The following is a 1,153,433-nucleotide window of genomic DNA, read 5'->3' on the forward strand; positions in this document are numbered from 1 at the left end:
TCGTAACATAGTAGTCTGTTAATTTTTCTCAGTGATAAATTTATTTTGGTGGAGAATTTAAACATCAAATTCTCATTGCATTCCCTATAACATAGCAATGATAAAACAAATCATAACAACATGCAACGTGGCACTCCTTCTACGAAATCCGTACATGTAGACTGTCTAACTTTTGTTAGAAATACAATAAGCCAGAATAAACAAAAACGTTATTTATAAATTACAATACATACAAAAACAAGAACGATTAGACAGACATACACAAGAACAGACGAATGCAATGAATTGAATTCCGATACAATTACACAAACATACACATCTAAGATTTTATACCAGACATGATGTAAGCATATTATAATGGGGTGGGGTGATGTGTAAAAGTGGTCGATCCTCAAAGGGAAGGATTAAATAAAGCTTCAGATACAACTGCACCTTCTCACTCCCCCTTCTCTCTCTCTCTCTCTCTTTCTCTCTCTCTCTCTAATTGGATTATAATTAAAACAGATTTTAGATTAGGTATAGCAGTTAGGAACTAGGGTATCAAAGTAACGGACTAGATTTTCTTAAGTCGAGGACGTGAACTAAGTCAACACAAAGTGTTTGCGTTTATTATTACGTTTACTTGGCGATAGTAATAGGAAAAGGTCACGTGACGTAAACTGCAGTTAAGATTGCACAGCGGTAAAGGACCGAAGAGTGTACAAATGGCAAAATAGAATGTATTGGCAGCGAGTGTACGGTAAATCATTGGAAATATGTGATAGATGTCACGGCTAGCTTCTACTGAGGCGATCAACGAATGGAATTATGGGATAAACTGAAAATGACAGGGATAAACTTTACGTATAACAAGGTAAACAAATCACGATAATTTTATGAACGACCGTATAATATATGTACCAAGTGATCACGCAAGGTTACAGTTCTATCCAGAATAGATCCATACCATGGAGTCAAAGCGTTATCAGACGTCTAGTACACAATTCAGGTAACAACATTCACTTGCAAAAACACCAAAGATATGCTCTGTTTAAGTACAGTATACAAATGTACATCCATAATACACATCTAATTTTATATGTATCAAACGTTATTGTTTATCTATAAATATAAATATATTCTGGAAAGGTGGACACGACTATTTTACCTATTTAGCGACCCTATAGTTAAAGACTGTAGAATAGAGAGTTCGAATATTCATTTGTCCATCCTTTCAGGTTTACACATTCTGGATAAATTTGATTAAAATCACGATATATATTTAAGCAAACATCATAGTTGAGAATAGTAGAGCTACTTATATGTATGACAGTGATGAGCAACTTCCTCCTGGGTGCGGTCAGCGTAACGATTTTTAAATGTACCCGTATGATGTCAATATAAGCGGATACAAATAGGTGGAGTGCCAGATACGGTTTTTATTTATGGACTGAAGCCATCAACCAAAGGAGGCACACAAACATACCACAACGATTACAATGTGGAATAGTTCCAGATGTAAGAACAAATAATGTTTGTTTTAAATAGCATGTTTTGGAAAATAATTTACATTTTTCGTTTTGCTAATAATGATATATGTTAGAGAAACAATCCATTTGCAGCTGTAATTTCAAATGCAGACATGTTGTCGACATTCATTCAGTAGGTGTTTAAAACCTTTTTGTACCATCCGCTTATGTACGGTTACATCAAAATGGTTACCGCCACACTCAAACACGCTAACACAGACACAGACTTCACATTTCTTTGAAGTATATTGCGAAAATAGACATACTGACAGTAATGTTTGATATGGCTTTGAATGGATGGTGTGGGCATAGGGGAGGGTTGGGTTGGAGAGATACAAATACAATCTTCTATAAGAGTCGTGTCAGATTTAAAAATAACCTTGGATTATTCTCGTATCTTGTTTTCGTATCTTGCTCAAATTATACCCCATCCAGATAGGGTCCTCCGCCGTTTAACGTCTTCGGGAAATGGACTTTACTTAAAATGCCATATCGTGATATAGTATTGTATGTGCTGATGTGCATGAGAACACAAATTCTCCTACCATCCAATATATTTAGAGAACGACTTTCCGCGATTTGGAAACCAAACGAACAGTCACCTCCATTTTTATAAAGGTACGTACAATGTATTACAATATCCAGTTATAATATATTTTTGCATCGAATATACACTACCAAACTATTGTCAGCTCCGTCGTCTCCAAGGTGCCCAACAAGTTCTCCCAAACAAATGCTTGTTATATTAAATAATACAACTAAGCCACACCATCACACGATACCTTGCATTAAATCCATTCTACTGAACATCCCAAGCTTTGTATTAGAGCCTACTTTGAGATTTTCAGAATATGTAATGTTGTGGTAAAACCATGCAGTTTCCATTTTGTAATGCATTGTGTGTTCTACCACAACTCTGGTAAGGAATGCGATATTACAGGTGTCCGTCCGTCCATCAGTCTGTCTTAAGTTTCGCGTTTAAGTAATTTGAGAAACTGTTGTGGGGCATCCTTATTTAATGAAATTATTTCTAGTTTGCATACTTGAGTTTTGTTTGACATGTCTCTACTAAAGTGGTTTTTACTATTTTGTTAGGTATATAGTTACGATGGGGGTGAAAATGAAAGGTTTGAGTTTTACCCAATGTTGGTGGAGGGCGTGCCCATTTATTTGTATAAATGTTGACAAATGGGGTTGAGCTACAAGTTTTCAAAGAGCTTAATAAGGCTTTTCTCTAAAATCGATAAGAACTTTACACGAACAATGACACTATCTTATTGTTATATCATATGATTCCTGGAACGGTGGAGAGAGAGAGAGAGAGAGAAAGGGAGAGAGAGAGAGAGAAATAGAGAACATGGGCAAGAATGCATACACCAAAATAAAGACAAGAACTAACCATTGGGAACATATTGTCTTTCTTTATCGCAACGGCAGTAATTAAGTTAATGAGTAAATCACGTGAGTAATAGTCGCTATTCACACAAAGCCTTTCCAGTATTTAATATATGATTGGAACAAGTCAAAAATCAATTTTTAGCATTTACAGATGATACTTATAATACAATATTCTTGGTCGCTGGTATAGTTAGATGATTGCGATTTTAAACCAGTTTCCACGGCTGCTCAATTTAATATTTTCAGATGTCATGATATGCTGAAAGTTTAAATGGGGGAGCCAGCCATTCCTAGATTATCATAATAGATACATTATGCGTAGTAATATTGTCATTAAAGATACTTAGACAGTAGAGATGGCATCAATATGATAACACGGTAGACACGTTAGACAAAGCAACGGTATCCTTAAAGTTTATTAAGGAAGTAAAGAGCAGCACTCCTAGCATAACACTGAAGAAACATCAGACATAGCATTTAGAAGATAAGAGACATAGCATTTAGAAGATAAGAGACATAGCATTTAGAAGATAAGAGATTTAGATAAAAAAAGTACATGTCATTAATATAAATATAATGTCTGTCGCACGGCCAACTTCGTCACAAGAACAGTCATGAATATATCTCACCATTAGATCTGGCAAAACTATTTAGATGAGCCTAGCTTGATAGAAAATGTTATCTTCATTCAAGATAGCTTATCGTTTAAAATTATTGAAAGGCCCTAAGCAACTTCAGAAACTGTTAAGTAATGAGTTATATATATATATATATATATATATATATATATATATATATATATATATATATGCTGCACCACAGACAGGGACATGCCTATTATGGAGCCCATTTTGGTACGCCGAGCGCCGAATGGCTACACTGTTAGCGACTAACACCTCATATATACATTGAGTTACGTATATCGGTATCTCTATTTCTGACTGGTACATGAGTATGTACAAATGTTTAGCTTACTGAGTTAGGTATACCGGTATCTCTATTTCTGACTGGTACATGAATATGTACAAATGTTTAGCTGACTGAGTTAGGTATACCGGTATCTCTATTTCTGACTGGTACATACATATGTACAAATGTTAAGCTTACTGAGTTAGGTATACCGGTATCTATATTTTTGTCTGGTACACGAATATGTACAAATAAACTTACTGAGATGCAGGGTTGTGTACCTTTAGAGATAGTTGTTTGCATATCTCCAACGAAACTTCTATAGAACCCACGCACCAACGAGTTTAGCGGCAACGGGACAGAAGATACTTGATACTTTATTTAACGTGCGTGGTTTGGGGAGCAATAGAAAACCCTTTCACTAAAAACGATATTGTACCGCCACAAAGCTATCGTACAATGTACACACTATTTTACCGCTATAAAGCTATCGTACAGTGCACATACTATTTTACCGCCATAAAGCTATCGTATAATGCCAAACGTGCTCCATGCAGTATTAGTCACCGAAACGTTGTCGGTTCATTCCTAATTCATGCCTTCGTTAACGCTAATTTTTATCGAGTGCACGTCCCGAGGTTCAGTGGTTCTTAATGGTGGTTATTGATACGTACGCAGGTATGTTTTATTTATTTGGAGAAGCCAATTTAAGGTGTTTATTTATTGATAATAATGAAGTGAAGAGCAATTTTATTCTTCATTGCTATATTAGAAAGGGTTCATATGATACATTTACAACAAGAACACGGCTCTCCTGAAAAGTCATTTATAGTTCATATATGTTTGTAATCATCCCCGTACTTATCTTACATTATGTCAGATTTATATTGACCTTGTGTATATACAAAATCGGTTGTGATTCGAATATTCGAGGTGACCGCTGGCAATGTTCGTCAGTGTTGTCCCTACTGTGCTACAGGGAATATATGTTATGCCAGTTGCAAGCCTCTACCCTTTACCCCATCCCACATGCACATTTTTAAATGTAATTGTTGCGAAGCTGACATACAATGGAAAGTTATGCTGTTAAGAATAATTCCAGACGGAGTCCAATTTACCTCGCACCCGAGTGCAATTACCAGCTCTCATCATCCCCATGTGAGACGTCATGAGAAAGAACTATTCGTTTGGCATGACTTAATTCAGGAGTTTCTTATACTGCTACATCAGCTCTGAATATATTGTAACCTCGTGATATTTATTTGGTGAATAGAATCCATTTAAATCAGACAGACGAGTCATATTATTCGAGTTATTTTCAGAACCTTTTTATAAATCTTTGGTATGACTCGGTCGGGTTTCGAACCCGAGACCTACCTCATCCATAACGGACGCGCTAACAACTGTATTATCAGACGGTAGATTATATTCCATATGTACAAAAGGGTTATAACTAGGAGAGTATTGATAACTTCATTATTGTAGTCGTATTGTGAATCATCATTATCATCATCGCAACACCCACCGTCACTATCACACCGTCCGTAAAACTATTTGAGCTAGGAAATGTATGATGAGGTGTTAAAATCATGTTGGCTACCCATAAATGAAACGGTATAGACGTTTATTGTCAATGTACAAATTGCTGTTAGAAAGGCAAAGGGGGGGGGGGGGTCGTAGAGAACCAGGCATATGTTTTGTTTTCTTCTTTTGCCTTAAAATAATAATTTCCCAACTAATATATTGAATACAAGTAGCTATCAAACAAGAATGTTTTTCTAGCTATTTTGGAGACATGCATTTTTGTTTCTCTCCAAATTTAAATACAGCTTCCAAAAATGTAAGGGTCGATTTCATATTATCTCGAAGGTATTTATTATGCGATATTGACAAGAATTCATAACATGGTTCAGTTCCAACTTTACATTGATCTATAAACTTCGAATAGTGATTTCAGTGTAGGACATTAGTGACCCTAAAAATAACTGGTGAATACGTTTATTGAAATGCCATTCATATTTGAAGGCTTCATATTTGGACAATAAATAAGTAACAAAATTCCGGACATTGTTTGCGTGTTTCTGCTAGTTGCGAGTCGCTTTACTGTAACATTACAGACGTTGTTTGCGTGTTTCTGGCAGTTGCGAGTCGCTTTGCTGTAACATTACAGACGTTGTTTGCGTGTTTCTGCTAGTTGCGAGTCGTTTTACTGTAACATTACAGACGTTGTTTGCGTGTTTCTGCTAGTTGCGAGTCGTTTTATTGTAGCATTACAGAATGAATGTCAATCATGTAATTCATATAATTCTAGATGTCTCAAATTCTTTACTATGAAAATCGCAATAAACAAATAAATATCTTTCTTTTATTAATCTATTACATTAAGTGTTACGCAAAGCGCTTTGATGAATTATAAAGTTCGCCGTGTGCTTTTGTTTAGTTCTAAAAATGTTTCTGGATTGTGGTCCTGCAGAAACACTGGAGAAAGTAAAATCATACCTTTATTTGAAGTTATATTCCAGATAAGGTCGATATAATAAGATAATTGGAGGTAATTACGGTCATGTAGTAATAATTGATATTCAGGCGAGAATAGAAAACCATAAAACACATGCATCCAGATTAATTTCTGAAAATTGTTCACATGTCGAAAATACTAATCTTTTATTCAGAGAAGATTGCATATATTTAATATTACATTTTATTATTAAAATAATAGACGCGTTTTAGAAGCAAAATGTTTGCATAGGAACAATATTCGGGTAAGTTAAAGTGGATGAAGTAATTCTTATTAAGCTGTAGCTCTTACTCACAACCATATATCCGTACATTTACACAATTTACACCCACCCCATTACGATTTTGCCAAGAAACGATTGATTCATATTTGGAATAGGCCTCACATTTCACACTGAATCGCAATAACAAAGCCATTACAATTGCACAGACATATACAACAAGAGACGAACACAATATTACTGAATTCCGATAAAACTACACAGGCATACACAAGAAGAGACGAACACTATAATACTGCATTCCGATACAATTACACATACACACACATCTTAGATTTTATAACATATGACGTAAATACATGAGAGGCAATTGCACCTTCTCTCTCCCTCTTTCTTTATCTCTCTCCCTCACTCTCTCTCCCTCTCATAGTTTAGTTTATTTATAGCAGTTAGGGACTAGGATATCGACGTATATGACTAGAGTTCCTTATGTCGGGGATGTGAAATACGTCACGATAACGCGTTTTCTTTCATTATTACATTTATTTGGCGATATTAATAGGAAAAAGCTCATGTGACGTAAACCGCAGATCAGATTGCACTGCGCTCCCGGATCGAATGGCAGAGTGGTATGTATTGGCAGCGAGTGAACTTTTTAAATCATTGGAACATTGGAATTATGTGATAAACTGTCAATATCATGGCTACACTCTACGGTCGGTGTGTGCGCGATAAAACATTGGAACTATGGGATAAACTGCCATGGCTATGGATTGAATCTACACAATACAAAGAAAAGAAATCACTAGACTGTTACGAATAACAATATAATATATGCACAAAGTAACCACACAAAGTTAAGTTCTATGCCGAATAGTTCCATAACATTGAGTCAACGCATTATACTACGTCGTGTCAAGTATATAATGCAGGTAACCAAAATCACACGTAAATATATATGCTACGTTTAAGTACAGTATTCACATTTCCATACACAATACACATTTTGTTTTTGCACAACCGATGCTTTGCCATTAAATTGTTAATTTAATAAGCAATAAAGGGTATTGTTCATTTACAAGCATAGGTAGATTATGTACAAGTTGACATGAACATATTACATATTCAGCTGTCGAAGAGAGAGTTCGATTATTGCTTGGCTCATCATATTCGATGTATTACAGTCGATATCGATCTGAGAAAATGATAAGAATGTCTGTAGAAACGAAGTCAAAGCATAATTCAAAAGGCATGTCTACATTATCCATTTCTGTACATTTTCACATGTTTGTCAAACTTTTTATATTAAATTACATAAAGCTCCTGGCATACATTTAATACCTCGTTGTCTGATCTCTTCTGTGGTACACAAACGAGGTTCAGTCTGTAACTCCGTTAACCTTTTACATTTGGATATATTTGAAATTTCAGTACTCTGTATAATGCCAACTTCATTCTGGCCATCTGGATGTCCTTTTGTGTTCACTATTTGCTTACTCACCTTTTACATTTGGATATTTTTGAAATTTCCGTACTCTGGACAATGCCAACTTCATTCTGGCCATCTGGATGTCCTTTTGTGTTCACTATTTGCTTACTCATCTTACTGATTGCAGGACAATATCCTGTGAGCGCTGATAAAGTCTTTATCTTAGACCTAGGTATTTTGCGTCGTAATGGATGTAATCCTACCATGATATCACTGAATCACCGGTCTTAAGAGCAAATATTGTACACTGGGCCATCCACAGACAAACACGAGTACAGTGGTATAGTGTATATGCATTAATTAGTGTTTTATGGTACACCAGATTCAAAGTGACTAGGTAGTGCCAACTTGTAAGGTAAAGTCCCAAGTATGTAAAGATAAACTGCAAAATGATAGCAGAATTAAAAGTTTCAAAATTTAAAATGAAACAACAGATATTGATATACTGTATAAACGTTAAGACGTTTACATATTGTAACCTGTGTATAACAGATGCAAGCTGCACATTAAATACCCTTATAAATTAACGAGCTAAGATCATCCAGTATGGTGATATGAGATGTTGTGACCTGGTGTGTGGTAGGTTGGAATCTTACCCTTTTTCTACAATGTGATTCTTTAAAGTTAGTTCTTAGATTAAAAAAGAAGAGTCTAATATATTTGATTGTTGTAAAGCTCGTTTTATATCTACAATCGTACCACAGCGGTATTAGTCATTAACTTAATGTAAAGATTTTATCTGCCAAATGATTAAATAACTGAAACACAGTTGGAAGGAAGTCTCCGTATCCAGTTAGGATGGCTGCATAAGTGGGTTTCTTTTGTATCGTGTACAAGACACCATCCGTTTTGAAACTAGCTGCATTGTATCCTATGTAAGGTAACTAACTGTAAATACTAAAAGACCAATAGCTATAGACGAGTCAGTAAATAGTAAGTGACATCCTCTGACTTACTTTTAGATTTTGATAGTCGCTGGAAATTTTGGAAGTAGGCAGTGTTTTATCCATTTATGATTGTATTATATATCGGATGATCGTCTATATTTGCGAATATACTTCCAAATTGGTAAGCACACTGTCCTACAGTTTTGTACCCATTTTAGAACGTTTTATTTTTCACAGGTTTTAAACACCGGGCCATTAAAACGGTTACCTTAAATAAAGTGAAAATGTCTAGGTAGGGTCATAATGAGCGCATTGGGGTCGGTTTACTGCTATAAGTAACCGCTTTCTATCAACCATGACTTTTCCTCACATTTTTAAAGGCCGCATGGTTCATAAATGAACCCACATATTGATACTGTAATCACTGAAAGTGACCAATATGTGACCAAACAAGTGGACAATCACGGAGTATAAACGGTTTGGCCGATATCAGATTCCGCTCAAATTACCATTGCCACACCACTTAAAGTATACGACTGTTTGTTATGATAATGATATACATGGTAAAGTTTCCAGTCAAGCCTATTCTATTGATTCTAGCTATACTACAATACTACTACTTCTACATGGATATCATTAAAGATTAACACTATATACTGTTTTTATTGTCTGCTGCGGTGCATATTTCATACTGGCAGAGGATATTTTCTTTCAGATAGATTCGTATAATATTTAGAGAGAACTTGAGGACAAATTTAATGATAGCATTATTTTAACAGATGTTTGGTGTGTGTGAAATGTTACAGAAAAGACTAATCTCTGTTTCCTTTTGATGATTGGTACAGATTTAACAAGGATGAACAAAACAGATGATTTTTCGAAACATATAAGGAACATATTGATACTTAATTACTTAGGAATTATCTTACTTGTGAAACGACATAAACTTGGTCAATATTTTCCGAAATAATTCATGTTATTATCTGATAATGTGAGAGACAAAATCAAAGTAATGCAGTTGCATGTTACAAGGATGTCCATGACATTGAACTACCAAACGAATATACAGTAGGTTGAGCAATGAAGGTCTCAGTGGTAAATCAGTTAGACCAAACTTTTTAGTATTCACTTCTACAATTTAAAACTGGTAAAACTCTCTTAAAACAAGATACAATGCTGAAGAGGTGAAGCAACGCACACTTGGGGATATTCACTATCGCAAAGATCAAACACAAAGAAGCAAAATAGATTGAAGAAATATATGAACTCTTATAACTTTTGTTTTTTGTGATACAATATGCAGAATCTAATTGTAGTAAAGGAGGTGGTTTGCTCCGAGATGGGTCATTGGAGCTTGTTCGAGCTGGCACGTTTTAAAAGATATTTTGTTTATAAAGGAAGTGAATTTTAAAATCATGAAAAGATCAAGCTTGTTTATTTGCAATGGGCCTATTTATATAAACAGACTGTGTTACTATAAAGCCAACATATTATTCCTCGTTTGATGGACTTCATACAATGCTAATATGTAACCAAGATTAAATACCATTGAGAAGTTATGATGAGATAAAGAAGAAGGCGACTGGAACGTCAACCACTGGGTAGCATTGAGTGTATACACATTAATCAATTACAATGTGTCGTAATACCTGCACAGGTAAATGTATTGAAAATATGAACTATAAAACAGACGATGTCATTATGAATGCTGTAAATTAAATTTACTCTCGTTTCTTGATTCAGACAGTCGACCATGTTTTAAGCGCGACATCGGAGTCACTTCACCTAATTAGCTTTGCAGACAATGCAGATCTGTTAGATTGTGATTTTGTCCACGTAGATGTGCCACCTTTGATTGTAGAAACACCCGACACTCTTGAGCAAACATCCAACTCTGCTGAGGAAACAGACACAGACTAGTTATGATGAGGCAATTACACATTCTTATCTTTGTAGAGTGAAAACAAATCAAGCAAATTATAATATTGAGAGAATTTGCAATAAGATGCCGAATGTGTTTTAACAAGTATCAGTCATGATGCCTTCCTTGTCATTCTACGACTTTGCAACTTATTGAAATGTATCATCGTATGTGCAAGTGACTGGAACAATCTCAGCATTATTTATTGTGTTTTGTGATCTGTCAATAGATTTTGACCTGATCTATCACCGAGGCTTATTATTTAAACCGATATAGTACAGTGTATAGTGTAATTGGTTAAAATGGTTTGAAAGTTATTAAAAGCCATAGGAAATCATTGATCATTGTGTATAATACTTACTCAAGATAAATGAATATGAATATTAATGTGAAGCAGAGATCACGATGTGCGTCTCTCTTGTTTCTAGTCTTCGTATACAATATATCAAATAAATAATTATATCGCACCCGTCTCCCCACAGAGGATTCATCGCTGCATTATTCATCACCTTATTGCGCTGAAAGAGATCAAGTGTTATGTATGTCTAAGTTTCTATTTATCTTTTACCGTTTTCTGTAATTGATGGTAGAGATCTGTAATAGTCCTCTATGTTGGTCCTTTTAGTACGGTATACATAGGTTGCTTGGCTCAGATTTAAGACCCAGCTTTTGATTACGACTTTAGAAAATTCTAGAAATAATTTTGTTAGCAGTTTGGGGTAAGTTTCCAATATATGAATGTCTTTTTTGTTTCAAAACTATTTTGCGACATATAATAAATGGGGGATGTATATAAGGTATTTCACATCCAATTTATTCATTCCTCATTTTTAATATTAGTCTGGATTTGTCTAATGATGTAGATTTCCTTTGAGAGGAGTCATTTATGTAAATTATTTATTGGAATGGCAAAATGCTCATTGACGATTTAGACTAAAGCACTATTTGTGTAATATTGTAAATTCATTGAAATAACCCTGGACCATATCATTGAAATACATCAATACTATAGAAACATTATCACTTTTAACACTATGGACAATTCAGCATATTTAATATTTAATTAATTTTGAGCACAACTGGAATTATTTCAAAACACTTTATATGTTTGGGATTCTGACAGGCACATTTCAGCCTTTTGATGATTTAATTATCAATACTATAAGATCCTTTTAAATTTTGACCGTGTATTCTTGGGAAATAAATTATTACTTGACGTTTATTAAACTTCATTCTGTTACTTAGTTTTTGATCATAGAGACCTAACACTATTGTTGAAGATTTATCTAACAAAAAATCATAAATGGTCTAAGCAATGCAATTTAAAGTTCCGTCAATGCGTTAGCAGGGAATCTTTTTTTTCAAGAACAGGAATGTAACAAATATTCCAAATTACTGATCTTACGTATATGGATTATTTTCGTCATCTTGGATTACTACTTTTGTCAGATATCACATGGGATTGTCATATTTAATGCATTTTAAAAACGGCATCATCTCGAATAGACACTCTTCGAAAAGCAAAACACAAACTAGCCGGTACATTGAATCAAAACTATATATAATTTATATAAGATCCAACTTAGAATACGCGTATGTAGTCTAATACTAATGTTCTTTAAAACAAGATATAAATAGCTAGATCCTGAACTGGCAATTCACTCATATGACTACAAAAAATATACTAGCGGCCAAACTTTCTATTTTTAAACTGGTTGGCAAATTAGTTTGTCTAGACGAAATACTAAAAAATATGTAAACCAAATGAGAACACGCTTCAACATTAAAAAGAATCAAACTCTGGAATACCTCATGAAGGTATTGTCTTCCCTTGGTCAGAACAAATCAATTAAAACCTTCGACGTTTGTAATAATGTAGACATTTGCAATTTTAATCTAGATTGTACCAAATCATCTATTGTATCCTCATCAGTGGCTATCTGGAACAATCTTGAATTTTCCTCCACCAGTAATAATTGCCTCATGTATTACCTCTCATGTGTTGAAAAATAGTGTTAAACCTTGCAACAACAACAGCAACAATGTTGAACCAGATATACAATGAACCAAGTGTAACCGAGCTTTGAAACAAATTTCAAATGAAGTAAATGGCTAATTTTAGTCATCGGGCCCTATATATTATTCATACTAGATGTCACTTTAATGGAAGCTAATGAAAGCATGACAAACTGATCTTTACCGCGTTTAACTTGTTGGTACCCCTTTTAATTCCTGCAAATTGATAAAAACAACGATGCATTTCGTTGTGTTCAGTCCCAAGTATATTCAGCAACGAACTGAATTGATGAAAAAGTTTTTACTATCAGAGCCATATCCAACTGGTAAAATGGCGATGCAAATAAAAATACTAAAGTCTGCAACATGCATGTATAACTGATATCGCATGTTTTCAACGGTATTTTCAAATCGCGAAAGCTGTCATGCTAATGTTCCTCCATTCTCATTCTCTCCAATCATATTTCATTATCAGTCACTGTTGTCAAGTTGAAATATAATTACAATACCCGTATCATGCGACGAGCAGGCTTAGAACTAGTATGCAATCCAATTGTATCATAATGACAATTACATATTTCTAAACAAACAATTTACTCACTGGTGCGTGTCAAAGACATGCAAAAATATTTTGCTTGATTGGGTTCTTCCTCCTTAAAGTTGATTTGCAAGGAGACTTTTGTTGTTTTATTTGTGTATGTCTGTTAGGTTTTGATGAACCTAGCCACTGTAGGTTAATTTGAGAAAAAACAATAACATGTGAGCTATAGCATGCATTTAGAAGTTACTTAGTTGTGTTGGATTATTGGTGTATATCTGAAACGCAGAGACGATATACTTGTTAGTTCGGGTTAAGCCCGCTTAAGGCCCGCTTTACGTTGAGGACTGACCTTTTCATTGTCGTTGGCGTGGTTGGTGTCGCGGGGAAAACGAACCAGGATATTCTCTTTTTTATTTCCCGAGAATTATTTATTTCAGTGATATAAAGCAAATAATAGGTTCTTTGTTTTCAAAAAATCGGAGAAAGAATAATTTTAAAAGATATTTGAAGGATGGACATTTTTTAAAATTTCCATGCCCCCTCCCAAACTGGTTAAATGGATGGTCCATTCTGACTTCGTGGGTTGATGTTAATGTGTCAAGATGCTGTTTTTAAGACGGGATATTTATAAACATGCATGATCAAGATTGCATTATGTTGTATTTCATTAAGACATACTATTGACGATGCAATTATTTTCATGATTTGGAGTAGGATGTCTTTTGATTCTAGCATACTTCTCATTTTGTCCAGGTGCCAATTGTTTTCCTGTTAGCTAATGTAATACATAAAATTATGTCTTTTGCTTTTTCAGACCAGAACAAATTTTTTTTCAAGCTTTCTGAGGCTATATAAATGTAAAAACATTCCATGGTTCCCTACGTGCTCAAAAGTTAAATGGTCAGTCCCTTACTTACTGTAATTTATTAACATGAAGACTAACTTAGACATGATGTTACTTTTCGCAAACATGTTGTATACAGATTTGTCATCACATCTACATACTAATGTCAGAAGGATGTAATTGTTAACTCGTCATACTGACATAAAAGACGTCGTCTTCATTACCATGGTATCAAACTATCTCATACATAGCCTAGTATATTTTGATTTGATTTGTTTAACAGATTCAGTGTTTGCTTATGTTTGGGATAATACGAGTAGGTTTCCTAAATAAGCCACAACGCTGCTGTTGACCCGGGCCACTGTGGGAATTCAAACTGCATTTGGAACACGCATACTCACGTCTTAGTTACCCACTCTGTTAAGCTGTTATGTTGTATTGTGGACACCTCTGTGATCTCTACCTATGATAATCTAACAGACCTTTAAGGTGACCCCCTTTGTTATGAAGTTATATAGTCTGTTGTTATATCTATTTCCGGAACATCAAAACCAAATTTTGAAATATATTTCCTCGTTTTATCTGTAGCTTCCGATAGGGGCGTACTTGTTGAGGTTCAGTCTCCAGTTCACCATTCCTTCCTCATTCTGGTCTGAAATATGTTTTGGCTTTTAATCTTTATGTTCTTTAACTATTAAATTAAAACATTACATAGATTCTGGTGAATGAAAAAGTATGGCGAGTTAGGAGTGCAACTTTTGTAGCTTGTGTCACAGACATGGATGGTTATTACCACTGTTATTTTAAGCTAAGTAACATAAATGTGCGAGAACAAAACTGTTAAGTATACGTTAAAAAGTAATGCATTTATTCCAAACTAAAGTGAGAATCTTTGAAGAAATGACAGTATTATAAATGAAATCCAAAATCTTTGTAAGCGATCTATCACAAGTCTCAAAGTATAGGTTTGGTGGCAGAACAGGGATTATTAGTGGAAATTTGGATATATTTAGTTGCCACATTTAGGTCACATTTTGTTATGCAAGATGCTGATTTCTGTATTAGTGTAACATTTAAATAGTATGTATGTTTGTTTCCTGTATTTTGCAGCCCAGTTTTAATATCAGCAATGTACTAGGATGACACCACGCATCATATAGAGTCAATATCCTTGAATATCCTCAGTCCATTAAAAGGACGCCATGGCAACTGCAGAACCAAACGAAGTTGTTTGCAGTCTAGTCGTAGATGGGATTTTGGAACTAGAACACAAGAAAGGTATGCAATATATAATCACAGCCGAGTCTGTTTGCTTTTAACAACACCATACCATGCTCAGATTGCATTTTAAAATGTACTAAACTGAATATATATATATATATATATATATATATATATATATATATATATATATATATATATATATATATAAATTTAGTTGACATTTTTGTTTTTATTTTATTGTTAAAATTTTATATAAGCAATGATATCTGTCTGTAGCTTCCATTAGCCAATGGATGGTTGAGGGACTGTATAAACTAATATAAGTGACCGTTCAGAACAGTTGGCCGACTGTTTGTAAAAGAGACTTGTATTAAGCATAATGGTAAGAAAAATCTTGATTATTGGTTGAGATTTCTTATATATTATCATTATAAAATGGCCCCATGTAATTAGTTCAACTTCTTTTAGATATTGTTTTCTCTTTGTCTTCTGCCACCATTGAATCGGTATTCATTTATTTGGTATACTATTAATCAATTAGCATATTATAATAACCTTTTGAACGTTTGTATTAGTCATGAAGTATCGGATCAATTTCCAGTTCAGGTATTTTTAGGAAGACAATAGTATGACAGTTTCTAAACGGATTGTTAAGTCAAAGACAGAATCCATCTTTTAAGAGTATAGTTTACAGGCAAACAATATTATTGTGTATATGAAATTAGTCTTATAAGATTCCGTGATTTGTCCAAATGTCAGTAGCGTAGATTACCCGTATACCTCACCCTACCCCCAAAAGTTTACCCATTTCAAATCATATCATACGACACGCTAATATAATTTGCATTGCATCGTACTACACATGTGTATTGGCCAGTAAAATATATTTTATGAACAGCGTGTTTACCCGACATAATTTCAATGATGACATTATCTACCCTACAGGATAAACACAGAGAAGTAGCAGTTAGGAGTAGCATTTATTTTTTAAATCACACAATTAGTCCTTCTGTGCATATACAATTCTAGTAAAACTGTATACACAAAAACGAGCGAATAAAATGCAAAAACCATGTCATTCACAAAACATGTTTTGATAATCAATATGTAGCATCAGATGCATTAAGGTTATAAGTCTTTTTTATTATTATTTTTAGTTAGGTCAATAATAAGAAGTTAGAAACCTAATATTACTTAATAAATCAAAGACGTGAAATATAAAAATTACAAGCATGGTATAGGATATGATAGGGCAATTACAGACAATAATAACACTTCAGTTTCAAGTATGATACTTTACATGGATTCGAAACTAAATGTTTCATTGATAAAAATGTATGCTTTACTGTTAAAAAAGGGAAATGGGGTAATAAGCACCAACGTCTCATTTTATTCCTAGTTCAGATACATTATGTAACAATATGATCCTCAATTTTCTGTTGAGGATTTCACAAAGTAAGTAATATAAAATGTTATTATGAAAACTTTCTCTAAATTTAATAACAGGTCTTTTATGTATTCTTATATCCCGTGACCACTCGGAAACTGACATTTTGTGACATCAGATAAAATGTGGTAGCCCATGTGGTACCCATGCCCACGTAGTGGCTCGATCGTATGACGAAAAGTACGATACCGATGAGTGGAAACGGTCATTGGAAAAGAAATTGACAATCGGACAGAGACAAGGAACAAAGAGGAACAAAACTTATTTGACAGCAAGCAGACGTTCCCAAAATGACCGTAATTGTAAATGTGTGTGTGTGTGTGTGTGTGTGTGTGTGTGTGTGTGTGTGTGTGTACGTGTGTGCTGGTGTGCGGGTGTAATTTATGAAAGGCAGACAACAAGGCCTTCTTTGTACTTTGAAACTATGCCATCAAAATCGTTCATTGAATTCGACGTTCGATGACCAGATTTCCTATGTAACATCATCAGCAGCCTTTCGTCGCCATTGCAAATATCAGAAGATTTCTCAGATACACATAATATTGCAGGAAAGGTGACCACATAAGTATCTGTTTCGGGCGACATGTTAATTGTGGAGAGGGATATTACGGGTGTTTAGCTTCAAATCTTGCATTCCTGAAGGGAAAGAGCAAATTAATTGCCTACTTGTCAACGTTGCATTTAACAATAATAGCATATACATGCTTCGAATTATTGTGTGTTGCCATTTTGTGCGCTTCTCTCCACAGTATGTTAGAAGACATCGTCTGTAAAATTATGTTGTAATCATATGACACAAAAACTTGGTTCTGGGATAATTATGTAATCAACAATGGACTAAATACTATATTCAAACTAAAACACAATATAGCTGTAACTTTGTACATACAGGTCCGTGACTGTATACTGTGGTGCTCATATTTACTTTACTTGAACAAAATTATGTATTCGTATTCAAGGTTTTAGCTCTTATTATCTATTTCATCAACAGTTTACCTTACTATACGTCAATAACTGCCCCCTTCAACGATTAAACATGTAGATCAGATCTCTAAAGGGTATTTTATTTATTTCTATTAAGGTTAGGTGTTGTTGAAAATAAGAATATTTCAAACCTTTTCAAAACCTCATAACCATTACCTGTAAAGATACTAGAAGACAGCGTAAATTTAATACAAATTTTTCACTTGATGTTTTCATATAGAAACATGTCCTAACTGTAACGGTATTACGTATTATCATATTTTCATTATAAAATGAAGCTTCACAGACATTATAATTATATCCATAATAACAGTGTGGAATTAAGACTGATCAGATAGTTTGTTTCGTCTTCATTCACCCATATATCTTTCAGAGGATTATTGTTTTTTTGCAAATGTGATAAGCGTACAAAACCATTTTAAGAGCATATCTATAATAATATATTAGGTGAAATTTAAATTACGATTGTGAAGACTTTACGGCTATCCCCGGCGTAATCAATGTAGTGCCATATCCAACGTAATTTCGCAGGTTGGTTTTTACGCACAATAGCTAGCAAAGAACATTCAAGCCACACCAATAAAATATTACCGGTCTACTGATCTTTTTATACGTTGTTTGAGTAAGTTATTTACACATATGAAGGTACAAATATATATTATAGGTGTTATGAAATATTTAATTTGTATGTTGTGTTTGAGATTGGTCGATAATTGCAGATACGACGTGTACAGTGTTAACCAGGGTAACTTGTTAGTATTACCTTGACATATAGTTTCTTAATGAGTTCTTCTCTTTATACGTCGTTCGTAGGTGATGCCCATGTTTTCCGACATGCACGGGTACATTACCCTTGGATCTTGAACGTCTTGTGTTTTATATATCGATAAATAGTAAGGTTGTACTACAAGCGGTGCATCATCGCTTGGATCTTGTCACGGAGAATCGGTTTGGAATATTATAACAAGAAAAATATCTCATAGAAAGGGAGATGTACAAGATAGCAAGATCCCTGTACAAATGAAATATATGAGAAAGACATATATGATGAATTAAAAGATTTAATTATAAGTTTTATAAAATCTAAGAAAGAGACGTTGTGTGATTTGTGTGATATGATTTGGATTTTTAACGTAGCTTTAACAATTTTTCAGTCATATCGCTACGATGTCTGCAATGTGGCAGTTTATAGTGATGTCTAGCACTGGGGCATCATGCCGTAGACATGTAGCATGATGTCCCACCCAGTCACATTATCCTGACACCGGGCCGACCAGTCCTAACACTAACCTCTTAATGCTGAGCGCCAAGTGAGGCAGCTGTTAGTACCATTTTTGTAAGTCTTTGGTATGACTCGACCGGGGATCGAACCCACGACCTCCCGCATCCGAGGCGGACGCTCTAACCACTAGGCCACCGGAGTGGTAAAGAAATAGATACGTTTTAACCCAATAACCACTGCAGGCACAGAGTTCCAAATACAAATGGCTGCTACTTAAACATGTATCGAAACACAGCAAGAGGTGGATGATGGGGACGTGTGGCAGATGGTCGGGTATATCAGTCCATTAGGGACTGATACCTTGAAAAGGGCCTGCTCTATTCTCTTACGCCCTCCCAACGTCACCCACCTCCTCACTGTGTTTAAGTTATAATGTGCTGAATACATAAAATCCAAATAAAACCAATTCTCTTAACATTGGTATCTTTGTGTAAAATCCAATGTCCTTACTTTTGGAATTAAACTTTCCATTACTTTCGTAGAGGAAAATCAGACCATATTAGCCTAGTTAAAATGGTTAACTAATAACATTATTATCTCGTAGATTTTTAAAACAACCATGACAACGTACCAACGCAATAGAAATGGACAGGGTATTGATCAAACCGAGTAAGGAGCAGATGATGGTGTGATACCGATGCTACGTGGCTAACGCGAGGTAGTAAGGGTCAAACCTGATCTCACCAAAGGAACGGTCAATACATAAGAACATTACAAACACAAAAACACTGGGGAATAGGAACATTACTAACAACTACGAGACAGCAAACAGTAAACAGAACATGCACGCATACAATTTTTGTTTAACTTTAGTTTTTTCTTGTATTTTCTTCCTTTTTTCTACAAAAGAATAAATATATATAAATCTGGTAGAAAGCTAATACTCCCATTATGAGGAGTCCGAGTCCTACAATATTACTAAATTATTTTTTCTCATATGATATCCCTGCTAAAATAACTCATCTCGTTAAAGATTTGATTTTTCAACGCCGTCCAAACACAAACACAAAATAGCATACAAAACAATACAGCACTATGCATATACCAAACACTGGACACTACCAATCTCTGGCAAAAATCACTAATTAAAAGAGACTTGATAAACCAGCCTGAATTAGACTAACTTAAGTCAACTGGAACACTAGTATAGGGTGGTGCATAAACCCTAATCAAAATGTCATAACATTTTATGAAAATTCTATTTAATTTTTAAACATGCACATAGTCAATTGTTCAACATACAGACATAAAATCTTTTCAAATAAACTTTCGGCAATAAGGGGGTCCTCTCAATAAAGATTCTGAGGGGGACCGCACCAATAACGCTTTGGAACCTCAAAACTACAGCCGTAGGGGTAAATAACAACTGTTAAAATAATTTCGATCCCCTTGTACATGTATGCTTTTCAGTGTGTTCCCGACTTACTTATTATATTATTATCGTAAATTCGATAACGCTTTAATAGATTAAATAACAACAGACAGCTCTTGTTAGAATTTATTCCTTTTCACGTGTAGGACTCTGAATAAAAGGTCACACGTAAGGGTGCGGGTTAAATTTGTTTGTTTGTTTGTGTAAACCATTAGGGACATTGCTATAATGCTATGAACTATAAGAATTCGTTGAGTGTATATTTATTCATTTCATATACACATATTTGAGTATTTTGAGTATTTTGTGTGATAGCGAATTTCGTATTATACACTACTAGTTTCATATATTTGTAACTGAATCTGGTGGAGGGGGAGGTGTAGGTGAGCAAGACTGAAACTGGTGGGAGACGTTGTTGCGCCAGCCTAAAACTGGTGGGAGACATTGTTCCGACAGCCTGAAACTGGTGGGAGGCGTTGTTGCGCCAGGCTGAAACTGGTGGGAAACATTGTTCCGACAGCCTGAAACTGGTGGGAGGCGTTGTTGCGTCAGCCTGAAACTGGTGGGAGGCGTTGTTGTTCCAGCCCGAAACTGGTCGGAAACGTTGTTGCACCAGCCTGAAACTGGTGGGATGTATAGTTGCGCCAGACTGAAACTGGTGGGAGGTATAGTTGCGCCAGCCTGACATTGGTGGGAGACGTTGTTGCGCTAGCCTGAAACTGGTGGAGAGTGTAGTTGAGCAACACTGAAATTGGCGGAGGGTGAATTGAAGCCAGTATGAATCTGGGAAGTTGAATCAAAGTGGAGCTGTGATATTTTGTAGTTCATTCAAAGTGGGAAGTTGAACCAGAGTGCACCCGGCGTGGGACAGAACTGTGATAATTTGTTTTGTTTCGTTTTATATAGCATATAGGTTATATGAACCGTCGTCATCGTTATCATCGGTAGTTATAGCTCTGTCATCATCATCTCAATCCTCGTAGCTATCATTATATATATTTATTATTTGTGTGCCATCATCTTATCGTACAATACATACGTCTCATCATTCGTACACATTGTTTGTGTTATTTATTTATTTCCAAAGCCCACTCGGTTTCAATTCAATTACATTTACACTGTTTGGTCTAACACAATATTTCTAGTCTGATCAAATATAGCATTGTGTCATGCGTTTGCCAACAAGTGGTGCATGAATAAGGCATCCACATGCTAAATTTGCTTCCTACTCCCCTAAATGTCAAGGGACTTTAGAACGGCTATATAAAACATTGACGAATATGATTTGATCATATTTCTTTGGTGATTGTTACAGAAGTGTTCATTTGCTGTCGTTTGCTGTTCTGGAATCGGTTAAATAGCCATTGGGGTATAATCCGTTTAAACTAGGTTTTGGACATACTGTCCGTAAACCATTAAAGTTATTAAAATATAAACTTCTTTCAATCCAAGATTCATAAATTGTATTTCTCTGATTTCAAATGCAAGTAGTCATATGCTTGCGAAGATGCACAGCTAAGCTTCACTCTTCTGCATTACAAATTAAGTGAGGGTATAATTTAAATGCATGGGAAAGAAATTGTGCACTCACAGATAGTGTTCTCTTCCTGTTGCCCATACCTCAAAATTCCCATTCGGCCTAAATATTATGGTCGTTATACAAATGAAAACAATTAAGTGACCTAAAGTATAACGTTAAGACTCCTTGCTTACAGAAACAACTGTCTCATACAAATAGGTTGAAAGAGTACTCTAGTAGATATAGCCCAGTTAATCAGTCTATTTATTTGTATCTGTCCCACACAGTGAGGATGCAAAAGGTGGAATGTAATATGACAATAGTGACCATTATATAGCCATTCGTCAGATTCAAGAAATATTAAACAATTTTAAGCAAAATCCTTCCATCTAGATACGCAATAAAATATGGCACTGAATGAGCTATTATCTAACTATGATCACTTGTTTTTATGTACCAACACCAACAAATAAAATCTATTATGACTTGTAAGTTAATTTTAACACCTGCGACGCAACATCGTTGTAATATGAACTCTCAGGCAGGAATGTTTCTAAAGTTATTCGGTACCATACCAGATAATGCGTTCCATATATGTACTGGCTATATAATTATCAACCGTATCGCTATAACACATTGCGTTCCATTAACAATATTAAGTGAATGTACCGACACAATTGGAAATACAAAATATCACCAAGTTTGGCCTTTCGAAAGGATTCTGACAAATTTCATTTTCGGAACGAGGATAATAAATTGTCGCATTAGCATGTCCAGATAGATTTTAGCAATATAGTTATGTCCCTTGGCATGAAAAGTTATTAGCCAAACATTCCTTTTAGTGAACAAGATAATATCTGCCGCATATAATTGTGATGCATACATGTATGACATCATCATCTACTACGATACTGGAAAAGGTCACATCTAAGTCATTATAAACACCTTTCATCAACTCAGTGATGCAAATTTGATAAATCCGAATCTACACGTATTGATGTGCTATACTGCATTACTTCTCCAATATTATCAATTCACAAGCCTTCTTCTCCAAAAGTTTATTTATTTTCATTGCATATGTATAATTGTCTAATATGTAAAAGAAACCATAATATTATAAATCTTTATTTTATATTTACAATGGGAGGTGGTATCAATATTAAGTTTATATTATGTGCTTGAAATTGGTATATGAGGATACAGTTTTTGCGTGCGCCTGACTTATGTCATGTTTGTAATTTATTAACAGGATATATACTGGCATCTGATTTCACGGTCTAACCTTATCTACAAATTTAGAATTGTATGTGGGTTAACTTGTTAGTCAGGTTCTGGTTATATTTTGTGATTTTTGGTTTTTATATAAGACCAACTATGTGTTAAAACCAAATATTAATTTACATTTTGATATCAGTCTGTGAAATTACGTTGGTCAGTTATAACTTGAAGAAATCATTTATTTAAATTATTTAATATAGTTATAAATTACTCATTGACTTTTGGACATAAAACCTCTTTAGGGTTATTGGGAACTCATTCAGAGACATTCTGGATTATACCATTATCCTCTCCAAGCAAGATAGTACTATCATTGACACTGAAAGGGTTTTATTTTAGTGAATCCATAGAGCTGAAAAGCGACATTGACAATAATAAAACTATACAAATATTTGAGTAAATAGATAAATATTGTCACAATGAACAATAACTATACATGCAATTAAAGTACAATTATGTTTAACTGAAGTGTGATGATCAAAATGATAAACGATCAAGGAATGAACTTATGTGAACTTTTTATCTTATGGTAATGCTATGAAGTACATTTAAGCAAATCTTCCACAGTTCAGTTATTAAACGATTTGAATTAAGATAAAGAAATGTTGCAATATTTTTCATACTGTGACTAGGAGAGTTTGACCATATTGTCTGTCAAACATTTCAAAGAAGCAATTCGTCGGTAGAGTGGCAACAAATGCACCATACAATTAACTTGCATCTAGTATATACAAAGATGGAATATATTTGTAAATATTGTAATGGTTTCCTATACCTTATTGCCTAACTCGTAACATCTGTATAAATAAATATATTATACCATAAAAATGACTGTTACTCAAAGAAACAGAAGCAATAATTTATTGCCTTTTCTCAATGACGAAAGTGATATGGTTAGTTTGTGTGTGTGTGTGTGTGTGTGTGTGTGTGTGTGTGTGTGTGTGTGCGTGCGCGAAAAAGACACAGATATGAGTGTTCTCGACGATTAGATTCTTTAATTTCCTCCTCATATATTTTCATGAAAATTTCTTCGTTGTGTTGTATTCATCACACTGTGCATTAAGGTTTTCTCTGACAATTTTTATTTTTAGATTGCGATTAATTGTTGCAATTACTGATATACATACATACAGTTATTGCAGTTAATGTTCTGAAAGGAATGTACAAGCAAATATAACATTAATAAGAACTAATTTATATGATGAATATACAACTAAATTAACGAATTAATGGATAAATGAATAAACAAACACATCTATAAATGCACAAGAAAATAGTTAAACCACTTTATTTATCACGACATAAACATATAAGAAAAATCAACAGAATAATGAAATAATAACGATATAAGGGAATGATTACAAGTTCAAATATTTAATTGGCCACACCGTGTATTTATTTTATTCTGACGTCTGGTATGCACACATTAGCTTCAGTAGGCACCATAATTGCAATAAAGTATTGCACAACTAGCATTGTACATAATAAATATATTTATTGTTTAGAGATAATTTCTGTAAATTTTAAATTTGCCAGGATGAGTTAAATTGCAGATCCTGTTTGTTCCAATAACCAAACTGTCACACATTTGAGTTTAAGACGTGGCAAGGTTTGAATATGCACAATGGGTGAGTTTTTTCAATCCGTTTTAGAAAATGTCAAGAAATGCCACGCCGATGTAATCGTTATTTAAGTGAGCCCGTGCATACGCACAGACAAATGCAAAACAGGTTGGAGAACAAAGTGCAGATAAAAGGGCGAAAAGTTGCATTTCCATTCCAAGCTAATGGCGCCGATAATATGTATTACATGCCATAATTCTGGAACCCTACATGATATCTTCGTACTATTGACCAGCTTCATGAAAGTACTCTTAGTCTGGTCCATTTATTTATATTTGTCCAGTTATCTACAAATAACAAATACAGCTGAATCAAAATACTACTACTACTGCTACTAATATTACTACTACTAATAATAATAAAGAATATCCTAATTTAGTATTATTATCGGTAGTTTTAGCAATATACATGTAGTTATGCACAAACATTACTACATCTAATTAATAATAATTATACTATACAACATGATTTTGACGATGATAAGGATAGTGATAAAGTTGTTGCTATTGTTTAAGATTAGAATAACAATATTCTCCATAATATGTAGAAGTATAATAAGTTATTTATTATATTTTAATATAAAGATATATGTCAGAATTTATTTTTAACTTTCTTTCACAGATCTCGATACATCTACCTACAGTGTACTTGCAGTTTTGCCTCGCGATATGTTGATGTTAGTAGACAAAGCGGCTCATGAACTCCACTTACACTGTCTACAAAGTGGACGTTTACTGGCGAAATTCAATAACCTGCAGTCAAAACCCAGGAATATGTGTTGTTGTGTTGTACAAAGAGGAGAGGTTAAAGTAGCGGTAGCTTTGAAGAATGGTCAGATACAAATAATGTCGGTTGATTCAGTAGCTATAAAACCGGAGAGAACATTAGATTTAAGTAGAGAGTTTGCTATGTGTTTAGGAGTAAAAGCCCTAAAATCAGGGGAAAATCTTTTGGTCAGTGGTTTGAAAGATGGGTGGTTTTATTGGAGCACAGTGTCCCTTGTAAACGGACATGTCAACAATGTACACAAAATATGTCAAGGGATGGAATGGACTTACTTGGCAACAAGTCCTGATGACTCCATAATCTATATATCGTGTCTTGCTGGTCTTGGCTTACCTAATAATGGAGTGTACGCATTTCATATTAATACAGGTAGTGAAAAGTTTGTGTATCAGTCTAAGGAACTGAACTATCCCAGTGGTATATCTGTGGACAAAAGGGGATTTATATATGTGTGTAACTATTCTTCCGGCATTCACCAGCTCACAGAAAGAGGAGAACTAATGACCGTACACTTGGTAGGGAAGCCATATGGTCTATATGCGATAGATTGGGACGATGAGCGGCAATTTTGTTACATCGCATTTATTGACAAAAATGAGGTCATGAGATTACGTCCTGTGTTTAATCATTCTAATCAGCAAGGTAAGTAGTACACATTTAATATTTTACTGAGATAAACTTTTGAAGTACACTGAACATAATGCTTCATCCTTGAAGTACGTGGATTTGTCAATTATTTAAATTCACTATTGCAAATCATATTGGAAGAAATAATTGTTTTCTAAACTTGATCAAGGCAAAAAGTTTAGAACGTTTATATTATAATTATTTTGATACGAAAAAGTAGAAAACTGACAAGCTAATGTTCATTCAGCTGATTAGTGAAGGTATCAAAACAATCGATGGGATTGATGGCAAAAATAAATTAGATGAAGTGTGAAGTATTTAAATGTCCATAATAATGAATTTAGATATACAACTCTTGTTAAATTGTGTACCATCAACTTAATGAAATACATTTCAGTTATTTTAGATTTAAATGAATGGAAATAAACAATAGACATTTCTTTAATTAACTCAGTAGAAGTGGACTAGGTTCCCTCCTCCATCGCATATTGAACTTTAAACAAATGGAACAATTCCTAGAGTATATTTTCTGATAAAAACTTTGCCCTGGAAAGAAGTAAAATGCACGAAATGCCGTTGGCTTCGGCGTTCTGTCCAACCGGTTTTTTATATCACATATACATTTTGTTACATGTTTATACACCCATTCCCCCTTATGCTACATTAAAGGTGTATAATAAATTAACCACATCTGTACAGTGCGAAAATTCATTTGATATTTTGATAATATATTGCTAGGACGTTACGGTGTATGCCATGTCGAATAAAATGCTTCGATATCTGCGGTATTTGTATTCTCAGATTTACAACATTCCAATCTATGCAATAACGAGTATATTGCCTGAGATACATGCCGACTTATTGACTACTATGAATGCATGTAAGATTTGATATGACCATTAGGACCCTTGCCTCGACTCTACATATCTAATTGTGTGATAAATTACGAAGAAGGTTCATTATCTTTACATGTGTAGGTTTTTAAATGTGTGGGTATTCACGCTCCATATTTGTGTTCATTTTATTATAATATACAGTCATTTCGCACTTGTATATGACCTTTTCTGTGATCATGGTGATAATAAATTACCTTTCACTCATGCAAGAGGCGCAAGTAGTTGGTCTCTTCGATCCGTATAAGATATATCAAATATGAATGGGACTCATCAAATAGTCCCATTCATATTTAGACTGAGGAAGGGTTTATCATAAGGACTCTAAAGCGTTTGATGACACTGTTAAAGTTGACATTAAAAAATATTTTACAATGCAAATCGTCCAGAGTATTTCATTGAAATGGTAAGAATAAATCAGCAAATTTACACAAATAATGTAAAGTATATTTATGGCAAGCGTCTTATCATGAAAATATAAGGGTTGCACAATTTATTTATTGTTCAGATGTTTAAACGTTTCCTAACTAAAAAAAAGTACTGCTGCTGTATATTTTGTATTCTAAATACCCCTTTGTTGCCAACTTTTTAAATAGATCTGCATATAATTGCCCTTTGAACAACAACAAAAATGACAATACTGCTGTTAATATTACTACTACTACTACTACTACTACTACTATTACAACAAATACTAACCTTTCATTGCTAAGGTGTCTAATCTGACAAATATTACAATATCTGCAAGCGACTTGAATCATTGATAGGTGAAAAATCAGAAGGATATAACTAAATTACTGACCGCAAAGAAAGGTATTTCATTGTCAAACTCGTGGAGTTTATGGTTACATTCATCAAAATACCCTATCTTCTATGTCAATTGTTAGGTTTCACCGCTTCATCAATACGAACAATAGGTAGGATATTCGCTTTCGAACTCTGGTAGTGACCCGAGATTCGGTGGATTTGCTTGCTACAAAGATCAGGGGTAGTGTATAATTTTGGTGCGTACAGAGGGATCATCAGTTTGCTTACGTTTTAGCAAGATACTGCAGGTGATCCACCAGGTCAGGGTCTTCACTACTCGGCTCATCTTGGTATTATCCACCATCTCCTCTCACCCCTACGAACATATGAGGCCCCAGTAGACGAGCATCAGCGAATTACTTGATTTTATAGTTGTTGTTGTTGTTTTAGGGTTTAACGCCATTTTTCAGCACAAGATAGGCTATACATGGCGGGCAGTATAACTGGTGGAGGAAGAACCCTGGAAAACCAAGGGAAGAACCACCGACCCACGAGAAGCTATTGGCAGGCTTTCCCACGTACCCACGCTATCCTAGCCTTGGACTCGAACCCAGGCAGACAGAGGTGAGATAGCAGTGATCCGGATGATCTTATGGTAAAGAAGCTCTGCCATTATCACATAAGAGGGACCTACTATCGCAGAGCGGAGGGGCTTTACTTCACTGCAGCCTACATGATAACTGCCTTTACGTTTGGCCCATTTCAAGCGATCAATACATCCGGGTTATTTTTTATTTTTGTAAGACCGTCAACTCGATCACCCAGGCTAGGTGATAATAGCTTCCATGGTCTACGATGCAGATGTGAGAATTGTCTATTATTATATATGTACATTTGATTTAATTTACATTTGATTTGCTTTAATTGTTTGTTTGTTAGATTAAATTGTTTTTATTCCATTACATGTTGTAGTAATATCATTTTGTTTACTGGAATTTGACATTTTCCAGAAATTAGTGTGACCTGAGTGTTTTCTTTATGCTGACCTAGCTCCTGACCTTGATTCAAAATTAGTAAACAGTTGTTGTATTCAAGTCACTGATAGAAGCTTTCTCCCACCTATGGATGTTGCCGATTTATCTTTGAGTACAGCTAATGTTCAATGACCACTATTGAAAAATATAGGGAGACCTTTCCTAAACTTTTTCATAAATTGGGACAGACTTTTCTTTCGGATATCGTCATGAAATTTGAATTTAACGATTGCATCGGGCAAAGTCGCGTGCATCACATGCTTACTTATTCGAGTGTGCTTATTACCGAGGAAGAATTATGCGATCATTTTCATTGTCTGATGATTTTGGTTAGCTTCGGCATTAGTTGAGGGTACATTGGTTTTAATCACTCAAATAAAATGTTGAGAAGAAAACGTTAAATCTTCAGGCAATTATTAATACATTTTCAATGTTGCATACAAAGGTGAACTACGTTAAGCAAGATTAAATTTGTCCAACATATATTCTAGAAGGAAATAGTTACCTTAACATGACAAAGTCTATTCAGGGCACAAAAGACTTGGATCAGGTGTGGCTGATAATGATCACCGGTGCTTAAGTCATGTATTCATTTATCTCTGCAATAATATTACATACCCGTTTAATCTGATGCTTGATACAGGTGTTCAGTCTGTTATTTCCGTATCACACATTCTCTATCGCACACCTAAATTTCCGTATCGCACACTCAGCCTGGAAATATAATTAGGAGTTCAGCTATTAAATAATAGTCCATTAAACAAAATATCTGTTATGATTTCCTGCAAAATGTTAATTAATCAAATATGACAACACTGTTCGTAATTTTAAGAAATGCAGGTGAAAATGACAGTAAGAAAGACTCGTGGAGTCCTGACAAGATTCGAGGCGTGAGTAGAATTGCTTGAAGTTGAAACAAAACTCAATGTTTAATTCCCACGAAACATTCCACAATATAGATCATCTAAAAATACCACAGAGAGCTACATTCCATTTAAGCTTCAGAGTTTCAAAAATATGGCCCGCTGAAGTGTATATTTTAGAATCAAGTTCAAATTTGAGTAAAGTACATGTCGTCTGTTAATATTACTGAGGAATCAAATTTGTTTAGCAAATCTGATGATAAAACTGCTAAACATATACCACGTAAAGGTATACGTATAGAGTAACGGCCAGGTTTGCTTGTGTCCCAAATGAAAAGTATAGCATGATTTGTATACAGTGTTAGATTATTGGAGGACAATGGATATATATGTTATACTTTAATCCTTGCGACTGTTCGAGTGGAAAAAAAGAAGAAACATATAATTACTCACTATTGTTGAAAATTTTATTGTTAAACTGTAACGTAACACGCGTTCTGTAATACAGACTTATATGTATTTAATTACTATTTGTCTGTAAAATTTGCCTGAAATTTTCTCAGACATTGAGTGAAGAGAAGGATCATTTACTGGTCCAAATCCTAAGCACCACTTTAGAAGTAAGGAAAATATTTACTTGCCAGTGACTGCGGATTAAATATATTCATATGTCAAGTTCAGCATATTTACAAGCTCAAAACTAAAACGTAATGCCATATTTGAAATAAATGCAAATCAATAATGCGTCTGCACAGTTTATATAGCCTTAAGGATATTTTATATATTTCATATAACTCTACAATGGTTATGTTATATTTTTAAACGTACATCAACCTCCGTTTAAAATAATCTGTAATAAATAAGGGATATCTAATAAATACAAAGACACATAACTGTTTTGTCTCTAGTTGGTGGAAAGAACTCGTTCATAATATACTGAAACAATTATAATTGTTTACCTTCCTAATGCATCTAGGATACAAGTACTTACGACAATAATATCTTTAGGAATTACTTCAAGAAATAGAATAGTGCTTTTGCAACACTGTCCGTTTTAAACACCACAGTTTTTTTTCCGTTACGAACTCGGTAATTACTATTGTCTCAGAAGAAGCAAATTTTATTCTTATTGTATGTTTAAACATGTTATGATAATGTGAAATATTTACTTTATTATTATGTTCTGTAATGTAGCAATTTGCACAGAAAATATGAGCACACTGCAGTAATATGACCCCCTTTCTATTTCAAGGTGAGAAATTACATACTTGGAAAATACTTGAATTATTTTTAGACTATAGTGGGATTCAGATATGGTTCAATTGAGTGAAATTTCGAAATCGTACCAATGCACCAAGTGGTTTAGAAAATGGCATACGACATATTTTATTCTTACCGTTATGGAAGTCTTTCTTGAGGGAAATAAAGATGATAACTAACTCCAATGAATTATTAAAATCATTTATCTTGGAGAATCCAATAATTCATAGTCTATAAGGCACAAACATAACCTTCAAACATGCCCATCATTTAATGTTACTCCTGAATTATCTTTTGCAAAACAAAATCTCTCATTGTGTGTTTTAAGTTCCGTAGAATAATTACTTGACATATTCTCTTTGGAAGTTATTGATATTAACTTGTGTGCACTGATTGTCAAGTCCCTGTAAGGTCTAGAAGGAGGTCATCTTCATATACGTTCTCATCCGCATCTATATAAATTTAATTTTAGAAGCTTCCTGTTTTGTTTCAATACTAATTTTCCCTGACTTATTGAAGATTAGTACAAAGCTGAAAATGATTTTCTACCGGCGAGTCCTCAAAATTGGTTATAAGAGCTGTTATACTCCTACAAAAGTCGATCATAATTAAAAAGGTTTTGCTGAAAACAGGCCATCGATGTCTGTCAATATTTTAGGTTCATTTATTTTGATAGTTTCATTCATTGCTGTAGCTATAAGTGGAACAGAAGGAGAGATAAACTGATTTTAAAGTGGTAGGTCAATGTTGAACTATGGCCATTTCCCCTCCCAGAGCTTTTTCTACTTATCTTATTGCGATGAGATGTATTGGTCAAACACCACTAGATACAATTCGAAATTCGAAATTGCTATTCGAAATAGCACTGGGATTCATTTGGAGTGGTCTATTGTTTTGGATGGCTTGTGATAGAACCTTTAGGACATTTTGGGGATTTAATTCCCAATAATGTAGTCAAGAATTCCTCCACAAATTGCTGAATATATAAGATAAAGGGGTGGTTAATATTTGGAACAGGTGATAGTCAATTATTTCCACTGCTATCCTGGTCTGAACATCCTTCCTCAGTTTGGCTTAATGAGTTTACACAATTGTTATGCCCATCAGTCGACAATGAATATAACACTAAACGTTGCCACACTTGAATAATATTTGCTGTTCCATTTTATTTGCATATGGATACGTGCAATCCCATACACTTTCCGTCCATACTTCATGTGCCAAAATGCTCGGCGAGTTCTTTACGGTAACACACTCCATTCTTGCATTTTAAAAATACCTTCATCGACCAATACACTCGGTTAGGGCTACGGATCAACCACACCTTCGTGATTTCCTTACCTGCACTCTCCCTCTTCTATCTCTCTGACCGACTGTATGACGGCTTGCTTTCCATGCTGCGAAGTTATCTTGCAGGAACATGTGTTTCTTTAAGATCGAAACGTTCGTATAACCCAGTTGGTATAAACTATGTTCACTCTTGTCAACATGTTTGCCCAAACTGATAATTCGACATGTTTGTGTAACAATTGTAAATTCTTTTTAAACGATACATTCTGTATTCTAATGAAATAAATACTTTGTTGAGTTTTAAAAAACTTATTGGTTTCCGCTCCTTTCTGTTTCATTGTTTCAAACCTACCAGTGAAGAACCAACAGCATTGTCAGTAATTCATTGATGACATCAGCCATAAGTAATTTTAAGATTCCGTAACACCATTGATTCAATCTTAATTGGTTGAAAAATACTGCATACTGATTTTAAATTTTGAGATACATATGTGCACCCAATCTTCTTGTAATTACTAATCGCATCAATGAACATTTGTCATGTGGCCGATGTCAAATGTTTTGTGGTCTGTGAAGTATAGTTATCTCGTATCTTTTAGTTTTTGATCATGATTATTAGTTATAATTATATTTTGTACTTGATCATTTCCAAAATTAAGTTCCTGCTGTACATGACCAATAACTTTTATTTTGGTAAAAAAATAATACATAACTACTATTTTCTCTGTGATTGTGGGTTAAATATTAGGATCATTATCATTAGAAGTAAGCATATAGTTTTAAGGTCTCGGTTATTGCTATTGAAAATTTTTCATAACAGTACTTAACTGACCTGGTGTTTATCACGTTCTTAATTATAACTTTACTAACATATATTTTAGAATGGAAAGAAAATGTTAATTGTGACCTTGGTATAATCTTGATTATCAATTATTTACTTGTGCTGTAAGATCTTGAAGCAGAATCATTTGTATTGTTGTGTTCAGTATTTTATTTGTGGCGAAATTATTTATTCAAATTATTCTTCACTATAAATACACAAATGCTATGAAAGATAATCTTTGACGGAGTCATTAACTTGGAGTTATAGTGAATTCAGAGGAGGATTTCATGGACTATATTATTGCCATTGGTCAAATAACTAGTGCGACATTACCACGTCACATAACACTACAGGCATATCAACAACTTCAGTGTTTGATCTTCTTTTGAACACCACTGGAACTGAATTAGATTCTGAGTCATTAAGACAGGTGACAGAACTGAATTGGGACTTAATTAGCCTTACTGTAAGCAATTGTAAATTTTACTTTGTGTTCTTGGGAAATAAATTATTTTTTGAATTATTCTAAAACGTGTTGGTATTCGTTCAGTTTATCGTAATAAGATTAAGCTGATATGGTCGTATTAGACTTCTTTTGTAAATGTTGATACGACAATGGACTGAATTCTAAATTGAACCCTATCACTCTCAGTATAAAGGAAGTTTTGGCCATTACATATTATTGTTAGTTAAAATGATCAATAAGTTTTATCAGTTTATTTTTGAATTAATTGGTTCTTAAATTTTGTCTGTGAGATAATCAAAAGACGATTTCTGGGTATAGTTTTCATCAATCTATACAGTTCACAGCTGGTTATATAGTATGTGCATACAATGCATTGCATATTGTATGTTCTCATGTTTTAATTAGTATTGTAATATGTTAGTAGTTTGTCACATGTCTTGCAGCATTCATTTGCATTTGCATGTACATAATTGTTTATATCTTTTTACCAGACTTTTGCAGGACAAGTGTAATACCTTCATTTCCTACGTGGGCGGGCATATATATATATATATATATATATATATATATATATATATATATATATATATATATATATATATATATATATATATATATATATGTATGTATGTATGTATGTATGTACGTACGTACGTATGTATGTATGTATGTATGTATGTATGTATGCATGTATGTATGTTCCTTTTCCTGATCCCATTCCTTTAGGCCTGTCAGGATTTAGAAAGGATTATCAAGTCCTTCTCATTCAGTATCTTCAGAAATGTATAAAGCCTGAAGATTGCTGGGGTCCCAGGTACCTCACAAGGCAAAAATGTTGATGTCAGGATGATACGTACGCACACCGGGGTTGAGAGCAACACATCTTCCCTGTCATTAGTTCAGTGGTTTGAGAGGGAGAATCGCACCTTCGCATGTGAGGGGATCAGCACCATCTTAGATCAGGTAGCCATACTACAGTTTACAGTTCCAGCCCGCTTAGTACATGAGAGCTCAGATCATGCTCATATGTATTGGAGGTGGACCCTTCCAACAGCTATAAGTCGCCGGACGGGACTTACTTGTCATTGATGGTCAGAGCTTACTAATCGCCAGTCATGGAACCCTATCATTGTGGAAAGACATAAAGGGTCAAGATCACTTTTCCACTTTTCCAGACTCCTGGCAAACCAGTTCAAGTATGCTGATAGTCAGGTGTCAAGCCAGGTCTCCATGGCATTAGAGAGTGTGATATGGGGTACGCAGAGTCCTTTATTCTTTCAGTGCGAGGAAGAAGACAACACATTGTCAGGCCTTTTGAACTTTCTGCTACTGGTGTGGAGAAAAAAGAGAAGATCTAGTCTTTTGACACTGTAGTAAGCAGAGTTTGCCATCTTTCCTCCCAACAATTTGTATCTCAAGGCTTAGGCCTTAGGTTTAAGATCCATACTGTGTCTCCTGCTTGGAGTTTCTAGAGCTAACTGCCGACAATTCTTACTATGTTTTGTCTCACTCAGCCACGGTCAGGGATCTTTCCTTAACATTTGCAAAAGATTGTGAGCTGGTCGAATAGCATGGAGGTGGTAACTATTTCTTTCCATGTTAATATCTGTTGTATTCTCAGCTAGTTTCATAGTTCATACATGAAGTGCTCATTACTTCCATTTTACAAGTTTTCCACTGTAATTTTAGCTATTGGTTAATGTACCATGGTACTTTTCCACTGCACTGGTGCACCGGTAGTTTCCGTCTGTATGGAATGTACATATATACCAGAGTAATCTTGTTATGAATCAAATGGTATTAACATTATATCTTCATTATTCATGAAAAAATAGTTCAACAAAATATATTTTTTGACATACCGGTTTAACTTCCAGAAATTAATGGCGGATCTAATTGATTACATAACCACTTAATCTGATATGGCTGATATGGCATGACACATATGTTTAATCTGTGCTAACTTATTGCACACTTATAATTTCTGTATCGCACTTTGAGCCTGGAATAAATTTTCCAACCCGAAATCTTGAATACAAGTTCACTTTATACAGTATATGGAATATTGTATTGGTATACGTTTAAAATTATTCAAAAATGATAACACATATTTGTAATTTTACGAAATGCAGTAATATTTGATGAAAATGGCCATGATATAATGGGAGAATACAGTAATTAGTGATGAGAAGTGTATGTGCTCATGGTTGGTAGTCAGGCCGAGAAGTTAGAGTTAGTTGATAACATTATCTTGGACAAAACATTTGACAATAATTGCTCAGATGAAGCTGGTGTGCAAAGTAACATCAACGTATGTGTGTGTGTGTGAGAGAGAGAGAGAGAGAGAGAGAGAGATAGGTTGATAGAAAGAGGAGGGGCAAGTACTTCACTATCAAATCTTCTATTAATATTTTTCAAAGCTCATGACAAAGTAAAAAAGACTTAGGGGAGTTGGGTCAAGATTCACGGCATCGTTAGAGGTGTCCCAGATTCGGAGAAAACTTTGTCTATTGTTTTGTTCCTAAGAAACAATCCAAGATGCTTTATCAACTCATAGTAGACTTCCTGTTGAAACTGGTTGGGACATCATTGGTGTTTGTAACACAACTGAAGAAGAAACTTTCCTTTTTCATCTTCGTAGTTTTGATGAAAGAGCCAGGAGAGTCGACACCCAGCCTGAGGTGAAATTGCCTGTTTGCTTATAAGCTTCCACTCTTCAAGGTGAGTTTATAAGTGCTCCAAAACGCAGGACCGCATTCTCAGTTCATTTTAAAACCCCTTTGTGGCCCAAATGATCACGCGGTTCAACAATCTTCTCGGCATGCTGGTATATTAGCCCAGTCATTGCCTTTGGGGAAATACCTTCTGATATAGCATAGGATCTTCAGTTTACACAGATTTTCCAACTTCATGATTGACTCATCCCAAGCAATTAAACTGTAATTACAAACTTTTGAGCAAAGTTGCAGAGTGGACAGAAGAAATTCTTCATCGAATGTTTACGATGCCAAGTGAACAATCTTCTGTAATTAATGTGCTCCTCAGATGTCCCTCTTTGCGCACAGTGGCGGAGTAGCTTTACTTCATTCTTGAAGAGAAAGAATGCTAAGTTCTTAGTATCAATGGCTCTCGGGCATCCCTATCTAACAAGCAAAAGTTCTAAGGGCCTGACCATTAATTCCGATTCTCACATTACCAACCTTTTTAGCTGCAATGATCGGTGTCTTTCTCAAATATGTTAAAGTGGAACCATTAATGTGCCAAAAGATCTTCAACAAAAAACATCTTTTACATTTGCTGAACCTTCGAGAATCTTACCTTCAACACCATTGTCTGATGTATTTACGGTCCATGAGACAAAGGAGTGAGCCTCATGCCCAGTGTATTGAATAAAATTCTTCAAGGTTCAGTGTGTTACAAGCCAGGGCCTTTACTTGACCGAGCGATATCAAACCCTGTCGCGATTACCGCTGAAAGTCATACGTTTTCCACAAATTTCCAAAGAATTCCATACAACTTCAGTTGTAACTTAAAAAGCAAGACGTGTAAATTATATACATGCAATTTACTCTAATCAATGCAAGACCACAGATCTCACAACCTGCAAATATCCGCCAACCGCACACCCGCACGGCCTCTCTTCGTTAGGTTTCCGTACCGCCAGCAGTTCTCGCGGTAGAAACTATGTAAATGTCCCTTAACACAAGGGACTCTTAACTACGCCACCTTAGGCCGGTCAAACTATGGTTTCCAGGCACTCTCGGACAGTACAAATGCACTGCACTTGCCACCATGGCGACATAAACGGTATCTGCCGAATCCTTTCTTATTGATTTCATTGTGATTTAAACTGTACATGTGATAGGGATGATCAAGATCATCACCAGTGCTCATCTAGGAGATAATGATTGTCTTCGACTGCTTTTTTAAAAAGACAAGAAGAGGGTTCAGCTGGCATCGTATTATTCATTGTTTTAGGTGGATCCAAACAATCAATACAGCTTATCAGTTCCTGACTGCCAAGTATGTTGCTTTGGTGAGGATAAAGCCGATGACGTCCAAGTCATTGCTGACTCTTAGGCCTGTTTAAATCATCCTTCATTATATGATATTTTGAACGCCAATGTCTAACCTGAGTTTATTCCCTGATACATAAGAACATATATATTCCGGATGGCTTATAGCTGTGGCGCGAAAGTAGCAGAAGTTATAAGATTGTATTTTACAGTGGTGGAACGTCTACGGTTAGGGTGAGTACGTCCTTCTTTATAACATTTCTTGAGACAGCAAATTCAAATGTGCAGTTCTGGCTGTATATGCATTAATGATATTGATATTGTCATCCTTCTATGATGTCCCTCGATCAATCTGGTCCTGAAAAGAGGACGTCTACAGTGTATGTTCTAGGGATCTGGGCAGCAGAATGGGTGTGGGTCTATATTCTGAATTATTTCCTAGTTTTCCTTTGAGTTGTATCCATGGAATAATTAATTCGTATTACAAGGACAAGGATACTTCTCTTTCGGAATAACATACTATAAAACATTGATATGTATATATTACATGATTGATTTTTTGACTGACCCATTATTTTTGTTATCATATTTCGTATGTTGAATTTTGTGTGTATTTTGGTGCTGTTGCGTTGCATATCCAAAGTAACATTCAGAGTTAGTTTTTATTCGTTTCATTCCATGAATAGGGCTGCCACCTGAAATTCTCCGAATGGATAAGAAATCACAGCAACTTTTCCAAGATGCTTTAAAGGCTGGCAAACAAAAGGTATACAATATTCGACTGATGGTTGTGGGACATCATGGTGTTGGTAAAACGACGCTCACAAAACGGATATTAGGAGAGGAAATAAAGAAAGAATCTCCCTATGTTTCAACTCAAGGAATTGATGTACATTCTGGATGCTGTAGGATAAATCATGACACAAAGCAATGGAATGTCAACAAAATGGGTATGACTACCAAACTTACAACCATGTCCACCTCTCTCACTCTCTCTCTCCATCTCTCTCTCCAAATAAAGATACCCATATACCGAGAACATACATTCCAACCATTATGCTTGTGGTTTAATAATGATGTGTTGTTTCACCTAATTACATATACGGCTCACAGGTGTATAGATTACGCATTTTTGGTACATCAAAACGTACACAAAATCTAAAGCAATGGGTGTTATTTGTGCTTGAATCATGAATCTTTATAGTTTGAACAGGATGCATGTGTTAATATTTTACCCCCTTCAAACAAAGAACGTTATTGTGACCTAAATATTAAGCTTCACTATCATGGGTTCAGTATTTGTGTAGCTCATAACTACCGTGATTTTTCAATGGTCCCCACATTCTAGTCTACACTGGTGGTCAATCAATGTAGTTCAACGTAGACATAATTGTTCCTTCAGTAAATGTCTACACATATTAATGGATGCACATTGTCTATTGTAATATGGTACCTTCAACAGTTTATTTGATGTGTGAACGAGGAGGGGAATTAGATGAGAAAACTGCATGCTTTTCATGTGCGTTCTGACAAGTCTGTCTTCTTTTGATCCTTCGTCTCTTTTTGAGACTATGATCATATTGTTTGGTGGTTGATGGGTCCTGAGAGGTATAATACTTAAAACACAAAGTCATTTTGGCAAGCTAATGTTTATATATAAAAAAGGTTATGTCCACCTCCCCAAGTTCTATAATTCAGTTTAGCAATATGGTTTCCTGATATAGTTGTCCCCACTACTATTATATACATTTAGATCCATTATATATATATATATATATATATATATATATATATATATATATATATATATATATATATATATATATATATATATATATATAAAACACATCAACCCCACCTCACTCACATACATAATATGATTAGCTATCCATCGCTAAATGAAGGGAAGGCCTCACATACCACCCCATAAATCAAATGATGCTAAAAAGCATTAAGCGAAATATCCAAGTTACCCACATTTGTCATGCAGACTCATCTACCCACATTTGCCACCTATCATGATATTAATACATTTCCATTTCTGACACCCATCTTCAAAATTGATGTAACTGCTGTGTCCAGTAAGCCGTATGCTTTTTGACCATATCCCTATCTACAACCCATCTGGTCATATGCGTCCCAGCTATAGTGGCTACCCAAGATAATACCTGAGGCAAGAAATATTTGTCGGTTCAAGGTTATTGAAACACTGAAACTATTATCCAGTAAAATCTTATTTCTAAGGGTGGATAATGATAATAGCTTTTAACGCACCTCGTAACAATGATAATAGTTTTCCTAGTTAGAAAAATGAACAATGAAATGTTGATTGAGCTATTGTGAGGTCCTTTGCCTATCATGCATCATTCATTCATAGTTGCTGTTTAGAAGTTATGAAAAACTGCTTTTGAGATTTTGACCAAATTTTCACAGAAAAGGTCTTAGCATAAAACTTATTCAAAATGTTTTACATGACACTGATTTTTCATACAATATGGTTCCCATGACTAACAAAAAAACAACCTTTAAACACCTTCTCAGAAACCACTCATCAGAACTTGACAAAAGTTGACAGAAAGCACCAGGGATGAATGTCTTTTAAATTAATTTAAATTAGGCCAATTCAGATGTTCTTGTCATTACTTAAAATATACATTCCTTTACACAACTTTTTCTACAATACTGGACAACTTAATTTTCTTGAATTTGGGAGAAAGCAGATTGGCATAGAAAACATTCAAATATGTCCAAATGATGTCGATTCACCATCAAAGATGGTCACTATTACAAAATTAATATATCTCTACATTAAGTTTTCTCATATATCAACTAAGATAATTTGACAAGACTTAAGGGAAACCATTTTGGTGTAAAGCCCTTAAAATTTATACAAATGATTCCTATTCAGTGTCAAGTATGTAGGTCATTTCTGTAAGTAGAAACATATTTACAAAACATCAACCCAAAAGCCAGAATTTATGTAGAAAACAGCCTACTTTTGCAGATGCTTTAAGCCAACTTCCCTAGACTTGTACTTGACTGTGAGGCAGATGTAAAGCAGCTGAATGAGTTCAGACCCTCGTGGGCCTCGTCAATTCATTATATTTCCTCTACTTAGATATCTTATAAAATAATGTTCTTTCTCATATAATTTTGCTAGTGCCCTGGCATAATATACAATTATAAGCATATATTGTTTAATGGTACATTAGCACAATGCATGCAATATAGAACCAATTAAAATTGTAATCCCATCAATACATAGGTAAAAAATAAGTTTAAAAGGTTTTGAAAATGGACTAATTATTCATTGTCATGATGTCTTTAGTTTAATTTTACTTTCAACATGATAGTCATTTTTCACTGGCTACATAAAGCTTGATAGAAGAGAACTTTGGAATCGATGGTTGCATTCTGTTGGAGTTATTTGCTTATTTCTTTTTCAGGTAAATGTAGTATATGATGGATTTTGTGAACGCACTTCGTTTTAGGTTTTGATGGTCCACTAAAATATGGTACATGGCATGGACATGTGTGAAGATGCATATGTCAGCAGACCATTATGCTCCTGTGATTTTTGTTAGAGATATTGTTTGCCTGGGAGATGGTTGTAGTATATTAGAGAATATGGTGAACACAACTAGTCTCTCAGTTTTGAATGGATTGTCATGTAACTTTGTCCATGTGGCCATCATCTGAGGATTTCTAGTGTACGTGTCGGAAAATCACTGTATACTTGCAATACTTTGCTTTGTTATTGCCATCATTGTCCTGCAGCTAAATGTTGTTTATGACATAACATTTAGAGTGCAATCTATTTGCAGTTTTGTATGATAACTACGTATTATGATCATCATTTAAATATATGCATTGAGACAAATTACATAAATTGTTATGAATTTTTTGCCTTTTCTGACTAGAGCTGATAACAATATTTGGCACAGTTTTGTGAATGCAATTACTAAGAATTTGTCGTTTTCAGTGGATTGCTCTGAAATTTTGCATGATAACTTCATCTTTATGAAAGTCAAACGTTTTTACTTTCCACTATTTTTGGATGTGTTATGCAGTTTATATAACTAAATGATTATCTCCATGATGATGGCCATAGGGGTAAGGCTGATCACCATTATTCGAGTGGCATTTAGATTTTTTAAACAAAATTAAGAAATAGCATGTTGTTAGTTGCACACACAGCAAGTAATAATCAAATATGATGGCTGTTTAAATTTTGAAATTAGGCAAAGGAAGTTAATTGTCCTAAATATGGTGACATAACTTTTCTCGAGTCTAATGAATCTATGTTTCAATTACAGAAGATCATTTCGCCAACACAGATCAACTCATGGTGAATATCGTTCGTGAATATGTTGAGAAGAGTTTTGGAGGCATAAAGTCGGATGTGTCTGATGTGAAGTCGGATGTGTCTGATGTAAAGTTATATGTGCCTGCAGAAAATCTAGAGACTCAATCCATTAAACAAACTGACATAAAAAATTCAAATGAGCTCAGAAACAGAATAAATGAACCCAGCCCACATAGGATAGGAAAGAGTGTAACACAGTCAGACTTTGATAGGTTTGTGATCAGAAACAAATCCCTAACATATTCTGGAAAGCCTGTTTCCTATGTCACTATCCTAGATTTTGCTGGCCAGTTTCTTTTTTATACAATTCACCAGGCATTTATGTCATGGCGAACCTTGTATATCCTTGTCACAGACATATCCATTTCAATGGATGGTCTAGTTCGAGGGGATATGTGCCACATGGATATGAATGACTGTAAAGAATGCAGTATACAAGGTAAGCAACCGTAGTACCTACGTCGATCACTAACCAATTACTTATCACTGAAACCTGATCAAGTGAAATCAGTCAGTTATTAGCTCACTTCTACCAAGTACAGTATTTGTATACTACTTATGGCATCAGCATTGATTTTGTAGGTGTTGGCAAACTTACATATAATATCAATATACATAGGTACAACCTTATTGAATTGCAACTGTTCTTGCTCCTTTAATATACTGGGCATCATTCCTTAGGGGGTTTATAGGCAATGACCCTATAAATGGGGTTAAGGGAGCTAGTGTTATAAATACAGTCAAACTGCATTAATGGTCACTTTTATTGCGGTCACCTGGTTTCAGTAGTCATGTCTTATCTTGTCTTGTCTTATCTTATCTTATTTGTACTCCAGTGGAGTCCATGATTCAGCACAATTTCAAATGTCTGATCTTCATATTGTTATTTTAATAATTAGGCTATTACTTTAATATTCATTGCTAGGGTAATTATTCCAGGTAAATCATCATTTATTTAGCCCCCCATTTCTTCCAACATGATTGTTCTAAACCCAAATTAATAGAAAACCTATTTTAACCAGAATCTGCTTTAGTTTATCATATTGGACGTACTTGGTGATTTATATGGCTGTTTACTGCATAATGATAGTTTGGAATTAAAGATCATTGCAAATTCTTCCTATGTCGTTATAATGCAAACAAAAAATGAATTTAACTTTCACACTCTGGTAATTCCTGTCAGATGGATAGGTTATAACTATTCTAATTTACAAAAAGAAACAAGAAAACGTTAATTAATAAAATTACAGAGCAATTGGCATATGATGATTACACTAGAACCGTATTAAAATTTCGCTTGACACAAATGATGATGATTACACTAGAAACATATTAAAATTTCGCTTGACACAAATGATGATGATTACACTAGAACCATATTAAAATTTCACTTGAGGAAATTCATTTGATTACTATTTGTTTATTACCTTGTTTCCTCCAGCAGGCATTAATTGTACTTACCAAATGTTATAAAAGATTTATTTGCCATTTTACTATGTACTGATATTAGTCTGGTTTTCTTTACTTTTACAAAGAAAAGATAACAAAATAGAGAACTTTGTATTATAAGTTGAAAATTGTATGATGTTAATTCAGATTTCTGGATACTAAACATCTTTTTCATCAATAATGTCAGTGTTTCTTTTACCAATTTTGATCAAGATTTTCTTAACGTTCAACTAATACATGTAGAATTCTTTTATTGAGTTTTCTGTATAGAGAAATGGAATCCATTCCAGCCTCCATGTTATAAGCAGGATCACAAGTTCTGCTAGGGTGGGTGAATGAAAGAGTATGTGTATGGTTGCTTATGGCTGATTTGACTAAACAGATTATAGGAATTAATTCCTAGTTAATAATGTGCCTATATCTGATGATACAGCTACGCTAAGATGGTCATACATGGCTGGTGAGTGCATGAAAGTTTACAATTACCACACCCTTATAATAGAAATACAGGTAACTTAATCATCTTGTTATTTCATGCAGCAGTGAAATTTGGTTTCAATTTGTTATTCAGAATTGTAGAATTGTCACTCACCATTATTTCTTACTTGTCTGATATTTTAAAAATAATTTCTGTTAGGTCATAGTCTCATAGATTAAAATAATAATAATAATAATAATAATAATAATAATAATAATAATAATAATAATAATGATAATAATAACAATAATAATAATAATAATAATAATAATAATAATAATAATAATAATAATAATAATAAAATGAAAATGCATCAAACAGCAGTTGCATCATTCAGAATTAGCACGGTTCAGTTAGCATGTCATATATATATAAGAAAATGAAAATCAGATAAGACTTTTTGATAACTCACTGCCAATTCAGAATTTAAAGTTGAATGCAGCATAGGAGCATTTCATTTCACATGTGGATTTGGGATTTCAGTAAAGGATAATGGAAAATAAAACATACACCAGATGAAACTTTAAGGCTGTTAGACAATATTGGGAAGAATAAGTGCTTTCTAAGACTTTATTATGGAAAGCCAACAATCCACGAGGTATAAGGTATTTTCTGTGCCAAATAATTTTTTTTGTATTTCATACTTTTATAATCTCATCATCCTACGTTATGTGCATTTTGATTAATTTTCACGTGTATACAACATAAATAAACCAAGAAATCATGATGTGTTGTCCTTCTGGACCTGGTTTTCTTACAATGACTCTTTCTCCGCGATGGACCCATATTAGGTCTTGTAAGTAGTTTGCGTTTTGAGGTAAGAAATAAGTGTTGTGATGTGATGTGATTTGGATTTTTAACGTAGCTTTAACAATTTTCCAGTCATATCGCTACGATGTCTGCAATGTGGTAGTTTATAGTGATGTCTAGCACTGGGGCATCATGCCGCAGACATGTAGCATGATGTCCCACCCAGTCACATTATCCTGACACCGGGCCGACCAGTCCTAACACTAACCTCTTAATGCTGAGCGCCAAGCGAAGCTGCTGTTAGTACCATTTTTGTAAGTCTTTGGTATGACTCGGCCGGGGATCGAACCCACGACCTCCCGTATCCGAGGCGGACGCTCTAACCACTAGGCCACCGGAGCGGTTGAGGTAAGAAATAAGCCAATGATCTTGAGGTCAAAAGGTCCAATACCATAGTCACTGCCAAAGAGATAATTGGTCTAAAAAATAAGCCTCTTCATTTTGGGGTCAAAAGGGCAAAAGATCCATAAAAGAAAAACAGCTTTTGAACATGATCTACCAGTACTAAACTTTGTTGGTGATTTGCAATTTGGCTAGGACCGAAGTCTATTGATTGTCACTATAAATTAAAATTGATTTCAGTACATGAAACCTTCACTAAACTTTGAGAAAGATTTACACATCCTGTAGGTACTATTGGGGATGGCCCTTTACTCCAATTGATTCAGCACTAAATAACCTACATGCATTGCTGTGTCATAAAGCACTAAATAACCTACATGCATTGCTGTGTCATAAAGCCAAACAAACAAACACTTTGGGCAAGAAAACAAATCAATCAATTTTGGGGGTCAAAAGTGAAGGTCACTGGTTAAAAGAACAGAAATGTTGAAGTTTTTTCCATAAAGACTTTAGTTCTAGATCATGTACCTTAGCCGCAGTATGTGGAGGTCTTCCAGAGGATATTGAAAATTTCTTTTGATTTTGGGGTGAAAAGGTCGATTTCATTTTCACTGAAAGAGTCTGTACCATATCTTACTACTGAGTAATTTCCTTGACTAAACTTTGTGGATGGAATACCATTAGGGTTATGAGGAGGCCTACAATAAATGCATCGTAGATTATCATTCTACATTTGGAAACCAAATTTCATTCCATCAATTCCATTCCATCAATACAGTTGTCCACAAATAGAAGAAGCAAACATCATTGATGAGAATAACGCAAAATTCTGTTATTGTTATTGTTGTCGTTGTGGGGTGTATCACTATTGTCTGCACAAGACAAGCTATTTAGGGCGGCCAGTTTTAATGGTCAAAGAAGAGCCCGGGAAAACACCGGAAAGAACAACCGACCCATTAAAAGCTACTGACAAGCTTTCTCACATACCCACATTGGCCGAATCCGGGACTCGAACCCACACAGACAGAGGTGAGATGGCAGTGAATCGTAAAATAAACAGCTTTAGAAAACTCGGCCACTAAGGGGCCCCTGCAAAATTCTGTTTGTCCCACTCACCAGCATGGTTATAAAACCACTCCAAAAGACTTTTCGATTTATATGTACATACCAAAACTAAAATGAAATGTCATAATATTAAACTACTCATTTGAATTTGGCCAAAATAACAGTAAGCATAATTGTACGAATGACTTTAAATTTTATACTGATGTTAACTGAGACAATATAAAATATGACTGCACATGTTTCTCAAAACTGCCCACATCAAATACATTTTGACAGAAATTGCCCGAGTAAATCATTAAATGGGCAGCTACTTGACTGTTAGGCAGACGACACCCTGATGAGTGATCTCTGGTCCATCTGAGATTGTTATTCTGGGTGAAACCGAGAATGAGATAGATCACAATTATTGTAAGATTTTCCTAAGTCTGTGAACTTTATCACATGTATGGAAAACTTACACTTGTCTTTGAGTCTTTCGTTTAACAATAAGAATAGTGTTTCATTACTGCAGCCATTGATCATCCATATTATTTAGAAATCAGTATGCACTGTTTGTTTTCCAATTTTGCAGAATATGCTATCTACTGGCTGAATTCGATATATTCTCATGTGCAGCAACAAACAGGAAGCACAGGACAAAGTCAGGAGAAAGAGCCAAATTACTGTCCTGTAATTCTGGTTGCAACACATATGGACAAATTACCAGAGGTACATGATGTGCATCTGTATTTGTATATATGCATATATAAATATACTTGGTGAACAACAATCCTTTTAAATGCTCTGTTTACATGAACGAATTGCTGACTGCATGTGTTTGGCATTTATTAAAGATTCAATGCTTCATTCATCACAAATTTCACCATTCTTCGGATCTAACTAAACTTTTGAATTAAGGAAATGATTTGCTAAGAACAACTAACTATTCTTTCACATAAAAGGTGTTATCTTTGAAAGATATTAATATATTCAGTCCCAGAAGCTGTTTATAATTTTTTTTCTTCCCTGGTGTTATCCAAAAGTAGTGATGTGATACATTCAACAAGTTCTGTTAGTGACTAAACTGATAACAACACAAATATTCGCACAAGAAGGTGAAAGTAAATTAATTTGAGAGGGAATAAAGAGAGGCAGGACCATTTGTATAAAGTGGATCTGAGAAAAGAAAGCCTGCATTAAATAGGAATTCAACTCAGGTGAATATTGGTGATCAGATTCGGTTGTTGTTATTGTCGTTGTAGGGTTTCACGTCATTTTTAGCACACGATAGGCTATACATAGCGGACAATATTAATGGTGGAGGAAGAACCCCAGAAAACCCCGGAAAGAACCACCGACCCACGAGAAGCTACTGGCAAGCTTTCTCACGTACCCACATTGGCCGAATCCGAGACTCGAACCCACGCAGACAGAGGTGAGATGGCAGTAATCCGTAACGAAGAGCGCTTTAGACCACTAGGCCACTCGAAGCCCCATTTGGTACTTGTATACTTTGATGTGCAAACTATGAAGAAAAACCAAGCAGTTGAAGATTTACACATTTATTGGTAAGCATATGACACAGACATGATAAGAATAATGTCCGTCAGTTATGCTTTAAACAATTACTTGTAGATACTAGGCTGAGTACTTATCATATCAAATGCCAATTGAGAATAGTGTATCACATAAGGATCACTCCCATATAGGACATATCATGGTGTTCGCTTCTGATATTAATTATGGTGATGTTCTCAAATCATGCGATCCTGCATTCGACTCAAATCGGTTGACCCATGGATGTCGTTGCAAAACATGGGATTAATTTGTACCCATGTGAAAAATGAATTGGTTTCTCAATTTGAGGGAGGAATTACATTGACACTTATGTGATTGTATATTATCTGGTTTTAATGGCACCAACAAGTGTTTAGGACCCTATTTTTCAAAATTCATTATTATTCGTATGATTTAGTCTATACAAATGTTTGCACTGTTATGAATATATGGTAATAAACAAAGTAATCAAAAGAAACTGAGCCAGCAAGTTTTGTTGTTGTTGTTATTGTTGTAGGGTTTAATGCCATTTTTCAGCAGAAAGAACCACCAACGAATAAGAAGCTCATGGCATGATTTCTCACATATCAACTTTGACCTAACGCGAGACTCGGACTCACACAGACAGATGTGAGATGGCAATGATCCGTAACAGTGAGCGCTTTAGACCACTCGGCCACTCGGGGCCCCAGCAAGTTTTATTAAACTTAATTAATAATTTAATTATCAAGGTTTTAAAAATTAATTAATCCAAATAAGGTTATATAATCATTCAAAGGAATTCAATGTTCTGACTGAATTTCAGACTATTGAATGTACTGGCCTGCCAGTGGTACTGATTTGTCGAAATGACATTACCCAGAACTCCTTTGAATAATTCACCATAGTCATATAAACGTTTTAGTCAAATGAGCACTTTTTAATTCCAATGGATTATCCATACAAATGTTTCCTTTCAAATAATATATAAATACAACATTAAATACGTCTGCATAATGATGTTACAGCAAGAACATAAGAAATGAGACTGGCTAAAAATGTCGATCTTCACATATATAAAAGCAAATGGATTGAAAACACATTTTACTACTACTTGCCATGTGACACTTTGTTGTAAAAATATCACATTATAAAAGAATCTACCTAACCTAGCTCACCAAATTGAAAATAACTTCATTGATTTAATAATCTACTTGACCCACTAGCCAATAATAAAGTTGTCCAGAATGTGTATTATTAAAATTATGATTAATTTTCGTGAACACATATCTCTATATATTTGTTACAGTCTTATAGTCATGAACAAACTTACACTTAATATATAGACAATCATGTACCAAGAGTAAAAAAAATAGATGTAAGTAACAGTACCTAACGGGTGACATAGGGACCTTAATGTAACTATAAACAAATCACAACAAACAGATTATATTAAAGGCAATACCATAACAGACAACGGTAACGAATACTAAATGCAAAGGAACCGAATTTACAAGACCTTAAATTATTGTATGTCTAATGGAAATGTTGTTTCAAAGTTTAGACGTGTCTTCTAAATATACTGACCAGCGTTTGTTCTTCAGTTTTCTAGAAAATAGCTGCCATTGTTCTGAGAAATATGTTGAGAAATATGCAGTGTTTACCTCACAGTGGCATTGTTATACAAATGTACTATTACGCAGATTGTTCGTAGATGCCTCATATTTTCTATCCAATGTATATCAGCCCACGTTAGGACGAACGGTTAGAAGCATTATTTTGTGAGAAATAAGGAGATGAGCTACTTCAATCCATGAGTTGGGTCACGTCATGCCTCTAGAAAATGATTGTCCGTGGAAGCCGGAGTCCTTTTAAGTGTGCTGCCATGCTTAACTGTGGGAATGTGTGCCCTTAACCTCTCTGGTATAACCATTATATATAATTACCTGCAAAATGAGGAAAGTTGTGTGAGGGTCCGGGACTACAGAGCAGCTCATAAAGATAGGTAAAACACATCATTGGGTGGTTATGTGATGGGTATAGACCTCAACTTTTCTCTTGAGTAAGATAGCAAGAAAGTTTTCATCCTAATCATTCTGTTGTTTCTTCTTTAGTTGATGCAATGAAGCTCAGATTTATGTTGAATTTCATGCGACGCTTTTCATGTTTGTTCCACATTTTTTAGCTTTTGTGAAGGCTTTCATTTCATGTTTTGCAACCTCACCACTAATGACTGATTAATGCTTTTTTGGTATTCAGTCAAATATCAACTTTTACGATATGTATTGTTCATAGTTAGCAAGGATTAACTTGACTCGTCGTATGATAATACATTATCTTGAAGTGGCCTCAACATTTAATCTGCAGTAGTGTTAATTTTGCTCCTGCAAGAATGCTCATTTCATTGTTCTTTGAGCTTTTGTCATAAAACACTTGGAGATAGGGTCGTAGATAATTGTAGCCATGCTGGAGATATAGATGCAAATAATTGTAGCCAAGCTGTAGATAGAGATGCAGATAATTGTAGCCAAGCTGTAGATAGAGATGCAGATAATTGTAGCCAGGCTGGAGATATAGGTGCAGATAACTGTAACCAATCTGGAGACAGAGTTGCAGTTAAATGTAGCCAAGCTGGAGATAGAGGTGCAGATAACTGTATCCAATCTGGAGTTGCAGTTAATTGTAACCAAGCTAAAGATAGAGATGCAGATAGTTGTAGCAATGCTTGAGATAGAGATGCAGATACTTGTAGCCAAGCTGGATATAGAGGTGCAGATAATTGTAGCCAAGATGGAGATAGAAATGTAGATATTTGTAGCCAAGATGAAGATACAGATGTAGATAATTGTAGCCAAGATGGAGATTATTGGCACATTGTCATGAGCAGCAGTTATTGGCAATGATATATGCAGTTTGTCTTCAGTTTTTACCGTTTGTCAAGAGCAGCAGTTATTGACAATACTATTTGCAGTTTGTCTTAAATTTTCGCCGATTTTTGTTAGGTTTAAAATAAATCTTGATGGTTTTGTTTACATTTCAGTGAATATCCTAATCATTTGGTACAGGGTCATGCACATGAAATGCAGGAACAATGCCGTTGTAGCCAGAACTTCAGCATAGCTAAAGAATGTATTTTGTAGCTGGACATGGCCAATGTTTTGATCCAAAGCTGGTTCTTTACATACCATTTTGAAACCACATGGTAGCATCATTGTGCTTGGTTGTGTTAGTCACAGTCTTACAGGCTCTTGAGTATATTCAGCTGGTCATAGCCAAGAGAAGCCTGAACTTATTGCTTTTTCAACGTCTCATTGTCTAGCATCGTTTTCAGGCTGGACCGGGTCAGCCAGATTAGGAACAGAAACCTGGACAACCTTAACAGGTTAAGACCGACGAAAAGGCACACCATTTTTGATTAGCAATCAAAACAAGAAAGATATGAAATTAGACAAAGTGTGATAAGATTATTAGTCAGTAATAGAGAATGTGTTTGGTCAAAACCTTAAACACTCCCCAATGTGGACCATAATTTTCATAAATGTAGAGGCTAAGTATATCAGATTAGTGCCCACTGTACCCTGGTAGGCATGCCAGGTTGTCACACATGTAGATGTCAGATTAGTTCCAACAGTGCCCTGCTAGGCATGCCAAATCGTCGCACATGTAGATACCACAAAAGTGCTTTAGGGGCTATCTAGGTGACAAAGCCATATACAGAAGTTCACAATTTGTGAGATCACTCCTGCATTCATCCAAGTGCATGTGCAACCCTGCCTTTTTCGCATTTTGTCGACTTGTTTGCTTCTTGTGGAATATGCTGCAAAGCAACATTATACATGAGAGATATGCCAGCAGCTGCTTAGCTCTGCTGATCAGAAAAGCTTATGCGATGGTCAGTTGTCTGTCGTCAATCTGTCATCTGTCCATCCGTTTGCACAAATTTGTTGTTGCTACTCTTCCGTAACCTCGCAGAGTGTTGCCTTGAAACTATGCATACACACATTCATCCTCCTCTTAAACGGTCCTAATATCCAATATGGCCGCAGTGGTGTCTTGTTGATTCCACTTGAAATTTTTGCCGATCGGATGTTCAATATGGCCACCGCAATGGATATCTTGAAAACCATGCTATCGCTATATCTACATCGATCATTGTATCAGCATGTTTTTTGTTTGCATGGATACTTGTTATCTAGTTGATTCAAAGTGAAACAGTGCTAATATACTGATAAACCTGAAAATAAAAGTGGCATTAAGGTGTCCATGTATACCAGGGGACCTAAACTGCCAGCGCGGAAAAGTCACCAACTTTCTACATAGGTTGTGTGACGGAAGTGACTATCTATGAGAGCATTATAATATTTGGACACTTTGCCTGAAGTGGGACCGATGTAAATATTCAGAGTTACAATTACAGTGATGGTTTTTAATGTTTGAACCAAACATGCATTCATCGGAGGAGCACACATATGTACAATATGCTGGGATATGACCCCTATCACTATTGTCTGGATGGCGTTGGCATAAAACAAAATTCATTACAAAGCCTGGGCATTCACCATTGTGGGTCACTGTTTATTAACTCATTTCTCAATATGATGAAATACAGCATTAACCAACAAACAATACCATCCATTTATTAATATGTCAATATGAATAAATATAGCATTTATTAATTTTCATAATGTATAAGTGCTACAGGTGTCTTCTTCAGTGAACGCATATGTGATTCCACTCATATAGTCCATTTTTGTCAGTTTGCCAAATATCAGAATTAAAGCAAGAAGGCACCGACTCTGATACTTCAGGATGTCTAATGCCACATTTATAGCATGTAGCTCTTGATGTTTTTGTAGTATTTGTTCTTAGTTCTGGTCCTTATTGTCTATTAAAAAACAATAGATTAGGTCTTAACATATTTGTGTCTTATATATATATATATATATATATATATATATATATATATATATATATATATATATATATATATATATATACAGTTTTGGGTATGCATCTAGGTTTGAAGATTGACTTTTCAAATAATATTTGGAACATAGGAATTATCCCACTTATTATGTCTATTTTTTATTCTGTTCTCTTTTGCCTTTCTTCGATTTTACTGGGGGTTGTAAACTTCATGCTTTTGTCTGCACGTTTTTGACTGGACGCTGTTGATTATGTGGTAATCATCTGCAAGAAGGTGGTTGTCACTGGTCTCGCAAATGGAGTCCTGGGTAGGGGGGCAAAGGAAAAATTTAAAAAAGAAATAATTAAATGATAATTTTAAATATTTGTTACCCAACCTCACATGAACAGGCATAGGAAGAAGATGAGTCAAATATTTAATGGATTTTGCATTATAATCACAGGATCAATGTTAGGGTTGGTATACATGGGTGTGATTTAGGAACATGTACCACAAACCACGAGTACTTCCATTTTTGCAAGTCATTAACGTTTTTCTAGCTATTAATTATGTTTTATCTTTAAATTAACTTAGAATGGTTGTTTACATTGTAAGCAAGCCAGGCACTGTACATTTCCTTCTGTTGCTATTGTGCTACCTAGAATATATATATATATATATATATATATATATATATATATATATATATATATATATATATATATATATATATATATATATATATATATATATATATGTATGTATATATATATATATGTATGTATATATATATATATGTATATATATATATGTATATATTCTAGGAAATGAGAAAGAGAAGAAAAGAAGATTATTTCGATCATGTGAGAAGAATACTGAAGGGCAGACCTCTGATTCACCTGGTGAAAGGAATGTTTGCCATCAGCAATTTTGGACAAGATGCTGACATTGATGAACTGAAACAGAAAATATTTGAGCTAGCTCAAAAACAGGGCTACTGGGGTGAAGAAATACCAGCAACTTGGTTGGCTCTTCAACAGAAGCTGATGGAGTTGAAAAGTGCTGGAGAACCGGTATTTACTATATTGTTTTCTTAGATTACTATAAAGCATACCCAAAGCATATTTTAAATTTAACCATAAAAGGTAGCAGTTCTCCCAAAACAGTCATGCAATTACATTCCTAGTTTTTCATAAAATATTTATATTACTTACGCCATGTAGCTACAATTGTGAGTCAAAAGATCAAGTTCAAAATATTAAGCATATGAGACCTGCAGTAAAGTACAAACCTTGTGAAAATTGAGAACATGATATTGACTTGAATTAATGCACCCATGGTAAGAGAGGGGATGCGTATACATATAGCGTCTTTATACGCTATAGATGATATCTGCTAGGGTAAAATGTGTGTGGTTCATGCTGAGTCTTCTTTTGTAGAAAGGCCTTTATATATCTCCCTCTAGACATGCACACACAAACGTTTGTTTTGAATGCATATAATTATGTGTGTGTGTGTGTGTTTGTGATCTATTTTCTATGAAGGAGGCTAGATTTAGCCTTTCACATATTGTCTTGCTCTCTTTTCCATCTTCAGCCTCCCACTTAAGATGTGATAACTTATCCTGCATTAATTTGGATATATATATATATATATATATATATATATATATATATATATATATATATATATATATATATATATACATATGATTCCAAAGAACATCAGCATATTAGTTACTATATCGTACCATTTATAAATTCTGGAAAATGTAAGATTCTGAAAATACTATCACTATAGAACTGAGTAAAGAAATTAATATTCTGAAATAGAAATATCTGACAAAATATTTAGAATGTGATAACACTTGATAGTATTAGTCAAAGGTAGAAATACAAATTGTCAGGGAGTACACTTGACACCATTAGTCAATGGTAGAAATACAAATTGTCAGGCAGTACACTTGACACCATTAGTCAATGGTAGAAATACAAATTGTCAAGGGGTATACGTGATACTGTTAGTCAAAGGTAGAAATACAAATTGTCAGGGAGTACACTTGGAACTAGTCAAAAATAGAAGTACAAATTGTCAGGGAGGACTCTTGAAACCATTAATCAATGGTAGAAATGCAAATTGTCAGGGAGTACACTTGATAATATTGGTCAAAGGTAGAAATACAAATTGTCAGGGAATACACTATATACTATTAATCAAAAGTAGAAATGCAAATTGTCAAGTGGTACATTTGAACTATTAGTCAAAGGCAGAATAGAACTTGTCAAGGAGTACACGTGATACTATTAGTCAAAGGTAGATATACACACTTTCAGGGAATAGACTAGATACTGTTATTCAAATATAGAAATATAAATAGTCAATGAGTACACTTGATACTATCAGCCAAAGGCAGAACTACAACTTGTCAGGGAGTACACATGATACCATTAATCACATGTAGAAATACAAAATGTTAGGGAGTACACTTGATACTATTAGCCAAAGGCAGAACTACAACTTGTCAGTGAGTAAACGTGATACTGTTAGTCAAATTAGAAATTCAAATTGTCAGGGAGTACACTTGATACTATTAGCCAAATTAGAAATTCAAATTGTCAGGGAGTACACTTGATACTATTAGCCAAAGGCAGAACTACAACTTGTCAGTGAGTACACGTGATATCATTAGTCAAATTAGAAATTCAAATTGTCAGGGAGTACACTTGATAATCTTAGTGGAAGGTAGAAATACAAATTGTCAGGGAGTTCACTTGACACTATTAGTCAAAGGTAGAAATCCAAATTGTCAGGGAGTACACTTAATACTTTTAGTCAATGGTTCAAATACAAATTGTCATGGAGTAAACTTGATACAATTAGTCAATGGTAGAAATACAAAATTGTCAGGAAATACACTTGATAATGTTATTCAAAAGTATAACTACCAATTGTCAGGGAGTACACTTGATAATCTTATTCAAAAGTATAAATACCAATAGTCAGGGAGTACACTTGATACTTTTATTCAAAGGTAGAAATACAATTTGTCAGGGAGTACACTTGATGCTATTAGTCAATGGTAGAAATAGAAATTGTCAATGAGTACACTTAATACTATTAGTCAAAGGTAGAAATACAAATTGTCAGGGAGTACACTTGGAACTATTAGTCAATGGTAGACATAAAAATTGTCAGGGAGTACACGTGATACCATTAGTCAAAGGTAGAAATACAAAATGTCAGTGAGTACACTTATATATACAAATTGTCAATGAGTACACTTGATACTATTATTCAAAGGTAGAAATCCAAATTGTCAAGGAGTTGACTCTGAGTCCACTTATGGAATATGATGACATGACCCAGCTACTTTCATCTGTTAGGTTTAAGATGTAAACATCTGCACCTGATTTCGTTTCATAATTGTCTTATATATAGTGCTGTAACAACCTGCATTGCATGATGCACTAAAGACAGCTAGGGGTTTGTAATGGATGTATGCATCAATACATATACCTGTTTAATTGAGATTAATCATTGAATGTATCCATGCAGGCTGATATTATTGAGAATTGGATATGATAAACATTAGTGATAATTAGAGTTGTGTTTATATTGTTTGGAGAAACAGATTATGCCTGAAAATAATTTGAAAAAATATTCTGGAGTTGTCCAGTAGTTTTGAACTTCTGATGAACACACACACACACACACACACACACACACACACATTCTGAAGAATGCAGTTACACCATATTGGACGTGGCATATGGACAATATTTTAGTTTTGGATTAATTCAGCTCATTTACCAATACAGGGCCCAAATAAAGAAATATCTAAGAAATTGTGGGTCGCCACAGGTATTAGTCGCCATCCCTTTATTGAAGTTGGCATAGTACTTTTGTCACAACTTTACTTAAACGTATAATGAAGACCTGCAGGTATTTCATTCTAGGTTAATACTAAAATGGGTGATAACCATTAGCATATATAATTAAATATTAAGCATGTAATTGCATTAATATGAGAAATGAATTTAAAAGAGGAATTCCATATTTATCAGTTTCCATCAGCCAGACCTCTTTTCAGAAGTTCTACACAATGGTGCTATAAACCGAAACAATGCCGATTTGCCAAAAGGACTAGAATGTTTCTAGGTCATGACCTGAATTAAATTTCTACAAATTAGATGCTGTCTCAACATTATGTGATTTATAAAAAAAAAGATGAAAATTGCATGCATTGTGTAAAGTTGGTGAAAATTGGCTAACGAACCTAAACTGATTATTCTGAATTTAAGTTGTCAAAGTTTTTCATATGAAAAGTAAATTATGCTGGTGTCATTTTGTATCATTTCTTTATGGCATGTGTAACATTGTCTGATAAGACGAAAGTCAATGTGATATGTTATCGACTGATAACAAGCAGGCAAATCAGATTTAACTAATGTATAATTGATGTCCACTAAAAGTTAAATGATGTTGAATATTTTGGTACATGTTAAGGTTATAAATTGAAGTCTCAAGATGCGTTGCCTTGCCCAGGGAAAAGTATATTGTAAAGTTGTAATCGGCCCAGCCAATTATTTACCTGGTCAGTACAAGAGAACAAGTGGTTTTCCTGAGCCCTGTAGTATAGTTAACTGGATACGGAGATTATATCAAATCTTAAGCATCCACATAAAGCCCTTAAGTGGAGAATGATTTGTATTTATTAAGCATTATCTATAGATTAATATCAGCATCTTACATGGCATTTATCTGTTCCAGCGAATAAATAATTCTCAAAAAATGATTCCCTTGACAGTGCAAGTAGGGTTCCAAGGGTCTTTTTTGTTTACACGTAAGTACACGTTGTTTCAGTATATTTTAAAAACAAATGCTAAAATTGCTAGCAGTGACCTTCAGACTTGTTTTGTCCATTAGTATTCCTAATAATGAGACATGTTATTACAGATAGTTCAGTATAAGGATGTGGAAGAATTGAACCAGTCCAGTGATGGGAAAATTGAAAGTCCAGAGGAATTGGAAGTTTTTCTCCAATTTCAACATGATCTTGGAAACATTTTGTTCTATAAGTAAGCAACGTAATTTAATTTTAAGACACACATCTTTAACTATCAGAAGTAACAAGTATAATTTTTTGTAAAGGAAACGGTTTACACTGTACACCAAATATTTGTGTTTAGCTTGTCATAAATCCTTTTATTACTATTGCTTCAGAACAAAAAATCGTATTCGCACGGGCATTTTTCAGAAAATAGTTTTTGATGTCTGGCTGGTCCTGTATGAAAATGGTGATAGTCTGACATCCAATATAGCCATCACAGCAGCCATGTTGAAAATACTGTTAACATATGAATCAGCCGTACAAAGTCTGACTTTAAGATTTGTCATGTAGTGCATTTGTACTTAATATATGACAAAATAGACTATTAGCTCAAGTACTGCTTGAATAGTATAGCTGGCATGGATTTCTCTTAAGTAACAGACCTAAGCTAAATGTGCACTGTTCCAGCATGACTAACAGGTCATTCGAGTTCAAAGACTTGTGACAGATTTAAGGTTGTGTGCACTGGAAACGTCACATCCACCATGTACTTGTTGCATGCCTGCTATATGCCAATAAGTGTTCTGCTCTTTTGGGTTCTCACAAAGTGAATTTTAAGGTCACAAGGAGTATCGATGCACATGACCTAAAACCACAGTGACATCATATTGAGAATAAATTAGCTTTTCATATATACTGTAAAAATACCAGAAATTCTAATTTGATAAAACAGAAAACACGTTTCCCTTGGATCATTTTGTATACAGAAAAATCAAAAATAGTTGGTAGACTTAGCATTTTCCAATATGACCATCAGACACAATTATGTTGTGCCTACACTGAAACAAAAACAACCACAGTGAGACACAAACACACACACACAATCACACACATCCACTTCAGGATGTGGTTTCCAAACACATTGTCACACCCAATGATGGTTACATTGTGTGATCTTGATGATGCCACTTGCTTGCGCCTGAGTATCCTTTCCATATACATCTCTTGGACGTGAATGCTCAATGTTGATTCCAGTTTCATTAACATCCAATATTCTTTCCGGTCTTTCTCTTAAATTGTTGACTAAGGCTGGGTGATAGCTCCTTACGATAGTGGTTTAGTAGTACCCTTGCGGCGCATTTTGCCTGTAGGATAGACGATTTATTTGGCCTAGCAAGTTTTAAATCTGACCACCTACATATAAACCCATAAAACTAGCAATCACTCAATGATCTTTCATTTTGATATTTTTTTCCACAAAAAATGCATGGTCTGCTGCAAGGTACTGCACATCTGCTTTAGTGTATCCATTTCTGAGCTCAGCCATATGCGTGCGATGATTTAGCAGTTGACGTTCTTCATTATCACTGGAAATACAGTCTGGACTTGGAATGGCATCGAGAGATACAATTCTTCGAGTCCTATCTCCAAGGGTTGACTCTGGCACACGAATCTGCCACGCTGAATTATACGCATTAAACGCACTATGGAAATCTGTAGAATTATTCTGCCAGCTTGATTTCTTCAGAAGTTGATTCTAAAATAGATAACGAATATATATATATATATATATATATATATATGGCATAAGTCCTAGAAGTTTGTACTAATGGTTGGGCTTTTCAAGTGACTCTAGCTTACTACTCTAAGGAGGGTTTGTAGTGTTGCAAAGTACATGCTCTATGGTCTTACTTGTATTATTTCTTTGTGTTAATTATATCAAGCCCTTAATGAGAATACTATACAATCTTAAGGTCTTTAACTCTTGAAGTTTTATCTTATAAATGAGTACATTTCTTCTATCTGTGAATGTTATATGTCAACTTGTATATATTTATGTCTGTATCTTTCTAGCATAGAAAAACTGCGAGACGTGGTTGTGCTTGACACAAATTGGTTGATAAATGGAGTTAAGGTAATGATGTCACCTTCAGAATATTTAATGTTGCATCAACCCGACCTACTACCACAGTGGTATGACTTCAAGGACAGCGGTCGGCTTACAGAATCCCTCATAGGTAATGACAGTGTTGACGTTCATGCATTGAAACATAAGTGCTTCAAATGTTTAGTTCTCTTTGTTATGAACCATGTGAGCAAATGTCCTGGCTCTCCATCTACAGGTATCCGATGACTTCCAATATTTCAGCTTGAATTTCACGTTAACGTAATGTCATTTTATATAAATCTTTAGGCAATTTTAAGTTACTTTTGGCACATCCGTTATGTAAGTTAATGGTTAGCTGTATTGTCTTGCATCACTGCTGTTTAAGACACGGAAATATATGTTATTTAGCATCCATTTATGTGCACAAGTTTGTAAGCAATCTATACATTGTCTAAATTAGAGTTTTACTATACTTGCATTTGGATTCCACTTGAATTCTCCAAGACATATTGCACTTGATAAACTTAGAACACATTTAGCTGGATAATGAACACTACTGTTATAACCCTTTGAATATTTATTGACATGGACCAGGCATCCCACTGGCTTACAAAACATGCTTTCAGAATATTTAGGTCTCCTGACAAGATTAGTTCTACATGTAAGACCTCGACACTGATATTTATGTTTGGGCGTCTGTGTCTTACTCCCTAACTAACGGTACTGTGTAGCATGTTTTGACGTCGACTGACATCGTAACGAAGGTCAAATTTTAGGAAAATCTCATACAACTGGCAACCAATCACAATGCTTTATAAAAAGTAAAGTCATAATGTTTTAGTCAAAGTTTACTTACTTTGATGTATTTTCTCTAATAAATTTAAATTCTCACATAAGAAATGGACCTGTTTTTAAGGTCTTGTTGGCTTACATTTCCTTTGGCTGGAAAGTGACGAACGCTGACAAGGCAAAATCGGGTTAAGTTGAAATATTATTCTTTAATGAATGAATAAAAATGTATTATTCATATTTGCACTGTAAGCAAGGTTTCGTTTCGTTGAAGAAATATATGCCCTCTTAAACCTACTTGAACATACCGTCGCATCAAAAGTAATTCAAATTAATGCCAACGGAACATGAAAATGCATCCATTTGATAGTGTCTGATTTTGAAGCCACCATAATAAAAAACAGTACTGTAGGTATATTAATTATGTATCAATCCGTGGAAGAGTGTCCATATGGGCTGCCAAGTGTGTGAGATGTTCCTGACACTTTGACTACTTGTTCCGTCGGAATACGCTATACAATATCATTATTTGGGTAGTAAGGCGTATCACTAAAACATAAATAACATCTGATACCTCTTAAATTTGTAGGACCACTGACAAGATGCCCTGGATACCAGTAGCCATCTTAACATTCTTGTTTTCACTTCACATCCCACGCTAATAGGAATACAGGAATAAGTTGTAAGAGAGGATGAGTGTTTGTTCCTGGAGCTAAAAAATATTGCATCTGTTTTAACCTGATCAACTCACTAAAAACTTCCAAACTCTAATTTATTTTCACTATTCAGATGTCCAATGTGCTTTAAATGAAATATATGCCTATTTCATATGTAATATTCAATCCGCAATTTAAACATAGTCTAATATTGATTATGTATGTGTTTTATTGAATAGCAGCTCACTGTATCTTAGTGATGTATAGCACCTATAGTTGACGGATCGTTCTCATGTTGTTGGAAAAGAAATCTTTGTCAGCCTAGTTAATGTTGACGCTATGAAGTCTTCATTTCCAGTTTTTAATTGAAATCAGTCGACCAATGGATGTCACTGATTAAACTTGGATTAATTAGTATACATGTTAAAAATGGCGGTGTTTCTCTTATCATAATGCGATGAACTTTCGACAGTATTTGGTCTTAATTTAACCCATTGATGTTTAGAACATATATCTGTAAATAATCTGTATTATTCAGATGATTAGGCATTTAAGACATCTTGCACATAATGGTGGTATTTGGGCTATAAGAAGAGTAAATGTGTCATGTTGATTATGTAAATCTTAGTTTCAGGTTTCAAAAATATGGACTGTACTATAAGCTAGGAGTAAGTTACGAATGAGCCTCCATAAAAAATATAAAAAAAATTAATAAGAGGTGATGCCATCCCCGCAGGATATTGAGACAGTTACAAGGGGTTTGTGGGTAACTAGACTTTAATGGTTGAATACGCATGTTATAATAGAACACAAGCTTCATATAATAAAAAACATTGCCTTTCTTAGGCTATAGTGACAGTTTCTCTGATTGAAATTGTGTTGAACATTGTTAAGTATGTTGTCTGGAATGAAAAATTAACATATGACTATTATTAAAAAATTATTTTATCTATGGCTTGTGTAAAAATTATGTTTGTTATTACTGTTTTTGGTAAGTTTATTATTTTGGTGTTACAGATTATGTACAGAGTTGTATAATGTTGATATATATGTTCTGTTGTACATACAGTGAGTGAGTAGTATGTTTAAACTTGTTGTACATGAATAATGTATGTGTTTTACAGTAAATCAGTTAACAGCTACTTTATACAATTTAATTAATAGACTGGCTTTGGTCAGAGGATCAATATGAGAAATATCGCCACAATAAGAAGCATCTTTTGGATGTAATGGAAATGTTGAGCATCATTGCCAAACCCGTAGGAAACAGAGACAATGTGCAGGCAAGTTGGTTTATTCAGTAGTTGTATCTCATAAAACACACTGTTAAACTACTTTTTGTTATAAGCATATATTAATTTTCTTGTACGCCCCTCCAATAACCGTGCCTGCCCATCAAAATGTTTTGTCACATCCCGTATACAGCTTAATTATTCTCTGAATAATGAATTCATTTTAGAAAACAAAACTAAATTAATTATGGGCTTATCTTGCAAATATATGAGATTAGTTTCATTATAACCATTGGCCATAAAAATTAGAGTTATGGCTCTTGCATGATCTAAAAGCATTCATTTCATCAATTTGACCAAATGGATTTAACAAAAATAATGATGAGGTTTTATACTTAATTTTTAATTTATATCTGACATTTGACGTTATGGTTCTTGTTTGACTTGCTAATATGTTCATGTTTCATAAATCATGTGTTTGATCAGAATAACTTGTGAAGGATTAAGTGGATTAAAACAAACTTCAAAACATATATTAAACAATATGTCTCAGGTTTTCAGGGAGTCTCCCTGATCTGACCATAAGGACAATTGAGCTTTCAGGGAGCCTCCCTTAACTGGCAATAATGGCAAGTGAGCTTATGGTATGGCCCTAGATGACCATTGTCAATTATCCGTTTGTCACCCATCGATCAACAATAACTTTGTTATGCATCACAGATCTGGATCAAACTTTGTGGATGACTTGGTCGTTTCTTACAGATACAAATAAAATATTTTCCACATAGACATTTAAGATTTGGCCTATCTCGCTTAAAAGTTTGCGCCTTGGGTGAAAAAGAAACATCTTGTGTTTTTTACTTTGCTTGAAACGTCATTGGTTAAGGACACCCAATGAAAGAAGAAATGGCATTTTATTGCTTAAGATCTCTAGTTCTAGACTGCTTACCTCGACCGGAGTTGGTTAATGGCTTGTACATAAGCTTAAGATGTGGCTTATTAATTTTGTTGTCAAAAGTCAGGGTCATTATAAGTCAAACAAAAATGAGATTTATGCAATGCAGCTTGGTTTGAAGAAGTTCCTTGAGAAAACATTATCGATGACCTGTTCTTAAAGTAAAATTAAACCTATATTTGTGAGAGCCCAAAGGTCAAGCAAATAGTATTTGTTTACACTATAACTTTTAGTTCAAGATTTTATGTGACTAAATGCTAAGGTCAGTACCTCCCATTGGCCAAACGTCTTCAGAGTCACGTATGTACTGTCATGACTACACAGATGACTAGTAAACATGGGATTTTATTAAACTCTCTCTTGTGCACAACAGACTTTACACAGATGAAGTTTCCAAATGGACTGTTCTGATTCAAGAAAAATGCCAATGTTAACCATATTAAAAAAACGACAAATGCAATGATTTTACAAGGAATCAAAGTACATCTTGCTATTTCTACAGTATGATACCCAATGAGTTCCAGGTCCAGGTACATCTTGCTATTTCTGCAGTTACATAGACATTATTAAATATATTTAATATTCAAGAAATGTTTAACATCCATCAGATACTAATGCTGATCTTAAGTATTCGGAAAGACATCCAAATTGTATGCAAAATGAATCATACTATGACCCCCCACCATTTATCAGTTAGAGAATATTATGAAAACCTGACATGTACATGAGATAGATCACTATACAGGTCTACAGTGTTGAACGGGAGCATGGATTATTTTACTGATCAACAATGCTGAAAGAGTAACTGAAAATAGCCAGAGCATTAACTTAAAACAATTTGTATCGAGTTATTTTATAGTTTATTGTAATTTGATAACTAGGTCACTGTTACTGTATGATTACAAATTGTACTTAATTTCCGGACAATGTGGACTTGTATCAATGCATGCTAATTTACCATTATATAATACCTATAACTAATACATGTTCAAACCAACTTAATCATTTTGCTAATACGCCATAATAGCTGCAAAGTATGCTATAAATGCATATGACTTTGGACACTGTGACATTATTGTTTAAGTGATTACTTTCTTTCTCTCTCTCTCTCTCACTAATAACAGCACAAGCCATTTCTGAGTACTTTGATATTTATTGTAATCAGATTCTTGAGAGCAGACTGAGACACAACTTGTTTATTTTGTACCTTAGTACCATTAGGTTGTCAAGTATAATGTGTTCTGTGGATCTTATTCAGGGTCGATCCTTTCCTCTTTGGTATACGGTCAGTACCACAAAATCATAATTAATTATTTTGCATATAATTTTGCATACTCTGAAATTATTATGTTTTCATGAACAAAAAATTAATGAAATACGGTAGATACTTTCATATGTTCTTTTGGTTTTTGGCATTATCATACCCCATTATGAACCATTCGTCTTCCTTGTGTACTTCTTGTAAGCAGGAGGGAGCGAACTCCAGACTTTGTCATTGGAAAAGGGTTGTTAATTATTCCATGGTAATTATGATTCAATTTTTCTCTTCTTTGCCAATCCAGATTTTTTGCATAAAATCAGTTGCCTTCACAAGCTCCATTTATCATTGTAATTACTAGTATCAGTCATGTATGTGCAAGGGATAACAAAGATAGGCTCCTACAGCCACATTTGAACATAACATTTTATTTGGCTTTCTCTAAAGGGAGAATGAATGGCCATACATCACCTATTTCTACCTCTCAATTGTTCCACTGATATTTCAGTGACCACTCCTTTTAGGTAGAATTTTAACACTATAAAGAGAACTTATCAATGTCTATTGTGAAAAACTAGTTATTATGAGAATGTATTCTCATAAGCTTACAGTGGACTCTCCTACATCAAATATAATTACTTTGTTTTATTGTTTGTGGACATTAGTTTTCCTCCTGACTGGAACACTCAGCAGTGCAATACTAGCAGCATGTGATGTATTACTGCTTCCAACAATTAAGTATTTTGAAGGGTAAAACTAACTTTAATTATATCATAACTGCCTGCTCCCATTTGAAAGATTCCTTCTCCCCAGTCACTCTAATGTCGTGTAGTCTCTGTCAAAATCAAACTAGGAATATAATCCACATGTTGGGTGTGAGTAAGGAATCCGATTGGGATCATCTTATTTTCACTTCTTGGCCTCCAGTCATTAATTAGTGAAGTGTCTGGGTATTTAGCTTGCACTGGGAAGTTGACTTCCCAGAAATGGTATTCAAATAAGTAATAGTATGTATGAATTAAATATTTAAAGTTAGCTTGAACCGTCTCACACAAAAAGATCATTATTTAATAATGCTGATTGAAATTGTGATACATGTGCGTGAGATGGAGATTAATGTTAATTAGATTTGCATAAAACCTGATCGTCCAATAAATAAGATAGGCATGCCTAGTGTTAGAGAATGAACTAATTAACTAATTGATTTTGAAGAGTCTCTTTACAAGAGAATGTTCTGGAACAACATTATCTCTAATGAAATCTTACAGAATCTGGAAAAATATTACTGGGTCCCCTGCATGATTCACAAGAGAGCACCTGACCATGTAAAGAATGGGGAGCACCACAAAGATTGCACCAAGACCAGTACTCTCTGCTTTGTGTCCAAAATGAAGTTCATCCATGTTGGGGTGTTTCACCGCCTTGTTGCTTCTTGCTTGTCGAAATGGCCTGCAGCCATGGAAGAGGAGGAGTATCTCCTTTACAGTGGATGTTGTGAGTTCAAGATTGAAAGTTGCCACACCCTTTTGTTGTCCCAGAGTGACTTTGTCATTTTTGCAACCATTTTCCTTTACTCTAGTGACATAGATGACCTTGACAGAAACCTCTGCATCAGTATTAAAGAATTCATCCGTTCCACATTATCTGCAATTGCTACATGCATTTGTCCAAATTTGGGGTTTGACATTAAAGTCAAATGTGAAAGATCTTCCATTCACACCACACAAGGGCTTCTAGAGTTGAGTGGCAAAAGGAAAGTAAGATGTGGCTGCAGAGAACCTGCCCATGGTGTAAATCTGGATGACCTCATGCAATTCTGGGAGGTAAGTGTTGTTTCTGATGTTTTCTTTTTCTGCAGCTTACATTTAAAGGATGTTATATTAAACCGTTTTTCAACACATATATTCTAAAAGCGATAGAACGGATATTAGGGATAATTATCTATGATTGCCTTTCTCAGCTGTACAATATTTAGGAGGCTAAGAACATTTCTGGTAATAGGATCATCATGTAAATAACGCAAACAAGTTATGGCGATCGATGAATTGATTCCTTTTCAACGCAAGTTTTCAAAGACCAGTTTGCTCTCAACAGACCACATTCAAATTTATTCTGGTATGTACAAGATTGATTGATGAATCGACTTGTGTGACTGGATAATTCCATGCTCTGCAACCAAAGGAAGAATGTGAAAAAAATATTTCCTATAACTTTCCACGAATTCGTAATATTTTTTTAAAATTTAAAAGCTATAAGTAGATAAGCACCTGCTACTAGTATTACATGGGGTCCTTCAATTATCACATTGGATCATCAGAGACCAAAATTGCCATACCAGGCAAAACAAAAAAGAGTACCCTTTTGGTTGACTGGTTGACTGATTCTACACTTTTTCCACAGGGTAAAAATAAAAATATAAAAATAAAAATTCCGACCTGAACTTGAAGTGTTTAATACAGTATGTATATACATATATATATATATATATATATATATATATATATATATATATATATATATATATATATATATATATATATATATATATATATATATATATATATATATAAATGTATATACATATATAGAGATGCACTAATCTTAATATGATATATTATGTTAGGTGAGTTTTCATAAAACACACACTCACCGAAAACTATCTACCTGACATTAGTGCAATAGAAAATATTTATGAGGTGTTGGTGGTCTCAAACATATAAACCAAGTAGGCTTTAACAAAGCACAGACATTATCAGTTTTTTTTAAGTCAAGCAAGGTCAAGGAGCAGAATTCATTTACCATTGCATTTGAAGAAAAGAAATCCATTGGAGAAGTAGCTGTTGACGTTCTGAGAAACCTCCTCTATATATAAACGAGATGTATTTGCAGTTGGGAAACTATATGTGTCCAAAGGTAATATATAGGGAAGAGTTCATCTTCAGGTGTTAGAATTCAGATGTATAAATTAAAAAAAATTATTTTCTACAAGTACACTAAAATAAGCTTGCCCCTTTTAATTGATCCTTTACCAGTCTCGATTTAGCTACAATTTAACTATTGACATGCATTTTTACTTGATCGCTGAAAGAATAGATGTGGCTTTGCAAAGCTTAAATGAGGATTACATATGCTGCCTTTTGTCTTGGAAATTGTCTTTTACCTTGCTTGTCTATATTTTAGGAATAATTGAATTGCATATGAAGTAATTGCAAATAGAAAACAAATCTTATACTGGTTTAAACTCGAAGTGAAAAAAATGTTCAGATTTATGTCATTAATAACTTTGGAGGTCATTTTTCATTTTCTTTCAATATCAGAAGCCTATTTTCTTTGTACAGTTTAATATTTTTTAAATCCCCAAATTAATTATATGTATTTTAGAGATGGAATCAGTTTTGTACAAGCAGAGTATAGCCCGTTTTTGTTGTCAGAAAACAGAATCAAGTGTTTGGTGCATTCTTCCCAAATCATTTTGAAACGGATTAAACTTCAATGTAACTGTGCTTATTATCAGCTGTAATATGAAGAATGATCAATAGCGGCATGCCAATCATCCATGCATTTTATTTCAGACTCAGTTGTATATTTATAATTATTATTATTTTAACTAATATGACAAATAAACAGTGTCATTTGTCAGAAAACATTTGTACACTAATAATGTCGAAGTTTATTATCCTTCTAATTGGTACATTAATAATTATTCCTGTAACTAACACACAAACACAAAGTTTAAGAAAAAAATCATGTGACCATATAAGCATTGAAGACTTGACTTTGGATTCATTTGTTAGAAAATATATTTCTACAGTTGTCCTGTATGGTTACAGGGCTTTAGATTTGGGACCACTGTGTTAAACAGACATGATTGTATTAACTGATTAAAGTGTATAAATTGTAAGAATGTTTCTAACTGTGGAATTCCAGCATGTACATGTATATAGGTTTTGGTTCTTTATCTCATATTTGTTATCCCTATGCAAACAAGATGTGAAACTCTTTGCCACCATATTGCCTGAATTGAGATGGTACACTTTAAAACCCATATCAGTCAATCGATATTAATTAAGTCAATTTTTGCAATTCAGATCCTAGACTTGTTAGTTTGGTAAAGACAAACATTATTCATTTTAATAAACTGTAAAAAATATGTTCTGCTTACATATATAGAAATCTTGAAGTGCACAGTTAAAATAGATCGTGTGAATTATCTAGAAAAAAAATTTCAAAGGCACTATTTCCCAGCTATGTCCATGCCAAAAGATGACTAAGTTCTTATTTCCTTGAATTTTCTGAGCCAAAAGTAAACTAAGTTCTCTTGTTCTCTAGTCCATTGTTCAAAACTAGAAATTTGTTCAATATATTTCCTAGGTTTTGTTAATGTACGAGATAATGCAAAAGGTTTGCTTATAAAATCTTGGTCAAAATATCGCCATTGTCCAAGGTTTCACAGTTTGTCCTAGGAAAACCATGGAAAAACCTCAGACATCCAAGGTTTTAGGCCACAATTCTATGTATAACCTTGGAAAATGTAAAGCCAGGTTGGTGATCAAGATAGACCTCCTTGTCCATCTAGTGCTTTATTGTTGGCTGGGTCTGAAGGGAGACGATACAGTAAGAATCATCTTTTTCTACCATTAGATTGTCCTCTGAGATCTTGACATGCGCCAATTCCAGGTAGATTGTTCGCCCGTTCAAGAATGTTTCATCAATTCTTTACTGACTGGCCATGTCTTAATGGGAATTAGGGTACATGAAGTATGGGGAAAAACAAATGGAAAATGACACCTTCGTATTTTCATTAGTGGACTGCCATTTGCATTTCTGATGGAACTAGCAGCCGTAAAAGGCATGAAAGGTGATAAAAGCTCTAAGATTGCAATTAATTTATATTTTTAAACAATGGACTTGATAGTGATAACAGTCGAGGTTTGTGGTAGTCAGCCCATTTTCAGTGTAAAGTGTTTGACATATTAGATATGTTTTGAAGAATAAAGTCACCTCTACGGTGAGGAAGATTTAATTTTTTTTTTGTCATTTAAGTAATGATTTCTTTGTCTGGAAATAAATGCTGAAAAATAAAGAGTGAACACTACAGTTGAACGACAACAAGATCTGGGACAGAAAACTACATGGTCCAGCCTACCTCAGGTTATGCAGATATACTTACATTGCAATGTTTTCATGAGTTAATAGAGCACATGATAAAACATTCATTTCATTCTGCATGTATTGCAATTGTTTAACTGGCAATACTAATTGATAACCATCTTGTTTCAGGTATTGCGTTGGTTACATTTTCAATAATTCATAATCATCTTCAGGTATTGTTATTGTCCAGTTCAAAATGATAATAATTGCCAATTATTTTGCTCCATTCCTTTTGTGGTATTTTCAATAATTAATCATCATCTTGATGCATGTATTGCCCTGTAGGCAATAATAACTGATATTTGTCTTGCTTCAAGTATTGCTATTGTAATGTTGGTACTCAAATTAAAAATTACTGTCTCTCTAGAACTATCTTTACCAAATGAGACAAAATAAGATCGAGTCCCAGGAAGGACAGCTTACACATGCATGTAGAGGATAGCAATGTACCTTTTGGTCAAGCTGAAATTATTTACAATAGAAATACCGTTAAGCAGTAAAACATCTTAACATGGACAGCGTACATATGCATGTAAAGGATGACAATGTACCTTTCAGTCAAGCTGAAATCACTCATAATAGAAGCACAGTTAAGCAATACAACAGCGTTCAAGCAGATATGTGGAAATTGTCCAGGCAATATGGGCCTTACAACTCAAGACACCTGTTTTATTGCATTAATTAATTTGCATTTGTAAACTATATATTCCAGGTGAGATATAACAGGATGACTTTGGCACTCTTGTTACGGATATTTCCATTTAATACTCAGGCTGTAAATAACTTATAAAACGAATTTTAATACACACATTTATTCCATCACATCAATGAAAAAGGAGCATATTAACTCTCAGAAGATTGTGTTTGTTGTTTATTGGTTATGGTGTAACCTACCGTGTAGAATAAAAATTGTAAATTGCAGATTTTTCCTTATTTACTTCGTCATAAGTATTGTGCTATCATTATTTCCTTTTTTGGAAGCAGTATACAGAAAGACTATACTTTTTAGTAAATCAAGAGATGTTATTATTGGTCTTTATTTCCTTGTAGGAAAAGATGGATTCAGCTGACGAAAAATGCTTACGCAAATCTGATATGACTATACATGAAGAATGCCACAAGTCTTTACAGAAAAGAGCTTTGCCACCAGGAAAGAAACACCATGCCTTTTTCATTTACGCAAGCCCAGATATACATTGGGTAAAAGGAATTGTAAAGAAACTAGAAAAAGACCACGGATTTGTTTGCTGCGAATATGATCGAAACAATGCCCCTGGAACACCGTTATTGAAATTTGCTGAAGATGGCATCAGACATGCCTACAAGACCGTTATTGTTATGACCAGGGAAGCATTTCAGAGTGATTTTGTTCAACACGAAATTGAAATGACAATGAACCATCGTTTTATTGAAAAAAGAAATTGTGTTCTTCCAGTACTAGTGGAAGATTGTGAAATTCCTGGTTTTCTGAGAGTCCTGAACTATGTGGATGCTAGGGATACCAACATGAGTAGCATATGGTGGCCAAAATTACTGACGGAGCTGGATTCTCAAGGTGAGCAAGTATTTTACTTGCTGACAAAACTTTGTAAGTGAGGATAAGGGCTCGATTTCTTTAGAAGAGTTTCTTGTGGACAGTTGCAATGTCATATTTATGCACAATGAAAATTTACATTAATATATCTTTTTCAAATTCTTATTATGCGTAGAATTTATAAGGAATTAAAATTAATGAAAGACTACAGTTTGTGCAAATATTTTAAAGAAAATAGAACATTAATATAAAGGCATCAGGTAGACTACTTGCATTTCTATATTGGACTGATTAAATTATTCATATTGTCATTTAGTGATAACATGTCAAAAATATACAAGCACACTACAATAATTATAAAGTAATATTTATATGGGAAGAAACAAAATCTTCCAGCTCCAATTAAATTTATGCCATGACCAATGTATATGGTGACTTCAAAACAATTTCAGTATTTCAGTGTAAGCCCCCCCCCCCCCCAAAAAAAACACACACATATAATACAAGTATATTTAAAACAATAATTAGTGGATATATTTAATTTTTTTTAAATTTCTTTTTTGAAAGATTTCTTTCCCATTAAAACATCCTTGTGAATATGCATTTTATTAGTGTATTTCTTTAGACTATTGATTTTCAGTATATCGTGTACATGCTTTGATTTGCACAGAAAATCAGGTTATTTCTAGTATTGCTTGCATACTCCAGCTATGGGTTATCACATTAAATTATTTTATATAAAATGAGTGTGCTTATAGATACATATATTTATGAGTGCATATTTACCAAACATAACAAATATCATGAAAAAGACAATGAAAGTACAGGCAGAATCAGCCTGCTAATTATGCACTACTATTTATAGTGCGCACAATTTTCAATGCATATAGTATCACCTGGAGTGACTGACTTTATAGACTTGTATTCATGCTTTACTTTGATCCATCATCATGTCTGACATTTCTTGCTAGGAGGAGCTTCAGTCCCTACATGCTTATAGCAGTGTAAATTACTTTTGACCAAACAAGGCTTGTATTACATGTACTAAAATAGTAACAAACTTCATAGATTTATTGAAGATTGTAAATATGAGTACCAATCATTGATCATTGGTGTCCGATTGGTACAGTGATAGGATAAGGAGTTTCAGGTTGAGGTCCATACTATTCTAACATCTCCCCTGCAGAATGAAAAAGTATTTTCCTGCCTCCTTTCCCCCTCCCCTTGGAGCCATAGCAGTACAAAAATGTCCTTTCTGACCTTGAAGATTCTCATGAACTTCATGCAAATCAGGCTGAGGTGACACCTCTGTCCTTCAAGTCTCTGGCTTCTTTCTAGCGCTGGTCAAGGTTACAGAGGAAGAAGAGATCAGGCCTTTGGACAAAGCAGTTAATAAGGTTTACAATCATTTACACCATGATCTACATCCCCAGTTTTCAAGGTCCGAGGATACTACAAATATCTTCATCTAGGAGAGACTCCCTGGGGCTATCTCTTTACTAAATCTCTTGTTACATCCCTTGATTATGATTAAGGAGCTGTCTGAAATGTTTAGTAAATGCCAATAACCTTTGTAGAGATGATGGCCAATCCACCTTTTTCTGTTGAACCCATGATCTCCACAGCTATGTATGGGGTTCACATCCCTCTGTTGCCCCAAAACCTTCCACTTTGGACACCAGAACAGCACGGTGAACACTTCCAAAGGGAGGTGAACTCGCTTCCCAATTAAAACATTGGAGGCCTTAGAACTAAAGGCTAGACTCTGTGGTCTTAAGCTGTGTAACACAAACAGCAAAACAAAGAAGTTTAGTAACATCAACATTGAATTTATTTCCCAAGAAATGTCCTCACTAATCCTAAACTAGTGTTTCAGTCCAAAAAAACAAAGAACATTTGTACTTCTCATCAATAATTTAAATAATTGATTTGTTTACAATTAGTCTGAACACAATTAAAAACGTCTCTACAGACTAATCTCACAATGTGAATGAACACTTTGTTTATATACATCCCCAGTTTCTAAAAAGCAAATGAAAAATTCCAAAAGATTGTGAACAAGGTCCTTTCTAGATCATACAAGACTCATAAACCAAGTTAGGCCTTAATTATGTCATGTTTTTGTTTTGAATATCTTAGAAAACCATGACAAAGTCAGATAGGCAGACAAAGGTAAAGGTACACAATATAAATTAAATATACATAGAATCCTAATCTCACATGCCAATCTTTTATGACAGCCTATTCAGCCTGCCACAGGAGGAATATGTTACCATGTACCCTTTAATGTTTGTTGAAAGCAATGGCCAAACCATCTTTCGACGTGTTTTCCTTGCCCAGGGCTTTAGCACAGATGTTATGTACCCTCTAAGAGATTTTTCTTTTGGACACATCCGATGTCTTTTTGGTGCACAATGTGAACCTTGTGATGTTGTTTCTCTTTAGGTAGAGACACTCTTCAGAGGGCTCGGGGCCCCGAGTGGCCGAGTGGTCTAAAGCGCTCACCGTTACGGATCACTGCCATCTCACCTCTGTCTGCGTCGGTTCGAGTCTTGGATTCGGCTAATGTGGTTATGTGAGAAAGCTTGCCAGTAGCTTCTCGTGGGTCGGTGGTTCTTTCCGGGGGTTTTCCGGGTTCTTCCTCCACCATTAATACTGGCCGCCATGTATAGCCTATCTTGTGCTGGAAAATGGCGTTAAACCATACAACAACAACAACAATCAGAGGGCTCATTCTTACCCTAGTTTATCATCATTTCGGGAGCTAGCAACACTAGTCTCTATGCTTAGCCAGTTAGAATCAGGCAAGAAGATAAATCACACTGACTGACTATATGGCCTGTCTTGACTGTTCTTAAGGGGCATGGAGCTTAAGTCAAAGTGGAAACTCCAATTAAGAGCTATTTAGGCCCTAAATGGGGACCACCCTAAAGTCTTAGCGTTGATGTTTGCAGGTCCTTCTCACTCTCCAGAGTAGAGTATCCCACTTCCATTGGCGGTAGGTGAAACATTATATCAGAAGTTTTGCTCAAAATCATAAACGATGGCTGGGTCATCCTTATTATAAAAGGAAGATACTGGCTTAAGTTACTCCTTTGCTAAGGTCCCTGATGTGCTTATACCAGTTCAATCAGTTACCAGAAAACGGTGAAATGTGTTGACTAATTATTGATCTTTCCTCATTAAACGGATGCAGCAAGATGAACAACTGAATATGGAGACCTCAGTCAGGGTCAGCATTCTGTCAACTGTGTGGTCCCCATTGATCTTCAGGATGTATACTTTCACATCTCCCCAATGACTGTATGTGAGAAAGCTGCCAGCCTATTCCCATGGTTCAGAGATTATTCTTTATGGCTGCCATATATAGCCTCTCTTGCAATGATAAATGGCATTAAACCTGAAAACAACAACAACATTACATCTCTGCTTTTCCTTCTCAAAGAAGTACCTCTAGCTTTGCTTGAAGGGGAGGTATTAAAATTCTCATTATTTTATTTTGGCCTAGCCGCTGCACATGGATTTATTACCAGGATCACAGGTGCAGTAACAGACGAAAAGGTTAATGGGGAGCCCAATGTTCCAATATTTTGATGATTGCTTGATCCAGCATGAACAACTAGAGTTCCTACTGACGTGGCTGTGTCAATTACTAAGCCTAGGGAGATACAAGACCACTCCATCTCATAATTACATCTATGCAGGATGAATTTTCTCACAGAAATTTTTTATATGTCCCACATGACAGAGTAAACAAGGTCCTGGCTTTGTTGCAGGCAGAGTTCCGAGTCAGCCTTGTTGGCTTACCTATGTTATTTCTAGGGACCTTGTATTCAGCAGCAGACATGGTTCACCTAGGTTACTTAATCTAGTTGTTCCTTCAGGCAAACCGAATACTTCACATGGGCCCTCTGGATACTGAAATTTGTGTAGGTCCTGTTTTCCACCACCATCTGTTTCGGCAAATAAATAGGGGTTGTTGTCTGGCAGGGAACTCCATGAATGCATATTAACCCCATATTATCCATTCACAGACACATCAAATTCTAACGTGTGTGTTGATGTAAAGCTGGAAGGGTTCTTGTTCCCTGGTGGAATATGCCCTTCACATCAACAATTTGGAAATGAGGGCAGTGTTCTAAGCTTTTCATTGGTGCATTGACAAATTAAATGGTCTCTGCGTGATGGTGTCCTCTGACAGCACATCATTGGTAGCATACATTAAATTACAAAGAGGCATACCCTTTCTGCATGGATGTTTGGAACCTCCTTCACGAGGCAACTCAGAAGGAATTATCCTCCATGTTTGCCATTTTTCTTCTAAAATGAATATTGTAGTGGATGATCTGTCCAGGATGGTTTCATCACCAATCCATAGCAGTGTTTATTCTGACCAGACGTTGGGGAAGGCCCACAGTGGACTTTTTTCAGCAAAACTAAAACACAAATTACCCTTTAACATTGTCAGCCATTCACCAGACAGACAGCCTGCACACCGGATGATTTTAACCAGAAGTGTGATTGTCTATTTGCTTATGGCTTCCCATCCTTCAGGATTAATCCACAGTTACTTAAAAAATTAAGAACAGTACCGCCACTGCTCTTCTCATTTTGATACCACATATGTCGCCCCAAAAATTGTAGTTACGATCTTGTGGACCTGCTAGTAGACCAATCAATGATATTATCATAAACAAGGGAACTTCTGTTTCAGCACATGACTCTCTCCTAAGCAACAGCTTCTCCACCTTCATGTTTGAATCACCTCAACTGATCTCTCTGCCCAGGAGAAGCATTTTACCTGTCACCATTTTGCATCATTTAGTCTGGGAGATGATCAATGTCCAAAGTTAAATAGATTATTATGTTTGGTGCAGTTGGAATTCTGTTAATCTTAGCTTTTCGTCTATGATAGCAGTGAATATTTGTCTTCCCTTCACACTCAGATTTTCCAAAGGCCTGGCCATTGGTGCATACTCTAACAGACTGGGTCAGATTTTTTGATATCACTGACACTCTTTTATATTAACTTGATAAAAACAAATAGTTGAAAGGAAAGATGAAGTATATTTGTTTTAATTGTACACTATTTCTGTATTTATATTATGTCAGTTTGCTATAAATAATAAATAAAAGCAAAATAGTTCCAGCCTTCTGGGGATATGCAGTTTTCAGTATATATAAAGCACCAGGAATAATCTTTAAATTAATTCTTTATGTACATATTCTTAGAACTATACCTTTTGATTTAGGATGTATGTAGACAGTTAACAAGATCTGTTCCTTTCAAGAGGTGTTCCATTTTCAAATTGACATAAAAGAAACATCTTGTAATTTATGGAAGATGTAAAGTGTGTGTCAGCGTGAGAAGAAATACTAACAATGATCGTGATGTAAGTTGCATACAGTTTAATGTAGGTTTAGTAAATCAAAGTGAAAGCACATGATGCATATGAATACAACACACATATTGTCTTAGATAAATAACGTACTGACTGAAAACACCATGAAGGAAATTCATTTAAAACTTTATTTTTTATATTTTAGCTGAGACAGAGACTGTTAAGTCTCCAGGGACTGAGAATCAGGATGGTACGACAACAAGCAAGGACTTTGCACAGTGGGAAGAAGCTCTTGCAGCAGGTCCAGATGATGGAAACGCTATTAAAATTGTGGATGCCATTACAAAACAAGGTGATGAAGAACTAAAAACATCGATGCTATGGCATCTTGTAAAACTTTTGACAAATAGAATTGCCTCAACAGAAAAAGAGCCAAAGTTTAGGATATGGCCAGGAACAAATAGTTCCACTGGGGAAATCACATTTGTGTGCCTATACAAAGGTAAATTGGAAACAAAATTACAAAGCTTTTTCCACATCGACATTTTCCACAAAAGTATTGACACACCGGCACCATTAATTGACTTAAGAAACCCACAAGATCTGAGTTGGACAATGCCCACAGAAGAGGATGCAATACTTATACAATCTGCAATAGAACAGCATGGCGATAGACTTTTCAGCCAACACACCAATTTGCAGGTGGTCTGTGGAGGACCCGTTTTGTTGCATGAAAGACAAGGGTTCATCCAGAAGAGTACAGCAATTATACTTTATTGTCATGCAAAAGGATATGTGCCATATGGAGAAGAGAAATTCCCTTCGTTGCTACATGTTAAAGGCATAGATATTCCTGTGGATATCCGGGAAGGGTATTTTGCATTGGCCATTGCAGATAAAGAATTTCACCCCAGACTCAGCATGGGAATTAGTATTGGTGAGAAGGGACAGAAGTGGTCTGGGACACTTGGACCATTTGTTGACCTGGGCAATGAAGGTCTCGGTTTTATAACATGTGCACATGTAGTGGGAAGTGAAGGCACAGAAGTAGTACAGCCATCTGAAGGAGATCTAAGGGGAGAGAGAACACTGGAAGAAACAATTTGTGGACATGTTCAGACAAGTGTATTTAATCCAAGATTTTCTGATGAAAGGAATGGCCTTATAAACATTGTTGGAGTGGATGCCGCTTTAGTCAAACTGAATAAAAACAGACCAGTAGATCCCCAAACATTTCCACCTGTACCAGAGTCAGAGTTGCTTCCAATGGGTAAGTACCATTTTGATACATTTTACGAACAATCGTTAAACTATGCATGTTCTTGATACTTACATGATTTCTATTTTTACGTAAGACAAACATAGAGTGAAAATAATAATGTACTTTAGATTTGAATGAATCTGAAAAAGTACTAACCCCTTTACCTTAGATGTTATTGTTATTATCTTTGGATAACAGAAACATGGCTAAAATCATCAGGCGATCAGCCCAAGTGCGAGGATCTAACACCCACTGGTTACTCCATCAAGTCGTACTCCTGTAACTCTCGTGGAGGTGGAATGAATTTCTGTCATCACAAAGACCTCCATGATCAAACGTCTTAACCACACCACAACATTTAATTTCGACCACACATCGTTTGCACTAGTCCAAACCACACTCACACTGGAGCAAAGGTCAGTCCATTTTTTCTACCTATACCGTCCTCATCCTAGTAGAATAAACAAGCTGACTGAATCTCTCTTTTGGGAGCAGTTTCCGAATCTCCTGGAGTATGGAAATTCGATAGGTGGCAGCCTGATTATTCTTGGAGATTTTAACTTTCACTTTGACTGTCCCGGAAACCCAAGCACATCAAAACTCCTAGATTCCATCAATGTTTTCAACCTCAAACAGACAGTTAACCAACCCACCCATAAACATGGTCACATTTTAGACCGGATTCTTCATAGACCTGATGATAACATCATACGCTCCTCCCTGGTATCCCATGAACTTGCATTCAATCACCTCTGCATTATATATGCTATCTTGACGTATCAGTCCCTAACCCACCATCTTTATCTGCTACTAAGAGAAACCTTCGTATGATAAATAGAACCAAACTAATGCATGACATCCAAGCAAACCTAACAACTTGCTTACCTCCTACAGCAGAACTACTTGATAACTGCCTGCATTCATTGCTCGACAAACATGCCCCAGCTACCAAGTGCAAAGTATCAATTCAAAAGTGTTCTCCATGGAATAGCAGTTATATGGATCAGCTTCGCACTGCTAAAATAGACCGCCGTAAAGCTGAGAGGCTTTGGCTTTCCACCAGACTCACTATTCATAAGCAAATCTATGAAGCCACTAAGAAGAATGTCACAAATATAGTCCATTCAGCGAAGTCAGCCCACTACACTACTGACATCATGGAAAGTTCCAGCTGCAAAGAGTTCTTCGAGATTACTAACAAGCTAATGTCAAGGAATAAATCTATACCACTTCCAACTACCTTCTCTCCAGTTGATCTTCCGGACATGTTTGTAAATTTCTTCCGTGACAAAGTACAAACCATTAGAGATGAGCTTGACACCACAATTTCAATTGACACGTCGTCACCATACATTGGGATACATAATTTGAGTGGAAACCATTCGCAGCATTAGAACCTGTCTCTATGGATTTCATATGTACAATCGTGATGAAGAGTGCACTAAAGTCATGTGAACTTGATTCAATTCCAACATCACTGCTGCTTGAGTGCTTAGATCCAGTATTGCCTTCACTAACTGATGTTATTAATACCTCTGTCTCATCATGGGAATTCCCATCATTTTTCAAAACTGTCATTGTTAAGCCTCTGTTGAGGAAACCAACACTAGACCATAAAGATTTAAAGAACTACCGCCCAGTTTCTAATCTCCAATTCATATAAAAAGTTTTAGAAATGGATGTCCTAGAAAATAAAAGTATGTGAAAAATAAGTTTAGATAAGACTTGTTTGAACAAATATTTACAAATTATCAGGGCAGCTTCTAAACGTCAACAGTGCCATTTCCATCAACGCTTGATAAACGTGAATATTCTGGGAAACGAGTTTAGCGCTTTTTGCCATAATTTTATATGGCGTTAGAGGTGAGACTACTAAATAAGTCTCTGGAAAAGCTGGAGTTTCTGCTGATAATTGTTAAAATTCATTTTTAGCAGTGGATCGTTCCCTTGAATAGCTTGTAGGTGGCCCCACTTCCCTGGCACATTTCCAAATTTTTCATTTTGTGTCCTTTCGTGTTTGTTGAATGCAGTGTTATTGCATACAAATTTGGATATGACTGCTTTATCAAGGAAGGTTGATATATGACATTGCTTGAAGTCAAAGCTTGCTCAGGTAAACGTTTTTTTATTCAATTTAAACATGTATCACATTTCTGGATGTGATGGTGGTAGCAGCATTGTCAACATTAAAATCTGGTAATAAAGTTTTTTGTTGCTATTTTTAAAAGTCATATGGTTGATACATCGATAGAGATGGAGTGCACACAGTTTCACGAAACGCTTATCCCTTTTCATTATCATCTAGTGTTCTTGCATATCATTTGGAAATGTGTCTTCTTGTATACATATAAATTTTAAAATATTCAATGTTGGTCTTTTAAAAAGCTATGCATGTTTGTCGCTGAATAGAAACCATGTGGGTTGTTGGACTAAATGAATACGACGAACACAATGTGTGAAAGATGGAAATTTTTTAAATGAATTAATAAAGAAAAATATATGGTGTAAAAATACAATGATTCTCTCACGCTCTCAACATACGATTGACCCACTCACTCTACACAAACATTCACACATTGAAAATAAACCAAGAATATGAAATCAATATGAAATACAGATCCAAGAAACCTCATGGACTGCAGATACGTTGCAAATAATATCATACACTGCAAGAGAGATTCACATCATCTCAAGTATGGACTCCGATTAAGATTCAAAATAATATTATGATATTCAAATGTGTTTCAAATAAACTGTAAGAGAGATTCTCATAATCTTAAGGTATTCAAATGTGCTTCATATAATGTTATAAACTGTAACACAGATTCGCATAATCTCTTGGAACACAACTAAGATTCAAAATAATCTTATGAACATAAAAATGCAACCAACTGAAACAACAATTGGACCAAATGTATGCTTTTAGACCCTTGTACAGTCGTACGGTTCATACTCAGATGGACCGCACGATTTCACTGCGTCCTTGGGTTGGCCCACACTTTTACCGGCAGCTCGCCCGTTCTCCGATCCGCCACATGTACAGTCATACGTATACACACATACCTATAGCATACAGCACCCTCTAATTAGCTACGTCTACGTCCTTGCCTCCACCACATGTACAGACATACGTACATACATCAATACGTATCGACAACACGCAGTCCTAAATACTCTGTAAACTCCAGACAGCTTTAAACAGCTTCAGATAGCTCTAGACAACTCTAGTCAACTCTAGTCAGCTCTAATCATAGTCATAGTCAGTCAGCTACAATAAAACAAAACTGGTCATAATAATAGTTTCTGTAAAATCTCTAGATATATGATAATACATTAACCTCTAATAGTGACTTGTAATTCAAAGTTCAAATCTGTGTTGTATTAAATGCATTATTACGCGATAAGATATTACAAACCGAATTAGCTTCGCATATCAAATGAAATATAAATTTAACACTTACCCCTATGACTGGAGAACAATGGAGAGCGTACACTCCTTGACGAGATCCAAAACGACATGTTTTAATGTCACTAGTCACAAGTAATTTCCGGCGAGGTACATGTTGGTACAGTCGCTTACCTGGACAAACACTTATTCACCCTAGATAACGTTGTACGTATGTGCAACGAAAAATAGTCCAATAGTTCTAAAGCAAAACCAAGGTATTTTTTGCCTGATTCTGTGACAATGTTGTTGTCATTATATTAGTAGTTGAAACATCTTTCTATCATCACTACTCCTCCTAAACTATTTTGAGAATTGCCATTTGACACACATGTTCATTCCGTTATCTACTTTAGGGATATGGATAAAATTGGTCCACAGGCTGGATTTTGCCCATTACCTGGTTTGTAGAGCAAAGCGACAACAACGAAACATCATAGGCAAAATAAGGATCCTGATTTAGTATACCCTAGGAGATTGGGGATTGTTGCTGAAAATTACGTGATTAATTCAATCCTTTGTGATTCACTGCTTAAGTATAGTCTTCTTGCCCACACATTTTGTCTGCATAGTGTAATTTTACCATACATATTAATGACCATTAAAATACTGCAGCTACAAAATGAATCAGTTTCCATAGTTATTTCTTTAAAAACAATATTTGCTTCTTTTTCCCTGCTCTCTTTCAGCCTTCAGCTGGAAACCCATTTTAACAAATCAATTTGCTTTTTTCCTCTCAAAATAAATGTATTGTTTAATTGAAGGGCTCACAGCAGAAACAACGCTTTTGTACACTGGTGGCACCATTGGCTGTTCACATGAATCAAGACGGATACGTGGGAAACCAGTTGTCAAATATGGAAGAACATCAGGACTCAGAATGGGATTAATGGCATTAGAAGGTGCAATGGTGAAGATATCTGACTGGGAAGTTGCATATGCGAACTGGGAGCAAAAGAATGTCATGAAAGGCCTTTATCTTATTGAAAGCACTGGACAAGATCAGTTTGCTGAGCGAGGGGACTCGGGGGCTGGAATATTTTTACTTGACGAAGAAAATCAACTAACATTGATAGGATTAGTTATTGGAGTGTTGCGTGCAGCATATGATCGTCGATGTGTTGCCACACCAATAGAGTATGTACTAAGAGCTCTTAATGTATCTCCTCATCAGCTTAGGTTTGGTGAGAGAATGGACATTGATGCATAAGTTGATAAAATGCATGTCATTCTATGTTTAAACACTATACGTTTTTGTATAAATCCCCGTTAGTTTGCACTCTCATATAGATTTCAATAATATAAATCATTGATGTGATTAACAAATGCACAAAATTTGGTCATTTCATTTATTAATGTGTAATTTCTAACCTGACAGGGCTACACTCATCATCTGCAGGTTTCATTCTTAACTGAGTTTTCATGCTAATACAGCACCATACTGCTTTCAATATGCGCTAGTCTATTTTCACCAAACAACAGAATGAAGTAGTTAATACTACTCTGTAACTGCCAGATAATTCCATAAATTACCGTAAGGTTGAAATGCGAGGTTCATATCCCTTTGCAAACATTTACGTATAAATTGCACTAATTGTTAAATCCATGTGAAAGGCAATCTTGTCGCTGTCATTCTTTTCCTTTCCTTGATTCGACATTCTACATATCGGAAGCAGACGACGCAGTATTTACCTTCTATGACTCACGGTACTAAATCAACTCCCATAGTAAACCTATGCAAAAACACCGTGATATTAAACATTAAATAACTTAATTTTTGGAGTGATCATGATCAAACCTATAATTATCAGTACAGATGAAACCTGGATGTCAGTTTCTGTGTTGAGGAAAGGATATGAGCCACAGCATTTTCTGGATTTGCATGTGTTTGAATCGTGTGCTTTCGATTCCGCACCTAGAAGAAAGATAAACACTGAAATAATTATTTTCATAATATTTAATCCACACTAGTGGAATAGCTTTAAAAAGAAAGCACCCACATTTCTTAGTAAACTGCTCTTGCATTTGAACATCTTGTTAAATTATCGAAATAACATGTTACAGAGTCCTGAGTAAAATTGTTTCCAGCACATTTCTAAAATGTGAATAATATCCAGGTGCTCAAACATGATTTTAACATAGACTTTATATTTTGTACCATATTTATGAATGGAAGTGGTCTGTTGATGTTCAGAATGGTTTCAGATGTCCAAAGGGTTGGATGATTAGGTTACTATAGAAACTCAGAATAATAATGTACTGAAAAGTTGTGAAAGTTTGATTTAATAAGGGGTGTATGAGAGAAGGATGCCAATTTTGCCACACCAATAGAGTATATCCTAAGAGCTCTTAATGTATCACCGGATCAACTTAGGTTTGATGAGAAGATGGACATTGACACAGAGATAGCTAAATAAAATATAATGGTAATGTTTATTTGCTACACACTGTTGTTTTTCAATTTTTTTCAATGTAATAGTTTAATTATTAATGTAAATATGAGGTCATTTTACAATCTTTAATTTCAAATCATGATTTTTTCCTGAAGAGCACATTGCATTTTCTTTAGATATTTCAATAACATGAATATATTTTTTATAGATGTGATAGTGTATGAAATATGCAATTTTCTAACTTTGCTGAACAGACGATTCTGACAGCAAACTACATATATTACATTTAGCAGGGGAGCCCACGAACGTGTTCTTGGGGCAAATTATAACAACACAGAAATCTGGTCAATGAACAGTAATTATATTAAAGAAATTAGTGTTTGCGGCCCTAGAGTGGTCTTAGAAAATTCATTCTGGCTCTTGGCCGAAAAAGGTTGTGAACCCTTAACATATAGCATACTATGTGGTTTCCTGCCATTTTTAAATTTGCAAATGTAAGTTATATTGTTGAGAATCTAATCACTGTATTTAATTTTCTTAACAGATGAATATATACTAAATGTAATGTGTATATTTTGTGTTTTCGTTCAACAGATGAATATTACAAACTGATCTTTATAATTTGTATTTAGATGAACAGATAAATGTGATCACTATATTTACATTTTTTTATAAATGTGAACAGCACATTATACATTTTTTAATCTGCAACCATTATGTTTAGTTTCTGTCCAGGGATGAACTTGTCCAGAGATGAAAAATGTATAATATATGATCAGTCTTTAATTTTTGTCCACAGACGAATATATGCTGAATGTAATATGTATGTTGAATTGTTGTTTATGACTAGATGAACTCTTACTAATTGTGATCACTATATTTATGTTAACATTTTGTCCAGACGAATATATGCTGGATGTAATCTGTATGTTTAATTGTTGTTTATAATTAGGTGAACTCTTACTAATTGTGATCACTCTATTTATGCTAACATTTTGTCCAGATGCTCACTTATAACAGTTAACCATTTAGTTTTGACCAGATAAAACATTTACAGAATTCAATGACATTATTTGGATTTGATCTAGCTCTGCAATGATAATTGTGATGGCGGTTCTATGTGTTATTGCTGTAATACAAGTTGTGGATTGGATCTAACTGTACAATGATAATTCTGATTGGGTGTTCTTTGTTTTATTTCTGTAATAAAAAATGTGGATTGGGTCTAACTCTGCAATGATAATTCTGATGGGGGGTTCTTTATTTTATTTCTGTAATATAAAGGGTGGATTGGGTCTAGCTCTGCAATGATAATTCTGATCGGGGGATGGGTATATGTGTTATTGCTGTAATACAAAGTGTGGATTTGGTCTAGCTCTGTGATGATAATTCTGATGGGGGTTCTATGTGTTATTACTGTACTACAGCGTGTGGATTTGGTCTAGCTCTGTAATGATAATTCTGATGGGGGTTCTATGTGTTATTACTGTACTACAGCGTATGGATTTGGTCTAGTTCTGCAATGATAATTCTGATGGGGGGTCTATGTGTTCTTGTTGTAATACAAGGTGTAGATTGGGTGTAGTTCTGTCATGATAATTCTGATGGGGGTCTTTGTGTTATTTATGTAATACAAAGTGTGGATTGGGTGTAGTTCTGCAATGATAATTCTGATGGGGGGTGGGGGTGGTCTATGTGTAATTGCGTTAATACAAAATATAGATTTGGTCTAGCTCTGTTATGATAATTATGATGGGGGTCTCTGTGTGTTATTCCTGTAATACAAAATGTGGATTGGGTGTAGCTCTGCAATGGTAATTCTGATGGGGGGGGGGGGAGGGCAATGTGTTATTACTGTAATACAAAGTGTGGATTTCGTCCATCTCTGCAATGATAATTCTGATGGGGGGTTTCTATGTGTTATTGATGTAATGTAAAATGTGGATTTGGTCTAGCTTTGCAATGATAGTTCTGATGGGGGTTCTATATGTTATTATTGTAATGCAAAGTAATGATTTGGTCTAGCTTTGCAATGACAATTCCGATGGGGGTCTATGTTTTATTTCTGCAATACAAAGTGTGGATTTGGTCTAGCTCTGAAATGATAATTAGTATGGGTGGGTTCTATGTGTTATTACTGTAATGAAATTGTGGATTTGGTCTAGCTCTGCAATGATAATTCCGGTTGGGGTTCTATGTGCTATAGCTGTAATAAAAAGTGTGGATTTGGACTAGCTTTGCAATGATAATGATGATGGCAGTTCTATGCGTTTTTTCTGTACTGCAAAGTGTGTATTTGGTCTAGCTCTGCAATGATACTTCTGATGGGTGGGTTCTATGTGTTATCGCTATAATCCCATTGGTATGTTATGACTCCTTATATGGGGGGATTGGAGGTTGATTTAACGAGTACCTTAAACCTGTTTGGTATTACATATACATATTGTACCATATATTAAAATCTAATTCCTTTATTCCTATACGTTGATGCCTTTTTCGTCAATGACGTCAAGCCTGCTAAATCAGGTAATTATGGTTTTAATGTGATTTTCTCTATTTCATGTTTTGTTTGAAACAGGTGATTGCTGTTAAAGATTTTCATTAATGTAACACAAATATGTATATGTAAATGCAGTGTGACATCATTGATCACCGAATGTTTGGTCTAAATCAATGTTACCGACATCCTACATGTATAGTTTTTGTTCTACCTGACAGCACAAGTATCTCTCCTTTATACAGAATAATAATTTTTCAATTAAAGAAACTAACCACTGTTATGGACTGATTAAAGAATTTAGAATAATACTTGTTTTATTTAAAGAAATTAAAAACTATTATGGACTGATTACTCCTTCATACAGAATAATACTTGTTTTATTTAAAGAAACTAACCCCAGTTATTGACCGATTACTCTTTCATACAGCATACTACTTATTTTATTTAAAGAAACTAACCACTATTATGGACTGATTACTACTTCATACAGTAAAATACATGTTTTATTTAAAGAAATTAACCATTATTATTGACGGATTACTCCTCCGTACAGCATAATTTTTGTTTTATTTAAAAACAACTAGCCCCTATTATCAACTGATTACTCTATCATACAGCATACTACTTATTTTATTTAAAGAAACTAACCACTATTATGGACTGATTACTACTTCATACAGTAAAATACATGTTTTATTTAAAAACAACTAGCCCCTATTATCAACTGATTACTCCATCATACAGCATAATACTTGTTTTATTTAAAAACAACTAGCCCCTATTATCTACTGATTACTCCATCATACAGCATGATCCTTGTTTTATTTAAAGACATAGCCATTACTATGGACTGATTTATCCTTTATTCATTTAACGAAACTAACGACTATTATGGACTGATTAAAGAATACAAAAATAATACTTGTTTTAATTAAAGGAACTAACCATTTTTATGGACTGATTACTCTGTTACGTATATTTGATCTAATTTATGTTTTATTTAATTTGTGTTTGATTTTGTTTGATAGTTTGTCGGGTTTTGAATCTTTTTATTTTGTTTACATGTCATTGTAATGCAATTTTGTTTACAAGGAATTTGATATTTTTTCAGACAAATCTGCTTGACTTGAATCTTATAATAAATACGTCATAATATAAACACTTGTTTCTATTCTTGACTTAGTTCTTGACAGACTCACTGATGCATGTTTGAAAATTAATTTATCTAAAAGTGAGTTATGCCATGCTAGTGTAACATTTCTAGAACATATCGTGTGGCATGGACAAGTTAAACCTATAAATGCTAAGGTCAATGCTATCTCTGAATTCTCCGTGCCTATATATAGAAAGCAACTGGTTCGTTTTTTGGGTATGGCCAGATAATATCAAAACATGTGTTCCACTTTTTTTATAATTGCTGAACCCCTAAAAATTTACTGAGTAAGAAAAAGAAGTTCCTTTGAACTGAAAAAATGTCAGGAGGCTTTTGACAAGTTGAAAGCCATAATTAAAAGCGTACCAGTTCTTACAGCTCCAAATTTCAGACGATCATTTAAAGTGTCTGTTGATGCAAGTGACGTTGTGGTTGGAACGGTTTTGATTCCAGTGTGCTATTTTTCTAAGAAATTAAATAAGCACCAGTTCAACACTCGAGAAGGGATGTTTGGCTTTGATATGGGTAGTATAACATTATTAAGTTTACCTTAGTTCAACTCCTTCTTCGAGTATTGTGTTCAGTGACCACAACCCCCTTACTTTCATTGGCATGATGAAAAATACAAATCAAAGACTGCTATGGTGGAGTTTTTTTGTTAAAGGAATATAATCTTGATATCAGGCAAATCAAGGGAAAATATAATTTTATAGCATATGCACTTTCCCCTTGTATTACAATGCATTATTTTATGTACACTGTGTGTAAGTAGAGTTATTCATCTGTTTTTCTTTAATCTATGGTAAAAAGAAAACTATATCCTATAAATCATTATTTTACTTTATGGGGGTAAGTGTTACGTACATGTGATTTAATTTATATGTGATTTAATTTGTGTTTGATTTGATTTGATTGTTTGCGGGTTTTGGAATCTTTTAAAAAATCTTTTTACATGTCAATGTAATGTAATTTTGTTTACAAGGAATTTGATATTTTGCAAAAAAGTCAGTTTCACCTTAATCTTTCCATAAACACCTAATAATATAAACACTTGTTTATATTCTTGACTTAGTTCTTGGTCATGTATGAGGGTCAACTAAACAACTTTTTCATGGAGCAAAATGATTGGTTATTATCAAGGACATACAGGGGCTCTGTGATTTATATATGTAAACATGATCTCGTGATCCTCTATTTTGCAATTAGGCATTTCCGAAATTGCAAAATACTTAGTATGAATAGTGATGTTTAAAGAGAGATATCAGAGTTTTGGGGCTTTTAAATACTTGACATCAAGTTGTTTGCTTCGTTTTGACTAGTTTTGAGTTTTTGAGTTTTATTTTAATTTTTCGGATTCTAAAAGATTAATTCGTTTCTCTGGAAATATTTTGTCTCATACAGGATTTTTGAACATTTACACGTCTTAAAAGGTGTATATGGATTTCCAAAACCGTAGGATTAATTATTGTATTTCTACAAGGAACTGTAAACTTCAACACAGTACAGGTTACAACATACATCATCTCCTTCCGTCTTGGATTATATGACTTCTAAAATGTTATTAATGGATTATTCTTGGATTATTTTATTTGATTCTTGAAACCGTAAGTTTTTTTTTCTCTATTTTTCAATATTTTTCCAGAGAAAATAATTATTTATTAAAGGTTTTCAAAACTTGTTGTTTTTATTTTTTCTTGTGTTACTCTTTGTTCGAGCCTAAACATGTCACATAAGAACTCCTTCATACAGAATAATACTTGTTTTATTTAAAGAAGCTAACTACTATTATGGACTGAGTAATCCTTCATACAGCATATTACTCATTTTATTTAAAGAAACTAACCACTATTATTGACTGATTACTCCTTCATACAGCATAATACTTGCTTTGTTTAAATAAACTAACAACTATTATTGACTGATTACTTTGCTACTATGTTTTTTCAGCCTCGCGAGGTCATTGGATATTAAAAGATAGTGTTGATGGTCACTGTATAGCCTCATGAGGTCATTAGATATTGAAATGGAGTGTTGATATTCACAGTACAGCCTTATGAGGTAAGTGGACTTTGAAATGGAGTGTTGATGGTCACAGTACAGCCTCATGAGGCAAGTGTATTTTGAAATGGAGTGCTGATGGTCACAGTACAGCCTCATGAGTTCATTGGATATTGAAATGTAGTGTTGATGGTCTTTGTACAGTCTCATGAGGTGATTGGCTATTGAAATATAGTTTTGGTGGTCATAGTACAGCCTCATGAGGTAAGTGGATGTTGCAATGTAGCGTTGATGGTCACTGTATAGCCTCATTAGGACAGGGGATATTGAAATGTAGTGTTGATTGTCATAGTACAGCCTCATGAGGTAATTGGATATTGAAATGTAGTGTTGATTGTCATAGTACAGCCTCATGAGGTAATTGGTTATTGAAATGTAGTGTTGACTGTCATAGTACAGCCTCATGAGGTCATTGGATATTTAAATGAAGTGTTGATGTTCAAAGTACAGCCTTGTGAGGTCGTTGGATATTAAAAGGTAGTGTTGATGGTCACTGTACAGCCTCATTAGGTCAAGGGATATTGAAATGTAGTGTTGACTGTCATAGTACAGCCTCATGAGGTCATTGGATATTGAAATGTAGTTTTGATGGTCATAGTACAGCCTTGTGAGGTCATTGGATATTAAAAGATAGTGTTGATGGTCACTGTACAGCCTCATGAGGTCATTGGATATTGAAATGGAGTGTTGATGGTCATAGTACACAAACTTAATTTGTATTCAGAAAATGTAATTTCCGTATTTAGCTATTTAGAACTTAATCCAGGGAAGAATATGTATACAGTGTGACCCTTTTTAATATGTATTCACGTGTACATATTCCTCAGATGAATATAGATCAAAAGGTAATACTTGTTGTTTCAGGTTCAATGCCATTTTGTAGAGCAACATATAATATACATGGTGACCAGTATAACCTCTAGAGGAAGAACACAGTAAAAATAACCAACAATTACCATTGACCCATGAGAAGATAATGTCATAGTAAAATCCCAGTGAGAACAACCGACCCATGGATAGATAATGGCAAATTTTCTCACATATCCACATTGGCAAAGCCCAAGACTTTAACACACATGGACAGAATCGAGATGGCACTGATCAATGAGGCTGAGCACCTTATGCCACTCATACACCCGGAGAACCAGAACAAGGTCATCTATTGAGTTTAGAATCACAGTTGTACACATATACATATTCCTCAGAAAAATAATGAGTTGTATTCAGTATCCGGCATTTGTACAACATAACCAAATATAATCCCCAATAAGGCAGAAATATAACAAAATAGACTTATGGGGCAGGGAGCTGTTGATTGGCTTTTCCCTCGATATTTAGACTTAAGTGAATAATAAAAAGAATACATTTCTCCAGAACAGTGGTAGCAGCTAACTAAAACATCTAACAGTTTGGAATAATACACATAGGTCTCACTTGTTGAATTATCATTTGAGCATACGAATTAAACATTCCACTGTACAATTAACTTACATATAAAAGGGAATAAGTGATATATGGGAGCTCAGTTAAGTTTCGGCATGATATCCCAGGCTACGGAAGCAAAAACTTTGCAGAAGGTGAAATAGGAAATCAATAAGGTCTCAACAAAGTAAAACTGCATGTCAAATATGCTTGAAAGTAAAGATTAGGTGGCAATTTACGATGTGGTAAGCAAGATGGACATTCGTGTCATATATGCTTAAAAATCGAGATTCTGTATTAATGTACGCTGTGGCAAATGAAGTAAGGAAGATCAGCATTCAGTGGGCCATAGGTTTTCTAGATGGTGACACCGAATGCAATGTCTCAACAATATGAATCTGTGTTTAAAATTTATCTGAAATCCAAGTGTTCTCAGTAACATGAAAAATGTCATCGGATGAAGAGAGGTGATGGGATTTAGGGGGCATTTTTGTAATGAAATATAATATAGGTAACCTAGTTAATGGTTCACATATACTATTGAGAAAATTGGGACAAAGTATATTACTACCCAAACTTGTAGCGTTCCCTTTTTTTCTTTTTTGAATAGTACAACTCTTCAGTTACAGCACCGTCTCATTTTAAAATGTGGTGGCAGGTGTTGTTCGCATTTTGCCCTTATAATATAATGCACAAATACCAATTTAAACACAGTTTTATACAGTCCATAGGTACATAATAATTACATCACAGTTATATAGTCTGTGTCATATCATGTGTTAGTAGTAAATGGGGCCACATTAGGGACAATGGGACTTAGCATTAAAAACACCCCTGGGCCACTTTAGGGACAATGAAAATTTAACATGGAGAAAAACGCTGGGCCACTTTAGGGACAATGGGAATTTAACATAGAGTTTGGGTCTATCTAGGGACAAGGGAAATTAACATGGGAATAGAGTTTGGGTTTGTCTAGGGACAAGGGGAATTGAATATGGGATTTTTTTTTGATTTTTTTTTTCAAAAGTTTTTTTAAATTTAAATTTAAATTTAAATTTAAAAAAGGGTAGGCAATGGAAAGGCTATCTCTTTTCGAGAAATATGGCTGGCCCTGAAAAGGGCCTTTGGGTTTATGTTAATATTAATATTAACATAGATGGCATCTGTCACATCTTCTTCTTCTTTTTAAACTCCTTCTAACTGCCGGTCCATACACAAGTACCCTCTTGAGACATCCTTGTCTTTCTATGTAAACTCTCCTCATCCATTGACTAGTATCTGTCCTATCAACAACAGTCCACTTGGATCTGACATACATGAGCATGTCCGTCCTAAACATCATGGAAGACACAAGAGTGGATGACTCAACTGTGGTCCACATCTTGAAGTGACGAGAATAGGTGAATCAATGCAGTGAACTGCGCTTATTTATAGGTACAGGAAGGATTGAAACGGATTGAATTCATTCACCAATCCGAACACGCGTTACAAAATTCAGTCAGCTCGCATCCAATCCGAAGAGAGCAGTCTGTGACGTCACGTGGTCTATATAGATTCGTTAGCGCTTGTGTGCAGTCAATCTATGCGACAGTGATTCAACATGACGGAAACTCAGAAAACGATCCATTGGGGTGCACCAGCAGGGGAGACTGCCCAAGGGAACCCGGACTTACTTTCAGAAGAGGTACATGGGATTTTGTGGATTTTCTTACCTCGCAAGAATTTGTTCCGGAACCTTCGTTACCTTCTTCATTACCGCAAGTGGAGAATTTTAGACAGAGACAGAAAGAAGAATTGGAGAAATGTATGCAACGACAAAAGGAAGCGGAACAAGCTTTTCTCCTACAGCAACAGCAACAGCAACAAGAAGAGGTAAGAAAAAAACAACAGCAACAACAGCAAGAAGAAGTAGCAGCAAAGAAACAAGAGGGTGAAAATCAAACGGCTACGGTACTGTTGGACATTTTAGCGGAGTTAAGAAGTCTGAAACAAATGTATCAGACTTCTTTATCACGACCGAAGAGAATACGACCTTCCCGAGCTAAACACGCCAACCCTGTGACTAAGCCTATCGTACCACCCTTAGTGATTTCAACCCAATCATCAGAAGTAGACCTCGGCCGTGGAAAAGGCTTAAGGCAGTTAAAGTTGATTGGTTAAACTCACCCCTACACCAAAATAAAAAGGCCCTTTTCAGGGCCACCCACTTCTCTCGAAAAGAGATAGCCTTTCAATTTGCCAATAACTCAAAAATCAACAAAAAAACAAACCATTTTACCCTTATAGTACATGTCTGTGTATGAGTGCGTGAGTGTAGCTTCTTATTTTAAAATCAAAACTCAAAGACACTTACCTTATATCATTCATGTATTCTTTTCTCCATTTTTTACAATCCAATTCACAATTCACCACAGAACACTTTAATTAAAAGTTCATTGACTTCTTCTTTCTCCTTGTTTAGTCTCTCTGTTTTTTGAATTTCTTCACCGTTTTTTCCTCATTTTCTTCCCTTCTTCTTTTCTTCTCCTGTTTCTTTGCTTCTTTTAAATAGAATTGTCTTCTTTCTTCCTCTGAAGAATCCCTCTCTTCTTTCGAAGAATCCCTCTCTTCTTTCGAAGAATCCCTCTCTTCTTCTGAAGAATCCTTCTTTTCTTCTGACTCCTCTTGTTTCTTTTTTGGGCAATCTGGAGACCAATGTCCTTTTTCTTTACAATAATAACAGGTATCTTGACTTTTGTCTTTTTTAGCCCCTGTTTTTTTTCTTTTTTGACGGTCTGGACACTCTGAAGACCAATGCCCTTTCTTCTTACAGATATAGCAAGTATCTTGACTTTTATCTCGAAAGGAAGGAGAGTAGTCCGTAGGCTGGTCTGAAGAGAATTTTCTAATGACCCCTCGCAAAGCTCTGACGAAACGTTCGATTTGGTTAGTCTCTTCCATCGTTGTGCTCGGCTTGAGAGTGAAATGAATAGTGAAAGGACAAGACACACACCCTTTTATATACGCTGGTTTGTCATGACTATAAATTAGTCTATGGTGTTTAAACTTGAGTCATTTGACGTTTTGCACTCAAGATGAAACGATCCTATTCATTCGAGAAGAAAGAAGAAGAAGAAGAAAGTAAGAGGCAGAAACGTGATCTATCGCCTCGTACCAGGGCTGAAATCTTGGCACAAATTCATGCCAGTGATTTTGAAGAGGACATGAGTGAACCAGAATCCGAACCCTCTCAACCAAGTTCACCACCCTTAGTCAACCCTGAAAAATACTATTCCATTCGAGAGACGGAAAAGCGCTCCTCTAGAAAATTTAGAACCACGGCTTACACCTACACGGTGAAGTTTAAAGATTTCAAGGCCGACGTACCCTTCGAGAAAGCAGAAGGGTTTATCACCGAGATGTGGGATTCTTTGCTCACCTCACTCAAGCGACAATGTCAACCCAAAGAAGACGATCGCTTGACACTATCCATAGATCACGACGGTTTGAAATCCCCTGTTTGGATCGAGTTTAGCAGACCCGCAGAACTAACCCCTTCCAAAGTCATGGACAAGATTCAACACATACAACAATCTAATGACCAGTTTGACATCACCGATGGTAAAGCCACACTGAAAATGGCTCACGTCTCTCTTCCTCAAGGCACAGGACGCAAAAAGATGTTATTGGTGGACGACCTTCGCAACACCAAAAAGAGTCTCGTCCGAATTAACAACCCTCAAGACCAGATGTGCTTAGCCCGTGCCATCGTGGTGGGACGAACCTATGCCAACAAGAACGACACGGTAGAATGGAAAAGAACCTGGGAGAACATTCGAAAATCGAACCGAACCAAACAACGAAACGAAGCAGAACTCCTGTTGCAACAAGCTGGCCTGTCCAAAGACACACCCTGTGGCATTCCTGAGATGCAAAAATTGCAAGATGCCCTAGCTCCACGCTACACCTTGAAAGTGCACCCTCAAGAAATGCGCGGACCTCTGTTGTTTCGAGGCCAAGACTTTAAGGACGGAAAATACATTCATGTTTATTATCACGATGACCATTTCGATACCATTACCACTATCACCGGATTCCTGGGATACAGATATTACTGTGAGAAATGTGATTATGGTTATAACAATCGAGAGCAACACAAGCATTGTGGATGGAAATGCCCAGGATGTTTGGCCTCTCCACCCTGTCTGAGCGAAGAACCAGTGCCTTGCTCGACTTGTCTGCGCATGTTTGTCAGCCCTACCTGTTACCAACAACATTTGAAAACACAAGGTTCACAGAAGAAATGTGCTTGTCAACTCCTGAGATTGTGCCCTACGTGTAGACAAGGCATACGTACCAACAGTACCAAGGCACACGTATGTCGAGGAAAGAAAAAATGTCACATTTGTCACCACATCGTCGACTTGGAACACCAATGCTACGTGCAAAAATACCAACCCCCACCAGAGAAAGAGGACGGTCACAAGAAGAAAAGCAATTTCATCTTTTTCGATTTCGAATGCATGCAAGAGACCGGCATTCACATTCCTAATTTCTGCGTGGCTCATCGAGCGTGCGAGAAGTGCATTCAAGAACCTATCTTCAGTCATTGCCCTCACTGCAGCAAGATTCCTGGAGGACGTGAAAAAATCTTTCGGGGACCGAACACGTTAGCCGATTTCGCTCGATGGGTCTTAGACCCCATCGACAAGACGTGGAGCCAAGAGGACATCGAATGTTGCGGAGATTGTCATCGTCATGCCACGGTGATGGCTCACAATTTCTCCGGATACGATGGACAGTTTCTTCTCAGATACTATACGGAAAAAGGCACCGAGCGTCCTAAAGTGACTTTGAACGGAGCCAAAATCATTTTCATGCAAGTGGGACAAGTGCAGTTTAAAGATTCGATGAGTTACTTGGCCATGCCTTTGAGTCGAATGCCTAAAACGTTTGGAATGACAGAAATGGCTAAAGGGTACTTTCCTCACTTTTTCAATACGGAAGCCAATCAACATGCCGTTCTACCCCATTTGCCTGAGGCTCACTATTACGACCCCGACAACATGCGTACCGAACAACGAGAAGCTTTCTACGCTTGGTACCAAGCTCACGCCTCGGACCCTTTCGACTTTCAGGAAGAAATGCTAAAGTATTGTCGTTCCGACGTGAACATTTTACGGCGTTGCTGTGGAAAATTTCGAGAACTGTTCATGGAACACGGAGGGGTCGATCCTTTGAAAGAAGCTTGCACCATTGCCAAAGCGTGTTCCTTAGTGTATCGACAACGATTCATGCCTGAAAACACTGTGGCTGTCATCAGTCCTCAAACGACCCACTATGTCAAGCGTCAATACTCGGTCAAAGCCCTACGTTGGTTACATTACTTGTGCGACAAGGAAGATAAATGGATTCAGCATGCCCTCAACGGAGGAGGCGAAAAGACCATCGGAACGTATTCGGTCGATGGCTGGGACTTAGAAAACCCCAAGATCGTGTACGAGTTTAACGGTTGCTTATTTCACGGATGTACCGTTTGTTACCCTGACCGTGACACTAAAAATCAGTTTTTACAACGGACCATGGAAGACTTGTACCAGGACACTTGTCAGCGACGCCTAAAGTTAGAACAGCAAGGATACCAAGTGGTGGAAATGTGGGAACACGAGTACGATCACCGTATGAAAACCGATCCCGAGTTTAAACGCCTCGTGGAAAGTTACCAGTTCATGGACCCGCTGAACCCGAGGGATAGTTTGTACGGAGGAAGGACCAATGCCACCTGTTTGCTGTACCAAGCCGACGAAGAGAAAGGAGAAGAAATCAAATACTTGGACGTGTGTTCGCTGTATCCCTACGTGTGCAAATATTGTCGCTTTCCTGTAGGGCACCCGCAATTGCTGACGGAACACATCGACCTGAAAAACATTCGACAATACGAAGGCTTGATCAAGTGTAAAGTTTTGCCTCCCACGAACCTATACCATCCCGTCTTACCTCACCATTGTCAAGGCAAACTGATGTTTCCCTTGTGCCGTACTTATGCCGAAACGTGCAACCAAGACCAGCCTTGCCATCACACCCAGGAAGAACGTGCCTTGACGGGAACCTGGGTCGGCGTAGAATTGTTCAAAGCTCTGGACATGGGATACCAACTGTTAGAAGTGTACGAAATTTGTCACTTTCCCAAGACACAACAATACCACAAGGGTGACCCTACTCAGAAAGGCATTTTCGCCGACTACGTGGATGCCTTTTTGAAACTGAAACAAGAAGTCAGCGGCTATCCTTCCTGGTGTCACACTCCCGAAGACCAAATACATTTCAAAGAGAAATACTATGCACAAGAAGGCATCTCTTTAGACCACATCGAGAAAAACGAAGGCAGGCGATCGTTTGCCAAAGTGATGTCAAATTGCTTGTGGGGTAAAATGGCACAACGACCGTGTTTACCCAAGACGGAATATTTGACAGAACCTTCCCGCTACTTCCAGATGATTCACGACAAAACCAAATACATGAAACACGTGGACGTCGTTCGAGAGGATTTGATCTTGGTCAATTACGAAGAAGATCTGGACTTTGTACAAGACGACCCTTTTGGAAATGTCATCATTGCGGCTTATGTGACAGCCCATGCTCGCTTAAAATTGTACGAAGCTTTAGAACTGTTAGGGGAACGCGTCCTGTACTTTGACACGGACAGTTGCATTTACATCCATCACCCGATTCAACATCACCCTGACATCGAAGGAGACCGTTTAGGAGCCTGGACAGACGAGCATCCCGACGACAAGATTCTAAGTTTCGTCAGTGGCGGTCCCAAAAATTACGGCTACGAATACCGGGACAAACAAGGAGAAGTGCACACGACGTGCAAAGTGAAAGGACTGACTCTGAATCATCGTACCAGTCGAGTGGTCAACTTTGGGGTATTGAAAGAAGCCTTGCAATCGGGAGAGGATGGAAACTTTAAAGTGACCACCTATCAACCGAACAAGATTGTACGTTTACCCACTCACCACATCGTCAGTCGACCCTTGGAAAAAGTCTATCAAACCGTGTACCAGAAGCGAGTGAGACTTCCCAATCACTTTACGTTGCCGTACGGTCACGTCGGTATTGGTCTGTATATGAAAAGGAACCCTAGGCAAGATCGATAGTTCATTGTTCATTGAAGTAACTTACCATGTCGTTGACGAAGAAGAAACCAAATTGGTTAGGAGTAAAATGTTGGACATCACCGAGACCAGGGTTTTGAGGCTTGGACACAAGAGGTGGCCCAGTATGCACGAGAGTTATTCAAGGAAAAAAGTTACTTTTCAACCTGTGTTAGTGACGGTGCCAGAAGAACCCGTCACCCAGGACAGGACTGTCGTGGACAGGCCTGAAAGACCCTTTCGAGAGGATACTTGTGTGACCTTACCCCTTACTATAGAACTGGTTAGAACTTTACCCAAAACATGTGGTTGTTGTACAAACACTTGTTTTTATTCCACGTTCATGGTTATCATGTGCCTTTTATTCTTGTACTTAAGCCTTTGGCTTTTATGTATTTTTGTCTTTCGTATTCATGTTTGAAAAAAACATTCAATAAACGTGTTCTGAAAAAGTATATAAACTCTTGTCTTGTTTGTTTTTCGTGTCACAAGTGACATTCCTTACACTATGGCTACCTATGCTGTCTCTGCTCCCTCTTCCTCTACTGTCAAAGTCATCGACGAACACTTAGATCGTGCCAGTTGGGAGGCTTTGTATCTTCGCCATCCCTTTAACATGCTCATTGCTGGACCTAGCGGTTCTGGCAAAACCGAATTCGTCAAACGTTTGATCGAACATAAACATCATTTGATCGATCGACCCCATCAACGAATCGTGTGGTGTTACAAAGAGTGGCAATCGGCGTACAGCCTCTTGCGAGAAAGTCAAGTCGATTCCATCGTGTTTGTGGAAGGCATTCCTAAAGAAGACGACGGCATCGTCTCTGACTCCCGTCAAACCCATTTGGTCATTTTTGACGACATGTTAGGAGAAGACGAAGAAGAAATTAAACTGTGGTTCACGCGCAAAGGGCATCACCGTAATGCCAGTGTCGTTTACATCACCCAAAATTTGTTTCAACAAAGTAAAGCCCATCGCACCATCAGTCTCAATGCGCATTACGTGGTCTTGTTTAAAAGCCCTCGAGATAAATCGCAAGTGCAAGTCTTAGCCAAACAGTTAGGAACGCCTTGGCTGACTCAGGCGTACGACGATGCCACTCAAACTCCACACGCCTATTTACTCGTCGATTTGAAACCTACGACTCCCGAGGATTTGCGATTTCGTACCCACTTGTTTCACCACTGGTGCCAAGACGGAGGGCCTGTCCTGTACACGTCTCCGTCCTCGACTTCATTTCACTCCACATAAAAAAAATCTATTAAAACCTCAGACCCTTTTTCGTCTGTCTCACTCTCAGTGTGAACATGACGTCCCTTCAGTCGCATCTTCCCGTCAAATTGATTCGTGCCTTGTATGGCATCAGTCGAGAAAAAGATCCACAAACACGAGCTCGTGTCTTAGAAACTAGTCTCAAAGAAGTCTTACGATGGTTCACGGTGACGGCACGTCAATTACTCCAAGGAATCATTCAGATTCCTCATCAAACCAAACGCTTTTTCGATCGAAACAAAGTCGCTTTGGTCCAACTGGCCGATCCCCGCATCGACACTCAAACCAAAAAACAAATCATTTTGAAACCTGGAGGGAGCGGTACTCTAGGAGGGGTCATCATTCGCTCACTTTTAAGATGGGATCCTAATGCCCCCAATGTTATCCCCAAGACAAAAGTCCAACGAAGTCCCAAGAAGAAGAAAAAGACCAGGTCCCCAAAGAGAAGAACTTCTCCAGTGGCAGGACCCTCCTCTGACCAGACACCACCACCCCGGAAAAAGAAAAGAAGCCCCCAGAAAAAGAAACAGAGAAAAAGTCCCCAGAAAAAGGAAAGCCCACAGAAGAAAACTAGTCGCAAGAGAGGCACTTCGGCCAGGACGCAACCTTACACTCGCAAACCACGATCTGCCACGGCAGTGAATGCGTCTCCGGCATCCTCACGTTCATCCACTTCTCCGTTAATGACACCCAGAACTGAAGAGTACTTGGAGACGTTGATCACACCAAGAACGTCTCCGTTGATGACCCCCAAAAGAACTTCCCCAGTGGCAGGACCCTCCAATTTAGTGGCAGTGGCTGCTGCTCACAAAGTACCTTCTCCCAAAATCAAAGTCCTTGAAAGATCGGGCATGTTACAAAGTTTACTGGATTTGTCCAAGCAAGAACTGGCTCGATTTAGTCCGTTGCGTACCCCTGCACGACGTGTCATGCCTGTCCTCAAACTGATACGACGTAAAGACAATCAGTGGCGATGCGTTCCAGTATAAAAAAGGCCTGTGACCGAGTAGGGTATCAGTGTTTTTTTTGGTGCTCCTGAAGACTCAAAGATGTCACCCTCCAGAAAACCCCAAGGAAAGAAAAGGAAAGGACTGCCACCACGTTTAGCCAAACATGGGTACATGTTATCTGTCCTGTCCAAAGCTTCTCCACCCCTACGAAAAAAACTCATTCAAACAGCCTCCAAAGAGGTCATCGATACCGTGTGCGAATGTTGTTTGAACGTTTTGAAAGGCACGATCCCTTTGTCCAAACACCAGAAACAATGCTTAGGCAAACATCGTCACGTTCTTCGCCAAATGGTTCAAAAGAAAATTCCCATTCGTCAAAAAAAGAAGATGTTGGTCCAACGTGGAGGCATTTTGCCTCTCTTGTTAGGCCCCATACTGAAAGGAGTCTTGGGAACCATGTTGGGAGGACTGGTGGGAGCAAGATAAAAAGGCCCTTGGAAGTCCCAAGATCTCAGAATCGACCCCTGACAACCCTATGGAAGGACGAAAACTAGCTTTAGTGCCTTACAAACGATGGATGGAATACCATCGGTGGCAAGAACAACGCACCCCGCATTTACCTCCCAATCCCAATTTGAGCGAGATGTCCCAGTTACAACACGAAATGCAGTCCTTGATGGATCGCCAAGATTTGTCCGAAACAGAAAAATCGCAAAAGTACGGTCAACTCTTGCAACGACTGCAACTCTTTCACCAGAAAGCTTTAGACGAAACAGCTCTACCCACTCTGAAAGATTTTAAGACCTTGATGAAAAGTCAAGCACCATCACCAGTACCAGTACCAGTACCAGTGACCAAGACAGAAAAAGGAAAAGAAGAAGAAGAAGAAGGGTTTCAAACTCCACCAGAAAAAGTACGCAAGTTAACAACACCACCTACCTCCAGAATTGGATGGATTAAAAAGATGATGGCCACCCCTTCTTCCTCACAAGAGAAAAAGAAAGTGAAGACAGAAGTGAAGACAGAAGTGAAACAAGAACCGATATCCCCCGCTCAGACATCCTCCTCCTCTTCAACACCTATTGCCGGTCGCACACGCAAAGCATTGGAATCCAAGAAAATACCCCAAGAGAAAAAGAGTAGCATCCTCCAAGAGTGGGTGCCTTATTAACACACCAACCAACACAAAAGAATGGAAAAAGTCTTAGCCAGCATTTACTACGATCCCTCCCATCCTGCAGGTTACGCAGGAGTTCAAAAATTGTATCGTGCTGCCAAACCGCGACTGAAAAGTCTCCGTTTACCTCAAGTGCAACGATGGTTACAAGAACAAGCTACCTACACTTTACACAAACCCATTCGACGCAAGTTTGCCAGAAGTCGCACCCGAGTGGATGGCATCGATCATCAATGGCAAGCCGATTTAGCCGATGTCTCTCATTTGGCCAGCTACAATCGTGGCTACAAATATTTGTTTTGTGTCATCGACGTCTTTTCCAAATTTGCTTGGGTCGTACCCTTGACTTCCAAATCGACCAGCGAGTTAGTGCGAGCCCTGCAACGGGTGTTGAAACAAAGCGGTCGTCACCCTCTTCGATGGCAAACGGACAAAGGTACCGAATTTCTGAACCAAGCTTTCCAAAAAGAATTAAAGAAACGTGACATTCATTTTTTTACCACCGAGAATCCCGAAACCAAAGCCAGCATCGTGGAACGTTTTCAACGCACTTTGAAAGAACGCATGTGGAAATATTTTACGCATCACCACACTCTGAAGTACATCGACATCTTACCGCACCTGGTGCAAGCGTACAACCAATCTTACCATCGAAGCATCGGACGTGCCCCGCAAGAAGTGACTCCCGACAACGAAGTGCTGGTGTTTGAGCGTCTGTTTGGTACGTCCCCGATGAGGGCTGTCCCCACGAAAAGTGGAGAGTTGACCGTAGGAGATTGGGTGCGCATTGGCAAAACCAAACGCACTTTCGACAAAGGTTACTTACCTAACTGGACGACCGAACTGTTTCGCGTCACTGGACGAGTGCATGGCCGTCATCCTGCCGTCTATAAATTGGAAGACATGAACGGAGAAGTGCTCAAAGGAACGTTTTATTTGCCCGAGTTACAACGTGTCACCAAAAAAGAAGACAACGTGTACGACATCGAAAGCATTCTCGAACGCAGAACCCGTAAAGTGGGCAAACGACGTGTCAAAGAAGTCAAAGTACGTTGGAAAGGATATCCGCCCAGTTTTGATTCTTGGATCGACGCTTCGCAAGTCATCGACTATAAAAAGAAGTGACCATCATGCCTTTTCACACAGACGCAGCTACGTCGACCACTCCTCCTTCACCCAGTTTTTCTGTGCAAGATTTACAAAAACAACCCTTGTGGGTGTGGTGTGGAGAACGTGTGCCTAAAACGCAAATCGTCTTTTTCTGCCAAATCTTCGTGGTGTATTGTGTCATCGGGGCAGCCATCGCCAATTTGAGTTTGCAACAAGGAGGCAAACAATTGTGGACCATTTTATTGAGCAGTTGCATCGGTTACCTGCTTCCTAATCCCTCCCTGAAATTCACCTCGAACGGGAACCCCGGGAACCTTGTGTCCAGTGCCAGTGCCAGTCACCACTTCAACCACAACCAGAACCCCATTTTAGACGGAGACACGCCTCTGACGTCCACTAACCCCTCGGACAGCCACAGAACTCTGGAATTATGAGTCACCAAAGCCAATTTTACTTAACTTTAGCCAGTGACAGTTCCATGGAGGTGTTTCCCAAGAACACGTTGTGCTGTTACACGGCCAAATTACCTCAGGCCATCCCTTTAGATCACGAAGCCCATTGGGAAGTGGCTTTAGTAGAAATGATTCACCCGACCCAAGTCCTCAATGTCCTTCCCAATCAAAATTTTTTTGATGTGGAAGTTCATGACGAGCAAATGCAACAGTGGATGGATAGCAATGTCAAATATGACAAGAAAACCCGTACACAAAAGTACACCACCTATCACTTGTTCATTCCCCCAGGCTATTATTTTCACATTTGGTCAGCACCATAGCCTGCAGGTTTAATGTCGTGTTTCTGAAAGCTTTGGAGCATGTCAACAAAAGTGTCACCATGGAGTACCACAAAACAGCTCGTCGCTTCTTGATGAAATTTGAACGAAGTAAAATCGTGTCCATTTTATTTTGTCCTGAATTGTTTGACATGTTGGGCGGAGACATGGACATGAGAAAGGCCATGCTCAAGAAAAACGAATTACCCATCGTTTACGACAACGAGTCTTTTAGCAAGTTATTTCGTGCCCCGGTAGAACTGAACCAAGGACTGAATTTGATGTTCGTGTATTCCGATGTGGTGGAGTACAACGTGGTGGGACACACCTCCATACCGTTACTGCGTGTCATTCCTTTCAAAGTGAATTCTGCCACGAACGCTGACGAGGAAGGTGGAAACACTTACCACGTCCACCGTGAATTTGTCCATCCTCACTATTTGCCTGTCAGTAAGTCGTATTTGGACACGGTCAACATTGCTATAAAAGGAGATCTGGGACAAAATATTCCATTCACCAAAGGAAAAGTCACGGTGAAACTCCATTTTCGAAAACGGTTCTCTCACGACTCTTAAGTCATGTATCCAGTGTACCGAGGGGTTGCTCGACAGCGAGGACACGGCTTAGGAGATATGTTAAAATCGGCCTTTCGTTCGGTGGCCCCGGTGTTGAAACCGATGGTGACACGCGGATTGCACGCCTTGAAAGATGCGGCACTGACGCAAGGCAAAGAATTTCTCCAAAATGTCATCATCGACAAACAAAACTCTAAAGAAGCCTTCATGAAGGCAGGCAAAAATGTCTTCCTGCAAACGGGCAAAGACATTTTAGGCCAACGAGAAACACCTATAAATGCCCTGCACGCTACCGAGTCAGGCATTCAGCAAGGACAAGGCAGAAAGAGACGACGAAGAAAACACCCTTTCACCAGACTTCAAGCGAGAAAGGCCAAGAAAAGAAGAACCGTTCGAGACTTAGACGTTTTCGATTATTGAGAAAAGAGACAAAAAAATGATGCACCGAGAATCTTGCGCTTGTTCCAAGACGGAACTGGATCTGTTTGCCATGCCCCCCACCATGATGACGATGCAAGAATCCCAGTGGGTGGAATTTCACCCCGTCTCCTCACTGACCGATTCCGCTCCCATCGAGTTTGACCCTGATGAAACGGTGAACGTCATCCTGTATGCAGAATTCGATAATACCATAGAAATCAACAGTTTGAGAGAAGTCATCCTAGATTACTAGAAACCATGGAAGACTGTTATCCCTCTTTACCTAGTGGAGAAACTTTTAGTGTTGGATTATTGTTAAAAAATGTTAGAGTTGTTGTTGTTTAGTGTTAAGTGATTTTTGAATAAAAAAATGTTGTGTTTTGAAAAAATTATTTGATGTTATATTGTTGGATTATTGTTAAAAATGTTAGAGTTGTTGTTTAGTGTTAAGTGATTTTTGAATAAAAAATGTTGTGTTTTGAAAAAAATGCCTTTGTCTTTTGTTTAGCTATAAGAATGTTGGATTGATGCTCTTTCATTTCTTACTATCCCTCTCATGACACTCACTAAACGTTGCGACTCAAAAACCGTGTGGGGGATGTTTTCCTTCACGTCCGCGCTTTGACTTTAAGAACCGGGGTTGTTTCCAGTCTAACCATCCATTGTCGACTCATCCTCCTACGAAGATGTGCTCTAAACTAGCTAAGCTCAACGAAGCCTACGTGAATTTGCATAGGGTCAGACACAGTCTGATACCGAAGCCAGAAGAAATAGAGAATGTGAGAATGTTAAAAATCACTGAAGACCTGATAGAAGAGCTCTTCAGAGAAGAAATGAACAGGGAAAAAGAAGAATGGACAGAGAAGTACAGACTTCAGAGACAGCAGCAACAGCAGCAACAACAACAGCAGCAGCAACCTGAAGCTGACAGAGGCTTTGTCGATTGTCGTATCGACACCAAAGAGTTCTTCTTCTCTTTTCGAAGAAGCAGACCTATCGCCAGAAAGTCTATCCTCAGAGGACATCGCATTCTTAGAAACTAAAAAAGAATGCCATAGCAAACAAAAAAACAGCCCTTTTCAGGGCTACCCAATACTCTAGAAAAGAAATAACAATCCATTTGCCAATGTGTGTAGGTAGAGTAGTGTGAAAATAAACACTAACTCTTTTTTAAAAAAATGTGAGGGTATGTGTTTGTGTGTTTGTGTTTGTAAGTGGTTAAGTAAGTTGGTATGGATAGTAGATTAAAATGATGTCTTTTTTTTTTTGGTGTTTGAGGTGTAAATTTGGGGTTAGATTGGATTGCTTTGCGTATGTGGATAGTCTATTGAAGTGATTTATAAAAAATTTTAAAATAGTGATGGGTAGCATAAAAAGTGAGTGTTTCTTTTAGGTCCGCGCGTTGTTTTTGGTCATGATGTAGGTAAGATCAATTTTATGTTTTTAGGGGATGTTTTCCTTCACGTCCGCGCTTTCACTATAAACTGAAACTCGTTCGGCACTCCAACTACTCTTGTTGATTGATCAACACCAAAAATGAACACGAGACTGGAGAAACTGTTGGAACTTCATGTGCATCTGGAATATGCCAGGCGCCTGTTGAATGAACTGGCCGCGGAAGCCATTGTGGAAGACGAAAGGATGAGAGAGGAGGAGGAAAGAAGAAATAAAGAAGAGGAGGAGAGAAGATATAAAGAAGAAGAGGAAAGAAGATACAAAGAGGAGGAGAGAAGATACAAAGAAGAGGAGGAGGACAAGGAGAAAAGAAGAAAAAATTTCAGAATCCCAGAAACCGAAAATTGGGATTCTGAAGCCACATATCCTGCCTCTGCTCTCTCCCCCAAAAAGGTAAAACGTAACTGGGGGACAAGATGTGTATGTGGCGCCAGGCCTGGAAGGTGCCACCATTAACCAGGTGTCCATGAAGTTCCAAAAAAACAGCCCTTTTCAGGGCTACCCAATACTCTAGAAAAGAAATAACCATCAATTTGCCAATGTGTAGGTAGAGTAGTGTGAATATAAACACTAACTCTTTTCTAAGATAGTGGGAGGGTATGTGTTTGTGTGTTGGTGCTTGTAAGAGATAAGGTATGTTTGTGTGAATAGTAGATTATGGGTTTCTTTATTGTTTATTTTGTGTGTTTGTGTTTGTGTTTGTGTTTGTAACTGCTCACGTAAGTTTGTGTGAATAGTAGATTATGGGTTTCTTTATTGTTTATTTTGTGTGTTTGTGTTTGTGTTTGTGTTTGTAACTGCTCACGTAAGTTTGTGTGAATAGTAGATTATGGGTTTGTTTATTGTTTCTTAGCGTATGTGGAGAGTATAGTTTTGGTTTTATTATATGAAATGAGAAAGTAGGGGATGTTTTCCTTCACGTCCGCGCGTTGTTTGGTCATGATCTAGGTAAGATCAATTTTATGTTTTTTAGGGGATGTTTTCCATCACGTCCGCGCTTTCACTATAAGAACCCACAAAGTTTGATGTTGGAACCATTCTAAGGAATAACTAAGACAAAAATGACTCAAGTATCAGTTCTATTTAATTTATTGAGAGACATCTATTTCTGGATAATGGATGTAGAATATGTTTTAGGAAGAATAGAAGAGGAATGGAGGCATGGAGATATGAAAGACTTTGTAACGAGTCAAGTTCAAGGCCTAAAGACAGCAAGAGATATCATAGCTGGGATGATTGAAGAAGAAGTCAGTAAGTCAAGAGGCTTCATTAACCCACCTTACTTCAGAGTGGGAAGTTTGAAGGAAGCACTGGATCATGTCATCCAAGTCCGGTGCTTCCTAGAAAAAATATTGTACTGGACAGAGTGGAGAAATGTAAAATGGGGATTGGAAAAGGTGAAGAAAGGGGAAGATCTGATGAGAAAAGTAATGGAGGAAGAAGTAGAGAAGATTAAAGTGAAATGGAGGGAAGAAAGAAAAGATGTGGAAAGCAAAAAGAAACAGACAGAGTTTGAGAGGATGAATGAGAATTGGATCAAAGTCCAGGAAAAGTTTAGAGCCTTGGGCCATCCAGACTGGATGCCAGAGGAGAAAAAGAAGAAGAAAGGAATAATGGAAAAAGTGAGGACTTGGTGGAAGAAGTTAAGGAGTTAGAAGAAGAAGAAGAAGAAACCCAAAGGCCCTTTTCAGGGCCAGCCATATTTCTCGAAAAGAGATAGCCTTTCCATTGCCTACCCCTTTTTTAAATTTAAATTTAAATTTAATTTTAAATTTAAAAAAAAAAAATCCCATATTCAATTCCCCTTGTCCCTAGACAAACCCAAACTCTATTCCCCCATGTTGAATTCCCCCTTGTACGTAGAGTGACCCACGATTTGTTCACCATGTTCAATTCCCCTTGAGGCTAGAGTGACCCAAGACTTTTTCCCATGTTAAATTCCCCTTGAGGCTAGAGTGTCCCACGATTTTTCTCCATGTTAAATTTCCATTGAGGCTAGAGTGTCCCAGGGGTCTCTGTAATGATAATTCCCATTGGGGCTCTAGTATCCCCATTCACTACTTGTGTTTATAATAACTACATCAAAGTTTTATAGTCTGTATCATTATATCATGTGTACCTAATTACATCACAGTTATATAGTCTGTGTCGTATCATCTGTGCATATTAACTAAATCAAAATTATATAGTTTGTGTCATTATATAATGTGTACATAATTACATCACAGTTATATACCGTTTGTCATCATATCATATGTACATACTAACTACATCGCAGTTTTACAGTATGTCATCATATGATGTTCACATAATAATTACATCACAGTTTATACAGTTATAATAAACTGACATTTTTTTCTAATTGTTTTGATAAAATCAATCACCATTTATCTTTAGAAAGTGAACTTTTTTAAAATTGAAAACATTTATTCCAGTCAAGTGGCTACATATTATTGTCACATGAATGTTTGCATTCAAGATGTTTATATTTTTCTCATTTACAAGCACTAATAAATGTACGATGTTTATTTATAAGGGGGATATCAGCTTATCTCCTACACACATTAAGCAATGCACAATCTTGGTCATATAGGCTTTTCTCATGATGCATATATGCTTGTCATTTATATCATTTTCTGAGTGTAAACTTAATTACTTTGCTAAATTGTACTATAACATCTGTAAGTGAATATAAATATTTATAAAGAAAGCCTTTATTTTCGAAGAAAAAAAATTGGCATATTCTAACTTAATAGAAAACTATCTTTCCATACATCATGTCATGTAATGAGCATCATTTTAATTACAAACATTTAAACGAAATTATAGTCCTTAGGTGATATAAAACATTGAGCCCACATTTTATCACTTAATTACTTGAAGTACAAAGGTTTCTTTTTCAAATAAGTTACCCAGTGTTACTGCTTTAGGAAATATAAAATGCTCTCTGGCAAATTCAGCTCCTCCAAGCTAAACCGTTTAACTATGAAGCTAAAAGTTGACTGCTCACATAGGTGGCAGTTAGATAGAGTGATGTTCCTTTGAGGAAGGGATTGGCGCTATAGGACACACGGTACTAATTATATGAAAGAACTGTGAACCAGTCAAATAATAAAGTATACACAGGTTTGGTGGTCGATAATTGATTAATAATGAAAAGTACAATTTTAGTAAAACTATCGTTTGAGAGCTTATGCTATCTGTAATTTTTTTTTAAAAAAATATAGACAAAATTCTATTGATGCAATGTTAGTATTGTTACAGACTTGACTTAGGAGTAATCACTAATGAAAGTAGCACCTGATTCATTTGGTGCAGAATCAATGCCATGTGTTTCATGCACATGTAGATAAAAAGAATGCCGCGGCTTATATGGTGTTCTCTACATAGAAGCTTGCACCAAGGTTAGATGTGTATGGATAAATATAGGTCTCATCATCAGCACCCATACATTTTATGTTATTGAATTCTGAATATGATAATGTTCTATATGTTTACTATTGGAGTTGAATTAGTACCGTGAGTCCAAAATCTCCTGAATATTCTGGTTACTACTTTCCCTCGCGGAGTAATACACTCTATAGCAGAGATCGACCGACACTGTTAATTGCTACAGATAAATAGCTCGCAGACTCAGCTGCAGAATATAGGATAAATAAACCGGCTTTTGTACTACAATATAAATAGCAGAACACTAAAAAAAGTGCATCTATCCCTAAAAAGCGAAAAAATCGCAGTGCTACAGGACATTGTTGCTTTAGACTTTGTAACAGCGGTAGTAGATATTTAGATCGTGATCATATGACGTGTATTTTGGATTCCATTTCCTAAGCCAAAACAAAATCTTGAGAAGTCCTGGCGTTAGGTGCATGGCTGTGGAAAGGGAACTTTTACTACTGATAAAATCAAAAGATGGACATATATCTGCAGTAAACATTTCGTAGGTGTGATGGATCACCCCGACCCTATCCCTGCAACACTTAGGGGGCAGGGGCCAGTTTTAAGTACAAATTTAATGCCACAGTCAGCGACCTGGTATACAAAATCATGCAAAAATCAAATACACAAGTGAGTTCAAAAAGGTGTATATTTTTGGATACATATATTAAAACAATGCCTAAAAATATTATCCATTTGACCAAAGAAGTCAATGGCAGTTAAAAGCAGAAGAAGTTTATGCACAACAATCCCCAAATTTCTACCTGCAACTTTCATGTCCGAAGATCATTTTTGACATCATGTGATGCTCAGAGTGCAAACACAAGTCCTTTTCCAAGATGACAGTTCTGCAAAACAATTTGTGCTAAACAGGCTGATGCAATTGAAAATAGTTGTCATCAAAGCCGTTTTTGACGTATTCTACTTGCCCCTAAACCATGTGTTTACTGCTATGGGATGCTAGCTCTTCTTCCTAGCCAACTATTGGTATTTCACAATCAACATACTTGCCCCAAAAAATATAAAGGTAACAACGATTCCAAAACGGTGGAAACGTCCTTAAAAAAGACAAAAGTTGAATCACCAATAGATTTTATTTTGATATTCTATATAAAATAAAATGATTCATGAATATTTCAGGATGGCATGTTATTTACTAAATGATCAACATTTCTTCATTGTTATCCGTTTTAAAACTTCTTGTGTGTACCAGTGTATTATCACTAAAAGAATATACAAGTTTATTATTTTGAAATGATACATTGAATATACAACTTTTTTATTTTGAAATGATACATGTAGGTTAACTCTTAAAAATGTTCTAAACACATGAATTAAAAGTGTCTTCAATGTACCGGTAGACTAAAATCAAAATGGAGAATCCTGTCAATTACTTCAATATATTGATACATTTTTTCTGTCATATATATATATATATAATGAATATAAATTTTCCATTGCTGAAGGTTATATGATAAAAGCAGCAATACCAATGCAGTTCCATACCAATGCTTTGTATTTCCTTACACATGCTATATTATCAGCTGCTATCATTGTCTGTCCTACATTTTCACTTTTGTATATCACGTGATATACAAAACACATTTACATGACGCATCACCAATCTCTGCTATATAGATAGAGAGGCCTCGCAATCGACAAACGCTTATTCTGCGTAGTTTTCTACCTTACCATTTCCATTGTCCAACTTGTGTTTCTTCTTTTCGTTGGCAAAGTTCTGTCTTTCTTTATAATTATAAATTTGACATCCTAACGTAATTAGATGCCATTGGTAATTACATGCACGAGTCATTAGTGTATCCAATTACATTGTTATATCTGTATTTGATGTGCAGTTATTTTGTGTGCATAGGAAAATGCCATACAATTGCTATTCCAACACTGTCGGATACCTACAGGTCAGCTTTTGATATATCATTATGTCCCCTTTGTAGTGAGTATAACAAGACATTGGTCATTTTACTTGGCTGAACATAACACTGTCTTAACCTCTTTATTAGGTTTCATTCGTTCAAATTTTGTATAGCACCTGCTTCATACTAACACTCATAATGGCAGGCATAATCAGCGATATTGAATGAACTTCACTTCTTGCAGTTCCAACAGGATTGTTCAGTATAACTCGTTACAGTCCCTGCTTTCATTTCCAATTAGAACAGGTTCCCACTCATGTGAAATCAGAAATTTGTGGTACAATAGCTGTCTACTCTGGACATATCATTTGAGGTCATCTACAGGATCCAGTGAGATCTTGAAGTTGTACCTAAAACGACCAGAGCTGAGGGATCGAGGGAGATCCTGCCTTTTTATCTCTCATGAAGGCAAGGACAACATTTTCTTGTAGGTCAGCTCATCCTGGATAAAATAGTTTACCGGCACTGCATATCAGAAATTGACATCTGATCAAATCAGCTTATTAGGAATATTGGCTGAAGAAGTTAGGTCAGTCATAACAAGCATTACATTCAGGCAAATATGTCCTGGAGCTGACATACAGGTCAAGGGATGGAGGTCCGATTCATTTCCTTCAGCTTTTACCTCCTAGATCTTTCATCCAGAAAGACTCCACTTGATTTACAACCCTTTCCCTCCCATAATCTATCATCCAGCACGGTTATCAATCTGGACACTGCCTAATATAATTGTGTGGGTCTAGAGATGGCCTCTCTGGGGGAAGCGGATGCAACTCCATGCACTTCTTACCTATTCTCCAACGGTATTATGATTGGGTAACGTAAATTTTCATTAAGAAACCAATCTATTCAAGTAAACAAGTTTCATCAATAATGCTTACCCAATGGTGATACACATACATCCTTGGAGCATACCTGCTGTTATTGCATTTAGGAAGTCTTTACCCCATTGTATAAGTAATTGAAGTTTTCATGGCACCTATTCCTGGATTAAGCTTAATCAATCTAACAGCCACCTGTGTGGGCAACTAACTTCTAGTTTCTTGGTTAAATAGTTTAGCTGGATTTGTGAGGTATGGGTAGTTTTCCTATGATAATATGATTGTGCAAATAATTTTGATGAAACATTTTACTAGAAAATACTACTATTAGCGGAAACTATTTATGACAAGAATTGTATGCTTTTTTCGGATTTAACCAGGTTACTACCTTCCTGGAAGAAGAATGCTTAACTTGAACCTAGGCACCAGCAGAAATATTCCCAGAATATATAATCTCATGTGTTTTATGGCATGTAGCCATAACTATGCCCCAACATTGTGCTTAATCCCATGTCATGGGTCACAACTGTTTACAACCATAAATATAGCCGAGCATCGAACATACCACTGTTTGAAGAGACACTAATTAATGTGGTCGTGATTTTTTTTCTTCTGGAATTGAGATAAGGTAACCCAAGATAATTAATTACAAAATACATTAAGAGGTTGTGTAACTGGTCATTTGGAATTGTAAGCCAATGTCGCACAAACAAGACAGCTGCACTGGCTGCTGAGAAACACAATTATAATGTTGATTACTGAGATATATCCTGGTATTTGTTGGAAAGAATGAATAATGGTGGTTTCTTAATTGACTAAAATATGAAAGCTTCCTTTTAATATAATAAATAATGTGGATTGAACAAATTCATTGTCAATTTTCTTGACACACTTGGGAGTACTCAGATTCTCTTCAGACAGTAGAGTATGAGTGAATAAGACAGCGGAGCATAAATGAATGCAATAGTGGAATATGAGTGATTGAGGCAATGGAGTATGAGTGAATGAGAGTGGAGTATGAGTGATTGAGGCAATGAAGTATGAGTGAATCAGACAGTACAATATGAGTGACTGAGTTGAGTATGGGTCAATCAGACAGTGGTGTATGGGTGATTAAGACAGTGGAGTATGGCTGAATCAGACTGGTGTACGAGTGAATCAGACAGTGGAGTATGAGTGAATCAGACAATGGAATATGGGTAAATCAGACAGTGGAGTATGGGTAAATCAGACAGTGGAGTATGGGTGAATAAGACAGTGGAGTAGGCATGAATCAGACTGGTGTATGAGTGAATCAGACAGTGAATGAGATAGTGGAGTATGAGTGATTGAGGCAATGGAATATGAGTGAATGAGATAGTGGAGCATGAGTGATTGAGGCAATGGAGTATGAGTGAATGAGACAGTAAAATATGAGTGAATTAGGCAGTGGAGTATGAGTGAATCAAACAGTGGAGTATGGGTGAATCAGACAGTGGAGTATGGGTGCCTTCAAGGAACATTTGTGTCATGATATATGCTTACATAATTGCCTTATCAACATGGACTAATTTCTGTTATAAAGTACTTACAATGTGTTCTTTATTTATAATATTAGCTAGTCATTCTCCATATAGTATTAACTTACAGAATCCTTATATGTTTGAGACCTGTACATTATATAAAAAAATATTTGATTTTCGGAAAAATATGCTTGAGAAACTAGCCGTTACGTTCCTTGCATTGTGATTTGGAGTATCGGTTGAAAACATTGAGATTTACACTTGTGATAATCAACTACCTTCACTAACACTGGATCCATTCATTAGAAAATAACACCACTTATCAGAGAAAAATAGGCAAATTTCAGAGATAAAACGTATATTCAGTCTATCATACACTGCCTTCACTGACACTTGGGCCATTCATTACAGAGTTATATCCCTTTATCAATCTAGAATATGTGAAGTGTATGTATAAAGAGTATTATCAAACTATATTAATTAGGCATTCACTGCCTTCAACTAGTATTTTATAACATAATTTATTTCGAGCACCTGCTCTTTTATACAATATTTGCACAATATGTTGATTTTGTTGTCTTGGGTTTAACGCCATGTCTCAGCATAAAGATGATAATTCCATGAAAATCAATCTATCTGATCCAGAAAAACCTGTACAATTTCCTGAAGAAACACTGACCCATGGGAAGCTACAGGCAAACTTTCTCACATATCCATGTTGGTCGAGCCAGAGACTCAAACCCTAATGGACTGATCCAAGGGGTCGGTAATCTGTAAAGATAAGGGCCTTATAACAGTCTGCCACATCTTGAAGTCAAGATTCTCAGCTCTGCCTTTATGGTATTTGGTTTGTTTCTATATTTGTTTCTCATGACTTATTTAATTGGCAGACAGAACTCTACAGCATTCTGCTTTTTTCAATTCATTTGAAGATTCTGTTGTATTGTGGGAAGCTGATCAGTTTGTCTTAAATTGTCAAATCCTTTCCCCAAAATCTTACATATAATAAACACTTTATTCTTGCTTAATGTCGATAATTATTAGTCCTGTAATGTCTGACTGGATTACGTTATTGTCAGTAATTATTCATTTGGTTTCTTTTAAACTAGAATATCAGGAGACAATGACAAAATGTTTCTTGTGCATCTAACATTTCTTTCATATTTGACAAGAAAGAAGAAGTTTAATAAATAATGTACAGCATTTATGTTAGTTCTACATTATTTGATTCATATATCAGATTAAGAAATATATATTTTAGAGCTACTGTGTTTCTTCTTGCTAGATACCATAAACTTGTCTAAAGGTTAATTGTTATAAACACACACATTACACTAATTCCTGTGTTGTAGTAAACAGAAATAAACACATACATTATACTTCCTGGGTTGTACAGTCAACAGAAATAAACACATACATTGTACTTCCTGTGCTGTACAGTCAACATAAATAAATACACACACTGTACTTCACTTCCTGGGTTGTACAGAGATACATAAACAAATACAGGCTGAGTATTATCCATAAATATTAATAACAATTTTTTCATATACTGTCACATCCCCTTACATTTTCGTATCCGTATTTTATGTGCAGTTAGTGCGTGTCTGTAGGAAAATTTCATACAATTGCTATTCCAGCGTGGTCGGATACCGACAGGTAAGCTTACGATATATGGTTCCATCCCTTTCGTAGTCAATATAACAAGACGTTGGTGATTTACTTGGCTGAATAAAACACTCTCAGAACATCTTTATTAGGTTTCATCGGTTCAAATCTCATATAACACCTGCTTCATACTTGCACTTGTGATGGCAGGCAGAATCAGCGATATAGAATTGAAATTAGAGAATTAGTCCATTTTTGGAAGGTTGATGGCTGGACAGAATTGTTCGTTATTTTCTACTCGGGTCAGTCCTGACAAAAGAGGCAAAGTGAATGGCAAAATGAAGATGTAGGATGAAGTGGAGTTTCTTACCAAATGTAGGACAATAATTCTTAAATCCTGTTAAATGGTGGGTCAAATATAAAAACTATATTCAGTCTATATCACATTAGGCATGAACTGCCTTCATTGACACTAGATCCATCCATTAGAAAAGTTTATCCCTTATCAATCTAAATTAGGCAAATTTCATATAAAACATATACTGAGTCTATCATACACTGCCTTCACGGTCACTAGGTCCATTCATTACAGAGTTATATCCCTTTATCAATCTAGAATATGTAAAGTGTATGTATAAAGAGTATTATCAGACTAAATTAATTAGGCATTTACTGCCTTCAACTAGTATTTGTTATTTAACATTATTTCTTTTGAGCATTTGGTCTTTTCTAAAAAATTTGCACAAAATGTTGACTTTGTTGTGTTGGGTTTAATGTCATGTTTCAGCATAAAGTAGGTTATCAATGGCAGCCAGTCTAAATGGTGCAGAAAAAAACCTGGAAAGATTCCTGGAAAAAAAATAATAAATACTGATGAGCTTTGAGTAAGAGCAATTGGCATTACCAAAATAGTGAAATTGGACTATATTAGAATTTCTGCTCAAAATGAATTTCCAATAATGAATCAATGACCGGAAAGCAGAAATTACAAGTTCACTTTTATTCACAGGTACGAGACGTTGGGTGTTGACGGAACCAAAGACATGAGGATTGGCCATAACTATTGTAAATGCTGACATGAATTGCTGAAAATGAAATTCATTCCAGGTCTTGTCAATACCAAGTACCAATCCTTGGTAAAAGTAATAATGTAAATGCAAGAAATCAAATTCATTATTGCTTTTATTAATATAAATCTGAATAACCAATGTGAGGAGGATTGGAAATCAGAGACCACAACTCTTCTAAATAATAATTTAAACAGCTGAAAATGAAACTCATTCCACGCCTCATCAATATCAATTAACAATCCTTGGTGATGTGGCAATTAGGGGCCAATATACCTGTACATTACGTCATGGATTTCTGGAAAGCAAATTCAGTAATGGTTTTATAAAGATACATAATAAGTACACCAGCTGTACATTATGTCATGGATTTCTAGAAAGCAAATTCAGTAATGGTTTTATTAATATACATAATAAGTACACCAGCTGTACATTATGTCATGGATTTCTAGAAAGCAAATTCAGTAATGGTTTTATAAAGATACATAATAAGTACACCAGCTGTACATTACGTCATGGATTTCTAGAAAGCAAATTCAGTAATGGTTTTATAAAGATACATAATAAGCACACCAGCTGTACATTACGTCATGGATTTCTAGAAAGCAAATTCAGTAATGGTTTTATAAAGATACATAATAAGTACACCAGCTGTACATTATGTCATGGATTTCTAGAAAGCAAATTCAGTAATGGTTTTATTAATATACATAATAAGTACACCAGCTGTACATTATGTCATGGATTTCTAGAAAGCAAATTCAGTAATGGTTTTATAAAGATACATAATAAGTACACCAGCTGTACATTACGTCATGGATTTCTAGAAAGCAAATTCAGTAATGGTTTTATAAAGATACATAATAAGTACACCAGCTGTACATTACGTCATGGATTTCTAGAAAGCAAATTCAGTAATGGTTTTATAAAGATACATAATAAGTACACCAGCTGTACATTATGTCATGGATTTCTAGAAAGCAAATTCAGTAATGGTTTTATTAATATACATAATAAGTACACCAGCTGTACATTATGTCATGGATTTCTAGAAAGCAAATTCAGTAATGGTTTTATAAAGATACATAATAAGTACACCAGCTGTACATTACGTCATGGATTTCTAGAAAGCAAATTCAGTAATGGTTTTATAAAGATACATAATAAGTACACCAGCTGTACATTACGTCATGGATTTCTAGAAAGCAAATTCAGTAATGGTTTTATAAAGATACATAATAAGTACACCAGCTGTACATTACGTCATGGATTTCTAGAAAGCAAATTCAGTAATGGTTTTATAAAGATACATAATAAGTACACCAGCTGTACATTACGTCATGGATTTCTAGAAAGCAAATTCAGTAATGGTTTTATAAAGATACATAATAAGTACACCAGCTGTACATTACGTCATGGATTTCTAGAAAGCAAATTCAGTAATGGTTTTATACATAATAAGTGGCTAAATCCCTAGCAAAGTTGTATTGCAAAAAACAAATTTAGGAGAATTGGACATTATGAGATACAAGTCCATTAAATCAACTTGTAAGACACTGGAAAATCAAACCCATTCAAGGTCTAATCGATCTGCCATGGTGTTCAACCTTGAACTTAATATCAAAGAGAAAAGAGAAAAGATCATTGAACTTCTGAAAATGTTAGGATATAAAAAAATGCTAAGCTACTGAACTATTTTCATCCAATACACTGTTGAAAATATATTATCTACAAACCAAATTTGATAAATGTTAATTCATGCTTGTTTGTATTATGCTCAAACCTCGAGTGAAGTTTGGCAATGCAGCATAAGGTTATAATGTTATCAGCTAATCAGATGTCTGATTACCTCATTATTATTCACAGATGTTTTCCAAAATCAACCTCATCCTAAATTTTGATAATGAAAGGTTACACAACAGTTTCATTAAAACTGGACTACAAGTACAGTTTCATTAAAACACGACTACAAATTAGTACAGTTTCATTAAAACCTGAATACAAGTACATTTTCAATGATGTTAACAAGTGCAGCCAATTAAGATGCCAGATTAGTTACTTCACTGACATGAGTAGATGTTGTTCCTATATAATTGCATCTGAAATCTAGAAGACCAAATCTCAATATCAGTTCCACTCAAAATCTATTTATAAATACTGACTCTAACGTGGCAACAAGCTGGGTCATTGAGATGCAAGATAACCTCATTAATCTGTATGGATGAAGCCAAACATTTACATCAAGCTCGGTAGAATATGACCAGAAATATAGTCTCTAGACTGTAACAAGCTAAGTTATAAACATCTACATCAAACTCAGTAGAATTTGACCAGAAATATAGTCTCTAGACTGTAACAAGCTAAGTTATAAACATCTACATCAAACTCGGTAGAATATGACCAGAAATATAGTCTCTAGACTGTAACAAGCTAAGTTATAAACATCTACATCAAACTCGGTAGAATTTGACCAGAAATATAGTCTCTAGACTGTAACAAGCTAAGTTATAAACATCTAAATCAAGCTTGGTGGAATTTTAACAGATATGTAGTCTCCATACTGATAACAAGCCAAGTTATAAACATCTACATCAAGCTCGGTGGAATTTGACCAGATATGTCATCTCTAGACTGATAACAAGCCAAGTTATAAACATCTACAGTACATCAAGCTCGGTAGAATTTGACCAGATATGTAGTCTCTAGACTGATAACAAGCCAAGTTATAAACATCTAAATCAAGCTTGGTGGAATTTGACCAGATATGTAGTCTCTAGATCAGTTACAGGCTAAGCCAAATTATCATCATCAATAAGCCCAGATTTCAGGTTTGTCAAAGATCTTGTTGATGTACACTTGCGTGTCAAATCTGATCAGAATTTGACCAGAAAAAGTCTCTAGACTGGTAACAAAGTCAAATTACCCTCATTACTAAGCCCTGATGTCACTTGTAATCAGGTCTAAGATCTTGATGACATATGCTACATACCAAGTTTGATCCTTTGTCTAACCAGAAATGTGATATCAATATTAGTAACAAGAAATTAAGTCAAGATTTTGTTCATACAGTATTTAATTTTCTAATTCGATATCCTGTGACATGTTTTGTTCACAAAAAAATTCCTGACTAAACATGTTCACACTTAATGTTAGAGGAGTTTATTTAGCATTACTGATCAAAACTGACCATTGGTCAAGCATATGTTATTCAGTCATCACTGTATGTTACTCAATTACACCCTTTTTCATCACTGTTCTCATCTAAATTTAAATCAAAATAAATTTGTGTTTGAAAACTATATGTGCCCTTCTCCACACAACAAATTAAGCATTTATATCCCAAACCTTCTAAACAAAGTTTGAAATCTTGTTACAACTGCATAACCCTAGTTAGGTTATTGCTTAATCATTCTAACAAGGAGTTTAAAGAAATTCCAAGTCAATAAGATTTTTAAAATGTGTAACAGAACGAAAAAGTTCTATACCTGTGAAAAAGAATTACAAATATACACCAAACCGAATGGAAATTTCTATCCCTGGAATCTACTTGGAAATGGGTGATAATGCTTGCAGAATTTGTATAAATACATATAAATAATATCATAAGTGTTAGATAATTTTTAATTCATACTCTTCAGAGATTCAAACAGAGGTTCATGGGTAAACAGCACCCATTGCCTTACCTATACACACATATACCAAAACCACTGACTTTCTCGCATCATTTTTCGGTGATGTGTGCATGGTTGAGACTGTACAGGGGATGGTAGGCACAGGCAAAGCAATGGGTGTCATTTATATGCAGACCTGGGTTTGAATCTATGTAAAGTATTAATAAAATATTATCTATCCTGTGTGATAATAGTATATATTTGGAGAGAGAGAGAGAGATAGAGAGAGTTGTTGTTGTTGTGGGGTTTAACGCCATTTTCAGCACACGATAGGCATGCATGGTGGCGAGTATTAATGGTGGAGGAAGAACCCAGGAAGAACCACCGACCCACGAGAAGCTACTGTCAAGCTTTTTCACATACCCATATTGGCCAAATCCAAGACTCGAACCCATGCAGACAGAGGTGAGATGGCAGTGATCTGAAACAGTGAGCGCTTTAGACCATTCGGCCACTCGGGACCCCCGATAGAGAGAGAGAGATGTAAGTAGAACTTGGATTCATATCCTTAGGTCTCACTTGTTACATTTCCCTTTGTTCTTAAATGTTAAACATTGCACCTTATCTACTGTCAATGTGATTTGTGATTTGAAATTTTTATGTAGCTTTAATAATTTTCAGTCATATCGCTACGATGTCTGCAATGTGGCAGTTTATAATGATGTCTAGCACTGGGGCATCATGCCGCAGACATGTAGCATGATGTCCCACCCAGTCACATTATCCTGACACCGGGCCGACCAATCCTAACACTAACCTCTTAATGCTGAGCGCCAAACAAGGCAGCTGTTAGCACCATTTTTGTAAGTCTTTGGTATGACTCGGCCGGGGATCGAACCCACGACCTCTCACATCCGAGATCAACTGTCAATCTCATTTAGATATAAAACTATAACAGGTGATATCTGACAGCTCAATGAAGTGTCCTATAACCCCTCCACCCCAAACACAGCTTCCAAGGGTAGAGAAACCAAACGTGTGCAGAAGGTGAAATCAGGGATGATTCAAGGTCTCCAATATTTAAAGTTGCATGTCAAATATGCTTGCAAGTCATATGCAAATGAAATAAGGAAAATAGATGTTTATGTCAAAATGCTTGAAAGTTGAGATTCTGTGGTAAACACAAGCTTTGGTAAATAAGATAAGCAAGATGGGCATTCATGTCAAAGATGCTTGAAAGTCAAGATTCATGTTAATTTTATGCTGTGGTAAATGAAGTAAGGAATATAAATATTCAAAAGGCACAGATGTTCTAGATGGTAAAACAATCCTAAAAAGATGAAACTCCCACAAAGTCTCAACACTATGAAGCTGTGTATAAAGTTTGTCTCAAATGCAAGCATTCTCAGTAACCTGAAACTTGTCATCACATAACGAGATAAAATTTTGCATTTTGGTAAGGGATCTTCAAAATGAAGTTAAATATTGGTAGCCTAGTTAATGTATCAAATACAGCACAAAGCATCATGGGAGAAAGTATACTAATACTAAAATATGTATTGTTCCTTTTTTTTAATAGACCTTTTTAGTTACACAACAATTTCATTTTAAAATGTGGAGGCAGGTGTGGATCACTTTGTTTCCATATATATATATATATATATATATATATATATATATATATATGGCCAAAAATAGAATATTACTTTATGTTCGATAATTAATAATTATGACTGATATTGATCAATTAATACTCAGTGTGTCACTCATTTCATTGTTAACTAAATGGCTCTTACAAAAGCTATTATGAATATAATATACATAAGATATATACATACACCACTCCCTCGATAACTTGCGCCCTGATAACTCATGAACCCGCTTATAATGCGGGGTCAGGTGTGGCTCCCTTTTTTAAAAAAGAAAATACCCTAAAAATTTATCCCTATTTGTTGAACTTGAAGAAAATTGTGATCAAAATTGGTAACAAAAACTTTGATGTATTGCTCATTTTATCATCAAAAACGGTAAATAGGATCTGGAAATTTTAATCAACACTTTGAATATCAAATTTCAAAATAGGTCTTACATTTTGTTACATTTTCTTTCCAAACAACATTCCTAGTACACTGCAATTAACAATATCAAATTTCAAAACAGGTCATACATTTTGTTACATTTTCTTTCCAAACAACATTCCTAGTACACTGCAATTAACAATATGTAAGGAAACTTTGTCAAGGAAAATTCACTTACGCCTAGTGGAGGCAGTACTTTAATAAATAAATACAAATTAAAGAATTTTTTTATCAATTGAAATTTGTGTTCTAGTTTTATCTTTTAGTTCCTTTTAAGTGTAATTGTCAAATGCAATCTGTTCTCTTGTAATTAAACATAAAATGCATCAATCTACTGTAACAGCTATGTCCGCGAGCATTTCTCTGCGAACCTAATTAAGTGCAGAACGTGTTTTGATAACTTTCTTCTGGAAGTATTTGTTGTATTGTTGCACTGAATTAAAAGGTGGTCTCCTTTGTATTACCACGTTAATTATGTCTTTTGAATCAAATAAAGGAGGTAGAATAAAAGAAAATTTAAGAGGCACAAAATTCCTACAAACTTAACATCTAGTGGCCCTGGTCGTATGTCGGTTGAACTCACTTCATTTGACAATTGAACACACAAATGTTATTGTATATGTAACATCAACTACCTTACATTAACCAGCTCTTTCATAACTGTGATCAAAGATAACAAGGCAGCCAAGCAAAATGAATACATCATAAAATAAAGAGCCTGATTTCACAGATACAGACCATTGTCGGCAAGCGAGTTTCAGAGAATTCTTGAACTGGCACTTAGAGATATCCTCAAGGATGATAGGAAGTTTATTATTACTTCCAATGAAATCATGACATCAATATTGTACTAATTGAACAATACAAAAATTTTGTTTCGACGCAGACAATTGTCTCCCGAAATAAGTGTCACGTGTTTTTGAAAAAAAAGGAATCATGTTTGGTGGTGTATCAACAGTTAGTCTAGATCCTTGCTCAGTGGACTTCCGATTTGGCAGGATAATACTGTACACCACTACGGGAACCAGATTCATCAAGAAAACAAAAAGCAGTGATGTAATACACAGATCTTTTCGCATACACATGAGGGTTGTTGAACATTTTGAACGTTATCTCATCCTTTGGACATTTTGAAAATAAATGTTATTTAAACAGAATAATAAACAACTTCATTAGAAAAAGCATGTTATGAAAAATTATTATCAACGTGATTGTAAAATGAGGATTTAGTCAATAAACAGCCCAGTTATCTAACGCTGCTTCCCCCACCCCACGATTTTCTTGATGTCCAAGGGATTTTTTCTTCAATTTTTGGAGGTATCTTGGTAACTCATGCCTCGCTTATAGTGTGGTCCATGTTTGTGGACTCCATTGTGCGTGAGTTATCGAGGGATAGGTGTACATAAAATATAGTATACATAAGATATATATACACATATAATATAATATAAATAAAATATATACGTACATAGAATATAATAAACATAAGATATATACACACATATAATATAATATACGTAAGATATATACACACATAGAATATAATATACATAAGATATATACACACATATAATATAATATACATAAGATATATACACACATATAATATAATATACATAAGATATATACACACTTATAATATAATATACATAAGATATATACAGACATAGAATATAATATATGTAAGATATATACACACATAGAATATAATATACATAAGATATAGACATACATATATATGTGTCACTATTCTCTCTTGCTTGTCTTAATGAGTGAACAAAGTTTCATGTAATCATATCAAACTATGGAATATCACTAATATTCTGAGAAAAACTCATGCTCAAACAGTGAACGCATTACATTCATAATCCAGGCAATTCATAGTAATGTTCAGCAAATATCTTGTCTGAGAAAGGACTGATCCTTATTATTATCTCATCTAGGCATAAAAGCCTGTCAATTAAAAACAAGAAATTTTAAAACAAAAAATAATTTAGGGTACCAAAAAACATTTTTATTGATAAACTGATGTTTACAATTTACTGCAATATTACTACTTAAGGATCAAGCTGAATTGCCAGACATGTCAAGCAAATACAAGAATTTAAGGAAGCCAGCTAATACAAAACCCAAAAACCTTAATAAGTATTAGTTCTGATTTTTAGTATACAAATCTTTCCTCAGAAATATTATAATTTGTTCATGAATGGCTTTTATCTGTAAAGTATACGTTACTCTGTTTCAAGAACACAAAAATCATCATAGAGAGAGAATTTTAACACATTTCCCTGACACTTATGATGAATGGTTTGCAAAACCCGTAAAGTCATCAGAACTTCCTGGATTAGTTTGACAAAGCTCCCATGAAACTGGGATGATCGTTGTTTCATTTCTTTCATCTCATTCTCTGCATCTGCAATTGATGTAATGGGTATCTGGATGGAATCCTAAAACAGAACAAAGGTTGTTTAAATAAAATATGCTTGTGATTAGCTCAAACTATATACATGTATAGGAGTATATACCAGAGGGAAAATAGGACATATAGGACTGGACCAATCTTGTATTTAAACATGACAATAAGAGCTTTATGTGTTTTGACCCACTGAGGCAAAGCATAAAGCAAACAGTCTCACAGTGAAAAGTCAGGCAGGAGTTATGATTCCATTTTATTGAGAAAAAGAAAGCTAAATTGAAGTTAATTTTAGATGTAAATGGTATAAGCCTGATTTCAGAGTATTACGTCAGTTAATTTAGTCCTTAATATGTAACTGAAGGAAATTACAAATGTAGGAACTTAATGTCCTAATTTAAACATAACAAAACCCTCTCCATTAGATCTATTAATCACATGTGTCAAACTGTGGTCACAAGTGTGCCAAAGGCTGTAAAATAGGAGCTCATCTGGATGAAACTGGTAGCACTCAAGTCATTTTTTAATCATTGAATGTCTATTTTATATATATATATATATATATATATATATATATATATATATATATATATATATATAGATAGATAGATAGATATAGATATATATATATAAATTCTGGCTCCTTGGCTATGATTAACACTGTATCTACATTTCAATGAAATCTGTTCAACACCATTTATCATGCAGAAAGTAAATGCAAACGAGTTTCCGTTTTATAACACTGACCATGGTATCTGAGCTACTTATCATAAAATGAACCCCTTTCTTAGCTTTTAGAAATTAATAAATCTTTTTGTAAGCAATTTACAACCGCTCTGCACAACTGGTCTGAATCTGTTTGAGGACATAGCCTTAGAACTAGTTGGTCATCAATACCAGTGAGTAAAGGGATTCTGGTAAATTAGTTTACCCACCCCAAACAAATACATTTTCATAACAGTAATGCCTAACTTACTGCTGTTGTATAGTTCAATTTTACAGTTTGGTGGGAGGCTGAAGATCCAAGAAATTGGTAAAAATAAGAAAAAAAGGATGGAATAATAACACTTCCTGTTGATGTGAAGAGTACTGCCAGGCAGTATCTGCCAGAACCACTTTTTCTTGCAATTACTATCAGCCTCAAAGAAAATATGCCATCACTTTGTTGAGCTAAACAGCAAACTAACATAGGAGGAAATAGTCATGTGAGATCACTAAAATATGGTTTTATTCCCCTCCTCCAGAGCTAAACAGCAAACTAACGTAGGAGGAAATAGTCATGTGAGATCACTAAAATATGGTTTTGTTCCCCTCCTCCAGAGCTAAACAGCAAACTAACGTAGGAGGAAATAGTCATGTGAGATCACTAAAATATGGTTTTATTCCCCTCCTCCAGAGCTAAACAGCAAACTAACGTAGGAGGAAATAGTCATGTGAGATCACTAAAATATGGTTTTATTCCCCTCCTCCAGAGCTAAACAGCAAACTAACGTAGGAGGAAATAGTCATGTGAGATCACTAAAATATGGTTTTATTCCTCTCCTCCAGAGCTAAACAGCAAACTAACGTAGGAGGAAATAGTCAAGTGAGATCACTAAAATATGGTTTTATTCCCCTCCTCCAGAGCCGAATGAATCAAACAAATGGCTCAAACATCATGGGTTTTAATCTTCATGAATGAAAGATCCCTGCTGGTAAGGGACTCGTAAGCTCTCTTAATAGTTACGGTAACCTACGATTTCTCCTCTAATGAAAGTATAAAGCCTTAATGAGGCATACAAGTTTATCATGATCTTCACAAGCACCTAACCAACTGAGACCTGGGAACTCAATTAGGAATGGAGCATCTGATGGAAAGTGGTTTTTCTTGCCAGAAAGCTTGATTGTCAAAGAAGAGAAACCAACTCATAATTACCACTGAACCTCAGACACCATATTTCTATGGATAGGTCCACCATGTAAGTTCCACATGTTGAATCTGGTGTGCTTTTTGGATGGATGCAGTAAAGAAGGCATTCAGTGACCAGTCAATGGCCATCCATTCCTGGGTGTTCCTGATACCAGCAAATGTAGGAAAGTTTGAAAAAACTATTGATTCCATCTTAACACATTTCTGCAGGGTGTTCTCCTTAGCATACATGAGATGAGGGAATGAGCTTCATACCCTATCAATATACCAAAGGAGGAAGATATCAGAATGAGCTTCATACCCTATCCATATACTAGAGGAGGAAGATATCAGAATGACCTTCATACCCTATCCATATACCAGAGGAGGAAGATATCAGTATGAGCTTCATACCCTATCCATATACTAGAGGAGGAAGATATCAGAATGAGCTTCATACCCTATCCATATACTAGAAGATGAAGATATCAGAATGAGCTTCATACCCTATCCATATACTAGAAGAGGAAGATATCAGAATGAGCTTCATACCCTATCCATATACTAGAAGAGGAAGATATCAGAATGGGCTTCATACCCTATCCATATACTAGAGGAGGAAGATATCTTAATGAGCTATATACCGTATCCATCTACTAGAGAAGGAAGATATCAGAATGAGCTATATACCGTATCCATCTACTAGAAGAGGAAGATATCAGAAAGAGATTCATACCCTATCCATTTACTAGAAGAGGAAGATATCAGAATGAGCTTCATACTCTATCCATATACTAGAGGAGGAAGATATCAGAACCAACTGTGGCATCAATCTTTTATGATATAAAGAACCTACCCATCAACCGTGATACTTGACCAAACCACTGAAGAAAGGTTTAGCCTGGCTACAGTGGGATGAAGAATACACTGCTGGAGAGTAGGTTAGTTTATAGGGATGTACACCCCCTCTAACAAACAGGATATAATGGCATTTCAGTTTTAAGAGATAAACACTATCAAAGCAAACTTTATTAAAAACAGCCATAAAGGACATTATATTGTTACAAAAGAATTTCCTGGAATTTAAGATAAGACTATTTCTTCCTTTCAATTGCTTAGTTTAACTGACACCATCTGATATTCTCTAGCAACAGTAATACTTTTCAATTAGCTGATTTGGACGTCAGATGAGCACTACTTTCACTTAGGACCAACAAGCCATCCTAAGAAGTCACATGATGGAGACCCCCATATTGATATGGTTTCCATTCTGAAGTGGCATGCATAATATTTACAAGATGGCAGCCATAGCGAACACCAGATGGACACAATTTCACAGAAGAAATTATCTTTTACTTTGGTGCCAATTACGTTGCACATACACATCACAAGCTGCAGCTGTAACTAAAGAACCCTTATGGTTTATGGACCAGGCTCTAAATGCTGACATGGTTCTGCAGATTTCTTAAAAAGACATCAATGGCTTGTATCCATTTGATTACTCTTTGCTGGAACACCTGGACCTAGTTAAACAGGCCATGACTGACATTAAGGTTCATGCACATTAGTCTTTTGCCAGTTGCCCTGATTCACTCAATTACATATGTATTGCTGTGACTCTCTCTTATAACCAGCTGTTATTACAGGGCACTTATGGTCAATTGAGGGTTAGTGAAGCACCAGTGGAAAACTAGTCAAGTTTTCTCACTAGTAATTGAACCTGTTACATTTACAAATAATAATGAACTATCATCAAGTTAAGGTTGGCTTTCATCCAAAGCAGCTTATGAAAATAATGAGCAAAATATGAAATGATTGCTGGGTATGAGTTAGGGTTAGGGTCACTTTAAATGATTGTTGGGTTAGAGCTAGGGTTAGGGTTACGGTCACACGAAATGATTGTTGGGTTATGGTTAGAGTTAGGGTCACATGAAATGATTAATTGTTGGGTATGGGTTAGAGTTAGGGTTAGGGTCACATGAAATGATTGTTGGGTTAGGGTTAGGGTCACATGAAATGATTGTTGGGTTAGGGTTAGGGTCATATGAAATGATTGTTGGGTCACATTAAGACTTTCTATGACACTATTAACATGAAACAGTTCCTTGTGGTTGACACAAATAATAATAATAATAATGAGGACTTTGTATAGTGCGTAATCTTTAGAAACTCTAAGCGCTTTACAACATTAGACAACACCTATAAGATAAAAAAACATAATAATATTATTACCAAAAAAACCCACCATGAAATTAGAAAAACTTTAAAAAATAAAAAACATGCTGAGAATATTTCAGGTAGGAAACATTATTAGGTCTTTAAGTTTGTTCTTGCACTCGAAATAAGTGTGTTGAGAGAGCCCTCTTGAATGTGATCACTCTGTCTTTGTGTCTAAGTTCAGTGGGCATCTCATTCCACATTGCTCGGCCCTGGTATGCAAAAGAATGCTGTCCATATGACTTTGTTTTCATAGTCAGGGAAAAATGAGTATGCGATTGTCAGAAGAGGAGCGTAAGTATCTTGCTGGTGTGTACACATGGGTGAGGTTGGATAGGTATGTTGGACTAGAGTCCGACAGTGAAACGTAGCACAGAGAACAAATTTTGTGTTTGATTCTGGATCGAATGGATAGCCAGTTTAGGGTACAGAGCAGCAGGGAGGTGTACTCTGATCATGGTACTCTAAGTATGATCTGAGCAGCTGTGTTTTGAACTTTTTGAATTTTCTGGAATAGATATTGATATGAACCAGACAGAATTTAGTTACAATAGTCCAGTCTTGACAGTACTAATGAACAAACAAATTGTTTTAGTGGCATCAACTGAAAGATATTTGCAAATTGAGCTGATGCGTCTCAGCTCAAGATATGCAGCCTTGCATATGTTCATGACATTTTGGTGCAATGTGAGAGTACTGTCCTGAGTAACACCTAGGTTTCGTAATGATTGTGTGAATTTAATGTTGGCATTGCTGATATTTATTGTTTAATCAGCTTAATACAAACAAACAAAAACTATCTGTGTCATTAAAATTATCGAAGACTGAAGTGATTCAAATACAAAAACACAGTTACAGTGGAGTATTTCCATTTTTTCTGGTCATTATTACAATGTTAGCAGATGTGGTTGCGAAAGTAGCTGAATTAAGGGCCATTGTAACTGTACCCTGGATAGCTTTCAAAAAAGGCTATTGGAGGCTGCATAACATTTCATAAACAAATAAAAAAGGAAAAGGCCTTCAATTACCAGGGACAACTGACAGACAAAACTCAAGCTGAGGTCTTCGACTACATGTTACAAATGCATCCATTCACCAATCTTGATTTACTCATGATGGCAAAGTCAGTCAAGCATTGTTATGGTGTTTTTATGCAGAATGAACTTTTATGAATGGTTCCCTGCACAATGAAAACTGGCATTTTTAACCTAGATTCAACAACAGGTCCTGAAACTGATTGGGTTGCACACTATTTAACAACCAATTCTCTGGTGTAGTTTGACACAGACAGGCTTGCACTGTCACTTTAAGTTGTTGACTATTTATCAATGACAGAAGACAATCACTTCTTAATTGACTCTCCCTATGCTTGATGGGACAATATGTGGATATCTTGTTATTCAAACACTGCATGCATTTGCAAGAAGCAAAGTTTCCACAACATCATCATAACATATTCCCCTTGCTGATTTTGCACTGCCACGTAATACATACACTTGACAGTATATGAAATGACTGTTGTTAACAAATAACTCAGCCTGACACAGTGCTGATGTGGATCTGAGCATGTTTGTCACCAAAGTGGATTTAGCTGAGATTACCAGCCAGGTTGTTACTGACTTTAATTCACTGACAAGCTTGTAATTTTTTTAAGACAGAACTAGAAAATTAAAACGTTAAACATGGATGTTCAAGATATTGTTATGAGGATCTTTTGCTTGCATCTTTGAGACAGTTGTGAAAACAAAAGTAAAAGTTAAAACTCCGTGATAAATGAGTTTAGACCTTTCTATGAGCAGAAACTGACTTCAGCTGGTTTAAGAGTGAATGCATCAATGGTCATGATGATATGATGAAATAATACATTCCTACAGTAAACACTATGGTTCCCCCAAAATCATGTGCAGTAGCTTCATGGAGCAAATGGTGACGTAAAAAACTCACCTGTCAATCTCATCTTACAAATGCTTGAGTCTGGATCATATTTGTTTATCATAATTGGAAAATAAGGGGGAGGGGGCAAATGGCAATGTTGATAAATTATCAACAAAAAGTAATTTGGTGTTAAAGTAGAATTTTAAACATGCAGAAAATCAACATCATTAGTCACCGGAAATGAAATTCAGTTAAATCTATCCCACCTGGTACTTAACCATCTTTGATGTTTTCATTTGAGATTAGATTTTACACTGTACTTAAGTGATGGCGACGAAATTGTGGAAATTATCAACAGGGTGATGGAACAGTGGATGCTAATATCAAGAACTATTTTGTTCCACTTGTTCAGGAATATTTGCTTCAAAGCGGTGTTATCACACCTCGGTATATTACCAAATATAATGTAAGTGAAGATAAGATAGAAATAGACCACTGCAACCACCCTGATGAACCACTACCAACTCAAGGCAAACTTGGAAATGATAGCATTAGCATGAAAAAATGCCATAGAGAAAAGATACAACACCATCAGGTGTCAAATCAGCCAAAACCTTTTCGACAAGAAAATAAAGTGACAACTGATGCTGAATCTATTATGGATGCATTCTGTTTGATTACATTAAACCAACACTGATAAAATGAATGACTTATCAAGGTTTCAGTTACCAATTTTGTTTCCAATTTTCTTCATGTTCAACAAATAGTGGTCAAGTTACTGGAACTTCCCAGCAAAAAAAAATGGGATCCCATAACTGACACTGCATTATAAGCGGGTATGCGAGTTATCTGGATTTGAGTTAATTGAAGGAGTGGTGTATATAAGAATTATGTTAGGGTCCCAGAATGCACAAATGTCGGAGACGTACAAAGTCCTTAGGTGATGATTTTCTATAATGTATGACAGTTGTACTAGCAAACAAAAGGCAAATGGTTATAAGTGCATGTGTATGTTGCACCTGGACGTGACAAGTCTGGGAGTGGTCTGCATGTCATGTAATTATATTGCACTTGTGTTATTAATGGGAAAGAAACTATGACAGACCCCAATGTTACCAATTTTTAAAACAAAAGTAATAAAAGAGGAACAACAACTGTGAGATGAAATCACCAAGAGAATCTTGGCAAAGTTCAAGACTGTAATGGAAAATGTCAGACAAAACCACACAAAAATATGTATTGGGTAGTGGATTTATACAGCCAATGGAAACTGAATATTAAATGTCGTCTGCCATGCACAGGTTATACAAAATTAACCTCAGCCATAAGCTATGGATTTTTTACTGCTTAAAAATGAATTATAGCACACAGTATTTTCTGCAACCCTTACTTAAGCACACAAGCCAGGATTTTTTTTTACTTTGTGCTAATGCATTAAACTGAAATTTACATATGGCTCACTTTAACAAACGAATAAAACAATTAAGCAACTAACCATAATTCACTGCAATACAATGTTGATATGGCTGGTTTGGTTATTTATTGGCATGATTATTTTTGATTGTTTTGACTGGCGCATAGCGCATGCAATTGTGAGTGACGATGAAAGTAAAACTAGCAAAGTCTTGTGTATAGAAGGAGTTGGCCTGTCTAAGCTAACAAAATCTCAAATCCTTGCGATGCTACTAACCATTTTTCTTCTTTTAGTCACTGTGAACTTGACCCTTGATCCCATAATCTGTAATAGGCTTTATTTTTAAGCGAAGTGCAAGCCATACATTGTTTTATCCAGGAATGTGAAGCAAAACTCGTGTTACAGAGGACAAAACATTTTTGTCTTTCACTCGCAGTGACTTTGACCTTTGCACCCAAATCAATAGGATTCTTCCTTACCCCAAGTGCAAAATTAGTATGACGTAGATTTCAAGTTAGTGTATGGAAAATAATACAATAACAGACAGACAATAATACAGAAGACTGGATCATAACATGAAATGCTTTGTCAAATGGCAGATGTATACACCTGCTTACATATACATTGCAGCCAGCCAGTAGAACTGGTGTAGAAAGAACTGAGGAATATCCCTTTAAGTACCACAGACCCACAGGAAGCTGATGGTAAGCATTCTCACATACCCACATTCGACAAGCACAAGAATCGAACCAATGTGGAGATGGCAGTAATTGGTAAAGGCAAACATTTGGACCACTCAGCCACCTGGTGCCCTAAAATCAATATTGTTGAATAAAAGGCGACACCTAGAATTATATCTCACATGTTGCTTAAAGGGATGACATTATAATTCCATATTTTTCTCTTGAACACATTACCATTTTTTGAAAATAATAATTGCTAATTTCATACCTGATAGATTTTTAAATGGTCTGTACTATAGCTTGCTGCAGAGCTTGTGACCATGCTTTTGACAATCCTGCTCAGCTTGACAGGGCCATTTGAAAGTCCCTTTACATTTTCCCGCACTCGTGCCTCCAGTTCACAACCACGGGAAAAGGCCACACAGATGCTGTCAAGACTTATCAATTCTTGTTCCTTTTCTTTGCCATACCGTGGGTAAATAGCTATCAGACGACTGGAGTATCGACCATATTTTTGATGAAATACCAAGATATCAGAATGCAATTTCGTCTCAACTAAAATAAAAACATTAAATCAGTTTGTATAACAAGCTGAAATGCTACAAAGAAACATTTATCAACTTTCAGGAGAAAAGAAAACAATACAGATATACCTTAATTTGTTAACAAAGTCTGACTCTAATGAAGAGATAATTTCAACAAGCACTTGTTATAATGGCCAATACAAGTATAGCATGCTCTTTTCATAATATGAAACCTTTCATAAACTACTGTAAATTTGCAAACAACATACCAAAATGTGACGATATATTTGCATTTTTGTGTGGAAGAAATCATATATTCGATCTCCGAGTTCATTCTTGCATACATCTATTGTCTAAATATTCCATAGCTCTCTCTGGTTAAAGGCTGTTACAGTAAAATGCGAGTTCACAAAAATCACTGATTCACTCGGGACTTTCATCAAATCAATGGAATCACTGATTTAATGGTCACCAGATTTTACTATTTCATTAAAGCCAATTCAGTAATAATGGATAAAGCAAAGCTAAATGCAACTTCAATTTTCGTCTTCATTTCAAATCTAATGCAAACAAAAAGGGCGAGTATGACTCCATAACCTAACTGGTGTTATGAAGCTATAGCATGTGCCCTAATAATGGCTTCCCAGTCTTTCCACTCTTCTCTGTCATGCTTGTACAAGTAAAATAGTTAGAACTAAGAAATTGGATGCATAAGTTGGTGTCATTATTTTGCAATAAATATACTATTTGTTCAAGGAAAATTGTTGTCATTACTTTGCAATGCATTGCTCAATCTGTTGAGCAGGAACAATACAATTCAGTATCATGCACATAAATGTGCTTAACTGTAACTGATATGCATATTAATTTTGTAGAAAGATGACATAAGCATCACTGATTTCATACTATAACTGGACTCATCATTGTTTGTAATTTCATGAGATTACTTAAAATTTCAGGGATTTCATGAAAACCCGCCAAGTTAGTAAATGACTTTGCAAACTTACTGAAAATTTCAGGCATTTCGTGAAATCAATTGTTGCATTAGGTAAGTACCATGTTCATGTACTACTAAGAGATTTAATTGATGTACATTAGATTTTCTAAGGATTGCTATCATTTCAAGAATGAATTTAATTAAATAAATGCAACCATTTAGCAATTGGTAGTACTTCTTTGCAATTTAATTAGAAATAAGATGCAAACAAGAGACCTAAGTGATCTGTTAGAGATCCCTTGTGCAGTGTTGGAGTGAAGAATTTTAGCACAAGTGATCTGTTAGGGATCCCTTGTGCAGTGTTGGAGTGAAGAATATTAGCACAAGTGATCTGTTAGGGATCCGTTCTGCAGTGTTGGAGTGAAAAATGGTATCACAAGTGATATGTTAGGGATCCCTTGTGCAGTGTTGGAGTGAAGAATTTTATCACACGTGATCTGTTAGGGATCCCTTGTGCAGTGATGGAGTGAAGAATTTTATCACAAGTGATATGTTAGGGATCCCTTGTGCAGTGTTGGAGTGAAGAATTCTATCACAAGTGATCTGTTAGGGATCCCTTGTGCAGTGTTGGAGTGAAGAATTTTATCACAAGTGATATGTTAGGGATCCCTTGTGCAGTGATGGAGTGAAGAATTTTAACACAAGTGATCTGTTAGGGATCCCTTGTACAGTGTTGGAATGAAGAATTTTAGCACAAGTGATCTGTTAGGGATCCCTTGTACAGTGTTGGAATGAAGAATTTTAGCACAAGTGATATGTTAGGGATCCCTTGTTGTGTTTAAGAATTTTATATCATTATGCAAAATATTTATGGAATTTTATGTACAGAATGATAACAAACTAATGATAGCAAACTCAGCCAATCAGAATGATAACAAAATCAGCCAATATACAGAATTATAACTCAACTTGTACAATGAATGATAATGTAGCCAATGTATATAACATAAAACTCTGCCAAAGAACAGAATAATAGCTAACTCATGCAATGTACAGAATGATAATAAACTTGGCCAATCTGATAAAACATTGCCTCATAACTGCCAATTCGATGCAAGATTCCCCCATTAATATGCATGAAACCCATCGTCACATTCAGTCAAAATGTTGCTGATACAAATCCATGTTCAAAAGTCTGATCAAAGTCAGAAATATTGCTTCTGTAGTAATAACAATCTCAAGCGAAAAGTATCACCTGATTAACTCTATACTCCCAGTGCTGCTTTAGTGACCAACTGCTGTACCTAAAAGTATCACCTGATTAACTCTATACTTCCAGTGCTGCTTTAGTGACCAACTGCTAAAAGTATCACCTAATTAACTCTATACTTCCAGTGCTGCTTTAGTGACCAACTGCTGTACCTAAAAGTATCACCTGATTAACTCGATACTCCCAGTGCTGCTTTAGTGACCAACTGCTAAAAGTATCACCTGATTAACTCTATACTTCCAGTGCTGCTTTAGTGACCAACTGCTAAAAATATCACCTGATTAACTCTATACTTCCAGTGCTGCTTTAGTGACCAACTGCTAAAAATATCACCTGATTAACTCTATACTTCCAGTGCTGCTTTAGTGACCAACTGCTGTACCTAAAAGTATCACCTGATTAACTCTATACTCCCAGTGCTGCTTTAGTGACCAACTGCTGTACCTAAAAGTATCACCTGATTAACTCTATACTTCCAGTGCTGCTTTAGTGACCAACTGATGTACCTAGCTGCTGTTGTCATTACTGTAGCTAGTTTGAAGGCTGACAACCAGTGTCTGATGCTGTTTCAGACATATGATAACATATCAGCTGATGATTGGGAAATGTGGGACTATGTGTTTGTTATTTGGTAAATATGAGACAATGCTTTTGTTATTTGGTAAATATGGGACAATGCTTTTAGGTTATTTTCTTTATAGGTGACATAATTTTTATATTACAAAAATGCATATATAAATGTTTTAATTAATATTTCTCTGTGTGATTCTTTTATTGCATCAATTTTCACAGAATTTATAATAAAATCGAAGAATTCAACAATAACACCAATGTAACACTAAAATTTGGTTCATTCTTTAGTACACAGTTATAAGCCAAATTTGTAAACAGTTATTTACAAATGTTTAATTGGCCATCATGTTCCATTACTAGTAGTTCTGAAGTGGCTGAAGAGGAACATTTAACTGCTGCACATTATGGACTCTTTGTATCAACTTTTTCCTTTCAAAATTGTTGGGGGCTTCTCTTTCATACATTTTGTTGCACAGCTGTTAGTTTCACTCATAATTTTTTATTTAATACCATGGGAAAATATTTAAAGAAGAAATCTATATATTTTCCCCCTCATCCAAAATAAAAGTAAGACAAAGCTTTCAGCGAACTCAGTGACTTGCAGAACACCTGGTTCTCTTTTCCATCCTTCACTGTCTTTTTCATCTGATTCTATTTCAGTTTCTGACATACTGGGCAAATATGATAATTCAGTGTCATTGCCAACACTCCCTAAATCGGCATCATCAGTTTCAACCTGAAAACTTTCTGATTGTTCCCCTGTCAGCAACTGTACATAGTATCTTTGACAATTGTTACAAAATTCCCCAATGTCCTCATATTTAGCTGACATGTTTGGTAAATGACAGCTTTGACAGCAAGACAGCTTTCACAATCAGAGAAAATTTTCATTTAGATTTTGGTTTTTACAATTTGCTTATATTTCTTAAACACCTTCACTTTCAAACTAATGTGGGCCCAGCTATAAACAATCCAAGTAAAGAAGCAACTTATTAGTTTTTGCAGAACCAGATGTCCTTTTGCTCCCATTTGTATTTGCCTGGATTTCCTTCAAAAATTAATCTTTTATTAGAAATAAATTGTCTAATACCTTTAGGACAGATTTCCTTCAACAAGGAATGAATTTCCCTCAAAAAATGAATCTGTTATGAGAAATAAACCATCCATTACCTTTAGGATACATAAATTATTGTATTATTTTTGGCATCAAAATATTCTCATTTTACACACATACAAATATTTCTGGTGTTATATATTCATCAAGTACATTTGGCATTAGGAACATGGTGGTGCTTGGCTGAGATATCAACTTAGGTCTTAAATTTGACTGAATCTGTCAAGATTGTGAACAACTGTGTAAACAACTGGCATCTTGTAACATGAAAACATCTGCAATAGTTGACACTATGAGGGAGGTGTTTCATTCCTAAATACTCTAATAATTGACAATATCGTGGAGGTGTTTCATTCCTAAATACAGTAATAATTGACAATATCGTGGAGGTGTTTCATTCCTAAATACTCTAATAATTTACAATATCATGGAAGTGTTTCATTCCTAAATACTCTAATAACTGACAATATTGTAGAGGTGTTTCATTCCTAGATACTCTAATAAGTGACAATATCGTGGAGGTGTTTCATTCCTAGATACAATAATAACTGACAATATCGTGGACGTGTTTCATTTCTAGATACAGAAATAATTGTTTTTGAATGCAAATCTTGTATGGTTTGTTTATACTACACTTCTGACACTTTATGCAGCAAAATTGTGTGGGATGTTATTGTACTGCTCCTTTGCTCTCTTATGTGCATTGTTATAATCTCCTTAAGAGGGCCTCAAGGGAGAAAAGTCCTTGACTAATGAGTCACCCTCTATAAATAAAGCATTATTATTATTATTATTATTATTATTATTGGGTTAAAGGTATTGACTATTACAGAAAAACTTTTGTATGCTTCAAAAATATGTATAAAATGTGATCTCAATCCATCAAGACATATTTAAGCAACTTTGCAGAGCAACTGATTTGTTGCTTCAATATACAGTTTTAAGAAACAAATGGCAATACTTCTGTTAATATTGACTAAGCATGATACAAGCCTATATATATATATATATATATATATATATATATATATATATATATATATATATATATATAAACTCTACTAGAGGACCTTAAACATGGAGGCATACACAGAGATGGCTAATTGTATTTTCTTTTATAGGATATGCTGAAGCAGAAATATAGAGTTACATTTACCAGTATACTTGATGATGTCTTCTTTAAGCTTTTCCACTGACTCAGGATTGGAGCACCAGTAAGAACCATGTGATGCTTTAGATCCTTTAATATGAATGGAAATGTGAGACTTGGATGGATTGTAGTATGTAAGATAGACCTTCTTTTCACCTTGGCAACTGTGGATTGGCATATTATTTACTGGACTACTTGTATCACCCCTCAAAAGATCAAAATGTCCTTGTATAAAGTCTTGCAGTGAAGCAAAAGTTACAGTACTTTGATCACTAATACACTGGTAGTGATACTTTACACATGGCAATCTCATATCCATGTCCTCTTTGTTTTGTCTTCGTTTTTCACATTCTTCACAGCAGATAACTGTATCATCCCCTGGTCCTGCTGTATCCAAGCCCTGCAAGCCCAGACACAGGTAATGGGTGAAATAGCTGCCATGGCCATGAATATGACCTTGAAACCTAGCACTAGATATCTCATGCATGTCACATGAAGACAACTGGAGAATACGGACCTTTTCTCTGCCATGTGTTAATCTCATGGCTTCTTCTCCAAGTTCATGTCTTGTTTTAGGAATGAATCCTTGATTAACAGCAAAATTTTGTGAGTCCGCATGACAGCAATCTAAAAGTATAAGAACATGATCCACACCGAGCTTGGTGTGTAACATTTCCTTTATCCATTTAGTTGAGGCTTTTAGGGTCTCTTCTACTTTCCCCAGGTACAGTCCCTTTGATTCACAACAATGCCCACTGAAGTAAAATATGAAGAGTGAATTGGGAAGTCTGTCTTTATCTGGATTCAGTTTATTTTCCTTAAGTGCTTCTTTGATGGAAGATTTTATATTTTCAAAGGCATCTTTGATGCGGGATTCCATTTTTTCTTCTGTTCCTGGTTTCATAGCTTTTACGATCTTCAAATGCTCTGTACTAATGAAAATGAAACAGTTATTAATGTGTAATAAACCTAATATGAATTAAATGCTGACAGAATCTTTTTTTTTTTCCATACAACTCAGTCAGGGGTCATAGTGTCAAGTTATTTATCCATTGGGAAAATGTGGAAAAGTGAATATACATGAATAGATAGTTTGAAAAAAGTTCAAGAAATGATAACTTACTATCTTTTTAGCTTTCTCTTGCCGTGAAAAATTATTGTTAGAGTCAAAACATCACCTGAAGTGGAAACTGCAGAGACTAAATTCAGAATTTTGTCAAATCTGCACCAGTTGTGCTAATTTGCACACTTTTAACCACCATTATCTTATCATCAGTCCATCCAGGAATGAGAATAAAGTACAGGAATGAGATCAAAATACACTAGAGTTTCATCTATGTTAATGATCATTTTGAGGGTAAAATCATCTTCTCTTCTAGCCTTCAAGAATTCATTAAATGATTTTATTTTCTCCAAATCCTCCTGGCAATGATGGGTTGTCAACGTCACTTTAAAACTTTTTCCATTGTTTCAATTTATTTTAAAATTTCTGTGAATACCAGTCAAAAGAAAGCAAAGTTAGTTTCCTTATCTGGGCCATCTTTGTGTTTTTAAAAAAAAAAAAACCCATGCACACTTAAAAGAATCCAAAGTCAGCTTCTGAGGTCAGCTTGCTTGTAAGAAAAAACCTTTTGTATTGATATCCTTTCATCAAAACAAAAGAAAATAATGTCTTCAAAGTAGTCAAAGCTGGTTCCTTTGTAACGAAAATAACATTTGTCTTTGACGTCTTGTTTGTAAGTTCAAACAATGAGTTTACTGCTCACTGCCATTTGTGTTTATTCATAACCTGGGCTTCTATCTGCACGCCATCTGTAGTTATAATTAATACAACGGGCATTGATGTCTGCAGGTAGATAGCATACACAACAATAGCTTGTTATACAGATATCTTTTTGTATCCCATGCAAACGAAAAGATGGTCACTTGCACTCAAGTAAAGTTGTTTTTAAATAATGATTTTTATTTGTTAGATACTGTCATATAGTTGACCTGGATATAATTCAGTCCTGGTTATTTTGCACATAATACCATGTCATGTGTGAATGGCAGTTGTCTTCAAGCGAATGGTTGATTGTTTCCAGCTTGTTTGTAATTTTGTTCAATCCAGTTTTCAGTCTGATAGCATATTTAAACCTTAGAGTTAACAACCAAACAATTTGTTTGTAATTGTTCCTGTCAAAGAACAATAATATTGCACTATCAGACCTAAGCGATACTTGTTACAGAATAGCAGAATATGATACATATATGCAGTTTGTGGATACATTTTATTCTTTAATGCTCATGATAAAAAAAACAGGAATAAATGATAACAATACAAGATTAGTTTCTTTCATTTTATTATCATATAAGTGTTTTATTTTTTTAATTGCAATGTGCAGGGGGGCAAAAATTCAATACAAATTTATTTAGTTTCTTAAGTGTTGGGACATATTACCTAGGTGAAAAAGTTTCACCATAAGTTTTAGGACAGGAACACAATTATTTTAGCACGTCCCAATATGTACAGTAAATATGGTAGTTTTCATTTTGCATGCTAAAATTTGGGTGGAAGAAAATCGTCTTGAAGTCAAATTCTTGAAAGAAGTTTGAACATTTCCTGATCTGTCCTAATCTGACCTCTCTTTTCTGTCATATGCATGCCAGTGATGAATGCCGAAAAATGCACAGTGGATAAAGAACATTGTGAATTAATTTAGTATTTAAAGGACATGTGAGTTAAAACATTAAGGGCATTCAAATCCCAAGATGTCTTTTGAGAAATTAAAAAGTTGACAGACTGGCAACAGCTATGAGAGGACAGAAGAAACACACCCAGTTGTACTTTATCCATAGTATATTTTGTTAAAGGATGGAATGCCTTGGAAAAAACATGGAAAATCCTGGAAAACAATGAAAAAATAAATTATTTTGCAGAATTTATCCTAGAAACCCTGGATATATGACTGGAAAAATATGGACACTTTATTCAAATTAATAAGCTTCATGGAGTTTGAGTCTTAAAAAAGAAATTAATAAAATCAAGAATGATGATATTTGGTTTTTGCGAGAGAGGCCTAGTTCGGTATCAAAATATTAACTGTGGTTATTTCACTTGTTTATATTTATGTAGGCTGTTTACAAACCTCAAAATATGCATATTTATATTTGGGGTATACTAAAAATACAGCAGTATCACATGAGCTTTGTTTTGAAAAATCACCATTTTTTTAACTGCCACAATTTGCTTTCTTAATTTCAAAATTGTATTGCAAGCAGTACCAATACATGTGCAGCAACTGATCCTAGAACCCCAGAAATAATTTAAAATTATGGTGTTATCATGTTGGTGAGTAAAATCAAGGCTGTTGCATATTGCTGGTTTACAGGACTAGTTTGAAGGCAGCTGTAAGGCCTATTTTTATAGCCTCTGTTGCTGCTCAGCTTTTGCATATGATTTAATACATCAAATAAGACAACTTTGTAATCTTGCTTCACATAATCATTGAGACGATACCTTTGCAAACTATTACTATTATGGTTGCACCTGCCAAACTGCTGTTCTCAATGCAATGTTGTCAGCTATTGGCTGCAGGTTGACAAAATGAGCCAATTGCATGCAAGCTTGTTAATCTAGTTTCCATTTCTCTATGGAGCTTACTTCTCCTTGCTACAGCTGTCAAAATTTTAGAAAACTTATATTGAGTACCTGTCAATCCTAATGATTGGTTACCCAGGTACTTGATCAAAGGGAAATTGTATTAAAGGTGTACAAACCTAAAGCAAGGTCTACATTTCATTAACATTCACACTGTCCAATATATATATATATATATATATATATATATATATATATATATATATAACTATTACTACTTAAAGGCATCTGCTACAAAGTCTAATAATTCATCCTCGCTGTCTGAAGCCCAAAAGAAATATGTTTCCATCTGGCCCACCATCTGTTTTTCATCGCCGATCCTAGCATGTTTTCCACCAGGGTAATTTTAAAAAAAAAAATCCCGAACATGATTTGTGCATCTAACTGAGCTGGTTTTGCCCAGAACTTGAAGTGCTTAGTATATATATATATATATATATATATATTATAATTATAATATATAATCATCCATTATCATCTAGCAAATCATCATAGTCTAAACAGTCATCATACACATCAACTAACTCCCTTTCCTTGGCCTCACTGTAATATGCAGATGTGTATTTAGAGACCACGCTTGAGCGTTGTAAGTTACACTTTGAACACACAGTTTGTGAAATCTATTAAAGGCTGCAACTGAACACAGGTCTGTTGTGCGGCAGGATCAAATAACCAGTCTGTTAAATGCCACTGAACCACACTTGTAGTGCAATCAAAGGGTTTTCAGGTGGGAAAACAAGCCAATGGGAATAAGGTCAATTATTTATTGGAAGAGTTAGACCTCTGCTTACAACTGAAAAAGTACATATTTTTGAGGGTCAGTCAAAGGACTGGCACCTTGAAAACAAAGTGAGTGCTGCCTTAACAAGCACTGGCAGAAACACTATACAGTAAATGGGTACCCTATGGTTCATTTTATTACCCGGCTGATTATGAATGGATGGGTATGCTAATACCTGGGTACCTGTTGGCAGCTTTACTTCTCACAGATTATCAAACTGAGCAATTGTTCAGATGTCACTATCTTTTTGCATTTTTAAAGAAGATGACAGTCATTCTATTTCAAAGGTCTTAAGGTATTAAGTGAGTGATTTCTTTGCTTTTTTTATTGAAAGATATAAAGTACCAATCATTTGTCATCTTATAGCTCTTTCAAAATGGATGGTAATAGTAAAATTCAGGATCTCTCTGAAGGATGGTAATGAATAACACTTAGAGATGTTTTTAACATTTGTGAAGTGACTGTTGAATGTTGAACTAAAATTGAAATTGTTTGATGAACAGTAGCCAATTTCTTTTGTCAAGGACACATAGTATGTGTTGCTGTAATCTATTTCAGAGGATTGTACCTGAATCATACAAAATGCAGGGAAGGATGCATGATTTTATTATGAGAGGATTTTTAGAAGAGATGGTTCAATGTAATTCAAATGGCTAATAATATTGTTTTTCACCTATTAGTGTACATCAAATGGGAGAGGGATTCTGTCAGCCAGATAAAAAATTATTTTCTAAAGACATTTCTTGTTCTTATGAAAAAAATATTCATTTGAGTGATCTCGTTTTCATGAAAACTGTTCAGGGTTTTCCAGCCACAGTTTTATCCAGGCTAATATGCCAGATTTTCCGTGGTTTTCCAGCCCACCTTGGATGGAGCCTGGAATATTAGTCCAAACACTCAAGGGTTATCCAAGCTAGAATTTTTTAGGGTTTTCATTCCAATATTCTGGTGTTTTCTAGCCTATCTTTGAAGGAACCTGGAATTTTAGTCCAAATACTCCATAATTTTCCATGGTACAATTTGTGAGGGTCTTCCAATCCAATATTCTGATGTTTCCTAGCCTATCCTGAATGAAGCCTGGTATTTTTGTCCAAATATTCCATGATTTTCCATGCTAGAATCTGTCAGGGTTTTCCATGCCAATATTTCACGGTTTTCCAGCTTACCCTGGACAGAGCCTGCAGTATATTAGTCCAAACACTCCAGGGTTTTCCTTCCTAGAATTGTCCAGTATTTTCCACATCAATATTCCATGATTTTCCATGTCTTTTTTCCATGCCTTTCTAGCCCACCCTGGGAGGAGCCTGGGATATTAATCCAAATATTCCATGGTTTTCAATGCTGGAATTTTCTATGGCTTTCTGTGTTTGTTCTTAGAATGCCATGGAAAATCTACAGCCTGGCAAGCAAGGACATTATCATAAGCTAACAGTTTTATGCTTAAGTAAGCTAAAAATGAATGGGACTTTACCAATCTTATGTACGAATGCAATTTCACTGAACAATGCAAAACATGTTTTAGTGGACATAAAACAAGGAATTACCTGGCTCCCAATACATTACATAAAGACAAGGAATTACCTGGCTCCCAATACATTATATAAAGACAAGAAATTACCTCGTTAACAATACATTACATAAAGACAAGGAATTACCTGGCTCCCAATACATTACATAAAGACAAGGAATTACCTCGCTAGCAATACATTACATACAGACAAAGAATTACTTGGCTCCCAATACATTACATATAGACAAGGAATTTACCTGGCTCCCAGTACATATGGATACTTTGCTGTCAGGACTTTAACAATATTTTCAACATCATCAACGAATGTCTGTGCAACAGCTTTGATATTACTGGAATTATCTCCTCCACATGAAAACTCCTGCATGCCATCAACATTGTTCCCAGCTACAAATACACCATATACATGGTCACCTGTCAACAAAGTTCTGGTAAGATTAGTATGTTGCAGGAAACACAGATAAAAGCTGTACTCTTTATCTAGTATACATGGTAACCTGTACCAAAATCAATATAAAGTGATGATCGGTAAAGGACGATTCCTGATTTAACAGAAACCACAGATCCCATTCTACTGGTTCCATATAATTTAAAAAAGCTGACCTGAACAGTGCTTCAGTCTCCTACCACTTTACTGACAGGCTTGTTACTCAGTGGTCAGCATGCTGGAGTCACAACCAAAAGGGTGCAGGTTTGAATCTGACCTTAAGACAAGCCAAGGTCAGCTAATATTGTCTGTCCTTGGGTAAGGAATTCTAATCCAATTGTATATGCAGTAAAAACCTGCTTATGTGTTGCTATGCTGCAAAGGAAACAACCAAACTAAGCTTATAGGCTTTTCAAAACATTGCTGACAGGCTCACCTGAATAGTAATTTTTTCAGTGACAAACTACTTTACTCACAGACTGCACTGAATAGTGTTTCAGTTACAGACCACTTTATTGACAGACTGCCGTGAATAGTACTTTAATCTCCAACCAGTTTACTGACATATATTAAGCAATGCAGGCATGAGTGAGTTCAAATATTGCTGTTCATGATGACAGCCACAAGCCAATTTACAGACACTACATATAACTGAGATTGCCTTAGTGCCATAATGTTTTTATATAACTGCAATTATTATTGAGATTGGCCTATTAACTCATTACCTACTACTTTAGTGACATGCCTATTAACTCAGCAACCTACTACTTCAGTGACATGCCTATCAACTCATTACCTACTACTCTAGTGACATGCCTATTAACTCATTACCTACTATCCTTGTGACATGCCTATTAACTCATTACCTACTACTTTAGTGACATGTATATTAACTCATTACCTACTACTTTAGTGACATGCCTATTAACTTATTATCTTCTACTTTAGTGACATGTATATTAACATATTTCCTACTACTTTAGTGACATGCCTATTAACTTATTACCTTCTACTTTAGTGACATGTATATTAACTCATTACCTACTACTTTAGTGACATGCCTATTAACTCATTACCTACTACTTTAGTGACATGCCTATTAACTCATTACCTACTACTTTAGTGACATGCACATTAACTCATTACCTACTACTTTAGTGACATGCATATTAACTCATTACTTACTACTTTTAGTGACATGCCTATTAACTCATTACCTACTACTTTAGTGACATGCCTATTAACTCATTACTTACTACTTTTAGTGACATGCCTATTAACTCATTACCTACTACTTTAGTGACATGCTATATACTCATTACCTACTACTTTAGTGACATGCATATTAACTCATTACCTACTACTTTAGTGACATGCATATTAACTCATTATCTACTACTTTAGTGACATGCATATTAACTCATTACCTACTACTCTAGTGACATGCATATTAACTCATTATCTACTATCCTAGTGACATGCCTATTAACTCATTACCTACTATTTTAGTGACATGCCTATTAACTTATTACCTTCTACTTTAGTGACATGCATATTAACTCATTACCTACTACTTTAGTGACATGCCTATTAACTCATTACCTACTACTTTAGTGACCTGCCTATTAACTCATTATTTACTAATGTCATAGTAAAACACTGTCTTTTGTACACTGTACCTATACAGTGGCAAGTCAACACTATAGGTGTAATGGGTACCATGACTGAGGATTCGTATTAGTAGGATGTTTTAATAGTATCAATATTTTACTCGACCACATATAAAAGACCATAAAGATATGGAGTCAGGTACTTGAAAACTTGCTTTGAATAAGAGTCTACACACTCAGAGAAGGACAATATGTATTAATTCTAAATACCATTTGATATCACACATTCCCTTTTTTAAAAACAAATTATTTTATTTTACTAAAATTCATATGTCATGCATAAAACTTATCTGACTACCAATTCTAGTTTTATTTGTGATATATTTTAGTTAATTGAAGCTCAGCTTACTGAATCGTACATTTTACAATCAACTGAATTTCAACTGACCCAAACCAAGAATTGAACAATACAAAAAGAAGTCTGGCTCACTCAAGAGGGTTATGCTGGAATTCCCTCCTGTTAACTTTAAAGTCAGCACATTCAATAGATAGTTTTAAGAAGTCTGTAAGATGGCAATTTAACATTTTCAGTCAAGGTTAACAAAATAAAATGGTACAAGTGTATGCATGTGTATAAGTGTGTGTACATGAGAGTGAGAGCAAACAATTGGAATGCATGTTGTATATACTATAAATAAAATACAATCTTTATAATCATTATTATTATTATTATTATTATCATCATCATTATTATTATTATAAATAACAAACACAATCCATTTCCACAATCTATTAATTATCTTTGCACTTCAACAAATCAAATAGCACAAAACAATACTTGACATTTAAATAGCATTAAACCTTGAGTAGTAATTTGGAAACAAGAAGCCCTAGTGGAACTGTGATCACTCATCTAGCTAACCTCTGTTTTTAACCCAAAAAATGCATGAGCAGATTAACTCTGGCACAGCAGAATGGATTCTATTAAAATACCTTCACTTCAACTGATCGCATGTTGCGAATGCAACAGTTAGTCTGCTGTGCACATTTTAATTCATATGTAATGGCACATCTATTTAATTTGTACATGACTCGTAATCCCTTTTAGCCAAGCTCCATTCCATCAAAGCTGGTCAAAATCTGCTGAGAGCTTATTTTTTTTAAGTAAATGTTTAAATATCTATATATTCGAGTAATGTTGGCCATATGCTAGTAATTGGCCATAATCTAGTAAGGTTGGCCATATTCTAGTAAAGTTGGCCATATTCTAATAATTGGCCATATTCTAGTAACGATGCCCATATTCTAGTAATGTTGGCCTTATTTTAGTAATTGGCCATATTCTAGTAACTATAGCCATATTCTAGTAATTGGCCATATTCTAGTAATCATGGCCATATTCTAGTAATTGGCCACATTTTAGTAATGTCAGCCATATTCTATTAATTGGCCATATTCTAGTAAAGTTGGCCATATTCTAATAATTGGCCATATTCTAGTAATGTTGCCCATATTCTAGTAATGTTGGCCATATTTTAGTAATTGGCCATATTCTAGTAATGTTGGTCATATTCTAATAATGTTGGCCATATTCTAATAATTGGCCATATTCTAGTAAGGTTGGCCATATTCTAGCAATGTTGGCCATATTCTAGTAATTGGCCATATTCTAGTAACGATGGACATATTCTAGTAATTGGTCATATTCTAATAATTGACCATATTCTAGTAATTGGTCATATTTTAATAATTGGCCATATTCTAGTAAGGTTGGCCATATTCGAGCAATGTTGGCCATATTCTAGTAATTGGCCATATTCTAGTAATGCTGGTCATATTCTAGTAATTATCCATATTCTAACAATTATCCATATTCTAACAATTGGCCATATTTTAGTAAATGGCCTTATTCTATCAATTGGCCATATTCTAGTAATGTTGGCCATATTCTAGTAATTGGCCATATTTTACTAATTTGCCATATTAAATTAATGTTGACCATATTCTAGTAATTGGCCATATTGTAGTAATGTCCATATTCTAGTTATTGTCCATATTCTAGTAATGTTGCCCATATTCTAGTAATGTTGGCCATATTTTAGTAATTGGCCATATTCTGGTAATATTGGTCATATTCTAGTAAAGTTGGCCATATCTTAATAATTGGCCATATTCTAGCAATGTTGGCCATATTCTAATAATTGGCCATATTCTAGCAATGTTGGCCATATTCTAGTAATTGGTCATATTCTAGTAACTGGCCATATTCTAGTAACGATGGACGTATTCTAGTAATTGGTCATATTCTAATAATTGGCCATATTCTAGTAATGTTGCCCATATTCTAATAATTGGCCATATTCTAGTAAGGTTGGCCATATTCCAGCAATGTTGGCCATATTCTAGTAATTGGCCATATTCTAGTAACGATGGTCATATTCTAGTAATTATCCGTATTCTAACAATTATCCATATTCTAACAATTGGCCATATTTTAGTAAATGGCCTTATTTTAACAATTAGCCATATTCTAGTAATGTTGGCCAAATTTTAATAATTGGCCATACTCTAATAATTGGCCATATTCTAGTAATTGGCCATATTCTAGTAATGTTGGCCATATTCTAGTAATGTTGCCCATATTCTAGTAATTGGCCATATTTTACTAATTTGCCATATTATAGTAATGTTGACCATATTCTAGTAATTGGCCATATTGTAGTAATGTTGTCCATATTCTAGTAATTGGCCATATTCTAGTAATGTTGGCCATATTCTAGTAGTGTTGGCCATATTCTAATAATTGGCCATATTCTAGTAAGGTTGGCCATATTCTAGTAATTGGCCATATTCTAGTAATGATGGCCATATTCTAGTAATTGGTCATATTCTAATAATTGGCCATATTCAAGTAAGGTTGGCAATATTCTAGTAATTGTCCATATTCTAGTAAAGATGGCCATATTCTAGTAATTGGTCATATTCTAATAATTGGCCATATTCTAGTAAGGTTGGCCATATTCTAATAATTGGCCATATTCTAGTAAGGTTGGCCATATTCTAATAATTGGCCACATTCTAGTAATTCACCATATTTTACTAATGTTGCCCATGTTCTAGTAATGTTACCCATATTATAGTAATTGCCCATATTCTAACAATTGGCCATATTGTAGCAACAATGGCCATCTTCTAATAATTGGCCATATTCTAATAATTGCCCATATTCTTGTAATTGGCCATATTCTAACAATTGGCCATATTCTAGTAATGTTAGCCAAATTTTAACAATTGGCCACATTCTAGTAAGGTTGGCCATATTCTAGCAATTGGTCATATTCTAATAACTGGCCATATTCAAATAATTGGCCATATTCTAGTAATTGGTAATATTCTAATAATTGGTCATATTCTAGCAATTGGCCATATTCTAATAATTAGCCACATTCTAATAATTGGCAATGCTCTAGTAATGTTGGCCATATTCTAATAATTGACCATATTAAAGTAATTGGTCATATTCTAATGATTCACCATATTCTAACAATTGGTCATATCCTAGTAATAGGCCACATTCTAGTAATGTTGACCATATTCTATTAATTGGCCATATTCGAACAATTGGAAATATTCTAGTAATGTTGGTCATATTATAATAATTGGCGATATTCTAGTACTGTTGGCAACATTCTAGTAATTGGCTATATTCTAGCAATGTTGGCCATATTCTAGTAATTGGCCATTCTTTTAGTAATTTTGGCCATTTTCAACTAATTGGCCATATTCTCGTAATTGGCCATATTCTAGTAATATTGGCCGTATTCTAGTAATGTTGCCCATATTCTATTCATTGGCCATACTCTAGTAATTGGCCATATTTTAGTAATGTTGGCCATATTCTAGCAATTGGCCATATTCTAGTAATGTTGGCCATATTCTAGTATGGTTGGCCATATTCTAGCAATGTTGGCCATATTCTAGTAATGCTGGCCATATTCTAGTAATTGGACATATTCTTGTTATGTTGGCCATATTCTAGCAATTGGCCATATTCTAGTAATGTTGGCCATGTTCTAGTAATGTTGGCCATATTCTAGTAATTGTCCATATTCTAATAACTGGCCATATTCTAATAATTTGCAATATATTAATATTTTGCCATATTCTAATAAATGGTCATTTTCTAATAATTGGCCACATTCTAATAATTGGCCTTATTCTAATAACTGACCATATTGTAGTAATGTTGGCCACATTCTAGTATTTGGGCATATCCTAGTAATGTTGGCCACGTTATAGTAATTGGCCATATTCGAGTAATGTTGGCCATATTCTAGTAATGTTGGCTATATTCTAATAATTGGCCATATTCTAGTAATCTTGGCATATTCTAATAACTGGCCATATTCTAGTAATTGGCCATAATCTAGTAATGATTGCCATATTCTAGTAACTGGCCATATTCTTGTAATGTTGCCTATCTTCTAGTAATGTTGCCCATATTCTAGACATTGGCCAGGTTTTAGTAATTCACCACATCCTAGTAATGTTGTCCAGACTGTATTAATTGGCCATATTCTAGTAATGTTGTCCATATTCTAGTAATTGACCATATTCTACTAACGTTGGCAACATTCCAGTAATTGGTCATATTCTAGTAATGTTGGCCATATTCTAACAACTGGCCATATTCTAACAACTGGCCATATTCTAGTAATGATGGCCACATTCAAGTAATTGGGCATATTCTAGTAATGTTGGCAACATTCCAGTAATTGGCCATATTCTAGTAATGTTGGCCATATTCTAGTAACGTTGGCCATATTCTAGTAATGTTGTCCAGACTGTATTAAAAGGCCATATTCTAGTAATGTTGTCCAGACTGTATTAAAAGGCCATATTCTAGTAATGTTGTCCAGACTGTATTAAAAGGCCATATTCTAGTAATGTTGTCCAGACTGTATTAAAAGGCCATATTCTAGTAATGTTGGCCATATTCTAGTAACGTTGGCCATATTCTAGTAATGTTGTCCAGACTGTATTAAAAGGCCATATTCTAGTAATGTTGTCCAGACTGTATTAAAAGGCCATATTCTAGTAATGTTGTCCAGACTGTATTAAAAGGCCATATTCTAGTAATGTTGGCCATATTCTAGTAACGTTGGCCATATTCTAGTAATGTTGTCCAGACTGTATTAAAAGGCCATATTCTAGTAATGTTGTCCAGACTGTATTAAAAGGCCATATTCTAGTAATGTTGTCCAGACTGTATTAAAAGGCCATATTCTAGTAATGTTGGCCATATTCTACTAACATTGGCAACATTCCAGTAATTGGCCATATTCTAGTAATGTTGGCCATATTCTAATAATTGGCCATATTCTAGTAATGATGGCCACATTCTAGTAATTGGGCATATTCTAGTAATGTTGGCCACATTCTAGTAATGTTGGACATATTCTAGTAATTGCCCATATTCTAACAATTGGCCATATTCTAGTAATGTTGGCCACATTCTAATAATTGACCATATTCTAGTAATCTTGGCCATATTCTACTAACTGGCAATATTCTAGTAATGTTAGCCATATTCTAGTAATTGGGCATGTCCTAACAATTGGCCATATTCTAGTAATACTGGCCATATTCTGGTAATGTTGGCCACATTCTAATAATTGGTCATATTCTAATAACTGGTCATATTCTAGTAATGTTGGCACATTCTAGTAATTTTGGCCATATTCTAATAATTGGCCATATTCTAGTAATGCTGGCCACATTCTAGTAATTGGCAATATTCTAGTAATGTTGGCCATATTCTAGTAATTGGTCATATTCTTACAATTGGCCATATTCTAGTAATAGTGGCCATATTCTAGTAATGTTGGCCACATTCTAATAATTGGCCATACCCTAATAATTGGTCATATTCAACTAATTCGCCATATTCTAGTAATTGCCCCTATTCTAACAATAGGCCATATTCTAGTAATGTTGACCATATTCTATTAATTGACCATATTCTATTAATGCTGGCCATATTCTAATATTTGACCATATTCTAGTAGTTGCCCACATTCTAGCAATGTTGGCCATATTCTAATAATTGGCCATATTCTAGTATTGTTGCTCATATTTGAGTAATAGGCAATATTCTAGTAATGTTGACCATATTCTATAAATTGGCCATATTCTATTAATGTTGCCCATATTCTAGTAATTGGCCATATTCTAAAAATTGGCTATATTCTAGTAATGCTACCCACATTGTAGTAATCTTGGCAACATTCTAGCAATTGACTATATTCTAGTAATGTTGACCATATTCTAGTAATTGGCCATCTTTTAGCAATGTTGGCCACATTCTAGTAATTGGCTATATTCTAGTAATGTTGCCCACATTCTAGTAATTGGCCATATTCTAGTAATGTTGGTCATACTCTAGTAATGTTGGCTATATTCTAATAGTTGGCCATATTCTAGTAATCTTGGCCATATTCTAATAATTGGCCATATTCTAGTAATTGGCCACATTCTAACAATTGGCCATATTCTATTAATGATGGCCATATTCTAGTAATGGTGGCTCTATTTTAGTAATTGCCCATATTCTAGTAATGTTGCCCATATTATAGTAATGTTGTCGATATTCTAGTAATGTTGGCTATATTCTAGTAATGTTCCCCATATTCTAGTAATTGGCCATATTGTAGTAATATTGACCATATTCTAATAATTGGCCATATTCTAATAATTGGCCATATTCTAGTAATGTTGGCCATATTCTAGTAATGTTGGTCATATTTGCTTCTGACATCAGTTTTTCAAAACCTTTTCAGGTTTTTCTTCTGTGTTTAGTGATAGATCAGGCTACATTTGCACAAAATTAAAAGTTCTTCATAACAGGATGTCTTTTGACAATAAAAGTCATTTTAAGTATTTTCCTCATCATGTTTATAAAATTACAAGCCCTTCATCCATTAACACATTAACCCCTGGCGACGAGTATACTCATTGTACATCTCCTCCCTGATCTCCCGCGTGCCTCGCTAATGTGGCTGAGTTTGCATAGCTTGTATCACAAGCGCCGAGTTTGCGAGGCAGTAAATGTCTAGGCCTGTTTCCTGCACAACGAGTTAAATCGGCACAAACCATTGGTTGATTTGAAGCCATTTCTTAATTATGCAAGTAGTTTAACCAATAAAATTGTAGCTTACATAGATAGAGTGAATATTCCTGAACGGAGGGAAAAAATGTGACTTCGATGGCAGCAGAAATAGTGAAAATATATACATCTGAAAATGATGCAAATTGATAAGAATCAGCAACTGGGAGCAGAATTTTACTTGACAGATTTTGACGGAGAATTTTCTGGATTTTAATCAGACAAGATTGATAGTGACATCGAAAAAGCTACTGGAAATAACAGCGGTAGTGAAGAGAATGAGAATGTCGAAGAAAAAGAAGAAAATGAAAGTAGAGCTGATCGATGATCGTAAATGATAAAACACACATTGACAAGAGGCTATACAAAGGACAAGCAACGGATTTAGACCCTGATGCAAAAGAATTTGATAATAATAATAATAATAATAATAATAATGACCTTATTTAAAGAGGGTAACACAATTAGCTAAAAACTAATCTACCTTGAGGCCCTCATACAAAGGAATTTATTTATTTAAGCTGCATCTCTGAAGCCACTGGATATATTGGGTTTGGAAGAAGGAAATAGAGTGGGCATTTCTAATCTCAGCTGGAATACTATTCCAGAGCAGAGTTCCAGAGTATTGGAAACTTTTTTTAAATAACTCCTTATTTGGTTTGGGAATTTTATACTGTTTGGTAGACATGGATCGCAGGTGGGGAGTATTACCAGGTAGCCTATACTGGAATAGTGATTGTAAATATTCAGGAGCACTATTCTGAGATATCCTGTACATTAATTTGGCTTTTCTCAAACAGATTCGGTCTTTAATAGGTAATATTTTTAACCTACCAACTAAACTTTCCTTGCTTTCTTTCTGGATTGATATTAGCCCAAATGCTCTTTTCTGAAGATGTGCCAGCTTTGCTATGTTTTTATCATTTGAATTACCCCATACTGTACTACAGTAGTCCAAATAGGGTTGTATGTAACTGTTATAAAATAGTTTCCTGTGCCTTTCAGGGAGAAAATGTCTTATCCTACTGAGAAGCCATAAACTTGAATTGACTTTTTTACTGGTATGTTTGATATGTTCAGTCCATGATAGGTTATTATCTACCAGAACACCAAGTAGCCTATCATGACAGACTATTTGCAGATTTGTATCCTTCCATGTCAGACATAGTTCATCACTATCAAGATTTGTCCTTCTTTGGCGTGTTGAGATAAGTAATATTTTAGTTTTACCAGTATTTACCACCATGCCATTACATGTGCACCAGTTTTCCAGTTTGTTTAGTGCATTCTGTAAAGAAATTTCGAGCTCATGCTTTGTGTTTTGGATGTCTGACAATGTTGTGTCATCTGCATAGAGATCTGTAGATGATATTGAGTCTCTTAGTAAAAGTGGTAGGTCATTAATAAATAAGATGAATAGTAGTGGACCTAGAATTGAGCCTTGTGGTACTCCATATCTAATTGTTTCAGGTTAAGACAGAACATTATTTATGTAAACATGTTGTGTTCTCTCATTTAAGTATGAAGTAAACCATCTAATTGTTCTTTCATCACACTGGTAGATTTTCAGTTTCTTCAAAAGGATTTCATGATCCACCATGTCAAAAGCTTTCCTGAAATCTACAAATACAGTTCCTATTATTCTACCTTGGTCAAGTGCTTGAAGCCATTTATCAGTTAGGGAGATCAAGGCAGTCTCACAGGAATGGTTCTGTCTAAAGCCTGATTGATTAGGGTGTAACAGCAAGTGTTTGGTTAAATATGACATGAATGAGTCATGGACATGTTTTTCAATCAATTTTGACAAGTTTGGTAGTATTGAAATTGGTCGGTAGTTATCAGCATCATCCTTAGAACCAGATTTGTGAATAGGAGTTACTTTTGCAGTTTTCCATATTTTGGGGACAGATGAGGTTGCAATACTTAAATTAATTATGAATGTTATGCTATCTACAATAGCAAAGGCAGAAGATTTAATGAGTCGTGGACCAATCTGATCAAGTCCTGTAGCTTTCTTGGTATCAAGTTCACTGAGACATTTTTTAACAAAGTTTTTTGACACTGGTGGGATAGAGAAACATAGCTCCTTTGAGATTTTACTGCTGCAGAACTTTTTCAGTTCATTAAAGTTGTTTTCTATCACTGGCTCTTTTAACTTTGTGGTAATGTTGATGAAGAAATCATTGAAAACATTTGCAATGTCAGTTTCATCAGTGACTATGGTGTCATTTACCAGAAGTGAGTGAATTTTATTTGTCTGTTTTCTGTGCGTTCCTCCAGTGAGTTCATTGAAGACTTTCCAAATGGAGTTTGTGTTGCTCTTTTTGTTTTCAAGCAATGATTGATAATAAGTTTTTTTAGCTTTTTTGATCATACTTGTTATTTTATTTCTCCATACTTTATATTGTGCATGGTTTTCCATAGCCTTGAATTTGTCTCGTGTTTTCATAGCATCTAGGATTTCAGTAGTAAGCCAATTAGGTTGAATATCAGTCTTTACTCGATGTACTTTCAGTGGTGCATGCTTAGATACTACATCCATAAATAAGTCAGTCCACACCCTCATGGCTTCATCTATGTCATCCAAATTTTGGATCATACTCCATGGAACTTTATATAGGTCATTGAGAAATTGTTCTTCATTAAAAGTTTTGAACGATCTGTAAGTGATCGTTTTATGTGTATTTTTCTTATCTTTCTTGCATTTAACCTTTCTTGTCAAAAAAGTAGGATAGTGGTCACTAAGACCAACATTTGGTACATTAACACAAGCCACATTGTCTGGTAGGTTAGTATAAATGTGATCAATAAGAGTGCTTGATTTTTCTGTTACCCTTGTAGGCTCATTTACCAGCTGGTCTAGGCCTAATGATTCAATAAATTCCATCCAGTTGTTCCTTATTTGAGTATTGAGAAGGTCCTTATTTATATCTCCGAGTATATATGTTTCTTTCTCCTGTGCTAGAACATTTTCTATTTGTTTCAAAAAGTTATCATTCCAAAATGCTTTGGAGGAAGGTGGTCTATAAATGAAACCAGCTAGGAAAGATTTTGCATTATTTTGAAAAATTTCCACCCAGATACTCTCAATTTCATGTGACTCCAAGTCAAGTCGCCTTTTTACATTTACATCTTCCCTAATGTATACAACAAGACCCCCTCCCCCCTGCTGTCTCTCTGTCCCTACGAAATGGTTTATTGTAGCCTTGACAGTGAAATAGATCATCATTGTGGTTAGCATTTAATTTGGTTTCAGTGAGTCCTAAAACATGTGTATTATTTTCCATGGAAGACAACATTAACTTAATCTGGTCTATCTTTCCCACTATACCTTGTACATTTAAGTGACCTATGTTAAAACCTTTTGTATTTAGTTTCATATCAATTACATGTATGTCATCATGCAATGGGGTACTCACTGAGATTGTCTCCATACTGCTTTTATCATTCTGACATCCTATTTCTATATTTAAATGTTCATATATATTAGCATCTTCAAAGTCACATACAAACCCTGAAAATCCATTTACATTTGCATCTACAATAGTGTCCATTGAATAGTTAGAGTCAAGAGTCCCACTGGGTACATTTAGTTTTTTTGTAAATGAAGCGTTGGCATTCTCCTCTTTGCCAGCTTCCTAATATGTATACATTGATGGACAAAGTCTTTGTTTGTGTCCATATTTATGGCACCTAAAACACTCGATCTGTTTGCCATGATGGCATACCTGTGTCATGTGCTCAGTTTCTCCACAGTTAAGACAACACTCTTCATTAAAGTGCTTGAAAATAGGGGCATACATGTTAATATTTCTCAGTAGCTGAGAGGTTCCTTTTCTGCTTAGATGAATTTTGTCTCTGTGGTAGAGACTAAGGTTGACATCCTGATTCTGAATGAAGAAAGATTTGTATTGTGGAATGTACTGTAGGTTGAAATCTTCACATAAGTCAATTATCAGATCATTTATTTCTTTGGCCTTGGTGTCCACACGAGGAGGTAGTCCCGATATCATTAATTTACATGTATTTGGGCTGCAATATCTAGCAGCATACAATAAACTTTCAAAATCTGTTTTGAGTTGATTTAGTGACCTTCCCTCACAGGCATCATTTCCACCTACTAAAATAATAATTTGTTTGTATTTGATTAGGTCGCTGTTCATTATTCTGTCAGTGATGTTGTTGATTTTTGCACCTCTTAAAGTCTGTACATCTGTTTTAAAAAGTCTCCTTGGTATTATACTTTTCAAAATTGAGGAGCCAATTATTAGAGTCCTATCTTTTCTGGCTTGTGATGTCATGTGTTGGACTCTGGATTGTATTTCAGACACATATCTTGGAGGAAGGGGTGCTGAAATTGGTGTTTCAGTTGTGTGAACTACTGTTGTTGATTCTGACACATTTGTCTGAGCACTGGGAAATGCAGTTGTTGGTGAAGGTAACAGACTTGTTTGAACTGCGGGCCATGGATGTACACTTATTGCTGTTGCAGGTGTGTCACATGACTGAGAGGGGGATACTGTTGTCTGCAATGCAGGATTACTTAGGGCATCAGTTTTTATTTGCATGGTCATTTTACATTTTCTTTTGGCTGGTACTGGGATTGTCTGTGTCTAAGCATCTGATACTGTTGATATTTGGGAGTCTGTCTGAATTGCTGTTTCACATGAGGTTACTTGCTCATTAACCTTTCCCTGTGCTGATTTAATAGCATGTAACTGTAGTTTTAATTCTTCGATTTGGGTCTCCAATTTCCTAATTGTTTTTTTATGTACACACATGAAGAAATCATTAAGGCTTAAGCCATCACTGCTGTGGTCATGATTTATGGAGCGTGTAATTGCCTGACACTCTGGAGGAGTGTTAATTTTATTGCCTGAGTCATTTAGGTCAAAGACTTTAGGAACTGTTTCATGTTTGGTACTACATCTAGTTACTGGTGTAGATGTCAGCATATAAATGCCTTTAGCATGGGTATTCTCATCCTGTCTACATTTACAGATAATATGATCTAACCATGTGAGACTGTTCAGCCCCTGTATATGTAAGACACATGTTGTTTTATACAATGTAGCTGTCACAGTGTTTTTCTCTTGTGTTCTGTAGATAATACCATTTTGTACACTTGAACTGCATAAAGTCATGCAAGGTTCTGAATCCAATATCTGTTTTACAAACTCAAACTTTTGTGGATCTATATTCACAGTGATACTGTATTTATTATGTTTGACCCTCAAGAATTCTGGAGTGTCAGCCATAATGGATAATTCCAAATCATCATCTGCACCATTGTTTTCATTTTTATTCTGAACATGACTTTCCTGCATGGGATTATCTGTGTGGCTCTGATCTTCAGGTATATCAGACATACTAAAGCCAGAGAATGATGCAGAAAAGGCTGAGCTGAGTGTGTTGAGTAAGGAACCTACAAGGCTGGTATTTAAATATGTTTCCATGATTCTGATATTTTCAGCTTGTTCATAGCAGTGATAGCAAAAGTATATCAGATCCTTATTTATGACTAGCACATATCCATAAACTTTTGAATGAAACTTGCATAATGTGTTTGAGTTGGTATCAACTGAAGTTCAGATATGATAGGTGTAGTTCAATTTCAAGTATATCCACTTCGGTGGCCATCTTGGATAGCCAAAAATCCTTTGTTCTGAACAGGTTTCCAAATTCACTTGAATACATGAACATGTGCACATAAAATTTCACTTACACTAACTTAATATTGTCATAAATCCACAGTATAAATGATGGCTACAGGTATTAGCATATTTAACACCAGTTTTTACACCAAGTTCATGGAGTTGAGTGGAGCTGTGTGATTATGTGGAGCTTTTTTTCTTTTGAATAATCGTTAAATAAATGTTTGGGAAATATATGTTGTTAACATGAGTGTTCATAGTTCAAGGTTTATTAAGTGTTTTATTAGTTTCAAAATTTTCAGTGAGAGTCCATTAATTATGTCAACAAGCTTTAGGCAATTATTTATCCCCCTCCCCCCCCCCCCGTCAAACTTTCAGTGACCCTTTAACACAAGTTTACTCCCCCACCCCCAAAAACAAACAATATTTTCTACAGCTGGCTTTTATGCTAAAAATAGAATTATGGAAATTAAAACGTCTACAAATAAATTTTAATACATTTTTTTACTTGTTTAACAGACTTCAAATTGACAATAACACTCTGAATTCATGAAAAAATCGATAGTTTATATTCTAGCTTCTATCTTCTTCCCATGGGGAAGCCAAATGTTCCGCAATTGTTATAATGGGCATAGTGGCTGATTCATTTATTTTTTGTGGAACCAATACACCAGACAGGTCAACATCATCTTCATCTAACCATTCTGCACTTAACATCCCTCCATGAGCAATAATTGCCATCAGCTCTCTCTGTCTTTTGGCAGCCACTCGTATTGGCCGAATTCTTTGTGGTTGAGGAGTATATGGTAAATATGGTAATTGCCTAGGCCCAAGATCGCATTGTCGGTGCTGTTGAACATGCTTCTTCAACATGACTTGTGAAGCAACATAGAGGTGACAAATTTTGCAGATCCATTCAAGCAATGACAACTGAATGGAAGGACAGTATAGATCATATGAAAGAATTTTGAATGCCTTTGCCGATCGAGGTAGCATGTTATCAACTTTCAAAGACTGATTGTAGAAAAGAGATGGAAATTTGTGCAAGTTGCTCTCAGATGCATCTGGTGCTTTAAGGCCTTCACTAGTTTGGCAGACTGGAATTGGTGGTGGAATGAATCTATCGGCGATAATCTCAAAGTACGAGCTTCGAATCGGTTGGCAACAATTTACATCATGGCATTTTACAATTTGTAAAAAGTATTGACTTGTTCTTACATGGTTTTAGCACCAATCTTGATCCTTAGTTAGCAAATTTTCTGCCTCAAGCTCAGACACTTCCCTTAAAAATCTGTCTACAGTCTACAATCTACACTGAATAAAAACAAAATATGATGATGCAAGACTATGACTTCCTTGGTAAGAACTCAACCGGTTTAGGATTAAAATGGTGGGCTCTTGACGGGCGAGCAAGTGTGTGCCATACCAACGCACCAACTAATTTCCTATCTTTTTATTTATTAAATTTATTGTAAAAAATAACATTGTTGACATCAATTTATCTTGAACTCCCACCTCCCCCATGTCAATAATTGTCAAACTTCTTCAAACCCCCTCCCCCCTATTTTGTTGACATAATTAATGGACGACCCCTAAGGAAGGTAAGTAAAGAGCAAGTAAAATATGTCCATTTGTGTACAGTATTCACAGGATGTTTAGTTTACAAGAGACAACAAGTGAAATTTCTGTGTACATAAACTATAATTGTTTCATGTGCTGATGGTGTTAATAATTCTGTGTGAATTCATAATGGATTTTATGGATTAGTCACGGCAAGAGAAGCAAATTGGCAAGTACATCATTTGTTTTCACCATCATGCATTAGTTATATTTCTGTATGTAGCATGAAATTTATACCATTATGTATGTAAGTTTATTGAGAACTGCCATGCCAAATTTCAGCTGAATTAAATGAATACAAATAAAATAATAAAAATTGTATTGCAAGTAGTCCCCTCTATAAAAATCTGCAAGCCAATTGCTGTTAGCTAGTCTCAGGGATAAAGGCACGGGAAAGGCTAACACTGCTCTAGGTGATCTCTGCATGTATACTGCAGGGGGCTGCCTAGCTGTTTGGCTCAGGGGTTAATGTGTTAAGACTTTAAGTAAAATCTGGTCAGGTAAGAGGTATTTTCAAAGTTTTTCTATTATATTAGTAATGGTGGCCATATCTGATATGGCAGACTGGCATCATTTGCATAAACCTGACCCCCCTAATATTTTTCTGTTCAATTTTATCAAATTTGTTTAGGTGGTTTCTGAGGAAAATTTTATTAAAAGTTGTACATTTTTTAGCGACAGTGGTTATATTTGAAGATGAACTAGCATCATTTGTAAAATAGCATAATTTAATTGATGCTGTCTGTAAAACTCCATTGCAAGGTTTTTGTGAAGTCATTTAAAATGTTTTGGCACTTTTTAATAACGACAGTCATGTCTGATAGCAGACCAGAACATTCATGCAAAACTAAACTTCCTCATTCAAAGAATGCTTTCTGTCTAATCTGGTTAAAAGCTGTTCAGCACTTATGGAATAGAAGTCATTTAAAGTTTTTTCAGATTTTTTGTAGCAACCATATTTGATGGTAGAGCAGCAGCATTTATATATATTTTGAAGGTCTTCATGCCAGGAAAGAAGAATAAATTTTGTGTTTTAGTAATGGCAGTCATGTTTAATGGAAGACTGGTATATATTTTAAAGCTCTTTATGGAAAACAAAAATGTGTAGCAAAGTTTGGATGACTCTGTCAAGGCCATGGAGTCAGTCTCTCAACAACTGCAGCAGATCATCAGACATTGCCTGGTGTCATCAGCTACAATGGCCTTGTCAAATGCCAGAAAAATAGATTCTTCCTACTGTGGAAATGTACTGAACACAACATACTAAACACCTAATAAACATCCAATATCAGGTACCAGAATATGCTGAGGTGTATTATAGGGAAATACCACTGATAATGGTCGGTCAGTAGCTCCCACAGCTGCCCGAGAACCCGAAGGTAGAAAACTGACAAGTGCTAAGTCTTGTGCAAACCTCAAGCAGGAGAGAATAAATGTACTGAATAAATATTAATGTGACAAATGCATCAGGTCAGAATATGAAATTATAAACAACTATGTATCTTGCCACAAAACCAGATAAATGCTTTTTCATTGTCTAATACACTGTGCACATAGTGCATATACTTGCACATAACCAATTTAACATACACATGTATCAACAAATTTGCAATGTGTACACATGTTTTAAGAAAAGTATGCAATTTAAGTAAGTTTAGTTAAACCTTTTACTTGTGTTATATTTATATATGACCTGCCAATTAAAAATACTTCCACATCAGATGCCATCTCTTGCATCTACATCTTGGAATTGTATGAATAAGAATCCAGAATAAAGATCAATCCATGAAATAGACTGTAACGTACCGAAAGGAGGCCTGACTTTCCCATGTTCTGGACACACCAGTGGATTGACGTGGTGATTCATCAGGCAGTGAACACAATATGGCTGACAGGGCGGCTGTGTCATATTCCCTGCACAGTCTTTACCCATTAGGGTTAGTTTGGCTACAAGATAAAATAGTCTCTGTATATTTTCCTTCTTGTGTTTAATGTAATAAATGCTGATGACTTAAAATATATTTCATAAACATCATAATTACATTGTATGTATATAAATTTGCAGCTTCTTTCATGCACACACATTTTTTTTCAATATACAATCTAAACTGAAATGGTTGTTGTTTGACTACTGATATGGATTTTTCAATCACCATGTAGTAAAATTGCATAATCTAACAGTCCATACATATGACAAGGTACACAAAGTGACATTTACATATAAACCATAATAGTAAATGGATTTAATATGTCCATATCATTCTGTGATAACTATTTTTCTCACGCCAGAATATGTTTATGATTTTGACTAAGTGAAAAAATGCCATACAATTCAATGCACTTTGTGAGGGTATAAATGTTATCATATAAGATAAAGTTTCTTGTGCATTAATATGGAAAAGATGAATTTTGCCAGTTTCAGAACTGTAATTCTTGTTTATAAAGAACATTTTTGAAAACAAAACTGCTTATACTGTGAGGAAAGAAACTTAGAAAATACCCTCTAATTGGCTTAAGATTATCTGCACTTTTATCACCACTCCTTTCAAGTCAGAAATAAAATCCTTCATATACACTTGTGTAAAATAAGGAAATCCCACCTTCAAATAAGAATTTGTGAACAGGAAATCTGGCAAAAGCATTGTTCTACCAACCAATTCTAATTTAGTGGGGTTTCACACCATTTTTTGGCACATGTTACTCTATTCATGGCAGCAAATATAATTAGTAGTTGATGGATATAACCTCATATCAATGTAACCCCATATCAATATAACCTCATATCAATATCACCCCATATCAATATAACTATCAATATAACCCATTATCAATATAACCTCATGTCAATATTATAAACTTCATATCAATATAACCCCATATCAATATAACCCATTATCAATATAACCTCATATCAATATCACCCCATATCAATGTAACCCCATATCAATGTAACCTCATATCAATATAACCCCATATCAATATCACCCCATATCAATATAACCTCATATCAATATAACCCCATATCAATATAACCCATTATCAATATAACCTCATGTCAATATTATAAACTTCATATCAATATAACCCCATATCAATATAACCCATTATCAATATAACCTCATATCAATATAACCCCATATCAATGTAACCTCATATCAATATAACCCCATATCAATATAACCCTGTATCAATATAACCCCATATCAATACAACCACAATTCAGCAGTGACCAAAAGACAGCCATCATGGAAGCCATACTGGCTGCTGTACAACTGTCAACATTTTCATTAATGACCAACTATGATATCATGCAAAGTCTCCTAGTGAAAACCCTATGTCGATATAGACATCTATCTCCTAGCGAAAACCCTATGTTGATATAGTCATCAATCTCATAGTGAAATGCCCTATGTTGAATTAGACATCAATCTCATAGTGAAATACCCTATGTTGAATTAGACATCTATCTCCTAGCGAAAACCCTATGTTGATATAGACATCTATCTCATAGTGAAATACCCTATGTTGAATTAGACATCTATCTCCTAGTGAAAACCCTATGTTGATATAGACATATATCTCCTAGTGAAAACCCTATGTTGATATAGACATCTATCTCCTAGTGAAAACCCTATGTTAATATAGACATCTATCTCATAGTGAAAACCCTATGTTGATATAGTCATCAATCTCATAGTGAAAACCCTATGTTGATATAGACATCTATCTCCTAGTGAAAACCCTATGTTGATATAGACATCTATCTCCTAGTGAAAACCCTATGTTGATATAGACATCTTCGTGGGAGAAATAGTGACCATGATGACCTTGATAATATACAGTATTAACGTTCTGCTACAAAATGGGGCCCCCGAGTGGCCGAGTGGTCTAAAGCGCTCTCCGTTACGGATCACTGCCATCTCACCTCTGTCTGCATAGGTTTGAGTCTCGGATTTGGCCAATGTGGGTATGTGAGAAAGATTGCCAGTAGCTTCTCGAGGGTCGGTGGTTCTTTCCGTGGTTTTCCCGGGTTCATCCTCCACCATTAATACTGGCCACCATGTATAGCCTATCGTGTGCTGAAAAATGGCATTAAACCGCACAACAACAACAACTGTTGCTACAAATGATCTCGCAATTACAGGTCACCTATGGTCAGCTCCAGGCTCCACACTCTGTTGTAACCCTAAATGCCTTATGATAACATTAGCGTGAGAAACTAATCTATGTTTTCATTGTTCGAGTCAGTTGTAATCTAGCCATTAAAGTAATTACAGCAAACCTTTGCTTTGTGTTATCCACCAAAACATAACAATTGCCACCATGCTAGCCATATTAAGGGTCAGTGTGCAAAATGACAAAGTTTTAAGTGAAATCCCCAAGTTGATATAACCATCCATTCAGAAGGATGATTTAACAAGATTTTCATGATTGGCTGATGTAGTGACCATACTAGGCATCAGCTGTAGTGACCATTCTGGGCATCATATGTAGTGACCATGTAGAGACCATGCTGGGCATCAGATTGGCACCATTTTAATTTAGAATCAACTAGGCATCATAGGAATCCTTTTAGTGAAAACTCCATCTTGATATGATCATCTATTGGATCGAATGTGTGGTGGAAACTTCAGGCAGGTTTTTATTTCTGGTGGATGTATCAGGTGAGATTTTAATTCAGGCAGAAATCTCTGATGGGAAATTGTTTTTAGGTGGATATTTGTTTCAGGTGGAAATCTTAGAAATATTTTATGTTAATTTAAAAGTGGAATCTTAGGATAATTAATTTGCATAATTCACCTAAAATTCTGCCTTAAATCCACCTAAATTCCACTTGAACTTCTCCTAAGCTTCTTTAGTATGAGTAGTTTATGATTTAGAAACCTTGTCTGAAATCTGCCGTCTGCATGGAAAACTTTGTATGGGCAGTAATGCAGTTGATTTCATTCTGTAAGTAAACCAGTCTTCCCGTAAGATGTAACAAGCTATCATTTACTGCTTCGTAAAGTTAGAAAAAATGTATTTATAACTCCCAATATTCAAAACTGATACAGGGACAGTAGACATCATGTTAAGCTGGAATGTTTGTAAAGTACATGAAGACCTTATTTACCTCTAGTACAGTTCCACAAACTTCAGTTCCAAACCCATAATAGAGCTCAATGACTTGTTGCTATCTCTCAGCATTACTTAATTCTTGGAATTTTCATTCAAAAGATGAGACATTTATCATATCTGCCACAATGAAATTGAGACATAATCAAATTGATATGTGACGTCCAATAAATGTAACTGTTGCCCGTCCAGATTTTATTCACAAGAATCTGAATATTCCTTTTAACACCTTTGTACTAATTATTAACACTTTTGCCGAGATTTATTTTCCCTTTCATATTCAACATGTGTCACTTGCTGGTCACCATATTTTAAAAATTCCATATCAACAGTTTGATCATGCATGAAAGAATATGTGCATTTTAAAGCGTCTGAGATACCCTGGTTATGACAGTCTGGTTCCCTAACTCTGCTAAATCTAATAAGAAACCCAGATCAAACTCAAACATGGGCATGCCAATTGTCCAGATTTTACTGCAAAAATCATATTTCTGTAACTTTTGCTTTTCTTCCATAATACTGTATTTTAAGGGTCACTTTCATAATTACAGGAAAATGTTAAGGGTTGGCAGGTCTGCCAGGGTAACAACTCCATACAATTCTTTCAGAAGACTGAATTTTGAACTTGACCTTTTGCCTTATGAAATATCATACCAAATGTTACATAATAATGACTTTATTTAAAGAGGGTAACACAATTAGCTAAGAACTAATATACCCTGAGGCCCTCATATAAAGGAATTTTTTTAATTTTAGCTGCATCTCTGAAGGCACTGGATATATTGGGTTTGCAAAAAGGAAATAGAGTGGGTATTTCTAATCTCAACTGAAATACTATTCCAGAGCAAAGTTCCAACTTTGTTTGAATAATTCCTTGTTTGGTTTGGGAATTTCATACTGTTTGGTAGACATGGATCGCAGGTGGAGAGTATGACCAGGTGGCCTATACTGGAATAGTGATTGCAAATATTCAGGAGCACTATTATTGGATATCCTGTGCATTGATTTGGCTTTTCTCAAACAGATTCGGTTTTTAATAGGTAATATTTTTAACCTACCAGCAAAACTTTCCTTGCTTTCTTTCTGGATTGATATTAGCCCTAATGCTCTTTTTTGAAGATGTGCCAGCTTTGCTATGTTTGTATCATTTGAATTACTCCAAACTGTATTACAGTAGTCTAAACAGGGTTGTATGTAACTGTTAAACTATTATAGTTTCTTGTGCCTTTCAGGGAGAAAATGTCTTTTCCTACTGAGAAGCCATAAATGTTTAATTAACTTTTTTACTGATATGTTTAATATGTTCAGTCCATGAAAGGTTATTATCTACCAAAACACCAAGTAGTCTATCATGACAGACCATTTGCAAATTTGTATCATTCCATTAGTCAGACATAGTTATTCACTAACAAGATTTGTCCTTTTATGCCATGTTGAGATAAGTAATATTTTTGTTTTACCAGTATTTACCACCTTGCCATTGCATGTGTACAAGTTGTCAAGTTTGTTTAGGGTATTCTGTAAATAAATTGTGAGTTAATGCTTTGTGTTTTGGATGCCTAACAATGTTGTGTCATCTCCACAGAAATCTTTAGATAATATTGAGTCCCTTAGTAAAAGTGGTAGGTCATTAGTAAATAAAATAAATACTAATGGACCTAAAATTGAGCCTTGTGGAAGTTGTGGTACTTCCTAATGTACTTGTTCCAGGTTCTGACAGAACAATATTTAGATAAACATGTTGTGTCCTCTCACTTAAGTATGAAGTAAACCATTTAACTATGCTTTCATCACATTGGTCAATTTTCAGTTTCTTCAAAAGGATTTCATGATCCACCATGTCAAGAGCTTTCCTGAAATCTACAAATACAGATCCTATTATTCTACCTTGGTCAAGTGCTTGAAGCCATATATCAGTTAGGGAGATCAAAGCAGTCTCACATGAATGTTTCTGTCTAAAGCTTGATTGATTAGGATGTAAAAGCAAGTGTTTGGTTAGATATGACATGAATGAGTCATGGACATGGTTTGCAATCAATTTGGACAAGTTTGGTAGTACTGAGATTGGTTGGTAGTTAGCAGTTTCATCCTCAGAATCAGATTTGTGAAGAGGAGTTACTTTTGCAGTTTTCAATATTTTGGAGATAGATGAGATTACAATACTTAAATTGATTATGAATGTTATGCACAGACAGAAGATTTAATGAGTCGTGGACAAATCTGATCCAGTCCTGTAGCTTTCTTTGTATCAAGTTCATTGAGAAATTTTTAAAAAAAGTTTTTTATACTGGTGAAATAGAGAAAGATACCTCCTTAGGGAATTTGCTGCTACAAAACTTTTTAAGTTCATCAAAGTTCTTTTCTATTACTGGCTATTTTAATTTTGTGGTAATATTGGTGAAAAAAATCATTGAAAACATTTGCAATGTCAGTGTCATCAGTGACTACAGTGTACTTTACCAGAAGTGAGTGAATTTTATTTGTCTGATCTTTGTGTGTTCCTCCAGTGAGATTTTATTGAAGACTTTCCAAATGGAGTTTGTGTTATTGTTTTTTTTTCATGCAATGATTGATAACAAGTTTTATTTAGCGTTTGTAATCATGCTTGTTATTTTATTTCTCCATACTTTATATTGTGCATGGTTTCCCATTGCCTTGAATTGGTCTCATGTTTTTATATCATCTGGGATTTCAGTAGTAAGCCAATTTAAGGTTGGATTTCATTCTTTACTCGATGTACTTTCAGTGGTGCATGCTTTGACACTAGATCCTATAATCAGTCCACACCCTCAGAGCTTTATCTATGTCATCTAAATTTTGGATCATATTCCATGGAATTTAATGCAGGTCATTGAGAAATTTTTCTTCAATTAAAAAAAAAAATTACAATCTGTAAGTGATTGTTTTGTGTGCATTTTTCTTATTTTTCTTGCATTTAACCTTTCTTGTCAAAAAAGTAGGATAGTGGTCACTAAGACCAACATTCCGTACATTAACACAAGCCACATTGTCTGGTAGGTTGGTATAAATGTGGTCAATAAGAGTGCTTGAATTTTCTGTTACCCTGGACTAGGCCTAATGAGTCAATAAAATCCATCCAGTTGTTTCTTATTTGAGTATTGAGAAGGTCATTATTTATATTGATGTGTATATATGTTTCTTTCTCCTGTGCAAAAACATTTTCCATTCGTGTCAAAAAGTTATGATTCCAAATTGCTTTGGAGGAAGATGACCTATATTAATGAAACCAGCTAGGAATGATTATGCATTATTTAGAGAAATTTCCACCCAGATACTCTCAATTTCATGTGACTCTAAGTCAAGTCGCCCTTCTGCATTTACATCTTCCCTGAAGACCTCCCCTTACTGTCTCTCTGTCCCTGTGTAATGGTTTGCTGTAGCCCTGACAGTGAATAAGGTTATAATTGTGGTTAGCATTTAATTTGGTTTCATTGAGTCCTAAAACATGTATATTATTTTCCTTGGAAGACAACATTAACCTAGTCTGGTCTATTTTTCCCACTATACCTTGTACATATAAGTGACCTATGTTAAAATGTTTTGTACCGGTATTTAGTTTCATATCAACTATATGTATGTCATCATGCAATGGGGTACTCACTGACATTGTCTCTATACTAGTTTTATCATTTGTACATCATATTTCTATATTTAAATGTTCATATATATTAGCAACTTCAAAGTCACATACCCTGAAAATCCATTAACCTTTGCATCTACAATAAGGTCCACTGAATAGTTAGAGACAACGTCTCATGAGGTACATTTAGATTTTTTACAAATGAAGCATCCAGGCATTCTCCTCTTTGCCAGCTTCCTAATATGTATAATACATTGATGGGCAAAGTCTTTGTGTGTGTCTAAATGTATGGCATCTGAAGCACTCAATCAGTTTGCCATAAGGGCATACCTGTGTCACATGCCCAGTTTCTACACAGTAGAGACAGTTCTCTACATGATACTTGCCTAAAAATGGGGCATACATGTTAATATTTCTCAGCAGTTGAGATGTTCCTTTGCTACTTAAATGAATTTTGTCTCTGTGGAAGAGGCTTAGGTTGACATCCTGGTTCTAAAGAAAGAATTTAAGATGGTATTGCGGAATGTATTATAGGATGAAGTCTTCACATAGGTCAATTATCAGATCATTGATTTCTTTCATCCTAGTGTCCACAAGAGGAGGTAGTCCTGATATCATTATTTTACATGTATTTGAGCTGCAATATCTAGCAGCATACAGTAAACTTTCAAAATCTGTCTGCTTTGATTTACTATAATCTTCAATCACTGACATCATTTCCGCCTACTAAAATAATAATTTGGTTGTATTTAGTTAGGTCAGTATTCATTATTCTGTTTGTGATGTTGTCGATTTATGCACCTCTTAGAGTCTGTACATCTGTTTTAAGAAGTCTCCTTGGTATTATAGTTTTCAATATTGAGGAGCCAATTATTAGAGTCCTATCTTTTCTGACTTGATATTTCAAACATAATAACTTGAGGTCCTTCAAAGTCTGTCAATTAAACACTCGGGTAAAGTTTTTTAGTAAAAATAGTAACCACTCCTTAAATCAAACTTGACAAAGATCTAAATGTAAAACCTGATTTAAATTTCAATTAATGAAATTCTGTAAAGGTTGCTGAGGGGACTGATTTCCATATTCCACCTATATGATCTCGGGCATAATGCAAGTTACATAGCAGAAGGCTTCATTTAGTGGCAAAAACATTTCTTTTTGTATGAAATTAAAAGAATTAGCAACATTCAAATAGCAAACTGTTGTGAATTTCCAAAACACCTATTGTGAAGGGTACAAAATGACACTGAATGATTATCCTATTAATTATACTGACTGAAGGGCACATTAATCTCTGAATTTCTTTCAGCTATTAGATTCTTTTGCCTCCAAGTTGTACAAAAATATGTTTGCAACATATGAAATACTCAGTAGGGTTTTACGAATGACCCTCATTAATGGTCAGCATTGCAAACATGAATTAGAATAATGCACCTGTTGGGTTGATACAGCAAGAAATGCATCTGTCAGTATTTTCTGGCCTTTGATAACATTCCTTTGCACTAAGTCGCATCTCCTGTGGCAATAATAAAGGACAAGAGTATAAATGAGAAATTAAAAACAAATCATGCAAACATTATACAGACATCACAAAATGACAACCATGCTTTTTCCTAGAGAAAAATAAAGTTTCAAGACAACAGGCTAATCTTTAGTGAAGAGTAATTTTGTACAACAGTCAGAGTATTGTTTCATTAACTTTTTTGTTTATATTGTTTTAATTTTCACAAACTGTCCTTGTTGAATAATACTGGTATTTCAACTTTTTTATTCTTATTTACTATATGTGACTGAATTGTGACCACTGAAATAAAAAGGGTGGCAGGGGACCTGAGTATTGCATTCTGGTCCTTGGCAAATGTCGTAACTTAAGAGTATGGTGTGACCTTCTGAGCTATTATTGTGTAATAATTAGAGATATGGACATATTTGTGAATTTGTTCTGTCCAGCTTGTGTTGTTCTTGAAAATGATTTAAGCATGTACATCTCATGCAGTCACTGCAGCACAGTATGTAGCCAGTGAAATACCAATAGTTGGCTAGGAAGCAGAGCCACTTACAGCAGTAGACATGTTGGTTCAAGGCAAGTAGAATATCTAAAAAACTGATTGGATGACAACTATTTGGAATAGCATCACTGGATAGCATCAAACTATTAAATACATGTTTTTCAAAATTAACACCCAGGGAAGGGGCTTGTGTTTGCACTGTGAGCACTATATATTCTCAAAAATGGCCTTCAAACATGAAAAATGCATATACAAATTTGGGGCTAGGGAGCATCAATGTTTTATTCTATGAATTTCCATTGACTTGTCAGATCAAGTGAATCATATTCTTATGAGTTGCTTTATTAGACCTATCCAAAAATACGGACCATTTTTTTGACCTCACTCAAGTATTTTATTTTTTATGAATTTTTATATTAGGCAAATGTAAGCAACATTAAATTTGCACATACAAACTGTCCCCTGCCCCCTGAATAAAATCCAAGCACATGATAATTGGAGACATGTTTGTCTCTGCCCCTATTGTTTAAATAAATAAAACACACTTTACAAGATCCAAAGATGCAGACTATTCCACTTTTGGCAGATTTTCATTCATACCTCATTAGCCTCATATTATGCCATTGAAATCAGATTCCAATTTCTAAGCCAGATAAAATACAGTTGTATGAAAGTCAACGTCAGTTTAAAGTATTTTTAACCTTGCCAGTTGACCACATGATTACACTCACTGGCAGACCACTGTATCCCAAATTGAATAAGTTTCTTTCTTCCTTCATATGCATGAGAGTAAAACCCTTGCCAAAAAATGCAATAAAGTCTGTGCTATCTCTACAGCATAGATCTAACTTTTCTTGGAATCACTCTGACCTCGATTGTTTAAACTGAATCAGGACCAAATAGGTGTCTTCAATGTTGCAAATGCAAGCCATGTAAAAAATTTTGCCTCATTCTGATCTCAAATGCAAGCCATGTACAAAATTTAGTCTCATCCTTGTCTCAAATGCAAGCCATGTACAAAATTTAGTCTTATCCTTGACTCAAATGCAAGCCATGTACAAAATTTAGTCTCATCCTTGTCTCAAATGCAAGCCATGTACAAAATTTAGTCTCATCCTTGACTCAAATTCAAGCCATGTACAAATTTAGTCTCATCCTTGTCTCAAATGCAAGCCATGTACAAAATTTAGTCTCATCCTTGTCTCAAATGCAAGCCATGTACAAAATTTAGCAAAGGTAAAAGACACTGAACTGGAGGTATTTGATCAGAACTATGTTTCTTCTTTCAATTACAGCAACCTTAAACAATAGTCTAATAAGTGTAAAATTGATAGGTTTCAATGTTATTTCATATATAAGTCATACACAAAGTTTGGTCATGGCTTGTAGCATAGGACTTGAATCATTTTAATCAAGCCATTCAAAACTGAGAGACCCTGAGTGGCAGAGTGGTCTAAAGTGCTTATTGTTATGGATCACTGCCATCTCACCTCTGTCTGCATGGGTTTGAGTCTTGGATTCGGCCAATGTGGGCATTTGAGAAAGCTTGCTTGTAGCTTCTTGTGGGTCAGTGGTTCTTTCCAGGATTTTCCCGGTTCTTCCTCCACCATTTATACTGGCCGCCATGTATAGCCTATCTTGTGCTGAAAATGGCATTAAACCCTACAACAACAACAACAATTCCAGTCTGATTGGCGTCAATGTTATCACATATCCAAATCATACAACAAGTTTGGTCATGACTTCAACAGAGGACTTAGGAATTATTTTATGGAAACCAATTTTGTCACTAACTGACTTCAAATTATTCCTTTCTTTTATTTATGCTTTAAATAAGGTTCTTAGTATAATAAAGACATAAAAATATATTATCTGAAGTTCACTGTAGAACTTTAACTAATGGAAGCAATATGATAGCAACAATTTTCACCAAGCAAGTAGCTCATGCACTTTATGATACCTGCAATGGGTCTGTATAAAGCAACCAAATGCAATGTAAAACCTATGCAGTCACACTTACAATTTCTGAGGACAGGAGCTAAAACCTAGACATTTTTATCAGCCAGATTAAGGTAGGAAATTTCTTTATTTCTTTTATGTTGAACAATATGAGGAAAAGTGTTCCTACTTGGAATTATACTATTGGGAGGTAAAAATTTTCTTTTTTTTGTTTATATAGAATAGATGTAGTGTTTTGAGGATTCTATTTTATTCATTAAAACTCATTCTAGTAGATTGTTTTCCACTACTTACATATTTATTAGTATAAGTAATTGTTTATACCTACAGACTATTAGGTTTGTCAAATATATTGATTGTAATTCATATTCAACTCTTAGTACGTTGAATACACTATTCTTTTATATAATCTGCTTGCATAGGTCACCTGCAACATAACTCTATGGAATGTACACATTAAATAAATAATAATAACAATAATAATAATGAGGACTTTGTATATCGCCTAATCTTTAGAAGCTCTAAGTGCTTTTCAACTTTAGACAACACCTTTAAGATAAGAAACATAATAATATTATTACAAAAACAAACAACATGAAATCAGAAAAACATTAAAAAATAAAAAAACATGCTGAGAATATTTCAGGTAGGAAACATTATTAGGTTTTTAAGTTTGTACACATTATATAAATATATGTCATTCTATGGAATGTACACATTATATAAATATATGTCACTCTATGGAATGTACACATTAAATAAATATATGACATTCTATGGAATGTACACATTAACCCTATAATACATGACTCAAAACAATTTTCATTTTGTAGCCACTTCCAACCCTGGAGAGATAAGGCTGGGTTGAGACTGCTAATGGACGATTGTGCTAGCCAGGGATTCCTGACACAAGGGCAGACAACCTGGAACTCCCTAAGAACATCAGAACAAGAGAGCCCTAGTCACATGAACCCCTTAGTTAGGACTAGTTTGAGACACTGCTGAAGGGAGGAGTTGTGCTAGGCAGGGAATCTTGCCACAAGGGTGGACAAACCCGGGATGTCCTAAGAACATCGGGACACAGAAGCCCCAGTCACAAGAATTACCCAATAATTCATTACACAGTGGATAAGTCATAGGAAGGTGCACCAACACTATGAAGGAGCCATTGGAGGGCGTAATTTTGCAGTGAATACACAAAAGGAGATATTCAGTTAATAATTGTTCAGTTCGGAAGTATCAGTGAACACAAAAAGTGTCTTAAGAACTTTAAGAAAAGACAACAATTAGGAACATTTTAACTGGAGTTATTTATTTCCATAATGTTGTGCAATATATTTTTGTAATTCATTATAATCATCTAATTAAACCTATTCTATCCATAAGTGGCATTCCAACCATTCATTTCTCATTATATCAGATTATTTACAGAAGCTTTTTCATTGCTTACAAACCATGACATTGTATTAACAACTGACTCTGATGTAATGACACCAACACTGTCAATTGCATGACATTGTTTTAACAACTGACTCTGATGTAATGACATCAACACTGTCAATTGCATGACATTGTTTTAACAACTGACTCTGATGTAATGACATCAACACTGTCAATTGCATGACATTGTTTTAACAACTGACTCTGATGTAATGATGTACATCAACACTGTCAATTGCATCTACTTAGTTTACTTATACAAAGCAAGAAATACAATTTGCAGACCAATTATTTACAACTATATTTTTACATTTATTACAACAGTTTAAGTTAGAGTTTCTGTTTATCATGAATTCAATGCAGTCTTTTGAATCATATGTACATTCCATTTGATATAAGCACTATTTCAATTAGGCAAGATGCTGAAATTAAAAACCCAGATTTTTGGTAAATGCAAAACAACAACACTGAAGAAATGAAAGGATGCAATATGAGATGTAAATGAAATGCAAACAAAATGCAGATTTGTTAAAATTACCATTTTATAGTCTGAATGTTGCATACTTGTGTGATGACACGTATAGATTTCAATAAAGAACTCACCTCTAATTCTTGCACTAAATTTACTTCTTTCCTCTTTGTTTCATCCAAAGTGACAGCATCTAAGGCTATTTTGGCCAACCTATTCCTGTTATCTGTATTACACCATGCAGCATTTTTAATGTCAATAGCCCTCTGGGAAGAAAATTAGAAATAAACATCACAAAAGATTAAATTAATTTTACTTGCATGAGATGACCCTGAAGGGGTAAAAAAGTAGTAAAACTTTCAGTCTATCAGGCAAGATGGCCACTGAACAGAGGTTGGCTTCTCCTCAGTGGTGTCTCTCCTGAGGGGAAACCAATGTTACATTTAATTTATTTAGTTAAATTCCTCAGGTCAAATATCTATTATAAATCACTAAATTAGGTGTCAATTCAATGACTTTATTTGTAAAGTTTTGTTTGGAAGCTGCTGCAAGAAAATTGACAGACATGAAATAGAAAATTTTAAAAGATAATAATTACATTCCTCAGTAAATTCCATTTTCACAAGGTGCATTTCTGTGGAAAATATATGCATAAACATGCTGTAACTGAACAATACATTAACTATGATGGGCCATGACTCAGAAATAACTGTAATGTTTAAGTTAACATGTACATCTACAAGATTAAACTAAGAAAGTAATTAATACGAGTGTAATGTTTATGTTAACATGTACATCTACAAGATTACACTGTAAGAAAGGATTTAATACGAGTGTAATGTTTATGTTAACATGTACATCTACAAGATTACACTGTAAGAAAGGATTTAATATGAGTGTAATGTTTATGTTAACATGTACATCTACAAGATTACACTGTAAGAAAGGATTTAATACGAGTGTAATGTTTATGTTAACATGTACATCTACAAGATTACACTGTAAGAAAGGATTTAATACGAGTGTAATGTTTATGTTAACATGTACATCTACAAGATTACACTGTAAGAAAGGATTTAATATGAGTGTAATGTTTATGTTAACATGTACATCTACAAGATTACACTGTAAGAAAGGATTTAATACGAGTGTAATGTTTATGTTAACATGTACATCTACAAGATTACACTGTAAGAAAGGATTTAATACGAGTGTAATGTTTATGTCAACATGTACCTCTACAAGATTACGCTGTAAAAATGGATTTAATATGAGTTTGGTCTACATAGGTAGATCTGAATATTTCATGGCTTTAAAATAAAAATTGGCATGTAGTATATTTCTCAATTTATCTACATTGTTATCAGATGATTGTACACATTTCATAGTGCTAATGAAGTCTATGTAATAGATATGATGTCAAATCAAATATTAGATACTACTAACAGTGTTTCAATGTCTCAAAAAACAGTACTAATACAATTAGTTAAGTTGATGCCATTTTAGTTTTAAGAAAGTTTAACAAACTTATGCACAGACTTGATGACAACATTATTGATCTTCTCTTGAACAGTACAAAGTTATGCTACAGCTTAAACATGAAAAGCATTCCTCTGAGGTATATACATTTAAAATTCCCCATGACAGCCACTTCTGTTGAGAAAAAAAAAGACGTCACAGAATTTACACTTAAATTAGAACCATATGTTTAGTCCTTCAATGTAATGAGTCAGACCCAGTCTCGAGGCTGAATATACATGTACACAGCGACAAACTTTAATTCAATTCTGACTTCATTTATACTGTATGGGACTGGTCAGTTAAATAACAGTTCTTTCTGATGGGAATTTTTTAATTCATTCAGGCGTCACATGATAACATTGTTTCAAATGATATATACCTTTGAAAACTTGAATAATAATAATAATAATAATAATAATGCTTTATTTATAGAGGGTGACTCATTATTCAAGGACTATTCTCCCTTGAGGCCCTCTTAAGGAGAGTATAACAATGCACATTATATGAAGATAGCAATAATTAGTGTTTATTTTAACATGTTTAGTATTAAAATACTAAATTCCATTATCTATTAGAAACACATACATGCTCATCATATCTTTTCTTAAATACTCTAATATTTTCAGCAGATTTTACATGTAGTGGAAGCTTATTCCACAGAACTGTACCAGAGTATTGAAAACTCTTTTTAAATTGCTCTGTTCTTGGTTTTGGTATTAGAAGGTTTCCATGTGATATTGATCTCAAATGGTATTGTGTTGAAAAAGGCCTGAATAAGTCCTGAAGATACTCTGGTGCAGTTCCATGCAGACATTTATATAAAAGAACTGCCTTGTGAAAATCTATCCTGTCATATATTGTGAACCATTTGAGTTCTGTAAATAATGCTTTTGAGGGATGATCAACATAATTATGCATCTAAAATTACATGTGCTGTGAGCGTTTCTGAAGTTTATAAATCCTGTCAAGCTCAGATTTAGCACAGTTTCCCCATACATTAGAACAATAATCCATTGTTGGATGAATATAGGACTTGTAGTATAGACTGCGGGTTTCCATAGGTAAACATTTCTTGATTCTGCTGAGAAGGGCAATTTTGGATGACAGTGTTTTACAAAGCTTATCGATATGGTCATTCTATAATAAATTATCTACAGACAATTTCCTACAAGCCTTTCATGTTTGACATTTTCTAATGGATGATTATTTATTGCAACAGATAGTTTTGGGTTCCCTGACTTGTGTAGCTTTTGTGATGTCCCCAAAATCATACATTTTATTTTACCTTCATTAATTACCATCCTATTTTGTTGTGCTTAGTTTTGGACTCTAATAAGGTCTGAGTTTAATCTCATTTGGATAACTTCAGTATCAGAACTAGATGTATACAAGGTTGCATCATCTGCAAACAAATCTGTGTTTGTGGATTCATTATTTAACTGTAGATCATTGATATATATATAAAGAAGAGGAGAGGGCCCAAAACTGAGCCTTGAGGGACTCCTGAATGAATAGTGCGAGTCTGAGAGCTAATATTGCCAATGCTTACTTGTTGAGACTTTTGGTTTAGGTATGATCTAAACCAGTTTAAAGAAGGATTGTCAAACCTGTAACAGTTCAACTTTTGCAGCAGAATTTCATGATCAACAAGATCAAAGGCTTTCTTCAAGTCAAGAAAAACAATCCCAGTCATATGTCCATTATCCATTTCCTTCAGCCAAAGATCAATTAATTTGGTAAGTTCTGTTTGGCATGAGTGGTACTTTCTAAATCCTGATTGCACTTTATGAAATAGAGAGTATGTTTCAAAAAATGTATAGACCTGAATGGCTACATGCTTTTCAAATAGTTTTGACAATACAGGTAGAATTGATATTGGTCTGTAATTTCCTGGATCCTCCTTTTCTCGTTTCTTAAAGATAGGTGTAACCTTTGCACATTTAAATGTTTCTGGAAAATTACCACTCATTATACTTAAATTTATGATATGTGTTAGTGACTTTGTTATTACTGGTGCAGCAATTTTAAGAATTCGTGGACCAATACCATCCAATCCAGAGGATTTATTAATATTAACCTTAATTAGCATATCAAAAACATCAGCTTCACTAACATTAGCTATTGAAAAATAATTATCATCAGGAATTTTAGCTCTTATAAATAACAGAAGAGCATCAAGTTCAATTGGGATGTTAGTCTGGTTCTGAATACTCTTACTGGAGATGCTCATGAAAAAATTGTTGAACATTTCCACAATGTCTTGTACAGATGTTGTTATATCATCATTTTGCTTAAGTCTAGTGGGAAGACAACTGTTTTTGGGTGGGTTCAGCTCTTTTAGATGCTTCCACAATGTTTTGGTACTCTTATTTTCATTAATAGCCTGTTTATAGTAGTTCTCTTTTGCCTTATCTATCAGGTGCTTAGTTTTATTTCTCCACTTTCTATAGCTTTTCATGTCTTTTTTCTTGTGGAAATTATCTCTTAGGTGCCTATCCTCATTGATCTCAGGGGTAATCCACTTGGGTGTAATTTGGTGTTTAACCCTTTTTGTTTTAATTGGGGCATGCTTGTCTAAGGCTGCATTGAACATCTGATACCATCTGTCCAAGGCAGTATTAACATCAGCTATAGTGCAGACTGACTGGAAGGGTTTGCAAACTAAATCGTTTAAGAACATTTCCTCATCAAGCTGTTTGAAGTCCCTGTATTGTATTTCAATGTGTTGGCCATTTTTAGATGATTTTGGAACATGTCTAGTTATACAGACTGGATAGTGGTCACTCAGTGCATACAATGGCACTTTAATTTCACTTATGTTTTCAGGTTTATTAGTATAGACATGATCAATGATACGAGCACTGTTATACGTTACTCTAGTTGAGGTGTTAATTAATTGAGTAAAGTTGTAAGTTTCAAAGCTAATTATCCATGTTAATGGTGGAGTTTTCATGTAGTCAACGTTAAAATCACCTAATATGATAGTTTCTAAATCTTCCTTTAGTAATGCTTTATGAATTTGAACCTCAAATCTATCAATCCAATCAGCTGTGGAACTAGGTGGCCTGTAAACTGAACATAAGAGTATTGGCTTTGATTGGGCAAGGGTTACTTTGATCCAGATGCTCTCTACCCCAATAGTCTCTAGATCAACACGTCTGTTATAACTAATGGAACTGTCTACATAGAGAAGAATACTGACACCCCACCATGGATTCCTTTCTTTTCTTTCAAAGTTGAACCCCTGTACTTGGAGAACCATCAGTATCATCAGATAGAAAGGTTTCACATAGACCTAAAATATTGACTGACCTAGTTTGCTGTAATATTAACTTTATCTCATTCAGTTTAGGGAGGATGCCTTGAATATTTAGGTTGATTACTTGCAGACCTCTTTTGAGGAGGCCAAATACATGACAATTTTGATCAGAGGATTGATTTTCAGACAAGGTAGTATGCCATCTATTGTTTTTTGACTTGAAATTTCTTTTCATCACCTTGATTATTTACATAAACACATGAAGAAGATAACATACAAGATCCATCTGTTGTACCATGACCACCTGTAGTGGATATATGAGAATTTTCAATATGAGACTGATTTACATACATACAAGAAGACATTGACATATTAGACACTTGGGGTCTCTCCCTAATTAAGGATTAGCTTTATACCAATTAGCTTGAGTGGACATTGTACAGAAATAAAGATAGTGACCATTGTAAACTCTGTTTATAAAAGTAGCATCAGAAGATGATGCCAAATTCAGCATGTGAAAGGTGCATTTCCAACATCAAGTCATTTGACTTCAGCATGTGAAAGGTGCATTTCCAACATCAAGCCATTTGACTTCAGCATGTGAAATGTGCATTTCCAACATCAAGCCATTTCACTTCAGCATGTGAAAGGTGCATTTTCAACATCAACCCAGTTGAATTCAGCATGTGAAATGTGCATTTCCAACATCAAGCCATTTGACTTCAGCATGTGAAATGTGCATTTCCAACATCAAGCCATTTGACTTCAGCATGTGAAATGTGCATTTCCAGCACCAAGTCATTTCACTTCAGCATGGGAAAGGTGCATTTCCAACATCAAGTCATTTGCCTTCAGCATGGGAAAGGTGCATTTCCAACATCAAGCCATTTGACTTCAGCATGGGAAAGGTGCATTTCCAACATCAAGTCATTTGATTTCAGCATGGGAAAGATGCATTTCCAACATCAAGCCATTTGACTTCATCATGTGAAAGGTGCATTTCCAACATCAAGCCATTTGACTCCAGCATGTGAAAGGTGCATTTCCAACATTAAGTCATTTGACTTCAGCATGGGAAAGGTGCATTTCCAACATCAAGTCATTTGACTTCAGCATGTGAAGGGTGCATTTCCAACATCAAGCCATTTGACTTCAGCATGTGAAAGGTGCATTTCCAACATCAAGTCATTTGACTTCAGCATGGGAAAGGTGCATTTCCAACATCAAGCCATTTGACTTCAGCATGTGAAAGGTGCATTTCCAGCATCAAGCCATTTGACTTCAGCATGGGAAAAGTGCATTTCCAACATCAAGCCATTTGACTTCAGCATGGGAAAGGTGCATTTCCAACATCAAGCCATTTGACTTCAGCATGTGAAAGGTGCATTTCCAACATCAAGCCATTTGACTTCAGCATGGGAAAGGTGCATCTCCAACATCAAGCCATTTGACTTCAGCATGGGAAAGGTGCATTTCCAACATCAAGCCATTTGACTTCAGCATGTGAAAGGTGCATTTCCAACATCAAGCCATTTGACTTCAGCATGTGAAAGGTGCATTTCCAACATCAAGCCATTTGACTTCAGCAAGTGAAAGGTGCATTTCCAGCATCAAGCCATTTGACTTCAGCATGGGAAAGGCGCATTTCCAACATCAAGCCATTTGACATCAGCATGTGAAAGGTGAATTTCCAACATCAAGTCATTTGACTTCAGCATGGGAAAGGTGCATTTCCAACATCAAGCCATTTGACTTCAGCATGGGAAAGGTGCATTTCCAACATCAAGCCATTTGACTTCAGCATGGGAAAGGTGCATTTCCAACATCAAACCATTTGACTTCAGGATGGGAAAGGTGCATTTCCAACATCAAGTCATTTGACTTCAGCATGTGAAAGGTGCATTTCCAACATCAAGCCATTTGACTTCAGCATGGGAAAGGTGCATCTCCAACATCAAGCCATTTGACTTCATCATGGGAAAGGTGCATTTCCAACATCAAGTCATTTGACTTCAGCATGGGAAAGGTGCATTTCCAACAACAAGCCATTTGACTTCAGCATGGGAAAGGTGCATTTCCAACATCATGCCATTTGACTTCAGCATGGGAAAGGTGCATCTCCAACATCAAGTCATTTGATTTCAGCATGGGAAAGATGCATTTCCAACATCAAGCCATTTGACTTCATCATGTGAAAGGTGCATTTCCAACATCAAGCCATTTGACTTCAGCATGTGAAAGGTGAATTTCCAACATCAAGTCATTTGACTTCAGCATGGGAAAGGTGCATTTCCAACATCATGCCATTTGACTTCAGCATGGGAAAGGTGCATTTCCAGCATCAAGCCATTTGACTTCAGCATGGGAAAGGTGCATTTCCAACATCAAGCCATTTGACTTCAGCATGTGAAAGGTGAATTTCCAACATCAAGTCATTTGACTTCAGCATGGGAAAGGTGCATTTCCAACATCAAGCCATTTGACTTCAGCATGGGAAAGGTGCATTTCCAACATCAAGCCATTTGACTTCAGCATGGGAAAGGTGCATTTCCAACATCAAACCATTTGACTTCAGGATGGGAAAGGTGCATTTCCAACATCAAGTCATTTGACTTCAGCATGTGAAAGGTGCATTTCCAACATCAAGCCATTTGACTTCAGCATGGGAAAGGTGCATTTCCAACATCAAGTCATTTGACTTCAGCATGGGAAAGGTGCATTTCCAACAACAAGCCATTTGACTTCAGCATGGGAAAGGTGCATTTCCAACATCAAGCCATTTGACTGCAGCATGTGAAAGGTGCATCTCTAACATCAAGCCATTTGACTCTGTGCATTGTAGATTACAGCTCCAAAAAAAATTATGCCATTAACAACAGAAATTTGGTAATTGTTTCTAATTAATCTGAACTCATTATATTGCTGAAATGAATAACAATGGGAGAAAGTTTCACATCTTAGATGTTCAACAAATTTAAGGCATGGCAGTATCCAAGTGTCCTATTATCTGATCGTTTTTGCAAGGAAAATATAAAAATATTTTTATCATGATAGAAAAAAAAGAATCATATGGAAATGATGCATCAATAACCTAATCGTAAAATAGATCTAAGACGTTTTAATTATTTCAGTGCAGTCTCCCGTTTGTGGCTATTGGAACATTTGGCTATTGAAACAACAAAAAGAAAATAAAAATAAAAATAAAATGTGTTAACCAATTTCTGTAATTGGTATACTGCTTTGCAAGATAAAATGGATTCAGTGGAAGTCATGGGATTGAATCTGATCTCTCAATCTCAATCTCGATCGATCAAATCGATAAAATGATAAGGTGTCAAATTTACATTTCTCTAACATTTTATTTGGAAATAAAAAACCTATCAGTAGCACCAATACCAGGTTTGGTCTCTACATGCATCTCAGATTAGAGGTTTTTACTGCTTTTTACAGAATCCTCTAGTTAAAAAGAAACAAAATCTTCAGAAAGTGCTAATGGATCTATGAGTGCAATTGGCACAATGAACAGTATTTTCTTTTAAATCTCTTAATTTACAGATGTATTGGAATGTACAGATGTATTGGAATGTATAGATGCATTCATTATCTTATTTATATTGCAGTTCATGCAATATGCTTTAAGTAACATATTAAATTCATTATTACTGCACTCTGCAGTGAAAAGAATGATAACAAACAATATATGTCAAGCGTTATTTACAATAAAATCACATTCATTTTTATAAATAAAGCATTATTATGCAGAACACAATCATGTAGTTAAAAATGAACAGTAATCAGGCCATTATATGATTTGTAAATTCAGAATATGTGCATTTTTGTTATATTTTTTATTATAAAGAAAAGTCATTGTCAACTGGAATTTAATTATCTAAACCTTAGGTTGCATAAGTTGGTTCAGATTTCTTTGAATAAAGTAAAAGTGTAAGCATATTGCAAAATAAGTCAATCAACCTTCTCTAAATGTACTGAATACACAAGACAATTTTATTTTATTTTTTTATAAGGAAATTAAAATCACTTGATTCTTCAAATGGTGTCTGATTGTAAATCATGCATGATGTTTCGGTCTTTCTGTTGTTGGTCATCATCCATCTACTGTTCAAATTTCAATCGGTAAAACTTCCGTTGTTAATGACAGCATAATTTGAGCTACATGTATTACAAGCAACTCACCATGTCATTCGTGTTAAAAAAAGCACCTTTCCTATGCTGAAATGGACATCTTTTGGTGAAAATATTTTATAACATTGTTTTCTGCTGAATATCCACTGAAGCCAAGTTTTTATTAGGGAAAGATCATACAAGTTTCTAAAGGGGAAGGGGGGTAAATTCTTGAAAACTATTTTCTTATTCTGAATTGTGAACACTATGGCATTCCTTGCTTTACTTGAAACAAACTTATCTTGTAATGCATGAAATTAAAAAAATACCATAACCAGAAATAACAATTTAGCTCCATACAATTAAATGGCCAGCCCATACGGTAAAGGTGCATTCAAAATTGAACTAGTTGGAAGTTGTGCACATGTATATTCAATCCTGTAACAGGGCAATTACTGCTTAAGGACTAAAGATGTGGTTCACATTTTCAGTGTAAATTCAGTGGGTTTTTCGTTGTTTGTGTTTTTAAACAGAAGCTGATATTATATGGAATTTAATTGTCCATGCCTCAGAGGATTTCTTTTTATATTTAAATTGTAGTATAAATTTACATTGTTCAAGAGCTCAACAATGTGGGCCTCTCATCAAGTCAGCATGCAAGTTTTTTAACTGTAAAAAGATTCTACTTTTCAAATTAATTTATATTGTCCATATATATGATAACAATAAAGATCACTGATTGGTGAAATGTTATTTGAATGTGAATTACTCATGACAAGTCAATCTTTCCATGGGTGGTCTTCATTGATTGGCTCAGTACAAATGTCAATAATGCCGAGCAGCCGTTTCACAATGGAGATGTCACCGGCACACTAGCCAAGGCACCATAATGATTTCTTTGTAATTTACTGCTCCATTGCAGAGCATTATTGTGAGCAAAATGTAGAGGGATTAAGTCACCCACCACGTTGCATGGAGTTTCAAAAATACATGTGAGCTCTACAGTGTATTGACTAAGGACATTCTTATCACAACAAGACCACAGTGAGGTACTCCTCCACTATGATGTATTGCTCTGTTGTGTGTAAAAATTAGTCATTACTTCTTGACCAGCTTCAGTTGAGTGCACTGCAAGACTGCTGCTAAAAAAATTCCATGACTTGAATTCTGACATGGCATTAAGTGGGCAAAGCTTGTCACCTTTTTCCTTAGGAAGCACTTATTCATCAACTCAGATCTGCTTTCTTAAATTGTTCATTGTCTTCCCAAAGACAGAGTTGTTCATTAGTATAAAGAAAACTTTTTCAAACTCCAAGTTTGTTATGCTCTTTTATGCCCCTATTTTAGTCATATATACAGTGCCATCCACAGGCTTTGGTTAAACTCCATCGTGGACCCAGCCTGATGAAGAGCTGCAAGTTGCTGTAATGGACCACATTCTGCTAAGAGAAACCTCCATATGATAAATAGAACCAAACTAATGCACAACATCCAAGCTAACCTTGCTTACCTCCTACAACTCGATAACTGTCTGTGTTCATTACTTGACAAACATGCCCCAGCTACCAAGTGCAGAGTATCAATTTAAAAGTGTTCTCCATGGTATAGCAGTATTAGGGACCAGCTTCGCACTGCTAAAAGAGACCGCCGTAAAGCTGAGAGGCTCTGGCTTTCCACTGGACTCACTATTCATAAGCAAATCTATGAAGTCGCAAATGTCCATGCAGCGAAATCAGCATTCTACACTACTAAGATATTGGAAAGTTCCAGCTGCAAAGAGCTCTTTGAGATTACTAACAAGCTAATGTCAAGGAACAAATCAACATCACTTCCAACTACCTTCTCTCCAGTCGACCTTCCGGATATGTTTGCAAATTTCTTCCATGACAAAGTACAAACCATTAGAGATAAGCTTGACACCACAATTTCAATTGACTCGTCGTCACCATACAGTTGGGATACAGAATTTGAGCAGCAACCATTTGCAGCATTTGAACCTGTCTCTATGGATTTCGTACATACAATCCTGATGAAGAGTGCACCAAAGTCATGTGAACTTGATCCAATTCCAACATCACTGCAGCTTGAGTGCTTAGATCCAGTATTGCCTTCACTAACTGATGTTATTAATACCTCTCTCTCATTTGGGGAATTGCCATCTTTTTTCAAAACTGCCATTGTAAAGCCTCTGCTGAAAAAAACAACACTAGATCATAATTATTTAAAGAACTACTGCACAGTTTCTAATCTCCCATTCATTTAAAAAGTCTTAGAAAAGGTTGTTCTATCCCAGCTTGTATCTCATCTAAATTCAAATAGTCTTTTTAGCAATGTACAATCTGCATATCGCCCTTGTCACAGTACTGAAACTTCTCTTCTAAAAGTAGTTAATGACATTCTCTCTGTGTTGTATAGCGGAAAGATTACAGTCCTCACACTCCTTGATTTGTCTGCAGCATTTGACATAATAGACCATGATATATTACTTCACCGTCTCCAGCATGTATTTGGCATTCATGATACAGCCTTACTGTGGTTCAAGTCCTACTTGGTCAACAGGACACAAATTGTATCTGCAAATGGAATACACTCCAGCCCAGTTGATCTATGTTGTGGTGTTTCACAGGGGTCTGTTCTTGGACTTATTCTCTTCATTCTGTACACTCAGTCACTCTCAAGTGTCATAGATCATCATCCAGTGTCTCACCAATTGTACGCTGATGACACCCAAATATACAAATCTAGCCACCCAGCTGAAGTTGATTCAACCATCCAAGGTGTAGAGAGGTGCATTTCTGATGTGAAATCATGGATGACTTGTAACAAGCTGCAGATGAATGATGATAAAACTGAGGCCATTCTGATCACAACATAAAAACTTTCTCATTCACATCCTTTACCTCAAACAAAATATATCAGCAATGTCAACATTAAATTCACACAATCAGTACGAAACCTAGGTGTTACTCTGGACAGTACTCTCACATTGCACCAACATGTCATGAACATATGCAAGGCTGCATATCTTGAGCTGAGACGCATCAGCTCAATTCGCAGATATCTTTCAGCTGATGCCACTAAAACACTTGTTTGTTCATTAGTACTTTCAAGACTGGACTATAGTAACTCAATTGTGTCTGGTTCATCTCAATATCTACTCCAGAAACTTCAAAAAGTTCAAAACACTGCTGCTCGGATTATACTTAGAGTACCACGATCAGAGCACACCTCCCCGCACTTCTGTACCCTACAATGGCTATCCATTCGATCCAGAATCAAACAAAAAATTTGTTCTCTGTGCTACATTTCACTGTCGGACTCTAGTCCAACATACCTATGTGTATGACCTCACCCATGTGTACACACCAGCAAGATACTTATTATTATTATTATCATAAATTTGCACTCACATTGTCTAAATCATCAATCAGATTTGTGTATCCTCTGTCAGTGGCATATTTTGCATACAAATAAGTTGGGTCTTCTGGTTGTCTGTATAATGGATCTTCTTTTAGCTTTGCCTCCTCTCCTGTAAGAATTTCCAACATGACTGAAAATGAACAAACAAATTGATAACAGCATACACAAAAAAATCTGAAAATAAAAAAAATGATAAAAGCATATCCACAAAGTCTGAAAAAATAATATTGACATATCCACAAAGTCTGACATTTATTTTCTTGAATGCAATTTCAATTAATTCTCTCTCACCCAGCCTCATTAACTGAATGACTCAAAACCATGGGACATACCTTAAACCAAACCTGTTTGTTCATGGATTGCTAAAGATATCTGAAGTGTCATGATACTACCAAGTCTGAAGAAAATTCCCATATGCCAATGAAAAATGTGGAAGATTTCCAAGCAAGAGGTCAGAGTGGCCTGAGATTAAACACTTGTATTACACCTATACCACATGAAAAGGATAATTTTCAAATGTACAATACAATAAACACTGTTCTGCCACCATGCATACAGTACTTCATTTTCTCCAAACCAAAATGCATGCTTACCACAAACTTATGACAAGCTAGTTGATGTTGCACAAGCTAGTAACCAGGGAGCTTGCACAAGCTTGTGCAAGCTTGCAAAAAGGAATTTTTCCAAGTCTGCAAGCTTGCAAAGCCTAAAATTCAAGTTTGCAGAAGGAAAGTTTCCAAGTCGGCAATGCTGGAGAATCTAAAATTCAAGCTTGCAAAAGGAATTTTTCTCATTAAATATGTGAGATAGCAAAATCTAAAATTTAAGCTTGCAAAAGGAATTTTTCTCATTAAATCTGCGAGATTGCAAAATCTAAAATTCAAGCTTGCAAAAGGAATTTTTCTCATTAAATCTGCGAGATTGCAAAATCTAAAATTCTACATACTGTAATCTTTTTATATATGTTTGTGTTTTCAGTGATGCCTGTGAATGTGTTTCAGGCTTGATACTTTGAATTTTAAAATTACTTAATTATTTAGTGTCAAGCCAGACTCTTCACATCATGTTGTATATACTGTATATATTGTACATAACAGATAGAAGGCCTCAAGGTTGATTAGTTCTGTAACTAACTGAGTTGCCTTCTCTAAATAAAGTCTTTATTATTATTATCATTATTACATACAAGCTTGCAGTATAATTTAATCAGTCATAAAAGTTGAAAGTTGGCAGCTAGCTATAGCTCCTGCATGAGATCATAGTCAGTACCTGTTGAAATGTTGAATATACATTTTGACTATATATCATGTGCAGTAAGAAACAAGTCATATTTAAATGTTATTTTGATTTTAATTCATAGCATCTGATAATGCACTCTACTTATATATATATATATATATATAGAAATACTAAACAGTTGTACTAAGCTGCTACATACATAAAATGCACTATTCCAACATTTCTTTGAACTTAAATAGGAAAATTATTCATGTATATTTCAAATTAAACTTATTTCTTGTCTTTTTTTTAATATAAAATGTAATTTATTGCTACAAATATCTTTTTTTCCAATTTAATGATATATCTGGTTTAAAATATCAGCCAGGCAAGATAAACAATTGAGTGTTTTGTATTTAAAAGAAATTCTTTAAGTGATTGTACATGGATAATAATCATAAAATAACTATTAGTTGTCTTTAATCTTTTCATGTTCCTAAAAATACAAATATTTCAATCTATAGGTAAAACAGTTTTAAACTATTAAAAAACTTGTCCTTACAAATACACATAAATAATATATTATCAAAGTCATCCCATACAGTGTTTACTATAGAACTAATTCAATTACTTTCCACAGTATTTTTTCAAACTCATCCCATACAGTGTTTACTATAGAACACATTCAATCACTTTCCACAGTATATTATAAAAGTCATCTCATACAGTGTTTACTATAGAACTAATACAATCACATTCCACAGTATTAGGTCTTAGTATGATACAGCTACAAAATGATCTGACAATTTCCCAGTATAAATGTGAATCAAACATGCATGAACAAATGTGGTTTCATCTACAAATGCACATTTTTCATCTTTTGTGAATTTGTTTACAATTGCAAAGGATGAAGGAGTGCATCTGCAGTCATTCATCAAGCAGCAGCACAGTGGATAAACTTTAACGTAGAACATATATGGAAGACTGAATAAAGAATTTCATTTAGTACAATCCTGTAAAATAGATAGTAATTGCTGATTGCAAAGTTATTTATAAACTAACTTAATACGGCAAGATATTTTATGTCAAGTTCTTGTAAATGCTATTTACCAACTGCACCATCAAATATAGCCTCAGTAACTCTTGTACTAATAACTTCTGGCATTGAGTTTTTAAGGAAGAAAAAAAAAGTCAGTTATTAACTTACTAAATACAAATTTAATAATGTAGACAATATTTGTTTTTCTATGAGAGAGAGAGATGCATCCCATTCTGCCAACATTCTATAAAGAATTGAGCTTTGTGAATATTGTTTGTTTAAAAAGAAATCAAATCAAGCCATGGAAGATGAAATGTTGTTTTTTGTGACAGAGACTTAATTCGGTATCAAGTCATTAAAGGCGGTTACTTCCCCTGTTTATGGTCAGCAGACTGGTTAATGAACTCTAAATATACACACAACATATTTCAGTTGCAAGAACACAAAACAAACCATTGTAGCATCACATTAAATAATTAGGCACAATTTTCAAAGTTGAACCGTCACAATTTAGCATGGTAATTCTTTAAATTGTATTGCCCACGGAAACAATATTTGTGCAGTAACCAATCATATAATCCGAGAGATAATTTGAAGTCACAGAGTTATCATGTTGGTGAGTAAACTCAACAGTGTGTTGTATTTTGCCAGTTTTTGGGACTGTGGATTAGTGGTACCTTTGTTTCATTTTTACAATTTAAGTACGTTTAAAAATTACTTTGTAATGTTGCTTCATCCAATGATTGTGATGACAACCCTGAAGATCATTATTATTTAATGCTGTGCTTGCCAAAGTGCAGTAATCGAATCACACTGCTGTCAGTTTTCAACAATAGGGCTATGAGATTATAAAATTAAATGCATGCTTGTGAATCTCATTTCTGTTATTCTTAGGGTCTTTATTTCCTCTCGCATATCAAATTCAACAATTGTTCAGAGATTGTTACATTTAATTCTTTTCATTCTCAAAGAAGATGGTAGTTATTATATTTCAAAATTTCATAGGTACCTAATCAGTTTCATCGGATATTTTTTGTTTAAAACTCTGAAGTGCCATTCGTTTGACATGTGCCTTTCAAAATGGATGTTAAAACTAAAATTCAAGAGCTCAATAAAGATAATCCTGAAATAACATTTACTGATATTTTTGGGACTTGATAAGTGATTTCGGAACTAAAAATAAAATGCTTTTGCCAAAGACCTAAATACTCGTTCTTTTTTTTCTGGTTACATAGTACATGCTGTAATCCATTTCAGTGCATGATACCTGAATCACACCAGAAGCAAAGGAGGATGTAGAATTATATTCTGAGGATTTTGTTTAGAAGAGGTTGTTCAGAGTAATTCAAATGGCAAACATTCGTGTATTCACCTAATAAGGTATCATGTTGACAGATGAGAGAGCGAACCTAACCATTTGACACCAGCCTCCCCCAAATAGATTTCATGGAAATAAATTAGTAGAACATTTCGAAAGTCAAACAAAACAAAAGAATAAAGAGTTTCCTCACACATATTCATATGCTCGTATATTTTTATCTTATTAAATATTAAATGATTTGACGACTTCATTCTTTTCTTTCAATGAGACAGTAAGATCTCATGATAATTAATGTTCACCATATATTAACATTTTCCTTTTAATATTTAATATTACATACTTTTTGCACATCAAGGGCTAGAAAAATGGAGGTATTGACCATGTCTATAATAATTTAATCAATGCCATGTCAGTTCTTCTGATGCAGCTAGCAAGGTCAACTATTTTTGCAAGCTTGTAATTAGTAAGCTTGTGCAAGCATGCCGTAAGCTTACATGACAAGCTCACCAATAGCAAGCCTATTACTAGCTTGCGCAAGCTTCCCTATTACTATTGCAAGATTCCCTATTACTATTGCAAGCTTCCCTATTACTATTGCAAGGTTCCCTATTATTAGCTTGCGCAAGCTTCCCTATTACTATTGCAAGATTCCCTATTACTATTGCAAGATTCCCTATTACTATTGCAAGGTTCCCTATTATTAGCTTGCGCAGGCTTGCTGCAACCTTAAAAATAAGCTTGCGATTTTGGTTTGGGTAATGGTCAGTAAAGAAGATGGATTACTGTACTGAAGTACACATCAACCTATAACGTGTACATTAATATATACATCAAACACATCTTCACACTGTACAAGTCAGTGGTTCTTAACCCATGGGTTGCAATCTCAAAACGATCGCCATGCTGTTTTGGCTGGGTCATCATTACCAACCGTAATAATTTAAACTTTCCTACCTAAGCGGTGTTTAAGTATTTGATGGCTGGCAAGACTAATGCTACAAAAATAATCTGAATTGCCACCCAAAAAGAACAGCTGGTGTACATGGTTGATAGGTCAAATGGTATTTGGTAATAATTTATGCACTTAGTAACTGGCATTGCTTAATCATGTAATAATAATTAGTTTGTTGTCTAGCAATGCCTCATCAACCCAAAAGAAAACTGTTTGTTTACCAAACCATTCTACATATTTTCATTATATTCTTACTCCTGATGTTGTTGTTGTAGGGTTTAATGCAATTTTTCAGCACATGATAGGCTAAACATGGCGGCCAGTTTTAATGGTGGAGGAATAACCCGGGGAAAACCCACTGACTCATGAGAAGCTACTGGCAAGCTTTCTCACATACCCACATTGGCTGAATCCAAGACTTGAACCGACGCAGAGAGAGGTGAGATGGCAGTGATCCGTAACGGAGAGCACTTTAGATCGCTTGGCCACTCGGGGCCCCTAGTCCTGATGCAGAAGTGCATAGCTTAAGTCAATAATGACATATTCTTGTTTATGTAAAGGATTTTGACAAAGCTTGATCAAACTTGGCATGATTAAATGATTAATGTTTTGCAATGTAAAAAAAAAATGATGAAATTTTTGCCGTAAAGGCAAAACAGTTGCTATGTTAGCCTCCAAAAGCACAGCTTCGTCACATGGAATATTCCTACCAATTTTGGTCAAGCAATCTTTCTTTAACTGAGTTGACAAAGTACATCTTTCCTGGTCTTATTCAATCCAAATCATTAGCCAAATGAACTAATCGCAAAATAAAATACTTGTACTGACCGACACCAACACTGAAGGTATCGTACGATGCATTGTATGTACTATTCATGACAGGGGGATGATATCCATCTGTTCCTTGTGTCCTTGTAAGAGTTGCACGGGTTGCATCCAACTTTGCTTCCACAGCTATTCCAAAATCACCAATTTTCACATTGAAGTTTTCATCAAGCAGAATATTGCGTGAAGTAAGATCCCGATGAAAAATTGGTCCCCTGAAAATGCCATTAAATAAAAAGTAAAATCATGAAATGCTACCCAGACAAATAGCTTTCAAAGTTAACCATCCATGAAATACTTTAGTAAAAGCATTGAAATGTCAGAACATTTTGTGCACCAATAATTCCCTCAGAAACATCTATGCATCAAAATGACTGACTGCAGTGTCAAACAGTGTAAACTGTCTGTAGGAATTTTACAGTGTCAAATAGTGTAAACTGTCTGTAGGAAGTATACAGTGTCAGTGTATACAGTGTCAGTGTAAACTGTCTGTAGGAAGTATACAGCATCAAATAGTGTAAACTGTCTGTAGGAAGTATACAGTGTCAAACAGTGTAAACTGTCTGTAGGAATTATACAGTGTTAAACAGTGTAAACTGAAGGAAATTATACAGTGTCAAACGTTGTAAACTGTCTGTAGGAATTATAGTATCAAACAGTGTAAACTGTCTGTAGGAAATTATACAACATCAAACAAACGTTGTAAACTGTCTGGAGGAATTATACAGTGTCAAACGTTGTAAACTGTCTGTAGGAATTATACAGCGTCAAACATTGTAAATTGTCTGTAGGAATTATAGTGTCAAACAGTGTAAACTGTCTGTAGGAATTATACAGTGTCAAACGTTGTAAACTGTCTGTAGGAATTATACAGTGTCAAACAGTGCAAACTGTCTGGAGGAATTATACACATAACTCTAAAGCATTACTCTTATAAATAATTTCCACAATCTTCACCCAAGACTCTCATCTTATCTAATGTTGCCTATAATACGTACCCCACACAAACACTTCAATATACTTCATGTAAATAGTAAAATAAAACATGGTCATCCTTGCATTTTTATGAACTTTTCATGGTCATTCACAATCTCCTATATTTAACCCTCTCCACAGATCCCCTTCTTTTAGTGCTCTCAACAAACAATTTTAGAATTCTAAAACTGATGCTCATGTACTAAAAGTTCCTATCAGACAGTTTAGGTAGAGTTACATATTGAACACAATGACAGTACAAGTTTCATATCAGACAGTTTAGGTAGGGTTACATGAAGATAATGACAGTACAAGTTTCATATCAGACAGTTTAGGCAGAGTTACATGAACATAATGACAGTACAAGTTTCATATCAGACAGTTTAGGCAGAGTTACATGAACATAATGACAGTACAAGTTTCATATCAGACAGTTAAGGTAAGGTTACATAAACATAAAGGCAGTACAAGTGTCCTATCAGACAGTTCAGGTACAGTTACATGAAGATAATGACAGTACAAGTTTCATATCAGACAGTTTAGGCAGAGTTACATGAACATAATGACAGTACAAGTTTCATATCAGACAGTTAAGGTAAGGTTACATAAACATAAAGTAGTACAGTGTCCTATCACACATTTAAGGTAGGGTTACATAAACATAAAGGCAGTACAGGTTTCCTATCAGACAGTTTAGATATGGTTACATTAACATAAAGACAGTACAAGTTTCCTATCAGACAGTTTAGGTAGGGTTACATGAAGATAATGACAGCACAAGTTTCATATCAGACCGTTAAGGTAGGGTTACATAAACATAAAGGCAGTACAGGTTATCCTATCAGACATTTAAGGTAGGGTTACATGAACATAAAAGCAGTACAAGTGTCCTATCAGACAGTTTAGGTACAGTTACATGAACAGAATGACAGTACAAGTTTCATATCAGACAGTTTAGGTAGAGTTACATGAACATAATGACAGTACAAGACTAAACACATTCATATACATCAAATTGGTGTGCATTATATAGTTCCCACATTTTCTTCAACCGTTCATAGTGATTTATTCTTTCTAGTTGCAGCAGCCTCTAATTCATATTAACAAAATAAGCCTTAAACAGACTGGTAATCTACTGTACCAAAAAGAATTTCAATGAATCAAAGATAAGACTGCTTCTTCTTTTGAACTGTATACTGTAGAAACCATGTCCAATATACTTAGGTGATCATACTATTTTTAAATTTCCTGTTATGATGGCCATATCAGATGTCAGTGCAGCTCCATTTTCATTTTCAACTTGACAATTCATTCAAATTTTTTGGTGAAAATTAGAACTCAAGCAGGAGTAGTGATAACATGATTATTAAGGTAACCAATTTAGTTGCCCCACTAGATTTTGCAATGCACATTTACAAATTACAAAAGAGTACACCCTGCCACCTAAACTTTGTTACCTATATCTAACAATACCCTAAGCCCTATTTCCTCAGCCATTACTGTGCCATTAACATCCAATCAACAAACCAATCTGCTTCACACATTCATCATTCATACACTTAGTCTGGTAAAGGTACATGGATAAGAACTACAGTTATTTATGCTGAAAGCATTATTCTTCTTTCAGTCATATTGACATGGACCTCTAACATTTGAACATAAAAAATAGGTTTGTTTCCTACCTTGAGTATAAGTCATCCATGAACATTTGTAGTATAGTTAATAATTTAAATCGTTTTGCAGAAATCCCCAAATCAATACACTTTTTCCTTATCCAATGTTCAAGTCATCCACAGGCTTTTGTCCCCACATGTGATGAAGAACTAATGTTTGTGTGAAGAAACCATTTTTCTTCTTTCAGTTACAGTGACCTTGACCTCTGATTTTTAAAACTCAGCATCAATATGCTTTTCTCTACCCAAAGTACATGTCATGCAAAACCTTTAATGAAGGAACGACTGAGATCTGTGCAAAACCCCAAAAATACAGTTCTTCCCTAACCATGTGCAAACCATCAACAAAGTTTACTCCAGGTATGTGACATAGAACTTATTCTATGGAACCATTTATTCTCTTTATCACATTGACCTTTATATTTGAAATTTTGATTAAGGAATCATTAGGCTTCTTCCTCATCTCATTGCAAATTCATCCACAAAGTCAGTTAGATGTACATGATATAGAACTAACGTTATTATATTGAAACCATTTTTCTTCTCTATCTCACTGACCTTGATCTATTATTTTTTTTTCTCCAAAAGTCAAGTCTACTATCATTTCCCATCCACAAAGATTAGTCCAGGTCTTTGATGTTGAAATATGGGTAATGTGCATAAATGACTTTATGCACATTACATTATCCTTTTTTTAGTGACCTTGACCTTTGGATTTTTTACCCCAAATTTAAAAGGCTTCTTTCAAAGCAAGTTCAAGTCATCAATAAAGTTATGTCCACATTTGTGCCATACAGTTAATATTATTATGTGGACACTATTCTTCTTCTTTCAGTCAAAGTGACCTTGACCTTAGACATACTGACCCAAAAGCCATAAGCTTCTTCCATCAGTCGTACTGACCCTGACCTTAGACCTACTGACCCAGAATCCATAGGCTTCATCCCTATTCGTAGTGCACTCAATCCAAAAAGTATTAGTCCAGGTTTGTGATGTAGAACTAAAGTTACCGTGCATACAAGATTTTTCTTTTGCTCCCCTAGAAACAAGGTTTTTGTTTACCCCAAATTCAAGCAATCCACAAAGTTTGGTGCTGATATAGATGCTGGAGAACTAATATTAATGTCTGGAAATGAAATATGGAATAGACAGGCAAATGATCAACATAATATACATAGGCACATAAAAATATTATCCATAAATCGAATTGTGTGATAAGCAGGCTTGAGAGGTATAAGGAAGAGGTATAGGAAACCTCAGCAAACCAGACAAGCCAGAAAGCTGAAAATGTAATTGAGTCTTTACAAATATTCAATCTTGAAAAGTTTTACTGCATAGTATATTTTGGCATGTGCAAAAATAAAGCACAGATTTACTGGAATGGCACACGTGGCTTAAGGTGATACAAATTAAATTTGTGCATATTTATAAATATGATAATGTATTAGAAACTGCTCCTACAAAGTACTTACCTCATTGACTTCACAGGTTTATGAAGATAGCACACTGCTAATACAAAGTACTTACCTCATTGACTTCACAGGTTTATGAAGATAACTCAGTGTTAATACAAGGTACTTACCTCACTGACTTGACCGGTTTATGAAGATAACTCAGTGATAATACAAAGTACTTACCTCACTGACTTCACAGGCTTATGAAGATAACTCAGTGTTAATACAAGGTACTTACCTCGCTGACTTCACAAGCCTATTAAGATAACTCATTGCTTATTCAAAGTACATAGGAGACTGTAGGGCACCGACTTCACAGGCTTATGAAGATAGCACACTGCTAACACAAAGTACATACCTCACTGACTTCACAGGCTTATGAAGATAGCACACTGCTAATACCAAGTACATACCTCACTGACTTCACAGGCTTATGAAGATAGCACACTGCTAATACCAAGTACTTACCTCACTGACTTCACAGACCTAGTAAGATAACTCATTGCTTATTCAAAAAGTACATAGGACACTGTAGGGCATTGACTTCACAGGCTCATGAAGATAGCACACTGCTAATACAAAGTACATACCTCACTGACTTCACAGGTTGATGAAGATAACTAAGTGATAATACAATTACACATAGAACACTGTAGGACACTGACTTCACAGGCGTATGAAGATAGCACACTGCTAATACACTGTACATACCTCACTGACTTCACAGGCTTATGAAGATAGCACACTGCTAATACAAAGTACATACCTCACTTACTTCTCAGGCGTATGAAGATAGCACACTGCTAATACAAAGTACATACCTCACTGACTTCACAGGTTGATGAAGATAACTCAGTGATAATACAATTACACACAGAACACTGTAGGACACTGACTTCACAGGCGTATGAAGATAGCACACTGCTAATACACTGTACATACCTCACTGACTTCACAGGCTTATGAAGATAGCACACTGCTAATACAAAGTACATACCTCACTGACTTCACAGGCTTATGAAGATAGCACACTGCTAATACAAAGTACATACCTCACTTACTTCTCAGGCTTATGAAGATAGCACACTTCTAATACAAAGTACTTACCTCACTGACTTCACAGGCTTATGAAGATAGCACACTGCTAATACAAAGTACATACCTCACTTACTTCTCAGGCTTATGAAGATAGCACACTGCTAATACACTGTACATACCTCACTGACTTCTCAGGCTTATGAAGATAGCACACTGCTAATACAAAGTACATACCTCACTGACTTCTCAGGCTTATGAAGATAGCACACTGCTAATACACTGTACATACCTCATTGACTTCACATGCTTATGAAGATAGCACACTGCTAATACACTGTACATACCTCACTTACTTCTCAGGCTTATGAAGATAGCACACTGCTAATACAAAGTACATACCTCACTGACTTCTCAGGCTTATGAAGATAGCACACTGCTAATACACTGTACATACCTCATTGACTTCTCAGGCTTATGAAGATAGCACACTGCTAATACAAAGTACCTACCTCACTGACTTCACATGCTTATGAAGATAGCACACTGCTAATACACTGTACATACCTCACTTACTTCTCAGGCTTATGAAGATAGCACACTGCTAATACAAAGTACATACCTCACTGACTTCACAGGTTGATGAAGATAACTCAGTGATAATACAATTACACACAGAACACTGTAGGACACTGACTTCACAGGCGTATGAAGATAGCACACTGCTAATACACTGTACATACCTCACTGACTTCACAGGCTTATGAAGATAGCACACTGCTAATACAAAGTACCTACCTCACTGACTTCACAGGCTTATGAAGATAGCACACTGCTAATACACTGTACATACCTCACTTACTTCTCAGGCTTATGAAGATAGCACACTGCTAATACAAAGTACATACCTCACTGACTTCTCAGGCTTATGAAGATAGCACACTGCTAATACACTGTACATACCTCATTGACTTCTCAGGCTTATGAAGATAGCACACTGCTAATACAAAGTACATACCTCACTGACTTCACATGCTTATGAAGATAGCACACTGCTAATACAATGTACATACCTCACTGATGTCACAGGTTTATGAAGATAACTCATTGCTAATACAAAGTACACTGAACACTGTAGGACACTGATTTCACATGCTTATGAAGATACCACACTGCTAATACACTGTACATACCCCATTGACGTCACAGGCTTATGAAGATAACACACTGCTAATACATTGTACATACCTCACTGACTTCACATGCTTATGAAGATACCACACTGCTAATACAAAGTACATACCTCACTGATGTCACAGGTGTATGAAGATAACTCATTGCTAATACAAAGTACACTGAACACTGTAGGACACTGATTTCACATGCTTATGAAGATACCACACTGCTAATACAGAGTACATACCTCACTGATGTCACAGGTTTATGAAGATAACTCATTGCTAATACAAAGTACATTGAACACTGTAGGACACTGACTTCACAGGCTTATGAAGATAGCACACTGCTAATACAAATTACCTACCTCACTGACTTCACAGGCATATGAAGATAGCACACTGCTAATACAATGTACATACCTCATTGACTTCACAGGCTTATGAAGATAGCACACTGCTAAAGCAAAGTACCTACTTCACTGACTTCACATGCATATGAAGATACCACACTGCTAATACAAAGTACCTACCTCACTGACTTCACAGGCTTATGAAGATAGCACACTGCTTGGACAATCTGATATACACATCGCGTCCAAATTGTGGAATTGGATTTTCCTCCTGTAGGACACAAGCTCTTCCTATTGTTCTCAATGGTAATATTACGACGGAGGTCACCATTCTTCATATATGGATACATCAAAAAGAAAACTCTGAAGATCAGGAAAAAATCTTTTACAATCACCCTTAAAAATTGCTGTAAGTATTCACAAAATGGTTTCATATACATACTGTAGATGTTTTACTCCATGTGATCCATGTTCTAAAAGGAACCATTACAAACATTCTGCACCAATTCCCTTATATATTCAAAAATGTAAATTATAAGTCACAATGGACTTATTTTCTTGCAAGGTGGTGGTTCTAACAGATGCATACATTTGTCAAGTTTAATGATTCTTGCATGAACAAAACTTAAAACACACATTTAAGAAGTCATTTAAATCTGATATATATGTCAAACTCACCTACTCATGTGATGAGGGTGTACTACTCCCCCTTGCCAATCATTAATCTTGGTATTATAGTATATATCCAGGGTGTAAGAACCTTTCTGGTCATGAGCTAAATGCAAAACCTAACCTAAGCCCGTAAAAGGTGAGATGTAGGTCACAGTGACAATTGTATTGTTATGGGCATAGTAATAATAACAATGCATAAAATTATCTAGCATGAACAGATGGAGAAACAAGCTTAAAACCTCTTATTAAATATGGTCAATACAGTATGATTTGAAGGTCATGGTGACCAATATTTCTGATGAAGCTGCATCCCATCACCAAGTTTCACGAGTCCACATATAAACTTATTTATACAGTATGGGTCACACTACCAGGCAAGATGGGCAATTTAGTTGCCTCAAAAATGAAAACTTCGCCTTTTTCTGTTAGAAAGCAAAAATGACTTCCCCCTGTGATTTTTTAAATGTATGTTGAGTGACCATCGATTCTGAGATGCTTCATTGACATAGCCAGTTAGTTCCAGTGTTGCGTTGTAGCTCAAGTCCAAATACAGGCACCAAGCCATCAAACAGCTGTTGTTGATATCAGTTGCACAGACAATCAAAGTCTTGTACATTGACATGCATGTGTCTTGACAGCTGATTAACAATTAACACTTTGGTACATTTACATGTGTCTTGATAGCTGATTAACAATTAACACTTTGGTACATTCACATGCATGTGTCTTGATAGCTGATTAACAATTAACACTTTCCAGAGTATAGCAGAGATATGTGATAGGACCTCTCTGGTTATAGCAACCATCACTAGCCGATTTACGCAAGTTATCATTTGAGGATAAAAACACACAAATTTCTGTTTGAAAACTTCAACAACTATGTAAATAGCTTTTTGTGTTTTAAGAAAAGAATCGGTGTTCCGAAGATTTTAACTGCTGCATGTACATTATTTTCTTCTTAAAAATTGCTTTAAACCATACGTGAACCTGTTAGGGGGAAATAATGGCAGGACATCACTGTGCCTGGGAAGTAATAGTCTGCTTTTGTAAAAATGTGGATGAATATATTAAGGAAAATATTCAACTCGTAGAAAGAAAAGTCTAAATATTATGTTAATCCAACAATCGACAATGCTATGTTGTGGAATTTGAGAAGAGCTGTTAGGTCAAAATCATTTTCATTCATTTCTTTGAAAATCCAGAAAAAGCAGCTAAGCAAATACTATTTAACCAATGTGATGTTACAGCATGTGTGTAGACAAATAATAAACCATAAACCTGCAATCCTATCAATGGACTGTTGTAATGAGCTATAATCAAAAGTTTGTGGTTGCATCAAGAAAGCCCCTCTTTCTGAAAATAGATGTACTGACTTCAATGCTTCATTGTGTTATTTATGAATAGTTATGGTAATGTTATATCGACAACAAATTAATTGAGACCAACAAAATGGTATGAAGGTATGTGTGCACTTGCTCTCATGTACATATGTACATGTTACAGGGGTCGTTTCAAACAAGATTGCACATATTTTCAACTGCCATTTTATAACAAACTTTAATAAATTAAGAAAAAATAATTCTTGTTTCAACTGCCATTTTATAACAAACTTTCATAAATTAAGAAAAAGTAATTCTGTTTAAGGGTAGTTGATTAAGCACTTTTACTAACTTGCAATTACATCACTGTAATCTAGTTACTCCTATCAATTAAAATTCATTAAAATGTATAGCTTATACAGTGCTCTTGAGTCACGTGGCCGAAATATGCTGCATATGAATATAATAATTTTTATACACAAAGAACGTGCAATATTACTATACATACAACTCAGTTTCTCCTGGAAAATGAAATATTTCTTAAAACCAATGTTAAATGCAGATAAGCATACTGACAAATGGGGGGGGGGGTATAATCCAAATAAGACAATAAAAACTCATGTGCACATGCATACATGCACCATATATATATATGTGATGTGATTTTGATTTTTAATGTAGCTTTAACAATTTTTCAGTCATATCGCTACGATGTCTGCAATGTGGCAGTTTATAGTGATGTCTAGCACTGGGATATCATGCCGCAGACATGTAGCATGATGTCCCACCCAGTCACATTATCCTGACACCAGGCTGACCAGTCCTCACACTAACCTCTTAATGCTGAACGCCAAGCGAGGCAGCTGTTAGTACCATTTTTTAAGTCTCTGGTATGACTCGGCCGGGGATTGAACCCATGACCTCCCCCATCCGAGGTGGATGCTCTAACCACTTGGCCACCGGAGCGGTGCCATATATATATATATAACACGTATCTTGCATCATGCTTCCACTTCTCCCTGTTTAGCTCTCACTTCTCTCTGTTCTGTCCAAATGGAGAAGTCATCTCTCCATAACATTCAAGTCTATCTTGTCCCTTGATACTGTATGCAAAAATCTAAGCTAAACATATACACTTAAACAAGAATGTATAACTATTACAAGTACTGCACCTATGTACAAAGTTATGCCCCTTAGGGGATGTTCATTAATTATGTCAACAATTTTTAGGCAATTTTTTAACCTTTCTCCCCACCCCATGTCAACAACTGTCAAACTTTCAGTGACCCCCCAATATAATTTTACGTATATAATTTATTTTGTATATTATGTTAAAGATGACTGTATAATAGTCAAGCTCTCAAGTTTCCTAGGCTCAGTTATCCATCCTTGGAGGGATAGCTCATGGACTTCAATATACACTGTATATAGTATCTATACATATAACATAGATGCTATTTAATAGAAGTCCATGGATATCTATACTATTTAGATGTCTATGGCTCAGTGCAGTCTTTGAATTTAGTAACAGCTTCCCTTAAAAATCTGTCTACAGTCTACAATCTACATTGAATAAAAACAAAATATGATGATGCAAGACTATGACTTCCTTGGCAAGAGCTCAAACGGTAGGATTAAACTGGTGGGCTGTTGACGGGCGAGCAAGTGTTTGCCATACCAATGCACTAATTTCCTGTTTTTTGATTTATTAAATTTATTGTAAAAAATAACATTGTTGACATCAATTTATCTTGAACTCCCACCTCCCCCATGTCAATAATTGTCAAACTTCTTCAAACCCCCTCCCCCTATTTTGTTGACATAATTAATGGACGACCCTTAAGGAAGGTAAGTAAAGAGCAAGTAAAATACGCCCATTTGTGTACAGTATTCACAGGATGTTTAGTTTACTATAACACTCTGAATTCATGAAAAAATCGAGAGTTTATATTCTAGCTTCTATCATCTTCCCATGGAGAAGCCAAATGTTCCTCAATTGTTATAATGGGCATAGTGGCTGATTCATTAATTTCTTGTGGAACCGACACACCGGACAAGTCAACATCATTTTCATCTAACCATTCTGCGCTTAACATCTCTCCATGAGCAATAATTGCCATCAGCTCTCTCTGTCTTTTGGCAGCCACTCGTATTGGCCGAATTCTTTGCGGTTGAGGAGCATGTGTTAATTGCCTAGGCCCAAGATCGCGTCAAAATATGATGATGCAAGACTATGACTTCCTTGGCAAGAGCTCAACCGGTAGGATTAAACTGGTGAGCTGTTGACGGGTGAGCAAGTGTGTGCCATACCAAAGCATCGACTAATTTCCTATTTTTTGATTTATCAAATTTATTGTAAAAAATAACATTGTTGATGTCAATTTATCTTAAATTCCACACTCCCCATGTCAACAATTGTCCAACTTTTTCAAACCCCCTCCCCCTATTTTGTCGACATAATTAATGGACAACCCCTTAGTCCACACCAATGGGGATAAGTGCTATGAAACTCATTCCAAACTAATGACAAAGGAAATAGGAAGGGAGAACGGTCGATATTTGGTGAAGGTGTTAAATGACAATTTGAGTCTGAAGGCCACCCTCCAGTCGGTTACTCTATCCAAAAGTGTACTGATGGTACTGATTGCATAATTTACTGGTAGGGAATTCATTGATGTATCGATACTTTTGCCATGCCAATATGCATACCGATACAAGTGGTGGAGAATCGATACAAAAGTATACTTGCCCTATACAAGTTACTTTAATATTAAGCCGTCATCAATAAATATCGCTTTTTTAGTTTTTGAACCGAGTTAAATGGTATTGGCATAGGTGCTTATTTTTGTCAATAGCAAAGAAAAACCAATTGAAAACACCCCCAGTCACCTTCTCAGAATTAACACATCGTTGATATTGTCCCCCCACCTCACTGATTTCATGATAATTATCCAAACTGCATGTTCAGCATAAAGGACTGTGACATTCAAAATGTATTTCCTTTGTATAATGGAGTATTTTATGGTTCACTTGATTTCCTCTCTGGTGATCTGCATTATACTGTCTACTTTGCTCTAATCCTCCTGTTTGTCTTGCAGTGAAATATGTTACATTAAATTCTGTTTGAGTGTTGCTCTTTATTTCAGTCATGAGTAAACAGTAATCAGAATGTAACGTGGCTTATTGACTGCATGACACATGGGTTATTGGCAAAGCAACAGAGAAACTTCCTGCAAAAGTAGTCATTCAATGATCTGTAAATTTGAGAAATCGTACATAGGGAGCAAATCTGGAATGTCCCTTTCTATGTTGAGACATTTAATCAGTGATTTCAGAAAATGCCAATGGGATAAATAAATTTAGTACAAAATGTCAAGGAGCATATTTCAAATGTCATGAATTTAATTGTCCTCTTGCATTTTTTTATTTTTTGGTGCTGTCAATTTTTGTCTTAATTAATAAAAAGAAGTGCAGTTGTTCAAGATCTGATTTTCCTTGCACAATAAAACTAGTTCTTCTATTTTGAAGATAATGATTTGACGTCTTTCAAGTTTCAGTGAAGATAAACAATTGGTAACAAGTTTTTTTTTTAAAAGCATTAATGCACTGCAAAACAAAAGGCATGATCAACAAGACGAGTCATCCATGTGAACAAATGCGGCAACCTGAAATGACCTAGAGATTGAATTAAAATCAAAGACAACTAACATGTAGTCTGTTTGAAAGTATTTTCACTATCTTGTCATGGATGAGAATGGTATATAAATAGAAGTTATGTCTATGTATGTCTGTAATCTGGAAATACAACCCATACGTCAACATGCATATTAGGGCTCATAGTTTGTAACAAAGGACAGACACTGTAAAGATAAAACGACCATCAAACTGATACAGTATGTGTATCAATAATGTATCATATCTTAGGCTGTAACTTTGTAACCAAGGACAGACACTGTAAAGATAAAATGACCATCAAACTGATACAGTATGTGTATCAATAATGTATCATATCTTAAGCTGTAACTTTGTAACCAAGGACAGACACTGTAAAGATATAACGACCATCAAACAGATACAGTATGTGTATCAATGATGTATCATATCTTAGGCTGTAACTTTGTAACCAAGGACAGACACTGTAAAGATATAACGACCATCAAACTGATACAGTATGTGTATCAATAATGTATCATATTTTAGGCTGTGTATCAAAATTCATGTTGATATGTGACACAACTGTATCATTTCACTCCTATATTAATAATAATAATAACAATAATAATGATAATAATGCTTCATTTATAGAGGGTGACTAATTAGTCAAGGACTATTCTCACTTGAAGCCCACTTAAGGGAAGTATAATTATACACATTATATGAAGATAGCAATAATTACTGTTTATTTTAACATGTTTAGTATTAAAATACTAAATTCCATTATAAATTAGAAACACATACTTGCACATTCTTAAATACTCTAATATTTTCAGCAGACTGTACATTTAGTGGAAGCTTGTTCCGAGACTGTACCATAATACAGGAAGCTCTTTTTAAATTGCTTTGTTCTTGGTTTTGGTACTAGAAGGTTTCCATGTGATATTGATCTCAACTGTTATTGTGTTGAAAAAGGCCTGAATAAGATACTCTGGTACAGTTCCATGTAGACATATATATAAAACAATTGCTTTGTGAAAATATATCCTGTCATATATTGTGAACCCTGACTTTTGTAGCTTTTGTAATGTCCCTAAAATCATACATTTTGTTTTACCTAATTCATTAATTACCATCCTATTCTCTTGTGCCCAGTTTTGGACTCTAATAAGGACCGAGTTCAATCTCATTTGGATAACTTCAGTATCAGAACTAAATGTATACAAGGTTGCATCGTCTGCAAACAAATCTGTATGTGTGGATTCATTATTTAATGGTAGATCATTGATACAGATAATTAAATCTGTATGTGTGGATTCATTATTTAATGGTAGATCATTGATATAGATAATTAAATCTGTATGTGTGGATTCATTATTTAATGGTAGATCATTGATATAGATAATCAAATCTGTATGTGTGGATTCATTATTTAATGGTAGATCATTGATATAGATAATTAAATCTGTATGTGTGGATTCATGATTTAATGGTAAATCATTGATATAGATAATTAAATCTGTATGTGTGGATTCATGATTTAATGGTAGATCATTAATATAGATAATTAAATCTGTATGTGTGGATTCATTATTTAATGGTAGATCATTAATATAGATAATTAAATCTAAACTAAGTTTTGTGAGGTTAAGTTCAAGGTACTGAGACTGTACTGTCTATGAAAGCTCTCAATATTACCATGCACACTATATATCTATAAAGTAGGTGTGTTGTGTGTATGTCCATGTGTGTGTTGTGTGTATGTCCATGTGTGTGTGTTGTGTGTATGTCCATGTGTGTGTGTGTGTTGTGTGTATGTCCATGTGTGTGTTGTGTGTATGTCCATGTGTGTGTGTTGTGTGTATGTCCGTGTGTGTGTGTTGTGTGTATGTCCATGTGTGTGTGTTGTGTGTATGTCCATGTGTGTTGTGTGTATGTCCATGTGTGTGTTGTGAGTATGTCCATGTGTGTGTGTTGTGTGTATGTCCATGTGTGTGTTGTGTGTATGTCCATGTGTGTGTGTTGTGTGTATGTCCATGTGTGTTGTATGTCAATGTGTGTGTTGTATGTCCATGTGTGTGTTGTGTGTATGTCCATGTGTGTGTTGTGTGTATGTCCATGTGTGTGTTGTGAGTATGTCCATGTGTGTGTGATGTGTATATGTCCATGTGTGTGTTGTGTGTATGTCCATGTGTGTGTGTTGTGTGTATGTCCATGTGTGTGTGTTGTGTGTATGTCCATGTGTGTTGTGTGTATGTCTATGTGTGTGTTGTGAGTATGTCCATGTGTGTGTGTTGTGTGTATGTCCATGTGTGTGTGTTGTGTGTATGTCCATGTGTGTTGTGTGTATGTCAATGTGTGTGTTGTATGTCCATGTGTGTGTTGTATGTCCATGTGTGTATTGTGTGTATGTCCATGTGTGTGTTGTGTGCATGTCCATGTGTGTGTTGTGTGTATGTCCATGTGTGTGTGTTGTGTGTATGTCCATGTGTGTGTGTTGTGTGTATGTCCATGTGTGTTGTGTGTATGTCAATGTGTGTGTTGTATGTCCATGTGTGTGTGTTGTGTGTATGTCCATGTGTGTGTTGTGTGTATGTCCATGTGTGTGTGTTGTATGTCCATGTGTGTTGTGTGTATGTCAATGTGTGTGTTGTATGTCCATGTGTGTGTTGTGTGTATGTCCATGTGTGTGTTGTGTGTATGTCCATGTGTGTGTGTGGACATAGAGAGGTAGTGGAGGCATTTCAAGCTGCCAGTCTAATAAACTCAGACATCACCTCTATTGACTTTTACATTATATCCTGTATAGAAACTCACTCTAGTAGACTAGTCTTCAACCTTCATTCTCATGTACCCACTTTTCTCAACAACATTTCTGGAACAGTTTGAAATTAAAACAATCCTTTTTGCAACAGTTTCATGTGTCTGACAAGATGTAATTTTGCACACCTATAAAAATACAATTCCCTAAATTTCAAATTGATATGAATGGTTGGACTATTATGAGAAAGCAGTGGCACTGCTCTGATTGTAACAACTGCAATCTAATAAATAAAAAAAGATGTCATCAATAATGGAAACTGCAGAAAAGAGGCATCTTTGGTTTCATGTTGAAAGTTATCAATCATAGCACTAATGACTACTACCACTCAGAAAGGAATACTGATGTTTTGGAATAATCTGAGAAGGCCCTATATATAATAGACTATAAAGCTTAACTTATAAAACAATAATAAGTACAATTTAAAAAAGCAACAAAACAACAGCTTAATGTCTGAAAGGTATTCTAACATTGGAGTGAAGTTTTATTAATAGAACTTTGAGGCAAGTCCATTTCAATCTATTGATTAGACTAGATATTAAAGTCATCTCAATCCATTGATAAGACTAAGTAAGTCCATTTAATCCCACTGACTGGACTAGGTAAATCCATCTGAAATTATTCCAATCCTTTAGAAACATTTTATTGACATCACTAGGTAAATCCATTTGATTTGATTGATATGTGAGCAGCAGGGAGGGTGAACAGACCAAGGGCATTTTCCAAAATAAAGGCTTCTACGAAAACTTTGTTCGAAGAAGGGCTGATTTCCCAAATAAAAGGCTTCTACGAGCTATTAATTTTGCTCTTAATATTATATGTAACCAACTATAGGTCGGGCCCTCCCTGCTGCTATAGTAGTTTTATTTTTAAAACCCGAAAGTTTTCCAAAAATTAAAACTCGTGATGAGTGGAAAAAGTTATTATATAAAGCAAAACGAAATATTACATGTATAGATAATAATGATCTTATTTATCATGAATTTAATCAAGGGATATTATTAGCAGAAAATCTTGATAAACAACAAACAGAAGAAGAAAAGGAAACAAGAGAAAAAGAAAAAGAACAGAATAAGAAGAACAAAAACAACTACTAATAAAAAGAAAAAAAGAATTAATAGAAAGGCAAAAAGAACTAATAGAAAGAGAAGAACAAAAAAGAATACAACTTCCTCCACATCAACCTCCTCCACAACCTGAAAAACAACATCTTCCACAACCTAAAATACAACCTCCTCCACAACCTAAAATACAACCTAGTAAATATTTCACCAGTGAAGCTCTTGATACTTTTGAAGATAGAGAAAATTTAATTAATATAGCTGCATTTGATTATAATTTAAGAGAAAATTATGTAAACCTGAACATTTTGATAAAATAAGACCTAATAACTGGAATTCTGTAGTATATTTTGCTGCTGCAAAAAAAAGATACTGATACTAAAGATCCCAGATATAGAGAATTCGTAAAACTTGTAACTGAGGAGAAAAAAGGAACCCGAAGAAACTTTTGGTGCTACCGGTAGCGGTTATAATTCTGTCTGCCCTGACAACGTTGTCAATGATGTATCTCAGTTGGAGGTTCTTATCAGAGGAAAACAAGCTGGAAATAATACACATGAAATAATTAACAAGGCAACTGATATCTGTCGAAGATTGTTTCAAGGTAATATTATTGATATTACTGTGTACCGTGATGTCATTGATGAGCTCGTTGATAGCGACTAGTTAAAGATAAATAATTAAATAAAATGACTGTACACAAAAGTCATCGTAGACATATGCGGGCTCACATGGTGAACTTGCGGTTGCCGATGTACAAATTCACATACGTGAATGGATTAGGTGAAACAGTTAAAGGTTTTATTACGCGAATAGCTCCTAAAGTCGGACCAATTATTAAACAATTGTCGATGAAGGCGATGGATTTTGTTCTTGATAAAGCCACTACTGCTATTGGCAGCGCAGCTAATAAAGCATTTAGCGCCATCAGAGACAGAATATTAAATTTAGTGCGACAAAAAAACCACCCGTAAAATTATCGAGTACTACTGAGATGCCAAGTGATGTTGGTAAAGTAATAAATAATGTAGCTAATCAAAAACTAGCATCGCTGAAAAATCAACAAAATGAGATAGCAAATACTAGTATGTTTTCAGGAGATGGTCTTTGTTTTAGAAGATAATCTTTTATAATAAAATGTTCTCGCGAATATCTAATGCTACCTTCGACATGGATGAACCAGTAAGTAAACATGATTCAATACGAGATTATCAATATTACTCATATGACGCGGTGACACCAAATAGCAACAGTCGAATTGAATTACAAGTACATGATACAACCAGATATTTTTTGCCATGCGAGGCATTTATTGAAGTTGTTGGTGAAATTATAAAAAATGATAATACTGAATACGGTGGCGATTTTAAAATCGGATTTGTAAATAATGGCATCATGGCATTATTTAAGAGTGCCGCTTACATGATCGATGGAAAAGAAATTGAAGCAATTAATGATAATGTCGATGTTGCCACAACAATTATTGGCCTAGCAAGATATTCAGATGATTATACTAGATCAGCCGGGCCTAGTATGATGTTTGCCAAAGATAGTTCTAATAGTGCTGATAATAATCAGTATATTATTGCACGACCAAGAAATCATGCTGGTGATGCTGATGCTAATATTAAACAGGTGGTCACTGGAATTAATCCTAATTTTAATTTTGGATTTAATGCGTGTAAAAATATGTTATCGGGCAACCGCGGAAGATTTTCATGTGTGATTCCATTATCGCATAGTTTTGGATTTTGTAGAGATTTTAGAAAAAATTATTTTTGGAACTAACCTTACGGTTGTATTTTATCGAAAAGAGAACAGCAACGACGCCATCTGGAGAGAAGCTGGTGCTGGCAATGATGGTAAAGTTGTATTAACTAAGCTTACTTTGTGGATGCCGTCAATGACTCCATCAATTGTTGAAGAAAATAAGCTACTTTCTTTTATGGACCAAGGTGGTATATCGGTGATATCTTGGTTAACAACTGTTACAGATAGTACTCCTAGTAATATTAATGGTAATTTTACCTGGCATATACCATCACAGCAAGGTGTTTCTGCACCAAGACATATCTTTATAGCTCTTCAACTGAATGCTCGATTAGGTGATCAAACTCAAAGTCATATGATATTTGATAATTTTAATGCCAGTGAGATATCGCTGAGAATAAATGGGCATCAAGAACCAATTGAGGAGATCTTGTTGGATTTTACCGATAATAGCACGTGGATATCATCATCTGTTAAGTTATATGGGACGAGATCAAAATATTGATACCAGTTTACAAATATCACAATTAGATTTTAAAAATTTTCACTCTGAGTAACCACCTGAAGATTATTTATGGAATTATTAAGTTTGTTTCCATTGATGTGATCAATTACTAGACCAACCTTGATTGGTCCGTAAAAACACTCGTACACAAATCGGTGATTAAAATAACGTTTTTTCTCTTGATGTACAGTAAATCTCAGATAACCAAACTGGTTAACGTTACCAACTGATTTTTTTTATTTAACGTGTCTGACTGTAGCATCGTATGATGCTTCGTAGTTATCGATGATTGGATGCTTCTTGAACATTTTGTTCATATACAATTATTTATTTGTCTAGATTAAGATTTGTCTGAAAATCTATTTAAATAATCTTCCTCATGTCTGATAACGATATTATTATCAAGAGATTTTTTATCATAATGTCTTTTTAGTTCTCGATATCTTTTTCCACCGCAGCGTGCACAAATTGGAGTTTTTCCTCAAATTCCTATGTTGCATCTGATACATCTAGTTTGTCCAATACCACCTCGTCTGATATAAGCTAGATGTATCCCGCAAAATTCACCCTGACTCGACTTATTACAGCAAGTGAATGAGCCAACCATTAACCATCTGCATCGATTCATTATTTATTTAGATATTTGTCTAAAATACAATATGAATTTATTTGATCTTGATGACGCAGAATATGATCTACCTGAAGTAAATCGGGCGAAAAGAGTTTTACGACGACGGAGCAGCTCATGTGTGGTCGACGTGGAAAACAACTGGTACAGACAATACAATGAATGATACACGAGCTAAAAAAATAATTAGTACACTCGGTGATAATAAATTTATATTCAGAATAAAATTTATTGTTTATAATGAAAATGATGTGTGGATCACACATGATAAACGTGATCCTGTAATTGGTGGAAAAAATCTGTTACCGTGAGTAATAGTTCTCGACCTGGACTGTTGACTGGTATAGATAAACCGTATTATACACGAGCGTATCCTGTTACAGCGGTTGTTTACGGAATGTATCGACTAAATAAACCAGCTGTTGAAAATCTAACTAAGATGAAAATGTCGGTAAAAATAAATTGTGTGGCTGAGCGAGTGATGGAACACTTTACAAATGCGAAACGTGGAAACGGTTTAACTGATCTACGACGAGAAAAACTAAATAATTGGGCTGAATTAGTTGTTGATGGTGCGTCAATAAGTGATGCTGCTGCGCTATCAGCGAAATTAAAATTTCCTATAACGGTAAAAACATTATCGGGTGAAATTTTATATTCATCTGCATATAAATCCAAAGGAGCGCCTATTGAAATAATTGATCATAATTCCCATGCATGGACCAGCTCGGTACTATTTTCCCACGAGATCGCACTATTAAATTCTATCCAGTAGAATTTTCTACCACAGAAAAATCTGCTATAGAGAATTCTACGGCTACGAATTCTAGAAAAATGTTTGATTTTATTTATAAAATAAGTAAATCTGATCCGGTATCAGTTTGGTTTTCCAGCGATGAGAAATACGATCAGTTTGTACGATCTAACGGCGACATGTATAGAAGTGAATCATTACATAATTTAACGATAGAAATATCAGAAAAATATTCTGTAAATAAAGATTTCCTTGTTAACTGTTTTACTATTCCATCTGTTGTTGCCCACGCTGCTAGAGAAAAAAAATTGTGGAAACCAACTTGACGAGAATTTCTTAAAGATATACAACAAAGTTGTATCGAATACGGCCTTGGAGGATTATGGAATACAAAATATAATTGTGCTAATATGATGTCATATGATATGATCGCGTGTTATCCAGGAAGTTTTTTAGGGATGGGCGAGTGCGCTAAATACTTTACGCAATTTGGTCTCCCCACTGACGAGATGACTCGTGTAGCAATTAATGGTCCGTTGCCAGATTTTCCATTAACAGGATTCACTCGTGCTGTCTCGTTTGAACTCGCTGATAATTTACATAAAATATGTTATATTTGGTCTGGTAAACATTTTTCAGAACAACGATGGACTCCGATAGTGTTATTACGATACATGCTAGATTCTGCGATGTTAACGTCGTTAACGGTCAGCGAAGCAATTATATCATATCAAAAACAAACTACGGTTTGGTTACCAACTGAACACAACGACGCAAAAGATCTTGGAAGAAAAATAATTGGTAAATTTACTCAAGGTGGTGTATATAATCATCAACGACACCATTGTCGATTAATCATGGACGAAGCCGATATAGATTTTATAATAGCTGATACAGCTGAAAAAGGTGTATTTTGTAATCGAGAAAATATTTATTTATCAGATGGAACAAAATTAAGTACCGTGGTTAGTTATCTCGAAGGAGAGTCACCACAGTATACTCACTTGAGATCATCGATGTTAGCGTACGCGAGTATAAATTTATTGTCGATGATAAATAAATTTCCCAGTGATGCGGTCAGAGTAGTGACTGATTCGTTCTACGTTGATAGAAAATATTTATCAGCGTTAGAAAAATTAACCGGCGATGGCTCATGGGGTACATGGAGAGTAAAAGATGAAAGTATTCTCAATTACTGTGAAAACGCCGATGTAACAGTTGAAAATAAATACTATTGTGATAGTATTTTAGAAATCTCATCAGCACCATCCGTGTACGATCCCATCGCGAGACATAAAACAGTTTACGTAAACGGACCAGGTGGATCCGGCAAAACGACGCTAATTATAGAATTATTTAAAAACTCTGACATCGTCGTGTTAACACCAACACACCGATTAGCACGAGAAATGAGACAACGCGGAGTTAATTCTAGCACGTATCACAGTTTTTTCAAATATAATGGTGGAACATGGAATTGTTCGCGGATGGGAGAGAAATATATAAATAAAGTTATTATCTGGGATGAAATTTGTACTGTTTTTTTTTTAATATTAAAAGTATTTCTCCACTGGTTATTAACAAAAAATACTGCGATAATTATGTGTGGCGATCACGGCCAACCAGATCCTATTGACGGAGAGAGTCCTCATGAATGGTTGAAAAGTTTCGTCGACTACTATGAGGAGGTCAATACCGATTACAGATCACTTGATGGTCGGCCGAGTGAATTTAAAAAACTAAATCGATTACAATCTAATAAAATTCGGTGTAGTGTGATGCGTGAAATAATTCCAGAAACATCAGTGAGAGATTTTTTTATCAACGTGGACGCCAAGTGATTTAACAGTTGCTAGCAGAAAAATAGTTTGTGATGTACTTCAACAAAAATGATTTAAATTACATCGAGAAAAATTTTCACTGACACCGGTACCGTTATGTTATTGTCCAGCTGATACTCGACAACAAAATACTGATGTTGATATACCGGGAAAAGACAAACAGAATCTAGTACTAAATGATATTGTCACAGTTGATATTAATTTTGTTGAAGACGCATTAAATGCAGAAAAATCTCCATGGACGCTAGGATATGCTATGACGATTCACTCGTCGCAAGGATTAACTATAACTGATACTCGAGTATGGATTGTTGATGATTGCATTGAGTGGTCCAATTTAGTTTACTTAGCTGTATCTAGAGTGAGAAAAATATCTCAACTAGCACGCATAGTTCTAGACAGATTAATTATTAAAGATGAAACTGATGATCACGTGATAAGAAAAGAATTATCTGGTTATAAACAGTTTGATAAAAAAAATAATTATGAATTTGATTTGGATGTCGAGTTTATTTTATCGCTGAAAGAGAAACAAAGCAACCACTGCTCCGGTTGTAATTGTATAATGATATGGCAGTATTAAAAAATGATTCTAGACAATTTACCGTCGACAGAAAAAATAACCAACTTGGTCACACACGAGAAAATGTTACTTTAGCATGTTTAGAATGTAATCGGCGTGGAGTTGATTATCTAAGTGATTGAGGCGGTAGTTGAGTATCAGCTGGAATTACTTATAGTTGCTCACGGGTAAATCCGCGTTAAGGAGCGAGTGAATCAAGCATATAAATCGCTGGTCTACCTGATGATCTTGTTACAGTTAATATTTTATATGTTGTTGTACTCCAAATCGGATCAGTTGCTCTTTTTCTACCACCCTCAGCCTCGCCTGGTTTATATAAATATCTAACAGTAACATCACCTAACACTGGTCGAGTTGAAAAATCTCTTCTTTTTATCGGTATACTTTTTTTGTGATCGCGATTGATTGTTTCACTGATATTGCTCGCGTCGGTTCGTTATTTAATGCTGCTATAACACTTGGTAATCTTGTATCCCAATCATTGGATTGCTTATTTTGAATAAATTCCATCGCGTACTGAATCCAAATAGTCAGTCAGCAAGTGTTCGATTAAATCGCTCAACAATTGCTTGGTCGTTATGAATATTAACTTTTCCACGTCGTATTTTAACATTCTTTTGTTTCATTAAAAAAGTCACAGCACCTAAAAATTCTCTTCCAGGATCAACCTGAAGTAAACTCAGCCACGTTAATGGTCCTCGTTGATAAATTTTTTCAAATGCGTTTGCGACCTCAGTAGCTGTTTTAGTTATTAAAGGCTCAGCTTCTTTGTATCTACTTAAGACGTCAACTATTGTTAGCACGTATTTGTAAGTGATATCATTAACGGTATCATGTGGTAAAAACATGATATCAGCCTGGTGGACCTCAGTAGGAACACTGACATCAAAATGTGCGTATTCAATTCATTTAGGCGGTGGTAAATAAATTTGCCAAATAGCCCATTTGGATAACCATGCAGCAGCCATAGCAGGTTTTACTCGAGCAGCTGCAGCGAGTTTTTTGATAACTGGTTTACCCTTCCAAAATCCAACAGGAGAGTAATAAATAGCCTCCATAATATTAAATACCAGCACCTAAAACTAATTTGCCTTTCATCGCAGTATTAATTATCCAACTAGCTAATTTTTCTTTAAGAGATTTATTTTTTATAGAATTTAGTGTGTGAATTAATTTTACATCAGCAAGATGCCGCTGTTGCAAATCTTTACTTCGATAAGCTATATCATGAGCTAAACAAGCCTGATCAATTGCATTTATCGGATCCTCACCAGGATTTGGTTGATCCTGATTATTTAATCTAATATCAAGTCGAGTTCCTGGTCCACAATAACTATATCCTGACAGATGTTTTTCTCCGCGATATTTAGATAAAAAAAATCCTGGGACCGACGCTAACTTTGCTGCAATGTCACCTCCGTGGATTTTCTTTTTTTATAATTATTTTTACTTTTACTGGAATCTGACGTGATGAGGCAAATCTAAATTTTTTTTGTACCACATTTTGTATATGTACCAGCAACAGCCGATCTATTGTTGTGTGTGACAACCATGGTTAGATCTTTTGTTGGTGTACGTGTTTTACATTTTGCACAACATAAATCCATATTATAACTTATATCATGAATGTAATTGATTTTTCGGCCATAAAAAAATCAATCCCGGTTAAACATCATGCTGTGTTACCGAATTCAATTAGAATGATAATAATCGGCCCATCGGGGTCTGGTAAAACTCAGTTGTTTTTAAATTTGATAATGAGATGGTTAAAATGGGACAAATTATATCTGGTTGGACCGTCTGTTGATGATCAGCGATGTTATCAGATACTAAAAGAATTTAATGAGAATGCTGCGTTGATAAATGATGGTAATGATGTCATCGATTTTATTACCGATATCGAAGAAGCCCCTTCGGTTTATTCCCTAGATGGATCAATTAATAATTTAGTAGTTTACAATGATAAAATGTTGGATAAACAGGCGAATCCTGCAAGAATATTTTCCCGTGGCCGGCATAAAAATACCGACGTTATTTATGTAACTCAACGGTATACACAAATACCAAAAGTAATTAGAGATAACTGTAATATTTTAGTTGTTTTTAACGGTGTGGATACGCATACGCTGAGAAATATTCATCAAACTTGGTGCAGCGGCGACATGGACATAAATAAATTCAGAAACTTTTTCAGCCGCGCTCAAGCTATTCCTTATGGATTTGTAACCATAAATTTATGTGATCCTCGAACAAGATATCGAGTTGGTCTAGACAGAATATTTTAACAAACAATAAAAACAAATAAAATATTTTCTGACCACAGAATATTTTAACAAAAAAATAAAACTACTATATCAGCAGGGAGGGCCCGACCTATAGTTGGTTACATACAATATTAGGAGCAAAATTAATAGCTCGTTGAAGCCTTTTATTTGGGAAATCAGCCCTTCTTTGAACAAAGTTTTCGTAGAAGCCTTTATTTTGGAAAATGCCCTTGGTCTGTTCGTCCTCCCTGCTGCTATATGTGTGTGAGTCAGTTTCATTCCATTGCTAGGATTAGGTAAGTCCATTTTATTCCAATGATACAACTAGGTAAATTCATTCAAAGGAATATATTCTTTAAGAAAAGAACTGTAAAAGTAATAAAAGTTACCATATGAGAACATTTATATTCCAGTAACACCCACAAATAGCAAACAAATTTATTATAGTGCTGTCTAAATAATGTGGGATGAATGAACAGATAGTTTTGCTCAGAACAATCTGAATCATATTATCTACCACTGTTACTATAAACAAGGCAATTTGTCCACAAAACAGCAAACACAATTGTACAATATTCACATACACTAAACACAGACCCCTATAACAGTAATAGTCCCCTATGTAGGCTCTATACACAGACCCCTGTAACAGTAATAGTCCCCTGGGTAGGCTCTATACACAGACCCCTGTAACAGTAATAGTTCCCTACGTAGGCACTTTAAATTCCTGTAACAGTAATAGTCTCCTATGTAGGCTCTATACACAGACCCTTGTAACAGTAATAGTCCCCTAGGTAGGCTCTATACACAGACCCCTGTAACAGTAATAGTTCCCTACGTAGGCACTAAACACAGACCCCTGCAACAGTAATAGTCTCCTATGAAGGCTCTATACAGAGACCCCTGTAACAGTAATCGTTCCCTAGGTAGGCTCTATACACAGACCCCTGTAACAGTAATCGTTCCCTAGGTAGGCACTATACACAGTCCCCTGTAACATTAATAGTCACCTATGTAGGCTCTATACACAGATCCCTATAACAGTAATAGTCCCCTATGTAGGCTCTATACACAGATCCCTGTAACAGTAATAGTCCCCTATGTAGGCTCTATACACAGACCCCTGTAACAGTAACCGTTCCCTAGGTAGGCTCTATACATAGACCCCTGTAACAGTAATAGTCTCCTATGTAGGCTCTATACACAGACCCCTGTAACAGTAATCGTTCCCTATGTAGGCTCTGTACACAGATCCCTGTAACATTAATAGTCCCCTATGTAGGCTCTATACACAGATCCCTGTAACAGTAATAGTCCCCTACATAGGCTCTATACACAGATCCCTGTAACAGTAATAGTCCCCTACGTAGGCGCTATACACAGACCCCTACAACAGCAATAGTTCCCAAGGTAGGCCCTATCCATAGACCTCTGTAACAGTAATAGTCCCCTACGTAGGCCCTATACACAGACCCCTGTAACAGTAATAGTCCCTTATGTAGGCGCTATACACAGACCCCTGTAACAGTAATAGTCCCCTATGTAGGGTCTATACACAGACCCCTGTAACAGTAATCGTCCCCTAGATAGGCGCTATAATTAGATCCCTGTAACAGTAATAGTCCCCTATGTAGGCACTATACACAGACCCCTGTAACAGTAATAGTCCCCTGTGTAGGTGCTATGCACAGACAATTGTAACAGTAATCGTCCCTTATGTAGGCTCTATACACAAACACCTGTAACAGTAATAGGCCCCTAGGTAGGATCTATACACAGACCCCTGTAACAGTAATAGTCCCCTATGTAGGCGCTATACACAGACACCTCTAACAGTAATCATCCCCTTTGTAGGCTCTATACACAGACCCCTGTAACAGCAATCATCCCCTAGGTAGGCGCTATACACAGACCCCTGTAACAGTAATAGTCCCCTATGTAGGCCCTATACACAGACCCCTGTAACAGTAATAGTCCCCTATGTAGGCACTATACACAGACAACTGTAACAGTAATCATCCCCTATGTAGGCGCTATACACAGACACCTGTAACAGTAATAGTCCCCTAGGTAGGCACTATACACAGACCCCTGTAACAGTAATAGTCCCCTACGTAGGCGCTATACACAGACACCTGTAACAGTAATCGCCCCGTATGTGGGCACTATACACAGACACCTGTAACAGTAATAGTCCCATAGGTAGGCTCTATACACAGACCCCTGTAACAGTAATAGTCCCCTAGGTAGGCCCTATACACAGACCCCTGTAACAGTAATAGCCCCCTAGGTAGGCACTATACACAGACCCCTACAACAGTAATAGTCCCCTAGGTAGGCTCTATACACAGAACCCTGTAACAGTAATAGTCCCCTATGTAGGCTCTATACACAGACACCTGTAATAGTAATAGTCCCCTATGTAGGCTCTATACACAGACCCCTGTAACAGTAATAGTCCCCTATGTAGGCTCTAGCATAGCATTGTTAAATCTGGAGATGAACAGCTCTTAATGACCTTGACCATAATGACCTTGACCACTCGCCAAGGTATATAGTCTTGAAGTAAACTTATTAGGCTCTTTACCATGACATTAATATTTATAACCAAGAATTTAGATTTTTTTATTCTAAGGGAAAGCTATCCACAATATTCTGGTGAAGGACCAATGTTTTTCATCCTTTTCTAACATGTAGGTAATTCAACTAAAATGATTGGTGAATGTAAGGTGCTGAATGCAATGGAACCAGCCTCAAAAATAATGATCAAACATTTTCCAAGCCAGTTTATATGCATTCTCCAATTTCCAAATATATTCCAGAAAAAAAAGTATTTCTATCCTTTGGTTTAAACAGCTCCTTTTGAAATAAGTTTTATAATTAGGCCAATAAAAATATGTGTGTTTCCTACTGACCTGTTTTAAAATAAAGGTGCATATTTTTTCTAATGTTATATATTAGAGTGATTAGCGTAAATAATGTCCTCAATGCTTCAAGTACTGGGCAAAACTGGCTCAATAAAATACACAAATCAATTTCAAGAACTTAAAAAAATCCGTACATATATTATTTTACCCTGGGGGAAGAAAATGCTATGGTCGGCAATGAAAAATAGAGAGAGTCAGCTGACCAGAAACACATACTTGTTAGGGGGGCCATACTAGTCAAATTTGGTGATGTACATATATTTTCCTCATTCAACAAATTTAAGTTCCATGGAAAGCATGAAATTATTCCAAAAGATCTGGACTAATGCAAGACGTTAGTCAAATGAATTAGTACTAATACAAGTGCCCCTAATTTGTGTATTATATAGTTATAGCTGAACCAGTAACAAAATGAACAAAGAAATAAAGAAACCACGAAAAATCCCAGTCGCCTTGAATGGTGTCTTGGTGCTTTTTACTTTCTTTCCAATTCAAATTATATCCAAGTAAAAAATATTCATATTTTATGAAATGGGAACAGTCCGCTGAAATTTTAACAAAAAAGGGAAAATCAGTCTGCATTAAAAGAAAACATTTTCCGACTAAACTGGATAAGTTCCATTTCTGTACATGGTGGAGCATTTAATTTCTTTGCAAATTATTTGATTGTCTTCTTTCTTTGTGACCTTGACATCTGACCATATTACAACCAAAATCTATAGTCTTCCGTTTAACCCCAAGCACAAGCTATCCATATAGTTTCGTCCAAGTATATTTTGATGACACTCTAAACATATGTATGACTATGGGACAAAATGTTCCTTATGCATGATGTAGAATTAATGCTTTCATGGTGAAAACATTTTTCTTCTTTCTGTCACAGTGACCTTGACTTCTAACTTTATATAACTCTTTTCGATAGTATTCAATTGTACCCCAAGTGCAAGCCATACATAACATCTGGTTCAGTTCTGTAATGCAGAATTAATGTTATTATGCAAAAATCATTTTTATTGTTTCAGTTAGATTGACCTTAACATTTAAACCCCAACATTCATAGGCTACTATTTTACATCAAATAAAAACTATCAACAAAATATTTGGTCAAGATATTTTGATGTAAGTCTACTGTTATGGCAAACAGTCCATTTTCATTCTTTCATTAAAACTGGTTCAGGTATTTTCTGTAGAACAATTGTAATAGTACAGAAACAACATTCTTCTTTATCTCACAGTGATCCAGAGCTTTGACCTGTTCATTCCAAATCAACTGGCTTCTTCCTTACTCAACATGTGAGCTATCCACAATGTCTGGCCAAGTTACATTCTGCAGAACCAAAGCTGACATGCAGAAAAGTAAAATCAAGCATATACATACATACAGGGACAACAGCTGACAGTGTGTGTGTGTGTGTGTGTGTGTGTGTGTTTGTGTGTGTGACTTGGACTTTTTAACACAGCTCTAACAATTTGACAGTCCTATCACTACAATATCTACAGTTTGGCAGTTTATAGTGATGTCTAGCACTGGGACATCATGCCGCAGACATATAGCATGATGTCCCACCCAGTCACATTATCCTGACACTAACCTGTTAATACTGAGCACCAAGCGAGGCACTTGTTAGTACCATTTTGTAAGTCTCTGTTATGACTCGGCCAGGATCGAACCCATGACCTACCGCATCCGAGGCAGATACTCTAACCACAGAGCAGCCGGAGTGGTTCTGACAGACACACACACACACATATATATATATATATATATATATATATATATATATATATATATATATATATGTGTGTGTGTGTGTGTGTGTGTGTGTGAGATCTGATAACAAGTGAGCATATAAAAAAATTAAAATGTAGTCATAGTGACTTCACCACTGACTTAAAAATGACCAGTAAAACATCTGATTTTTTTTACCCATCTTACATATCCAAATCATTCACACAATCTAGAAAAGAAAAAAAAAACATAATTGTAGAATGTCATTTAGTGCATAAACTATCTTTTTCCTTAAAATCATAATGACCTTTACCATGGATCTTTTGAACTTAAAATCAAATAGTTTCTTCCATAGTCCAACAAAAAAAAAAAACAATTCTTAATAAATGTTAATGGCAAAGAACTGGAATTATTGTGCAGAAACAATTAATCTTTTGAAAATCAGTTACACTGACCTTGAATCTGTTTACCATGTCATCAATCGACTTATTCTTACTCCAAGTACAAGCCATCAACAATGATTGGTCTATATATGTGATAAAGCCATCCACAATGATTGGTCTAGATATGTGATAAAGCCATTCACAATGATTGGTCTAGATATGTGATAAAACCATCCACAATGTGATAAAGCCATCTACAGTGATTGGTCAATATATGTGATAAAGCCATCCACAATGTGATAAAGCCATCCACAATGATTGGTCCAGATATGTGATAAAGCCATCCACAAAGTGATAAAGCCATACACAGTGATTGGTCAATATATGTGATAAAGCCATCCACAATGTGATAAAGCCATCCACAATGATTGGTCAATATATGTGATAAAGCCATCCACAATGTGAAAAAGCCATCCACAATGATTGGTCCACATATGTGATAAAGAATTAATGTTACTTTGCATAATTTTTATTTCTTTCTTCTGCTGTGCCTTTAACCGTTGAGGTTTTTGATAATAAACAGATAGGCTTGTTTTAAAGGAATAGTTCTCTCTTTAATCTAAAGCTTAATAAATAGTGAAACAGAATACACCCAATTTCTGATGATTTACTAACACAACAATATATTTTTAATAATATAACAGGTATTACACAGATAAAATATGGAAATATGATTCATAAACCTACTAGTGACATAAGGGCTTTGATTTATGATACCAATAAAGTTGTATTCCTTCTCTGTTAAACTGCTTTATAGTTACAGTGTGCACACACAACTGCAATGAATCGTCTGAGATTTAGAAACAGGAGAATGATGACAATGTTCAAATGTCCATTCCTTTAGTAAAAACATGGAAAGCAACTTACCCAGCTTCAGAATTAGATGGTGGGTTTTCAGCACGAGCAATGATTGGGTTGATAAATGGGTTAACGATCCTTCCACTATGAATTTCCTAAAATAAATATTTTTGAATAATATAAAAATTTAAAGGCTGCAAACAGAATGCACAAACTCTCATTAATAATAATCTTCCTATTTCCATAATAAAACCAGTAATTTATATTCTCTTTTTTATGAACAAATATATTGCAGAAAAGAATATAATGTTCAAATAATCAGCCTCACATATCAGGATCACCTTCAGGCATCAACTACTGAAATAAATACCAAATTCCATTAAAATGTTCATGGTCTGCATTGAAAAATGAAAGGCTTGTGTATCCATGATCTACTTTGTAAAGTGATGAGTCATGTCAGCCAAAATGTTATTATACCAGATTCATGGTAATAACACATTTTAATTACTCACCTTTTCATATGATTTCCAGCTAAGTTCATCTGTAAATTTGATTTCTTTAATAGCAAACTTTTGCGCAACCTTCTTGAGCTTCTTAGCTTCAAAACAAAACAAGCAAATGCAGTGAGTACTAGTCCATGGTGAGGTCACTGTCCATTAATCTCAAAATGATATGGAATTATAAAGTAAAAGGAAAGTGAGACAGAAAAATTAAAATACTGAATTGTGACCTTGATCATGAAGACTAGAGCTTCATTATGGTACATAAAACAGGTCATAGTGATGATGTACAAAATTTATAATAAGTTACCTCCCTTTAATCTCAAATGTCTTTAAAGTTCTTTAAAGTCATGAACCGTAAGGGAAAGTGCTAAGAAAATGTAAAGTATTGGGCTTTGAGAATGGAACCAAAGTGCTAAGAAAATGTAAACTATTGGGCTTTGAAAATGGAACCAAAGTGCTATGAAAATGTAAAGTATTGGGCTTTGAGAATGGAACCAAAGTGCTAAGAAAATGTAAAGTATTGGGCTTTGAGAATGGAACCAAAGTGCTAAGAAAATGTAAACTATTGGGCTTTGAAAATGGAACCAAAGTGCTAAGAAAATGTAAAGTATTGGGCTTTGAGAATGGAACCAAAGTGCTAAGAAAATGTAAAGTATTGGGCTTTGAGAATGGAACCAAAGTGCTATGAAAATGTCAAGTATTCGGCTTTGAGAATGGAACCAAAGTGCTATGAAAATGTAAAGTATTGGGCTTTGAGAATGGAACCAAATGCTATGAAAATGTAAAGTATTGGGCTTTGAGAATGGAACCAAAGTGCTATGAAAATGTAAAGTATTGGGCTTTGAGAATGGAACCAAAGTGCTATGAAAATGTAAAGTATTGGGCTTTGAAAATGGAACCAAAGTGATATAATTTTTTTTTATGTATATCTGATTTAATATATATTTATTTGAATTTAATTATTTGTCAGTTTTAAATTTTCTATTCTCTTATACGCTATTATAATGTAAATTTATTCAATGGAGATGATATTTTTCCAGACAATTGGTTGACCTGAATCATTCTTTTCATAAACACCAGGTGTTGATCTAAATCTGACCTGGATCCAAAATTAGTAAACAAAGTTCTGTTTTGTTTTAACATGATTGGTTGTTTCCAAGGTCATGATGGGATTACATTTAAGATGTAAACAACTTTTTTTTTATTATTTTAATTCTTAGAGAAAATGATTGGTCTAATCAAGGACATATTCTGTGTACATTATATAAACATGATCACGTTACCCCACTTCTGATATTGCAAATTGGGGAATTTCGAAACTGTGTCTTATAATACAATATAACTTTTGGTTTGAGAGAGATTTCTCAGTTTTGGGGTTATCACACTGACGTCATGTTAATTTGTTGTTGCCAGATTTTGAGTTCATTATCTTCAGATCATTTGGATTTCAAAAGGATTAATTCTTTCTTCTCTGGAAATATTTGGAGGAGTGCTCTCACAGAAATTTAGGAAAGACATTGCTTACAAATTTAATTTGGATTTCCAATACCGGAGTGCCATTATTGGTATTTCTACAAGGAACTGAAGATAAGCACAGTACTGGCTATAGCATACATCATCATCCATCTTGGATTTTCCATCAGGATTTGAACTTGAAATTATTAGGACATTTATTACTAGGACTTTGCAATTAAATTTGTGGATTATTCTTAGATTATTTTTGGATTTGATTCTTGAAACTGTAAGTTCTTATCCTTTTTTCATTTTTGCAGAATAGAAATGTTACACAGAATTAATGGGCTCCAGTTCTGAAAATTGGATGGCTTTGACATAGGAAAGGAAATACGGTTTGATTTTAATGAAGTAAGTACTAAATGCACGTCAGAAATATAAATTGATGCTTTTGACTTAGGTGACCTAGCGATTTGGCCGCAACTCTCCATGGGTCTGGGTCCACCAAGAATTGGTATACTGTATGCATATTTTGTGTGCTTGACTTTTTGTTCATGACTGAGGTAGACATTTTGAGTACTTAACTTCTGTCATGTTTGTAAGTTGTAAACTAAGTTTTTGCTTACCTATGTTCATGGCATTTATGGTTACCTGACTTTTGTCATGATGCTGAGTTCAAGAGTTAGTGGAATGTTTCATTAGTTTTCCCTAAAATACTGTTACTGTAGTGTTGCAGGTCAAGTGAGGATATATATGAGGTTTGGTAAACAAAATTACTCATTCCTGTCTTATGATCAGTCTATGTAAATTTATTATGCTTACAGTTGTGTTCAGATATAATTTGAGAGGAAATGTGTACTTAAATTCATTGGAATTACAAAATCCTCATTGACATGTTGGACTAAAACTCTACTTTGTGATTATTTGTGAACTATTTCAAAGACATTTTGAATTACATCTCACTGATACATCAAGACATTCTAGGCCACCGGAACATTAGGACATTCAAGACTATTGGCATATCGGGACATTCAAGAATATTGGCATATCAGGACATTCCAGACTATTGGCATATCGGGACATTCAAGAATATTGGCATATCGGAACATTCAAGAATATTGGCATTTCAGGACTTTCAAGACTACTGGCATATCGGGACATTCAAGACTATTGGCATATCGGGACATTCAAGAATATTGGCATTTCTGGACATTCATGACTATTGGCATATCGGGACATTCAAGACTATTGGCATATCGGGACATTCAAGAATATTGGCATAGCAGGACATTCAAGAATATTGGCATTTCAGGACATTCAAGAATATTGGCATAGCAGGACATTCAAGACTATTATAATTCATTTGGAACATTCTATATTCTTGGACACTGTAATCAGACATTATTTGAGACTGAATTCACAATAACGTGTCTTTTTAATTTTCATTTCATATTTTAGATAAATAAATTGTTTTCACTTTCTTTCTGTTACATTTTGTAAGACAGTCATAGCATCTTAAGACAAGTTTTTGTGCTGTTTTGCTCTGGTCACTACTCCAAAAACTCCAACCCCACTCAAAGACAGGACCTTGTATATAAAGGCACCCATTTTTGACTACCCGCTGACACTCAAACATTATTCATGCACATATCTGCTATTAGCAGTTCACACAAATTGTCACACACAAACAGAGTCATAGATTGCAGGTTCCAGCAAATGGAACAGATTTCAGATGACTTTCCGTAATTCTTTTTGCGAGTGTATTGCAACTTAAGGTGGTGCTCTACAGATATTACAACTTCTGAGAGTGACAGGTATAAGGTGAAGTTGTTTGCATTTGCAACATGCACAATGGAGAGATATTTGCGTAATCTCTGCTACTTTCTTGCACTGTGGCTGAAAGTTCATTAGATATTATACGTATAGAAATTGTAAATGATCTAAGCACACAGCTAACCAAAATGACTGCTCCCATATTCTCAACAAAAGCCATTCTGAATTGATGTAAATTTTACACTATCTTTAGCCATTATTGAAATAAGGAAAACAAACTTTGCCAGACTAGACAGTGCCAGTTTCTGAAACTGCAATGAATGGATTGACAAATACATAATGTCAGAAAAAGTTATTGGTTCTTTAAAATTAACAATTTACCTCTTAAGTCCAGGAAGTGAAAATAAGCAAGTGGAGCTAGTAGTTTTATAATAGGTGCACATCTATTGTAAGGTCATGCTATATATATCATAAACCAAATTACACCCATCAATCATACACCAAGAGAAAGGGAATTCATTTTTTTTAATAATACCTAAGATCAACAAGGTCATATGGTGGGGTGCATTGGCATCATAATGGTCTGTGATGGTTTGATTATAGCACTGCCACTGTCAAAAGCATGGTTTTCCTGATCCTCACACACATTTCTGTATGTATTGCAGTTGGAACTAGCATGCCCAGAAACAGAATGGAAAGAAAATGACCTGACAAGATTGTCATCCTTTTCCCTGAATCCTGCCCAATTTTGACTATAATGAACGATACCTATCAACCAATAATGTGTTAACCACTCTCTGGAAAGCCAGCTTGTTATCTTCCCTATTATAGTCACCAGGTGGTGCCTTTTGCTCACTGAATGGTTACCTCCCAAGGTAGGGCAGGGAGGTTTCCATGCAGGTCCGTGCTGCTTTTCTCTGGCCTGCGATTCTCCATGACTACTGCCCACTCCATCAGTATTCTTTACTTTTCTTCTTGACGGTTTTAACCTCTCACTGAATACTTGACTCAGGTGGGGGTGGGTAGGTTGATCAATAACTGTAGCATGCTGCCACGTAGACTGAACGTCATGCCAGCAAGAACACATCAAACCGCAGGTGACCCCCCGACCGTCTATCACATCAATGTTGATGGCTGCTTCATATATGCAGCCCTGATGAGCGTAGCCTGCATGTGCCAGCAAGAACACATTAAACCACAGGTGACCTCCCCCTCTTCCTACCACAATAAGTAAAGTTGTACAACTATCTTAAGAACATCAACAATAGTGAGAGAGAGAAAGAGAGAGACAGACAGACAGACACAGAGCACAACACTAATATACTATGCTGACAAGTTTAAGATGTAGGTTGATTTACATATATTGCACTGATACACTGATGATGATAAACAGATGTATGCAACTACCTGAAAGCAACACATCTGCAATGCAACAGTGCTAAACATGCACCACTGCTGCACAGCTTAGTGACATTAAACATCTGATTAGTCAACTACAATGTATGTATATATATATATATATAGATAGGCATTACAACTAAATACATCTTAAAAACAAACAACATACCATATTATAATCACTCTGCAGTCCTATAATGTTCTCTTTGATAACATATTAGCTAGACAAAATAGTGGGGAAGAGTGAACTAAGTTAATAACGGCAGGGAAGTCTTGCAAATAGTTTTTACCACACACAGCCCATACCCCAATACTGCTTTTTAATAGTAGTAGTACATTATCTGCTATTATTACATTCTTTACTGACCTGATACAGTGGGATGTTCTGATGACCCTCATGATAAAATGTAAAAATGAACTTACCCCCTCCCACCAGACTGGAGGATGACTTGATAACTTTGTGAGTTAATACAGCTGGACCTAATGCATTCATTCCAGACTCTCTGGCTGTGACAGTGATGAAATATAAGATAATGATAAGGTGGCATGAGACCACCAGAATGCATCTTACATGACATAATGCAAAGAACAAAGATTCGGATAGGTCCAATATGCAGTAAAAGTCCTGACTTGACGTGCAACATTGATTTTCATGGTACATGTATATAGATAGATCTGTTTCAGTGAGAGACTAATAATCTACCCTAATAATCTGAATATTCAACCTCAAGATGGTGACTATCAAAATATTGGATGTACCTATCAGAGAGAAAACAAGATGGTTCTAATTAGCAAGCAAAAGTGTATATCCTGATTATCCAAAGCACAGATATAACTCACTGCAGATTTCAACAGGAACAGTAGCTGCTTTTTGCATAAAACCCAACTTGGCAATGAGAACAGAGATTGAATCAACCCGTATCCACTGACAAAGCATGGATGTCACTGATACTAAGGAAAGATGGAAGACTGTTTAAGGACTAAGGTTCTCAAAAGGAAGCTTCACTAAGTGATTCATAAACAATAAATGAATGGATTTACTTAAGTATTACAAAGTGAGAACACATCACTAAGTGATTCATAAACAATAAATGAATGGATTTACTTAAGCATTACAAAGTGAGAACACATCACTAAGTGATTCATAAACAATAAATGAATGGATTTACTTAAGTATTACAAAGTGAGAACACATCACTAAGTGATTCATAAGCAATAAATGAATGGATTTACTTAAGTATTACAAAGTGAGAACACATGACTAAGTGATTCATAAACAATAAATGAATGGATTTACTTAAGTATTACAAAGGGAGAACAGTACTAAGTGATTCATAAACAATACATGAATGGATTTACTTAAGTATTACAAAGTGAGAACACATGATCAGTGATGAAGGATATGGATCTGACCCTATAACAGAGCCCATACAGAACTTAATGACTTAATGAGTATAAGTGCATCAGAAAGGTTGCTCTATATTTCTTATAGTGGTTACTTAAAGCAGTCATTGAAATAATCTGAATACAGAAGCAGTTACCTTTTTTGTAATGATTACATGGGTCAAAACCCCATGTCAGTATTTATCATTGTTTTGGTGAAAACTCCATGTCAGTATTTATCATTGTTTTGGTGAAAACTCCATGTCAGCATTTATCATTGTTTTGGTGAAAACTCCATGTCAGTATTTATCATTGTTTTGCTGAAAACTCCATGTCAGCATTTATCATTGTTTTGTTGAAAACCCATTGTCAGTTATCATTGTTTTGGTGAAAACTCCATGTCAGTATTTATCATTGTTTTGTTGAAAACCCATTGTCAGTTATCATTGTTTTGGTGAAAACTCCATGTCAGTATTTATCATTGTTTTGTTGAAAACCTCATGTCAGTTATCACTGTTTCAGTATTATCATTAATAAAAATTGGTTAGAATAGCAAAAAGAAGATTTTCAAAATGGGTACATTAATGTAAGTAAGATCTGCATCACTTTTTATTCAGGACCAAATATATATTGCATTAATTTGTTAACCGAAAACCTTCAAGACATCAATTGCATCTTCTGGAAGAAAAAGCTATTTTAAAGTTAATACTACAGGGATTTTTTTCAGTACTAGGCAGAAAGAGCAATCAGTACAAAGTTGTTTGCTGAGAGTATAACTCAAGTATGAAACAAAGATAGCAAACATAACAGATATAATCTTTTACCAACTTGGGCTGACAGTTGTTTTTGATCATATTTATGAAAACCATGTGCTGAAAGCTTGTAGAAACTGCTGCCTATGAAATTAATTTTTAACAGTACAAATTACACTACAGTTCTAGAAACAAATTATTAGTATATGCATTAATATCTTTTGAAAATTTACAAATAAAGTTCAAAGTATATCAAAAAACATATTTTACAGTTATGTCAGTAGCACCATCAACTTTGGAAGAGAAGCTACACCAACAGTTTTACATGGCTGCCACAGTGGCTATTCTTTGAGTTCAGATTCCCATATAAACTGTAAAAAGGGTAAAGTGAAAGCCCTATGACCATACCACCATCTGAGTAACACAATCAGCTGTAACAAGAATTTTTATATGACCATGACAGTGACCATGTTGCTGGTCAGATCATCACCAATATCATTTAGGCTCAAGTACACAAATCTTTTAGTGATAATCTTCCAGGAATATTTCCAAAACATCCTAAGGAAGAAAAAACAATAACAGAAAATGGCTGACAAGAGATCTTGTGTAAGATGTATGTAATAAAACACTTGGTGGCATTCCTTTTCAAGGTGATCTGATTCTTGTATTGTCCTAACTGAGTAAATGCCCAGACAATACACTGGATGTGTCAAGATGCAATGAATACCTGCAAAAGAAATGGTCATTTGTTCCTCCAAGCATGCATCAAGTGATTAAGATGTACTAATCATCAAAACATTCAAAATGAATATAATGTAACCTAGTAACCTGGCTCAGTGCGTAATCTAACCTGGTACCCTTACTTAATGCATATTCTAACCCAATACCCTGACTAAATACTTAATCTAACCTGGTATCCCAGCTAAATGCATATTCTAGCCTGGTACCCTAGCTCAATGCTTATCTAACCTGGTACCCAGTGACAGTGGCTCAATGCATATTCTAACCTGGTAAACTGGCTGAATGCATATTCTAACCTGGTACACTGGCTGAATGCATATTCTAACCTGGTACCCTGGCTAAAGGCATCCTTGAACCTGGTACCCTGGCTCAATGCATATTCTAACCTGGTACCCTCGCTCAATCCATAATCTAACCTGGTACCCTGGCTCAATCCATAATCTAACCTGGTACCCTGGCTCAGTGCATAATCTAACCAAGAACCTGGCTCAATGCATAATCTAACCTTGCACACTGGCTCAGTGCATAATCTAACCTGGTACCCTGGCTCAATGCATAATCTAACCTGGCACCATGGCTCAATCCATAATCTAACCTGGTACCCTGGCTCAATGCATAATGTAACCTGTTACCCAGGCTCAGTGCATATTCTAACCTGGTATCCTGGCTCAATCCATAATCTAACTTGGTGCCCTGGCTCAGTGCATAATCTAACCTGGTACCCTGGCTCAATCCATAATCTAACCTGGTACCACGGCTCAGTGCATAATCTAACTGGGAACCCTGGCTCAATGCATAATCTAACCTTGCACCTTGGCTCAGTGCATACTCTAACCTGGTAAGCTGGCTCAATCCATAATCTAACCTGGCACCCTGGCTCAAACCATAATCTAACCTGGTACCCTGGCTCAAGGCATAATCTAACCTGGCACCTGGGCTCAATGCATATTCTAACCTGGTATCCTGGCTCAACCCATGATCTAACCTGGTACCCTGGCTCAATCCATATTCTAACCTGGTACCCTGGCTCAGTGCGTAATCTAACCAAGAACCCAGGCTCAATGCATAATCTAACCTTGCATCTGGTTCAGTGCATAATCTAACCTGGTACCCTGGCTCAATGCATAATTTAACCTGGCACCATGGCTCAATCCATAATCTAACCAGGTACCATGGACCAGTGCATAATCTAACTGGGAACCCTGGCTCAAAAATTAATCTAACCTTGCATGCTGGCTCAGTGCATAATCTAACCTGGTAAGCTGGCTCAATCCATAATCTAACCTGGTGGCCAGGTTCAATCCATAATCTAACCTGGTACTCTGGTTCAAGGCATAATCTAACCTGGCACCTGGGCTCAATGCATATTCTAACCTGGTACCCTGGCTCAATCCATAAACTAACATGGTGCCCTGGCTCAGTGCATAATCTAACCTGGTAAGCTGGCTCAATCCATAATCTAACATGGTACCCTGGCTCAATCCATAATCTAACCTGGTACCCTGGCTCAAGGCATAATCTAACCTGGCACCTGGGCTCAATGCATATTCTAACCTGGTATGCTGGCTCAATCCATAATCTAACCTGGTACACTGGCTCAATCCATATTCTAACCTGGTACCCTGGCTCAGTGCATAATCTAACCAAGAACCCTGGCTCAATGCATAATTTAACCTTGCACCTGGCTCAGTGCATAATCTAACCTGGTATGCTGGCTCAATGCATAATTTAACCTGGCACCATGGCTCAATCCATAATCTAACCTGGTACCCTGGCTCAATGCATAATCTAACCTGGCACCCGGGCTCAATGCATATTCTAACCTGGTACCCTGACTCAGTGCATAATCTAACCTGATACCCTGGCTCAGTGCATGATCTAGCCTGGCACCATGGCTCAATGAATACTCTAACATGGCACCCTGGCTCAGTGCATAATCTAACCTGGTACCCTGGCTCAGTGCGGAAATTAACTTGGTACCCTGGCTAAATGTATAATCTAACTTGGTACCCTGGGTCAATGCAGAATCTAACCAGGAACCCTGGCTCAAAAATTAATCTAACCCTGCATGCTGGCTCAGTGCATAATCTAAGCTGGTACCCTGGCTCAATCCACAATCTAACCTGGTACCCTGACTCAGTGCATAATCTAACCTGATACCCTGGCTCAGTGCATGATCTAGCCTGGCACCATGGCTCAATGCATACTTTAACATGGTACCCTGGCTCAGTGCATAATCTAACCTGGTACCCTGGCTCAGTGCGGAAATTAACTTGGTATCCTGGCTAAATGTATAATCTAACCTGGTACCCTGGGTCAATGCAGAGTCTAACCTGGTACTCTGGCTCAGTGAGTAATCTAACCTGGCACCCTTGCTCAATCCGTAATCTAACCTGGTACCCTGACTCAGTGCATAATCTAACCTGATACCCTGGCTCAGTGCATGATCTAGCCTGGCACCATGGCTCAATGCACACTCTAACATGGCACCCTGGCTCAGTGCATAATCTAACCTGGCACCCTGGCTCAGTGCGGAAATTAACTTGGTACCCTGGCTAAATGCATAATCTAACCTGGTACCCTGGGTCAATGCATAATCTAACCTGGTACTCTGGCTCAGTGCATAATCTAACCTGGCACCCTGGCTCAATGCATAATCTAACCTGGTACCCTGACTCAGTGCATAATCTAACCTGGTACCCTGGCTCAGTGCATAATCTAACCTGGCACCCTGGCTCAATCCATAATATAACCTGGTATCCTGGCTCAGTGCATAGTCTAACCGGAACCCTGGCTCAAAGCATAATCTAACCTGGCAACCTGGCTCAGTGCATAATCTAACCTCATATCCTGGCTCAATCTATAATCTAACCTGGTACCCTGGCTCAGTGCATAATCTAACCTGGTACCCTGGCTCAGTGCATAATCTAACCTGGTACCCTGGCTCAATCCATAGTATAACCTGGTATCCTGGCTCAGTGCATAATCTAACTGGAACCCTGGCTCAAAGCATAATCTAACCTGGCAACCTGGCTCAGTGCATAACCTAACCTGGTACCCTGGCTCAGTGCATAATCTAACCTGCTACTCTGGCTCAATGCATGATCTAACCTGGTACCCTGGCTCAAGGCATAATCTAACCTGGCACCCTGGCTCAATCCATAATCTAACCTGGTACCTTAGCTCAGTGCATAATCTAACTGGAACCCTGGCTCAAAGCATAATCTAACCTGGCAACCTGGCTCAGTGCATAATCTAACCTGGCACCCTGGCTAAATCCATAATTTAACCTGGCACCCTGGCTTAATGCATATTTTAACCTAGTAACCCGCCTCAATCCATAATTTAACATGGTACCTTGGCTAAATGCAATAATCTAACCTGGCACCCTGGCTCAATCCATAATCTAGCCTGGCACCCTGGCTCAATGCATATTCTAACCTGGCACCATGGCTAAATCCATAATTTAACCTGGCACCATGGCTTAATGCATATTCTAACCTAGTACCCTGCCTCAATCCATAATTTAAAATGTTACCCTGGCTCAGTTCATAATCTAACCTGGTACCCTGGCTAAGTGCATAATCTAACCTGGTACTCTGGCTCAATCCATAATCTAGCCTGGTACCCTGGCTAAATGTATAATCTAACCTGATACCCAAGCTGAATGCATATCTGAAACTGGTACACTGGATCAGTGCATAATCTAACCTAGTACCCTGGCTCAATGCATAATTTAATATGGTACCCAATATCTGTGCACTAATTTCAATACTTATGATACAAAATCATGATCATGAATATTAGGCACATGTCAATGTGTCAATGGCAATATTTGCTGACATGACTTGACTCCAAATAAGGATATTAATATAAATATCACAATTTGAATAATCAGAAATGATTGTTGGATAATTAAATGAGTAATGCAGAAGTATAGCAAACAATATCATTTATTAAACAACCAAAGACGAACATTCACTGATTTCTGAATTATAAAAGGAAAATAGGACAGATGTGGACGTTATCATGACTTACTAAATCAGCATTGAAACATGACAAGAGGGAACATTTTAGCAAATATGGTTAAGAAGATTGTGATAAAGTACCAGAGATGCTGCAAAATTACTATGAATGGCTGAAATATGACCAAATGATTGAAACTGAGTGCTTTATGCACTCAGACTGAGTAATACTAAATTATGCAAATCAGTGAAATTAAAGCAGGATCAGTCCAAACTGTATTGCACTGATCCTAAGGATCAGTCCAAACTGTATTGCATTGATCCTAAGGATCAGTAAAAACTGTATTACACTGATCCTAAGGATCAGTAAAAACTGTATTACACTGATCCTAAGGATAAGTCAAAACTGTATTGCACTGATCCTAAGGATCAGTCAAAACTGTATTACACTGATCATAAGGCTCAGTCAAAACTGTATTACACTGATCCTAATGATCAGTCAAAACTGTATTACACTGATCCTAATGATCAGTCAAAATTGTATTACACTGATCATAAGGATCAGAAGAGAATGTATTATGCTGAAACTATGCAACAGTGGAAAAAGTTTTAATTTGTTTTTAAGGTCAAAAGGGTAAGGTATTGCATCATCAAATGAAATGTTCCTGTTAATGACATAAACCAAGTTATATGACAAAAAACCCATTACGTTTCAAGGAAATGCAAACAATAAGATGCATCATCTCTATATGTGACTGTGAGACAAAGGTTGACTGACATAATGCGGCATAAAAATGAAAAGTCATTTTGCCATGACTGTGAGGCAAAGGTCGACTGACATAATGTGGCACAAATATGAAATGTCATTTTGCCATGACTGTGAGACAAGGGTCAAAGACTGACATAATGTGGCACAAAAATGAAATGTCATTTTGCCATGACTGTGAGACAAAGGCCGACTGACATAATGCGGCATAAAAATGAAAAGTCATTTTGCCATGACTGTGAGGCAAAGGTTGACTGACATAATGTGGCACAAATATGAAATGTCATTTTGCCATGACTGTGAGACAAAGTTCAAAGACTGACATAATGTGGCACAAAAATGAAATGTCATGTTGCCATGACTGTGAGACAAAGTTCAAAGACTGACATAATGTGGCACAAAAATGAAATGTCATGTTGCCATGACTGTGAGACAAAGGTCAAAGACTGACATAATGTGGCACAAAAATGAAATGTCATTGTGTCATAACTTAGATGTTATACGTATGAACAGAATCCATCAAAAGTGTAGTGAAATAATGATCACAAATGAAAACTGTAACCAAAACATAAAAGCAACAAGATTATTTTGCCACTGTTGTCACTGTAGCTTCCAGAAGAGTGACTTGTCTCACTTTTCAACAAAAATGACTTTCTCCTATGTGACTGTTGTTTTATATTTCCACAAAAATGTTACCTACTCCTGAAACTGAATTTTTTGTGGGTTTTGCTGCCACCATGCTCAAGCTTGTACAGTACCCCATTATATGTGTTACAGGACAAACATACCAAAATTAGTAACAATGAAAACGTAAGAATTAAGGCTTACTTACTTTTACAATAAAAAACTAAAACAATGCCCAAAACTCACTCCTGTACCAGATATTCCGTATACCTTTGTACACATTTCCAAATGCACCTACTGCTATCATTTCACCAATGTATGTTCTCATCTCCTCAACAGCTAATGTAATTATTCTACCACTTCTAGGATTGTTTGGGATGCAGACTTCCTGCTTTTTCGTTGTTAGGAATGTATTGCAAGTTCCCGATACCTTGCTGGACCTACTGCCTCGCAAATTTAGAAACTGGTCATCACGTATTAGGCCTCTGAAAAGACACAAAAAGAATTAATATTAAAATTAATGATTCCACTTCAGGCTGACAGTGTCCACTGCCCAGGCCCTACGGTTGGGGACTGGGGAAAAGTAAAGGTTGAGCTTGTTGTTCAGCTTGATGGTAAACAAGTCCACCATGGAATTTTTTTTAATCAAAGATGGAGCAAGGAGTGGTAGAGTGATATTCTGTAAGGACTACCTTCCCATCCCATGACAGACTGTCAGCCAATATATTCCTCCTGCTGGGAACATAGCACACTTGGAGGAATATTCCTCTGAAAACTGCCCATTTAATGAGGTTATGAACCTCCATGCTGAGAAAAGGTGCATGTTGTGTACCTCCTTGTTTATTGAGGTATACAAACAACAACATATTGTTGGATGAGACCATCGCATTATTTTTTGGATGCAACCCTGAAGGCCTAAGAACACTGCCCATTTCCAAATTGATGATATGGGGGCAGATTCCTCCCAAGACCATAAACCTGAAGAATCAGTCCCTCCAGCTCATGTTGAGTTTTACACCCTGAATCGGACATATCTGCAAACAGGGACGAGTAGGGTTTGGGGGAGGGGTGAATGGAGACTCTGGCCAGAAACCAGCCCCGATTTCTCAACCAATTCTGATCATGGTGGAAATCCCAACCCAGAGAAACTGGAGCATTCGAGAGGACTCGGTGAGTTTCCATTCAGGAAAAAGAAGAAACTGTAGAGCACACATGCGCATTCTCTCTAGGGGAAACAAGGCCACTGTTTAAGGAAGCAATGTTAAGTTTCCAGGACATATAAAGAAATAAAACATGTACACCAGGCTTGAGAATAACAAGGGAATTAGCAAAACATCAGTAGGTTGCTTATTATAAGGAAATATTTAAGGAAGGAAATCTAAAACTAACATGGAAAAATGAAAGTTTGAGCATGATAGATCAAGTAACTAAGTGATGTGTGACTTGCTTACCATGTATAAAACACAATTCTCAATAAAGATGACAAAGTGAATGGCATTGAGTCAGTTGACAGCAAATTAAATGCAAGAGTAGGGAAATGAAAATAAAATACATCTCCTCTGCTGCTTATAAATTGTTTTAGAATTAAAAAAACAACCAAACTCAAAACACCTTTCAGGCCCAAGAATGGGTAACAGGACAATTTAAAATGACAAAACATACACCAAGTTATGAAACAAATGTTTAAAAAATTTCCCAAGACAGCTTAAAGAAACTTATAAAGGTTTATCAAAGTATAATCCTAGTGTTAAAAATATCACACAAAGACAATTTATGATTCACTTCGTGACCCACAAAGTGGTGGCTAATCATTATATCAGAAGTGTTGAGCATTACAACATGTCAACTGACAATTTATGATTCACTTCGTGACCCACAAAGTCGTGGCTAATCATTATATTGGCAGTGTTGAGCATTACAACATGCCAACTGACAATATATGATTCACTTTGTGACCCACAAAGTGGTAGCTAATCATTATATCGGCAGTGTTGAGCATTACAACATGCCAACTAACAATATATGATTCACTTCATGACCCACAAAGTCATGGCTAATCATTATATCAGCAGTGTTGAGCATTACAACATGCCAACTGACAATATAATGAAGAGCACCAATATGAATGCCCAATATAATTGATTTTCTCCAGAAACACGGCAGATCCAGTGTTCCAGAAGTTTCTGGTTTACAAAAATGGAAGTAAAAAACTTCCATCTTTCAGTTGGGTTATTCTCTCCCCAAAAATACAAAGTTATGCAATAACAACAGGCATGGTGTTACTTATATTTAAAGTACTGATAAAAGCCTTTTTTCTGGTGAGGATGGATATTAAACTTACTGTGCTAATATGTCATGAAACAGGACACACACACGCATGCATACACAGACATATTTTTCATCCCACTTTTATGAGGAAGTGATTCATTATATGTAGAAGCTTGTGGTTTTTACAAGCTTGCTTTTTTTGCAACATCTTACTTGTAAAAACCACAAGCTTGCTGACAAGAACATTATCAGAGATGGTACCATGCTTACAAAAACTTGCACATTCTAACAAATATTGAAGGGACTGCTTATTTTGATGACACAAGTTTGCAGCAAAATTGTGGCAAGCTTAACCACAACGATGCATTTTGGTTTGGATAGTGTGCCTGGTATTACCCATGTGCCAGTATCTATCAAATGGAACGGATTTTAGTATCACACTGTCGGACATTTAAAGGTCCTTCTCATTGTTGTAACAGAAGCCATATTTGACCATAATCTGGATTCTGTGTACACATTTATAAGCCTTTAAGCTAGAATGCTTTCTGCCAAATTTGATATAATTCTGTCTAGCAGCATAGGACCAAAACTATTTCAAGTATTGTTTAGATTTACTTCAGCAACAGTGGCCATAGTTCATAGATGATCAACACCAGTCGCAAAGAAAATTGAAAGCCATTATGCCAAATATGTTTTTGTAAAATCTGGGCAAACTCTTCTAAGCAGTATTTGAGATTACCTTTAAAGGCTTTCCTTTTTTCAGTCAAGGTGGATATATTTCATAATGATCATCATGGTTTGTATAAAACTGAAAACTCTTAATGTCAGGATGCTTACTCTAAAATTGTATTGTAACTGAAAAGAAGTTGATTACAGGCTTAATGATTTTTAGCAACATAATCATTTGTACAAATCTCAATGGCCTTAAAGTCAGGATGCTTTCTATCACAATTTGATACAAATTTTATTCAGCAGTTCTTTTAAGCATATAGTTTAACAGTTTTCTTCATTCAGTAATAGTGATACTGTGCAGCCAATCATCATCATTTAAAATAAAATTAAAATGTCTTGATGCTAGAATGTAAATTTCTACCAAATGTAAGAGACCTTACTGTCAGAATGTAAATTTCTACCAAATTTAAGAGACCTTACTGTCAGAATGTAAATTTCTACCAAATGTAAGAGACCTTACTGTCAGAATGTAAATTTCTACCAAATTTAAGAGACCTTAATGTCAGAATGTAAATTTCTATCAAATGTAAGAAACCTTAAAGTCAGAATGTAAATTTCTACCAAATGTAAGAGACCTTACTGTCAGAATGTAAATTTCTACCAAATTTAAGAGACCTTAATGTCAGAATGTAAATTTCTATCAAATGTAAGAAACCTTAAAGTCAGAATGTAAATTTCTATCAAATGTAAGAAACCTTAAAGTCAGAATGTAAATTTCTACCAAATTTAAGAGACCTTAATGTCAGAATGTAAATTTCTACCAAATTTAAGAGACTTTAATGTCAGAATGTAAATTTCTACCAAATGTAACAGACCTTAATGTCAGAATGCAAATTTCTACCAAATTTAAAAGGCCTTCATGGCAGATAGCTTCCTACCATATTTGAAAGGGCTTCATGCCTGATTGCTGCCTACCAGAGTTAAAGGGCTTCATGCCTGATTACTTCCTACCAAATTGAAAAGGCTTTATAAAAGAATGCTTCCTACCAAATTGTAAAGGCTTCATGACTATACTTCCTACCAAATTTAAAAGGTTTTATGACACAATGCTTCCTACTAAATTTAAAAGGCTTCATGACAGAATGTTTCCTACCAAATTTAAAAGGCTTCATGCCAAAATGCTTCCTACCAATGCAGTCCCCATGCTTTTAAGAAGTTTAAAATAGCAACTGTTTGTGGAAAATACATCATGCAGGACAGACAATGGACATGACATGCTGACCACATGATTGTACTTGACCTTATGGTCAAGTGAGCTGAAAATATAGCCAATATAATGCCTATAATAAGGGCATGATAGCCAACAAAACTACATTTTTTAAGCTAATGAGTGTCGAAACCATTTCAAATATTCTTCAGTGAAAACAAGATTTTCAAACTTGCTGCAGCCGTTAACATAGTGGATTCCAGATTGGCATGATTTTCATCTAGAACAATTTAGACATCATTGGAAGTCATTTTGATGAAAATCCTTTGTCAATATAATCATCCATTCAGAATGTGTAGTGACAAAGATTTTTAAAATGGTTCTTTTTACAGCTGTACTGGATGTCAGATTGGTACCATGTTTTAGGACCAACTAGATGTCATAAGTCTTTTTGTGAAAATCCTATTTTGTTTGATTTGGCCAATCATTCTCAAAAAGCTTTGCAAAAAAAAAGTTTGTTAAAAGGGCCACTGTGGAGGCCATCTTGGATTTACAAGTGGCAACATTTTCATTTAGTACCAAATAGACATGATAATAAGTCTCTTGGTGTAAACCTTAAATGTAATTTCCATTCATGAGCAGTAGTACCTGCAAGATTTTCCATATGGTTGCCATGGTAGCCATACTGAATGTCAGGTCATTACTATATTTATAAGTGTTTTATTGAAAACCCGATGTCCATTCATTAGGGACAGATCATGTCATGGCCTTTGTGGCAACCATACTGGATATGCAGTAGCTCCATTTTCATTTAGGACTAAACATATTATAACAAGTCTTTGGGTCAAAACAATATATCTCTCTATCCAGAAGAAGTAGCAATAACAAGATTTGCAAAATGGCTGTTGAAATGGCCACATTGTATAACAGATTTCCCTATATCATTTTCTTTCTGGACCAACTAGACTAGACAAAGTCTTTTACTGAATGTTGATTCATTCAGGAGAAGTAGCAACAATAATTTCAAGATGGCCGCATACTGCAATTAGGAACCATCTTCGATCAACTAGACCACAAGATAAATGTGTTCATAACAATTTCATGGCAATTCACCAGGTAGTTTAGGTGGAGATGCAATAACAAATTAATTTCTACTAATGGACAATAGACAAGAGATGGCAGACAACAGGCCATATCACACATAAGCAAATGGTCAATTACCAGGTGAGCTAAAAGATAAATAAATATGTTAAACTGTTTTGTGTACTTTTTAAAGTTTTTGGCTCCCTCCTCAAAACCATAATTCTTTCTATGAAATCATCATCCATTGCTATTCTCATTTAAGGCATGAAAACTATTTTCACAATTTATAACAATTACATTTATTTGTTTGCACTTTATTTTGCTGCAAGAATTTATTTAAATCTTGCAGATTCTGATACTTGACAATGAGCTGACAATTTAAACAAATACATTTACGTCCAATGTTTGAGACATTTGTAAAAAGAATTAATGTAAAGTACAAAAACAATTAACAGTCAATACAGTAATACAGGAAATGTCCTCAAAGGCATCTTTATGTATCTCAAACATAACCTCAATTTTTGCATAAACCTACCCTGAATTTTGTCCACCTGTAAATTTCTGTTGAGGAACTCTATTGAAACACTCTGATGCTTGTTTCTGGCCTGCCTCTTTTTGTTCAGTACCTCTGCTCTGTTCTTTATCCCATTGGAAGTATTCTAAATTTGGATTTGTCAAAGAAGGTTTGTTTTTCTTTGGCCATGTATTACTACCTGGTGCTTCAGAAGTCAATGGCAAGGATGAATTTCCTGTTTTCTTTGATTTTTGTATTGCTGCTAATGGAGGTACAGAGATGCCAGCTGGATAAAAACTACTCTGCCGCTGGTACAGGATATTTTCTAGATCCTGCTTCGACTCTGTGTCTGCATATTGCTGCTGATTATAATCACCAAGGTTCTTTGTTCCAACCTTGGCATGCCATCCAGGGGTATCCTGCCATGTTGACAAAGAAGTGGTTCTTTGTACTTCAAATCCTGCACGGTGCATATCTTCTGATCTTGCAAGTGTTTCTTCTTGTGTTGCTTTTGGTGGCAGTGGTGATGATAGTGTTGGTGGGTTCTGCTTTTTGATCAATTCTAGTGATTCACTTCTATTTATCAGCCCAGCAAATTCTTGTAACTTATCAAAATCATCCTTTTTGAAATATTTTCTTTCAAAACATTTCTCATACAAATGAAAAACTGTCTTTATTTTCCTTTTCCTAACAGGTCCTAATTTACCAGTAGACAGGAAATTCTTCACATCATCCAAATTAAGGCTCTTCCCAAAAAGCCACAAAATTTTCATGAAATGACTGACAGAATGTCCATGACTTGGACAGTAAGTCAACTTGTCCTTCACTTTCTTTACTACATCACTGTGACCAAATAATTCAAATAGCTCAACCAAAAAGGTTAAGTTATTGACTCCAATAAAGCCCTGATTCTCCAACTCAGAAAGGAATTTTCTAGGATTTCCCTGAATTGCTGTTCTTTTTCTCTTTTCTTCAATATGAAACCGTAACAGAAACACCAGTTCATCAACTTCATGACGTGTAAGATCTGCAGCAAGTGCATCTAACAACTGCCTGTACCTATGATAAATAAAGATACAAGATCAGTTACATTCTTTTCAGTAATTTTACAGTCACCACAGATGATATGCAGATGCTGCTTGAAAAAATGTACCACATTTAACCCACTTCAGGCTAAAAACATTGACTGCCAATGCTCTTGGCGTGGGGGTGGGGAAATATAAAATGGGGAGCTTGTTGTTTAGGCTTGTTGCAAACAAGTCCACCAAGGGTCTCATCTAAAAGTCTGAAGAGGGAATATGCTATGGATTGGTGCAAAACTATTATGTGATGATTATCTTACCCCTCCCAGATAAACTGTCCACAAAAATCTTCTTTTTACCAGGAAAGTGGCAAACCTGGATGGTAGTCCCTTCTGACATTTCCAGGGATAGGAGGTTCCAAACCATGCCTACTCCATCCCACAGGACAGAGACTAATTAGTACCAGCAAGGAAATTCAACCCATTGTTACATATATGAAATCGTAAGCTAGAGTAAGCACCATTTTCTTTAGTCTAGTAAAAGATTCAGCCCAGTCACTTATGGATAGTAAAACTTAATGTACATAATGAAAAGCTAAAATTTATGTTGTAAGACTTGAAGTGGATACAATTTGTTTCAAATAATTTTAAGCCACTATAATGAAATTGGCAGTTATAGTGAGCATGGGCCAGGGTCATGGGCTAGAATGATTGGAACCTTTCAGAAAACCACCCTATGGGATGATAAATTGTAACCATATGGACACTGGTGTTTTACATTCTGGACAAGAGTAAGCAATGGCAACAGGTTATTTATTACTGATAATAAAATGTGAAATGTAGGTCATATGAGATTTTTTGTCACAGTAAGGGCTTGGTACTAATAGACATCATCTTTTTCATCACTGTAAAATGAACAGTTCTCAAGAAACTAAATAACAAAGCTTAACCAGTCAGTGAAGCATGACATGTATATCACAATAATCTACTTTTGCAATAAAACATGCAGAACTCATCAAGCTGGACCCTCTTGTCCAGCTTCATGAATGGTTGACATCAAGTGAATTTATTAAATATAAATGCTTTTATCTGCAGACCCTGAAGTGAATACTAATGCTTGTGCTGAGCTGCATAACTTCTGAGCAAGCAAAAAGTATGCAAAATTCATTTTTAAATGTTTTGTTTCATCTTGTATATTTTAGTAGCTTGTGACATAATGTATGAACAACTATTGTATATCAAATACAGAAAAACCTAATATTGCATGACTTACCAGTAGTCTGTCTTGAGGTTTTTTGTCACTTTTGAGGGTGTTCAACAGAATTTTTTTTTTTTAAATGTCTAGGGTTGATACCAGAAAGTGTTGGGGACCAATGCTTTATAACGATACATCATCATTTTGAATGACATGGAGTGAATTGTACAGCACTGTATTGTGAGTGAGTGTTGCTCTGAAATACCAACCTAGCAATATCTAAATCAGCTGCCATCTTACTAAATTCCGTCTGTGAATTCACGTTGCCCCTGAAATAGAAACAAAGTATATTTCAAAGTTTTATCAAGTGAAGAATTATTAAACCCACTTACATTTAATTCACTCAAATATCAATTTAGTGGTTGCAGAAAGCTTCAAATACTATGACCTAGTAATCCAGACGTTGAGACAGCATGAACCTTTTTCCAAACCCTCAAATTTAAGTACCAAGAAAAATGTAATACTGACAAGCCCCAATAATTGAGAAATAAATTCATACTGGAAGTACATTTATGTATCTGTAACACTCATAAAGAATCACTGTCAATTTGACCACCTCACTAATCCTGATAACATTTATTTTTTAATATGTATATTAACTTGTTTGCCTGTATAGATAAGTTATTCAAAATTTGTTTATTTTTATCATTTATGGCCATAATGAACAGGTGGACATGATGATACACAGAATGTCAGAACATTATTGCCATAATGTACTGATTAAAAGTTAACTTCTCAAAATAAACAATTAAAACAAACTTTAAGGACGATGAAGCTTTCTAAATAAATATAAACATGCAGTTAATACAAGATGGTACAGGGTAATCAAATGTAGAATTATTTCTAAATGTCTTTATGCTCTCTGTTATGTTTGGTCATAACTGGTCCTACAGTATTAAAGTATTACATTATTACAGCATTACAGATGTACATGTAATAAACATTCCTATCAAGTTTGATCATAACTCGCTATTCTGATGGAGAAACTCTGATTCAGAACTGGTAGCAATGAAAACCAAGGTTGCATTGCCCAAAAATATTCACAAAGTGTAGCATGCCCAAAATACTCACTCCAACATGCCTAAAATACTCACAAACTGCAACATGCCTAAAATACTCAGAAACTGCAGAATGCCCAGAATACTCACAAACTGCAACATGCCCAAAATACTCACAAACGGCAATGTGCCTAAAATACTCACAAACTGCAGAATGCCCAAAATGCTCACAAACTGCAACATGCCCAAAATATTCACAAACTACAACAAGCCCAAAATGCCAACTTTAATACGTTCAGCTTCAGATAGATGTTCTTGACTTTATAGCACCCAAACTGTTTATAACATCACTGACATTTTGCACTCACATAAAAATATTTGGATATTCAATACAGTTTGTCAAGATCTGAGGTCCCTTTTCAGCTCAAGGTATTGTAATTTCAGTACAAAGTAAACACCAACGATAATCTAACCATCGCTCTTTGCACCCTGTATTTCCTGTAAATTCAGTATAAAGTAAACACCAACGATAATCTAACCATCGCTCTTTGCACCCTGTATTTCCTCTAAATTCAGTACAAAGTAAACACCAACGATAATCTAACCATCGCTCTTTGCACCCTGTATTTCCTCTAAATTCAGTACAAAGTAAACACCAACGATAATCTAACCATCGCTCTTTGCACACTGTATTTCCTCTAAATTCAGTACAAAGTAAACACCAACGATAATCTAACCATCTCTCTTTGCACCCTGTATTTCCTCTAAATTCAGTACAAAGTAAACACCAACGATAATCTAACCATCGCTCTTTTCACACTGTATTTCCTCTGAAAATTTCTAATAAAAACCCATGCTTGTTTCCAGAGGAAAAACAACTGTGAGTGTATAGAAGTCCTAAATGTCAAAACACAACCTGTAAGAAGCTCAAACTGGTTCTACATATTTTGGGTTATGAAACATTAACATATAGATCAAACATTCAATAATGATGCTAACCAAAGATACATTAAGCTGATAATTAAATTCCAATCAGATTGTATCAATATAAAGCTATAAAGCTGCATGGAATTATTTTTGTTGAAATCTGATTAAATTAAAAAAGATAATGTGTGGAATCAAATGGTGGATATGTCCAAACATGGGGCCATGACGCCATTACAAAATCAAATGCTGCATGCTGAAAAGGATAGTTCAACAGACTGACATTAACTTAGCTGATGTGCCATCAATATCCAGCAGCCTACTAAAGAAGGCCAGTTTTATGATGATGCTTCCTTTATTGAGCAAACCCAGCATGTGACATGTCTTGTATATATATTGCCCTGTATATTTAGGAATTACTATATATGACAAAGCTGCACCTTTTTAAACAAAATGATGACACAATCATATGTTAGGTTCTTCACAGTTAGCATACAAAATACCCCCAAAATTTTAAAATGATATAACAGTGTCAAAATATAAAAACAAAGGAAGCAATATATACATAAATTCATACTCAATACCTTTTCATAGTGTCACTAATAATAATTCAATCAATCCACCAACATCGAAATACATAAAAGTCTTTAAGCTCCCTCTGCATCTTAGATTGGTATAAAAATTAACTTTTATTCCCACAGACAAGCACACCTATGACATAATACATTCAAGTACACCTATGACACACTACAACCAAGTACACCCATGACACCTTACTAACAAGTACACCTACGACATACTATATTTAAGTATAAATGTGACATAATACAGTCAAGTACACCTGTGACATATTAAAGCCAAGTATACTTTTGACATATTGCAACCATGCTAACACCAAAAGTACACCTATGATATACTACAACAAAGTAGACCTATGACGCTGCCAAGTAAACCCATTACATTCTAGAGCCAAGTACACCAATGACATGCTAGAGCCAAGTAAACCTATGACATACTACAACCAAGTCCACCTATGACATGCTACAGCCAAGTAAATCTATGAAATGCTACAGCCAAGTACACTTATGATAAACTACAGCCAAGTACACCTTTAACATGCAATAGCCAAATACACTTATGACGTAATACAATCAGGTCAACCTATAAAATGCTACAACAAAGTCCACCTATGGCATGCTACAACCAAGTTGACCCATGACATGCTACAACCAAGTAAACCCATGACATGCTACAACCAAGTACATCTATGACATACTAGAACCAAGTAGATCTATGACATGCTATAGCCATGTATATCTATGACATGATACATCCAAGTAAATCTATCACATGCTATAGCCAAGTAAACCTATGACATTCTAGAACAATGTACACCTTAGATGTGCTAGAGCCAAGTACACCATGACATAATACAACCAAGTCCACCTATGACATGCTACAGGCAAGTACATCTATGAACTGTTACAGCCAAGTACATCTATGAACTCTTACAGTCAAGTACACTTATGATAGACAACAGCCTAGTACACACCTAACATGCTATAGCCAAATACACGACATGATACTGCCAGGTAGACCTCTGAAATGCTACATCAAGTACACCTATGACATGCTACAGCAAAGTACACCTATGACATAATACGACAAAGTCCATCTATAGCAATGCTACACTCAAGTGCATCTATGAAATTATACAGCCAAATACACCTATGATATGTTATAGCTAAGTACACCAGTCACATGCTTGGGTTCGATCCCTGGCCGAGTCATACCAGAGACTTAAAAAATGGTACTAACAGCTGCCTCGCTTGGTGTTCAGCATTAAGAGGTTAGTGTTAGGACTGGTCGGCCTGGTGTCAGGATAATGTGACTCAGGGTGGGACATCATGCTACATGTCTTCGGCATGTTGCCCCAGTGCTAGACATCACTATAAACTGCCACATTGCAGACATCGTAGCGATATGACTGAAAAATTGTTAAAGCTACTTTAAAAATCAAAATCACATCACATCACCAGTCACATGCTAACGCCAAGTATGCATATGACATGATATAGCCATGTATACCAATGACATAATACAGTCAAGTGCACATATGACATGATACAGCCAAGTGCACCTATGACATGATACAGCCAACTACAACCAAGTACACCAATGACATACTACAAACAAGTACACCAATGACATATACAAGCCAAGTACGCCCACGACATCATATAGCCAAGTACACCTATGATATACTGCAACCAATTACATCTATGACATAATACAACCAAATACACCAAAGACAAGCTACAGTCTAGTAATATACCCAAGTACACCTATCATATGCTACAACCAAGACACCAATGATAGACTACAACCAGACTAAACCTAAGACATACTACAAATAAGTGCCCATATGACATACTACATTCAGTACACCACGACATAATAATGTCAATTACACATGTGACATAATAGAGTCAAGTACACCTGTGTTATATTAAACCCAATTATGCTGTTGATATATTACAACCAAGTACACACATGACATACTACAACCAAGTACACCCATGACATGCTACAACCAAGTACACCTATGACATGATTCAGCCAAGTAAACCCATGACATGCTAGAACCAAGTACACCTATCACATCATATAACCAGGTACACCTATGAAATGTTACAACCAAGTACACCTATGGCATACTACGTTTAAGTACACCGGTGACATAAAACAAACACACCTGTGACATATTAAAGCCAAGTATACTTTTGACATATTACAACCAAGTACACCTATGACATGATAACACCAAGTAAACCTAAGACATACTACAACCAAGTAGACCTATGATATGCTATAGCCATGTATGCCTATGACATGCTACAGCCAAGTAAACCTATGAAATGCTATAGCCAAGAAAACCTATTACATTCTAGAACCAAGTACACCTTTAACATGCTATAGCCAAATTTACCTATGTCATGATACTTCCAGGGACACCTATGAAGTGCTACAACCAAGTACACCTATAACATGATACAGCCAGTTACACCTATGAAAGGCTACAACCAAGTACACCTATGACATACTACAGCCAAGTACACCTGTGACATACTACAACAAAGTCCACCTATGACATGCTACAGCCAAGTAAACCTATGAAATGATACAGTCAAATACACCTATGATAAGTTATAGCCAAGTACACCTATAATATGCTATAGCCATGTACACCTGTCACATGCAATAGCCAAGTATACCTATAATATGATACAGCCAAGTACACCTATGATATGATACAGCAGAGTACACCTGTGACATGATACAGCCAAGTACACCTTTGACAGACCACAACCAAGTACACCAATGACATAAAACAGCCAAGTACACCTATGACATGTACAGCCAAATACACCTATGACATATACAGGCAAGTACACCTATGATATACTACAACCAAGTACACCTATGATATACTACAACCAGGTACACCTATGATATACTACAACCAAGTACACCTATGACATAATACAACCAAGTACACCTATGATATACTACAACCAAGTACACCTATGACATATACAGGCAAGTACACCTATGATATAATACAACCAAGTACACCTATGACATAATACAACCAAATATAGCTAAGACAAGCTAAAGCTAAGTAAACCTATTACATACTATACCCCAACAAATCTATGACATTATACAACCAAGTGCACCAGCTCTGACATAATACAGTCAAGTACACCTGTGACATATTAAAGACAAGTATATGTTTGACATAGTAACAACCAAGTATACACATCACATGCTAACACCAAGTATACCTATTACATACTACAACCAGGTAGACTTATGAAATGCTATAGCCATGTACAACTATGACTTGCTATAGCCAAGTAAACCTATGACATGATACAGCCAAGTAAAAATATGACAATCAAGAACCACATTCACCTATTACAATGCTAGAGCCAAGTACACTTATGATATGCTACAGCCAAGTACACTTATGATATGCTACAGCCAAGCACACCTTTAACATGCTATAGCCAAATACACCAATGACATGATACAACCAGGCACACCTATAAAATGCTACAAACAAGTACACCTATGAGATGAACAGCCAAGTACACCCTTAATGATACAGCCAATTACACGTATGACATGCTAAAACAAACTAAACCCATGACATACTACATTCAAGTACACCTATAACATACTACATTCAAGTACACCTCTGACATAATACAGTCAAGTACACCTCTGACATATTAAAGCCAAGTATAATTTTGACATATTACAACCAAGTACACCCATGACATGCTAATACCAAAAGCATACCTATGATATACTACAACCAAGTAGACCTATGACATGCAAAAGCCATGTACACCTATGACATGCTATAGCCAAGTACACCTTAGGACATACTACAACCAAATCCACCTATGACATGCTATAGCCAAGTACACCTAGGACATATGACAACCAGATCCACCTATGACATGCTACAGCCAAGTACATCTATGAAATGATACAGCCAAGTACACCTATGACATGCTACAGCCAAGTACATCTATGAAATGCTACAAACAAGAACACATATGACATAATACAGCCAGTCACACCTGTCACATGCTATAGCCAAGATTGCCTATGACATAATACAGCAAAGTACAATTATGACATAATACAGCCAAGTACACCTATGACATGATACAGCCAAGTACACCTATGATATCATACAGCAGAATACAACTGTGACATGATACAGCCAAGTACATCATTGACAGACTACACCCAAGTTCACCTATCACATACTACCAACAAGTACACCTATGACATACTATATTCAAGTACACTTGTGACATAATCCAGTCAAAAACACCTGTGACGTATTAAAGCCAAGCATACTTTTGACATATTACATCCAAGTACACCCATGACATGCTAACTCCACAAGTACACCTATGACATACTACAACCAAGTAGACCTATGAAATACTATAGCCATGTACACCTATGAATGCTACAGCCAAGTAAACCTATGACATGCTATAGCCAAGTAAAACCATTACATTCTAGAGCAAGTTACACCTGTCACATACTATAGCCAAGACTGCCTATCACATCATACAGCCAAGTACACCTATAACATAATACAGTCAAGTACACCTACGATATGATACAGCCAAGTACACCATTGACAGACTACACCCAATTACATCGATGACATGCTACAACCAAGTACAACTATGATATGCTACAACCAAGTACACCAATGATATACTACAACCAATTACACCAATGACATTCTACAACCTAGTACACCAACGACATACTACCAAAAAGTACACCAATGACATATGACATACTAAAACAATGTGCCCCTCTTAATACTACATTCAAGTACACCTATCACATAATAATGTCAAGTACACATGTGATTTAATACAGTCAAGTACACCTGTCACATATTACACCCAAGTATGATTTTGACATATTACAACCAAGTACAAAAATGACATGCTATACCAAAAGTACACCTATCACATAATAATGTCAAGTACACCTGTGACACAATACAGTCAAGTACACCCAAGTATGCTTTTGACATTTTACAACAATGTACACCCATGACATGCTACAACCAAGTACACCCATGACATGCTACAACCAAGTACACCAACGACATACTACCAACAAGTACACCAATGACATGCTACAAACAAGTACACCCCTGACATGCTATAACCAAGTACACCTATGAAGTACTGCAACCAAGTACACCCATGACATGCTACAGCCAACTAAACCCATGACATCGTAGAACCACGTACACCTATGACATGATACAACCAGGTAGATCTATGAAATGTTACAACCAAGTACATCTATGACATACTAGAACCAAGTAGATCTATGACATGCTATAGCCATGTATACCTATGACATGTTACATCCAAGTAAATCTATCACATGCTATAGCCAAGTAAATCTATGACATTCTAGAACAATGTAGACCTATGATGTACTAGAGCCAAGTATGCCATGACATAATACAACCAAGTCCACCTATGACATGCTACAGCCAAGTACACCTTTAACATGCTATAGCCAAATTTACCTATGTCATGATACTTCCAGGGACACCTATGAAATGCTACAACCAAGTACACCTATGACATGATACAGCCAGTTACACCTATGACATGCTACAGCCAAGTACACCTATGAAATGATACAGTCAAATACACCTATAATAAGCTATAGCCAAGTACACCTATAATATGCTATAGCCATGTACACCTGTCACATGCAATAGCCAAGTATACCTATAATATGATACAGCCAAGTACACTTATGATATGATACAGCCAAGTACACCTATGACATTCTAGAACAATGTACACCTATGATGTGCTAGAGCCAAGTACACCATGACATAATACAACCAAGTCCACCTATGACATGCTACAGCCAAGTACATCTATGAATTGTTACAGTCAAGTACATTTATGATAGGCAACAGCCTAGTACACACCAAACATACTATAGCCAAATACACATGACATGATACTGCCAGGTAGACCTACGAAATGCTACAACCAAGTACACCTATGACATACTACAACAAAGTCAACCAATGGCATGCTACACTCAAGTACATCGATGAAATGATAACAGCCAAATACACCGACGATATGCTATAGCTAAGTACACCAGTCACATGCTAAGGCCAAGTATGCATATGACATGATATAGCCAAGTATACCAATGACATAATACAGTCAAGTGCACATATGACATGATACAGCCAAGTGCACCTATGACATGATACTGCCAAGTGCACCTATGATATGATACAGCCAAGTACACCATTGACAGACTACACCCAATTACATTGATGACATGCTACAACCAAGTGCACCTATGACATGATACAGCCATGTGCACCTATGACATGATACAGCCAAATATCCCTTTGACAGATTGCAAACAAGTACACTGATGACATATACAAGCCATGTATGCCCATGACATCATACAGCCAAGTACACCTATGATATACTGCAACCAAGTACACCTATGACATATTACAGCCAAATATGCCAAAGACAAGCTACAGCCTAGTAAACCTATTACATACTATACCATAGTACACCTATCATATGCTACAACCAAGACACCAATGATAGACTACAACCAGACTAAACCTAAGGCATACTACAAATAAGTGCCCATATGACATACTACATTCAGTACACCTATGACATAATAATGTCAATTACACTTGTGACATAATAGAGTCAAGTACACCTGTGTTATATTAAACCCAATTATGCTGTTGACATATTACAACCAAGTAAACACATGACATGATACAACCAGGTACACCTGTGAAATGTTACAACCAAGTACACCTATGATATGATTCAGCCAAGTAAACCCATGACATCCTAGAACCAAGTACACCTATGACATATTAAAGTCAAGTATACTTTTGACATTACAACCAAGCACACCTATGACATGATAACACCAAGTACACCTATGACATACTACAACCAAGTAGACCTATGACATGCTAGAGCCAAGTACATCTAAGAAATGCTACAGCCAAGTACACTTATGATATGCTACAGCCAAGTACACCTTTAACATGCTATTGCCAAATTTACCTATGTCATGATACTTCCAGCGACACCTATGAAATGCTACAACCAAGTACACCTATGACATGATACAGCCAGTTACACCTATGACATGCTACAGCCAAGTACACCTGTGACATACTACATCAAAGTCCACCTATGACATGCTACAGCCAAGTAAACATATGAAATGATACAGTCAAATACACCTATGATAAGCTATAGCCAAGTACACCTATAATATGCAAATGCCATGTACACCTGTCACATGCAATAGCCAAGTATACCTATAATATGACACAGCCAAGTACACCTATTATATGATACAGCAGAGTACACCTGTGTCATGATACAGCCAAGCACACCTATGACATATACAGGCAAGTACACCTATGACATGATACAGCCAAGTACACCTATGACATACTACAACCAAGTACACCTATGATATAATACAACCAAATATAGCTAAGACAAGCTAAAGCTAAGTAAACCTAATACATACTATACCCCAACAAACCTATGACATTCTACAACCAAGTACACCTATGCAGGCTACAACCAAGTACACCTATGACATATTATAGCCAAGTACATCCATGACATGCCACAGCCAAGTACACCCATGACATGATACAACCAGGTACATTTATGAAATGTTACAACCAAGTACACTTATGACATATTATAGCCAAGTAAATCCATGACATGCCACAGCCAAGTACACCCATGACATGATACAACCAGGTACATTTATGAAATGTTACAACCAAGTACACATATGACATACTACATTCAAGTACACCTCTGACATAATACAGTCAAGTACACCTGTGACATATTAAAGCCAAGTATACTTTTGACATAGTAACAACCAAGTATACCCATCACATGCTAACACCAAGTATACCTATTACATACTACAACCAGGTAGACCTATGAAATGCTATAGCCATGTACAACTATGACTTGCTATAGCCAAGTAAACCTATGACATGATATAGCCAAGTAAAACCATGACAATCTAGAACCACATTCACCTATGACATGCTAGAGCCAAGTACACCTATGACATACTACAACCAAGTCCACCTATGACATGATACAGCCATGTACATCTATGAAATGATACAGCCAAGTACACTTATGATATATTACAGCCAAGCACACCTTTAACATGGGGGCCCCGAGTGGCCGAGTGGTCTAAAGCGCTCTCCGTTATGGATCACTGCCAACTCACCTCTGTCTGCATGGGTTCGAGTCCAGGATTCAGCAAATGTGGATATGTGAGAAAACATGCCAGTAGCTTCTCGTGGGTCGGTGTTTCTTCCCGGGGTTTTGCCGGGTTCTTCCTCCACCATTAATACTGGCCGCCATGCATAGACTATTGTGTGCTGAAAAATGGCGTTAAACCCCACAACAACAACAACCTTTAACATGCTATAGCCAAATACACCTATGACAAGATACAACCAGGCACACCTATAAAATGTTACAAACAAGTACACCTATGAGATGAACAGCCAAGTACACCCTTAACATGATACAGCCAATTACACGTATGACATCATACAGCCAAGTACACCTAGGACATACTACAACCAAATCCACCTATGACATAATACAACTAAGTACACCTATAACATAATACAACTAAGTACACCAGTGACATAATACAACCAAGTACACATATGCCATGCTACAGCCAATTACAACACTGACATGATGCAGCCAAGTACACCTATGATATACTACAACCAAGTATACCTATGATATACTACAACCAAGTACACCTATGATATACTACAACCAAGTACACCTATGATATACTACAACCAAGTACACCTATGATATACTACAACCAAGTACACCTGTGACATAATACAACCAAGTACACCTGTGACATAATACAACCAAATATACCAAAGACAAGCTACAACCAAGTACACCTATTACATACTATAACCATGTAAATCTATGACATTCTACAACCAAGTACACCTATGAAATGCTACACCTATGAGACACTATAACCATGTACACCTATGATAAACTACAACCAAGTACATCTATGACATGCTACAGCCAAGTACACCCATGACATGCTACAACCATGTACACCCATGACATGCTACAACCAAGTACACCTATGACATGCTACAACCAGGTACACCCATGACATGCTACAGCCAGGTACACCTATGACACACTATAATTAAGTACACCTATGATATACAAGAACCAAGTACATCTATGACATGTTACAGACTGGTACACCTATAACACACTATAGTTAAATACACCTATGATATACTACAACCAAGTACATCTATGACATGCCATGGCCAAGTACACCTACGACATGCTACAACCAAGTACATCCATGACATGCTACAACCTGGTACAGCTATGATGCACTACAACCAAGTAGACCTATGATATACTACAACCAATTATATATATGACATGCTACAGCCAAGTACACCAATGACATACTGGAAACAATTACACCCATGACTTACTAGAACCAAGTACTTTTGTAACATGCTACAGTCATGTACACCAATGACATGTTATAGCCAAGTACAACTATATATTAAAGGCTATAGCCTAGTACACCTATGGCACATTACAGTCAAGTACACGTATGACATGCTACAGCTAAGTACACCTTTGACACATAACAATCGTTTATACTTATAATTTCTCTTAAACACAACTATATTTACTATCTGATCCTTTGGAGCAAAGGTTGTGGTAGTACTAACTTATGCTCTGTGGTAAATATTATTTTCAAAGCCATGAAAACCCCTCTATATATGTTTGAGTCATGAACACCCATACAAAAAAAACAACAACATTCCTTTGATGAACTGACATTAAACTCTCTAAAAATAATTTTCAAAAATCCATGATAAGACATTTCTTCTTTTGCCATTTGAGTGCCAAGGAAAAGCTTGGTACCAAAGGGGGTACAGGCAAAAGCCTCGCCAAAGACCCCAGGATGACATACCCTACTTTTCAGAAATAAATCTGCACTGTAAGTATATTAAATGCCTTATGGCAATGATAGTGGTATTTTTGAGACTCAGAAATTAAGTTATCTGGTCCTTCAGGGTGTCTGTGCATTTGACCAAAGTAAGCATTGATGTTGTACAATTGAGAATTATTTAACTAGTCCTATGGCGATAACAACATTTTCAAATTAACTGCTACGGTACATATAATGGATGTCAGATTCACACCATTTTCATTTAGGTCAAAGTAGACATCATTTGAAGTTCTTTTCGGTAAAATAAATGTCATAATGTTCATCCATCCAAAAGGACATCACGATTTTTGAGAGAGACATACTGGATGCATGACTAGCGTCATCGTCATTTTTTAGGATGTAGTGAAAACGTCTCCTCCCCTCCCCCCGCCAGTCATAATGATCATCCATTTAGGTGTATAAGTGACAACAATATTTTTAAGACAGTTGTCATGGCAGCCATATTTTAATGTATGACTTGCACCATTTTCATTAAGAACCAACTAGATATCATAAAAAGTATATCGGTGAAAGCCCGATGTTGGTAAAACCATCCATTTCAAGAGAAGTAAATATTTTCAATAATATACTTTCCATTTAATAGTGTTGCGAGCTGAAGTGGCTCAGTGGTTAGCATCCAGGACTTATGACTTAAAGGGTGCTGGTTTGATTTCTAATTAGCAGCCCAGTACTTGACAATAACCGTCTTGGAACCAAATAGCCTACCAATTGTGCTATTGTGTCACGAAGCACCAAACCATACTGAGTATAACAAGATTTTCAAGATATCATTATGGCAGTCATGTTGGTCATAGAACTGGCACCAGTCATTCAAGACCAGGCAGAATTTAAAGAAAGTCTTACAGTAAATTTAAACCCCATCTTGATAAGATCATTCATACAGGATAAGTGGGAAGAACAAGATTTTTAAGATGGCTACTGCAGTGTGAATACTGGATGTCAAGTCAGCAGCATTTTCACATAGGAACATGTAGACATCATAGGAAATCTTTAAGTGAAACCCCATATTAATATAGCACAATTTTCAAGATGACTGCTGTGGTGGCCATATTGGACATCATATTGGCACAGGTGTCATATGAATAATTTAGGCTGCATTATAATAAGTACTAATGTTGCTTACAGGTGTTATAGGAACAATTGGGCTGCATTGTAACAAGTATGAGTGTTACATACAGGTGTCATATGAATAATTTAGGCTGCATTATAATAAGTACTAATGTTACTTACAGGTGTTATAGGAACAATTGGGCTGCATTGTAACAAGTATGAGTGTTACATACAGGTGTTATAGGAATAATTTAGGCTGCATTATAATAAGTACTAATGTTACTTACAGGTGTTATAGGAACAATTGGGCTGCATTGTAACAAGTATGAGTGTTACATAAAGGTGTCATATGAATAATTTAGGCTGCATTATAATAAGTACTAATGTTACTTACAGGTGTTATAGGAACAATTGGGCTGCATTGTAACAAGTATGAGTGTTACATACAGGTGTTATAGGAATAATTTAGGCTGCATTATAATAAGTACTAATGTTACTTACAGGTGTTATAGGAACAATTGGGCTGCATTGTAACAAGTATGAGTGTTACATACAGGTGTTATAGGAATAATTTAGGCTGCATTATAATAAGTATGACTGTTATTTACAGGTGTTATAGGAATAATTTAGACTGCATTATAATAAGTATTAATTTTACTTACAGGTGTTATAGGAATAATTCAGGCTGTATTATAGTAAGTATTAATTTTATTTACAGGTGTTATAGGAATAATTTAGCCTGCATTATAATAAGTATTAATTTTACTTACAAGTGTTATATGAATAATTCAGGCTGCGTTATAATAAGTATTAATTTTATTTACAGGTGTTATAAGAATAATTTAGCCTGCATTATAATAAGTATTAATTTTACTTACAGATGTTATAGGAATAATTTAGGCTGCATTATAATAAGTATTAATTTTGCTTACAGGTGTTATATGAATAATTTAGCCTGCATTATAATAAGTATTAATTTTACTTACAGGTGTTATAGGAATAATTTAGGCTGCATTATAATAAGTATTAATTTTACTTACAGGTGTTATATGAATAAGTTAGCCTGCATTATAATAAGTATTAATTTTACTTACAGGTGTTATAGGAATAATTTAGCCTGCATTATAATAAGTATTAATTTTATTTATAGGTGTTATAGGAATATTTAGGCTGCATTATAATAAGTATTAATTTCACTTACAGGTGTTATATGAATAATTTAGCCTGTATTATAATAAGTATTAATTTTACTTAAAGGTGTTATAGGAATAATTTAGCCTTCATTATAATAAGCATTAATTTTACTTATGGGTGTTATTGGAATAAGTTAGACTGTATTATAGTAAGTATTAATTTTACTTACAGGTGTTATAGGAATATACTTTAGGCTCAATTATAATATGTATTAATTTTACTTACAGCTGTTATAGGAATAATTTAGGCTGTATTATAGCAAGTATTAATTACTTACAGGTGATATCGGAATAATTTAGGCTGCATTATAATAAGTATTACTGTTATTTACAAGTGTTATATGAATAATTTAGGCTGTATTATACTAAGTATTAATTTACTTACAAGTGTTATAGGAATAATTTAGGCTGCATTATAATAAGTATTAATTTTACTTACAGGTGTTATAGGAATAACAGTGTTCATTGGTTATGTGGCACCTAGTTATTTTTACACTCAATTAAACATGTTCTTAGGTTGAGAAAGTTCTGCAGGATATTTACCAAACAGACAAAAGTCCAAAAACTAGAATATTTAACACCATTAAGAACTATATTCTTATTTATAAACAAACTCACAAAATGATATGTGCTTTAAGACATCTAGGCCACTGTATTGCAAGTGCTATTATGTTATATTTACATCATGTTACTGCTTTAAGACATCTAGGTCACTGTACTGCAGGTGTTGTTTTGCCGTATTTACATCATGCTATAGCTTTAAAATATCTAGGCCACTGTATTGCAAGTGTTGTTATGCTATAGTTACATCATGCTATGGATTTAAGACATCTAGGTCACTGTGTTGCAGATGTTGTTGTGCCCTACTTACATTATGCTATGGTTTCAATATATCTAGGCCACTGTATTGCAGGTGTTGTTTCGCCCTATTTACATCATCCTATGGCTTTAAGATATCTAGGCCACTGTATTGTAGGTGTTGTTTTACTCTAGTTACATCATGCTATGGCTTTAATACATCTAGGCCACTGTATTGCAGGTGTTGTTTTGCCCCAGTTACATTATGATATGGCTTTAAGATATCTAGGCCACTGTATTGCAGGTGTTTTTTGCCCTATTTACATCATACTGTGGCTTTAAGACATCTAGGCCACTGTACTACAGGTGTTGTTTTGCCCTAGTTACATTATGTTATGGTTTTAAGATATCTAGGCCACCATAATGTAGGTAGTGTTATGCCCTAGTTACATCATGCTATGAGATTACACTATTTAAGATTTGTCTAATCAATGACTCATTACATAATTCAAAACAGTGTACTAATTGTTCAGGTATAATCTACGTTTGGCTATAAAGTTCAGAGAATTAAATTACTGCCACACCAAAAAATCACAAAAGCTATATATGGATGGATGCCAACAATACATGCATAAGAGAGAAACCTATGCCCATCCTAGACACCCAGTTTAGTACACGATTCTAGATCACAAAAGAATATATAATATAATGGAAGTCTGGCAGCTTAATAAACCTATATGTAGTCAATATTCATGTATTTTATTTGAAATAAAGCTGTGCAGAAATCACCATAACCAAGATGCTCATAACTCATACAATTTCAACTACATGGAGAAGATGATGATGGAAAAGAAACAGAAGAAGCTGGAGAAGATGGAAAAGATGATTATAATAATGATGAAGAAGAAGGACCAGAAGAAGAAGATGAAGATAATGGTGATGGAGAAGAAGAACCAAAAGTATTAAGTAATAATGATAATAATAATAATAATAATAAAGCTTGATGATACCTACACATAATAATAATGAATTTAACAATAAAACCTTAAAACCAGGATTAGCAATATTTATTTTTACATCCTGTTTTATTTCACAAATTATCAATGGCTTGTTTGCTTCTTTGCTTTATTTTCCCAGCTGCAAATATGTACCCCCAGATTGATATATTGCACTTTTGATTTTAAGATACTGGTGCACAATATCCTCCAGTTTTTAGAACAAGCAGGAATAATAAATATCAATCCTCTGTGTGTTTGTGTGTGTGCATGTGTGTTGTAGGTAGGTAAGAGAGACAGAAATAAAAGACTGATCCTCCACAAAAGGAATAAAAAAATGAAATATAGGCATGCAGCTCTTAAATTGTGACATGATCATATGGTACTGTCTTTCAAGGATATCCAAATCACCATCTTTAAACCATACAAATATTAAACATCAGAGCACACAGATTTCATCATCATCCTCTTCATCTTATATTTGTAAGGAGTAACACATTAGCACAAATGGTAGATACTAATCTCTCCTGCTTTTCTAAAAACTGTAAAAGAAATAAATAAAAATGGCCAATAACTCATGCACACTTAGCATGTGCCAATAATTGTCCTCTCACACACATACACAGACACACATATGCACACACAGAGGAACATACTTATACACTTGCATGACCCCAAAATAGATCACTGTTCAAGAAAGTTATAATGGTAGCAACCTTTCTTCAACATTTAAACTTTCTAAACTGCTTTGAAATTAGCCAGTAGTAAATTGTGTCATGACACTCTTGAAAACTGAAGATATTTCAGGGAAAAATCAGATTTTAATCCCAAGAGAAAACATACTTATGGACCAATGATTTAATGATAGGGTAAGGTGGTGCCTGATATTTTCTTTCAAACTAGAGTTATTTTACTTCTTTTACCTGAATAGTGGATATAATGGGTTATTTTTCTTCCAAAAATGAGAATATCATTTTAAAACTGAGGGCTGATTTTTTATTAAAGTGCAGGACCCACCCCAAAATTTAAACTGTCTGTCCCCTAGTTTCCAATCATCCTAAATTACATGAAGTGGAGTCAGCAATACTTATTTGGTCAGTCCCTTGGTTTCCAGTTTCCAATCATCTAAAATAACAAAGTTGGACTCAGAACACTATAATGAATATAAAGTTTTGATTGAGATAGTCATGGGGCAAGTTATGAATACAACTGGAGACGTAAGTTTGTGGTGTGTGACACGTAAGTTTGTGGTGTGTGACGTGACACGTAAGTTTGTGGTGTGTGACACGTAAGTTTGTGGTGTGTGACGTGACCCGTAAGTTTGTGGTGTGTGACACGTAAGTTTGTGGTGTGTGATTTTATTTTAGATTATATTTGTAGCCTGATGTTTTAATCCGGCTGGATGCTGTCACGGTTCAATAATTAACACGTTAAGCTTTTACCTTTATGCACCTATGCGATGATCAACGAGTTCCAACCCAGGTACGGTACCGTAACATTAACTGGTGTCATATCTACTTTCATTATCAGATTCCCCAAACAAAATATAATTGGACTAAGGCGGTGAACTTAACCATAGAATCAAATGATCGTAACTGTACCTATATAGTGAATCAAATTGTCCAGATTTTTCAAAAACTGAAAACGTTTCTTATTTTGGCCAGTTTGGTTTGTTTCTGGTTATATTATTTAAATTAAAGAAAATTGAGTCTATAAATACAAATGGGATTATGAGCCAAAGTCTGTCTTACAATTCAAAAATGGCATGCCATTCAGTGATTGCTTCAGATGCTCTTGATATTACGCCAAAATCACTCCATTATTCAGCATAAGAAAATAAACACACAGTGAACTCGGAAAGAACAACATTTTTACGTCAACGTGCAGACCGCATATCAACGAGGATGGCGACCTCTACAAGCCACACCGGACAAAAAATATGTGGTGATCGAAACAGCGTTTCGGAACTAACACCAATGGCTGAAAAACGGTCCTTACTGTTGGCAGATACAAGCAACATATCTGTAGTGTGAGGAATGAATCAGTAATTATCAATTCGTTCAATAAATAAAGAACATACCAAATAATATTCACAATAATTCTGCAATTTCTAGTTTTTGTTCAGTGGTTAATAATAATAATAAAAATAATCATAGGGCATTTTTGGGCATCCGGAATTTTGGGGTTAATCGTTGTTCCAATGCCTTTCTGAATACATCATTTATTTTAAAAATTCAAAATTGATATACTGATTACCGTGTTGAACCACCATGCTTCATTCGTTCCAATCGGTATTAGTACAACAAGGAAAGGAGCAGCAGAGAGGGTGAACAGACCACTTAAGGGAATGGTCACCCTTGTGTTTAGACCAAAAAAAAATAGTGACCCTTCATAGAGGTCAATACCACGTCTACGATTATTGTTTGTCCCAAACAGAATTGTAGACAGGACCCTCTCTTCTGCTATCAATCTTGGGAATCTTCATCTGAATCCTGGGAATTTGTTTTATGTTTCAAGTAATATTCAAGTTCTGATGGTGGTTTTTCTATTTTTGGATTTATGTTTTTTCTTTTTCTGTAATATATCATCAAACTTCCGTATCGATCTCCACCGCAATTTTTGCAAATCTGATATAATCCTCTAACGCCGTTGTTACATCCAACACAACTTCGTGAACCAGCATGAGGATTTTTCTTTAAAATATAATTATGTTTTTTGCAATATTCTCCACGACACCTTTTGTTGCATTTATCTGTTGTTCCTTGAATTAATCACGCACAGTAGTAGTATATAGGGGCGCTTTACGGACAATGGGAATTAGCATTAAAAACACCCCTGGGTCACTTTACGGACAATGGAAATTTAACATGGAGAAAAATCGTGGGTCACTTTACGGACAAGGGGAATTTAACATGGGAATAAATCGTGGGTCACTCTACGGACAAGGGGAATTTAACATGGAGAAAAATCGTGGGTCACTTTACGGACAAGGGGAATTTAACATGGCAATAAATCGTGGTTCACTCTACGGACAAGGGGAATTTAACATGGGATTTTTTTTTAAAAATTTAAAAAAAATTTTTTTTTAAAAAGGGGTAGGCAATGGAAAGGCTATCTCTTTTCGAGAAATATGGCTGGCCCTGAAAAGGGCCTTTGGTTTATGTTAATATGCCCTTAACATAAAGGGCATTTGCGACATCTTCTTTTCCTCAAACTTCGTCTTACAGCAGGGCCATACATCAGAGTCCTCTTGAGGCAACCTTGTCTCTCTATATAGACTCTTCTTATCCACAGGCTGCTGTTGGTCCTGTGGACAACGGTCCACTTGGATCGGACATACATGAGCATGTCCGTCCTGAACATCATTGTTGACACAAGGGTTGAAGATTCAACGTCGGTCCACATGTTGAGGCTCCGAGAATAGGTGAATCAATGCAGTGAACTGCGCTTATTTATAGGGACAGAAAGGATTGAAACGGATTGAGTTCATTCACCAATCCGAACACGCGTTACAGAATTCAGTCAGCCCGCATCCAATCCGAAGAGAGCAGTCTGTGACGTCACGTAGTCAATATAGATTCGCTAGCGCTTGTGTGCAGTCAATCTATGCGAAGTGATTCAACATGACGGAAACTCAGAAAACGATCCAGTGGGGTGCACCAGCAGGGGAGACCGCCCAAGGGAACCCGGACTTACTTTCAGAAGAGGTGAATTGGGATTTTGTGGATTTTCTCTCCTCGCAAGAATTTGTTCCGGAACCTTCGTTACCTTCTTCATTACCGCAAGTGGAGAATTTTAGACAGAGACAGAAAGAAGAATTGGAGAAATTTATACAACGACAAAAGGAAGCGGAACAGGCTTTTCTCCTACAGCAACAGCAACAAGAAGAAGAGGTAAGAAAAAAACAACAGCAAGAAGAAGTAGCAGCAAAGAAACAAGAGGGTGAAAATCAAACGGTCACGGTACTGTTGGACATTTTAGCGGAGTTAAGAAGTCTGAAACAAATGTATCAGACTTCTTTATCACGACCGAAGAGAATACGACCTTCCCGAGCCAAACATGTCAACCCTGTGACTAAGCCTACCGTACCACCCTTAGTGATTTCAACCCAATCATCATCAACATTACGCAGTCCAGAAGTAGGCCTTGGCCGTGGCAAAGGCTTAAGGCAGTTAAAATTGATTGCTTAAACTCACCCCTACACCATGAAGAAAAAAGGCCCTTTTCAGGGCCACCCACATTTCTCGAAAAGAAATACAATTTCAATTTGCCAATAACTCAAAAAAAAACTCACCCATGTTACCCTTATAGTACGTGTCTGTGTATGAGTGCGTGAGTGTAGCTTCTTATTTTAAAATCAAAACTCAAAGACTCTTACCTTATATCATTCATTTATTCTTTTCTCCATTTTTTACAATCCAATTCACAATTCACAACACAACACTTTAATAAAAGTTCATTGATTTCTTCTTTTCTCCTTGTTTAGTCTCTCTGTTTTTTGAATTTCTTCACCGTCACACTCTTTTCCTCTTCTTCTTTCTCCTCGCTTTCTTCCCTTCTTCTTTTCTTCTCGTGTTTCTTTGCCTCATTTAAATAGAATTGTCTTCTTTCTTCCTCTGAAGAATCCCTCTCTTCTTTCGAAGAATCCCTCTCTTCTTCTGAAGAATCCTTCTTTTCTTCTGACTCCTCTTGTTTCTTTTTTGGGCAATCTGGAGACCAATGTCCTTTTTCTTTACAATAATAACAGGTATCTTGACTTTTGTCTTTTTTATCCCCTGTTTTTTTTTCTTTTTTGACGGTCTGGACACTCTGAAGACCAATGCCCTTTCTTCTGACAGATATAGCAAGTATCTTGACTTTTATCTCTAAAGGAAGGAGAGTAGTCCGTAGGCTGGTCTGAAGAGAATTTTCTAATGACCCCTCGCAAAGCTCTGACGAAACGTTCCATCTGGTTAGTCTCTTCCATCGTTGTGCTCGGCTTGAGAGTGAAATGAATAGTGAAAGGACAAGACACACACCCTTTTATATACGCTGGTCTGCTATGACTATAAAGTAGTTTATGGTGTTTGAACTTGAGTCATTTGACTTTTTGCTTTCAAGATGAAACGATCCCATTCATTCGAGAAGAAAGAAGAAGAAAGTAAGAGGCAGAAACGTGATTTATCGCCTCGTACCAGGGCCGAAATCTTGGCACAAATTCATGCCAGTGATTTTGAAGAGGACATGAGTGAACCAGAATCCGAACCCTCTAAACCAAGTTCATCACCCTTAGTCAACCCTGAAAAGTACTATTCCATTCGAGAGACGGAAAAGCGCTCCTCTAGAAAATTTAGAACCACGGCTTACAAATACACGGTGAAGTTTAAAGATTTCAAGTCCGAAGTGCCGTTAGAGAAAGCAGAAGTGTTCATCACTGAGGTGTGGGATTCTATGCTCACTGCACTCAAGCGACAATGTCAACCCAAAGAAGACGATCGCTTGAGACTTTCCATACAACACGACGGTTTGAAATCCCCTGTTTGGATCGAGTTTAGCACCCCTGCAGAATTGACTGCTTCCAAAGTCATGGACAAGATTCAACACGTACAACAATCTAATGATCAGTTTGACATCACCGATGGTAAAGCCACACTGGACATGACCCACGTCTCTCCTCCTCAAGGGACAGGACGCAAAAAGATGTTATTGGTGGACGACCTTCGCAACACCAAAAAGAGTCTCGTCCGAATTAACAACCCTCATGACCAGATGTGTTTAGCCCGTGCCATCGTGGTGGGACGAACCTATGCCAACAAGAACGACACGGTAGAATGGAAAAGAACCTGGGACACTATTCAACGTTCCAACCGAGCCAAACAACGAAACGAAGCAGAACTCCTGTTACAACAAGCTGGCCTGTCCAAAGACACACCCTGTGGCATTCCTGAGATGCAAAAATTGCAAGATGCCCTAGCTCCACGATACACCTTGAAAGTGCACCCTCAAGAAGTGCGCGGACCTCTATTGTTTCGAGGGCAAGATTTTAAGGACGGAAAATACATTCACCTTTATCATCACGATGAACATTTCGATACCATTACCAGTATCACTGGATTCCTGAGATATGTTTATTATTGTGAGAAATGTGACCATGGTTATAACAATCGAGAGCAACACAAGCATTGCGGATCGAAATGCTCAGGATGTTTGGCCTCTTCACCCTGTCTGAGCGAAGAACCAGTACCTTGTTCCACTTGTCTGCGCACGTTTGTCAGCCCTACCTGTTACCAACAACATCTGAAAACGCAAGGTTCACAGAAGAAATGTGCTTGTCAACTCCTGAGATTGTGCCCTACGTGTGAACAAGTCATATGTACCAATGCTGCCAAGGCACACGTATGTCGAGGAAAAAAAAATGTCACATTTGTCACCACATCGTGGACTTGGAACACCAATGTTACGTGCAAAAATACCAACCCCCACCAGAGAAAGAGGACGGTCACAAGAATAAAGGCAATTTCATCTTTTTCGATTTCGAATGCATGCAAGAGACCGGCATTCACATTCCTAATTTCTGCGTGGCTCATCGAGCATGCGAGAAGTGCATTCAAGAACCTATCTTCAGTCATTGCCCTCACTGCAGCAAGATTCCTGGAGGGCGTGAAAAAATCTTTCGGGGACCGAACACGTTAGCCGATTTCGCTCGATGGGTCTTAGACCCCATCGACAAGACGTGGAGCCAAGAGGACATCGAACGTTACGGAGATTGTCATCGTCATGCCACGGTGATGGCTCACAATTTCTCTGGATACGATGGACAGTTTCTTCTCAGATACTATACGGAACAAGGCACCGAACGTCCTAAAGTGACTTTGAACGGAGCCAAAATCATTTTCATGCAAGTGGGACAAGTACAGTTTAAAGATTCGATGAGCTATTTGGCCATGCCTTTGAGTCGAATGCCTAAAACGTTTGGAATGACAGAAATGGCTAAAGGGTACTTTCCACACTTTTTCAATACGGAAGCCAATCAACACGCCGTTCTACCCCATTTGCCCGAGGCTCACTATTACGACCCCGACAACATGCGTACCGAACAACGAGAAGCTTTCTACGCTTGGTACCAGATTCACGCCTCGGACCCTTTCGACTTTCAGGAAGAAATGCTAAAGTATTGTCGTTCCGATGTGGACATTTTACGGCGTTGCTGTGGAAAATTTCGAGAACTGTTCATGGAACACGGAGGGGTCGATCCTTTGAAAGAAGCTTGCACCATTGCCAAAGCGTGTTCCTTAGTGTATCTACAACGATTCATGCCTGAAAACACCGTGGCTGTCATCAGCCCTCAAACGACCCACTTTGTCAAGCGTCAATACTCGGTCAAAGCCCTACGTTGGTTACATTACTTGTGCGACAAGGAAGACAAGTGGATTCAGCATGCCCGCAACGGAGGGGGCGAAAAGACCATCGGAACGTATTCGGTCGATGGTTGGGACTTAGAAAACCCCAAGATCGTGTACGAGTTTAACGGTTGCTTATTTCACGGATGTCCCGTCTGCTACCCTGACCGTGACACTAAAAATCAGTTTTTGCAACGAACCATGGAAGACTTGTACCAGGACACTTGTCAGCGACGCCTAAAGTTAGAACAGCAAGGATACCAAGTGGTGGAAATGTGGGAACACGAGTACGATCACCGTATGAAAACCGATCCCGAGTTTAAACGCCTCGTGGAAAGTTACCAGTTCATGGACCCGCTGAACCCGAGGGATAGTTTGTACGGAGGAAGAACCAATGCCACCTGTTTGCTGTACCAAGCCGACGAAAAGAAAGGAGAAGAAATCAAATACTTGGACGTGTGTTCGCTGTATCCCTACGTGTGCAAATATTGTCGCTTTCCTGTAGGGCACCCACAATTGTTCACGGAACACATCGACCTGAAAAACATTCGACAATACGAAGGCTTGATCAAGTGCAAAGTTTTGCCTCCCACGAACCTATACCATCCCGTCTTACCTCACCATTGTCAAGGCAAACTGATGTTTCCCTTGTGTCGTACTTGTGCCGAAACGTGCAACCAAGACCAACCTTGTCAGCACAGCCAGGAAGAACGGGCCTTGACGGGAACCTGGGTCAGCGTAGAATTGTTCAAAGCTCTGGACATGGGATACCAACTGTTAGAAGTGTACGAAATTTGCCACTTTCCCAAGACACAACAATACCACAAGGGTGATCCCAGGCAGAAAGGCATTTTCGCCGACTACGTGGATGCCTTTTTGAAACTGAAACAAGAAGCCAGCGGCTATCCTTCCTGGTGTCACACTCCCGAAGACCAAATACAATTCAAAGAGAAATACTACGAACAAGAAGGCATCACTTTAGACCACATCGAAAAAAACGAAGGCAGGCGATCGTTTGCCAAAGTGATGTTAAATTGCTTGTGGGGTAAAATGGCACAACGACCGTGTTTACCCAAGACGGAATATTTGACAGAACCTTCCCGCTACTTCCAGATGATTCACGACAAAACCAAATACATGAAACACGTGGACGTCGTTCGAGAGAATTTGATCTTGGTCAATTACGAAGAAGATCTGGACTTTGTACAAGACGACCCTTTTGGAAATGTCATCATTGCGGCTTACGTGACAGCCCATGCTCGCTTAAAATTGTACGAAGCTTTAGAACTGTTAGAAGAACGCGTCCTGTACTTTGACACGGACAGTTGCATTTACATCCATCACCCGATTCAACATCACCCTAACATCGAAGGAGACCGTTTAGGAGCCTGGACAGACGAGCATCCCGACGACAAGATTCTAAGTTTCGTCAGTGGCGGTCCCAAAAATTACGGCTACGAATACCGGGACAAACAAGGAGAAGTGCACACGACGTGCAAAGTGAAAGGACTGACTCTGAATTATCGTACCAGTCGAGTGGTCAACTTTGGGGTATTGAAAGAAGCCTTGCAATCGGGAGAGGATGGAAACTTTAAAGTGACCACTCACCAAACTAACAAGATTGTACGTTTACCCACTCACCACATCGTCAGTCGACCCTTGGAAAAAGTCTATCAAATCGTGTACCAGAAGCGAGTGAGACTTCCCAATCATTTCACCTTACCGTACGGTCACGTCGGTATTGGTCTGTATATAAAAAAGGAACCCTAGGCAAGATCGATAGTTCATTGTGACTACCAAGACCAAGCGAACAAGATGAATACTTTGAAAGAGACATCGTTCCAGTTTGGGGATTGTAAAAAAGTTGTATCTTCCTCTAGTGTGACTAATACTGGATGGATAAGACCCATGCATTGCGACGGAAAATGTCCGGAAGGAAACTGCGATTGTCCATGTGGTTACCATTGTAATTGCGTAACGGAGTTTGCAGATGAGTGCGATTGTGAGCCTTGCGATGGATACGATGCTGTACCTTGTGACCTGAGCGATGCCGTAAAGCATCATGGGAACTTTGTTCTCACTGCCCCTGTCATGGAAAGTGATGCTGTGCGTGTCAAACCTGAGGGATGCGAAAGCGATGCCGCTCGTCCTTTTAGACATTTTACCGGGTTTAAAGGGGAATGTTCACCTTCACGTCTACCCCCCTACGGATGTCATCCAGCCCTGAGCAAACTCCTGTTCCTGTCACCCAACCCTCATCGAAACGAACCTGTGAAAAACGAATATTCGTTCCCTGTGCGTTTGTCGGAATACTGCGACTTTGAAAATCGTCTTCAATCGTTCAAAGGAAAATGGCCTAAGTATCTGGGAGGACCGACCCCCGAAGAATTAGCCAGAGCCGGATTTTTCTACTTGGGCGAAGGAGATAAAGTCAAGTGCTTCAGTTGTGGTGTGTCACTTCACCACTGGGAACCGCAAGATTCGGCCTACGTTGAACATGTTCGATGGTCACCGAATTGTCATTACTTACCTTTAGTGGGACCGAGGCATTGAAGTAACTTTTTTTACCATAATAATCTGTTCATGGATACTTTACAAGAGAACATTCGTGCTTTGCCTGTGGAGTTGAGAGAACGCATTTATCGAGAGCTGGTCAAAATACAAGTGAAACGTAAAGAACAATTGCATCCGTTACGTCACCGGTTTTTGAACCATTGGTACCTGAAGGCTATACAAGGACTGATTCAATTGAAAGTGTTCCATTGGACAGACATTGATCAACGATCCTCTAGTTTTAAAAAGGATTGGTTTGGTATGGACGATTGTAGTTACATCATTGTAAACGTACTGCATCGAATTCCAGAGGAAGAGTTAACGAATTACCAACATCTTGAACACAATGTCAACTTGGTGAAAGAGGAAACTTCTGAACGAATTGTAATGTGTAGATTAGTGACTCAACGATTTAAATTCGACACTGAAGTGAAACCATGTTTGTGCAAAGAGTACATTTCTTGTGTCAGACCAAAGAGGATTTAGTATGACCTATTCATGGATACTTTACAAGAGAACATTCGTGCTTTGCCTGTGGAGTTGAGAGAACGCATTTACCGAGAGCTGGTGAAAATACAAGTGAAACGTAAAGAACAACTGCATCCGTTACGTCACCAGATCTTTAACCACTGGTACCTGAATGGTATAAGAGAACTGATTCGTCAGAAATTGTTTCAGTGGTCAGACCTTGTTCAACACTTTGAGTTAGTGAATGATCGAAATGTTCATTATTTTGGTTACTTCGAGATTCACCTACAGCAATACATTGAGGAAGACAAGTTAAAGGATTATCAACATATTTTACGTGGAATCTACTTAGAGGAAGAGGAAACTTCTAAACGAACTCTGAAGTTTCGGTTACAGTATGCAAGATTTAGATTCCCTACTGGAGAACGAAGATCTCTGGCTAGAAAGTACGTGTATTGTTTCCGAAACAAAGAGACTATAAAAACAGGCTGCCATGCCACGACTTATGTCACATGTCATCCAACAGATTCCGTGGAAGGAACTCAATGACCATATTCAAACCGTGGATCATTACCATCGATTATTACAAGAACTGTATCCATTCAATTTGGGACGACAAGTGGTGTGTGTCTTAGTGACTTGTTTTCTGGGATTTCGTTTACCAGCCGATTCTTTGTGGACTCTTTACGATCAGTACTTACCACCTCCATGGCCTTAAATGGTCACGAAAAACTCCTTTTGCTCAAAGCCTTGCGGTTTCATCTGGATACTTCTCGACCTCAACAGGAAAAAAAGATTCGTCAACTTTTAGCTACCCAAGACGTGTATGACGATGTGTGTGTAGCTTGTGACTTACACCCTCATTGGACAGATGTTCGTGACTGGAAAAAGGGGGGTTTTGAGGCTTGGACCCAAGAAGTGGCCCAGTATGCACAAGAGTTGTTCAAGGAAAAAAGTTACTTTTCAACCTGTGTTAGTGACGGTGCCAGAAGAACCCGTCACCGAGAACAACCACTCGCTTCAGGACAGGACTGTCATGGTCATTCCTGAAAGGTCATTCCGGGAGGACACTTGTGTGACAATACCTCATGTAGAGACTGTAAGAACATTACACACTGTCTCTAGGACGTCTTGGTTACCCAAAACATGTTGTACAGACACTTGTTTATATTCCACTTTGATCGCTTTGCTGTGTTTTATATTCCTGTACATCACTATTTGGGTTGTATGTATTTTTGTCTTTCGTGTTCATATTTGAAACATTCAATAAACGTGTTCTGAAAAAGTATATAAACTCTTGTCTTGTTTGTTTTTCGTGTCACAAGTGACATTTCTCATACCATGGCTACCTCTGCTGTCTCTGCTCCCTCTTCCTCTACTGTCAAAGTCATCGACGAACACTTAGATCGTGCCAGTTGGGAGGCTTTGTATCTTCGCCATCCCTTTAACATGCTCATTGCTGGACCTAGCGGTTCAGGCAAAACCGAATTCGTCAAACGTTTGATCGAACATAAACATCATTTGATCGATCGGCCCCCTCAACGGATCGTGTGGTGTTACAAAGAGTGGCAATCGGCGTACAGCCTTTTGCGAGAAAGTCAAGGCGATTCCATCGTGTTTGTGGAAGGCATTCCTAAAGAAGACGACGGCATCGTCTCTGACTCCCGTCTAACCCATTTGGTCATTTTCGACGACATGTTAGGAGAAGACGAAGAAGAAATTAAATTGTGGTTCACGCGCAAAGGGCATCACCGTAATGCCAGTGTCATTTACATCACCCAAAATTTGTTTCAACAAAGTAAAGCCCATCGCACCATCAGTCTCAATGCGCATTACGTGGTCTTGTTTAAAAGCCCTCGAGATAAATCGCAAGTGCAAGTCTTAGCCAAACAGTTAGGAACACCTTGGCTGACTCAGGCGTACGACGATGCCACTCAAACGCCACACGCCTATTTACTCGTCGATTTGAAACCTACGACCCCCGAGGATTTGCGATTTCGTACCCACTTGTTTCACCACTGGTGCCAAGACGGAGGGCCTGTCCTGTACACGTCTCCGTCCTCGACTTCATTTCACTCCCCATCAAAAAATCTATAAAAACCTCAGACCCTTTTTCGTCTGTCTCACACAGTGTGAACATGACGTCCCTTCAGTCGCATCTTCCCGTCAAATTGATTCGTGCCTTGTATGGCATCAGTCGAGAAAAAGATCCACAAACACGAGCCCGTGTCTTAGAAGCTAGTCTCAAAGAAGTCTTACGATGGTTCACGGTGACGGCACGTCAATTACTCCAAGGAATCATTCAGATTCCTCATCAAACCCAACGCTTTTTCGATCGAAACAAAGTCGCTTTGGTCCAACTGGCCGATCCCCGCATCGACACTCAAACCAAAAATCAAATCATTTTGAAACCTGGAGGGAGCGGTACTCTAGGAGGGGTCATCATTCGCTCACTCTTAAGATGGGATCCTAATGCTCCCAAAGTTATCCCCAAGACAAAAGTCCAACGAAGCCCCAAGAAGAAAAAGAAAAAGACCAGGTCCCCAAGAAGAATAACTTCTCCAGTGGCGGGACCCTCCTCTTACCAGACACCACCACCATCACCCCGGAAAAAGAAAAGAAGCCCCCAGAAAAAGAAACAGAGAAAAAGTCCTCAGAAAAAGAAAAGTCCACAGAAGAAGAAAACTAGTCGCAAGAGAGGCACTTCGGCCAGGACGCAACCTTACACTCGCAAGCCACGACCTGCCACAGCGTCTCCGGCAGCCTCATGTTTGTCCACTTCTCCGTTGATGTCACCAGGAACTGAAGAGTACTTGGAGACGTTGATCACACCAAGAACTTCTCCGTTGATGACCCCCAAAAGAACTTCCCCAGTGGCAGGACCTTCCAATTTAGCGGCAGTGGCTGCTGCTCACAAAGTACCTTCTCCCAAAATCAAAGTTCAAGAAAGATCGGGCATGTTACAAAGTTTGCTGGATTTGTCCAAGCAAGAACTGGCTCGATTTAGTCCGTTACGTACCCCTGCACGACGTGTCATGCCTGTCCTCAAACTGATAAAACGTAAAGACAATCAGTGGCGACGCGTTCCAGTATAAAAAAGGCCTGTGACCGAGTAGGGTATCAGTGTTTTTAGGTGCTTCTAAAGACTCAAAGATGTCACCCTCCAGAAAACCCCAAGGAAAGAAAAGGAAAGGACTACCACCACGTTTAGCCAAACATGGGGACCTGTTATCTGTCCTGTCCAAAGCTTCTCCACCCCTACGAAAAAAACTCATTCAAACGGCCTCCAAAGAGGTCATCGATACCGTGTGCGAATGTTGTTTGAACGTTTTGAAAGGCACGATCCCTTTGTCCAAACACCAGAAACAATGCTTAGGCAAACATCGTCACGTTCTTCGGAAAATGGTTCAAAAGAAAATTCCCATTCGTCAAAAAAAGAAGATGTTGGTCCAACGTGGAGGCATTTTACCTCTCTTGTTAGGCCCCATACTGAAAGGAGTCTTGGGAACCATGTTGGGAGGACTGGCGGGAGCAAGATAAAAAGGCCTTCGGAAGTCCCAAGATCTCAGAATTCACCCCTGACAACCCCATGGAAGGACGAAAACTAGCTTTAGTGCCTTACAAACGATGGATGGAATACCATCGGTGGCAAGAACAACGCACCCCGCATTTACCTCCCAATCCCAATTTGAGCGAGATGTCCCAGTTACAACACGAATTGCAATCCTTGCTGGATCGCCAAGATTTGTCCGAAACAGAAAAATCGCAAAAGTACGGTCAACTCTTGCAAAGACTGCAACTCTTTCACCAGAAAGCTTTAGACGAAACAGCTTTACCCACTTTGAAAGATTTTAAGACCTTGATGAAAAGTCCAGCACCATCATCATCATTACCACCACCACCACCACCACTTCCATCCCCAAGGGTCACCAGAGATGCTACCCCACAAAGACCTGAGGAAGAAGAGATGCGCGAAGTGTTTCAAACACCGTCAGCAGCTCCCATTTCGAGTAAGATTGCAGCATCCTTGTTGACCCCGTCCCCCACACCCCAACGAGAAGAAATGAAAGCTTGGGTTAAAAAGATGATGTCCACGCCTCCTTCGACAGAAGTGAAAAAGAAAGAAGGGAAACCAGAAGCGAAAAAAGAAAAGAAAACCAAAGCCATTCCATTGCCACCTCCACCACTACCTTCGACTTCTACTCCCGTAGCCCATCGGACACGTAAATCTGTTTCCAAACCACCCTTTCGACCCACCCAAAGTAGCATCACCGAAGAGTGGGTGACTTATTAACACACCAACACAAAATAAAAAATGGAAAAAGTCTTAGTCAGCATTTACTACGATCCCTCGCATCCTGCAGGTTACGCAGGAGTTCAAAAATTGTATCGTGCTGCCAAAACGCAACTGAAAAGTCTCCGTTTACCTCAAGTGCAACGATGGTTACAAGAACAAGCTACCTACACTTTACACAAACCCATTCGACGCAAGTTTGCCAGAAGTCGCACCCGAGTGGAAGGCATGATCATCAATGGCAAGCCGATTTAGCCGATGTCTCTCATTTGGCCAGCTACAATCGTGGCTACAAATATTTGTTTTGTGTCATCGACGTCTTTTCCAAATTTGCCTGGGTCGTGCCCTTGACTTCCAAATCCAGCAGCGAGTTAGTACGAGCTCTGCAACGGGTGTTGAAACAAAGCGGTCGTCGCCCTCTTCGATGGCAAACGGACAAAGGCACCGAATTTCTGAACCAAGCTTTCCAAAAAGAATTAAAGAAACGTGACATTCATTTTTTTACCACCGAGAATCCCGAAACCAAAGCCAGCATCGTGGAACGTTTTCAACGCACTTTGAAAGATCGCATGTGGAAATATTTTACGCATCACCACACTCTGAAGTACATCGACATCTTACCGCATCTGGTGCAAGCGTACAACCAATCTTACCATCGAAGCATCGGACGTGCCCCGCAAGACGTGACTCCCGACAACGAAGTGCTGGTGTTCGAGCGCCTGTTCGGTACGTCCCCGACGAGGGCTGTCCCCAAGAAAAGTGGAGAGTTGGCCGTAGGAGATTGGGTGCGCATTGGCAAAACCAAACGCACTTTCGACAAAGGTTACTTACCTAACTGGACGACCGAACTGTTTCGCGTCACTGGACGAGTGCATGGCCGTCATCCTGCCGTCTATAAATTGGAAGACATGAACGGAGAAGTACTCAAAGGAACGTTTTATTTGCCCGAGTTACAACGTGTCACCAAAAAAGAAGACGACGTGTACGACATCGAAAGCATTCTCGAACGCAGAACCCGTAAAGTGGGCAAACGACGTGTCAAAGAAGTCAAAGTACGTTGGAAAGGATATCCACCCAGTTTCGATTCTTGGATCGACGCTTCGCAAGTCATCGACTATAAAAAGAAGAAGTGACCATCATGCCCTTTCACACAGCAGACGCAGCTACGTCGACCAGTCCTTCTTCCCCTAGTTCTTCTGTGCAAGATTTACAAAAACAACCCTTGTGGGTGTGGTGTGGAGAACGTGTGCCTAAAACGCAAATCGTCTTTTTCTGCCAAATCTTCGTGGTGTATTGTGTCATCGGGGCAGCCATCGCCAATTTGAGTTTGCAACAAGGAGACAAACAATTGTGGACCATTTTATTGAGCAGTTGCATCGGTTACCTGCTTCCCAATCCCTCCCTGAAATTCACCTCGAACGGGAACGCTGTGTCCAGTGCCAGTGCCAGTCACCACTCCAACAACCACAACCAGAACCCCATTTTGGGCGGAGACACGCCTCTGACATCCAGTAATATCCCCTCGGACACCGACAGAACTCTGGAATTATGAGTCACCAAAACCAATTTTACTTAACCTTACCCAGTGACAGTTCCATGGAGGTGTTTCCCAACAACACGTTGTGCTGTTACACGGCCAAATTACCTCAGGCCATCCCCTTAGATCACGAAGCCCATTGGGAAGTGGCTTTGGTAGAAATGATTCACCCGACTCAAGTCCTGAATGTCATTGACGATCAAAATAAATTTACGGTGGAAGTTTATGACGAACCATTGCAAAAGTGGATGAATGACAATAACAAATATCCCCATAAAACAAAAAACAAAGTCAATCCAAATTGGATGGACTATGAGTTGTTCATTCCCTCAGGCTATTATTTTAGTGGTCAACATTTGGTCAGCGCCATAGCCTCCAAGTTTAATGGCGTGTTTGGGGAAGCTTTTAAGACTTTCAAGTCCAAAGCTGTCACCCTGGAATACCACAAAACAGCTCGTCGCTTCCTGATGAAATTTCCTGAGGGGGAAAAAATGATGGGTTTCTATTTCTGTGATGAATTGTTTGACATGTTGGGTGGTAACGTAAAGATGAGGAAGAAAGTAGAACAAACACTAAAACAAAAAACCGTCATTTACAGCAACGAGTCTTTTGGCCAGTATTTTCATGCCCCGGTAGAACTGAACCAAGGACTGAATTTGATCTTTGTGTATTCCGATGTGGTGGAATACAACGTGGTGGGACACACCTCCGTGCCGTTACTGCGTGTCATTCCTTTCAAAGTGGATTCTGCCACAATCGCTGACGAGGAAGGTGGAAACACTTACCACGTCCACCGCGAATTTGTCCATCCTCACTATTTACCCGTCAGCAAGTCGTATTTGGACACGGTCAACATTACTATAAAAGGAGATTTGGGACAAAATATTCCATTCACCAAAGGAAAAGTCACGGTGAAACTCCATTTTCGAAAACGGTTCTCTCACGACTCGTAAGTAAGTCATGTATCCAGTGTACCAAGGGGTGGCTCGACAGCGAGGACACGGTTTAGGAGACATGTTAAAATCGGCCTTTCGTTCGGTGGCTCCAGTCTTGAAACCGATGGTGACACGCGGATTGCACGCCTTGAAAGATGCGGCACTGACGCAAGGCAAAGAATTTCTCCAAAATGTCATCATCGACAAACAAAACCCTAAAGAAGCCTTCATGAGGGCAGGCAAAAATGTCTTGCTGCAAACGGGCAAAGACATTTTAGGCCGACGAGACACACCTATAAATGCCCTGCACGCTACCGAGTCAAGCATTCAGCAAGGACAAGGCAGAAAGAGACTACGAAGAAGAAAACACCCTTTCACCAGACTTCAAGCGAGAAAGGCCAAGAAAAGAAGAACCGTTCGAGACTTAGACGTTTTCGATTATTGAGACACAGAAAAAATGATGCACCGAGAGTCTTGCGCCTGTTCCAAGACGGAACTGGATCTGTTTGCCATGCCCCCTACCATGATGACGATGCAAGAATCTCAATGGGTGGAATTTCATCCCGTCTCCTCATTGGCAGCCTCAGCTCCCATCGAGTTTGAAATCAAAGGACAGCCCGAAGATTACATCGATCTGAATAGCAGTTACTTGTACTTGAAAGTCCACGTTCTAGATCAGGATAATGGTGGAGTAGATGCCGCTGAGGTTATAGCTCCCGTCAACAATTTCATGCATTCCTTGTTCAGCTCAGTGGACTTGTACTTGAATAACAAACTGGTTAGCAGCAGCATGGATACTTACCCTTACCGTGCCTACCTGGAAAATCTCTTGACGTACGGACCAGATGCCAAGACAAGTCATCTCTGTGCCTGTGTGCTGTGGGCAGATGACGAAGCGGGCAAGTTTAAGATAGCTGACGCAGAAGACAATGACGGCTTTGTGGCAAGACGAAGCAGAATCACAGGCAAAAAGAGTTTAGAACTGATGGATCGTTTGCATTTGGACATGTGGTTGCAAGAGAAATATTTGCTGAACGGTGTCAATGTTCGCCTGAGACTGAATCGTAGCAGTGCTGCTTTCCATTTGTTGGCTAATGCTGATGCTACTAAGACTGGCAATCCTAAAAGCCAAATCGAAGTGGCCAGACTCTACGTACGACGCGTGGAAGTGTTACCTAAAGTGGGAAATGACATCAGTCAGACGTTGAGCAGAACGACCGCCAAGTATCCCATACGACGTCTGGAAGTGAAAACGTTCACTATTTCTTCTGGACTGAAATCCATAACCGAAGATCATCTGTTTCAAGGACAGTTACCCAAACGTTTGATCCTTGGTATGGTCTCGAATGCAGCCTTCAACGGAGCCTTCACTGAAAATCCTTTCAACTTTCATCACTTCGACGTGAAGAAAATCGAAGTCAGTCGCGATGGCAAGACCTTGTGTACCCGACCTTTCGAACCTAGCTTTGATCCCACAAACATGAATTACTTGAGATCGTACTTGTCCCTGTACGAAGCCACCGGCCAGTTAGGAACCAACACCAGTCACGGCATTGAGTATGAGGATTATGCAGGAGGCTATGCTTTGTGGGCGTTCGATTTTACTCCAGACCAAGGCAGCGACGAGGGACATTTCCACCCTATAAAATCCGGCCAGATTCGTGTGGAACTTCAGTTTGCAAAAGACCTACCAGCGACAGTGAACGTCATCCTGTATGCAGAATTTGACAATACGATAGAAATCAACAGTTTGAGAGAAGTCATTCTAGATTATTAGAAAGCCATGGAAGACTGTTATCCCTCTTTACAAAGTGGAGAAACTTTAGAGATGAAATGTGAGGAGACCGTGGAAGGAGAAGAATCTCAAGATAAAGACGAAGAAGTTGTCATGATGAAGTCAAGATGGCCAGAACAAGAAGCCCATTTAGTCTCCTGTTTTGCCAAACACTTGGTCGACAAAATGACGGAATTGATCAAGAAAAATTGCTATGGATGTCAAAACGATCATCCCAGTCAAATTCAACACGATAAATGCCTGATGTTGAGTCAAGAAGAAAAACTGGACGAATATCTGGACGAAGCTTGGAGTCTCATCTCGAACAAAGACGTGTTGCACCAGTGGTATAAAGACTTGCGTGAACATTCTTGTCCACCATTAACCACTCAAGAGATCCATCGTATCGAAGCTCTCCTGAATCAGAGTGAGGAAACAGAACGAATAACCGTTTATTCCTCAGACATTTTCAAGCAAAAAGTCAGGATCGAATTGACAACGTATTATTACCTGTGAAGAAGAAAAAACAAACACAAAACAATGGATACCTGGGAACTTTATTACCTTTTGAACCACAGTTCGTACACTGCTTCTTGGAATCCCGTCGTCTGTGCTAAAGATGAACTCCCTCATCGCAAACCTAAAGACCATCAAGCTTACGTGATCAACACGGACGATAGTCATCTCCCAGGAACCCACTGGGTAGCCGTTTACTTTCCTCAAGAAGGATGTGTGGAATATTTCGATTCGTACGGATTGCCCCCTTTGGAAGACGATATCATCGACTTTATGAGAAGAAATGCTCAGACCACCCGATTCAATAATGTGAAATTACAAGGCACAGATTCCTTGGTGTGTGGACAATATTGTGTGTATTTTCTGCATCATCGCAGCCTGGGCTATTCCTTAGAACATTTAGTGACTCATTTCGATCCTCGTTCTTCTGCTAGAAACGATGTGAAAGTAGATCGATGGTTCTGTGACCATTATGCTTATCTTTTGTCTCAAGCTAGGAAACGTAGTGTCCATCAATGGCCTAATGATTTCCAACAGTGGAAATCACAATTTCATTCACAACGTTGTCAGCCCTGTTTAAAGTAGATAGTCGATTGAGAAAAATGTTTGTGATTTGAAAAAAATTGTTTGATGTTATAGTGTTGGATTATTGTTAAAAATGTTGTTGTTTAGTGTTAAGTGATTTTTGAATAAAAAAATGTTGTGTTTAGAAAAAATGCCTTTGTCTTTTGTTTAGCTAGAAGAATGTTGGATTGATGCTCTTTCATTTCTTACTATCCCTCTCATGAACGTTGCGGCTCGAAAACCGTGTGGGGGATGTTTTCCTTCACGTCCGCGCTTTAACTTTAAGAACCGGGTTGTTCCCAGTCTAGCCATCCATTGTCGACTCATCCTCCTAAGAAGATGTGCTCCAAACTAGCTAAGCTCAACGAAGCCTACGTGAATCTGCATAGGGTCAGACACAGTCTGATACCGAAGCCAGAAGAAATAGAGAATGTGAGAATGTTAAAAATCACTGAAGACCTGATAGAAGAGCTCTTCAGAGAAGAAATGAACAGGGAGAAAGAAGAATGGACAGAGAAGTACAGACTTCAGAGACAGCAGCAACAACAGCAGCAGCAACCTGAAGCTGACAGAGGCTTTGTTGATTGTCGTATCGACACCAAAGAATTCTTCTTCTCTTTCCGAAGAAGCAGACCTATCGCCAGAAAGTCTATCCTCAGAGGACATCGCATTCTTAGAAACTAAAAAAAGAATGCCATAGCAAAACAAAAAAACAGCCCTTTTCAGGGCTAACCAATACTCTAGAAAAGAAATAACGATCGATTTGCCAATGTGTGTAGGTAGAGTAGTGTGAAAATAAACACTAACTCTTTCTTAAAAATGTGAGGGCATGTGTTTGTGTATAGGATTGAGTGTTTGTAAGTGATAAAGTAAGTTGGTGTGGATAGTAGATTAAAATGATGTTAGTTTTTTGGGCTGTTAGAGGTATATATTTTAGGCTAGATTGGATTGCTTTGCGTATGTGGATAGTCAATTGAAGTGATTAATAAAAATTTTACAATAGTGATGGGTAGCATAAAAAAGTGAGTGAGTGTTTCTTTTAGGTCCGCGCGTTGTTGTTGTTTTTTTGGTCATGATCTAGGTAAGATGAATTTTATGTTTTTAGGGGGATGTTTTCCTTCACGTCCGCGCTTTCAGTATAAATTGAAACTCGTTCGGCAGTCCAGCTACCCTTGTTGATTGATCAACACAGCCAGAAGAATGACTAGCAGAATAGTGAAACTGTTAGAACTCCAGATGCACCTGGAATATGCCAGGCGGATAGTAAACGAACTATCAGCAGAGGCTATAGTAGAAGAAGCAAGAGTAAAGAAGGAAGAGAAGGAGAGAAGAGAGAGGGAAGAAGAGGAAAAGAAAAGAAAAGAGAGGATGTCGTTCAATATTCCCGAGACAGAGGATTGGGGTGTTGAAGCGAATCATCCTCCCTCTGCGCTCCCCAAAAGAAAGGTGAAAGAAGACTGGGGAAGAAGATGCGTGTGCGGCGCCAGGCCAGGAAGGTGCAACCATTAGATAGGTGCATCAGGAGTTCAAAAAACAGCCCTTTTCAGGGCTACCCAATACTCTAGAAAAGAAATAACTATTAATTTGCCAATGTGTGTAGGTAGAGTAGTGTGAAAATAAACACTAACTCTTTATTAATAGTGGAAGTGTATGTGTTTGTGTGTTTGTGTGTTTGTAAGAGCTCAGGTATGTTTGTGTGAATAGTAGATTATGGGTTTCTTAGCAAATGTGGAGAGTATAGTTAGGGTTATATTATATGAAATGAGAAAGTAGGGGGATGTTTTCCTTCACGTTCGCGCGATGTTTGGTCATCATCTAGGTAAGATCCATTTTATGTTTTAGGGGGATGTTTTCCTTCACGTACGCGCTTTTCGTATAAGAACCCACAGTATTCATCGTTCAAACCATTCTGCAAAGAATAAAAAGAAGATGGCGTCAAACCAAATGGACAAGATGCAAACCTTGCAAGACGTTTTAGACAACTTAGGAATAATGGAACAGATGCAAATAAGACTGGTTGAAGACCATTATTCCTATAGTCCCCATCGTGTAAAGATGGAAATTAACAATTTAAGAAAAGCAAAGGACAAGATTAGTGGTGTAATGAAGGAAATAAAGGAGGAGAAGGAGGATGAAGAGGAAAAGATAAGAATAAGAACATGGAACGAAAAAATTGAAAAAGAAGAGGAAAATGAGAAGAGGAAGAAAGAAGAGGAGGAAGAGAAGAAAGAAGAGGAGGAGGAGAAAAAAAAGAAGAGAAAGAGTGTTGGAGATAAAATAAGAAGTTGGTGGAGGAAAAGAAGAAATTAGAAGAAAACCCAAATGCCCTTTTCAGGGCCAGCCATATTTCTCGAAAAGAGATAGCCTTTCCATTGCCTACCCCTTTTTAAAAAAAAATTTTTTTAAAATTTTAAAAAAAAAATCCCATGTTAAATTCCCCTTGTCCGTAGAGTGACCCACGATTTATTGCCATGTTAAATTCCCCTTGTCCGTAAAGTGACCCACGATTTTTCTCCATGTTAAATTTCCATTGTCCGTAAAGTGACCCAGGGGTGTTTTTAATGCTAATTCCCATTGTCCGTAAAGCGCCCCTATATACTACTCACAGTTGTTCATTATATTAATGATATCTGTTTAATTAAATTTACACCCCTTCTGCTAATATCAATTAAAAAATTGTTATATTAAAAATAATGGTATATCCAGAATCTCATACTGCAAGAATAGCGCGAGAACGATTAGAAGCAATTAAAAAATTTCTTCCTGTCAGAGACTCATTTAGAAAAAATCTACAAGCGCAGCAAGAAGCACAAGTTGCGTACGAAGAAGAAACTAAAAAACTGTTTAAACCCGTCACTGCAGCTACTGAAAAGGTTACAGCTGTCATCAAAGAAGATCTTCTTCCGGTATCAAAACAAACAGCAGAACAAACTGAAAAAATAGCAAGAAGAACTAAACAGACAAAGAAGATTTTACGAGATCTTCCACCTGGCATAGCCAGGGAAATAGCTGCGGCTCAACCTCCACCTGTTGGTGAGGAAATACTTGAAAGTATTGGAAAACTTCGTACTGAAGTCGCCGACGTGCAAAACGAACATGCACCTAAACCCGAACTAGTAAAAAAAACGTAGAATTGATTGCAAAATTTAGGAAAGGGGTTGTTGAAGAAATTAGAAATACTAAAGAAGAACAATTACCCGAAGCAATATTAAATATACTATTTAATAAATTTAGTATTTAAAACCCCATTATGAAAAAGTAAATGATGATAATCTTATTAAATATATATATCGCGTATATTACAACAAAAAACAAGCTAGAGGTCAAGAATATGAAATTATTAATGAAGAAGTAAAAAGACTTTATAGAGAGAGACTGAAACAACTAAAACAAGAACAACTCGCCCAGCAGAAACTTCCTCCACCTTTACAACAAATAGAACAACAGCAATTGATGTTAAAACCATCTAGAGAGAAAAGGAAGCAGATGGCAAAGGAAATGAAGCGAAAAGCAGAAGAAAAATGGAAACAAGAAGAAGAAATATTTAGAGATATAGAAACTAAACAACAGGAGAAATTACGTTCACTGGGTAAAGAAAGAGATCCTGACGATGATCCTCCAAGTGCTGTAGGAAGTGGGTTCCTGACTGCATCAGAAGGAAATAATTTTATTTGTCCTGATAATATCCTCAATGACGTGTCACGGTTAGAAGTTCTCATAGGAGGAAAACGTGCCGGAAATAATTCACCAGAAATAATTAATGAAGCATCTGATATTTGTCGGCGATTATTTCAAGGTGGTATCATGGATATCGGAGTTTACCGAGAACTTATCGATGAACTTGTTGATGACTAGTTGTTAAATAAATGGTAAATTAAAAAAGATGATCATACATAATAATCATCGTAAACCTTTACAGGTCAGAGCGGTGAACTCACGATTACCAATCTACAGAACTACTTACGGAGATGGACTTGGTGATGTTGTGCGGGGATTATTCACAAGGATAGCTCCAAAAGCAGCACCTATTGCAAAACAAATGTCGATGAAAGCTATCGATATTGTTCGTGAAAAAGCTCCTGGAGCAATTGTCAATGTTGCTGGTAAGGCGTTCTCGGCAATCAAAGAAAGACTAGCACGATTATTGCGACGAAAACAACAACCACCAGTGAAACTGGCAAGTACTGAAATTATGCCCGCAGACGTAAGTAAAATAATAAATCAGGCTGCAAATCAAAAACTAGCGGAATTATCTAAAGAGGTAGAAAGAAATATAACATCAAATTTGATAGATCAAAGACTCAGTAAATCAGGAAATAATATTTCAAGCATGATATCAGGAAGTGGAGTTTCCAAACCCAGTTTTCGTGTTAGACGAAAATAATTATAATAAAATGTTTAAGCGTGAATCCGATGAAGCATTTGATATGGAGGCACATGTCCTTAAAGATGAATCGGTACGTGATTATCAGTTTTATTCTTATGAGGCACGAATACCAGATCAACGTGGAAGAATTGAACTACAAGTTCATGATACAAGTATATACTTTTTACCCGCTGAGGCTTTTCTTGAGGTAGAAGGTACAATTATAAAAACGGATGATACTAATAACGGAGGTGCAGTAAAAGTTGGTTTTGTCAACAATGGGATTATGGCGTTGTTTGATAGCGCCACTTATATGATCGATGGAACAAATATTGAATAGATTCAGAAAGATGTAGACGTTGCTACAACAATAATAGGATTAGCAAGATATTCTGATGATTATACAAGATCAGCAGGTCCTACAATGATGTTTGTGAAAGATAACTCCAATAACCCTGAAAGCGATCCGTATAATATAAGACGACCAAGAAATTTTGCCAATAACGTTGATGCTGCTGTGTGGCCAGTGGTCCGTGGTTCTAGCGAAAATTTCAACTTGGGATTTGCAGCATGTAAAAATATGTTACTAGGAGACAATAGAAGATTTTCATGTGCAATTCCACTATCGCATATTTTTGGATTTTGTAGAAATTTTAGAAAAGTTATTTTTGGAGCTAGACACATGGTTGTTCTTGTGCGAAAAGGTGATGATAACGATGCTCTGTGGAAACCTGTTGGTGATGCTGGTAAAGTAATATTGTCTAAACTTTCACTGTGGATGCCGGTAATGACTCCAACGATCGCAGTGGAACAAAAATTAATTTCTTTCATGGACACTGGTGGTAAATCCTTGTTGTCATGGTTAACAACAAGCACAGATAGTATGCAAACTAACGTTAACGGTCAGGTCACATGGCATATAGCATCACAACAGGGTGTTTCTGCACCGCGACATATTTTTGTTGCGTTTCAGGAAACTAATCGATTAGGCTCACAAGTTCACTCTCATATGATATTTGATAAACTAGGTATCACAGATATTTCTTTACGGATAAACGGACAACAAGAACCAACAGAAAATATACAACTAAATTATGAACAGAATCGTATAGGATGTGCATATCATCGTTTAATGTCATTCATGGGACGTGATCAAAATGTTGATACTGGATTGCAAATATCACAATATGATTTCAGAACTTTGTATCCGATTTATTATTTTTCACTGGAACATCTTGATCTATCAAAACAATCTGTCGTTGATGTACATCTTAAAGCAACATTGAATACAGGTGGTGCTAATTATAGAGCAATCGCGGTCATGCTCAGCGATAAAGCCATGTTACTTGAAGGTGGTAGTGGTCGAATGAGAGTCGTTGATGCACCAGTGGAAAATCTTTAATTATTCAGAAAAATATTATTTATATAAAAATGTCGTATAGCCATGTTAATGTTACTCTGACTCCCGGTCAGGTCAAAAAACTTCAATCAAAAACCACCAGTAAATGCGGAACTAAAATATCACTAAAACGAGATCAGATGGGTGGTGGTCCAAACAAATTATCGTTGACAAATAATCAGATTAAACATTTCAGTAAAGCCCTAGAATCAAAAACTGGAGTTCAATTACGTCTTTCTCCGAGCGCCATCAAAGACATAGTTAAAACGGGTGGTATATTTCCACTTCTTGCGGCTATTCCAGCGTTAATAGCTGTTGCCGCTCCAGCCGTAGCAAAAGCAGCCGCGCTAGGTGCTGTTGGAACAGCTGTTGGAATGGCTCTAAAGAAAGCAACTGATAATGGATACAAAAAAGGGACGCAGTCTAAGATTACCGGGATCTCGCTGCGGAAAAAGGTCTGAGGCTCCCACGTTAGATGTTCCAGCATCAAATTTTGATTTACTTGATGCTGCTAAACGATTAAAAATAAAAGACTTTAGAGGTGATTTTATGCGAGATCAATTACCAAAACAACCAAACAAACTCGAAACAGGTATTATTAATCTCGACGAACGTTCCGGACCTGGTACTCATTGGGTATCATACGCAGTTGATCCACGTGGAATCGTTTATTTTGATTCGTACGGGTTATCTCCACCTGCTGAATTTATCAAGTATGTCGCACCACTCCACGCGCAAGTTTGGTATTCAACGCTACCCACACAAACAATGACAGATCCGCCAATATGCGGCCGTGAAGTAATTAATGTACTCGACGCTATATCAAAATCATCCAAACCGCCACATAAAGTCGTGCATGATTATACAAGCAACCGCTTCGTTGCGCGTAAAGCGTTTTAAATAGATCTTAAAATATAATGGTTGATATTTACGGAAGAAGATCTTGTACTAGTAAGAAAATAAAATCCGATGTTGATCTGTCGAGGTATGCGACTAAAGATGAACTCGCTGATATCATGAATCTTGCTGGAGTTGATCCAGATGAGGTTGTTATTTTTCAGGATCGATATGGTAAACTAAAAACGAGCAATATCAGATGGAATGATATAGTTCGACGAGTACTCGGTGCAGTTACGGATAATATTCCTGTGTTTACTGACAGCGGCAAAATCAGAGATTCAAGTGTATCATTTATAACAATTAGAGATGAAATTGCAAGAAGCGTTGCTAATCGCGTGAAAAATACCGGTGACACAATGACGGGTGAACTCAGCATGAACAGAAATAAAATAGTAGTTTTAAGAGATCCAACATCCGACGAAGATGCAGCAACAAAAAAATACGTCGACACCGTAGATGGTAAATTATCCACTCTGCGGGCCGAGTATGACGTTCACGTGGGCGCTTTTGCAAGATTTCGCAGAAACCATCAAAGAATCGCAGAAGAATTCTTCGGCACTCCGCACTCCGTTGACATAAATCTCGCTGATATCAAGAAGAACATCGACACGATCAAACGAACACCGCAAGAGATCGTAGCGGGGATTCCTGAGATCGTTAATAAAACCAATTTGATTAAAATTTCAGCCGGAATAACTCCTGGGCATATCACAAACATCGTATGCACTGTATCATTGGGATTCGCAACATGGTCGCAGCAAAATAAAACCATCAAATATACCGCAACAGTCACTGGCGTGTACAGGCTGTCTGTGTTCAGCGCTGCGCGATTTGAGATATTTACAACGTTTCCATGGCGCCATTCAACGGATAGGTTTTCCGGAGTTGTATCTGTTATTTTAAATAGCGGAACCGAAGAAATATTTATCCTGGAAGCAGATTATAAGAAATTAACAGCAACATCTTACTGGTGGTGTTTGGAATTTGTAGCTGAAACACCTCAATTGGTTACTGCATAAAAATATATGGACGGTGCACAATACAGATACAATCAAGCGCGTGAATGGCAGGCGGCGCTAAAAGATCAAGTCGAACAATATACAGTAAAAGTACAAAAATATCGACGACGATTAGTTATCGTTGATGTGATTGTTTATTCAGTATCCGCTGTTGTTGCTGGAACTGGTGTTATATTATCAGCGGTGACAATGATGGCACCAGTAGCTGTAACTATTTGTATTTCAGCAGCAACAACGATTGCAGGTGTGCTTAATATCATCACAAAAAAGATATGCATCTGCATGAACGAAAAAGTATCCGATTACATGATAAGATTACATACAGCGACGGTCGCATACTCGAAATTGTCCTCGTTGTTATCAGCGAGTCTCAGTGATGCAATTATATCTGATGTCGAGTTTTCAATGAGAACTAAAATATACGACGAAGGTATCGGTATTAAAGACATAAATACTAATAATGACAGAATTACTCCAGCAGATCGTGACTAACACAACTCCGCCAAAGATAACGATGATCTCGGTAAGTTCAACTAATCCTGAATTTAGTATTAACTTTCCTACTGCAATTCCAGTAAAGGAAACAGCACTGGCTCAATTACGAGTATATTACAGCTGGCCAAATATCAGATCAAAATCATTTAATGGTACACCAGCAAATAATTCGCTTGTATTTGCTAACAAGAACAAACCAGATGGCACTCCTGACTGGATAGATGTTGGAATACCCACTGGTAGTTATGAGATCGAACAAATCAATGAGGAATTTCAACGTAGAATAAAATCAATAACCGGAAAAGAAGCGAAAATATCAATTAACGTTCATGAACCGACGCTGTCCTCGACGGTTGAGATACATTCTCCTGATTATGCCGTTGATATTTATCAATCATCGATAAGATCCGTACTAGGTTGGCCTGAAATTCCCCCGGTGTATGAAGGACCACCAGAACCAAAACGAGCTGATTTTACGTCAACAACTAGCTCTCGTCACGATATTGAAATGAATTCAAATTGGTTAGATTACATAGAATTAAAACCAGTGGTGATAGATGGAGAACTTTATTATGATCATGTACTTATTTCTTATAATCTTAATAGACGTATTATTGCTTCGAATATTGATTCTATATTTTCTTCAATAAACTCAGACCATAAAATACAGTTAAATAGTTTACGTGATAGTTTTCGGGAGTATTTATTTGATTTGACATCTGTGCGCGATAATATCATCAGGAACATAGAAGTTTTAAATTTTATAGTTAATTCTTCTGAAAATATTTATAATAGAATCAGAGATGTAGTTCTTAAGTCATCAGGCGATTATAAAAAATCCTTCAGAGCCAAATACAAAATATCCGAAGCTGATATTGCAACATTTAAGTTCTCTGATTATAATCCAGATAAATTAAGAACATCCCTCAATGATGTCATTGATGAGAACTTTTCTAAAATACTCGATGCGTGGAGAAAACTAGCACCACTAGCAACTGTTTTAAGATATAATCATGATCCACACGGCGGCGGCAGACACGTATCTCCGGGAATCGTTAATATAACCAGCACGTTCGTGGTCAATCTGGTTTGTGGCGTAGTCGATGGCAGCTATCAAATAGATCTCAGAAAATCAAATCAGGCTCAACAAGGATATATTTTATATACATTTACACCACAAGTCCCCCCTGGAAGTTTAATCGTGCAAGAACCAACTAATCCTGTGTATTTGCGGTGTCACAATAATATGTTAACACGAATAAATTTTAAGCTCACAGACCACCTTTATCGCCTAACTGACATGCGTGGAGAAGAGCTTGTGATAAATCTGTATGTGAAATCTTAATTAATCCAGTAAATGTATATAATGTACCAGCACGTGATTGTTTTTATACACTTGAAAAACGCCATCAGAACAGTGTTTTCACAAAACACAGAGCAATTTAGAGTTAATTTATTTATTGATGAATACGGAAGCGAGAACAGTTAGATGAGCTCCGCCGAGAACATATTATCAAGATCATCTGTAGAGAGATCAGATTCTAAATTATACACACTCCTGTATTAAAGTCGATCAACTTAAAAAAATAAATAAATATAATCACTGATGGGATAAATTGCACAAATTAATCAATTTTGTACAATCTGAAATGAATCAATCTGATGGGGTAAATTATACAAATCAATCAGTTTGCTAATTCTGATGGGGTAATTGGTACTTAAAATTACACAAATCAATCAGTGTGCTAATTTTGATGGGGTGGTTGGTACTTAAAATTATACAAATTAATCAGTTTTCAAAAAATACTACAAAAAAATATTGTATTATTATTCTGAAATATTTTTATTATTTATGTAAATTAATTAATTTATTAATTCTGATTGGGCGATTGCTACTTAAAAGTATGCAAATCAATCAGTGTGCTAATTCTGATGGGGTAATTGCCACTTAAAAGTACACAAATCAATCAGTGTGCTAATTTTGATGGGGTGGTTGCTACTCAAAAGTATACAAATTTATCAGCTTTCCAAAAAATATTTTATTTTTTATGTAAATTAATTCTGATGTGATATACAGTGAGGGAAATTATATTACTACTCAGTCGTTACCCGCTGACATAAATTTTTCTTAAGTATCTTATGCGGGTACTGATTGTTTTTTTTTTTTGTTTTGCATTCGCTGGATAATCCCTACCTGATCTTTTCTATTGCAACAGAAGAGGAATAAATTCATTTACTTGATCATCGTTCACCATAGCCAGTGACTGAAACATAGCTGCCTGAATCCGCTTTATGAACTTATACTGAGATAATATAACGTACTTATTTTCATTTTTAAGTTCTTCTAACGTTTCAAAATCAGATATTATTTTTTCAGGATTTAGTTCATCAGATATATTAATTCTGTTTTCTTCTAGTTTTTTGATAGCAGAAATAATGTCTTTGATATTTTCATGGTTCATTATATAATATGTAAATCTTTAAAATTAAAAAAAAAATTATCCCTAGAACCCCTATCAAGTCTTTAGTGAGTTCAAGGTACAGGTTCACGAAACACTACCCAGCTATGAGAGCCCCTAACCCGTCAAACAACGGTCTAGAGGCCCAAGAGGGTGTGTTTGGTGAAGATATACAATGAAATGGATATATACAATGAAATGGGTATATACAATGAAATGGATATATACAATGAAATGGATATATACAATGAAATGGATATATACAATGAATGAATGACGGCACAAACATATATTATGAAATGAACTTCTATTCGAGTTTTTTAGCAAGTTCAATAAGTATCAATGAAATGGGTATGTACAATGAATGAAGGACATTACAAACATATAATGAATGAAGGACATTACAAACATATAATGAATGAAGGACATACTCTCAGCAAAAGCCCACCCACAATAATCAAGCCCGTGGGTGATACGAAAATATGTATCACCCACCGGTTGATACGTGGTTCAGTTTTGCTGAGCGGGGAGATTTGGCGGAGCTCCCAATTATTATAAAAATCGCAATTATGCGCAAACCACCTACATGTTGTCAGCCATGGGGATTCGATCCTGGACCGCGAGCGCCACAGTCCAATATGATACCGATTGAGCTATCAAATCTTGTTACAAACATATGTTTCGGAAGTTAATATATAGCTAATAATCATTGAAAAGGAATTAATTTCGAATATATTTACTCAAAATACAATTCTGAATTCAAGAAATACGTTTATATGATATATTTTCACCAAACAAAGCTAAATTAAGGAATTTCCTATTTACTATACCACGCCATGTATGATAGAACATCCGGTCTAGATCATCTAATTGCTAGATTTTTTTATCCTCTCTATGACTGGTCAAAGGGAGTTTACTCGATAAATAAATAATCACACATACATACACAATCTCGCATTATATTTCTGCACTAAACAAGGAAAATGCAACTGATTTTTAATTCCAAAAACTATCGTGGACCTACGAGTCAGTACATTGTACATTGGATCTAAAATTAACCCGTCACACGATACAGACTAGACGCTGGATTCTGCACTCAGTAGGCTGGAATATACATGTCGGTTTTCTGTAGGTTAGATGTAATGTCTGTGTGTTGCGCTGTTCTAATAGGGCAGAAAAATACACGAACTGTATGTTAGACATCATAAATCCTTTCTGTAATGCGTAGTGTTCAACTTGCACCACCAGGCATCATAGACCTTGGATGTTGTATATGATTATGACCATAAATTACCTCCCTTTCATGAGTCAAAAAAAGTAGTATAATAATGACAATTTCTGACCCCCCAAAAATAAATATAATTAGGGGTGGTGATGATAGTTAACAGTACTGAAAAGTGATTTTCTGCTTATTTATTTTGAGAAAGCAGATCTAGTTATATTTTCTGCTACTCTTTGTACTGAAGACGGATTAATATCAAAGTATTTCGCAGCAGAACGTATCGAACGAAATATAATTACTTCGCCAGTTTCTGTGTTTGTGGAATTTACCGCCCTCTTTCCGATTGTTTTACATCTTCCAGTATTACCACGTGCAGAGTTCACACTTTGTGTGACAACACGAATGTTGGATAAGGAGTTGTTCTGAGGATCCCCGTCAACATGATCAATAACAAGATCATCTTTGATCACTCCGAAGAAACACTCATACGTGAATCGATGACACAGATATCTTTTCTTCCCAACTGTAAATCTAAGATAGCCAGTATTAGAAACAACGCCAACGGGTCTCTTCAACCTGCAGTGTCTGATCATGCCATTACGGTCTGATTCATAGTTTATTATTGTGGGATGTGGGACAAATATATTTTGCTCCATACATGCAATAATATTATTTGTTTAAATCATTGTTTGTCTGAAATCTTGATTTATAATCCTCCACGGATTTTATAGCGTTTTCACTATTATCATTTTTTTGTCATAATATCTTTTATGTTCTCTGAACCGTTTTCCACCGCACTTTCCACATCATCCTCTTTTTCCTCGCACCCCAACACCACATCGAAGACACGGTATTGGTCCTAGACTTCCTCGTCGTATACTTGGTAAGTGCATCCAACAAAATTCACCTCTACAGGATTTATTGCATCGATTTACTGAGCCGATCATCAACCATTTGCACTGAGACATTGTATATATATAATTTTCTTTATTTAAATATTTGTTTAATTATATGAATGAGTTTGAGAGATTATCCCAAACTAGGCCTGTTAAATATAAATTCAACCTCGACAGACTATCTTCTGATTTACCAGTACGAGATTTGGTTGATCCGAAAAATAAAAGTTTGATCAATAAAATTCACGACGCCAAGAAAGAATTTTACACGGATGGTGCATCTCATACATGGTCAACGTTCAAGATTATACGCAATACTGTCAAGGACGCCACAATGAATGACAAGCGAGCGGCAACTATCATTAACTACATCGCTGAATACGAGGGCAATCAAAAATATTTCTTCAGAGTAAAATTCATTGTACTAACAGAAACAGGTAGTTGGATTATCCGTGACAAATATGATCCTGTCCTTGGTAATAATAAAATCGCCATATTAAGTAAAAATTCCAGACCAGGTCTATTGACGGGTATTGACAAACCGTATTATGAGCGAGCGTATCCTGTAACAGCAGTTATTTATGGAATCTATGAGATAAATAAAAAACCCAACGTTGATAAACTGACACCCATGAGATTTTCAAGGTTAAATTGTGTAGCCGAGCGAGTAATAGAACACTTTACAAACGCGATGCGTGGAAATGGATTAACTGAATTAAGACGTAAAAAAATAAACTCGTGGGCTGATTCAGTTAAGGATACCGGTGCTACAATAAAAGATGTTGCTGAGTTAGGAAAAATATTAAAATTTCCAATAACCGTAGCGACAATAACGGGAGAAATACTGTACGAATCGAAATATAAATCGAAAGGAGCTTCAATAAATATTATTGATCATAACTCGCACGCATGGACCAGCGCAGTAACAATATTTCCACGTGATCGAACTATTAGATTTTACCCCCCAGATATGGGGGCAGATATGTTTGATTTTATCAACGAAATAAGTAAAAACGATCCTGTATCGGTATAGTTATTTAAAAGTAATGAGGAAGGTGAATTTGATCAGTTTGTTAGACCAAACGGTGAAATATATCGAACAGAATCTCTCCATGACGAGATGAAAAATCTCGCGGAGAAGTTTTTCGCGGAAAATACTGACAAATTACTAACTAATTGCTTTACCGTTCCATCTGTTGCGGCTCATTTCGCTAGAGAAAGAAATTCATGGAAACCAACACGATCTGATTTACTTGAAGATGTACGCCAAAGTTGCGTCGAATACGGACATGGCGGATTGTGGAATACCAAGTATAATTACAATGATGTTATTTCGGTTGATATGGTTGCATGTTATCCAGGAAGTTTTCTAGGATACGGAGATTGTTCTGTATACTTTAAAAGATTTGGTCACCCTACAAACGAGATGACGCAAGTGGTAATTAATGGACCATTACCTGATTTTGATCTGACTGGATTCGCTTGTGTTGAATCATTCGAGCTTAAGGAAAATCTTCACAAGATTTGTTATGTTTGGTTTGGCAGACATTTTTGTGAAAAACGTTGGGCGCCTATAGTTTTATTACAATATATGCTAGATAGTGCGGTACTGACATCGTTGGTGGTTAGTGAGGCAATTATATCATATCATGCACAGACCGAAGTTTGGTTGCCCATGTCAGATTCTATCAGTGCTGATGAAGTTATTAGCGAGTTTAAGGAAAAATGTCCTGGTGTTTCCGAAGATGATATTATCAAAGAAGCTCCTAAAATTCTCGAGATTAAACTCAAAAACGCAAAAGATCTCGGTAGAAAAATTATAGGTAAATTTACTCAAGGTGGTGCATATGATAATAAAAGACATCACACACGATTAATTTTAGATGATGCCGAGTACGATTTTATAATCGCTGATACAACAGCGAGGAATATATTTGTAAATCGAGAAAGTGATTATTTATCCGACGGAACAAAATTGGGTACGATCTTTAGTTATATAAATGATATCTCCCCACCGTATACTCATCTAAGATCTTCCATGTTGGCTTATGTTTCCATAAATTTATTATCGATGATTAACAGATTTCCTGAGACCACAGTCAGAGTCGCAACAGATTCGTTTTATATTTCGAGTAAATATTTAGAGTCTGTTATGAAATTTACAAGTAATGATGAACGATGGAGTTCGTGGAGAATAAAAAAGGAAATATTACACAATTATACAGAATCAGCAGATGTTCCGATGAGACATTTTATCATAAGTGTAATAAAATATCAGAAATGTCGAAAGCGCCATCGTTGAGTGATCCAATAACTAGATATAAGACAGTATATCTCAATGGACCTGGTGGATGCGGCAAAACGACTCGAGCGATTAATGTTTTTAGAAATTCAGATATGATCGTGCTGACACCCACACATAGACTTGCACGGGAGATGAAACAACGGCAAGTACAATCGTGCACGTATCATAGTTTCTTTCGGTGGCGCGGGGATACATGGACTCCTGAGCGAATGGGAGAAAAATATTACCTAAAATAATTATTTGGGACGAGATATGTACGGTGTCATTGGATACATTAAAAATGTTTTTCGATTGGTTGCTGACGAAAAATACCGCTATAATAATGTGTGGCGGTCATGGTCAACCTCCGCCTTTTGTTGGACCATCTCCACATGATTGGTTAAAAATTTTCGTCGATTATTACGAAGAAATAGATGATGATCATAGAGCTTTCGATGCAAATTTAAAGGAATTTAAAAAATTAATCAGATTACAATCAAACAAATTCAGTGTGAAATAATACGCGGAGTAATCTCAGAGACCTCAATGAGTGATTTTTTAAATTTATGGAGACCCAACGATTTGATCGTAGCAAGCAGAAAAATAATCAGAGACGATTTACAACAGCAGTTATTTCAGCTGCATAAAGAAAAATATTCAGAATTACCCGTACCGTTGTGTTATAGACCATCAGATACACGAAAACAGAATATTAATGTTGATATTCCAGGACAGACTGAGAATCAAAATCTCGTATTAAATGATATTGTCGCTGTTGATATCAGTGTGGTCGAAGATGCATTACGCGCTGACAAATCTCCATGGGTGTTGGGATACGCTATGACGATCCACTCGTCTCAGGGATTAACTATTTCTGACACACGAGTCTGGATTGTAGACGATCACATCGAGTGGTCAAATTTAGTCTATTTAGCGGTATCAAGGGTCAGAAAAATATCTCAATTACGTAGAATTATAATTCCTGAAATCGTTAATAAATTCAACGTCATCGATGATGATATAATAAGAAAAAAATTCTTGATGTTGAATTTATTATTGAGTTAAAACAGCAGCAGAATAATCATTGCGCAAGTTGCAATTGTATAATGTTGTGGAGGTATTCGAGTAATGATTCAAGACAATTTACCGTAGACAGAAAAGATAATGGTCGCGGTCATACACGAGAAAATACCATGTTGACCTGTCTCGAGTGTAATCGACGTAGAGGCGCTAGTTAAGTGATCGCGGTGGTAGTTGTGTATCCGTGGGAATTATTTGTAGTTGTTCACGTACAAATCCATGTTGAGGAGCAGCCGAATCTAGTCTGTAGATTGCAGGTCTACCTGAGGATCTTGTCACGGTGGATATTTTGTGTGTGGTAACACTCCAAATAGGATCAGTCGCTCTCGCGTAACCACCTTCAAGTTCACCCGGTTCATATAAATATCTAACTGTAACATCACCCAATATTTTTTGTTTTTCAGTACCTTTTCGTTGTGTTGGTATATTTCTTTTTGTGACTGCGCTATTGGGTTTCATGTTAGTTGTTCGTGTGATCTCGCTATTTAATGCAGCTATCACGCTTGGTAATCTTGCAACCCATTCACGAGATCTCGTATCCTGAATAAATTCCCTCGCGTATTGATATCCAAATAACCGCTCAGCAAGTGTTCGATTAAATCGCTCAACAATTGCCTGATCACGGTGAATTGCAGTATGACCTCGTCGTATTTTGGTATTATGTCGTTTCATCAACGATGATACTGGACCAAGAAATTCCTTTCCAGGATCAACCTGTAGCAGCTGTGGCCATCGCAGTCCACCTTGTGGTCCACCACCTCGTTGATAAATTTGTTCAAACGCATCGGCTACTTCAGATGATGTTTTCGTTGATAACGGCTCTGCCTCTTTATATCTACTTGCAACATCAACTACAGTTAACGCGTACTTGTACGTTTTTCCACGCACAGTGTCATGTGGTAAAAACAGAATATCTGCTTGATGAACTTCATTAAGAACACTAACATCGAAATGCGCGTACTGAATTCGTTTCGGTGGTGGTAGATAAATTTGCCATATTGCCTGTTTGGATAACCACGCTTTAGCAGTAGAATGTTTAACCGCTGCTGCATCAGCGAGTTTACCAATTGCTGCTTTGCCTCTCCAATATCCTCTTGATGAATAATAAATTAATTCCATTATATATTACCAGACCCAAACGCTAATTTACCTTTCATCGCGGATCTTACTAACCAATTAGCTAATGATTCTCTGATATTTTTATTTTTTATGGAATTTAACGCGTGAATTAATTTCACATCTGCAATATGCCTATCCTGTAGATTTTTACTCTTATACGCAACATCATGAATATGACAAGCTCGATCAATAGCGTTTACTGGTTCCTCGCCTGGTTTTGGTTGATCCTGATTATCGAGCCTGATATCAAGTCTGGTACCAGGACTGCAACAATTATATCCTGGTAGATGTTTTTCTCCTGGGTATTTAGCCCATGGAGTACCCGGAAACTTTGACATCAAATTGGCAATATCACCACCGCGCTTATTAGGTAAAAACGAAAATTTCTTTCTACCGCATACAGCACATTTTCCACCATACGCTATTTTTTATTTTTTTGTTATAACTGTAGCTAAATCAGTAGTCGGAGTTTTAACTCTACAGCGTAAACAATATAAATTCATGTTATGATATATATGGATATAATTGATTTCTCAGCGACAAGAAAACGAGAACCTGTTAAGCATCATCCTGCGCTACCTAATTCCATCAGAATGATTATCATAGGACCATCTGGATCGGGTAAGACGCAGTTATTACTTAATCTGATAATGAGATGGTTGAAATGGGATAAATTATATTTAGTAGCACCATCCGTTGATGATCCATGATGTTATGAAGTATTAAAAGATTTTAACGAAAATGCAAGATTACTGGACGAAGATAATGATGTCATAGAGTTTATAACAGATATTGATGAAGCACCGTCCGTTGATGTTTTAGACGGATTTATTAATAATTTAGTTGTGTATGATGATGTGATCCTAGATAAACAATCAAATCCAGCCAGGATATTTTCTCGCGGCAGACATAAAAATACAGATGTTATCTATGTTACTCAACGATATACACAAATACCAAAAGTAATCAGGGACAATTGTAATATTTTAGTTGTGTTTAATGGCGTAGACACACACACGCTACGAAATATTCATCAAACTTGGTGCAGAGGTGACATGGATATAATTAAATTCAGAAATTTCTTTTCACGAGCGCAAGCTACTCCGTATGGATTTATAACAATAAATTTACATGATCCTAGAACAAGATATCGTGTGGGTCTTGATAAAATATTTGGATAAATTAATAAATTTAATTAAACAGATATCATTAATATAATGAACAACTGTGCGTGGTTAATTCAAGGAACAACAGATAAATGCAACAAAAGGTGTCGTGGAGAATATTTGCAAAAAAAATAATTATATTTTAAAGAAAAATCCTCATGCTGGTTCACAAAGTTGTGTTGGATGTAACAACGGCGTTAGAGGATTATATCAGATTTGTAAAAATTGCGGTGGAGATCGATACGGAAGTTTGATGATATATTACAGAAAAAGAAAGAACATAAATCCAAAACCACCATCAGAACTTGAATATTACTTGAAACATAAAACAAATTCCCAGGATTCAGATGAAGATTCCCAAGATTGATAGCAGCAGAGAGGGTCCTGTCTACAATTCTGTTTGGGACAAACAATAATCGTAGACGTGGTATTGACATCTATGAAGGGTCACTATTTTTTTTGGTCTAAACACAAGGGTGACCATTCCCTTAAGTGGTCTGTTCACCTTCTCTGCTGCTAAAGGAGAGAGCCTTTAAATGTTACAATCTTGTGTAGGGTACAACGTGCAACGAATATTGAAAACGGAAACACTTTGGGCTACACTACCCCACAGGGGTTCGTTACAAAGAAAATAAGGAGTATCCGTCCATGAATCAAGGGATGGGGGTTCTATCCTGTAACAATATAACACACCAATCCCTTGATTTATGGACGGATACCCCAAATTTTCTGTGTAACGAACCCCTGTGCACTACCCCAAGTATTGCTATCTCGGTTCTTTAAGATTGGTTTTTGTATTTGGAGTGATACCCCGCTGGAACTGTCTGGGGACTGGCGCTCCAGATTGCGACAGATTTCTTCGCAGCAGGATACGGTCTTATTACTGGCTTCTTGTTGCCGACTGGGTCATCGACTAGGTCGGTGAGTCGTACTCATGGGTCGCCAACTGGTCGTCCTCCGGTAGATTGGCTCATCCTTCTGGGTCGCCAACAGGGTAGCTGAACCGTTGACTGGGTCACTAACTGGGTCATCGACAATGTCGTGGTCGCGCGTCGCTGCTTGCTCAAAATCGACAGAAAGAGATGAACAGTACGAATTGATGAGAGAAGAGAGATCTTCCGTTAAATTGCGTAATATCGCAAAATCATGATTCAAAGATGTTTATTATCGTTGACGAAAGACCTTATACATACACTTTTTAGATTCCCCGGCCTGGCAATTTCTTGTTCGGCGAACTAATATCAAATGCGTTTGCTCGGACGGGCTGGTTATACTGCTTCATTTGTAAGGTGACGTCTTCACACAATACCGCTTATTAACACACAACCACTGCAACACACAAACACACGTATGTATGTATGTATACATGTGTGTGTGTGTGCATATATATATATATATATATATATATATATATATATATATATATATATATATATATATATATAAAATCTGACGTTTCTTTGGATATTGTACGTATGGAAATTGTACGTGGAAATCGTACATGATCTAAGCACACTACTAACTAAAATGACTGCTCCCTTGTGCCAATTTTTTTCAAAGCCTGAATTAGTCTAAAGTACGCTGTCTTTGTCACCTGTTAAAATCGGGTAAAATTAATTTTGTCCAAATAGACAATACCAGTTTCTGAAAGTGCAGTGGGTGAATTCCCAAATATATAAAGTGCATTAAAAGAAAATTATCGGCTTTTTTTCTTCTTCTTTAAATTCACCTCTTAAGTCCAGGAAGTGAAAATGACCAACTGGAGCTAGCAGCTTTTTCAAAGGTACACACCAGAAGTAAAATCAAGCCGTACACTTTATAACCCATATTAAACACATCGATCATACCACCAAAATAAAGGGAATTACAGGTCGTTTAAACAATACCAAAGATATACAAGGTCATTGTTAATAGCCAGCATAACCAGTGAGGACACCTTTGGAAATTATTTTTCTTTAAAATTTTCGTTATGAAAAATAAGAAACTGTAGAGCGCCACATATCCAGTAGACGAAATCACGTGACCCAAGAAAATCAGACGATAGATGGTACTAAAACGTCCGCTGACATTTAAAATCGAACACAAACTTTAACGAAATGAAAATTAGCTTTAAACGGAACGAAAATTTCTGCCCATGTTTTTTTTTTCTTCCATTACAATTTTATTATGTCCTTAAGCAACGAAAATCTGGCGCACCTCAGTAGTAAGGGAATTGGGGGAGTAATATAGTGTGGAACCACCATCATTGTTCGATGCATCTATTTTCTATTAGAATAAGAAGTATGCATTGATTTTTATTTGGGCATGTTTGCATTGTCTAGTTAGTTGTGTTGAAAATGTTTTGAATTAGATATTTACCACTGCCAATATTTCTTACTGAAAATGTTAAGCGTAAATAGAGTAATGTCATGTCTTAAAATTCCTCGTGTGTGCGTGCGATTCAATATGTGGATTATTAATATTATGGACGTCAACATTCTTACCTCATGATTTCCATCCTAGATTTCCTCTTCACACTTGATAGATTTAATTTGATGAAGCACCATTATGTATCATGCAAGATAAAAGTATACTATTCTGGAAGTTGCAAGCTAGCCATGAGCAAGACTCTAACTGCAGTATATAGCGTCCCTTAAAAACAAATACAAGCGCTATGATTAGCCTCCTTAAATCAATTACAGGTAAAATGCGTTATTACACGACTCGGTATAACGCGATTTAATGCAATGAGAGCATTGTTCGCATTTTTTTAATTTAAGGTGACTTCTCTCTCTGACATCATAAATACGTACTATCGGAAAAGCCGTTTACTTGTACACCTAGCAGATTATATGATCAAGAGGTTAATTAAAACTGTTGACATTGAAATTGCAATGCACATTTTATATGGGTAAAAAATTTTTTAACTCGATCCCGCTTATATTACGATCCTATTCCTTGGGCTCCGAGCATCGCATTATAATGGGCTATACATGTATCGTATATTACACTTTCTCAGAAAAGTAGACTTCTCGTACCACATTTTCTATCCTAGAAAACTTGCAAGATTCCAGAGTTCACATCGCACATTGGGAATCATAGTTAAAACATAAATCTGGCTTTTGTTACATTGAATCCATTTAAGTGTCTGTGTTATGGACCATGTGCATGCAGTGTATACAGAGCAGTAGCCAGGCATTCCCCACCCCATGTTCTTTTTTCTTTCTCAGTGATTAGTCTTGCTGCTGTTGTGAACACTTTCCGGGGATTTTGATCCGTCAGTGTAAGTTTGTGTGTGTCCTTCGCAACTAATGTCTCTTTCTGAAAAAAGGGGTTCCTCATATTTGTCCCCATATTTAAGTGCATCCGGGTTAATTTTAGTAAACTTACAGGTCCAATCGATTATATCTGTGTATTTCGTGGTTTCGCCTGAATAGGTGGCTGTTTAATTCCGTCTTAAAATCGTGAAATAATGTTGCCACCTGGAAGATTTGTAAGGAGTTTGTGTGTAACTAGCTTATTGAATGTCTCAATGATTGAGCGTGCAGGATTGATAGAGGATTGAGTTTGTAGGATTGTTAGAGATCATGGATGCACACTTCGGCAGCGAGACCTCCTCTGTCAAATTACCGTTTGATTCCAAAGTTAACAAACCCCAGTGTCACGTAATAAGGCAAGAAAATAACTTGGTATACCTCAAGAACAATTTTTTTTTTAACTTCATTGACGCATACAGCGTTACCTAAGGTGGTTCATTTGACTTTGTTTTGTATGACTGAACAATGCATGCAGCTCGTCGTAGGTCGCTCGCGGCGAGATACTCTTATAGCACGATATGCACGGATACTTTACTCTTGGTCGTGTGCATTTTTACTCATGTATTTATAGGAGGCTTATTGTTATATGCGATACAGTGATCGCTTGGATCTTGTCAAGAGAGTGTCAATACTCTTGCTTCGAAATACAGCCCTAGGGATGTGTTCAATTTTATACAAATCTAGTTTGTAAACTTATTTTTTATAGTTTAAATGCCTTTCTTCAATTTACAGCCTTTACTTGTCATTCTGCGGGTTCAATACACTAGAAAAGCAACTGGTATATTACAATTTATCGTAAAAGGATTTATTTAACACAAAACAATTCTGTAACATATTTATGGATCTCTGCTGTATTTTATTTATTCCTTGTTATGACCAGCTTTATTCATAGCTGACCAGTTGGATGGATGGATAGACGGATAGCTTGGTTAGAAGAACCAAAATGGTGAGGCTATTATCCGTAGTGTAGCAGTGAAGCCATTTCAACCGACAGTGTATCTATGTCATGGTGGGAATTGATGAGTATGGACGTATATTCTGGAGAAGGAAGAAGAATTATGACGTGATTTCTAGTCTCCTGGAGTAGTCGGAATTTCATCTGACCCTTGCCACCCCATTTTTGATATTTGGTTATTTATGTTAGGGTGTAGGGCCAGAGTCCATTCCTGATCGAAAAATTGGAATTCGCCGACACCATATGGTGTAGGCATGGAGTAGCCGCTAACTAACCGGCCCAGCAATCTTGAACGACCCTTCATCAAAATATACCTGTATGAAATCGATAGGAAAATTATTTATTTTCTCATAAATTGCGGTCATAGCATTCGTAATGTCTTTATTCCGCTGACAGACGAGACGAAAGTACATCGTTGCTGAAATCTGACCTGTATCTTACCATTTGCATTCCTAGTCACGTGACTATACAACTCGTGTAACCTACATGTCAATGACAGCAGAGATCATAGTCACGTGATATCAACACTATACCATTTCTACTGTTGCTGTAGGAAAACAAATCGAACATACAAATGAATGTCACGTATTTTTTTTAAATAGAAAAATGAAAACAAACTTTTCAAAATATTGATTGTGAATAAATGTTGCAGCAATTATAAGAAAACCAGATTCACTACGCAGAGTGCACATGTCAATCTGGTAGTCACGTGACACCAACAAAATCATCGTTGACACGTGCTCAGTACTTCTTGAAAATGGTTTTCTCTACCCTGTTGCTATAACGACATGTTTCTGGTCGTTGTTCTCAGAATAAATATGTTGAATTAAGTGTGCATTATATTTATTAACAAACTTTAAGTGACTCCTATATAATGTGTCCAAATTGTATGTACCACAACTTTGGAAGTTTGTTTATTGTCAATATCACGTGACTATATGACCTCAGATGTCACTGACATGTAGGTTGCAAGATTTTTAGTCATTTGACTCGGAATGCAAATGACCATATCCCGGTCAAATTTCACTAACGACGTATTTTCGTCGGTCTGTCAGAGAGTTAAAGACATGACGGATGCTATGCTCACGATTTTTGAGAAAAGAAATCATATTACTATCGATTTCATGCAGTATCTCGATGAAAGGTTTGCTGAGCCAGCTAGTAAGCGGCTACCCCATGCAGACACCAAATGGTGTCGGCGAATTCCAACTTTTCGATAGGCAATGGACTCTGCACCCCAACATAAATGTCCAAATATCAAAAATAGGGTGACAATGGTCAGAGGAAAATCGGACTACTCCTGGATAAGTACCATTTCGTTTCGTAATATATACAAAGACACGTGGTTGTGAACCATATTAGTAGTATATGGGGGAGACTGGGGATCTTAATGTAAAATTTGGTCGTTTGCACTATGGGGTCTATGGGAATTTAGCATGGAAATCTAACCTGGAGGTCAATGGGAATTGAACACTGGTGACGTCATGGGGTTTATAGGGTCAAAACTATTTATAGGGTGAGTTTGTGTGTGTGATTAGCTTTTTTAACGTAGCTTTCACAATTTTTCAGTCATATAGCTACGATGTATGCAGTGTGGCAGTTTATAGTGATGTCTTGCATTGGGGCATCATGCCGCAGACATGTAGCATGATGTGCCACTCAGTCCCATTATCCTGACACCAGGCCGACCAGTCCTAACACCAGCCTCTTAATGCTGAGCACCAAGCGAGACAGCTCTTAGTACCATTTTTGTAAGTCTTTGATGGTATGACTCGGCCGGGGTTCGATCCCACGACCTCCCGCATCCGAGGCGGACACTCTTACCACTAGGCCACCGAAGCGGTCTATTTATTTGGTGAAATGTATTCATAGGGACAAAGGGTTGATGGGGACAAAGACCACACACACACACACATGCACATGCACACTTCAAACGTTATATGTTGACTTAGAATGTAAATAAATAAGATGAAATTTCGATTTACAAAAAAAAAAAAAAACAAAAAAAACCCCACAAAATCATGTATATTTATAGCCTTTAAATTTCTAGCTTCATTGACGTCACTGTACTGGTCACTAGAGGAATATTGACAGCAGTGTTGCAAGTGGCTGACCTGAACACATGCTACTGTAGATAGGTAGGAGAAATGAATTTGATAGGGATAAAAGGAGTTTTATGGGGACAAAGATCAATACACACTCTGAACGTTGTGTTCGCTTAGAATGTAAGAGGAGATAAAATCTCACAAAATAGATTGTCTCTTACACTACCAAAAATACTATGTTGAGAAAAGCTATTACCTATTTATAGCCTCACCAATGGTAGAAAATTAATTTGGAAAAACCCAGCATATATTTATAGTTCAACTTGTGTGACGATCCTGTTTAAAAACACTGGTATCTATTTATAGCTACAGCTGGTGGAAATCCCTAATAAAAAACCCGTCTAGATTTATAGCCGCAAAATTTCTAGCATCAATGACGTCACTGTACTGGACACTAAGGGAAGAATGGCAACAGTGTTGTAATTTGCTGACCTGAATACGCACTAATGTAGGTTGGTACATAGATGAAATGAATTTGATAGGAACAAAGGGAGTTTCCTAAGGACAAACAAAAACCGATACACACACGTACGCGAACGCACACAAACACACACAAAAATACACACACACGTACGCGCATGAACACAAACACAAACAAATTCAAAAATACAAACACAAGTAAGACGAAGAGATGTGGTTGAGAGGCTCTGATCTTCAGCTGAACCGAGCAGATCTCGTAGTGAATTAGACAAAAGTTATTTATAGATCTGCGTTGTCAGCCGAGCTAGTGTATATGATCCGTTATACTTTAGAATATTTGTGTATAGAGGGACATATGATTAGGTACGCTATAGCTATGCAGGTTAAAACAATTGCGTAGCTTGAATATCCCTACAATTTCCCTAAATGTGTCTCTATAATGTTCCTTTTCTACGTCCATTTTCTATGTCCCTATTTTGTGTTCGTATAGTGTCGCTAAGGTGTCGGTAAGTAAGACGAAGTGATCTGTTCTATAGGCTCCGAGATTTAGTTGAACCGAACATAAAATCTCATAAATATTTATAGATGGGTTATTTATAAATTTGATTAGTTAGCTACATTTTATATCCATTCCATTTGTATGTCTATTTTGTGTCTCTACAGTGTCACTAAAGAGTCGCTAAATATGCTAATTTTATGTCCCTATTTCTGTGTCCCTATTTTTTTTATTTCATGGTCAATTTTTACTAGAGACTAAGCTGCTGAAATGAATACGCGCTATTGTAGTTAGGTAGACAAAATGAATTTCATAGGGGCGAAGGAAGTTTTATAGGGAGACCAACACACACATACACACATACACCAAACGTCCAGTGTTAGCTTAGAATGTAAACGAAGAAGATGAAATTTAAATATAGATTATCCCTTACACCACAAACATACTATCCATTACATCCACTATACCATCCATTATATCGCCGTATAAACCCCACGACGTCACCAATGTACAATTCGCGTTGACCTCCAGGTGATATTCCCTGTCAAATTCCCATAATTCAAGCGACCACATTTAACACGAGGATGCCATCGCCCCCATATACTACTCGTATTTAATTGGAAAGGTAACACGTGGTTATTTGACCCATACTTTATTTTTCATTGGCATTTGTTTGTGTGAGCCATGTATATTTTTCTATTGTTATCATATGGTTATGTGAACCATATCTTTTTCATTGCTTTTATATGGTTGTGTGGTTCATTGCTTTTATATGGTTGTGTGAACCATACTTATTTGTATCGTACGATTCCGTGAATCATACTCGTGTCTGTCTCGTATGACTCCGTAAATCTCACATTTTCATTGTGCACATTATTAGTGTGAGAACCATACTAATATTCGTGTTACACATACGGATATATGTAACATGTACATGTGTGTATTATTTGTAATGGGGGTGTGTGAGTCAATTTGCATATCTGTTGTGGTGAACATTTATTTATTCATTTTTTTTCTCCATAAATTTTCATACCCTCACCTTGTGTTGCGTTGTCAATCAATCCACGCATCCATTCGGTTTCAATCTAACTTCATTCCTGGTTGTGTTACCTGGACTGATTTTAATTCGGTCCAATGGATTAAGTCAATTGGAGGTTTTGTCTTTGGTCCAGTAGATTCGCGTTTTTGTATTCGGTTCAATTGATTAAGTAATCTATATATATATATATATATATATATATATATATATATATATATATATATATATATATATATATATATATATATATATATATATGTATGTATGTATGTATATTTTGTCCTATTGAGTAAGTAAATTGGGGGTTTTGTATTCGATCCAATGGAATTAGTTGGTGTAGAAGTATGAAACTGTCGGATCTGCCAATCTTTGGGCCCACTGACACATGTTTTTGCCTCTACCCCCGTGATACAGTTAGCCTTCAGTGATCGATACAGGTTCAACAATTTTATTTTTGTCCGCGTGTGTCCAAACACACGCGTCGCGTGAGTGAGCCATTCATGGGATTAATTATCTCGTATGAACGTTAATGGTCCCAAAGGGTTTCCAAAATGGCAAAACTGTCCTTTCATGCTACTTGAGTCAAAAGAAAAACACATATACTGTTATTGTAGAAATGAAACCCCACAGAATATGTTTATTCATGTAGACATATGATAGAGATCAATACACACATTTAGAGTTAGTATTTTTTCGTTTGATAAACCGTATAGTGTGAAGATTATTTGAATTTCTCTGTAAGTCTACGTTGTTTGTTAATTGTACTCGTACATGTATGTAAATTTCCATTTCTGCCAAAACTATTTCAAACTCAGCTACACTGGCTATTTTACTGATTGTATTCCGATTGATCTCTGTGGTCGCAAGTAATTCGTAGTGTATGCATGTCTATTAATACAGTCACATTTTAATTTGCTAGCACCACCAGATAGGCCAAACAGTATGGATAATACCGATTGGTGTACCTACAATAGTTGACGCAGTACTTCCATAAACACCAAGACGCAAATAGCATCTCCCACCAAACAGCCGCGTTTGTATATCACGATCAGCCCGGTTCTCTTGGTAATTTAATTTTGCAGCCGTTCTGCTGCAAATATTTTTTCACGACGGTATGACTGAATGTATGAAGTTGTTGCGTATTGTAATTGCACTAAATATAGACATGCCTTGTCTCAAGCAGCAGAGGGGGCGAATCCGACAACTTTTTAGACAAAATTTGATTGAGGCTTTAAAACGACAAATAGAGCCTTCCTTCGAAATCTCACTTTTCGAACAAAAAAAAAATAAAGTCTCCGTTTGGCAAATGGAGCCTTAGCGTTTTTTGCTCGAAAACGCTATATTTCGCCACAACATCTCGTTGGTGTTTTCCCGTGGTAATCATCGGGCGTCCCGCGTCGATGTCATCGCCCCCTCTGCTGCTAAGTGGTTATTTACAATGAAAATTATTTACAACTAACCGAATATTTGGTCAAGTCCGATACGATATCGTGTCCGAGGATCATGTAAATTTATCGTTACGAATCCATGTGGGGTCGACTGAGCATGACTAAAAAAGTTTCGAAAAACATTAAAGTCCATGTCACCGCCGCACCATGTCTGCCAAATATTTCGTAGCGTGTGTGTATCAACGCCGTTGAACACAGCAAGAATATTACAGTTGTCTCTAATTACTTTTGGAATCTGAGTGTATCGTTGAGTGACATATATCACGTCAGTGTTTTTATGCCTGCCTCTGGAAAATATCCTAGCTGGGTTTTTTTGATTGTCTAACATAACATCATCGTACACGACTAGATTGTTAACGTCGCCATCAATATCATCAATACCCGGTGCATCATTGATATCCGTAATAAACTCAATAACATTTTTTTTAGCGATCGCTGATGCATTCTCGTTGAAATCTTTCAACACCTCGTAGCATCGTTGATCATCTACGCTAGGAGCAACCAAATACAACTTATCCCACTTCATCCATCTCATTATTAAATTGAGTAACAATTGCGTCTTGCCGGATCCAGATGGTCCGATGATAATCATCCGGATCGAGTTTGGTAACGCTGCAACATGCTTAACTGGTTCTCTTGTTTTAGTCGCCGAAAAATCAATTATATTCATATCTCTATACATAAATTATGGATCTATATTGTGTGAAGTGTAGAGTGCGTACTGGCACAAATGATATGACAACCGCTACAACAAGAAATAACAGATCGGCGCTTACTGGTAAGTGTGTACAATGCGGTACAAAGAAATTTAGATTTATTTCTATTAGACCCGGAGATGTTTTAAAAAAAAGCGAGGAGGTGACATCGCAGCCAAATTGGCAAAACTCCCCGGAACACCGTGGGCAAAGTATCCAGGAGAAAAACACCTCCCAGGATATAACTACTGTGGCCCCGGAACACGATTAGATATTAGACTCGATGATCAAAATCAGCCCAAACCCGGTGAGTATCCAATAAACGCTATCGATAAGGCGTGTCATGCTCATGATGTTGCTTACTACAAAAGTAGCGATCTGCAACAGCGTCATATCGCGGATGTAAAATTAATTCACGCATTAAATGCTATTCCTGATCAATCCGTCAAAGAAAAATTAGCCTCATGGTTGGTAAAATCGGCTATGAAAGGTAAATTAATGATTGGAAGCGGAGCTTCTGGCGCTGGTAATTGAAAACGATAGCGTTTATAATAACAACATGGATTCCATCTATTATTCTCCGAGAGGATACTGGAAGGGGAAGGCCGCAATTGGTAAGCTTGCAAGCGCTGCAAAGGTAACAAAGACCACTGCGGCTAATTGGTTATCCAAACAGGCTATATGGCAAATCTATCTACCACCGCCTAAACAAATCAACTTCTCGCGCTTTGATGTCAGCGTACCTAATGAAGTTCATCAGGCTGATATACTATTTCTGCCGCATGACAACGGTTACAAATACGCGCTAACCGTAGTTGATGTTGCGAGTCGATACAAACAAGCGGAGCCGTTAAAAACAAAGTCGGCAACTGAAGTAGCCGCTGCGTTTGAAAGAATTTATCGAAGAGGCCCTCTGCGCTGGCCAAATCTATTACAAGTTGATCCCGGTAGTGAATTTCGCGGCGCTGTTTTATCAACGCTGAAACATAATAGCGTCGCGGTACGACGAGGTCATACTGCGCTACATCGTGATCAGGCAATTGTTGAACGATTCAATCGGACTCTTGCTGAACGGTTATTTGGATATCAATACGCGAAGGAATTCATCCAAGAAAAACGATCTCGTGAATGGGTTAAAAGGTTGCCGGTGTAATTGCCGCGTTAAATAATGAGATTACCCGAGCAATCAACATGAAGCCCAGCGACGCGATTAAAGAAAAGTATATACCCGGAAGATCAAAAATAGATAGCGTTTCCAAGCCGATTCTCGGCGATGTCACTGTTAGATATCTGTATGAACAAGGAGAGCTTGAAGGCGGTAAAAAAAGAGCTACTGATCCTATTTGGAGTGTTACCACACATAACATATCAACGATAACACGATCAACTGGTAGACCACCGATCTATAGACTGGATTCAACTGCTCCTCAGCGCGGATTTACACGCGAGCAACTACAAGTGATACCTAACGATACTCAATTGCCACCACGTGGTCTTAACTAGCGCCGTTGCGTCTATTGCACTCAAGACAGGTCAACCTCACATTGTTTTTGACATGACCGAGACTGTTATCGATCCTATCCACGGTAAATTGGCGAGTGTCTTTATCCGAATAACGCCAACTCATTATACAATTGCAACTCGCGCAGTGATTATTCTGTTGTTGTCGTAGCGAGATTATTAATTCGGCATCAATATCAAAACGCCGCTGTTTTTTTTTATCCTGTTGGCGGTAACCCGAGAGTTTTCTATCAATGACGCTTGCATCGATGGTGACTTTGTCGCCGGCTTCGTCAGTGACTCCGTCACCGGCTCCGTCAATAACAATTCTTCGAAGCTGATTTATCCTTCGTACTCTGGACACTGCAAGATAGACTAGATTCGACCATTCGATGCGATTATCAACCATCCAAACAATTGTGTCCGTGATGGTTAGTCCCTGCGAGGAATGTATTGTTGTTGCGTATCCTAGCGTCCACGGGGATTTATCAGCACGTAGCGCGTCCTCGACGACACCGATATCAACGAGCACAATATCATTCAGCACGAGAATTTGTTTTTCTGTCCCTGACGCTGTCAGGCCTGGAATTTCAACTTCAATGTTCTGCCGCCGTGTGTCCGCGGGTCTATAACATAACGGCACTGGACGCGTTGGAAACTTTTCCTTATGCAACGTAAACAACTTCCGCTGAAGTGTGTCTCTGACTATCTTTCTACTCGCTACAATCAAATCGTTTGGTCTCCATGTTTCCCAGAATTCATTTAACGGCGTTTCCGGAATCACCTCGCGGATTATTTCACACTGAATTCTATCCGGCTGTAATCTGATTAATTTTTTAACCCCGCGCAGTTGTTCATCAAGTGCTCGGTAATCAGTATCGGTTTCTTCATAATAGTCCACAAAACCCTTTAACCAATCATGTGGACCCTCGCCGACAAATGGTGGTGGTTGACCATGGTCGCCACACATGATCACCGCTGTATTCGCGAGCAGCAACCAATCAAGAAACATTTGTAAAACATCTAACGAAACAGTACATATCTCATCCCAAATGATAACCCCAGGAATAAATTTTTCACCCATTCGATCAGGAGTCCACTCACCGCCGCTGTATCGAAAAAAGCTGTGATAAGTAACGGCGTCAACATTTCGTTGTTTTATCTCTCGCGCTAGTCTATGGGTCGGTGTAAGCACGATTATACTTGCCCGCGTTCGAAATAATTCAATTGCCCGAGTCGTCTTTCCTGACCCGCCACAGCCGCTTAAATAAACTGTTTTGTGTCTACAAATTGGATCAGAACACGATGGTGCATTAGACCATTCTGATAATTTATCACAGCGTAAGTAATTGTTTTCAACGGTGACATCTGCTGACGGGGAATAATCGCGTCGTATTTCATTTTTAATTCTCCATGTACCCCAACTCTCGTCCGGACTAGTAAACTCGGCTACGTTTTCCTTATACGCTACGTCTATATAAAACGAATCAACGGCTACTCTAACCGCGGTGTCGGGAAATCTATTTATCATCGAGAATAAATTGATAGCGGCATAACCCAGCATAGACGCCCTCAAATGTGGATATGCCGGGCTGTCTCCATCGCTGTAGGTAACAACTGTACCCAACCTTGTTCCATTGGACAAGAAAGCTGTTTTGCAGTTCACGTATCTATTTTTGGCCACTGCGTCCTTGATTACGAAATCATATTCTGCGTCATCTATAATCAGCCGTGAGCAATATCGTTTGTAGTCGTGGTTTTTTCCACCTTGTGTGAACTTACCAATTATTCTTCTACCGAGATCTTTTGCCTCGCGGTTTCGTTGGTTGAATATCCTCCTGGACCATTCGATGATATATTCCTCGTCGGCATCAATGTGTTTTCTGGACTCGTCAATTATGCTATCTAGACGCTCCGGTTCTGGTAACCAGACTTCAGTCTGCGCCCGGTATGATATAATCGCGTCACTGACAATCAACGATACAAGCATGCTACAATCAATCATATACCGTAGCAGCGCTATTGGCAGCCACTTCTTTTCAGCCATGTGTCTACCGATCCAAATATAACAACAGCGATGGAGTCCTGCCGCGAATTCAAATGATACTATGCGAGCGAATCCGGTTAAATCAAAATCAGGCAGTGGTCCATTAATAGCAACACGAGTCATTTCATGTCTGGGGTGTCCAAATCGTCTAAAGTACTTAGCGGCGGATCCATACCCGAGAAAACTCGCTGGATAACAGGCAACCATATCAACCGAGATCATAGCGTCGCGGCTGTATTCAGTGTTCCATAGTCCACCGTGATAGTATTCCAAACAACTGGATTGTACATCCGGCAGAAATTCCTTGCGCGTTGGTCTCCACGCATTTTTCCTTGCTGCAACATGAGCTACAACCGATGGAATCGTAAAACAATTTGTTAGCAGTTGTTCATCATGCTCCTCAAATTCCATGGCGGTTTTTTTCATCCTGTTGTGAAACGCTTCAGTGCGATATAATTCACCGTTTGGTCTTACAAACTGATCAAAGGTATCCGCATCGTTTTCAGCGCTGCGAAGTAACCACACTGATACAGGGTCGTTTTTACACAAGTAGGCAATAGCATCAAATAGTTTCCTCTCCGCGAGAAAACCGTCCTTGGAGAATTGTTCTCCCAGGAATTCTTCGGGTATATACCTTACTGTTCTATCCCGTGGAAACACTGTGATCGCGGGCGTCCATGCGTGTTCGTTATGATCAATAATTTTGATTGGGGCCCCATTTGATTTGTACTTTGATTCGTATAATACTTCACCGGTTATTGTTGTAACGGTTATTGGAAATCTCAACGACGTTTCTAATCTCGCTATGTCGCTGATGGTTGCTCCACGCTCTTTTACGGTTAGTTCCCACTGGTTGATTTTGCTACGTCGTAAATCAGTCAATTTGTTTCCTTGACACGCATTTGTAAAATGCTCTATTATTCGTTCTGCTACACAATTTATCCCCGTTGACTGTTTCATTGGTTTCAGTTTTCGGATATCAGGTTTCTTATTTAACGGGTATATTCCATAAACAACTGCTGTTTCAGGATACGCTCGTTCATAGTATGGTCTGTCAATTCCGGTTAACAGCCCCGGCTTGGAGTCGCGGCTAACAATGACTGTTTTCATGTCGCTGAGAACTGGTTCAAATTTATCACGTATGATCCAATTACCTGATTCCACCCGGACAATGAATTTTACTCTGAAGAAATACCTTTTACCGTCAAGTTGTGATATTATCGTTGCTGCGCGGTTGTCGTTCATGGTAGCATCAACAACGCCATCAATTCGAAATGTTGACCAACTATGAGATGCGCCATCACGCTTGAATTCATCGATACAATCGCGTATTTTATTCAACAGGGTTCTATCGTTTATTAACGCTTTTGGTGTGTCCTTGAGGACTCTATCAAGATTGAACTTAATATTTTTCCAGGGCTTAATTGCTGCTAATCTCTCGAACTCATCCATATAATTAAAACAAGTATTTAAATGAAAGAATATAGTATAATGAATCACTGCAAATGGTTGATGATTGGGTCGACAACCCCGTGCAATAAATCATGTAGAGGTGAATTCTGCGGGTATCATTTACAAAGCGTTCGTAATGGTTCTCTTGGCCCCCTCCCGTGCTTGGTTTGCCACGTCGGTGTAAGAGGAAAATCGCAGTTGTGTATTAATTGTGGCGGAAAGCGATACAGGGAACTAAAACGCTATTATGACAAGCGAATTAAAAACGCCGTCATTGACCCCACCGCAGACTTCGTCATCAAAACCCCCCAAGACTACGTTGAAAGATTCATAATTAAACCAAATAATAAATTAGACAAGTAGTATTATTATACAAATGGACCAAGAATTTCAGCCGCATCCTGTGCTCGTCAATTACGAGGCATCTCGCGACGGCATTGTTAGAAACCGCAAACTGAAGAAGCCGGTTGGTACCGTAAGTAATCAGGGGTATCTGATGTTTGGTGCCGGAAAGAAGAAGTACCATGTTCATAGGGCGGTATTTGAGGTATTCAACGGATTAATCGAAAATGGACTTGTGATTGATCATATTAATAATAATAAGACTGATAATTCTCTTATAAACTTGCAAGCTGTCTCGCAGAGTCAAAATACCAAAAAAGGCCAAACCGGTAAATACCCAAAGAAAGCAAAACCCGTAAAGTCATTTGATACAACAACTCACGAGGAAAAAATATTTCAGTCGATGAATGAAGCCAGTAGATACTTTGACATTTGTATCGCCTCAATACGAAAAGTAGCAGAACGAGTATATCAAACAGCAATCTCAAAAAAGACCGGGCATATAATTCGATTTTCATATGTAGATACGAAGTCACCGGCGCCTATGGCGCTGACGAAGTCGCCATGACAATAAATTGTCCATTCCGGAAGAAAACGAATTATTAAACACCTCGGGATTGATACACGGGGTTTCATTTTTTTTTTATTTAAAAACAAGATGTTCTATAAGAATAATGAATATCGAAGACATCAGTAATATATTAGCCGAGATTTCAAAATTAAAAAATCAAGGAATTGAATTATCTGATGGTCTCGACAGTGAAAAAATATTATCCGATTATGAAATTATTAACGAACAGTCGAAACGGGGGCGTTTTACCCTGGCCCGCGAGTATTTTTTTGTAAAACGATTACAACATACGATTAATGAAAACTTGTACCACAATGACGCAAATGCATTCATTGGACTATTTACTGCCGTTGAAATAATACGAAAAAAACTCGGACGTGTTTATGAACGACGCCGGGAGATTTCTAGTAAGATCAAAAACATTAGAAGGATTATAGACGGAGCCTCCGGCGAGAAATTAGAAATTGCTTCGCAATTGCAATAATGGTAGGCGAATCACTTACTACTCGGCTAGCCAGAGAGCGGCTAGCGGCGCTTAAAAAGTTCATACCGTTACGAGACAGGGTCCGAGAACAACTTCAAACGCGGCAGCAACTACAAACCGATTTTACTGTTGGAAGCGAACAACTGTTTGCCCCGGTAACTAAAGCGACTAAGGATGTTACAGCAGCAACAGAACGAGCAATGTACGGGGATATTCCTAAGGAGGGCGAACGGAAAGAGGTGCCTCTTCTTCCTGTACTTGAAAAGATAGCAGCAGAGACAGAACAAACACAGCAACGGATAAAACAACTTTCCAGTGATATAAAAACCCAACGAGAGTATGAACGATTAGCTGATATTGATGATTCTGAACAGGGTGATGTTGGTGAACTTCAAAAAATTTCCACTCAAAAAGGAGTCCCCTTTATAGATAAACTCACTGAAGGGGCTATAGCACAAATAAAACGACCTCAATTACTGAAATTAGACAATTATAGGATTTTTGGTAATTTTGCCGCTCAAAGCTATCATTCAAGAAAAGACTTTTTAAAAGACGAGTATAAAAACAGTAATATAAAACGAGATGACTGGGTTAATTGGTTGTATAAAACGAATAAAGGGGTTGATCGCTTGGATACAAAAGAATTGGGATATAAAGAATTTAGAAGGGGAATTGATGATTATGATATACAACAACAAGAAGAAAAAGGAGAAGTCCGAGAAAAACGTCAAAAAAAAGCTGGTTCTAAAAAAACAAGCGGAGAGGGGTATCCAAGTGGTAGTGGTCTAGTTGAAAACGCTAGTGTTACCTGTCCTGGTAGTGTTCTCAGTGATATATCACGGCTAGAGGTACTAATCGGAGGAAAACGAGCCGGAAATAACTCTACGGAAATAGTCAATGAGGCCGCTGATATTTGCAAGCGGTTATTTGCAGGTGGTATCATAGACATTAATTCATATCGAACGCTCATAGACGAACTCGTGGATGATTAATTGGAAAACTGGTGTTTTTAATAAGGATGATCATACACTACAACCATGATAAACCAGTACTCGTCTACGTGGTAAACTCGCGATTGCCTGTTTACCGCGCGTACTATGGAGATGGTCTCGGTAGCACCATTGCGGGGTTATTTACAAGAATGGCTCCAAAAGTAGCGCCGTTAGCCAAACAATTAGGAATGAAGGCTATTGATGTTATTCGTGATAAGGGTATTAGTGCCATTGGAGATGTTGCCGGAAGGGCGTTTTCTGCAGCAAAGGACAAACTAATGTCGTTGGTGAAATCCAAGAGAAAAAAACAGAAACCACCGGTGATGCCATCAACGACGGTGATGCCTGCAAATGTCAGTAAAGTAATAAATAACGCCGTGGAAGAAAAACTAGAGTCGTTGGCGGCTCAGTCATCCACCATCGCGCCCATGAACACAATAGCGGGGGGGTGGTCTTAAACAGAATTCAAAGAAAATCGCAATTGAAAACATCAACATGATAAATAATAAAATGTTTGCGCGAACCGCTGATCCCGCGTTTGATATGGATGCCCCAGTGCGCAGGGATGATTCTGTCCGTGATTATCAATATTATTCTTATTATGCAGCGCAACCCGACCTACGATCGCGAATTGAACTTCAAGTCCAAGATACCAGTAGATACTTTCTGCCATGTGAAGCGTTTATCGAAATTGAGGGAGAACTCGTGACAAATGCCGCCGATAATGCACCATACGCAGATAACGATCGTGTTCGAGTTGGCTTCGTTAACAACGGTATCATGGCGTTATTTGAGAGCGCCAGATATCTTATTGACGGGCGAGAAATTGAATCAATAGAACGCGAGGTTGATGTTGCAACGACGATAATTGGGTTAGCGAGATACTCGGACGATTATACGAGATCGACGGGCCCATCTATGATGTTTGCGAAGGACACCACCGATAACGCTGATCATCTTCAGTACATCAACGTGCTGGTGGAAAGAGATACCGCAGTTGACCCACAGGCTGAAGCAAATAACCCAGACCGCAGAGCAAGACCAGACGCTAATTTCACTGTTATAAAAAGTCTTAACGATAATTACAATATGGGATTCGCAGCACGAGTAACAATGTTGCAAAGACCACGCCGACAGTTTTCATGCGCGATTCCACTCCATCACATATTTGGATTCTGCAGAAATGTCAGAAAAGTTATCTATGGGGCTAAGCATACAATCGCGCTGACGCGAAGGGGCGATGATAACAATGCAATATGGCATGCTGCTGGCGTCGCTGCCGGTAAAGTCATTTTAACTAAAATGGCATTGTGGATGCCGGTGCTGACTCCATCAGTTACCACGGAAGCACGATTGTTAGCATTTATGGAACAGGGAGGAAAATCGTTGTTGAGTTGGCTAGCGGTAACAACTGATGCTAAAGAGGATAACGTCGCCGATACGTTTACATGGCACCTGGCATCAAAACAGGGTGTTTCAGCCCCGCGTCATATTTTTATAGCGCTACAGAATAGGGAACGATTGGGCAGTCAAGAACGCAGCCATATGATATTTGATAAATTAGGAGTCAGGGATGTTTCGCTGAGAATAAACGGACAACAGGAACCATCCGAGGATATACAGCTTAATTACGGCGACAACCATGTCGCATCGATTGCTGTCATACATGGGTCGTGATCAAAACGTCGACACCGGTTTGCAAATATCACAACTTGATTTTAAAAACCTGTATCCGATTTATTATTTTTCGTTGGAACATCTTGATTTAACGAGACAGTCCGTCGTTGATATACACTTCCGAGCTCGTATAGCCCCGGGTGGTGTTAATTACAGAGCGGTTGCTGTCATCCTCAGCGATAAATCAATGCTGCTAGAAGGCGTTGGTGGACGAATGAGAATCGTTGATGCACCAGTGGAAAACATGTAATTGAAAGCACAAACACGTTTACAATAAAATGTCGTATAGTGTCGTCAGTGTAGAGTTGACTGATGGTCAAGTCAAGAAATTACGATCAAAGTCGGCTAAACAGTGCGGGGCCACAATAACGCTGAAGCCGTCACAGATGGCGGGTGGTAATCATAAGATATCGTTGACGGCGCGTCAAATAAAACATTTCAATGATGCGATGAAGAATAAAAAGGGTGTTCAAATAGATTTCTCGGCCGCAGCGATCAAAGACATGGAAAAGACCGGTGGGATATTTCCGCTGTTAGCTGCGATTCCAGCGTTGATTGCCGCGGCCGCACCAGCAGTGGCTAAGGCGGCGGCGTTGGGGGCCGTTGGTACCGCGGCGGGAATGGCATTAAAGAAGGCAACCGGGAAAGGCTACAAAAAAAAACGACCCGTGGCCGGAAAGGGTCTAAGACTACCGGGAACCCCGTATTCATGGTACTCGGGAAAGGGTCTAAGACTACCGGGAACCGTTTATTGACTCGGGAGTCAATGACTCCTGAGTCAATGACTCCTATGTCTAATTTTGATTTAATAGACACCGCAAACGCGCTAGCGATAAAAAACTTCAGAGGTGTTTTTATGAGGGATCAATTACCGGCGGCACCAAGGAATATTGAAACAGGCATAATTAACCTCGATGGGTCCTCCGGAGCGGGAACTCATTGGGTTGCGTACGCGATTGATCCGCGCGCGATCGTCTATTTTGATTCATACGGGTTAGCCCCGCCAAACGAGTTCATGCGGTATATCCGGGCGTGTTCAGCCCGGGCGTTTTATTCCACGTTGCCAACACAGCGATTAAGCGACCCGCCGATATGTGGCCGTGAGGTATTAAACGTACTTGCGGCGATTTCATCATCGCGAAAACCACCTCATGTAGTTGTAAACGAATACACTAGTGGGGTCGTAGAGGCCCGGCGGGTTAATTAGAAACGCCGTTTTTTTTACAATAACGATGATTGATATTTGGGGACGACCGGTTTCGGCGCTGAAGGAATCCACGGAAACGCTCGCCACCGATGACATAAAAAAACTAATCGAGGATGAAATCGCCGATACGTTGAATTTAACCAGTGTTGACCCAGGCGAAATAGTTGTATTTCAAGACCGCCAGGGTAAATTGAAATCCGGTAATGTGTCGCTGAATGACGTTTTAACACGACAGCGTGACGCCGCCGAGGGCACTATCGCGCTGTATACCGGCGACGGACGACTCAAACCGGGTGAACATATATCGGCGGTAACATTAGTCAAAGACGGTTTTATAAGGTTGGATAGATCGGTGACCGAACTCGACGCGCAGGTGAAAAAATCTGCCACCGAGGTGAAAAAATCTATCACCGATATACAGCTCACTACCGCTAGTTTTTTCGGGACCCCGACGGTAACCGAACCGAATATTACAACAATAAGGAATACTATTTTGGATTTTGCAACGCTGTCGGGCCAATTTTACACGTTGCGAAAAAATGTTAACAGGATCGATGACAACTTTGATAAATTCTTTGGTAAAAAAAATACCAAGCTGGATGAGATTACAACAACTATAAATGATATCACTGCGTATCGACAGGAAATAAAAACAATCAAAACTGATGTTGCAACAAACAAAAAGAGTGTAGACGCGCATGAACGGGAAATAGAAATAATCGGCGCTAATGTTGCAACGATCATAAATAATGTAGACTCGCATGGACGGAAAATAGAAACAATCAAAACTGATGTTACAATGATCATAAATAATATGAGCGCGCATACACAGGAAATAGGAACAATCAAAACTGATATTGAAGCGAACAAAAAGGGTGTAGACGTGTATAGAGGGGAAATAGGAACGATCAAAACTGATGTTGCAACGAGCAAAAGAAATATAGACGTGTATGGACAGGAAATAAAAACAATCAAAACTGATGTTGCATCGAACAAAAGGAATATAGACGCGCATACAGGGGAAATAGAAACAATCGAACTTGATGTTGCAGCGAACAAAAGAAATATAGACGCGCATACAGGGGAAATAGAAACGATCAAAACTGATATTGTAGCGAATAAAAAAAGTATAGACGTGCATGAACAGAGAATAGGAACGATCAAAACTGATATTGTGGCGAACAAGAATAATATAGACGCGCATGAATGGAGAATAGAAACAGTCAAAACTGATGTTGCAGCGAACAAAAAAGATGTGGACGCGCATACACGGGAAATAGATACACTCATTACTAAGGTTGCAGCGAACAAAAAAGATGTGGACGCGCATACACGGGAAATAGATACACTCATTACTAAGGTTGCAGCGAACAAAAAAAATGTGGACGCGCATACACGGGAAATAGATACACTCATTACTAAGGTTGCAGCGAACAAGAATAATATAGACGCGCATATACAGGAAATAGATATACTCATTACTAGGGTTGCGGCGAACAAGAATAATATAGACGCGAATTTGCGAAGAATAGAAATAATCGGAACTGATGTTGAAGCGATTAAAGACGGACTACCGAGAGTAGCAGAGCAATTCGAAAAAATAAAAATCCCTCATGAGAACATCATCAACACAGTATACACAATTCGGCATGGATCATTCGATTGGACTCCTACACAGAATACAGTAAATACTACCGCAACTGTTAAGGGCATTTATCGATTGACACTGGTTTCAATGATGCAGTTTAATATATTATCGTCGAGTTCATCCGGGTTTAACAATACAATATCAACAATTATAGACAAGAACGCAACTGAACAGTTTACAATTTATGCCGTTGATGGAAATTTAGCCCGGGCAAACATCACATGGTATGTGGAATTTGTAGCGAATCTAAGTAATTAAAAACACTAGCTCTTTTAGAATAAAATGACCACCAGGGTAATTGAATCAGAGGTATCACCGACGTCACATCAATATCGATTCGATACCGCAAAAGAATTCTCCGCGAACTTAAAAACGCTTTCCGAACAATACCGTGCAAAAATAAAAAAATACCGTCGTAAAATAACCGCCATCGACGCGGTCGTGTACTCGGTGTCGGGTATAGTAGCTGGCACCGGTGTTATTTTATCCATGGTGACCACGATAGCCCCGATCGCTGTTCCAATCGCTGTCTCCGCGATGACAACAGTTGCTGGAGTCGCCAACGCAATCACTAGAAAGATATCATCGTGTTTTCAGAAAAAACTCAACGAGTATACAGTAAAACATCAAATAGTATCCGACGCGTACTCGAAATTATCCGGGTTGATCTCATTATCGATTGATAATTTGTTCGTATCCGATGTTGAATTCTCCACGATGGTCCAGTTGTATAGCTCCGCGATGTCAAAAATCGAGGATTTTTAACTGGAAGCCGGAACCACCTGGTTGCTGAAATTAGACACTAAAGACAACGAATAATAATAATGTCGCTGAACCCCGAAGGGTTTCAGTTGCTTCAACGGATCGCGGAGAACACCACTCCGGTACAAACAAATATGATATCGATAACGTCAACGAAACCCGAATTCAGTGTGAACTTCCCGTCGCCGGTTCCAGTGAAGGAAATAGCGCTGGCAAAATTGCGAATATATCACAGTTGGCCTAATATTCGAGCGGACGCATTTAATGGACAACAACCTAATAACTCGCTGGTTTTTGCACGGACAAATAAACCCGATGGGACCCCAAACTGGGAGGAGGTTACAATACCAACTGGGTCATACCAAATAGAGCAAATCAATAAAGAATTTCAACGCAGGATAAAATCGATCACAGGAAAGGAATCAAAAATCGCTATTACGGTTCATGAACCGACGTTATCGTCGACGATTGAAATAAGCACACCGGGGTATATGGTTGATATTTATAACAGTTCAATAAGAACCATACTAGGATGGCCTAAGAATCCACCCGCGGACGCCCCCCCATCAACTATCCTCAGATACGATAACGGAGATGGTGGTAGGCATATTGCTCCATACAACGTAAATATTGCATCGGTGATAGCGATTAATCTAGTATGTGATGTTATCGAAGGGAGTTACCAGGTGGATACCAAGCAATCAAATCAGGCTCAACAGGGATATATCCTTTATTCATTTTCACCAACAGCCCCTCCGGGATTTTTGATCATTGAGAGTCCGATTAATCCGGTCTATATGCGATGCCATGATCGGTTTTTAACGAGAATTAATTTTAGAATTACCGATCAGTCAAATAACCTAATTGACCTACAAGAGGAGGAGTTAGTGATCACTCTGTTTGTAAGATCATAGCAGCAGAGGGGGCGATGACATCGACGCGGGACGCCCGATGATTACCACGGGAAAACACCAACGAGATGTTGTGGCGAAATATAGCGTTTTCGAGCAAAAAACGCTAAGGCTCCATTTGCCAAACGGAGACTTTATTTTTTTTTTGTTCGAAAAGTGAGATTTCGAAGGAAGGCTCTATTTGTCGTTTTAAAGCCTCAATCAAATTTTGTCTAAAAAGTTGTCGGATTCGCCCCCTCTGCTGCTTCTCATCATTATGCGCAGGTGCAATACGCACACGCATTTCTAACCAATTACCCTTCTTACCGGTACCATTGTCATACAGTTGTAAAGCAATCACTACCATAAGAATACTTAAATCTCCGGCAGTTGTGCGTTCTGGTTTTTATATCCAACGATCGTCTTTGCCCAATTACTATTACGCGAAATGTTAATCTTTACTGAATAACAGGCGAGACTGTTTTTGTCACATCTAAGTCAATTTATGTGTAACATATTCGTTGGTAAACGTCAATGGCATGAACGCCACTTCACCATTGTAACAACAATCACTGAGATATATTACATGTGCTGCTTTAGTTATCGTTTGGGCGGTTACCTTGGCGATGATTCCAAGGTGGCCTAGAGTTGGTAGTAGTACATAGTAGTACATCAGTGTAGTTCCACGGTTACACTGATCGATTTATAATTGACTCATAACAAATTTATGTGACAGGGTTTGCATCCACCACTTAAAAAGATATTTACTGACCAGAACGAAATTGTTATCGATTAAACAGCCTCTGCAAGCTTATCCAACACCCCATCAGTAGATTCCACAATCTCATCACCGCGGCCAGATTCCATTACCTACATAACGATCAAATTTAGTATTAAACACAAACACCAAAGACATTTAAGAACCAGTCAGGATAGAAGTTGATTATTTCGAACTCAATTTCATCTCCAGCAACTAATAATTTTGATAATGTAACAGTGCGAAATTCCATTCCAAAGCTGTCCGACCTGATAACATGTGATGCATATGGTGCATAATCAACACCAGTATACCGTGATCATTTGTCAACATTCTCATTCGACTCCATGTACCAGGTATAATTACTTCATTCCACCATTGCATGTATCAGTATAGTCTTTGATAAACACAACCGGCACACCGTTCTTTGTGATCTCGACCAGGTTATTTACCACAAAGTCGCCTTTGAGCTTTGACAATAATATCTTGAATGTCTACGTTTGACGTCCATAAAGTACACTGTTGTATTATATTCCACATACTTTAATGTGAACTCAAGAGTTTGCGGTGTTGATGACCGCTCCAGTGCATGCACCGCTTAAATGAAAAGACGACCGCATATGAGACCATCCAAGTGGGTTTGTATTGGTAAATGTGTAATAAAACTATTTTAGTCCACAGCTCTCCGGGATAAATAAGTAATAATATCCACTGGTTGTGCAAGTCCATAATAGTCAACATAAAAAAAAAACCTATGTTGATGCGTTACCACGTATGCAACCCATTGATTGCCAGGGCCTGTTGAATTCAGATTGATGATTCCAGTTTCACGTATGCCCGACATCATCAATGAAAGTTCGTCTCGCATACAAATGGAACGAAACTGTTTGATTTTGCCATTGCGAAAGAATCCACATTGGTCCATGGACGGGTCAACGGCGCAATGTTCTGTTACGTGGTAATCAAAGACTTCTGCCCTAGGCTATTCGATGACACGTGCAAGGCAATCAAAGGCCTCGTCTTTTTTATTAATGCGGCCTCCAACAGCTGTTTTCAAACACCATTCCTGACGTATTTCCTGCAGCCCCTTACTCTGCATCCTTTGCAACCACAAGTCCAACACGGTTGAATCCACATAGATTGGTTTTGTCAGTTTAAGTTCATTTCTGCGAACTGCAGTAAGTCCACCATCAAATATATTTCTGGATTCAAGAGCCATTTCAGTGATGCGCCTTCAAAGTGTCTTGCTCACTATCAAGGACAAGATCGAATCGGATTCGGTTGTGCAGTTTCTTCATGGTCTTCCCAAACACGGCATTGTTTACGAATTTGAAACAGTCCTTCTCAATGTCATTGGAAGCCTTATCTGAATGTACGAATCCATCCAAGCATGCTAACGAAATTAAAGCACTCGATGATTCTTGTTTACAAGTTTAACCAATCTCAAATACAACTGCAGATTTCTCACGTGCAATTTATAATTGGTACAACTTTGGTGCATTCGGCGTATTTGCGGCCGGACTCATCATCGATAGAACACTGATACGGGACAATCATGAACCGGGTACAGAATGCACTTTTTGGTCCAGCCGATATTGTTGTGTCCGTCCTGTAAATGCTCCGAATATTTCAGATACACTTCAAAGAATTATCCGTGATCACTGTTGATCTTGTGATCGTGCACGTGCTTTTGTAGATATAATCTATGCAGGATTGATCCACTGAAATCGACACGACAGACTTATGACAAATTAATAAGGATTATTGGGTCTAGATAAATGATGTAACTGTTGGGGTCAGTGGGTCATACCCTTCCACGTTTGGGTGTTTGGCACGAGCATATATGTGACTTGATAGGGATATTCCGCGACAAACTGATCGCTCGATAAACAGATGCTGATCAGTGTTATTTAGAAATTCCATCTCGAATTTGGATGTGAGCAACAATGTATCCTAACCCATACCTGGCAACGAGAAGCACTGTGCAGGATCGAATTTGTACACGTGCATGGTAGTGTTATCCAATTTCTCAAACATATCAACGAACAAGACATCTGTGAGCAGATGCAGATCGTAAAAGTCCCCAAGGCTTTTGCACTCGAATGCTGATCAAACTTTCTTTGCATATTCATAATCATTGTTAGAAATACATTCACTCAATAATGTTGAAGAAAAGGCTTAAATCGATGGTAAACAAGTTTCTGCAAATGTGCTCCAACGGTTTATGTACTCATAGGGACACATACCTTTTTTCTTCTGCAGGTCTGTATTGGTTAGACAGTATCGACGGCTGATTTCAAAGTTTTCCTACACCTAATTGTTGGCTAACTTGCCTACGGACAAAAGCAGAAAATGTATTGAATGTGAAAATTACAATTGTCCATGTCGAAAATCTTGTTTTTACCCATATTGATGGGGATCAAACTAATCGGCGACTTTGATGCCGTGGCTACTACTTGCATGATGAAATAACTATTGTACACACTCAGGTTGTGAAATGCGACAGGGATTGTAGTTTTCTTCAGGTAAATTCGTTGTTGTAAATTACACGTATTGTGTGCAGCACCTCTGTACCCAGCAGTAATATAACAGTGGTCATAAATTATGTCATAACTGGAAGTAGCTTTATGACAATTTCAGCAGCGAGTAGCTGCGAATGTTATTGACATAACCGAGACCGCTGTTGAATCGAGCTGATGTCAAATCCATTTTCGCTGTGACTTAGATTGATCTGAAAAATACTTAACTGTGTTTAGCCAGCTGCTGAGCAGGATAAAGGATAAGCGACTCTACCGATACATCGTAACACTACACAAAACATTCTCATGTTGGGTAGATAACGACTCGCACATTTCAATCGATATCAGGCGCATTTGTGCCTTTGTTAGCAGAGCTTTCTACTGAAACATTCAGGCGTTCAAAATTCGCGTAGATGATATACGACACGTTCATCTTTCGATGTAGTGCAATAAATTTGAGCGTTTTTACAAGGCTCGAACATTATTGTGCGCTGTAATTTTTCATGGATATCACTGCGGTATGAGTCATGACTGGTGAGCAGTTCTTGGTTGCTAAATATATGCATGCTACATGTGGATGGAACGTTTTTATGTTCGTAATTATTGTGTCTTTTAAGTAACTGAGCATGATTCTTTATCCATGCATAATTCGATATCTTTTCTGTTTCCTTTGTTTATTTTTCGTATGATTCACTTAGCAACAACATATCAAATTTCGTATGTGCTGTCCATGGGGAGAAAATATCAGCAGATACCAACTGTGTCACCTGATATACGTTTCAGATTTCTTCAGTGCGACCTTTGGTAAATTCAAAATTACCAAGGCTGAGTTTACCACGGTCTCGGCGGTATTTCGGGACATATCTTCATTGATATTGGCCGGATATGGCGGCGACGAAATTGCCCATTCAAAACATATATTACCAAACTTCTGTATGGCTATCACTGACCTTGGTGGGACCCATTCTTTTGTTATGTACCTGGATCCACGAAACTGCGGATGCGTTGAGAGATGGACGTAGATTTTCGCACATCTTCCGTTAGTCCATCCATATCCTGTATTGGAGTATTTTGTCAGCGTTTCGAGAATCTTTTCAAACCTCTGACAATCCCGATAGCGCTGCCCTCTTTGGGCTTCTGGATTTGTGGGCAGCACTGTGAATCCACGGTGTAGTTTTAAATCCATCCTCGTCATGACATGCAGGATAACCAGATGTGCTTTAAGAGCAATGTCTACTTTAACCCCAATGTGACCAAAGTTTTCTAACACCTTTACGATTTCAGGAATCATGTTTGTTAATATGTGTCGAGCGTCTTTGCCTGGTGTGTATGTTGCTGTGTTAATCGCCACGTGAGTTTCCAACTCGCCACTACGTTTTCGAAATTTGAATTCTGGCACTTGCGATTGTTGTGGTTTTGCACGAACGTATTCGGCCGCCTCAGCAGCGAAGCAGATGCGAGACGATGACGACGACGCTTAAGTTTATACTTGTATGATACCGCAAGGATGTCTGCTTTTCTTGCACCCCTAGGTATTCGGATATTATGTTCACATGCAAAGTCTTTTAGCTGTTATACGTTTTGTAACAAGATAACCGGGTGGGATTTTCGGATTCACAGCAGAACACTTTTGACGATGATATAAATACAATGTTTAATAATGGATGAATTGCATGAGCAATTAATTATAAATATGTGCGTGTATATATGATACAAATATTGGATTTAATTAACACGAGAACCTACAGACTTAATGAAAAATACAAATAAAATTAATTTAGTAAATACAAAGACAAAGGGTGAATGGTTCACAATGATTTGACAATGAAACAATGAATATAGTTTACTCAGGTAGTAAACGATGTAACAATTTACTCGTGTAGTAAAATGCATTTACTCAGGTAGAGAAATTATGGTGATAAAAAAGAGGGACAGATATACAACTTATATTTACAGTCCCGAAAAACACATTGGGTCTTACGAACCCCGAAATCAGCCCACGGTTAACAAATTACATGTACGGAGTTACACTCCGTCATCAGTACATTTTGTTTCAGCTCCACGGTTGCTACAGTTCAACATCAAATCTGCTACTGACTCCGGACACTCGGAACGCTTCAAAACGCTCGGAACACTCCGAAAATTAGACCCTCCGGACACTCCAGACATTAGACACTCCGGACACCCAGGACATTATACAGCTGAAAATATATCCAAGACCGTGTACTATACATAACACGGCCATCTAAGGTAAAACGTATTGTTATACACGGTAAGTTATATAGATCACATTATCAGCACAAGAATTACAAAATGACAGGTTCAAATATAAACCTAACCCTGCTCGATAAGAATCCTACTATATTAAACAGTGCTTAAAACATGTAGCTTTACATTGCTAATATAAATCTCTTGCTATGTCGCAAACAATAATAGAAATACGTGCATTATACTGCGTAAACTAAAGCTACATAACAAATATACAAAAATAAACGTGGTAATACAGTAGTTATAACTTAGACAAGAAATTAATAAACTTGCATACCTTTACAGCTGAAGATGTACAAGTCATTGAGGCATACTATCGGCTGACAAGACTTATCCGTATTGTAAAGAAATTTACATACGGTGAAGTATTTATACACAGACATAGACTGTGCATTGCAGGCATTCGGTTCGTCCCATCGAGAGCAATTCGCACGTGCGTCATGGGATGAACCGAACTCACTATTTCGAAATACGACACAATTTACATAAATCGCCCTCGAGTATCGTTGTACGCAAAAAATGAAACCCGAGTACATGTATTCAATAAATAAAAGTTTCATTCCGTGACAATAACCGACACCTAAAATAAAAGTGGTAACACTTTTAGAAAAATCACGGAATGTGAACAAAAACAATTGTTAAAACCTCCAATTTGAATACTGAACGAAAATGATCTGCTAATTACACCCTACTTAAAAAATCAGCACCCACATTTTCCGATCATCGAATCGCATCGATCCATAAACTATACGGTTGCAAAGGCAACATCCAACGCACCAATCTTGCATTGGCGACCTTTGCTTTGTTCAAGTATAAGAGCGGCTGATTGTCCGTTTGTAAAGTAAACTTCCTCCCGAAAAGGTACGTATGGAATTTTCCTATCCCCCATACTAAGGCTAGGCACTCCTTAATCACGGAGTAGTTTTGCCCCCTAGGGAGCATTTTCCTACTTGCATAAATAATGGGCAATTTCATCCCCTCTTGCTCCTGTAGGACAATAGCCCCAAGTCCCGTATCGGACGCATCTGTCCTCGGCACAAAAGCTTTGTTCAATTCTGGCAACTTTAAGACTGGTGCACTTACCAGTTTCTGTTTTAAAGCGTTAAATGTTTTTCCTGGCATACACCCCAGGGAACTGTATTCAGTTTCCCTTTCCTAGTCAAGTCTGTTAATGGGCTGGCTATAGCCGCAAAATTGGGAACACAATTCCTGTAAAAAACAATCAAACCTAGGAAAGATCTTTCTTGTCTTTACGTTTCTGGTCTAGGTGCATCTTTCATTACTCCTATATTCTCTGGGTGAGGTTTGAACTGATATAATCCACTCACGAGATGTCCCAAACATTCAAGGCTAAAATACCCTATACTACAATTGGTTGGCTTAGCTGTAAGATTTGCAGTGTAAAGTTTATCGAACAGATCCCGTAATATCTTAACATGTTCATCCTATGTATGTGTATAAACAAAGATATCATCTACGAAACTGCCTACGTTTTCCATATCGTTGAACAGTTTGCGCACGAGACGAACGCACGACGCACCGGCTTTGACTAAACCGAAAGGCATAAAAACGATAAAGACCTTTGGGAGTCGCGAATGCCGTTAACTTTCGGGCATTATCAACGATTTGTATCTGCCAATATCCCTTAGTAAGATCTAATTTGGAAATGTATTTATGACCTGCCAACTTTGAAAATACTTTCCACATCTGACATTGGTTCAATTTTGTTCAATTGCCGAACGTCAATGCAAAAACGGTTCGTCCCGTGTTTCTTTCTGACTAACACAACGGGGGACGAGTACGGGGAACTGGAAGGTTCGATCACTTCCTGGTCTAACATTTTCCTCACTTCATTGATTGTCTCCCGCTCATTAAAGGGTATTGGATATCCTTTAATCATGATCGGCTCAGAGGTATTCAACATGATCTCGTGTTGAATCAATCCAGTACTGCCCGGTTTGTCCGTAAACACGTCAGGGTATTGAGACAAAACCTCAAATATCTGTGTAAGCTGACCCACTGATAAATCCGGGCATACATTGATGTGGTCAATACCTTCTTTCCCTACGGGAATGGGGTATTCAAGGGGCATTTCTATACTGGAGACGAATTCTGATTTGTCACACGACCTATCCTCTATCACCGTTACGCATACTACATTCAAGACCCCTTTATCAATTGTTTGTCAATGTCTTTCTACGTAGAGTTTAAGCATATTGGCATGAAATATCTTGGACTTACCCTCCACGACAAAGATATAGTCCATTTCGCCTTTCACCTGTTTGATTTCGAATGGCCCTTTCCACTGGACTAGCAGCTTGTTTTTATTCGTTGGGAGAAGCAGCAACACTTGATTGCCTAAATCAAACATTTTACTCCACGTTCCTTGGTTGTAGTACTTCGCGTACCTACGACTAGACTAGATTTTGCGAGTTCGTCTTGCGCCATACGACATGTACTCTCTAAACTTTCGCGCAAATCTACCACGTATTGGTAAGTAGTCTTAACTTCTTCGTTCATGACCTCGTTTAACCACAGTTCGCGTAGAATGCGCATAGGACCAAGAACTGTCCTACCGTACAACAGTTCAAACGCGGAGAAGCCTAAGCTTTCATGAGGAACGTCACGATATGCGAACAGAATTGCGTTCAGATACCTATCCCAATCCTTAGATCTTCCCGCACACATCCGTCGCAACATGTGCTTCAACGTACCGTTGAATTTCTCGACCAAACCATTGCACATAGCGTGGTTGGGCGTCGTGCGCAACTGTTTAAGGGACAACAACCTAATGTTGGCTCCATTGCATTTACTCTGATTTTATATGATCCACACAATGGTTGGATCCAGTCGACTGGTTCCAGTCATACAGGTCAGGGTAACAGTTTCCACCGATGTTACAGTCAGAAAAGTGTCTGAACCTGCCATACTGTTCTAGCGCATTTCTATCCTGGTCACTGTAACTGAAACCAAAGCAAATAGTGTTGTGTTTATACTAAATGAATTGTGAAAAATACTTACATATGCTAACATCAACACTGATAAGCTATTGATGACTGTTAATTCAGAGGAGCTAGAACAGAGGTCATAATTACATTCCTTCATTCATCGCTTCACAAATAGCGATTGTATATATATATATATGTATATATATATATATATATATATATATATATATATATATATATATATATATATATATACACACATATATATATATATATATATATATATATATATATATATATATATATATATATATATATATATATATATATATATATATATATAACAAGCTCTAAGCTGTAGAAGCATATCAAATGTTTATTAACAATTTATCCAGTAATTATTTGGTTAGTAAATATTACATTTAAACTTCCATTTGGTTTCCGATTTCTATGTCATTTGTAATTACAATACACACAAGCTAAGGCCACGTTGTCCTTTAAAATACTGAAATGTAATCAAAAGACATTACAAACTAAGACTGTCAAGTCATAACAGTGCTGCTGATATATTAAAGAGTGATATACACCTAAGAGATGTGCCCTGAATAATACTAAAAAATAATCAAAAGACTATTTAATGTCCATATGTCCTAATTAATACTTACCTTCCGAGAAGAGACAAACAATACAAAAGCCGTTGTGTTTTAGAATTATTTAACTTTAGTCTAAGGTGCTAGTCATTATAGTGTTGTACTTTTGACCTTAAAGGCTGGGGACACCGTGTTCCATGTCCACCAAATTTAAGGAGGGGGCATCCACTAATTTAAAGGAACACAGTAAAATATGAGATATTAATTAATGCAACAGTGGTATCAAAAAAAAATATAATTATTTTCATCAATAGCCTCCTCCAACATTCTTGTCTGTAATGTACTATCATTTCTCATTGGGCATGCATATGATTGTGTTAAAGCCCCAATGCTACCGTTATAAAAAAGTCAACTTTCTTCCAATCTAACTTAAGTTTGGAAGGAAGGATATGATTTGTTATAAAGGTTATCTGTCATAAACCGTTCTTTGAGATAGCCAAGATGTTAGGTTTAAAGAACGTTCAAAAATTTTCATTTGTGAATTAAGAGTGCCATCTAATAATTCAATCAAAGAAGTTGATCTTAATGTCGTTATTTTTAAGGAGTGAGCAAAAGTAGTAATGTCGTGCATTCGACAAACTCCGTTTGTGACTTTATAATAACAACAATCGCACTTGGCTCACATACTTATTAAAGAGGACTAAAGTGAGGGAAGTCCACTTTTTAAAAGCGGGTCTGAGATGAAAAGTGTGAGTTTGATACAAATAGAAGTCAGGCGAATATAGATTATCAGCTGTAGAGCTGGAAAAAATGTGTAAGTCGAATTTAGCCTGGTTTTGGCATCTTATGTTTACAATGGTGACGTCATCAAATCTTGTATTGCAACTTTCGACTGAAATCAGTTTACCCACGGTTGTTGCCGATCACTAATTGTCTACCAGCAGTTATTATAATAATTCACATTAATTTCTGAACTATACTTTTTTCTTCAAAATTTTGAAAGAATTAAACCAATGACAAATGATTTATCGGACACAGGACAAAAGTTGTGGGAAATAAATGATCTGAAGTTCAAGTTCCATCGAAATGAGGCATATGCATAAATTAGCAAAATTTCTAAATCTAAGCGAACATATCGACTACTACTATGATTTTAAAAGATCACTACTGTCGCAGGTTCAAAGTACACATGCTCGAAAATTACTACGTGGCTGACATAGTGCTGACAACTAAAGATGAATATTTCACATCGTAGTGGTTATTTCCTCAGGATCATAATATATAAAAGCTTTAAAAGTGTATTAACATACCTATAAAGTACATTAGGTAATGTTTTGTTAAAAATAATATTCCAAATGTCACTTTAATGGTTGCAACTATATAGAGCATCTACTTTACACATTTCTTTCTATAAATGCCGTTTACACATTTCTTTCCATAGATGCCGTTCTATCGCATGAAAATTTTAGAAATATTTGTGGTGTATCTGTCTTTTTGTATAAGATTTGTGGCTATGTAATGGAGCAAACCGATCCAGTCTTCCAAGGACATTCACATAGGTAGACCTTAAAGGGGTGACGGGGTATTTTATCTCTTGCAAGTATTCAGAGTTTATGAATTAAAAGTTTGGAATGCTAACCTGGTAAAATCCATGCCTTGTGGAGATGAATTTCGCCAATGGTGTAATGAATATAGTTATATATCGCATTTTAAACATATAGCAGACCACACAACATGTTTTACATTTGATTCGCACAACACAAGCCACATCACAATATGCATATTCCACTATAAGTGATATTGGAATAATGCATACCCTAGTAGAATTGCTTTAATCTGATAATGGCGATCAGACCTGACCTACTTCCTGGTTTTGATTCATGCCCATAAGGACTCTCAAAATTGAAATACAACAGCATTTACTCAGACCACACTGCCAAAAAAAACATGAATTATACTCAAAAGTCTGCGTTATTATTAAACAATATAGAAACCAGTTATTGTGTATCGATCTGTAATAGTCTAGGCTGTAGAAATCATGTGTATATGGAAGAGATTAAAAGATTTGACACCGACATAGTAAATTATTTGTTTAACCCTGGTAAATACTTAGTTAATAACTCCAAACCAGGTCAGCAGGCTATGCCAGGTGGGAATGACTGTATCAGAGATCATAATGCCCGAAATGCGTACCTTTTGTGGCATGATAACGGTAAACTTCAAGACAAACCTCTCTGAAACCAAATGCACCAAACTAGAGCTCAATTTAGGGAATAATAAAAAAAATTGAGCAGACCTGATTTAAATAAAATTGAAAATATATACCAACGCGAATTCTGGAATCAAGTTAAACAATACAATACAACAACTTCCAAGAAGCTATCAGTTTGCATTGATGGGAAAGATGGTCAAAAGAAGATATGCAACAAGTGGAAACATCATTTTTACTCAAGAGAGTTAAAAACGATTCAAATCAGGAGTATGTTCTTTTAGCATGTAAAGCTACCTCTATTCCGATTGAACTGACCCCATTGTCTGAGCCATATATATATATATATATATATATATATATATATATATATATATATATATATATATATATATATATATATATATATATATATATATATATATGCTCATGCAAAGGTTTCCCTCTCCTGAAAATAACAAATAAACATATTTGCAAATATATACTAAAATACCTTATGAGTGTAGGAGGACTATCTACCTTTATATATAAATTTCCACTGTACTGGCTGAATTTCTGCACACGATAGATGCTTTACATACTTTTATAAATATGCTAATTTTTATATTTCTAGTTTGTTCATAAGTAGGCTTGAAATATATATTTATTTAATGTATATTTTTGAATGATGTAAATGAATCAGTGTGTTCCAAATGTTAGTTCCTGAATACCTTGAGTTTTTTCAATACAATGGTTTGGTAATTCTAATTTGTTTTTCTTAATTTGATCTTATAACGAGAAGACATTTTGTAGAACAACTTAGTCATGCACACTGGAACATCATCTTCGATACATTTGAAAACGAGAACTGCTTTTAGAAAATGTGTTATAGCGTCTATTTTAACCATTTTAATTACGTGAACATGTAGGATAATGGTGCATTATTTGGGACATTAAGAATACGCCTAGCGGCTCGGTTTTGAAGCTTGTGAATTCTGTTTAGTTATGAACCAGTGCAATTTGCCCATATGTTTGAACAGTAGTGAATCGTTGGAAGTATACAAGCATTACAGTAAACAATTCCGGAGTCCTTTGTTCTACTAAGAAATGAAGTTTATATTTGAAATATCTGAAACATTGTCAGGCTGCTTTTCCCCACTTACAACTTCTGTGAATAACTATTCCTAACAGCTTCTCGTCGTTTACATTTTCAACTACCTTCTTATTAATGTTCCGTAATATATCTTCTTTCTTTAACTGCGAAAGATATTTTTACATATTCACATAAGCATGCATTTTGTCTTAGATTAAATGATCGACATATTATTTTGTTTTGACCACTCCACAATTAATGTAAGGTATGAAACTTAGTTTGCATTCCGTGGTATAGACACTACTACTTGAGGAAGAAATGTTTGCATCATCTGCAAACATGCCAATAGCCGTATGATGAATGCAGAGTGGAAGCACATTGATAAATAAAATAAAGTTATCAGAACCCTGTACAAAGCCTTGTGGAACGCCATGTCTTACATAACAGGTAATAAAGTTGACATTTCCCATAGAGACTTGTTGCTTCCTATAGCTTCCTATGGATCCCTTTTATCGAAGGCACAGTGACAGAAGAAAAGTGCTCTCCAGAACTGAGCCAACACTGTTGATCACCCTCAATCTTGAATCATAACCTTTCCTTCTCTCCATTCTATGCAGTAAAATTCGAGGTAAGGATTCCTTGGTCAGTTTGCCAAATTTGGTGACTAAATCCATATAGCCACATTATGTACTCCTCCCTAGGCACGCCAAAAGATCAATGCTGCATGCCCAAGCATTAAATTTCCACTAATTCCAGGACTTAGCATCTACTTACGAACACGGACAAATTGCTGACATCTGGCCAATTTCTGTTCATGGGCCACCTCCATTACAGCTTCCAGCAAATGTATCAGTAAATTATTAGGTGTGAAGCTGGTGTTGTTTATTTCTCATCTGAACTGATGTTCGTTTGCATCTGGTGGCATCTCCTAATCCTTCGCTGTTGTCAATATTTTTCTCGTTTCAGTTTTTGCCATTTTATCTTGCTGCTCTTCACAGAACTTATGACGTTTGGACGCTTTTGGATTGATGTTTCTTTCTCCGCGCTATATCATACTATTATTAATCTTAGCTAGCATTTGATCATGGCGCTACCAACAACAACCATATGTCAGAACTATTTCGCAGGATGACATCATGTGCTCTAAATGTGCAAGACCCTCACAAAGGTTACAGTTTGGGTCATCAATTTGTCTCCGTGTCTTGAGCCTTTCTGGTGTAGGGAGAATATCATACACTGTCTATAAGAGGAAGCACATTATTGGATCATCAGCTCTTTGTATATCATTCCAAGACAGTGTCATGGACTTCTAACCCTCCCAGCACAGTAAATGTCCCTGACAACTTTGATATGCCTGTATTCCTCTCCTGCATAATGTACCTCTTTCTTGACTAGATCATGCCACTCTCTGGCAATTGCTGTTTGCCACATAGGTCTTTACAGACTCCCAATATCAACCTTCATGTTGATACTGTGCCTACCATATCATTGTTGTATGTCGGTCTGTATTCTGCTTTTTCAACTGATTTTACTGCCATAACTATCTACTTGTCCGTACCTCCACTGTTGTTTCTCTCACGCTGTAATCTGCACTGTCATTCAACATTATCACCTGCCTGAACTTGATCATCTTGAATTCCCCTGTCACTGATGATACTGGTATATGAAGATTACGGTAGTACAGGCGTATATTACTGGAGCGCATTAGCACTCCTGTCTATCGTTGCAGATATGTGTCGAAAATTATCTCAACTTTTGTTATCGACATATCCAATTGCTCACAGTGGTGAAATTACAAAAAGTACATTCAGCACTTAAATTAATCTATATCTATATCAAATGGCTGTATATATATATAAGTGTTTTCATTGCTTTCACACTACATTTAGCAATGTTAAAAAAGTGTTGTATGTCATAATCAATAGTGATAACGACTCTTTTGGTGCTGATAACGAAGTGATATATCTACACGTGCTTAGTTTTACTTTCTTAAAAGCACACGGTCTATGTTGAATCTAAAGAAGTGCCAAGTATTGACTTCTCAGTTCTTTGTACAAAATATTAATTATACCTAGCATTAATAAGCACTCTCCTGTAGAATCCAGGAAAGTACCGTTCTGTGTATACTTGTATATATGTAACTCGCTCCCTGCCTATCCTCTCCTAATTATATATATATATATATATATATATATATATATATATATATATATATATATATATATATATATATATATATATATATATATATATATATATATATATATATATATATATTTATATATATATATATATATATGTACTTATATATATATATATATATATATATATATATATATATATATATATATATATATATATATATATATATATATATATATGTGTGTGTGTGTGTGTGTGTGTGTGTGTGTATTACATGCAAAAATACTATACAGTTACTAGTTGCTAGAGGTTAAATATAGCGAGTAGTTATGTGTATTTCACTCTGGATGAATAATATGCTTTAAAGTGGCTGATGGAATGAAACAAACATGTTCTCTATATATTTTATATTACTAACGTAATGGTAGAATCAATAATAAACGTACTCCCGGTATTTCTAAAGCATGAACTTAAATTTGCTTGTGATGCAGCATATAAGGACAATACAAATTATAGTGAAGAGCTCAGGCTTACTTGACATTTTCATTGAATGTTTACCTGACATTATCAATGAAGGCTTACCTGACATTTTCAATGAAGGTTTACCTGACATTGTCACTGACGACAATCCCTGAAGAATAAAAAGCCAAAGGAATAACATCTTCGTATGAAATGAAACATATAAACAAATGTATTATGTACATCAAAACTCCGGAATCAGTCATACATATTTATCAGATGTAATATTGTGTGACTGGCACTGAAACACCTAAAATCAATATCAGAAGATTATGCCAAGAAACTCATATTTAGACCTCGAAGATGGATAGTGGCATTACCTTGTGCCTAATCTATTCATCGCAAACTATGTGAAATTACTTTTTGGTGTTTCAGCAATGTACACAATCAAGGATATTCCGACTGATTGACCCACGTCTTAGAGTAGACAATAGTACAGAAGGTTCTCCAATAAACGGGTCAATTTCAAAAAGACAGTGTTTGGAAAATTAATTTAATGGCTTCAACTTTGCAACTAATCATTTAATCGAGTGGCGTGGAGTTTACAAATAGATTTCAAGCCCTAGATATTTTTCCGTTTCCTCCTAAATTTAAATAGTCCCTGTATAAAGCCTTTGTCCGCCTACCCTACATGTAACTGGTCAGGGCATCACAATATCATCTGATCAGTGTACTTATAACTAATATACAGGTAACATCTACATTTCTAGCCACATTTGAAGAAGTACAAAGGATTGACAGGTTTTGCATATGTCTGTAATGCCACGTAATGTTCGTGTGTATTTTCACCTATGTCCCTATTTTGTACCTTCTTCAAAAGAACACACTCAGAAATGTTCTCACTTGCTATGGGTTACAATATACATTTTGACCTAATAGTGTATTAACACATCTGAGCATAACGCACACTATCAATTTAAATTCTATTGAAAACATGCGAATTTTGTATAATTCTTTTAGAAACGTTTCGTAATTTGTTTTTATTTCAATTAAAACATAATTGAATTTGAATATTCTAAATTGAGTGGAAAGGCTAAATTTCCTATCTTGCCGTTTTCAATACAGTAGACTTTTTTGCTAGTAATACAGGCTATTCTACTAATAGAAATGAAAAGTGCATTAAGATAATTTTATTACATATATGGATCAAATTTTCAGCCTTATAAAATCACATTAATGAGCAAGTATTTTTTTGTTACTGATCGTCCAGATTTTTATATCAGACTGCACTCTACTATCTGCAAACGAGATTTTCAAATTAATTCTTTACTTTTTCATATTCCTTAACAAATTTTGCACTATTTTGCAGTTATTATTTTTAACATTAATTTCAAGCGTTTTTACAATGAACAGTATTTCTGTTTTTTGCTTAGCTTGGTGACCCTCAACAACATTTAAATGGTAATGGTTAAATTCATGATCGATAAAGGCTATTTCCATTTGGATACAAAGTTTTCTCAACCACTGGAACTGCCTTTCCCCTTCAGGTCCACAAGTTAGTCAAGACAAAGTCTGTTTTAGATACACATTTAGAGTTCACTTCAAGCATGTTCTGACATTGTCACTGACGACAATCCCTGAAGAATAAAAAGCCTTTTTAAGCATGTTCTAAATTTGTTGTTGTTTTTTTTTTGTTGGTTGTTTTCTTGTTATTCGCATGTGTCATTTTTATAGCAAGTCTGTTTCCGCAAAACAAAAAACAAGTGTGGCAATTTTGCAGATTCATACTTACTCTTCTATGTATTTATATACACTCGTTTAAGAGTTTCTACATTACTGATACTGTAGTATTATATTCTAAATCATATATACTGACTTATTATTATGGCATATCAGTAATAAGACAATATTGTTCAACTCAACTCTGAGAAAGATTTGATAGCTTGCCTGATTTATAAACGCATCTTTGACAATATAAACCTGGCCAGTGGCCATGGATATTTTAGCGGACAGGAAAATTGCAGACAATCTTGATGTAGCCTTACTATACAAAAACTAATTCAAAGTTTATAGTTCTGGAAAAAGTGAATATTCATTGCAAACATGATGAATTTTTCAACACAAATACATGTGATGATAAGATATGTCTTGAATAAACTAGATCTTGACATTTATAACCGCTGATTGCACATGAAGCCACCTTTTGGTACAGTAGAGGCCATTTGGCCCAATGTATCAGCTTGTGGAATGAATATTAGTCATTCAAGTGAACTCATATAAGACCTAATAGACACATACCATATATTGACATACAATTCTTGTCAATGTAGGTTTTCTTTTTAACACTTTCAGCTAAATTTCGGCATACAACTTTATAATACACTATTTTAAACTCTATAGCAGCATAAATTCTTCACATTATAATTATGACGTATTATTTCTATCTAATGTAACAGAAAATTAGTTATGACAAACGAAAAACAAAATGTGTGTGTGGGTATGTGTGTATGTGTGTGACTTACAAAAGCGTTCATTCCTTTTCCTATTTGAAGTTAAAATGCATTTTGTAACACAATCAGCAGTTTTGGACTCCGTTATGAAAAATTGTTTCAAAAGTTGTATTTTGGAATTGCTCACTCACACTTGTATCAGTCAGCCAATGTGCAATCAAAAAAACAGATCTAAGATGGATTCTGTAATAATTTGGTGTATCTGCAATAACTGAAAACTGATATTTTATTAATTATATTCCTACAATAGTCGTAATGTTGCTGTACCTGGTAAATACCACTGAGAACTACTAGAGAACTGAGAGGCACTAAGTACTAGAACGTGGCACTAAGTAGTCAGAAAAGCATTCATTAAAGAAAACCCAATGCAAAATTTATAAATCATTTAGAAAACAGCTCGAGGTTTGACCTAAAGAAAATCTGTAATTTTAGTGATTTATTTTGAGAAATCGATTAAAATCAGTGAAAAGAAAAAAAGTTGAATTTTGATTAAAAATCTCGGATTTGTCAAAGAAAATCAATAAAAAATCTATTATAATAAGAATTTAAAAAAATAAATCTGAATAAAAATAAATCTGAATAATTATTTCAGAATAAATATTTCGGAATAAATATTACACGTGTTCAGCGACAAGGACCCCAGTTACCATAACTTTCATTTTCAGTGATGTAACTACTTTCACTGACAGTATTTTCATTTTCAGTGACGTTGTCAATATTTTTATTTTATTGATCGTTTCACGATGGATCGTTTCACGATCTGACATAATCTTTCTTAACTGTCTTATGCGAGTGTTAATTGTCATGGAATAAGGCAAGAAAATAATTTGGTTTTGCATTCATGGATGACAATGCATCTTTGTTTTTGCCGACGCGTACAGAGTTAACTAGATCAACTTGTTTTATTACCTTGACATATCGTTGCTAAATGAATACATCTCGCTGCAATTCTCTTGTAGCGTGATGCCATGAGAAAATCAAATCACACTCCCAACAATGAATGATGTTTTTATACTTACATGATGCTTGGATGACCGGAGAGGAAGCTTTTAATTAGCATATTATTCTTCTTATCCCTCCGTGTCATCTGTGTGGAAAAAGTATAGACAAAAGAAAAACATATAATCTTGCACGGTACTAAAACAGCATAAGATAGAGACATTATAAAAAGAAAAATAACTCATATAGAGAGAGAGCAGAACAAGATATCAGCATCCTCTTTACAAATGAAATCTGAGAGGAAGACATATATGATGAGTTAAAAGATTTCATTATAAGTATTATAAAATCTAAGAAAAGAGATACGTTTTAACCCAATAACAACTCAATGTACAGAGTTCCAAATAAAAATGGCTGCTACTTAAAGATTTATCTAAACACGGTATGAGGTGGATGATCCAAATAAAACCAATTTCTCTTAACATTGGTTATTCAATGCTAAAGTTAAATTCAACGTTTTATTACTTTCATAATGGAAAAGCAGACCATATTAGCCTAGTTAAAATGGTTAAACTAATAACATTACTATCTCGTAGATTTTTCAACAAGCATACCAAGATACCAACGCAATAGAATGGACAGGGCATTGACCAAACCGAGTAAGGAGCACATGATGGTGTGATAGTGATACCGACGCAACGTAGCTAACGCGAGGTAGTAAGGGTCATACCTGATCTCCCCAAAGGAACGGTTAATGAACAAAAATATTACAAACACAAAAACACTGGGGAATATGAACATTACTAACAACTACGAGATAGTAAACAATATACAGAACATGCACGCATACAATTTTTGTTTAACTTCGTTAGTTTTTTCTAGTGTTTTCTTCCTTTTTGTCTACAAAAGAATAAATAGATATGAATCTGATAGAAGGCTAAAACTCCCATTGTGAGGAGTCCAAGTCCTACCAGATTACTAACTTATTTTTTCTCATTAGATAGCCATGCTAAAATAACACAACTCGAAAAAGATTTGATCTTTAAAAGCCGTCCAAACACGAACACAAAATGGCATACAAAAAATAGCATTGTGCATATAACAAACACTATACACTACCGATCTCTGGCAAATAGAACTAATTAAAGAAGGCTCATTAAACCAGCCTGGATTAAACTAAATTAAGTCAACTGGAACTCTAATATACGGTGGTGCATAAACCCTAATAAAAATTTCATAAAATTGATCGAAATTCTATTTATTTTTTACACATGCACAAACATAGTAAATGGTCCAACATACAGACATAAAATCTTTTTTAAAAAAACGTTCGGCAATATGGGTTCCTCTCTATGGTGATTCTGAGAGGGACTGCACCAATAACGGTTTGGAACCATGCAACTACTGCCATAGGGGTAAGTGACAACTGTTGAATAATTCTGATTCCTTGTATATTTATGCTTTCAGTGTGTTCGTGACATGCTTATTTTACTATTATCGTAAATTTGATAAAGCTTCGATAGATATGATAGCCACGTTTAACAGACAATTCACTGTTAGAATTTATAGAATGTAACACGTAGAGTGAGGGTTAAATGTATTTTTTTTTCTTCATTTGTATAAACCATTAGGGACATTAATGTAATGTAATGCACTATTGGCATGTGTAGAGTTGATATGTATCCTATTCATATACATGTATTTGAGTATTTTGTGTGATAGCGTATTTCGTAATATACGCTACCAGTTTCATCTATTTGTAGCTGAAATTGGCGGAGGGGTAGGTGAAGTTTGAGCCAGACTGAAACTGGTGGAGGGTGAATTGTTGGTGAACCCGACTGAAACTGGTGGAAGGCGTTGTTGCGCAAGACGGAAATAAGTGGGAGGCGTATTTGCACCAAAGTGAGTCTGGAGGGATAGAAGATGAGCCACACCAAACTGGTGAAGGGTGGAAAGTGGAATTGTGACATTTTGTGTTGGGAAATTGAACCAGAGTGACATTTTATTTTGTCATATTTATAAATAGTATATCAGTTATATGAACCGACGTCATCATTATCATTTGAATTTCACTATTGTGTCGTCATCATCTTTATCATCGTCATTATCATTATATACATATATACAGATATTTCTTTCATTTGTGAATGTGTGTGTAGGGTGCATGTGAGAGTAGGATATAACATAGATTGTGTCATTTTTTATGCCATCATCTTTTCATACAATACATAAATCTCGTCATTTACACATATTGTGTCTGTGTTATTCATTTAATCCAATTTTTTTCGCATTCATGAGATAATTCTGATCTAATTTTTACGATCGCGGTTGAGAGAAATACAATTTTTTCTACTTCTTTTTCTTTGACCATACTCAGCGATTGAAACATAGCTTGCTCGATGAGTTTAATGAACTTGTATTCTGATGGCAGTGTATATCTATCTTCAAATTTACGTTCTTGTAATGATTCAAAAATCGGAAATATTTTTTTCTGTATTAAGTTCATGAGATTTTTTAATTTCAGAAATAATAGCTTTGATATTTTCATAGTTCATTATACAGTATCTAACACACACACACACACACACAAACACACACACACACACACACACACACATATATATATATATATATACATATAAGGTCATCGTTGACCTTTTTTGTTATGGACGGCACAACATACAATGTTTGAGTTAATTATATCACAACATACGATTTTATCTAACTTACTTCAGACGACACAACTTACAATTGTATCTAACTTAATTAAGACGGCGCAACATACAATTTTAAATAACTTAATTAAGATGGTACAAAATTTAATGTTTAGAGTTAATTCTATCGCAGTACAACATACACTTATATCGAGCTTGATTAACACGGCACAGCATACAGCTTTATTAAATTTAATATTTACGATACAACATAAAATTTTATCTATCTTAAGGCACAACTTACAATTTTGTTTGATTTGATTATATCACTGCAGAACATACAAGGTTTGTTTTCATTATATCACAGCACAACATATCTGATTTAATTCTATCACAGCGCAACACACAATGGTTTAATTCTGTTACAGCACATCATATTTGTTTGATTTGATTTATATCACAGCACAACATATAATTGTATCTAACTTAATTATATCACAATACAACATATTTGTTTGATTTGATTATATCACTGTACTTCATATAATTTTAACTAACTTAGTTATATCACATCACAACATATTTGTTTGATTTGATTCTATCACAGCACAACATATAATTTTATCCAACTTAGTTATATCACAACAAAACATATTTGTTTGATTTGATTCTATCACAGCACTACGTACAATGTTTGAGTTAATTGCGTGGCATCACATAGATTAATTCTAACGGCAGAACAGACGCTTATATAAACTTTAGATCTGACGGCAGAGCTCACATAGTGGGCGTGGCTTGTTTGATGTTTATATTAATTATTATCGCTGACAAAATCTAAATGAAACAAGACACGTGACAGATTCATAAATATAAAGGTAATGTTTCTTAAAAAGACAACCAAAAAAGCAACAGCAAATAAACGATAGTTTATTTAACAACACAATGAGAAAAATAAGGCAAAACAATATAATTTATTAATAAGCGAATAAAATACAGGGATATAACTCTAATCTCATAATGTGTTCTCGACAGAGTCATCTCCCTTCAAGCTTAAGATTTAGCGATGTAGAATATAAACAAAAAAATGAAATAGATAAATAGTAATTATAATATCAGTAGCAACTACCGGAGATATCTTCCTTCAACAATAATGAAAACTTAATTTCTGCTTATATTTTCTGGAAAAAGCCGATCAGAAAATATTATCTGCAGCTTGTTTAAATTAGCGCTGGCAGATATCAAAATATTTTCCAACTGAATTCATTGATTGAAATGTCATTTCTTCACTAGTTTCTGTATTTACAGACTTAACAAATCTTGCAATTTTAGAATGTTTGCCAGTATTTCCAAAAAGGCTGTTCTGGCTTTGCGTAATAGCGCGTAAATTATTAATTGATTATAAAGTTTATGGTTATTAATATGATCGATCAAGATCGTCTTCGATTAATCCATGATGACACTCGTAAAGAATGTCATTTTTTAATCATAATATCGCTCCAGCTCTGTATCTTTTACCACCACATTGCACACATAACTGCATTTCTCCCCTAACCCCAAACACCAGATCGTAAACACGGTTTACGTAAATAACTTCCTCTCCGTACACTTTGTAAATTAAGGCCGCAGAATTCATTCACGCAGGATTTGTCACATGGAGTTACAGAACCTATCTTTAACCAACTGCATTTATGTTTTGTTTGAATTATTATATATACAATTATATTTCAATTTAAATATATATTAGTCTTAATTATAATTTGAAGAAGTTTGAGAGATTATGTAAAATCGAGCCTTGGAAAACGAAGTTGTCTTAATCCAGATTCGATCTTGACAGAAAAAACCCTGACTTACCGAGGCGAGCTCTGGTTGATCCGACGAAAACTCTGATCAAAAGCATTTTTGACGCCAAGAAATAATTTCTTGACGATGGTGCATCGCATGTGTGGTCTCCGTTTAAAGTTCTTAATAATAAAAATTTTATCGATGCTACAATGAACGACAAAGGAGCGGTGACGATTACTTATTTTGACAATCAAAGATATTTTTTATGAGTAATATTTATTGCGGAAGTAGACGATACTTAGATTATCAGTGACAAAAGTGACCCTGTCCGTGTTCACACTGGTAATATTGTTACGTTAGATAAATATTCCAAACCAGGAATATTGACTGGTATTGACAAACCGTATTATGAGCGAGCGTATCCTGTGACCGCAGTTGGTTATGCAAAATATCAGCTGAATGACAAACGATTTCAAAACAATGAAAATGTCAAGGCTAAATCGTGTAGCCGAGCGAATTACACAACACTTCACAAACGCAATACATGGAAATAAACTAACATATCTACAACGTGAAACAAATATACAAATGGGCTGAATCAGTCAAAGATAAAGGAGCTACAATAAATGATGTTGCTAAGTTAGAAGAAATAAAATCCCAATAAAAGTAGAAACAATAACAAGAGAAGTATTATATGAAACGAAATATACATGAAAAGAGTTCCGATAAATATCGTTGATCACAATGAGCATAAGTGGACTTCTGCGGTAACAATATTTCCACAAGATCGATCTGTTAAATTTTATAACGGTGATGTGTTTGATTTTATTAACGAAATGAGCAAGAACGATCCAGTACCAGTATGGGTATTTCAAACTTCTGGTGGAAGCTATGATCAATTAGTACGGCCTAATGGCGTTATTTCTCGTACATAATCTCTCCACGAATAAATGAAAAATATTGTGTTGAAATACACTTACCCTGACGATGTCAAACAACTACTGAATAATTGTTTTACTGTTCCATGTGTTGCGGCACATCTTGCCAGAGAGAAAAAGTCGTGGAAATCGACTCGATTTGATTTTTTAGACGCTATAACATCAAGTTGTGTCGAATATGGACACGGTGGAGTATGGAATACTAAAGACGATTATAAAAATGATATCACTTGATATGGTTGCATGTTATCCCGGAAGTTTTCTTGGAATGGGGGAATGTTCTGAATAATTTAAACAATTTGGACATTCCACACACGAAATGTTTTCATATTAATGTTCTAACACCTACACATAGACTCACAAGAGCAATGAGCGAGCGAGCGAAGAGTTAAATCTTGTACTTATGACAGCTTCTTTCGATGGAAAGGAGTTACATGGACGAAAGGGTGAAAAAAGTATTCCAAGGATTATTATTTGGGATGCGATAAATACGGTGACACTAGAAACACTAAAATATTCGTTGATTGGCTGTTGTTCAATAATATTGCTATAATAATGTGCGACGATCATGGTCAACCACCACCTTTTGTTGGATTGTTTGCAAACGAATGGCTAAGGAGTTTTGTTGATCATTATGAAGAAATAACTGATAAGCGCTTGATCCAGAATTAAGAGAAGTTAGGAAAATAATCAGACTATAGCCAACTAACATTCAATGTGAAATAATGCGTAAAATAATTTTAGAAACTCCTATTAACTATTTTATGCAAATGTGGGTACCAACTGATTTGATAGTTGCAAGTAAAAATATAGTTCGTGATACACTTCAACAACAATTATTTATGTTACATAAGGAAAAGTTTTCAAATCTACATGTACCATTGTGTTATCGCCCAGCAGATACGCGACGTCAAAATATTGAAATTGAAATTATAGGAAGTCAGAAAAACAAAATCTTGTACTAAATGATATTGTTTTAGTTCATGCAGTGCTGTTGACAGCGCATGAACTCAAGATGGAGTTAGGCACAAATCTCCATGGACGCTAGGATATGCTATAACGATTCATTCATCGCAGGAATTAACTATAGCGGAAACTAATATTTGGATTATTGGTCACATTTCGTTTATCTTGCATTTTCTAGAGTAATTATAATAGCTCAGCTATGTTGGGTTATCATACGTTTTACAAAAAATCTCGAAGACAACAAAGAAGTTATTGATGATACAATAAGAAACAAAATAGTTAATTATAAACAGTGTAATAAAAAAATAAACACAATTTTGATCTCGATGTTAAATTTAACATGACGTTAAAACCACAACATAATAATCATTGTACAACCTGTAACACGGTAATGCTGTATTCTCTATAATCCAAGACAATTTATCGTAGATAGAATTAATAGTAGTCTTGGTCATGCACGCGAAAATGTATGCCGACCTGCCTTGAGTGTAATCGACGTAGGGGTGCTGGCACGTTACAAAAGTGAATGCGGCGGTAATTGTGAATCTTCAGGAATTACTTGTTATTGTTCAAGTACAAGTCCACGCTGAGGAGAAGTTGAATCTAATCTGTATATTGCAGTTCTACCCGTAATCTTACCACGTTAGAAATTGTATGTGTCTCTATACTCCAAATAGGATCAGTCACTCTTTTTCTACCACCTTCAAGTTCACCAGGCTCGTGTAAATATCTTATAGTAACATTACCTAATACTGGTTGTTTTGAATAGTCATGTCGTTGTATTGGTATGTGGGTTTTCTTGTAATTGCATTAATAGGTTTCATGGCAGTTGTTTGAGTAATTTCGTTATTTAACGCAGCTATAACACTTGGTAATCTTGCAACCCATTCGCGGGATCTTATATCTTTCTGAATTGTTTCCTTCGCATATTGATATCCAAATAAACGCTCAGCAAGTGTTCAATTAAATCGTTACAACATTTGCCTGATCACGAGAAACTGCAGTATGTCCTCGTCTGATTTTGAGATTAAGTTGCTTCATCATTGATGATACTACGCCAATATATTCTTTGCCAGGATCAACAAGTAATATGTTTGGCCATCGCAAGGGTACTCTTCAGTTGCTGTTTTAGCTGATTATGGTTCTGCTTCTTTATGCCGACTTGCAACGTTAATGACAATTAATGCGTATTTGTACGTTGACGTCTACCAATTTTGATAGTATCGTGTGGTAAAAACAAAATATCTGCTTCATGAACTTCATTCGTGCTGACATCAAAATGTGTGTAAGGAATTCGTTTAGGTGGTGGTAGATAAAATTTGCCATGTTGCCTGTCGTGCTAACCACGCTGCAGCAACATAACGTGTGACATTTGCTGCATCAGCGAGTTTACTAATAGATGCTCTATTAATTACCAATTAAAAGCTCCGAATAATAATTTAACTTTCATCGCAGATCTTATCAACCAATTAAATAATGATTCTTTTAAAGATTCATTCTTTATGGAAATGAATGCATGAATCAACTTCACATCTTTGTTGTAAATCTTTACTTTTATAAGTATATCATGAATATGACATGCTTTATCAATGGCGTTTATTGGATACTCACCAGGTCTTGGTTGATCTTGTTCATCAAGTCGGATATCAAGTAGGGTACCAGGACCGCAATAATTATATCCAGGAAGATGTTTTTTCTCCAGGTCATGTATGTAGCCCATGGAATTCCTGGTAATTTTCCTAATAAAGTAGCGATATCATCATCGATTTTATTACTGGTAGAAAGAAATGTAAATTGTTTTGTACCACATCGCACACATTTACCTGTAAGTGCACGTTTTTCATTTTTTGTTATTATTGTTGCTAGCGTATTCGTACGTATAAATGCTCTACATTGAACACAATATAAATCCATATTATTTATTATATTTATATAACATGGATGTCATTGATTTCTCAGCGACACGAAATCAAGAGCCAGTCAAACATCATCCCGAGCTACCAAATGCTATCAGAACAATTATCATAGGTCCATCTGGAAGTGGTAAGACGCAATTATTACTTAATTTGATAATGAGATGGCTCAAATGGGATAAGTTTTATTTATTATCTCCGTCATTTGATGATCAGAGATGCTACGATGTACTTAAAGATTTTAATAAAAATGCAAAATTTTTGGACAAAGATGTGATGACATTATTAATTTTATCACCGATATTGATGAAGCACCTTCAGTAGACGACCTTAATGGATTTATTAATAATTTAGTTGTATGCGATGCTGGACAAACAATCAAATACAGCTCGGATATTTTATAGAGGTAGACATAAAAATGCTGATGTGATTTATGTTACTCAGCGATACACATAAATACCTAAATTGATCAGAGATAACTGTAATATATTAGTTGTGTTTAATTTAGTCGATACGCGTACGTTGCAAAATATTCATCAGACTAGGTGGAGTGGGAATATGGACATGATTAAGTTTAAAAACTTATTTTCGCGAGCACAGTCACCCCCACACGGATTTATAACAATAAATTTACATGATTCTCGATCACGATATCGTATAAGTCTTGACACAATATTTAGTTAACAGCAGCAGAGAGGGTGCGACCTCAATTTGGTTCAATTTCGTAATATATTTGCGTATTTTATATTTTCAATTGGGGTAAAAATGTAACATAATAAAATAAACTAACCCAATTAGAGAAGCCTCCGCTTGGTTATAACATTTTGATTTTAACGTTATTTACGTTATTTAATCGTTTTTTGACGAAGGTTTATTTCGGCATTTGTACCCTACCGAAAAGTGGTCCGTTCACCCTCTCTTCTGCTGGACCTAAAGGTTATTGCTTGCCCATAAGAGTTTCTGAGGTAAGCAATACATTACATGTTAATTTACCAGAGTTTGTAGAATATTATAATCGGCTTGAAACCCTTGCTGTTATATACCCTTCGTCTTTGGCTCGCAGTGGCTTGGGTTCAGGACTAATTTAAAATTAAGTATATTTCTGGTATAAAAAAACCCACTTTACCCTACTTTAGGAGCGGATAGAGCGATACTTTTAATGAGTCCGCCTGATTTTGAGTTAGAACCCTTGGCACTAGTTAGTGGATGTAGTTGGAATAGATATAATAAAAGGGGTCACGCTGCCAGGCAAAGTGAGCGAGTAAGTCCCAGAAAACTCCACCATTTTTAACCGGAATGCAGAAAACGACTATGCCCTGAGACTATTTTCCTGAGAGTATATTGATGCAAGTAGAGCGATAATAGTTTGAGTAGCTTGAAATGATCCTTCGATCTACCTGCGTAAGTCAGCGAGTTAAGATTCAGGCAAAATTTATTTCTGAAACAAACACAATCATCTTTATGGAACATTACCCCAAAGTTTGCTTTCAGAACCTTCTATGGGTACAAAGGAGATGTGAACATGTTTACATTTTCTTAATGTACAACATACAATAATGGGCAAAGGTTACGCACACTATGTAAATATACACAATATTCGACAAAAGTTATACACCCGATTTAGCTATACATAACACGGAGGAGTAGAACATAACAATATTTTAAACGGAGCCACTGACGCAGATATATGTTACATAAAAATGGTACCATTGACAGTTATAACACAATACACATACTACGAAGTCATTTTAAGAAGTATTTTAATGCAAACCATGTTGATATGAAAAAACATTCAGATGGAGTAGCCAAAGTCAAGAAGGATATTGTGAGAACGATTTTTAAATGCCCGAGCGCCTCTAGTTTCATTTGCAATATACACTGAAGTCCTCTGCATAAAGTGTAATTTTCATTTAGGACTAAGTCTGTACCACTTGATGAGAATTTGTGTAAACTTGTGCTGACGGACGGACATCGAGTGACGTCAGACAAAATTAAAAAAATGCATACGTTCTTCTTCGACACAAAATAGTCTTTGTTTTGTTATTGTCTAGTTACATTAAAGTCTTTGTGACATGTTTCCTCACATGATAGCTTCTAAATTGTGCTTATGTTCACCTTAATACACATTAATCAATCCATTCCCACACTCATACCCGAAAGGTAAAACCCACAAGAACCTGACGTATCATTGGTAAAGCAGAACATAATAGATTTGCATTGATTTAGTGTATGCAAGATAAGTACATAGCCAATACCACCTTTAATTCATATATAATGTGCTGTTACATAAGTGAATGATTGCTAGCTATGGAAACATGTGTGCAGAGAGAGAGAGAGAGAGAGAGAGAGAATCTGCGACATGAGGTAATCTTCTTCGGAATGCATACACATCTAACTAGGAATTGTATAGTTGTTAGATCTTTATTTTTGAGTAACTGAAATATGATATACTTATATGGTTCCAACCGCTAAAAAGATGTTGTAAGTGGGAGGTATATATATCACGTGACTGTATGACCTCTGATGTCACTGACATGTAGGTTGCGAGAGTTATGTCACGTGACTAGGAATGCAAATGACCAGATCCAGGTCAAATTTCAGCAACTATGTACTTGCTTCTCGTCTGTCAGCGTATTAAAGACATAACAAATGCTATGATCGCAATTTCTGAGAAAATAAATCATATTCCTATATATTTCATGCAGGTATATTTTGATGAAAGGTCGTTCAAGTTTGCTGGGCCGGCTAGTAAGCGGCTACTACATGCCGACACCAAATGGTGTCGGCGAATTCCAACTTTTCGGTAGAGAATGGACTCTGACCCTGCACCCCAACATAAATGTCCAAGTATCAAAATATGTTGGCAAGGGTCAGAGGGAACTCAGACTATAGGGAAGCAAGATAATACCCGGAAGTACACTTGCTTCGTGACGCGATATGAGAACAAACAATACGTTTCAAGGGCATGTGCACACACATATATCCCCGCAAAAGTAATGATTCAGAATTCTAGTTGAAAAGCGTGATTGGCAGAGTAAACCAGTTGGAGATGATAATGTATTTATTGCATTATTTTACATGGCAATATATTAAATCTAGTGACAATAAAGCATCTGACTTTGAATGTGCATCTAAACTATTTCCCATTTAGGGTCATCACATTATGAAATTTATTCAACTCAAAGGGTGGGTTGGTGTCGAGGTTGACACCTTTTACCTAAGGACAGTCATTATACAGGTGATGACGGATAGCGCGCAGCCGACAGAGTCTAGTTTGCCTTTTAGCCAATCATTTGTTAGGCGGTAGAGAGGGAGAGTTTCAGCCATATTTTGCATTTTATAAAACTCGAAAGCACGTGCTTCATCTGAAATGACAAAATATAAAATACGATTGAAATTGCATTAATACTAATACATCCTACCCAATACAGAAACACCCTTAGATCAATTCCGTTGCAATTCTGCTGTAATGGTTCACTCTTCGTACACTGTTACTCCGACAAAAATCCCATTCGGGTGTTTAAAAGACTAGTTTGGCACAAAGTAAACCATCAACATATCATGACCAGCTTTTTTCGAATTTCAAAAACTTTAATAAATTTTTTAAAAAAAGTTAAGACATGGAAAACAATGGCAAAGAAACTCATCAAAATGATATTGAATAATACTATGCATTATTTAGAACGCTTGTATGGCATCTAGCATATGTGTCTTGATGTGTGTGACTATTATAATCTTGAATTCCAGTACAGAAGTGTTGCGTTGAGATATGTGCCGCCCAGCTTTGAGACTGAAGAAAGAGGAATAAGGCGCATACGAAAGGTTGTTTCTATGTCATTGTTCTCGAGCGAAGCTTAAATCCTCATTTAATGATTAGTTTTGCCATTATTCAAGGGAGTGTCCTTGCTACAAAAAGTATCACGAGCTTGACGGTGAATTTTCTGTCACGGTTATTTGCAATATCTTTAAACCGCGTCAATCGTGTGTACTTGTTGTTGACATGTTGCTAGGGGAGGGAAGCAGTCACGTGGGCTGGGAAGTGGTTAGCACTAAACATAACTAAGGAATACCCTTTTAACATTAAATATTTCGGTAGCGTGTTCTATTTTATTTTTGTTGCCATTCTGCGCAACGATCATAGAATGTCCCCACTAGAACATACAATAGCGGCACATTTTTTATTTAGTATATGTTACTATTTTCACCATTTTTTTTTGGTTAGTGCATCAAACTATTTGTGGTCCTTGAAGGCTAGTGTTTCAAACAGCGACTGATGATACCGGGATGAGCCAGAAATCACATCTTAAAATCTATCAGACGAATCGAACGCTCCCGTGCAGTCGTTAATACTAGCGTACAAGTATATTTCATTTTCAATGGATGACTACACAATGCCTATAAGAACAAGATGGTTTATCAATGACAAAGCTTGGAAAGGATAGTTAACCAAAGACGCGGGGAGGATCAACGTATGTAAATGTATGAAGAATTACTTGAGAATATTAGTCATGAAATTCGCTGTTCGGAAGGCATTGTAAATATAGTATCCTGGAGTCCTCATTATTGACTCACTTTCAAGAGCATGAGAAGTATACGCCATTCATAATGATACCTCTTATTTAATTTGAAACAGTAGTTATTTTAGAACATCAGAATATCGAATACATTGATTTATTTCTTCATACGCTTCTTGATATACTTTGAACCTTTTATCGGAAAGTTCGTCTATTATGTTACCTGTTTTGGCGCACCTCACGAGTCTCCTTCTGCCTGTGGCACCGTTATGCATATGCTGAGGTAAAAAATTATATCGCAGAGCAATCACCAGTGGCACGTAGGAGTTTATAGTAAAGTTACATAAAGAAGCGGTTATTATATTCAATAAAGCTAATAAATCAAATTGGGAAAAACTCACGATACTATTATAATGAAAGTCTTGTAAAAAGTAAAAGTAAATTGAGCTTATGACCTATTTCCAAATCTTAATTGGGATCATGAATATACCAAACCCCAATTTAATTGGCAGCATGAATATACCAAACCCCCAATTTAATTGGCAGCATGAATATACCAAACCTCCAATTTAATTGGCACCATGAATATACCAAACCCCAATTTAATTGGCAGCATGAATATACCAAACCCCAATTTAATTGGCAGCATGAATATACCAAACCCCCAATTTAATTGGCAGCATGAATATACCAAACCCCCAATTTAATTGGCACCATGAATATACCAAACCCCCAATTTAATTGGCACCATGAATATACCAAGCCCCAGTCCTTGAATTGATGTTTTTTAACAATAAAAGTGTCTTACGTTATCCAGATCTTGTTTCCATAGAAGTGCAAATTATCTAAACAGAAGACAGAGTTACAGGAGAAGAATTTATCTTTCATTTGACTTTCATTCCTATCATTATGAAACAAATCAAAAACGAAATTGGGACAAATACGTTAAATACCCAGATTCTCTTAAAGGATGATTGAAAATAGATTCTTGCTGTAAACCTGTTTATGTATAGAGATCTATAACATGCGGAGTAGCAGACTGGATGCATATTATGGCGGAAATTTGACTTCCTCCATCAGAATGGTTAGTGAAGATTTTTATGAGTTGTTGCTAACTGCGAAAAGAGAATAGTGAACTCGAGTTTACTTCACTGTATTTATATTTTGTTTAGTTTGCAACTGATGATAATAGGTTTTTGACATATTTTTAGTATGTGTGACATTATATTGATCATTGTAAGCAAATGTGGTTATTACGTCATGAAGAGATGAGTTCTTACAAGAACCAGGAGTTTATGACACCGCGTCAAAACATTGTGTGGTGCGATAGCCAAAAAGTTCACCATGCAATGTAATTGCCTAGTGCGCTGTATATGAACATAGTGGCTAATCAGCATTGTTGTTTCAAATACTGTGATTAAATGCATTTGCGAATTGTTTTTACGATCAAATGAGATTACGTAAATCCTTTCATAGTGTTTAGACGTCTTGGCATGACTGCAGTTTCGTGACATCTTTAGTGAGATAATAAGGTTCAAATATACAATTTCGTAATTTGATTATTAAAACAGGTAACCAGATTTTTCGCACTGGTGTTCCATAATACGAAGTCCCCCTCCCCCAATGGTGTAAATTAAGGTACTTTAAAAATTTACCCTGTAATTTCTCAACCTAACAACTAATGTTATGTTGAAACAGGAACATGAGATTTACCACAATTATTTCTCGGATTTCACTCACAAGTTGCAGAGTTTGAACAGGAATGGAAAGGTTCAGGCTCAGAAAGTTAGAAGTCCAAGATTAAAATGTTTGGCAAATTCTTTGAGTACATGTATCGTCTCACCTTGTTATACTACCGTGTTTTGATAGTGTCTGAAACTCGAGAGAGAACGTATACCAAGCCATGATATGAGATACTTTCTTTAACACAGGGGGCCCCGAGTGGCCGAGTGGTCTAAAGCGATTTCCGTTACGGATCACTGCCATCTCACCTATGTCTGCGTGGGTTCGTGTCTAGGATTCGGCCAATGTGGATATGTGAGAAAGCTTGCCAGTAGCTTCTCGTAGGTCGGTGGTTCTTCCCGGGGTTTTCCCAGGTTCTTCCTGCACCATTAATACTGGCCGCCATGCATAGCCTATCGTGTGCTGAAAAATGGCGTTAAACCCCACAACAACAACAATAACTTTAACACAGGTCAACAATGGGTCATACTGGCAGAAGAAATTGTCCTACCATTATCAGTTGTTAATTGAAACAAAAGTACAGTTACATGCCATTGCATGAACAAACTCCAGTTCGCTAATTATCTTGTTTCCATTCGGTTTGTCTTCCTAAATATTCTTCCTAACAATTCTGAAATAGCAGATCAAAGTCCCACTGTATTTGGCAGCAGGTCAGCTATTGTGAGTGTGACGGCAACGAGAACTTTAGTGGAAAACTGCATCAGCAATACTGTTTAGAATACTGTACCGCATTATAAATTTTCAGTATATATATATATATATATATATATATATATATATATAAGAAACATACACTTTTACGATATATTTCATAATTAAACAATCATCGTCTCCATTTTTCTTATTTAGATCAAGATTTTAAGATTTTCTATCTGACGACCAGCGCTTTTACTTTCACAGTAAATTTTAAATCAGTCTTTAAGAGAATATTAATGTTCATTTGGCCTGTACACTTTTTTAAAACTTGCAGATAATGGCAGATGATAATAAATTGAAATTAAAACCTTCATCTATAACATTATATATTTTGGCCCAGATTGCTTGGACTAGAACAGAAAGAGCTATTAAGGATTCGTTAGTTTTAAATTAGTAATACAGTACATACATTGTTTTTGTAAAAGGTCTGACGCCAAATCGTACACTTTTGTACGTGCACCTAAATAAGTTTACTATAATGCCATTATATTCCTAGTTTGATTATTTTAGATTCTGAGACAAAATCACTACCAAAATCACACACACACACACACACACACACACACACATATATATATATATATATATATATATATATATATATATATATATATATTTATATATATATATATATATACGTTTGGAATGCTATATTATGTTTTACTACGTAATTTTTTTTCTAACATCGTTTCCCTGCTCTATTGATCTTGCACTGCAAACTTTATATTTACCAGAATATATGAACTGTGTGGTGTAATATGTAGAATAAGATTCGTGTGATATGTTTCTGAACAAGTGAAATAATACATGAACCATCTGACAAGGTATCATTTCTTGAAAAATGAGTAGAAGGAACTATATCACTGTTTGTGCATCCTTTGCAGCAATAGCTAACGCTTCGAAAGGAGTGAGAGGTATCACTATGAAAGGGGTACATTTCTTAGAAGGTGAGCGCAGGTGATTAGTTAATTGAAGCAGATGACTCCATTGTATATAGCAAAATTACAATATTGTTTGTATTGAATTAAGTAGGCCAGGCTTATCAACCGGATCAGAAGATGCATTGCGAGCGCGGCGGAAGGAGTTAGTGACGTAATTGTTACATTCTCGAAAATATGTTAAACTGTAAATGTATGTCGACGCTTGGACCAGAATCAACACCCAATATAACTATTTCATAACTCCTAGTTTTGGAATTTTAATAGAAGTCATAGTCAATGTAAGAGCTACAAACATGTACTGCTCGTTAGGTGATTGTTAACGCCAACACATAGAGTTGTCTAAACGGATTGATCCCATTGCCTTGGTTTGGAGTGAAATCAAAAGCCCACAAAGCATAGCTTTCTGCGTAATGGTCGTACGTAATACCGTGACTGGTGTTGGTTCCTAACTGTCCGGTGGCTTCGTACAGGGACAAGTACGATCTCAAGTAATTCTTCTGAGCAAAGTTAGGTTCGAAAGGCCGGGTACACAAGGTTTTGCCATCGTCACTGACTTCGATTTTCTTAACACCAAAGTGCTTAAACTCAAAAGGAGTTTCACTGGAGGCTCCTTTGAAGGCTGAATTCTCGACCAAACCAAGGGTTAAGCGCTTGGGTAACTGACCTTGGAACAGACAATCTTCGATCAGGGAATGATGGTTAGCGGGAATGGTGAACGTTTTCACTTCCACGCGTCGTATCGGATAATTGGCGGTCGTTCTGCTCAACGTGAGACTGATGTCGTTTCCCACTCTAGGTGACACTTTCACGCGTCGTACGTAGAGTCTGGCTTCCTCGGTGACAGTTTTGCAATTGGCAGCAGCAGCATTAGTCAGCAAATGGAAAGTGGAACTACTATGATTGGGTCTTAGGCGGACATCTACAAACAGTTCAGCAAATATTTATATTGCAACCACATGTCAAGATGGAAACGATCAATCAGTTTTAAACAACTACTGCAAGTAATTTTCTCTTCACGCTCCTTAAAACCCACATTGTTCTCATCTAAGGTGTTAAACTTGTTTGGTGTGCCAGGTTTCCATACCACACAAGCATCCAGATGGGTGTTCTTGGCTTCTTTTCCGTACGTCATGAGATTTTCCCGGTACGTTCTATAAGGGTAAGTATCCATGCTACTGCTGATCAGTTTGTTATTCAAATACAAATCCACTGAGCTGAATAAGGAATGTACGAAATTGTTGACGGGAGCTAGTACCTCATCCCCATCAAGGTCCGTATTGTCTTGATCTACAACTTTCACTTTCATTTACAAGTAACTGCTATTCAGATCGATGTAATCTTCGGGCATTCCTTTGATTTCAAAATCGATGGAGGCTGAGTCCTTGACAGAGGAAACGGGATGAAATTCGACCCACTGGGATTCTTGCATCGTCATCATGGCTAGTGGCATAGCAAACATATCCAGTTCCGACTTGGAACAGGCACAAGACACTCGGTGCATCATTTTTTCTGTCTCTGTGATTTAATAACCAAAGTCTCGGACGGTTTTTCTTTTCTTAGCCTTTCTAACTTTAGAAGTGTGAAATCTTGTGAAGGGGTGTTTTCTTCGTCGTCTCTTTCTGTCTTGTTGCGTAAGGGAAACAGGAATGCCTGGCTCGGCAGCATGCAGGGCATTTATAGGCGTTTCTTGTCGGCTCAAAATGTCTTTGCCCATTTGCTGCAAGACAAAGGGATTGTACCTTTCAAAAGGTTCAAACAACATTCGCACACGGTATCGATGACATCTTTGGAGGCCGTTTGAATGATTTGTTTCCACATGGGTGGAGAAGATTTGGACAGGACAGACATGTCCCAATGTTTGACTAAACGAAGAGGCTGTCCTTTTCTTTTCTTTCTTTGGGTTTAGAAAAGGAATGTTTTCTGTGGGGTGACATCTTTGGGTCTGCAGGAGCACAAAAACCTCCGATACCCATATTTTGTCTCAGGCCTTTTTTTATACTGGAACGCGTCGCCACTGATTGTCTATACGTCGTATCAACTTGATGACAGGCATCACACGTCATGAAGGGGTTCACAAAGGACTAAATCGAGACAGTTCTTGCTTGGACAAATCCAGTAAGCTCTGTAACATGCCCGATGTCTCTTGGACTTTTATTTTGTGAGCAGGTACTTTGTGAGCAGCGGCCGCGGCCACTGCGGCTAAAGAGGAGGAGGGTGTCACCACTGGAGGAGAAGTTCTTGGAGACATGGGCTTCCAAGGTGCCATCGACGGTGAAGTGGATGAACCTGAAGCTACCGTCGTTGCAGGTCGTGGCTTGCGAATGTAAGATTGCGTCCTGGCTGAAGTGCCTCTCTTGCGACTTGGAGCTGTTTTCTGTGGGCTTTTCTTTTTCTGTGGACTTCTCTGTTTCGTTTTCTGGGGGCTTTTTTCTTATGATGTTGTGACCTGGTCTTGACACAATTGCTCTTTTTCTTCTTGAGGCTTCTTTTAACTTTTTTGGGAGTGGCTGTTTTCTTGGGGAGACCTTTGGGAGCATTAGGATCCCATCTTAAGAGGGAGCGAATGATGGCACCTCCTAGAGTACCGCTTCCTCCAGGTTTCAGAATGATTTGCCTTTTGGTTTGAGTGTCAATGCGGGGATCGGCCAGTTCGGTCAAATCAACATTTTTCTATCAAAAAAGCGTTTGGTTTGATGAGGAATCTGAATGATGCCTTGCAGTAATTGACGTGCTGTCACCGTAAACCATCGTAAGACTTCTTTGAGACTGGCTTCTAAGACACGAGAACGTATTTGTGGATTTTTCTCGCGACTGGTGCCATACAAGGCACGAATCAATTTGACGGGAAGATGAGACTGAAGAGACGTCATGTTGACGCTGTGTGTGACATACGAAAAGTGTCCGAGGTTTTTAATGATTTTTTGGATTAAATCGAGGACAGAGACATGTATAGGACAGGCCCTCCGTCTTGACACCAGTGGTGAAACAAATGGGTACGAAATTGCAAATAACCGGGTGTAGTGGGTTTCAAATCGACGAATAAATATGCGTGTGGAGTTTGAGTGGTATCGTCGTACGCCTGAGTTAGCCAAGGCGTTCATAACTGTTTGGCTAAGACTTGTACTTGCGATTCATCTCCAGGGCTTTTAAACAAGACGACATAATGAGCATTGAGACTGATGGTGCGATGGGCTTTACTTTGTTGAAACAAATTTTGAGTGATGTAAATGACACTGGCATTACGATGATGCCATTTGCGCGTAAACCAAAGTTTAATTTCTTCTTCGTCTTCTCCTAACATGTCGTCGAAAATGACCAGATGACTTTGACGGGGGTCAGACAAGATTCTGTCCTCTTCGTTAGGAATGCCTTCCACAAACACGATGGAATCGCCTTGACTTTCTCGCAAGAGACTGTACGCCGATTGCCACACTTTGTAACACCATACGATTCGTTGAGGTAGACATTCGATCAATTGATGTTTATGTTCAATCAAACGTTTGACAAATTTGGTTTTGCCTCAACCGCTAGGTCCAGCAATGAGCATGTTAAAGGGATGTCGAATATATAGAGCCTCCCAGCTGGTACTATCTAAGTGCTCGTCAATGACTTAGAAAGTGGAGGAAGAGGGAGCAGAGACAGTAGAGGTTGCCATAGTGTCAGGAATGTCGGTTTTGACACAAAAACAGACGAGACAAGAGTTTGTATACTTTTTTCAGGACCCGTTTATTGATGTTTTAAAAATAAACACGAAAGAGTAAAATACATAAAAGCCAAAGGCTTAAGTACAACTATAAAATGCGCATTAAAACGATCAAAGTGGAATAGAAGCAAGTCTCTGTAGAACATGTGTTGGCTAACTAAGATGTCCCAGGGACAGGATGGAATGTCCTTACAGGTTTTGCAAGGGGTAATGTCACAAAACTGTCCTCCCGAAAGGGTCTTTCAGTAATGTCCATGACCAGTTCTTCTTGTACTATCACTAACACAGGTTGAAAAGTGACTTTTTGCCTTGGACGTTGGAAGGAAGGATCACAACTCTCGAGCATACTGGACCATTTATTGGGTCCAAGCCTCAAAACCCTATTTTTTCCAGCCACGTACATCTGTCTATTGGGGGTGTAAGTCACAAGCTACACACACATCCTCATACACGTCTACGGTACCTAAACGTTGACGAATCTTTTTTCCCCGTAGAGGTCGAAAAGTATCTGGATGAAAACACAAGGCTTTGAGCAAATTGAGTCTCTCGTGACCATTTAAAGCCATTTGGGTGGTAAGTACTTTCGTAAAGAGTCCACAAGGAATCGGCTGGTAAACTAAATCCCAGAAAACAAGTCATTAAGACACACACCACACGTCGACCCAAAGTCAACGGAAACATTTCTTGCAATAAGTGATTTTAATCATCCACTGTTTGAATACTGTTATTGAGTTCCTTCTACGGAAACTGTTGAATCTCCTTTGATAAAAGCCTTGGCATGGTAGCCTGTTTTTATACCCTCTTTTTTTCGGAAGCAATCAATGTACTTTCTGCCCAGAGATATTCGTTCTCCAGTTGGGAATCTAAAAGCTTTAACACTAACCTACAGTTCAGAGTTCGTTCAGAAGTTTCCTCTTAAACTAAGCAGATGTTGCATAAAAGATTGTTGTAATCCTTCAACTCTTCTTCCACATTTCGTTGCAGTAGGTGTATCTCGAAGTAACAAAATTCATGAACATGTTGATCCTTCTCGACTTCGAAGTGTTTAACAAGGTCTGACCACTGCAACTCTTTCTCATGAATCAGTGCTCTTATAGCATCAAGGTACCAGTAGTTTAAACACCGGTGACGTAACGGATGCAATTGTTCTTTACATTTCGCTTGTATTTTGACCAGTTCTCGAACGTTCTCTTGTAAAGTATCCATGATTAAGTCAGTCAGTATTATTGTATTTACAATCTTCTCCTAGAGCGAAAGTAACCAACACAGTGAGTAATTTCTGGTTACTGCCATTCAGGGCAACGTCCAAGAATATCAATGAAATCTTCTAATCTAAACAGTCTAAAGCAGAATAATAGGATGAACGCACTCTTGATCCAGAGAAATCCAACACATTTGTTGACTTCTTTCACTTTCCTCTTGTGAATTTCTCGACACAAAAGTTCTACAGTCACCCGTTGAGATTTTGCTCTCGCAAGTCCCTGCCAAACTTCCTTGTAGATCTTCTCTTGCAGTTCTATCGATAATGATTCAATATAATTTTTTTCAGTGGGGTTTAAATACTGATCTCAGTGGTGTCCAACATTTGACTCCTAGCCAGTCTGGTTTCTTCAACGACATGGTAGGCCAGTTCAGTGACTTGGTCCCACTAAAGGCAAGTAGTGACAATTCAGAGACCGTCGAACATGTTTCAGGTAGGCTGAATCTTGTTTTTCCCACTAGTGTAGTGACACACTGCAACTGAAGCACTTGACTTTATTCCCTTCACCAAAGTATAAAAATCCGGCTCTGGCTAATTATTCAGGGCTTGGTCCTCCCAGATACTTAGGCCATTTTCCTTTGAGCGATTGAAGACGATTTTCAAAGTCGCAATATTCAGGCAAACGCACAGGGAACGACTATTCGTCTTTCACAGGTTCTCGATGAGGGTAGGGTGACATAGACAGGAGTTTGCTCAGGGCTGAATGACATCCGTAGGGTGGTAAACGTGAAGGTTGACATCCACGTTCACAATGAAACTCAGTAAAGTGTCCACGATGACTAGTGGCATCGCTTTCGCATCCGTCAGGTTTGACACGGAGAACATCACTTTCCATGATAGGGGTAGTTGTAGTAGTAGTGATAACAAAGTTCCCATGATGCTTTACTGCATCACTGAGGTCGCAGCTTACAGCATCGCTCACATCGCAAGGCTCAGCATCGCACTCCAGTTCAGAGGCCCTAAACTTGAATTATGCCTGTCTGAACTTGTTTTCTGTTTTTCTGAAAGTATTCATCTTGTTCGCTTGGTCTTGGTAGTCACAATGAACTATCGATCTTGCATATTGTCCCTTTTTATACTAGTCGCAATAAAGTCTGAAGCTTGTACATCGTTCCTTTTTTGTGTCTAGTTTTGGAAGTCTTCCTTTTCGTCTTCCTGGACAACGGTACTACCTTCTCTCAGGTACCGTCATAATTGTACCGTAGTGTAATGGGTGGAAAGGCCATAGAAAGGAAAGATAAGGACAATGCGGAGACCATCGAGTATGTTCCAGAATAGCTGGATCTTTATACATACATAGATACATTCGTAACTTCAGGCCGCAACCGAAACACTGTACTTCGTATCCCAATCCAATCTCAGGTCCCAAGTAGACAAATCCTATTCTAGCTAAAACATTCGAGGTAGGTAATCCATATCCCATCTGTGGGCCATTTTTTGAAACGTTTCCAATCGACGAACACAATCACAGTAGTCAGGTAAGAAGATCGGAAAATAGTAGGGTTTGAACCTGGAGTTCTCACTGGGTTTCTCACTCGATTCTTTCTGTGGCGAAGTCATCATTCTTGTTGGTGGCTATCCTCTCACAACCAATTTTTTATGCCGGCATGTCCATATGGCAAATGAAGTAATTGGGAAGACGCACTCGCTTCTGGTACACGATTTGATAGACTTTTTCCAAGGGTCGACTGACGATTTGGTGAGTGTGTAAACGTACAATCTTGTTCGGTTGATAGGTGGTCACTTTAAAATTTCCATCCTCTCCAGACTGCAAGGATCCTTTCAATACACCAATGTTTACCACTCGACTACACTTGGTGTGCACTTCTCCTTGTTTGTCTCGGTATTCATAGCCGTAATTTGTAGGACCGCCACTAGCGAAACTTAAAATCTTCTCGTCGGGGTGCTCGTCTGTCCAGACTCCTAAACGGTCTCCTTCGATGTCAGGGTGATGTTGACCCGACCGATCGATGTAAATGCAAAGTACAGGATGCGATCCCCTAACAGTTCTGAAGCTTCGTCGAATTTTAAGTGAGCATGGGCTGTCACGTTAGCCGCAATGAGGACATTTCCAAATTCGTCGGCTTGTACAAACTCCTTTTTTTTCGTAATTGACTAAGATCAAATCCTCGTCAACGACCTCCACGTGTTTCATGTATTTGGCGTTGTCGTGAATCATCTGGAAATAGCGGGAAGGTTCTGTCAAATATTCTGTCTTGGGTAATCACGGTCGTTGTGCCATTTTACCCCACAGGCAATTTAACATCACTTTGGCAAACGATCGCGTACCTTCGATTTTCTCAAAGTGGTCTAAAGTTATGCCTTTTTGTTTCCAGTATTTCTGTTTGAATGTCTTTTCATCTTTGGGAGTGTGTCACCAAGAAGGATAGCCACTCGCTTCTTGTTTCAGTTTGAAAAAGGCATCCGGATAGTCTGCGGAAATGCCTTTCTCCGTTGGGTCACCCTTGTGGTATTGTTGTGTCTTGGGAATGTGGTAAATTTCGTACACTTGTAACAGTTGATATCCCTTGTCCAGAGATTTAAACAATTCTGAGCTGATTCACGTTCCCGTCAAGGCGCTTTCTTCCTGGGTGTGCTGACAAGACTGGTCTTGGTTACACATTTCGGCACAAGTACGGCATAAAGGAAACATCGGTTTGCCTTGGCAATGGTGAGGTAACACGGTATGGTACAAGTCTGTGGGAGGCAAGACTTCGTATTGTCGAATGTTGTCCAGGTCGATGTGTTGCGTCAGCAATTTCAGGTTCCCTGCACGAAATCGACAATATTTGCACACGTAAGGATACAGCGAAGACACGTCCAAGTATTTGATTTCTTCTCATTTCTATTCCTCGACGTGGTACAGCGAACAGGCGGCATTTGTTCGTCCTCCATACAAACTATCCTATGGGTTCAGTGGGTCCACCAATTTGAAAATTTCCATGATGCGTTGAAACTCGGGATCAGTTTTCAAACGGTGATTGTACTCGTGTTCCCACATTTCCACCACTTGGCATCCTTGCTGTTCTAACTTCAAGCGTCGCTGACCAGTGGCCTGATACAAGTCTTCCATGGTTCGTTGTAAAAACTGATTTTTAGTGCCACATTACATTATTGGTAAGTATGCCTTGTCCACACGTGGGACACAATCTCAGCATTTGACAAGCACAGTTCTGCTGTGAACCTAGCTCGGGAAGGTCTTTTTCTCTTCGGTCGTAATAAAGAAGTTTGATACGTTTGTTTCAGACTTCTTAACTCTTTTAAAATGTCTAAAAGTATCGTGACTGTTTGACTTTCACTACCTTTATTCTTACCTGCTTCTTCTTCCTGTCGTTTTCTTCTTATTTCTTCTTGCTGTTGTTGAAGAAGAAAAGCTTGTTCTGCTTCCTTTTGCTGAAGTATAAATTTCTCCAATTCTTCTTTCTGTCTCTGTTTAAAATTCTCCACGTGTGGTAAAGAAGGAGAAGGTGGCGAACGTCGAAACATGCTCGCTTGCCGCTTGATGATATTTGATATTGCTTGATGCTCAAAGACTCAGCCTTACTGGCTTGACTGAATACTTTTCCGCCTTCCTGTCACCGGAGTTTTGGTCTCTTCCCCCTCTATCTTATTTGGTCCGCATATAAGAAACTACTCAAATATCAAATGCAATTTCTATCGTATCTCGGCTTGCAAAGTCGGGGCAGTCGCCATAACATTACATTTGATCATAAATGTTCTCTGTCATTATCCATGTCTCAGAAGGGATATCCGAGTGCACGTATCGAGCTTTTATCTCATATGTTTCATCTTAAAAGGCTCAACTCAATAAAGTTGGACTATAACTGTCGCAAAGTAAGTTTTCATGCAGGTTCATTTGACAACTTCATAAGGACAGGGCTTTACGACTAACTATATTTCCCATTTGTAGCGGATATCCAACGTATTGAATCTATTAGCTGGTCGGGTTATCTAGAAATTGTCTCACATACCTTATTCGATCGGGGATGATCTCACATGGCTAAGGGTATGTATCTGTACCAGCTCTTGCCTAAGGCATTATAATTGGGTAACGTATTTGAAGAATTGTTTATCTTCTAGTAAAATATATTTTTCAATAACAATTTACCAATCACAGGATTTGTCGCCAATCCGAACATCAAAGAGATCATTATATTCTAACTATTAGCTACGTAGGCGGAAAAGTTAGAGCTTTACAGCTAAAATGTTTTAGTCTGGAAGGGCTGTATTTGCGATAGTAATTCTCCAAAGGCATACTGGTAGGGTATTAGCAAAGACACATATTTCGCATTTGTAGGAGGATCGCATATCTTGCAACAGTTAGTTTAGTCATTTTGTATATTCAATAATATCAGCTTTTTTATCATAGCAAACACCATTTCGAAGATGCTTGATAACTGAACTTATTGCATGCATGCATGTGTGCGTGTCCTTGATAATTTCCATACACACCAACACCCAATGAATGTGAACGTTGTATATGTAAAACAGTTTGCTGTCGCAACTAAATTTTCTTCCTGTTTCGTCTGCACATGAGTGCCCAACCATAGTTATCAGCATGCATCCATTATCATTTGAACAGAGATTTGCTCACTTTTTCTTTCATGTTTTTGTTTTAAATGAAGTGTTCTTTGAGTATTCCATGTCATCTAGTGGACTTTTCCTAAGCTTAGTTGAGACAGGCACACATATTACATCTCGCGTACAAAGCAGAGCCACTGTGTTTGGTCTGTTCTCTATATGTATCTTTTATGAGAATTTCTATAATGTAAGATTTGGACATATTGTAATTTAATATATATATATATATATATATATATATATATATATATATATATATATATATATATATATATATATATATATATATATTGTGTCATTTCAGATGAATATAATATTCCTTCGGATAGTTTTTTTCCAGGGACTATATCCATTGTCAATATCGGGTAAGCATTAGCTCTTCAAAGTGGTTTGCTTTGCCTTTACCTTTTTCATCACAAGTAGGAAGTAAATTTGTGTTGCACGTTTTTGCATGCAGGCAAGACATAGGTATCACACATAATGTAACTGGTGTGGTGAACATTAGGGTTTTCATTATAAACCTCAGATTCAGTGTGGAAGTGCTGTTTACTTATAAATTCATGGACCTTTACCCTGCGTCCAAGTATTACGCACGGCGAAGATAACGTGAAATCTGTTGAAGATTTTGGTTCAGGTTCTAGTTCAATTCTTTATGCAGGCAATGTCAAATTATTGGAGGGATACCTATCATACTAGATAGGCAGGATATGACTGCCCATTCAACTTGATGGAAGGGATTAAGTGTCCAGAGCTCATTGGTAGATTTCAATTAAGTCTGGTGATCGTGCGCTCAACCTAGTGGAAATGTATTGCGTTTGTATTGCAACTTTTGAAGGTTTTATTAGGCTATTCATTAATTGCGTTGACCTATTTGTTCAACATAAGTAGTGAAAGGGGACGATCTAGCGTCCATGGAAAATACACTACAGACCCCCTCCCCCGCCGATATAGCCTCAATAATTATAGCGTCAATGGGAATTATCATTACAACCCCCCCCCCCCCCGACTGTATAGCATCAAGATTTATAGCGATAATGGGAAAATACGTTGCAGGTAAGGAGACGTCACAGGACTGAAGATTGGTAACAGTGTAGCAAGGGGCTGACCTCAATCGGGACCAAAGAGCGTGAAAAAACCCTAGAACGTTTTGACAGAACAGAGCCAGAGATAACACATACAATAGACAACATGCAAACACAAACAACTATACAACCGACTAAAAAAAATTAGGCAACAAAAAGGAAATCTTTTCGAGCTATATGAGTGGTCCTGAAAAGGTCCTTTGGGTTTATGGTTACATCATTCCCTTAAAATAGATGGCATCGCATAGCTCTTCTTCTCTTCCTCAAACTTCTGACTTCTGGTCCGTAGACGAGAACTCTCTTCAAACAATCTTGTCTCTCCACATACAATTTTCTTTTCCAAATGCTCGTATCGGTGATTCGGATAATTGTCCATGATGATCTGACATACATGGGTAGGACCGTCTTGTGACAAGAACAGGTGAAGGGAATGAACCGAACAGGGTTATTTATAGTGGAAGAGGGGATCGACACGGATTGAGTTTATTTACCAATCCTAACCCGTGTTTCAAAATTCACTCACGGTGTGGAGTCTATCTTCCAATCTGAATTGAGCTGACTGTGACTTCGAATTCCCTATATACGTGCTCTAGCGTCTGTGCGCAGTCAATCCAGAATTTTCAAATATGACGGAAACTAAGACGACAATGAATTGGGGTGCACCAGCCATGGAGACAGGATTCGATGGCATAGCTGCTGCTACCTAAGTCAACACAGATCTACTTCCAGACGAGATCGATTTTAATTGGAATTTAGTCGATTTCTTTCTTTTTCGCTAGAATTTGTTCCAGTGCCAGTACCTTAGCCACCATCTCCTTCTTTACCACATGTCGAGGTTTTTAAACAGAGACAGAAAGAAGAATTGGAGAAATTTTTACAGTAGCAGATAAAAGCAGAACAAGCTTTACTCTTTCAACAGCAACAACAAGAAGAAGAGGCAAGAAGAAGGAAACGACAAGAAGAAGAAGAAGAAGAAGAAGAACAAGAAGAAAACGAAGAAGAGAAGAAACAAGGTCTATGAGTGAAGGAGGACAGTGAAAGTCAAACGCTGACGTTATTCTGAAACATGTTGGCAGAGTTAAGGAGTCTGAAACAAATGTATCAGACTTCTTTATTGCGACCCAAGAGAAAAATACCTTCCCAAGCCAATCAATCCAACCCTGTTACTACGTCTGCGATAACACCCCTAACGATTTCTGCGAAATCATCATCGACAGGAGCCAGTCCAGAAGTAGGCCTTGGCCTTGGCAAAGGCTTATGGCAGCTAAAACTGATTCCGTCACGTTCCTGAGATTGTTTTTTAACCAAACAACTACACAACGGTCCTTTTCAGCGCCACCCACTTCTCCTGAAAAGATATATCATTTTAATTGCCAAAATCAATTAAAACTAAAAATTCCTTTATTAACCATGATATACGTGTGTGTATGTGTGAGTACGTGAGTGTAGGTTCTTATTCTAAAACATCAAAACCAAGAGATACTTACGTGTTCTGTCTGGTATATTCTGGTAATATTTGTACAATTCAATATCACAACACTACACTTTAAAAAGTTAATAGTCTTATTTTGTGTCTATTGTTCAATCTCTTTTTCTTTTTTTTTCTTCACTTTCACGAGTTTTTCCTAGTCTTCATCCTCATTTTCTCCTCGTCTTCTTTTCTTCTCGTTTTTGTCTTTCTGTACGTGTTTGGGTTCTCCCTTTGGGAAGGGTACCTCTTCTTCCTGTTCGGAACTCCTTTCTCCCTCATGCTCCTGTTGTTTAATGTGTCATTTTGAAGACCAATGTCCTTTCTCTTGACAATGATAACAGGTAACTTGACTTTTTTCTCTTCTGACACCTGTTTCGCTTTTATTGACGGTCTGGACAGTCTGAAGACAAATGTCCTTTCTTCTTACAAATATAGCAAGTATCTTGACTTTTATCTCGAAAGGAGGGGGAGTAGTCTGTCGGTTTGTATTTAGAAAACTTTCGTATGACACCTCACAACGCTCTGATCAGAAGTTCTATCTATGTGAGCTCTTCCATCGTTCTGGTCAGTTTGAGAGTGAACTGAATACTGGAAGGGAAGACACTAACCCTTTATATATACACTAACATGATATAAAGTGACCCATGTAGTTTAAAATTTAGTCATTTGACTTTTTCAGCCAAGATGAAACGATCTTATCATGTCGTAGAGAAAGGAGAAGAAAGAAAGAGGCAGAAACGTGGTTTGTTACCTCGTACAGTAGCTGTAGTTTTGGTACAAATTCATGCCAGTGATTTTGAAGATAAAAAGTGAGCCAAAATCCACACCCAGAGACTATACACCCAGCCAAAGTTCACAGTGAAGTTTATAGATTTCAAGTCCCACGTACCGCTGGAGAAAGCAGAAGGATTCATCACCGAGGTGTGCGATTCTTTGTTAACCACACTGAAACGGCAATGTCAAGCCAAAGAAGACGATCGCCTGAGACTTTCCATTAATTACGACAGTTTAATGTCCCCCGTTTGGATCGAGTTTAGCAGTCCGTCAGAACTGTCACCTTCCAAAGTCATCGACAAGATTCAACACGTGCAAGAATCCAATGACAAGTCTCACATCACCGATGGAAAAGCCACACTTTTCATCACCAAAGTTTCTCTTCCAGAATGGACCGGACAATGCAAAAAGGTGTTACTGGCGGACAGCCTTCGTAGCATCAAGCGTAGCCTTGTTCAGATTTACAATCCTCAAGACCAGATGTGTTTAGCCCGTGCCATCGTGGTGTGACGAACGTATGCGGACAAGAACGATACTTTAGAATTTAAACGAGCCTGGAAAAATATTCAACAATCGGACCGACCCAAACAAAAAAGAGAAGCATAACTCCTGTTACAGCAAGCTGGCGTTTCCAAAGACATACCTTATGGCTTTCCTGAGATGCAAAATTTGCAAGACATCCTGGCTCCACACTACACATTGAAAGTGCACCCTCAAGAAGTGCGTGGACCTTTTTTGTTTCGAGGGAAGTATTTCGAAGACGGAACATACATTCACGTCTATCATCACGATAAACATTTCGATACCATCACCAGTATGAACGCATTCCTTGGATACGGTTATTACTGTGAGAAATGTGACCATGGCTATAACAATCGAGAGCAACACAAAAATTGTGGATCGAAAAGCTCAGGAAGTTTGGTCTTTCAAGCCGGTATTGACCAAGGGCAAGAAAGAGTGCATTGCCCTGCCTAGCACCATCAACATCTAAGGACACAAGGTTCACAACAGAAAAGTGCTTGTGCCCTACTTGTGGACAGGTCATATATACCGTGCCAAGGGACATGTATGTTCAGGGAAGAAACGATGTCACATTTGTCACCATATCATGGACTTGGAACACGAATGTAACATTAAAACATACCGATCCAACCAAGAGGAGAAGGAGGAGGATGACCAGACGAAAGACAATTTCATCTTTTTCGATTTCAAATATATGCAAGAGACTGCCATTCACATTTCTAATTTCTGCGTGGCTCATTGAACGTGCGAAAACTGCATCCAAGGACTATCTTTTGTCATTGCCCTCACTGCAGCAAGATTTCTGGAGGACGTGATAAAAATCTTTCGTCGACCGAACACGCTAACCCATTTCGCCCAATGGATCTTAGACTCCATGGACGAGAGGTGGAGCCAGGAGGACATCGAACGTTGACGTGATTTTTATCGCCATGCCACGGTAATTTATCACAATTTCTCGGGATACGATGGGCAATTTCTTTTGCGATACTATACGAAACAATGTACCGACGTCCGAAAGTGACTTTGAATGGAGCCAAAATCAGTTCCATGCGTGTGGGTCAAGTACAGTTTAAAGATTCGATGAGTTATTTGGCCATGGTATTGAGTCGAATGCCTAAAACTTTAGGAATGACATAAATGACCAAATGCTTTTTTCCACACTTTTTCAATACCGAAACCAGTCAACACACCGTTAGACCCCATTTGCATGAGGTTCACTACTACGACCCCGACAACTTGCGTACCGAACAACGAGAAGCTTTCTACGCTTGGTACCAGACTGGCGCCACGGATCACTTCGACTTTCAGGAAGAAATGATGTGTAAGTATTGTCTTTCCCATGTGGACATTTTACGATGTTGCTGTGGAGAATTTGGAGAATTATTCATGGAACACGGAGGGATCGATCCTTTGAAAGAAGAATGCATCATCGCCAAAGCATATTCCTTAGTATACCGCCAACGATTTATGCCCCAAAGCACCCTGGCTGTCATTTGCCCTCAAACGATAAACTTTGTCAAACGTCAGTACTCGGTCAAAGCCCTATGCTGGTTACATTACTTGTGCGAGAAGGAAGACAAATGGATTAAATATGCCCGAAACGGAGGAGGCAAAAAGACCATTGGACTGTATTCGATGGGTGGCTGTGACTTAAAAAAATTAGATCATATACGAGTTTAATGCGTGCTTATTTCACCGATGTCTCCCTTGCTACCCTCACCGTGGTACTAAAGTCAGTTTTCACAACGGACCATGGAAGCATTTTACCAGGCCGCTTGTCAACGGCGTTTGAAGTTAGAACAGCAAGGATACCAAGTGGTGGAAATGTGGGAACACGAGTACGATCACCGTTTGAAAACCGATACCGAGTTTAAATGTATCGTGGAAAGTTTCAAATTGGTGGACCCACTGAACCCGTGGGATAGTTTGTATGGAGGACTAATGAATGCCACCTGTTTGCTGTACCACGCCGAGGAGGAGAAATGAGAAGAAATCAAATACTTGGACGTGTCTTTGCTGTATCCAAACGTGTGCAAATAGTGTCGCTTTTCCGCAGAGCACCCGCAATTGCTGACGCAACACATCGACCTGGAGAACATTAGACAATACGAAGGATTGATCAAGTGCAATGTCTTGCCTCCCACGGACTTGTACTATCTCGTTTTACCTCACCATTGGCAAGGAAAACATATGTTTCCCTTGCGTCGAAACGTGCAACCAAGACCAACATTGTCAGCACACACAGGCAGAACGCGCCTTGACGGGAACGTGGGTCAGCGTATAATTGTTTAAAGCTCTGGACCTGGGATACCAGCTGTTAGAAGTGTACGAAATTTACCACCTTCCAAAGATTGAACAATACCACAAGGGCGACGAGACTCAGAAAGTATGTTCGCAGGCTACGTGGTTTCTTTTTGAAACTGAAACAATAAGTCAGCGGCTATCCGTTCCCTTTGCGTTCGCCTGAATACTGTGACTTTGAAAGTCGATTACAAACCTTTCATGGAAAATGACCGAAATATCTGATATGACCTACCCTAGAAGAATTAGCCAGGGCCTGATTTATCTACTTGAGCATAGGGGATAAAGTCAAGTGCTTCAGTTACGGTTTGTCACTTCACGAGTGGGAGCAGAAAGATTCGGCTTACCTGGAACATGCTCGATGGTCTCCGGATTGTCACTGCCTACCTTTAGTGGGACTTAGTCATTGAAATGGCATACCATGTCGTTTAAGAAACCAGATTAGCTAGAAGTCAAACGTTGGACAACCAACAGCTGGACAAGTATTTAAACCACATTTAAAAAATATTATCCAAGGATGACCAAACGTACTGCAAGAGAATATATAAAAGGAAGTTTGGCAGGGACTTGCCAGAGCATAATCTCAATTGGTGACTGTAGAACTTTTGTGTCGAGACATTCACAAGAGGAAAGAGTAAAAAAGTCACCAAACGCGTCAGATTTCTTTGGATTAAGTCTGCGTTCATCAGATTATTCGGCTTTTGTTCGTTTACATCAGAAGATTTTATTGAAATTCTTGACCGTTACGATGAATAGCAGTGTCAGAAATCACTATGTCCATTACTTTCGCTCTAGGAGAAGATTTTAAACAAAAATAATACTGACTGATTTGATCATGGATACTTTACAAGAGAACATTCGTGGTTTTCCTGTGGAGTTGAGATAACGCATTTACCGAGAGCTGGTCAAAATACAAGTCCAACGCAAAGAACGATTGTATCCGTTACGTCACCGATGTTTAAACCACTGGTACCTGAATGCGATAAGAGGACTGATTCATTTGAAAACGTTCCAATGGTCAGACATTGTTCAACTGGACGAGGACCAGAAAACTTAGGTGTCTACTTATTCTACTTGTTACATGTTGGCCATACTACAACGAGTACCAGAGGAAGAGTTAGTGGATTACCAAAATCTGTTACGCTATCAAATTTTGTCTTTAGAGGAAAATTCTGTGCGATGTGTGGTGTGTGAACTAGTGATTAGACAATCAGTTTCTCTACTGGAGTACAATCAGTTTTGTGGAAAAAAGTGCATTTATTAGCTCCGACAAAAGAGGTTATAAAAACGGGCTACCAAGCCACAGCCTTTATCACTAGTCATATAACAAATTCCGTGGAAGGAATCAATGACACTATGCAGACGGTGGAGGATTACCATAACTTATTGCATGAACTGTGTCCATTTATTTAGGATCGACGTGTGGTGTGTGTCTTAGTGATTTCCTTTCTGGGATTTCGTTTACCAGCCGATTCCTTGTAGACTCTTTACGACCAATACTTGCCACCAAATAAACATGAAAATGATCTCTTTAAATGAGCACGAGAAACTCATTGTGTTCAAAGCCTTGTGTTTTAATCTGGATACTTCTCGACCTCTACGGGAATACAAAGATTTGTCAACTTTTAGGTACTGAAGATGTGTATGACGATTTGTGTGTAGCTTGTGACTTACCCCCTCATTAGACAGATGTACGTGACTGTAAAAGTTGGAGTTTTGAGGCTTGGACTAAAGAAGTGGCCAATTATGCCCCCGCTTCGTGATTCTCAATTCAAACATCCAGGGGAAAAAGTAACTTTTATACCTGTGTTAGTGACAGTGACAGTGATAGGAGAAGAACCCGTCACCGATGAGGACAACCACTTCCCCCAGGACAGGACTGTCATCGGCATTCCCGAAAGACCATTCCGGGAGGCCACCTGTGTGATCGTACCCACTGGAGAGACTGTAAGAACATTACACACTGTCCCTAGGACACCTTGGTTACCAAAAACATGTTGCACAGTGACTTGTTTATATTCCATTTTGATCGTTTTGATGTGTTTCTTTTTGCTGTACTTAACCATCTGGCTTTTATGTACTTTTGTCTTTCGTGTTGTTCCATTTTTTTTAAACGAAACGTGTCCTGAAAAGGTATTAAAACTCTTGTCTTTTCTGTCTTCGTGTCAAAACTGACATTCCCTACATTATGGCTGCCTCTACTATCTCTGCTCCCTCTACCTTCACTTTCAAAGTCATCGACGAACACTAAGATCGTACCAGTTATGGAGGCCTTTTATCTTCGCCATCCCTTTAACATGTTAATTGCTGGAACTAGTGGTTCAGGAAAACCGAATTTGTCAAACGTTTGATCGAACATACACATCATTTGATCGATCGTCCACCTCAACGGATTGTTTGGTATTACAAGGAGTGGTTATCGGCTTACAGCCTTTTTTGAGAAAGTTAAGGCGATTCCATCGTGTTTGTGAAAGACATTCCTGGCAAAGTCGACGGGATCGTGTCTGACCCCAGTCAAACCCATCTGGTCATTTTCGATGAAACAGGTCGGAACTCCTTGGCTGACTCGTGTATGAGGATGCTACTCAAACCTCACACGCCCTATTTACTCATGGATTTATACTCCGCCCCACGATTATTTGCGATTTTGTACCCATCTGTTTCACCACTGGTGCCAAGAGGGCGGGCCTGTCGTCGACTTAGCAAAACAAAATCTATGAAATCCTCGGACACTTTGGATCTGTCTCACACAGCGTCAACCTGACGTCTCTTCAGTCTCATCTTCCCGTCCAATTGATTCAAGCCTTGTACGGCATAAGTGGCGAAAAAAATCCACAAATAAGTGCTCATGTCTTAGAAGCCAGTATCAAAGAAGTCGTGCGATGATTAACAGTGACAGCACATCAATTCTGCAAGGTATCTTTCACATTGATCGTCAAACCAAAATATTTTTTTAAGAGAAACAAAGTAGCCTTGATGCAACTGGCCAATCGCCGCATCGAAACTCAAACCAATTAGCAAATTATTTGAAATCTGAATGTAGCAGTTCTCTTGGAGGTGTCATCATCCACTCCGTCTTAAAATGGGACCCAATGCCTCAAGGTTTCCCCCAAGAGAAAAAGCCGCTCCCAAAAAAGCCAAACGAACCTCAAAGAAGAAAAGTAGCAGTGGTGTCAAGACCAGGTCACAACCCCAGACAAAGAAAAACCCACAGAAAAAGAAAAAGTTCCAAAAAGAAAAAGAAAGTCCCCAGAGAACAGCTTTACCAGTAAGAGAGACACTTCGGCCAGGACGCAACCTAACATTCGCAAACCACGACGTGCAGCAGCGGCGACCGTGTCTCCAGTAGTCTCAGATTCTTCCACTTCTTCGTTATTGGTGGTGCCTTCCAAGCCCAACTTGACACCCGTTCTTCCTCATTAGATGATACAATGGAGACCCGCGTCTCCAAACTTCTCATCGGTGACAGCCTCTTCCTCTGTATCTGCAGTGGCAGCTCATCACAATGTACCTCCTCCCGAAATGAAAGTCCAAGACAGATCGGGCATATTACAGAATTTACTAGATTTGTCCTTGCACGAACTGTCCCGATTTAATCCGTTGCGAACCCCTCCAGGACGCGTGATGCCTGCAATGAAGTTTATACGACGTAAAGACAATCACTGTCGACGAGTAATAAAAAAGACATGATGCTAAAATGGGAATCAGTGTTTCTGTGCTCCTGAACACCAAAAGATGTCACCCCTCCAGAAGTCATGCCTCTTCTAACCCCAAAGTAAAGAAAAAGAAATGGCTGCGTCTTCGTTTAGTGAAACAAGGGGACATGTCTGTCCTGTCCAAAGCTTCTCCACCCATACGAACAAAACTCATTCAAACCGCCTCCAAAGACGTCATCGATACCGTATGCGAATGCTGTTTGAACGTTTGAAACGCATTTGTCTAAACACCAGAAAAATAGCCAAACATCATCATGTTCTTCCTCAAATGTTCAAAAGAAAATACCCATTCGTCAAAAGAAGATGTTGGTACAACGCAGAGGAATGTTGCCTCTCTTTGTAAGGACCCTTGCTGAAAGGAGTATTGGTAATAATGCCGGGAGGACTTATGGGAGCAAGATAAAAGGGACCTCGAGTGATCAAAGATCTCAAACGTGTCCCTTGAAATCCGATGGAAGGAAGAAAACTGGTAGTAGTGCCTTACAAACCATGGATGGAATATCATTGTTGGCAAAAACAACTGACTCCGCATTTGGCTCCCAATCCGAATTTGACCGAGATGTCCTGGTTACAACACGAATAGCAATCGTTGATGGATCGCAACGATATGTCAGAAACAGAAAAATTGCAATAGCATGATCAACTCTTGCAACGACTACAACTCTTTCACCAGAAAGCTTAAGATGAAGCAGCCCTGTCCACTTTAAAAGATTTTAAGGCCTTGATGAAAAGTCCATCACCATCACCACCAACACCCCCAGTGGTCAAGACAGACGCTGTCCCACGAATGTCTGAGTCAGAGGAGGTACGAGAAGGCTTTCATACACCATCAGCAGCTCCCATTCTTAGTATGATTTCAGCGTCCAAGTTGACCCCTTCTCCCCAACGATAAGAACTGAAAACTTGGTTTTAGAAGATGATGTCCACTCCACCTTCGACGGAAGTAAAAAATAAAGAAGGGAAACCAGAAGTAAAAAGGAAAAGAAGACCAAAGCCATTCCATTACCACATCCATCACCACCATTACCTTCGATTTCTTCTCCCGTGGCACATCGGACACGTAAAGCCGTTTCCAAACCATTTCGCCCCATCCAAAGTAACCTCAGCGAATATTGGATGACTTATTAAAATAACGGAAAACATGTCAGCCAGCATCTACTACAATACATCCCATCCTGCAGGTTACGAATGAGTTCAGAAATTGTATCGTGCTGCCAAAGCTTGTCTGAAAAGTCTCCGTTAACCTCAACTGCAACGATAGTTACAAAAACAAGTCACGCACACTATACACAAGTCCATTCGACGAAACGTTTCCAGAAGTCGCAACCGAGTGGAGGGCATCAATCATCAATTGCAAGCCGTTTTAACCAATGTCTCTCATTTGGCTACCTGCAATCGTGTCTAAAAATATTCGTTTTGTGCCATCGACGTCTTTTCTAAATTTGCCTGGGTCGTGCCATTGACTTCCAAATCGAGCAGTTAATTAGTGCTAGCCCTCTGACTGGTGTTGAAACAAAGCGGTGAGCACCCTCTTCGATGACAAAGCGGCAAAGGCACTGAATTTATGAACCAAGCTTTCCAAAAAGATTTAAAGAAACGTGACGTGCATTTTTTCACCATCGAGAATCCCGAAATCAAAGCCATTATCGTGGAACGTTTTCAACGCACCTTGAAAGAACGCATGTGGAGATATTTTACGCATCACCACACTCTCAAGTACATTGACGTCTTACCGTACTTGGTCCAAGCGTACGTGTAATCTTACCATCGAAGCATCGGGCGGGTCCCCCCCCCACCCCGAAGAAGAGACTGACAGCGAAGTGGCTGTTTGGTACGTTCCCGATGGTGGGCGTCCCCAAGAAAAGTTGAGCGTTGGCAGTAGAGATTGGCTGCAAACTGGCAAAACAACACGCACTTTTGACAAAGGTTACTTACCCAACTGAACCATCGAATTGTTTCGTGTCACTGGACGAGTGCGTGACCGTCATCCGTCCGTCTTTAAATTGGAAGTGGAAACTGGAAAGTGTTAAAAGGAACGTTTTACATGCCCGAGTTACAACACGTAACCAAAAAACGAAGACGAAGTGTACGACATTGAAAGCATTCTCGAACGAAGAACCCGTACAGTGGGAAAACGCCGTGGCAAAGAAGTCAAAGTGCTTTGGAAAAGATATCCTCCCAGTTTTGATTCTTGTATGGACGCTTCGCAAGTCATCGACTATAAAAAGAAGTGATAATCATGCCCTTCCACACAACCTCAGCTACCGCTACCAGCGCAGTGACCACTCCTTCACCCAGTCCTTCTCTGCAAGATCTACAAGAACAACCCTTGTGGGTGTGGTGTGGAAAACATGTGTATAAAACGCAAATCGTCCTTTTCTGCCAAATATTTTTGGTGTATTTTGTCGTCGGTGCAGCTATTGCCAATTTGAGTTTGCAACAAGGAGACAAAGAATTAGATAACTTCTTCCCAATCTTTCCCTCAAATACTCCTCGAACGGAAACAACAGAGCCTTGCTTCTAACGTCAGTCACCACTCCAACAATAATCACCAAAATGATCCTCATTTAGACGCTCCTCTGACTTCCAGTGACCCATCGGACAGCAGCAGAACTCGGGAATTATGAGCAGCAACACTCAATTTTACTTAATGCTACCCACTGACAGTTCGATTGAGGTGTTTCCCCACTTTGTGTTGTTACATGGCCAAAGTACCTCAGGCCATCCAGTTAGATCAAGAAGCTAATTGGGAAGTGGCTTTTGGTGGAAATGATTCTCCCTATACAAATCCAAAAGTTCAATGAAAATCACATTCCACGTTGAAATTGCAAGAATACATGAATAAAATCGGGTTTTCAGGTCCCACGAAAGCAGCAAGGAATCCATCGTTCACCATCTACACTGTGAACATTCCGCCAGGCTATTATTTTAGCGGTCAACATTTGGTGGACACAATTGCTGACAGATTCAAGGCATCGTTTGGCAAAGTCTTCAACAGAACAAAAATAAGTTTTAAGATTGAATACCATAATGTGGCTCGTCGCCTGCTGATGAGGTTTCAGGATACCTACACGTTGGGCATAACTTTTAATGGTAATTGGTTTTAAATTTTTCGGTGGACATCCACAAATGGCTTTTGAATCCCCGGTAGAACTGAACGAAAGACTGAATTTGATTTTTGTGTACTCTGATGAGGTGGATTACAATGTGGTGGGACACACATCCGTACTGTTACTGGGTGTCATTCCTTTCAAACTGGATTCTTCCACGAACGCTGACGAGGAAGGTGACAACGACTACGACGTTTACCGCGAATTTGTACATCCTCTCTATTTATCTGTCATTAATTCGTATTTCGACACTGTCAGCATTACTATAAAAGAAGATCTGGGACAAAATATTCCATTCTGCAAAGGAAAAGTCGCGTTTTCGTAAACAATTCTCTAACGATTTGTAAGTCATATATCCAGTGTACTGAGAAGTAGCTCGACAGTGAGGACATGGTTTAGGAGATATGTTAAAGTCAGCCTTTCGTTCAGTGGCCCTGTTTTGAAGCTGATGGTGACACGAAGATTGCACGCTTTGAAAGATGCCGCATTGACGGACGGAACACGGAGTTTATACAAAATGTTATCATCAACAAACAAAACCCAAAAGAAGCTTTCTTGAGAGCAGGCAAAACTGTCTTGCTGTGAACGGGCAAAGAGATTTAGAGTCGTCGAGAAACGCCATAAATGCTCTGGATGGCGCCGAGTCAGTATTCATGCTTCCCTGACGCTATAGCATGGGCAAGGCATAAAGATACGACGAAAACACCCCTTGCGAAGCCTTCATACTCATATCGTTATAAATACTAAATAAATAAGAACCGAGACTTAGACATTTTTGATTATTAAAAAATCACAGAGAGAATGAAAGAAAATTGTTCACCGAGAGTCTTGCGTCTGTTCCAAGTCGGAAATGGATCTGTTTGCCATGCCACCCGCCATGGTGACGATGCAAGAATTCCAATGAGTATAATTTCATCCCACCTACTCCTTCAAGGATTCCACTCTCATCGAGTGTGAAATCAAAGGACAGCCCGAAGATTACATCTATTTGAATAGCAGTTATTTGTATTTGAAAGTCAGAGTGATCAAAACGACAGACGATACTAATCCAGTGGAAGTGGATAAAAAGTATCCCCCGTTAACAATTTCATGCATTCCTTGTTTAGCGGTGTGGATTTGTACTTGAATAACAAACTAGTCAGCAGTAGCTTGGATACTTTCCCTTACCGAGCGTACCTGGAAATTCTCGTGACGTACGGAATAGAGACAAGAAAATACCCATCTAGATGCCTGCGTGGTATAGAAACCTGACACTGAACAAATTAGACGATGAAGAAGATGGAAATAGTGAATTCTTGGAACGTCGAAAGACAAAACCACACCACCCAACAGCAGTTTAGAACTGATGGATCGTTTGCATTTATACATATGGTTGCGAGAAAAGTTGTTGAACGGCGTGGATGTCCGCCTGAGACTGAACCGTAGCAGTACCCCGTTCCGTTTGATAACTGAATATGCTACCAAATACAGGAAGCCCGACTCTACGTACGACGTGTGGAAGTGTTACCTGAAGTGGGAAATGACATCACACTTTATGCAGAACGACCGCCAACTATCCATGATCGAAGATCATCTGTTCCAATGATAGTTACCCAAGCGTTTAATCCTTGGTATCGTGAGCAGTTCAGCCTTCAATGGAGGTTTCAGTAAAAATCATTTCAACTTTCATCACGACGAATTGCCCAAGTTCGAAGTCAGTCGCGATGGCACGACCTTTTGTACCCAAACCTTCGGGTCTCCTGGAGGCAGGCAATGTCGATGTTCAGTCGGGAGAGTTCTCTGTCAATGACGGCAGTCTTCCGTGCATCGTCGATCTGCTGTAGGTCAGTGGTCAATCCAGGACACATGGTCCTGATGTTCCAGGTTGCAAAACGAAGAGTTGGAGTCTTTTTATTTCTTCTTTTAGTCTTTCCTGGTGCAGAGTTTTGTGGCCCACTTGTCGAGATGGTTCTCTAAGCTCCACGCACCTAGTGAAGCAGGCAGGCCATGGCGGGCAGCACCTTACTGACTGGGGGCTGCCCAGCTTGGGGCGGGCGGTAGCTGTCCAGTGAGACCTGATGATCTCTCCCACCGTCAGAAGTAACCCTTGGCGCCAAGCTCTACGCCAATCGAGCTTTGACTTAGAACCGGTAAACTGCTACTTCTCGTGTTGTGCCGACGCTGTACGACGACGCTGGAGTGTCCTCTCCAGTGGAGCTATGAAGCCTGGGCAGGGTGGTATGGAGAATCAGCTGTTGCCCATGCAGCAGACCCCCCTCTCCACGCAGCTGGTGTGCCCAAGGGAACGACGAATGCCGATACAGCTTGGCACCAACGGCGTCGCAGGAGTTGCCGGAATGACGTTGAAGTCAATGTCATACCGCCTTAGGGACTCCATCTCCGGATTTTCTGTTGGGGTTTACTCACTTAGCCTTTCCCATGAGTGGGTATAGCCACAAGGCAGCAGAGGTTTGGAATCGGAGTTTTCCTTCTCCTAGATGAGCTACCATCCAAGGTTTACGAATCCCATCTACGCGAAGCAACTGGTTTTAAGGCGCCAGGCCTATGTGTATGTAGTCGAATAGGTTACAGGTGTTCCATTTATAGTGCACTGCACTAGGTAATTTTGCTACATGTGTATCGAAGAGCTAAGAAGCATACACTGTTTGTAGAGTCTGTCTACGAGACTTTGACAACCAAAGGGCAAAGTTAGAGTGCTATTCTTTCATTACCAGAATTAACAGCAGTATCCACTGGAGAAAACGTTTTTTTTTTTATTTGCTTGATAATGCTTTGAATAAACATAACTGTGAGAGATTGTTAAGTATTGTTAACAAAAATAAAACTGAATTCAGATCCAAGCTAAGTAACCCAGCACTTGGTGCTCTACTAGTTTTCAAAGCATTCATAGTCACAGCTGGTTCAAAGTGTTTTGAAATGCAATACGAGAGTCTATTGTTTTTTAAAGCTCAAAGTCTTATATATGAAAAATTGAACCAGTAATTGATGTTAAAAGTCCAGAGGGATAAATAAATCATTTTGTACATATGTTCATTGAATTTGTATCATATTATTTGTGGATTGTTCTTTTTCTGCTCGGATTACTCTTTTTGTCCACTTGGATTACATTTTTTCCTCGCCAGGTTTTGGCATGTAAGCTTTATGTTTGTAGTAGTAGTAAGATGTTGCCTACTATTTCAGTGTACACATAGGTTCCTAAGCACATGGACAAAGTGTTCCGCACATTCCAAATTTGTGGAATACGCAACCGTTGCGAAGGACAAAGATAAATACTAGTACATAAAGCACTAATCTTGGTCATCTTGGCATCCGTCCGTCTACGGGAGACGATGGCATAGCTCCAAAGTACGCTTTTGCTTATCCTTCTTTTTAGCTCTCTTTTCAGCTTGTTTTATTCTTCTCTTTTCCTCTGCGTTTTGAACTCCCTGTCTGACAGCTAGACGCCAGCTGGAACGGTTGTTTGCACAGCTCTCCCAGTCGTTGACATTGATAGTTGCTGTCTTCATATCTTTCTTGCAAACATCTTTGTAGCGCAGATGTGGTCGTCCAGTTGGTCGTGCACCTTCTGCTAACTCCCCATATAACAGGTCCTTGGGAATGCGACCTGGGTCCATTCTCTTGACATGGCCGAGCCAGCGAAGGCGCCTCTCGCTGAGTATGGAGAACATGCTGTTCATGTTGGCGCGTTATAGAATCTCTGTGTTGGGTACTTTGTCCTGCCACTGGATGTGCAGAATGCGCCGCAGACATCTCAGGCGGAAGCTGTTGAGTTTCCTCTCGTGTCTTGCATAGGTGGTCCATGTTTCGCTGCTGTAGAGAAGTGAGCTGAGCACGCAGGCTTGGTAGACACGCAGTTTGGTCTTCTCTGTGAGGTTGGGGTTGTTCCAGACCCTCTGGTAAAGTCTGGCCATCACTGCTGCTGCCTTGGCAATCCTGCCGTCCACCTCAGAATCAATGGAGAGTGAGCTGGAGATGTTAGACCCGAGGTATGTGAAGTTCTCGACAGCTTCCAAATTGTACCATTGATGGAAACAGAGGAAGGGGAGTCTGTGTCCTGTGCCATGACATTCGTTTTCTTCAAACTGATGGTCAGTCCAAATTCCTTACATGCATGGGAGAGGCAGCATACCAGCTGCTGAAATCCATCTTCCGTGTGTGATGTCAAGGCTACATCGTCGGCAAAGAGCAATTCACGGATGAGTACCTCTGTGACTTTAGTCTTAGCACGGAGACGGGCGATGTTGAACAGCTTGCCGTCAGCCCTGGTATGGATGTACACTCCCTCGCTGAAGTTCTTGAATGCGTACTTGAGAAGCATGGAGAAGAAGATGGCAAAGAGTGTCGGTGCAAGGACACAGCCTTGTTTGACTCCGCTACTGACCGGGAATGCTTCAGATGTTGCGCCATTGAAGCACACTGTGCTGTGCATGTTCTCGTGGAACGACATAATGACAGCAAGCAGACGTGGGGGGCAGCCGATATTATGCAGGAGTCTGAAGAGTCCACTCCGACTAACCATGTCAAACGCCTTCGTCAGGTCTATGAAGGCAATGTAGAGGGGCATCTGCTGCTCGCGACACTTCTCCTGCAGCTGACGTAGTGAGAAGATCATGTCTACAGTTGACCTGCCGGCTCAAAATCCACACTGGGACTCTGGGTAGACGCGGGAGGCTAGGATCTGCAAGCACGCCAAGGCAACACGGGCGAAAGCCTTTCCGACGATGCTGAGGAGGGAGATGCCCCGATAGTTGTTGCAGTCGCTACGGTCTCCTTTGTTTTTGTACAAAGTGACGATGTTGGCGTCACGCATGTCCTGTGGGATGTATCCCTGTTCCCAGCAAAGGCAGAGGAGTGTGTGTAGGGGCTGGAGCAGTGCTGGTTTTCCGCTCTTGAGAACTTCAGGCGGAATGCCGTCGCTTCCAGGAGCCTTCCCACAGGCAAGGCAATCGATGGCTTTTCCGAGCTCTTCCAGGGTGGGCTGTGTGTCTAGCTCCTCCATGACAGGCAGGTCTGGAATGGCGTCCAGGGCAGTTCCAGTGACATTGTTTTGGGCTGCATATAGCTCGAGATAGTGCTGAACCCATCGTTGCAGTTGTTTCCCCTTGTCTGTGATGACTTCGCCCGTCTCGGACTTGATTGGAGCGGCCTTGTAGCTGGGGAGGGGGGTGCCTGTCGCCTTTTTGATACCCCCATACAGTCCTCTTGTATCCCCAGTGTCAACAGCTGCAAAGGTTCAGCCAGTAGGTGTTGGCACAGCGGCGGGCGGTCTTCTGGGTATTATTCCTTGCAATCCTGTGGGCATGTAATGTTCTGGGGCTAGGTGCAGCATTCTATGCCAGGAGGGCTTTCCTCTTTGCCTCAGACACGGGCTCCATCTCCTCCCAGTTTGCCTCATACCAGTCGACATTCTTTCGCTCCCTCTTCCCGTAAGCTGTGATGGCTGAATTGTACACAGAGTCACGGTTATGGGACCACTTGGAGTCAATGGTGTCATCAGGTGTCACTTTGGTGAGGGCTTCCTTCAGTTTGCTGATGAACTGCTGTGTTTTCTCTGGGTTGCTTGCACAGCAGGTGTTGATACGTGGGTGACCCTTCTTCTTGGCGTGGTGCAGCTTCTTGGGTAATATTCGCACCTTGCTGGCCACGAGGGAATGGTCCGTGTCACAATCGGCACTGTGGTAGCTGCGGGTAAGGAGGACACTGGCCAGTTCTGCACGCCTGGTGATGTCGAGGTCTAGCTGGTGCCAGTGGCGTGAACGTGGGTGTCTCCACGACACCTGGTGGATCTCCTTGCATTTGAAGAAAGTGTTAGTCACACATAGGCTGTGGGAGCAGCACATCTCCAGCAGTCGCTGATCATTCTCGTTGATCTTGCCCCTTCTGTAGAAGCCGAGACAGGTGGACCAGGCCTCATGGTCAGCTCCCACTCTAGCATTGAAGTCTCCTAGTAAGTAAAGGTTTTCATTGTTGGGGATACTGGATATTGACTGATCCAGAGCCTCATAAAACTTGTCTTTCTCCTCGTAGGTCAGTAACTCGTGAAAGATGTTTGAATATCTGATCAGCGTGAAATGTGCAGTACCGTTTAATTTTCCATTTCGGAAATTGTTCTCATTTATCTTGATCACACTCACTAACAACATTTTTATAATAAATACTTGTGTTTTGTGAATTAACTTTCTATTTAAACTAACGGATTATTTAGTAAACTGCTAAATGACAACGTGCGTAAAAAATTAATATCGTTCATCATTGTTCCATTTTCAAAACAAATTAAATCTTCCTCGGTGTATAGGTGATTTTAACCTCCAAAATAGATTACATTAGCGGCTGTCAAAAATGTTACATTGCAGCATAGCCGACTATCACAAACTTTGCAAATGTTCACTGACAAATACTTTGTTTCAAAATACAGTTTTTGTCACCTTTCTCATCCTTTGCCATTACTAGTGCCAATAGAGATATAAACTAATGAAATATTGGAGAGGTATGCTTTGATGTTCATATGATGAAAACAGCTTGGCCGGAATGGCGGGTGGCACATAAAAGTCAAAATCTGGGGGACAGTAGACGAAAATTTGAAATAACCCACTGGTCCGCACCACCATCTCAAATTGTTCTTTTACTTTTGAAGCAGTTGTGTTCACCAAATTTGGAGGATACAGACACACTCTCCGCTATCTTTATGATCCAATATGAAACAATATAACAATTTTTACGTAATCCTCTTAATTATAAAGAAGATAAAAGTGTACTCCCTAACACTTAGACTGTAGAATCAGGGACTATACTCAATAATATTTATTCTCACCTTCCCTCATTCTTATTGTCAGGCACGTGTAACATTACTTGACAACAAAAAAGTTTTTCTATCAGGCATGGTAGTGTGAAATAAATGTAATTTCCTGGTATAAATTGTTACTAACAAAACCATCACTTGTGTGTCCATCTTCATCCGACTGTATATATGTTCACACCCTAGATTAGGATCAGTGCTAATGGTTTTCTAATTATCTCAGGGATGAAGATTTTAACACTAGCCGAATTAATGATGAGTCAAAAAATGACATCTAAGTAATATATGATGAATAATGATGGTGGTAGGATGAGTGCATTGAAAGAGAATCAGAGCAACCAAGTTTGATTCTGTTCTATCTGAGGGTATCTGCCGCTTGGCAAAGAACATTTCACTTCCTACTGCAGCTTTGTCAGGGCAGCTAGTTAGAAAGAAAATCTTTGTAACGTTTCAGTCTCCTTTAGTGTTTTGGACAATACCAATGCGATCAACCACCATATGTGTCTGGGGACAGTCCCTACTGAGACAAGAATGTCTGCGTAGTCTTCTCCTGATTATACGTTGCAGTCCAACAAATCCTTCAGATACTGGTGGTACTAATGACACGCAAGGTTTAAGTGCTTGTAATGATATAACATTCGTCGTGAAAGAAAAGGAGCTATGGGTGTCCGATTGGTCTTAGTTGCTGGTTACACAGATCACACATGCATTTCTCTAAGCAATAGCTTGAGTTCGAGTCTAAGCACAACCAGTGTGGGTATGTTAGAAAACTTGCCTATTGCTTCCCTGAGTCGGTTATTCTTCCTGGGTTGTTTCTACCCTAAATCAATTGACCTATGTGTGTAGCTTATCCTGTACTGGTAAATGGCGCTTAATATGAGAAACTAAACCAAAATGACAATGGTGCTGATATTGCACCTGTTATGGCCATTTCATCAGATAATGTTTTAAATTAGTATAGCTGAAGAGTATTAGAGATCATTTCAACGATAGTTACTGAGAATGAAGGAAGGGCTTTATATTGAATAACTGGATACAATAGAGTATCATCCTCATGTTTTAAGAAATCTTTCCCAACGTTCTTGTTTTAAAATTTGATTTAGAGCTGAGATACATGGATTCAATGTTCATATTCTATTTAACTGTCCGTTGTAATGTAATAATGTAAATTACCAATTTGCTCAAAGACTAAATATGTTATCTTTGCAGTGACACTCACTGGTGACCCTTTGGTCATGCAGTGGTTAATTTGGAGTAAGTTGGTGGTTCTAACTGGGGTCTTCTGGAGTTCTTCATCCTTCAGCGTATATACTAGCTGCTATGTGCAGCCTGTCATGTCCTAATGCAAGGTGTTTAACCCCCAAGTCCAGGTGAAAGTGGTGCTGATATTGTACCCAATATGGCCTTCACATCAGATATTTTGAAAATATTATTGCACACAACTATCATTGATGGTTTCAACACTTGCTACTGAAAATGAAAATATGGTTTAACCATGAATTTGTGCAGTAGAGTGTATCTCTCATGTCACAAAATCTACTCCAGAATTAGTGTGTCAAAATTCCACATACAGTTGTGATATGTAGATTGAAGTTTTGTGTTTCGTTTAACTGTGTTTTAAATATTGTGATATAAATTACCAGTTTACTCACTGACTAAATCTGTTACATTTTCAGTGACACTGGTGGGTGACCCTTTGGCCATACAGGGGCAGGATTACAAACTTACCTGTAACAGGACAGACATTTCATCTGCAGCAGTAATGGAATGGTATACAGATGGAGTAAAATATGATGCAGTGTTATGTAGTCCATTGGCTGGGTTGTGTATTCCTTCTCAGTTTGGTAGATATACGTTGACTATAGATAAGAATGGAATGTATATAAATATCAGAGGCTTGAGAAGGTCTGAGGACCAGAGACAGTGGAAGTGTACCTATAAGGTACAAGGATCACCTTTAGAGGAAGCTACAATGAACCTGACCATTTTTAGTAAGTGACAAAATTTCTGTCTCAAAAGGAACTGCACTATATCTGCACTTGTATCATGTCATTAGCATTGTAAGTCTGAACTTTGGACATTCATTATTATTTATTTCTGATCATGACAAAATATAGACACGATTGAGCCATTGAAATGATAAAAAAGCAACGATAAAATTTGATATTTTTTGTAAAGTGAATATGACATAAAGGGCAGAACAGATTTAGTTTTAATTATATATTGCATTTTATTTCAGGTATCCCAAATGGATTAATTTACACCCAAGAACCCTCAAGTAGTTCAGACCTGAGTTTGTCTGCAGTCAGGCTAGAGTGCGTTACATCAGGATGCATCTACCCGGTCCCTGTCATCAAATGGTATTACAAGGCAAGTTGTAGAAACAAAATATGAAAGAGTGTCTAAACATGCAGATCTTTAAATGAATCAAAATGTTTTTAAATAAATTGTAAGAGAGAATGTATGAACATTTAATTAATATTGCATAAAATATGAAAATGTGCTGCATATGCATAGGTTTGCAACAGACAGCAATATAATCAGATGCCATAAAATTCATGTTACATCTTGCACGTTTTCCACAAGTTTCATAAATAGTTGATGTTGTCTGTGTTGCTTAATGCTAGACCTATGTACATCCTATCCTATTCATAAGGCCATATTTGACCAAATGAGCATGGTTATTAATTGGTAGATTAACTGTGTATTGTACAAATGAATGAACTAGGAAATACATGTGTGACTGAATACTGCATGTTTTCACATGTAGTGTTTAAATAGGTTGTTATTAAATATCAACTATGTACTGCTGACTGTTATTCCAAGGTTATAATTTAAAACAAATAACTTTCACCCAATAACACCGGACTTCTAGGTATGTAGAAGTATCTGGTGAGCACAAGAAGTCAATTATGTGCAGATTAGATAGCGTATTAGAGATACTGGCAGTGGGCATGACAGTTCCCTGAAGAATGCCAGAGAAGAACCAATACACCTAAGTCATCAAACACAGTGGTCAGAGTAACTGACAGTGAACCATAAAATATGTACAATTAAAGGATCCGCACCAGATCGGTACAAAGTATTACTGAATGCAATGATGCAACCATAAGATAAGAAAAACACAATACCAGGGAGGTAATTTTCCACAGATAAGGGCATTACCCTGTGCATTGAAGACTCGTCCTCTGTTTCACCACAGCCAAAGACTGTTCCAGAATGTGTGAAGCTAAGTTTCCTCTGGTAGTCAAGTAAAATGCTGACAGAGCCACATTATCAATACCTGAACATGTCAGTGCATCCAAGATACTTATTATAGGCTGATGTGGCCTGTTTCTGGTACTAAGTCATACCTGAAAAAGACATATAGAATTGATCTTGGGGTTTGGAAGGAGACAAGGAAATCTCAGTCAAGGGGTTACATTATTTGTCTCCCCATGAGGCTTGCCGAGTGGGGTGACATAATGTAACCCCATGACTGGTATTTCCTTGTCTCAGTCCAGACCCCAATGTAGATTATTTTTCTCACCCAATATTTTTCTTTAAAGTAAAAAGAACTCGTCACTAGTATAACATAGTTCATGTGCAAATGTTTACATGCTGCTTTCTAATACAAATATGTTAATGAGGGGTGTGGTGTGACCGTTGCATCCAAAGTACACAATTCATACGTGTGAGCAAAGAAAAATAACAACATAAAACGTCACATAGTAATGAGGCATTATTACATTTAATATATGGATGTTACATGAAATTGACAATAAATAATTATTATTTATTACAAGAAACTGTTTCATTTTCATCAGTTCCAATTTTGAAAAGTTATAATGTAAATAATGAAATGATGCTGATTAATCAGCTCTACTGTAGTTATACTGAGTACAAGCCATAACGAAGAGTACCATGTTGCATTAGATTATTCATGGATAATTATAGATATGTGTCACGATCATATATAACTCTCTTTTCTTTGGAGGAGGTGAAACTGTTTGTGACATACTTCTGTTGTCCTTAATATTGATTGTAAAATTACCCCGATGTATAAAAGACCCTCCAAATATGGACCCAGGTGGATAACCATGTGTTAAACTGTCAAGTTCATGGATTCTTTGAAAATTTATTTTTCTGTCTTGGAAATATGGCATGTGCTACAGTGAAAGTTGCTTATGGATTAATGTGTTGATGGATACTTGATTCCATCTTGCAGGTAAATGTGTTATTTTTCATTAAATATTGTAGGTATATTTTTGATTCAACTGGGACACAATGGAGATGCTTAACAATATTAGTATAAAGCATGCTGGACATAACACATTTCTGGCTGTTAATAAGATTTCCATAGTTTGTTAAGAGAGTTGGGAGGCCAAGAAATGTATAGGTATATAGCCTATATGCATGGATCAGTGTTTTCTGTTATATTGTTCATTTCACACAGCATTGAGAATTTAATCCTATCTGTAACACGGTCAATTTTCAGGTCAGCGTCATTAAATGTAGCTAACAGTACATAATTTGTTTCACACGAAGTATTTAAAACTAGTTAGGTAGCATTAGCTACATTTAATGATGCTGACCTGAACATTTACTGAGCTAGGCTGGCATATTGGATGAAATTGACCATGCTGTGTGGAACAAACTAGCATAATACCAATAAGCTCAACATCATATGTGTGTGTGTCTTTGTCTCTCTCGAAATGATTTTGTACGGTGTGTTCTCAAAGATGGATTGACATCAAGTTACTATGTCAAGTAACTTTGTATTTCTCTGTTATGTATTTGTTGTTGTTGTTGTTTGATTCTAGAACAGCTGCATCAGGCACAGCAGAAGATAACAAGGGTTTCTTTTTTTAAAAGTAGTTCCGAGCACGTGGACACCTTGACTGAGATGACTCAGGTTTGAGATGACTAGACTGAGATAAGAAAAGTAAGCTTAGCAAAATAGCATGATTACTCTGTCGCATGGGTGAGAAAATAGAATGTTAGGACTTTGTAGGAATGATAATGAAAAACTGGCAGATGAATGTTGTTGTTGTTGGGTTTAACGCCATTTTTCAGCACATGATAGGCTATACATGGCGGCCAGTATTAATGGTGGAGGAAGAACCCGGGAAAACCCCGGAAAGAACCACCGACCCTGGAGAAGCTACAGGCAAGTTTACTCACATACCCACATTGGATGACTCTTAGACTCGAACTGCCACAGACAGGTGAGATGGCAGTGATCCGTAACGAAGAGCGCTTTAGACCACTCGGCCACTCGGGGCTCCGGCAGATGAATATAATACATCACTAAAATATCATCACCAAGTATCCCCTATTACTGCAAACCCCAAAATGCAGACTACAAAGGAGGTAAATTGGGAGTTTGCTAGAACATAATCCTAAAGTGTGTAAAATGTGACCATCAAACTCTTGAATGTAAGTTGTAGAAGGAAGTGAAGAGAGGAATTGCCATCAGTCTTCAGGACATGCCTGCAGGAAATACAAATCACGATTTAACTTTGGCTAACATAGATATGCCACAGCCAGCTAGATGTACAATGCAGAGGAACCTAATATTGTGGCCAAATATGTCAGAGATATTACTGTAAAACTAGATTTATTGGAAAATATTAATATGAAATATGGAAATGAACACAGTACTATACACATTGCAATGAATAACAGATTCATTTAGACAAGTATACTAAGTCGCAAAATGTCCAACAAAAATGCTTCATGAACTACTGAACTATTGCTTACAATACATTTGTCATATGTGCTCACTTCCATAACAAACCAGTGGTCTGAAGCTTGGATGAAGGGACAAGGAATAGATGTGCAATGACGAGGTGGTTATGCTGAGTGTACAGCAAACACATTGCCTTTCCACTGCATCTGTCAGATTATGATATGAGATAAAAAACAAAAACTAGATGTGAGCTTGCTGTACAAGGTGCACATGTAACATATGCCATCACAGATGGAAATGCAATATCAGCTCAAGGAAATTGCCTTGCCAACTCTTAATCCAATGTGGAAAGTGCAGTGGCAAGCTGATACTTTTCCTTTGGGACAAATTCAGTTTCGACACTGCAGCAAGGCAAATGTTAATTCAGACATGTGTCCTGGAACAATTCATAAAGAAAATCAGGAAGCACAGGCAATCCTGAGCCAGGATGTAACATATAGATGTAATGAAATTCTAAAGCATCTAATAAAATAGCAAACTGGTGATAAGACTAGTAAATACTCACCAAAAATGGCAGTAAAGATAATCCACTTTGCTGTGCTAATGAAACTTTGAAAGTCAACTAAAATCCATTCTGCTGTCACATTGCTAAAGTGGAGACTATTCATGGTCTGCAAGATAACATGTTATGTAAGGTGGAGGAATGACCAACAACTGGTGGCATTTTTCCAAGTATCTTGAAAATGAAACTGTGTCAGCTATTGAAAAAATGAAACTGTACTGATACTCAGAAATATGACGGAGCTAAGTGGTGTTTCGATACCAAAAGATGTAAACTATTCTAGGGATATAGTAGATAGAGCTACATCAATTATTCACAGATTGAATAACAGTCCTGGAACATCAGCTATTACAAGATGTCAGGATTCTTGTGTGGAACTCTATTGCCATTAAAACATGCACCATATCAAATTAATACCGCAGTTGAATGTTGAAAGACTTGGGAAAAGAGACCAGGTATTATGAAAAGGAAAGTGATTGAGCAAGGAAATTAAATTTGTGAAGATCTGAAACATATTAAGCAGTTAGTGTCAGTGAGATTAAGGGACAGATAGATCTAAAACTCTCAACACATTCCCAAGGAATAAACAATTCAGATCACAACTATTCAGTGTGAGGATGGACATTTCTGTTTTACTTATGGACTTTTGTCAACTAACTCTTCAAATATTAATACATTATAAATATTTTTTTATATTTTCAGAATTATTTATAAGTTAAAATTCATCAGTTTATTTGTTTCAGTGTGAGGACAATTCACATATTTATGAAGGTTATGAATTGAATATGATACCTTTTGATGTTTTTCTACACCTTTATAGGCATTGAGAATTCTCATTGCAAACACCTCTGTTTACACATTTAATTATCTCTGCATGTGGCTGAGCAGACAAGTGATCTTGCAAATGGAATTAGATGATTCACTTCCAGGTCATTTCTGTCCCAGCTTACATTATGGTGTTAGCATCGAGTCTGTGCTTATTTAATGTGTGCCATTTGCCACATATTGGCTATATAAACTTAAATAGTTTTATTTATATCTGTATTGTGTACTTAAATTGTATCCTTTTCTATATCTTCTACTTTATGGTAATCGTCATTTGTAAGCAGCATGTTTACACAGCTAACTTTTGTCTGTGAATGTAAGTTTTTAGGATGTTGTTATAGCTATATGAGTTTAGACTGTTCTAGAAGCAAACTTATTGACAATTTAATGGAATGTTTCATTAGAATGACTGATATCTAGGTAAAGTGGGGAAGTGCATATAATTGCGGTCCTTGTAACCTAAGTCTTCATTCTTAATTTCAGTCCATGGAATCATGTACTGATGTGTTTAGACATGATTTGAGATGATTGTTTTTTTTAAAATTATTCATTGACGTTTTGGGGTAAAACACTACTTTGGTTATTACTGATGACTCATTCAGTGATACTCTGGATTATATCTCTGGTAAATAAGCATATTCAAAGACTGTTGGTACATCAGCACATTCAGGACTGTTTGATTTAATTCAGAACATTCTATAATTTTGGACTTGTGATAGGACGTTTAGGATCATTTGGGATTTAATTCATTATACTGTAATTCCTCTTAAATTTTCAGTTTGTATTCAGAGGAAACAAATTGTTTGTTAATTTTATTTAAATTTTTGGTTTCACTTCTTCCTTCTGTTACATAGTTTATGACCATAGAGTCATAACAATAGCGCCATAACCACTAGACGTTATAGCCCTGGTCCAGATCAAACATTGCAGATTGGCTTTTGGTACATAGTGTGCCAAAACTGACTTTCCTATACTTCTTGAAAAACCCTCCATTTCGTACTTTCAGCAAAACAAAAAATGAAAATAAAGGTAAAGATGCTGGACATGATCGCAGACCTCATCATGATAGAAGCTGATATTACAATACTGAAATTTACTTTAATGTTAAAAATATAAATATAATTTTATTTTAAACATTCAGTTTGCATTACATTCAATTCCAGAGAATATGCGTAAAGAGAGTTTTAAAAAGGTGTTGTAGGTAGTGAATTTCAGCAGCTGACATGAGGCTAAAATAGCTAGTTTTGTTACAGTTTATGTCAGATTTATCACACATATCTGTGTGTGATATTAAAGATAACTTTTGCATTTTGATCACACTACTTGCAGCATCGTCATTTTGTTCTGAACATGTGCTATGGTACATCCATAAGTTTTGAAATTTTTTTTAGCATGATTGCAGAAAAGCACTTAATACAGACAGATTAAATAGGTTAGCAGATTTGTATGCATATGTTAGTCATGTATTCAAATTTTCAGGCTATTACAGCATGTTTTCACATTGTTGCATGTTTTTGAAATTTTGCAACTTGATTTTTTTAAAATAGACTTTGTAGCATGACTAACCAAAACCACTTGAGGTACACCAATGGAATTATATTGGTGAATTCAGTTTTACATATAGATAAATGAACTAGATTTTTAGGCCATTTTATTTCTCATATGTTTATTCCCGTACAAAAAAATCTCACCAGTTCACATGAGCTGCTCATAAGCTGCACATGAGAACCTTGTTAGAAATGTATGCAAATTGGGTAGATTTTGCAGGCTCATGTGTGCAGTTTGTTAGATCTTGTGAGCCAAGGAAAAACTAACCTGATTCTCACGTGAGCAGATTTTGCTCACGTGAGAATCTAAATTTTCACATGAGAAAGTAGAACTTAGAAAACATTCTTTTCCATTACATACAACCATGTTTGAAAATAAGGCAGAGTTCTAATTTCTCACGTGAGTTATCACGTGAGAAACTTGGACTTTGATTGTGATTAAACACTTATTTCAAATTTATTCAAAGTTGGATTTTCTCATGTGAGTTATCACATGAGCAATTTGGACTTAAATATTTTGTGTAAATGTTGAATGTCAAGCATCCCCATTATTGTCAAATAGACGTCATTTCTATTTTGCACTTGTTCATGTTGCTTTGTTGTATTTTTTAAATTTTAAAACATCTTCAACTTATTTTCTCACAGTGAGTTTTAATCTTATTTTGACCCAACAGGCTCCTTGTATTTGAACATATTAAGGTTCATTTCACTGTTCATAAAACAAAACAATTCAGAATTAAGGTCTCGTATAACCAGACTACCCATTAACCTTTAACAGCTGTCAAAGAATAGAGTTAATAACTTGCATACTGATCGTGGTTAATGTTTAATAAAGTAATCCGTAAAAAGGTGAAATGTTTCTCTCCCCAAAATACACAGTTTACAAATATAAAAAGGAAATAAAACTTTTGCCCTAAATGAATCCTATGTTCCATAAACTTATGATGCAGCTCCTTTATTCACAAACTTCTAAAACCCCACTATAAAAGTGTAAAACAAATACATAGCCACATATCTGGAAAAAAAACCCCACTGATGCACAGTCCTTTTGGCCTAATAAACTCTCAAGTCATTTTCCAGAAAAATTGGAGAATTACATAAACTACGTCGTTTTCTTCCATGCCTAACATTCGCACAAAAAGTCAATACAATCTTATACTTACTGAATTGTGTAATTCGGCTTAGGGGTCATCCATTTAGTACGTACGCCAAAATCTGGCAAAGCTTGACCCCCCCCCGCATGCATACTTTTTTGATGCCCCCCCCCCCCGCGTACGTACGCTTGACGCCCCCCTCCCCATATTCTATAAAACGGCCTATGTTTAATCCACGCAGAAACCATAAAGGATTAATAATATTAACGTGTTTAATAAAATATTGTCCACCGACGTTGAATGTCTGGCATCAAAGAAATACGCGGGGTAACATTAAACATTTTGTCTAGTGTCCGCCAAAATTCAAACGCCAACTGAACAGTCGAACAGGTTACGTATTAGACAAATTATTATCGAGGTTTCACCCCAGCCCCGTTTCCTATGCATATGTACATTATCAGTATAAAAAAACATGTACTGTACATAAAATTTAATAAATCCATAAGAAACTGCCTAATCCAGTCGTGTTTGGTTGTGTAGCTGTTTCGCACTGTTTTACACGTGTATATTCTTGGCAATGGAAAATTTTGCTTATTTGCAGCCTTTTAAATGTTCTGATCGTGTCATTTCAAAGTTTATAAAAGAAATTTCCTATTGAAATAATCACAAAACAAATCACTGACGTTTCCGTTACCTTTTCTGTGACCCAGGTTACAAAAGTACACGGTGGAAGAATCGGCTTGTTAGAATCATTAGAGTGTCCTATGGGGCATGGCTCGGCACAAGCTACTGTAAAAACATCAAAATTAACTTGGTCTATATTAATTAACTTATTACTTATTAATGATATGAATTCACTTATAGCTCAGTTTGTATGAAACATCAGATAATAAAATAGCATTTATTTGATAAATAAAATATAACATTAAGAAATACCTGAGTACATGTGTACAAAGGAGTGTAAAACCAGAAGGGCTCCCATCGTTGCTTACAATTTAAATGTCAGTCATACAGTAGTATAAAATAATAAAAGTATTATTTTTATACTAAATGTATGACTGACTTTTATATTGTAATCAATGATACAAGCCCCTATGCGTACAACAACGTGTTTACTAATAATTTACCCTTTATGGCGCCTCAGATAAACTCAACAGATGCTGGATGTTGACCTACAGTGTACATGAACATAGCACTTTCAAACCGAACAGACAGAAATTTACGCGCGGGCCATGTTCTCTTAGCAAGGGCCACGCTGTTTATGAAGAAAGTTATTTAATATTCTCCTGCAACATGTTTGCTCTTAAAACATTCTGACAGCAAGAGTGTGGACATCATTAAAATATAGAAACCAACACCAACATCTAAAGATGACCACGTCGGTACTGATGTTAATGTCCAGTACGAAACTGAAGACGTCGACGTGCTGTTAGGGAAGATTCAAGGATTATGAAAGACTGGTTCTTTGCCGAGAAAGAGGTAAGTTACTTTTTCTCATTTCTTTTTACAATTTTCGCATATAGAATGATCAAAGTGGATAGCCTGAATCATCGACATTATAAGTATAAGCATAAATTCGCATGGTCGTTTAAAACTGAGCCAAGGGTTTGTTTCAGATTTTACTTAAAGATAATAATTCAACCTCCTGTTTCTAAAAATGATATCTACACCACACTATCATCGAATATTTAATCCTTGCACAATTCAACTGTGCAACCATGTATGACTTTTACCCCCACCCCCAATAATAATGCGGGCGCCTCAGTGAGGAGCACTTGCGTTACCGATTGAAACAATATGTACAAACATAAATGTTCTTCGTATTATTTTATTGATGATTGGGTGGATCAAGATAAGCATACACGATTGAGAACCAAATGCAGTAGCTTGATTCATGATTTTATTCCTAAAAGACATTTGCCCTGTCTGTCAAATATTTTGATTGGTAAATTTAAAATAGAGATTTAATTGGATAAGGATTACAGCTTTTCTTAATGCTTATATACACTTATAGACTAGGACTCTTTTGCCAACCAAATCGTTTTCTCATTTCAGTGCATTCTTTCTGTTCTGCATAGATTTAAAAACAGATCAATTATACTATTTTTTTTTCTTTTTACAGATTAAATTTCATGAAGGTCACAAAATTTAATGAACACAGCAAAGTTAGCAATCATTTGAAAGAAGTGCAAAACATTGACAGCAGCAGGAAGAAGTCAGACAAAACTGCATTGCCATGCTAGAGGAAATTCCAACTCCAGTAAAGGGTATGTATAAGACGCTTCAAATCTTTTGATGTAATACACATGATAACATATGCATATCAGACTCTAAAATTTGACCCCCAATACATTTTTGTTTTTAAATATAAAAATTGGAAACCAGATTTTGAATTTCTTTATATATTGCAAATGTACATATTTTGGAAAAATGTATCCTAAAAGTTTTGGAGAAATCTTCCAGAGGTCTGTTCCAGAAGTAGAGATGTGAACTTTTTGGAAATTTCTAATGTGTACCCATCATTCCTAACGATTGGTTACCAGAGTATACAATCAAAAGGAAGCTGAACTGCTTTGCTGTAGGTTCACATATTCCAACCCCAAAAAGAGCTGTAAGCACAATTATTACTAACATAAGTGGCAAAAATCATAATCTGAGCACGAGTATAAATTACATGCCATTATTACAGAAAACTGTATGAAAAATGTATATGCAGTTATAATTTTTGTCACAAATCAGCTGAACTCGTGTGGATTAGTAGTATGGATGAGAATAGACACAAAAGAAATTATAAATTATTTGTGCATAACAGTCATTTCGACTAGTGTACATGTCTGCAGTAACTTTCACGAATTGTCATAAAGTCCATAAATATTAATTGTTGTATTATCCTCAACCTGCCATGGTTCATCCCATAACGACGGTCCAGTGCAACATGTTTTTAAGTTTAACAAAATCTCTTTTCTCTAACATTTTTCAGTTACATAACATCCATCAGTTGCATTGATACATCCCGGGTTATTTTTGTTGTTGTTTTTTCTTCTTTTTTTAAAAATGATATCTGGTGCCATTTATTTTCTATTTAAGCTGGACTGCTATGTGTGTAGTATCATAATAGAATGAATCTAGGGCAGATGGTTTCACATTCAAGAACCTGTCTGTTTTCTTGGAACTGTTTGATGTAAAATTCATGCAGAAGTTACAAATGCATCAATTATGATTTGATTTTTTCAAAACTGTTATTAAGTGGCAAACTTTTTTATCTTTATCTTTCAGTCTGTATAGTTGTCCATTTCATTCATTTTTTGTCCTAACATGGTGGTATAAGAAGTGCATGTTACAGTAGCCATGTTAAACCAGACATTCATATTGTGCTTAATTTTATTTGACCCAGATAATGTCACCAGGATCTGAAAACAAGAGTGTTTTAAGTCATGAGAAAATTGGCACATGAACCATGGACAGGCATGAAGTTAGGATGGTCAGGCTTGAAATATCAGCGTTGATTCTTAAATAGGTCACTTGAGAAAGGATTGTATTATTATACAGACCACGTATGACAAGTAAATTGTAAGCAACCATATGAGCCCCTGTGAACACCTTTGTTTTAATGGGTACCCAATTGTTCATTTTATTACCCAGGTTATTATCTATGGGAGAATACCCGGGTACACATTGGCATCTTTATCCAGAAGTAGTCAAATTTGGAATATGCAACATGACTTGCAGGTATCTCATCAACAGTGCAGTTTATATGTTTGCTACTGAACTATGGTAATTCTGTTGGTAGAGCAATTTGACTCATAGTCCAAAGGATGAATTTTCAGACTGGGTTGGCTGTGTAAGTGTGTCCTTGGGAAAACAGTTGGTTCCTATTTTCACAGTGTGATAAAGTGCCATCTAATCCAAACTACAATTATGTATTTTGCCTTTACCTTGTAAAACGAATCTTTAAAAATCAACCTTACATAATGTCTCAAATGCTGTGATCAGAAGAATAAAAACTTCTACCAACTTTTTCATTTACATTTCAGGTTTCATTTTTCAAAAGTTCAAAACTTAGCCTGCTAACTTAAATTCAGTGGTCAACAGGAAGTGCATTGATTCAAAGAAAACAATCTCCAAGTGAAAATATTGTTGCAGACTGGCAAATAATGAAATTCAGAAGCAGGAATGTCAATTACACGTTTTGTTTGCTTCGAATTTTTTGTAACAGTGAAGAATGGTCTTCATGTGAAGCAAATTTCCAGCAGTATCTTTCATTATGACCTTAAAGTGTTTAGAATAAATGTGATGTATTAATATAACAGGTACATACATACATACATACATACATACATACATACATACATACATACATACATACATACTCTAGTTGTCTTAACTTATTAAAAGATCACTAATCAAACTCAAATTATATGTTTATGATTACTAGATTTGAATATTGATCTTACTCTGTTCAATTCTTGTATTCAATAAAAACTAAATACTATAGTTGTTTTTTGTTGTTTTTGCTCATGTGAGCAAGATGCTGCTCACGTGAGCAAAATCTTGCTCACATGAGCTAGGTGTGGCTCACGTGAGCAGATCTTGCTCACGTGAGCGAGGTGTGGCTCACGTGAGCAAGGTGTGGCTCACGTGAGCAAGATATTGTTCTTGTTAACAATTCCTGCACATGTGATTTTCTTATTAGAATCTATTTGCTCACGTGAGTTCTACCTAATTTGCATGTTAAATTGCACATGAGACTAACCTGAGTTAGATCTCACGTGAGAATCTCATGTGCAGAAGGGTAGGCAGTTTTGGTGTGGGCTATACATTTTGAATGTTTTGGATTAAAATATTACTAGCATGATCTAGCAAAAGCACATCAAGTACTCAGAGAAAATTATGTCTGTATGATTTAATGCAAATGTCAAATAGTATCGAAAATGTATCTGTATTTTAGACTTTGATTTGTTAATTTTGAAATGATCATAGATTACAGTGACATAAGGGATGGCCTGTTACCCATTTAGTAATGTCAGTCCAAAGTTTGTTATCACAACTCTCTCTAAATTACTTTGAAGATTGCCCTGAAGCTTTACACACACAAATTCATCCCATATTCTTGCTGGTCAAACATGAAGATGGTTTCGCCTGGATGACCAAGCATGGCCACCACAATGACCATCTTGACAATCTTGCTATCACTACTTCCCCTGAATGGATGGTCATATGAACTTAGGATTTTCAACAAGTTACTACTTGTTATGTCTGGTTGTTCTAAAAAAAGATGGTGCTGATATGAAGTCCAATATGGTTACCACATTGGCCATTTTGAAAATCATGTCATTACTACTTTTACTGAATGTAACCCATATTGCCATGAAGTTTATGATGGTTAGTTTGTCTTAAATGTATATGGTGCTACATGCACATCCAATATGGCCACCACAGTGACCATCTTGAAAATGTTGATATCTCCACTTCTACTGAGTAAATAGATGTATCAATTAAATTACATAATATAGTGTCTGGTTGGTCTTAAATGAAAATGATGCCACTTGTAGATACAATATAGCCACGTCATTGGCAACCTTGAAAGTCTTTTCATTTTTCTGACTATTATCTCCTTGCTCAACTCATGCTTGTGTTTCTTTTCTCTGGCAACCACAATAATAGGGTTTGGCTACATACAATTTGAAATGGCAGATATAATTTTCTCATAGATTGCTACTAAAGTTTAAAAAGGAGCACTGAACTGGATATTGTTAGCATTTCTAACCCTGAGTTGTTATTCACATAGAGTTTGTTAATAGAATGTTGCTTGCAAGTGGTACTTAAGCCTCAAAAATAAGCTTGGCACCATTTGTATAAAATATGGTCACCACAATAAACATATACTCTATATGCATTAAAGATATCGACAGTGACTATGAAAGAAGAATATTGCAGTTTGCCTGCAAGAAAGTGTACATGTATCTACATCAGCTCTTAAGACCTCAATCTGTTGACTAACGTCCTCTTTATTAAGAGATATTAGCTTCTATTAACCTAAAAAGTGTAACGGTCATATTTAGTCACTGAAAACAATATTAAATTGAGTAATTGCCATGTTACATGTTTAAGCTCTAATAAACAGTAACAAAGAAAAAGTGAAAACAACAAGTTTTTTAAAAATTTAACAAATAATTTATTTCATTGGAAAAACAATGTAAAAATGAGGAAAAGAATTTATGGTTTTAAGAATCAAATCCAAAAATAACCCAAGAATAATCAAAAAGCTATAAATTATTAGTCCTGGTAATCAAATGTTCTTTTGAATTTGAGTTTGAATCCCAACAAAAAATCCAAAATGGAAGGCAATGATGTATACTATAGCCAGTGTAGTGTTCTGTCTACATTTCTTTGTTGTTCCACAGACAATATTATTCCAGTGTTTGAATTCCAAATAAAATTTAAATAAATATCTCTGTCCAAGAATTCAGTATGAGCACTTAAATATTCCCAGAGAAATGAACTGGTCTTTTAGAATCCAAATCGTTTGAAGAAAATTTAAAATATAACTCAGCTGGTCTCAACAGAAAAAACAAAACACCTTACATCTTACATGCCAGTGTTTAGAAGACCATCTGACTAAATTCACTATAAACAAAGGTTATACACTAACTTGAGACACAAAACAAATTCCTAGATGAGGGTCATCCCTCCAGAATTTTGAGAACATCGTCGAAGCTATTTAGGTCTAAAGTCATGTAGTCTTAGTCAGCCTCGATTTCACATAAATAATTATCATTCACAGATCAAGAATGGATTTATAAAAAGAACTTGTTTACTTGATTCTCAGTCAAGGTCAGGAACTAGGTCAGCTTTTAATACAAAGTTCGGTATTTATGACAAAACAGTCAGGTCAGACTACATGTAATTTGTGGAAAATATAAATTTCCAGTAAACAAAATTACATTAGTTTAACATGTAATGAAATAAATAAAATGTAATACTTACAAACAGACAATTAAATTAAATCATATATAAATTAAATCAAATATAAATTAAATCAAATTAACATAACGGCCATAACCATGGATTGAATGGTGACTATGAATGATTTGCCATCTATGTAGGACTGTAAAAGTCCACTTGCTTTAAGATCAAATACAACTCAGTAAGCGTAAGCTAGCAAAGTGCATGCCTGTGAGCAGGTCTAGAAAATTGAGAGATGTGCAGAAGTTGTGTACAGTTCATGTTTTATTTTCTGCAACTGATATACTCAATAGACTTGCCAGAGTACATATATCAGTACCTTTGCTTAGGTTATATATATACTGCATACCTTCACTGACATGAAAGACCATAATTTGCTTCATCTGTTAATCGTTTTTTATGATATTGTCAAGATCTCTTAATCCCATCTTTTTGCAAATGTAGCAATAATTTTGCAGATTTTCATATACAGGTATTATAATATAAGTTGGTAGTCAGTTAAATCTAAATGATAATAGTTATTAGACTAAGAGGTTCACAAACTTTAACGTTATAATATCACCACAGGCAGTAGATGAGTTGATTTCATTCTAATCATTATTCTGGTCACTGAAACTGCTAGTATGGCTTTTAGGTCAAACGTTATGTGCATAGTTTGTTGTCTAAAATATTCTGTTTGACATGATGTTTGTTTTCATTTTGAAGAAGACCAGGTAATTATCTTTAAGAATGATTTGCAAAATTATTTTACAGGTGTGTTTGGAAATAAAAGGCATTTATCTGTTATGATTAGCAACATTAATTTCTTTAATTTGTAAGACATATCTACCACTTAATGTACACTCATTATAATCTGTTCTTTGCATAGCATCTACAGGAGGTACACTGTGTGCATATTTACTGTTTTGCATATAATTCAATGGATACAAATATTATGTTTGCAAATAATTTGGTTTGTAAATAAATCTTTAAAAAATGTCACATTCCAAATTCAAGTTTTGATTATTCATGATTCAGTCAAAAAGATGAGCCTAATAACTCTGTCTTTTCTTTCCTATCTATGCATTTTTCTTTTAACCATTAATTTAAACCCTTCATGCTTTTCTCATCTACAGGTCAACATACATATACCATACTATTTTTATACATCTTTTCTCATGAATGTAATTACTGGCATATGTTTTTAATGTGCAGTATATGCTTAAAAAAGCATAATATTTTATATTTTGTTAACTAAATATAATAATGGTTTATTAGATCTTCACATACTTTATTTTCCTTGTGATGTTTTATCATCATATTTTTTTACAGTCTCAAATTTCACATTGGAAAAAAGTCTTGCCCTGCTAGTTGAGACCAGTATCATAGATATTTATTATATTCTGATTTTCTAATGGATATTTTTCCATGCTTTTACTTGGCTTTCTTTATAAATTATAGGATGTTAATCCACCTGGTTTAGCAACATTCTACAAAACAACAGTCACACAAAATGCTGGAGCGAACTGTACATCACCTGAAATGGTCTCCAGCAGCATATTCGAGCTTCCCCAGAATACAACATGGTCTGACAACAGTGACAAAACTGTGCAATTCTCCTGTGGAATTGAGTATCCAATGCCTTTGGGGACTGTTTTCTCTACGGATTCGTCTCCTATCACTTTTGCAAGTAAGCAGCTTTTTCCCCAAAATATTTCTTCCAAATGTGTACACAATTAAGCATACACATTTCAGTTGTCTTTGTGTTGACAGGGCAGTGTTTAGCTAGATTAATCATTAATCATTGTTGTTGATTAATCATTAATTTTGCTATTGGATTAATTGCTAGGAATCACAAATTGTGGTCATTAGAACATGTAGGAAAGACACTATAAAGCATTCTGGGCTATTAATCATCAACTACATCATATACTGACAGATAGCTTTGCTTTTCTACAGAGAAAGAGTCCTCTCCCCTTGATTCAGGCAGAAGAGCAGAGAGTCAGATAATTCTAAAATTTCAGTAATGAAAGGTAGCATGTAACTATAAAACACATGTATACTATCCTCAGAAGAATGTCATTAGGTTAATATTTCCAGTTAACATATCTAAATTATCATTGAACTAAAATAACTGGTCTGCAAAATCTTGAGACCTCATACCATTTCCAGATGCATAACCTTGAATAATTTGCATGTGTTTAAAATTTTCATGACACAGTTACAAATTTGGACCTACTACCCACATAAATGCCTACATTTGCATCAGTATCAACAGTGTTAGGCAATTATCTTCTCAGAGCACAATTAGTAGCTAATGATCAAGTAGTCTTTAATTCAGGTGTCTAAAATTACATTGATAGAATCCATAAACAGTTATGAGTGGACTACTTATAAAGTACATAGGATGTTGTTATCCATATGGTTTTCTGCCAATAATATATTTGCCATTTCTAGTACTTAAAATCAAATTGATGGGATATATAAACAGTTGAAAGAATTTTCAATACATATTGCAACAGTGGATGCAAGTGCCAAAGAGGTTCATTAGTATTGGCTTATACTATACAGGCAACAAACATCAGTTACCACTATCATCAGTGACAGAGGCACATAAGGTGATCAAGGCTGTGCATGTGATAATGTTGAAAGACAGTGCAGATTAGAAGGTTAGACAAACAAAAGTGGAGGTACAGACAAGTAGATAGTGAGTGGCAGTTGAATAGGCAGAATCCAAATCGACAAACAGTGACGTGGTAGAAACAATACCAACAGGAAGGTTTGGGCTGGTAAGTCTGAAAAGACCTGTGTGGCATGCAGCAAATATCAGTGGCAAGTATGCCATGGCCCAGAAAGAAGTATATCTTGCAGGAGTGGAAAACAGTTATGTTAATGTTGTCAGCATGAGGAACCAGGGGGATTGGCTGTGCTGAGAAGCTGCATGGTCCAGGAAACTGTCTTGGAGTGATATCTTGAGAATTGATGCCAGAATCTCATCTATGCTCAGTGAATGATGTTCTACCTACACCAACAAACCTCTAAACATTGGGACTAAATGATGACCCCAACATTAACTTGCATGGATGTTTCGCAAATTTATACCACATGCTGTCATCCTGCAATGTAGTTCTGACTTATGGTCAATATCATTAGTACCAAGTGTTGGCTGAGATTGCTGCCAGTATGGATATCACCAGGAGGAAGAAATTTAACATGAAAAGTTGTCTCCACTTCCTTAGCTTTGTGAGAAGCCACAATATACAAAGGCAAAAAAGCTGACTCAAGAGACATCTCGACAACAGTGCAGGGCAGGATTAGGAAATGCAGGCAGATGCAAAAAGACATTTGAAGTTCCCACTGGACATCAGTAACACCAACTTCAGACCTAACATTGTACAGTTATAGGGAGGTTCCAAGAATACGATTTTGTTAGAACTTACATTGCCATGGAAAGGTGTGATGAAACCCAGGAGAGGCCACATATCAGCAACTCATCCTTAAGTGCCATCATAATTAATCATAGGCCAGGAATTGATGGAAATTGGATGTCATGGCATTGCAGCACTGACCCTTTAGTGTGCCTTGGTGGCATTAGGATTGCATGACCAGTAACTACAAGAATTTAGACACCAAGGTTGGCAAACAGGCCAAGGAATCCTCACATAAGATTTGTGCAATTGTGGAAGAGTGAAGAGAAATGGATAAGTTAATTAGTTTCAGGCAGAATGTAATCAACTTAGTCAGCGGAACTCTGGAGAGCATTGTACGTCTGTGTCAAACTTCTCTAACCTTATACTTAGTTAGCATACCATGGCTGATACTTAATACAAAGGCACAGATGATGCAAGCCACCATTAGTGCCTGGAATGTATGCAAACTAATGTATTGTACATCAACAGATAGACTTGAGAGAAATACAGCTAATTTGGTAGAGAACTGGCCAGATTTGACATCTAGAGAGCAGTCTTGTGTGCAACTTGCCTTGATGAGGAAGGGCAACGTACCAGAGAAGAAGTCTATTACACCTTCTTCTATAGTGGCCAAAGTAAAGAAGAGCCATGTGAAGCTGTTGTTTGGTATGCCTTGAAATAACAGCGAATTCACAGACTCACAAATCTCTCAAAGGGTGTGAATGAAAGACTAATGTAAATGAGACTTTCACTGTCTGTAAAAAGACATGCATCCACCAACACTGCCTTTGCACCCAACCTTACCAACTCAGATTAGATCAATGAAAATCTTTATGAATACATGGAGTCTCTTAATGCAGAAGTTTTGAAGGCAGACAAGCTAATCATTCTCGGTGACTTCATTACTAGCATTGGCACAGGTCACAAGGCATGGCCAGATGCCATTGGCTAAAATGGCTTCAGCAAATGCAACAACTACATATGAAATGCAAGGAACACAACCTCCTAATCACTAACATCCTTCTGCCATGACACGATGAATGAAAGAATATAATTGTAACCTCCATTTTGGCTCACCTGCATTAAGTGCAGGATAGCTTATGCTATTCTTCTTTTGTCCCATTCATAGTTAGCACTGTCAGTTTTGATGTTAGCACATGCAATATTTTTGTGTGAATACAACACCTTCCATAATTCCTTAAGTACAAATACAATGCCATTTTCCAAAATACCACAAAAATAAAATTATTCACAAATTATGCAGGTGAAATTTTTCATCTTCTGATGGGTTTTTATTTTTGTTTCAGTTAGGGTGACCTGGATAGAAATGCAGAAGAATAATATGACAGTTTCTGATACAATCCTGACTCTAACATCTGGAGAACCTGTTACCTTGACTTGTGTGACAGGAACCAGTCGACCTGATCCAACCATAGAGTGGTTCATAGAAAATCAGAGTAAAGGCAATGGAGCCAACCTTACCTTCATCCCAGCTGACTTGGATCATGACAAGATGATATACTGTCGAGCCTATAATACCAATCCCAACATGACAGTGGAATCAGCCAAACCCAGGATGTTTGTTAGAGGTTTGAACCTTTCCATTCCAAACAGTTTTGTCATGTAGTCATAAAACATCAATTGTCTATATATCGAATATGCATTAATAGAATTGCTATATAAACTTCTGTCAGCTTTAATATGTCATGCTATTTTATTTTAGGTTCTGAAATATTCACAACAGTTTGACAGCTTTCACCTGAATTTCCTGGCAAGGATCATTTTCCTGATGAGGCCACAATTGCATGCTCCTCTCAAAGTAAATTTGTTTCATTTTTATTAATAGCACATGATAGGATGTGAATGATTAAAACAAGTGCTACTCCAGCCAATTGGTCTGTCAAATATAGTTGTCCTTATTCAGATTTAGGTACATTAGGTATGTCTGCACCAAAAATGGTAGTGGGGAATACCAGTCCTGTTTATCCCCTGTGACTTTAGCATAATTTGTACACATTTTGGCCTCAAAAGTACACCCTTTGCATAGAGCTAACAATTTACACATTTGATCAAAAAGGTTGCACAGATCCTAATTATCTATTCTAATTCTGAAATTTATTCTTGAAAATGTATTTTGTATCACAATATTCCCGAAACATGTTCGAATTCTACCTGCACATGCTCAGTAAAAACTGTATGGACAAGATGTGTATGGTGGATAAACTACAAAGAATAAAAATTTGGAGGCCTTATGATGTCTATAAACTGCATGTAAAATATCAAAGCAGAAATATAAAGCATTGTACCAAGATACATACAACCTTATTTGCTCATCAGGAAAAGTAATCATTTTTGTGCAGATCTGATCTTTTTTTGTTTACATGTTGGATAGGATGGCTGTAGTACAAAGTCATCTCCCATAGTGAATTTATGGCAGTACCATAATATTAAAAAATCAAAGTTCTGAATGATCATGAGCAAATCTGTATATATCAGTATCGACATATCCTTGATGTAAGTGTCTCTGTAGAGAAGACCATTTGAGCCTTAACATTTCTTGGTTTTAAGTGAGTTTTAAACATGCATTTTTTAATTCTGCACCAGAGATTCAAAGGTTAATTTCATTAATGAGTTTTCAAAACTCAAGTACGTAAATGGACTGAACTTTCATCAGTAAAGCATTGTCTATATTTTGTACAGTTGCATCTAATATAAGCTCTCAAAAGATTCAATTTATTAAAATTTTACTTTCATTATCAACTTATTCCAGCCAGCCAGAACCCTCTATTTTATGTTTACCTATTTCTAGACTGGTACCCATTCTTCTATATAATTAGTACTGTGAGTCCTGTAAGTGACATGTAGAGGAAGGTACACGAGGACTTTGTAGATCTTGTAGCATGAAATCAAACGTTTCGTTGGAGACACCTGCAGTCAAAATTTGAAGAAAGATAGGAATATAACAATCAACAGAGCTGAAGCTATCATGTTTAAATTGATTACAGGCACAAATCTCCCATTCATCACCATTTTCATGATGAAAAGGATCATCAATATCCAGCAGAGATATTTGATGCATTAAAGGAGCTTACTACAGATCACTTAAGGATTAACATTGTTAAAAACAAACAGTGTATGAATGTTGAAATTATAAATGAATCAGAATAGTCTGCACTTTATTCATATTTACATTGTTGTTTACAGCCTTCATTTACACCAGACCAGTGTGTTTGCAGTTAGGTCCATAATTGGATATTTTGCAAACAGTTCTTCACTTTAGGTTACTTTTTTTGAGAGTTAAATGTTTTGCCTGTCATCAGTTGAGTACTGAGATATATGTTAGTCATTCATATTTTTCTGGTTATAGTTAATCCCTTTATCATACACTGAGAATGAGTCTTACAGGTTTACATGTAGTCATATTAAATATTTACTGCTCATCAATATAGTAATATGGTATGTAATGTTTTTGACACTTATTCATTTTAGCTTTACAGTATAACAGCTTCTATACTAAACATAAAATGTGTGTTGTCAGAACATTACTATGAGATATCTGATAGACACCAGCAATATACATGTTTGAGTCTAGGATATTGCACGAAGTATCTGATGTCAAATTTATGCCATGTAAGATCAAAAGTAATACTCATCTTGATTTATAAAATTTAGCCAGGTTAGTTTATTTGAATGGAGAACTGCACTTTTTTGACTAACGGATTACACGTGTCTTAATATGAGGGTCTTCTAAACTGGATTATATTTGCCCATTCTTCTATCCATCAATCTACATGATTGTCCATTTTTTCATCCATCTTTTGCTAGGGGCTCCTCTGGTCTAGTCATGCTGACAAGGCTAAAGTTGTAAAGTTATGGCTTTTTCCCAAATAAAAATTGTGCCAATCAGCTGTCCAGTATGTCATTTTGTGAATAGTCTTATTGCTATGATCATTCTTGCATAGATTGTCATATCAACATGAGTGCTTTAATAAAGGATTGATTGTAATACCTTGTTGGTCCTAATAAAAATGGTGTAAATCTGACAGTATGGTCACCACAATGACCATCATGAAAAACATGATATATGACTACTTTTTCTGGATGGCTTCTTATATATCAGCATTGTGCTTTCATTAAAGACTTTTTATGAAGTTTACGTGGTCCAAATGGTAATGGTAAGACTCTTTTGTCCAAGTGGGCCACCATGGAAGCCATATTGAAAATCTTGGTAGACTACTCTCAATAACTAATGCCAAGAAAACTTGAAAACCTGCTTATAACTTAGGGGCAGGTGTGGATATCATTTTTGTTATAACAAATGCAAAAAAATCAAGTTTTAAGGTGTATTAAAGAAATAAGTGTCTGAAAGTGTACTATTTAAACAAAAGGAGTCTTGTGTTGTTGTGCAAAAACCAAGGATGCAATACACAGTCGTTGCAGGTGATCAGTGAGGTACATGTATATGTGACAAAACTTCTTGGAGTTGTTTTCATTGATCTTTCAAATATAGGTTTGATGGCAAATTAAATAAATTTATACCGAAAGGAAACAATTTTATTAGAAAAATATTTATACTGACAATTATTCTCAAAACAAATATAAAATGAGTATTCGGACATTAAACAGCAGGGCTAGCTTCCCCTCAACAGCCTTCTTGATTCCAAGCTGGGATGGCAAACCCTACTTCAGATTTTAGAGGTTAGTAACTCGTGCGCTCACTTATAGTACTGTCAGTTTCTGTATCTTGTGATGTGCAAGTTATCAAGGGAGAGGTGTATTGTTATTCCTCCAAAATGGAAAGTCTCACCGGAAGACTTTGTGATTGTTGTCCATTATTAATTAAAATGGTGAGAATCTGACATCCATGTTAATGATTCTGAAATATTGTTATCCCTACTTGTTCTAATGGATGGCAATATTTACAATGCTGTCTTCTTTGTCCTAAATATAATTGATGTCACTTTGGGAACCGGTACGTCCAACACAGCCACTAATATTTAAAAATCTTATTATCACTATAAAATCGACCACTCTGGTGGCTTGGTGTTTAGAGCATCTACCTCAGAAGTGGGAAGTCATGGGTTTGAACTCCGGTCAAGTCATACCAAAGACTTACAAAAATGGTACTAACAGCTGCCGCGCTAGGCTCTCAACATTAAGAGGTTAGTGTTAGGACTGGTTGGCCTGCTGTCAGGATAATGTGATTGGGAAGGACATCATACTACATGTCTGTGGCATGATGCCCCAGTGCTAGACATCACTATAAATTGCCACACTGCAGACATCGAAGCGATATGACTGAAAAATTGTTAAAGCTACGTTAAAAATCCTAATCACAAACACACACACACATCACTATAAAACATTAAAGATGCCTTCAACACTAAGCAGTTAAAAAGAAGAAATAGTCATCTTTTGAATTCCTGTAAGGTATTTCAGTGGAGAATCAGTTTCTTTATTTTTGCAAGGAGTTGGAAAGTTTTAGGACATTTACAGATAGGATCTTGGCATGATTATTTTTCAGGTTTTAAGAAGTCACCTTTACCTTAGAGCTATTGTTTTTATGCAGGCTCCATGATGCATGTGATGCTATGTTCTATAACCAATGGGCAATATAATATATCTAGGATTCTTTTTTTGGTCATGTGATGAGTTTAATATTATAATATTTAAAGGTGAAGTGATGAAAAAGCATAATTTAAAACCTTGTAGGATTAAAACATGCATCCTTAGTTTATACAAATGTAAGTGTAACTTAATTTGGAACTGTTCATTCTTTCTGTCTACAGAAACATACTGCACTACTACTATTCCAGAATACAGGCACATTTTGATGTATTACTGGTTAGGTTACTATCTTGTACATTTTGACCAATGATCCCTTCTAAGATGTTGGAGTGAATTCATATGAAATATTTTGTTGTTAAATATGATGCACAACATGTAGTTTTTAGACAGGGCTTATCAGTTGAGCCTTCATTACAAAATCACTGTCCATAAAATATTAGGGAACCAGACTTAAGTTTCAAGTCACATGGACAGACTTTGGATTCTAAAGCAGAATTGAAAGGAAACTTCCGGCACCAAATATTTGACGGTTGATCCATTATGTACTTCTACAAACCAACTTTAGGGAAATATAACAAAACATAATTTTTTGCAATCAATATAGCAAGTCTTAATTCATTTTCATAAACTGATATTTTATTAGTATCATGATTTGGTTTTGTGACTGCAAGAAACATTTTTTGGGGGGAGTTAATGTGCGTGTGTGTGAGAGAAAGAGTTAATGTGAGAGAACAAGAGAATTTGGTTGGATAGAGATGATGATTGAGGGTAGCAATCATAACAGGAAGCTGAAAAATTAATATCCAGTACAATAAGCACTTTAATTATGATCACTTATTGAGCAAGAACATCAAAAGAGAATTACGTAAATTCCAGCAGGTGTACATACAAACCAAAGCTGCAAAGTAGAATTAATAGCAATAATATTGAAGTTTAAATGCCTATAAGTATTACTTATTTATGTACCAAAGCTATTACATTCCGTTTGTATGTCATCATTTAATGCATCATTCTGTTGGACAGGAGCTACTAAATTTATTGAATGATTTACAGAGCTATCTCAATATTTAATCACTCTTACATGACTGCTGATGAAGTTATTTTTGTTTCTGCCATTCAGGAGTGTTGACATATTTTAAGTCACTTTCTGTTTAACTTTATAATTTATCTAACCTGAGGAGGATTTTAAAGAGAGACAGAACTTTATTACTAGGATGAAAAGTTTTTTACTTAGTAGTTTTATCAGAGACATAATAAAATAATTTGATCTCTGATTCTTCTGTTAAAAGGAACATTTGCTCTTCTACTTCAATGGTTGGGGCCCCGAGTGGCCGAGTGGTCTAAAGCGCTCACCGTTCTGGATTACTGCCATCTTACCTCTGTCTGTGTGCTTTCGAGTCCAAGACTTGGCTAGCATGGGTACGTGGGAAAGCCTGCCAGTGGCTTCTCGTGGGTCTGTGGTTCTTCCCTGGGTTTTCCAAGGTTCTTCCTCCACCAGTTATACTGGCCGCCATGTATAGCCTATCTTGTGCTGAAAAATGGCTTTAAACCCTAGAACAACAACAAAAACTTCAATGGTCCATGAACAGTGTGTCCAAAAAGAGACAGGTTCAAAAGGACTAAATCAATGGGACTAGGGAACTGAATTGCCAACAGCAAACAACAGTAAATGAATACCTTCATCCCAATGTTTTCTACATCAAACCAATATATTCTTTAAAGTTTGATGAAAGTTTTCCATTGCCCCTTGGTTTTCAGAGTGATACACAGCAGACTTTTAACTGTTGAATACCTAATTAATACATAAATTGCTGGTTGATCCCTGACATATAAACTAGAACCTGTTTTTGATACATACATCATGTTCAACAAGAATTGGTTGCCTGAAGTTTTCTTTTTGCAATCTATCATTATCCTACTGAGTGCGTCTTCAAATGCATCATTTGGTTGTAAATGAGCTTTGGGGTATCTGTTGGTTAGGATTTCAGTAGTTAGAAACATAACTCTTACGTTTAGGCTAATACAAATGATACAGATTTTGTGGTAGGTTTTACTGACTTCCAGATGACCAGCAAAGGGAGTTTCATGAGCTAGTCTAAGACTTTTCTGTCAGTATGACTTAGGTTCCACATTTTTGATAACTTACTGACAACTCATCAGCAGGTGCCTCAGGTGGTTTCCATTTTCTCACAATGACCCAAGTTTTGAAACTATATTAAGTTCGGAAGACTCTGAAGTCAGCTTTGCTAATAGCCATCTGAAACAAATAGGTGATCTCAAAATCATTTTCAATGACAAATGATTAGAAATTAGAGAATCAGTAGTCAATATCTTTTGATTTATCAGTAACAGGAGCAAACGTAACCTCGTCAAAAGCCTGACCAATACATGTGTCAGCTAGAGAAATAGATTCCTCATCAACTTTATTCTCAAGAGCTCTTTTTGCTAAAGCTGTTGTAAATCAAGGATATGTTCTTCCTCAATAAGATCATCCTTTTGATCCAAGAAAGGCTTGTTAGTTATAAGTGGATTAACCACAAACTTATCTCCAGCTGATTCATAGCCAAGCAATAAATGAACAAACTCTCAATAGGCAAAGAATTCACAACACCAGTAGTTACTTACCCTGAAACTAATTCTGGTGTTAATATTATGAAGAGGAATGTTAACAAAACCACAATCTACTCTCAGAATAAGAAAACTTTCAGAAGAAGTATAAGACTTCTCACACAAATGCAGTTTGCTTGCCACTAAAAGACTCTGGGAAGCTCTTGTGTCACTTACTATTTTATTAGAGACATGATTATCCAATAAGAGATTTAGAACCTTTCGATATGAATAGTTCATAATATTCTATAACAGAGTCAGACGGGGCTGTGTTTGACCCAACAAAATGTATATTTTCCAATACCAGACCATGACCTTACCTATGAGAAACAAGATCATTTGGAACTGCAGTGCCTTTATTGTGTTGCTTATTCTATAATTTAAAGCAGTCAGAAATAACATGCACCAATTTCTTGCAATAAGTGCACACAGAAAGAGACATCAGATGTTGGATTCTTATTAGTTGCACAAGATTGAAAGTTGTAAGAACTTGCTTGAATCTGAGTTGGTTTATTACTTACAAAGCCACATAGAAGAAAAATTATTAACAAACAAAACTTTTAGAGCCAATAAATATTCATCCATTGTAAGAGCAACACTTTCTATCTTGTGTTTATCAAGGTTTGACTTTAATATGAAGGCAGTTGTTGAACTCTTCAACTAATATCAGTTGTCTAAGTGTCATAATCTTGATAATTATAGATGTACACCACCAGTCAAATAGTTTTTTTTCCCAAACAAACACAACATGGGTTTGGCTATTTGTTTTTCTTTTTTGTGTTGTTTGCAAATCTGAAACCTCTATCAATTTGCTCAGGTACCTAGTCATATCCATTCAAGATACATTTTTTAACCAAACCATAATCACCGCTTGCTTCAACTGACGGTGAAGTATACATTTCACAAGCCTAAGAATACTTACTAACAACAAAATCCTGTGCTCTCTTGGTCATTTTAAATTGTCAGCTATTTTTTCAGAATTTTGAAAAATACTGACCTACATCTTTTTCTTTAAAAGTGGGTAATAATCTATGATTTTTTGTAAAATCAAAAATTGAACTTTCGTAAGTGGGGTACTTCATGCTTGCCAGTTCTACTTATTTTGATCTAATTAGAAATTCACTTACTTCATTTTGTTTTTGTATTGACAATTTCATTTGCTTCTCTTTTTGTATTTGCATTTGTCGTTCTTCCTTTTTCATCCTTTTAACTTTTTCTTTTTCCTTTGCATAGTTTCTATCTGAAACTGAACTTATGTTAATTCTAAATCCATATTTTATTCAAAATTTGAAACTCAAGTTTTCTTAACTCCATTTTATTCTTGTATTTTAAAGTCAGATGAAGACATACTAATCAAATCCAAAGCACTTTTATCCAAAATATTCTTTTCTACCAAATATATAACCAAATTATTGTTTATTTATTATTTTAACAAGGTTACCTTTGCCTCTGAAGGATCACATTATCTGGCAAGCTGGAGTAATGCAACCATTCTCAAGGATTCTAACTGGGAAGCATTTTAAATAAGGATCTCAACTTTATATTTGTTTTCGCTATTTAAAATTAAAAGATGAGAGACAACAAAATTCCAAAATAAAATGAATTTAAATTTCAAAACAATTTCAATTGCTCTAAAGTTTATCTCCCAGATGGGCCCCCAATATTTCCTGTTATGACTCTAAACTAAGTAACAGAAAGAAGCAAAACCAACAAATTTGTACAATTTAACAATTTCATTATCAAAGTTTTAAATTATAATTGTGAGAGGAACTTACAATACAATCAAGTGAATCAAAACTAATCATTATAAAGGTCTATGAAAGTCCTAAATCTATGAAATGTTCCTTGTAATTTCAAAACTGGAAATTTACTGGTTCTTCAAGAACCATGACATTATCAAGATGTTATTGTCCAGAATTCCTTTGAATAAATTTATCACAGCTCCAGAATAATATTATTGTCCAAATAATGAGCACTTTCTGTTCCCACTGAACAAATGTTTTTCTTCTTGAATAATACTGAAGTACAACATAATACACATCCACAGTCTTACAACAGGAGCACAAGAAATAATAATGACTCCAAAGTTGGAAAGAAACTGGTTGCTCAGTGATCTCTTTATATACCAGTACTTCATCCAGTGCGACTATATTTTGCAATAGACCCCACGTGACAGAACTCACCACTCATTTTGCATTGAACTGGCCTATGCGTTTGACCTAACCCAACCAATGGGAAGTTACTGAATCCTTATAGAAATATTGAAACCTGATCAACCAATGAGAAATTAAGCCATTAGGTCTTATTACATACTTATGCAATTATTTATAGATCATATGTAATATTAAACTCTTAACATATCACACAGACAAAATTTAACTAAAGATATTCTGTGTAATTTATAACCATGAATAAAAACTGTAACAATCAGATAAAATCATGTAACAAGACTTACAAAATATCTACATAACAGGAAGCTGTTTCAGGGTAGTGGATTTCTAAGCTTCATGTATCGAATATCATATGTCCTGTTTACCATCTGCAAGGGAGATTATCTGATGCATTGGCAGCATCTGGCCATACTCACTTTATGTGTAGCATTGTACAGTCGGGTTGTTCTAAAAGAGGAAAAGAAGGAACTAAATGACTGGATAGATGCTATTAGAATACAAATATTCCACAACCATTTATTATTATTATTATTATTATTATTATTATTATTATTATTATTATTATTATTATTATTATTATTAAATGTTGGTTCCTTTAAGCAGAGGTAATATACTTTCTACAAGTCTTTTTTTTTGTCCTGCTAGATTTAACAAAAGGTTTTGCTTACTGTAATTGCATTTACTTTTTCTAGGTCATGCATTTTCTTATATGAATATATCCCTCTTGATTACTGGAATCTGCCATGCGGGCAATATTGTTTATATTGAAAACTAACACAAAAATAAAACTATTATAATATAATTATTATTTTAATTTTTAATTTAGTATAATTTCTAATAAATGTCTTCATCCAAGAATTATGCAGGGGCACTTATGTATTTCCATGGAAAATAATGACTTGAAATTCAGTAATTTGAAGAAGAAAAAAAACTCAGCCCAAACTAGACACTACATAGAAACACTCGACATCTCAATTGTTAAGGCACGACTGACTAAATTATATGAAAAAAAAAACAGTTACACACAAGTTTAAGATCTAAAACAGATTCCTGAATGAGGGTCACATGGTCATCCTTCCAGAACAAAAAAGAAGCTTTTTACAACCTAAGATCACATACTCCCAATATGGCCTTAACTAAAAATAGTGGTTCTTACCCTGGGAAAGAATGAAAAGATTTTTTTTAAAAGTTGTTTACCAAAACACTTACTGGTTCTAAATCAAGGTCAGCAACTAGATACAGTGTTTCTATTATTATACCAGTCAGGTCAAACAGAACTGAAGTGAATTTCTAGAAAATGTCAAGTCCGGTAAACAAAGTTACTTTATACTAGCATGTAATGGAATAAAAAAATTTTAAACTAACAAACAAGTAATTAACTTAAATATAAATAACAATATATATATATATATATATATATATATATATATATATATATATATATATATATATATATATATATATATATATGTAGTGCAAGAAATTACTTAGCCAAGTGTTTAAAGGTCATGAAGTCTCTAGTTTACTGTGAGTCTTTTAATTACTCTTATTATGTGGAGGTTGACATATTATTGAGTTCAAAGTTGATAAGTTCTAATTATTTCCTGTTTATTGTAATATATGGGTATTGTATAACATGCTTTGTTAGTGTGTTTGTCATGATTGTTGCAGAGTAGGAAACTAGAAATGATAACAAATGCAGGAATGGCTCTCAGGCTACTGCTGTCAAATGACACTTGCACACAACATTTTTATGTTTCTTGGTACATGGTAAAATATTATATCTGTTTCTCATTTAGTTTTTAGCTAGTGAAATGGACAACAGCATTTTGCCAAAACTTTTCTGAAAGAGTCACAGAGAGAGAAGAAATAAGAGATGCATTAGAGCACAACCCCATATAATTTGGGAAGGAAATTCAAAGATTGTTAGAGGATTAATGAGCAAGACTGTGCTATTCTGCATAATGAAGGGAAACAGCAGCAGACAGATTCACATAATCATGCTAAGCCACAATATGCCACCAGTAAAAGTTAAGTTTTTGGTGACATTAGTCACAGGGGAGCCATATATATTTCAATTTTAAAAGACAGTATGAATACTTAATTTTTTACAGAAAAAATTTTAACGAACACACTTTATCAACTTTTATGACAAACATTTATGAATGCTCATTGATTTCATCAATAGAATGATCAGATGCATGCATGAAAACTGACTGAATATTAATGGCCGATAACGGAATCAATTAATGGAATGTGTTGCCATCAGGTATGTATGATCTGTTAGTAAATCAGATAACATGAAGAATATGTTTTGACATGTTTGCTTAATTCAATTAAAGTCGTTAATATGAAGAAAATTTAGATATTGGGTACATTTAAAATTTAATTTATTTATGTTAAGACTACACAATGTTCATAAAAAGCAACTGCATGCATGTATATCCTTTTGTCCTGATAAAGTATTTAGATTTGTCCTGGCATCCCAATACTTGTATCAACCCTATAAGTATACCTATATCATAGTCAAAGGGAAACAAAATTATATTAGATGTGCTGATATTTGTCACAAATATTTGATGTGTAAGCTTTTGCAACTCTGCCATCACTCCCATCTCTCTAACTAACAGTAAATTTTGGTGTAGAATTCTGACATCAGTGTGCAATTCTATTTCAGAAAATTGTGATCTTAACCCAACTGAAATGGCATGGAATCAAATGGAAAGATATAGCTAAAGTGGGACCAACAACAAATGATCTCATCAGAGTGATTGCAGAAATTTGGCTGCACAACATAATAGTGGAATTATGTAAAAATGTATAGATCACATTTTTTAAGTTTCACCATTTTGTGTTCTTGATGGATGAATCCCAGGAATTATCCAAATCATTTGTGTTCCTGGATTGATTCTGAGGGAAACATCTTAGTCATTTTAGTGACATCTTGCAAGATATAATCATTCAAGCAAGAGCTAAAGTGTTTTTGTTGGTGGTAGTTTAAGGCATTTTTCTGCACATGACAGGCTACACATGACAGGCTACACATGACAGGCAAGTATAAGTGACAGAGGAAGAAGCCTTGAAAGCCACCAGTACTACTGGTACAATTTCTTACATGCCTACATTGACTGAGCCCAAGACTTGAACTCATGTGGACAGAGGAGAGATGGCAGTGATCGGTAAAACCAAGCACATTAGACCATTGTGCCCCCTTGAGGCCCCCTGCATTTTAAGTAGGCTATGAAGACAGCAACAAGCATTGTGTCTTTAATCATATTTATTCTGCACATTTTCATGTTCTCTGAATGCTATTTAAATAGTAAGAAAAACATTTTATGTGCACCTATATGTTTTTTGCATATATATGTATGTATATATGCATATCTGTATATATGTATGTGTGTGTGTGCCTGCATGTGTGTATGCATATATGTATGCATGTATGTATGCATGTATGTATGTATGTATGTATGTATGTATGTATGTATGTATAAATGTATGTATGTATGTATCTATATATGTATGGATGGATGGATGGATGGATGTATGCATGTGTTTGCATATGTAATGCAACTATGTAAGTATGTAAGTATATATATATGCATGTATGTATGTATGTATGTATGTGTGCTTGTGTGTGTCTGTGTATGTATGTATATATGTATGTATGTATGCATGCATGTATGTATGTGTTTGTGCATGTATGGATGGATGGATGGATGGATGGGTGTATGCATGCAAGCATGCATGCATGCATGTATGTATGCATGTATGTATGTATGTATGTATGTATGTATGTATGTATGTAAGTATATATGTATGTATGCATTCATGTATGAGTTTGTGCATGTATGTATGTATGTATGTGTGTGTGTTTGTGTATGTATGTATGTATGTGTATCTTTGTGTGTATGTATGTATGTATGTATATATATGTATGTGTGTGTGTTTGTGTGTATATGTATGTATGTATGTGTATGTATGTATGTATGTATGTATGTATGTATGTTGTATGACCATAAGATATAAACGATAGTGTGGTTGGTTTACCATTGATGATATTTATATGAGTGTTTATGATTCTTTGTATTTGTAAAGGTAGAAACGTTCCACAAAGATGACTATTAACTTCATTTTTGTGTAAGTTTTAATATATGTTATGAACTTTTCTACTGTTTTTGGAAACCCCAGACCTTGCCTGCATATGGTTAGAACTTTATGATTTAATATAATTCTTTTTTTAAGAACATGAATATCTTTCCTGGTTTGACTAAATATGTGTCTAATTCTCAACAAATATCTATCATTCTTCTCAGAGGTATATAGTTTTAATTTCTGACAATTTCTATTTACCAATGTGCGACTTAATTGTCTGGTTATAAAGTTACCAAAACACATAGTTCATTTTGTTTGTACTAATTGTGAGTAATTAACAAATCTGTTAAGATCATTTTTCATTTCTCTGCATGTTAAAGAAGCATAACACAACTTTTGAAGAGTTAAAACACTCATACCAATTTCCCCCTAGGCTTTTCAGAATATTAAATGGTAGGGCTTTTAGCTGCTCTGAGGCAGATCAAACTATGTTGATGTAGGAATACATTGTTTACTGATACTACTGACAAAAACAATTTTATGCAGACAATAATTCACTTTAATGCAATCACATAGCAGGCCGACGCTTTTTTTTGTTGTTGTAATTTACGACAATGCTTTAGGTCTCACTTAAGAAAATGTATATAATCTGTGAACGCTACTGGCTTTCAGTGAAATCTAAAAGCAATACTTGCAGATGCTTCAGTACACTGAGACTTCCTATGATTGAATGCTGCATCAAAAAAGAAGAAATTTAATCTTTTATCTGGCTAATATAATCATCCAGAAACAAACATATTTAATTTTTCCATTTTCAAATAAATGGTGAATAAAGTATTTGTATTTTTATACAAAACAACTTTTGTTGTCTATTTGTTAGGCTTTGCAATTAATATACCTACTGCAAGAATGAAATACAAATAAAAGCATATTTTCACAGATGTTTCCGTGTGTTTCTTCTTTACTGGTTCAGATTGTTCATTAGTCAGGACATTTTTGTATTTAGCAAATCCCTTATTTCCAAACAATTGCCGAAATCAGTGACTACTGTGTCGTTTATATCTGATGAATATTTCACTTCTAATCACTGTCCCAACTAGGACACATTCTTTTTTGCTCTGGCTTTGCTTGCCAAAAGAAAATATTTTTTTTTGGTTAGGAATAAAACATAATATTAGGCCAAATAAAAAATAATTATATATAATTTGTTGTTTTTGTTGTCGGTTTTTGAAACATCGAAGCATGATATTGAAAAGAAACTCCTAGAACCTGTCCTCTCTGATCATTGTCTACTCAAGTCAGGAGGCAACAGTTACAGCCATAGTGGCTGAATTCATAGTCCCAATGTCATCCCTTAGATTGTATCTGATGATGGATTCGCTATGATATGGATGAAACATAACGCTTCAAAAGTGAAATTACTTTGTTCAAGTCATGAATGATTATTGATAGAGACAAGACGTCAATACAGTGTACACAACTCCATGAATTTATAAAACAAATGTAATAATCTCTGATAAACAATTTTGTACAAACTTAAATCTACAAAAGAACATTTTCTTGGATAGCTCACATCAAATGTACCATTTTATTATAGAATGCCACATATTCTTGTAAAATAAATATTTGGGAAACAGTTATGACCTGTCCTAATATTCTGTGTACTTGATCATACATGTTTTGTATAAATAGTATTGCATTCATTGTAATCATCAATTTATATTACTTCTTTCTATAATTTTATTTTAAAGTGGGTCCTGGTAATGGTATGGAAATTAAAGTGAAACTGTGACAAAATAATAGCCAGTACAACTAGCGCTGACATGAAATATAATTTCTTGAGAAAGAACATTGAAGGTACCACATGATATAGAGCTCAGTTTGATTATATCTATCTATCTATCTACCTATCTATCTATCCATATATATATATATATATATATATATATATATATATATATATATATATATATATATATATATATATATATATATACAGTAATACCTCGTGCATTCGCGTTTCTGGATTCGCGAATTCACGGATTCGCGAAATTTTCATTGGTACCCTCTACGTGCATGTTTTCTTTATTTTATTGAATTGTACGTTCGTTATATGACTTCTGTGACATATGAAGTTTACCTAGTTTACCTTCCTGACAATGACAAAAAAAATGTCAGTCATTAAGTTTACAGTCCCATTCATTACTTGGTTTTACCTTACTGTGAGTGCAAAACAAAACGGCAGCCAATGAATTAGTATAGGGGTAATATTAGTATACATGTACCGTACTGTACATGCGCTAGTGTGGCAAATACCCATTAGGCGATACTGTACTCTACTTTTATGTCAACCATTTATTTATCTTTTTAAGGGTAATGCATTAAACTAACTTTCAAATGAAATTAAAGTGCTTTGGGAGCATGATTTGGGTCATATTTAGGATTTAAACCCTAGAAATAAGCATTTATTAGCATTTTTAGTGACTCGTACCAAACATTCGCGATTCCTCCTGATCCGCGACTGGTTCTGGAACCTACTGTATATATATATATATATATATATATATATATATATATATATATATATATATATATATATGTGTGTGTGTGTGTGTGTGTGTGTGTGTGTGTGTATCTAATATGATAACAGGTATATGTGCACATAGTCGATCATCAGGAATGTATGTTGTAGACAGGCCATTGTTTGGTATAAGCTCTGCCATGGAACTAGGGTGAGGGATATCCATGAAATTTAAAATGTAGTATTGTGTCTACATTGTGTTATACATGTTTGTTGGTGCATATGCATAGCTAGCCCACAACTAAACACCACATATAATGTTACTACTATACGATTTGTACAGGTACTATATATGCAGTTGAGACCTACTGTGGCGGCATTATGGTCAAAAGGCTTCTCCTGTCTGTTGTCTCATGGTATGACTTAAATAAATTCAGTGAGGGGTGCTATACAGCTCACTTATGGCAACAATAAAATCCATAACTGATTTCGGGGGCCCAGAGTGGCCGAGTGGTCTAAAGCGCTGTCCGTCACGGATCACTGCCATCTCACCTCTGTCTGCGTGAGTTCGTGTCCAAGGCTCGGCAAATGTGGATATGTGAGAAAGCTTGCCGGTAGCTTCTCGTGGGTCGGTGGTTCTTTCCGGGGTTTTCCCGGTTCTTCCTCCACCATTAATACTGGCCGCCATGTATATCCTATCTTGTGCTGAAAAATGGCGTTAAGCCCTATAACAACAACAGCAACATATCTGATTTCCACTAGATGGAGCGGATGTCCGTTGGGCTTAGGGAAGAATCACCAGACACATGGACAGTCTATACATTTTTGAGTGGACGATCTGTAATCACGACGCATATACTGTATGTCAAGTCCAGCAACTGCAAACAGTGTGGCGTAATTATTAGTTATGTGTCCAGTTGACGATTTGCAATGCATTCCTTTAAAATAAACAAACATTGTGATTTATTTGTCTTGCTTCAGTATCAAGTCATCTTTATTGACATGTTACATATCCAGTAGTTGAAGTCACAAAACAATAATTTGATCCCATAAGGTGTGAATTATCTGAAACATAGTGTATAAATTTGGGCTTCACAATTTTTTCACAAATATTGGGGTGTGATTGGAAGGATTCTTACCTCCAAATGTATTTGCTCTGAATTGACCTTTTCCAGTAAATATTACCCAAACTAAGTGAGCATATGTTATGGCCCTGGCTTTGTAATGTGCTCCTTATCATGCGTCCATGCATCAGAATGTCAACAATTGTTTGCTACCATTCTGAAACCAGTATTTGTGACCTGATTTCAATCAAACTTGAACTATCGTTTCATTAATTTCTCATATGTGTTTGATCATGAGTGAGATCAATGTATACTAATGGAATGATCATGCATATGATTGGCTGAGATTTAATTATCATCATTAGCTGAATTTTTATACTCCAATTTTCAAATCATTGACCCTACAATTTTATGACCCAAAAAACAGAAAAAGGCTACAGAAAACTAACAAAATGCAAATTTTCCAAGTAGATATAAATGTCACAATCATCATTGTAATGTTCAGTACTATTGACAAGGTTTGTTTCCTCAAAATTAATTAAAGTATAAGTCATGCAACTGTGATTCACTTCTGGTAAATGGACGGAGACAAATCAGTTTTAAAATACCCTATTTAAAATTATTTTAGTGTGAAACCAGAATTACTCATTTGTTGTTAGGCCAATAAAAAAAAATCAGTATGACATCTAAGAGCTCGAAATATTTCTTTTCTGTCAAGGATTTCACTACATCTTTGAATTTGCTTTTGCAAGCTTACAGTCTAAAAATTCACAAGGTGAGTGATAGCAGGTTCACATCGTCCGCCTGTTAATATAAACTAGTTAGCGCTTTATAATTTTTGAATAAAATATTAACAAGGAAAAGTCTTGGATATGACTCGGCCAGGGTTCGAACCCACGATCTCCTGCATCCCAGGTGGACGCTCGAACCACTAGATCACTTTAGCAGTCTGTTATTGGAAGAAGATCCTAGCAAATGCCACTGACCTACAGAAAGCCTACTGTTATGCTTTCTCATATACCCACTCTGGCCAATCCTGAGACTTGCACGCACACAGACACACAGACCAAGATGAGATGAGAGTGATATGTAAAAGATGACACCCATAGACTACTCAGCCACCTGGGGATACCTTATAGATGGTAACAAATCCTGTTGCTAGAGATTTATGGCAACTACAGGTTGTAATTGACCAGCACAAAATGGACTATTTTAGCTATTCTTGGCACACTTACTACACTGTGACAATGTTCATCATGCATTTGTCTGAAGGCACTTGTCTGCTTTCTTGCATTGATTGGGAAGTTTTGTTTTAATAGAAATGCAAATTCGACACAGAAAATAAAATTAATAGATATGCATGCTCTAGTTTACAGTTTTGTATATGATTAGTTGTTGTAAATTTATTATTGTTTTGTGTTTCCAAAAGATGTGTCTCTGGGTATATATTTGTTCAACACATTTACCATTAGTAAATAAATTTATTACCATACACATGTTATATAATTTGATAGAAAATATGCAGAGATCCAGCTTTAGAAAATGGCCAAGAGGCTGGATTGGCCTTTATGAAGCACATCTTAGTCCACAGCATAATACAGTTTGCATTATTTAAATATGACCAAAACTTTTATGAAAGAAAAGTAACTTTATTATATGCATAATTTAGAACCTACAAAACTCTCAAGACATTAAATAAATGCTGGAAAGAGCTGAGTTCTACTGTAGGAAAAGGAAACAATAAGATATTAAACATCTATTAAAATTTAACTTAAGGAACATTATATATGATTTAGATTCAGTATTGAAATGATTCTTAATTTGTCTTCTTTCTAAAAATAATTATAGTTTGCTGTTTTATTCTCCATTGATTATCAGCCATTAAATGCAAAACATTCATGAATCAACCTATATTACAAATAATATTGACACAAGACAAATGTCCAAAACAGTTGTCAGTCATAATTAACTGAAAAAGGAATGTAATAACAGATTCAAATTCTGATTTTGTATTCAAGCTTAGATTAATATTTGGATGAACTATGTATTACATCTTTTATGCATATAATCATGTATCACTGACATTACAGTGGTAGCTGTAATAGTTTCAGATGAGCTCAAAATCAAAAGTCTAAGTTATCTCAACTTTTCTGTCGTGATCAAAATTCTTTAACTTCACTTCAAAATGAGTTCCAGTGAACCTACGATATTGTCAAGAGTCTGGCATATGTCATCAGTTTTCTATCTGTCAAATGTTACTTTTAACTTTATTTCAACATCCCATTTTAACCAAACTTGCAGAGATTGTATTGACATGGAATCCTTTTAAATCTGTACAGATGATGTTGATCCTCCATGAGATATAGTGAACATTACAAAAAAATTTAAAACCTTCAAGTAATGTCATTAAAAATGTTATTCAGCAAAATTTGACTATTTGACAGAAAAGATTCTTGGCTTGAACTTTAAACTATACGCACATAATGATGTTCCACCATGAAATGTGGCTGTATTTTGTATTAAAAAAAGAAAATCTTTAAACTGCTTTCTATTCAAAAACTGTTCAGTAAAATCAGACCAAAATTGGACAGATAGCTTCTTGGTCCAAGCATGTACAACTAGAAAGACTACCATAACTTAAAGAAGGAAAACCCTACAGAAGTAAATTTAACCGAATTAGACGGAAATCATTCTGGCATGAACAGCTTTTGAGTTTATACAAATGGTGCTGATCTGCCATAACAATATGGTATTCATTGCTAAACATGAGACACAAGTGGGCCTGAGATAGTTCACATGGCTGACATCTGCCCAAGAGCAATTTCACATAAAAAGTCTGAGGTTAGAACTTCCTATCACTTTGATGACACTCCACCTGTCCCTTATACCCATCACTCCTCCCACATTAAACTAAATCTGACTGATAGTTTGGCTATAAAAGATGATGAAATAATTCAGCATAATAATAATAATGCAACAAAAAAGACCACTATTACTTAAAGAAGATAAACCTGTTGAAGAAAATTTGACTGAATGTGACACACTCATTCTGGCGTGAAGTGCTTTAAAGCTCATGCAGAAGATCTACCATAAACATAAGGCCTAAGTGGGCCTGCGATAGCTGACATGGCTGCCCAATACCTGCATGCAAGAGCAGTTTCACATGACATAAAAATCTGAGGTCAGAACTTCCTATCAGTGACATGACTCTCTACCTGTCTCTTTTGCCCTTTCCTCCTCCCCCATTAAACTGAATAATCTGGCAGATTTGGTATACAATATAATGCAGTGTACTGGATTATGCAGTAACTGGCATAATTTCAGTACAAAACTGACATATGAAATATCTTAATGGTATCAATGCAGTTCATATTACAAACAAGAAAATACAAATTTGAACTGCTATTATATTATACTAAAACTGGATGATATGCAGTTACAGAATCTTGTAATTATTAAAGAAATGTCCTTAAGTAAAGTACAGAGGTGTGATAGGGATGTAATGTTTATTTTCACAATATTTTATCATAGATTTCTTATGTTTATAAAGGTATGCACAATCCATACACCTATCCTGACCATATGGATAATGACATTATAGCTATGACAGCATGTTCATTTGCAAATGTTTTGGTACCTCATGCTTGCATTTAATTAGAAGAGTTTATCTTCAAGTTTTTATGTGATTGTTCATGTTTACCTTTTCGAACCTTTGCTTTTAGTTGGCACAATATGATCATATTGTGCTGTAGTACAATTAAACACTGACACATATATCCTGATATTTGTTTTACCAGATTTTGCTGCTTAGAAATGAGGGATAAGTATCCCATCATCATACTTGTATACAATGTAGTGAAATAAGGAATCTCTCTGAATCAGAATTCCTTGTATTCCACACCAGTGTATATCAATTATTCTATGCCTCTTTTCAGTGAGGGTAATTGAGTTGACACTACAAAAGAATGGCCATGCAGTTTTAGATGGGACATTGACAGTTACATCTGGAGAAGCTACGACTCTGATCTGTGTTACAGGAACCAGTCGGCCTGCTCCTACAATAGAGTGGTACTTCAGATCTCAGAAGATGGGTAATGGAGCTAATCTGACCTTAACCCCCATGATTAAGGATCATGACGGCGAGATCTACTGTCAGGCATACAATATTGATCCAAGTAGACCAGCAATTTCTATAAAACCAAGGCTTTTTGTGAAAGGTATAGTAAATTTATAACCTTTGTTTCTCCTTTGGAGCAATGATAACATTTTGATTCAGATAAACTGCTTAACGCTTAATTTTATGGCTGTTATTATCTTGACTGTATGATCTTAAACTAATTAATTAATAACTGTGAAAGCTCAACAATCTAGTTCCTTAGAGTACAAAAGTGATAAAGTAAAACTCATGTCATTGTGAATTAAGGCCCAAATAATCCTAGAATTTGTAATACAAGTCTTAAACAAAAAAGTTCAGATATTTGTTTAGTAGCTCTCCAAATAATTTCCAACACTGAAGATGTTGATGTGTCTTTCGTGACCTCTAATCTCTAATGATGATATGGCTTGAATTGTAATGATGCACCAACAGTCTTTTGATGAATCAACAGTATAATCCAAGAATATATCCTTATTTTATTTTCATTATAAATCCAAATCCCTCTGTCCAAGAATATTATAATGGAGCAATTTGTATTTCCAGAGAAGAATAATTTTGAATTAAATAATTTCAGCCCAAATCAAATCTAACACAATAATAATAAAATTGATTCTGCTCGGATGTAACCACACAAATGACTAATTTTCAGATAAGCAAGATTTATATGTAAAACTAAGGAATACAAATAAACCCCAGATGAGGGCCATAAGTTCATTATACTAGAATAATTTTAACTGCAATTAGTTTGTTACTAGAATCATTATAAACTATATGACAAATCTCACATACACCAGGTCTAATTATATGAAACGTTCCAATGTCCTTCAATCTGCTTAAGATAATGATCCTACTATTTATCCTTCACTCACAAAGACCGCAAGACTGTTGTTTGCAAAACTATCACTGATTTTGGACAAGGTCAGCTACTAAATAAAATTCTATGTTATCCATAGCATATAATGAATAAAATAAATGTAACAAACAATGCAAATTAAATATCCATAATAGTTAATGACCCATACCCAAAATACATGTATCTCGTACATAATCTAAGTTGCTTGCGAATGTTATGCTTAATTTCATGTTCTGAATGTTGAAGCATGCATGTTTATTGCAAACTAATAGTAAATATGTTCCAAGATTCAGTCACAATACAGTAAGTATATGTTAAAAGCGTTTTAACAATTGAAATTGCCTTTAGTATGTAATACTTCACTGACCAGCACATAAATCAATCATCTGACAGCCAGGTGTGTTTTGGGTCCTTGCACAATACTGCACTACATAGGTCACATATGTGGCAACACTCCATCTTTATAGCATGATAATGTGATTCCAGATATAATGTGGTGATGCCTGTTCAGATGTTTTAAAAGAACAATTATATATTTTTTAGTATTCATCACCTTGAGTTATCAAGCACATTTTATTAAAGACAGAGATTGCTGAAACTTGTTGATAAAATCACCATTTGAATCATATGAGCCACTGTTATATTTGGCATTTATCAGCTATTATATTGCATAGACCCTGTCCAGAAGTTTTGAAATGAAGAAATAAATATATATTTCAAATAATGAGGCACCCAGTAGGCCACCATTATATTTGACAACTCAAATTTAACGTGCCATATCAGATTCTAACTGTTGACCTGTGCATCCACATCATGTTAATTGGTATTTCCAACGATCATGAGTCAAAAGTAAGCAATCACCTGTTTCACATGCAGGTCTTAAACTTACCTGCTTATGTATAAAATGTTTAGTACTCTATTTGACCTTGCATTTAAATTCAAACACAAGAAAAAAGTGATGGTCATTGTTGTTGATTCGCATGTTGAACACACAAAGATGGAGTTAATGAAGCAGAAAATGTCACACTGCAACATTGCTATGTATGATCTGATTGTGCATTAACACCAATATAGTACATGTAAACTGATAGCTTAAATGCATAACCTCAGAGATTTGTGTAGATATTATTAGTGGTATTCTTCCACTATTTAATTTAGGTACCAAGATTTGCTGCTCATGACAGGTATAAGGGTCAGCTATGTTCAGAATCACTGAAATAAGGTTGCTACACATGTATGGAGATTTACACAAATGTAATTTACTGGAAAATCTTCTATTATATCAGTTAAATGTTACGTGATGTTGACTTGATACAAACTGGCATTTTTCTGGGTCTTTCGTGGTCTAATTACAGCTTGTTATTTTGAAATGAATGGAATTAATGATTTTGATATGTGAACCATAGAGTGGAGTGTATTATGTTATCATGGCCATCAATCCATCTGTCCATCCATATCTCTCTGAAACCAGATTGATATTTGCACTTTAACTTGAGTTGTCCCCATTTACAGATACAAAAAAGTGTGGCTGGCCTGAAATCAGGATAAAAAAGTTCTATTGAGAACGGCTCAAAAGCTCAAATGTCAGGGTCACTCTGACTGAAAGAACGACAGATTTTTGCCTAATAGATCAAGTAGAACTAAAACATGTGTTTGGGATGAATATATTAAAGGAGCCTAGTAAGAACTTGTTTTTGAACTAGCCAGCCCCCAAATGGGTTGGTTCAAAATGCTCTTTCCATCAGGATAGCTCAAACTAGGAATTTAAATGCAGCCCTGCTCACTAACTAAACAAAATTACCTCATAATTAGTCTGTCTTTTTGATTCTCTTTTTTAAGAAAAAGTATTGCACACTAAAGTTTTAGTCACATCTCATAGTGAACTTCCAGCAATTGATGGAAATATAACTCTATTGCATATTGTGGAAACTCCAAATGCCATGATAGAGATGCTGACAGACAATGGATTGCTACTTTCTTGCAAATGTGAAAGAGTTTCATGGTACATTTACAAACCAATGGAAATGCTTGTACAAATTGTCTGTGGTTCCTGCAGTTTGTCATACCCACATAAGTGAGTTTATTCTTAGTTTTTGCTTGTATTTTGTTTTATTTAAATGTCAGCTCATCAAATCGTTGCTATTTTCCTCATTTCCCTGATTTGGACTGATCTTGTGATGAGAGTGATTATATATCAAGATCTGCTGAGAGCAGCATTAATAGCATGTGTAAGAATGGGATGGGTGGGTGAACTTAAGAGTAGCTAATTTGTGTTTGTTTTCTTATCTTGTTAGCAGCGCATGCCAATTAAATTTTGGTATGATTATGAGTACGAGTTGGTGCGAAACACAATTCATGAACATTGGGAGTAATAAGGGTGGAGCAATGTGAGCCAGAACTCCTTTGATGGTTGAGACTGTGGGGTAGGCGCAAAGTAGTTACTGTATGAGAGAATAGGTAATACTGAACATAGCAATGAATCATTGGCATTTCATTGTATCTCGCAACATCAACAGAGCACGCCAAAAGTTTATTATATTTTCAGCAGTTCAAGGTGAGCCATTGCACTCAAATACATTTTAGTGTATTGAACAGAAGACAAATGAGACCAACATTAACAGATGGTATAAGAAATATGTGCTCAGTTTCAATATCTGCATTATTTTCTTTTCAAAACCTGACAGGTACACAATGCCTATTGTTTAAAGAATATTTATATGCTTATGTCTGTTTGAGATTTATGAAGGTTTGCATATTCTAATACAATCATCAAGGGGGTTAACCCAACATGTATGTGCTGTAAATGGAGTTAGCCCACAGCACCACCTAGGCAGGTCTTTAAAGATTGATTAGAGATCATATGCCATGGAAAGTGTGCATGCAATAACTAATGACTTTACGGGACATTTGCCTGTGCCACTGGAAACAATATACAAAAAAGCTTAACTTTGACGATTGCTTATGTCCTTTTTGCATTAGATTTTAAATTTAATTACATTTGATCCTGAATAACTAACTTCTATTTCTTTCAGTGAAAGTTTCAAATGTGACATTTTGGGATTCATCAAGTGGGACCATGGTGTTTTATGAAGGATTTCCCAAAACACTGAAATGTATCAGCAGTCCATCTAGACCTGTATCTAACATCAGATGGTGGATTGAATCTCAGTCTGGAACCACACCATTAACTAATAATATAACTAATACAGAGATGACTGCTACCGATGGTCTGCATGTACGGATTAGTGAGATTACGCTAACGCTAATGAAAGACAGCAGGGATAAGAGAATCTTCTGTGAAGGGGACATTGGTGGTCAGCAGCCGGTTGCATTTTCCCATAAAGTTAATGCTGATATTTGGTGTAAGTTATTTTTATTTTTAAGTACATTAAAAAAAAATCAATACAAAATTAGTCAAGTTAAAAGAGAAACCTGGATAGGTATTGACTCGCTGTTAGATCAAAGAAAAGAAGAACCTTAGGATGCCGTGTTAATAGATTAGGCAGTTGTACCATAAAGTAAATTTTGAGAGTACCTGGTAATCTTTTATGAACATTAGGTAACAGGTCTAGAGTAACTCGTATGTACTGGGTCCAAAATTGTTTGTTACCAAAATGTATTTTGCACATAAAGGTTTATAATGTGATGTCAGATTGTTCTGCAAATTAAGCTAGGTTTTGATTTGGGACTAATATATGCTAGGTGGATGGTAGGTGTTCTCTGTATTTAATAGTTAGAAATGGATTTTTGTTTCACCGGTGATGAGACATAGCAGTCTTAATTTATATCTGTCAGATTACTGTCCGTTCAACTGTTGAGCATTAACATTGCTTTAAGGCTTTATCACATATATTATTGCTGGTTCTACAGCTCATACCTGGATGACATTTTGTGGATGTCTTAGCCTTGGAATAAGAAGGAGCAATATTATTTTGGGGTCAAACTCTCAAAGATAAAGGACACTATGGCTGAAAGAAAAAAAAAACTATTTCTACTGTTCACAGTAGACTATTATGCCTGAGACAACACGTGTATAATGTGTCATTCATCATAGAGATTTTTCAGTTGAAAAGTCCATTGATGGACTCAACATGATGGCCATGGACAGCTGCCTGTTTGAAATGGCAATATCACTTGTTTTTGTATCATCTGTGATAATAAAATGTGCCCAAAAATGCAAAGGGGAATGGGAGAGGGTATAAACAGCATCATTATAACATGAGTGAGATTAAATTGATTGATTTTCATAATACTACTATCAGATCTGCTTAATGGAAGCACAATTTTTTTTAAAAAAGGTGTGAAATAATCGGTAAAGCATGCGTCTCGTTACATGCATATCTGTCTCGTGCTCACACAATGACTTTAAAGTGCCATTATTCGTGAAGATGTTCACGTCTACATGTTAATATATCTGCACTTATCTTTTTTTCTTTTTTTTTTAAAAAAAACAAACAATAAGCCATAGAATGAGTTCAAGCATAGAGAAAAAATGAGAGAGCCGGTCTTGAGTGAATGCTGAAAACATGTGATGCAAGACTCTGGTCTACATCTAAAAGTGAATCGTGTTATTTTAAGGTAACATTGATTGGGCATGCATAGTCAAAACATAATGAAAATAAAATATTAAAACTGTATTTCATTATTAATTTAAAGTCAACTGAAATGCCATTTTAATGAATTATCAAATTTCTTTCATACACAAAAAAGAGAGTGAGAGCAAGAGAGGGGTGCAAACATCATTTTCTAAGACAGAGGATCGCATGACAACTTTGTTTCAGTAGAACTGGAGAAAAGGTACATGCACCAATTCTGTTTGCAGAATCGATATGTATACAGGATTTGAATACATTTGGCATGATGGTTTTGAATCACATAAAACAGCAACACATGCATTCAAGGCAAAATTGGATCAATGGCCTTAACCCGCTCAGTATCCTTGACAATTTCAATTGCCAAATCAATTAAATATGTTTTGTTTACTATGGTTTGTATATTAATCCTCATGTATAGGCGCTATACAGTGTCTACTGCCGTTGCTCTATAACGATTGAACATTGCGTTATTAACAGCAGTGGTTGTCGTTTGGGACTGAACAAGTCCATGTTTCAGAAGATTATTTTTCCTTTATAAAAATACGATGCATGTATGCTGTTCAAGAGAAGCTGAGTGTGCCTCTCATCAATGTTAACCTAATATTCTTACTAACTTTCCCACCATGGAAAGGTGTGTATTTTTGTATGTCCAGCATTCAGAAAAAGAAAGTTCATCATACACACTTGACTCATTGCTTAAATGTAAACGTAGAATGGGTTCATTATTAGTTAAACCTTTTTTAATTGTTTCCAACTATCTGAAAATATTTTGTTTCAAACATTAGTTTTATTTGATTGTTGAAAGGTAAATAGCAGTTATAATCTGTTGCATGGTGGACAATTGGCATGCAAAGTGAAACACTAACAATTAAAGGTTGCTGATTATACAGATACTGAGCATATTCATGAACTTAAAAACTATTTTCTTTAATTAACTTTAAGTTTTAAGTGTTTTCCTAATTGTTAAGAATATAAATTCATAATGCGAAATTGAAATTTTAGCATACAAAATGGAATCATGTCAATAAAAGTTTTAAGTGTTTTCCTAATTGTTAAGAATATAAATTCATAATGCGAAATTGAAATTTTAGCATACAAAATGGAATCATATCAATAAAAGTGAGTATCGGTTTGTGAAGTGAAATAGTAAAACAAAAAGATACATTCAAGTTTATATTGTGAAAAGAAATATGTAAAATATTGTGACATGTAAATTTTAAATACTCTTTCTTTTGACATTACTTGTGTTTGAATTGTTGTCACAATTCCTTTATATATTAAATTATGGAAAGGAGATAGTTTTAAATGAAAGAATGCGTTACCTAATTTAAAAGTAAAACTACTCGATATTGAGAAAAATACTTTTTGTCTTGTCATTTCTTTGCATACTTGAATTTTTAAAAAATCCAAACTGGAATTATAAATATGATTTTAAAACAAAATAAAATCTACCTCCTGTTTTAATGCTTTGATACCTAAACCTTAATGCAAACGATATTTTGGTTATTTGTCGAATGTAAAAGGAAAACAGTAGTCGCTTTCAATCATGCTGCATATTAATCTGTGTAGCAAGGTTAAAAATTGTCAGGTGAAATGAAGCATTGACAAATGACAGTTCCTAATCTTCTTAGTTAATTAGTAAAATTATGAAATGTATACCAGATTCACAATATTTGCTTTTAAGTTATTTTTTTAATTTAAATCTTTTACCAATTGCAAAAAATGTATTTTTGAAATGCGAAATGGAATGTATTATTAGATAATGAATCATGTCTCTGAAAGTTAAAAATTAGCTTGTTTGTCTGTTTCTAATGAGGGATGCCAGTTTCATTAAGTTCCATAGTTATAAAGCATATTTTCATTTGAGAAATACCATTGGTTTTCCATGTGTTCCCTCAAAATTTTAAGAGAATTACAATAGCAAACTGGTAAACTGAAAAGCAAATAATTTCCCTTTCTCGAAATCCCAACTGGCAATAATTTATCCCATTTTCTTATGCACAATATTTTTAACATATTAGCTCCCATCTCGCTTTTACTAAAGACACACCATTTACAATGAAAGTAACCGCTGGTGACGATTCTTGACTCCAGAATCCACAATCATTCCAAAACTACAACGTATGCATCTTACAGCCTTTGCTGTGTTATCAATACATCCCATGGTTTTCTGCCCTTTAGAATCATTTCCAGCACTAGACGTGGTTACCAGAATATTTGAATAATAATGTTTATATGCATAAACTTATTTACAAGATGTTCATTACAAAATTCGTCTCCAATTTAAATATAAAATAATTCCGAAGCATTACTTGTATATGCCATGTTCATTTTCCCTGCTGCAACAACAATTGCTTGCTGAGAGTCTGGAAGAAAATGTCTACTTTTACATTTATAATTTGCTCTTGGTAAAATTGATTATTTGTTCAGTTCCATCCCTAATTCCCAATGAATTATTCAGATTATTGGTGATGGTAGATTCTTCTGTGATTTTGAACAGATCATGTGTAAACAAACAGTCTCCCGATTCATCCTATAATTGATAATACCTGCTAAATTTCTTTCGCTAACCCCTGGATTTCACACTTGTCACTTGCGTACTGGACATTGCAAAACAACATTTTAATGTCTTTATATCCACACAATGTATTTAATTATCAATTGTATGGTAATTTAAAACAAGTTCTTAATTCTTTACAATTTAAGTATATTCATGAGAAATGAATTTCAATTTCACCTCATTAGAAGAAGAAGCACGTATCTTAAGTATGTTTGTCCTGTAATTGTTAGTATCAATTAAATATATAATGATACTATTATTAGGTAACATTGCAATGTTTTTAGACAGATGACACATATATACCGGAAGGCTGCTATAATTTACCATAATCATTGTTTTGTCTATAATTTACCATAATCATTATAATAAAAAAACGTGTTACAGTTCTTGATAATTTTCATTGCATGGTGATTTAGTCTGTTAAAAAGTCTTGCAAAAAGCTGACGTACATTTGGGATTCTAGACCAGTTTTAAGTGGGCAGCAAGTAGCGTCAAGAATACACACACACACACACACACACACACACACACACACACACACACACATGAATTGCGCAAGCATGATAAGTGACTGAGGGAAATTATGTCAACCATTTCTTACCTTTATTGAATGTCTTGGTTGTTAAATCTTCTTTATTAAGTCTTGGCTAATATTAAATTATATATTTCCATTATAAACTCAATTATCAACTATTCACCATTTTGTATGAAAACTCCATTTCCACTGTTAGTGATATTACACACTGGTAGTAATGAATAGACACTAAAGCTAAATGAGTGCAAGATCGGGAACACAAATTTTATCTCATGTCAGATAAATCGGATATTCCAACATGTTAATATTTTCATGTGCTACTTCAGCACATGATACAGTTGTGCAGCAATAATGTAAGAGTAAAAGGAAAATATGATCACACAATGCAGAAGACTTAGTTAAAGTAGCAAAACTGTAGAAGGAACTGCGATTATCTGATTTATCTTTACTAGTGCATTATAGACTTCATTTGTTTTGTCTCTTTAAAATATTGCGTACTCAAGACCTGAAGGGTGTCGGACAGAGTGGCCCTTGCCCATGGGATCTTAGGTATCAAACTTTTCGACTGATGGACCATATTCACTTATCCTGAAGAGTAGTGTTAACTTACTATGATCAAGTCTAGAATTTCCCATGTTATCAAATGGTTCTGGCTTGAAAAGCCATGCTCACAAGCCTTACGTGTAAGATGTGCTCTGAGCATATACTTGGCCAGTACACACTAATCTGGAATCATGTCTAACAAACACCTCTATTTCATCAAAAGTTAACCCAATCCAGTATAAATGATTCCAAATTTTTAAACGTTTTACTGACTGAATCAAATTAATCATCAATAAAACACAATTAACAGCGATCAGCTTACCTTTGAGAACTTACTTCAAGAGGTGCCACATTTTCCATAGTTTTTTCATATAGACTATGGTTTGATTGGGTATCAACCCAAAACCAATATTTGATATAATATTAATCCAGCTCCAGCTTCCATTCCTATGATATAAGTCAATGATAATCTCAAAACTATGTAGTCTTGATTCAGTTATACACACCTAAATGTGAGTTCCGCCCAGCTCGTATTGATTTTGCATATATACAATATTATTGGTCGATAAGGTGTAAACAGTAGTGAAGCAAATGTTGATCAGTTGCAAATACAGTAAGTTTTTTATGGACATAAGACGTACATTAAGAAACTATGCTGTAGGTGGATAAAAAGTAATTAAAACTCATGCTTTGGCACACTTAGTCTACGCCATAAAAACGTACAGGTTGGAATTTCTATACATCAGAAATGGGTCACATTTAATGCCAGTAGTCAACATTAGAATGTACTCGTCTTTTGAGGACCTTTTATAAGGTATAGTCATCTTGAAATAGTGCTCTCGTATCTTCATATGCCAAGTCTAACACTTCATCAAACTTAGTAATACGGCGTTGCTTTCTACGACAGAAAATATAATAAATTGTATGTAACTTTTAATGTTACAATATCCTAGGTCTGAAAATCTAGTACCCTGATAAAAAGTCAAGTAATGGCTGATGCTGATAAATCGACATGAGTATTTTAGACATAAAGATGCACACATATTAAACATACAACATAAACAGCCATTAGCATACATTAACACATAACATACATATTCATAATAAAAACATTAACATAAATTCAAATATCTATGCTAGACCCATCTAATGACAATGCACACATAGAAACATAAAATACATAGAACATTGCATATAATTCCAAGGCATGATCATTATCTAAAGCATACATATATGTTGTAATTGTATGTACTATTTATATTTGCATTTCTTATATGGCTTTGTTAGAGTTTATTTGTTAAATATGTGGAGTCGGTGTTGCTAAGATATTTCTCAACCTTTCTAACTAGCCAATTTCCAGAAGCAATTGTCACTATGTACAGTATGAAAATTTATGATAGAATATATTTATTTCGTAAAATGGACCCTTCCTAATTTCGTTAGATAGAGAATTCTCAGTAATGTTTTAATATATGCATGCGTAGTAATTTGATATAGCAATAACTAACTGCATGGCAAGATGTACTAATATTCAGTTTGGAAAAGGCTTACTGATGAGTCATACACACGTGAAATAAGGGAAAAATGTAGGTGTGAAATGAAAGTCTCATGACATGTGGTCTTTAAGTGATTGGAGATAAATATTGTAGAATTTGCGAACATAATAAATATGGGAAACATGGATGTCAAGACACATTCATGCAGAAGTTGTTGATGCGCTCAGTAGCAAGACCCCTTGAGAGTAGCAATATATACATTCATACATACATGCATGTATATATATATATATATATATATATATATATATATATATATATATATATATATATATATATATATATATATATATATATATATATGTATGTATATATATATATATATATATATATATATATATATATATATATATATATATATATATAAGACGAAGCTCGAATTTATGAATTCATGAAATGCTAATAGAAGTAAGACAATTCCCTTAAAGTTTTAGAAAGAGCAAATCATGCCGATGTTCGTTAAAACAATATATATATTTAAACATAGAGAAAAATGGATAAAGACCTACATTAAGCACATAAAAACGAATACAAGTATTCTTAACAGTTGCAAAAATTATAATAGGATGCCAGTGCAGAACAAAACTAAAAGATTGAACATAATGCAAAAACATTAATAAATAGCTATATATTTGCGTAATTTACAATTACAAGTTGGTTCCTCACATGTCTTCGACTACCTGCATAAACTCACATCAAACCATGTTTGACAGGCTGCGCAAGAGGTGGAGAGCAACATACCTGAATGAAGCCATTCGTTTACTTTCTGTTTTCACTTTAAAATTTCAAAAACGGCAAACGAGCAAGCACGATTTGAGATATACAGTTTTGTGAATTTATAAGACAATTGTTTAAAATCTTTTTAAAATAATTCTAATATTACCCTTGGGAGCAATTTATCAATAGGAGCGATTGTAATTCCCCTTTATTGAACGCACTGTTTGTATTTGAATTTATGTCTAGGTCAAGAAATTCTGCAGTGGTGAATGACATTAGTTTACATTGGAAAGTATAAATTATTGAAATGTAATTAATTTCAAATAGTTAGATACCTGCCATTGCACTTTAATACATTTGGTTGTTTTGACTCTTTTCTACATAGTCATTAATATGCTCAGTAGGTTTAACAATGAAACTATGTCAGCTCCAAGAAGCCGCAGTGTTATTAATAATGATCTGGAAATATGTGCATGCAATTTGTTGCCAATGCAGATGACCTGAAAAATGTCTCAACTAGCATTTGTTTCAATTGTAAGCAAAGCAGGCGAATATGGCCTCATTCTCCCATTGTAGCGCATTCGTAAGGTAGGTAATTTCTGCACTGACACGATGAAGAATATTGCCTGCATGGTTGTACAGCCTTTGAGTAATATTCGTTACATCCCACATAGTTGAAAGGCATTTAACAAAAAAAAACCACAATGACTGAGGATGTTGTGTTTTTTTACATAATTCGCAAAACGTACTGGACTACTCCAGCATTATGTCATATTTCAGCCATGAGAACTGGTTTGCACTGCTGTTAAAACTTCAATTCTTTGGATTCAAATTTTCATATCAGCTTTCTGTCTTTTTAAATGGATAATGCTTGCTGTGTATGTGTAAGTCTTGTGAATACTTGGGGTGTTGTATGGTGGGGATGATAGTGCGGAATCTTTCATATGATGCTAGTAACTATTAGGTACCTAATCGGTTGGGCTTTTGCCTTGTTCGACACGAGGCCTTAAAATGACAAGAAGTTAAACCAACAAAGAATATTAAAATGACAGCATTCTGAATTAAATTTCAAACAGTCCTAAATGTTCTATCACAGACCCAAAATATAGAATGTTCCTGTAGTATTGAGTGTCCTTATATGACAACAGCTTTGACTTTCATGCTTTACTGAAATTACAATCCAAAATAAATTTGAATAAATTCACAAAAATCCGAAGTAATATGCTAATCTAAAAAGTCCATGAGCGCTTTAGTAATTCCAATGAATAATTGTAATAAATTAAATCTTAATAAGTTAAACAAAATGTAAATAAATTAAATTAAATTAAATTCAAAAAGATTAAATGATTAATAAGTTAAATTAAATTACAGCAACTAAATGAACAAGTTCCTCTCGATTGATTTCTGATTTCAACAACACAACTGTAAACAAAACAAATTCTCACAGTTTTATTGAAAACATGAATTAAATCCCTATTCAAACATATTCTCACTTGACATACGACTTAAAAGAACGCGAGTCATTTACACCGGAATATTCCATTCTAGATGTAAACAATGCTTACCTAGAATATTTCAAACTAAAGTTTCATGTAAACATCTTGTGTTAAACTTGCAATCAAACGTTAGCGGTGTTAACATTACACTCATGGATAATGAACAAATAAGAACATAACAAACCTCTTTGATTGGATGTTGTTATTATGAACAAACCATTAACAAATCATGGATAGGTGGTTCTTCCACTAGATTTATTTTTTGCTCTACTGCTCAAATACCACATCATTGTCCCTTGTACGTCCATCTGTTAGCGTCAAGTGTTTCTCATACTACTCCTAAACTATTTAGGGCATTGCCATGAACCATTGCACACATATATCCCATGATCTCATTGGTCCTAGATGAAAATGGTACAGCTTATCCATTATGTCCACTACAGCACTCATTTTGAAAATCGCATCACTGCTCCTAATGAAACTAAGGCCATATCAACATAGAGTTTGCACTAAAAGTCATTGAAATGGTGCCAACCTGACATTCAATATGGCTGCTATGGCAGCCGTCATGAAAAGGTTGCTATCGTTACTCCTGCAGAACTGAAAGTGATATTAACATTAAATTTCCACCAGAAGATTTGTATGTTGTTGAAATGGTTGTAAATGAAAATGGTGCATAAAACTGTATTGCTACTCCACCTGAATGCATTGTCTTATCACTATTATGTTTTCAGTAAAACAACTATGGAGTTTAGATGATGCCACATGAAAATGGTGTTGATCTGATGTCGAATTTGGTTACCATATAAACCATCTTAAAATTCTTATCATCACTTCTGTTCCATATTGACATGAGGTTTTCATCAGAATGCTTCTTGCACTGTCTAACTTGTCCAAAATGTAAATATTCTTCCAATATATCGAACATGGCTTTTTTACTCCCATCTGGAACACATTTTTTTTATTGCTATTCCCTTTGAATGGACGGTTGTATGAACATAGAAATGTTGCTAAGATGCTTCTTATTATATGAAAATGGTGCAAAAGATATATCCAAGCAACCCCACGAATGAATGATTATACCAGCATAAGGTTATAATTGAAAGATTGCATGTGATGTCTAGTTGGTCATACATGAAAATAGTGCCAGTCTGACTTTTCTTATCTCTGCAAGAATGACCATTTGTAAACTCTAATCACCACCTCTGCAGGATGAAAATCTTCCAGTTGTTACTTCTCAGAAACGTGGATTTTCAAAGGAGGGCTTCTTATACTGTGTTGTTGGTCCCAAAATAATACGATGCCATTCTTATGTCTGATATGTCCACCATGATGGTCATCGTGAAAACCATGCTGTCTCTGCTTGTCTTAAAGAGGAAAGTCATTTCAACACTAGGGTTTTCATAAGAAGAGGACGTATTGCACCTTGTTGGTCCTAAAGGAATATGATGCACACTGACCAACAATATGGTGGTCTTCTTGAAAGGATTGTTATCTCCCCTTCTCCCAGAAGGATAGCTTTATCAACATGCGATTTTTTCCAGTAGACTTCTTATGATACATAGTTGCCTGAACTGAAGATAGTGCCAATAATATGTCCAATAAGTCTCTATCTTGAATATATATCACTGTCACTACGCCCCTGAATGGATAATCAATTGACATGAGGTGTTGAACTATAGATTTCTAATGATGCTTGCTTAGTCCTAGATTAATATGGTGTCAACCTGGCATCCATAATGCAAATGCAGAGCCTAATTTGTAAATCTTTATTTTTCATTTAAGAATATCAGAGAGCATTTCAACATCCAACAGCTGAAAAAATGAAATGGTTTTGTCTTGAAGATTTGAAATCCCTTTGAGGGATTCTGTTTACTTTCTTCTTTTGCTTTGTGTCATGACTTTTATTGCAAACTAAACATCAGTGATATTCATTGTTATGGAAATGCTAACAATATAAAGTGAAGATTGATATTTATCATTAAACATAGTAGTATTGATGAGATCATACTGATATTGCAGAGGTTATCTTAATCTGGTTTGTTAGTGGAAGGAAGTTGCCAGGTTTTGGGGGAATTATTACTGATGCCTGAGCCTAAATGTACATCTGTCATGTGAATATTTGCCATCCTGAGCTTATTGCATCAGACAAGAGGTCTGCAATATTATTAAATTTTACAGCTGTCAGGTTAAATGTAGTGAAAGAACAACATTTACATTCAAATTTTTCAACATTCTACAGGAGTATTTGCAGTCGTACAAATATCATTAGCATTGTACATGTCTAGCATATATTTAAGTTTCCTAAGGCCGGATGTATGCAGCAATTCAAACAGAATATAGGTCATTTATGTACTCCAATAACAGCTTATGAAATGATCAAGTGAAACAATATTTGAAGCGGTAATTAAACAAGCCTATGAGTTTTGATGAAACATAAATAAACAATAATGTAAATTATGCTCACATAGGAACAATTTATCACTCAAAACTGAATCTATATTCATATGCAAGCTTTTATATCCAGTGCAAATTGCATCTAAAGGTTGCTGATGACAAATTAATTTGTGGAGGAACATTAGCTCTAAAACATAGGTGAGTATATTCAGAACATTTACCAGTCAGATATTAAAACCCTTGATAATAACAGTTGGTTATATACAAATTATTCAAACTAATTCAGTACTCAACACTAGTATGTAGAATGTCAAGCTAAGGTCACACTTTGGAAAAAAATTGGCATGTCGTTATTGATGAGAATGAAGGATCTAAGAGATTTGTTAATTTTAGAAAGTCAAAAGTTTGGATATTTTTTAATTAGACTTTTCTAGTGCAAACCTTTGTAGTATGATTATGCAAAATTGTGTGATCTATGCTAATTTCTTTCCACATGTGGATGACCTGATTAAACTTAATTCTTGTTGGGATTTTATTGTCTAACATATTTTGATTTTCAATTATTCGTTTTTTACTAACTTTGCCATCATTATGCATGAGAGACACTTATGTTTCATTGCATATTTAGTTGAATTTATTTAAGGTTCTTGCTCATTAAATTTCTTCTATATTCTTCATGATATTTCAAACTTTGGAGTGATCTTTTACGAAACTCTCTCAGCTGTATTAGAGAAAGCCACTAAACTTAGGCATCTGTAATGTGATATCCATTCCATTATGTATATGGATTTAATCTCGCAATGAAATAATATTTGAAAATTTTATCAGACTTTAAAATTTTCTTGATTTGGAATTTGATATATGCACTGGTAATATACTACGACATGCTTGTGTTGCAAACACAGGTATGGTTTATTGTGAATAGATATATAATATATATATATATATATATATATATATATATATATATATATATATATATATATATATATATATATACCTTTAGATTAAAAAGTTAACATATGACCATATATATATATATATATATATATATATATATATATATATATATATATATATATATATATATATATATATATATATATATATATATATATATATATATATATATATATATATATATATATAATATATATATATATATATATATATATATATATATATATTTGTAGTTCCGCCTCAGAAGCCAGAAGTGAAGGCAATCAGTTCATCATTCCCTTGGCTGGAGTCTGGAACAGGGACTCTTCACTGTTACAGTAGTGACTATGGTAACCCTAATTCCAGTATTAAATGGAATAATGATAGAGGCACAGAAGACAGCATGGGACAACTAGTAATGCAAGAGCTTGTTCCAGAAGACAATGAGAAACTGGTATCCTGCCAACTTATCAACAGTTATACCACGAAGATGAATAGAAGTATTGTTTCAGAATCAATAATCTTGAATGTTGAATGTGAGTTCACACATTTCCGTAGACTTTAATAACAGATCACAGCTTGAAATTTATTCATCAATTTTCATGACGTTGCGCATTTTATTTATAGATAACAAGTTGTACTTTTTACACAGATAAAACTTTTATTTTTAATGAAAACCTTTCGCACACATTGGGGAATAGGACCTAGAAATTGTACTTCTCTTGGAATTGATAATTTTATTTCCAATTTATACAAAATTGTTTACTGCCAAATAATATCATCAGCAAGTTTGCTGTTAAGTGCCTAATGGAAATTGACAGTCATTGCCAGCATTGTGGAAAATAATTTTTGTTGTATTCGCCAAAGTAATTTTGCTCTTGTGTAAATTGCACATGATATCAAAATAACTCTCTACCTGTACATCCACTATTGTGAGAATGTATGGTCATTGAGTTAAAGGTTCAGAGGTTTTATTTAGATTTTTAGGAGTCAGGTTGTTCTGTTGACAATTGCTCCTAAATTTAAGGGTCACTGTATGTTATTGAAATAAACAGCTTGAAGGTGAACGGTAGAAAGAAGCGGTTCCCAAACGCTGCAGCAATGAACATGTAAGGTTTTATGGCAGTAGTAACATTATTGCATTCGCCGATACGTATAGCGGCAGAGTTGACACTCTGGATCCCCTGGTTGACCATGTTGGTCATGTCTTTTTTCAGTTTGACAAATGGTTTGCGCTAGAATAAGCTCCATTTCAATTGGGGTCGTGTAAAGGCCACCCCTAAATGTAGTCCAGATGGAATTGTTTTTTTTTTCAAGCAATGATTGTTGTGCATTTAGCAACTACTGGGACATGCATGCTGTTTACAATGAAAACCACACTGGCGCAAATTATATGAAGGAGAAAATGTTCAGTTTTTTGGGTACTTTATGAAACCATAACGTGCGCAAGTTAACATATTGCTTTTATGTTCATTAATATCATGCATCCACAGCAATGTAAGGTCCCCCACAAGATGATTGTAAAGTTATTAATATTCTGCTAGCACGGCATAGAACGTTTCCCATTTTTACCTGAATGTGAAGTGACTGTATGTTTATTAGCATTCTAAGTACATGTCATTGTAAATCTCATTCTCTCAAAAAATTTTGTCAAGGTGAGTCATTGTATAGCAGTTTAAAAACATCCTGCTGGTTGCTAGTGGCTGAGCGAATTGGCTTCATGTGGGGGGCCTGACTGGAGTAAGTCGGTACTTTTATACTCCATCTTTCGAACGGTTGGCATGGGTAGCAAACTTTTTTATTTGCTGGCTTGCCATAGGTAGGGTCAAAACTTTCAGATATGTCATGCTTAAGTAAGTGTCCAGTACTGTTTTGTGGGTAACCGTGAATGAATCAACGTTACACAGCGGTTCCAAAAGGGAACTTTAGCAGTGAAGGACCGTGCGGATCTCATATTAAAATTGATTTGTCTCTTTTGGGTTTAAGTGCCTGATCATTGGGTGCAGTAGTGTTTCTCCATCTTTTCTTGGTAGCACACATATTCTGTGGTCACATAATGCAGCCAGTTATGCTGCTGCTGTGCAGTCATGGACGGGAGTTGGCCTTGGGCTCCACTGTAGCTGACCATCTTTTTCTTGAGTTCCCGCCACACAAGAATGATTTAGAGAATGCAGTGGGGAGGTGTGCAGAGTGTGTTCCAGAATATGACCAGTGGAATAATTTGTATCCCATGTGGTCTGGATTTTATTTTATTTTGTTTGCCGCAACGACGAATACGTCATTATTGGTTTGTTCCTTGACAACTTAAGCATGCTGTTGCTTTTTTGAATGTGGCTCAGGGTGAAGACTAGTGGATTCCAGCCATGAAAGATGATGATCATGTATGAAATTGTACTTATCATCTACTGTTATTGAGATAAGAAAGGCGGTGCATCACCAGCTGGTTGCTAGCACTAAGGGCTGTCAAACCTGGCATTTATGTCTGGCTATACCAGTACATGATGTTAGACATGGAGGCAATACTGTCATGGAGGATCAGTGTTTTTCATCATTGACTCATTCTTATCTCAAACTGCAGTGATTTTATGGGGTGTTGGTGTAATGGTCCTGACCATCGAGTGAGGCGTTGATGGGGCAGATGGATTCTTCTAAGCTGTAGTCTCTGACCGCCTCTAGCTCTATGATTTAGCTAGATTTTCATGAGCTATTACTCACACTGTGCCATGGGGAAAGGCTGCAGTTTTGTTTCACAAGTATCCCAGCATTGACACTTCGAGATACATGTACTGTGGCTGCCAGATGTTTTAGTGCATACTGTGCACCCTATGTCTCATGATATATATGCATGAGATAGTCCCATTACCATGTCCGGCTCATAATATGCATGCAGCTTCCTATTTGTTAACTTGCTATTAGGAATACACCCATTTCCTTGCTATCCAGAAGTTAAAACTTGGTTTGATTTTCGGATAAGATGATGACCGCAACCACATTGACTGATGTGAAAACGTCAATGTAAACCATAAACCATAAACTAAAGTGAAGGCCAGAAGAGGCATAAGTAGCTATTGATAGATAGTGGCAGAGGCCCTAGTCTGCAGCTGCGCAAATCCTTTGGGGTTGTCCACAGGAAGTGGACATTCATGTCATTCCTTACATGAACAACCAAACAATTCAAAGTAAGGAGCGCAATTTACCCTTCCCATAATGTGGCACGTGTAACAGGTTGCTGCCATATCAAGGCTTACCATTTCCCACACGTCGTTTCCATTCAGGTTGATCATGGTCTGCCATGCTCAAACTCATCGCATGTCAGTTCAACTTGCTACGTCATAACCATAGGCATATGCATTCAGCTATAGAGTTTGACTACCAGCACCGCAGACGTATTTGTGTACTTGCTGCAGACTTGCAGATCAGCACATGCTTTCTTTGGGTTCTAAAGCACTCTCATATCTGTGTACAAACTGCTCTGCATGTTTGGGATCTAGTCTTGTGTCATTGGCGCCTGCCAAGAACCCACACTGCATTGGTTGGTCTCTTGTAGCCTCCTGGACAGCCTTCCTTACATTTCCATAGTAGAGCTCTACCTTATTCACTTCCATAAACTGTAGGGTCACTGGTAAGGCAATTCCAATATCTTAAACAGGCTTGATTTCCTGACCCCTTGAGCGGTAGTTCCTACTGTTGCAGATGTTGAAGCCAGCTTAGACATTTTCCAACATCAGCTATGTTACTGGCAATTACATTTTTTCGTGTACTTGAGTTTTCTATATCTCCATCTTCTTGTGTACGGCCTCTGTCAGTCTTTACCCTCTGACAGCATAATCAAAATGTTCCACCAACCACTGTGCAGAGTAGTTACATCACTATCAATGATGGTAGCCAGTTTATTAGGGTTAGATTCTTGCATTTCGTAAAAGTATATATAACAACTGAAACCAGATGGGCTTTTTTTAATTAATTCTTTCCATGAAGTTTCCCCGAATCTCAACGGTCTTCATCATTGGTGTAACATATGCATCGAATTCATCCGTAGCCCGGTGAAAACTGTGGTACCAGCCACTGACTAACTTTCTGGGAATAGCGAAGCTTGCTTCACTCTCTCTTCAAGACCATAGGAAACATTCAATGCCTCGGGAAAATGACATCATTTCATTTTCTGTCGACTGTGCCATATGGGCCTCTTTTATGCAAACAATATGTTTCTGACACCTCTGCAGTATGCCGTGGCTCCTGTAGTAACATGTCCCGATTCAGTTTATGCCGCATTTTCAACTTGCAATGTATATATCGCACTGCATATTTCCCAGAAGCAGTATTTTTCTTGTTAGAGCGTACATACATTTTCATGAGCAGCTTGGTCATCGCCAGCTTAAACTGCATTCTGGTCTTTTCCTTACGCAACAGCTTGCCCCTTGACATGTCTGTATGACACACCTGGCACAGTCGCATCTCTGTACGTGTCCCCTCTATACATAACAGCATGGTATTTGCAACACATGACCATATGTGAACCATTGTCGGTGCACTTTTGATGACACACAGCACCTCGCACCACTCTGATTTTTTCAGCAGCAGTATTCGCGCACATTTTGGGTCGACATCTTGTTGGTATGTACAGCGCAAAACATATTTCTATACTAAAAACGTATTTGGCAGTGGTTTGACCAGCTCCATGCAGCAGAGCAATAAACTTTTAGACTTCTTTATGCCTTTTTGTATGGCCCAATATAATCTAATATTTCAAAGGCCTGATGTGGATTCTCACAGACCACATTGTATATCCATCCGAGGATTCACTGGTGAAACTACTACCGCGAGCTTCCTTCTGATCCCAGAGTATGGTCTCTCTCTGCGGCTGCTTTATTGATCTCATTATCATGTGTGCGCTGGGCAAATTGAACATCAAATTCTTTTAACTCGGTTACATAGCAAACAGTGCTTGTGTATTATATTTATTTTGTTGGGCACACATTTTCGTGATTTTATGAAAAATTATGTTTGTTGCTTCTTAACTTTGTCCATTATGCACATTTTGTTGTTGATGCTTTAAATGAATCACTTTGAAAGAGAACACCAAGTCTTGAACAATTATTATCGCAATCAAATTAGTGATTTTACGATACAATTTGTCTGGTGAATTTTACTTATTGCAGTTCCAAATAAATAGTGCATGCTTATTGTTTGTCTATCTCGTTAGGATTGTAGGTCATTACAATTCTAGTAATATGTTTTTGTAACTGTAGATGCTCCTACCATAAGGATCAATACAACTGATTTCCTGACTGTAAATGAGACCCAGTCAATCAGTGTGCTATGTACAGCCAAGGGGAATCCTAGTCCGAATCAGACTGTGTGGATAGGAAACTCTGCTGGTAACTTACTGAGATTTGACAACATCAGTAGAACAGCTACAAAGAATTATACCTGTGAAGCTACAGCTATATCACTTACCCACGGGAAACTGAAAAGCCAAAGACAGCTTGCCATTATTGTCCAATGTAAGTTAAGTATACATACCTTTATGTTGGAAACTAGGAACATACTTGAACAGTGTATACTGACAGCAGTTTCTGTTTAAAATATCTTTGACCAAGGAGTCAAACTTGTCCATATATATATTTTGATTCGTGTTTGATATACAAACGTTTCAAACTAAACACTTATAAACCATACAAATTAAATATATATGGATGGAAACACCTGTATTTGACAATTAGCTATACATGTGCCCGTGAAATAAGAATGTGTCGCTAAAATTGACAGTGTTTTACCATTTTTAACAGCGTTTCAACATTAATCTGTATAACATTATATCAGCAGAATGTTTCCATACACCTGTGAGCTGTTGCTAAAGTTTATGAGAAATATGCTATGAAACATGTGGAATAAAAAAGTTTATTTCACATCTCACGGTACTTATGACATAGGGATTGTGGAAACTAGTCAGACATGGATATAGCACCTTCTCTAGACAAAGCTATGTTAAGCCTATATATACATTGTTGGATTGATCTGATATTTGAATGCTTTTGTACAAGTACTTTGAATTTTATCAGTTGTCTGTATTAGTTGGTAATGCCAACTAACCAATAGATTGTGACAGCGGTGCAGTGTACAGCGGTCGAAATTGCTGGAGGCAACTGACTTCAAAAGGATACTGTGTAAGTTTAACATCCAATAAGTGACTACATACCAGAGAGAAGCCCTTCCAGATACATTTAAGGGACATTATGCATTTGTACAAATACAGACCGGCAGTAGAAAATTGATTATTTATGAGTCCATTACAGTTGTGTGCTCTCCTTGTCTAATTTGATATTGATGTCGTGACTTGCCGTGCGTCCTTCAGTCTTAAACTTGGTGTTATTACGAGAATATGGATTTATTGTCTTCATTCCTTCCAGACAGATTTAGTTCAAAATTATTGAGATGATCACAATTCAGATTCAAAACATAATGCAAAGTCTTTACTTCACTAAAGCAATTCATCACTGATTCAAAATTATGCAAGGATCTGCGTTCTTGTGGAAGTTGGAATTGTCAGCAGAGTAAAATTGTTACGATGGAAGATACGTGTTCCTCTTTGAATTCTGAGATTTCTTATGTTCCTGCTGAACAAGCTAACTTAGCAGACATCAGCATGTCTTTCCGGAAGTCTTTAAGTTGTCTTTATGTATGTTGTTTAAGATTTAATTTTGTTACGAGTCTATGCCCTTAAAATAAGTAACAGAAAAGAATGAAAAATTACAAGCTTTGTAAAATGTAACAAAGATTTTATTTTCCTAGAAGAAACAATTGAAAAACAGCAAAAGAACTTGTGGTGTTACAAATTAAATCTCAAAATAATCCAAGAATTATAGGCACAAGTCCTAGTAATTTAACGTCCAGAATAAAATATAGTACAAGTCCAGAATAAATGCGAAAACTGGTGGTGATGATGTATCTCTGGCAGTTTATTAAGTTTTGATGTGTCATCATTCTTTTGTTCTCTCACAGTAATATAATACCAGGTTTCAATTACCTATAAATTGCAGCGAATATCGCAACCTAAGAATTTTGTCAGAGCACGTTTGTATTTCCAGAGATAATAATCACTTGAATTCAATAATGTGAAGAAAACTTTATTCGGCCCAAAATTAAATACTGGACACAACATACAATATGACTTAAATGTAGTAGGTCATAAAGCAAAACTGACAAAAATACTCACAGTTACAAGATTATATAGTTCTCTACTTGACCTCGTTGACTATTATAATTTTCTGAACAAAACGTTACCTAATGGAAAATAACCTTCTAGGATGATCCTGATGTTTGCAAAATACAAATCAAAACGTGGAGTATGTAAAATTCACTTAGGATATTCCAATACATAGACCTAAACCCAAATAAAAACAGATTTACTTCTGCTAGTATTAATTCTGGTTTTAATTCTGTTCACAGAGAGAATAATTTACCTATGTATTAGTTATTTACACCGAATCAAATTTTAAAAAAAAAAGTCAGTTTGGATCAAACATAAATTATTTAAATTTGGGACAAGGTCAAGTCCAACATACAATTTTACATTACAATAGCATATAATCAAATACAAAAAAACACAAACAATCAAATTAAATATACATAACAAGATATATTAAAGATGAACACACACACATCTAGATGTTCGCACCGTTCTTTTATTAATGAAAATGATCTTTCAATAGTAGCAATACGAAATAAATATGCGATAAGCGTTGTGATACTAATTGTGCAACATCAATGTTATTTATTTAATCACATGCAAAAAATGTGGCATCCAATATATTGAAAAAACAGTCAACGAATATCTAATTGTATGAACCAACATAGATCAGATATAAAATATTATATCGATCAATCATTTGCATCTCATATTGCCGAACATTGTGACAAAATTTCCCATACTTTGCAAGATTTCTCCTTCCAACCTATTGTAAAAGCTGATTCTGAGATGGAACGTCTGCTAAACGAAACCTATTGGATTCACCATCTTAATACGGTATATCATAAAGGTCTAAATCCAAAAACACTATACGGCATTCATTAATCTTGTTTTTTGAATTATGTCCCCTGTTTACAATTATTTAAAAATATTTTTATATTATTATAATTAGCAGAAAAACTTAATTAGTGAAAGTATAAACTAATATCATAAAAATAAGTTTACTAATTCTTTAAAAAATGAAAGAGCATTTTAAAATTAATTCTCAATATAATGCGATTAATTATTTATAAAATACTTGATAGTAAGTATTATGCACGCCATAATATTTTATTATGTAAATGTAGTTCTGGTGAAGATTGATCATTCGTCAATAATACATCAAGATATAATATTTGCTTTTAATTTATTGATTTATTTGTTTTCTATATCTTTAATATGTGTACATTATACATAACATAAAATATTAATAGAGCTGTTTATCTCTATTTAATCATAAATATTATATATAGTTATCATAGAGACATATGTATCTTTAATATCCATTTTAATGTATTTTTATGCATTAAAATATCGTTAATCTGTGCCATGTCAATTATTCTTTAAAGTATAAGACAATTAGGTTAAAAATGTAAGTTATGACGCCATGTTGTTTATGTCATATTGTTTTTTTCATTGATCACTTAGAAACAGCATATTTAATGACGTAAGCAATGATATTGAATTCAGTTTGAATTCAGTCTGATTAAGCAATAAAGCGAAACCAGTCACACATTCTACATGTTGGTGTTGTTTATTATATATTTCATATACATACAGATTCCCCACAGGTAATTATTGAAAGTAACAATGGAAGTTACTTTGAGAAAGGGCTTATGATAAAGTGTTCAGCCCATGGAGTACCGGAACGATATATATTCCGACTGACACATAGTTCTCTCTTCTCCGGCATCAATATTCGACAGCTGAGTTTCGAGAACGTTTCCACAGGGATAATAATCTACCAGTTTTCCAGCCCTACCTACATGGATACGGGGATATATACATGTACTGCTAGCAATGGAGTACCTGACTACGAGAAGGGCTCAGTGGATAAATCTGTAAATGGCACCATTTGGATAAGAGGCAAGTACAATGTTTATAATGAAGATTTAGATTCTATTATTTATTATTAAAGATGAAACAACATAGCCAGCGTTTGGTCTGGTATAATATAGTTTAGTGTGGTTTTCAAATATTAAACCCAGAATAAACTTTTATTTTCATCAGTCTATATTCGCATACGAGTGAACATGTGCTTATAAGTGACACAAACCGATTAAGAATACCAAAAAGTATTGATATAAATGCAGTTACCTTATTCATTGTATTCACATCATTATATAGTTGTATTGCTGTATTTCTTACAAATAAAATATTTTTTGCATATTTATTTATACATATTATTTGTGAAATATTTTGAATTAAATATATATTGAAATAATTATGTTTACATAAATAAAAATAACGAAAACTTGTACGACTGATCTGCCAAGTCCAAAGCAAGGGTTACTCAGAAATGAAAATCCCTTTTATTCCATAAGAAAGTAAGACGATAATAAATCACATTTAAACAAGGTTACTAAAAATACATAGATATGCATTCGACAGAAATTTAAATTGATGTTACGGCGGTAAAAATCAGTATTTCTATATATTAATAAGCTACATTGAATTGTATTTAAACATCATAATTCATCTATCTGGCAAATTGATTCTCTTAATGTACAGCTAGATCTAACAATTATATTTTTCAAATGGCCTTCCCAACAAGTATGAATCATTATGGAAACATATATACATATTTGCCATATTATGTTGAGTTTAAAAATAATATGAAACTTGCTTAACATAGCCATAGGGACAATTCAAGTTTATTTTTCCACTGTCAAGTCAGGGTAAAAAAAGTACAATATTTCCAGAAACCATTGCTATGTAATAAAGGTTGATACTGCAATTGATTTAGCATAAATAATGTAAAACATTTGCACTTAAAAATGACATTAATATCATTTATTTATAACTGTATGAAACAGAGGTAAAGGGATAAACTGTATTAAACATGTCATCAAAATTTAAATAGAAAGACAGAGATATTGTGACACCTTTTTTGATCCTTAAAAGGCTTGCCACTTTTAAGCCAAATAACCACGATCCTTTATCTCGCCAGGTTAGTGGTGCCTAGTAATAGGCAATAAAGCCACTGCTTCAGCTGTCATTGACCATGACACTAAGCGTGATGACAAATGGACAAATCAGAGATCAACATTTTTAAAGTCGCACTCAAATCTTTGTATGTCAAAATGTTCACATAAATCAATCTTCTCAAAATACCTTGTAAGAAACACTCTGATACTCTCCTTTGGCTCTTAATAGTTTGAAAGGAATAGTCTTGGCAAAATCTTCGATAAGTTATAAAGACACTTTCGACGTGGATGGTTTGTGATAGATAATAAAATCAGACCAGGCTTGTTTTGCCCATCTTGTGAATTGCTTTGAACATAAGATCGTGACATCGACCTCTTTGAAATAAGTATAATTTGGAATAGCCTTGTCATTATTATGTTGCTTTTTGTTCAGCCAGGAAAGACATGCCGTCTCCATTTACATCAAGTGCAAGTAGGAATTTCAGACAAGTCATAGCAAAAGATTGATTTCAAACAGTTGTTTGCCTGATTGATACTTTAAAATACTCATATTAGACTGAAAGGATTTGTTGCCACAGAGCTGATGAGACTTTCAGACAAATGAAACTTTGTGAATCAATGAATATTCATTTTTTGTAAGAGAAGCATTGTCTGTAGTTTCCAACATTTTTTATGAGATAAGTCTTGATATAATTATGGAGGCAGTTCTTGCATTCTTCAATTCATATGAACTTTCTAAGGTTATCATAATCATAATCTTTATCTACCTTCGTCACCAGCTGTCAAATACCTTTTTTCTTTTTCCATGCAGGTTCGACATTTTCTTTACACAATTTCTATATCCCTGTTGATATGACTAACATACCAGCTTATAACAGTTGAATACACGTTCATTATCATCACATTATTTTACTGATACTGAAGTTTATGCCTCATGTGCTTTACCAGTAAGTACCCTTTAGTTATAATTTAGTCCAATGTTTTCCTGGTCAGTTAAAGGTTTCAGCAAGTTTCTCAAAGTAAGTAAATTATTTATCAACTATGTTTCCTTTACAAAGGGGCACTAATACATTACTTCTAGTAACATCAAAATCTGAACTGGTGTGTATGCTGGGGATATGTGATCCATATACCAATTATATTTTTTTTTTTTTGAAAATTGAATTGCATATTCCTTTCTTCTTTCTCCATGCATCTGTGATTGTTTTTTCCTCTCTCTATGTCACTCTCTGTTTTTATGTATCACTTTGACTTGCTCTCTTTGTATCTGCCTTCTTTTTCCGTATCTGCTGATCCCTTTAATTTTTCTCTATCTAAAATAGTATTTCTCTACTTTCTTTTCTCACTGCATTTTTTATTCTCTCTCTCTAAATTTGCATTTGCTTCTCATTTTCCTCTCTCTCTCTCTCTCTGAATTTGAAATTCCATCATTTCTCTCTGACGATGAAGTTTTGATAACTCCAATTCCAACTGTTTTTGGTCTTTTTTATAATTCTGTAATTACTTTACATTACTATCAAAATGAGAGACATACTTGATAATCAAACAGAAAGCACTTTTATAAAAAAATCTCCTTCCCAACAAATTTTGGACCAACATATTTTAGTCTTGCTTTATTTAAGACACGTTTGATTTCGAAATATCGAAGTATGTTGTCAGCTCAAGCAATTTGTCTTTTGTCAAATAATGGAACAATTTCTCGATACCATTCGACAAAAGTTTCTCCACATTTGATGTCATTGTGATTAGTTGCTTCTTGCACCTGTGATTTCCCAAATGTGTTAAATAAACATATTTACTATGACAACACAAATTCATTAAGTCAATTTAAATTTCAAAACCAATTTTAATTTCGCTAAACATATTTTATGGAAATTTATATCCTGGAAAAGCCACCAACTTATATTACGTCTTTTTTGTCTTTCGCTAAATAGCGGAAATAAATCTAAACCAAACTCTTAGTACAATCACTAAATAATTTAAATCTCTAAGTCACTAAATGACATTGATATGGTACTTATTACTGTGAATTCAAACGTTCCTAAAGGTTATATCACAAGTCCAAAAGTATAATACTCCTAATCCATTCACATTTTGAATGTGATGATGTACCAACAGATGTGACGTATCACAATTATATAATCTAGAATGGCTTTGGATGAATTCACAATTGCCCACTAAATATTATTAGTTCACTCAATGAGTACTTTACTAGTTTCAGTGATTGATTTCAATGATGAGTCATATCAAATTATATTTGAACACATTTAAAATCAGATCCACAGAAGGAACATAAAATGTTATCGAGTACGTTTTATTTACCTCTGCATTATATAAAATCTTAAGACACAATAAGGTGTCCAGGATGTGAGCATAAGTTTGCTTCCAGAACCTTCTAAGATCAAAAGGCCATTTCAATATAATTACAAATTACCATTATATCAAAGTACAATCTACAATCATACAAAAGAGTTGGCTATTTAAATATGTTGATTGCCAGATGAGCGTGAGCATAAAATGCAAACTGAACAAACATGAAGTGCACAGTGGATGATCAAAGACATAAAACGTTAGAGAATATCACATTGAATACAATTTGACGTAAATCTACAGATGATAAATTAACTGCATTTGAACAGGTTTACATTAGAAGCTAACGAATCGCACAGCTAAAATAACAGATTGATGAAACCAATCTTATGCACACTAATTATTAAAATATAATTTTTTGTTGATTTTATATGTCTATTCAACAACTTAAAACAGTAGTGAGACAATATTTCCAAACGCAAATTTTAATACTACAAGGTATGAAATGACAAAATATGACATATATACCATGGTGAGTGTAATGAAAAGAGACTTTTAGAATCTCTAAGCCTTTACAGTTTCAACCGGAACCGTTAGGGAGGGAAGTTATTATTGAAGCTTAATATAATGGTCAAGAAATATAAAATCTTTAATAAATAATGCTGGCAAAAGAATACTAACTTAAAGGTGAAGGTAACCCTAACAAAAATAGATTCTCAGAATTATAAAAACAAAAGGTATATTTAAAAAGGGTTCCCAAACAGATGCAGGACTTCAAAACTAAAATGATCTAGAATGAAATTATGATATTGTTTCATCTATAAAAACAACTTGTGTTTTATTTATTGCAGGTTTGGGTGATAACATGGAAAATATAAAAAAATATTCCTTAATAAATTCTGACTGTGTAATACACGTCGAAGTTGAACGATTCAAAACATACAAAAGAACATTATGATACAGAATTTCTTTCAAGAAGTGAATAGTTCACTGATGTGAAAGATAGTACTAAGGAAATAAAAACGTGTAACAGATCAAACGATATTTCAACAATTTGGTCATGGGGGATTTATAAAGATAAATTGAGACACATTAAAATGATTTTATGAAGGAAGCACACGAGTAACAAATTAATTAGAGGATACGTATTGCAATAGGATTTTCACATTGTACTGAGACCGAAATTTCTTCACCGGTGATCAATTGGAAGGCTGGGGAAAGGGCGGGGGGATAAGAGATGACATAAACAAAGTCTTAGCATTGAAAATGTTTGAATGTGTTGTAAGATTGGTCTGTTCCTGAGACTATGTGCAGTGTCTTTTTGAAACACAAAGACGTTATTAGCAAATCAAATATAAAAAACGAAGTTTCATAACACGACAGTATGTATAGTGAGTAATGTTTAGCACTACATTATACAAAATCCGCTTAGAATAACCATTCGTCTTCCACGGAATATGACAGATGGCAGAAGATTGTTCAACAAAAGGATGAGAGTGATCATGATGCTGGTGATAAATAACATATGTAGTTTTTTCCTCTTGTTTTTTTTATAAATATTTGACTATAAAAATCTTGACGAAGTGCAAAACAAAGTAACTAACAGTTTTGTAGTAGACATTTGGAATATCAGCATGGATGACCCTGTTAATGTTCTAATGCAGAAGATTCATTTATTGGTTCTTTTCTATGCTATGGACATAATGAAAACACGTAAAGACAACGGATAAAAAGTATTTCAAGAGAACCACACTATCGAGGCTTTAATACAGATTTCATTGTGGACTCTTTAAGGCAGCACAGAAGATAAGCTTATTTATCCTGTAGAGGTTTTTGGGGTCATAAAGTGCACACTTTCCTGTAAAGTCATCCATTCACGATGTCAAGCAACAAACACATGACGTGATGCAAAAAGACTGATATGTTGTCCTTTTCGCAGCTGTATGTGCCGAATGTATACTATGTCATAATTCATATCATTTTCCTTTGATTTAAACAGAGATTGTAGGAAATCTCGAACTTGTAATTTCTTTCAATCAAACATTTTGTAAACCCTTATAAACGGTCTTTGATAACTATCAGTCTAAAATAAATATGATCTATACTCACAAAATTATCAAACCGATATTCCAGTTAATTCATCTTTTGGAACGCCGAGTATAATGAATACATATTGTGTCGGTTTATAATATGAATGCACTAATTATTTCTTGGTCGCTTAGTTTTAAATGCTATGCATATAATATAGATTGCTTGAGTTAATTGGAACTTTAGTTTTTCAACAAACATTCGTCTACAGTAGAGACTTATATTATTCTTAGCATTTTGTATATTTTACTGTTATTCCAGTCTCGATTTCTTAATTGAATGTAGCATTTATCATTTATGTACAATAGTTTTAATTGAAAGCAGCATTTGCGTATATATGAGACTAATACTGAGATATATCTTTATAGTAATCGACGATTACTGTTCAGGCACGATAACTCTGTACATATCACTTTCGGTTTCATGAATAGCTTCATTCAAAAATGTATGCTTATGCTCTTGGGTCTTGACTTATTTATGCTTCAGTGTACACAGTAGTTGAGTAACAGTTGGACTTTTACAACTTTATTCATCATTTATTTTCTTTCCCAAGGGTACTTTTGAAATTCTATTTGGTATTCCTTAAAATTATCGTGCAATCTCAAGGTCCAATTCTAATAAGCATCAATTATTATCAACCAGAATTTCTAACAGATTTTGTTCTAATTTTATAACTTAGCCATAATTTCTCAATATTATCGTATTCGTCCGACCCCAGCCATATATATACATATATATATATACGTATATATATATATATATATATATATATATATATATATATATATATATATATATATATATATATATATATATATATGGCACATACGAACATGATATATGATGTTAACTCTGACATGTCATGTTTCAGTCATTATTTGCATGCCAACGTGTTTAAACTAATTCCGCCACGATTATTCTGCTTTTATTCAACAGATAAATGACAAACGTGGTACTTATTTAAAACTCATCACATACGTAATGTCGCCTTTCTGAAAACTGTTGAATATTTTCCACTGCAGTCAATGCTATTTTCTACTTGTTTTCTAAATTATGATATATTCTCTGAGCGTACTGCCTGATCCATGTTCAGCAGCTGTTTTAGATATACACAGGTGAAAATGTCTATTATTATTGTAATTTTAGAAGTGTGCAAGTCTCAGCTGTGCTGGTGCATTTTGCAAATACATATATACATATATACATATATATGGCAATAGCATTAATTTCTTTATCTCTTAATATATTTTTTTTCATGTTTCAACAGAATGCTATTACCGTTACTTTGCAAGTTACTCGTTTTCCACTTACCAGCGATCAGTGTTCATTGGGTCATTCTTGAAGCATTAAACATAGTGTGTTTTCCAAACTCAACTGTTTCCCGGATGCAAACAAAGTTATTCTAATGTTTATACAGAAGACATTGAGTGGAGACACTCTCCTCCAAAATCAAGGATTATATATTTTATATGCTAATCATTGAACGAGCTTTCAGTATGCTTGATTCAAGATGTTTGCAGAATTGTATACCAAAATGTTTGGAAAGGAACATTTCATTGCGGTAGAAATGTGCCGCTTAATCTGATCAAAGTTCATTTAGAAAATGGCAGTTGGCTAGTGTGGAAGTGGACTATTGTCAATTCAGAAACTCGACCTACTTTAAAATCATATTATTGCAAACCAAACATAAGATTATGAATAAAATGAAGAAAAACATAATTAAGATTAATAGCAACCTACATTCTTCTTTTATACTATATGCTTTTATCATGTTATTATATAGGTATAGATCATGGTCGATTGATATAAGGGTGTTTCCGTGAAGTGGAGTCATTTTTGTAATTTTGTTTTTATCTTTTAATTAGAAACGGCATATTTCATCGTTGCTTTTTGAAATTAATTATTATAAGAAATTAAACAAACTTGCAGATGAGATCCATATGATAATGTGAGATACTTATAATATGTATCAAAGTCTAATAATGCGCAGTAATGTTTTAAAATTTCCCGTCATTCACTTTTGAAAAGAAAACCATCTTACATTTTCGGTATTATAAAACTTACGCTGGCTTCATTTGAATTTGAGAGATGGTATTTTCAAATGAAAATGTATGAAACCAAATTTGTTTATTGTCTCAATAGATAATGGATCAATCTACTAGAAATATATTCCAAATTTGCATGAATAAGATTGTAGCTGTCAATCTGAGATCCAGTATGACCCACACACAATGGCCAACCTGAAAAATATTGTCATCGCTACACATTTGTTAGGGCTGTTTGCTACGTTTAGTTGGTTTTAAATGAAAATGATGAAGATCTTCCGTCCAATATTGCGATCACTGTAGACATCTTGAAAATCTTTTTATTGCTAATACTCATGAATGGCAACCCATAGCTGAAAAATATTATACCTACTACTTTCACATGGGTGGTTATATTTGCATGAAGTTTTCTAAGTATTTATTATTACACCTAGTTGGTCAAAAATAAAAATGTTGCCAAGCAGACATCAAATATGTGCACTTCAGCAGCTAATTTGAAAACGTTATTGCAGAAGAAAATCAACGATGTTTTCATTACCAGACTGGGAAAATTAAGAAATGGTCTTTCCCTGGATCACGTGAAATTATTTTCTGTTCCACCAGCATAATATCAGTCCCTCAGAGGATATATATAAATATGCATGCATCCATCAATATTCCTAATTTATTTCCTGCCTTTCTATCCATGCCTTTTCTTTTCAATCATGTTCGTGCTTTAATAGATGGATGAATGGATGATTGATTTTTAAATTGACATCTGGTTATTATACAGAATTTTTAAATAATAATAATAATAATAATAATAATAATAATAATAATAATAATAATATTAATATTAACAATAATGATAAAAATAATAATAATAATAATAATAATATTATTATTATTATTATTATTATTATTATTATTATTATTATTATTACAATATTAATATATTAACTTTGAGATCGTAAATGGGTTGAAACTTACAAGAAGGAAGCTAGGAAGGAAAATCCACAGATAAAGAGATGCTATAATGGTTAGAAACTGTACTGAAAAGCATAAAACAAATGATACGAGGACATAGGAAGGAGGTTTGGTTTCAAGGAAACGGTATTAAGTGGGAATCTTATGACAGAAGAATTACAAAACCACATATGGTGCAAGAAAGGTACGCTAAGAATATGTCAGCAAAATGTTGTTGCTGAATACATTAAAGGTACTGCATATCTTAATGATTGCGTTATTAACCAATGACGTCTTTGCTTGAAAAGGTTTTGCCTTTGATTGGTTGGGGGTGGGGATTCAGGTTCATTGAGCTGTTTGTTCTCCAACTGTGGATGGCTTCAAAATATGTCTTTATAATATAGTCGCAAAGTAAGAATGTTATTTTACATACAGATATTCCTCGATTGACATCAATAGATAGAAGTTTCTATGCAGAGAATGGACACTCCGGTAGACTTGTTATTGAGGTTTTTAGTAGCCTTCTGGATCCCCAAGTGACGTGGTACAAACACAGGAGCGGTACATTAGACAAACTTCATGGCTCAGAAAAGTATAACATTATGTCAAGCAGTACGTTTGTGAATATAGACTTCTATTCAGTTACCATACTGCAACCAGGCTACGTAGCAACTCTGGAGATCAAAAATGTGACCAAGGACGACTTCGGCTCATACCAAGTCCATGTACAGAACTCTGTTGGCGAAATGTCTCCTTTGATATTAATTCTAAAAGCAACTGGTAAGTTTCTTTTTGTCTTATTTCACACGAGTATGTAACACTTATTCAGCAATAGTTTCTACTTCTGTAATCTTAAGGCAGTAATTACAAATGAGGTTGAAATGTTGATTGTTTCTCCTTGACTACTTTATCCCTCTCTCTATGTTTGTCTGTATGTCCTCTCTCTCTCTCTCTCTCTCTCTCTCTCTCTCTCTCTTTCTCTCTCTCTCTCTCTCTCTCTCTCTCTCTCTCTCTCTCTCAGTGTATATATATGAAATGGTCTTTCCCTGGATCCAGTGAAATTTTGTTCTCCAAGCAGATTATGAGGGAAAATCTCAAGCTGAAAGAAGTCATAAATATATTAGGTTCGTAGGATCCTTTGGAATTATGGATCACATAATCAAACATTACTCCTTTCTGACAAATATGTTAATTTTTAGACGAGAGAAAGAAAAAGAAAAACAACACCAGAGCACTATTCGAAATCCCTTTTCATTAAAGCATGGGATGCATTGGTCAAGGACATTAACATTTTAGTTAAAACACACCCCTTGTATGAGTGTCACTAATTCTTTATATAATTCCTGGCTAAGCGGTCTTAAAGTTTTGTTTTACAAAAAGAAAAAGATGAACCACTGACTTTAAAAATTGTAAGCAAAACGTGCAACGTGTCCAGGACATTTAAATTTTGTGAAAACCTAAACATCTAACAGAAATAAAACAACAGAAAAGTGGCTTATAGCATTAAAATGGTTTTCAACAAAAATCATGATCAATGGCCGTCAAAAGGTTATTTATTAACAGGAGAAGAGATCGAGAACACATTAGTCTTAGAAACGATCAACCATGCACATAAAAGTAATAGAGTAAAAATCAAAGAGCTACCCTTCCCTGCATTTTATTAACTTCACTTTACACAATGCATAATGCAAACGAAATGGTAGAAAGAACTTTTAGATATCAGACCTGTACACAATATACGCATCTTATTTACAACCTTGGTATATATTGGAGCACATCCGTGACATACATAGAACAAATACGAAGCATCTGTAAACATACAACATAACGTCCGTGAAGTATGATGAAAGTGGCTAAGGAGCTGTCCCAATTTTATTAGCTTTGGGGCTGCAAGGTGAAACTAACTATGGAATTGCAACAGGGATATTAACTCTTAGCATGTAACTGGCTAAGAAACTGCACTTCCGAAAGGGAACTACTGAAACTACATAAGACTTGATATATGTCTGTCTGTCTGTCTTTGTCTCTCGCTAATGAAGGCGCAGGTGTGTTTCTAGGTCCCTGTTTGCTTGGGGTGCAAGGTGACAAAATTTGCCTTACTGAAAGGGCGAAAAAGCAATCAACAATGTTTTTAAGTGGTAAATATTGGGCAGTCACAACATAGCTGTAAATCATAGCACATCGTATGAGCCTCCGCGTGAGTCTCCTAATGCGAGGTTTTTAGAAAGGCCCTTGTTAATTATTGCAAATGTTGAATGAGTGTCACAGTTGATGATAGTTGTTCGGGAATTACAGTACAGCAGTAGCAATAATAGGGTATGGTGTGAGGAAAGCCATAGATCATTGTTTTGAATGTATGCATCAATTCCATGGATGGAAGATGCATCAGTCTAAAGTTCAAAGTTGCGAGCAAATGTTAATTCATTCATGAGGAAGATGGATTTACTGTTCCGTTATGGAAGAAAGGAATACCACATTTCCAATTTAAGTCTGTATTAGGTATCCATATACACATTATGATGTAATTATTTAGACAGACGTAGCAAATTTTAAAAGGTACGAAACTAATGTTCCTCCCTGTAAAATAATCCTGGATGGAAACTTCAAGAGAATGATTACAGATCTGAGCGATACCTCAGTTCTCCATTACAAAACAAGCAGATAATGTTCATTAAATTGTTGATTTTTTAAAACTTGATTAATAATCAAAAACCAGTCGAAATGTGTTTCAAGTTCATGTCTTGTCCACTATTACATTCCGGCCTGATCTGGATGGGCTGCAAAACCGCAAAACCAATTAAACATTTTGTCAGGGAATCAACCATTTTCGTCAAGGAAGCAATGACAGCCACTATACATGTGCATCATCAAATGTCGTCAGCAGATCCGAGCTTGAAGTAAAATAACTAATACTATTGTCTGACGTGTCAAATTCCTTGGTCTGGAGCTCCCCATGTCCTGACAAGCTGCGGATAGCAGAATTGTCACATATTGACGTAATTGTCGCTGAATGTTGGCTTTTTCTTCTATTGTGCTCAAATAGCTAAATGAAAGACAACATTTTAAAGTGGGTAGAACTTCATAATCCTAATAATGAATCTTTGTTCTAAATTGTTCCTAGGTCCAATTTGCTGGAACTGTGTGTAATGCGAGCAAATCTTCAACTACCAAACATACTTTCAATATTTCCATAGATCAATGAGCATGAAGGAGAACACTAAAATTGTTCATTCAAACGTTTTTTTTTGTCGCGTACCTCTGTCCGCAATCGTACCTGTTTAGACATTTTCTAAATCCAGAATAAATGATCATGAAACCAAGAAATTATGAAGTAGATATGCTGAAACTATTCAGCACTCGATGATGGGCACTCTTTGTATTTGCCTGATAATGAGACACAGAATATCGAGACTAAAATATAATAATTACTTGAGCAGAAATTGTAAACAGTCACATGCATCGCTCTAGATCTAATGGTATGTGACAACCCATGCAATAAAACATAGAAGCCCATATTTATACAAATAGGTACAGGTCTATGACATGGAAAAGTGACTCGTCAAATATGCTTGACTCTGACATTGAGACTGACTATATATAGCAATATGTATTGTGTAAATGACATCATATATATAAATATATATACATGCGTTGAAGAGTTTAACGACATTTTTAAGCACAAGATAGGCTATACATGGCGGCCATTATAAATGGTGCAGGTAGAACTTGGGAAAACCCCGAATAGAACCATCCGATAACGAGAAGCAAGAGAAGCAATCTTTATCACATACCCACATTGGCTGAATCCGAGACTAGAACCTACGTAGACAGAGGTGAGATGGCAGTGATCCTTAACGGTGCGAACTTTAGACCACTAGGCCACTCTGGACCCCGATTATATATATATATATATATATATATATATATATATATATATATATATATATATATATATATATATATATATATATATATATATATATATATATATATATATGAGTAAACATAGTTATTTAATGTATTTATTAGGGACATTTGATGAAAATATATTACCATCATTATGCTCCTTTTATCATTCTAAACTTAGCGGATCGTCTATTATCACAACAAATTAAGAATATGTAAAATATATTTTGAAGCATTTAAAACTAAATTTGCTTGGTCATCCTTACAACTACTAATTACGAAGGATACTTTAATGGTATGAGCTCTGTCTGAAGAATTATGAAAAATGCGTGTTTGAACTAGCTTTGGATGCTAGCTTAAAAATACATTATGTAGAATTAGGACCAATGTTAGCTAAATGGGATAGTTTTAAATAATTGGGTCTAAGCTATAATACCTAATGAGTGTATGCTAAAGGATATGACACGGAATAATACGGTTCATTAAGAACACGGTCACCTAGTGCAACAAGAAGTTAATAATAGGTATACATAATCCACATACAACTCCGTGCATGTTCAGTACATTAATTAAGGAGACGAAGACAAAGATGAAAACAAGAAACTTAAGATCATTTCATGTCTTCGAGTGCCGAAAATGCATTCAGGGAATTTTGTTGTATTGAACCATTTGATTAAACATTATCAAGTGGCATTAGAACAAAAGACCAACTAGTTCCTAGTGAACATATTTAATCTCGTCTAGAAAAGAAAATGAAAGACGAATAGCAAGAAACATTTAATAGCTAAATTATATTTTAGCTTGAAAGGCAAAGTTAGTATTAACCTCTGGCGTAATTATAAAGTTGCAAATTCAGGTACGAACAAGACATAAACAAAGATACACACAGGAAATATATTTTATCAAGAATCATAACTAAGCTTATACAACAAACTGAAGATACCTTTTGGAAAAAAAGAAGGTGATTGTGAAGAATTGTTTTTTTGTAAGCTAACAAACAGTATTGTGTTTGAGGAAAGAATGGAAAATGTACTGATGGAAAACCATTAGCCGATGAAACGAACTATTTTAAACTTCAAATTCAAATTTAATTTGCAAGAAGAACAATAATATATAAAGATTTGGTTTTAGTTTGAATAAAGTACAAGTAAATACAATTTCGCAAACAATATTATGGTGGCTATACAGTGCAAGAAATAAGTAAGTTACTAATATACTATTGTTATTACAGGTAGAAGACACGATAAAAAAATAATTTCCTAATGATAAATAAGATGTCTCTGTGCAATATTCTTGAAACAGATATAGCCTTCTGCAATGATATGAAACAAACTATGCGTACTATTTTACAACTATTGTAACGTATATGAAAAATCATTAGCCGGCAATGCAGTAGTTAGATTGTTTAAAAAGTAAAACGCTTGACCTGCCTCTGCAATTTATTTGTAGAATTGAATTTGGGCTGTATATTTTATATCGTTTATAATAAAAAAATAAATATGCAGGTTAATTAAGTAATCTAAAGGTAGTTGTATATATAATAGTCTTTATTTAATCAAACTATATATCATCACCAAATATATTTGATTGGACAAAAACATTATGAAGTATATACTAATACTGAGAGTCTGGCTTCTTATCCTCTTTTCATCTTATTATCTAAAGTATGTTCCATTTGCATTATAATTGTCTTTTATTTATTTTCTGTTAACATTGCAACCATTTGATATAGAATTACAGCTGATTATACAATATATTCATTTAAATTGACGTTGTTCTCTTATCTACAGTTTTCTATAATAACTAAATAAAGAGTTTATGTCTCATTCAGTTTTGGATCTTTTAGATGTGCCTTTAGGAATTCTTCTTTGACTTTGTCAATACAGTCACAGACAGTGTGTTTTATGTTTTTATTGATCTTATTCTAGTATATACTACGAAAACAGCACTGTGGTATTGTCTTTAAAAATAAAAAATATGTATATATGTATGTTATAAGATTTTGTTTTCATAAAATAAATAGTTCTACCTTTAAAACCATGTGAAAGTTCTTCTGATAAGTTCTCTTCACAGTTTATTTTATTTTATTAGTAATCTGCGTTATCATAAATGTGTGGTATTTAGCTTTATCACCTGACATCTTTAAATGTACGTTTATACGGGTCTTTTTTAGATTTAAGTCTTAACCTTTGTTTCATGTATGTCCCTCTATTGCGTGTTATAAGTCCTTTAGTAACGGACTTTCAGTTGTTTGTGTGGGTGATATGTAGTTTCCTTGCTTTAGAAATGTGAACTATTTCCTTATTTTTGTACGATAATAATGCAGAGTTCTATCTCTGATATATATATGTAAGATTTAATATATATTTCACTTCCTTTTTTATTTGATCTATACTTACAAGCTTAGTTTATATTCATAAACTAAAGCATACTCTTTGGGGGAGTCAAATTTGTAATGAAGTAGGCTCCAGACAAAATAATAGAGGAGAATAAGTATATTTTCTAGCTGTCTTAAAATTGTTATGGACTTTCTAATACTTCCTTTTTATTATTTCGTTTAATGAGCCATATCGTTGTTGAATTTCACAGAAGAAACTAAAGTAACAATTATCAAAATGGCATTATCATCTAATGAAGAAATAACTGTTCAGTCTGATGTCTGAAGCCGGTTTATTACACTTCAGTGACATCATGCAATGCGGATGCCTTTCATCTAACTCAAGCTGATCGGTAGCAGTATGTTTCACACTGCATTTAAATGTATAAATACATATTTCAATAGATTTAATACGGCTTCTGCCAGAAACATTTTATTTACTTTTTATCGTCAACCATTTGCTTTTGTAAAGGAGATAAATCATCCTTCAGTTTATTTTTTCCTGGTGCAGATGAACCATGTTTCATATAGTTAATCTATACTCAATGAAACCGAATGACTGTTTCTCCCAAGATATGGTATTTATTACAATTTGTTTCATTACCTCTTTCTCTGGTCGTTTGAGCTGTCTTACTAGCATGGCTTGCCGTGTGGCCAGCCATACCGACTATTGGGGGTTACCTACATAATACACGCCTATTTTGCGTCCTTTCAAAACATTTTTGTTGTCAGCTTTGTACAAATAATCATAAATTGCTTTTGGCATGTTTATTACATATGAAACTTACTCCTACTTTCATTGGAGATGCATCGTTAAAATTATCATAATATGTTGGCAATTTTCAAGCAGCAGAGGGAGTGAACAGAACACTTTTTGAAACGTCATTTATGAAAAAAAGGCTTCCTACGAAAACGAAAAAAGAAAAGTTCAACAAAGTCAAACCGAAGCCTCTAACTAACCGAGAGTTTCTCTGATTGGGTTAGATATTTTTTGTTCCTTTGTTGCTGTCGTTAGTCTTTTTTAAAAAGTATGCATGAGTGTTTACCCATAGTGACGCTTCGTTGAGGTTGTACCCTCTCTGCTGCTGTTATTAAATCATTTTTATATCAATAATGGAATCAGCTATGGAGTCTTAAGCAGCTAGATTAGCTCGAGAGAGATTAGAAGCAATCAACAATTTCTTCCTGTTAGTGATTGTGTCAGGCGAAAATTTCAAGAACGTCAAGAATCTCAAGTTAAATATATATTGGCTGCAGAACAATTGTTTAAACCGGTTACGAAGGCTACCGAAGAAGTTGCAAAAGTTACGGAAAGAGTTGCAAAGGCTAGTCCGGAGGGTCTTCTTCCAGCATTAAACCAAACTGCTGAGCAAACTGCAAAGATAGCAAAAAGAACAAACAAAAAAGAATTTACGAGAACTTCCAACTGAGATAGCTGCAGCACAACCTTCCCCTGTAGACGAAGAAATAATTGAAAGTATTGGCAAAGTTCGTAATGAAACAGCCGATGTGAAAAAAGAACTTGTAGCTAAATCCAAAGTAAGAAATGAAGATACTGAATTGATTAAAAAAATTAATGCAGGTGTTATCGAACAAATTAAAAATAGTCCAGAAGAAAAATTACCTGGAAAAAATATTCATTAGTATGTCTAATAAATCTAGTATTTTGAAACCCGGTTATCAAAATGTAAAGACGATAATCTTATTAAATGGAAATACCTCATATTTAGCAAGAAGCCCGATATGATGATTTAAGATATACAAGTCTTGTAAAAGAAATGCAAAGACTTTATAACAAGGCTCTGAAACGAAAACCTCTTCCGCCGCAATCTTCTAGGCAAGAATATTCATGTCAACTTCCTCCACCGCAGCAAAAAATAAAACGAAAACAAGAACCACGACCTTCTCAGCAAAGACCTAAATATACTTTTTACTGATGAAGCACTTTCTTGAAAATCAGGATGAATTAATCAACATGGCTGAAGAAGAAAATATTTAAAACCTGAATGTGTTGGAAAAATATCACCTGAAAAATGGAGTCATGTATATTTTCCGATAAAAATTCAGTCATTAAATTAAAAGCTCCAGAATATACTAAATTTAAACAGTGCAGAAAGTTTAAAGCAACAACAACTGATGGCTCGTACGGCGATACTGGAAGGGGTATTTCTTTTCTGATTACACCAGGAGGAAGTGATTTTATTGCTTGTCCTAACAATGTTCTTTCTGACGTAGAACGACTAGAAATCCTCATTGGAGGGAAACGAGCTGAAATTAATTCTCCAGAAATTAATAATGAAGCAGCTTATATTTGTCGACGATTATTTACAGGTGGTATCATGGACATCGATGTGTACCGGCCTCTTATCGATGAAATCTTTGATGATTATTACAAAGATTAGATAAATGAATCATAAATAAGATGATCGTATATAATGCGTAACGTGGACCTGTAATATTCAGTATAGTAAACTCACGATTACCAACTTACAATGCGATCTACGTCTACGGAGATGGATTTGGTGATGTTATTCAGGGTTTATTTGCGAGGATGGCTCCAAAAAACAATACCGATTGCAAAACAATTAGGAATGAAAACTATTGAGGCTGTTCGTGATAAAGGTATTGGTGCTGTTGCTAATGTTGCCGATAAAGCACTTTCATCGATAAAAGGAAGATTAACTCGATTAGTACGAAGAAAACCACCGTAACCAGCGAATCTGGCCTGTACTGAAGTTATGCCTGCAACTATCAGCAAAATAATGAATCAAGCTGCAAATAAAGAAAACTAGCAGAGTTAGCTAATAGACCCCAGTCAGGAAAAAAAATATAACTGCTAGTCTGATAACGGGAAGATGTCTTCGTGTTAGACGATAACAATTATAATAAAATATTCGAACGTGTATCCGATCCAGCGTTCGATATGTATGAACCAATTCTTAATGATGAATCCATACGCGATTATCAGTATTATTATTATGACGCACGACAACCAGATCAGCGAGCTGAATCGAATTACAAGTGCATGATACAAGTAGATATTTCTTATCAGCTGAAGCTCTTGTTGAAGTAGAAGATGATGGTACAGGAGTTGCAATTGGTGACATAGTTGGTTTTGTTAACAATGGTATTATGGCGTTGTTTGACAGCGCTACGTACATGATTGACTGAAGAAATATTGATACAATTCAAAAGGACTTTGATGTTGCTACAACAATGCTTGGTCTTGCAAAATATTCAGATGATTATACAAGATCAGCCGGCCCATCAGTGGTGTTTGCTAAAGATACATCTAATCATCCTGAACACCTAAACGTAAGAATACATGCAGCTGGGGACATTGTTGTATCGATGAATGAAAATTTAAACTTAGGCTTTGCTGCACGCCGATCAATGCTAAATGACGATGTTTTTCATGCGTAATTCCCCTATCTCATATCTTTGGATTCTGTAGAAATGTTAGAAAAGTTAATTTTAGAGCTAAACATACAGTTGTACTTGTAAGAAAAACTAATGATAACGATGCAATTTGGCGTCCTGCTGCTGCTCAAAATTGTATGGTAAGATTAACAAAACTTTCACTGTGGATTCCAGTAATGACTCCGTCAATTGCTGAAGAAAACAAAATACTTTCTTTTATGGATTCAGGTGGTAAATCATTGTTATCATGGTTGACAATGTTTTCAGAATAATAAGAATGGGTTATTCACGTGGCAAATATCATCCCAGCTGGATGGTTATGCACCAAGGCAAATCTTTATTGGTTTACAAAATATTAATCGATTAGATTCACCAGAATGTAGTCACATGATATTTTAAACGTTTGCAGTTAGTGAAATTTCTTTACGGATAAATGGACATCAAGAACCATCTGAAGATACATTATTAAATTTTGACCGAAATCATGTAGCACGTGTATATCATCATTTAATGACATTTATGGGACGTGCTCAAAATATAGATACTGATTTGCAAATATCCCAGCGGGGTTTTACAACTCTGTGTCTGATATATTACTTTTCATTGGAACATCTTGAGTTATCTCAACAATCTGTTGTTGATATTTACTTTCGAGCTCGAGTAAACCCCCCTAGGTGCTAATTTCAGAGCAATTGCAGTTATTCTTTCAGATAAAGCAATGTTGCTTGAAGGTGTTGGTGGAAAAATGGGAGTTATTGACGCTCCAGTGGAAAATATGTAATGTTTTCCAAATATGCAACATTTTCTGAACATGTAATCAAATCGTTCATGATATATTATAGTGCCATATCGTCATGTTAGAGTCAGTCTGGCTCATGGTCCTGGTCAGATTAAAAAGTTTAAATCAAATTCAGCAAAGAACTGCAGAAAGAAAATATCGCTGACCCGAGATCAGATCACAGGAGGTGAGCATACATGATCACTGACTGAACGCCAACTCAAGCATAACGACAAACAATCCATAGCTGGTGTTAAACTCAATCTTTTTCAGGTGCCATTAATGATTTGATAAAACCGGTGGTATATTTCCACTTCTTGCGGCGATACCAGCGCAAATAGACGCTGCAGCTCCAGCCGTTGCAAAAGCGGCCGCGTTAGGTGCTGTTGAAACCGCAGCTGAGATGACATTAAAGTAAGCAACAGGACAAGGAATCAAAAAAGATGCGGTCGTGGCCTAAGATTATCAGGAACTCACTATCGATGCGGTAAAAGGTCTGAGACTTCCAGGAACAATTCTTTAGCCGGACCGCTATGATATCGGTCCTACCAATGTCAAATTTTGATTTACTTGATGCTGTAAAAGAATTAAGCAACATAAATTTTAAGAGATGTTTTTATGCGCGATCAGTTACCTTTCAAGCCAAACAATACTGAAACAGGTCTTGTTAATCTCGATAATAGTATCGGCATTTGCCCTCATTGGGTTGCATACGCAATTGATCCACGTAGAACTATTTCATTTGCTTTATATGGCTTGGCTCCACCAAAAGAGGTTTTAAATTGCGTAAGCAGAATAAAATCTTAAGTCTGGTATTCAAGATTACCAACGCAGACGATAACCGATCCGCTAATATGCGGCCTTGAAGCAATTGCTGTGTTCGACGTTATATCAAAATCAACATCACCACCTAATAAAGTCGTGCAAGACTTTACAAGTAGATGATTTAATAAGATCTTAAAGTATAATGGTGGATACTTACGGAAAATTCTCTCTTAGTGGCACCACTATCGGCAAATAAAATTCGACAAGGTATATTTGTCCAACTACTCAGATATGAGATTGGTATTCAGTTGTGGAGATCTATAAGAGAAAACCCTGAAATGAGCTATTTTCCTGCACCCGTTGTTAATGAAATGTTATTGATATACATGTAAAAAATTTATAGCAGGGCTTGCTATCGCTGATGGGATCGAACACATTTTTAATTATAGTAATCGTTAGCATGAAGAACGACACAAAATTGCGTCAATTAGTGACGAGTATCTTTTTAACTTAACAGCCGACCTTACTGGCCGCGATGAGATTATTAAACAGATTTAAATATTAAATCAAATTAAATCGGATGCTGAACATGTGCACCAAAGTGTTATGAAAGCAGCAAACAAGCTGGAAAACGGACTCGTACAAATGTTTCTCTATAAAAATATAAACACATAATCTGATTTCTGACTTTTAAATTTCCTGGATATAAGTTAGCTGGGTGAAATAAATCAGTCAAAGATATCATCGATGGGTATTTTCCTAAAATACTCGAAGAGTGGAAACAGATAAATCGGGAATAAGACAATCTTCGCCGATATAATAATAAGCAGTAAATAAAAGATTACATACACCTTTAATGACAGTCAAGGGGACTAATTAGGGGACTTGTCATCAACGATATCATAAAACATTACATTATTCTGAAGTAAGATACTTTTGTTTGTAATTTTTGAAAAGACCAATTTGGTTATATTAGTTGTATGGCCGATTCGCTTGTTGTACCGAAGGAGAGATAATTAACCTCAAAAAATTATTTAGAAGCGAATACTATCATAAAATACAGGGGATAATCCTCTTAACCGCACTAAGTATCCACTACAGAGTTATCTCTCTTCATTTGTTTGTGTTGAACACACTCGGGAAATATTAAAATATAATTTTTTATTATACTTTTTGAATACGCAGATTGGTATATTTTATTCACGACTGATTGTACTAAAGATAGCGACTGATTGTACAGAATGAAAAGAACAGATTGAAGAGAACAGGTCCAAGAACAGACCCATATGGAACACCACAACATAGATCAACTGGGCTGGGTGTATTCCATTTGCAGATACAATTTGTGTCCTGTTGACCAAGTAGGACTTGAACCACAGTAAGGCTTTATCATGAATGCCAAATACATGCTGCAGACGGTGAAGTTAAATATCATGGTCTACTATGTCAAATGCTGCAAACAAATCAAGGAGGGTGAGGACTGTAATCTTTCCACTATCCAAAGCAGAGAGAATGTTATTAACTACTTTTAGAAGAGTAGTTTCATTAATGTAGCAAGGGCGATATGCAGATTGTACATTGCTAAAAAGACTTTAAATTTATATGAAAAACAAGGTGGGATAGAATAACCTTTTCTAATACTTTTTATATGAATGGGAGATTAGAAACTAGGCGGTAGTTCTTTAAATCGTTATGGTCTAGTGTTGGTTTCTTCAGCAGAAGCTTTACAATGACAGTTTCGAAAAGTGATGGGAATTCACCGGATGAGAGAGAGGTATTAATAACATCAGTTAGTGAAAGCAATACTGGAACTAAGCACTCAAGCAGCAATGATGTTGGAATTGGATCAAGTTCACATGACTTTGGTGCACTCTTCATCGCGATTGTACGTAAGAAATCCATAAAAACAGGTTCAAATGCTGCTAATGGTTGCCGCTCAAATTCTGTATCCCAACTGTATGGTGACGGCGAGTCAGTTGAAATTGTGGTGTTAAGCTTATCTCTAATGGTTTATACTTTGTAATGGAAGAAATTTGCAAACATGTCCGGAAGGTCAACTGGAGAGAAGGTAGTTGGAAATGGTGTTGATTTGTTCCTTGACATTAGCTTGTTGGTAATCTAGAAGAGCTCTTTGCAGCTTTAACTTTCCATGATCTTAGTAGTGTAGTGGGCTGAATAATAGCCTGGTTTGGTGTTCAACAACCTTATGCTAGCTCTGATTTATACTTGGTATACACACATGCAAAAAATATTAAAAGATATCAGAAAGCAAATGAGTAAAAGTTTAATATGACATATTTTACATCATCTTTAGTAGAATGGCAATACTTTTAATTCATGTTTCCGTTAGATTTGATTTGAATTTTTAACGTAGCTTTAACAATTTTTCAGTCATATTGCTATGATGTCTGAAGTGTAGCAGTTCATAGTGATGTCTTGCACTGGCATCATGCCGCAGACATGTAGCATGATGTCCCACCCAGTCAGATTATCCTGATACCGGGCCGACCAGTCATAACACTAACCTCTTAATGATTGATGCCAAGCAAGGCAGCTGTTGGTACTATTTGTAAAAGTCTTTGGTATGACTCGGCCGGAGATCAAACCCACGACCTTTCGCATCTGAGGAGGATGCTCTAACCACTAGGCCACCGGAGCGGTCTCGGTTAGATTTTTCTTTTGAATACAATTTTTCAGTTGGTGATACTTAAGATTTAGTGTTTTCAAAGGAATACCCATTTTTTCCTAGAACGAATTACTTCAAATCAAGACTCTTGATAAGCTCAAATGTCTCATTGCCTAGTTGAGTTAATAGTAGTTTAGATATTTTAGAAAGGGGGCATAGCGAATGACATATAACGCAACAAATCTCCTTTTAATACAAGCGCTTGGCTGTTCATAATTACTTGTGAACACTTTTATTTGAACCACTGATTGTTATTAATGTCTTGCTAATTAGATGAGATTCGTATAGATAATGAATTCATATTGGAATATAATTTGAATATGTAGCAGTTAAATTACACTATTGATGCACTGTCCCTCCCTATTGTCCAAGTAGGTGAACATGAACTCTTACGCTGATGTATCTAATGGAAGCAGATTTATAAAAGAGTTATGTGAAACAGTGCTAGCCGAGCCGAATCCTAATGCCCATCAAGTTAATTAATAGTTCGTTATTAATAGCTCATCACCTATGTTATAAACTTCGTCTATGCCTAAGAATGATTTGGTTGTCACTTTTGTTAGCATTCAATGGCAATCTCATTTTCACTGATATTGCATATATTGTTGATATTAAAGGGAATTTTATCTTTATATGATCATAGAATTTTTGCAATATCTCCTGGCTTTAGTTTTTCATGAACAATTCTGAAACTATTTTGAAATAATCTGAACATTTACTTTTACACTTTTCTCGAAAGCTCACACTCAGACTTCTATATTAATTATTGTTTCGTATTTCCTGTAAAACAAATTGTATCATTGCCCATGACAGTTCGAACAGGTCCGTTTCACATAGCTACGTGTCCATTTCAGTTCAGTCTGCAGTTACTAATTGACTCAATAATACCCTAAAAATCATGACATAAGGCAATGAAAACCATTTACTGGCATTATGTGTATTATGGGAGTTTATTACTTACTGTGCATTTTGTTATTATAGTTTAAAAACAAAAGCGTGACACATAATGCACACAATCATCGTATGGTCAAGTTTTGTTAATTTGAACAGGTATCGTCCTTGAATTTTATTTATTCAAAAATGATTATACCAATTTGTGTTATATGTTATCAACATCTTTCCGTGATTTCCTATTCTAATTTGGTTATTCTAACTGCCATTAAAAATCCTCGTGAAGCAAGTAGAGCAAATCGCAGTTCTTGTGAAAGAGCTCTCAAGCTTCCTTCTTTGTATCTGCCGCTTGGTCAGAGGATCATGTTCTCTCAGTCCCCGGAAGACAACTCTCTGGCCTAGCATCATTTATATAAATTGTACATGCAGAGATTTGCATTTTCATACAATGTCATCATACACAGTTACGGCATGCCTTTCTTGATATTATTCGTTTTAAAAGTGAACCTTAAACCTTATTATAAGAATGCGATTGTCCATTGCAGAATAATTAAAATTATCATCAATAGGTCTCCCTACTGTAAGGTTAAAATAGTCTCAGTTATATTGAACCTTGAAATATTTTAATCCTATCAATTACACGACTGCACTGTACAAAACAAAATATTATTTTTGCTTTCATCATAATTTATAATAATGAATATCAAGGCCTCTGTAAGACTGTTTGAACTCTATTGATCATCTACCAAACCAATCTACTAATGTCTATGGAAGAGGGATAGATGTGAAAGTCAAACTAATCACAATTATGTTTCTACATACGTTATCTTTGTTAAATTTTGAAGGATTATATTTTCATGTGTAGATGTAAGCCATGGATTATTGATTAAAAGTAACGCTCGATGTTGCAAATTGTAAAGCGATGTATGAAAGAATTCTTGCAGCGTACTAAACAAATGTATAGCATAATACAAGTTTAAAAACCATGTATGTTTTCAGTCAGTGAACCACAAGATACTTTGCGTAATGGACCTGATGGAGCTTTACTTGGAGGCGTTCTGGGATCGGCAGTGCTTGTGTCAATTGTAGTTGCAGCGGTTGGAGTAATACTTTACAAAAGACGAAACAAATATCCTGGTAAGATTTATTGTAATATGAGATTTACTAATAAAATGAAACAAACTGTTTAAAATACAGTCTTGCTAGAATGTAAATTAAAATGCCGCTAAAACGAAAATACAAACTAAAACAAAAAGTATTGTATAGATAAATACTCTCTCTCTCTCTTTTGTGTCACCGTGTACTCTGACTGGAGAAGAAATGAACACATTAAGGGTATATGTTTGCGCATTAAAGCAATACAATTTGGTTTATTCTTAGAATGATTTAAAGTGAACTGCTAAGAATATGGTGTAAATATTTTGAAGTTGTTCTTATCCTATTCTGCTCAAGCGGCAACTAGTTATAATACACAACACATTTTAGTTTCATATTGCATTCTCGGCTAATTCATTCCAATGCAATCTTTATGTAACCTTTTCTGCTTTTCCGAATTGTGATAAAGTACTAAATGATGAGAAATATGATCATTAAACAGTAATCAAATGTCATTGGAAAATGCTGGATTCTTTGCCGATTTCTTAACAGTTAGGGCTTTTAGTGCCACTGAATGGTCATATGTCTTTCCTTCTTGTTCACATTACTTTCGTCTTCGAAACATTATTCTTCTGAGACCTTAAGAAATGTTTTAGTGCATACACTTTGTTTTCTCGGGTGCTTTTGCTTGTTTTTTTTCACTTCTTTTTTCCATCTCATTTCTCATGAGGTTTTTACTGTTTTAGTTTAACGTGCATATAATATGTCTAGTGCAAATAATTAGGCCCCTTTAATTAGATTAAATTTGATTGATGGCTGTGTGTAACGCTTTGGCTGTGGTATAAACTTATTATGTTGCCATCAATTATAATTACTTTTTTACTTTTGTTAAATAACCTCGCCCATTAATTATTAATAAGGAATCGCAAGTAGCGACATTATTTTGTCTAAATGTTTGTTTTATACATTCTAGATTGTAGGAAAGGTTTCTATGTATGTCAGTTTCATTTAGAAGCATATTGTACATTTAGCCAGTTGTTATGTATTTCAACTGCTTTTACGAAGTTTTTATTAACCGCGTTCATCAGTTCAGACTTTACTACCATTTTTGATGCGTCTACATTATACTTGTTGGACAACTCAAACCATTTACTTACCACTTTCAATGTGTTGATTTGATCTAGTTAATTTACATCCATGATATTTGCTTGTATTTTTTCCAGCTTCTTTTTGATTGACGAGAATATGACCATTACTAAGGAATGTTCAGCGTAAAACTAAATTGTTTGAGATGATAAAAATAATTTGTAGTATTTCAAATCAGTATAGAAATTAAAAACTAAAATGCTCGATCAATGTGATTGATGTATTTTTATAGAAAGCTGTTTTTGTAATATGTAGTATACTTTGTCTCTAGATAAACATATGCAATAACATGTGTAAGTTATGTACATAATCCATTATTAGGATAAATTAAATCCATTAAAAAGTTATGTCTAACGACCTAATGAAACAATTTAGTCTTTACAATTAAAAAGGCATTTTCTGTTTAAAATTCAATTAAAAGTTCAAGACATTCTTATCAACAAATTTAACAAAACCATAATATTAATAAATCGGAGAATGTTTTACCAAATATATTTATTTTGACCAATGATAAACGCGAGTTAAGATTCAAAAAATTAGTGAACGAATTTATTGTTTGCAAGAACAAGCCACTCATGCAAAAGGGACATTAGAAGAATGTACAAAGTTGTTCAAAGAGTTACAGGTCAAAAGACAGCGAACATAATACCCTTCATTCATTGTGCAAATTTAAACTTAAAACCCGGAAATAAAGTTGTCTGAAACTAAAACCAAACATGCTAGAGAGACCAATTGACGTCAACATTATTTTCTTTAATTGCATGATTGATGATTGTGACCCACTGAAGACTTTCTTCTTAAATGCACTTGCAAGCAAATAGGTTCTAGAGCACTATTTGTCAGCATGCAGTGTTATTTATACAATATTCTCTTTCGACTTTATTGCAGGTCATCAATCAGGAAAGGAAAGTGCCAGGTAAGTTGAACTGTTTTCAGAAATAAGTAAATTCTAGTTCAGGCGGATATTAATCTTTTATCGGGAGATAAACACGTATTGCTATCTTCTGATATGTATCAAACCCACTGGTTTTGAAATAAGAAAAAATAAATGATTTATTGTTCAGTAAAAGACATTGAAAAACATGGTATTGTTAATAAAATGCGATCAATATTTACATAGAACAGCGATTTCATTTAATAAAGAAGCTTGTCTCAGATTAAAAAATATCAAATGATTTTTTAAAATGTCCAATGACAAAAATTCTACTATAGATTTTAAAAGATGTAGCCACCGTAAAGCATCCTAATTGTTAACCAAACATAGGTTGACCTGCTTTTCCTTTACTAACTGAATGATCTCTCTCTCTCCCTCTCTCTCTCTCTCTCTCTCTCTCTCTCTCTCTCTCTCTCTCTCTCTCTCTCTCTCCCCACACATGTACTACTTAAAATCTTTTTTGCTGCATTTGATGCAGGGTATGATGGGGTATTAATAGAAAAAGTAACAAATGATGTGGGTCATCAAGTATAATGATCTTAGAAACTGAATTAGCACAATAAAACAGTTTATAAGTTTGACTCATTCTATTGGTCATGCAACACTTTGAAGTGTTTTTGAAATTCGGCTCTTTCTCCTTTGGGTCATTTTAATTATTACGATCCCCTTACTGTCATTAACAAAATGAAAACTAAAAATCAGATTATTGATGTGGATTTAATTATTGCATCAAGATCAGATTAATGTCAGGGGAAAAGAAAATGTGATGTCAGATGAACTCTAGCGTGTATAGAAGTACTATATAGATTTCTCATGTTTGTATTGACTGAGGTGTCAGTTACAGGGATATCTTCGTGAATATGGTAATTATCAGCGTACGTATATTTGATAAATAAGTACAAGAGATAATTATTGTATGATTTGTATTTTGTCTTTGCGAAGGGCGGTGTTACGTACATTTCATTTAAACTGAGTGCTTATTCTTCTTACGATTTTAAATTTTAAATACAATGTTTACATCAATAGCTTTTGTTCTCTATTGTGGGTTTAAACAAGAAGTTTAGTATTATTTGAGTTCACGTCCAATATTATTTTCAATTAAATTAGTTTCTTCAATTTTTCAACAATGAATTTAAGCCCAGAAACTTTCATCTCATTCTCACAAATTTGTTTGTGTCTCTATCATGGACAGTGAGTAACTTAATATTGATGATGTTTGAATAGAATTTTTCGCGATTATAAATAAAGAGCAATTATAAGTTTATGTATTGCTATGTATATTCGATTTAATTTATATTTGATTTAATTTAAGTATTTGTTTGTTAGTTTTAAAAAAAATTAAAAACCATAACATGTTATAGTAATGTAATTTTATTTACTGAAATTTGACATTTTCCAAAAATTTGATTGACCTGACCGTTTTATTTCGTAAACACCAAATATACTTTTGTACCTTTATGTTGACCTAGTTCCTGTCCTTGATCAAAATAAGTAACAATTGAAGTAAACAACTTCTTTTTTTATTATTCATTCATAGGGTGGAATCGATGCCGTACTGGGTGTACGTGACTTTTTACATGTACTAGCCTCTATTTCGAAAGTCTGGTCTTATCGGAATTGAGCAGGAGTCAGGTTTAATACTCATCTTTTGAGAAATAATCTCAGTCCAACTTTTAAACACTTGGACGTAAGATTTTTTCTTTTTCTGTTATGACCAGTTGGAGTTTAATTTTAATTTTTCTTCAAATTATTTGGATTCTAAGAGTTTAATTATTTTCCCTGGAAATTTTTAAGTGCTCATACATAATTCTTGGACAAAGACATTTAATGAAAATTTATTCGTAAATTCAAACACCGGAACGTTTATTTATGTTGATGAACAAAGAACTGTTGACACATTAGTGTTATACTGACTGCATTATACACCATCGCCTTCAATTTTGGATTTTCGTCAGGAGTCGAACTCAAATTCACTAAAACTTGTTATTACTTAGACTTCTAATTTTAATTCTGTGATTATTATTTGGATTATTTTTGGACTTGATTCTCAAAACGGTAAGTAGTTTTGCTCAGTTTTACATTGTTTCTCTAGGGAAGTGAAATATTTGCTAAATTTTACAAAGCTTGTTGTCTTTACTCCTTTCTTGTTGCGTTTATTAAGAGCCTAAAGGAATGATATCAATTGTTCACGTTGAAAATGAGCAGTAAATAGGTAAATACATTACCATTCTTTCACTGGTCTGTTTGAACTATTTTCTTAAAGCGCCAAAAAATAAAGGTGTATGTCCAATCAACTATTTCAGCAACGGGGAGCATGGAGTTGCACAGAACAGGAAAAGAGAGGAAGAACACTATCAGGAACTCGACCGTAAGCCGATTATGTTTTCAGCAAAGTTGATAACATCATTATCTGAGTAATATTATCACTCACAAAGTCAATAATGTTAAACAGTATTATTCGGCAATGTAACTTGGCACGTCGATGATTTATAGTTTGTTGCATTGCAACATATTTTAAGTAGTGGTAACTTTTATGAAAATAAAAAATCACCTCTATCTCAGTACACATATTGTAATTTCTACCTTACGTGAATTTCATACAGAAACCTAACTTACATTATAATGTCGAAAACATGAACTATATTCTTCTGAAAATAGTTGTTATTTATACTATTCTGGTTTTGAAGGGCTCATTTAATAGATCTTTGTAATCTGTGCAGAAATTTATGGACATCGGGTTACAAAAACAAATGCAATGATGTCAATAATATTGGTGAGGAGAGAAATGTCGCATTAATTATGCACAACTCTATAATTCTGTTTCTGTATTAAAATATACGACTTAGGACACCATACATGATATGATAAAAATAAGTTATGTTGCTGTTCCCTTGGGCTTAGAGCAGCGAACACCAAATACTGTCCGCTAGTACATAGTTTATGTTTTCTTTGCACAATGTTATTAATTTCATGGCATAACGCATAACGCTTATAAATGCAGCGTTTATAGTATTCGCATATTATATGCAAAGTTGCCTAAACCATCAATCTGAATTCCAACAGATGAAATGTTTAGCAAACTTAGTTTTTTCCAACTTTTGAACTGCAATGTTCTGAGTTGTAGCCTAACCTCCAGTATAAATATGGCCCTGTGGTCACCAGATGTTGTAATGGTCCCAGGTACGCCTGCATGACATATCAATCATTCGCTGTTTTTGATTTCTTCTTAATTTATGTTCTTTGACTTATACATAATGAAAATGTTCAGCCGGCCAACACCCAGTGACTATGAGAGACCTTTGCAAACCGTTACTACTTTTCCACATCCATGAATGACTTGAATATTGTTTGGATCATACATGTTAGTATTCAACTGCATTATATAGATTTCAACTTTTTTCAGCTAGGATATATCAGAAAGTGCCATGAGTGTAAAGTGAAATCAACATCGATTGGTAGCGATACACGTCTTATCATAGTAGAGTTACAAGATTAATGTGAATAGCAAATATTGATTTAGTCATTTGGTTTAGAACTTATCCTAATGATGCTTATGATGAAGTAAGCAGCAAGAGCCTTGAACCAAACACATGACTGTCTCTGAATGGAATACAGTATATGCGTAGTAAAAGCAGATGCATGAATTTATAAGCCGCTTAATTTACAGTACGATATTACAAAGTAAATCCACATTTATTTGAGAGTGATATAATTTGTGGGAAAACGATAACTTCGTTTTCCACATTAATTGAATCTGTACACTAGCTGTTTGATGTTCAATGAAAGGAGTAGAAAATCAATACTTTAATTTCAAATCATACAATGGTTTCATAAAATTGAAGAATTGTTGCAAATTGCAGAAAATACTTCTTAATGGATGCATTGGCGGCATGGTGTAAACATCAAAAACAATAACAGTTTATCGAAAATAATGCAATCTCTGGATGTTTGGCATTATTCAGTACATTATTACAACGATCATGAAGGTCCAATATCTCGGAAACTCACAGAAAATTAGAGTAAAACACATTCAAATGAAATAAAGTCTAATAAGAAAATGTACTTACACAATTCAAAAGCAAATGAAAACAAAATGTTTGCAGGCAAACGTGTCGCTCGATGACCAGTAGCATAAAAACATGGTTTATTTTCTATTAACCTATGAAATCAACCAGTATAAATTCATTACCCCATTTCCAAGAATGTTCTTTTTGTAGAGTAATTTGCGTTTCCAGAGAGAAGTACCTGAATTAAATAATTTAAGGAAAAACATTTGCGTTTCCAGAGAAGAAGTACCTGAATGAAATAATTTAAGGAAAGACATTCTAGCCTAACTTGAAAACTTTGCATAACATAATATAATATTTTCGGTGAAAATATTAAAGCACTAATCCCATTTTTTTTTAGAAAACATCAGTTATATGAAACTCTAAGACGGAAATAAAACCGCGGATTATGATCAAACGTTTATTTTTCTAGAAGGATTAGAAAGCATGTTATTGTAAAGCGCGTAACTGAAATCACATAGTGCAAGTATAACCAAATTAAACTGCCACGTCAATGACTTCTAAAGATAATGATCCTCACTCAAAGAGAAAAGGGTTGTTTACAAAATAGTCGCTGATTTGGACAAAGTCACCACTGGATACAATGTTGGTTACCCAAAACAAATACTGAAATGAAAAAATAAACAAAACAATGCAAATTTAATATACATAACACTTCCCCTCATACAAAGAAAGATTTCTGCAACAAAGATATTTTTCTCTGCTTGTCATGAGACAAAATATTGCACAATATAAAATCTAATGAATTATACAAAGTATACGGGAACGAATATAATATACAATATATAATATATATAATATACACGTGAAAGGGTATCTGCTATTAAATTGTTTTTCCCCTTAGTGTGCATGATATTAGTATTGTATTCAAACTCCTCTATACTAATCTGTGATTTTTTTTCTCCATCTTGCCAGTGAAAGTAAAGGTGTTTAGATCAGTAAATACAATCATCTGAGATGGAGGTATACTAAGATACACATCAGTGTGATGCTATGCCAATATCAAAGCCAGTCATTCCTTCTGCATTGCTGAATAATTTCTCTGAAACTTATTTAATTTCTTGCAAAAACAGCACACCGAATAATATGCATCATTTTCGTCCTCTTGAGTCAATACCGCACCAAACCTAACCTCACATGCATCAAATACATTTTCAAAGATTGACATTTGAAGCTGATAGAACTCTTCCCTCTTAAGAATGGCCTTTAACTAATCAAATCCTCGTGCCGTTTTTCAGACCAGTCTTACCGTTTTCTTACTCAGTAAATGTCTCAGAGGTTTAGCACTTATGGAAAATTAGAACAAAATTTCGGATAGTATCCACTCATAATAAAAATCTGCAGGGAATATGGAGCCACACTTGACCTGAGCATCTATAGGCTTAACTCGTCCATGTTCAAGGAAATGTAAAAGAAGCACAACAAAACCATTTTGGATAGAATAATTGTCAAAATTGCATCCTTGAGTCTGTCAAAGAATTTCCGAATAGACTCTAAGTTATCTGTGCAGGAGTCGTTGTAGATGATGATATCATTGATGGAAGTTGCACAATTATCTAGGCAATATGTAGTCATGTTCATTGAACGTTGTAAAGTAAATAATGAACCTTTCATCCCAAATGGCATCACGTTATATTAATAAAGTCCATCTGGAGCCACGAATACCAAAATTTTATTTGCCATTTCCGTCTGTGGAATTTGTCAAAGTCCTCTCAGAAGTTTAAATTCGGAGACATTGTGCACTTCCAATTGTATCTATGTAGCCATCAATTCTTGCAAATGAATATGAATCTATTTTGGTCACACTATTCACTTTCTATAGTGTGAGCACATGCAGAAAGTAGTGCCTGGTTTTGCTACATTTATAACAAGTGATATCCAGTCACTTTTACTCGTGTTTATAAAATCAGTCTCGAACAAATACTGAATGTCTTCTTTAAACATTCCTGTTTGAAAGCGTTCATTCTGTACAGATGCTGTTTCACAGGTGGTCTACAATTTAACGTCATGGTAGAGTATTTCCTCTTGTATGAATATCTGTGAACAAGTGCTCTTGTTCATTTAATAGCTGTTTTAATTAATTTTACTCTTGTTGCTGCAGATATGCAAGTTTTATATCCAGATTATTCGTAATGTATGAATTCCGAACTTTGTTTACTGCAAAGGGACTACAGTTTGACTGCATGCCATCGCTTAAATCTTTACTCTGGGGGGACAGGGAAACTACACTGATTACATGGTATAAGGAGCTGTTATTATCAACATACCGATACTCCTTTAATATATTTACATCCCACTAGTACTAATAGTGTAATTGAATGATTAATTTTCTGTCTAACTCTGTAAGGACCGTAATAACTAATCTGAAGTAAATTTAGAAGAATGAGCAAGAGAGACATAACTCTATCACAGACTGACAAGATCTCATTACAGTTCTGTAATATCTCAGTTTCATTTTTAACTCTGTTTGCTAAATGCCTAATTTACGCATAACTTGTTGGAAAATTCCAGGCATAAAATGTATCCATTCCTTAGATTGGACAGATCTGAAAAATACAAATTGATTCAAACTCTTTATTAAATATGTTACTATTGATTTAGCTGTAATATTCATCAAAGTAATTGCCGCTGAGAATCTTGCAGAAACACATATTATGGGCAATAAGTATTGGTTGTCTGACTTGGTCTTATTTAAGGGACCGACACAGTATACCATTATTCTGATAAATGGATTGACAAATCCACGAATATTTTGCAGATGAGTCTTAAGTATCTTCTGACCGGGTTTTCCTACCATTTGACAAGTGTGACAAGATCTACAATATTTACAAACATTACTCTTAACTTTTAATCACTAAACGTAACTCAAGATCGTGTGGCAAGTCTTTTTGATCCATAAATGACCAGCCAGAGCATTTCGTGTGCTAGACTAAGCATATTCAGTCTATGCGATTTATGAACTAAATTTTACTAACCATTGGTCAGCAGCGGGTACCTCGGGCGGTCTTAAATTTATCATAAGGATTCAACTTTTAGCAAATTAATGAATAAGTACCTGTGTAACTTTAGTTACCCTGAAACATACATAATATCTCGGAAGCTTTTTCCTGTTCGACGACAAGTGATTGTTACACTGATTAGAATAAAGAGAACGATAAGACAAAAACGACTGCTGTGATGTGTACCTTTTGATTGTTCCAAACGAGGAGTAAAAGTGACCTCATCAAAATCTTTACCCTTATATATCACTTAATAGAATACTTGCTTGATCAACATCATTCTTAACAGCTTTCTTTGCCATAGTTCTAGTAATTTCCGAACCTAGGTATCAATCAGTTATTTCATTATGAACAAGATCAACGTTCCGATCCAAGCATAGCTTGCCAGTTTTATGTGGAAAAACCACAAAATTATCTCCAGCTAGATCTTTGCCCATTAATGAATCAATAACCTCGATGTGAAAAGACAACATTGTTCCTATTTTCACGGGTCCTGAGACTACGTATGACGACAAATTTACATAATAGAGGGAAAAATTAACAAAGCTGCACTCTGCTCCCTGAATAAGAAAACGCTTAGCAGAAAGGATTTCTCAAAAAGGCAATGTACCAGAAAATACAAGAATCTGAGAAGTTCCTGTGTCCCTTAAAAGTTTAATAGGCATAGGATTGGCCTAATCACCCGTGAGTGATATATAACACTTTTGAGCTGAGTGGTTAATAATTATCCATAATAAAATCATAATGGGTTTTATTTTATTCAACAAATGTATTGCTTTCAATATATGACTGTGACCTTGACCTCTTAGAAATAATAGAATTTTAAATTGTTCTGTCTTTATTATATTGTTTGTTTATTCAACTTATTGCAATCATAAATAGTGTGACTTATTTTTTCAGTACTTGGGATTTCTGAATAGTCTTATCATATGTTTGATTCCTAACAGTTTCAGTTTAGAAGCAATAGTATACGACTGTGATGACTTTTGCAAATAAGTTCTGAGAGGACATGTTGTTGGCAAATGAAATTTCGTGATTCAAGGAATAATCGCCAGATATAAGATTAGTATAGATTTTACCTTTTGCTAATCAGTGTAAGAGTAGGCGTTTGCTATGCAATCAATTCTTGAACACTTCAAATAATATGAGATGTCTCAGATTATCATGATCTTTATAAACCGTTTAAGAAGAGGACCATATCAAATAGTCATGCTTTAAACAATCTAAATTCAGCATAGTTTTTTTAGTTGCTTTTCCACAATTCCCAGGCCTGCGTCAATATTCCGCACGTAGCAACTCATCACCTTTTGAGATATGTTCGTTAAACACACCATAATCAGCACTCTGTTGTACTGATGTGAAGTTTAAATTTCATGAACTCTCACAATATGTATAATATTTAATAATAAAGTCCAGTACTCTCTTGGCCATTTCATGTTTTTAGCAATGTTCTTAAAATGAAGATAATATTCATTAACTCTTCTTTTTCCTTAAAGAGTGTAATTGCATAATGTTCCTGAAACCTGAACTTTTGTGCTTTCTTCTTGCCAGTTCTAATCCATTTAACTTGAATTGCATTTCCCTTTCTTGTTTTCGTCTTTGCATTTATATTAATTATTTTTCTTTGCATTTTCATTTCTTTTTTCTTCTTTCTGTATTAGCCTTTTTGTTTGCATTTCTGTATCCTCTTTCTTTTTCGAATTAGTATTTGCCTCGATTTCTTTCTCTTTCTTGCATTTTATTCGCATTCTCTTTCATTGTGTTTTACCTCTTTCTGATTTTTGATTATCATCATTTCAACTTTTAGCTATTTTAATGCCATTTTAAAAGTTGATTTCAGAGCCAGATATACATTTGCTAATCAAAATCAAAGCGCATTTATCTAACAGATTCTGTTCCACCAAATACTGGACCAAACTATTTGTTTTTCATTCCTTACCAAGGCTGCTTTAACTTCCGAAATATAATAATGTATATTAAGCTCGAGTGACGCATAAGTTTCTTTAGGATTCTAACCCTTCCTGAGTTTGATTCCAAATAATGTTCTCCGCTTTGGATGATATTGCACAAATGTGTAAGTTTCACTTCAGATTTCTCAAATATGCGAAATCGAAATACCAGGGGCTCGAAAATTCCCTGACTAGGAGAATTTAGATTTCATAAACAATTTTAATTTATATGAATTTGTTTTTGAAAGTGATGTCCCAGACGATCACACAATTTCTTGTTAGGACTCGTGTGACGTAAACCAAATCACAGAAAGAAGGAAATGATTTTAAATATTGACAAATACATGTAATTTAATTCCTCAAGTTAAAAATGCTTATTTATTAGGAACCTAAAGTATTAAGAACTAAATCCAAAATAATTGTACTATTTTTATTACAGATTTAAAACATCAGATCTTTTTAAGAAATCTTAGGTCGTGAATTCTCAGGTCTTACAATTAGTAAAAAACATAGAAAGACCAACAAGTTTTGTAAAATGAAAACAAATACTTTAATTCTCTTAGTACTTAAATAAAACTTTAAGACGAAATTATCGTATTCTGAACTAAATTCATAATAATCACAAACATTATTTTACAAATTCAAAGGAATGTAGTGTTCCTAATGAATTCTAGATCTTAAATGCGCTGACGTACCAACAACTGTGCAATATCACAATGACATTGTTCATAATGTCTTTCGGTGAATTCACCAGATGTCCTAAAATGTTTTAGTTCAGGCCATCGTTTGAGCACTTTATTGATCAGATAAATAGTTTCCTTCAAATTAAATTTAAACACAAGATCAAATACATCTGTAAACGGATATAAAAACAATAATATGGAATGTTAATTAGGAAGGTATCAATTGTTTTCTTCATCCTCCTGACATACATCTCCACGAATCTATGCCGCAATACCTCCGAACTGACTTGCGACGCAAAACAGCCCAACTGACTTAGTTATCAAATCAGAAATCACCCCAAACTCGTATACAGGTAACTCATATGAGTTTAAAACTTGTCGAACACCGTGTTTATACCGCTATCTAAACATAGAATCTACAGTCATGCACATAAAGAATATATATATATATATATATATATATATATATATATATATATATATATATATATATATATATATATATATATATATATATATATATAAGAAAACAAGAAAAACTAATACAATTTTTAGTTCATTGTATTGTACAACATTATTAAAGATAAAGGCACAGACAAGACATAATTAATTAGTACTAACTTCGTTACTGGTTTATAATCAGTTATGATATTTAGTTATTATTGATTCCCTCATAGCTAGTATCATGTTGATCGTCTTGACCGTGATGAATAAATGTAATTCACTGGAATCCGATAAGTCCGATCCTCCCAAAAACATACCTATTACCGTAGTCAACTGCATTTAGCCTTTGCTGCTTATATTGGCGAAATTTCTAAGAACAAATAATCAGCAGTTTTTAGTAAAGGATACTAATAACGATAATATGTTTGCATTAAATTCATTAATAGATCTGTTAAAAAGGATAAATCAAACATTGTTTCATACTTCTGTTTCTTCCAGTTATTGAAGGTGAAATAGATGAAAAGAACCAGACCAGGTAGGCACTACTTTCTTTTCTATCTTTTAGTAAAGAACAAATACAAAATCACAAGGAAATATTAGGTTTCAACGTTAACTTATTAAAGGTTCGAGCAAAGCCAATAGGATTATGATCAAATGAAATTAAACATATTCCCATCAACCCGTAGGCTGCTTTACTGATTTGGCTGATGTATAATTATTAGTGTTCTTCAGAGTGTATAGAATTTAAATAACAAGCGAGAACATAATGTACTCTTCATCCAGTATAACCCTCCAACAATGCTTTTTATATACAAAGTCAATATTCTGTATATCTCGCTCTTTCTCTACCGTCTCAATTATGTTAAAGCCATTTGCAAAATATATTCAGTGTCAAATACGTAAGATGTAAAGGTACAGCAGTGACAGAACTGAATGGGTTTAACGAGTTTATCTAGTGAAATATATAAGAGTTATGATGATGAGTAAGAGGCTAATACATGGAGAACAATAAGAAGTTATTAGTTAATTGATTTTATTCTTTCGCGTACTTGAAATACCTAAAGGAAAACGATACAAAACCATGTATCAATTAAAATGTCATCAACTTTCTCATGCAAGATTAATTTGCATTGATCTCATGTTGTGTTATGTTATGTATTTCCCCTAAATATAAATTGCATATCATACAAAACAAATTAGATATTATTCACAAATGTTTTGAAATACATTTTTTCTTCATAATAACATAGTGCAATAAGCATACTACGTCAAAATACATGATATAAATATATATATATATATATATATATATATATATATATATATATATATATATATATATATATATATATATATATATATATATATAGATAGATAGATAGATAGATAGATAGATAGATATAGTTGATATTAAATCTGCTATTTGATTAGGTAGTATTGTAGTCATTTTAGTTTTTCATTTGGGGAGAACGGTAAAATTGCTTTTGTTTTCAAAGCTGCAAAATTGCGAAACAAAAGCGAACCATATTAGAAAGGACCTGAAATAAAATGTTTCAATTGTTTGGGTAATGAACAGCACGGCATTTATTTACAGACAGTGCGATCGAAGCGTGAAAAACTAACAAGCCATTGAGAAAGATACATATTAAACTCTGCTCTTATGGAAGCATAAAACTTCGTTTTGCTTATACGAATCGCCATTGAAGATCATAATTTTGGAACCGTTCAGTGTCCTCATTAAAGAATTAGTAAAGCTGATGATTCATTTATTTAAGTCAGTTCATTATCTTTTACCTGAATGCAAATGGACATGCCCTTGATAAAGTGTTGCTCAGTAATTATTTTCACCTTCAATGGAATGCTTTGCCAGTTAGGTTAAATGATGATCTTGTAGAAAGCACAACATTTGAAGGATGATAGTAATAACCGACATATCAAGATGGAGGCAGAACCGGATATATATATATATATATATATATATATATATATATATATATATATATATATATATATATATATATATATATATATAGAGAGAGAGAGAGAGAGAGAGAGAGAGAGAGAGATGAAAAGAAACTGAAACTTCCACCATGTTACTACAGTTGCGAAAGTTTGGAGATATATGAAGCTTCATAAATTTACGTATCTTTGAATGTTCCGCCTTGCTTTAAAGAAATGGGACATATGTGTTTTATGAACAAGTATTACAACAGTAGAGCAGTAATAATCAGTGCTAGTATGGCAGCCAATCAGAAACTTAAAGTGTAAGTTAGCATTACTTAAGGTCACATAGCTTTAGTTATCTCGAGAACGAATGCCAGGTTTACCTCCTTTATAGCACACATTCCGATGTTAGAATGGAATCCATGCTTCACAAAAATAAAGAAATTGAATATAATCTAATTGATTAGAGTAACTAGTTTATATATGTATAGCAAGGGACAAATTCGTAGTGTTAGACTGATGATTGTAGAAATTTAGCTAACGTATATAGTAAAGCAATTTTTCTAACCTAAGTAGCTTTTAGATATTTCTAATAACCACGTGGAATGCTTGTGACTGTACAAAGCATAATGCATTACTCAAATATTTTAGAAAGAGTATACATTACTGCCGTAGTGTTTGATAACAAGGACAGGCAATGCAACGGAATTCGTATTTATGCTGTTCAGTACGACACGAAAAGAGAGCATCCATAGACAGTAATACAAAAAGAATAGAAATAATTAATCAGCCTTGATTATTCAATTGATTTTAAAGTACTTGCAATATAGGTACTACACACCAGAGCATATAATTCGTCCTTAATTACATACGAATCTTTATTTTGCCAATGCACCTCGGAAAGCAAACACGTATTATGATACATAGCCTAAGCTAAATAGTTCATTTTGATGTCGTAAATCCAACGATTATATTATCTTAGTTAAAGCATGTCTTAGCAATGTTATTTTGGATTAAAAAAGTACCTTCCCTATTTTAAATTCATATTTGCTTCATATGCTTCGATGTCATCTTTGTCTGTTGTGCGTAGCGCTGGTTTCGTCTTTCTTAACTGACCTTAATCTGAAAAATGCATTTGAACACAGGACAACTAATATATTAACTCATGAGATAATTGCATTATAAATAATATTAAATTCATATACACTTCAATCTACATGCATATATAGACATAGAATAGGAACATTTAACACCGCACAGAAACGACATTTGGGGTTTTAACAATGCTCGCTTTTTCTATTTCCTTTAGACTATTTGTGGTGTGCTTGCTTGCAGACCAACACTATTATATTTATCAACTCAGGATGAATGCAGTCATTACAGTTTGCAGTACTTGAGTCAAAACTATTGCAAATATTACGCTTTCATGTATTCATACTGCAGTAAGGAAAAGTATTTACTCTGCCATTTTGAGATATGAGGTTCAAAGCCATACAGTTTAGTTGTGTCTAATCCAGTACGTAATATGCTAGTGGTTCCATTACTACCAAGTGTTTAGTTTATTACTTTAAAAGGTAATCAAAGCTTTGTTGTTATTGTGTTTTATTTTCCCGTTTCACAAACTTCTAATTTCAAAATATTGACTGGTCATGGTGTGATGGTTTTACTTTCATATTATTATTGCAGGTCAGCAGGGAGTCCTTTGTACGAGACATTGACTGCAGATGATAACATTCGAGAACATGAATACAGCCATTTAAAGAATGCAATTCGTTCCGATGGTAGTGCCGTTTATAATTTCGTCATTTGTTTTTAAATTTGATGTCCTTAATATCAACGATCACTACATGTATTTGACTAAAACGCTGTTTTGCGACACATCCCTCTAACATTTTAAATACAGTGTGCCAAGTCAACAATTTCTCTCACAAATGTACTAGCTTAAGGAATACATTTAGAAAATGGACAGTGCATATCTAGTGATATAACAATTACGCAAAACTAGTAGCTGAGTAGTATAAACAAAAACTGGCTTCAGAGACAATTTTAGACTTTAGTCTGCCATGAATTGTGTAAATAAGAAAAAAATGCCTTCTAATTGTTAACCACAAAACACCACCTTTGCAACCTTGAACCTTAAAAGCAATCAACAAAACGTATAATGTCCTAAACTGTTTCTTTCTTTTAGAAATTTGCAAATGATAACAGTGGCTCTTCAGTATACGTTGCTCAAAAGAAATCGCGTTAATGTTAAACTATGATTTCATAACGAAAAGTCCCAGCTAAAGTTAAATTTATTTTAATATCAAAACTTAATTAAGTTTGTAAGGAGTGGACATTAATAATAAAATGGTTCATTTAACAGTCAATTGCTTGCTTTATATAAAATGGTTCATTTAACAGTCAATTGCTTGCTTTATATAAAATGGTTCATTTAACAGTCAATTGCTTGCTTTATATAAAATGGTTCATTTAACAGTCAATTGCTTGCTTTATATAAAATGGTTCATTTAACAGTCAATTGCTTGCTTTATATAAAATGGTCATGACATGATTCGTGGATATCTCAGAATGGAAAACTGATGGATGAATCCAATTATATCACAATATTGCTTAGCTTTCTCATTTCAATTGTTTTACCAATTACAGGAAAAAATGTACCATTTGGATCACTTCCAGATTTGTAAATATATGCATAATTCGTTATATTGCAGTAAGAAAGGAGCTGGATGATAACACACACATTTCCAAGACGAAGGGCGTAGAATGACGCATGTTGTTATGAGGGTTTCTTGTAAAGTATATTAGCAAGCCGAGCCTTTCCAGGAGACAAATATATTGCATTTGGATGTATGTAATTTTTATACGGAATGTGTCGTGACTAAGGCCATACATATTCAAATATGACGTCTTTCTCGCTCTATCTCTTTGTATGTATATATTGCTCAATATTTATGGCTCTTTGTGTACAGTTTGTGTGTATATCCAGCTTTATTATGTAGCCTATATATACAAATTGGGCCTTATTACTGACGAAAGGTTAATTCAAATTTATGGAGCACGCATCTTGCTAATTTGAGAAGGCTTGCCTAAAATAGTTGATAATAGTTTAATTCATCTTTGGTCAAATTAGACATGGGATTATATAATTAGATTTATGTGCAGAAGGGTTCTATAGTGCTATCGTATGGATGAAAAATATCTGATATTTTAGAAAGGTATATCAAATAAAACACCAAAGACAACATTAGATGTGTTTACTTGTGAAAAGTTTGATTCACAATTATTATGTCATTTGAACCATTTCATCTAAAAATCTACATTTATTGAACACATACACCATAAACAATGCAGTCTCTGGCGGTCATACAAAGCAAATGTTATTATTATTATTATTTCCTTATGTATGAATTTCACTGGTGCGATGCATGAATTTGTGATCCAAAATCACTTAGTATATTTCCTAACTTGCATGCAAGCCATCCAATAAATGTGGTAATGGTGAAAGGCACAGTTCCTAATTTTGTTTGATAACATTATAGTATGGTCAGTGATATTACTATAAACATTGTACTCCGATGCAAATCGTAACATTTGGCCATTATAAAAGTCATAGTAAACCTGGTCTAATCTACTATGACATACATATGTGGAACTGCATCTAAAACTACATTCAGGCTTAAACTGCCATAATTATTCCTGACAGTAATGTTGAAAATATCTACGAATTTATGAACGGTGACAATAACGACTCTCAATGAAATAACGTGTTTTAGAAAAGCAAGACTTTTGGCAAAGTTTCTAAAGTTTCTGTACCCATCTGTATAAAAGTTATGCATTGTAAAGTGATAAATAATGTTAATATAGATTCTAGTCATATTACATTGTAAATGTCCTAATCGGTTTCTTCTTCCAAAGTTCAAAAGAGAGTTCAATGAAAAACTAATTGGACATGTTTTAGTCCATTCATTTGGAACTTTCTACCTCAAGATGTCCAAAAGGAACCATTAGCGCATTGCATATGTCACAGATGTCTGCATTTAATTCAGTGCAGGCAACATCTAAAAGAGACTGTGGTAAACATCGATACATAGTTGTATCGATACATATTATATCAAATGTCTGTTCTCTCTCTCTCTCTCTCTTAGTGAAAGGAAAACCATGCAATCATGCATGTTTGTGTACAAACAGTTATGTGTGCCAAATCTGTAATGTTTATTTTGTGTACACTAATTCATATATTACTTTTTAAACAGAAATTGTTCGCGGACTGCAGTGTTTATATTATTCGGATTGCACTTATGTCAATAAATGATGGCAACAAAAGAGGTTATTCTTTGTACTCATTGCTCGAAGCTACTGAAACAAATGCGTCATTATTATTATTATAAGTAGTAGTAGTATTAGTAGTAGTATTAAATACAAATGCTCAAAGTGTAACATTAATGTAAAAAGCGAATATGCTGATATATAATCTATGAATGTATTGCAGTGGGAACGGCGTTCCTTTACCTTTTTGCACTCGCCATGATCCCATCCCGTCTGAGTAATATGCGTTCACTCACTTCTTTATTGTTTTCCCTTACTTCTATATTTAGCATTACACTACATATCCGATATAAAGCGCACAACGAAATATAAAGAAATTCGTCCACAAATCGGGTATTCTGATTTTTCATTAAGGCTGTGTCGATTTAACTTGTTTAAAAGTTACACAGATAAATGCTGTTGCAAAACTGTTTGTAAGGACTCAGTATAAGGAGTTATCTGGAACGGCAATACTGTTATTATGTGCCACGAAGATCCCACTTACGCAGATTGAAAACCATGCCCATGTGGCATTACCGTTAAGTTGAAGCAGGAGGCAGGATCTCTAATACTAGCGTTATCGTGTGTAAAATCCATAAAAACACTTTGAAAGTCTTGAGTTGAATCTAAACAATATACACCGAGCTCAGTGATAAATCTGTCAAATATTAAGTATACTAATCTGAGTGATAAGAATAAGGTTCGCAGGTGACAATCGGATCATTTTCGCGCCCTGAACAACTTTCTGTTATAGATCTAACTTTCTCGCTTAAATATAAAGCAGCGAACGGCTACCTAAATTACAAAGATCAGGTGGTGTTCTGCCAGGCAGCCGATGACAGTGCCAGCTGACCTCAGCAAGTACGACACAATTGTGCTGCCGAACTACTGCCTCTATTGTCTGCCAAACCTGCCAGCAGTCTATCCAGCCGCTCTGTAACATCTGTGCCTGGTTTATATGCTGGGACAGATCATGGCATTTTGTCGTTTTACAGCGTGTATAGTTGTGATTATGATAAAACCCAGCGTGAAATTTCACCCATAGTTTCAACAGATACAATATAAAACTTACGAACTGTAACAGTTAATGAGTCTAAGTTGCCTCTTGTCCATTGCTAACTCAATTACCTTCACTTTGTGTTTCAATGATGAAGAGGATAAATCTAAAATTAGGATATGCGCATCAGATAGATTTCAAAATTATTATAAATGGAAACGCACTCCATAGTGTAGATATTTGATTACTGGAAGGTTTTATAGCTTTAAGGAATGAAATCTTAAATAATAGTTTAGATAATAAATCTTTCGGTGTTCGTTGTCTTTTGTTTTAATTAGCAGAGACGGAAACAATGCTTATATTAATTTTTCGTCACGAAATGTGTTCCTGTCGTTACTTTCGGCAAATCAACAAAAACTCTAATTGACGTAATACTAATTATTTTACTGAACATAAACTACCTAACCGACTTTACATTGGCGACCATAATATTACTGATGTCGAAAATTATCGTTATCGCCTACTTTACATATCTCTGTGTAAGATTTGGATCTTGATAAACAAGAAATCGTCGTTGTTCAATAACTTGGTTGCTTCCTGGTGATTGCTAATTTCAGAAACAATAACCTTATGGTTCAATCCATTTACATTTAAATTGTTGGTATCAAAGATGTGACAATGTCCATATTAGAAATTACATTATCCAAGAAATAAACATTCTTATTACTGTTTCTAAGTTGGCATGACGCACCATAGCGAGCGAAACATCATCAGCATCGATATCAATGGTAATGACACCTGTTTGTTCATTAAATCTTGCCAAACAAAAAGGTTTGCAAACCTATCTCTGCTAACATTCAGGATAGTTCACAATGCATTTATTTCTTGTTTATATTTATTTTTGCCAATGTCCTCTGGGTATATTTCGATTAGAGCACTACGGTACTTTGACTTTTATTCCTCTTATTTGCTATGTGTAACTCTGTATCGAAATATACATTTATTTCCCTTTTACTGACAGGTAAATTTTCAGCCAGTCAGAATTTAAATATGATTTGTTTCAACATGTACTTAATTAGCCAACTTACTTGTCCAGAATGATAGATAGACACTATTTATAAATTATTGAGTCTAACTGGTACACAATACAAAACACTAACTGCATGAAACCAGTAAACATTTGTAATTCTTAAATATGAATCATTTTTAACGGGTACTTTGCCATTTCTCAGTTAAGTACTAAGTACTGACTACACTGGTCAACAGTGAAATCATTACTGACTTGAAAAGGCCCTAATCTGTAGTATTTTGGTGTGCCGAACACGAATATAACCGTGAAAAATTTGTATTGGCTCTCGTTTTGAAGATATTCATATACCTCATTTTCTATGTTTCACTGTGTAAATTTCTCCAGTAGGACTGCAGCAACATCCGGAATAATGATGTAACATTGCATAATACCATCATGCTCACATCATCCACAGTTGATTGCATCATTTTCTGATGCAATGCAATACTAATGCCATGCGGCTGCTGAAGTAAGTTGACGTCAGCAGTGTACTATACATGTGTAGGCCTATTATACTAATGCCAGGCGGCTGCTGAAGCTGACGTAAGCAGTGTACTATATAAAGCCCAATCAGATAGGTTCAGCATTTAAAATATTTTAGACGTTGTGCGAGACAGTTCAAGCTACTGTTACATAAAACTTATTATTTTATCCATTTACGTACAATAAAGAACAGTAATGCCTCGAAAGTGTGTTAATACCGCGGACAATTTTTGCTATATTTGTGGGGAAGTGACATTTGCCAACCAGAAGAAAAGTATCAATTCTCAAGTGAAGAAGGCATATCATCTTTACTTCGGATGCAAGGTTGGTGACCAAGACAAGCCTTGGGCTCCGCATATATGCTGTGCTACATGTACAACACAGCTTTCACAGTGGTTGAATTGCAAAAGGTCATCAATGCCGTTTGCAGTCCCAATGGTGTGGAGAGAGCCAAGCAACCACCTAAATGACTGTTACTTCTGCTTGGTTCCTCCTCTTTCCGGCGGAATAACGAAGCGAAAGAAGTCGAGAATAGTCTACCCAAACATTCCGTCTGCATTGAGACCAGTTCCACATGGTGAGGGACTTCCTATTCCAGAACCTCCAGCAGAATATTCTCTTGATTCATCTGACGAAGACAAAGGTGAGTCGACCTGTTCTTCTCCTGGTCCATCAGCATGCAGTGATCCAGATTTTCACTGTGGTGCATCATCAACCCCACACAGAATAACACAGGAAGAACTAAATGACCTGATTCGTGATTTGGACTTATCAAAGAACAAGGCAGAATTGCTAGGATCAAGACTCCAACAAAGGAATCTTCTAGAAGAAGATGTCACAATTATTGCATATCGAAAGCGCCACCAGCAATTGGAGCCTTTCTTCAGAAAGGAAAGTAATCTGATATTCTGTTCCGATATTGAGGGCCTCATGAATGCTTTAAAAATCACTCATGACCCACAAGAATGGAGACTATTTGTGGACTCTTCGAAACTGAGTCTCAAGGCTGTGCTTTTGCACAATGGAAACATTCTTCCATCTATTCCAGTAGCGTATGCTGTCCACATGAAAGAGACATACGATAACTTAAGGCAGCTACTGAATTCCATTGAGTATAACAAGTACAGCTGGCACCTCTGTGGTGATTTGAAGGTAGTTGCCCTTTTAATGGGACTGCAGCAAGGATATACAAAATACATGTGTTTCTTATGCGAGTGGGATAGCCGAGCAAGGGAAATGCACTACATGAGGAAGGAATGGACTCACAGGCAGAATGTAGCCATTGGAGAGAAGAATATCCAACACCCAGCTCTGGTTGAGGCTCAGAAAATCTTGCTACCACCCCTTCACATCAAACTAGGTTTGATGAAGAACTTCGTGAAAGCCATTGACCGGACTTTGCCAGCATTCCGATACCTGCATGAAAAATTCCCTCGACTCAGCGAAGCAAAGATTAAAGAGGGAGTTTTTGTGGGTCCTCAGATTCGAGAGCTTTTCAAAGATGACCGGTTCAACAACTTGCTGGAAGGTGACGCGAAACAAGCATGGAATGCTTTTTGCCTAGTTTCTACAAACTTCCTCGGAAATGTTAGGGCAGAAAACTATAAGGAACTAGTAGAAGACATGTTGATGAAGTATAAGAAACTTGGCTGCAATATGTCTCTAAAGATTCACTTCCTTCATTCCCATTTGGATTTCTTTCCTAGCAACTGTGGTATTGTTAGTGATGAACACGGCGAACGTTTTCATCAAGATATCGCAACAATGGAACAAAGATACCAGGGAAAATGGTCCACTACAATGCTGGCTGACTACTGCTGGACACTCCTCAGAGATGCTCCCGAACAGCTGTACAAGAGACAGGTGAAGAAATCTAAGATGTAGTCAATGACTTGATTTTTTATAGGTAGGCTATTACAGTTGACCTTTTACTATTGGAATGCATTTCGTTATGTAAACATTAATTTCTTGCAGATTACAAAAAAACTAGAGCCAATTTTGCAATTTGACTGTCATATTCGTGTTCAGCACATAAAAATTGATAAGAATTGACTAATTTTATTTCAGTAACATGACTTTTGTAAAAATTTGTTGTCCAGTGTAATCAGTCTTCTTGTACTTTGGAACAGAGCATAATTTAAAACCGGACGAATCACTTTGAGTTTGCGTTTCACTTGTATTTTGATCATTTCTCGGTAAATGCGTTCTCTCGACTCCACAGGCAAAGCACGAATGTTCTCTAGCAAAGTATCCATAAATAGGTCATACTAAATCCTCTTTGGTCTGACACAAGAAATGTACTGTTTGCACAAACATGGTTTTACTTCAGTGTCGAATTTAAATCGTTGAGTCACTAATCTACACATTACAATTCGTTCAGAAGTTTCCTCTTTCACCAAGTTGACATTGTGTTCAAGATGTTGGTAATTCGTTAACTCTTCCTCTGGAATTCGATGCAGTACGTTTACAATGATGTAGGTAGAATCGTCCATACCAAACCAATCCTTTTTAAAACTAGACGATCGTTCATCAATGTCTGTCCGATGAAACACTTTCAATTGAATCAATCCTTGTATAGCCTTCAGGTACCAGTGGTTCAAACACCGGTGACGTAACGGATGCAATTGTTCTTTACGTTTCACTTGTATTTTGACCAGCTCTCGATAAATGCGTTCTCTCAACTCCACAGGCAAAGCACGAATGTTCTCTTGTAAAGTATCCATGAACAGATTATTATGGTAAGAAGTTACTTCAATGTCTCAGTCCCACTAAAGGTAAGTAATGACAATTCGGTGACCATCGAGCATGTTCAACGTAGGCCGAATCTTGCGGTTCCCAGTGGTGAAGTGACACACCGCAACTGAAGCACTTGACTTTATCTCCTTCGCCCAAGTAGAAAAATCCGGCTCTGGCTAATTCTTCAGGGGTCGGTCCTCCCAGATACTTTGGCCATTTTCCTTTGAACGATTGAAGACGATTTTCAAAGTCGCAGTATTCCGACAAACGCACAGGAAACGAATATTCGTCTTTCACAGGTTCGTTTCGATGAGAGTTGAGTGACATGGGTAGGAGTTTGCTCAGGGCTGGATGACATCCGTAGGGGGGTAGACGTGAAGGTGAACATTCCCCTTTAAAACGAAACCCAGTAAAATGTCCAAGAGGACGAGCAGCATCGCTTTCGCATCCCACAGGTTTGACACGCACAGCATCACTTTCCATGATAGGGGTAGGGGCACTAAAGTTCCCATGATGCTTTACGGCATCGCTCAGGTCACAAGGTACAGCATCGTATCCATCGCAAGGCTCACAATCGCACTCGTCTGCAAACTCCGTTACGCAATTACAATGGTAACCACATGGACAATCGCAATTTCCTTCCGGACATTTTCCGTCGCAATGCCTGGGTCTTATCCATCCAATATTAGTCACACTAGAGGAAGACACAACTTTTTTACAATCCCCAAACTGGAACGATGTCTCTTTCAAAGTATTCATCTTGTTCGCTCAGTCTTGGTAGTCACAATAAACTATCGATCTTGACCATAGCCCCTTTTTATACTAGTCACAATGCAGTCTCCAGCTTGTACATCTTTCCTTTTTTACGTTTTTTTATGTCCTGTTCTGGAAGGTACCGTCTCTAAGGTACCGTCAACATTGTACCGTAGTGTGATGGGTGGAAAGGCCATAGAAAGGTAAGGGCAATGCGGAGACCATCGAGTATGCTCCAGAATAGCTGAATCTTTATAGATACATAGATCCATTCGTAACTTCAGTCCGCAAGCGAAACACTGTACCTCGTATCCCAATCCTGACTCAGGTCCCAAGTAGACAAATCCTGTTCTAGCTAAAACATGCGAAGAAGGTAATCCTTCCCTATCCGTAGGCCACTTCTGAAACGTGTCCAATCGACGGGCACAATCACAATAGTCAGGTAAGAAGACTGAAAAATGGTAGGGTTTGAACTTGGAGTTCTCATCGGGTTTCTCACTCGATTCTTGCTGTGACGAAGTCATCTTTCTGGTGACTATCCTCTTACAACCAATGTTTTATACCAACGTGTCCATACGGTAAGGTGAAATGATTGGGAAGTCGCACTCGCTTTTGGTATACAATTTGATAGACTTTTTCCAAGGGTCGACTGACAATGTGATGAGTGGGTAAACGTACAATCTTGTTCGGTTGATAGGTGGTCACTTTAAAGTTTCCATCCTCTCCCGATTGCAAGGCTTCTTTCAATACCCCAAAGTTGACCACTCGACTGGTACGATAATTCAGAGTCAGTCCTTTCACTTTGCACGTCGTGTGCACTTCTCCTTGTTTGTCACGGTATTCGTAGCCGTAATTTTTGGGACCGCCACTGACGAAACTTAGAATCTTGTCGTCGGGATGCTCGTTTGTCCAGGCTCCTAAACGGTCTCCTTCGATGTTAGGGTGATGTTGAATCGGGTGATGGATGTAAATGCAACTGTCCGTGTCAAAGTACAGGACACGTTCCCCTAACAGTTCTAAAGCTTCGTACAATTTTAAGCGAGCATGGGCTGTCACGTAAGCCGCAATGATGACATTTCCAAAAGGGTCGTCTTGTACAAAGTCCAGATCTTCTTCGTAATTGACCAAGATCAAATCCTCTCGAACGACGTCCACGTGTTTCATGTATTTGGTTTTGTCGTGAATCATCTGGAAGTAGCGGGAAGGTTCTGTCAAATATTCCGTCTTGGGTAAACACGGTCGTTGTGCCATTTTACCCCACAAGCAATTTAACATCACTTTGGCAAACGATCGCCTGCCTTCGTTTTTCTCGATGTGGTCTAAAGTGATGCCTTCTTGTTCGTAGTATTTCTCTTTGAATTGTATTTGGTCTTCGGGAGTGTGACACCAGGAAGGATAGCCGCTGGCTTCTTGTTTCAGTTTCAAAAAGGCATCCACGTAGTCTGCGAAATGCCTTTCTGAGTAGGGTCACCTTTGTGGTATTGTTGTGTCTTGGGAAAGTGGCAAATTTCGTACACTTCTAACAGTTGGTATCCCATGTCCAGAGCTTTGAACAATTCCACGCTGACCCAGGTTCCCGTCAAGGCACGTTCTTCCTGGCTGTGATGGCAAGGTTGGTCCTGGTTGCACGTTTCGGCACAAGTACGGCACAAGGGAAACATCAGTTTGCCTTGACAATGGTGAGGTAAGACGGGATGGTATAGGTTCGTGGGAGGCAAAACTTTGCACTTGATCAAGCCTTCGTATTGTCGAATGTTTTTCAGGTCGATGTGTTCCGTGAACAATTGCGGGTGCCCTACAGGAAAGCGACAATCTTTGCACACGTAGGGATACAGCGAACACACGTCCAAGTATTTGATTTCTTCTCCTTTCTCTTCGTCGGCTTGGTACAGCAAACAGGTGGCACTGGTCCTTCCTCCGTACAAACTATCCCTCGGGTTCAGCGGGTCCATGAACTGGTAACTTTCCACGAGGCGTTTAAACTCGGGATCGGTTTTCAAACGGTGATCGTACTCGTGTTCCCACATTTCCACAACTTGGTATCCTTGCTGTTCTAACTTTAGGCGTCGCTGACAAGTGTCCTGGTACAAATCTTCCATGGTTCGTTGTAAAAACTGATTTTTAGTGCCACGGTCAGGGTAACAGACGGGACATCCGTGAAATAAGCAACCGTTAAACTCGTACACGATTTTTTGGTTTTCTAAGTCCCAGCCATCGACCGAATACGTTCCGATGGTCTTTTCGCCCCCTCCGTTGCGAGCATGCTGAATCCACTTGTCTTCCTTGTCGCACAAGTAATGTAACCAGCGTAGGGCTTTGACCGAGTATTGACGCTTGACAAAGTGGGTCGTTTGAGGACTGATGACAGCCACGGTGTTTTCAGGCATGAATCGTTGTCGATACACTAAGGAACACGCTTTGGCAATGGTGCAAGCTTCTTTCAAAGGATCGACCCCTCCGTGTTCCATGAACAGTTCTCGAAATTTTCCACAGCAACGTCGTAAAATGTCCACGTCGGAACGACAATACTTTAACATTTCTTCCTGAAAGTCGAAAGGGACCGAGGCGTGAGCCTGGTACCAAGCGTAGAAAGCTTCTCGTTGTTCGGTACGCATGTTGTCGGGGTCGTAATAGTGAGCCTCGGGTAAATGGGGTAGAACGGCGTGTTGATTGGCTTCCGTATTGAAAAAGTGTGGAAAGTACCCTTTAGCCATTTCTGTCATTCCAAACGTTTTAGGCATTCGACTCAAAGGCATGGCCAAATAGCTCATCGAATCTTTAAACTGTACTTGTCCCACTTGCATGAAAATGATTTTGGCTCCGTTCAAAGTCACTTTAGGACGCTCGGTGCCTTGTTCCGTATAGTACATCAAAAGAAACTGTCCATCGTATCCGGAGAAATTGTGAGCCATCACCGTGGCATGACGATGACAATCTCCGTAACGTTCGATGTCCTCTTGGCTCCACGTCTTGTCGACGGGGTCTAAAACCCATTGGGCAAAATCGGCTAACGTGTTCGGTCCCCGAAAGATTTTTTCACGCCCTCCAGGAATCTTGCTGCAGTGAGGGCAATGACTGAAGATAGGTTCTTGAATGCACTTCTCGCACGCTCGATGAGCTACGCAGAAATTAGGAATGTGAATGCCGGTCTCTTGCATGCATTCGAAATCGAAAAAGATGAAATTGCCTTTCTTCTTGTGACCGCCCTCTTTCTCTGGTGGGGGTTGGTATTTTTGCACGTAGCACTGGTGTTCCAAGTCCACGATGTGGTGACAAATGTGACATTTTTTCTTTCCTCGACATACGTGTGCCTTGGCATTATTGGTAAGTATGCCTTGTCTACACGCAGGGCACAATCTCAGCAGTTGACAAGCGCATTTCTTCTGTGAACCTTGCGTCTTCAAATGTTGTTGGTAACAGGTAGGGCTGACAAACGTGCGCTAACAAGTCGAACAAGGCACTGGTTCTTCGCTCAGACAGGGTGGAGAGGCCAAACATCCTCGGCATTTCCATCCACAATGTTTGTGTTGCTCTCGATTATTATAACCATAGTCACATTTCTCACAATAATAACCGTATCCCAGGAATCCAGTGATACTGGTAATGGTATCGAAATGTTCATCGTGATGATAAAGGTGAATGTATTTTCCGTCCTTAAAATCTTGGCCTCGAAACAACAGAGGCCCGCGCATTTCTTGAGGGTGCACTTTCAAGGTGTAGCGTGGAGCTAGGGCATCTTGCAATTTTTGCATCTCAGGAATGCCACAGGGTGTATCTTTGGACAGGCCAGCTTGTTGCAACAGGAGTTCTGCTTCGTTTCATTGTTTGGCTCCGTCCGATTGTTGAATAGTTTTCCAGGCTCTTTTCCATTCTGCCGTGTCGTTCTTGTTGGCATAGGTTCGTCCCACCACGATGGTACGGGCTAAACACATCTGGTCTTGAGGGTTGTGAATTTGGACGAGACTCTTTTTGGTGTTGCGAAGGTCGTCCACCAATAACATCTTTTTGCGTTGTCCGGTCCCTTGAGGAGGAGAGACGTGGGCCATTTTCAGTGTGGCTTTACCATCGGTGATGTCAAACTGGTCATTAGATTGTTGTACGTGTTGAATCTTGTCCATGACTTTGGAAGGGGTTAGTTCTGCGGGTCTGCTAAACTCGATCCAAACAGGGGATTTCAAACCGTCGTGATCTATGGATAGTGTCAAGCGATCGTCTTCTTTGGCTTGACATTGTCGCTTGATTGCGGTAAGCAAAGAATCCCACATCTCGGTGATGAACCCTTCTGCTTTCTCCAAGGGTACGTCGGCCTTGAAATCTTTAAACTTCACCGTGTAGGTGTAAGCCGTGGTTCTAAATTTTCTAGAGGAGCGCTTTTCCGTCTCTCGAATGGAATAGTATTTTTCAGGGTTGACTAAGGGTGGTGAACTTGGTTTAGAGGTTTCAAATTCTGGTTCACTCATGTCCTCTTCAAAATCACTGGCATGAATTTGTGCCAGGATTTCAGCTCTGGTACGAGGCGAAAGATCACGTTTCTGCCTCTTACTTTCTTCTTTCTTCTCGAATGAATAGGATCGTTTCATCTTGAGTGCAAAATGTCAAATGACTCAAGTGTAAACACCATAAACTAATTTATAGTCATAGCAGACCAGCGTATATAAAAGGGTGTGTGTCTTGGTCTTTCACTATTCATTTCACTCTCAAGCCGAGCACAACGATGAAAGAGACTAACCAAATCGAACGTTTCGTCAGAGCTTTGCGAGGGGTCATTAGAAAATTCTCTTCAGACCAGCCGACGGACTACTCTCCTTCCTTTCGAGATAAAAGTCAAGATACTTGCTATATCTGTCAGAAGAAAGGGCATTGGTCTTCAGAGTGTCCATACCGTCAAAAAAGAAAAAAAAAACAGGGGCTAAAAAAAACAAAAGTCAAGATACCTGTTATTATTGTAAAGAAAAAGGACATTGGTCTCCAGATTGCCCAAAAAAGAAACAAGAGGAGTCAGAAGAAAAGAAGGATTCTTCAGAAGAAGAGAGGGATTCTTCGGAAGAAGAGAGGGATTCTTCAGAGGAAGAAGAGGAAGAAAGAAGACAATTCTATTTACAAGAGGCAAAGAAACAGGAGAAGAAAAGAAGAAGGGAAGAAAATGAGGAAAAGACGGTGAAGAAATTCAAAAAACAGAGAGACTAAATAAGGAGAAAGAAGAAGTTAATGAACTTTTTATTAAAGTGTTGTGAATTGTGAATTGGGTTGTAAAAAATGGATAAAAGAATAAATTAATGATATAAGGTAAGTGTCTTTGAGTTTTGATTTTAAAATAAGAACGTACACTCACGCACTCATAGACAGAAACGTACTATAAGGGTAAAATGGGTGGGTTTTTTTTAGTTATTGGCAAATTGAAATTGTATTTCTTTTCGAGAAATGTGGGTGGCCATGAAAAGGGCCTTTTTTCTTTATGGTGTATGGGTGAGTTTAAGCAATCAACTTTAACTGCCTTAAGCCTTTGCCACGGCCAAGGCCTACTTCTGGACTGCGTAATGTTGATGATGATGATGATAATGACTGGGTTGAAATCACTAAGGGTGGTACGGTAGGCTTAGTCACAGGGTTGACGTGCTTAGCTCGGGAAGGTCGTATTCTCTTCGGTCGTAATAAAGAAGTCTGATACATTTGTTTCAGACTTCTTAACTCCGCTAAAATGTCCAACAGTACCGTGACCGTTTGATTTTCACCCTCTTGTTTCTTTGCTGCTACTTCTTCTTGCTGTTGTTGCTGTTGTTTTTTTTCTTACCTCTTCTTCTTGCTGCTGTTGCTGTAGGAGAAAAGCTTGTTCCGCTTCCTTTTGTCGTTGTATAAATTTCTCCAATTCTTCTTTCTGTCTCTGTCTAAAATTCTCCACTTGCGGTAATGAAGAAGGTAACGAAGGTTCCGGAACAAATTCTTGCGAGGAGAGAAAATCCACAAAATTCCAATTCACCTCTTCTGAAAGTAAGTCCGGGTTCCCTTGGGCAGTCTCCCCTGTTGGTGCAGCCCAATGGATCGTTTTCTGAGTTTCCGTCATGTTGAATCACTGTCGCATAGATTGACTGCACACAAGCGCTAGTGATTCTATATAGACCAACTCACGTCACAGACTGCTCTCTTCGGATTGGATGCGGGCTGACTGAATTTTGTAACGCGTGTTCGGATTGGTGAATGAACTCAATCCGTTTCAATCCTACCTCTGCCTATAAATAAGCGCAGTTCACTGCATTGATTCACCTGTTCTCGTCGCTTCAAGATGTGGACCACAGTTGAGTCATCCACCCTTGTGTCTTCCGTGATGTTTCGGACAGACTTGCTCATGTATGTCCGATCCAAGTGGACCGTTGTCCACAGCACAAACACCAGCCTGTGGATACGTAGGATCTACGTTGAAAGACAAGGATGCCTGAAAAGATTGCTGGTTTACGGACCAACAGTAAGACGCAGCCTAAGGACAAGAAGAAGACCAATGCGATGCCCTTTATGTTAATGAATACATTAACATAAACCCAAAGGCCCTTTTCAGGGCCAGCCATATTTCTCGAAAAGAGATAGCCTTTCCATTGCCTACCCCTTTTTTATTTTTTTAATTTTTTAAAAAAAAAAAATCCTATGTTAATTTCCTTTGTCTCTATATGTTCCCACGATTTTTCTCCATGTTGAAATCCCCTTGACGCTCAACAGTCCCAAGATTTTTCTCCATGTTAATTTCCCTTGTCGCTATATGTTCCCACGATTTTTCTCCATGTTAAATTTCCATTGTCGCTATATGTTCCCAAGGGGTCCTGTAATGCTAATTCCCATTGTCGCTCTAGTATCCCCATTCACTACTAGGAGTAAATAAGAAAACGGACATCGACTTTCAATATGGCCAATGTATATGAGGCTCTTCCTTTGGCTATTGAATACCTCTTTCGATAAAAGCTCTATCCCCACAATCCTAACCCGCTTCTTTGTATGCCAACATCAAAAGTGAAATGCGTTATGTAAGCTGTGTGAGTCAGCAACTGACAGTTTATACCACGATACACTCAGAAAAAACAACGATAAACTCTTATAATTGAAATTTCAATTATTCGTATGTTGTTGGTTTATTTCTTATTTTTTCTTTTTTTTTGTTTTTTGTTTTTTGTTTGCATCAGTAAAAAACAGAAATCTCAATTGAGCGTAGTAATACATGTTTGTGTTTTCTGTTACGTAGACATTTATGATACTTGGAATTGTCCTGCTTGATCGTAATAAGGTCATCATAATACCAGTCCTTCAACGAATGGACGGCAAATTTATTCAATTATCTTTTCTTAATTTTTAAAATGTTCTTTTTCTTTGATGCTTACTTCGTGTCTGCCTTTACTGGCAGTGTTTATCTTATATTGCACAAGTGACTCTATTTATAGAAGTGGGTATTCGTAGAAAAGTAGTTCTTCTTACAGTTCATACATGAATAAACTCAATTCATTTTGAATACGTGGTAACATTCTGAACAATGGAAATGTTACTTTCCGTTACCAGCTACTGCCATTGCAATTATATATTTTTAGCAACAGACTAAACAACATAAATACCATTACAACAATAGAAAGCCTTAAATCTTCTATAAAAAGAAATGCATTAAAAATAAAATTAAAAAAGAACGATGTCTAACCAACAAAAGCGAATTTATCAAAGGCAATGCCATGTGTAGAAATGCCTCACCCTTTGAGAAGTTATGTGCCAAACACCAACAAGCCGAAAAAATGAATCAACAGTGAAACCTCAATTAAAAAATACTTTTTGAAAATTGTTTGTGTCTTTAGGGAACATGGAAAATACACATCAAAGCTTTGATATTTCTATATAAAAATGAGGGGATATTCCTAAAGTTCTTAATCAGCTGTATATGCAGCGACAGGTCTGTGGGATATCCACAAATAAAGAAGTACATATTTCCAGGTCAAGTTGCATGTGCGTGCGTGTTTTAAAAGTGACATAACTTGATAGAAGCTTTTCTCGTGACAAGTAATGTGTAGAGCCTGTGCAATAGTCATAAAACTAAAGTCACATAGCTTTATATAGTGTGTAGGCATTTCGACTTTAGAAAATGTAAAGCATCCCAAACCATTATCATAAACAGAAGTAGAATATAGGGGTGTGATAATTTTTGATTATATAAATCCAGTAAACTTTAAACCACTCCTGCTCCGTCTTGTACTTTGGTCTTACTAGAGATCACCTGTGTAGCTGTATAAGCAGCGGAAAGAGCAAGGAATATCATCGTTGCTGCTGAAGAAGAAGACGTTCTTTAAGAAAGGAGTTTAGTACTTTTGTTAAAATATCAAATGTGGAAACACTAATGTTAAAACAGGGTTTTGGTTGGAATCGTGGTCAAAGACATAGCGGAAGTGACTGAGCGAAGGAAACATCGTTGCCGAACACGTGATTGTCTGGAGTGATGTTATTGAGCTGTCAAATCTGTACAGTTTCCAAAAGAAAGTTCTAACAAATACGAATCGAATATTCTTGCTTACTTGATCTACCTTTCTCCTATGCAGCTATTGCCAAGATTATCTTTATTCACTAGTTTAGACTTCTCCTCTCCCCTTGATTGGTACTGAAATGTATATATATTATCTTGTAATGATATTAGTATGCATTTGATATAACTAGTTACATTCCTATCATGTAATGGAACTTTCACTCCAATCAAGTCCATGTTTATTCCATGGAAGCTAACCGGGCAATGACGATAAACCCTAACAACTCTGACTCAGATATATCCCATATTAGTTTTGGCCACATACAGGACGATTTTGGAGTAGATTCTACTTATCAAACTCCGCCTTAAAGACCATTACGACGATGAGTGATGTATTGTTGATCAGTTGTATTTCTATGAACCAATTCCTTCAAGAGACTGGTGTGTTTTATTTACGTAACAATCACGTAACAAGTAGCCTACTTCCTTGTTTAAAAGGAATCAACATGGCTAAGCAACGGGGTTCTTGTATTTGAAACCTGTTGCTTGGGTTTAAGATACTAGTAAAAATTAAAGGATTTAATGTGTCAAGCAGTGTATTCACGTTGGATAAACGGTTGGATCCCACTCTACATGCTGACTATACTTTAATATTAGTGGTTAAAAGACAAGGTGACGGATTGTTACTGTGTGTGAAAAGGGGTTCTATGAAAGAGTTTGCAGGTGCTGTGAAAGCTAGTGCAGATTACGTTGCTGCAGGAATTTATGATACTGCTGCATTTCCAGATTGTCTTCATCTGAGGTTTGTAACCGGACACAATATTCGTCACACAGAGAAAGGAGCTACACGCTGGTATAATCTAGTAAAGATAAACAGATGTAATCTTTGTTAGGCTAACAAAGACAGTTCAAAGTTCAAAGATAGTGTTGCTGATTTCTTCAAGATAGCTGTTTCCGGTTATTATGGTACAGAAGGAATGGATATCACGACATTTGCTGGTGTGTTAGAAATCAATGGAGCTACAGAAATGAATGATTTAGGACGTTATCATCCTGTGTATATGGGGTCACTTTAGCGTCAATTGGACCTTAACGTTAAAAATGGGTATGTCAAAATTGGCGTTAATGGGAATTCAACATGATAATGTCACCTTGGGTCAAAGGGAATTGAACATTGGTGACTTCACGGAATTTATAGGGTCAAAACTATTTATAGGGTGAAATGTACTTGTAGGGACGAAGTGTTGATAGGGACAAACATAGACTTACAGAAGCAAACAAATACAAATCCAAACACTCATAAAATAGGACAGATAGGTGCTAAATAAAGACTCACAAACATAATATAGACTCGAAAGAAAACTCAATTGTATGGGTTCAAGACATTTATTCAAGTATATACATGGGCTCTCTGGCCTGTACTTTGGTCTAAGCACTATCTATTTAATAGATAAACACTTGGACATGAAAAACACATATTTACGAGTTTTTAGTTCACTTCAGATACATAGCATTTACATTAAATGCTCATTTATAAGAAAAAGCTAAAACAAAATCAGTAATAAACAAAGAAATATAACAAAGTTCATATTTCTCTCTATATCCATCACACACGTTGTTTACAATCTAGTCAGTTACCACTTGTGCCCCAGCGTAATTGTTTCCCATCACGAACTCCCTTTCATTCGTAAATCTGCTGCTATGTTCATCGTGCTATGTAGACGTATCGGTAAGCAGATCAAGTACAGTCATCGTATTCTTCCCATGGATGTACACAGTATTCCATATGAATGGTCACTATCCATCGGTGATGTCAAATGTTTCTCTCATGGTAAAGACGTCTTATATAGCCCTCACACGTTTGGAAGACGTTAGTTCTGCAGGTGTGCTAAACCTGAGACATACATGCAAGTTCAATCTGTCGTGTTGCATAGTTAGGGTCAAACGACCTCGATCTTTTACTTGGCAGCGACATTTGAGTTCCTGTAACAGTGAGTCAAGAAGTTCCGTAATGAAACCTGTTACTTCCTCGGGTGTCTTTAAATTTCACCGTGCATGTGTAACTTGTCGTCCTTACGTATCTCGAGGTCGCTGTCTGTGTCATTTGGATGCTAAAATACTCCTTTATGTCAACTGATTTCTTTCCCTTCTTGGACATACTTTGCTGTGACGGTATGGTGGTGAAAGAGGTCAACGATGTTTTTTCCTTCTCTTTTTCATCTGCATAGAGTGATTCATCTTTCTCATCGCTTGTCCTCGCAATGAAGCGTTGTTCTTGGAAGTCGTCCCTTTTTATACTGGATGATATCAGCAAGTCCATAAGGTAAGATCTTGTAGTCTGGAAGTTGTACTGGCCGCACGTAGTTAGTCAGGGCGTTAGTATATAAGCAACTAAGATGTGGTACTGCCTTGGTGATGTGATCGTTGGGCTTACTATCACACTTAAGTTTTTCATTGGACATGAGTCTTACGTTCGATACTTGCTGTTTGAAAGGATTTATCTTTCTCGCTTGGTCTTTGTAGTTACAATGAACTATCGGTCTTGAACGTTTTCACTTGTTATATGATGGCCAGTAACGACTTATCCGTTTGCAAAGGGAAGTGAATTGTAAGTCGCACTCGCTTATGGTTCACGATTTGATATACTTTTTCCTACGGCCGACTGACGATTTGGTGTGTGGGTAAACGTACAATCTTGTGTGGTTCACAGGTGGTCACTTTTAAGTTTCCATCCTGTCCAGAATTCAAGGTTTCTTTCAATACGCCAAAGTTCACCAGTCGACTGGTGCGATAATTGAGTCAATCCTTTCACTTTACACTAGGTGTGCACTTTTCCTTGTGGGTCTCGGTATTCGTAACCGTAATTTTTAGGACCGCCAATAGCAAAACTTAGAATCTTGTCGTCGGGGTGCTCGCCCGTCCAGATGGTCACGAATAATAATTGCCTCATGATCAAATTGAGGTGTGCAGTATGTGGTACCAAAAAAGCACCAACAATTTGTTAACATTGCTGTCACCAGTGGTAGAGACAACTAAAATATAGGCATCATAGTTGTGTGTGATTCTCACTTAGTATCATTGCTCTGCATGAAATTATACCATCGAAGGTACTGTCACATCGACACGAGCTTCGTAGATTTTTCGCGTGGAAAGAAATGTGTGGGTGGTAGATTGAAAATGCTTCGGCGAGAGAAACATGCACTGGACGTCCATGTCTGGATTAGAACAACTGGATGAAAACGACCAGCCTCTGACCAGCCAATATCCCTACAACGGCGTCGATGCCATCGCAATGCAGCACGATATATGTTAAAGAGATCATCGCAACGACATAGCGGGATGCGATTGAGTCATGCTGAGGGACGTACAATAATTCAGACCTAGGTAGTTCGGGGGGGTGGGGGGGGGGCGTAGACCAAGCTCTTGTGAACCAAACGTAGATTGGATTTAGGTCTGAACTGAAAGTTTTCGCAGAAGAACTGCATACATCAGTACGAAAGCATTTTACTCAACGCATCAGAGCCTATATGGCAATCAGATCTCGTTGAAATGAGAGATTGCAGCGTGTGCAAAGCTCATTTCATAACGATCATTGATATGTTCAGCAAATACGCATAGAAAGTTCCTCTGAAAAGCAAAAAGGACATTATATCGCTGATGTGTTTGATAGCATTGTAGGTACACAAAGCCCAATAAAATGTGGGCTGATCATGTAACGAATATTATAACAAAACCGTATTCAGACTTGCTTAAACAAAACAACATATACTTATACAGGACACACAATACAATCAAAGTAGCCTTCATAGAGCGAACCCCTAAACAATTGGATATGGAGGAGATTTACCAGTGATAAAACCAATATATACTTGGATTCACTGCCGAAAATCTTTGCCCAATATAATCACACAAGGCATCGAAGCATCAAAATGACACCCACAAAATTCTCCTCGATGGACCAAAAAATAGCAGGTCACACATGCCTTATTATTTAGATCCAGATTCAAAGTACGTGACCACGTCAGAAGCAGCAGACAAAATACTTTATTCAAAAATGGATATATCACTAATTGGACCTAAGAAGTCTTCATCGTCGATACCATTAAAAAATATTCCAGTCATGTACAACCTCAAAGATTCCTCGGGTGAGCCCATACATGGTTCTTTTTACAAGCAGGAATTACACAAAAACAAAACAAAAGCTCTTTGAAGTCGAAAACGTATCTCCACCAAATGAAAAATGTCGCTCATCAAATGGTTTGGTTGTCCCGAACAATTCAACTACTGGATTTCAACGACAGCTTTTGACGCCATTGTATCAGGAGACAACGTGAAACTGTTTTTCACTCCAACAACTTCAGATGATAATGCCTCTGAAATAACTTTATTGTACGACTCGCCGATGCTCTTTCCCGATACTGTCTTACATTTTGTCGCATGTTCGTGAAGACCAATCACTTCATATATAAGCTTGAATACATACTCCAATGTTATAAATTTTACACGATCTTGAAGTAGATGCCTAGTCACCATATTCAACAGCTGATAACAAAAATCAATCTCACTGTGGTGCTGACAAATTAAAACGCTTCAGCTTATTTTTTATGAAGTATTGCTTATTATACCACTGTACCGGACGCTGATGACTGTCACTATGCTTCACCCATTCCCCATTCTCATATTCATCTTAGCTCTCTTCGCAATAAATCATATCGGGAACATAACTCAGGTCCTTATTCGCATACGCTAGCCGCTCACTTAAGAAAAGCACCACATTCCTCTTCACTCATTTCCACTATTTGAATACTGCTGCGAACCACCTCACTAGATCCCAATCGATCAACGTTCCAAGGATAACATGTCTCTAATTTATTGCAATGCCACCCAAAGGAAGCAAAATCCCCTTCCCAAGAAAAAGTGATCCAGAGCCCCCACAACACAGTAGCTTAGTTCCATGTGGGCTCTCTCGACCACCCTTTATCACGTAGTGATACATTGTCCCAGAACCCCCATTACATCTATACTACTAATATATAGTAATTATTCATTACAGATACTTTACAAGTAAATATTATTCAATATATCGAGTTGCAAATTTTAAAGTATTGCCAGGCTAAATGTGAGATCTGCAAATGTGCATTACAGAATGTGTGATATGGAGTTACATATTAATCATCTGTCTCAAACGCCAGATTAGCCATAAATGGATGCGTAATATAGCAATATATGGATACTAATGTCAACACTCTTAAATTAAATTTCATGGGTAATCGGTATCAAAAAGTTGATGAAAATAACCTCTAGGTAGTATAAATAATGCTGATGTATCAAATTTTGATGATTAAACAGACCACATCACTCATAAACCTTGATCATTGTATTCCAGTAAATATAAAAAAAATTGGTTGAGTACTTCGATGGTCAGTTACCCGCCTTTTTAATAAATTATTAGATGTTAAATTCAGACAAATAGGTTAAAACATTGCTAGCAAGGAGTAAATTGTCAAGTCAATGCAATAATCTGTGCAGACTATTCTGTAAGATTCTAATACAAGGTCCCAATAAGACTTAAAAGAACAAACGAGTTGTTATTGTATAGAAAAATGCACCTGCTTATATGATGAAATTTCACTCTGTATCATGTACGTGTATTTATTCAAATACAATGCACAGTTAAATAAAGAATCGATTATGGGTTGATCCCATAATGAATGCAGCATTTACAAATTGACAGATGAATAATAATGTGTGATGCTGAAATGTAACTCGATTATTCCAGGCACATAAGTTGCAATTAACAATTATAGCAAGCGATTTTGCTCAAGTGCCATCTGCTACTTCATCTTATGTAAGTATACACTTTTCTGTAAGCATTTATCTCTAATATATACTATTATATCATCTTTCTGTCATGTCAATATCATAGACTTATTAATATTAAGTTTGATTACAAATCATATTAGCACAACTAGTTGTTATCAGCTTCCTGTTTTTAAAATTATTTATGCAATGTAATCACTTTCATTTAATTTAATTTGGAGAGGAGGGGGACAGTCCGTTTAATCATACATTTTACCTGAAGAAGGCAGTTTGGTATTATTTTATGCCAGGGTACCATAATTGCTAACATTAGTTCAAACGCAAAATTATAAAAAGTAAATTGCATCTATGTGTGACTACTTCACTGAAAGTGATTTCCCTGGATCACATGAATGTTATAACTCAAGCAGCCCTTACATCACTCTCCAACAATGAACATTGTGATGGGTAATAAGAAACTCAGCCAATGAAACACAATATATCATTATTAATATTTGTAGATGTTTCTCATTGCTTATTGTCAGCACCTAGTTATCTCTGTAGATGATATTAATTAAGACACTCAAAGGAGCGTACACACACAAAGACATACATATATATATATATATATATATATATATATATATATATATATATATATGTATATAAAAGACATAAAAACCCATCCAATTTACTATAAAATACCACCATATCATAGTTGGATCAAAATGCAATGTTCGGTACACATCTACCTTATATGATGAGCTACACAATACAAGGCTAAAACAGGAGCAGTGCCAACTCAAGACATATTTAATGGTACATTACCCTAGCATATACGAATTGCAGCAAACTGATAACTCAGAAACGTTTAGCACAAGCCTGTCTAAATTGCACCATGTACTCCATTAAAATTTAATCCATTATGCTTGGCTTGAGCCAAGAGTCCTGGCCATTTGCTAGTTACAACACGATGCCATTTGTTTTGAATATATGGTCTGAAACTAAGTAATAGAAATGTGTAAAACCAAGACGTTTTGTAAAACTCAACAAATAATGTATTTCCACAACAAAAAAGGTGAAAAAATTAATAAGAATGTATAGTAGTGTGAATTAAATCACAAAATAATCCTAAAAGTTATATCACAAGTACAGAAGTACAGAGTATTACAAATGAATTCCATTGGTGGTCCAAGTGAACTTCAAATTTTAATATGCAGCTGTGACAGTAGCCTGCAATAAGGATCATGTGCCAACAGTCTTGATGTATCATAATGGTATAATAAAAATTATCTTTGAATGAATTCACAATAATTTCCAAGATAATACTTTAGTCAAAGCTTAGTAATTTCAAAAAATAATTTTAAAAAAATAAATTAAATCCCCTCAATTGAATACAACTTGATTCCAGTCAATGTATAATACCACCCCATCCCCCACTTAGCATGAGGAGGTTATTAGCTACACAAATATAGAAATATGTAACTGAGTGAACTTTGGATATGAATCCATACCTTTCACCTTAAAAAATTGCACCAGCAACACTGAAGGAGTGATTTATAAGAATATCATATTTCATCTCTTCATATCTCAAACTGCTTTATGTTATGGAGAAGAGGAGAAATTTTAAACATGCAAAATATTAAGGTGCAACCTTGACTTTGTGGATACCACCCCCAATGTGGTATGTCATAAACATTATCATATGCAGAGTCTGCATCCTGCTGCCTGATGGCTCTAATGTTGCAGTGTTGAATGTAATGTTTGACGGACAATTTAAAATATTGTCCTTGAATATGTCCCATATGTAGTATGCAACACATCATCATTTGATACAAAGTTTCATACATTAACTTCTATTTCGTTTCAATTAATGGAGCAAAGTTAAAAAAATGACCAAAATGGAAAATATTGAGCTGTGACTTTGTTAGACTTCAATTTAGCACCATTACATATGGTAAGCAACACACCTTCTATTAATGTTATACAAGTATAACAACTTTCACACTTTAGAGGCAAATGGCCGTAATGCCTGATATAATTGTGATGGAAACCTAATATGTAATATTTAATTTTTAATATACGGACTCTAATGTGTTTCATGACACAATTTCTATTGATGAGGTGTAATAATAGATGTTTCGTTACTTAATATCCATTCTCTATCAAGTTATGGAACAGAGAGTAAATAAGACCAAAGCAAAAGGTATTGAGCCATGGCTTTGGTACTGAAGACTTGAAATCATATTGTGTCACACAACACTTTCTAATGATGATAATGACCATGGATGCACATCAAGTTTTGTTCCATAAACTAATATGGCTATTTACAACAATGTATACATATACATGCAGCATTCATTAGCAATTTTCTGATATATATATATATATATATATATATATATATATATATATATATATATAGATATATATATAGATAGATAGATAGATCGAGAGAGAGAGAGAGAGAGAGAGAGAAAAAGAAAGAAAGAGAGATTAATATATCGATGCAGAGTTAGGTTTAATCAATAGGTAGATGGAAAATAATTAGGAACACATGTATACAGACACACACACTTTGATTTGTAAGAATGTATAAGAAATTTTATTTCATGAAATAACTGATAAAAAATCTGATTATCCAAATAAGCATTTATCACAAATGTTAATTATAATCTTTTGTTGTGAGGTGCATAGAGAATAAATAGGTAAATTATGCTTATTTGAAGTCAAACAAGCTGCAACATATCTATACACACCAATGATTCAATTATCACAGACAATTTATGTTTTATATCACAGATAATTATTATTGTAGATTATGCAATAATAGATCAATTACTGAATTATCAATAAGCAGTAATTTAATTCATGTATATTCAATCATATGCACAATTGAGCTAATGTATATCTTGAGATTGAAACACCTAAAAGCAAACTAAATGATGGGACTGAACTACCTCTTTTCAAATAGTTCATTGTTACTATTTTGTTTTACATGAGATCATCATGAGATTTGTGACACCGTATTGTATTATTAAAATGTAATATATTGGGAAGCTATATAACATGGTTATCAAGTGGTAAACAATCTTCTAGTAAAATGAGAGGGGCCTTACCAAATTCAGTGAACTATACTGGACAATTTGGAATGTTCTGTTGGCACACAAATGATATAATATACATGTACTACATGGCATACCTTTATAACAGTGGCTTGCAATTGGTTTCAGGATGATGTCATGTAAGACAATGGAGCAATGTCTGTGGCATGGATAAATGTCTGTGTAGGATATCTCGTAATCCTCGATTTAGCGCTAACTTTCAAGGTTTCAGAAATATACTCATTTCCTAGTGATACTGCTCATTAGATATTGTAGTAAAATATGTATAAGATAATGACACATCATCGTCATACCTTCAATCAGACAACCCTTTATATGACAATGTTTGCATTATGTCCCTTCAATCAGACGATCCTTTATATGAGTATGTTTGCATTATGTCCCTTGTTATAACACACTTCACCGAAATCAACTTCTGTATGCAATAGTTTTCCTATGTTCCGTTCAAAAGGAATACTGCAGTTACATCACTAGCTCAACAAATTTTGATTTATGGGCAAAATGACCCATGTAAACTTAATTAAGCATTCTTACCTGTTTTATAATATTTACTTTGATTTTGTGTTCTTGGGAGATATTTAGTGTATAATGATATAATAATTGGGACAAATTGAGATGGTGTTTTAAAAATGCTTTACTTGTGTGTAGAAAGTACTAGACTTAATTTATGACCTGTTTTGTGTTAAAAAATAAATAATTGGAAATGTGGATATTCAGGAAATCAACATATGAATGTACTGTTTTAAGTACGTAAAACCTGTTGCATCCTTCATAACTCATTTCTCAAGAAGTGCAAATAACCCATGGCAAAACACATAAATGTTAATTATACAATATATTGTAAACATATGTGTTTATGGTAAATATGCACAAACTATAATAACGAAGAATAACCTAAAACCAGAAACATAGTTGTCATCCCACTCCAAAACGTATAAAACCTCCCTGGAATATATATATATATGTATTTATTTATGATTGTGTAGAATACATATGTGTAGAATACATGGATATATGATAACACTTTATGCCTTTTTGCTCAATAATAAAACGCCAGGAAACAGAAATTAAGTAGCAAGAAGCAACATATACAGAGCAAAAAGTTAATGATTTTACAATTCAAGCATGTTTTACAACACTTGAATATATATTCAAATTACAAAATACAGGTTTTAAAACAATCAAATAAAATATTCACATGAAAAAACGATGTGTGTTTATACTTACTCATAACTGCAGTAACTGTAATAAAAACAATTATTATCGTATCCCAAATAATTCTCAAAATAAAAAATTCACTCAGTGTCCCTGCTAAGATCAAACGACTGCATGCAAATTATATTCATCATGAGGCAAATATAATCTTGTAGTGCCCTGAATAAAAGTAACACTGAAAATACAGGCATAACTATCAGAAATTAATTAAAAAGAATTCATTGCTGGTGAATTACACAATACATTTGCAGGCTGGATACTTTTAGAATCCCTATGAATCTCTTGAAGAGCAAAAATTTTAAAAAAATTATTTGCATCAATGTTTCAGTCTTTCTTTCATTTGTTGAACCTCAAAATAAAGTTCTTGCAAAAACTGAACAGAATATGCAATTTTTATCTTCAAAGTACATTTAATGACTGATAATGTTATATTCAACTGATGCATGGAATAATGATTTATTTTGTTAAGTGTAGGTTCCATTTCAAAGTCTGAAAAGGTGCAGAATACCATATACACTCAAACATTTTATCATTTCAAAGTCAGGAGACTAACTGGGAGTGAAGCCAGTCTATTCAACACAGCCAATATTCCTACTCTTTTCTTCCAGAAATTTTGTTCATCTTTACCTTGATTATGCTTCTATCAAAACTATGAAAATCATATTAAATAATGCTAAGATATATAATTTCCAAATATTAGACCAAAGTTTTAGTTTAATAAATCACACTGATCACAGTCAAGTTGATTCATTTACCTGACATATTGCTTTAAATGAAAATCTTGTTGACACTTATTTATATTAAAGTTGGTGTCATTTATCTTCCTAGCTCATACATGTATGATTTCTTTAACTACATAAAAAGGGTAAGTTATTCATGCAAGTTTGTGTTTTAATGGGCTTTAATGGCAATTACTTAAGCATCGTAAGTACTGAACACGTTGTAACTAAAATATTTTTTCATTGACTAATTTTTTAAGATGAAGTGCTCTGAATAATATTGGTGTACATGTACACACATTTGACACTATGAAATGTGATATATATTTCCAAAATTATATATAATGAAATATAAATCACACAAGGCAAAGGAACCCACAGATGTATTATGCAATTAAAAATATGAAAAACTTCTGGACTGAACTCAATTAAAGACACAGAAAGAAAGTAGGTAAATAATTCAAACATACTGGATTATTGACTTTCTGACACCTTTTGTTTACTCACACAATATGATCAAATTATTCGCATCTTCTCAAGTTCTGATAGGAGCAAGCCTGGTTTTTCCAACTGCTCTATTTGAAACACAATCAAGTCTGCACATGTTAGTCATGCACTTGAAGAAAGTACTTTACATAAAACTTCAGAAAAATTCAACTTATAAGGTAATTCCGATAAAAATCTTCATGACTTTATGGTATTTGTTGTTTCGAATCATTATCATGACCAGTACAAGTTTTCAAATAAATGCATGATCATGATGATTTGTGATTGTGTTTATGAAGGTTTCAATCAGAAATAGCAAGCAGATGTCCTTTATGATCAGGTGACTATAATATCGGTGGTCTTTGAAAGTGTATGAAAAAGAAATAAAGAGATATAGCTTTTTACATTTATATTTATGTAAATAGTTTTGTCTGTAAATATCAGGAGGGGATACAAATGAGTGAATGTATCAACGGTTGTGTTTTTAAAAAATAATGTAGCTCTCAAATATTTGTTGAAAAAAGCAGAACACATGCACTCTTGTCAGGAGAGCTGATGATATGGTGAGAAGTAAATCTAAGGGATCGTTATGGAAGAATTCGTTAATATAGAGATACTCTGAATAATAATTAAGACATATATCTTAAATGTACACATACTTTTGAAGATTATGTTTGAAGTTTAACTAGTAATAAAATACAATTTGAATTATTTTCACACATGTTATGATAAAATTGTATTGCAAAGCTAAATTTTATTCTTTTCTTTTCAAAAGCTGATGCTGGAGATGTATAATGAAGGTACATAGACGTTACAAGTAGAACAAGATAATCTAAAACTGTAAAGAAAACAATATTAGCTAAGATTAGAAAGATACATATAATAATATTAGATCATGCAGTGTTGAAATCAGCTCCTCATCTTGAATTAGAAAGATCTTACAATAAATGAAGCTCATCTTATACATGCTTTAGTTGTATATGGAGGCAGCATGGAGACATTCAAAAGCACTAACACAACATGGAAAATGCGATACTTGAATGACAAAGATAAGCGAAAAATAAGGCTTCAAAGGACCACTTATATTAGATATACATTTTATCATGGATTGTAACTGAGTTTTGACAGACAGCTTTAGCAGAATTAAAGCTTATGCAACAATATCTGTTAAATGTGAAATTCCACTCTTTGTGTCATCCAGTGGAAGGTTACAGTATTCCAAACCAAGCCTTTTTTGCTCTGGAAGAAAATGTATTGTTGCAAATTTTGCCATGGGATCTAGAAGCATGATTACATTTATTTTACAGACACAGATATGAAATGCACATTGTGTATGATTTAGATTTTGAAGATGTCCTCATTACTCTGGATGAACTGCCCATAATAATTTTGAAATGGTATGCACAATAGAAGAATGAGGAGTTAAAGATGATTGGTTGTTAACCAACAGAAAAGAAAAGAGTGATGGCTGTTCTTAGTGTTTTGACTAACAGTGAAATAGGCCCATTTTTCATTTCACTTCAAAATCAGTACTGAACAATCTCATTCATAGTTGTAACAGACTCAGCTAACCATATGCAAGATCATCTAAGTTCACCTAACTACTATGCAGGGATCTTTTTTATTATCAAACTCATCCGAGATATTTATGATATAACCATATACTGCAAATATGATACCATTCATATTAGAATTGTACCAGTTCATAGTGATATAAAGCTAAGTCAGTCATATGCATGACCATTTTATTAGTAGATCTTTCTCATTATCACACAATTGTGAAACCTTAATGACTTAAGCATATATATTCCAAGTTTGATCAAAGGCAGACAACTATGGCCTCCATAGTACTAACATGTATACCCAATCAAGTTCAAGATATCATTGTTTATATATATGTACTGATATTGTGATTTTAATCCATATTCCAAGTTTGATCAAAATTGGATCTGGAATATGTATTCCAGAGCTATCACAAGCAATTGTTGATGGACAAATACAGCAGCATGTCACCAACTCACTTTGTCAAACGGTTAAATGTACATATGCCCATCACTGTAGTCAAAAATTTAGATGATACACCAGTGTTTCTAAAGGCCTGGTTTGTAAGTGATTTGATCATGTTTGATTAGCAAGGTCAGGGGCATTGATTAATCCAAGATAACTACAGGTTAATCTGTTCAGAGCCCATTCATGTAAATCTGTGAAATTGAATCTATAAATGAATTATTCAATACCATGTAGTAATTCCTGGGGTAGGGGCATCTTACAGTATCAATAGTTTTGCATGTATACTTAAGCAAGGCACTGAAGATTAGTAGAATGACTAAACAATAGACCAAATGATCTGATGACTGATGACAGAGAGAACAATGAAGTGTCCAAGACTCATATTTTCTTGTTTATGGAGTAATCAAGCATCCAAGTTCACCACAAAAAGTCAACTGATTTTCAGTGCTTCCAAGCAGTTCGGTATTTCTACTGCCATGGGGGATAAGTAGCTGCATAATGAATTCAATGATGACAAAAAAGAATGAGAAGTTGCTTTGAAGTGGTCAGCACTAAGAAAGATAGATTAGATGACTATTACAATGTGTACGGAAGACATATGATTTGCTATGACAGATTTTAGTGTGTGTGTGTGTGTGTGTGTGATTTAGATTTTTAACGTAGCTTTAACAATTCTTCAGTCATATCGCTACGATGTCTGCAATGTGGCAGTTTATAGTAATGTCTAGCACTGGGGCATCGTGCCGCAGACATGTAGCATGATGTCCCACCCAGTCACATTATCCTGACACCGGGCCGACCACTCCTAACACTAACCTCTTAATGCTGAGCGCCAAGCAAGGCAGCTGTTAGTACCATTTTTGTAAGTCTTTGGTATGACTCGGCCGGGGATCAAACCCACGACCTCCTGCATCCGAGGCGGACGCTCTAACCACTAGGCCACCGGAGCGGTAGACATATTTTATTAGCGACATTGACAACAATGTGATCTGAAAGTTATACCATGCTTACAGGCAGCATTGAAGACTGTTTCATGTTATATGGATTCATTTCCATTTTTATGAATGTATGCACATAATTAGGACCAAAGTGAAATCAGTACTATGTAAGTAAGTATTATGTAAGAATGTTTTATATCCTTGTCATGAAATATACAAATTCTTCAGAGATATTCGCACTGACTGTCAATAACTCTTGGTATGTAGAATGTTCTTTCCTTATCATATAACGTAGATAGTGATAATGAATTCACAGATTTTTCTCCTCAAGATAATCAATGGCATTAACAAACCCATAATATAGGTCATAACACAATTTTCTTCCAATTTGCAGCTTATTTTTGTTGGTAAATGGTACTGCATTATATATAGCATAAACAATATGATTTTTCCTTCTGTTATTGAAATTCTAATATCTATCTCATAAGTTTGGAATATCCAAATATATTTATTATAATGCTATTAAGAATATTTTCATTCTGAATAGAAAATTGCATGCAACGTAGATGAAAGTCATTGACATATCATTCATATTAAGGTCAATTATTGGGGATTTATGAATATAAACAGTAAGACAAGTATACATAAAAAAACTAAATTTCATATTTATGTGTACAGAATAATCACAATTGTATAAACATATATATGGCTTTAAATAACTTACGCCCTATGCCTGCTTTGTGATGTATAAATCAGATAGAAAATGGATGCATTTTTTGGGGTACATCTAGACATATTTCAGCAAGGTAAATCATGGTCATGATAGCTATAACCGAAATTATGCTTTCTTGACTCTGTTATATTCATCTGTGTATTAATTAGTCTTTGCCTTTTCATTCTCCTCGTCACTGTCAGGCAGAGGTTCACCTCTCTTGCCATAGGCAATCTCTGCATATTCTGTACGGTTCTCCAAGCCATGGATGACAGGCTTCCCAGCCTTGGTTGTAGGAGGACTAAACATCAGGTCAGCGTAATGCAAGTCATCCTTGTTTACCTGGAATGAGTGAATTTGTAGTGACAACAAATATTTGAAGTTCTACATGTTTCTAAAGCAAATATATATTGCACACAGCAAAGACAGTGAATAAATCAATAAGAACTAAGTAATAACTAATCGATAATGATTTTTCAGACATCTGGTACATGTATTAATGGAATATATAAATGTATTCTATATAAATATTGTATTATTAATTTTATCTACCAATACTGTTTATGACTATAGCAAATATCATTAATCAATGAGCTATTTTTTTGGGGAACACGTTGTAAGTCAATCAATAATGTTTACTGAGGAACAAAAACATCTTATAAGATGTGTCTAAGTGAAAACAAAAATTTCTTAAGAATAGTAATATTAAGATATTATCCAAAGGTAAAACAAGAGATAAATGTGGGCACAGTTGCACTCACCTGTGCATTTGATATATCAGTTTGCATATTTGTTTACTTCCTAAATTTAATTATTGACTCAGTAGAAAAAAGATTAATTCCTGCTGCTTGACAAGCCTTTGATAATTTTAAATCTGAGATATAGTGAAGAAGATTAATCTTGGTACTTCATTTGAAAAAGCTTTCTCTTTTTAGAACTTCAATGGTCCATGGACATTATTTCCTAAGATCAATATGACCAAAACCCAAGTATTATTCAAATGATTTCCTAATCAACTGCAAAATACACCCTCATATAAATAGTGTTCCTGTATCAAAGCAATATGACTGAATGATAGTCTTCAAAGTTTGATATTTTTCACAAATGTCCTTCATTTTCAGGATGATAGGCATATGATCTGAACTGTCTAATTCTAATAACTTTAGAAAATTCCAGGCATAAAATTTGACCCTTGATCAGACTCATTCAGAATTGATTTGTGAACAACAAGTGAAAAAATAAAATTATGAAAGTTTTTTTTTCTCTATGGTTTAATATTTAATATTTGTGAAAGGATCTGCCTCTGGAATTCTTAGTCGTCAGCAGGTAATGTTTGCCTGATTTGGTCTTAGGTAAGGGACTGACGCTGTCTACCATTATTTTAATAAATGGTTCATCAAATGCAGGAATATATTGCTGATGAACCCTAAATATTTGTGCTTTCATATTATTTGAAAAGTGTGTCAAGATATACAGTATTTATAAATATACCTAGGGTCTTCAGCCAAATAATAATAATTCAAGATAAGTCTTCTACATGCCTAAATAGCCAACCACGTTTAGGGAATAGACTAAGAGTTTCCTGTTGGCATGACATCATAATAAATCAGGGACTTCGATCTCCATAGTATCAGTTACAAGTCGACTAATCACACTCTTATATCCAGCTAGATCATAAATAAATATCCCCTGTGGGTATATAAGTCACTGTTCTTTCAAAATCAAACTGTAACCTTGACTTCCTAGAAATAAGATCATGAGGAATAGCTAGGTATTTATTTATGTTTATATGTTTTTCAATCTGTAGCAATCATACATATTGAACCATATTGTATCAAACATACTGAACCATTTATTCTCATAATAAGTGCATGCAGGAAGAAATAAAGAGTTTTGGTCAATCACATCAGAAGTTCAGTTCTTAAAATTCAGGTCTGGAAGTGCACACATAAGAGCTGTATGATTTTTGTTTAGGGGAAGACATATTGACAAACAAGATTGTGTGAGTTAAAATATAATCTTTAACTATACAAACAGTATTATTACAAAGGTTGCACTTTTTGCTCAAGGTAGGTTTTGATGTCCCTATCTGGGACACAACATCTTTAACTCTTCGACTAATATGATTTGTCAGAGATTTTTAAAATCAGAACCTATGTGTAAAGTTGAATGTGCAGACTGTAAATTATAATTATTTTCATCAGAATTTCACTATTCCTCCTTCATTCTGCATTTAAATTCCTCTTTCTTCTTTTTCTCTATCCAGCTATGTCTATGTCCCTCTTCTCTCTCTCCCTCTCTTTGAATATGTATTGCTCTCTCTTCTTTTTTCTCTTTGCATCTGCTTCATTTCTCTTTCTCTTTGCAATTGTATTTCACTTCCCTTTTTCGCTGTATCTGCATTTTCATTTGCCTCTCATTTCTAATCTCTATTTCTTTTTTGTTTTGGATTTCCACCACTTCTTTCATAATTGGAAGCTTTCTTTACTTTATTTCCATCTGATTTATAACTGCCGTTCTTTTAAGATCCTATCAAAAGCAAATAACTATTTACTAATTAAACAAAAAACACTTGAAAATTTTATTTCCGCCAAATACTGAATCAAAATATTCTTTATCTTTTGTTTCATTAAAGAAGCGCTCACATCAGAAAGATCATTCTGATAATGTTTGGCAAGCTGAATCCAATAGTTCCCTCTCAAAGACTCTAACTCTACATTAGATGACATTGTACGATCATGTTAGCTTCACTAAAGAATTGTTAAGTATGTGAAATAAATTACCAGGATCTATGTCAACTTCAAATCAAACTGTATTTAAATTTAAAAGACAAATATTCAATAAACTTGAGACTTTTTCAGATTTTTTTATTATCGTGGACGAGCCCACACTTTCTTTTATGACATTATGTCTTAAACTAATTAACAGAAAACGTAAAGCCATCAAGTTTAGTAAAATTCAACAAATGATGTATTGCCCTAGAATACAAAGAGAAAATTAAAAAAAAACTTACAGTAGTGTGAATTAATTCTCAAATAAACCTAAAGTTTATCAGAAGAATAGTGTTGCGAGTGAATTCCAATATTCAATGCGCTGATGACGCAGAAGCCTTGGATCAGCTAATGTGCCAACAGTCTTCATATATCGTAAACGACTTCTCTCAAATTATATATGAACACAACTAACAATGATTTTAAAGCTGAACACAAATTAGGACTAGGTAATAATGTTTATCTTAAAATTGACCTTGACCATAACAAACTCAATCATCTAAATTGAAAATTACCACAACCTTTAAACATATTTATTTCTAGAATATTCTAAGGTCATTATCATGGCTGGTGTTAAACATATATTGCATTAAACAAATGCTTATACGGCAATGACCAGGTACTGAGCAAGAACCAATCCTCATTCATAGAAAAAATATAATAACACAAAATAGATTAAATAATTATACAAGTACTGTCTTATGTCTACACCCATTTTCAAAGTGTAAATAGATCAAAGAGGTTTTGTTTGGTTCATAATCGGAGTTGAAGTTTGTATATCATACAGTTATCCTTTTTCATGGGTTTTGCATGTGAGCTATCATGCAATCCTCTGTGATCTGGGGACACCATCATATGGGGTTATAAAGACTTAATCTGGATAAGATCAGAACTTTAAACACCTATGATAAATCTAGTTACCTATTTGCAGTGCCAGAATGAGAGGATATGAAAATTGTGAGTATTTGGTAAAGCTGATGGGAACTGACAAACATAAATGCAATACAATGGGCTTTAATGTAATTGCTGGAAAGTTTTCATCCATGAAAGTATCTACATACCACATTCCCTGCTGCTATTCCTGGATTTTCATACACATTCTCACCAGGGGAATCCATGTCATTTTCAACATTCTTGTATGTATTTTCTTTATTTGTACTTCTTTTACCAAAGGTAGCATTTTCATAGATATCTCCTGAAAAGCAAAGATATGTCTTTGTGTTTTGAGGTTATACCAGTAAATCCATGCACGTGCTTTCAGTGGTATATTATTGATGTTTCGGCAAGATCTAATTAAGGACAAAGTACAACTTAACAATTCCAGTTTTGAAATATAAATATTCCAAGTTTGAAATCAATCTTTCTAGAGACTGGATATATATGAAAGAAAATAAATAGAGGCATAAACCAATTTATGTTCTGAAACCATATTTTCCTTTGCTCCTTTATGCATTTTGTCCAGTCAGTTAAATACATATAAAGAAAAAGTCCATCTTGACATTAAGGAGTATTGAGTCCAGTACAGTATTACCTTGGAGGTATTGGTGTTGCTGAATAGCCATGCTCTGCTCATTTACCTTAATGCCTGGACCTGGGTGTTCTCTACTCTTCAGTTTATGTGTGACATTTTACAGAAATCCAACAGCGACAAGCGATTAATGAATATCAGTTACATAACTGAGCTATAACCATGAGCTATAACTTGATATAGAGTCACAAAAGAATGCACAACATGACAAGATGAGATTGCTTGTGGATTGCACTCACTATTTGAACAGAAAAAGTATTGACAGTACTAACTGTCGATATTTCAAAGAAATGTTGAGGCATCATTTATTGTTAGATATATGATGAGGAATAAAAAAAAAAGTATCATAAATTGTTAGAGCATTCGCCTCCAATGCAGTAGGTCACATGTTCAAAGCCTGGACGAGTCATACCTAAAGCTTATTAAAATTGGTACTAACAGCTACCTCACTAGGCACGCAGCATAAAGAGGTTAGTGTTTGGACTGGTCAGCCTGGTCTCAAGATAGTGAGACTGGATGGGACATGATGCTTTATGTCTGTGGCATCATGCCCCGTTGCTAGACATGTATAAATCCTGTCACAATGCAGACATTATAGCAATAAAACTGAAATGATTTTAAAGCTATTTTAAAATGCCAAATCTCACAAACACACACACACATTCACACACGTGACACTTTACATATTAAATTACGAACCCATATAATGTAAGTGGGTTTAAAATATTAATTGCATTAAACCATTCATAAATAAATCATTATCCTTGATTAAACATTTACCTCTTAATCAAATATTCATTGATATATGTATGCATGCATCTTATGACTTCAAGTATCAACATTTTTCATTTAACATCAAATAAATGTTCACCCCCAACATCATTAATCTCTGTCAGCTATTTATTATTGTATTATCTTCATTGGCCCAATTTAGTATTCTGCTTGAAAAATGTTTGATTGCTCACATCACATAATACCCTATTTAGGCTAGTTTGTAAACCAATCAAACATGGAGAAAGGACAGATATATAGAGTGTTATAAAATTCAAAGATAGTTGTGAATATTCATTGTTAACTTAGATGCCAGATCAAAATAATATTGTGTACAAACCTAACAAATATATAGTAAGCTGGCACTTGCATAGAACAAGCAGATGTGGACAACTTTATTTAATAGTCTAACCACAATGGCAGTCCTTACATCAATAACACTACAATAAATTAAACCTTTCCTTGTGACTAGTTTTACTGATAACTGTAAAATGTGAATTGTATTAGCATAGTCATGACGGCAAATAAGGATGGCAATGTGAGCTATATTTTGTGATTAAACAAGGAAAGAGAGACACAGTATTTAATTAATTTTCAAAAATGTTCTTTATAAACCACATGAAATCAATGAAGAGCACAAACGATAATACATTTTTCATGATTAATAAATTATAGTTAAAAGATTGGTTTGAAAAGACTTTAATTATATACTGCATATTAAACATGTCAAATATACATACCTCTTGGCACTTTACCAAGTTTCCCTTTGGCCTCACCTACAATATTCAAATACTTTCATCAGGGAAATTCATAAAAAGATAATAATTTAAGTAAAAGTATCAAAAGTCATAGAAGGCCCTTAATAATAATAATAATAATAATGCTTTATTTATAGAGGGTGACTCATTAGTCAAGGACTATTCTCCCTTGAGGCCCTCTTAAGGAGAGTATAACAATGCACATTATATGAAGATGGCAATAATTACTGTTTATTTTAACATGTTTAGTATTAAAATACTAAATTCCATTATCTATTAGAAACACATACATGCTCATGATATCTTTTCTTAAATAATCTAATATTTTCAGCAGATTTTACATGTAGTGGAAGCTTATTCCACAGAACTGTACCAGAGTATTGAAAACTCTTTTTAAATTTATCTGTTCTTGGTTTTGGTGCTAGAAGGTTTCCATGTGATATTGATCTCAACTGGTATTGTGCTGAAAAAGGCCTGAATAAGTCTTGAAGATACTCTGGTGCAGTTACATGTAGACATTTATATAAAATAACTGCCTTGTGAAAATCTATCCTGTCATATATTGTGAACCATTTGAGTTCTGTAAATAATGCTTTTGAGGGATGATCAACAGATGCATCTAAAATTACACGTGCTGCTCGTTTCTGAAGTTTATAAATCCTGTCAAGCTCAGATTTGGCACAGTTTCCCCATACATTAGAACAATAATCCATTGTTGGAAGAATATATGACTTGTAGTATAGACTGCGAGTTTCCATAGGTAAATATTTCTTGATTCTGCTGAGAAGGGCAATTTTGGATGACAGTGTTTTACAAAGCTTATCAATATGGTCATTCCATAATAAATTATTATCTACAGACACACCTACAAGCCTTTCATGTTTGACATTTTCTAATGGATGATTATTTATTGCAAGAGACAGTTTTGGGTTCCCTGACTTGTGTAGCTTTTGTGATGTCCCCAAAATTATACATTTTGTTTTACCTTCATTAATTACCATCCTATTTTGTTGTGCCCAGTTTTGGACTCTGATAAGGTCTGAGTTTAATTTCATTTGGATAACTTCAGCATCAGAACTAGACGTATACAAAGTTGCATCATCTGCAAACAAATCTGTGTTTGTGGATTCATTATTTAATGGTAGATCACTGATATAGATAAGGAAGAGGAGAGGGCCCAAAACTGAGCCTTGAGGGACTCCTGAATGAATAGTGCGAGTTTGAGAGCTAATATTGCCAATGCTTACTTGTTGAGACCTTTGGTTTAGGTATGATCTAAACCAGTTTAAAGAAGGATTGTCAAATCTGTAACAGTTCAACTTTTGCAGCAGAATTTCATGATCAACAAGATCAAAGGCTTTCCTGAAGTCAAGGAAAACAATCCCAGTCATATGTCCATTATCCATTTCCTTTAGCCAAAGATCAATTAATCTGGTAAGTTCTGTTTGGCACGAGTGGTACTTTCTAAATCCTGATTGAGCTTTATGAAATAGAGAGCATGTTTCGAAAAATTTATAGACCTGAATGGCTACATGCTTTTCAAACAGTTTTGACGATACAGGTAGAATTGATATTGGTCTGTAATTTCCTGGATCCTCCTTTTCTCCTTTCTTAAAGATAGGTGTAACCTTTGCACATTTCAGTGTTTCTGGAAAATTACCACTCATTATACTTAAATTTATGATATGCGTTAGTGACTTTGTTATTACTGGTGCAGCAATTTTAAGAATTCGTGGACCAATACCATCCAATCCAGAGGATTTATTAATATTAACCTTAATTAGCATATCAAAAACATCAGCTTCACTAACATTAGCTACTGAAAAATAATTATCATCAGGAATTTTAGCTTTTATAAATAATAGAACAGCATCAAGTTCAATTGGGATATTAGTCTGGTTCTGAATACTCTTACTGGAGATGCTTATGAAGAAATTGTTGAACATTTCCACAATGTCTTGTACAGATGTTGCTATATCATCATTTTACTTAAGTCTAGGGGGAAGACAACTGTTCTTGCGTGGGTTCAGCTCTTTTAGATGCTTCCACAATGTTTTGGTACTCTTACTTTCATTAATAGCCTGTTTATAGTAGTATTTATAAAGGAAAAGGTATATAAGCAAGACTAAATATGTGTTTGGTGCATGGATATGTGTCAAGGTCAGCAGACCTGAGGAAGTATTCATATGCAACATACAATGAGTTCTTTTGCCCAGCATGGAACACAATACACGTGTCTCATCATATTTAATACCTACCCCTGCTTTTATGCTTTCCATCTATTTTTACCTATAGAGTGAGAATTCAATGTACAAAAAGTTGGATATATGTATAGCATTGGTTTAGTTCATCTAAGAATATTGACAAATTGGTGCATGTGAAAACAACATAATAGTTCATGACTTGGTGTCACATTTTGAAACAATGAATATTAGTAAAAATAAAATCAACCAAATGCATATGTAATACACTTTGAAGAAAATGTTTCATAAACTGTTGATTAGAATTTATGTTGTCAAATAATTTCTGAATTAGAGAATTCTTCAGAAGATTTTAGCCATTTACATCTCTATGTTTATAATGTAACTTCTTAATATGTTGGTATAGCTTAAGAATTATAATCCAATAATCACATGTTCAATACCACACCAGGCTGGAACAACTGCTTCCCATTATTATTTATTATCTTTTAATCAGAACTAGATAGTCTGGATTGTGCTGATGTGCCAATAACCATAAATATGCTATATTGACACATACATTTATAAAGATGCAAGTTCACAATGGGTTTTCAAAGTTATGAACTAAAAATATTGTTCATCAAGGGAACGAAACACAGCCTACATATACAAAACAAACACTTCAAATATCGACACAACAATCACGACTCCTATATTCTAGAATCACTAGGATAATTTACAACATATAACCATACAACTGTACAAGGGGGCCCCGAGTGGCCAAGAGGTCTAAAGTGATCTCCGTTACGGATCATTGCCATCTCACCTCTGTCTGTTTGGGTTCGAGTCTCGGATTCAGCCAATGTGGGTATGTGAGAAAGCTTGCCAGTAACTTCTCGTGGGTCGGTGATTATTTTCAGGGTTTTCCCGGGTTTTTCTTCCACCATTAATACTGGCCACCATGTATAGCCTATCATGTGCTGAAAAATAGCGTTAAACCCTACAACAGCAACAGCAACAACAACAACTGTACAAAGTTCTGCAAAAGCAATTGATGAGTGGAGTTTCAAGTTTATCAAACAGGACCAATATATTATAACTTATTTCTTAGTTGTGAGCAAAGGACAGAAAAACAGTGACCTATTTCTTAGTCGTGAGCAAAGGACAGAAAAACAGTGACAATTGATTAATGCCATCTCGGATTTGGTAAATAAATTATATCCTAATTATATCCTGGTGGAGTTATGCTTGGAGGTTCTGAAGGAAAGATGTAAAACAATTGTGACTTTGTTGGATAATAATAATAATAAGAAATACTATAGAAACATTAAAAATGAAAGTATTTTCTTAGTTATTAGTGCAAAGGTTGTATGTCATGAAAAACTGATTACTGGCTATAAGATTGCAGTGAAAAGGCAAGATTTTCTTAAATTGGGACAAACTCCACATGAATTTTCATTTGTAGTAATGAGTATAATATTATATATATATATATATATATATATATATATATATATATATATATATATATATATATATATATATATCTGTACCTCTTTTGAGTGCATCTGAAAATGCCTTTAGTGATGGAAAATCCTAACAATGATGCATCATTGATGTGCTGATTTAAATTACTAATCAGTATTACTAATTGATGATTTCTTATTGTGCTTACAGTAGCTCTAGCACAATATCAGTTCAGGTATATTTGGTATCACTACCACACCAATGATTCCAAGATTACATTTTAATAAACACGTACATAGCAACCATTTTATTTTTCAATTTACTGCTGCTGTAGGTTAACATATAGATAGATACTAACTGGTTAAAAAGCCTTTGACATTTTTTATGCTTGCATATTATAACCTTTTTAACCGAACAAAGTTTACAACTTTTTAATAATGGAGTTTAGCTGGAAACATGTGAAAAAAATCCATGAATTAAATTGTCCTGGCTTCTTCCTATTCATCACCATATTTTGCAAAATAAAATATCAGGAATTATTTAATTATTTTAAATATTTAGCTGAAATCATTTAATTCAAGTGTTTACAACTTTTGTCATGGATCACAGTACTCAATAAAATGCTAGTCTGCAGATTTCATTTACTTTATATTCACAAAGTTGTGTTAGAGTTTTGTATGTATAACTACTGTTGTTAGGTGGAAAGAAGAAATACCAAATGTAAAATTGATCAACAATAAAGATCCATTCATCTGTAAGCTGTAACAAGCATAAAGTAAGTGTATTAATTAATTTACAATGTGCAAAAGTTTACCTTTTACAGTCAGCTACATGCAACAAACGATTCTAACTTGGTAGAAAAAGTAAATTTGAAATCGACCCAAAACAAGAATGCAACATGGTTTCAGTCAAACATTTGTGTTATTTCAGAATACTGGGTTATGTCTGAATCATGACAGTGTCATGTCTAGCTGGAAGGCTAATTTGGTCTAACTCAAGCAGCAGTCATGGATTGATGGCTCACACTGCAGTTGCCTTATCTTTTGTATGTATGTTTGAAAGTACAGTAAATATAAAAGGATTATATTCTAAAATGATTGATACAAATTTTGAGAAGAAACATGCTGTATCAGATGGAACTCAGATGTCTGACACACTAAAGCCATTATGTAAATAACTTATTAAAACTTATAAGCGATATATTCTTAAATAAAATGAATAAGTAAAGTGTGAATGAAAACAATATTGATCCATGATCCAGCTATATTTCACGTATAAGTGACATATAAGTAATGCATGCCTTTACCAATTGAGTAAAAGTATGTTCATGGACTGATTGTCATTTTCTAACAGCTTGTGTGTGTGTGTGTGTGTGTGTGTGTGTGTGTGTGTGTGATTTAGATTTTTAATGTAGATTTAACACTTTTTAAGTCATATCGCTATGATGTCTGCAGTGTGACAGTTTATAGTGACCTCTAGCACTGGGGCATCATGCCACAGACATGGCATTATGTCCCACCCAGTCACCTTATCCTGACACCAGGCTGACCAGTCCTAACACTAACCTCTTAATGCTGAGCGCCAAGTGAGGCAGCTGTTAGTAACATTTTTGTAAGTCTTTGGTAAGACTCGGCCGGGTATCGAACCTGTTACCTTCCGCATCCAAGGCGGATGTTTAATCACTAGGCCACCAGAGTGGTAATAGCTTATGTAAAATAGTCTCAAATTCATTGTTTATTGAAAAATACATTTCAACTTCATCACATGTGCTACTGCCATTTATCCTTCCCAAAAGTGTATCTCTTTTCAACCAAATATATAATTAGTCACATCCCAAAAGTGTATCACTTTTCCACCAAATGTATAAGTAGTCACATCCCAAAAGTGTATCACTTTTCAACCAAATGGATTAGTCACATCCCAAAAGTGTATCACTTTTCCACCAAATGTATAATTAGTCACATCCCAAAAGTGTATCACTTTTGTCACAGCCCAAAAGTGTATCACTTTTCCACCAAATGTATAATTAGTCATATCCCAAAAGTGTATCACTTTTCAACCAAATGTGTAATTAGTCACATCCCAAAAGTGTATCACTTTTCCACCAAATGTTATAATTAGTCACATCCCAAAAGTGTACCACTTTTCCACCAAATGTACACTTAGTCACATCCCAAAAGTGTATCACTTTTCCATCAAATGTTATAATTAGTCACATCCCAAAAGTGTATCACTTTTCCACCAAATGTTATAATAAGTCACATCCCAAAAATGTATCACATTTCCACCAAATGTATATCAAATGTATAATTAGTCACATCCCAACAGAGCATCACTTTTCCACCAAATGTATAATTAGTCACATCCCAATAGAGCATCACTTTTCCACCAAATGTATAAGTAGTCACATCCCAATAGAGCATCACTTTTTCACCAAATATATAATTAGTCACATCCCAAAAATGTATCACTTTTACACCAAATGTATAATTATTCACATCCCAAAAGTGTATCACTTTTACACCAAATGTTTAATTAGTCACATCCCAAAAATGTATCACTTTACACCAAATGTATAATTAGTCACATCCCAAAAATGTATCACTTTTCCACCAAATGTATTATTAGTCACATCCCAATAGAGCATCACTTTTACACCAAGTGTATAGTTAGTCACATCCCAAAAATGTATGACTTTTCCACCAAATGTATAGTCACATCCCAAAAGTGTATCACTTTTCCACCAAATGTATAATTAGTCACGTCCCAAAAGTGTATGACTTTTCCACCAAATGTATAATTAGTCACATCCCAAAAGTGATACACTTTTGCACCAAATGTATAATTAGTCACATCCCAAAAGTGTATCACTTTTCCACCAAATGTATAATTAGTCACATCCCAAAACTGTATCACTTTTCCAACAAATGTATAAATAGTCACATCCCCAAGAAATAAAGGAAAAAACCTAATCATTATCTTTGCAGTTTTAAAAAGATTCATGTTCAAATAAAAAGTGATGATTTATACATATCAATGATAGAGTAAAGCAACATTATTTTTGTAAGTCTTTGGTATGACTCGGCCAGGGATCGAACCCATGACCTCCGCATCCAAGGCAGATGTTCTAACCAATAGGCTACCATAGCGGTAACAGTTTATGGAAATAATAGTCTCAAATTCATTGTATTTGTGTAAACTGCAAACTTGGGATATAGGTGAGCATTTACAAACACATACATTGCAAGCTGTCACCTTGAACATTATTTTCTCAGTTTCCAACATTACATTATCTAAATGATTTTGTCTAGCACATTATTATTGGGAACTAAATGTTCAACTGTGTATATTATTTGAATGGGACAAATTTTTTGGATATTGAAAAAGTATTTGATATTGCAAAGAGGTTTCAACTGTTATGGTAAACATCCTGCACCCAAAAAAATGGTTTATGTAAACATGATGATAATTTAGATTCGGCCACACTTAATCACCAGTTTCTGGAATTATTGATAGTCTGAAAGTACAGAATTATTCTATACTGACTGGTTTCCTATGGCACTGTTCTTTTCTTCACAGTTTGTTTACAAATATATTGTATGATTCACATGCTGTCAAAAGAATTTGGGAGTCACTCTGCCTTTATTTATTAACTGAAGTGGAATGATCGTCAATTCTAAATGTGAACTACATTGCTTGTGATGAGCTGAAACCTGCTTTTATATTTAGTTGTATTTGATGATAATGGATCCTCTTTCGATGTATGTTTCAGAGAATAGTTTTATTACTGAGGTAATATATTATGTACATGATGGTCACTCTTTTTTATTTCAACTAAAAGTTAGATATTGTTGTTGTTTGAAATTTGCTTGTTCAGAGGAGCAGGTTTGTGTATTGGAATAATTTCACCAATTGTCAAGTAAATGATAGTGTATAAGGTCGGAGCTTATAATTAGCCAAATTGATGACCTATATTTATATAAGGACACAAATTCTGGACAGGTATATTGCTGGGGGAGGGGTCAGTTTTTATATTCATTGTGTTTAATGGGAATTCGTTCTTACATATAACTTTATAAACCGAATGTATATGTGAATTATACTTCATTTGTGAGTGAAATGCTACCTGAAATGCCCAATTTGCAGATACAATTTGATAATAGTTGTTCATATTTATATAACTTTTAAGTGACTTACATGTAAATTATTATTCTCTTATGAACCATGTATAAGTAATGAAGACAAGTGATCCATACACCATGCATAGTTGGGTTGTTTTCATAATGGAAACTGCACATACTATTCTAATCCTTCCAGCAATTACTTTCACAAGCAATCTTTAGATTCAGAAGCAGAGGTCTTAAAATTAAATGTAAAGTAATGTTTGTTTCACATATAGCTCAGTTACCTTTTTCATTTAGAGGAATAAAACATATTGTCCAATAAGACATAAGTTTCTGAGTTGACATCAAGATATACACTTATTATAAACTGAATACATTTTTTGAAACATCGGAGAATAAAACATATTACAGGAAACTAAAATATGGGTTCACTACCTACAAATGATACTCTGACAAAATTGCCATCTGCTTGAGGATAGCTTGACAACATTTCAGGCTGCTGTAATAGGGTTCAACGGTTAGATGCATATATTCAAACTGCAGCAAATTTTGGTCAATGGTAAAATGAAAATCTGAAAATGGAAATTATTATCAAAATCCTTTGATGCAGGAGTCATTATGGACTTTGATTTTCATGAAAGAGAGACTGGTAAGTTTGTTCATAATCAAGCATGAGATGGTGACCTCTGAAATTCCAACGGTACCATTTAAAGACGAAACTTTTTTCCTCTTTTTCTTTTAATTTAGGCAGATAAAAATGTAACACTTTCATAATGCAAAGTGGTTCATTTTAATCATCCCTCACATATGTGACTGAGACTAGGGCATTTAGTACGACCAGATAGGTTATACTAAAAGCAGTTGAGTCTTTGTCGGATGTCAGGGTTGATAAAGAGAGAGATTAAATCAGAGTTATCAATGAATCAAAAGCAGCCCTTTTCCATTGACAAGGTCTGAATTTAAATCCTCATCACTTACACCAGGAAGAGAACAAAGAATGGTTTTAGGAGGTCAAAAATCTCAATAAGCTTCACTCATAGCATCATAATGACTTTGAAATAAAGGCCAAGGAATCATTTCATCCCATGAGTCCTTTTTCACTAACTTGTTGCCTTATACACTGTCCTTGTATGTAGCACAGGCATATTTAGCACTTCTTGGTAGATCATTGCCATCTCTATACTTAAGTGTATATGTTCAGTATCAGTAATTTATCCAGATTTCCCGTGGAGTTGTCATGAGATTTCATCAGAACAGAACATGTCCTTTTAGTCCTTACATCAAAATGTGGCAATTCTAATACACTCTACCGAGTCCAACAAAATATTTAATTGTTCAATAGAGACCTCTGGATAGATTCACATTGATGCCTGAATACCAGACTTGCCATAGCTGCAATATAGATACACATAATCAACATTACAGGAAAGGCAGAATGCACATTCATGTTCATTTGAATTTGATTTCTTCTGCATAAACTAATGTTTCCACTCATTAGTGAATTCAATATGTTGTTTTGCTAATTTGGCTGTCTCTATGTTTAGCATTTTAGCAATGGGAGATAATGCATAATATCTCAACTAACTTTAAATATGAAAACCAAACTGATGAAAACAAATTCTGTTCAGAAATATTTTTATAACAATTTTGAGTAGGTGGGAAATTTAAATGTATGACACGAGGTATTGGAGTCACCCCTTATTTTGAGTTATAAACACATCTAGCTGGGAGCTTCAAATGATGTATGAATGTTATATAATATAATGTACATGTAACCCAATCCTGTGAAAATATTATTATGTAGACATTTGTTGTTCATGAAACTTAAAACACTAAATTCCTATTTGAATCAAAGCAAGTAGATATAAGAGAAGCATATCCAATACAGGATTTTAATACTAACTAATTTTCAAAGTTACAACTCTTGCACAAAATCGAACAACTATTTTACTGAATGAAGTAACAACAATTAAAAACTTTCATTCAGTTTAATGGGTATTTCTTGTATTTTGATATTATTTGGGTCAAAGACTTGGTAAAATTTCCATTTTACGTGATTGATGCAACTACTGTAATTGAAAGTTTTGGCCAATTGACACATTTTTCCCATAAATGTGCCCTAGTTAGGGAAGCATAGTCATTGTGACCAAATATTTTAATCCCATGTGAGCACAGTTTAGGTAGAAATAGGCTAATGTCTCCTTTGATGATATTCTCTATTTTTGTCGTAGGACAGCCTATCTCAATATATGTGTTTACACATATTGACCTGTCCATTAATTAAAAATGATATTGTTCTGGTTAGGCTGGCTTTTCTTAAAACATTCATGCAGACAAGTTCATTATCCTTGGTGACTCCAGTGCTGGAGTTGGTGCAGTTACCAAATATATCCAGGATTTATTAGCAGAAATTTGACTGACAACTGCATTAAAAAAGGACTCTTTCAGCTGTGAAAATTTGGTAAACATATCCCTTCCAATAACCATCGCAATGTTTTGCCTATTCAATCCAAAAGGGAGTGTTGGCATGCAGTGGAGCTTCAAGTACTGGGTTTTAACTGACTACATCGTTGTCAGGTGAAGGGACAGGCAGGATGGCCAAGTGTGAAAGGCCATGAGAAGTGCAGGATCCTGGACATATCACATAGTCTTAGTCTCCTGGTTCAATGCAAACTAACAGAGCACCAAAAGGCACAAAATGTGCCTTAAGAGATCAGGGTCCTCAAATTGAAACAGAAGAATGTGACTAACAACTAACAATTGATACAAATTCTAACAGCATTACAGACAACTGGGCATCCTTCAGAGACCAAGTGCATTTAACAGAATCAAAAAATATCTCTGTTCCACCAAACATAAAATCATGACTGGTTTGAAGAGAATAAATCTGACATAGGGAAATTGCTGAATGAAAGACATTGGCTCAATAATGCCTACTTAGACAAGAGCACTACATCATCTTAAGGCAGTCATCAGCAACATCGAGAGGAATATTCCATGTAAACTCAACAAAAGTTTGGCCCTTTTGATGGAGCACCAAGGCAGATGAGATTCAGTCCTATGTATTCAAGGATGACACTAACACCACATATAAAGCTTTCAAGACACTCTATTGATCAGTCAGAAGGATAATTGCCAGTGCTAAATGCTGTCAGCATTGACAATGAAAACTACATCACAGATTACAACATTTTCCTCAATCAACAATAATGAATCAGTGAAGAGGCAAATGACTGACTGCCCCAAGGTGATATCAGCAGATCTCTTGCTGAACATCCACTGCTGACTGAAACTGAGGAATCAATTACACTTTAAATGATGGAGAACTGCCTTCATTATAAAGCACAGTTTTTGCAAGAATTCTGCTGAATTGCTTTGTGCATCATATTGATCAAGGACTTCTAACTCAGAGCCATTGTTGCTTCATTAATGGACAATTGATAGCAGACACTGATTTTGCAGTTCACTGACTCCAAGAGAAATACCATAAAGTGTCCTAAGATTGAAATAACAGTCTTTGATGTGACAAAAAAATCTGACACAGTATGTCTTCAGATGACCAAGACAAAAGTATGTAGCTCAGAGAAATTCATCATAATGGTTTAGCTGTTTGACAATAGCATGCTTGCTCCTGTTGCACATGATTTATTCATCTGAACTAGTCCAGTCTCCAGTGGAGTGAAGCTAGGATACATGTTGGCTCCAACATTTTCTCTATGGTGTTCTCTACCATACTAATAGATGCCTTACATGACTATGCCATGGAGGTCAATATCAGACACCCAACAAATGGAACACTCCTCAATCAGAGGAGACTACAGGGGAAGGCATATTAATAGCAAGTGACTATACTTGATCTTCTATTTGCTGATGAATGACAAACTAGAAACCGCTCCGGTGGCCTAGTGGTTAGAGCGTCCGACTCGGATGCGGGAGGTCGTGGGTTCGATTCCCGGTTAAGTCATACCAAAGACTTACAAAAACGGTACTAATAGCTGCCTTGCTTGGTGCTCAGCATTAAGGGGTTAGTGTTAGTACTGGTCGGCCCGGTGTCAGGATAATGTGACTGGGTGGGACAACATGCTACATGTCTGCGGCATGATGCCCCAGTGCTAGACATCATTATAAACTGCCACATTGCAGACATCGTAGCAATATGACTGAAAAAGTTTTAAAGCTACGTTAAAAATCCAAATCACATCACATCACATGACAAACTGAAATCTAACAAACAACATAGTGTTGGCCATTTTTCTTCAATGTTTGTTAATTTTAGTCTTAGACCAAGTACAAAAATGACAGAATTGATGAAACAATCTGCATAGTGGACAAGTTCTCCTACCTTGAGAGTATACTGTCATGTCCATTCAAGATTGACAACAAAACCAAAGCCTGAGCTGCAATAGCAAGGATGACGTTTGGCAGATTATGCACACTTGTGGGAGCTTAGAAGCATCAGTGTGCATATAAACATAAAGGTCTACAAAACCATTGTGATGCAGTATGCATGCAAAACCTGAATGATGTACAGACATAATGCTAAGGCACTGAACCATTTTGACATATGCTGGCCAGTGAAAATTGATCAGGACAATATGGCACGAAAAAGTCCTTCATACCCAGATCATGACATGTGCAGGCATACCAAACATGCTTATAAAATCACAATTAGAAGGAAAAGCCCTATTAACAGGGCTACCAAAAATATTCTGTGGCAAGCTGAAAGTGGTTAAGGAAGGTCAGAAAAAAAATTGAAAGACTCTCTCATCTCCTCCATGAAACATTTCAACACCGACCACAAGTCTTGCAAAGATTTCAGACAAAATTGCTTCACCTGGTGTAACCTATACGGGAATAAGGGAAGAATAACTGAGGCAGAGCAGAATTATGAACAGCAGTGAGCTGCATCCTCTGTTGATCAAGCAACTAAAAACAGTCTCTTCTGTACCACACACAGTTTAGAGCCCAAAGTCATCTAATCAATCACACATTTGCTCAGAGAAATCAAAACCACTAAAGCCATCAGGGTCATGCCTGAACTCAAGGACAAGCAACAATACTTATGTCCTCTGCCAGAAACTCATCTATGTAACAGTTTAACAACATTTGTATATGTCAGTCAAGAAATAACAACCTTTACCTGTTGGACTCCTAGATATCAACTGTATCTGGAAACTACAGGTGGCAGCACACTGAAGCAATACATGTGTTTGTTCACTATATGGTTGTAACAAAATGTCATGTAAATAGGAAAATGTGACAAGTATAAATGCAGCACAGGTTTACTCATATGGTTTGTACATTTACTGTGCATTATTTGTTGGTATTTTAATGCTTCTATTTTATATGCAACTGCATTTTAAATTCTACTTTGTTCAAAATCAGGTTCATGTTGTACCTGTCCAGTGACATTTATTTTGTAAACAGTATAATATATAGCTTATTTTCCCTATGAGTGTAGTGTGGATTAAATATTCAGATGATTATCAACCTGGGTCTTTTCCACATGGAAGATCCTAAATACATTGACATCTTTGAATGTGTTAGAGTGGAGACTTATTTTTTCACATAATGTTTTATATTGAAGGATTACACATTCTTGCCTTAATATCTCAAGCCAAATCATTATTATTAGTGTGCTCAGCTTTTATTTGGATGGATTTATTTATTCAAATTATTTTTCACTGAAGTACAACGTGTTTTATAATATTCTTGAACAGAAACATGAATTTTGGATTATAGTAAATTGAGAAAAGGATATTTTGGATCATATCATTGTGTTAAAACAAAATAATTATAGCATATCACCACAATCCAGGCCACTGACACATGAGTATCTTTGAGACTATACTCACATCAACACATTCAATATTGAAATGTACTTGGAATACAACTAAAATTCAATTGTAACTTTGTACATTTGGACTTGTAAAATAATTTTTAAGACTTTTTGGATTTCATTCACAGTGTTGTAAGTTCTTTTTAAATTTCATTTTGTATTTCAGAGAAATAAATTATTTGTTGAATTTTACAAAACTTTTTTTTTGACTTAATGTTACTAAGTTTATGACCATATAGTTGTAATATAATATGTTAATTTTTTAATTACTTTTGAATGAAATAATAATAATAATAATAATAATAATAATAATAATGATAATAATAATAATAGCAACAAAAGTCCATGAAAGGTACTAATATTCTAATGGCTCAAATAAATTTCCAGGAATTCAAAGTAAACCTATTTGCCCATTTTAACCATCAGTTCTAAATGATAGAATGGAATCATTTATGCAAGACATGAAATGCTTTATTGTCAGGATACTTCCCAGTATATTTGATTGCAGTGAGCTTGTTGGCTTTGTTGGGAAGTTAAAAGCAAATGTGTATAGATGCAAATGCATGCCAAAGGCAATAGCATCATATAAAAATTACACTTTCTCAAGTCCAGGTGAGCTAAAAAGGAAAAATGTTAAAACAAAATTTTAATATTATGTCTTACTGTATCCTAAATATCGGGCACACCGAACTAGATTTTTTTAAAATCCTAATAACAGAATGCACATCAGAAACTACAATACTTTAATAGGATCAGCAGACAAAAACTTTCAATGCATACCTTTTTTGTGTGCTTTGTGTTTCTTCTTGTCTACCCGAGCATAGAGGCTCTTGGGGTCCTCTACCTCTGCAACTATTTGGGGATGCTTAGCTTTGACCCCTACAGGTTGCTCTGTTCCTACAGCACTTGAACTGATGGATGGGCTGGATAAATTCTCAGAGGTGCCATACACTGGATTATCAATCAATCCTGGTAAAAATTGCATCATCACACACATATGTCGCCTAAATGTATTGTTTTCATTATGCTGGCTGAACAGGTGTAATCATCACTGTTACCTTAAGATTGTATGCTTGTCATTGTCTTCCATATAATCTAGTCTCCAATGACCCCCAACTAAGTTAGGCTAATACAAGGAAACCTACTCTAAAACATCTCCAGTAAGTTCAGACATAACGCATTCATGATTTGGACTCAATTTGTACCTCATTATCAATATCTCACGTTTGACTTTGGAAATACTACACAGCTTTATTGTGAGCTTGCTTTACTAATTTGGCAAGGTTTGGCATATGCTAATCTAAATAAAGATGTTTGAGGTGTATGTTTGTAAGTATGAACATTATATATATATATATATATATATATATATATACTGCAATTAGAATCCATCATTGCTAGTTTATAAACACATCAGCTTCAAAAACCAAAATGGTAAACATAGTTAATCAACTGTCACTGTCAGAATTTTGTATACAGTTTCAATATTAGAACAAACCAATTTATTCTTTTTGAATATTTTTCAAATCTTAAAGAAAAACTGACTCATTCAAATGGTTCTAATTTAACTTTTAAATTTCACCCTATAGGTGTGATATTGGGGTTATTCATCCTTAACATCTATAACCACCATGGATTGAATTGACCAACATTACAGTGTGAAGACAGCTGCACATCTGCACTCTTGTACTTTTATCAGGGAAGTGTCAAAATGGTGTTGAAATGTTCTCAACTTTAAGAGACTGACTAGAATTAAATTGCTTGAAATAACAGTTGACTGTATATGTTTGCATGTTTGTAATTATAATATTGTAATGTTAATACACTTTTCAGTTAAATTTAAACAGTTTAGTTTCAATTGTGCTCATATGAAGATAAATGGTCAGAATACATGATGCAATGATGTATGTCTATCTTCATTGCACAGTGTCTATATTTTTTGTTCAAATCTAGTACAAATGACAGCCAACCCACTGTTGCTCTGCCATCCGGTATATACACATGTGATGCAAACAATGTTGTTTTAAGTGCATCATCCAAATCAATAAACCAAATAATTTAGCTACTTGGTTAAATAATCACATATGATGAAATTTAAATGTTTGTTGAAACTGTTGGGCACATCATTATTACAAGAGACTCACAATGGCCTGTGACTGTTCAATATATTTCTATCTTTTGTATTTTCATCAATATTTGATCAAACAGTATAATCATTAGTCCAATACATAAATGCCATGACAATTTGTGTCACATTCTACTCAGCCATTATATCAGATGTTTTGTACTTTTCGTGGTAGATTAGCACAGATGTGAATGCTCTCTATGGCAGATTTGCGAACTTTCTATAAAATTAAAAGCCCTGTATGCCATACATACCTCTAGGTTTACTTCTTGAATAGGATCTTCTCCTGATGAAGACAAGAACAACTGTAACAATTGCAATGACCACCACAGCTGCTATTATACCTCCAGCGATTGCCACTACACTTGAGCCAACATGTTCGTCAGGCTTGTCTACTGTATTATATAGCAAATATTTAAGTTTTAGATCTTCTCCCCCGCAATTATTTTTATAAGCCAACACTATATATATATATATATATATATATATATATATGACTTTTTCATTTTTGGATTTTACAAGATCATCATGATAAACTGTTTCCCTTCCACTGTGTTCAGTATGTCAGACACATTTTATTAAGTTCACAGTCTGTGTCCTGATGAACGTGAATCATATCCTTAATTTCAAAAATTAAATATTTTCTCTAATATGTCACATCTAGGGGCTTGAACATATGAATCATGACAAGGTAAGAACCAACAAGTGTTCCATACTAAAATACAGATATATTTCCCTAAAATACGAAATCAAACAAAATAAAAGAATTAAAAAAAACTAATGAATATAAATTATTAGAATATCTAAATTGTATCGTCAATTTCACACTATTCCAGAAACTGTCCAAATATATTCAAAATGGAGATTTTGATGAGAGTATGTGCTGATGAATCGTAGATCTGTATCATAAAGGTAATCTCATGAAAGTAGAGTATCATTAAAGTCCCTAAAAGTTTCATGCTAGTCCTTCAATAAATTCACATAATCTGATTGGTATTGACTATTTAAATTAAAGGGTTTCCACTCTGCTATTGGAACAAACAATTCTAACTAAATCGCAACTTCCTCTCTCTTTCTTTCAAAGCTGGCATATCCTGTAGAATAATCATATGATGCTTTTAATACTTTTCTATAGCCTCTATATGCACACAAAATCAATGAAATCTGAATAACTGAAAGATTCTCGAACAATTAAGATCATATTATTTTAAAATAATCCAACTGTCTTAGTCTGAGCTTCTCAAATTATTGAACAATTGGGTATGCATGATATATCCATAGGACAAATGCGCTTCTAGATTTTTTAAACACATCCATTTAAACTGAATGCATGGCTTACTTGACAAAAATAGATATTGACTTGACTTATAAATGAGAATTCTACTTGAACTCTTACTATAACACAAGTGTATTACTGAATTATTGAATTTTAAATATTAATCTCATAAATCCAAACAACTGAATAAAACTAAATTATAAATTTAATTGATGACAAGATAATACGGATATCCATAACAAATCAAACCTGCATTTATTCCATACACAAATATTTAATTGAGATAAAAAGGTGCTCTCAGCATTTCAGTCTGAAATGTAATGCCTTAAAATCATGAATATCATCTAGTTTTGTGTTCTCAATATATTCACATAATAATAATAATTATCATTTATTGCATGGTATGGACAATTTATTGCACAAAATGCTGTTTTTATGAGAATGGTTACTTCAGAATATGTTTTGAAATATGCCACACAAAAATGTAAAGTTTGTAAAGAAATTTGTGAGAAGACAATAGTATTTTCTTCACACGTCATATATATATTAACATGCCTGATCATTGCTAAGTTAATATAACTACCATTACATTTAAAGACAGCATTTAAAAACAGTTCTTTCTGCAAGTGAAGCTTATTCATCTACTCCCGCTTATATATGTCAGAAGACTGTCCTATCTAATATACAGTTATATATGTCAGAAGACTGTCCTAACTAATATACAGTTATGTACGTCAGAAGACTGTCCTAACCAATATAGTTATATATGTCAGAAGACCGTCCTAACTAATGTGCAGTTATATATGTCAGAAGACTGTCCTAACTAATGTACAGTTATATATAACAGAGGACTGTCCTAACTAATGTACAGTTATATATGTCAGAAGACTGTCCTAACTAATGTACAGTTATATATGTCAGAAGACTGTCCTAACTAATGTACAGTTATATATGTCAGAGGACTGTCCTAACTAATGTACAGTTATAAATGTCAGAAGACCGTCCTAACTAATGTACAGTCATATATGTCAGAAGAATGTCCTAACTAATCTCCAGCTGTATATGTCAGAAGACTGTCCTAACTAATATATAGTTATAAGTGTCAGAAGACTGTCCTAACCAATATACAGTTATATGTGTCAGAAGACTGTCCTAACTAATATATTTTACAGTTATATTTGTCAGAAGACTGTCTTAACCAATATACAGTTATAAAGGTCAGAAGATTGTCCTAACCAATATACAGTTATACATGTCAGAAGACTGTCCTAACTAATATACAGTTATATATGTCAGAAGAGTGTCCTAACCAATATAGTTATATATGTCAGAAGACCGTCCTAACTAATGTACAGTTATATATGTCAGAAGACTGTCCTAACTAATGTACAGTTATATATAACAGAGGACTGTCCTAACTAATATACAGTTATATATCTCAGAAGGCTGTCCTAACTAATGTACAGTTGCACCCAAAAACACATTGTGTAAAGAAGAGTCCCTTGAGGGGACAAAAACTATTACATACATATCAAGGATTCCAATATTTATATTGTATTGTATCTGTATGGGAAAATTTGAACGGGTTTTTCTGAAAACTACTGCAAGACCTTGTAGAGAGCAGTAATTTTTTAAAGAAAAAAGAAACGAGTTCATATTTTCCCATACAAATGCAGCAACATTTTTAGTATATGCTCATTTGTTTAACTACCTAAGGCTTAATAATAAAAGATATTACAAGACACAATGCAATTGAATTATGCTTTATTCAAAAATAAATTCACAACCATAGATTCAACAATAGACAAAAACAGTATTCATGTACACATATCTCCGCCCAGAACCATTTTAACTTACTGGCGCGCTCAAAATCAGTTTGAAAAAGAATTGTCGCTTGGTCTACTTAAAACTAAAATTTTTAAATTTTTAAATTTGTAATTTGGATTCATGTTGTGAATGTATGTGCAGGGAATTTTTTCTATGTTGATCCAACTTATTTCTTTATGTTTGTTTATGAGGAACTAGATTGTTGGGTTAATTCAGTGTAGTAAGTATAATGGACTTCAGCTAAATATGTAGGTTACTCAGAATTAAAGTAGTTTCGGTGTGTATTGCATTTTGCAGGACATGTCGGTGAGATTTGAAGAACTAACTAGGAAAGTATATTTTGAGGAAAATCAAGATGTATAAATATAAGTATATTTATTGACATTCTTATTACCAGCTAAAGAAAAAATACTTATGTCACAATGCATCTCACTGTTGGAAGGACCCCAGCTATGACCTGTATTATACTGTGTGTCTTCAATCTCTAGCCTAACATTGTAATAAAATATTCACATGGGGAAAACTGAAAATCAAATATTGTGTGACACCTAGTGGAAATAGGTTTTCATCATCTTGGATTATTGGCTCTTAGTATCCTAACTAAGTTTGCATCCTATGCATCACTCACCACTTTTGTAAATAGAGATCATGGTTAAATAATGAGACTTGTTGCAAATACTTACAAAACTCTTGCAGACTAGACAAGCTTAATTAATTAACTTAGTCGAACTGTAAAACAAGGCATTGGGACTTACATCAATAAGTAACTTTGATTTCATTGAAACTTTCTTTGAGATTATAACAATTTAGTTGAAACTTTGAAAGAATTTCTTGATCGGGTTAAGGGCATATGACCAACATAACCTTAGATCAAGACAAAATTTCAGGGCATTGATGACGTTACCACCTCTACCGCTGTCAAAAAGAGTAACCCCTTCTCACTGCATACGATACGGCAAACACTAATGAAAAATGATCTGGCATATCATGACACACAGAAGTACAATTGTAAATGATTTATCTGTATATGAATGGGACCAATGTTTTCAAAGCAAACTTGCCTGTTGCAGATCACACGCCTTAAACAAAAATGTTAACCTGAAACATGTTACTACATTTCGAAAACAAATGCAAAACAAATTGAAAAAATTGTTTAAGAACTACAAATTTCAGAGGCATAATAATCAACAGAAGTAAAATTTAAACATATAGTTCCATCTCATGAGGCAAAAGCAACCCCTTAAACAAACTTGAACATCTGTTCACTATAAAATTACCGTATATTTACTAGTGCTGCACAAAAAAAACAACCAATAATGTCAGCATATGCTGCTTAACACAGATGTAAGATTTAAATACTTGACTCTTTCCTATGAACCATACATGAATCCTGTAAAACTGCAACCCGATACGAAACTTAAATGCAAAGTTTGGTCTACAAACTGCAAAAACAAAATCAGCAAAGCTGAATGAAAATTATTTGATAAGTCAAGGTTTATTTTGATGAACACATTGTAGTGAATGTTAAATTCATAGTTATTTCAAATGGGCAATAATGTACCCTTTAACATCCTGTCTGCATCCACCGACCTATATGCCAGGGTCATAGCTTTAGCTTTTGTGTATGATATTCAGTCAAATAAAATATAAGCTGCCTTTCTTATCAGCTAGCGCTAACCATAATATAATAAGCCATTACTGGGTGTACTACCTTCAGGAATGAATACCGAAATCTCTTCAGAGTACAGACTTGTGCCAAGCTCGTTCTTGGAGTACATCCTAAAGTTATAATTTCCAGGAGAAAGATGTGTGACAGTAAGAAAGTAAGTTCCGTTAGGAAGACGGTTTTGGATCTGTGTTTCATTTAGATCAGTGGAGTTCTTCCAGGCTGTGTCAGGACCAGTTGTAGATTTGTACTCTATGATAAATGTCTGCACACGGCCTCCATTAAATCCAGGGTCAAAATGGAGTTCAATCTGTTTTTCCATAAATCGGTTGAAGTAAAATCTTTTAATCATCATGGGAGGACCTGGCAAAATATACCAATTCAACTTGAAATTAATCTTCAATTTCAGATCTAAAGTCCCATGTATACTTTCCACAGAATTTTATATACGTGCATGTGCTAATCTCAAACGTCATCACGAATGTTTATGTATCTCATAACGTCTTCGACATATTACAAAGAATAGATACATCTTCATGTACCATGACTGACTGAGTATTAATTATATCCATGAAACTTAAGAGTGTTCTGAGATTTAGAGACCAATGGGACCAAAGGGACCAATATTGTATACCAATTTGCTTTAATTATTCTTAAAGATTTTACTGATGTTTGGTTTCCATAAACTTCAGACTTTCCCCAGTGCTAACCTTAACATAACTTAAACCCTTTTCTCTTTGACTCCATTATCTTCCTTGCTGAAGAAGGGATCATGTATTTTATAATTATGTCGTTCTATATCAAGACAATTGTATATGGATTATACACAATATCTCAATTCCTTTAATCTTTTTGGAGATTCCCTCAATTTATGCTAACAGGATGACAAACCATAACTATGAATACATGAGTACTAAATATATTAAGAATGGATGTATTTTTTAATCAGCCCGAAACATTCATTAGTATAAGCCCAGAATATCCACAATACAATTGTGATTTTATTCTGTATGACTGAAGTTCCAGGTTTAGCTAGAACATGCCATATTAAACAATGAATCCTTCTTTAAACATAGATTTCAAAATGATCACCAAGTTTCTGCATTATCTACAACAGAGATATTTACTAAAGAATGTTCTTCCTTCACCATCACAAAACTTCTGCTACACTGCATTGACTTTTACACACATTGTGCTTTGTTATGATGGCCCGTCTTAAAGATCTGAGGGCACTCTGGAAGTTTAGTTGGTAGTGCACCAGACTTAAAATCCAAGGATAATAGGTTAGGAACCTGATCAAGTCAACCAGAATCAGATGACTCTAAGTGTCTTTTGGAAAAAACATATAAGATATTGTCAACAATATGTTAAAATTATTTGCAAAACAAAAATAAGATTTAAAAATCTGTCAAATACTGTGATATGGATTTTTGGGGACTATTGGAAATGATCCAAATTGCAAACAAATTCTGTCCCTTGATTTCGCTTTCACTGGTGTTGTTTAAAACCAGTTTTCAGAACACTTACATAAGCATGATACATAAAGAGAACATTCACTACCTCGAAACCCCAGCCCTCCCAAGCTAACTATGACATTAAACACCTCTTCTGACTTTTGTTAACAATTAAAGTACTAAAATAAGTCCTATATTTTGAGAAGGATGTCTAAAGAAAGTGGCCTATCTTTGCATAGGTTGACTGACACTACATCCTATCGTGAGTCAGTTACTACTGCACTAGAAGCATATGCTCTGGAGTTCATGTGACTCCAGGGAGATCTTACGAGCGTGTGCCCATTCTACGATGAAATAAATATATTTCATTTCAAAACTTGCATCCTTATTCAAATACATGAGGATAATAGGTAAACAATTTTGTTCCAACCCATTACTCCAGAGTAGGAACAATGACCAGTTACCTAAAAGCAGTTTAGGTTTAAGTGAGATAAAGGAATGGATGTCGTTTTGAGAAAAGAAATGCTCCCACAATTCTATGGAAAATATACTAGCCAGCATCGTTATGAATCTGTTATTGGCCTTTGATAGTAACCTGTTGACTGTTGGTACAAGTTTTACCACAGCAAACAACCTTATGGGATGAGCAATCGCTGAGGTAAAACCTTTAAAATAACAATCTGACCTCCTTCCCGTGACTTAAACATGGTCTGCCTGTCTGTATTTGCATTCAAATGCCATGATATTGGCATCTGCTCTAACCTCAAACATTAAATATACAGAAGAAAGTAAACTGTATGATGTTCTTCTAAGCAAAGCAGATAACCCATTATATCCTGGGCAATATAAATATGAATCTCAGTACCTCCTATACCTCCTACCAATTATTAAATGTCTTGTTGCCTGTTTTGGGGTTTTTAAAAATAGCATGATGCAAAATGTATGGCTACAACTTTATACTCTTTGCAGATATGAGAGGAATATCATCCCAAGACTGCAAGTCCTGTAGGGTTATAGCCTTGGTAAGCACAGAATCTGCTGCTAAGCCATGTTTGTTAAGCCATCTTTGTAGTGAAGGAGATGAGTTTCAGGGGCACACATAAACACACACACACACAAATATCTGGCCAGCAACAATGACTGATTTCACTGCCAGCATGGATGGTGAAAGAATCTGGATCCTAAATGAAAATAAATCTGACTACATGAGGAAGCTCTGTCATTATCTATGATTTGCTTGCAGCAGAAGCTGGAAAGGATATTAACATCATGTGATAGACCCAGTTAAACCTCTTCACAATATATTTACTGGGACCTGGGATAAGGTGAACTTTGCAGAAGAGAGTGTTACTCCTTAGGGCAAACTGCATCATCCTTAGAAGAGGTCTATATCTTCTTGTCCTTGAACATGAATCAACTCTTTCTTGCGTTAAATGGTGAAAGTGTCAAAGTGAGTTTTATAGGGCAGTTGATGGTTCTCTTGAAGCCTCTGCTTAAAACATTTAAGACCTATCAGGATGGGCATTTCTTGATTAGTTTGGTCATGGCTGGAACTGTTACCAGGGATTGGTGTTGCTGTTCTCTAAGATCTTTGAAGACCACTGGAAGAACAAGGCCGCAGAATAACATCTTCATATGAGAAGGCTTCAAAGGTAAGAGGTTCATCCTGTGCTAAAGCAAAACCTTTAATGTATCCAAAGCAGGCTCCCTATCTATGTGGAGAAGCTCTGCATGGAGTGTAACTGAAATTGTGAGGGTGTCTCGATGTCTTAATGACAGCCTACAATAGTCTCTTGAATGCAACTGGAAACAATGTTTACTCCTTCAATGGTTTGAAGGAGGCAGCGTCCTTGAGATTATAAAAAAAACTAGTGCACAAACCTTTATATCCACCTTCAAAAACTAAACAGAGATACTGGCCCATGTATTTGCTGATATCAAATACAGGAACATAAAGAATGAGTTGTGGATGTGGACATGATGAATTGCCTTAGAATGGTGAACAAAGCTCAGTGCCCAGTTAGATGACTCATGACCTATTACAATATTGAAACTCAGTGCCTGATGACACATACCTAGCAAGATGTACTATTTCTCTAATCCAGTGTTCATCGCCTGTTGCCTGGTATCTGTGACTAGTCAATAGCCAGTGCCTGGTGATTAAGAACTAAGTGAGTAGTCTTTATTTAGGCACTCAGAGTTTGATTGAAAAGTTTTCCTTGATTTGTATGATGCGGCTCTACCCAAATGATAAGAAGAAAGTGCTCTATTGCAATATGATGATCGGATTAGCAAAAGGGTGCCGACAACACCTCTATACCAAGAAGTGCCAATTATTCCTCACTCACAAGGGCGTTAAAATTGACTACCACTGGAAAGTCTTTGAATCTATCCAGAACTTCCAATATGCTTAATTTAGCTCAACAGTTTTGGAAATACTTTGCTTTACAATATAATTAAAAACATGACTTTGTCACAAAGTTCAGAAATGTGTAAAAAATGGAACAAAGTTGCTAAGTTGTTTGAAAAATGTATACATGCCATCAAATTGTATTTGTCTACCGCAAGTAATTTAGTTTAATCTTGCTTACATGGTTTATGGAAACTAGTCTAAGCCCAAAAAGTGTATACAAAATTGCAAACTTAAAGAATTGACATTAAAAAATAACATCAGTCAATACAACGAAATCAGCTGTTAGAACTCATTTCTGGCAATTAAAGGTATAATTTGATATGGTTTTGCTGAATAGGTTTTGATACATTTTTTGTCAGGAATAATGAGGCAGCCAGACAAATGTATGGACAGCATGAAACCAATGTCTCCATTGCTTAGGAGTGGGTGGGTTGTTGAAGACATTGTGATGCAATATGTGGCATGGTTATGTACAAATATGAAAGAAGCAAACATATTGTATTGTTAACTAATTAACAACTGATGCCAGTGCTGAATGAAATAATTATGTCTTGCTCCTTGAAAAGTGGGGGTGGCATGATAATACAGTTTATGCTATGTAGGAATTAAGCCTAGGAAATGGTTTCTTCATGGCCATGAAACCAATGTGTTTAGAGAGATTTTAGTGTACAACAACTTTACAGTCAAGTAAGTAAAAATTCATTTGGTCAATCAATTATGGGGTCCAAATCATCACTTGATGGTCCATTCCCATTAACTATGTGTCATAAAACTGAAAATTTGAAGGTGTATATTATATCACATTATTTCTTTAGATTTGTATGCATAAGCATAAACTTTAGTGCTGAAATATTGTATTATATGTCAATATCCCAGAAACAACAATGAAATAGGCATCACATTTTTAGTTGGCATATATCATACGACAAACTGACATGTTTTTCTGACTATAGAATTTCCAGAGATGAAAGATAAGAGCATTTATTCCTTTCGACCACTGAATGTTGATTCAATTTCTGGTATTCTGGTAGTAACAAGATCTTAATGATGGCGATATCTTTACTATATTGGATACAATATTGGTAAGATTGCTTTGTTGTTAAAGGTGTATGGATTTTAAATCTGTTTTGAGAACAGTGTAAATGACTGAATGTATCAGGTTTAAATGTTCATCAATTAGAATGGCAGAGAATGCAGCCAAGAACTTCTAAAAGACCCATGTTTACAAAAATATTACCTTACCTGCTGGATCCAGTTTCACTGTGAATGATTTTGGCCCAACAGAGTTAATCAACAGCAGTGTGTAGTTATCAAAGTCATGCAATGTCAGGTTCTGTATGTATAGTTGAGCTAATTGAGCCTCAAACTTTACTGCTTTCCTATAAAATGTGTAGTTAACAGTGACATTGGAGAGCTGCATACTAGTCCGGCTGGTGTTTGCAACTACAGTGCCATTTTTCATAAATGCAAAATAAGTAATAGTTGGGTAGCTGTAGAAAGGTATGGTTATATTGACTGAATGACCCATTTCTTCAGTAATCAGATTGTTGTCTTCCCTTAGTATAACAGGAATTGCTGAAAGGTAAAGAAGAATATAAATATAAATATTGTGATGCATGCTGCATTTTTATTACAGTATATCACGGTGGTATGTATCTCCAATTGTTATTGTGTGCTTGATCTTTGTCCGTAATTGCGGGAAGAGGTTTGACCTACCGGATTATTATTATGTTTTTGTCATGTTTTTAAGTTATAAATAAGTCATTGCCTGATATCTGAATTCAAGGTCTAGCCTTATTTACAAACTTAGAATGCTCTGGAATCGAACATGTGACCTCAATCTTGGACATTGCAGTGTGTCTTAGGATTTTATATAAGGTTGTGGTAAACACAATTAATCATTCCAATTTCAGTCTGGGGAATCCTTTCTAATGTGCTCAGATATAATTTAAGAGAAATCAAATCAAATTAAAATTATTCATTACAATTACAATGCGATCATTGACTTTTTGGACTAAAACACTACTTTAGGATTATTGCGAATTCATTCAAAGACATTCTGGATTCTATCTCGGTTATATGTCAAGAATAATGGTACATCAACACATACAAGACTTTTGGTACAACAGCACATTCAATACTGAAATTACTTCGAAACTTTCTAAACTTTAGGACATGTGATAAAATATTTATCATTGTTTGGATTAAGTTTAAAATAATGTAGGTTCCTCTTGAAGTTTAATTATGTAACTTAGGCAAATGAAAATATATGTATTGTAATTAACGTCCTGGTTGACCTTGTTCCATAAAATATCACTAACATCAGTGGAAACGTTGTGGCGATTTGAAGGTTTTTGTTCTATTGTTTTGTCTGCAGACTGGATACAGAAAGTAATGATGTTTTCTCTGCAAATGGGATAGTCGTGCAAGAGATTTCAACTACATCAAGAGAGGTTGGCCAATACGATAGTCATTGGAGACTTGGAGGAAAAGTTTCAGCATTGTTCTTACAATAAGTGCACGTAGGAAGATATAAAGATTTCTGGTTTTATTAGAAATTTAATTCCTAAAAGATTCATATTTTGCAATCAAAATATTATTTTAGGATATCTGTGTTAGATTATCAAAGTCTGGATATATGTAATTACTCCCTCTATCTCATTAACATTACTAGCTGATACAGATGACTTGAGGTGTCAAGCATTTGGATCTTTGCGTTTTCTGAAAAAAATATCAGGGCCCAATATTTTAGGAAAGAAATTGGTAGATTGGAAGGTAAGTGTCTTTGTGCTTTTATAAAGAAATAAGTTTTTCTATCACATGATGAGTAAAGTATTGGTGCTGCCAATGTGAAGTTTAAATAATGTAATTGTAGTCATTCAATGACGCCAACAATAGCGCCTTTAGCCAAACAAGCCAATCTACATTAAAAACGTACTTCGTGTTTGCAATGACAATATGATTCAGCAAATGAAGTCATTCATCGAGCATGCTGTTTTGCATGGATTGGAGCGAAGCAGAAAGGGGGCTTCTTGTTCAATTCCATTTGGAATAAGTCTACCACTGGTTTCCCCCAAAGATGAAAAAATGTACCTGCTACCAAAATAGATCGCTCTGTTATGACTGCTTGCCCCTAAACAATCTATCTGCCACAAAATATGTCTTGCCTATAATGTGCTGGTTTATATGAGGAAGTTCCAGATTTCCAAGAGAAGGCGAATAAGAACTCACTTAATATCTGAAATACCATAAGGCTGACGCGTGGGCATAACAGACATAAGGAAATGGTGTCTATGTAGTTCAGGAACCTTGTAGTGATAGAAAAAAGAAACAGCCTGCATTTCCTGGTTGATAATCTGATGTTACTATTCTTCCCAGGACAACAGGCTCTCTTGGAGCATTCTCTTAGACATTAGGTAAGCACCATAGTGTGAATCTGAGGCGTCATTATAGAGGAAGGAGTGAAGTTACCTGGCATTCATAAAATATGGACCAAAACCATCTGAGTTTATGGCAAAAATTCGGCATATTGTATCATTACGGAGGAGTAGCAAATAAAAAACAGATGACTCCGATAGAGGTTATAAATGACACTTTTTGTTTAAGACAAAATATATATCACAAACTATTTTTTAGGAAGAACCTCATGTTAATAATGCTATTTATTCAAAAGAAGTAGCATACAGTAATTTTAGTAGTACCATTTCATTTAAAACCAACAACATATCTTAAGACATTTCTGTTGAAACCCTCATGCTGATATGATCATCCATTCAGGAGGAGCAGTGACCTCCAGGTTTACAAAATGACTGTTCTGCATGTTTGAGCATCATTTTCAATAAAACCAGCTAGATATCAAACAAATTTTGTTGGTGAAAGTGCCATGATCATTTGAATTTACATTCAAGGGGAGTAACATTCGATATATTTTAAAGATGGCTAGCATGGTGAAAATACTGAGACATAAGATAGAACCATTTTCATATATGACTAGCTAAATATCTTTAGAGGTCATTAAGCAAAATGTCCATGTTAATATCATCAGGATGAGTAATGATAACAATAGTTCAATATAAATAATGTGGAAGCCATAGTGGATGTTTGAGTAATCGCTTTCATTTATGACCAAGTGGGAAGAATGTGTATAAAATTTCAGGAAATCCTTCTAGTAGGGTAGGAGGACTAGTGATATAGCCATGCGCTATTGAACGGCCGGCCATCATTGGACAGATGACAAACAACATAAGCTCTTCTGATTCATGTCCAGTAGGGCTGAATATATTTACCACTAAAATAAATACATTTTCAAACACCAATCTAAAATTATACATGTAAAGATATTACTTGCCTTATTCTTCTAAAAGGAAAAGCAATTGGCAAGGCTTCATATATATCTTTATTCACTTCAAATAAATGCATTAGTACATCTGTGCTCACCAGGAAATGGTCATTTGATGTGAAACTGTTGTGACATGGAATTCTCCTGTTTCCAAAGGGTCCCACAGAGTTAATGAAGGTATTTTATGCTAAGAAAAGAAATGCTTTCAGCAAATATTACTATTAAAAAATCCCTGTAATGTAATAATAAGCCATTTTACCTATGATATTGATATCCACAGTGCCATTCTGTATAACATCTCCATTAAGTCCCTTTATCCCATTATCAGCAGAGCAGACATACGTGCCCATATCCTGGAGGGAAATCCACTCCAACGTCAGTATGTTGTGATTAGAACTTGTGCTGTTCTGCTGTAGATTATCTCGGATCAACACATCTCCCCACAAATGTTTCCACGGATGAAATGTGTATAAGGCTGGAACCCCCTTCACATCACACCTTATTGATGATGACATGTTCTCCTGTATTTGACCAGTAATTGTCACATTTACATCAGGGGCATCTGAAAATGGTTATCATATTTCTTGTTTAACTAAAAGTCAACATGTATCGTGTTATGAATAGTTTTGAAATAATAGAAGATTCTGCTTATCAAAATATTAATATCTTTTGTTTTTCTTCTGTTGTGGGAAATTCTGGGAAAGGCAATTAGTGACTAAGAGGAAACAAACTTGGAATGTTCTCAGCAAAAGTATCATTACCTGCACAATATCTAGAAAAAAATTGCATTTGCCAAAAAGAGATTGCCTGATTATATGGATTGGGGGTGAATCTCGCGCTTTCGTCTCGCAGATGCTTCGAAGAGAAAAAAATCAGTCTTGGAGGTGGGAAGTGTTCTCATAGGAATCTTCTCTCAAATGTTCACACAGAGATTCGATCTAAGGAGCATGAAACTAATTTCTGCACTACGAAATACCAGATCAAGTGAACAATATGTCACTTTTTGAAAATTGCATTATGTTGAAAGGACTAGTGTAGGAACCATTCCTCGAGTACTATCTTGCTCCCCTCTCTCCTATCCAACCACAAACATACATAAAGTTAAAATGAGTCGACCAGAAGTTCTAAACATTATTTTTCTCAATAATGACAAATGTTCGACATTTTATCTTACAAACGAATCACACTATTTCAACTAAAACTCCAACTTCAAAGTCAAGTAAGTCTAATTTGCAAAACCTTGATACATGTAAGGACATCTTGATGGTCATATATGCATTATTTTTATTCCAGTGCCATTAAATATTGGAAAGTGTTCCAGTGTTTCAGTAAAACTTCGAGTTCTATGCCAACATTTATACAAGACAGGAACAACAGAAAAATGTTTCAACATTACAAGAGTTTATTCCAAATTTTACAGCTTCTCTAATGCTTCCATATGCTCCTTAACTTTTGATAATAAGAACTTCACTCAGGCTTTTCATTCTTTTGAAGCGATACCAACAGATTACATATCACTTTCACTGAAACTATATAATAACCACTAAAAGCAAATTTGTCTGCTGTAATACTTTTGAAGGCATCCATTTTGGTTCTTAGCTTTTGTTTCTATAATGCCAAGCAAATGTCTGTTATTAGCATATGTGTGAAGGAAATAGAGATTACATTATGTACTGAAATACGAAACTGTTATAATTTATTATTATTTGTTAGCGTTTGTGTTAGGCAGATTCCTTTAATGCATCTTTGATTAGAGTTCAAACGATATCATCAGAATCTATTTAAGTCAAGTCCAGATGAATACCATTTTTATTAAAACTAGCGATGTGTTGTAGTATTTTAGTGAAATTGCAGAGTACATATGACATCCATTCATGATAAGTGATCATTGTTATGTATATCTAATATTTTTAATCAAAAGAGTTCTGGACAACGCCATTTTGACAACATCATGAATCTTGAGCAGCAGTACATTTCCGGTTCTGAAATTTATGCAGACCTTTTTATCATTTGGACTTTAATAGAACTTAAACATGATTAGTTTAGATTCACTTCATTATACTGTACATTCCTATCATATTATCATTTATAACTTTGATAACTAAATTATTTGTTAACTTTTACAAAACGTGTTGGTTTTGCTTCATTCTCTGTTATTTATGTTTGTGATCATAGAGACGTAATGTGTTGCAAAGATGTATTGTATGTGTGCCTATGAAGTCGATGTCAGGTTGCATAGAAGTTTTACTTCACTCTGTAATTCTAGAATGTTGTATCTCACAGGAGGACGTAATTATAAGCTTGGACGAGGTGACTCATTCTATAAGGGTAAGCAAGGCTAGAGTCACTGTATATGAACTACTGCTATTAAACTGTAAGTTCATGGTCACTGAGAATTGAAAGACATTGGAAGTTTAAAGAAAGGTACATGTTCTGAATGTATTTTGTATTCATATAAAAATCACATTTGTTGGTTAAAAGAAACAAGGATTTAAAATCTAGGATCGATATAAAGGTGTCAGAATTAGGTGTATTCAACATTTTCTTGATTCCGTCAGATAACAAATATGTTGATTTTTGTTGGAACTAGAATTCAAGTCTGATATGAAAAGAATGATTTGAAATCTTGTGATTCGGACACCTATTCAACATTTACTGCAAAAATCCAATCCCATGACCTAGGTGTACAGTCCCAAGGTGAATGTTTATTTCAAAGTATATTCAATGTCCAATAAATTTTATAAATCTCAGTGAGTCATGTTGAAAAGGAAAGAGACTATCTTGTTTCTTTCTCAAAATGTTCTAAAATTGAAACAAACAACCAACGACCAACAAACAACCAATAACAAAATATAACCATAAAACTTCAAGGCAAGCCAGCTATATTTAGAACCTTAAGCAAAGCATGCAAAATGAGAAATGTAGTTTATATTGTTATACCGACCTTCCTTTATGGTATGAATTTGGTACTATTAGAGACACGTCCATTTATTTGGTTTGTTGATTTTATCATTAAACAGTGCTTGAGAAATAAACTCAAAGCAAACATTTAAACAAAGGTCAGTGATGCACGAACTATATATTACAATAGCTTACTTTAAGATGAGTGTGTAGCAAACATCGAAATGTTTTCCCCTTACTATGTCTTATAATTCCAAGAATAGGAGTACTTATACAGTGTGCAAAGAAATCAGAGCTGAATAAAGAACTCAATGAAGAATGCATGAAAACTGTACAGGGTGCACACAACATTATCACCGGCAGCTTCCCCTCCTGGAGGTAATTGAAATGAAACCCACTCCAAACTGTTGGCTTGGACCAGGAAGAAAGAATGGATTATGGTTATTAATAGTATGCACATGTAGGTATATGATTTTATTCATGCAGACCCTGGCTATGGGATACTATAATACGTTACCTGTACTTTATATAAATGAGCTCAAAATCATGCACTAAAGATACAACTTAAATGGTATATTTAACTTCAGCAAAAAGTATAACATATTAAGCAAAAAGTATAACACATTAAAGACAAAGGTAAAACATGTAAACTCAATGGACAAATGCTCAAAATCTGTGATGGAAACTGCGGTATACCAGCCTGGAGCATTTTCAATGAGTTCATAAGATAAAAATAGAACTTAATAAAAAATCTAAAAATCCACTTATGTGTCATGGTGGGAAATCATAAAACTGAAAAAGGATACATTCAACTGTCATAAGACATTGGTTATAGATTTACTGTGTTCGAGGCTCACCGTTTAGGAGGATTCCTATAGCCAAGTATGTGTGCCCATTATGAAATCAGTTGAATACCATTTCATCTCTGCAAAATATGTAATATGAGGGATGCCACTCTCCATTATGAGGGATGCCACTCTCCATTCTGAAGCTTGTTTATGGAGTTTCCATACCACAAAGTTTCTCAACAATGAATAAAACATGCCAATTTATGTCATTTTTAAAGTAAGTATACGGAACCTCCTATTCACAAATGGGTGACCACAAGGCCGCATCGGCTCTTTTATCTGCCCTATCATTACAAACACTTTTCAAAACTATCAATATACTCTCTTGCAAAACAAAATTATCATTGCTTTGCAGACACAAATGGTTAAACGAAATAAAATGGATGCTTTGCATCATGTGAAACAGACCCTATGCACAATGTATTATTTCCCGTTAGTTCCGATATTGGCTAGTAGATGATGACAAAATGACAAACTGTACATCCAATCCTCGCACGGCATAAAGTATATGACTCATGTGCACTTAACAGAGTTCAAAAAGGTGATTCAAGTACGAGAGTTCATTCAGAAACTTTCAAAATGTTGACTCATTTGATCTTATTATTATTCTTATTTGGCATCACGGCTAAATCTTCTGAAGACTACAGTTTCCGCAAAAATGGCCACATTCGAATTCATTATTTTCAATTTTCAAATGAATGCAAATATTTTGATCAGCTCGACTTGAAAGCCTTAGTGGCAGGGAAATTCGAAATTCGAGATGATTTCAGACTCAGACATTTTAAAAGTAGGATGAAACGGCATAATCAGTCTGTTAAAAAAAGTAATGTATTTGTCTTAACCAATGAATAGACATCACTTAAACACTGTGCCTGCACCCTTTCCTCGACAAATTGAGTTAGGAAACAAAATGTGGTCAGATGATCCACGACAAATTGAGACCAATTTGACCCCAAACAGCATTATGCAAAGATTTCAGGAAAAGCAAGCCTTTGTATCGTGTGTTTAATAAAAGTAATAACCACAATTTAGAATCAGCTAATTCGATTTGGGTTTGCTATGAATATCACATGACCAGCAAACTTCGATTGGAACAGTATATAATTATGTGCTACATGCTGCTAGAAAGAAGTCAACAAACCAAGTAAGTCTGACTGTTTCTCCATCTCTCCACATTTACAAGCTTGACTTAAGACGGGTAAATGTGTTAGTACTGAATTCCATAGCGTACATAATGCCCAGCAAGTATAGCACAAACTGTAGGTTGCCGATTCACTTAGAATATAACACCCAAAATGCGTTATATAGGAAGTTGTAAGTTGGCAACTGGCAGTTATACCACGATAAACTCAGAACAAAACAATTATAAATTCTTATAATTGCAATTCTTTAGAAATGTATTTTATCTTTATTTTTTTTTTAAATGTTTTAAATATTTTTTAATATTACCTATCATTTTTAGAAAATTATTTAAGCATATTAATTCTTGTTAAGGACGTCTACTAAGTAGGTATTCATAGAACAGGAGATCCTCCATCGTTAAAGAGATAGCTATGTCAACATCAAACAAATACTTTACCAATGGTAGGCAACCTAAGGCTAGAACCTTCTACAGCATGTCTTAATCTTGTATCCGAATTGTTATATGTGATCTGAGAAGTTCATTATTCAAAGAAAAGGATGTGTTGTTCTGTTTGAGATATGAATGACTCTTGGATCCAATGATCTCGTGAGTTCATTATGACTTGGGGTATCGTTATTTTATTGTCCAGCCAAGTAAGTAACCAATTTTTGTTTCTTAAATTTATTATCGTGTTTATGAACAATTTAAGCTACCGAGAGGGACTACTTACAAATGAAATTAAGACTAAATGATTATAGTGATCGGGGTCTAACAGTCAAACAATGCAAGACATCGAACCTGACTGTTACGATAGGGATGTAGCAGGATTTTTCTAACACCCACCCCACATTGTTATAACGTTAGTCCTTGACAGCCCTTTTCCCAATCTCTATATTAATTTACCTATAGTTTTAAATTCGTAAAAGTGCTGCACAACATAGCCCCAAATGTTCTTCTTGGCCGATTCTGAGATTCCCCGCTTTTCGTGAAATCTAGTCCAAGAATGAATTATTTATCATCAGAAAATAAACAAAGATTTGTTATCTGATTCTGTTAAATCAGTTTATTGAATTTTCCAAATAAAATATAAACCCATCATTTTTATTTCGTTATCAAGGCATAGAGTGTGTATGCATTCCGATTCATTATTTACATCAGTAACTTTGCACGTCACTCTGTTTATACCAGATAGTTTAAGGTAGTTCTCCGTAAAGTTTATACAGAAATAAATGCAACAGGCACTGATCACATGGCTATGTTCTGACCAGTGGAAATGTATTCTACATTTATCAACTAATTCAACTGAAATTATTCACAAGTAAATGCAGAGGCCCTCTTTTATTCAAAGTAGGTCTTAGTATTGCTGACAGACACACACCGATCAACCCAAGCAATTATTACTTGGTGGGTTATTTATGGAAAAGTTAGATATATTTCGATACCATATTAGCAATGGGGTTACGGAGCGCTGTCTGTCTGTCTATCTATCTATCTACCTACCTACGTCAGTCTGTCCATCCATCCATCCATCCATTTATCTATCTATCTATCTATCCCAATATATACCAATGGGTCAATAATGCAATAATTTTGTTTGATGTTTAAAACTGATATTTATATCATGAATTATCAAAGTGAATTCCCTCTGAGGAAGAGAAATCTCAAACCCATTTTGCATACCAATATTTAGGATCCATCTTAGAAAATTCCTGAATGCTAGACGCAGCAGATAAAGGATGCCCTTCTTCTACAAACATACATTTTGTTGGAATTTTATTTAGTACTACATGCATCACCATGAAATTAGAAATTATACACATTCGTTTGGTTGAAATATGATATATTTTTTCTGGTTCAGTAAAGTTTCAGTTACCATGAAGTTAACACAAAGCTTACTTATAAAGAAAAGTTTTCCAATGCTTCATTAAACTGCTTAGAATTTCTATCAGTAGGCCTCTCAGTAGATTAAAGGCGCCCTTTGTAGCGACTCAAAACTGCATGTTATTCATAATGAAGTAATAAAAGAATTAAAAACGTGTTGCAAACACTAACAATAATGGTGTTTCAAGGATGGCAACAAAAGAGTTGTTGCAACCAGATCAGATGTTTTCTTCAGGCTTCTGTTGTTTCTCTAATGGCATTTTTTGGTGTGAAGTATCCTCATTTTATCCAATAGAAAAAGTTAAACATGCATGAACTTGAAATGTTTTTTTATAATAGTTAGTTGCAAGTGATCTGGCCAAAACATGTTTGGTAAATCATTAATTGGTATTTGCAATAAAAACGCAGCGGCAAATTTGGAAAATTTCTGAGGGAGATTATGTTATTTATCAGTTATGCACGAATTTGATATTAAGATTGTTCATATTTAAGGTGCTAATAAAATGTTTTTTAATCATTTATTTTGCTGGTATCTGAATATTATTCATAATGAACTTATATCATTTTGCCGGTCAATATTTAAAGAAAGAAGAAAATAGGAAAGATGAGCTGTTCAATGTCAGTCACACTTTTACAATGTTATTTGTAACTATTTATAGATACAAAGACTATGCATTCTATTTTTAATCTGGTATATGGTCCTGAACTAAATCTATGTTAAGAATAAATAAGTAGAATAAATCCCTATTTATATAAATAAGTAGTCCATAACATTTTGCCAGTCAATATTAACTGCATGAGGAAAATATCAGTGTTGAGCTCTTCCATTTCAGTCATGCTTTGTAAATTGTTATTTTCAACTCTGTTTGTGCGAGTGTTTGTGTTCATCTTTAGTATATATTGTTATGTATAGTCAATTTAATTGTTTATGTTTTTTGTATTTCCTTACATGCTATTGTAATGTAAAAATGTATGTTGGAATTGACCTTGTCCAAAACTGAAATTATTTCTGTTTCACCAAACTGATTTTTTAAAATTTGATTCTGTGTAAATAACTAATACATAGGCAAATTATACTCTGTGTGAATGGGATTAAAATCAGAATTATTATTCACAGGAGTAAATATGTTTTATTTGGGTTTAGGTCTATGTATTGGAATATCCTCAGTGAATTTTACATACTACAGGCTATGATTTGTATTTTGCAAACATCAGGATCATTCTAGAAGGTAAAGAACTATATAATTTTGTAAATGTAAGGATTTTTTCAGTTTTGCTTGATGACCTACTATACTTAAGTTGTATTATTTCATTTGGGGCTGAAAAATTTATTTCTTCAAATTATTGAAATCAAGTGATTATTATCTCCAGAAATACAAACGTGCTCTGATAAAATTCTTGGATAGAGATATTCGCTGGAATTTATAATGAATTCAAACCTGAAATTATACATGATTGAACAAAAGACTTGACACATCAACACTTTATAAGCTGCCAAAGACACATCTTCACCATCAGTTGTGTCTGTAATTCTTTGATTATTTGGGGATTTAATTCGTAATACCATAAGTTCTTTTTTTCACTTTGTATTCTAGGAAAAAACATTATTAGTTATTTTACAAAGCTTGTAGTTTTTCACTCTTTTCTGCTACTTATTTTAAAGCACAGACTCGTAACAATATTAAATCTTAAACATCAAAAATAAAGAAAATTTAATGGCTTCCGCAAAGACAAGTTGATGTCTGCTAAGTTAGCTTATTCAGGAGGGACATAAAAAATCTCAGAATTCAAAGTGGAGCACATATCTTCCATCATAGTTATTTTACTCTGCTGGCAATTCCAACTTCCACAGGAACACAGATCCTTGTATAATTTTGCATCAGTTAGGAATTGCTATGTGGAGCAAAAACTTTGCATTATGTTTTGAATCTGAATTGTGATCATCTCAATAATTTTGAACTAAATCTGTCTGGAAGGAATGAAGACAATAAATCCATATTCTTTTAATGAACCAGTAGCACCATGTTTAAGACTGAAGGATGCACGGCAAGCCATGGCATCAATATCAAGTTATACAACAGGAGCACACAACCGGAATAGACTCATAAATAAGCAATTTTCTACAGCCGGTCTGTATTTGTACAAATGCATCATTTCCCTCAAATATAGCTGGAAGGGCTTCTCTCTAGTATGTAGTCACACTTTCGATGTTAAACTTACAAAGTATCCTTTCTGAAGTCAATAGTCTCCAGCATTTTTGACCCCTGTACAGTGCACCGCTGCTACATGTTATTGGTTAGTTGGCATTATCTAGTAATGAAGACAACTCATGAAATCTGAAGCACCTGGACAAAGCACTCGCATATTGCATCAATCCGCCAAGGTATAGATAGGGTTAACATATCACTACTTTGGATAGAGAAGGTGCTATATCAACTTCTAGACTGGTTCCCACTTTCCCCGTATCATTAGTATCGTGAAGTCTGAATAAATAAAGCATGTTCACCCCACATATTTCATGGCATATTTCTCATACACTTTAATAATAGCTCACAGGTGTATCGAAACATTATTCTGCTGACATAATGGTGTACAGATTAATGTTGAAATGCTGTTAAAAATGGTAAAACACTGTCAATAATATCAACACACTCCTAATTCAAGGACATACTTATGGTCAATTGTCAAATGCAGGTGTTTCAACACATATTTTATTTAAATTGTATGGGTTTATATATTTGTATATCAAACCTGAATCAGTAAAATATTTCGAGCCTTTAGAGAGGAGCTACAGCATTGAAGATATTTTGAACAGAAACTGCTGTTAACTACACCACCCCAAGTAAAAATTGGTGATGACAGTATACACTGTTCTAGCATGTTCCCAGTTTCCAACATAAAGATATCTATACTTAACTTACGTTGGACAATAACAGCAAGCTGTCTCTGGCTTTTCAGTTTCCCGTGGGTAAGTGATATAGCTGTAGCTTCACAGGTATAATTCTTTGTAGCTGTTCTACTGATGTTGTCAAATCTCAGTACATTACCAGCAGAGTTTCCTATCCACACAGTCTGATTCGGACTAGGATTCCCCTTGGCTGTACATAGCACACTGACTGACTGGGTCTCATTTACAGTCAGGAAATCAGTTGTATTGATCCTTATGGTAGGAGCATCTACAGTTACAAAAACATATTACTAGAATTGTAATGACCTACAATCCTAATGAGATAGACAAACAATAAGCATGCACTATTTATTTGGAACTGCAATAAGTAAAATCAACCACACAAAATTGTACCGATTGCGATAATAATTGTTAAAGACTTGTGTTCTCTTTCAAAGTGATTCATTTAAAGCATCAACAACAAAATCTGCATAATGGACAAAGTTAAGAAGCAACAAACATAATTTTTCATAAAATCACAAAAATGTGTGCCAAACAAAATAAATATAATACACAAGCACTGTTTGCTATGTAACCGATTTAAAGGAATTTGATGTTCAATTTGCCCAGCACACACATGATAATGAGATCAATAAAGCAGCCGCAGGGAGGGTGAAGAGACCATACTCGGGGATCAGAAAGAAGCTCGCGGTAGTAGTTTCACCAGTGAATCCTCAGATGGATATACAATGTGGTCTGTGAGAATCCAAATCTGGCCTTTGAAATATTAGATTCTATTGGGCCATACAAAAAGGCATAAAGGAGTCTAAACGTTTATTGCTCTGCTGCATGGAGCTGGTCAAACCACTGCAAAATACGTTTTTAGTATAGAAATATGTTTTGCGCTGTACATACCAACAAGATGCCGACCCAAAATGTGCGCGAATACTGCTGCTGAAAAATTCAGAGTGGTGCGAGGTGCTGTGTGTCATCAAAAGTGCACCTACAATGGTTCACATATGATCATGTGTTGCAAATACCATGCTGTTATGTATAGAGGGGACACGTACAAAGATGCGACTGTGCCAGGTGTGTCATAAAGACATGGCAAGGGGCAAGCTGCTGCGTAAGGAAAAGATCAGAATGCAGTTTAAGCTGGCAATGACCAAGCTGCTGATAAAAATGCATGTACGCTCTAACAAGAAAAATACTGTTTCTGGGAAATATGCAGTGCGATATATACATTGTAAGTCGAAAATGCGGCATAAACTGAATCGGGACATGTTACTACAGAGGCCATGGCATACTGCAGAGGTGTCAGAAACATATTGTTTGCATAAAAGAGGCCCATATGGCACAGTCGACAGAAAAGGAAATTATGACATTTTCCCGAGGCACTGAATGTTTCCTATGGTCTTGAACGGAGAGTGAAGCACGCTTGGCTATTCCCAGAAAGTTAGTCGGTGGCTGGTACCACAGTTTTCACCAGGCTACGGATGAATTCAAGGCATATTTTACACCAATGATGAAGACCTTTGAGATTTGGGGAAATCTCATAGAAAGCATTAATACAAAAAAGCCTATCTGGTTGCAGCTGTTATATATACTTTTACAAAATGCAAGAATCTAACCCTAACAAACTGGCTACCATCATTGATAGTGATGTAACTACTCTGCACAGTGGTTGGTGGAACATTCTGATTATGCTGTCAGAGGGTAAAGACTGACAGAGGCTGTACACAAGAATATGGAGATATAGAAAAAGTCAAGTACACAAAAAAGTGTAATTGCCAGTAACATAGCTGATGTGGGAAAATGTCTAAGCTGGCTTCAACATCTGCAACAGTAGGAACTACCACTCAAGGAGTCAAGAAATCAAGCCTGTTTAAGATATTGGAATTGCCTTACCGGTGACCCTACAGTTTTTGGAAGTGAATAAGGTAGAGATCTACTAGGGCAATGTAAGGAAGGCTGTCCAGGAGGCTATAAGAGACCAACCAAAGCAGTGTGGGTTCTTGGCAGGCGCCACTGACACAAGACTGGATCCCAAACATGCAGAGCAGTTTGTACACAGATATGAGAGTGCTTTAGAACCCAAATAAAGCATATGCTGATCGGCAAGGTCTGCAGCAAGTACACAAATACCTCTGAGGTGCTGGTAGTCAAACTCTATAGCTGAATGCATATGCCTATGGTTATGATGTAGCAAGTTGAACAGACATGCGATGAGTTTGAGCATGGTAGACCATGATCAACCTGAATGGAAACGATGTGTGGGAAATGGTAAGCCTTGATATGGCAGCAACCTGTTACACGTGCAACATTATGGGAAGGGTAAATTGTGCTCCTTACTTCGAATTGTTTGGTTGTCCATGTAAGGAATGGCATGAATGTTCACTTCCTGTGAACAACCCCAAAGGATTTGCACAGCCGCAGACTAGGACCTCTGCCACTATCTATCAACAGCTACTTCTGCCTCTTCTGGCCTTCACTTTAGCAAGCGAGGGATGAAAAGATAGTTTATGGTTTATGGTTTACGTTGGCGTTTTCACATACGTCAATGTGGTTGAGGTCATCATCTCATGCAACAATCAAACAAAGTTTTAACTTCTGGATAGCAAGGAAATGGGTGTATTCCTAATAGCAAGTTAACAAATAGGAAGCTGCATGCATATTATGAGCCGGACATGGTAATGGGACAATCTCGTGCATACATATCATGAGACATAGGGTGCACATCATGCACTAAGACATCTGGCAGCCACAGTACATGTATCTTCAAGTGTCAATGCAGGGATACTTGTGAAACAAAACTGCAGCCTTTCCCCATGACACAGTGTGAGTAATAGCTGATGAACATCAAGCTAAATCATAGAGCTAGAGGCTGTCAGAGACTACAGCGTAGAAGAAGCCATCTGCCCCAACAGCACCTCACTCGATGGTCAGGACCATTACACCAACACCCCATAAAATCACTGCAGTTTGAGATAGGAATGAGTCAATGAGGAAAAACACTTATCCTCCATGAGAGTATTGCCTCCATGTCTAACATCATGTACTGGTATAGCCAGACATAAATACCAGGTTTGACAGCCCTTAGTGCTAGCAACCAGCTGGTGATGCACCGCCATTCTTATCTCAATAACAGTAGATGATAAGTACAATTTCATACATGATCATCATCTTTCATGGCTGAAATCCTCTAGTCTTCACCCTGAGCCACACTCAAAAAAGCAACAGCATGCTTAAGTTGTTTAGGAACAAACCTATAATGACTTATTCGTCGTTGCGGCAAACAAAATAAAATAAAATCCAGACCACATGGGATACAAATTATTCCACTGGTCATATTCTTGGTCACACTCTGCACAACTCCCCACTGCATTCTCTAGATCATTCTTGTGTGGCAGGAACTCAAGAAAAAGATGGTCAGCTACAGTGGAGCCCCAGGCCAACTCCCGTCCATCAATGCACAGCAGCAGCATAACTGGCTGCATGTGTGACCACAGAATATGTGTGCTACCAAGAAAAGATGGAGAAAGACTACTGTGCCCAATGATGATGCACTTAAACCCAAAAGAGACAAATGCATTTTAATATGAGATCTGCACGGTCCTTCACTGCTGAAGTTCCCTTTTGGACTCGCTGAGTGACGTTGATTCATTCATGGTTACCCACAAAACAGTACAGGACACTTACTTAAGCATGACATGTCTGAAAGTTTTGACCCTACCTATGGCAAGCCAGCAAATAATAAAGTTTGCTACCCATGCCAACCGTTCGAAAGATGGAGTATAAAAGTACCGACTTACTCCAGTCAGGCCCCCCACATGAAGCCAATTCGCTCAGCCACTAGCAACCAGCAGAATGTTTTTAAACTGCTATACAATGACTCACCTTGACAAAATGTTTTGAGAGAATGAGATTTACAATGACATGCACTTAGAATGCTAATAAACATACAGTCACTTCACATTCAGGTAAAAATGGGAAACGTTCTATGCTGTGCTAGCAGAATATTAATAACTTTACAATCATCTGGTGGGGGACCTTACATTGCTGTGGATGCATGATATTAATGAACATAAAAGCAATATGTTTACTTGTGCACGTTATGGTTTCATAAAGTACCCACAAAATGTACTGACTGAACATTTTCTCCTTCATATAATTTGCTCCAGTGTGGTTTTCATTGGAAACAGTATGCATGTCCCCGTAGTTGCTAAATGCTCAACAATCATTGCTTGAAAATAAAACAATGCAAGCTGGACTACATTTAGGGGTGGCCTTTATACGACCCCAATTGAAATGGAGCTTATTCTAGGGCAAACTGTTTGTCAAAACTGAAAAAAGACATGACCAACATGGTCAACCAGGGGATCCAGAATGTCAACTCTGCCGCTATACATATCGGCGCATGCAATAATGTTACTACTGCCATAAACCTTATATGTTCATTGCTGCAGCGTTTGGGAACTGCTTCTTTCTACCATTCAACTTCAAGCTGTTTATTTCAATAACATACAGTGACCCTTCAATTTAGGAGCAATTGTCAACAGAACAACCTGACTCCTAAAAATGTAAATAAAACCTCTGAACCTTTATCTCAGTGACCATATAACAGTGGATGTACAGGTAGACAGTTCTTTGGATTTTATGTGCAATGTACACAATAGCAAAATTACTCTGGCGAATACAACAATAATTATTTTCCACAATGCTGGCAATTACTGTCAAATTCCATTAGACACCTAACAGCAAACTTGCTGATGATATTATTTGGCAGTAAACAATTTTGTATAAATTGGAAATAAAATTATCAATTCCAAGAGAAATACAATTTCTAGGTCCTATGCCCCAATGTGTGCGAAAGGTTTTCACTAAAAGTACAAGTTTTATCTGTGTAGAAAGTACAACTTGTTATATATAAATACAATGCACAACGTCATGAAAATTGATGAATACATTTCAAGCTGTGATCTGTTATTAAAGTCTACAGAAATGTGTGAACTCACATTCAACATTCAAGATTATTGATTCCGAAACAATACTTCTATTCATCTTTGTGGTATAACTGTTGATAAGTTGGCAGGATACCATTTTCTCATTGTCTTCTGGAACAAGTTCTTGCATTACTAGTTGTCCCATGCTGTCTTCTGTGCCTCTATCATTAGTCCATTTAATACTGGAATTAGGGTTACCATAGTCACTACTGTAACAGTGAAGAGTCCCTGTTCCAGACTCTAGCCAAGGGAATGATGCACTGATTGCCTTCACTTCTGGCTTCTGAGGTGGAACTATATATATATATATATATATATATATATATATATATATATATATATATATATATATATATATATATATATATATGGTCATATGTTAACTTTTTTAATCCAAAAGTATTAATATATATATTTTTTATATATCTATTCACAATAAACCATACCTGTGTTTGCAACACAAGCATGTCGTAGTATATTACCAGTGCATATATCAAATTCCAGATCAAGAAAATTTAAAAGTCTGATAAAAGTTTCAAATATTATTTCATTGCGAGATTAAATCCATATACATAATAGAATGGATATCACATTATAGTTGCCCAAGTTTAGTGGCTTTCTCTAATACAGCTGAGAGAGTTTCATAAAAGATAATTCCAAAGTTTGAAATATCATGAAGAATATAGAAGAAATTTAAAGAGCAAGAAACTTAAATAAATTCAACTAAATATGCAATGAAACATAAGTGTCTCTCATGTATAATCATGGCAAAGTAAGTAAAAAATGAATAATTGAAAATTAAAATATGTTAGACAATAAAATCCCAATAAGAATTAAGTTTAATCAGGTCATCCACATGTGGAAAGAAATTAGCATATACACTTTAATTTACCTAGATCACATAATTTTGCATAATCATACTAGTAAGGTTTGCACTAGAAAAGTCTAATTAAAAAAATATCCAAACTTTTGTCTTTCTAAAATTAACAAATCTGTTAGATCCTTCATTCTCATCAATAACGACATGTCAATTTTTTCCAAAGTGTGACCTTTGCTTCACAATTCTACATATATGTGTTGAGTACCAGATTAGTTTGAATAATTTGTTTATAACCAACTGTTATTATCAAGGGTTTTAATATCTGACTGGTAAATGTTCTGAATATACTCACCTATGTTTTAGAGCTAATGTTCCTCCACAAATTAATTTGTCATCAGCACCTTTAGATGCAATTTGCACTGGATAAAAAAGCTTACATATGAATATAGATTCAGTTTTAAGTGATAAATTGTTCCTATGTGAGCATCATTGACATTATTGTTTATTTATGTTTCATCGAAACTCATAGGCTTGTTTAGTTACCGGTTCAAATATTGTTTCACTTGATCATTTCATAAGCTGTTATTGGAGTACATAAATGACCTATATTCTGTTTGAATTGCTGCATACATCCGGCCTTAGGAAACTTAAATATATGCTAGACATGTACAATGCTAATGATATTTGTACGACTGCAAATACTCCTGTAGAATGTTGAAAAATTTGAATGCATGTTATTCTTGTACTACAATTAACTTCACAGCTGTAAAATTTAATAATATTGTGGACCTCTTGTCTGATGAAACAAGCTCAGGATGGCAAATATTCACATGACAGATGTACATTTAGGCTCAGGCATCAGTATTAATTCCCCCAAAACCTGGCATCTTCCTTCCACTAACAAACCAGATTAAGTTAAACTCTGCAATATCAGTATGATCTCATCAATACTACTATCTTTAATGATAAATATCAATCTTCACTTTATATTGTTACCATTTCCATAGCAATGAATATCACTGATGTTTAGTTTGCAATAAAACTCATGACATAAAGCAAAAGAAGAAAGTAAAAAGAATCCCTCAAAGGGATTTCAAATCTTCAAGACAAAACCATTTCATTTTTTTTCAGCTGTTGAATGTTGAAATGCTCTTTGATATTCTTAAATGAAAAATAAAGATTTACGAATTAGGCTCTGCATTTGCATTATGGATGCCAGGTTGACACCATATTAATCTAGGACTAAGCAGGCATCATTAGAAATCTATAGTTCAACACCTCATGTCAATTGATTATCCATTCAGGGGCGTAGTGACAGTGATATATATTCAAGATAGAGACTTATTGGACATATTATTGGCACTATCTTCAGTTCAGGCAACTATGTATCATAAGAAGTCTGCTGGAGAAAATCATATGTTGATAAAGCTATCCTCCTGGGAGAAGGGAAGATAACAATCCTTTCAAGATGACCACCATATTGTTGGTCAGTGTGCATCATATTCCTTTAGGACCAACAAGGTGCAATACGTCCTCTTCTTATGAAAACCCTAGTATTCTTTAAGATGAGCAAAGATAGCAAGATTTTCACGATGACCATTATGGCAGACATATCGGACATCCACGTTTCTGAGAAGTAACAACTGGAAGATTTTCATCTTGCAGAGGTGACGATAAGAGTTTCCAAATGGTCATTCTTGCAGAGATAAGAGAAGTCAGACTGGCACTATTTTCATTATCATTCTTGCAGAGATAACAGAAGTCAGACTGGCAATATTTTAATGTATGACCAACTAGACATCACATGAAATCTTTCAATTATAACCTTATGCTGGTATAATCTTTCATTCATGGGGTTGCTTGGATATATCTTTTGCACCATTTTCATATAATAAGAAGTATCTTAGCAACATTTCTATGTTCATACAACCGTCCATTCAAAGGGAATAGCAATAATAAAAATGTGTTCCAGATGGGAGTAAAAAAGCCATGTTCGATATATGGGAAGAATATTTACATTTTGGACAAGTTAGACAGTGCAAGAAGCATTCTGATGAAAAGCTCATGTCAATATGGAACAGAAGTGATGATAAGAATTTTAAGATGGTTTATATGGTAACCAAATTCGACATCAGATCAACACCATTTTCATGTGGCACCATCTAAACACCATAGTTCTTTTACTGAAAACATAATGGTGATAGGAGAATGCATTCAGGTGGAGTAGCAATACAATTTTAAGCACCATTTTCATTTACAAACATTTCAACAACATACAAATCTTCTGGTGGAAATTTAATGTTAATATCACTTTCAGTTCTGCAGGAGTAACAATAGCAACCTTTTCATGATGGCTGCTATTGCAGCCATATTAATGTCAGGTTGGTACCATTTCAATGGCTTTTAGTGCAAACTCTGTGTTGATATGGCCTTAGTTTCATTAGGAGCAGTGATGCGATTTTCAAAATGAGTGCTGTAGTGGACATAATCGATAAGCTGTACCATTTTCATCTAGGACCAATGAGATCATGGGATATATGTGTGCAATGGTTCATGGCAATACCCTAAGTAGTTTAGGAGTAGTATGAGAAACACTTGACGCTAACAGATGGACGTACAAGGGACAATGGTCTGGTACATGAGCAGTGGAGCAAAAAATAAATCTAGTGGAAGAATCACCTATCCATGATTTGTTAATGGTTTGTTCATAATAACAACATCCAATCAAAGAGATTTGTTATGTTCTTATTCATTCATTATCCATGAGTGTAATGTTAACACCGCTAATGTTTGATTGCAAGTTGAACACAAGATATTTACATGAAACTTTAGTTTGAAATATTCTAGGTAAGCATTGTTTACATCTAGAATGGAATATTCCGGTGTAAATGACTCGCGTTCTTTTAAGTCCTATGTCAAGTGAGAATATGTCTGAATAGGGATTTAATTCATGTTTTCAATAAAACTGTGGGAATTTGTTTTGTTTACAATTGTGCTGTTGAAATCAGAAATCAATCGAGAGGAACTTGTTCATTTAGTTACTGTAATTTAATTTAACTTATTATTCATTTAATCTTTTTGAATTTAATTTAATTTATTTACATTTTGTTTAACTTATTTAGATTTAATTTATTACAATTATTCATTGGATTTACAAAAGCGCTCATGGACATTTAGATTAGCATATTACTTCGGAGTTTTGTAAATTTATTCAAATTTATTTCGGATTGTAATTTCAGTATATCATGAAAATCAAAACTGTTGTCATATAAGGGCACTCAATACTACAGGAACATTCTATATATTGGGTCTGTGATAGAACATTTAGGACTATTTGAAATTTAATTCAGAATACTGTCATTTTAATATTCTTTGTTGGTTTAACTTCCTGTCATTTTAAGGCCTCGTGTCAAACAAGGCAAAAGCCCAACCGATTAAGTACCTAATAGCTACTAGCATCATATGAAAGATTCGGCACTATCATCCCCACCATACAACACCCCAAGTATTCACAAGATTTACACATAAACAGCAAGCATTATCCATTTAAAAAGACAGAAAGCTGATACGAAAATTTGAATCCAAAGAATTGAAGTTTTAACAGCAGTTCAAACCAGTTCTCATGGCTGAAATATGACATAATGCTGGAATAGTACAGTACGTTTTGCTCATTATGTAAAAAAACACAACATACTCAGTCATTGTGTTTTTTTTTGTTAAATGCCTTTCAATTATGTGGGATGTACCGAATATTACTCAAAGGCTGTACAACCATGCAGGTAATATTCTTCATCGTGTCAATGCAGAAATTACCTACCTTACGGAAGCACTACAATGGGAGAATGAGGCCATATTCACCTGCTTTGCTTACAATTGAAACAAATGCTAGTTGAGATATTTTTCAGGTCATCTGCATTGGCAACAAATTGCATGCACATATTTCCAGATCATCATTAATAACACTCTGCGGCTTCTTGGAGCTGACATAGTTTCATTGTTAAACTTACTGAGCATATTAATGACTATGTAGAAAAGGGTCAAAACAACCAAATGTATTAAAGTGCAATGGCAGGTATCTAACTATTTGAAATTAATTAAATTTCAATAATTTATACTTTCCAATGTAAACTAATGTCATTCACCACTGCATAATTTCTTAACCTAAACATAAATTCAAATACAAACAGTGCGTTCTATAAAGAGGAATTACAATCGCTCCTACTGATAAATTGTTCCCAAGGGTAATATTAGAATTAGTTTAAAAAGATTTTAAGCAATTGTCTTATAAATTCACAAAACTGTATTTGGCGCTGCAGCCAAATATATCTCAAATCTTGCTTGCTCGCTTGCCGTTTTTGAAATTTTAAGGTGAAAACAGAAAGTAAAAGAATGGCTTCATTCAGGTATGCTGCTCTCCACCTCTTGAGCAGCCTGTCAAACATGGTTTGATGAGAGTTTATGCAGGTAGTCGAAGACATGTATGGAACCAACTTGTAATTGTAAATTACGCAAATATATAGCTATTTATTAATGTTTTTGCATTATGTTCAATCTTTTAGTTTTGTTCTGCACTGGCATCCTATTATAATTTTTACAACTGTTAAAAAGACTTGTATTTGTTTTTATGTGCTTAATTTAGCTCTTCATCCATTTTTGTCTATGTTTTAATATATATATTGTTTTAACGAACATTGGCATGATTTGCTCTTTCTAAAACTTTAAGGCAATTGTCTTACTTCTATTAGCATTTCATGAATTCGTAAATTCAAGTTTTCGCATATATGTATATATATATATATATATATATATATATATATATATATATATATATATATATATATATATATATATACATACACACACACATATATATACATGCATGTATGTATGAATGTATATACTGCTACTCTCAAGGGGTCTTGCTACTGAGCGAATCAACAACTTCTGCATGAGAGTGTCTTGACATCCATGTTCCCCATATTTACTATGCTCGTAAATGCTACAATATTTATCTCCAATAACCTAAAGACCACATGTCATGAGACTTTCATTTCACACCTACTTTTTTCCCCTTATTTCACGTGTGTATGACTCATCAGTAAGCCTTTTCCAAACTGAATATTAGTACATCATGCCATGCAATTCAACATATGGTCAAATCACTCAAATCACTCAATACAGGCAGTTATTCCTATCTCAAATTACTGCACATGCATACATTAAAACGTTACTGAGAATTCCCTATCTTACGAAATTACGAAGGGTCCATTTTATGAAATAAATCTATTCTATCATAAAGTTTCATACTGTACATAGTGACGTTTGCTTCTGGAAATTGGCTAGTTAGGAAGGTTGAGAAATACCTTAGCAACACCGACTCCACATATTTAACAAATAAACCCTGAACTCTAACAAAGCCATATAAGAAATGCAAATATAAATAGTACATACAATTACAACATATATGTATGCTTTAGATAATGATCATGCCCTGGAATTATATGCAATTTTCTATGTATTTTATGTTCCTATGAGTGCATTGTCATTAGATGGGTCTAGCAAGGATATTTGAATTTTATGTTAATGTTTTTATTATGAATATGTATGTTATGTGTTAATGTATGCTAATGGCTGTTTATGTTGTATGTTTAATATGTGTGCATCTTTATGTCTAAAATACTCATGTCGATTTATCAGCATCAGCCATTGCTTGACTTTTTATCAGGGTACTAGATTTTCAGTCCTAGTATATTGTAACATTAAAAGTTACATACAATTTATTATATTTTCTGTCGTAGAAAGCAACGCCATGTTACTAAGTTTGACGAAGTGTTATTTATTATAATTTCTGTCGTAGAAAGCAAAGCTGTGTTACTAAGTTTGACGAAGTGTTAGACTTGGCATATGAAGATACGAGAGCACTATTTCAAAATGACTATACCTTACAAAAGGTTCTCAAAAGACGAGTACATTCTAACGTTGACTACTGACATTAAATGTGACCCATTTCTGAGGTATAGAAATTCCAACCTGTGCGTTTTTATGGCGTAGACTAGTTGTGCCAAAGCATGCGTTTTAATTACTTTTTATCCACCGACAGCATAGTTTCTTAGTGTACGTCTTATGTCCATAAAAAACTTACTGTATTTGCAACTGATCAACATTTGCTTCACTACTGTTTACACCTTATCGACCAATAATATTGTATATATGGAAAATCAGTATGAGCTGGGCGGAACTAACAGATTACTGAAGTCACATTTAGGTGTGTATAACTGAATCAAGACTACATAGTTTTGAGATTATCATTGACTTATATCATAGGAACGGAAGATGGAACTGGATTAATATTATATCAAATATTGGTTTTGGGTTGATACCCAATCAAACCATAGTCTATATGAAAAAACTATGGAAAATGTGGCACCTCTTGAAGTAAGTTCTCAAAGGTAAGCTGATCGCTGCTAATTGTGTTTTATTGACGATTAATTTGATTCAATCAGTGAAAGGTTTAAAAATTTGGAATCAGTTATACTGGATTGAGTTAACTTTTGATGAAATAGAGGTGATTGTTAGACATGATTCCAGATTAGTGTGTACTGGCCAAGTATATGCTCAGAGCACATCTTACACGTATGGCTTGTGAGCATGGCATTTCTAGCCAGAACCGTTTGATAACATGGGAAAGTCTAGACTTGATCATAGTAAGTTAACACTACTCTTCAGGATAAGTGAATAAGGTCCATCAGTTGAGAAGTTTCATACCTAGGATCCCATGGGCAAGGGCCACTCTGTCCAACACCCTTCAGGTTTTGAGGACGCAATATTTTAAAGAGACAAAACAAATGAAGTATATAATGCACTAGTAGAGATAAATCAGATAATCGCAGTTTCTTCTACAGTTTTGCCACTTTAACCAAGTCTTCTGCACTGTGTGATCATATTTTCCTTTTACTCTTACATTATTGCTGCACAACTGTATCATGTGTTGAAGTAGCTCATGAAAATATTAACATGTTGGAATATCCGATTTATCTGATATGAGATAAAATTTGTGCTCCGGATCTTGCACTCATTTAGCTTTAGTGTTTACTCATTACTACCAGTGTGTAATATGACTAACAGTGGAAATGGAGTTTTCATACGAAATGGTGAATAGTTGATAGCTGAGTTTATAATGGAAACATATAATATTAGCCAAGACTTAATAACCAAGATTTAACAAACAAGACCTTCAATGAAGGTGAGAAATGGTTGATATAATTTCCCTTAGTCACCTATCATGCTTGCGCAATTCAAGAGTGTGTGTGTGTGTGTGTGTGTGTGTGTGTGTGTGTGTGCGTGCGTGTGTATTCTTGACGCTACTTGCTGCCCACTTAAAACTGGTCTAGAATCCCAAATGTACGTCAGCTTTTTACAAGACTTTTTAACAGGCTAAATCACCATGCAATGAAAATTATCAAGAACTGTAGCATGTTTTTTATTATAATGATTATGGTAAATTATAGCAGCCTTCCGGTATATGTGTGTCATCTATCTAACAACATTGCAATGTTACCTAATATTAGTATCATTATATATTTAATTGATACTAACAATTACAGGACAAACATACTTAAGATACGTGCTTCTTCTTCTAATGAGGTGAAATTGAAATTCATTTCTCATGAATATACTTAAATTGTAAAGAATTAAGAACTTGTTTTAAATTACCATACAACTGATAATTAAATACATTGTGTGGATATAAAGACATTAAAATGTTGTTTTGCAATGTCCAGTACGCAAGTGACAAGTGTGAAATCCAGGGGTTAGCGCTGGAAATGATTCTAAAGGGCAGAAAACCATGGGATGTATTGGTAACACAGCAAAGGCTGTAAGATGCATAAATTGTAGTTTTGGGATAATTGTGAATTCTGGAGTCAAGCATCGTGACCAGCGGTTACTTTCATTGTAAATGGTGTGTCTTTAGTAAAGCGAGATGGGAGCTAATATGTTGAAAATATTGTGCATAAGAAAATGGGATAAATTATAGACAGTTGTGATTTCGAGAAAGGGAAATTATCTGCTTTTCAGTTTACCAGTTTGCTATTGTAATTCTCTTAAAATTTTGAGGGAACACATGGAAAACCAGTGGTATTTCTCAAATGAAAATATGCTTTATAACAATGGAATTTAATGAAACTGGCATCCCTCATTAGAAACAGACATACAATCTGACATTTAACTTTCAGAGACATGATTCATTATCTAATACATTCCATTTCGCATTTCAAAAATACATTTTTTGCAATTGGGAAAAGTTTTAAATAAAAAAATAACTTAAAAGCAAATATTGTGAATCTGGTATAAATTTCATAATTTTACTAATTAACTAAAAAGATTAGGAACTGTCATTTGTCAATGCTTCATTTCACCTGACAATTTTTAACCTTGCTACACAGATTAATATGCAGCATGATTGAAAGCGACTACTGTTTTCCTTTTACATTCAACAAATAACCAAAATATTGTTTGCATTAAGGTTAAGGTATCAAAGCATTAAAACAGCAGGTAGTTTTTGTTTTGTTTTAAAATCATATTTATAATTCCAGTTTGGATTTTTTAAAAATTCAAGTATGTAAAGAAATGACAAGATAAAAAGTATTTTTCTCAATATCGAGTAGTTTTACTTTTAAATTAGGTAACGCATTCTTTCATTTAAAACTATCTCCTTTCCATAATTTAATATATAAAGGAATTGTGACAACAATTCATGCACAAGTCATGTCAAAAAAGAGTATTTAAAATTTACATGTCACAATATTTTACATATTTCTTTTCACAATATAAACTTGAATGTATCTTTTTGTTTTACTATTTCACTTCACAAACTGATACTCACTTTTATTGACATGATTCCATTTTGTATGCTAAAATTTCAATTTCGCATTATGAATTTATATTCTTAACAATTAGGAAAACACTTAAAACTGTTATTGACATGATTCCATTTTGTATGCTAAAATTTCAATTTCGCATTATGAATTTATATTCTTAACAATTAGGAAAACACTTAAAACTTAAAGTTAATTAAAGAAAATAGTTTTTAAGTTCATGAATTTACTGAGTATCTTTATAATCAGCAACCTTTAATTGTTAGTGTTTCACTTTGCATGCCAATTGTCCACCATGCAACAGGTGATAACGGCTCTTTACCTTTTAACAATCAAATAAAACTAATGTTTGAAACAAAATATTTTCAGATAATTGGAAACAATTAAGAAAGGTTTAACTAATGATGAACCCATTCTGCGTTTACATTTAAGCAATGAGTCAAGTGTGTATGATGAACTTTCTTTTTCTGAAAGCTGGACATACAAAAATAGACACCTTTCCATGAGTGATCCCCATCTGTTAAATGCATGTTAAATTTATTTGAAGAAAGTGCTATGACAGGGAGTCAAACTAATCTTTGCAAGATGAAATAATGGGGAAAAAGACATCTTTCAAGTATTGCAAATTTAATTCTATCAAATCATTTTGTTTCTTGCAACATATAAATACATCTTTTTTCATTGAGTACTGCACTCCTTTTAAAACAATATTAGTATCAAATACCAGATGTTTGGCATAATAATGCTCACTGCTTACACTGATGCTTGCGATTTCAACCACAGCTTTTGAAGCTGAAATTTCAGAAACTGTTTTATGGACTGAAATGATTGAGCAATTATTGGAAACTTTAATATGGCAATGCTACTGCGACTATGTCACCTGTACCAAAAATGAAATGCACGACAGCATTTTAAAAATTTTCTAAACCGCTTTATTTTGCATTAGAACTGAATATGTTTAATTGTGATGAGAGACCCTAACTGTGTCCTGGGATATTTTATAAAGTGTAATATTCTACCTCTACACTAATCAGAAAGTCCAGAATATCAATATTATGCGATAACTTTGAATTCACCATTTACTTTATATCTCAAAATTATTTTTTGCAATAGTTTTCAAGGATATTCGTTTCTACAGTAAATCTTTAACACGGAAATTTTAAAGTTGATGCAATGTTTCGTTTCTCCATGAATCATGGTGGGAAAGTTAGTAAGAATAATAGGTTAACATTGATGAGAGGCACACTCAGCTTCTCTTGAACAGCATACATGCATCGTATTTTTATAAAGGAAAAATAATCTTCCGAAACATGGACTTGTTCAGTCCCAAACGACAACCACTGCTGTTAATAACACAATGTTCAATCATTATAGAGCAACGGCAGTAGACACTGTATAGCGCCTATGCATGAGGATTAATATACAAATCATAGTAAACAAAACATATTTAATTGATTTGGCAATTGAAATTGTCAAGGATACTGAGCGGGTTAAGGCCATTGAGCCAATCTTGCCTTGAATGCATGTGTTGCTGTATTATGTGATTCAAAACCATCATGCCAAATGTATTCAAATCCTGTATACATATCAATTCTGCAAACAGAATTGGTGTATGCATCTTTTATCCAGTTCTACTGAAACAAAGTTGTCATGTAATCATCTGTCTTAGAAAATGATGTTTGCATCCCTCTCTTGCTCTCACTCTCTTTTTTGTGTATGAAAGAAATTTGATGATTCATTAAAATGGCATTTCAGTTGACTTTAAATTAATAATGAAATACGTTTTAATATTTTATTTTCATTATGTTTTGACTACGCATGCCCAATCAATGTTACCTTAAAATAACACGATTCACTTTTAGATGTAGACTAGAGTCTTGCATCACATGTTTTCAGCATTCACTCAAGACCGGCTCTCTCATTTTTTCTCTGTTTGAACTCATTCTATGGCTTATTGTTTTTATTTTAAAGAAAAAAGATAAGTGTAAATATATTAATATGTAGACGTGAACATCTTCACGAATAATGGCACTTTAATGTCATTGTTTGAGCACTAGACAGATATGCATGTAACGAGAAGCATGCTTTACCGATTAGTTCACACCTTTTTAAAAAAAACGTTGTGCTTCCATTAAGCAGATCTGATAGTAGTATTATGACAATCAATCAATTTAATCTCACTCATGTTATAATGCTGCTGTGGTTTTAGTACAAATTATCTTGTCCTCTGGTTTTAAACACCCAGTTATAAGACCTGATTTTTTTACCCAAATAAAATGTAAACAAGTGCTCTGTGTGGTCTGACATTTGACCTCCTTGGTCTCTAGGAATGATTATACCCTCTCCCATTACCCTTTGCATCTGTGGGCACATTTCATTATCACAGATGATAAAAAAACAAGTGATATTGCTATTTTAAACAGGCAGCTGTCCATGGCCATCATGTTGAGTTCATCAATGGACTTTTCAACTGAAAAATCTCTATGATGAATGACACGTTATACACGTGTTGTCTCAGGCATAATAGTCTACTGTGAACAGTAGAAATAGCTTTTTTTTTCTTTCAGCCACAGTGTCCTTTATCTTTGAGAGTTTGACCCCAAAATAATAGGGCTCCTTCTTATTCCATGGCTAAGACATCCACAAAATGTCATCCAGGTATTAGCTGTAGAACCAGCAATAATATATGTGATAAAGTTGGACGGACAGCAGTCTGACAGATATAAATTAAGACTGCTATGTCTCATCACCAGTGAAACAAAAATCCATTTCTAACTATTAAATACAGAGAACACCTACCATCCACCTAGCATATATTAGTCCCAAATCAAAACCAAGCTTAATTTGTAGAACAATCTGACATCACATTATAATCCCTTATGTGCAAAATACATTTTGGTAACAAACAATTTTGGACCCAGTACGTACGAGTTACTCCAGACCTGTTACCTAATGTTCATAAAAGATTACCAGGTACTCTCAAAATTTACTTTATGGTACAAATGCCTAATCTATTAACATGGCATCCTATGGTTCTTCTTTTCTTTGATCTAACAGCCAGTCAATACCTATTCAGGTTTCTTTCTTAACTTGACTAATTTTGTATTGATTTTGAAATTTACTTCAAAATGAAAATAACTTACACCAAACATCAGCATTAACTTTATGGGAAACTGCAACCGGCTGCTGACCACCAATGTCCCCTTCACAGAAGATTCTCTTATCCCTGCTGTCTTTCATTAGCGTTAGCGTAATCTCACTAATCCGTACATGCAGACCATCGGTAGCAGGCATCTCTGTATTAGTTATATTATTAGTTAATGGTGTGGTTCCAGATTGAGATTCAATCCACCATCTGATGCTAGATACAGGTCTAGATGGACCGCTGATACATTTCAGCGTTTTGGGAAATCCTTCATAAAACACCATGGTCCCACTTGATGAATCCCAAAATGTCACATTTGAAACTTTCACTGAAAGAAATAGAAGTTAGTTATTCAGGATCAAATGCAACTGAATTTAAAATCTAATGCAAAAAGGACATAAGCAATCGTCAAAGTTAAGCTTTTTTGTATATTTTTTCCAGTGGCACAGGCAAATGTTCCATACAGTCATTAATTATTGCATGCACACTATTCATGGTATATGATCTCTAATCAATTTTTAAAGACCTGCCTAGGTGTTGCTGTGGGCTAACTCCATTGACAGCACATACATGTTGGGTTAACCCCCTTGATGATTGTATTAGAGTATGCAAACCTTCGTAAATCTCAAACAGACATAAGCATAAAATAATTCTTCACACAATAGGCATTGTGTACCTGTCAGGTTTTGAAAAAAAATAATGCATATATTGAAACTGAGCACAGATTTCTTATACCATCTATTAATGTTGGTGTCATTTGTCTTCTGTTCAATACACTAAAATGTATTTGAGTGCAGTGGCTCACCTTGCACTACTGAAAATATAATAAACTTTTGGCGTGCTCTGTTGATGTTGCAAGATATTATGAAATGCTAATGATTCACTGCTATGTTCAGTATTACCTATTCTCTCATATAGTACCAACTTTGGGCCTACCCCACAATCTCAACCATCAAAGGAGTTCTGGTTCACATTGGTCCACCCTTATTACTCCCAATGTTCATGAATGGAGTTTCGCACCAACTCATACTCATATCCATATCAAAATGTAATTGGCATGCGCTGCTAACAAGATAAGAAAATTTAAAAACAAACACAAATTAGCTAATCTTAAGTTCACCCACCCACCCCATTCTTACACAAGCTATCAACAGATCTTGATATAATGCTATTAAACAGTAATCACTCTCAACACAAGATCAGTCCAAATCAGGGAAATGATGAAAATAGCAACGATTTGGTGAGCTGACATTTAAACAAAACAAAATACAAGCAAAAACTAAGAATAAAATCACTTATGTGGGTATGACAAACTGCAGATACCACAGACAATTTGTACAAGCATTTCCATTGGTTTGTAAATGTTCCATGAAACTCTTTCACTTTTGCAAGAAAGTAGCAATCCATTGTCTGTCAGCATCTCTATCATGGCATTTGGAGTTTCCATAATATGCAATTGAGTTATATTTCCATCAATTGCTGGCAGTTCACTATGAGGTGTGACTAAAACTTTAGTGTGCAAGACTTTTTCTTGAATAAGAGAATCAAAAGACTAACTAATTATGAGGTAATTTTTTTTAGGTAGTGAGCACAGCTGCATTTAAATTCTTAGTTTGAGCTATCCTGAGCATTTTGAATCAGCCCCTTTGGGGGCTGGCTAGTTCAAAAACAAGTTCTTATAGGCTCCTTTAATATATTCATCTCAAACACGTTGTAGTTCTACTTGATCTATTAGGCAGAAATCTGTTGTTCTTTCAGTCAGAGTGACCCTGACATTTGAGCTTTTGAGCCGTTATCAATAGAACTTTTTTATCCTGATTTCAAGCCAGCCACACTATTTTGTATCTGTAAATGGGGACAACTCAAGTTAAAGTGCAAATATCTATCTGGTTTCAGAGAGACATGGATGGACAGATGGATTGATGGACATGATAACATAATACACTCCACTCTGTGGTTCACATATCAAAATCATTAATTCCATCCATTTCTCAGCTTAACAAGCTGTAATTAGACCATGAAAGACCCAGACAAATGCCAGATTGTATCAAGTCAACATCACGTAACATTTAACTGATATAAGATTCTCCAGTAAATTACATTTGTGTAAATCTCCATACATGTGTAGCAACCTTATTTCAGTGATTCTGAACATAGCTGACCCTTCTACCTGTCATCAGCAGCAAAACTTGGTACCTAAATTAAATAGTGGAAGAATGCCACTAATAATATCTACACAAATCTCTGAGGTTATGCATTTAAGCTATCAGTTTACATGTACTATACTGGTGTTACTGCACATTCAGATCATACATAGCAATGTTGCAGTGGGACATTTTCTGCTTCATTAAGTCCATCTTTGTGTGTTCAACATGCGAATCAACAACAATGACCATCACTTTTTTCTTGTGTTTGAATTTAAATGCAAGGTCAAATAAAGTACTAAACATTTTATACATAAGCAGGTAAGTTTAAGACCTGCCTATGAAACAGGTGATTGCTTACTTTTGACTCATAATTGTTGGAAATACCAATTAACATGATGTGGATGCACAGGTCAACAGTTAGAAGCTGATATGGCACGTTAAATTTGAGTTGTCAAATATAATGGTGGTCTACTGGGTGCCTCAGTATTAGAAATACACATTTATTTCTTCATTTCAAAACTTCTGGACAGGGTCTATGCAATATAATAGCTGATAACTGCCAAATATAACAGTGGCTCATATGATTCGAATGGTGATTTTATCAACAAGTTTCAGCAATCTCTGTCTTTAATAAAATGTGCTTGATAAATCAAGGTGATGAATACTAAAAAAATATATAATTGTTCTTTTAAAACATCTGAACAGGCATCACCACATTATATCTGGAATCACATTATCATGCTATAAAGATGGAGTGTTGCCACATATGTGACATATGTAGTGTAGTATTGTGCAAGGACCCAAAACACATCTGGCTGACAGATGATTGATTTATGTGCTGGTTAGTGAAGTATTACATACTAAAGGCAATTACAATTGTAAAAACGTTTTTAACATATACTTACTGTATTGTGACAGAATCTTGGAACATATTTACTATTAGTTTGCAATAAACATGCATGCTTCAACATTCAGAACATGAAATTAAGCATAACATTTACAAGCAACTTAGATTATGTACGAGATACATGTATTTTGGGTATGGGTCATTAACTATTATGGATATTTAATTTGCATTGTTTGTTACATTTATTTTATTCATTATATGCTATGGGTAACATAGAATTGTATTTAGTAGCTGACCTTGTCATAAAATCAGTGACAGTTTTGCAAACAACAGTGTTTGGGTTTTTGTGAGTGAAGGATACATAGTAGGATCATTATCTTAAGCAGAGTGAAGGACATTGGATCTTTTCATATAATTAGACCTGATGTATGTGAGATTTGTCATATAATTTATTATGATTCTAGTAACAGACTAATTGCAGTTTAAATTATTCTAGAATAATGAACTTATGGCCCTCATCTGGGGATTATTTGTATGCCTTAGATTTACATATAAATCTTGCTTATCTGAAAATTACTCATTTGTGTGGTTACATCCGAGCAGAATCAATTTTTATTATTATTGTGTTAGATTTGATTTGGGCTGAAATTATTTAATTCAAAATTATTCTTCTCTGGAAATACAAAGTGCTCCATTATAATATTCTTGGACAGACAGATTTGGATTTATAACGAAAATAAAATAAGGATATATTCTTGGATTATAATGTTGATTCATCAAAAGACTGTTGGTATAATTCAAGCTATAGCATCATTAGAGATTACAGGTCACGAAAGACACATCAACACCTTCAGTGTTGGAAATTATTTGGAAAGCTACTAAACAAATATCTGAACTTTTTTGTTTAGGACTTTTATTACAAATTCCAGGATTATTTGGGATTTAATTCACAATAACACGAGTTTTACTTTATCACTTTTGTATTCAAGGGAAATAGGTTGTTGAGTTTTCACAGTTATTAATTAATTAGTTTAAGATCATACAGTCAAGATAATAACAGCCACAAAATTAAGCATTAAGCAGTTTATCTGAATCAAAATGTTACCATTGCTCCAAAGGAGGAACAAAGGTTATAAATTTACTATACCTTTCACAAAAAGCCTTGGTTTTATAGAAACTGCTGGTCTACTTGGATCAATATTGTATGCCTGACAGTAGATCTCTCCGTCATGATCCTTGTTCATGGGGGTTAAGGTCAGATTAGCTCCATTGCCCATCTTCTGAGATCTGAAGTACCACTCTATTGTAGGAGCAGGCCGACTGGTTCCTGTAACACAGATCAGAGTCGTAGCTTCTCCAGATGTAACTGTCAATGTCCCATCTAAAACTGCATGGCCATTCTCTTGTAGTGTCACCTCAATTACCCTCACTGAAAAGAGGAATAGAATCATTGATATACACCAGTGTGGAATACAAAGAATTCTGATTCAGAGATATTTCCTTATTTCACTACATTGTATACAAGTATGATGATGGGATATTTATCCCTCATTTCTAAGCAGCAAAATCTGGTAAAACAAATATCAGGATATGTGTCAGTGTTTAATTGTACTACAGCACAATATGATCGTATTGTGCCAACTAAAAGCAAAGGTCTGAAAAGGTAAACATGAACAATCATATAAAAACTTGAAGATAAACTCTTCTAATGAAATGCAAGCATGAGGTACCAAAACATTTGCAAATGAACACGCTGTCATAGCTATAATGTCATTATCCATATGGTCGGGAAAGGTGTATGGATTGTGCATACCTTTATAAACATAAGAAATCTATGATAGAATATTGTGAAAATAAACATTACATCCCTATCACACCTCTGTACTTTACTTAAGGACATTTCTTTAATAATTACAAGATTCTGGAACTGCATATCATCTAGTTTTAGTATAATATAATAGCAGTTCAAATTTGTATTTTCTTGTTTGTAATATGAACTGCATTGATACCATTAAGATATTTCATATGTCAGTTTTGTACTGAAATGATGCCAGTTACTGCATAATCCAGTACACTGCATTATATTGTATACCAAAACTGCCAGATTATTCAGTTTAATGGGGGAGGAGGAAAGGGCAAAAGGGACAGGTAGAGAGTTATGTCACTGATAGGAAGTTCTGACCTCAGATTTTTATGTCATGTGAAACTGCTCTTGCATGCAGGTATTGGGCAGCCATGTCAGCTATCGCAGGCCCACTTAGGCCTCATGTTTATGGCAGATCTTCTGCATGAGCTTTAAAGCACTTCACGCCAGACATTCAGTCAAATTTTCTTCAACAGGTTTTTCTTCTTTAAGTAATAGTGGTCTTTTTTGTTGCATTATTATTATTATGTTGAATTATTGCATCATATTTTATAGCCAAACTGCCAGTCAGATTTAGTTTAATGGGGGAGGCGGGATGGGTATAAGGGACAGGTGGAGAGTCATCAAAGTGATAGGAAGTTCTAGCCTCAGACTTTCATTTTATGTGAAATTGCTCTTGGGCAGATGTCAGCCATGTGAACCATCTCAGGCCCACTTGTGTCTCATGTTTAGCAATGAATACCATATTGTTATGGCAGATCGGCACCATTTGTATAAACTCAAAAGCTGTTCATGCCAGAATGATTTCCGTCAAATTCGGTTAAATTTACTTCTGTAGGGTTTTCCTTCTTTAAGTTATGGTAGTCTTTCTAGTTGTACAAGTTTAGACCAAGAAGCTATCTGTCCAATTTTGGTCTGATTTTACTGAACAGTTTTCGAATAGAAAGCAGTTTAAAGATTTTCTCTTTTTACACAAAAGACAGCCACATTTCATGGTGGATCATCATTATGTGCATATAGTTTAAAGTTCAAGCCAAGAATATTTTCTGTCAAATAGTCAAATTTTGCTGAATGACTTTTTTAAAGACATTACTTGAAGGTTTTAAATTTTTTTGGCAATGTTCACTATTACTCATGGAGGATCAACATCATCTGTACAGATTTAAAAGGATTCCATGCCAATACAATCTCTGCAAGTTTGGTTAAAATTGGATGTTGAAATAAAGTTAAAAGTAACATTTGACAGATAGAAAACTGATGACATATGCCAGACTCTTGACAATATCGTAGGTTCGCTGGAACTCATTTTGAAGTGAAATTAAAGAATTTTGATCACGACAGATAATTTGAGATAACTTCGACTTTTGATTTTGAGCTCATATGAAACTATTACAGCTTCCACTGTAGAGCTAGTGATACATGATTATATGCATAAAAGATGTAATACATAGTTCATCCAAATATTAATCTAAGCTTGAATACAAAATCAGAATTTGAATCTGTTATTACATTCATTTTTTCAGTTAATTTTCACTGACAACTGTTTTGGACATTTATCTTGTGTCAATATTATTTGTAATATAGGTTGATTCATGAATGTTTTGCATTTAATGGTTGCTAATCAATGGAGAATAAAACAGCAAAATATAATTATTTTTTGAAAGAAGACAAATTAAGAATCATTTCAATACTGAATCTAAATCATATATAATGTTCCTTAAGTTAGGAAGTTAAATTTTAATAGGTGTTTAATATCTTATTGTTTCCTTTTCCTGCAGTAGAACTCAGCTCTTTCCTGCATTTATTTAATGTCTTGAGAGTTTTCTAGGTTCTAAATTATGCATATAATAAAGTTACTTTTCTTTCATAAACGTTTTGGTCATATTTAAATAATGCAATCTGTATTATGTTGTGGACTAAGATGTGCTTCATAAAGGCCAATCCAGCCTCTTGGCCATTTTCTAAAGCTGGATCTCTGCATATTTTCTATCAAGTTACATAACTTGTGTATGGTAATAAATTTATTTGCTAATGGTAAATGTGTTGAACAAATATATACCCAGAGACACAAAACAATAATAAATGTACAACAACTAATCATATACAAAACTGTAAACTAGAGCATGCATTTCTATTAATTCTATTTTCTGTGTCGAATTTGCATTTCTATTAAAACAAAACTTCCCAATCAATGCAAGAAAGCAGACAAGTGCCTTCAGACAAATGCATAATGAACATTGTCACAGTGCAGTAAGTGTGCCAAGAATAGCTAAAATAGTCCATTTTGTGCTGGTCATACAATTACAACCTGTAGTTGCCATAAATCTCTAGCAACAGGAATGGATTTGTTACCAACTATAAGGTATCCCCAGGTGGCTGAGTAGTCTATGGGTGTCATCTTTTACATATCACTCTCATCTCATCTTGGTCTGTGTGTCTGTGTGCATGCAAGTCTCAGGCTTGGCCAGGGTGGGTATATGAGAAAGCTTAACAGTAGGCTTTCTGTAGGTTAGTGGTATTTGCTAGGATCTTCCTCCAATAACAGACTGCTAAAGTGACCTAGTGGTTAGAGCGTCCACCTGGGATGCATGAGGTCATGGGTTCGAACCCTGGCTGAGTCATATCCAAGACTTTTCCTTGTTAATATTTTATTCAAAAATTATAAAGCGCTAACTAGTTTATATTAACAGGCAGACCATGTGAACTTGATATCACTCATCTTGTGAAATTTTAGACTGTAAGCTTGCAAAAGCAAATTCATAGATGTAGAGTGAAATCCTTGACAGAAAAGAAATATTTCGAGCTCTTAGATGTCATACTGATTTTTTTAGGCCCAACAACAAAGGAGTAATTCTGGTTTCACACTAAAAGAATTTTAAATAGGGTATTTTAAAACTGATTTGTCTCCGTCCATTTACCAGAAGTGAACCACAGTTGCACGACTTATACTTTAATTAGTTTTGAGGAAAAAACCTTGTCAATAGTACTGAACATTACAATGATGATTGTGACATTTATATATACTTGGAAAATTTGCATTTTGTTAGTTTTTCTGCAGCCTTTTTCTGTTTTTGGGGTCATAAAAAATGTAGGGTCAACGATTTGAAAATTGGAGTATAAAAATTCAGCTAATGATGATAATTAAATATCAGCCAATCAGATGCATGATCATTCCATTAGTATACATTGATCTCACTCATGATCAAACACATATGAGAAATTAATGACAAGATAGTTCAAGTCTGATTGAAATCAGATCACAAATACTGGTTTCAGAATGGTAGCAAACAATTGTTGACATTCAGATGCATGGACGCATGACAAGGAGCACATTACAAAGCCAGGGCCATAACATATGCTCACTTAGTTTGGGTAATATTTACTGGAAAAGGTCAATTCAAAGCAAATACATTTGGAGGTAAGAATCCTTCCAATCACACCCCAATATTTGTGAAGTACTTGTGAAGCATGTTTCAGATAATTCACACCTTATGGAATCAAATTATTTTTTTGTGACTTCAACTACTGGAAATGTAACATGTCAATAAAGATGATTTGATACTGAAGCAAGACAAATAAATCACAATGTTTGTTTATTTTAAAGGAATGCATTGCAAATCATCAACTGGACACATAACTAACAACTACGCCACACTGTTTGCAGTTGCTGAACTTGACATACAGTATATGCATCGTGATTACAGATCGTCCACTCAAAAATGTATAGACTGTCCATGTGTCTGGTGATCCTTCCCTAAGCCCAACGGACATCCACTCCATCTAGTGGAAATCAGTTATGGATTTTATTGCAACTATATGTGAGTTTTATAGCACCCCTCACTGAATTATTTTAAGTCATACCACGAGACAACAGACAGGAGAAGCCTTTTGACTATAATGCCCCCACAGTAGGTCTCAACTGCATATATATTACCTGTACAAATCATATAGTAGTAACATTATATGTGTTGTTTAGTTGTGGGCTAGCTATGCATATGCACCAACAAACATGTATAACACAATGTAGACAAAATACTACATTTTAAATTTCATGGATATCCCACACCCTAGTCCCATGGCAGAGCTTATACCAAACAATGGCCTGTCTACAACATACATTCCTGATGATCGACTATGTGCACATATACCTGTTATCATATTACATATATATATATATATATATATATATATATATATATATATATATATATATATATATATATATATATATATATAATCAAACTAGCTCTGTATCAGGTGGTACCTTCAATGATCTTTCTCAAGAAATTATATTTCATATCAGTGCTAGTTGTACTGGCTATTATTTTGTCACAGTTTCACTTTAATTTCCATACCATTACCAGGATCCACTTTAAAATAAAATTACAGAAAGAAGTAATATAAATTGAAAGTTACAAGTGAATGCCATACTATTTATACAATACATGTATGATCAAGTACACAGAATATTATGACAGGTCATAATTGTTTCTCAAATATTTATTTTACAAGAATATGTGACATTCTATAATAAAATGAAACATTAGATGTGAGCTATCCAAGAAAATGTTCTTTTGTAGATTTATCTTTGTATAAAATTGTTTATCAGAGATTATTACATTTGTTTTATAAACTCATGGAGTAGTGTACACTTTATTGACGTCTGTTCTCTTTCAATAATCATTCATGACTTGAACAAAGTAATTTCACTTCAGAAATGTTATGTTTCATCCATATCATAGCGAATCCATCATCAGATACAATCTAAGGGATGACATTGGGACTATGAATTCAGCCACTATGGCACTATGAATTCAGCCACTATGGCTGTAACTGTTGCCTCCTGACTTGAGTAGACAATGATCAGAGAGGACAGGTTCTAGGAGTTACTTTTCAATATCATGCTTCGATGTTTCAAAATCCCACAACAAAAACAACAAATTATATATAATTATTTTTTATTTGGCTGTCCTAGTTGGGACAGTGATTACAAGTGAAATATTCATCAGATATAAATGACACAGTAGTCACTGATTTCGGCAATTGTTTGGAAATAAGGGATTTGCTAAATACAAAAATGTCCTGGCTAATGAACAATCTGAACCAGTAAAGAAGAAACACATGGAAACTGCTGTGAAAATATGCTTTTATTTGTATTTCATTCTTGCAGTAGGTATATTAATTGCAAAGCCTAACAAATAGACAACAAAAGTTGTTTTGTAAGCCTTTTATACAAATACTTTCTTCACCTTTTATTTGGAAATGGAAAAATTAAATATGTTTGTTTCTGGATGATTATATTAGCCAGATGAAAGATCAAATTTCTTTTTTTTTTTTATGCAATATTCAATCATAGGAAGTCTCAGTGTACTGAAGCATCTGCAAGTATTGCTTTTAGATTTCACCGAAAGCCAGTAGCGTTCACAGATTATATGCATTTTGTTAAGTGAGACCTAAAGCATTGTCATAAATTACAACAACAAAAAAATTGTAGGCCTGCTATGTGATTGCATTAAACTGAATTATTGTCTGCATTAAATTGTTTTTGTCAGTAGTATCAGTAAACAAGTTTATTCCTACATCAACATAGTTTGATCTGCCTCAGAGCAGCTAAAAGCCCTACCATTTAATATTCTGAAAAACCTAGGGGGAAATTGGTATGAGTGTTTTAACTCTTCAAAAGCTGTGTTCTACTTCTTTAACATTCAGAGAAATGCAAAATGATCTTAACAGATTTGTTAGTTACTCACAATTAGTACAAGCAAAATGAACTTTGGTAACTTCATAACCAGACAATTGAGAGTCGCACATTGGTAAATAGAAATTGTCAGAAATTAAAACTATATACCTCTGAGAAGCATGATAGATATTTGTTGAGAATCAGACACATATTTAGTCAAACCAGGAAAGATATTCATGTTCTTAAGAAAAGAATTATATTAAATAATAAAGTTCTTACCAAGGTCTGGGGTTTCCAAAAACAGTAGAAAAAGTTCATAACATATATTAAAACTTACACACAAGTTTATTGTTAGCTTTGTGGGACTCTTCTACCTTTATAAATAAAGAGAATCGTAAACTCTCAGATAAATATCATCAATGGTAAACCAACCACACTATCCTCTATTTCTTATGGTCATACATACATACATACATGTATACATACATACATGCACAAACACATACATACATACATACATACATACATGCACAAACACATACATATATACATACATACATGTATACATACATACATGCACAAACACATACATACATACATGCACAAACACATACATGCATGCATGCATACATACATACATGCATATATACATACATACATACATGCATACATTCATACATACATACACAAACACATACATACATACATGCATAAACACATACATACATAAATACATGCATGCCTGCATACATACATACATACATACATACATACACAAACACACATACATACATACATATATACATACATATATACATACATGCACAAACAATTACATATACGCACAAACACATACACACATGCATGCATGCATACATACACAAACACACATACATACATACATATATACATACATGCACAATTACATATATGCACAAACACATACATGCATACATACATACATACATACATGCATGCACACACACATACATATATGTATATATACATACATATATATGAAAAAAACACATATAGGAGCACATACAAAAAAAATTTCTTACTATTGAAATAGCATTCAGAGAACATGAAAATGTGCAGAATAAATATGATTAAAGACACAATGCTTGTTGATGTCTTCATAGCCTACTTAAAATGCAGGGGGCCTCAAGGGGGCACAATGGTCTAATGTGCTTGGTTTTACCGATCACTGCCATCTCTCCTCTGTCCACATGAGTTCAAGTCTTGGGCTCAGTCAATGTAGGCATGTAAGAAATTGTACCAGTAGTACTGGTGGCTTTCAAGGCTTCTTCCTCTGTCACTTATACTTGCCTGTCATGTGTAGCCTGTCATGCGTAGCCTGTCATGTGCAGAAAAATGCCTTAAACTACCACCAACAAAAACACTTTAAAATGCAGGTATAGATATGTCAGCTCTTGCTTGAATGATTACATCTTGCAAGATGTCACTAAAATGACTAAGATGTTTCCCTCAGAATCAATCCAGGAACACAAACGATTTGGATAATTCCTGGGATTCATCCATCAAGAACACAAAATGGTGAAATTTAAAAATGTGATCTATACATTTTTACATAATTCCACTGTTATGTTGTGCAGCCAGATTTCTGCAATCACCCTGATGAGATCATTTGTTGTTGGTCCCACTTTAGCAATATCTTTCCATTTGTTTCCATGCCATTTTAGTTGGGTTACGATCACAATTTTCTGAAATAGAATTGCACACTAATGTCAGAATTCTAGACCAAAATTTACTGTTAGTTAGAGAGATGGGAGTGCGGACAGAGTTGCAAAAGCTTACACATCAAATATTTGTGACAAATATCAGCACATCTAATATAATTTTGTTTCCCTTTGACTATGATATAGGTATACTTATATGGTTGATACATGAATTGGGATGCCAGGACAAACCTAAATACTTTATCAGGACAAAAGGATGTACATGCATGCAGTTGCTCTTTATGAACATTGTGTAGTCTTAACATAAATAAATTAAATTGTAAATGTACCCAATATCTAAATTTTCTTCATATTAATGACTTTAATTGAATTAAGCAAACATGTCAAAACATATTCTTCATATTATCTGATTTACTAACAGATCATACATACCTGATGGCAACACATTCCATTAATTGATTCCGTTATCGGCCATTAATATTCAGCCAGTTTTCATGCATGCATCTGATCATTCTATTGATGAAATCAACGAGCATTCATAAATGTTTGTCATAAAAGTTGATAAAGTGTGTTCGTTAAAATTGTTTCTGTAAAAATTTAAGTATTCATACTGTCTTTTGAAATTGAAATATATATGGCTCCTCTGTGACTAATGTCACCACAAACGTAACTTTAAGTTTCCCAATGGTTTTACTGGTGGCATATTGTGGCTTAGCATGATTATGTGAATCTGTCTGCTGCTGTTTCCCTTCATTATGCAGAATAGCACAGTCTTGCTCATCAATCCTCTTACAATCTTTGAATTTCCTTCCCACATTACATGGGGCTGTGCTCTAATGCATCTCTTATTTCTTCTCTCTCTGACTCGTTCAGAAAAGTTTTGGCAAAATGCTGTTGTCAATTTCACTAGCTGAAAACTTAATGAGAAACAGATATAATATTTTACCATGTACCAAGAAACATAAAAATGTTGTGTACAAGTGTCATTTGATAGCAGTAGCCTGAGAGCCATTCCTGCATTTGTTATCATTTCTAGTTTCCTTCTCTGCAACAATCATAATAAACACACTAACAAAGCATGTTATACAATACCCATATATTACAATAAACAGGAAAAAATTAGAACTTATCAACTTTGAACTCAATAATTAGTCAACCTCCACATAATAAGAGTAATTAAAAGACTCACAGTAAACTAGAGACTTCATGACCTTTAAACACTTGGCTAAGTAATTTATTGCACTATATATATATATATATATATATATATATATATATATATATATATATATATATATATATATATATATATATATATATATATATATATATATATATATATATATACATATATATATATATATATATATATATATACATATATATATATATATATACATATATATATATATATATATATATATATATACATATATATATATATATATATATACATATATATATATATATATATATATACATATATATATATATATATATATATATATATATATATATATATATATATATATATTGTTATTTATATTTAAGTTAATTACTTGTTTGTTAGTTTCAATTTTTTAATTCCATTACATGCTAGTAAAAGGTAACTTTGTTTACTGGACTTGACATTTTCTAGAAATTCACTTCAGTTCTGTTTGACCTGACTGGTATAATAATAGAAACACTGTATCTAGTTGCTGACCTTGATTTAGAACCAGTAAGGGTTTTGGTAAACAACTTTTTAAAAAAAATCTTTTTATTCTTTCCCAGAGTAAGAACCACTGATTTCAGTTAAGGCCATATTGGGTGTATGTGATTTTAGGTTGTAAAAAGTTTCTATTTTGTTCTGGAAGGATGACCATGTGACCCTCATTCAGGAATCTGTTTTGCATCTTAAACTTGTGTATAACTGTTTTTTTTAATATAATTTAGTCAGTTGCGCCTCAACAATTGAGATGTCGAGTGTTTCTATGTACTGCCTAGTTTGGGCTGAGTTTTTTATTTTCTTCAAATTATTGAATTTCAAGTCATTATTTTCCATGGAAATACATTAGTGCTCCTACATAATTCTTGGATGATGACATTGATTGGAAATTATACTAAATTCAAAACTGAAATAATAATTATATTATAATTGTTTTATTTTTGTGTTAGTTTTCAATATAAACAATATTGCCTGCATGGCAGATTTCAGTAATCAAGAGGGGTATATTCATATAAGAAAATGCATGACTTAGAAAAAGTAAATGCAATTACAATAAGCAAAACCTTTTTTAAATCTAGCAGGGCAAAATAAGACTTGTAGAAAATATATTACCTCTGGTTAAAGGAATCAACATTTAATAATAATAATAATAATAATAATAATAATAATAATAGTAATAAATGGTTGTGGAATATCTGTATTCTAATAGCATCTATCCAGTCATTTAGCTCCTTCTTTTCCTGTTTTAGAACAACCTGACTGTCCAATGCTACACGTAAAGTGAGTATGGCCAGATACTGCCAATGCATCAGATAATCTCCCTTGCAGATGGTAAACAGGACATATGATATTCGATACATGAAGCTTGGAAATCCACTGCCCTGAATCAGCTTCCTGTTATGTAGATATTTTGTAAGTCTTGTTACATGATTTTATCTGATTGTTACAGTTTTTATTCATGGTTGTAAATTACACAGAATATCTTTAGTTAAATTTTGTCTGTTTGATATGTTAAGAGTTTAATATTACATATGATCTATAAGTATGTAATAAGACCGAATGGCTTAATTTCTCATTGGTTAATCAGGTTTCAATATTTCTATAAGGATTCAGTAACTTCCCATTGGTTGGGTTAGGTCACACGCATAGGCCAGTTCAATGCAAAATGAGTGGTGAGTTCTGTCACGTGGGGTCTATTGCAAAATATAGTAACATTGGATGAAGTACTGGTATATAAAGAGATCACTGAGCAACAAATTTCTTTCCAACTTTGGAGTCATTATCATTTCTTGTGCTCCTCTTGTAAAACTGTGGATGTGTATTATGTTGTACTTTAGTATTATTTGAGAAGAAAAACATTTGTTTAGACTGTTCAGTGGGAACAGAAAGTGCTCATTATTTGAACAATAATATTATTCTGGAGCTGTGATAAATTTATTCAAAGGAATTCTGGACAATAACATTTTGACAATGTCATGGTTCTTGAAGAACCAGTAAATTTCCAGTTTTGAAATTACAAGGAACATTTCATAGATTTAGGACTTTCATAGACCTTTATAATGATTAGTTTTGATTCACTTGATAGTATTGTAAGTTCCTCTCACAATTTTAATTTATAACTTTCATAAAAAAATTGTTAAATTTTACAAAATTTGTTGGTTTTGCTTCTTTCTGTTACTTAGTTTAGAGTCATAACAGGAAATATTGGGGGCTCATCTAGGAGACAAACTTTAGAGCAGTTGAAATTGTTTTGAAATTTAAATTCATTTTATTTTGGAATTTTTTTGTCTCTCATCTCTTGATTTTACAAAGCGAAAACAAATATAAAGTGGAGATCTTTATTTAAAATCCTTCCCAGTTAGAATCCTTGAAAATGGCTGCATTACTCCAGCTTGCCAGATAATGTGATCTTTCAGAGGCAAAGGTAACCTTGTTAAAACAATAAATAAATAATAATTTGGTTATATATTTGGTAGAAAAAAAATATTTTGGATTAAAGTGCTTTGGATTTGATTAGTATGTCTTCATCTGACTTTAAAATACAAGAATAAAATGGAGTTAAGAAAACTTGAGTTTCAAATTTTGAATAAAATATGGATTTAGAATTAACATAAGTTCAGTTTCAGATAGAAACTATGCAAAGGAAAAAGAAAAAGTTAAAAGGATGAAAAAGGAAGAACGACAAATCCAAATACAAAAAGAGAAGCAAATGAAATTGTCAATACAAAAACAAAATGAAGTAAGGGAATTTCTAATTGGATCAAAATAATTAGAACTGGCAAGCATGAAGCATCCCACTTACTAAAGTTCAATTTTTGATTTTACAAAAAATCATAGATTATTACCCACTTTTAAAGAAAAAAATGTAGGTCAGTATTTTTCAAAATTCTGAAAAAATAGCTGACAATTTAAAATGGCCAAGAAAGCACTGGATTTTGGTATTAGTGAGTATCCTTAGGCAAAGCTTGTGAAATGTATACTTCCCTGTCAGTTGAAGCAAGTGGTGATTATGGTTTGGTTAAAGAATGTATCTTGAATGGATATGATTAGGTACCTAATCATACTGACAGAGGCTTCAGATTTGCAAACAACACAAAAAAAACCCAAATAGCCAAACCCATGTTGTGTTTGTTTGAGAAAATAACTATTTGACTGGTGGTGTACATCTACAGTTATCAAGATTATGACACTTAGACAACTGACATTAGTTGAAGAGTTCAACAACTGCCTCCATATTAAAGTCAAACCTTGATAAACTTAAGATAGAAAGTGTTGCTCTTACAATGGATGAATATTTATTGGCTCCAAAAGTTTTGTTTGTTAATAACTTTTCTTCTTAGTGGCTTTGTAAGTAATAAACCAACTCAGACTCAAGCAAGTTCTTACAACTTTCAATCTTGTGCAACTAATAAGAATCCAACATTTGATATCTCTTTCTGTGTGCACTTATTGCAAGAAATTGGGGCATGTTATTTCTGACTGCTTTAAGTTATAGAATAAGGAACACAATAAAGGCAGTGCAGTTCCAAATGATCTTGTTTCTCATAGGTAAGGTCATGGTCTAGTATTGGAAAATATACATTTTGTTGGGTCAAACACTGCCCCGTCTGACTCTGTTATAGAAAATTATGAACTATTCATATCGAAAGGTTCTAAATCTCTTATTGGCCAATCACGTCTGAATTCTTTGCCTATTTAGAGCTTGTTCATTTATTGCTTGGCAATGAATTAGCTGGAGGTAAGTTTGTGGTTAATCCACTTATAACTAACAAGCCTTTTTTGGATCAAAAGGATGATCTTACTGAGGAAGAAAATATCCTTGATTTATAACCTGCTAGAACGGTTACAACAACTTTAGCAAAAAGAGCTCTTGAGAATAAAGTTGATGAGGAATCTATTTCTCTAGCTGACACATGTATTGGTCAGGCTTTTGATGAGGTCACTTTTGCTCCTGTTGCTGATAAATCAAATGATATTGACTAGTGATTCTCTAATTTCTAACCATTTGTCATTGAAAATGATTTTGAGATCACCTATTTGTTTCAGATGGCTATTAACAAAGCTGACTCCAGAGTCTTATGAACTTGATATAGTTTCAAAACTTGGGTCATTGTGAGAAAATGGAGACCACCTGAGGCACCTGCTGATGAGTTGTCAGTAAGTTATCAAAATGTGGAACCTAAGTCATACTGACAGAAAAGTCTTAGACTAGCTCATGAAACTCCCTTTGCTGGTCATCTTGAAGTCAGTAACACCTACCACAAAATCTGTATCATTTGTATTTGCCTAAATGTAAGAGTTATGTTTCTAACTACTGAAATCCTAACCAACAGATACCCCAAAGCTCATTTACAACCAACTGATGCATTTGAAGAAGCACTCAGTAGGATAATGATTGTAAAAAGAAAACTTCAGGCAGCCAATTCTTGTTGAACATAATGTTTGTGTCAAAAAAGGTTCTAATTTATGTCAGGGATCAACCAGCAATTTATGTATTAATTAGGTATTCAACAGTTAAAAGTCTGTTGTGCATCACTCTGAAAACCAAGGGGCAATGAAAAACTTTCATCGAACTTTAAAGAATATATTGGTTTGATGTAGAAAACATTGGGATGAAGGTATTCATTTATTTTTGTTTGCTGTTGGGGATTCAGTTCCCTAGTCCCATTGATTTAGTCCTTTTGAACCTGTCTTTTTTTGGACACACTGTTCATGGACCATTGAAGTTGTTGTTGTTGTTCTAGGGTTTAAAGCCATTTTTCAGCACAAGATAGGCTATACATGGCGGCCAGTATAACTGGTGGAGGAAGAACCCTGGAAAACCCAGGGAAGAACAACCAACCCATGAGAAGCCACTGGCAGGCTTTCCCACATACCCATGCTAGCCGAGTCTTGGACTCGAACCCACACAGACAGAGGTAAGATGGCAGTGATCCAGAATGGTGAGTGCTTTAGACCACTCGGCCACTCGGGGCCCCAACCATTGAAGTAGAAGAGCAAATGTTTCTTTTAACAGAAGAATCAGAGATCAAATTATTTTATGTCTCTGATAAAACTACAAAGCAAATAACTTTTCATCCTAGTAATAAAGTTATGTCTCTCTTTAAAATCCTTCTCAGGTTAGATAAATTATAAAGTTAAACAGAAAGTGACTTAAAACATGTCAATACTCATGAGTGGCAGAAACAAAAATAACTTCATCAGCAGTCATGTAAGTATGTTTAAATATAGAGATAGCTCTGTAAATCATTCAATAAATTTAGTAGCTCCTGTCCAACAGAATGATGCATTAAATGATGACGTACAATCGGAATGTAATAGCTTTGGTACGTAAGTAAGTAATACTTATAGGCATTTAAACTTCAATATTATTGCTATTAATTCTACTTTGCAGTTTTGGTTTGTATGTACACCTGCAGAAATTTACGTAATTCTCTTTGATGTTCTTGCTCAATATGTGATCATAATTAAAGTGCTTATTGTACTGGATATTCATTTTTTAGCTTCCTGTTATGATTGCTACCCTCAACCATCATCTCTATCCAACCAAATTCTCGTGTTCTCTCACATTAACTCTCTCTCTCTCTCACACACATGAACATTAACTCCCCCCCCAACAAAATGTTTCTTGCAGTCACAAAACCAAATCATAATACTAATAAAATATTAGTTTATGAAAATGAATTAAGACTTGCTATATTGATTGCAAAAAATTATGTTTTATTATATTTCCCTAAAGTTGGTTTCTAGAAGTACATAATGGACCAACCGTCAAATATTTGGTGCCGGAAGTTTCCTTTCAATTCTGCTTTAGAGTCTAAAGTCTGTCCATGTGACTTGAAACTTGAGTCTGGTTCCCTAATATTTTATGGACAGTGATTTTGTAATGAAGGCTTAACTGATAAGCCCTGTCTAAAAACTGCATTTTGTGCATCATATTTAACAACAAAATGTTTCATATGAATTCACTCCAACATCTTAGAAGGGATCATGGGTCAAAATGAACAAGATAGTAACCTAACCAGTAATAAATCAAAATGTGCCTGCATTCTGGAATAGTAGTAGTGCAGTATGTGCCGTGTGGACAGAAAGAAGGAACAGTTCCAAATTAAGTTACACCTACATTTATATAAACTAAGGATGCATGTTTTAATCCTACAAGGTTTTAAATTATGCTTTTTCATCACTTCACCTTTAAATATGATAATATTAAACTCATCACATGACCAATCCAAGAATCCTAGATATATTATATTGCCCACTGGTTAAAGAACATAGCATCAAGTACATCATGGAGCCTGCATAAAAACAATAGCTCTAAGGTAAAGGTGACTTCTTAAAACCTGAAAAACAATCATGCCAAGATCCTATCTGTAAATCTCCTAAAACTTTCCAACTCCTTGCAAAAATAAAGAAACTGATTCTCCACTGAAATACCTTACAGGAATTAAAAAGATGACTATTTCTTCTTTTTAACTGCTTAGTGTTGAAAGCATCTTTAATGTTTTATAGTGATGTCTGTGTGTTTGTCATTAGGATTTTTAACGTAGCTTTAACAATTTTTTAGTTTCATCGCTTCGATGTCTGCAGTGTGGCAGTTTATAGCAATGTCTAGCACTGGGGCATCATGCCACAGACATGTAGTATGATGTCCTTCACAATCACATTATCCTGACAGCAGGCCAACCAGTCCTAACACTAGCCTCTTAATGTTGAGAGCCTAGCGCAGCAGCTGTTAGTACCATTTTTTTAAGTCTTTGGTACGACTTGACCGGAGTTCAAACCCATGACCTCCCACTTCCGAGGTAGATGCTCTAACCACCAAGCCAGCAGAGTGGTCGATTTTATAGTGATAATAAGATTTTTAAATATTAGTGGTTGTGTTAGAAGTACTGCTAGCCAAAGTGACATCAATTATATTAAGGGCAAAGAAGACAGCATTGTAAATATTGCCATGCATTAGGACAAGTAGGGATAACAATATTTCAAAATCATTAACATGGATGTCAGATTTGCACCATTTTAATTAATGACGGACAACAATCACAAAGTCTTCTAGTGAGAACTCTATTTTGATATGACTTTCCATTTTGGAGGAATAACAATACACCTCTCCCTTGATAACTTGCACACCACAAGATACAGAAACAGACAGCACTATAAGTGAGAGCACGAGTTACTAACCTCTAAAATCTGAAGTAGGGTTTGCCATCCCAGCTTGGAAACAAGAAGGCTGTTGAGGGGAAGCTAGCCCTGCTGTTTAATGTCCGAATACTCATTTTATATTTGTTCTGAGAATAATTGTCAATATAAATATTTTTCTAATAAAATAGTTTCCTTTTGGTATAAATATTTTTAATTTTCCATCAAACCTATATTTGAAAGATCAATGAAAACAACTCGAAGAAGTTTTGTCACATATACATGTACCTCACTGATCACCTGCAAAGACTGTGTATTGCATCCTTGCTTTTTGCACAACAATACAAGACTCCTTTTGTTTAAACAGTACACTTTCAGACACTTGTTTCTTTAATACACCTTAAAACTTGATTTTTATGCATTTGTTATAACAAAAATGGTATCCACACCAGCCCCTAAGTTATAAGCAAGTTTGCAAGTTTTCTTGGCATCAGTTATTGACAGTAGTCTACCAAGATTTTCAATATGGCTTCCACGGTGGCCCACTTGGACAAAAGAGTTTTACCATTACCATTTAGGACCAAGCAAACTTCCTAAAAAGTCTTTTAATGAAAGCACAATGCTGATATATAAGAAGCCATCCATAAAAAGTAGTCATACATCATGATTTTCATGATGGTCATTGTGGTGACCATACTGTCAGATTTACACCATTTTTATTAGGACCAACTAGGTATTATAATCAATCCTTTATTAAAGCATCCATGTTGATATGACCATCTATGCAAGAATGATCATAGCAATAAGACTATTCACAAAATGACATACTGGACAGCTGATTGGCCCAATTTTTATTTGGGAAAAAGCCATAACTTCACTACTTTAGCCTTGTCAGCATGACTAGACCAGAGGAGCCCCAAGCAAAAGACGGATAAAAAATGAACAATCATGTAGATTGATGGATAGAAGGATGGGCAAATATAATCCAGTATAGAAGACCCTCATATTAAGACACTTGTAATCCGTCAGTCAAAAAAGTGCAGTTCTCCATTCAAATAAACTAACCTGGCTAAATTTTATAAATCAAGATGAGTATTACTTTTGATCTTACATGGCATAAATTTGACATCAAATACTTCGTGCAATATCCAAGACTCAAACATGTATATTGCTGGTGTCTATCAAATCTCTCATAGTAATGTTCTGACAACACAAATTTTATGTGAAGTATAGAAGCTGTTATACTGTAAAGCTAAAATGAATAAGTGTCAAAAACATTACATACCGTATTACTATACTGATCAGCAGTAAATATTTAATATGACTACATGTAAACCGTAAGACTCATTCTCAGTGTGTGATAAAGGGATTAACTATAACCAGAAAAATATGAATGACTAACAAATATCTCAGTACTCAACTGATGACAGGCAAAACATTTAACTCTCAAAAAAAGTAACCTAAAGTGAAGAACTGTTTGCAAAATATCCAATTATGGACCTAACTGCAAACACACTGGTCTGGTGTAAATGAAGGCTGTAAACAACAATGTAAATATGAATAAAGTGCAGACTATTCTGATTCATTTATAATTTCAACATTCATACACTGTTTGTTTTTAACAATGTTAATCCTTAAGTGATCTGTAGTAAGCTCCTTTAATGCATGAAATATCTCTGCTAGATATTGATGATCCTTTCAATCATGAAAATGGTGATGAATGGGAGATTTGCCTGTAATCAATTTAAACATGATAGCTTTAGCTCTGTTGAATGTTATCCCCTATCTTTCTTCAAATTTTGACTGCAGCTGTCTCCAAAGAAACATTTGATATCATGCTCCAAGATCTACAAAGTCCTCATGTACCTTCACTCTACATGTCACTTACAGGACTCACAGTACTAATTATACAGAAGAATGGGTACCAGTCTAGAAATAGGTAAACATAAAATAGAGCGTTCTGGCTGGCCAGAATAAGTTGATAATGAAAGTAAAATTTTAATAAATTGAATCTTTTGAGAGCTTATATTAGATGCAACTGTACAAAATATAGACAATGCTTTACTGATGAAGGTTCAGTCCATTTACGTACTCAAGTTTTGAAAACTCATTAATGAAATTAACCTTTGAATATCTGGTGCAGAATTAAAATTGCATGTTTAAAACTCACTTACATCCAAGAAATGTTAAGGCTCAAATGGTCTTCTCTACAGAGACACTTACATCAAGGATATGTCGATACTGATATATACAGATTTGCTCATGATCATTCAGAACTTTGATTTTTTAATATTATGGTACTGCCATAAATTCACTGTGGGAGACAAATTTGTACTACAGCCATCCTATCCAACATGAAAACAAAAAAAGATCAGATCTGCACAAAAATATTACTTTCCCTAATGAGCAAATAAAGTTGTATGTATCTTGATACAACGCTTTATATTTCTGCTTTGATATTTTACATGCAGTTTATAGAATCATAAGGCCTCCAAATTTGTATTCTTTGTAGTTTATCCACCATACACATCTTGTCCATACAGTTTTTACTGAGCATGTGCAGGTAGAATTCAAACATGTTTCGGGAATATTGTCATACAAAATACATTTTCAAGAATAAATTTCAGAAATAGAATAGATAATTAGGATCTGTGCAACCTTTTTGATCGAATGTGTAAATTGTTAGCTCCATGCATAGGGTGTACTTTTGAGGCCAAAATGTGTACAAATTATGCTAAAGTCACAGGGGATAAACAGGACTGGTATTCCCCACTACCATCTTTGGTGCAGACATATCTAACGTACCTAAATCTGAATAAGGACAACTATATTTGACAGTCTATTGGCTGGAGTAGCACTTGTTTTAATCATTCACATCCCATCATGTGCTATTAATAAAAATGAAACAAATTTACTTTGACAGGAGCATGCAATTGCGGCCTCATCAGGAAAATGATCCTTGCCAGGAAATTCAGGTGAAAACTGTCAAATTGTTGTGAATATTTCAGAACCTAAAATAAAATAGCATGACATATTAAAGCTGACAGAAGTTTATATAGCAATAATGCATATTAGATATATAGACAATTGATGTTTTATGACTACATGACAAAACCATTTGGAATGGAAAGGTTCAAACCTCGAACAAACATCCTGGGTTTGGCTGATTCCACTGTCATGTTGGGATTAGTATTATAGGCTCGACAGTATATCAACTTGTCATGATCCGAGTCAGCTGGGATGAAGGTAAGATTGGCTCCATTGCCTTTACTCTGATTTTCTATGAACCACTCTATGGTTGGATCAGGTCGACTGGTTCCTGTCACACAAGTCAAGGTAACAGGTTCTCCAGATGTTAGAGTCAGTTTTGTATCAGAAACTGTCATATTATTCTTCTGCATTTCTATCCAGGTCACCCTAACTGAAACAAAAATAAAAACCCATCAGAAAATGAAAAATTTCACCTGCATAATTTGTGAATAATTTTATTTTTGTGGCATTGTAGAAAATGGCATTGCATTTGTACTTAATGAATTATGGAAGGTGTTGTATTCACACAAAAATATTACATGTGCTAACATCAAAACTGACAATGTTAACTACGACTGGGACAGAGGGAGAATAGCATAAGCTATCCTGCACTTAATGCATGTGAGCCAAAATGGAGATTACAATTATATTCTTTCATTCATCGTGTCATGGCAGAAGGATGTTAGTGATTAGGAGGTTGTGTTCCTTGTATTTCATATGTAGTTGTTGCATTTACTGAAGCCATTTTAGCCAATGGCATCTGGCCATGTCTTGTGACCTGTGCCAATGCTAGTAATGAAGTCACCGAGAATGATTAGCTTGTCTGCCTTCGAAACTTCTGCAATAAGAGACTCCATGTATTCATAAAGATTTTCATTGATCTAATCTGGGTTGGTAAGGTTGGGTGCAAAGGCAGTGTTGGTGGATGCATGTCTTTTTACAGACAGTGAAAGTCTCATTTACATTAGTCTTTCATTCACACCCTTTGAGAGATTTGTGAGTCTGTGAATTCGCTGTTATTTCAAGGCATACCAAACAACAGCTTCACATGGCTCTTCTTTACTTTGGCCACTATAGAAGAAGGTGTAATATATTTCTACTCTGGTACGTTGCCCTTTCTCATCAAGGCAAGTTTCACACAAGACTGTTCTCTGGATGTTGAATCTGGCCAGTTCTCTACAAATTAGCTGTATTTCTCTCAGGTCTATCTGTTGATGTACTATATATTAGTTTGCATACATTCCAGGCACCAATGGTGGCTTGCATCATCTGTGCCTTTGTGTTAAGTATCAGCCATGGTATGCTAACCAAGGATAAGGTTACAGAAGTTTGACACAAATGTACAATGTTCTCCGGAGGTATGCTGACTAAGTTGATTACATTCTGCCTGAAGCTAATTAACTTATCCATTTCTCTTCACTCTTCCACAATTCCACAAATCTTATGTGAGGATTCCTTGGCCTGTTTGCCAACCTTGGTGTCTAAATTCTTGTAGTTACTGCTCATGCAATCCTAATGACACCAAGGCACACTAAAGGGTCAGTGCTGCAATGCCATGACATCCATTTTCCATCAATTCCTGGCCTATGATTAATTCTGATTGCACTCAAGGATGAGTTGCTGATATGTGTCCTCTCCTGGGTCTCCATCACATCTTTCCATGGCAATGTAAGTTCTAACAAAATCATATTCTTGGAACCTCCCTATAACTGTACAATGTTAGGTCTGAAGTTGGTGTTACTGATGTCCAGTGGGAACTTCAAATGTCTTTTTGCATCTGCCTGCATTTCCTAATCCTGCCCTGCACTGTTGTCAAGATGTCTCTTGAGTCAGCTTTTTTGCCTTTGTATATTGTGGCTTCTCACAAAGTTGAGACAACTTTTCATGTTATATTTCTTCCTCCTGGTCATATCCATACTGGCAGCAATCTCAGCCAACACTTGGTACTAATAATATTGACCATAAGTCAGAGCTACATTGCAGGATGACAGCATGTGGTATAAATTTGTGAAACATCCATGAAAGTTAATGTTGGGGTCATCATTTAGTCCCAATGTTTAGAGGTTTGTTGGTGTAGGAAGAACACCATTCACTGAGCACAGATGTAATTCTGGGCATCAACTCTCAAAATGTCACTTCAAGACAGTTTCCTGGACCATGCAGCTTCCCAGCACAGCCAACCCCCATGGTTCCTCATGCTGACAGCATTAACATAACTGTTTTCCACTCCTGCAAGATATACTTCTTTCTGGGCCAAGGCATACTTGCCATTGATGTTTGCTGCATGCCACATAGGTCTTTTCAGACTTACCAGCCCAAACCTTCCTGTTGGTATTGTGTCTACCATGTCACTGTTTGTCGATTTGGATTCTGCCTATTCAACTGCCACTCACTATCTACTTGTCTGTACCTCCACTTTTGTTTGTCTCACCTTATAATCTGCACTGTCTTTCAACATTATCACATGTACAGCCTTGATCACCTTATGTGCCTCTGTCACTGATCATAGTGGTAACTGATGCTTGCTGCCTGTATAATATAAGCCGATACTAATGAGTCTCCTTGGCACTTGCATCCACTGCTGCAATATGTATTGAAAATTCTTTCAACTGTTTCTATGTCCCATCAATTTGACTTTAAATACCAAAAGTGGCAAAAATATTATTGGCAGAAAACCATATGGGTAACACCAACCCATGTACTTTATAAGTAGTCCACTCATAACTGTTTATGGGTTCTATCAATGTAATTTTAGACACATGAATTAAAGACTACTTGATCATTAGCTACTAATTGTGCTCTGAGAAGATAATTGCCTAAAACTGTTGATACTGATGCAAATGTAGGCATTTATGTCCAAATTTGTAACTGTGTCATGAAAATTTTAAACACATGCAAAATATTCAAGGTTATGCATCTGGAAATGGTATGAGGTCTCAAGATTTTGCAGACCAGTTATTTTAGTTCAATGATAATTTAGATATGTTAACTGGAAATATTAACCTAATGACATTCTTCTGAGGATAGTATACATGTGTTTTATAGTTACATGCTACCTTTCATTACTGAAATTTTAGAATTATCTGACTATCTGCTCTTCTGCCTGAATCAAGGGGAGAGGACTCTTTCTCTGTAGAAAAGCGAAGCTATCTGTCAGTATATGATGTAGTTGATGATTAGTAACCCAGAATGCTTTATAGTGTCTTTCATACATGTTCTAATGACCACAATTTGTGATTCCTAGCAATTAATCCAACAGCAAAATTAATGATTAATCAACAACAATGATTAATGATTAATAATAATAATAAAAATCAATGATTAATCAATAAAAAAATTAATGATTAATCTAGCTGAAAACCCCCCTGTCAACACAAAGACAAGTGAAATGTGTATGCCTACTTGTGTGCACATTTGGAAGAAATATTTTCGGGAAAAAACTGCTTACTTGCAAAAGTGATAGTAGAAGAATCCGGAGAGAAAACAGTCCCCAATGGCACTGGATACTCAATGCCACAGGAGAATTTCACAGTTATGTCACTGTTGTCAAACCATGTTATATTCTGGGGAAGCTCCAATATGCTGCTGGAGACCATTTCAGGTGATGTACAGTTCGTTCCTGCAGTTTGTGTGACTGTTGTTTTGTAGAATGTTGCTAAACCAGGTGTATTAACATCCTATAATTTATAAAGAAAGCCAAGTAAAAGCATGGAAAAATATCCATTAGAAAATCGGAATACAATAAATATCTATGATGCTGGTCTCAACTAGCAGGGCAAGACTTTTTTTTCCAATGTGAAATTTGAGACTGTAGAAAAATATGATGATAAAACAAAGTATGTGAAGATCTAATAAACCATTGTTTTATTTAGTTAACAAAAAATAAAATATTATGCTTTTTTTAAGCATATACTGCACATTAAAAACATATGCCAGTAATTACATTCATGAGAAAAGATGTATAAAAATAGTATGGTATATGTATGTTGACCTGTAGATGAGAAAAGCATCAAGGGTTTAAATTAATGGATAAAAGAAAAATGCATAGATAGGAAAGAAAAGACAGTTAATAGGCTCATCTTTTTGACTGAATCATGAATAATCAAAACTTGAATTTGGAATGTGATTGTTTTTAAAGATTTATTTACAAACCAAAATGATTTGCAAACATAATATTTGTATCCAGTGAATTATATGCCAAACTGTAAATATGCACACAGTGTATCTCCTGTAGATGCTATGCAAAGAACAGATTATAATGAGTGCACATTAAGTGGTAGATATGTCTTACAAATTAAAGAAATTAACCCGGCTGTACTTTTTCCATCGTATACTCTGGAGAAGGCTGGAATACAATGGAAAAACATGGAAAACCCTGGAAAACGATGGACAAATGAAATATTATGCAGAATTTATCATGGAAACCCTGGACATTGTGCATGTAAAATGCTGGACATGCCTGGAAAATGCTGGACATTTTGGACTTTGATTTTTTTCATCATGGAAAATGCTGCAAAATGATGGACATTTTGGACTCTGACTTTTTTCAGCATGGAAAACCCTGGAAAAGCATGAACAGTTTAGACTTAGAATTTTTTGGATAAATTTCAGCATGGAAAACCCTGGAAAAGAACTTAGTCAATTTTCAAGATTGGTACCAAGAATTATTTTTAATTACCTAAAGAAAGAGCAATCATGACTAAACTGCACTGTAACACAGATTTTTGAACTTGAAACTAAACTATTATTTCAAATCTATGATAAATATATACTGAGAAATAGAGGACACAAGTCAAATAAACAAACTAAACCATACACACACACATACTTGACCCCTGCTTTAAAAAGACAAACCACAAGTGTTGAAGTAGTACATCATTTATTGTATGTACCACATATGTAATTAAATGTTCATTATCAAAAGAACATCACTATACAAAAATGTTGGTTTAACACAAACTATACATGTATGAAAAGATATCCTGAAAAATTAGTTAAATCCTGACCAGAAAATATCTGGTGCATATACAATCATAAACATGTCCAAATCTGTTCACCACATGAGCTTGACACTACAGTGTATAAGTATGAAATTCTGCTGTGCAATGGTGAGAGCCATTTTAGTCCTTTTCATCATGATTGGGGGGAACAGCACCATAAATGGCATTTCCAATTTCAACAACAATAATAGGTTCTCGAAGACACTCGATCCTATTTTTGATGACGAAAGGAAGTCTTCTTTCTTGTCAGAGCCAACTTCATTCCAAAGAGATGTTTGCTCATACTTATTAGTTGCACATGTACAGCCCCTAGTTTCACACATTTCATCAATTTTTTGCAGATCTCACCATAAAAATTGTATTTGAGATACTCCTTACTGAATTCACATTTTTTCCTTCAAATCTTTGACAATTGTTAATCCTGTGTTTGCTGAAGGAAGATGCAAATGAATTAAGTCCAAAAAGTCACATATTTAGCATTTGACAATTTATGTCTTATTGGCAAAGCCCCAAGGGCAATAACGTGTTCAGACTTTGTGATTTCACTACAATATATATCTTGTTATGGGGCTATGGCATAAAGTGGGGGATCTGTGGCATGGGATAGGTAAGACTGAGGTGCTTCATTCACTTGATGATACTGTTCATCATCTGAACTTGATTAAAACTCTATACTTTCTTCTGACTCAGATGAAAAACTCATGTCACTGACACCATATCTAGTTGGTTCATCTGTTGATATTCTCATTATATTTGAAGAGTTAGTATTACTTGCACTCGTATAGTCACCAATTTCATAATCTCCAAGACCAACATAACTGGATTTACCTTGATCAACAACACTGTAATGAGAAATACAAATTTTAGTGAACATTTATAATTAATATTAAAATTTTAACATTCAAACATTATTGTTTTGTTGTGGGAATTGAAAATGTACAGTTAATATTACGCTGTTAGAGTAGCTTAGTTCGACAAATCCAATGTTAATGTATGTAAATGACAAGTAATTGATACACAATAATATACTCAATCATACAAAGTACATGTGATACAACATACACTTCATAAATGTATGTGATGTTTTCAGAAAAACAACTCAAGTTTCAAAACGTTTCAGGGCGTTATAAGAAAAATGAAAGCAAAAATCATATTTAACATTTTAAATAATTAAAAACTGAAGTATGATTAAATCACAATGCATAACAATAAATTATTATATCTTGTTCTGCAAGAATCAATACTGATCAGATATTTCCTGGAATTTCTGTAATTGGCTGATTTGGTTGTATATGGTGTACATTGTGCATATATTGTGTATGGTATGTTGGATAACCCATACAGAGTGAATGTTCTGTTCAAACACGCACACTGAATATTCTGTCTGTAAATACTGAATGATTTCACCATCTACTCAAATTTTGTTGATCTCTGAAAATTCCATTTAGTGTTGTATACAGTATAGTGAAATTTGTTTATTCCTTAAATTATTGATATGGTAATAAACTGTTTAAGATATGAGCCATGTTAAGCTGTGAATGTACTAGGTAAGAACAAATGTATAAAGAATAATGCTTATCTTCACAAAAATAAACAATGTTGTGAGAGACAGCTGCAGATATTATTTTAAATGTGAAAAAACTCAATACTACGAGCAGCGGAGAGGGCGAATCCCACAAACTATTTCTCTTAACAGAGCCTTCTATTGAGAACATTTTAGATAGTGATTCTTTTCACAAAATGAACCCTCCAGTTAGTAAACATGACAAAATAGGCTTTCTCTGCTGACTTGAATGGTTATCTCATGAAAATATCTACCTATACAACTATTCATGCTAATACAAGGGTCTATCTTGTGAAAACACTCGGTGTTGTTCTGCCCTCTCTGCTGCTCTGAATTAAAATTGTCAGCTGTTATTGTCGTCTCTGATCGTTTTTGGTATTTGTGTGTTACATAAATCACGTCTGTGTGTCTGCCTCTGGAAAATATCCTGGCATGGTTTGCCTGTCATCGCCCTTCTCTGCTGCACTCAAGTTAAAAATTGTATCTAACCCAACTCGAGGGTATAAATTAAAAATTACTTATACCAAATAATGGTACACTCAGAATCTTACACAGCCAGGTTGTCTAGGGAGCGAGCAGAAGCACTTAAAAAATATATACCGGTGAAGGAAAAGTTTAAAAAGGATGTGCAGTTACAACAACAAGCACAAGTTGAGTATGCAACTGAAGCAAAGGAATTATTTAAACCTGTTACTGCAATCACTGAAAAAGTTTTAACTGCTATTGGAGGGCCAGAAGAAGGAAAAAGTCTTATTCAAGTATTGCGAGAAGAATCCGCGCTGCAACCTGCTAGATGAAAAATAACTGATCTCAAATCGAGATTAAGTCCTGAGGGTATAAAGCGAATTGAGGAATTTGAATTGACAGATGCCGATAGTAGTTATGATTTTGGTAGGTTTGCTGCCGAAAATTTTCAGCGACGAGATGAATGTTAAAAGTGCAAAAAAAGATACTTGGGGTGATTGGTTGTATAAAATAGCTACAAACGACTACACCATAGACAAAACAGATGTTGGTTATCCATTTTTTGCTAATGGAATAAGCAACTACAATAAAGAACAACAAGAACAGCAAAAACAGCAAAAAATAACGCATCAACAGCAACTGGCGGAAAAACGAGAACAGCAAAAAATAATACGAGAGCAAAAACAACAAGAAAAAAATTAGTACAAGAGCAAAAACAACAAGCAAAACGACGTCAACCTTCCCCTGTGTGACAGCCTGAAATAGACCTTTCACTTCCTGCGCCATTGCAACAGACAGAGAAAAAACGACGAGGAAGACCCAAGAAACCATCACGGTCGATAACAGTTCCACATGCAGATGTGGCCGATCCATCTCCGCCGCCAACATCTGATGTTGAGGGGGTAACTTTTGCTAATCCTGAACTGGATGAATCTTTTAACCAATCACTTGAAGAGCTTGAACAGGAGGAGGAGAAAAGTAAAAAATCTCAGCCACCACCCACTGGCAGTGGTTCTGGAATTCCTTGCCCTGATAATATTTTCAATGATGTGTCTCGGCTAGAAGTTCTCATTGGAGGAAGACGTGCTGGAAACAACTCACCGGAAATAATTAATGAGGCCTCTGATATTTGCTGGAGATTATTTCAAGGTGGCATCATGGATGCTCATGTGTATCAAGAACTCGTCGATGAGCTCGTTGATAGTGACTAGGGTTACCGCGATTAGACACATGACAATAGCATAACATGGTCATATATAACAGACACAAACCTGTGCCGGTCAGAGCAGTAAACTCACAATTACCAATCTATAGAGCAACTTACGGAGACGGACTTGGCGATACAGCTCAGCGATTATTTGCAGGATTGGCACCAAAGTTAGGTCCTCTTGCAAAACAATTATCTATAAAAGCCATTAATGTTGTTGGTGAAAAAGCTCCTGGTGCAATTGTTGGTGCTGCTGACAAGGCACTCTCGGCAATCAAACAAAGACTAGCGCGACTGATGAGACGCAAACCGGTGAAATTACCAACCACCGAAACCATGCCCGCGGATGTTAGTAAAATAATAAATCAAGCTGCAAATCAAAAACTAGCGGCAATGGAATCCGACATGCAAAAAAATATTGCAGCAAATTTAATAGCGGGATGATCCATTTGAAATCACATGCAGTAGTATAAAATGTTCAAACTGATATCTGATACAGCATTCAATATAGATGAGCCGGTCGAGTGAGACAGATCAGTGCGTGATTATCAATTTTATTCCTATGATGCACGAGATCCAAATCAGAAGGGGCGTATTGAACTTCAAGTTCACGATACAAGTAGATATTTTTTGCCATCTGAGGCGTTTATTGAAGTAGAAGGCAATCTTACAAAGGCAGATGGCACTAACTACGACGCCAATGACAGAGTTGGTTTTGTCAACAATGGAATCATGGCATTGTTTAGCAGCGCCGCATACATGATTGATGGAAAAAATATCGAAATAATTCAAAATGATGTCGATGTTGCCACAACAATAATTGGTCTAGCGAGATATTCTGACAATTACATAAGATCAGCTGGGCCACCAATGATGTTTGCCAAGGATATCACCGACCGCGCCAATCATATCAGGTATGCTAAAATATGAACACCACAAAATACTGCATCTGATCCACAGCCAGTTGCTGCTGGTCCTGAATACGAAGCTAGACCAGGCACTGCTTTTGATATTATATGAGGTAATAGCGCGACTTACAACTTGGGATTTGCAACACGTCAAGCAATGCTGTCAGGAGATACCAGAAATTTCTCATGTGCGATTCCACTTACTCACATCTTTGGATTTTGCAGAGATTTCCAAAAGGTCATGTTTGGAGCTAAACACAAAGTTATGCTTCACAGAAAAGGCGACATCAATGATGCGATCTGGCGATGACATGGTGTTGCTGATGCTGGTATGGTAACATTAACAAAACTTTCACTGTGGATGCCAGTGCTAACTCCATCGGTCACAGAAGAGCCGCGACTGCTTTCTTTTATGAATCAAGGTGGTAAATCGTTGTTATCATGGCTTGCAGTAACCACAGACACCATCTCAAGTCGAGTCAGGGATGTATTTACTTGGCATATAGCATCACAACAGGGAGTTTCTGCGCCACGACATATCTTTATTGCGCTGCAGGATGTTTTTCGGACAAATAATCAACTAAAATCCCATATGATATTTGACAAACTTGACGTTACTGAGGTTTCGTTGAGAATAAAGGGTCAGCAAGAACCATCCTAAGATATATCACTGAATTATACAAATAATGACATGGCGTGTGCGTATCATCGTTGGCTGACATTCCTCACGCATAACCTAAATATAGATACTGGTACGCAAATATCACAACTTGATTTCATAAGTTTGTATCCGATTTATTACTTTTCACTGGAGCATCTTGACTTGTCCAAGCAGTCTGTTGTTGATATTCACTTCCGAGCTCATGTCGGCGCATTACCAGTCCCTGATCCTGCTCATGCAGCTGTTCACGGTGACTACAGAGCAATCGCGGTCATCCTCAGCGATAAATCAACGTTGCTTGAAGGTATTAGTGGTCGAATGAGAATCGTTGATGCGCCAGTAGAAAACATGTAGTTTTCCGACATTGTTAAAACAATGTGTAGACAATTAGATCAATCGCAAAGTTATAAGAAATGTCATACAGTCACGTTAATGTCACTCAGACTCCTGCTCAGGTGAAAAAATTACAAGTGAAAAACGCGAGCGCATGTGGGACAACGATAATGCTAAAAAATGATCAAATCTATGGCGGTGGTCCAAACAAGTTATCGCTGACTAAAACCCAACTAAAACATTTCAAAAAAGCAAAGCAGGTGAAAACTGGAACTCAGCTTGATTTCTCTCCAGCCGCGGTCACAGATATGGTTCAAACCGGCGGTATATTTCCTCTTCTTGCGGCGATACCATTACTGATAGCTACTACTGCCCCAGCTGTTGCTAAAGCCGCCGCGTTAGGAGCTGTTGGAACCGCTGCTGGAATGGCACTAAAGAAAGCCACAGGGAAAGGATACAAAAAAGGGACGAGGGTTAAGACTTCCAGGAACTCCGCCATCATGGTACCCAAAAAGGTTTCAAAAAATGCTAGCATTTTCACACCGATGTCAAATTTTGATTTGCTCGATGCTGTTAAACAATTAAATATAAAAAATTTCAGAGGCTTCTTTATGAGAGATCAATTACCACAACAACCAAATAATCCAGAAACCGGAATCATTAATCTTGATAACAGTGATGGTCCAGGAACTCACTGGGTTGCTTACGCGATCGATCCACATGGAATTATCTATTTTGATTTGTATGGGTTAGCACCGCCAGTTGAATTTCTCCAATATACAAAAGACATCCCCCTGACAAAGTCAGGGAAAGTGTGGTACTCAATGCTACCCACACAAACACTGACCGATCCTCCGATATGTGGTCGTGAAGTATTAAATGTTCTTGATGCGATATCATCATCAACCAAACCACCTCACAAAGTCGTGCACGAGTATACCACGGGTCGATTTAAACAGTTTCCTATCAAATAATGTCGAAACAAAATATGCGACCAAAGATGAAATCGATAATCTTTTAAGTCTGACCGGGATAGATCCAGATGAGGTTGTTATTTTTCAGGACCGGCATGGAAAACTAAAAACCAGCGATATCAAATGGCATGAAATAATTCGTAGGGTTATTGGAGCCACTCCGGGTAACATCCCTGTGTTCACTGATAGCGGAAAATCAGAGATTCGCTGATATCAATCGCGGCGTTGCGAGATGATACACAAAAAGCTGCAGTGGAGCGTGTAAAAAAGACCGGTGATACAATGACAGGTGAACTCAATCTCAGCGGTAACAAAATAACTGCGTTAGCGGATCCAACATTGTCGGAAGATGCCGCAAATAAACAATATGTTGACACAAGCACTAGCGCCATTGACGGTAAACTAACCACGTTGCAGGCTGAGTATGATGTTCACGTGGGCGCGTTTACAAGATTTCGCAGAAATTATCAAAAAACTGATGAGGTCATAGATAAATTCTTCGGCACTCCGCTCATCGTTGACATAAAACTTTCTGATATCAAGACCAACATTGACACGATCAAACAAACACAGCAAAACATCATAGCGGGGATTCCTGAGATTGTTAACAAAACCAGTTTGATTAAAGCCCCCACTGGAGTTACTCCCGGGCATATCACCAACATAGTATACACGGTATACAGCAACAGCCACTGGAGTGCACAGACTGTCTGTGTTCAGTGCCGCTAAATTTGAAATCTTCACAACATATCCCTGGAGACATTCCACTGACAAGTATTCCGGGGTTGTGACTATCATATTAAATAGCAGAACTGAAGAAACATTTATACAGGAATCCGCCGACAAGAAATTAACCGCAACATGTTACTGGTGGTGTCTGGAATTTGTAGCTGAAACGCCTCAATTGGTTACTGTGTAAAATAATAAAATGGCCTCATTGACGAAGTCAACAGCACAACAATACAGATATGATCAAGTACGCGAATGGCAGTCAGAGTTTAAAAATACTGTTAACAAATACACAGCAAAGGTAAAAAAATGCAAACGGCGTGTAACCGTGTTAGACACAATAGTATATTTGGTATCCGCGATAGTTGCATCTACGGGAGTATTATTATCAGCGCTGACACCAGTGACAACTGCAATCGCAGCTACAGCTGTGGTCGCAATTACAGTTTCAACATCAACGACAACTGCAGGAGTTGCTAATATTATCGCGAAAAAATATCCTCGTGTGCGCTAACAAAATTGCACGAGTATGAAAAGTTAAACAGCGCGGCCACAAGCACCTACTCGAAATTGTCAGCGCTGATATCATCCAGTCTCAACGATACAACAATATCAGATTCCGAATTCGCGCAAAGATATACAATGACTATACCCAGAGTACAAAGTACTTCGATTTGAAACGACAGCAGATAAATAACAACAATGTCAACGGAATTACTTCAGCAGATAGTCGCAAATAAAAGCCCGGCACGAACATCTTTGTTAACAGTAACCTCAACTAAGCCAAAATTCAATATTAATTTTCCAAGTGCGATTCCAGTAAGCGAGATCGCGTTAGCACAATTACGAGTATATCACAGTTGGCCCAATATCAGATTAGCGTCGTTTGGTGGATTACCAGCAAATAATTCATTTGTGTTTGCATACAAAAATAAACCCGATGGCACGCCAGACTGGAACATCATTGGGTTACCAACCGGGTCTTATCAAATCGAAGAAATCAATGAAATCAAATCGAAGAAATCAATGAGGAATTACAACGTCGAATAAAAAATATCACAACAAAGGAATCCAAAATAGCAATAACTGTTCATGAGCCAATGCTGTCGTCCGCGATCGAAATAAACACTCCAGACTATGCCGTGGATATATACAACAGCTCAATCAGAACAGTGTTAGGATGGCCTGAAGTTGCTCCACCGGCACAACCAATACCACCAACGCCTAAAAAGTCTGACTATGTCACTGACAAACAATCATCATGAAATTACCCCGTCATATAAAAAACATCTGGATAATTTAAAAATATTTTCAACGTTTGCTCTTGATTTTACCTTCCACGGTGCGGACGATACTGAGTGGGAGTTTCTTTTCAAAAAAGATCCCACAGGAGACTACATTTGTACAATTACACTAAAAGATATTATTAAAAAATTTTGAGAAATTAATGAGTTACATAAAACACAACGCAGCTACGGCGGCTCTTCCAAGAACATCTTTTTTATATAGCAAGTTGAGACAGTGAAATTATTACGCGCATTGAAATATTAAATCAGCTTGCTGCCGACATGGAATATATTAACCAGCGAGTAATTCAGGCAACAATCAGGTATATTGATGATAACATAAATCGTTATAAACAAAAATTTCTAGCTGCCTATTCACTGACGGAAGCCACATAGCCAGATTTTAAATTTCCTGGGTATAATGTTCCCGAGTTAAAAAAATCCATCACCGACCTCATCAATGAGTCCTTCGACGACATAACACAGGCGATCACTACCGGAGCCAACTGTCCTCAGACACAACAATAGCCCGACCGGGCAAGGCCAGCATGTATCCCCGGGCATCGTAAACATAACTGATGTGGTCGCAGTCAATCTTGTGTGTGATGTCATTGATGGTAGTTACAGCACAGACACAACAGTATCAAATCAAGCCCAGCAAGGATTTATTCTTTATTCATTGACTCCGAAAGAACCACCTGGATTTCTGATTGTGCAAGAGCCAATCAGTCCGGTCTATCTACGATGTCATAATCCGTGGCTGACCAGAATAAATTTCGTGCTGACAGACCAGTGTGGGCATCCTCTTGATCTGCAGAATGAAACACTACATATTAGTCTCCTGGTAAAATCCTAAGGATTTCCAAGTCATAGACTTCCAACGTAAAAACGATTTCCAAGTCATAGACTTCCACAGTTTTACAATTAATCAAGCAAGTATTATATAATGTATCACCGCGTGAAATGTTTCATACATAATAAAGAACTTCTTGATGAAGCTGTCAAAACCGGAAAAGTTACCCCGGAAAAAATAATTGTTGATATATACGGTAATGACGATTTTACATTAACTGATGTGCAACTACAGCGACTAACAAAAGATCATGTTGTGATTGCGCATTGCAGTATACCTCAAATCCTTGAATATATACGCGTATTTAGATCTTTGATTAAATTTATATGTACCACCACACAGATGTGTTCGTGTATGACAAACAAGCGATCGAGCAAGCAGTTAGGGCTGCATTTGCACAAGAAGAAATTAACGTTAAATTCATTATTGATGAATACGGAGACGAAGATTTCTTACTAACACAGCAACAGTTAGATAGTCTCAGACGTGAGCATATTATTTCAACCGTATGTGACAGAGATCAAATTCTCAATTATGCACATTCCTGCATTAAACCCCACCGACTAATAAAAATGCTATCTCTCTGACGAGGAAGTAAAAAAAAAGTGATATATTTTGTTACTTTCGATTTCATTTCCAAGTACTTGACGAAATCAAGGAGATTTCCAGGTAAATCAAGGTGAGATATTTACTTCCTCGTCAGCGTTAACTTCGTCATTGACTTCGTCAGTCTTGATTTCGTCATTGACTTCGTCCTTGATTTCATCAGCGGACAATTTTTCAACTTTCTCACACGAGTATTTATTATCTTTTTCATTTCATACTCTTGAGCAAATGCCAACCTAATCTTTTGAATTGCATGAGATAATGAAACAAATTCATTTATTTGTGCTTCTTCTACTGTAGCCAGCGATTTATGCAAATTATTTTGAATTTTTTTTATGAATCGATATTGAGCAGGAAGAATATAACGCCCTGCACATTTAGCTTAATGTAGTGATTCAAAATCATACATAATTGTTTCAGGATTTAGTGATATATTAAATCCGCATTCTTCTAATTTTTTAATAGCAACAATCACATTATTGATTTTTTCGTAATTCATATATATATATATATATAAATATTATATATTTAAAAGAAAAAAAAAATAGACACCGCATCTCCTTGAGTCTCTAGCTTAACAAATGATAGGCTACCAAACTCAGGAGTGGAAACACAACCCCCATGTGAGCCCCTAACCTGTCAAATAACAGTCTAGAGAGCTCAGAGGGTGTGTTTGCAAGCGGCGAGACATTCCATGTGAACCCCTAGCTTACCAAATGATAGGCTAGCGGGTTTATATAGGGACAACACAACATATAGTATTTACATTTGTAAAGCTCCTAAATTGCCATCGCATTTTAGCGAGCTTACAATAGTATTTACACTATTTACACTAGTAACTAAGGACATCACAACATATAGTATTTACAGTATGGATGGCACAGTACATATAGCAGCATATTTACAGCATTGTATTTACACTATTTACAATCCCGGTTCAACGAGTATATATAACTTAATTCTAACTTATCCTAGGATGGCACAACATATAGTATTTACAGTAAGACGACTTATCCTAACGGAGTCATTTTCTACATTCAACAGCGGGTATACCATCCCCCCAAAATCGGCTCCTGAATGACGCAAAAAGCATCCGCCACGAGAGGATATGACGAGATGGTACTGATTGCTGTTGAACTTCGAAGACTCCGTCTTCTAATAAGATCGTATCGTATTTAAGTTGACTGATACTTGGAAATTCAAAAATAGCTCACGCGATGGGCGTCACTTGTTTAAAATGTTTTATTTGTTTTTTTCTTAAATATAATCGCAGAAAAAATACAGATGAACCATAAAACCAAACAAGTGTAATAAAATTAAGATTTTATCTGTGAAAAAAAATATTATACACCCGCCCGTGTTTGACAAAGTCACCATGACGAAGTCACTTTGACAAAAGTCAGCGGGGAAGTAATTGGAGATCGTGTTACCTGTACACGGAGAACCATCCGTCTGTAGTGTATATTGTTAATTTAAATTCTGATTTGAAAAATACCTGTGAACGCGGAAGTGTTAGACCAGCTGCAAAAAAATAATAATAATTGTATACCGCTAAGTCGCGCTGGATAAATTTACCTGTAATGACATCTCAAGGAGTATTGCACACTGACAAAGGGAGGAAACTAATTGCATGAGATATACTTAACGGAGTTATCTCCCACTGGAAATTCTCGGATTTTAGTGATAATGAAAAACAATTTTTTGTTTAATTTTTGACAGAGCGGATTTGTATATTTTTTCTGCGACTTTTCGTACTGAAGTCCTACAAATATCAAAATATTTGCCAGCTGAGTTCATTGATTGAAATATTATTTCTTCATTCGTATCTAAATTTATGGATACAACTCTCTTGGCGCTCTTATTACCACGGCCAGCATTCCCATGTGCAACATTTTGGCCTTGTGTGATAGCCTGTAAATTTTGAAGAGAATTATCAAGTTTATTGTTGTTAATATGATCAACTACAAGATCGTCTTTGATCTCTCGAAAGAAACATTCGAACACGACCCTGTGATTATAATAACTTTTATTCCCAGTGCTGAATCTAAGATAACCAGAATTATTAGCAACACCAACTGTTTTTTTTAACCTGCAATATCTGACTATTCCCTCGCGATTCGCTTCATAATTTTTAATGGTTGGATGTTGGACAAATTATTGATTCATTTATATAATAATATATTTGTCTAAATCATAATTTGTCTGAAAACTTATTTAAATAATCACGCTCGCATTTCAGCGCAACATCATTATTTTTTTTAATTGTAATATCGTTTGAGTTCACGGTATCGTTTTCCTCCACAACTTGCACATAACTGTGTTTTACCCCTGACCCTAACACCACATCGTAGGCATGGTATTGGTCCTAAACTCCCCCTTCGGATGCTTTGGGAATGGTTTCCGCAGAATTCACCTCTGCAGGATTTATTACAAGGAATTACGGACCCAACTTGAAACCACTTGCATTTATTCATTCTATATATAATATTTTCTTATTTAAATATTTGTCTTAAATATAATATGGAGGAATTTGAAAGATTATCTACCATTGGCACCGGGAGATTCGATCTTGACAGACTAACCCCTGACTCGCGACGACGAGACCTGACTGATCTGTTTGATATTATCAGGAATGCCAAAAAAGAATTCCGTGACGAAGGCGCACCTCACGTGTGGTCGTCATTTAAAATTATATGCGACACCAAAAGTGTCAATGTCATTGACGGAGTCATCGATGCTACAATGAATGATGCAGGAGCAAAAACAATTATTGATTACCTCCCCCCTGATGAACATCAAGGCAGTCAGAAATATTTTTTCAGAATAAAATTTATTGTGCAAGCATATTCCGATACTTGGATTATCCATGACAAACTCGACCCTGTCCTCACTAGCGGAAAGACCATTCTGTTAAGTAAAGATTCCAAACCAGGAATGCTGACTGGGATTGATAAACCATATTACGCATATATCGAGCATATCCTGTGACCACGGTCATTTATGGAATCTATCCGATAAAAAAACCAAAAATTGATAAACTCACCCCGATGAGGACGACTTCGTCAATGACTACGTCATCGGGGCTGAATTGTGTAGCCGAGCGAGTAATGGAACATTTTAAAAATGCGATGCGGGGAAACGGTCTGACTGCGTTAAGACAGTCTAAAATAACAGCGTGGGCTGAGCAGGTCAAACACACAGAAGCATCAATAAACGATGTCGCCGAACTAGAAAAAGCATTAAGATTTCCCATAACCGTAACAACGATAATAGAGGAAGCATTATACAAATCGAAATATAATCGATACGGAGCTCCAATACATATCATTAATCATAACGCTCACGCTTGGACTAACGCAGTTACGATATTTCCGCGGGATCGTGTTGTGAAATGTTATCAGGGAAATATATTTGATTTTATTAAACAGATAAGCAAAACCGACCCTGTGTCGATGTGGTTGTTTAAAAGTTCTGAAGATGGCGAGTATGATCAATTTGTAAAACCTAACGGTGACTTATACCGGACGGAGTCTCTGCAACAACAAATGAAAAAACTCGCAGAGAAATATGTAATCGAAGAAACACTGAGCAGTTATTAACTAATTGTTTTACAGTTCCGAGTGTTGCCGCTCATGCTGCAAGAGAAAGAAATTCGTGGAGACCAACCCGAAGTGAGTTTCTTTCGGACATACAATCGAGTTGTGTCGAGTATGGACACGGCGGTTTGTGGAATACCCAGTATGACTACCGGGATATAATTTCTGTGGATATGACTGCGTGCTACCCAGGAAGCTTTCTCGGGATGGGCGAGTGTAACGAATATTTTAAGCGATTTGGACATCCCACAAACTCGATGACGAGTTGCTATAAACGGTCCTTTACCCAATTTTTCCCTGACAGGATTTGCTCGTGTGACTTCGTTTAAATTTGCCCAAAAACTTCATCCATGCTGTTATGTTTGGTTTGGCAGACACTTCAGTGAAAAGCGTTGGGCGCCAATAGTGTTATTGCGATATATGCTTGACAGCCGAATACTGGTATCGTTGACGGTCAGTGAAGCAATCATATCATATCGACCGCAGACTTCAGTTTGGTTACCAACACCGGAGCGTATCAGTCTTGATGAAGTCATTGGCGAGTACGCACGAGTGAGTCCAAATACTCCGTTGGATGTCATTGTCGGTGAGGCTCCTAAAGTTCTCGAGATCAAACTCTGCAATAGTGAAAAAACAGCAAAAGATCTTGGACGAAGAATAATCGGTAAATTTACTCAAGGTGGTGCATATGATCATAAACTACATCACTCACGATTGATTATCGATGATGCTGAATTGGATTTTATAATTGCTGATGCCACTGCGAGAAATATATTTTGTAATCGAGAGGACACGCGCTTTTCCGACGGGGAAAAGTTGGGCACAATTGTAAGTTATATTAGCGGAGAATCGCCTCAATACACACATAGCAGCAGGGAAGTTTAACAGACCAGTGCGTCAAGCCAAAATAAAGCTTCCTACGAGAACTTTCTCCGTAGAAGCCTCAGAATTCAAAAATAAAGCCTTCTACGGAAGCTAATTTTCATGCATTTCAGACCGAGTGCATCGGGTGGTCGCGCCGGTGTGTTAGTAAATGTAGCATCCGAGACAGGAAAAATACAATTTAGGAAATAATTTTTTGTTTTTTGTTGCAACATGGGGCTGCTTTTTCATGAATAAATTTGATCAAGACCAATTCGATACCGACTGCGTGGATCATGAAGATTTATCGTGATGAAACCATGCGGCGCTGCCTGAGCGCGGCTGAACAAATTTTTAAACTTATTTATATCCATGTCGCCGTTGCACCAGGTCTGATGGATATTTCTCAGCGTGTGCGTGTCTACGCCATTGAACACAGATAAAATATTGCAATTGTCTCTAATCACCTTGGGAATCTGCGTATATCTCTGTGTTACGTAAATAACATCGGTGTTCTTGTGTCTGCCACGCGAGAATATCCTAGCCGGGTTGGTCTGCTTGTCCAGCATAACGTCATCGAAAACAACAAGATTATTAATATCACCGTCCAAATTTTCCACGGATGGAGCTTCATTTATGTCTGTGATGAATTCGATTGTGCCTTCGTCGGTATTGTCGCTAAATTCTTTTAACACTTGATAACAACGTTGATCGTCAACGGATGGTGCAACCAAGTACAATTTGTCCCATTTCAGCCATCGCATGATCAAATTCAATAACAATTGTGTCTTACCAGATCCTGACGGGCCAATGATTATCATTCTAATCGAATTCGGTAATGCCGCATGATGTTTTACCTGCTCGCGTCGTTTCGTGGCTGAATAATCAATTACATTCATGTTAATAAAATACATGGATCTATATTGTGTTAAGTGCCGCAAGCACACAGCTACGATAAATCCAACTGAAATCGTTACACGTAACAACAGGAACGCAATTGCAGGAGAATGCGAAGTTTGTAAGACGCGAAAGTTTAGATTTGTTAAAAAAAAACTAGAACAGGAGGAGACATTGCCGCCTCCATGAAAAATCTACCTGGGCTGCCCTGGGCGAAATATCCCGGAGAGAAGCATCTACCTGGATACAATTATTGTGGACCCGGAACAAGGCTCGATATCAGACTCGATGATAATAACCAACCCAAACAAGATGAAGATCCGGTAAACGCCATCGATAACGCTTGCTATGATCACGACCTCGCATACCGTAGTGGAGATTTACAACAAAGGCATCTCGCTGATATCAAGCTAATTCACGCACTAGACGCAATTCCTGACAAAAGTTTCAAAGAGAAATTGGCATCCTGGTTGATAAAAGGCGCGATGAAAGGCAAATTAGTATTCGGTGCTGGTAAATAAATATGGAGCAGATATATTATTCTCCGCGAGGATTTTGGCGAGGAAAATCAGCGATCGCCAAACTCGCCAAGGCCGCTAAAGTAAAACAATCTGTCGCTGAATCATGGCTATCAAAACAGGCAATCTGGCAAATATATCTTCCTCCGCCTAAAAAAATACCGTACGCGAGTTTCACCGTCAGTGTCCCTAATGAGGTCCATCAAGCGGATCTTATGTTTCTTCCTCACGATACCGTTGACGGCGTCACGTACAAATATGTCCTGACAGTTGTTGATATCGCTAGCAGGTATAAAGAAGCCGAGCCGTTATCGAATAAAACAGCAACGGAAATTGCCAAGGCATTTAACGAAATTTATTCTCGATCTCCGTTGACATGGCCGAATCTTCTCCAGGTTGATCCGGGTCGAGAATTTCTTGGCGCGGTTACTTCATTGATGAAAAAAAATAATGTTAAAATCCGACGCGGTATCGTAGGTGTTCATCGCAATCAAGCTATCGTCGAAAGATTCAATAAAACACTTGCAGAACGATTATTCGGATATCAGTACGCGCGCGAATTTATTCAAGATAATCGATCTCACGATTGGGTATCAAGATTGCCTCATGTGATTAACGCGCTAAATAACGAAGTAACTCGAACAATAGCAATGAAACCCGCAATTGCAATTGCAAAATCGAATATACCCCTAAAGCGAGATTCCACAATTCAGCCTGTACTAGGTAGCGTCACAGTCAGATATTTGTATAAGGAAGGCGAGGCCGAAGGAGGCAGAAAAAGAGCAACCGACCCAACCTGGAGCGTTACAACACATAAAATATCCGCCGTAACAAGATCGTCAGGAAGACCAGCGATTTATATCCTAGATTCGTTAGCGCCTCAACGCGGATTTACCAAGGAAGAATTACAAATAGTACCAGAAGATACTCAACTACCGCCAGCGTCATTGGTGTGATTTACTCGAATTCTACCTAGCTAGAATAATTTTCTTACTCTCGACACGGGCAAATACACTAGATTTGACCAAGAAATTCTATTATCGACGATCCAAACTTGACCATCTACGGTCAATCCCTGTGATGAATGTATCGTTGTTGCGTAGCCTAATTTCCACGGTGATTTTTCTGCATTTATCGCGTCATTAACGAGACTAACATCAACGAAGATAATATCATTCAAGACCAAGTTTTTTTCCTTTCCACACGGCAAAGTAACGTCGATATTTTGTCGCCTAGTATTAGCGGGCCTGTAGCATAACGGTACCTTCAGCGTTGGAAATTTCTCGCAATGCAGCTTGAATAACATTTCCTGAATAATATCACGAATAATTTTCCTACTAGCAACGATCAGATGATCGGGACGCCACAAATTTAGAAAATCGCTCATCGGAGTCTAGTCGATTATTTTTCTCATTACGTCACACTGAATCTTGTTCGGTTGTAATCGAATCAATTTTTTGAATTCTGTCAGTAAAATATCAGTCGATCTATAATCAGCGTCGATTTCCTCGTAATAATCAACGAAGTTTCTGAGCCATTCGTGAGGAGATTCGCCATCTATAGGATTAGGTTGGCCGTGATCTCCGCACATTATTACAGCGGTATTTTTCCCTTCCAACCAAGTCAAGATCGATTTTAAAATATCTAAATTCACCGTGCAAATCTCATCAAATATTATGATCTTGTTGATATATTTGTCTCCCATGCGAGCCGAGTCCCATGATCCACCGCTATATTTGAAATAACTGTGATACGTGCACGAATTAACGCCACGCTGCTTTATTTCTCGCGCTAATCTGTGAGTCGGAGTCAATACAATCATATCGGAGTTCGCAAATAAATTTATTACTCGCGTTGTTTTACCGCTACCACCAGGACCATTTAGGTAAACGAATTTGCTGCGTGAAATTGGGTCAAATGCAGATGCTGTTGCCGAAGATTTTTCAAAATTTATCTCGATGAAATTCATCGCGATCTTCAACATCGACGTCTTCGCAATAATCTAGAATATCCTCGTTTTTTATCCTCCAAGTTCCCCATGAACTACCATCGGTGATTAAATTTTCCAACCTATCTTGGTATTTTTTATCGATATAAAACGAATCCGTCGCGACCCTTACTGCGATATCAGAAAATTTGTTTATCATCGACAGCAAATTTATACTAACATAAGCGAGCATCGACGATCGCAAATGTGTATATTGCGCTGATTCTCCGTCAAGGTAACTAATCACGGTACCTAACTTTGCTCCATCAATGATAATATTCTCTCTATTGCAAAATATTCCTCGTGATACCGTATCGGTGATTATAAAATCCATCTCGGCGTCGTTGATAAATAATCTAGCGTGTCGATGTTTATGATCAACGATCCACCTTGAGTAAATTTACCAATTATTTTTCTTCCTATATCTTTCGCGTTGTCACAGTCCGTCGGTAGCCACACATCGGTCTGTTTTCTGTAGGATATAATCGCCTCGCTCACCGTCAACGACACTAACATCGACGAATCTAGCATATATCTCAATAACACCGTAGGAAACCAACGACGCTGAGATAAATGCCTACCGAACCAAATATAACAAATTTTATGTCAATTTTCAGCAAACTCGAACGAAGTAACACAAGCGAATCCGGTCATGACAAAATTAGGCAACGGTCCGTTAATTGCTACTCTTGTCATTTCGCTGGTAGGATGGCCGAATTTAGCAAATTAATCTGCACAATCGCCATATCCAAGGAAACTTCCAGGATAACACGCGCTCATGTCAACGGAGATCATATCTTCGAAATCGTACTTGGTATTCCACAATCCACCATGGCCGTATTCGATACAACTAAGTTGAATATCAGCGAGAAATTCGTTCCTCGTAGGCTTCCACGAGTTTATCTCTCTAGCGGCGTGAGCGGCCACAGACGGAACTGTAAAGCAATTCGTTAGCAACTGATCGGGATTCGACGAATATTTCATCGCAAGCTTTTTCATCGATTCATGTAATATTTCATCCCGGTAAATATCACCGCATGGCAAAATAAATTGATCGTATTTTTCTTCACTCGAGAACAACCATATCGATATTGGATCAGACGCGTTTATTTTCTTGATAAATCTGAACATGGAATCGGAATTATTATTCTCCGCAGAATTTTCCGCAGATTTATTATCTGTGGGATAAAATTTAACCGCACGATCCCGCGGAAATATCATCACCGATTGCGACCACGCGTGGGAATTGTGATCGACAATCTCGATTGGTGCTCCTCGTGATCTGTACGGTGACGAATATAATATTTCTCCTGATAAGGTTTTTACCGTGATAGGAAATTTTAATTTTTTACTCAACGCAGCTACGTCGTCCACAGATGCACCATCAGCGACAGTCTTCGCCCACGCATTAATTTTATCTAGCCTCAATTGAGTCAAACCAGATCCACGTCGAGCGTTTTTCATGTGCTCGATAACACGTTCAGCCACGCAATTTATCATCGGTGATTCTTTCATCGCAGGTAGGTTTTTTACGTCCGGATTGTTATTCAGCCGATAAATTCCATAAACAACAGCGCTGGCTGGATAGGATCTAGCATAATAAGGGCCATCGATTCCCAGTAACAATCCGGGTTTAGAATTTTTATCAAAAACAACGTTTTTCTTACCACCACGCACAGGATCTCGCTTATCGCGAATAATCCAGGTATCATCAGGCATTTGTGCGATAAATTTTATTCCAAAGATAAATCGCTCTTCGGAATGTTTGACCTTTATATGTTCGATTATTTTCTTAGCTCGCTCCAGATTCATCGTAGCATCAATGGAATTTGTTTTCCAGGTCGACCAAGTGTGAATCGCTCCATCGTCGAAAAACTCTTTTTTCGCTCGGTCAACTTCAGGAATAATATATTCTGCCTCATCAAGATCAAATGCATCCATGATTATATTTTAGACAAATGTTTAAATTATAATGCATTGCAAGTGGATATTAATCGGTTCAACAAATAATTGTGACAAATCCTGCAGAGGCGATTATTGCGGCGCTCACATACATGCGATTCGGCGTGGTAGCAAAGGACCACAGCGATGTTTAGTTTGTCAAGTTGGCACGCGAGGGAAAACTCGATTGTGTCTGGCTTGTGGAGGAAAGAATTACCGGGAATTACGGCGATATTATGAAAAAAAATCTTCCTCAGTTATAACTTGCGAAGAAGATAATATTAATCGATTTCAAGCTAATAACGATTTAGACAAATAGATTATCTTATAATGAATCCAAAATCAGCTATTCCTGAATCAGAGATTCCAGAGAAAATTATTTCCGAGTTTAAAACTCATCCAACGATCACGGGATATGAGTCGTCGTCCGATGGTATCGTTAGGCATATCAAAACGAAGAATCGGGTCGGTTTTGTTTGTAATTCGGGTTATCTGTTATTTACCATTAACAAAAGCAAAAAACGAAGATGCGCAGGTTATTTCTGTCACAGGTTTGTATTCGAATGCTTCTACGGACTTATTAAGAATAAATTAGTTATCGACCACATCGACCACTTAACAACAAACTGTCAAATCTTCGGGTGGTAACTCCGAGTGAAAATTCCAAATTTGGTAATGCCGGTGGCGTACGGCGACCAGCTAAGGCAGTTAAATCAGTAAATCGAGAAACAAGCGAGGAGATTGTATTCACATCGATGAACGCCGCCGCAAAATATTTTAGTATTAATCCAGCATCGGTGCATCGTGCAACAGAAAAAATAATCAACGCAACATTCTCCCACAAATTCGGCGAGTGGATCGAATTTTATTATATTCCGATAATATCAGATTAAAATCTCAAGATTTTCTAAAATTAAATTGAAGATTACAAATATAATATAAATGAACGAGGAAAACGTAAACAATATCATCGAGGCCATCGAGAATTTGAAAAATAAAAATGTAAATTTATCTTCGGATTTGGACGCAGGTAAAATCCGGTCCGAATTTGAGACGATCGTCCAAGGGAAACTCGAATATAGGTACACGCTACCATCCGAATATAAGTTTATAAAGAAAATCCAGATTGCCATGTACCAATCGCTTGCGTCTGTCAGCGATGATCAAATCGAGGATTTCGTTAAATTATCGACGCTGGTAGAAAAAGTAAGGTCGAGTTTATCAGACGAGTACGAGTCGAGAAAAATTACAAGTTCGCGCGTCAGGCAGCTAAAAAAGCTGGTCGATGAGAGTAAAATTAGAATTGGAATCGAAGATTCTTAAGATTCTTAAAAATTTCTATCAACAAAAAAAAAACAACAAAATTTCAAGAATCTCCGATTCTAATTTTTATTATTTTTTTTTTATTCATTTTACTGAAATTGTACAATTTTCTTATTTCTGACTACCATTTACCCCATCAAATTTACGAAATTATATAAATTGCACAATTTGACGGGTATTTACCCCAGCAGATTCACGAAATTATATAAATTACACAATTTGTTGGGTATTTACCCCATCAAAAACATAAAATTACACAAATTTCTTAATTTCCCTGATTTTTATTATTTTTTTATTATTTACTAAATTAATTTATTTACTGAAATTGTGCAATTTTCTTAATTTTGACGGGTATTTACCCCATCAAAAACATAAAATTATATAAATTACTCAATTTAACGAGTATTTACCCCAACAGATTTACGAAATTATATAAATTACTCAATTTGACGGGTATTTACCCCATCAAAATTAAGAAATTTACTAATTTTGAAAAATTTCCTGGTTTTTATTTATTTTTTTGGTTATTTTTCTCTGGCGGGCAGATTTAAGAATCTTCGATTCTACGATCTCACCAGCAAGTTGATACTCAGTGTTTCCCCGCGTATATCAAGCAAATTTCCATTCTGGTCCGTCAGTTTGAAATTTATCTTCGATAATAATCGATTGTGGCATCGCAGGTAAAACGGATTTACTGGCTCCTTTATTATCAAAAAACCCGGAGAGGCGCTAGGTGAAAACGAATATAAGATAAATCCCTGCTGCACCTGCTCTGACACAGACGCATCTGCGTTATAGCTACCTTCAACGACGTCCGCGTGAAGATAAATCGCGATAACCTCCGTTATATTGACGATACCCGGCGAGATATGCCGTCCCCCTTCCGTTTGATCATTATTGTGTTTGAGAATTGATTCTGATTGTATTTTTTTAGTCCACGCGGCATGTAATTTCGGAAATAACTCATTGATGGTATCAGTGACGGATTTTCTCATTTTATCAACATCATAATCGGGAAATTTGAAATTTGGTAGCGTTTCCTCGGTTAATCCAAATACTCTCATGATTTTTTGTTTTTCTCCTGAATTTCTGATCAACGTGAAGCTGCTAATAGGAAGAACATAATCGGCAATTGATATATCGTCGATTATCGCCCGAATGAACATACCATGATAATATTCAACATCATTCGCGAGTTGATTTAAAATCTTCAGACGTCCGATAATTTCGCTGCATGAACCTGATTTATTTAAGATGCACTCATGAAAGGATTCCCGCAATAAATTTAAATGTAATTTATGTTCTTGATTAAATTCGTTGATGGTTTTTCTTATCATGATGCCTTCTATGGGGAATATTGTCCTGTTAATGTTAGTAGCGTCGAAGATTTTCACGCCGGGGGGAATTTTGGGAAGAACCAGCCACGAGAGAATTCTTTCGTCCCTAAAAGTAAAAGCAAACATCAACATGTTAAATTTGTGGATGTTCACGAGGCCGATGGCAGTGAGGATTAGAGACTTGTGTTTGATATCTCCGTACCATCCCTCATCAGTAGTAAAATCAGATTTTTTTGGTTCCGGTTGCTCTGGAGGAGCTTCCTCGTGCCAACCTGGAATAAAAACATCTGGTTTTTCTGGTTTTTCCAGAGGTGGGATTTCATGCCAACCTAGCACTATCCTAATCGATGATTGGTAAATATCGACGATATATGGCGATTTTACCTCGATTATCGATGACAGCGTTGGTTCGTGTGCTAATATTTTTATTCCTGTATTAGCATCGCCGGTTATATTTGATATCCTACTGGTAAATTCCTTATCTAGTTGCTCAATTTCGTAACTGCCTGTTGGTATGCCAACGACGATCCAATCGGGAGTTCCATCGGGTTTGTTTTTATTGGCAAAAACAAGTGAATTATTCGGCGATAATCTACCGAATGGTTTTGATCTGACATTGGGCCAGCTATTATAGACGCGTAACTGTGACAGCGCAATTTCCTTGACGCTAATTGGTATTGGAAAATCGATACTAAATTCTGGCCTGGTTGAGCTTGCCGATATCAGCGTTGTTATCGGTGGTGTCGTGTTTGTCACGATCTGAGTTAGTTCGGACATTATTGATATTCATTTGTTCAATCTCGGAGTAGATATTTACCATCATGGAAAATTCTAGATCGGATATAACGTCGTCGTTGAGACTCAGAAAGCAGCGATGATAATTTCGAATACGCCTCGTTGACCTGGGATAGTTTACTCGTGTACAGGGATAATTTTTCATTTGTGCATGAGGATATTTTTTTTGCGATAATATTGAGAACACCGGCAATTGTTGTTATTGATGATATTACTATCGTTGCAACAATTGGCGCGATTGTTGTTACCGCGGATAAGATTATTCCCGCACCGGCGACTATTGCACTTACCGCGTACACAGCAACATCGATGGTAACTAACCTGCGCTGGTATTTCTTTATTTTTATCTGATACTCGTCGAGAAGTTTTTTTAGCGAATCCTGCCATGAACGCGCCTGATTGTATCGGTAATCCGATGCGGTCATTTATTAGTTAGTTTATCTAACCAATTGGATATATTCCGGATAAATATTCGAAAATTACTTGACAATCGGCCATCATCATGGTTCTAATTAGTGGTTCTAGCCTAAAAGTTTTCGTTGTATTTTTAAATATAGTAATAACAAAAAACCCAGGATAATATTCACGAAAATCATAATCATCGTCCATTATTACATTGAATTTTGTCATCAAGGAGATAATATATACTCGATATACGCCAGTAATTGGCGAAGTAAAGCTAAATGTGTTATTCTCAGGTGTCCACTCAATATCTTGTATTTTTACCACAAATGGTACATTACAAGGAATACTTTTTGTTTCTACCTCCGCTGGTATCGAAATACGCGCTAATATTCCAAGATTCATTGACGATATTTTTGTGTTAATATCGCTAATTTTTGTAGTTGCGTCAAGAAGTTTCGTGTTAAAATCTCGAATTTCTCCGTCGTACACCGATGTATCGACTTTTTGACGCGCCAATTCACGTACCACGTTAATTTCCTCGTTGATTTTAGTAATATCCTCGTTGATTTTTTTCGTTTTCTCGCTGAGATCATCGTGTGATGTTTTATCGCTTTTCTGACTCATTACGATATTTATTTCGGTAATATCGGCGAGAATATTAGTAATATCCTCGTTGATTTTTCTTACTTTATCGCTAAGATCGTCATGCGATGCTTGATCGGCTTTTTTCTTTGCTAGTTCGTTTGCGGTGGAGGAAGTATCGCTGGATGTTTTTATATCATCCTCAAATTTTTTGCTAAATTTAGCTAAGGCATCGTCGAGTTTTTTAAGATCGTTATTTAGCCTGTTAAGTCTTTTTGTCACTCTGTCCTGAAGATCGTCGTATAATGTTTTATCGGCCTTCAGAAGCAACGTTGCTGATAGCTCGTTGTCCTTTTTTCCACATCCGCGATATTAGCCTTCAGGGGTAACTTCGCTATAATATCGGCGATATCAGCGATGGATTTTGATACCGAATCTGACAGGCTAGTAAATTGATTAATGCGATTGTTATATTCGTCTCGCTTGATTATATCAGTTATTTTGATGTTGCTTGTTTGTAATCTTCCTTCGCTGTTCTGAAAAATAGCAACTTCGCCAGGATCTACTTCTGACAACGACAGAAGATTATTAATATCATCCCTGGTTGCGAATTTTGATAGATCGACGTCAGCTACTTCCTTCTTCCTGTAGAGGAATCTCCCGTAAATATCAACCATGATATTTATCTATGGCATATTCAAATACGATTCTATGATACGGACCGGATGATTTTGAAATTGCATCGAGGACGTTAATTGATTCAGGACCGCATATCGGTGGATCCATTAACGTCTGCGTCGGAAGTGTCGAATACCAAATCTGAATATTTAACTGATAAATTCTTTTGGTGGAGCTAGTCCGTACGAGTCAAAATAAACAACTTCGCGAGGATTAATCGCGTAGGCGACCCAATGTGTGCCAGGACCGGTATTTGAATCGAGATTTATTATTCCTGTCTCGGTGGGGTTTGGTTTTTCTGGTAGTTGATCCCGCATAAATACGCCTCTGAAAAATTTTATTTTTTTATTTTTTGCTTCGTTGAATAAATCTAAATTTGAATAGGCCGTGCTAATCTTAGGCCGGATCCGTATGGGGGGCGTCTTAGATAGAGGCCGCTTCCCTTTTTTTTACCATATCGCCCTCCCATTACTTTGTGTACTAGTTTGTCGCCTACAGCTCAGGCCGCACCTAATCCTATCGCTTTTGCAATTGCCGGAAGAGCCCCGATAATAATCCAGGAATAGCAGCTAGGAAAAGGAAAATTCCGCCCGTTTTGACCATGTCTCTGATGGCACCTATACTAAGATTCACATGAACGCCGGAATTCGCTGATTTGGCTTTGGTGAAACGTTCACGTTGATTCTTAGTTAGCGACAGTTTGTTAGGCCCGCCCTGAATTTGATCATTTTTCAGGGTTAATTTCACACCGCATCGCTTCGCTGTTGCTGTTTGAAGTTTTTTCATCTGACCCGGGGTCAGAGTTACACTGACGTGTTCGTATGGCATATTAATAATCGTTTAATCTAAATTTAGAAAATCTAGGTTTTTGTTACATTTTCTCGACAGGAGCGTCGATGATTCTCATTCTGCCACTAATTCCTTCCAAGATCATTGTTCTATCGCTGAGAATAACCGCAATCGCTTTGTGATTACGTCCACCTGTGTTAATTCTGGCTTTGAAATGGATATCAACGACAGATTGCTTTACCAGATCGAGATGCTCCAGGGAAAAATAGTAGACTGGATAAAGTTTATTAAAATCTAGCTGCGATATTTGCAATCCGGTATCGATATTTTGATCACGACCCATGAAACTTAGCAAGCGATGATACGCGCGGGCCGTAGAATAATTTTCAAAATCAATCGATATTTCCTCGGATGGTTCTTGTTGGCCATTTACTCTCAGAGACACATTTGTTGCTCCAATGTGATCAAATATCATGTGACTGTATAATTGATTATATCTTTCGGTACGCAAAAAACCGATAAAGATATGCCTAGGCGCAGAGGTACCCTGCTGCGATGCAATACGCCAGGTAAAATCGCCATTAATATTGATAGTTGTGGAATCTGTTGTTGTTGTCAGCCAAGACATAACAGATTTACCGCCTTGGTTCATGAATGATAATAATTTTTCTTCCTCGATTATTGATGGAGTTATCGCTGGCATCCACAAGGTAAATTTGAGTAATTTTACCTGGCCGCCATTGTGCGTGACGTCATTGGGACCTATCACGCCAGTAGCGTAATCGACAGCACCTTCTCGCCAGATAGCATCGTTGCTATTTTCCTTTCTGACAAACGTAACGGTGTGTTTTGCTCCGTAGATAATTTTCCTGAAATGCCTGCAAAATCCGAATATATGGGATAACGGAATAGCACAAGAGAATCTTCTGTTACCTGGTGCTAGCGCGAGTTTTCGCGTGGTAAATCCGAGATTATAATCAGGATAAGATGCAATGATCATATTTTCGATACCAGCGGGAGCGGGATTAGCGGCACGATCGTGGGGTTGTCTGATAAGAAACGGCCTACTTTCGGGACAATCAGAATTATCCTTGGTAAACATCATACTAGGGCCAGCTGATCTAGTAAAATCATCCGAGTATCTAGCTAGGCCTATTATCGTCGTTGCCAAATCAACATCATTAGAAATTGACTCAATTTCTCTTCCGTCAATCATGTAAGTGGCGCTCTTGAATAATGCCATAATACCGTTGTTAACAAAGCCGACCCTAAAATCTGCTGCATAGGCGGTATTATCTGTTTTAACAACTTCCCCGATAACTTCGATATATGCCTCAGATGGAAGAAAATATCTTGTCGTATCGTGAACTTGAATTTCCAAGTGATTGGGTGTGTTTGGTTCAACTGCAACGTACGAGAAATACTGAAAATCACGCACGGAGGTGTCCTTGCCTACAGGCTCATCCATGTCGAACACTTCGTTTGACACTTGTGCGAACATTTATTATTAAGAATTATCGTCTAAAACGAAGACCACTACCCGAAATAAAACTTGTATTTGCAACTTCCTGTACTAGATCATTTATTTTTTTATTTGCTGCGTCGTTTATAACTTTACTGACATCAGCGGGCATTTCGCTGGTGCTAGGTAATTTGATAGGCTGCTTTTTTTTGCGTATTAAATTCGATATTTTACCTTTGACAACATCGAAGCCTTTACTGGCCAAATTACCAACGCCAGAAATAACAGTCTCGCCGATCTTTCCTATTGCTTTTGATGCGATTTGCTTAGCTACAGGTCCGATTTTAGGGACTATCCTTGTAACAAAACTTTTAACGATATCACCTAATCCGTTGCCGTGAATATATTTGTACACGGGCAATCGAGAGTTAACTACACGGACCTGTCTAGGTCTGCGTTGATGTTTGTGAACAATCATGTTATTTCAATTATGTTGTTTTAACCGATGAGTTCGTCAACGAGCTCCTTGTAAATGTGGGAATCAATGACACCGCCGCGAAACAATCGCTGACAAATATCTGAGGCCTCGTTGATTATTTCGGAAGAGTTATTTCCGGCTCGTTTTCCTCCTATTAATATTTCGAGGCGAGATACGTCGTTGACGACGCTGTCAGGACAAACGGTATATCCGCTTCCTATTTTAGGATCTTGTGGTGGCGGTGTGCTTGGTCTATAATATGGTGGCGATGGTGTTCTTTTTACAGGATAGTGTGTTTTTCTTTGAATTTCTTTATAATCCTTGACCTCCTTTAAAATTTTTGAATATCCGAGATCGTAGTAGTTCATTGGCTTTCTTAAACTACCAAAATAAATTATCGCCGGCCAATCTCCTTTTCTGACTACGTCAACAAATTGTTCTCGCAAGAATAATCTTCTATTTTCTGGAGAATAATCCGCAGCGACAACTAATCTTGTAAATTCATTACTGAGCATATCTATTTTGTCTTCTCTCAAATAATCATCAGCAGGTATTCTACGATCAATTGATCTTGAACGAGATGCAATTTCTTCCTCAGTTAATGCTCGATCTCCCTCGTCCGCAGGTGGTTTGTAGTCGCTTGGTTGAACTATTGGTTCCTGGTCGCTCTTATCTTTTTTCTTTGGTTTTTTCTTTTTTTCCTGAGGTCGACTTCTTTCTTTTGGTCTGGCTCCTAATTCCCGTGGTTGAAATTCTTCTTTTAATTCCTGTGGTGGAAATTCAAACTCCTGTGGTTGAATATCTTCTTCTTGTGGTTGAATATCTTCTTCTTGTGGTTGAATATCTTCTTCCTGTGGTTGAACTTTTTCTTTTGGTTTTGCTTTTCTTCGTGAAGATTTAGGCTTTTCTTCTTTCTCCTGTCGTCTTTTTTCTCTCGTTTGTTTAATTTCTTCTTTCTTTTGTTGCTTTTCTTCTTCCGCTAGTCCCTTATTATACCGCGATTTTTCAGCTGCACTTGATAAATATAAATTATAAGTCGGATCGTTTTTACTTGCTTGTGTTAATCCAAATTTAGCTCTGAATAATGTATTAATCCAAGTCTCGCGACTTTTTAATTATTTTTTAGTCCTTCGCCTGTTAAAAAAGCGCCTCTTCTACGGTAGGAATCTTCGGCAAACGCACCAAATTTCACAAGATCATCGGTAGATTGAATCGGCATTTTCATTATCGTATTCCAACCACCATCGGTAAAATTTTTCTTAATTTCATCGAGAATAATTTGTTTTCTTATAGCAATATTTCCTGGTCTTTGTGCCTTCGGTTGTATTCTTGGTATTTGTGCTGACAAATCCGGTAATATTCGAGTGTGTTCCTCAATGTTTCTCACCATGGGAACAATTCCGCGTTTCCTGATATCCGGATCTTTTTCGTCACCATATGCGATTCGCTCGGTTGTTTCGGTAACTGGCTTTAGCCATTTTGACGACAAATCGGTAAATTCATATTTCGCGTCTTCGTAATCACGAACGTTTTTCTTGAATAATTCTTTTACTGGAATAAATTTCTTTAGTGCCGCTAATTGTTCTCGCGCTAATCTGGCAGAATGAGGCTCTCCATTTGTACTAGTTTTCGAACTCATATTATTTTCAAGTATATTATTTTAATGTGACGTAAAATTGGCCAAAGTAGCCCCATGTTGCAACAAAAAACAAAAATTATTTCCTGACTTTTATTTTTCCTGTCTCGAACGCTATATTTACTAACACACCGGCGCGACCACCCGATGCACTCGGTCTGAAATGCATGAAAATTAGCTTCCGTAGAAGGCTTTATTTTTGAATTCTGAGGCTTCTACGGAGAAAGTTCTCGTAGGAAGCTTTATTTTGGCTGGACGCACTGGTCTGTTAAACTTCCCTGCTGCTCACACATTTAAGATCTTTGATGCTGGCTTATGTTTCATAAATTTGCTATCAATGATAAATCGATTTCCTGACACTGCAGTTAGAGTTGCAACGGATTCATTTTATATCAGAAGCAGATACTCAGAATCACTGGCTCATTTTACAAGCAGCGATGAATCATGGAGTTCGTGGAGAATAAAAGTGGAAATGTTACATGGATATTGCGAATCCGCTGATGTTACGATTAAGGATGATTATTGTAAATCAGAATTATCAGAAATGTCTTCTGCACCATCTGTGTATGATCCAATCACTAGAACACAAAACTGTTTATTTAAACGGACCCGGTGGGTCCGGTAAGACAACTCGAGCGATTTAATTATTTCGAAATTCAGATATGATTGTGCTTACACCTACACACAGACTAGACAGGGAGATGAAACAACGAGGAGTCAATTCTTGTACTTATCACAGCTTTTTCAAATACAGCGGCGGTGTATGGACTCCAGATCGAATGGGAACAAAATATATTCCCGGGAAAATAATTTGGGATGAGATATGCACAGTGTCGTTAGATATATTAAAATTGTTCCTGGATTGGCTGCTAACAGCGAATACTGCAGTGATAATGTGCGGCGATCACAATCAGCCACCTCCGTTTGTTGGTCCATCTCCACATGATTGGTTAAAAGATTTTGTTGATTATTATGAAGAAGTGTCTGATGATCATAGAGCACTTGATGCAACATTGAAGGAATTTAAGACATTAATCAGATTACAACTGAATAAAATTCAATGTGAAATCATGCGCGAGATGATTCTTGAAACTTCAATGAACAACTTTTGGAAAACATGGAAACCAGACGATTTGATAGTGGCAAGTAGAAAGATAGAGACACACTTCAACAGCAGCTATTTCAATTACAACAAGAAAAATTTCCAATGCTGCCAGTGCCGTTATGTTACAGACCAGCTGATACGCGGTTACAGAATATAGATGTTGATATTCCTGGGACAGAGTCAAGGAAACAGAATTTAGTATTGAATGATATTGTGCTAGTTGACACTGATGCTGTCAAAGACACACTAAAAATGAACAAATCCCCGTGGACACTGGGATACGCAATGACAATTCATTCATCTCAAGGACTGACTATCAGTGATACAACTGTCTGGATCGTTGATGATCGAATCGAATGGTCAAATTTAGTTTACTTAGCTGTGTCCAGAGTCAGAAGAATATCTCAACTACAAAGAATTGTCTTGGAAGAGTCAAACCCTGATAGCGATGAAAACAACAGCGACATAATAAAAAGAAAATTAGCCGGTTACAAACAGAGTGACAAAAAAAATAACAGAGAATTTGATCTTGACACTGATTTTATCAGCGCGCTAAAACAACAACAGAATAATCACTGTGCAAGCTGTAATTGTATAATGCTATGGCAGTATTCGAGTAATAATCCAAGACAATTCACCGTAGATAGAAAAGATAACAGTCGCGGTCATACACGTGAAAATATCATGTTGACCTGTATTGAATGTAATCGACATCGGGGTGCTGGCACCCTTGGTGCTAGTTAAGTGATCTAGGTGGTAATTGTGTGTCCTCGGGAATTACTTGTAATTGTTCATGTACAAATCCACATTGAGGAGCTGTCAAATCCAGCCTGTAGATTGCTGGTCTACCAGTGGATCTAATTATGTTAGATATCTTATGTGTCGTGATGCTCCAGATACGATCAGTCGCTCTCGCTTTACCACCTTCAAGTTCACCTGGTTCATATAAATATCTCACAGTGACATTACCTAATATTGGCTGCACTGAAGAATCACGTTGTACAGGTATATGTTTTTTTGTGATCGCGATGGCAGGTTTCATGTTGGTTGTTCGAGTAATTTCATTATTTAGCGCAGCTATCACACTTGGTAATCTTGTAATAATAATAATAATAATAATAATAATGCTTTATTTATAGAGGGTGACTCATTAGTCAAGGACTATTCTCCCTTGAGGCCCTCTTAAGGAGAGTATAACAATGCACATTATATGAAGATGGCAATAATTACTGTTTATTTTAACATGTTTAGTGTTAAAATACTAAATTCCATTATCTGTTAGAAACACATACATGCTCATGATATCTTTTCTTAAATACTTTAATATTTTCAGCAGATTTTACATGTAGTGGAAGCTTATTCCACAGAACTGTACCAGAGTATTGAAAACTCTTTTTAAATTGCTCTGTTCTTGGTTTTGGTATTAGAAGGTTTCCATGTGATATTGATCTCAACTGGTATTGTGCTGAAAAAGGCCTGAATAAGTCTTTGAAGATACTCTGGTGCAGTTCCATGTAGACATTTATATAAAAGAACTGCCTTGTGAAAATCTATCCTGTCATATACTGTGAACCATTTGAGTTCTGTAAATAATGCTTTTGAGGGATGATCAACAGATGCATCTAAAATTACACGTGCTGCTCGTTTCTGAAGTTTATAAATCCTGTCAAGCTCAGATTTGGCACAGTTTCCCCATACATTAGAACAATAATCCATTGTTGGAAGAATATATGACTTGTAGTATAGACTGCGAGTTTCCATAGGTAAATATTTCTTGATTCTGCTGAGAAGGGCAATTTTGGATGACAGTGTTTTACAAAGCTTATCAATATGGTCATTCCATAATAAATTATTATCTACAGACACACCTACAAGCCTTTCATGTTTGACATTTTCTAATGGATGATTATTTATTGCAAGAGACAGTTTTGGGTTCCCTGATTTGTGTAGCTTTTGTGATGTCCCCAAAATCATGCATTTTGTTTTACCTTCATTAATTACCATCCTATTTTGTTGTGCCCAGTTTTGGACTCTGATAAGGTCTGAGTTTAATTTCATTTGGATAACTTCAGTATCAGAACTAGATGTATACAAAGTTGCATCATCTGCAAACAAATCTGTGTTTGTGGATTCATTATTTAATGGTAGATCATTGATATAGATAAGGAAGAGGAGAGGGCCCAAAACTGAGCCTTGAGGGACTCCTGAATGAATAGTGCGAGTTTGAGAGCTAATATTGCCAATGCTTACTTGTTGAGACCTTTGGTTTAGGTATGATCTAAACCAGTTTAAAGAAGGATTGTCAAATCTGTAACAGTTCAACTTTTGCAGCAGAATTTCATGATCAACAAGATCAAAGGCTTTCTTGAAGTCAAGGAAAACAATCCCAGTCATATGTCCATTATCCATTTCCTTCAGCCAAAGATCAATTAATTTGGTAAGTTCTGTTTGGCACGAGTGGTACTTTCTAAATCCTGATTGAGCTTTATGAAATAGAGAGTATGTTTCGAAAAATTTATAGACCTGAATGGCTACATGCTTTTCAAATAGTTTTGACAATACAGGTAGAATTGATATTGGTCTGTAATTTCCTGGATCCTCCTTTTCTCCTTTCTTAAAGATAGGTGTAACCTTTGCACATTTCAGTGTTTCTGGAAAATTACCACTCATTATACTTAAATTTATGATATGCGTTAGTGACTTTGTTATTACTGGTGCGGCAATTTTAAGAATTCGTGGACCAATACCATCCAATCCAGAGGATTTATTAATATTAACCTTAACTAGCATATCAAAAACATCAGCTTCACTAACATTAGCTATTGAAAAATAATTATCATCAGGACTTTTAGCTTTTATAAATAATAGAAGAGCATCAAGTTCAATTGGGATATTAGTCTGGTTCTGAATACTCTTACTGGAGATGCTTATGAAGAAATTGTTGAACATTTCCACAATGTCTTGTACAGATGTTGCTATATCATCATTTTGCTTAAGTCTAGGGGGAAGACAACTATTCTTGCGTGGGTTCAGCTCTTTTAGATGCTTCCACAATGTTTTGGTACTCTTACTTTCATTAATAGCCTGTTTATAGTAGTTCTCTTTTGCCTTATCTATCAGGTGCTTAGTTTTATTTCTCCACTTTCTATAGCTTTTCATGTCTTTTTTCTTGTGGAAATTATCTCCTAGGTGCCTAGCCTCATTGATCTCAGGGGTGATCCACTTGGGTGTAATTTGGTGTGTAACCCTTTTTGTTTTAATTGGGGCATGCTTGTCTAAGGCTGCATTGAACATCTGATACCATTTGTCCAAGGCAGTGTTGACATCAGCTATAGTGCAGACTGATTGGAAAGGTTTGCAAACTAAATCATTTAAGAACATTTCCTCATCAAACTGTTTGAAGTCCCTGTATTGAATTTCAATGTGTTGGCCATTTTTAGATGATTTCGGAACATGTCTAGTTATACAGACTGGGTAGTGGTCACTCAGTGCATACACTGGTACCTTAATTTCACTTACGTTTTCAGGTTTATTAGTATAGATATGATCAATGATAGTAGCACTTTTATCCGTTACTCTAGTTGGGGTGTTAATTAATTGAGTAAAGTTGTAAGTTTCAAAGCTACTTATCCATGTTAATGGTGGAGTTTTCATATAGTCAATGTTAAAATCCCTAATATGATCATTTCTAAATCTTCCTTAAGTAATGCTTTTTGAATTTGAACCTCAAATCTATCAATCCAATCAGCTGTGGAACTAGGTGGCCTGTAAACCGAACATAAGAGTATTGGCTTTGATTGGGCAAGGGTTACTTCGATCCAGATACTCTCTACCCCAATAGTCTCTAGATCAACACGTCTGTTATAACTAATGGAACTGTCTACATAGAGAAGAATACGCCCACCCCCCATGGATTCCCTATCTTTTCTTTCAAAGTTGAACCCCTGTATTTGGAGAGCCAAATCATCAGTATCGTCGGAAAGAAAGGTTTCACATAGACCTAGAATATTGACTGATCTAGTTTGCTGTAATATTAACTTTATCTCATTCAGTTTAGGAATGATGTGTTGAATATTTAGGTTGATTACTTGCAGACCTCTTTTGAGGAGGCCAAATACATGACAATTTTGATCAGAGGATTGATCTTCAGACAAGGCAGTATGCAATGTATTGTTTTAGACTTGACAGATTTCTTTACATTGCCTTGATTATTTACATAAACATATGAAGAAGATAACATACAAGATCCATCTGTTGTACCATGACCACATGTAGTGGATATTTGAGAATGTTCAATATGAGACTGATTTACATACATACAAGAAGACATTGACATATTAGACACTTGGGGGGCCTCAAAGGGAGAAGTAACTTGAACAGTATCACACAGTTGTTTACATGTTAACAAGTTGCACTTTGTACACAAATCAGATAGTGCCTGAAACCTGTTTATAGAATTATAATTATTGCATTGAAAAGTATACACATATTCTAATGCATTTTGTTGCTGGATATGTGTTGCACAGGCCTGTTCATCATAGCCTTCTACCTATTGGTATGTGCACAACTTTTGCTTATGTCCTAGTTCGTTACAAAGATGGCAGCGAATCTGTTTTCCATGCAGACACCTCTGTGTTACATGACCGTGCTCTCCACAATACAAGCAGTTGTCTGACTCATGCCTAACCCCTTTTATAAGTCTTATGTACTGGTCTATATTCCTAAGGAGCATGGCAGTACCTCTGTTGGACAAGTGTATTTGGTCTCGCTGGTACAATTGTTGGTTCACTCGATTGTCTTTGAAGAAGGTCCAGTATTGCGGAACAAAGAGTATTTGGAAATTTTCACACAACATACTTAGGGTGTCATTTAGTTGAGTCATAAGTGCATCCCTTCTTGGCGGTAGACCTGAGATGATTATTTTACACTCTGCGTTTTTGGACCTGATGGCATACAACAAACTTTCATAATCATTCTCAATGCCCTTCAAAGATTGGCCATTACTGTAATTATTGCCACCAATGAGAAGAATTACAGTATTATATGGTGACATATCCATTTCCAATATTTTTTCTGTAATAGTGTTAATAGTAGCACCTCTATGAGTTTTTACGTCAGTTTTATATAACCCTCTTGTTCTTACTCCTTTGATTATTGATGATCCTATGAGAAGAGATCTGTCTTTAACTATGTTGTTGATTTTGACCAGTGGGGGGTTCAGATGCATTGTTTGAACTTCTTGATTTCCATGACTAGACTGACTGAGAGTTTGGTGACTGCTGTATTTAGTATTTGTATTTAATTTAGCTCCTTGTTGTGGGTAATTGGAGGTTGTCTTTAGAACAGTTTCTTCAGTACCTGGACTTGATGTCGAATGAGACACATGATGGTCAGTGTTTACAGCATGTGCTTTAGCTAACTTTTGGCTCTGCCCATCTAATACCTGTAGAAGAGACTCATCTTGTTTAATTGGTGTGGTTGCATCTGTTTGTGTGCATAATGATTTTTTTTTCTAATAGCTGGTTTTGGTATGGTCTGAGTGCCCTGACATGCTTTCTGGTCCTTTGACATGTTTGTGTATTGTGTTGTCGGGGTTTTCTGGCACACCTTTTTGGCACCTGGTTTATCCATTTGAACACTGTGTAGACTCTTTGATTTTAGTGCAGAGAGTTCCTGTTCTAACCTTTCTACTTGGGCCTGGAGAATACCTATCACTACTAAGCACTGTGTGGAGGTATAAGGCTGGTTATGGGTTCCATGGAACTCAAAGGATTTTGTTGCACCTATCATAAACTGGGGTCCTGGAGTTTCCTCCACATTGATAGCAATCTGGCTTATTTCATGTAAAGCTGTGTTACTGTTGACTTGATTTGGAAATCTGTGGGCTTCAGGGATGGGTGTTGAAGCCCTTGGCTGAGAGGTAATTGATTTCAATATGGTGTTGTCTACCATTTGCTGCCAAGTGCTGATAAAATAATTTACCCATTCTGTGTAGCCTGGCCCTTGTACATGAATTTTACCAGTTGTTATGTATAGAGTTACTGTGGCAGAATCTGTATGCATGGATTTATAGATCAGTCCATTGTGTGAGTGTCCCTGCTGGAAGTGTAGATTCTCATCCAAGAATTTCTTGATTGTTGGAATTTTGTTGGAGTCAGCTGTGATTGTTATACTCTGCATATTATGTTGGATTTTAAGAAAGCTTGGAACTGAAGAGGAGTCAGCCATGTTGGATTTTGGTGTTACACAATCTTGGTAGGTTGAATCTATTTCAAGTGAATATTTCTCTGCAGTATTGAGTGTGTCTATATCCTTTGTATCATTTAAGAGATCATCTTGGGTAAATCCTGAAAATGAATCTGATGAATCTGATTTGAAATATGAGTAGATCCACTGAGACAGTGAAGAAGTGGCCATATTTGTTTTACTGTTCTTTTGTCTGAATATGCAAAAATGCAAATCTGTACTTATATCCACAGACTGAGTTTACTAAGTTACCCTGACACCTTTTGCACTGCCTAGATTAGTTGCAACCCATTCACGCGATCTCGTACCCCGAATGAATTCCTTCGCGTACTGATATCCAAATAACCGCTCAGCAAGTGTTCGATTAAATCGCTCAACAATCGCCTGATCACGATGAATTTCAGTATGACCTCGTCTGATAGTAACGTTACGTTGCTTCATCAGCAATGATACTGCACCCCGAAATTCTTTGCCAGGATCAACTTGTAGCAGTTGTGGCCATCGTAGACGTCCTCGTTGATAAATTCGTTCAAAAGCATTGGCTACTTCAGATGCTGTTTTGATTGATAGCGGTTCTGCATCTTTATATCTACTTGCAACATCAACTACAGTTAACGCGTACTTGTATGTGTTTTGACGTCTTTGGATTTTAATAGTATCGTGTGGCAGGAATAATATATCGGCTAGATGAACTTCATTTGGCACACTAACATTAAAATGTGCAAAGTGAATTTGTTGAGGACTCGGTAGATAAATTTGCCATATTGCCTGTTTGGATAACCAATTTTTAGCAGTAACTCGTGTAACTTTTGCTGCTTCAGCGAGTTTACTAACTGCTGCGCTACCTCTCCAATATCCTTTTGGGGAATAATAAATCGACTCCATTATATACCAGCACCTAGCACTAATTTACCTTTCATTGCGGATTTTATTAACCAACTAGCTAACTTTTCTTTGAAAGATTTATCAGTGATGGCATTCAACGCGTGAATTAATTTCACATCCGCGAGATGGCGCTGTTGCAAATCCTTACTTCGGTAAGCTACATCATGCGCATGACAGGCCTTATCGATGGCATTTATCGGATATTCACCTGGATTGGGCTGATCTAAGGCATCAAGTCTAATATCAAGTCGGGTTCCAGGACCACAGTAATTATATCCTGGGAGGTGTTTTTCTCCTGGGTATTTAGCCCACGGAGCTCCTGGTAACTTTGTTAACTTGGCTGCAATATCACCTTTTCTTTTTTTACTCGACGGTATAAATTTGAACTTTTGTACCTCATCGTTCACACTTGCCTGTAAGCGCTTGTCGATTATTTTTTGTTGTAGTGGTTGTCATGTCCGCAGTTGGGGTACGTGTTCTGCATTTCACACAATATAAATCCATATTATTTTATAATATATCTAATGGTGATCACTGACTGTTCTGCTACAAAATGACGAGAGCCAATCAAACATAACCCGGTGCTACCAAATTCAATTCGTATGATAATTATAGGCCCATCTGGGAGCAGTAAGACGCAGTTGTTACTTAATTTAATAATGAAGTGGATGAAGTGGGATAAGTTGTATTTGGTAGCTCCATCTGTGGACGATCAGCGATGCTACAGTGTGCTAAAAGATTTTAATGAAAGTGTAAAGTCGCTAAATGACAGTGATGATGTTGTTGAATTTATTACTAGTATTGATGAATCACCAAGTATCGATGATATTGACAGGGGCATCAATAATTTAGTCGTATACGATGATGTGATGTTGGACAAACAATCAAATCCTGCCAGGATATTTTCACGCGGCAGACATAAAAACGTGGATGTGATTTATGTAACTCAACGATATACACAAATCCCGAAAGTGATCAGAGACAACTGTAACATTCTTGCGCTGTTCAACAGCGTTGACACACACACGTTACAAAATATACATCAGACTTGGTGCAGCGGCGATATGGATATAAATAAGTTTAAACATTTCTTTAGTCGTGCTCAGGCAAAACCACATGGATTTGTAACGATAAACTTACATGATCCTCGAACACGGTATCGAGTTGGGTTAGATACAATTTTTAACTAGAGAGCAGCAGAGAAGGGCGACGACAGGCAAACCATGCCAGGATATTTTCCAGAGGCAGACACACAGACATGATTTATGTAACACACAAATACCAAAAACGATCAGAGACGACAATAACAGCTGACAATTTTTAATTCAGAGCAGCAGAGAGGGCGGAACAACACCGAGTGTTTTCGCAAGATAGTCCCTTGTATTAGCAGAAATAGTTGTATAGGTAGTTATTTTCATGAGATAACCCTTCAAGTCAGCAGAGAAAGCCTATTTTGTCATGTTTACTGACTGGAGGGTTTATTTTGTGAAAAGAATCATTCTAACTAAAATGTTCTCGATAGAAGGCTCTGTTAAGCGAAATAGTTTGTGGGATTCGCCCTCTCTGCTGCTCTACTCCTGGAATTACCATTGTTTTCTCTTCCTCCAGTACATGGTGCTTTTAGGAATGGACTTTGTGAAATTAACTTCATACTGCTTATGTATTTTTTCCTGAACGCCATTACCTGTAATACAAAACAACATTAAAACACCTACAGACTGTACAGTCAGACTGATTAAAACATTAACATATCGTTCAAACATCATCTTCATGGTAAAACTTGGGTAAATTTTAATCTTGCTAAGATTAATGTGAAATTTTTCAAAATTTCTTTTTCCAGGACTTAAGTTATGATTTTACTTATATATGAAGCAGTCTGAAAATTTAGCAGTAACCTAAAGACCTTTTTGGACTTCGATCAATAAATACTCAATAAATTCACAACTTTATCATAATACCAGGGCAGTCCCTTTTTGGGCTTACATGTATCACTGGAGTTAACATTTCCAAGACTGACAATTACAAGGTTATAGCTGTTAAAATAAAATTGTACAACTTAGGTTGCTTTGAAAGTTATATATATATATATATATATATATATATATATATATATATATATATATATATATATATATATATATTGAAAAACAAAAATACCTACTCTAATTTTAAAACTGGTGGAAGAGGAAACTTGTTTTTGACCTTGTATATCTTTTCACATTTATTGAAATTAAATCAGTCAGTTCTTTTAACAACTATTTTGTATTACAATTATATAATGAATATCAGCTACGCAGCTTCGAACACATTTGTCAATTTATACAAATACCAGGACTAAAAAATTAGTGCCAAAAGCCGGTGCTAACCAATGACTATGCTTGTATCACGTGGGCTTCTATACTTGCTTACAATTTAATTACCAGTCATACATATATAATATAGTGCTGGGCGGTTAATCATATAGTCAGTTTATACTTGGGCAAACGAGATAAAGTCGACACTCCGTTTATTTCATACTCACCTATAATATTTGGGTGTCCAATTTGTGTTGTCTTTCCATTTGTGTTCCACACCTCGAGACACGATATTGCCTCTTGGTCGTAAACTTTGTCTTCCAAAACCACTTTACTGTAAACCGATACATTCCCCAACATATCGAAATCACGGCGTTGGTATCTGATGTATACATATTAACTCTTTAGATAAATCATAAATCAAAAGAGAACAAAATGTCTGATTTTTCTGTCAAGTATTCGCCTTCATGTATCGGAGTCACGTTTTTGTCACGCAGAAATAGCCGAGGTTGTTCCGTATGATCATGGCTGATGAAGCTGACTATGATGGGATATAAAATTATGAACTTATTTTTTTTAAAAACCAATTACTACATTGAAAAAGCCGGCACATTTCGATTTGATGCGTTAGAAAATATTCTGCAAAAAGAAGAAGAAGAAAAAAGTAAAAAAAGCCGTTTCTGTACATTTTGCTTCTAAATTTGGCACCGTAAAAGAATTTGGATAACCAGTCTACAATTTGGGCGCAATTTTCGATTAGAGTGTCATTGAAATTGTACAATATAAAATATTCCAGGATTTTAAGATGACCACTGAACCCGAAATATCCCTGGTTATATGGCTGAATGATCGTCACATTCAGGGAGGCATAATCTGTATGACTGATTTTCACTCGCCACGAAAAGAAATGAAGGAATATCGCACGGGAGAGAAAGTGATGGCAGTTTGTCGTGGATTCAAGGGATACCATGAGTGTATTATTACGAAAATTGCAGGTAAGTCATTTCTCAGTCCAAATGTAGCAAACTTATTTGCACGGCCGCCAAGTACCTTAGCTGCGAAAGACTTCGCGTGACGTAAATTTACGGAAAGCTATTACGAAATATATCCTATGAACATTTTTTTTTTTTTAACGCTGTTTGAAGACATAAATTAAACGTCAAACCTGTAAGGGTATTGAAAGGTATGTGTTATGTTTTAAGCTTTGTTTACATAATTGGCAATATTTTTTACTTATCCCTAATGGCAATGCACAATGACCAGTCATCTCATGGCTGTCTTTCTAAAAGTTGGTACATGCCGGCCTTGCGAATATACATTTCCAAATTGTAAATTTCACTTTAAATTTTATTCACCCTTGATATTATTAATAATCTGACTGGTATTTGTATTTTTTACTTTTCGTTATTATTTTCCAGACATTGTACTATTTGTAGCAATAAGTTATATTTGTTTTAATTAATATCAGACTGTGACTCTGAAATATACTGGTAGATCTCTTTTCCAATTAATCTTCGATTCAGGTTATGGCTTGTTTCTGTCTATCCAATTTATATACAGCCATTTCAGTAATATTTAATAGTAACTTATTGTATAATTAATAAGAATGTACAGCTGTAAACTGTTGCAAATGATTATCAATTTTCCTCACCAAAAATACTTGTTTAGTTTGTGTCCTTTAATTTCAGAAAAAAAGTTGCAAGGCACAGTTATACAAACAACTTGATGGTGACAGCTTCATTGAAATTCTTCGATCTTTTAATCTGAATCAAGCAAGCGAGAGGTAATACCACATTTGTTTCAAATTCAAATGTCTAGAACATTAGCTGTAACCTGGAGTTGTGTATGTAGATAAGTAAATGTATCAGAAACTTAGTGCATATGAATCATCGTAGTGAAAATTTGGATTAAAATTTTTTTTCGCATCCAGCATGAGGCAGAAACATGTCAAATTTCGGATTTTAACCAAGCTGCTAAATAAATATTCAGAATGCTGTACAGTTCTGGTGACTATATTGGCAAGATGCTAACTTAGGGCAAGAGCCAATAATAAGTACACACAAGGCCACCTCTCCAAGACCAGTCCAGAATTCAAATAATTTATGGTATATTTTAAATTATTAACCATGCGTTTTAAACTTTGTTAACCTATGACAAAATATATGCCAAATTGTAACAATTTTTTTTATGAACTAAGGCTGGAACATTATTGTGAAATTTAAACATATACATGGCTACTACTTGAAACATTATGGTGTAGACAGGCAATATTCAAATGGACAATGTAAATATACTATCAGTTTAAATGGTATAATCACAACTGCATGTATATGGTAGCCAGTTTGTGTGTGCGTGATTCAGATGTTTAGTAACGTAGCTTTAACAGATATTTAGTCACATCACTGTAACGATGTCTGCAGTGTGGCAATTTATAGTGATGTCTAGCACTGGGATATCATGCCACAGACATGTAGCATAATGTCTCCCACCCAGTCACATTATCTTGACACCAGGTTGACCAGTCCTAACACTAACCTCTTTACTGTTTACCTTATATTACAATGTGCAGCATGCTATAAATGGAGCATCTGTTACCTATTCGACTCAATACGCATAGGCCTGCCTGTTAACTGTTAAGCAATGTAGTGTATGTCAAGTTTAACAGCAATAGTAACCATTTTACATTTTTGTACATATCTATTATGTGTGGAAAAATTTAATATTAAAGTCTGATTGTTATAGCCGCATAATTATTTTTCACTGAAGAATTTTTTATGTGCTTCAAAATCTTGAAAGGACTCATTCACCGTCATGTCAGTAGGCCATGTGACCGATCGTAGCTGCCATTTCTCGTACTTGAAATTTACAATTTTGTCTGCATCTACATCACTAAGTCATCTGAATTTGATAATTTATAAAAACTAATTGCTGCCTACATCAATATCAGAGCCTTTACCTAAGTTATTGAATCTTTCGTAGTTGTGATTCAAATTGTGAAACCTTCTTAAGTACTGAATGAAATCCGCGACCTCCATTTTGGAGAGTGGAGATTATGACCTAGTTACTTTAAATAGCAGATATCGACCAGGGCATAAACAGTGACCACGTGATCTGATGTAATTGTCATTCACAGAAATGAATGTAGTATCTAATAGGGGGTTTTCCCCGAAGATGGTGCTATGAAAACCAGCTTAAAATGGCAGATGTTTACAGCAGGCGTCGAAAGGCACTTCCACGTCAAAGGAGTAGAGGCGTCAAAAGACGCTAGCATGAGGTAACTGAGAACCACGCGAGACAGCTAATAGTACCATTTTTTTATAAGTCTTTGGTATGACTTGATTTAGGATTCAAACCTGTGACCTCTCATACCCGCAGCAGGCACTCTAACTACTTAGACTTAGGCCACAGAAGCAGTTAGGTAGCCAGTTTAATTTATGATGGAAACCACAGGTTTTTAAGCCCATTAAGTTAGTCATCAAGCCAAGTGCCTCATTACAATTACCAACCTCAGGGATTGTAAAAGTACTGTAATTGCATGAAATGTTTCAGGCATAACTCTCTCATTCTCTCAATTCCCCCTTCCTCTCTCTCTCTCTCTCTCTCTCTCTCTCTCTCTATATATATATATATATATATATATATATATATATATGGGATTGAAATCTTGCTTGATTCTATTTATTAATATACAATGATTTGTATTTCAGAAATCATCAAGAAGTATAACATTGGGGAAGTGATGGCAAGGCAGAAGCTTTGCGATTTAGTTAAACCATCAAGAGTACCATCACTTCCACAGACTCCAGTGGTGACAACAGAAAAATAAGAAATGTGGTGAATGAACTATGAAACAACACTTGTAAAAAATATTTTAATTTTTTTAATTAAAATTGAGATAGAAATTAATGTGAATTTCTGTTATTTTGTTGTTAAGATTGCTTCAGAATAAATTAAAACTATAACTAGAGTAAGATAACATATTTTTAGAAACTCGGATGATGTAAGGAGCCAGTAATCTGGATTTTATGGCACACCAGTAGAAGTGTAGCAACATTTATGACAACTTAAGCCATGTTATCTACTGAATACTAGTGCACAACCTATTGAGCTACCAGTGAGAAGTATAGTTTTTAATTTTTGTTTCCTTGTTCAAAAGTTACTAAACACCTCTGTCCATACAAGGAGTTGGTTGGGGTAATTTGGATCATGTTCTTCTTGAAATTATCATCAAATAAAAGTTGCATCACTGTTAAAAATCTCGTTTTCATAAAATATTTCAACAATTTTCAGCTAAATTTTAGTGTTGTCCAGGGTTTTCCAGCCTACCCTGGACATAGGCTGGAATATTAGTCCAAATACTTCAGCGTTTTCCATGCTAGAATTGTCCAGGGTTTTCCAGCCTACCCTGGACATAGGCTGGAATATTAGTCCAAATACTCCAGCATTTTCCATGCTAGAATTGTCTATCGTTTTCCATGCTAGAATTGTCCAGGGTTTTCCAGCCTACCCTGGACATAGGCTGGAATATTAGTCCAAATACTCCAGGATTTTCCATGCTAGAATTGTCTAGGGTTTTCCAGCCTACCCTGGACATAGGCTGGAATATTAGTCCAAATACTCCAGCGTTTTCCATGCTAGAATTGTCCAGCGTTTTCCATACTAGAATTGTCCAGGGTTTTCCAGCCTACCCTGGACATAGGCTGGAATATTAGTCCAAATACTCCAGCGTTTTCCATGCTAGAATTATCCAGCATTTTCCATCGTTTTTCATGGAATATGATGGAAAATCTACAGCTGGGAATGTTGCTAATCATAACAGATGAATGCCTTTTATTTCCAAACACACCTGTAAAATAATTTTGCAAATCATTCTTAAAGATAACTGCCAGGTCTTCTTCAAAATGACAACAAACATCATGTCAAACAGAATATTTTAGTCAACAAACTATGCACATGACATTTGACCTAAAAGTCATACTAGCAGTTTCAGTAACCAGAATAATGATTAGAATGAAATCAACTCATCTACTGCCTGAGACAATAGTATAACGGTAAAGTTTGTGAAACTCTTAGTCTAATAACTATTATCATTTAGATTTAACTGTCTACCAACTTATATTATAATACCTGTATATGAAAATCTGAAAAATTATTGCTACATTTGCAACAAGATGGGATTAACAGATCTTGACAATATCATACAAAACGATTAACAGATGAAGGAAATTATGGTCTTTCATGTCAGTGAAGGTATGCAGTATATATATAAACTAAGCAAAGATACTGATATATGTACTCTGGCAAGTCTATGGAGTATATCAATTGCAGAAAATAAAACATGAACTGTACACAACTTCTGCATATCTCTCAATTTTCTAGACCTGCTCACAGGCATGCACCTTGTTAGCTTATGCTTACTGAGTTGTATTCAAGCTTAAAGCAAGTGGACTTTTACAATCCTACATAGATGGCAAATCATTCATAGTCACCATTCAATCCATGGTTATGGCTGTTATGTTAATTTGATTTAATTTATATATGATATAATTTAATTGTCTGTTTGTAAGTATTACATTTTATTTATTTCATTACATGTTAACCTAATGTAATTTTGTTTACTGGAAATTGATCTTTTTCAGAAACTACATGTAGTTTCACCTGACTGTTTTGTCATAAACACCAAACTTTGTATTAAAAGCTGACCTAGTTCCTGACCTTGATTGAGAATCAAGTAAACAACTTCTTTTTATAAATCCATTCTTGATCTGTGAATAATAATAGTGAAATCGAGTTTAGTATATAACCTTTGTTAATAGTGAATTTAGTCAGATGGTCTTCTAAACACTGGGATGTAAGGTGTTTTGTTTTTTCTGTTGAGACCAGTTGAGTTATATTTTAAATTTTCTTCAAACTATTTGGGTTCTAAAAGATTAGTTCATTTCTCTGGGAATATTTAAGTGCTCATACTAAATTCTTGGACAGAGATATTTATTTAAATTTTATTTTGAATTCAAACATCGGAATAATATTGTCTGTGGAACAACAAAGAAATGTAGACAGAACAGCACTATACTGGCTATAGTATACATCATTGCCTTCCATTTTGGATTTTTTGTTGGGATTCAAATTCAAAAGAACATTTTATTACTAGGACTAATAATTTATAGTTTTTTGATTATTCTTGGGTTATTTTTGGATTTGATTCTTAAAACCATAAATTCTTTTCCTCATTTTTACATTGTTTTTCCAATGAAATAAATTATTTGTTAAATTTTAAAAAAAACTTGTTGTTTTCACTTTTTCTTTGTTACTGTTTATTAGAGCTTAAACACGTAACATGGTGATTACTCAATTTAATATTGTTTTCAGTGACTAAATATGACCTTGACATTTTTTAAGTTAATAGAAGCTAATATCTCTTAATAAAGGGGCTGTTAGTCAACAGATTGAGGTCTTAAGAGCTGATGTAGATACATGTACACTTTCTTGCAGGCAAACTGCAATATTCTTCTTTCATAGTCACTGTCGATATCTTTAATGCATACAGAGTATATGCTTATTGTGGTGACCATATTTTATACAAATGGTGCCAAGCTTATTTTTGAGGCTTAAGTACCACTTGCAAGCAACATTTTATTAACAAACTCTATGTGAATAACAACTCAGGGTTCGAAATGCTGACAATATCCAGTTCAGTGCTCCTTTTTAATCTTTAGTAGCAATCTATGAGAAAACTATATCTGCCATTTCAAATTGTATGTAGCCAAACCCTATTATTGTGGTTGCCACAGAAAAGAAACACAAGCTTGAGTTGAGCAAGGAGATAATAGTCAGAAATGAAAAGACTTTCAAGGTTGCCACTGAGGTGGCTATATTGGATCTACAAGTGGCATCATTTTCATTTAAGACCAACCAGACACTATATTGTGTAATTTAACTGATACATCTATTTACTTGGTAGAAGTGGAGATATCAACATTTTCAAGATGGTCACTATGGTGGCTATATTGGATGTGCATGTAGCACCATATACATTTAAGACACACTAACCATCATAAACTTCATGGCAATATGGGTTACATTCAGGAAAAGTAGTAATAACATGATTTTCAAAATGGCCAATGTGGTAACCATATTGGACATCATATCAGCACCATCGTTTTTTTAGGATCAACCATAACATAACAAGTAGTAACTTGGTGAAAACCCTAAGTTCGTATGACCATCCATTCAGGGGAAGTAGTGCAAGCAAGAGTGTCAAGATGGTCATTGTGGTGGCCATGCTTGGTCATCCAGGCGAAACCATCTTCAAGTTTGACCAGCAAGAATATGGGATGAATGTGTGTGTGTAAAGTTTCAGGGCAATCTTCAAAGTAATTTAGAGAGAGTTGTGATAACAAACTTTGGACTGACATTACTAAATGGGTAACAGGCCATCCCTTATGTCCCTGCAATCTATGACCATTTCAAAATTAACAAATCAAAGTCTAAAATACAGATACATTTTCGATACTACTTGACAAATGCATCAGATCATACCGACATAATTGTCTTTGTGTACTTGATGTGCTTTTGCTAGATCATGCTAGTAATATTTTAATTCAAAACATTCAAAATGTATAAACATGCGAGAAATAAAATGGCCTAAAAATCTAGTTCATTTATCTATACATAAAACTGAATTCACTGATATAATTCCATTGGTGTACCTCAAGTGGTTTTGGTTAGTCATGCTTACAAAGTCTATTTTAAAAAAATCAAGTCGCAAAATTTCAAAAACATGCAACAAAAGTGAAAACCTGCTGTAATAGCCTGAAAATCTGAATCTAACATGTGCATACAAATCTGCTAACCTATTTAATCTGTCTGTATTAAGTGCTTTTCTGCAATCATGTTAACAAAATTGCAAAACTTATGGATGTACCATGGCACATGATCAGAACAAAATGACGATACTGCAAGTAGTGTGATCAAAATGCACCAAGTTATCTTTAATATTACACACAGATCTGTGTGATAAATCTGGCATAAACTGTAACAAAACAAGCTGTTTTAGCCTCATGTCAGCTGCTGAAATTCACTACCTACAACACCTTTTTGAAACTCTCTTTACACATATTCTCTGGAATTGAATGTAATGCAAATTGAATGTTTAAAATAAAATTATATTTATATTTTTAACATTAAAGTAAATTTCAGTATTGTAATATCAGCTTCTATCATGATGAGGTCTGCGATCATGGTTTATATTCTTGTCCAGCATCTTTACCTTTATTTTCATTTTTTGTTTTGCTGAAAGTACGAAATGGAGGGTTTTTCAAGAAGTATAGGAATGTCAGTTTTGGCACACAGTGTACCAAAAGCCAATCTGCAATGTTTGATCTGGACCAGGGCTATAATGTCTAGTGGTCATGGTGCTATTGTTATGACTCTATGGTCTTAAAGTATATAACAGAAAGAAGAAGTGAAACCAAAAATATAAATAAAATTAACAAACAATTTGTTTCCTCTGAATACAAATTGAAAATTTAAGAGGAAATTACAGTGTATAGAATTAAATCCCAAATGATCCTAAACGTCCTATCACAAGTCCAAAATTATAGAATGTTCTGAATTAAATCAAATAGTCTTGAATGTGCTGATGTACCAACAGTCCTTGAATATGCTTATTTACCAGAGATATAATCAAGAGTATATCTGAATGAGTCATCAGTAATAACCAAAGTAGTGTTTTACCCCAAAATGTCAATGAATAATTTTAAAAAAAAACAATCATCTCAAATCATGTCTAAACACATCAGTACATGATTCCATGGACTGAAATTAAGAATGAAGACTTAGGTTACAAGGACCGTAATTATATGCACTTCCCCACTTTACCTAGATATCAGTCATTCTAATGAAACATTCCATTAAATTGTCAATAAGTTTGCTTCTAGAACAGTCTAAACTCATATAGCTATAACAACATCCTAAAAACTTACATTCACAGACAAAAGTTAGCTGTGTAAACATGCTGCTTACAAATTACGATTACCATAAAGTAGAAGATATAGAAAAGGACACAATTTAAGTACACAATACCGATATAAATAAAACTATTAAGTTTATATAGCCAATATGTGGCAAATGGCACACATTAAATAAGCACAGACTCGATGTTAATGTCATAATGTAAGTTGGGAGAGAAATAACCTGGAAGTGAATCATCTAATTCCATTTGCAAGATCACTTGTCTGCTCAGCCACATGCAGAGATAATTAAATGTGTAAACAGAGGTGTTTGCAATGAGAATTCTCAATGCCTATAAGGTGTAGAAAAACATCAAACGGTATCATATTCAATTCATAACCTTCATAAATATTTTAATTGTCATCACACTGAAACAAATAAACTGATGAATTTTAACTGATAAATAATTCTGAAAATATAACAAATATTCATAATGTATTATATTTGAAGAGTTAGCTGATAAAAGTCCATAAGTAAAACAGAAATGTCCATCCTCATACTGAATAGTTGTAATCTGAATTGTTTATTCCTTGGGAATGTGTTGAGAATTTTAGATCTATCTGTCCCTTAATCTCACTGACACTAACTGCTTAATATGTTTAAGATCTTCACAAATTTTATTTCCTTGCTCTAACACTTTCCTTTTCATAATACCTGGTCTCTTTTCCCAAGTCTTTCAACATTCAACTGCACTATTAATTTGATATGGTGCATGCTTTAATGGCAATATAGTTCCACACAAGAATCCTGACATCTTGTAATAGCTGATGTTCCAGGACTGTTATTCAATCTGTGAATAATTGATGTAGCTCTGTCTACTCTATCCCTAGAATAGTTTACATCTTTTGGTATCGAAACACCACTTAGCTCCTTCATATTTCTGAGTATCAGTACAGTTTCATTTTTTCAATAGCTGACACACTCAGTTTCATTTTCAAAATTTTAGTAAGCAATACTTTAAATGTCACTTTCATGCATGTTAAGGTCACTGATTTTGTGCATTTCAAGATACCTGGAAAAATGCCACCAGATGCTGGTCATTCCTCCACCTTACATAACAGGTTATCTTACAGACAATGAATAGTCTCCACTTTAGCAATGTGACAGCAGAATGGATTTTAGTTGACTTTCAAAGTTTCATTAGCATTATCTTTACTGCCATTTTTGGTGAGTATTGACTAGTCTTATCAACAGTTTGCTATTTCATTAGAAGCTTTAGAATTTCATTACATCTATATGTTACATCTTGGCTCAGGATTACCTGTGCTTCCTGATTTTCTTTATGAATTATTCCAGGACACATGTCTGAGTTAACATTTGCCTTGCTACAGTGTCGAAACTGAATTTGTCCCAAAGGAAATGTATCAGCTTGCCACTGCACTTTCCACATTGGATTAAGAGTTGGCAAGGCAATTTCCTTGAGCTGATATTGCATTTCCATCTGTGATGGCATATGTTACATGTGCACCTTGTACAGCAAGCTCACATCCAGTTTTATTTTATCTCATATCATAATCTGACAGATGCAGTGGAAAGGCAATATGTTTGCTGTACACTCAGCATAACCATTGCACATCTATTCCTTGTCCCTTCATCCAAGCTTCAGACCACTGGTTTGTTATGGAAGTGAGCACATATGACAAATATATTGTAAGTGATAGTTTCACATGCAATGCCAATAGTTCGTGAAGCATTTTTGTTGGACATGTTGCGACTTGGTATACTTGTCAAACTGAATCTGTTATTCACTGCAATGTGTATATTACTGGGTTCATTTCCATATTTCGTATTAATATTTTCCAATAAATCTAGGTTTACAGTCATATCTCTGACATTTTTGGCCACATTATTAGGTTCCTCTGCATGCTGCATCTGGCTGGCTGTGGCATATCTATGTTAGCCAAAGTTAAATTTCCTGCAGGCATGTCCTGAAAACTGATGGCAATTCCTGTCTTCACTTCCTTCTACAACTTACATTCAAGAGTTTGATGGTCACATTTTACACACTTTAGCATTATGTTCTAGCAAACTCCCAATTTTCCTCCTTTGTAGTCTGCATTTTGGGAATTGCAGTAATATGGGATACTTGGTGATGATATTTTAGTGATGTATTATATTCATCTGCCGGGGCCCCGAGTGGCCAAGTGGTCTAAAACACTCTTCGTTACGGATCACTGCCATCTCACCTGTCTGCGGCGGTTCGAGTCTAAGATTCATCCAATGTGAGTAAGCTTGCCAGTAGCCTCTCGAGGGTCGGTGGTTCTTTCCGGGGTTTTCCCAGGTTCTTCCTCCACCATTAATACTGGCTGCCATGTATAGCCTATCGTGTGCTGAACAATGGCTTTAAACCCCACAACAACAACATTCATCTGCCAGTTTTTCATTATCATTCCTACAAAGTCCTGACATTCTATTTTCTCACCCATGCGACAGAGTAATCATGCTGTTTTGCTAACCATACTTTTCTTATCTCACTCTAGTCATCTCAAACCTGAGTCATCGCAGTCAAGGTGTCCACGTGCTCAGAACTACTTTAAAAAAAGAAACCATTGTTGTCTTCTGCTGTGCCTGATGCAGTTGTTCTAGAATCAAACAACAACAACAACAACAACAACAAATACATAACAGAGAAATGCAAAGTTACTTGACATAGTAACTTGATGTCAATCCATCTTTGAGAACACACCGTACAAAATCATTTCAAGAGAGACAAAGACACACACACATATGATGTTGAGCTTATTGGTATTATGCTAGTTTGTTCCACACAGCATGGTCAATTTTATCCAATATACCAGCCTAGCTCAGTAAATTTTCAGGTCAGCATCATTAAATGTAGCTAAAGCTACCTAACTAGTTTTAAATACTTCGTGTGAAACAAATTATGTACTGTTAGCTACATTTAATGACGCTGACCTGAAAATTGACTGTGTTACAGATAGGATTAAATTCTCAATGCTATGTGAAATGAACTATGACAGAAAACACTGATCCATGCACATAGACTATATACCTATACACTTCTTAGCCTCCCAACTCTCTTGACAAACTATGGAAATCTTATTAACAGCCAGAAATGTGTTATGTCCAGCATGCTTTATACTAATATTGTTAAGCATCTCCATTGTGTCCCAGTTGAGTCAAAAATATACCTACAATATTTAATGAAAAATAACACACTTACCTGCAAGAAGGAATCAAGTATCCATCAACACATTAATCCATAAGCAACTTTCACTGTAGCACATGCCATATTTCCAAGACAGAAAAATAAATTTTCAAAGAATCCGTGAACTTGACAGTTTAACACATGGTTATCCACCAGGGTCCGTATTTGGAGGGTCTTTTATACATGGGGGTAATTTTACCATCAATATTAAGGACAACACAAGTATGTCACAAACAGTTTCACCTCCTCCAAAGAAAAGGAGAGTTATATATGATAGTGAAACATATCTCTAGTTATCCATGAATAATCTAATGCAACATGTTACTCTTCGTTATGGCTTGTACTAAGTATAACTACAGTAGAGCTGATTAGTCAGCATCATTTCATTATTTACAATATAACTTTTCAAAATTGGAACTGATGAAAATGAAACAGTTTCTTGTAATAAATAATAATTATTTATTGTCAATTTCATGTAACATCCATATATTAAATGTGATAATACCTCATTATTATGCGACGTTTTATGTTGTTATTTTCTTTGCTCACACGTATGAATTGTGTACTTTGGATGCAACAGTCACACCACACCCCTCATTAACATATTTGTATTAGAAAGCAGCATGTAAACATTTTTACATGAACTATATTATACTAGTGATGAGTTCTTTTTACTTTGAAGGAAAATACTGGGTGAGAAAAATAATCTACATTGGGGTCTGGACTGAGACAAGGAAATACCAGTCATGGGGTTACATTATATGTCTCCCCACTCGGCAAGCCTCATGGGGAGACAAATAATGTAATGCCTTGATTGGGATTTCCTTGTCTCCTTCCAAACCCCAACATCAATTCTATATGTCTTTTTCAGGTATGACTTAGTACCAGAAACAGGCCATATCAGCCTATAATAAGTATCTTGGATGCACTGACATGTTCAGGTATTGATAATGTGGCTCTGTCAGCATTTTACTTGACTATCAGAGGAAACTTAGCTTCACACATTCTGGAACAGTCTTTGGCTGTGGTGAAACAGAGGACGAGTCTTCAATGCACAGGGTAATGCCCTTATTCTGTGGAAAATTACCTCCCTGGTATCGTGTTTTTCTTATCTTATGGTTGCATCATTGCATTCAGTAATACTTTGTACTGATCATGTGCGGATCCTTTAATTGTACATATTTTATGGTTCACTGTCAGTTACTCTGACCATTGTGTTTACTGTCAAGTCCAGTACCTGATGACTTAGGTGTATTGGTTCTTCTCTGTCATGCCCACTGCCAGTATCTCTAATACACTATCTAATCTGCATATAATTGACTTCTTGTGCTCACCAGATACTTGTACATACCTAGAAGTCAGGTGTTATTGGGTGAAAGTTATTTGTTTTGAATTATAACCTTGGAATAAGTCAGCAGTGCATAGTTGATATTTAATAATAACCTATTTTAAACACTACATGTGAAAACATGCAGTATTCAGTCACACATGTATTTCCTAGATTCATTCATTTGTACAATATACAGTTAATCTACCAATGAGTAACCATACTCATTTGGTCAAATATGGCCTTATGAATAGGATAGGATGTACATAAATCTAGCATTAAGTAACACAGACAACATCAACTATTTATGAAACTTGTGGAAAATGTGCAAGATGTAACATGAATTTTATGGCATCTGATTATATTGTTGTCTGTTGCAAACCTATGCATATGCAGCACATTTTCATATTTTATGCAATATTAATTAAATGTGCATACATTCTCTCTTACAATTCATTTAAAAACATTTTGATTTATTTAAAGATCTGCATGTTTAGACACTCTTTCATATTTTGTTTCTACAACTTGCCTTGTAATACCATTTGATGACAGGGTCTGGGTAGATGCATCCTGATGTAACACACTCAAGCCTGACTGCAGACAAACTCAGGTCTGAGTTGCTTGATGGTTCCTGGGTGTAATTTAATCCATTTGGAATAGCTGAAATAAAATGCAATATATAATTAAGACTAAACCTGTTCTACCCTTTATGTCATATTCACTTTTAAAAAGAAAATCAAATTTTATCGTTGCTTTTTTATCATTTCAATGGCTCAATCGTGTCTATATTTTGTCATGATCAGAAATAAATAATAATGAATGTCCAAAGTTCAGACTTACAATGCTAATGACATGATACAAGTGCAGATATAGTGCAGTTCCTTTTGAGACAGAAATTTTGTCACTTACTAAAAATGGTCAGGTTCATTGTAGCTTCCTCTAAAGGTGATCCTTGTACCTTATAGGTACACTTCCACTGTCTCTGGTCCTCAGACCTTCTCAAGCCTCTGATATTTATATACATTCCATTCTTATCTATAGTCAACGTATATCTACCAAACTGAGAAGGAATACACAACCCAGCCAATGGACTACATAACACTGCATCATATTTTACTCCATCTGTATACCATTCCATTACTGCTGCAGATGAAATGTCTGTCCTGTTACAGGTAAGTTTGTAATCCTGCCCCTGTATGGCCAAAGGGTCACCCACCAGTGTCACTGCAAAAGTAACAAATTTAGTCATAGCGTAAACTGCTAATTTACATCACTACATTGAAAAACACATTCAAATGAAACACAAAACTTCAATCCACATATCACAATTGGAATTTTAACACACTAAATCTGGGATAGATTTTGTGAAACATAAGACATACACTCTACTAATGATTTTCCAGGAATTCATGATAAAACCATTTCTTCCTTTTCAGTAGTAAGTGTTGAAACCACCAAAAATAGTTTTGTGCAATAATATTTTCAAAACATGTGATGTGATAACTATACTGGGTACAACATCAGCACCCTTTTAATTTAAGTTTGGTTTTCAGGTTAAACACCATTTCTCAGCATGTAAGCTGCACATAGGAGCTAGTATATATAGTGTAGGAAGAAGTACTCCAGAAGTCCCAAGGAAGAACTACCAACCTACTGACAAGCTTTCTAACATACAATTACTGGTGGAGCTGAGACATGAACTGAAACCAACAGAGTGAAATGCATAGGTGATCTGTAAAGACCAAGCCTTAGACCCCCTTGGCCACCCACCTGTTACTTTTCTTTTAGTCCAAAACAGATTATCATTAAAAGACTTCTGTTCAAGCCCCATGCCAGTAGGACTAGCAGTTGTAGAATGGGTGACTGGCCTACAATTTAAGATTGGGAGAAGGCTTCAATGAGATGTTTGTCCCCATAGTGCCCCTCCTGAGACTCATATACTGGTCAAACTTCCCCCATGGCCTAGTCCAAGACTCTCAAGGAACCTTGAAATGTTGTCTCCATATATATTTTTGTCTTGAAGAGATTGCAGCAGGTGCCAAAAACGTTCTTTGCCAGGCAGCCGATATCCACGCTTGGAACTGGACTAAACTAGGGTGCTTTCAGCACAAGTCTGCACACATCCTATGATGTGATGATGTGTCAAAGGTGCTCTTCCAAATGCAAAATTGTTGCTGTAGTAGTAATTACCCCTTGATGACCATATGTTGGCTTAGTGTGATCCATCTTAGTCATGTGAATCAGGGTATGTCAACCCCATGATGGCACAGATATTCTTACAACAAGTGCTTGTATTTCCTCTCAATTTGTCAACTTGTTTCCAATGTGCACCAATACTTCACCGCTGTGATCTTCCATTAGATCATCAGGCAGCACTGCTGATTTGTATTTCTAGCCTGTGTCTGGTTGCTCCCCATGACGCATTCTTGAGGATCTTTTAACCAATGCAAGTTATAATTGAAAAAGCCAAAGATGGTTTGAGTTAATGAGAATCTCAGTAGCTGTCCATTAACAATGAGACCTTTGCACCTAATGGTTTCTCCACTTGTAAACACAGACCAATAAATCTGGCCTGCAGCAAGCATAGACATAAAGCTAGTTGTATGGGATGTGCTCTGTTGTGATTACAATTACAATTACAGATTGGCTGGCACTGATGATTATAATTATGGTTACACTTTATTTGGAAACCATTATTACAATTATGATTTCAGGGGAATTATTACAATTTTGATTATGACTGCTTTTAATTTGCTTTTTATATATCTTGTTCTGGGCAGATATTATACTTTCTATACCTGAAAAACAAACAATTTTAACTCTGAGTAAATGTTTATTGACAATTATTCACATGCAAATTAACATTCTAAATGAATACTACTTAGCACTGTATAAATCACATTCACATCAACAATTTTAGCTGTTACTGTTTTGTAATCATTCTCACAGTATGTGATTACACTGCCAAATAAACAATGATTAGTATTAGAGAGTTTCAATGATTAGATTATGGTTACAGATCACAATGTAACCAATTACAATCAATTATAATTACAATCATAATTGCCCATGCCTGCTTTAGGTAAAGTAAAAAAAAAACAACTGTTGCATGCTCTACAGAAAATGCCAATTTCTTACGCCAACCAAAGGGAAAGTTTTTACCATATATTGCTGTGTTGACAAAAGACAAACATTTGCAAGTCTTGCTTCTTTAAGATTTCACCCCAAGTTATGATCAGGATAAGCTGTGATTAATATGTCCTTGCTTAAGATGGTTTCATGACAAATTTATTAATTTTATTTTTCAATGAACATATATATGTCAGACAACTTTTATCATAGGAACTAATTCTGCATCCAAAATAAACAAGTATGGCTGCAAATATTTCTGTTGCTCTGATGTTTTACTCATAGAAATGAAATATAATACACATTTTTCACTGTTTGATTACTTGTATTGTTAATTTGCAACTGAATCATTCTATTCCCTGATTATCTGTAGAACTTTGGTAAAGTACGATCATATTGTTTGTTATATAACATGTTGAATTACTTTAAAAATCAGCATTACATCTTGCGCTACTCTCAAATTTAATAAAGAAGTGAATGTACCTTGTTTGCTCTTTGAAAGGTGTATGATATCGGGCATGTGACTAAGGCTACAATTTATGAAATTTATTGGTGACATGCCCAACTTTATAAAATTATACAATTTGTCTAACTATATCAATTTCTTCAAAATCTTTCCATATACATGTACTATACATGTGCTTGACTTTACTGAGAAAAGTATGTTTCTGAAACAAAGATACGTTATTGACTGATCTTTAAGAAAATGACACAAAGGCAAATGTTCAAACCTTTGTCAAATTTAAAGTATTATCTTGTTAAAAGCTTTGACAAAAGCCAAAATAAATCAGTAAAGAAAACTGTTATAATTGCAAATTCCAAGAATCACAATTAGTAAAAATCTAAATAACAGGATACATACAATTCTAGACAAATTCAGTTACATCCAAAATCTATCATATAATATGCAAACCTTAAGAAAATCTTGAATTCTTAAAGACCTAATTAATAACTTGGCCTTTTAATTATATTTGCATCAACTGTCTAAATAATGTGAATCAGTTTTGGTTAATACCTGTATTGTGATATTACCAAATCCATGAAATATTTGAATGGCAGGAAAATCTCAAGTAAAATGTGCCAAAATAGAAACCTTATTCCCTATTCCCCATCTAGACTGGTGTCGGGACACCTATAGAAACAGCAATCACGTTCAATTCACAATAGTTACAACACTGGAACTAAATATTAAGTTGTGCCGATTTTACGCAGAAGCACAATACAAGCAGAGCTGGATGAGAAGGCTACCCCAAAGGCAATCAAAAGATCACAAGAACACTGATAAACACAATACTAGCAACAGACATTTAAAAACCATATACAAAGATATAGGGTCTGTCATGGTGAAGAATGGGGAGTTTATATGCAGATAAATGGCATGATAAATGCTAAATTTAAATTTATTTTAAGATCTAGAGTAACTACACACAACTAGTTTGAACCCTGGAGATCAGGAGAAAATTTATTCATACCTTGCTAGAAATTTCATAATCATTACACATTCCAGATCCCCCCTCAATAAAATGGAAAGTTGCTTAATAACATTCTATATTTGAAAACTAATATTAACAAATATTTAAAGTTTGTTCAAAATACATATATTATAAAATTTCTCCACAAAGGCAGATGTCACTTCTTAAATTCTATAGTTACCATCACATGCAAAAAAAAATTCTGAATCAGCATGATTAAAGGTCATTTATATGCAGGATATATTATTCATTTCAATTTAAAACAAAATGAAAGCAATTCATTTTCAAAGGTCATAATGAATAAAGTGAGTAACTTCAGCATATTTTTAAAAGATGTACAGTTTTGAACATTCACTAGACATAATATCACAGCAGTTCCAAAATGGATGAGAAAGTTAAATTTAGTATCTCTTTATAGGAAGGTCATGAATGTTTACCTTTATAATTGCTGTATGAAACAATCATGAATTTGTATTCCTTTCCTCCATTTTATTTCCTTCTGTTTATTTATAAAATTTAGAAGTCTGCAGTGAAACAAAGCTTGAGAATTTGTAAGTGTGCATATGTAGTCAGGTTAAAGCTACAGCCTCAACATTTGAAAACTTAAAATGCATTTGCAACTCTGCATGCACATTCAACAAAAGTTTCACTTTTAACTTAAGCTCAAAACGAATCTTGAAAAATTAACAGAGGAAACAATAATATAACTTTCACAGTTGTACAAATCCTATTTCAATATGTCTCCACCACACTAAATCAATTGTAACTATATGCTAGGATTATCTCATTATAAGTTTACATGACTTTGAAAACTGCTTTTCTTCAATGCAAAATAGTTCCTATGATATTAGTCATCCTTTGAGAAATGAAAATAACATACATTATTGTCACGTGATCATCTTAACCAAACTTTCTTCTTATATCTAGTGAGTGAAATTTCTTAAGCAAAGAATCTTTTTAATTCATCATGTCATGGCACTCACAGCATTCAGTGTCATGAATTTCAATAACTGCACCTTAATTCTAGTTTTATTCCAGCTACAAAAACTGATATACAGTCTTTAAATGTTGTTGTTCTTGTAGTTATGGGTTTAACGCCATTGAGCAGCATATGATAGGCTATACATGGTGGTCATAACAATTGGTGGAGAAAGAACCAGGGAAGAACCACCGACCCACAAGTAGCTACTAGCAAGCTTTCTCACACATTTGCAGAGGCTATGTCCGAGCCTCAAGTCCATGCCGAGTAATATAGATTCTATAAGCATAAGTAAGATCTCTTGGTCACATATCTGAATGCTGTGGTGTAACTCTACTTACAATATCGCTTGCCTTATATATATATATATATATATATATATATATATATATATATATATACGAGAAAGATAATTAGTCTTGCGTGTCAAGTTTACGAAAAAAACAAAATGTGTTAAAGCTCGAAAATAGGTTACTTACTCGCCTGGACAACTATGATGGTGCCTATTCATTTTCCGTCAGTGCAAGTAAGTATAAAATTTAACGGTCATTTGTATGTCCAAAAATACTCCACGTCTTGCTTTGAATATTGAACTTCCAATCAAAATCGATATGTCCATTTAGTTGTAATATAAAGATCAATGTTCAAACGAGAGCTTGCACCATTATCTGATGTGTACTTTTTATGTTGACATAGGTATTACGCTCGTGCCGGGGAATCCCCTGTTTTATAAATAGATAGGTTCCAGAAAGCCAACAAGAGAACCAAGATTTTAACGAAAAAATAAAAAAAAAACTGAAATTAAGTAATAAACAGTATTTATAATAAATATATAAATGAAAATATTAATAAAATATAACTTTTATTATCGTTTTAGTTTATAGAGAAGTATAAACTAGCAATCAAACAACAAATAATTTACGTAGGTCATAGGAACTAACGCAACATTTATTCATTTATAATCTTACAGGTAGTGTAGCAAAAGTAGCATGTAAAAAGTAGCAAATTTACGTTATTAAAGAATGATATGTGGGCAGTTCTTTTTTTAAAAACTACGATGTTGCAATAACACTATTGTCGGGCTTTTCTGCGCATCTAAGGTGTCCGTCACCAATAGCCGCAGAGAGGGCGAAAAGCCTCTAATTGAGGGTGGTACGATTTACCCAAATATACCCAAATACACCCAAATACTGCCCAAATATACCAAAATACTGCCCAAATACACTCAAATACTGCCCAAATATACCCAAATACTGCCCAAATACTGTCCAGAGACAAGCAACTGATACATTTACTACTAAAAATATTAATTAAATTCATTGTCAAGTTAAGTTTTGGGTCAAAAATGAATACTTTAAATGGATAAAGCAGTTAGAAATTCGTTTTACGAAACGTTTCGTACATCTCCAATTACCATTTGCTCGGAAATTATCGACATAGTCCGGGACGACATATATATGCCCTTAATTTGCATACTTAATACTTAGATATCTATATTCTACAATAATGTTAATTTTTATTTGTGGACACACCTTCAACATTTAGATATAATTAGCTATTGGCCTCGAGTGTGCCCCCCCCCCCTTGCTCTTTGTTCGAAATATTCAAAGACTTACGTGTTCGTGTTCCAACTCTCTGATATTTTTGTGATGTTTTTTCTTAAAATTTTTCGCTATGTATATGCTATAATGTTTTGTCTGCTATATAGTTTCTGTGTCTTGACTGGCCTTTGTGTGGTCAAATTTTTTCTTTTATTTACTTGATGTTTATTTCTGCTAAAAAAATATAGACTCTGACGACACACACACACACACACACACATAATATATATATATATATATATATATATATATATATATATATATATATATATATATATATATATATATATATATATATATATATATATATATATATATATACATGATACATGTGCAAAAATTGTTACCTTTGGCTTAAATCCTTCAATGCATGTGAATTGGATTTTTCCATAACATTTTTTCTATATACATAGTATATAGAAAAATGCTAAGGAAAATATCCAGTTCAGCACCAATGTTGATATAATTAACGAATCTATTTATAACTTGGTGTCTGATCGTTTTTAATTGATTCTTTGACTTTGCTGTCTCATTTCCATGTTATATTTATATACCAAATCAGAGCCACATGTTGAAATAAATTTCTTTTGAACCAAACTAAATTTCACGTGATGAGAATCAATTCCGAATATTTACTGATATAAAACGAATAAAATAATTATGTCATCTAATGAACAAAATGCAAAAATAAAAAACCGCACTGTTACATACGTGCAAATTAGAACATATTAGACAATTCTTATTGTTTTCTTTTTCATGCAATTATTGAGTTATGGCCTCTTGGTACAACTGAGTAGCAGAAAGATAACTAGGCCCTTGGGCAGGAATTAATTATAAATATTAGAAAATGTGAACAATAACAGGTAAGTTGTCGGCAATCGCATAAAATTTAATGAAATGAATTGCCGAACAGGATCAGCAAACGCAAGTGCTTCTTGTCGATGATTACAAAAATAAACCAAAGAAAGAAAATGACAATAAAGGTGATCAAGCGGCAAGCTCTCATTTACTCAATATTTGTTCACCAGCAAGCTGCCTAAAATCAGCCTCGAATTGTTTTTGACTTCATATTGAGTATTGACAATAGCCGGCATGTTTTCTTTGGAAATAGGACGAGTTTCAAGTTTTGTATTTGTATCATTAATAAACTGCTAGACCATCTGTAAGAAATATTATTGTTAGTTACAAGCAATCAAATGCAAGGTATATAATCATTAAGTTTCATCACCTCCTCTCTCATTCGAAACAAAACTTAAATGCTGCACATTTCTTGTTTTCTTTATTCTGTATTGGTGATTTGTAAGTGACTCATGGCCAATTTCAGTTTTAAAAAAACGCGGAGCCAGGTTTCCATGTGGTGGATGCAAATCAAATTGTTCAAATGACTGTGTTAAATGTTCATTGTGTAAGAAATGGTATCATAACAAATGCCAAGAAATTTCAGACGATGAATTGAAAATGTGGGAAAATATTGATCTGGAATACGTGTGCGTTTCGTGTCGTACATTGGATGGTAATGAGTTTGACTACCTGATGGCCATGCATCGTCTGCAGAATGTAAATATCAGCATTTACTTTAAAGGCTATCTACATCTTCGGTCACGCATTCGTACACATCGAAAAACCCACACGTTTTTCGATGTTTGCCTGCCCACGATTACGTAAGTCAGGAACAAAGGAATGGGTTAGCGCCATGTGTATGTCGACCCTGCACTGTCGTAGCGATTCGTGTTTGTACAAGAACAAGACTCGCATGTAGATGTTGGAAGCTTTGTTCTAGAACAAAGGACTGTCGATGCTGTTGTAAATCTCCCCGCGTTGACGGATGGCCAGAGGCTCGTCTGTTAACTGGACCGACTGGGGTAGAATTGATATCCAATCGGAACTGAGGAAGGGTGGGGCCATCAATTCGAACTAAAATTTAACAGTCATTTGGGCTGGGAACGAATTAGTCATTGTGAAGCATCGTACTGGTCACGCAGAAATATACTCACTCCGGGAGCCACTCGTGATTTGGCGGGAAAACACTTAGTACATTTTAAAGGACAGAAAGCTTCGTAAAGGTAAGTGAGTTATTTGCTCGATTGTTGCAGAATGTTACGGCATTGTAATTGTAATTATGTGCAGTATGTATATTTACTTACTAGAATCGTTAGTACGTAAAATTACCTTTGTATTGTTTAATTTGCATGCGTACTTGAGAAATGAGCTATGATTATGTAGATTGCTAGCTCGTCAGAATTAATATTGTAATTCGCTATTTATTTACTTCGTGGTAAACTAGCGTATTTATTCATGTGATATTCTTGATTTTGCAACTGCTGAATTGAATTGTAACTTTAGAAATGGTTGCAGTGTGTTAAATAATATGTGTATTTGAATATTTGTGTACACTTGTGGGAACGTAATGTACAGAAATGTGTCTGATTGTTATGATATTGTTGAGAATAATGAGATTATATATATATATATATATATATATATATATATATATATATATATATATTGATGTGACGCAATTTAGTGATGTCTGTATGATAAGTAGGATACCGCTCTTGTTTTCTAAGAACGTGTGGGTTTTTCGATGTGTACGAATGCGTGACCGAAGATGTAGATAGTCTTTAAGCCTTTATCTGATGATTTATTGTTGATTTAGTGTGAGGCGAGATGGCTAACACAACATGCTAACGTCCTTGTGTTTTTCGCAGGAAGCTTTTGGGGACAGAACTAAGTCGCGAGCCTCAGAGAGGGAGACAGGATAGAGCAAGGCAGAAAACAAGCCTAGTTGCTAGAGAGAGAGAAGGAGGAGGAGAAAAAGGAACAAGAAGGGGACGAGTATAGGAAGTATACGGAGAACGCCGGAAGGAGGAAAGGAATTGGCAGAGTAAATACAGATGAGTAGAAACCAAGTACAGGGGAAAGCGATCTCACACTATAATCACGTGATGAAATAGATTGTTACATGGTCGAGAGGAAGAAGATTGGTTGATAATTAATATCGTTTAATTTGTATTAAAGTGTTATTCTTTTGAATTTCACCTTTGTGTTCTTAATAATTTAATTGTCGGTATTGCTGACTGGGGGCTCGGAGCTTTACCTCTCTCTATCACTAATTTCACTTCCTACAAAAACGAGCCAGGTTGGGAATTCCACAGTAATTCAAATAAATATTGGGAGCATCCCACCCCTACTCATGACAGTGGGTCACATAGAACTCCACAATTATCATCCGATTAAATGACCATTTTCTCTTAGAACAAATGCAGCCGATGCACAATTTTATTAATTTAATTTGTCTAATGTTTCTATTTTTTTTATATTAAACTAAATGTGTGATATACTTATGATACAGCCTGATCACACGACATTGCAAATCAATCGCACCTGTTGAACTTTATAGCATCAGATGAGGCATAAATTCATTCACATGTGTATATTGTTATAGCACTTTCTGTGATAATACTGTTTTAAAATTATTGTAATACCATACTGTTATATTGCCCATTTTTTTCAATGTCTATTGCCACTCACCGTTATATTAAGTTAGTGTTATTATTTAAAAAGCGTCTTTTGTCAAACAAAAATTGGTTAGTATTGTACTGGACTACTTTCTATAGTATATCTTGTTAAGAATTTGCTTCACATTTGTCTACCCGGGACTAGGTAATTTAATGCCTATCGGTTTTACATGCATGAAAGTGCTAAAGGTTTCCCAATGCATTTTATTTAGCTATTAATACATGAATCCACAATTTGAGATGTGTAGTATAAAGAGATGACAAATGAATAAATTGATACAGAATATCAAAACTCTTTTAATACATGCATATAAACAAAAAGAAAAGTAAAAGAGATTAAAATCTCTTTAATTTTTTTCCTTTACAATTTATACATAGAACTAACATGAAAAAAGATAAAGAGATAAAAAGATATAATAGATTTAGTTTAATTTTCGGGGTTTTTTCGGTTTTTTTTTTTTTTTTTTTTGGCATCCAAATACGATACATATACAAAGACATTTCTAAGTTATGGACCAATAACAATGCAGAGTCCCTAAACATTCGCTTAAAACAAGCCACTGATTGGAAACAGCTAAAGCTCCCAGAACTTGTAGACAGATTATCTTCCGTTACAAAAACGCAGATCATAGACCTTCGTCGAGTTTTGCATGGTGCTGGCAACTACAGGCTTTTTGGCCAGTCTTTTTCTTTTCTTTTGGACAAACAAGCCTGGCACTCAAACAGTGCAACGGAAGAAGAAAAAAATTTCAAGAAATTTCTTGCTGCTCCGATCGCTACAGTAGCTGAGTCCAGTTATGTCCATTCATCAGATGGAACATACAAGTGCAAGCGACCGAAACAAACTTCCGGACGAAAACCGGGACAACGGAAACGACCAAGAGCTGAACGGGCAACAGATATAAAGCACCGTTAATAAACATTTTGTAACATGCACATGTACATAATTAATTAATGTATTGTGAAATAAATTATATAAGGTTGTAACGGCTTTTATTGCTAGTTGTATGGCAGATACATCTGTATTTAGGAAATAACTGCTATTTTAATGTATTTTCGACACTTTAATAAAAGATAAAACAACATTATTTTAATTCTAATTTGACTTTACACTTACACCCGCATATGAATGTAGTCACCTTTACAGCGTCAAAAGTTACCAAAAAGGCGCAGTACAGTATTGTGCCTTTCACAATACAATTGCTTATCCGTTGCGACAGAGAACTCGAAAGAACCAAGGTTGATGTCATTAATTCAGCCGATGACTGTCAGTTATCAGAAAATTATTTAAATTGTCGGAGATTGCATAAAATAGAACGAAACAAATTGCCGAACGAACTCAGCAGCGGAAAATACAACTTGAATTAACGCGAATAAAGAAATAATTATCAGGCCTATGAAAATAAAGACGGAAGTTGTGAGATAGAATAGAAACATGCAAGTACATTTAGGTATATTTATATATACTTGAGAGCATTTTGATGGTATCGGCATGTTTTAGTAGCATTTAAATATATATTTTTGGGAGGTCTTCAGAATATATAAGTATTTGGTTATATATATATATATATATATATATATATATATATATATATATATATATATATATATATATATATATATATATATATATGATCATCAGAGTATATATCTTTTCTAAGAGAAATAAACAGCAAATTACCAAAAGACAAAATCTGACCACACAATAGCTAATTGTATCTAAACGTCGAAGGTGTAATCCAGAACTTAACTTTCCAATGAATTTAAAATCTCTTTAGTTGTAACTGTATCACGTGCTTGTTTCTGGACAGTATTTGGGTGCATTTGGGCAGTATTTGGGTGTATTTGGGTAAATTTGCCGCCGTCTAATTGACTCACTCTATTCGCAAATATAAGCCATCCTTTGAAAATCGGAAAAAAGGGATTACGGTGACTGAGAGCCGAGTATGATACGTTCGCACTCTCTGCTGCTATAGTTAAATAAAATTATAACAAATAATGCCAGAGAGAGAGGGCGAACAGCCTCTAATTGACTCACTCTCAAATTGTAAAAATAAGCCTTCCTGAAAATCGCTTTAAAAAATAGGATTGCGGTGATTAAGTGCCGAATATGAGACTTCGCCCTCGTTGCTGCTATTAACTAAAAATTATTATAGCAAATAATGGTTCATCGGGAATCTTATACTGCACGTCTAGCTCGAGAGCGACAGGAAGCAATTAATAAATTTCTACCCGTGAGAGATTCTTTCAGAAAAAAAAACCCTACAAGAACGGCAAGAAGCCCAAGTTGAATTCGCTACAGGCACAGTTGACAGAACAATTCTTTAAGCTTATCACAACAGTTACTGAAAAAGTCGTAGCAGCTACTGAAGGTATACTTGCGCCAGTACAACAAACCGCTGCGCAGACTGAAAAAATGGCGGCGAGAACTAAACAAACAAAAAAGATTTTACTAGCACTTCTAACTGAAACTCAACCTTCACCTGTCGATCAAGAAATACTTGAAGATATTGGCAAAATTAGTACTGAAGTCGCCGTGGTGAAAAAAAGAACTTGCACCTAAACCTAAACCAATAAAAGAAAATAAATTGAACTGATTAAAAAATTTAATGAAGAGGCTATTGAGGATATTAAAAAACTAAAGAACATGATGTACCTGCAAAAATACTTATTGGTGTGTATGATAAATCTAAATTGTTAAAACCCGGTTATGAAACCGTAAATGATGACAATTTTATTAAATGGGTGTATTGTGTATATTACAACAAAACACAAGTCAGACGTGATGATGTTAAATTCGATGCACTTGTGGAAGAAATAAGAAGACTTGATAGAGAGCTTAATAAACAACCACAACCTCCTCCACCGCAGCAACAGAGAGAACAACAACAATCTTCTTCATCGCAGCAAAAGGTGATGTCGGAACCTAAAATGTCTGAAGAGCTACTTAAGAAAGCAAAAGTAGAAAGATCACCCTAAAGACTATTTAAGAAAAGCGGGGAAACAACAAGTGAGGAAGAAGGAGCAACTGGAAGTGGTTTTACTGGAATTGGTCTTCTTACTTGTCCAAACAATATTATCAATGACGTGCAAAGGTTAGAAGTTCTCATAGGAGGACAACTAACTGGTAATAATTCTCCAGAAATAATTAATGAAGCAGCTGATATTTGTCAGCGATTATTCACAGGTGGTATCATGGATATTAGCATTTACAGGGAACCTATCGATGAACTTGTTAACGACCTTGACTAAGTGACTAGTTGTTACAATGATTAGATAAATCGCAAGTAAAATAAGATGATCGTACACAATAGTCAGCGTGGATCTGTAATGGACAGAGCAATAAACTCACAATTACCAACCTACAGAGCGATTTACGGAGATGTACTTGGTAATTTTGTTCAGGGATTATTCAGAAGGTTAGCTCCAAAAGTAGCGCATGTTGCAAAACAATTATCGATGAAAGCTATTGACGTTGTTCGTGAAAAAGCTCCTGGTGCAATCATCAACGTTGCTGGCGAGGCGTTCTCGGCAATCAAAGAAAGACTAGCACGATTTAGACGACGAAAATCACAACCAGTAAAATTACAAAAGACTGAAGTTATTCCTGCAAATGTCAGTAAAATAATAAATCAAGCTGCAAATCAGAAACTGGCATCGTTAGCAGATCAAGGACTCATTGAAGCAGGGCATAATATTTCAAGTTCAATATAGGAAACGGAGTTTCCCGAAGGGGTAATAATCCTCGTGTTAGACGAAAATAATTATAATTAAAATGTTTAAGCGCATATACGACACAGCACTTGACATGGAAGCACCTGTCCTTAAAGATGAGTCTGTGCGTGATTATCAATTTTATTCTTATTACGCACGACTACCAAATCAGCGTGGAAGAATTGAACTGCAAGTCCATGATGCAAGTAGATACGTTTTACCCGCTTTAACTTTTATTGAGGTAAAAGGTGAAATTATAAAAACAAATGATGCTGTATATGCAAATGAAGTATGAGTTGTTTTTGTCAGCAACGGCATCATGGCATTGTTTGATATCGCCACCTATATGATCTATGGAAAAATATTGAGACAATTCAGAAAGATGTTGACGTTGCTACAACAATAATAGGACTATCAATATACTATGATGATTATACAAAATCAGCAGGCCCCACAATGATATTTATAAATGACAATTCTGATAACCCTAACGACGATCAGTATGTTATAAGACGGCCAGGAAACAATACCAATAACGCTGACGCTGATGTGTGGCAGGTGGTTCATAGTAGTAATCCAGAATTTAACCTTGGATTTGCAATACGCCGATCATCGTTGGAGGGTGGTCGTAGAAATTTTTCATGCGCAATTCCACTGTCGCATGTCTTTGGATTTTGCAGAAATGTTAGAAAAGTTATCGTTGGAGCTAAACACACAGTTGCTCTTGTGAGAAAGGTTACACAACGACGATGCTATATGGAAACTTATTGGTGATCCTGGTGAGGTAATACTAACAAAACTTTCATTGTGGATGCCGGTAATGACTCCAACGATCGCAGAAGAACAGCGACTATTATCGTTCATGGATATAGGTGGTAAGTTTCTGTTGTCATGGTTGACAACAACCACAGACAGTATTCAAACTGATATTAACGGTCAATTTACATGGCACATAGCATCGCAGCAATGTGTTTCTGCACCACGACATATATTTGTTGCTTTTCAGAATTATAATCGAATAAACTCACAAACTCACTCCAATATGATATTTGACGGACTGGGTGTTACTGAGGTTTCTTTACGAATAAACGGACAATAAGAACCAGCAGAAAACATACTACTGAATTGTGAATAAGATCGTATAGCACGTATATGCCATCGCTTAATGACGTTTATGGGACGTGATCAAAACGTAGACAGATCTCACAGCATGATTTTAAAACTTGATAACCGATCTATTACTTTTCGTTAGAGAATCTTGATTTATCCAAACAATCTGTCGTTGATATACACTTCAGAGCAAGCGTGAATACATGCAGTGGTGTTAATTACAGAGCAAATCGCGGTCATACTCAGTGACAAAGCAATGTTACTTGAAGGTGGTAGTGGTCGAATGAGAGTTGTTGATGTCCCAGTGGAAAATCTGAATGTGTTACCTTAATCACGTTATTTAGAAACACGAGTATTTTATAAAATGTCTTACCATCATATTAATGTTAGTCTTACTCCTGGTCAGATCAAGAAGCTACAATCCGCATCAGCAAAAAAAATGTGGGACCACAATAACGCTAAAGTACAATCAAATCACAGGTGGTGAAAATAAACTGTCGTTGACAGAATGTCAGCGCAAACATTTTGATAAAGCGAAACAATCCAAGACTGAAATACGAGTTAAACTCTCCACTGGTGCCATCAGCGGCGCAGTTAAGACAGGCGGGATATTCCCACTTCTCGTAGCCAAATCAGCCGTGATAGCTGCTGCCGCACCAGCTGTCGCAAAAGCAGCTGAGTTAGGTGCTGTTGGAACCGCCGCCGGAATGGCATTAAAAGAAAGCAACAGGAAAGGGCTTAAGACTTCCGGGAACTTATCGAGGTAAAGGTCTAAGGCTTCCAGGGACACTAAGTTGTACTCCCAATGGAGTTTCGCACCAAAGTCAAAGTTTGATCTACTTGATGCAGCTAAACAGCTTAAAATGAAAAACTTCAGAGGTGTTTTATGCGAGATCAATTACCACAACGACAAAACAGCTCTGAAACCGGTATTATTAATCTCGATAACAGCACTGGATCTGGATCTCATTGGGTATCATTCGGGACTGACCCTCGTGGAATTGTTTATTTGGATTCGTATGGGTTAGCTCCAATTACCACAACGACAAAACAGCTCTGAAACCGGTATTATTAATCTCGATAACAGCACTGGATCTGGATCTCATTGGGTATCATTTGGGACTGACCCTCGTGGAATTGTTTATTTGGATTCGTATGGGTTAGCTCCACCGCAGGAATTTATGAAGTATGTTACGCCGCTACAAGTAGCGGTTTGGTACTCAACGCTACCAACACAAAAATTAACCGATCCGCCAATATGCGCCCGTGAAGCAATTGCTGTACTCAAGTCTGTATCAAAATCATACTTACCACCTCACAAAGTTGTACACAAGTCAGCAGTGGAAATCTGCAATTTCTAATAATTGATTCAATTCCCACATTTGAGAAAACGGAGAAAGGAATAATGGTAGATATATACGGGAAGATCACGCGGTGGTATTACTGCGAATAAATAAAATCTGACATAGATTTTTCAAATTACGCGACTAAAGACGATGTTAATGATCTGATGAACCTCTTTGGGGTTGACCAAGATGAAATTGTTGTTTTTCAGGATAAATACGGCGTTTTGAAAACGAGCAATATCAAATGGAATGAATAGATCGACGAATACTCGTTGCTACCACGGATAATATTCTTGTGTTTACTGACGGCGGTAGAATCAGAGACTCAAGTATATCGTTTACAACCATCAGAGATGAAATTGCAAGAAGCGACACAATGACAGGTGAACTCAGCATGAACGGAAATAAAATAGTAGTACTCAGAGATCCAACATCCGACGAAGATGAGACAACAAAAAAATATGTAGACGTTAACTACAGCACCGTTGATGGTAAATTATCCACGTATGACGTTCATATAAATATGTTCAGGAATCTTTGGTACTTCGTTGACCGCTGATGTGAAACTCTCTGATTTCAAGACGACCATTGAAACGATTAAAAACCACTAGAGGATGTCGTAAGTGTAATTCTCGATATCGTTAACAAAATTAATCTGATTAAAATTCCCCACAAACAGATCATCAATAACGTATACACAGTGTCATCTGGGTTCGCAACATGGTCTCAGCAGAATAATATTATCAAACATATCGCGGAAGTTACTGGTGTGTACAGGTTGTCTGTGTTCAGCGCCGCAAAATTTAGTATATACACCACATATCCATGACGGCATTCCACCGATAAGTTTTCCGGGGTTGTATCTGTTGTGTCTATTGTGTTAAATAACGGAACCGAAGAAACATTTATACTGAAAGCCGCTGATAAGAAATTAACCCCAACATCTTTCTGGTGGTGTCTTGAATTTGTTGCTGAAATGCGTCAATTGGTTACTGTATAAAAAAACTAATGGCTCTGACATAGTCAAGGGTCCAAAAATTTAGATATGATCAAGTACGTGAATGGCAAACAGCACCAAAAACCATCTTTGACAAGTATACAACGAAAGTAAAAAAATACCGAAGACGTGTAGCTGCCATCGATGTCATTGTATATTCGGTATCTACACTCGTTGCGTCCACCGAGGTAGTATTACCAGCGCTAACCCTGTTAACGGTAGCATTAGCAAAGATATGTGTTTCAACATCGGCGGCCATCGCTGGGATTTTTAATATTATCGCGAAAAAGATATCCACGTGCACGAGTACAAAATTAAATGACTACGTTGTGCGATTAAGTACAACCACGGCCGCGTACTCGAAATTATCGTCGCTGATATGATCCAGCCTTGACGATACGACGATATCAGATTCCGAATTTGATATAATGGTTAAGACATACAATGAAATAATTGATTTAGAAAACCACCAATTGAAAAATGACGGTGTAAATAATGAGAGAACTACTTCAGCAGATAGCCACAAATACAAGTCCGGTGAAAACCACAATGATAACAGTAAAGTGCTCCAACCCTGAATTCAGTATTAATTTTCCAACCGCGATTCCAGCAAATGAAATCACCCATGCTCAGTTGGGAGTACACTACAGTTGGCCAAATATCACATCAAAATCATTCGGTGGTTTGCAATCAAATAATTCGCTGGTATTTGCAAATAAAAATAAACCAGATGGAACCCCCGACTGGAACGTTGTTAGGATACTGACCGGAAGTTATCAAAGCGAACAAATCAATGATGAATTTGCGCGTAGAATAATAAATATTACTGGGAAAGAATCCAAGATAGCAATAACAGTTCATGAACCAACACTGTCTGCCGCGATAGAGATAAATTCTCCCGATTACGTCGTGGATAACTATAAGTCATCAATCAGATCAGTGTTAGGTTGGCATGATGTTCCACCGCCGTTGTCTCCACCAATAACAGAACCAAAACGGGCTGATTTTACGACGAATAATGCTTCATACTCGGAAGGAGAAAATGGAAAATTTCTTAAACTTTATCCTCATTGGTTTGGTCTGCATGGAACATAATGAATAAAGATTAAACTATTACCTTTAGTCCTAATGATGAGTTCATTTGGATGTATCAACCTTGAAATGTAGAATTAATTGACGAAAGAATCCTATATTTCATCGCAGAAATTATTGAAAGGTCATATAAAGTTTTACTAAAAGGATTACGTCAGAGTTTTGTAGAATATCTTACTGATAAAAGATCAGATAGTAAAAAAGATATCATTGAAGTATTAAATCAAATTATGTCTGATTTTAATTACTGAATCAAACTAGTTTACAAGCGGTAATAAAGCAAGAGATAAATTTAAGCAAACATTTTGTGATAAATATAAGATATCAGAAGCTGATCTACCTATATGTCACAAATCTCTGTATAGCTTAAGCAGCTCTGGCAAAACCTCTCCATTGTTGCAAATCTACTCCATAGCTAAACGTGGTATAACTGTGGCTGGTTCAGTAGTGCCAATCTCTGTTTCAGAGGCTGAACCAATTCAGAGTAAGACATTTTCTCAGGTACTGCCACCCATTGATAAGCTTGACCTCTTAGTGCAAAGTCAAATACAGTTTCGTTTCTTATTCTGTCCAAAAATGTAGAGTTTAACACATCTTGAAGTGAATGATAAAATACATCAAGGGTCTAGTCCCGTCGTATGGCATTGGAATAACGACCGGCGTTTTCACGATGCTACATTGAAGATCAGTCACCGCGCTGCTTTCTTCTGCAACCTCTCCATTCCTCTCGGATCTCGATCTGTATTTGACAGCTGCCTCTACTGCATATCTTGTTGATGTGATATCAGCTATCGTCTTTCTCTTCTGCGACTCCGAGGATTACGATATTGCCTTTCCACTAAACTGAATCTGTCGTCTGGAGTCGATTCCTTCTCTCGACGACTCCCCTTCCTTCATGGTCCTCTCTGCACTCCTATCCAGAGTCCTCTTCCTTCCAATTAGTCTTTCTTCCACATTTTCGAATTCCTTCCTTAAGCACCGAACCTCCTCTTGGAAAGGAATTGCTGTCTTTACTTCCGGTTCGAGAGTAAGGATCAAGTTGCCTAATTTTGACCCTCCGTAATCCATCTTGATAATGTCTTCTACTCCACGATCTATCCCACCGCTACCCACCAATTTGTATCGGACGCTTCCTCTACTGAAATATTCATAGTCTCGCTATCACGGGTTCTTTAGGATAAGTATTTGTATTTGGAGTGATATCCCGTTGGATCTGTTTGATGACACGCGCTACAGAGTACGACAGATTTCTACTAATGCTACTAATGCGGGACACCGTCTTATCCCTGGTTTCTTATCACCGACTGGGTTGCCGAAGAACCCGTTGAATCATTGAGTCGTCGACTGGGTATCTTGTAGTTGCCGACAGTGTCGTAGACTGGGTCGCAGAGTCGCTGACTGGGTCGTAGACTTGGTCGCAGAATCGCCGAATGAGTTTCAGTCACCGACTGTGTTGCTGACTTGGTCACAGTGTCGCCGACTGAGTAGCAGATGGGTCCTAGAGTCGTCGACAGTTTCGCTGAGTTGGTCCCAGAGTAACCGGCTGGATCGCCGAGTGAGTTGCAGAGTCGTCAACTGTGTCGCTGACTTGGTTTCAGACTGGTAGTGGTCGCGCGTTGTTATTTGATCAAGATCGAGAGAGAGAGAGAGAGAGAGAGAGAGAGAGAGAAGAACAGTGCGAAATGATGAAAGAAGAGATATCTTCAGTCCAAATGTGTGTTGTCGAAAGTTTCCATGTTTCTTGGACGAGTCTTATAGCTCCTACATCCTTTTTGACAAAAGACTTAGAATACCCCGGCTTGGCCCTTTCCTGTCCGGCGAACTACGGCCAAATGTGCTTCCTCCGGCGGGTGGTGATACTGCTTCACTTCAAATAGGACTTCTTCACATAATACCGTTTCGTATCACACCACCATTTCGGCCGCAGTTGGCAGGTATAAATACCCAGGATAAATCGCGTAACAAACTAAGACGCTAGACGGTGATACAAAGCCTACTAACAATTAGAACCAACCACAAACTTTAACGAAATTAAAATTAATTTTTCGAAAAGAACATTATTGTCCATGGAGTTTCTCAACTTCAATTTTTAAATGGCTTCATATCTGCATCAACTTGAATTACACACACACACACACACACACACACACACACACACACACACACATATATATATATATATATATATATATATATATATATATATATATATATATATATATATATATATATATATATATATATATATATATATATATATATTATAATTCGTATGGAACCGCTTCGGTGGCCTAGTGGTTAGAGCATCCGCCTTGGATGCGGGAGGTCGAGGGATCGGTCCCCGGCCGAGTCATACCAATGACTTACAAAAAAAGATACTAACATCTGCCTCGCTTAGCGCTTAGCATTAACAGGATAGTATTAGGACTGGTCAGCCTGGTGCCAGGATAATATGACTGGGTGGGACATCATGATACATATATGAGGCATGATCCCTCAGTGCTCGACATCACTATAAATTGTCACACTGCAGACATCGTAACAATATGTGTGAAAAATTGTTAAAGCTATGTTAAAATTCCAAATCACACACACACACACATACGCACACAAATCATATGGCGAATAACAGTCCTTTCAAGTGCACTGGATGCAGCAGGGATCATGTGTGCCAGGGATTGATTAAGATAAATGCAATAAATTGGCAAAGGACAGTGCAAACGCAAAACAACAGACAAGACAAATAAAACATGGCTGTTTCTACAAGAATAAAACCTTTAAACTAGTTAATTTCAACTTGTTGAGAATGCTGAAAATATATTTATTGACCTAGAAATTGATGAGCCATAACGACCTCAGTTATTTTCATATAAATTTATCTTAGCGCAAATTATCATTGTTATAGTAATAGTTATAGGCTACTAAGCAAATTTTGAAAACTATTTAAGAGGCAATGTGTCGGCTGCAAAAGATAATTGTATTTGTGCATGGCAGTCTTTTTCTAGTCTTCTTGGTTTCAGTGTTCTAATGCAGAATATCCAGTAAGATACTTAAAATATGTTTTTAATATATACTTTATGAAACACCTAAATAGTTTTGTGCAATGCTTGGACCATCAAAGATCCAACATTTGTGTACGATATATCAGATAACAAAATTTCTGACGTAAGCCTAGCAAGTAAGATAGATAATATTTTCATATGTTGTCAGTTATTACCATAATGAAAGAAGGCAGAAAAGAAATTAAATATAAATTTAAATATTGTTTCAAATGACCTTGACGTTGACTAAGTTTTGCAGGAGGGCCAAAGTGCATAGAAGTAGCGATGTACAGTCTAAGTATTACAGCGATCTTTCTCTGGTTTCGGATTTATTAATCAAAGCCCTAACTGATGTGTGTACCACCACCTCCATGATTCGTGATAGCTATGTATTGCTAAAACTTGAATAATATATGCTTGCGATGCAGAATGTAAAGACAATACCAATCAAAGCGAAGAGCTAAGGCTTACCTGACATTGTCATTGAAGACAGGCCTTGGAAGATGAAAATCGTAAACAATAACATCTTCACCTGAAATGTAACACACAGCCAAATATTATTATGTTTATAAAGCCCCTGAAATCCGTATAATATAAGTCTCACGAAAGTGATTATTTCGCTGACAATCAAATGCCTACAACAGACAGCTGAAGGTTCTGCTTTGCAAACATATCATTACATTTCATCTATTAAGTAAACGGCAATATATGTAAAATTTCATTTTGGTTTCAGTAAATGTCCGTGACTCAACCAAGTTTTGGAAGCAGATAACTAAGGCTCTATACTAATGCACAGCTAGAAGGTGGAGAAATTCACTTCACCCCTACAACTCAGTGACTGACCATTTAACTGATTTTACTTAAACTGTTGGTTTTTTATTTATGTTACTTAACTTTAGACCTAGACTCATTACCAAACCTGGAGGTCGTTCCCGGATCTGAGCTATTTCAGAGATATTGTAAATTGTCCTATAGATTTTAACGAATCTGTTTTGGAGTTTCCATTATCTCTGGTAAATATTTATAACACATTCGAGACATTTATATTGATAACAGCAAGCACTCACAATGTCATCTGATGTAGTGAACTTCATTTCAAGTCCGACCCAGTAAGGGATAGAATCTATGAAATAGGACGAGTTGCTTGAGTATGCTGGATATTATAAAAAATTTTATGCAAAAGCATCTTCAACAGAACCAGGGATAAGAATATATTGATACAGTATTTGGTGAAAACAAAACGTTTTGGATAATATTACTTTGGATTTGATTAGTAAATTTGTCTCTGGTTTTGCTAGGAAATTAAAGGAATTACAGTTACAAAATCAGATGGAATTTGAGTAAAGAAAACGTAAAATTCAAGCCGAAATAATGGAAATGCAAATTAAGGAAGTGGGAAAAATGAGGGAAAAAAATGCACACTCAAAGAGAGAAAGAGAGAGGGAGGAGGAGATGGAGGGGAGAGGGAAATACAAATGCAGACAGACAGAGACAAGAAACAAATGTAAAGTCTATTTTTGTTCAGTTTGTTTTCAGTCACTCTGCAGATGCAGAGAGAGAGAGAAATACAAATGCAGATGTATAGCGAAAAGGAGAAATGCAACATATATAAAAAGAATTAGATCGGGGGCGGAACATCCTCTCCTCATGTTCTCGTGCTAATATAAATATTAGTTTAGCACCCCCTTTTCACGAAAAAGAAGTAAATAAAATACTTTGCTCATTTTGAGAAAGTTGAAGAAAATTCGAAATGGCAAAATGAGCATTGCACTTTATTATCACTAGTGTATTTATTGGCAAAGCTCGTTGAGGTCTACTATTCAATACCGTACAAATGACGATTATGATGCGGTTGAAACTTTATCTTCAAATGTTATGAGTTGGAACCTGAAGCATATCGATAAAGGCTTATGAATTGCAGAAGAGAAACAAGGCAACAACATATAAAATTTTCACGGCAAAAAGAACAATTATTTGATTGGTGCTCACCAGGAAGGTGACTTCATAAAGCTCATATTAATTAAAGTGTTCACTAATTCTATCGATAGTGATGTCAAGACCAATCTTGCTGAACAAAATGTGGAAAATGCTGCTTGCACAGTTGATTATTATTCCTTGACAACGTTTAATTTGTAAATAAAACTTTCTCTCATGAGTTTTGTTGGTAAAAATCATTTCAGTTTCTCAAACCTCAATCTGGCACAACTTTTAAGAATCAATCAAAAAACACTGCCAGGAAGCGCTATCTCTTTCTACTTACAGTTACTGCAAAAATCGCTACAGGTTGAAAAACAAGGTACGGAATAAAGACAGAGCGACTCCAAATGTTTTTATATCTCCGATGCCAAGGTCACGGTCTTATATTGAAACCAATGCATTGGTCTAATAAACCCCAGTCTGTTTCTATTTTGGATTGTTATGAATGATCATTCCTGTCAGAATATTCTATATCACTTATTGGAGATTCTGCCAAGTCTATCACTATTATGATATTCAGGGACACTGGAGGTTCTCAGAGATGTTCGTTATCAAGTAATTTGCCTTTCTCTGGGAAGTCTTCTTTTAGAGAAAGAGAGGAGAATGCGGCTTTGTAATTGTGCATCTCCATGATGTATATTTATCATCAGACTTTTGGAACTGTGACTTTTTTTTACTTATAAATGGTATTCATCTATTTCGAGGCAGTGACTAAGCTGGAGAGATGGCTGGGGTGAAACCACGTGTAACAGACAATTTTGGGGGGATCAAAATAGCTGATCCCCTTGAGATTGAAATCCCTGATCTGTATCCTGCTTGTGCAGTTACCAGCGCTACGGCACAGTGCTCTTGAGAATGATGTTGATCAGGAAATTATGTCTTTAGCTGATACGTTTGTTAGTCAGTCTTTATATGAGGTTACCTTTGTTCCCAGTTTTGATCAATCAATATATATTGGTCACAGTGGTCCTTTCTTTACTACTCATTCCAATTACGGTGACAAAAGAGAATCACTCATTATCGAACAGGAACAAGATTTCGAGATATAATGTTTGTTTCAGAGGACTATTAGACTTGCGGTAGTCACACAAGTCAGTTTGGTACTTTGTGAAAATATGTGGTCCTTGTGGGGAAAGGGTGAACCATGTGAGGTCCCAGCTGATGAATAGTAGCCAATGGGCTATCAAGCTATTGTTGTTCCGAAGTAACATTGACAGGAAATTCTTAGTCTCACACATGAAACTTACTTGACTGGTCATTTAGGGATCAGTACGACGTATCACATAATCTAGAATTATTTTTACCGCCCAAAATTTAAAGCGGTACTTATACATTCTGTAGATCTTGTCAAACTTCTCAAATGGTAGGCATACCAAATCAGAAGACACATAAACTCAGGTGCAACCTATTCCTACATTTGATGTACCAATTAGCAGGATAATGGCAGACTGTGCCAGTCTCTTACCAAAGTTCAAGTAAGGCAGCCAATACTTGCTGACCATGATTTGTGCCTTCACAAGCGTTGCAGAGGCAATTCCTTGGAGAAATATTAAACTTAAGACATGATAAAAGTTGATTTACCGAACGAGGATCAAAGTTTATATCTGGAATATGTAATGCATGAAGTTGGCATCCAACAGTTTAAATGTTCTGCCTATCACCTTGACATTCAAGTAGCCTTGGAAAGATTTTATCAAAATTTTAGAACATGATTCGGTCATTTTGCTTTTATAGACGAAGATATTAGGCTGAGGGTGTTCATTTAATATTTCTTGCTGTTAGAGAATCAGTTCAAGAATCATTGGGTTTTAATCCATGTGTGCATATTGTCCGAAGACCATTGAAGTTATTAAAAGAGAAACTTCATTTAAATGAAGATGCCAAGACTAATCTTATATACTATGTCACTGTTTCAGATAGACGTTGTTTGTGAAGTAGCAATAACAGATCTTCACTTTACTAAGTCAAAAATGAAATTAAGGTATTACAGAAATATACCGGAAGGTATTTTTCAGACTGGTGATACATTTCTGCCTCAAATGGCCATACCTAAAAATCCTTTTCTGGATAAATTGTTTAGTCATTATACCATTGAAAATAAAGTAAATGGTTTTAATTATATCATTAACACTCCTGGGAGGCGGAAGCAGAAACAACTTTGTCAGATACATATGTCAATGGGGCATATATATATATATATATATATATATATATATATATATATATATATATATATATATATATATATATATATATAACGGTTACTTCTTCAATCAGTTTAGTTGCACGTGTCCAACACAGTGAGACTGAATACGATGGAATACTATCTGACTTGAGTGACTGATTTGATCAATCTTCGACATTCAGAAATATTAAGCAATTCGGGCCTGAAAGTTTCACATCTAACACACCAAGAAAATTGTAAACTAAAAGAGATATTATGTGAATATGAGCATTTGTTTCCTGATGTTCCAACACGAGCAATGATAATCTATCAGGAGGTTCAGATTGTTGATTACATACCTGGAAACAGAATCCTTGAAGGATGAATGCCATCAAGCGGGAATATTTAGAAAAAGAAATTCATTATTTACTGGAGAATAGCTTTTCAGAACCAAGTAAAGGTAACAGGATTGCACAATTTATTCTTGTGTAGAAACCAGATATTATATCCCGCATGTCTACTGACCATGGAAAGGCAACCTTGTCACCAAAGCGAATTCATTTCCAATACTAAGAATTGTAAAAATTTCACTCACAGAAAAAGCAAAAGAAATGTCGGCATTTGCAGCTTCAGATGGTCTTTATCAACATAATGTGATACGATTTGGAATTAAAATATATACGTCAACAATCCAGTGTTTAGTGAACATGATAACATTTGGTTTAGATAAGGATGACGAATATATCGTGTCATCATTATTTCCAACTATACCTGGAAAGATGATTTGAAAATTCTTTGATCGACCCAGTTGTCCAAATCTGGCAATCAGTTTGGTAAAATTGAGTTTTATAGTGCTTGTGTTACATTTTGAGGACATATTGTGGGTGAATGTCAAATTAATTTGTAGAACTTTTGGTCAATTAAAACTCTGGATCCCCAGTGCCTATTAGTTAAAAGCAACAGCTGCGATTTTGGGGTAGGGCTGGATATTTTCGGACATCTCCATAATTGCCCAGCCGTTGAAAAGTTTCTTGAGGAAGATATCCAGGTTTCATTGGAATCTTAAAGGTCATACTTTATGGTGCACCAGTTCTTTCAGCTCCTTTTTCAATTAAATTCTTGACAACCTCTGTTCATGCAAGTGATGCAGAGGTTCGCGGAGTATTGGCTCAAAAATACCACAAATTTATATTCATTAGGCACCAGAAAAAATATTACATAATCAATTAAGGAATGCTTGGCATTTATATTGGCTTTGCAAGCATTTTAAAATATATCTTAGTTGACACCTACTGATTATTGTATTCAGTGAGTACAGCTCCGTTACCTTCATTCACAAAATAATAAACGAAAATCAGGAATTGCTGTGATTGAGTTTGATGCTACAACAATGCACATTGACAGTAGACATATCAGAGGAAAAGGTTGTGATTACAGCTGCATTATCTTAAGTATAGAAGTAATGTATTGCTTTAGTTTGTGCATATTTGGTGTAATTAAGCTGAGTGTCTTTCATAAGGCATTTTCCTTTGCAAATTGAATTATGATATTATCATATGATTTCTTTAACACATATGTAACAGAAAGACTTATTCTATCATTATTTCATTATCTTTTAGAAGGGATGTGTTATTTACATCTATATTGTGTGATTTACGTTTGGTTATGAGTGTATATTGTACCTTAAGATAGTGGTCATTTGTACACAGCTTGTTTACACAGTAACGTTTGTCCATGATTGTAAGTTGTAAATAACATTTTAACATAGCTTTGTTGATTTTTGAATATTCTAGAAACAGACTTGTCTGCAGTGTGATTGTGATTTTCCATTCGAATAAATCACGCGTGGGTCAAGTGAAAATGTGTACAAATATGGACTTTTGTTGGAATCGTTTATAGTTGTGCTGTGGTTCGATAGGAAATTACTTCAGTTATTTATTGGGATTGTTACGTACCTAGTGACGACGTTTTAGACTAAAACACTACTCTTGGATTATCGAGATCTCATAAAAAGACATCGTGAATTATATCAGTATGGAACAATCGGATACTGAAGACCACTGAATACTATTGGCATTCGTTCGGAACCTTCTTTACTTTTGGAATTTTGATAGAAAAATTAGAATTGATTTGCTTATGTTCACAAGACTATAAGTGTCTCTTTGTTGATTATACTAAAATGTTGGTTTTACTTATTTAATTGGAAACCTGTATTCATAACAAAACTCACACAAACACAAACACACACGCAAATTAATTTCACATGTTATATCTTATTTTCCTGTTCACGTATTCCTATTTAATTGACATGGACAGATAATAAATAGCAGCAAACGTACTACTACAAACAGAGGATAACTGAAAGAAAGTGCCAATTCTACCTGTTTACAGAGGGCAATATTCCGTTTAAATTTGTTGATATTTACCTACCTAATTTTGATACATGGTGTCATGTCAGACAATATATCTAAGATTCGTTATTCGTTACCCGTCAATAAGTCAATGCCTGCAATGATACCATTCCGACATGTTCCAAATGTTTAAATATTTTTGCATAACTAACCAGCATTTCTGCTTTACTAGTGAATAGGGGCAAACTCTCAATTCCATTTACTTTATAACGCTTTCACCTTGTTTTGTGATGCATTGAAATCAAATGATATGGTCTGCGCCAATGGTTCTAATACTTTGTGCTCCCACGGCCTACATTCGGGTATTCTATATATAGCTAGTATTACCTGCATCATGTCCACTTGACACATGTGCGCTGCGACCAATAGTTTGAAATCAAAAGAGCATTAAGACGATTAACATGGTCCAGATAAGTCGCAGATTGTAAATATAAAGTATGTTTACCTTGTTTTTGTACATCAATGTTAAATAGCAAGTAACCCTCAAAAGATCTATATTTGCTACATGGACTTCACTTCTGTTAAAAATACGTTGACTGCTGCCTTCAAACAATTACAGTCTACTCCTGATAGCAAACAGGAATTCCCAGTTATATCAGATTGTAGTGCAATTACGTATTGCGAGATGTTTATAGAAAACAGTGCAATGGCGATATATATATATATATATATATATATATATATATATATATATATATATATATATATATAATAATGAGGACTGTGTATAGTGCCTAATCTTTAGAAGCTCTAAGCGATTTACAACATTTGACAACTCCTATAAGATAAAAAACATATAATGATATGATTACAAAAACAAACACCATGAAATTAGAAAACATTAAACACATTCTGAGAATATTTAAGGTAGGAAACATTATTAGGTCTTTAAGTTTGTTCTTGAAGTCGAAATAAGTGAGTTTTGAGACCCCTCTTGAATGTGATCACTGTGTCTTTGTGTCTAAGTTCAGTGGGCAATTCATTCCATATTGCTGGGCCCTGATATGCAACAGAACGCTGTCCATATGATTTTGTTTTCATAGTGGGAATAATAAGTATAAAATTGTCAGAAAAGGCGCATAAGTATCTTGCTGGTGTGTACACATGGGTGAGGTCGGAAAGGTATGTTGGACTGAGTCCGACAGTAAAACGTAGCACACAGAACACATTTTGTGTTTAATTTTTGATCGAATGGATAGCCAGTGTAGGGTACAGAGCAGCATGGATGTGTGCTCCGATCGTGGTACTCTAAGGATGATCCGAGCAGCTGTGTTTTGAACTTTTTGAAATGTCTGGAGCAGATATTGGGATGAACCAGACATAATTGAGCTACAGTAGTCCAGTGTAGAAAGTACTAATGAACGCACAAATGCTTTAGTGACATCAACTGAAAGATATTTACGAATTGAGCTGATGCGTCTCATTTCAAGATAGGTAGCCTTGCATATGTTCATGACATGTTGGTGCAATGTGAGAGTACTGTCCAGAGTAACAACTAGGTTTCGTACTGATCGTGTGAATTTAATGTTGGTGTTGCTGATATTTACTGTTTGAGGTAAAGGATGTGAATGAGAAAGTCTTTGTGTTGTGATCAGAATGGCCTCAGTTTTATCATCATTCATCTGCAGCTTGTTACATGTGATCCATGATTTCACATGAGAAATGCACCTCTCTACACCTTGGTTGGCTAGATTTGTATATTTGGATGTCACATCATACAATTGGTGAGACACTGGATGATGATTTATGACACATTAGAGCGACTGAGTGTACAGAATGAAGCTAACAGGTCCAAGAACAGACCCCTGTGGAACACCACAACATAGATCAACTGGGCTGGAGTGTATTCCATTTGCAGATGCAATTTGTGTCCTGTTGACCAAGTAGGACTTGAACCACAGTAAGGTTATATCATTAATGCCATATACATGCTGGAGACGGTGAAGTAATATATCATGGTCTATTGTGTCAAATGCTGCAGACAAATCAAGGAGGGTCAGGACTGTAATCTTCCCGCTATCCAACGCAGAGAAAATGTCATTAACTACTTTTAGAAGAGTAGTTTCAGTATTGTGGCAAGGGCGATATTCAGATTGTACATTGCTAAAAAGACTATTTGAATTTAGATGAGATACAAGCCGGGATAGAAAACCCTTTTCTAAGATTTTTTATATGAATGCGAAATTAGAAACCTGGCGGTAGTTCTTTAAATGGTCATGGTCTAATATTGGTTTCTTCAGCAGAGGCTTTACAATGGCAGTTTTGAAAAATGATGGGAATTCCCCAGATGAGAGAGAGGTATTAATGACATCAGTTAGTGAAGGCAATACTGGATCTAAACACTCAAGCAGCAGTGATGTTGGAATTGGATCAAGTTCACATGACTTTGGTGCACTCTTCATCAGGATTGTACGTAAGAAATCCATAGAGACGGGTTCAAATGCTGCTAATGGTTGCCGCTCAAATTCTGTATCTCAACTGGATGGTGACGATCAGTCATTTGGAATTGCGTTCTCAAGCTTATCTCTAATGGTTTGTACTTTGTCACGGAAGAAATTTGCAAACATGTCCGGAAGGTCGACTGGAGAGAAGGTAGTTGGAAGTGGTGTATATTTGTTCCTTGACATTAGCTTGTTAGTAATCTCAAAGAGCTCTTTGCAGCTGAAATTTTCCATGATCTTAGTAGTATAGTGGGCTGATTTCGCTGCATGAACTATATTTGTGACATTCTTCTTAGCGGCTTCATATATTTGCTTATGAATAGTGAGTCTGGTGGAAAGCCAAAGCCTCTCAGCTTTACGGCGGTCTCTTTTAGCAGTGCGAAGCTGGTCCCTAACACCGCTATACCATGGAGAACACTTTTGAATTGATGCTCTGCACTTGGTACCTAGGGCATGTTTGTCAAGCAATAAACGCAGGCAGTTTTCGAGTTGTTCTGCGGTAAGAGGTAAGCAACTTGTGATGTTAGTTTGGATGTAGTGCATTAGTTTAGTTCTATTTAGCAGCAGATAAAGGTGGAGGGTTAGGGACTGATACGTCAAGATGGTTTATAATGCAGAGGTGATCTGATCCAAAGTCATGGGATACCAGGGAGGACCGTATAATGTTATCATCAGATCTATGAAGAATCCAGTCTAAAATGTGACCATGTTTATGGGTGGGTTGGTTAACTGATTGTTTGAGGTTGAAAACATTAATGTAATCTATGAGTTTTGGTGTATTTGGGTTTCCGAGACAGTCAAAGTGAAAGTTGAAATTTCCAAGAATAAACAGGGTGCCACCTTTCAAATTTTCATAGTCCAGGAGATTCGGAAACTGCTCCAAAAAGAGAGTGTCAGCCAAGCTAGTTTTTTTCTACTAGGAGAAAGGCTGCACAGGCAGACAAAATGGACTGACCTTTGCTCCGGTGTGATTGTTGTTTGGACTAGTTCAAACGATGTGAGGTCGAAATTGAATGTTGTGGTGTGGTTAAGACGTTTTATCATGGAGTTCTTTACTATGAAGCAATTCCACCTCCGCGAGAATTACGGGGGAACGAATTGATTGAGTAACCAGTGGGTGTTAGATCCACACACTTGGGCTCATCGCGTGATGTTTTTAGCCATGTTTCTGTCAGGAAAAAGACGTCCATATTCTTTTCTTTTTTTAAAAATCAGATCCACTTTAACGTTTATGTGCAACATGATTATTTTACTTATGTCCAACTTTGAATACGTATCTAAATATGAAATAAACATCACATTACAATGTTGAAATAAATAAATAACGTTTTGCACGAGTATGTTATATAGGATGATATATGAGACATATGAAATGGATAGTTTGATATATGTCTCATATATCATCCTATATAATATATAAGCAGCTGAATGGAATAAACATGTTATTTTGCGTTCAAGCCATAAAGATGTTTTATATTGTTTGCAACAGAGACAAAGAAGGAAAAATCAGACTAAACTTATGCAAAGCAGTGCTCACAAATGTACATCTGGATCAAAACAGAATCCATGCCTGGAAGAAGAAATAAACGAAAAGTCGACGATAACAAGACCGTAAGTTTATCTTAACCAAATACACCACACATTCTTCCATGCCTGCCGGGATTATAAATTTACTCTAATTTTCACATAGTCATCTACTTAGGATTCAACAAAAGCTGCATTAAAATGAGCCACTGGCTCGTTAGAAACATACGGATGTATCACATTGAAGAATAAAACCTCAGTGCTGCACGCCTGGTACTTGAATGTGCCACAACCTAACTTTTTCTAAACAACCAAATTATGGATTGTTAAAACACCTACATTAGTAACATGTTTATCAATAGTGAAGCGTAACCATTGGCTAGTAAATTAATGACAACCTTCTGGTTCTGATGTACTGAACATCTGCCACTCACACGCCTGATGGGTGCATTATATATTCAAGGACAGAAATGAAACATAAAGAGAAGAAAATCTGCATCATCAATTTCTCTCCTTGCCCTGATGCTGGCTAGAGCAGCTGGCATTTTGCAGGAAGAATATTATGATGATAACACAACCGCTTCTAATGGGTGTCAAAATGTATCACAAACAAGTCAGCATCGAATCTACTGACCGTCATAATATTTAAAAAAAATTAAAACAAAAATATAAATATCTACACAGTTATTATTCACAAGCAGGGAAACTGCATAACATTAATCACAGCCAAAAATTGTAATAACTTTACAATACTTTTCCTGGTGACAATGTATCTGTATTGTGTTACCTATGATATATCAGAAACAAGTTACTTTTCATGAAACAACAACACTATCACTTTCGTCAATAATATATTATTCAGTTTAGATTATAAAATAAGTATGATTCATGTTCATTCTTCATACAATATTGTATTCCGCTATTATATAAATCAATATCTTAAACATAATTTTGAGGTAAATTTACACTACTTTTCATTTCTCTGTTCGTCGTGGTAAGAGTTCAGAGAGCATAGAGCGGATTAAATGGAAGTCCCCCACCGTCTGCCCATGCATCCCAACAGACTTTTCATGTCTTTTCATAGAATATAATTGTGCTCACTCTCCCAACGCGATGTGTGGAAAAACAAAAACTCATGTGAACTTTACTGTATTATCCAGTCATGTAACGAATAGCGGAGGCATGAAGAAAAAGTAAACGCCCATGTCAAATTTCTAGTGGCCCCTTCAAAAAACTAGACTAATTCCCGCTGAGTTGTCCATTTCTTTCCATAACCACTTTCAAATGATGCATTTACCTGTGGCAGAAAACAGTATGCCAGACTGTAACGTACTGATAGCTAACGAAAGGGGAATTCTATGTCAAGTTATTTGTTTCTGTTTGTACCACAAATTGTTCATATTGTTAAAATTGCAAAACGAAAATCTTTCTTTGAAACATGTGCAAAAAACTAACTGGTTTGAAATCTTTAAAGCACAAAATATTAATATGTATATTTATTTTAATTATTTGTATGTTAGTTTTTTTTATTATTTCATTACATGTTATTGTAATGTAACATTGTCTGCTGATCTTGACCCTGTCCAAAACTGAGTTCATTTCTGCTTGACTTGATTGACTTTTGTATTTCATTATTTCATTTATGTAAACAACTAATACTAGTTTCGTTATTCTCTATGAGTATGAGCTTGTTAACCGAATTATTATTCAGTGGAAAATATGTTGATCAGGGTCAGTAATGCTTTAACTTCTAGCACTTGAAGTTCTATTATGTTGTGACCTGTTTGGGCTGAATGTTTTGTTCAAATTATTGAATTCACGTGATTGTTTTCAATGGAAATACAAAGTGCCTTGACAAAAGACTCGGATAAAGACATTCATTGGAATTTATATTGAATTCAAACCTGAAATAATATTTATGTGATTCAACAAGAGACTGTAGACACATCAGTAATTCGTCGGCTATAACTGACATGTCGTCGCCTTCGATTTTTAATCTTTTCGGGACTTGAACTGAATCTTATTCAAGACTTTTTATTACTAGGACTTGTGTCTTTTAATTCTTGGATTTTTTGGGATTTAATTCGCAATAATGAAAGTTCTTTTTTTCATTTTTTACTTTGTATTTTTGTGAAATATATTATTTGTTAATTTTTTTAAAGTTCTTCTCTCTTTTCTGTTACTTATTTTAAGAGCATAGACTCGTAACAATATATTATTTGTCACTTATGCTTTGCTAATCTTAATAATGTAACCGCACTAATAATTGTCACACATATCTCTGATAATTTTTGATATACAGTTAATAATTGGCATATTGTTGAATGAGATTGTTGACAAATGGATTTTTATTTATATCCATTGTAAACAATCCTGGTAATATTTTTATTTTATAATGATTAATCATACATATTAAAACTAGCATCCGTAATCATCCTTTCTTTAACCTATTGGCTAGACTTGAAAATGTACAGATGTCAAATACTACTTTTAAATGTCTATATTGTACTTTTGGCGTGCATTATGTCAGTAATTTCGAAATTTATAGCCTGCAGTCAATATGTTACTGTCACAGCGATGCGTGATTCACATACATTTCTTTCCGTGAGTGGAAATACTATTCGACAGTATAAATGCTGAATATTGTTAACTTTTTTTAAAATTTGATAAACTATAAAATTCTTTGTCTGGATATTTACCTGCTTTTTGTTTCGCTATGCAGGGTTATAATAACAACCTGTAGCTGGATGTTTGGCTATATATCTGTGCGGAGTTTCGCCGCCTATCATTACAATATGTTCCAAAATAAGTCATTTCAAACATTTGATAATCCATCACCAAATTTCACAGGAAACGATTGATTGTATCATTTTCCATGCAATGCACATCGGCATAGGTCAAGAAGATACTGTTTTTTTCTTCTTCTGATTTCGCATCATTAAACATATTACAAAAGGCTCAGCTCGTGCAACAGTCATTTTCCTTCCATGTCTAATCGATCATGAATAGGTGTGTTAATTATATAAAAAAGGCTAGGAAGACTAAATAACTAATGGCCACAGAGTTCTGTAAATTATATGGAACAGATTGATGGCATGCAACTGATGTAATTAGGAAAACTAATGAAAAATTTGTGTTATAGTTCGAACTAAAGTTTATAAATCTCTTCGATCAGTATTCTACTCATGGGTAAATAAATGCATATATATATATATATATATATATATATATATATATATATATATATATATATATATATATATATATATATATATATATATGGCATATTAAAGAAAGAAGTGTTATAATGAAAGTATTATATTATATTATATTATATTATATTATATTATATTATATTATATTATATTACATTATATTATATTATATTACATTATATTATATTACATTATATTATATTATATTATATTATATTATATTATATTATATTATATTACATTATATTATATTACATTATATTATATTACATTATATTATATTATATTATATTATATTATATTATATTATATTATATTATATTGTCAATATCGACATTGGAATATAATGATGGATGATGACTGTAGTTAAGGATTTTTATTCAGACAGGTATAGAACTCATTGGGTTCAATTTGAATTAGCGTTACTGTGTTCAGTTTAGCAGAGTGATGACTTGCACTTATCAGTTGTATAACGTCGATACGGAGTTTAAATATGGTATTCTGAGAGTGCAAAAAGGTTCACCTAGAGAAATCACATTTTGAATTTTGTATCATGAGGTGGATAGTCAATGTATTATTGAAAAAAGTATAAATTTGTACGCAGTTTTGTAAACTAATTTCTTAGCACATACACATAGACTAACACATGTGCCCTTATTAACTGTGTAATACGATATACAAGGGGTACTAATGATGATCGACATGTCAAACAGTTTAACTGTATAATCACCGATTCAAAATGTATAATGCTACAAAAGTATATATTTATTGCAAAATTGAATAAATCCGAGACACCTGTGAATGTAATAATGAAATGTGATATTGAATGTCTCGAATAAATAAAAAACTGTTAGTGAATGTATGATCACTGTTTGTAAATGAACCCAATTTTTGGCGAACTATTGGCTATTTGGCCCCAAATCATCTTCATTTGGAAAGAACACGGTTGAAATCATTTCAAATAAGATGAAATAGATACACAACATATATTGAAATGCAATTGTTTTCTGTGTAGATTTTCTATGAATACGTTAAGCTAAGTTACGGTACAGAACTTGAAGATATACTCTCTTTTACTATTCACATTAGAATGATATTACGTAGAATTCCTATCTTTTGTAAATTATATTCATGTAGCTAACCAAAACTTAAATCTGCATGTTTGTGATTTATTATAGCTTTCTTTTTTATCCTAAGTAAAACTGAAGCTAGAACATTGTGTGTAGCACAAGCTTGAGTTTTTGACTATGTGTGACCCAGCCTTTCTGAAAGAAATGTTTAAAAATGAATTTTAGAAGTGTTCATAACCATTCATTTCAGTCGGAAAGTCACGTCAACAAGCACGTAAGAAACAATGCAGACTTGAGTTTTATAATTTTTAGATTTGCCTGGTTAAGTTGTAAGACTGATACTTTTGTCTACCACTGATCCGATTTTGCCCACCTGACCCTGTTGCAAGGCTCAAATCGACCTCTCGATAATGTTAATAAGAAGACAAATGTTTCAGTTCGAACATGTTGGCAGCAATGCTGTAAAAATACAGGAGCGGTTAGAAACAATCAAGATATCATTAAATATGCTAATGCTCACCAGCAAAATTGGCGACACTCCGGACTCTGACTAAAGGCCAACTAGACGAAGTAAGAATGCGATCGCTTTGCTCTCTCCCAGGATTCCACTTAGCAGTTTGAGGTTCGTCTCACGAATCATACCTCGAATGTATGTCAATACCTGTAATTCGGACTTACTCGACCATTTTAAAAACATGAATTGACCGAGGAATTGCGAATGCAGAGAACTATTAGTCTGGTATCAGCACCGCTCTCTACCCCGTTACTCCTCGTTGTTGGTTTGAACGATGGAGCGGAGAATGGCCTGGGAACACTGACTAAGGAAAAGTATTCGGAATGTCCTCGGCTATTTATGCAAGACAAAATTATGCCTAAGACGTATGTCGACGCAGTATTTTACAGAAAAACAGTATATTTGTATCTTTGCTACAGGAAATATGTTCTCAAAGCAAGAACTGTATTCCACCTCTGCTATTTCTACGACTGGGTTAACAGTATGATTGAAAGAAGTTCAGAATGAAAATTGTAGTTCGATGCATTTGCAAAGCCTCTATCAATCGTAGTTTCGTAAATAGCTAAGGATGTTCTAAGGTAAGCCTCGATTGCATTCGGAGCTACCTCGTCACTTTCAAATACCATTCAGATAAGTTCAACTTGCTTACGGAGACTCTGAGGTAATAGTAGTGACATTACAGATATTGGTACAATTGTGGCAGAATAACATCTGGCTAGATGTGCGCGAACAGACATGCAATCATAATTTTGAATGTTAATCAAGCAGATTTGCAATATGTAATTTGATGAGATCATTTAGTTTCAATAGTGTAAACATGCTCCTTACGCTGCTGATGACAATGACATGTCATTAAGACATCGTAAGATGAAGTAATTATCACGTTACGACAACGACAGTCTTGATAACAGTTCAAATGGCAATTTTATACATGGGATGGGTTTTTTCTGCTATGTAATGGAAAAGGCCGAGGACATTCGAACTCCACTGAAATGAAGAGAAGAGAAATGTGGTGGAAACGATCCGAGAACCACACTAATATATGCAATGTACTGATTGGTTGGGCTCTGTCGAAAAAACTGACTGGTTCAATGTAAGCAAAACATCTATCCATCAAAACACCAGTCTAGCCAGATAAAAACTTAACTTCCTTCAAGACCACAAATGCAAAAGCACATAAGATAGTACTGCACCATTTCTGTGACCATCAGAACAAAAGAAGACTCACATTATTTCTGCTTTGAGACAGATTCACCATATATTCCGATCATAGTCTGACATGGAACGGAATTTGCCACTGTGCTTCATCATCTTAATCCTAAGCTATAATGTGAACATACTTGGTACGAAACACTCTTCTCTCTTTCTGTTTCTCTGTCTCTCTGTCTCACTGTCTGTCTGTCTGTCTCTGTCTGTCTCTCTCTCAGACTCTGTAAAATTATATACATTTTGTTCATTAGTAAATTAGCACAAAAGCAGATTTGATGTTCTGCTAAAACTAGCATACATATTCTCCAACTGAGATTAAAAATGAAAAGAAACAAAAGTGAAAGGCCTGTATGCAAATGTTCTCCTGATTAACTAACTGGCACGAGGCATCGATATGGTCTTAGTGAAACCTGTTCGTGTCTACCATGTACATGTGTCTGGTTATAGACACCGAGAAAACTGCATTCACCTTGGTGAAGCGCTGCATCCATTGCTTTATCTAGCTTCGTTTCCTATAGAATGCAGTCAACATAAGAGGTGTGACTTCAATTCAAAATAGTCTTAGGCTGTGATGTAGCATGAATTATTTGGAAGCAAGGTTGGATGAGAACATATATATATAATTGTGTGTACGTGTACACGAGATTCTTTCCCCACGTAAGACTTGCTCTACAACATGAATAACAGTACACGCGTTCCTTACAATTAGAGAGTGAATATTAACAGCCAATGTTTTAAAAACGATTGTCTCATTTTTAAGATCACCATAGTTTATCATATATTTGTTCTCTTGAATTTTGCAGAAGCGTCGTATGCTTACATTACTGTTAGTCCTACGAAGATTCGAATTGGAGTGAATTTGACAATGTCTTGCATATACAACGGCTCATTTACAGTTAATAGCATATTTTGGGAGAGAAATTCAGCAGGGTTAGACATCCGTTTCTTTGCCAACTGTATTCCTGCAAATATTCCAGATTCGACTGTTTACAATATGAATAGAACTACCTACAGTTGTGATCAAGTGAACAATATCTACAGCTTGACTTTGAATAACCTTGTTGCAGAGGATGATGGAAATTCATGGTCGTGTTCTCTGCGCTTAAGTGCAGGAAATTCAACGGACCCAGCCGTGTATATCATCAGGCTACCGTCCAGTAAGTATCCTATCAAATATGAAAAACAAATGGAAAGTACTTAAAGTTTGTAAACGAATTTTCCGTATTTATTGCTAAGTATTTATATAGTAGTGTTTCACGGTACCCCAACACAATTTTGCTATTTAGTGCCAGCCTGAGGTAAATTTCACAAGACAAAATATTTATCTCATCCATAAGATAGCTTTTTACTTTCCTAATATCTTAATGCAATCTTGCTGAATGCAATATTTTATATTTATCTTTTGATTATTTATGGCTTTGTTATTTAAACAATCTATCAACATTTATAATATTTGATCATGTTTAACTTCAGATTCTCTTATCTTTTTCCACATATCAGCAATACCTTACTTCACAGGCAAGACATGTCTTGTACTGGTGCAGCATTTAGTTCATCTTGAAAAAATTGCCGGTATCTTTTTTCATTTAAATAACACAAATATTTCTTATTTCATGTATCGTCACTTGTGTAGTCAAATTGCATAGTTTGATTCGTCTTATTGTCAAAAAAAAAATTCTACATAACAAAAATAACGATTTGTTATGTCATCAATTGGCTACATTCTATCTCTACATTGGATCTTGAGACTGAGATAACTTAATTCTATATTAGCATCGTAAAGACAGCTATACCATACTTGGTTCTGATAATGTGTTCTTGCTTCTTATGCTATTTGTGTAATTGCGCTTGGAGATTCAGGTATTCATAGTCATAAACACGTATTTTTATATTCATTCGCATCTCAAATTTTCTATCTATTTTCCGAAGACACACACACACACACACACACACACACACACACACACACACACACACATACATACATATATATATATATATATATATATATATATATATATATATATATATATATATATATATATATATATAGTTTAAAGACTTCCTTTTAGATTAAAGTCATTAGTTGCTCTTTTGTCCCAAGATGTGGCGAAGTTTGCATAGAACTTCACCCACAGATCTTGATTAAATTAAACTATTCTGTCTATTAGTTTCAATTTTAATTTAACAAACAATTTCACACTACACAGTGAAGGTTAAATATAATCTTTCCTTTTTAATATACACAATAGGGTAAACACTAGATGCTTTCTACCCTTTTTATCGCCTTTAAATGTCTTTTGCAATGAAGACGACTAAGACTCAGTATGAAGTAGATTTTAGTGTTAAAAGATAATCGTTAAAGCAGTTACACCAAAACTTTCATCATCTCTCCAGAGATTGTCCTTGATTGATTTTATTTTTTTATTTTTTATTGTGTTGGCCAATTTACACTTAATGACAGGCGTATGGTTGATGCATAAACAAACCATACTGACGGTTTGTTTTTAGGTACTAAATTGATGACATTGACCTTGACTTATGAAAATTAGCATGTATAATCATAATTCTGTTATTGAGAGCTCTACAACTGACATATAATCATGACATGCTCTATCATATATGTTTGGCATCATGCCGTTTTATCCTCTGTGTCCAGGTTAAATCAAGTGGGACATAAAATTGCTCTAATGAAACCTTACTTTCTTTCAAACTGTTTGGTGACATTTGAAGCACCTGCTCATTTTCCCGTCCATAGTGGCTGGTCTATTCTCTAAGAGAGCATTACATCCGGTTTTGGACCAGCGTACCTCAGGGTTAGAGGTGCGAGGAATGTCCAGCTCCTCGCAACTTGTAATAGTTATTTGTTGATTTCCACCGGTTGCGGCAAGGTCTTAGACCTGACTTTAATTTATGCTTTCCCAAGTCTTCCCTACCTCACCTCATTATTTAAGAGCAAGAGCAAGGTTATGCCGTTGGAACTCGAAAGGGGGAGTGTCTGTGATGAATATAACCTGACCAGCCCATGGCGTTTTATTTTGTTCCTTTTATTAACGAAAATGTACAGAAGGGTATAACATTTCAAGCTGACAGGGTCCTGTCTTAGCCTAGGTAGCAGAAAGGGTGCTCAAAGCAGACTCATGACTAATCTGGCCATGCTGGAAATACCAGGCTGACTTTCCTTCTGTTCACTGGATCTTCGCAAGCTGTGGGTAACAACCAGAGGGAAGCACTCTTAAACGAATAGGAAACAAGGCATGATGACAGGTGTAATTCGGTCATTCGGGAAGTGCTGGAGACAAATTTGGAAAGTAAATGATCATGGACTCCGGTTCCTAAATACGGGGCTAAACATCCAGCCTATCTGTAGCGCAACTTGCTAGAGCTGATATGATTGTGAAGGACTGTCGGGCCCCTAAGTCTGAGCATCACAGGCTCAAAGCTGACGCGTTGGCATTTTGTAATGCCACGGCATGTTGTGTCATAAAGGTATCGGAAGGGATGAAGATGACAGGAAGTTTTGCATCATATTGACAGCGCAACTTTGAAAGAGACTGAATGATCCCAACAATAATAAATAAGAACTATCTAAGTGATGGCCTATTTCCGGACCAGCTATACAGTTCATTACACATTGATGAGTTCGAGCAACTGGTCGCCCAAAGCAACGCCACCACACTAAGGCAAATTACAGAGTTCATGGGAGAGGAGTCTGGATGATATTTAGTATTGTGTTAGAAGATCTATGTTTGCCACATATTTGAGTTGACAGTTTCTTTCTAATATCAAAGTGCATTCCAACGAGATCCATCGTCAATGTGAAACCATTGACGATATCTGTCTTCTGTGGACTATTCAGTTGGCTCTACACTCAGCAGAAGATCATGTTGACCCACCAAGGCAGTAACGCAAGATCCTGCCAGATCTTAACTTGATGGATCAACTTTCCAATCAAGGTGAATTACATAAAGTTCGAGTGTCATAACCTGGAAAATGCCCTCAACGTCCAGCCATATGGTGCATGACTGGGTGGACAGGGCTGTTATTTACATTAATAATACGCCATGTTGTGTTTACTTGATCGAGGTGGACATAATCCGGATTATCACTGGCGTATTGTGCGTGGTGTCCATACCAGCTGAAGAAAAATCAAAAGATAAGGAATGAGCGAGTCAAGATACTTGACAGTTGTGGTCGGAGATGTTGACAGGAGTTTTGTAGTTTGAAGTTATTTAAGAAATGGGAGTTAGCTTACTTTCTCAAGCGTATATCTTCTATAAACCTCGATGAGATTGGTGACATCCATGCTCGAGATTGTGGTTGTCGGACTCAGAATAAATATGTTGTTACCAAGCGTCACCCGGGTCTGAACGGAATGGCTAAGGGCATTATGTATGTGTCATCAAGTACGTGCGGATTAATATAAGACAATTCATGTCGGCCATCTGCTACACAGATGAGAAAATTACAACAACGAAGTCTTTCAAAACATACATCCACACTGCTCCATGATCAGCGGCCTCCTTAGCTGCAACATGAAAGTGTTTAGGTGCGAATTGCTAAATAAAACAATTAGTTATTACTTGGATTTTATTGTCAGATGTCTCCCACTATCTGCCTAAATCATGCAATGCGCAGTTCATGTGCTCGCAGTAAAACGACCAAGGATTATAATTAACGTTGACGCAATGTTCTGAATTACCTGCTTCGTACACTCTAAACTTCACATTTTGTTTCTGGGGTTACGTATAAGAACTGACAATTACTAAACTCACATATATCGATTGTCATGCCACCAGTATTGTGTCGCCTTTGTACATATGTACTCTGTTGCTACCGGTGACTTCTCAATGGAACACATTGATAGTGCTCCTCTCCAACAATATTATTGGGACGGAGCTCCGAAAGCAGTGATTTAGTAAATTATGTCTATATATAGGCCTATCGGTATTATACCAGTTATTGAGCAAATAAAACGTTGTGGCTACATATCTTGTAAACCACCAGCCACACTCTGCCATATGGAACTTTAACTTATATTTCTAAGGGCTCTGTAATAAAAATTTAGAACATTGTAAACACTATGGCAGCTGCTGAAAATAATATGGATGTTGATTAGATACTATATGGGTTGTCTACAAACAATGCATCCCTACCCGCTACTGCGCTGGTGCATATTTACCATCTAATGGGAACCCTGTCGTAACCAAAGGACCAAGCGTGACATGTGGCCAGGCGGAGAAAGGACAGCGATCATCGTGCATAGGGTAATTTAGAGTACTTGAATCGTACACACTTGCCTTCCGGATCTTCAAGAACCAGCACTCACAGAAAATATTAATTTATGAGACTTCAAGAGCTCCTAGCAATGAATGGGTTCAATTTCTAATGGACATTGCCACAGTCGTATAAGGCAAACTAACACGACTCTTCGGTACTAGTCAAACTTGTACCATTCGTACTAGCGCTGCACTTGGTGGACACAAATGACTCTAAATTAAAATGTATGTTATATTATCGAACCAAGAACACTACAAACTCCCACATTTTATTTGATATGTAATTGCGGTGCTCAAAAACACTAGTCAAACAAACGTTTATATTCACGCACTCAAGTCTCTTACTGAAATTCTACGTGGTCATAAGCTATGCAAAAAAAGCGCTAAATTACTTCCTCCACGTCCCTTTTTCTTATTTTCTTCACTTTATTTAATCACCACCACAATGTTCTCAAATCCAATAAGTGACGGCAATACTGGTACTACATATCCAGGATGAATACATTTGACATTTGGCATGCTCTCCATCACACGAATGCCACAGTATCAATTTACTCACTGACTCATCCACGGTTCATTCTTATCTAACTGTAGCCATGCGCATTTCTCTTTTGTTCATGAAAACACTATTTATGAAAGTATAACATTGACTCCCAATCAATATGTTTAAGTATGCACATTTCATTAAATAGAGTTGAACAGATTTATATTAAAAAATGAAAAGCCCCATTCCCAAATTAGCGTTTTTTTTAAAAAGAGTGAACTGTTTTATAATCAAGCCGTGAAAGTTGGTAATTCCCACAAGAATGTTAAAATAAATGTGCAGAGATTTGGCGTATATTTACAGTTCAACCAATACTAAACAAAGATTTATACTTTATCAACGTGAGTATGCACAAAGTAATACAGGCTTCAAAATGTTTTCCGAAAAAATTTTAACTTGATAAATATCATAGTCAAACAATGTCAAACAATGTCACTATTTATGATGTACTATTTCACTTGACATAACCATCTCCCAAAGAAAGTTCGAATGTGTATTAGCTGAATATAACCATATTATACAGTGGCCATATGCAGAAAAAGTCAATGCAGGCCTAAGCTTATACAAATTTGAACACCCGATTATCTTGGCTTTTCGAAGAGGCAAGTGGAGGTGGGGACATGGCTGTCCTAACAACCTTATGCATTTCAGTCGTGTGCCGACAGAGCTGAAAGTAATTTCAAAACACCTTCTAATCGGCTAGTCGTTTGACTTGCACACCCAACTTAATTTTACCACGCTGCCACACACCTCCACTCTGGCTGACCAGAAACCCTTTAACCGTCTGGTACAAAATGCCAGTTTTGTTACTACATTATATACATTTTACAGGATGGTATGTTGTCTGCAGTTCATTTGTCCATTAGCAGAAGTTAATTTTAGGTACTTATAGATTACCTGGAGGACTGCCACAAATTTTACACATACACTTATCCCAGGATCAAGTTTGCCCATCATGAAAATTCAGTCTGTTGCACATCTAGTATGATAGCAACAGCGGTCATTTTACAAAACTTGTTATCTCTTTAATCATGGATGGATAGTCCTATAGAAATGGGGCTTTAACAGAACGACTTCTTTATCCTACGTGAAAATAATGCAAAGCTGATATCCAATATGACCACCATAACGGCCTCTTTTAAACTCCTGTTATTATTTTATTACTTTGTTTAGTACATCGAAAACGAAAATGGTGCCACTTGCTCGCCCAGTATGGCGGCCGCACTGGTCATCTTGATAATCTCTTGATTTTGGGCGCTACATAAAATAGTTATATTCATGTGGGAGTAATACAACAAGACTTCTTATGATATATAATTGATTCTAGCTGAAAATGGTGCTGCTCAGACAGCCAATATAACCACAAATATGGCATCGTGAAAATATTGTCCCTAGCAATTCTCACGAAAAAGTGGTCTTATCAGTATGGAATTTCCGCAGACATACTTCTTAAGACATCTAATTATTCTTAATTGAAATTAGTGGTAACCTGTCCTCAATATGGCCACAATAATGCGGTCTTGAAGATCTTTTTATTTATCACTATTCCTCCCAAGTAGAAAGCCACTTTGATATACCGAAGTCGAATATGTCCACACAGCAACTAATACGAAGATCTAATATCTGAGTGTTGCTTGAATACTATCAGAAATAATTTCATTACTCAGTACTAAATATAATAAATCTCGTCATCTTGAAATTTTGGAAATTCGTTTCTCCCAATAAAGTGTCAGTTACCTGTGGGAACTCTTTTTAGTATAGTTCATGGGTATCATACCAATAATTGGCGATATTCTCACAATTATATCTTCGGAATTATGTTTGTGTCTACGGGTCATTTATCAGAATATCGTCTGGGATGGTCCACTACTGTACCGTAAAGTATAAATTACCTACTGACATGAAATGTCATGCAAATTATAATTATTATTCTGACTGCAAGCACTGTAGAGTATGAACAATAGAAGTTAAAGTTAGCTAGTCAGAGAAGTGTAGTTTAAATTCCACTTCCAATTATTAAAATCTAACTTTCTACTTTTAGTTTTTGGTATGCAAACAATTATTTCTACAGTAATGAATTTGATGGGTGCATTTACTTGAACACCCCCGTGAGGCAACTCACAGCGACGATGTTTCATCTGCTTTATGTAACATGGAAGTTTTTGTGTTGATACACCAGCCGTACAAATTAGAAATACTGGCGTCAGTTTAGAAATAGAGGTAACATGCTTTTTTATTATTTTCCTGCATTATTTGACACACAGTTTACTGATTTATACATCTTTGTTTTCAGCTACAACGATACCAACTACAAATAGTAAGTGAACCTTTATTGTACAAACTCTCTCTATCGTTCGCTCTCTCTCGTTCGCGCGCACTCTCTCTCTCTCTCTCTCTCTCTCTCTCTCAGTACAGAACATTAATGTGTACTTATGGCAAATTTTGCTTCTCCCCTGATTTAAAAATTATATGGATATGTTCTGCCTATCCATTCCTGTCTCTTGGTGGCTGCCCATTTCTGTGTTAACCTTTCCTTTCCCGTATAATATACCCAGCTTAAGTTCTATACGGCCTATCTAAACCACTTTTACAAAGAAATGCTTCCAATGACCAAAAATATAAACCTATTACCTATGGGTTGAAAAGGTCGAACGTCAAGGACAATATAACTGAAAGAAGAAATATGGTTTTCACATAATAATGTTAGTCCTACATCGCAGACTGTGAACAACCTTTGTGAATGACCTGTGCCTTGGTAAATAAAGGTCAAAACTGAAACTCATTGTGTCGGACAGGACAAAACTGTTTTTTCCACAAAAACATTATTTATTCATCACAGACCTGGACGAAAATGTACAAATGGCCAAACCTCGTAGATGGTTTGCACATGTAAGAAAGACGCCTATGATGAGACAATCTGTAAAAGTTAATATCAACTGTGCATAACATAATATAATTGTTTTCTTTACAAAAATTGTACATCATGGGTTAGAATGAAAGCTATCGATTTGGATGCCAAAGGTTAGAGGGCACTGTTACCGTGATTAAAAAAAAAACTATATCTGCAAAACTAATTTCAGTTCTTAGCCATGTACCTGATCAATATATGTAGAGGTCATGCATTTAAACTGTGCATTTGAGGCAAAATGGTCAAGGTCACAATTATTGAGATTCAATGACAACATGGGTTTCGCAAATTAACTTGTTCTGATACAAGCTTCTTAACCATAATTTATTGATTTCTTGCAATTTGATGACAATAAAAGCTTCTACATTTTGGAGGGTATACATTTAACAAATCTGGCTAATCCTATACTAGTGAAGCTACAGAGGAGAAGTAGCGTTCCACAAATTATATACGTTTGCACACAGATATTACTTAGTCACATGATCAAACCAGATTCACAGTCAAAGATGAGCAATCAACTGTTCCAATTGAACGCAGAATCAACAGAATCTCAAACTCCGAGAAGTCAGTTAAATCTGGTCCACTAAAACAACAGCAAGATGGTCACATTGGTTATTCATGATTTAAACCAGGCACAACGATGATTAAAGAATCTACTAGATTTCCAAAAGTATCTGGCTACCATATCAAGCATTTTGATACATTGTGAAATGTATATATTACGGACACTAGACACCCTCAACAAGTCGCTCCAGGAACAGCTCTATGTAGTTCCTTACTCCCAAAACATTCATAAATATAGTTGATAACGTGATACAATGAATTTGCGGACTATGAAATAAGCATATTGTTGACATTAAACCTTTACTTAGAAAACCTGACCCAGTAGTTGTCTTCAGTGAACCTTTTTTAAGGAAAATGATACAGTCAATCTTAAACATTTCACAACGTACAGCAGCTATTCTATACATACTGAAAATGATGTTATAGAGGTGTACAACATCATACAGAGCCAACGTAATCTCATTACCACTTTGCATGCCACTGTATATACATATTTCAACATATTTCACTTTGTTCAATATATTTCCCTCCAAGCACTTTATTCCATTAATCTGATCTTGACAATCTCATTGAAGAGTTGCTGACGCATTTTTTTCTTGGTAACTTAAATGGTAAGGATATCAACGCGAGAGGGAAAAGGATAGAAGATTTTGTTTTAAAACACCATCGTTTGCTTTTGTAAAGATAGGCCTATATCGTCCTGCTTCCAGTCGTTAGATCTGACTGCGGTCTATCTCTTTTTTCTCTTGGAAAGTTGGGAAGGTGGTGCACAAATTTGTTGTATTGACGACTTTACAGTTTATTTTAGGAAGTAATATTCATAAATCCAAATGGTTTAGACAAAGGCGGAATCTGAACAAGGCAAATGAACGATTCATCTGCGAATCAAATCTGACAGATGATCGTTTTGACACTGAAGTTGATCAAATGCACGTATAAAAAATACACCAGCATGTTGGTCGGAATAGAATGCCAAACACGTTGGTGATTTATAAACGTGTCAGCAGACCATGGCTTGATGATGCATGCAAAGACGACATTGGGAATGGAAAAATATCCTTGAACATATAATTGCCAATCCAACAAACATGTGTGTTGTGATGTGATTTGAATTTTTAACGTAGCTTTAACAATGTTTCAGTCATATCGCTACGATGTCTGCAATGTGGCAGTTTATAGTGATGTCTATTACTGGGGCATCATGCCGCAGACATGTAGCATGATGTCCTACCCAGTCACATTATCCTGACACGGGGCCGACCAGTCCTAACACTAACCTCTTAATGCTGAGCGCCAAGCGAGGCAGCTGTTAGTACCGTTTTTGTAAGTCTTTGGTATGACTCGGCCGGGGATCGAACCCACGAACTCCCGCATCCGAGGCGGACGCTCTAACCACTAGGCCACCGGAGTCCAACAAACAAAACTCTGAATAAATATCGTATATAGTGAGCTAAGAACCTCTTCTATTAAGCCGTTATGGGACATAGTACAACAACTATTTGCAAGAATAAAGCAAGCTGTATAAGTCAGTTAAATATGTCTAATGAGATGATCACAACAGTACCAGACATCTCACATTTATCGGCTGCAGCATTTTCTAGAACGCATCACAAGATAACGATTCTGCATGATCAGAAACTTGAAAGTAAACGCTACACTAAATTTTATATATCTTAATGATGAAGACTGCAATAAAAGTTTCAATTTCATCTACTGACAAGACTCTCATGACACTTCAGTAGTACCAGATGGTACTCGCTATTAACGTCTGAAACTCTTACCTGAAGCAGCAGTACAACACAACGCAAGTCCTAGCAAAGCCATGGATCTCATATTAATTCTGTCAGGAAGGCTATTTACACTGCCACAATTAAGGCTACTGCAATCCAAGCAAAGCCACGGAAACTCCTTTGAATTTAATAGCACGTTATCTGTTGCTATTTAAAAACGTACCATTTCCGGTAGATAAGTTAACTTCCGTGTTATGACTGTGGTTTTAAAGTAAGTAACACCAAAGGAGCTAAAACCAACAAGTTTTGTAAAATTTCAGATATAATTAATTTCTCTAAAATGCAAAATTAAAAATTAAAATAACATCCATTATGGTGAATTAAATCCTAAATAGTCCTTAACGTTCGATTACAAATCCAAAGGTATTAAGTATTGCAAATGATTTCCATTGGTGCCTCTGAATGAAGTCCACTACAACATGCCGATGAGCCAATGATCTGTAATATCTTTAACGTGATAACAGTATCACAATGATGTAATCTGATATGTCTTTAAATGGATTCACATTATTTAGAAAATAGTTGTGTAATCCTGCAGTTACTGAGCATGTTGTAATTCTATCGAATAATTGAAATAAATCCATACATAAATCCTCTAAAATGAACACTACTAAAGGAGTCCACTAAGATTGGTGTCTAAGATCGGAATAATCAATTCTCAGGTAAACATCTCATATAAAATAAAACTACGACGCAATTTCAGAATAAGAATAAGGTTCAACTAATCATTTCTATAATATTTCAACTGTCATTAAGTTCAGGTCTTTTAGCAGCAAATCAACCAGAAATTCGGTCACCTGGTTTTCTTAGTGTTAGACCAATTAGATGAACTCAGATCCCATCCCATTTGATGAAAACTTCAGTATTATTAGTTATACATATATATATATGTGTGTGTGTGTGTGTGTGTGTGTGTGTGTGTGTGTGCGCGCGCGCGCGTGTGTGTGTCAGATCTGCGTAAGGGACTAACTGAAAAAACTGAAAATCCGGTTGGATTGACCGATCTTTGAATTAGTACAGGACTCCGATATGTGAGAACCGGTCACTGGTCATCTGAGCTCTTTCAATACGGATAAAAGGATATGGCGAGACCTTCTTTCTCTTTCCACGTTACCGTTGATACTGCATTTCGAATCAGCGTTCAGATAATGAAGGAGATTAAATATGTGCCTCGCCGTCAAATAACCCCATCAAATCCCAATAAAATGTGTGGATATCCAGCACAGAGAAGCGATTGTCCATTCTCCTGCATTCAGCCATACAATTCAGTGTCTGTTCCAAATGGTACAGAGGACGATCCTGCAGTTTCCATAATAACGTATACCGTTCTTATAATGGAGTTGTAAAGGAGGGAAAGGCAGACCTACTTCTCCAAAGACCGCGGGAAAGTTGAATCGTTCTCACGCACCTGTCTGTCTGCCACTAGGGACAATCCCTTCGCTCTCTGAGATTTTGTATGGACAAAGGTCACCCGTATCCACAGGTCTCATTTGCAGCAGACACGAGGAGCGACATCGTCCCTACTCGGCACATAGTCTGTCAGCGAAGATCTTCATATCCATGTAGCACGAGTCATTGCAACAACCCAGCTTAGAGATAACATGTAGTGTTTATTTTCAAGAAAGGCGCCGCAATGGCTCGTGTTGGAAGTTCATTCCTCCATTCCTAAGACAAAGGGGAAATCCGACACATCCAGAGAGCCTCTCCTGCAATGTGTCCCCTTTTATTTTGGACACCGTAGACGAAACCACTATTCAGGAAAGGAGCGTACTGCCTTCGGTTTCGAATCTTACTCTTCAAAAGTGCTACCATCAGTTGGTGCAATTAAGGAAAGAAATAGACTCCGTTTCTCAGATGGCGCAAGAGACAGTAATAATCGAACCATCTCCGGCTTTCCGCTCTCTTAATTTCATGATAACAAGAAAAGGAAAACAAAGTCTCCACCGAGTATCTCACTTACAGCCTTAAACGAGTTCCTGTTTAAGAAAGGTTTCAAGATCATGACCAGCCTCATACACGAATGTAATAAGAGCCGGCCAATATTCGATTTCCATTGATGAAGAGGATGTATACTTTCACATTCCTATCCTCCATCTTCACAGAAAGTACCTAGGTTTTGTTTGGACTGGTATGTCTTACAGTGTGAGCAGATATTCGACCCAGCCTCCATACCAAGTGTTTTTACCAGTGTCATGAGAGTAGTTGCTGTCAGCTTAAAATCTCATTGGGATCCCTATTTTGCAATATGTCTGCCATTGGTTGATCAACAATATGAGGATAGCGACCCTCAGATTAGGTCACTCTATTTGTTTTATATGGTAACCCGGCTGGGTCTTATAACCAATTTAGCGGAATCGAAGCTTAATCTATCTCAAGATTTCGCCATCTTGGAACGACTGTCTTCACAAAAGAGAGAACTCGTTCATGTCACGCGAAACAGAGTAGGCACTAGCGTGATCCTGTTGAAGGTACTGATAGCCATGACCATGTTGTCAGCTCGTATATTTTCTATCACTGCTGACTCTCCACTCAACAGGGACCTGATTCCCTTAGGCAGACTGCATATGCATTTCAGTTTCTCCTCCAAGCGAACTAGAAACCGCATAGATGACCTCTCAGTCATCAGAATAATCTAGGCCTGGATTTTGATTTTCATCTAATTACGTGGACAAATCGTGGTCGGTTTTTGTCCGGGGTCCCCATGGATGCTCCCAAATACTGGTCATCTCTGTTTGAAAATACATCAAATTCTGAATGTGGCGCTCGTCTGGATATTGTCGTGATCCCAAAATAATCTCTCCACTTCAAGAATTGAGAAATAAAGGCGTTCAGTGTTCTTAGCTCTTCGATCGTTTGCAATTGTTACAATAGGAAATGCATCAGTCCCTCTGAGTGCATTAGCTGATTTTCTTCTCTTACTTTTTTCACGAATGAAAATGTTCGATTTCTTTTATGAAGTATTCATATTGACAGCCCTTTTCAACACACTCCCATATTTAAAGGGTTAAACATTAATGCAGACATTCGTATATTAGACCCGATGAAAAGACGAATTGTATAATATTTCCTATAAGGGTATTGTCCCAAGAACAAAATTATACGGTGAAGAAAATATAAAGTGGGTGAAACACATAAGCATTTCTAAGTATACATTATAGTGGTAAGACATATAGTCAAATACATATGGTAGATTATACATAAATTTATTACAAAGTAAACTGCAAAATATTGCATAAGGTTGGTATTCACAATAGTACTTTCAACAAATCTTAAATAATAATTTTAAGTATTTTGGCATTTACATTGATAACGGAATTCTTCATCATTTTTGTCGCCGTCAATTGCATAATTTAATATACATGCCCTCTCGGCATTGTTTGTCTGCCTTTGACTAATGGGTAGGTATTTCGCTTGATGCAAATAAAGTATACAAGTAAACCGTCTGGTTCCGTTCTAGAACATACAAGTACTCTTTACATTCTGTAAGACTTTTTTAATTCCTATATGCCATTAAAGGTGTCGATCAATTTACTTCTTCCTTGCATTCTTGCAAGTCGTATTCCAATGTAACGTTTGTCTAAATTACACAATAAATGAATCGATATTACAAATGTTATGTCATATCCACGTGAAACTGAACCCATATTTATAAAGCAGCAGTCTGATAGAATTTGACCAAGATATTCTCGCTATCATCCAGTGTCTTTAACATCATGTAGCATTTTTAGGATATCTATCGCTAGGCATATGGAACAATTTACACCAATATTGTATACATATAATTCAATAGTCACCATACATAAAATAAAGTCCACACTCGCAAACTGGTCCCATGTTCATAGAATTGTCTTATAATAGACACGTTAACCAAATTGTTGATGCTATTTCTCTATAGATTTTCTGACAGAATATACACTAATCTGAAATGATTATAGGAGAATGGAGTTTCTGTCTTAAACCCTTTTTTCATCTACCACAAAATAGTAATAAAGAGAGACGTTAAATTATGTATTACTATATCTATTTTGGATTTGGTAAAATAGTTTGCCTCATCACATGAATTCTCTAAACTGTTATTCAGAACTTTGATCCAATATTTGTTTTCTTCTGCAGACATCTCTATATTAATTTCGCGGACTAAGACAAGTTTGATAAGATTCATTTATACCTATTTTCCTAAACTGGCTTTGGAGAGTGTATGTCCAGTTTTTCTAAATTGATGCATTCCAGCATATTTCCAGCATAATCTAATAATTTAGGACAATGTAAGCAGCATATTGGGACAGTGTTTAAGTAACAAACTTCATTACACAATGGGTAGCAATTCTAAAGCTTTTACATATACATTCTTTGCATTCTGATTACTCTTAAAGAGATGATAAAGTTTTGCGTCTAAATCTATATTATCCAGTGCCATTTTACTTTCATGGAATATTATCATTAAAATTATGATTGGTAAATTATCCGATTCAGTTCTCGTTGTAACAGTGAAGTGTTCAATATATGTACATAAATCTGAGGATAGTATTATATAATCTACTGGACTCCTTCCCCTGTTTGCAAGGCATCTAACATCTCCCTGTTCATCACCAACAACTCCACCGTTAAGAGAGTATACAATATACAGCATAATTGAAATAAATATTTGCTATTTAATTGATTCACCTCATTATCTCTAGATTTTATAGAAGTATCAATGTTTTCAGTCTTAAAATGACAAAATTGAGTGACGGAAAGAAATTTTAGCAATCATCAATTATTGTATCATTTATTCCAGTCAGTATATATAATACCAGTCAGTAACCAGTATATTTAATTTTGATTTTATTTTAAAATATCAGGCATATTCATGTGTAATCCTTCAATGCCATTAGAGGTCTTGTCAGCATATACACATGATACGAACCTAACAGATATATACGAATACAACCTGGTGTAACATTACATTAAATCTCAAATAATGGCCTCATTAGTAAGATTAAAGGTACAGTGCCCATAGTCAGTATAAACAAGTTTTACATTATTAAAAATTGCATTTTGCACGAGTGCTGCTACAATACCGCGGTCACTAGTTACTCGTTGGATTACTATGCACGTGTATCCGTGGAAAAGCAGTCATCACAAATTAAACAGGTTCCCATGTTCCTAATTCTTCCAGATTCCACAGCTAACTCTCGTTTCTTGTGTTTGCGATGCTTGTTTCGTCCTTAGTCTGGATTTGGTTTGATTCTTCCCTTCAGTGGAAGGTCAGATTATCTTCTTTGTTCATCCGGTTGCTTAGCAACTTAGCAAAAATCCAGCTTCCGTCGGTTACTCCATTCTTGACTGAGACGCCCGTGTCTAAGTGGTATTTAGGCTGCATCCTGATAAAGCATTACAAATATTGGACTTCAGAACTGTTTGTTGCCTGTGGGACAGGATAGGGTCTCGTCATGCGTTTGAGTGTATTTTCGGTCCTGAAAAGAGCAATGTCAACAAATAATTATTATATCATTAAAATTATTCCCCCTACAAGAAACTGTATTCTTTCATGGTTTAGTCATGCTCAAAATTAGTTGTGTTCCAATGACATATGCTGTCATGTACACTATTGATTAATGACATCAAATGCTGTCTACAGTCTCCACTCAGACCGCAATCAGAGAGAATGAATAAAGTTTAAAAATCTATTAATTTCGAGAATAAAATGAAATAATAGACTTTGAAAAATTATAATATTCATCATGCTGTCTTGAATATGCATCATAAAGTGAACATAAAATATAAAATTGTCAAAATATAAATCAATAATTAAAATACACACCTAAGCTGCAATGACAGAGAGAGGGTATAGTTTTAAGTCAATTAAGCTAATAGTGCGCAATGACAGTCTTTAAAACTTGCTTGCTTTTATTGCGATGTAGTGTATATGAATAAGTAAAGAAAATGTCAAATTGCAAAATGACAAAATAAAAGACGCTCACAAAGCTTTAAATTTCTCAAATATTGCTCTGTGGATGGAATTCGCGAATTACTACTCGTAGCATAGGCCTTCATTTTCAGTTTGCCATAATGGGCAATATTCTTCAGGTCTAAATTTGCAAAACGTTCTAATTCTTACACAGTCTCAATATGTTCCAGAAAATGTGGTAATGTTAGGTTGGACTGCCGGAATGGATGGTATCATCAATTCATTTGTTTACCTTTAGTAAATAATGGATGCATTTCCCGTTAATAAAAACATACCACTAAAGATAATGTCTCCATATCCTGCCCTGCTTTCAAGTAGTAAAATATTGAGGTAGACTAGTCGTTTTAAAATATCATCACTCTACTTACCCAAGATGTATGTGCAAACCATAATACAGTATTTATGAGTTTGAGAAAGACACACAAAGATTATGTAAACCTAACCCTAAATCGTTAAATATTAACACATTAAAAACCGGATGGGAAAGAGGAACAAGGGGATGCATATGGCTCTCTGAGGCGGGAGGAGAGAGAAAATGGAGTAAATCACAATTTGAAGGACAGCCACAGCCATACAGTAAACCGTTGAGAAATTTTTTTTTTAAGAACTATTAGCTGTAGTGTAGGGTAAAGGGTCCACAGGATATCATTAAACAAAACAGGGACATTAATAAAGTGTCCTCTATTTAACCACCAATAGTACTTCATCACACCGTTCTTACATACAACATGGTATTCTGGTCATGCATATTCTGTTCTCCATATTACAGGTTCTGCCTGAGTTGCCACACGGAATCAGTAATCACAGCTTCTATCGTTTATGGTTTGTGTGCATGTCATTTTGTCGAGAACTATTGCAGGTAGAGTCATCATTGCTGTTATTCTGGTATTTCAGGGAGGGTATGACATCCACCTGTTAACTTCAGGTCACTGTGAACTATATTTCATGGTCCAATGGCAACCTTTGCTTTACCTCAATATTCCAGACACTGTTATCTGCATATTCATGGTATTTATGCATTATACCTCCAGTGACCTCGTTTGTAGTTTTGTATTTGCTTCAATTGCTTTGAAACATTTTTCATGAAGTCCAATGTTTTAAAGGTGCATCAGATTGTTTATGCTAAAAACTAAAGTTTTTAAATCTGGCGATGCCACAATTCTTTGTTTCCAGGTTCTCTCAGCTAATTACATCACAATTACCTGTTTAAACTCTCGAGACTATAGTTAGTATCCGATTTTAACTAAACTTGATGTATGTACTTAAATCATCGTGATCTTGGAAACAATGAGCAAGTTTCAAATGTATTAATAAGGTGACCTAACTTGATTTTGATAAAACTCAGAATTTGGACTTATATCATTAAGAAATTCGCCTGACTTCACAACGAGTAAATTCAACTCTTATCAATTTGGTGATATTGCCATATCTTTATTTGATATCGATGAGACTTTGTTTTCGGGCTTATATCATCACGACTTCAAACACGTTTAATAATGAGTGATATCGACCCATAATAATAATTAATTTTGTATCAGAGTGGCAAAGCTTACCACTCTAGTGGCAATATTTTCTGATCTAATTTTGATCCAGCATGGAATATAGGCAGGTGCATTGAGAGCACAGTGTGTAATGTGTATTTACTGTGCATTGTTTGTTAATTTGTGTTTTGTTCTGTTTTGTTTTTAAATATTATAGGCTGTGTATAATGAAACAGTGTATCTAGTTACTAACATTGTCCAAAACCAGTGTCACGTTTGGTAAACAATTTTTACTTTTTCTCAGACGTAGAATGATTGTTTATCTGAGTCAAGGACATTGCATTTTATATAGCTAGACTTTCTTATATTGGTCACGTGATTTATGGTAACAATCTTCTGCTAAAATAATATTCTTTTGACACCATCTGGGGATTTGTTTTGCGTCTTAGTTTGTGATATTACTGTTGCATTTCTGTCATCGTGCTGTAAGATCTATCAGAATCAATTTCTATTATGTTCCTTTGGGCTGGAAATTATTTCTTCAGATTATTAAATTCAGTCATTATTTCTCTGGAAATACAAAAATACTCTGATACCATTCTTGGAAACAGACTTAACTTTTTACCGAAATACAAAAAAAAGGGGATATTTTCTCTAATTGTATTATTGTGATACAACAAAAGACTTGGCACATTATTAGCATACGGGTCATCACAGACACGTCAACACTCAAAACAATGGGCTTAAATGAGATACCTACTAACGTTTGTACAGAACTTTTACTTATTTGGTCTTGTATCTGTAATTCTAGGATTATTTTGGGATTTAATTCGCAATACCGCAAGTTCTTTGCTAATTTTCTCTTTGTGTTTTAGGGAAATAAATTATTTCTTGAATTTTACAAAGTTTGTTGCTTTTAACTCTTTTCTGTATCTTATTTTAAGAGCATATACAGGAGTGTTCAGTAAAGAGCAATATATACACATATTTATTATGTGAACTTAAGTTGTAGTTCTCATTAATTGTATGAACAGATTAGTCAAAATATATTTAAAACATCAAGACACTGGATGAATGGAATTATGACTGAGATCCATGCATATTGATTAGGTGATAATGCCTATGATTTTTTGAGCTTATATCTGTTGAGAGGCAATAGTTGTGACCTGTATTTAATCAGGCTTTGTTAACAGACTAGTATTATATGCTCATTTATTTCTCCGTTAACTTTACATTGTCATAATCGTGCAGTATATAGCGATACTACACTTACGTTCACTTCATATTGCACTCACATGCACGACACGTGTGCCCAACAGTGCATTGGAACTACTTTGTAAACAAATCATGTACATTCACGTAGCAGAGGCCTTATTTTTAGTTGACTAAATTTGTTCCTTAATGATCTAAAGCAGATATTTCGTGGCCTGCAATACACCAACTGCTTTGCTACATTCCACATTAACATTTTTTGACACAATGTTTTGGATTTAAGCTAGCGATAGACTCCATGAAGTCATAAAATTACTGGGTCCCTACAAATAATGTGCAAGTGACAAGGCGTTAATTGTCTTCTTTAGCTGGTAATAAGAATGGCAAAAAAAATATGGTTACAGTTTTACATGCTAAATGTCCTCAAAATGTACTTTCTTAGTTGTGCAAATCTGAATTACATGAGCCATGTCATGGGTTCTCAAGCTTTGTTATATATTTTGAAATTATACTGTAATTTCGACTACCGCTTTCAAAATGAAAAATACATTATATTCCACAGCGTTGTGTTGAGAATTGCAATTGAAAGACTTCATATTTTCCCCACATTATGGTTTCATAAAGTTTTGGAAATAGTTTATATACGTTATATGTTCTTAGGGCACTGAAACAACCTGCTGAATACAATCGACAGGTGCTATGTAAGCCAACTGAGAGGAATTTGGCCACTTGGGCTTCTTGTTGCAAAACTAATATTCAGAGAAAACATAGTGATTGCTCAGTAACTGGTTTCATTGTTAACTGGTGCAGTACCTCTACAAATTATCAAAACAATGCACCAAATAATTTCAGCCAACCAAAGTTGATGATATGTCAAACCTGTTTCTCTCATTTACAGTCACATTCTTAATTTAGCGAAGAAAAGCAATTGAAGTTCACTCTTTTGCAGACGTTCGAATGTGTTGCTTTTCTCTTTGCTCAACATCGTAGCTTCTTTCCGTCAAACTGAAAAAGGTTGCAAGAATAAACCTGTTTGTAAAATTAAGTTAGCATCTCTATACGTCTTCAAAGTAATAAACTGAACTTCAATTTCTTTCAGCAGCTACACCAATTTCCATGACAAGAACAACCACAACAATATATACAAAACACACTGAAATTGGAACAACCCAAAGCATAGCAACGACCACATCACCTACCCTGCAAGTTATAGTAATTATTGTCGTCAGTGTTGGTGGTTTCCTGTCCATTCTTCTAATCCTCATCATCTGCTGCTGCTGCAAGTGTTGCTGGTTCTACCGCTGCAGAAAGGAAGAAAATACAAATAAATATGAGGCAAATGATAACAGAAATGCTAACAATCATAGCAAAGATAAAGATGGAACCCCAAATGTAACATATGCCCTGTCAAATGCACCAAGAGTAGCATGTAACTCTAACGAGTTCAAACAAGCACGTCCTAATCCAAATATGACTGACTTCTAGCGAGAAATGAAGGTGCAGAACCTGGGCATAACAGTGCAGCTTTAAATGCATCAGTTTAGTCAAGTGCCCATGCAGCACGTCAAAAAGTTACTTCCAACCATGATATGAAGGATGAGTCTGTTCCAAATAATTAATGTTAAAGAATAAAATAAATAGCAAATTAGAGACAACTATAAATATGATCATGTCAGTATCATTAAACAAATTCCAGTATTATCGGCAATTAGTTATATTGAATTTGTTTTACCCGTGTTTGAAGAAGCCTTACTTTGCTAGGCATATGATGGTTAATGAGGTGCATGGTAAATGTTGGGTCTCTGGTTGGTGATGTCTTAATGTCTCATTGATCATTTAAGTGTTAAGTAAATATTGATGTTTGTCTATTGAAATGTGTTGATCAACTCTGCCAAAAAATATGATCATAACTTTTAGCGTTCACCTTTTCGTAACCCAGTCATTATATTAGTACAAATCACGATAATCTTGCAGACAGCTTATTGTAAATAAAGGTATTTTTAATTGATTAATCAACGTATGAGGTAATTAGCGGATACGTTATACATATGAAAATTTCTTCTCTCTTCCTATAATTAGATACGTAACTCTCTATTACTTTCTGTCATAATTTAAACAAAACTATTTCTTACAGGTAGTGCTTTGATTATTTCTCATCTTAAATGTATGACAGTAGTTGGCATGGATGTCATGTTAAATAATGCATCTTATATTTGGCAATATGATAGCAATTACCGTCGATATAAACAAACAATATAAACCAAATAACTTTTGAGAATTTACATGTATTGGTCATATTATTGAGTGGCTAAAATATATCCTTGCGATCAAATCACAACGAATAGTTCTAACACTAACCTCTTGATGATAAACATCATGCGAGGCAGGTGTTAGTGCCATTTTTATTACTCTCTGTATGAACCGTCTGCGATTAGAACCCACGACGTCTCGCATGCAAATTATTTAGAATATTCAAGTTAATAATTTTCTCTGGATATATAAAGTGCTCGGAAAATAACATTCTTGGAAATAGAGACTTGAATTTATTGTGCAACTTCAAATAAGGATATATTATTTGATTGTTTTATTGTGATCCAGCAAAAGACTATAGGCACAATACTATCAATACACGGGTCACCAGAGGCACATCAACACTTCCAGCGTCGGATTTAATTTTGATTTCCACTTAAGGTGGTTCAGAACTTTAATAATTATAATTTGTGTCTGTAAGTACATCATTATAAGGGATTTAATTCGCTAAACCGTAAGTTCAAATTCTTTTACATTTTCACATTTTATTCTAGGGAAATAAATTATATGTTCAGTTTTACATAGTTTGTTGATTCTACTCTTTCATATTACTTCTTTTGAGACCATATAATATATACCATAGAATATATATATATATATATATATATATATATATATATATATACATATATATATATATATATATATATATATATATATATATATATATATATATGTGTGTGTGTGTGTGTGTGTGTGTGTGTGTGTGAAAAAGATGTATCAAATATTATCATTTTTACATTACATGACAACATCTGCAAATTATGTTTATAAGTTAGCACACGATCAAATTAAGTCGGAATAAACTCACAATAATGCCTCAGTATTATTTGTTTCGCAGTCCCAAAGACCACGGTTTCTGACATGGCTCTCGTTTATTAGTTGCCAGTCAACGCTTGATTGATTGCAAAGAATATACAGTACTTATGTCTGATAATACTTTGATTGATGTGGTAATCAAGACATCAGATGGAGTATCTTAATGAGTTGATCTTATTGAGAAACACATGAATACTCTAGAGGACATATTTTATGTTTACATAATTTGATCTGATTCGTTTTGTGAATTTATATTAAATCATATCTCGGATGAATTAAGATGGGATTGAAAACCATGTATATCTTTAACCCTGGTAGTACGGAAGCCAACTATTTATTGATGACGTAACCTACCACTGTATGCAGGTGTCGTATAGTTATGATGAAACGAAAACATTGCATGATGATATCATAAAGTATGGATCAGGCCAGTGGCACCTTTGGATTTGAAAACACGACCAATCTTTAATCGTAAGCTAATAACATAAGGAGATATTGCAAGCTATAGGCAAAAAAAATGACGGACAGTAAGTACATCAGTGAAACAAACATTACAAAAGGCTTTTTATGGTTGGGAATGTCTGTTATCAAAAGCGGATATCGATGTAAACAATATGCAGGCTAGTCAATAGTTGCAGTCTCACATATGCACATGATCGAGACTGAATTGGTGGAAACGTTTTATTTATCAATGAGTTATCTAGAGAATATTTTTTTGGTCCTGGGGGAAACGGTATATCAACCCGAGTCAGAACTACAACTAGCACGACAAGGACTTAGCAAAGAGAGAGAGAAACAGAGAGAGACAGACATTAAACTACACAATTAAGCCATTCTAATAGCAAAAACAGGCCTGCATCAAAGACATGAACTATCGAGCTTATGGTGAATGATTCATGTTTGGGTTGTGTTAGTTTTTACATAGTTTGTTTTAGGTCTAACTCAATGAACATGCAAATAAAGCATGATTTATTTAGTATTGTGTTGTTGTTGTTGTTGATTCTCCTGCAATGTTTGGGCAGTATGAAGTTACATAAGATGTATTACAACAAAATATCTGCATTAATACAATTACAGAAAAAATGTTTTTGATTTACACCTGCTATTGGATACTTAGGGCTTAAAAAGAAATGTCTAATCCAAAATGAATTAAATATTTCAAAAACAACATTAGACTGGGTGTTAAAAGCTAACACAAAGAACATGAAATAGTCATAGACTTAAATAATTAGGTCATAAATGCATGCAATGTTCTCCTTTAATGAATAATTGTATGAGGGGAGAATTGATCAGTCTTGACCTGATGTTAATAATAATAATAAACCACAAAATGGGTAAGTTGCAGACTCGTATAATTGTCAACGCTTAAATTCCTCAAGTGTGGCATCGTTTCATGGTTTTATAAATGTAATATCAACTCAAACCGATATATGTTTTATATTCAATATATTAAGGTTCACGTGCATTCCTTTGATTGAACTGGATTTTCTTTGTTTATCACCCTGAAAAAAATGCAGATTTTAAAATTACTTAAATATGTTTAAGTGAAATATAAATCACTCAAAACGTTGTACTGCCCACCAGTACATTCTCATTAAAGCTACTTATTGTGTAGTTTTATCAGGAAATAGTCACAATATGTTTTTATTGTTGAGAAATGCACTTTTATTTAAAACAATTTGACAGGTTGTAATGTGTCATCATCACATTTTGATTCCTAATCAATTATGTAAATATAATACATTCTGTAAGTGAAATTCAGTCCTGTCATTATGTATGCTGCTGCTCAAAAGAAAACCTTACAATCAATGTGACTTGCATAAGTATGTAATGGACACAACTCTCTTGTAACAAGAGAAGATCACATCTAATGGCCGTGATAATGATACGAACTGATAATATTGCATTGCAAATGTCATATGTTAGCAATGTTGAAGGATAGAGAAATAGATATGTCGAAAAAGTGAACCGTTCTCCAATTAGAATAACTTTGGTACTAACAGCTGCCTCGCTTGGCGCTCAGTGTTGAGAGGTTTGTGTTAGGCCTGGTCGGCCTGGTGTCACGATAATATGACTGAGTGAGACATCAAGCTACATGTCTGCGGCATGTTGGCCCATTGCTAGACAACAATCTAAACTAACACACTGCAGAGATCGTAGCGATATGACTGAAACATTCTTATAGCTACGTGACAAATCCAAATCACACACACACACACACACACACTCTACCAGATTTTTCTTTCTATAATGTCCTTAGTAACCAATTGTTTCACTGCTGTCAATTTGTCATTGCTCCGCTAACAATCTACTTTAGATTCCGGGAAACATAATGGGAACCTCATGTATATGACAGTTTGATAAAGCTCTAATAAATACAAAATTCTGGCCTTTTAATGATGTATATTTTGTACTAGGTAACAGTGGCGCAGATTTGACGTTCAGCATGGCTGTAACAGCGGCTACTTGAAACTTAAAGTATCTCTACTATTCCTGAATAGATGGTCTTATGAAAATGAGTGTTTCAAGAACCACCTATTATGATGTCTTGGTGGTCATACTTTACAACCATGCTAATGTCATACCCTGCATGACCACAACGGCAGTTATCTTGAAAATCGCTACTCCTCCTGAACGGATAGTAATATTTAACAGACGTCCTATGGTGTATAATTGATCATAAATACAACTGGTGCTGATGAGAAGTCCAATATGGCTGCTACTGTAACGATCTTGGTTATATTTTATAGCTACACCTCTTGTCTCAAAAATACTTATAATAGTGTCTAATTGGTTTTAAATTTAATTTGTGTCAATCCCTTGTGAAAAATATTCATGATCATGTCAATAAGGGTTTGTCATGTAAAAATTTGTCATAATGTTTTTAGTCCTAAAACAAAATGTCTCTGATATGACATCCAATACAGGGCCATCTTAAAATTTTTGGTTACTTCTAAACTTAAACTAAAAGTCATCTTAAGATGAGGCCTTGACTATGTTTTTTTTATACTTAGGATGAAGCATGCCACTCAAATTGTGCTGCTAATTTTCATTTCTTACTTTAAACAATAATATCACCAGTGGTATGATAATCTATTTTTAAATTTCAGCCATTTAAGTTCGAAACAAATATATGGATGGTATATAAATGGCAAATTTAGGATAATTCGTGCTGCCCTTATTGTAACATGAATGGATCGTTTCAATATCGTTACTAACTTCATTTGTCAAACTTGTACAGCAATGAACTGTAACATAATTTCCTATATATAGCTGGTTAGTCTCTGAAAAGATGAATTCTAAGGCTTGCTTCTGAACAGAAGTGTTTCATTTGCTTGCATCAGTTTGTATACTTGTCAGTATAAGCTCTCAACAGTTGTTCTTTTTCAACATTTTCAATTAGATTATTGAAGATACACAGCTTAAAATTTGGATTCATTTTGACTGATAATCTTGGCCTCGATTCATAAGGATTGACAAACATGTTACTCTGTGAGTTCAAATTTTTAACTTGAAATAAGTCTTCACCAAGTTCTTTGTTCAAAGTTTTATCATTAGTATAAAACGTATCAATCAAGTATGATTAGTATATGCATTATTTTATCGTTGATCACGAAAATCATTTGCGATAATGAATAATACATACACTGTGGGACTCAATTGATGCTGAACATTACCTCTGGTTTTGATGTTACCAATAACATCTTGTTGGCTTTCATTTGAACAATATAAATAATACGTGAGAACTGGTTATTTCAAGTTTCAATACAAGTATATTACGATGATCTAAATAAAATGAACTTCTTAAAATCAAGGAAATATAGGTCCAAAGAATCTCATTGTCCATATCAAGCAATCCATTCATCAATGGTTTGGTTGCGGCAGACTCACAAGAGTGATTCCCCACATAATCAGTTTTGGGTGCGTGAATCAAACGTTACTTTGAATAGTCATACATTGGATATTTGGAAACGTGTCTTTCAAATAGTTTAGATATGGTTAGCAAAATAAAGATTTGATTTATCCAATTTTGAAAATGAATCAGAACCTTGGGTGTCCTTAATTATAACAAAACAGATCAATTTGCTGTTGTTGTTGTTGTAGGGCTTAACGCCATTTTTCAGCACCAGATAGGCTATACATGGCGGCCAGTATTAATGGTGGAGGAAGAACCCGGAAAACCCCAGGAAAGAACCACCGACCCACGAGAAGCTACTGGCAAGCTTTCTCCCATAACCACATTAGCCGAATCCAGGACTCGAACCGACGCAGACAGAGGTGAGATGGCAGTGATCCGTAACGGTGAGCGATTTAGACCACTCAGCCACTCGGGGCCCCGGATCAATTTGCACTGGTCCAAATAATTATGTAGATAATCATTGAAAGCAATATCAAAATCACATATGTTTAATTCGATTGACCTAACAGATTAACCCCAAAAATCTGTCTGATTTCATACATTATTGTCGTGAGTCGTGTAGGTTCATGTAGGTTTCTGAGACCGTTTTACTGCTTTTTTTTAAAGAAGCATGTTCATGAAGTGTTGTATATACTCAAGTCACTAATATGAGATTACAAGGATAATATTCAATTCTGTATGGGTAATAGTTTGTGTTTCCTTGATAAGGACAGTCTAAGATTATGTTGAGTACAAATGTTCTCTATAAACCATGGCAAATTGACAGGATGTTTCTAAACATTATATTAATATATTGCCTATATTTTTAGTTAAGACTTATAGTGTCCATCGATGATAAACGGGTGCATCACTAGATCATATGAATTCTAGTTTGACTTCTTAGCTTTGTTAGCCTTGTACGTTCAGTTGTATGTTTTTTATTTGCGAATGATTGGCAAGTAATTGTAGTTCCTTTATCGTTTAGCACTTGTTTATAACAAGTTGATATGCAACAAAATTAATAATAGCGTGCAAGTTTTTCAGTCTTTCAGTTCTGCCTTTGACATTTTGTTACACAAAATAGGTGGTAGTTTGCTAAATCACTTGGAACGATAAATTGTTTGAAGAGATACAGAAGATAGTGTTGTGTCCCTACTAAGCACTTTGATGATAATACATTTAGGTCAATGGTCATTTACAAATAGATACACGACTTGACTTCAATGATTTTCTCAGATGTTTTACTGTAAACATGATCAATCAACATTAGCTGATGTTACACATGTATGATTGCCTTTAGCTAGTAATAAAAGAGCTAGGTAAGCGAATAAGATGGAGACTTATAGTTGGCATCGGTGAAATCGGATGCAATTTCGTCCTTGCATTGCCATCATTTAGGATAATTAAACAGTCTTGATTTACGTCTATACTAATAAAAGTTTGCACATATTCTTTTCCCATGTCTCCAATCGTGGATGTCGAGTCCTCCTTCCTCGTGTTATTAGCATAAACTTTGAGATAGCTTTCAGGCTGATGAGGTAACTGCGGATTTCGTTGAATAGAGCGGCATGTACTATATCCTTCGGATTTAGATGCACATGATCTTTGTGATAGTAATCATAGTAATCATATGATTCATCACCATCAACGTTGTCTTCCATTACTTTTATTTGTCACAGTGGCGGTTTTGAAACATCGGTTTTTCACTTTATAATGTGCAAAATGAAAATGGTGCCGATTTTTTATGTTCAGTATGACTGTCATAACAGCCATATTGATTTTTTTGTTGCTCTTTTGCCTTGCCGGATTAACATGGGATTTTCACAAAATTACTTGCTATGATTTATTTGGTGTTATAGGCTGTCAAATCTGGCCACCGATGTAGCCATCTTAAAAATTATGTTAATGTTGCTCCTCATGAACAAAAAGCATTATCGCTATTAGGTTTCCATCAAAGACTATTTATGAGATTTATGAAAACATTAATGCTGAAACATCAGTCATTGCCGCCACAGTGGTATTAATCTTGCAAACTTCTTTCTGCTTCTGCTGAATACCTGCATGGAATTGTTTCTGAAAGGCTTTTTTATGTCACACTGGTTGTGAATCACACTGTGCCAAACTGAATTACAATATGGCTACAATGGTCATTTTAAACATATTTTTGTGGCTACCCCTTCTAGTCAATTGATGTTTCTGTGATTGTTCCTTCACCAAGTAAATGTGTATGCTATCTAGTTTACCATGAATGGAAATGGAGCCAAGCTGATAGCCAATACGGCCACTACGGCAGCCATATTAACATGTTTGCTATAGTTACGTCCCCAAAACAGAAAGTGATATTTACATCGGCTTTACACCAGAAAGCTTGTAATGAACCCAAATGGATGTACTTAAATGACGTTATGTTGGTCCTACATGAAAGTGGTACCAATCTTAGGTATACATCAGGTAATTTGAAAATAGTGTTAGTGGTGGAAGAATAGCATTGATATTTTCAACACGCAGCAATTAAAAGGAGGATATTGTATTACTTAAATTTCTTGAAATTCTTTTCAACTAGTTCAACTAGTAGAGAAACAGTCTCTTTCAGGGACTGTTGTTCAAAGCTGTTTCTACCAGATTGGGACCGCGTCTGTGGGGTAGTGGTTAGAGCGTTCGCCTCGAATGGGGGGTCATGGGTTCGATCCCCAGCTGAGTCATACCTCGGCGTTTAAGAGTTAGTGTTAGGACTGGTCGGCCTGGTGTCAGGATAATGTGACTGGCTGGGACATAATGCTACATGTCTGAGGCATGTTGGCCCAGTGCTAGACAACAAATTGAACTACCACACTGCATACATCGTAGCGATATGACTGAAACATTCTTAAGGCTACGTTAAAAATCGACATCACACACACACACGCTCTACCAGATTTGTCTTTCTAAAATGTCCTTAGTAACCAATTGTTTCACTGCTGTCAATTTGTCAATGCTCTGCTAACAATATACTTTAGATTTCGAGAAAGAGGATGGGCACCTCATGTATATGACGTTTTGATAAAGCTCTAATAAATACAAAATACTGGCACACTCCAGCCAATAATACACAGTAATCAACCGCGTAACATAAGAATCAGTATATTTCGAAGACTGTTATTGCTTGTTCTAAAGACAATCTACATATTCTAATTTTTTTTATAATGTTTTCAAAATGTTTGGAGAAATTATTTTTCATATCATTAGCTTCTAAATAAATGATACCACTTTTATTTTGAACAACTGGACCATTGTATGTTCCTACTATCATATGACATAATTTATGCAGATCAAAATTCTAAATGGCTTTGTTAAATATTAATTTGATATTTTAGATTTATTTTCTGTCTGTCTGTCTGTCTGTCTCTCTCTCTCTCTCTCTCTCTCTCTATCTCTCTCTCTCTCTCTCTCTCTCTCTCTCTATATATATATATATATATATATATATATATATATATGTGCGTGTGTGTGTGTGTACAATCCTAAATTATGTATCACACGCACAAACACACGTTGAAGTGATTCGGGTGTCTTCCCTGTTGTTCGATCGTGCATATCCTTATATGCATGAAACATAACTTACATAAATCAAATCATTCGGAATTTCGTTCACTATTTCAAGCTAGATTATTTACAAACAACAAATTAATGTGCATGTAATATATGAAACACCGCATGTGTGTTTATTCTGAGCGGGTAAGAGGCGATGAACGAATTCGTTTGATACTGTGTATAAATAATCTCAGCCACAATGTATGCCATATCAAAATTACTATTTTGCTAATTCAAAATAAAACATGAACCTGGTATTCATTTTCGTTTATGTGTCATTTTCTGAGACATTATTGGGGTTTTCCCTCGAATGCATTTGTGAATAAGAGGAACACAAGTAATTCATCTACTGTAATTTATCAATGGATTTTTAGTCATTGATGTAGTTAGTTATCATATTTTAGCACAGTACAAATTTGATTGAGAGACTGGCAGATGTTGACAGTAGTGGAATTAATAGTGCATTGTTGATCTGGTTTTGTTGTTTCACATGCAGTCTTCGATTAAGACTAAAGTGTATGCATAACCCATTATCAAAAGAAAGAACAAATTCCTAAATTTGAATTGTATGACAAATTTATTTTAAGGCTGCCTGTTACCACTTTTCTTTATCCCAATGGGTGCAGTGTCTAAATACAACTATGTACATTTCGTTAGCTAAGATCATGCAAACTGCTTAATACTCAACCCGTAAAAGAACGGAAGTTTCCTCTACGTACTTATTCTCTAATATAGCTTGTATATGATTTGATATGAACTTTGCAACATATATAGTTACTTAAAATTAGTACATACATTTAAATTGGTTTGTCTGGTATTTATAGTACCTAAATTATATAGATTTAGAATGACTTCCTAACATAACTTGATATCTATACTAAGTCATAAACATGACACTTTTATTAGCCTTCAGAGCGATGACACCATAATATCGTCCCTGGATTGACCTGAGGGCTTTGGCTTATTAGGCAAACTATATATTTGCCCCCCCCCCCCCATTGCGAAACAAATTCACTTCATTCTATTTAGCTCCCGTTACAGCGTGGCGCAATGGACGAAGACCAAGTTCGCCTATATGGTGGGGTGGGTCCGGTTTAAACACCGACACATCCATATGATTCAAAAGCATGACAAGTACACCAATATCTTGCAATTTAATCACTATCAACGAAATAAATATAATAAAAGAGTATTAAATATGGATCATTAGAATCATTATAAATTGAGATGTATTTGAAGTAAAAGATAAGCTGCACTTTTAAACAATTATCCAATGATGAGCTTGATAATACATTATTATTATTTAATAACATTCCAACGTGTTCATAAACAAAAGTATTGTCTTTTGAAAGGTTATAACGTTTTCTCTATATTTCAGTTAACAGCATATAATGAACTAATTTTGGTAGTGCTTGCTATAAAGCTACGAGTGACTGCTCTTTACAATTAATATTTCAATAACTCTTGTCCAACAACAAACAAATTATGATGCGATTCAGAGTGACCTATCAATTAAAAAACAAAATTGTAATATGTTAATTTAGAATTACAAATTAACCCAATTAGGGTTTGCCTATTATAGTATCACTTTAATGTAAATTTATAAAAAGTATTGCAACAAATTATAGACAAAAATATTCAAATATCTTCTGGAACATCGCACACATTAAATGAGAATTAATCTGAATCTATGATTTGCTATTAATTTATATGCATTTAGGACCTCTTGATTGTATTGCATCAAAGATGTCTGCAAATGTTCTTTATTATTATTTGAACTAAACACAAAGTATTGCATCTCTCTCTCTCTCTTTCGCTGCTGTTGAAGTATGTACATTGGTATTTTATGTCGCTTCATAATAGCCAGACATGTCTAAATGTGTGATGATGAATCATTGTGTGCAATGTTCATTCAGCTTTTATCTCCACTCCAACCTTAGTTTGCTGTCTTCATTTTCCCTTTTGTATTCAAACCTCATATGTGGTTTATCTATATGTGGCTGTCAGTCATTGTGCTGCTAGGTCGCAGATTATGGTAAACTAAACATGTTACGTTCTTTTCATCATAAGAGTTTCCTTGGTTACATTTTTCATAAACCTTTATGGATAGGCTACTCTTAGAAAGGAACAGTCCTATTCTAATGCCGGAAGGTAAAGGACCTGATTAAGCGAATCCATAATTGTGATTTGTTCGATTCTCTGCACGATAATTTAAATTTCCGAGATCCAACTTTATCAAAGGTTCAAAGCATTCTACACCTGACAGTCAGCTCCCTACTGCTGGTCAGAACACGAGATCACATGAACAAGACTGTTTTGTGGTTTTGTATGAAAAGTCTTCATCCTAAATATTTTAAAATTTACTATGGCATTACATTGGAGGTAACGGAGCTTTCTGTTGCGTCTATGACCAAAAGACGAACATTCAAATTATGTTCATTTTACTTTGGTTGCAGCCATTGTCTGACAGTGATATCCCATTCTTCTAAGACATTTTCCTCTAAACGTTACAGCTTTGCCTGTCAAGGTTTATAGCAGTGCCAGTATACTTTGCCCGACCAGTAAGCAATAATTGAATTAAATGCACGTTGATGCATCCACAAAAGTATAACAAGCACTTTCTTACATTATGGCTTTTACTTCTGAAACAAAATTAGCACGTTTGCGATATGATATATTGCAATTCTTTACAATTGTATCTGTTGTTCAGCAAATGAGAGAACAATAACAGCTTCAAATGTAACACACATCACATCATCCGATTTGTCTATGAAATGAACGTCAACATTATGATCAAAAACATTATCACCAACTATAGTAACCACAACCGATCACACTGGTCTACAGCCAAATTTCTTCCGAAAAAAAATGTAGTAAACCATTTGCTAATTTCTGGGTAACTAAGAACGAACATGATGCATGATGCAAGCATAACGAAGATGATATCACTCTGCTGAACTAAATCACCATATCAGCTCTTGATGCCTTGTTAGTCAGCGTTTGATTTTGCAATGGACACATTTTTGTTTAGCCAAAGTAAGCAGAAATGCTTCGTACGTGTGTCAACAATGCAGATAACATCTGCTGTGCTTGTGCTGAAGTGACTTTTTCATCACAAAAACGCAGTAAAACCACTATGGTTAAGAAAGCCTAACACATCTTTTGCTGCAAAATTGGAGGTCAGGACAAGAGGTGGATCTTACAAATATGCTGCAACAATTGTGCAATAAACCTTCGCCAATGGCTGAACAGGTAAAGGAAATCTATGACTTTTGCAGTGTAAATCATTTGGAGAGAGCCAACTGATCATATCAACAAATGTTACTTCTGTATGTGCCTCCAGTTGTCAAAGATGTAAACGTGCATTGTGCATTATCCAAACATTCCATCATCTATACGTCCAGTACAGGAAGAGAATGAAACATCTAGTCCTGAGCCATCAATGTCACATGACCAATATTTCCTCCCATTCTCCTCCTCTGAACCACACATTCTAACACAAGATGAACTGACATACCCTTTTCAGGGATTTGGAACTACCCACGAGTAAAGCAGAGCTTTGGGGCTCCAGAGCACGACAGTGGAATCTCCTAGCTTGTGATGTTAGGGTGTCCATGTTCAGTGAGCGTCAAAGATATATTGTCCCTTTTTTCTTCATTCTTCATGGAAGGTGAAAATGTAGCCTGCAACAAAATCGATAGTGTGATTGCAGTGGTCAATATAATTTATGATCCAGTTGAAGGAAGACTGTTCAATGATTCATCGAGGACGTGTCTTAAATCTGTTTTGCTGCATAATGGTAACGTTCTGCCAACACTTCCATTTGGCCATCTGTCCATATGAGGGAAACCTATGAAAACATGAAACAATTGTTGAGGTGCATAAACTATGACAAACATCAATGGCATCTTTCTTGTAATTTTATGGTTCTTACTGTCTTGCTTGCTCCACATATTGGATACACAAAGTACTGCTATTTTCTCTGCGAATGGGATAGTAGTGCAATAAATTCACACTACATTAACAGAGTCTGGAAGGAAAAGTGTTCAGCATCCACCACATGTTGAATCTATGAAGAATGTGTTACCACCCTTGCATATTAAGGCGAGTCTGATGAAGAACTGTGTCAAGGTCATGGACAAAAGACAAGGAGCTTTAAATGTACCTCCGTGGAAAATTCCCACCGTTAGATGAAGCTAATACTCAGGAAGATGTTTATGTTGGTCCTCATATTCGTGAACTCCTTCGAGATGTTATATTTGGCTGTGATCTGCGTGGCAAGGAAAAGACGGCATCGAAAGCCTTCTAGATAGTGGCCAAATATTTGAACGGAAACGACAAGTCAGAAAACTACAGGAAGTTGCTGGAACCATTCTCAAGGCATACACACGTCTTGGTTCCAACATGTCATTAAAGATACATTTTTGCACTCTTATTTAGATATTTTTCATTGAACTGCGGAGCAGTGAGCGACAAGCACGGCCGCGAGGGATTTCACCAGGACATTACAACCATAGCGAATCGCTATCAGGGCAAATGGAACCCATCAATGTTTGCAGATTATTCCTGGACAGTGACGAGAGATGCTCCATTTCATGAATACAAGAGGCAAGCCAAGAAGGACTCGGTAGACACCGAATAAGGACTAAACTATTTACTTTTATATATACATAATGGATTTTTGCCTTTTGTTTCATAATAAATTTTATTTATATATCCTTTTTCTGTGTTTTAAAGTGTGCCATATAAAGCACAGGTGAAAGATTGTCACGTAAAGCAAAACATGATAAGACCTAGGTTTACAATCTAATTATCTAAATAATATACATAGACGTCAAATATAAAAGCTTAAATATCTTGGAAACAATAGCGAATATGTAGTTTTATTTGTCAATTGTATGCAGAATTCTGGCAGTTATAGTCAAAATTTCTTCAGCAGACTATTCTCTACACAGGGTACCTGCTTAAGTATGCCAACATAATTTATCGGAACCATTACGTAATTTACCTATCATTTTTACCATATTGATTGGAGGGGGAAAGCTACCTGTTTTTTGAATTTGCTCATGATTCCTCTTTTCCTGTACTTCTATGAGACTTTTGTGTTTGCTGCCTTTTGCCGATGTTCTCAAAATCTTTAACTTACAGTTAAAATAGTGTTATTACGGTCTCTTTTTCTTGAACACGTTTTCTTTGATGTCCATCTGCTCTCTTTAACGCGGCATGTTTAACTAAGTATCTTATGTAATCATTCTAATCTCTTTAATACAGCTTGTTTGATTGGCTTATTAAGTGTAGTTTAACAGCTTTTATACATAACAATTAGATATCGAGCTGACAGCTCAATACTCGTAACATTTTGCTAAGAAACAAGAACGAGAAGTGATCGTGTATATGTCCATGCCTTGCTGTAAATCTCCTTTGTTAAATAGTTTTAGTTGAACCCTTCATCTTGCTGAAAGGTAACTGCATCTATTGATATGGAAAAACAACATGAATTCGACATATTGATATTTTAAACTGTTATGCAATATCACAATAATAAATTTACAACATGAATGAGTGATAACTACAGTTGTTTGATTCAAAAAACATAATTTATAAAATCAATCAAAGAGGACTTTCGATTTTACATAAGTTTTGACTTCAGAGTTAATTTGAAGCCGTTTATTTTTAATCAAGATGAGAGAGCAGAAACTACGTAATATAAGTTGTACTTAGGATATGTATTCATTTGGTGATAAGAGAATTTGAAAAGTTAAGACCATAATATGTTGAAAAACAATTAAATGTACTACAAGGTGTATTTGTTGTTGTTGTTGTAGGGTTTAACGCCATTTTTCAGCACACGATATGCTATACATGGCGGCCAGTATTAATGGTGGAGGAAGAACCAGGGAAAACCTCGGAAAGAACCACCTACCCACGAGAAGCTACTGACAAGCTTTCTCACGTAGTCACTTTGGCTGAATCCGAGACTCGAACAAGCGCAGACAGAGGTGAGATGGCAGTGATCCGTAACGGAGAGTGCTTTATACCACTCAGCCACTCGGGGCCCCCCAAGTATATTTAATGGGATATATACAGTTTGTGGTTTATTATTAATGATATGTCAACACTTTAGCATATTTTCGACATATTTAATTCTTCTAAATAAGTTCGTGAAAACTTTGCACAGTATTTTACTTTTTTATCGGCTGTTACTATGATACTTCACATTGACTTGCCCGCTTGAACCACTTTAGTTTCTCAGCATGTCGCCTTCCTTCTAATCCGTAGTTAAACTGACACCCAAAAATGACCCCAATTATTTAACTTAAGCTTGAATAAATACTAATAAACTTGCTGGATTTTCATTCAGATGGACCCAAAATGTGGACGAAATGAGACAATCCATTACGATGTCCGATAAGAACATGCCCAGTCGATGCAGAAAAATAAATATTCAGCAATATATAATGATATCGACTGTCTTTTTACCTTGCTGCTACCATGCAATCTGGAGCTTGTTCCCAGCCCGTACGACAGCCATGGTTGCAATATCAACCCATATGAGCTGGTAAATTCACTTCCCTTATTAAGTGTATCTTGGTGAATGCTAGATACTCAATTGTATAAATGTATGCAGCCAATGGCACATATATTTACTTCCATTACCGTTCAATCTGGCAATAAATTCAGCCAAAATTGTGTGGGGTATCCATAGAGTCATTTTTTTGCTGTTGTTCCAAATTTATACATACATAACACTTTAGTCTTTATTTCGGTAGATTATTAAATGAAAAAAGGGGTTTTTTCCAAATTCAAATATATATTTTGCCAAAATGTAAATAATTTACTGCATATAGTTTAATGAATTGCTATTATTATTTACTTTCGGTTTTATTCTTTGATTTTAGTTCGGTAGGGCAACAACATATACACAGGTATTTTGTATACTTATTTGCATTAGTAATTGTCATCATCTTATCTCATCCTGTCTTTACAAAAAAAGATCAATAGCCCTTGAAAGTGTTTAGCCAGGTTTTCAGACTTGTTGCACCTTGCATTTTCATGTTTGTTTCCTCTATAATTTTGCAATGACAAACACGCCTCCGCAAAGATTTGGTACATCTGTAACGATTATTTTATTTCCATACAAGATTTGACTTAAATCTGCGCATGAGTCATTCATTCTGACGAGGGCACCTTTTGAAAAGTGAAAATGGGACTTTATTAATATAGAGTTCTCTCGTTTAGTGTTGGAAACGTGGCTAAATGACAAAGGTGGCTTATCCTCTTAAGAATCTTTCAAGAATTGTGCACTCTGTTTGATACTTTAGACACTGTGAGAACCACCCTTGTTGTCAACAGTGCTTCGAAAGAAAGAACTTCAAGACTATTGTAAATTCCTTCCTATCGGAAATCAATTATATTTTGTTGCTATGATTGGTTTATTAAAATAACATCCGCAGTTTTTGTTTCATTTCCTGCATTTCTTCATATATTCATGAAAATAAATTGTTAGACGATTACTTGTCCCTTTTTTGGTTCAAAATAATTATCAATAAATTGTTCTTTCCTTTTCATGTACTATATCTCCCTCAATATATATAGGAAAACTTGTGGGACAAGAGATGGGTTTGGTTAATAGTTTGATGCTTCACCATTTAACAACATTATAACTCCTAATTGATTACCAGACCATTATACTTTCATCTCTGCATAAAAATAACTTACTTTAGATTAAATTTCTACCACTGGTATGAAGAGTGAAATTGATGAAACCTTTGAATTTGTTGATCAATCGAATATGTCATAGCTTAGCAGTTATAATACAATATACCTTCATGGTCATAAGATGAATCCTTTAATTATTATTTGACCTTTTCATTCTTATCATCATTCTGCATCTTCGTTTTGTGGACTTGATTCCATTGATTTTCAGACTCATCAACCTTTTGGTTTCAAGAAAATGCATACCTTAATTAATATTGGATTTCCAAGAACTTTACAGATATACTAATATAGATGATAACGGAAATGTGTCTTATCTATTCCTGAAATATTCTTATTACGATTAGAATGTATAAATAATGCAATCAAGAAAGTCCAGTCACCATTTAATCTGAAACACTATAGTCATTTTCAAATAACTGAAAATAATTGCTAAAATAATTGTTTGGTCATTGCTGTTGGTTAACGAATATTTCATGACTTAAAATGTCAGAACATGTTGATAAGATTCCAAAATAGTTAGACAATTAGTTCGTGTATTAGCGAGGTATAAAGTCAGTTACCTCTAGCTGGCTCAAGACATGGATCCTTGGTATAGGTGTCAGGATGTAATAAGACTGGTCCAGAACTTTTAGTCTAGAGGTGTTGGCATCTGATAGCAGGACAAATTAACAATATTATATTCACGACGGTTCAGTTATTAAGGTATGGACTTATAATCCATGGGTTGTGGGCTTAATTCCTGTCCAGGTCAGTTGATTCGGTGTGTCCTAAGGAGAGGAACATATCTCATATTGCATTGGCATGTGTTTAAAGTGATGTTAAAATAACTAACCATTTGGTTATATTTGTGGCCTCGTACAACATTCATTACATGTTTGCATGGTAGATAATGTGTTTTAGCTGTCCTGCAATGTTGCATTTGACAAATAAAGCCAATAGTACAGGAAAAGGGGTATAGCAGCCGTGGTATAAGAAATAAATACCAACCGGACTGTTACATGTCTATAAAGCCTAGTCAACAATGAACTAATTAAATTGTTTGTTACTACTTTCTAGGAAGATACATGAGATTAAATAATTAAATAATCTCAACTCCAAGGCATACTGCACAATGCAATCCAAGCAAAACCCAGACATTTGTATGATTTATATACTCTAAAATGCATAAATTCCAACAAGATTTTACAATTTTCACGAGTCGTATCAACCAACACAAGCAAGAATATCATAATATTTAATTTAAAATATTTTAAGATTTTGAAAAAGAAAAACTTTGAATTCAAAATGACAGTTTTGATGGAACTCAAGTATCAAAGCTAGAATAAAGCAATGAATGTATGGGTGAGTGTATGTTTGCAAATTTCAAAATGTAGACATGAGTGAGCATACACAATCACATATTACAGAAAGATCCTGTAAACGCATATTGTTCAGCATCAAGAAGTAACCTTTTCTCTATTATCTTATTTAAAACAACATTATTTGTCACCAAACATTAAATTATGTATATTCTAATGAAATCTCAAACAATAAAGTATTGTTTGGCAAAAAAAAAATAATAATTTGACTTGAAAATATGGTTCAAAGACGAACATTCGAAGCCCGAACGATTTCCGCAGCGAATGATATCATAATGGTAAGTTGGACATACTTATGTTTTCGAAATGTATTCTGTATTGCTTTTAGTTCTGTTTACCCTATTGGCTTTCTAGCACATTGGGGTATGTACAAATATCAAAAGGTTCACACGCTGACAAATGAACTTGAGGTGTCTTTCATTTAACAGTTGAAGCAAAACGGCTATCGGATTATGAAACATATCCTAACCTGAATGAAAACATGCTTTTGAAATCATTTGCAGAAGCCTACTTGATGATGACGGCTTCTGCCGGAAATGAATTTTCAAAAACAATTTTGTACCTATTTCTTGGAAGATAAATTATCTCCATGTCTGTCATTTATTTTGCCCTTTCAGCTGACAACTTTATAATTAGTCACGAGTTTGTGTGGTGCCAGTATGACATTATTGTAAGGTCAGAACTTGTACACAGTCATTTACGTATACTCATACTGTAAACAGTTGATGACTTTATTAACATTAGAGCAAACTTTCCCGTCCGGCAGGAGTGGGGATGTCAGATAAATGAATCCCTAAAACTTTGTTAATACTGACACACCATTTGGAGTTTGATATCACTTATAAAATCGAAGCATTATTTGCAGACAAATATGTCAGTAACATAAAGGGTGTACATTGTAGATACTTAGGGTATTTCTCGAGTCGTTTGAGTTACTGTAATTTGCAGGGTTCATTGGTGATATGCACATAATGTTTCCAGATCATGTTCTCTGTCAACTGCAAATTCACTTAAAATAAAACATTCCTTGCCATGTGGCCATTTTGAATTTCGTTGATATGTTACCAAATACGAGTAAATATCCAAACTGTATGTGGGTTTGTTTCGGATAGAATGTTATGCATCTCAATTGCACATTTTAATTAACAGCTGACATCATACCCGCAAATATCCCATAGGTGTCAACATAGATTTCATGGGATGATTTATTAGACTGAGGGTAACGGTTATTTAAAAAAAAATATCTCTCATCGTCTCCCTCCTGTCTTAATTCCTGTCACTTTATATATTTATAATCACAGGCTACTTTATGTACCAAATAGACTATTAAATGTTTACTTATAAAATATATTTTATCAAGTAGTTATTTAAATTTAGTTAAGATATACAGAGATGAACTCTATAGAAAAATTTAACGTTTCTTTAATTTTCAGAAAAATTTTGTTGCAAAAGGAAATATGATAAATTGTTCTAGAAATCATAATCATAAACATCTACAACATGAAAATAGATCTGCTGAATGGACATAATAGCGGATCGTTCACGAGTCCTCATTTCAAGTACAATTTATTGTTTCTACACGTTCCAAGGATTGGCAAGCACGCAATTTAAGTTATCGTATAAGTTTCACAACTTTCACTGGAATGCGCACAAATGTAAGGTTTTATTTATTGCAATGACAAAGAACTTTTTTGGGCGGATGAAATGTTATAAGGACTTTGAAATACGTTCACTATTTATCTTACATAGGGTCAGGAATTGAGTTAAAGCTGCTATTATGTCTTATCTTATAGACGAATTATAAAATAGCGTTATCAACCTAAATAAAGTATGTAATTAATGTGTACAATTAACTATAAATAAAACAACAACTGATAATGTACCTAATACAAGCTACATAACATGTTGACCGGTATGACTAAATTATAACTGTTTTTTGCAGCTATTGTTACTATTTCTACAGCACCCCGACTGCACATTACTCCAGGTACGATACATATATATGTGTACTTTCCAGCCATAAAATATAGCAGTGTAGCATGCATGTGTTCTGTTACATTTCAGCTGGTAGAATATTAGAAAACCTTGCAAGACATTCTGCTTCAGGCTTTTGAAAAGCTTTGTTTTTCCCTTGTTTAATTCTGTCAACTGTTGATGTACCTTCATCCCTAACTTAGGTATCAATTTTCATGCATTTTATAGTCGCTACATAGAGTTTAAACTCAAATTATGCGATGATTATTATACTGACAAAATATGACCACATAACAATTCATTAAATTCCCGATTAAAAAATATTTGTATTAAAAAACCGAAATATTGATACCCAAGAGAATACATGGTGTCACGGTATTCATTAATTAGAGTATATTCCTGCTTGTAGTCTTTGCTAAAACGATGCTTTGAAACCTAGCATTTTAAACCATCAAAGGTCATTTACCACGAACGTCATTGTTTTTCGACTTTGCCTCTGTAAAATAATGTGTAATCAGCTAACCTCTCATAATATGATCCAAAAAAGATACTGCTACAAGGACTTGGTACAAATGCAATGATCAATGAATGCTACATGTGTACTATGCAGTAATTAATATTCTTGCGTCGTCCCTGTTATTATACCTTGTCAAAATAAATATAGCTATGGAGTGAAAATTCACTCATCCAAATAAAACAGGCAAGTGAATTTTATTTGCTGTTGAGTGGGTGTTAGGGCTGACAAGTGTATCCCATTAATGACACGATATTTATTTTGAGGACTAATGTTACACATTGTAAAAAGACAAATAAGCAGTTCATAAAGGTTATAAATGATCAATGATATCAAAATTTAATTTCTCTTTTCAAAGCTGATCTTATAATTAATTTAACGGGGATAAAGAAAATGTTATACTGTTTTTATGTCTGTTTTCTTTGCGCTTTCTATTTTATGATGTTGATAAATTTTGTCCTGCGTATTCATAGTTTGTACCATTTGGAATTTTCAATATTATGTCGTTTCTATAGGTTTATTAGCAGATTAAAAGCAGAATTGTATTAACACTATATATACATTTGACAAACAAATGCTTGCATCGAATGTGAATTTATAATTAGGAAACAATATATTCAGTGTTCTGGGTCCACTTGAGGGTTTTAACAGCTCAAATGAATGCATACCTCGAAAACATTTTCAGTTGTAAATTGAAAGCTGGTTCAGATATGGCAATGTTGCTATAAGAAGAATGGTAGATTGTGTGTATTCTACTGTCGGATATAGTGATTTTCGTGTTGTCTGATATTCATGGAACCAATTCTATCAAGTGTGGACAGTTTACCTTTTGTGATCATCAAGCTGATATGTATTACCTGCACTGTTTGTTGTACATAATGTTTTAAATCTGACCATTTTGTTTCCACAAAGCATGCTTATTGTCGATCACTCTTCACGATTTGTGTCACAACAACTTCATTCTCTTAATGTTTTTGAACTTCTTATTTTGATTTTACATGTGGTATGCCCTACTAATGTAATATTTGACACTATATACCTTTTCGCTCTGTCTAACCGACCTTTGAGAGGTTGTAACATTATTATGATGGACTAAGTAAGTGTCGTCAGCCAATGTCAAACAATAACATGTGTTTATACCCATGTATAGTGTATCTACGTTGGTCATAATGTACATGAATTAGTATCTATACAAAATATATTAAAGTTAACAAAGAAAGTATCCATTTAAAAAATTACCTAATTAAAGCAATTTCTTATAAAACCATACAAATTACCTTCTTCCATGTTCACAGAGGATTAGAGCTAAATTGTAAGTAAACATTTTACACTTTCCTGAAGACGTTTACAGCTTGTTCGCTAAATATTAAGCAATCTTGTAAAAAGCTAATTTTTTAAAACTCTTTTGGTCAGAATCCAGAGGGTGGATTGCGGCTTGCGTTTGACCATCATCCAACTTCCGTACGTACAAGTTTCTTATCGCCACTCCACCTAAAATACTTGGGTGATTGGCATGAAACTTTGCACACAAAAACAGCATTATCTCTAGTTGTTTGAAAATAAAGAAAACGGTGATGATCTGATTTATAATATGACCATAATGGCAATACATATTATAATCACTACTCATCCAGATCAGAACGCTTATCCACATTAGGGATTTCACAAGAAGAATTTTATGATGTCTATACGGTTCTATGTCACAGTACCCATCTTGAAAATCTTGCAGTTGTGAACTCTCCTGAGCAGATGGCACAAAAACATGAGGTTTTCACTAGTAGACATTTTATGATGTGTAATTGATTTTACATTAAAAGGGTGTCACTCATACATCAAATATGACTCTCACAGCAGTAACTAATTTGAACATGTAATCACAGATCATTTTTAATTGAAAGTCTTGCTGACATGGGGTTTTAATCCAAAATACTTCTGATATTATTTATTTCTAGTAAAAATGGCGCTTTTTGGCGGCCAATATGCCCACAGGAAGTCACCACCTTGCGCTTTTCACTAAAAGAAAATCCTTATATTTCGTCTGCAAATTGTAATGATCTGCATCCAACATGTCCACCACCATCACAAATGGAAATAGAATTGTCGCCACTATTCCTAGTTAAATGTAGGTATTGATATGGTTCTCACTTCTTATTGTGTATAATTGATCCTAAATTTGAATGATGCAGAACTGACATTCAATATGGCCAACATGGGGGTCACCGTGACAGTCATGAGTTTGATAATCCCCCTAAATCAATGGTCATATATACATCTTCCTGTCTAGCTGGCTTTAAATGCAAGTGCAGCCGACTTACGTCATACTATATCCACCACAGTGGGGAATTTGAAAATCTTTCTTTTGCTCCAAATTCAGAGATGGATTCAGCACTTAAAAGTTCACAGATAGAAATGTTACGGTAAATATCCGTAAATTATTATCGGTCAATGAAATCGGTCGCTTGTTTGGTTGGTTTTTATAATTTGTATTATGCATATGTTGTACATAGATATGATTCACTAATTGGGCTTACATCTTCGTTCAATCGTATATTCAAATCAGTGCATTTAGAAATTGTAATTAGTTTAATAGTATCATTACAACACTGATGACATGAGTGATTGCTTTTAAATTCCAAATGAATCATAATTGTGCATTTCTGGAAAAAAGGTACTGGATCTACAAGTATATGTTTGTGTGTTATACCAACTTTGACGCATATTGATTTATATATTGTTACCGTGGTATGAAGTGATCATGACTCTACATGTATGGGAGCATGCTTAGTACTAGCGCTAACCTATATTCATTTCTCTGTTGTAACGTTGGTAACAACTGGTCTTGAATCTATAAGTTTGTCATTATTTATAGAACAAACATTCACGTACTAGTATATCATATACTGGTATATCCATTTCTCTGTTGTGATGTTGGTATCACGCAGTATGTCAACTGATAGTGTACAATATTTTCATATTTATTAATCTCAAATCCATGTACAGTAAATTCATCTGCATAATTAGCTGATCAATCTCACTTAAGTCTATAGTTTGTATATTGATCATTCATTAAATGAATCTGTATTGAAACTAGGGTTTCATATCATACTATACACAAATTAGCTTTTTTAATGGATGAACAATGGCTGCAAGTGTCAGCTGTTATTACTCAATCTTTATGACCAATGTTAAGTTTATAATAGGATGCCATCTATATTGGAAAGAAAACATTTTTCGCATTGGACCCTACAAATCATCTTTGGTTGTGGACTCGCAGCCTTCAATGTGTCAGTCAAAATACACGTTTAGTCAGAGTTTAGTCTTCATTTATTCCTATATATTGTTTTAATATGCTCATACAGAGATCGCCAAATTATGTTGTAAATTACTATTCAGACGAGTAGCTTTAAATTGTGTTCGCTCGGTATGAATATCGCCTACAAATGCCAGCTTATTTTGTTAAAATCCAAACCTAAAGTTAAGATTATAGTGTGGTAATAATTTTAAATGCACATTTCTTATGCAAATCAACATTGTAAATCATCATTGTTTTTTGGTAGCTAATGAATATACTTCACCCACAACTCCAAGCATCGTGGTGAAAGACAAATCACTTTGTCTTTCTATTTGTGTTCTCTCAATCTCAATTTCTCTCGTTTCGTTGGCTTTTTTGTTGTTGCTTTCTTTCTATCTGATAGCATTCAAACAACATCCTTTACTTGTTGCAGTTCATCGAATAACGAACTAAACCATCGAAGAAACCCAAAATAAAACAAAATCAAATACCAATTTCATGTGTTACGACACTATGCTCTTAAACTACGTATTACAAAAGAATGACAACCAACACGTTTTGTAAAATTGAACAAATAATTACGTCCGTAGAATACATAATTAAGTTTACAAATAACTAAAGTATTGTGAATTAAACCCCAAAAGTTTTATCACAAGCCCAAATGAATAAAGTTCCATTTTAATCCCAGTGATTAGCAAAATAAGCTCCAATAATGAATATGATTTGTCTATGTTCTCGAATGTGTTAATGTGTCAATAGCCGGAATTCTGATGATGCTATCTAAGCATCTTGTAATGTACTACAGTAATATAATCCACAAATGTTCTTGGCTGAATGTGCTATCATTCCAATGTAGGAGTCCAAAAATACTATTGATGAGTACTTTGTATTTGCAGTGAATAATATTTAGAATTTCTAAAAACAACCACCCAAATGCAAAGCTGAACAACAACAATAAAACTGACTATACTACAAATTGCTAAGGCATGAATGAGTAATATTTAGATACACAAGAAAAGTCTTGTTGAAAGTTATGCAGTTTAATATGTCATTGGTAAGCAAATAATAGACTCCAAATCGAAGCTAAAATCTAAAATTCAAATATCAGTTCCTTGGTACTTTGGGCTTGTGAAGTTTGATTCTATTCATAATGTGTGTTTTGTATAATACTCTTCGGTATGTAGCTCTGTGTCCCAGCGCTGTGATTTTAATATATACCTCTAATATTCGGGGACAAAGCTGTAAAATTACCAACATTAACTTATCCTCAAAGTTTCGTATCACATTTATGTATTCGTTTTGTTCGCAATTGTGTCCCTATTTTGCCATCTATTACTACATTTGATCTTTTTGGAAAAATATTCCAAGCCAACCTTAAAACTAGCCTTACTTTCGTATGGCAAGACTGATTCATGAAAACTGCTTTAGCCCATATATATTGTATATACGATGATGGACATGTCTTTGTACTGGTCTTTTGATTGGGGAGTTGCAGTGTTGCAATACGTCGTGTTCAGATTTTTAAAAATCATACAGCAGATTAAACGGAATTTACAATCTTCCACACTGTAGATTTAATGTCAGGGAAGAGTACGTCTTTCGTTTTTTTCTACGTTTTGTCTCGCGTTGTGCAATAATTTTCACTTGTGGAAGACGCAAACTCAAGTTTCTAAGCAACAGCTTCCATCAGTCCATCCTTTCTATAAGGGGTTCATCTATATCATCTTCAAATCCTATTGCTGCATCAGCCCGGCAATTGCTGTAATGTGTCCTTCTAAGTGTCAATTTACAACAAACAAAACCAAGTCAATCAAACAGGCATGCACCACCAACATGGAGTTAGCTGTGACCATTTTGTTGTTTATGGCAGAAAAACGTATTAATTAAAATCCATCATTCTCACTTCGACGTTATTTTAAAGTTTTTAGTCTTTGTCTTTGGGTATTTCGGAAGGAGAGATTACGCTACTCATGGCAACGAATCTCTTTGTTTCAGATGTACATTGCAATATATAGGGATCAGTTTTCCGGTGGGAGTGACAGCAGCAATGGCGCCATCAATAATGCTTAAATCATATGTCCTAATCCAATAATTGTATTTATCTGTATTGAACTGAAAACTAGTTGTAGTATTGTTAGACATCCAGATACTATATGCAGATCAGTTCCTGTCTAGCATCATTTGCAGGTTAGAATAATAGACATATATTGTCTTCCACGCATTTATTGCTTTGATGTTCTGTTGAAAATAGCCGTATTATATATCTAGGTATATTTAATCAAATAGACTTCATTCATTGATACCAAGCACAGAAGAATCCATCTTAGTCGCACACACATACACATCTTCAAATATCCAAACGTTGTTGGACCTTTCTTGAATTTTTATTGTTTAGCATGCTTGACGTTGTCACTAATCACCGTATCTCTAACAACACTTAATGACATATGGCATTCATCACCTGTATTTCAATGAAGCACATTGATACTGTATTACTGTCCGACCTTCGGAATATATTTACAATGTGTACACATATTGCTCTACATGTGTAATATCCTGAATTCGTCCAACGATGATAGATACACATTATCCTGCGGCCCATGATGATTCTATGGGTGTAGATTGTCAACGCCTTTTTAATTCGATTCTCAGTCCTTTGTGTGCGTCTTTGGGGCTCCAAGGTCGACCTTTACAAACATATCAAGTACATATTATTGTTTCTATATTGCATGGCATACGCAATCAATGACCCAAGTGTCAAGACATATCAGGATTGGATAGCATAGGTCTAGCCTTTTGTCTTTCCCTATGGAAATAATAATGACATGAAAATTTCGGTCACTTGGGCTTGTGCTACGTCCATTATTTATAGTACACAGTGGTGAAAGAAAACTAAATACAGCACACACTGATTAGTATCATATTTATTTCACGTTTCAGACTTGAAAAATGGTCAGCTGCCCCTTCCCCGTTTATGAAAGGTAAATTGGCAGTATGTATGTATGTATGTATGTATGTATGTATGTAAAATAGCAAGCCTTTTGTCCGTTTGATCTTGGTTTCCCACTATCCACGAATAAAATTTATATTGACGCACTCGATCCCATGATATATTTGGAACGCCTGGACATTAATGGTAATGCTGTGGCTACACACATTTACTATTTTATATTGTTAATTAAGATAAATCTATATTTCAGGCTCTCCTATCCTTATCCCATTACTTCTTCCACACTTAGTTTGTGTGGGTGCTGTCCTAGTCATCTTCCTAATCTTGTTCTGCTGTGGATGTCTGGATTGTTGCAAATTCTGCAGGGTTTTCGACATTCATAAAGACAGCAGGCGTTGCCATCTGACTTGGTATTTCATCAAGAGCGGATGCTGCAGTTTCTTCTTTTGTAAATCTGGCAGAAAAAGGGGGAAATGTTTCTGTGGCCACTATGAAGGGGAACGTTGTGGAGGTTGCCTTTCGTGTCGGAGGAAATGTACATGTGGTTGGCCAGGCAACTGCCAAAGCAACGAAATAAGCTGTTGTGGATGCTGCTTTTGTTTATGCTGTATTCAAGAAGGTGAGTACATTTTGCGATGGCTTCCTTTCAACGTTTAACTCATCTAGTAATATGGTAATGAGAGGTGATAGTATGGCCCTGCATCTTAGTCGGTTGTGCTTCAATAATTGCATATCAACACTCTGAATTCATATCACTGATTCATGTTAGATCATGCTTGAAATATGGGTTTATATCCTTCAAACCTATGACACTTTCAATAATAAGAAACATACATACATTCTAACAAGATGATATTGCATCTGATTGGCTACCCGTATTTCTGTTCTGATTTGTAGCAAATTTGGACTTTATGTTTAAGTTGAAGGCCGAGTTCAATGATTAGCAAAATCAGTGCATATTAATATAGATCTTGAGTCTGATTGCAAGGGCTTTCTCAAGGTAGTAATTCCGATCTGATGTTGATCAATGTTGCAAAAAGGGTTGATATCAGCGATAATTGCAGTCACATCATTTGATAAATAAGAGGAAGATTTACATTGGTCCGAACTTGACCATGATATCATACCTAGCTGCGTTTATATTTTATTTAGAAAACTTTATAAATTGACCTGACAGAACCAAATAACAAATCTTTATCATTTTTCTGAAGATAAATAATTCTTTCTTTGATTAAAGTTGGAAACAAAACTGGGAAACTCAAAATTATGTAAAAAAGAACATTGGGGCTATGCTGTTGAGTACTTTCACTACGGATCATTACAAATGAAATTAAAACTACAGGCAAATTGATATAGGGATTGGGAGGAAAGGCTTCAAAGACTAAGATTATAACAATTGGTACACAGTCCTAGTGTAAGACGCTGACCCTGATGATTACAATGTGAGAGTGCGTGGGTAAAAGTAAAAATCTCATATACTCCACCATCGAAACTGTCATGGTTGATATCTTAGTCTGTTCGACTATTGGATACACATCAATATAACTACTTAGCGATGGTCTTAATTTCATTTGTAAGCAGTTCATGTAGGTAACCTGCGCTGTTAATAACCACGAAAATGGATTTAAAACGCGAAAATCGGTTACTCACGGGTCTGAACAATAATGATTCGTATGATTCGTCGAAATCACAATGAACTTATAAGTGTATCAAATCCAAGAGTCATTCGTATGTCAAACTAAACAGCACATCGTTGCTTTTGGATATTGAACTTCTACTCAGATTATATATATCAATTTTGATTTAAAGTTTAAGACCATGCTGTGGAATGTTCAAAACCTTACATCGCCTACCATTGGTAGAATTGTTTGTATGATGCTGATGTAGCTACTGCTTTGCAGATCGAGAATCCCCTGCTATATGAATAGCTACTTAACAAACGGCCTCAAGAAGAATGCACACGCTTAAATATGGTTCTAATGCTGATAGGAGATATATTTTAAAAAACAAAAATAACAATAAAAACAATCCATAAAATGGTAAAATATTGAAATTATAAGAGTTTAACGTCGTTTTCGTTTAGTTTTTCGTCGTATAACTGCTGCCGAATCGCACAGCCCTACTTCTAGTCCGTTGGATTCATCACAATCAACAGTTTTGATGATTTTGATTAGAACAAGAAATGTATATTATGATGTCATCTGTTGAAGGAATTATTATTAGGATATAAATCGTAAGATAGACAAAATTAACATAATATAACGTTTGGAGATTGTTTACGTGTGATGTGTTCTGACACTGTTACATGTTTTGCTTAGTGAAAAGGTCAACTTTTAAGATATGTTAACGGGATATGAATATCTGGCCAACGTTGACCTCTAGTCTCACATCCCTATAAGGCACTAACACGATAGGCAATCTTATATATTCGGGTAAAATCCATCAGTAGAAGGTTTAGAGACTTTGAAACACTTGACTTCTTTACTGATTAACAATTGACATACAGAGCATAACACAACAACTCATAAAGATATTACCTTATTGGAAATAATATACTCACACGCTATAATTAGTGTACATTTATATAACACACCTACCCCGTTAAAATATTGGCCTAGGCATAATACCCTGACATGATTTAATTAGCAAACACATGTATAGCACACCTACACAGAAGGATATCACCTTATCGGACAAAGAAACCGCAACTTTTAATTAGCGCACTCTTTGTTTCGTCAAATCGAACATAAACATATCGATTACATGTCTTGAATTTTGATCCTATCTTACATTGTTAGAGAGAATCAGCTGCATTGAACAACGTGATTTTCTTGAAGTTCACTACCATGCATGACTAATGACATGTACCACATACTGCAGGTTAAATCAGCATGCGTGTGATCCTCCAGGCAGAAAGGGTATTCCCCCATGATACAATTTTTATCCCATTCTTCCCGTCGCTCATTGAAATATCCTATATGCTTACAGATCTTGTGACAAAATTCTGAAACTAAATTTTTTCTTTGTTTTGTTTTCCTACCTGCTACTAATGTAGTATATTTGCTGTAACGATTTCCAGTGATCTTTTGACGTCAACTTGCTGGATGAGCATGGCGATTTAATATCTAATTCAACAAGTAATAACAGTAAGTAGTCATTAGGATATAATATGTGTGGTCAGTAGTAATTCACAAAGTATTACAGATAGAAGTGTATCATACCCCGATTAATCATTACCAAATTATCTACTAAGACGTCCAAGAGATCGTTTTCACCCAAAACTTAAAGACGCAAAAGAAATAACAGCAATATGACAAAGTATGCAACAATCGATGTAACCAAGAATGCTAGTGGATGGACCCAGGTTAAAATGGACATGAATATGCAATATGCCATTACTGTCACTTCGAATTTATGATGAACTAACCAAATTTGATCCAGATAGCATCTTAATCAGTTTTGGTAGACAGCGAACAACCTGAATCGAATCACAGGTAGAAAACAACTAAAATTTCTTGGTGGACTCAGCAGAATTGTACTAACAATGCAACATCTCCAATTTAGACACGTAAATAACATTTTCTATTTTGAGGACAATTCAGGCTGACTTTATAATCCCCTAATTGCTGATATCAACAATGATGAGGACTGACACACATATAACCAAAACAATGCTCAACTAGAATGGCTAAAGCGATTGTACTACATACGAAAAATGTAATAGTTATGTGAGAAAAAATAACTTATGTGATGAAATGATGTGCAGAGCAATGAACATACACAGAATCGCTAATTTTTGTAGTTTGTACGTGCACATAAAGAGAAGATTGTTTATGGCATCATGTGTGAGAGTTTATTATGATGAGCGTTCAGGTATTAAGCCGGCCAAATATTACGTATTGAATTGCACAGATATATGTCAAATGTTTCAATTGTTTCTAATTGGAGCTTAATTTTAGTCATTTATAAGTATATATGTAAGCGTGTTGTGCTGGTATTATGTTAAATATCTTAGAATTTTAATTGTTACACATGGCTTAGTAGATATTAAACTGTATTGATAGCATAGAAAATGTTTTAAACTTGTGTTTAACTGAAACATCAACAGATAATAATGATGTCAACATCGGTGTAAGCATCATTAATATTGATATTTTCTGTCAAATGTCATCGCATAACATACATTATTGTCTAATATGCATGTATATTTTGGTATTTCACAGAGTCTGTGAAACACGTTATACCATGTGGTAATCTTACAGTTATTTCAAGACTTCGTGAAATTAATCAAGTATAATTTATTTATTTTCAAGATTCAATGACTGTTTGGCCCATAGAAAAATCACCAATTAGCCGTCTCGTGCAAAAATGAAACAGGACTAACTAAATCGGCCTAATACGTACTCGGCCGATCGGTCCTCGTTTTATTTAATATTATTTTGGATATAGTGGCCTTTTGGAAACATCGTTTCACATATAGGTTTCCTCATGCTTATTACATTTGTGTATGATTGTTAAATCCAAATAAAATACACTTTCTACAAGTCATGTAGTTATTCAGTACCGACTATTTCAGTATTGAGTGTCATTTCTAGACACTGATTAGATGTACCTTTTAAAGCAGGTTTTTTACTTCTTTATCCTCATACACAATATTTGACAACAATCATCATAAAGGGCATACAAAATACAAATGGTAAAACGAATGTTAAAGAACGCTGACAGTTTTAGACGATGTCAACATAAAGATGTGCTCCAGTACAAATATGATCGAATGTCAACGTTTCATGAAATCAAGTTTGTGCATGCAATTGAGGAACACCTTGAAACGAGCCACGAAAGTAAATATTTTGATCTCTTTTTTCCAGAATATATTAATTACTAATTTAAGCAAGCTTGACACATTGGAACATCTTCACCTTGTTTGAGACAGGTTAATTATTTTATAAGTATGGTACATTCAAGGTTAAGGAATTTTGCTCCACACAAGTCTTCTTTGAGCATGTTGACTCAAACATGTGGGAAATTCTTCTTGTTACCAAATTTGCTGCTGAATTTCCTCAAGAACATGAGAGAAGGTGTCCTGTTCTCATCAATTAGAGTGAAGAAATAATCTTATCTTTGATCTCTGCAAACTATTTTCAGGAGCAAAATGTCAATAATTTCCAGGAGATCTGCTAACTCAATTAAAAACTTGTGTTACTTTTTAATATTTTCAACTTTGTTGTTTGCATGATATTTAAATTTCCTGCAATTGATTAGTGTAAATTGGTCTTTGCTAATTATATTCCAATCATCATCGCAATCATTATCATTGTCAAAATAGTCATTTCCAAATTGACTTCGGTTGTTAACATTTCAACTTTTATCAACATCGTCATCAACATAACATGGTTACTACCACCACTAGAACCATCCAATATTTAATAAATTCCAAGTGGCACAGTCAAGGAACATAATTTGCTTCTAATATGAAATCTAACATAGCTTTCAAACTGGCAACAACTTTGTTATACTTAATCAGACTTGAAATGAACACAATTTTTTTAAAAATATTGTAATCATGGAATCATCCAAAAATGGCAGAAAACTGCAATTCCAGTGACAATTTGATCCAGCACTCTAGAACATGGATATCATAAGGGTTGTTTAATCCTTATGTCTTCTTCCTGTGACAAGTTCATTCCAAATTTGCATATTTATATTTTTCTCAAGCCCATCTCAGTGGAAACTAAGGTATAGCACTCAAGTTTCCGATGTGGTGATGGCAAAGATACAGTTGTTACGTTTTTCATTTGCATATATTTCAGAAACTCCATGGTAGATTCTCATTTTACTTAGCATGAATCATTATGGCATGCTGGCCTGCCCATTTTACTTTGTAATTAATGTCACAGTCATTTAAAATGTGCTATTAAGGTTTTGGGTTCCATTTTATTTTATTTCTGACAATCTTTCCTAAAGGTTTTTGATAGATGCTCTTCATACTTGGCATTAGGCATTATGAAGATAAGTCACTCACCTCTTTGGGTTCAAGGTCACAGTCACAGAATATTTTGTGTTCTGGATTTCATTCATACATTAAAAGAATAATTATCAAGTTAAGAACATTGATTTCACAAGTTGATTTATCTTTTATTTTAACTTTGAAATATTTGGTCATACATTTGACAGCCATGTTCTGATGATGGGCTTGACATGCATATCCTGGCTTTCTTGTTACAATAGGAAAAGTCACATGAGAAACTAGATTGCATACGGAGAAGGTGTTTCTACAAAATCAGTTGGCCATGGCCCAGATATATCCAAGAAAACGTTAGAGCACATTGGTCCCTATCCCAGAAATTCAAATGTTCTGCATGAGCTTGTTTATAATACAGCTTCTAGTATACATAATTCTTGCGATATTAGGGGACATTAGAGATACAACAGCTCTCCTCTTATAAACCCATGGGGTTAGACTAATGCAAGCTACAAACGGACAGATGTGGACTTATGAACAGAGATAACCAGATATGTAGTTAATATTCTCCAGACGTTTGCAAAATGGTGGGAGGGGCTTATCGTCATGAATCAGTTTAAGAATACGTTCAAAAATGGACTAAAGGACTAACATTACTAATAATTAAATTGCCTGTGAGGCAATTCAATGTTACCGATGTATTTCGTCATGCAGTTTTGCAAAGTCATCCCACCTGATAATAAAATAAAACATTCACTAAATTTAGATGACTTTGTTGTAATAATTATATTTCTTTATCAACATTTGCTGTCTTTTTGTTATCATATGGTACATGACCATCAGCAGGAGTATGAACTATAATTTGTCATTTTCCTAACACTGATGGTGTTTTATTATTTTATACAGTTACAAAGATCGATATGCATGAAGCCATTCAGTATCTTTTCCATATGAAATGTAGGATAGTGTTCAATGACGTGCCATTCCTTGAGAAAATTGTGAGATAGAGCAAGCATGGTATTGTATTTCATCCTTATTGTCAGCCTCTTTGTCAGCTCAGTGTTTCAGTCTCTTTGCAAGCCCATTACTCTGAAAATATGTATGACACCATGCCACTCAGAATCCATGTTTCTTATTATGTTTTTTTTTTCATCCTCTAGGTGAGGAGGACATTAAAGTTAGTATTCATGTGAATAACAAGAAGAGTGGGTGAGTGATATATTTTGCTATGCTGTGTACCATAGGCTTTTATTTTCATGCAAAATCCACTATGTCTGACATTTATGCTACAGCATCTTTCTTCCACCATTATTAATATAATAATGTGCTAGTAACTTTTCCGTCTAAACGTATCAACTGTTGGCTTTTTATCCCATATTTGTCATGCCACCAAACAAAATGGTGATACAATTTATTAACAAAAATATTAAATTTGATGACAACATTAGCATCAGTAGTTATATATTTTGTTTTACGCACATATATTTTAGCCTCATGTGAGTAACTGTATACATTGATATACATAAAGTATTCAAAATTATAAAATGATCATGCCCATATATTGAAAGATTTATGTTAAACTTTACAAAGCAAACTAATTTTCTCGACATTTCTTTCAATCTGCTAGCATCAGGTTGTAATTTGCAGAAAACATTATATATTTCCAAGGAGTATAATAACCCAAGCCTTATTCCACACTTTCAAAATCTCTATCACGTTTGCCTTCCATAATCACTGGGAGTTCTGATTGTGGTATTTACTGGGATTTTCCCTTGCCGCCTTAGTGGAATAAAATGCACCAAAGATAATGATTATGTTATAGAGAGGAAGTCGGGCTTTGATTTTACCAAATATCTCTAAAATATTAAACATAAACTTCAAGAATTTGACCTATTATATTTAATGGAACTTCACCTGGCAAACATTTGCATGATTTATATAAATGAATGAGTCAAATGTAGAAATGTATTTATTAGCTTTAAAAGAATTTCGTATTACTATCCATACTGAAGCCTTGATTTAGCCAAGGAGGGTGTTACAACACCAGATTGTGTTATTGGATGTTACTAATGGCCAAGCCATGTGACAGGTTACAAGATATGCTTCTGGATCAACACAGCAAACTTTGTATGTACATTCTTGTCCAATCATATAGTTGATGTCACATGTAACTTATATCTGGAAATCCATGTAATTCCTGTACAGTGACACAAGTACAAACCATTTGTTAGTAACAATTGTATGAATCTCTTTCAGAACCTTATTTAAAATACAACATTGTCCAAAATTTATATATTGTACAGTTTAGTTTTACTTTGATATTCATTTTTACAATCAAAATGTGTGGCATGATTTATTTGCTCAGCCAATCGTTACTCTTGAGGTTAGGTGTATCCTAGAAATTAGAAAGTTGGCTATGCTTTAGACATGAGACAAATCATAGACTTTAGTGAAAGCCTAACTATGTAGTAATATTATTCATATCTGACAATGTTTTTAACTTTTTCAACTACATACACAACATAGAGTTCATCCTCGTCTGAGGCATAAGGGCACATCCACAATGTTTGCCCTGATCATACTATAATTTGGAACTCAGTAAAAATAATAGATCAAGAACAAGCCTAGTTTGAGTGGGGGAAAGGCATCAATCGACATCTGTATGCACAAACTGATGCTGAACAAGGACCGGGGCAGTTACAACCTATTGCATATCTGAGACAATCTGTTAACATCGCTCACCATTCCAACAAGTGATGTTAACGGTCAGTAGAGATTAAATCAGTCTGCTATGAAGTACTTAGTGTGAGGATAAAAACTTCAGGTTAGCTTTCTCTATGGTGTGTACGTTTTTGAAAAGTTACAAACATTGTCAAATATGAATAAGGATAAGATAATTTGGTTCCAATCTATAGGTGACATATATCATTGTGCTGACAAAATTGTGTTACACACTAGATATAAATATAATTATGGAGATTAGATACAGTATATTCTGATTGCAATATTGTATAATATGAAATGTAGTTAATTCCAGTTTACATTTCCCATCCATGATTATGCTAAAAAGGTTAACATAAAACATAAATTGGTTGCACCTATAAGACGAGGCATCACAGGATTACATACTTTGGTTTATTTAATTTACTTACACTCTCGATGTGAAACAATTTCAAAGATTAATTATTTTGATTACACAGCAGAGATGAGAATTGCAATAACAGAATTGGATCGTACCCTAGATATTTGACATTTCATATGAATTAGATAATCTACTTGCTTTCTAAATGTGAGTTACATCACAGCAATTACATAACTTTGTTAAACTCTCCATGTGAGACATTTATGCATTAAATAATTTACTTAAATTCTTTAAGTTAGACATACATTGATAAGATAATTTGGTAGCATTTTACTGGTGAGACAATTTATAGGAAGCAGACAATTTGGCTACACCCTACAACAGGAGAGGATTCAGTAGTTGGGTTGCATTCTAGATAAGGGGCATATCATTGGTATTGCAGACTTAGGTTGCTCTGCAGATGTGAGAAAAATCATAGGAATTATACAAGGTGGTTGTGGTCCAGAAGTGAAGCATCATAGGGATTACATAATTTTGTTGCTATCTTGAAGTGAGACATATCATCTGGACAGGGCCGTAGAGAGAAACAATGGTAAGAAACACCCAGGTCTCTCCAAGTTCTTGTTTAAACAAAATGTTTATTTTCTAAAATTAAAATTGTTGTTTGGCCTGGGACACTCATGTCTCCTGTTCCCTCTCTGTCGGCCCTGCATCTGGTTTATGTACTCTGGTTATACTCTGGAGGCAAGAAATAATCATGGGAAATATATTTATATATCATGTTTCTCATTCCTTATAAAATGATATGTACTCTAACATATATTGTCCATTTCCAGTCAATAAAAATGCTATTAAAGCTTATCTTCAAAGTGGGAAGGTAATCTGGATATACTCTAAGTCAGATGTGTTATACAAATTAGGCAGTTTGGTTACACTCAAGAAGTCTGAAATGTCATATGGATTAGGTAGTTTGGTTACTCTCTAGAAGTCCGACATGTCATACAGATTAGGTAGTTTGGTTACACTCTAAAAGTCAGGCATGTCGGCATGTCTTACAGATTAAGTATTTTGGAAGTCTGACATGTCATATAGATTATGTAGTTTGCGTACACTCTAGAAGTCAGGCATGTCATACAGGTTAGGTAAATTGGTACACTCAAGAAGTGCAACATGTCATACAGATTAGGTAGTTTGGCTACACTCTAAAAGTCAGACATGTGATGTAGATTAGATAATCTGGTTACACTCTAGAGGTGAGACATGACCTAGGGATTAGATACCTTGGTAGCACACTGTAGGTGAGATGCATCAATCGCATTACATAATTTGGTTGAACGGTTGAGGTGATGTACATATCATGTATATAGTTTGTTTACACTCTTGAAGTGAGTCATATTGGGGTTGATCAATTTTGTTACATTCTGGAAGTAAAGCATGTCATAGGAATGTGATAATTTGGTTGCACCTTAGATAGCAGACAAATATTAGGAATACATCTAGAATAGATCTGTGTGTGTGTGTGTGTGTGTGTGTGTGTGTGTTGTTGTTGTTCATATTGTTTAGTTTTAACAACATTTTTCTGATCATGAAAGGCTATTATAGGTGGTGGAGGAAAATACTGAGTAATACCCATCAACTCATAGGAAGCTACTGGCAAACATTCTCACATATCCATATTGTTAATGTCATATAGATTAGTAGTTTGGTTACACTCTAGAAGTCAGACATGTCATACAGATAAGGTAGTTTGGTTACACTCTAGAAGTCTGACAAGTCATACAGATTAGGTAGTTTGGTTACACTCTAGAAGTCAGACATGTCATACAGATTAGGTAGTTTGGTTCCACTTTAGAAGTCTGACATGTCATACAGATAAGGTAGTTTGGTTACACTCTAGAAGTGTGACAAGTCATACAGATTAGGTAGTTTGGTTACACTCTAGAAGTCAGACATGTCATACAGATTATGTAGTTTGGTTACACTCTAGAAGTCTGATATTTCAGACAGATTAGGTAGCTTGGTTACATTCTAGAAGTCTGACATGTCATACAGGTTAGGCAATTTGGTTACACGCAAGAAGTCTGACATGTCATACAGATTAGGTAATTTGGTTACACTCTAGACGTCAGACATGCCATACAGCTTAGGTAGTTTGGTTATGCTCATGAAGTCCAACATGTCATACAGATTAAGTAGTTTGGTTACACTCTAGAAGTCAGACATGTCATACAGATTAGGTAGTTTGGTTCCACTCTAGAAGTCAGGCATGTCATACAGATTAGATATTTTGGAAGTCTGACATGTCGTATAGATTATGTAGTTTGACTACACTCTAGAAGTCAGACATGTCATACAGATTAGGTAATTTGGTTACACTCTAAAAGTCAGGCATGTCATACAGATTAGGTATTTTGGAAGTCTGACATGTCATATAGATTATGTAGTTTGATTACTCTCTAGAAATCAGGCATGTCATACAGATTAGGTAATTTGGTTACACTCTATAAGTCTGACATGTCATACAGATTAGGTAATTTGGTTACACTTTAGAAATCAGACATGTCATACAGATTAGGTAATTTGGTTACACTCTAGAAGTTAGGCATGTCATACAGATTAGATAATTTGGTTACACTCTAGAAGTTAGGCATGTCATACAGATTAGGTAGTTTGGTTTTAGTAATAGTGTAACTCTCAAAATAAAAATGTAAAAGCCAAATAAAATAAATGATTATTTAAAATAATTGTTTTCATTAGTTTGTTCAGTTATTTCACCATATACATTTAGGATTACATTTTAGTTTGCAAGGATATCATTTCATGTGAGAGACTTTATCATGAGCCATAAGGTGGATGGTAAGCAGACATTGCTTTTTCAACCACAACACGCATGCACTTTTTATATTACACTGACCATTTTACTCTAGCAGAATAAAAGTTAAATCTATTGAAATAGGATTAGCTTATCTCATTCAGGGTAAGTTAGTGGTTTAAATTTAAAACAATTTTTGAATTCCTTTATTGAAGCAGAACCTGAATGAAAGGGCCTGGTAAATTGTACTATTTATTTCAAACAACAGTGATTTATGCATTATCAAGACCAAAACTTTGTTGGAATGTATCTTAAAATAAATCAGCATAAATGTATAATCCTTGCAAACAATAATTTAAATCAGAGTTTATAATTGATATGTGCCAAAATTAAACAATGAAGAAGTAGATAAATATATCCTAATCAGAATTATATTCAGAAATCCAATATAATGTGCTGTTTCAAACTTAGAAATTGTCCAGGTACTTTCCTTTGTATCTTCGTTTGTTAGAGAATAAGTAGTCATTCAGTAAGTGCATTAGATCCTTAGAGTTAGAGAAGACTTATAAATTGAAAAGGATCGGTTTACTTCAATACAGTATAAAGTAAGATATTTCCTTTTTAACTTATTGGTTTGTCTAGTATATCAATACTGTTATATGTGATCAATTTCAGTAGCAGATCTGCTGTATCAAAAAAGGATGTTGACTTACAGATGGGGGAAAAAGATGTCAAAAATGATAAGGAGAGGTTAGATTAATGGAAATTGTTTGGTTTTACTTTATTGTGTTGTATTTAGCATGTGTGTGCCAATTAAACAGACTTTATTCTGTAATTCTTACATAATCGGGCCCAACATTAAGAATCTAATCTTTGTCATACCCAAGTCAAAATTGTCTTTCTCCAAAACATTTATTGTGTTTTTATATCTAAAGAGAGTTTCTTAATTTTAATATAATACTCACAGCTAACTATGTATATCATAATATATGTGATTGCAAGATTGATACTAATTTCTTTTAAAATTCATATTGAACAATCAAATGAATGCATGAAAATCATACACTATATTTTCAGGACAACTGATTCATTAAATCCCTCTTTTTTCTGAAAATTCCACCATTTTGTGTTTCAAATGAACAAGGAAATTCTCTCCTAATGATAATTTGTAGCATAGCCAAACCCTTAATCAAATGGTTATCTTTGCATTTCTCTTGCACATATATTATTTTGGTTATGCCAGCCCATGCATGCACAAAGTACATGTACAACTGTTTGCTTTGGTTGACAGTTTATACATAATTAAGCTTCCATGTAAATATACAAGAATGACAGTATTAGCAATTAGTTATATTCAAGCTTTTTTATACAGACGTGGGAATGAATTTGGATGCTGTGGTTTCACTTGTCGTTTTAAATAGGTATCTATATTCTGCCAAATGCTTTATTCAAGTTAAATAAAACAGCCTTTACCCCCATTTTGTGCCCCACTATCTTGAAAGATATAATGCAGATCAGACCATTGCCATCATTATAGAGTTTGGTTGTTATGTAAATATAATATGTTAACCAAGACAATAGAAGATGAGTTATGAGTGCCATGAGTGCATTGCTTTTTGTTAGGTTTTAGTTCAATAGAAGTAGCAAATATTATTAACAACTTCTTATTTACAATGTTCTCAACATACTTTGTCCAAGTTTGATGAATGCATCCTGGGATGAGGGTAAATTTAGGTAGAATTAAATGATGATACTCTGCCTTACTGATTGCTGCTTGTACAAAACTTAATTATATCTTTAAATGTCATATCTTCAAATGCTCTATACAGATTGTTACCAAAGTTAACAAAAACACCCTTACTTAAACAACTTTTGATTATTTTCCAAATAATGGATGTCTGAAAAGACAACATCACTAATCTTTTCAATAGTTTCTTCTTACAAACTGCTGAACAGAATTTGGTAGCATTTAAAAAAAAACAAAACATTATGACATATGAGCATTGTAACATTTTGTAAATGATGATGACTTACAAATTAATTATAGCCATAGTAATAAAGAAAAAGTCTTTAAAAGATAATTTCTCAAAATATCTCAACAAATCTAACTAAATTTGAATTAGATCATCCTGGCTTAAAACACTACATGGTAAATTCTATACAAACAATACTAAATATACCATCAATACTAAATCTACCATCACATACTAAATCTACCATCAAATACTAAATCTACTGTCAAATACTAAATTAACTGTCAAATAATAAATTTACCATCAATACTAAATTTACTATTAAATACTAAATCTACCATCAAATACTAAATCTACCATCAAATACTAAATTTACCATCAAATACTAAATTTACCATCAAATACTAAATCTACCATCAAATACTAAATTTTCCATTAAATACTAAATCTATCATCAATACAAAATTTACCATCAAATACCAAATTTACCATCAAATACTCAATTTGCCATCAAATACTAAATCTACCATCAAATACTAAATTTACCATTAAGTACTAAATCTACCATCAAATACTAAATCTATCATGAAATACTAAATTTACTGTCAAATACTAAATTTACCATTAAATACTAAATCTACCATCAAATACTAAATTTACCATCAAATAATATATATACCATCAATACTAGATCTACCATTAAATACTAAATCTAACATCAAATACTAAATCTAACATCAAATACTAAATTTACCATCAAATACTTAATCTACCATCAAATACTAAATTTACCATCAAAAGCTAAATCTGCCATCAATACTAAATTTACCATCAAATACTAAATCTATCATCAAATACTAAATCTACCATCACATACTAAATCTACCATAATACTAAATTTACCATCAAATAATAAATCTACCATCAAATACTAAATTTACCATCAAATACTAAATCTACCATCAAATACTAAATCTACCATCAAATATTACTTATGGTACTTTATAAAGTACACTTTGAACCCACTCAACATAATATATTTAACAAAAATTTAAACAGAATGCAGCATGTTAACCCATTTTCTTGGCCACCTGTTCTTGCATTTTGGTTGTAAGGAAGCGATAAGCTCAATATTCCTTTTGCTTGTTGTTTGATTGTTTTAAATCAATTTTTGTTTCTGATGGATCATGGTACTATAATAGAAAATCCGTCAGATAATTATCATCAGTTGTATAGTAGCATATGCACAGCTCATACAATCCTTGCATCTGAGGGTCTGTCTCAAACATGTCTTGAATTTCAGAAAAGTTTATCCTTGAAAAGTTCTTGAATTTGTCAAAAAATACTTTAAATTATCAAATGAAATAAAAAGCATTAAAAATGAGTATATTGTAACATTAAAATATGATGCTTTGTTGTTTTCATAGTTTCCCAAACAAATAATGACTACATAAATAAAATGTGATAAAAGTGGTCAAAACAATGGCACAAGACTTTCATATTTAACAAAGAAATACATGAAGATGCTTCAGTTGTCAGGAGGCAAAACATTCCTTGATACATTTGGTAGTTTTGACAATTTCTTGACAAATCCTTAAGGAATTTTTAGGACTGTATGAACTATGACATAATAGCTGCTTTTCTAAGATGTATATTCACTTCTTTGAAGTGCTGTTATACCCCAAATTGTTTTTTAGCTCAGCTTGTCATAGAACAGAAGAACATACTGAATGGTTTGCCAATCTGTTATCACAAGTGCTCGGACATAATATATGGCCACCACAAAGTCCAGCTTGAAAATCTTGTTATCTCAACTGCTTCTGAATGGATGGTCATATCAATATGGGGTTTTAATTGAAATACTTATGATGCCAAGTTGGGCTTAAATAAAAATGGGGTTGAACTGATGTCCGCTATATCTGCCACAACAACCATCTTGAAAGTCTTGCTTATAAGCACTACTTCATCTGAATAAAAAATCATATTGACGTGGGGTTTTCACTTGAAGAAATGAAACTGACACCAATTGCACATGCACATCAGCCATCTTGAAAATCTCATTATTGCTACTCCTCTTGAATGGACAGTTGTTGTGAACATGAGGTTTGTATTATGATGTCTAGTTGGTCCTGAAAATGGACCTGCTCAGGTACTCAATATGGCCACCACAATGACCATTATAAAAATAATGTTACATACACTTCTGATGAATAAGTAGTCAGATCGGCATATTGGAATTTTCACTGAAAGATTTTTCATGATGTCTAGTTGGTTGTAAAAGAAAATTCTGCCAATAGGACCTCCAATATGGCCACTGCAATTTTCATCTTGAAATTCTTTTTATCATTACTTTTCTCAAATCAGTATTGTGCTTTAATCAGAAGACTTCTAATTATGTTCAGTTGGTCACGAATATAAATGAAGAAAAGTCTGATATTCAGGATGACACTATGGCAGCCATTTTGTAAATGTCATTATTGTTACCTCCTCCTGAACAAAAGTCAAATCAACATGGGTTTTAGCTAAAAGACTTTATAAATTGTCTTGTCAGTTCTAAATTAAAATGAAACTCATATAATGAAGATACTGAAAATAATATTATTGCTACTGATTTTAAATGCAAAGTCATTTAGACTAGGGGTTGGATCAGAAGAGATGTAATGGCATTCTGTTGATTGTAAATGGAAATCTGATTGAACAAATATTTTGACAAAACATTGGTAAAAGTATTTCTTTAAAGTGACAACCATAAGTCTGTCTATTTACATGTTGGTATTATGTCCATAGTATAACATGGCATTATGAAATGCTGGCTGTTGATAAACTGTTCATACAGATGTCTTCATTTCTGCCATACAGATGTTTTGGTGATTTGGGATGATTGGGATTATTTGCAACATCTAGTCATATCAGTCAACTGTTATATAAATTATGTGAGTAATATCGCTCTGTAAATATTTTAGTTTTGTGTTTCTTTATTGTTTTCACAAAAACTGGACATTTTATCTGAAGTCCCATAATAAAGAAGTCTGAATGGACTCCTATGAAGTTTAAACTTGTTAAAATACCTAGAAACAGACAATCTGCCTCTTAATATCACATCAATAGTCTTGTGGTTTGCTTAGATCAAAATGGTATACACAATCCTTTAGGATAAAATATGACCCTAGTGCTCTGATTATGTTAATAATTACTTCCCTAGCCATGGTGGTTAGATGTCATTGGCGTCAAGTAGTATCTCAGAGTAAGGAAAAATCTGTCAGTTGTAATTATTGCATAATGGTGATAGATCATGGTACTCAGAGGAACATTTAAATAATAATGTGGACATATATATTGCAAATATTACAGAATCCATTGGAAAAGTTCTAAATATTATTATAAGCATAATTGTCATATGTGGCAACTCAATGCATCATGATAACTGAACAATATGATACTGCTAAAAGCAAACATATCACTTTCAGAATACTTGTCGTACAATAAAATATGGTTTTATGTACTCTCCCAATATCACTACCAAGTGTAGGCTCAGAAATAATGCTAATAGACTAGCCATTCTAAATGTATATTGGGTGATTAATTTTTCCTTCAATCTTCTCTCTCTCTCTTTGAGTTTATAAAAGTTTATAAACTGCTGACTTATGCATCTACTAATTAGGGAACACAATTATGTATATAATATTAATACACTATTATCAATGTTTTCATTGTTTACAAATAATTTGCTAAATACATTTATACATTTATTTATGCTTAATATCTTGTATCTTCACTGACATGTATATTTAAAAATAACATGTTAATCTTGCAACATTAAGCCTAAATTTAAATCATCATTTACACAAATGTGATAGTTTCCACTCTTAAATTGAACGTACTACAACTATATTATCATGTGCACTTTACTATATGAATTGATACTGAAAGTGATTGACAAGTTTGAACTGTCTTGTGTACAACTATATGGAGAAAGTTAATTTTTGCACCATCTATACATATTTTTTCTTACAAACTAATTTCACTGCAAGATACATTCAGGATTACATTTCATAGTTTTTTTTTTTTCCTATTCTAACATATTATAATAATGTGCTATTGAGACAGGCATTCTTAATTTCCAGGCCACCAGCATTTCATCTTGGAACAAAACATAAAGTTGAATCAGAAACAGCAGGACATTTTGACCCAGATGAACATCGACCTTTACCTCCACTAAGTGGAGAAATCGAAAATAAACAAAGACATCGTCCACAGCCTCAATCCCCAGAATACAGCGATGTTAAAGACCAAGACCTTCGAGGGCTGTCCGCTAATTATGATGATATGCAAGGCTTGCCAAATGACATGCCTCAGTCCAGCAGGATACCTCCTCGCCTAGCTCCATTACAGCCAGCTTTAGAAGATGACAGTCCCTTCAAGGAACCTAAAAAGAAAAGGAAGAAAAAGAAAAAGAAAGAACAGCTGAATGAAGGAGACCCTGAAAAATAAATTACAAAAAAGAAAGAACTTGGTATTCTGATTACTTGGGCTGTGCTTCCATCTCATCTTCATCTAAAATGTCTAATTGAAATAAAAGATCTGAGATTATCCTCTCTCTAACTATTTGGCCTAAATGTGGTTTCAATGTCATGCAGATAAGACTAGCTGTAATTTCCATTAACATTCTTGGTTACATTTAACTGAATTTTTTTACAAAAATAGATTTATTGGAATTTTGGATTATTTACAATGACATGGTATGCTCTTTTAAAAACAAAGATTTATAATGCAAGAAACATGATATGAATTTCCTTTATAATAGAACAATTAACCATTACTGTAATAAATGATCTGGGGCCCATACGAATTGTTCATTACATTTATATATTTTTAAATGGTTTAAATTTATAAAAGTTGAAATCTGACTGTGATTACTTTTGTCTATCTATTTTTTGCCTTAATGATATGGGTGGAATCCACATGTACTGATGGTAATGTTGAATGAATTGACAAGTGAAGCCTAATATGTCAACTGAAGAAGGTTTAATTATACAGTGATAATGTTGTAATTATTTTATGGAAATGTGATAATAGCTAATACTTTGATTCTGTCAATTGTACTCATATAGTTTAGCAATATTTTAGCTTGTATATATGCTGCCTGTTTTATATTTGCTGGATGTTTCATATCTACTTGTTGATGTATCATCTATTTTGCATATGGTACCTTGCATCTTCTAGCACTAAAATGCGTTATAATTACTGGACTCAAAAATAGCAGTCTGATGCTTTATAATTAACATACCTCAGTGACAGTGTGGTACAGTGTAATTGCTAGACTTTAATGATAAATGTTATGCAGTATAATTGCTAGAACTCAGTGTCAAGCTGATACAGTATAATTATTAGAACTCAGTGTCAAGCTGATATGCTATAATTACTAGAACTTAATGTCAAGCTGATACAGTATAATTACTAGAACTTAATGTCATGCTGATACAGGTAAAATTACTAGAACTTAATGTCAAGCTGATACCGTATAATTACTAGAACTTAATGTCAAGCTGATACAGTATAATTACTAGAGCTCAATGTCAAGCTGATACAGCATAATTACTAGAACTTAATGTCAAGCTGATACAGTATAATTACTAGAACTTAATGTCAAGCTGATACAGTATAATTACTAGAGCTCAATGTCAAGCTGATACAGCATAATTACTAGAACTCAATGTCAAGCTGATACAGCATAATTACTAGAACTTAATGTCAAGCTGATACAGTATAATTACTGGAACTTAATGTCATGCTGATACAGTATAATTACTAGAGCTCAATGTCAAGCTGATACAGTAAAATTACTAGAACTTAATGTCAAGCTGATACAGTAAAATTACTAGAACTTAATGTCATGCTGATACAGTATAATTACTAGAACTTAATGTCAAGCTGATACAGCATAATTACTAGAACTTAATGTCATGCTGATACAGTATAATTACTAGAACTCAATGTCATGCTGATACAGTATAATTACTAGAACTTAATGTCAAGCTGATACAGTATAATTACTAGAACTTAATGTCATGCTGATACAGTATAATTACTAGAACTCAGTGTCAAGCTGATACAGTATAATTACTAGAACTCAATGTCATGCTGATACAGTATAATTACTAGAACTTAATGTCATGCTGATACAGTATAATTACTAGAACTCAATGTCATGCTGATACAGTATAATTACTAGAACTTAATGTCAAGCTGATACAGTATAATTACTAGTACTTAATGTCATGCTGATACAGTATAATTACTAGAACTCAATGTCAAGCTGATACAGCATAATTACTAGAACTTAATGTCAAGCTGATACAGTATAATTACTAGAACTTAATGTCAAGCTGATACAGTATAATTACTAGAACTCAATGTCAAGCTGATACAGTATAATTACTAGAACTTAATGTCATGCTGATACAGTACAATTATTTGGACTCAGTGATGATGCTCTGCAGTATAATTCCTGGACATTGATGACAGTGTGGTGCATGATAATTACTGCCCCTGAAATACATCCTCATGCACTATAATTACTAGACCTCAGTGGCAATCTTGCAAGATGTAATTACTATACTTCAGTACCAATGTGATACAGTAGAATTACTAGACCTTGATGATAGTGTGATGAATTATAATTACTAGACTTCAATGACAAACTGATACACTATAATTGTGATTACTTTAACTTTAAAGACATGACATAATATTTATAATTTTTAAATACTTTAAAATCAAATCATATTTTATTTTTTATTTTTATGATGGTGTATAACATAATGTTTAAGTCTTAAATTGATTTGAAGTATATAAAAAATTGGTCATTACAATTTAACTGAAAATATTTGTGTGGATTCATTGTCAATGTACTCACACAAAATTTGTTTAGAACAGATTAGCCTTACACATATAAATTAATCTTCACTGCCACAAAACACTTGAACTGCTTTGTTAGGAAACTTGACTTCTCAAGCTAATGAGTTTATACTGTAGGGATGATAAGCTTATCAAAGTTGAACTATTTTGGCTCCATTTGCATATCAGAAATTTATCAAATAAATAATTATTTTCTTTTTTCAAGATGATAATGCATGTTTATCTATAACCCCTATATTTTACTTCTTACTACTCCAAAAATAAAGTATTACATGTACCGTGTTAAAAATATATACCATTATCTGTATAGGTACATGAGAATACAGTAGATACAGTACAGCCAGTAGAGCAAGAAGGGACCCCTTGGGTCATATTATATGATGTCATGAGGACCATAGATCTGTGATATTCTTTCTTATATATATATATATATATATATATATATATATATATATATATATATATATATATATATATATATATTCTTCTTGAGCATCTATCTATTATTTAACTTCTATCTACAGAATCACATCTTTTCATTCTATTTATTACTATTATTTAACTTTTCTTTAGATGTTTTGATTTTATTACATAGCAACTTGTAGATGAATTTGTATTGACTATACCACTTGATATATTGGTGATATTGTTGTATTTACTTAAGAGTTTGATTTGCTGTGATGATTTCATATTGCACAATGTGGAATAAAATACAAAAACTACTCTTGCTATGTATTTGGATGACTCATTATATCATATATATATATATATATATATATATATATATATATATATATATATATATATATATTAGTAGCCAGGGAATCTAGTGTCTACTTTAGTTTGTGATACTGATATATCATGTTGATTTAGCTGTCATTATGATTTTGTAATCTGCCATATCTTAGAAGAAGTTTTATTTTAAATATACAGTGTCAGGATTTTTAAGTTAATCTTTATTTCTTAACTTTTATTTGCAATTTTACAACATTTTCATGCACGTACATCAGCATGTACACATGGTAAAGCAGGGTTTATAATCCTGCAATTTAAGTAAAGTTAAACCTTGTGTACAGTGTTGTTAGTATAAGCACACAGAATTAGCCTGATACTCACATTTAATAAGAGACATGAACAATGATGGCACAGTAATGCGCCTGTAGAACCATGTGTACAGTGCTGTTACTGTAGGTGACTGTTGAACCATGTGTACAGTACTGTGAATGTAGGTGAGTACATAAGTACATGCAATTACTGTAGGTTATTGTTGAACCATGTGTTACTATTACTGTATGTGACTGTAGGGATATTGTATAGTGTGATACTGTAGGTGACTGTTTAATCATGTGTACAGTACTATTGCTGCTGGTTCAAGGATGTGGAATAAGCATAATGCTCCCTCTCACATGTCATAAGTGGTTGGAACCATGGAGGCAAAATGGTAGGAATGCCAGGCTCATGACAATAAACTAAGTTGAACCATGTGTATAGTGCTATTACTGCAGGTTCAGGAATGTAGAATAGGTCTGATGTTCCCTCCCACATATTGTAATAGGCAGGAACTGTGATTGCTGAATGAACAGCATAACAGGTTTGTGACTGCTTTATCAGGAGCACAGTGCTAGTACAACTGGTTCTTGGGTGAAGCTCTCTTCCACAGTTTTGTAAGATGTGACTAATGAAGGCAGGAGCTGTAGTGGCTTAATTCTTAGCATGCCATACTGATGACTAAAGCAGTTTAAACACTACCATGGGATCAGGCCAGGTCAGCTACCATGGTTCCTCATTGGGCAAGATATTATTACCATTGCTGAGGCTCTATATCACCTGCTTGTTCTAATGTGCCATCCAAACATCAATCAGTATAAATATAAACCTTGTTGCCTGTTTCAAATTTTGAAATACCTTGACTACTTTATTTAGTTTCAAAATACACTGATATCCACAAAAAAGGTATTTTCATCTTAAATTTTCATAATTTTATGACTGTACTGGTAATTTAATCATTGGTGAGAACAATGTAAGTAAACATTTGCAATGAAACAATTTTCCAAAATTACTCAGAAATTATGAATATTGGAATAAGTAATGTTTATTTGTTTGTTGATTTTTAACACAATATTGGCATTATTATGCCATGTGCAGACTGGTTCCCAAATGTATGTATGTATTGTTGCAGCTTTCACTTCTTACGAGGTTTACTGTCACAGTCAAGAGGAGGTATTGAGCTGGAAATGAGCTTGTCTTGGCAATGTATTTGCCAAAACTACATGTATAACTTCCATAACTTGAAAATGCATAACACATCCAATCTCAGCATTGTTGGCTTACATAAGTTGTCATGGCTTTAGTCATACATATCATTCATGAATCGTGAAATAATTACACCCTATGTCATTTACCTTTGTTAGCTTAATATTACACATGGAAGGATCTGGTATAAGCTTCCCTCAGCAATGCAATTCACAATTTGAAGAATGAAATTCACAAATGATTTCTAATTTTGGTTTTTCTTAGGATAATGAAGGTATTAAAATGTAGAAATATATACTTTTGAAGAACCCTGACATGAACTGTTAGTATGAATAGTGATTACTACCATCAAGAACATTGTAACTATGTGAATTACTAGTGTATATAAACAGCACTGTTGTTTTGTGGCTTCAAAAACGTAAGCTGCAGTATATTTATATGATGTAATTTTGCACTGAGTGTGGTCTAGATGCCTCCGAAATTCACTTTATGTCTGGTAAATTAAACAGTCTTATTATGATGTGTGCCATGTTGTGTATATAGATATGTATGTTTTGTGTGGTTGGCAGAAACAAACTCCTGTTTTGCATATTACAAAAGAATAATTTGTGGTTTTGAGTTTTATACATAGTCTTATCATTAGCATTGATTTTATATCCGTCCAAGTGTCTCAGTACTATTATACCCTTGTAACTAAAATATTTAATTTACAAAACAAAGATATATTGAATCAGCATTAACCACAACAGGACATTTAGTACCACACTGCTATAATTGTTTTCCACCCCTTAATATTACATGTTGTATTGATAATAATGAGAACAGAAATTAGTGTGTAAGCATTAGGCAAACAAATGTATTTATGTTAAAGCAATTTTATATTGATGAAGTTGCATGTGTTTTATATGAAGGAGTACCGATCTTTACCCCTTAATTTTTCAACAACTGATTATCCTCGTGGTCTCAATTGTACTACCTTAGTTCTGTTCTAATCTGTATCAAGGACAAGCAAACTTCTTACTTCAAAGCTTCAGGCAAGTGTAGAACTAGATGATGAGGCCCTATAATTCTCTACTATATAATCTGTATAAAAGGCAACCAAAATTGTGTGCATTGCATTTTAAGATAAATGAAGAAGTGGATGCTGTGGCCCTATGACTTTCAGCTAACATGTATTAAGGACAACTAAACATCTTAATTTAAATCTTTAAGTAAAGCACATGACTGGATGTTGTCACCCTATAGTAATGGACAGTCAGAAAGGTCATGATACTTGTTTTTAAAATTTTGGAATGTTTTACTCAAATCTAATTTGCAAAACATTACACAATGATGAGACTTACTTTTTTATCTAACTTAGAGCATTATTGTGTTTTTTTAATTCCATCTTAAATTGAAGTTCCACTGTGAATAGCATGATGGACTCATGACAGAAGGATGTCGGTTTGAATTCTACCATTGGTTCAACCTCAGATAGCTGTCATGCTGTGTCCATGGGCAAGACAATTTACATGTGTTACTGTGCTTTTAACAAACATTTTCTAGGGCCAAGCACTAAATAACCATTCAAGGAGTTGCTGTGCCTTTAACAAACATTTTCTAGGGCTAAGCACTAAATAACCATTCAAGGAGTTACTGTGCCTTTAACAAACATTTTCTAGGGCTAAGCACTAAATAACCATTCAAGGAGTTGCTGTGCCTTTAACAAACATTTTCTAGGTCTGAGCACTAAATAACCATTCAAGGAGTTACTGTGCCTTTAACAAACATTTTCTAGGGCCAAGCACTAAATAACCATTCAAGGAGTTACTGTGCCTTTAACAAACATTTTCTAGGGCCAAGCACTAAATAACCATTCAAGGAGTTACTGTGCCTTTAACAAACATTTTCTAGGGCCAAGCACTAAATAACCATTCAAGGAGTTACTGTGCCTTTAACAAACATTTTCTAGGGCCAAGCACTAAATAACCATTCAAGGAGTTACTGTGCCTTTAACAAACATTTTCTAGGTCTGAGCACTAAATAACCATTCAAGGAGTTACTGTGCCTTTAACAAACATTTTCTAGGGCCAAGCACTAAATAACCATTCAAGGAGTTACTGTGCCTTTAACAAACATTTTCTAGGGCCAAGAACTAAATAACCATTCATGTGTTATTGTGCCTTCAAAAAACATATTTTAGGGCCATGCAAGATTAAACCAATTCTTTTTCATGATTTAAATTACATTTCTATCCACTGCTTTTCATTGGAATCTAAACTATTTTTGCCTTGGTGGGGGGCTTATTCCATTATCATTTTTTATAATGAGAGGAGTGAACAATATATTTTACACTCATTAATGACAGAACACAAGCAAACAAATTTAGATGTGATTTACTACCATGTGACTATCCCTGTGACAGCCTCCTTTAGAGTGTTGGTTATACATGGAATTCAAATGACCATTACTACGGTGTTTACTCTAGTATCAGTGCCCTTTAGTGTTGGTTATACATTGGACTTGAATGACCATTACCACCATGTTTACACATGTAGCAGTACACTTAGTGTTGATTATGCAAGTGAGTATTCAACTGGACAAAGCTAAACACACAAGATGTAAGTCAAGTCAGATTGCTTTGCATAAGTTGGAAATATGAATGTGCTATGTTTTGGGACTCGACAAAGAAACATGTTGATCTTAATTTTTAGTAAGTTTTCTAATATTATACCTATCATAATTGTATTGACTTTTGTCACTGTTGTAGTCAACTAGTAGTACCTATGTTTTTTCTTTTTATATTTTAATAAATATTCATGATATATTTTGGCATTTGTGTCTTAATTTGTAGTTCATTCATTACTGTTTACACATACATACATACATACATACATACATATACACACAAATACACACACACACACACTTGTCTGCATGGGTCTGAGTCTTGGATTCAGCTAATGTGGGTATGTGAGAAAGCTTGCCAGTAGCTTCTCATGGGTCAGTGGTTCTTTCCGGACCCAAGTTCTTCCTCCACCATTAATACTGACCGCAATGTATAGCCAATCATGTGCTGAAAAATGGCATTAAACCATACAACAACAACAACAACAACAACACACACACACACACACGCATGCACACATGCATGCTTATATGCATGCATACATACATACATACATATACACACACACACACATATACACACATACATACATTCCAAAGCCAGTACTCTTCAAGGTGCTATTGAACATATAAAAATGGCTCAGTTTTCAAAGCCTGTAAGAGTATTTATTATCTGATTCATCACACGGACTTGTAGGTTTACTTTTCATGGCCCAATCTACGCATGTATAAAACAAGACACAGATTATTTTCTACATCTCAGGATAGATTATACCTATTTTGTAGCTCTTCTGGGGTGGAAGCTAAATGGGGAATTAGCAGGTAAAACAAACAAACAAACTTTTAGGGTATATTTTTGAATTGACCCTGATAACCAATGCCTCCCTATAATAAATATATATATATATATATATATATATATATATATATATATATATATATATATATATATATATATATATATAAACCTAGTGGACATCAAAAGGTGACATCCTGATATCATATTTCTCTAACTGGTTTGTTTCTGATACAGGTATCTGGAAGTCTGATTTGTCTTCTCATTGTATTGCTGTGTATGTAGAAAAGGGTTTTGTGATGCCACTTTATTCTCATATATGCAGGATGAGGTCTTGTGATGCCACTTTATTCCCATATATGCAGGATGAGGTCTTGTAATGCCACTTTATTCCTATATATGTAGGATGAGGTCTTGTGATTCCACTTTATTCTCTTATATGTAGGATGAGTTCCTGTGTTGCCACTTTATTCCCATATATGCAGGATGAGGTCTTGTGATGCCACTTTATTCCTATATATGTAGGATGAGGTATTGTGATGCCACTTTATTTCCCATATATGCAGGATGATGTCTGATGTTGCCACTTTATTCTCATATATGTAGGATGAGGTCTTGTGTTGTCATTTTATTCCCATACATGCAGGATGAGGTATTGTGATGCCACTTTATTTCCCATATATGCAGGATGATGTCTGATGTTGCCACTTTATTCTCATATATGCAGGATGAGGTCTTGTGTTGCCACTCTATTCCCATACATGCAGGATTAGGTCTTGTGATGCCACTTTATTCCCATACATGCAGGGTGAGATCTGATCTAGCAACTTCATTCCCATATATGCATGATGAGGTCTTGTGTTACCACTTTATTCCCATACATGCAGGATGAGATCCTGTATTGCCACTTTATTCCCATACATGCAGTATGGGGTCTTTTGTTGCCAATTTCTTCCCTTATTTGCAGGAAGAGGTCTTGTGATGCCACTTTATTCCCAGACATGCGGTATGAGGTCTTGTGTTGCCACTTCCGTCCCTTATTTGCAGGATTAGATCTTGTGATGCCACTTTATTCCCATACAAGCAGCATGAGGTCCTATTATGTCACTTTATTTCCATATACGTAGGATGAGGTCTTATGTTCTCATTTTGTTCCCATACTTGTTAGATGAGGTTCTTACTTTCTTCTTATTGCTGTAGGTCTAAAAAATATGTAGCAGAAATAAAGTGAGACCAAGAATTTAAGTAAAATCACTAAACAATGTATGTACCTGCAATACACAGTGATAACTGCAAAGACACTTACAATATTGTGAATGAGTTCACAACAACCCAAATTAAAGCATTAATCCATATCTTATTTTCTAACTGGTTTGATTGTTTTGATATATACATCTTGTTTTTTATGTTAAATTAAACCTTTGATATCTCAAGAACAAGTTCTCCAGAAATGGATTTGAAAGCATGTAAATGATTATTACATATATAATAAGACTCACAGTCACTTTCAACCTTGGTGGCAAAGTATAAAATGTTAAATAAATGTACTTCAGTCATAGAGGGCTGGCTGGCAAAGATTGGTAATGTTCAAGTATAAAATATATATTTCCTTTAAAACTATATACAAGTTACTGTTGCTAATTAGAGCCACGTAATCTACTATCTTGTCTCTCATATCTGCTTTTTCAAAATCTTAAACAAATAAGTCATTTATTTAATATACATGAACACACATGCCTGTTGCTCTCTCTGCTCAACCTGTGAAACCAAATGATTAATGTCCATTAAGGCCATGAGGTGACTGTGCCATAAAGACAGTTTGTATTTAGTTTATACTGCAGAAGCAGAGCACGTCTTGAAATGTGGATTTTATTCAAAGTGACAGTGTACAAGACTAGAAAGTTGAAAACAGTTAAAGCATGTCAACTGTCCCTACTGTAAATGAATTATTTTGTTTATCAAATCCCTATTTATTCACCTTTTCACTTATGTCAGAAAAAAAATTAAAGCAATCAAACAGAAAAACTGTTACCAAGATTGACCTTAAATTCTGTTTACAGCTTTACCATCATGGATAAAAGTTCAACACACACATCAAAGCCTAGTAGCATGCTTACTTAATTATTGCGCATGTACAACTCACCAGGCATAATGGTTGTTATTGTGTTCACAGCATTGGAGTGCAGTATAATATAACTCAACAAGTAATATTTTATTCCCACAAGGGAATATAGTATAATTAAACTGTGCATGTGCTATGGTATCTCTTTACCTACAGTGGAATGCAGTATAATATAACTGTACATGTGGTATTGTATTCATGTATCCACACTGGAATTTAGTATAATATAACTGTGCATGTTATATTGTATTCATGCATCCACACTGGAATTCAGTATAATATAACTGTACATGTGGTATTGTATTCATGTATTCACTGTGAATACAGTATACTATAACTGTACATGTGATATTGTATTCATGTATTCACACTGGAATTCAGTATAATATAACTGTACATGTGATATTATATTCATTTATGCACACTGAAATGCAGTATAATATAACTGTACATTTTATCTTTATTAATGTTCCAGCTTATGCATGTGATTCTTGTTACTTATGTCTTCTGCAGACTTTAACACCAAAGTAAGAATGAAATATTATGGTTTTGGAAAGGTAACATTTCTGTAGTTCAACAACTTCATATTATAACATTACCAGCTACACAGAACAATCTGGCAATCAGAGATTAACATTACCATCTACATAGGACAATCTGGTTATTAGAATATAACATTACCAGATACACTGAACATTATGGTCATCAGGGTATAACATTACTAGCTACACAACACAATCTGGTCATTGTAGTATAACATTACTAGCTACATAGAACAATCTGGTCATCAGAGTAAAATATTACCAACTACATAGAAGAATCTGTTCATCAAAGTATAACATTATCAGCTTCATAGAACAATCTGATCATCAGTGCATAACATTACCAGCAATGTAGAACATCATGGTCATCAGTGCATAACATTACCAGCAATGTAGAACATCATGGTCATCAGGGTATAACATTACCAGCTATGTATAAAAATATGGTCATCAGAGTATAACATTACCAGCTATGTATAAAAATATGGTCATCAGAGTATAACATTACCAGCTACACAGAACAATCTGGTCATCAGGATATCAAGTACTTGTATCCATTTTTAATTATACCAGGAATTAAACCTGAACCAGGACAAATTTTACAAGTTATATATTGTCAGAGATTGGAAATATAATGTCAGTGATGTGGCTATCATGGTACTAATTATTTGTCTATCCCAGGTAACAGTTTATAACATAAGGTCTATAACTGGTAAGTGTCTGTCAACAATCACCGTGAACATTGCATTGTATTAGCATTCTATGTGACATGTTTTACCTTTCATGCATTGTTAGTCTCCAGTAGGACAAGTTTCATGTTAATGTAAATGATATGGTCTCATTAGCATCTTAAGGTTTATTTTCCATGTAGCCAAAGGGAAAATGTATTGTTTACCCATCTTCTGTAACAAATTGTTATCATTTTTTTCTGATAGTTTAACTCAGGTCCCCACAGTTACTGATTGCTTATAATACAATACAGGCATTTCAGCTATAATTTTTCAATAGCCAGCCTTAATCATGGAGCTTTACAGCAAGTTAGATCAACTTTCATCATTCTTATTTATGCAATTTTTTATATTAACTCTACTTTTAATGTTAATGGCATTTCTTCATGACTGTTCTTCATAACATGGGGTGGGGGACGAGCGGCGGAGTGGTCTAAAGCATCCTCCATTACAGATCACTGCCATCTCACCTCTGTCTGCGCTGGTTCGAGTCTCGGATTCAGTCAATGTGGGTATGTGAGAGAGCTTGCCAGTAGCTTCTCGTGGGTCGGTGGTTCTTTCCATGGTTTTCCCAGATTCTTCCTCCACCATTAATACTGACCGCCATGTATAGCCCACCATGTGCTGAAAAATGGCATCAAACCCCACAACAACAACATAACATGGGGGTTAGATCTAAACAGATATGATTTAATTGATTGATCTAACATGTGAAGTTTATTTTCCTTTTTTATCAATGTCATGTGAAGAAGAAATAAAATGCAAAGATATGTATCAATGACCTGACAGTGGTAGGGCCATACAGTATTGCCCATGTTTAGAAATAGATCTGTCCATCTATCCAGTATTCATCACACCTGACACTGGTAGGGCCATGAATTATTGCCCATGTTTAGAAGTAGATCTGTCCATCTATCCAGTATTCATCACACCTGACAGTGGTAGGGCCATACATTATTACCCATGCCCAGAAGTAGATCTGTCCATCTACCCAGTATTCATCACACCTGACACTGGTAGGGGCATACATTATTATCCATGCCCAGAAGTAGATCTGTCCATCTATCCAGGATTCATCACACCTGACAGTGGTAGGGCCATACATTATTGCCCATGCCCAGAAGTAGATCTGTCCATCTACCCAGTATTCATCACACCTGACACTGGTAGGGGCATACATTATTATCCATGCCCAGAAGTAGATCTGTCCATCTACCCAGTATTCATCACACCTGACAGTAATAGGGCCATGCATTATTGCCCATGTTTAAAAGTAGATCTGTCCATCTATCCAGTATTCATCACACCTGACAGTGGTAGGGCCATACATTATTATCCATGCCCAGAAGTAGATCTGTCCATCTATCCAGGATTCATCACACCTGACAGTGGTAGGGCCATACATTATTGCCCATGCCCAGAAGTAGATCTGTCCATCTACCCAGTATTCATCACACCTGACACTGGTAGGGGCATACATTATTATCCATGCCCAGAAGTAGATCTGTCCATCTATCCAGGATTCATCACACCTGACACTGGTAGGGGCATACATTATTATCCATGCCCAGAAGTAGATCTGTCCATCTATCCAGGATTCATCACACCTGACAGTAATAGGGCCATGCATTATTACCCATGCCCAGAAGTAGATCTGTCCATCTATCCAGTATTCATCACACCTGACAGTGGTAGGGCCATACATTATTGCCCATGCCCAGAAGTAGATCTGTCCATCTAGCCAGCATTCATCACACCTTGATGAAGGTTTACATTTCAGGCACAGTGGTGTGACATCTTTGTTCTAAAAACACATCTCTAGTTTTATGAACTTTCCTTCACAGAAAAAAGAATCATGACAAACAACTGAAGGATCTCAATTTGCAGGCAAGGTAAACATGGATTTTGTGTGTGGGTGTCTTTGTGTGATTTAGAATTATGATGTAGCTTTAAAACAATTTCAACCATATCGCTACAGTGTCTGCAGTGTGGCAGTTTATAGTGATTTCTAGCATTGATGGGTCATGCTGCAGACATGAAATATCATGTACCACCTAGTCACATTATCCTGACACCAGGCCAACCAGTCCTAACATTAACCTCTTAATGTTAAGCACCAAGCAAGGCAGAGGTTACTAAAATTTGTATGAGTCTTTGGTATGACTCAGCTGGAGTTTGAACTCACAGATGCTCTAACACTAGGCCACCATAGTGATCAAAGAAGGACTTTACTCCTAGAATATTGCTGATGCTGCACATTGTAGAACACCAACAGAGTTTTATGTTCTCTTAGTTTAGGACATTCCACTAAATATGTCTTATTAAATGTTTTCGCTCTGCATGTTGCAATGTGGCCATTTGGGATTGTTATCAATTTTTAATATTTTGAAACTAACGCTATTTCAAACATTACTTAAATTTTTCAGCTGGGAAAGGGAACCTTTTGTTTCCATATAGGTATTATTGTTTTGGAGTCTTACATTAATAGTGTGCAACCATAAGACTGTTACATCTAGAAACAATAGCTTCACTGAATTACCTACATTTAGGAATAATAGTTATATCATTCTCAAAGGTCATGTTTAATTTTTTGTGTCTCAGCTGGGATTACTTTTATTTACATATTTGAAACTCATAGTGATGTGATAACTATCTTAACCAGACTATTAACACAGATGTTTGAATTTAATAAGTCATATCATTAAAATTTGAGTTAGATCAACATCTGTTTTATATTTCCATTCCTTTAATATATTTATTTAAGGCCAATATAAAAATAACAGTTTTCCATTTAGAGGCCACATTTCTACTTTCTTATTTATTAACAGGATTCAAAAAAAATAAGGTTTTCGTGCATAAAATAAAACCCAACTTTAATAAAATATTAGAATTTGTTGTTGAATCTGAGTTTGAGCGTGTGTTTCATGTGTGATAGTGGAGCATGATCTTTTTATGATATAACTGTGAAAACTTTAGATCCTTTACAGTGTGTCATGTATGACTTTCCATTATTCAGCATTCCCTCATTATAAGGATCTTCTTTATAACACTGGTCCTGGTATAAGCTGGATCCATTGTATCATGTGGTAGCAAATTTAATTGTATCATGTACTTCGTTACGAGGGAGTCTCACTAAAAGTTGATATACTCTATGATTCCAATGTACAGCATTTTAATGAGGATGGGTTGTATGAGTATGTATGTGTACAAGATATGGAATGATGAATGGACATCACTGGCTTCATCTCAGTCTTATATATTTAAAAATCAATGTTTATTGCACAGTTCAAAATGACAGGATCATTCCAATACTACATCTTATTAAAACCTTTTGTCATTTGCCATTGTGCTGTGATAGTTTTAATGGTGTCTACTTTTGTAAAATACATTTTTACTGCACAGCTAACAATGATGTCATTATTAAATCATGATGTCATTCATAGGACATCATTTGTATTGTAGCACTGTGAACAATTAACATAACTAGATGTATTATAACGTGATTGGAAATTATATCCTTATTTTGTAATGAACAAGACAAATATCATAAAACAGTTCATAAAATTATAGTACCAATCCTGTACAAGAAAAAATGTTATGATATAGTTTAAATAATCACAGTACAGTCTTATACAAGGAAATGATAAGGTCAATGAAAAGTACATTGTATACAAGATGTTGGTAATCTTTAGTGATTTACAACCTGCCAGTATTATGCCATACAGGCCTTCTCTTGCAAAAAACTTATGTAAATTCAATAATTGTGGCCTACTTTAAACACTTCACCCATCAACAAACACATTTCTTTATATTTGACTAGAGCTTTTTAATCTTCCACCTGTGCAGATCATGTTTAAATGCTATTGTTTGCTGCCTTATATTGAGACCACCCATAATGAAGTACATGCTATGTATAATTTAATTATACTATTTTGCATAATAATCATGTATGCATCTTTCTTAACTTACCTACAGAAAAATAATTTGTTGTTTCTAAATAATCCAACATACTAGGCAATCAAGTGTGTAAGCAAGTTTAGCAATGTATATGCATGCAAGAAAGTGAGCAGGTTGGTGAGTAAATAAGTCAGAAAGAAAGATGTCAGAGAATCTACTGAAGTTTCCTTTACAAAATAAATGCTAAAGGTCATGGTTGACCCCTTCAAGCAAAATTGTATATATATATATATGTGTGTGTGTGTGTGTGTGTGTGTTTACGCATGCATGCATGCATGTATGTATGTATGCGATTTGTATTTTCTGATTTTCTTTAAAGTAGCTTTAACAATTTTTCAGTCATATCGCTACGATGTCTAGAGTGTGACAGTTTATAGTGATGTCTAGCACTGGGGCATCATGCCACATACATATAGCATGATGTTCCCCCTGGTCACATTATCCTGACACCAGGCCGATGAGTCATAACACTAACCTCTTGATACTGAGAGCCAAGCAAGGCAGTTGTTAGTACCATTTATTAGGTCTTTGGTACGACTCGATCGAGGTTTGAACCCAATACCTCCTGCATCAGATGCGGATGCTCTAACCACTAGACCACCGGAGTGGTTATGTATGTATGTATGTATGTATGTACGCATGCATGCATGTAAGTATGTATGTATGTATGTATGTATGCATGCATGCATGCATGTATGTATGTATGTATGTATGTATGCAGCATTTGTCATTCAAGTACTACAGTATTACAGAAAATCTGTGGCTTATGTTTCTCCAGTATGAACATGTACATACCAAATGAAATGGACATAAAGATCTAATAAAGTCTGTATACATTATTTTTTGGAGCAAATATTAAAAAATACTTGTTTCACACAATTACAAAATTAATTTCAATTTTCTAGCAATTGATGCACGAATTAGACGTCCAATAATTTCAATCTTATTGTTCGAATATGAGCACTTGTTTCTAGATGTTCCAACATGAACACAGTTATATACCATGATGTTGAATTGTAGATTCTACACATGTGAAACAGCATCATTACAGAATTACATGAGAGTTTTAGAAAATAAACTCAATATTTTTCTGGAAAATGATTTCAAAGAACTAAATAAAAGTGACTGGAGTTCATTGTGATTTTTGTGCTAAAATATAATACATGAACAAGTAAACGTGAGTTTTGCATTGCTCATCGTAAAAAAAATTTCTTCATATTGTTGGACATGGTCAAGTTAAATATATAGAAATTAAGGTCAGGGCTGTCTCTGAATTTCATGTGCCTGTCCATGAAAAGGAACTGATGTGAATATTTGGATATGGATGGATACTATTGAACGTTTTGCTCCAATTTTTGCCATAACTGCTGAACCTCTGGTCAATAATTTGAGTAAGAAAACCAAATTGTATGGGGCTGAAAAATATCAGGAGGCTTTTGATAAGAGCCATTCTTAAGAGTGTACCAGTTAATTAGGCTCCGAATTGAAATCAATCATTTAAACTGTCTGTTGATGTGAGTGATGATGGGGCTGGTAGAGTGTTGATTTAAGAAGACAAGAACGGTGCAGATCATCCAATGTGCCATTTTTCTAAGAAATTAAATAAGCACCAGTGAAACTTTTCCACAATTGAAAAGAGAATATTTGGCTTAGCTAGTTTTCTCTGCAACACTTTGAAGTGTGTATCAATTCAGCGCCTTCTCCGACTAGTGTATTCAGTGATCATAATCCCCTTATTTTAATCGACAATATGAAAACTTAAAGTCAAAGATTATTAAGGTTGAGTTTGATGATGCAGGCTTACAATATTGATAACATGAACTTCAAAGGAAAGAAAAATTAATTGCAGATGTACTTTCATATGTATAGAAGTATTATATTGCTTCATGCATATTTGGCGCCATTCAATAGATATCATCTTATCTGCTTTTAAATATATGTACAGTATTAAAACGAAAGCTTGCTTGTATAACTCTTTCTTATTCTTTATGAATGGAGGTGTTATGTATATTTAATTTGTATTGTTTCCTGTCCTACTACATGACTATATGTTATATACATCTATTATCTTACCTGAAATAAAATATTGTAACAATCAAAGGAGTTACTTATCAAACCCTGGCACGAATCCCGCTAGAAGTCATAAGTTTCCCCAGATTACAAAGACTCCCATACAACTACTTTTGTAAACTGGAAAGTCCAACGTGTCCATTCTATAAAAAATATTACTCTGATTAATGCAGGACCACAGATCTCACAACTTCCCATTTGTATGGTTTCTTTTTATTAACTTTCCGTAAACGTACCGCTAGCATTTCACGCCTTGAAACTATACATCTCAGCCACCTAATGCAGGGAAATATTTTTACTACGCCACCTAAGTTCAGTCAAATCATGATTTTAAGCTATATTTTGCCTTTAACTTTGCACCATATTTGCCACACAAAAAAGGCTCCCGACGACTGTGGAACAGTTCCTACTCGTTTATTCCATTGTATAATTTACAGGTTTTCAATCACAAATAATGCACCTGGAATCACACAATCAATTTTCTCAACTAGATTTTAAAAAGAATTATTGAACTACAGGGAAAAGCATGCGCCTCTGATCTGAATTCACCAAAAGTAAACCATGGCATCATGGAAACTCACTAAAACTTCACTCCGTGACGTTTGCCCCAAGTAAATGGCTAATTATTTCGGTCTGATGACTATTTTCCCCGCACCGACTTCCCATAATCAAACAAGTAATCACAAAAATCTATAATAAAATAAATTAAAAAACTTTTAACAGAGCGCTATAAACAAATGCGCATACTCCAAATTTATTACAATATAAACCACGATTATATAGGTTTGGGATCATAAGAATTCAATTTTGAATATGGTTTATTCTATTATAGAGTAAATTATTTGTTTATTTTATGTTCTTGTCGTAATAACTAAACCGATAACATTACCACGCTACACAATACACCATGTAAATTCATGATGTTCAGTTACAAGAAATTAATACATACAGAGAAAACCATTGCATTATGCGAAAAGAAATTGCAGCCATTATTCAAATTCAAGTGCTTGGACAGAAAAAGAAAGATTAGATATGATAAAGCATGTACCAATATAAATTTTTCCCACATTGTATCATTTTAGACTTATGATTTAATCTACTTTCAAATACTGCATTCACGTTTTGTATCATTTGATAATAGACTCCCTGAAGTATCACCAACAAATATGTATTATTGCCACAGGAAAAGAAACTAAAGATGTTTAATTAACCCCCAAAAATATAGAAATGTTACCCCTTTGTTTTGAGCCTATATTTGCATGATAACGTTAAGTTTACAATTACATACCTTAGACGTTCAAGGTTTGGTTTAAAGTATAGAGGAGTAATAAAGCAACAGATTTGTTTTCTTTTTGCAATTAAATAAATCGTCCATTATAAATTTGATAAATAATAATGACTACCAGAGGATTTAGATAACAGTCTTGATATGGTAAATGTAATAGATGTAATCTGGCAACATCAAATTCATCCTCGTCTATCAAAGATGGCTGGTAGAGATAACGAATAACGTGTAGTCTATCACACACTGCTTGTAGAGATAACGAATAACGTGTAGTCTATCACACACTGCTGGTAGAGATAACTTAGATCGTGTTAAAGCGTATGCAAACAAGGCAGACATAACGTTGCAAAAACTCTGCAAAATGTTATTAAGAGGATGATAACTTATTTGGAACTAACATTTCTCTAATCTCATTATTTTGCCGTTACGTATAGGATGTCATAGACTGCATTTACTGTTTGTGTCGATTGAACGTCATACTGCTTGACGAGAAAACATGTTAAGTAATACGTATTTTCAAAAAGTAAATCGGATGCCCACCAACCCTTCAATTCCCAGCTTGAAACCCCGATAAAAATGAAACAACGCCTCCCTCCTCTCCCCGTCTCTCTCTCTCTCTCTCTCGATCTCGATTAGTAATGTATTATGTAATGTAATATATACGCATCTGTGTGTAGTTATGTCCAATGAACCTCTGATGAGTCCACTGTACAAACTCAAGTCACATCAGGTTTGGTAAGGTGCTATAATAATACTGAAAAAAGTACCGGCAAGACATCTAGTAACTCAGAATAAAAGCCACGTGGATTTATGAGGGTCCGAAGAAAAATCTCTTCGTTATTATACACCCACCCCCACTCATGATCAGAGGGCATATTCTATATATTTTATTAAGCAAGGGGGCGAGTCTTTCCAGAGACTTATGACGTATCAGCGCGGTGCGTTCTTCCTGAGCGTTTATATATGCAAAGTAAAACAGAGACAGGCATACATACTCGCATCTTCGCTAGCCAAGGTTCCTGTAATCCTAGCTGCACTTTGGCGGACCGAACAGCTATATCGGTGCTTTGTTCTAGCGACATCTACCGGATTTCATGTGTTGCTTTCCATGTATGTAATTTCAACTAACCATTGGCGTGGTGCAATGTACATCGTCCGAAAACGGTGGTGGCAATCAACCTAAAAAGGATACTGTGTAAGTTTAACATCGAACGTATGACTATGTACCAGAAGGAAGCCATTGCAAGTATATTTGAGTGACATGTATTTGTGCAAACACGGACCGGCACTAGAAGAGTACTTATTTATCAGACCATTCAAGTTGTGTGCTCCCCTAGTCTTGATCACGTAAGAACAGTGTTCAAACTTTAACAACTCAATTTTCATTGGATGCGGTGGCAAGCCACCGCATCCAATGAAATTCACAGATCCGAAGCACAAGCACAGAAATACCTGCTCGATATGCAAAGGACCGCTTCGGTGGCCTAGTGGTTAGAGCGTCGGCCGCGGATGCGGGAGGTCGTGGGTTCGATCCCCGGCCGAGTCATACCAAAGACTTAAAAAAACGGTACTAACAGCTGCCTCGCTTGGCGCTCAGCATTAAGAGGTTAGTGTTAGGACTGGTCGGCCCGGTGTCAGGATAATGTGACTGGGTGGGACATCATGCTATATGTCTGCGGCATGATGCCCCAGTGCTAGACATCACTATAAACTGCCACATTGCAGACATCGTAGCGATATGACTGAAAATTTGTTTAAGCTACGTTAAAACTCCAAATCCCAAATCACACATCGATATGCCAAGGTGTTGATAGGGTTAGCTGAACCTTGGCTAGCGAATATGACATGCTCGAGTTAAAGTTGCCCCTGTTTATCGCATGGTTATTCTTAGCTTTTGTTTCAAAAAGATATATGGAGCCTGGTATAATTGCAATTTTAAAAATGGAGGTGATATTGTTCACCTTCAAATATTGAACATTGTGAACATACATACTGACCACTTGAACAGTATGCATAAAATGAAACATACCTACTGAATACTAGGCTAATGGATATATATAAAGACCAACTAAACACTATCCTTAGCAAGAGGCAGGTCTATCGATATACTAGACACTAGACTGAGTGAGGAATATACTCTGTGACACAATAAACACTCAGTTTAATAAAGAAGATTCATAAAGAAATATTGAATACTAGACTTTGTAATAAACATACATAAACACCAAGTAAACACTACGCTTAGCCACATGATCCCTACAGCTTAGTATGGAACATTAGTAAAGCCAAATTGAACAGTAGGTTTGATTAGGACGATAACCAACCCATTCTGAGGAACAGACTCAAAGACATATCAGATATTATGTTTAGTAGAGAACATCTCTACGGATAAATGGAAAAAGAGACTTATTAAGAAATTGACTTAAATACATATTGAATACCGCCATTTGTACGGAGATAACCTATTGAACGCTGTCATTTGTATGGAGATGACCTAAATACAGATTGAACAACGTCATTTATAAGGAGAAGACCTAAATACAGATTGAACAACGCCATTTATAAGGAGATGACCTAAATACAGATTGAACAACGCCATTTATAAGGAGATGACCTAAATACAGATTGAACAACGCCATTTATAAGGAGATGACCAAAATACAGATTGAACAACGCCATTTATAAGGAGATGACCTAAATACAGATTGAACAACGCCATTTATAAGGAGATGACCTAAGTACATTTTAAACAATAAGCTTAATAAGGAACATATCTAAAGACCTATTGAATAATAGGCTTTGTGAGAAATATAAAAAAAAATAGGGACCGCTCCGGTGGCCTAAGTGGTTAGAGAGTCCGCCTCGGATGTTTGAGCTCGCGGGTTCCATCCCGGGCCGAGTCATAACAAATACTTATAAAAATGGTCCTAGCAGCAACCTCGTTTGGCGCTCAGTATTAAGGGGTTAGTGTTACGTCTGGTAGGCCTGGTATCAAGGCAATGTGACTGGGTGAGACATAACGCATCATGTCTGCGGCATGATGCCCCAATGCTAGATATCACTATAAACTGTCACACTAAAGACATCGTAGCAATATGACTGAAGAATTGTTGAAGCTGCATTACCACACTTAATACAAGCTCTTACATTAAAAATTGTTACCAAAGACGATGTGAGAAAATATAGTCAGAACTTTTCCATCTTTACCAGGTTAATAACAGTCTTCTACAGATTTGTGTGGCCAACAGCCGATAACAGGTTTTGAGTTTATTTAGTAATTAGACGGTTGAGTCGACTTGTCGTTTCTAAAGAATTATAGCTCTTTGTGTCTTTGAGTAGGTCAGATTTATGCGCTCACAGTTATGTGTGAGAATATGTGTGCCCAGGCACCGTCGAACATCAAACGAGGCATACCAGCCAATCGGAATCAGAGGAATTTAACAAATCTATCAGTAGGAGGGAGATAATGTCTCAGACAGACAAAGGGACAATGCAATATCTAGCTATACCTGTGTAAGATTAATCGGTGTCCTGTTCTTTCAGCAGAGCTTAGGATATAAGGACGTATCGAAAAGGATTGGGGGGGGGGGAGACGACACCAAGCGAACCAGACTCGTAAACAAGGGGAGAGGAATTGAACTAGAAAATTGAATTTTGATGTGTATTTGTATTTATTAGTATGTAGATTGAAAATTATGTGAAGTAGACAGAATGGATTTGTATGCATATATATTTAAGTATGTTTATTATTGTATGATATTTTATTATATTGTATCTTTCTTTAATTTGTAGGACACGGACAATATGAACAATTACCCTAGCAACGGTATATTGCTGTGTCAGAATATAACATTTATACGGTGTGTGTGTGTATGTGTGTGTGTTACAAAACTTCTTATGAAATATTATGTGTATGTATGGCAAGATGTGTATGAAAAAAATATATATTAGTGTGTGAGAAGGGCCTGGTAAAGTGTACGCCATTTATCTAATGAGAAGACCACGAGAGATTGGTAAATTTCGAAGATTAGTATAGGGAGAACAGGATACACGTCCCTTATGAAACTCCAGGGTGAACGTAAGAGACGGCACTGAATTCCAAGAGAGGGGAGGAGAAAGTACAAGAATTAGTACAGAAGTAGGTATAAGGAAAGAGTACAAGAAGTAGAACAGAACGGGTGCAAGAGGAAGGACAAATAGCACAAAAAGCGGCACAGGAAGAGTGCAGGAGGGAAGAAGAAGGGAGAACAGATGAAGAGAGAAACGAATACAGATTATTACAAGGGACTACTAAATGAAAGGAGACTCTCTCACGGTAGGACGTTAATTTAATTTGATGAAATAAAGAACGGCGTTTGTTAACAGGCCAATTCATGTATTGATTTATTAGTGAAGTGTAATTCGAAGATTTATATCCAGTAATTACTTAAATAGATTTTGTATTATTAATGATTAAATTGTTATATATTTTACCTTGAAGTGTTGATTCATTTAGACTGTCGGCATTGCTGACTGGGAGCTCGTGAGTAATTTCAAAATTTAAGTGTACACCTTTCTGCCGTATTATTTCTTAATAATAATAATAATAATAATAATGAGGACTTTGTAGAACGCCTAACCTTTAGAAGCTCTAAGCGCTTTACAACATTAGAAAACACCTATAACATAAAACATATATAATGATATGATTGCAAAAAACAAACACCATGAAATTAGAAAACAAAAACATGCTGAAAATATTTAAGGTAGGAAACATTATTACGTCTTTAAGTTTGTTCTTGGAGTCGAAATAGGTGAGTTTTAAGAGCACTCTTGAATGGGATTACTGTGTCTTTGTTTCTACGTTTAGTGGGCAATTCGTTCCACGTTGCTTAGCCTTGGTATGAAAAAGAACGTTGTCCATATGACTTCGTTTTCATAGTGGGAACAATGAATATACCATTGTCAGAAGAGGAGCATAAGTATCTTGCTGGTGTGTACACATGGGTGAGGTCGGATAGGTATGTTGGCCTGGAGTCCGCCAGCGAAACGTAGCACAGAGAACAAATTTTGTGTTTAATTTTTGATCGAATGGATAGCCAGTGTAGAGTACAGAGCAAACGAGGATGTGTGCTCTGATCGTGGTACTCTAAGAATGATCCGAGCAGCTGTGTTTTGAACTTTTTGATGTTTCTGGAGTAGATATTGAGATCAACCAGACTGAATTGAGTTACAATAGTCCAGTCTTGAAAGTACTAATGAACACACAGGTGTTTTAGTGACATCAACTGAAAGATAATTGCAAATGGAGCTGATGCGTCTCAGCTCAAGATCTGCAGTCTTGCATATGTTTATGACATTTTGGTGCAATGAGAAAGTACGGTCGAGAGTAACACCTAGGTTTCGTACTGACTGTGTGAATTTAATGTTGGTGTTGCTGATATTTATTGTTTGTGGTAAAGAATTTGAATAAGAAAGTCTTTGTTTTGTGATCAGAATGTTATCAGTTTTATCATCATTCATCTGCAACTTGTTACATATCATCCATGATTTCACATCAGAAATGCACCTCTCTACATCTTGGATGACAACATAAACTTCAGTTGGGTGCTTGGATTTGTATATTCGGGTGTCGTCAGCGTACAATTGGTGAGACACTGGATGATGATCTATCACACTTGAGAGCGACTGAGTGTATAGAAAGAAGAGAATAGGTCCAAGAACAGACCCCTGTGGAACACCACAACAGAGATCAACTGGGCTAGAGTGTATTCCATTTGCGGATACAATTTGTTTCCTGTTGACCAAGTAGGACTTGAACCACAGAAAGGCTGTATCATGAATGCCATATTCATGCTGACGACGGTGAAGTAATATGTCATGGTATATTGTGTCAAATGCTGCAAGGAGGGTGAGTACTGTAATCTTTCCACTATCCAAAGCAGAGAGAAGGTCATTAACTACTTTCAGAAAAGAATTTCAGTGATATGGCAAGGTCGATATGCAGATTGTACAGTGCTAAAAAAGATTGTTTGAATTCAGATGAAATACAAGTTAGGATAAAACAACTTTTTCTAAGATTTTTTTAAAATATTAATGAGAGATTAGAAACTAGTCTGTAGTACTTTAAATCGTTATAGTCTAGTGACTTTACAATGGCAGTTTTGAAAAATGACGGGAATTCCCCGGATGAGAGAGAGGTTTAATAGCATCAGTTAGTGAAGGCAATACTGGATCTAAACACTCAAGCAGCAGTGATGTTGGAATTAGATCCCGTTCACATGACTCTGGTGAACTCTTCATCACAAGTGTACGTACTAAATCCATAGAGATAGGTTTAAATGCTACTAATAGTTGCCGCTGACATTCTGTATCCCAACTGTATGGTGACGACGAGACAATTGAAATTGTGTTCTCAAGCTTATCTCTAATGGTTTGTACTTTGTCACGGAAGAAATTTGCAAACATGTCCGAAAGGTCGAGTGGAGAGAAAGTAGTTGGAAGTGGTGTACATTTGTTCCTTGACATTAGCTTGTTAGTAATCTCAAAGAGCTCTTTGCAGATGGAACATTTCATGATAATACTTGTGAAGGGATGTAACAGACGATTAGCATTATTTGTACAAGGTATCCAAAACCTAAATTTTCATTTAAAATTAAAGCTTTTACTCTTTCTTTCATTCTGTTTTTTAGTAATGAAAACAAAGTTAAACATAAATTTAAAAAAAAATTACAAAATGTATTGCGAAAGAAAAACAAATTACTAATTTCCCTGATCAATGACCGTATGCGCTATCTTTATTCGATGATAAATTTCACCAGCTACTAATAGCAAAGACACGAGTCCTGTCTCAAAAAGTGTCGACAGTAGGGCCGGCGCTACCATATAGGCAAACTAGGCAGCCGCCTAGGGCGCTGATTTAAGGGGGGCGCATTTTGAAGAAGAAAAAAATTAGCTTATACATTTTGAAATTGATATTTTCCGGGGGGGGGGGGGGGCGCCAGAATCTAACCTTGCCTAGGGCGCCAGATAGTCAGGCCGGGTCTGGCGCCGGCCCTGATTGACAGATTAGAGTCTAATCGGTTCAGCTGCAGTCCCGAGAAAAATAAAAGCACAGGTCCCGTCTTCCAAAATTATGTCAGGTGATATATTTTGTTCTCTGTTGGCTGTGTTTTATACAGGACCAACGAAAGTAGCATATCAATTCCCAGCGACTATTGACAGTCTGTACGACAGAGTCCCGCTGACATATTTACACAAGGTACAGATGGTTTGATCGCAGGCGCCAGGTAAACTGTTAAAGAATGACGGGAGCAACTCTGTGCCAGCAGATATAATTTTCGTGAGGAATATTAATAACAAATCACAAGCTCCAAAAAACTTTGATTATATAAGACCTTGATTATGTTACTGTTTGCCTCCTACACACAACCCCACCCCGAAAGTCAAACCCATCTTTGGGGTTAAAAAAGATTGCACTGAAGTCGTTTGAGTCGGAATTTAAAAAGATTTATTGCTGATCACAATGCCAAGAAAATATCTGATCACCTCTCGCGAGAAAGTAAAAAAAAGAGCAAACCAGTCAATGTTTTTGAAATGTGTTATATATATATATATATATATATATATATATATATATATATATATATATAGAGAGAGAGAGAGAGAGAGAGAGAGAGAGAGAGAGAGAGAGTATGTGTGTTTGCTTAATTTGTGCCCATGATTGTAGATTGTAAATGTTATGACGCCATAGTGGGTTGTATTTTTGTTCTTCAGATTGTGATCAGTTGCAAACAATATGTTTACACATATTTAAGTTTGGAACATTCGAGGCTTAGCCTTGTTTACAATTAGATTGGTACAGTATCCTTCCCTTTACGTCGTAGGTCAGTGAAAATGTTCATACATAAGGAGTTGACAAACATGTAATTCTTTATTGTCTCATATGAGTCTCTGGGAATCTATTTAGTTTACATCTGTGTTGTTGAACTCAAAAATAATTCGAGAGGAACTGTTTATTTAAATTATTAACTGGACTTACTAAAGCTCTGATTGGCTTTTGGACTAACACTTAATTGGGATTTTGTGAAATCATTCCATTACATTATGGAGCATTATGTGTTCTTGGACTTGTGAAAGGCCATTTAGGGTTATTGGCAATGTAATTCACAATACTTTACGTGTCTTTGAATTTTCACTTTGTATTCTTGGGAAATAAAATGTGTGTTGAATTGTACTTATGTTATTGGTTTAACATCCTTTCTCTTACATACTTAAACAAATCCTAAAGCATTAGCAAATAGTATTTGGTGTCGTAATAATTTTAAATCATACAGAAATGTTATACAAGGCTGGATGAATTTTATGGATATCACACGACATTCAGGACAAACATCTCGGACGGAGTCGGTATATAACATATCTTACAAAGTTTGTAAGATATACAGTTTATAGGATATAATATATAGCTATGAGATACTTGGTTCTTGGAATACACGGTAATTGTAGTAATTTGGCGTGCCGTAAGCTTTATAAGATATGTCCTACATTTAATAATATATGATATATAATTGTTCTTAAAATAAGTTGGGTTTTCTTTTGTTGTAGAAGACATCTTTTGAGCCTAATCAGGTAAATTCCACAGAGAGAGAGAGAGAGAGAGAGAGAGAGAGAGATTTGGATTTGTAACGTAGCTTTAACAATTGTTCAGTCATATCGCTACGATGACTGCAGTGTTGCAGTTTATAGTGATGTCTAGCACTGGGGCATCACGACGCAGACATGTAGCATGATGTCCAACTCGGTCACATTATCCTGACACCAGGCCGAACAGTCCTAACATGAACCTCTTAATGCCGAGCGCCAAGCGAGTCAGCTGTATGTAATATTTCTGTAAGTCTTTGGTATGACTCTGCTGGGGATCGAACCCACGACATCCCGCATCCTAGGCGGAGGCTCTATTAGGCCAATGGAGCGGAGAGAGAGAGACTGAGAGAGAGGGAGAGAGAGAGAGAAAACACTATACCTAGAAATGCGGACTGTTTTGTTTTGCTTGCAAAAATGGAATTTTATAATAAAGAAGCAGCAAATTCTAAAAGAGTTTAAAATGTTCATGCGTGAGATTTTCCCACGCAAGGGCGGAATATGATGAATTCAAATAAAGTCAACTCAAAATTATGGTACAAAGCATATATATGAACATACACTGTACATTCAAAATTAAGGCAAATCATACGACAGTTGTAAGCTTTAAGGATGTTATGTTCAGAGTCATTTCTTTAGAAAAGGAAATACTCTAACTCAACCATATTGATCCCTTTAAATTTTTATTTGTATTTGATATAAGCGGCAATCGCATATTTATTGGTCAACGTTGTATACCACTATTTATACTTGTTCAGAGGAGTAATCGCGTGAATTTTGAAGGCAATCATAAATTGCTTGCAATAAAATCACATAAAAGCAAATATTTCAGCGGTAGCTTGTTTACATATATTTTCAGTCTTTGTGCAGACAAACCAAGGCAAAATTATTTTTAAAGCTATTTGAGAGCCAATTAATTTTGTTATTCCCGGCATCCCTTATCCTCGAAAATTAGTACATGAATCATTACTTACAACACCGAGATGAGCCGTAGCGTTTCCATCATCTATAATAGTAATAATAATCATCGTCGTCGATGTCGTCTTAGTTGTTGTAGCATTGTCAGTAGTAATTAAAGAGGAAGTAAAGGCAACAGCTGTGCTGCTTTTGCATAAATATCAATAATTTTAATTGGAATTATAGTATCAAATTAGCATGCCTAGATTCACATGGCGTTGGTGTTTAGTATTTGTTATATCTCATAAACATGTAATGAAGTTATTAGCACAAACGAAAACTTGGTAGATTTAAAGCGGGTTTTGCGGACTTGAAGTGTGGTTTGTGTGTCTTGCATTTATTTTCTTGCTTACTCATCAAATACAGAAGTCGATACCGACACCTGGGTGGAGTAAGTTTGAGTCAGCAAAATCAATAATGCATTACTGCAACTAAGTCTGCATTATCAAACTCGGTCAATGTGCAGATCTTGTGATGTATGGAATTATACATAACGTATAAACCGGTTATATCCGCCTAATCACGCATACTTGTAACTACTCCACGTGACACGTGGTATTAACTAATGTCAGTGTAACACTCGGACAAGAAAAGATGTACAGTTGTCTTAATTGTTCTGAGAATAAATGTTGATAACACTAATATCAGAATGCAACGTGAGTAATTAACATCTTCCATTTTCTGTAGCGTTGATGTCACAAATCAAAACCCTTGCAACAAGTAGGTGGTCCTAAGAGAGAAAGGGGAGGGGGAAGGGAGCTGGCTTGCTGATGATAGTACTCATGTAGATGTAAATCTTCATCAATATCATCAGGGAACAAACTAATATTGAATTATCTACCTCCTTGGTCAAACGATTTTAATCGTGCACCAGCGTAAATTCTACTTCTCTTTACAGCTTCTGCAATAATGCAGTCTAAGATAACATAAATGACTCATGGTGATCAGTGTTCTTCAATTTTGATACATGGCAAGGATGGGCAGATGAAAGCAATGATTAAGTTGCACAAATTGCAACCTTTTTAAAAATATCTAAAAACAGAAAAGAGAACGTCAATAGTACCAACTTTTGAAACACTAATGGCACCGAAGTACTGCCATACGTGTTAGTAGTGCAAGTGGCTGTATCGTAGCTCTGAAATACAACGATATAGTTTAGTCAGGCCTGTGGCTGTGTAGTAGCCATGAAGTACTATCATACATGTTAGTCGCGAGCGCACATTGGCCATAGCACCGAAGTACTATCATACCTGCTAGTCGTGATATTTATTTCATTTGTTCTTTTATGAATGTTATCCTGAGTAGTGGTCAATGTTTCGTTGAAAATACAATTATCAGTCTGTTCCCTAATATTTCATTATCTCCGCCAAGGTATAACTAACCTGCAAAATAAATGACACAAAAATAAATACTACACAAATAAATACAACACAAATAAATAACACAAACATAAATACTACACAAATAAATAACACAAAAATAAATACACCACAAATAAATAATTCACATATGTATATATTCAGCCTTCAGTATGCTAGTGTTGACCTTCCAATTATTAATAAAATTCTTTATCAATTCTTTCCAAGTCATGAAATTCTTCTTTTGTAAAGGTTACATTTTAAAAGATTTTATTTCACACCAAAGTACCACGTTCAAGATAAGATATTCAATGTTATCTAACTCGTCCAATCAAATTCAACAGGGAAGTTGTGACATTATCATTCATACGAAGGTTTTGGCCCAGTCTACAAGCGTAAAGCCTAACTGACGCAAAATGAATGAATGCAATAACGTTGTTTTGCAGAACAAATCAATGGAATAACTGAAGCATGTATCTGCTGTCGATGATACTCATTCATATCAAACGGTACAGGAATGTATTTGAATATAAGAATGGTGTGGGGTTGAATTCCGTACTCTTTTTGAATGATATTCAAATTTTCTTTCTAACTTACATAAAAGACAGACTATCGTAATTCATCCACGCCTAAAATGTGTATTTATAGTAACTTTGTTTGGAAACAGGAATAACTCGAGCATCGTATTTCAAACTTAAATGATTTTATCTTATACCAGATTACACCTCCATGCAATGTCGGCATGACAATCACGAGTGTTCGTATACTATAGAAAAAAATGTACATGTATATTTAAAGTGTAGTCGTGTAGGCCTATTCGTGTGACTGTCCTACACAAGTAATTAGTACTGTAAAACTAAACTGTAAATACATGTAGTCCTATAGACAAATTCCCGAGAATGTCCTACACACACAATTATTACTACATATTTAAACTTTGAAAGGTCATTTTGGTTTGCTCATGCGACTGACCTACACAAGTAATTAATAAAATGTTTAAACTGCACATACATGCATTTGTTGCTGTCTATTCCAGCGACTGTCATCGACAAGTGATTAGTACTCAATGCCGGATTAAGGTGGCAGGGTCCAGTTTCGTAATTTGGCCCCTGGCAAATTTCTTAACTTAAGGCTATGGTGTGACTTTTTCAGCTATTATTGTTTACTATTTATAGATATGAATATATTTGTGAACTAGGTGTTTTGGGCTTGTGTTGTTCTTGAAATTGATGTCAGTCATGTACACCTTCCATAGTTGCTCTGCAGTATGTTGATAGTGAAATACCAATAGTTGGCTAGGAAGAAGAGCTAGCCTCCCATAGCAGTAGACACGTGGGTTCAAGGCAAGCCGAGTATCTCAAAAACGGCTTGGATGACAACTATTCTGAATTGCATCAAACTATTTAGTAGACAATGTTTTTCAAAAGTTTCATCCAGGGAAAGGGCTTGCATTTGCATTGTGAGTACTACATGCTGTCAAAAATGGCATTTGGATGTGAAAAATGCAGGTATAAAATAGGGGTTGGGATGCATAAACCTCTTCTGCTATCAACTGCCATTGACTTCTCTGGTCAAGTGAATACTATTCTTATGCTCTGTTTTAATATAGGTATCTAAAAATATGGACCTTTCTGACCTCACTTGTGTATTTGATTTTTTATGATTTTTTATACTAGGTCACTGATTGCGGCATTAAATTTGTACATAAAAACTGGACCCTGCCCCCTAAGGCCTTCCAGTACCCAAAGCGCTAAAGATATTACGGTGCCCCCTCCACCTCCTACCAAATGTGAAACTAAAAAAAAATCAAAACAATATTAAATCTGTCCTATACAAAACAATATTAAAGCCAAAAATGTTGGGAAAATAGCAGTGTTGCCATCATTCCAATAAAAATACTCGTACATGCAAATTGAAATGATCATATATAATTCACTCGGTTTTATCTTCGATAGTTAATCTGAATTCTTTTTGATGCCCCTGTTGCATTGGTGCCCTAAGTGTCTTTAATGGGTAATGTTAGTACTGTATAATTAAATTGCAAATACATGTAGTCGTTATGACATACTCCTGCGACTTTCCAATACAGATATTTAAGTTACCAATACAGATAGTCCTTTTGGCAGACTCCTACGACTGTCCTATACAAATAAATAGTTTCAGAGAACCATAAGGTTCCATAAAGATCCCCCCCACCCCAAACAAAGGTAGAAAATATTGTCCTACTATTATGTGATAACGTTTTCCACACACACTAAAAAAAGCACAGGAAAATAAAAATTAAAGAAAATAACAATAACTCTTTATATAAAACAGATGTTGATATGGCCGAAAAGCATGGGTGTGTGAGTGTGTGTGATTTGGATTTTTAACGTAGCTTTAACAATTTTTTCAGTCATAATTCTACGATGTCTGCAGTGAGGCAGTTTATCGTGATGTCTTGCACTGGGGCATCATGCTGCAGACATGTAGCACGATGTCCCACCCAGTCACCTTATCCTGACACCAGGCCGACCAGTCCTAACACTAACCTCTTAATGCTGAGCGCCAGGCGAGGTACCTGTTAGTATCAATTTTGTAAGTCTTTGGTATGACTCGGCCGGGGATCGAACCCACGACCTCCCGCATCCCAGGCGGACACTCTAACCACTAGGCCACCGGAGCGGTCGAAAAATATGCATGTGTATGTTTAAGCATGAGCTTCTCGAACTCTGTACATTAGTTTCATTTTCATATTTTATATTGAGTATGCAGAGACAAGTTTTTATCTGTCAGTTGAAAATCTTCCATCTTTGTTGTTCAAGTCTGAATACTTTTAAAATATATAACTGTATGCGTCGTAGCAACAAAAAAATAAAAATAAAAAAATGTGCGCACCTCAAATAGGCTCACTGAGCTTTCGCTAGTATTAAGCCTGCACATATATTTCAAAGGTGAGAGACTGGGAGCACACCACCATTTTTGGAATTTGGTTTTGTCAAAAAGTCAGATTCAAAATATAAAGTGAATTAAGAGATATAAATATTTATCTATGTGTGTATGTTTGTATAATAATAAAAATTATAACAACACCAATAATAATAATAATAATAATAATAATAAAAAGCTAGAATGCCGTGGTTATAACATCGTTTGCTTTGGTCATGATTGATTTTTAATTAGGATAACGGTCAGAGAGATGGACAAGGCAAGGTGTATTTGGGTTTAAGCTGCGGAAAATGACAGGGTTGAGACGTGGCAGAGACAACTTCGTACCATTTGAAATAAGTGTCATAACATACAATTTTTCAGGAATTGTTTATTAAGAAAATGCGGAAATATGAGGTGTTACCCAAACCTGGATATGCGGTATTAATTTTCGGCTGTTAGATACATGTAATCCTCACTGGCTAAGCTAAGGGGGTCAGTGGTTCCAAGACGAAATTCCATGTTTTAAGTATTTTCCCTGACAAAATTTGTCAGTCTAAGTTTCTTCGTGGAGGATCGTGTTGTTCTAGTCAATATTTCTGCTCAGATATCTGTTTATTCCATCCATTAATTTCATATCTTTTTGTATTTACTCGATCCGGGCAATACCACCGTGGACGATTTCCTCTTGATAACTATAACCAAACCATCACGTAACATTAGTAGTATTATTTGCTTATAGAAAGAAAGAAAAAGGAAGTAAGCATTTGTTAAGGCTAGTAATTTTGTCTCAGTCAATATATGCAAAAATTTCAAGTATTTTATTTGTTAGCTTCAGGAGTGTGACAAAATGGAATAATATATTCCACAGACCAAATCACATCGATACAGAATGCATCGTATGTTCCGATTTCTAATTGTGTATCTATGATTGTTAGCAGGGTCGCATTTTTACCAAGGCTTCATTCCAACCAGCACTAATACGCCAAAGCTAATATGTTCTTTGAAAAAGATAACAAAGAAAAATACATGTTTATACAATGTCACTCAGTTTTGCCTTCCAACTATGGGGGCATTTATGTAGAGTAGGTAGCAAATAGTAATAACATATCCAGGCCTACTGAAATCATCTCGACCTGCAGGGCACGTGTCAAAGTCTTAAGATAAATGAGAAACAAAACTCGAAAGTATCGTTGAAATACCCGTTACGAAAGTATTCATATATGGTCGCGTGCTGTGGTAAATGTTTCTATTGAAGAAAGACCCTCAAATGGACCTTGATGGAAATATAAAATGTCCTCAAACTACGCCCAGCTTGTCTGCATTAGTAGCGGAACTTGCCGGTATTAAGTCACTATTTCTGATAAAATTAGAATCTAGGGAATACCACACACGTCATTTTGATTAATCTCTATACTCTTTGTTCATATTTATTGGAAAGGGAAATTCCATGATGTTTAATTATTTCATTTATGTAAACTTTGTCTGGAAATGATGTAAGTGTGTATAGATAACGTGGTTATGATCACCACCTTCACCGGAACTGCATCCATTTACTCCCCTCTCGGTGTGCATTATGGGTGTCTGACTTTGAAATGGAGTCGTTTTGTGGAGGAGTAATCACTATACAAGCGTTGGTGTGAATATGAGTTAAAGTTCTGTCTAAAACGAGGTATAGGTGTTTCTCTCTTTTTCTGGCTCATGATAAGAATTAATTGTAAATTGAAGTCAGTAATAAAAGAGATGCGATAAAAAGAGATACGAAACGAGTCTCAGCTTGTGATGACATCATCAATGTTCCAGCTAATATTCCTCGAAGTCCACACCGTACTGTAACAAGCTGTGCAATGTCAAACGATTTGTCTGCAATGGTGTTTGTACCTATTATTGAACAGTGTATACATATTTCTTTTTCTGCCCTAGGGTTTAATTGTTTTGGAGACAAGAAGAAGCATACGTACAAATGGTAGATGTCCAAACTTCCTGCTGATTGTTAAGATGGGTTTACGATGGATAAAATAAACATTTATTAATTTATGCAATACAAGTTTGCAAACTTAGCAATAAAGGCATTAACCTATAATTAATTCATTTTTAGAATACAAATGATTTTAATATCAAAAGCCAATGACTCATATCAAAAATGGAATATACCGTCAATTGAAAGGAACTGAGTATTTATGACATTGTGTTGTCTTGTAAACCATACAGATACCGCTTGGATAAATGGCATTACAGTAACATCGTAAGATTAGTGACTTGTGTAATTGTGTGAGTGTGGCCAATTATAAAGGATAAATGTGAACATTCATTTTACAGGGAAGAGTAATTGTGGGGTTTGGTAGGGTTGGGATTGGGTGCTCCTAATATATTATTTAAATTGCTATGGAAGTCCCACCCAGGCTCGATGTTGTAGGAAGTGAAATTAGTGATAGAGAGAGGTAAAGCTCTGAGCCCCCAGCCAGCAATGCCGACAGTTAAATTATTGAGAACACAAACATGAAATTCAAAAGAATAACAATTCAATACAACTCGATATTCAAATGATAATAATTTCCCAATCACTCTTCTCCATCTCGACCAAGTGATAGCCTATTGCATCCTTTGATTTATGGTATGAGATCGATTTTCCACCTGTCCTTGTTTTCTACTCATCTGTATCTTTCCTATCACGTCAATTCCTTCTCTCCTTCTGACTTCCCTCCTAACTTCTTCTCCTTGACTGCTTTTCTCCAATTTCTCCTCCTCGACTCCTTTTCCTCTCCTCCTTGACTATGCTCTCCGACTATCCTTCGATTCACAATCAACTTCTTCACTAATAATAATAATAAATAATAATGAGTACTTTGTATAGCACCAAATCTTTTGAAGATATAAGCGCTTTACAACATTAGACAACACCTATAAGATTAAAAAAAACCATAATGATATGATTACCAAAACGAACACGATAAAATTAGAAAACATTTACAAAAACATGCTGAGAACATTTAAGGTAGCAAACATTATTGGGTTTTTAAGTTTGTTCTTGCAGTCGAAATAAGTGAGTTTTGAGAGACCTCTAGAATGCGATCACTGTGTCATTCTGTCTAAGTTCAGTGGGCAATTCATTCCACGTTGCTGGGCCCTGGTATGCAAAAGAACGTTGTCCATATGAAAACATATGTTCTCTATTCCGTCTCTCTCTCCTAGAGACTCAGGACTAACCACACTGGAAGTCTGTTCCCTAAAAGCATCCTTTACGAAGCTTTGTCTTTCCTTAGAATTTCCTAAGTTTCCCGCCAATTCACGTGTAGTTTCCCAGAGTTATTGCTACAACTTCTCAGCACGATGTTTCACAATTACTGGGATTTATAGTCTACTGTACTCAGTTAAATTCGGGTTGTAATGGTGACCGCACCCAGTCTCAATTCCGATTGGATATCGATTCTACCCTGTTATATTCAATTTAGCTGACAATGATCCGGCCGTCTGTCAACGTGGTGAGATTTACGACGCCAATAAGGGTCCTTTGTTCTTGAACAAAACTTTCAATGTCCACATGTTATTTTTAACACCCAACAAGCTAAGCTCTCGTAACAATTCCGAACAGGACCTCTATAGTCGCGAGGTCTAACATATACGCATGGCTTCTAACCAGTTCCTTCGTTCTTGACTTACGTAATCGCGGCCAGGCAACGTGACAACACCCCCACGCTTGAGAATAAAATCGGGATTTCTTCCACACAAAATTGCTTCAAATGCAAACGCGAGTTACTACACGTAATAAAAGAACAAAATCATAGCGACACGAATATATATACACGACATACTGTTGTCTACAGGGCTATCTATATCATTTCAGCGCTCAAACTCATGAAATCATCGTCTACGTTCTCGGTTCCTTTCGCGTATCTGATCGACATCTGGTACTGCTGTAAGAACGGCGACCATCGCATCAAGCGTCCATTCAACAATTTCGCCTGCATGAGATAGGCGAGGGGTTGGTGGTCCGTTTTCAGTATGAATTTCCGTCCGTACAAGTACCGCTCCAACTGTAATATCCCGAACACGATTACGAGGCAGTAGTTCTTCTCGGTAGCAGACAATTTCCGGCTGCCGTACGCGATAGGAAAAAGCGTCCCCTCGTGTTCTTGCAGTAGTACTGCTTCCATTCCTGTGTCACATGCGTCAGTGCGAAGCATGAAGTCTTTGGACAGATCCGGTAGACGGACAACCGCGTCGGATGTAAGCATATCCTTCAGCGTTTGGAAATAACTTTACTCGGGGCCCGTTTCTTGGTAAGGTAAGACAACGGCCTCGCAATCGCACTGAAATTGGCCACATAATACCCGGCCAATCCCAGGAATGATCTCATCTCAGTTTTCGTGGTGGGCCGTGCGGAGTTTCACAGCTGCTCCAGTTTCGACCTTTCGGGGGACAGCGCGCCATGACTCAGGGAAATAGTTCAATGTCCAGAACCCAAGGCAACATTTGGAAGGACGAGCTGTTTAACCCGCCTGACGTAGCCGTTCTAAAACGTCAGCTAGCAGAGTAAGGTGTTCACCCAACGTCTCTGTGGTTAGCAAGAGATCATCCATGAAGTTGTTTACACCCCTATTACGCAAGGGCTCCAACAACCACCGCATCATTCAAGTGAAGACGCTGGGCGCATTCTGGACTCCGAACGGCATGACCAACCATTGGTAGGTTTCATCGGGTGAGATTTACGACGCCAATAAGGGTCCTTTGTTCTTGAACAAAACTTTCAGCGTCCACTTGTGATTTTTGACACCCAACAAGCTGGGGTCTCGTAACAATTCCGATCAGGACTACTATAGCCGCGAGGTCTTACATATACACATGGATTCTAACCATTTCCTTTATTCTTGACTTACGTAATCGCGGCCAGGAAATGTGACAGTAATTATGTCAAAGGGAAACTCATGTATATTAATGCAATACATTAAGTAGACTTTGATGTACTATACATGTTCACTCTGAGGTCAGACTATGAAATGTTCTAGTCATTACATGTCCCCCTTACTATGTATCCACTTATCAATGAATGTAATTCGATTATTACAATGAATATTCTGACCAATAAACATCACCCACTCACTCTTTCTTGTCTGTCTCCATATCAATGATTGTAATTCATTTATTACAGGGTGTATCCTGGTCAATAGAGTATTTGCTTGTCTGTCTTCTTAGCACACGTTAGCTTAGTGTTTAGTAATGTCGCATTGGCAATGTGACTTCCCTAATTTTAAATGTTATGAGAGAGAGAGAGAGAGACTTACAAATATATATAAAACAGGGCGGAACGTGTTATCCCTGGATCCTACAGGAGAATGTTTGATAATACTAAGAAGAATTAATATTTAATACAAATAATACTATCATACAGGTTAGATAATTTTGTATTCGTACGAATTAAATGTTCTTTAATCTGTGTAATTTTATTATTTTTATAATAATAATAATAATAATAATAATAATTTAATTTATGACAAGAACATCATCGCAAATTCATCATTGAAGGTTTTGGTTCCAGTGGAAAGTGCATTAATGAGAAACAAATGTTGAAACGATATAGGAAAAATAATTGGGATTAAAGTCCCGGTTTGGGAATTGGGTTCGACCGCACTGAGAGATGAATCAGAGGGACGTTCAAGAGCGAATGTCAAGTAAAGGGGGAGGGGGGTAGGACTGTAGTGGTCTAGGTATATGAGGCCACTTGCTAACTATTCTAGTAGGTCCGGATCTTTTAGTCTCGTGTTACTGTGAAATAGACGATTCGTGTTCGATTCTTGACAGCGACACTTTAAATGTTACTCTCATGCTCTTATATAGGTATATTTCGTTCAATTGATATTCTTTTTAAACAAGACATTGCAGTCTCTATAACAATGGTGTCATTAAACGATAAAGTAGTATACTAAAACCTGCAGCAGTAGATATTAGGATGCACACTAAATGAATTTTATCCAATTTTGCAAAACTGGGGCGACAATGGGGCTAAGAGACCAAATTGAATACTAATTTAGTCCAACTGTGTCTCAGATCAGCACCTAATTCATACATATATAAATGTGAATAGTCGACTATTTACTTGGTTTCGGTATTTTCTGTTGTTTATTACATACATTTGATGGTTAAGCATATCTACATTATTTTGACTTTCCCCAAATCGCACCTTTGGCTAAATTCTAAATATTGTATATTTAACTGTATATTTTAACAAGCAAGGCAGTTTAGAAAGTTTATCACGGTCTATGCCTGTCTTTAGTGGCAGGACAGCAGCCACCCAGTTAGATCGGCAAGATGAAGATTTCTCTCGAAATATTTTATACTATTGATTTTTGTACAATATCTAGTCAAAGTATTACTATGAACATTTATTATTATTTTATACATATAACAATGTAAATAATATACACGTTTTGATTGATAGTGCACATGTTGGAGTTTGCATGTTGATAAGAAACTTAATTTACTTTGCCAATGGCTTATGAACACTCTTCTTCGTTATCATGACCTAAACTTGAAAAGGTCAGAAAAGTAGAAGCGCGTGAGATATTTTTTAGATTTTACACCTGTTGTTCTTCCAAGTCAAGCTGAGGACAGTCGATGAAAAGGAAAAAAAAAAAAGAACTCAATTTTTAGAAAGAGAAAAAAGAGAAAATATGCGAAAGACAGAGATAAATGTTTATACCGATAAGCCCACTTTTATTTGGAAAGAAAGTATGATTGATTGGTTTGCACTTTAACCAACTAATGACTATATCATGCCGAGAAATTGTCTGAAAATATTAGTAAATTATATAACGGTAAATCGTCATGGGGATTATGTTTACAATACAGGCTATTACATACATACATACATACATACATACATACATATGTGGTTATATAAAGAGAAAGATAAACAGAAAAGTAGGTACAAGCTAAAAGCACGAGCTTACATTATTTCATCAAAGATAAGTTTTGATTTTCTAAAGTACAATATTGTATTACTCGTTGCTGATCTGTTCATGATTTGTATTCTCAACCTGAATATTTAAACCAGGTGCGGCAATAAACCATTTGTTAGCAAGACATGGTTGGAAAGCAACCTGGGACGACACCGAAAAGAACCACCTACCGCTAGAGAGAGAGAGAGAGAGATTAAACAAGCCACATAAACTCAACTTCGTTCCAGTATTCTTATAATGCAGATAGATTGTATTTCCCGTTAAGTCAAATTGCGGGCTTGCAAATAGGCAAAGAACAGAACATACACATTAGATGCCATTACAATGCAAATGCAATGCAAAGCTACAAACGAGAGGATGCAATTATATTCTACGCTGCAGAAGATAAGAAACGTACAGAATTTAATCATTAATGACTTGTTCTAAATTACTTTTTATGACATTTAATGTTGTGCAAAAGTATGGAACTTTAGACAACGCCATTTTAAATTTATTTTTAATTTGAAGATATAATGGCTTCTTTCCAATATTCGGTCATAAAAAATAATTTAGTTTATTTTCAGTTCTCTAAAATAAACAATATTATTGATAAATAAATATAACACTACAGTTTTTGGAAGAACGCCAAGACCCTGCAATCTTTGTAACAATATCCTGCTTGCATGGTGATTGATAGTTTGTGTCATTGTAAATAATGGTATTGCTCAACCCTTACCAAGATTATTTGCCGACATAAGGGCATTAAATGGGTTTGGAAGAGCAAATAGGATTCATATCGACATGACACCTGCTTGGGTGTCGCGTGCTTCTTTAAAAAAATGCATAAGTATGAATCGTTGCCGGATGACATGTTCTTAACATCTTCTGTCGCAAGCAGCACTCTGTTTGAAAGTATAAAACAATGATATTATGAAGATGTACCCCAACTTAAACCTCTGGCAAAGTTTTCCATTTTTTATTTGTATCTGTTAAGGGTGCATTGTTACCAGAAAGTTTTAGAATTAGTGTCCGTAACTTTAGTAGGAGAAGTCGCCTATGAAGATCGGCAAGTTTGAAGTTTTATAAATACATTTATTTTTCCCATATGCATTTAATATCACTCATTTATGTATTATTATAAATCGAGATGTAATAGTTTAGCAACCATCACTATACAACATTACACTGTTAAGTATAAACATATTTTGATATTTTATATTGGACTACAGGAAAGTTGGTATTTGATACAAATCCTACCAAAAAAATACTCTCATTTGACGTGTACCTATCCAGTTTGTAGCCAGATGGCAATGAATATATATTCCTGGTTCTCCTGACCTTTATTGGTAGAGTTCAGACATCAGAAGCGAGTGTAACAGAACGCTGTTGCTTTAAAATTCATAATTTTCTTTCCTTCCTTGTCAAACTGGGTGTTATTGAAGGCAGAACTAAATAAATAAATGAAGAAAGAACTATGGAAGGAAGGAAGGAAAAATACATATATATATTGAAATGGACAATATAAATACACAGAGAAATATTTGTAATACTGAACTCGTTGTTGTTAATATTTCCATTGATAAACAAATTGCTTAAAAGATGATAAAGATCATATATAACTTTACCACTGTGTTATTTACGTTAACATACCTATATTATAATGTTCATATATGCAACACGTGTAATACAATCTCATGACGTCACAATGACTTTAAAACGTCCTTCAAAGGAAAGGCGAAACTACCGAGGTTTCCGATTGTATTTCAAAGTCATCTCAGTACACTATTCAGAGGTATGGCTATTGTATATTAAAGACAGATATATCTGCAGATATAACAGCCAGTATTACTTTATCATGGGGAATTTTAAATCCTTTCACCAAAGTACAATATTAAATTTATATTATGCCCATCATCGCTTACTCAACATAATTTTTCAAAATTACTCTCAAGGCAAATGATTCTTTGAAATATATTAAAGAACAGTACGAGTAATTGTAAACTTTCCTTGAAATGTAATACACTTCCGCACCATTAATTGGTTTTCCTATTAAAATGACCACGAGGGCATGATGATATTCTTCAAGCAAATGTTCCTCGTGATTATAATAATATGGGCGGGGTCATTTATTCGAAAGAATTACATTTTCCTAAGCTCTGTGAGATGTCAAGTTTGACGCAATGTAACATTCAAATCATAATGCGCTGTTTGTGTTATTATATTTTAATGTTTCTAAAAGCGTTTCGTCCTCCATAATTATGCGTTGGAATATGTGTGTGTGTGTGTGTGTATGTGTTACATGCGAGTGGTCTTTTCTTCACAAGCCTGTAACATTGTAAAGCGTAGAAATACCAGTGATTGAATATATACGTTTGATTTTCCTTGGAATGCTCCTAAATCGTATGTAGGCTTGTACATTAATGATCTACCTTATTTCGAGACTCCCATAATTTTGTCTGTTTACAGATTAAAGTATGGTACTAGAAAGTTTTAGTTAGTAACCGAATTTATGTATCACGTTGACAGTTGTTTACAGAGATCGGTGAGACAGCGGTTGACTTCAAAGAATTATTTGCTTTGCAAAAGTATGGATTGTAATTGATTATGCAGTTTTGAAACAATTTATATATTACAAGCAATTTAAGTTAAAAGATTCGACCAAGTAAAATGTGCAAAAATTTGGATAGATTTAATGTTGGCAACATTTCGTAACACTTGCGTCGGCATGTACATTACCCAGGAATCGTTCGAACTACAAGACTTTACACGCTGTACTCAGCATAGTGTATGTGTCTTCCTGGTCCTTGTCAAACACGCTGCTGAGGGTCAGGTCAGGGCACGTTTAACTGAGACATAATTAAGTGTGTCTGGAATTTAAGTCTAAAGAGTAAGAAGAAAATAAAACAAAGATTAAAAGAAGGAGTGGGTTGGTAAATGGAAGATAAATCAATAAAATGAATAAAATACAAAAAGTAAACTGGCAACTCAGATTAATTGATTAGATTCATGTGTTGTCAAGACATGTTCCATTATTAATGTACTCATAAATATATTATTTTTAAATCACACATGTGCCAACAACGTTCTGGTGACACCTCACAATGTGTTCTATTGACAAGCAGACCTATATTAATACCAAGTTGTATTCATATACAATATTAAAAGCAGAAAGGCCCTGTATTTATTTAAAAGATAAATTTTTCAGGACTAATTAATCTTTTCTGATGACTTGCTACAACTCACTTGTACTTCTCTACCACCTTCTAGCATTTTATGTTTGTTTCAAATTGAAATATGGCGGAAAGATATTATATTTTAAACTGCTGATTCGCTTTTTACAATTTCATCATAAATTATTCTGATCGTAATTTTGGGTTGATACATTTTCAATATTTGGGTCAAAACTTCCTTGTAAAGGACAACGGTAAATCAATGATTATCTCACTTAGTTGAATAGAAGTTTTTTGTTGCAACAAGGAAGAGAAAATACATGGGTACCAAATGGCCGAACTTAAAGCCGCACTTCGTGGTGTGCCCCGAATCTCTGGCTTTCTCAAAATAATAATATTATATTCTATCGACTTTGAAGCTATGACGTTAGAAATTAAACCTATGTATAACTTTTCCATTTATAAATATTGCATCTTTTGGTATCTGGGGAATAAGATGAAGCTTACAAATTAGAATTTTGAGAATTATAAATTATTGATTTTGAGAAACACCTCATACTTGACCTAACATATATTATCAAGTCAGCAAGTCCTTGTTGTTCTAAATTTAGACTATCCGGTTCAAACTAGTAAGAACTGGTCGGTTAAAATTAGAACAAGGACATCCTTCAAAATGAGTTTGAACCATTGTGCTATCAAAACACTTTTATCGCTAAATAAAGTTAATGATGTGAATCTGATAAGCAGACGACCACGTGACAGATGTATGAGGGGTGTATGCATGCAATGCATAGTTGTGCATACCTGCTCATTCGTATGAAGTTCAAGGCTCATTCATTCGTTTTACTTATGACTGAAATACTACACATTATTTTAGAGATCAGGTATAAAATTGAACATTAAATTGAGATATATTGCAAGGTGAATCACATTAACACACCTGGCATATGTATTTATTTATAAAACCAATCCCCGGATATACAAGGGTGCTAGCAGAATTTGTTCAGGGTGGGGGGATGGGGTCATACTTGTAGTTGTCAGCCATTACGTTTCACGGATATAGGCCAAAGCATGTTTAGTTGTTCCCACCCCCACCTCCCGATAAACGCTAGGTGCTCATCCAGTTAATTGCAAACCACAAGTCAGACCGAAACTTAACTGATACCGTATTCTTCCAGTGTTTTATGCATCCACATGGTTTTATGTTTACATTTATAACAGAGAAAAAAATCGCTACTAGAAGATGAAAGATAGCAATACACAATAATCGTTATCGTCATCGCGGCCGTCATCATCACCGTAGCCGTTATTAACATAGTCATTATCGTCTACCTTCTCCACAGCTTGCGCAGTAAAATATTACTAGAAGCTATAATCTGATATTCTGTTCCGATATTGAGGGCCTCATGAATGCTTTAAAAATCACTCATGACCCACAAGAATGGAGACTATTTGTGGACTCTTCGAAACTGAGTCTCAAGGCTGTGCTTTTGCACAATGGAAACATTCTTCCATCTATTCCAGTAGCGTATGCTGTCCACATGAAAGAGATATACCATAACTTAAGGCAGCTACTGAATTCCATTGAGTATAACAAGTACAGCTGGCACCTCTGTGGTGATTTGAAGGTAGTTGCCCTTTTAATGGGACTGCAGCAAGGATATACAAAATACATGTGTTTCTTATGCGAGTGGGATAGCCGAGCAAGGGAAATGCACTACATGAGGAAGGAATGGACTCACAGGCAGAATGTAGCCATTGGAGAGAAGAATATCCAACACCCAGCTCTGGTTGAGGCTCAGAAAATCTTGCTACCACCCCTTCACATCAAACTAGGTTTGATGAAGAACTTCGTGAAAGCCATTGACCGGACTTTGCCAGCATTCCGATACCTGCATGAAAAATTCCCTCGACTCAGCGAAGCAAAGATTAAAGACGGAGTTTTTGTGGGTCCTCAGATTCGAGAGCTTTTCAAAGATGACCGGTTCAACAACTTGCTGGAAGGTGACGCGAAACAAGCATGGAATGCTTTTCGCCTAGTTTCTACAAACTTCCTCGGAAATGTTAGGGCAGAAAACTATAAGGAACTAGTAGAAGACATGTTGATGAAGTATAAGAAACTTGGCTGCAATATGTCTCTAAAGATTCACTTCCTTCATTCCCATTTGGATTTCTTTCCTAGCAACTGTGGTATTGTTAGTGATGAACACGGCGAACGTTTTCATCAAGATATCGCAACAATGGAACAAAGATACCAGGGAAAATGGTCCACTACAATGCTGGCTGACTACTGCTGGACACTCCTCAGAGATGCTCCCGAACAGCTGTACAAGAGACAGGCGAAGAAATTTAAGATGTAGTCAATGACTTGATTTTTTATAGGTAGGCTATTACAGTTGACCTTTTACTATTGGAATGCATTTCGTTATGTAAACATTAATTTCTTGCAGATTACAAAAAAACTAGAGCCAATTTTGCAATTTGACTGTCATATTCGTGTTCAGCACATAAAAATTGATAAGAATTGACTAATTTTATTTCAGTAACATGACTTTTGTAAAAATTTGTTGTCCAGTGTTATTGGTGTTTTTATTTATTTTCTAATAAGTGACAATGATGTCGCCGATGACGAAAACGAAAATGATGACGGTGAATATGAAGTAATCCCGAAATTACCGGGGACCTTGGGTGGTAAGTTTGTGGGTGTGTGGAAAAGGTTGCCAGTAGTTTCCCGTTGGTCTGTGGTTCTTCCAAGAGTCTCATTTTGAGTTCTTCCTCAAACCAGTCTTCCAAATATATTGTCCTCCATGTATAGTCTGTCATGTGCTGTAAAATGTCGTTAAACTCCACAATATAACAACCCAAACCCAAACAATCTAATTTTAAAATTCGTTGTGATTTTGTGCAATCATATTTTGCAGTTATGTAGTGATATAAAGCCATTGCAAAGTCAATGGTTCGGTTTTCAGACCTAGTGCTAATCAGCTAACAGTAACAATTCTGTGTGGTTTTCTAAGACATATGGCCAACTATCTAACAGTAACACGTATGTGCTGGAATACCACGAATAACGTGTGTTCATCAAGTTACCAGCTTAAGGGAGGTAACTCCAAAAGCTATACTTGTGTCAGCTGGCAGTATTTTAATCGTGAGGAGTCACAGCTCAATTTCTATTCAAATCAATTACCTGTTGTCCCCTTTATTAAATACGCGAGTAGCTTATTAAATCTACGATTGATACAAGGTATCAGCTAGTCAGCTATTAATCACTGAAACAAGAATGAATACAGTAATGCTGATTGATTAAAGTCACAAGGAAAAATGAAGTGGTCATTCAAAAAGCGACCTACCTTGAAATCGACATTTGTATACTACTGTGCTTACACAGTTAAGGAGGTATATTACTGGTCAAATATTGTTTTGGAACGGAACGCACAGAACAGTGGCGTCAAAACTGCTTCTTAAACCTGAGCATGCGCAATTTTTAGTTACAACATCAATAGCGACTCCCGTTAAAAATGTATCATTTCGATATATTATGTAGCAGAAGAAGCAGTTTTGACGTCAATGTTCTGTGCGTTCCGTTCCAAGACACTGGAACTAAATATTGCGCATGCTCAGATTTAAGAAGCAGCTTTGACGTCACTGTTCTGTGTGTTCCGTTCCAAGACATTTTTTTGTCCAGTAACATATCTCAGAGTTCTGCTTCTCTTCTTTGTTTTGCACGATTCGATTGTCGAATAGTTTTCCAGGCTCTTTTCTATGATATCGCGTTGTTATTGTCGTTATACGTTCGTTCCATCACGATGGCACGGGCTAAACAACATCTGGTCTTGCGGGTTGTTAATTTGGACGAGGCTAAGCTTGATGCTAGGAAGGTCGTCCACCAAAAACACCTTTTTGTGTCCTGTACCTTGGGGAAGAGACACGTGGGTTATGAACAGTGTGGCTTTTCCATCGGTGATGTGAAACTTGTCGTTGGATTGTTGCACGTATTGAATCTTATCGATGACTGTGGAAGGTGTCAATTCTGCTGGGCTGCTAAACTCGATCCAAACGGGGGACTTCTAACCGTCGTGATGAATGGAAAGTTTCAAGCGATCGTCTTCTTTGGCTTCACATTATCGTTTAGGTGTGATTAACAAAGAATCCCACACCTTGGTGATGAAGCCGTCTGCATTCTCCAGCGGTACGTTGGACTTGAAATCTTAAAACTTCACCATGTAAGTGTAAGCCGTCGTTCTAAATTTTCCAGAGGGGAACTTTTCCGTATCTCGAATGTGGTAGTAGATTTTAAGGTTTACTAAAGGTGGTGAACTTTGGCTGGGTGTAGACTCTCTGGGTCTGGATTCTGGCTCAGTCATGTCATCTTCAAAATCGCTGGCATGAATTTGTGCCAAGACATCAACTACTGCAGGAGGCGATAAATCACTTTTCTGCCTCTTGCTTTCTTCTCCTTTCTCCACTATATGATGCAATCGTTTAATATTAACTGCGAATTAGTCAAAGGACTACATTTTAAACAAAATGGGTCACTTTATATCCATGTCAGACCAGCGTATGTATAAAGTGTGTATGTCTTCCCTTCCAGTACTCATTTCACTCTCAAACCGAGCAGAACGATGGAAGGGCCAATACAGACAGAACTTAAGATCAGAGCTTTGCGAGGTGTCATAAGACAAAAGATTCAGACACGCCTTCGGATTTCTCCCCTCCTTTCGAGATAAAAGTCAAGATACTTGCTATCTATGTAAGAAGAAAGGGCATTGGTCTTCAGAATGTCCAGACCATCATACATGCAAGACAGTTTTCAAAAAAGACAAAAGTCAACATATCTTTTATCATTGTCAAGAAAAAGGACATTGGTCTTAGAATGCCCTAAGAAACAACAGGATCAAGAGGAAGAGAGTGGCTCAGAACAGTAAGAAGAGATACTCTCCCCAAAGAAAGAATTCAGACAAGTAAGGAAAGAGAAGAAATGAAGACGAGGAGAAAGTAAGGAAGAAGATGAGAAAAAACCTGTGACAGTGGATAAATTTAAAACGTAGAGAAAGTGAAGAAAGACACAGAAAAAGTCTATGAACTTTTTAAAGTCTTGTGTTGTGTTGTGAATTGGATTGTAAAAAACATACCGGAAAAGACCAGATATAAAACGTAAGTGTCTCTTGGTTTTGATTGTTTAGAATATGGATCAACACTCATGCACTCGCACACGTACATCATGGGTAAAAAGGGTTATTGAGTTTTAATTGATTTTGGCAATTGAAATAATATATCTTTTCGAGAGAAGTTGGTGAAAAGAACCGTTGGGTATTTGTTTAAAAAAACAAACTCAGGAACGGGATCTTTAACTGCCTTAAGCCTTTGCCACGGCCAAGGCCCACTTCTGGACTGGTTCCCGTCAATGATGATTTGGTAGAAATCACAAGGGGTGCTATCGCAGGCGCAGTAACTGGGTTGGGTTGTTTGGCTCGCGAAAGTCTTTTTTTCTTGGGTCAAAATAAAGAAGTCTGATACATTTGTTTCAGACTCCTTAACTCTGCTAAAATGTCTGAGAATACCGTTACCGTTGGCTACCACTATTCTCTTTCTCTCCTAGACATTGTTTCTTCTTTGTTACTTCTTCCTGTCGTTTTCTTCTTGCTTCTTCTTCTTCTTCTCGCTGTAGTTGTTGAAGCTTTTTCTGCTTCTTTCTGCTGTTGTAAAGATTTCTCCAATTCTTATTTCTGTCTCTGTGTAAAGTCCTCGACATGTGGTAAAGGAGAAGGTGCCGAATGTACTGGTTTCGGAACAAATTTTTGCAGAGAAAGAAAATCGACTAAACCCCAATAAAAATCGACCTCGTCTGGAAGTAAGCCTGTGTCATGTTTGAAAACTGTGTAGCATGGATTGACTGGGCACAGACGCTAGCGCATCTATATAGGGAATGTGACGTCATAGCCGACTCTTCGGATTGGAAGACTGACTCCGTGTTGAGACTAAGTTTTGTAATGATTGTTTGGATTGGTGAATAAACTCAATCCGTTTCAATCCGCACTTACCCTATAAATAACCACAGTTCACTGCATCTCCTTGACAAGTTCTCATCACAAAAATGTGGACTAATATTGAATCGTCTACTCTCGTATCGTCGATGCTGTTCCTTACGGACTTACCCATGAATGTGATATCATCATGGACAATTATCAGGATCACGGATGCGAGTGTTTGGAAAAGAAGAATGTATGTGGATAGACAAAGCTCTTTGAAGATAGTTTTTATCTAATGACCAGCAGTCAGAAGAAGTTTGAGTAAGAGAAGAAAACATATGCGTTGCCCTCTATGTTAACGAAATGATGTTAATAAAAAACAAAAGGCCCTTTTTAGTGCCGCTCATATGCCAGAAAAGATTTGATTTCTTGCCTAAAATATTTTTTAGTATCTTGTACAGTTATTTCTATTATAGATGTTGTATGCTGTCTGTTTTATCTCTGTCTCTGTCCTGCTAGTCCCGTTCCCGACAAGCGTTCTAGGTTTTCCCCCCGTTGTTTGGTCAGTTGAGGTCAGCTCCTTGAAACATTGTTGCTAATCGACAGTACCGTGAAGTCACCTCCCCTGTTCTATTTCTATGGTCCCTATACAGTCCCTATACTTTTGTCCGTATATAGTTCCAAGGTGTTTTTGACTGAGATTTCCATGTCCATATAAATTTTGTCCGTATGGTGTCAGAGGGTGGGTGGCTGGGTTGCAATGTATTTTCCCATTGTCCTTATTGTGTCCCCCTTCACTACTATTGTCCTTTTGAAAATATTTTTTACGCGATTGACTTGGTACTCATGGATCACATCATCAAACACTGCAAGGTTATTTTCGTTTGCATCCAACAGGGGTGAAGGCGAGTGGCCTAGTGGTCTAAAGCGCTCACCATTACGAATCAAGGCCATCTCACCTCTATCTGCGTGGGTTCGAGTCTCGGGTTTCGCCAATGTGAGTATGTGAGAAAGCTTGCCAGTAGCTCCTCGCGGGTTGATGGTTCTTTTCAGGGTTTCCAGAGTTCTTCCTCCGCCATTTATACTGGCCGCCATGTATAACCTATCTTGTGCTCAAAATTGGCGTTAAACCCAACAACAACAACAACAACGGCATCAAAATCGTTAATGGCAGGCAAAAGAAACAAAATTAATGGTGGCGTTACCACTCCTGTCACTCGACGCTTTTGAATTTTTTAAAATATCTTATAAGATGATTGATCATCAGCTGATTGTTTTAATGAATGAAAAGCAAAATAAAACTTCATTTACACTATCATTAAACCATTTTTTTTACTTTATGCCTATATCCAGTGTTAGTTACGTAATGACGTCATTCGATTGAACTGAATTTGTTTTCTCCATTGGACATGTTTGATAAATTGTTTATCGTTCCGAACTTAAAATTTAAAATACCGTGGTATCCGTCCGTCTACGGGAGACGATGGCGTAGCTCCTGAATAATCTTTTGTCTATCCTTCTTTCTAGCTCTCTTTTCAGCTTGTTTTCTTTTCCTGTCTTCCTCTGCTTTTTGAACTCTCTGCCTGACAGCTAAACGCCGGGTGCAACGGTCGTTAGCACAGCTCTCCCAGTTGTTGACATTGAAGTTGGCCGTCTTCATGTCCTTTTTGCAAACATCTTTGTAGCACAGACGTGGTCGTCCAGTCGGTCGTGCACCTTCTGTTAACTCCCCATATAACAGGTCCTTTGTAATACGGCATGGGTCCATTCTCTTGACATGACCGAGACAGCAAAGGCGCCTCTCGCTGAGAATGGAGAACATGCTGTTGATGTTGGCGCATTCTAGAACCTCTGTGTTGGGTACTTTGTCCTGCCACTGTATGTGCAGAATGCACCGCAGACATTTCAGGTGGAAGCAGTTGAGTTTCCTCTCGTGTCTTGCATAGGTGGTTCAGGTTTCGGTGCTATAGAGGAGTGAGCTGAGCACGTAGGCTTGGTAGACACGCAGTTTAGTCTTATTGGTGAGGTTGGGGTTATTCCAGACCCTCTGGTTAAGTCTGGCCATCGCTGATAATGCCTTGGCAATCCTGCCGTTCACCCCAGAGTCAATGGGAGTGAGCTGAAGCTGTTGGACCAGAGGTATGTGAAGTTCTCGACAATTTCCAAGTTGTGCCCATCAATGCTGACAGAGGGAAGGAAGTCTGCATCCTGCGCCATGACATTTGTTTTCTTCAAACTGATGGTCAGTCCAAATTCCTTACAAGCGTGAGAGAGGCGGTATACCAGTTTCTGAAGTCCATCTTCCGTGTGTGATGTCAAGGTTGCATTGTCGGCGAAGAGCAATTCGCGGATGAATACATGTGACTTTATTCTTAGCACGGAGACGGGCGATGTATAACAGCTTGCCGTCAGCCCTGGTATGGATGTACACTCCCTCGCTGCAGTCCTTGAAGGCGTACTGGAGAAGCATGGAGAAGAATATGGCGAAGAGCGTCGGTGCAAGCACACAGCCTTGTTTGACTCCGCTGATGACTCCGAAGGCCTCTGATGTTGCGCCATTGAAGCACACTGTGTTGTACATGTTCTCGTAGAACGACATTAGGACAGCAAGTAGACGTGGAGGGGGCAGCCAATCTTCTGCAGGAGTACGACGAGTCCACTCCGACTGACCAGGTCAAATGCCTTCGTCAGGTCTATGAAGACAATGTGGAGGGGCATCTGCTGCTCGCGACACCTCTCCTGCAGCTGGCGTAGTGAGAAGATCATGTCTACAGTTGATCTGCCGGCTCGAAATCCACACTGGGACTCTGGGTAGATGCGGGAGGCTAGGATCTGCAAGCGCGCTAAGGCAACACGGGCGAAAGCCTTTCCGATGACGCTGAGGAGGGAAATGCCCCGGTAGTTGTTGCAGTAGCTACGGTCTCCTTTGCTCTTGTACAAAGTGGCGATGTTGGCGTCACGCATGTCCTTTGGGATGTATCCCTGTTCTCAGCAGAGGCAGATGAGTATGTGATGGGGCTGGAGCTGTGCTGGTTTCCCGCTCTTGAGGACATCAGGCGGAATTCCGTCGCTTTCAGGAGCCTTCCCACAGGCAAGGCAATCGATGGCTTTTCCGAGCTCTTCCAGGGTGGGCTGTGTGTCTAGCTCCTCCATGACAGGCAGGTCTAGAATGGCATCCAGGGCAGTGTCAGTGACGTTGTTTTGGGTTGCATATAGCTTGAGATAGTGCTCAACCCATCGCTGCAGTTGTTTCCCCTTGTCTGTGATGACTTTCCCCGTCTTAGACTTGAGGGGGTCGGTCTTGAAGGGGGGGGGGGGGGGGCTTTTCGCCTTCTTGATACCCTCATACATTCCTCTCGCATCCCCGGTGTCGGCAGCTGTCTGTATACTGTTGCAAAGGTTCAGCCAGTAGGTGTTGGCACAGCGGCTGGCAGTCGTCTGGGTGTTGTTCCTTGCAGTCCTGAGAGCTTGTAGTGTTCTAGGGCTAGGTGCAGCCTTGTATGCCAGGAGGGCTTTCCTCTTTGCTTCAGTCACGGGTTCCATCTCCTCCCAGTTTGCCTCATACCAGTCGACATTTTGTCGCTCCCTCTTCCCGTAAGCTGTGATGGCTAAACTGTACACAGAGTCACGGTTGTCAACTTTCCGAACTTAAAATTTAAAATAATAATAATAATAATAATAATAATAATAATAATAATTTGGACTTAGTAGAGCGCCTAAGTTTTAGAAGTTGTAAGCGCTTTACAGTATTAGATAACACATAAAAACATATTAAACGACAAGATCATAAAAAACAAACGCCAAGAAATTACAACAGTTTACGAGACTGACCGTCTCATCAACTCTTAGTCGAGCTGTTTCCCAGGACCCGAGAGAGAGAGAGAGAGAGAGAGAGAGAGAGAGAGAGAGAGAGAGAGAAGAAGAAGTTCAAGCTCTCTTGAAAGAGGTGTCACTTTGATAATAAAGGTATGGCTACATCTGGGGAATATGGCTATGCCATGTTACTTTAGGATGCTATAACGACACAAGCCTCTTTGAGATTCTGACGAATGGACTCTTTGTTGAAATAATCAGCATATAAAATTACATTCCAATATCAACATTCCAATATCTATCTTCATAAACTTAAATTACAGACATAAGAGATGCACACAAAACTACGACATTCCTTCACTTACCAACATCATACATTTGCATATTTCTGCCCTTTAGAATATAATACAAATAATTAAATATCGAATAATTCACAATAGCTATACAATCTAAAATTCAATATTTCAGACTAATACCGCAATCATTTAATACAAATATATTTTATTGAATTTAATCTAAAATGTCAACATATTAAACTCTATTATTTAAAGAGTATTTTATTTCTAAATTTACTATTACTGAGTATGAAGTTATTCGCGAACGTCACTTTTTTTACTATTATCTATAACATAATTGCAAGTAAATATAAGTTCTTAAATAATTAAGCTATCAAATATATTATATTAAAGAATAGTAAAGAAACATTAAAATAATCCAGTGCTGCAACATACTGATGTTAGATTAACATCTTAACACTAAAACTCCTTATACTATATAAAAAATTGTACATAGATGATAATCTAACCTGTAACGACACAAGCCTCTATGAGTTTCTGACGAATGGACTGGTGTGTCCGCGGGTTGGTGTTTTTTTATACCAGTTTCTTAGGACATGGCCAAATATGGACATACGTCTATTTCTTGCGTTTGCCAGAATCTCAAAGTGAGGCTCAGTTGTTCCTTACAGACTGGGTCCATGTACATCATTAGGTAGATTAGTCTGCCATATCAGCTCATTTAGAAGGAATCTTTGGAATTCGTCTAGTTCCTCTATCTACACAACTTACCTAGAGTAGTTTTTTGCTAACATTATACAAGGGAAATGTATGTACAAGAGGGTCTTGCCTTTTGCTCATAAGAGTGCAATTGTTTATAAATATTATATAATTGTAATCCTTAAATAAATGGATTTAATCTAAATATCTTTTAATAGAAAATTACTTTCAATATAATTTAATCAAAAATTAATTTTAATACAACTGAGGGAAAATTTCAATCTTATTACTTTAACTAAAAAATTCTGTCCTAATAAACGCAAACCAAGATGACAATAATTAGGTAAACATTATTAAGCCTTTAAGTGTATTCTTGTAGTCCAAATAGGTGAGCATAATAATTTTGGCATATGCATGAGTGAGATTATGATAGAGAGAAGTCAGTATATGTATTTACATGTTTTTGGTCTGTGTATCATGTACTTTTGTATAAGTAAATAACGATTTAATCCCACCCTTGCATAATATACATTCTGAACTAAAAACAAAATACTATGAAAATTTTATTATTATTATTATTATTATTATACAGACTTTGTATATAAATGTGACATATTTCAATGAACGCATTTTATGTTGTTTCTCACAGAGTGGTTTTTAGGAAATATACAGATCAGAGAGAGTTTGTGATTGATTTAATCAGACAAGCAGGTCTCACATAACTATGCTGACACTGTTGCTTGTAACAGAGTGATCTCTGGTCAAATGAATAGAATCATGAATGCATGAAATTCAGCGTAAATATAAAATTTTGCCAGCAAAATGCATAATACACAGTTTTTATTTTTAGAAAGTGCTATTCTTAGTTGTCGTTTCTACTATCACATTCCCTGACTTGTCACAATTTCACACTCTTACTTCCATTCTTGCATATATTACAATTCGGTGTTCATCATGTCTGTCCAATAAAGTATGACTGAGTCACGTTAATACATATATTTGCTATAAATAGGAAACAACTGTAAATATTTTTTATCAGAAGAACACATATCAAAGTTTACTATGCAATTTTGTCATATTAAAACACAGAAAGATGGTAAAAACAGGTGCATTTTGGGTTTGTTTCATTTTTTTGTTGTTTTTTTGTGTTTTTCAAAAAACAAATTGATTTTTTAAAGCGTATTTTGGTGTTTCAAGTAACTGCATGCTTTGCAAGGTCTTCAAGATATAAGCTAGGACTGTAAATCAGCCTCTAACCCATGATGATATTGAATGGCAGTTATGGGGCTGATATCACCTATACATTAAAACATGCAAACATCTGCAGTAAATCTTGCCTGCACACATTGGTGAACATTTTATACACTTACTGATATTTCTTGCAGCTGTGTAGTTACCGTCGGCTGAATGGTTCTTTTGGTGGCAGGTATATTATGTTTCCGGAGCAAATCTTATGTTTGATGACTTGTACCTCCAGGTCGAATAGCACTTCTATCTTTCCCGTTACCATTTTGAATTTAGGTCTCACTGGATAGTTTCATATTTTGACACCCCCCTAACTTTTAAGGTAGAAGGCATGAACCTAATTATTGCAAGCCTAGAATTTACAAATTCACACATAAGCTAAATCTATAGTGTGGTTTAGATTTACTTTGAGTTTGGCTTGGAAACAGGTTGGCTTGTTGGTGACTGCCTGTCACAGTTAGATGAAAAATTTGGAGATCAAATGCGTAACTTGGGCTGCAAATGAGCTGTCGACTTGGCTTACATATTTATGTGTGTCTGCTACAGAGGTAAATAAATAAAATCTAGATGGTTGAGGGGTGCTGAAAAGTATGCTAATTAGTTGTAGTACTAGTGAACTTTATTCATGCATAAGGCACATACTGATTCTTTTAGCTGCCTTGTCACAGGAAAATATTCAAAATAGCTATTTCTTGTCAAAAATGAATGTAAAATTTAGGGGTTGGTGGCAGTGTTGGTTCAGTATAATGACCACCAGTTGCATCATGAATTAACCTGATTACTGCAGTCAAAATTTCACATGTATGCTTTCTACAAAAATCATTAGTTTGTTTTTATTTGTATCTTCAGTGTAAAATTGTTATCATTTTTCTGTAATTGGTCATTGTCGGATGAAAATTCCCCAGACAAACTGTCCAGTTAGACCTTAGCACTAGATATGGCTCTTACCAATTACCCGTATGTGCCTAAAGCATATACTGGTTTGCTAAGGAAAGAAAGGAATGAAACAAAATTCACATTTTAATGGAGAGGTGACATCAAACCCACGTATCGTCCATTTGTATCAACAGAGATTTTGCGGGTTGATTTATCAGACTAGATATCAGCCTGTTAATCACATTTGAACTACACGCCAAAAATTCAATGATATACATATAAATGTATTTAACAATTAGTGATAGTACTGTAACACATCCATAAATACAATCACAAATGTGGAAAGGTTATTAACCATTGTCGAATGCACCTGACATCGGGAGAACAAGCCTTGGCTGATTATAACTCTGGGTGGGGCTTGTATACCTTATTCCTGGGTAAAAAAATATTTCATAGTTTATCAAGCAAATGTAGTTCAAAAATATATATCAAAGGTTTGTATAGAAATATTGAGATAGTTTACTATATACAATATATCAAATTTGAAAAATATAAACAAACTATTTTAATAATAATAATAACAACAACAATGATGCAAGTCTCCAATATGGATGAAAATATAATGTATTTTATTGTAATATGCTTTCTGTAACATTACACATTCCTTCCCATGGTGAGTGGTCTGATGGAATGCATTTAATGTTGGATGGATGAAATTATATAAAAAAATTTATTGTAATACCTTGTGTAGCATTATGCATTCCTTCCCATGGCCAGTGGTCTGATGCAGTGCCTTTAATGTTGGATGAAAGTCCTCTGTGAGTACTACAATCAGTCAGCTACTTGTCTGAGAATATTAAATGCAGGATTTGATAAGAATGGGGCCTTAGTTGGAATAAATACTCCAGGCCTTATCATAGTTGTTACTCACTTAATTACTGCAGGCAGTGCTAGATTTAGACATAGGGAGGCCCTAAGCAATGAGAAGCTGTATAGACCCTAATTTGGTATAAAATAAATTTGAGAGGCACCTTTAAACTGTTAGTTCAGACTGAGGCCCTAAGCTGTAGTTTGTTTAGCTTATGCAGGCCTTAGTACAGTGATTACTGATATTATTAATCCACTGGTATTGTTACAATACTCCACATGTTATTACATTAATTATTGACATGATCATTCAGGGCCTTGTCACAGTGATTGCTGATTTGATAACTGCAGGCCTTGTTATCATGATTACTGACATAATCATTCACAGCCTTATAATATATTATTGACTTAATTACCCGAGGCCTTCTTACAGTGAATACTGATGTGTCCCAGCCTTGCTATAGTGAATACTGACTGACATGATTACTCTGAGTCTCATTACAATTTATAGCAAGTGAAAGTTGTAAACTATTCTCCTTAACTTACATGAACTGAAGTTGCTCCCGAGATGTTCTGGCTTTGGATTCTCTTGGGTACAGTCAAGACACAGGTATGGACCCCATCTTCTCCTGGTATAGATATCAATCCATATCCTTTCTACTCAGCCTGTTAATATATGCAGATACAAGTAATGATTGTCAAGTTGTGTTATCTGGTTATGCTGTTATTTTATTGTTATCAACTTTATTTATCTTCTTAATAAATCTCCCATGCTTGAACAGATAAGATTACTTAAAAAAATAGTTTGTTTGCTATTTTTAAATACTTGTGAAAAAGGTATATTATTATTTTTTGCCGCCTACATTGCAGTTTATATTCTACTGTCTTCATATGTGCATACCTTATGAATTATCAAAGTTGTTAGAAATATTTCTGACTTGTATTGGTAAGTTTAGCAATTGGGTGTGTCAGCTTCTCATGCTATATTCTGTCTCTGAGATTGTGTTGGTGTAAAATGTGGTCATCTCTACTGATCCATAGTCTTTAATTATATGCAACTTTAATTATTTTCTCCCACTTTCATACATGTTTACTTTACATTCCAAAATTAAACTTTTTTTCGTAAATATTTTTTTGCGCAAATTAAAATTTATTGATAATGAAATTCTGCTTAATTAACTTTACTATTTCTCATTTGCAACCCATTATGTTGATACATTAAGCATATATATATAAACATACATATATCAATATTTTATATATTTCTTGAATATTTGTAGCTGACCATATTTCCCATTTACCCTTATCCCTAAACATGATACAGTTCTTTATACATCCTATATCCTTTGTTCAGTTCTATTGCTTTAAATTATGCATTATTCTGGTATAAATCTTGCTTTATTTAAAGACAGAATCCATACTATATGTGTAATTACAGTCTAGGTAAAATCAATGTTTTCCTTGTTTTATTATTATATTATTATGAGTTTGATTTTCAACACACACTGTTAATCTTTTGTTGGTTTCCTGTACCTTATCTATTCCACACCTGGAAATCATAACAGAGTGTATGATTTACTTGCAATTCACACACCATAAGGTGTCTGTGTTGTTTTATACACACTTTGCCAAAGAAACAAGTATTTTTCCATATTATTGTAACAACAGTTCCATCCAAAGTGTGAAATAAATGCACCGGGAAGGACATCAAACCATGACCAAAATTAATCTCCATTAATACAAATATTTTGTAGGTTTGTTCAAGTAATTGATTTGTATACAGGTCAGTGTATAAAACTTTGAAACACCTGATTTGTATTGTATGATGGACATTTCTCATAACAACTTTTATCATGATTTAGTCATAAACTGTTTTACTTTATGTTCATTTACAGGTTCAAGTTGTCAAGTGATTATATTTAATATTTCTTATACTGCAAAACTATTTAAAAAATGGTTTAATCTGTTCTAAATGAACTTGAAGGCCATGCTTAATTTCTTCACGAGAGCAGATGGTCTATTAAGGAACATATTCAAATGATTTGATTAAAAAGAACAAAAATGTAAATGGCATTAATGTAGATGGAAATAAATTTCTGACATCTCAGTGTACAGATTATACATCATTGTTTTTGCATGGATCTGAAAAAGCCCTTCAAAATAAATGAACACATTAAAATTATATGCGAACACATCAGGCCTTAATGTAAGCATCGGGAAAACAAGGATAATATGGATAGGAAGCATGGAAAACTGAGCAACAGACAGATAATAATTTCACATTATCTTCTCTACAGATTTAAGTCTGATGATATATCTTAATTATGAGAGTAAATTAAATGACATCAAAACACTACTTGACTCAAGTGGTTGAAGAGAGCTCTTACTCCGTAATGGAATATTAGTGTGATAAAATCACTATCATTATCAAAATTAAATCTGTTATTAATAAGTTTACCAACTCTTCCATATTGGTTCATGCAAAAATGAATTAGTTTAATCAACCAGTACTTGTGGAAAGGATCGGTTGACAAGATAAAAAGAAAAGTAATAAATACAAGTTAAGAAGAAGGGGGACTTGCAATGATTGACTTAAAGAATGTCATTCCTTCACTCAAAATTAATGAAGGCAACATATATATGTTAACAAAACTGTAACGTAGTCTGTGGGTGGCTCCCGACCAATGGCTATCTATGTACGATGAATATTTGTTATAAAAAATTCATTTGCAATACAACAGGAACTTTGTAGATAGCTAACCACTAGTAGTAAGTACACTATTACAATTCAACTGTTACCATAATTTCTTAGGGTTATTTATATTTTGTTCTAATGTGTTACAAAAATAGTTAGATTTGCCTCAAATTATATCTACCCTTGATTTCGATTTCTAACTTAAAAATATATCTTTAAAGAACAGCATGATTCATACTGTATGTTTACTGCAAGCCAAGTAAAATGTATTTATTAGATACATTGATTGGTGGTTTCTAAACATATTTGAGTAAATTAAAATGAATTTTATATGCCTATACATTGTTATTCCAAATGTAAAGAAGACAAAAAGTTTAAAAGTTTTAGTCATTGCTCAGCAATTGCTGTTGTGGTTAGGAAATTTAGAAAATTCATATTTAAGTCATTAATATGATTTATACTAGATGTACTTTGATGAAATTGTTCACGAGATAATGTCACAACCTCACTTAAATTTCACTTGAAACTGATGAAAGTGAGAAAAAACCTACCAACTTGATACTTTAATTTCGCCAACTTTGCCGACGAATTTGTACACAAAGGTACGACATCCTGAAGTCTCCCATTTAGCATTTTAAATATATTTTTGACAAAAACCTTTTATCACGGATTTCATGTCGTCTTATTATTCACGTATTTTTCCTTGCAAAAAGATCCAAAAATATCCGTATCAACAACCTCCACTGTTAACACTATTATAAAACTGATGCTGAACCAGACGCTCGGTCTATTTATATCTGTTTGCACGGTCATGCAATTTCTCGAGAAAGAGGCAACAAATCTGGATTCCGAGTTGTTTCGTTATTCCAAGTTGAAGCACACCTGGATGCAGAAAATGTAGCGGCTCATATGGTATCCGCAGTAAAGAAGCTGTCACCAAGGACGCGTTTGTACTAAATATAGGCTTGATCATGATCATGATCACTGAGAAATGTAAAGCTATTTAATTTTTAATGTCACGGTGTTTGCATGGTTTTAAGATGGGAACCGAATTTGTACTGTGAGAACACTAGTTTCGTAATTTGCATGAGATAGTTTTGATTTGTAAAGAAAAACAAAATTGCGGATGTTCCTCACTTGTGAGGTGTGATGTGATTTTGATTTTTAACGTAGCTTTAACAATTTTTCAGTCATATCGCTACGATGTCTGCAGTGTGGTAGTTTATAGTGATGTCTAGCACTGGGGCATCATGCCGCAGACATGTAGCATGATGTCCCACCCAGTCACATTATCCTGACACCGGTCCGACCAGTCCTAACACTAACCTCTTAATGCTGAGCGCCAAGCGAGACAACTGTTAGTACCATTTTTGTAAGTTTTTGGTATGGCTCGGCCGGGGATCGAACACACGACCTACCGCATCCGAGGCGGACGCTCTAACCACTAGGCCCTCGGAGCGGTCGAGTGTTCCTCACTTGTATTATTGGCTATTTTAAAAATACATTTGAAGTATTGGATATTGTTAGAAGAACATTCGGTTGGCTTTTGGGCGGGTGTTTATATTTAGGTTTGAGAGAATACAGCTTGGTTTTAGGTTTGATGTGGATCTGTCAATTGACTACTAGCTCCAAATTAGCTAGGCTGTCGCACAGGGGCTCGTTACAAAGAAAATCAAGGGATGGGGGTTCTAACCTGTAATAATATATAATAATATATTATTACAGGTTAGAACCCCCATCCCTTGCTTTTCTTTGTAACGAGCCCTTGTGGGCTGTCGTAGCCTGTCCACGAGGTAGGAGTAAGGATACTAATATTAGTACTAGCTCGAAATTGATGCTGTTACTTCCCTGACTTCAGCGGTATGGTCTCTTTGGTTATTTGGTAAATTTGCATCAGGCTAGGACAGATTGCAGAACAGCCTTGACCAAAACATTTTCTCAAGAAGACCTTGAGACAGGGAAACTCAGGTGGCCCCGATATTTGAGAAAAACGACCCGCTTGATAAACAAAACTATTGTCCTGTCATTATTCATCCAACTATATTGAATCGTTCAGATCAAGTTTGCTACCAGATCATTAATTACTCTTACAGTCTCTTAGACCCATACTATTCTGCTTTCAGGAAGGGTTTCAGGTGTCAAACAACACTAATGCAATCACTAGAATGGATAGCGTTGTACAACTTATACTGTTTGTAGTCAAGTTCATGTAACATACTAATATGTAAAACTGATAGCTTTTACACTGGCCCCTCTTTCATAGTGGTAATTTCTGAGAATCATGGGATATTTTCCTATATCGCGATGACAAGGTGACTCAGAAAACACTATAAACTACGGCTGAAAATACCATAGGTCATTCTGGCTGAAATTCAGTGTCATTATATCACAATACTATGCTTCTCATTACCCTCTTGATTTGGAGATATTTACATCTGCTCTTAAACCAAGTTGGTCGTTCATTTGAAACCCTAAGGGATGCATTAGATCTATTGTAATAGTCCAATGATCAAAGGAAGTCACAAAACAAGTAAATCCATTTTCATGTCTAACTCAAAGAAAATACAAACCAAACTGTAGATGTAGCTTCTGTGTATGTGTAAACTTATAAACCCAACTATTATGATCAACCCCCCGTACCTTTTATCCATGCAGATCTAAATTGGAAAACAGATAGCTGATAACTTTTTTTGTATGCTGCCTACTCTAGAAAAATAATTTACCTAATTTTAATAACTGTTAAATTTAGTGTACTTTGAAACAACTAAAGCTCATATTTCGAGCACATGTAAGCAGCCATTTTGATCAGGTGTCTGATTTAGATATTGCATGTTTTCCATAGCATGTTCTTCCACATTATAAGAAATTTCAGCCACAGTGCATGAAGGTAGAGCTCAGTTATATCAAAATTATATCCATTGTACTCTTTGTAAATGCAGACAACTTCATACCTGCATTATGACTCTGTGGTCTTCAGATAAGTAACATAAAATATTGAGAAGCAACAAGCTTTGCATAATTAAAAAAATAATGTATTTCCCTAGAATAGAAAGTGAAAATGTAATATAAAGAACTTTTGATATTGCCAGTTAAATCACAAAGAATCTAAGAATTGCAGGTACAAGTCCAAATAATTAAAGTTATGAATAAACTTTAGTGGAAATCCAAATTAAATCCAAGCTGAACGTGTTGATGTGCCTGTGGTGGCCCATATAATGTCATGTGCCAACAACCTTTTGTTGGATCACAATGATACAGGCCAAAAATTAAATCCTTATTTGAAATTTTAGTATAAATCAAGTCTCTATTTCCAAGAATGTTATTTTTGAAGAGCACTTCATGTTTCCAGAGAAGAATCACTTCACTTAAATAATCTGAATAAATACAATTTTCAAATGAATTTCTGGACAGAGCAATGATGCATTGGATTCTGCTTAGAGCATAAACTATGAATGAATACTTTTTCCTGGAACAAGGTTATGTAGTCCTCTACTTGACCTCAGGTGACATTTAGCACTTTCTAAAAGAAAACTATTACCTAATGGAAAATAACCTTCTAGAATATTTCTAATGTATACTAGATACAATCTAAATTATAATTAAAAGGTCTGTTACTAAAATTATAATATTCAATATTGAATATGTCACATAGGTTAGGTATATCTATAGGGGAATTCCAATAACCTAGAGTCTGACCCAAATAAATATGTTTACTTCCATTAAGAATGATCCTAATATTAACCCCATACACAAAGAGAATATTTTAGCTATGTATTAGTTGTTTACAGAATTTAAAAAAAAATAATTTGTGTCAGTTAGAAAATGAACTTGAATATGGACAAAGTTAAGTCCAACATGCAATGTTATATTACAACATCATATAATGAAAAAAATAAGTAAAGCTAACAAACAAACAATGCAAATTATATATATATATATATATATATATATATATATATATATATCTTTTTCAGATTTACTTAATAAATGTGGAGCTGAACGTCAGCAGTTTTGGACACTGAGTGCTAAGGATGTGCAACTCTCAAAATACTGCTAGCTCTGCTTGGACATTATCACCCACACTTAAGGTAAGAGTTTTTTTTTACATAACTTTAACACATTTCTTATGAGGATGAGAATGAAATGTCCTTCCTGAGAGCACATCAAAGCAGCATGCCTTTCTGGGTATCTATTCAGTGACACAAGGTTTGAACAGAAATAAATCAACAAAGAATGTTATCATATAGAATTTGATTAAAACACATTTTGCAATTTATTTATTGCATTTCATGAGGTTAGTTCTAGTCCACTATTTTCCCCTCTGGTAAAAGTAATATTCTTCATGATTGTAGTAACTTCCACAGTTGTGACTATTTCTTGGTAGACATGAATCAGAACATCATCAGCATTTTCTGTCAATTATTTAACAGGAAACATTCACAACTTTATAGTCGGTCATGTGGATTATTACAAAAGGATGCCAATTGGTGCTATTCAGATTTATGACACAAGAATTGACATATAACTTGCAAATGCATATATATATATATATATATATATATATATATATATATATATATATATATATATAGACATATATATATAGACATAGATATATAGATATAGATATATATAGATAAAGCTTTTAATTAAGGTTTCACTCTACAGTTTAGTAATTTGTATGGAAGTTTGACTTTAAAAGAAAGTATATTTTTCATTGGTTTTCAACTAACTTGGGCTTTGCAGTTTATTTAAAAGCAAGACCCTGTATTTCTTCTTTAATTATGTTACCCAATCATATTACCTATGGGGAACTACTACTACCTCACAAATCAAGCCCTCCCAGAGTTAAAAGTTATTTGTCCAAGGGAGTTAAATCAACAAAGAGCTCTTCAGTTACAAAATGCTGGAAATCTACATGATCAGAGACGGCCTATTCCAAGATTCCTCATTGCTGGTGATACCTTTAGGCATTTCCTATTCAGGTTTCCACTCTGAAGCTCTTGTTGATAAACAGCAAGAGAATGAACAAAACAATGTATCCTTTCACTACACCAGTACTCAGACTGGTCACAATTGGATCATACATGAATTTAACACAATAAGTTCCCAAAAATTTATCTGTTGTTCATTTTGTATGACACAGAGTATGTCCATCACTGCAGCTAATATGAAAATCTTGTTATTGCTGAAGAATATCAGAAACAAACATCTTGTCTTTAATTCCTGGAAATCATTTTTGTCCAGTAAAGTGTTATTCCTTTTGAGGGAATCTTCTTTCAATTACTGTACATAATTCATAGAAGCTCTACACAGTTACGATATATATGGCTGTCCACTGCAATAGGGTTGTGATGTTGTATAGGTTCTCTCATGAAACCCTAATGGTCATGAATTCATGATGACTGTAACTTCTTGCAACACCATAATGCCTAGGTTTCTCTGCAGGAGATTGTTTATATTTCTGGCAGGAAATTTGTAACATTTTCATTTTTACCTACACATACTAACTTTCTTATTTCCTCAACTACATGTAGAATAATAAATTATGCAAATTATGAATAATGAATTCTTGCCATGGAAATGAGAATGCTTTTGCAATTGTTTATTTCTTTACATACCTTAACTTTTTGAGAACATTATTGTTTATCTGTTGAATTATTTGCCCGACAGTATTAATGACTGCAACTATTTTTATTGCTACATAAACAATAGATGAAAAAGACTGCTCATGGGTATGATGTTTGGGACATCAATTGCATATTCTGAGAGATACACATGACCAATAATGAGAGATGAGTACCTTTAACTTCCAACTACATATATAAGAGAAATTTTATGAGCTACCTATAATCTAGTAGTCTTAAAATAGATGACATACATCAAAACAGCCTTTGACAAGTCCATGTTTGAGAGCCTGTCTGGCGTGTTTCCTTAGACAAGAAAGTCTGCTAGGAAGTTTCATTGGTCATGGTTTGAAAGTCAGTTTATGCTGAATACTTATGATTATTATTATCACAATGCAATTGATAAGTTAAAGCAAACAATATTTGTTTATTTATTTAGTTGAAACTTGATTCAAATAGCAAGTATTCACATTACTAGGTCCGCCAATGAAAATGCATCATCAACTGTGACAATGACCAGAAGACCAACTTCAATGGTGTATCGTTAAATAAGAGACAAAAGCCAGGATGAATGTAATTGCAGGCATTTATTGAACAGAAGCATATACACACTAAATACAATATTTTTGCTGTGGCAAGTTTGCAAATTATAATTTGAACAAATCTATTGATTCTGGGAATTTGCCAGTATACAAGGGTCTTGCAAACTTGTCACAGATGTCATACATGTGGGTTTGTCATCTGGTCATTATTAACTTTTAACCAGATTTAGTATTCAGCTTGATATTGATGGGATAGTTACTGAAATTTATAATCATCCATCAATTTTGGCCAGATTTGGTGTACTGCATGATAACATTTGTTATAGACCAAAAGCGGATTTGACATCATTTTCATTAGTGAAGAAAGAAGTTTTTTTCTTCAAAGTTCGGAACGTAATGTGTAAAAGATTAATTATCATTTTGGGGAGAGATGAAGCATGAATTCAGATATAAGACGATCGTAGAGAGGCTTATGAGATTTAATAAAAATGTCACCAATTTCTTGAAGTGCAATGCTTTGTACCAGAATAATTGCATCTTTCTTTATACGTATCAAAATATGATCAAAGTCTCTATCATTTGTGAATGTTCATTTCAGTTGTGTCAGTATTTGATCACTGCCTTTTTATCTTAGTCTTGAAGGAAGTCTTCTCATTTAAAAAAGCTGATTAATGTTAATATGATTATTCAGCTATGAACAATAAAAGCCAACAAGTCTGTTCCATTAAAAAAAATATATAATGTGTGTACAGTTTTAGTGCAAAGGACAGAAACGATTCTCATCTGAATTTATAAATCAATTAATTTTAGTAATTGCTAATCATCTATGTTAATCTCACTATTAAAGGTTGTTAAAATTATGGAGCAATGATTAGAAAACAATAAAAAAAACACAGAGGAAGCTGACAACATGTGCATGTGTTAGTGATATAATTACTTGTCTCAGTCAGTTATCCAGTGAATATTATTCTTCATTTCTTATGAAAATGACTCCATTGTTCCTTAACATTTAATTTTGCTGAAGTAAATTAAACAAATATGGGTCCAATTGATAATTAGTGCATATTTACAACAGATAAATAAACAATATCTTTGAAGACCCAGGAAGTACAGAGCTAAATTAAACACACGCAGTTAGAATCAAAATAGTGATTTTTGGAGTCAAGCGAACAATGTGGTGGTTTAAAAACTCTACATGTACTTAGAATAATATATATATATATAAGTACTTCTTGTTTAAAATGGAACAAGTTGATAGCTGCATCATCTTTGGACTGCTCGGGTGGCCTAGTGGTAGAAAGTCGGCTTCAGATATAGCAGGTCATGGGTTCGAATCCCAGCCGAGCCATACCAAAGACTTTTAAAAATGGCGCTTGGCACTCAGCAATAAGAGGATAGTGTTAGGACTGGTCAGCCTGGTGTCAGGATAATGTGACTGGGTGTGTAACAAGATAACCGGGTGGGATATTTCGGATTAACAACAGAACACGTTTTGACGACACAGATATATGGTTTAATGTGGCGATTTATATGAGTAGTGGATTATGAAGGTGTGTGCGTATTTATAATCCAAATATTGGATCTATTTAACATAAAAAATGCACAGTTTCAAAGATGGAAATAATATACAAATAAATTTAGTTCAGTAACCCTAAAATACAGGATAAATGATTTCACAAATGATTCAATAATGGAAAGATGAATATAGTTCACTCAAATAGTAAACAGTGTAAGTCTTTACACATAGTAAAAATTGTATTCGCTCAGGTAGCGAAATTATGCCACTAAACAAGAACGGATATACAATCTATCCTTCTAGTCCTGAATAATACACTGGGTCTTACTAACCCAAAATTAGCATACAGCTAAAAATACATGTGTGGAGATGCACTCCGTCACCCGTGCACCATATCCGCTCCACAGCTCCTCCGAATCAATTTCACAATTAATATAGACTCCGGACCCTCGGAATACTATGATCACTTGAAATATTAGACCCTCCGGACACTTGAAATATTAGACCCTCCGGACCCCCTGGTCCTTTGACGGCTCTACAGCTGGGTCACCTTAGTCACTCTTGACATTCCGGATGCTAGACATTAGACACTCCGGCACCTTAAACGCTCCGGACACACAGACGTTTCTACACTCTGACAACACCGGACACCCCGGATATTCCTACCATCAAAAACAGCTGAAAATATACCCGATACAGTGTACTAAACTTGATACAGACATAACGTAAGGACGTTATACATGGTAAGTTATAAAGATTATATTATTATGGCAATTACAAAACAGGTTCAATAGTAAACCTAACCCTGCTCGATAAGACAATAGTAAACAATTTTTTTTTTTTAAAAATGTAGCTTTACATTACCAATATAAATCCTGCACTACGTCGCAACAAGAATAAAAAATGCACGCATTATGGTATGTAAAGAAAACTATAACAAACATGCAAAGGTAAATATGGTAATACACTAGTTATCACTTAAAACCCAAAAATTACTTACCCCTACAGCTGGAGTTGTGCGAATCCTTTTAGCAGGCCGCTTGCTGACAAAACCATTCGTATTGTAAAGGTCCTTTACATGTAGTAACGTATTTATACCTTTAGAATTTTCGTTATTCCTTATCGAAGGCACCTTGCACGTGTGGCATAGGACGAATCGTACTCACGATTTCGAAATACAATAGACCCTGATATAATCACCCTCGGGTATCGTTGTACAGCGAAAAGAAACGAAACCCGAGCACATGTATTTAATTAACAACCTTTACACCATTCCGTGACAGGGTGGGACATCATGCTGAAAATTTGTTAAATCTATATTAAAATTCTAAATCACACACACACACACACACACATACACACACACACACATCATTTTTGGGGTGGGGGTAAGCACCATTTTCTACAGCTGACTTGTTCTGCTATAACATGATATGGCACATAACAGACCAATCATTGTGCTGTACATGTCTCAGATTATAGAGTTTGAAAAAGGTTCCCACCCCTAAAGTTAGCCTAATGGACAAAAATGCTGCTGTTTGTCAATGAGTGTGTACCTACGGCATGTCACTCATTCTGATATAGAAAAAATATCTCTTTGTATAAGAGTAAATTTGCTTTTTAAATCATATTACATGGCTTTGTATTGTGCTCATCTATCGATGGATTTTTCACATTCTACATTGACAGTTGAATATCGGTTATACATTTAGATTTTTAATGGGTTATAATAGGGCATCGGGAATGTTTTTAAGCAACAATATCATAGCCTTTGTTAAGAAAGAGAGTACCCATTTCAAAGTTGAATGAACAGTAGTAATAACAAAATTCTAAATGAAGTGTTTCACTTTGCTTGTTGTTATATTGATCACTTATTACTGGTTGGAGCAAATTGTTGTATTAATAATTTTTTGTGATTTTTGGGGCATATCTTGTGTGAAATTGCTGGTTTTATTGTCTGTGGACCTAAGTCTGAAATACTTATTTGGTTCAACCAAATTTGGTATGCTACTTGAGTTTCATAACACCTGATCTGGATTTGATTGTCAGCACTCTGTCTTGTTTGGTTTAGTCACAGCCCTTCATTGCTAGTCCCCCACCCCAACCCCATTTTCCACACAATAACTCTGTTAAAGAACTGTTCGAGATTACTGACAAGCTAATGTCAAGGAACAAATCTACACCACTTCCAACTAACTTTTAGCCGACCTTCCGGACATGTTTGCAAATTTCTTCCGTGACAAAGTACAAACCATTAGAGATAAGCTTGACACCACACTTTCAATTGACTCGTCGTCACCATACAGTTGGGATACAGAATTTGAGCAGCAACCATTAGCAACATTTGAACCTGTCTCTATGGATTTTGTATGTACAATCCTGATGAAGAGTGTACCAAAGTCATGTGAACTTGATCCAATTCCAACATCACTGCTGCTTGAGTGCTAAGATCTAGTATTGCCTTCACTAACTGATGTTATTAATATCTCTCTCTTTCATCCGGGGAATTCCCATCATTTTTCAGAACTGCCAATGTAAAGCCACTGCTGAAAAAACCAACACTAGACCATAACGATTTGTAGAACTACCTTTCTAATCTCTAATTCATATCAAACATCTTAGCAAAGGTTCTATCCCAGCTTGTATCTCATCTAAATTCAAACAGTCTTTTTAACAATGTACAATCTGCATATCGCCCTTGCCACAGTACTGAAACTGCTCTTCTAATAGTAGTTAATGACATTCTTTCTGCGTTGGATAGCGGAAATATTACAGTCCTCACCCTCCTTGGTTTGTCTGCAGCATTTGACACAATAGACCATGATATATTACTTCACTGTCTCCAGCATGTATTTGGCATTCATGATACAGACTTACTCTGGTTCAAGTCCTACTTGGTCAACAGGACACAAATTGTATCTGCAAATGGAATACACTCCAGCCCAGTTGATCTATGTTGTGTTCCACATGGGTCTGTTCTTGGACCTGTTCTCTTGATTCTGTTCACTCAGTGGCTCTCAAGTGTCATACATCATCGTCTCACAAATTGTACGCTGATGACACCCAAATATACAAATCTAGCCAACCAACTGAAGTTGATGCTACCATCCAAGGTGTAGAGAGGTGCATTTCTGATGTGAAATCATGGATGACATGTAACAAGCTGCAAATGAATGATGATAAAACTGAGGCCATTCTGATCACAACACAACGACTTTCTCTTTAACATCCTTTACCTCAAACAATAAATATCAGCAACACCAACATTAAATTCACACAGTCAGTATGAAACCTAGGTGTTACTCTGGACAGTACTCTCATATTGCACCAGCATGTCATGAACATATGCAAGGCTGCATATCTTGAGCTGAGATGCATCAGCTCAGTTCGCAAATATGTTTCAGTTGATGCCACTAAAACACTTGTGTGTTCATTAGTACTTTCAAGACTGGACTATTGTAACTCAATTCTGTCTGGTTCGTCTCAATATCTACTCCAGAAACTTCAAAAAGTTCAAAACACAGCTGCTCGGATTATACTTAGAGTACCACGATCAGAGCACACCTCCCCGCTGCTCTGTACCCGACATTGGCTATCCATTCAATCCAGAATCAAACACAAAATTTGTTCTCTGTGCTACGTTTCACTGTCAGACTCTAGTCCAACATACCTATCCGACCTCACCCATGTGTACACACCAGCAAGATACTTATGCTCCTCTTCTGACAATCATATACTCATTATTCCCACTATGAAAACAAAGTCATATGGACAGCATTCTTTTGCATACCAAGGCCCAGCAACGTGGAATGAATTGCCCACTGAACTTAGACACAAAGACACAGTGATCATATTCAAGAGGGCTCTCAAAACTTACTTATTCCAACTGCAAGAACAAACTTAAAAACCTAATAATGTTTCCTACCTTAAATATTCTAAGCATGTTTTTTAATGTTTTCTAATTTCATGGTGTTTGTTTTTGTAATCATATCATTATATGTTTTTTATCTTATAGGCGCTATACAAAGTCCTCATTATTATTATTATTGTTATTATTATTAATTATTATTGGATTTGACTGAAATTTATAGGCAGCGGGATACTGATGAGACCACTGAGGAATGGGGAACATTCATTACTTGAATTTGGTTGCTTTGTTTTGTGAGGGGCAGTAGCTTACAAGTGACCAACATCAAGTTTATATATTTTTTAAGTTTGTCTCATTTAGTTTGAAGATGTGAGGTTGTGGATCTCTGGTCAAGTGCTTTTATTATTATGTTTTATATTTGCAAACTTTAAAAGATTTTTCACATTTTCATTTCAGAGTTCTGTGGAATGGGTGTATTCCCGAGATATTTTTTCTGGACATTTGCAGTCAAAGGTATGTATTTTGTTCCATTGTTTAGTTCAGTGACCAGAGACATTATGTGACATTTTAGTATCATATCTCATCCAGTGCCAATGGGCAGTTGTCTGTTATTGTCACTACTCATAAACCACCATGAGGCCAACATTGGCCAAACTCAGGACTTGAAGCCATGAGGACAGGTGAGATGGCGGTGATCAGTAAAGGCAAGTACTTTTGGTCACACAGGGCCCTGGCCCCTGTATTACGAAGTAACTATATCTATGAAAAATTTAGCAAAAAACAATCTGACCACTTAACCTTAGAAAAGATAAAATAAAAGATAAAAGTGTTTAAGGAAGAATTTTCTTCTCTCTTCTCTCATAGAAATGATTTATCTGGATACTGTTAAAATTTACAACAGTAAATTTGACTGTGCCTTGCAATTTCATGAATGAAAGGTTGAGCATGCCTGAAGTTTCATTTAAATTAAGAAATTTTTTAGTTGTTTTTCGTTTTGTTTTACTTCACACTATTCAAGGGTTTATTTATATCAATCAGAAATTTAATCATATTCTTTTTTGTTTACATGTTTTAATTAGTCAGTAGTTATTTGCATCAAATAATACAAATATTCTGGCACTGCATGAAATTCGTCATTTAATTTTTGTAGCATTTATAAATATCTTGCCTTGAATATTTGTTAAAGGCAGATTGCCTCAACTACCACTGCAGATTTGCCAATAATTCTGCATAAGAAAACAAAGATTGCTTATGGCTAACATGAATACATAATGTTTGGTTAATTACCATATATACTCAGATATAAGCCCAGTCATGTATAAGCCAATACCATAAAATGAGTATTAGGTCAAACATTAAAGAGTGTGTGACCCGTGCATAAGCCAGCTTGTAAATTCTTATTATTACTACTCCATCTAAATGGATAGTCATCTTCACAGGGCTTTAGCACAGAAGGTCCTGGGCTTCAGGTTATTCATGTGATCTTATATTGGGCAATCTGCAATACATACCAGTAGTGATAAAGAAAAGTTAAAATTTTTCAAGTTTAGACCTTTTGCACAGATAAGCTGACCTTCCCTCTTCCAGGCTTTTCCATTTTTACTAAACTGTTTGGCTTATACATGATTATATACAGTAGTTAAACATTCTGCACGTGTGAATTTGCATTTAGTACTTTCATATGCTGTCTACACAGCTGAGTGATACCAGTTCCACTTGGGCTTTACACCTCTCCAGTGGCCTAGTGGCTAGAGCATCTGCCTTAAATGTGTGAGGTCGTGGATTCAATCCCCGGCTGTGTCATACCAAGACTTACAAAAATGGTACTACAGCTGCCTCGCTTGGCGCTCAGCATTAAGAGGTTATTGTTAGGAATGGTCGGCCTAGTGTCAGGATAATGTGACTGAGTGGGAAATGATGCTACATATCTGTGGCATGATGCCCCAGTGCTAGACATCACTTTAAGCTGACACAGCAGACATCGAAGCGATATGACTGAAAAATTAATGAAGCTACATAAAAAAATATCCAAATCCACTTGGGCTTCATCATATTATTTTATTTTTACTTAAATTGGCTTGTATTTCAAGGCCCCTTTTAAAACATTGAAATTATTATGCACATGAACAATGAAAATGGATAGCATTCTACAATTTATACTGCATGTTTGCAGTCAAGTGCATGTAACATACTGATATGTCAGGTATTCTTTGCAAATGTTTTTAAAGTTTACTGACTATAAAAATAATGTGTCATCTTATATTAAAATACTATTAAAGATCCATCACCTGTTGTTACATATATTTATTTTTCATTGTTTGTTAATTTTTATATTTTTTTAATATTTAATCATATGCTGTTGTAATGTAACGTCATATGTTGGACTTAATGTTTTCTAAAATCAAATACATTTTTTGGTTGCAACAAACCCAATTCAAATATTATGAAAAATTATTAACCTTTCATGTTGAAGGGTTCTATATCAGTCATTAGTGATTATGTCAATCCTTTGTATATTACAGTCTTAAGGGACACTGGATTCTGTCAATCCTTTGTATATTACAGTCTTAAGGGACACTGGATTCTGTCAATCCTTTGTCTATTACAGTCTTAAGGGACACTGGATTCTGTCAATCCTTTGTCTATTACAGTCTTAAGGGACACTAGATTATGTCAATCCTTTGTATATTACAGTCTTAAGAGACACTGGATTCTGTCAATCCTTTGTCTATTACAGTCTTAAGGGACACTGCATTTTGTCAATCCTTTGTCTATTACAGTCTTAAGGGACACTGGATTCTGTCAATCCTTTGTATATTACAGTCTTAAGGGACACTGGATTATGTCAATCCTTTGTCTATTACAGTCTTAAGGGACACTGGATTCTGTCAATCCTTTGTCTATTACAGTGTTAAGGGACACTAGATTATGTCAATCCTTTGTCTATTACAGTGTTAAGGGACACTAGATTCTGTCAATCCTTTGTCTATTACAGTCTTAAGGAACACTGGAGCTTCTCAGTCCTTTTTATTTTCAGGTCCATTGCCTTTTTCTGAAAACTTTTCTTCTGATGAGAGTGTTCTTTTTTAGGGAGTAGAGTGTGGCTTTGTTAATGTTCCTCATCGTGGTGTTAATTTGTGAGCAGACTTAGTTTCAGGACACGTGACAGTGATAATGATGATGGTCCTCTGCATATTCACCTTAAGCTGTGTCATGATTTCATAACCTGGGTTTATCCTTATCCAGCTGTTGCAATGACAAAATAAACCTGTTTCTTTTCCAGCTTTTAGTAACCATTTTCTGAGGAGGTGTGGAGGGTTTTTTCTATTAAATCAGGAAATATATATTTTTTAACTTCATTCTATCTTTCATCAACTAATATAATATAAATAGTGGATTATTTTTCTGTATTTAAGACCAGACAAATTTTGGGAAGTGATTTGAAGACTGGAATTGTTTCACAATAAGACAAGACACCATTGAATCCTAGACTATCGTCATCCCTTGCTAACTGACCTCCACATTTTTGTTGTTGTAATTCTACTTGTCCATAGATTCATCAGTGTGCCTTTGGATGCATTCACACAAAATCCAAAGTATTGTTTCAGTCCAGAGTGCTTTGCAATTCCAATGAAAAATTTAGATAAATAATTCCTCTCAAATTTTATTTGAAAACAAGTACAGACCCTGATCATTAACTCCTAAAGACTGATATGAAACATGAATGAATAATTGTTTACTTAACCCCTATTTATATACAAACTGTCACCTGACCTATAAACATTCTGGAGATATTTTCATTTCTAACAGAAAAATTCACTAATTCTTAAACAAAGTCAGACCTTAAACTTTTTTGTTGACATATGACCATTATCTTAAAGTACAATTCACAGTCATGGACAACAGTTAAGCATATGTATGCATAATTAGCTGTTAGCAATAATTCAGCATTGTACACTTATTAAAAACATTTTGTCTGTGGGAAAACTAAATACTTGTTTATCTTGAGTGTATTGTGTATATGTGGTACAGAAGTGCTATGGACTGGCTGGACTAGACAATTTATGGAACCCACCACTTGTATTGTGGTGGGTGGCGACGGCTGCTATTCTTTTAAACTATAATTATTTGTCTACATCTTCATCAAAACAAATTTTTTCATTTAATGTGTTGTTCATTGTGACCTTAAATGACTAGCTGGCTAGGTGCTGGTTCTATTTCTGAGGGCATGAGGGTGGCTGATCAGGCCATTTTGTGCTCTGAACTCTCTGTGGCCACTAGATTACAGATTATGTTAGGGGTTGCTTGATCTGTAAAGGATGTAATACAATTCCGACATTTATGCTGCTTGCATGTATGCACTGCATATGAAATTATCTTCCACTCATAGTGAGAGATCTTCCCAAGACTCAGCCTCAAGATGATGAAGCTTTTTCAAGGATGATTTGAGAAAGTCTGTGAAGCAATTATTCTGACCTCCCTGACATCTGTTTGAATTTGTTCATTACAACTTGCCATAGAAAGTCATCTTTTGGTCATTGCTCATCTGATATCCTGGTGACGTGACCTGGCCTTTGCATCTGTGATTTCACCACCAAGTTTTGATGCATAGGATTCCTGCATGTATGATGACCTTATTAGTCATCCCATGTGAAAATGGTTTAGCGTCTTGACATGAGCAACAATCATACAAGGTTAATATTCATACAACAGAACCAGCAGTCTGTGTAGACCTTTAGTTTTGTTTGCAGACTAATGCCTCTTGCCTCCCATACATTTGTACAAACCAAAGAGCATGCTTGCATAGTTAGTTCTGGAGTTGATTTCATCATCAGTGTGGACAGTACATGACAGTGTGCTGCCAAGGTAGGTGTAATTGTCGCATGTCTTTGGGGTTTAGCACTTTACGGTGATGGTAGGCTTTTTGGTGGACAAGGACATTGCCATTTTATTGACAGCAGCGAGATATCCTGACTAAAATAATGGATATAATAAATTCTTTCTATAAAAATCAGAGTAAGATTATTATTTTACCTAAGTGGTGCCAGATATTTCAAGAAAGTTCCATGTACAGATGCCAACACTTGTGAATGGACTGTAAGTGCCTGCCTTGGATATCAGCTGTATTTATGTTATTGTAAATTCAGAGAAAACAGTATTGATATTTTTATTTGACATGACAACACAGGTCAGAATTAACAATGAATATTCATTTCACTGTGTGAATTAGATACCTGCATCATATGGTACATGAATGAGACTCATTTACATCAACATGAATATTTCTGGAGGTCCTGGATTCTTTACTAATAACATTTGATCCCATAGGTCAGATGTCTGTATAAGCTAGGTCAGATGTCTGTATAAGCTAGGTCAGATGTCTGTGTAAGCTAGGTCAGATGTCTGTGTAAGCTAGGTCAGATGTCTGTATAAGCTAGGTCAGATGTCTGTATAAGCTAGGTCAGATGTCTGTTTAAGCTAGGTCAGATGTCTGTGTAAGCTAGGTCAGATGTCTGTATAAGCTAGGTCAGATGTCTGTATAAGCTAGGTCAGATGTCTGTATAAGCTTTGCCTTTACAGTCTGAACACTCTCTAAAATAGGAAACTGGAGATAAACCTAGTGACCTTTGCTGCGTATAATTAAGTTGCATTGTTTGTTTATTTTTTTTAATTTGTTTTTTACTTTTATTATATGCCAATGAAAATGCATGTTGGGCTTCACCTTGTCCAAATCAAGTTCATCTTCTACCTGACCTGAATCATTTACTTTTTGTTAATTCAGCAACCAACTAATACATAGCAGATAGTTTCCTATGGGTATGGGTCAACTATTAGGATTATTATCTTGGCTTGAGTCAAGGACATTTTCTTTTTCCACATTTCATATTCTAATTATAACTAAGATTTTATTTTGTAAACATTAGGAACCGTATAATGTTATTTTCCATTAGGAAATAGTTTTTATTTCAGAACATGCTAATTGTGATCTTAGGTCAACTAGAGAATTATGTAATCTTGTCTTTTTTAAAAATTATTCATTCATACTTTAAGTTCTGAGTAGAATCAATTGTATTATTGTCCAACAGTTCATTTGGGCTAGAATTGTATTTATTGAAATTATTTATTTACTAGAAATACGAAGTTCCCCTCAAAAATAACATTCTCAGAAATAGAGACTTAAATTTAATAGTGAAATTTCAAATAAGTATATATTCTTAGATTGTATTATTGAGATCAAGCAAAAGACTGTTGGCACACCACCACTACATGGACCAACACTTGATGCATTGGATTTATATTGGATTTCCACTAAAGTGTATTCAGAACTTCAATCATTAGGAGGAGACCCGAGTGGCCAAGTGGTCTAAAGCGTTCTGGATCACTGCCATCTCACCTCTGTCTGCATGGGTTCGAGTCTCAGGCCCGGCTAGCATGGGCATGTGAGAAAGCCTGCCAGTAGCTTCTTATGGGTCAGTGGTTCTTCACGGGATTTTCCAGGGTTCTCCCTCCACCAATTATACTGGCCGCCATGTATAGCCTATCTTGTTCTGAAAAATGGCATTAAACACTACAACAACAACAACAACAACAATCATTAGGATTTGTGTCTGTGATTCTATAATTATTTGGGATTTAATTTGTAATACCATAAGTTCCATTTTTACATTTTCACTTTCTAGGGAAATACATTTTTTGTTGAATTTTACAAATCTTATTGCTTCTCAGTCTTTTCTATTACTTGTTATATGACCACAGAGTCATAATACCTTGTAAAGCTTGTGGATCCTGTTATTGTTAAGTGGCTGTGAAATAAATTGTGGTGCCTATTGCACTTTAAAAATCATCCCATATCAAACAAAATAATTGCTATGCATGATTTTCATGTTATCTTTCCAATCAAGAGTGTATAGAGTGAGTTTGTGGTCGTTAGTGAATCCATAAAGGAGAGTCACTTTGTTGTAGTGGAATGCAATTTTTTTTAAAGAATGTTAGATAATGCCGAATGAAGACTGCACAGCCATTCGTATATTTTGCTCATTGAATGTTGACCAGAAATGTATGCAGTGAACACCTTTCGTTGTATCATTTATTCCTTCATTCCAAAATAAATAGGTTTAGAAATGTTCAGACTATAAGAAGACTTTTCATCACTGCCAATAATTTTTTAAAATGAAGTTTCACAGCTTTTAGCATAATATACTATAATGTTCATTACTTAATTATAATGCATGGATTTTATTCCAGTGCTTGTCTCCTTTTTATTGCATTTTCATATCTGTGGTAGCAGGATACAAACAAGCAATTTTACACTAATAGAGCCATACAGAATTCTGTAAAGGCCTCTAGAGTACAGCAATTTTACACTAATATAGCTGTAAAGAATTCTGTAAAGACCTCTACAGTACAGCAATTTTACACTAATATAGCCATACAGAATTCTGTAAAGGCTTCTATAGTACAGCAATTTTACACTAATAGAGCCATACAGAATACTGTAAAGGCCCCTAGAGTATTGATCAGCATCATACAAGTTGTTGTAGATAATCAGTTTTAATTAGTCAGCTAATATCTCAAGTCTTTATGCAGTGATCTGTTTCAAAAACTAAAGGTGAGGGATATAGTTCTAAGCTGTGGGTAATGTCCATATAAATGAGTATGGATGCTAGATAATACACATGAAAGTATAGATATTACAGTATATGTTTATTTTTCAAAACATGAGGTTCAGTAAATATGTTTGCGTTTTATTTTAGGATTGCTTGCCCTTACTATTATGACAAACGACTCCATACCAATGATAGGAGAAGGCTTAAAAATATCCTGTATGACATCTCCTGTTGAATTTATTGGTGATTTAACAAACACATGGAATTATCCAAACAAGAGTAGTGCAACGACTTGCTTTGCTGATGATCATGTATGCACTGGCAGCAGTATGAAGTACAGATTCACTGCAGACAACAATGGAGTTTATGCAACCATCTACAGTCTGGATAGGTTAAGAGACACTGGGACATGGACCTGTATTGGATCCGATAACCTAGGAACCAACAGCACTGTCATTATTGTTTATAGTAAGTATGGCAAGAACTTTTACAAGTTTTTATTTTTTCTTCTATAGAATAATTTTATTTTTATACCTCACCAGTTGTTTGTGTGCTGTTTGGTCTGGATTTGACAGTATAGCAATGGTTCTAGCAGATTTCATTTAAACTCAATTTAAGTTTGACTTAGCCCAAGAAATATTCAAATCAGTTTGAAGGGTAGTAACTTTTGAGGATTATGGTTGAGTGCTGGATGCAGTTTGGAGTTAAATCAAATATGTAGAGGCCTTGGGACTCGTTTTGGCTGTGACTTACAGCTCTGTCTTTGGCTTGAACCTTAATGAAGACAACAGATATATAGATTGACTGATCGGAATGGGATTACAAAATGCCAAGCTGGCAGGTATATGTACAGGCAGATCTTACGTACATTTCAAAGCCAGTGTATTTTATTAGATTGATTCACAATATCTGTTGAAAAATGGGCATCCAAATTAAATGTTCTGTTTTCTTTTCATAAAACATTTTGTAACTTAATAAGGGACCAACCCACTTAGAGAGTCATAACATGGCTTACATTGGGCAGACTACATGTTTTTTTCAAACTTTAAATAAATTGTTTCAAAAAATATAGATTATGCATACCAGTTGTATAATTGTATCCCTTTATTTTAACGACTGTTGTGTTTTTCCTCCAAATAAACAATTTATTTTAAAAAGGAAACCTCTGTCTGCAACTTAGACAATCTTTGTTATGCCTACTGACAAATATCAGCTTGCAAATAGCTATCTTATGAAAAGGAGATATCCTAAATTTCAGACATCTGATTTCCAGATATTTATTGAAACTAAGGTACATAATATGAAAATGGCAACTATTGAGACAGTGTATGTCATAACTTATCCGACATTGCATGCTTATCTTTTTGACCATTTGTAAGATTTAGATATTATGTGGACAAATGATGCAACTTCTCAGGATACTTGACGTTATCTAAAATGGACTGTGTTTCAAAATTTAATGTGCCAGTTACACTTCTCAAGACTTTTCCGATTTGCATAAAATTAATTGACTCTAAAAAGGATCTCATATATTGCCTGAGTTCTGAAGGTTAGTAAATGGATTGTAAGAAATGTGAAATAATTCAAATGTTGTATTCTAGTTTCAAAGTAAACGTCAAAATAAAGATATTTTTCAGCTCTTCCAACAGGAGTTGCCTTCACTCAGGATCCAAATACAAGTGTAGACCTCAGTGTGACTTCTGTGAAATTGCAGTGTAAAACAACTAGCTGTATGTATCCGTTGGCTTCAGTACAGTGGTTGTACCAGGTAGGTCAGTACAGTAGTATTGAGAATTAGAATTAGGGCCATATACTTACCTGGATTAGACTTAGGACTGTAATGATTACATGGATAACTGTTGACAGTTTGAGTATTAGTAGTAACTAGTTACAAAAGATAATAACTTGTCAACTGACAGCCACTGCTTTGTAATAAATAAAAATTAGGTTTTCCTGTGGCATAGTAAGTCATTTGGTAAGTCAGTGAGAGTTCATTAATCCATTCAGCATGTTGCATTTGAATAGTAAGTAGGTGCAGTTATTGTCTTTCCTTCTCCCTAGATAGATTCTTACCCATACATACTGACTCACATAATCTGTATATGGCCAGTAATCAATTAATAAGGATTGTACTTACCATTTCAGCACTAATTAGAATAGTAAAGAATGAGAAGGAAAATCATTAGTGTTGTGCTATCGAAGTAGCATAATGTGGTAATATAGACTTTCAGCAACCTTGAGACCAGAGACAAGGCTGATATATAGGGTACAAATGTAGATCTGACAAGCAAGTCAGTTATAGTTTGTATGCTAGGGAATAAACATGTTTGTAGAAATGGGTCATTTCCTGTCTCATTAAAAATCCCAACATTACAATGGCAATGAGGATATAGCTGACAAAGATGAGGATAATAAGGGACGAATAAGGCAATGAGGATATAGCTGACAAAGATGAGGATAATAAGGGATGAATAAGGACAGTTGTGTTGTTCTACTCAGAGACTTATTAGAGACCTGCTACGTACTGTGTTGCACCTTTGCAGTGAAAATCTTCATCACTGATAATGGCATGAAAGTTTGTCCAATTTCCAGTCTTTCTCAGTCATCAAAAATGCTCCTGATATCCTTGAAAAAGTAGGTGAAACATCTTGATAAGCTTCTGATTAGTAGGGCCAAGTGGTCTAAAGCGTTCTCCATTATGGATCACTGCCATATCAGCTCTGTCTGCATGGATTCGAGTCTCGGATTCAGCTAACATTAGTATGTGAGAAAGCTTGCCAGTAGCTTCTCATGGGTTGGTGGGTCTTTCAGGGGTTTTCTCAGGTTCTTCTTCCACCATTAATACTGGCTGCCATGTATAGCCTATTGTGTGCTGAAAAATGGCTTTAAACGATACAGCAACAACAACAACAGATCACTAGAAATGTGTCATCCTAAAAGACAGTAAAAGACCACACCATATTCCAGCATCTGATAACCAGACATTTGATACAGTACATCTAAGGAAGGGTGGAGGGTCATGTGACACATATGTAACATCTGACTTAGCATTAAGAAGATCATCAGAAAACAACCCGACTATTTAAATGAGTATGTGTTTTAAATTAATGTAAAACTTTTAGAAAGCTTACCACATCCATTGTGTTATATGATATTTTACTTATAAATAGTGTAGTATCTTATAACGGTAAACTGTTGTGTAGATTTAGACAGTGAATAACAATAATTCATCAAATGGCAATTTAGTTTAACATGGTGAATTTGAATTCTACCATCAACACAACTCAAAATATTATTTGGACTAAACCATGAGAACTATAAACCTACTTTACCCATTTCTGTTTTGTCCATTTTGTACAATATCAGACAGTCAAGACACAAAGTGATTACATTACTGAATTCCTCTTACATAAGTATGTATTATTCTAATTATGGTTAGTTCAAAACATACTGAACTGATTTTCAATTTAATAAACATATCTCTAGAGACCTCGTCTATTCAGCAACATAGTAAATGAAGACACCAACCAAAATCTGTTAGCATCACGGATTTTATACACTTGATTATATGGTTAGACCAAGAAATGGCATTCTGAAAAAATGTCTAGTATACAGTAAAACAAACCTTTTGGCCTGTCAGAGTTAATAAAGGCCAAAAATATTTTACCGGTTGGCTGAACATCCCTGTTTTCTTGTTCTGACCCTAAAATTTTTCTTTCCTCCAGGTTATCTCCCCAAATAATTAGAAAACAAGTCACAGATTTGTTTTTCAAAAAGATTCAGACTTGATATGTGCAGTTTTGCCCAGTACTTGAAGTACTTAGTACAGTAAATATACTAATCATTATAATTATCATTATTATTATTATTATTATATAATGTACAATTTTTTTAAAAAGTAGAATGATTCCTGAAAATTGATTTGTGCATCTAATTGAGCCAGTTTTGACCAGTACTTGAGCCAATTAGTTCATATATATCTTCTCAATAAAGCTATCTCCCTACCCTAATTTTAAAACCAGCACAATATGAAACACGACTTTTTTTTTTGTTGCCTAACCATGTTATTTGTTTGGTGTTTAGTACCACTTTTATTATAACAAACATAATGGTGTATATTACTAATTTAAAAAATGCATTTGCCACTGCATTTTATTGAGTCATTTATTGAGTCATTTTATTGAGTCAATGCATGGTCATTGCATTTTATTGAGTCAATGCATTGTATTGCATCATTGCATTTTTAAAATGGCTGTCTTGAGGAACCTCAGCTTTGAGTGACTACATGTCATTTATGACAACACTTGTCATTCATAGATTTTGTTATATAATTACAATGTATTTAGTGACCAGCACAGGTGTTTTCTGGTAAAATAATGCATTTAACTTTCCTGTGAATGAATGTTTTACAAAACTAAATAAACACTGATGTTTCTGTTGTAATCAACACCAATTAGGTGTGTCTACATACAAAGTGGAGATAATTTTAAACAATACTATGCATGACTGCATTGCCAAAACTGAGATAAATATCCCAGATCCTTATTGAATCCTTTCATGCTGTGACCATTTATGAGAGTGTTTGTGCTATAATAGAACAACTGTCTAGTTTCTCTACTGGTCATGCAATCTACAAGTGATGCAGGCAGTCATTGCATGCAACAGACCATAAACCAGAATAAAGTGCATGTCACTAACTGCCAGTTTCTTCTTTAAAAGGGGCTTTCAATGATGAACAAAGTCAGCCCAGGTTTGTGTTTTATTAATCTTCTTTGAAACAATGTAAAACCCTATGATGCCCTAATGTCAACTCTTTTTGGAAAGGCTTAATTGTAGTGGTCAAGCATGTCATTTGTCTTTGAAGTTGATCCATTGTGCCTGGGATCTTTGGTCTTGTTTTTAATAAGTGATAATCTTTTCACAGATTCAACTGTCATTTAAAAGGTTGGTATTTTTTATTTTTACCATTATTAAAACCCACATTAAGTTGTCATCTGTTAAATTTGTTGCAGGCTTGTTGTACACTATGTTTATTGGGTTAATCTTTTTTTTATCTCAAATTTAATTTGATTCTACATGGGTTAATTTTGTCTGCTGATTTCATTCATTGGTACATTTATATTCCATTTTGAGCTAAAGTCAGACCAGTGTTGCTAATTCATCCATAGAATGACTTGATGTTTTCATTGCTAACTGTGCAGTTATTGTGCTTCATTTTAATGTAAATCTTGTACATGGTAAGTTTTCTGGGTCAAAATCAGGGAGATCAGTGTTCACAATCAGGGAGATTGCATCCAAATCAGGGAGATCGGCATTGACAATCATGGAGATTAGGTCCAAATCAGGGAGGTCTGCATTCACAATCAGGGAAATTGGGTCGAAATCAGGGATATTAGTGTTCACAGTCAAGGAGATTGGGTCCAGAATTAGGGAGATCGGCATTGACAATCAGGGAAATTGGGTCCAAATCAGGGAGATCAGCATTGACAATCAGGGAGATTGGGTTCATATCAGGGAGGTCTGCATTCACAATCAGGGAGATTGGGTCCAAATCAGGGAGATCAGCATTCACAATCAGGGAGACAGCATTCACAATCAGGGAGATTGGCATTCACAATCAGGGATTTTGGGTCCAAATCAAGGAGGTCAGCATTCACAATCAGGGAGATTGGGTCCAAATCAGGGAGATCAGTGTTCACAATCAGGGAGATTGGGTCCAAATTAGGGAGATCAGTATTCACAATCAGGGAGATTGGTTCCAAATCATGGAGATCAGTGTTCACAATCAGGGAGATTGGGTCCAAATTAGGGAGATCAGCATTCACAATCAGGGAGATTGAGTCCAATTCAGGGGGGTCTGCATTCACAATCAGGGAGATTGGGTCCAAATCAGGGAGATAAGTGTTCACAATCAGGGAGATTGGTTCCAAATTAGGGAGATCGGCATTCACAATCAGGGAGATTGGGTGCATATCAGGGAGGTCTGCATTCACAATCAAGGAAATTGGGTCCAAATCAGGGAGATCAGCATTCACAGTCAGGGAGATTGGGTCCAAATTAGGGAGATCGGCATTCACAATCAGGGAGATTAGCATAACGACAGACTTTTATCAAATGGAAACTTAGGAAGTAAACTACAGTGAATAATAGTTACTCAACTTTATTAATTTTCTTATTAAGTTTTCTGAATTTCACAAAATAATAATTTAAGAATCATCTTGGTGAAAGTGATGTTTAAATATTTTAGGCGACTTACTCGCCCACTTCGCCTGGTAGCGTGACCTCAGAAAGCATTTGTATTTCCAGATTAAATAAGATTCAGTAGAATTTTACGAGTATTATAATCCATTAATCAAGAGGTTAACAACCTAACAACCAATCACATCATATGGCATGCGCTGATCCATTCATTGTACATGTCGCCTTCTTCTGTTATGAGAGCGAAAACAACTTCACTCTGATTTATTACTGTAACAGGTCTGTTGAATCACTGTTGTCCTTTTTGAGATGCTCCCTAGCCGTAGCCAGGTTATTTCCAATGCTATAGGTCAAGGTGAAATGTAGGCATCAATTATCTGGTGTTGGTATCAATTTCCCTGATAAACTCTTGCACATTCACAGGCATGTGTTTTGATAGCTGATTGACCATAAATCCTTTCCCAAATAAGTTAACAACTATTACTGCCCAATTTCCACAAGATATCCTTTGATGATGAAAACATACAAACTTGTGTTTTAAACTTAAACGTATGTAAATAGCAATTTGTTTTATGAGAATAAAATTGGTAACATGAATATTTAACTGCTGTGTGTATATTATTACCTTCATAGCAATCAGTTTATGAACTGTAAGTGAACCTGTCATGAAGAAATAATGTTTGTCATAGCTGTGTCTGGGAAATAACACTTTATTAGATTGTCTCTTTCCGTAAACCATTGGGCAAATATATTCCGGAAAATATACAATTTATGGAATTAAAAGTCTAGAGATTATTTTATTGAAGATTTAGCATTAAAATGAAATTATATAGAAACTTATAGACAGTGACACATTATTGAGTAAAGGTAGTTTACTAAGCAGTTGTAAAAACTTGTAATTACAAAACTGTAGGCTAGTTACTAAGTTAAAAGTCTTTAGAATGTATTGATTCTGTTTGTCTATTTTCAAGTCATATTGCCAAAATACACTAAATGTAAATATAATTAGTTTTAAAAATACACCAAATGTGTTGATAAAACCCAGAATATTTTATACTTGAAAATAAAGTATTGCTTAAAACCAGTGTCAAATACAAATATACAAACTGGGAACTAGAGGTTATAATTGAAATATATATATATATATATATATATATATATATATATATATATATATATATATATATATATATATATATTAACTTTTTCTGGGTTTTTGAAACTAACATTTATCCATTAGTTTGAGACTAGTAGATTTCACTACATACTAAAATTGGTATTATAATAATGTAATTGGACTTAGGGACATTTCTTTTAAATTTAGATTCAAGATATTGGATGGGGGTGGGAAGCTACTACCTTATGAATCTGCAAGGATAGGGATTTAAACTACGTACCTCTGAACAAACTTTGATAGCTAAACTATATACCTCATATATGATTTGACAAATAGTATTACAACTTAAACAAGTGATGTGATGTGATTTGGATTTTTAACATAGCTTTAACAATTTTTCAGTCATATCGCTACGATGTCTGCAATGTGGCAGTTTATAGTGATGTCTAGCATTGGGGCATCATGCTGCAGACATGGAGCATGATGTTCCACCCAGTCACATTATCCTGACACTGGGCCGACCAGTCCTAACACTAACCTCTTAATGCTGAGCGCCAAACAAGGCAGCTGTTAATACCGTTTTTGTAAGTCTTTGGTATGACTCGGCTCGGGATCGAACCCACGACCTCCCGCATCTGAGGCGCATGCTCTAACCACTAGGCCACTGGAGCGGTCTCAACTTAAACAAAGAACTTGCTTAAATTGGTTTGGTGCAAAAGAAGATAAAATACATTCTAAACAAACTTTGTAGCTTAAATCCAATTTCTGTGAGATGTTTTGCATTTGCTTGGCTATGTCATTTATTTTTCTATAAACTTATTGAGGAATAGGTTGATAATATTAATAATTAATATTGTTATTATTGTTATATAAATTATGAATGCTCACATTTGTTTATCAGCCCTAAAAGATAAATTTGAAAAGTATCCAGCATATGGAGTGCCACAGTGGATGAAGGGAGATAACCTGTACATTTTGGCTGATAATATTAGCAAAACATTTGTTTTAATATGATGAACTTACATCTGATTATTTGAGGTTTGTACCATGCTATAAACTGTGGGTCTGACATGATTTTGATCAAACTTGGTGAATAGGCACAAAAATATGATTATGAGCAAGTTCCATTTATTTGTGATTAGGTTTTGATAAAACTTGTTCAGAATGGTGGATAAATTTAATTATTAGCTAAATTGAACATTGTTAGAAGGTTATTTTGTACCTGATTGACTGAGCTCACTACCACTCAGGAGAGTTATTTTCAGACTTTACTCCAGTTGGGTTAAAAAGATTTTGTCATCACGATCTCAATAAGTTGTATAGTAAGAATGATTTCCCATTCTGATGAGGTGATTAGCAATTCTGATGAGGTGATTAGCCACTCTGACAAGGTGATTTCCCATTCTGATGAGGTTATTAGCATTCTGATGAGGTGATTAGCATTCTGATGAGGTGATTAGCCACTCTGATGAGGTGATTTCTCATTCTGATGAGATTATGCATATACTCAAATGTAATATTGGCATGCCATTATGCACATATTCAAATTAATATTGGCATGCCAGGATGCAAATGCTAAAATGTAATATTGGCATGCCAGAATGCACATATTCAAATTAATATTGGTATGCCAGGAAGCACATACTAATATGTAATATTGGCATGCCAGTATGCACATACTCAAATGTAATATTGGCATGCCAGTATGCACATACTCAAATGTAATATTGGCATGTCATTATACGCACGCAAATGTAATATTGGCATGCCAGTATGCACACACTCAAATGTAATATTGGCATGCCATTATACGCACGCAAATGTAATATTGGCATGCCAGTATGCACACACTCAAATGTAATATTGGCATGTCAGTATGCACATACATGTTATATTGGCATGGCAGTATGCACACACTCAAATATAACATTGGCATGCCAGTATGCATATATTCAAATGTAATATTGGCATGCCAGTATGCACATACTAAAATGTAATATTGGCATGTCAGTATGCACATACATGTTATATTGACATGACAGTATGCACATACTAAAATGTAATATCGGCATGCCAGTATGCATATATTCAAATGTAGTATTGGCATGCCATTATGCACATACTAAAATGCAATATTGGCATGCCAGTATGCACACACTCAAATGTAATATTGGCATGCCAGTATGCACATACATGTAATATTGGCATGCTAGTATGCATATATTCAAATCTAATATTGGCATGCCAGTATGCACATACTCAAATTAGTATTGGCATGTCAGTATGCACATTTTCAATTGAAACCAAATAATGTACTGATCTGATGGTGAAACACTTACAACTTTCATAATGATCAGGAGTTTTATTTTTGATCCAGTTTTTTTTCAAACCTCTAGAAGAAAATAAATTTTGTTTTTGGTTTGGCCATGTTTTCTCTCTCTCTTAGGCCATAATGTTTGCATTTTGATACATCTGTGAACATATGGCACTGACTGGCTGATGTCAAATTATTCAACAGTAAAATTAATGGTACACGATTATTTTGATTTCATTATGACATCTCTAATCCTGTGAGAATCACTTTTTTTTAGTCATGTTCAGAGTATTAGAATGGGGATAACAGGTATGTATTAGAATAGGGATAACAGGTATGTATTAGAATAGGGATACAAGTTATGTATTAGAATGGGAATAACAGTTATGTATTAGAATAGAGATAACAGGTATGTATTAGAATGGGGATAACAGGTATGTATTAGAATAGGGATAACAGGTATGTATTAGAATAGGGATAACAGGTATGTATTAGAACAGGGATACAAGTTATGTATTAGAATGGGAATAACAGTTATGTATTAGAATGGGGATAACAGTTATGTATTAGAATGGGGATAATTATGTATTAGAATGGGGATAACAGTTATGTATTAAAATGGGGATAACAATTATGTATTAGAATGGGGGTACAAGTTATGATTTAGAACAGGGATAAAAGTTATGTATTAGAATGGGGAGTTATGTATTAGAATGGGGATAACACTTGTGCATTAAAATGGGGATAACGGTTATGTATTAGAATGGGGATAACAATTATGTATTAGAATGGGGATAACAGTTATGTATTAGAATAGGGATAAAAGTTATGTATTAGAATGGGAATAACAGTTATGTATTAGAATGGGGATAACAATTATGTATTATAATGGGGATAACAGTTATGTATATAAGGATTGGAATACTTAAATGGTGGTTTTATTATTTTAAATATATACTGATATATTGCCAGTCAGACCAAATTTGAGATAGTGAAACCACCATGAACATCCAGTAATTCCCATATATAATCATGGCTTGTGTCCTCACATTGTACTCTGTTACTTAGACTATGCTATGCTACCTTGTGATACATCCTTTGCCAATTTCCTAAATTTTCAACATTCCAGGATCAGTCAAATCCTGCCACACCTGTACTCTACACAACTACCACCTCTTCTGGAACACTGGAAGCCTGTCAAGATCAAGAACAGATCTATACCAGTACACTTGATCTACCTCTATACACTACATTAAGTGACAACAGTGACAAGACAGTTACGTTTTCCTGTAGGATTGTGTATTTAGATCCCTCCATAAATATCATGGCCACAGGACTACACACAGTCAGATTTGCTGGTAAGATTATAATTGACTGACCTTTTGTACATGTCATTCAACCCTGTTTCCTGATCACATGACTAGTAGTAGAGCCATAGGCCATAATGTAATGCAAATACATCATCTTGCAGGGGGTTCTCCCAGAGACTGGACTAAAATTGGGAAAACACAGAGAAATGAAAAACTTAAAATAATAGCTGCTTTTTGTTTAAATATGAGTAGTATTAGACTGATTGGGTCTTTGAAATTTCAGAATTTTTAACTGATCTTACCAAAAAAATATAGGAAACCTGTGTGCAAGTAAGAGATATTTAATACAAGTTGACATCTCTCAGAAACTGCCAATTTTGATCAAACTTTTTAGGATTATTGTTTCTGAACTGCTCTGCCAACGTTGGGAAGAGTTGTTTTAGTCATCTGACCAGTACAATGCCAGAATATTTTTCCTTTCTTTAGAGCTAGTGTCCCCATGTGACATCACATCAAAGTATGATAAGTGAAACAAACATGTGGTGACCATGACTTCAATTGACTTCTTTGCAGTAGGGGTACAATTTCCAAATGAGAAATTTGTATCATAGTTAAACAAACCAAATAGGACAAATTTCCAAATGAGAAATTTGTATCATAGTTAAACAAACCAAATAGGACAAATTTTGTTTGCTGCAAAGGGGACATTTTTATTAATATTCTCTATGGCTTGTATATATATATATATATATATATATATATATAGTACTTAGTCTTTTCCTGTTTCCGCTAAATTACATAAAAGACATAATATTCTCCATTTTTTCCAGTCAAACAAAAATATTGCATGGAAAGTTCTTGTTTGCTATACGGATAAAATTGTTTTATATTCAGCTGTACCTGTTAGAGTTATATTTTTGGTTCATTCCCACTTCCTTGGGGAGTGAGAAGGGGCCATCCTTTATACCTTCCATGAGATGAATGTAACTCTTCTTTTAATCAATAATGTTAGTGTATTTTATTTACTGGGGCCATTCTGTGTATCTCAGATGGAAGGGATGCAGATAGCTCTTTTTTCCTTTAATTCCAAAATTATAGAATGTTATTTTTCAAAAATATAAAAGAAAGTTGAAAACAATAACCCTCATGAGCCTCCCAAACAAAACCAGATTACATTTTATTCATATATAATGCATACATAGTTTACAAAACAGTTCTTTGCCAACTATCTTTACAGTGAGAGTTACAGAAGCAGTGTTACAACAGGACAACCAGAATATTACAGACACTCTGACTGTGACTTCGGGTGAATTGGTGAACTTAACCTGTGTGACTTCTACCAGTCGACCTACCTCAACTATAGACTGGTATTTTGGATCTCAGAAGAAAGGCAGTGGAGCCAGTCTGACCTTCATCCCTAGTGACATGGACCACACTAAGACTATATACTGCCAGGCCTATAACATCAACATCAGTCAAACCATTTTCTCCTTGAAACCGAGTCTCTTTGTGCAAGGTAAAATAACATAGAAAAAAGAAATTCTAAATATCTTGCTGCACTTTAAAGGGGACAAACATCCATGAAATTTTATATGACTAAAATTCTCATTAAATACACTGTACAGATATATTGCCCCAATTATTAAAGTTGGGGCTAATCCCATAATCAAAATATGGAATTTTTTAAAATTATCACAGGATTTCACCATGATGGCATTATTGATGTTGAGTTGGATATCACAGGGTTCCACCATGTTGACGTTATTGATGATGAGTTGGATATCACAGGGTTGCACCATGATGGCATTATTGATGTTGAGTTGGATATCACAGGGTTCCACCATGATGGCAATATTGATGAGTTGGATATCACAGGGTTGCACCATGATGGCAATAATGATTATGAGTTGGATATCACAGGGTTGCACCAATATGGCCGTATTGATGTTGAGTTGGATATCACAGGGTTCCATCATGAATGCATTATTGATTTTGATTTGGATATCACAAGGTTGCACCATGATGGAAATATTGATGTTGAGTTTGATATCACAGGGTTGCACCATGATGGCAATATTGATGTTGAGTTGGAAATCATTGGGTTGCACTGTGAGGGCAATATTGATGTTGAGTTGGATATCACAGGGTTGCACCATGATGGCAATATTGGTTTTGATTTGGATATCAAAGGTTCCACCATGATGGCATTATTGATGTTGAGTTTGATATCATAGGGTTCCACCATGAATCAATATTGATGTTGAGTTGGATATCACAGGGTTGCATCATGATGGCAATATTGATGTTGAGTTGGATATCACAGGATTCCACCATTATGGCATTATTAATTCTGAGTTGGATATCCCAGGGTTCCACCATGATGGTATTATTTATATTGAGTTGGATATCACAGGATTCCACCATAATGGCATTATTGCTGTTGAGTTGGATACCACAGGGTTCCACCATGATGGCATTTTGATGTTGAGTTGGATATCACAGGGTTGCACCATGATGGCATTATTGCTGTTGAATTGGATATCATTGGGTTGTACCATGATGGCAATATTGATGTTGAGTTGGATATTACAGGGTTGCATCATGGTGACATTATTGATGTTGAGTTGGATATCATTGGGTTGCACCATGAGGGCATTATTGATATTGAACTGTATAAATTCTTCTCTCTTCCAGTATGATGACAGATCAGATTGGTGATACTATGTACAAGGCTACGTTCCTTATATTGCTTCTTTGCATTTGTATTGATCATTTTTTGGCACACATTATTATTTAGATGGATATTAAGTACAACAAGTGTGTATACTTCGTATGTTGTATGAGTGGTAAGTATATTGTAAGCACATAATCTATGCATTATTCATTCAAGATCCACTTTTAAACGAAATGAAATGTTCAATTGCTCTTGTGAACATGCACACATACACACACAGGCACACAGACACCAACACACAGAGATGCACACACAGACAGACACAAAGATGCACACAAACACATACACTCACATATGCACACATACTCATGCACACACATAGACAGACACACAGATGCACATACACATACATGCACCTACAGACACACACACTCACACAGATACACACACATACAGACACACACACAGATACACACACATACATGATGAGATGATTGAGTCTGCTGTAACTGAGCTGCCATCATTACTTTTGAAATAACCAGAAATATCAAAAATGCCTTTCACCAGAAAATTCCAAGTGTTCTGTCAGAACTTAAATTTTGATTTCTTTTACACTGGTGGACCATATTGTGCCTGATTGTTATGGATGCATGAAGTAAAATCTATTTATAGAGTGGAGATTTTCCCATTAAAGGTCAAACATAGGTAACATAGTAAATGTGTAAAATGTTTACATGAATATGTGTAAATTTAAATCCATTGTCCAATATAATTGATTTGTACTTATTTCCTGAAATTTTGCTGTATGATTTATGCACAGAGAGTGATACATCCCAGAAGTAACAGCTGCATTAACTCCCTTGACTGAGGCTTGATCTATTGTGAGTGCCTCCATTCTACTGTTAGTGTTTGTTTTCAGAACTGCCTATTATTTACTTCAAAGCTGTTAGCATAGCTACTGTGGTACAGTTTTTACGCTGTTTTGTACATTATTTTATGGAGAATATAAAATATTCCTTATCAGTAACGAGATAACTGTATTTGAAAAAATGTTGATCATCTGCAGGTAGACATGCTCAAAATGATCTGTTTGAAACAAAATAATCAGTGATTATTCTTCTTTATAGTAAGAGTTACAGAAGCAGTGTTGCAGCAGAACAACCAGAATATCACAGACTCGTTAACTGTGACATCAGGAGAATCAGTGACCTTGACCTGTGTTACACCACCTAGTCGACCTGCTTCTACTATCGACTGGTATGTAGGATCTCAAAAGAAAAGCAGTGGAGCCAGTCTAACCTTCACCCCTAGTAACGCAGATCACATTAAGGCTATATATTGCCAGGCCTATAACATCAATCCATATCAACCAGTTTCCTCCTTGAAACCAAGACTCTTTGTAACAGGTAAAATAGATCTCCACATGACAGTGATGGGAGTTTGTGTGACATGCAGGTTTTTACATATATAAATATTGTGGATAAATTGTAAGATTTAAGGTTAGTTTTCAGCTGACCTGACCATAAGGTTAGTTTATGGTATGATCATGCATGCATCCTCTTGAGTCATTTGTCCATTGGCATTTTGTTATTTTCAGCTTCTAAGAAACTACTATGCCAGTTTTAGCTAATCTTGACAAAAAAAGTTCTGGTATCAAGGAGTCATTATGGTGTGAATTTACATCATATTGGCTGCCATTACAACAACAAAAACCACTTTTAAATGACTTTCTCTAAAAGTAATATAATTTGCTGATCCATGTCATTTTTTTAAAATTTAAAACTTACAGTTTCATAAAGCACAATCAGATTTTACAAAATGCCACTCACCAAACTGACAGAGTGCTGGCTACATTAAATGATTAATGGTTCAATGACTGGGATTGTTTTCCCTGACCTTAAGAAATCTTTTATCTAGTTGATCTTGAATTCTGCTAGCAGTAGTTAAATAATTCAGTTTTGATAATTCTTCTATAAACTGATTTAGGTCATTCATATATCAAATATCTCAAGAAATAACAATTGGCAGTATTAGCTATAAAAAACTTGAAGCATTAATTCAAGGAGCTCTCAAGGCTGGTTTAACAACTTTTCACTTTCTTATTTATGTAAGTGATGTTCCATTAAAAAGTGAATCCAAAAATTGATACAAATTTGTCTGCAGAAGATAAAGCTTTGTATACATCTAGTTCTGATAGAGAATATTTTAGAGAATATTGGACTCAGATATTATTAAAGTTTAGTGTTGGGAACAAAGAAATAAGATGGTAATTAATGAAGTTAAAACAAATGTACCATTTATGCAACATCACAAAAACTACTTTATCTCTTACAATAAATAATTGTCAGTTACAAAATGTCAAATATGAAAAGTGTGCCTGTAGATAATAATTTACAATTGGAAGACCATATTGACAAGCTTTGCAAACAATGTCAAACATGAAAAGTGTCTGTAGATAATAATTTACAATTGGAAGACCATATTGACAAGCTTTGCAAACAATGTCAAACATGAAAAGTGTCTGTAGGTAATAATTTACAATTGGAAGACCATATTGACAAGTTTTGCAAACCACTGTCATCCAAAACTGTCCTACTTGGCAGAATCAATAAACATTTACCAACAGGTATTCTATACTAAAGTTAATATAGTCTTCTAACAATGTATTACTGTTTAAATGTATTGGGAAATTGTGTCAAATCTCAGCTTGACAGGATTCGTAAACGATGGATAAAGACAGTACACGTTATTTTAAATGTATTTATTGATTATTCATCACAAGCATTGGTTACAGAATTTGAATGGTTTACAATATATGAAAGGATTGATTTCCACAAGGCAGTTCTTGTATATAAATGCCTACATGGAGTTGCACAAGATTATCTTCAGGATTTCTTCAGACCTTATTCAACATTTTGTGATCAACACTACATGGAAACCTTAATCAATACAAGGTGAGAACATAGCAATTAAAAATATGTTGTCAGTAATCTTGTACAGTACTGGGAAAACTGCTGAATATCAACATTGGGTTTTCATTAGAATACTTCTTAAGGTGTCTAGTTGGTCTTCCTGATGTGACATCCAGGATTGTTCCAACAGCAGTTATCTTGAAAATTTTATTATTGCTGTCTTTCTTGAACGAAGAGTTATATTGACATAAAGTTTTCATTTCATTGCTACTCCTGAATGGATGGTCATATCAGCAAGATGTATCGCTAAAGACCTATCATGATGTTTAGTGTGGTCCTAATTGAAAATGATGTTTACTTTGCTCCAATTAAATCTGGTGGCAATCGTACATCCAGTTTGGCTGCCACAGTGGCACATTTAGTCTTATCACTCAAGAATTTCAGAGATACTTTCAACACTCAACAGTTAACAGGAATACATTGGCATAGCTTGAATTCCTGGAAATTATTTTGACTGTTTGGTCTTACAAAAAAAGAATTTGTGCATGGGAAGGGATAGCCAGTTTCAAACCAATTTACCCATCCTTGAATAGCAATAAATAATAATGATAATAATATTTAGTGCATGATTTGTTGAATGCATTTTATTGTTATATACATAGGGTTTCAGCTTTTGTGGTTTAGAAAAAGTGTTTTGTCAGTATTTCATTCATCAATTCAGGTTTGGGATTGTGTGCATTCTGGTTGCATAGCTTGATTGCTTCTTGTATTGTCTGTTGTCAGTAAAATAGATTCAGCAATTTTATAAGTTTTTTTTTATTATGTACATGCAATGTGACTAAATAAAATCTGTATATGTCTATTTCTATGTCTGTATCATGGCCTTATTTAAATAAAATGGGTATATGTCTATTTCTATGTCTGTATCATGGCCTCATTTAAATAAAATGTGTATATGTCTATTTCTATGTCTGTATCATGGCCTCATTTAAATAAAATGTGTATATGTCTATTTCTATGTCTGTATCATGGCCTTATTTAAATAAAATGTGTATATGTCTATTTCTATGTCTGTATCATGGTTTAAATAAAATGTGTATATGTCTATTTCTATGTCTGTGTCATGGCCTCATTTAAATAAAATGTGTATATGTCTATTTCTATGTCTGTATCATGGCCTTATTTAAATAAAATATGTGTATGTCTGTTTTTTTGTATCATGGCCCCATTTAAATTAAATGTGTATATGTCTATTTCTTTGTATCATGGCCCCATTTAAATAAAATATGTATATGTCTATTTCTATGTCTGTGTCATGGCCTCATTTAAATAAAATGTGTATATGTCTATTTCTATGTCTGTACCATGGCCTTATTTAAATAAAATATGTATATGTCTATTTCTATGTCTGTATCATGGCCTTATTTAAAATTACTTGTATCAAGGTGATGCATATGTTTAGATTGATGTACCATATATTGCGTGTTTCAGTGATGGTTTCTGAAGTAACCCTGGCAGTCTCGGGAAGTGGGACAATATTATTTTATGAGGGATATATCAAAATCCTGCAGTGCATCAGCAGTCCATCACGACCTATTGCCTCCATAAGGTGGTGGCTTGGAAACAGACAGCTGACTGACAACATCACCGACACAGACAATACTGATTCCAGTGGGCTGTATGTGCTGACCAGCCAGATCTCTAATATCTTGACAAGGGACAACAGAAATCAGACAATCTTCTGTGATGGATACATCAATGGTCAAATGACTCCGGCAGTCTCTAGGCAACATAATATAGATGTATTCTGTAAGTTATTGTAAAAAGTAAATAATAAGTATTGATGTTATTAAAACTGATGTATATGATCATTTTTATCTTTTAAGGCTAGTTGAACTTTAAGTATGGTCATATGTCTATCATCTGTCCTGCCAGTATTTGGTTTTGATCCTGTTTAGATCATACTTGGACTATGTGTTTAAATCCTTATTGTCTTGGACAAGTTTATATCTGCACAAGTCCTGCACACATTAGTTAGTTGGGGTTATCTTGTATCAAATGAGCTGAGCTTGCTCTCATTCTAGAGACCACATATTTGACCAGCTTTTATAAAATTTGGAAAACATGCTTGTATTATCAAGACCTCAGACAAATTTGGTAATGAGTTTTAAAAGACCAGGTCAGACCAATAAAACTTTACAAATGTTTGTTCAAAAAGTGCTTGTTAAATTTTAGAAAAGATCAATAATACTAAAAATACAGTAAAATGCTAAAAATAAAGTAAAATACTAAAAATAAAGTAAAATAAAATTATTTTTACAACTTCATCTACAAAAGTAGAATTTGATCCATCTTGATTGAAAACCTTCTCGTATGAAGACCTTTCAAATTTTACTCATGATTTTAATCCTCTATCAGATATGGGCACTGGAATACATTTGCTAAATTGATATAATGAAAATTGATATAAAACCTGGCATACAAACCTTTCAGATATTTCCTAATGATACCAGTCCATAGTCTGATATGGTCACAACTACTAAAAACAGAAAGGCCTTTAAATCAACTCATCTAAGAAATCACTGAATATGATTTAACCAAGCTTGACAGAAAGAAGTGTTATGGTGAAGACCTTTAAAACTTTTACAAATGATACCAATCTGGTATTAAATATGGCTACTGTTACTAAAAATAGAAAAAGCTTTAAATGACTTCACAAAAACGGGTATGGTCATATGTCCATCATCTGTCCTTCTGCCAGTATTTGGTTTTGATCCTGTTTAGATCATACTTGGACTATCGGTTTAAATCTGTATTGTCTTGGACAAATTTGAATCTGCACAAGTCCTGCACACATTATTAGTTGCGGTGATGTTGTTTCAAATGAGATGAGCTTGCTCACATTCTGGAGAACATGTATTTGACCAGCTTTTATAAAATTAGGAAAACATGCTTGTATTATCAAGACCTCAGACAAATTTAGTAATGAGTTTTAAAACACTAGATCAGACAAATAAAAATTTAAAAATATTTGTTCTAAAGGTGCTTGTTCAATTTTAGAAAACGTCACTTACTACAAATAAAGTAAAATAAAAATATTTTCACAACTTCATCTTCATAAGTAGAATTTGATCCATCTTGATTGAAAACCTTTTGGTATGAAGACCTTTAAATTTTTACTCATGATTTTAATCCACTATCAGATATGGGCACTGGAATAAATTTGTTAAATTGATACAATGAAAATTGATATAAAACCTGGCATACAAACCTTTCAGATATTTCCTAATGATACCAGTCCATAGTCTGATAAGGTCACAACTTCTAAAAACAGAAAGTCCTTTAAATCAACTTATGTAAGAAATCACTGAATATTATTTAATCAAACTTGACAGAAAGAAGTGTTTTTGGGTGAAAAGTATAAAACAATCTATTGAAATGTGTTGTCCAAGAGATAAACTTAATTTGATCATCTCTCATATTACACAGAAAGCACTCCTTTAGGTTTATACAAAAGGTTCTGGTTTGCAATCAGATATGGCCACTGTTATACTTTTTTTTATAGAAAACATGCGACTTCATCTCCTCAGAAACTGTTGAACTGAATTGACCAATCTTTGTAGCAAATGTCCTTTGCTTGCCAGATTTACTATTAAAGCAAGGGAAGCAACTTATTATTAGGCTTATATGGAATCACAGGTTTTGGGTTATGTAGAGTTTTGCCCCCTTGCATAACACATTTAAAACAGATTCAAATAATTTCACAATACATGATGCATACATTTCAGTAAAACAGGTCACATACATTAGCAAAATAATGCGCATTAGGAATTCACCTGAATACTCTGTAATTTGTATCTGCCCCCCCCCCCAACCCCCCAAAGAAACATAAAATAGAGATATATTAATTTCCACTACAAATGAGATAACCTCAACCCCCCGCCAAACCCCCCCCCCCCCCAACATATAATAGAAATATAGTAATTTCCACTACAAATGAGATAAAGACAATTTTTGGATAAGATCAGTTTGGAAAACAATGGATTGTATTTGTTAATGAAGCATAATAAGGTAATCATTAATTTCTTATATTTTGTTCAGTTTGGAATTAAAAAGGTGGATCCATAGATGATATTGTGTTACAGGTGGCTTTGTGACCTGTATTGTAGTGGACGAACAGGAGAGTGATATAGTCCCCTTAATCCTTTGATAAGAATTGAAAGAGGAAATTTACCATCATAAACCTTGTCTTTCTTTCATTTATATGAATTTAATTTTCCCCCCAAAATCCAGTATACTGGCAGCACAGTAACAGTATTAGTATCCAGTATATTGGCAGCACAGTAACAGTATTGGTTTCCAGTATATTGGCAGCAAAGTAACAGTATTGGTACTCATCATATTGTCAGAATAATAACAGTATTGGTATCCAGTACAGTATATTGTCACCACAGTAACAGTATTGGTATCCAGTATATTGGCAACACAATAACAGTATTGGTACACATTATGTTGGCAGCAAAATAACATTATTTGTATCAAGTATATTAGCAGCAAAATAGCGGTATTGGTATCCAGCATATTGACTGTACAGTAACAGTATTGGTATCCAGTATATTGTCACCACAGTAACAGTATTGGTATCCAGTATATTGGCAGGACAGTAATGGTATTGGTATCCAGTATGTTAGCAGGACAATAACAGCATTGGTATCCAGTATATTGACAACACAGTAACATTATTGGTATCCAGTATATTGGCAACACAGAAACAGTACTGGTATCCAGTATATTGACAATACAGTAGTAGCATTGGTATCCAGTATATTGACAACACAGTAACAGTATTGGTATCCAGTCTATTGGCAGTACAGTAACAGTATTGGTATCCAGTCTATTGGCAGTACAGTATCAGTATTGGTATCCAGTATATTGACAACACAGTAACATTATTGGTATTCAGTATATTGGCAGTACAGAAACAGTATTGGTATCCAGTATTTTGACAGTATAGTAACAATATTGGTATCCAGTACATTTCAGCACTATAGCAGTATTGATATCAATCATATTGACATCAAGGTAACATTATTTATATCCAATGTATTGGCAGCACATTAACAGTATTGATAAACATCATATTGACAGCACAATAACAGTATTGGTATCCAGTATATTGGCTGCACAATAACAGTATTGGTATCCAGTATATTGGCAGTACAGCAACAGTATTGGTATTCAGTATATTGACAACACAGTAACAGTATTGGTATCCAGTATATTGGCAGCACAATAACAGTATTGGTATCCAGTATATTGGCAGTAGAGTAACAGTATTGGCATTCAGTATATTGACAACATAGTAACAGTATTGGTATCCAGTATATTGGCAGTACAGAAACAGTATTGGTATCCAGTATTTTGACAGCACAGCAACAGCATTTCTATCAATATATTGGCAGCACATTAAAAATATTGATAAACTTCATTTTGGCAGCACAATAACAGTATTGGTGTCCAGTATATTGGCAGAACAAGAATATGATTAGTATCCATTATATTGGTAGCACAGTAACAGTATTGGTATCCAGTGTATTGGCAGTACAGAAACAGTATTGGTGTCCAGTATATTGGCAGCACAAGAACAGTATTAGTATCCAGTATATTGGCGGCACAGTAACATTATTGGTATCCAGTATATTGGCAGCACAGTAACAGTATTGGTATCCAGTATATTGACAATACAGTAGCAGTATTGGCATCCAGTATATTGGCAGTACAGTAACATTATTGATATCCAGTATATTGGCAGTACAGAAACAGTACTGGTATCCAGTATATTGACAATGCAGTAGCAGTATTGGTATCCAGTATGTTGACAACACAGTAACAGTATTGGTATCCAGTCTATTGGCAGTACAGTGACAGTATTTGTATCCAGTATATTGGCAGTACAGTAGCAGTATTGGTATCCAGTATATTGACAACACAGTAACATTATTGGTATTCAGTATATTGGCAGTACAGAAACAGTATTGGTATCCAGTATTTTGACAGTATAGTAACAATATTGGTATCCAGTACATTTCAGCACTATAGCAGTATTGGTATCCATCATATTGACATCAAGGTAACATTATTTATATCCAATGTATTGGCAGCACATTAACTGTATTGGTAAACATCATATTGACAGCACAATAACAGTATTGGTATCCAGTATATTGGCAGCACAATAACAGTATTGGTATCCAGTTTATTGGCAGTACAGTAACAGTATTAGTATTCAGTATATTGGTAGCACAGTAACAGTATTGGTATCCAGTATATTGACAACACAGTAACAGTACTGGTATCCAGTATATTGACAATACAGTAGCAGTATTGGTATCCAGTATATTGGCAGTACAGTAACATTATTGAAATACAGTATATTGGCAGCATAGTACCATTATTGGTATCCAGTATATTGGCAACACAGTAACAGTATTGGTATCCAGTATATTGGCAGCACAATAACAGTATTGGTATCCAGTATATTGGCAGTACAGAAACAGTATTGGTATCCAGTATTTTGACAGCACAGCAACAGTATTTCTATCAATATATTGGCAGCACATTAACAATATTGGTAAACATCATTTTGGCAGCACAATAACAGTATTGGTGTCCAGTATATTGGCAGGACAAGAATATGATTGGTATCCAGTATATTGGCAGTACAGTAACAGTATTGGTATCCAGTGTATTGGCAGTACAGAAACAGTATTGGTGTCCAGTATATTGGCAGCACAGTAACATTATTGGTATCCAGTATATTGGCCGCACAGTAACATTGTTGGTATCCAGTATATTGGCAGCACAGTAACAGTATTGGTATCCAGTATATTGACAACACAGTAACAGTACTGGTATCCAGTATATTGACAATACAGTAGCAGTATTGGTATCCAGTATATTGACAGTACAGTAACATTATTGAAATACAGTATATTGGCAGCATAGTACCATTATCGGTATCCAGTATATTGACAACACAGTAACATTATTGATATCCAGTATATTGGCAGTACAGAAACAGTATTGGTATCCAGTATTTTGACAGTATAGTAACAATATTGGTATCCAGTACATTTCAGCACACTAGCAGTATTGGTATCCATCATATTGACATCAAAATAACAGTATTTCTATCCAATATATTGGCAGCACATTAACAATATTGGTAAACATCATATTGGCAGCACAATAACAGTATTAGTATCCAGTATATTGGCAGCACAAGAACAGTATTAATATATTGTATATTAGCAGGACAATTGTTTTAAGAACAAAATTGAGGCATTTTAAATTGTAAGGCAAAGATGGTACATTTGCATTAGTTGTATGGTCTTTATTAATGTATCACAGTTAGCTGAATTTTGTCACTCAGCATATATACTGTGTCACCTGAAGTCATGCAGCTTGGTGAATGAATTAATCTTGATAATTACTTGTCTTATACATAGATCACTCATCAATATTTCATGTTTCATTGGCTTTGGTTAGCTTTGGAGTTGTATTTCTTAGATTATGTTAAAATTAGAATCATGAAACTAGATGACCATATGCATCCTTGTTAGTAGCATTTCTTTAAAACAAAATAAAATACTGTAACTTACAGTTGGCATCTTTACTGATTTAGGTTAAGTTTTAGCTTGTAGCCATATATGCTTTTTGCACCCAGTATGAAAGCTACTATACTTATATTCATGAAACACTCATTATACATACAGGGTCCCTGTGGATTGGCCAGTGTGGATATGTGAGAAAGCTTGCCAGTAGCTGCTTCTTCCCATGTTACAGTGTTTATTCCCAGGGTTTTCTGAGGTTCTTCCTCCACCAGTTAAACTGACCACCATGTAAAGCCTATAATATGCTGAAAAACAGTTTTAAGCCCACAACATCAACAGCAACTATGTATAGATGTTGGCGTGACAGAGGATGCATATTGACAAGTGCTTTACCCTAAACAGAAACATGGGTCACTGTGACCCACATTTCCTGCTTTACATGGGATACATTTTGGGTTTTAACTGTTCATGTATGAATCATTAAGCTGGATGATTTAATACATCATATCCATACAAAACAAGATCACTATTGCCTAAGTTTCACTCAGGTAACTTTTTGTGTTTGGTTGATAACCACATAGATTTTTTAATGATATCCACATACTATATTTTCTAGAATCATGAAACTTGGTGATGGAATAGAGGATGCTTTATTGATAAAACAACTTCCTTATCTCAGTTGTAGGTCATTATAACTGATATGTACTATATCACAGTGAATGGTCTCGCTTAAATTTGCTGTCTGACATTAATTTTTCAGATAATGTTCATGCTAGAGTCATGAAATTAATAATGATATGAATCTTTGTTAGCAACACACCATTGGAATACAATAACACACCATTGGAATACAATAACACACCATTGGAATACAACAAAGCTCATCGTGACTGATATTTCATCATTTACTGGCTTTACTAGTATAGGTAAAATAAAATTGTTTAATCTATGATGATGTAGATTTTTTCATACTATATACATTTTCGCCTACACAGAAGTTGTATTCTGACGATTGTGGGTGTGAATGGGATTTTGTTTATTTAACAGTAACATTTTCATTTTCTGATTCATGATTGTACATGACGCATTGTGATTGGTGTTATTCAGCAGATTAACTGTGTTTTATGTGAATGAGAAAATAAATTGTTCTTACATGTAGTGGCTAATCAAGAAAATTACTGACATATGAATTATGCTTCTAACAGTGGCCATACTGGTTGTTATCCCATGGTAATTATGCTTCTAATAGTGGCCATACTGGTTGTTATCCCATGGTAATTTTGCTTCTAATAGTGGCCATACTGGTTGTTATCCCATGCTAATTATGCTTCTAACAGTGGTCGTACTGGTTGGTATCCCATGGTAATTATGCTTCTAATAGTGCCCATACTGGTTGTTATCCCATGCTAATTATGCTTCTAATAGTGGCCATACAGGTTGTTATCCCATGCTAATTATGCTTCTAACTGTGGCCATACTGGTTGTTATCATATGGTAATTATGCTTCTAATAGTGGCCATACCGGTTGTTATCCCATGGTAATTATGCTTCTAATAGTGACCATACTGGTTGTTATCCCATGGTAATTATGCTTCTAATAGTGGCCATACTGGTTGGTATCCCATGCTAATTATGCTTCTAATAATGGACATACAGGTTGTTATCCCATGCTAATTATGCTTCTACCAGTGGCCATACTGGTTGTTATATGGTAATTATGCTTCTAATAGTGGCCATACTGGTTGTTATCCCATTGTAATTATGATTCTAATAGTTGCCATATTGGTTGTTATCCCATGGTAATTATGCTTCTAACAGTGGCCATACTGGTTGTTATCCCATGGTAATTATGCTTCTAACAGTGGCCATATTGGTTGTTATCCCATGGTAATTAAGCTTCTAATAGTGGCCATACTGGTTGTTATTCCATGATACTTATGCTTTCTAATAGTGGCCATACTGGTTGTTATCCCATGGTAATTATGCTTATAATAGTGGCTATCCTGGTTGGTATCCCATGCTAATTCAAAGCCTGTGTTTTCTTTCCAATAAAATTATGGGTTCCAATGGTTGACTATAATAGTAGCTTCTGCAGACGTATTTAATAACAATGATTACTTTTTGAATGTTCTTTTTATTGCATTTTAGGTCCTGTAACAAGGGCTAGTGTTTCATCATAGAGGTCACATTAGGTTAAAAAACATTGCATGGTAATTATTGTTTATAGTAACTTCTGGACATTACTAACAGTTATGTCAACAAGGAAGATTGAATACAATAATTTATTTATTTTACTTTCTAAATTTTGTAACCTTAAATAGTGAAATCATATGGTTGATTGAATACTACCTGTGTATTCTTACTGATGATCACAATATTTTTGGCCTATGACCTATCAATAAGTTGTAATCAACTCCGTCTTACTCATGATTACAATATTATTGGCCTATGACCTATCAATAAGTTGTAATCAACTCCGTCTTACTCATGATTACAATATTATTGGCCTATGGCCTATCAATAAGTTGTAATCAACTCTGTCTTACTTATGATTACAATATTATTGGCCTATGACCTATCAATAAGTTGTAATCAACTCCGTCTTACTCATGATTACAATATTATTGGCCTATGGCCTATCAATAAGTTGTAATCAACTCTGTCTTACTTATGATTACAATATTATTGGCCTATGACCTATCAATAAGTTGTAATCAACTCTGTCTTACTCATGGTCACAATATGATTGGCCCATGGCCTTTCAATAAGCTGTCTTAATCATGATCACAATATGATTGGCTTATGGCCTGTAAATAAGATGTAATCAACAGTCTTACTCATGCTCACAATATGATTGGCCTATTGTTCTATTAATAAGTTGTAATCAACTCTGTCTTACTCATAATCACAATATGATTGGCCTATGACCTATCAATAAGTTGTAATCAACTCTGTCTTATGCTCACAATATGATTGGCCCATGGCCTATCAATAAGTTGGAATCAACTCTGTCTTATGCTCACAATATGATTGGCCTAATGTTATATCAATAAGTTGTAATCAACTATGTCTTACTCATAATCACAATATGATTGGCCTATGACCTATCAATAAGCTGTAATCAACTGTCTTACTCATGCCCACAGTATGATTGGCCCATGGCCTGTTAATAAGATGTAATCAACTTGTCCTAATCATTAGCATAGGAGATCCTTTAAAAATGAAAATTTGGTTAGGCATTATTGTTGAGTATCTTGTGAAACATTACTTGAAATTTTGCAATGGGAAGTAAGTTATAGCAAGGTTTTTTTTCCATGTTTCTAGGTAAATGTTCCACATGTCAGAGTTTAGCAAGGATTCTGACAAACACATGGTACAGGGATGGTTGCATTATGACTATCAGACAGTTCATGTTCTAATTAGTAATTTAGTTACAGTGATCCCAGTTAAGCAGTAATTCATTAATGGGTGTTCATAGGTCATTTATTCTGACAGAATTTGTATTTTCTGTTCAAAAGGAAATAGATGATCTCAATCTTTCCAGATGCCCCAGATGTGAGTGTGACAGTCAATGGTCCAACTTTTCAGAATATGATCTCTTTTTCCAGATGCCCCAGATGTGAGTGTGACAGTCACTGGTCCAACCCTTCAGAATATGATCTCTTTTTCCAGATGCCCCAGATGTGAGTGTGACAGTCATTGGTCCAACCCTTCAAAATATGAACTTTTTTTCCAGATGCCTCAAATGTGAGTGTGACAGTCAGTGGTACAACCCTTCAGAATATGATCTCTTTTTCCAGATGCCCCAGATGTGAGTGTGACTATCACTGGTCCAACGCTTCAGAATATCATCTCTTTTTCCAGATACCCCAGATGTGAGTGTGACAGTCAGTGGTTCATCCCTTCAGAATATGATCTCTTTTTTCAGATGCCCCAGATGTGAGTGTGACAGTCAGTGGTTCAACCCTTCAGAATATGATCTCTTTTTCCAGATGCCCCAGATGTGAGTGTGACAGTCAATGGTCCAACTCTTCAGAATATGATCTCTTTTTCCAGATGCCCCAGATGTGAGTGTGACAGTCAGTGGTTCAACCCTTCAGAATATGATCTCTTTTTCCAGATGCCCCAGATGTGAGTGTGACAGTCAATGGTACAACCCTTCAGAATATGACTGCAACTGTCTTGTGTGAAGCAAGAGGACATCCAGCTGAGTATATGTTTCATCCCTGGAAGCAGATGTGGGGAGATAAGATTATCAGGTTGGATCTTCAGGGAACTCCAAACTCGGATCACAATACATTGAAATTAGAGAGGTTATCCCTTCAGGATATGGGGACTTACATCTGCTCCGTTGACAATAATATTACAGGAATTGATGGGAAGCTTGAACAGACTGGTGCTGTAGACATCAAGGTCACAGGTAAACAAGCATGTATATTTAGAGATCAAGGAATCTTGGGAAGATTGCTTAATGGGATGAATTGCCTTCATAACAGCTTGCTTGACAGTAGTCATTGGTTCCCATTATCAGCATGCTCCTTTTATTCTTTTTCATTGATATTATATTTTGATCTTTATTTGTATGATGTTATTTGTAAGATTTCAAGGTTAAAAGGTCATGACCTTGGTCTAGATTTTCCAATGAGATAAATGTTAGGCATATTATATGCTTAGTCCAAATTATTATTTCTGACGATATTGTTCACTTGAATGTCTCTTGTATGTATGTATGTATGTATGTATGTATGTATGCATGTATGTATGTATTTATGTACATAGTTACAGTGGTGCATACAAGGTGATCAAGTTGTTTGGCATATAAATCAATGTGCTTGTGTGTCTTTTATACAGATTATATTGACCAATGTGTAGCTACATAGCCATCACAACAAAGATCCCTAAATGTTACATTATATGTGTCTGTCTTTTATACAGATTATTTTGACCAATGTGTAGCTACATAGCCATCACAACAAAGATCCCTAAATGTTACATTATATGATTTGGTTCCAAATTGCAGAATTTAAATATTTCAGTCTAATGTAAATGTCATTTCAACACTTACCCTATTCAACAGAAAGTATGTTATGATATGACGGTGCGATGAAATGAATTTTAAAATACTCACACATTATCAGTCAGTTGAAACCTATCTCTTTAAAAAGAATCTTGTAATACTTTGCAGTGCTACCCTGTCAACATGCATCTGTATTGTATCAGGTTCAGATAGGAACTATTTCACTAAAGATACTGGTATAATTTAATATTCTGCATTTTTCTACTTTTGCTACTGCTGATGCCATTGCTACTAAATATCAGACATTGGACAGTGTTGGATGGGAAGTTTTTAGACAGTGTGCAAGCCTTCAGCATGTTCAGACATTGGACAGTGTTGGATGGGAAGCTTTTAGACAACGTGCAAGCCTTCAGCATGTTCAGACATTGGACAGTGTTGGATGGGACGTTTTTAGACAGTGTGCAAGCCTTCTGCATGTTGAGACATTGGACAGTGTTGGATTGGAAGTTTTTAGACAGTGTGCAAGCCTTCAGCATGTTCAGACATTGGACAGTGTTGGATGGGAAGTTTTTAGACAGTGTGCAAGCCTTCAGCATGTTCAGACATTGGACAGTGTTGGATGGGAAGTTTTTAGACAGTGCAAGCCTTCAGCATGTTGAGACATTGAACAGTGTTGGATGGGAAGTTTTTAGACAGTGTGCAAGCCTTCAGCATGTTCAGACATTGGACAGTGTTGGATGGGAAGTTTTTAGACAACGTGCAAGCCTTCAGCATGTTCAGACATTGGACAGTGTTGGATGGGAAGTTTTTAGACAGTGTGCAAGCCTTCAGCATGTTGAGACATTGGACAGTGTTGGATGGGAAGTTTTTAGACAGTGTGCAAGCCTTCAGCATGTTCAGACATTGGACAGTGTTGGATGGGAAGTTTTTAGACAGTGTGCAAGCCTTCAGCATGTTCAGACATTGGACAGTGTTGGATGGGACGTTTTTAGACAGTGTGCAAGCCTTCTGCATGTTCAGACATTGGACAGTGTTGGATGGAAAGTTTTTAGACAGTTTGCAAGCCTTCAGCATGTTGAGACATTGGACAGTGTTGGATGGGAAGATATAATACAGTGTGCAAGCCTTCAGCATGTTTAGACATTGGACAGTGTTGGATGGGATGTTTTTAGACAGTGTGGAAGCCTTCTGCATGTTCAGACATTGGACAGTGTTGGATGGGAAGTTTTTAGACAACGTGCAAGCCTTCAGCTTGTTCAGACATTGGACAGTGTTGGATGGGAAGTTTTTAGACAGTGTGTAAGCCTTCAGCATGTTCAGACATTGGACAGTGTTGGATGGGAAGTTTTTAGACAGTGTGCAAGCCTTCAGCATGTTCAGACATTGGACAGTGTTGGATGGGACGTTTTTAGACAATGTACAAGCCTTCAGCATGTTCAGACATTGGACAGTGTTGGAGGGGACGTTCTTAGAGAGTGTGCAATGTTAGTTGGATGGGATATTTTTAGAGAGTTTGCAAAGTAAGTTGGATGGGACGTTTTTCGAGAGTGTGAAATGTAAGTTGGAGGGGACATTTTTATAGAGTGTGCAATGTTAGTTGAATGGGACATTTTTAGAGAGTGTGCAATGTAAGTTGGAGGGGACGTTTCTAGAGAGTGTGCAATGTAAGCAACTGAGAAAAAGTAAGCAGTGTTTTACAAATGTGATTAAGCTGTATGGTTCTTCTAACACATAAAAACAAGACTACAAGGCAGACATTGCAGTTTAATGTTTCACCATCATATACATACACAAAAACCACACAAATATGCACAAATACAGACATGATTACATTCATATATAAAAAAATAATGTGTGGCATGTATGTAAATGGAACACAGATGCCTCACTATGTTGCATGACATAAACACCAAATTAACCAAGGTGTCACTGACAGACAGATGGATAAACACTATGTTGTATGCCTCTATACCGGTCATGGTAGGGTATACAAATACACAATATTTTTGTCTTTAAAGTCAGTTAACTAACATAATCATAATTGTATTGTCCTCCATGTTCCATCATTCATTGCACTTACTTGCTACTATTTCATCTCATTACCTTCTGTATGGTAGTCTGTATTTTAGTTTTCATTTCATTACAGTGTGTATGGTAGTGTGCATATCATTACAGACTATAGTGTGCATATCATTACAGACTGTATGGTAGTGTGCATATCATTACAGACTGTATGGTAGTGTGCATATCATTGCAATATGTATGGTAGTGTTCATATCATTACAGTCTGTATGGTAGTGTTCATATCATTACATTCTGTATGATAATGTTCATCTCGTTACAGTCTGTATGGTAGTGTTCATCTCATTACAGGCTGTATGGTAGTGTGCATATCATTACATTATGTATGGTAGTGTTCATCTCATTACAGGCTGCATGGTAGTGTTCATCTCATTACAGGTTGTATGGTAGTGTTCATCTCATTACTGTATGTATGGTATTCATCTAATTACAAGCTGTATGGTAGTGTTCATATTATTACTGTATGTATGGTAGTGTTCATATCATTACATTCTGTACGGTAGTGTTCATCTGATTATAATCTGTATGGTAGTGTTCATGTCAATATAATCTGTATGGTAGTGTTCATCTTATTACAGCATGAGTGGTAGTGTTTATCTCCTTACAGTCTGTATAGTTGTGCTCATCTCATTACAGTCTGTATGGTGGTGTTCATCTCATTACAGTCTGTATGGTGGTTTTTGTCTTATTATAGTCTGTATGGTAATGTTCATCTCATTACAGTATGTATAGTGGTGTTTATCTCATAACAGTCTGTATGGTGGTTTTTGTCTTATTATAGTCTGTATAGTAGTGTTAATCTCATTACAGTATGTATGCAAGTGTTAATCTTATTATAGGCTGTATAGTAGTGTTAATCTCATTATAGGCTGTATAGTAGTGTTAATCTTATTATAGGCTGTATAGTAGTGTTAATCTTGTTACAGTCAGTATGTAGTGTTCATCTAATTTTAATCTGTGTGTTAGGGTTCATCTTTTTACATTCTGTATGGTAGTGTTCATCTCATTACAGTCTGTATGGTAGTGTTCATCTCATTACAGTATGGTAGTGTTCATCTCATTACAGTCTGTATGGTAATGTTCATCTCATTACAGTCTGTGGTAGTGTTCATCTCATTACAGTCTGTATGGTAATGTTCATCTCATTACAGTCTGTATGGTAATGTTCATCTCATTACAGTCTGTATGGTAATGTTCATCTCATTACAGTCTGTGGTAGTGTTCATCTCATTACAGTCTGTATGGTAATGTTCATCTCATTACAGTCTGTATGGTAGTTTTCATCTCATTACAGTCTGTATGGTAGTGTTAATCTCATTGCAGTCTGTGGTAGTGTTCATCTCATTACAGTCTGTATGGTAGTGTTCATCTCATTACAGTCTGTATGGTAGTGTAGAAGACAGCTGTATTTTCAAATTGCATCATTGTGTCTTCATAGAGAAAGTACATTTATATGCTGCTCAATACTCAAACAACCCATTTGTCAAGGTAATATCATTTTTAAAATAATTATGCTTAACTTTGCATTTTTATGATTAAAATTCATTTGTCATTGAGGTTTATTTCTTAGTTAAAATATTCAGAAAATTCCAGTCTGTGAAATGTTATAAACAATCAGTCCTGTTTATGTCATATTTATATACTGCCAATATTTTAGGTACAAGTTGTAATCTCACCTTTTCAGTTTGGCAAGTTCATCATGGTGGGAGGTGCAAAACACCCAAAGACAAAGCAAACATTAAACACAACAGTTTAAGATTTGGACAATTAATTTTACATTATGATGCAAGGAAAACAAACCATGAGATGAATTCCTTATGAAATTGTCTGGAAACATGCTACTGCCAAAAAAGAAGATTAAAAAATACATAGACTAACTAGCAATACTATGACAATAGTGTAGCACCAGTCTGAGAAGTGTAAATACATAGACAAACTAGCAATACTATGACAATAGTGTAGCACCAGTCTGAGAAGTGTAAATACATAGACAAACTAGCAATACCATGACAATAGTGTAGCACCAGTCTGAAAAGTGTAAATACATAGACAAACTAGCAATACTATGACAATAGTGTAGCACCAGTCTGAAAAGTGTAAATACATAGACAAACTAGCAATACCATGACAATAGTGTAGCACCAGTCTGAAAAGTGTAAATACATAGACAAACTAGCAATACTATGACAATAGTGTAGCACCAGTCTGAGAAGTGTTATGACTATATGGTATTAAAAAAAGTAATAAAAAAGAGCAAAATCAAAGTTTTGTAAAATTATACAAATAATTTTTTTTCGTAGAAAACAAAGTGAAAATTTAAAAAGAACTTACAGTGTTGTGAATTAAATCAAAAATAGTCCTAAAAGTTTTATATCAAGTCCAAATGTATGAAGTTTCAATTAAATTCTAGTGGTATTCCAAACAAATTCCAATATTAAATGTGTTGATATGCCTGTAGTCTTGAATGTGATACTGTACCAATGGCCTGTAATGTGGTGATGTGTTAATGTATTTGGATGTATCACAATAATATAATCCAAAATGTCCTTGTCTAAATTCACTTTAATTTTCAAAGTAATATGATCCAAAATGTCCTTGAATTAATTCATAATAATTCTAAATTCAGAAGCGCGGTATGACCGATAAACAGTTTACCATGGTATTATTCAGGTGGTACATTCCACTATACTTTTTCACACTAAGAATAGATTAGAAGTTACCATCAATAAGGAATGTATAGAAATTCCAAGGAATCTTGTAACGACTTTAATGACTTTACAGTGTGTTTTCATTTTTCATGACAAAATGGTTTAAAGCAGGCCTTTTTAACAAAACATTTGTATCTGTCACAAATGCAATAGTGAAAAAAATAATTCTATTTTTGATCCTTTAATCACATCTTTGACACATGTCATGTATACCAACACTATGGTCAAATGAATTGTGAAACAGATTCATGCAAAATCCAACTTTTAAAAAAATGGATTAAACAACACCCACCCACCCCAAACAAAGCATATGTCATATTTAGTTATTTACTAGTGTATGTGAATGTATTAAATATATGTATCCCTTTGTAAGGCTTGTGAATCATTCTTCAATTTTCAAAAGTACACTTATTTTCTGTTTGAACTGTATGTAATTTTTAATATTCACGAAATATTTACTCGTTTGTTGAGTATGTGTGCTTAATGTTTACGACCCTCTCTGATAAATATCTTGCCCTAGTGTTGGTATCCCACTCAGAGTTTTCCCATTATCAGTAGTGTAGTTAGAAAATTGTTGGCTTCAGCAACAACACTTCCTATTTTTCATTAATAGGCTGTCTTAATGACAGCACTGTGCCTTTCGCAGTCCAAATTTAGAGAAGCTTTTAGAATTGAATTTTATCAACAATTAAAATACATATATGAAATTCATGTACTGTAAGGTATTGGCCTTTTCATGTTTTGGGGTGTGAATTTTGTTTTGAGCTGAAATATTTTCTTTTCTTTTATCTCAAGATAATTAATATTTTTTTCCCTAATAATATCATGGATATAATATACTGTTGTTTTGCTATAAATCAGAGATGATATTTTTTCCAGTTTTTGTCAGACAGAATTAAAACAAAAGGGTCAGGCTCCTATCCCAGAACATTGAATTGTTCATCTCTAATATAATTGCAGAACCATGGTACATATCATGGTACATTAAGAAATAGCACAGTACAAAATTTTTTGTGGTACCCGACTTTATCCAGATTAATGTTTTGTTCCAAGAATATTATTAGTCACTTTGTAATTTCAGTGAATAATTTAAATAAATCCACCAAATTAAAAACTGAACACAACAATAAGGCATCATCTGCTTCAGATGATAAAGCAATAATGAATAACTCTTAGGTAAACAAGATTAATACTTCTCTATTTCACCACAGTTGTGAGTACCATATACTGAATACTCCGTCAACTTAATGGCAGCTTCCATTTTAGAAGTTTCTAAGGTCAGAATCAGACTGTATCTTTAATTCCAAGTCATGTTTACTAGTAATAATGATATGAATATTTAATCCACAATCCTAGAGAAAATGTTAGCTATGTATTCTGTAGTATACAAAATAAATGTCACTGGTCAGGTACACCATGAACTTGATTTTAGACACGGTGAAGTACAAAATACAGATATACATAAAATATATTCATAAAGGAAAGCCAACAAACAATAATTAAATTATGTAAAATGTACATAACAAAAGTCAAATATATGTGTAAAACAGAATGGCAATACTACTGCAAGGCTAACCATTTAATCATGAGAGGGGATGGCAGATGTTTTCTTTTGTACTGGGATATTCTTTTCTCTTTTGCCTCAAGAAAATTAAATTTGTTCAGTGAATATAAAGGAATATATAACAGGTTCTTTCTCTGGAAATTAGAGCACAGTTTTTTCAAGCTATTTTTGGGCCAGAAAACACCTTTTTCTTAAAAAGGTCATTCCCCTACCAGAAAATTAAATGGTCTTTCCCTAACTGTATAAACTGTTCACACTAGTCTTATTTTCTCTTTTTCATTTAGGAACACCAGTTGTATTGAAAGATGAGGAATTTCATTTTGCTGAGTTAGCTGGTCATTCTGTCAAAATATCCATACCCTTTTATAGCAACCCAGCAATAGAGAGTTTCACCTTTCAGAAAAATGGGACTGAACTTCAAAACAATAGTAGGATCACCATGAATCTTTCAGCTAGTGTCATTGATTCTAAGTTTTATGGCATACCAGTTAAACTTGAGACTGCAGTGGCAAATGTTTTCATTCAGAATCTAACACAGGATGATTTTGATAACTACACTCTGGTGTTGGTGAATGTTTTGGGAACAAAGGAATTCAGATTGCATCTAGATGCAGCAGGTAAGTCTCGTCTGTATAAAGCTTTTCCTTTTAAAGAAGTTAAAATAACTTCTCTATACAGACATAGTTGAATGGCTCCAGTCCAATATACCTAACTGACCTCATCCATGTGTACACTTCATAGAGACTTACACTTTTCTTCCAGCGCTCATATTCTCATTGTTCCCACTCTTAAAACACAGACATGTTCTCATTGTTCTGACGGTTAAAACACAATCACATTCTTTTTCTTACCAGGATCCAGCTAAGTGGAATGAATTGTCTTTAGATCTTAAACACAAGGACACTGTCGTCTTATTCAAAGTGGAATGAATTGCCCTTAGATCTTAAACACAATGACACTATGGTGTTATTCAAAGTGAAATGAATTGCCCTTAGATCTTAACACCAGGACACTTTGGTCTTATTCAAAGTGAAATGAATTGCCCTTAGATCTTAACACCAGGACACTATGGTCTTATTCAAAGTGGAATGAATTGCCCTTAAATCTTAAACACAATGACACTATGGTCTTATTCAAAGTGGAATGAATTGCCCTTAGATCTTAACACCAGGACACTATGGTCTTATTCAAAGTAGAATGAATTGCCCTTAGATCTTAAACAAAATGACACTATGGTCTTATTCAAAGTGGAATGAATTGCCCTTAGATCTTAAACACAATGACACTATGGTCTTATTCAAAGTGAAATGAATTGCCCTTAGATCTTAACACCAGGACACTATGGTCTTATTCAAAGTGAAATGAATTGCCCTTAGATCTTAACACCAGGACACTATGGTCTTATTCAAAGTGGAATGAATTGCCCTTAGATCTTAAACACAATGACACTATGGTCTTATTGTGACATAATGCATACATCATTTGAAATATTCCTGCTGTGACATAATGCATACATCATTTGAAATATTCCTACTGTGACATAATGCATACATCATGTGAAATATTCGTACTGTGACATAATGCATACATCATTTGAAATATTCCTACTGTGAAATAATGCATACATCTTTTAAAATATTCCTATTGTGACATAATGCATACATCATTTGAAGTATTCCTACTGTGACATAATGCATACATCATTTGAAATATTCCTATTGTGACATCATGCATACATCATTTGAAATATTCCTATTGTGACATAATGCATGCATCATTTTAAATATTCTTATTGTGACATAATACATACATCATTTTAAATATTCCTATTGTGACATGATGCATAATCATTTGAAATATTCATAGAGCCACATCATAAATCTGTCTTCAAAAAAGGATCAGAAGTCTATGAGCTTTTAATCTTATCAGCTTTCCACTCTGTTTGTAACCCTAAGTTATTGAGACGGAGAACTTTGATGTCCCATGGTGTCTGCTGTCTAAGTTTTCATTTCTGGTAAATAAAACTGAATCATATGGTGATGAATTTTACAGATTATATTTTAGACTGTGTTGCTGAAATCAGACTGACAGATTACTATATCATTCTACTTGATGCTATGCAATTTTTATCAGGCACTAACCTAGTATTATCATGTCAGATGACTAACACTTAGCCTACTGCTATAGTGTATGTTAGGACTATTTGCATTGCTAGTTTCAAGTGGTTTTTATGCAAGTCATATGACCAGCTCCATCACAATTTCATTCTGGTCAACTTCATATGTACTGGTACATACATCACAAATTATATGACCTTTTATTTTCTATTGTGAATTGAAACATGCCAGTCATATTTACTATATAAATCTAACTTGTGGCTTTATACATTTGTTGTGCATGCCAGTCATATTTACTATATAAATCTAACTTGTGGCTTTGTACATTTGTTGTCCATGCCAGTCATATTTACTATATAAATCTACCTTGTGGCTTTGTACATTTGTTGTTCATGCCAGTCCTGTTTACTATATAAATCTAACTTGTGGCTTTGTACATTTGTTGTGCATGCCAAGATTACTTACTATATAAATCTACCTTGTGGCTTTGTACATTTGTTGTCCATGCCAGTCATATTTACTATATAAATCTAACTTGTGGCTTTGTACATTTGTTGTCCATGCCAGTCATATTTACTATATAAATCTAACTTGTGGCTTTGTACATTTGTTGTCCATGCCAGTCATATTTACTATATAAATCTAACTTGTGGCTTTGTACATTTGTTGTCCATGCCAGTCATATTTACTATATAAATCTAACTTGTGGCTTTGTACATTTGTTGTGCATGCCAAGATTAGTTTACTCTTTAAATTTAACTAGAGGCCTTACGTTATGTCTGATGTCATGACAAGCTTGTATCTCTGTGGAGAAGATATATGTACATGTGTATCTTTCTATTATCTCATCATTCACTGCTGTTTTGAATGTACACTTATTTTGCCTGTTTAAATTTTTATTTTTGTTTTGGCATGGTAATGTTAATATGTATGGTTCTAATACATATCATATTGCTGTTTAGTCATCAAAATTTGCAACAGTGTAAGCTAACATCTTTTGTCTCATATATCAAATTGTTTTTGAGATGAGCAGTTTCTGCATAGTTGGCATCAGGTATTTGTACATTCCATCTCTTTTGGGGATTTGTCAGAACCATGGTATTTTATCAGCTTCATTATAGTTGTAAACAGTGAGACACATAAGGGTATTTTATCAGCTTCATTATAGTTGTAAACAGTGAGACACATAAGGGTATTTTATCAACTTCATTATAGTTGTAAACAGGGTCCTCATACGGTTACTGGACCACATCTATGAAACTCAGCTCATAAGGAAAATGGACATGAAGTAGTATTTATCAACATTGGGTTGGGTGTACTTTATTCAGGATTTATCAACACTGGGTTGGGTGTACTTTATTCAGGAGTAAGGAATGTGTGCCTGAAATGTTCTCTTGTAGGTGTCTGTAGGTTTTTATATTTTTCATGCAGTAGTATTGCCAGCATGCCAGCAATGATTAAAGAGTAAATGGGTAATATGTCATTGGTTCAACATTTGATTGAAAAGCATTTCGCTCAACTTTTTGAAGATATTATATCTTCCCATCTTTAAAATATTGAAAAAAATTGGCAACATAGAAAGATGAATATCACTCTAATTTTCATTTACAAAAAATGAATGTGAGAGTAATGTCAACATGATAGTTGGGTTCTTCCACTGTGACCTGTCATGTCCACTCCCACATTGATATGTCATGTCAATTCTCACTATGATATGTCATGTCAACTCCCACTGTGATATGTCATGTCAACTCCCACCATGATATGTCAACTCCCACTGTGATATGTCATGTCAACTCCCACTGTGATATGTCATGTCAACTCTCACTATGATATGTCATGTCAACTCCCACTGTGATATGTCATGCAAACTGCTGTATAATGTTTATAAACATTAATTGTCACATGGCAAGCACAGGATATATGTTTGGTATCACTTCATGGCATGATTTCACATTGACACATTGTTGGATACAAAGGGAGACAGAATGAAAATGAGTTATAATTCATCCTAACCAGGAATCAAATTCTTGACCTGAGTAGTGGCACCTGTAACCTAGCTTAATTGCACTAGGGTCCACATCCTGTCATACAGAATGGACACAACACATTTGAATGAAACAACTTGAGGTACATGACAACTAACAAGCTAGGCAATTGAAATTTAATACTCAACTGTATAAATGATTTTATAATTAGAGGTGCAAGGTATAAGCTTGACATTATAATTATAGGCCTTGTGGAAAATGCTTATTCCCAGATCTTATTATGTGCATTTTCATACATGATTATATCAAAGAATTGTAGAATGACACACATGTAATCAAGCAGGATAGAGTTCTAAACTGCTCAAATGATAAGACACCAGTGTTGCATATTTTGAGAAACTAAATCCATAGACCCTGCACAAGAAAAAATTGATATAGATCACATATAAAGTATAATTATCACTGAATTGCTACACTTTCAATAACATTACATGCAAGAACATTATGATAATAAAGCATGCAGCTAGGTTTCACATTTTTGTGTCGCATATCTTTTGTACGCATTCACAAGTTTTAAACTGTTTCCAGTTTTTCTTTCCTGAGACACAGGGTGCCCAGTGAGCCAATACTGCATGCTACTTTTGAATCTGCTAGAATGGGGCACCATGAGGGCTAGCCAATTCCAGGGGCAGACTACGCAATCCTTGGTGGCACAAAAACCTCCCTTTTGCTGAATTAGAATTCTATTATAAGTAAGCTGTACTTAATGTCTAGTACAACAGCCTTAAGTGAACTTTAGCAGCAGAGGGGGCGAATCGGACAACTTTTTTGACAAAATTTGATTAAGGTTTTAAAACGACAAATAGAGCCTTCCTTCGAAATCTCACTTTTCAAAAAAAAAAAAATAAAGGCTCCGTTTGGCAAATGGAGCCTTAGTGTTTTTTGCTCGAAAACGCTATATTTCGCGACAACATCCCGTTGATGATTCCTGTGGTAATCATTGGGCGTCCCGCGTTGTTGTCATTGCCCCCTCTGCTGCTAAGGGGTTATTTACAATTTAACCGAATATTTGGTCGAGTCCGATACGATATCGTGTCCGAGGGTCATGTAAATTTATCGTTACAAATCCATGTGGGGTCGACTGAGCATGACTAAAAAAGTTTCGAAAAACATTAAAGTCCATGTCACCGCCGCACCATGTCTGCCAAATATTTCGTAGCGTATGTGTATCAACGCCGTTGAATACAGCAAGAATATTACAGTTATCTCTGATCACTTTTGGTATTTGAGTGTATCGTTGAGTGACATATATCACGTCAGTGTTTTTATGCCTGCCTCTGGAAAATATCCTAGCTGGGTTTTTTTGATTGTCTAACATAACATCATCATACACGACTAAATTGTTAACGTCGCCATCAATATCATCAATACCTGGTGCATCATTGATATCTGTAATAAACTCAATAACATTTTTTTTAGCGATCGCTGATGCATTCTCGTTGAAATCTTTCAACACCTCGTAGCATCGTTGATCATCCACGCTAGGGGCGATTAAATACAACTTATCCCACTTCATCCATCTCATTATTAAATTGAGTAACAATTGCGTCTTGCCGGATCCAGATGGTCCGATGATAATCATCCGGATCGAGTTTGGTAACGCTGCAACATGCTTAACTGGTTCTCTTGTTTTAGTCGCCGAAAAATCAATTATATTCATATCTCTATACATAAATTATGGATCTATATTGTGTGAAGTGTAGAGTGCGTACTGGCACAAATGATATGACAACCGTTACAACAAGAAATAACAGATCGGCACTTACTGGTAAGTGTGTACAATGCGGTATAAAGAAATTTAGATTTATTTCTATTAGACCCGGGGATGTTTTAAAAAAAAGCGAGGAGGTGATATTGCAGCCAAGTTATCAAAACTCCCCGGAACACCGTGGGCAAAGTATCCAGGAGAAAAGCACCTCCCAGGATATAGCTACTGTGGCCCCGGAACACGATTAGATATCAGACTCGATGATCAAAATCAGCCCAAACCCGGTGAGTATCCAATAAACGCTATCGATAAGGCGTGTCATGCTCATGATGTTGCTTACTACAAAAGTAGCGATCTGCAACAGCGTCATATTGCGGACGTAAAATTAATTCACGCGTTAAATGCTATTCCTGATAAATCATTCAAAGAAAAATTGGCCTCATGGTTGGTAAAATCGGCTATGAAAGGTAAATTAATGACTGGAAGCGGAGCTTCTCGCGCTGGTAATTGAAAACGCTTTTATCGCGTTTATAATAACAACATGGAATCCATCTATTATTCTCCGAGAGGATACTGGAAAGGGAAGGCCGCAATTGGTAAGCTTGCAAGCGCTGCAAAAGTAACGAGGGCCACCGCGGCTAATTGGTTATCCAGACAGGCTATATGGCAAATTTATCTACCACCGCCTAAACAAATCAACTTTTCGCGCTTTGATATCAGCGTACCTAATGAAGTTCATCAGGCTGATATACTATTTCTGCCGCATGACAACGGTTACAAATACGCGCTAACCGTAGTTGATGTTGCAAGTCGATACAAACAAGCGGAGCCGTTAAAAACGAAGTCAGCAACTGAAGTAGCCGATGCGTTTGAGCGGATTTATCGAAGAGGTCCTCTGCGCTGGCCAAATCTATTACAAGTTGATCCTGGTAGTGAATTTCGCGGCGCTGTTTTATCAACGCTGAAGCATCATAGCGTCGCGATACGACGAGGTCATACTGCGCTACATCGTGATCAGGCAATTGTTGAACGATTCAATCGGACTGTTGCTGAACGGTTATTTGGATATCAATACGCAAAAGAATTCATCCAAGAAAAACGATCTCGTGAATGGGTCAAAAGGTTGCCAGGCGTAATTGCAGCGTTAAATAACGAGATTACCCGAGCAATCAACATGAAGCCCAGCGACGCGATTAAATACGAGTATATACCCGGAAGATCAAAAATAAATAGCGTTTCCAAGCCGATTCTCGGCGATGTCACTGTTAGATATCTATATGAACCAGGAGAGCTTGAAGGCGGTAAAAAAAGAGCTACTGATCCTATTTGGAGTGTTACCACACATAACATATCAACGATAACACGATCAACTGGTAGACCACCGATCTATAGACTGGATTCAACTGCCCCACAGCGGGGGTTTACACGCGAGCAATTACAAGTGATACCTGACGATACTCAATTGCCCCCGCGTGGTCTTAACTAGCGCCGTTGCGTCTATTGCACTCAAGACAGGTTAACCTTACATTGTTTTTGACATGACCGAGACTGTTATCGATCCTGTCCACGGTAAATTAGCGAGCGTCTTTATCCGAATAACGCCAGCGCATTACACAATTACAACTCGCGCAGTGATTATTCTGTTGTTGTCGTAACGCAATTATTAATTCGGCATCAATATCAAAACGCCGCTGTTTTTTTTTTTATCCTGTTGGCGGTAACCCGAGAGTTTTCTATCGATGACGCTTGCATCGATGATGTCGTTGGTGACTTTGTCGCCGGCTTCGTCAGTGACTGCGTCACCGGCTTCGTCAATAACAATTCTTCGAAGCTGATTTATCCTCCGTACTCGGGACACTGCAAGATAGACTAGATTTGACCATTCGATGCGATTATCAACCATCCAAACAATTGTGTCCGTGATGGTTAGTCCCTGCGAGGAATGTATTGTTGTTGCGTATCCTAGCGTCCACGGGGATTTATCAGCACGTAGCGCGTCCTCGACGACGCTGATATCAACGAGCACGATATCATTCAGCACGAGAACTTGTTTTTTTGTCCCTGACGCCGTCGGGCCCGGGATTTCAACTTCAATGTTCTGCCGCCGTGTGTCCGAGGGTCTATAGCATAACGGCACTGGGCGCGTTGGAAACTTTTCCTTATGCAACGTAAACAACTTCCGCTGAAGTGTGTCTCTGACTATCTTTCTACTCGCTACAATCAAATCGTTTGGTCTCCATGTTTCCCAAAATTCATTCGTTGGAGTTTCGGGAATCACCTCGCGAATTATTTCACATTGAATTCTATCCGGCTGTAATCTGATTAATTTTTTAACCTCGCGCAGTTGTTCATCAAGTGCTCGGTAATCAGTATCGGTTTCTTCATAATAGTCCACAAAACCCTTTAACCAATCATGGGGACCCTCGCCGACAAATGGTGGTGGTTGGCCATGGTCGCCACACATTATCACCGCTGTATTCGCGAGCAGCAACCAATCAAGAAACATTTGTAAAACATCTAACGAAACAGTACATATATCATCCCAGATGATAACCTCAGGAATAAATTTTTCACCCATTCGATCAGGAGTCCACTCACCGCCGCTGTATCGAAAAAAGCTGTGATAAGTAACGGCGTCAACATTTCGTTGTTTTATCTCTCGCGCTAGTCTATGGGTCGGTGTAAGCACGATTATACTTGCCCGCGTTCGAAATAATTCAATTGCCCGAGTCGTCTTTCCCGACCCGCCACAGCCGCTTAAATAAACTGTTTTGTGTCTACAAATTGGATCAGAACACGGTGGTGCATTAGACCATTCTGACAATTTATCACCGCGTAGGTAATTGTTTTCAACGGTGACATCTGCTGATGGTGAATAATCGCGTCGTATTTCATTTTTAATTCTCCATGTACCCCAACTCTCGTCCGGACTAGTAAACTCGGCTATGTTTCCCTTATACTTTACGTCAATATAAAATGAATCAACGGCTACTCTAACCACGGTGTCGGGAAATCTATTTATCATCGAGAATAAATTTATGCAAGCATAACCCAGCATAGACGCCCTCAAATGCGGGTATGCTGGGCTGTCTCCATCGCTGTAAGTAACAACTGTACCCAACCTTGTTCCATTGGACAAGAAAGCTGTTTTACAGTTCACGTATTTATTTTTCGCCACTGCGTCCTTGATTACGAAATCATATTCTGCGTCATCTATAATCAGCCGTGAGCAATATCGTTTGTAGTCGCAGTTTTTTCCACCTTGTGTGAACTTACCAATTATTTTTCTACCGAGATCTTTTGCCTCTCTGTTTCGTTGGTTGAATATCCTCCTGGACCATTCGATGATATATTCCTCGTCGGCATCAATGTGTTTTCTGGACTCGTCAATTATGCTATCTAGACGCTCCGGTTCTGGTAACCAGACTTCAGTCTGCGCCCGATATGATATAATCGCGTCACTGACAATTAACGAAACTAGCATTTTACAATCAATCATATACCGTAGCAGCGCTATTGGCAACCACTTCTTTTCAGACATGTGTCTACCGATCCAAATATAGCAACAGCGATGAAGTCCTGCCGCGAATTCAAATGATACTATGCGAGCGAATCCGGTTAAATCAAAATCAGGCAGTGGTCCATTAATAGCAACACGAGTCATTTCATGTCTGGGGTGTCCAAATCGTTTAAAGTACCCAGCGGCGGATCCATACCCGAGAAAACTCGCTGGATAACAGGCAACTATATCAACGGAAATCATAGCATCGCGGTTGTATTCAGTGTTCCATAGTCCACCGTGATAGTATTCCAAACAACTGGATTGTACATCCGGTAGAAATTCCTTGCGCGTTGGCCTCCACGCATTTTTCCTTGCTGCAACATGAGCCGCAACCGATGGAATCGTAAAATAATTTGTTAGCAGTTGTTCATCATGCTCTCCAAATTCCATGGCGGTTTTTTTCATCTTGTTGTGAAACGCTTCAGTGCGATATAATTCACCGTTTGGTCTTACAAACTGATCAAAGGTATCCGCATCGTTTTCAGCGCTGCGAAGTAACCACACTGACACAGGGTCGTCTTTACACAAACAAGCAATAGCATCAAATAGTTTCCTCTCCGCGAGAAAACCATCCCGGGAGAATTCTTCAGGTACATACTTTACTGTTCTATCCCGTGGAAACACTGTGATCGCGGACGTCCACGCGTGTTCGTTATGATCAATAATTTTGATTGGGGTTCCCTTTGATTTATACTTTGATTCGTATAATACTTCACCGGTTATCGTTGTAACGGTTATTGGAAATCTCAGCGACGTTTCTAATCTCGCTACGTCGCTGATGGTTGCTCCACGCTCGCGCACTGTCTCCTCCCACTGGTTGATTTTGCTACGTCGTAAATCGGTTAGTTTATTTCCTCGACATGCATTTGTAAAATGCTCTATTACTCGTTCTGCTACACAATTTATCCCCGTTGACTGTTTCATCGGCGCTAGTTTTCCGATATCAGGTTTCTTATTTAACGGGTATATTCCATAAACAACTGCTGTTTCAGGATACGCTCGTTCATAGTATGGTCTGTCAATTCCGGTTAACAACCCCGGCTTGGAGTCGCGGCTAACAGTGACTGTTTTCTTGTCGCTGAGAACTGGTTCAAATTTATCACGTATGATCCAATTACCTGATTCCACCCGGACAATGAATTTTACTCTGAAGAAATACTTTTTACCGTCAAGTTGTGATATTATCGTTGCTGCGCGGTTGTCGTTCATGGTAGCATCAACAACACCATCAATTCGAAATCTTGACCAACTATGAGATGCACCATCACGCTTAAATTCATTGATACAATCGCGTATTTTACTCAACAGGGTTCTATCGTTTATTAACGCTTTTGGTGCGTCCTTGAGGGCTCTATCGAGATTAAACCTACTATTTTTCCAGGGCTTAATTGCTGCTAATTTCTTGAACTCCTCCTCCATATAATTAAAACAAGTATTTAAATAAAAGAATATAGCATAATGAATCACTGCAAATGGTTGATGATTGGGTCGATAACCCCGTGCAATAAATCATGTAGAGGTGAATTCTGCGGGTATCATTTACAAAGCGTTCGTAATGGTTCTCTTGGCCCCCTCCCGTGCTTGGTTTGCCACGTTGGTGTAAGAGGAAAATCGCAGTTGTGTATCAATTGTGGCGGAAAGCGATACAGAGAGTTAAAACGTTATTACGACAAGCGAATTAAAAACGCCGTCATTGACCCCACCGCCGACTCCGTCAAGGACAAAATTATCAAAACTCCTCAAGACTACATTGAAAGGTTTATAATTAAACCAAATAATGAATTAGACAAGTAGTATTATTATACAAATGGACCAAGAATTTCAGCCGCATCCTGTGCTCGTTAATTACGAGGCATCTCGCGACGGCGTTGTTAGAAATCGTAGACTAAAAAAACCAGTTGGATGGAAAAATAATCAGGGGTATTTGACGTTTAGTGCCGGAAAGAAGAAATATTTCTGTCACAGAATCATCTATGAATGTTTTTACGGATTGATCAAGGATGGTCTCGTTATTGATCACATTAATTCTAATTGTCAAGATAACAGACTGTGTAATCTGCAAGCTATCTCTCAGAGCGAAAATACTAAAAAGGCCAAACTGGTAAGTGCTCAAAGCAAGCAAAGGGTGTCAAATCGTTTAATACACCAACGCACGAGGAAAAAATATTTCAGTCGATGAATGAGGCAGGAAAATATTTCGACATTTGTATCGCCTCAATACGATTTGTTGCAGAAGGAATACAGAATTCAGCGATCTCAGAAAAGACCGGACACAGAATTCGATTTTCATATATAAATATCAGCGAGTGACGAAGTCGCCATGACAGTGTGAAACGTTATAATTAATAAATTGTCTGTTCCGGAAGAAAACGAAGTATTCAGTGTTGTTAAGTAAATGAATAACACACCTCGGGATTGATACGCAGAGTTCATTTTGTAAAACATTTTTTTTTTATATTAGAAATAAAGATGTTTATAAGAATATGAATATCGAAGAATCAATAACATTTTAACCGAGATTTCAAAATTAAAAAATCAAGGAATTGAATTATCTGATAGTCTCAACAGCGAAAAAATATTATCCGATTATGAGATTATTAACGAACAATCGAAACGGGGGCGTTTTACCCTGGCCCGCGAGTACTTTTTTATAAAACGATTACAACATACGATTAATGAGAACCTGTACCACAATGACGTAAATGCATTCATTGGACTATTTACTGCCGTTGAAATAATGCGAAAAAAACTCGGACGTGTTTATGAACGACGCCGGGAGATTTCTAGTAAGATCAAAAACATTAGAAGGATTATAGACGAAAACTCCGTGGAGCCCCCGATGTATACATATGCCCCCGCCACACTCGGCGGGAAATTAGAAATTGCGGAGCAATTGCAATAATGGTAGGCGAATCACTACTCGGCTAGCCAGAGAGCGGCTAGCAGCGCTTAAAAAGTTCATACCGTTACGAGACAGGGTCCGAGAACAACTTCAAACGCGGCAGCAACTACAAACTGATTTTACTGTTGGAAGCGAACAACTCTTTGCCCCGGTAACGAGTGCAACCAAGGATGTGAAAACAGCGATATACGGGGATATTCCCGACGAAGAAAGAAAGAAAAAGGCGTCACTGCTTGGCGTACTTGAAAAGATAGCGGCTCGGACCGAACAAACAAAAAGGTCTTTAGAAACACTTCCTGAAAAAATAGCGGTTGCTACAACACGGAGGCCACCACCACTCGCTATAATGGACCCACAAGAACCTTATGTTACAATGGCCGACGAAGAAGAACTAGGTGCTACTGCAAGAGAACCAGAAGAAGAAATACCAGAAGAAATACCGGAAGAAAAAGAGAAAGGGGAAAATATACCCCGTAATGTACTTAAAAAGGACACAATAGATAAAATTAGAGGCCTCAGCGGGGAAGAATTAGTTAATTTTACTGCCACAAATTTTGCTAAGAGCACACGAGATAAGAAGCATATCAATAGCGGTTACGAGGAAAATGTAAAGGAGTTAAAGGATTGGACAAGAATAGTGTATTTAGCGAGTATACATGAGAATGCGATACCACGTGGTGGTGGTCCCAAATACAAAGCATTCCTCGATAGGGTTAAAAGCGCAAAACCAAAAAAAGGAGAAGGATACAGCGGTGTGGTTGAAAACGCTTGTCCTGATAGTGTTCTCAGTGATATATCACGGCTGGAAGTACTAATCGGAGGAAAACGAGCCGGAAATAACTCTCCGGAAATAATCAATGAGGCCGCTGATATTTGCAAGCGGTTATTTGCAGGCGGTATCATGGACATTAATGCATATCGAACGCTCATAGACGAGCTCGTGGATGATTAATTGGAAAACTGGTGTTTTTATAATAAAGATGATCATACACTACAACCATGATAAACCAGTACTCGTCCACGTGGTAAACTCGCGATTGCCTGTTTACCGCGCGTACTATGGAGATGGTCTCGGTAGCACCATTGCGGGGTTATTTACAAGAATGGCGCCAAAAGTGGCGCCGTTAGCCAAACAATTAGGAATGAAGGCTATTGATGTTATTCGTGATAAGGGAATCAGCGCTATTGGAGATGTTGCCGGAAAGGCGTTTTCTGCAGCAAAGGACAAACTAATGTCGTTGGTGAGAAGAAAAAAACAGAAACCACCGGTGATGCCATCAACGACAGTGATGCCTGCGAATGTCAGTAAAGTAATAAATAACGCCGTGGAAGAAAAACTAGAGTCGTTGGCGGCTCAGTCATTGATGACGACTCCGTCGTTGGCGACTCCGCCATCCGCCGATGCGGCAACCAACGCGCTCATGAACGCGATAGCGGGAAGTGGCCTTAAACAGAATTCAAAGAATTTACGACGAAAACGACGTTGATGGATTTCAATTGAAAACACCGACATGAATAATAATAAAAATGTTTGCGCGAACCGCTGATCCCGCGTTTGATATGGATGCCCCAGTGCGCAGGGATGATTCTGTCCGTGATTATCAATTTTATTCCTATCAACCACCACAAGCCGACCTACGATCGCGAATTGAACTTCAAGTCCAAGATACCAGTAAATACTTTTTGCCGTGTGAAGCGTTTATCGAAATTGAGGGAGAACTCGTGACAAATGTTGCCGCTAATACACCATACGCAAATGACAATCGTGTTCGAGTTGGTTTCGTCAACAACGGTATCATGGCGTTATTTGAGAGTGCCAGATATCTTATTGACGGGCGAGAAATTGAATCAATAGAACGCGAGGTTGATGTTGCAACAACGATAATTGGGTTAGCGAGATACTCGGATGATTATACAAGATCGGCGGGCCCATCTATGATGTTCGCAAAGGACACCACTAATAACGCTGATCATCTTCAGTACATTAACGTGCTGACGGCAAGAGATAACGCAGTTGACCCACAGGCTGAAGCAGCCAATCCAGATCGCAGAGCAAGACCAGGCGCTGATTTCAATATTATAAAAAGTATTAACGATAATTACAATATGGGATTCGCAACACGAGTAGGGATGTTGCAAGGACAACGCCGACAGTTTTCATGCGCGATTCCACTCCATCACATATTCGGATTTTGCAGAAATGTCAGAAAAGTTATCTATGGGGCTAAGCATACAATCGCGCTAACGCGAAGGGGCGATGATAACAATGCAATATGGCGTGCTGCTGGCGTCGATAACGGTAAAGTCGTTTTAACTAAAATAGCATTGTGGATGCCGGTGTTGACTCCATCAGTTACCACGGAAGCACGATTGTTATCATTTATGGAACAGGGAGTGAAATCGTTGTTGAGTTGGCTAGCGGTAACAACTGATGCTAAAGAGGATAATGTCACTGATACATTTACATGGCACTTGGCATCAAAACAGGGTGTTTCAGCCCCGCGTCATATATTCATAGCACTACAGAATAGGGAACGATTGGGTAATCAAGAACGCAGCCATATGATATTTGATCAATTAGGAGTCAGGGATGTTTCGCTGAGAATAAACGGACAACAGGAACCATCCGAGGATATACAGCTTAATTACGGCGACAACCATATCGCACGTGTGTATCATCGATTGCTGTCATACATGGGTCGTGATCAAAACGTCGACACTGGTTTGCAAATATCACAACTTGATTTAAAAAAACTGTATCCGATTTATTATTTTTCGTTGGAACATCTTGATTTAACGAGACAATCCGTCGTTGATATACACTTCCGAGCTCGTATAGCCCCGGGTGGTGCTGATTATAGAGCGGTTGCTGTCATTCTCAGCGATAAATCAATGCTGCTAGAAGGTGTTGGTGGACGAATGAGAATCGTTGATGCGCCGGTGGAAAACATGTAATTGAAAACACAAACGCGTTTACAATAAAATGTCGTATAGTGTTGTCGGCGTTACACTAACTGATGGTCAAGTCAAGAAATTACGATCAAAGTCGGCTAAACAATGCGGGACCACAATAACGCTGAAGCCGTCGCAGATGGCAGGTGGTAATCATAAGATATCGTTGACGACACGTCAAATAAAACATTTCAATGATGCGATGAAGAATAAAAAGGGTGTTCAAATAGATTTTTCGGCCGCAGCGATTAAAAACATGGAAAAGACCGGTGGGATATTTCCGCTGTTAGCTGCAATTCCAGCGTTGATTGCCGCGGCAGCCCCAGCAGTGGCGAAGGCGGCGGCGTTAGGAGCCGTTGGTACCGCGGCGGGGATGGCATTGAAGAAGGCAACCGGGAAAGGCTATAAAAAAAACGATCCGTGGCCGGAAAGGGTCTAAGACTACCGGGAACCCCGTATTCATGGTACTCGGGGAAGGGTCTAAGACTACCGGGAACCGTTTAATGACTCCTATGTCTAATTTTGATTTAATAGATGCCGCCGACGCGCTAGCGATAAAAAACTTCAGAGGTGTTTTTATGAGGGATCAATTACCGGCGGCACCAAGGAATATTGAAACCGGCATAATTAACCTCGATGGGTCCTCCGGAGCGGGAACTCATTGGGTTGCGTACGCGATTGATCCGCGTGCAATCGTCTATTTTGATTCATACGGGTTAGCCCCGCCAAACGAGTTCATGCGGTATATCCGGGCGTGTTCAGCCCCGGTTTTTTATTCCACGCTGCCAACACAGCAATTAAGTGACCCACCGATATGCGGCCGTGAGGTATTGAACGTACTCGCGAATATTTCATCATCGCGGAAACCACCTCATGTGGTCGTAAACGAATACACTAGTGGGGTCGTAGAGGCCCGGCGGGTTAATTAAAAACACCGTTTTTTTTTACAATAACGATGATTGATATTTGGGGACGACCTATTTCGGCGCTGAAAAAATCCACGGAAACGCCCGCCACCGATGACATAAAAAAACTAATCGAGGATGAAATCGCCGATACGTTAAATCTAACCAGTGTTGACCCGGGCGAAATAGTTGTATTTCAAGACCGCCAGGGTAAATTAAAATCCAGTAATATGTCGCTGGATGACGTTTTAACACGACAGCGTGATGCCGCCGAGAACACTATCGCGTTGTATACCAGCGGCGGACGACTCAAACCGGGTGAACATATATCGACGATAACGAATAGGGTAACATTAATCCAAGACGGTTTTACAAGGTTAGATAGATCGGTGACCGAACTCGACGCGCAGGTGAAAAAATCTGTCACCGAGGTGAAAAAATCTGTCACCGATATACAACTCACTACCGCTAGTTTTTTTGGGACCCCGACGGTAACCGAACCGAATATTACAACAATAAAAAATACTATTTCGGAGTTTACAACGCTGTCGGGCCAATTTTACACGTTACGAAAAAATGTTAACAGGATCGATGACAACTTTGATAAATTCTTTGGTAAAAAAATACCAAGCTGGATGAGATTACAACAACTATAAATGATATCACCGCGTATGGACAGGAAATAAAAACGATCAAAACTGATGTTGCAGCGAACAAAAAAAGTATAGACGCGTATGGAGGGGAAATAAGAACAATCAAAACTGATGTTGCAGCGAACAAAGGGAATACAGACGCGTATGGAGGGGAAATAAGAACAATCAAAACTGATGTTGCAGCGAACAAAAAAAAATGTAGACGCGTATGGAGGGGAAATAAGAACAATCAAAACTGATGTTGCAGCGAACAAAAAAAGTATAGACGCGTATGGAGGGGAAATAGGAACGATCAAAGCTGATATTGTAGCGAACAAAAAAAGTATAGACGCGTATGGAGGGGAAATAGGAACGATCAAAACTGATATTGTAGCGAACAAAAAAAGTATAGACGTGCATGAACAGAGAACAGGAACGATCAAAACTGATATCGTAGCGAACAAGAATAATATAGACGCGCATGGATGGAGAATAGAAACAGTCAAAACTGATGTTGCAGCGAACAAAAGAAATATAGACGCGCATACAGGGGAAATAGAAACAGTCAAAACTGATGTTGCAGCGAACAAAAAAAGCATAGACGCGTATGGAGGGGAAATAGGAACGATCAAAACTGATGTTGCAGCGAACAAAAAAAGTATAACCGAAAATACACAGGAAATAAATACACTCATTACTAAGGTTATAGCGAACAAAAAAAGTATAACCGAGAATACACAGGAAATAAATACACTCATTACTAAGGTTGCAGCGAACAAAAAAAAATGTAGACGCGTATGGAGGGGAAATAAGTACACTCATTACTAAGGTTGCAGCGAACAAAAAAAATGTAGACGCGTATGGAGGGGAAATAAATACACTCATTACTAAGGTTACAGCGAACAAAAAAAATGTAGACGCGTATACACAGGAAATAGGAACGATCAAAACTGATGTTACAGCGATTAAAGACAGACTACCTAGAATGACAGAGCAACTCGAAAAAATGAAAACACTTCATGGGAGCATCGGCAATAGCGTATACACGGTTCAACACGGATCATTCGATTGGACTCCTACGCATAATATAGTAAATATCACCGCAACTGTTAAGGGCATTTATCGATTGACATTGATTTCAGCGATGCAGTTTAATATATCATCGTCGAGTTCATCCGGGTTTAACAATACAATATCAACAATCGTTGACAAGGATGCAACCGAACGGTTTATAATTAGAGCCGTTGATAGCAGTCTAATTAGGATAAACATTACATGGTATGTAGAATTTGTAGTGAATCTAAGTGAGTAATTGAAAACACTAGCTCTTTTAAAATAAAATGACCACCAGGGTAATTGAATCAGAGGTATCACCGACGTCACATCAATATCGATTCGATACCGCAAAAGAATTCTCCGCGAGCTTAACGCTTTCCGAACAATACCGCGCAAAAATAAAAAAATACCGTCGTAAAATAACCGCCATCGACGTGGCCGTGTACTCGGTGTCCGGTATAGTAGCTGGTACCGGTGTCATTTTATCCACGGTGACCATGATAGCCCCGATCGCTGTTCCAATCGCTATCTCCGCGGCGACAACAATTGCTGGAGTCGCCAACGCAATCACTAAAAAGATATCATCGTGTTCTCAGAAAAAACTCAACGAGTATACAGTAAAACATCAAATAGTATCCGACGCGTACTCGAAATTATCCGGGTTGATCTCGTTGTCGATTGATAATTCGTTCATATCCGATGTTGAATTCTCCACGATGGTCCAGTTGTATGGCTCCGCGATGTCAAATATCGAAAATTTTCAACTGGAAGCCGGAAACCACGTCGCTGAAACCACTTCAATGGGCTTAAAACAAGCAGGTTGTTAATATTCGGTGTCGAAATTAAACACTAAAAACAACGAATAATAATAATGTCGCTGAACCCCGAAGGGTTTCAATTACTTCAACGGATCGCGGAAAACACCACTCCGGTACAAACAAGTATGATATCGATAACATCAACGAAACCCGAATTCAGTGTGAACTTCCCATCACCGGTTCCAGTGAAGGAAATAGCGCTGGCAAAATTGCGAGTATATCACAGTTGGCCTAATATCCGAGCGGACGCATTTAACGGACAACAACCTAATAACTCGCTGGTTTTTGCATGGACAAATAGATCCAATGGACCCCCAGACTGGAAGGAGGTTACAATACCAACTGGGTCATACCAAATAGAACAAATCAATAAAGAATTTCAACGCAGGATAAAATCGATCACAGGAAAAGAATCAAAAATCGCTATTACGGTTCATGAACCGACGTTATCGTCAACGATTGAAATAAGCACACCGGGATATATGGTTGATATTTATAACAGTTCAATAAGAACCATACTAGGATGGCCTAAGAATCCACCTCATGAAATCCCCGCCGACTTGCACACGAATACGCAATCGTATCATGGAATTAATCCCAGTTATCAAGATGATTTGTCTATTATAAAAAGCGCGTTATTACCCAGTATGTTTATATTTCAAAACAGGAATACCATGCAATGGTATTTTCCGTATGAGCAAACTCCTGAATCGTCCGCCGTGGTCACAGTTGGTTTAAATGATATCACTGGTGCGTTTGCCGAGATTAATCGTAATTACCAATCACAACTAGAACAGCTGCGGAAAGCAAAACCACGAAAACACGTTGAGGTGTTAAATCAACTTATATCAGACATGGAATATATTAATGAACGAATCGTTAAGACAATATCCGCTAACAGCGATGATAATAAACAAAAATTCCTAACCGAGTATAATATCACAGAAGCCAATTTAACCGATTTCAAGTTTCCAGGATACAACGCACCAGAACTAAAAAAATCTCTTAATGATTTTCTCGCCCCATCAACTATCCTCAGACACGATAACGGAGAGGATGGTAGGCATATTGCTCCATACAACGTAAATATTACGTCTGTGATAGCAATCAATCTAGTGTGTGATGTTATCGAAGGGAGTTACCAGGTGGATACCAAGCAATCAAATCAGGCTCAACAGGGGTATATCCTTTATTCATTTTCACCAACAGCCCCTCCGGGATTTTTAATCGTTGAGAGTCCAATTAATCCGGTCTATATGCGATGCCATAATCGGTTTTTAACGAGAATTAATTTTAAACTTACCGATCAGTCAAAAAACCTAATTGATCTGCAAGAGGATGAGTTAGTGATCACTCTGTTTGTAAGATCATTGTAAATAGCCACAGCAGCAGAGGGGGCGATGACAACAACGCGGGACGCCCGATGATTACCACGGGAAAACACCAACGGGATGTTGTCGCGAAATATAGCGTTTTCGAGCAAAAAACACTAAGGCTCCATTTGCCAAACGGAGCCTTTATTTTTTTTTTTGTTTGAAAAGTGAGATTTCGAAGGAAGGCTCTATTTGTCGTTTTAAAACCTTAATCAAATTTTGTCGAAAAAGTTGTCCGATTCGCCCCCTCTGCTGCTACTTTAGAGGAAGACAATTAGAATGAGTATGTACAAGCTATATACAGAAATGAGGCTTTACAGTAAACTGCTATAAAACCAAGCACCACTTGTTTACAAAAGTGAATTTGAGCATGATTACAATGTGTTACTAAATTAGAAGCAAGCAAGATTAGTTTAACCTCTGAACAAGTACCAAAAAGGCAATGAAATGAACCTTGATAAATGATTACTAAAATATTGTTATGTACATGTGTGCTCAGACAGTCATACAGTTAGAAGGTTTGTTAGTCTTTCACACCTGGCTGACTTCTGGCTTTCTTTGTTCTGACATTTCTGACCCCTGGTTTGATCATCGTTATGCCAACATGGCTGACCCCAGCTGGGCCCCAACAATCCAAGCATTACACACATCCCAACTGGCTGGCAGTAGGTAAAACCATTAAAGTCCTCTAATTGGTATATAGGGGATGCATCGACAAACTTAGTTAAGAATGGATTGACAGACAGACACATATGGAGTAACTGTTAATAATTCTCACACTCTTTGCAGAAATGCAATGATAATAAATGCAAATAAGATGCAGTGTACCACATAATTTAGCAACTATGATGTTTTATTTCATATTTGACAAAAGGAATCAAATTGGTTAACAATTTTACATATAGTGAACACTTTAGCCTGAATTTAGTCGCATGTTCTGAGCCCATCCTATAATATGAATTTCTTGTGTTTTTATTTACAGTTGGAACAGGTATGTGACCAATTAGATGAAATCTTTACTGCAATTAAATATAATTTAAATGACTATTGTTCATATTTGCAGTAGCAAGTACTTCTGAAAGTCATGGAATACCAGTTGCCGGGATAGCTGGAGGCATAAGTACTGGAATTGTCATCATTCTAGGTGTGGCAGTAGGCATATTCCTTTGGAGAAGATATCAACATACAAAGGAAAATGAACATGGTAAGAAACATTATCATGATCAGCTCCGACTGGTAAAGTAAAATATAATCTTAAATGTGTGTGTTAGGAATGGCAGAAATAAATAGAGACAAGTCATATCAGTGACTTTTATAGTCATCCATGTTAACATTGTATCATTATTTGTTGATGTGATACTTGACCTACATTATTGTATCCAATGACAACGCATTTGCATCATTATATTTAGGCAGTGTAATATGGACTGTCATTGTATTTAGGCAGTGTAATATGGACTGTCATTATATTTAGGCAGTGTAATATGGACTGTCATTGTCAGATATGTATTTATGTGGCCTGTTACAATATATCATGCCTTTCATAATGTTTACAAAATGTAATGTGTGGTTCCAGATCCTTTGACAACAGACCTTAGGTAATTTTAATTAACTAATTGCATGCTTGTTCTTGTGTAAATATGTCTCTATTTCATTATGTCCATCTTTCATCTCAGAGTTTCAGCTCACATATATTAGAACATGTTTGGAACTATGAATTTATTGTCCTTCAATGTAAATAGTTTCTCTTATAACATTTGAGTGAGCACCCTTTTGAAAACAGTATCTATTTATAATTAATATATTGTTTTAAAGGGGAAGATTCAGCTCATAAACAAATACATGTTGATGCTAATATGCATATCATACACCAAAAAGTAATTGAATACCTATGTTTCTACAATGATATTATATCATACACCAAAAAGTAATTGAATACCTATGTTTCTACAATGATATTATATCATACACCAAAAAGTAATTGAATACCTATGTTTCTACAATGATATTATATCATACACCAAACAGTAATTGAATACCTATGTTTCTACAATGATATTATATCATACACCAAAAAGTAATTGAATACCTATGTTTCTACAATGATATTATAGGATTTCTAAATCCAGTGATAGTCACTTGTCACTTAAGGTCTCTTTGCAGCTTTATCATAGTTAGAAATGGATGTGACACCTACTGTTACTTCATTATATATTATTATTACAGAAAATGGTGTAATGGGGGATGATGAAGAAAGGTATGACTGGTGTTTGTTAATCACATTTTATGATATATTATTACACTATACAGAAATGTCATAGAAGGTATGTAAAGTACAAACAGGCTAAATGTCATTGTTTAAGAGATGTTACAATTATAAAACACTTTCTTCATTTTATTTTAATTATAATCAGTCAATTCAGGATTCAGTTTTGTAGGTACAATCATGTGAATACATCATGAAACATCATTTCTGTTGAAATGTAAAGTTGAATGTCTTCTCAACACATGTAAAACTTTTTTGCTCAGTTTTATATATAATGAGCAACAACCAAGATGTTTTGTAAAATTCAACAACTAAATAAATTTGTTTTTGATGCAATATACAAAATAAATATAAGACATGTGTCTAACAGGTATGCAATATGTTATGTTTACATAATTATGCTGTTACTAGGAAGTCAGGCCATACATGACACAGGTCACTTGAAAGATTCAAATGTAAATAACATAACATAATACAATAAGAAAGTACAAATACAGTTCATAAAGAGTTATATTTATTTTCCTTTTTGTATTGAATTACTACCTATCATGAAGCTTAGGTACATAATTCAAAAGCAAATCCACAACTCACCAATTGATTATGTATTAAAGATGAATACTTCAAAGACAGTTTAGTATCCTACAAATGTTACATTGATGATATGCATTAGTCAAAGTTTGAAACATGCGTTCGATTCTTTCTCTAACAAACACATTTATCAAAGATAATCTTGTGTTCTGTGTCAAGCACAAGACGAAATCAAATAAAAGAAGTGTCTGTCAAAGAAGATGTGGCCAGAGGAAAAGAATATGAGGGACTCAATTTCACAAAAGGTGAAGCCACCCAATACCTTCAACTTAATGGTAAATTAACTTGTTTAATTATTGCCATAAATTCATTAAGTCTGCATTGTTAACTAATATTGGATGTTTTAAATGATTTCATGATAAGATGGCTCACAAACTTCAGTGATTAACAATTGTGTTGATATATTCTTTTTATAAAAAAATAATATTTGTATGCATGTTTTCATTCTCATAAATGCTAGAAATTATTAAGTGTCCTGTGGCATACCATTCTGGTGCTTATCTTTTCACACCAACGACCAATCCCTGCACCTACAGACTCAGTTTCACCTGTTTCAATAAGAATTTTAAAACTTTTTGTCAATATTTAATGACCAAATTTCATTATACATTGCAAAAACTACCTGGTATCATTAATGAATTAATTGTAAGTATGAAAAGGAAGGTCTTAACTACCATGCAAAAGGTAACATCATTGCAATTACAGCTTGGTGTCACTAACTTGTCCTAAAGGTAACATCATTGCAATTACAGCTTGGTGTCACTAACTTGTCCAAAAGGTAACATCATTGCAATTACAGCTTGGTGTCACTAACCTGTCCTAAAGGTAACATCATTGCAATTACAGCTTGGTGTCACTAACTTGTCCTAAAGGTAACATCATTGCAATTACAGCTTGGTGTCACTAACTTGTCCAACAGGTAACATCATTGCAATTACAGCTTGGTGTCACTAACTTGTCCAACAGGTAACATCATTGCAATTACAGCTTGGTGTCTCTAACTTGTCCGAAAGGTAACATCATTGCAATTACAGGCTGGTGTCACTAATGCATTAATTGTGGGCATGAAATGGAAGTTCTTACCTAACTTGTCCAAAAGGTAACATTACCAAGAAAATGTTGATTACTATAAATTATGTTTTAGAGTGATACATTTTATACATTTAATAAATGTCACACAGGTGGTAGAAAACCAAGAATTAGAGACTAGCAAATAATCCATTTCTGGAAGAAAAATAATTAATTCATTTTCTTTTTAACTTGGCCAACTTAAGCATATTATATTATGACTGTCATGCATGATTGGGATTAGGCTGCAAGTTCACTAACTTAGGTTCAGCCCTTCCCTATCATGAAAGCACCATGCATATTGTATGTGAGGCAGGAGAGAGAGAGAAATACTTGAATGATCGAAATAAATCTACATGTGATACATATAATAATATTTGCATTGGTATTGTAATTAAACATTTACAGAAATATTTTTTTTAAAAAAATGAAAATTGGCTGGTTCCTTGAAAAGAAAACAAGAACTGAAAGCACTTTACAATTTGTATCATAAGTTCGCTGAGGATAACTTGGAAGTAGCAGGGCAGTCATTGCAGGCAAACATATGTGATTAAGACATTGAAGCAGGGTTTAATGTTGATCTACATAAAAGATAATCTCAAAAATTAGATGGTTTTCAGGTGCCTCTTCACAATTACACAATGATGTTTGAATTACTTGGTTAGTAAATTAGGACTTCAGTACACTTCAATTATTTCTACTTCTTGTATAGTGGAGGCTGACATGGTTTACACGTTATAAATTAAGTCAAGGATTGGACATATTGTACAAGGAAGCTGACACACACACACACATACTTTTCTGCAAGTGATATCTTGCAAATTCGATACCTAACACAAATTAAATGATTGATTTCGTATTCTGACAATGTAAGTATTTATCATAATGAGATATTCATACATAGCTATGAGTTGCCTGTTTTTAGTATCATTAAGCATGTACTCACTCTGGTAAATTGGTATGTTCACTCTGGCCAGCACAAATAGCAATAAGTATGTACTCACTCTGGGTAAATTGGTATGTTCACTCTGGCCAGCACAAATAGCAGTAAGTACATACTCACTCTGGTAAATTGGTATGTTCACTCTGGCCAGCACAAATAGCAGTAAGTACATACTCACTCTGGTAAATTGGTATGTTCACTCTGGCCAGCAGAAATAGCAATAAGTACGTACTCACTCTGGTACATTGGTATGTTCATTCTGGCCAGCACACATAGCAATAAGTACATACTCACTCTGGTACATTGGTATGTTCACTCTGGTCAGCACAAATAGCAATAAGTAATACTCACTGGTAAATTGGTATGTTCACTTTGGCCAGCAGAAATAGCAATAAGTACATACTCACTTTGGTAAATTGGTATGTTCACTCTGGCCAGCAGAAATAGTGATAAGTACTTACTCACTCTAGGTAAATTGGTGTATTTGATAGGACCAGCATTTATTGCAATAAGCATGTATTCACTTTGAGTAAATTGGAGTATTTGCTAGTGCCAGCACTGATAGCAGTAAGTATGTACTCACTCTAGCTAAATTAGTGTATTTATCTAATAGGGGCTGGCACAGATAGTAGCAAGTATGTACTCACTCTGGGTACATAGGCATACTTAATAAGGCCAACAAAACTATCCCATATATGGTAATACATACTTGTGGTTTTTCTATTCAGTCTGATGTGTGGTTATTATTCCAAACTTTTGGGTTGTTGAACAGTAGTGATATAGGCTAAATGTTCATACTGCACCCTTTGAAATATTCAGCACAATTCAACAGGAGAATAGGGGCCCTGAGTGGCCAAGTGGTCTAAAGCGCTCTCTATCATGGATCACGGCCATCTCACCTCTGTCTGCATGGGTTCGAGTCTCGGATTCGGCCAATGTGGGTATGTGAGAAAGCTTGCCAGTTGCTTCTCGTGGGTCGGTGGTTCTTTCCAGGGTTTTTCTGGGTTCTTCCTCACCCATAAATACTGGCTGCCATGTATAGCCTATTGTTTGCTGAAAAATGACGTTCAACCCCACAACAACAACAACAGTATAAACAGGAGAATAGCCAAGAACAACTTAGAATTTAAGTCTGGACACGTCAAACTATAAAAAGATATGCTAGTTCAAGGAAAATAACAAATTATTCTTATAGTAACATATGACTGAATACTGTTGTGTACTAATTTGTTATTATCAATATTTAGCACATAAAGGTACAGTATGTATTTCTCTTTCATCTGCCGCAAAATAATTTTAAGATTTACTGCAAGGAAAATGCAATTATTTGCTTTATTCTCTATTACTAACCTTCTGGTTTCAGATATGATATAAATGTGTTATAAGTTTGTGAGTTACTAAACACTCAAAGACTATTTTTGATATTTAAAGAAAAAACAAACCAGCATGTAAAACAGGAAATATAAAACATGTATGTATTACGGCAGAACTGACAGGTTATCTCTGTAAATGCAGGTTCATACAATTAAATTAAGGTCTTTTACATCTCATTTTCAATTTTATATCGATTTTGTTATTTTAGGTCAAGTCAGTATAATTTTGTATTTGAATTATTTTAGTATGATGTATATTGTGTTTTTTCATTTTTCCCCAGATATCACATTGGAAGAGAATATAGATCCCAAAACAAGGTACAGTCACATGACATGAATATTGAATGAAACATGATGAATTAATATGTACATGTATATAATCTTTACCTACTGTGTGTATTATTGACATGGAAAATACATGAAATTTCCAATAAAGAAATTGATTAAGCAGTGTAATTTATCTTTTTAATGTGTTTTAAAACCTAAAATATACTTATGCAAATGGAGTACAATCACTGATAAGAGAGAAGAAATGACTTGCTGAACCTATTTTTATACAATTGATATACAAGTAGTTAACAGTTGATACAGGCATTTGAACACTTCATTTTAAAACATTCACTGTCATTAATGTTGTATATGATATATCTGATAATATCTAATAATATTTCCATTTCATTTTTAAGGTCTCCAGAAGGTGATTCGTATGAACAATTGCACCCCTATGCAAACAGTGACACCCAGATGTATAGCTCACTGAAGATCCCAAAAACATCCAAAGGTGCCATCATGAGTACTATATTTAATTTTCTTTAACTATACTGTCCCATAAATAAAAAGAACTAGATCATATTCAAATGATTGTGGAGCCTTATCATGTTGCCTGTTGTAGACCTAATACACATTGCACCCCTAAGTAAACAGTGACACCCAGGTGTACAGCTTACTGAAGATCTCCAATCAATCCAAAGGTACCATCATGAGTAATTTATTTAATGTTCTTGAACTATACTGTCCCAGAAATATAAAGGACTAGATCATATTCAAATGCTTGTGGAGCCTTATCAGGAAGCCTCTTGTACACATTATAATATTTAACTCACAGTTGGCATAACAGTCTCTTATTATCTTCAAGGAACAAATTGATTGCCATTTTTGTCAATCTGTCCAGTTGTCAGTGTTTTATAGTTTTTATTTCAATCTGTCCAATTGTCAGTGTTTTATAGTTTTATGTCAATCTTTCCAATTGTCAGTGTTTTATAGTTTTCTGTCAATCTGTCCAATTGTCAGTGTTTTATAGTTTTTTTGTCAATCTGTCCATTTGTCAGTGTTTTATAGTTTTATGTCAATCTATCCAATTGTAGTGTTTTATAGTTTTCTGTCAATTTGTCCAATTGTCAGTGTTTTATAGTTTTCTGTCAATCTGTCCAGTTGTCAGTGTTTTATAGTTTTCTGTCAATGTGTCCAATTGTCAGTATTTTATAGTTTTATGTCAATCTATCCAATTGTAGTGTTTTATAGTTTTCTGTCAATTTGTCCAATTGTCAGCGTTTTATAGTTTTCTGTCAATCTATCCAGTTGTCAGTGTTTTATAGTTTTCTGTTGATCTGTCCAATTGTCAGTGTTTTATAGTTTTTTGTCAATCTGTCCAATTGTCAGTGATTTATAGTTTCCTGTCAATCTGTTCACTTGTCAGTGTTTTATCATTTTATGTTCCGTGCAAGTTAAATATTTCATGAAAGTTGATCTTATTTCATTTGGGTTGAAATTCTGACTTGTATGGCAAAGTACAGATATTTTATGGCAGTCTATTCCACAGAGAATATGTGATGACTATTTTGATGTGTACATGATTATTTTAATCGGAAGTGTCAATAAACAGTTTTTTCTTAACTGCACATCAAGCAGCAATGCCTCTATTAGTAAGATGAATTTTTGTTTCCTTCTCTTGGTGACATTTCCTCATTTGAGTACTTTTTCAGTTCATTTTCTGTACTCTGTGAAAACTACCTTAGTGGTTTATAATGCTTCATGAAGTAATCATAATTGTCAAATTCATACCTTAGTGGTTTATAATACTACTTGAAGTAATCATAATTGTTAGATTCATACCTTAATGGTTTCTAATGCTACTTGAAGTAATCATAATTGTCAAATTCATACCTTAGTGGTTTATAATGCTTCATGTAGTAATCATATTTGTCAAATTCATATCTTAGTGGTTTATAATGCTTCACGAAGTAATCATAATTGTCAAATTCATACCTTAGTGGTTTATAATGGTTCATGAAGTAATCATATTTGTCAAATTCATACCTTAGTGGTTTTTAATGCTACATGAAGTAATTATAATTGTCAAATTCATACCGTAGTGGTTTTTAATGCTACATGAAGTAATCATAATTGTCAGATTCATACCTTAATGGTTTCTAATGCTACTTGAAGTAATCATAATTGTCAAATTCATACCTTAGTGGTTTATAATGCTTCATGTAGTAATCATATTTGTCAAATTCATACTTTAGTGGTTTATAATGCTTCATGTAGTAATCATATTTGTCAAATTCATATCTTAATGGTTTTTAATGCTTCAGGAAGTAATCATATTTGTCAAATTCATACCTTAGTGGTTTTTAATGGTTCATGAAGTAATCATATTTGTCAAATTCATACCTTAGTGGTTTTTAATACTACATGAAGTAATCATAATTGTCAAATTCATACCTTAGCGGTTTCTAATGCTACACGAAGTAATCGTAATTGTCAAATTCATACCTTAGTGGTTTCTAATGCTTCATGTAGTAATCATATTTGTCAAATTCATATCTTAGTGGTTTTTAATGCTACATGAAGTAATCATAATTGTCAAATTCATACCTTAGTGGTTTATAATGCTACATGAAGTAATCATAATTGTCAAATTCATACCTTAGTGGTTTATAATGCTACATGAAGTAATCATAATTGTCAAATTCATATCTTAGTGGTTTATAATGCTACACGAAGTAATCATAATTGTCAGATTCATATCTTAGTGGTTTATAATGCTTCATGTAGTAATCATATTTGTCAAATTCATATCTTAATGGTTTATAATGCTTCATGTAGTAATCATATTTGTCAAATTCATATCTTAGTGGTTTTTAATGCTTCATGAAGTAATCATAATTGTCAAATTCATATCTTAGTGGTTTATAATGCTACACGAAGTAATCATAATTGTCAGATTCATATCTTAGTGGTTTATAATGCTTCATGTAGTAATCATATTTGTCAAATTCATATCTTAATGGTTTATAATGCTTCATGTAGTAATCATATTTGTCAAATTCATATCTTAGTGGTTTTTAATGCTTCATGAAGTAATCATAATTGTCAAATTCATGTCTTAGTGGTTTTTAATGCTACATGAAGTAATCATAATTGTAACATTCATACCTTAGTGGTTTATAATGCTTCATGGAGTAATCATAATTGTCAAATTCATACCTTAGTGGTTTATAATGCTACACAAAGTAATCATAATTGTCAAATTCATACCTTAGTGGTTTATAATGCTTTATGAAGTAATCATAATTGTCAAATTCATACCTTAGTGGTTTATAATGCTTCATGAAGTAATCATAATTGTCAAATTCATACCTTAATGGTTTCTAACACTTCATGAAGTAATCATAATTGTCAAATTCATACCTTAGTGGTTTCTAATGCTACACGAAGTAATCGTAATTGTCACATTCATACCTTAGTGGTTTATAATGTGACACGAAGTAATCATAATTGTCACATTCATACCTTAGTGGTTTATAATGCTACATGAAGTAATCATAATTGTCACATTCATACCTTAGTGGTTTTTAATGCTACATGAAGTAATCATAATTGTCAAATTCATACCTTAGTGGTTTCTAATGCTACACAAAGTAATCATAATTGTCACATTCATACCTTAGTGGTTTATAATGCTACATGAAGTAATCATAATTGTCACATTCATACCTTAGTGGTTTATAATGCTTCACGAAGTAATCATAATTGCCACATTCATACCTTAGTGGTTTCTAATGCTTCACAAAGTAATCATAATTGTCACATTCATACCTTAGTGGTTAATAATGCTTCATGAAGTAATCATAATTGTCAAATTCATACCTTAGTGGTTTATAATGCTTCATGAAGTAATCATAATTGTCAAATTCATACCTTAGTGGTTTATAATGCTTCACGAAGTAATCATAATTGTCAAATTCATATCTTAGTGGTTTATAATGCAACATGAAATAATCATAATTGTCAAATTCATACCTTAATGGTTTCTAACACTTCATAAAGTAATCATAATTGTCAAATTCATACCTTAGTGGTTTATAATGCTACATGAAGTAATCATAATTGCCACATTCATACCTTAGTGGTTTCTAATGCTTCACGAAGTAATCATAATTGTCACATTCATACCTTAATGGTTTCTAACACTTCTTGAAGTAATCATAATTGTCAAATTCATACCTTAGTGGTTTATAATGCTTCATGAAGTAATCATAATTGTCAAATTCATACCTTGGTGGTTTCTAATACTTCATGAAGTAATCATAATTGTCAAATTCATACCTTAGTGGTTTATATTGCTTCATGGAGTAATCATGATTGTCACATTCATACCTTAGTGGTTTATAATGCTACATGAAGTAATCATAATTGTCAAAATCATACCTTAGTGGTTTATAATGCTTCATGAAGTAATCATATTTGTCAAATTCATACCTTAGTGGTTTATAATGCTACATGAAGTATTCATAATTGTCAAATTCATACCTTAGTGGTTTATAATGCTACATGAAGTAATCATAATTGTCAAATTCATACCTTAGTGGTTTATAATGCTACATGAAGTAATCATAATTGTCACATTCGTACCTTAGTGGTTTATAATGCTACATGAAGTAATCATCAATGTCAAATTCATATCTTAGTGGTTTTTAATGCTTCATGAAGCAATCATAATTGTCAAATTCATACCTTAGTGGTTTATAAATGTCAATACAGCAATCATCAATGTTAAATTCTTATTGAGCTTGTTATCGGGACATCATGTTTTTAGTTGAATGTTATATAGAAATTATTTCTTTAATTTACACAGGCACAAATTTAATATTAGGTTCACATCACTTGAAAATAATAACTAAATGTATTTATGTGTCTCTTTATTTCATTTGTATAAGGTCTATCATGATTTATTGTTTAATGATAATTAATATCAAAACTTTGTTATTTCATATGTAATATGTTTTTCGTTTTCCTATAAACAAGATTATTTTATCATAAATTTGTATTTGCTGACATTTTATAGTTTAGTACTGGAGTTGTGTAGATCTTTTCTTATTTACAGATTCCAAAGCAAAATATGAAAATACACAGATGAAACAGCCTGACTGACACAACCACTGAGTCCTAATGAAAATTAGGAGCAACAGACAAAAAAACGTTTATGTCCTAATCTGTTTTGTATAAAAACTTGTAGTTGGTATTTCAAGTTTGAAGACAATGATGAAACTGATGGATATTCATTGATGATGATGTTGCAATATTGAAAATGTTACTCAGTTTGTATTTTGTTCAAAATTTATAATGTATTGCTAAACTTTTTATCGTACTGAATGAAGATATTTCTGATTGCTTAATTATTGTTTCACTTTGATGAATGTAGTACAATTCAAAAGTACTTACATTATTAGACTCATGTATACACTTCTGACCTATCAATACACTTCGTAATTGCGAGATCACGGCAAAAATTACTTTTAACATAAACTTATTCATTAGGAAATATCATTTGTTCTGTTAATGTTCTGATCCTTAATGGTTATTTAAAGTAACATACATGAATAAACAAGTGATTTTATATTTATATAAATTTAAAACATGATCTAAAAGATGTTCTACCCTATACTTACATTGCTTGATGAACTTACATCAATAAGAAATTTGTTTAGCCACCTAATTGTTGTTTAATTTTCATATGCTTAATTTTTCTAAAGGAATAGGTATGATAAGAGTCAGTTTTGTTCCATGATTAGATTCCTATGAATCTGATACAGACAAAAGATGCCTCACATGCTTCCTTAAATATGTATTTGATTTTTATCCAGGACTGCTTTTAATAAAGGAAATTAACGACATGGTTTTCTTCTCTTTCTTCTCTGTTGTGGTGCCTGTATTCATAGATTTAAGATGTTTTGGCTAAAAGGCTTCTATCACACATTATTACAAAAAGCTATGCATAAAACAAACAGTAAATTTGTTGTTGTAGAGTTTGACGCCATTTTCCAGCACACGATAGGCTATACATGGCGGCCAGTATTAATGGTGGAGGAAGAATCCAGGAAATCCCCGGAAAGAACCACCGACCCTCGAGAAGCTACTGGCAAGCTTTCTCACATACCCACATTGGCCGAATCCTAGACTCGAACCCATGCAGACAGAGGTGAGATGGCAGTGATCCGTAACAGACAGCGCTTTAGACCACTCGGCCACTCGGGGCCCCAGTAAATTTGTATGTAATCTGCCAAGAAATCAATGATAAATAGGATCCTATCACACGTATTATGAAAAAAAATGATATTCAAAAATAGTCAATTTGTATGTAATCTGCCAAAAAGTCAATGATAAGACATATGACCTGATCTTTGTTTTGAACCAATGTAAAAATGGTGTATATTTCCATAAAGTTATGTTGACTACCCCAAACACCTGTTTTCATTTTTGTATAAAATGTTTCACACATGTATCTGTTTAGCACTAATGTTCTATCATGTTCTTGTTACAATTCCCCCAGAGAAGGTAATTTATTTGTTTGTTGATCTGTTTTTCACAAAAATGTATCATATACACTTTGTACATTGATAATAGTGAATGTTGAGACTGGGTATAGAGAAGAATTCAAAATGTTCTAAACATCTGTGATGAAGCTGTTGTATTTATGCATCAATCAGTGCAGGGGGGTGCTTAGTTTATGTTACATTAATAATTCCTAAAACATATTCCTTAGGATGACAGTTTATAAAAAATCTGATATATGTCTATCAGTTTTATAAGTGAGAGAGAGAGAGAGAGACAGTAGAAAAGCATTTGCAATAAAGAGGATGAGGGAACAGGCACCAATTTTCTATTATATATAAAACGAGTCTCCAGAATGGATGGAATGAAAAACAAAAATGACAGACTAATTTAAAAATGTATTTGTTTTGAAACAATTTATAATGATGTGTATATTTCCATAAAGTTCTGTTGATTACCTATGACACCCGTTTTCATTTTTGTATAAAATGTTTCACACTTGTATATGTTTGGCACTAATGTTCTATCATATTCTTGCTTGAATCCCCCAGAAAAGGTAATTTATGTATTTGTTAATATGTTTTTCATATTGTTGTGCTTACTTTGTACATTAATAATACTGGAATGTTTATGCCGTGTATAGAGAAGGATTCAACTATTCAAAACATCAGCAACAAAGCTGGTTTTTTTATGCATCAATCAGGGGAAAAGTTTGGTAGGTGTTATATTAATAATTCCCAAAACATATTCTTTATGATGAAAATTCATCAAGCTGTAAACTATACATATGTTGTCAATAGGAACATGCAATGGTTTTTTTATTATATATCAAATAAATCTCCATAATGGATGAATTGAAAAACAAAAACTACAAAATTTAATGTATTTGTTCCAGTGAATAATCGTCGCCTAAACCATGATCTTATTAACATTATTACTGTGGCTTAACCAGTTAGACCTCAACATATCTTAAATTTTGTATTGATTATTTTTTTATTATATACATGCTATATACTCCTTAAAGTCCTGTGTATTAAGTGGTTATTATAACCAAACATTGGTTAAAGATTTCATTTTTGGAAAAAATCATACCTTATTATTATTGTATTTATTTTCCCTGTTTTTAAATTTTTTATTAAATAACATTGGTGTTAATGATGGTCCATTATAGAAACCCAGATGAACACCATAGCATTATGTCTTTATGAAATTTCAAATTTGTATTCCTAAACCATTGTAGTTAAAATAAACAAGGTCATATAGCATTGAATTTCAAGTCGATAACCTTTGTCTACATGTAATCAAGTGAACATAGAATAAAATCTTGAAAAGATGTACAACACTTTCATATTACTGTTAGAATGAATGATTAAACAAGAAAATCTGCAAAATTTCTTGTTTGAATAATGCCCAATTTATTTTTCATGTTCATTAATATGGAATTCATCCATAAGAAGAATTTCTATACATTCATGCATGTGCACCAGGCCAATTGCAGACATAGAAACACACACATGCACACATGAAGTGTCCAGATAATCCATAATTTTGTTAAATACACTGTTTACTCTAGGATACACACTTGTTTCATTAGTGTGCATCCTACAATCACAATACTCACTGATTGAAATGCAGAAGATAGACTCCAAAAGGTTCCCTCACCTCCATTATTTTCTTGATTTTGTCATTTTTATTGGTCCTCTCTCTTCTTTGTTTATTTATTAAGATTAGGAAGTTATTTCTCTAAGTGTGAAACTTTTGAGTTAAATTCTAAATAATCCTAAATGTACTATCACAAGCCAAAAGGTATACAACATTTCAATGCATTCCAATATTGAATGTGTTGATGGACATATAGTCTTGGATGGGTTAATATAACAACAGTCTTGATGTATCAAAATGATACAATCCAGAATGACTCTGAATGAATTGACAGTAATCCCAAGATAAGGTTTTATTCTAAAATTTCAATGAGCACTTTGTAATTTCAATGAATCATGTAATAAATCATTCTTCTCAGATTATATTTGTCCATGACAGTTAATGATTTGATAGACTAAACTTAAAACAGGAATGAATATATTTGTTTGCCTTATCCTTATATACTAATTTCACTTGACCTAAGACACTATAAAATAGTTTAATAAAACAGTTATAGAGCAGAATGTGTGAATATTTTATGCAATTTGTATAAATATAGTAGAACGGTAGAACAGAATAGAAGTGAGCATTGTACCAGCCTATAAATGCTCTGGTACAAGTGATTCATATGTGGACTTTTTCTAAACAACCCCAAAGGCTTTCCACAATATTGCTTACAGTAGAAAGTGTCAATTCATATAGTTTATTCTTAAATCTCGATCCGATACTCAAATATATAATTCCATATCCTGGTAATAAAAGCATCATCAAAGTTACTGCTGTTCTACTGCCTGAAAAAACTTACAGGATAAGATTATTTGTTCCTTGTAAATGAAGTCAGTTCTGTCTCTATGTAGTATACGACTTTATTCGGTAAATTGGGCTGGTTTCGGGTTTGGTCTTGGGTTTGTTGCAAAACTGTCCTTCACATCACTGACGTCTTCTAGAATTGTGTTAATACCCTTGTTGTATTCCTTCTTGTAATTGTGATTGAGCAGCAGCTATTTCAGCTGGAAGTTCTCGTAAAATCTTTTTGGTTTGTTTAGTTCTCTCTGCTATTCTCTAGTTGCTTCACTAGCCTTTGTAACCAGTTTAAACAATTCTGCTCTATCCTCTGCAAATTCCACTCGAGCTTCATCGTGTGCTTTTAGTTGTTGCTAGACAGAATCACGGATGAGGAGATATTTCTTAATTGCCTCAAGTTACTGTTGAGCTAGTTTAACTTTACACGATTTAATGGCTAGCGTAGGACTCCTCATTGTTATTTATATAATACTGATTTATTTATACCACCTAACTGCCATGGTACAGCAGGATAGAGGGTGACAACCAACAGTGAATATCCCAGGTTGGTAAATGAGGAAGCATAACAATTTGACACGCAAGTGTCAAGAGATAAAAATAACAAAAATGTGCCAACCCTGTAGATGCTTCAGTATATTCATTTTAGTGTTATTGACGCTTGTGTGTCATTTTCGTTGGAGGGTTAAGTTTCAAGGATGAACTGTTCTAAAAAGTGGTCTGTTCACTGACTCTACTGCCTGATGGCTTGTTGGTTCTAAATGAAAAAGGAGCCACCATGACACCAATTATGTCTACCACAAGAACTCATTGGAAATGCGTTACCTGTTACGAATGACAAAGATAATTCGTTTAAGAGCATTGTTAGCTTAGAATAAGTCTTGTTTATCTATTCTCAGGATATTTGCTGTTGTAGGGTTTAAAGCCATTTTTCAGCACACGATAGGCTATACATGGCGGCCAGTATTAATGGTGGAGGAAGAACCCGGGAAAACCACGGAAACAACCACCGACCCTCGAGAAGCTACTGGCAAGCTTTCTCACATACCCACATTGGCCAAATCCAAGACTTGAACTTACGTAGACAGGGGTGAGATGGCAGTGATCTGTAACGGAGAGCGCTTTAGACCACTCGGCCACTCGGGGCCCCTTCTCAGGATATGGAATCGAATATTTTAGTATCCGATCGAAAGCTAAGAAGAAATTATTTCAATTGACTTTTCTTATTGATCTTGTTATTGATGAATACCTTTTGCGTTGTTTAGAAATAGTCTACAGACAAACCATTTATACTTATACAAAATCACTTTTTTCACTTATACAAAACTCATTTTATAGTCCCTTCTATTGCTATATCATGTGCAAATTGCATACAATTTATTACAAATACAATTCTAAGTCATAATTACCCAACAAGAAACTTTATCAGGTACTAAGATGACGTCCAAATATGTGTACCATGGCAGCTAATTTTAAACGCTTGTGGTAACAAAAGAACATCAAAACTATAGTGGTTGGCACAACAAAATATTCAAATCATGATAAATTATTAGATCCGAACACCACCAGTGTTTGAGGGAAACAGAATTCGGTTTCGTTTGCTCTTCGAAAATCCCATGCAAAAATTAGTATCACTGATACATATATGGATGAATTTGCGAATTTTGTGAAATAATCGAAGATGTTAAAAGAGTGTCACTGGAAGTGGTCACAGGCATTATCATGGACATTAATGTTTATCGGTCTTTCATTGATGAAATTGTTGATGATCACCACAGTGATTGATGCAATAAGGTCAGTGCCAAGTAAATAACATGATCATTCATAACGCTCAACGTGGACTTGTAATGGTCAGGGTGATACATTTGTGCTTGTCAACAGAAAAGCGATCTACGTGGATGGGCTTGGTGATGTTAAAAGTCCATTTAGAATGATAGCCCCAAAAGCAATACCAGTTTCAAGCAACTAAATGAAAGCTATTGACATTGTTCGTGATAAGGTATTGGTGCTGCTGGTAATGTTGCTAGTAAAGCATTTTTAGCAATCAAGGATAGACTAGCACGATTAATACGATGGAAATCTCTGTACAATTGTCCAGAACCGAAGTTATTCCTGAAAATATTAGTAAAATAATAAATCAAGTTGCAAGTGAATGGTTGAAATAATTAGACGGTGAAGAATATAACTGCAAATATGGTAGCATGTAGTGGGCTATCTCGTTGCCTACGTTAAATGTCGATGGTGCATCATTTCAGACAGCAGCATATATAAATACTATTCAGATGTGTATCTGATCAGGCATTTAACATGGACGCACCATAACTCAAGGATGAATATGTGCGTGAATATCATCATTATTCTTACGTATCACGAAAACCAAATCAACTGGACGAATCGAACTACAAGTCCAAGATACATCAGGTTATTTCCTATCCGCCGAAGCATTCATTGAAATTCAGGGTAGATTTGTAAAAACCGATGGTAATCCTTATGGTGATGCACAGGGTGGATTTGTTAATAACAGAATTATGACATTATTCACCAATACACGATACATTATTCATGGTAAAGAAAATCGAAGCATGCCTAGATGATGTTGATGTTGCTACGACAAGATAGGGGCTATTCCGATACAGCGATGATTATAGAAGGTCCCCTAATGCATCGATGATGTTTGCTAAAGATGCTGTTGATCGCGGTGAGAGCCAAGCTTATACTTTTCTATGCCTAAAAAGTTAATGCTTTGCCGATGCCGATGTTGATGGCTTATTCTTTATAAATGCAAATTTTAACCTGGATTCTCAGCACGTAAAAATCAAATGTATGCTCAGTAGCGATGTAGCTGTGCAGAACCACTATCACATATCTTTGGTTTCTGCATAAATGTTAGAAAAGTTATCTTCGAGGCCAAACACAGTTGCTCTCATTTGAAAAGCCACGGACGTCGATGCTGTCTGACACGCCGATGGAGTTGATCCAGCTACAACCGTGACACTTCATGGAAATGTGATACTAACAAAGCTTTCGTTGTTGATGGCAACAATGTCAGCGTCACTCACTGAAAAACAACGGCTGCTCTATTTTATGAACAGTGGCAGCAAATCAACGCTATCATGGTTGAAAATAATCACATTGCACGTGCTTGCCATCGCTTGATAATATTCATGGGGCGTGATCAGAATCAAATGGTTATCATAGACTGCGCAATACATAATAATCAAACTCATGAAATCAACACATCATTGTTAAATGATGTAGTAAGGAAATATTAGCTGGTTATGAGCAATGTGACAAAAAATGAGCGCGACTTTGATCTTGATATTGAATGTATTATAACTATGAAACAACGTCAAAACCATACATTTGTTTACTGTAATAAAGTAATTTTGTGGCAGCATTCTCCTAATGACACACGACAATTTACCATTAATATAATTAATAGTAGTCTCTACCACACGCGTGAAAATATGATTCTGACCTGTGATGAGTTTAATAAACGTCGACGAGCCAGTGCCTTTTCGCGAACAAATTACCCATCACAAAAGTGAGCCTATACAAGTGTGAAGGCGGTGGTAATTGTGTATCTTAAGGAATTACTTGTAATTGTTCACGTAGAAATCCACGTTGAGCAGTTGAATCTAGTTTGTAGATTGCAGGTCCACCATCTTACCACGCTGGAAATTTTATGTATGGTTAAATTCCAGATTAGGTCAGTCGCTCTTGCTTTACCGCCTCTCTCAAGTTCCCCCGGCTCATGTAACTATCTGACAGTCACATTACATAGTACTGGTTGTTTTGAAAAAGATTCAGTTCGCTTAAATGGTATGTATTTCTTTGAGATTGTATTGCTGTGGGGGGGGGGGTATAGAAATTCCAAGAGTAATTTCATTATTTAACGCAGCAATACAATCTCAAATATAATCTCATTATAAAATGCAGCAATCACGCTTGCTAGTCGTGGAACCCGTTCCCGAGATCTCCCGTCCGCGTAAACTTTGTTTAGGGATATTTCCTGTGCATAATAATATCCAAACATTTACTCAGCAAGTGTTCGATTAAATAGCTCGACGATTACCTGATCGCGATGAATTGTGGTGTGTACTCATCAGTAGTGAATGGGGGCACCCTACGGACAATGGGAATTAGCATTAAAAACACCCTTGGGGCACTCTACGGACAATGGAAATTTAACATGGAGAAAAATCGTGGGGCACTGTACGGACAAGGGGATTTAACATGGGAATAAATCGTGGGTCACTCTACGGACAAGGGGAATTTAACATGGGAATAAATCGTGGGTCACTCTACGGACAAGGGGAATTTAACATGGGATTTTTTTTCTTTAAATTTTTTTAAAAAAGGGGTAGGCAATGGAAAGGCTATCTCTTTTCGAGAAATATGGCTGGCCCTGAAAAGGGCCTTTGGGTTTTATGTTAATGTATTCATTAACATAAATGGCACCGCATTGGTCTTCTTCTTGTCCTTAGGCTGCGTCTTACTGTTGGTCCGTACATCAGCACTCTTTTCAGGCATCCTTGTCTTTCGACGTAGATCCTACGTATCCACAGGCTGGTGTTTGTCCTGTGGACAACGGTCCACTTCGATCGGACATACATGAGCAAGTCTGTCCGAAACATCATGGAAGACACAAGGGTGGATGACTCAACTGTAGTCCACATCTTGAAGCGACGAGAACAGGTGAATCAATGCATTGAACGGCGCTTATTTATAGGCGGAGGAAGGATTGAAACGGATTGAGTTCATTTACCAATCCGAACACGCGTTACAGAATTCAGTCAGCTCGCATCCAATCCGAAGAGAGCAGTCTGTGACGTCACGTAGTCAATATAGATTCGCTAGCGCTTGTGTGCAGTCAATCTATGCGACAGTGATTCAACATGACGGAAACTCAGAAAACGATCCAGTGGGGTGCACCAGCAGGGGAGACTGCCCAAGGGAACCCGGACTTACTTTCAGAAGAGGTGAATTGGGATTTTGTGGATTTTCTCTCCTCGCAAGAATTTGTTCCGGAACCTTCGTTACTTTCTTCATTACCGCAAGTGGAGAATTTTAGACAGAGACAGAAAGAAGAATTGGAGAAATTTATACAACGACAAAAGGAAGCGGAACAGGCTTTTCTCCTACAGCAACAGCAACAAGAAGAAGAAGAGGTAAGAAAAAAACAACAGCAACAACAGCAAGAAGAAGTAGCAGCAAAGAAACAAGAGGGTGAAAATCAAACGGTCACGGTACTGTTGGACATTTTAGCGGAGTTAAGAAGTCTGAAACAAATGTATCAGACTTCTTTATCACGACCGAAGAGAATACGACCTTCCCGAGCCAAACATGTCAACCCTGTGACTAAGCCTACCGTACCACCCTTAGTGATTTCAACCCAATCATTATCATCATCAACATTACGCAGTCCAGAAGTAGGCCTTGGCCGTGGCAAAGGCTTAAGGCAGTTAAAATTGATTGCTTAAACTCACCCCTACACCATGAAGAAAAAAAGGCCCTTTTCAGGGCCACCCACATTTCTCGAAAAGAAATACAATTTCAATTTGCCAATAACTCAACAAAAAAAAAAACTCACCCATGTTACCCTTTTAATACGTGTCTGTGTATGAGTGCGTGAGTGTAGCTTCTTATTTTAAAATCACAACTCAAAGACACTTACCTTATATCATTCATTTATTCTTTTCTCCATTTTTTACAATCCAATTCACAATTTATAACACAACACTTTAATAAATAAAAGTTCATTAATTTCTTCTTTTCTCCTTGTTTAGTCTCTCTGTTTTTTGAATTTCTTCACCGTCACACTCTTTTCCTCTTCTTCTTCCTCCTCGCTTTCTTCCCTTCTTCTTTTTTTCTCCTGTTTCTTTTTCTTCACCTGTCTTCTTTCTTCCTCAGAAGAATCCCTCTCTTCCTCTGAAGAATCCCTCTCTTCTTCTGAAGAATTCCTCTTTTCTTCTGACTCCTCTTGTTTCTTTTTTGGGCAATCTGGAGACCAATGTCCTTTTTCTTTACAATAATAACAGGTATCTTGACTTTTGTCTTTTTTATCCCCTGTTTTTTTTTCTTTTTTGACGGTTTGGACACTCTGAAGACCAATGTCCTTTCTTCTGACAGATATAGCAAGTATCTTGACTTTTATCTCTAAAGGAAGGAGAGTAGTCCGTAGGCTGGTCTGAAGAGAATTTTCTAATGACCCCTCGCAAAGCTCTGACGAAACGTTCCATCTGGTCAGTCTCTTCCATCGTTGTGCTCGGCTTGAGAGTGAAATGAATAGTGAAAGGACAAGACACACACCCTTTTATATACGCTGGTCTGCTATGACTATAAAGTAGTTTATGGTGTTTGAACTTGAGTCATTTGACTTTTTGCTTTCAAGATGAAACGATCCCATTCATTCGAGAAGAAAGAAGAAGAAAGTAAGAGGCAGAAACGTGATCTATCGCCTCGTACCAGGGCTGAAATCTTGGCACAAATTCATGTCAGTGATTTTGAAGAGGACATGAGTGAACCAGAATCCGAACCCTCTAAACCAAGTTCATCACCCTTAGTTAACCCTGAAAATTACTATTCCATTCGAGAGACGGAAAAGCGCTCCTCTAGAAAATTTAGAACCACGGCTTACAAATACACGGTGAAGTTTAAAGATTTCAAGGCTGAAGTGCCGTTAGAGAAAGCAGAAGTGTTCATCACTGAGGTGTGGGATTCTTTGCTCACTGCACTCAAGCGACAATGTCAACCCAAAGAAGACGATCGCTTGAGACTTTCCATACAACACGACGGTTTGAAATCCCCTGTTTGGATCGAGTTTAGCACCCCTGCAGAATTAACTGCTTCCAAAGTCATGGACAAGATTCAACACGTACAACAATCTAATGATCAGTTTGACATCACCGATGGTAAAGCCACACTGGACATGACCCACGTCTCTCCTCCTCAAGGGACTGGACGCAAAAAGATGTTATTGGTGGACGATCTTCGCAACACCAAAACAAGTCTCGTCCGAATTAAGAACCCTCATGACCAGATGTGTTTAGCCCGTGCCATCGTGGTGGGACGAACCTATGCCAACAAGAACGACACGGTAGAATGGAAAAGAACCTGGGACACTATTCAACGTTCCGACCGAGCCAAACAACGAAACGAAGCAGAACTCCTGTTACAACAAGCCGGACTGTCCAAAGACACACCCTGTGGCATTCCTGAGATGCAAAAATTGCAAGATGCCCTAGCTCCACGCTACACCTTGAAAGTGCACCCTCAAGAAGTGCGCGGACCTCTGTTGTTTCGAGGCCAAGACTTTAAGGACGGAAAATACATTCACCTTTATCATCACGATGAACATTTCGATACCATTACCAGTATCACCGGATTCCTGAAATACAGTTATTACTGTGAGAAATGTGACCATGGTTATAACAATCGAGAGCAACACAAGCATTGTGGATCGAAATGCCCAGGATGTTTGGCCTCTTCACCCTGTCTGAGCGAAGAACCAGTGCCTTGTTCCACTTGTCTGCGCACGTTTGTCAGCCCTACCTGTTACCAACAACATCTGAAAACGCAAGGTTCACAGAAGAAATGCGCTTGTCAACTCCTGAGATTGTGCCCTACGTGTGGACAAGGCATACGTACCAATAGTGTCAAGGCACACGTATGTTCAGGAAAGAAAAAATGTCACATTTGTCACCACATCGTGGACTTGGAACACCAATGTTACGTGCAGAAATACCAACCCCCACCAGAGAAAGAGGACGGTCACGAGAAGAAAGGCAATTTCATCTTTTTCGATTTCGAATGCATGCAAGAGACTGGCATTCACATTCCTAATTTCTGCGTGGCTCATCGAGCGTGCGAGAAGTGCATTCAAGAACCTATCTTCAGTCATTGCCCTCACTGCAGCAAGATTCCTGGAGGACGTGAAAAAATCTTTCGGGGACCGAACACGCTAGCCGATTTCGCTCGATGGGTCTTAGACCCCATCGACAAGACGTGGAGCCAAGAGGACATCGAACGTTACGGAGATTGTCATCGTCATGCCACGGTGATGGCTCACAATTTCTCCGGATACGATGGACAGTTTCTTTTGAGGTACTATACGGAACAAGGCACCGAGCGTCCTAAAGTGACTTTGAACGGAGCCAAAATCATTTTCATGCAAGTGGGACAAGTGCAGTTTAAAGATTCGATGAGTTACTTGGCCATGCCTTTGAGTCGAATGCCTAAAACGTTTGGAATGACAGAAATGGCTAAAGGGTACTTTCCACACTTTTTCAATACGGAAGCCAATCAACACGCCGTTCTACCCCATTTGCCCGAGGCTCACTATTACGACCCCGACAACATGCGTACCGAACAACGAGAAGCTTTCTACGCTTGGTACCAGGCTCACGCCTCGGACCCTTTCGACTTTCAGGAAGAAATGTTAAAGTATTGTCGTTCCGATGTGGACATTTTACGACGTTGTTGTGGAAAATTTCGAGAACTGTTCATGGAACACGGAGGGGTCGATCCTTTGAAAGAAGCTTGCACCATTGCCAAAGCGTGTTCCTTAGTGTATCGACAACGATTCATGCCTGAAAACACCGTGGCTGTCATCAGTCCTCAAACGACCCACTTTGTCAAGCGTCAATACTCGGTCAAAGCCCTACGTTGGTTACATTACTTGTGCGACAAGGAAGACAAGTGGATTCAGCATGCTCGCAACGGAGGGGGCGAAAAGACCATCGGAACGTATTCGGTCGATGGCTGGGACTTAGAAAACCCCAAGATCGTGTACGAGTTTAACGGTTGCTTATTTCACGGATGTCCCGTCTGTTACCCTGATCGTAGCACTAAAAATCAGTTTTTACAACGAACCATGGAAGACTTGTACCAGGACACTTGTCAGCGACGCCTAAAGTTGGAACAGGAAGGATACCAAGTGGTGGAAATGTGGGAACACGAATACGATCACCGCTTGAAAACCGATCCCGAGTTTAAACGCCTCGTGGAAAGTTACCAGTTCATGGACCCGCTGAACCCGAGGGATAGTTTGTACGGAGGAAGGACCAATGCCACCTGTTTGCTGTACCAAGCCGACGAAAAGAAAGGAGAAGAAATCAAATACTTGGACGTGTGTTCGCTGTATCCCTACGTGTGCAAATATTGTCGCTTTCCTGTAGGGCACCCGCAATTGTTAACGGAACACATCGACCTAAAAAACATTCGACAATACGAAGGCTTGATCAAGTGTAAAGTTTTGCCTCCCACTAACCTATACCATCCCGTCTTACCTCACCATTGTCAAGGCAAATTGATGTTTCCATTGTGCCGTACTTGTGCCGAAACGTGCAACCAAGACCAACCTTGTCAGCACAGCCAGGAAGAACGTGCCTTGACGGGAACCTGGGTCAGCGTAGAATTGTTCAAAGCTATGGACATGGGATACCAACTGTTAGAAGTGTACGAAATTTGCCACTTTCCCAAGACACAACAATACCGCAAGGGTGACCCTACTCAGAAAGGCATTTTCGCCGACTACGTGGATGCCTTTTTGAAACTGAAGCAAGAAGCCAGCGGCTATCCTTCCTGGTGTCACACTCCCGAAGACCAAATACAATTCAAAGAGAAATACTACGAACAAGAAGGCATCTCTTTAGACCACATCGAGAAAAACGAAGGCAGGAGATCGTTTGCCAAAGTGATGTTAAATTGCTTGTGGGGTAAAATGGCACAACGACCGTGTTTACCCAAGACGGAATATTTGACAGAACCTTCCCGCTACTTCCAGATGATTCACGACAAAACCAAATTCATGAAACACGTGGACGTCGTTCGAGAGAATTTGATCTTGGTCAATTACGAAGAAGATCTGGACTTTGTACAAGACGACCCTTTTGGAAATGTCATCATTGCGGCTTACGTGACAGCCCATGCTCGCTTAAAATTGTACGAAGCTTTAGAACTGTTAGAAGAACGCGTCCTGTACTTTGACACGGACAGTTGCATTTACATCCATCACCCGATTCAACATCACCCTAACATCGAAGGAGACCGTTTAGGAGCCTGGACAGACGAGCATCCCGACGACAAGATTCTAAGTTTTGTCAGTGGCGGTCCCAAAAATTACGGCTACGAATACCGGGACAAACAAGGAGAAGTGCACACGACGTGCAAAGTGAAAGGACTGACTCTGAATTATCGTACCAGTCGAGTGGTCAATTTTGGGGTATTGAAAGAAGCCTTGCAATCGGGAGAGGATGGAAACTTTAAAGTGACCACTTACCAACCGAACAAGATTGTACGTTTACCCACTCACCACATCGTCAGTCGACCCCTGGAAAAAGTCTATCAAATCGTGTACCAGAAGCGAGTGCGACTTCCCAATCATTTCACCTTACCGTACGGTCACATCGGTATTGGTCTGTATATAAAAAAGGAACCCTAGGCAAGATCGATAGTTCATTGGGACTACCAAGACCGAGCGAACAAGATGAATTCTTTGAAAAAGACATCGTTCCAGTTTGGGGATTGTAAAAAAGCTGTATCTTCCTCTAGTGTGACTAATACTGGATGGATAAGACCCATGCATTGAGACGGAAAATGTCCGGAAGGAAACTGCGATTGTCCATGTGGTTACCATTGTAATTGCGTAACGGAGTTTGCAGACGAGTGCGATTGTGAGCCTTGCGATGGGACCGATGCTGTACGTTGTGACCTGAGCGATGCCGTAAAGCATCATGGGAACTTTGTTCTCACTACCCCTGTCATGGAAAGTGATGCTGTGCGTGTCAAACCTGAGGGATGCGAAAGCGATGCTGCTCGTCCTCTTGGACATTTTACTGGGTTTCGTTTTAAAGGGGAATGTCGACCTTCACGTTTACCTCCCTACGGATGTCATCCAGCCCTGAGCAAACTCCTGCCCATGTCACTCAACCCTCATCGAAACGAACCTGTGAAAAACGAATATTCCTTTCCTGTGCGTTTGTCGGAATACTGCGACTTTGAAAATCGTCTTCAATCGTTCAAAGGGAAATGGCCTAAGTATCTGAGAGGACCGACCCCCGAAGAATTAGCCAGAGCCGGATTTTTCTACTTGGGCGAAGGAGATAAAGTCAAGTGCTTCAGTTGCAGTGTGTCACTTCACCACTGGGAACCGCAAGATTCGGCCTACGTAGAACATGCTCGATGGTCACCGAATTGTCATTACTTACATTTAGTGGGACCGAGACATTGAAGTAACTTTTTTACCATAATAATCTGTTCATGGATACTTTACAAGAGAACATTCGTGCTTTGCCTGTGGAGTTGAGAGAACGCATTTATCGAGAACTGGTCAAAATACAAGTGAAACGTAAAGAACAATTGCATCCGATACGTCACCGGTGTTTGAACCACTGGTACCTGAAGGTTATACAAGGGCTGATTCAATTGAAAGTGTTCCATTGGACAGACATTGATCAACGACCTCCTGGTTATAAAAAGGAATGGTTTGGTATTGACGATTTTATCTACTACATTGTAAACGTACTGCATCGAATTCCAGAGGAAGAGTTAACGAATTACCAACATCTTGAACACAATGTCAACTTGGTGAAAGAGGAAACTTCTGAACGAATTGTAATGTGTAGATTAGTGACTCAACGATTTAAATTCGACACTGAAGTGAAACCATGTTTGTGCAAAGAGTACATTTCTTGTGTCAGACCAAAGAGGATTTAGTATGACCTATTCATGGATACTTTACAAGAGAACATTCGTGCTTTGCCTGTGGAGTTGAGAGAACGCATTTACCGAGAGCTGGTGAAAATACAAGTCAAACGTAAAGAACAATTGCATCCGATACGTCACCAGATCTTTAACCACTGGTACCTGAATGGTATAAGAGAACTGATTCGTCAGAAATTCTTTCAATGGTCAGACCTTGTTCAAAACTTTGAGGTCGCTAATGATCGACATGTTCATGATTATGGTTACTTCGAGATTCACCTACAGCAATACATTGAGGAAGACAAGTTAAAGGATTACCAACATATTTTACGTGGAATCTACTTAGAGGAAGAGGAAACACCTAAACGAACTCTGACGTTTCGGTTACAGTATGCAAGATTTAGATTCCCTACTGGAGAACGAAGATCTCTGGCTAGAAAGTACGTCTATTGCATCCGAAAAAAAGAGAATATAAAAACAGGCTGTCATGCCACGGTTTATGTCACATGTCATCCAACAGATTCCGTGGAAGGAACTCAATGACCATATTCAAACCGTGGATCATTACCATCAATTATTACAAGAACTGTATCCATTCAATTTTGGACGACAAGTGGTGTGTGTCTTAGTGACTTGTTTTCTGGGATTTCGTTTACCAGCCGATTCTTTGTGGACTCTTTACGATCAGTACTTACCACCTCCATGGCCTTAAATGGTCACGAAAAACTCCTTTTGTTCAAAGCCTTGCGTTTTCATCTGGATACTTCTCGACCTCAACAGGAAAAAAAGATTCGTCAACTTTTAGCGACCCAAGACGTGTATGACGATGTGTGTGTAGCTTGTGACTTACACCCTCATTGGACAGATGTTCGTGATTGGAAAAAGGGGGGTTTTGAGGCTTGGACCCAAGAAGTGGCCCAGTATGCACAAGAGTTGTTCAAGGAAAAAAGTTACTTTTCAACCTGTGTTAGTGACGGTGCCAGAAGAACCCGTCACCGAGAACAACCACTCGCTTCAGGACAGGACTGTCATGGACATTCCTGAAAGGTCATTCCGAGAGGACACTTGTGTGACAATACCTCATGTAGAGACTGTAAGAACATTACACACTGTCCCTAGGACATCTTGGTTACCCAAAACATGTTGTACAGACACTTGTTTATATTCCACTTTGATCGCTTTGCTGTGTTTTATATTCCTGTACATCACTATTTGGGTTGTATGTATTTTTGTCTTTCGTGTTCATATTTGAAACATTCAATAAACGTGTTCTGAAAAAGTATATAAACTCTTGTCTTGTTTGTTTTCGTGTCACAAGTGACATTTCTCATACCATGGCTACCTCTGCTGTCTCTGCTCCCTCTTCCTCTACTGTCAAAGTCATCGACGAACACTTAGATCGTGCCAGTTGGGAGGCTTTGTATCTTCGCCATCCCTTTAACATGCTCATTGCTGGACCTAGCGGTTCAGGCAAAACCGAATTCGTCAAACGTTTGATCGAACATAAACATCATTTGATCGATCGGCCCCCTCAACGGATCGTGTGGTGTTACAAAGAGTGGCAATCGGCGTACAGCCTTTTGCGAGAAAGTCAAGGCGATTCCATCGTGTTTGTGGAAGGCATTCCTAAAGAAGACGACGGCATCGTCTCTGACTCCCGTCTAACCCATTTGGTCATTTTCGACGACATGTTAGGAGAAGACGAAGAAGAAATTAAATTGTGGTTCACGCGCAAAGGGCATCACCGTAATGCCAGTGTCATTTACATCACCCAAAATTTGTTTCAACAAAGTAAAGCCCATCGCACCATCAGTCTCAATGCGCATTACGTGGTCTTGTTTAAAAGCCCTCGAGATAAATCGCAAGTGCAAGTCTTAGCCAAACAGTTAGGAACACCTTGGCTGACTCAGGCGTACGACGATGCCACTCAAACGCCACACGCCTATTTACTCGTCGATTTGAAACCTACGACCCCCGAGGATTTGCGATTTCGTACCCACTTGTTTCACCACTGGTGCCAAGACGGAGGGCCTGTCCTGTACACGTCTCCGTCCTCGACTTCATTTCACTCCCCATCAAAAAATCTATAAAAACCTCAGACCCTTTTTCGTCTGTCTCACACAGTGTGAACATGACGTCCCTTCAGTCGCATCTTCCCGTCAAATTGATTCGTGCCTTGTATGGCATCAGTCGAGAAAAAGATCCACAAACACGAGCCCGTGTCTTAGAAGCTAGTCTCAAAGAAGTCTTACGATGGTTCACGGTGACGGCACGTCAATTACTCCAAGGAATCATTCAGATTCCTCATCAAACCCAACGCTTTTTCGATCGAAACAAAGTCGCTTTGGTCCAACTGGCCGATCCCCGCATCGACACTCAAACCAAAAAACAAATCATTTTGAAACCTGGAGGGAGCGGTACTCTAGGAGGGGTCATCATTCGCTCACTCTTAAGATGGGATCCTAATGCCCTCAAAGTTATCCCCAAGACAAATGTCCAACGAAGCCCCAAGAAGAAAAAGAAAAAGACCAGGTCCCCAAGAAGAATAACTTCTCCAGTGGCAGGACCCTCCTCTGACCAGACACCACCACCACCCCGGAAAAAGAAAAGAAGCCCCCAGAAAAAGAAACAGAGAAAAAGTCCCCAGAAAAAGAAAAGTCCACAGAAGAAAACTAGTCGCAAGAGAGGCACATCGGCCAGGACGCAACCTTACACTCGCAAGCCACGACCTGCCACAACGTCTCCGGCAGCCTCACGTTTGTCCACTTCTCCGTTGATGTCACCAGGAACTGAAGAGTACTTGGAGACGTTGATTACACCAAGAACTTCTCCGTTGATGACCCCCAAAAGAACTTCCCCAGTGGCAGGACCTTCCCATTTAGCGGCAGTGGCTGCTGCTCACAAAGTACCTTCTCCCAAAATCAAAGTTCAAGAAAGATCGGGCATGTTACAAAGTTTACTGGACTTGTCCAAGCAAGAACTGGCTCGATTTAGTCCGTTACGTACCCCTGCACGACGTGTCATGCCTGTCCTCAAACTGATAAAACGTAAAGACAATCAGTGGCGACGCGTTCCAGTATAAAAAAGGCCTGTGACCGAGTAGGGTATCAGTGTTTTTAGGTGCTCCTAAAGACTCAAAGATGTCACCCTCCAGAAAACCCCAAGGAAAGAAAAGGAAAGGACTACCACCACGTTTAGCCAAACATGGGGACCTGTTATCTGTCCTGTCCAAAGCTTCTCCACCCCTACGAAAAAAACTCATTCAAACGGCCTCCAAAGAGGTCATCGATACCGTGTGCGAATGTTGTTTGAACGTTTTGAAAGGCACGATCCCTTTGTCCAAACACCAGAAACAATGCTTAGGCAAACATCGTCACGTTCTTCGGAAAATGGTTCAAAAGAAAATTCCCATTCGTCAAAAAAAGAAGATGTTGGTCCAACGTGGAGGCATTTTACCTCTCTTGTTAGGCCCCATACTGAAAGGAGTCTTGGGAACCATGTTGGGAGGACTGGTGGGAGCAAGATAAAAAGGCCTTCGGAAGTCCCAAGATCTCAGAATTCACCCCTGACAACCCCATGGAAGGACGAAAACTAGCTTTAGTGCCTTACAAACGATGGATGGAATACCATCGGTGGCAAGAACAACGCACCCCGCATTTACCTCCCAATCCCAATTTGAGCGAGATGTCCCAGTTACAACACGAATTGCAATCCTTGCTGGATCGCCAAGATTTGTCCGAAACAGAAAAATCGCAAAAGTACGGTCAACTCTTGCAACGACTGCAACTCTTTCACCAGAAAGCTTTAGACGAAACAGCTTTACCCACTCTGAAAGATTTTAAGACCTTGATGAAAAGTCCAGCACCATCATCATCATTACCCCCACCACCACCACTACCATCCCCAAGGGTCACCAGAGATGCTACCCCACAAAGACCTGAGGAAGAAGAGATGCGCGAAGTGTTTCAAACACCGTCAGCAGCTCCCATTTCGAGTAAGATTGCAGCATCCTTGTTGACCCCGTCCCCCACACCCCAACGAGAAGAAATGAAAGCTTGGGTTAAAAAGATGATGTCCACGCCTCCTTCGACAGAAGTGAAAAAGAAAGAAGGGAAACCAGAAGCGAAAAAAGAAAAGAAAACCAAAGCCATTCCATTGCCACCTCCACCACCACCACTACCTTCTACTTCTACTCCCGTAGCCCATCGGACACGTAAATCCGTTTCCAAACCACCCTTTCGACCCACCCAAAGTAGCATCACCGAAGAGTGGGTGACTTATTAACACAGCAAAAAAAAATGGAAAAAGTCTTAGCTAGCATTTACTACGATCCCTCCCATCCTGCAGGTTACGCAGGAGTTCAAAAATTGTATCGTGCTGCCAAAACGCGACTGAAAAGTCTCCGTTTACCTCAAGTGCAACGATGGTTACAAGAACAAGCTACCTACACTTTACACAAACCCATTCGACGCAAGTTTGCCAGAAGTCGCACCCGAGTGGAAGGCATCGATCATCAATGGCAAGCCGATTTAGCCGATGTCTCTCATTTGGCCAGCTACAATCGTGGTTACAAATATTTGTTTTGTGTCATCGACGTCTTTTCCAAATTTGCCTGGGTCGTACCCTTGACTTCCAAATCCAGCAGCGAGTTAGTGCGAGCCCTGCAACGGGTGTTGAAACAAAGCGGTCGTCACCCTCTTCGATGGCAAACGGACAAAGGCACCGAATTTCTGAACCAAGCTTTCCAAAAAGAATTAAAGAAACGTGACATTCATTTTTTTACCACCGAGAATCCCGAAACCAAAGCCAGCATCGTGCAACGTTTTCAACGCACTTTGAAAGAACGCATGTGGAAATATTTTACGCATCACCACACTCTGAAGTACATCGACATCTTACCGCACCTGGTGCAAGCGTACAACCAATCTTACCATCGAAGCATCGGACGTGCCCCGCAAGACGTGACTCCCGACAACGAAGTGCTGGTGTTCGAGCGCCTGTTCGGTACGTCCCCGACGAGGGCTGTCCCCAAGAAAAGTGGAGAGTTGACCGTAGGAGATTGGGTGCGCATTGGCAAAACCAAATGCACTTTCGACAAAGGTTACTTACCTAACTGGACGACCGAATTGTTTCGCGTCACTGGACGAGTGCATGGCCGTCATCCTGCCGTCTATAAATTGGAAGACATGAACGGAGAAGTACTCAAAGGAACGTTTTATTTGCCCGAGTTACAACGTGTCACCAAAAAAGAAGACGACGTGTACGACATCGAAAGCATTCTCGAACGCAGAACCCGTAAAGTGGGCAAACGACGTGTCAAAGAAGTCAAAGTACGTTGGAAAGGATATCCACCCAGTTTCGATTCTTGGATCGACGCTTCGCAAGTCATCGAGTATAAAAAGAAGAAGTGACCATCATGCCCTTTCACACATCAGACGCAGCTACGTCGACCAGTCCTTCTTCCCCTAGTTCTTCTGTGCAAGATTTACAAAAACAACCCTTGTGGGTGTGGTGTGGAGAACGTGTGCCTAAAACGCAAATCGTCTTTTTCTGCCAAATCTTCGTGGTGTATTGTGTCATCGGGGCAGCCATCGCCAATTTGAGTTTGCAACAAGGAGACAAACAATTGTGGACCATTTTATTGAGCAGTTGCATCGGTTACCTGCTTCCCAATCCCTCCCTGAAATTCTCCTCGAACGGGAACGTTGTGTCCAGTGCCAGTGCCAGTCACCACTCCAACAACAACCACAACCAGAACCCCATTTTGGGCGGAGACACGCCTCTGACATCCACTAACCCCTCGGACAGCCACAGAACTCTGGAATTATGAGTCACCAAAACCAATTTTACTTAACCTTACCCAGTGACAGTTCCATGGAGGTGTTTCCCAACAACACGTTGTGCTGTTACACGGCCAAATTACCTCAAGCCATCCCCTTAGATCACGAAGCCCATTGGGAAGTGGCTTTAGTAGAAATGATTCACCCGACCCAAGTCCTCAATGTCCTTCCCAATCAAAATAAATTTGATGTGGAAGTTTATGACGAAGAACTGCAAAAGTGGATGAATGACAATAGCAAATATAAGTATAAAAACCCTAACAAAGTCAATCCAAAGTGGACCGACTATCAGTTGTTCATTCCCCCAGGTTATTATTTTAGTGGTCAACATTTGATCAACACCATAGCCACCAAGTTTAATGGCGTGTTTGGGGAAGCTTTTAAGAATACCAGGAACAAAACTGTCACCCTGGAATACCACAAAACAGCTCGTCGCTTCCTGATCAAATTTCCTGAGGGGGAAAAAATCATGGGTTTCTATTTTAATGATGAATTGTTTGACATGTTGGGTGGTGACATAAAGATGAGGAAGAAAACAGAACAAACACTAGCCCAAAAAACCGTCATTTACAGCAACGAGTCTTTTGGCCAGTATTTTCGTACCCCGGTAGAACTGAACCAAGGACTGAATTTGATGTTCGTGTATTCCGATGTGGTGGAATACAACGTGGTGGGACACACCTCCGTGCCGTTACTGCGTGTCATTCCTTTCAAAGTGGATTCTGCCGCAAACGCTGACGAGGAAGGTGGAAACACTTACCACGTCCACCGCGAATTTGTCCATCCTCACTATTTGCCGGTCAGCAAGTCGTATTTGGACACGGTCAACATTACTATAAAAGGAGATCTGGGACAAAATATTCCATTCACCAAAGGAAAAGTCACGGTGAAACTCCATTTTCGAAAACGGTTCTCTCACGACTCGTAAGCAAGTCATGTATCCAGTGTACCGAGGGGTGGCACGACAGCGAGGACACGGTTTAGGAGATATGTTAAAATCGGCCTTTCGTTTGGTGGCCCCGGTGTTGAAACCGATGGTGACACGCGGATTGCACGCCTTGAAAGATGCGGCACTGACGCAAGGCAAAGAATTTCTCCAAAATGTCATCATCGACAAACAAAACCCTAAAGAAGCCTTCATGAGGGCAGGCAAAAATGTCTTGCTGCAAACGGGTAAAGACATTTTGGGCCGACGAGACACACCTATAAATGCCCTGCACGCTACCGAGTCAGGCATTCAGCAAGGACAAGGCAGAAAGAGACGACGAAGAAAACACCCTTTCACCAGACTTCAAGCGAGAAAGGCCAAGAAAAGAAGAACCGTTCGAGACTTAGACGTTTTCGATTATTGAGAAAAGAGACAAAATGATGCACTGAGAGTCTTGCGCTTGTTCCAAGACGGAACTGGATATGTTTGCCATGCCCCCCACCATGATGACGATGCAAGAATCCCAGTGGGTGGAATTTCACCCCGTCTCCTCATTGACCGATTCTGCTCCCATCGAGTTCGAAATCAAAGGACAGCCCGAAGATTACATCGATCTGAATAGCAGTTACCTGTACTTGAAAGTCAAAGTAACCGAAGCGAACAACGATGCCATAGACAATGATGATGTAGTAGCTCCCGTCAACAATTTCATGCATTCCTTGTTTAGCGAAGTGGACTTGTACTTGAATAACAAACTGGTCAGCAGCAGCATGGATACTTACCCTTACCGAGCGTACCTGGAAAATCTCTTGACGTACGGAAAAGAAGCCAAGAACACTCATCTGGATGCTTGCGTGGTATGGAAACCTGACAAAGCGACTAAGTTCAACGGCGTTGTACTTGCTGGGGATGCTTCAAATCCAACGGGATTTGTAGAACGACGAGCGAAAACTCATCTAAGTCGTAGTTTAGAACTGATGGATCACTTGCATTTGGACATGTGGTTACAAGAAAAGTATTTGCTGAACGGGGTGGATGTCCGCCTGAGACTGAATCGCAGCAGTGCCGCTTTCCATTTGATGGCTGCAGAAAATTCCACTTACAAAACCTTCATCCAAGAAGCCAGACTCTACGTGCGTCGCGTAGAAGTGTTACCTAAAGTAGGTAACGACATCAGTCAGACGTTGAGCAGAACAACCGCCAAGTATCCCATACGACGCGTGGAAGTGAAAACGTTCACCATTGCCTCTGGACTCCGATCCAAGATCGAAGATCATCTGTTCCAAGGACAGTTACCCAAACGTTTGATTGTTGGTATCGTCAAGAATTCAGCTTTCAACGGAGCCTACCACGAAAATCCTTTCAACTTTCATCATTACAAAGTGTCCAAGATCGAAGTCAGTCGCGACGGCAAGACCTTGTGTACCCGACCTTTCGAACCTGTCTTTAATACCGCCGATAGGACTAAGTCGAATTACTTGAGATCGTACTTGTCCCTGTACCAAGCCACCGGACAGTTAGGAACCAACACCAGTCATGGCATTACGTACGACGATTATGACGGAGGCTACGCTTTGTGGGCTTTCGATTTCACTCCTGACCAGGGCAGCGACGAGGGACATTTCCACCCTATAAAATCCGGCCAGATTCGTGTGGAACTTCAGTTTGCGACTGATCTACCAGACACGGTGAACGTCATCCTGTATGCAGAATTCGATAATACCATAGAAATCAACAGTTTGAGAGAAGTCATTCTAGATTATTAGAAGCCATGGAAGACTGTTGTCCCTCTTTACCTAGTGGAGAAACTTTGGACATGGAATGTGAGGAGACTGTGGAAGGAGAATCCCAAGACAAAGACGAAGAAGTTGTCATGATGAAGTCAAGATGGCCAGAACAAGAAGCCCATTTAGTCTCCTGTTTTGCCAAACACTTGGTCGACAAAATGACGGAATTGATCAAGAAAAATTGTTATGGATGTCAAAACGATCATCCCAGTCAAATTCAACACGATAAATGCCTGATGTTAAGTCAAGAAGAAAAATTGGACGAGTATCTGGACGAAGCTTGGAGTCTCATCTCGAACAAAGACGTGTTGCACCAGTGGTATAAAGACTTGCGTGAACATTCTTGTCCACCATTAACCACTCAAGAGATCCATCGTATCGAAGCTCTCCTGAATCAGAGTGAGGAAACAGAACGAATAACCGTTTATTCCTCAGACATTTTCAAGCAAAAAGTCAGGATCGAATTGACAACGTATTATTACCTGTGAAGAAGAAAAAAACAAACACAAAACAATGGATACCTGGGAACTTTATTACCTTTTGAACCACAGTTCGTATACGTCTTCTTGGAATCCCGTCGTCTGTGCTAAAGATGAACTCCCTCATCGCAAACCTAAAGACCATCAAGCTTACGTGATCAACACGGACGATAGTCATCTCCCAGGAACCCACTGGGTAGCCGTTTACTTTCCTCAAGAAGGATGTGTGGAATATTTCGATTCGTACGGATTGCCCCCTTTGGAAGACGATATCATCGACTTTATGAGAAGAAATGCTCAGACCACCCGATTCAATAATGTGAAATTACAAGGCACAGATTCCTTGGTGTGTGGACAGTACTGTGTGTATTTTCTGCATCATCGCAGCCTGGGCTATTCCTTAGAACATTTAGTGACTCATTTCGATCCTCGTTCTTCTGCTAGAAAGGATGTGAAAGTAGATCGATGGTTCTGTGACCATTATGCTTATCTTTTGTCTCAAGCTAGGAAACGTAGTGTCCATGAATGGCCTAATGATTTCCAACAGTGGAAATCACAATTTCATTCACAACGTTGTCAGCCCTGTTTAAAGTAGATTGTATTTGAAAAAAATTGTTTGATGTTATAGTGTTGGATTATTGTTAAAAATGTTGTTGTTAGTTAGTGTTAAGTGATTTTTGAATAAAAAAATGTTGTGTTTTGAAAAAAATGCCTTTGTCTTTTGTTTAGCTATAAGAATGTTGGATTGATGCTCTTTCATTTCTTACTATCCCTCTCATGAACGTTGCGGCTCGAAAACCGTGTGGGGGATGTTTTCCTTCACGTCCGCGCTTTAACTTTAAGAACCGGGTTGTTCCCAGTCTAGCCATCCATTGTCGACTCATCCTCCTAAGAAGATGTGCTCCAAACTAGCTAAGCTCAACGAAGCCTACGTGAATTTGCATAGGGTCAGACACAGTCTGATACCGAAACCAGAAGAAATAGAGAATGTGAGAATGTTAAAAATCACTGAAGACCTGATAGAAGAGCTCTTCAGAGAAGAAATGAACAGGGAGAAAGAAGAATGGACAGAGAAGTACAGACTTCAGAGACAGCAGCAACAGCAGCAACAGCAGCAACAACAGCAACAGCAGCAACCTGAAGCTGACAGAGGCTTTGTCGATTGTCGTATCGACACCAAAGAATTCTTCTTCTCTTTCCGAAGAAGCAGACCTATCGCCAGAAAGTCTATCCTCAGAGGACATCGCATTCTTAGAAACTAAAAAGAATGCCATAACAAAAAAACAAAAAAACAGCCCTTTTCAGGGCTACCAATACTCTAGAAAAGAAATAACGATCGATTTGCCAATGTGTGAAGGTAGAGTAGTGTGAAAATAAACACTAACTCTTTTTTTTTAACAAATATTTTAGGGTATGTGTTTGTGTGATTGTGTTTGTAAGTGATAAAGTAGGTTGGTGTGGATAGTAGATTAAAATGATGTTTGTTTTTTTGGGCTGTTTGAGGTGTATATTTGGGGTTAGATTGGATTGCTTTGCGTATGTGGATAGTCTATTGAAGTGATGGGTAGCATAAAAAAAGTGAGCGAGTGTTTCTTTTAGGTCCGCGCGTTGTTGTTTTTTTTTTTGGTCATGATCTAGGTAAGATGAATTTTATGTTATTAGGGGGATGTTTTCCTTCACGTCCGCGCTTTCAGTATAAATTGAAACTCGTTCGGCAGTCCAGCTACCCTTGTTGATTGATCAACACCAAAAATGAACACGAGACTGGAGAAACTGTTGGAACTTCATGTGCATCTGGAATATGCCAGGCGCATATTAAATGAACTGGCCGCTGAAGCCATTGTCGAGGAGGGAAGGATAAGAGAGGAGGAAAGAAGAAAAAAAGAAGAGGAGGAGAGAAGATATAAAGAAGAGGAGGAGGAAAAGGAGAGAAGAAAAAATTTCAGAATCCCAGAGAGTGAAAATTGGGATTCTGAAGCGACATATCCTGCCTCTGCTCTCTCCCCTCAAAAGGTAAAAAGTAACTGGGGGATAAGATGTGTATGTGGTGCCAGGCCTGGAAGGTGCCACCATTAACCAGGTGTCCATGAAGTTCCAAACAAAACAGCCCTTTTCAGGGCTACCCAATACTCTAGAAAAGAAATAACTATTAATTTGCCAATGTGTGTAGGTAGAGTAGTGTGAAAATAAACACTAACTCTTTCTTAAGATATTGTGAGGGTATGTGTTTGTGTGTTTGTGTGTTTGTGTTTGTAAGAGCTCAGGTATGTTTGTGTGAATAGTAGATTATGGGTTTCTTAGCAAATGTGGAGAGTATAGTTAGGGTTATATTATATGAAATGAGAAAGTAGGGGGATGTTTTCCTTCACGTCCGCGCGTTGTTGGGTCATGATCTAGGTAAGATCCATTTTATGTTTTAGGGGGATGTTTTCCTTCACGTTCGCGCTTTTCGTATAAGAACCCACAGTATTAGTTGTTCAAACCATTCTGCAAAGAATACAAAGAAGATGGCGTCAAACCAAATGGACAAAATACAAACCTTGCAAGACGTTTTAGACAACTTAGGAATAATGGAACAGATGTTAATAAGACTCGTTGAAGACCATTATTCCTATAGTCCCCATCGTGTAAAGATGGAAATTAACAATTTAAGAAAAGCAAAGGACAAGATTAGTGGTGTGATGAAGGAAATAAAGGAGGAGAAGGAGGATGAAGAGGAAAAGATAAGAATAAGAACATGGAACGAAAAAATTGAAAAAGAAGAGGAAAATGAGAAGAGGAAGAAAGAAGAAGAGGAGGAAGAGAAGAAAGAAGAGGAGGAGAAAAAAAAGAAGAGAAAGAGTGTTGGAGATAAAATAAGAAGTTGGTGGAGGAAAAGAAGAAATTAGAAGCAGAAGAAAACCCAAAGGCCCTTTTCAGGGCCCCCATATATCTCGAAAAGAGATAGTCTTTGAATTGCCTACCCCTTTTTTTAAATTTTTAAATTTAAAAAAAATCCCATGTTAAATTCCCCTTGTCCCTAAACAAGCCCAAACTCTATTCCCCATGTTAAATTCCCCTTGTCCGTAGAGTGACCCACGATTTATTCCCATGTTAAATTCCCCTTGTCCGTAGAGTGACCCACGATTTATTCCCATGTTAAATCCCCTTGTCCGTACAGTGCCCCACGATTTTTCTCCATGTTAAATTTCCATTGTCCGTAGAGTGCCCCAAGGGTGTTTTTAATGCTAATTCCCATTGTCCGTAGGGTGCCCCCATTCACTACTCTCATCTGAATTTGATATTGTAGTGTTGCATAAGCGATGTTACTGCACAAATCAATTAATTGCCAGGATCAACCTGTAGCAACTATGGCCATCGCAGGCCGCCACGTTGATAAATTCGTTCAAACGTAGATACAACATAATTTGCTGTCTTTGCTGATAGTAGCTCTGCTTCTTTATATCCACTTGCAAAGACACCGACAGTCAACGCGTATTTGTATGTGCGCGACAGAAGTCAACAAGGTTTAATAGTATAATGTGTTTAAAAGCAAAATATCAGACTGATGAACCTCATTGGGAGTATCGACATCAAAATGTGCGTAGTGAATTTGTTCAGGTGGTGGTAGATAAATGTCCCATATTGAAAGTCGTGCAAACTAATCTTCAGCAACAGAATGTGCGACAATTGCTGCATCAGCAAGTATACTAATAGCTGTTCTACCCCTCCAGTATCCTCTTGGGCTATAATAAATTCAATTCATATATAGCCATCTATGATTAATTGAGGCCCTAGCACTAATTTACCTTTCAACGCAGATTTTATCAAAACATTTAGAAAGCGATTTTCTGAGAGATTAATTGTATTTTACATACATTAGAGTACTGTGTGAATCAACTTCACGTTTGCAATACGTCGTTGTTGATCTGGATTTGTATACGCGACATCATGAACGTGGCACACATGTTCAATCGCTTTTGCTGGATAATCACGAGGTCTTGGTTGATCATTCTCAACAAGCGGATATAAAGTCGGGTTCCAGGACCACAACAATTTTTTTCCAGGAAGATGTTTCTCGCCAGGATACTTAGCCCATGGAGCCCACGGTAATGTTTCAAGTGATGCATCGATATCTCCGCCTGTTGCATGATATAAAAAATTTCTGTATTTTTTTAATACATTTCACACACTTCCTTGTAAGTGCACGCTTTTTATTCCTCCTCATTATTGACTTTAATCCACTGGTATTGGTTAGTGCTATGCATCGAACACACTATAAATCCATATAATTATTGTATATGTATACAACATGAATATCACTGATTTCTCAGCGACACGAAAGCAAGAGTGAAAAAAGAATCATTCCGCGCTTCCAAATTATATCACAGCAATTATCATAGGGCAATCTGGGTCTGGAAAGGCGCAATTGTTGCTTAACTTGATAATGAGATCGCCCAAGTGGGATACATTGTATTTAGTGCCACCATCTGTAGATGATCAGCAATGCTACGTGCTTAAAGATTTTAATGTAAATGCAAAGTTGTTGGACGATGACGGCAATTATATTGTTGATTTTATCACCTACATCAGCGTAGCGTCTTTGGGAGATGATCCTTTCTTTCAGGAGTAGTAGTCATAACATTTTAAAGATTGTGGCTTGGTGTCCATATTGGACATCATATCGCCATTTTCATTCGGAATCAATTTTACATCATAAGAAGTCTTCTCCGAGAAACTCCGTGTCATTATTTATTTTTATCTAGGATGAGTAACGATAGCAAGGTTGTGAATATAACAACTGTGATGTTATAATGGATATCACTTTCATCAGGACTAACTAGAAATTATACGAATACTTAGTGGAAACTCCATGTTGATATAATATGAATTGCATGATGGACACCAGATTGGAAGCATTGTAATTAGGACTGACTAAATATCATAAGAAGTCTTTTAATGAAAACAACTTGCATATGGGACCATTAATTCAGTGCTAGTAGAAAAATATAATTTTCAAGAGGTCGATTGAGGAGGTTCAACTGCAATCATCTAGGTAGCGTAGAGCGAGTATTGAATACAATATTGTGCTAATGGACAGACAGACGATGGACAGACAAAGAATAATAGACAGTAGACTGACAGTAGTAAAGGGGGCCACTATAGCCTCAATGGAAATTAGCATTACAAGACCCCCCTGGGCCACTATAGCCTCAATGGAAATTTAACATGGAGAAAAACCCTGGGCCACTATAGCCTCAAGGGAAATTTAACATGGAGAAAAGTCTTGGGCCACTCTAGCCTCAAGGGGATTGAACATGGGGAAAAAAGCATGGGCAACTCTAGCGACAAGGGAAATTGAACATGGGGAATTGTAACAGGGTCCAGACCTGATGGGTCTATGGAAAGGGAACAGGGGGAGAGGGACATAACACACACACACACACACACACACACACACACACACACATAAAATAATAATTCGGGGGTAGGCAATTGAAAGTCATTCTCTTTTCGAGAAATAGGAGTGGCCCTGAAAAGGGCCTTTGTGTTTCTTCTTCTTCTATTTCCTCCACTTCTTCCACCAAGATCTCACTTTTTCCATTATTCCTTTCTTCTTCTTCTTCTTCTTCTTCTCCTCCTCTGTTATCCAGTCAGGATGACCCATGCCTCTGAACTTTTCCTGGACTTTGATCCAATTGTTGTTTAGCCGCTCAAACTCTGCCTCTTTCTTTTTGTTTTCCTGATCTTTTCTTTCTTTATTCCATCTCTTTTTAATCTTCTTGACCTCTACCTCCATTACTTTTCTCATCAACTCCTCTCCTTTCTTCAGTCTGTCCAGACCTCTCTCCACAAAAGAGCATTCTGTCCCATGTGACATATTTTCAAGAAAGCACTTGACTTTGCTTGCATTGTCAAGTGCTTCCTTTAGGCTTCCCACTCTGACATAGGTGGGATTTATCATACCTCTCAATCTCTTTTCTTCCTCTTCTGTCATTCCTGCTATCACTTCTTTTGCTATGTTTAGGCATTTAGCGTAGTACAGGTACTCTGCTATCTTCCATTCTTTTTCTAGTCTCTCCACTACATAGATACCATCCATTATCCAATAGTATATATGTACCAAGTTGTTAAACAACTGACTTGCAACCACCATCTTCGTTTTTATTATTCCGTAGAATGGTTCGAACATCAAACTCTGTGGGTTCTTATACTGAAAGCGCGGACGTGATGGAAAACATCCCCTAAGACATAACATTGATATTACCTAGATCATCACTTAAAACGCGCGGCCGTGAAGGAAAACATCCCCCTACTTTTCTCATTTCATATAATATACTATCCACATAAGTTAAATCAGCAATAAACTAACCCCAAATCTACTATCCACACACACACACACACACACACACACACACAAAGCAATAAAATTAAACCCAAATTTACTATCCCCACAAACGTACTTGAGCGCTTACAAACAAACAAACAAACACACACACACACACACACACACATACACACACAAAGAGTCAGTGTTTATATACACAATACTCTACCTACACACATTGGCAAATCGATGGTTATTTCTTTTCTAGAGTATTGTGTAGCCCTGAAAAGGGCTGTTTGTTTTAGAACTTCAGATGCACCTATCTAATGCTGGCACCTTCCTGGTCTGGCACCACACACACATCTTCGACTCCAGTCTCTTTTTACTTTTTGTCTTGAGAGTGCAGAGGCGGGATGATTCGCTTCAGCACCCCAATCCTCTGTCTCTGGTATCTTGTAAGTCATCCTCTCTCCTATTTTCTTTTCCTCTTCTTCCCTCTCTCTTCTCTCCTCCTGTTCCTTCTTTATTCTTGCTTCTTCTACGATAGCCTCCGCGGACAGTTCATTTACTATGCGCCTGGCATATTCCAGGTGCATCTGGAGTTCTAGCAGTTTCACAATCCTTGTATTCATTGTCTTGCTGTTAACAGGTCGACGATGGGTAGCCCAACTGACGATTAGTTTTTAAGTTATACTAAAAGCGCGGACGTGAAGGAAAACATCCCCTAAGACAAAATTGATATTACCTAGATCATAACCCAACAACGCGCGGACCTAAAAGAAACAGTCACTCACTTTTTTATACTACCCACCACTATTCTAAAAAATGTTCATTAATCACTTCAATATACTATCCACATACTCAAAGCAATCTAACCCTAAATCTACTCTCCCCACACGTCAAGCAGCAAAAAAAAAAATAAAAAACAAAACTTGATCTTAATATACTATCTACACCAACGTACTTGAGCACTTACAAGTACACAATCATATACACAAACACAAACACTCACACTATAAAAGAGTCAGTGTTTATATACACATTACTCTACCTACACATATTGGCAATTGGATTGTTATTTCTTTTCTAGAGTATTGGGTAGCCCTGAAAAGGGCTGTTTTTTTGTTTGCTATGGCAATCTTTTAGTTTCTAAGAATGCTACGTCCTCTCAGGATGGACTTTCTGGCGATAGGTCTGCTTCTTCGGAAAGAGAAGAAGAACTCTTTGGTGTCGATACGACAATCGACAAAGCATTTGTCAGGTTCAGGTTGCTGCTGCTGCTGCTGTTGCTGCTGTCTCTGAAGTCTGTACTTCTCTGTCCATTCTTCTTTCTCCCTGTTCACTTCTTCTCTGAAGAGCTCTTCGATCAGGTCTTCAGTGACTTTTAGCATTCTCACGTTCTCTATTTCTTCTGGCTTCGGTATCAGACTGTGTCTGACCCTATGCAAATTCACGTAGGCTTCGTTTAGCTTAGCTAGTTTGGAGCACATCTTCGTAGGAGGATGAGTCAACAATGGATGGTTAGACTGGAGGCTACCCCGGTTCTTAAAGTCAAAGCGCGGACGTGAAGGAAAACATCCCTCCACGGTTTTCGATCCGCAACGTTTAATGAGTGTCATGAGAAAGGTAGAGAGAAGTCAAAGTTAATGAATCAACATTCTTATAGTCAAACAAAAGACAAAGGCATTTTTTTTCAAAACAACATTTTTTATTCAAAATCACTTAACACTAACCAACAACTCTAACATTTTTTAACAATAATCCAACAATATAACATCAAACATTTTTTTCAAATGACAAACATTTTTTTCAATTTACACTCTACTTTAAACAGGGTTGGCAACGTTGTGAATGAAATTGTGATTTCCACTGTTGCAAGTCATTGAGTCATGGATGGACACTACGTTTCCTAGCTGAAGACAACAAAATAAGCATACTAGTCACAAAATCAACGATTTACTTTCTCATCGTTTCTAGAAAAACCATGATCAAAATAAGTCACTAAATGTTCTTTTGCTGATAATAAGTGATCAATTTCGATCTCGACTTTCTCTTTGAATTTGTCAAAGAGGGCTTTGATGTAATGGATTTCTTGAGTCGTTAATGGAGGACAGAAATGTTCACGCAAGTCTTTATACCACCAACGTAACACCTCTTTCTTAAACAGACTCCAAGCTTCGTCCAGATATTCTTTGAATTTTTTTTCTTGACTGATGTTTTGACATTCATAGTAATCATGCTTCATCCATATCGTAACTGTGTCTGCCAGGTATGTAGCACAGTAGGAGACCAATTGCTGTTCTTGTTCTGGACATCTCGACTTGATCATGATGTCCTTTTCGTCTTCGTCTTGGGATTCTCCTTCCACGGTCTCCTCAGATTTCATGTCTAAAGTTTCTTCACTAGGCAAAGAGGGATAACAGTCTTCCATAGCTTCTAATAGTCTAGAATGACTTCTTTCAAACTGTTGATTTCTATGGTATTGTCGAATTCTGCATACAGGAGGACGTTCACTGTGTGATCTGGAGGTGGATTTGCAAACTGAAGTTCCACACGAATCTGGCCCGATTTTATAGGGTGGAAATGTCCCTCGTCGCTGCCTTGGTCTGGAGTGAAATCAAAACCCCACAAAGCATAGCCTCCTGCATAATCGTGGTACGAAATGCCGTGACTGGTGTTGGTTCCTAACTGTCCGGTGGCTTCGTACAGGTACAAGTACGATCTCAAATAATTCTTTGCGACAGCAAAGTTGGGCTCAAAGGGTCGGGTACACAAGGTCTTGCCGTCGCGACTGACTTCGATCTTGGACACATTGTAATGTTGAAACTCAAAAGGATTTTGATCGTGGGTTCCGTTGAAGGCTGAATTCCTGACGATACCAACAATCAAACGCTTGGGTAACTGTCCTTGGAACATATGATCTTCGATCATAGATCGCTGTCCAGCGGGAATGGTGAACGTTTTAACTTCTACGCGTCGTATCGGATACTTGGCGGTCGTTCTGCTCAACGTCTGACTGACGTCGTTTCCCACTTTAGGTAACACTTCCACACGACGCACGTAAAGTCGGGCTTCTTGAATGATAGTTTTGTATTCGTTGGCATGGGCCATCAAATGGAAAGCGGCACTGCTACGATTCAGTCTCAGACGGATATCCACCCCGTTCAGCAAATACTTTTCTTGTAACCACATGTCCAAATGCAAACGATCCATCAGTTCTAAACTTCGCCCTTGCAGAATTTTCTTACGACGGTCGTTAAACCCCACATTGTGAGGATTGTCATCTTCTGTCAAGACTGTGTCGCTAAACGTGCCTACACCTGCCGTGTCAGGTTTCCATACAACGCAAGCATCCAGATGAGTATTCTTGGCTTCTTTTCCGTACGTCAAGAGATTTTCCAAGTAGGCACGATATGGGTAAGTATCCATGCTGCTGCTGACCAGTTTGTTATTCAAGTACAAGTCCACTTCGCTGAACAAGGAATGCATGAAATTGTCGACAGGAGCTACTCTAGCATCGCCTCCTGGATTGGTGTTGTCCGTTTTGATTACTTTCACTTTCAAATACAGGTAACTGCTATTCAGATCGATGTAATCTTCGGGTTGTCCATTGATTTCAAACTCGATGGGAGCGGAATCCGTCAAAGAGGAGACGGGATGAAATTCCACCCATTGGGATTCTTGCATCGTCATCATGGTAGGGGGCATGGCAAAGAAATCCAGTTCCGACTTGGAACAAGCGCAAGACTCTCGGTGCATCATTTTTTTGTCTGTTTCTCAATAATCGAAAACGTCTAAGTCTCGAACGGTTCTTCTTTTCTTTGCCTTTCTAGCTTGAAGTCTGGTGAAAGGGTGTTTTCTTCGTCGTCTCTTTCTGCCTTGTCCTTGCTGAATGCCTGACTCGGTAGCGTGCAGGGCATTTATAGGTGCGTCTCGTCGGTCCAAAAGGTCTTTGCCCGTTTGCAGCAAGACATTTTTGCCTGCCCTCAAGAAAGCTTCTTTAGGGTTTTGTTTGTCGATGATGACATTTTGGAGAAATTCTTTGCCTTGTGTCAGTGCCGCATCTTTCAAGGCGTGCAATCCGCGTGTCACCATCGGTTTCAACACCGGGGCCACCGAACGAAAGGCTGATTTCAACATATCTTTAAACCGTGTCCTCGCTGTCGAGCAACCCCTCGGTACACTGGATACATGACTTACGAGTCGTGAGAGAACCGTTTTCGAAAATGGAGTTTCACCGTGACTTTTCCTTTGGTGAATGAAATATTTTGTCCCAAATCTCCTTTTATAGCAATGTTGACCGTGTCCAAATAAGACTTGCTGACAGGCAAATAGTGAGGATGTACAAATTCGCGGTGGACGTGGTAAGTGTTTCCACCTTCTTCGTCAGTGGCCGTGGCAGAATCCACTTTGAAAGGAATGACACGTAGTAACGGTGCGGAGGTGTGTCCCACCACGTTGTACTCCACCACATCGGAGTACACAAACATCAAATTCAGTCCTTGGTTCAGTTCTACCGGGGCACGAAATAACTTGCTAAAAGACTCGTTGTCGTAAACGATTGGTAATTCGTTTTTCTTGAGCATGGCCATTCTTAAGTCCATGTCTCCGCCCAACATGTCAAACAATTCAGGACAAAATAAAATGGACAGGATTTTACTCCCGTCAAATTTCATCAAGAAGCGACGAGCTGCTTTGTGGTATTCCATGGTGACACTTTTTTTTGACACTCTCCAAAGCTTTCAGAAACACGACATTAAATCTGGAGGTTATGGTGCTCACCAAATGTTGACCACTAAAATAATAGCCTGGAGGAATGAACAAGTGATAGCTGGTGTACTTTTAATTTTTTGTGCCAGAGGTTTTCTTGTCATATTTGCCATAGGTATCCAAGTACTGTTGCAATTGTTCGTCATGAACTTCTACATCAAAAAAATTTTGATTGGGAAGGACATTGAGGACTTGGGTCGGATGAATGATTTCTACTAAAGCAACTTCCCAATGGGCTTCGTGATCTAAGGGGATGGTCTGAGGTAATTTGGCCGTGTAACAGCACAACGTGTTCTTGGGAAACACCTCCATGGAACTGTCACTGGGTAAGGTTAAGTAAAATTGGTTTTGGTGACTCATAATTCCAGAGTTCTGTGGCTGTCCGAGGGGTTGCTGGACGTCAGAGGCGTGTCTCCGCTCAAAATGGGGTTGTTGTTGGAGTAGTGGCTGGCACTGGCACTGGACGCAAGGTTTCCGTGGTTCCCGTTCGAGGTGAATTTCAGGGAGGGATTAGGAAGCGGGTAACCGATGGAACTGCTCAATAAAATGGTCCACAATTGTTTGTCTCCTTGTTGCAAACTCAAATTGGCAATGGCTGCCCCGATGACACAATACACCACGAAGATTTGGCAGAAAAAGACGATTTGCGTTTTAGGCACACGTTCTCCGCACCACACCCACAATGGTTGTTTTTGTAAATCTTGCAGAGAAGAACTGGGTGAAGGAGTGGTCGACGTAGATGCGTCTGTGTGAAAGGGCATGATGATCACTTCTTTTTATAGTCGATGACTTGCGAAGCGTCGATCCAAGAATCGAAACTGGGTGGATATCCTTTCCAACGTACTTTGACTTCTTTGACACGTCGTTTGCCTACTTTACGGGTTCTGCGTTCGAGAATGCGTTCGATGTCGTACACGTCGTCTTCTTTTTTGGTGACACGTTGTAACTCGGGCAAATAAAACGTTCCATTGAGCACTTCTCCGTTCATGTCTTCCAATTTATAGACGGCAGGATGACGGCCATGCACGCGTCCAGTGACACGAAACAATTCGGTGGTCCAGTTAGGTAAGTAACCTTTGTCGAAAGTGCATTTGGTTTTGCCAATGCGCACCCAATCTCCTACGGTCAACTCTCCACTTTTCTTGGGGACAGCCCTCGTCGGGGACGTGCCAAACAGGTGCTCAAACACCAACACTTCGTTGTCGGGAGCCACTTCTTGCGGGGCACGTCCGATGCTTCGATGGTAAGATTGGTTGTACGCTTGCACCAGGTGCGGTAAGATGTCGATGTACTTCAGAGTGTGTTGATGCGTAAAATATTTCCACATGCGTTCTTTCAAAGTGCGTTGAAAACGTTGCACGATGCTGGCTTTGGTTTCGGGATTCTCGGTGGTAAAAAAATGAATGTCACGTTTCTTTAATTCTTTTTGGAAAGCTTGGTTCAGAAATTCGGTACCTTTGTCCGTTTGCCATCGAAGAGGGTGACGACCACTTTGTTTCAACACTCGTTGCAGGGCTCGCACTAACTCGCTGCTCGATTTGGAAGTCAAGGGCACGACCCAGGCAAATTTGGAAAAGGCGTCGATGACACAAAACAAATATTTGTAGCCACGATTGTAGCTGGCCAAATGAGAGACATCGGCTAAATCGGCTTGCCATTGATGATCGATGCCTTCCACTCGGGTGCGACTTCTGGTAAACTTGCGTCGAATGGGTTTGTGTAAAGAGTAGGTAGCTTGTTCTTGTAACCGTCGTTGCACTTGAGGTAAACGGAGACTTTTCAATCGAGTTTTGGCAGAACAATACAATTTTTGAACTCCTGCGTAACCTGCAGGATGAGAGGGATCGTAGTAAATGCTGGCTAAGACTTTTTCCATTTTTTTGTGTTTGTGTGTTAATAAGACACCCACTCTTGGAGGATGCTACTCTTTTTCTCTTGGGGTACTTTCTTGGATTGCAATGCTTTGCGTGTGCGACCGGCAATAGGTGTTGAAGAGGATGATGTCTGAGCGGGGGATATCGGTTCTTGTTTCACTTCTGTCTTCACTTTCTTTTTCTCTTGTGATGAAGAAGGGGTGGCCATCATCTTTTTAATCCATCCAATTCTGGAGGTAGGTGGTGTTGTTAACTTGCGTACTTTTTCTGGTGGAGTTTGAAACCCTTCTTCTTCTTCTTCTCCTTTTTCTGTCTTGGTCACTGGTACTGGTGGTACTGGTACTGGTACTGGTGATGGTGCTGAACTTTTCATCAAGGTCTTAAAATCTTTCAGAGTGGGTAGAGCTGTTTCGTCTAAAGCTTTCTGGTGAAAGAGTTGCAGTCGTTGCAAGAGTTGACCGTACTTTTGCGATTTTTCTGTTTTGGACAAATCTTGGCGATCCATCAAGGACTGCAATTCGTGTTGCAACTGGGACATCTCGCTCAAATGGGATTGGGAGGTAAATGCGGAGTGCGTTGTTCTTGCCAACGATGGTATTCCATCCATCGTTTGTAAGGCACTAAAGCTAGTTTTCGTCCTTCCATGGGATTGTCAGGGGTCAATTCTAAGATCTTGGGACTTCCGAGGGCCTTTTTATCTTGCTCCCACCAGTCCTCCCAACATGGTTGCCAAGACTCCTTTCAGTAAGGGACCTAACAAGAGGGGTAAAATGCCTCCACGTTGGACCAACATCTTCTTTTGACGAATGGGAATTTTCTTTTGAACCATTTGGCGAAGAACGTGACGATGTTTACCTAAGCATTGTTTCTGGTGTTTGGACAAAGGGATCGTGCCTTTCAAGACGTTCAAACAACATTCGCACACGGTATCGATGACCTCTTTGGAGGCTGTTTGAATGAGTTTTTTTCGTAGAGGTGGAGAAGCTTTGGACAGGACAGATAACATGTCCCCATGTTTGACTAAACGAGGAGGCAGTCCTTTCCTTTTCTTTCCTTGGGGTTTAGAAGAGGGATGCTTTCTGGAGGGTGACATCTTTGAGTCTTCAGCACCAAAAACACTGATATCCCTACTTAGTCACAGACCTTTTTCATACTGGAACGCGTTGCCACTGATTGTCTTGACGTCGTATCAACTTGAGGACAGGCATGACACGTCGTGGAGGGGTACGCAACGGACTAAATCGAGCCAGTTCTTGCTTGGACAAATCCAGTAAACTTTGTAACATGCCCGATCTTTCTTGGACTTTGACTTTGGGAGCAGGTACTTTGTGAGCCGCAGCCACTGTTGCGAAACTGGAGAGTCCTGCCACTGGGGAAGTTCTTGGGGTCATCAACGGAGAAGTTCTTGGTGTGATCAACGTCTCCAAGTACTGTTCGGTTCTTGGTGACATCAACGGAGAAGTGATGGAACCTGAGGCTACCGGAGACGCAGTCACTGCCGTGGCAGGTCGTGGTTTGCGAGTATAAGGTTGCGTCCTGGCCGAAGTGCCCTCTTGGGACTAGATTTCTTCTGTGGGCTTTTCTTTGTCTGGGGACTTTTTCTCTGTTTCTTTTTCTGAGGGCTTCTTTTCTTTTTCCGGGGGGGTGTCTGGTAAGAGGAGGGTCCCGCCACTGGAGAAGTTCTTGCAGACACGGGTCTTTTTGGGGACCTGGTCTTTCTTATTTTCTTCTTGGAGCTTCGTTTGACTGCTTTTTTGTCTTGGGGAAAACTTTGGGAGCATTAGGATCCCATCTTAAGAGAGAGCGAATGATGACCCCTCCTAGAGTACCGCTCCCTCCAGGTTTCAAAATGATTTGTTTTTTGGTTTGAGTGTCAATGCGGGGATCGGCCAGTTGGGTTAAAGCGACTTTGTTTCGATCGAAAAAGCGTTTGGTTTGATGAGGAATCTGAATGATCCCTTGGAGTAATTGACGTTCCGTCACCGTGAACCATCGTAAGACTTCTTTGAAACTAGCTTCTAAGACACGAACTCGTATTTGTGGATTTTTTTCTCGACTGATGCCGTACAAGGCACGAATCAATTTGACGGGAAGATGCGACTGAAGGGACGTCATGTTCACACTGTGTGTGAGACAGACGAAAAGGGTCTGAGGTTTTTATAGATTTTTTGTGGAATGAAGTTAAGTCGAGGACGGAGACGTGTACAGGACAGGCCCTCCATCTTGGCACCAGTGGTGAAACAAGTGGGTACGAAATCGCAAATCCTCGGGAGTCGTAGGTTTCAAATCGACGAGTAAATAGGCGTGTGGAGTGTGAGTGGCATCGTCGTATGCCTGAGTCAGCCGAGGCGTTCCTAACGGTTTGGCTAAGACTTGCACTTGCGATTTATCTCGAGGGCTTTTAAAGAAGACCACGTAATGCGCATTGAGACTGATGGTGCGATGGGCTTTACTTTGTTGAAACAAATTTTGGGTGATGTAAACGACACTGGCATTACGGTGATGCCCTTTGCGCGTGAACCACAGTTTTATTTCTTCTTCGTCTTCTCCTAACATGTCGTCAAAAATGACCAAATGGGTTTGACGGGAGTCAGAGACGATGCCATCGTCTTCTTTAGGAATGCCTTCCACAAACACGATGGAATCGCCTTGACTTTCTCGCAAGAGGCTGTACGCCGATTGCCACTCTTTGTAACACCACACGATGCGTTGAGGTGGTCGATCTATCAAATGATGTTTATGTTCGATCAAACGTTTGACAAATTCGGTTTTGCCTGAACCACTAGGTCCAGCAATGAGCATGTTAAAGGGATGACGAAGATACAAAGCCTCCCAACTGGTACGATCTAAGTGTTCGTCGATGACTTTGACAGTGGAGGAAGAGGGAGCAGAGACAGTAGAAGTAGCCATAGTGTTAGGAATGTCACTTGTGACACGAAAAAAACAAGACGAGAGTTTATATACTTTTTCCAGGACACGTTTATTGAATGTTTCAAATATGAACAACACGAAAGACAAAAATACATAAAAGCCAAATAGTGATGTACAGGAATGAAAAACACATCAAAACGATCAAAGTGGAATATAAACAAGTCTCTGTGCAACATGTTCTGGGTAAGCAAGATGTCCTAGGGACAGTGTGTAATGTTCTTACAGTCTCTACATGAGGTACGGTCACACAAGTGTCCTCCCGGAATGACCTTTAAGTAATGTCCACGACAGTCCTGTCCTGGGTGACGGGTTCTTCTGGTACTGTCACTAACACAGATTGAAAAGTTGCAAGGCTCACAAGCTCATTCCACTTCAGAAACCCCACACTTGAATTGTGCCTTTCTAAACTTGTTTTGTGTTTCTCTGAAAGTATTCATCTTGTTCACTTGGTCCTGGTAGTCACAATGAACTATCGATCTTGCCTATGGTTCCGTTTTATATACAGACCAATACCGACGTGTCCATACGGTAAGGTGAAATGATTGGGAAGTCGCACTCGCTTCTGGTACACGATTTGATAGACTTTTTCCAAGGGTCGACTGACGATGTGGTGAGTGGGTAAACGTACAATCTTGTTGGGTTGATAGGTGGTCACTTTAAAGTGTTCGTCCTCTCCAGACTGCAAGGCTTCTTTCAATACCCCAAAGTTGACCACTCGACTGGTACGATAATTCAGAGTCAGTCCTTTCACTTTGCACTGCGTGTGCACTTCTCCTTGTTTGTCCCGATATTCGTAACCGTAATTTTTAGGACCACCACTGGCGAAACTTAGAATCTTGTCGTCGGGATGCTCGTCTGTCCAGGCTCCTAAACGGTCTCCTTCGATGTCAGGGTGCTGTTGACTCGGGTGATGGATGTAAATGCAACTGTCCGTGTCAAAGTACAGGACGCGTTCCCTTAACAGTTCTAAAGCTTAGTACAGTTTTAAGCGAGCATGAGCTGTCACGTAAGCCGCAATGATGACATTTCCAAAAGGGTCGTCTTGTACAAAGTCCAGATCTTCTTCGTAATTGACCAAGATCAAATCCTCGCGAACGACGTCCACGTGTTTCGTGTATTTGGTTTTGTCGTGAATCATCTGCAAGTAGCGGGAAGGTTCAGTCAAATACTCCGTCTTGGATAAACACGGACGTTGTGCCATTTTGCCCCACAAACAATTTAACATCACTTTGGCAAACGATCGCCTGCCTTCATTTTTCTCGATGTGGTCTAAAGAGATGCCTTCCTGTGCATAGTATTTCTCTTTGAATGTCTTTTGGTCTTCGGGAGTGTGACACCAGGACGGATAGCCACTTGCTTCTTGTTTCAGTTTCAAAAAAGCATCCACGTAGTCGGCGAAAATCCCTTTCTGCGTGGGGTCACCCTTGTGGTATTGTTGTGTCTTGGGAAAGTGACAAATTTCGTACATTTCTAACAGTTGGTATCCCATGTCCAGAGCTTTGAACAATTCTACGCTGACCCAGGTCCCCGTCAAGGCCCGTTCTTCCTGGGTGTGCTGACAAGGCTGGTCTTGGTTGCACGTTTCGGCACAAGTTCGGCACAAAGGAAACATCAGTTTGCCTTGACAATGGTGAGGTAAGACGGGATGGTACAAGTCCGTGGGAGGCAAAACTTTGCACTTGATCAAGCCTTCGTATTGTCGAATGTTTTTCAGGTCAATGTGTTCTGTGAACAATTGTGGGTGCCCTGCAGGAAAGCGACAATATTTGCACACGTAGGGATACAGCGAACACACGTCCAAGTATTTGATTTCTTCTCCTTTCTCTTCGTCGGCTTGGTACATCAAACAGGTGGCATTCGTCCTTCCTCCGTACAAACTATCTCTCGGGTTCAAGGGGTCCACCAGCTTGTACCTTTCCACGAGACATTTAAACTCGGGATCGGTTTTCAAACGGTGATCGTACTCGTGTTCCCACATTTCCACCACTTGGTATCCTTCCTGTTCTAACTTTAGGCGTCCCTGACAAGTGGCCTGGTACAAGTCTTCCATGGTTCGTTGTAGAAACTGATTTTTAGTGCCACGGTCAGGGTAACAGACGGGACATACGTGAAATAAGCAGCCGTTAAACTCGTACACGATCTTGGGGTTTTCTAAGTCCCAGCCATCGACCGAATGCGTTCCAATGGTCTTTTCGCCCCCTCCGTTGCGGGCATGCTGAATCCATTTGTCTTCCATGTCGCACAAGTAATATAACCAACGTAGGGCTTTGACCGAGTATTGACGTTTGACATAGTGGGTCTTTTGAGGACTGATGACCGCCACGGTGTTTTCAGGCATGAATCTTTGTCTGTACACTAAGGAACACGCTTTGGCAATGGTGCATGCTTCTTTCAAAGGATCGACCTCTCCGTGTTCCATGAACAGTTCTCGAAATTTTCCACAGCAACGCCGTAAAATGTCCACGTCGGAACGACAATACTTTAGCATTTCTTCCTGAAAGTCGAAAGGGTCCGAGGCGTGAGCCTGGTACCAAGCGTAGAAAGCTTCTCGTTGTTCGGTACCCATGTTGTCGGGGTCGTAATCTTTAGCCTCAGGCAAATGGGGTAGAACGGCGTGTTGATTGGCTTCCGTATTGAAAAAGTGTGGAAAATACCCTTTAGCCATTTCTGTCATTCCAAACGTTTTGGGCATTCGACTCAAAGGCATGGCCAAGTACCTCATGGAATCTTTAAACTGTACTTGTCCCACTTGCATGGAAATGATTTTGGTTCCGTTCAAAGTCACTTTAGGTCGTTCGGTGCCTTGTTCCGTATAATACCTCAAAAGAAACTGCCCATCGTATCCGGAGAAATTGTGAGCCATCACCGTGGCATGTCGATGACAATCTCCGTAACGTTCGATATCCTCTTGGCTCCACGTCTTGTCGATGGGGTCTAAGACCCATTGGGCAAAATCGGCTAGCGCGTTCGGTCCCCGAAAGATTTTTTCACGCCCTCCAGGAATCTTGCTGCAGTGAGGGCAATGACTGAAAATAGGTTCTTGAATGTACTTGTCGCACGCTCGATGAGCCACACAGAAATTAGGAATGTGAATGCCGGTCTCTTGCATGCATTCGAAATCGAAAAAGATGAAATTGCCTTTTTCATTTTTGTGACCATCCTCTTTCTCTGGTTGGTATTTTTGCACGTAGCATTGATGTTCCAAGTCCACGATGTGGTGACAAATGTGACATTTTTTTTTTCCTGAACATACGTGTGCCTTGGCATTATTGGTACGTATGCCTTGTTCACACGTATGGCACAATCTCAGCATTTGACAAGCACATTTCTGCTGTGAACCTTGCGTCTTCAAATGTTGTTGGTAACAGGTAGGGCTGACAAACGTGCGCAGACAAGTTGAACAAGGCACTGGTCCTTCGCTCAGACAGGGTGGAGAGGCCAAACATCCTGAGCATTTCCATCCGCAATGTTTGTGTTGCTCTCGATTATTATAACCACGGTCACATTTCTCACAGTAATATCTGTATCCCAGGAATCCAGTGATATTGGTAATGGTATCGAAATGGTCATCGTGATGATAAAGGTGAATGTATTTTCCATCCTTAAAATCTTGGCCTCGAAACAACAGAGGTCCGCGCACTTCTTGAGGGTGCACTTTCAAGGTGTAGCGTGGAGCTAGGACATCTTGCAATGTTTGCATTTCAGGAATGCCACAGGGTGTGTCTTTGGACAGGCCCGCTTGTTGTAACAGGAGTTCTGCTTCGTTTCGTTGTTTGGCTCGGTCCGATTGTCGAATAGTTTTCCAGGCTCTTTTCCATTCTGCCATGTTGTTCTTGTTGGCATAGGTTCGCCCCACCACGATAGCCCGGGCTAAACACATCTGGTCATGAGAGTTGTAAATTTGGACGAGGCTACGCTTAATGGTGCGAAGATCGTTCACCAATAACATCTTTTTGCGTCCAGTCCCTTGAGGAAGAGAGACGTGAGCCATTTTCAGTGTGGCTTTTCCATCGGTGATGTCAAACTGGTCATTGGATTGTTGCACCTGTTGTATCTTGTCCATGACTTTGGAAGGGGTCAGTTCTGTTGGTCTGCTAAACTCGATCCAAACAGGGGACTTCAAACCATCGTGTTGTATGGATAGTGTCAAGCGATCGTCTTCTTTGGGTTGGCATTGTCGCTTGAGTGCGGTGAGCAAAGAATCCCTCATCTCGGTGATGAACCCTTCTGCTTTCTCTAAGGGTACTTCGGACTTGAAATCTTTAAACTTCACCGTGTAGGTGTAAGCCGTGGTTCTAAATTTTCTAGAGGAGCGCTTTTCTGTCTCTCGAATGGAATAGTATTTGTCAGGGTTAACTAAGGGCGGTGAACTTGGTTGAGAGGGCTTGGATTCTGGTTCACTCATGTCGTCTTCAAAATCACTGGCATGAATTTGTGCCAAGACTTCAGCTCTGGTACGAGGCGATAGATCACGTTTCTGCCTCTTACTTTCTTCTTATTCTTTCTTCTCAAATGAATTAGATCGTTTCATCTTGAAAGCAAAAAGTCAAATGACTCAAGTTTAAACACCATGAGCTACTTTATAGTCCTGGCAGACCAGCGTATATAAAAGTGTACGTGTCTTGTCCTTTCACTATTCATTTCACTCTCTACCTGATCACAACGATGGAAGAGACTAGCCAGATGGAACGTTTCATCAGAGCGTTGCGAGGGGTCATTAGAAAATTCTCTTCAGACCAGCCTTCGGACTACTCTCCTTCCTTTCGAGATAAAAGTGAAGATACTTGCTATATCTGTCAAAAGAAAGGGCATTGGTCTTCAGAGTGTCCAGACCGTCAAAAAAGAAAAACAGGGGTTAAAAGAGACAAAAGTCAAGATACCTGTTATTATTGTAAAGAAAAAGGACATTGGTCTCCAGATTGCCCCAAAAAGAAACAAGAGGAGTCAGAAGAAGAGAGGGATTCTTCAGAGAAAGAAGAGGAAGAAGAAGAGGAAGAAAGCAGACAGGTGAAGAAAAAGAAACAGGAGAAGAAAAGAAGAAGGGAAGAAAGTGAGGAGGAAGAAGAGGAAAAGCCTGTGAAGAAATCTAAAAAAACAGAGAGAGTAAATAATGACACAAAAGAAGTGAATGAACTTTTTTAAGAGTGTTTATGTTGTGAATTGAATTGTAACTATGGATAACAGAATACATTAATGATAAAAGGTAAGTGACTTTGGGTTATGATTTTAAAATAAGAACCTACACTCACGCACTCATACACAGACACGTACTATAGGGGTAAAATGGGTTGTTATTTTGAGTTATTGGCAATTGAAATGGTATCTCTTTTCGAGAGAAGTGGGTGGCCCTGAAAAGGGCTGTTATTTTCTTGGTGTAGGGGTGAGTTTAAGCAATCAACTTTAACTGTCTTAAGCCTTTGCCACGTCCGAGGCCTACTTTTGATGATGATGATGATTGGGTTGAAATCACTAAGGGTGGTAAGGTAGGCTTAGTCTCAGGGTTGGCGTGTTTAGCTCGGGAAGGTCGTATTCTCTTCGGTCGTGATAAAGAAGTCTGATACATTTGTTTCAGACTTCTTAACTCCGCTAAAATGTCCAACAGTACCGTGACCGTTTGACTTTCACCCTCTTGTTTCTTTGCTGCTTCTTCTTCTTCTTGCTGTTTTTTTCTTCTTACCTCTTCTTCTTGCTGCTGTTGCTGTAGCAGAAAAGCTTGTTCTGCTTCCTTTTGTCTCTGTATAAATTTCTCCAATTCTTCTTTCTGTCTCTGTCGAAAATTCTCCACGTGCGGTAAAGATGGTAACGAAGGTTCTGGAACAAATTCTTGCGAGGTCAGAAAATCCACAAAATCCCAGTTTACGGCTTCTGAAAGTAAGTCCGGGTTCCCTTCGGTAGTATCCACCGTCGGTGCACCCCCATGGATCGTTTTCTGAGTTTCCGTCATGTTGAATCACTGTCGCATAGATTGACAGCGCACAGGCGCTAGCGAATGTATATAGGCCACGTGACGTCACATACTGCTCTCTTCCGATTGGATGCGGACTGACTGAATTTCGTCACGCGTCTTTGGATTGGTCAACGAACTCAATTCGTTTCAATCCTTCCTCTCCCTATAAATAAGCGCAGTTCAGTGCAATCACTCACTCACCTATTCTCGTAGCCGCAAGATGTGGACTGACGTTGAATCTTCCACCCTCGTGTCTTCAATGATGTTCAGGACGGACATGCTCATGTATGTCCGATCCAAGTGGACCGTTGTCCACAGGACCACCAGCAGTCTGTGGATACGAAGAGTCTACATAGAGAGACAAGGTTGCCTCAAGAGGACTCTGATGTATGGCCCTGCTGTAAGACGCAGCTTGAGAACAAGAAGATGCCACAGATGCCCTTTATGTTAAGGGCATATTAACATAAATCCAAAGGCCCTTTTTAGGGCCACTCCTATTTCTCGAAAAGAGATTGACTTTCAATTGCCTAACCCCGAATTATTATTTTATGTGTGTGTGTGTGTGTGTGTGTGTGTATGTCTTCGCGCGTACGTTGTGTGTGTGTGTGTGTGTGTGTGTGTGTGTGTGTGTTATGTCCCTCTCCCCCTGTTCCCTTTCCATAGACCCATCAGGTCTGGACCCTGTTACAATTCCCCATGTTCAATTTCCCTTGTCGCTAGAGTTGCCCATGCTTTTTTCCCCATGTTCAATCCCCTTGAGGCTAGAGTGGCCCAAGACTTTTCTCCATGTTAAATTTCCCTTGAGGCTATAGTGGCCCAAGGGGGTCTTGTAATGCTAATTTCCATTGAGGCTATAGTGGCCCCCTTTACTACTACTGACTCTTGGTGGCCTCGGTTGACCAAATGGTCGAAAGTGCGCATTTTACCGATTACTGTCATCTCATCTGGGTTAGAGTCTTAGGCTTGGCAAGTTTGTGTATGTTGTAAAGTGTGTCAGTTGCGAGCTCCTAATGTTGATGGTTCTTACCAGAGTTTTTGCCGGGTGCTTCCTCTACTATTTATACTGGCCCCTATGCATAACCTATCTTGTGCTGAGAAATGTCATTAAATCAAAGAAAAACACATCTCCCATACCATTAGCTATTGTGACCGGTAGAGTTAACAAACATCACTTTAATTATGGTTTCTGTGCCAACATTAAGTGTTTGATACGACTAGAAGCTTCGAAGTCCTTTGCAAAAGAAGTGTCGATGAAGCTATGTTTTGTTTTAAGACTACCTGCAATGACCGTAGAAATGGTTCTTATAATCTGTTCGCAAATCTCATCTTGACCGATTAACACTACATGATTAAAGTTCCCATATCACATTCTTCCATGATTCGGTAGCAATGCAGTCGCTGCGCAATGGACAACAAAATATGGCATGACTGTTTATTTCTGAAAAGGGTTGAACGATATTGTAACTCAGACATGGAAGTATTTCATATTATGAAGTATCAATCAAACTGTCCTCGATACTAAGCTTATTTAACAAGTTTAATACAAATCTGATCACAACCAGTCACCAAAGTGTTGACAAGCTCATCCAGTTAGATGAAAAAACACATCATCGATTTAAGATCTTGATAGAGTCCACCGAGTTGTGCTATGTGTTTTTTACCGGTCATGTGAGACAAAAACAGGCAGAGAAAAGCATGTTGGGCTACTTGATCGACTGAAGACAGACTCCATCAGTGCACTTTACCATCTGCAGACATTGTGCATATTAACAAAATTTACCTATATTTCAATTAATCCCAAGGTTGTGTCCTACATAGCCAAACTTCCTTGTAGTATACCTGTTGTTTTCTGTAAAAACAAAAATTATGGGAAGTAACCGATGATAGCAATTTTCAAGCATCCCATGCTGGGGTTATGTAGAGTTCTTCCCTTGCACAAATATGCAAATACATACAACAATTTTAAAAAATACCCCCTTAACCCAGACAAAAATACCTTTGGAATTCAATGAATAAATTGTTATTTATAACTGAAGCAAGAGGATAAATATAAATATCATTAGAAAAATATCTACAGTTACAATGACACTGCTCTCTATACACATAAAAAACAACACACAAAACAACAAATTAAGCGATGAAACACTGTTTAAGTTGCAATGCCAATCTAATAGATAAACATTTTCAAAGCGGTTCATTAGTCTTTTTTGAAAATGAAAACAAACATTTTTTCATTGAGAACTATGATACTTACCAAAACTGAAAATGGTGAATATGTAGTTAAATAATAAACACAATCTATATACATTTTTGTTTTAATTTCGGCTAGAAATCTACGAAGAACAAAATGTAAGAGCTTAACATCAAGCCATTATATTCTCTCACTATGTTTGATAAAATGATGATAACTGTTAAGGTAAATCAGGTATCTGAGCTCTATTGTTTCTCTAATAATAATTTTCATAGTCTAATAATTTTCATAATCTAAATCAGATTGACATTTGTTTGAATTAGCAACTTCGTTTGAATCACTTAGCAATTAGGTCCCAATATGGGGTACAGGTCAAGACGGCCCCATTCCAGTTTGGCCTAGGATGATTCGGTCTGGATGATTCGGTCTGGATGTTTCGGTCTGGATGATTCGGTCTGGATGATTCGGTCTGGATGTTTCGGTCTGGATGTTTCGGTCTGGATGATTCGGTCTGGATGTTTCGGTCTGGATGATTCGGTCTGGATGTTTCGGTCTGGATGTTTCGGTCTGGATGATTCGGTCTGGATGATTCGGTCTGGATGTTTCGGTCTGGATGATTCGGTCTGGATGTTTCGGTCTGGATGATTCGGTCTGGATGTTTCGGTCTGGATGATTCGGTCTGGATGATTCGGTCTGGATGTTTCGGTCTGGATGATTCGGTCTGGATGTTTCGGTCTGGATGATTCGGTCTGGATGTTTCGGTCTGGATGTTTCGGTCTGGATGATTCGGTCTGGATGTTTCGGTCTGGATGTTTCGGTCTGGATGATTCGGTCTGGATGTTTCGGTCTGGATGATTCGGTCTGGATGTTTCGGTCCACTATGTCAGCCCGGACGGTTCGGTCCACATATGGGATGTTTCCACCCACTATACTTTAATATAGACAGTTTATACAATTTTAATTTACATTAAGCAGTATTAATAAAGAGCATGTGTGACTTATTATAGACGAAAACAAAATCTTTGTAGTACTTGCTTATGCCATTCTGAATTTTCACCAAATTTTTTAAAAAGAATTATGTAAAGGTTATGTATTGTGAATGCGCGTGCACTTAATTTGCGAGTTTGGCTATTGACATATTGTATTTGCATATTTAAGCAAAATATAATACAAATATAGTTAAAAAATGTAAATGTATGTATTGCGCAGAAGTGAAATAAAAGAATAAATAACATAGTTTTCATGTGTATATATGCCTTGTGTTTGTGTGTAAATACTAATACTGATACATTTTTTTACCAGTGTTTGATAAAAAAAATGCATGCACAACAACAATTATCTCACGTCTGTTCTCAAGCTTTATAACTGACGGCATTGAACAGCTGATAAATACATTTTCCAAGAGAGAGAGAGAGAGAGAGAGAGATAGAGAGAGAGAGAGAGAGAGAGAGAGGAGAGGGAGAGAGAGAGTACACAAACTTGAAACGAGTGATAAACAGTATTGCAAACTTTTAACTGTTTACTGAAATAACAAAAATGTAAATATTTTAGGTGAAAAGCTTAAAGTTTATCTTAGTGTATTTTATATTTAAAAAAATCTTAATTGACTGTGAATAACTCACTCATAAATATTGTGCAATTTTCAAATCCATGTGTGATGCATGTTCGTCAACGGTATTGTTACTAGAAGATTTCTCTAGTTACCAATAATATGTTTTATCTAGAACTATAAATATTTGATAAAATTGAAATACCAAAATCAATCACCAACATCGCAACTTCAACCTACTAATGAGAATTCTGTATTGAAAATTCTGAATTATCCGGAACGAAACGATTACAAAAAACTAAACACGCTCAACTGAGTGATATGGAATGATTACACTCACCCCAAAAAGTTACATAAGCTTAATTGGACGATATTAGTAGATATTGTGGTCGGACAGCATTCCTGGGCTATAACATGCCAGCTAAGGATATTATATTAGTACTGTTTTAGACTGGCACTAAGCATTAACATTCCATAGCCCAAATATGGTTGTATTTTATATCTTAAGCTCACTGAATAAACACGTTATAAATATTTATGTAGTGTTCAATCAGAGTTTAGTCTTTAGAAAGTGCTCCCCAAGGTGACCGATATTGGATAATTTGAAAAAAGTTGGCGGCAACGGCTGTCAGTTTACCCACACCTGCCGCTTTGTCGCTTGGTGCAGGTACAACATACCTGCGGCACAGACTTAATATTTACCAGTGTTTGAAAAGACAAATACTTACACAACACAAATTCTCTCACGTCCGCGCTCAGGTGGTATAACTGATGGCATTGAACACCAGATAAACACAGTTTCCAAGAGAGAGAGAGAGAGAGAGAGAGAGAGAGAGAGACAGACAGAGAGAGAGAGAGACAGACAGACAGACAGACAGAGAGAGAGAGCACAAATTCTTGTATTTTATATCTTAAACGCACTGAATAAATACGTTCTAAATTCAATCAGAGTTTAAACTTTGAAAGTGCTCTCCAAGGTGACCGATATTGGATAATTTGAAACAAATACCTCCAGCTGTTGAGGTAGATATTTTATGTGTATTTAAATTTAGGATTTGTAATAACGGCTATGAACTTGAAAATATACTATTAATTGTTCGTCCTCAATATATTCATATTCCTATGAATCGATGAAAACTGCATGGATATACTTAGGACACAAATTAAAGGTTGAAAAGTATTATTAGTGTTACATATATTTGATTTAATTTATATTTAATTTAATATGTGTTTGATATATTATTGTTTGTGGGTTTTGGAGTCTTTTTATTTTCTTTACATATCAATATAATGTAATTTTGTTTACTAGGAATTCGATATTTTCCAGATAAGTCAATTAGATACATAATAACAGAAACACTTGTTTTTATTTTTTAATTAGTTCCTGGCCTTGATTTAGGGTTAAGCAAATAACTTTTTTCTAGGAGTAAAATGATTGGTTCTTATAAAGGACACACAGGAGCTATGTGATCTTTACATGCAAACATGATCACGTCATCCTTTATTTCGCAATTTATTTCGCAATTTTTCATTTCCGAAATTGCGAAATACTTAGTATTAATAGTGAATAGTGATGTTTTGAGAGAGAGAGAGAGAGAGAGAGAGTCTCTGTGTGTGTGTGTGTGTGTGTGTGTGTGTGTGTGTGTGAGAGAGAGAGAGAGAGAGAGAGAAAGAGAGAGAGATCATCATCCGGGCTTTTAAACACTTGATGTCACATTGTTTTCTTATGTTGTGATCAGCACTGAATTTTTGAATTTTTGAGTTATATATTTTATTTCCTTCAGATTATTTTGGCTCTAGAAAATTAATTCGTTTTTCTGGAAATATTATTGCATTCATACAAAACTACTGAACAAGGACTTTTCATGAAAATTTCCTTTGGATTTCCAAGACAGGATGATAAATTATTGTGATTGTAAAAGGAACTGTAGACGTCAGCACAGTACAGGCTACATCATTCGTCATCACCTTCCATCTTGTATTCTTCATCGGGACTAGAACTTCGAATCATTGGAACATTACGATATTATGACCTCAAAATTAGATTCGTGGATTATTATTACTTTTGGATTTGATTCTGGAAATCATAAGTTCTCATATTTGATTTCCATTTTTACAGTATTTGTCCAGAGCAATAAAGTATTTGTTATATTATTCAAGCTGGTTTATTCACTCTTACTTGTGTTACTGTTTATTAGAGCCTAAACACGTAACATAAAATTAGATAATAGAGTAACTCGTGTGTATCTAATACAATAGGGTTGCGAACAATTATTTTCAGACCAAAAGTCTGTTCTATTTTGAAACAAAATAAATTAAATCCGATTATATTTAAACAGAACGGTACTAATAGCTGCCTCGCTGGGCGCATACTATAAACATGTTAGTGTTAGGACTGGTCAGCCTGATAACAGTATACTGATACAGGTCTGCGGCATGATTTCCCATTGTTAGACATCGCCATAAACTGCCAGACTGTATATATTACACATTTACAATAAAAATTATGTCTTTATTTTTCATACATGTAGATAATCGACATAAATCTTTATAGGTGTTGGTTTGGGACAGGCTAAGCAGATGGATAATATATAGATAGATTGAAAATGCAAGGACAGAAGGGTCGACATTCTTCCTTTTGATCTAATTATCGTTATTATATTAGCCGTTTATGATTAACTATTGTAGCATTTATTCTTCTATTTCAGGTTCATAAGCATACATACATATTTGTATCCAATACGATTTAATATGTTGCCATTTCTATATTTTTTATTATACATTTTCAGTCTCATGAACATATTTAACTATTTTCATTCGATACCATTTCACATAATGCCATGAGAGGTACAAATTTAGAAGCAGCAGGGAGGGCAATCAGACCTGGGGTTCCCGACAAAAAAAAATCCTCCAGAGAAAACTTTCCCGTAGAAGGATTCTATTTACCGAATAGAAGCTTCCTGGGGGAGATTACTCGTTACTGAACCCTGTTCCATTAACGAAACCTTAGTTTGAAGATTTAGCTGAAGAAAAAAAATACTCTATGTGAATTTTAAATTTTTTGGATTCTATGTATACGACCAACCTTAGGTAGGTACCCTCCCTGCTGCTAATATCTAATTGAGTAGAGTTGTAATTAGAAGATTATACAGGAGCTTATAATCAGAAAGTTTATATCAGAGATTAATATCAGCATTAAAAGATTTTATCTAGACCCACTCGATATCTTGATCTCGGATCAGATAGATTTACTGTTACAAATCCATATGGAGTAGCTTGAGCTCGTGAGAAAAAGTTTCTGAATTTATTTATATCCATATCACCGCCACACCAAGTTTGACGAATATTTCTTAGCGTATGAGAATCAACACCATTAAAAACAACTAAAATGTTACAGTTATCTCTGATCACCTTAGGTATCTGAGTATACCTCTGAGTCACATAAATAACGTCTGTGTTTTTATGCCTGCCACGGGAAAATATTCTAGCAGGATTAGTTTGTTAATTTAACATTACGTCGTCATATACAACTAAATTATTAATCGATCCATCTAGTTCATCAACTGAGGGAGCCTCCTCAATATCTGTCATGAAATCAATAATACCATTACCGTCAATAAGCAACGCTGCGTTGTCATTAAACACTTTCAATACCTGATAACAACGTTGATCATCCACAGATGGTGCAACCAAATATAACTTATCCCACTTCAACCATCTCATAATTAAATTCAACAATAGCTGAGTTTTTCCGCTCCCAGATGGTCCAATTATTATCATTCTGATCGAATTAGGTAAAGCAGCATGACAGGGACAGATTTTTTGGTAGCTGAAAAATCAATTACATTCATAATATTTATAATATGGATTTATATTGTGTTAAGTGTAAAACACGTACACCAACTGCAGATCTAACTACAGTTGTTACTCGCAATAACAGATCAGCAGCTACCGGTAAATGTGAAAAATGCGGTACAAAAAAGTTTAGATTTATCTCATCAACTAAAAAACAAAAATTCTACGGAGGTGATGTCATCTCAAAGTTATCCTCGCTGCCAGGATTCCCCTGGGCTAAATACTCAGGAGAAAAACACCTACCAGGATACAGCTACTGCGGACCAGGTACCAGACTCGACATCAGATTAAATAATCAAGATCAACCTAATTCAGGTGAGGAGCCAATTAATGCGATTGATCGGGCCTGTTTGATTCATGACATAGCATATCGAAATAAAAATATTCAACAGCGTCATCTTTCTGATATAAATTTAATTCACGCAATAAATTCCATAAAAAATAAATCTATCAAAGAGAGGCTAGATTCGTGGTTAATTAAAAGCACAATGAAGGGCAAATTAGTTTTCGGTGCCGGTAATTAAAATGGAAGTGATTTATTATTCTTCAGCAGAATTTTGGCGGGGCAAGGCAGCTATCAAAAAACTCGCAAAAGCTGCTCGAGTAAAACCGTCAACAGCTGCTGCTTGGCTATCTAAACAGGCTATATGGCAGATTTACCTACCACCACCAAAACGAACTGAATACGCGTATTTTGATGTTAGCGTACCAAATGAGGTCCATCAGGCTGATATAATGTTTTTACCACACCATACTGTTTACGGTAAAATCTACAAATACGTCCTAACCGTAGCAGATACAAAGAAGCTAAGCCATTAACCAAGAAAACAGCCGCTGAGGTAGCTGATGCATTTGAGCGAATATATCAGCGGGGACCACTAATCTGGCCAATTTTACTTCAGGTTGATCCTGGACGGGAATTTCTTGGCACGGTGACCTCATTAATGAAACAAAAAAATACAAAAATAAGACGAGGCAAGGTTAATATTCACAATGATCAGGCAATTGTGGAGAGATTCAATAAAACATTAGCTGAGCGGTTATTTGGTTATCAGTATGCGATGGAATTTATTCAGAATAAAAGATCTAGTGACTGGGTTGTTAGGTTACCCAGTGTTATATCTGCGATAAATAACGAGACAACGAGAGCTATATCAATGAAACCAGCAATTGCCATACAGAAAGATTTTATACCGACAAAAAGACGCGATTTTTCAGCTCGACCTGTTCTTGGTAGTGTCATCGTCAGATATCTATACAAACCAGGTGAGTCTGAGGGTGGCAGAAAAAGAGCAACAGATCCAATCTGGAGCACGACGACACATAAGATAGTATCAGTGACAAAATCATCGGGTAGACCAGCGCCTCAGCGAGGTTTCACTCGTGAAGAATTACAAGTAATACCAGCTGATACTCAATTACCGCCTCAATCACTTAAATAATCAACTCCGCGTCGATTACACTCTAAACACGTCAGAGTAACATTATCGCGATTGTGACCTAAATTATTATTTATTCTATCTACGGTGCACTGTCTGGAATCATTTATTTGATAACTCCATGTCATTATATAATTACAACCCGCACAGTGATTTTTTTTGTTTCTCTTTCAGCGATGAAATAAATTCGACATCTAAATCGAATTCACGATTATTTTTTTTGTCGGTTTGTTTATAGCTGATCAATTTTTTTAAATCACATGCTCGTTAATTTCATCGTTAATATTTATTCTGTCTAATACAATCCGTCCTAGTTGATTTATTTTTTTTACTCTAGATACAGCTAAATATACTAGATTAGACCACTCTATGTAGTCATCTACAATCCAAACTCGAATATCGGTTATGGTTAGTCCCTGTGAAGAGTGGATCGTCATAGCATACCCTAACGTCCACGGAGATTTTTCTGCACTCACATATCATTGACAGCGTCGATATCAACAGTGACAATACCATTCAACACAAGATTCTGCTTTCCTTGTCCTGGTATATCAACGTCAATATTCTGCAATCTGGTATCGGCTGGCCTGTAACATAACGGCACAGGTATATGAGGAAATTTTTCTTGATGTAACTTAAATAATCTCTGCTGAAGCACGTCACGTATTATTTTTCTGCTAGCCACAATCAAATCATTTGGAGTCCACGTTGATAAGAAATCTTCCATGGATGTTTTTGGAATTATTTCTCGCATCACACTACACTGAATTTTATTTGACTGTAATCGAATTAATCTTTTGAATTCGCTTAATCTACCATCGAGAGATCTGTAATCTGTGTTAACCTCTTCATAATAATCAACAAAATTCTTTAACCACTCATGAGGTGATTCTCCATCAATAGGATTAGGCTGACCGTGGTCGCCGCACATAATTATAGCAGTATTTTTTGTTAGCAACCAATCCAAAAACATCTTTAACGTTTTAACGAATACAGTACAGATCTCATCCCATATAATTATTTTATTTAATATTTTTCTCCCATTCGCGAAGGATTCCATGTACCACCATTGTATTTGAAAAAACTGTGGTACGTACATGAGTTAACGCCATGTTGCCTCATCTCTCGTGCTAATCTATGTGTTGGCGTCAGTATAATTACATCAGAATTCTTAAATAATTCTATAATTCTGGTCGTTTTACCTGATCCACCCGCTCCATTCACGTAGACTGTCTTGTATCTCGATACAGGATCATACACAGATGGTGCTGTCGAAATTTCTGATATACTATCATAATAATATTTATCCTCAACAGGTACATCAGCGCTTTCGCAGTACCATAAAATATGTTCGTCTTTTACGCGCCACGTATCCCAGGATCCATCACCGGTTAATTTTTCTAACTCTGGCAGGTATATTTCATCAACATAAAATGAATCAGTAGCTACCCTAACAGCGTCATTGGGGAATCTGTTTATCATCGATAACAAATTTATACTCGCATACGCCAACATCGATGATCTTAAATGAGTATACTGCGGTGACTCTCCCTCGAGATAGTTAACTACAGTACCTAATTTTGTTCAGTTTGATAAATAAACATTTTCTCGGTCACAAAATATACCTCTCTCAGCGGTATCAGCGATTATAAAATCTAATTCAGCCTCATCCATAATCAATCTGCAATGATGTCGTTGATGATCACATGCTCCACCCTGAGTAAATTTACCAATAATTTTTCTGCCTAAATCTTTCGCGTCGTCATGCTCAGTTGGCAGCCAAACGTCATTTTGTTTTTTTTATATGATATGAGAGCCTCACTGACCGTTAACGTCGTCAGCATCGCAGAATCCAACATATATCTCAATAACACTATGGAACCCACTGCTGTTCTGAAAAATGTTTCCCAAACCAAACGTAACATATCTTATGTAAACCATCATTAAATGTAAACGATATGACACGAGCGAATCCTGTCAGGGGAAAATCTGGCAGTGATCCATTAATAGATATTCTGGTCATCTCATCGCGGGGATGGCCTAACTGAGTAAAATATTTACTGCACTCACCCATTCCGAGAAAACTACCAGGATAACACGCTATCATGTCAAACGAAATCATCTTCATAGGATTATACTCAGTATTCCACAATCCGCCGTGACCGTATTCGACACAACTCTGTTGTATATCTTTAAGAAACTCACGTCGAGTTGGCTTCCACGAATTTTTCTCTCTCGCTACGTGAGCAGCTACAGATGGAATCGTGAAACAATCAACCAACAAATTTTCATCTGCAAAGTATTTTTTTACCATTGCTGTCATTGAATCATGTAAAAATTCACGTCGATATAATTCTCCACTAGGTCGTACGAACTGATCGTATTTCTGATCACTAGAAAACAACCAAATAGATATCGGGTCAGATTTACTTATCTCATGAATAGAATCAAAAATATACCCACTGTAAAATTTAACAATACGCTCTCGAGGGAAAATATTTACCGCGCTACTCCATGCATGAGAATTATGGTCAATTATTTCGATAGGAGCTCCTCTGGATTTATACGCAGATGAGTATAAAATCTCGTCTGATATGGTTTTTACTGTTATCGGGAATTTTACTTTTATTGACAAAGCAGCAACATCACTCACCGATGCTCAAGCAGCAACTGACTCAGCCCAGGTATTTATTTTTTCTCGTCGTAGATCAGTTAAACCATTCCCGCGTTTTGCGTTTGTAAAGTGTTCTAGTACTCGCTCAGCTACACAGTTTATTTTTGCCGACATTTTCATCTTAGGGAGATTCTCGACGGTAGGTTTATTTAGTTTATATATTACATAAACAACAGCTGTAACAGGATAAGCTCGCACGTAGTATGGTTTGTCTATGCCGGTCAATAATCCTGGTTTAGATTTTTTACTCACTGTTGCAGATTTTTTTCCGCTAATTACAGGATCGCGTTTATCTCCAGTGATCCACACGTCATTTTCATTATACACGATAAATTTTATTCCGAGTATATATTTGTCATCACCGAGTGAGTCAATTAATTTTTTAGCTCGTGTATCATTCATGGTATAATCAATATCATTTGTTCTCCACGTGGACCACACATGAGCTGCTCCATCATCGTAGAATTCCTTCTTAGCGAGATCTACCTCAGGAACAACATATTCAATGTCATCGAGGTCAAATATCTTCATATTATATTTTAGACAAATGTTTAATAAATGAAATGAATAACTGCAAGTGGCTGATGATCGGCTCGTTAAATTGCTGTAATAGATCGTGCAGAAAAGAATACTGCGGGATACACTTAGCTTATATAAAGCGAGGCGGAATTGGTCCAACCAGATGTATCAGATGCGGCGTTGGAATACGAGGGAAAACGCGTATTTGTTCAGACTGCGGTGGGAAAAAATACAGAGTGCTGAAAAGATATTACAACAAAAAATCACAAGATAGTGATCTCGCTATCAAATGCGAGGAGGATTATATAAATAGATTTTTGGATAAACTTTGATTTAGACAAATGGATTATTATATATGAATACGATATTCAAGAAACATCCTATCTATGATAACTACGAGGCATCATGTGATGGAACAGTTAGAAATGTTAAAACAAAGAAATCTGTTGGTTGTGTTGATAAATTTGGTTATCTTCATTTTGTGACTGGAAGTCCAAGAAAACATTATCTTAACCACAGATTTGTGTATGAGTGTTATCACGGACCAATCTAAAATGGTATGGTAGTTGATCATATCGATGGAAATCCACTTAATAATTCTGTAAATAATCTTCAGGCTATTACTTATAGTGAAAACTCGCTGAAAGGTAATGTTGGTTATGGACGAAAAGTTTCCAGAGCAGTTAAATCAATAAATATAGAAACCGGAGAGGAGTTATATTTTCAGTCAATGAACTCCGCTGCAAAATATTTTGTTATTAACATAGCTTCAGTACGTTGTGTTGCAAATAAGATGACCAACTCAGCTTTTTCATACAAATTTGGCAGTTGGATTAAATTCAGTTATTTTCTCCTCATATTAGATGAATAAAATTATTTAGAAATAAACTAATATAAATATGAACCAAGAAAATATTAATGGAATATTTAAATCCATTGAGGCGTTGAAGATTAAAGAGATACCACTATCAGATGAGCTAGATGCTGATAAAATCACCATGGATTTTGAAACGCTGATGCAGAACAAACAGGAAGGTAGATATACCCTGTCGTCCGAATACCGATTCATAAAGAAAATGCAATCTGAGATGTACAAATCACTCATTAACATCGACGACACGCAGATATCAGATTTTACTCCATTGGCTCGTGCTGTTGAGAGGATTCGATCAGCGCTATCTGACGAGTATGAGTCCAAAAAAATGATTGATACTCGTGCGAGGCAACTGAGAAAGCTAATAGAGTGTTAGTGAAACTACTTAGCAAATAAACCCATATAAAATATAAAAAAAAATTTGTCGTTGCCATGATGACAGGATTAAGATTTTATTAGCAGATGTATACTTAGAGTCTCGCCACGTATATCTAACAAATTCCCAGACTGGTCAGTTAGTGAGAAATTTACCTGCGATAATAAATTATTATGACACCGAAGATAAATCGGATTAATTGGTTCTTGTATAATTAAATATCCCGGTGATTCTTTTGGTGAAAACGAATACAAAACAAACCCTTGTTTAGCCTGATTTGACACAGAAGCATCTGCGCTGTAGCTGTTCTCGATGATATCACAATTAAGATTAACCGCGACAACGTTAGTTATATTTACTACATTAGGTGAAATATGCCGTCCGGTACCATCTGGTGCGTTATCGCGCTTAAGAATAGATGCTGGTGGTAGTTTTTTTCTCCACGCAGCGTGTAGTTTGGGAAACATTTCATCAATGGTATCAGTGAGAGATTTTTCTAGATTGGGTACCTCATATACCGGAAATTTAAAATTTGGCAACGTCGCCTCAGTTAGCGAGTATGCTTTTAAAAATCTTTGTTTATCTTCTGATTTATCGTCAATTATTGCCTGAATTATTTTTTCATCATGTATATATTTTATATCATATATAATCTGATTTAATATTTCTACATGTTTAATGATCTCATCGCATGTGATTGATGTATCAGAAATACACTCCTGAAAATATTTCCGTAATTGTTGTAATTTTTCCTTATAAACCTGATTATATACATTTATTGTTTCATTAATATACTCTATTTCATACAATAAATTTAATCTCGTTCTCGGTGATGGTGTCCATTTTAAAAACCACCTGATATTATCTTTGCCATAAAAACTAAAATCAGAACTTACTGATTTTGTTAATTTAGTCAAAAGGTCTCCAGATCTTCCTTCTACTCCATGATAAGCTCGTTTATCTGTGATAAAATCTTCTCTCTTAGGTCCTGGCGGCGCAACCTCAGGCCAGCCCAGTATGGTTCTTATTGAACTTGAATAAATATCAACCATATAATTTGAACTCACTTCGATGATCGATGATAACGTTGGCTCGTGCACAGATATTTTTGTTCCGGGATCCTCTCCGATTATATTTTTTATTCTCCACGTCAGCTCGCTGCTGATCTGATCGATTTCATAACTACCTGTTGGCAATCCAACAACATTCCAATCAGGTGTTCCATCGGGTTTGTTTTTATTAGCAAAAACAAATGAATTATTCGACTGTAAATTTCCAAATGATTTAGATCTGATATTAGGCCAGCTATGATAAACTCTCAACTGCACTAGTGCTATTTCACTAATAGAAATAGGTGTTGGAAAAATAATACTGAACTCGGGCTTAGTCGAGCTCGCCGAGATCATCGTTGTCTTTTGCGGATTTGTGTTCGTCGCTATCTGCGTCAGTAATTCTGTCATTATTTATATTGACATCTTTAATCGTTTGATTGTAAATCTTAGTCATCAGTGCGAGCTCTGTATCAGATACAATACCGTCATTGAGACTTTCTGATAACATCGAGGATAATTTTGAATATGCCGCCATCGTTGTGTTTAATTTATCTTTGTATTCGGTTAATTTTGCGCTGGTACATGAAGATATTTTTTTTTTGCTATTATACCGAACACACCGGATAGCGTGGTAGTCACAGAAACAACAATAGTTATCGCTGCCGGTGCTATCATTGTTAACGCGGATAATATTATTCCGGTACCGACAACAACGGCAGATACAGAATAAACAGTAATATCGATTAAGACTAATCTGTGCTGGTATTTTTTTATTTTTGTTTGATAAATATCGATTATATTTTTTAGAGATTCCTGCCACGCACGAGCCTGATCGTATCGGTATCTGGACGCGCTCATTTTATATTAATTAGGATGTTTTTAATACAAACTCAAGCGCGTATGAGTAGGTTGATGCAAATAAAACATTATCAATTGGCTGTAATTCAAATACTGCTTCAGTATCTTTTTGTAATTCAACTGTTACCGGGTGAGGCGATTCAATTGATAGTCCAGCTATAACTACTCTAAATTTCATTGGACTAATCACTGATAATCTGTATATACCAGCAACAGCTGGAGTATATTTTATTTTATTATCTGTTCATGTCCACGTTACAGATGTAGATGATGATACCACACGAACAACTTCATCGAATACTTTTTTAATTTCTGAGTATTTTATAGTGATTGCAGGTGATCTACCAAAAAATTCGAGAGTAATTTTGTTTAGTTCTAAAGTATTTCTTCTAAAACTTGTAAAAGCTGCGAATGCACTTAAGTGTTGATTATGTTCTTCTTGTAGACCACGTAATCTAAGATCTATTTGGTCCACGTATTTTTTTGTTATGGCATCTTCATCTGTTGTTGGATCTCCCAGTGAAGATATTTTATTTTTGCCCATATTGATCTCTCCTCACATTGTATCGCCAGTAATTTTTACATGATTGCCGATTCTTTGATGCACTAAATTATTCATAATTCCAAGACCATCATCAAGTTTTTTTATATCTTCCTTAGCAGTATTAAAGTCGCCTACGTGAGTATCGTATTCGTCTCGTTTGATTATATCGCCTATCTTAACGTTACTGGTCTTTAATTTCCCGTGCTGATCCTGAAAAACAGCAACCTCGTCAGGTCCTACTTCCGCTATCGATAAAAGATTATTTATGTAATCTTTTGTTACGTATTTAGATAAATCAACATCAACAGATTTTTTTCTCATGCGTGATATCAGAGATCTACCATAAATATCAACCATTATTTATAATCTGATGGATTTAATTTACCTGAAGTATACTCGTGAACTGTTTTATGGTATGGTTTGTTAGATTTAGATATCGCATCGAGCATATTAATTGCTTCATCAACGCAGATCGGAGGATCAGTTAGTGCTTGTGTTGGTAGCGTACAATACCATGCTGGTATATTAAATTGAGATATGTAATTAAGAAATTCACGAGGAGGAGCTAATCCATATGAGTCGGCGTAGATAACCTCGTGTGGATTTATCGCGTAAGCAACCCAGTGAGTACCTGGTCCGGTGTTTTTATCGAGATTTATACTTCCCGTTTCGTATTTATTGGGGCGAGCTGGTAATTGATCTCGCATAAATACACCCCTGAAAATATTTTTTGTTTTTTTAGCAGCGTTAATTAGATCTAAATTTGACATTGGCGTTACCATGTGGGTCTTGCCAGTCGGAGACCCGCTCCGTACGGGTATCTTCGTAGATAAAATCCTCGACCTTTTTTTTGCCGTATTTTCCACCGACTATCTTATTTACGGCTAATCCTCCTAGTGATCCAACAGCGCCCAATGCAACGGCTTTTGCTATAGCTGGTGCAGCCTTGGCGGCTAACGCGGGTAACGCGGCGGCTTTTTGCTGCGATTAGTGCTGGTATCGCAGCTAACAGTGGGAAAAATCCACCTGTTTTTACCATATCTTTGATGGCACCAGCAGATAAATCAACCTGAATTCCTGTGCTATCTGATTTAGCTTTACTGAAACGTGCTGGCTGCGTTTTGGTTAGAGATAGTTTATTTGGTCCACCCTGAATTTGATCATGTTTTAAACGTTAATTTTGTGCCGCAGATTTTTGTGATACTCGATTGTAATTTTTTTATCTGACCCGGAGTCAGAGTCACGCTAACGTGTTCGTATGGCATTTTTATAAATAAAACGATTGATTTAAATTACATTTTCTCAACGGGGGCATCAACTATTCTCATACGACCGCTAATACCCTCGAGAATCATAGTCCTATCGCTGAGTATGACCGCGATAGCTCTGTAATTCATATTTAATGGATTACCTATTCTGGCCTTAAAGTGTATATCAACAACAGATTGCTTCATCAGATCAAGATGTTCCAGCGAAAAATAATAGATAGGATAGAAATTTTTAAAATCTAACTGAGATATCTGTAATTCGGTATCAATATTTTGATCTCGTCCCAAATAACTCCATAACCTGTGATAGCAGCGTGCTATTGAATTATTTTCAAAATCCAAGTGAATATCTCAGTTGGTTCCTGATGTCCATTTATTCTCAGTGATACCTCGCTGACTCCAATATCATCAAATATCATATGGCTTCTAGTTTGATTACCTAATCGAGCAGTATTTTGAAGAGCAATAAAGATATGCCTGGGTGCAGAAACACCTTGTTGTGATGCTATATGCCAAGTATAATTACCTCTGACATTAGTTGGAGAAGAAACATCAGTAACAGTTGTTAACCAAGATACTACTGATTTACCACCCTGGTCCATAAAAGAAATTAATTTATCTTCTTCAAGTAGTGATGGAGTCATTGATGGCATCCACAGCGTTAGTTTCCTTAATATTACTTTACCATCATCACCATCACCTCGCTGTCTCCAGAGAGCATCGTTGCTGTCAGGTTTTCGATAAAAGACAATAGTGTGTTTAGCTCCAAAAATAACTTTTCTAAAATCTCTACAAAATCCAAAGACATGCGATAATGGAATCACGCATGAAAATCTTCTCTCATCATCTGATAACATACTTTTACGTGTAGCAAATCCGAGATTATAATTGGTATTATAATTTATGATCATATCCTCGAGGTTAGGAGCAAGAACAGGAGGAGCAGCACGATCTACTGGTTGTCTTATAATAAATTGCTCATGATCAGCCTCATCGTAATTATCTTTTGCAAACATCATGCTGGGACCGGCCGATCTGATAAAGTCATCTGAGTATCTTGCTAGGCCAATAATTGTCGTGGCGACATCAACGTTATCATTAATTGACTCAATTTCTTTTCCATCAACCATGTAAACGGCGCTCTTGAATAATGCCATGATACCGTTGTTGACGAAACCAATTTTAAAATTATGTGCAAACGTCCTGACGATAGGAGGACCAGGAACAGGAATAACTCTCTCAATTTCACCAATAACCTCAATAAAAGCCTCGCATGGCAAAAAATACCTTGTTGTATCGTGTTCTTGTAATTCAATTCTACCAGTAGGATTTGGTTCTCTTGCATCATATGAGTAATACTGATAATCTTGCACTGAGAAATCCTTTCTTACTGGCTCATCCAACTCAAACGCGTCATTACATGTTTGCGAAAACATTTTATTATAAATTATTTATCTTCTAAAACGAAGACTACCTCCGTATGCGCTAATATTAATTTTCCGGCGCGGTTGTTCTAGAGCCGCTAGTGATGGCTGTGCTGGAGCCAGTGATGGTTGTGTTAGCAGGTTAGCCGCCTCTTGCTCTAACGCCAGAGATGCTAGTTTTTGATTAGCAGCATTATTTATTATTTTACTGACGTCACCGGGCATCTCAGCAGTACTCTCTAATTTTACAGCGGGTTTTTCTCGTCGCACTAATTTTAATATTCTTTCTTTGATGGCATCAAATGCTTTACTGGCAGCAGAACCAACGACATTAACAGCCTTATCGCGAATAACTCCTATGGCTTTCATTGACAGCTGCTTAGCTAAAGGACCAATCTTAGGAGCTATTCGCGTGAAAAAAATCACCTATTCCTGACCCGTAGCTGTATTTGTACACGGGTAATCGCGAGTTAACTACATGAACATGCACTGGTCGCTGATGACTCCTGTGAATAATCATTTTATTATTATGTAATTGTTTAAAAGCTGTGGTAGTCAACTAGCTCATCAATAAAATCACGATAAACAGTAACGTCGATGATACCACCCTAGAATAATCTTCGGCAGATATCAGTTGCCTCGTTGATTATCTCGTGAGAGTTGTTTCCAGCCCGTTTCCCTCCAATTAAAACCTCTAATCGAGATACGTCATTGACAACACTGTCAGGGCAAACAGAATTATAACCACTACCTGTAGCACCTAAAGGTTGTTGCTGAGATTTTATTCTCTCATCCACGAGTCTTTTAAATCTTCTAAATAATGTATCTCTCTCATTAATCTTTTTTCCCGTGGATGCAAAATATACAAGAGGTGCCCATCTTTCTTTAGGAATATATAATCAGCAAATTCTGGCTTTATATACTGATCTTTTTATCATATTCAAATGCAGCAATATCAATCATTTTATCTTCATCTCTAAAATTATCAAGAGCGCGATCATTAAATATTGCAACAGGTTGTTGTTGTTCGGATAAAAATTCTGGAGGAATTGGACTAGGAGGTGAAGTACTAACAGGGGAGAAAGATATCAATGGTGACTGTATGGTTCGCTTTAACGGACGAACTGATTTATCCATTGCGTCCTTAAATAATTCATATTCAGGTCCCCTAGCCTGACTTTTACCACAATGAATACGAAATACCCATTTATTCCAGTTCTCAGGAGAAATATATCTGTTATATTGTGGTTTTAAATATTTTTCTCGTTTAAAAAAACTTTTGTTTGTAAACTGAACTAGATCGCCTAATTTTCTAATTGATTTTATTTCACTAATAGCAGATTGTGTAATTTTTTCTGTTACATCAGCCATCTCTATAAATCGCTCTAATACATCATCATCATCTATAAATACCTCATCAGATTGATATTGAGGTTGAGGCTGAGGCTGAGGATGAGGCTGAGGAACAGCAGCAGCTATACCGGCTGGAAGATCCTGTAAAATCTTCTTTATTGTTTTAGCTCGTGATGCTGTTTTTTTTTAGCACAGGAAGAATACCCTCTTTTTTTTCCTGAGGATCCTTAATATCTCCCAGAAGAATCCTTTCAGTTGTCTCCGCTGCTTTTTCAGTAGCTTTAGTTATTGGTTTAAATAATAATTCAGTTGATTCAGCAAATCCCGCCTTCGCATCCTCAACTTCATGTATTTTTCTCTTAACTGATTCTCGTGTTGGTAAATATTTTCTTATAGCTTCTCGTCTTTCTCGTGCTATTCTTGATCTTAGTGATTCTCCAACATCCATAATTTATTAAAACAGTATTAATTTTAATTACATAACTTTCTGATTATAATCTCCTGCATAATCTTCTAATTACAACTCTACTCAATTAGATAATAGCAGCAGGGAGGGCACCTACCTAAGGTTGGTCGTATACATAGAATCCAAAAAAAATTAAAATTCACACAGAGTATTTTTTTTCTTCAGCTAAATCTTCGAACTAAGGTTTCGTTAATGGAACAGGGTTCAGTAACGAGTAACCTCCCCCAGGAAGCTTCTATTCGGTAAATAGAATCCTTCTACGGGAAAGTTTTCTCTGGAGGATTTATTTTTGTCGGGAACCACAGGTCTGATTGCCCTCCATGCTGCTAATTTAGATTAGAAAAAACAGCCTGAAGCTATTTTCACCATTGTAAGTGAAGTCTCACGGCGTTAATCTATATGATTGTAATTGATTTCACAAATGGTTTGGGTTAAATAAACTTAGCACGTGGCTGGAACAAGCTATCCCTTAATTACATAATTAAGTCCAACAAGAAGAATATATAGTTCAAACTAATAGTCAAGTGAACCAGTACTTCCATAGATGCTAGCCCGTCTTGAGTTGACAATGATGAACAATATATTTATTTTTATTTTCTGTTTCTTATGATATTTTCCAAAGGGTACGTATAAATAATATATATATATATATATATATATATATATATATATATATATATATATATATATATATATATACCAATCTCTTCCTGTGTCTATCCGCCTGTGTCTCTGTCTGTCTGTCTCTGTATCTCTTTCTCTTTATATACAACATATATAACATATATTGGGTCTTATTTGCCACTCTTTTAAATATAATTTTAGAAATTAGTCTATTTCAGAGTTGCAATTAGCACTGAAATGAATACAAGCTAATGCAAAAGCTATCATATGCAGTATGTACTATTTTAAATGTAAGCGTAAAACTGAATTAGAAAAGCTACATAATTTATATAGCCCAGCATCCTGCGTAAACACTTGAATCCACATTTTAATCTAAAAAAACCGATCTGGAATGAGATAAAAGATCGCAATTGTTTACAATTTAAAGAATTTGCTAGATTCAGTCTATTGACGACGTCTTAAAATTGAACCTTCTTTCTCATAATTCCTAATGCAGGAAAATGGTTATTGTTGCTTTGCAGTTTAATTATATACACAAATAAATAAAGACACACACACACACACATACACACACACACACAGATATATATATATATATATATAGTTTTCATTTTCTTCACCATGCTAGTTTAAAACATGAAAAGAGCTTACACGATGATTGTATTGACCACACCATCCTTGTCACGTGCCATTATGTACTTAGAGGCGTATGCTTCCTACTAATGATTTCGGAGTGAATGACAATACACTGTTATTGCACTTTTGTGTGCATAATTACATAAACAGCAATATTGTTATTAGAAGTTAGTTTTTGTCAGCAGCATCACCATATAGAAATATTAAGCCACGGAAGCAAATAAAGAAAATGAGTGGTAATCTATGCTAAAGTGGTTTAAAAAATAATATTATTTGCCGACAAACCATAAAATCGTATAAGGGTTGTGCCGTATATATAGAAGGTATAATGGGGTTTTGACCGAGACAAGGAAATCCGTCATGTTAAGCTTCGTGGTGAGACGATTAATATAACCCAGCCAATGGGATTTCCATGTCTCGGTCCAAACCACAACGTAGATTATTTTTTCTCACCTAATAGTTTCCTTTAAAGTAAAAAGAATACTTCACAAGTGTTCACGTACAATGTTTATTTGCGGCGCATGAATATGTTAATGACGGCTGTGGTGTGACCGTTGCATTCGGAGTACACAGTTTATACGCGTGTGCAAAGAAAAATAACAACATAAAACGTCGCATAGTAATGAGGTACTATCACATATATGGATGTTATATGAAATTGATAAAAAAGAATCAATATTTATCACGAAAAACTGTTTTATTGTCATCAGTTCCAATTTTGAAACTTATATTGTAAATAAAACAATATTGGCTACTCAGCTCTTCTGTAGTTATACTTAGTAAATGCTGTAACGAAGATTAACGTCTTGCTTTAGATTATTCATGGATAATTAGAGATCTGTGTTACTATCTTATATAACTCTCCTTTTCTTTGGAGCAGGTTAAACTGTTTGCGACATATTTGTGTTGTCCTTAATATTGATTGTAAAATTACCCCCGTGTAATAAATCCTCCAAAAATGGACTTTAGAGGACAACATGTGCCAAGCTTTCAAGTTCACGGATTCTTTGAACATTTATTTTTCTGTCTTGGAAATATGGCAAGTGCTACAGTGAAATTTGCTGATTTATTCTGGTTGGTAGGTGCATTATTAGTCTTTAAATAATGTTGGTATATTTTTAGGCACAATGGAGATTCTTAACAAAATTAGAATAAATCATGTTATATATCCCTTTTCTGGGTGTTACTAAGTTTTAAGAAGTTGTTAGGACAGTTGGTAGGCTATGATGTCTATAGTCTATGTGCGTGGATCAATCTGTTCTGTTATAGTTCATTTCACACAGCATTTTAGAATTTTATCCTATCCGTAGCACGGTCATTTTTCAGGTCAGCTTCATTAAACATAGCTAACAGTATATAATTATTTTCACACGAAATATTTAAAAATAGCTAGGTAGCTTTCGGTACATTTAGACCTGAAACTTTATTGAGCTAGGACATCGTATAGCATTAAATTGTCCATGCTGTGTTTAACGAGCTAGCATAATACCATAAAGCTCGACATCGAATGCGTTTGTGTCTTTGTCTCTCTCGAAATATTATTGCATGGTGTTTCTCAAAGATTGATTTACCTCAAGTTACTTTGTTTTATTATATATGTGTTGCTGTTGTTGTTGTTGTTGTTGCTTGATTTTAGTGCAAATGCGTCAGGCACAACATAAGACAACAAGGGTTTCATTTTTGAAAAGTAGTTCTGAGCGCGTGAACACAATGACTGAGACGTCTGGTCCAAGATGAATATACTGTGATAAGAAAAGTAAGGTTAGCAAAACAGCTGGATTTCTCGGTCGCATGCGTGAGACATTGCATTCTAAGTAACGAGTATATGCTATCTGACCATCTAATATAACGTTCGGCTTGTTATTCCTGGTCTTTGAATCAATTCCTTTGTCAAACTCTTATAATCTTGTGATAGCTTTCTTGCTAGTAATCACTTATACCCAAATGGAGGTGGACGGAACATTTGAAGCTTTAGCTAAGCCCTTGTTTTAATTCAGCATGCCGTTTCGACACATAACTGCAGCGTTTTATAAGCATTTGGGCCTTAAGGTGTTTTTTCTTATTCAAATGACACGACTCATCTGTATATTTAAAAAACATAGTACGATAGTCTTAATTACATCTTTGTGTCTTTTGTACAGAATTCGAGATAATCTCTTTCTTATTTCCTATGAAGGTTTATCTCTGCCACGATTTTTTAATTCTCTTCTCCAAACATGATAGTATTCATTATTTCTACGTAAAGGTGCCTATAAAGTATATATTTACAAAACAAATAAAATGGCGTAAAATAGCACAACACCGAAAAATATATCAAAGTAATAAACATATGTTGAATTATTACAAACAAATTAATTTATATCTTGATTGTGCAAAAGGTGATTAGTTAAAAGATTTAGTTAAGTTTATCTTTATTAACGGTCCTTATAGATGGTCGTTTGTTCGTTCACTTTAAACCCTTCTCTTATCTACATTTTGCCAGCAGCCACATACTCGGAAACAGTCTGGCTGAAAGATGATACCGCACGACTTCGTACAGGCAAGCGAACACTCAGTGACCCTGACCTACCTGGCCAGTTGTCCTTTCTCCTAAAACGCAAGTCACATACTCTGACCTTAAACTTGAGGAATTGTGATATTTATCCTAATGCTGACAGATATACTGTGAGATAATTAGACGACGGCCGATCCGTTCTGGAAAAGACGGATAATGTAGAAAAGGAGACAAGCTTTCATCGAATTTTTTTATTCATGAGCACAAATCATGTCAACACCATCGTATGTGGCTGGTTAGAAATTGGGATGAGAAATTTATCCGTACCTAAAGGCTTTATATTTGTAGAAATGTGTATATGGATTTATTTATTTGGAAATTTAACTCACATACAGTTGTCGATACTAAATGGATTTGCATGCTGGATTTATTGATTCTATTTGTGTAATTTAATTAGATACTTTAATTAATTTTTTACATTTAAATTAAATTAAATTTTATTTTAATAATTTTCTTTAGGTTGAGTGTCGGGAGTGATTTCGTTAGTAAAATGTGAATGTTTTGGATGCTTGCAATGTCTGCTCGTATGAGAAACTCAGTGCCTATGCCCTTGCATTGCATCCTTATCCTCATCAGTTTCCTCATACAGATCATTGCTATGTCATTGTTACACTGCATCATACTCAGCACACGAATATATATATATATATATATATATATATATATATATATATATATATATATATATATATATATATATATATATATAGGCCTCTGGTATCTGGATAGTACCCACTGTGAATTGTACGTGGTTGTGTACACTGCAATGTTTAATTAGAGTTAACTTTCCATTGGTTTTTTCCTAAATGTTTTAGTTATATTTAAATCACCGGACACCAACGGTGAATATATTATCACCCATTGCAGTTATTTATCTTTGTCCACATTAATACTCATCATCGCATCAGTGACATATTTTGATTTAATGTTATCAGAGACATTTGCATTAACCGCCATTAACATATATGTTCTGTAATGAAATATAATATCTGTTTCTAATCGGAATGACAAACTATACGTCCGTGTCAAGGAGACCTTTGCTTGAATATGTATTGCATAAAGCTTAGCAAATGAAGTCTCATAAAAAGCAGTGGTTATTTTATTTTCCTTCCTGAGGTCATTGTTATTCCTTGGTGCACTTGATAATTATTCAAGAAACACAACTGGAAAAGAGTTATCGATGATAAAGTTTTAAGTTGTCTAACTAACAAGTCATTATGTTGGACATTGCATTTGAATACCACGCTTTTCATTTCTAATATTTTCTTGTTTAGCTGCGCTAATTTTGTTTTGTTTTCTTATTCCTTATGGCTGGGTGAGTACAAATTTCATACGAATCGCATTCAATAATGCTTTCATTACATACCGTCTTCTCTATTTAATCTCTTACCTTCATGAATATAGTTATCTTTCAAATTCTTAAAGTAATATTCGGCTTATGATTAAATCACTTAAGTATATACGCTCCTAGCTGCTCTTACAGCAGCAGAGAGGGCGAACAAGCTCTAATTGGTTCACTCTTTGTTTCGCAAAATAAGCCTTCCTGGAAAATTGCAAAAATGGGATCACATACTGAGTACCAAGTAGTAGACTTAACCCCGTTGATATAGTTAACACATTTCCGTCGCGTTCCTGTTGCTGCTGTTAATTAAAAAAAAATTATATCAAATAATGGCAAACATCGGAGAGCCATATTTCGCAAGATTAGCTCGAGAGCGAATAAAAGCAATTAAAAAGTATATGCTGTCAAAGAAAAACTACAAGCAAGACAAGAATCCAAAGTTGAATTCGCAGAAGGTGCAGAACATTTATTTAGACCCGTTAGAACAGCTACCAAAGAGTTACAGAGGTCATTGAAAAAAAAACTTATTCCAGTATCACAACAGACTGCTGAGCAAATTGCAAAGATAGCTCAACATCAGCTTGAAGAAACACCTGAAGGTGCTGTTGGTGAAGAGCCAAAAAAGGAAAAAAAGGAACTGGTTTTATGGAGAAATTTACTAAAGCAGGTATACAAATAATAAAAGGAATCAAACCAATGAAACCTGATGATATAATCAAGTTTGGTCAGTTTGCTGCTTCAAGTTATCCTTCAAGAGATCATTTTTTTAAAACCCTAATATGTTAAAGATGTTTAAAATAAATCGAAATATTTATCTGATAAACAAACGATATTTTTTTTACCTCATATTTATCAGGAGTAAACAAATATGATAGAAATATGCAAGAACATAAACAAAAACAAGAACAAGAGCTAGAACAGAAACGAAAAGAAAGGGGACAAAAGCGAGAACTGAAAAAAAACGAGAACGGAGACAACCATCACCGGTAGGTGTAACCGGAAGTGGTTTTACAGGCAGAGGTCTTGTTACCTGTCCTAACAATATCCTCGAGGACGTGCAACTGTTAGGAGTTCTTATAGGAGGTGTACGAGCTGGATATAATTCTCCGGAATAATTAATGAAGCTGCTGATATCTGCCAACGATTATTTCAAGGAGGAATCATGTATATCAATACTTACCGGGAACTTGTTGATGAAATCGTGGATGAATATTATAGTGACTAATTGTTAGACTAATAACTATCAAATAAGATGTATGTTCACGGCTCTCATCGCAAAAAACGGATGGTTAGAGTAATACACTCACGATACCCCGTTTGCACAGCATATTACGGGGATGGATTCGGTAATGTTGTTCAATGATTATTGACAAGGATAGCTCCAAAGGTAGGCCCAATTGCAAACCAATTATCAGTGAAAGCCATGGATATTATTCGTGAAAAAGCTCCTAGTACAATCAGTGACATTGCTGGTAAGGCTCTCTCGTCCGTCAAAGACAGATTAGTACGATTAATATGCATACCGGAAGTGGTTCAACCATGGAAATTGTTATTAAGTTATGCAGGCAAATGTTAGTAAAATAATAAATCATGCCGCAAATCAAAAATTAGGAGTCCTTGCTGGTGAAGAAATATAACAAAATATAACTCTGAGTTTGATAACAGGAAGTGGTCTCCGTATTAGACCATGGTAAATAATAATAAAATGTTTAAGCATATATCTGATGCAGCATTTGACATGGACGAACAGGTCAAGAAGGAGGAGTCTGTGCGTGATTATCAGCATTATTCTTATACTGAACCTTCACCCAACAAGACAGGAACAAATTCATGATACAAGTAGATATTGTTTGCCTTGTGAAGCATTTATTGAAGTCGTCGGTCAAATCGTAACAGCAATACATTCTAATTATAATTTATGTATTGCAGCACGTAAATCAGTGTTAAAAGGTAATGAGAGAAAATTTTCATGCGTAATTCCATTGCCTCATAATTTTGGATTTTGCAGAGATGTCCGAAAGGTTATATTTGGCGCAAGGCACGAAGTATTACTTGTTAGGAAAGCCAATGACATTGATGCAATATGGCTAGATAATGCAGTTGCTGCTGGTAAAGTAATACTAACAAAATTATCCTTGTGGATGCCAGTATTTTCTCAATCGTTGAAGAACAGAAAATATTTGCTTTTATGGACAAGGGCGGTAAATCAGCATTATCATGGTTAGCAATGAAGACAAGTAGTCCAAACTGTGACACTGAATTTGTCACGTGGCAATTAATAACACAACGAGGATTTTCAGCACCACGACATATTTGTCGCGTTCCACGCTGCTAGCAGTATAGATAATCAAGAAAGAAATACAATGGCATTTGTCGCATTTAATGCTACTATAGACTCTTTAAGGATAAACGGACATCAAGAACCCACCACATCATAATAAGTTTTGAAAATAATGATGTTTCACGTGTATGCCATCGATTGATGTCTTATTTGGGGCGTGATCGAAATATTGACTCTCGGTTGCAGATATCTCAACTTGATTTTACTGGCTTGTATCCGATCTGTTATTTTTCGTTGGAACATTTGAATTTATTCAGACAATCTGTCATTGATATAACCTTTCGAGCTTGCGTAACAGCCCTCAACTGCAGGGCGATCAAGGTCATACTCAGTGACAAAGCAATGTTACTTGAAGTTGTTGGTGGACGAATTAGAGTCATTGATGCTCCAGTTGAAAATATGTAGACAATTAGATCAATCGCGTAAATTATAAATGTAATATAGTCACGTTAATGTCACTCTAACTCCCGGTCAGGTGAATAAATTACAACCAAGAAACGCGAGCGCATGTGAGGCAAAAATAACATTAGAGCGAGATCAAATTGCAAGTGGTCCAAACATGTTTTTCTTGACTAAAACATTTTAGTAAGGCTCAAAAAGCAAAAACCGGAGTTCAAAGTGATTTCGCTCCAAGTGCCATCACGGACATGATTAAAACGGGTAGTATATTTCCACTTCTGCAGCAATACCAGCGCTGGTAGCTGCAGCTGCACCAGCTGTCGCAAAAGCGGCTGCCTTAGGCGCTGTTCGAACCGCTGCTGGAATGGCATTAAAGAAACCAACTGGGAAGAGGTATAAAAAAGGGAGCTGGTCTAAGACATCCTGGCACTCCGCCCTCATGGAACCCCAACTGGTTATAACAAAGAGTGTTTCATCGATGTCAAATTTTGATTTACTCGATGCTGCTAAACAACTTAAAATAAACAATTTCAGAAGTGTTTTTATGCGAGATCAGTTACCGAACCAACCAAATAGCAAAGAAGCAGGAATTATTAATCTTGATAACAGCGATGGTCCAGGAAATCATTGGGTTGCATATGCAATTGACTCACTTGGAATTGTTTATATCGATTCGTATGTGTTACCACCGCCAGTTGAATTTCTAAAATACACCAGCGAATTTCAAATTCCAGTTTGGTACTCAACGCTACCAACACAAACATTAATCGATCCACCAATACGTTACCGTGAAGTAATTAATGTACTTGACGCGTTATCAAAATCAATCAAAACAACTCACAAAGTCGTGCACGAGAATACCGCAGAAAGATTTAACATTTTAAACAACCCTAAAAGATAATATGGTTGATATTTACGGAAGATCTCTCAGCACAAGTAAAAGTAAAAAACATGATGATATTGATTTATCAAAATATTCGAAAAAAGATGCAATCGATAACTTTATGAACCTCTCCTGGATTGCCCGAGATGAGGTTGTTGTTTATGTGGACCGATATAGTGTTTTGAAAACCAGCCATATCAAATGGAATGATATAATTCGACGAGTAGTCGGTGCGGTCACGGATATCATCCCTGTGGTTACTGACAGCGGAAAAATCAGACTCAAGTATATCGTTTACAACCATTAGAGATGAAATTGGAAGAAGCGCTGCTAATCGTTTAAAAATTACCGGTGACACTATGACAGGTGAACTCAACATGAACGGAAATTAAACAGTGGTGTTAAGAGATCAAACATCCGACGAAGATGCCGCAACTAAAAAATATGTAAATGTTAACTACAGAACCGTTGGTGGTAAATTATCCGATTATTTTTCTACCGAGATCCTTTGCGGTTGTTTTACTGTTACCGAGTTTAATCCTGAGAATATTAGGAGCATAATCGACGATGATATCAATAGGAGTATTTGGACATTCCTGTTTATATTCTTCAATGACCTATCAAGACTGATACGCTCCGATGTTGTTAACCAAACTCCAGTCTGCATTCGATACGATATAATTGCATCGCTGTAAATTTACTCAGGGTGGTGCATATGATCATCAACGACTTTGTGCAAGGTTGATTATGGATCCCGCCGAATATGAATTCGTCGTCGCTGATGCAGCAGCTACAAATATATTTTGTAATCGGGAAGACGCTTACTTATATGACGGAACACGGTTGGGTACTGTTGTTAGTTTTATCAGTGGATAATCTCCTCAGTTTACTCATTTGAGATCTTGAATGCTCGCTTATGTGTCTATAAACGTGTTATCGATGATAAACATATTTCCTCGCACCGAAGTCAGAGTTGCCACGGATTCATTTTATATCGATACAAAATATTTAGAAATACTGGTTCGTTTTACTGATCATAATGCATCATGGGGTTCGTGGAGAACAAAACAAGAAATGTTACATAATTATTGTGAATCCGCTGATGTTACGATGAAAGATAATTATCGCCGCGATCATATATCATAATTATCGTCGGAGCCATACGTGTATGATCCAGTATCCAGACAGAAAACCGTGTATTTAAGCGGACCGGGAGGGTCTTTTAAGACAACGCGAGTTATTAAATTATTTTGACAGAATTGCGACGACATGGTTGTGCTAACACCAACATAAAGACTTGCACTAGAATGAAACAACGAGGAGTAAATTATTGTACTTATCACAGTTGTTTTGGATACAAGCTTGACGCATGGACTCCTAATCGAACGGGAGAGAAATATATTCCAAAGATCATCATTTGGGATGAGATATGCACAGTGTCGTTGGATACATTAAAATGTTTATCGATTGGCTGTTGCTGAAAATCCAAACTGTGATAATGTGCGGCGACCACGGTCAACTGCCTCCATTTGTTGGTCCATCTCCACGTCATTGGCTAAAGGATTTTGTAGATTACTATGAAGAAATATTCGATGATAATAGATCAGTTGATGCAGAATTAAGAGAATTACAAACATTAATCAGACTACAACCGAATAAAATTTAATGTGAAATAATGCGAGGGGTAACTCCAGAAACTCCATGAATGACTTTTGGGAAACGTGGAAACCAAATAATATTTTAGTGGCAGGTAGAAAGGTAGTTAGAGACACACGTCAACGGAAGTTGTTTGAAGCGCATGAAAAAAAATCTCAGCTTTACGTATACCGTTGTGTAATAGACCAACTGATATACGGCGACAGAATATCGATGATGACATACAGGGAGAAACCGAGAAACAAAATCTGGTGTTGAATGATATTGTTTTGGTTTCTGCGAGTGTTGTCGAGAATGCATTATCGTTGGATAAATCTCCATGGACGCTAGGATATGCAATGAAAATTCACTCATCTCAGGGGTTAACTATTACTGGTAGAGTTGTTTGGATTATTGATGATCGTATCGAATGGTCAAACTTAGTTTATCTCGCAGTGTCTCGAGTCAGAGAAATATCCCAGCTGCGAAGGATTGTCATGGACGCGCCAGTGATCAATGATGATATTGACAACAATATAATATGAAACAAATTAGCTGGTTATAAACAAAGTGACAACAAAAAAGTAAACGCGATTTTGATCTTGAAGCTGAATTTATCAACGCGCTGAATCATCAGCAGAATAATTACTGTGTGAACTGTAATTATGTGATGCTATTGCAGTATTCGAATAATAATCCAAGACAATTTACCGCAGATAGAAAAGATAAACGAGAAAATGTGATGCTGATCTGTCTTGAATGTAATCGACGTAGGGGTGCTAGTTAAGTGATCTCGGTGGTAACTGTGTGTCTTCGAGAATTACTTGTAATTGTTCACGTGCAAATCCACATTGAGGAGCAGTTGAATCCAGTCTGTAGATTGCGCGTCTACCCAAGGATCTTACTGTTAGATATCTTGTGTGTCGTAATACTCCAAATAAGATCAGTTGCTCTTTTTTACCACCTTTAAGTTCAACGGGCTCATATAAATGTCTTACAGTCACATTGCCCAGCACTGGCTGTTTTGAAACGTCATGTCGTTGTATTGTTATACGCGCCTGCTTGATTGCATTTCAACGCAGTTGTTAGAGCTACTTCATTATTTAGCGCATATATCACTTTTGGTGTTCTTGCAACCTATTCACGAGATCTCTTGTCTTGAATAAATTCCTTCGCGTATTGATATCCAAATAACCGCTCAGCAAGCGTTCGATTAAATTGCTCAACAATTTCCTGATCACGATGAATTGCAGTATGTCCTCGTCGTATTTTGAAATTATGTTGCTTCATACGCGATGATACTGCGCCCTGAAATTCTTTGCCAGGGTCAACATGTAGCAGCTGTGGTCATCGCATACCACTTCGTTGATAAATTCGTTTAAACACAAAATCTACTTAAGCTGCTGTCTTTTTTTTTACAGCGGCTCTGCATCTTTGTATCTAATTAAAACATCAATGACAGTTAACGCGAAATTGTGCGTCCTACAACGTATAGTATCAGATGGTAAAATTAAAATATGAGCCTGATGAACTTCATTTGGAACTCTAAAATCAAAATGTGCAAAGTGAATTCGTTTAGGCGGTGGTAGATACATTTGCCATATTGCTTGTCGTGCTAACAATTTTTCAGCAGTAACACGTGCAACTTTTGCTGCTTCGGCGAGTTTACTAATCGCTGTTCAACATTTCCAATATCCTCTTGGAAAATAATAAATCGATTCCATTATAATAATAATCGGTGGATTAATTACCAGCGCCTAGCACTAGTTTCCCTTTCATTGCAGATCTCACCAACCAATTAGCTAATGATTCCTTGAAATATTTATTAGTAATGGAATTTAACTTAATTTTACATCTGCAATGTGTCTGTCTTTCAGATCTTTACTTTTATAAGCTACAGCATGAGCATGACACGCTTCATCAATAGCGTTTATCGGGTATTCACCAGGTCTTGGTTGATCTTGATTATCAAGTCTGATATCAAGTCTGGTTCCACGGCCACAGTAATTACATCACGGGAAATGTTTTCCTCCTGGGTATTTAGCCCACGGAGTCCCGGGTAAGTTTTTTAATTATGCTGCAATATCACCTCTTCGTTTTTATAATAATATTATTTGGCTTTGACTTTGACTTTGGATTTGGTTTTGGCTTGTCACCTGACTTGTCACCGGGAATAAATTTAAATTACTTTGCACCACATCGTTCACACTTACCCCTAAGTGCTGATCTGTTAATTTTTATTGTAATATTTGTTAGATCACTTGTTGGGGTACTCGCCCTGCATTTCACACAATATAAATCCATATTCTTTTCATATACCATGAATGCACTTGATTTTTCTGCAACACGGAAACAAGAACAAGTCAAACATCATGCTGCACTACCAAATTCTGTTCGTATGATCATAATGGGACCATCTAGAAGTGGCAAGACGCAATTTGATAAATAAATGGCTCATGTGGGATAAGTTGTATTTGTTTGCTCCGTCTGTAGATGACCAGCGGTGCTATGAATTACTTAAGAATTTTAATGAAAATGCAAAATAGTTAAATGAAAACGGAGACGATGTTGTTGAATTTATCACTTACATCGATGATGCGCCATCTGTAGACGATCTTGACGGGTTTTTTTAAAACAATTTAGTCTTGTACGATGATGTAATGCTGGACAAACAGTCAAATAAAGCTAGAATATTTTCTCGAGGTAGACACAAAAACTCTGATGTGATTTACGTAACCCAGCGTTATAAACAAATTCCTAAAATGATCAGGGATAATTGTAATATTCTTGCTGTGTTTAACACAGTTGACTTTCTTGACTCATCATCTATCTTTTTTGTCCAAATGATTTTAGAGGTGCAGTAGAATCACATGAATATATTGCCGCATAACATTTGAAATTATTTACATTTGCAATTTCAGTTTTCTTTATAATTCTAACATACACAGTTTCTCAATAGACTAAAATTATCGGTATTTAACTTAAGAACCTACATAATAATCTGATAAAAGGTCTTCCAATTATTATTCTGTATTTATAAAGAATCAATTACATCGGTACAATTTACACACTCGTTACGAAATATTCATCAGACCTGGTGTAGCGGTGATATGGACATAATTAAGTTTAGAAATTTATTTAGTCAGGCTCAGTTATCCCCGCATGGATTTATAACAATAAACTTACACGATCCTCGAGCACGATACAGAGTCGGTCTTGATACAATATTTGGATAATAGCATCAGAACGGGTGCTGTCTCCAACTTGGCACCGACGTGATCGCGTATTTTCCTGAGATTTTTCACCATCATAAGAACTTATCAGCGATAGGGTGGGTAAGTTAACTAGAGTTTATTAAGTTTGTTGACAAGGTTGTCTTATTCTGGATGCTGAGACAATTGCGAGTGGTTTTTTTTTTGTTGTGATTTTCTAGGAAGGCTTATTTTGCGAAACATAGAGTGAACCAATTAGAGCTTGTTCGCTCCCTCTCTGCTGCTTTTACAAATAACCACTAAGTACTCAGCAAATAAGGAATTAATGTTAAATTGCACTAGCTACCCTGTTAAATACCTACTGACTTACTTACCAAAATAACCCATTTAAGTACAAAACGTACAGACATGTCAAAATAACTATTTCCACAACTATCTACATGTTTAAATGCCTAATTACCTATATACATAAATCTGAATCTAACATAAGCTCATTTATTTGAACAGGATGTGGCTTACTACCAAGACAGAGAAAATGGGGCATTCGTGACTGCCAAATGCGTCAAAAGCTCAAATGGGAAGTGTGAAATAGTCATCGAAAGTATATTATTATAATATAAAAATATGGTTAAACGGTGACATTCACATTCTTCGTAAATGTTATATTATATTCATATGCACTGAATACGAGATAGACCATTTTGCCGTCATTTTTATATGGTATAATTACCAGTGGACTAGTGGAGCCTAGGCAATGCATTAAGCTGATTATGTGTAAATCAATATACAATAAAGGTTTCTATATGGATATGTGATTATGACACTTGCTTATAGTTGAATTCTAGACATGACATGAAATTTCTTTTACACACAGTCCGAGATAGAGAGACACTGCGTTTTCATCTCGTACAGTCTGTGAGTTCGAATAAATCAATAGCTATCTTCGTAACGTATGTCTGTGACGTTTGTAACCCATATGACTAGCTTGACTCATCATCTATCTTTTTTTGTCCAAATGATTTCAGAGGTGCAGTAGAATCACATGAATATATTACCGCATAACATTTGAAATTAATTACAATTGCAATTTCACTTTTCTTTATTCTCCAAACATCCACAGTTTCTGATTAGACTAAAATAATTTTGTGTATTACCAACATTACTGGCAAATGATTCATTATACTTCCCTTTCATTTGCACACGCTAATATTTATCTTAAGAAACTATATATTAATCTGATAATTTTGATTTGTCTGCAGCGTTTGACACAAAAGACCATGATATATTACTTCACCGTCGCCAGCATGTATTTGGCATTCATGATACAGCCTTACTGTGGTTCAAGTCCTACTTGGTCAACATGACACAAATTGTATCTGCAAATGGAATAAACTCCAGCCTAGTTGATCTATGTAGTGGTGTTCCACAGAGGTCTGTTATCGGACCTGTCCTCTTCAATCTGTACACTCAGTCGCTCTCAAGTGTCATAGATCATCATCCAGTGTCTCACCAATTGTACGCTGATGACACCCAAATATACAAATATAGACACCCAGCTGAAGTTGATGCTACTATCCAAGGAGTAGAGAGGTGCATTTCTGATGTGAAATCATGGATGACTTGTAACAGTTGCAGATGAATGAGGCTATTCTGATCACAACACAAAGACTTTCTCATTCACATCCTTTACGTCAAACAATAAATATCAGCAACGCTTACATTAAATGCACACAATCAGTACGAAACCTAGGTGTTACTCTGGACAGTACTCTCATATTGCACCAACATATCATGAACATATGCAAGGCTGCATATCTTGAGCTGAGACGCATCAGCACAATTCGCAAATATCTTTCATTTGATGCCACTAAACCACTTGTATGTTCAATAGTACTTTCAAGACATGATTATTGTAACTCAATTATTTCTGGTTCATTTCAATATCTACTCCATAAACTTCAAAAAGTTCAAAACACAGCTGCTCGGACCATACTTAGAGTAACACGATCAGAGCACACCTACCCACTGCTATGTACCCTACACTGGCTTTCCATTCAATCCAGAATCAAACACAATTTGTTTTTCTGTGCTACATTTCACTGTCCAACATACCTATTAGACCTCATCCATGTGTACACACCAGCAAGATACTTACGCTCCTCTTCTGACAATCGTATACTCATTATTTCCACTATTAAAACAAAGTCATATGGACAGCGTTTCTTTGCATACCAGGGACCAGCAACGTGGAATGAATTGCCCACTGAACTTAGACACAAAGACACAATGATGACATTCAAGAGGGCTCTCAAAAGTCACATATTGCGACTGCAGGAACAAACGTAAAGACCTAATAATGTTTCCTACCTGAAGTAGTCTCGGCATGTATTTTATTTTTTAATGTTTTCCTATTTTGTTTTGTTTGTTTTTGTAATAATATTATTATGTTTTTATCTTATAGGTGTTGTCTAATGTTGTAAAGCACTTAGATCATCTAAAGATTAGGCGATATAGAAAGTCCTCATTATTATTATTATTATTATAGTTATTATTATTATTATTATTATCATCATTATTATTATTATTATTATTATTATTATTATTATTATTAATAATACAGATTCTCGAGACATCAACATTGTTTGGTCACCAAACTGTCACTGACTATTTATGATTAATGTAGTAAAATGCTCTGAAAAGTCCCAAAACAGACAATACAAGCATCGATGTAGGAAGCGAATTCTTTATAAATTGCTGTGCACAGGTTGCGATAATCCGCCTATTTCAATTGTTATCTCAATCTGTACGTGTGGGTTCTAACCTCGGGCTCGACCAATTTTGGTATGTTATAAAACCTGCAAGTGGCATTCAGGGTGTCGTTGGCTGTTTTCCTTCACCATCTATTCTGGCCGCTATGTATAGCCAATCACGCACTGAAATAACTGCATTAGACCCAAAAGGTTATACCATCTGTAGAGTCTGGTCGTTGGGAAAACATACCATGCACTGCGCGAAATCAAGATAACATTGGTGATTTATGTATTTTGATGTCAATATAAGCTACACCTGATACATAACTATAATCCGCTTATACTTGTCACTTATGAATAGAGGTTGTGTGAAATCTTGGTCAATTTATCGTTACGAATTATTATCCTCCATGTATTAGCAAACAAGGCTAGCAACATATTTTCAAAAAACACTCTAGACAACGATTGTAAAGCTGATCTATTTTTTTTATTAACAGACATCAACCTTTATTGAGCTCCTTACAATGGACGTATCTTTAGCAGATAGTGGAAAGTGTATATATTAATTTATCCTACAGCTAATCGTGTTATAGACTTGGCAATTTTTAAAATCCTTTGGTCCGTTACGATATAGTTCTGCTACTTAACTGACATTTATGCTAATTAGTTTTTCATATACATGTATATTTCATATTAACCTAATACATTAGATTTTATTTTGAATCCTTAACGTATTTGAAATATCATTAAAATTCTTATAACATTGCCTTAATAACTAACCTATTTATTTCTGATATAGTGGTGTAATAAGACAGACACGTACATCTTTATCGACTTGATTCCTGTTTCCATAAGGAAAACTATGTGAAAATAAACAATGCAATTTGAGTAAATACCTATCAAATCCCACACAAAGGACTCGCTTATTTTATTATATTTCTGGATCAATGCCTTTTCTACAAAAGCGTTATCAAGTAAAGTATTCCAACTATTACAGACTCAAACGTCACTACCACTGATGTTTTCAACGACAAGATAAATGAACATGAAAATAAACAGAGATCATGGAAACACAATATAAATATTACCCATAAATATATATAAACATATATATAGTTCCTACATTTGGGACGCATTATAAATATATGATCAGTAGGGAGATAATCAGTAATATTTAAACATTGAATAAAGCTTTCTTATTTTCGTCTTTATATACCCTGGAATTAAAGCCTTTATTCATTATCAATACGTTCTTGCAATTAGTATACCAGTATAAGAATATATACTACTCTACTTAAGTAATGTCTTGCCAGTGTTATCACATTCAGCTTAAATATACTTTTGTCATTACACAAACACGGATCAACATGTTGCTATCTCATAATTACAAGTGAACAATCTCATTTACCTTGTAAATAGCATATTTAATAAATAGCATATTTAATAATTTTGGCTTGATTTATTGGACAAATGTGGGATATACAACACTTATTCTCACATTTTGGAGACATTATACAAATATGATCATTATTTGTATAATCAATAATATTAACAACTTTTAATGTTATTAACAAAGCTTACTTATTCTAAGCTTGATTTACCATGAAATTCACGCCAAAGTTTCCGATGAATTGGACATATCTTGGAACACAATTTACAGCTCAATTGTCTCCTAAATATTGCTTACTTTTGATATATCAGTCATTCGGGCTACGTCCTTCTTACTAGGTCTGCATTACTTATATAATTGTCTACCTTATGAGTATAAATATGTCCTCAATTAATTTTAGTTGCCTATTTAGTTGTTTCTTTTAATTTTCATTATGAATTCTTTAACAACAATACTATTATGCAACTACGTACTACACTATTTAAGGGTTTTGTCTTGAATTATAACTGTTACAATTAGCAAAGTCACTAATAGAAAATAACAAATATGTGCAAGAGAGGTTGCATTCTCAAGGCTATATTATTTACTATTACTAGAGAATATTTTTATACCATGTAAACTAATTGTATATAATTGATCAGTAGTCTCACGATATCATGGAATCAGCTGGTTTGTTTGATTTTGTAGTTTTATGTTTCACACTATTTTTCAGCGCAAGATAGGCTATACATGACAGCTATTATAATTGATGAAGGAAGAATCGGGTGAAAACCCAGGATGAATCAGAAACCAGCGGGAAGCTATCGAAAAGCTTTCTCATATATCCACACTCGTCGAACCGAAGACTCGAACCCATGCAGACAGAGGTGAGTTGGCAGTGATCGGGAAAGTTGAGCACTTTATACCACTTGGTTACCACAGCTGGTTGTACAAATGACTACGCGTATTAGGCATCATTTAATTAAATGTGTGCAAGCTAGGTCTCACACATGTAATTTTGATATGGTCAAGTTATTTTGTCCAGATGTATCTAGAACTCAGTTTTTTACAGCTGTTGGTGAAACCAGAGCAATGCAAACGTAATGAATGGACATAGTAGGATACAAAGGTTTTTCCCAGCATGCAATGGTTTCAGTACATTGTTTGACATGACCATGATACTTTAGACTTGATACATTAGTTGTTTTTATAAAAGCACGTGCAATTTGGTCCAAAGCAATGATTGCATAAAAAACAAACAGCTGACAATAAAAAGACAATCAAGCATGCTCATGTCTGAAACGATTGGCAATAAGTAAGATCAGACACAATGCACACTACATAACACAGATTTGGGGATGATTTGTCTGAATAATTAAAGAGGGCATGAAATATTGAGAAATTAAACAAATAGTTGAACACACAAATAGGTTAAATGCTGAGTGAGTTAGTGGAAATTACCAATGCATTTCTTAACATCTGCATTAGATAACTTTTCTTGGTTTATGTCATTTTATATTCAAACAGAGAATAAACCAAGATAAGATGATGCACATGCTTGTGAACCAAATACTAATATCCAAGTATCTGGTTTAAACCATTTATTTTTGGTTTAACAATGTTAGTTTTGCTTGCGTTGCTTCACAAATCACTAAAACAATTTTACGAACACTAACCCGATGATTGATACAATTATGTATTGCTTTAAATACGACTGACTTCAAAGAAGTGATGCCACTGTTCGCTGGCTTTTCAAAAATCTTTAAACATTCTCATTTAAGGCAATCATATGTATTACCTTTTGTTTAGCTGCAATTACATGAATCTAGTGTATGTTTATTCACCTGTTTTTGTTTGTTCCACTTTCTGATATCTTTACCTATGAACAAATTAGCACTATGGGCTCAATGGCTAGTCTTCAAACACATTACACTAGCTACTGTGTGCCAATTATAAGGGACTGCTTTGACTTTTAATTACTTGTAATTAAATGCCGAAAGGGTAGTTTTACATCAGCTGCAAACATGAATGTTTACCATTATACCCACTATGTGTAACATGTATATTTACTGAAAGGTTGTCTCTGGTTCTATTTTGTTTTGAATACTGAAAATATTAATTTTCGAAATATGTCTGTGTCAGGGTTTAGGAAGTACAAATTGTCGACATCTTGAAAATAAATTTCCACATTGCATCAGTTCGATCGAAGTTTTCTATGCAATATTAGATTCTTTCAACAAGCCCAGCAGGTACCTCAATTAGGCTACAAGAACGGCCCGATCTGAAAATAGAGGATCCCTTGGTATTGGGCGATCATATCTGTTAAGCAATGATTATTTAAAAGAATTAATTAGTTCCAGCTACTTTTAATGACACTGACCCAAAAATTACTGAGTTACATATACAGTTAAATGTGCAATCCTGTGTGGACCAAACTACAAAAACTAATACCAATTATGTGCCAGAAATACAGGCTATACACATCACTGACCACATAAATCCAAAACCTCTCACGGACTACTGCAAACATGACAACAACCAGAAATGTGTTATGTCAGAACTTCATTCTTCACACTTTGTCAACCACTCCTAATCCGACCCAAACACGTTTGAACCAGACATTTTGTTCATGGATTTAAATATAATGAGTGAAAGGGGTTAGTGCCTACCTTGCTTTGATCACAATTAGAACATGCGATATGGCTAATATAATTTGGGTTCAAAAATTCATGAAATTTAAGATGGGGTGTAATTCTAATATTTTCCTGGACTTTCATCCAATTATTATTCAGTCGTTCAAATTCTTTATTTTTTCTTCCATTTTCCTTATCTTTTTCTCCTATGGTCAGGTATTCTTTATCCTTGTCCATTCTTGTCTTTACTAAAATCACAGATAAATGTAAGGCAGCTGTCTCCCTTCTCTCACTGTCTAGCAACGGGTAGGACCAATACACACAAGTCTCTATCTGTTTAAATATAATTTACTTCGACAATGCTATCGACTGCATCCTTCAATTTACCCAATCTAAGTTGTTCTAATATCATGAACTCTTTCATTATCAGCTCTTCCTCCTCCACCGCTTCTTTGAGAAGACCTCTAGCTCTTTTTAGGGATGACTCGTGCCTTGGCATACAGTGTATGACTGGATTAGCCACCATCTGTTCTACAAGATATTCCACATCCACCATCCAATGGAAAGATGCTTGTAAATAAATCAAATGTAATTTCCGTGTCGTTTGATAAGCGTGTCCCATTGTATGCCTGAACCACGATCAAGAAGGAAAACACTCACTCACTCAAAAACACATGTCACATCAAATCACCCAAAGCAGGTAGTAGTTGGGACCTAAAAGAAACTTTCTTTCAATAGTTTACAAAGACATACAAACAAAACACACTTATGTATAAATTTAACATACAAGAAAAAAATTAATTTGTATAAAGATATTAAATAAAAATCAAACGACCAGTCTACATAATGCACCATCACTCAAGCAATGGTATTATGCGCTTATAGTCACATCACTAAACCCTCACATAATAACAAACCAAGCATGCTGAGTAGTAAGCGTTTATAGGCGCATGACTAACCTTTACATCCAAACATGCATGGGAGAAAGACAAGATATTGTGTTGGGGACAAAGCAAACACATGCAAACATTAACACATAGTCACACATACACAGACTGTTTGGGCAGCATATCTTTTCTACCGATGTGTTGGCTCTGTAAAGAGCAATTTTGTTTCGCCAGTGAACCTGGTTCCCGCACCAGCCAGGTCGATCATCACAGATACAGCAACGACTCTAGTCATTATACCATTGAAATGACGAGGAAACGCAGTACAGAGTACCGATCCACCGTCAATGCAATCTGAAGATTCTTTCTTTCCTCTGAATTCGGGGCTGTGTATGTGCATGCTGTTGTGTTCGCTGAGGTTCCCAGTCCGGGCGCTGTTGCTACGACTACAACTTCAAATCCAAGTTCACGATCTTTAGTATTATGAAAAGTTGTTGGTGGGTCCCTAAGCACTATCTTGACATGAGAAGTGGGGCTTAAAAGAATGATTATGCCCTTTTTCTGCTCCTTCTCCTCGTCTAGGGCAACTTCGTCGCCTAACGTACTTGGACAGCTGGTACAGGTGAAAGTAACATTTTCCGGGTGCGTCTGGAATTTCATGATCTTCTGTGCTCTGTTCAGTTTTTGGATGTTGAGGCGTCAACGATGCGCAGCCTGAATGTTTTTTTTTCTTTATTTTCGTTGGTTGAAGTCGATTGCACCCCTTTGGCTATGCGCGACCAGCTAATTCAGGCTGGTACACACTCCGCTTCATATTCCTGAAGCACGGACGTAACGGAAAACACCACTCATACAAACTACATCACACACCACACATGACCATAACATGAAAACTATATAGTAAGCGGTTATAAAACAAACACTTTCTCCACTTTTTACGTAGAAACACACTATATCACAACAAAAACCATACATACCTACACCAAACTACCAATCACACACTATCACATAAGCAATATTAGTAAGTATTTATAGTCACAAAACTAAACCCTAAATAAGAAATACAACATAGGATAGAGAGGGAGGTTTAGTAGGAGAATAATGACAAGGATACACACACACGTACCATAGGGCTGCTTTTGGTCAATTCCTCCCCTTCACTTCTGGGAGGAAGACCCGGTCAGGCTGCAATCTTTCCCACACGATAGGGTATACTTCTACAGAAGCAGAAATAAAACTAATCAGTGACCACTCTACAATCAACAAATGCTTCTCCCTTTAAACTGTTTTTGTCGCTTTTGCTGCTGTCTGTGTTGCCTCTCAGCCAATTTTTGCTCTTCTTGTATCACTTTTCTTAAACGAGCTATTATATCAGTTCTTGGACTACTTTGACATCCCCACGTTTCCCATTCGTCAGGGTTCATAATCATGCGTTGCCTATCCAAGATAAAAATGTGTTTAGTAGTCGTTAAGCTTAGCTAACTCGAAAGAGATGTTACTGGTTGACGAGTGAATGATTGGTGGATAGACTGGCTCGTGCTCCGATTTATATGCTTCGAGCGCAGGAATGAAGAAAAACATCTCTAAGATTTTGTGGAAACGCAATTTACAAGATGACCCTAAGGAACAGAGAGAGGTAAAAAAAAAAATATATTCATACAATGCCAGTAAAAAGCCACGTATCCAATGAAGACCACGATCTGTTCAAAACTGTGCCCATGTGTGATTTGATTTGGACAGTTGTTGAATCCAAAATTGTAGCTTGGTCCCCTACTTGTAAATCAACCCTGAGTCGCTGAACATGTCTGGCGTGTCATGTTTCAATATCACGCAAGCATCCAAATGCTTGTTCTTGGCGTCTTTTCCGTACGTCGGGAGATTTTCAAGCGACCTTTGCAAAGAATGATACGTCATGCGAGATTAAATGTCAAATCCCATTTCGACAATTGGTGATCTTTATTTTGATCACATCTATGGACAAGAGAAATTAAATTTGAAAACTTTTGTATACTTTTGTAAATTTTGAAAACTTATGCGCTGACTTTAGAAGCGACCACCTTGTTAAACATCTCTTGAATAGTGTAAATTTATCCTAACTTTATGTATGAAAAGTAATCCTTTGATGTATGACATTTAAATTCCAGATAGCAGCAGCTTCAGTTTAGAAACACACACAACTAAAAGAAAACACTGGCTTTATGCTTAAATGTATACCACGTGTTTGTCCTTAAACCGTAATGGCTCTATTTCGAGAATAATATGCATATACACAACTAACGACTAGTTCTATTCAGGGTAAAGTGCTCCTCATGGGATTGGCGATTTGATTGTAGTATGAGGCTACATAATTATTTCCTACTGTGGTATTTGTTTTAATTTTATTCATCACATTACTACTTTGTTTCAAATAAAGTAAGGTCCCTTTTTTATAACACAAATTAGAGAACGACAATCGTTTCCAAACATTTACCCCACTCCTATTTAGACACTTAAATGGTCTCTCCATGATAAAGACTTGGCTTCAGCGGAAGTTCAGGAGAATTAAAGGCCGTGACCATTGTCAATGCTATTCTATAATATTACCACCAGAAGATGTCAATTTTAATTTGAGAATGATGCTTTTATATTGTTTAAAAATACACGTTTGTCGAGAAAAGAAAATATGTCACATGTGAAAAGAAATATTGGACATGGAACACGAACGCTACATTCAAAAGTACCAATCAAATTGGAGGAGAGGGGAGATGACAAGGAGAAAGGGAATTTTATCTTTGGTCGATTTCGAATGCATGCAAGATGCATATTCCTAATTTATAATTTGCTCATTGAGCGTGGGAGACGTTCATCAGTGAAAATATGTTTGGTCACTGTAGCAAGACTCCTAAAGGGAGCGAGAACAAATATTTCAGGCACCTAAAACGCTGGCCGATTTTGCCCAATGGATCTTAGACTGTATCGACCAGACATAAATGTCAGGAGGATATCGAACGTTGAGGAGATTGTCATCGATATGCCACAGTGATGCCTCTTTATCGAGATGGGATGCACAATTTCGTCTGAAATAATATACAGAACAAGGCACAGAACGCCTCACAATCACCTTGAACGGAGACAAAATCATATCCATCCAGATGGGGCAGGTTATCTAGCGATGCCTTCGAGTCTAATGTCTAAAACGTTTGGAATGACAGAAATAGCTAAAGGATATTTTCTACACTTTTGCCATATAGAAGACAATCAATACGCTGTTGTGTCACATTTGCCTGATACACACTACTACAATCACGACAACATGCACACCGAACGAAGAAGCTTTCTATGCTTGGTACCTAACTCATGCCTCATACCCCTTCGACTTTCAGGAAGAAATGTTAAAGTATTGTCGAACCAACGTAGACATATTACGTTGTTGCTATGGAAAATTTCGTAAACTGTTTATGGAACAGGGATCAATCGCTCCTTTGAAAGAAGCTTGCACTATTGCCACAGCGTGTTCCTTAATGTACCTCAAATGATTCATGCCCGAAAAGACCTTGGCTGTAATACGCCCTCAAACTACCAATTCTGTCAAACGTCGATACTCGGTGAAAGGACTGCGATGGCTACATTAGTTGTGCGAAGAGAAAGACAATCGGTTTAAACAAACCCAACACGCAATAGGCTAAAAGACCACTGAACGTATTCGGTGGATGGCTGAGACTTAGACGACCCCAATATCGAGTACGAGATTAATGGATGTTTATTGCACGGATATCTGACCTGGTACCCTCAACGTGACAGCAACGATCATCTGTTACAACGTACCATGGAAGACTTGTACTATAACATATAAGTTATAACAGCAATGATACCAAGTCGTTGAAATGTTGGAATAATAATCCCGAATTTAAACGCATCGTGGAAAGTTGCAAGCTGGTGGACCCGCTCGACCCACGGGATAGTTTATATGGAAGACGAACTGACACCACGCGGACGAGCAGAAAGGAGAACAAATCAAATATCTTGACGTCGATTCGCTGTTCCGCTTTTAAGCAGGGCACCCGCAATTGCTGACGTATCACATCGACGTCGAAAACATTAGCGAATACAAAGGATTAATTAAGCGCAAAGTCTTGCCTCCCACATACTTTTGCCTTTCCGTTTAACCGTACCATTACCAAAAATACTGATTCTTTCTTTGTGTCGCACTTGTGCCGAAACATGCAACGGAAACCAACCTTGTGATCACTCTCATAAAAATACCTGGACAAATGAGGAGAAGTGTACACCGAGTGTAAAGTGCAAGGAGTGACTCTAAGTTATCGAACAGTTCTATTGGTCGACTTTAGAGTGCTGAAAGAAGCTCTGGAGGCTGGCGAGGTTCAACACTTTAGAGTGAAAACCTACGAACCGCACAATCTAGCACGTTTTTGCTGCACATTAAATCCTCAGTCGACCCTTGGAAAATTGTATCAAGTCATGTACCAGGAGCGTGAGCGATTTCATAACCAATTCACTTAAATAATCAAGTATATTGTTAAGTATAAAATTGGGAGTACTTCCAAGACCGACACTTCATCATGATAAGAAATGCAGAGCTTGAAAATTGAATCATTTCACACGGACACAAGCGAAAGAGAGGTGTAGGTGCGGTGGTGATAAATGTGAATGTGGTGCTGTGCCTTGTGATTGCAACGATGTTGTATGCTTCTACATTCGCGATTCATCACGACATGGGAAATATACTATTACTACATTCACCATTGAAACTGATGCCCTTTTACAGGTTTTCATAGTCAAATTGACACCGTGCAGCTACCACCTTACGGACTGGATATATGTTGATGGTCTCCGCACTGTAACTATCTACCTTTAGTTGGTTTCAAGTAATTTGAGTTTATCACAAGTTGCTTACCATGATGTTTAAAAACCAGATTTGCTAGGAGTCACCTAACACCATTGACTCATTGGAGTCAAATGCTAAACTCATTTTGAAAAGTAGTGCTCAAGGGTTGCAAAGCGACTTGGAAGAGAAGATCTACAAGGTAGTTTAGCAAGGACTTGTAAGAGTAAAATCACAATTTGTGACTGTGGTACCTTTTGTGTCGAGAAAGTCACGAAAGGAAAACAAAAAAATGAACTAACTCGTTAGATTTCTCTGAATCAAGAATTTGTTCTTTACATTATTCATGTATAGACTATTTACTTCAGTAGATTGTATTACCATTTTTGAAAATTACCCTGGCAGCGGACATAAATTACTCTCTGCCTTGATCAAATCATCTCTGAAGTTTTGACAAGTGTTTGGATAATTACGGACCTTTAAAGGTGGTCCCAAGATATGTATATCCTTGTACTACCACGCCAATGCCTTTATCAGAAGTGATACAAAAGCTTCATTGAAAGGAAGTCATTGACACTTTTCAGACTTTGGAGGATTACCAAACCATTTTACAAAAACTTTCCTTTGAATCCGGACTGTATGTGGCGTTCGTGTTACTGACAAAGTTTCTGGGATTTCGTTTAGCAGCACATTACTTGTGGATAATATCTTTACAAACATTACCTACAAAGACAATATGGTAGTACCTTTAAATGTGCACGAGAGATTCATTATGTGAATGGCGTTGTACTTAATCTCCAAACTTCTCAACCTCTTCTTGAATAAAAGTTCCTTCGTAAAAGTGTACGGTGTTTACGAAGTTGTGTGTATAGCTTGTTGGTTATACTGTCACTGGATTGATGTACGTGACTGGAAACATCTTAGTTTTGATGCTACGAAGCAAGAAGTGGTTCATTATCCAAAGATTTGTGTTAATAACATAAAACGTTCAGTGAACCATGCAACATTTAAACATGTTTTAGTCACATTGCCAGAAGAACCCAACGCAGAGTAGAAGAAATTCAGGATAGCAGCAATGGTACCGTCGTTGACATCAACATGCACGAACAGCCATTATTTGAGGAACACTGGAGACTCTGCAAAGTGTCTCCAAGAACATTACAAAGTGTGCCTTGACATGTTAGAAGACTACACCTTCGTCGACAATGCTGTACCGTGACTTGTTTATATGCCACTGAGATCGTTTTGATCGTTTCGATACGTATTTTATTGATTTAGTTAAGCATTTAGCTTTATTTGTTATTAAGCGTCAATGTGTTCTTTTTTTGTAAAGAAACGTGTCTGGAAAAGTATAAAATCTCTTGTCTTGTCACTATTATTCTCAAACCAGTGAATACTTCGATATGGCTACATCTGTCTCTTCTACCTCTTTATCTGCTTTCAAGGTCATCGACAAAAAGTGAGATCATTCCAGTTGGGAGGCACTGTATCTTCGTCGTCCTTAGCATATTGATTGATGGACCGATTGGTTCAGGCAAAATCGATTTGATGAAACGATTGATCAGGGACACAACTCATTTGATCCACCGTCCACTGCAACGCATCGTCTGGTTTTACAAAGAGTGGCAATCGGCTTACAACCCCCTTCGAAAAAGTCAAAGAGAAATCCTTCGTGAATGTACCAGGCATCCCTTGCGAAGAATACGTGATCGTGTCTGACACATCTGGTCATCTTCGACGACATGTTAGGAATAAACGAAGAAGAAATTAAACTTTGGTTTACACAGAAAAGGTATCATCATTATGCAAGTGTCATTTACATTACCCAAAATTGTTTAAATAAAGTGAAACCCATCACATTATCAGTCTCAATGCTCAATAGGTAGTGTTGTTTAAAAGTACCAGGGATAAGTCTCATAGGGCAAGTGTTAGCCGAATAGTTTAGGTGACTCAAACACCTCACGCATCTTTACTCGTCAATTTAAAATTCACCACACCAATTGTTTGCGATTTCGTACTAATCTTTTTCATAACTGGTGCTAAGAAGGTGGGCAGGTCTTGAACGCATCCCCATTGGCTTGCAAATAATTAAAAAGACACTGAAACGTCTGATTTGTCTCACAAATCGTCAATATGACTTCCCTTTAGTCTCATCTTCCAATCAAATTGATTCTTGCCTGTGCGGCATCAGTCGAGCGAACCCAGCAAGTGTATGCTCATTGTATTACAAACCAGTCTCACAGAAGTCTTAAGATGGTTTAAGGTGACAGAACGTCAGTTACTTAAAGCCATCATTAATATTCCTCATGAAACCAAACGCTTTTTTGACAAACATAAAATGACCTTGTTACAACTGGCAGATCCCATAATCAAACTCAAACCAAACATCACATAATTTTGAAACTTGGAGGTAGAGATTCTCTAGATGGTATCATAATTCGCTCCCTCTTAAAATGGAATCCTAATGCCATATCAGAAACCACTCCCAAGAAATAAATCACTGCTAAACAAAAACGTTCAAAGAAGACCGGCATTGGTGGAATTAACGGGTCACATCCTCAGAAAAAGAAAGGTTCCATGAAAACAGCTCCCACCAGAAATAGAGGTAGTGCGGCCGCCAGGACGCACCCTTACTTCCCCAAACCACGAACCTCTGTTACCGTTTCTCCAATAGCAGCAGCAGCATATTCCACTTAGAGGTTGCTGGACATGCCAGCCAAACCCGATTTGACACGCATTTTTCCCAATTTGATGAAAAATGGAAACCTGTTTCTAAAGCAATTTATCTTTTGGCAACACTTGCCACCTACTCATCATCATTGTCTTCATCATTACAAGCAGCTGCAACCAATACCCCCCCCCCCTTAAAATCAAAATCCAAGAGAGATTGAGTGTGTTACAAAGTTTAGTGGATTTATTCAAGGAAGAACTGTGATGATTTTATACTTTCTATCCCCTCAACGTCGAGTGATGCTTGTTATGTAGATGGTACGACGTACCGACAATCAATGGAGACGTACTCCAGTATGGAAACTGACCTGTGCAAAACGATGAACTTCGGTGTATTTCGTACTCCTGAACCAAACACAATATTTCACTACAAAGAAGATATCAATCTTCTATCAAACACGAAATAAGGAAAGAACTGCCTCCTCGTTTACTTACACACTTGGACGTGCTGTCGGACCTGTCGAACTCCCATCCAATCATGTGAACAAAACTCATTCAAACAGCCCCCAAAGAAATCATCGATAATGTGTATGAATGTAGTCTGAATGCCTTGAAAGGAAATATAATTTTGTCCAAACACCAAACAGAACACTTAGCCAAGCATCGACACACTCTTCGACAAATGGCCAAAATGAAAATACCAGTACGTCAAAATACAAAGAAGCTGGTACAACGCGGTGGATTTGTTCCCATGGTGATATGTCCCTTGATCAAAGGACTGGCTGTATCAATAATGGGGATAATTGCTAGAGGTGTTGTACTCTTCTGTTTAAAATAAAAATGACCTCTTTTATTAAATGGTGTCATATGTGTACTTTGGGATCCCATGGAAGGACAAAAGCTGACTTTAGTACCTTACACAATGTGGATGCAACTCAGTCATTTGCAAGAACAGCGGACCACACTTTTACCTCCGATGCTCAACTGATCGAGATGTCACAGTTACAACAATAATATCAATCGTTAATGAATCGTAGTTTTGTGTTAGAAACGCAAAATTCGCATCGATACGGTCAAGTTGTGCAACGTCTTCTACCATAAAGCTTTAGACAAAACAACTTAACCGACTCTGACACTGACATATTCCAAGACTCTGATGAATAACTAATCGCTACCATCAGCACCATCAGTGACCAAGACAGACGCAGCCACACGGAATCCAGAGGAAGAAGACTAACGAGAAGTCTTAGAAAGACCGTAAGCTGCTCACATCCCTAGTAAGAGTCCTTGTTGATCCCATTCCCCACTCCCGAAAGAGAAGTCAAAACGTTGGTCCCAAATAGGATATCCACTCCTTCCAGGACAGAAATGAAAAAGAAAGAAGTATAACCAGAAGCGCAAAAGAAAACACGAAAACATTGCCACAATTACAGAAATGGCAAAGATCAAGGAAGTGAAGGAGACAGGAATAATTCTTGAGAAGAAAGTACAATTCTTCCCCATCTAATCTTGAGGCAGGTATGTGATGTCAAGCTTATAATGACGCCATGGCCATCACAACGCCACCCACCTCTAGCAACACAATCAACTAGAACTGCTGTTCCCCAGATTCAAAATTGGGATGTGGAGTTGGAGAGACAGCGGCCAGCCTGAGAGCCGTGGCGACCCCAATATCCACAATCACATCATCTGCCTAGAAGGGAACGAGTTTTCATAATTCCTCAAACCAAAGATCTGCATTCTGAGGCTACTCAAGCTCCCTAAGTTCTTCCCATGGCGATGAATTTTCGTGGTGGAGACAGATGGCTAATAAGATGTGATTGTGGTGCTCAGACTGAGAGGTACAGACATTGACACTTTAGGCAGAAAAACTGTCCTTTTCTGGGCCAACTAGATCTCTAGAAAAGAGAGAGACTAAACAAATTGCAAAAAATAGTTATGTTTGTATGCTAGTGTACGCGCCTGCGCGTGTGCGCGCATCTCATCTTTCTTACAAAATAACCCTTCTTCCTACCCAAATTCTTGTTTTGTTTGAAAGTTTTAAGTGTGTCTATAAACAGTTCTAATTTTGTATGATGGTAGGTCTGTGTTTTGTAAGATTGTTGATTTTATGTGATTGATTGTGTATGTTTTCTTTTTTTAAATAAAACTTCCCTTCTTCAATATGTGTCAGTATGGAGAATAGTGTGTTTGTTTGTAATAAGGTATTTGTTAGCAAAAATAGGAATAACAATTTATGTAGGTCCCCTCTCTTGCATCTTTGGGTTGTTGGGTATGTGACACGTGTAGATTTTGTGAGAGGATGTTTTCATTCATCGCCCTGCTTGAGATATACTAATCTAAGCCTTCACCAGACGTATCATTCATCGTCTAGCACCGAAGGAATGCTCCAAGTAACCTGAACACGATTTAAATGTTGCAAGAGGTGCTAGACACCAAAGTGATGGTATAGCAACTGCTAGAGCATGTGTATGTAGGGTATTACTCTCTTAGCAGAATAAGGATGGAAATAAATGTTATTAAAACAGTGGAAACTCTACTCGATGATATAATAAAAGAGGATAAGATAGAAAAGCAGGAAAAAATGAAAAGGATAAACAAAAGGAAGCTATGGCGAAGGAAAGGAAGAATAAAAGAATGAGAAGAAAAACAAATGAAATGAAAAAAAAAATAATAATTTACTGTAGAAAATAAATAAAACAATGGACAAGAAAAAGGGAGGAGAAATGTAAAAAGAAAGCCAGACGGGCTTCCTCATGGCCACTCATGCGTCTCAAGAAGATTTTACTCTATTGCCATGTTTTGGTGTTGTTGTTGTTGTTGTGGGTTTTTAACGCCATTTTGCAGCACACGATAGGCTATACATGGCGGCCAGTATTGGTGATGGAGGAATAACTTAGGAAAATACCGGAAAGAACCACCGACCCACGAGAAGCTACTTGCAACCTTTCTCACATACACACACTGGGCGAATCCGAGACTCAAACCCACGCAGACAGAGACGAGATGGCTGTGATCCGTAACGGAGACCGCTTTAGACAACTCGGCCACTCGGGGCTCCGCCATGTTTTGTCTGTTTGCATGTGTATTTGTATGTATATTAATATGTGTATTGGTTTGTTTATGTATGTGTATATGTATGTTTATATATATATGTATATGCTTTGTTTGTCCCTACCTATTTATCTACAGTAGCGTGTATTCAGTTCAGTCACTTGCAACAATGTTACTAATTCACTGCCCGACTGGGGTCATCCACTTGCACCACTGTTGTCATTTTCCCCAATGCCCAGTACCGTGAGATCACCTATGGTTATTTCCTATATTGCCGATAAGTGGCACACAATGTTAAATTCCCATATTTCCCCAGCATTTTTTCTGCCATTTCTCATATTTAAATTCCTATTGCAGAGTGGCCCCTACTACTACTGACTCGTAATCCATTACCTGGTTGTTTCTAAGTAGGTCAGAAATTCTTTGTAATAATTGGCTGGAATTGTATATAGCAACAAGGCTTTGTTTGGCAATTCAGACGCAAGTATCTGGTATTATGAGAGAATACGCTGCTTAACACAGGATATTAACACTTCAAGGGATTTATACTCAGCTTAAATGATTTGTACACATTCTGTAAGTATGCATGTACTATACGAGCATAAAACCACACAATTACATATTCATATCTTCTGTGTTCACAACGGCGTGAACTCCTATTAAGATAGTAAATGCTTTTAAAAATAACTTCTATTGAGCCAGTACAAAAACATGCTTATTGGGCGAGTCGTACCTTTATTCGTATCGAGTTCATTGAAAGTGTACAGAGCCGTTAATTTAATGATCTTTGGTAATTTAATTTTGGGTTTTAAGGTTTTTCACAAGTATGGACTCACCAATGCCCCTGCCAAATTCCAATGCTTGGTGGAACGATGTACGTGTGATACACATTTGGGAGAGTGTCTAATCTTTTGGACGACATACTGATCTTCTCAAGAATCTTTGAGGAACATATCCAGCACTTCCAAGCAGTTTTTGAAAAACTTGAGGAAAACGGACTTAAATTTAAACCAACTATGTCTCAGGTTTTCAATATTTATATGGTCTACCTTGGTCATATCATTAGCCAGTATGGTATTTCCCCTGATTCAGAGAAAATATACCGTTACTGAATGGATTAATGGTTTAATTAATTACAGGTCAGTTGCTGACGTGCAGCGATAATACCTGTACGCTTTGTGACGTGTACAGTCGGAAACACTTGTATTACAATTTGTATAGCGCTGAATGTTTATTATGATTGTAAACAAAATCACATTCATTCATAACTTGGTCATTTAATGCATTAAGGATTTTAAATTTTCAGCTAGACAGATGTTTAAATAACAGTTAACACTCATATTTTTATCTTGTTCAAGTGATTTTCTCAGACTGTGATGATGACATGTAGTCCTAGTTCAGCTGAACAAAACTGGGTACATACGTTGATACCAATGTTCTTTTTTCTTACTTTGTTAAAGACGGACTTGAATAACGCATACATTTAAAAAGAGGAAAAATGTATTTGCACCTTGAATTTAACTTAGGTAAATCGTTTTCTTATTTTTCATTTTTTCTCCCAAAGTATGTTAGTACCTTTTCCAATTTCTTTTTAGATTCAGCAATTACTAATAGGGTTAGTCGGATAACACATAATTGGGGGGGGGGGGGGCTTTAGGATATATAACAGTAATCATCTATATTATTTACAACCACCACCAATCTCTCCACAATATATACACGCAACAGTAGCCTCCAATCAACAGTATCTACGTCCATCGTTAACCTCCCAGTCCTTCCAGTTACAATATTTACACCGCCACTAACTACCAATGGTAGCACACCACTATTCCCGATCAACAGCATTTACATCTACCACTAACCTCTCCATATACAATATTTACACCTACCACAAGCTCCCCATCCATGGCATTTACTCCCTCCCACCACTAAATATCCATCTACAGTATTTACACCCACCACTGGCTCACTAAATATATACACATATTTATTAATTCTTCGTCCGAACATAAACTTACACATGACTGCACTTACAAGTCCTTAATCCAATTATTGAAATCATTAAGAATAAAATACAGCTTATTTACAATTACAAGAGAATTACATTTTAGGCTTAACTAATTTGATATAGATCTGAAAATTGGAGATATAAAATGATTATTTTAAATCATGGAGCAATACTTAAAATGAATATATGTCATGTACAATCGGGTATCATGAGCAAATGGCTGATGAGAAATATCACTAAAAATAACTTTGAATTTATACTATATATACTGAATATTTAAGTTTATACATTTTGTGCAAGGAAATGGATGCATCTTTCTGGATATTGCATTACTGTATCTCCCTCTCTCTCATATATTACAAATAAGCTGATATGCACACTGTAATATGTACAATAAATAGTAACTTTGCTCAGGAGACGGTTAAAGCTAGAACTTTGCTCCCTGTATTTTGCGGGCCAGTCTTTACATCAGCATTGTGTTAGGTCTAACTCATTTCACGTGAAGTCAGTACTATTACCGTTCCTTACAAAGAAGACATGGCTACAGGACGACAGAAAGAAATTTTCTTCAGTCTGGTTCATGTTGGGACTCAGAGATCAGAAACAGGTAAGTGTTATACGTTATATACAAAAATTCGTTTGGTTTTAAATATTCAATGAATACGTTCACGTTTTTCTTTTTCTTCTTCCGACCATTTAAACTTACTCAAGTCCGCAGAGACAAATTGCATACCACCATGAACATTTTATAATGATTATTTCCTTAAGTTCACACAAATTGACTGGGACCTACCAATCAATATCTTCATATTCTGCATACGTGTAATATGTCCATCAATACTTTATACAAACAAGTACTTTCAATGGATTCCTTTAAAACGAGTGACTGGAAAGAGGGCGTGATTTAACAACAGACAATTTGTAAAAAAACACGTCAAATTTGGCAAAGGCTAAAATGCAAAATTTCCAATTAATATATAATATAATATATAATATAATGGATAATTATCCGTGCCATTTACTTACAAAACCTAGCCCCATTATGTGAGAGGCCATTTTACTCTTCTCACTCTGTAATGGTGATATACTTTTCTTGTGTTTTGTAATTATTTTATAATCTCAATGAATTTAATTTAAAATTTTACTATACGAAATATTCACTTACAATATATATTCTACTTCTCAATATCACAAATTGAAAATATTTCTTATAACACAATTCGAGTATGCATGATCTTAAATTAATTTAATGATGCCATAAAATTATATCATAGTTTATATGTGCTTTTATGAATTCATCAGCTCTATTTTACATGAAATATTTATTCTAATATGGACTGCTACGACTTAGATAACTCTCTGTTATATAGGGATAATATATAAATTGTCGCAACTTCTCTGATCTATTTAGTTAGAGCTGATATGGCTTGATGACCGAAATATTTTACCTTTAGATTTGTAAGCTCATTTTATGTACATGCTATTGTTATCACACGAGTAGATGCAATATAAAAATATTAATCGCCCTACAATACCTCACCGTCAACCATGGTTTGCATCCCTCTCTACCGATTGGTCACACGTAGTCTTGAGTTGCACAGACCACGTTTCATACATGCATCTACCTCCAACTCTTGCGTTCTTGTTGTGAACTAACCACATACTTTATCGTCGACCCATGTGAAATGTCACCTAGTCAAGTAATTTACAGTACAACCATCTGGTACCGGAAGACTATTATAACTTTGTGTCATTGTTATGGTGTAACAATGTAGACCAACTGAAATACCATTTGATTATTGTAGTTTATTTGTTTTAAGTTTAAATGCAATGATGCCATCGAGCTTAGCATATTGTCTCTCACTCCACAGGTTGTAAGTTATGATTTTCCTTTACAGCTTCTAAAGATTAGACGCTATACAAAGTTTTCATTATTATTAGAGAGAGAGAGAGAGAGAGAGAGAGAGAGCAGAATAGATGTCAATGAACTACCTCTCTCTATCTCTCCCTCTCTTATCAAACCTGCGTAAATCCGAATTTAAAACTTTGTATTTGTAGTTGACTAACTACTGTTAAAAGAGATGGGGTTTTTCATGACATATTTGTAAAATATTACTAAAGTAAGCACACTGCAACATACTTAAGCTTGTTGGCACTCAATAGAAATAAGTCAAATATTAAATGTGATACGATTAGCAACTACAAGCACTCTGTCCATATGACCACTGGACAATATTCTTCAAAGATATTAAATGTTATTAGAGTCTGTACAAGATAATGAAGACCTCAAATATTATATAGAAGACCACAAGCATCGGAAGGCCAGTTTAGAAATAATGAAATAATAGTCAGCTTTATTAAACTATAATTTGGTCAATAGAAAATATGAACATGTGCTTTGAGAAATACTAAATCATTGTTAGATTAAGCAAAGTATTAATTTTTTGTTTTATTTTATTATTTGATTTTCAGAAGAAGAAAAAAATCTCGAATATATATCATGTGAGGCGCTCCGTTTTTGTTTACAAATTTAGTGGAAAAATATTTGGTCGAGTAAGAAAAGAATTTGCGAAAACTATTCTTTTCTAAGGGCTAGGTACAGGGGGTATAACTCCATGACAGCATATTCCAGAAGATACTGAAGTGCTAAGCTGTCGACCTTGCTGAAAACAGATGACGTTTACATGCGTTCATTTCTCACCTAATGGCTTTGACAAAAACACGTGGATGATATAAGTAAAAAATTAAGCTTGGAGCATAAGATATATAATTACAGGATCATATATAGATCAACGTCATTTAATCACTTTATGAATACCAACTTGTTCTATGCACATTGATCCATGCATCCGAAGATTTGACTGACAAGGTCAGGATCCCAGTTTGTGTGGTTCCTTGCCTACAGCCGAACAGGCAATATCGTTTTAGCATTTTTATCAATAAAAACTTTTCATATGCGCTGTAATCCATGCATTCGTACCAACCTATGACAGCTTCTGGGTCTTAGTGTAGTTCGATGATCACGGCCCTGTAGTGTGAATTGTCCCCATTATGGCAAGATTTAATAAAAGTTACTTCCTCTAAAGTACAAAATCATATATGCCATAAGCCCATACACAGATCATCCATCTATTTTTATATCATGTTTGACCTAAATTTAATTATTAGGGGGCGAGTTAATGGTTTAAAAAATGATCAATGTAACAAAAAATTCATTATGTATGGCCTTTTTCCTAATTTTTCTATATACCTGTATTTAATGTATGTAAAGGGGAGAGATGGAAAGAGAAATGGAGCTTGAATCCCACTGTACAGTCTACCTTCAGTGGAAACGTTTAAGCACTATCTCATAATATCAACAGGTCCTTTTGGCAAATATCTCTCTGTGAGCAAGACTTCCATGTAATTTGTGTGACTGATCCGTAAAGACCAGAGCTTTTGATTACTCGTCTACTGTCTAATAACGTATGAACCATTGTAGTGTGCTCAAATGTACGTGTTTCTAGTAATGGTAGCTACAACATATTTCAGGCAATAATAAAAGCCCTAAACATTATTTACACCTTTTTCATATTTATCTTATTGATTTAGAAGTTAACGGTTATATAATAAAAAATTGAATCGTATCGGATATATTAAATGCATGGTGGTTACAAAGATTTCGTTTTGAGATTACTCAAAAGCATGTAAAGCATGCGAGTTCCCTGTGAGTCATGGAGTACATTCTTCAATAACAGATTTTACGTAATCAAACTGTTGATATATATATCCGTGCTTTGATACTAATCAGTTATAAGCGACTTTGCGCTTTTGTCGTGTTTTCACAAGAAAACACCATATGTGTGTGTGTGTGTGTGTGTGTGTGTGTCACAATGTACATACCATCATCGTCATCTTTATTCCGTTATGTATATAATATAATTAACTGAAAAAAATCATTTGAATACGATCAGAAATCTGTCTGAAGGTTCAAATATTTGATACTAATGGGACCATTTGTTTTCTGGACTAAAACGATTCTTACTATAAGTCTATTTTAACGCCATACAGGTTGCATGCATACATTTTGATAGAGCTTCCGAACTGACGTCATAGAGAATCATAGATGACATGAACTTGAGCGTAAAACACATATATTATCAGAAATTTACATTACGATAGTTCCTGTATCCAGAATCACACAGGTAAATGACAAATAAAATGACGAAAAACAAGACGGTGGAAAAACTATTTTGGGCACAAAGATACAGACGAGGATAATTTACCTTGTATAATTAAGCTAGTACTTTAATTTATAAAGATGATGGTAACATCCGCGAGCGTGCGCGTGTGTGTGACGTTTTGCTTCCTAAGCTAGAAGTCGATAAATGTATAGGACTGAAACATACGTATCAAAAGAAATGGTTAATGTAGGCTTCTAAAATTCCTTATCTAATATGTGTCTAACTATTTGGTATTTTCATCGACTTTTACTTTCAAGGCTTCTATATATATATATATATATATATATATAGAGAGAGAGAGAGAGAGAGAGAGAGAGAGAGAGAGAGACATACAGGCAGACAGAGAAAGAGAACAGAAAATGCTATCCCTGGATCCTACAGAAGAAAGCTTGATATTAGTAGGCAGACTTAATATAGAGTACAAATAATACTCTCATGCAGCTGGCATCTTGCGAGTGCATTATTTAAACAAAGATAACACTGATATATATATATATATATATATATATATATATATATATATATATATATATATATATATATATATATTCAATCATCTGCTTCATGGACAGTGAATTTGTCAATACTCATTCAACGTCATGTCAGTAAGGAATAAATAAAAAATGGGTGGGTAAATTTCACTTTTGCATAAACATATTGCATTATGAGACCATTATTTTAAAAAATGTCTCATTCATTTTCGAGCTTAACATGCTCTCACCACATGCCAATGTTACAATGTTACGTTGAATACTCTGGAAGTGATCTAGATTCATTTCTGTAGTGTATGGATGGTCTCAATGTTACATATCTCAGTGGCAAATATATACATACACGTGCGTGCGCGCGCATACGCACACACAGACAAACAGAGAAGGATCAACATCATCACATCATAGACTTTTGGTATTAATATCAAGTAAGACCATTGCAAGTAAACAAAGGAAATAATATCTACATTTGTTATCACACGAAGATTGCCCAGTTAGATCTTCAGGTTCATGCATCATCGTTTTATTTTTCATTGTATAAATTAGCTAACATCTTACAGTTAGACTGTTTGAACGGAAACCTCGCTGGCACCAGAAAATTTTGCATGTATGAAAAAACAGACATAGACGACATAATAATGCTAATAAATAAAACAATTTAAATAGACTATTTTATATTTAGATGAAGATAATTTGCCTTTTTTAAACATTAAGGCAAGTTTTTTAAAAAAAAATCTGTTTATATTACACGATTAAGATATATATAAAAAAAATTAAGGCAGACAACAGTAATTTGGTAGCAATGTTTGTATCTATGTGTGGAGTTAGATTCCCAAAATTGTTATAAATTTAAAAGTTTCCCTGATTTTATTTTACTTCAGTGTTTCAATATGTAGTTGTGACATAGTTCTTTAACAAACACAAATCTACTTTTTCTTTGGGGACGCAGGCGACCGAGTAGTCTGAGGCGCTCGCCTTTATCAATCACTTCCATCACACTTCCGCCCGTATGGGCTCGTGCCTCGTCTAATGGGGTTATCTTCCTTAGGCCGGTAGTTTTTACTGGGATTTTACCAGGTTCTTCCAAAATCGTTAATACTGACTATCATGTATATCCTGTTTTGTACTAAAAGAGTTCCTTTGCGTTTTCCTTCTTTAAACCTCCTGAAAATGTTTAAATCGCACAAGAAATTCTAAATTTAAAAAGTATTACATTTACTTTTCAATTTCTATACAATAATTAATACATTATTCACAGAAAGCAAAACTTGTTTGAAAACGTGAAACATTTATTATGATTCATATTTATGCACAGTTATAAGAAAACCAAATTCAATGTACTTGTGTTCAGCGACACTCCCTCCCGCTTGCTCTGGTGGTCCAGTCGTTAGAGCGTCTGCCTCGGATGAAGGAGGTCGCCGGTTCGTTATCCGGCCGTGTCACACCAAAAACTTATGACAATGTACTAACAGCTGCCTCGCTAGGTGCTCATCATTAAGATGTTTATGTTTGGCCTGGTCGGCCTGGTGTCAGGATAATGTGACTGGATGGGGCCTTATGTTACCTGTCTGAGGCATAATACCCCAGTGCTAGACATCACTTTCAACTGCCAAACTGCAGAAATAATAGCTATATGACCGAAATATTGTTAAAACTACGTTAAAAATCAAGTCACATAAATATCCCCACTCGCAGTGACATACAAACTCGGGTTGGCCCTACACATGTATGATAAGATTTACGAACAGCCCGAACTGGATTAAATACAGCTACATGCCGATGTGTTTTATGAACCATATATATCAATCTGACATTATTTTCATATTTATTTTATTACGAAACTATAAAAGATATCAGGGAAGTAGGCCTAGTATCAGTGAATATATTACTTGTCTGTGAGATTACTCTCCGGGCGCCCTTGTGTGTGTGTGTGTGTGTGTGTGTGAGAGAGAGAGAGAGAGAGAGGTAAAAAGTTTGAATGGATCCTGTGAGACTTTGTTAACTGAAAAAAGATTAACACAACCTGGGTTATTTGTCATAATTCAAGGAAGTGTTTTCTTCTTCAAACATAGCACTTTTAGTGGTTCTGTGTGAATATGGGTGATACGTGAATATTTGATTGAATAACTCGGACTATTCAGGGCAACGCAAGTATCTTACATTTTTACACTCGAACACCACACCCAAAATTATGGAGTAGCATTTAAAAATATGAGCTGAACTCTACATGCACCTGTAAAAATATCATATTACGACGCGTCTCGCTCTGTTGACCGTCTAGATTGCCCCACCACTTACTTGCATCACGTGACAACTTTCTTATAATCAACTGATCCTCTTGAAACATAATAACCAATATGATAATCTTCTTCCAATAGGTTTAAAACCAGCCGTTTCAAGATCTAACTACTGACAGACACAAATTAATGTGTTTATTTACAATGTATTTGGAAAATAAGTGCTGAAAGTTACTGGCTTTTAAGTTGTTATTTTCAAAACTGCTAAACAGAAAGAAAAAAGTTTCCTGGCCTTTAGTCTGTGACAGAGTAACATTTTCTGGAGAAGCGAACATCCATGATTCACAGTATGTCGAAGGAAAAAAAAAGTAGAGTATTTTCTGCAATTTCATCACTTTCACACATATTGCCAATGCACACTAAATCAAATATTTCTCCGGGTTACTGCATATGACCTACCAACACACCCCCTCCATAACCACAAATGCATGTAGAACCGTACGGATGGAAGGACAGGTGGTGATCATTAATTAAACATGTTGGTCGATTTAGGGGATCAAGTTTGATAGGCATACATATTTACCAGATAGATTGCTTGAAACAAAACAGAAGCAAATATAATTTCAATAAATGGGAATGACCCACAAGATTTGTATACTATATTATGCCATGCTATTCAGCCTAATGACAGACAAGCCAATACATAACCTATATACCTAAACAATTGGAGTGGGGAACTTTGTGTAAAGAGAGTGATTTTTTTTTGTTGTAAAGAAGTGCATGCAATATATAAATGTACATATGCATGTTCTAAGATTGTTTATTTAAGAGAGTGATCTCCGATATAACCCTAACGATTGGAATGTGCCTTGTGGGTAAAGTTAAAATTGAATGGTCAGATAATAAAGATAATCAGGACTAACATAAAATTTATGAAATGGTATGTCAGATCTTTCTTGTACAACATGTTGATTACAAAAATCTGATAGCAAATACATAAATCAACAGGTTACGTGGACAACTAATTTTCGTGTAAATCAACATAGTTACATTATAATTACGGATATGAATGTTACTGTGTTTTGGCTTTTTTTTTTAAAAAAGAGGGCATGGCAAAACTGTATTCAGTGTAGCTTTGTTGCAGAATGACCAGTTTACGATTCGCATTGTAGTATCGAGAAACACCTTTCTTTCCATCTCTCTTGAAACAAATTTATCAAACATATGTCAAAGCCTGTTGTGATGAGAATTCACACTAGACAATATAGTGACATCAGAGTTTAATTCTGAAAGAAATGACAACACTTATAAAATTATTATCTTTTATCTTTACTTCTAAGCTGACCAGGCATTTGTTTGCATACTGTAAACAAACCGGATGTGGCTAAAATGCGAACTTTACAGTACAGATAATCATTTTACTGTATCGTTTAATGCCGTCGCATTTGCGCTTCTGTTGATACTGCTGAAGTAGGCGGAGTTTGTGTGACATAATAAAGCATGCATATTTCCTCCCGCTTTAATTTATTTCGTTGTAAGTCTTATCAGCAAGGTTGTTTTTATTCCTGTGTCATTTAAACGTCATTAGATCACCTACACGCTTATCCATACAGGAACATTGATGTAATCCCGCTCATGATAGAAGAAAATCAATCGTTTTAAAAAATAATCACCATATTTAAAAACGCTGAATTGTGACGTCATATGCATATTATGACGATGGTACACGCCAGCTTGTAACACCATAAAGCCTGTGTTCCGTAACAGCAACAAATAACTCTTTACCTTTTATTTCCACAAATTTTGAAAATCTTTACATTCTACACTAAGGTCATTGTCGAGTAAGTCTCCACTTTTTTCTGTCAGCTGAGACCAAAGTTTGTCTGGCCGTATTCCATACTGAAGGTTTACGCCGTGTTAACCTTCACATCAGCTCTGACTTATCGGACGCTCGCTAGTAAATAATAGTATTTCGAATGACCTAAGTATGAGGATGATCTTATTGTTTAATTGCGGACGCATGCATGGAAAGCAGCATTACCCCAAGGTCTCACTGGATAGTTTCGTATTTTGAGACCCTCCTTATTTTTAAGGTAGAAGGCATGAACATAATTATCACAAGCCTAGCATTTATAAATTCACACATAAACTAAATATGTAATGTGGTTTAGATTTACTTTGAGTTAGACTTGCAAATGGGTTGGCTTGTTGGTGACTGCCTGTAACAGCTAAATGAGCATTGGAGATTAAATGCGTAACTTGGGCTGCAAATGAGCAGCCGGCTTGGCTTACGTATTTACGTGTGTCTGATACAGAGGTAAATATCTAAAAGTCTAGATGGTTGAGGGTGATGAAAAGTATGATAATTTGTTATAGTACGAGTGAACTTTATTCACGTAAAAGGCACATACTGATTCTTTTAGCAGCCTTTTCACAGGAAAATATTTAAAATAGCTATTTCATTTAAAAATGAATGTAAAATTCAGGGGTTGGTGGCAGTGTTGGTTCAGTATAAAAACCACCAGTTGCGTCAGGAATTAACCTGATTGCTGCAGCCTAATCTCATATGTATGCTTTCTACAAAAATCATTAGTTTGTTTTTATTTGCATCTAAAGTGTACAATTATTCTCATTTTTCTGTAATAGGTCATTGTTGGGTGAAAATTCACCAGATAAACTGTCCAGTGAGACCAAGAGGAGAAGTATATCACACGGAACTGACTAATACTTGGGAAGGAACTTAGGTTAGGTCTAGCTGTAACGGCAGAATTTTGAGAGACAGAGACAGACGTGTCGGAAATAATAATAATAATAATAATAATGAGGACTTTGTACAGCTCCTAATCTTTAGAAGCTCCAAGCGCTTTCCAACATTAGACAACAGCAGGGGGGGCGAATCCGACATTTTGTCCAAACGTCATTTGGCTTAATTAGTACTTTCTGCACTCAGCGGATCCGGTGTCGTCAGCGCCTGGTAAAAAAAAAACGACGTCGTCGTCGTTGTCATCGTCGAGGGGCCAAATCGACAATTGTCCGGAACGTCATTTGGTTTAATTAATACCTTCTGCGCGCCGATCCCAGCGTCGTCAGCGTCCGGTAAGCACATCGACGACCGCGTCGATGTCATCGCCCCCCCTGCTGCTAAGTGGTTATTTGCCATTTAACCGAATATTTGGTCAAGTCCGATACGATATCGTGTCCGAGGATCATGTAAATTTATCGTTACAAATCCATGTGGGGTCGACTGAGCATGACTAAAAAAGTTTCGAAAAACATTAAAGTCCATGTCACCGCCGCACCATGTCTGCCAAATATTTCGTAGCGTGTGTGTGTCAACGCCGTTGAATACAGCAAGAATATTACAGTTGTCTCTGATTACTTTTGGAATCTGAGTGTATCGTTGAGTGACATATATCACGTCAGTGTTTTTATGCCTGCCTCTGGAAAATATCCTAGCTGGGTTTTTTTGATTGTCTAACATAACATCATCGTACACGACTAGATTGTTAACGTCGCCATCAATATCATCGATACCTGGTGCATCATTGATATCTGTAATAAACTCGATGACATTTTTTTTAGCGATCGCTGATGCATTCTCGTTGAAATCTTTCAACACCTCGTAGCATCGTTGATCATCTACGCTAGGGGCGATTAAATACAACTTATCCCACTTCATCCATCTCATTATTAAATTGAGTAACAATTGCGTCTTGCCGGATCCAGATGGTCCGATGATAATCATCCGGATCGAGTTTGGTAACGCTGCAACATGCTTAACTGGTTCTCTTGTTTTAGTCGCTGAAAAGTCAATTATATTCATGTCTCTATACATAAATTATGGATCTATATTGTGTAAAGTGTAGAGTGCGTACTGGCACAAATGATATGACAACCGTTACAACAAGAAATAACAGATCGGCGCTTACTGGCAAGTGTGTACAATGCGGTACAAAGAAATTTAGATTTATTTCTATTAAACCCGGGGATGTTTTAAAAAAAAGCGAGGAGGTGATATTGCAGCCAGGTTATCAAAACTCCCCGGAACATCGTGGGCAAAGTATCCAGGAGAAAAGCACCTTCCAGGATATAGCTACTGTGGCCCCGGAACACGATTAGATATCAGACTCGATGATCAAAATCAGCCCAAACCCGGTGAGTATCCAATAAACGCTATCGATAAGGCGTGTCATGCTCATGATGTTGCTTACAAAAGTAGCGATTTGCAACAGCGTCATATCGCGGACGTAAAATTAATTCACGCGTTAAATGCTATTCCTGATAAATCCGTCAAAGAAAAATTGGCCTCATGGTTGGTAAAATCGGCTATGAAAGGTAAATTAATGATGGGCTCTGGTAATTAATAACAATATGGAATCCATCTATTATTCTCCGAGAGGATACTGGAAGGGGAAGGCCGCAATTGGTAAGCTTGCAAGCGCTGCAAAAGTAACGAGGACCACTGCGGCTAATTGGTTATCCAAACAGGCTATATGGCAAATTTATCTACCACCGCCTAAACAAATCAACTTTTCGCGCTTTGATGTCAGCGTACCTAATGAAGTTCATCAGGCTGATATACTATTTCTGCCGCATGACAACGGTTACAAATACGCGCTAACCGTAGTTGATGTTGCGAGTCGATATAAACAAGCGGAGCCGTTGAAAACAAAGTCAGCAACTGAAGTAGCCGATGCGTTTGAGCGAATTTATCGAAGAGGTCCTCTGCGCTGGCCAAATCTATTACAAGTTGATCCCGGTGGTGAATTTCGCGGCGCTGTTCTTTCAACGCTGAAACATCATAGCGTCGCGGTACAACGAGGTCATACTGCGCTACATCGTGATCAGGCAATTGTTGAACGATTCAATCGGACTCTTGCTGAACGGTTATTTGGATATCAATACGCGAAGGAATTCATCCAAGAAAAACGATCTCGTGAATGGGTCAAAAGGTTGCCAGGCGTAATTTCAGCGTTAAATAACGAGATTACCCGAGCAATCAACATGAAGCCCAGCGACGCGATTAAAGAAAAGTATATACCCGGAAGATCAAAAATAGATAGCGTTTCCAAGCCGATTCTCGGCGATGTCACTGTTAGATATCTGTATGAACCAGGAGAGCTTGAAGGCGGTAAAAAAAGAGCTACTGATCCCATCTGGAGTGTTACCACACATAACATATCAACGATAACACGATCAACTGGTAGACCACCGATCTATAGACTGGATTCAACTGCTCCTCAGCGCGGATTTACACGCGAGCAACTACAAGTGATACCTGACGATACTCAATTACCCCCGCGTGGTCTTAACTAGCGCCGTTGCGTCTATTGCACTCAAGACATGTCAACCTCACATTGTTTTTGACATGACCGAGACTGTTATCGATCCTGTCCACGGTAAATTGGCGAGCGTCTTTATCCGAATAGCGCCAACTCATTATACAATTGCAACTCGCGCAGTGATTATTCTGTTGTTGTCGTAACGCAATTATTAATTCGGCATCAATATCAAAATGCCGCTGTTTTTTTTTTATCCTGTTGGCGGTAACCCGAGAGTTTTCTATCAATGACGCTTGCATCGATGGTGACTCCGTCACTGACTCCGTCAATAACAATTCTTCGAAGCTGATTTATCATTCGTACTCTGGACACTGCAAGATAGACTAGATTCGACCATTCGATGCGATTATCAACCATCCAAACAATTGTATCCGTGATAGTCAGTCCCTGCGAGGAATGTATTGTCGTTGCGTATCCTAGCGTCCACGGGGATTTATCAGCACGTAGCGCGTCCTCGACGACGCTGATATCAACGAGCACGATATCATTCAGCACGAGAATTTGTTTTTCTGTCCGGCCCGGGATTTCAACTTCAATGTTCTGTCGCCGTGTATCCGCGGGTCTATAACATAACGGCACTGGACGCGTTGGAAACTTTTCCTTATGCAACGTAAAAAACTGCCGCTGAAGTGTGTCTCTGACTATCTTTCTACTCGCTACAATCAAATCGTTTGGTCTCCATGTTTCCCAGAATTCATTTAACGGTGTTTCCGGAATCACCTCGCGGATTATTTCACATTGAATTCTATCTGGCTGTAATCTGATTAATTTTTTAACCTCGCGCAGTTGTTCATCAAGTGCCCGGTAATCAGTATCGGTTTCTTCATAATAGTCCACAAAACCCTTTAACCAATCATGTGGACCCTCGCCGACAAATGGTGGTGGTTGGCCATGGTCGCCACACATGATTACCGCTGTATTCGCGCGCAGCAACCACTCAAGAAACATTTGTAAAACGTCTAACGAAACAGTACATATTTCGTCCCAGATGATAACCTCAGGAATAAATTTTTCACCCATTCGATCAGGAGTCCACTCACCGCCGCTGTATCGAAAAAAGCTGTGATAAGTAACGGCGTCAACATTTCGTTGTTTTATCTCTCGCGCTAGTCTATGGGTCGGTGTAAGCACGATTATTCTTGCCCGCGTTCGAAATAATTCAATTGCCCGAGTCGTCTTTCCTGACCCGCCACAGCCGCTTAAATAAACCGTCTTGTGTCTACAAATTGGATCAGAACACGGTGGTGCATTAGACCATTCTGACAATTTATCACCGTGTAGGTAATTGTTTTCAACGGCGACATCTGCTGACGGGGAATAATCGCGTCGTATTTCATTTTTAATTCTCCATGTACCCCAACTCTCGTCCGGACTAGTAAACTCGGCTACGTTTTCCTTATACGCTACGTCAACATAAAACGAATCAACGGCTACTCTAACGGCGGTGTCAGGAAATCTATTTATCATCGAGAATAAATTGATAGCGGCGTAACCCAGCATAGACGCCCTCAAATGCGGGTATGCCGGGCTGTCTCCATCGCTGTAGGTAACAACTGTACCCAACCTTGTTTCATTGGACAAGAAAGCTGTTTCGCAGTTCACGTATCTATTTTTCGCCACTGCGTCCTTGATTACGAAATCATATTCTGCGTCATCTATAATCAGCCGTGAGCAATATCGTTTGTAGTCGCAGTTTTTTCCACCTTGTGTGAACTTACCAATTATTCTTCTACCGAGATCTTTTGCCTCGCGGTTTCGTTGGTTGAATATCCCCCTGGACCATTCGATGATATATTCCTCGTCGGCATCGATGTGTTTTCTGGATTCGTCAATTATGCTATCTAGACTCTCCGGTTCTGGTAACCAGACTTCAGTCTGCGCCCGGTATGATATAATCGCGTCACTGACAATCAACGAAACTAGCATGCTACAATCAATCATATACCGTAGCAGCGCTATTGGCAGCCACTTCTTTTCAGCCATGTGTCTACCGATCCAAATATAGCAACAGCGATGAAGTCCTGCCGCGAACTCAAATGATACTATGCGAGCGAATCCGGTTAAATCAAAATCAGGCAGTGGTCCATTAATAGCAACACGAGTCATTTCATGTCTGGGGTGTCCAAATCGTTTGAAATACTCAGCGGCGGATCCATACCCGAGAAAACTCGCTGGATAACAGGCAACCATATCAACGGAAATCATAGCGTCGCGGTTGTATTCAGTGTTCCATAGTCCACCGTGATAGTATTCCAAACAACTGGATTGTACATCCGGTAGAAATTCCTTGCGCGTTGGACCCCACGCATTTTTCCTCGCTGCAACATGAGCCGCAACCGATGGAATTGTAAAACAATTTGTTAGCAGTTGTTCATCATGCTCTTCAAATTCCATGACGGTTTTTTTCATCCTGTTGTGAAATGCTTCAGTGCGATATAATTCACCGTTTGGTCTTACAAACTGATCAAAGGTATCAGCGCTGCGAAGTAACCACACTGATACAGGGTCGTTTTTACACAAATAAGCGATAGCATCAAATAGTTTCCTCTCCGCGAGAAAACCATCTTGTATAAATTCCCCCGGGATATACTTTACCGTTCTATCCCGTGGAAACACTGTGATCGCGGGCGTCCATGCGTGTTCGTTATGATCAATAATTTTGATTGGGGCCCCATTTGATTTGTACTTTGATTCGTATAATACTTCACCGGTTATTGTTGTAACGGTTATTGGAAATCTCAACGACGTTTCTAATCTCGCTATGTCGCTGATGGTTGCTCCACGCTCTTTTACGGTTAGTTCCCACTGGTTGATTTTGCTACGTCGTAAATCAGTCAATTTGTTTCCTCGACACGCATTTGTAAAATGCTCTATTACTCGTTCTGCTACACAATTTATCCCCGTTGACTGTTTCATCGGCGCTAGTTTTCCGATATCAGGTTTCTTATTTAACGGGTATATTCCATAAACAACTGCTGTTTCAGGATACGCTCGTTCATAGTATGGTCTGTCAATTCCGGTTAACAGCCCCGGCTTGGAGTCGCGGCTAACAATGACTGTTTTCTTGTCGCTGAGAACTGGTTCAAATTTATCACGTATGATCCAATCACCTGATTCCACCCGGACAATGAATTTTACTCTGAAGAAATACTTTTTACCGTCAAGTTGTGATATTATCGTTGCTGCGCGGTTGTCGTTCATGGTAGCATCAACAACGCCATCAATTCGAAATGTTGACCAACTATGAGATGCACCATCACGCTTGAATTCATCGATACAATCGCGTATTTTACTCAACAGGGTTCTATCGTTTATTAACGCTTTTGGTGCGTCCTTGAGGACTCTATCAAGATTGAATTTAATATTTTTCCAGGGCTTAATTACTGCTAATCTCTCGAACTCATCCATATAATTAAAACAAGTATTTAAATAAAAGAATATAGTATAATGAATAAATGCAAATGGTTGATGATTGGGTCGATAACCCCGTGCAATAAATCATGTAGAGGTGAATTCTGCGGGTATCATTTACAAAGCGTTCGTAATGGTTCTCTTGGCCCCCTCCCGTGCTTGGTTTGTCACGTTGGTGTAAGAGGAAAATCGCAGTTGTGTATTAATTGTGGCGGAAAGCGATACAGGGAACTAAAACGCTATTATGACAAACGAATTAAAAACGCCGTCATTGACCCCACCGCTGACTCCGTCATCAAAACCCCCCAAGACTATGTTGAAAGATTTATAATTAAACCAAATAATAAATTAGACAAGTAGTATTATTACATAAATGGACCAAGAATTTCAGCCGCATCCCCTGCTCGTCAATTACGAGGCATCTCGCGACGGTATTGTTAGAAACCGCAGACTAAAAAAACCGGTTGGATGGAAAAACAATCACGGGTATTTAATGTTTACTGCTGGAGGGAAAAAATATCTCTGTCACAGAATCATCTATGAATGTTTCCACGAATTGATCAAAGATAGTCTCGTTATTGATCACATTGATTCTAATTATCAAAATAACAGACTGTGTAATCTGCAGGCTATCTCTCAGAGTGAAAATATTAAAAAAGGCCAGACTGGTAAGTACTCAAAAGCAGCAAGGGGCGTCAAATCATTTGATACATCAACGCACGAGGAAAAAATATTTCAGTCAATGAATGAGGCAGGAAAATATTTTGACATTTGTAGCGCCTCAGTACGATTTGTTGCAGAACGAGTATATCAAACAGCTTTCTCAAGTAAAAACGGACATAGAATTCGATTTTCATATCTGAAGGGGGATAACTCGTGAGGGTATGACGAAGTCGCCATGATAGAGTTATGCTGTCACGTGATTGCAAATTGTCGTCTGTTTCAATGTAAATGAGTTACCTATGCGCGTTCACCTGGAACGCACTACGTGCTTATATTTTTTAAAAACTCGTTATTTGTTAGGTGCGTCCGTAGTCCGATGCAAACATGTTTGACTATGAAACTCGAGTCAACAATTTACGGGTTCGCGCCTCGCAGCGGGCAATTGCCTGGCGGGAAACGGTTAGATGTTTTTTTTTCTATATAATTGGGGGGGAGGGGATAAAGCCCCCTTCGTTGAAGTTCAAAACGAACCAAAACGCAGCCCACACACTATCATTCATAGTGTGCGCGGTTGGTTTTTTCCAACTACGCAACCATGATTGATTTTTATGGGTTGCGTTTTGGTTCGGTTGAGTGCAAACCACGCCCCCGTCATTGTTTGTACTGTCCATAATTAAGTATATGTATGCCTGTAATCTGCCACAAACATTTCTGCAACATCGAGTGGAGATTTACGGCATTGTACTGTCCATAATTAAGTATATGTATGCCTGTAATCTGCCACAAACATTTCTGCAACATCGAGTGGAGATTTACGGCATTGTACTGTCCATAATTAAGTATATGTATGCCTGTAATCTGCCACAAACATTTCTGCAACATCGAGTGGAGATTTACGGCATTGTACTGTCCATAATTAAGTATATGTATGCCTGTAATCTGCCACAAACATTTCTGCAACATCGAGTGGAGATTTACGGCATTGTACTGTCCATACAAAAAACGGGGTCAAAAATGACCCCCAATAATTTTATTAAAATTTTTGATATTAGAAATAAGATGTTTATAAGAATATGGATCCCCAAGACATCAATAATATATTAACTGAGATTTCAAAATTAAAAAATCAAGGAATTGTATTATCTGATAGGCTCAACAGCGAGGAAATATTATCCGATTATGAGGTTATAAACGAGCAATCGAAGCGGGGGCGTTTTACGCTAGCCCGCGAGTATTCTTTTATAAAACGATTACAACATACAATTAATGAGAACCTGTATGGCAATGACGTAAGCGTATTCATTGGGTTATTCACTGCCGTTGAAACAATACGAAAAAAACTCGGGCAGCTTTATGAAAAACGCCGCGAGATCTCTAGTAAGATTAAAAACATTAGGAGGATTATAGACGAAACCCCTGTGGGGAGCCTCAGCTTGAAGTTACCTGTGCCCACGTCGCGTGACGAAGTCGGCATACCAATGTAACATTATATACATGTGATGTGAAAAAGTAATGGTTTATTTTTTTTTCGATAAAGTCGTACTATAACGTTTTTAATTACCTATCCATTAAACCAAACAGCTACTAGTCTAGAATGGAAGCCCAATACATTTCTTAAATTGTAAATTTTCACTGACATGAACGGTCAAATCATTGTGAGTTTTACATTAAGACTTTTTGTGATGTCTAATTGGATCTAATTGTAAAATGTGCTGGCCTGACAGCGGCCAATATAGTGGCCATCTTTGAAATCTTTTTATCATTACTTCTTGTCCTATCAGTATGCTGTCGCCAATCTGATGTTCAGCATGGAAATATAGTGCCATTTTGAAAATATCTGTAAAGGCTGGTCATTTCAACATTGGGTTTAAGTGTGTTTCGTATGTTGTTAGTTCTAAATGGTAGTGATCAGACCGTAAACATCTAGAAAAACTCCTTATAATTACAACTTCACCTGAACCAATGGCCATATTGGCATGGGTTTTCTTTAAAAGACTTCTTGTAATCTCAGATTGGTCCTAAAGGAAAATGGTGGTGATCAGATCTCCAGTATGGCTACCCTGGCATATATATTGAAAATCTTATCATTATGACACAACTTTCGCTTCGATATATTTCTGCCACCATGGAAAGACTCGGCGGAAAATTAGAAAATTTTATTTGAAATTGCGGATCAATTTACAATAATGGTAGGTGAATCACTTACTACTCGGCTAGCCAGAGAGCGGCTAGCAGCGCTTAAAAAGTTTATACCGTTACGAGACAGAGTGAGAGAAAAACTTCAAACGCGGCAACAAATGCAAACTGATTTTGCTGTTGGAAGTGAACAGTTATTTGCCCCGGTAACTAAAGCGACTAAGGATGTTACAGCGGCAACAGAACGAGCAATATATGGAGATATTCCTAAGGAGGGCGAGCGACGAGAAGTGCCTCTTCTTCCTGTACTTGAAAAGATAGCAGCAGAGACCGAACAAACAAAAAAGTCTCTGGAAACACTTCCCGTGGATATAACAACTACTGGACAGCAACAACGACAAAAAGAACGAGTACTAGAAGAACTACGACGACAAGGTGATACTAAAGAAGAGGAAGGAGACGTTACTATAGAAAAAATGCATTCACCACAAAGTATATTTACACACGATGTATACAATAAAATTAAAAGTTTAGATGTCACTGAATTAGTTAGATTCACCGCGCTGAATTTTTCACCTGATCTAAGAGAAAACGCTGTAAACAAAATGTATAAAGAGTACATAAAAAATGACAAGAATTGGATAAAAAAAGTATACCTGGCAAAACGCGGCAAATTTAAAATCACAAAAAATATTCGCAATGATTTTGAGGATTTTAAAAAGATGGTATTGAGTAGAGTGGATAAAGAAACAACTGGAAATGGATATTTAGGCAGCGGCTTAGTTGGAAACGCTAGTGTTACTTGTCCTGGTAGTGTTCTCAGTGATATATCACGGCTGGAAGTACTAATCGGAGGAAAACGAGCCGGAAATAACTCTCCGGAAATAATCAATGAGGCCGCTGATATTTGCAAGCGTTTATTTGCGGGCGGTATTATGGACATTAATGCATATCGAACGCTCATAGACGAGTTAGTGGATGATTAATTGGAAAACTGGTGTTTTTAATAAGGATGATCATACACTACAACCATGATAAACCAGTACTCGTCTACGTGGTAAACTCGCGATTGCCTGTTTACCGCGCGTACTATGGAGATGGTCTCGGTAGCACCATTGCGGGGTTATTTACAAGAATGGCTCCAAAAGTAGCGCCGTTAGCCAAACAATTAGGAATGAAGGCTATTGATGTTATTCGTGATAAGGGTATTAGTGCTATTGGAGATGTTGCCGGAAAGGCGCTTTCTGCAGCAAAGGACAAACTAATGTCATTGGTGAGAAGAAAAAAACAAAAACCACCGGTGATGCCATCAACGACGGTGATGCCTGCAAATGTCAGTAAAGTAATAAATAACGCCGTGGAAGAAAAACTAGAGTCGTTGGCGGCTCAGTCACTCACCAACGCGCCCATGAACGCAATAGCGGGGGAGTGGTCTTAAACAGAATTCAAAGAATTTACGACGAAAAAATCGCAATTGAAAACATCGACATGAATAATAATAGAAATGTTTGCGCGAACCGCTGATCCCGCGTTTGATATGGATGCCCCAGTGCGCAGGGATGATTCTGTCCGTGATTATCAATTTTATTCTTATTATGCAGCGCAACCTGACCTACGATCGCGAATTGAACTTCAAGTCCAAGATACCAGTAGATACTTTCTGTCATGTGAAGCGTTTATCGAAATTGAGGGAGAACTCGTGACAAATGCTGCCGATAATGCACCATACGCAGATGACGATCGTGTTCGAGTTGGTTTCGTCAACAACGGTATCATGGCGTTATTTGAGAGCGCCAGATATCTTATTGACGGGCGAGAAATTGAATCAATAGAACGCGAGGTTGATGTTGCAACGACGATAATTGGGTTAGCGAGATAATCGGATGATTATACAAGATCGGCGGGCCCATCTATGATGTTCGCAAAGGACTCCGCCGATAACGCTGATCATCTTCAGTACGTCAACGTGCTGGTGGAAAGAGATACCGCATTTGCTAATCAAGCTGAAGCAGCCAATCCAGACCGCAGAGCAAGACCGGGCGCTGAATTCAATATTATGAAAAGTCTTAACAATAATTACAATATGGGATTCGCAGCACGAGTAACAATGTTGCAAAGACCACGCCGAACGTTTTCATGCGCGATTCCACTCCATCACATATTTGGGTTTTGCAGAAATGTCAGAAAAGTTATCTATGGGGCTAAGCATACAATCGCGCTAACGCGAAGGGGCGATGATAACAATGCAATATGGCGTGCTGCTGGTGTCGCTGACGGTAAAGTTGTTTTAACTAAAATAGCATTGTGGATGCCGGTGCTGACTCCATCAGTTACCACGGAAGCACGATTGTTAGCATTTATGGAACAGGGAGGGAAATCGCTGTTGAGTTGGCTAGCGGTAACAACTGATGCTAAAGAGGATAACGTCGCCGATACGTTTACATGGCACCTGGCATCAAAACAGGGTGTTTCAGCCCCGCGTCATATATTCATAGCGCTACAGAATAGGGAACGATTGGGCAGTCAAGAACGCAGCCATATGATATTTGATCAATTAGGAGTCAGGGATGTTTCGCTGAGAATAAACGGACAACAGGAACCATCCGAGGATATACAGCTTAATTACGGCGACAACCATGTCGCACGTGTGTATCATCGATTGCTGTCATATATGGGTCGTGATCAAAACGTCGACACTGGTTTGCAAATATCACAACTTGATTTTAAAAAGCTGTATCCGATTTATTATTTTTCGCTGGAACATCTTGATTTAACGAGACAATCCGTCGTTGATATACACTTCCGAGCTCGTATAGCCCCGGGTGGTGCCAATTACAGAGCAGTTGCTGTCATTCTCAGCGATAAATCAATGCTGTTGGAAGGTGTTGGTGGACGAATGAGAATCGTTGATGCGCCAGTGGAAAACATGTAATTGAAAGCACAAACGCGTTTACAATAAATGTCGTATAGTGTCGTCAGTGTAGAGTTGACTGATGGTCAAGTCAAGAAATTACGATCAAAGTCGGCTAAACAATGCGGGACCACAATAACGCTGAAGCCGTCGCAGATGGCGGGTGGTAATCATAAGATATCGTTGACGGCGCGTCAAATTAAACATTTCAATAATGCGATGAAGAATAAAAAGGGTGTTCAAATAGATTTTTCAGCCGCAGCGATTAAAAACATGGAAAAGACCGGTGGGATATTTCCGCTGTTAGCTGCGATTCCAGCGTTGATTGCCGCGGCGGCCCCAGCAGTGGCTAAGGCGGCGGCGTTAGGAGCCGTTGGTACCGCGGCGGGAATGGCATTGAAGAAGGCAACCGGGAAAGGCTACAAAAAAAAACGACCCGTGGCCGGAAAGGGTCTAAGACTACCGGGAACCCCGTATTCATGGTACTCGGGAAAGGGTCTAAGACTACCGGGAACCGTTTATTAACGCAAGAGTCTATGACTCCAATGTCTAATTTTGATTTAATAGACGCCGCAAACGCGCTAGCGATAAAAAACTTCAGAGGTGTTTTTATGAGGGATCAATTACCGGCGGCACCAAAAAATATTGAAACCGGCATAATTAACCTCGATGGGTCCTCCGGAGCGGGAACTCATTGGGTTGCGTACGCGATTGATCCGCGTGCGATCGTCTATTTTGATTCATACGGGTTAGCCCCGCCGAAAGAGTTTATGCGGTATGTCCGGGCGTGTTCAGCCCGGGTTTTTTATTCCACGCTGCCAACACAGCAGTTAAGTGACCCACCGATATGTGGCCGTGAGGTATTGAACGTACTCGCGGCGATTTCATCATCGCGAAAACCACCTCATGTGGTTGTAAACGAATACACTAGTGGGGTCGTAGAAGCTCAACGGATTTTAGAGAATAACATTTACAATAATAATGATTGATATTTGGGGACGACCGGTTTCGGCGCTGAAAGAATCCACGGAAACGGCCGCCGCCGACATAAAAAAAACTAATTGAGGATGAAATCGCTGATATGTTGAATCTAACAAGTGTTGACCCGGGCGAAATAGTTGTATTTCAAGACCGCCAGGGTAAATTGAAATCCGGTAATGTGTCGCTGAATGACGTTTTAATACGACAGCGTGATGCCGCCGTGGACACTATCGCGCTGTATACCAGCGACGGACGACTCAAACCGGGTGAATCCATCTTGACGATAAATGGAAAAATAAGTACACTTGGCGACAATTATATAACCATGTCAAATTCGTTAAAAGGTTTACGTGGTGAATTTAACTTGCATGAAAAACAGTTCATGTCGACGCTAACGCATTTCGCCGATGTGCAACACATTGTCGATAGTTTTTTTCGGGGACCCCCGACGGCAACCGAACCGAATTTTATAATAATAAAAAATGCTGTTTCGGAGCTTATGGCGCTGTCGGCCAATTTACCCCCGTTGCGAAAAAATGTTAACAGGATCGATGACAACTTTGATAAATTCTTTGGTAAAAAAAATACCAAGCCGGATGAGATTACAATAACTATAAATGATATCACTGCGTATGGACAGGAAATAAAAACAATCAAAACTGATGTTGCAACAAACAAAAGGAGTGTAGACGCGCATGAACGGGAAATAGAAATAATCGGCGCTAATGTTGCAACGATCATAAATAATGTAGACTCGCATGGACGGAAAATAGAAACAATCAAAACTGATGTTACAACGATCATAAATAATATGGACACGCATACACAAGAAATAGGAATAATCAAAACTGATATTGAAGCGAACAAAAAGAGTGTAGACGCGCATACACAGGAAATAGGAACAATCAAAACTGATGTTGAAGCGAACAAAAAGGGTGTGGACGCGCATACACAGGAAATAGGAACAATCAAAACCGATATTGAAGCGAACAAAAAAAATGTAGACACGTATTGGCGGGGAATAGGATTAATCAAAACTGATGTTGCAGCGAACAAAAAAGGTATAGACGTGCATACATATGAAATAGGAACAATCAAACTTGATGTTGCAGCGAACAAAAAAAGTATGACCGAGAATACACGGGAAATAGAAACAATCAAAACTAATGTTGCAACGAACAAGAATAATATAGACGCGAATTTGCGGAGAATAGAAATAATCAAAACTGATGTTGAAGCGATTAAAGACGGACTACCGAGAATAACAGAGCAACTCGAAACTAATATTGAAGCGAACAAAAAAAATGTAGACGCGTATGGAGGGGAAATAAAAACAATCAAAACTGATGTTGAAGCGATTAAGGACAGACTACCTAGAATGACAGAGCAACTCGAAAAAATGAAAACACCTCATGGGATCATCGGCAGTGGCGTATACACGGTTCAATACGGATCATTCGATTGGACTCCTACGCGTAATGCAATAGATGTCACCGCAATTGTTAAGGGTATTTATCGATTGACATTGATTTCGGCGATGCAGTTCAGTATATCATCGCCGAGTTCATCCGGGTTTAACAATACAATATCAACAATCATCGACAAGGATACAATCGAACGGTTTATAATTAAAGCCGTTGATAGCAGTCTATTTAGGGCAAACATCACATGGTATGCGGAATTTGTAGTGGATCTAAGTAATTAAAAACACTAGCTCTTTTAAAATAAAAATGACCACCAAGGTAATTGAATCAGAGGTATCACCGACGTCACATCAATATCGATTCGATACCGCAAAAGAATTCTCCGCGAACTTAAAAACGCTTTCCGAACAATACCGTGCAAAAATAAAAAAATACCGTCGTAAAATAACCGCCATCGACGCGGTCGTGTACTCGGTGTCGGGTATAGTAGCTGGCACCGGTGTTATTTTATCCACGGTAACCACGATAGCCCCGATCGCTGTTCCAATCGCTATCTCCGCGATGACAACAATTGCTGGAGTCGCCAACGCAATCACTAAAAAGATATCATCGTGTTTTCAGAAAAAACTCAACGAGTATACAGTAAAACATCAAATAGTATCCGACGCATACTCGAAATTATCCGGGTTGATCTCGTTATCGATTGATAATTTGTTCGTATCCGATGTTGAATTCTCCACGATGGTCCAGTTGTATAGCTCCGCGATGTCAAAAATCGAGGATTTTTAACTGGAAGCCGGAACCACCTGGTTGTTGAAATTAGACACTAAAGACAACAAATAATAATAATGTCACTGAACCCCGAAGGGTTTCAGTTGCTTCAGCGGATCGCGGAGAACACCACTCCGGTACAAACAAGTATGATATCAATAACGTCAACGAAACCCGAATTTAGTGTGAACTTCCCATCGCCGGTTCCAGTGAAGGAAATAGCGCTGGCAAAATTGCGAGTATATCACAGTTGGCCTAATATTCGAGCGGACGCATTTAACGGACAACAACCTAATAACTCGCTGGTTTTTGCACAGACAAATAAACCCGATGGGACCCCAGACTGGAAGGAGGTTACAATACCAACTGGGTCATACCAAATAGAGCAAATCAATAAAGAATTTCAACGCAGGATAAAATCGATCACAGGAAAGGAATCAAAAATCGCTATTACGGTTCATGAACCGACGTTATCGTCGACGATTGAAATAAGCACACCGGGGTATATGGTTGATATTTATAACAGTTCAATAAGAACCATACTAGGATGGCCTAAGAATCCACCTCATGAAATCCCCGCGGACTTGCACACGAATACGCGATCGTATCATGAGATTGATCCCGCTTATCAAATTGATTTGTCTATTATGAAAAACGCGTTATTACCCAGTAGGTTTATATTTCAAGACAGGAATACCATGCAATGGATATTTCCGTATAAGGAAACTCCTAAATTGTCCGCCGAGGGCACAGTTAAATTAAGTGATATTAATAGGTATTTTATCGAGATTAATCATTATTACCAATTACAACTAGAACGGCTACGGAAAACAAAAGCACAAAAACACGTTGAGGCGTTAAATCAACTTATATCAGACATGGAATATATCAATGAACGAATCATCGGGACAATATCCGCTAACAGCGATGATAATAAACAACGATTCCTAACCGAGTATAATATCGCAGAAGCCGATTTACCCGATTTTAGGTTTCCAGGATACAACGCGCCAGAACTAAGAAAATCTCTTAATGATTTTCTCGCCCCATCAACTTATATCCTCAGACACGATAACGGAGATGATGGTAGGCATATTGCCCCGTACAACGTAAATATCGCATCGGTGATAGCGATCAATCTAGTGTGTGATGTTATCGAAGGGAGTTACCAGGTGGATACCAAGCAATCAAATCAAGCTCAACAGGGGTATATCCTTTATTCATTTTCACCAACAGCCCCTCCGGGATTTTTAATCGTTGAGAGGCCGATTAATCCGGTCTATATGCGATGCCATAATCGGTTTTTAACGAGAATTAATTTTAGAATTACCGATCAGTCAAATAACCTAATTGATCTGCAAGAGGAGGAGTTAGTGATCACTCTGTTTGTAAGATCATAGCAGCAGGGGGGCGATGACATCGACGCGGTCGTCGATGTGCTTACCGGACGCTGACGACGCTGGGATCGGCGCGCAGAAGGTATTAATTAAACCAAATGACGTTCCGGACAATTGTCGATTTGGCCCCTCGACGATGACAACGACGACGACGTCGTTTTTTTTTTACCAGGCGCTGACGACACCGGATCCGCTGAGTGCAGAAAGTACTAATTAAGCCAAATGACGTTTGGACAAAATGTCGGATTCGCCCCCCCTGCTGCTGAGGGTGATGAAAAGTATGATAATTTGTTATAGTACGAGTGAACTTTATTCACGTAAAAGGCACATACTGATTCTTTTAGCAGCCTTTTCACAGGAAAATATTTAAAATAGCTATTTCATTTAAAAATGAATGTAAAATTCAGGGGTTGGTGGCAGTGTTGGTTCAGTATAAAAACCACCAGTTGCGTCAGGAATTAACCTGATTGCTGCAGCCTAATCTCATATGTATGCTTTCTACAAAAATCATTAGTTTGTTTTTATTTGCATCTAAAGTGTACAATTATTCTCATTTTTCTGTAATAGGTCATTGTTGGGTGAAAATTCACCAGATAAACTGTCCAGTGAGACCAAGAGGAGAAGTATATCACACGGAACTGACTAATACTTGGGAAGGAACTTAGGTTAGGTCTAGCTGTAACGGCAGAATTTTGAGAGACAGAGACAGACGTGTCGGAAATAATAATAATAATAATAATAATGAGGACTTTGTACAGCTCCTAATCTTTAGAAGCTCCAAGCGCTTTCCAACATTAGACAACACCTACAACATAAAGATACATTGATATTGTTACAGAAAACAAACACCATGAAATTGGAAAACGTAAAAACATGCTGAAAATATTTAAGGTAGGAAACATTATTAGGTCTTTTAAGTTTGTTCTTGCAGTCAAATTAAGTGAGTTTTAAGAGCACTCTTGAATGGGATCACTGTGTCTTTTCGTCTAGGTTCAGTGGGCAATTCATTCCACGTTGATGGGCCCTGGTATGCAAAAGAATGCTGTCCATATGACTTTGTTTTCATGTGGGAATAATGAGTATCTGATTATCAGAAGAAGAGTGTAAGTATCTTAATCGTGTGTGCACATGGGTGAGGTAAGATAGGTATGTTGGACTGGAGTCCGTCAGTGAAACGTAGCACACAGAACAAATTTTGTGTTTGATTCTGGACCGAATGGATACCTAGTGTATGGTACAGAGCAGCGGGGTGGTGTGCTCTGATCGTGGTACTCTAAGTATTATCCGAGCAGCTGTGTTTTTAACTTTTTGAAGTGTCTTGAGTAGATTTTGTGATGAACCAGACAGAACTGAGTTAGATACACAGTCTTGAAAGTACTAATGAACACACATGTGTTTTAGTGGCATCAACTGAAAGATATTTGCGAATGGAGCTGATGCGTATCAGCTCAAGATATGCAGCCTTGCATATGTTCATGACATGTTGGTGCAATGTGAGAGTACTGTCCATAGTAACACCTAGGTTTCGTACTGACTGTGTGAATTTAATGTTGGTGTTACTTATATTTATTGTTTGAGGATGTGAATGATAAAGTCTTAGTGTTTTGATCAGAATGGCCACAGTTTTATCATCATTCATCTGCAGCCTGTTGCATGTCATCCATGAGTTCACATCAGAAATGCATCTCTCTACACCTTGGATGGTAGCATCAACTTCAGGTGGGTGGCTTGATTTGTATATTTGGGTGTCATCAGCGTACAATTGTTGAGACACTGGATGATGATCTGTGCAACTTAATAGCGGTTGAGTGTACAGAATGAAGAGAACAGGTCCAAGAACACACCCCTGTGGAACACCACAACATATATTAACTGGGCAGTATCATGAATGCCAAATTCATGCTGAAGACGGTGAAGTAATATATCATGGTCCATTGTGTCAAATGCTGCAGACCAATCAAGGAGGGTTAGAAATGTAATATTTCCGATATCTAAAGCAGAGAGAATGTCATTAACTACTTTTAGAAAGTAGTTTCAGTACTGTGGCAAGCACGATATGCAGATTAAACATTGCTAAAATGACTATTTGAATTCAGATGAGATACAAGCACTGATAGAACAACCTTTTCTAAGATCTTTGATGTGAATTGGAGATTATAAACTCGGCGGTAGTTCTTTAAATTGTTATGGTCGAGTGTTGGTTTCTTCAGCAAAGGCTTTACAATGGCAGTTTTGAAAAACGATGGGAATTACCCGAATGTGAGAGAGGTATTAATAACATCATTTAATGAAGGCAATACTGGATCTAAACACTCAAGTAGCAGTGATGTTGGAATTGGATCAAGTTCACATGACTTTGGTGCATATACATATTTGTTATTATTAGTGTTATTAATAGCATTACATTTCTTTTAAAAATTAATTCATCGTTCTCTCAAGTTCGAATGTCAACACGTCTGTCTCCGTCACTCAGAATTCTAATCGCAGTTTATTCCCAAGTATTAGTCAGTCCCGTGTGACATACTCCTCGCAAGAAGGTTTTCAGCGCTTGTTCTTGCCTTAAGGTGATGATGCTTTCCAAGGTCATTAATATATGTATGCATAGGTGTTCTGTTCTGATAGGGATTATTACTAAACAGTAAGTGTTCTGGAGGATTTAATGCCATAGGTCAAACGAAGTGAGATTTTGTTTCCATCCGCATATTAAGGTCAGTCGAAATACATTTATTTTAATTACTAGCGAGCGCCCGATACGTCAGAACTGATGGGGAGGTTAACACGGCATAAAACGTCAGTATGGAATGCAGCCCGACGAGGTTTGTCTCCGATGTCAGAAAAAAGCAGAGACCTACTTGTTGGTCTAACTGACACCAGGCCGACCAGTTCTAACACTAACCTCTTACTGCTGAGCGACTAGCGAGGTAGCTTTTAGTACCAGTTTTATATATCTTTGGTACGACTCGGCCGGCGTCGAAGCTGCGACCTCCCGCATCCAAAGCGGACGGTCTAACCACTAGGCCACTAGAGACTCGCCAATACTGGTAAACTTGGAAAACAGAACTCAAGATACAGTGACCAAGAATGCGAAAAAATAAACTTTGCAAAAAATGCGAAGGATGGCGAAGGGGGGCACCTGGCACCTATCTCTCCGAATCCAGCTTTAGACGCAGATGTGATAGACATGTGGATACACATGTAGGGAATTGAACTAAGAAGGGCAAAACTACGATAGGATCAAGAGCTCTCGCTATCCTGAATCGTTAGAATGCCTTTTCAGGATTAGTGGAAGAAAATCCTCAAGTACACGAAATAGCGTAATGTTTCCTACTTACCGTTAGAGTCAAGTCATACGTTCCAGGATTTCCCCTATATTCGGTCAAGCCAATGACCTATTAAACCCCCAAAAAGACACGAAAATCTAAAGACCCAGAGGAGAGAAAACATTTACCGTACACACTCAAAATGAATCCACTCGTAAAAGAAGTACCTAAAACAAAATCCATACCCAAAATACCTAGAAATGAGACAAACATAGCCCCCATGAATAATGTTTATATTAAAACAATGACAATATTTAAATTCCTACAGAGTATAAAACGATCCAAATAAAGAAATAAACAATCTCAATTGCCCAATTGCACGACTTCATCCAGGATATAATTCATGAAGTTCTTAATCTTAATGCAGACAACCGTATACCCGTTAACACATATATAACTTTATATGATTCGTGATGGAAATGCCATTCATGCAGAGAGAAACATGCGCAGTAACAGCTGCTTAACGCCATAAAACAAATATTAATTTCAATAAACAGAAATATATTTCATAACATATTTCGCATCCTACAGTGGAACAGCAGGGGAATCAACCACTATATCAAGTGAGAGAGAGAGAGAGAGTATGTAACTATACTCAATATATCAAGCACTATAGGTAGAGATAGAGAGAATTAGTATATCATGCGCTCTATGCTTTAGTCAAAGATTATGAAAAGAAGAAAAACAGAGTCTGAGAGAACGAGATATTTAATAAATCAAGTACTCAAAAGAGAGAACGACTTAACCAATCACGTACACTGGTGAGAGAGTGAGAGAGCTATTTATTAAAGCAGTTACTCAAAGCAGGTGGAGAGAGAGATACTTCATACATCACGTGCTCATATAAGAGAGACAGACATATTTAACGCTCCTTTACACTAGTAAGAGACATTTATTTGATACAGGTATTCTACTCAGAGAGACTTAATATATTTAGTTCTCTAGTCAATTAGCTAGGCTAGGTAAATTATATATAACCTAGCTCATTCATGTATGCTGCACAATCCCATGGAATGCTTTGTGGGCTTATGTATTTCAATACGATCTTATTCTGTGTAAATAAAGGAAGAACCAGGCATTCATAACACCTAGCTAAAGAATTTAACGCGTTCATAAAGTCCTTTTGTTCTATTTGTTGTAACTACAAACGTAGTTGGGTAGGGTAAAATATTCATTACCGAGCTCAATCATGTCTGTTTCTAATTTCAGTGGCGTGATTGGTGAATGTATAGCAACATGATCATATATGTGCAAGTCAAGGAAGAACCATGCAGGCAGAGAAAAAAGTACTATGTGCTTTTGGAGCTGAAAGTTTAAAGGATGTATTGATATTTCTGTAAGTATCAATATGCTGTACTTTATTACCAAACTATATAAGTGGATTTGGTTCACGTAGTGCACAAGACAAATGTACTTACTTATTACCTGCCTTACACTTTTAGGAAGCCTTTGCAATCATGGTCATTTCAAAGTGATCTCAATGACACCTGGGTCAAAATTCAAACCGTTTGGGATGAAATTTAGAAGCAAATGCTATATTATGTACTTAGGTAATTTTCTTACATTTCCAAAAGTTACTTTACAGTATGTAGACAGAAAAATACCAATAGTCGGCTAAGACTTAAAGCTATCCACCAATAGCAGTAAACATGTGGATTCAATACAATTAGAATATCTGAAAAAGGTACCTTTCTGGCAACTCTTTTGAATCAGTTTCGTACACAATTCTTTACAAAATTTGAATGCATTATCCTCATTATAAAACCTTCCTTTTGTAACATACCACTCTCTGACACATGAAGGACTCATCAGAACCAAAGTACTTTATACTTCTGTGTTAGAACTTTTTCTATTATGACAAAGTACTACATTTGGGGCAATTTGTTCAATGAGAAAATACCTGGATTATAATGTTTCCTTTGCGTTATGTAGGTGAAAAGCTCTGCTCTTATATGGATATTCCTTATATTTCAATAGAGACATACGAAAACGGTTACTTAAGACGTCGTCACACATTATTTGAAGCAATGTAACCCCTCGTGAATAGATACACTTCCGAAGAATTATGAATAAGATTATATTATGAATGGTGAGTGTCTCTAATTGAACAGTTTTATAAATTGCGATGTATATGGTGATTTTCGGCTGTTGCATGGAGGGGAAGAATTACTGTTTTGGCACAACTTCTACCTTCATGACACCACAGTGAAGCTGCCATCAGAAATCTTTATCTCACAATTAAGGGAAAATAATAAATATGTCAATGTTTGCATATATCTTGAAGAAAAAGGTTAGTTATCAAAGTGAAAAGAAATTTTTAAAAAGGGGCAGAATATGATGAACATAATTTTTTAGATAAAGCTGTAAATCTGCCATTTGGATGTTCATTGCTTGCTAATGGTTCGCCAGATGAACTTGCATGTTGATTCCGTTTACTTTGCTTCTGTAAACTGTTATACCGATATTTATTTGTATAAAGAAATCGAATTACTCAGAGGAGTGTATTAACATTTATTTTGGAAACCAAATTATATATTGCAGAAAGAGCTCACCATTCGTTCCTCTTGCATGCCGATTCCCCTAAACAATTTAGAGGTATTCTGCTTTTATAAATTGATGGTAAACGTCATGTTTTTTATTTTGTGGATGTTAACAGCAGGAAAACATAAAACAGTTTCGCTTTCATGGGATTCATTCGATAAATAACATGACATTTGATCTTTGAATATAATGGTCAGATTTCGGAAGGTCAAATTGAGTAAAAAACTGTATCAAAGCTTTAACTATTATTTTAGTCTTAATATTATCCAAATGAATTGCCTCTATGAATCTTGTAACGCACACATTATGGTCAACACGTGTCGGTTACCTGATTTATTATTAGGTAAGGGACCGACATATTCAACCATTGTTCTGCTAAATGGTATAATCCGATTGGATTTTCCAAGGAATTGACAAGTGTGGCATCTAAAGTATTTACAAACATCACTTTAAATTTTTGGCCAATAAAAGTGATTCAAGATCTTGTGCTGGGTGTTTTGCTTCATTAGATGACAAGCCAAGAGAGTTTCATGATCCAGACTAAGAGGTTCATGTCTGTCCCATTTTGGAAGTACAATGTTATAGGTCACTGAACAAACATCTACAGCAGGTACCTCGATAGGTCTCATAATAATTCCATTTTTAACGAAATAACAAACAGGTGCTTATGTGGCTTCAGTTGCCCTAATTTGCCTTTGCCTGATAATAAAGACTCTGAGAAGCTCCTGTGTCCCTTACGATTTTAATTGTGATAGGATTGGTTGAAACACCCATGATTGATATAGAACCCTTCGACATGAATGGCTTATGATTATTCATAATACAGTTCAGATTAGGGTTTATTCTCTCTTTCTCTCTCTCTCTCTCTCTATTTGTTCCTTTCCTTTCTGTATTTGCATTTGTTTCTCTCTCTATCTCGTCTTTGTCCAATTGCATTTGCATTTCTTTCTTTATTTTCTCTTTCTCCAAAAGCGTTTGTGTTTCTTTTTTATATAACTACATTTATCGTTCTTTCTCCTTTTTCTTCCATTGCGTCTTTCTCTCATTTTCCTCTTTATCTAATTGCATTTGCTTTTTCTCGTTCTCCAATTAATTTTTCTCTATCCTTTATCTTAATCTAATTGCATTTGCTTCTAATCTTTCTTTCTCTGAAGCTCAAACTTTCGTAGCTCTAATGCCATCTTTTATTATAATCTTCATTCCTTAAGTTTTATGTTAGGGTCTTATGCCGCTTTGTAAAATTTAACAAATGCTTTCTTTTCCTAGAATACATAGTGTAAATGATAAAAATTGAACCTACCGTATAGCAACTTAATTCCCAACATAATTCAAGAATTACAGACAGAAATTCTAGTAATTTAAAGTCTTGAATAAAACTCAGTACATGTCCAAAATAAATCACAAATAAAAATGAAGGAGATGACGTGTCATAAATCGTTTATAGACTGCTGATTAGTCAGTAGTCTTTTATTGAATCACATTAATATAATTCCAGGGTTTAATTCAGCATAAATTCTAGTGAATATCTCTATCCAATAATTTTATCAGAGCGGTCTTTGTCTTTCCAGAGATAATATTCATTTGAAGTCAGTAAGTTAAAACAAAAAGATTCATCCCGACTGGAGACCACATAATACAACTTGAAAGTGCTTCATGTTAAAGCAGGAATGACCAAGTCCTCACAATTACAGGATTATATAGTTCTCTACTTGACATCAAATCACCATTAGCATTTTCTAAACAAAACCAATACCTAATGAAACATAACCTTCTAGAATGACCCTGATGTTTATAAATCAAAACCATAACCTGGATTACCCTCTGGAAATTAAAAAATGTAGACCCAAATAAACATATGTACTTCTTTCATCAATAATTGTCTTGATATTAATCCCAGTCACATATAAAATAATCTAACAATTTATTAGTTGTTTACATAAAATGAATTAACAAAGTCAACCAGGACATGCTGAAATTAGCTCAATTTGGGACACCACAATCAAACACACACACACACACACACACACACACACACACACACACACACCGATGATGTTAGTACCGCCATAATTGTTAAGAATTTCTATATCAAACTGAACTTACTTATTAAACGGATGAGTTCATAATTATGTGATTTCTTTATGTTGAGTGTGCAGAACAGTTGCGAGAAACGTTTGTTCTGTCGTTGACAAATAAAGTAGTATTGATGTCATTGCATCGCAAAACTCGTAACTCTGTAATCCATTATGGTCATTAAAACAGCGCTGTAAAATAATTTTGAGTCTGTCCTGATGCCTTAGTTATAAACACAGACAAGATGAGTTTTAGGTAGCACACAATTTTAAATCTTTGACGAAATGCAAGCGGTCATAAATCCCAATATAGACAATCCACACACTGCTCAAGTTTCTAACATAAATACCTTTCCATTATACCGTTTTCCGATATAACATCTACATGATGTGATATAAATAACTTTTGACAGAAAAAAATTTCGTACTTACGATAATGTTGTGAGGTTTTCAGTCATTATTGTTTAATATTTAAAAATATAGATGCATTTGTGAATCATGTCCTTTGAGCATGTGTTGTTGTTGACATTGACTGATTCATGTACACCTACATAGTTTCTTCACAGTATGTAGACAGTGTACTACCGACAATTAAATAGGAAGAAAAGCTTGCAACACATAGCAGTAGATTTGTGTTTTAAAGACAAGTTCAATATATAAATACCGGCTGGATTGCACTACTTCGAATTCGATCAAGCTATTTTGTTCGCAATGTTTTGAAAAGCAACAACTTAGAAAAAGGCATGTGTTTGAATTCAGGCAGAATAAATGTATTTAAAAAACTGCATAGAGAGCATATATTTTTAATTGTTTCAAAAATTTAATTTGGGTACCACAAACGCAGATATAGATTTGGAAGCGAGGTGTGCAAACTTCATTTGCTATGAACTTCCGTTTTCTCGTCACGCGAATGGGATACTATGGTTATACTCACAAATATATAGATTTAAGCAAATTTAAAATCAGATTTGAATAAAAGCTTTTAATATTAAAGAGCGCTGAGTCATTTCATTAATTATTCCTCTGACATACTCAAAAGTAGCATTGACTAATTCAAGTAGGTGTGCATGATCTTAAACTAAGTAGTATAAGAGAGTGAAAAGCAGCAAATTGTGCAAATTTCAACAAATATTTTCTTCCCTAGAAAAGAAAGGGAGAATGTGTAAAATAAACTACCGGTATAGTAAATTCTAGATGGATTTTAGTTATGATTAAACGTTGTCACCAAACTTACAATGACACATACAACAGTCGTCAAATGGTGTGGCTATAAAAGTACTAGGTCCTTGACTCAGCTTAAGCTGATTGTCCTCACTCAAAGTTGTATACAAAATCGTCACTACGTTAGACATTTTCGGCTAATAGATACAGTGTAAAGTTACAAACAGCATATAATGAAATAAAAATTACGAAAACTAACAAACAATGCAGATTAAATATATATAACATTTCCCGTCATGGAAAAGAAAGATGTATACAAAAACACGTCATATTAAATATTAGTGAAACGTAAATGTGATACATTTTACATAAGGCGAAATTGTATAAATGAAACAAAAGAAAAATAGCACACTGGACGATTGGCACCATTTTTTGCGTCTTGAATAAATACTGCTACAACCCCAACATCACTAGCATCAACATACATTAAATAGAATTTGCTGAACGTTGTTGGTCAAAGAACTGTTACACTCTTATATATGGTTTTTAACTTATCAAAATACTCTTGACATTTGTCAGACCAATGAAACTTGGATTCTTGCTCAGTAAATTGGAAATCGGTTCAACAATTATGGAAGATCTTGGAAGAACAATTATGACATTATCCAGCCATATACAAATTCTTATCAGCTGCTTTGTACGGATAGGCATAGGGAATTCAGAGATAACCTTGACTGTATAATTTATAGGTTTTACCCATCCATGTAGCACATTATATCCTAAAAATGTAGCACAAGAACGAGAAACGTCACTTACTGGATAGATTAATTGTCAGATTTTAATCAGTAAACGTATCAAAGACTTTTCTTCCTTGGCATTTGCCAGAATTCTTTCAGAAGGTCAACTTTTTATACATATTTTGTATTTTCAACTCTATCAATCTGGTTGTTGATATTTTGGCAATGAAAAGTATTGTTTTGTGGTCATGCAGTCGTATTGATCACCACTGAAGAGTCGGTGGACATGCTGAAAGTCTTTTTCAAGTTTCGGTATAAGTATTCATGTTGCAGTCCCGTTACATTTACTCGGTTCTATGAAATCAATCTCAAGGAAATACCAAATTTCTTTTTTCAAAGTTCATGTTGGAGAGGGTTCATCATTTATGGATGCTGTTTCTTAGGTGTGATATCTACAATTGCAAAGTTGTGGTAGAGTTTATTTGTTCGTGTATGACGTTCTGGAAACAAGTGCTGATATTGAAGTAAAAGGCGTTTTAGTTCATTCTCTTCCTGTTTCTACAGGTGTTAAAGTATCTGGTCCGGATTATTCGTAATTTATTAATTCCAATGATTGGTTAAACCAAAATCACTCCAGCCTGATTGCATTCCATCGCTTAATCTTCACTGTGTGGTACCAGAACAATTAGATTGACTACAGGATTGACCTGGCTATCTCTATTAACATACCGAGACTCTTCGAATTCATTTACACCCCAGGAGTGTTAAAGTTTTACTATCTCATTTTTATTATAACTATATATAGACAATAATACAGAATCTGAATAAAATGTTGAAGAATGAGCAAGATGGATAGAACACCACTAGACTGCAGTTCTGTGGAACCTTAATTTTACTTTCGTCTTTAATAGCTGAATGCCATAATTTAGCTTAACTTGCTAGAAAATTACAGATATAAAAATGAATCCAAGTGGACAGGCTTTTGAAGGCTATTTTGATTATTTTGTTTAACTCTCAGAGCTTTTGCAATTGCTTTAGTGTTAATAGTTTTCAAAGGGATTTCATGTTTGCCTGACTTGGTTTAGGTAAGAGACCTACACAATCGTCAAATGCAGGAATAGGCTGCAGATGATCCTCATCGGGTTTTCCATTGATTTGACAAGTGTGACATCTAACGTATTTGCAAACAGAATTTTAAACTTAGTCAATATAAGCGATTCAGGATCATTGTGAGAAGTCTTATTGATTGCGTAATTTTAAAACATTTAATTTGATAGTGCACGAACCACTCGTCAGAAGTAACTCAGTTGGTATCTTTATCTCATGAAAATCCGAACCTTAGCATAATAACAAACATGTACTTTTGTCGCGTCAGTTTCATCAATAGCCCTCTGAATGAAAAGGGAAAGCCCAGGATCTGTTTCCTGTTCGACAACAAATGATTGTCCTTTTTGAACCTAATAAGAATAAAGATATTGAGTAGTTAAAAGAAGAGCACCTTAATTAAAACACTTTTGATCGATCCCAACCAGGAGCAAAAGTGGCCTATCAAAAGCTTGACCAATGAAAGTGACAGCTAAAGGAATCACTTCCTGATCAACATCATTATCAAGAGCCTTCTTTGCTATAGCTCTAGTAACTGCACATGCAGATAATTAATCAGGGATTTCGTTTGCAATAGGATTAGGTTTCGGTTCCAAGCAGGGTTTTTCATTTACGAGAGAATCAACCACATTTTCGCCAGCTAGGTCATTTACTAGTAATAAATGAATACTCTTGTTTTGTAAAGGCGACACTTTTTTTGACTGACTGTCGCGAGTCCTGAGACTACGTTTTATGACAAATTTAAACATTAATGTGGAACATTAACAAATCCATACTCTACCCCCTGAAAAAAACATTAGAACAATACTTCTCAGAAAAGACGAAGTACCTGATAATAAAATACTATGAGACACTTCTGGATTTTGTAAAATTTTGATAGGCCTATGATTGGTAGAATCAATACAAAGTCATGTAGAACCATTTGACAAGATTGGTTCTCTAATCTCTACAACCAATCTAGGGTTTATTCGACCTAACACATTTATTGCATTCAATACATGACCGTGACACTGACCTCGTAGCAATAAGAACATTTGTAATATGTCCGTAATTATTCGTTTGTTTATTTACAATTTGTATTAATCAGACATAAGGTTCTATTTATTGTGTTAATAGGTACACATATAAAGAGATAAGGACTTCTGATCAGACTTATCAGAAACTTGATTTATAAATGTTGAGCCAATTTGAGACTAGGAAGTGCTTGTATTAGGATGAATTACTTTTTTACCAGCAGACGGATGTGTGGTGTATTTAACAAATACAATGTTTATTAGCTAAGGAATACTTATCAGCTGCAGGTTCAGCGTTGTTTAAAGCTACGACCTTGTGTTCATCAAGGTAGGTCTAAACGTCATGATGGATGCAATTCGTGAACTCGTCAGCTAATTATGGATTCTCTGACAACTTCGTAGTCTACACCAAATTTCCTGGCTAGGCACCATCTGTCAAATAAGTGTACATTTGATCTTGGATACTCAACTTGGGTTTCTCCAGTTTCTTTTGTATAGTTCCCACACTTTTGTCGATCAGTCTCAAGTACCAAATTTCAAGGTACATTCTTCAACCAGACCACAATGCAATCAGTACTTTGATGTACTGAGAGGGAATTGTAATTGTTGCGATTTTTGCCAAATAGTTCACTTTGTAATAACATAGTCCATGCTCCCTTGTCAATTTCTAATTTTCAGCAATGTTTTAAAAACGAGGAAATTATTTATCTTTTTAGCCATTGGAAGGGGATAATAGCCTAATATGCTTAGCAACATTAAAACATTAATTTTTGTGTAAAGGATGAGCTTTTTACTTGCTGGGTATAATACCTTTAGTTTAAGTTGCCTTTCTTTCTGCATATGTATTTCTTTGTCTTATTTGTCTCTATTTATTTTCAAATGGAACTGCACTTTCCTATACCCTCTTCTATCTACTGTTGTTGTCACCTAATTGCAGTCGTTTTCTTTCGCCTTTTTCTGCAGGTGAAAGTTTGAAGATAAATCTTTCTTGACTCTAATTACATTTTATAGTTTAATTTTATTTCCATTACTTGTATGAGAGATTCTGATATAAACATACTAAGAACACAAAAACCTTTGCATTATAACCAAGTCATGGACCAACAAATGTATCATTCTTGCTCCGCTAAAGAATCCATTGCCTCAGAAAGATAATATTTTCAGGCAAAATGTAGTAGTTCATCCTTTCATGATGAATCAAGCTGTTCTTGGGGAGGGATTTAAATAAAATTCGCTACTTTAAATGAAACCGTTATTAAGTTTGTGTTTGACTATCGATTTCAAAAATATGAAATAATACCCGGAACGTCTACAACAAAAGTGAATTCATATTTCGAAATCATTTTTTTTTCTGAAATATTTTAGAGCAATTCGCACAACAATGATGATTCTCCCGTTTTATATGATGAATCTTTGACGCCGAAACATGTAATAGAAAGAGAGCGAGAAGTAACAAGGTTTGTACAATTCAATAATCAATTTATTTCCCTCGAATGAAAATATGTACAACAGGAACTTACGATTTTGCAAATTAAATGCAAATTAGTCGTTTAAATGCAGACACAAGTCTTAAAGATTCCCATTGTTAATAAATCCTTGATGGAATCGAATTTAAATCAACCTCTGAAAGTGGTGATTGATGTTCATGTGGTGGCTCTGATTATGCTGACGTGCCAACAGTCTTTTTAGAAAGCTTTTCTTGAAATTTCACTATAAATTTCAATATCTATTTACTGGAATGATATTTTTGAAAAGCACATTTTACCTTTTCCAGAAAACAATGACTTAAATTAAAAGATTTAAATAAATATTATTTCCAGCCTTAAATTACCTACTGAATCCAACAATAATGGAACTTAATCTCCCTAAATCTCTTATCCAACGATTTACTAGTTTCCAAATAAACAAGATTTTTATTTTAAACTGATACTTTGACAGAACCCCGATTAAGGGTCAGATGCACATTGTTTTGATAATAATTAGAAAGTCCCTCACACAAATGTCATCGACATAAAATAATAATCCTTAAGCACAGACAAAATTCGTTTACAAAATTTTCAGAATTTTCCAAAATGACATCTGTTTAGTACAATGTTAAGTTATAAACAGCATGTTACGAAATAAAAAATAAGAAAACTAGCCAGCAATGCAAATTAAATATACACAGCAGTAAAGATTGTTGTATATATGTATATATATATATATATATATATATATATATATATATATATATATATATATATATATATATATATATATATATATATATATATATATATATATATATATATATATATATATATATATATATATATATATATATATATATATATATATATATATATATATATATATATATATATATATATATATATATATATATATATATATATATATATATATATATATATATATATATATATATATCATCATCATCATCATTGGCGACTCAGTCTCGAAAGACCATGCGAATAGCGCCCTTGGGGTGTTGTCTGTCTCTGTTGGCATCGTCTGCTGTGGCTGTGCAGACCTATATGTGAGTGAAAGTCCCAATTGCAGTTGGTGCAGACATACTGGGAAGTCTGCATTAATGTGGTTGCTTCCGCGTTCTTCTTTCTCTTACGTTTCTCTGCCGCCAACTAGCCTCTCCTCGCATCAGCAACTGATATACCATTGTTTACCATCAGTCTCCTTGTGTCTCGGTGCTCGGCCAGCTGTTCCCAGCCGTCGCGTGAAACGTTACATGCCTTCTTGTCCCTTTTGCATGCATCATTGAAACGGAGTGAGGGGCGACCGACTCTCCTCGTGCCAGTAGCCAGTTGTCTATATAGTATGTCCTTTGGCAGCCTTTAATCCTCCATGCGTCGGACGTGTCCTAGCTATCGAAGGCGGCGTTTTCACAGCAGGGTGTACATGCTGGGGTACTTGCACGCTGCAGGATCTCACTGTGTGGAACACGGTCTTGCCAGCTGATTTTCAGGATGCGTTTTATATATGGAAGGAGTTGGGCCGGCATTCTTGCCTCATGTAGGTACTCCAGGTCTCACTTCCATAAAGAAGGGTGCTGAGAACGTAGGCCTGGTAGGCTCAGACCTTGGTGTGCTCTGTCAGCGCCTTGTTTTCCCACACCCTTTTCGTTAATCGAGCCATGATGTGTGTAGATATATGTCATCGGTGGACGTGTCGAAGGCGTAGGACAGGAGCAGGGAGAAGAAGATCCCCAAAAGTGTTGGTGCCAGCACGCAGCCCTGCTTCACGCTGCTGTTAATTGGGAAGGAGGTTGAGGAGGATCCATCATACAGGATTGTTCCCTTCATATCTGCATGTAAAGAGATTATCATGCTGAGAAGTTTTATGGGGCAACCGATCTTACTCAGAAGTTCAAAAAGGCTCTTCCTGCTGACCAAGTCAAAGGCCTTGGTGAGGTCGATGAACATCGTGTAGAGTGGTTGACCTTGCTCTCTGGTCTTCTCTTGGTGTTGTCGTAGGGAGAAGATCATGTCTGTCGTCGACCTGCTGCTCTGAAGCCGCACTCTGATTCCAGGTACACACGGTCCTCCAGCAACTGCAGCCTGTTGATTATGATGCGGGCGTACACTTTACCAACGATACTCAAGAGCGAGATCCCGCTGTAATTATTACAGTCACTGCGGTCGCCCTTGTTTTTGTAAAGGGTCACAATGGTGGCATCGCGCATGTCTTGGTGGACTACTCCTTCCTCCCAGCAGAGGCAAAGTAGCTCGTGCAGTGATTTAATCAGTGTTGGTTTTCCATGTTTGATGGCTTCGGGCGAGATGCTTTCACTACCTGGTTCTTTGTCGTTTGGAAGGGAGTCGATTGCTTTGCTGAGCTCCTCTAAGGTTGGCACTTTGTCGAGCTCTTCCATGGTGGGCAGATTCTTTATTCTGCTGAGGGTTGCATCGGTGACTGACGTTTCTCGGGAATATAGCTCTGAGTAGTGCTCTACCCATCTGGCCATCTGTTGCCCATGGTCCGTGATCTTCTCTCCCGTCAGAGATTTCAGATGAACGACCCTTTCACTGTAGGGCCTAGAGCCTTCTTGATGCCACTGTACATACCTTGGATGTTTCCTGACTCGGCACTGCGCTGGATCCCTTCACACAGTTGTTGCCAGTACTCGTTCGCACACTGTCTAGCAATGCGTTGAGTGTTACTTCGGGCACTTCGGAGAGCAGCAAGCGTCCGTTCATTGGGGCATTTCTTGTAAGATATGAAGGATTTTCGTTTCTCATCGATTTGTGGTTTGATAGGTGTGCGTTAAACCAGTCCTGACTGGGTCGTTCCTTCTTGCCAAACGTTGACATTGCTGTACTGTAGATGGCACCCTTCATGGCGTTCCACTTGGCTGTAGCGTCGTGCTCCGGCAGATCCTGTAGAGCCTCGTCCAGGGCGGACACATACTCCCCCACCTTGGCAGGGACTGACATCTGTGCAGTGTTTATGCGAGGACGTCCTTTTGTTTTTGTGCGGTGTAGCGTGTGTGGCTGTAGTCGCATTCTGCTGCTCACGAGGGCATGGTCGGAGTCACGGTCTGCACTGTGGTAGGTTCTGGTGGAGAGGACGCTGTTAAGGGCAGAGCACCTGGTGATGACCAAGTCGAGTTGGTGCCAGTGATGAGATCTGGGGTGTTTCCATGACACTTTATGTTGTGGCTTACACTTGAAGAAGGAGTTTGTGAGGTACAGGCCATGCTAGGTGCATAGCTCCATCAGTCTCTGACCGTTTTCGTTGGTCTTTCCATTGCCATGATATCCGAGGCAGGTAGGCCATGACTCGTGGTCCGCACCTACTCTGGCATTGAAGTCGCCGAGGAGGAATAGTGGTTCATTTTTGGGGCATCCTTTGATATGTTCGTCCAGCTGCCCATATAACTGATCCTTCGCGTCTTCTGACGACATGAGTGTTGGGGCGTAGACACTGATGATGTTGACAGGACCTGAAGCAGTGATGAGTCGGATGGACAAGAGACGCTCAGTGCCCCCTGTGGGAGGTTCAACGGGGGCCAGGAGATTGTTTTTGATGGCAAAGCCCACTCGTTGCTGGCGGGACTCCGCAGGTTATCGACCCTTCCAGAAGAAAGGGTAGTTTTCCTCTCTGAGGGAGCCACTAGAGGCGAGCCTGGTTTCCTGGAGGGCTGCTATGCTGATATTTAGTTTGGTATCAATGATGGCCGTCTTTCTGGTGTCGTCCACGTCTCTGAGGTCGTCGGAGATGCCTGTACACATGGGGCGCACATTCCAGCTTGCAAATCGAAGAGCTGGAGTCTTCTTTATCAGTTTCTTGTTTCTTTTGTCTATTGTGGAATTACCGTCTGCTTGTCATGCTGAACAACACTCTGAGCTCCAGACACCCACTGGAGCAGGCAGACGATGACGGGTCAATACCTTATTGACCGGGGGCTGCCCGGCTTGAGGCGGGCAATAGTTATAATAGTTATAATAGTTATAACCCGTAAACTGGCAGCTTCCGTGTTGTTTCCTCACTCACTAGCAAGACTGGAGTGTCTTCTCCAGGGCGCAAGCCTAGGCGTGGAGTATTGAGATCCTGGGCTGCCCAGACTTCAGGATCCCCCTCTCGTCCTTGCTGGTAGGGTCCAAACGAATGCTGAGTATGACCTTTGGCACCAGTCTGCCTGCAGGTGCTGCCTGAAGCAGATCGTAGTCGATCTCCAGCCGCCTTAGGGGCTCCACTCCGGATTTTCTGTCTGGGTTTACTCCCGTAGCTTTTCCTTCTCCCGAAGATATCCACAAGGCAGTGGAGCCATAATCCAATGGATGGGACTTGGGTGGCTTTTGAATCAGAGTTTCCTTCTCCTAGATGAACTGCCTGACGAGGCTAACGAGCTGCATCTGCCCGGGTTTGGAGTCAGAGTTTACCTGGACTGGTTGCCTGCCAAGGATAACGAGCCCAGTCTGCCCATAGGGTATTATTATTATGAAAACTTGTTTGTATTAAGAAATAAGCATCTTCTATCAATGCAGGATCCAAACATATGTACAAACACATTTTCCCAAAAGATTTGATTCTTTTCTTTATATGTAGTTTTGGGGAGAGACATGATTAGATACTAATAAATGGCACGAATAACAGTTTAAATCCATAAACAATTTAGGTGTAAAGCTATATATGTACTAGAACTATGATACCACCAATCTACAAAGGCAACGCTGTATAAGGCGTGTGCCGAAGATGTATTTCCTTTTAAATTACATCTGTGATAAAAGTATAATTTTATTGGTAGCACGTATAAAAGTAATATTTCATGGTGCATGATGCATTATAAGTGTTCAAACGTAGGTAATTCATCATGTTAAGTGGATTCAATGAACTTATTTTCTTTTAACTGCATCAACTATTTTAAACCCTTATTCGCTATACGTATCTGATTTATTTGTATGTATGTCGTGCCCAATCTTGTTTTTATCGCTGCTACGGAATTATATCATGACTTTGTTCTGCATTGATGTCATTCAGATTGCATTTTCACTATTTTTGTTTTTCGTTGACATTTCTCTGCAATCAATAACCGTCCTGATTTCCAACCATTTTACAAAGAGTGTTGGTAAGTCTGCTTGTGAACGTATGGCAAAGAAGGCACATATGTGACGTTCGAAGTTAAAATGGACGTAATGCATTGGATGGAGGAACACAAATTAGCGAGTTGATGCTCCCCGTCTGTAAAAACTAGACATTGTAACCGGGAGGAGAATCTTCGTGATCGGAATATATCAAGAAGAATGTCACTATTGCATCACCCGTGTGCTTATGTGATCATACGGTGATGTTAACGATAGACGGGTTGTTGGCAGTTTTGGATCTGAATAAAAGAAAAATGACAATGAGATTGCGACTCGTACCGGAGAAGGACCGGTCCCTTTATCATGACCCAAGGTTCAACTAAGGAGATGGTTTTTCCATGAAAAAAAAGGATTGTTGTCAGCTTAAGATGGTTTCATAACTTCAAGAATCGATTTAATCTTCACAAGTTGAAGCTAACTGGTGAAAGCGAATAAATCCAGCAGACTATGCATGAATGAAAGTACGATGCTAAACAACTTCTACATCAAAAACCTTCATTTTACTTGGTGGTTTTGCAATTCCAAGGATAGTGTTACCTTTATATTTGTTGCAATTAATGACTTTGAATTAAAACGGAAACTCCATTTTAGTTTACCATAGTGTGAAACATAAGACTATGATGGGTAACTTTCCATCTTGTCTTCCTGTAATCTGAAATCATGAATAACAATATCCGGGAATGGTTGATTAATATTGTAGTGACTTTATGGAGACACTACTACCAGAACGAGAAGCTTATTTAAAACCCTGATAATGCTTCATGTTATTAAGCTGGAGTTACAATCTTCGTGTCCCATTGCCAAAGTAGCATTAATGTCACCGAAGGCAACTTCTAACCTAAAACTGATGGGATAGGACATAGTAGCGTCATTCAATGGATATTACCTATGTGTAACATTTTGTAAAGTGATCAAAGACATGGCAGGTGAACGCAAGCCAACACTGAACATTGCTACAATATCACGAATAATGTCGACCACATGTGCTTATCGTGGGAGCAGTTGGCTAGACATTGTTGTTGTTGTTGTTGTTATAGGGTTTAACACCCCTTTTCAGCACAAGATAGGATATACATGGCGGCCAGTATTAATGATGGAGGAAGAACCTGGGAAAACCCCAGAAAGAACAACCGACCAACGAGAAGCTACCTTCAAGCTTTCTCACATATCCACATTGACCGAGTCCGAGACTCGAACCAACACAGACAGAGGTGTGATGGCAGTTATCCGTGACGGTTAGCGCTTAAGACCACTCGGCCGCTCGGGGACCCCTGGCTAGACATTGTATGGAGAGGGTTAGGAAAGTATTATCTGATACATATTCCATTACTTCAGGGCACGTGACACTGCCTTTGCTGTTAGCAAAGGCGTCATTGCCCTTGCGAAGGAAATGGTTTTGGAAGAATTCAGTGATGATAATGTTGTTTAACTTTTTGAAGCTGAAATGCCAAACAACAAAGAAAGCAAAGAATTTTATTTTCAAACAAAATCCTGAAATCATTCTGCCTAAACACCATTAAGTTCTGCTGCCCAACACCATCAAGGTCAACCATCGTCAGCTAATGGAAGTTTTCAACAAGTCTTCTTGTTACTTTTTGAGATGTTGAGATAGCAACAAATGATTACCCTGACACAATCTCTAGCTTTTGTCTTTTTTAATCTTAATGATCTGTGTTTTAAAAAAAGTGTAGTTACATTTTTATCTAAAATGTGTTTTTACGTTGAGCTTAAGGTTAATGTAATAACGCATTTAAAGTTGGTTCTTTGATTACGCTCTTGGAAAGCCTTTTCAGATCGTTCTTTTTCTTTAAAACATGTTGTGAATTGCATGTGCTGGTTCGTTGTCTAAGACTGATGAACTCTTGTATTATTACAGTATGTGCTAAGTCTATACAATGTCTTTAAATAATTTCACACAATTTAATCATTTTAACATCTTATAAACTTTGTTATGTTAGTGTATGTACTGTGTGTTTTCAATTGCAATTAATTATATAAAACTGTGTTTTGTCTTTTATTTATATAAAGATTTAGAGGGCCTTTGTGAATATCAATCTGTCCTAAAAATGCATGCTTCCTATAGCACAAAAGAAACGCGTATCCATATAACCTTTATTCACAATTCCTTGGACTCCTACTGAATACAATATTTTATATGTCATCGGAATAATAATGTACGAACTGGCAAAATTGTACGTGTACTCCTATCAGAATCATTGAACACAACAATACTCATACACGGATAAATTAATTCATGAAGTTTGTATCTCTGAATGAAGATAGGTATATAATCTCACTGAGTCACTCTTTTACCGACGTTATTTAATATAGACACATTTGGATATCTAAATTCAGTGCAAGAATAAAGACATTATCATAGGCATATTATTTATTGTAACTATGAGGGCAAATATTTTCATATGTGATGCATCCACATCAGCAATTACAGTAGCATTTAATTATTTACACATATTACTAACCTACCCATCCAAGGATATTTACACACACTACTTACCTCACCATCCACAGTATTTACACCCACCTCTATCCTTTCCATCCACAATATTTACCCTAATACTAATCTCCCAGTTCACAGGACTCTAACTCCCAATATTTAAGCACATTGTCAGTGCTTCAGACAATCATTGCAACCTTTAACTTATTCAAAAATCTTAAGATGACTCGACATATTTAATGTTACTTTAGGATTTAAAGATAAGTACACTGTATCTTGTTGATCATTCCTGACCAAACATATTTCACTTTCGCCTCAGAGAACAGGGCTACGGTTGGTATTGTGATCTAAAGTGCTCCACTTTATACGTGCATTACTTCTCACTTATATTTGAAAGTCATCCAATCTCAGCTCGATCATCTTGTGTGTGTGTGGAATTTTGTTTATGGTTTTTCCTCTACTAAACATAAGGGTTGACATCTTTGTGATACTTTTTCTCGTTATGGTCATACAACACAATTTACCTGGTAATTTTAGTAACTTTTCTTCACAAACTAATATTTATACAATAACATACACACTAAATTGCAATGCACATGAATGCGAGTTGTTCTATATTTTACAGCCCAGTCATTAGCGAAAAATAGAGTGAAGTTGACAATTCACTTCACGTGGAATTGTTGAACCTGATTAACAAAGTGTTACCGAGATATCATGGATACAGAGGGACGTAACCAAATAAGCTGCACTATTCTCAATGTTGGAACACTGACACTAGAAACTGGTAAGTAATAAGTAAGTCATATATACAAATGTATTTGCTATTAAAAGCCAATCAGTAGATACAAATTTACCGCTTGATATTGTTCTACCTTTTAAGCCAGATGATTTAGTTTCAAAAGGGTTTAGATTTTTAATATCCTTCAACTCTTTTGTTATTTTGATGTCTGACACGCTTAACGGAATCTGTGAATCAATATTCTCATACTCTGAATGCATATAATTTTAATACTTATGTATATGTATCCTAAAGGCACGTGTTTTAGTAATACACAGAAATCGATAAATATACATACATCGACAAATCCATAAAGTACACATATAAGCCGCAAACGGACCGTTTGTTTTTGATAAAACAATGTTCCGAGTGGCAATTAGGCAAGTACTATTAGGCAAAGTTCCCATCCGTAACACAATAATATATACTGTTTTGAGATTCTCAAAAATGACGCAAGCGTCATACACAAAAGCAGCATACAGCTACAGTTCACTTAGGAACATTTAACAATTCATTGTATAAAAATTCATCAAATATAGTTTGCACAAAAGAAAATGATCGCATCATAACATGAACATGTCTGAATATACGTACAGCATATTTCTTCACGATTCACTTTCAGTAGAAGATACAAATAGGGAAAACAAATCACAAACGTGAAAAAAGAAAAAGAGTTTAAATTATAAAGGAAACTGGGAAAGGACTAACACGTCCGGTGAAGAGCAAAATACAAATATAACTACCACAAATATATATAAGCATATTTTATGAAATGAGAGAGTCCACATAAACATTTGGTTCTATTGCACAAAAACAAAACACATATACAAGAACATGTAATCTAGTGGATGGCAATAATTATGTACAATAATAAATTGATAGCGACTGCGACTGCGAGGTAACTAGCAGTGGAGACATCGGGTGTTTTTCTTGGGGAGTTTACCGATTTTGATACCAAAGAAGACTGCTGACAATGGCAACGACTTGGCATCTTTTCTTTAAATACATGAAAAAAGATAATAGACCGTCACATCGATACCGCGAATCACTTCGCTGAGAACCTAAATAAGCTGTGTTATTCTATCACGTGAAGTGTATATTTGCTATCAAATTAAATAAGGTACGAATATCACCATAGTTGCAACTGCAAGGTTTACCTGCAAAACCTCTTGTGATAACTATTGTGTTATTGAAGCAATCCATTGTGTTTGACAAACAAGCGCTGTTTCAAATATTGCATTACTTAAGTCATTAGAGTACATATTAATCAGTAATATGTCTACAAATTTGTAAATATGACCTTTGAAGACAAAGAGATCAAACGAAAGGTATACTCGATGCACGAAAAGCTTTGCATTGTAAATAGGTTCATAATAAAGGAGCGATATCAAATGTTTGTAGTGAACTCTATATGGCCGAGTTCGATGATGGATTTAAAGGAAATGTATGAAGAAAAGCAAAGCTTTATCGTTATAGAGCTTTTGACTCACAGTTAATTAAAATTCGATTATCAATCGATAATTCAATAATATAACCTGAAACCCCTCTTCCTTAGATTTAGTATAGGTCCATCGGTAAGTTGTGTACTATGGATGCTCTCAAACGCTGTTCGCGAGTTATCAAGACAGAGGTTTTTGGTTGAACATAGAAATAATATTATTGAATAATCTTTGCTCCATCAATGATTTGTATTTACTATTGTATACAAATTGCACATAGTCTGGAATTCCGCTATCCAAGATTCATTACCACATTGTACTTCAATCCATGTGACCTTATTTTGAACATATCTCGTTCTTTTAGAGTCCGTATATATCTATTTATATTCGCTAAAATACTGAAATTTGCATGCAATAAGCAGCGTGAAAGTCTTGAGCGAACTTTATATTTACGAATATTTGGTTTAAAAACAACCAAAGTCCGTTACATTTTTATTTGAAGCTACATTCCCATCATAAAATTACTTCGTCCTTCCTGTGCCCAACCATCGTCATCATATCAAAACGTACAAAGAGAGAAAACGTGGCTTAGAAGGATGCAGTCTTTCCACCCCATATTATTATGTTCGAAAAAATTATATTTGAGCAAATTAGAATCTGTAGCCATCCATGTCATTCAGAGTGATTATTAATGACCAAAAGTTTGCACGTTTATGATGACAATGTTATGAAAATTTTCCTCTTTAAGGTATGTCATTTTCTTCGTGAAAAGGTTGTCTCACACACCCACATTGATCCGAATGGAACAACTTAAGATATATTAGTATTAAAGCCAGAAAACAAATAAGCATACACTTCGTTTTTATAAACAGATGACCTTGAAGGGTTTACACCATTACAAAACAAGCAAACAAAAATTGTTTTAAACGTTTCGGAAAGCTTCTATATTCATGTGTCATATCTGGTCTTTCGGTCAATATACTCTTCAGAACAGTTTATTATAGCGTTTCATTATTATGAGTTGCATTCTGATAGACTAGCATGTGAAGCTAAGAGTAAGTCGCTTTTATGTTGCAAGCAGAGAATATTTCAAGTGATTCGTTCATGAATAATAGAATATTTCAAGTGATTCGTTTCAGAATCTGATTACACCGGTCTACGATTTTGTAGGAGTCGTCTGTTTCAGAGCTAAATTGTGTTATTTAATGCGGAGTTTGATATGCTAAATTCAAATATGACAATTAATCTGTTACTGATTTTAAGATGTTTAAGTTTTTACATGTTACGTCTATATATATATATATATATATATATATATATATATATATATATATATATATATATAATAGATAGTAGAGTTTTAATCATTACTTGTAAACTCTGATCTTTTCATTTGTTTACGGTTGCTTTACATGATAATATTTCACCTGTCCTGTTTATGTAACACTTTAAAAACAGCCAAAAGGTATATAAATAAAAACTATTGTGACACAAAAGGCAAACATCTATTGTGCATATAAAAGTACAAAGGTTAGTCTTTATTCAGTGCCTTTCGGCCCTTCTTGGCTCGTCTCTTCTATTCATTAAATAGAGCATCTTTTGTCACTGTCCAGCAATAGTCTGCAAGCACTGATAGGCTCCGTCTGCCCCGATAGCTTGTTTACATTGTTGCAATGTCCTGGTGAAAGCGGTCTCCGGGCTTGTCGCTCACTGCTCCGCGTTTCGGCAGAGAAAATCTAGATAAAACCTATGGTATGCCTTGATGAGGTTTTCCACCAACTCCCTGTAGTTGTATATCTTGTTGTTTCCGAGCAAATATGTTGTCACTAACTTGTTGGTTTTCCATGCCGTCGTGTCCTTGCCACGCAGGGTACGGTCAAATGCATCATCTCGATGTTCACGAATCTTAGGACCAACAAAGACAACATCCTTTATCTTAGCCTCACTTAACATTGGGTGTTTTCCACGGAGGTACTTGAAAGCTGATTGCGTTTTATCCATGGCCTTGACAAAGTTCTTCATCAAAGGATTATTTTCAAATAGGTCACAAAGCCTGACTGAAGAGACGGTCGTAAGATTTTGTCTACATCTATTACATGACAATAGCTTATTCATAATAATGAAGCGGTCTCTGCTGCTGGATCATTCAGTGAGTTTTAGTACTCTACTAGGTAGGCTGAATGTGCTTCATGAACTATGTGGGATTCTCCTTAGCAGCTTTATAAATCTGCTCATGAATAATGAGGTTGTTGTAAATTCAAATAGTTTAGCCTAATATGGTTCTGTCGCAGCGTTGCGCGACTGGTCTCGGACATTTAATATACAACTTAGAACACGTTTGAATTCTTGTTGTGGAATTGTGTGTTTGTCAAGCAATAAACGCAAGGACTTATCAACATGTACTAATGTAGGAGATAACGGTGTTGTTAGGTTGGATTAGGTGCCATGCATTAGCTGGGTTCCATTTCTCGTTCGTAGATTTCTCTTAGTAAGAAAGATCTGGAGGGTTAGGTACTGATTCCTTGAGATAGCATATGACGCATATGTGATCCGATGGAAGTTCGTATATCCTGCCTGTTGAACAAGGTAAATATTTCTGTGCGCTTTACCGGTAGTCCCAACATTTTTGGAGTTGAAAGTCGCAATGCACATTGCTTGCACAAACTTCAAGGTTGATGATATAACAAGATTTTGAATTTAGTTTTATAAATTGTTGCTAACAAACAGGGACAAATGTTGCAAATTGGAATATCTCTATAGTTTCTACGACAACTTATTTAGAATCATCTTTTCGTTTTTCGCTTGTTTACATCTATGTAAAGCTGAATGTTGTCATAGTTCGTTAAGACTATTGCATAATGTAGTATTAAGAGCGATGAATGTGCTATTTAAGACAGGTAATGAGGGTCCATCGTATCATGAATGTGTCGACATGCGATTGAATCTTGCTGACATTGTTAAAACAAAGGGGGTAAATGACTGAGAAGACGTCTAATAGATTTATTTTCTAAGAAAATGTAAACATAGAAACACATTCCATCATACCAGCAAATGCATGATGAAATCACTAATGTTAATTACCACTGCCAATAAATGCGCATATTATGAAAACCTGCACAAAACAAGGAATGCCTCCAACGTTAAGTGATCGATTCATGTTGTTTAGAACCATACTGGCGTTGGTCTTATCATCATTTGCCTTCAGATTATTACATATCACGATCACACATTCTCAGTCACACGAGGAATACTACTCTAAAAGTGAAATCAACCACACCTCCTTAGTCACATATGCATTATCTATATTTATCTGATTATCACTATCTCATGTTGTATGTATGTAGCCTTCACGGAATAATTATAATGTAGCAATGTTACACACTGGAACTGTACATATACATGACACTATTCTTTAAAAATGGTAGACAAGCAACAATAGTTTCCACACAGATTCAGTAATCATGTTACCATTAGTTAGGTTGACTCTGGTTTGGTTCAAAGAATGTAGTACAAAAATCAAAGAAAAAGGTAAGTCACTAAATTATGCACTATTCATCTTACCAAGATCTTGAGCAGAACTAAAATAGTGTACGTTTTATTTTGTCTGCAGTAAATCCCTCATGTAATAATGTAACAATACTAATGTATATTATGTAATATGTTGTGTGTTGAACTGATTATACTTTATACTACAGCCGACATTGATCCATATGGTATTGCTGTGTCTGGAGACTTGATAATGATAATAGACTACAAAGCGGATAATGTCCATCTTTACCGACGTCATGATGGGAAGTTACTGGCTGTTACAGACAAACTGGAGTCACGGCCCCGTGGTATCTGTTTTATTAATGACACGGAAATTTGTGTGGCTCTCTCAAATGGTACAATAGACATCATGTTAGTACTATATACGGAGGACATAGGTTTGATAAAAAGGCACAGAAAATTAAATGTAAACACAATATTTGATGAATGTCATGGTGTTGTGATGATCATGGATCATGTTGCTGTCTGTGGTAGGACACATAACAGGACGATGTGCTGGTGTATCGTGACCATTAAAGATGGACGTGTTGAAAAAATGAACAAGATGTTTAAAGGGTACAGGAGTTACCTGGCAGCGAAAGATAATATGATTTATATTTCGTGTGATGCTGGTCGTGTTGACTCTCCTGAAGACACTGGTGTATATGGATATGATATTCAGATTCCCAGTAAAGAGGCATTTATATATAAACATAAGGAATTGGACTTTCCCACTGGTATAACTGTGGATCCGCAGGGATTTTTATTTGTGTGCAATTTCCATCCTCCTTGTATTCATCATCTTAATGACAGATGTGAGCTAGTGAATATATACAGGGAGGAAATACCACGTTATCCCTATGACATATTCTGGGACCATGGACTTTTGTTTGTCACAAGCAAGATGAGTAATTTAATCACTAAATATGAACCACAGTATTCACGTCAAGGTAGTTACTGTATTTCTTATGTTATTGTCATCAACATATATACCTCACAATTATAGTTTTTTTTTTAAATACGGATTCTAACGTTAAAGGATATACAATAAAAGTTAAAATTATATCAAAATGGAAATCATAATTTATAATCATTTTCCTGATTAAACTGTTCGTCAACATTGTCTTATATGAATGCACCATTAATGATTTAAGAAACGTATACATAAACTAATATGTATTATTATAGTACTAGTACATATGTATATATAACTACGTTAATTCCTTATTGTTAAGTATTTGTGCACTTTTTTATTATCACATGGCTTATACCAGTCAGTAGCTTACAATGAGTCACCCAAAAGTAGGACGATCATATATTGTCTACTAGGCAGCGCTTTCATTATAAATATCATATGACACAACATTCCATCCATTTTACTCATGAACCTGGTCAATATAAATCAATGTATAACAACTGTCAATGTACTGAAGAATTGATTTTGTTACATGCATTTATTTTTGTGCTAGAATACCAATTACGTATTATATACATCGAGCTAATACAATACACTGAAAGATCACCATTGTAAGGTACGTGTCTTGATATTGCAAAATCACACCTGTATTTTGTACAAAATACCTTCATGATTTATGCTTCTATGCAAACACTGATGGTGATCCTGTCAAAAGCATTCAGCAATAGCGCATAGAACATTCATATAGTGATATACAGGGTCATGTTTCACAAAACCGTACAGGAGTAAGATGAGGAAATTTGATAGATTTTTTCTCAATCTGTAATTTGCTTAAGTCTTCAGTTAGTAAATATTTTAATTATACTCAATTATAGTAGCATGTATTCATGATATTGCTAAAACTGCGATAGATGTTATTTTTGTAGGAGATTACGAAGCACTCCAAGATGAAAGAAAACGAGCTGTAGTTGAAAAGGTATCTACAGCGATAAAGCAAGGAACTGTAAGTATATTTATTCCATATCTAATGAATGTATCGCATGTACTTCAACTTCGTTATATAACAATCATCTCCAATACGATCCGCACCAATATACATACCGTTTTCTATGTGATACCGACCGATGACACAACTTTAATGCATTTCAATCATTTCTACCCATCAGATCAAAGACTCTTCTAAAATATAACGAAGACATATACAACAAATGTAAAACTAATATGCGTGACCAAATAAGAGGATATGCTAAAATGCATAATTTGGTTGGAGTGCCAAAGTTAACGTTCTTCAGCATCATCTTTTATTCCAGCAAACTCGGATACAGAGATTCCGAATACTGAAACAACTTATGATACCAAATTGTATTTTTGATCACGCATTGTTGAGTAAAATGAAACATTGATGTTGAGAGGATGGAATTAGATTGTAATATTGACGTGAGTGAAGAATTAAAGCTGAAGGGAACACTCACTGAGACACTGATGATCTTTCATTTAATTCGTTTGTTTGAAAACGTACGAAGTTTAACAACAACAGATATGATTGGTAAATGCATTTACATAAACAATGTATTTGGAATATGCAATACCTGTTATGTATATATTGTTTTTGTATTGTTAGCTTCATTTTCGTTATCATTATATGTCATGAGGATTTATATTTTGTGGATGACCTTGGTCAGTATTTGAGTTAATGACCTACCTGGACAATCTTTTATTATTTTGGAAGAATTGTATTGCACAACTAATATTTCTCTATGATATTAGAATATATATTAAGAACATTATGAATCTGATTTCAACATGTTTACAAATGTTGAGTTTATGGTCCAGTATATTTTAATAGAATATCAATCTATTTTGAATTCATACTTGCTTTTAGAATTTACATATATGGTTTAAACGTGATAATTACATTATGTATCTCATCATCAGTTTCAATGGCATAACGTGTAATTGTGTTCCTTTTTAAGAATTAATTTCATTTAAATCATCCATTGGAACTACAGAGTGCTCATAGATTTCGGACACAAGCACTATTTTCGAATTATAGTGAATTCATTCAAGCATTATTGATGCTGTTGTTGTAATATATTAAGAATGTTGGCATTTTGAGATTATTGGCACATCACCCTCTTCAAAAATGGAATTCATTTGGATCACCACTATTTTGTTGTAAAGCTGCTAGGGCTATTTCGGATTTAATTCGCAATACTATAAGATCTTTTCAAATTTTCTTTTTGTATTGTATGACAAAATATGACTTGTTGAAATATGCAAATCGCTTTACTCTTTAAACTAGTACTTTACTCAATAAAAGACTATAACAATCTTTTGATGCAATTAAGAAGACTTAACAAAGTTGTTTCAATATTCCAAATCCATGCTTCACTTGCTAAAATAATTTGAATGGAATTGTAAAATTGTTATAGAAATTGAATAAATTTCAATGTATAGAATTAAGCAATTATGTAAAATGGAAAAAGACCAGGATCCTAATAGAACTTGATCGAATCTTTAATGCATCACCAGCCAGTGGCTAGTAAGGGATCTTTATATCGGTTTCGCTTTTATGTTTTCCATGTTCACTTGTAGGAGACGGAAGAGCTGATATATAGAAAAGGTTTTGAAACTGAAGAAGGTAATTTTACAATTGAAGTTTGAAGTACGATTTACCCATGCTATAGACAATCGTGAATTTGCTATAGACAATTATGAATTACGGTATGTTAGACGGACTTTCATTTTGACGCCTCATTTTTATCTTATATCCAAAAAATATTGGTTTTTCAAAATTAAAATATCGGTGAAGAAAAAAGAAAATAATACACAAACTTTCGGCATTAAATAGTGTATCATATGCGATCATGATTTTGCTATAGATAAACGGAAGTAAAAATAATCCAAATGTGATTTATTAAATTGAAATATGATATATTGAGAATGGTTAGTCTTGTAACTGCCTGCTTAGGAAGTAGTTAAGAACGATGCTCGTGCAATGAGCTAAAGTGTGCGGATCTAGTGCCTCCAGGTTACTCCATCAAGTCGTTTCCATGCAACTTCCGTGGAAGCGGAATTCATCGTCAAGAACTTCATGACCGAACGTTTTAACCAGTAGTGTCTTTATCTAGGTTTCATAATTTTATTTATGGTGTGGGTTACAGTCTCGATCCCTCATGACATGTGTTCATTACAGCAAGCGATCCAAGTATTATGTGCAGTATGTGGAGTATTGATCTGCGAAAATGAAGTTTTAAGTTAGGCCTATATTATTGTTCGATAATTTACGGCACAGAAAGCAATGAATAATGTATTTCATCACACTGTGCCTACTCATTATGGTATAGCTTAATGTTCTATAAAAATTATTTTATAATGAACATTAAAAAATTGCCGTGATCAAGCTTATGCGCAGGAAAAAATAGCAAAATGATATAATAATATGCAAGATAAAAATGAATTCTCTGACGCATAGTGACACATCTACTACACCAGAAATGTCCGAAATGTCAAGAGGGAGTTGCACAAATAAATCTGATGATGATGTGAGATACTACTTTTGAAGCAATGACGATATTCAAGAGCAAATCATGTTCATAGTATCGATATTAAACTAGAATAAAAATTGTTTTAGTCAGCATTACACATTTTACGAAATGATGAACGACAGGATCAACGTGAAGTACTGCAAGCACCAGATGAAATTACTAAAGACTATTGCAGAATATAAAGACCCCAAAATACTGAGGCGATTTACACGAGGTTTGACATTATTTGGGTACGTTCATCAGTTAAACAAAATTTCTTGTTCAGAAGTTATGCACAGTAATGAATCATTTGTGTTTATTAGAACGGAGTCCCTTCTGAATTATATTTTGTCTCATGCAGAAATGGAGTGAAGATTTTTAAATAGGCACAATTAAATTGACCCGCTTAAATGTTTAAGATTTTAATTACTTTTTCAACGACTGTCCCTACACATCGCCAAACAAAAGAATGTGTAGAGGAGCAATAATGCTACCAATCAGAATGCACACAAAGAACTATGCCAGGTCAACCGAAAACAATAGCTAAAAACAATATCGATGATGCTACCATCCGAACAACAAAACCATCGTCAGCCAAAACAACCAGTACCAAAATAATTTGCCAATGACTTAAACCACATATATGACAATTAAAACATGTTTTTACTACCAAACTACTCGAACGATAGGATACCACACACCCCAACGAACAAATATGCGACAGTGCACGACATATATACGACCTGTTTCTAAGAGAACCGATATGCGCGTGTTGCTAAAACATATTATGTAAATCTTGATATGGCAAATATAGACTATCTTCCACAAGGGCCACCCGACAAGCATTGCTAAATATATTTGTACATGATCTAAACTTTTGGATCCTTTTCTCTGATAGCCAGTTATGCATATTCGAACAGGAGAAGCGGGCCGGATATTCAGCAAAATCAATGGTGTCCGAAAACAGTTTAACAGATAACCTACATGTTTATATCGTTTGCACCACTCCTTACAATGAAAGACTGCTTTAAATAATTAAATGAGTTATGATCGAGAAATCAAACCACATATATATATATCATATTACCAAACCACATCAATTGTTTATCAGTGTATAACCTTCAATCGATTTGCTACAAAAAGAAATATTCTTCTAATAAATATTACTCAACTAATGCGTGACATCCAAGGAAACATAAATTGTGTTAATACTACACCAATATTTGATTAATGAATGATTCTTTTGCTTGCGAAATATGGCCAGCTACCTAGTGTAGATTACCAATTCCTAAAAGAGAACATTGAAAAGCTAAGAGCTTTTAGCTTTTTGCGTTACACTAAAATCACTATTGACAAGCAGATATATGAAGCCGCTAAGGAGAATGTACAGCTCTCATAAATTACTAAAATCACAGAACGTTCCTGCTGCAAAGAGTTCGTCGAAATTAGGAACAAGCTAATATTAAAGAATAAATGTTTACAATTTCTAAAGACCTTCTCTCTGGTCAACATACTAAACCCAAACTTCATCCGTGAGGATGCACTGTCGAATATCGATAAGCATGACAACACAACTTCATCAGCTAGCTCATCCTCGAGATACAAGTGTGATAAAGAACATCAAATGCAACCATCAACGGTTCATGAATATGTTTATATGTACCTTGCGACTGTGAGGAAGAGCGCCCCCAAAATATATGAGGTTGTTCCGATTCCGACATCACTGCTTCTTGAGGGCTCAGATTCAACATTGCCTTTATTACCCACGTCGCCCTAACGATTTAAAAATTTACTGCCTGTTTCTAACACCCGATACAAGACAAACATCGTAGGAAATGTTGCTCTATCCCAACCTGTCTATCACCTGGATTAAAAAGTATTTTTTCCGTAATGTACAGTCCAAATAACGCCTTCGTAATATTACTGAAACTCCGTATATTCGTTTACCTACGTCTGTCTAATTTAGATATTTGATAAATATTGTATTTCTCACCCTCAGTTAATGACTTATATGTGGCATTTGCCACATTAGACCATTACAATTTTCTTTGATATCTCCATCATGTAATTGTTATTCACTTTACAGCCTTGTTATCGTTCATGTGTTACTCAGGCAACATGCCACAAATTGTGTCCGTAAATGGAAAACATTGCATCACAGTTATTATATGATTTGATTTTCCACAACTAGCTATTCTCGAAACAGTACGATTCGTTCATTTCACTCAGTCTCTTTCAAGTACAATCGATTGCATCATGTGACTCCTGCATTGTATATAGATGGCACAAATAACTGCCCAAGTGAAGATGAATCAACCATCCAAAGCGTAGAGAGTTTCATCCCCAGTGTAGTCTTGGATGACATGTAACAAGCTGCAGATAAATGATGATAAAACTGAAACCATCCTGATCAATACACAACGATTTTCTCGTGTATACTCTTTGATTCAAATAACATGACGTTAAAATCGCCAGTATGGATCGTGGGTATAACTCTCAACAGCAAACTCTCATTATACTAATATGAACACCTTCTATGTTTTATATCTGGAGCTGAGATGACTCAGCTGATGTCATGGACACGCTTGTGTTTTCCTTATTAGTTTTAAGACTGGAATACTGCGGTTTACCTCGTTTATCTTAGTACCTACTACATAAACTCCAAAAGGATTCAAACACATCTGCTAGGATTCTCCTCAGATTTCAAATAAGTAAGTGCATCTCCCCTTGATCTTTATCCTCCATTGGCTACCCAAATAATCCAGAATCAAACACAAAATCTATTCACTATCGTACATTTCATTGGTTCCAGTTCAATACACCTATCTGGCCTCACCATGTCTACAAATGTACACTCCTAATCCGACCCTCGTATTATCATTGTTCAAGAACATCATGCAAACCACATTTATTAGCGTACCAAGCTCCATCTACGTGTGACGATATAGTGTCCATTGATTAAAGCCACACGGTCCATATTATCTCATTCAAGAGGGATCTTACAAATCATCTGTTCAACTACAAGAAAAGACATAAACTATTGATAATGTATGCATCATTAATTACTGCGAACACGTTGGTTTTTGTAATTGCATGTTACATGGAGTTTTTGATTGTGTCGTTGCATGTGTTTTTATGTCCTCTCCAATATTTAAAGTGTTTAAAGCGTCTAACAATTTTCGCTGTACAACGTATTATTATTATTATTATTATTATCAGTATTATTATTATTATTAAGCTCTCTTAAAGTTCATCATTATTCGTATATCCTAGAGATGAGCCTAATGTAACAACGATTTCATTTTCCTGCTAACAGTGTTGCCTCCTGAAATACTCAATATGGATGACAGGTTTCAAAAGCTATACAGAGAAGTACTTGCAACTGGAAAGGAAAAGGTCTACAACATTAGAGTGATGATTGTAGGGAATCAAGGTGTGGGAAAAACTTCTCTCACCCAACGCTTGCTTGGATTTCAAGTCAAAGAACACGAGACTGTATCAACAGAGGGGATTGAGGTGCATAGCAGGTGCTGTCAAATAGACCATGCCACAGGAGAGTGGACAAGAAAATTGAAGACAGGTTTGTTGTTGATCTTTTAGTACAGGATCAATAATAACAAAAAGATTGATGTTGGATGCACTTATTCACGTTTATACCATACGAGATTATACAATGAACACAAACTAAAACTTTAAGTGCAACATTAAGAATTAGATATCTTAAAAACAATACATGCACTAATGTATTATAGAGACATTGTTTAAATGTGCTCGACAAGCTTTTAATTGATTTTAAATTGATCTAATTTATACATCTATATCCACCTGCTTAATAGCTCTCGTGCCAACGCTACACATTACTTGTGTATTGATTTCTTCACTATACTGAAACGTTTGTTATAACTATTTATCACTTTATATGTATTGGAAGTTTTCATTAGGGTATTGTGCATCAGATACGACGATTACACACTGTTATATTTAATTGCTTTGAAGTGTAATTGCATAACTTTATTCCATGACATTTTGCCAGAGAAAAGCAGAATGGAGGCAAATGATGACTAATTTATCATCATACAACAAGCACAATGTACCGTATATCGTCATATTGTTGTTGTTGTTTTTGTTCTAGGGTTTAACGCCATTTTTTAGCACATGATAGGCTATACATGGCGGCCAGTATAACTGGTGGAGGAAGAACCCTGGAAAACCCAGGGAAGAACCACCGACCCACGAGAAGCTACTGGCAGGCTTTCCCACATATCCACGCTAGCCGAACCTTGGACTCGAACCCACGCAGACAGAGGTGAGATGGCAGTGATCCGGAACGGTGAGCGCTTTAGACCACTCGGCCACTCGGGGCCCCTTCGTCATATTGTAAATCATACAGTACACTCAATCCGTTTTAAAGACTTCCCACTGACTTTAGTGGACGGTGGATTAAGTAGTCCCTAAGATTAGAGCAAATACAAGTCAAAGATAAATCCACTCAATGAAGAGAAGTCCGAAACAAATTGTATTACAGATGTAGTGGGTTTCATTACGCTCCTAGCCGAATCTACGCGTTGGTACAATAAACAATCACATTGAAAAACACCAACACCGAACAAGTCTACCACTGCAGGTGTCAATTTCATAAATTTACATATACATACTACACGCTGATCAAATGTAGTATGGTATTTACCAGTAGCCTAGTTGGGAATATATATAATTGAAACATTAAACAAAAAGAAGTTTTAAATTTCGTTGTTACCTTAGTATCATTGGCCCTAATGAAGCGTACATGTGAAAAATGTGCATAGCTACTATGTACATCTCTATATAGGGCCAACAACAATATTTCATGACAATGCATACATGTACCAACATCTTTAATGTCTCAATTCAAATTGTTATTCCACCAGACGACTTAGATATCGAATATGCGCGATTGACAAAACCATCCTCCACACACATGGACTGGAAGACCTTTAACGAAATACATCTGAGATTTGTACAGCGTAATGACAGTTTGGTCTAATTGGATCTAGCATCTATGGCGATTTTTCAACAGGCGGAACATGGCATACGATGTCACATCTGGCATTGCACAAGACATGCATAATAGTTTGTCTCCAGATCTGTCCACACCTTAAAAAGAGCTTAACAATATACGAACGCCGTGACAGCAGCCACATATTTACAACTGGTGGAACAAGATGCAGTGCTCTCCACCACCACTTTTGTTAAGACCAAAATAGTGGCCTAGCCATGGTCAGAAAATCTGTGTCGTCTAATCTATTCTTTAAATGTCAGGTTTATGATAAGCTAATAACAAACAAATAAATACCTTTCATCACAATCTCATTTACAGTGGAGGAATCTTCAGGGTAATGAACCAAATGTAGCACTTGGATGCCACTATGACAAAAGCAATCTTAGACAACCTCTTACCATCAAACATCCGGATCATTGTCATCTCACCTCTGTCTGCGTGGGTTCGAGTCTAGGATTCGGCCAATGTGGGTATGTGAGAAAGCTTACCAGTAGCTTCTCGTGGGTCGATGGTTCTTCCTCCACCATTAATACTGGCCGCTATACATAACCTATCGTGTGCTGAAAAAGGCGTTTAACCCTACAGCAACAACAACAACTATCAAAAGTCAGTTCTCCCGAATAAATATCAGATGGGTGATCATTGTCGACAGCATTTCTGTCCCCAACACCTCTCTATCTCAGAAAATGACACATATGTCAGGCCTTTATTACCATATTGTTATAGTTCGCTCGTTAATGTGCCAATTACAAATGATTGTCTAACCTGAGACAAAGAAAAATGTGGAGCAACGACTTAATCAACCTAGCAACACAAATCTCCACAAAAATCGAAATAGGCACTCCTCTCCTCAAGCAAGCACGACAACAACTGTCTCATTCCAACTCTGGTCTGCTGAACCTGCACATCATTATCATATGTTGGGAACAAACAGTTTTCACAACCTGCATCTTTGAAATCATTCAAGTAAGATGGCCTACTCCTTTAAAAACATAAAAATCAAATGAAACATCTTCGCACAATGGTGTCACCAAGAACAAATTATACCACTGCAGGCCACAATATCTTATATAACTATGTTCCTACTATATATGTTCGATGGGAAACAGTCAGCACAAATCACAATCAGAGGCTGTCGTTGTATATTCATTGAAACCCTACACAGAAAAGGAAAAGAGGATATCGGACAAATTATATACCTACCAGATCTTCTGTCCAATTTCGGATTGCACACGTCCGTTGAAGGTGGCTTTTTGCCGATAGGGAAATATATAATGGGTATTAACTTGGTTTAACAAGACACCATGTGAACTAATCTCGAGACCCTCGTTGGTATATCCATCATGTAAGAATTGCTGCCTTGCTGCATTAGCGAGGGAGAGGCATACATTTAGAAGTACAAGCTCTGTCAGTGAATCCAAAATACACGCATCTCCGACACGAATAGTCATATATTACATCTGATAAAATATGTTATCTAATTGGCACTGTCCATGCCATGGGACGGAGGTCCCGGTCCACGTCAAGAGTTTTCATATCCGATAATTTTCCTCCTGAGAGGTTGGACTTGACCTGATGGGACCTATATCCGTGTTAAAACATGTTACGATTTTTGAATGTTTGACAGCTATAATAGAACATGGCTTCATATCTTCCACAAGATGTTTTCCCTTTTGAAATTGCTAACTACCATAAAGTGTCTAGTCACCAGTAGCATATTGGTGAATATATAACCTATGTCTAGACATTGTTCTGCATATATTACAGGAATGGAGATAGTCTCTCTGCGGTTAGTTGAAGTCTTTAATAATATATATCCAATCAAACTACTTAACCCATTTTGGAGCCTCCTCGCAGATGCACTCATACAAAGTATACCTTCCAACCAAGTAATAACAAGGATTCACGGGATTTGGCCCCAACCCCATTGTCAAGATGAGATTACTATGTTCAGTTGCTACATATGTGAGCCGATAACATTTTACTTTAGCCATAGCTTGGAAAGCTTGATTGCTTTGTTGTAGTAGTTATCCTAAGGTAATACAGTTGGGTAGGTATTATGGGAGAGGCATACTTTATTACAAATAAAATAAGCATGTGTTGAAGCGTTAAATCATCGTTCCGAGCACGAACACAAACCATAAATATTGGACATTCGTAGACTTTTATGATGCTACGATCATACCGTGTTTCACAGTACTTAACAGTATATAACATTTTATCATCCTTATACACAAAGAAGCACACATTGTTCTTTCGTAAAGCATATGTGTTGAATTAATACTTCAGATACCGCACGTGATCTCTAAAGTGCAATGCTATGTAATGAAATTAAATTAGAACTAATATAGTATATAATAATCCATTCATATAATTATACATGAGTAAATTAATTACTGCAGTTATAGAGAATCATTACCAATTTGTAGAATATGAAATGAATAGAAAATATATATTTCTGAATATCGCTTTCATGGCAATGGATTCGACGTTAAGGACAATAATGTGCCATCTATAGTATGTTGCGATATTTCAGCTGTATTCTCCAAATATGTAATGTTCCTATTTTACAGATGAACTTGTCTTGAATGATCAGCGAATAGCCAGCATACTACACAAATATACAAGCTTCCAAAACAAACAAGATGGGAAAGAGACTGACGCTGAAGATGGTATATCCCCTACAAAAAAGCAAAGGCATGACCTGCATAGTGAAGAAACAGTACCTTCACCTTTGCATGAAGGCCCAGACCAACATTCAAAAATAACTGAAACTAGTCCAATTTCAAAAGAAGGTAGCCATTTTGCAGAATCGATAGGTGACGTAACAATAAACCAAATCGAGCAAACAGGAAATGGACTAAACGATTCAACGAGAGCTTATCCCGAAGAAATTAAGAATTTTCTGGAACGGGCACAATCTTTGCCCTTCCCAAGAAGTAATCATCTGATATTTCACTCCTTGATTTTGCTGGCCAATCCCTTTTCTACACAACCCATCAGGTCTTTATGTCCTGGAGAACGTTATACCTACTGGTGACGGACATGAGCCTGCCATTGACAGATGCAGTTGAGGAAGGGGAATATCGCATTGATTTGAGTGGGAAGAAAGCCTGCAATATACAGGGTAAGACCTAAGTAATGATTTACAAGTATCGAGATCTCCAATTTGATATAAAACAGTTTTAAAGGCAAATGTTCATTACACCACTTTTAAAAAAATGATATAAGCAAAGTATAAAATGCTGCTGAGAATACTATTCATAAAATTATCATAAAAATAAAAATATTGCGTCCTTTTATTGTATTACTTAATTACTCTTTCGCTGCATTGTTTATTAGTATTACTATAATAATAATACTAATAATAATAATAATAATAATCAGTATCATCATCATCATAATAATAATAATACCAACAATAATAATAATAATAATACGTACAGCATTAATAATAATATATTTAGTAGTAGTAGTAGTATTCCTTGCTACTGTAATATATTATGCCCAAATATTAAACTTTTTTTCAGAATACGTTACTTATTGGCTTAATTCAGTTCATTCTCACGCTCTCATACCCGAGGATTATAGGATGAGGAGGGAAGAAAACAAAACTGGAAGCGGAGAAATTAGCGGAGGTGTACAAACAACAAGGAAACATCCATTTGTAATACTTGTAGGAACGCACTCAGATAAAATTCCTAAGGTAGAAAAAATCCCTTATATAAAGCATAATCTGGATTAATATATGTTGTGCTTTGCAATCTATTAGCAAGAACGAACATGTAGTCATACCTAGTCATCAGTGACTAAAAATTGCTCCATGACTTTGATGAAAATTGTGATAAAATAATGATTGCCAATACAATATGGCATACAGGCCAAATAACACAATCTTTATTTAAAATATTACAAGTATATGAATGAGTTTTGGTCTGGTAACACAAATAATACTTAAAATATAACCGATGTTAAAGTAATACCAATATTAATCCAAACTTACAAAATATCAAGATATGTTAGATATTTTAAAATAACACATCTATCTATTATATAAAGTAACAATGTCTAATTATAGCATGGTTTAATTAAGATCTAACCGGTACATTCAATGCACTTCCTATGGGAAGATGAACATTATGGGTGGCTTAAAGTTGTTATATTGTATTCTTTTTAATAGGATTTGCTAGAACAAAGGAAGATGTCATATTTTAATAATATTCGGATTGTCCTGAAGAACAGTCCCCTGATGTTTCATCTTGCTGATGAAGACTTTGCCATTAGCAGTTTAGGATCTGACCCCAACATAGATGCACTTAAGTCTAAAATATTCGATATAGCTCAAAAACAGATGTACTGGGGAGAAGAAATTCCCGCTCGATGGATACCCCTAGAGAGAGCACTCATAGAGTTGAAAAATAGAGGAATTCAGGTATTAGTTGATATATATTTTACATTACTGCATTAATTATTTGTTTTTCGTACAAAAATCATGCATTACGGGATGCAGTTGTAGCAAAAGCTCAGTGTATGATTTTTTTTTCAGTTTTCAGGCTAGAAATCAAGGCTTAATTTGTAATCAATTTACATATCTAACCAACATTTGCTGATCTCAATGGTGAACACGCACCCATTGATGTAAGAATTACTTAGTACACATTTCATGTATTTGATTACAAATGGGACCCGCCCAAAAAGACGTTCTTCGTGGGACACTTCCAGTGTCCTTGAACCAGATCTAAATAAAGGTATTTAACTTTCTTGGTAATGATCCTAATATTTAGCAGTCACTCGTAATGAAATATTAACTATGTAATATTTGTTTACAAAATGAAAACAACATCAATGTCCCTAGTCATGTATACAGTAATCTTGAGCTTGGACAATGTAGACACCTTAGTTGTACTAGTAACGTCAAATCCATATTAACTTTCCCAAATAATAATAACAAGGAACACCTTAGTTTTACTAGGAACGTCAAATCCATATTAACTTTCCCAAATAATAATAACAAGGAAAACCTTAATTTTACTAGCAACGTCAAATAAACCTTTACAACACTGTACCCCAGTCAAAAGAGTGTTAAAAAGTAAAGAAAAATGCTGTGTAATTGACTGTGTGCCGGATGTGACAGGACCTTGATGTTCATATCAGAAAGTTGGAAACGCATGGCTCATATACAGATAGGATTAGCATGCCATTTAATTTGTGTTTTCAAATTGAATTCCTTTTATTTGATTGCAGACAAAGACGTAAGTAATTTTACAATACAAAACAGGTCTGCATTTAAATGAATGTAATAGTACAATAACAAAGTACGAAAACCAAAACAAGGTTGGAAGTTTATTTTCTCAGAGAAACGCACGCTAACACAAAGGTGAAGGTAGATTGTCGTTTTTCACTTTACGCATTTGTGATGATTACAATTAGTTCGAATTAAAGTGTTAGAATAATGCACACGTTTTATTTCACAAGACTGGTTTCAGTGTCATTTATTTTTAAAGTTTGCAATGATACGCATTATTGACATGTTTATTACTGAATGGAAACCTTTCTCAAACATTATTCATTTAAGTGTACTGAGAAATTTTGTAAAGGAACTTTATGAAAATATTAAGATATTAAGAATAATATATTGAAGTTTGTCAACTTTGATCGCGGTTGTTTTCATGTCCAAAAGTATGGTACAATTATTTTGGCACTTTCTATAACGAAATGGCTTTCACACCGGCTTCTGTGTTATAAGCAAGATTATGAGATTTGTAGAAGTGAAATGTCCAGGTAGCGGTATTTACATTTTGATGTAACCGAAATATTATCAGAGATTTGTACATATGTATTTCACTGTCTTTGACTGCAGGTTATGGCCTATACTGACGTGAAAAGCATCAATGAGAAACTTCAAGTAAGAATTGAATTGCCTGAGGAATTTGATCTGTTTCTCAGGTTTGAACACGATATGGGAAACATCATATTCTTCAAGTAAGTACCGTTATTAATCCAAATAACCATACCTTTTAATTTTCCGGACACTATATTAAAAATCAATAATGTTTAGTACTATATGCCATTTACAGACCTTAGCAACACTCTTTAATACAAACAACAAAACCTACCCTAAATCATTAATTAGGAATGAAAGTTCAGAAATGATTTACTCTTACACAGAAACATATGAATATAACATATATAAACATCAGAAACCATTCAGTGACAATTAATTGTAAAGGAGTTGGTTTTAGTTCTTTATATTATTATAAATAATGATTATTCGCAGTGTGTAATGTTCCCTAATGATTATTCGCAGTGCATACTGTTCCCTAATGATTATTCGCAGTGTGTAATGTTCCCTAATGATTATTCGCAGTGTGTACTGTTCCCTAATGATTATTCGCAGTGTGTAATGTTCCCTAATGATTATTCGCACTGTGTAATGTTCCCTAATGATTATTCGCACTCTGTAATGTTCCCTAATGATTATTCGCACTGTGTAATGTTCCCTAATGATTAGGGGATTCACAGTGCTGACAATACGTCTTACGTGCTACGATCTTTTGGTGTGTATGTATATAACGCACACATATACAAAGCGCATACAGATTGTCTGGCAATAAGCATGTCTATGATAATTAACATCTCCTCAAAGATTACAGCAACGAACGTAGTGAAAGTATGATACTGACAGCACCATATAATCTCTTCACAGAATCAAAAGTAACTGATATTTTTTGTTTGGAATTGATTGGATTGTTACAGGTGTGTACACATATTTGCCCTGTTCAGATGATATGATTACTGTACATATTTGCAGGGATAAGTGGATTTTACTATAGCTAAATATTGATATTACTCCTTTAAATTGCTGGAGTTTAATACAAATTGATACGCAAGGAGAAAAGTATCACCGATCATTCTAGTTGCTCTATTGCATTGATCATCTTGTAAAAGCCTGATTGGCCCGAATTATAATGGCTTAATTTATGCCTATGATAATATAAGTTTCTAATTAGTTTGTTTGAGTGAACTGCACAGCACTATTAAATCGTTTGTTGTCGTAAATCGAAGAAATCAAGCAAATTTAGGTATCGTGCATTTTTACTTGGATATGTTTCCGTATATATAGGTATGTTATGGCTTAGAAGATATTTGATTTGAATACTTTTGACATGGGTAGGTTTATGTCTGTGTACGTTTTAATTTGCGACTTTCATAATATAAACATTGAAAAAACAAGACTGTCAAGTCTTTTTTTTAATTAATATTAAGGCTAGCATCGGTAAACAATTTTGTTACAATGCAGCGGATTTTTCAAAATTTTGTCGAATTGACAACTACTGGGAATAAAACTGTCGTTGCCATTTCGATTAGTCTTGGATTTCACCATTATAATAAATTACGATATATATGTACAATATTTACTGACGAATTTAGTTTGTTTGTCTATTACATTTCGGTCAACGGTCAAACCAAAGAGGTAAACTATGTTAGGTAACGCTATGTTAGGTGTTGCTCAAACATAAAAGTTAGGATACAAATACATTACAACAGCTGTCATGTAATACAAACTGCATGCAAATCTGATATTAAATGGAAGAGTGCTTGGTGCATAAATGGGATAAAAGACACCAACAGTCTTTCAATTTTGTTCACATGCCATTCACTGGGTTGACACTTTCTGCAATACTTCCAAGATCAATATAGCAAAAATTAAATTTATTTCTATATAGTATCATATCCTTCTGTATACAAACACATATAAAACTATTTCCAAATCTAGGTAGGTGCACCAAAACAATATATTGTACATAACGGATACGTCGATACTTTTGCCATAGCAATATTCGTATCAATGCATGCGGTGGAGAATCCGTACAAAACGATATTAATACTACAAGAGCTAATATATCAAATGAAGCACTCCTAACGGGCTTAAATAGTTGACTTTGAATCACTGCCAACGTCTAGATAGTATGCTTGAAACTATTTTTGCTGAGATGGATGACAACCAAGATATACACGTAAATAATAGTGCTACTGACTTTCCCTGTAAAGATGAAATGACCACGCAGCTGATATATGTATCAATAATGCATTGTATCATGAACTCTGTATCGTTAATCGTACCGATATGCGGCACATGTGTGTTGGTTTTACCTTAGCTGTAATCTAGCTTTATTTACAAGTATGCACACAGTGTAGCATATTTTACCTAGCCTAATTTCAGTTGGCTTAGAATCTTGCAGGTGCATCTGTAGATGAAAGATATATCACACTATATTCAGGACAAAGAGTTGTATTCATTAGCATCAAAAGAAATTGTGAGGAAAGTGAGAATATGCAATTTTTATTTTAATTTCAAACACTTGGATGAATGTTATTATCTGTTTCCATTTCTACCTGTACTGTACCATCCTGTGAATGATACAGAGGAAGAAATATGTTATGAAATGTCCATATATATATATATATATATATATATATATATATATATATATATATATATATATATATATATATATATATATATATATATATATAATACAAAACTGGGAGTCATTATTATGAAATTGGGACAGTGCGATAAACTAATATTTATTCAGTAGGGTTCTGACCTTCCCTTTATACATACAACCCCTACTCCTTGTATCCTCCTCCCCCCAGTATATGCAGAAAGAGTAATGACTGATGCTTAGAATTCATTTCTGATTATTGTGTAAAAGTTCAATATGTAATACCAGTAAATCATAATGAGGAATGGAATACAGAGTTTGGTTTGTTGCTATTTTGATATGATTTAAATTAAAATTTTAACAGACTTTGCGAACTGTTTGCATTCTAAACTATTGCACGGCATGGGCTAGATGGTTATCTGTTTTACCTCATGGTATCCTAATTGTAATACCAGCACTGAAAGGCTGAAAAAGAACGTCGTGCTTGATCCAGAGTGGCTCATCCAAGGAATCAGAATATGGATAACATCTGACCGGGTCATTAAGAAACATCCTGAACTCACAGAGCAATGGTTCGCTTTTAAGGACACTGGACGGCTAACAGGTACACTTATAGGTATGTCCAAATAGTAAGCAAACGTTTTCTAATGTAATGCGCTTAAATACATACATGGATATGACCAAAGCTATTTGTTTGCTGGATTATTGAAAACTTAGCTGTGTTGTCGCTGCAGAAACATAAGGTTCATTTTTGCCAGTGTCAAAATATAATTATTTATCTTTATTTCCATGTGAATTAAAGTTGACTTTGATGAGAAAGGGTAGTCTATGGGAAGGGATATGAGTCAATCTGCTATCATTAGGGTAAGCAGTTATGACTGGATAATGAAATACAGTAATGTCTGACTGGTTAATGACATAAATTATGTTCTGGTTGGATGATAAGGATGCCTACATAATTAGATGAATTGTGTTATGGACCTTTAGAACAAGCTCAGAGACGGGCACAATCCTCGGCAAACACCAAGGTTAATAATGAACAACTGGAAATGTATTCACAAAATAATGTTGAGACAGCTTAACTATTTTGCGTATCATTTATTTAATTAGCTTCTATGTGCATACGTTTTATGACAATCTAAATCATGCACATTGTATGCTAACTTAAATGTGAAAGTGTGCTCATTTTATCTTGCATTTAGCTATTAGACCAGAAAATGTTCTAGGACAGATTTCAAGGTCACTAAAACCTGATATTATAATGTGTCATGGATATGCGTAGGTCTTGTGTACATTATATTATTTCAGAAAAGCTTTGGTCATCACACTCTGAAATTCATCAACATAAACAACATCTTTTAGACGTAATGGAAGAACTCAGTATAATTGCGAAGCCACTGCAAAAGGAAGAAGTAAGTTGATACATGCTCTGTCTTTATTCCATGCTTAGAATTTACAAATACAATGACAAGCGTGCAATAACAAGTTTGTTTTACTTCGAATCATAACCTACACATTTGTTTGTAAGTTATAAAATATGAAGACTCTATCCGAGGTTTATGTCATTTTATGAGTATTTCTGTGCTAATCAAGGATGCTGATTTTTTTTAATTAATTTTTTTGGTATGTGTAATCATCGTCATGGTATGAATGACCTAATGCGACAATCATTATGGTAAATAAAACATCAAACTTTTAATATGAAGACAAGAATTTGTTTAGTATTTTCAGTTACAAATTATTGCATTCAGGTAATATAAGTATCGTCTATAAGTACAAACCATTCATTGTATATCTCAAACTTTCAAATTTTAGAATAGCTCAGCAAAATAAGGTTTTATTCAGCTGGGCTTCATTCTTTGTATATTTTCTTGATATAAAGCTACATGTCGTTATTATTTCTCTGCGGATTGAAGGACTCCTAACCATAATACTTGAATCATTAAATCCCGTTGACATTAATCGACCAAGACTAAGTAAACACTTCAAGAAAGGCAGTCTCAAAGCTGGAAGACATGGTAAAATACTTCTGTAAAAATGTACAGTAAACAATGATTCGCTCACACCATGTGAGTTGTTTATTGCATTGTTGATATAATTATAAATAACATATTTTTGATTGACAATCACCGTAACCTATGTTACTACCACCGAATCAGACCCTCCCAGAAAGAGAAAAAAGCAATTTCTGTCCAGATATTATATAGACAAGGGGATTCAACTCTTACATATTAATTCCACTTTCCTCATGATTGGTGGCCGTTAGCGATTCTTCTGAGATGCAACAGTTTTTAATTTCGCTGCCATATGCAAAGATGTTCTCTAGACAATCCAGTCAAACTCTATGCAATGTATAGGGCACATACAGATCAGAATAACTGAAATTCAACGACTTTTTAAAGACAAGTTCTGAGTTTTAATGATGATTTACAGGATCAAATGCTTTTCATCAGTTATTAATTAAAACAAAATAAGCGAATGCAAAGTCAGTATAGGATAAAGTCAATGTAATGGGATATAAAGGGGAAAATTACATTCATACTAGTCATTGTAACTGCACCAATATATTAACCACTGCTCCTGACTTTTTGTACTTTCCCCGCCATTTGTAAGTCAGGTTATATCACTTGTTACGTTTCATTTTCTTTTCTTAAGGGTCCATTGAACAAAAATATTAGCGAGTGTTTCGTTCGCGTGTCTGCTGCATATGTCATTTTCTCAGCTGTTCAACCTGTTGGCAGTAACAGCTCCATGGATATGAACAGTTTCCAATCTTGCAGTTCGTACAGGCAGCGTATCATTGATTCGACAATATTGGTAAATCGTGCCCTGTGGGAGATTTCATCAACTGAGTGATTTATATTCACACCAACGCCAGTTTCATTTAATTTAAATATCAGTTACCTCTATAGGGAAAGTCAGTCTGTCGAGCTATAACAGGGTTCGACTGCTCAGCAACCTCTTTTCCCAATGTAATCAGTAAATGTATTTGATGTAGAAATCAAATGTTTATTAAATTGTTGTCTTAGATCAAACGTACCCGATACTATTATTAATAAACAATCCCACCCCTTACCGCAATGTATGTATCCTGTAAGTTTTCACACATGTCAAACACGGGGATGTAGGTTATAAACTGTGGCTACCTATATCAATTTGAAACGGGAAGTAACCTGCAAGAGTTGTTTCCTTTTGACAGACATTAGATTTACCATATTTCGGTGTTCACAGAACATTTTACCACAATATGCAATTTATGTATGGTTTTCTCAATGCCTGTAGTTAGTGAGTATGAATGTGTAACGATCAAAACAAGATACTCTTTGAAGTATCTGATTTAGTGTTTAATCACCTCACTTGCCATATGCTCATTATTATAATCTTAAAATATAATCTCACGATATGTTTATTCATGATAGATGACGTTATTTAATATTTTTACTTAGAATCACACATTTGAATTAAAAGCTGACAACCTGAACAATTCCTATTAAAAGTATTAGCTATTAAAATAAAACTTCAGGGTTAGATACTTTGGTGAAAATGTTATAATATATACTATTTATTTGTTCTGAAATATTATTGTATTGGACAAAATAACGATTATTGTATACCATAAGGTAACCAATGACCACAAAATCATATTTAAGTTTTCATAAACATAAATTAATACCTGCTATGCATTTGACCTGTCCAAACTAATTTTGCGAGTTTTGTGTAAAAAAGTTTTATGCATTTAAAATGGATTCCAGGACATTCTTCTAAGTTATATCAACGTACCCTTAACAACTCAGATATCGGGTTAAAATTGTATGTTCTGGAAAAGAAATAGACCGGATGGATATATCCATCAACCTGCAATATATATATATATATATATATATATATATATATATATATATATATAACGTGGGATATGTCTGGTTAGTTCCATTGATCATAAATTGGCTGCATAATTGAAATGTGCTCATTTGTATTAATTCAGGAGGATTACTACTGGGTACCCTGTATGGTCAGTATGTCTGCACCTGAGGAGGTGAAGAAAAAGCAGCAGAATAAAGATACAACTAGGACATCTACACTATGCTTTCGCTCCAAGACCAACTTCATACATGCTGGAGTGTTCCACCGCCTTCTTGCTACGTGCTTGTCTAAATGGGCGCCAGCGAAGGAAGGAAATTGCTACCTCCTTTATCGAGGACTTTGTGTATTTAATCTTGATGAGCAACATCAACTGTTTATATCATTGAATGACTTTGTTATCCATGTCACTGTGATTCGATTCACAAAGAGTGCACGGATCCCTGATCTCTCTCGGTGTATGGCTATAAGAGACGAGTTGTACACTGCTCTGTCTGAAATTTCAGACTGTTTGTGGCCTGGCTCTGAACTCGTGATCTGCATCAAGTGCAAAGAGTCATCTCCACTGACTAATGAAGGCCTGCATTCAGTCAGTACTCTGAGGATTCATGATGAATTGGGATGCAGCACACACAAAGAAGCTCACTGTGTGGAGTCAATGGAACTTTTAGGATTCTGGGAGGTAATTCATTTTTCCTTGCCTGTATAAAATAATGTAAATTGTTGCTAAGTAATTTAGATACCTACATTTTAAGCTCAGCTGAATATCAAAGCTTTTCCAAATGAAATATAGTACAATCGAGCATGTACCAATCGAGTAGATTAATATAGCAATTGATGGAGCAAACACTAAAATGCATATTTAAGCTTACAAATACTAGATGTAGAAAATAATTATAAAAGAGATATGTTGCATAGAGGTTTATGATGATCATTCAAGATTTTATGTATTCACATAGGCTTCGGAATGTGAAATCCATTATTACATTATTTTCATTGTTACATATCTTTAAGTGTATGCTGAATTTCTTCTTCTTTTTATTCTTCTATTACTACCTTTTCTACTACTACTACTAATGATAATAATACTCATCAATTAATGTTCAAATGTAGTCGATCTTCGTCGTCTGCCGTTGAAAGCATTTAATTATCTTGTGTGGAAAAATGATATGATTTCTATGCTAAATGGCATGGTCAGGTACTATGCAGGTATCCAATAGCATGTGTTTATTTATATTAATTCACTATTCTAAATAAAGCCAGGATCTAAATTGATAGTTATTCATGTAAAAATACACTGTGCTTGTCATTATGAATTGTTTGGACCGTAGATGTCATTTGCATTCACTAAACCGATCCTCAGGTGGCCAAGTGGTTTAAAGTGCTTGTCTGTACTAGTCACTGCCATCTCATTTCTGTCCGTCTGGGTTCTAGACTCAGACGTGGCCAATTCGGCTATGTAGCAATATATGTCAGCATCTTCCCATATTAGCCGTTAATCATTTAACCAGTATTGTATGGGTTTTTTCTTGCACCAGTTATACTGACAACCATGTAACGATTATCTGCAGTAAGAAATGGCGCTGAAATCTGAAGAACAATAACTTGAATAAATGTATTATTTATCCACAATGACATTGCTAGCATTAGTCTTGGTTGAGATATAGGTTTTTTATATGATATTATTGCCTTTCATATACTATAGTTCGTCAAATATGTTGGTCACAATTATTCTTACGGCAATGATACAATATACCTTATGGCATTTATTTTTAATTCTTAATTCAGATCACAACACATTGATTTCAATTAGGTTATATATCTTTCCAGTAATGAAAAGGTCACATACGCTGTTAATTTTGTAATTTTCTTTATTGGATTTTTTCAGGAGGACAAGAAGCAGAGTAAGTATTTATAAAGCATGCATCATATTTATATTACGTTAAATTTTACGAAGGTTGTATCCTGCACCTCATCTTTATTCTAAGATGAGCTTAGCATTAGAGCCAATTGTTATATTACTTACGGGTGAAATAACTGATGATGATATGTGTTAGTCATTGGGACGGGAAATTTACAATATTGCAGGAAGCTTCTGAATTTGTAATAATGTCAGTTCTCAAGCAGATGCTACGAAGCTCATTATAAAATTATACTTTTTTAGAATCTTCAATATCTACAATTATTGGATTTTTGGATGGTTTTCAATTTTCTTTTGGATTTGAGAATATTGCTCGTTTAATCGTTTAGCGAGTTCCAATCGTTATTAACAATTTAAGCTCCATGTATAATATAGCCCCAAACACAGTTTATTATTGTTATAACTACCAGCCCTGAGGATCGGATACAGGTACATAGCTGCAAATATATAATTATGTGATTCAATTGCATAATATGCATTACAACGTTATGAGAAGATTATCAAATATTGTACCATTTATATCCTTTCAAATTTATTTCTGTAAACGGACATGTATCTTTCGTAAAGGGGAAAATATTCAAAATATAAGAGAATACAATTTCCAGTTGTGTAATGTTTGCAGTCGTTTCAGTGTTGCATTTTGACCTATCATAGGCATTGCATCATTAATGATTTTCATCTTTAGTGTGTTCTTGAATATCTTGCATAGAAATGCGTTAAAATCATTTGGATATAACAGTTTGTGTGGCACCAAGCCAGATGAAATTACATAGTTACAAATTAATAAATAAGTCAGTGTCGATGATGCTTGTACAACTGAAACCTTGTCGTTCAGCTATTGAGATTTTGGACGTTCCAAACGATTCCTTAAACTTATGTCAATAAGCCTTTTTACAAAACATGCATAAACTAGTTAATGGATATTTCAGTCCCTGCCAGTGTGTTTCCACAACATTCAACTCTACCCAGTGAGAGGTTCACAAGGATTTCTTCCTTGGTACTAGATGTTGGATCTAAAGTTCTCAGAGAGCTTTTGACCTGTTACACCACTGCTTCAAACCCAAACTGCACACTTGATCTATACATGAAATCAAATCAACCACAAATTCTACAGCTTCAGAAGAGGAAGGTATTGGCTCAGGATCAAGTGGATATTATATTCCCACCAAGCGGACAGACAGATATAAATAAATATGACATTACTCTTGCATCAACTCTTCTGAATAACATATATCCTTCACTTGGTCAGCAGGAGAAACAACTGATAACAGACTTGCGTACACAGCGAAATGAACTAGCACATTCTCACTCAACTAAGATGAGTGAACAAGAATTCCAAATAAAGTGGACCAAGCTTCAAACCAAACTAACAGATCTGTCCAAACTTTGTAAGAATCCCAGCGTTGATAGCAAAATTCAGAAAGAAATTCAGGACATTCAGACGTCTGGATCATGTGCTATCATTTCTAAAGTGACAACAATTAGAGAAGAACTCAAAAAGGTATCTCAGCTCCTTGAAGAGATAGAGACAACATAGAGACTGATATGATGCTCTAAAACAAATCAGAAACATAAAGACAGCACAAAGACCTATACGGATGTCTTGTACACATTTTGCAAAATAGAGACATTAGAGAGACTCTTTGTGTGTTTTATCAAGTCCTTGAAATATTGAGTGATTATAGGGACAGGTATGGATCTCTTATAAAGTCCTTGAAAATAGAGACAACTAATATATACATGAGTGTGTTATGAACTCTTTGATCGCTAGAGACTGTATATAAAATGATACATATATGTTGAGAAGATATAATAATAGAACTACTACTACTAATAATAATAATAATAGTTTATAAAGATGCTCATCTGTTCAATTAATCCAACTTTTAGACAATTCTTCGTTTTAACGTTCTTGAGATGTATATCATGGAATGGCTTATATTATATTGTCATTATCAATGTAAGAAGCATGCCATTCCTCTAAAACGTCTTCTATACAGTGCCCTGAATCAAGATCATCAAAGGTTTTGTTTCTCCTGATGATTTGGTAATGAGGCTTGAAATATTCAGCCATTATCTCAGTAAGAGTGAACTGAATATGATCAGTTTGCTTGATGGTGTCAGTTGATGGAATTGCCATAGAGATAATTATATAGGTGTCATCACTGGGGCATCTGTCTTTTGTTTTTTTTGGCATCACACGTGGAAGATCTTAAAATGTGTTGTGACGTATCTGGAAAAAAGCCTTTGGCTTTTAAACCTAGTGTCCATCTTCGTCAGCATAATGCTAATACTGCATATATGACAGGAACATATTTCAGCGCTTATCCTTATGTCCATATTGTACACAGTCATGATAATGTATATAGCTTGTATGTCTGCATAAATGAAAAGTACTCTCCTTCAATAAGGTAGAAATAACTCCTTGATTTTGTATGATAGAATAGATAGCAAGGTCTCATACATGTTTATGATATGTTTTATGTGCCTTTTAGAGGCGTCATAGCTGTCATTTACTATCAGGGAAGAATACCAAGAACGGCATGGAAGTATATGCATATGTATATATTATTTTGTTAACAATGGTCAGATTATTTACCTTTATAAGTTGACATTTAAATCACGCTTTTATATAGAAGGGATTCTTTGCTATAGGCATACCTACACCACCAACTATCCGCCACACGCGATATCAACCGAGGAATACCTTTAGTTTTACTTGATGTTATTATACTCGTCATGGAGTGTACGAAAATTTTCATTCATTATTTGATTAACGTGACGCAGCGAGCTGCATGTTGTATGCATTGTCCATTGTCAGTCAGATATGACCATTGTTTCAAGTCATTCAGTGACTCGAATAGAAAGATGACCTAAAAACTGTTACTATTAATAGTTGGAAAAAATAAATAAATTCCAAAACGTGGATTGTTCACGTTCGCCCGTGATCTCAGCCGATAAATAAAGGAAATACTGCGCAAAAATATCATGGACTTTTTCGCAACAATCCGAATCACGTGATATCATAAAAAAATATGAAATTGGACTTACGATATGAAAAATACTAATTTCCATGTTTGCATTGTACCTAGAATGCAGGTATCGTTTAAATTATATGTTCAATACTTCCTCTATTTCTTGCTAAATATAAGTGTAAATACTGCATTGTTACGTCTTCGAATCATATGTGTGAGTGATTCATTGTATATGATTTTGATGTTGTTGTTGTTGGTGTTGTTGTTGTTGTAGGGTTTAACGCCATTTTTCAGCACGCGATAGGCTATACATGGCGGCCAGTATTAATGGTGGAGGACAACCCGGAAAGAACCACCGACCCTCAAGAACCTACTGGCAAGCTTTCTCAAATATCCACTTTGGCCGAATCCGAAACTTTATATATATATATATATATATATACATATATATAACACGTGGGTTCTAGATGTTTAGCTTTGGACACGGCCAGTACGGCTATGTGAGAAAACTGCTAGTGTATCATGTGTCTGAGGAGGTTCTTAAAGGGGTTATCTCCGGGATTTTCTTTTGCCAGTTCTCATGTGCACTATAAATAGCCTAATATGCGCTAAAACATGATGTTAAACCCTAAAAGCAACGGAGCAAGACTCAATCTGCTATAAATAATTACCCATATAATAATCAGAAGACGCCGTAGATCGCTCAAGGATCGCTATCACTGCTGTTTTGCACAATGTTTCTGATGATTGTAATCTTTCAGTGTACATTTATGTGTATCTCTTTAACCTACGTTCTCTTTCCTACAGACTTTGGCATTTGCCCACATAGCTCGGCTATGTTGAACGCAATTGCAAGTGCATCCAGGTTAATTTTAGGCAAACTGCTGATCCGCGTTTCGGGGTTTGTTATTACATTATTTTTAATGAATAGGTGGGACTTTTGATTACCTCTATACCTTAATTTATGTTTACTCTTGGTAGATTCTTAAGGGATTGTGTCTAACTGGGTATTTGCGTCTTTCTATGAATGAATGTGCATGATTGGATATAATATATCATAAATTAATGTAATGTAAGAAGTTTGATCTGCCCTCATTCCTACATTCTAATTGTTGCCTCAACGGTTTGAGATCATGTTCATTCCTTATTATTAGCAGCTTTCAAACTTAAGTGCACTTCTATATTATTTCCAAACATTCACAGTTGTACCTTAGCCTATGGCTCGAGGTAAGTCTTATATAATATTTAAAATAGTTGTTTCAGACATTAAAATCACCTGAAAGCGTGTGATCTATTATGTGACGTATACGGTGTAGGTTCTTGCTTCTTCGATGATCAGCACCGCACTCTGGGTCTCGGTACTCGCGTCTAGTTGAATGTTGTGCTTCTTCAGGACCTCCCTTCAGCTTCACTATTCTAATTGACTTGGTGTCCCAAGATGGACGTATACAGGTTGACTCAATACATTTGTGTCTGCTTTAATGAAGTCTTCTTTCGACTGGACGATGACGTTTTGAAGAACGTGTTTCCCTTCTGCCGAAGCTGCATGTTTGTAAAGCATGCACAACTCGAGTGAACCTCGGTAAGAATATGGATGATAACATGCAAGAAGTTGATTTTGTCTACTAACCTTGTGCTCTGTGTAAGTAAAATATGTTTGATTTTTACAGTTCATTGGAAATCATTTAAGAAAATGTATTTTCGCCGTAAATGTTTGGTTCCAAAAAGGAATATTTTGTCCAGGATCTCATTTTATGCTAATTTGGACTGTCAAAATGCGATGCGACAGGAGAAAAACGGGTATGCACACGTTCACGGTGGTCGTGATAGTGTTTCTACTCTCATTACATCTGTTTTACTTCGACCTTTCTATTATTGTAATAGATTTAAAGTTTCTTGTCCAGACTGGTTTATATTTCTTAATTTCTAAGACAGGCTATTCCAATGTTACATCAGTCAGATTGCATTACATCGTATATTTAATCACTTTATAAGATAGGTGCAACTAAACAATAACTGAGCTATCTCTATCACAATATTCCGTTAATATGTAGATATAGCACAGTTGTTCCTGCACTCAATACAAGGCCGTGTTCTCGACCTGTTATAGATAAAGACATATTGGCAAAACTTATTCAAGATTTACCAGAAATAATTATCTCATCCTAAGCGCACTTTTGGTGATAACAATGGCTCGTCATTCGTGATTGCGACAGGTTGAACAATACGCAAACTATTAAAAGAGAGCTATTCAAATTGGTCTGATCTCTAACCCTTCTTTCGTGAGATTTGAAACAAAGATTTCGACTTTAGATGACATCATAAATGCTTGATAATTTCACCAAAAACATTTCAAATGCGTGAAATTAAAATTTTAACCAGGGACAATGAATATTCCGAAATAAATTCAATAGAAATAAATTCAATAGAAATTGGAAAGGCAAGTTTAAATTTCTCTTAAATATCTTCGAAAAATTCACATGGCGCCCGACATATGTACACAGAAAGAACGTGAAACCAACAATTATAGTAAGAATCAGAAGGAAATTTATTTTCGCAAACATTCAGTGAAAATTTAAAAAAAGACATCTTTGTAATTTAGATTACAAAGTGTTTTATTACAAGTAAAATAATAAACATTTCTCCCTTTAGATCACATAGTATTGAATGTCATGATGTACCAAAGTACTGCAACACAAAATGTCTTTTAATGAATTCACAGTTTTTAAATTAATGCCTTCATCAAAAGGTTAATGTAGACTTTATTAATTTCAATAAACAATTTATATAACTAATTTGTCTTAATTGTTTGTGTTTTCAGTAAAACAGCTATGAACTTCGATCACAAATTAGATCCATACAGACTGAACTACAATTAGAATGATATACTCGCATGCACACGTACAGTGAATACACATTTTCACGTTATCTATAACGTAAATAAATGCGAAACACTCAAATGAAGTTAAACTTAATCGGATTGTAAGCAAGAGAATCCATGAAATCAGATACGTATGTACATGTTGTTTACAACTTACAACCATGGAAAACTAAATTAAGTGCAAGTTATATCTTAAATATACATAGCAGTAGTATATATGCGGTTTCAGTGAGTCCGTTTCATAACCCCTCAAATGTTATTTTATTCTTAGTCATCGTAATACTACACCCCAACATAGTAGCATGACCAGTGATGGTGAATAGGAGACTTTACTGCGATACAACATGTAATATATCTTCTAGCATTGAGACCAATATTTAGAGCTTGTAAATTTGATTCGCAGTAGTCGTCTTGCCTGTTCTAAAAATAGTTAATATTTCCCTAGCCATATACATTGCAGTGTTTACATGCCATTGAATATTTTATGTGTGCCTCGTTATTTAACCGGGCAATGCACATGTCCGTGTCATCATTATGATAATTTTAATGATATACTGCAGTCATGTACATATTGTTGTCTATATCTAATTTGCATTGTTCTTTGATTTTGTATTCATTATATGTTATAGACAAATATATTTCTGACTTGTCCTTGTCCATAAATCAAGTTTATTCTCTACCTGGCCTCAGTCATGGATTTGGGTTTCGTAAGCAAAATGTTCATGTCAATCTGAATTTAGAGCACTTGAAATTTTCTATTAAATTCTCGTCTGACGTTTTTTTTTTTTTAAAACAATTTATATTATATACTAATAACCACTCTTCTAATTATATTAAGACTTTATGTGAGAAACATTAGATACTGTCCAGAATGAACATTTCCATTAGGTAATATATTTTATAAGGCAATGCTAATTGTTACCTGAGGTCAAGTAGAGGATTCTATAAAATAATTATATCTCGAAATTATTAATTCGTGTTGTAAGCTCTCAGCAAATAACAACTGTGGTATTATTGTTCTGGGATTGTTTATTTAAATTATTTAGCTCAGATTGCCCTTCACTGAAAATACAATGTGCGCAAAAGTAATATTCATGGAAATGGAGTCTTGGATTTTATAGTGAATATCAGAAGTTTGGTTTACATTTTCCACTTTTTACTCTAGAAAAATAAATCATTTTTGAAAATTATTACGAATCAAGCGTTTCAATCTTGTTTGTTACTTAGTTTCAGACCATAGAGTATTGATAAAATACAGTAAGGTATTCTGAAAATGTTGTGTCAAATAGATCAGTAAGCTCACGCAAAATATGTCCTAAGACATTATCAGTCAAAATCAGCACAAATGATCTGTGACTTTACTGACCTCGCTCATCATGAAAGACTGCTACTAATACTTATATTACTATTGATAATAAGAACATTATTAATAATATTACTAATAATCCTACTAATTCTACTTCTCCTCCTCCTCCTCTTACTACCACTGCTACTACTACTACTAAAATTACTTCTACTAAAATAATAATAATAATAATAATAATAATAATAATAATAATAATAATAATATTAATAATAACAATAATAATAATAATAATAATAATAACAATAATAATAATAATAACACTGGACAACAAATTTTTACAAAAGTCATGTTACTGAAATAAAATTAGTCAATTCTTATCAATTTTTATGTGCTGAACACGAATATGACAGTCAAATTGCAAAATTGGCTCTAGTTTTTTTGTAATCTGCAAGAAATTAATGTTTACATAACGAAATGCATTCCAATAGTAAAAGGTCAACTGTAATAGCCTACCTATAAAAAAATCAAGTCATTGACTACATCTTAGATTTCTTCGCCTGTCTCTTGTACAGCTGTTCGGGAGCATCTCTGAGGAGTGTCCAGCAGTAGTCAGCCAGCATTGTAGTGGACCATTTTCCCTGGTATCTTTGTTCCATTGTTGCGATATCTTGATGAAAACGTTCGCCGTGTTCATCACTAACAATACCACAGTTGCTAGGAAAGAAATCCAAATGGGAATGAAGGAAGTGAATCTTTAGAGACATATTGCAGCCAAGTTTCTTATACTTCATCAACATGTCTTCTACTAGTTCCTTATAGTTTTCTGCCCTAACATTTCCGAGGAAGTTTGTAGAAACTAGGCGAAAAGCATTCCATGCTTGTTTCGCGTCACCTTCCAGCAAGTTGTTGAACCGGTTATCTTTGAAAAGCTCTCGAATCTGAGGACCCACAAAAACTCCCTCTTTAATCTTTGCTTCGCTGAGTCGAGGGAATTTTTCATGCAGGTATCGGAATGCTGGCAAAGTCCGGTCAATGGCTTTCACGAAGTTCTTCATCAAACCTAGTTTGATGTGAAGGGGTGGTAGCAAGATTTTCTGAGCCTCAACCAGAGCTGGGTGTTGGATATTCTTCTCTCCAATGGCTACATTCTGCCTGTGAGTCCATTCCTTCCTCATGTAGTGCATTTCCCTTGCTCGGCTATCCCACTCGCATAAGAAACACATGTATTTTGTATATCCTTGCTGCAGTCCCATTAAAAGGGCAACTACCTTCAAATCACCACAGAGGTGCCAGCTGTACTTGTTATACTCAATGGAATTCAGTAGCTGCCTTAAGTTATCGTATGTCTCTTTCATGTGGACAGCATACGCTACTGGAATAGATGGAAGAATGTTTCCATTGTGCAAAAGCACAGCCTTGAGACTCAGTTTCGAAGAGTCCACAAATAGTCTCCATTCTTGTGGGTCATGAGTGATTTTTAAAGCATTCATGAGGCCCTCAATATCGGAACAGAATATCAGATTACTTTCCTTTCTGAAGAAAGGCTCCAATTGCTGGTGGCGCTTTCGATATGCAGTAATTGTGACATCTTCTTCTAGAAGATTCCATTGTTGGAGTCTTGATCCTAGCAATTCTGCCTTGTTCTTTGATAAGTCCAAATCACGAATCAGGTCATTTAGTTCTTCCTGTGTTATTCTGTGTGGGGTTGATGATGCACCACAGTGAAAATCTGGATCACTGCATGCTGATGGACCAGGAGAAGAACAGGTCGACTCACCTTTGTCTTCGTCAGATGAATCAAGAGAATATTCTGCTGGAGGTTCTGGAATAGGAAGTCCCTCACCATGTGGAACTGGTCTCAATGCAGACGGAATGTTTGGGTAGACTATTCTCGACTTCTTTCGCTTCGTTATTCCGCCGGAAAGAGGAGGAACCAAGCAGAAGTAACAGTCATTTAGGTGGTTGCTTGGCTCTCTCCACACCATTGGGACTGCAAACGGCATTGATGACCTTTTGCAATTCAACCACTGTGAAAGCTGTGTTGTACATGTAGCACAGCATATATGCGGAGCCCAAGGCTTGTCTTGGTCACCAACCTTGCATCCGAAGTAAAGATGATATGCCTTCTTCACTTGAGAATTGATACTTTTCTTCTGGTTGGCAAATGTCACTTCCCCACAAATATAGCAAAAATTGTCCGCGGTATTAACACACTTTCGAGGCATTACTGTTCTTTATTGTACGTAAATGGATAAAATAATAAGTTTTATGTAACAGTAGCTTGAACTGTCTCGCACAGCGTCTAAAATATTTTAAATGCTGAACCTATCTGATTGGGCTTTATATAGTACACTGCTTACGTCAGCTTCAGCAGCCGCCTGGCATTAGTATAATAGGCCTACACATGTATAGTACACTGCTGACGTCAACTTACTTCAGCAGCCGCATGGCATTAGTATTGCATTGCATCAGAAAATGATGCAATCAACTGTGGATGATGTGAGCATGATGGTATTATGCAATGTTACATCATTATTCCGGATGTTGCTGCAGTCCTACTGGAGAAATTTACACAGTGAAACATAGAAAATGAGGTATATGAATATCTTCAAAACGAGAGCCAATACAAATTTTTCACGGTTATATTCGTGTTCGGCACACCAAAATACTACAGATTAGGGCCTTTTCAAGTCAGTAATGATTTCACTGTTGACCAGTGTAATGAGATTTGCACAATCTCTCTCTAGTTTAATGCTTTTCTAACCGGAAGCTCAATGATTGTATTTCATCCCTTAATCTTCAGTGTATATTTACATTTGATTTTCTTCTCTCGGAACTGCCATTTCCTTCTCTCTTCCCCCTCTCTCTCTCTCTCAGAATTTCTCTGAATTTGTATCTCAGTTCTTTAAGTGTGTAGATATTTTTTTCTTTCCACAAAGGTTCGAAACAAAGTCAGTTTAAATAATTTGTAAAAATTCTAATCAAAGACGAACCCCTAATTAAGTTTACAACAATGTCTTAAGATATGTATACAAAATGAAGGGAAAAATAGACGATTTATTTAAATTTAGCCAGTTGTTTTTACCCCTCAATACAAGGCGAAAAGTCCAAGGTGTCTGTATTTGAAAACATAATTTCACATAATGATTAATGCCCTATCACAACATATAAGAAGACAACATATTTCAAATGAAGGTCAATAGTCAATGAATGTTATGATATACCAGAATATAAAACTGTTTTAATATGAAGAGAGTCTTGCATATCATGATATTCGATTGATAAAGGCCACACAATCTTTTAAGTAATTCAAAAATGTCAAAATTCATCTCGATTCGTTTTCTGATTTAAACGAAGACCCCCACAAAAAAAAATCGATGTAAACTCAAAACAGTCTCCAATATTGATATACAGCATGATTAATTTATTTAGTTTATCAACATCCTATTTTTCACTCAACCCCACTGACCTTCGGCAACAGTATGTTCTTGATTTATACTTGATAATTCTACAAACTCGTAAACTAGCTAAGCCTTGGACTCCTACATTCGTAAATATCTTGTTTATGACCTAAAGACCTAAACAAAAGTCACGTGGGCAAAATGTTTATCTACACTCTTCCATAAAGTTTCAAAGGAGAAACTCACAAAATAAATTTTAAAAAACACATATCGATAGTCATATAAAATTGACACTGATTAAGAATGATTCAAGCCAATGACATTCATAATGTATAAAACATAAACAGTTTTAAAACTGAGAAATCTGTACGTATGTGAATGTGAAATACGTCAGATGGCATAGCATACAGGAATGGAATGGTGTTAAATATCTGCAAATGAGCATGTTTTGGTATGTTCCTCCATTACATCAATATTTCCACGTGAATAATATCCAATAACACAAAAAGTTCATCAAACAATATAAAGCCAATACCATTAAAATGGAAAACTAAATACTAATTAACTTCAGACATTTAAAAATGAAAATGTTGACTAAATTTTAGAACCTTTAACTGAGATTTTTTATTCAAACAACATAACCATGATGATTCTAAAAATGAGTTCGTTATAAAATTATCCACGGTGTGTTCGAAAAAGATGTGAAGAATATAAGGAAACATGAAACAGTTTAAAAAGTAAAATAAATTGAAATACATAGCTTGGAAAAGGATTCAACATTTGTCAGCAGGAAAATAATGAATGATAATCTAGTTTTAGTCGGAAGGAAAGTTAACTGTCAAATGACCGAAATGGATCCTACAGAATGTTCAGCGCTGGAAATAGCAACACCTATATGTTAAACGTATATTAAAACATTCACAGGAACAAAATTTGTGAATGATCAATGCTGCTTGTTACGGCTTATTGGTGTCGGATCTTAGTAAACCTGTAATGTTATAACTCAAGAGATTCTAGAAGCTAATAAAATAATTATTGGAGTTTTCACAGAGGAACTCTCGTTAAATCTAAGAAAGTAAAAAATGCTTTCTAATGAGAGCAGATCATGAAGGAAATGAACTTTGTAAAGGTATAAAAGTTGTGTTAGTTTCAAGTTTAAATGTACCGCCAATCCTTTCTGAATCATTGGAAAAATTGCAAGGTTATCACCTTGCTTAGGTCGTGACATGTACGCGATCAGAACGAACAAAGCAGTACGCTATCGTAATGAACGATCATAGGCAAAGACATTGCCACATTAACTTTTTGTGTATTTCTGCCAATTATTTTACATATTCAGTATTTAAAATGATTAAAAGTACAGCAATGTCATATCTGCACAGTGTGTCAATTTGGAAGATGTGCGCTATCTGCCAGATTAGCAATATAAGCATCACCTGATGAAAACTGGCACAAGGTAGATAACGAGGAACTATTGCTGAAGACAGTCATACAAGGCAGCCATCTTACGTAACCTATACATTTTATGTACCTTAGCAATCCAGTAAGAGGCAATATGTACAAATACTAGCCAAATGATACCTATCTTTGTCTAAGGTTGTTATATGACTTAAAATAACTTTTCTTACATATTCAATGAATAAGCATATACAGAATAAATACATGTAATTGCAGCGAATCCCTGTGGTGGTATAAAAATATAATTCATGAAAACTATTTTTATAGACAAAGAACACAGTTTCAAAATTATGTGAATTAATGTAATTTGAGAACACTGATCACGAGATATAACAGTTTATGTTTCTTGACCAACATAAATTAGACTACCAATAAAACAGAAACAGGATACAGAAATCAACAATTATCTATGCAGTCTAACGAATGAGTGCAACACAGCGATTAGTTGATCCATTTATATGCTTCTGTTTTTTACTAGGCAAATGAATATTAATGCCTGAAGAGAGTTGTATGGTGCTATATTCAGCAATTTCAAATGTTTAGTTTGCACAGTCTTTTATTAGTAATATATTTTCAACTGTATTAGTATTATTCAAGCATTTTCAAGTATTTTCCACTTCCAAACCTTTAAGATGGTAGCTTTAGAGCTTCGTTTTTGATCTTGACGAAGATGAAACTTCTTGTTCTGCTGTTAGGGTGTTGTCTAGTAGCAACGCCATTTATTGTTATGCCTTAGACACTACTGTTAGGGTGTTGTCTAATACCAACGCCATTTATTGTTATGCCTTATACACTACTTTAATACTAGTATCAATATGATTATTGAAAAGAATGGTATTCGAATTAGAACCATAGTGTACAGTTTTGTCAAACTGCTCTGTTAATTGTACACGAATCAGGCAAAACGTTTCTAATACCTTCCGATTAGCTGCCCAATGAATGTACTGTATAATTAGTCTCTCTTTTATTTATGCTACCATATACTTTCCAATTGCTTGTTTGACAATGCTAACAATATTAAGCTTATTTGTATCCATTATTTTATTTATATGGTCAGCTTTCAGTGTTAATAGTTTTGTATCGCTTCTGATGTGTATCAGGGAACGTAATATGCACATAGGTTCACCGTTGGATGTTCAAAAAATGTTGTGCTAAAGTATAGTCAGTTTGTATTTTACTAATATATTAATAATGGTATGGTACTTAAGTGTGGGTTTCATTGACAGTTGCTAGTCGAATCAATGGAATTCATTTTGCATTGTGACCTTGATCAATTAGCATCGCTTATATGTAGGTATGCTATTTTGAGTTGCCTCCCTTACCCTGATAAGTTCGTAAATATATTTTAACTGGCTTTTTACATAACACGCAAAGAAATAAATATAACAATTATAAAATTAAGTAAATCGAAAATTATCCGATTGAATGAAAAGCCAAATAAATTGCAGTTACAGATAGTTTGGAGGTTACTTCCAGTTCAACGTGCAATATCTTCGACACTTTCAGCACCAATGTCATAACATAATGTAACTAGCATGAGCACTATGATAACTTGTGCTATATAAGTCCTTAACGACGTTGATTATCGGTTATACTTTATCTTTCCTTTAGGACATTGGTTATCGGTTATACTTTACTTTTCCTTAAGGACACTGATTATCGGTTATAATTTACTTTTCCTTAAGAACATTGATTATCGGTTATAATTTACTTTTCTTTTAGGACATTGACTATCGGTTATAATTTACTTTTCCTTTAGGACATTGATTATCGGTTATAGTTTACTTTTCCTTAAGGACACTGGTTATCGGTTATAATTTACTTTTCCTTTAGGACATTGATTATCGGTTATAATTTACTTTTCCATTAGGACACTGACTATCGGTTATAATTTACTTTTCCTTTAGGACACTGATTATCGGTTATCATTTACTTTTCCTTTAGGACATTCATTATCGGTTATAATTTACTTTTTCTTCAGGACATTGATCAACGGTTATAATTTCCTTTTCTGTAACGACATTCATTATCGGTAATAATTTCCTTTTCCTCTATTCGCTTAAGTAGTACCGGACGACCAAGTGATCAAAGTTGCTCACCTTTGCATCTCAATTAAATGTCAACTCTAGGTTAATGTTTCGGCACAAACTTGCCAGTAACTTCTTTCCCTGGCAAATGTTGGGGTTTCCCGGGATCTTACTGTATAGAATATATGTGCCGCCATGCCCATCTATATGTCTGTTTGCCGTAACTTCGCCCCATGGTTCTAGTTGATCTGATATGTCTTTATATGCTTCCTTTACAGTTTCTCTTTCATGCAAAGTAACAATTGCACAGGCACTTACTTTCAATTCTGATTCCCTTAGAATCCGATTCTTATCGTTACCTTTTGGGGTTCATGATTTAATACAGTGTTTTGTCTGGGGTCACCATGTATATTCCAAAACGAACTCCAATATGTTCGTGAACATGCCAGATTATGGATGGGGTACACATTTAGAACCACCTGGAGAAATCATCCACGTCATTGGACATTGACTGAGTCCTCCCCCAAATCTTTATGATCTCTACCCCTCTCTGTAACATAGTCATTTTCATACTGCTGGAAAAGCATCTAGTGGATTTGAATACAACCAGGCTCAGTAAACAAATGTGTCTTTTACACGGGACTAGACCAACAGAAGTCACGAACATATCAATTTCACACATTCCACTCCTTGTGGGTTCAGGTTCTCATGTACACCTTCCAATTCTGGCCACAACAGTTGGGTTCATTGAACCTCTAGACTTGCGGCTTAATCAGCATATCTTCTTCACAGAGGCGGCGATACCTCCAAGACGAGAGACCTCGTGTTAACCACTGTCACAATTGGCTCCAAATTAATATATACTGCTAAAAGACATTTTCGTTAGGAATCTGAAAGCTGTTTGTGCCGTCTATGCCTGCTTCGCAATCTTAAATCATTACTTTCGAATCAGTCATGAAGGCAGAAACTAGGCAATTATACACTATCTTTCTCTGTTTTAATATATGCGCTTTAGTGTATCACAAAGCTGTACTTTTTGTAGGATTTTTATCTGATAATCACAGTTACTGCATAAAATGTGCCCAACGAAAACCTAGCATACAGTACAATGCATTTCTATCGTAAATAATAATAGTTCATGTAATGCACACACTCTAAGGAGCTTTCATTTTTTGAATTTGGAAAGATCATGTGATTCAATAAATTGAGCTCAGTTCTTCTTCTTCTCTCTCTTCCTTTTGCAAAGCGCATTGTGTTATATAAAACGTTCGTTATAAATTGGTTTACTTTTAGATAATCGTCAGAACCTGAATTAGTCTGAAAATATAAACATAAGTTATTTTTCAATTACATGCGCCAAAGTGCGTTGACATAATTCGTCTACAGAGGGTTTCAGCTTAATGATGCTTATTTTATATGTGCGCCCTGTCATATAAGCAAAATTGGTTTCTTTAGCAGGTCCACGGAGTGAATTAATGAGCATTGCTATTCATTAGAATGCACATAATTTCCAGTATTGTAAGACGGTTAGATTAGTTACATACAGAAAATAATGGTAAATTGTATATCTGCCCTTGTGATACCATATATCCAGATTTAATGACTTCCACGTATGACATTTATTGTGATTCAAAATTGAACCAGTTCTGAATAAATTTAATATCCTTTTCTAAGTACATAGCTTCTCTACTTTTATTATTGTATTTGAATCTTGACCGCCAGTATTATTGGAAATGTAAACGAGGAACAGATATGTAGTAGACCCTATACATCATGTATCGTCAGAGAGATAAGCATTACCCCTGATTAAAGTGTACTTTCCTTAGTAATACATCCTACACCCTAACAAATAACAATGTATTTTTATTTCACATTTCAATCTTTTAATCTGTACCATTTATAAATGTTATTTTTAAAACTTACAAGATCATATTTATTATATATTTGTATTCAATTATTTTATAATCATCACCATTACATACACCTTTTCAGATCACTGACAATGTGACACGTAAGTTCTGTTACTATCGCAAACAACCTAGGTGACTCAGTCAAACTGAAAATAGAAGGGGTATCACATTAATGCGATGTTCAAGATGGTGTAGGTCATTGAGGACAATTCATGCGCATGAGACTTTAAAGGTAAATACACCAGTTGCAAGGAGAGAAAGAAGTAATTGATCATTTTTTCATATTAGATCACTTTTTTAAGATTATACATATGATCAGAAGTCCAGTATACATTATAATTAATAATATATTTTCAAGCTCTGCATTTGAAACTACAAGGCCATTCAATATGCCTAAATCACTGTATTTCTTATGTTCCTACGATCAACATTAACGACATATGAAGTGCAAGTCTAGCGAAAATACCCAAGTAATTCAGGTTGGAACGTGATATTGACAATATAGACTCTTTCACTGTACAAGATCAATTAGGTATATTTGATGATAGTGGTCCAAATAGTAAACTGACATTCCCAGACGTGTTATCGCTAAGCTTAACCTTAATGTTCATATAACCAGCCTTTCGTTTGGTAATCAACCATATATTATATATTTCTGTCATATGAAAATGCCTGTTCAGCTGAAGGCGATATTACATACTTTACTCCTGCCATTTATCAATGTCAATGTATGACAAGACTTATATATGATACAATTGAGAAAATAAAAAGAGCTATTGATAATAGTTATCTTAATTACTTTGTTATAATCAAATTTTAAGTGATACGTGATTGTAAAAAATATAAGTATGATAGATATGTATACTATGACGTAAAACAAGATACCATATATATTGGTTAATCATATATGTCTAGCCATACGCTTTTACTCAATATGTGCCAACTCTATATTTCGGTCTTTACTGAAATGTAGAAAACAGAAGTAATAAAAACTGAAATAGTTCTTCCCTAACAATGAGTAATTTCTGTTTTAAACGCCATATATTGTAAATGACATGACATTGAACTCACTATTCTAACATACATTTTGTCAAAAGAAGTGTAATAAAACTCGATTTGCAACTAAAATAAAATCAATTAAAAATAAAACAATAATGAATAACTAAGTAAACACAAAGCATAGCAGGTCGTAAACATAAATGTCTTAATAAATTAATTTAATGCCAGCTCATTTTTTGACTTTTTAATGCTTGAACGTGTTATAAACCGCCAAACATTTCCCACCCTTTCGGGTTTCTGTCTTCATAACTTGTTATAGATTCATCAGACCTAATTTTAGACAAATTTGAGACTGTTTATCACATTAACAAAGTAACTAAACATGTTTTAACTAACAACGATTGCTTTCTGTTTTAAATGGTGTGTATGATAAAAGTCTTGATTCAAATTATTATGCGCCCATACATTTTGTCAACAGAGTATAGTGTGCGTACTTGGCTTCCAATGATTGTAAAATTGACTTTACAGACTTAACCATTGAATAGCCAAATAAGCACAAAACAAAACACGTCCTACAAGTACATGTTTGTCTGTTCAATCCATTTGATATGTCAGCTCATTTGATACATTTTAATGCTTGACACTGTTATAATACATCTCACTGCCTTCGTCTTGTTATCTTCCTACCCTGTCATTATCTATTCCCCAAACCGCACGTCCAGGCATGTTTGATTATGATGGTCATATTAGGAAAATATCCTGGAATGACGCGCATTTATTAAGGTCATGATAACGTGGGATGATATCTTAAGTAACCTGGGTGAGTCATGCATCGTCATGTACTTCAAAATTACCTCGAATTGATGTGCCTTCTCAGTATTACTATGTCCAATAAACTGACAAATAACAAGCTAGTTCTCTATATAACATTTTAATATATCGTTTGTTATATTTGGCCTATCTGGAACATTTGTCACTTTTCAAAAGTAGAAATCAAAAATGTGTTCATTGTTAATCGAGCCAAAGTTTGAAGTATATTATGTCCATGTTGAATAGCCATATTGAGAGCACACCGTTAGATACAAGGGGAGTTTTATTCAAAGGGCGTATATATTTGGACTTTGATATCCTAGTGCGTACTGCTTTGAACCTTGTAGCGTAAACATTGGACAGCAGGACATGTTAATGGTGTAACCATTGAAATACTTTATCTCCCTATGATAACTTTGTAACATATCAATGGTAGGGACTCGAGGCGGGCAATTCCTTCCAAGATTGTAAATAAGTGATCATATTTAGCATGCGCTTACCATTGAATTACATAGTTAGGCGAGTCGTTGGTCTTGAAAGTATTTGAGGAAATCTGACCAACAATATTGAAAACAGCAATGTCGATCAGGAATATCTTAATTACTTCTACTCCTTGATGGCTACTCTTATGAACATTTTACTATCATTGCGATATAAAATTGGTCATAAATGGAAGTATTGCATTTTATAAATGACGTGGCCACTGCGGCAGCCATCTTGAAAAACAAGTGGACATTACTGGTCCAAATGAAAAGTCATATCAAAAAGAGGTTCTTACTAGAAGGCTTCATAACTATCTAATTTATCCTAACCTCAAATTAGGTCTGATATGACTTGCAATATGGACACTTTCGTGGCAAACGTGAAAATTGTGTTGTCTATACACCTCTTAAATGGAAAATAATTTTGAGATTAGATTTTAGTTAGAATATGTTTTGTTGTCCAAATTGAAAATGAGCAATTTTACGTTGATTATGGCCACTATGATGGTCATCTTGACAATATAGTGATTTATACGACATCCAAATAGATAGTAATACCAGTATAGGGTTTTCACCCCACTAATTTTATATTACATATATTCTGTTTCCAGTCCGTTGTGAATTGCAGGCCTATCTTCTGTATGTGAGTCAGTCGCAGATAAATAACAATGTTGTCAAGTACACATATACACATGGTCTTGTAAGAATAATGCATTTGTGTTGTTGTTGTTGTTGTTATATATTGCATAAGGCGGACGTGTGCACATAACCGTCTAAGTTTAAATACCATTCGTATACATGTCAGATGTATACTCCATAATGTTGTAAGTAATATAATAATTGTTGCATTGCGTGACTATTTACTTGATTACTCACTAGAAACAGTATAGCTTAGTAAATATCCTTGTATTGATCTTGTAGAAAAGCACTTGCCTTTTAGCTTTTAGCTTTTGCACGTATCACCTGACGACCTTTTAGTTACGTGCCTTAATTGTAAGACAAATGGCTTCTTATTTCTAAGAGCAATAAGGTGATAAATACCCAACGTAATTGTAACATGGATGTCTCAAATACTCATGTTTATAATAATACATACCCTACGTAATTGTAACATGGATGTCACAAATACTCATGCTTCTAATAATACATACTCTACATAATTGCAACATTGATGTCTCAACTGCTCATGCTTGTAATAATACATGCCCTACATAACTGTAACATGGATGTCTCAAATACTCATGCTTGTAATAATACATAATCTACATAACTGTAACATGGATGTCTCAAATACTCATGCTTGTAATAATACATATCCTACATGACTGTAACATGGATGTCTCAAATACTCATGCTTGTAATAATACATACCCTACATAATTGTAACAGGGCTGTCTCAAATAGACATACTTGTAATAATAAATACCCAACATAATTGTAACATCGATGTATCAAATAATCATGCTTGTAGTAGTTCAATGTCGCGAACGTGTAATGAAGAGATACAGCTGATGTTTCTAGCTTAGTGAAATCTGATAATGTTATGGAAAATTACGAACCTATTCAAATATGAAATATAAATCCCTGGTTTATATACAACTTGCGCAATTGCATAACTGTTGCAAAGTATGCTCTTGGAAATTACCTTTTTGGTCTGGATGGCATTAATTTAGCTCCTAATTTGGATCAGTCCGGAAGTATTCACCACAGTGATACGCTTTCGGTTACATAATTTCTTAGATCAATCGAGGGTTATGAGAGAGAATCACTACTTGTCTTCAAGAATGCAGATCGTGAGATTTCTCGTTTATTGAGAAACTGTCACCACAAAAAGAATCTTGCATTGTTGAATAAATGGGTTAATATGAAGAACTGGATTCCGCCCGTGGTACTCGCTAGTGATGATACGTCAGTAAGCTATCACATTGTTATCACATCATTGTTCATGGGCAGAATTGACAGGAAATGTTTAGTCTAGACCATGAAAAGCCGTTATCTGCTCATTTAGGAGTCAATAAGACTTATTACAACACTATATTAAATCATTTTTATTGACATGTACATTACAATCATGTTTCAAATTTTTAAAATCGTGTTATGCATGTCAAATGGCAAGAACTCAATCAGAATCTACTCAAAGCTGACCTGCAACCTATTCCTGAGGATACCGAACCATTTGCTAGAATAATTATAGATTACGTCAACTCTTTAGCAAGAATAAATTAAGCAAACCAATACTTGTTGGTGAATATACATGCATCCTCAGGTTTCCCAGAATAATCCTTTGAAAATGATTATAACTACGAATATAGTGCAAGTTATGTTAAAGTTATAATCGCATTTTAGCTTTAGAAGAAATTCAGGAAATAAAGACAAAGGTGTGTAATTTCTATTCTTTTTTAGTTTTGTAATCAATGCAAGAGTCTTTTCAGATTATGTATAATGGTCTTTACAAGATTAAAAATAAAATTAAATGTCATATTACGTATTCATACTCCTGAATAGTTTTGTCATGGTAATATGTTACAATTTTGGAATACTTACCCCCTACCAACGGCACATACACAAGATATTAGTGAAGATTAGTTTTAGTGGTTAATTTTCCAATATCATAAATCTTGCACATGCTAGACGAAACAGCTATTAAAAGAATGTTTGCACATTCATTTCTACATATTTCAATACAAAAAGTTCAATTTTCGACGACGATGACGTACAAAGTTATTCGCCATTAATGCGAGATCCCTATAGATTGACTACTCTGAAAGGCGATAAGAAAGCAGCTCAACATTTGTTTTGGAAAAGAAAAACCATAATTAAGTTTTAGTCTCATTATTAGTGATAAACATAACATATAAGCCGTAATTGAAGTTAAGTATATATCGCATTGGCTGCACATCTTTATATTATTGTATTCCTTGAATGAACCACACTGTATATGGGGGGAAGGAGTGATTAATACAATTCATGGTTGGTAGACGTAATGTACATGTTGTTACAAAAAGATTGGTTAGGGGTAAATTAATATTTGCTGTGTGACTGCCCAAAATTACAAACATATATATTTCATGCCGTCATATCTACTATACTTGTAATTACAGTTCAGGTGATGACGATTGTCAGATGATGTTTTATGTCTTCAAGATTTACGTCTAACATAGCGTGTTGCTATGTATGTGTCACGTTATGGATGAAGATGGATAATATATCATAAACTGCAACACAGCAGCGAAATCCTTTCTTATATAATATTTCGTTTTGCATTTATTTATCACATTCGATATTGAAAAACTTTACAAACGACGATCCCTCTGATCAAAGTGATAACATTTGTTTAATTTACAAACTAAGGCAATGCATGATGAAAATACTTGCACTATATTGGATCCGTAATAAACATAGTGGAATTCCGTATGTAATTCAATACGTTCCTTAGTAAACCATGTGCTCAATTGTCATCTAGGTTTGTTCCTTGCTAAATATATTACGAAATATACATTAAAAGTGCAGCTATACTTGGCAAGATGGGATGTAATGTCGAAGGAAGTGGATTGATGATCCTTGGCTAGCAATAATGAAACAGCGAATGCCCTGACTATCATTAAAATGATACCGCTTATTTCCAACGACGCATGCATGAGTAAGATTTGTTATTACTCGCTTGTATTAACTATCCATTTTTTCTGATCATTATTAACATTGTTAGTGTTAGCCTATCATATGTATGCGTGCATTTGGATAATTTATATGCAAGTGGTGGATACCTGCATACCTATTATATAATTTAATGCAACTAGTAACTTCGCCTTTATTCTTACATCTGCTGGAGAGATATTTTCTGAGATGCGTATGACCTGTGTCCGGACTAAAATCTGGTTCCGTTAGATAGCTGCTTAGGGTCCTTTAAGTTTTATTTTCAAAAGATAAACAAGCTGCAGTGAAACGTGTTCATTACCAGATGAATTTCGATTTGGATTATTGTACGGATAATCCTGCACACTGAAAATGTCTTGTAACTTTATATTATTTGGCTGACGTGGGGTGGGATAGTTGTTTAGCAGTTTCATTTGCAACTGAATAAATGTAAATAGTTCTGACAATATTTTTGTCACGCTAACCAATGTAATTATATTTACGGCAAGTGTTCAAGAACATGTCATACTTGTATGAATCATCATCAGTCATTCCATATGTACCAGAGAGAATCAATTTAGGAGACAGAAATAAGCAATGCAATTGTTAATAGACCATCTAGTACTTTTGACATAAATATTAGTTGTCATGAAAACGTCGAGATAGTTAGGATATACAGCATGTCTAGGCAAAGAAGAGACTCTTTAGTGTTCAAACACATCACGTGTTATAATCATATACACGTCGACTTTTCTTAGGGTATGATAGATAACAACGTAACATGTATTCTGAGTTATTATATATTAGGTTTTGATATATTATTTAAACACCAATCATGACACCTTACGAACTAATGACATATATTTTAATATATAATTACGTCAATTCTGATTTGTTTCTCCAAGAACGTGTCTGTCTCAAACATAAATCTTTGGCAGTCTGCACAATCTTTGTTGTTCCAATCAACATATTTGCATAGACTGCACAAATTGGTTATATTTATACGCAGATAGACTTCACCATCTTCGCTATGTGTTGCAGCAGTCATTCATATACTACACGATCTAGTTAGGGCATTTCTCGTTGTGGACTTGATTATTTATTGGAATTAACAATTGTTTCTTTGCTACTACCTAGAAAGTTTTGAGTAGACCGTGAACTTTTAAATAAGATATTTCAGTATTAATGCAAACAGCGGTTCAGAACAATCAGATAAGGCTTATGAAGAAAATAAATTGGCAATCGATTAAGTTATAACAATTTAATCAAAGTAGACCTTTCACCTAGAATTCATTTTGTCATCATCATTGGCGACTCAATCTCGAACGACCATGCGAATAGCGCCCTTGGAGTGTTGTCTGTCTCTGGGGTGATGCATTGTCTGCTGTGGCTGTGCAGGCCTATACGCGAGTGAGTCCCTATTGCAGTTGGTGAAGACCTACTGCGAAGTCTGAGTTACTGTGGTTGCTGCCGAGATCTTCTTTCTCTCACGTTTCTCTACCGCCAACTGGCCTCACCTCGCCTCAGATACTGATATGCCCTTGCTTACCGTCAGTCTCCAGGTGCCTCGGTACTCCCCAGCACTTCCCAGCCATCATATGAAATTTTGCATGCTTCATATCCCTCTTGCACACATCCTTGAAACGGAGTGAGGGGCGACCGACTCTTATTGTGCCAGTTGCCAGCAATCCATATAGGATGTCCTTTGGCAGGTTCCCATCCTCCATGCGTCGGACGTATCGCAGTCATAGAAGGCGGCGTTTGCTCAACTAGGGGTACATGCTGCGGATACTTGAACGCTGCAGCATCTCATTGTGTGGGACACGGTCTTGCCAGCTCATTTTCAGGATGCGTGTTAGGCACCATGTATGGAAGGAGTTGAGCCGGCGCTCTTGCCTCCTATAGTTACTCCACGTCTCACTTCTATATAGAAGGGTGCTGGGAACGCAGGCCTTGTAGACTTGGACCTAGGTGTGTACTGTCAGCGCGTTGTTTTCCCTAACCCTCTTCGTTAGTCTTGCCATGATGGCGATTGCCTTTCCAAGCGTTTTGTCCAGCTCCATATCAAGCGAGAGAGTGTTGCTGATAGTTGACCCCTGGTAGGTAACGTTGTTGACTCCTTCCATAGTGAGTCCTCAAATTTGCTGGAAGGGGCAATGATGGTACCTGTCAGCGCGTTGTTTTCCCTAACCCTCTTCGTTAGTCTTGCCATGATGGCGATTGCCTTTCCAAGCCTTCTGTCCAGCTCCATATCAAGCGAGAGAGTGTTGCTGATGGTTGACCCCTGGTAGGTAACGTTGTTGACTCCTTCCATAGTGAGTCCTCAAATTTGCTAGAAGGGGCAATGATGGTACTTGCACGCTGACATTTGTCTTTTCCAGGCTGATAGTGAGCCTTAACTTCATGCAGGCATCAGCAAAACGGTCTCCAAGTCTCCGGAGGGCTTCTTCAGTGTTGGTCACAAGAGCCGCGTATCTGCAAAAAGCATCCCCTTGATGAGCACAGCCCTCACATTGGTCTTCGAGCACAGTCGTGCCAGGTTGAACAGCCACCCGTCGGACACGATGTATAGATATATGCCATCAGTAAACATGTCGAAGGCGCAGGACTTGAGCGGGGAGAAGAATATTCCTAAAGGTGTTGTCGCCAGCTCGCAGTTCTGATTCACGCCGCTGTTAATTGGGAAAGAGGTTGAGGAGGATCGATCATACATGACTGTTCCCTTCATATCTGTATCAAAAGAGATTATCATGCTGCGGAGGTTGGGGGGGGGGGCATACAATTTTAACGAGAAGTTCAAAAAGGTCCTTCCTGCTGACCAAGTCAAAGGTCGATGTATATAATGTAGAGTTGTTGACCTTACTCTCTACTCTTCCCTATGAGTTGTCGTAGGGAGAAGATTATGACTATCATCGACCTGAATGCACTGAAACCGCACTGGGATTCCGGTTATACACAGTCCACCGGCAACTGCAGCCTGTTGAGTATGATGCGGGCGTACACTTAACTAGCGGTGCTCAGGAGCGAGATCCCTCTGTAATTATAATGGTCACTGCGTTTTTGTGACAAGTCACAATTGTGGCGTCGCTCATGTCCTTGAAGACTGCTCCTTTCTCTCAGCAGAGGCAAAGTAGTTCATGCAGTAGTTGAAGCAATGGTGGTTTACCACGTTTAATAGCTTTGGGGCGGGATGCTGCCACCAACTGGTGCTTTATAGCTTGGGATGGAGGCGATTGTTTTGTTGAGCTCCTATAAGGTTGGCACTTTGTCGAGCTCCTCAATGGTGAGTAGATTATGTATGCTGCTGTGGGCCGCATTGGTGACTTAGGTTTCTCGGGTGTATAGTTCTGAATAGTGCCCCACCCATCTGGCCATCTGTTGCCCACGGTCTGTGATGTACTCTCCCATCAAAGATTTAAATGGAGAGACCCCTTTCACAGTAGGGCCTATAGCCTTCTTGATGCCACTGTACATACCTTGGATGTTTCCGTACTCGGCACTGCGCTGGATTCCTTAACACATTTGTTGCCAGTACTCGTTCCCGCACTATCGATACATTGGGTGCTGCTTCGAGCACTACTAAGAGCAGCAAGTGTCCGTTCATTAGGGCATGTTTTGTAAGCTATGAAGGCTTTTTGCTTCTCCTAGATTAATAGTTCCATCCTTGATAGGTTGCATTGAACAAGTCCTGGCTGGGTCGTTCCTTCTTGCCAAATGTGGACATGGCTGTACTTTAGATGACACCCTTCATGGCGTTCTGCTTGGCTGTGGAATCGTGCTCTGGCATGTCCTGTAGAGATTTGTCCAGCGCGGACACATTCTCATACACCTTGGATGGGACCGACATCTGCGCAGTGTAGTGTGTGTGGCTGTAGTCACACCCTACTGCTCACAAGGGCATGGTCGGAGTTGCAGTCTGCACCTTGGTAGGTTCTGATGCAGAGGACGCTGTTAAGAACAGAGCGCATGTGATGAACAGGTCCCGTTGGTGGCAGTGATGAGACCTGGGGTGTTTCAGTGACACTTTGTGTTGTGTTGTGGCTTACACTTGAAGAAGGTGTTTGTGACGCACAGGCCATGGTAGGCGCACAGCTCCAGCAGTCTATGACCTTTTTCGTTGGTCTTTCCTGTGCCATCATATCCGAGGGAGGTAGGCCATGTCTCGTGGTCTGTACCTACTCTGGCATTAAAGTCGCCGAGGAGGAATAGCGGTTAGTGTTTGGGGCATCATTTGATCTCATCGCCCAGCTGCCCATATAACTGATCCTTTGTGTCTTCTGAAGACGAGATGGTGGGTGATTAGACCCTGATAATGTTGACAAGACCTGCAGCAGTGGTGATGCGCGTCGACAAGAGACGCTCAATGTCCCCTGCTCGAGGTACCACCGAGACCAGGATATTGTTTCTGATTGTGCAGACCACACCGCACTGGCGTGCCTCGTCAGATTCTCGTGTTAGACTTATAACTCGCATCCGTGTAATTTTATCACTCACTAGCGAGACTGGAGTGACCTCTTCAGCGTGCAGTTCGAGGCTTGGAGTATGGAGACCCTGGGCTGCCCAGACGTCAGGATCACCCTCTCGTCCTTGCTGGTTTTGTCCAAAAGAATGATGAACATGTCATTTGGCACCAGTTTGAATGCAGGAACTGTCGGAAGGAAGTCGTAGTTAACACCCAGCCGCCTTGGGGGCTTCGCTCCTGATTTTCTGTCTGGGTTTACTCCAGTAGTATTTCCTTCTCCCGAAGATGTCTACAAGACAGTGCAGCCAATGTCAAATGGGTGGGACTTGGTGAGTTTTGAATCAGAGTTTCCTTCCCATAGACGAATTACCTGACAAGGCTAACGAGCTTCACCTGCCCGGTTTTGGAGTCAGAGTTTCCCTTCCTTTAGACTGGTTGCCTGCCAAGGCTAACGAGCCCAGTCTGCCCACCCAGTTATGCCGCTGAGCACTCGGTCGCGCCACACAGGTGGCTCTGTGAAAACAGGGGGCCCCGCGTAAAGGTGCTGCTGTGGACGCAAAAGTGTAGGAGAGGCCATACCAAAGTATCCTCCTGCCCAGCAGAGCGAGAGAATGGCCATGCGGCAATCGCTACACCTGAGCAGCAGAGAGACTGGGCCCACCAACTTTTTCGTCCAACAGGACCATCTATCAAAAACTCTTCTGATAGAAGTTCTTATTTCACAAAATAAACCCTTCTAGCCAGAAACTATGATGACTAAATCCTATTTTCTGGCCGGAGGGGTTATTTCGACAGCGATAACTCGCTATAAAAAATAGTTTCTTCACGGGGTGACGTCGACGAAACACTTTTTTGCGTAGTCTCTCTGCTGCTAATCATTTAGGATTTCTGTTGTGAATTAAAAATTTAAGTTAACAATAATGGCCAACATCGGAGAAGCACATTCCGCTAGACTAGCTCGAGAACGACTAGAAGCAATACAAAAAAAATTATTCCTGTCAGAGATAGTGTCAGAGAAAAATTACAAGTAAGACGGCAAGTAAAGGAAGGTTTCGCAGAGGCCGCGGAGTAATTATTCAAACCTGTAACAGCAGCTACCAAAGCGGTTACAACGGCTATCGTAGGAAAACCTGATTCTGATGGACCACAAAAAAGTTTGCTTCAGGCGATAGAAGAACTTCGAAAACCAGAAGCAATCAAAGGAATATTTATAAATAAATTTACTGAAACAGGTATTGAAGAAATAAAGGCTATTCCATTAGATACCGAGGAAGATTTTAAACGACTTCCCGTTTGGATTGTTAATAATTTTCATCGCAGACATGAATTTTTAAAACCAGGAGCTGATAAAGGTATGTCTCGAAATGATTGGTTTAATTACGTGTATAAAATAAGACGAGATATTCCTAAGATATCCAAAGAGGATATGGATTATAATATTTTAAGAACGGGTATTTTTACGTATGATACATATTTGAAAGATGAAATGAAAAAAGAACAACAGCAGCGGTTACAAGAACGAAAGCGAGTTACAAAACAAAAAAAAAAAACAATCAGAGCCTGAACAATTTATGTTGCAGAATGAAGAAGACAGACTTTCCCCTCCATTGCAACAACAGGAACCTAAACGGAAACGTGGAAGACCTAAAAAAAAGAAACTAGTTCCATCTTTCTCTGCTTTAGAAATAGAAGAGGTTCCGGAAAAACCAAGCGAGGATATCCTCGAAGATCTAGAGATGATATCTCCTAAAGGATCCGAAAAAAACGGAGATGGTCTAAAAACAGGAAGCGGTTTTATTGCTTGTCCTAATAATATCGTCGATGATGTATCACGGCTAGAAGTTCTCATCGGAGGAAAACGTGCCGGAAATAACTCACCAGAAATAATTAATGAAGCGGCTTGTATCTGTCAACGACTATTTCAGCGTGGTATCATGGATATCGGCATCTACCGTGAACTTGTTAATGAACTCGCAGATGGTTATTACAGCGACTAGTTAGAGAAAACAACAATTAAATAAAATGATCATACACGATACTCGACCCAGCCCAGTCAGAGTAGCGAATTCACGATTACCGGTCTACAGAGCAACCTACGGAGATGGTCTCGGTGATGTTGTTACGGGTTTGTTTTCAAGGATAGCCCCTAAGGCGTTACCGATTGCGAAACAACTGTCGATGAAAGCGATTGATGTTGTCAAGGATAAAGCCCCTGGAGCAATTGTTAATCTTGCGGGTAAAGCATTCACGTCAATCAAGGACAGACTGTTACGGTTAGCACGTAGACCAAAAGCGGTTAAACACCGCCAGTAAAATTGCCGAGCACCGAACTTATGCCCGCGGATGTCAGTAAAGTAATAAATCAATCCGCGAATTAAAACCTTGCGGAGCTAGCAAACCAAATACCCGAACAAATAAATACGAGCCTGATATCAGGAAGTGGTCTTCGTTTTAGACGACGATAATTTTATATAATGTTCAAACGTGTATCTGACCCAGCGTTCGACATGGATGCACCAACGCTTAAAGATGAATCTGTGCGCGATTATCAGTATTATTCTTACGAAGCAACAGCAACCAATCAGCCGAGCCGAATTGAATTACGAGTTCAGGATACAAGCAGATATTTCTTGCCCGCGGAAGCGTTTCTTGAAGTCGAAGGTAGGATTTTAAAAAACGATGACACAGCATACGGAGCAAATGACCAGGTTGGTTTTTGTTAACAACGGCATCATGGCGCTGTTCAAAAGTGCTTCATATAGCATTGACGGGAGAGAAATTGAAACAATTCAGGATAACGTCGACGTTGCCACAACAATTATCGGATTAGCAAGATACTCAGATGATTACACCAAATCAGCTGGTCCGACTATGATGTTCGCTAAGGATAATTCTGATTATCCGGATCATAGACCCGGTATTACAAGACGACCACAAAATAATGCCAGAAACGCTAATGCTGATGTTGAAAATATAACATTTCCCAACTCTAATTACAATCTGGGATTTGCGGCGCGCAAAGCAATGTTATCAGATGACGGAAGATTTTCGTGTGCGATTCCGCTGTCTCACATCTTTGGATTCTGCAGAGGTGTCCGAAAGGTTATTTTTGGAGCCAATCATACTGTTGTACTTGTCAGAAAGGGTGATTGCAATGATGCTATCTGGCACGGTCCGGGTGTTGATGCTGCCGCAACTAGAGCACTTCATGGTAAAGTAGTATTATCCAAGCTTGCGTTGTGGATGCCAGTGATGTCCCCATCGATCACTGAAGAGCAACGGCTACTCTCTTTCATGGACTCAGGTGGTAAATCATTAATATCATGGTTGACAACAACAACAGATTCCATTGTGGGTTCCGGGGACGGGCATTTTACATGGCATATATCATCACAGCAGGGAATATCAGCGCCACGACATATTTTCGTTGCATTCCAAGAATATAAAAGATTAAACGATCAAACAAGAAACCCTATGGCATTTGACAACCTTCAGGTCAGCGAGGTTTCGCTGCGTGTAAACGGACATCAAGAACCGTCCGAAGATATACGTATAACTTTTGAAGAAAATAAGGTTGCACGTGCGTATCACCGTCTGTTGACATTTATGGGACGTGATCAAAATATTGATACCGGTCTACAGATATCTCAGTTGGATTTCATATCGCGGTATCCGATTTATTACTTTTCTCTGGAACATATGGATTTAACCAAACAATCTGTCGTTGATATACACTTCAAGGCTAAAGTGGGCCTTTACCCACCTGCAGCAGTTGATGCGGTCGGACCTCCAGTCGTACTTGCAGGTCCAGCTGGTTTCAGAGCAATTGCTGTTATACTCTCTGATAAATCAATGTTGCTTGAAGGTGTTGGCGGACGAATGAGAGTCATCGATGCTCCAGTCGAAAACCTGTAGGTGCTCCAAAACCTTTTAGGTTTCCACTTGTAAACAATTAGATCAACATCATATTAAATAAAATGTCATACAGTTACGTTAATGTGTCACTGACTCCTGGTCAGGTGAAGAAATTACAATCGAAAAACGCAAGCACATGTGGGACATCAATAACGTTAAAACACGATCAGCTAGCGGGCGGTCCAAACAAGCTGTCGCTGACTAAAACTCAGCTAAAACATTTCAATAGCGCGAAGCAGGGCACGACTGGAGTTCGAATTGATCTCTCTCCGGCCGCGGTCAAAGATATGGTCAAAAAGACCGGCGGAATACTTCCATTTCTCCCAATAATTGCCGCCGCGTTAGCACCAGCAGCAGCCGCCGCGGTAAAGGCGGCCGCGTTAGGAGCAGTTGGAACCGCTGCTGGAATGGCACTAAAGAAAGTAACCGGAAAAGGAATTTTACACAAGGAAAGTCTAAAAAAAAGACAAACAAGAACACAAAAACCAACAAGACGCACCCGAAAGACAACTATGCCTCAGCCCAATCGTTTAAAACTTCCAGTGGAACAATACGGAGCGGGTCTAAGACTACCGGGAACTCCGGCGTCATGGTACCCAAAAAGGTTTTGAAAACACTTCCAGCATTGAAGCTTCCAGCGAGTAATTTTGATTTACTTAATGCTGCTAAACAATTACGCATAAAATCCTTCAAAGGTGTATTTATGCGAGATGAATTACCAGCACGACCGAATAATCCAGAAACAGGAATTATTAATCTTGATAACAAAGAAGGCCCTGGGACTCATTGGGTTGCTTACGCGATCGATCCGCGTGGAATTATCTATTTCGATTCGTACGGGCTAGCACCGCCAGCTGAATTTCTCAGGTACGTCCAAAGATTTTCAATTCCAGTTTGGCAGTCAACGTTACCAACACAAACACTAACCGATCCTCCGATATGTGGTCAAGAGGTTTTGAATGTTCTTGACGCGATAACAAAACATCCAGCGATTCCTCCTCATAAAGTCGTGCATGAATACACGTTGAAAAATCATCAATGATTTCCAAATTTAAACAACCCCATAACAGATAATGGTTGATATTTACGGAAGATCAAGCAGATCCAAGGAGCGCCGCGAAGACGTTGATTTATCGAAGTATGCGACCAAAGATGAAATTGATGATCTTTTAAATCTAACCGGGATAGACCCAGATGAAGTTGTTATTTTTCAGGACAGGCACGGCAAGCTAAAAACCAGTAATATTAGGTGGAATGACATAATTCGCAGGGTTATTGGAGCTGTCGCGGACAACATTGTTGTATTCACTGACAGCGGCAGAATCAGAGATTCGTCGATATCAATTGCAATGCTGCGAGATGATGCACGAAAAGTCGCAACGGAGCGTGTAGCGAAGACCGGTGATACAATGACAGGTGAACTCAGCATGAACGGCAACAAAATAACCGTTCTAAAAAATCCGGAAGGTCCCGAAGATGCCGCAAACAAACAATACGAAGACACCGTTGATGGTAAACTAGCCACGTTGCGGACAGAGTATGATGTTCACGTGGGCGCGTTTGCAAGATTTCGCAGAAATTATCAAAAAACTGGTGAGACCGTTGATAAGTTCTTTGGAACTCTTCCAGTCGTCGATACGAAACTCGTTGATATCAAGACCGACATTGACACGATCAAACAAACACAGCAGGATATCGTATCGGGAATTCCTGAGATCGTCAACAAAACCAGTTTGATTAAAGTCCCCGTTACAGTTACTCCCGGGCATATCACCAACACGGTATCATCGGGATTCGCAACATGGTCCCGACAAAATAATACTATCAAATACACAGCAACAGCCACTGGCGTGTACAGGTTGTCTGTGTTTTCCGCCGCTAAATTTGAAATCTTCACAACGTTTCCCTGGAGACATTCCACCGACAGGTTTTCCGGGGTTGTAACTGTAATACTAAACAGCGGAACCGAAGAAATATTTATAATTGAACCCGCACACAAGAAATTAACCGCAACATCTTACTGGTGGTGTTTGGAATTCGTCGCAGAAACGCCTCAATTGGTTACCGCGTAATTGAATAATGTCAATGACAACGTTGAAATCCGAAGGATTTCCAGATGCTCAACAATATCGATATGATCAGGTACGCGAATGGCAGTCAACGTTGAAAAACACCATTGACAGATGCGCAACAAAAATAAAAAAATATAAACGCCGTGTGACTGTGCTGGACATAACAGTGTATTCGGTATCCGCGGTAGTTGCCTCCACGGGTGTGTTATTATCAGCGCTGACACCAGTAACTGCTGCAATCGCTATCACAATCACAATTTCAGCATCAACGACGATTGCAGGAGTCGCCAACATCATCGCGAAAAAAATATCTTCGTGCGCGATAACAAAATTACACGAGTATACCCGGGTAGCCAACGCGGCCAACAGCGCCTACTCGAAATTGTCCTCGTTGATATCATCCAGCGTAGACGACAACAACATATCAGATTCTGAATTCACGCTGATGTCCAGCATTTACAACGATTACGAGCGCGCAGCGAATACTGAAACCGCAAACGGTTTTCATTTGAAAACCAACAATAACAATAGCGATGGAGACACTTCAGCATCGAGCGCTGCTCGACATAGCAGCAAATACAGCTCCGGTAAAAACATCAATGATATCAATATCCTCGACACAACCAGAGTTCAGCATTAATTTCCAACTGCAATTCCAGTAAGTGAAATCGCGTTGGCACAATTACGAGTATATCACAGTTGGCCCAATATCAGGTCGACATCATTTCACGGACAATCGCCGAATAACTCATTTGTTTTTTCGTATCAGAATAACACTGATGGAACCCCAGATTGGAACGTCATTGCGTTACCCACTGGGAGTTATCAGATCGAAGAAATCAACAAAGAAATACAGCGTCAAATAAAACGTATCACCGGAAAAGAATCAAAAATATCAATCACTGCACACGAGCCAACGCTGTCAACGATCATCGAAATCTCAACGCCGGGTTACGCCGTTGATATCTATAACAGTTCAATCAGAACCGTGCTAGGATGGCCTCGAAATCCACCACTGACACCACCGATACCACCTGCACCAGAAAAGTCTGATTACATGACTGACGCGCAGTCATATCACACAATTACACCGCTACACCGAGAACGTCTTGATGAGATCCGCAAGGATAATTTACAGGGTAAGATTTTTCCTGTCGCACGCGGTGTCGATATTGTGTTTAATTTTACTCCTGAACCCGAAGATGGATGGGTGCGTGTTGGAGTTGTTATGAATCTGAACGACATCGTTGAGTACCTGAAGGGTATCAGTGACGCGCATGGAACGCACCGAGGGTATCTACGGCAACACTTCCAAGAACATATATCCACGGTGAGCACCGCGATGACAAGTTCACGCGAAGAAATTATTAAACAAATTGAGATATTAAATCAACTTGCCGCAGATATGGAGTATATCAACAAGCACGTGGTTCAGGCGGTAATCACCAGCACATCCCCCGATAAACAAAAATTTCTGAGCAAGTACTCGCTGACTGAAGCTGAACTACCGAATTTTAAATTACCAGGATATATTTCCCCGGGCACGTTACAAAAATACGTCACTGATATCGTCGATGAATACTTCGATGACATACTTGCACAGCACAAACGAATACTACCAGAACCCGTTATCTTTGCACATGATAATTCCACAGCGAGCGATGGCCGGCATATTTCTCCGGGCATCGTAGCAATCACTGATGTCGTCGCGGTCAATCTTGTATGTGATGTCATCGATGGCAGTTACAACATAGACACAACAATATCAAATCAAGCCCAGCAAGGGTTTATACTGTATTCGTTTACTCCTACACAACCGCCTGGATTTTTGATTGTGCAGGAGCCAATCAATCCGGTATCGTTGCGGTGTCATAATCCGACGCTGACAAGGATGAATTTTAAAGTCACTGACCAACAACATAAACTGTTGGACCTGAGTGGGGAGACGGTTAGTATTAATCTGCTGGTAAAATCTTAAGATTTTCATCGTGAAACGATTTCCATCTTAAGACTTTCATCGTGAAACGATTTCCATCGTAAAAATGCAAAGTATTTTTCAATGACTTTCAATTAATAATATCATATCATAATAATGTCCAAAAAATCTTCGAATTACCAGAAGTATGATGATGACGAGGATGTCTCTGACAGTGATTTTGTTGTCAGTGATGAAGATGAAGATGTCTCTGACAGTGATTTTATTGACAGTGACAACGATGACGATGATAGCACTGTGGGAAACGCTAGCGTTTCCAACGGCATCATCATCAATGACAGCACTGTCACAATAAATTATATTAAATGAACGCGAATAACATAGCAAATGTATCAACACGTGAAATGTTCCATCGTTGACAAGCGCGCTTGAAGAATTCATCCGAAAAATATTTACCGGAAATCATTCCCCGGGCGTTGTTAAAATAATCATCGATAAACACGGCAATGATGACTTTTTACTGACAGATTTTCAGCTGAAGCAACTCCAATATCACGATGATTACTTGTGATGCAGACCAAATCCTCAATGTTGCTCACTCGTGCATTTCACGGGATCATCTCGATAAGATACTTCAGTGAAAATTCTTTAAAAATATTTTACTTTATACACATTTTTTTTACCACTGACCATTCTCGCTGATTTTCATAGGGTATTTGCTAGTAAAATTTAACAAAACAGACCAGCGTCGTGGATTTGATGGGGTATTTGCTAGTAACATTTAACAAAACAGACCAGCGTCGTGGATTTGATGGGGTAATTGCTAGTAAAAATTAACAAAACAGACCAGCGTCGTGGATTTTGTGGGGTATTTGCTAGTAAAAATTAACAAAATCGGACAGTTGCAGAATTTTACTATAATATTAATTTTCTCACTGACAATTTTCGCTGGTATTTTGCTATGAAAACCAACGAAATCGGACAGTTGCATTACACAGTAAAAAAAAATATTACTTTTTTTTTACTTTCGATTTCACTTCTAGGTACCCGATTTCACTTCCTTGATTTTATCAAGGCATCTAACGAAGTCAAGGTGAGGTATTTACTTCCCGTTGACTTCGTGAATGACTTCGTCATCGGTGACAAAGCTATCATTGCTTTCTAAATTCTCTGGATTTTCATCCTTGACGCTGTCAAGGGACATACAATGCTTTAATTTCCGGACCCGATTGTTAATTATTTTTTTAGTTTCATACTCGGCTGCCAGTGCCAGCCTGATCTTTTCGACTGCACGAGACAGTGGAACAAATTCATTTATTTGTGTCTCCGCTACGCTGGCCAGCGATTTATACAAATTATTTTGGATCATCTTTATGAATCGATATTGAGCAGGAAGAATATAACGCCCTGCGCATTTAGCTTCGTATAATGATTCAAAATCTGACAGAATAGTTTCAACATTTAGTAATATTTTAAATCCTTGTTTTTCTAATTTTTGAATAGCATCAAATCACATTGTTGATATTTTCTTGATTCATATTTATATATATTTTTAAATCTTTAAAATAAAAAAACATCACATCTCGCTGAGTCTCTAGGGTGTCTTATGACATCCTACCAAACTCAGGAGGGGGCGGAAACACTACCCCCGATGAGCTCCTAAACTGCCAAATAACAGTCTAGAAAGCCCAGAGGGTGTGTTTGCGAAACGACGAGACATTCCCCATTTGTGAACCTCCTAGCTTACCATTTGATATGCTAGCAAGGCTCATATGGGGATAACACATAACACATAACTTAATTCTAGGGACGGCACTAACATATAGTATTTACAGTAGAAGCTATTTACAGCAGTAGAAGCATATTTACAGCAGTAGAAGCTATTTTCAGCAGTTGTATTTTACAATTGTATATATAACTTATCTTAGGACGGTACAAACATATAACTTATCCTAAGACGGCACAAACACATAACTTATCCTAGGACGGTACAAACACAATGCGGGGTTATAATTCTACATCCAACAAGTTGCACACGTACCCTGAAATCAACCCTGTTTCCGGGTAAAAGGTTACCCCGAAACGGGGCGATAACAGAGTACGTGTGCAACTTCGTTGGGTTTCGAAACCCCAATATAGTATTAGGACGATATTGTATATAAACTGACTGATACTTGAAAGTTCAGAAATAGCTCAGCGTGATTTGTTTAAAACGTATATTCTTAAATATGATCATGTGGAAACCACAGATGAGCCATAAACCCGAACAAGTGCAATAAAATAACGATATTGTCTGTGAAAAAAAAGATGAATACACGTTTATTCTTGATTTCATCAAGTACTTTGTCATTCTTGCGCTGTCACCTTGATAGCGTCAAGGGGAAATAAAGGGAAGTTATTTACTTCCTTGTGCAGAAAATCGTCTGCTCGTACCTGTCACCTTGACAGCGTCAAGGGGGAAATAATTGTATCATTGACTTGAAAAATCCTTCGGATTTTCACGCAGTCACTGCAGAGTTATCTCCGTTTGGAAAATCCTCGTGATAACGAAATATAATTTTCTGATTATTATACTTTTTTGCCAACGCGGATTTATATATTTTGTCTGCGACTTTTTGTACTGAGGGTGCACAAATACCGAAATACTTGCCAGCTGCATATATCGATTGAAATTCTCTCTCTTCATTTGTATTTAAATTTATGGAAACAACCTTCCTGGCGTATTTACTATAACAACCAGTATTACCAGCCCTACAATTTTCGCTCTGCGTCACAGCTCTCGAATTGGATAAATTATTATTAAGTTTCTGTCCATCAATGTGATCAATTACAAGACCTTTTTTGATCTCTCCGCGGAAACACTCGAACACGAACTTGTGGTTAAGATAGCTTTTATCCCCAACCTTAAATTGAAGATAACCAGCATTATTAACAGCACCAACTGGTTTTTTCAACCTGCTATTTCTAACTATTCCCTGTCGTGATGCTTCATAATTTTTAATGGTTGGATGTGAGACAAATTCTTGGCTCATTTATATAATAATGTATTTGTCTAATTTATAATTTGTCTGAAAACCTAGTTATATAATCACTCTCGGATTTTAGCGCGTCTCCGTTATTTTTTTTATTGTAATATCGCTTGAGTTCCCGGTATCGTTTCCCCCCACACCCCGCACATAATTGTGTTTTACCCCTGACACCAATGCCACATCGCAGGCAACGAATAGGTCCTGTGCTTCCTCGTTTGATGCTCTGTATATGTTCACCGCAGAATTCCTTCCTACAGGGCTTACCACAGACTGTTACAGATCCAACTTTTAACCATCTGCAGGTGTTCATTGTATATATAATATTTTCTTATTTAAATATTTGTCTTAAATATAACAATGGAGGAGTTTTCTAGGCTAGCCGCAGTTGGCGCCGGGAGATTCGATCTTGACAGGCTAAACCCGGATCCACGACGACGGCATCTAACTGATCTGTTCGATATTATCAACGAGGGTAAAAAAGAATTCCGCGACGACGGCGCATCTCATGTATGGTCGACATTTAAAATTATCCGCGACGAGGACATCATCGATGCTACAATGACTGATGCCCGAGCAAAAACAATTATTGATTATATTCATCAACGTGAAAAGAAATATTTTTCAGAATAAAATTTATTGTCAACGTTGAAGACGATACGTGGATTATCCGTGACAAACTCGACCCTGTTCTTGCTAACGGAAAGACCGCTCTGTTAAGCAGCAATTGTAAACCAGGAATGCTGACCGGGATTGATATACCATATTACGCTCGAGCGTATCCTGTAACCGCAGTCATTTATGGAATATACCCGGTAAAAAAAACAAAAATTGATAAACTCGCTCCGATGAAAACTTCGACGGTGTTGAATTGTGTAGCCGAGCGAGTAATGGAACATTTTAAAAACACAAAACGAGGAAACGGTTTAACCGACCTGCGACGTGAAAAAATAACAGCCTGGGGCGATTCGAATAAGAATACCGGGGCAACAATAAATGATGTTGCTGCGCTATCAAGTAAATTAAAATACTCAATAACAGTAAAAACACTAACCGGGGAAATATTATACAGTTCGAAGCATTATAAAAAGTCAGGAACACCGATTGAAATTATTGATCATAATTCGCACGCGTGGACTGATGCGGTTACAATATTTCCACGAGACCGTGTTGTCAAGTTTTATCGTGGAAACATATACGAGGTTATTTACGCGCTGAGTAAAACCGACCCTGTGTCGGTGTGGTTATTTAGGAGCTCCGAAGATTCCGAGTATGATCAATTTATGAGACTCAACGGAGAATTATACAGAGCAGAATCGTTGCACCAACAAATGAAAAAACTCGCAAAAATGTATATGAGAGATGCTAGCGATGATCAATTATTGGTTAATTGTTTTACAGTTCCAAGTGTTGCCGCTCACGCCGCCAGAGAAAGAAATTCGTGGAGACCAACCCGAAGTCAGTTTCTTTCGGATATACAGTTAAGTTGTGTCGAGTATGGTCATGGCGGGTTGTGGAATACCCGATATGACTACCGGGATATGATTTCCGTGGATATGATTGCCTGCTACCCAGGAAGCTTTCTCGGGAACGACGAGTGCCGCGAATACTTTGCGCGGTTTGGACACCCACGAACTCGATGACACGAGTCGCCGTAAACGGCAGTTTACCCGACGCTGACCTGACAGGATTTGCTCGTGTGACTTCGTTTGAATTTGCTGCGGGACTTCATCCGTGCTGTTATGTTTGGTTTGGCAGACACTTCGTTGAAAAGCGCTGGGTACCAATAGTGTTATTGCGATACATGCTTGACAGCGGCATACTGGTATCGTTGACTGTCAGCGAAGCAATCATATGTTATCGACCGCAGACATCAGTTTGGTTACCAACACCCGAACGTGTAACTCTCGATGAAGTTATCGGCGAGTATGCACGAGAGTGTCCAAATACCCCAATGGATGTCACTGTCAGTGAGGCTCCTAAAATTCTCAAGATCAAACTCAAAAAAAGTGAAATCACAGCGAAAGATCTTGGACGAAGAATAATCGGTAAATTTACTCAGGGTGCAGCATTTGATCATAAAATGCATCACTCGCGGTTGATTATCGATGAAGCTGAATTGGATTTTATAATCGCCGACGCGGTTGCCAGAGACATATTTTGTAACAGGGAGGATGTGTTCTTGTCCGACGGGAAAAAGTTGGGCACAATTGTAAGTTATATCGACGGAGAATCGCCTCAATACACACATTTGAGATCTTCAATGCTGGCTTATGTTTCTATAAATTTGTTATCGATGGTAAATCGATTTCCTGACCCATACCATACTGGTATGGCAGTCAAAGTTGCCACGGATTCATTTTACATCGACAAGAAATATTCAGAATCACTGACCGATATAATGAAATTCTGCGGCGGAGATGAATGGGTTTCGTGGAGAATAAAAGCCGAAATGTTACACGAGTATTGTGAATCCGCTGATGTTGCAACAGAGGATAATTATTATAAATCAACGATGCCAGAAATATCTTCCGCACCGTCTGTGGATGATCCAATCACCAGACATAAAACTGTTTATTTGAACGGGCCGGGCGGGTCTGGTAAAACAACTCGAGCGATTGAATTATTTCAAAATTCAGATATGATTGTGCTAACACCTACACACAGACTTGCCAGGGAGATGAAACAGCGAGGAGTCAATTCTTGTACTTATCACAGCTTTTTCAAATACAGCGGCGGTACGTGGACGCCAGATCGAATGGGAACAAAATATATCAATGATATAATAATTTGGGATGAGATATGTACGGTGCCGCTGGAAACGTTAAAAACATTTCTTGATTGGCTGCTAACGAAAAATACCGCAGTCGTTATGTGCGGAGATCACGGTCAACCACCTCCGTTTGTCGGCGCATCTCCGCATGATTGGCTGAGGAATTTTGTTGATTATCACGAAGAAGTAACTGATGATTACCGAGCACTTGATGCAACGCTGAAAGAATTTAAAACACTAATCAGGCTACAACCGAATAAAATTCAATGTGAAATCATGCGCGAGATGATTCCTGAAACTTCGATGAGCGACTTTTTACGCGTGTGGAAACCAAACGATTTGATAGTGGCGAGTAGAAAGATAGTCAGAGACACACTTCAACAACAGCTATTTCAGTTACAAAAAAAAAAGTTTCCAATGCTGCCAACGCCGTTATGTTATAGACCAACTGATACACGGCTACAAAATATAGATGTTGATATTCCAGGAAAGACAGAGAAACAGAATTTAGTATTGAATGATATTGTGCTAGTTGACATCGATGCAGTTGAGGATGCACTAGCGATGAATAAATCCCCGTGGACGCTAGGATACGCAATGACCATTCATTGTTCTCAAGGACTGACTATCTCTGATACAACTGTCTGGATCATTGATGATCGAATCGAATGGTCCAACTTAGTCTACTTGGCGGTGTCCAGAGTCAGAAGAATATCTCAACTGCGAAGAATTGTCTTGGAAAATCCTTCGGATTTTAAATCAAACGCTGATAAAAACAATGAAAACATCACCGATGGTAATGTAATAAGAAAAAAACTCGCCGGTTACAAACACAGTGACAAAAAAAAATAATCGCGATTTTGATCTTGATGTTGACTTCGTTGTTGCGCTGAAACAACAACAGAATAATCACTGCGCGAGCTGTAATTGTATAATGCTATGGCAGTATTCGAATAAAAATTCAAGACAATTTACCGTAGACAGAAAAGATAACAGTCGCGGTCATACACGTGATAATGTCATGTTGACCTGTCTTGAGTGTAATCGACGTCGGGGTGTCAGCGCTAGTTAAGTCACTTCAGTGACTTTGGCGGCAATTGTGTATCCTCGGGAATTACCTGAAGTTGCTCACGGGTGAATCCGCGTTGAGGAGCAGTTGAATCCAACCTGTAGATTGCTGGTCTGCCAGTGGATCTTGTCACGGTGGATATCTTATGTGTGGTAACACTCCAGATGGGATCACTCGCTCTTCGTTTACCACCTTCAAGTTCACCTGGTTCATATAAATATCTTACAGTAATATTACCCAGTATTTGCTGTTTTTCTTTCTTTCGTTGTAGTGGTATATTTTTTTTCGTGATCGCGATGGAAGGTTTCATGTTGGTGGTTCGGGTAATTTCATTATCGCGCTTGGTAATCTTGCAACCCATTCGCGCGATCTCGTATCCTGAATGAATTCCCTCGCGTATTGATATCCAAATAACCGCTCAGCAAGTGTTCGATTGAATCGCTCAACAATTGCCTGATCACGGTGAATTTCAGTGTGTCCTCGTCGTATGGTAACGTTATGTTGTTTCATCAACGATGATACCGCACCTTGAAATTCTTTGCCAGGATCAACTTGTAATAAATTTGGCCATCGCAGAGGTCCTAGCCGATAAATTCTTTCAAACGCAGAAGCAACCTCAGATGCTGTTTTAGTTGTTAACGGTTCCGCGTCTTTGTATCTACTGGCAACATCAACTATGGTTAACGCGTACTTGTATGTGCGTCTTCGGATAGTATCATGTGGCAGAAATAATATATCAGCCTGATGAACCTCATTTGGTACACTAACATTGAAATGCGCAAAGTGAATTTGTTTAGGGCGCGGTAGATAAATTTGCCATATTGCCTGTCGGGATAAGCAATTTTTGGCAACCGCGCGTGTTACTGATGCCGCGCTGGCAAGTTTATCAATTGCTGCGTTACCTCTCCAATATCCGCTTGGGGAATAATAAATCGACTCCATTATATACCAGTACCTAACGCTAATTTACCCTTCATTGCAGTTTTTATCAACCGAGACGCTAACCTTTCTTTGAAAGATTTATCAGGGATGGCATTGAACGCGTGAATTAATTTCACGTCCGCGAGATGGCGCTGTTGCAAATCTTTGCTTCGGTAAGCTACATCATGAGCATGGCAAGCTGCATCGATAGCGTTTATCGGATACTCACCTGGTTTGGGTTGATCCTGAGCATCAAGTCTGATATCAAGTCAGGTTCCTGGACCACAGTAATTATATTCTGGAAGATGTTTTTCTCCTGGATATTTAGCCCACGGAGCTCCTGGCAGCGCTGTTAACTTGGCTGCGATATCACCTCCGCTTTTTTTTAATAAATCTAAATTTTTTTGTGCCACATCGTTCACACTTACCCGTGAGCTCTTGTCGATTATTTTTTGTTGTAATTGTTGTCGTATCCGTAGTTGGGGTACGTGCTCGGCATTTCACACAATATAAATTCATATTATTTTATGATATATCTAATGGAAATCACTGACTTTTCCGCGACAAAGCGACGAGAGCCAATCAAGCATAACTCAGTGCTACCAAATTCTGTCCCAATGATTATCATAGGCCCATCTGGGTCGGGTAAAACACAGCTGTTGTTGAATTTGATAATGAAGTGGATGAAGTGGGATAAATTATATTTGCTTGCCCCGTCTGTGGACGATCAGCGGTGTTATCAAGTGCTAAAAGATTTTAACGAAAGTGCAAAATCGATAAACGACGAAGATGTTATTGATTTTATAACTGACATCGAAGAAGCTCCATCCGTCGACGACATTGATGGATCAATTAACACCTTAGTTGTGTACGATGATGTAATGTTGGATAAACAAACAAACCCTGCGAGAATATTTTCCCGTGGGCGTCATAAAAACACTCATGTCATTTATGTGACTCAGCGGTATACACAAATTCCAAAAGTGATCAGAGATAATTGTAACGTTCTTGCAGTGTTTAACGGAGTTGACGCACACACGCTGAGAAATATTCATCAGACTTGGTGCAGTGGTGACATGGACCTCAATAAATTTAAAAATTTCTTTAGTCATGCTCAACGAAAACCACACGGGTTTATGACGATAAATTTACATGATCCTGGGACACGATACCGAGTTGGGTTAGATACATTTTTTAACTAAAAATCCTAAAATGATTAGCAGCAGAGAGACTACGCCACCAACTTTTTCGTCGACGTCACCCCGTGAAGAAATTATTTTTTATAGCGAGTTATCGCTGTCGAAATAACCCCGTTAGCCAGAAAAGAGGATTTAGTCATCATAGTTTCTGGCTAGAAGGGTTTATTTTGTGAAATAAGAACTTCTATCAGAAGAGTTTTTGATAGATGGTCCTGTTGGACGAAAAAGTTGGTGGGCCCAGTCTCTCTGCTGCTACCTGGAAAGGAAAGGCTTCACTTTCGTTTGACAAGTTGTACGTCAGGACCAGGGATCACACCCTACACCCCAATTTTATGACATCTGGTAATAATACACAACGACCCAATCTGGAATATAAACTTTTATAGTCCTGATGACCGATTCATGCATTTCCTAGCTATACGGAATTTATTTTTTGTTCCATTAATTTCCTTTCCCTGACAATTACCCGCGTTGAAGATATATTTAACATATTGCGGATATATAGCTTAAAATTAACAATAGTGTTAAAAGCATAACATTGTTATGTCTCTCCGTAATTATTATACGCTATTATACACCCCAGGTCTCTTCACTGCCACCAATGGGACTTGTTCATCACATGCGCTCTGTTCTTAACAGCGTCCTCTGTTATAATATGGAGCGAAGCCCCCAAGGCGGCTGGGTGTTAACTACGACTTCCTTCTGACTTGTAGTTTTTGTTGGACTGTAGATAAGCGTGTATTTCCGTCCTATCGCTAGGAGGAGTGTCTCTACGGCGATAAGGGCGTTTTTTACATTCTGGGATGCGAAGAGATTATGTGTTCGAACTGAAGGAGGCGGTCGCAGGTCTTTGAAGACCCATTGGTGTAAAGTTTAATTATCAAGATCAAACAATACTCTACATATATATATATATATATATATATATATATATATATATATATATATATATATATATATATATATATATATATATATATATATATATATATATATATATACACATATATATATATATATATATATATATATATATATATATATATATATATATATATATATATATATATATATATATATATATATATCAGAAGCTAAATTTTACTAACTGAATGTCACTGGCTGTAAGTAATCTGACAGTGACAGGCACCAAAACAAAAGAATGGTTCATAATTCAATATTTCTTTACTTAGTCACTAAACATGAGGCTGCAACGGAAGATCATCCAGCATGCAGTCTACTCATCCAGTAGACATATACTCACATCTAGAATATACTCAATAAAATACATACTGTCTCCATATTTTAATATTCTAAATAGTCAGTATGTAAATAGCCTGTCTAAGTGACACAAAACATGTTGCACAACTAAAATGGAAATATAGATAAACAGCGGTGATTTTGCTGGAATATAAAACTTAGAGAACAGTGCACAATCTTCTAGTACCATGATTCTAGTATGAACAGTGAAAAGCACAATATTTAACCAGTAAATTATGTGTTAAATATGTGTTGAAATAGCTCACTTTTAATATTAGGGTTTCATTCTCTTTAAGATGAATCCTCTCATACACAAACCGTTTAATGCTTTGTGTGCATTTCTGATAAGACAACATGGATGACATGCAACATGCTGCAGATGAATGATGATAAAACTCAAGCAATCCTAATTATCATGCAAAGTTGTTCTCATTCACATCCTTTAACTCAAACAATAAGTATCAGCAATACCTACATTAAAATCAATAATTTTCTTTTAGCCTTGTCAGAAATGCTTTCAAAATGCACGAATAGCTACGAGCTCCTACAAATTATATTGGTATGTGTTAACAAACATGTTCTTTGTAATTCTGTGGAAAATCTGCCCATTTACAGTTTAAACATATCTTCATTAGATATATGTCTGGAATGCGCTAAAAACCACCTTGAAAACAAAATATCTCCAATTTAGTAAAGTATAGGTTGTTTATGATATTGGAAATTATCAAAATGTATGTATAGAAATACTAGAGAAATAAAGTTACATGCTTCCAGATTGATGTGTACTTGCCATATATTCTGACAGCACCTCTCGCAAACGTGGCCTTTCTAGCCAGCATCATTATAATACATGGGACAGCGCCTCATATAAATGTGGCCTTTCTCACCAGTAACATTAGAATACAATTGACAGCACCTCATACAAAAGTGGCCTTTCCAGTCAGTATCAGTAAAATACACGGGACAGCACATATATAAATGTGTTTTTTTTTCTAGTCTGCATCAATAAAAGACATGGGACAGCGCCACATGCAAATGTGGCCTTTGTAGCCAGTATCATTAGAGGACAAAGGACATCGAATAATACGACTGTGGCCCTTCTAGTCAGAATCATTAGAAGGCATGGACAGCACCTCATATAAATGTAGCTTTTCTAGCAATAATCATTAGAAGACATATGAAAGGTTTTGAATTGATCAGGGAAAGTTAACAAAGCACATTAAATATGAAAGGAAAATATCAGTAAAGGCATTGGATGTAGAGAGGGTTGTTGCCATGTTTGTAAGGAGTAAAATAGGGAGGAAAATATAAACTGATATCTTATATCAACCGAAGAAAACAAACTTTGATTGATAAGACTGGATTCGCCTTGTTCATAATGTTGATCATTGATAAAACTGAATTTGCCTTGTTCATATTGTTGATCATTGATAAAACTGGATTTGCCTTGTTCAAGATGTTTATCCTTGACAAAAATTGGATATGTCTTGTTCAAGATGTTTATCCTTGATTAAACTGAATTTGCCTTGTTCAAAATGTTATCCTTGATACAAATGGATTTGCATTGTTCAAGATGTTTATCCCTCATAAAACTGGATTTGCCTTGTTCATATTGTTGATCATTGATAACATGGATTCGCCTTGTTCAAGATGTTTATCCTTGATAAAACTGGAATTGCCTTGTTCAAGATGTTTTTCCTTGATAAAACTGGATTTGCCTTGTTCAAGATGTTATCCTTGATAAAATTAGAGATGTCTTGTTTAAGATGTTAATCCATGATAATACTGGATTTGCCTTCTTCAAGATGTTATCCTTGATAAAATTGGATATGTCTTGTTCAAGATGTTAATCCTTGATAAAACTGGATTTGCCTTGTTCATATTGCTGATCCTTGATAAAACTGGATTTGCCTTGTTCAAGATGTTTATCCTTGATAAAACTGAATTTGCCTTGTACAAAGATGTTTATCCTTGATAAAACTAGATTTGCCTTCTTCAAGATGTTTATCCTTGATAAAACTGGATTTGCCTTCTTCAAGATGTCTATGCTTGATTAAACTGGATTTGCCTTTTTAAAGATGTTTATCCTTGATAAAACTGGATTTGCCTTGTTCAAGATGTTTATCCTTGATAAAACTGGATTTGCCTTGTTCAAGATGTTTATCCTTGATAAAACTAGATTTGCCTTCTTCAAGATGTTTATCCTTGATAAAACTCGATTTGCCTTCTTCAAGATGTCTATGCTTGATCAAACTGGATTTGCCTTGTTAAAGATGTTTATCCTTGATAAAACTGGATTTGCCTTGTTCAAGATGTTTATCCTTGATAAAACTGGATTTGCCTTGTTCAAGATGTTTATCCTTGATAAAACTGAATTTGCCTTGTTCAAGATGTTTATCCTTGATAAAACTGGATTTGCCTTGTTCAAGATGTTTATCCCTGATTCAACTGAATTTGCCTTGTTCAAGATGTTTATCCTTGATAAAACTGGATTTGCCTTGTTCAAGATGTTTATCCTTGATACAACTGAATTTGCCTTGTCAAGATGTTTATCCTTGATGAAACTTTATTTGCTTTCCTCATAATGTTGATCCTTGATAAAAATGGATTTGCCTTGTTCAAGATGTTGAGCCTTGATAAAGCTGGATTTGTCTTGTTCATATTGTTGGTCATTGATAAACTGGATTTGCCTTGTTCAAGATGTTTATCCTTGATAAAACTGGAATTGCCTTGTTCAAGATGTTTTTCCTTGATAAAACTGGATTTGCCTTGTTCAAGATGTTATCCTTGATAAAATTAGATATGTCTTGTTTAAGATGTTAATCCATGATAATACTGGATTTGCCTTCTTCAAGATGTTATCCTTGATAAAATTGGATATGTCTTGTTCAAGATGTTAATCCTTGATAAAACTGGATCTGCCTTGTTCAAAGATGTTTATCCTTGATAAAACTAGATTTGCCTTCTTCAAGATGTTTATCCTTGATAAAACTGGAATTGCCTTGTTCAAGATGTTTTTCCTTGATAAAACTGGCTTTGCCTTGTTCAAGACGTTATCCTTGATAAAATTAGATATGTCTTGTTTAAGATGTTAATCCATGATAATACTGGATTTGCCTTCTTCAAGATGTTATCCTTGATAAAATTGGATATGTCTTGTTCAAGATGTTAATCCTTGATAAAACTGAATTTGCCTTGTACAAAGATGTTTATCCTTGATAAAACTAGATTTGCCTTCTTCAAGATGTTTATCCTTGATACAACTGAATTTGCCTTGTCAAGATGTTTATCATTGATGAAACTTTATTTGCTTTGCTCATAATGTTGATCCTTGATAAAACTGGATTTGCCTTGTTCAAGATGTTGAGCCTTGATAAAGCTGGATTTGTCTTGTTCATATTGTTGGTCATTGATAAACTGGATTTGCCTTGTTCAAGATGTTATCCTTGATAAAATTATATATGTCTTGTTCAAGATGTTAATCCTTGATAAAACTATATTTGCCTTGTTCATATTGCTGATCCTTGATAAAACTGGATTTGCCTTGTTCAAGATGTTTATCCTTGATAAAACTGGATTTGCCTTGTTCAAGATGTTTATCCTTGATAAAACTGGATTTGCCTTGTTCAAGATGTTTATCCTTGATAAAACTGGATTTGCCTTGTTCAAGATGTTTATCCTTGATAAAACTGAATTTGCCTTGTTCATATTGTTGATCCTTGATAAAACTGGATTTGCCTTGTTCAAGATGTTTATCCTTGATAAAACTGGATTTGCCTTGTTCAAGATGTTTATCCTTGATAAAACTGGATTTGCCTTGTTCAAGATGTTTATCCTTGATACAACTGAATTTGCCTTGTCAAGATGTTTATCCTTGATAAAAGTTTATTTGCTTTCCTCATAATGTTGGTCCTTGATAAAAATGGATTTGCCTTGTTCAAGATGTTGAGCCTTGATAAAGCTGGATTTGTCTTGTTCATATTGTTGGTCATTGATAAAACTGGATTTGCCTTGTTCAAGATGTTTATCCTTGATAAAACTGGAATTGCCTTGTTCAAGATGTTTTTCCTTGATAATACTGGATTTGCCTTCTTCAAGATGTTATCCTTGATAAAATTGGATATGTCTTGTTCAAGATGTTAATCCTTGATAAAACTGGATTTGCCTTGTTCATATTGCTGATCCTTGATAAAACTGGATTTGCCTTGTTCAAGAAGTTTATCCTTGATAAAACTGAATTTGCCTTGTACAAAGATGTTTATCCTTGATAAAACTAGATTTGCCTTCTTCAAGATGTTTATCCTTGATAAAACTGGATTTGTTTTCTTCAAGATGTCTATGCTTGATTAAACTGGATTTGCCTTTTTAAAGATGTTTATCCTTGATAAAACTGGATTTGCCTTGTTCAAGATGTTTATCCTTGATAAAACTGGATTTGCCTTGTTCAAGATGTTTATCCTTGATAAAACTGGATTTGCCTTGTTCAAGATGTTTATCCTTGATAAAACTGGATTTGCCTTGTTCAAGATGTTTATCCTTGATAAAACTGAATTTGCCTTGTTCAAGATGTTTATCCTTGATAAAAATGGATTTGCCTTGTTCAAGATGTTTATCCTTGATACAACTGAATTTGCCTTGTTCAAGATGTTTATCCTTGATAAAACTGGATTTGCCTTGTTCAAGATGTTTATCCTTGATACAACTGAATTTGCCTTGTCAAGATGTTTATCCTTGATAAAAGTTTATTTGCTTTGCTCATAATGTTGGTCCTTGATAAAAATGGATTTGCCTTGTTCAAGATGTTGAGCCTTGATAAAGCTGGATTTGTCTTGTTCATATTGTTGGTCATTGATAAAACTGGATTTGCCTTGTTCAAGATGTTTATCCTTGATAAAACTGGAATTGCCTTGTTCAAGATGTTTTTCCTTGATAAAACTGGATTTGCCTTGTTCAAGATGTTATCCTTGATAAAATTAGATATGTCTTGTTTAAGATGTTAATCCATGATAATACTGGATTTGCCTTCTTCAAGATGTTATCCTTGATAAAATTGGATATGTCTTGTTCAAGATGTTAATCCTTGATAAAACTGGATTTGCCTTGTTCATATTGCTGATCCTTGATAAAACTGGATTTGCCTTGTTCAAGATGTTTATCCTTGATAAAACTGAATTTGCCTTGTTCAAAGATGTTTATCCTTGATACAACTAGATTTGCCTTCTTCAAGATGTTTATCCTTGATAAAACTGTATTTGCCTTCTTCAAGATGTCTATCCTTGATTAAACTGGATTTGCCTTGTTAAAGATGTTTATCCTTGATAAAACTGGATTTGCCTTGTTCAAGATGTTTATCCTTGATAAAACTGGATTTGCCTTGTTCAAGATGTTTATCCTTGATAAAACTGAATTTGCCTTGTTCAAGATGTTTATCCTTGATAAAACTGGATTTGCCTTGTTCAAGATGTTTATCCTTGATACAACTGAATTTGCCTTGTTCAAGATGTTTATCCTTGATAAAACTGGATTTGCCTTGTTCAAGATGTTTATCCTTGATACATCTGAATTTGCCATGTCAAGATATTTATCCTTGATAAAACTTTATTTGCTTTGCTCATAATGTTGATCCTTGATAAAAATGGATTTGCCTTGTTCAAGATGTTGAGCCTTGATAAAGCTGGATTTGTCTTGTTCATATTGCTGGTCATTGATAAAACTGGATTTGCCTTGTTCAAGATGTTTATCCTTGATAAAACTGGATTTGCCTTGTTGAAGACATTATCCTTGATACAACTGGATTGGCATTGTTCAAGATGTTTATCCTTGATAAATCTGGATTTGCCTTGTTCATATTGTTGATCATTGATAAAACTGGATTTGCCTTGTTCAAGATGTTTTTCCTTGATAAAACTGGATTTGCCTTGTTCAATATGTTATCCTTGATACAACTGGATTTGCATTGTTTAAGATGTTGATCCTCGATAAAACTGGATTTACCTTGTTCATATTGTTGATCCTTGATACAACTGGATTTGCCTTGTTAAAGATGTTTATCCTTGATACAACTGAATTTGCCTTTTTCAAAGATGTTTATCCTTGATAAAACTGTATTTGCCTTCTTCAAGATGTTTATTCTTGATAAAACTGGATTTGCCTTGTTCAAGATGTTTAATATTGATACAATTGGATATGTCTTGTTCAAGATGTTTATCCTTGATGAAACTGGATTTGTCTTGTTGAAGATGTTTATCCTTGATACAACTGAATTTGCCTTGTTCAGGATATTTATCCTTGTTACAACTGGATTTACCTTCTTCAAGATGTTTATCCTTGACAGAACTGGATTTACCTTGTTCATATTGTTCATACTTGATAACACTGGATTTGCCTTTTTGAAGATGTTTATCCTTGATAAAACTGAATTTGCCTTGTTCAAAGATGTTTATCCTTGATAAAACTGAATTTGCCTTGTTCAAGATGTTTATCCTTGATAAAACTGGATTTGCCTTGTTCAAGATGTTTTTCCTTGATAAAACTGGATTTGCCTTGTTCAAGATGTTTAATATTGATAAAATTGGATATGTCTTGTTCAAGGTGTTTATCCTTGATGAAACTGGATTTGCCTTGTTCAAGATGTTTATCCTTGATAAAACTGGATTTGTCTTGTTCAAGATGTTCATCCTTGACAAAATTGGATATGTCTTGTTCAAGATGTTATCCTTGATACAACTGGATTTGCCTTGTTCAAGATGTTTATCCTTGATACAACTGGATTTGCCTTGTTCAAGATGTTTATCCTTGATACAACTGGATTTGCCATGTCAAAGATGTTGATCCTTGATACAACTGGATTTGCCTTGTTCAAGATATTATCCTAGATACAACTGGATTTGCCTTGTTCAAGACGTTGATCCTTCATACAACTGGATTTGCCTTGTTCAAGATGTTTATCCTTGATAAAGCTGCATTTGCCTTGTTCAAGATGTTTGTCCTTGATAACATTGGATCTGACTTGTTCAAGATGTTTATCCTTGATAAAACTGGATTTGCCTTGTTCAAGATGTTTGTCATTGATACAATTGGATAAGTCTTATTCAAGATGTTTATCCTTGACAAAATTGGATATGTCTTTTTCAATATGTTTATCCTTGATACAACTGAATTTGCCTGCTTCAAAATGTTGATCCTTGTTACAACTGGATTTGCCTTGATCAAGATGTTTATTCTTGATACAACTGAATTTGCCTTCTTCAAGATGTTTATCCTTGATAAAATTGGACATTCTTGTTCAAGATGTTTATCATTGATAAAACTGGATTTGCCTTGTTCAAGATGTTTATCCTTGATACAAGTGGATTTGCCTTGTTCAAGATGTTAAACCCTGATAAAACTGGATTTGCCTTGTTCAAGATGTTTATCCTTGATACAACTGGATTTGCCATGTTCAAGATGTTGATCCTTGATACAACTGGATTTGCCATGCTCAAGATATTATCCCTGATACAACTGGATTTGCCTTGTTCAAGATGTTTATCCTTGATAAAACTGGATTTGCTTTGTTCAAGATGTTTATCCTTGATAAAATTGGATATGTCTTGTTCAAGATGTTCATCCTTGATAAAACTGGATTTCCCTTTTTAAAGATGTTTGTCCTTGACAAAACTGGATTTGCATTGTCCATAATGTTGATCCTTGATAAAACTGGATTTGCATTGTTCAAGCTGTTTATCCTTGATAAAACTGGATTTGCCTTGTTCAAGATGTTGATCCTTGATACAACTGGATTTGCCTTGTTCATAATGTTGAATGCATTAGGTCAATTCAAAAAGATCAGATTCAACTGGATCTTATTGACAAATTATATAGCTGATTCATTAAAACTTTCATGTGTTAATATATGTATTAAAATGTACAGATCTGAACATAACTAGACTAAATAAACTCATAATCTTATATACATTTATCATGTAATATTTCAACATCTGTCCCTTAGTCTGACATTTAAGAAATGACATGAACATGACAAAGCTTGAAAAATACAAGATCATGACCTGATTATAGAAGCAGTTACTTGAGAATCTTACTCAAACAAAAAATGCCGACCCTGAAAGTACGCAAACTTTATGGGAATGGCTCCATAGACTTCGAAACTTCTGAATAAGAGTGTTCCTAAATACTGTGTTTTAAACAAATCAAAAACAGTTTTAGATACTCAAATAGTTTAGATGTCTCAAGATTAAAACCTCAAGATATGGCAAACACTATTTTACAATGCAGCTGCCATTCTGTGGAATGAGCTACAAAATCAATTTACAAAAATGATCAAATTTTAATTCATCTAGGTCAATAATTTTACACTGGAATTGAATAGACTGTATAGTCTGCAAATAATAACACAACCAGCTATGATGACAGCAACACATGTATGTAATATTTTGCTGTAAAGTGCCCTACCATTGGCTTTTTCTTTTAAAGATGGGAATTATTTGCATACAATGTGCCGTAATTCCTTAATAGATGCTTTCGTTTTATTTTAATTCATATTTCAATTGAAACCTATAAATGTAAGTTGTCTAAACTTTTTCTGGAGTTCTCTGATAATCCTAAACGATAGTGATTCTATTCTGTGCCATCTAAATACTAAATTCACTTCTAATTAAGTCTTTTCATACAATGCTTTTCTTGTTTATATTTCGAAATGTATTTTGTGCGTTGTTTTTTCCATTGCATTTATGATTTATGGCGTATGCATTGCAAATCATGTTGATTTAATATCTTCATTGTTTATATGTCGTATCAGTAAAAGAACAACTCATTTCAGCTTATGTTGAATTGCAGTTTCCAATCATTCTTACATCAAATAAATAGTATATATATATATATATATATATATATATATATATATATATATATATATATATATATATATATATATATATATATAGTATCCTACTCTAGCTTAATGTATGGTTGTGAGAGTATCTATTTGTATCCTAGCCTATCTTTTCTTATGGTTGTTTGAATATATTTTTTGCATTTACATTGTATGTTTCTTACAAAGACAAGAAATCTCAAACATCATTTCACTCCAAGTATACCTTACAATCCCAGCTATGAGTTCCTTAAAACACGAATGACTATTGGTATTATCAGTTTTTGTCCTCAAGATTTTCATTCTGGCTCTTGATATAATATGATCATGGGTGAATGACTGAGAAAAGGACCTGAACGCAAACACTAACCTTAGTGTTGACACCCGATGGAAAGACAGACAGACAAACATATGTTGTCGATGAGAAGGAGATATTTTGCAATCAAACAAATAACATGCCGTTGTAATGGCCATTGAAGTTATGTTTCAGAGATAAAGTGAAAGAAGGGATATGTTCCTCATAAAGAATGAGGACTGATAAGAAAGAATATAGCTTCCATTATACCGAATATTTAGTTTTCATCTTACCATGCATACATACATACATACATACATACATACATACATACATACATACATACACGAACACATACATACATGCATACATACATACATACATTCATACATACATACCTACCTACCTACCTACCTACCTACCTACATACCTACATACATACCTACATACCTACATACATTGATGCATACATAAATACATACATACATACATACATACATATACATACATACATACATACATACATACAAACATACATACACACATACCTACCTACCTACCTACATACATACATACCTACATACCTACATACATTGATGCATACATAAATACATACATGCATACATACATACATACATACATACATACATACATACATATTCATACATACATACATACATACATACATACATACATACATACATACATATATACATACATATTCATACATACATACATACATACATATATACATACATACATACATGCATACACACATATATACATGCATACATACATACATGCATACATACATATATACATACATACGTCATATATGTTACATCTCATCTTTAGAAGTGTTTCCTTGTGATGACATAAACAATGTCTCAATTACGTGTATTTTTACATTACAATAGTTATCATTCCTGTATGTGCCATTATATCTCAATAATGGAAGTTCATCCTTTCGCTTAACTTGATCATCCACCCCCAAAAGCACATACTGATGTACAACGCAAAATTAAGTGGCAATACAACAGCAAGCATGCATGCTCTCAAAGAAATTAATTGATGTTCCATATCACTTTTTAAAGCATTATATTCCTGGCCATGTGAAATATTGCATTGATGAACTGCATTATCATGTCACTGACCCCTAGTTTTCATATTTGGTGCTAGATTTTCCTATATAGACCCTGTAGGGTGACTCTGACAAATATTGTTAAACTTTGTGCATTGTGCATAAAAGCTTCATCTTTGTCCCCTGTAGTATAAAGGTCACATAAAATAAATATAAACG

General features: G+C 36.2%; 13 protein-coding genes and 2 long non-coding RNA genes across 27 annotated transcripts; 10 read left to right on the forward strand and 5 right to left on the reverse strand.

Annotated features, from left to right (window-relative positions):
* Positions 1–771: 771 nt before the first annotated feature.
* Positions 772–62,402, forward strand: LOC149772609 (uncharacterized). Its single transcript, XM_089947580.1, has 10 exons — positions 772–988; positions 15,362–15,529; positions 25,601–26,407; positions 38,471–38,734; positions 42,101–42,589; positions 46,866–47,002; positions 53,540–53,788; positions 57,672–57,793; positions 59,620–59,783; positions 62,263–62,402. Exons 2-10 carry the CDS (start codon positions 15,454–15,456, stop codon positions 62,400–62,402), a joined length of 2,448 nt encoding a protein of 815 aa, XP_089803706.1. The 5' UTR covers positions 772–988; positions 15,362–15,453.
* Positions 62,403–65,749: 3,347 nt separating this feature from the next.
* LOC149772610 (uncharacterized) lies at positions 65,750–85,284 on the forward strand. The gene is made up of 4 exons (XM_089947552.1): positions 65,750–66,366; positions 70,745–71,249; positions 76,776–77,840; positions 82,041–85,284. The coding sequence occupies exons 1-4, from the start codon at positions 65,773–65,775 to the stop codon at positions 82,484–82,486; spliced, it is 2,610 nt and encodes an 869-aa protein (XP_089803678.1). The 5' UTR covers positions 65,750–65,772; the 3' UTR covers positions 82,487–85,284.
* A 33,814-nt stretch (positions 85,285–119,098) lies between these two features.
* On the reverse strand, positions 119,099–262,886 carry LOC149772611 (uncharacterized). 2 transcript variants are annotated; one of them, XM_089947579.1, is made up of 16 exons: positions 262,738–262,886; positions 244,504–244,563; positions 242,040–243,077; positions 236,545–236,759; positions 223,430–223,515; positions 222,987–223,072; positions 199,329–199,511; positions 192,487–192,698; positions 187,119–187,258; positions 174,941–175,072; positions 170,364–170,445; positions 162,022–162,162; positions 143,979–144,126; positions 137,797–138,722; positions 132,491–132,777; positions 119,099–124,179 (listed from the first exon to the last, which is right to left on the reverse strand). In XM_089947579.1, the coding sequence occupies exons 2-16, from the start codon at positions 244,527–244,529 to the stop codon at positions 123,964–123,966; spliced, it is 3,918 nt and encodes a 1,305-aa protein (XP_089803705.1). In that variant the 5' UTR covers positions 244,530–244,563; positions 262,738–262,886; the 3' UTR covers positions 119,099–123,963. The 2 variants fall into 2 exon arrangements, with proteins under 2 accessions (XP_089803705.1, XP_089803704.1); XM_089947578.1 differs by having other exon boundaries at positions 143,979–144,153.
* Positions 262,887–354,435: 91,549 nt separating this feature from the next.
* Positions 354,436–497,692, forward strand: LOC149772612 (uncharacterized). Of its 4 annotated transcripts, none has more exons than XM_089947546.1 (18): positions 354,436–354,582; positions 367,847–367,907; positions 388,991–389,305; positions 389,554–389,684; positions 405,420–405,648; positions 408,676–408,957; positions 429,330–429,611; positions 433,436–433,765; positions 445,996–446,277; positions 450,991–451,245; positions 454,530–454,835; positions 463,720–464,064; positions 479,107–479,244; positions 481,237–481,264; positions 483,586–483,650; positions 491,923–491,959; positions 495,055–495,149; positions 496,083–497,692. In XM_089947546.1, exons 2-18 carry the CDS (start codon positions 367,847–367,849, stop codon positions 496,136–496,138), a joined length of 3,237 nt encoding a protein of 1,078 aa, XP_089803672.1. In that variant the 5' UTR covers positions 354,436–354,582; the 3' UTR covers positions 496,139–497,692. The 4 variants fall into 4 exon arrangements, with proteins under 4 accessions (XP_089803672.1, XP_089803675.1, XP_089803676.1 ...); XM_089947549.1 differs by having other exon boundaries at positions 429,432–429,611; XM_089947547.1 differs by having other exon boundaries at positions 354,468–354,572.
* On the forward strand, positions 398,213–401,388 carry LOC149772613 (uncharacterized). Its single transcript, XR_016417660.1, has 3 exons — positions 398,213–398,492; positions 399,136–399,280; positions 401,048–401,388. It is a non-coding gene; the product is annotated as an uncharacterized LOC149772613 (long non-coding RNA).
* Positions 497,693–502,113: 4,421 nt separating the features above from the next.
* Positions 502,114–922,075, forward strand: LOC149772614 (uncharacterized). Of its 7 annotated transcripts, none has more exons than XM_089947571.1 (18): positions 820,090–820,840; positions 823,050–823,612; positions 838,893–839,006; positions 846,928–846,984; positions 854,226–854,546; positions 855,716–855,846; positions 864,837–865,065; positions 866,255–866,533; positions 868,819–869,097; positions 872,095–872,412; positions 882,337–882,636; positions 889,872–890,204; positions 910,724–910,864; positions 911,887–911,917; positions 912,674–912,789; positions 916,180–916,216; positions 916,585–916,679; positions 921,288–922,075. In XM_089947571.1, the coding sequence occupies exons 4-18, from the start codon at positions 846,939–846,941 to the stop codon at positions 921,332–921,334; spliced, it is 2,703 nt and encodes a 900-aa protein (XP_089803697.1). In that variant the 5' UTR covers positions 820,090–820,840; positions 823,050–823,612; positions 838,893–839,006; positions 846,928–846,938; the 3' UTR covers positions 921,335–922,075. The 7 variants fall into 7 exon arrangements, with proteins under 7 accessions (XP_089803701.1, XP_089803697.1, XP_089803699.1 ...); XM_089947573.1 differs by lacking the exon at positions 823,050–823,612 and adding an exon at positions 832,781–832,833; XM_089947575.1 differs by lacking the exons at positions 820,090–820,840; positions 823,050–823,612 and adding an exon at positions 502,114–502,131.
* On the reverse strand, positions 520,555–549,321 carry LOC149772615 (uncharacterized; the record flags this gene model as incomplete). The annotated part of the gene is made up of 5 exons (XM_089947559.1): positions 520,555–527,539; positions 531,030–531,163; positions 533,008–533,043; positions 547,416–547,604; positions 549,015–549,321. Coding segments are annotated over 5 exons (846 nt in total), but the record flags the coding sequence as incomplete, so codon positions are not given.
* LOC149772616 (synaptogenesis protein syg-2-like) lies at positions 551,784–616,510 on the reverse strand. The gene is made up of 9 exons (XM_089947545.1): positions 616,286–616,510; positions 612,947–613,228; positions 593,361–593,642; positions 589,218–589,547; positions 576,391–576,672; positions 571,410–571,664; positions 561,995–562,297; positions 558,639–558,971; positions 551,784–553,892 (listed from the first exon to the last, which is right to left on the reverse strand). The coding sequence occupies exons 1-9, from the start codon at positions 616,431–616,433 to the stop codon at positions 553,537–553,539; spliced, it is 2,571 nt and encodes an 856-aa protein (XP_089803671.1). The 5' UTR covers positions 616,434–616,510; the 3' UTR covers positions 551,784–553,536.
* On the reverse strand, positions 617,700–657,723 carry LOC149772617 (uncharacterized). Its single transcript, XM_089947558.1, has 3 exons — positions 657,466–657,723; positions 656,532–656,628; positions 617,700–618,679 (listed from the first exon to the last, which is right to left on the reverse strand). The coding sequence occupies exons 1-3, from the start codon at positions 657,596–657,598 to the stop codon at positions 618,499–618,501; spliced, it is 411 nt and encodes a 136-aa protein (XP_089803684.1). The 5' UTR covers positions 657,599–657,723; the 3' UTR covers positions 617,700–618,498.
* On the forward strand, positions 657,972–662,135 carry LOC149772618 (uncharacterized). The gene is made up of 3 exons (XR_016417655.1): positions 657,972–658,233; positions 658,927–659,021; positions 660,946–662,135. It is a non-coding gene; the product is annotated as an uncharacterized LOC149772618 (long non-coding RNA).
* Positions 671,252–708,170, reverse strand: LOC149772619 (uncharacterized). The gene is made up of 4 exons (XM_089947560.1): positions 708,068–708,170; positions 693,217–693,277; positions 671,656–671,970; positions 671,252–671,406 (listed from the first exon to the last, which is right to left on the reverse strand). The coding sequence occupies exons 2-4, from the start codon at positions 693,269–693,271 to the stop codon at positions 671,252–671,254; spliced, it is 525 nt and encodes a 174-aa protein (XP_089803686.1). The 5' UTR covers positions 693,272–693,277; positions 708,068–708,170.
* Positions 709,041–731,832, forward strand: LOC149772620 (uncharacterized). The gene is made up of 4 exons (XM_089947553.1): positions 709,041–709,404; positions 710,074–710,427; positions 717,387–717,410; positions 730,098–731,832. Exons 1-4 carry the CDS (start codon positions 709,341–709,343, stop codon positions 730,481–730,483), a joined length of 828 nt encoding a protein of 275 aa, XP_089803679.1. The 5' UTR covers positions 709,041–709,340; the 3' UTR covers positions 730,484–731,832.
* Positions 757,951–776,838, forward strand: LOC149772621 (uncharacterized). The gene is made up of 4 exons (XM_089947551.1): positions 757,951–758,021; positions 764,525–764,573; positions 769,934–770,008; positions 775,356–776,838. Exons 3-4 carry the CDS (start codon positions 769,974–769,976, stop codon positions 775,720–775,722), a joined length of 402 nt encoding a protein of 133 aa, XP_089803677.1. The 5' UTR covers positions 757,951–758,021; positions 764,525–764,573; positions 769,934–769,973; the 3' UTR covers positions 775,723–776,838.
* Positions 922,076–1,069,645: 147,570 nt separating the features above from the next.
* LOC149772622 (uncharacterized) lies at positions 1,069,646–1,087,890 on the forward strand. Of its 2 annotated transcripts, XM_089947557.1 has the most exons (8): positions 1,069,663–1,069,780; positions 1,073,692–1,073,799; positions 1,074,909–1,075,691; positions 1,076,584–1,076,660; positions 1,078,253–1,078,298; positions 1,082,501–1,082,764; positions 1,086,796–1,087,349; positions 1,087,753–1,087,890. In XM_089947557.1, the coding sequence occupies exons 3-7, from the start codon at positions 1,074,953–1,074,955 to the stop codon at positions 1,087,260–1,087,262; spliced, it is 1,593 nt and encodes a 530-aa protein (XP_089803683.1). In that variant the 5' UTR covers positions 1,069,663–1,069,780; positions 1,073,692–1,073,799; positions 1,074,909–1,074,952; the 3' UTR covers positions 1,087,263–1,087,349; positions 1,087,753–1,087,890. The 2 variants fall into 2 exon arrangements, with proteins under 2 accessions (XP_089803682.1, XP_089803683.1); XM_089947556.1 differs by lacking the exon at positions 1,073,692–1,073,799 and having other exon boundaries at positions 1,069,646–1,069,780.
* On the forward strand, positions 1,087,759–1,101,655 carry LOC149772623 (uncharacterized). Of its 2 annotated transcripts, none has more exons than XM_089947554.1 (8): positions 1,087,759–1,087,928; positions 1,088,403–1,088,654; positions 1,090,083–1,090,204; positions 1,093,128–1,093,288; positions 1,093,981–1,094,084; positions 1,096,658–1,097,215; positions 1,098,422–1,098,437; positions 1,099,384–1,101,655. In XM_089947554.1, the coding sequence occupies exons 1-8, from the start codon at positions 1,087,815–1,087,817 to the stop codon at positions 1,099,989–1,099,991; spliced, it is 1,935 nt and encodes a 644-aa protein (XP_089803680.1). In that variant the 5' UTR covers positions 1,087,759–1,087,814; the 3' UTR covers positions 1,099,992–1,101,655. The 2 variants fall into 2 exon arrangements, with proteins under 2 accessions (XP_089803680.1, XP_089803681.1); XM_089947555.1 differs by having other exon boundaries at positions 1,093,128–1,093,276.
* Positions 1,101,656–1,153,433: the final 51,778 nt, after the last annotated feature.

Source organism: Sinohyriopsis cumingii, unplaced genomic scaffold, assembly GCF_028554795.1.
Source record: "Sinohyriopsis cumingii isolate HCF-2022 unplaced genomic scaffold, ASM2855479v2 utg001339l, whole genome shotgun sequence".
Taxonomy (NCBI): Eukaryota; Metazoa; Mollusca; class Bivalvia; order Unionida; family Unionidae; genus Sinohyriopsis; species Sinohyriopsis cumingii.

Coding starts and splice junctions, on each gene's coding strand:
- LOC149772609 (XM_089947580.1), top strand. CDS start 15,454: ATGGCAACTGCAGAACCAAACGAAGTTGTTTGCAGTCTAGTCGTAGAT. Junction 42,590..46,865: donor TAAAGAATGCAGTATACAAG/GTAAGCAACCGT, acceptor CCAATTTTGCAG/AATATGCTATCTACTGGCTG. Junction 59,784..62,262: donor GCTTACAGAATCCCTCATAG/GTAATGACAGTG, acceptor TTTAATTAATAG/ACTGGCTTTGGTCAGAGGAT.
- LOC149772610 (XM_089947552.1), top strand. CDS start 65,773: ATGTTCTGGAACAACATTATCTCTAATGAAATCTTACAGAATCTGGAA. Junction 66,367..70,744: donor ACCTCATGCAATTCTGGGAG/GTAAGTGTTGTT, acceptor ATTTCCTTGTAG/GAAAAGATGGATTCAGCTGA. Junction 77,841..82,040: donor GTCAGAGTTGCTTCCAATGG/GTAAGTACCATT, acceptor GTTTAATTGAAG/GGCTCACAGCAGAAACAACG.
- LOC149772611 (XM_089947578.1), bottom strand. CDS start 244,529: ATGGCAGCTGATTTAGATATTGCTAG. Junction 138,723..143,978: donor CCATATGTACTGGGAGCCAG/GTAAATTCCTTG, acceptor CATTTTCATTAG/TACAGAGCATTTGAAGATCG. Junction 124,180..132,490: donor ACCATTTAAAAATCTATCAG/GTATGAAATTAG, acceptor GTTCTGTTTTAG/GATTCCATCCAGATACCCAT.
- LOC149772612 (XM_089947546.1), top strand. CDS start 367,847: ATGAATATAATATTCCTTCGGATAGTTTTTTTCCAGGGACTATATCCA. Junction 479,245..481,236: donor AAGACGAAACAAATATCCTG/GTAAGATTTATT, acceptor ACTTTATTGCAG/GTCATCAATCAGGAAAGGAA. Junction 483,651..491,922: donor ACACTATCAGGAACTCGACC/GTAAGCCGATTA, acceptor TGTTTCTTCCAG/TTATTGAAGGTGAAATAGAT.
- LOC149772616 (XM_089947545.1), bottom strand. CDS start 616,433: ATGGTCTCCAGCAGCATATTGGAGCTTCCCCAGAATATAACATGGTTT. Junction 613,229..616,285: donor TTCTACTATCACTTTTGCAA/GTAAGCAGTTTT, acceptor TTTTTGTTTCAG/TTAGGGTGACCTGGATAGAA. Junction 553,893..558,638: donor AGTGAAACTGGATCCAGCAG/GTAAGGTAATAT, acceptor ATATTTTGCCAG/GTCCTCCCATGATGATTAAA.
- LOC149772617 (XM_089947558.1), bottom strand. CDS start 657,598: ATGTTGGGGAATGTATCGGTTTACAGTAAAGTGGTTTTGGAAGACAAA. Junction 656,629..657,465: donor TGGACACCCAAATATTATAG/GTGAGTATGAAA, acceptor TTTGTATTACAG/GTAATGGCGTTCAGGAAAAA. Junction 618,680..656,531: donor TGGAGGAAGAGAAAACAATG/GTAATTCCAGGA, acceptor TTCTCATTACAG/TGTTGTTGATCAAGGTAAAT.
- LOC149772619 (XM_089947560.1), bottom strand. CDS start 693,271: ATGTTATTGTTTACGATTTTCATCTTCCAAGGCCTGTCTTCAATGACA. Junction 671,971..693,216: donor GTCTTCAATGACAATGTCAG/GTAAGCCTTAGC, acceptor TTACTTTTGCAG/TGACACTGGTGGGTGACCCT. Junction 671,407..671,655: donor AATGAACCTGACCATTTTTA/GTAAGTGACAAA, acceptor ATTTTATTTCAG/CTATTCCAAATGGATTAAAT.
- LOC149772620 (XM_089947553.1), top strand. CDS start 709,341: ATGGAACGGAATTTGCCACTGTGCTTCATCATCTTAATCCTAAGCTAT. Junction 709,405..710,073: donor CTATAATGTGAACATACTTG/GTACGAAACACT, acceptor TGAATTTTGCAG/AAGCGTCGTATGCTTACATT. Junction 710,428..717,386: donor TATCATCAGGCTACCGTCCA/GTAAGTATCCTA, acceptor CTTTGTTTTCAG/CTACAACGATACCAACTACA.
- LOC149772621 (XM_089947551.1), top strand. CDS start 769,974: ATGGGGGAAAAAGATGTCAAAAATGATAAGGAGAG. Junction 770,009..775,355: donor GTCAAAAATGATAAGGAGAG/GTTAGATTAATG, acceptor CTTAATTTCCAG/GCCACCAGCATTTCATCTTG.
- LOC149772614 (XM_089947575.1), top strand. CDS start 846,939: ATGGGTGTATTCCCGAGATATTTTTTCTGGACATTTGCAGTCAAAG. Junction 854,547..855,715: donor CACTGTCATTATTGTTTATA/GTAAGTATGGCA, acceptor GATATTTTTCAG/CTCTTCCAACAGGAGTTGCC. Junction 910,865..911,886: donor TACAAAGGAAAATGAACATG/GTAAGAAACATT, acceptor TTATTATTACAG/AAAATGGTGTAATGGGGGAT.
- LOC149772622 (XM_089947556.1), top strand. CDS start 1,069,711: ATGGATACAGAGGGACGTAACCAAATAAGCTGCACTATTCTCAATGTT. Junction 1,076,661..1,078,252: donor CAGCGATAAAGCAAGGAACT/GTAAGTATATTT, acceptor GTTCACTTGTAG/GAGACGGAAGAGCTGATATA. Junction 1,078,299..1,082,500: donor AGGTTTTGAAACTGAAGAAG/GTAATTTTACAA, acceptor TCCTGCTAACAG/TGTTGCCTCCTGAAATACTC.
- LOC149772623 (XM_089947554.1), top strand. CDS start 1,087,815: ATGAGGAGGGAAGAAAACAAAACTGGAAGCGGAGAAATTAGCGGAGGT. Junction 1,088,655..1,090,082: donor TGAAAAATAGAGGAATTCAG/GTATTAGTTGAT, acceptor CTTTGACTGCAG/GTTATGGCCTATACTGACGT. Junction 1,094,085..1,096,657: donor AGCCACTGCAAAAGGAAGAA/GTAAGTTGATAC, acceptor GTATTAATTCAG/GAGGATTACTACTGGGTACC.